This window comes from Myxocyprinus asiaticus, chromosome 21 (assembly GCF_019703515.2).
Source record: "Myxocyprinus asiaticus isolate MX2 ecotype Aquarium Trade chromosome 21, UBuf_Myxa_2, whole genome shotgun sequence".
Taxonomy (NCBI): domain Eukaryota; kingdom Metazoa; phylum Chordata; class Actinopteri; order Cypriniformes; family Catostomidae; genus Myxocyprinus; species Myxocyprinus asiaticus.
Window position 1 is genome coordinate 2,900,001 of NC_059364.1, and position 967,500 is coordinate 3,867,500.

The window sequence follows — 967,500 nt, forward strand, 5'->3', positions numbered from 1 at the left end:
TGATGAAAACCTGCTCCAGAGCGCTCTGGACCTCAGAGCCTTGTGGCGAAGGTTCATCTTCCAACAGGACAACGACCCTAAACACACAGCCAAGATAACAAAGGAGTGGCTACGGGACAACTCTGTGAATGTCCTTGAGTGATCCAGCCAGAGCCCAGACTTGAACCCGATTGAACATCTCTGGAGAGATCTGAAAATGGCTGTGCACCGACACTCCCCATCCAACCTGATGGCGCTTGAGAGGTCCTGCAAAGAAGAATGGGAGAAACTGCCCAAAAATAGGTGTGCCAAGCTTGTAGCATCATACTCAAAAAGACTTGAGGCTGTAATTGGTGCCAAAGGTGCTTCAACAAAGTATTGAGCAAAGGCTGTGAATACTTATGTGCATGTGTATTTTTTTGGGTTTTTTTTATTTTTAATAAATTTGCAAAGATTTCAAACAAACTTCTTTCACGTTGTCATTATGGGGTGTTGTTTGTAGAATTTAGGAAAATAATGAATTTAATCCATTTTGGAATAAGGCTGTAACATAACAAAATGTGGAAAAAGTGAAGCGCTGTGAATACTTTCCGGATGCACTGTGTGTATATATATATATGTGTGTGTGTGTGTGTGTGTGTGTATATGTATGTGTGTATGTATACACACTTATTTAATCACTTTACATTCTTTTAATTTTTTCTCTTTTCTTAATTTGGAACTGTTATTTTTAATAACAAATTTAATTCTTCCTTGTCTTTACTTTTTTGCAGCATGTCTTGTTCTGTATTTTCACATATGTCCATGTTTCCTCGTTGCTTTTATGTGTAAATAACATTAAAGCAGTCCTGCCTGTTGATGGTGACTAGACGGAAATATAGGTACCACGGTATAGATGGTATAGCAGAATCTTTACCAGTTGAAAAATTTGTTCCATCACACAGTATATTACATCATATCGCCCAAAAACCACACATCAACTGAAAACATCACATCTGTGCAAATATATGCTGATCTTATTGACAGGAGGCAGTGGTGACGGCTCGCTTCAGCACGCTCAATCCAGGCACTCGTGTGGGTGGAATGTTCTATAAGCCCGTGGAGCAGTTCATTCTACCCAAGGTGACACATTCAGAAAAGAGCGCCAAACACAACCCTTTATTTACAAGGGCATTTAGTAGTCTAACCTCTATTTAAACATTGTTAACATGGTTGAAAGTGGTGAATGTGGAATCATCAGACTGTTCGGCAGTGTGTGTCATGTTAATTACCAGGTGCTATTGCACTGTTTGCGGTAAGTTGTGGTAATTTAACTCATGTTAGGGGGCGTGTATTGATGCACAGGCATGTTGTTTTTGGTCTGTTCAGGGTTTTGAGGGAATTCTACTCTGGGAGAGTCAGGATTCAGCTGGCGTGATGTCTGTCAACGCATCCACAGTCCATCTCAATAATGGTGGAGGAGTTCTCAAGTTTGGATCTGTAAGGGCAACACCAGATTTGTTTTGCTTGTATTATGACAACGTTTAAAAGGTGAACTGTGTAATTTCTACACCACTAATGTCAAAATTGTGAGTGGTGTAAAGTTTGCAGAGATGATGCTAAGGTGTTGTGATTGGTTACCAGGGCATTGTTATGCGGTCAAAAGAGTCCACCCTCAAGTCTGTGATATTCTGGTCTCTAGCATTTATCATCCGCCAAGTGAAAATCATAAGACTAATCACTTCAGAAATTATATAAAAAGCAATATTACAGGGGGACCTGGGCAGCTCAGCGAGTATTTACTCTGACTACCACCCCTGGAGTTGCGAGTTCGAATCCGGGGTGCTGAGTGACTCCAGCCAGGTCTCTTAAGCATCCAACTCCAAAATGGAATTCCGAGATGGAATTCAGCAATTTCTAGAGACTTCCTTCTCACATAATAACATAATGTTAATTCAAATGTCCATTCATTTCATTTATTTATTAGGCAAGTAGTCTTGTAATAAGCTGGATAATGAGCAGTCAAACAGTCATTTTTGGAAAAGAAACGTCAACATGTTCATTAGAATTCCAAGATGGAATTCAGCAGTTTTTAGAGACTCCGCAATTTCTTTCTTCTCACATAATAACATGATTTTAATTCAAATGTCCGTTCATTTATTAGGTAAGTAGTCTTGTAATAAGCTGGATAATGAGCAGTCAAACAGTCATTTTTGGAAAAGAAACGCCAACATGTTCATTAGAATTCCGAGATGGAATTCAGCAGTTTTTAGAGACTCCGCAATTTCTTTCTTCTCACATAATAGCATAATTTCAACTCAAATGTCCATTCATTTATTAGGTAAGTAGTCTTGTAATAAGCTGGATAATGAGCAGTCAAACAGACATTTTTGGAAAAGAAACGTCAACATGTTCATCAGAATTCCGAGATGGAATTCAGCACAATTTAAGATGTCATTCAGGTCTATAGCACAAATAGTGTGGGGCAAGTCAATACTTGGAGTTACAAATTTGTTCAAAAGTAAGAAAGTATATAAAATATAGGAAAACAAGTACACACTTCACCTTAAAAACCCACTGAATGTCTGCTGCAATTACACATCTGTAATTTAAACATAATTCAAACAAATATGATGAGTAAATGTATCTGTCTCTGTTATGTGCATCAGTGGACTGTATTACTGTATAGTGTTTGTCTTCAGATAGAGGAGGGAACGTTGCCACACAGAAGTGCTCTGGGATTCCCGGGGTTAGCTGGAGGATTCACTTTTTCAGTTTATGGTAAGTTGAGCTAAATTATGTAGTGTTTGTTGTCTCTGTGATTCAGCCTTGTGCTTTTACGATCAATAAAATGCATTGATTTTTCCACAAGGATTTCAGCATTGTGAAGTAGAAGCACACCTTGCTGGTTCATTAATTGATGCTTTTCACTGACTTGGTGAAATAAATATAAATTGCATAAATGTATGATTTCTCTGTTAGCTACTGTGGCTGGGTGATAGAGCTAAAGTTTAGTATGTAGTAAAGTAATATTTTTCAAGCCTTTTTGATTATATTATATAAATATCTGAATATTTATGCATTTGAGAATTAAAATGCATAAAGAAGATAGAGAAGATTTAAAATGTTTAAATACAATTAGTAAAACACAGTAAAAATGTTTGTTTTTCATTAAAATAACATTAGAAATATATTTAGTCATTTTCATAAACATGCACAAATATAACTATACATAGTAATAAAAATCCATATTTAGCAACATATATTTTTATATTTTAACTCATTTTAATACATGAATAATGCCACATTGAGAGATGATGCAAAATGAATCACTGAATCAGTCTTTGAACTGATTCATGATACTAACCCCAATTTTTTGTGACTGCCGTTTACATCAGAGACGCTATTAAAACGTTTGTCTTAACGTTTAAAGAAGGGATTGTGAAAAAAGGTCTAATGCCACGCTATTTATGCCTAATGGCCAAATAAAAAGCACATTAAAATCATTGTGATATTTACAGTGTTGCTTTATTTCAAATAGCCAGAAAAATCTCCAATCAGATTCAAAATGTATCAATACAAGGAGTAAAACACATTAAAAATGTGTTATATAAAATATGTAATAATTTTCATATATGTGCACATATGTAATAATTCATAGTAAAAAAAAACATATTTTTTACCAAGTCATTGTAATGCATGAAAAACAGCATTTGTAGACTTCCTTGAACATTTTTGAGAGATGATGCAAACGAATCGGTGTTTGAATTGATTCATTGAAACGGACAGTTTGAACTGATTCATGGAAATGAATCAAACTTACCAAGTCTAACTCCATTTCTGTGTGACTGACATTTACATCAGATACACTATTAAATAGGCAGCAAAATCATTGTAAATATATCTGGATATTCAATATATCGTCCAGGCCTGATGGGTTGGACGTCCGTTCAGCTGTATCTGTTCTGCCATATTGTTTCTGTCCTCTGTAGCTTTGACTGTTTTGTTCTCTCTCTCTTTCTCTCTCTCAGATGCGGAGGCGTTGTCTGAGCTGTTACGTGGGCGAGCAGAAAGGCAGCGGAGTCACACTGCCCAGTTGAGAGAGGAGGACTTGTCCCTGCGTGAGGAGAGTCTGAGACATGGGGACATGGTGTTTGTGGGCGTCGTGGACACATACAGAAACGTGCCTTTAAAACTGCTGCAGTTTTACAAATGGTTAGTGCAGTACCTAATCACCTCTCAGACCTTCTCCAGGTTTGTTTTTGCAGACTTGTGAAGTCTTGGGCCATTTAGCCGATTAGAACAAACATTTTTTGTGTGACCATTAGTATCGAGTCAGGATGGTCAACTAGTTATCTAAAATGTATTAATTACTTCGTTATTTAACTCTCCTATTCTGATTAAGAAGGGCCACTTTACTGTTTGCGGTCATTTTTGACCGGAAACAGTACAGGTGAAATTAGTTGTTTTTTAAAGAAACGATAACCTTTCTTTCTTCCCCAAAGTAAAAGCAATACAATTATGCACTTCTTTTCAGATTTTATGTTTTTAAGATCTTATTTACATGTAAATTTCTCAATTTCACCATTTATTTGCATATGCAAATAAGCAAATATATGTAACTTCACTACAGTAAAAACCTATTTGAAACATGAAGGAAATATGGGAATGTGTCATGTATTGGGGGCAGATTGCTGCCATCTGGTGAAAAAAAGAAAAATAACATGACTTAAAAATCATGTTATGACAATAATAGCCAGTAGGTGGCAGTATTCTACGCAGCCACCTCCTGAATGGCGTATTCACAACGCAAGTTACGCATTTTGACTAGCACTTAACTTAGTTCAAGTTCACCAGTTCATTCGTGTCATTGTCTGTGCAGATGTAAGTTGTAATATTACGTTCATGTTGTGAATATACTGTAGCTAATAAATGTTACCTATATAGGATGTGTTTGAATGAGGTAGTTAACCCACTAGTTAAGTCGTTCAGTTTACAAGTGTTCAGCTCTTTCGGCTCAAGTGGGAAAATCCACAATATACTATAAACTGGATTATTTCAATACATTCTTAATACATTTTTCTTTCTTTAAAAAAAGAAATACAAATAGATAGATAAATGGCATTTGTGCACTGTAAAATATATTTTTCTTGTCACGTTTTTTAGAATATTTTTTTTTTTACTTAATCCAGTTGGAATAAAATTCCTTGACTTTGTTCACATATGGTATGGTACAAAATACAGAAATATTAAGTGTTTAGGACCACATATGTGGATGTGTGTTTGCGCACACAAAGTCCTCGGACATGTGCGCACACACACACACACACACACACACCCTTTTGTGCATTGTCTTTCCATGTACACTCTGCAAGGAATATTTTAAGATCTGCTTGTCATAGTATGTTGCATTTGGGCTCGTTTGAATCGGGATAGTCTGCTGTAAGGAACGAAATATGCTTGTCTATATATTTCAGGAAGTAATAAGGAAAAACTTTAGTGTCTGTGGGAATTTCATCCACTAAAACTCACTGCAGTTTGGCCCCTGAGTGAAACAAATCTGCTCATTGCATTCTACAAATTGAGACCTTTCCAACGGTATATAACACATGGCTATCTAATCTTTTTAATGTTTTTACCAACTCTGAATATAATTGTTGTGATAACAAATTTGCAAATGATGTGAACAAAACAGTTCTTATCAGAAAATTAAAAAGCATTATTTAAGAATTGGTAGGATCAGCTATATGCATTGTAAAGTCCAGATTCTAAGCTTTAAAATGACACCTATTTTGTACAGATCAAGCAAGTGGTTATTAATTTATTAGGTTATTATTATTATTATTTTAATTTTATTTTTTCCACAGTGAGTGTCCCCCACTGGCCAGTATGAGCTCAGTTCAATGAATCAATAATATATATATATATATATATATGTTCAAAAAAAGGAGTACAAAACCTGCCGTAATTACTAAAAATGAAGTTGATAAAAAGAGCTAATGCAATATTTTGTGATAATATATGCAATATGGGAGATTTATAAACAATCTTAGTGGGCCGGTCATTTTTGACCGGTAGCACAAAACGAACACAACACAAGGGTTAATAAAATAAAAATAAAAAACGTCTTTTTCAGCTCATCTTCCTTATTGTTAACTAGATCAAAAAACACTTAGTCAACAAATGTTTTCATCAGTAATTTCGTTGACGAGACTAACGCTGCTTCTGAGAGAGGGTTTTACAGTGCTAAAAAAAAGTGCTATGCTTTAATGTGCTAACAGTAACTGTTGGACTGAAATATGAACATGTAAAAAATATGTTTTAGAACATCTCTTCTGACCAAATTGCCTACATATTAGTGCTAGATTAATATATATCAGTGAGGCCGATTAATCAGATGGTAATTATTGTCATGGGCATATTGGTCAACCCCTTATATACACGATTGTTCTAGTTTAAGTACGTAGAACATTGAAGCTTTTTCCACAACATATAATTGAACTGTGGATTCTTCATTGACCTCCGCTAGCTCTCATTCATACAGTTGTTTTGGATTGTGAATGTGTGAGTTTTTAATTAAGCTTTTGAGATCTTCTCACTGGCAGGTCTGTAGAAAATGCTGACTTCAGCCTGTTGCTCAAGACTGATGATGATTGCTATATCGATGTTGATGCCGTCCTGCTGAAGACTGACCGCAAACGACTAACACACAGCAAACTCTGGTGGGGAAAGTGAGTGTGATGCATTCTTGATCAGTCTGTCTGATCATCCTCTCATTCTGTGTTTATTTTTGCATAGACATGGATGTTTTGATCCACGCAATTCATGGAACGTAAACTTCAGTGGTGGCAGTTGAAATAGATTTTTTCACAGAAACTACAGACACAAAAACATCACGATAAAATCTGTACATTTTATGGGCCATTTTTCGTTATTAAGTCCTCTAGGTAGGAACTTTGCTGTCGAATGACAGTAACAACTGTGTTTCTCAGTTTCAGGCAGAATTGGGCGGTTGACCGTGTTGGTAAGTGGCAGGAACTGGAGTATGCGAGTCCTGCCTACCCAGCCTTCGCCTGTGGGTCTGGATATGTGGTCTCCAGGGATCTGGTGAAGTGGCTGGCCAGTAACGCTGAGTATCTGAAGGCTTACCAGGTAATCTCTAATACTCTTTGTTTTCAACAAGTGCTAGAACAGCCAGCTGATGCATCTTTTTTACACAATGTAGAACCATTTTACAAAGTAGTGATATGGACTGATATCCAAAATCTATACCGCCTGAGACCCGAGTGTGACTACTGTGTGCATTTTCCATTTCCCTTTTTGATTTGTAACTTGTAGCACGTAAGAAAAGAAAAATCGAGAACAATTAGTTTTCCTAAAGATTGATGTCCACATATGTGGACAGTGAGACTATGTTGTGAAGTTTTAAATAAAATTATGCTATAGATAGTTGTTGTTTTTTCATCAAATTGTTTGTTTTCAGGAGTGTTGGTTATTCATGTTTTTGAGATGTTACAGACATTACATCAGAAATTAGCATAATTAATTCAGATTCAAAGTAATGTCCAGCATCATCCAATCACTGTCAACCATGTTAAAATAAAATGATACATTATAAATTCTGAATCTATGTACTGATTATCATTGTCTCATGTGTGTCAAACATGTTGAGTGATCCAAACATCATCTGCAGCCTGAAACTGAACTTTTGATCAGATTTTAGGAGTGAATGAACTTAACTGCATAGAGAGCTATAGGATGCTCCCTTGCTCCCTATTTAGTGCATTACTTAACCTCCAGTGTGCTGTCTGTCTGCACTGGTCTCAGAACAGTTTGAAATGCACCTTATTTTCATCCAAACTCCATATAAAGCCTCTGAAAGCAACATTTTCTAGCTTTTGGATGAACCCATTAATTCTTAATGTGATAATACACAGTAAATATAGAAATGCATTAAATAATGTTAATAAAACCGTATTGTACAGTAATAAAATAAAATGAAGCAAAATGACCCACACATGTGTTAATGTTGAAAGTTATTAAAAATAACTAACATGTTTTTTTCTACTTTTAAAGGAATAATGTCCTAAATTCCTCGTATGTGGACATCATGTTTATCAGTGCGCTGATGTGTGAAACATTTACATATTCACCAAAAAAATATTTAAAAATGTTAAAATGAAAGGACTGTTGGTAGAGTTTGAAACACATCGTTAATTTGTCACAGTTATTGGCCAATGGTGAAAATAAGTCAAGATTACATTATATTAGATTAGATTAACCCTTTAAGCAGGCCCACGAGGAAAAAAGTAAACATCAAAATATTAATAAATACAGTCCTGACCAACACAAAATGGGTATCATTTGAAAGCTTAGCTCTATTTTCCAATGCATGTAGACATTATGACCAAAACTGAACAAGTGCTTTAAAATTTGAAGACAAATCAGGAGTTTCATTTTATTAATTTTTATATATATATATATAAAATGTGCACTGTACATATTATTGCAATCAGTAAAAATATCAAAATGATTGAATAGTCATGTGTCATATGTTGTTGGAAAGCTCTCAAATAGTAGAATGCAACCAGCCTATTTGCTTTACTCACAGTCAAAAATATAGCGAGTAATAGCTAAGTATATGTCTTTGACCATTGTGTTTATGTTGCTTATATGCCGCGTTTTCATTATAAATTCACGGAAAATAAATGGAACATAAAATATCACATTCTGTTACTTGGAGGAGATTATCTTTCAAACGAGCCCACACACAAGGTGCATAGATCATTAGATAATCCACATGAAGCACAATGTTACATATGGCCACCAGGAGATGGCGCCAAATACACGACACAGACTCAATGATGACTCAAATGACACGGAATGAAACTCATTCTGTGAAATCTCATTACTAAAATCATGTTTGCATGCTGTTCAAACCTTTAGTCATTGTTGTGTTTGCATATGTAATTAGTTCTTATGTACAATTATTATGTTTTATTTGTTTGGAGAGACTTTTGGTCACATGGAGACGTTTTTGACACTATGATAAATTATTTTTGTAATGCTATAACTTTTGATTGCTTTGTCGTATCAAACAAAACATTTCTCAAATACAGTTGACGTGATTTGGAACAGTTTTTTGGAGCCACCTTATTTACACCCAGAGATAAATAATGTAAAATCAGAAAAATAAGTACATTTTTGGCTCCATTTTTGTGTGCGTGTGTGATTTTTCAGAAGTTTCTTAAGCTGAGAGTCTCAGAATGTATCATAATCTATATCATTAAAAAAACCCTGAAAAGTTTTCTTTACAATGATACCGAACTCTTAACCCTCCTTGTTTTTTTGTCGAGTTATAAGCCTTTAATTTTGGGTATGCCACTGAAACAGGAAATCTTTAAAAACACCTTCAGAGGGCCTGGGTATCTCAGCGAGTAAAGATGCTGACTATCACACCTGGAGCTGCAAGTTCGAATCCAGGGTGTGCTGAGTGACTCCAGCCAGGTCTCCTAAGCAACCAAATTGGCCCGGTTGCTAGGGAGGGTAGAGTCACATGGGTTAACGTCAGTGGTCGCTATAATGTGGTTCTCGCTCTCGGTGGGGCGTGTGGTGAGTTGTGCGTGGATGCTGCGGAGAATAGCATGAAGCCTCCACACGCGATATGTTTCCGCAGTAACCCGCTCAACAAGCCACGTGATAAGATGCGCGGATTGACATCTCAGACACGGAGGCAACTGAGATTTGTCAATCCACCATCCAGATTGAGGCGAGTCACTACACCACCATGAGGACTTGGAGCGCATTGGGAATTGGGCATTCCAGAGAAAAAAAAAAAAAACTTCAGAGCTTAAAGGGTTAATCTGTCTATCACTTTTGCAAAGGCACTAAACAAAGAGAAATACCACCAAAAAAAAAAATAAAGAAATTCTTATATTAGCTCAAGAGGGTGACGCAATACATCACAGTCGTGATATGAGCACGTGCAATTTCTTAATAGCAGCAAGCTACAATTTTTATTGAATTTCGCTGTTCTGATTGGTGCACATCTGACGAGATCTCACCAATCATAATGCAGTACACAAATATGGTACCAGTGAGAGAACAGACAGATATCTAGATATCTGTAGATAAATAATAAAGGGAAAGAAATAATAAATCCTATCATCTACAGTATCATTTGTGCAAAGACAGTTTTGTATATCATGAAATTAGATTTTGAACATGGAAATATATTTCTGGATGTAAAGGAAAAAAAATGTTTGCCAAAATGTTATTTAAAATCACAATCAGAATATTTAAAAAAAAATTGCTATATTGGACAGCCGTTTACTTAATTTCAGATGGTGTATATGTATACAAAAATCGTTTTCTTTCATGTAAATGTGTGTGCATGCATTTTATTCGTTTGTTTTTTTGTTACAGGGAGAGGATGTAAGCATGGGCATTTGGATGGCTGCCGTGGGGCCTCGCAAATATCAGGTAAAAAATACATTAAAACGGTTCCACAAACAGAAGCCCCAAAAAGTATTTGGACCCATGCACCACACTTAATGTCTGAATGTCATTGCATTAGAAAACTAAATATGAATGTCATCTGAAAAGCTATTCTACAAATTTTAAACAACTGGTGTGAAAGTAATTTTTAGTGGGTACAGAAAGACTTTATAGGTGTGAACAAATTGCTTGAGTTGATGTCAACAAAAGTGGGAAGCATGCCTTGCAGTTGTTAAATATGTATTTGTAAAGCGACTGACGCCCCTGTTGACCAAGTACTTGATAAAAGCATATTTTATCTTTCATGGTGTCTGTCCACAGGATTCAGGATGGCTGTGTGAGAAGGAGTGTTACGTGGACATGTTGTCATCACCGCAGCACTCGGCACAAGAGTTGCGCTCTCTCTGGGACAGGAAGAGGAAATGTGGCAACCCCTGCGGCTGTGCTTGGAGTGAACACTGATACGATACAGACAAACACTGATGTGCATGTTTCACAGTAAACGCTTGAGTGTACGGTTAGATGTGTGAATGACAATGAGTTTTTCTTTTTGTGAAATCCTTTCAGATTATAACATGTTGTCAGGGAGGCTCAACAGTTTCCCCACAAATGAACATGCGGCCGTCAACACGAGACACTAGTAATGTTTACTTATCCTTTATAAGCCTAGTCTCTTATTGGTCTAATCGATCCACTTTAGCTTCACAGATTCACCATAAGATGTCAAACAAACACAAGGTTTGTGGAATGACAGAGCAGCATTCCTCTACTTTTTCCTGTTATGTAGCTTTCTGTCATCAAATGCTCACTAAATGTGATGTGTTCACCATCACTCAAGCAAATGAACCTTTTCAGTGCTTTCAACTTAGCTAGAGGTTGCCAAAATTGTTACACTAAAACTTTTCTCTACGAACAATAAAAACTTAGATTGCAAATGTGTCATGCTTGTTAAAAGAAGTGTCAAAGAGTAGATGTGTTTGTGAAGACAATAAATGTCTTACCAACCATGAAAAAAAAAAAAAAACACACAGTATGTAGCCCATTTATATTTTTATTTGGCGCTTGGTGAGAGTTAATTTTAGACCCTGAGTCTGTAAGCAACCACCCTCTCTAAACACCTTACAACCGCATAGCAACGTGCTAAAAAACAATCAGAACACAAGATCAACCATCGTCAACATCCTTGGCTGTGAGTTTTACATGGACTAGCAGTACTGACATTAACCCTTTAAGCTGGGATTGGACCGCCGAAATAAAATTAATAACTACAAAAAATAGGTATCGTTTTAATGCTTAGAAGCTCTACTTTCCAATGCATGTAGGCATAACAAGTGCTTTGAAATTGGCAGACAAATCAGAAGTGTTCCGTTTTGATAATGTATTAAAAATTTTACACCGTACATATTATAGTAATCGGAACAAACATAAAATGCATCAAACAGCCATGTGTCGTTGGAAAGCTCTCAACGAGTAGAATACAACCAGCCTATTTGTTGTACAATGTGCACAGCACATAATGTGCTATCTGGCTAAAAACCCATAAGCTTTCCTGGATCAGATGACTTCATCGGAAATTGTGTAGTACGTTGTCCAGCATCATGGAATGCTAAACCACTTGTATTAGGATTCAGATCGCTGCAACCAGAGATGGAAGTCCTCCAAATATGGGCAGAGAGGATCGTTCACTGTAATTACATATGGCCACCAGGAGATGGCGCCAAGTACATGGCACTGACTCAATGATGACTCAAATGACACAGAACGGAACTGAATGAGATCTCGTTACTCATGCCCGCATGCTTTGGAGTGAGTGCATACCTTTAGTCATTGCTGTGTAATTAGTTCCTATGTACAATTATTGTTCTAGAGACGTTTTTTGGACACTAGGATAAATTAGTTTTGTAATGCTATAACTTTTGATTGCTTTGTCGTATCAAACACAAAATTTTACTCCGTTATGCAGGTTTTTGGAGCCACGTTATTTACACCTCGAGCTATATAATGTCATATGTGTTTGTTTTTTTGCAGTTTCTTAGGCTGAGACTTTCATAATTTATCATCTATATAATACAAAAAATGTAAAGTTTTCTTTAAAATAATACCAAACACTTGACCCTCTGTTTTTTTTTTTTTTGTTGTTGTTGTTTTGTCATAAGCTTCTAATTTTCGGCATGCAACTGAAACAGGAAATCTTTTAAAACACTTTGGGAGCTTGAAGGGTGAACTTTAGAAAATGTACAGATGTAGTTAATGAATATTTCTGTGATGCTAACAGGAGGATGAAATATGAGATTTCAGTTTATAGAGATTAAAATGTTGTAATATAGTGTTTCATCCTTAATGCATCGCTGCAACCAGATTTACCCCAAACAAACAGCATTAGTGAGCTCATAGTTCATGCTGTGCAAACAGTCAGAAGGCACAAACATCTCTGGAAAAAAGTCCTTGTTATGATATTCACATTCAAGTTTCTGAAGGCAGATGGCGAACTATCCAAAAGTCTTAGTTCTCGTGGAAATACCAGAACGTCTACCACGTTTCCTCCAGCATTTTTTCTTGTAATACGCACATCCGGGTGAGTACACTTTCGCTGGAACTGGCAGAGTAAAAAGTGGGTGAAAGAACCGTTTTCTGCTAGTGGACAAGTACACAACAACAGAACGAATATGCAGAAAAGTTTGGCGATCATAAACCCCATGGGACTGACTGGTCTGCGTGAAAATACATAAAGCAAATAGAAACTAAATAAAGAACATAGGATGAGAGCGACGGCCAGCCAACACACAGAACGGTGCCATCTTATTTTAAAACGCAGCCTTTTAAGGCTTATTAATCGCACAAGGTCTTTTTGTGATTTCAATCTTAATTCAATCAATTATGCAGCATTAATGGATATTATACCAATATCTCAGAAGTCAAAGTCTACTGTGTTTAAAGAGTTTTGGATGGTTTCCCTCATTATAGGAAAGTGCCTCTTTCATAACCGTCACGCCCGTTTATGGCATTTTTTCCGTTTATGGCGGTTTTTTTGTTACGAGAAAGATGGTCGAAGGGTCTTCCAAACAAAAGTGAGCAAGTTACTCGCTTTCGATTAGATTGTTTTGGTGTCTTTAGTTTCCCCGAATGACTCAGCGAATCAGTTTAATCAATGATTCAATAACTTACTCATATTGACAAAATACACCCATTTGTCACCTCCTACTGCCCATAATGTGTAATCTCAAGTGGTCACTAAACAAATATGAATGAAACAGTTTGAAATGGTAGTTTGCTGAAATGTGTTCTGGGTTTCACCAACTCTAAGTGAACAAATTTCATTCCAAATCCGACAGACATTAGTAGATAATCACTCCATCAACCTGTTCTGACACAACACATTTAAACATCTCTTATTTAGCACTCAGCTGGCAAAAAGTTACATCCGCATTAGTTATGATGAATACAACAATCCAATCTATTGGACTCAGGAGTGTTTTGGAATGTTGTGGTGAACACTGGATCACTGAAAGCCAAGTAGATGCAGACAAACGCGTCTCGACCCATTATCCACAATGTGATCAACATAAGCATTTAACCTTTTAGTTCTCATATTCCATCTGAAAGTACATACAGTCCTTCTCAGACATGCCGTTTAGTACTTACCTCGAGCTTAATCGCTTCAAATGGTTTCGGCTTTAGCACAAACACTCACTATGTTGTTGCACATTAGGAGAAACTTATCTTGGCTTTATTCAAAGGCACAACAACAGTGAATTAAATACATTGGCATCGTGAAAACTTTATTTCACTATGGTCAAGAATTTTATGTGGATTTCACTAATGAACGATCCATTTTGGTTTTTGTTTATATAAAAGCTCCTACAGCTCGGCTTTAGAGAAGTAATATTAGCGCTTCCATATTGCTTTTTTTTGTCTCAGTGCTATCAGGTTGACTTTTCTTTCGCTAAAATTGGTCTGTTTACCGAAATTCAAAACACTGCCCCCAGTGGCCAAAGCAGTAAGTGTTGCTGTGCGTATGAGCATGTGTGAGCTTCACTTTAATTTCACTTTTGCAAAACTCCAAACATTTTGGCCACTACAAGTTAATATACAAATGCTATACCCCAGTGGCACCAGGTTTTTGTGGACAGGAGGTGTTAACGAGGAGCATATTATACAGCTGTTATGAACTCTGCTACAGTCAGAACAGAAGCTCTTCCTGTAGTTTTCTGCCAAAATAAAAGCTCGATTGTTTAGAAATCGTTGGTTTAACTGGACCGCATAGAAATGCCCCATGTAAGTTAAGATTAATACAGAAATATACTACTTTTGTAATAGTAATAATAATAATAACAACAGTCAATATTATATTACAATAATGTCAAGTTGACAGTGTCTAAAAAAGTTACGATGAAAAGTGGGCGGAGACCTGAGAAGTGGACAAAGAAGAATGAAGATATATATTTTCTCTTTGTTTCACTGTTTTATTCATTCGTTCGTTTGTTTTTGGCTGAAGTGGTAATGGTCTGAGTTTGGTTCTTTTTAGGGGGACTCAAGTGTGAACCCTTACAGAGTAACCCAAGCCTTTTTATTGGCAGTAGAACATGGGCCTAATTTGGTCAAAAGGAATCACTAACTACCTTTTTTTTTTTTTTAATCAATCACACAAATCACAATATTTTTTCAAAATAATCACAATTAGGGATCCAGTATCGCTGCCGATATTTTTCGGCAAATTATTTTTGGAGTGCCCAATTCCCAATGCGCTCTAAGTCCTCGTGGTGGCGTAGTGACTCGCCTCAATCCGGGTGGCGGAGGACGAATCTCAGTTGCCTCTGCATCTGAGACCATCAATCCGCGCATCTAATCACATGGCTTGTTGAGCGCGTTAGCACGGAGACATAGCGCATGTGGAGGCTTCACGCTATTCTCTGCGGCATCCATGCACAACTCACCACGTTCCCCACCGAGAGCGAGAACCACGAGGAGGTTAACCCATGTGACTCTACCCTCCCTAGCAACCGGGACAATTTGGTTGCTTAGGAAACCTGGCTGGAGTCACTCAGCACGCTCTGGATTTGAACTCGCGACTCCAGGGGTGGTAGTCAGCGTCTTTACTCATTGAGCTACCCAGGCCCCCTTTATCGGCTAATTATTGACCAAATTAAAATAATCGGCATATCAGAAATAGGCATGAAAACACTGATGTTTATTTATAATTATTTACTAACACACTTAAATCTTAAATGCACAATCCAGAAATAATAATAACCACAATATGTAGAAGGGTTTGCACTCCTAAGACCATGTAATATTTAATTTTTATTCTCTCATTCTCACGTTAATGCAGAAAAACTCCATAAACGGACGTGACATTTGTGAAAGCGGCACTTACCAATAGGCTATGATGAGCCTACATCTAAAACACTTTGAAACCAGCAGACTTTGACTTCTGAGATATCGGAAATTATATATATATATTGAAAATTATTTATTGTTGGAACAGTGAAAAAGCTTTTGTACCTCTTCATGCTGTTTAAGTAAAATAGTGATGTGATCCAAATTTAGGTAAGTTACAAAATATTGGTATCGGCCTATAGTTTTTGTTTAAATCTGTATCGGCCAAAAAAACAATTATATCGGTGCATCTCTAATCGTAATGCGACTTTGTCCAAACTGTGCAGCCCTAGCAACTCAGTGAGTTGGCATAATGTGGCAGAGCCTAGGTTACTGAAAATCTCCGAAACAACATGCCGACTTCCTGTTTGACAATGTTGGAATTTGTGGCAAAATCTACAGAATTCCATTTCAGCATGGTAAAATCTGTGAAATGGAGCCAATTGTACTACACATACAGTATATGGGTACTGAAAGGTAAAATAAAATTAGCCAAAATATTTAATAATCAGAATACAACAATGTGAATTGGACTTTAAGAAAAATCATACACACTTGCAGGAGACTGTACTATATGAAAAGTATGTTTATTCTGTGGAGCGATATCAAAAACATTTACTTGCATATGCAGTAGTAGTGTTGACCTCAGCAGTATGTACTTGAAAAACTTACACATTACAGTATTGTATTGTACGCTTCAGTCATAAACAACAAAATGTTAACATGCCCATTCAAGTTATTTCAGAGTTTTCTGAGTATCAAGTGAAAGATTAATCCATATTACTTACTGTCAGAAATATTGGTTAATGGTAAACATGGTAAAAACACAATGTTATAACGCCATTTTGAAACTTTTTATTTCTGCCTTTGTAAGAAGCACACATCTTTCACCCTTATTAATGTGGGTTCACACATGAAAGTAAGGCCTCATAACTTTACACTAGAGGTCTAACGATTGTGGATTTTGCCGATACGGATAACCGATACCCAAGGCGGTGGAGAACACCAATAACCGATTAATCGGCCGATATATATAATATATATATATATATATATATATATAAATCGATTTATAGAATGATTAAACATTTCCAAGTCTTTCCTTACTGGAGTCCAAAATGAATAATATCCCAAAAGCCGTTTATTCTGCAACCAAAATCCCCAAAACAACCAGAAAAAGTACTATTTGGTGCATAATGCGGGACTTTTAATTGTAAACAAACTTGGCTGTTACAATGCTCTATATGCAAGTATTTAACAAATAAAGCTTTAGATAGCTTTAGCCTATATATTCACCAGATGAGGTTTAATTACAGAAGCCATGAACTGCACCATAAAAAAAAATAATTAAAAAAATCATTTTGTAGCTGATTTTCTTTTTTTTTTTTTTTTTTTAATTGTCTAGTACCTACCTGATGTCCTAAAAAAAAAAAAAAAAAATTCTCTATTTTTTCCTCAAAAATATATTTTCTAAAAACATTTTTTTTGCTTGCTAGCTAACCATTAGCATTAGCAACCTCCGCCACCAGGTGTCACTATCAGTATGCATGAAATCTTACAAGGTGACAGATGACAGCTCTGGTGCTTGATCTGTTGATTTATAGTTGTCTAATACTCTAACAAGAATGCTATAAATTCATTGATTTGGGCAACGCCAACACGAGTCATGCCTCTATACAGTATTTAAAACTGAAAACACAGTGAGAGGCTTCAAAACGGGCAAAGACATCTGTCTAGTGTATGTTTACATGGGCCAACAAATTAAAAAAAGCACATTTTCAAACCGGTGGTGAATGCCATAAAGAAAAAGCAAAATAACTCCTGTTGTTACACTTGACAATGAATGCCATATGAAACATAATGTATTCTGAGGTATATTCATTTAATAGTGGGATTTCATGTATTAAAAGTCTCTCTAACATTATATACGTTTCTTTCCTTGATTAAGATTTGCAAAACATTCTTGTTAGAGTATTAGACAACTATAAATCAACAGATCAAGCACCAGAGCTGTCATCTGTCACCTTGTAAGATTTCATGCATACTGATAGTGACACCTGGTGGCCGAGGTTGATACAGCATGCTAATGATTAGCTAGCAAGCAAAAAAAAATAATAAGAAAAAAAACATAGGCTCAGGAAGGCACTAAGACACCTTAAAAAAAAAAAAAAAAAAAAAATCGGCTAGTGACATTTTTCATTGTTCAGGGCTTCCGTAATTAAATCCAGAGAAATAAACAAAACAAAACAAAAAAAATATTCTTTATATTTAAAAAAGCATATTTTTGTCGATTACCGATAGTTCCAAAAAGCAACTATCTGCACAGATTAATCAATCAAACCGATATATCGGTCTCCCTCTACTTACTTTACGCCTTATCAAATGTGTAGATTTAGGATTATTTCAACCTGATGACATGTATCACCATGACAACACAAGCATCAGCAGCCCAGTGAGCTTAATGAGGTTTTCATGGTATTAAACTATTAATCAGAAAAGCCATTAATCTCTTATTTTATATAATATTTTAATAAATGGGAGAATCTCACAAAAATGGGCCTAGGTTTCATTTCACACCAAAATCTAAGAAACAAATGATATATATATATATATTGACTAAAGATAATGCATGCTATTTTTAGGGCAGCATCTCTCTACAATTAGATGTTGTTTAAAGTAAATGTTAACATTTACACCTGTTGGCATCAACCGCATGTATAACATCATACCATACGAAGTGACTTAAGCCAAATATATATATATATATATATTCTGTCGCACTACATTTGCACATTCGGTCATTTTCAACATCATAAATCGATCACTTGGACTGAAGGCCAATTCGATAGCTATTGACTATATTTCAACAGCAATTTAGTCACAGAAACGTACAAAAAAAACCTAGTTTTCAGTTATCTAAACACCGTATGCAGACATGACTACCATAGGTCATTGATTTGATTGGTTGTCTGAAGTTCTGGTCACAGTCTCTTTTGATTGGCTGACTGAAACCCCACCCTTGGGCTCTTTGTACATGCGACTGAGGTGCTCCAACAGGGCCTCTAGTTCGGGGTTTCCTCCCAGATTCTCAATCAGTTTGTATGCTTCTGCTTCAAGGATTATTAGTGTCTGACGTGTGTAAGCAAAAGAACCCACCTTCTCAAGGTAGTCCACACAATAATGTTTAATATCCACATTCTCAGTGCGCTGACGCAATATATTCTGCACTTGCGTGCTCTCGGGTCGTGACCAGATGGCGTGTATGGTGGGAAAAGAGAACTTCCCTTCCGTCAGATCTTCACAGAAGCTCTTGTTAGCGCTGTACTCTGGTGAGTTCAAGTTGGCGTAGTCGTCACGAATTTGGAAGAAAAGTCCCAGTGTGTCTAAAAGTGGTTTTAGATCTTGTTTCCAATCAGAGAAAAGCTGCATGAGTCCCACCGCGAGGCCAAAAAGACCACCGGTTTTCTGAAGCACCATGGCACGGTACTCGTCCTCGCTCGGGCAGGTGTACGTGTCGCGCCAGTGGATGTCGAGACCCTGGCCGCGGTGCAGCTCCAGTAGCTGACGGGTGAAGACGCGCACAGCCTCGGGGTGGTCTAATGTGAGGACCTTCTCTAGGCCCAGGAAGTAGACGTAGTTGGCAGAGTTAATGACAGAGGGCACACCGTAGATGCTATGGGCAACCGGGAAACCACGCCGCAGCTTAGAGCTGTCTTCAATATCGTCAATCAACAGACTGGCATTGTGAAGCATCTCAGTCACCTCAATAATGACCTGTGGATACGAAAAAAATAAAGAAATTAAAAAAGAAAAATCATATTGCTAATCATTAGATGTCAAGAAAGATATAGTGTCAAACAGGGCTCAACATTTTTTTTTATTTTATTTTTTATTGTGGCTCCACCAAAATAAGTATGTTTTATTTTTTAGCAACCTTGCTATAAATGTCAGGATATTTTTTATTTTTCCTTTCTAAACATCATTATTATTATTATTATTATTATTATATTGTTTAATAGTTATCATACAAATAATATTATAATGGTTTGGAAAGAATATTTTTACATTCCCCCCCCCACATATTATAAAATTATATAGTAAATATAAAAATTACATTTTAAATTAATAATAATACTAAACAACAAAAATAAAAATATACATTGTTATAAAAAGTTTATATTATTGTTGTTAAACAATGTAATAAAAATTATAATTAAATTGTTACATTTTTAATCAGTCACTTTCTACCCAAATTATAATTATAATAACATCTGATAGTAAATCATAAATTATTAAATATTTATAATAATAATAATTAATAATAATAATAACAAAACGTATACATTAACAACAGTAATATGGAAACTTTTATAACAATGTATATGTTTATTATTAGTATTATTATTTATTAAGAATATAAAATATTATAGTAAATATAATTATAATTTGGGTAGAAAGTGACTTAATTAAAAATGTCTATTTAATTAAACAATTTAATTATAATTTACTAAATTGTTAAACAATAATATGGAAACTTTAACAATTTAATAAAGTATAACTTGTTTAATTAAAAATATTAATTTGTAATTAAGTCACTTTTTCTACCCAAATTATAACATTTTTTTGGTAAACAATTTACATTTTAATTACTACTACTACTACTACTAATAATAATAAATATACATTATTATAAAGAAGTTTCCATATTATAGTTAAACAAATTCAATAAATTATACATTTATTAAAAATATTAATAAAAATAAGGATTTTTTCTCCTTTCCAAAACAATATTTATATTTGCAAATCTAACTGGAAATTTACAGTACAATGTAACGGCTATAACCTTCATAATCACTTTTAGGAAAAAGTAAACAGGGCCAAATAAAAACCCACATAAACCCATAAAATAAAATTAATGTCAACCCATGCGCTGTAATGGATATAATTTACTGCAGAGGGCAGCAGTGAAACAAGCCGCATTATATTAAGTTCCTTCAGGGTGTGTCTCAAAAACAGACTAAATCAATAACATCCAAGCATATCTGGAAAAGGTCTACTTGACCCAGTCCTGTTAAAGAAAACTGGTGACTGACATCACTAAATCACTCTCAGTATCTTGTTCCTGTGCAACACAACTCTCACATAAAGAGAATGAGTTTGATTCTAGCATCCCGTACTAGTATTATCATTCACATGAAAACAAGAACATTTAAAACACTTTCCATTTCCAAATAGCAAAACCTTCGTTACATAAAAGAGCATTATGTATATGTGCTACAGATCTTGATGTATATTATAATCATGGAAAAATAGCTCTTAAAGCACGACACAATCTGACACATCAGAGCACTGATAGGGAACATATGGCGAGTCCAGATGAGTGAAGGGGAGGGGCAGAAACATCGCTGTGTCAGCGGTTCAAACGTGACCTTTGCTGACCTTTTACCAAACATCCATGAAAACAAACATGCTTTTACATAGGCGGTACACTCGTATAGTTACCATGACTAAATGTAAACAAAACACTAAATCTGAGCCCTTGCTGGTGGAGGCCCTGCTACACAAAACATTACTTCCTGTTGTAGTGCATGTAAACATTCCAGAGTGATATGGAAAATTTCATACACGTGTTTACACTCCTAAATAAAAGGTCATACTATATCAGGGTTTACCAAACTTTTCTGATCCAGGGGCCGCCTAATATATTGACCTAGTTTCACAATTAACTACCTTTACATCCATGTTTTATTTTATTTGCATATGCGTTTAATTTCCATAGTGTATAATACACACACACATAAGCACACACACACACATTTATATATATATTTTGTTTACATATCTATCATATTTGTTTACTTTAATTAATACAAATTCTATGATGAGAACATTAGCCTACCTCTTACCCCATTACATTTCATGTCCCAGTTGATCTTAATTGAAAAAACATTTTTTTTTCTTTTTGTAATTTAAAAGGTCATCTAAAAACTGACTTTAAGTTCACGTTTCATTTATTTGTTACATTTCAAATGCCTTTTCTGTATAGATTAACTGTTTTAGTCTTGCTCCAGACTTTGAAAATACGTTATAAAAATATTAATTTTGACATGTTTAAAACTAATATAATCTAAAAGTGAAATAAAAAAAAAAATACAATATTTATTGTGTGAAAATGATTTCCAAATATTTGTAAAAAATTTCAACTGTCCCACAGTTGTGCCGTCATTTCCACCACACTACAATTTTGCCCCTAATAAAGTTTGTTCAGAAGTTAGTGTACTTGTTAACCAAGAGGACAAAAGTGTCAGTGAAGAGGGAAATATCACGTCATTTTTTTTTCTCCCCAATTTGGAATGCCCAATTCCCAATGCGCTCTAAGTCCTCGTGGTGGTGTAGTGACTCGCCTCAATCCGGGTGGCGGAGGACGAATCTCAGTTGCCTCCACGTCTGAGACAGTCAATCTGCGCATCTTATCACGTGGCTTGTTGAGCGTGTTACCACGGAGACCTAGTGTCATTTCCAGCACTGAATTAAACAATACAGAATTTGAGATGTGCTGGAAATGACACTGTGGTTTAAATTTCCATGATAAAACTGACAAATCTCCTGTGATGCATGTACATACACTGTTGGACATTGTTAGGAGACAAATTAAACTAGTGACAGCACACACACACACACACACACACACACACACACACATACACACACATTATACACACACACACATATTATACACACACACACATATTATATACACACACACATATTATATACACACACACACACATATATACACACACACACACACACACACACATACACATATATACACACACACACACACACACACATATATATTATACACACACACACATATATATATACACACATACACATATTTATTTGATTTGATTTTTTTTTTTACAAAATCCACAGTGCAAAATTTCCCAAAGAAACACCTGTTCTAAATGTCTCTGTTTGCGTATTAGTTCACTCATTAAAAACCCCCAGTTAAAAACACTGGGTTTAATCTGAGGGATTCAACCTTTACATTCAAAACAAACACAATCTGCAAACACAATAACTGCAGTACCAACATCACCACCAGAGGGCATCAGGATTGGCATCCACTTGAAAACATGGTGAATGTAGGGGAAGAAAAACTTCCAGCAGAAACAGAGCCGTGAAATGAAGTGGGCAAGAATTCCGAGACTGAAACTGCCAGATTTAACCTTAAATTAACCTATATCAGAAGCTGCTCGGAAAACCTCTCGCATGCTTACGGTGACCTATAGTCATCATAGAAGTAGGAGTACCAGAGAGACAGAGAGAGAGAGTGTGTGTGTGTGTGTGTGTGTGCGCTCGCTGGGCATGCTGCCAGCATCAGAAAAAGTCAGACATTTATCCAGCAAACATGTTTCTTACAGTAAAGTGCCGCCCATAACTTAAACTGCCACCCAATCAGAGCCTCTACAAACACATAAAACACACTCACAGATGCTCTAATTAACTGTATATCAGCCTGACAGCTGAGCGAACAAGCACAGATTCTATGATGTGCCAAAGAAAGCTTTGGAAGAAATCAAAACACTCAGTCAAAAAAATATTAGAATAATTGAATTTGTCTGCTTTCATGAAACTTGGACATTTTGAAACTGCCTGCACTGCAAAAAAATAATACAGAATTAAAATAAAATCCCTCAGAATCCTTTTGATTTTCAGTAAAACAACAACAATAATAATAATAATAATCCTCTATACTTTCACATAATTTAGTCAATCTTTGTTTTAACACTAACAAAATGTGCCACTGCAATACATATGTCGTCTAGATATGCAGCATGCTACCATGGTATTTTTAAGTACCTTGTAGGGGTGGGTAAAAATATACATTTTCTGATTAATTGCAACCATGTGAACGATCTTAATATGGATTCTTAAATCTCAAGATCGATCTTTAACTTAATCCTCTGTGTCCACGAGATCCACACAATCCATTTGTCACTGAAAGTCTCTTAACACAGTGCATCCGGAAAGTATTCACAGCGCTTCACTTTTTCCACATTTTGTTATGTTACAGCCTTATTCCAAAATGGATTAAATTCATTATTTTCCTCAAAATTCTACAAACAACACCCCATAATGACAACGTGAAAGAAGTTTGTTTGAAATCTTTGCAAATTTATTAAAAATAAAAAACAAAATCACATGTACAGAAGTATTCACAGCCTTTGCCATGACACTCAAAATTGGGCTCAGGTGCATCCTGTTTCCACTGATCATCCTTGAGATGTTTCTACAACTTGATTGGAGTCCACCTGTGGTAAATTCAGTTGATTGGACATGATTTGGAAAGGCACACACCTGTCTATATAAGGTCCCACAGTTAACAGTGCATGTCAGAGCACAAACCAAGCCATGAAGTCCAAGGAATTGTCTGTAGACCTCCGAGACAGGACTGTATCGAGGCACAGATCTGGGGAAGGGTACAGAAACATTTCTGCAGCATTGAAGGTCCCAATGAGCACAGTGGCCTCCATCATCCGTAAATGGAAGAAGTTTGGAACCACCAGGACTCTTCCTAGAGCTGGCCACCCGGCCAAACTGAGCAATCGGGGGAGAAGGGCCTTAGTCAGGGAGGTGACCAAGAACCCGATGGTCACTCTGACAGAGCTCCAGTGTTTCTCTGTGGAGAGAGGAGAACCTTCCAGAAGAACAACCATCTCTGCAGCACTCCACCAATCAGGCCTGTATGGTAGAGTGGCCAGACGGAAGCCACTCCTCAGTAAAAGGCACATGACAGCCTGCCTGGAGTTTGCCAAAAGGCACCTGAAGGACTCTCAGACCATGAGAAACAAAATTCTCTGGTCTGATGAAACAAAGATTGAACTATTTGGCCTGAATGGCAATGGTCACGTCTGGAGGAAACCAGGCACCGCTCATCACCTGGCCAATATCATCCCTACAGTGAAGTATGGTGGTGGCAGCATCATGCTGTGGGGATGTTTTTCGGCGGCAGGAACTGGGAGACTAGTCAGGATCGAGGGAAAGATGAATGCAGCAATGTACAGAGACATCCTTGATGAAAATCTGCTCCAGAGCGCTCTGGACCTCAGACTGGGGTGAAGGTTCATCTTCCAACAGGACAACGACCCTAAGCACACAGCCAAGATAACAAAGGAGTGGCTCCGGGACAACTCTGTGAATGTCCTTGAGTGGCCCAGCCAGAGCCCAGACTTGAACCCAATTGAACATCTCTGGAGAGATCTGAAAATGGCTGTGCACCGACGCTCCCCATCCAACCTGATGGAGCTTGAGAGGTCCTGCAAAGAAGAATGGGAGAAACTGCCCAAAAATAGGTGTGCCAGCTTGTAACATCATACTCAAAAAGACTTGAGGCTGTAATTGGTGCCAAAGGTGCTTCAACAAAGTATTGAGCAAAGGCTGTGAATACTTATGTACATGTGTATTTTATTTTTTTATTTTTAATAAATTTGCAAAGATTTCAAACAAACTTTCACGTTGTCATTATGGGGTATTGTTTGTAGAATTTTGAGGAAAATAATGAATTTAATCCATTTTGGAATAAGGCTGTAACATAACAAAATGTGGAAAAAGTGAAGCGCTGTGAATACTTTCCGGATGCACTGTATCCTTTCCGTTCTTAACAGTAAGTTGTTGATCAAAAACAACATAACTAAACATTTCATTCTAATCACAAATATCACGGATGCTGTAAAGAAGCCGCATGATTTCACTCGTTGATATGCGCTCAAATGAAACACTTCTGCAAGATGCTCTCTGAACTGCTGCTATTCTTAAAGAGACAGTACCAGTTTAGCACTTTTTCTACATATCAAAGTAAATACTTGTTTGTTTACATGCATCATTTGTACTATTTACATGTAATAAATATATATATGCAATTTCAATATCATATTTTTTTTTAATGGAATACATGGAATTAGCACATTTTTAAAGAGCTAAAATGAAGAAAAACTAATGATAAAGTAAAATTAATAGAGTTGGGGGGAAAAAATTATTTCCCGATGCATCACGATCTTCGTTTGAACGATCTTGATATCGATTCTTTAATCCCAAGATCGATCTTTTACTCTATGTGCAACCCTCCAGTACAATGAGAGGAAATCACTCACATTTGCAACCAAATTTCACGCTATGCAACTAAATATATATATGGCAACTGGCTGGTAAATGATCAGATTTCACTCACCAGTAATTGTGTGGTTTAGTCGTGAAGATTTCAGCAGCAAGATCCTTTCATTGCGTGTTGAGAGTAAAAGTTGATCCGTGTAATGTGTGTCCAAAAGACAAGATCCACGTGACCCATTTGTCACTGAATAATGTCTTTTTACAGTCAGTTGTTGATCATAAACAACAAAAAAAAGAATAAATTCTAATAATGCACAGCACACATGAGATGAAGCCATTCGAGTCTCTCTCGCTAGCATGCACTCATTTAAAGACGTCGTTTACAGAAATGCCGTTTTCAGTACCAGTTTTATCACGTGTTTAACAAATCGATGTAAATACTTGAAAATAGTACCAATTATGCATTTAAACAACAACACGTAACAAAATATAATAAATGAAATATAATAAAATAAAATCACATTTATTGATTGAATACATGGATTTTTTTTTTTTTAATGCAAAACATTTGGGTTTTTCCCTTTTTGATTTTACAGTGAAATGTGAGCTGGACATGTTTCATAAGTTTCATTCATTCACTTTTTTTATTTTTATATAGTTTCTGACCTCTGTGTGAAATGCAGTGAACTCTTTAGACCAGCAGATAGATGACTGTCTCAGCTAACAAAAGTCAACTCATGTTATGAAACATCATTCCTTAGTCCTTTGAAACCTCTAAACACAACAAAATTCCTCTAAAGAAATAATATTTCTGGTGTTGTGTTCCCTCAGAAATATTTTGCTTGTCTGAATAAAGTTTAAAAACTTTTAGTAAATTCATCACTGAATTACTGAAAAATCCCGGGCATTTTTTAAACAGATTTTTATTTTTAGATATCAACTTTTTCAGTGCAACACAAGATGAAATGCATCCTGAATGCAAAGCGATCTGAGAGAAGTGTGTTGTCTGCAGTCAGCATGTGACACGAGCTGTATGGAGGCGTTGCACGCTGTCAGCCAGCAGGGTGTTAGTGATGCGACGCATGTGCGGTCATGCCGACGGGTTCAAGAGTTTACAGGCTGCGAGAGAGAGAGAGAGAGAGAGAGAATGCTTCAAGGAGACTAATGAGAAAAATGAGTAATCACTTGACTATCAAACAGCTCTCAAAAACGAATCAAAAATGACAAATACAGAAACAGCCGCAGGTTGAGATCAGAACTCTTCAATAAAAATTACATTACCACTCACCACGGAAGAAATAAAGCAGAAAAGCTGATGCATAAAAGCTTATATCATGTGTTTATCTCTTGTAGTAAACCTCATAAAGCCCAGTTCACAATCACAGCTTTAGAGTGGAGTATAAATTAACATATTGTAACCTTTTTAAGATGATTTAAGGAGTAAATGTTGGTAATAGTAGAAAAACAGGAGACGTTTATACATCTTCATCCTGTTCTTTACATCTGTAACGGTTTCTTAGTGATCAGACTTTCTCTTCGTTCAAAGGTACATAATATTTCACAAACATTAACTTAATCTAATTAAAAAAAGATTTGATGCCACTAACCTATCAAAAAATACCTGCAACCAGGGCTGTACACTTTTTATTTTTTTAAGTGTTAGCAATAGTGCTTGTGAACGAAAAAAAAAATATTATAATTAGCATAAATTAATTTATTAGCACACAAGAGTGGAGCAGAAATGGTTTTGTTATTAGGGGCCAAGCACCAAAGGTGATGTGGCACCTACTTTATCCTTTAGTATTATTAGTGCCCAAGCACTGAAAGTGCAGAGGCCCTATTGCTCTTCTAAGGATTATTATCCTTTCAAGGTTTTCTGTACTTTTGGGGTACTTAACATGCGTGAAAACACACACACACACACACCTCTTGAAATTTTGCACACGCAGAGTTGTCAGCCACATGCATGAAAACTCTTGAAATGCTGGCCAATAGGGCTGGGCAAAGTTGCAGGGGAATGTAAATAGCCATGTAAGACGGCCTCTGTAGCACCCCCATTTTCACCTACTATCACCAAAATTGGTACATATAAAGTTCTCATCAAGCCGCACAACTTTCATAATTATAGTTATATGCTCCACCAAACAGGAAGTCGGCCATTTTGGATTTTGTGAATATTGCAGTCTCTGAACTTTTAAATACTCCTCCTAGGCGTGACTGTCACCACATTTAGACAACATTATGCCAAGACACTGAAGATGCTAAATTGCTAACAGATTTTGATATATCGAACGGTGTTGCCATGGCACTAATGGCAAAAAAAAAAAAAAAAAGGGGGAAACAGGAAGTGTCTCATTTTCTGTGTGCAATGTGTGATTTAGATCAAAATTGAGATGTATATTTAGTCTTGGGGGCTAAATCGCATGGATTTGACTACTTTGGGTCACAGTCATAGCGCCACCACCTGGCAGCAGGAAATGTGGCTCTTACATCAGACTTTAAAATAGTCCTCTTATATTTACCCAAATTGCTTCTAAATAGTTTAGAATAATGTCAAATGCCAATTGCATGTGTCCACCTTGCATTGTTTTCCAAAAGTCACCAGGTGGAAATGGACCAGTTGTGCTTGGGCTTGTCATCGCTGCTTGCAGCTATATTTATTCTTCCTCCCCAATGGGAGTCTATGGCAGCCCCTAGAACCGTACATAGGAAAATTATGAAATTTGGCACACTGATAGGGGTGGTCATGAATAGCCCCCATACCAAATTTGGGGTCTTTAGGATTACCGCCACCACCAGTTCAAAAATTTGCTTTTCTTTTGCAAGTATATTTTGAACCATTTATCCAAGAAACAATGATTTTTACATCTGATTACTCTCCACCTGATGATTCAAATGAACCCCTTACATTAGAACTGCCCATTACAGTGGCCGCCATCTTGGATTATGATGTTTACAGTTTAAAGGTTTCATGGCCTTCAAACTTAGTCCGATTTGCCCAAACAAAGTCTCCAAATTTTTTTCAAAATCTCCATAACGAGCCACACAGAATTAATACAGAATTTTGATTTTCGCCTTTTGAATTTGAGGCTGTATCTCTGCAATGCATCGTCCTATCAAAACAAAACTTGGCATGCTTCATCAGGACCATGATCTGGAGACACCTAAGGGTCAAGAAATGGTGGAAAATGGCTACTTTTACCTGTAACTTTTGAACCGTATTTCCAAAAAAATCTTGAGTCTATGGATTCCTTGGGCCATGAGGATTGCAACAACACCAATTTTCCCCCAATATCGGCCATACTGCCTCAACACACCATTCTGAATTTGATTAAAAAGTGATATCTTTTGAATGCATTGTCGGATAAAAAAAGGTATGCTTTATCGACATCATGTCCTGAGGATACCTGAGCAGTTTGGAGACAGCACCACCTATAGTTCAAAAGATAAACCACACGTGCTGACTATAAACTCAGGACGTCTCTTGCACCTGTATGGCTCAGTGGACAGAGCAGCGCAAGCGCAAAACAGGTGCATTTTTACTCGTAGACTGGTCTCGAGCTCTTAAACTCGCAGCTTTACGAGAATCAGTGAGAAGCAAGGTGCGAGAAGCCGAAACCATTTTAATTCAGCACAGAATTCTACATCACCACCCTTGAATTTAATATAGTAACACTAACTGAACTTTAGGCAGAAATAGATTGATAATAAATATGATCATATCACTACTTCAGCTCTATTAAATTTGTCAAAGGCTACATTAGGGGAGTGAGGGAATATAATTCATTTGTTACAACTTATAAATATTTATATTTCGTATTTATTGTTTTAACATGTGTTTAGAGTAGGTCTACCGTTTATAATTACAAAAATGCCATAGTTTGTTTTATAGAAAGCATGTATCATCTAACCATGGTAGTGAAGATCCATGCTTCCATGTGTTTACTATGGCCTTGTTACAAAAACCACTGTTAATTTTAAAAAAGGCAAATGTAAAATATATTTACATCACTTATTATTAGTTTTGGTCTTTGCATTTTCTTTTATATGCCCCAGATATAGCCCTCCATCTGCTTGAATTCAAGAAACGCGAGGTTTGGTCTCACATTCATGATGCGTAAGCCTGCTGAATTTATTAACAACTTTAAAATGATGAAATGCATCAAAGTTGCATTGAGCAAATAACACAAATATTGAGTTTTGTTGGGGTTTTCTTTGGTACAACAAAGTTTGGGGTGGCAGCTGGGGTAAGGGAATCAAGTAGGGGGGCATTCATCATGAAAAGGTTGACTACTACTACTATATTATTTGATATTACATTTTTATTACTATAAATATTCATTACAAGATAAATCAAGTGCTATACACTATTTAATAATAAAAATATTTAAGCTTATTTTTAAGATGTACGCATTGTAATTTCATCACAAATTGAACGGAGTAATCTTTATTAATCTCATTTAATTTTGTTAAAGATTTCTCCGTTCAGTTTGTGATGAAATTACAATGCGTACATCTTATATATATTTTTGTACAATGGTGTTTTTCTGAATCTCAGAAACATGCATCTATTTAAGCTTGCTTTCTAGAAATCAAGCAACTAGATGCTCAAAGACTTTGAGGGCAAACAGAATAATATCTTATGTTTGTTTTGCTATTCACATGATCAAATAAACATGGAAGTACAGAAGGCAGTTGCTGGCATGAACGACTGACTTTCACTGCCTGAAGAGCTTTAATGAAATATCCGGGATAAAAGGAGAGCTGCTGAACAGTAAGTTGAATGTGATCTGACAGGCTTAGCGCTTAACATATCGCATTGAGAGTAGGGCTGGGTGATATATCGAATATTAAAGATATAATCAAGATATAATTTCGCTAACGATGTAAAATTGATGATGATTTTAATGTGCTTTAATTTGGCCATTAAGTTTCATAAAAAGCATCAGTAGACTAATTTCACGATCCTTCAGGGCTGCACAATTAATCAAAATAACACCAAAATGGTGAGTTGGTCATATGTGATTATTATTCCATAAAAGGCTGTGATTTAATAATCATAAATGCCGTTTGGAAAACGCCCAATAAAAGCTCCTTGTGAAGTTGAAGTGAATACGACAGCACTTTCGGTGTCAAAATAAAAGCCCCAGGTGGAGGTGAAGTAAACAGGACAGAAATATATTACTTTTGTATAACGCAAATATAATAATCAGAATAATAATGATAATATAAAACCTGACGTGTCTCACAGTAATAATTTAGTATTATACAATGTTTACTGGGTTTTCAAAAATAAGTCAGTGAAGTAGCTTTGCACTCCTTGTTCATTCACAAAAATGTATTAGTAAAAACATTAAGTATATTTTAAATAATGCTTTTTATTAAGCTACTAATGTATCATTTTAAATGAAATATAAACACAAAGTTCATATCAATGAAAATTATTGAAATTAATTCTCGCTTGTTTTTATTTAATGAAAAACTAATTATTTTTATAAAGATTTTTATTTAATGTCTTTACAGTATTGAATCTACTTGGCTACAATGGCTGTTTGGATGAAATGATGGTTCGTCCGATTAAAAAAACAAAACAAAAAAAAAAAAACGTTTTGAGCCATTTTAGAGCAAATACATAATTAGAGCTACATATCGAATATCGTCAATAGGCTGAAGAATATCGATATAATTTAAGACATATTTACCAGCCCTAACTGAGAAAGAACAGCTGATTTACAATGACAAGATTAACATCACTTAATCACGGGATGAGTTGCCAGTTCTGCTTTCTCTTTAAAAACAGTATATTATTATAAAATGGATAGTTCGTACTAAATTCTGATTGGAAGAAACATTTGACGGCATTTGCTCAAAACATTGCTCTGTTTGAGTGGTCTGACATGTCAACTTTTGGCTCAACCAATGGCATTTGATTGGGGAAACCTATACGTAACGCTAGTTTCGCAGAAATTACACACTTCCAATATGAAATGTCCACTGTGTGGCGCTAAAAGTGAGTTAAATGTTCTCCCAAACAGATTAGGTTTTTAAGGTTAATTCTCTATTGAGTTTTCAAAACCAACCTCCCTACCCTAAACCTTAAACCTATCCAATATTGTCAGAAAAAGCAAATTTGAGATGGAAAACACAACCACATCATTTTGTAGTGCTTTTATGACACTTTCAGCTCACGTATCGACTCGCATGCTCTTTCGAACTTGTACCAGGTTGGTTATATGGGTTTGAAACGACATACATGGCTAATAAAATAAATAAATGGACAAAAAAATATTGATTTGCATTGAAATTATGTAATTATATGAGAAGAAAGCAATTGCTGAACAGCTGAAATCCACCTCTGGTATGCTTTGGAGTTCTGTTGGTGTTTGTAAATAATGACCATCTGACTGCTCATTATCCAGCTTATTACAAGACTACTTGCTAAAAGAATAAATAAATGGACATGGAATATTGATTTAATTATTTTATCAGCTTACTTGATACGAGAAGCAAAAAAAAATATATATATATGACTCGCAATACCCGGATGACCGGTCTGATATGTCTGAATCCCCGCATGTGCGGTTGTTCCTCAGATGTCAGACCACTAGATGGTGCCATTGACCAATCAGAATAGAGTATTCCAGAGTGATGTTTAATAAGTCTTTACAACACAGAACATTGCTGGTATCAGATTATGTCAGCAGCATTGACATCTAATAATTATTGCTTCGTATATACAGTGTCCCTATGCGCTAATCAGATCTGTAATGTATTAGTCACTCATTAGCATTACACATCTGAATGCAATAATCTGAATTTACTGCAATGCAACAGCTGCATTTTTAATCCTGCCAAATAAGAATTGGAATTTGCAGTTTTTGCTCCCTCTTATGGAAAGTGCAGCCTGCAGCTGGTTTGCCAAAACATACAAATCTGCTACATTCTTTAACATTAGCATGTAGAGAACTGCTTAGTGCATTGTGTATTGTTGGCATAACAGCTATTTGAAGGGGATTACGAGGCATAACAACAGCATTGAGGCTTTTCATACTTGCTGGATTTCTAGATGGGCATTTAAAGGAATAGTTCAGCCAAAAATGAAAATAATGTCATTATTTTCTTACCTTCTTGTTGTTCTAACTACCGTCTTCCGTGAATCACAAAAGAAGTTATGCAAAATGTCCCCGATGATTGTTGGAGTGCCTATAACTCCAGAAGTATTAAAAAAACAGAATCGAAAATATATCTTTAATACTTCTGAAGTTAGGCACTCCGACTTTGGAAAAACAACAGTATTTTTTCCATTTTTGAACTAACACCGTTGGCACATAACGCAACAAGGGGTGCAGAAGTCAACTGATTTTAGTAAAAGACCTACATATCTGTGTGTAAAAATAAAATGACACTGACACCTTACAAAGGTTATTTTTGACCTGTAGTTTTGCTCCAAAATCAAAAGGTGGAAATTGTCATTATGACCCCCTTCTACAAAATAATCAAATACTCTGTAAATATTCATCCATAGCATTTCATATTTTGGCTTTCACTCCAATTCACATTTATCTTTCACCAGTTAAAAAAAACAAAAAAACAATATTAAACTGGGAATCTCTGGTTGAGTTGACATGGAATGACCCAGAATATATCACCACTAGTAACGGATTGATTAATCGGCCGATATTTGGCCATTTTGCGATTATCGTCCGATAACCATGTACATTTGGCCAATTAACAGAAGTATTAACTTTCCCTCTTGTCAGTTCCAAAATCTACCACGATTTGTCAATGGATAGCAGAGGTTGACCGATAGTGAATTTTGCATTTACCGATAATTAAAGTGGTGGAAAAGGCCAATAACTGATTAATCGACCGATAGTTTTAGGAAAATGAACAAAATCCCAAAAGCAGTTTATTGTGCAACCAAAATCATAATAATAACCAGAGACATGAAGACTTGGTGCATAACACGGAACTTTTAAATATAAAGAAGCCCTAAACGCACCCGGGACTCTTATTTTGAAATGAGAGACTTTGCTCCGTTACAATGCTCAATATGCGAGTAAGTATTTAGCTTTTTAATCGCCTGTATTTTCACCAGGTGAAGAGTTCAGTATGTATATATTTCACCAGATGAGGTTTATTGATAAGGAATAAAAAAAATAAGAGAAAATAAAATTAAATATCACCAATTATCTGCATAGATTTTTTTCCGTACACCTATAGTTCCAAAAAGCAACTATCGGCACCGATTAATTGTAAAACCGATTTCAAGTTTATGCAAATAAGTGTTTGTTTCACTTTAGAAATTGTGTACACTCATGATTTGCTGTTGTTAACTTGTATTATGTTTATCCGCATTTATACTGGCCATCCTGCTCTCTAGATATCGGTATCGGCCATTGAAAAACCCATATCAGTCCACCACTATTACCACCCACTTTCATTGTATTGAAAGCAAAAGTTCAGACATCTTACATCTCATTTTGTGTTTCACAGAAGAAAATATGACTCATTTGTTAACAATGATGTAAGAATGTTCATTTATAGGTGAACCGTTCCTTTAAGAGCTTTTTGGATCCTCCATGTGCATTTATATCTCACTTTTCTGTAACACGACACCACTGCAGAAATGCTCCAACTCGATTTGAAGGGCAGAATTCTGAAAATGGCCCATGATGTGATGCTTAAGAGCCAAAATCTATTTGCATTGATTTTTGTTCAGTCTCTGCAATGCCAGAGAAAGAAAGAGGGAGAGAGAGAGAGGAAACAGGCAGTTTGCAAAAGAAAGGATGATATGGGAACGATGACCCAGGAGAGATAAGACACTGCACCGGTGCTTTTGATTTGCACTGGAGTTTTGTGCAGGCGGCGCGGTTCACTGGAGGGCAAAGTCGCTGTAGAATTGACTGAGCAGACACACTGTTTGCACCTCTCCATCATCAGTCTTGTGTTCAGAAGAATGAACCGTAGAAAACACCAAAAGCCTTCTAGCTGCCTACTGCACACTTCAGTTCTATTCAAAATGTGTATCTTTATAAAGAAAACCTTTTCGTAATTAATTTGTCAACTGCTAAGATGACAACAGTTCTACCACCCTTCTAGATTTAAAGGACAACATGCAACTAGGGCTAGGCGATCTCGATATTTATCAGAAAAATCCTCGATATCGATGATAATCTGAGTAATTTTTTATATTTAGCCTGTGTTCTACATCTAGACAATCAGATGCGTGCAGCTACAATCACAATCAGTTTGGCAAACTGAATCACAGTCACGAAATCAGCCTGTCATATCCAGCTAATCTGATATCGTTGTGTACCGAACAAGACAGCATTGACAATGCAATACAGCTAATTGACTGAACACAACAGCAACTCCATCATCAGCACTACTGCTGTTTATTTACACTGGAGGCCAAAAGTTTGGAATAATGTACAGATTTTGCTGTTTCGGGAGGAAATTGGTACTTTAATTCACCAAAGTGGCATTCAGCTGATCACAAAGTATAGTCAGGACATTACTGATGTAAAAAACAGCACCATCACTATTTGATAAAAGTCATTTTTGATCAAATCTAGACAGCAGCCATCACTCCAACACCTTATCCTTGAGTAATCATGCTAAATTGCATCATTTGGTACTAGAAAATCACTTACCATTATATCAAATGCAGTTGAAAGCTATTTGGTTCATTAAATGAAGCTTAACATTGTGTTTGTGTTTGTTTTTGAGTTGTCACAGTATGCAATAGACTGGCATGTCTTAAGGTCAATATTAGGTCAAAAATGGCTAAAAAGAAACAGCTTTCTCTAGAAACTCATCAGTCAATCATTGTTTTGAGGAATGAAGGCTATACAATGCTTGAAATTGCCAACAAACTGAAGATTTCATACAAAGGTGTACACTACAGTCTTCAAAGACAAAGGACAACTGGCTCTAACAAGGACAGAAAGAGATGTGGAAGACCAGATGTACAACTAAACAAGAGGATAAGTACATCAGAGTCTCTAGTTTGAGAAATAGACGCCTCACATGTCCTCAGCTGACAGCTTCATTGAATTCTACCCGCTCAACACCAGTTTCATGTACAACAGTAAAGAGAAGACTCAGGGGTGCAGGCCTTATGGGAAGAATTGCAAAGAAAAAGCCACTTTTGAAACAGAAATCAAAAAGAAAAGGTTAGAGTGAGCAAAGAAACACAGACATTGGACAACAGATAATTGGAAAAGAGTGTTATGGATCTTAACCCCATTGAGCTTTTGTGGGATCAGATAGACTGTAAGGTGCGTGAGAAGTACCCGACAAGACAGTCACATCTATGGCAAGTGCTACAGGAAGTGTGGGGTGAAATGTCACCTGAGTATCTGGACAAACTGACAGCTAGAATGTCAAGGATCTGCAAAGCTGTCATTGCTGCACGTGGAGGATTGTTTGATGAGAACTCTGAAGTAGTTTAAGAAGTTCTGAACATTTGTTTTCATATTGTAATAGTAATGTTTCATGTTATTAATGGCCTGACTATACATTGTGATCAGCTGAATGCCACTTTGGTGAATAAAAGTACCAATTTCTTTCCACAAGAGCAAAATCTGTAAATTATTCCAAACTTTTGGCTGCCAGTGTGTGTGTGTGTGTGTGTGTGTGTGTGTGTATATATATATATATATATATATGCTTTAGTGATTGAAAATAAAATTCATTTATTTAAAAATGAAAAACTTAAACCGAAGACATTTCTAAATTCAAATTTCACTTCAATTCAAATAACGAAGTGGTCAAAAAATAAAATCATATATAACCACCTTTCCATTTACGATCATGCAAGTATACGTCTATGACAACAGGAGGAAAATTACTAATGCATATTAAGATCTAAAAACTATTCTAAATGTGAAGATAATAATTATAATGATGATAATAATCACTGAAATATAAATCATGGTTCGAGGTGAACGTGTTTTTGTATTATTTTATGATTTAATCACAGATGTATAGGCTGCAGAGTTGCGTTCACAACTAACTGCTCTGTGGAAATAAGACGAACTGAACTCAGAGCACCTCTTGAGCTGAGATAGTCTGAGGTCATTTGCAGCATTCTCATAGATGATACTGTTCTTGCAAAAAAATTTAGAAGACTGAAACAAAGAATGAGTGAGAATCCTCAACATACGCTTGTTCCACGAGACTGCACGCCTCCGATCAAACAGCGCATCAGATATTCGCAGATGGCTTTTCTGTCGTGTGTTTCTTCAAGTGTGTGTCTAACAGCATTTCTTGAGTCATTCCAAATCCGAGACGTCTTACAGTTACCCACTGTGCACATTATATTCGCTACTTGCAATTTAACGTCTTCTGTCAGTGTGTGTACTTTCTGCCTGTGTAATTTGATACGTTGGTAAAGAACATCAAGCTTTCATTTATCATGGGTCGCAAACTCTTCATTAGGCAACTATTCTTTATTTAAGGCTATTCTATGCATTAGGCTATTGTATTGATATTGGAAGTTCCATTCATAATATTTCCCACTTTTACCTGATATTAAATTTCACACCGGTGTTGTCCCTTGTACCGAATAAAACCGGTAACACCGTGGCAACCCTTGTTCACAATGCAGCTTTTTTCAATCCAGCAACAATGAAAACATTTCCAGATAAATGTAAATAAACGCTTACCTGAAGTTTGTCCTCTGGGACGTTTAGCCAGTGGTTGAATGCCTGAGATAGTTTCGTTCTGACTTGTTTTCCTAACAATCAAAGCAAAGAAAACGGACAAAAAAACAGAATGATTTTCTTTAAGCTGAAGCAACACATTTTTGTAAATTGGTAGCTTTCAAACTCAGTTAAACTTAATTTCAATGATCTGATTCTCAGTTTTATTTTAAGACAAATAAGTGACAAACAGAGTAGAACAACTAAAACAAATCACACACACAAACTTCTTAAAAATGTTATTTATTTACTTCAAATATGAAGGATGTGGTCTTTAAAAGAAGGGTTTAAATGCAGGTCTGGGTTTCATGTGCATCCTTGTTCACTGGTTGGGAATGAAGAGCTCAAACGATTCAGCAAAATCTCTTTTGCAATCAAAATAGACTGGGAGGCTCAGACTGAAAACATTCATTACAGTTCATTTCCATTCATGAGCATTTTCCCTCCAGTTCCCTCCTAACACCTGCCGTCACTGAGAGAGAGTTACGTTACACTGATCTAATGACCTACTGGCAGACTTCCTCATTGTCTCAAGTGTACAACGGTATTTTCTTTTTGTTAGGAGTCAGGTCTCTGTCCGTTACTAGCTGAGATAGTTGAGAAAACCTCACAAAACCTGTCAAGAACAAAATTAAGCTTACTTTTAAGACCATTAAGGTTTTATTGAATCATTTTCATGGCAATTACTCACATGAATATTCATCATTGCAATGCAAATAAATAAAAACTGCTCTCAATGCAAAAAAAGATGATATATTTAGATTGTAAAAGTATTGATAGTCCTTGGTTTACTGCCTTTATTGCATTAGAAAAATATAAACTTTTAGATTATATAACACACAAATTTACTGACACTAAATGAGCACTTCATTATGAACAATATTTATTTTTAAAAAACGTGCACAGTTATTGGCCGATGCCGATAATCTTAAAATGGGCAAACAAGTCAAGTATATTTTTTTGTGTAGTGCTTTCACAATAAATATGTTTTTAAAGCAGCTTTGCAGAAAATCATGCATTAAGACCTAAAAGATGTGTCAACCTACTAAAAAAATATCTTAGTTTTTTTTAAAGTAATAGTTCAGGTTCGATACAAGTTAAGCTTAATTGACAGCATTTGTGGCATAATTACCACAAAAAATAATTTTGACTCGTCCCTCCTTCAAAGGGTTCATGACATGCCTTTTATTATTTTAATGTTTCTTGAAGTTCACTTTACTTCTTCAACCCTCATCCTGACCCTCTGTCAGAAACGCTCAGTTTTGGTGCTGCTTCTCCTTTAAGACTTTACAGTACACGCCCACTGTTCTGATTGGCTCTCTGCTCTTGACTGACCTGCTCTCTCTTTGCAATCTCTCTGCTTACCACTGCTGGGTGGGGCTACAGAGGTGATAAGGCAAAATAGGTGTTACGGTGTTGTTGAGGAGGTGGTCAGATGCAAATATCTTCCACAGTGTGACATCACAATGTGAAGGATGTAGAAAACGAGTCGTTATGACAGCTTGGTTTCAACAAATGCTGTTTTTGCAGTGAGGATGAAGTTTTGAGTTCTGAAACTAACAGTATGTTTTTATAGTACAATTACCTCTTATATGTCAAAAGATCAAGCAAATTTCATTCCTCATGTCATAACCCCTTTAAAAAAAAAAAAAAAAGCAGCAAAAATCAAGGTTACAGTGAGGCACTTACAATGGAAGTGAATGGGGCCAATTTTTGGAGGGTTTAAAAAAGGCAGAAATGTGAAGCTTATAATTTTATAAAAGCACTTACATTAATTCTTCTGTTAAAACTTGTACATTATTTGAGCTGTAAAGTTGTTTAAATTGACATTTTTGCATGATTACAGGGTTTGTTGATTGAGCTTAACTTGTATTAAACCCAGAATTTTCCTTTAACCTCTGAAGGTGTTTTTTAAAGATAAAATGTAAAGGCTCACAAAAACAAAAACAAAGTTTTATTCAACATATATCTCTGGGTGTAAATAAGGTGGCTCTGGAAAACTGATTTGTGTTAATACGACAAAGCAATCAAAAGATACAGCATAACAAATATAATTTATCATAGTGTCCAAAAGCCTCTCCAAACAAATAAAATATAATAATTGTACATAAGAACTAATTACACATGCAAACACAACAATGACTAAAGGTTTGCATAGCATGCAGACATGATTTTAGTAATGAGATTTCACAGAATGAGTTTCATTCTGTGTCATTTGAGTCATCATTGAGTCTGTGTCATGTATTTGGCGCCATCTCCTGGTGGTCATATGTAACATTGTGCTTCATGTGGATTATCTAATGATCTATACATCCGATTACCTTGTGTGAGAGCTCATTTGAAAGATAATCACCTCCTCTAAATAATGTTATGTGATATTTTATGTACCGTTATTCGTGAAGTTATGAGCGAAAATGCGTCATTTAAGCAACACCAATATAATTGCCAAAGACATATACTTAGCTATTACTCGCTATATTTTTGGCTGCGAGTAAAATAGCCTGGTTGTATTCTACTCTTTGAGAGCATATGACACATGGCTATTTGATGAGTTACAATAATATGTACAGTGCACATTTTTTTTAATAAGTTATCAGAACGGAACACTTCTGATTTGTCTGCAAATTTTAAAGCACTTGTTCAGTTTTGGTCAATGTCAACATGCATTGGAAAGTAGAGCTTCTAAGCTTTCAAACGATACATATTTTGTGTTGGTCAAGACTGTAGTTATTAATATTCTGACCTTTTTTTTTTCTCACCGGCTTAAAGTGTTAAAATAGGCTCCAGGATTATATTTTGCGTGACTGCCTTTTCATCATGCAAAATGTAATTTTACTTTATCTTTTGATTTTGCTCATGTTCTTATGAGATTCACCCAGTTTTAGTTCTTCTGCGATCTCAAGCAAAGCACCTCTGTAACCTCATTATTTCCGCATATAGTCACAAAAGAGATCATTAAAATTGCAAAAGGATGGCAGGAAAACAGAATGAGTTCTGATGCTGCAGCCGTATTTCTCAGGGAAGAGCTGGGGGCATTTGAGACAGAAGCAGATGAATTTCAGAGGTGAAAATATTCTTTCAGACTCAGCAGAGGTTCACAGGAGCCAGAATCGAGACATTCTCACTATGGTAGTATTGAGCAACATTATGAACATACAGCAAAGAATAAACTGTGCATGTAATTTCCAACAGTCACTCTAACCTGGCAGTTGTAGCAAGTACTTGTAGGGTTCAAGAAGAATCCGTTCAGAAGTTGCTCTTTTATCTTCATCCATCCCTCCGTTTCCACAAACAATCCTGCTAATACAGAAAGAAGAGGGGTATTAGTACACATCAGTGCTTCTCTTATAGAAAACTAAAATTTACTACTGCGTTTCAATAGGCAATTATTCTTGGCAGAGTTGACATTAATTTGATTTGCTTTATTTCCAGCTAAAACTACTACTATTACACATGTGTTTGGAAGCTGTGTGGTTTTCCCCAACAGCAAGCAGGGCATATTTTGTTCCAGAACAAGATCTGAATCCAATTTTAGGAGATCCCCCAACACATTCACCTTTGATGTGAAACACTAGCTGAATTATAAAACATTCTAGTTAATATTTACAAACCGAAGAAATCTCAGATCTGGTATTAAACTCTTGAAAAGTCTAGAACAAACGAAATTGGGTCAGTTAATTGTGTCAGCAATCAGAATGACACAAATCAGAAGATCTGCAGCTGAAGCTGGAACTTCAAAGGGAACAATTTTTTGCAGCATGTAGCGGTCATAGAAACACAGATGTTGACTCAAACAATATCATGGACACAACAGCAACATGCTTCTGCAGTCACAGCCCATCACTCATACGGACACCATCTCTCCAGCACCTACAGAGAACACCAACCACAACGCCAGAATCCTCCAACTATAAAACAATATGAAATGAAGACATTGAGTTGCATGCAAACGTGTAGCTCAAAATAGTGATCAATGGGAATTTACATGAGAACAAGTTTTTCCACATTTAAATTTGATTCACTGTTATTCCAGACAGCCATGTAAACCTATAGGCCTATGTAGTGGACTAGAGAGACAAATCTGGTTCTGGAAGTAAAAACCCCATTAATTTTTTCAATAGGCAAATTCATTTTTAACAATAAATTGTAAACCTTTAAAGACAGACCTACTGTGAGCTCTGAGGTTGTTAATCAATGGTATATGCTTCTGTTGAAGCCATCAGTCCGCATTATTTCAACTTCAATTTTTAGAAATCGTGTTTCATAGTGGAACTCCTGGTAAAAAACTACACAACCCATGATCCTCCAGAAAAACGATCCACCAATAACCAAGTATCCTTTCACTTTTTGCATTGTTCTCTTATCGACAAGGTGAAAATGTGCAAAACAATGTTTGCGAAATTTGCAGTCTCCTGCTGGTTTCCATTCCAAAAAAAACAATCTGAATTATTTTGCATGCCCTGCCAATTCGCTGTGTGCCCTCGCAATACGTTTTGCGTGCCCTCACGAGTAGTATGGCGTGCCCTCGCAATAAGTTTACCATGTTTTTACTAAAATAACCATATTTTAACCTTGATATTCATAGTAAAACCATAGTACTAATATAGGAAAACAAAAACTATGGTAATAAAAATCATAATTTTGTTATTACAATGGTATTTGTAGTAAAACCAAAATAACAAAATTATGATTTTTATGAAACTATAGTAACCACAAGATTAACCAGGGTTAATCTATAGTAAAACCATGGTTACTACAGTATATGGATACGGTATACTGCATTAAAACCATGTTTTCCGTCAAACATAATAAATAAATGGGCTGGGAAGCTCAGCAAGCAAAGATGCTGACTACCAACCCTGGAAACGTGAGTTTGAATCCAGGGCGTGCTGAATGACACCAGCCAGGCTTCCAAAGCAACCAACTGGCCCGGTTGCTAGGGTGGGTATAGTCACGTGGGTTACCTTTCTCGTGGTCACTATAAGGTGCTTCTCGCACTCAGTGGGGCGTGTGGCGAGTCGTGCATGGATGCCATGGTGAATATCGGAAGCCTCCACACACGCTAGGTGTCTGCGATAATATTATCACCAAGCCACGTGATAAGATGCGCAGGCTGACTGTCTCAGGAGGCAACTGAGATTCGACCTCCGCCACCCGGATCGAGACGAATCACTGCGCCGCCACGAGGCCAAATTGGGGAGAAAAGAGGATAAAATCCAAAATAATATAAAAATAATAATAAATAAAGTGGTGTAAAGGGGGTACAAGGGAAAGGAGGCGGCGAGAACCGGCTTAACAATATAAATAATATTTAATTAAATAAAAAGACACAAACACATACAGGGCAGCTGCCCATAATTCTCTCTCTCTCTCTCGAGCTGCCGTCTTCGGGCGCCTTTATCCCTCGCTCGCCTCATCAGGCTGATTGGGGTCCGGGCGTCCGTCATTCCGCCCATCCCCTCCCTCCTCCGTGCTACACTCCTCCCTGCATTGCCTCAGGCCGGTGAGCCCCCGGCATGAAGTACATCCCCCCCCCCCAGGGGTGAGGGGCGTGCTTTGCGCCCCACCTGCTGGTCATCCCCGCCCTCCTCGACTTGGGAGGAGACAGGAGGAGGAAAAAAAAAAAAAAAAAAAGGTGAGGGAAAGGCCAACACGGAGCGACAAAGCGAGAGAGAGAGGAGAGAGAGAAAAAGCTCACTCACCGGTTCTCTGATGCGCCGTCGCGTGGTCCCCGATCACTCCTCCACCCTCACAGGCGGACGACAGCCACTCCTCCCTGGGCGGACCGGAGTCAAACCTCTGACCCCCAGCGGACAGAATGCCCCTCTGCTTTTCTGGCGGCACTTGGGGACACTCCTCCGCCCCTGGCAGTGACTCCATCGCTCCAGGCGGTCGGGGAGTCATGTCCCTCCTCGCCTCGCAGACGGCGGCCATTCCCCACGTCCGGGCGGTCGGGCTACTCCGTCCCCCAGCGGATGGCAGCGGCACTCCCCTGGGTGGACGGCAGTGTCGAGGACTCTATGACGGGCATCCCTCCTCCCTCCCGGGTTTTTGGCACCAATGTAAATGGGGTACAAGGGAAAGGAGGCGGCGAGAACCGGCTTGATAATATAAATAATATTTAATGCACATACAGGGCAGCTGCCCATAATTCTCTCTCTCTCTCTCTCTCTCTCTCGAGCTGCCGTCTTCGGTCGCCTTTATCCCTCGCTCGCCTCATCAGGCTGACTGGGGTCTGGGCGTCCGTCATTCCGCCCGGCCCCGCCCTCCTCCGCGCTACAAGTAGTTATCCTACAACAATCATGGTTACTACAATACTATAGAAAAAACATGTCTTATGACAAAAACTATGGTTACTACAGTCTACAATATTGGTAGCACTTTATTATAAGGTTACATTTGTTAACATTAGTAAATGCATTAGGTATCATTAACAATGAACAAAATATTTTTTAAGGTATTTATTAATCTTTGTTAATGTTAGTTAATAAAAAAATACTAATTGTTAATGTTAGTTGATAGTACAATTATTGTTATAACTAACTAATTTTAACACATACAACTTTTGATTTTAAAAATCATGTTGAAATTAACATTAAGGTTAATAAATGCTGTACAAAAATTAGCCTATTCATTGTTTGTTCATGTTAACTAATGTTGTTAACTAAAGTTAACATAGGTCACCTTATTTTAAAGGGTTACCACAATATTACTACAGTAAAACCCTAGTTAAACTATGGTATTTGCATAGTAAAACCATAATACCCACAACATTATGATTTTTATTACCATTGTTTGTGTTTTCCTGTATTATCACTATGGTTTCACTACAAGTTACTGTATTAAAACAGTGGTACATTTATTGTGAGGGAACGCAAAACTTATTGGGCCTCATTCATTAAACATGAGCAATGACAATTTTTGGCACTTTTGTTTAATCCCTTTAATGCAAAATTTTGAAAACTTGTGTCCATTATTGCAAGACAATAAAAAAGCAGCATGTTATTTTTCTGGTGTCTTCTCATTGGACAAAATCCACTTCAGATGCTACAGGCTTACAGGCTGGACAGTGCAGATCAACTTTTTTGCCAGCATGTCAATCGCACATGATTAATATTATCTGGGGTTATTTTTACAGGGCATTTTGGTTAAAGACGCTGCAATCTTTACCGGTGCGGAACGCGCAGTCCATAAAAAGTCTGGAAAACTGGAAGCCTGGGTAGCTCAGCAAGTATTGACGCTGACTATCACCCCTGGAGACACGAGTTCGAATCCAGGGCGTGCTGAGTGACTCCAGCCAGGTCTCCTAAACAACCAAATTGGCCCGGTTGCTAGGGGAGGGTAGAGTCACATGGGGTAACCTCCTCGTGGTCATGATTAGTGGTTCTCGCTCTCAGTGGGGCGCGTGGCAAGTTGTGCGTGGATCACGGAGTGTAGCATGAGCCTCCATATGCTGCGAGTCTCCGCGGTGTCATGCACAACGAGTCACGTGATAAGATGCACAGAGGCAACTGAGACTTGTGCTCCACCACCTGGATTGAGGTGAGTAACCGCGCCACCATGAGGACCTACTAAGTAGTGGGAATTGGGCATTCCAAATTGGGAGAAAAGGGAATATAAAAATATGTTTTTAAAAAGGTCTGGGAAACTTCCATTGAGAATAAAGGTAATGTAGTTGTCTTTAAATAAATTTCGGAAAACTCGAGTCTCCTCATCAGTCCAAGTGTTCCTCTCCACTATGCTGTTTGATGCGAGGACAAATGTGATGCAAATTCTGTCATGTGACACTACATTTTTGGCATTAACGCTAAACAGTTTTTCACGTCGACATTTGATGATAATTTGCATTTACATCAGCATTATCTGTAAACATTTTGCTGCCCTAAACCTTTTTTTGTCAAAAAATGTAATCAAAATAATAAAATCCTTGGATGGAAACATAGTTAATGAGAGAATCGATGCAGACAAATCGCGCCAAAAGAGCTTTGCAGAGACCGCCCACCCCCGTGACGGATCTCCCTACAAGTCGCTCTCCCTACACTCTCAAACGACTTATTTGTATATATCTGAATACTTTGCAAAAAACTTAAACTGCATTGTTTCCACACTTGTAATCAACAATTTTAAATCAATAGTAGTTTTATATTTTCCATCATTTTTAACTTGATTACATCATTCGCAATGCTTCATGGGATTGTAGTTCATTCCCTCATTAAAGACGGTAAGTACACAGTCTTGTACCTTCGTCTTTCCGTCCGATTTTCAAACACTTTTGTAATGTTGTGATTCACCTCAGGGCTGATTGGTTAGGTTCATAGCTTAGAACTCTTTTATAAATTATTTTATAAAATGTCAAACCTCACAAAACTGGTCAAGAACATGTCTGGGTGATATTTCACCACAAAACCCTAAAAAAAACGTGCGTGTGTGTGTATATATATATATATATATTATTTTAAATACCTAATAATTAAAGCCATTACAATTATTTGCATTGTTTTTATGACAATTATGCACATTTCCACATGCAATTTTCTTTATTTTAATGCAAAAAATATATATATATATATTTTATTGAAAGTGTCAAACTTTATATTGACTTGCTTGAATAAATCCTGCTCATACTCACCCACCTGTCAGATCTGTCACGTGTAATTCAACACTTCCGCTTTTAATCGAGCACGTCAGATCCTCCGCTTCCAATTATTTTCAGACAGCCAGCTCGTTAGCATTAGCCACTTAACCGAAAACAAGAATTTAACTCCAACTCGCTTCACAAATAATCCACAATGCGATCAGAACGGTGCCAGGTCATCCTAATTACTGTTATATCCCATTATATGGAAGCAGAATAGATTTTTAAGGAGCCCTAGTGACGCTTTATTTGTTCTGTTATGTCTGTGTTTGACAGGAAGCTCACTCATCCCTCCTGCTCGCGCTTAAATACGCCATGGCATCAGCAGAGAGCAGGCGCGGGGAAGTGGGTGGGGCTTGAAGAAATGTCATTTTCCCCACCCACTTGGGACTATGGGAAATGTAGTTTATGTGAAGTTTCAAGTTTTGTATGTTACTTCAATGTTTTTGGCCCTATCTTTTATTCCACCATTTCTATTTACCTATTTTTATTTTATTTTATATGACAAATATGTCTATAAGTACATTATGCTGGTTTTTTTTAAAGTTAAAAATCATGCTAATAATGGACACTTTTCACAGACTGTCATGACCCGTTTCCACCTTATTTAGCAGTGTAAATATAGCAAAAAAATAATATTTTTAATTATTTAGTGACCATTATAATAATATTTAATATTTTAAATATGTATTATATACATTATATTATATATAATATAAAATTACTTTGTATTGTATAACCCTGTAATAAATTAAAAAACAAGTAACATCAAGGATATCCTTAATTTGCAAAAGAGAACATAAAAATTATTATTACAACCGTAATTTAAAATAATCTTTATCATGCAACCTAATGCAGGAAGCACATTCTTCAACTGATTCTAATTCTCATTACCACATTCTAAAAGCCTCAAAATGTCCTGGGGATTTTTGCATTGACTATGTCAACTGACAGATTCTAAACATTAATAAATATTGTATAACTATATCTAGTGATGTGTGTAATCAGATAACAAAGTAACTAGTTACTGTAATCTAATTACTTTTAGAAACAACAAGTAGTGTAGCGCATTACATTTTAAATTCGTGTAATCAGATTACAGTTACTGACATTAATTATTTTTAAGTGCATTACTTGGGTTACAAATATATCTAAAAAATATGTTATTTATGTGTAATACAATTAAAAAGTGAATTCATATGTGCATATGTATGTCTGTTTGCGTTTCTGTGACAGCTGAAGTGTGTGCGAACAATGAACAAGGAGAACTGACATTATTTTGAATTTGTTGAGCGGAAAAACTTGCTATAGAAAGTAACTTAAAAGTAGATTAATTAGTAATGTGATTACTTTTCAATGAAGTAATCTGTAAAGTAATCTGATTATATTTTTTGAGTAGTTACTAATCATTTTACATAAACGCCGAGATGCCCTCGCGTTTATTTGTATTCAAAGCGCAAGCTCGTGAAGGTAGGTGGAGTCTGAAGAAATGTTTTCCCTCACACACTACTGAACTATGGGAAATGTAGTTTATGTCATCATTGTGTCTCGCAGTTTCCCAATCCATGTTTATTATGAATATTTTTTTAAAACATACAACTCCCATCTGTCTTTGCGAGAGACGTTTCCCTCAGATTTGACTGTCCAATAGAAAACTCAAGGGGGCGGGCTCTCATACAAAGTAACCAATGAGTGAGCGCGATCTCCACAGTGGGTGGTTTGTGTATCCTTCAGTCTGCTACAGAAGCGGAGAGGATTACCACACTGAAAATAGTGCGATTGGCAAGCGAAATCGCATCCCGATACCTTACCTAGATTTTCGCACGACGTTTCCAGCGTTTATCATCGATGATTTTCCCCGGTTGTCCAATGGATTATTGCTGATTTGCACCACGGTGACCCAGGAACATCGCGATTAGTTGGAGACATCAGGTAGGACATTATGGTGATCAGATATGAAGAAGTCTTAATGGAGACGGAGAGCGAAAGAAAAGAGCATGTTTGACTGGATTTGTTCTTGTTCACATTATCAGTAATGATGTAAATTGATCGAGTGTTTCTATTTTAGTAGCGATACTACTAGTACTTTTGACAGACGTATGCTCGTCGATCAAAGCTTTTGTTAACCTTGCTTTCTCGCTGGCACGGTAATAGGTTTACATGGCAAAACAGTTGGGGACTTTTTGTGCCCCTTGATCCGTTTGTTATTAGTAGATGCAGAAGACAGGGCAACTTGTGTTGGAATCTGTGAAAAGACTCGACCACTTTCTTTCTGCTAAATAGCTGATGGGGGGAAACACTAGCCCTTACGTAAGGCTTTGTGCGATACATAGTGATAGAAAGACCTTTTTCGATTGAAATGATGACCAAATATTGATTAATGTGTGAATGGCTCACACATTAGTCTCTCAATAGCGCACGATTGTCGCTTCTGATGAAATGAATGATGCGTTATTGCAGCGTTCGATTCGAACGTTCGATCATCGTTGCATTATCGCTGTTTTCTAGCAATGTCGTGATTATTGCAAACTGTCTCTCTCGGCCAACCTCGTCGATTTCCAAGCTGTTGACGGCTTATGTTGAAAACAACAACAACAACAACAACAACACGTAACGACTCGATTTCACCGATCGGAGCAAGTTTTACAAACCTTGTTTATGTTGACCTTGTTCTGAATGGCTTTAGCTGGTTCATTGTGTGAGCGTGTTGCACACAAGCATTTTGTAGCACAGCCTGGTCGCCTCCATTTAAACAGCGAAAGCTGCTCCACTGTCAGTTCTTTGTGATTTAACCGTCGAGTTCACGCGCTTTTCTCCATTCAACTTTAAACGATATTCGGCTTAATTCGAAACCTGGGAGTCGTTTTTTACTCAAGCAGACCGAGCTTTGAAAAACACTGTCGTCCCGTTTCAGGACGTGGACATGGGTCACAATAACAACGAATGGGGGGTACATATTTTGTCCATGATAGAAGAATGTCGGTGTCAGTCGACTGCACAGAAATGGCGTCATATTGCTGTAGCGCAGTTGACGCAACGCGAACTCGCACCTTCAGCGCGCGCAGACTCCCGTAGTTTAAAAACAACGAATAAACGCTCCATAACTCGTCTTACTTTCCACCCTTAACTCGATACAAACTCTGGTTGTTTTACTCAATCACAATACTGACTCTTTAACTCCTTTGTTGTGTTCTGATTGAAAAGTTCGCACGTAGCAGCGCAGCGGAGAGCCCGTCGTTTGCTTCTGAGGTAAAAAAAAAAATCGCGTTGATTGAAACGACACGCGATTATTACATTGGGTAAAGCTTTTATGATTTAAAGGTGCTGTAAGCGATTTTGGTGAACTACCACACATTAAATTAGCGGTGGGAAAAATCGATATGTTAAAGTATCGTGGTATTTTACCTCGTGATATTGTATCGATATTTGCATGCTAAATATCGATATTATTATTTAAATTTCTCAACATTAATGTTGTGCTGATGGGACATTTTTATTCTAGTAATCTAGTAATCCAACAACAGTCCCTTAGAAGGTGCAGTTATCATGCTTTACTCATAATCACCCTTCCTTACTAAAATTGATTACGATTTTACAGTAGTAACATTACTACTATTTTGACAGAAATGTTAGTATCATATTCCCAATGGCTAACCTTTGTGTATTGAAAACTGTGTTGTAATAATGTTTTTAAAGTGTTCAGGCTACTATTGTATTCATAAATACTATTATTTATTTTTTGAAAAACTAGCTACATTCGCCTAACCACAGAAAAAGGGAGCCATTATTGTCTTATATGCTTACGGCTTTGCATTGTACATAGATATCAGGAAATAAACCGGCCTTGTTTTGTAAACTGGCTCTTTTATATTAATTTAAGGGTACGTTTACAAGACAACGATGTACTAAAAAGTTGCCTTTTTGAAAAGTTTCGCATACAGATGACAACGTTGTCAAAACAATCCCGTTCACACGGATCCGTGAAAACAACTAAAAACGCTGTATTATGCATGCCAGGCCAGTAGTTGGCGATGTCACTTTGTAAAGAAACACTACACGCCTGCGCACATAAGCATTCTTCCACAGAGCGGTGAATACAAGCAATGAAGATGGTGAAAGCATTGAGCAGTTTTGTCTGGACGGACGATGAGTTTGCTTTATTACTACAATTACTTTGCTGGAGAAGCGTCAATAAACTCAAAATCTTGAGCAGCACAAACACAGTCCTGTAGTCCGCCATTGTAGTTTTGAATGTCTCGCGCGTTGTTTTGAAGTACTCGCGCGCATACCTATAGACTGAACACGTAATACGCATGCGCATGACGTCATCGTTTTCACAAATTTGCATTTTTGTATGTTTACATGGTGACGATAATGGCATTGTTTTCAAAAACGTTTACTTTGAAACCTGTTTTCAAAAGTTTGCGTTTTCAGGCCCCAAAACGCCGATGTCGTGTAAACAAACAGCCAAAACGCATAAAAAGTTTTCCGTTTTTAGTTGAAAGCGTCGTGTAAACGGCCCCTAACAATGCATTTGGTGATTTGGAAACAGTTTTCTTAATTTCCGATGAAGACGAATGAGAAACATATCGCAATATATCGTAGTTTTGATACACCAAAAATAAAGAATCGCAATAATATCGTATCGTGACCTAAATATCGATATTATATCATATCGCCAGTTACCTTGTGATTCCCACCCCTACATAAAATGTCCCTATTATCTGATATACATCACTGGAAATAGGTGTCTTGAGATTTCACACCTGTGTTTGTGACAGCGCTAGACTTTGAAAACAGCAAAGTAAAGTGGCAGGGTGTGGCCCGCCCTTCTTTAGCCAATAAGAAATGCAGTTTGTCTGTCAATCATTTTTCGAGGTTTGCTGACATGTATTTTGAGGGCGGGGTTTTGGAGTGAGGGCAAGTATTTGAAGGAATAGCGGACGGTAGGGATGGGCGATACCACTTATTTTCTTTTTAATCCGATACCAATAATTGAAAGTCCAATATCGTCGATATCAATACCGATACTTCTATTAAATAAATTTTTTTGTGAATTACTTGGGATAAAATGGGTAATTTAAAATAATATTTTTTAATCATAATTTACACTTACAAAAATGATCCATTTCACTACAGCAACTATAGTTTAACCATGGTATTTAGTTAAACCATAGTTACCACACAATTAACCATGGTTACTACTACAATACCACTGTAGTAAAACAATGGGTTCAGCACAACAACAAAAAATCAAACAAACAAAAAAAACACGGTTTACAACAATATTACTTCAGGAAAACCATGGTTAACTATTTTTTTGTTAAATTACTTATTAACAATAATTACATACAATTATAAGAAATAAGAAATATCGCCTTTAGATATGTTGTTATTTTAGCGTGAATTTACTCAAGAAGCCGTGGTGTAGTAGTGTCTGAATTTATGAAAAACGCATGCACCCGATCTCTAAAATTAATTTACATTTATGTAAAATGTGTACGAATTTTTTTTTTTTCATTAAAATTGGGACTGTTGTAATTATAGTCCCACATAAACTTACAATATGTATATCAGCGTACGTTTATTGCTGGTATGGTGTAGAGTACACTGCTAAGAACAATGGTATAGTAACTTCATGTTAAATATGTATTTAAATTAATAGGTGTCATTAATGTTCCTTTTATTAGGCTACTATGAAACTTGTTAATACTTTATTATTATTCTAACTAATAAACTAATTCATAATACGCAATAAACTGTTAAGCATTGTAGCTAATATGAGTAGTAATGTTCACGTTAACACTTTATCTTGTATTACCATATGTAGCCTACATAAAAATGTATGGTTATTTTTTTACTATTTTGTACTATTATGTGCTTTTCTGTGTAGAGTGAAATTGTTTTCCTACTTAGAAATATACATTTAACTTATTTGATATCATGAGAAAAAGGCACCACCAACAGCAGTGAAAGGCAAAAAAAAAAAAAAGAAGAGCATCAAAAACTATCAGGGGTGCAATAACATGCAGTATATTCACAAAGTTTAATTGCATAAGTTACATTTAAATGCACATCCCTAGCGGACGGTCCGATGTTTTGTTCTCATGCTGTCGGATTAAGGATGTGCAAAACGAACAATTTTCATAATCAACTAGTCGGTCGGTTGTTTGAACGGCTATTCGACTAGTCTGTGTTAAGGATAACATCTTGTCCTAACCAGACGTGACGCGATAAGGTTCCAGCAACAAGCATTCTGTCTGTCCACACTAGACGCAACGTGACATGGCAATATTCGTACATTAAAATGAGAAAAATCAGAACCTATCACAGACGGAACAGTCTGTTTATTGAACGCAACTCATTTTCTCACTGAAGCTGTATATAGGTATAAGCTTTCCAAGGCAAACCCGGAGGGATAAATATACAATCACACACATACACAGGACAAAGATATTTTACGAATCACGTTCAAGTTACCATTGTTTATGTTTAGCGTAGGGCTAGGTATTGATAAAGATTTCCAAATTCAGTTCCGATTCACGAGCTCTCGATTGCGATTTTGATACGATATCGACTCATTTGTGTCCCTGTTGATTACATATGAAAGAGATTATTTTCCAGACAATACTCTTAATTATACAGGGGACCTTCTAACTATATGAATTTTATTATTTATAATAAATTCTTTTCATAATTTTGGTCACATTTTAGCATTTAAAAATAAAGAAATCCATGTTTTCAATCAATAAATATGATAATATATTGCATGTTATTTTTTTGTTACATGTTTATCGTTTAGTAATATTATTTGTTCTATTTACAGGAATTTACATTTAATTTGTTGAACGTGTTAAATCCCAAATTTTGTGTTTGTATTGCGTTTTGGTAATACAGTTAATGCCTAAAGAAAATAAAATAAAACTGAATTTTATTACTTGTATTACTTTGATTTAATCACTTTCGTCTTTGTTTCATTAATACAAAGATATCTGTTACTGAACCTGTAGAGTTGCGTTCACAATGCATGCCAACCGCATGAAAATAAAGTGAACTAAACTCAGTGCACCTCCCAAGATGATTGGAGATCTTTTGCAGCATACTTACAGACGACATTTTTCTTGCAAACAGTTTTCAGACGAATAAAACAGAAAAAAAGAGTGATAACTCTTTACATGCATGTGATCCACATGACAGGCTCGTGCTGCACGTCTCTGAACAAACAGTGAATCAGACATGAGCATTGACAGCTTTTCTTTTGTTTGTTCTTAAAAATATCATAAAGTGTGTTTCTTCAAGCGTGTTTCTTTGTGACTAACAGCATTTCTTGTCATGTGCCACTCCAAGACATCTTAAGGACGCCTGCATTTTGGCAGATGGTATATAATAGCAGTTTTACTTTTAGACAGTTAAAAGTTATAGGGAACTGTTGAGGAGAGAGCGGGAGAATGAAACAGACAAGCACTTTAACATTATGAGCTCAAACGCGTCTGCCGCGGCTCTGATATGCAGACCGTTTGAACTGTGTTGCACACCGGTCTATTATTGCAGTAACACGATGGCACGTAACAGCGAAAGCGAAACATGACTGGTCATTTATTGTCTCAGTCGCTTCACATGCAAGCAAGCGATTCTCAGCGCCCTCAAGAAACAAATCAGCCAAACAGGAAAATGTATTAGCTGATGCCAATAAATCGGCTGACCACTACTTTCAAACAACTAGAGAGGCAATCAGCTGGTTATCAGGAGACATACAGTGGCAAGAAAAATTATGTGAACCCTTTGGAATTACCTGCATTTATGTATAAATCTATCTTAAAATCTGGCTTGATCTTCATCTAAGTTACAATAATGAACAAACATATTCTGTTTTAACTAATAACACGCATATTATTGTATTGTTCTTGTACATATTCAATACATCATTCAAACATTCACAGTGTTGGTTGGATAAAGTATGTGAACCCCTAGGCTAATGACGCTAAATAGAGTCAGGAGTTGGCAAACGTGGCATCCAGTTACTGAAACGAGATTGGAGGTGTGGGTTAGAGCTACTTTGACTTATAAAAAGCACTCAAACATTTTGAGTTTGCTATTCACAAGAAGCATCTGATGACGTGGACCATGCATCGCAAAAAAAAAGATCTCAGAAGATCTACTATCAAGAATTGTTGCTTTGCATAAAGATGGAAAGGGTTACAAAGTTATCATGAAGAGCTTAGATATTCATCTGTCCACAGTTAGACAAACTGTCTTTAAATGGAGTTGATTTAGTACTGTAGCTACTCTCCCTAGAAGTGGCTATCAAGCCAAAATGACTCAAAGGGTACACCGCAGAATGATCAATGAGGTAAAAAAGAACCCTAGAGTGACAGATAAAGACTTGAAGGAATCATTGGAACTGGTTAACATCTCTGTTCATGAGTATACTATACAGAAAACATTAAACAGGTATGGTGTTCATGGCAGGACACCACGAAGGAAGCCACTGCTTTCCAACAAAAATATTGCTGCGCGTCTTAAGTTTGCCAAAGACCACCTTGACGCTCCAGAACACTACTGGGAAAATGTTTTTTGGACTGATGAAATTAAGTTGAATAGTTTGGGAAGAACACACAATATGGTATAAAAAGGGCACCGCATACCAACATGAAAACATCATCCCAACGAGGAAGTACGGTGGGGGGAGCATCAAGATTTGGGGCTGCTTCGGGGCCTGGACCGCTTGCCATCATCGAGTGAAAAATGAATTCCCAAGTTTATCAAGATATCCTACAGGATAATATCAGAGTGGCTGTGCACCAGCTGAAGCTCAGTAGAAGTTGAGTGATGCAGCAGGATAATGACCCTAAACATCGAAGTAAATCCACTACAGAATGGTTTCAAAAAAAGAAAATCCATCTTTTGGAGTGTCCCAGTCAGAGCCCAGACCTTAACCCAATAGAGATGCTGTGGAATGACCTCAAGAGAGCCGTTCACACCAGACATCCTAAGAATATGGCTGAGCTGAAGCAGTTCTGTAAGGAAGAATGATCCAAAATTTCTTCTGAACGTTGTGCAGGTTTAATCCACAGCTACCGGAAACAATTGGTTGAGGTTATTGATGCCAAAGGAGGATCGACCTGTTATTAAATCAAAGGGTTCACTTACTTTTTACACAGCACTGTGAATGTTTAATGGAATGTGTTCAATAAAGGCATGAAAGATTAATTGTTTGTGTGTTGTTAGCTTAAGCACATTTTGTTTGTCTATACTCGTGACTTTGATGAAGATCACATTTTATGACCAATTAATATAGAAAAACAGCTCATTCCAAAGGGGGGTCACATACTTTTTCTTGCCACTGTATAAGACTGTCCTCCTCCTTATCAGACCAAACCTTGTGTCAAAAAACTTGGTATGTGAAGTGTTCTGTTCAGTTTTCTCATTCTAAAAATGTTTGTATGCTTTTCAGCCCAAGATCTGAAAGTGAGATCACTCGAGAGGATCGCTGTCACCGTGGACGGAGATGAAGGTAAAGCTTACTAAACTGTATGAAAAGATAGGCCAGATGATTAGTTAATGACCCCATGAAATGGCTTGATGAGTTTTCTTTCTTGTGTTGATGTATTTCCTATTAAAAAAGGAAACTGGGGTGTGACATGTTGAAGGACTCATCCCTTTAGTGTTTTTTAAATAGCCAAAAGCCTTTAGTTTATGACAGTGGCGAACAATGATTTGCTACTTGCTATTGCTGGTGGGTGGCGATTTGTAATAGGGGGAGGGACATTTTCATTCTGCTGAGCATTTAATTTGACAAAATTTGTAACCAAGTTGTAATACTGGATATAACTTTACACTGAAAATGTTAGTAAGCTTTTTATCACTAGGTGAATTTTTTTTTTATTAGGTGTCTTAGTGCCTTCCTGAGTCTGTCTTCTTAAAAAAAAAAAAAAAAATTCGACTTTTTTTTTCTCAGAAAATTTTCTTTAGAAAAAAAAAATAGAGAAAATAATGGAGACAATTTTTTTTCCTTGAAAAACATTTTAATTTTTACAAAAGAAATTGAGGAAAAAAAAGAGAAGCATTTTAGAGAGAAAACAAATGTACAGAAAAAAATAAATAAATATTTGTATGACATAGGCTCAGTAAGGCACTAAGACACCTAAAACTTTTTTCACTTAAATAATTTTTTTACAGTGTGGTTCAGGGTTTCCGTATTATGCCACAATGCTGGCGATTGAACTTTACTTTACTTAAGAGTATAATTCAGATCTGTGCCAGTCTATTTCCTGTGTTTAATACTGAATGCATTGCTGTGTGTTGGATTTTGCTATATGATATTTGCTTAACTCAGAAGCGCAAATAAACTTTCACAAATGTGCAGCACTCTAGTTTGCCAGACTTAGTAGCCGACTATTGTCTATCAACCATTAAAACTGTTGAAAGCAGCATCCTGTTTAACATTAAACTCTGCAAGTGATTCTCTATGGTACTTAAGATTGGGGCTCTGTGAAGAAAACATTTTGCTTTATTTACTGGTTTTCTTTTGGTATGTTTTTGTCTATACATTCATCATTGTAATGTAAGTTCATATCAGCCCTAAGCACAGCTGTTTGGAATGTAAAGCATTTCTGCTTGGCTTTTGTTTCCATGGCTTCTCGCCACCAGGTCGTTTACCTGTAGAATTAGTCTCATTGGCCTCCGAATCCAGATCATACTTTTATGAGTCTGACAGATCACTTGTGTGTGTGCCCTACTCAGGGAATTGGGTTGAATATTTTAGGGTGCTCTCATGGAGGCGAGGCAAGTGGGCATGAGTCATGCTCCATTAGCAAACATACAAATTTTTTGCATCCACCCCTGTAACATATGGTCATGTCTGGCAGCAAGGTGGACAGCATGATTGTTATCGGAGATTGATCACACAGTATATCTAAGTCCTCCGATATATCGGTCGGCCGATATTAGCCTTTCACCGATATATCGGTATCGGCGTATATTTTACCTTTTTTTCAGAACATATAATGCAGAAAACAATGCTTTAGAATTGGTGTCATAGTGTAGTTTGTCCAGCAGAGCGCGCTCCAACTCCACTGTTTACAGAGCTGACGGTGGCTCTGCGGACAGGGCGGAGTTAAACGGTGTGTCGGTAAGTTAACTAGTCTGTTAAATACATACTGGAAACTTAATGAACAATGACCCCATCATTTTCCCTTTTCAATATAACTAATATAAAATTAACCATGTCCCTGACAACCATGTCACTCATGTCTGTTTGCTGTTAGCCAGCTATAGTTTGTCAGTGCAGTCAGTAATGTAGCAGACTGAAAGGTAAACATCAGAGTGCGGTGCGGTGGTGAATTGTGTCTGATGAGTGTTGATTTCACGCTATGTTATTACCTAGTTGGTGAGACACAATGCTGGAAAGTAAAATAAACAATGTCCGTCTTTTACTCTCCGTGACAGCGAGCTTAAAGCTAACTAGCTAATCACGTAGCTACTTTCATTGTTGTCAGCTGAGTGGAAGCTAATGTGTAAACATGTATTCACCAAACTGTTTTGTTCAGGATTCACAGTTTGGTACCCCTTCAACCGAACAATTCCAGTCATTGCATTCAAAATGTAAGATTTAGAAGTCTGGTTTTCCACCGTTAAATGTTTCCCCTGAACTTGTATATCAGAATACAGTGTAACACCGCTGCTGCTGTTTATCTTGACTCGGCAGTATTAATATAGTCAGCATTTGACTGATACCAAACAGTACTGATGTTTATTTAGCTATTTATTTTATTTTTATTTATTCTTTATTTAAATGGTCAGCATTTGACTGACACTAAGCAGTACTGATGTTTATTTAGCTATTTATTTTATTTTTATTTATTCTTTATTTTAATGGTCAGCATTTGACTGACACTAAACAGTACTGATGTTTATTTAGCTATTTATTTTATTTTTATTTATTCTTTATTTAAATGGTCAGCATTTGACCGATACTAAACAGTACTGATGTTTATTTAGCTATTTATTTTTATTTATTCTTTATTTTAATGGTCAGCATTTGACTGATACTAAATAGTAATACTGATGTTTATTTAGCTATTTATTTTATTTGTATTTATTATTTATTTTAATGGTCAGCAATTGACTGATACTAAACATACAGTACTGATGTTTATTTAGCTATTTATTTTTATTTATTCTTTATTTTTTCAGTGTTCATTTCTAACATTTGTTGACAGTGTATAATAATAATGTCAAATATTCTTTGATAAAAATACTTGTTTAAGAAAGCAGACTTCTGAGTACCTTTGCATAGTCATATCAGTGCAAAATCGGTGAAAAATCCACATAGAAAAGGTCTGTTTTCATTCCAGCTCAAAAATTAACTATATCGGCCACCATATCGGTAATAGGTGAATTTTCCCTCTCTAAAATTGGTATCGGTCTCAAAAATCCCATATCGGTCTTTTTAGTTTTTAGTTATTCCATGTCAGATCAACCAAATTTCAGGAAATACCCCAGTTGAAATTTTTGACTTATTCTGAAGAACAATAAACATGATGATGAAAATACCATGTGACCCACATCTGGTTTTTGACCATTAAAAAATTAGTAAAATTGAACTATTTTCAGGATGTAGCCACATTTAGAGCCCCATAACTGTGGGGTTTAATCATATAAGATGTAACATAATTAAATTTCATTTAAACCGATTGATCTCAGTTCAGGAGATTCTGTGCTGTCAGTAAAGGGTTAAACTGTCAACGTACAGAGTCATGTGACAAAACAACATGGCACAGATCTCACAAGAGTTTGTCTTTGGGAGAAATGGCAGCAAAACTACATCTGGTAAGAAACCTAATTAAATTTTTACATTTAAACCTGTTTGCATCAAAAGATTAGAGTCTCTAGTTTCATCCGATGTGCCATTTTTTTAAAATTTGAGCGATTTATTGCAAACCGTCGTGTTGCTAAACACAATGTACACTAATGTGAACAATAGCACAAGGTTTTTATTAGAAATCCTATGTAATGGCCAATGCTGGCCGTTACGTGTATCAGAATTAATTATGCTAATTTCTGATTGGTAACATGCTTCAGCACCGGCTATCACTTGTTTGTTTAACGGTGTGAGAACATTGAGATTTTGTTGACAAAGTAGAAAAAAAGCATTGCAACTTAAAAGTCAAATCAAGTCAAATAATTTGTATTTGTGCAGTTTTTTATTTGTGCTTTTCCCAATACACATTGTTCCAAAGCAGCTTTACAGAAAATCAACTGAAATATCTGTAACGTCTCAAAAACATGAATAATCAACACTCCTGGAAACATAATAAACAATTAGATAAAAAAAAAATCTGACTTTCTATAGCTTGGTAGGATCTAAAATTTCACAACTTAGTCCCGCTGTCCACATATGTGGAGATACATTTATAGGAAAACTATTTGCTCTAGAATTATTTTTTTTTAATGTTTATTAGCTGCTACTAGTTACAAATCAAAAAGGGAAATGGAAAATGCACACAGCAGTCACGCTCGGCTCTCAGGAAGTTAAAAATAAATGTACAAAAAGGAAATTGTGTTTTGTACCAGAATCTAAAAGGATATTTAGATATATTATTTAATACTTAACAGGCACCCGAACTATGGAAAAAAACACAAAATGTGCATATAATGCAACGAGAAGTGCAGAAGTCTACGTATGTTATTTCTGTGTAAAAATAAAATGATGATGCTTCCACCTTTCTAATGTTATTTTTATGACCTGTAGTTTTGCTCCAAAATCAAAGCCGAAAATTGTCATTTGACCCACCTCTACACAATAGCGGATTACTCCAAAAATATTGATCCATGGCATTTTATATTTTGGCTCTCATCATCATTTATGTTTATCTTTCATAAGTAAAAAATACACACTTACAGGTAAAATCAACCTGAGGTTAAGTGCCTTTCTTGGCGACAAAATGGTGTTAGCCTTTGGATTGCCCAGGTTAGGGATTCGAACAAACAACCCTTCAGTTAAAATCTGTTTCCTCATCCATAGTTTTGTGTTGCTAGCCTTTGACTGCCGGCATAAAGTCTGGTCCACTTGGCAGCTTATTCTGGTCAAGAATGGCAAGAATTACACCGGAATTCTCATGCACGGGATGGAACGGCACAGTGAAAAACAAAGTATTCCCTAACCGGAAGTGTTTGACGTTTGAAGCTGAGACAACCTCATCTTTAACTAGCTAATACCGGTAAAAAAATGTTAGTGTCAGATTGTACTTCTGGTTAGAAAACCAGATTGTCAAACACTCAATAAGTTCTATCCGTGTACACCAGAAGAGAACACACAGCTGGATGTTATAGCAGACTGGCATGTAATTATATCACATTACATCACATCTTCAGTCATTTGAACGCTGTGAAGGATTCTGACAGTGCCAGGGTGTGTGTGCTAGTTTTGAGGTGGGTATAACAGGCCCTTTCCACGTTTTCCACCCTCTGACACAATAATTAGTGAAACGGTCAATGTGGAGACGGTGACCAATGACATTATGTCATGTTTGCTAACACTCAATTCATCCGCTGTCCTTACATGGTGGTGTACTTCACAAAATGTGTTAACATCTGTCTGGATGTGTTGACGTGCTCATTTCGATGGCCTTTCATTTCACCTTGTGGTAAGAAACGCTGACATCGGAGTTACCTCGCCGTGACAGTGAATGCAGCCATTAAGCTGTTATGCTAATGGAGAAACAAAGATGGCAAATAGTGTTTGATGTGTTGTTTATTGGCTCTCAGGTCTGTTAGTTGAATTTAACCAACTGAGGACTTAGATTATTTTGTGCATGTATTAAACAGAACTATATACCTAACTATTGCAATTCTACTAGTTATAACATATTTTATTCTCTTACTTTGGATGGGAGATCCTGAACAGGACATTGCTTTATTGCTTTACTTGTAGTAACTAGATTTGAACGTTTTTGGAAGAAAATGTGAGAGGTGTATGCACGTGTTGCATATAGGGTGTATAGATACAGATTTCCTGATTCAAGTCGATTGCAATTCAAAAGCTCTCGATTTGATTCAATTTTCAATTTCGAGTTGATTTGATTCATTTGGATATATTTCAGTTATAATGTCCATTGTGCACACGTATTAAAGTAATTTGACAGTTCAATACCAATTTCGATATGACAACAAAATACTGACTTATTTCAGTAATAATTGTTTTAAGTTTTCAATTAATAAATCAAGACAAGCAAACAGTCAGTAATAAAATAAGAACGATGAGACAAATTACAAACAATAGAAAAAAGAAACTAGTTAAGATCCTGTGCTTTAAGTTTTTAACAGCAGAATCAACTAAACAAAAAAAGTAATTAAATGTAACATGAAACTTCTTAAAGGGATAGTTCACCCAAAAATGAAAATTCTCTCATCATTTACTCACCCTCATGCCATCCCAGATATGTATGACCTTCTTTCTTCTGCAGAACACAAACGAAGATTTTTAGAAGAATATCTCAGCTCTGTAGGTCCATACAATGCAAGTGAATGGTGACCAGAACTTTGAAGCTCCAAAAAGGAGATAAAGGCGGCATAAAAGTAATCCATACAACTCCTGTGGTTTAACCATGTCTTCTGAAGCAATCCAGCTGCTTGTGTGAGAGAACAAACCGAAGTATAACTCCTTTTTCCACTGTACATCTTGCCATTGCAGTCTCCAGGCACGATCATGATTTCAAGCAACATAACAAAGTCATTGTACATAGTCATTGTAAAGATGTTTATTGTTTGGTTCTTGCTTTTAACTTTTTTGTCCTGAAATTGCTGTTGCAGCATGCATTAGTGGCATGGCTAGTCTTTGTGACTGCTGTCTATCGAGATACTCATTGCTTGATGTGTACATCCTAGGTTTGGTTGCAGTGGTCGACTTTGGCCGTATTCTGCCTTAAGGACTCATCTCTTTGTTTTCACAGTTTTGCTAATAATGTCCAGACCTTCGGACTTCTGTTGGTCAGGATGCCATGTAAAAGTGAAGGTTTGGGAGGGGGGTTAATTTTCACTCAGTTCCTTCAGCACTAAAGGGATGTTCAATAATGGGGTTTTCCTCTTATGGAAAACTCTGGGATTCCCCCGTGTACTTGAGGTCATATTAGCGGACGTGAGGGACAGTAGTCAATATTTTAAATTATTTATGTATGTATTATGGTGTATGTGCTTTTTCCCTTTGCCCGCTGTGTTGACTTGTTGATGTGACGTTATATTAGCTTAAACAATAGTCACATCTAAGGTGGTGGAAACTGTTTGCCTTTTAAAATTGAGATTTCCATGCCCAGGAAAGTCCTAGAACTATCATGCAATTTCTGTAGTGAATATAAATGTCTAGTTATGCCTGGGTCAACATTTTTTAATTTAGAGGTCGACCGGTTTTATTGTTGTTCAAATCACTAACTTTAAAGGGATAGTTCCCTCAAAAATATTCTGTCATTTACTCACCCTCATGTCATTCCAAACCCATAATACAAAAGTAGATGTAATACAGAATGTCTATAGCAAACGACAAACATCACTAACTAACAGAGGATTTCACTAAGGGGCATTATTTTGCCCACACATTTTAAAGGCATTTTTGTCACTTTGGTGGCATTTGGTAATTTTGTGGTGTGGTAGATTAGGTTTTGATTTAGAGAAACAGAACAGATTTTCATATGTTTGGTTATGATGGTAGGAAACATGTTTGACAGATTATGTGCTTCAAAGGAAGCTGTCTGGCCCTGAGTATTTGTTAATCATTATGTTTGATGTTGAAGCCAGAGGCAGATTTAACCCAACTACACTGTGGATTAATGGAGCAGCCCAACACGATTCTCCCGTGTGGTTCTGACCGAGTGCTTTGCATTTGATGTAAAAATAGACTGATGAATTCAGAAGCATTTAAAGAAAGTTTAAAACAGAACAACCAGGATGCAAAATTAACATTTTAAAAGGGCTTGTTCTGACTCTAAATTCTTATTTTAATTGAGCTATGGTTGAAGTTGATGTAATAGCTTTTTTCAGTAGATACATTTTTCTCTTTGATTTGAATCGCATGAATCAGCAAGGTCGAATATATACAATAGGCACGTTAACATTTACGTTCGCGCGGCAAAATTCCACGGGCAAAATAAAGTCATTTCTAAGGTAACCCGCGCAATCATTAATTTCACACGATTGGCTTCTGGTGTCTAAGAAATTCCCTTTCGCGGATTTCGCGTGGAGTTCATGTTTGGTGAATTTTGACAGGCGAATTCGCCGTGTTGACCAATAGGAGGTTCCTTGGTTTGGCAGTGACCTCTGTGGGCAGTGCCCTCTGTGTGGGCAGTGCTTCACACACCGCTACACTGAATATTCACAATTAGGGCTGGGTGATATATCGAATATTCACGATATTATCGCAATAATTTGGCTGACGGTATAAAATTAAGCAATATCATGAATATTGCAATGATTTTAATGTGCTTTTATTTGCCCATTTAAGTTTCATAAAAAGTGCATCAGTAGACTAATTTCACTAATCCTTCTGGGCAGCACAATTAATCAAAATAACACCAAAATGGCAATATGGGCATATGTGATTATGAAATTGCAATGGGCTGTGATAAAAGGCAGATAAACATGGTCTGTGTGCGCTTGAGAATGGGTGAAGGGGCTGTTCTGTGCATGTACGGGACTCCAAACATTCAGGAAATTCCAAACTTTAGTAACCACTACAAATTAGTATACAAATCTACACAGTATAGCAGAAAAGGAGTGGCCACAGCGCTTCACTAGATGTGGTGTATTGTAAACTACACACTGCACTTACGGTGTCCAAATAAAAGCTCCAGGTGAAAGTGTCCAAATCTCCAGGTGAAAGTGTCAAAATAATTGCTCCAGGTGAAAGTGTCAAAATAAAAGCTCCAGGTGAAAGTGTCAAAATAATTGTTCCAGGTGAGTGTCAAAATAAAAGCTCCAGGTGAAAGTGTCAAAATAAAAGCTCCAGGTGAAAGTGTCGAAATCTCCAGGTGAAGTGTCAAAATAAAAGCTCCAGGTGAAAGTGTCAAAATAAAAGCTCCAGGTGAAAGTGTCAAAATCTCCATGTGAAGTGTCAGAATAAAAGCTCCAGGTGAAAGTGTCAAAATAAAAGCTCCAGGTGAAAGTGTCAAAATCTCCATGTGAAGTGTCAAAATAAAAGCTCCAGGTGAAAGTGTCAAAATCTCCAGGTGAAAGTGTCAGAATAAAAGCTCCAGGTGAAAGTGTCAAAATAAAAGCTCCCGGTGAAAGTGTCAAAATCTCCATGTGAAGTGTCAAAATAAAAGCTCCAGGTGAAAGTGTCAAAATCTCCATGTGAAGTGTCAAAATAAAAGCTCCATGTGAAGTGTCAGAATAAAAGCTCCAGGTGAAAGTGTCAAAATAAAAGCTCCCGGTGAAAGTGTCAAAATCTCCATGTGAAGTGTCAAAATAAAAGCTCCAGGTGAAAGTGTCAAAATAAAAGCTCCAGGTGAAAGTGTCAAAATAATTGCTCCAGGTGAAAGTGTCAAAATAAAAGCTCCAGGTGAAAGTGTCAAAATAAAAGCTCCAGGTGAAAGTGTCAAAATCTCCATGTGAAGTGTCAAAATAAAAGCTCCATGTGAAGTGTCAGAATAAAAGCTCCATGTGAAGTGTCAGAATAAAAGCTCCAGGTGAAAGTGTCAAAATCTCCATGTGAAGTGTCAAAATAAAAGCTCCAGGTGAAAGTGTCAAAATAATTGCTCCAGGTGAAGGTGAAGTAAACAGGAAATAAATATATTACTTTTAAATAAAACAAATCTAATCCTGAAAATAATAATGATAATTCAGTATTATTATAATAAACTTTACTGGGTCCCACAGTAATAATTTATATCATGCATTCAACTGGATTTTCAAAAAATAAGTTGAGTAGTTTTTACACACCTTGTTCATTTACAAAAAATGTTTTAGTAAAAATATTTGACGGTAAATAATGCTCTTTTTTTAAGCTACTATGCATCATTGTATATAAAATATAATTGTAAAAGTGCATATCAATGATTAGGTCTCATTCTCCCCCTTGTGTTCATTTAGTGCAAAACTGTAGGGAAACATGCCTTTTTTTATTTTTAAATTGATTTTTATTTAATGCCTTTAAAATATTTAATCTACATGGTAGGGCTGCACAATGACAAAAATCAAATCATAATTGTCGATTATTGTCCTTGATATTATGTCAGTAAGCAGGCAACCAGGGGCCTGGGTAGCTCAGTGGTAAAATACGCTGGCTACCACCCCTGGAGTTCGCTAGCTCGAATCCCAGGGCGTGCTGAGTGACTCCAGCCAGATCTCCTAAGCAACCAAATTGGCCCGGTTGCTAAGGAGGGTAGAGTCACATGGGGTAACCTCCTCGTGGTCGCTATAATGTGGTTCATTCTCGGTGGGGCGCGTGGTGAGTTGAGCGTGGTTGCCGCGGTGGATGGCGTGAAGCCTCCACACGTGCGCTGTATCCGTGGCAACGCACTCAATAAGCCACGTGATAAGATGCGCGGGTTGGCGGTCTCAGACGCGGAGGCAACTGGGATTCGTCCTCCACCACCCGGACTGAGGCAAATCACTACGCGACCACGAGGACTTAAAAACACATTTGGAATTGGGCATTCCAAATTGGGAGAAAAAGGGGAAAATAAGCAGGCAACCATGCTTGCAGGTTCTTCAGATCATCAGGTGGTTATGGGCTGCAGTTTATTTTAAGCATTAAATACTGTAATAATGTTTGTTAATGATACTAAAGGTTATTATAAACGTATATCAATGGTTTACAGTGAAGAAATTTATGTAGGTTCTTTCTGAACTACTGACAAAACTAGTTTTAACTTCAGTCAATATGCCTGTGTGTCATGTAACAGGTTGATGTATACACATCCTTACACATTTAACACACTTCCAAAGCCTGAAAAATGTGGCACAAAAATCAAAAACTACCGTCAGACATGCAATTATGTGTCTTTAATTCATTAAATTATTGGTCCACATGGAGTAAATAATAATATTTGACATATTCATATAATAATCGCAATAAGCAATTCTTCAGATTAATGTAATTCATTAGCCTAAATGTAGCCTGTTTGTGGTTTCCAAGAATGTAGCAAATGTTTTCCCGTAATGTTTGCATCACAACCCGCCACACACTCAAGAATCTTAATTTGATTAATTGTCCACTACATTGAGATGTTTGGTGTAATAATCAAACATGTGCTCCTGATTTTATTGGTAACATCCTGGCATATTTATTGACATGCTCAAATTGCCAGTCGAGCCCAGAACAGCTTGATGTGCTCGCAGTGACTCTGCCCGTCCAAACACGTGTGTTTAATCAGGCAGTTGAAGGCTGGGAGAAATTTTCCACCCCAGCAGAGGTAGGTGAATCGAAAAGCTGTAAAACAGCCAATGCAGGGAACTGTTTTACCTCTCTGCATTAAAAACGTCTGTTTTGAGATCAAATCGAATGGTCGTAACGGCATATTGCAAAAGCCTTTCTGGTGTTTCAGGTTATACAACCTTCACTTTAGCTGATTTCTTAATGGTGTAATAACTTTGGCAACACAGTAGAGAAATTTGAAGTCATTACATTTGGAGAGTCCCGTTAGCTGATAGCAAATGAAACCGCTCGCTCCTGCGATCGAGGAATTCCGCACTCTTGCACATGCAGGCGCTGCCTTTAAAATTAGCCTGACTCCGCGTTCCAGATAAAACACGAGCGTTTGGCTTTGTTAGCTATTCTAGAGAAATGGATGCTTGCTCGTTGAAGACATAAGCGAGGAAGTGAGACAGAACTCTACTATTGTCAGACCTGACTTTTAATATCGAAGTGTTCAGTTGCAGGAAAACAACATTAGAAACCTAGTGTCGTCCAATAATTGTTTTCTCCAAAGTGGTTTTCTTTGCACTATGTATTGGGCAAGTAGGACAGGGTACATTTTGACCCAACACAACAGCTGCCCAATGGATCTGTAATCCACATCTTGAGGTTCAAAGAAGCTTTTTTTAGTCATGCCACTAGAAAGATTTTCTTTTGTTTTTTTAGTTCGAATCAATAGCACTTTCATCAGAGTTCAATTGAAGGAAGTGAGTCAGTGAGCCCTTATAATAGTTTATTATTTGGAGGTTTTGGCAAGAAATAACAGGCATACCTCGCCAAAACACTCAAAGTCAGGTTCATTGAAGCCAGAATTGTCAACCGATCCAATCCCGATCAAACTAAACCTGTTGTAGCAGAACGTAATGGATCCATCGCATTTTTGGGCTGTTTGCCAGACTTTTGCCAGACTTGTCTTGAAGATAGTGCCAAACCCTTTTCAAATGTCCTAATACCAGTCCACAATTTTGCAATGAGGAAAGCAAAAACTCAATGAAGGGAGCAGTTCTGAAATCCACAGCTGACCAGATGCCAGCACACTCTCATATTGCCAAGGGATGGCTGTGTAAACATTATGCATCCCCATCAGTTCCCAGGCGAAGCGGCTCTGTGAACTAATGAGGTGTTTATGTTGGAATGAAGTGCCTGCGACTCCCTCTTCCAATGACTTGATCTGCCTGGATTGACTAATTGCCATGAATAAAACCATATATCTTACCTTGTGGAGATTTTACCGTGGCAGTCTTTTTGAACAGAGGCACCTGCAAAACTCTCTCAGAACCAGCTTCCTACTGACTTGATAGCCAAACCATGACATAACAGACCAGATAACCTACCCACAAAAATATATAGGGCCTTGTGGTCTTTCTTTAAGAGTCTTGTAAGGTTTGAGTACATATTCTAACATTCAAAGTTTCAGAAGAAGTTATTTAAATATGCACTAGTTAGATATTATTATAATTAAAGTCTAACTGTCTTTACTAATTATTATTATTATTATTATTATTATTTTCAAATTCCCTTTTTAAAGTATCTGCTGATGCAGTGCTCATAAACTCAATCGATTATTATGGCCATAAAACAGTTTTGGACGCTTTAATGCTTGACATTGTGCATTTTATAGGTTAGTTTTATCACAGTAAAGGGGATTTTAAGGATTTCTAAAGTTAAACTGTTGAAATAAACCCTTGTTGATGTTGAGGGCCTCTCACATCACAAAGAAACTAAAAACACCTTGAAGGCTTCAAATATTTGAAGAAGAGGTAGACCGATATATCGGTTTTACCGATTAATCGGTACTGATAGTTGCTTTTTGGAACTATCGGTTATCAGCAAAAATCTATGCCAATGGTTGCAATAGTTTTAATGCAAATTGTTTCATTTTATTTTTTTATTCCTCTTACATTCCTCCACCGGCATTGGAGAATTATACAGTTAGAAAGGCTTGGTTCTGTGGTAAAACAGCAGCCTCTAGAGGTGAAATAAAAGCTATCATTTGCTATATTCATCCAAATTTTTATCCTCACTTTAATGCATATTTTGTTATTTTGATTAGATATATCAGTTGTTCTAAATTGAAGCGAGGGCATGAAAAGAAAAATGTGACTTTTTCGAAAACATGGCCCGTCAGCGCATACATTGTGTCTCCCTTGTGAATAATAATAATAATAAACATATTACATATTAAACCTCATTCAGTGATATATATATATATAATATATTACACACACACAAAAACCTTCATCTAGTAAATATATAGGCTATAAAAAGCTTAATATAGTTGTAGTGATAATCACTCTTGGCACTAATTACTGATTGGCTACTTGGCACTGATTGGCTGTGAAGATCAGAGGAGTCACCCACTGTGTGGCCCAAACTTTTTCTCTCGATTGCATAATTTAAAGTTCACAGTTATAAAAGTGTCTTAGTTTTATCTATGCATTGTTCACTTTTCAAGCCACTTCCAAAATACTCTTGGCATTGTGCAGAATGCAAAGAGTCCAAATATGGTGCTGGAAGGTTGAACTTTCATCAGTGCATTCATTTATACATTACCAGCTACATTTAAGTTAACTGTTGTGTCACACATAGTTGTTGTTAAGCTTATACCATTCTTTGAATGGATATGTTATGCAGTTTTGTGTTTCTAACTCTGTATGTGAAGATTTGCCCTCTTTTTGAACACATCTCTTTAAATTGCTCCAGACAAATGGCCAGGCCAATCAACAGAACCAGTGTGATGAGGTCTTGAGACGTCCTGTTGCCATTCACACCTAGGTCTTAAGGCCTAGGTATACTTAGTTTTTTTGCGTTCAGAATCGGATCACGCCCAGCCAACCGTGTTGCCTTTCTGAGTATACTTTTCTGACCGCGAACAAATAGTAACGGGTTCAACGCATGCACTCTACGACTGTTTTGTGACACTTTTTTAGTAGTCAATGGCCAGCGCACACATAGACGATGACCGCTGGTCAAGAAAATCTAGGCGGTGCACGGTCAAGCCGCGCGGCTGTGCTGTTGACGCATTTTGCGTCACACATACTGTGCGTGGAGCGATCCGCAACACGGACACCCGAAGTATACTTTGGCCTTTAGGATTGAGAGTCAGGAAGTGAACAATAGGGTGTCCAGTGATGAGGTCAACTGCTCTTCAGGGCCTTTGTCTTCCAAAAAGATGCCTGGAAATGATCTTATGGCAAACGCCATTTGCTTAGGTAAGGCTTGATCACATCAGGAACCTGATTACATCAACGTGAAGATTCATCCCCTACAGTGGTTGAAAGGGCTTTGGAATGCTGTTGTCATCTTGCTGTCCATTACATAGTAAATACTTAAATATAGAGCATTGTAACCGAGCCCCCAGTGTATTTCGGGCTTTTTTTATATTTAAAAGTACACATTTATGCACCAAATCTGATTTTTTTTTTTCTACTAGTTATTATTGGGATTTTGGTTGAACAATGAACTGGATCTGTGATTTATTTATTTTGGACTCTTATTTCTATTGTAGCTTATATTTCTGTGCCTGTCATAGTAAGGAAAGAATAAGGAAATGTTTTAACATTCTATAAATCGTATATATTTTTTGTATTGTATTTTATTTTTCCGATGTTCTCCATTCTCCAATCCCAGTTTAATATGCTAAGTCAAATATAAGTAAGCCATTCATAGTTTGACTTCCAAGAGCATAAACAGTATGTGCGGAATTAAATAACTAGCTTACTACTATAAGCTGAAGTGTGTCATTTCTGTGCCACCGATCGGAACTGCAAAAATGGTCATATTTACCTTGATGTTTCATTTTCGTATTTTTCTTTGTGTTGACGCCCTAATGAGAATCATATGAATGCGGCTTCACGATTGCTGTAGCAAAATGGATTGATGCAGTCTGCCGGCTTATTAATATTGTGGAGGATGAGAGTTTAAGAGATTAAATGGCCACTGCAACGAATACCCAATGATTGGAGACTAGTTCTTTCAGTTAGTCAAACTCCCACTCAGACTTTGAGAAATGTTTAATGTTACTTGAATTGGTGCTGATTTAGTGCATTTCTCTCTTTATTCCATGGAATCATTTTTTTTAGAAAAAGGTAATAGAATATTATCATTACACTGTTTTGTTTTCTTCTCTAAAAAGAAAATAAAAGTATTTTGACAGGAAAAGAAGTATATCTAGAGTAGGGGTGTAACTGTTCTTGGTAAAACCCACAGTTCGGTAAGCATTGGCACTGCGGTTCACCTTAAGACTTAATGATGCATCTGGAGCACATTGAGATCCACACATTATAGTGACCACGAGCAGGTTACCCCATGTGACTCTACCCTCCCTAGCAACTGGGCCAATTTGGTTGCTTAGGAGAACTGGCTGTAGTCACTCAGCACGCCCTGGATTTGAACTCATGACTCCAGGGGTGTTAGTCAGCGTCAATACTCGCTGAGATACCCAGGCCCCCTAATGCAGTTATATTTAATGCGTTATAGCTTTATTAAAGTTCAAATTATACAGAAGCAGATTGTGTACAGTTGAAGTCAGAAGTTTACATACACCGTAGCCACATATATTTAAATTCAGTTTTTCACAATTCCTGACATATAATCGTAGAAAACATTCCCTGTCTTAGGTCAGTTAGGATCGCTACTTTATTTTAAGAATGTGAAATGTCAGAATAATAGTAGAGAGAATGATTTATTTCAGCTTTTATCTCTTTCATCACATTCACAGTGGGTCAGAAGTTTAAATACACTTTGTTAGTATTTGGTAGCATTGCCTTTAAATTGTTTAACTTGGGTCAAATGTTTTGGGTATCCTTCCACAAGCTTCTCACAATAAGTTGCTGGAATTTTGGCCCATTCCTCCAGACAGAACTGGTGTAACTGAGTCAGGTTTACAGGCCTCCTTGCTCGCACACGCTTTTTCAGTTCTGCCCACAAATTTTCTATCGGATTGAGGTCAGGGCTTTGTGATGGCCACTCCAATACCTTGACTTTGTTGTCCTTAAGCCATTTTGCCACAACTTTGGAGGTATGCTTGGGGTCATTGTCCATTTGGAAGACCCATTTGCGACCGAGCTTTAACTTCCTGGCTGATGTCTTGGAATGTTGCTTCAATATATCCACATAATTTTCCTTCCTCATGATGCCATCTATTTTGTGAAGTGCACCAGTCCCTCCTGCAGCAAAGCACCCCCACAACATGATGCTGACACCCCCATGCTTCACGGTTCGGATGGTGTTCTTTGGCTTGCAAGGCTCACCCTTTTTCCTCCAAACATAACGATGGTCATTATGGCCAAACAGTTCAAATTTGTTTCATTAGACCAGAGGACATTTCTCCAAAAAGTAAGATCTTTGTCCCCATGTGCACTTGCAAACTGTAGTCTGGCTTTTTTATGGCGGTTTTGGAGCAGTGGCTTCTTCCTTGCTGAGCAGCCTTTCAGGTTATGTCGATATAGGACTCGTTTTGCTGTGGATATAGATACTTGTCTACCTAGAAGCAACATATAAGATATTTAGACTTGCTTTAAGAGAATGTATCGTAAATATAAGTATATTTTGTCTTTACTGCATGCACAGAAGTATAACCAAGTGAAAAAATATACAAAATACACTTAAATTTACGATACATTCTCTTAAAGCAAGTCTAAATATCTTATATGTTGCTTCTCAAGTAAATATATCTTGTTTTAAGGATTTTTAGACAATTTTAAATGGAAAACAAGACAAAAACGCTTGATAATAATAGGATTTTTTGCAGTGAATTTCTTTACTGAATTAAACTTAATAAAAAGTATTTGTTTCCCTTTAATTCACTGAATGTCATGTAGAGGTATTTTTAAGATGATTTTGTCCTCTTTATTGTTAGTAAGCACATTTAATACAACCTTTTAAGTCGGGGCACAAGCTGAATAATCGGTTAAGAGCCAAGGATTAATCGTTGCAATAATCACCCGAATAGTCGAATAATCGTTAAAATAATTGTTAGATTAATCGATTATCAAAATACATACTACAGAAACACTAAGAGTAGTATACTATTCTGAACATTTTGACTCTGTGATACTGTGGCTTTTTCCCAATATTGCTCTTCTGTGTCAACCAATGGCTTGAGTTTGGGGTGTGGCTACTTGTTTATCCGAACAATGAATGGTGGGGGCAGGGCATAAGGGGTGGTAGGAGTGTTTGGGAAACCTGTTTGGAAACAGTCGTTATTTTTGCAATTGCCACTAGTGGCGCAAAAATGCCATACTTCACCTTGAAACACTGAAGTAATTTGTAATCTCAAACTGATTGTCATTGTTTGTATGTTTGTATCTCTATTGTCTTGTGCCGTAGAGTGATGGCACCCTTAGAGCAGCGTGTTGATAGTGACTGTTTCTCTGCTTAGCTGGGGCGCATGAGGTCTGATGGCAGTCGTCTGAGAGCAGCTTGCCAGGGCTGTGTTGTGTCATGTTAATGAACATCTGTAGTGTGTCTGCTCACGCCTGTCACACTGAGAGCCGCAAAGCAGGGCAGGCTGGGTACTTAACACACTGGCAGCGACCCCATTCCTCTAAGACACCGAGACAGTTTGTAATGGTCTACAGATCACTCTGTACAGCACGACAGCAGTGGATACCTTGTAATGTCTGAAAAACATTGAAGGGATGGTTCACCCACAAATGAAAGCTCTGTCATCATTTACTCACCCTCATGTTGTTCCAAAAGCGTAAATAGAAAGTGTGAACTCTGAAGTTAACACTTTGTTAATTGGCAAGGTTATTAGTCCTTGTTGATAGTCTAAAAATAGACAAATCTCGATAATCAGCCTGGCCGATGTATTGGTGTATCAGTAGTCCGTATTGAGACTTTTTAGAAGTACTTGATTCTGTATTTGGGTCATTGATAAATAAGGTTGTCCCAGGTCATAAAAACAAGAAGTCTTTTAAAAATCAAGTTTAAAACACAGTGTAAAGTTCATAGAAGTGCACAGAACAGACGTGTGCAAAAATACATTCGGTGTGAACGGCCCCTAACACGTCCTTTCGCGCATGGTTGTTTATTTTTAAACTTCACACAGTCATGGTGGTCTGAAGGGTTCTTCTCGTTTATTTTATTTTATTTTTGTATTTATTTATATTTTTTGGTCACATAACAAAAGAATGGCGACCTGCATTTTGGTTACACTACCTGACTTTGATTTGGTGGAAATATTAATAATATTATAAAACTAAATTGTTTCACTTCTTATTTTTTTAAGACTTAATAAATAAAATATTATTCCAAACTTCTAATGCCAACATCTTAAAAAAAAAAATCAGATTTCAGGTTACACCACATGACTTTAAAAGCCCCAGAAAAAAAAAAAATATCAAAATGACTTTAAAACCCAGTAATTGAAAACATGTTTATCATAGAAGAGGTGTATTCAAGTAATTGTTTTAAGTGAATTGCATTTTTTATGTAATGATCTGGGGGAAAAAAATAAGTAAAAAATTAGCAATACGTCATTGAAAAATAAGGTTGCCCAAGGTGATAAAATATAAGATATCTTCTAAAAATTTAGTTTTAAAACAGATTTCAAGTTCATAGAAATATAATATTTGTGACCATGTTGGTTTTATACATTTTTGAAAAACATTTATAGCATTTTCGACAAGAAATTGGTATTAAAATACTTTCCTTGCTCCTTGAATCCATGCGAGATTAATGAACTTAATCATTAATTTAAAAACAGTTTATATATATATATATATATATAAAATATTATTGTTATTTTTTATGTATTTTTTTTCAAGTTTTATTTTATTTTTTTTTATTTTATTTTTTTACAATTGTCAAGAATTTTCATAAATTTGCTTTTTCATAAAAATGTCAGAATATTGTATATTATTTTAAAACTTAAACTTTAAACAAGAGGGACAAAAGGGTCCACTTTCTTTATTTATTTCTTTCTTTCTTTTTTCTTGATTTGGTTGACACAAGATATTCAGATATTAATTACATGTATTGTTAAATGAAATTGTTCAGTTGCTCATTTTGAAAGAAACAATAATAAAATATTATTAATATTTCATATATTGGAATAGTTTATTCCAAACCTCTTACGCCAGCATTTCTTTTTTCAATAATTTCAGCTTTTAAAAACACTTTTATTTATTTGTTTATTTATTACTGCCTCTGGACGGTTACACCACTTAAACATTTTTAACCCTAAACCCTTGAAAAAAATATCAAAACATGTTCAGCATAGTAGGAGGGGTATTAAAGTCATTTGTTTTGTGTGAATTGCATTTTTAATGTATTCTCAAGTAACTTAATACAGAAGATTCGGACATGAAAAAGAGTGTCACATCATTGGCCCGTATGTGAATGAACTTCTTAGTCACAGGACTTAAATTGTAATGTTAAAAGGTCAATTAATTTGTGCTAAAATAAATGTCCTGAGACGTCTGGCTCAGATGATTTTTATTGCATGGGTGAGCACGAGTTGAGTATTGATTAGTGCAGTAGGGACTCAAAAATTGAGTGTAATTTCTAGATGCATCCACACCAAAGATTCTGTATAATTGCACTGTTAATACAGATGTTATTCAATGATCCCTGAGGAATTTAATTCGCCATACTTCCATGACCATGTCAGCACATTTAGTCTGGTTGTGTTTAAAGTGGTTTTTACATCTAAATGTGGTTAATTCAGCATTGAGCACAAATGTTATCCTGTAATTAATCGTGGTAGGATTTGCTTGTAAGAGGCAGAGACTGATATTATACAGCTTGTCTTATTGTCTGCTGGGGTTAGCTGTTGGTTAAGACACTTGTCAACTTGCAGTCGTGGCATGTCATGGGTTTGTTTGAGCAACGAAGTTTAGTGCTCCAGCTGCATTTAATTTACAAAAGCTTTAGTACTAGTATGAGTTATTTTCTGTTTTCAGCGTTCACTTTCTCTGCTGATGGGTATTGCAACAGTGCCTGATGAGACTGTTAGTCTTCTTGGTATTAGTTGGTAGTGGCAAATATTTTGCAATACAAGAAGCAATTTCAAAGAAGTCTTCAGTGAGATAAATATGCTTGTGGTTGGCCATTATTAAGGTGCTTTTTTTAACCAGTTTTATCTAAGATTTAATCTAGGCTTTCAAGGAAACACAGGGGAACCGCTCGCTGTGGTTTGCAGAGACCAATCATCACAAAAGTCCCACACGCTGACAGCTCAGCATGTGAATTTTGCCCCTTAAAACTGTATTAGGGGCAAAGTTGTTTGGTGTGATGGAAATGATGCCACAACTGTGGGACAGTCGTAATTTTTGACAAATTGATAGAAATTATTTTCACACATTAATTATTGAAATGGTTTGTTTATTTCACTCTTTGTTTAGACGATTGTAGTTTTAAATATGTAATAATTTGTCTTTTTTTTTTTTGTGTCTATAATGGATTTTCATAGTTTAATATTGAAAGTCTGGGTCTGGGACATTGCTAAAATAATAAAGGCACGCCCGGCCCCCAATCGGGCTAATCAGCCGAGGATAGGGATAAGTGCAGTGGGATGCGGCAGTTCAAGAGAGAGAGAGAGCCACATGCAGCTGCCGTGTGTGCGTTTATGTTTTGTGTGTTTTTGTTTATGTTTAAATTAAAATTTTACTTTGACTGTTCAGCTGGTTCCCGCCTCCTCCTTTCCCATTTTAACCGTGTTACATTGGTGCCGAAGTCCAGGAGGGAGGAGGGATGCGCTGTTGTGGAGTCCTCGCCACTGCCGTCTGCCCAAAGGAGCAGCTGCGGCCGTCCGCCGGGGGACGGAGGAGTTGCTGCCGGCCGACTGGACATGGAGGAATGGCCGCCGTCTGCGAGGGGAGGAGGGGCTCGCTGCCGGCCACCTGGAGCAGTGGAGCCGATGCCAGGGGCGGAGGGGCTCCCTACCGGCTGCCAGAACGCGGAGGGATGTTCCATCTGCCAGGGGTAAAGGACTTGCTCCGGTCCGCCCAGAGATGAGCGGCTGTCATCCGCCAGAGGGTGGAGGAGTGATCGAGGACCAGGCGACGGTGTGTCTGGGAACCGGCGAGCAAGTTTTTTTTCTCTCTTTCCTCTCTCACTGTCGCTCTGCCTTGCCCTTTCCCTCTCCTCTTTTTTTGTTTTTGTTTTTCCCTCCCCTTGTCCCCCACCCCAGCTCTAGAGAGGCAGGGAAAAGCCTGCCGGCAGGCGGGGCCAGGGGTGGGGGGGGGATGTACGTCATGCCGGGGGTTCCCTGACCTGAGGCAAAGGAGGGAGGAGTGTGACGAGGAGGTAGTCACGGGCCGGCTCCCAATCGGGCTAATCAGCCGAGGAGAGGGATAAGTGCAGCGGGATGCGGCAGTTTGAGAGAGAGAGAGCCACATGCAGCTGCCATGTGTGTGTTTATGTTTTGTGTCTTCTTGTTTGTTTAAATTAAAATATTACTTTGACTGTTCAGCCGGTTCCCATCTCCTCCTTTCCCATTTTAACCGTGTTACATATGGATGCACCAGTGTATCGACTGGCTATATTTATTGGCCAATTATTGACCAAATTAAAACCATCAGCATATTATGTATTAAGATGTAAATATACTTTCATCAAAGATTTCTGGAGTCACCATCATAAATGGTGCACTCACATTAAAATGAATGCTGAATGAGGTCAGAGCAACTTGAGTGTTGCAACTCTACTGCATTTGCACTATTATCTTCAATTATTTTCTTGCTAAAAATAAATATATGCTGCCTGAACTGCATAGCCTGCAGTCGTTGAGATGATGGGCCAATTGTGAGCTGTAGGGCTGTCATGATTACTCAATTTAATTGAGTAATTTAATTTAATTAATCAAAATAAGGCGGAAGTGGTGCAGTTTACTCAAAGGAACTGAATGTCCAGAGGTGTAGACCATTTTACGTGGTACTGCCCCAAAAAAGTTGGACTTACCTGGAGTAGCCAATGTCTCTCAGCTGGAATAATATACATTTTTATATTATAACTTCACCTCAGCAACATTATGCAAACTGAGTTATTAATTAATTTACAAACTACTCGATTAATCGTCAGAATAATCGTCAGATTACTCAGTTACAAAAATAATCGATAGTGACAGCCATAGTGAGCTGCTACTCAAGGTAAATAAAATTAGCCATTGGCCAAATGATGATGTGGTAGTGTTTTAAGCAGAAGTGGTTGTGTTTTTAAGTCCTAAACTTTGTGGTAAAGTCGGACCACACTCATAGCAGCTCCTGAAGAGCGCGTTAAGATGCGCACACACATTTAAGTGAGGATTTTAATTGTAAAGCGCTCTGGTTTCACTTTAATTTAATGGCAAGTGCTTGTTAGTTGTTGCCACTTCTACTTCTGTGGAGATGACAGAATGAAGAAACATATTTTCAAATGCACACAGAATCACAAAGGTCTTCCTTCATGCGGAATAAGGGCTCATGGGTTTAATCGAAGAGCCTTAAAATAAAGTGTAAGTGAATTTTCCAAGTTTTTAAAGCCTTAATCCTCTTGTTGTGTTCAGAATCTGCATACACCTTTTGCATTCATGGTTCAGTTTTGACCCGGTGGAATTTAAGCTTATAAATCATTCATAACCCGATGGTTTTCATCTAAAACTCATTAAAAGTCATTAATAGGTACTTAACTGTTCATACATTTAAAAAGATTGATATTTTTGGCATGTTAACTGACAAATATAGAAGTTAAATAATTAACCCTTAAACGCATACCTCTGGTCTTTAGTGACCCGGGATCTCATTCCTCCCCCGTACCTCATCCATTTTTTGGAGTTGTGCCCACACCTCTTCAGTATTCCTCAGTCTGTCTCTTATAAATAGTGTGATGCACAAAAAATGCCAAAATTGTACATTTGTAAAATTGTACTTTTTATAATGGTTTAAGTACCAAATGTGTATATGGTCTCTAGAGACCTGAGGTATGTAAGAGAGTGTTTTTTTTTTTGTTTTGTTTTGTATTTTTGCACTTCCATAAATATATTTTTAGAATTATTTCATATCTAAATAAGTTTACTATCACAGGATATCTATTTCTTTTTTTATTACAAGAGAAATGAGCACTATATTCATACAAATATGAACTATCAACAACGGTGAATTATCAGTATTTTATATGCGTATACACATACATAATATACATGTTATTTCTTACTCAAGGTGGCACAGATGTTTCAGTGATTGACTTGATTTACATTTGACATTGCTATTTGATGAAGACACAACATGGAAGTAAACTATAGCAAGTACAACACGTGAACAGTATGATATGACTAATGTAATTTGGGTTACTACTGAAATAATTTAAATTGTGCATCTATTTAGACTCATCAAGTGCCTGAGAAAATACACATACTGTAAGATAGACATAAGCTACACATAAGTTACACATACATTACACATATGTAGATTATGTTTGTGTAACTCAATATGTGTTTGACAGCCAGTTGCATCTCATGTGAAAATAATGAATCCTGCTCTTGATTTGTCCTGATTTGTTGCATTATTTCTGTAATTTATGAAAAATAAAACATCTAAATATATTTTATATATTCAACTTGGTGGTCAAAAGTGATGACACCAACATATTCTATTTCAACTAAACATCATTAAAACAGCTGTACAACTCAACTATACAACATTAATACTTCTTTACTATGTTTTAAAGCAAAATCTATTCTATTTACTCACATGAACTGTTCAGTGTTGATGTGTGAGTATGATGTAAGCTGGTTCAGCATCAGATGACTGCAGAGTAAAAATTCAAGATCAATTTAGACTAATGTGTGCATGAACTTTTGCTCTGGCCACACCCCCTTTAGTCAGTAGTACCTTTGATTTAGTTTATGTTATGTTTGTTACATCTGTCATGTGTGTTTTGTACATGAATGTGTGTGTGCATGTAAACAAGATGCAGTCCCAGTGAGAGATAAAAAGTATGTGAGAGAGTATGGGAAAGATGCTAAATATAATAAAGTGTTTATAAGAAAAATCTAATTAATATATATACGAAAAATCTACATAATATCATGTGTAATGCCACAATTGATGCCTGGGTCAAAATTGACCCATGAACGCAAAAGATATAAAACAAAAAATTTTTTTTTAATAGTTATATTTCTTAAATAATTGTATTAAAAAATATGAAAAAAAAAAAAGTATTATGTCTTGTAGGGCTGCAACTAATGATTATTTTGATAATCGATTAATCTTCGATTTCTTCGATTAATCGGATAAATAACTACATTTCCTGAATTTTAATAAAATGTTATTTTTTTAAGAAACAGAAATGATAAAGAGCGTAAGGATTTGGTTTGGTTTACTGTACTGAACAATTCTATACTCTCATAAAATTTTGAACAAAGCCTGAATAGTTATGTGTGATTATTATTATTATTATTATTATTATTATTATTATTATTATTACTACTTTCAGGACATATGCAAAACAGTTCCTTTCCTTTACTTGTAAAACTTAAAAAGTACTGTTCATTAAAGAGTAAAATGATTCATCAGGGATGGAGTTGGACAAAAAATCAGCCCAGCAGAGGGCAATGGTGACACCAGAATAGAAATATGAATAATTCTGCCCAGCTGAAAAATACATAATTATATTAGATACATGTATGCTTGTACACTGTCACTGATTACATATATTTTAAGCATTTTAAATTAATATTGTAAGTTTTAAAACCATATTGTCACTGAAACGTGTTTCTAAAGTATTCTTTTCAAAAATACATTTTTACGGGTAGTGCATGCTTTTCCAGTAAAATAATATTTGCCATAGTATAAATTTACTGGTGAAATCAGACATTACATTTGGCACGATCAGGACTATCAAATATCAGGACCCTTAGCATTAAAATACATTATTATACATAATTTTCAGTATAAAATTTAACATAGTACAATCATCTGTAAACGCAGTGCAGATTCACTCCCGTGCTGAAAAGTCTCATCCTGGTGCTCATTGTATTACATGCGCTCACATGATGAGAATCGATCTAAAACACTTCAAAAAGCAGCACACATGACCATGACATCCATGAAAGCTGCATGATTGATTACATTGAAACAGAAAGAGCGGTATGATGTTGCACAAGTTTAATCAAAATGATGGCGCTCCCTATCTCCATTGCGATCGGTTTGATTGACGTGGATGCGCGTGCTCGTTTGCTCAGTGAAGTTTAACAGAGACTCGCATGTGGTAAAAACAGTTGTGTGAAGTACCTGGAAATACGCGCCTGATTTTGAATTCATAACATGTATACATTATAAAGCATAGAAAATAGCAGTAAAATGTAAGTTAGGTGCTCTAGAGGCGATCCTAGGAGCACTAGGCAAAAAAAGCGGGCCCTTCTGAATTACCCATGCACGCACGCACGCACAAACACAAGCACGTTTTAATACACACACTCAAAGTGCACTCAGGACTCCTTTTTCACTATGTCACAGCATCACTTGACACTTAGCCATAGTACGGGTCATCTGATATTATTAAAGAGATCTGTTGTTGTGGTGATGCCACTAGGGAGTGGCATCTTTCTCTTTATGAGGTGTTGATGGGATGGAAGTACCTGCTGTTGTGGTACTGCTGATGGCACTGCTGGATATGTGAAGATCCTCTTCATCATGAGCACAGCAGGAGGCTGCACTGGAAGTCCATGGAACTGCTAAATAATTAAAGTAAATATATAAATTCAGATATCAGTAAATAATTATATACATTCAGACATTCAGATATCAGGTAAATGTAGCATTTGGCATGAATATTCTCATTGTGACACAGAATTAGGTAAAATAATTTCTGAGCGATATCAGTAATACCACATTGTGATACACTGAATTCACATTAAGTTTGTGCTTGTCTGGGGTGTTTTAAAGACTTCAGTAATGCTCTTAAAGAGAGAAAAGAAAGCATGGAGCATTTAAGCTACTATCTTTCAATAACAAGCATTCATTTTTGTAAGTTACAGTATAGCTTCAAAAGCTTGCGATGCCATCTCACAACCACTCATGAAAAATAAATGATCTAATCCATAGTAGAAGTTGCTTATCTAAACATGGCAGAAAACAATAAACTAGCTGTGATGTAATAACTCACGTCTACGTGAACCCCTCTCTTTTTCTGTACATACATAACTCACCATGAGAGTCGCAGAATTTAGAGGAAAACTGAATGACAATCCAGTCTTTTCTAAAGAAATGTGAAGTAAACATATGAGAATCCATAAAATTGTCCCTACTTACATATTTGGACTAAAACTTCCAATTACGTTATTTACTGAAGCCTCGCAATAACAAAAAGACGAGAGCTTACTCGCTGTAATTGGCATGTGTGTCTTTATTACATGTTTATGTCCGTAACTCTCGTTTTGATTTTGCATGTCAGATGTGTACTCCTTATATACTCTTACTGTAAAAATTGATATCATAAAACAGTGGTGAAATATCAAATCTGGAGATTACGCCTTTCTAATGATGTGTAGTTTGTTGAGATTAAATAAGAATTGTATGTAGTTCGAATCACAGGGTGTGCTGAGTGACTCCAGCCAGGTCTCCTAAGCAACCAAATTGGCCCAGTTGCTAGGGAGGGTAGAGTCACATGGGGTAACCTCCTCGTGATCGCTATAACGTGGTTCGTTCTCGGTGGGGCGCGTGGTGAGTTGTGCGTGGATGCCACGGTGGATGGCGTGAAGCCTCCACACGCACTATGTCTCCGTGGCAACGCGCTCAACAAGCCACGTGATAAGATGCGCGGGTTGGCGGTCTCAGACGCGGAGGCTACTGGGATTCGTCCTCCACCACCTGGACTGAGGCGAATCACTACACGACCACGAGGACTTAAAAGCACATTGGGAATTGGGCATTCCAAATTGGGAGAAAAAGGAATTGTATGTAGGATAACGTGAAGTGAATGTAAACCGTACCGATCGCGAATCGCGCTGCCGTTGGCAATCTTTTCACGAGAAGGGGTAATTCAGTAAACATTACAGATTCTGTACCAGTCAGCACTGTCGTGCTTCTTCACCTTTTTCTTTTTTCCTCTTCTGACTCCCATATTGGTACATCGGACATCCTCTTCATGATTCTTGCATCCCGCTCTTACTTGAATTAGTAGCTGATGGGATGGGGCCCCCTAGGGGGGTTTTCGAAAATGTAATTCTAGTCTGCTAAGCATTGTCAATCGTTGGTTTCAAGTGTTGTTGCAGTGAACTACTGTTATTGCCGCCCACGGGGTGGGGGGCCCGAACTTGGGGCCCCAGGCAATTGCCTGGCTTGCCTGTCCCGTAGGTCCGCCTCTATAACCCACAATAGGAGGGTTAATCGAAATATCTCCCTATTTTATGATACGATTCAAAGATAAATATGAATTAATAGCTTATTAAGGTGTATGTGTATTAAACACAGTATCACAATTAGCGTGAGCCATAAAACAGACAATTAAATCGTTAATCGCAATTATTATTATACAAATGATCGTCAGTGAAATTTCATAGTCGTGACAGCACTAGTTATGGACTTTGAAAATCCCTAAATTCATTTAACATTTAAGTTTTAAGGAAGTGGAAAAAGTTGATATTTATATTGCTTCATTAGTGGTGCTTTTAATTTCTACTATTGCTCACACTTTGGGTGAGTGTTTTTTCAGAAGGCTTTGCTCTTATAGCCAAAGTGTACTTCACACGTCCCTGTTGTAGATCGCTCCACGCACAGTATGCGTGACATAAATTTCGTTATAAGCCAGTCCGCTCGGCCTGACCACATGCCAGCCAGATTTCCTCGACTCGCGGACGTGGTCATTGTCTGTGCGCATCGTCGGCGCATGCGCTGGCCATTGACTCCAATAAAAGTGTATCACAAACAAGTTGTAATGGGCATGCGTCAAACGCCTTCATATTCGCTCACGGTCAGAAGAGTATACTCACAATAGCAACGCGGTCGACCAGGCGCGAGCCGATCTGGAACACGCAAAAACGAAGTAAACCTGGGCCTTTAGTCTCTAGGTTAATTGGTTGCAGCTATATTATTGAGCATTTGTTTTTTTACTTTTTCTTAGATGCATTTAAATTTTAATGCTCTTTGCAGCACTTATATATTGTAATGCTTGGTATCCAGTACTCTATTATATAAAGCGGATATGTGTCGTGAATGAGTCGTGCACCTATTTTCCACTTGTTGTGTTCGTTGGCTTGGACAAGGGTTTTCATTTCAGTAATTGCTTTTCTCAAGTACATATTGCTGACTTTTAATGCCAAAAACTAAGGATCTGTATGGATTTTTCCTCCTTTACACCACTTCTTCATCCATGTTATTTATAGGTGTTTTATCTGTTTGTTTTTTCAGACACTAAAGGAGCCCCCGTACCTGACCGTGGGCACTGACGTGAGTGCCAAATACAGAGGGGCGTTCTGTGAAGCCAAGATAAAGACTGCCAAGAGACTGGTCAAGGCGAAGGTAAGCCACTGTATAAGGCTAGAAACATACTCTATGCAAGTACGCAAATGCAGGTGCCAATGCTTTGCTAACACGTTGCAAGCTTGCGGTGCCGTTGTACATACTTAAAGCTGAAGTGTGTAATTAGGGTTTGCTATTAGCGTCACCAAATGGAATAGAACGCAACACTTTTTCAGCCATCTTGGTTTCTGAAGTATTTTTCCCCATTCATTTTTTCCATAGTGATTTTGTAAAATAGTTGTAAGCCATGAACCAAACCAATCAGCTTTGAGGTGAATCACAACATTACAATTGTTTTTATTTTTTTTATTTGAAACAAACAAGTGTTTGAAAATCAGTAGATATTAGACTTAACTGGCCCTATTTTAAGCGCACAAGTACTAAGCGCAGCACACTACCTTAACTCATAAGCGTAAAGCCTATGGCCATGAAGTGTTGGTATTTTCGTGCAAGCGTGCGCTAAGTGTAGGCGCAAGTGGGTTTGGCGAAATCGTGCGTGCAAGGCGCTAATCGAGTCAATGGAGGTTCTTATCCGGCACGTCTCCGTCCTATTATAGTCCATTCCCTGTCAAGCACCAGCGATATAAATAAAGACAGCACATTCATAAGAAGTTGGTAGTGTAAATGGACTGTATGCAATGAAAAATATAGATTTGCATTATTTTGTGTGTCCTTTATAAATGGGACATGTTCCCTTTATACGCATGGAAAATGTGGTTCAGGATATGGATGTAGGCTCCGTTAAATTACAGAGAATGTAAGTATTAATCATTTTCATCTACTGGGACACAAATCATGGCTAGTATTAACGGTGATTGTATCGGCATGCACTTCACTTCTACCAGTCAACATTGAAACGAAAAAATTCAACTAAAAATATTTCTAAATTCAAATTACACTTCAAATTAAACTAAATCAAAATAACGAAGTGGTCAAAAAAATCATACCAAATCCAAACATTGTACTCTCTCCTTCTTCCATCAAACCCTTTTGCAGGGACTTAAACATAACAATAATAATAATAATAATTGAATAATTGAAATGAACCATGACCTCTGGAAAATGTAACGCAAATCTCATAATCTTTTGAGTCAACAAATGGCTTCAACAGCGATTGTCTTGGACGTTATTTGATGTTCTGTACTTTCAGAGTTTGGACATGAACTTCATTACCACTTGCTGGTGGAATCTCCAAACTGCAAATGCAGGAACTGAATTTGGACTTTGCTCTGAGTTAAGAGATGGTATTGAAACGTCTTAGCGCAATGACCAATTTCTCAGGAAAATAGCAAATTGTGCTTTGCGTCACTTCATTTACATACAATACACCCACAGTTTGTGCTCCTACACCCACAGTAGTGCAAACACTCCCACCCACGCCTAGTTGTGCTTTGCGCTGGTACGAAAATTGCGCTCAGAATTAACGCTCTCATGAAAATTGGATAAGGTGTTGCTCAACGTCTTTAATGAGGGAATGAACTACAATGCCATGAGCATTGCAAATGACGTAATCAAATTTAAAATGATGAAAAAATATAAAACAATTGCTTTAAAAGAAACAATGTATTTTATATTTGATTGCGCTGCTGATTTGTTTTCCCCCTCAGGATCATGGGTAGTGTAGTTCTTCACCATGAATTTAACTTTTAAACATTTGTATTTTTTTTATGAAGTTGAAATAACGCAGACTGATGGCTTCAACAGAAGCATATACAATTGATTAACAACGTCTGAGAACATTGATGGGATCTTTTACATCTGGAACCACACTGTTGTGCTCTACAAAACATATTCTAGAAAACTCTTTAAGTCCTCTTTACATTTAAGCCCCAACATTTGCATAATTGGTTGAGCCAGTGTTGCTGCATTGAACTGATCGGCCCACCCAAAACAAACACTTTTAAGTAAAATCAACATACAAATAGTTTTCTTATAGTTGCCTCTATACAGTATATAATGCTTGGATATGAGAAATAATTTAAACATTGTAAACAATTACACACATCAGCTTTACCGTGTGTTCTTGCTTTTCTGTGGCGGCAACAAACCTCAGTATACTCAAGGGGCGATAGTATTTGTCTGTGAAGTTGCTTTTACTGAAAGAACTGTTACTGTATTATGTTTAGTTATGATTTGTGAGGTGTAAATCGAGGTAATGGTTGTTCAAATGAGAACATATGTTTAAAAATACACATTCAGAACAAGGTTTTGTTGTAATATAATGTTGTAACATGTTACCAGAATAATAGTAGGCTATATGGTGTAATATAATTATTATTTATTATTTCACAAAAGTGGATGGATTTGTGACGCATAGAGATTGGCCCCAGAGAATAGAGATAATGCCTCGTGCACCGACGCGAGAAGGTGTTTTGAAGCTGATACAGAGGAAGAGAGATGCCGTGTGTAGTTAAAGGAATAGTTCACCCAAAAAAATAATTCTCTCATCATTTACTTACCCTTATGCGGTGAAGTATTTATTTTATATTTGATAATCCATTAATGTTTTCTGTTGGTTAAAGTCAGATCTACTGCGAGTGAAATGGGTGGTTTAAAGTGTATAATGGACTTGTATAATGGAGAGTTTCTTCAGATTCCTCTTCAACTCTTCGGACCTGCCGGCAGGTTCAAAATGGAGCGATATGTCATGAACAAAGTTTACGCTTAAAATGTTCAGGTCTCTGAATACATACGTCAGGCATAGTGGGATCAATTGAAAGCTTAGAATCTAGACTTTTCATAGATAACCATCACATCTGCATTTATTTTACATAAAATAAAATAAAAATATGGCCTGAAAACTTTCACGTCACAAATCAGCGCCACCTAGAGGTCATGTGGTAGAAATATTAATTTGAATATAAAAGTTTTGAAAATAGCACATAAATAGACAAGTCATATATCAAATAAAAGCTCTCATTTTCAGGAATGTGACTATACAGTTTATTTTGTTGCACTAATACCACAGTTTAAAAGATTTTCAAAAGAATCACAAAGTAAATATGATTTCTGTAAGACTACGTCTGCATTAATCCAGATACATTTGAAAACGGCGTTTTCCTTTCAAAAGTTGCTCATCCACACTGAAATGTCTGAAAACGCTTACATCCCTGTACTGCGCATGAGTAAAACATAAGACGCTTCAACATGCGTCATTTCCTTCAGGCGTTTATTTACTTTCCGCCTCTATGAAACATCGCGGCAACGTCGAGGAAAGGCACCAAGTTTTTTTAAATGGACGGACAATGAGGTTGAGTTGTTGCTGCGGGTAACGCTAGACTGTAAAGTTGCAAAAGCGATAGACTGGGAATCATGCCAAAACAAATACGGCGAAATATTGAACTGCTTCAAAGAGCGCTATCCTTCTGATGATGCGGCTTACCCCCACAGTAAGGACGATCTCACAAAACGTATTACATATAAAACTTATTATACATGACTGCATCACATGACTAAAAATGCGTCATCGTTTTCGGAAGCCTCCGTTTTCACAGTCCACACTACAATGCGAAAACAGCATTTTCAAATGTATCCACTTTGGAGTGCGTTTTCAAAAAGCTCAGTTTTCGCGGACAAAAACGCCATCTCAGTGTGGACAGAAGGCCAAAACGGAGAGAGAAAGATGCGTTTTTAAAATAAAACGTATTAGTGTGGACAAGGCCTAAGACATCAAATACAAACGTCTCTTTCATGCGCTGATCACTGCTGCTGTAAGCCCCAAATAGCAAAAACACTTTATATCTACTTTTAACTTTGACTGTTTTCTAAAAATGAGCCATTGTTTACTTGTCTGTGAGCTTGCTTGTGTGAATAATCCAACGTTATATCTTAGATGTACAGAACAAAATATGCAGTCCAGCAGGAAAAGCATGCTAAACAAATCAGCGGAAATATACTGTGTGTTATCGACTATTGATGATCAAATGTTATAAATCAGGGAGGATCTCAGCTTTCTAATGACACCTAATTTGAGCTTCTAGTCCACTCAGAGTCCGAGATATTTGATGAAACAATGGCGGTGGTGCGTGAACTGAAAATTAGACTGAATGTCTATGGACGAGCACATCTGTGAGGGCTAAAATGCTCTTTTTTTTTTTTTTTTTTTTTTTTTTGGCCCCCTTTTGGACCTGAATAAAATAAAACTATTTGGAAGGAGTGAACAGAACCAGAATTACATGCTTACAAAGTTTTTTTATTTTTATTATTCTATTCATCATAAGATTGTAAACATATACAACATTATTTATGAATAATGGGGGGGGGGTTTGGCAAGAAGTCCACAGTATGTTTAAATGGTGAGCTTTTAAATTTGAGTGTGGAAAGTTAAAGAAAACAGGTGAAAATGCATCTTTTTTTTTTTTTTTTTTTTTTTTGCATTGTTTTAATGTAATAATTGAATCTATTTTAATAGCTTTAAATGTAGTTACTTCAACGAAAACAAGGAAATCAGACCTTTTGTATAAAGGAGTTAACATGATCACCAATTGACTTGATTAGTGACTTAGAACTAGTGCAGTATCTTAAATATTTCTTCTTTATTATTCGTCATAACTACTTTGTTTTACATTTTTAAAAATCACGTTTTTTTTTTTTTTTTTTAATTTTGAATTGGCATGAAGCATTTTAATCCTTCTGTAAGTCACGACTAAATACATTCCCATACATCACAATATCTTCTTAAGTTCAACTGCTATCAAAACTGCGCTAAATGCGCGCGAGTGACCAAGCATGACTGCGCGGGATAGCAGCAATTGCCATTCAGATGAATGGGAATGCTAACGGGTCTTTGAAAATTCTGGTCCTGTCTTCCTTTCACTCTTCAAACTTTGCGAGTTTCCCTGCGTCTCGTCTCTCTCTTCTGAGTTTTCTCCTGATGGGTCTGTGATATTTTATAATTCAGATCTCATAGTCCTGAAATATGATTAGCCGCCTGCTCGCAAACAAGACCTTGTTCAATGTTGTAATTGTATTCCTGCCATTGTACCACTGATGAAATCATCTGATTCTCCCTCTCAGTCTCTTTCTCCCTCTCTCTCTCAAACATTGATTATGCATTTGTCTTAAGCAGAATCTTTGCACGGTGCTTTCCCACTTTAAGCGTGTCAGATTGTATTCATGCACCGGCTCCCCGTGTGTGTTTATATTCTGCGTAACCAGTCATTATATGACATGTGCAGTGTTAATTGAATATGAGTGTCCCCGCTTGCAAAATATATATGCATTCAAAGGCCCTTTGATATATTGTTATACTAATCTGATTGTTACATTAAACCTAACTATAATAGTTTAAGTAATTAAGGTATAGACCTCAATGCTCCTTTAACCTGTGTGTGCATATCTTCATTGAATGTGTGTGGGTTTTTCCAGTCTTATGGTATAAAGTTCAGAGGATCAATAGACGTTTTCACACAAATTTTTGGGCTGGGTAAAAATATAGATTTTCTTATTAATTGCTATCTTCATTCAAACGATCCTGATGTCTATTATTAAATCACAAGATCAATCTTTTACTTTATGCCTATTTGTCACTCAACCAAAACACTTCAAAAAGCAAGATTCATTTCAATAATAAAATACAGTAAATGACAAGTGCAAAATATAAAAGACAAGTGCAAAATTCTGTTCACAATTCATGTATCGGGGTATTTTTGTGATATGCCAAGAAACATAAATAATACCATGGTATTACCCTAGTACATGGCCAAACAAACATGGTAATACCTAGATACATTTTACAGTGATCTGATCAGTTTTGTATTCTGTGATCCAGTGTTTTGTCTCAATAAAATAGTTCTACAACAGTTAAACAAACATTATGAACACAGAGATGCTTTGTGTAGCTATGTGTAAGATCATTATAAACCTACAGGAAAGAATATTTCTATTTTCAGGAACCACTACTCCAAAAGAAAGTTTCATTTTCATTTCACTTTTCATACATTTCTCATCACTTTCGTTTCACGTTGTCTTCTCTCTGAATGGCCATGATAATGTTGATAGTTTATTTGCAGCAGATTTGTTTTATTTGTTAGGTTTTAGCATATTTAACATAGTCTAGGTCATATTGTCTTTTACCTTGTGTAGTTTTGTTCATAGTTTTGGAGGATGATGGCATGCCACCCAACCTGTCCATGTTGGCATCTGGCTAGTTTGGCTTGCTAATACCAAGTCACATGAGTTTGTGCCTTGGGCTGTTACCGTGGTGGATAAGAGCCTATCACCGCCGTCAAATGGTTTTAAACGGTGGTTGAAGGGCAGGGAGGGAGTGCGCGCAAATGACACGTTTATTGTGCATCATTGAACACAAAATAAAAATGTAACCCTTTGTAAAATAGCACAAAATACGAGACTTATGTCTCTGCAGAACTTAAATGAGCTTTTCCCAAACTGGGCGTTTTCAAACCATTGAGATACCCTACTTACATTGGCTAGTTTAGAAACACCCATTCCGGTTTGAAAATGCCAACAGATTGGAAAACACCCATTATTGTTCCGCATAGACCTATAGTTGCAAAATACCCAAAATAACATAAATACAAAACTTTTTGCATTGATTTTACATTTCTGTCTGTATCCGATCTTACACGTCAAAAACATGTATACATCAATGAATGAAAATATTCCAGATTCTGCTAATATTGTTAAACTCCAATATTTAACACGACTAAACATCACTAAACAGCTGGACAACAATTAAATAGTTCAGTTCAACCTTTGCTGAAAACGTTTCGATTGTCAGATGCTTTTAATTTTTTGCGAGTTCCAGCTGCACTGGAAACACTTCCAAAACGCTGTGTAAATCTAGTCAACGAAATTGCACACAAAAATGTTTGAGGTGTTGTTTAATTCTCTTAACAAAGACGGGATCATGAGGATAATTAAACTATTTTATTTCAAACGTTGTTGACGAAAATATGACGAGAAATAAACAACACTGTAAGATATTACCAATGCACAGACAATGTAAACAACCTTGCTATTCAAATGATCAAGTAGTATTGTAAGGATTTTTTTTTTTTAATCACCTTTTTCAAACGTGTCTTATACATGTCTTGTACAGTTGTGCTCAAAAGTTTGCATACCCTGGCAGAAATTGTGAAATGTTGGCATTGATTTTGAAAATATGACTGATCATGCAAAAAAACCTGTCTTTTATTTAAGTATAGTGATCATATGAAGACATTTATTATCACATAGTTGTTTGGCTCCTTTTTAAATCATAATGATAACAGAAATCACCCAAATGGCCCTGATCAAAAGTTTACATACAGGTTGACACACACAGGTTTAAATGGCAATTAAAGGTTAATTTCCCACACCTGTGGCTTTTTAAATTGCAGTTAGTGTCTGTGTATAAATAGTCAATGAGTTTGTTAGCTCTCACGTGGATGCACTGAGCAGGCTAGATACTGAGCCATGGGGAGCAGAAAAGAACTGTCAAAAGACCTGCGTAACAAGGTAATGGAACTTTATAAAGATGGAAAAGGATATAAAAAGATATCCAAAGCCTTGAAAATGCCAGTCAGTACTGTTCAATCACTTATTAAGAAGTGGAAAATTCGGGGATCTCTTGATACCAAGCCAAGATCAGGTAGACCAAGAAAGATTTCAGCCACAACTGCCAGAAGAATTGTTCGGGATACAAAGAAAAATCCACAGGTAACCTCAGGAGAAATACAGGCTGCTCTGGAAAAAGACGGTGTGGTTGTTTCAAGGAGCACAACACGACGATACTTGAACAAAAATGAGCTGCATGGTCGAGTTGCCAGAAAGAAGCCTTTCCTGGGCCAATGCCACAAAAAAGCCCGGTTACAATATGCCCGACAACACCTTGACACGCCTCACAGCTTCTGGCACACTGTAATTTGGAGTGACGAGACCAAAATTACGCTATGTTTGGAGAGGGGTCAACAAGGCCTATAGTGAAAAGAATACCATCCCCACTTTGAAGCATGGTGGTGGCTCACTGATGTTTTGGGGGTGTGTGAGCTCTAAAGGCACGGGGAATCTTGTGAAAACTGATGGCAAGATGAATGCAGCATGTTATCAGAAAATACTGGCAGACAATTTGCATTCTTCTGCACGAAAGCTGCGCATGGGATGCTCTTGGACAGTGACCCTAAGCACAAGGCCAAGTTGACCCTCCAGTGGTTACAGCAGGTTATGGAGTGGCCATCACAGTCTCCTGACCTTAATATCATCGAGCCACTCTGGGGAGATCTCAAACGTGCGGTTCATGCAAGACGACCAAAGACTTCACATGACCTGGAGGCATTTTGCCAAGACGAATGGGCAGCTATACCACCTGCAAGAATTTGGGGCCTCATAGACAACTATTACAGAAGACTGCACGCTGTCATTGATGCTAAAGGGGGCAATACACAGTATTAAGAACTAAGGGTATGCAGACTTTTGAACAGGGGTCATTTCATTTTTTTCTTTGTTGCCATGTTTTGTTTTATGATTGTGCCATTCTGTTATAACCTACAGTTGAATATGAATTCCATAAGAAATAAAAGAAATATGTTTTGCCTGTTCACTCATGTTTTCTTTAAAAATGGTACATATATTACCAATTCTCCAAGGGTTTGCAAACTTTTGAGCACAACTGTATATAGCCTATATATATGAACTTAATCAGCTATATCAACAACATTAATATAATATTATAACTTAAATCTGTGAATCAGTGAACGCAGCAAATGCACAAATGAGCTTGAGTTCTAGATAGAGCGCATAAGCACGAGCCCTTTCTTTCATGTTGTTTGTTGACGTGTAAAGTGCATGAGTTTGTGAAGGAATTTTGCGATTGTAACATCAGTCGGGGACTTGTGGACTTGTAGTTGTTACACCTAGTCATAGTGTGTTTTTGGCTTGAGTTTTGCACGCTAAATGCGTATCTTATACGCCATTACCATAACAATGCGCTCTATAGCGCAAAACCAAGAAGTCGGTAAAAAATTGAAAACTAATACGTCCCTATGATAAAGAACCACAACAGTTACTAAGGATCTAATACTTTTCGCATTAAATGACATTATTTCAGGAATTTATTTCAACTTTTCTTTTTATTTGTATTTAATTTATTTCAATGTTTATGTCACATGCATAACCACCACTAGCACTCTACTACCACGGTGGGGTGGTTATCACGGTGATGCTAGCAGCCCTATTTGTGCCAAAATATTGTAAAGTTTAATTGGACCCCCTTTTGAACAGTTTGGCCTAGAGACACAATTCTTTATTTTTTTTTGTCTGATTACTCTCCTCTTGATGATTCAGATGGACCCCATTACATTTAAACTGCGCCCATTATGGTGGCCACCATCTTGGATTATGTCGTTCATCGTTTTTTCACTACTGTTACTTCAAACATTACCCAATTCTGCCAAGCAAGGTCTCAAAATAATCTCCAGACTGAGCCACACAGACTGAATAAATATGAATTTTTATTTTTGCCTTTGATACTACAACTAATATACATTTTCACCATATCAGCTGAATTGTCTCTCCGCCATATTGAATTTTATAAACAAGTGATTATCTTTTAAATACATTGTCGGATTTCAATTAAAATTGGTATGCATCATCGACATTATGTACTGATGATACTTAAGTAGTTTCGAGACAGCGCCACCTATAGTTCAAAAGATAACCCACACTTGTGTGTTGACTCTAACCTCAGGAAGTCTCTTTGCCACTCAGTGGGCACGTCACCTGTGTGGCTCAGTGTGTTAAAGCACCAAGTGTTGTTCTGATATATAAAGGAGTGATATATTTTGAAAGGATTGAGAAGTTTGGAGACAGCATTCTTGTAGTTCAAAAGAACATGGTCTGTTTAGCATGGTTATCATGCTACATGCTATGATAGCTTAGCATGCTAATGGATTAGCATGCTAACTGTTGGGTTTTCTGACTTCTAAGGCTATTTGATCACAATGCTATCCAAAGGGCAACATTAGCTTAGCATGCTAATCGGTTAGCCTGCTAATCAGTTAGCATTTTCCATATCAGCCCTATAGTCTCTCTGCTATATTGAATTTTATAAAAAAGTAATACATCTTTAGAAAAAGATGGTATGCATCAACGACATCATGTCCATAACCTACACTTGTGCTGACTATAAACTCTGGATGACTCTTTGTTATTGCTGAGCCATGGCAACCAAGTGGCTCAGTGTGTTAAACACTTGATTGTAGTTCTAATGGTTGTAGAGTCGATCCCTGCCTCTGCAAGTCATGCAGTAGAAATTTCTGTAGTTCTGGTGATTTTGTATTGTGCTTACTGGGTTGTTGGTGTTTTCCACAATCAAATTCTGATTTTGAACTCATGTATATGAATACGAAGTTGATCATGGTGACTTTTTTAGCTTGGCAGTAATTCATTCTCCACTTGATATGTCCCTTTGGTTACCATTAATGTTGTGGCTCTGTGGTGCAGTGGATAGTGCATTGACTTGTGGAACAGAAAGTCTTAGGTTTGAATCCATCCTGGGGTGATGTCTGTGTTTTTTGCTTGTTCTGTATATCATTTGGGCTCTTTGGGTTGTGCTTAGTGTTTTGCAGTGGTTGCCATGCTGGTGCTTGGCCCTGTAATATATTTGAATATTATAATTATGAATATTAAATGTTTTGTTGAAAAATTGTATTAACCCTGTAAAGCCTGACATATGAACGAATTGTCAGAATTTGTATTTTATTTTATTTTTTTACGTTAAACTGTTAAAAAAAAATGTTTTTTTAATTTTGCACGTTTTTTTATGTATCATATTTGATACATTAGGCTTTAAAGGTCATTATCTTCTTGAGGCCCAGCAACTCATTTTTTATGTAGGACATTTTTATTGAAGTTTTTCTTAGCCCATACATGCTACAGTGGTACATTTTGGGGTATTATCAGAGGACTCCCAGGGCTTTTCAGAGATACCAAATGATTGAGAGTTTGGCCTATTAATATGTATTGAAATATATCAGTTCAATTCAGCACATCAGTACAATATGAATAAAATATTCTTTTTTCAATAAACAATTTTTATCATATATATATTATGCACCAAACACTATATTGACATTTAAAAAAGGGAAATGATTTAGCCCCTGAAACTATCCTTTCACTAATTGGACAGTTATTGAAAAAAACGATTGATTTAATCACTAAGGCTGGGTACCGATTCAAATTTACAAGCTCTCGATTCATTTCGAGATCGATTCATATGGGTATATTTCAGCTATAATGTCCCTTTTGCTTATATTTGAAATAAATTCTTTCCCGGCTAATTCTGTGAATTATACAGGATACCTTCTAACTAGATACAATATGAAAATATTAATTTGACTATATTATACTATAATTTATTTGTTTTTCACCATTTTGTTCACATTTTAGCTTTTTTTAAATGAACAAATCAATGTATTTAATCAATAAGTATAATATTATATTGCATATATTATATTTTGCAAAATTTCTGTATTATTTACAGGTATTTACTTTGATTTGGTAAACACGTGCTTAAAACCGGTACTGTCTCTTTAAGGAAATCCGGCATTTCTATAAACAGTGTCTGTAAATGAGCGCATGTTAATGAGAGAGACTCGACTGGCTTTATATCATCTGTGCCATGCATGAATAGAATTAAATGTTTATTTTTTTGTTTTTGAGGAACAGAAAGGGTATTAAAAGAGACATTACTCAATGACAAATGGGTCGTGTGGATCTCGTCGTTGGACACACATTACACGGATTAACTTTTACTCTCAACACGCAGTGAAAGGATCTCGCTGCTGAATACTCCACCACTAAACTACACAATTAATTCACTTGTGAGTGAAATCTAAACATTTACTATATAATTTTGCGAGTGACTTCCTTTCATTGTAGTGGAGGGTTGCGCATAGAGTAAAAGATCGATCTTGAGATTTTAGAATCGATATCGAGGTCGTTCAAATGAACGATCCCCCATGTGACTCAACTCTCCCTAGCAACCGGGCCAATTTGGTTGCTCAGGAGCTGGCTGGCTGGAGTCACTCAACACGCCCTGGATTCGAAATCACGACTCCAGGTGTGATAGTCAGCGTCAATACTCGCTGAGCTACCCAGGCCCCAAGAGTGCCATTTCTTAAATTCTGAATGTTGCCCATATCTGTTGTGTGGCTACTACATTGTTGTGGGTATTTATGGAAATATGACATCTTGTTCTTACATTTTTGTCCCATTCACTTGCACAGCATGTTTTGTCCGCCCTACTTTCTGTGTAATTATCTCCTCTTCTGTGACACACAATGAATCTCTATTACAGCGTATGTCTTCTTCAGTCTGTTGTGTTTGATATCAACACTGGGACGTTCCGGCCTCTCTGGTGGTGATCTAGCTTCCTGAAATGACCAATCGATAGCTCTTGGCCTTTGGGAAAAGCCCTTTCATGTTTACTTTCTTGACTGACTGTGCTCCTCTTTGCAGGTCACCTTCAAACCCGATTCGTCCACTGCCGAGGTGCACGATGAACACATCAGAGGAGTTCTCAAGGTAAGAGGAAGCTCGCTCTGTTCAGCACAGTTAAAGGTCGAATGTCCTAATAAGGATCGATGCAGGAAGTACATTTTCTGTCCACACTGAAAACGAGACCCTCATGTCATTCTAAAAGTATATGACTTTCATCAAATAAATTATTTCACGTTGCTCTTTCACTCTACAAAAACATAAACGAATGGCTCCAAAAGATTTTTAATATAACACACAAGACATTTTCTTGAAACCTGACAGACCGTGGTCGTCTACTTGCTTTTGATTAATGCAAAAAAGCAAATTGAAAATTTTTAAAATACTTTATTTTGTGTTCCTCGGAAGAAGTCAGCAAGTCTTTACAGTAAGGTTCTGTTAACATTATTAATGTATTTGGTGTCATGAACTAACAATGAACAATACATTTTAACAGCATTTATTTATCTTCTACATACTACCAATTAATTGTTATTGTTAAAGGTTAAATTGAACTTGTATTAAATACTTACATTGAACAATAATTTTTCACAGTATTAATATTGTTTAATGTTAATTTCTACATGTACTAATACATGTTTTTGTTAACTATTGTTAATGTTTACAAATTTTAAGCATTATGAATTAGTTAACAAACAATGAATAATAATTTTTACAGCATTAATATTGTTTAATGTTAATTTCTACATATACTAATGATGTTTATTATTAAAATTAGTAAACAAACAATAGTTAAACATTATGAATTTATTAACATGAAAACTTACATTAAATACTTACATTTAAACAATATTTTTACACTAGTAATATTGTTTAATGTTAATTTCTACATATAGTAATACATTTTTATTATTAACATTAGTAAACATAAACACTAGTTAAGCATTATGAATTAATTAACATGAAAACTTACATTGAACAATAATTTTTACAGCATTAATATTGTTTAATGTTAATTTCTACATGTAATAATAATTTTTATTATTAAAATTAGTAAACATAAACAATAGTTAAACATTATGAATTAATAACCATGAAAACTTACATTAAATACTTACATTGAACAATAATTTTTACACTAGTAATATTGTTTAATGTTAATTTCTACATGTACTAATACATTTTTATTATTAACATTAGTAAACATAAACACTAGTTAAACATTATGAATTAATTAACATGAAAACTTACATTGAACAATAATTTTTACAGCATTTATTAATCTTGGTTAATGTTAATTTATAAATATACTGTTGTTAATTAATTTATAATGCTTAACTAATAATGTTTACAACTTTAAACAATAAAAACGTTTTAGTGTATGTAAACATGTACATTAATCAAGAATAATAAATGCTTTAAAAGTGTTGTTAGTTCATATTAACTTTTGTGCTAACAAATGTTAGCATACAGTATAAAACCTTATTGTAAATTATGACCAAAATGTCATGCAGGGTCGTTCTTTATTTTTTAAATAAACATAATTGTAATTTGTTTTAGTGAATTGAGGTGATTTGGATCAAAGAGGTTTGCAGTAGAAGCTACCTAGCGCGATGCGACAAAAATAGAAAATAATCGACTGACAAAATGTCTCGTCACAATTGGCTTGTCACGGCTGGTAAGAACAAAAGCTCTGATTAAGATGGAAGATTCAAGATTTATTGCTTGTCGCTGTATCGTGTCACACCTGATTTAGCCACAGTGTTGTTTGATGTTTCATGATTGTGCCGACTACGCCAGTCGTCTGTATAATCCTCTATTTATTCTGTATATTGCATTGAAATCTTTTTTTCTTTTTTTCTTTTTTTCTTTTTTATAATTTGTTTAAATTATCTCCTGGCACGCCAGCCGTTACATCTGTTGCTGTGATTATGAATATGACAGTAATTATTCTCTGCAGGCTGCCTCCACCAGCTCTTCAAATAATGAAAAAAAATCTTGGCAATGTCTGGCAGAAATGTTTGATTTAAGCACGTTGTAATTATTTTTCTGAAATTTGCTTCTGAATGTCTTTAAAAAGAAAGTCTTAACAGTTAACTCATCTGAAAAGACATTTCAAACACAGACTTACACAAAATACACAAAACTATTGATATTTTGTGTAATTCCCAGGTCATTTGTTTACACGTGAAGTACACTAACAAAAAAGTACCAATGGCTGAATCTCAAAAAACATGTCCTGGTCATTTTTCACCCTGAAACAAAAACGGGTTAAAAGAAAGAAAGAAAAAAAGCCTAAATTGTGTATAAAATTAAAGAATTAAATAATAATTGGATTTATAACCCCAGTGAGCAAGCTGAAGGCGACTGTGGCAAGGAACACAAATCTCCATAAGATGTTGGTTAATGGAGAAAAATAACCTTGGGAGAAACCAGGCTCACTATGGGACGCCAGTTCCCCTCTAGCTAACATCATTAATATAATGCCAATATTAGTTATTTATGATTTAAAATGAGTAAACTAAGTAAGTGTTAAGGGTCAGTGTTTAAACAAAGATTTAGTATGAACTGTAAGATTAATAACTAATGTCTTTGAAGTTCATCCTGGATTAACTGCAGAAGTTCACATAGATGCATTGTTCTTTGTTAGTTGGCTGATGAAGGCTTTTGTTGGCAATTAATTGATAGTCTATGTATTCCATTATAAGAGTGTAGTCCATCATTAAACCAGGGTGATGCAAGCAGAGATCAGTGAGGTGCAACGCAGTGCAACCAGCAGGTCATTTCTGTGAGGTCTATCCTAAGTCCAAGGTTTAGGCAGTGGCATATGAAGTATCCGATGTCTTACAGTTGGAGTTGGCATCAGCTCATCCTCTGAAGTCAAAAGACTGAAGTGATGTCTGGCTAGCACTGGCTGTAGTTTGTCGTCATCACTCAGCGACACGTAGCAGTGGAGTCCAACACCAAGCAGGAACAGAGCTGGATCTGGCCGGCTCTGGTAACCTCGGGATATGATAGATCATGATAAATGTTTCTGGTTCCGGCAGACCTAACTAAAGCAGCCTAATTGTGAGTTGATGGATAAATTAGGTGTATACCTGGCTAAATAGATGAGTCTTTAGTCTAGACTTAAATTGAGTGAGTGTGTCTGTGTCCCGAACACTGTTAAGGAGACTATTTCATAGTTTAGGAGCCAAGTTTGAAAAGGATCTACCTCCTTTTGTGGATTTTGATATTCTAGGAACTATTAACAGACCAGAATTTTGCGATCGTAATGAACGTGATGGAATATAGCGTGTCAGAAGGTCACTTAAGTACTGCGGAGCTTGACCATTCAAATCTTTGTGTGTAGATAACAGAATTTTAAAATTAATAAAAAATTTAACAGGTAGCCAATGTAACGATGATAAAATGGGGCTAATATGATCATATCTCTTGGTTCTAGTCAGCACTCTGGCTGCTGCATTTTGAACCAATTGAAGATTATTTATTGAACTTGCTGGACATCCTCCCAGTAATGCATGACAATAATCTAGTCTTGAGGTCATGAACACATGAATTAGGTTTTCGGCATCAGCATTAGAGAGCATGTGTCGTCATTTAGCAATATTTCTGAGGTGGAAGAATGCTGTTCTACAAACGCTGGATATTTGATATTCAAATGACAGATTGGTATCAGATATAACACCAAAGTTCTTCACTGTTGAAGACGATGTAACAGTTCATCCATCGAGAGTCAAATTATATTTTAGCGGCTTATTTTTAGAGGTTTTTGGTCCAATAATTACTACCTCTGTTTTGTCGGAATTGAGTAGAAGGAAATTTCTGCCCATCCAATCTTTGATTTCATTGATACACTCTGTTAATTTGGAAAATTGAAAATTTTCGTTGAGTTTAGAAGAAATATAAAGTCTAATCAGTTGATTAAATATTGTAATCAACTGACAGCATTAATGTATATAGTATTTACTGTACATATACTGTATATAAACTGGGTAAATGTTCTTAATTGTCATGAAAATAAATAACCTCCCAATGCAAAAAATATTCATGGTCCTAAAAATAGACTTCATTTTCTCTAAGCCATCTTTTTGAGATTCACCCTTAATACCTTGGAGTACTATGTAAATACCATGGTATTTGTATACGGTAATCATTCAGTTATCAGACAAGTTATCGCAAGCTTCGGTGTTTAAATACCGAATGGAGCCGCAAATTTCAGCAAGTCAAGACTGCAGTGGCACAAACCCAACAAAAGCCGTGTAGATATGTCTGAATGAGTTTTGCTATTTTTTCCGGCTTATAGGTGGGCGCTGTGGTTGAAGCAAAGAACCAGGATGGAATCTACCAGGAGGCGACCATCAACAAACTTACAGACGCTAGTTTGTACACCGTCGGTAAGTCCATAAACTTTTTAATTAAGTCAAAGCACTTCTCTGCGCCACACATTCTCTCAGGCAGTCATTCATGTACAGTCAGGTCCAAAAGTCTGTGACCACATTTTTATTCAAAACCAGTTCCTGTTAAAACAAATTGGTTTGTTTTGAAGTTTTATTTAATATTACGGCTGCCGATTTGATAATTTAGTGTGATAAATAATTATAACCGTTCACGGTTAAAGCACAACAGGTGGGCAAAACACAACAGAATACAGGAATCTTGAGATGTGATTTTTTTTTTTTTTCACTATGAAGTTTCCACTATTTTATCTTGACAAAGCATCCTAAAAATGCGCCGTTTATGATGCTGAATCATCATTGAAACGCTCCAAACGCACATGCATATTGAGCAACAATTAAAAGTAGCGCAGAAGGGAATGCAAGAACACGTATTGAGTATATATTGAGTTCTTAAGCCACTTTTTGTACCGTCTAATCAATACTTTATTCATATGCCACAATAATGCAATTTATTTCAAACTGAATTTCAATCTGTATTATATATTTATTATATATAATATAATTATATTTATACATATACGTACGTATTATATTTATAATTAGTTGAATTATTATGCATTATTTATATGAATTATCTTTATTTGGGGGCCTCTTAGCAAATGATGATGTATGCGATTTAATTGCATTAATTCAGTCATTTGACATCCCTGTTTAATATACAGTATATACGGTAGTTAGGATCAATTATAGAAGTGCATTTATGCTTCTAAAAATTATGTGTAAACATGTCTTTCAAAAGAATTGTATTAGATTTATCTCTGATTTGTTATATGTGCTGTGTCGAAATCTAAAATGATCTCATCATTTGGCAACAGGCTGCTGAGGGAAGTAAATACAATAAGAATTGCAGTTCTTATTTCCAAATAATCCTTACTCAAAAGTACTACGAGGATAGCCGAGAATCATTAAAAGGAAACTGAACTGAAATTGTTGAAATTTCTTACGATTCCTATCCATCAGAAAGTAGAAAAAATAAACAAATAAATGTAAACTTGGAAGTATATATATTATATATTAGGGCTGCCGATTTAACTTGTTAATTAAGTATATAAAAAATAACGCGTTAAAAACTTTATGCAATTAATCTCGTCCCCGGATCGTAATAAGGAAGATTCCTGAGCAATTCAAGCTTGTAGTACCACCTGTTTTCACCAGGGGGCAGTAAGCGAAACTCCAGCTGTATAGACAAAGCGCAGATTATACAGAGAACAAACCACACTTACTGACAGCAGACGTCACAAGATGAGGACGCGTTCTTGTGTTCAAAACAGTTTGATGGAGCGCAAATCCGAACTTAGGTAAACAAGACGTGTTCTTCTAAGTATTAAACTACATTTAACTTGACACAGCGACCTAAAAATGTTTATGGCGCGACACAACCAAAGTGAGATGCTTCAGAAGTGTCCATCTGATGCAGGTATATAAATCTCGGACTGACTGACAAATTCAGTTGCAAAATGGATTGCTGTGAACTGTGGACCAATGAAAGGCTTATGTTCAGTAATATGCAAATAAACAATATGTTGGATTCTAAAGCCACTTTTTGTATTGTCTTATCAATGCTTTACTCATATGCCACAGTATTGTAATGCATTTTAATTATTTGAATATTATTATTTTTTTATATTAACGTATATTAGGGATGGGACGATATATCGAATTTCAGTATATCGGCAACCAAAAAAATTAACCATATCGTGGCATTTCGAAATTTGCTACATTGTTTTCTGTCCATGTGATCATAAATTAAATGACCCGTAAACATCATAATCTCTCTATCGCTTGACTTTATACCTACTGCTCTTTTTTCTACACTGTTTACAGGGTTCACACAAGGTCCTTTAAGTGCTTCAATTTAACTTTTAGAAATGTAGGCACTGGAACACCTGGAAAATCACCTTAGTGCTTAAGATTAAAGCGGATCATTTCCTCCGTGTAATGTGTGTCCATCAAAGATGAGGCGACTCCACTTTCATTGAATAATGTGTCTTAATATAATCTGTTCTTTACAGTCAGATAAAAAAGTAAAAATAAATATTAATTTGAATCTCTACACTGCATGGATGCGCTATATAAACCGAGAGATTCTCATTGATTCGATGAACTGGAACACTGTTAGCCCGTTAAACTCTTAAAGTGACAGTAACCTTTTTAGTGTTTCTTATACAAATGAATGTCAGTGTTATTACTTGTAAATTGTACACATTATTTCAAACAGTGATAGCTCATATTATTATTATATATACAATGTCATGATATAAAATGCATTAATATAATGTATACATTTTTTTATTTTTAAAAAGTTACATTTTGATTACAATAACAATACAAACAAATTATTAAAACATAAATATAGACTTTCACATACTTTTTTCAGACCTGATCAGCCTGCATGTAGCCCACTATTTTTGAAAGCTTATTTGTTTGTGATCTTTTCTTATAGAGAAACGTATATGAACAACTGTTATTATTGAAACTTTGAACATTTATATTGAGTATTAAAGAACTTTATTTTGATGAGAATTTATGAGCATTTTGCTCAAACATTTTGCATCAAAGAATTTTTGTTTTTTGTGTGTAATATTTTGTCATTTAAGTGTTATTATATTGAATTGTGAACCTCATATCGTATATCAAACCGAACTGTGAAATAACCATATCGTCCCACCCCTAATATATATATATATATACTGTATTTAATTTTTATTTATTTAAATATAGCTATTATTTCATCATTATGTATTGAATTATTGTTATTTGAGGGGCTTTCTCAGCAAATATTTATATATGCGATTTTATTGTGATTAATTCGATTAATTAATCGGCACACCATGTAATGAATTCGATTAAAAATGTTAATCGATTGACAGCCCTAATATATGTGTGTGTGTGTGTGTGTGTGTGTGTGTATAAGCAGTGTATATATATATATATAATTTTTTTAATTACAAAAACATGACTTCAAAATGAAGAAATATTAAAAAAATTCAGATGTTTCTTAAATTATATTAGTAGTTGTTAATATAATATAAAAAAATGTTGAATTAAATAAGATAAATGTAAAATCCAAGCATTAACACATATGCTCTCCTTTTGGGACGGAGATGAAAGTGCCTCCTCAATCTTCTTCTGGTTTGCTTTTGTTTATAGCAGCGTGTTCGAGAGTGAGACAGTCGGGTGGAGATGTTGGGTCGTTTTCCCCTCTATTGTTTCAAACATTCATGCTGTTTCCGCAGTGTAGTGAATGTTTGTCATCAACTATAAAAGCAGTGGGTGGCTTGAGTGCACGCTGTCCTTTTAAAAGAGAAGTGATCTCATGTAATCTTGTTGTAGAGTGTGTGTGATGTCTGATATCTCACTCTCTCTTTCTCTCCTGTGCTCAGTGTTTGATGACGGTGATGAGAAGACCCTCAGGCGTTCATCTCTCTGTCTGAAAGGAGCGCGACACTTCGCTGAGAGTGAGGCAAGTCATCTGTGTCCTTATGCATTTTCATTCGTTTACATTGCCTGCAAACTCTTTTACATCAAGACACTTGCTGCCTTTCTTTCAGATCGACAGTACATAGATCATTCCTGTCACGCTGTAACTTTGTAACAATGTAACATTGAAAATGAATATATGGGTGTTTCTTTAACTTCACTTTAAATGTGGACTTCTAGAAAGTAAAGTCTCGTCAAAACATTTCTCACACTCTCGCAAATGTTTTGATTTGTCTTTTAACAATGTCCAACAGTGTATGTATACGTGCATCACAAGAGATTTATGTCCTTTTTGTCATTTCCAGCACAATTCTGTATTGTGTTTAATAGAATTCCATGCTGGAAATGATGCTGATGGAAATTATATTTTTAATGTTTTTGTCTTGCCAAGGCTAATTTCATAGCTAACCTTTAATGTATCCAAAATATATGTCTAAATAAATACTTTTTTCATAATTTAACACCAAATACTTTGCAAAATTACAGTTTGATTGGAAATCAAGGCCAATAAAAAGTGATTTTCCCCTTGATTTTACTTTGTTTTGTCTCATAATTCATCTCCTTCACCGACACTTTTGTGCACTTGGTTAACAAGTACACTTAGGGTGTGTTCACACTTGGCAGGTGTGGTTCGATTAAAACGAACTCTGGTGCGATTGCTCTGTTAGTGCGGTTCATTTGAACAAGTGTGAACGCTGCCATCTGAACCTTGTTGCGCACCAAACAAGCGGACCGAGACCTCCTGAATAGTGGATCTCGTCCGCTTCCAAATGAACTCTGGTGCGGTTCGACTGATATATGAACGCAAATGCCCTCCACAAAACTATCAGAGCAGCCAAACGCCAGTACAGGGACAAGATTGAAGGACAGTTTAACACCACCAACTCTAGAAGCATGTGGCAGGGAATTAATATCATCACGGACTTTAAAGGGAATAAAAACTCCGCCGTGAACACTGCTGCCTCTCTCCCGGATAAGCTAAATACTTTTTATGCTCGTTTCGAGGGAAATAACACCGCCCTCGCGGAGAGAGCTCTCGCGACCGAAGCTACAGAGGTTAGTTCACTCTCCGTCTCTGTAGCGGATGTAACCCGATCCTTCCGACGGGTGAATATCCGCAAAGCCGCGGGTCCAGACGGCATTCCGGGCCGCGTCATCAGAGCCTGCGCGAACCAACTGGCTGGTGTTTTTACAGACATTTTCAACCTTTCCCTCTCTTTGTCTGTGGTCCCCACATGCTTTAAAACGTCCACCATTGTGCCTGTACCAAAGCAATCCAAAACCACTGGCTGAAATGACTGCCGTCCTGTTGCTCTGACCCCCATCATCAGCAAATGCTTTGAGAGACTAATCAGAGATTACATCTGCTCTGTGCTGCCTCCATCACTGGACCAATTACAGTTTGCTTACCGCAACAACCGCTCCACTGATGATGCCATTGCATCTACAATACACACTGCTCTCTCCCACCTGGAAAAAAAGAACACTTATGTGAGAATGTTGTTTGTAGACTACAGCTCAGCATTCAACACCATAGTGCCCTCCAAGCTAGATGAGAAACTCTGGGCTTTGGGCTTAAACAGCTCGCTGTGCAGCTGGATCCTGGACTTCCTGTCAAGCAGACGCCAGGTGGTTAGAATAGGCAGCAACATCTCCTCATCACTGACCCTCAACACTGGAGCCCCACAGGGCTGTGTTCTCAGCCCACTCTTGTATTCCTTTTACACACATGACTGTGTGGCAACACACAGCTCCAATGCCATCATTAAGTTTGCTGATGACATGACGGTGGTAGGTCTGATCACTGACAATGATGAAACAGCCTACAGAGAGGAGGTGCACACTCTGACACACTGGTGTCAGGAGCACAACCTCTCCCTCAATGTCAGTAAGACAAAGGAGCTTGTGGTGGACTTAAGAAGAAAAGACAGAGAACACAGTCCAATCACCATCAATGGAGCACCAGTGGAGAGAGTCAGCAAGTTCCTGGGTGTCCACATCACTGAGGAACTCACATGGTCCGTCCACACTGAGGCCGTTGTGAAGAAGGCTCATCAGCGCCTCTTCTTCCTGAGACGGCTGAGGAAGTTTGGAATGAACCGTCACATCCTCACACGGTTCTACACCAGCACTGTTGAGAGCATCCTGACTGGCTGCATCTCCGCCTGGTATGGCAATAGCACCGCCCACAACCGCAAAGCCCTGCAAAGGGTGGTGCGAACTGCCAGACACATCATCGGAGGTGAGCTTCCCTCCCTCCAGGACATATATACCAGGCGGTGTGTGTAAAAAGCTCAGAGGATCATCAGAGACTCCAGCCACCCGAGCCATGGGCTTTTCTCACTGCTACCATCAGGCAGGCGGTATCGCAGCATCAGGACCCGCACCAGCCGACTCCATGACAGCTTCTTCCCCCAAGCAATCAGACTTCTGAACTCTTGATCTCCCACGATCAATATACACTATATTGCCAAAAGTATTCGCTCACCCATCCAAATAATTGAATTCAGGTGTTCCAATCACTTCCATGGCCACAGGTGTATAAAATGAAGCACCTAGGCATGCAGACTGCTTCTACAAACATTTGTGAAAGAATGGGCCGCTCTCAGGAGCTCAGTGAATTCCAGCGTGGTACTGTGATAGGATGCCACCTGTGCAACAAGTCCAGTCATGAAATTTCCTCGCTACTAAATATTCCACAGTCAACTGTCAGTGGTATTATAACAAAGTGGAAGCGATTGGGAATGACAGCAACTCAGCCACGAAGTGGTAGGCCACGTAAAATGACAGAGCGGGGTCAGCGGATGCTGAGGCGCATAGTGCGCAGAGGTCGCCAACTTTCTGCAGAGTCAATCGCTACAGACCTCCAAAGTTCATGTGGCCTTCAGATTAGCTCAAGAACAGTGCGTAGAGAGCTTCATGGAATGGGTTTCCATGGCCGAGCAGCTGCATCCAAGCCATACATCACCAAGTGCAATGCAAAGCGTCGGATGCAATGGTGTAAAGCACGCCGCCACTGGACTCTAGAGCAGTGGAGATGCGTTCTCTGGAGTGACGAATCGCGCTTCTCCATCTGGCAATCTGATGGACGAGTCTGGGTTTGGCGGTTGCCAGGAGAATGGTACTTGTCTGACTGCATTGTGCCAACTGTGAAGTTTGGTGGAGGGGGATTATGGTGTGGGGTTGTTTTTCAGGAGCTGGGCTTGGCCCCTTAGTTCCAGTGAAAGGAACTCTGAATGCTTCAGCATACCAAGAGATTTTGGACAATTCCATGCTCCCAACTTTGTGGAAACAGTTTGGGGATGGCCCCTTCCTGTTCCAACATGACTGCGCACCAGTGCACAAAGCAAGGTCCATAAAGACATGGATGAGCGAGTTTGGTGTGGAAGAACTTGACTGGCCTGCACAGAGTCCTGACCTCAACCCGATAGAGCACCTTTGGGATGAATTAGAGCGAAGACTGCAAGCCAGGCCTTCTCGTTCAACATCAGTGTCTGACCTCACAAATGCGCTTCTGGAAGAATGGTCAAAAATTCCCATAAACACACTCCTAAACCTTGTGGAAAGCCTTCCCTGAAGAGCTGAAGCTGTTATAGCTGCAAAGGGTGGGCCGACGTCATATTAAACCCTATGGATTAAGAATGGGATGTCACAGTGGGAAGTTCATATGCGTCTAAAGGCAGATGAGCGAATACTTTTGGCAATATAGTGTACATCAGCACCGCACTTTATTAATCTTATTATCTCACACCGGACTGTCATAAATTATATTCTCTCTTAACAACACACTGGCAACTGACTATCAACCAACAGCCTGAATGTCAATACAGTACAATACAACCTACTGTATATTTTATATATACTATATATACTTTTTTTATTGTATACTGTGTATTCTATATTGTGTGTATTGTATACTGTATATTGTATGTTATTATTTGTATATTGTGTTGTGTGTAATTATGTGTATATTAGATATATAAATTGTGTTGTGTAAATCTGATGTTCATTGTAAATTGGTATATGTCTCATCACTGCTATGTTGCTCGGAACTGCACCCAAGATTTTCACCCACTGTTGCACTTGTGTGTATGGTTGTGTGAAAATAAAAGTGAGTTGATTTTGATTTGATTTGAACATGGACCAAAGACGTCTAAACGGGCCAGTAACAGGATGTGATGTCACAATGCTACTCTAAGGGTGTGTTCACACTGTAGTTCTTGGTCTTGGTCCTCTTTGTCCGGACCAAAAAAGAAAATGATACATTTAGTCCTGGTTCGCTTAGCGTTCACACTGGCATTTTTAACACCGAATCTAAAGATATGAAACCAAAGGCCTCAGGAAACAGTCGCAACCTGATTGGACAGATTTTATGACATATATTTTTTGATGGAACTTTTCGAACATCCAAAACAATGCTGGCTGCTGGGCGAAATGCGCTCGTTAGATTTATATGTATATATGGTGGTATTTTTACCAGCTGAGAACAAACGAAGAGCTAATAAAAAGTGTAAATGAGTCAAAACAGCACCAGGAATTCCTCCGTTGCGCACACAAATGAAGATATGCTGCAAGGACGGCTGACGGCGGTTCCAACGCCTGTACCGAACTGTAATGGGCAACATAGCTCCTATCATGAGAAGAACCAGGTATGCTTGAGGTCAGTTTTAGGCAAATGACTTCCTGTTTTTGGTCCGTTTAGACGTCTTTGGTCCATGTTGCGTTCATATATCAATCGAACTGCACCAGAGTTCGTTGTCTCGGTCTGCTTGTTTGATGCGCACCAAGGTTCGGATGGCAGCGTTCACACTTGTTTAAATGAACCGCACTAACAGAATAATCGCACCAGAGTTCGTTTTAATCGAACCAAACCTGCCAAGTGTAAACACACCCTAAAAATCACGTGATTTGATAACATAGTAAGAGCGGTAAGAGTGGTGTACGCAAAACAAAATGAGCAGAGGGCAAACATGGAGCAATGAGGAGGTAAAGTTCCTTATTAACATTTGCTCCGACGAGCATATTTCCAGTATACTGGGAAAAACGCACAAAAATGCTCAAGTGTTCAAAATGTTCAGTGATAGGTTAAGGGAAAGTGGGCCAACGAGCACATTTCGCCCAGCAGCCAGCATTGTTTTGGATGTTCGGCAAGTTCCGTTGCAAAATATACGTCATAAAATCTGTCCAATCAGGTTATGACTTTATCCTTGTGCCTTTGGTTTCGTATCTTTAGGTTCGGTGTTAAAAATGCCAGTGTGAACGCTAAGCGAACCAGGACTAAATGTATCATTTTCTTTTTTGGTCCGGACCAAGAGAACCAAGAGGACCGAATTACAAGTGTGAACACACCCTAACACTTAAAAAACTAGTTGTGTGTGGTGTAGGAATTACCCAAAACTGTGCTGCGTCTCATATTTAACAGACACTCTCAATAGATGTCACATTCCCAGCTGATTTTAAGATTATCTGTGTTTGTAAATAATTGTTTAAGTACGTTCAGTGAATCTTATCTCTGCTTTCTCTTCCAGACTCTCGACCGGCTTCCTCTTACAAACCCTGAACACTTCGGCACACCTGTCATCGGCAAAAAAGGAAGCCGTGGAGGCAGACGGTCCAATCCTATGTGAGTGTGTTTTGTATTGTGTTTTTGCGCATCATGCAGCTCCGCTAGCACACAGATAAACACTCCTCACTCCTGAAGGATGCTGCATATGAGGTTCTCGGTTTTGTCTCTCCAGGGATGTGGAGGCTCCATCTGGGAAAACCAATCACACTGTGTTTTCTGTAGTAAATTACATCCCTTCTTTTAGCAGTCGCACAAATTGAACAAGCTCTGCCCTGGAATTCTCAACTGGAGCTGTTGTTTGTGTCGGCGAGAGGCGTGACCTCACTGTTATCTGTCAGTCATGACTGCCCGTGTAGGAACTTTAGCAAGCCAAAGTCATTTTGAAGGATCGTAATAGATTATAAAGTTAAGGTTTGCACAGACTAGTCAACTAGTCGAGGTGTTGGGTCTGTATTGACTAGTCATGGATCACATGATTAGAGTTGCACTTGTTTTACACAGCTTAACACCCGGCCCCATTTTTGAGCAAGTGACCTACCCAAAGTAAAAAGCTCTAGCTCTTTAACTCATAGGCCAGCAGTCAACAATTAGCGCACCGCCTTTAGTCGGATCCACCTGCCTTCAGTCTTTTTGTTTTGTAAAATGATTAGGGCTGGGAAATTTCTGCGATTAATAGTTTAACTCGTTAAAAGCAATTAATGCAGTATCCACTTTTTTTCACTTCCTGAAACTTCACTAATGTTTTACTTACTTCATGTGGCTAAAATTGCCGTATATACATTTCCAGGAGGTTGATATACATTGAATCTGCCCAAGACTTGGACTTGAGCATTGGGTGCATTCTGACTTGGAGGTGAGGACTCATTAAAACAGTTAACTTTTCCATTCTGCCTTTTTATGGCATGAGACCGCATGTATATCATGCCATGTACCGGATGCACATGCAGATTTCCTTTGCTTTCACTCAAAACTGGACTTGCACTCATCCACGCGCATGAATGAGCCATAGGCGACCATGACTCTGTCGCCAGTTCACCGGTTGTCCTTCTTGGACCACTTTTGGTAGGTACTAACCACTGCATACCGGGAACAACCCACAAGACCTGCCGTTTGGAGATGCTCTGATCCAGTCATCTAGCCATCACAATCTGGCCCTTGTCAAAGTCGCTCAGATCCTTACGTTTGCCCATTTTTCCTGCTTCCAACACATGAAATTCAAGAACTGATTGTTCACTTGCTGCCTAATATATCCCACCCCTTGACAGGTGCCATTGTAACAAGAAAATCAATGTTATTTACTTCACCTGTCAGTGGTTTTAATGTTGTGGTTGATCAGTGTATATCTTGAATTTAGTATGATTGTTTAGATATTTTGTACAAAATTTATGCAAATAAACAGCAAACAAAAAATGTGTCAGCGGGCCGCAACTTCTGACGCTTTCTGCTTGTCAGTCACTTTGTGCGTTCTCATTGTATTGTAGTTGCAGCGAATTATTGAGGCTTAATGCCATTTTTATGCCAGATTACGCCAGATTTCGAGGAACACAGAAACAGTGGATGACGGTAGGTGCTGCTTTCAAACTCTCACATGATGTGTGCTTATGTCTTCGTCTGCTGTAAAGAGCGCTTGTCGAGTTGCACCATCCATGATTCCCTGGGATCGTCCTGGTTTTTGGCCGTTCTGGAAAAATAAAATTCCATTCCCAAAATGTCCCGTAATTTGACAATTTTCCTGATGCGTTTACCCAGATGAACACTTCTTGTTTATGTGCACAGTATTCAAGAAGACTGATCAAACGTGCTGTGCTAAACCGCTCTCTCATATGAATCTTTAGAAAGTCCGATTCATTTTAGTGAATCGGTTTGTTCATCATTAAAGGACGATTCATTTGAGTTTCACGCCAAATACCCTATTTTTACATCTACTTGCTACTTATTTGTTGCTGAATATTTAGTACTGATAGTTTTATATATATAACTATTTTCTCCCAATTTGGAATGCCCAATTCCCAGTGTGCTTGCCCATGGTCGCGTAGTGATTTGTCTCAATCCGGGTGGCGGAGGATGAATCCCAGCTGCCTCCGCGTCTGAGACTGTCAATCCGTGCATCTTATCACGTGGCTTGTTGAACGCGTTACCATGGAGACATAGCGCATGTGGAGGCTTCACGCCATCCACCACGGCATCCACGCCCAACTCACCACGCACCCCACCGAGAACGAACCACATTATAGTGACCATGAGGAGGTTACCCCATGTGGCTCTACCCTCCCTAGCAACCAGGCCAATTTGGTTGCTTAGGAGACCTGTCTGGAGTCACTCAGCATGCCCTGGGATTCAAACTAGCGAACTCCAGGGGTGGTAGCCAGCGTCTTTTACCACTGAGCTACCCAGGCCCCCCTATACAGTATATATATACTTCAGTGTAGTTAGGCCCTGTTATTAATAGCTTGTAGTGTAGTAACTATTTTTTAAAAGAGTAGCTTCAACTCAAAATTGCTCAGGGATAAATTAAGTAAATATTTTAAACTTGTACATTATAAAATGATTGGTATTATTATTTGAATTAGTTATGCTGTTCATGTTCAATTCCATGGACTATAAGCTATAAACTATATTTTCAAAATAAAATGACCTGTCTTTGTCCACCAGCGATTGATTGTATTCAGTATTACTTGTAAGAGACTCAATTATTAGGCTTTAAAAATAACAACATGAACAGGTCACATTTTTTTAAAGATGAACAGATTTGAATTTGCAGTGTTTACTTTTACTTTTTGATACTTAAGTATTTTCAAAAGCAGGTACTTTTTACTTTTACTTAAAGGGGTCATGACATGAGGAATACAACTTTCCTTGATCTTTTGACATATAAGAGATTATTGTACTATATAAACATACTGTAAGTTTCAGAACTCAAAACTTCCTCCTTAATAGAAAAAGATAATTTATTTAAACCAACCTGCAGAAACGACTCATTTGGAATTCGTGGAACTTGTGACGTCACAAGGACCAAACACATCTGCATATGCAACGCACTGGTTCACAGTCAGTCACACAGTTGAAGTGAAGAGAGATGGGACCTGTCATGGGAGATTCGTCCTAAGTGGATTTAAATGTTTTTCTACATAAACATGCACAGACAGATGTCTTTGACCACTTGATACATATCTCGGGCCACTTTTAAAAGACGCTATGTCAAGTTACAACTCTGAAGAGGAGAAGCTCTCTGTTATTTAAGGATGAGGCAGTTAAAAAACTGCACAAAAACTGTGAGTAAATGTTTCATTCATGAATATCCATATATCATGACTGTGTGAGTTTATGGTGCTGTCACTCTGTTTACACCGGGCGCATCTGTTGACGCGACGCAACGGCTTGAGGCTGTCTACGCCGGGTGCATCGACACAAACTTTCTAAACCGTTTATTTGTGTTGTAGGCAGTAGTAGCGCCACCGCATGCAGTGCAAAATGGAACGGGACATCTGTTTACTGTCGGAGTAACGCCGCGCCGCAATGGACGCTTCCATGATAGACAACATCATTGATTATAATGGGTTCTATTGCTTTTGACGCAACTCTCATGTTCGTTGTAGACGGTGTGAGTGTTAACAGTTGTGCTTGAGATGAACTGTTTAATATATTCAGATGCAATGTGCTGGATGTGCCTTGTGTGTAATCCCTGACATTTAGGTTTATAATGTTTTGGTGCTTATTCAATTTCTCCCTATTGAGTTTCAAAAATGGCTCTATTCGAGGGGCTGCGCGATGTTAGCCAATCAGAACAGTGGGCGTTTACGTTGAAGTTTTAAGGAGGTGCTTATGCCAAAACTGAGCGTTTCAGACAGAGGGCCAGAGACAGGGTGGAAAATGATGATATATTACTAAGTTATGACTGTTTTAATGCAAAAATACTTTACTAACATTAGCAGTGGACCTCAGGGAAGATAATAAAACTATTAAAAAAAAAGAGCATTTCATGACCCCTTTAAGTCGTTTTTTAATGGATAATAAAGTGGTCTCTGTACGTTGACTTGAGTATAGAAATTGAGTATTTTTTTCCACCACTGCCATGTTGCTCAGTTGAGGGCGTTATTTTGCTGCTGTTGTTTTTGACAACCACTTCTGCTTGATGTCGGTCTCAATAAAGCTCATTTGGTGTCTTTGGAGTGCGGGGTTTTGGAAAGAGGGTGTGGCCAATCCAACGGCTCAGCGTGTGTAATGAAGTGACAGCTGTACAGTTTTTTTGCTTGTTTTTTTTTTTTCTGGATCGGAGCTAGGGTTTGGAACCGAGAACCGCTTCTTATTACGATTACCATTCATAGTTTATGGTGACAACAGTGGGATGCTGTCCATAAGCTGCGTCCCAGTGAAGCTGTGTACAATTTTCTTGTATTATAAGTGAAGATAATGTAAAACTGGACATTTACACAGTGCGGAACATGCCAGAAACCGCAAAGACTACTGATGCTGTACGCCGTATTATGAGTCTATTAGATACAGTAATCACTGACTTGTCGTAGAATGTTCTAGATAAATAGTCGACTAGAAAAAAATAGCTCTCATGCAAGCCTATATACTGTAGTTGGCAGGTTTGTTGCTGGTTCACGCTCTCTCCTCGTGGTTTTGCGCCTCTCTTGTGTTGTTGTTCGAGTGAGTAAGACTCCCTGTGTTTTATCATGTCATGTTTATTCGTGATACAGCCTGTTGATTGGTTCATTTAATGATAACAAGGTTTGCTCTCCTTTGGCGGTGTATTGAAGCACTGGCTCATAATTGAGAGCGACTGTTGAGTCACGCTCCATATCGAACATTGGCAAGTGAAAAGCTCTTCAGCAAACGGAGCATAATTACCTATTATCTTAATCTGAACTAACAGGAAGTGAAGAGAAGACACAGAACCGCCTTCTGTTGTGAGGTTATACAGCTCAACGCTGTGATTCAGGCGGCACTTATCTTGTAAAAATGAATCATTTGAATACTGTTCAGCTTTATCTGACTCCAATGGGTGATCCAATCACAAGTGGTCAGGTGAGACAGATTGCTGTTTACACCTGACGTTAACGTGCATCACAAATGTGTCTCCTGTGACCACTTGTGAACTGATTTCATCAAGGGAAGGTTTTTCTTTGATTAGAATAATAATTAAAGCTGCAAGCAGCAATGCGGATTCCTCCTCAAAACTGCAAATTATGTAAAAATTGACCTGGTAGAGACATGTACTTCACACATGTACACAACATTTCATTAATTTGTTATTAAACATTGCAAGAGTCTTCATATGAACTGGTGATTGAATCAAAGTATCGGTTTTATGACTAGCGGATTTGTGAAGCATTATTTTAGCGTTAGCAATAAATAATAGTAAACTGTAATTCTGTCATCTTTTGACATATCAAGGTGAAATTTAGCACAGTACTTCAGAGTGATGTCATCTTAAAGCCTGTTAGGTTGGAAAAAACATTAGTCAAAATGGCATTAGATTTTTTGGACATATAGATATTGAGACAATGTGGACATTTACATAAATGTGCACCTTTCAGCCATTTTGTAATGTATTCATTTTTGCTAAATATCAAATTGAAAGACATGTATCCTACACACACATACCAAGTTTCAAGTCAATTGGAGCTATGGTTCAGGAGGAGTAGTTTTTTGTAATTTTGGACAAATTTGTATTGTACAGGAAAAAAAGAGAAAAAAAAGAGAAAAAAAAAAGAGTTCATGGGTTCTAGAGGCTTTTTAGTTCCTCATGAGAAATGAGTCATATATATCAGGTGTCAGAAATGTTGGACTTATGGGGTGGAAATGGCATTACTATGAAAATGGACAAATTGGGGAATGGCCTGTAGCGCCATCTATAGGCTCACGTGGGCCATTTTTGGTGTGCTAGTTACTCATGGCCGGTAGTATCAATGTGCCAAATTTCAAAACTTTTTACCAAGAAGATCTTGAGTTATTGGGCAATTTAGAGCTACAGGAATAATAACAATAAGAAGAAGAATACTAACAAAAACAATAGGTTTCCTCCTACCGGAGGAATTCTAATAATTCACCTTTTAAAAACGGGGTTCCCGCGATCAGTGAAAACCTGAAACATCAGGGAATTTAAAAATTGTGATTTTTAGGACAGGAAAAGTCATTGTAATTGATACAATCTTTAAAATCATGGAAAAGTCTAAAGTGAATATACATTTTTATATTTTTCCACTGCTTAACCTTTTAAACTCTACAGACCCGCCGGCGTGCGATAAGTTTACGCTTAAATTGTAAAGGTCCCCGATGGGGGTGGGCGGTATGACAAAAATCTTATATCACGATATGAGTAATTTTATATCATGATAACGATATATAATGATGTAGTTATTATTATTATTATTATTTTTAAATGAACAAAAAATGTTAAAATATTAAACCATGTGGGTAGTGCCTAGTTTTGCATAATCCAGTCAGTAAATTAAATACTTAAGAAATGTAAATGTAAATAAATGTAAATGTTAACACTTCTCGCAGAAAATATAAAAAGTTTACACGTTTCTTGCAGAAACAATATCAAGTAAACATAAACACTTAATATAATACAATAAATAAATGCCTTTCAAAGGAAATATAAAATAAATAAACACCTCAATCAAAACGATTACAAATTGTGAGCAAGGAATACAAGCTGGTCAACTCTCGTGTTTCAGTGCTGATCTGCGGCATGTGACAATGTTCCCACTTGTGCTGAAAGCCCGCTCTGATGGGGCACTTGTGGCAGGGATGCAGAGATACTTTTTTTGCCAGGATGGCCACTCGTGGAAAATTGGCCTCATGCTGCCTCCACCATTCTAGAGGGTTGGTCTCACCATCAACCTCAACTGACTGTATATACTAGCTGTTAAGCTCCATTTCAAGTCGTCATTTTTATTTGTCTAGCGCTTTTCACAACACACATCATTTCAAAGCAGCTTTACAGGAAATCATACATTAACAGAAAATGAAACTGTAACATCTATAAAGTCTTAGAGTCATCATTGTGTAGTTTGATTAAATATGATTGTAAATTGTGTATAAAATTAAATAATTAAATAACTGGATTTATAACCCCAGTGAGCAAGCTGAAGGCGACTGTGGCAAGGAACACAAATCTCCATAAGATGTTGGTTAATGGAGAAAAATAACCTTGGGAGAAACCAGCCTCACTGTGGGGGCCAGTTGCCCTCTGACTAACATCATGAATATAATGCCAATATTAGTTATTTATGGTTTAAAATGAGTAAACTAAGTGTTAAGCGTCAGTGTTTAAACAAAGATTTAGTATGAACTGTAAGATTAATAACTAATGTCTTTGAAGTTCATCCTGGATTAACTGCAGAAGTTCACATAGATGCATTGCCCTTTATTAGTTGGCTGATGAAGGCTTTTGTTGGCAATTAATTGATAGTCTATGTATTCCATTTTAAGAGTGTAGTTCATCTTTAGACCAAGGTGATTTGGTGGGGTCTGTCCTAAGTCCAAGGTTCAGGCAGTGGCATATGAAGTATCCGATGTCCTATGGCTGGATTTGGCATCAGTTCATCCCCTGAAGTCCATCGTAATAGACTGAAGTGATGTCTGGCTGGCACCGGCTTCATTAAGTCATCATCACTCAGAGACACGTAGCAGTGGAGTCCGACACCAAGCAGGAACAGAGCTGGATCTGGCCGGCTCTGGTAACCTTGGGATATGAATCCCGACATGGAACAAATAGAATAACATTAGCGTAGATGCCATTCAATTTATTGCAGAGTTATAGATCATGATCAATGTTTCTGGTTTCTGGTTCCGGCAGACTTAACTAAAGCAGCCTAATTGTGAGTTGATGGATAAATTAGGTGTATGCCTGACTAAATAGATGTGTCTTTAGTCTAGACTTAAATTGAGTGAGTGTGTCTGTGTCCCAAACACTGTTAGGGAGACTATTCCATAGTTTAGGAGCCAAATAGAAAAAGGATCTACCTCCTTTCGTGGAGAGTCATTTCACAAACAGCTTGGTGTTTGCGTGATGCAATTTTGAAGAAGCTGCCTAAAGTCGTCTTCTGCTTCTTAGCAGGAAGCCCTGACCCTTCAGCAGCTTCAGCTGGTGGCATTGAGACTACCTCTGCAGACCTTGCCTGCTCAGCTGCTTGACTCCCCATCTCTGCAGCAGCTTTGACGTTAATGTAGTCCACTCTCTCTGCCTTAATGTATGTTGGTTTAAAGTGAGGATCAAGAAGGGAAGCCATGTCAAGCTGTTCCTGGGTGGATTGGTCAGCATATTTTTCATTCAAATAATCAAGAATTCTCAACTTGATGTCCTTTTTGAGTTGATGAAGCACAGGCTTCAAGTACGAAACGCTCACGTACTGTTCTCCAGACAAGGCATCTGTAAACTCCACAAGAGGGCTCAATGCTTTGTTCACAGATTCAAGAACATCCATGTTCTGCCATGTTGGAGCTAAATGTCTGGTCTTTTTTTCAGCTTGAAGGACTTGTGTTAGAGCTTTCTCCTGCTCTATAGCCCTTTCAGTCATTTGTTGCCGAGAGCCCCATCTGGTTGGAGTCTCAGTTATGAGCTTATGAGCCTAGCTGTGCCTGAGCGATGGCCAGTTCACGCTGTCTTTTCCAAGTATTTGAGAAGGCACTCACGACTCTTTTGCAGACCCCAACTGCACAGTCAACGTGAGGCACATTTACACCTCTCTCTATTTACATATAAAGGAGAGGGGAATGTGTAATACATGCTGTAGCAATGGCAGACAATCACACTTTAAAAGTGGCATGCATTTATTTAAAATATATTATTAATCTTAATTATTATTGACATTTACAAGTAACGTTAATAACATAGTTATATAGTTAATAACAAGATATAAAGATAATATTATACTATTTATTATTATTATATATTATTATCTACATTGAAATTGATTTTTTTTGCAAGACACTTACCAGTGGCTAAATGTAGACAGTGCCCAAATCATTGTAACCTTGTCCAGTCATTTAGTTGGAGTGCTTTAAATGTTGTTTGTGGCATTATCAGTGGTGACACAGACTTGATGATCCTCTCGCAATCCCCATGATTGAAGCGCTTCCCTTAAGCTTTGTGCTATCATCTCTCCAGTGTGGTCTTCATGAAAGTAGGAAGTCTGCAGGCATCTACTGCACAATGTCCAGTCTATGATGAAGTGGATCGGTAAGCTCATATACGGCTGCGTAGTTCAGCTCGCCCACAAATCTGTTGTTATTGCGAAGTATAAAACATTGCGAAGCTCCTCTTCAATTTTCCCTCGGCATTCTCTGTACAATTGCAGCTGGGAACATTTTTGCGGCTCGACATCAAATACCTTGGATCGAGTGTTTTGATCAAATCTAGAAACCCCTTCTTTTCTATAAGAATAGGATATTAAGAATTAAATCAGATGTTTTAAATAAAAACAGGAAAATTCATTAAGCGGGCATTTTCTGCCCCCACATTTTGAATTTCAGGGGCATTTTTGTCGCTTTTGGTGACATTTTTGCCCCAAGCCCTTCTTTTTGTTCTGACCCTGCAACAAACCAAATCAAAACTTTCTTTTTACTTTTTAAACTTTCGCAAAAATAAGAACAGGACCATTGTAATCTTGTAAAATGAGTGATAGTCAGGGGCGTTTCTAGGACTTGAGGAGGTTCGGGGCTTAGCGGAAGTGGGTGGGGGGGGCTCATGTAGCAATATTATTGCATAGCCTACATTTAAAATTACATTCGGGGCTACAGTCAAAACATTCGGGCTGAAGCCCCGGAAAAATGACCTGGTGACGCCGATGGTGATAGTCATGGCACTGTTTTTAAAGAACAGATCTGCATGTAGGTATGTTTATCAGTGGTGATATCTCACTCTGAATTTATGAAAGTATTAATGCATCATCAAGAGACATCGGTGTTATCTGATATGTTTATGCTGCTTCATCACCTTTCAGTGTCTGTTGTTTATTTCACATTAACACATGGAATCTCTCTTCACAGTCAAGAGGAAGAGTCGTCATCTTCATCCAGTGAGGAGGAGGAGGGTGATCAGCAACAGAACGAAGAACTTTATGGCAAGGTGGTGTGTGTGGAAGGAGTCGTCACTAGCGATAAAAAGAAAACCACATGGTACCCTGCGCTGGTGAGTCACGACCGCTGGATGCAAAATACAAAAATGAACACCTACTACGCCTTTTGCTTCGCCCCGTCCTACATTGTTCGCTCAAACAGAAAGTCCCAGGCCCGAAGGCCATAGATTAGAAATTGATATGTCATGCTGTTTAAGAAAAATGTCTATAGTCCCTCAGTGCCACAAGCTATATACTAAATACTACTCTTATTATCTCTACTTTACTGTACTTTATCATACTGTATCACACAATGCAGTCTGCTCAACTTGACCTTCCATTTCCACTGTGGAAAATGAACCTGATGTAATTATAGCCATGATTTATTAAATGCGTTTTTAGTTTTTTGCTCATTTTATTAGACTTACCAAATTTTGTTGGACATGTTTGCACAAAAAAATTAAAAATGTAAAATTAGGTTTTTATATTGAAAATCAGTACTGGTTACCCAATGAAATATAATGAGGTTATGTGACAACAGTGTAGCATACTACTTTTTTAAATCTTTATCGTTACTTAATGCCCATCGTTTCACTTTTTAAAAAAATCGTTTGCAGTACGCAGTGGATACGCCACAATACAGCTAGGATAGAGTGCAGTTTGGGTTGCGGAAGTTAAAATCCCATTCATTTTCTCCATAGGCGGAACGACTATATACAATAACTAATAAAGCTTTAAATACAGACCCACCATTAGCACCAAGGTTGTTTATCATTGGTATATGCTTCTGTTGAAGCCATCAGTCTGCGTTATTTCATCTTAATTTTTTAGAAATCATATTTAATAAACTACACTACCCATGATCCTAAAGGGAAACAATCCACCAATCAGAGAAGCGCAGCCATCAAATCGTGCCAATAGAGCTCTGCAGCTCCACCCACTCCCATGATGCACTGTGAATGACGCAGTCGTCATTTATATATTTGTAAATATCTGAATATTTTGCAATAAAATTAAAATATATAAGCAACAACTTCAAATCAATAGTTTTATATTTTTCCATCATTCGATTACATAATTTGCAATGCTTCATGGGATTGTGCATCAACTGACATCTCAGATAAAGCCATCAATATCCTCTTTATCTATAATACTTTGAGGTTATGCAAACTGTCTGCTCTCTCTTTGAATGAAAGGCGACTGGTGTCCCTTGTTTACATGCAGTAGTTGATGATTCACAGTCTCGGAAAATCAGACACTGTCCTTTTAAATTTTACAGTTAGCTCAATGTGACTCCACCCCAGGAATGTTGTGCTGCGGAGCTCTCTGGCCTCTCCCAACGGATCTCAGCAGAATGACAGCATGGAAAAATGAAAACAAAGCAAATTAATGGCTGTCGTTTTTCTGTGTAGTCTGAGAGCGCAGGGGAGGCTTGAGCAACAGAGATTTAATGATGCTCAACCTGGTGCCAATCTGCCCTATTATACTGGAACATGTGAGGTCAAAGGTGACTTCTGATGTGGCACATTGTGAATAAAAAATGAAAACAGGCTTGAAACTCAGTCATTTCACAATGTTTCATGAAATCAGAATGGTCCATGTCTTCTACTGTATATACCAGTGTACTCCTAAAAGTTGACAGTTTTAACAGATATATGCAGGTCAAATTTACAATCTTTTGTTTTCTGCAAAGCAGTCCAAAAGTATTGATGACGTAACTTGCACTGCAAATTTTGTCCATTTAAAATGTTCTTTTGATTAAGAATGCCCCACCCCCTAATAGAGTACAACAGTGCCCGGACACTTTATCAATCACTATGGTTCCGTGCGATTAATTGTATAAAAATAATGCGTTACAAAAAATTACTGCAATTAGTCATGTCCCCGGACCATAATAAGGAAGATTCCTGAGCACCGGTTTTCAGCAGGGGGCAGTAAGTGAAAATCTAGTTGTGTGTGTGTGTATATATATATATATATATATATATATATATATATATATATATATATATATATATATATATATATAATTTGCTCACGGATGCCAGCAGGTGGAGGCAAAAGTCAATTTTTGTGTGTAATATGAGCCAGTTGGTGACGTGAAGTGAGTCAGCATCAGTCAGTGTTTTCATTCATTAGCACACCGTGATATATAGATATATATATATATATATATATATATATATATATATATATATATATATATACACACACACAGCAGTTAGTTTCGGTCCTCGAATCTGATTTGACAAGAGACGTTCCATGAGTACTGATGGTCTCACACCATCATCACTCGGACGCTTCACTATGTGTATCACTCCGCTTGTGTTCGTGCCGTTCTAAACTAAATTGTAAGAGTAGTGCAGATGTGTTAAGAGCTATCTGTCTCTTTACATTTAATTTTGTGACATTACATGTTTTAGCCAGCAGGTGGAGGCAGAAGACCATTTTGGTGTGTAATATGAGCCAGTTGGTGACGTGAAGTGAGCCAGCATCAGTCAGTGTTTTCATTCATCAGCACTCCGTGATCGCTCGTATTACTACTACACTACTAAAGCTAGGAAATAGCTTTAAACGGCTTTAGACTAACAACTTCAGCATTACGGCTCATCATAGCTGAGAGACACAACAGACTGATTAATTACACAAACTTACCGGACTTTCCACATTGGACAAAATGGCAGAGGACATTTCGGTTTCTATAGTGGATGACTGATGCGCATCAGCTACTGCGAAATAGGGAGGCTATTTTTCCACTGGGAAAATAGGATGCATTTCACCAAAATGACATTATCTTCAGAAAGCTAAATAACACAATACAGCATCATCATCAACAGGTGATCTCACACGTGCCATCTCTCTCTCTCTCTCACACACACACACACACACACACATATCCTTGTTTCTCCAATAGCATGTTAGAAACAGTCAAGCTTTGATAGAAATAGTTCTGAAGTTATGTTTTTAAGAGGCTTGGACACATTATTTGGTTTGAACCAGCAATGGCAGATTCTGATCTGTCGCGTAAGAAAGTAGTTCCATGCACAAATGTGTTTTTTGTGACCATACTCAGTTTTTCCTAATTTTTATAAATGTACTTGTTCATTGAACTGTTGTATATAAGCAATATCACACTCGCAATCGGGGATAGGGCCTATATGCGATTAATTGTGAATAATTTGATTAATTAATCAGAATATCATGTAATTAATTTTTAGTTTAAAAAATTTAGTGATTGACAGCCCTATTTCTAAGTAATCATTACAGATCAATTTCCCTTCGTAAATAAATATGAATTAAATTTTTTCTTCTGGAACAAGACTGTTGCACTCCATACCACCTGCTTCAAATGAGCAATAGCAAGTAGCAAATTGTGGTTCACGGCTTTGATGTAAACTAAAGCCTATTGGCTATTTAAAAAATACGAATAAAAAACTTTTGGTTGTAAAGCTGTTTTTCAGCTGGAAATATTGCTTGGTGCACCTTTAAAGACTAATATAATCTCAGATTATGTCTTGTTTTCTTTTATCATTGCTTCTCAGAGTCATGTGATCATCTTCGTTGTCATTTTGTTTTGTAAAGGTCATCTCTCCAGACTGTCATGAAGATGTGACGTTGAAGAAAGACAACGTTTTTGTACGCTCCTTCAAAGATGGAAAATTGTGAGTGAAGATATTTCAGACTGTGCTTCTAATTTTAGCTTTATAGGAGCAGAACAAGTCAAACTATGAACAAGTCTTGTCTGTATACTTTGATTTCTTCGTGGTCTTTGATTAATGCTGCGATTTGGTAAAATGCCCATTTAGCATAAAAGTTGGAAAGCTACAAATGAGGAAGCACGTGATGTTTCTGTTAGGGAAGTCAGGGGATGTAGCTAAATGTCCGTCTCAAATTAACCTTCCAAAAGCAATTTATACTGCCGCTGCTTAAGTTGAAACTGCAGAATTGGTCTCATTCAAGCACGTGGGAGACAAAACTGTTTCATTTCTGTGGGTTTCAAACTGTGCACTTCTTTGTTCTCCAACATTTGGTCACATTTTGAGTGATTATATCTAATGTTGAAGATATTAACATGTCAGCTTGTTCCTAAGCATATTTTTGATAAGGGTTAATGCAAATAAAAAGATCGGATGCATGATTGCATTTCTCAGACTCATTTTATTTGCGTATTATAGGCTTCTGATTAATGTTCTATTATCAGCAAACACTGCATAAGTTACCTGTAGAGCTGCGGTTCTGTGTTCTTGTGTTGAACACGTGTGAATACACTGAACTGCTCCACCTAGTGTCTGTTTTTAGACAGTAATGACATCATTGACTTTTAATGACAATTTTTAAATATTTATAAACATGCCATCATAACCATCATATGCTGTTACAAACTATTCTAAATTAGACCTCTTAATTATTTGAGTTTGCAGCAGCCCGAGAAAAACTATTTGGATGTCATTGCATGAGATATCAAAATACCAAAGCAAGTGATATTTATTTTAAAGAATGATAGCACACTTTTAAGTAAAAAATTTCACGACAAAATATGTGTTTCAAATTATTAAACGGATTTATAGACAAAGTGTTGTGAAACTTTGTGTTTGTCAGACATTAGTGGAACATCATAAATGTGCTGATCTCCACCTGCTGATGTAAGACAACTGTATGCAGTATAAACGTTCACAGTTATTTAACAGTTATATGATGAGTCACTGCTCACAGGTTTTACGTTACCTTACAGTTACACGGTTTTGCGAAAAGACATCAGAGAGCTGGATGAAGAGAAAGCTCCTAAAGCAGATGCAGGACTCAAACCAGGTGAGAGCACAGTTGCCACATATACACATGGTGTGTGACTACATAAACAGTTTGTCGGTGCGAATTGACAAAGAAAAACTTTTGTGATACACAAGTATTCTGTCGAATTGTTAAAAAGTGGGTAACACTTAATAATAACAGTAATAGGGGGCCTGAGTAGCTCAGCAAGTATTAACGCTGAGTACCACACCTGGAGTCGCAAGTTCGAATCAAGGGCGTGCTGAGTGACTCCAGCCAGGTCTCCTAAGCAACCAAATTGGCCCAGTTGCTAGGGAGGGTAGAGTCACATGGGGTAACCTCCTCGTGGTCTCGATTAGTGGTTCTCGCTCTCAATGGGGTGCATGGTAAGTTTTGCATGGATTGCGGAGAATAGCATGAGCCTCCACATGCTGTGAGTCTCCGCGGTGTCATGCACAAATTAGCCAAATACATTTAAACTCAGTTTTTCACAATTCCTGACATTTAATCATAGAAAACATTCCTTGTCTTAGGTCAGTTAGGATCCCTACTTTATTTTAAGAATGTGAAATGTCAGAATAATAGTAGAGAGAATGATTTATTTCAGCTTTTATTTCTTTCATCACATTCCCAGTGGGTCAGAAGTTTACATACACTTTGTTAGTATTTGGTAGCATTGCCTTTAAATTGTTTAACTTGGGTCAAATGTTTTGGGTAGCCTTCCACAAGCTTCTCACAATAAGTTGCTGGAATTTTGGCCCATTCCTCCAGACAGAACTGGTGTAACTGAGTCAGGTTTGTAGGCCTCCTTGCTCACACACGTTTTTTCAGTTCTATCGGATTGAGGTCAGGGCTTTGTGATGGCCACTCCAATACCTTGACTTTGTTGTCCGTAAGCCATTTTGCTACAACTTGAGGTATGCTTGGGATCATTGTCCATTTGGAAGACCCATTTGTGATGGAGCTTTAACTTTATGGCTGATGTCTTGAGATGTTGCTTCAGTATATCCACATAATTTTCCTTCCTCATGATGCCATCTATTTTGTGAAGTGCACTAGTCCCTCCTGCAGCAAAGCACCCCCACAACATGATGCTGCCACCCCCATGCTTCACGGTTGGGATGGTGTTCTTCGGCTTGCAAACCTCACCCTTTTTCCTCCAAACGTAACGATGGTCATTATGGCCAAACAGTTCAATTATTTGTTTCATCAGACCAGAGGACATTTCTCCAAAAAGGAAGATCTTTGTCCCCATGTGCACTTGCAAACTGTAGTCTGGATTTTTTATGGTGGTTTTGGAGCAGTGGCTTCTTCCTTGCTGAGCAGCCTTTCAGGTTATGTCGATATAGGACTCGTTTTACTGTGGATATAGATACTTGTCTACCTGTTTCCTCCAGCATCCTCATTGATGATTGATTTATTTGCACTTTTCGCACCAAACTACGTTCATCTCTAGGAGACAGAATGCGTCTCCTTCCTGAGCGGTATGATGGCTGTGTGGTCCCATGGTGTTTATACTTGCGTACTATTGTTTGTACAGATGAACGTGGTACCTTCAGGCATTTGGAAATTGCTTCCAAGGATGAACTAGACTTGTGGAGGTCCACAATTTTTTTTCCTGAGGTCTTTGCTGATTTCTTTTGATTTTCCCATGATGTCAAGCAAAGAGGCACTGAGTTTGAAGGTAGGCCTTAAAATACATCCACAGGTATGCCTCCAATTGACTCCAATTAGCCTATCAGAAGCTAAATTAGGCTTGACATAATTTTGTGGACTTTTCCAAGCTTCTTAAAGGCACAGTTAACTTAGTGTATGTAAACTTCTGACCCACTGGAATTATGATGTAGTCAATTAAAAGTGAAACAATCTGTCTGTAAACAATTGTTGGAAAAATTACTCGCGTCATGCACAAAGTAGATGTCCTAAAGGACTTGCCAAAACTATAGTTTGCTAATATTAAATAAGTGGAGTGGTTAAAAATGAGTTTTAATGACTTCAACCTAAGTGTATGTAAACTGCTGACTTCAACTGTATACACACAATGTTATTTTTTTATTACTATTATTTTGACTGTTTTCTGATAGTTTCTTACTTTTTAGACTAGCTGTCTTTGCCCAGTACATTTTCCTGCTTTTTTGTCCTTTGCTGATCACATGCCTTAAAAATGACGATTTTAACAGCTCCAATAATACACTAGTTTTAACAGAAGAATTAAAGTAAGTGCTTTTATAAAATTATAAGCTTCACATTTCTGACTTTAAACCCTCCAAAAATTGGCCCCATTCACTTCCATTGTAAGTGCCTCACTGTAGCCTTGATTTTTGCTTTTTTTAAAGAAAAGGAGGGACGAGTCGAAACTATTTTTGTGGTAATCAGCATTACGTCACAAATACTTTTAATTAAGCATAACTTGTATTTACCTGCGATATTCCCTTAAGTAGCATAATATATAAAGTAACGTGTTATTACACAGCTCTCTGGAATACTTGATTCTGATCGCTAAACTATAAAATTGATTGTTGTCCATGGCAAACGATTTCCTACATAGCTGTCTCTGGTATTACTCCACACTCTTTCTTATCGCATCACAAAATAATTTCAACTCAAATGCATTTTTCAAGATGCATCCATTTATTTTTTGTTATGTAGCCTTGTAAAAAGTGGCATATTATACTTTAAACTGGAAGAGGAGAAAGTATTTTAACAAGTGATTTTGTGATTTCTGTGCCACTTGCATTACCAAATGGAACTGTCTTCCCGAACACTCCGACATCTATCAATAAAACAGATAAATCTTGACCTAATCTCACACTAATGGTTGAGTCAATGTTGGTATCTCAGGCTAGTTGGGATTCTCAAACAAACAGTGGAATTTTTTAACATTGACAGAGTCACAGTGTTTATACTTTTCAGGGGAATAAACCTACGAATGGCTTACGTATTGTGAATGTGACCCTTGCCCTTGTGTGTTTAACAGCGTTAGATGCAGCGTGGGAGTTCCAGCGCGCTGGTACCGTGCCCAACACATGGAGGACGGAGGTGAAGGACGAAAGCTCCAGCAGTGAGGAAGATGATGAGGAAGATGAGGAAGAACAGGAGGAAGAGGGCAGCAGCGAGGAGGAAGAGGTGACAAAAGCATCACAACATAGAGACTGAATGTGTGGGGCAGAACAATGCCACATTTTATTAAATTACAGTAACACTCTAGTATTGTTGTTCACTTTTTAGCAGTTCCAGACGTTATATGCAGACTTTTGTTTTCTAATTTTGAGACAAAATCTGCGCAATTGTGCAGAGTGGGTTTAAACATGGGCAAATGTGTGAAACGGGGCTGATAGTACGACACTCTTATTGGTAGCTGAAAGCATCGTTAAATTAGACAAAATATTTGATAAACAAACATGCAAGGGGTGGGGAATGCCTAGAACTTTTATGAATGACAGATGTCGCAATTCTGCAGAAATATGTGGGGGTTTTTGCGAAGTTCTGCACAGACTGTGGGGCAAAATTCCCGAATTGGATTTAAACATGGAAAAATTTCTTCTTTTTTTTTTTTTTAACGAAGCTGCGATTTTTAATACATAAACACACAAGATGGGTGGAGATGTGTAGAACTTTATCAATGATGGGCATTCCAATAGAGCGCAACATTCTGGTTCCGGAAGTAAAAATCCCATTTATTTATCCCATAGACTAATTGATTTTCAATGATAACTTATAAACATTTAAAGACAGACCTACCGTGAGCTACGAGGTTGTTCATCGATGGTATATGCTTCCATTGAAGTCATCCATCTGCGTTGTTTCAACTTGATTGTTTAAAAATCGTGTTTGATAGCGGAATTCATGGTAAACAACTACATTACCCATAGTACAGCGACAGCGTGGCTCGGAGCGACCGCATGCTTCCATGACACACTGTGAATGACGTAATCGAGTCATCTCCCTTCACCCTTAAAGGGACAGTTCACCCAAAAATTTAAATTCTCTCATCATTTACTCACCCTCATGCCATCCCAGATGTTTATGACTTCATTTCTTCAGCAGAACACATTTGAAGAAAAATAGAAAAATATCTCGGCTCACTAGATCCTTATAATGTATGTGGATGGTAACACGATTTTTGATCCTCCAAAAATCACAGACAGTCAGCTTTATCGTCATCCATACGACTCCAGTGGTTAAATTAATGTCTTATAAAGCGATACGAGCACTTTTGGTGCGATATTTAATACTTTTTAACTATAAATCATTGCGTCCGTTAAGCAGCTGTATGCACGTTCACGGGAGGCCTGAGGTCACGATGTCTTTCCAGAGATGCCATGGCAACGTTCCATTCGTTGCAGCAGACGCGCTCTACCTCTGTTGGCATTGCCTGGCATAGCCGACATGTGCACCACCAGTCTCCTGAGCTCTCTGTCTCTCTGAGGCTTGTTGGTCCAGCATCCTCCATCTCCCTGTGTTCCTGGCCAGAGTACTCTGGTTCAAATAAATACGGCTGTGCAAAAACTTGTATCTCCTCTTCTCCTCTTAAATCAATATCTTCTGACATCTTTGTTTGAATTTGCTTCAGTTTGTTTACAGCATTCGGTCTGTACAGCGTTCCTCCTACTCGGTTGTAAACAGCGCTGCTCTTCCAAGTGTGTCACGCATGCGTCACTTCTCGCGTGAACATGCCAATACATCACACGAGAGACCACGTGACCTCAGCCCTCTCGTGAACACGCATACAGCTGCTTAACGGAAGCGATTATTTATAGTTAAAAAGTACTTAAATATTGATCTTTTTCACACCAAAACCAATCGTATCGCTTTAGAAGACATTCATTTAACCGCTGGAGTCGTATGGATGACGTTAATGCTGATTGTCTGTGATTTTTAGTGCATCAAAAATCATGTTACCATCCACTTGCATTATAAGGACCTACTGAGCTGAGATATTTTTCTATTTTTGCTGAAGAAAGGAAGTCATATACATCTGGGTTGGCATGAGGGTGAGTAAATTGAGAGAATTTAAATTTTTGGTAGAACTATCCCTTTAAACTACTTACATGTTTGTACTTATCGGGATATTTTGCAATAAACATAAAATATATTGTTTCTATACTTCTAATCAGCAATCTAAAATCAATAGTTTTATATCTTATTTAATTCAGTGACATTCGCAGTGCTTTATAAGATTGTAGCCCGTGCCCTCATGAAAGACAGTAAGTGCACAACCTTGTGTCTCTGTCTTTATGTCTGATTTTCAAACACTTTTTTGCCTTAAATCAAAGTTTGTGATGTTGTGATTCACCTCGGAGCTGGTCAATGTCAATGAAAGAGGGGGGCCTGGGTAGCTCAGTGGTAAAATATGCTAGCTACCACCCCTGGAGTTCGCTAGTTCGCTAGTTCGAATCCCAGGGCGTGCTGAGTGACTCTAGCCAGGTCTCCTAAGCAACCAAATTGGCCCGGTTGCTAGGGAGGGTAGAGTCACATGGGGTAACCTCCTCGTGGTCGCTATAATGTAGTTTGTTCTCAGTAGGGCACATGGTGAATTGAGCGTGGTTGCCGCGGTGGATGGCGTGAAGCCTCCACACGCGCTATGTCTCCGTGGCAACGCGCTCAACAAGCCACGTGATAAGATGCACGGGTTGACTGTCTCAGACGCGGAGGCAACTGGGATTCGTTCTCCGCCACCCAGACTGAGGCAAATAACTATGCGACCACAAGGATTTACAGCGCATTGGGAATTGGGCATTCCAGATTGGGAGAAAAAGGGGAAAAATCCCCCCCCCCCCCCCCCCAAAAAAAAAAAATCAATGAAAGAAATGAATGGGGAAAATACTTCCGGAACCCCAAGTGGGCGGGCACTGTTGTGCTCTATTCTTGGAGTTCTGCAGGAACAGATTACTTGTTACATCAAAGGCTGCTGTCATCACAATACCATCCGTGGCTTGTTTTTCTTGATTTATTGACATAAATATTATCTTTAGAGTTTAAGTGGTGTGTTTCTTCATAAAAATGCAATAGACCTTTAAGTTACTTTCTAAAACACTCTTTCACACGACAAATTCAAAATAATGTCTGTATTTCATCGATCACTGTTACACATAAGTCATACCCTCAGCAACTCACATTTCTCCTTCACGACTCGTTACGGGGCCATAATTCATGTATTCTACATAAATAATATATTCGAAATAAGCATAACCATACAATGTACTTAAAAGTAATTAAATACATTGTAATTTAGTAACTAATCTGATTACAAGAATTTAAAATGTAATGCATTACACTACTTTAAAAGTAATTGGATTACAGTAACTAATTACATTGTAATGGGATTACACGCAACACTGGTCATCATAGCTGTCCATTTAGGTCTGCTCATGTTGCATCAAAATATTCTATTTCATTTTCTATTTATCATGTGTTTGTGCTGCACTTGAGCATTGTAATTAATCACCGAAAAGTATGTTGCTGACTTCTGTGTACAATTTATTAACATTCTTTTTATCCTTTTTATAGCGCCAATGTGAAGTTGACCATTTAGGCAACTAGCCTTGGTTTACTGATGATCAAAATGGCAATAAAGTAATTTCAAAACACAGTTCTCATCATGTTTTGGATGTGTAGCCGACATAAAGAATTTGACATGCAGTTGATCCACCCGAAATAAGCATTTGATGTTAATTGTATTGATCGTAATTACAACATAAAGGAAAATAATCTGCAGTTGCTATTTATGTCATCCTTGTATTCATTTATTGATGTGTGCATTCATACTGTTTCTTTCACTTCAAATAATAAAGAAGCAGGTCATCTAAACGCACTGTACTGAACAAAAGTGAAGCAAACCACTCGAGAGATGTGCTAGATCATGCTATGCATGCTTATACACACATTTTAACGTTTATGAGCCTTGTCTGACACAAACCTCACTGTGTGTTTTATTCCTGTGTGCAGGAGGAGGTGGAGCCGTTCCCAGAGGAGAGAGAGAACTTCCTGCAACAGCTTTACAAATTTATGGAGGATAGAGGTGAGACCACAACTCATTTCTGTAGTAATATATTTGTGCTGAATGTGCTGAGAGTGAGTCATAGAAACACAGCTTGATGGATCATGAATTAAGATTCATTAAGAGTCACTGTTGGGGGTAGTAGGTTACATAATTAGACTTATTTTTTTTGGAAGTAACAAGCAATCTCACAGTGGGCCACATAAAGTCCGGTCTGCCCACTTAGAAAGGAAGAAACTGTCTCAATTCAGTTTGTTTTTCATGTGCCATATAGGGGCGGGTTGATCTGAAATGGTTGATACCATTTTAATAGACCGGCATGGAAACATCTAAAAAAAGATCCATCGTAATTTTGCGCCTCATTTTCGTTTTTGTGGCTTAAGGTGAGGTATATTCGCCACATGAAGTTCTGGAGAAAAAATCTAATTAATGCAAAAGCTTTTTCTTTGGTAGATGATTTGATTTGATCACTCATGTCACTTACATCGGCAAGGGACAGATAAGCATTCAATTTAAATCATGTATTAATGATGTTGCAGTTCCTAATAAAGTTACCGGCCACTGATGAGTAACTTGTTAAATGCCAATTTTTACTTGCATTTAGTGTTTGGCGACAATCAAGAACAGCTCACTAACTAGACTCCACCTTCTCTTTCTTTTCAGGAACTCCTATAAATAAAAAGCCTGTGCTGGGCTACAGGAATCTGAATCTATTTAAACTCTATAGGCTGGTGCATAAGCTCGGCGGATTTGACAATGTGAGTAATTGTCTGTTACCACCCTGCAAAATTGCTTTTCTTTCTGGATTACCTTTCACTGAGTGAATAAGGCGTGTTCCCTCCCTGTGTCTCAGATTGAGAGTGGATCCGTGTGGAAACAGGTGTATCAGGATCTGGGCATCCCCGTGCTGAACTCTGCTGCTGGATACAACGTCAAATGTGCCTACAGAAAGTATGTATATCAATAAAAGTGAAGGTTTAGCATTGACTGTAAATCTCCCTGGGAAACGACATGTGTCACACACCTGCATTTCAGCTAAATCAGAGCTGAAGATTTCCACACGAGTTGTAAGTCCAACATAAAGTGGAGTTCCATTGCAGTTTTCCCAGTATTAAGTTTAAGGAGGAATCATTAATCATCACAGCAACAAACTCCAACAGAGCGCAGCTTGACTTTCTGTCTGGGGCAGAGACGGTGCTCTATACTCACAATCTTTCTTTCAAACATCTAGATGGAGCGCAGTTGAATGTAACAATGCTGGGTCTTCAAAACTGTTTTCAACTTAACAGTGCATTTTGAAAACGTGATGATTATGGCGTCACGGAAACCATGGTTTGCAGATACACGGTTCAGAAACAGTGGTGCACACTTACTTAGCTCATTACGGTAACCGGAAGGAAGAACAGAGACGCACGTTCTGAGCATTATTTCATTGAATTGACCGGCGAGTCTTCACATAATGACAAAATATATGCATTATATTTTGATTATGCCCTCTTTTGTACTTACAGTAACAGACTACATTATAACAGCCTATGTTAATTAATAATTATTAAATTTGGCATATTCATAGGGAAGAGTCACGACATCTGCCATGCCAAATGTGGGGTGTTTATCTTAAACCCTCTAGCGCCACCAACAGCTCAAAGTTGCACTTGCATTTCTGCTCAGAAGCTGATAAATAACTTTTGAACCTTGTGGAATAGAACGTATAGAAACAGTTGTGAAATTTGGCACTCTCATAGGGAAGAGTCGAGACATCTACCATGCCAAATTTGAGGTGTCTATCTCAGACCCTCTAGCACCACCAACAGCTGAAATTTGCACCAGCGTTTCTGCTGAAGCTAGTAAATAACTTGTACCTTGTGAAAAAAGAGCTATATGGTGAAAAAAAGACATTTGGCACTCTCATAGGAAAGAGTCTCAACATCAACTGTGCCAAATTTGAGGTGTCTATTTCAGACCCTCTAGCACCACCAACAGCTGAAATTTGCATTTGCGTTTTTCCACAAGCTAATAAATAGTTTTAAACCTTTGGAATATAACCATATGGTAAAAAGTTGTGAAATTTGGTACACTCATAGGGAGGAGTCTCAACATCTTCCATGCCAAATGTGGGGCATTTATCTCAAACCCTTTAGCGCCACCAACAGCTCAAAGTTGCACTTGCGTTTTCACTTACAAGCTTATAAATAACTTTTGAAACTTGTCAACGACCGTATGGTAAAAAGTTGTGAAATTTGTCACACTGATTTGGCAAATTCTCAACATTCCTAATTGCAATTTTGGGGTCTGTATCTCAAAGCATGTATCGCCACCAACATTTAAAATTTTATGTACATTTTAGCTTTTAACTTTTCAAATGGTCTAGATACAAAATGGCTCATGCCAAGTTCCTTGCAATCCATGTTTATAATGTCCACCTGCCATTAAAAATATTTTTGAACAAACAACGAACTCAGCTTTTGTCTGATCTTCATCTTGAGACCATACTTTTCAAAAGTTATTAATAGCTGTTTGATAAACCAAACCATATGTGTGTAACTCAACAACAAATTTGACAGCTAGGTAGTCAAGCAGAAATTTAACCTGTATCTTCACAACCGAACAACATGAAACTACATTAGCTAGGTAATATTGACATTGGGCACATAAGCAGATTATTGACAGTGCTACCCATTGATGAAAATGTAAAAACAAAACTGGCTAAAAATCGTTATCTTCACACAGGTACCTGTATGGCTTTGAGGACTACTGCACTTCCACGGGAATCACATTCCGCATGGATTTGCCATATAAGACAGGTGAGAAGACGGGCTCTAAGACTGAGGTGAATGCAGAGGTAACAGCCAGCGTTGGTGACAGTATCTCTTTAAGCACAGCCAGCACAGAAGACCAGAAACCCCTCAAAGAACCTGAAACCTCCGACACACAGCATGCGGTCAAGGTACTAGAACGTCATCTCAGGCCACATTTGGAATGGCATACTACCAGACTACATATACTATTTTTCCCAAATTGTGCATTTGTACTACAATTTTCTGTATGCAATGCACAACTTGACCTTCCGTTTCCAGTGTGATAAATGAACTGACAGCAATATCAGCTGCGATTATTAAAATCATTTAACGGAAACAATTTTCATTGAGTTTTTATTCGTTAAAATTAGTCAATGTTTATCATTGTATAATGCATTTTTTTTTTTTTTTTAGATCTACGGAGAATACAGTAAACTAGTATTCCATTCCAAGCATACTGTCTTGTTTGTCTTTGCATATTTAGTTTTCTTTCGGCAGGCACGTCTTTGTCCTCATGCATATTTATAGGATAAAGTCATGCTTTTTCTCCCACACAAGCTGGTTTACACAAGAACAATGATGCAATTACAAATGTAGCTAAATCCTAGTTGTATTAGCAACAAGTAATATTATTAGCAAGTGTGTATCAGTGAGGTTGACGTGTTATTTCTTGTCAGGAGGAGAAGACCGAAGCTACACCACAATGTGAAGATAAAGTGGACATCAACAGTGTAGATGAGGAAGATGATAACCACGCTGATGAAGATGAGAATGATACAAATGAAGATGCCCAAAAACCCAAGGCCAAAGAGAGCGACCTGACAGCAGAGAGTACGCTGACAGAGAACGTGAAGGAGGAACCTTGTGAAGAACCGGACAACAAAGATCCGTCAGGGTAGGTGGAACCTGATACAGCAGGCTTCATTTCCTCTCTGAATAACAGTGCATGGCTCTGTGGATCTTGACAGGAGATTATCATGAGAAAAATGGAGACAGTGTGAGATGTACTGGGAGATGGCATGCATGACAGACAAAGCTGGAGAAATTTCTGCTTGTTAAAGGAATAGATAACCTAGAAATGTGCTCACCCACGTGTCGTTTCAAACCCATATGCTGTTATTATTTTTTGTATTTTTTTTATTTATTTTTTTTTTTTGTGGAACACATAAGTAGATTTTTTTCAAGAATCTTTCAAGCTCCAAAAAAGTCAAAAATCTTTAAACTCTTAAAGAAACAGCAGGGTTCCCAATCGTTTCAGGGCACAATTTTCTAGGACATTTCCTGGACATTTTATGTGCAAAAATAGATGCGTCCATTTAAATCGAGCTTTTTATCTTGCCGTTTCTGTGTATTTTTGACGGTAGTTTCTCACCACAGATTTTGCCGTTTATCACACTAGGATATATCGCAATTTTAATTTAATGAATTGTGCCTTCAAACATAAATTTTGTCCAAATATATCATATTTCCTTTACATTCTGCATTTTATAGCAAATGCCATTTTTATGACTAGATTCCGTTATTCCGTCTGTTTTCAGCATACTACATGCGGTAACCATGGTATAAGCAGACCCTTAATTCTCTTAATAAAAATTAATTCACATCCCGAGGTTACCAACTGTGCTACCAACTCCGTGTGAATTTGTTTTTGTTTTTAAATAAGTGGTCTGACCGTCAACATTGTCTGAAGTTTAGAACTCAAATGTTTTTGGGGTTAACGACGCAAAAAATGTTGGAATGCAAAAATCGTATTTTGTGCTATATCAATACTTAAACTATTTTGTTAGAGCAGAGCAGATGAGCAGAGAAAGTATGTGACGTTTCGCAACGTGCAGCCACCGGGAGTGGCAAAACGATAAGAATTTGGTATTTGAAACCTATCCTGAATCCCGATCGTTACCGTGGTTTTTTTTTTTTTTTATATATACATGTAACAAAATTGTTGTGAGCAACACAAACAGTTCTGTTACACTAAATTATTTCCCAGGACAAATAATAATTTTCTAGGACATTTAGATATTGTTCTAATTTTCCATGACTGGAAAACTATACTGCAAAATTCCAGGGTTTCCAGGACATGTGGGAACCCTGAACAGTTCACCCAAAATTGAACATTTAGTCACCATTTACTTGCCTTCATGTCATTTCAAACCTATAAGACTTCCTTTCTTTTACAGAACACAATGATACTTAGAAGAATGTATGAGCTGTTTTTTCCCCCATTCAATGCAAGTCAATGGGGATCAAAATTTATAAGCTCCAAAAAGACATAAAGGTAGCATAAAAGTAATGCACACAAATTGAGTGGTCCACTTCTTCTGAATCGATACAATCGGGGTTTTTTTGTGTGTTAAAAACAGACCAAAGCTGAAGTTCTTATTTACTATAATCTTCACAATTGCCCTAGCTCTCCTTTTAAAAAAAAAAAGTGTAAAAAGTTAAAAGAAACACAAGTTATTATTCATGCAACCATCTATTGCAGGGGTCTTCAAACATTTTCAGGCCAAGGACCCCTTGGTGGGTAGAGAGACAGAGCCGGGACCCCCATTATATTGTATAAAATTGAGTGTTGCATTTTATGCCTTATGGATAGTAGTCTACCATATTATTATATGTATACTTCATGATGTTTACACTGCAAAGCCATTGAAATAATCATTAAATGCTGCCCTACTGAAAAGACCAGCTCAGGCTGGTTTTAAAGGGGTTTTAAACCCTTTTTTTAGCTGGTCAGGCTGGACTTAGCTGGTCTTACGTTGTCAGGCTGGTCATGCTGATCTTAGCTGGTCAGGGTGGTCTTAGTTGGTCAGGATGGTCTTGGCTGGTCAGGATGGTCTTAGCTGGTCAGGATGGTCTTGGCTGGTCAGGATGTTCATAGCTGGTCAGGGTGGTCTTGGCTGGTCTGTTTGGTCTTAGTTGGTCAGGATGGTCTTGGCTGGTCAGGGTGGTGTTAGTTGGTCAGGATGGTCTTGGCTGGTCTGGTTGGTCTTAGCTGGTCAGGGTGGTCTTGGCTGGTCTGGTTGGTCTTAGTTGGTCAGGGTGGTCTTGGCTGGTCAGGGTGGTGTTAGTTGGTCAGGATGGTCTTGGCTGGTCTGGTTGGTCTTAGCTGGTCAGGATGGTCTTGGCTGGTCTGGTTGGTTTTAGTTGGTCAGGATGGTCTTGGCTGGTCTGGTTGGTCTTAGCTGGTCAGGGTGGTCTTGGCTGGTCAGGGTGGTGTTAGTTGGTAAGGATAGTCTTAGCTAGTCAGGGTGGTCATAGCTGGTCAGGGTGGTCTTGGCTGGTCAGGATGGTCTTAGCTGGTCTCCCAGCCTGACCAGATAAAAAGTGTTCAAACCCCTTCTGAAACCAGATAACTGACCAGCCTGGCTAGGCTGGGCGACCAGCTAAAGCCAGCCAACCAGCTTAAGCAGGTTTTAGCTGGTCTTTTCAGCAGGGATGTACAGCAGAGGTCTACAGCATTTTTTACATGAAGTGGCATTTTTAAATTCCCCTGTAAATCCCTGTGCCAAAACTCCTCCAAAAAGAAAGAAAAAGACAAACAGACAGACAGAAAAACAGACAGACCCTGTATATGCAGAATAAAACAACTTTTATATGGTTACTAAAATGAAGTCTTCGTCTCATGTGAGAGGTCGATTTTATACATATATATACATATATAGATAGATAGATAGATAGATAGATATGAGGCTCATGCTACTCTCCAGGAACCACGCACAACTTACCACGTGCCCCATTGAGAGCGAGAACCCCTAATCGTGACCACAAGGAGGTTACCTCGTGTGACTCTACCCTCCCTAGCAACCGGGCCAATTTGGTTGCTTAGGAGACCTGGCTGGAGTCACTCAGCACACCCTGGATTCGAACTCGCGACTCCAGGTGTGATAGTCAGCGTCAGTACTCGATGAGCTACTCAGGCCCCATTTATACATATATTTTAAAATTACTGTTGATTTCATTGAGTAAAAATTTGTAATGAGGAAAACAAAGACTGAGTGCACCTTGAATTATGTTGACCTGAGAGTCACTGTCTTGTATGTGTGGAACGTTAAGGACCGTGTATGCCAGCTTGATGATCTCAGCGGTAATAATTTATTTACACCAGGCAAGTAAACTATTGTTCTGAAAGCACAGTGCAACCAATGCAAAGCAGACGCGTTTACTCATGCGACCCTCCACTGCAGCGCTGCTGAACCTGATGTGTGTCACGCATTGAGCGGCTCGTGATGAGCGGTGGTCGTGTGAAGGGTTTGTCCGGGCTGCGCGCTTCTGCTGACTAGTGCTGTTTAGTCACACTTTAAGATTTGGCATGCAGCTGCAAAGGACTTCAACATGTCTATAATTCATACTTCTGTCTCTCGCTGTCACTTGCGTGCGAGTGAGTGATTATTACAAATGCAACCAATGGTGGATCAAACAATCATTTGCGGACCCCCTGTTGAAGTCCCTTTTCACTCGCCAGATTTTTGACGACATGTAAAGAAGGGGACATATTTACATATATAAAGTAATCATATATATGATTCCACACGATATAGTATGAGTGATTGAACATTTCACTTTTCATAATTGTTATAACATTTTAGCTTTTTTATTTTTATTTACAAATTTCAAATTCTGTCAATTCATATGATGTCATGAAATTGCATTTTTAATAATGATACAAGCTGTTGTCATTTTTTTAAACTCACACATTCTTAACAAAATATTCACACGGTTGTAACCTAATAATGAACATAGAATTACATATATAACAATTATTTATTAATTATATTATAAAAAGAATAATTTATGTGCTACTCTCTCAAAACCACTTTGCAGATTTTTTTTACCAAACCCCTGCATAGATGCTGCAAGAACCTATTTGTTATACTCTTTAATATTTAAATTATTTTGTAATATCATAATGTATGATAGTGCCTTTAAATGTTTGTGTATTTACACATTTATTACACTTGCTACATTTAGTACATTTTGTTACATGTTTGTTTATATGCACTTTGAGTTTACATTGATATTTACAACAAGTGCTAAATTGGTACTGTCTCTTTAAGAGAACCAGCAGCTCCGCCAGCAAATGTTTACAGTTGAATGAGCACATCATACATTAACGAGAGAGAAGTTGCAGTTGTTTTTACCTTATCTGGGCAATATGTTATTAGAATTAATATTTCTTTTTATCTTTTTGATCACCAACTGACTGTAAATATCAGAACGGATGTTAAAAGAGACATGAAATGGGGTCTGGGTAGCTCAGCGAGTATTGACACTGACTATCACCCCCGGAGTCGTGAGTTCGAATCCAGGGTGTGCTGAGTGACTCCAGCCAGGTCTCCTAAGCAACCAAATTGGCCCGGTTGCTAGGGAGGGTTGAGTCACATGGGGTAACCTCCTCATGGTCGCGATTAGGGGTTCTCGCTCTCAATGGGGCGTGTGGTAAATTGTGCGTGGATCTTGGAGAGTAGCATGAGCCTCCACATGCTGTGAGTCTCCGCGGTGTCATGCACAACGGTGGCTAATAGTAGACATATTTTAGTCGCATAGCGTGTAATTTAGTCGCATATGTAAGTGATTTACATGCAATTTAGAGGTCTGTCACTGATAATCTTCCCCTCTGCCAAAGCTTGTGTCTAGCCCGTGTTTGCATCCAGAATTTAAAAAAAATGACTCGTTAGTACGTATGCAAGAACCTTCGCCATTTTTGAGGGGAAGTATATCAGTTGACAGACGAGGTCACTATGAACTGTTGTTGAATGGCAAGAGCTTTGTGAAGATTCTTAAAACATTTCTCCTTTTGTGATTCAGTGAAAAAATTCACTCCTTGTGGATTTTTCACCTGATTTTCAGTCATAAGCTTCATTTACGTGGTCGTTATCCTGCTCAGATCGGATTAAAGCCTTTTTCCTCAGCATATGCAAAGCCGCATATCACAAACACCAATCGTAATCCATAGTGATTGTGTGACAGCATTTTCTGGGGTTCTTTTACACTTTAATGACTACGGAAATAAGAACGTGGAGACAGGACAGTCTTGAGTTTATTGAATTGAATTCATTTTCTTACTGAAGCTGTGCATAAACATTTACTTTCTCAGGCCCTGAAGTAACAAGAGTGATGTCACTCCTTGAATTGTATCCTGGTCTATTACAATTGTTCATGTTTGCATCATGGTGCTTCCGTTCTTATTTCAGCGGGCTACACATGACAGGGATTCGTAGAGAAATGTCAAGCAGTCGTTTAGTCTGTTACCCCTCTTCAATGCTTAATCGGTGAGTGTGACAGACCTCTGACAGAAGAGGGTGAGATTTTGGCGCAAACGGTCAGTAAGTTATAATAGAGTTGTTTCGAGTCTGAAAGTGAGCCGGCGCTTTCAGCTGAGTGTCCAGAGCAGTAGACCGATTAATGAAGATGGTGTAAGAGAGACTGAGGGGAAAGAATGGAAATGGATGGATCATTGCACTCAAGTTTTGTCTCACTGTGATCTGAATCGCCCCACTGAACCAGTTCACTAAAGCCAAGCCTGGCAGACTTTATTTAGACTGCATGTTGGCGAAAGATTGTGTTCTTGCTAGCTAGTTTTCACTCAATCGCTCACCACATTTCTCTGCCCGCTGGAATCTCTTTCAAGGTGTTTTGTAACTATTCGGGTACGATTTCCACAGAGCAATGCACTGACTCATTGTGAAACATGACCACTACCACTGCATCCCTGTGTTTTTAAAAGTGTTTCCCAATGCTTTCTGCTCTTTCATCTCATGTTCGGCTGTATTTGATGCTGAGTTCACATGGAGCTTTGTGCCCTAGCTGCCCATGGTGTTCAGTTTCTTGAAAGTCCCAGTTCCTCTGCTGATGTGGACAGATCACCGTATTAAAATACTCTGACAGTGTTTCTACAGCACCCCTGCAAAAGAAACAATGTTTTAGATGAGTTATGAGTTTGCAGTTGGAATTCAATGTGATGAGAAAGACTGCGAAATAATAAATAGACAACGCTCCTTTCTATTGTGTTGTCCTCCGAACTGGTTTCAGGTAAGAACAAATATACAGCGCAACAAGTGCATCTACTTTATGAACGAGTTATGAGTCGTTTTGAATCAGTTTAACGACTCACTCAATCACTGAATTGGTCAGAGGCCTTCTTGACTTAATGGAAAACATTAATTTAGAAAATACTAAAAGAATTGTTAATGGGATTGTTAAGGAACTGGAACCTTAAGTGGAAGCCAGAGTCAGAAATGAACTTTTACATTAAGGGGCAATATTTGCCCACTGGATTTGATTTTATGAGGACATATTTTATTTTTTCTAACCATCTGTTTATATCCAACACTTCAGTTTATTTGATTTATTAATACAAATTCTGACGTTCAAGAATTTATTACCTTTTACTACAACAGCACTTTCAGCTTTCCGCCAAAATATAAACTAATTATTATTTTAAAAAACAAATGTAATCCTAATAATAACCCATATTATATTATATTATAATTAGGGGTGTGACGATACACTTAGCTCACGAGACAAGCCGATACACGATACTGGGTTCACGAGAATGAGACGATATTTTAACACTATATACACTACCGGTCAAAAGTTTTGAAACACTTACTCATTCTTTATTATAATTTTTTTTTTCACATTTTAGAATAATAGTAAAGTCATCACAACTATGGAATAACATAAATGGAACTATGGGAATTATGTTGTGACTAAACAAAACACAAAATAAATCAAAACTGTGTTATATTTGAGCATCTTCAAAGTAGTCACCCTTTGTCTAGAATTTGCAGACATGTACTCTTGACATTTTCTCAACCAACTTCTTGAGGTATCACCCTGGGATGCTTTTTAAACAGTATTGAAGGAGTTCCCATCTATGTTGGGCACTTATTGGCTGCTTTTCTTTATTATTTGGTCCAAGTCATCAATTTCAAAAACATTTTTTTTTTTTTATAAAATTGTAGTTTTATAGTGAAATAAATTAATACGGTGGCACAATTATATTTTTGTCTACAAAACTAATTTCAAACATTTAAGCATACACCTTCAGATCAAAAGATTTTTAAGATCATGAGAAACATTTCAATCAAGTGTTTCAAAACTTTTGACCGGTAGTGTATATGACTGGAAAAATAGTCTTTTATTCGACTTAAAGTCACAAAATGCAAAACAATGCAGGTGCATTTTGAAATGTTTTAACTAATCATCTTGTAATGAGTCACTTCAGTTCTACTTTCTGAGTATGAATTATCATCTGCAGTAAAAGACAGAACAGTAAGCGAGCACTGTAAAAGGTTTTGCCACAAACTCAACTGGCTGGCTTCTCTCCTGTATGATTTCACATGAGTCTCTTCAGACCTGGTTGATTTTAGTTGAGAGCTGCGGTGATTCTGTAGGTGTCTTTGCATAGTGCTTGTGTTAGCCGCAATGTACGGCACTAATTTCTTACAGTGCTTACATATTGGCTGTGTCTCGTTTGGAAGGCTGCGTCCTCCGGAGGTCGCTTTTGTCGGCCGCATACGTCATCGTCGTCATTTATTAGTTTTTTTTTTTATTGGGAATGCAAAAAAGGTTAACAGTTGTATAAATGTAAGTGCATATACATAAAAGGCATTGACAATAGATAAAAAATAAGAAAAAGAAAGACAAAAAAATAAAAAATGAAACGAGACAGCCTCGATGATGTATGCGGCCGATAAATGCGACCTCTGGAGGACGCAGTCTTCCAAACGAGACACAGCCTTTGTTCGTGTCTTGTCTGTCATTCTGTCGCCGTTTATTGTTTCCACCGGGTACCTTAAATGCTGCCACACAAATGATTTAAAAGTGGCGGGGGCATCTTCTATGCTAATTTCACCCTCACACTCCGTCATGCTGATATCGTGATCTCGCGACAGCTTTTCACCTCAACAAGAAATATCGTCACGTTTTACGTAGTATCGTGGCACGAGATCTCGTCACACCCCTAATTATAATTTAACTGGGCTCCAAATGTATGTGAGTGAACTTGTTCACAAAAATTTTTTAGGACACATTTATTAGGAAAATAGCCTATGGCTTTTTATGTCTGTGGTGTTGTATTATTGCATCAAAATGAAAATGATTAAATATCAGTCTTGTATTAAAGGTGTCATGCATTGAGAAATCACATTTTCCTTGATCTTACAGTATCAAATATAAGAGGTCATAGTACTATAAAAACATACTGTAAGTTTCAGAACTCAAAACTTATACGTTAGTCCAAAAAAAGGCTTTATTGAAAGCAATATTCCTAAACGACTCGTTTTCTACTTCCTCGTCTGTATTACGTAATAGAGATGAATACATCAGCACAAGTCTGCCTCTGCATTAACAGGTCAACGCCTACTTCTTCATCATCGCCTCTTTGGCCCGCCCGCAGGTTCGCGGTTAGAGCGGTGATGAGAGTTGGCACGGAAGGGATAAACACAGGGATTTTTGGAGCAACAAGTGGTTCGAGATGCCTGCAAAGTTTACAAAAAATTGTGCAATGCCAGGGTGCGGGAAAATAGACTCTTTGCATTGGATTCCTAATGATCCTAATCGCGTCAGTAAGAGTGTTTGTTCGCTTTATTTTACTGTGGATTCTTTTTCAAACAAGAAACTGTTCGATGCAGGCTTTGCAGAGAGACTTAAATTAAAAGTGGATGCAGTGCCAACTATATTGGACCTAAACAGCCAAGTGTGAGTCTCCATGTTAATTGTATTGCTTCATATGTTACAGACTGTTAGATATTTACTGAGTATTTGAATGTTTTCACCAAACTTTCCAAGCTTAATATTAGAACTATTCATGGATTTATGTTGTTTATTTTTCTTTTGATTTGATCCTAGTGATTTCTGTTGAAGATGTGTATTAGTTTTAACGCGTGCTTCGTGTATCTTGTCGCATCCAGCTTTCAGTAATAATTCCCTGTAGCATCCCTGTTCTCATTGTTTTACTTGAATATTGCTTTCAGAGTGCCACAGATGCACCTATAGATTATTGACAGCAAACTATTTAGACAGTTTCTTTCCTTTATAATGAAAACATGACTCATTGAAATGAACAATGTATGCGTTTGTCACTACACTGAATATATGATGAACGATGAATATATGAAGAACAAACACTGGTAAGTTTTATCTTGTATATGCTTACATGTTGCACCATAAGTACAGTTGTGCTCAAAAGTTTGCATACCCTTGGAGAATTGGTAATAGATGTACCATTTTTAAAGAAAACATGAGTGAGCAGGCAAAACACATTTCTTTTATTTCTTATGGGATTCATATTCAACTGTAGGTTATAACAGAATGGCACAATCATAAAACAAAACATGGCAACAAAGAAAAAATGAAATGACCCCTGTTCAAAAGTCTTCATACCCTTAGTTCTTAATACTGTGTATTGCCCCCTTTAGCATCAATGACAGCGTGCAGTCTTTTGTAATAGTTGTCTATGAGGCCCCAAATTCTTGCAGGTGGTATAGCTGCCCATTCATCTTGGCAAAATGCCTCCAGGTCATGCAAAGTCTTTGGTCGTCTTGCATGAACCGCACGTTTGAGATCTCCCCAGAGTGGCTCGATGATATTAAGGTCAGGAGACTGTGATGGCCACTCCAGAACCTTCACCTTTTTCTGCTGTAACCACTGGAGGGTCAACTTGGCCTTGTGCTTAGGGTCATTGTCCAAGTATTTTCTGATAACATGCTGCATTCATCTTGCCATCAATTTTCACAAGATTCCCCGTGCCTTTAGAGCTCAGACACCCCCAAAACATCAGTGAGCCACCACCATGCTTCACAGTGGGGATGGTATTCTTTTCACTATAGGCCTTGTTGACCCCTCTCCAAACATAGCGGTTATGGTTGTGACCATAAAGCTCTATTTTGGTCTCGTCACTCTAAATTACAGTGTGCCAGAAGCTGTGAGGCGTGTCAAGGTGTTGTCATTTGTGGCATTGGCCCAGGAAAGGCTTCTTTCTGGCAACTCGACCATGCAGCTCATTTTTGTTCAAGTATCGTCCTATTGTGCTCCTTGAAACAACCACACCGTCTTTTTCCAGAGCAGCCTGTATTTCTCCTGAGGTTACCTGTGGGTTTTTCTTTGTATCCTGAACAATTCTTCTGGCAGTTGTGGCTGAAATCTTTCTTGGTCTACCTGACCTTGGCTTGGTATCAAGAGATCCCTGAATTTTCCACTTCTTAATAAGTGATTGAACAGTACTGACTGGCATTTTCAAGGCTTTGGATATTTTTTTATATCCTTTTCCATCTTTATAAAGTTCCATTACCTTGTTACGCAGGTCTTTTGACAGTTCTTTTCTGCTCCCCATGGATCAGTATCTAGCCTGCTCAGTGCATCCACGTGAGAGCTAACGAACTCATTGACTATTTATATACAGACACTAATTGCAATTTAAAAAGCCACAGGTGTGGGAAATTAACCTTTAATTGCCATTTAAATCTGTGTGTGTCACCTTGTGTGTCTGTAACAAGGCCAAACATTCAAGGGTATGTAAACTTTTGATTAGGGCCATTTGGGTGATTTCTGTTATCATTATGATTTAAAAAGGAGCCAAAAAACTATGTGATAATAAATGGCTTCATATGATCACTATCCTTAAATAAAAGACAGTTTTTTTGCATGAACAGTCATATTTTCAAAATCAATGCCAAAATTTCACAATTTCTGCCAGGGTATGCAAACTTTTGAGCACAACTGTATATCCTTTGACCATTATAAATGTGCTAGCACCAAGTATTTAAACACGGAAATGTTTCACCGTTGGAAAATTCCCCAACTGTGTAACAAGATAAACACTGTTATGTCGTGTCTTTGTTTAAACGAGAATAAAAAGTAATTCCTATTACACAAATAGACAAGGAATAAATATAAATTAGAGTGATTACTTAGCATGCTGTCACAGACTGCAGTATCCATGATGTTTGTGGAGGGGGTTCATTTTCTTCAGATTCGGGATCAGACTCCGGCTCAAACATGTATGGATGAATTCCTCCGGTTGCCATTTTTAACCATCCAAACTTTTCAAAACTATTCCACATGCATAAAGGCAGGGACATTGACACCTATTTCATATGCAAATATGTTATATGTCGTGTCTCCTTTAAGACTTCAATGTAAATGCCCATAGCAGTGGGCATTTACATTGAAGTCTTAAAGGAGACACGACCCGAAAATGGAGCTTTTTAATCAGAGTGCCAAAAACAGGATAGAAAATGAACAATTATTTCTAAACTATTGACTATTTTTGATGAAAAAATCTACTGACATTATAAGTGGACCTCGGTGAACATTATAAAATCATATTTTAAAAAACCTTTAATTTAGTTGAAAAACTGTGGAAAACATGATTTTATTATTTATATAATTTTATTTCATGCATTAAACATTCTGAAGCTACTTGGCTACAGTGGCTGTTTGGTTGAAATGATGGTTCTTCAAATAAAAAAAAATACAAAAATCACTTTTAATGACATTTCATAGGACACGCGTAATTATCGAGATATGTATCAAATATCGTCTATAGGCTGAAAAATATAATACATTTTTGAAGCCATATCGCACAGCCCTACCTTAATTCATATTTTATGCCATAATATGTTTAATAGACTATAATAGATTATTAAGAATTTAAGATGTTACAAATAAAAAACTGAAAAAATTCATTACGAGGGCATTTTTTGCACCCACATTTTTCAATTTCATTTTTTTTTTTTTTTTCGCATTGTGGCATTTATGTTCTGAGCCCCTGTACATTTCTGACCCTGGTGAAATCGGAACAAGAATCACAAAATTCCTTAAGCTCAAAATATTCTGTGGTTTTCTGCATGCCGCAACGTCTTGCACACAGTGCATGATCTGCATTGTACGCACAGACTGTTTGTGTGCAACCCAGTTTTTCTAGACATGCGGAGTCATCTGCTGTGCGTTGAACGCATTTATGCGCTCACGGTCAAAACAGTATATTTTAAAAGGCTGAGCACTCGACCGGGAAAAAGTACATACACCGATCAGCCACAACATTAAAACCACCTACCTAATATGACCTACACAATATCAGGCAGGTGATTTTAATGTTGTGGCTGATCGGTGTAAAGTCTTCAGTGCCTGAATTAAAACAGAAATCTGGTTGCATTGTTTGAATCTGTGCTGATTCATTTGAAGTAAAACTTACCCAACTAATATCCTTCACATCCTGCTGTGATCCAATCATCTTCCTGTGTTATCTGGTGTTTTTAGATGCTTTGTGCACCATGTCATCCTGCATTGATGTTTTTCCAATGATGCTTTTTCTACGCTTTTTTAACATTGAAATGATTGAATCATTTTGCTCTGAATGAATCAAATGAGTAACGTTGTGTTACCAGGGTCCTGCCTAGTTCCAGCTCAGCCGTGGCTGCACTAGTTGAGAGTTGTCTGCTGCTAACGAAACAGGAAAGATGTTTCTCGGTAGATGAGAAGTGAGATGTTTGAACTATTGGTGCTGTAAATGCAGTATTTCAGTAGTACACTTTGCAGAGCAGTACAGTTCAGTGTGCTAACAGTGTCTAACTTGGCTTCTTCTCTGCTGTCTAACGTGATTGTGAATTGCCCCGTGCTGTGCTTCGCTGTGCCTTACCTCTGCCCTTTGACCCTCTCCCTTTTACACGCACACATTCTGAATTCAAGTTTAAAGTCACATTTGTAGGATTCTAACAGGGATAGTTCACCCAAAATGAAAATTCTGTCATCATTTAGCCTCATTTTGTTCTAAACTCATATGACTTTGAAGACAAGCAGATGTTTTGAAGAATGTTCATCCTGTTCTTTTCCATACAATGAAAGCATATAGTGACCAGAGTAGGAGGTGGAGAAACACATACTCTATTTCTAAAATCAGTTGACTTCTGCACCCCTTGTTGCACTATATGCCAGTGGTGTGAGTCCAAAAATGGGAAAAAAAAAACACTTTTTGTTGTTTTTCCAAAGTTGGAGTGCATATAACTCCAGAAGTATTACAGATATATTAATATCCTTTGAGATTCTGGTTCAGAACAAACTTTCCTTCTTGAATGTTCATTTTTAAGCCCCTATATGGTTAAATCTCAGAGATATGGGGCTCTCAATGTGGCTTGGCATTTAATATTTTGGCTTTCTTTATCATCAAATTATGAAAACAATATTCAAGTATTTAAAAAAAAAAGTGTGACCAAGATTTGAGAGCCAAGGTAGAACGTAAGATTGTCACGAATAACAACCTACATTTCGGTCTTTTCCTAAATCAAAGCTATAATATGCCTTCAGAAGATTTGGTATATAGAACATAAGTCATATGGAATGGACAGCTTGTGCTATTTTGGTCCTTTTTGGAGCTCAACGGGACCTGGTCACTGTATTCTTGCACTGTACTGAAAAGAACATCTCCTTTTCTGTTCCACAGAAAAAAGAAAGTCATATGGGTTTGGAATGACATGAGTCATGGGTAAATGATAACAGAATTTAATTTTTGGATGAACTAGGCCATAGTTTGTGACTTGATTCTTATTTTATTCCAAGTTGAGATTTAGACAGACGGCTGATGACCCCATAATGTCTTCCTCTGAAGTTCTTATCCTGTCAGGAGGATTGTTAGACTTATCCGACAGGGAAAGATGAGGATAATTAGATTCCAGAAGTGCTAGGCTGAGACAGTGAGATTGGAGGGTATTGTTGGGGTGGGTTTTTTGGGGAGGTGGGGGAAAAAAGCCTAGGGACAGGAAACAGGAAGTGCTGAACTGTCTTTCTTGCAGGGATGACAGCAGTCAGGAGTGGGAGGAAGGGGAGGAGTTTGAGTGTTACCCTCCTGGGATGAAGGTGCAGGTGAGGTATGGGCGAGGCCGCAATCAGAAGACGTACGAAGCCACTGTGAAAGAGTCAGACCTGGAGGGGGGAGAGGTGCTCTACCTGGTGCACTACTGTGGCTGGAATGTCAGGTAAGGCAGGACCCTGGGAACTCATGCCTCAGTTGATTCCATTTAAAAAAAAAAAAAAAAAGCTCAAAACAGGAAGTTCCCCTGGCACACTGTCTTAGAACAAAGTCTTTAGCCTTGCAGCAAAGTCTGGTCCAGCTTGCAGCTTATTCTGGCTAAGAACCGCCTACTTTGACAGGATGAGAGAGTCCACAGTTTGGTTTGTTTTTGTGCTGTTTTGGCGTGGGTTATCTGGAATAGATTATACCACAATAATAGAGTGCAACAGTCTGGTTCCGGAAGTAAAAATCTCATTCATTTTCTCCATAGGCCAATTGTTAAAATTAACTTATAAACGTTTAAGACAGACCTACCGTGAACTCCGAGGTTGTTAATCAATGGTATATGCTTATATATGCTGAGCCATCAGTCCGCTTTATTTCAGCTTTATTTTATAAAAATGGTTTAATAGAGACATTTCTGGTGATGAACTGCACTACCCATGAAGAGACACGATCCATCCTGAAGAGAAACGATCCACCAATCAGAGAATCGCAGCCAACAAAGTGCACCAAAAGAGCTCTGCAGTAACCGCCCACTCCCATAATCAATGGTATATGCTTCTGTTGAAGCCATCAGTCCGCTTTATTTCAGCTTTATTGTATAAAAATGGTTTAATAGAGACATTTCTGGTGATGAACTACACTACCCCTGATTCTGAAGAGAAACGATCCAACAATCAGAGAATCCCAGCCAACAAAGTGCACCAAAAGAGCTCTGCAGTAACCGCCCACTCCCATAACCGATGGTATATACTTCTGTTGAAGCCATCAGTCCGCTTTATTTCAGCTTATTTTTATAAAAATGGTTTAATAGAGACATTTCTGGTGATGAACTGCACTACCCATGAAGAGAAACGATCCATCCTGAAGAGAAACGATCCACCAATCAGAATCGCAGCCAACAAAGTGCACCAAAAGAGCTCTGCAGTAACCGCCCACTCCCATAACCGATGGTATGTACTTCTGTTGAAGCCGTCAGTCTGCTTTATTTCTGCTTTATTGCATAAAAATGATTTAATAGCAAAATTCTTGGTGATGAACTACACTACCCATGATCCACCAATCAGAGAATCACACCCAATAAAGTGCACCAAAAGAGCTCTGCAGTAACCGCCTACTCCCATGACACACTGTGAATGATGCAATCAAGTCGCTTCTGAAACGACGCTCAAACTACTTATATATTTGTATATATCTGAATATTTTGCATTAAATAAAAGTTTTCATTCAATTGCATCACTCACAATTCTTCATGGGATTGTAGTTCATTCCCTCAATAAAGACATTAAGTACACTGTCTTGTACCTTTGTCTTTTTCTCTGGTTTTCAAGTACGTTTTTGCTTCAAATCAAACTTTGTAACGTTGTGATTTACCTCTTTAATGAAATCCCTATGGAGGAAAAGAATGGGAAAAATACTTCGTAACCAAGACGGCTGGACAAGTGAGAAGTGTTGCGCTCTGTAGACTGCATGGAAAAGTTGTAATGGTGCGGCAGTCTCCACAAACAGAAAAATAGAGGAAATTGTGGTCGTAAAAATGGGGTTTGCATAAGAGAAAGGGGCGTTCACACAGACAGTGATTTAATGATGGAAATTGCAAAGTCGCTGTACTGGTGGTTGCTAGCAGGCATTCGTACTCAAATGAAGTATCCAACTGAATCAGGTGCTTCACTGAGTGTGTTTACATGTACAATCTTACACCAATTAAGCTTAAGGCGACAACATGTGTGGTCATGTAAATGCCTGGTGTTTCTTTATCAGGGTAAACCAATTTGTCGTTGCACGTAAACACTTTTCCCAGCATTCTTAATGGCTTATCCAATGTGCGCAAGTGTTGTGCACTTGACTGTTTACGTTTTGATGTCAAAAGTAGAGAATAATCCAATGATTTTAAATCTCATGTAAATGCATTGTTGGTTTTTTTGGTAGTGTGCATGTAAACGCACTCACTGTCTGCACTCCAACTGGTAGTTGCTGCACTGCACAACAGTTACTGTTGCTCATTTCGCCTCAATTGCCAAATCTCCTTGCAAATGAATGACTTCTTGTGGCTGACGTTGAGCTGCATACAGGCCCTAGTTCTAATATTCCCTGAATTTGGGTCAGGAATATTTATTAGAGTCTGTGGTGTAGACATGATAGTACGGGTGCTGAGATTTGAAGTAAATGTAAATTTTGCAGCAAGCCTGGATATGCTTAAAGGTTGTTTGGAAGTGTCTGTTGCTATCATTTTTATGTGAAAGGGTCTTATCACCACCTCTCAACGTCTTTTTCAATATGCGCAAGATGTACTTTCAGCAGTTCTTCAAGGAGGTTGGTTGTTTCTAGAATTCAGTTTTTTTTAATTATTATTATTATTATTATTTTGCTAGATCTTTTTTTGATGGACTTTTCCTCTTTTTTTTCCCACTTTATACTCTTCGATAACCTCTGTGCACTTTTGAGGCCTCATTCCAGAATATTTTAAGATTTTTTTTATTTATTTTCTTTAAATGAACACCCATAATTTAAACAAACAGGTTTTAGATATTTAAAAATTAATGGTGTTGAAAATGGTGACATATCCCTTTAAGGTATGTCTGTATATTTTCTTGTTTTGGGGGATGTTGTAATTGTTTTTTTTTTCTTTTCTTTTTTTTTTTTAACTATTATTTTAAAATCAGTGTGATCGTTTTGTGGTAGTCATGTAATGTTGATGCTATTGTATGGTGGCTTTTTCTTCTTTTATATCAAAAAACCTGTCAAGAACATGTTTAGGTCATATTTCACCCTATAATCAATAGCAATGTGACACTTTAATGACAATTAAGTAATGAGAATCACAATTGAGAATAATAGGAATGACCAAAAACAAACCTAAAAAAACAACCTCAAAACTAATTACAGTAATAGGGGGAATTTGGGAAGGAAATTTACTTTAGTGTCTTTCTAAAATCTTAATTATTCTCAAAATAGACTTTACTATTTTGGGGGGGGTAAATGATGACTTATTATTTGTTTGTTAGATTCCCCCAATATGGTCTTGGAGCCATATGATATATGAGTATTGACCGGGTCGTATTGCTTGTTACAGGTATGACGAGTGGATCAAAGCTGACAAAATTGTCAGACCAGCTAACAAGAATGTCCCCAAAATAAAGCATCGCAAAAAAATAAAGGTACGGTCAAACTTCTTCAAGGAGTTGTGCTAGGTGTGTTCTGTAAGAAATAATAATTATAAAAGTCATGAAAATTACTGCGCAGCTCAGCACATTTATATTCTTCATTTATATTCATATATCCATTTTTGGAAGGGCTTTTGTGAATGCACCATTAATGTGCTGCTTTGGTTTATAACAGAATAAAGCAGAACGAGAGAGAGACCGAATAGGGAGACTGACAGACAGAGAGGATCTTCCTCCCTCCAAAAATCGCATCAGTAGATTGTCTAAACCCAACTCTGGCCATGATGTTTTCTCAAAGATGGAGGAGTGTGGCGAAAACAGGGGCCAGCAGACACCAATCAAGCCCATAGAAATCACATCCATTCTCAACGGTCTCCCAGGTAACTTAATATTCACACTGCATGATCACTGCTCCTATAATAAATATTTTTTTAAAGGTGAAGTGTGTAATTTTTTGCATTGTTAAAATACTTTGTCCTATCCCAGTTTAATGTGCAATATAATTAAGTACTAAAATTAAGTAATTCATAGGTTGCATTCTTGAAGAGTGTAAACACTGTAGATCTGTGATTCTTTCAAAACATTGTTTTGTTTTTTTACATTTTTAAAACTCCAGTATTCACAAACGACTGGAACAGTGAAACGTGGGAATATCAGGGACTTTTTAAAATCATGTTTTCCAGGCCTGGAAAGTCTTAGAAATGAATAAAATCTCAAAAGTAATCGAAATTGCTATAGTGAATACTAGGGCTGGGTATTGATACAGATTTTTCGATTCCGATTCACAAGCTCTCACTTCAGATTTTTTTTTGGGGGGGGGGGGGTTTTCCCCTTTTTCTCCCAATTTGGAATGCCCAATTCCCAATGCGCTCTAAGTGATTCGCCTCAGTCCGGGTGGCGGAGGATGAATCCCAGTTGCCTCGCGTCTAAGACAGTCTTATCACGTGGCTTGTTGAGCGCGTTGCCACGGAGACATAGCGCGTGTGGAGGCTTCACGCCATCCACCGTGGCAACCACGCTCAATTCACCATGCGCCCCACCGAGAACAAACCACATTATAGCAACCACGAGGAGGTTACCCCATGTGACTCTACCCTCCCTAGCAACCGGGCCACTTTGGTTGCTTAGGAGACCTGGCTGGAGTCACTCAGCACGCCCTGGGATTTGAACTGGCGAACTCCAGGGGTGGTAGCCAGCGTATTTTACCACTGAGCTACCCAGGCCCCACTCTCACTTCAGATTTTGATTAGATTTGATATCAATTCATATGGGTATATTTCTGTTACAATGTCCATTTTGCTTACATATAAAATACATTTTCTCCCAACTAATGCTCTTAATTATAAAGGAACCTTCTAGGCAACACTTCTTGGTACAAGTCGAAAAAAAATATTTTACAAATTATATTTTTTCACTAGTTTTTTCATCATATTGGTCACATTTTAGCTTTTGAAAAATGTCCAAATTCAGTCAATTCCATCAATAAATGTCTTGAAATTGCATATATTATGTTGCAAATATTTTTTGTTTCATGTTTATTGTTTACTTGCATAATTTTTACTATTTTCAAGTATTTATATTGATATGTAGAACATGTGTTTAATCAGTACTGTCTCTTTAAGACTAAACCGGCATTAGCCAGTGAGCGCATATAATGCAAGAGGACGTGCATTTTTTCTTTAGCTCATCCATGAGTGATTAGAATTAAATGTTTCTTTTTTGTTGTTGTTGTTTTTAATCAACAACTAACTATAAAAAATATAAAAAAAAAACAGAAAAGGTATTAAAAGAGACATTAATCAATGATGGATGCATGCATGGATCTCGACTTTGGACACACAGAACGAGTTAAACCAAACTTTTAATCTCATCACACAGTGAAAGGATTTTAGTGCTAATAAATTCTTGAAATCTGAAAGTTTACCAGCCAGTGGCTAATCACAGACAGTTTTAGTCACATTGCACATAATTTGGTTGCACATGCAATTAATTTACTTGCATTATAGAGTGTTGCAATATAGAGTAAAAGATCGATTTAAGAGTCGATATCGCAATGCATTGTGAAATCGATATTTTTCCCCAGTCCTAGTGAATATGTATTTTTCTAGTTTTTTAATTTCTGCTCAAAAATGTGTCATGAGCTTGATATTGCTCTTGTGTAGCCTTAGTGATGTCAGATTTTTTTTGTCATTTCTTTTCAAAGAATTAGTCAAATCGGTCTTTTTTTATTAAATTTTTTTATGTGCATCCAGTTATCAAAAACACCTGGAAAAGTTATGGAAATGTATAGGTCAAAAAGTGTAGGAACCATGAGTCTTGGAAATTCATTAGTCAAAAGTTATGGGACATTTTGGAATGATCTAATTTAGCAGTGAAACAGAGTTAATGATTAAGTGCCATTCATTGTTTCCTGTAGCATCTGAGAGCTCTTCAGATGACAGTGAACGAGAGGAGGACGGTGAAGCTGATCACGATGAAGAGGATCATCCAAGTGGACGATCAAGTCTTCGGAAAGGAGCTCCTCCAGAGCACTCACATTCACCACAGCACTGGGAAAGTGGAAGCCCATCGGAGGGCTTCAAAGCACCATCAGTTGTGGACAACACCCAGGAACTGAACCCCCAGGACAGCCCAGAACCAGGCAAGAGGAAGGGGCAATTTGAGGTTGAGGTGGAAGGCTCCAGCACCAGAAAGAAAAAAGCAGAAGCTCTAGGGGAACGCACCTTGAAAAGCCCATCAAAAGGCAAACCTAGAGGCAGCAGAGGTGGAGACTGGCTGCCAAGTAGTTCACCCAAAAAGCTAGAAGAAAGAGGCCCTGGAGAGGACAGAGGTATTCAGTCATGTAGCAGTTCTGAAGACGAAGCAGATCCTCCAACTGAACCTCAGGCCAAGGAAGAGCCAGGGGGGCATCCCAAAACTAAGGGCTCCCTGTCAAAGAAGTACAACGGGATCAAAGAGAAGAATAAGGGTGGACGTTCAGGATACTGGGAGATCCCTGAGAAAAGAGCCAAAATGTCAGCAGGGATAGAGGAGAGGACGCCCAGTTGTCGTACCAAAGGCCAGAAGGATGTCTGGTCCAGTATCCAGGTTCAGTGGCCGAAGAAGACTCTGAAGGAGCTGTTTTCAGACTCTGACACCGAGGCTGCCAACTCACCTCAGCCTGCAGCGACCGCTCCAGACGAGCCATGCACTGAACCAGCACAAGACAATGAGATAGCTGAGGAACAGCAGGAGAAGATTCAGGAACATCCCAGCAGCGGAACCAACTCGGTCCTCAATACGCCGCCTACTACACCCGAGTCACCCACCATGGGCGAGGGACCCGCAGAGGTTCTAGCAGAGATTCCACCGCCCTCACCACCATCTGAATTACCCGCCAGTCCTCAAATTGTTTCCTTACCATCAGAACCTCTGGTTGAGGAGAGGGTAGGGGGTCGCAGCGAGTCCGATAGCAGCACAGTGGAGGTCGAGAGTTTGGGTGGAGAAATCCAGGAGATGCCTCAAGAAGAGGGGGCAGGTTCCCCCTCCAAGGCCTTTGATGGCAACTTGTTCTGCAACAGTAACAGCAACTGTAGCCTAACTCTCAGCAACAGCAGTCAGCAAGAGAGCGAGCAGAAAGGCAAAGGTAGGTGGTATATTGTCTCCTACAGATGATCCCAACTCTAGTTTCTCCTTCCAATGATTATATATTGATATTCTTCTAAAAGAAATGTTCCGGGTTTAATACAAGTTGGGGCACCTACACACTAGACTTTACGCTGCGAATGCACTGATTTTTATAAGGGTCGGTGCGCCGGAAGGACGGAGAGGTAAAATGCAAGGGTTTTCAAAAGTGACGCTCCATTGTGCCGCCTCCCAAGAACCTGGCAGTTGTTCGCCACAGGGTACACTCTCCTGATCCCACCAGGGGTCAAGAGGGATCCTAGTATCGTAAAGAGCATTTAAACTTTTGCCACAACGCACTATGACGTAGGCATCCATTGATCAAAGAGAATCTCAGAGATGCGGGTCCAGTTGTGCTTTCGGAAACTCTGCCTAGTGTGTAGGTGCCCTTGAACCCAAAATATACTTCAGTTTTGACGTGAACGCTAGCATCTGTGTACAGTCGAACACTTTTCAAAGTATACTCCATTTGACACTTCACGCATACACTGGCGGTTGGTGCAAACATGCTACGACTGCTAAGACATACTGGACTATTTCTCTGCAGGAGTTTAGACTCATAAAGGTGTCTTTATATTCCTTCAGACTTGAGTAATACAAATGCAAGTATGTCCTGACCTCCACACACACGCATTCTTGACGTGCACATCCACTGCTGTTGTCACTTGTTTTTTAGCTGCGATTACATCATATCTAGTGCTTCTTTGTCAAAGCAATGGCTCAACTGTGAGTGTTGGGACCTTGTGCACCCACTAATAAGTGTGAATAATTCCAGGCGCATGCACATACTCATTGCTCAAGCACTCTGCTGAAGAAGAAATTTGCATCACATGTCCTGTATGCAGACACCTAGCGTTCGCGTCTAACTGACGAATACTTTTGTCTTTAGGCAGCATTTGGGTCATAACATTGTTTGCCACAAAAAATAATTTTGACTTGTGAGCAAACATCATGGTTACATTACGACACTTACAAAAGGAGGACACGAGCCCAGGAAATAAACATTAAAATACACATGGTTTCAAAAGTATAGCGAAAAGACTTGAACATTATACATGTTGACATGGGGAACTAGTGTGGTAGAATCACTTTCAAACCACCTGCGTGAAGTTGGCCCCCCACCCAACGCAAAACGTCGGCAAAATAGTCTCAATCGTTTGTGCTTCGTTTGTGCTGGTTTGTGCTGTAAAAATTTTCGTTTGTGCTGCTTCGGTTTTTTAGATATTAAAATAATATTTATAGGTCATTCTGAGGTCACTCAGCCCCCCCCCACATGCTCCAAATTCACCCAAAATAAGCTCAATCATTTGTGCTTCGTTTGTGCTGGTTTGTGCTGTAAAACATTTTGTTTGTGCTGCTGCGGTTTTTTAGATATTAAAATAATATTTATAGGTCATTCTGAGGTCACTCAGCCCCCCCACATGCTCCAAATTCACCCCAAAATAAGCTCAATTGTTTGTGCTTCGTTTGTGCCAGTAAAAGTTTCGTTTGTGCTGCTTCGGATTTTTAAATATTAGACATTGAATTGTCTGTATTATAATAAAATAAAATAATACATAATATACTATGTGTGTGTGTGTATATATGTGTATATATATATAAATCACTTACCCCAAACCTTTGAATGGTTGTGTATCATTGTTTCCACGAGAAGAAAAAAAAAAAAAATGAAAAAAAAAGCAGCACAACTGTTTTCAACTGATAATAATAATGAATGTTTCTTGAGCAGCGAATCAGCATATTAGAATGATTTCTGAAGGATCGTGTGACACCGAAGACTGAAGTAATGATGCTGAAAATTCAGCTTTGATCACAGGAATAAATTACAGTTTACTATATATTCAGATAGAAAACAACTGTTTTACACTGGAATAATATTTCACAATATTACTGTTTTACTGTATTTTTGATCCAATAAATGCAGCCTTGGTGAGCAGAAGAGACTTCTTTCAGAAACATTAAAAAATCTTAATGTTTTCAAACTTTTACATATGTATGTATGTGTGTGTGTGTGTGTGTGTGTGTGTGTGTGTGTGTGTGTGTGTGTGTGTGGAAACTCGTGACTCAATGAATTAAGAATGAAGCAAAAATGATTTTACTTTTGAAATGTAATTACTGTTCTATCAAACATCCATTAACACAAATAAAGGACCTTTAAAAACTTAAACTTAAAAACATGTGATGATTTATCACACGTGTCCAGTTGCCAGGCTTAAAATTGTATATTCCCTTTTTTGTATTTTAGAGAACTTGTTGTTGTATTTAACCGTTTCAGGCATGAATTCAATCCATTTCCGAAATGAAACTTCAAGATCAAAAGTCCAGCAATCTTTTGGTCTGGGTGAAATGGACCCTGTGTCATCACTACTGCCATTTGTTTCATGATCACATTCATGAGTAAACCCTAAAGCAGTCCAGATATTGTGTCTATTTAATTTAACAGAAGTGTATAGAGCCTTTGCAGTGATCTTGTTTTCTAGCTGCTTACTAAGCTCTGTCCAGATGCTCTGATTAGGAGTCGCTATGTTGCCATTTTGGACTATGGCCTCTTTAGATGAACACTGGACAGTAAAATGAAATCTGTCGACTGCTGGTTTCTTGGGCATCTGGCATAAGCAAAACATAATTACCCACTTAAATAAACCTGACTCAAAAAATGTCATGTTCAGTATAAACGTATTTTTATGTATTACTGTATTGGTCCAAATATAAGGATAAAATAATATAGTAATAATATATAAGGATAAAATATCTTATATTAGGACCAATATGGTAATGTTGACCCCTAGATGCACAATGTATTAAAAAACTAACATGGGTCACATGTGCAACTGTAATTAGCATATATTAGTATTAGCAATGAGTTTTCTGTACAATAAACATTGACAATCTTAGCTCTCTCTTTTTTTTTTTTTTTTTTTTTTGGGGGGGGGATTTTTTCCCCTTTTTCTCCCAATTTGGAATGCCCAATTCCCAATGCGCTCTAAGTCCTCGTGGTCGCGTAGTGATTCGCCTCAGTCCGGGTGGCGGAGGACGAATCCCAGTTGCCTCCGCGTCTGAGACAGTCAACCCACGCATCTTACGTGGCTTGTTGAGCGCGTTGCCACGGAGACATAGCGCGTGTGGAGGCTTCACGCCATCCACCGCGGCAACCACGCTCAATTCACCATGCGCCCCACCGAGAACAAACCACATTATAGCGACCACGAGGAGGTTACCCCATGTGACTCTACCCTCCCTAGCAACCGGGCCAATTTGGTTGCTTAGGAGACCTGGCTGGAGTCACTCAGCACGCCCTGGGATTCGAACTAGCGAACTAGCGAACTCCAGGGGTTGTAGCCAGCGTATTTTACCACTGAGCTACCCAGGCCCCTAATATTAGCTCTCTTGAATGTTGTGCCATTATTCTTGAAGTTAACAAATAATATTGTAACTGACAGTGTTAAAACATTGTACTTACATTGGCCAGACATTTGATTTAGTAATGACTTTTGTAGTTTGATTTATATGGACTTTTTCTCTACTAACTCTACACTAATTTCCACAAGAGCAACTTGAACAGAAGTGTCTCTTGCGCCTGGTGATGGCAGTGAAGTGTAGCAGATGATACTCCATGTAAATAAATCAAAAGTTCGATCAGGAAAGACCAGTGAATGAAGTAAAGATAACTGTTTATTGAACAAATGATGTGATGATTAGTCTTGACAGAAAGTCTTCGGTAATTTGACTCTTAAAGTGTGTTCACGTCGAGGAGATTTGCGCTTTTGTTCTCGTGTCCAGAGCTGAGCGAAAGTGAGTGACGGATGAATATTGAGCTGCGGCTGTCTGAACACCAATAAAGTTTTTAATAAACACCATAGCGACTACAAAAACATTGATAAGAGGGAGTTGTTGTATTAAAACATCTTCATCCAACATTTTGGTAAGAGATTGAAATGACAAACCCGAAATAAAATGCTCACTGCTCATAAATCGTACTGACTACACACAAAACAAGAGAGACCTATTTTACAAATATATAATATAGTAGCCTAATATATAGTAATCAGAATGACCGAGACTGCTACTAACCTACATTTGATTTTTGTGACCATTAAGTGATCTGTTTTATTCTGTCAGTATTGTATTCAATAAATATCAGCATTTATAATTCGCCTGTAATTCAATGTCTAATTTTTTAAAAACCGAAGCAGCACAAACGAAACTTTTACCAGCACAAACCAGCACAAACGATTGAGCCTGTTTTGGGTGAATTTGGAGCATGTGGGGGGGCTGAGTGACCTCAGAATGACCTATAAATATTATTTTAATATTTAAAAATCCAAAGCAGCACAAACGAAACTTTTACCGGCACAAACCAGCACAAATGGAGCACAAACTTTGAGATTGAGATTGCGTTTTGCGTTGGGTGGGGGGCCAACTTCACGCAGGTTTTCAAACCTGGTCTGAGTAAAGTTATATCCAATCCTTCAACTTCAATATCATGACCATGTAATATATATATATACCAATACCAAGACCTTTCTATGATGCGTGCAAGGATAACAGAAAGAGACCCCTCTCACAGGAATTTCATCGGTTACACATAATCAGAAGTTCATCTTCCTAGAAAAGTATTCCCACCTCCAAAAGAGTTATTTAGGCAACTTAACATTCAAAATAAGCATTTTAGCATTTTAAGTGAGCAACACTTATTTGCTTTTAAACCCTCCAGAACACTGGGCCCATTTACTTTCATTATAATTATCTTACTATAGTCGGATATATTGTCATCATTTTCTGCCACAAATGCTGTCGAGCTTAACCCGGAATATGCCTTTAAATAAGAAACCCAGACTGACTTTAAGTTAAAAATTGTTTCATTGTCATGAAGTTGTCATTTCACTGAGTTTTCACCCATTGTGCAGCGTCATCCAGTCAGAAGCGGCACAAAGAGTCTCAAGGGGGCGGAGCTTCAAAGAAACACAAGCGCAGTCATAAAAGCCTGAGCTTACATCCCAAAAAGAACCGCAAACCAGGTAACAGAAGTGTACATCTGTTTAAAGAGCTCATGTAAGTAATCCTTTTATGTTTTTAGAGAAGTCAACAGACTGTTGTGAAGATTAAAGTTGCTGTGCAGTTTTTTTCTAGTCCTTTTTGGATTGTTACTGGAGCTCTTTTAACATATTTGAGTATCTGTAAACATCCATTTCTTGAGCGTTTCAAGTGTGAATATTGTTCAGACTGGCAGTGTAGCATTCATCTGGTAAATCCTGTGATGAAAAGCTGTTGGAGTTTGGAGACTTCAGTAATTAACACACTTGCTTTATAGTGAGCGGTGCAACTGTGCTGTTTGATTTAAAGGACTAACATCTGCCATGCTTCAAATAATATTAATGCTCCCGCAAGATTCCAACACATTGATAAATAATTTGTGCACAAGTGGTGGTCGAGATAATAACTTACTTAAGACATTGATCAAACACTAATCTCAATGAAACCGCATCTCTCATATTCAACAGGGAGTGTAAAAACTAGAAAGGTATGACTTTTGACTCCAAATTAAGTCATGCTGTGTTACTCTTTAAGGACGTTACGTCCAGTTTTAAAGATCCAAACTCTGAACTCATTTCTCTAACCCAGGTCTTGGTCCACTTTTCATTCACATTGGTTTTTAGAACCCAGTCCACGAGTATTATAATATTTGAATATAGTAATAATTTAATATCATTGTTTTTGTTAGTATTATTATACAATAGTAATGTATTTCTTTTGAGTTTCTTCATTTTTAGGCATTGCAAGGTTGTCCAGTTAAAGCCAACTCATTCTCATATTGCCATGTTGAAGACGGTTCTGTAAATGTTAAATGTTCCAGATAATCACCTGAATCACGTGATCTTTCTCTCTGTTGGTTTTTGCTCTGCAGCTCACAGCAGTGACAGTGAAGACCAGTCTATCAGCGAGAGCACTGCCAAATCTCCAACATCTAAGAGCAACAGCGACCTGAAGTCAGCCATCTCACACAAGTGCTCTGGACGAATGCCCCCTTCAGGCCACAAATATGAGCATTCCCACAGCAGAGAGCAGCACGGGAGGACCAAGAGAAGTTTTCAGATGTGTAAGTGCCATATGGAAGTCAAAGCTGAAACATAAATGTATGTTCCTTAAAGCAGGACAAGGCGGTTTAACGATATATACTTTGCGATGGTAGAAATATGTTAACCGTTTAGAGAAATACGTAAATACAGAGCGGGACGTGTTCCAAACAAGTTGAAGAAGATCTTGTTATTAAGAGGCGTTGCTAAGCACAATGTAAAGTGCAGTTTAGTTGTTTACGGTTCCCAAGGAACATCGCAACTTGTCTTACAGAAGCCTCAAATGTGGCTCATGCAATCACAATTTAGAGTCCGAACTGTTCTAATATAATTGTCTAATATTGGTTTTACTGATTTGAGACTTTTGTTTTTAACTCAAGTGTTGAATAGGTCAGCACAATTAATCGAAAAAATAATCAAGATCACTATTATGGGTGCTGCAATTATTAATCGTGGAAAGTGTCAAGTACAGAATTCCCTTTAGGTATACTCCTGTCGTGTCTTTTGAACTATTGGTGGCGCTGTTGATTGCAAAATGTTGAAGATGCGTAACAATTCAAAGCAGACAAAGCATTGCTCACTTCCTATTTTACGTCAACCTCGTTAAATTTAAGTTGGCATAACTTCTGAACAGTGGCACAAATCAAAATACTGTTTGGTCAGTTATATGCAGCTTGGTCTGGAGATTATTTTGAGACATTGTTTGGGCAAATCGGATAAGGTTTGAAGGATGTGAAACGTTTAAACTGTAAATGACATAATCCAAGATGGCGGTCACTGTAATTGGCTGACTTTTTTTTTCTTTTCACCCAATCCGTGCTCACCACGTGCTCCACCGAAAACGAACCACATTATAGCGACCATTAGGAGGTTACCCCATGTGACCCTACCCTCTCCAGCAACTGGGCCAATTTGGTTGCTTAGGAGACCTGGCTGGAGTCACTCAGCACGCCATGGGATTTGAACTAGTGAACTCCAGGGGTGGTAGCCAGCATATTTTACCACTGAGCTACCAAGGCCCCAACATTGGCAGACTTTTAATGTAAGGGTCCATAGAGCTCTTCAGCCATGATTTCAATTTGTAGGTGAACCCGGAAGTCTAATTCACCATGGGTTCCCTCTGGAGTTTCCTATGGGTTTTTGAACTATGAGGAAAATAAGGTCTGTGGTAAACATTACTTGACGAAACATTGATGTATTATTCTACAACATACATTACACACAGTCATACCTCAAACCTGAATTTTGAAGCCGTATTGAATTATATACTTTTTTTTTTAAACTCATGGCGGCTTCAAAATTCAGGTTTGAGGTATGACTGTGTGTAAAGTATGTTGTAGAATAATACATCAATGTTTCATCAAGTAATGTTTACTACAGACCTTATTTTTCTCATAGTTCAAAAACCTTGAGGAAAATCCAGAGGGAACCCATGGTGAATTATCTTCCGGGTTTTTGGACTAAAAGTTGAACAGCTCTATTGGAATCTATTGGAGTAAGCAGAGGCAAAAATAATTTTGTTTCTAGGACAAACGGTTCAAAAGAGAGTTTTTTTACTGGTGATGGCGCTAAAGAGTGTCCTAGAGACCCTAAATTTGGTATGGTGGCTTTTTATGCCCACCCCGATCAGTGTGCCAAATTGCATCGTTTTCCTATGTGTTTTTTGTTTTTTATTTTGCAGACCGGATTTAAATATGGTAAACTGTATTAAACTACGTTGAGAGTACCACAGTTTTAATGGCTGCTGAAGGAATGATCAGATTAGCTAAAATATTTAATAAACAAATGCTTATGGGGGGCCTGGGTAGATTAGCGAGTATTGACTCTTGACTATCACCCCGGAGTCACGAGTTTGAATCCAGGGTGTGCTGAGTTACTCCAGCCAGGTTTCCTAAGCAACCAAATTGGCCCGGTTGCTAAGGAGGGTAGAGTCACATGGGGTAGCCTCCTCGTGGTCACGATCAGTGGTTCTCACTCTCAGTGGGGCGTGTGGTAAGTTGTGTGTGGATCGCGGAGAGTAGCATGAGCCTCCACATGCTGTGAGTCTCCGCGGTGTCATGCACAACGAGTCACGTGATAAAATGCACGGATTGACGGTCTCAGATTATCGGTAACAGTCGTAAAGAGTGAGCTGAGTGCAGATTTTTGTTTCACATCTTCTAAGCTTGTTTTGGATGTTTAGCCTAAATAAAGAATATGGCACGCAACCAAAAACATTTTTATTATTAATTTAAATTGTATAAAATCTAAATTAATAATCGTAATTTAAATATCAAGGTAAATATCTGACAATAATGTTTTTTGTCATAATTGTGCAGCCCCAGTGTTCAATAATTTTTGCACTGATGCCACTTTGCCACTCTGATGCCACACAGACTTTTTTTTTGCCATGAATAATAATATCTTTTGTTTTGCATCCATCAAGTTCCAAATGAAAAGAAAAGTATAGTCAAGTGAAATTAAATATTTTCATTTGTATTTGATAATCTTAATTATCCAAATTTGTAATTACTAAATGGTTATACACACACACACACACACACATATATATATATATATATATAATATAACATGAATACTGTACTTACTACGTGTGTGTGTGTGTGCTTATATATGTTATATATTTGTGTGTGTGTGTGTGTGTGTGCTTATACTGTTATATATTTATGTGTGTGTGTGCGTGTGTGTGTGTGTGTGTGTGTGTGTCCCTCATGTTCATCTAGCTGACCTGGAAAAGATGAGCAGTCTGGAGCGGATAGCATTCCTTCAGGAGAAACTGCAGGACATCCGGAATCACTACCTCTCGCTCAAATCTGAGGTGGCCTCCATTGACAGGAGACGAAAGCGCATGAAGAAGAAAGAGAGAGAGAGTAAGTTAATGAACTCTTTAATAAATCGGTAGCTTCTCTGAACGAGTTATAGTTGTTTATTTCAGCAGCACTAACATTTGAATTTTTACATCTTTCATTAAGGAAAAGTAATATAAAAAATATCATGATTTACATTATTTTCTATCATTATTTAACCACCCTAATGTGGTTGCAAAACAGTGAGCTGTTATTTATTTTTTCCTTTTTGGGTAGACTATCCCTTTGACTAAACAAGGGTCCATTAAGGCCTTCTAACCATGGACACACTTCTGTCTTTTCAGGTGCGACAGCAGCATCGTCGTCATCCTCTTCACCGTCCTCATCCTCGCTGACAGCTGCTGTCATGCTAACACTGGCCGACCCGACGGTTTCAGGCGCTTCGCAAAACTCTGGGGTTTCCGTGGAGTGCAGGTGACACGATTCGAACGCCATCCAGCAGCACAAGAGCACTTAACCAGCACCCGACCCGGCTCAGGCCGGTTTCGGCCCGTCCCTGCACTATCGGACCGAAAGACGGACACAGACGGGCCGCAAAAATGACCGAAACAATAGCCACCAGATGACAGCAACAAGCACTATTTTATATCGACAACTGTTTCCTTGGCAAGCTAATTGCACTCAAGTGCACTTTTTTTCCTGGATGGGGTGGGTCGGGTTTGACAGTAAGACTCTATTTTGATTTTTACAATCAAACAACCCCTTTATGGTATGATCATTAAATATGTCCATAATGATGACATATTCTATCCTGTCATTTGAATATTAATTCAGCGAACTACAGTGATTGAACACTGTATTACATATTCAACTTTTAATGCAAGAAGACTTCACCCCTCCACCACAGTCGGCGTCCCCCTCATTGGTCCAAAAGTAGTTTGAGCAGGACAGTTGTTTATAAATGATGAAATTCACTGACAGCCATTTAACAGGTGAAAGTCAATAGATGCTGCAGTGCCTTAAAGTTCAGCTCTTTGGGGCACTCGTGTGGAATGCTGGGAAAAGTCATTGCGGGATAACGGATAAGTGGAGGGGTCGATGTATGTTTCATAAACTAATTTAATTCATTAAAATTAAGGGTATTGCACATAGAGTGAATCTCACAAAACCTCTCAAGATCAAATTTCACTGAAAATCAAAAGAAAGAAATTCAGAAAGTGCTTAAAGCCTTTTTAGGACTATTAAGATTTTTTGCATTGCGATATTATTTTCATGAAGGCCAAGCATACCTAGTTTTCTGCGCGCTGGTACGTCCCGCGAACAGTACACATGATGCAAATTGCATCACTGGCATAGTATGCGCGGACTACACCAATGACGCAATTTGCATCATGTGTACTGTGCGCGGGACGTAGTTGCTTATACAGCCAAACGCGTCCGTATGGACTCACGGTCAAAAAAGTATACTTTGAAAGGCTGAGTGCGACGAAACGGCACGCTAACAAATTAAGTATACCCTATTCTTGACATTTAAACATTTCTTAAATGTAAAAATTCTTATTTTTATTACTGTAATGTAAAAATAATAACGTGTAGTAATGATAATCCTGGTACTATTGTAGTCTTTATTTTAAGACGGTTTAAATAATAATTAAAAATATATATTATACTTTTATTCTGTAATTCTGTTTAAAAGATACTGTATTGGGTCATTCTCACAAAACCTGTCAAGAAAATGTTCTGGTCATATTTAAGCCCAAATGAAATAAATAAATAAATAAATAAAGCCTATATTTACATTTCTTTTTTTTTTTTTTTTTTTGCATCGTGACATTATTTTCAGAATATTGAAGCACATTTTACTCCACAATTATCATAACTAATGCGTCCGGATGTTTTACTTTGACTCTTCCCATTGTTTTCAGTGATGATTCTCATTACCGTAACCGTACTGTATTACAATAAAAATGAAAAAGCTGTTTTTTTAATTAAAATCAGTTCAAATGATAGGCAGTACCAAGAGAGCACTACTATGATGTATAAATATTTTATTTAAATAATCTAACTTTTTTTTATTTTACATTGCGGTAATGGGAACTGGGAGGTAAAATGTGCATAACTGTAATGAAAATAATGCCACAATGTAACAACAAAATCGGAATTGTTTCTTTGGATTTTGACAGGTTTTGTGGGAGTCACTCTGTTACAATAATAGAATAATGGGAAATTTACTGTCATGAAAATCATGTGCGAAAAATCTGAATGGTTGTAAAAATAAGCTTACATTTCTTTATAAAGAATATATATGGGATGAAATGTGACCTGGACATGTTTTCACGAAATTCACCCCACATTGTCGGTTCAAACAACGCCTTATGAACGTTAAATCCAAGATTTGTTCAATGTCCTTTTTAATAATTTACGTAAGCCTTATGAGAGATATATTATCGCCCTTCCTCTTGATTGTTACCTGCTTGATCCCACTACATTCTGGAAATGTATTTGTCTTTTTGATGAAAGACTGAAGGAGGCATGAATGAGTGAATGAGTCAGGCCAAGGGCTATTGAGCGAATGTTTGCGTTCAGTATCTTTGGATTCGAAATGTATTATGATTGTTGACAATTTAAGAATTGATGAGTTTTTCTGGCAGCCAGGATTCTAAATGTATTTTACTACTGAAATATATCCAGACCCTGTGGGTGGGGTTTTAATAATTAAAGGAAAAGTTCACCTTAAAAGTGAAAAACTCCAAACCCTTTTGCAGTTGTTGTTGTTGTTGTCGTTTTTTTCCGTGGAACACAATTTTACATCTTTGAAGAATTGACACAACTTTTATGGTGTCACTAGAGCTGCGTGAAGGCTCTTCTGTTCTACAGAAAAAAATAACATATGCATACCGGTTTGGAAAGACATGAGGGTGAGTAAATGATGACAGAATTGTTATTTTGGGGTGAACTATCTCTTTAAAGTGGCAGTATTGAGAAGTGCAATGTCAATACACAGCAGATTCATCTGTTATCATGTGCAATGACGGAAACGGATCTGTTCTGTATGTAGCCTTTGTGTGTCTCTGTCTTCCTTCTTTCCATTTCTCCCTCGTCCTTCTTTTGCCATGCCATAAATGTAGGATGTCAACTAAATAAAGCACTTCTATGCCACTGTGGGAAGTCCATTGTGCGACGGTTTATACATGTAGTAATGGGCGGTTTGTGAAGTATTAAAAGAAACTAGGGCAATCTTGCCACAGATTGTTGTAAAAAACCAAGAAAAGCTAAGAAAACCAAGGAACATCATTCTGTATTTTATCACTATGATTTTCCATCTGTAATCATCACAATGTCGGTACATCTGCGGTGCTCTGTTTCCTTTGAAAATGTCAACGCTCTCATTTCTTAACCTTCATGGTTTCGTTCCGCGCTCTCTGACCAGGGGAAAGGGTCACGATGACGAAATTGTGCATTTATGATGAAACGTTCAATGTACCTGTACAATGCTGAAGACATACCCAGAGTTTCCTTTGTATAGACGCCCTTCTGTATCATAACCTGAAGGTGTGTACCGTTCGACACTTGTATGCCTTTGTTATACATTTGTATATTGAGAAGTGTGTTTTGAGTCAAGCTATTTAATATCTTGCACTGTTAATACCATGTATGTTTCTGTACAGTTTTACCGTTTTAACTGTAGTGTCTGTGTACATTTTTGAAGGCAAAAGCATGTCCATTTTCTTATATGTTCTTTTTGTGTGTTGTTCTAGCATACTGTAGTAGGATTAGTTTTGATTCAGTTTTTCATACTTCTTTGTTTCTTCCTCGTCTTTGTGTATTTCCGTTAAACTGTGCTCGTACTAGGCTTTATTATATATATATATATATATATATATATATATATATATATATATATATATATAAAATGTGGAATTTTCCAATCTGTACATGGACTGTAAAGTTTTATGGATCTTTACAAAAATGTTCTGATACGTTTGTAAACGAAAGAGAGAGAGAGAAAGAGTGACAAAGCTTAACGGAAAGTTCTATCATATTTATTAGGCTCATCAGATGATGGACAGTGTGTAATTTATTGTACAAATGTAAGCAGAAAAACCTTTGAAATAAATGCCATAGTTTGTGACCTCTAATGTCCAGTTTGGTGCATATCAGAGATGACTGACGCAAATATGATTTACAATGCTATGCAAAACACAGAGGTGTGCAGAGGGATGTATTTTGTTGTCTTTGTGTGGGTAGGATTTCTGAAAATATCCCTAGAAGAATAGCGAAACACAAAACCCACTTGAGGGGATGTCATCAGAATAAATAAAGGAACTAAATAATGTCTAAATGCATATCGAAAGTGCCTAAAGGTCGGGGCCTGGGTAGCTCAGCGAGTACTGACGCTGACTAGCACCCCTGGAGTCACGAGTTCGAATCCAGGGCGTGCTGAGTGACTCCAGCCAGGTCTCCTAAGCAACCAAATTGGCCCGTTTGCTAGGGAGGGTAGAGTCACAAGTGTAACCTTCTCGTGGTTGCGATTAATGGTTCTCCCTCTCAATGGGGCGTGTGGTAAGTTGTGCGTGGATCGCGGAGAGTAGCTGTGAGTCTCCGGCATCATGCACAACAAGTCACGTGATAAGATGCGCGGATTGACGGTCTCAGAAGCGGAGGCAACTGAGACTTGTCCTCCGCCACCCAGATTGAGATGAGTAAACGCACCACCACGAGGACCTACTAAGTAGTGGGAATTGGGCATTCCAAATTGGGATAAAAGGGGATAACAATTTTATTTTTATTTTTTTAAGTGCTTAAAGGTCACTTTTAGGATTCTGGTTAATCTGTAGTGATTATAATCAACCCTATAACGCTGTGTGTATCAGATATGATCTACAACGTTTGACGGCTCCTGTTTCACTCTCTGTTCAAGCTGACGAACCATAACCTATGGTATGCACGTTTTACATGTTTATGGCACCATCTAGTGGTTATTTGTGAAAAAAGTGGTTTCATTGTTCATATTGATCTATTTAAAATGGTGTCAGACTAGCGCGAAATGTGACTCTTATGTTAGGATAAATGACAGCATATTTTAATAAAGTAAAAGAGACAGTAATGATTATATTGTTACGGATGTTTTAAAATGAGTATTTGCTGAATATATGCAACTTGTGCTTGGTTAAAATTTTGTATATTATTTTATTGGGAAAACTCCCTTTGAAATCAGTGTATCAAATATGATACAACAGGCTTTTGAGGTTTATCTCTCAATCACCATTACATTACATTCATGCCCACCACAACAAAAAAATCACAGAGCTTTGAAAATTCTGACATATACATGTTATAAGAGATATTTAAAGTGTGAACTAATATTTCTGTGTATTTTCATATATGCAGCCTGCTCTGTCATTATAAAGATCTCATTATTTTACATTACAAACTATTATGATGTCATCTTATCATAAGTTCCTGAGACCCAGCGAAAAAAGTTTTACAATTTCCCTTTTTTAAATGTCAACATAGTGTTTGGTGCATAAAATACATATGATAAACTAATGCACTTAATATCAATCCTACAGAGAATCATCTATTTAAATCTACTAAACTGCTAGACAACCCGACATAATATACAGCACTGATCAGGTAAAGAGGAGACAACACCATGCATCAACATCAATTATAAGGCTTTTTAAAATTCGCATCATCACCCTTACTGAAATGTATCGTGTTTATTCTGTAGAAAAACAGTGACAGAAAAGTAATAGTTTTATATTGAATCTATTAGGAGCAGGGGTGTAAAGTAATTGAGTAAAAATACTTAAGTATTATACTTGAGTATTTTTGGGGGGGATTTGTACTTTACTCGAGTGCAATTTCAACAGAATACTTGTACTTTTACTTAATTACATTTCCAAAGAAAAAAATAGTACTTTTTACTCCTTATAATTTTACTTAAACTTGAAAAGTACTCATTACATTTTTGCCGCCTTTTCACTGCATCCGACAAACGACAGACCAGAGGTCAGTAATTTCAAATAAAGTGTCACACGGCTGCTATGTGGAGTTCCGAACATCTGCAAAGTTGGAATTTCGTGTTGTTGTTTTTAGGCAACTATTAATTATAATAACTATAAAACCAGCAATGATAATGATAATAAAACTAATGGAATCTGAGTAAATATTAATTAATTTATTTAATAATTTAATATTAATATTAAATTAATTTTACTGAATTCTTCCATCTGCTCAACAGCAAGGTTTGGTAGCAAACCTCAGAAAATAGTTCACAAAACCACCAATTCAAACTTAATTCAAAGCTTCATTTGAATGTTTTTAATCTTTCTCTACATCTCAAGGGGCTGGGTGCTCTGACATCGCAATTCGTGAGTGGCTTCTCCCATGCAACGAACATTGCGTGACCGTGGTAATGTTTTTGCAAAATAACATTATGTGGTTCATTACACATCTCAGGGCAGTTCTGACGTGAAATGTCCACTGTGTGGCGCTAAAAGCGAGTTAAATGTTCCGAACAGATGAGGTTTTTCAGGTTAATGTTCTATCGAGATACCAAAAATAACAAAACCTACCTCCCTACCCTAAACCTTAAACCTAAACCTAACCGATAGTGTCATTAAAAGCAAATGTGTCATGAAAAACACCATTTCTGAAGCAACCACGTCATTTTGACTTGTGGACTCACGTGCTCTTCAGGACTCGTACCCCGGTCCTTTTATTTCATATGCAACACTCTATCAGTTGAGCTACCGCTCAATTTGATCACACTTAAACTAGCTTGTAAATGTAGTTGATTATGTAATGCAAATGTTAAAATGAGTCATGCGCTATAGTAAAAGTGTTAATATGTCATAAGATAGCATTGTGTGAGGAACGGAGTGAAAAGTAAGTGTTTATGAACTGATAATCTGCCGTTTTACACGAGATTTGAGTGAAAGGGGATACAAGTCGTTGTTTTAGTGCCTCTAGTGTTCATTTCACCAGGAAATTGTCATGTTATGTACAACAGGCCATGTAAAAATTATTTTGTTATCGTAACATGATTCTGACCATAATGCGAATGTCACTGTGGGAGAAATATGACAGTCGTCGGAGACAGTAAAAAGGCGACTTTAACAACATCCTGTCTCGCACAAGCTCCTCTCTTGATTTAATTCTAGCAAGGAGAAATTTTAAGTACTTTTTAATATTTAAGTACAATTGAATGTGAATACTTTTTTACTTTCAAGTATGTTTTTGGCTAGATACGTGGACTTTTAATTTAGTCAAATTTTCACTCAGTATCCATACTTTCACTTAAGTATAATTTCTGAGTACTTTTTGCACCCCTGATTAGGAGGAATCTGTATAACTTCCTTTTTGTATTATTACCATCAGTGGGTGTGGCTCTCCTGATTGGCTCCTGGAGGTTGGCACACCAGTATAAAAGCGTGCCTGGTGGAGCTGGAGGGGGAGACTGGAGATATTTCCATGTGGTCTCCATGTTGAGCTAAACTTTCTCCTGGCCCAGACATCATCATGTTGGAACTACACAAACTTGGTGTTGTTGTATGGTTGAAATATTGACTCCAAACCTGTAACTGTTCATTCATGTATGTATTGATACTTAATAAACGTTCCTGTGAAGCAGAGTTTATTTGTTGTTTAGCTCTCCTGTTGTATTGCCATTCTCGCCAACTAATTGGTTTATGCTTCGTTCTGGAGGAAGCTGTAGGGAGTTGGGCACCATTTTCTTTGTGTGCCTTTTTCTCCGGTTTTTATGTTAGAGATTGAGCTTGTTGTACCCTGTGTCTTTTTGTAGTTTTATATTCTCTTTCCAAGTTTTGTTTTGTTTATGACACAGGTAGAAGCTTCTTTTGTTTATTGTTTTGGCCTGGCCCTCTCTTGAGCAAATTTTGCTTCTGTTTTTCTTTTGTATTTCTATATCTAACTGTGAGCTGTACTTTAATAAATCTTTGTTACTCCTTCAAACTTGTGTGGTCTGGAAAGTGTTGGGATGGAAGACAAGAGCTCAGACAAGTAAATTTATTTATTTATTTACATTTTTTAGTTGTTTGTTACTCCTCGTCTACCCTAGGCAGGGGATGCCGTAACACCTCAGTGAATTTTGGACAAATTATAGACAAAGTTCTAACAAACTGGCCCTGTTTATCTTAATTTTTACTAGAAGCACGGTCCCAGATCAGTAAAGTGGCCCACTCATACTGTATGTACCGTCAGAATATTATAAAAATGAGGTCTTATTTAAATTAAGTTAATTTCGTTTGATTTCCCATACCATTTTGAAGCAAAACAATTGTAAAATTCAAAAAGTTCCAGATTTCCAATATAAACATTAAATGCATTCTGTAAATTAGTAATTAATTGCAATTATGTAACTAACCAACTTTGAGCTTATGGGTAAGCTTGGTACCTCAGCCACCACTGAAGACCATTTTTGGCCCAAATGCCAGTGTATGTGTGTTTTGAAATTGTGAATGGTAGGTAAACTGGCTTAAATGAGTCTATATATAAAAAAAAAATAAAATAAATAAAAAAAAAAAAAAATATATATATATATATATATATATATATATATATATATATATATATATATATATATATATATAAATAATATTATTATTATTATTATTATTATTTTATTTTTAATTTTTTCGCCTTGTAGATTTGGATTAGGTCTTGTTGTTGTGTTAGAAATTAAAGATAGAAGGCCTGCTAGTATTAAGTACGCACACTACATGTCCAGGGACACATTAGGTGCCACTAGGGGTGCCACGCGTCCCGTAAAATACAGGATCATCCGTATTTAAAGATAAAATTATGCACCCCGTATCAAATCAATACGGGATGCAATCTGTTCCGTATTTAAGCTGGTCAGATGGCGTCACGGTGAAATCGTTCCAGTTCGCTAATTTAACATTGATATAAGTTGGAAAATGTGCCTAATGTGGGTAAAGGACCGTCCGAAAACTCCATAAATGGTGCTAAAACTGTGGATTTTTTTTTTTGTATATAAATGTTCAATAAGATGCATGAATACAATCACTAAGTCATAAAGACAAGTACAGGAGAAGGGAAAAAAAAAATACATATAAACCAACCGAAATGTATACATAAAAAAGGAGGCAAATAATCGAAAAAGTACAAATAAATATATTTTTAACATATAAAAGATGTTTTTTTTTTAAGTCAGCGGTCAGGAAAGTTCTAATTTCAGCATAGGGGAGAGCGGGGATGGTTGCAACACTTTTTGCATTTCCTTCAGTTTCTCAGAGACTGTTTGTATTGGAAAGCCAAAACTGTAATACATTAAACCCACATCTCTCAGCTACCCACCCACACTGCTGTAACATACGTACATATGATAATATACATACAATTTATACTTAGACAAAGTCAAATGTTGCAACTGTCCCTACACTGACAGCCATTGTAAAACTTGCTATGCTAGCTTGACACAATAGCCTTGACACATGGTAGCTATGCCTTTTAGAAGCTAAGAAAACACTGATTAAAATTATATGACTTTATAATGCTTCACGCAAACAGATTAGACAGTATGACAAAAACTCTGAGCATGAAAAAAATTACTTTTTTACCTTAAAAATATTTTTTACAGAAGGAATGGTTACGTGTGGTTGCTTTCTTCCAGAAAGCAGGAGGGGCTAACTGAGCATGTGCAGCATGAGTATCATCACTCTAGCTCATTCCTGATTGGAGGAATAAGCCATGTTGCAACTGCCCCATGTTTCAACCGTCCCCGCTCTCCCCTATAAGAAAGGGTATACCATTTTTATTAATAACGCATATTAACTCAATGCATTTATTGCTAAAACTGTAGCGGATGTGGTTAGGGGCAACCCTAGGTGCCACAGGCATGGGGCCCCCGGGCTTGAACGACGATTTGCCTGTTCATTAATGCCAATCCAGCCTGGTATCCAAAGTTGGCAACCCTGCACTAAAATCATGTGAACATGCACATTGTTTACATCTTGTGGCTATACTTTTGAAACAGTATTTTAACGTTTACAGATTGGCCCCATTGACTTCCATTGTAAGTGTCTCACTGTAACAGATTTTTGCTATTTTTTATTTTTTTTAAAGAAAAGCAGGGATGAGTCGAAACTAATTTTTGTGGTAATCAACATTATGCCACAAATGCTGTCGATTGAGCTCAACTTCTATTGAACCTGGAATATTCCTTGAGCTAAAGTAACCGTTATCTCTCTGGATTAAGCAAAAATGCACCTGCTAAGCGACTGGGTAACTAGGTAGAGTTATTGTATTTATCTTTACTGGTTACGAGTCCAATACAGAATTATTTTCAATGGTATGTATGTAATAAAAGCTTTATGGTTGGTTATTAATTTACCTCTCTGACCTTCTCAGACTTTGTCATTTGTTCAGGCGATCCTTTTACGCTTTCGCGCCTTTTCCGTTGCAGACCGTTTTAAATGAGCGGGAATAACATTCCACGCCGGAAATGAGCACTGTTCGGCACAGAACAATTACAAGAATCTGTCTACTTTTCCCGCCACGTTTTCTTAGGTGATTTGGGGTGAAATAATTAACAAATTAACTAAAACATTAAATGAAATTCATATATATATATATATATATATAATGAGGTACAAGAAGCGATAGGCTACTATATTGTAATAGGGTGTAGTTAGGCCAAAACAGGTACTACATAATACAAATATTAAGGGCACCGTATTTCATTAACATTTTATTTCATAAAGCAATTTGGTTTAGTGGCATCCTTCTGCTAGATATTACCTGACATAACCATATAAGGTAACAATATAACAGAAAGACAACTATGGTGAACGTCACGTCGTGTAATTTATCCATTTATAAAACCTTTGTGCAGCAGAAGTATTATTTGACTTGAAAAATATTAATTAATATTTTGTTTCTATCTTTCAGGCATTTGCAATGAACAGTCCCATGGTGCCTTCGTCACTCGCAGAGGGGTCCTTCCATCGCTCAGTGGTGCGGCCACGTGGATCAGAATCAGGATTCGCCGTTCTGATGATGGGGGGCAAATCGAGCGCGATCGCTGCGGGCGTGTGTGGGACGCTGATCATCGGGTACTGTATCTATTTCGACAGAAAAAGACGAAGCGATCCTAATTTCAAAACGAGACTGCGTGAACGTGAGTTTTGTGGTTGGAGGATAGTAAATAGAGCCCCAGACCGCTGGTTAATATAAAACTGATTAGCTGTATACGTCGAGCTAGGGTTAGCCATGCTGGTATTTAGGTTGAGCATGCTGTACTATTACTAGAAGGGCAGGTACGTTGAGTTTTTATTGACTCCTGATGGTGATTTCTGTTCTTTTAGGAGAAATATTTGTGAAAATATGTAGTTTAATACACATGAATCAAGTAGAAATGTAATCATTTTGTCTATGCTGGTTTCACACATTGATATATATATATATATATATATATACACACACACACACACACACACACTGGTGGCCAAAAGTTGGGAATAATGTACAGATTTTGCTGTTTCGGAAGGAAATTGATACTTTAATTCACCAAAGTGGCATTCAACTGATCACAAAGTATAGTCAGGACATTACTGATGTAAAAAACAGCACCATCACTATTTGAAAAAAGTCATTTTTGATCAAATCTAGACAGCAGCCATCACTCCAACACCTTATCCTTGAGTAATCATGCTAAATTGATCATTTGTTACTAGAAAATCACTTGCCATTATATCAAACACAGTTGAAAGATATTTGGTTCATTAAATGAAGCTTAACATTGTCTTTGTGTTTGTTTTTGAGTTGTCACAGTATGCAATAGACTGGCATGTCTTAAGGTCAATATTAGGTCAAAAATGGCAAAAAAGAAACAGCTTTCTCTAGAAACTCATCAGTCAATCATTGTTTTGAGGAATGAAGGTTACACAATGCTTGAAATTGCCAAAAAAAACTGAAGATTTCATACAAAGGTGTACACTACAGTCTTCAAAGACAAAGGACAACTGGCTCTAACAAGGACAGAAAGAGATGTGGAAGACCAGATGTACAACTAAACAAGAGGATAAGTACATCAGAGTCTCTAGTTTGAGAAATAGACACCTCACATGTCCTCAGCTGACAGCTTCATTGAATTCTACCCGCTCAACACCAGTTTCATGTACAACAGTAAAGAGAAGACTCAGGGGTGCAGGCCTTATGGGAAGAATTGCAATCATTGTAATAGTAATTTTTCACATTATTAATGTCCTGACTATACATTGTGATCAGTTGAATGCCACTTTGGTGAATAAAAGTACCAATTTCTTTCCATTAGAGCAAAATCTGTACATTATTCCAAACTTTTGGCCACCAGTGTGTATGTGTATATATATATATATATATATATAGTGAGAAAGGAGAGGGGACACCAGGCATTGCTATGTTTGAAGCAGGGCAGTTTTCTTTTATTCTCTTCTCTCTCTCTCTCTCTCCACATCAGGCTTAAGGGGAACAGCAGGCTTCCCAGAGGGAACACAAATCTGTTTTAGTTTACATATTAATTGTAACAGCACAGATAAACCCTTTTTCATAAAACAATTCCATAAAATTGGTAGTATGTGCATTGGATATGATATACAATTAAATATGGTTCATAAAACTATTAAAACACATAAAAGTAAACCAAAGATTAATAGTCTGACATACAAAAATAATCGTTAAATGAGTCTCAGAAACCGATTTAAATGTAATGAAATGTAATCGGCCACATGCAGTTACTCAAAGTACAAAAATACTGAATTTGAACACCCATCTGCCACAAATAACACCATCTACCATTCTACAAACATTTTAACATAATTATTGTACTGAAGAACATGGATGGGCAATATTGATGAAGAAATTAATTGGATTAACTCCGAGATAAAGAGCACTCTTCTTACCTTCCCACAGGAAACACAAAACAACAGCTACAACACTAATGAAGGGCTCAGTAACACAATTTGGAACATGAAGAAATTACAGCCTTATAACATCTTATGTATGTATACACATATATATATGTGTGTGTGTGTGTGTGTGTATATATATATATATATATATATATATATATATATATATTAGAGGTCAACCGATAGTGGATTTTGCCGATACCGATAACCAAGGTGGGGGAAAGGGCAGATAATTGATTAATCTGCCAATAGTTTTTTTTATTTTTATTATTCAATCTATAGAATGATAAAACATTTAAAACAAGACTACAAGAGTATAAAATTAATAAAATCCCAAAAGAGGGGGCCTGGGTAGCTCAGTGGTAAAATACGCTGACTACCACCCCTGGAGTTCACTGGTTCGAATCCCAGGACGTGCTGAGTGACTCCAGTCAGGTCTCCTTGGCAACCAAATTGGCCCGGTTGCTAGGGAGGGTAGAGTCACATGGGGTAACCTCCTCGTGGTTGCTATAATGTGGTTCGTTCTCAGTGGGGCGCGTGGTGAGTTGAGTGTGGATGCTGCGGTGGATGGCATGAAGCCTCCACACGCGCTATGTCTCCGTGGCAACGTGCTCAAGCCACGTGATGAGATGCGCGGGTTGGCGGTCTCAGACGCGGAGGCAGCTGGGATTCATCCTCCGCCACCCAGATTGAGGAGAATCACTACGCGACCACGAGGACTTAAAAAGCACATTGGGAATTGGGCATTCCAAATTGGGGAAAAATACAAAAAAAATCCCAAAAGCAGTTTAGTGTGCAACCAAAGTCCCAGTAATAACCAGAACAATTCAGATTTGGTGCATATAGCTTTTAACTATAAAAAAAGCCCGAAATACACCGGGGACTTGGCTCCGTTACAATGCTCTATATGTAAGCATTTACAAAATGAAGCTTTTTATCACCTGTATCACCAGATGAACAGTTTTATATATATATATATATATATATATATATATATATATCTATCACCAGGTGACGTTTATTGGTGAGGAATAATAATAGAAAAAAAACTATCAGCAGAGATTTTTTCCAATAACCAATAGTTCCAAAAAGCAACTATCGGCACCGATTAATCGGTAAAACCGATATAATGGTCTACCTCTAATATATATATATATATATATATATATATATATATATATGTACTATATACACAGTATATACACTCACCGGCCACTTTATTAGGTATTAGGTACACCTGTACATCTATTTATTCATGTGATTATCTAACAAGCCAATTGTGTGGCTGCAGTGCATAAAATCATGCAGATACGGGTCAGGAGCTTTCCCAATCAGCATGGGGAAAAAGCATGTGGTGCAAGTATGAAGTAAAAGGTATTAAAATACTTTAAAATACTGCATGAGTGTACACAACTTAATCATGAATTTGAAAATAGTTTTCAGGCATATTTACAGGTTGATTTTCTTTTTTCTTTTACAAATTTGACATTTTTGAGTCAAGAATATGAAGAGGTTTTTTCAAGGTTACATCATATAACCTGAACAAAATGCACCTTTTCATTAAAATGCAAAATAATGATGAAGACAAAAGTTACATTTAAAGAAAAATATATATTTTAAAACAATTTATTTACTGCTTTTTTTTATATCGAAATATAAGATTATTCACCTGTACTCAAACCAACATTTCTTTTTTAGGAATTTCAGCTTTTAATAAGACTTATTTTTATTTATTTATTTTTTGTCTCCAGGCGCATGACATTTTTGACGAAAATAGCAAAATGATTTTGAACGCCTGAATTAAAAATGTTCATCATAGAAGCAGTGTATTCAAGTTATTTGCATTTGTACTGTACTGTAATTTAATAACTTTGAGGCACTTCATTGGCCTTTGAACTGGTTTCCTTGAACCAAAAGGGTTTGCAAATCGTTCAACTGTATAAATGAGAACTTTATTCAAGAGTAAAACTGGAACCGTGTTTGGAATCATAACACAACATTTTACGAAACTTAATCGAAAGCATGCTTATAAACAGCAGTAGTTTGAACATTTATTTACTTACTGAAAAGGTGCATGTAAAATGTGCACGGGGACTCGCACATCGATTCGCTTAAATAGTACGCTAATTCCCGAGTTGGTCACTCGTTTACGTGTACCCAATAAATGTAGGATGAAGTCAACCAGGTCGCTTTAGTACCTTAATTTATGTGCCTCTTTACAGAGACACTCTTAAGACAATTGTGCTTCATTCAGGTTAGAGAGAGTGGTTCAAACGATCTTATTGGCTGAATTGATTAATAATCAATTAGGGCTTCTATCTTGGGTTTTTGGTGTGCAGTATGATATTCTGTATCTCTTTTGCAGGAAGAAGACCACAGAAAGCTGCTCAGGTACATCAAACTTTTCTGTTTGCTCTGATCTTATAATTTTAAAGGGATAGTTCACCTAGTGGATTGAAATGCGCAATGATTCGTATTTCCTTTAGTCAAATTTTTAGAAATGCACGTAGTTTTTTTAAACATTTCGATTGAAGCCCAGCTATTTTCACATTGTTCTTTTGTTCTTGGGGATTCGTATTCTTTGTGCATATTGCCACCTACTGGGCAGGGAGGAGAATTTATAGTAAAAAAGGACTTAAATATTGAAGCTCCAAAAAGCACATAAAGGCAGCATAAAAGTGATCCAAAAGACTCCAGTGGTTTAATCCATGTCTTCAGAAATGATATGATAGGTGTGTGTGAGAAACACATCAATATTTAAGTCCTTTTTTTACTATAAATCTCCACTTTCACTTTCTTTTGTTGTTGTTGATTTGCATTCTTCTGGCATATCGCCACCTACTGGGCAGGGAGGAGAATATATAGTAAAAAAAAAAGGACTTAAATATTGAAGCTCCAAAAAGCACATAAAGGCAGCATAAAAGTGATCCATAAGACTCCAGTGGTTTAATCCATGTCTTCAGAAATGATATGATAGGTGTGGGTGAGAAACACATCAATATTTAAGTCCTTTTTTACTAAAAATCTCCACTTTCACTTTTGTTGTTGATTTGCATTCTTCTGGCATATCGCCACTTACTGGGCAGGGAGGAGAATATATAGTAAAAAAAAAAGGACTTAAATATTGAAGCTCCAAAAAGCACATAAAGGCAGCATAAAAGTGATCCATAAGACTCCAGTGGTTTAATCCATGTCTTCAGAAGTGAAATGATAGGTGTGGTTGAGAAACACATCAATATTTAAGTCCTTTTTTTTACTATAAATCTCCACTTTCACTTTCTTTTGTTGTTGTTGATTTGCATTCTTCTGGCATATCGCCACCTACTGGGCAGGGAGGAGAATTTATAGTAAAAAAGGACAAGTATTAATCTGTTTCTCATCCACACCTATCATATCGCTTCTGAAGACATGGATTAAACCACTGGAGTCGTACGGATTACTTTTATGCTGCCTTTATGTGCTTTTTGGAGCTTCAAAGTTCTTTCCACCATTCACTTGCATTGTATGGACCTACAGAGCTGAAATATTCTTCTAAAAATCTGCATTTGTATTCAGTAGGATAAAGGAAGTCAAATACATCTGGGTTGGTATGAGGGTCAGTAAATAATGAGAGCATTTTCATTTTTGGGTGAACTATCCCTTTAAGTATATCTGATATTGAATCCTGTAATTAAAAGTGAACATGAAATCAAAATAGTATTTCTCTGTCAGCTACCAGATCTTAAAGATGCAGAGGCCGTGCAGAAATTCTTCCTTGATGAGATTCAGCTGGGAGAGGAGCTGCTGGCACAGGGTGAGATGCCCGTTTTTGTTGAAAATGAACGGGTTACCAGTCCAGATAATTGGCTGTTATGAAGTAGTAAATGTCAAATGGTTCAAATATATACTTTTTCCACAGGAGACTATGAGAAGGGTGTGGACCACCTGACCAATGCCATCGCTATATGTGACCAACCCCAGCAGCTTCTACAGGTGCTCCAGCAAACCTTACCACCTCCAGTCTTCTATATACTTGCCAAACTGCCGTCCATCAGCCAGGTGAGGACACAACATATGCACATTTCCTTTAAATTCAGTGTACCATTCTATGCATTCTTTGAAACCCCCCGGGTAGCTGCTCATAGCTATTTTGGGATAAGAAAGAATGCGAGAGAAAACCAAGAACTATTCAGAGTTAAGGGTCTTTCTGCAGTGACCTTTGGCTATTTCACCTCTTGAACATTTAAAAACGGTCTCGTTTCTCTCTTTTCTCAGTCCTTGTTGTTAATGAACACTAATAAATGTTCATTTTCCCTCTTTATAGCACATAGTAAGTGCTCAGAGCCTGGAGGAAGATGATGTTGAGTAAAAATCTAAAGCTGGCTTGGCAATGGACCTACTGAACAAACAGAGGCTTCTTCAATGTGTCTCGTTTGTCTTTTATTTATCATTCCCATTCCTGTGATAGTTCGATCAACAATACTGACTACTGCACTTTTGTTTCCTGGTTGTTTGAATTGCAGAATGATAGTTTATGTAGAGTGGGTGAATGTTAATTTTATTCTATTTCCAGGCATGATAACGTCACGACAGATCTCAAGTTAAACACTCAATTTTGTTTGTAAGATCAAGGCTTTTCTGGACACTTGTTCTTAAAGCTGATAGCTACTTTTTTTTATATAATTACTCACTAAACTGTTGACTACTGATAACATGCACTCAGCAAATGTCAGTTTATATGTTATATGTTCATATGTACATAAGCAAAAGTTTTAAGGACATTCAAAGATTCTGTTGGTTCATTTTGTCTTATGTTCTTGTTTGCATGTCAGACATTCTTGTTGCGAGTACTAAATAAAAATGTTTATTTTTGTATGATCCAGACTAAAAACACAAAGGAATTGTCCTTTTTTTGTATTCAATAAATACAATTAATTAACTGTATTCTACCTTTTTTTTTTTTACATTTCAAATGCTGTTTTACTGACATGGTGTACTACTTCCGCTAGGGGGCAGCACTAACACATCATTTCTTTTAGATGCCACAATAAACCATGCTTTGAAAATGCAGGACTAAAGAACTTTAAACCCATCCAAGTGTTCTGTATATATGGCTCCATATTGAACTTTTAATATCATTAAAGAGCCTTGAAGGAGCCATGCTTTTAGCGTGTAAATTTAATGCATTTGTTGGCCTTGAAACATCATTGAAAAGTTTTATTAAAATGCCTACATGTGAAAACACAAAGCACATTCTGTAGGCAATTAAAAGTGGGTAAAACAAGATTAAAGGGAGAGTTCACCCAAAAATAAAAATTCTTTCATTTACTCGCCCTCATGTCATCCAAGATGTGACTTTTTTTTTCTGTAGAGCACAAATATTTTAGAAACATTTCTCAGATCTGTAGGTCCATACAATGCAAGTGAATGGTGACCAGAACGTTGAAGCTCAAAAAAGCACATAAAGGCAGCATAAAAGTACGACTCCATGTCTTCGGAAGAAATATGATAGGTGTGGCTGAGAAGCAGATCAATATTTAAGTCCTTTTTTACTATAAATCTCCACTATCACATTCTTTGTTTTTGGCGATTCGCATTATTCTTACATATCGCCACCTACTGGGCAGGGAGGAGAATTTATAGTAAAGGACTGAAATATTGATCTGTTTCTCACCCACACCTATCATATCATTTCTGAAGACTTGGATTAAACCACTGGAGTCTTATGGATTACTTTTATGCTGCCTTTATGTGCTTTTTGGAGCTTCAAAGTTCTGTCCACCATTCACTTGCATTGTATGGACCAACAGAGCTGAAATAATCTTCTAAATAACTTTGTGTTCTGCAGAAGAAAGAAAGTCATACATATCTGAGTTGGAGTGAACTGACCTGTATTTTAGGTTGGAAGCCACCGTATAAATGTGGAATTTGGCACTTGTGGGTAATTGAACTGTTCAATGTAAGAAACTGGCAGAAATGACTGGGAAAAAAATTCCACTTTTTGTCCTCTCCGTCCAACTCCAGTTCAGATTTATCAGGAATGGTGTTGTCAACAGTCTTGCAAATGTAGTCTGCCAGTGGATTTGTCTTTGCTGTGATCTTTGTGGTTCAAATATGACTATTTATTTGGCATTCATCAGTCTCATTAACCCTTAAAGGTACTATGAGCGATTTTAGCCATTCTACATTCCACGAGACTGAGTGTTTTAAGGCCGACATCATGCAGAAACGGTTGTTAAAAACAACAGCAGCATAATAGCACCCTCAACTGACAACTGTTATGAGCAACATGGCATAAAAATGGCATTATGCCTCAATAATTCGCCGCAACTACAATACTGTGAGCACATGCGAAGTGATTGACAGGTTGAAAGCGTCAGAGACCGCAGACACATTTTTGTTTGCTGTTTACAGAGTCTAGAGCTGTCACAGAGCCCGGTGAGATATCTCACAACACTTATTTCAGTAATATCTTCCAGGGAATAGGACAATTCTTTGCATATATTTTTACATGAAAAAAATAGCTTACTGCACCTTTAAATGCATACCTCGGGTCTTTAGTGACCCGGGACCTCATTCCACCCCCTGTACCTCATCTCTTTTTTGGAGTTATGCCCACACCTCTTTAGTATTCCTCAACCTTTCTCTTTAGTGTAACAACAACAAAAAATACAAAAAAAATTTTATTTTTAATTTATTTATTTTTTTATAGCTGCTTGATTACCAAAAGAATACAGGGTCATTAAAGAACAGAGATATGTAATAGTGTATTATTTTTTTTTTAATTGTTTTTTTTTGCCCTTCCATAAATAATTATTTATTTAATATATATAAAAAATTATTTCATATCTATGTAAGTTCACTATCACATGATATGTATTTCTTTGTTTATTACAGTACAAATGAGTACTATATCACATTGATGTTCTGTGACAAAGGTGACTTTTCAGTATCCATATGTGTATACACATACATATTTTACAAGCTATTTGTTACTCAAGGTGGCGCTAATGTTTGGAAGTAAACTATAGCAAGTACAACACGTAAACAGGATAATTTGGCTGTCATTTGGGTGTACTACTGAAATAATTTAAGTTGTGCATCTATTTAGACTCAAAAAGTGCCTGAGAAAACACATCTGTGTCGATTATGTGTGGAAGTAATGAATCCTGTTGTAGATTTGTTGCATCATCTGTTTGATATATGAAAAATAAAACATCAAAATATATTCTATTCTATTATTTTCTTAATTTCATGAAAATGTTTTGAAAACTTGACACTATCTGGGCATTTTGTAGGTACGTTTGTCCCGAGGTATGTAATAATGTTTGGAGAAACACCCATGCATTTAAGGGTTAAATGCAAAACAATTTTTAATGTAGCCACGCTAACCCCTTATTTTATTCTAAGCCCAAAAAGGGTTAGAAATAGGATAGTGATGCATCGAGATTCTGTCATCATTTATTCACCCTCATGTAGTTCCAAACCTGTAATCTTTCTGACGTGGAAAAAAAAAAAAAGATGAAAGCGGAGGAAAATTTTTCAGCTGCTTAAATCTTTATGAAACACACCAGTCAACCATCAGAGAGCTTTTTATGAGCACAGTAGAGGAAAGGGTTTGGCTGCGTTGGAAGCTTTACTGCTGGAGGCCTAATTATATTTATCCCGGTCTGCGGCTGCTTTCTTCCTTTCGTTTTTACTGTGTTTGGAAGGTGTAGTCTGGTGCTCGGTGCTGCCAAGAGACAGGAACTGGAAAATACCTCACTAAAAGAGAGAATAAATATGAAAACGTCACTGGAGCCAAGAACCATCGAATAAAACCTAAATGACAGACGGTGTATTTTCCATGAACTCATGCACTCATTCCAGAGCTGCTACACGCTTTCTTTTATAAGATGGGAAAAACAGGCTGAGAGGCAAACTGCTGATTTTGGTCTTAAAGGTGCAGTCAGTAATTTTTGTATTTGTCTTTTTGCATTTACTGTAAACATTTTATGAATAATTTATTAAATCTTGTATTCATTTAATAAATGATCACTGATTACAGCAAAACTTAAAATGTGTTGGCTACTGTATCTTTAACTCACAGGTTGCGCTGTATGTTTGTGCTTCATTAAAAAGAACCGATTCATAAGAGTCATTCGTTCGGGAATGGGGCTACATAGGTTGCGCTATATGTTTGTGATTCACTAAAAAGAACTGGTTCATAAGAGTCATTTGTACGGGAATCGGACTACAATGGTTGTGCTATATGTTTGTGATTCACTAAAAAGAACCGGTTCATAAGAGTCATTCGTTCGGGAATGGGGCTACATAGGTTGCGCTATATGTTTATGATTCACTAAAAAGAACCGGTTCATAAGAGTCATTAATTCGGGAATGGGGCTACACAGGTTGTGATGTATGTTTGTGATTCACTAAAAAGAACCGGTTCATAAGAGTCATTCCTTCGGGAATCGGACTACACTGGTTGCGCTATATGTTTATGATTCACTAAAAAGAACCGGTTCATAAGAGTCATTTGTACGGGAATCGGACTACAATGATTGAGCTATATGTTTGTGATTCACTAAAAAAGAATCGGTTCATAAGTGTCATTCATTCGGGAATGGGACTACACAGGTTGCGCTGTATGTTTGTGATTCACTAAAAAGAACCGGTTCATAAGAGTCATTCGTTCGGGAATGGGGCTACATAGGTTGCGCTATATGTTTGTGATTCACTAAAAAGAACCGGTTCATAAGTGTCATTAATTCGGGAATGGGGCTACACAGGTTGTATGTATGTTTGTGATTCACTAAAAAGAACCGGTTCATAAGAGTCATTCGTTCGGGAATCGGACTACACTGGTTGTGCTATATGTTTGTGATTCACTAAAAAGAACCGGTTCATAAGAGTCATTTGTTCGGGAATCGGACTACACAGGTTGCGCTATATGTTTGTGATTCACTAAAAAGAACCGGTTCATAAGAGTCATTCGTTCGGGAACCGGACTACACTGGTTGCGCTATATGTTTGTGATTCACTAAAAAGAACCGGTTCATAAGAGTCATTTGTACGGGAATCGGACTACACTGGTTGCGCTATATGTTTGTGATTCACTAAAAAGAACCGGTTCATAAGAGTCATTCGTTCGGGAACCGGACTACACTGGTTGCGCTATATGTTTGTGATTCACTAAAAAGAACCGGTTCATAAGAGTCATTCGTTCGGGAATCGGACTACACTGATTGAGCTATATGTTTGTGATTCACTAAAAAAGAATCGGTTCATAAGTGTCATTCATTCGGGAATGGGACTACACAGGTTGCGCTGTATGTTTGTGATTCACTAAAAAGAACCGGTTCATAAGAGTCATTAATTCGGGAATGGGGCTACACAGGTTGCGATGTATGTTTGTGATTCACTAAAAAGAACCGGTTCATAAGAGTCATTTGTTCGGGAATCGGACTACACTGGTTGCGCTATATGTTTGTGATTCACTAAAAAGAACCGGTTCATAAGAGTCATTCATTCGGGAATGGGACTACACAGGTTGCGCTGTATGTTTGTGATTCACTAAAAAGGACCGGTTCATAAGAGTCAATCGTTTGGGAATCGGACTACACCAATTAGTTTGCACTATTACTTTATTGAGTCATTAGCCTGCTTGTGGTTCATGCAGCAGGTGAAGGGAGACTTTTAAATATCCAAGTCAATAAAATCCAAATTACTGAGTGATTGAAGGAAGGATTGAGTTGCTTTACACAGGTGAGGAAACATTAGATTGAACTGGGTTCTCAATTCATTTAAACGTTTGTTTTGGTCGTAGTCTGTAGATGACGTTGCGTGATTTGTTCCGTTTGTTTACTATATTGACAAGTATATGATTTGTGACCGGAAAGATTGTAACCCGTCGATAATTATCAAGACTAGTTTAAGATTGTCTTGATAACGATCAGGGAGAGTATAGATAATAATATCTACTACAATCTTTTACTGGTTTGATCTATGCTGATTTGCATGCTGCTTCGATGAGCTGTGTGTTTAATATTCATGAAATCATCCTTGGCCTAATTAACATGTACGAGTCACGAGACAGCGTCAGAGTTACCTAATTAATAATCATGAGCCTCTGCCAGCCTAACAGTAGAATAAATGTGTTGCATTATTTTGGCAAACAGACTTGTTCTGACCTATGAACAACTGAAATTGGATTTGGGGTGAATCAGTTTCATTTGCGACCAAAATCAGCACAAAACCAGCCCTTATGATTATACAAAAATATTCTTGATTCAAAAGATGAGTCACATGATGATGAGCCCCCCCACCCCCCCAATATTCCTGCACACCATAGCTGACTATATGAATGTGATGATTTAATCATTTCAACAGGAGGCACTGTTGCTCCAGCGTGTTATATAAACTCACTTGATGTCTAGTCCTCATAGTGTTGACTAGTTTATCACCAGAACCTGAAACCACTGTGGTGTCATCTCTTATGAGATTATAAAAGTGAAGTTACTCATATTTAGACAAATGTTATGCATATTTGTATTGTCAGGCTAATCAAATTCTAAGCCAAAACCTCACAGAACAAGCATGAAAATAATATGCATTGCAATAACAGCCCCACGATGCATAGAATAAAAGTGTAATTTCAAATCTTATGCAACCCTATGCAACTCCTGAATGTGAATGCATGGGTTATGCATCTGTTAATATCCTGGATTCATGGTGCAAATTTAGCCTATGCACTCAGGCATATGCCCCAACAGCACACAAGCACACATTTCAGAAAATAGGCTAAAAGATTAATACAGATAATCAGAAACGCAAGTAGGCTATGTGTTGTTTGTCAAGAAAAGCTACCATGGTGCAATCAAGGAGAAAATCTGAGCGCTGTCATGGCAGCAGGCATGGAGGAAATGTGAAGTGTCACAGTCGTGCTAATAATAATGGCGGTGTATTGCAGGGGCAGCGGTGGAGTTTTTAATTACCAAAGCAGTCTTAAGCCCTGTGTCATGCGTTGCGAAAAATACTGCGGGGTAGGGAAAAAATCCTTGGCACTTCCTAAAAATAAAGGGAGGTGTACGTGCCTTGACCGCTAACAGATGAAATTGGAGGGAAAAATGTTGTAAATTTAGAGCAGGCTACAAATCCCTGCAAAGTGCACTATTATATATATATATATATTATGTAATTGGTGGAATTTGGCTGAATGGTTTTTTTAACATGGTAAAATGTGTTAAACAGAGTGGAGAGTACAACACTCTTCATGATGGCTGAAAACATAATCAAATTTCCTTAATAAACAAACACATAAGGACAGTTGTTCGAATTCTGTCGGAATGATCATTTGCGATACACTAACGTTAGGGGAACATTCTATGGTATAGTTCCCAGTTGGCTATTTTTGTGTGGGAACCAATTCCTAATGTTCTAACAACTTTCTTTTTAGGTTATATATATAATAATTTTTAATAACCAAAAACGAACACTTCCAGAACTTTCTAGGAACCAAATATTGCCACCACAATGTCGTTAACGGAGGGAACTCTGTATTTACTTTGAGTTGCGACTAAAATATGATATTGCTAAACGTGTATATTGCATTCCTCCGAAAATCACTTGAACGCACAAAGTTGTAATTACGACTTCCGAACTCGTATGCAGAAACTTCCCAGGAGTACTTGAAACTAGTTTTATCACATCAGTGAGTGTGTTTACATGCACCGATTATGCTTAATAAACCAATAATGTGTAAGGTCATCTAAACACCTTAACCCCTTGCCGGTCCAAAAGGGGGCGCTATATCGTAAACCAAGTTTACGCTTAAAACGTTTAAAGTCACCGGATACAAAAGTCAGGCATATGGGGTATCATTAGAAAGCTTAGAATCTGGACTTTTCATAGAATACCATCACTTTTGCATTTGTTGCATAAAATAACAAAATAAGGTCTGAAAACATCCGCGTTGTAAATAAGTGCCACCTAGAGGTCATGTGGTAGAAATATTAATATGAATAAAAAAGTCTTTCACCTAGAAGTCATATATAAATTGAAAGCTCTTATTCTCAGGAAACTGACTATACAGTTTATTTTGTTTCCCTAATACCACAGTTCAATGATTTGTGATCAAATGAGAAATGATTTCTGTAAGACATCAAATACATCTCTTTTATGTGCCGATCAATGTTGCTGTAAGCCCCAAATAGCCTAAAATTGTATATCTACTTTTACCTTAGGCAGTTTTCAAACAAATTAGCCATTTTTTGCTTATCTGTATGCTTGCTTGGGTGAATAATCCAATGTTATCTTAGATGTCCAGAACAAAATATGTTGTTCAGCAGGACAAGCATGCTAAACAAATCATCAGAAAAATATGTTATTGACTGTTGATGATAAAAAAAATTTATATCATCGCAAAGGGGAGTATCTCGACTTTCTGATGACACCTATATTGAGCTTCTAGTCCACTCAGAGGCCGAGATATTTGATGAAACAATGGCGGTGGTGCATTAACTAAAAATTAGACTGAATGTCAATGGACAAGCACGTCTGTGAGGACTAAAATGCGTTAGAGCGCCACCTACATTTCAGATCGGCATTTTGTGATGGAAGGTGATAGAGGAAAAATTATTTTTCGTAGTACTTGCTGCCATCTAGTGGAAAGAAATAAGACTTTTTAAATGGAGATTGAGCAAACAGAACCAGAATTACATGCTTACAAAATTAGGAAAAAATAAATGAGTATTTGTTTTTATTATTATTGTAAACATATGCAGTCTATTTTTTTTTTTTGTTTTGTTTAGGGGGGTTTATGAAAAATGAGACACATTTTTTTAAATTAGTCCACAGTATGTGTGAATGGTGAGCTTTTAAATTTGAGTGTGAAAAATTGCAGGCGGCCCAGAGTTTAAAGGGAATGGGGTTAGGCCATAAGTGTTTTACAAAAACTATCGGCACATGCAGATTTTTGCCCATTAACCCGATTTCGCATTGCATGTAAACACCTTTGCTGATGTTCTTACTGGCTTATACAATGTGTTTTGCGCATGACTGTGTACGTTTTGACATCAATAGCAGAGAATAAAGAGTGATTTTTAATCTTGTGTAAACCCGTTTTTCTTGCGTTGTCTATATTTTTTTAAAAATTCCAATTTTTGGAATTTGATTTTTGCATATTGGTGTGCATGTAAACACACTGTCTGTTGCATTTATACAACAAGCTTGAACCTAAGTAGAGCACCGCTTGGTTCTGGTCTCTACTTGGTGCAACATGCTCTGAAGATCAGGGTAAATGCAGAGATGCATTTCACAAACCTCAATGACATGCTGAATGTCTGAAAGACTATCCGAGCTAAACATGCACGCATATGCAACATGTCCTGCCTGGATTCACACTGCAGGAATGCCATTCACTGCTTTAACCCACTTTAAATCCAACTAGAGGGGCTTCTCAAAATCATTTACCCCCCTTCGAGTCGCTGCATTGTTGACGTTTATCCACACGACAGATCATTACATAGCTGCGTTTAAAAGTGCACAGTGGTGGATTAAAACGGTATGTGGCCTTGAATAAAAACATTGGAGGCATCGCTGCTTTTTTCAGTATCAAAGAGAAAGAGATTATATAAAACCCAAGCTCTGTTCCCTGTCAATGCCTGTCAGCATTTTCTGACATATCTTGACAGAAAGTCCCAAAAAGTCCCTTTTTATTTTAAAAGAACGATGAGGTAAAAAAGAGATTAAGTAAACACTCTCTTTCTTTGTCTGTCTGTTTTTGTTTTTTTTTAAACTGTCTTCCTGTCTCATAGTGTGATCTGCTTCTGAAATCCCGAGACGGGCCTTGTTTTGCATACTGTAGGTGCTGCGTTGACTTGTAACAAATCTTTGCCCTCGGGAGACATGTCAGGCAGGATTAATGGTGGGGACGGGCCTCACTGTTTTTCCCATTGTCACAGCCCCAGTCGTACTCTATTTTTATCCCAGCCTCAGGAGAGGGGAGCGGGGGTAGAAAGCGAGAACGAGGGGGTGGGGTTTGAAGTCCAGGGACCTCCACCACACAAGCTAAGCTCTTATTTCCTCTTGCCCTGATTCTCTGAGAGGGAACAAATGTAAATAATGTATCAGGGGAACTACATGCAAATCTGCGGTGGCCATGATGAGATGGTTAGAAAAGGCACTAGACGGGAAGAGACAAAAATCCTGAAATAAGAGGAAGGAAGGCTTTGTTTTTATCATACATGCATGCTATGTTAGTTGTTTCATAAAGTAATTTGCTTTTGGCTAGTGAAAGAGCAAGCATTATTACTACTATTGGCAATACTTAGGGTTAGAGATTTGAACTAACCCCTCATCTTTAGTATTAAAACATTGGCGTGTAATGCTAGCAACCACCCAGAACACCCTAGCAACCACATTGCAACACTCTAAAAATGACTGGTCTCCTTTGATGTTTTGAGTCGGTGACTGGTCTGTGACGAGAAGTCTCGTATTGTGTTGTGCGCACTCCTGCGACAGGCCGAGATGAGTCCCAGACACTGCATCAGTTTTCAAAACTGCTTGATACCTAGACGTCTCGTTGTCAGGTGTGCGCACCGTCCTGACGAGTGAAAGGCGGACAATTGCCACAGCCAATGAAATATTGAGAGAGCGCAACCGGAGGGTAAGGTATTATGAAATATTTAGAAAATATAATGAAACTTACCTGGTGTCTTTATTATTTTCAACTGTTTTTCTTAAATGTTTCCTTTTACAAATAGCAAAATGGGCGCGAGCCATTCTGTCATGTTTGTTGACACGTTATCAAGAATAAACTGCGCGAGTGTGTGAATGAGTTTCATTGTCTAAATTTTAAGATGCATTTTTGGCGATCCTTTTGAATGGCGATGACGGTAAGGGCAGCTGAAATGGATGGTTTTTCAACGGTTATGTGCCGATTTAAGGGGAAATAAGCATACAATAAAAAAATAAAAAAAAGCGAATGCATGAACATGTACAATAGGAACACAGATATGAGCAGCATGCACACTAGAAGCTCAGTTACAGGTATGGCACTAAAATAAATCAGAATTCTGGTCTAAACATCATGTTTGGGAATATTAAGAGAAACTGTGCACCAGTTTTTCGTCTTTTACTTTTTTGCACTTTACTATCATTCAGTAAAACACAGACGTAATGATCGATGGATGTCCTCATGAACTTAGAGACTCTGTCCTCAATCCAAACACAAGTGGTCAAAAGAGACGGCCAGATGTAACGGTGATGACTCACTTGTACATTTGTAATCAGATCACCCAAAAACGTCTTAATACCAGTGTACACATGGCCTCATTCGGGGACGAATGGTCGTGTAGTTTATACACTACAGTCCTAAATTGTTCACACCAGCACAAAGAAAAACCGGACTGTGAGTCGTGTAGTGTACACTTGGCTTTAGTGACTGCATAGCAATGCCCTGGCAACCACCCAGAACACCCAAGCAACCACATAGCAATGCACTTAAATCTACTCCACACATTATTATGCGGCTGCTGTAGTGTTCCAACAACAACCTCTCAGAACATCTTAGCAACCGCATAGCAACACCCTGTCGCCCTTTATTTCTGGGAACATGATTGTAGTCATTATTGTGTCACAGAGCAGCAGAAGGATAAAGCTGGTGTCAACAATGAGTTCTCTCTTCCTGCTGTCTGTCTTTTTAAAAGGATGAGAGCATGTGATAGTGGCCGTGTAGTGTCAGATTGCAGCTCTCCATTGCTGCTTTTGGACCTGAGCGATCAGAAGACTGCTGAATGCATGAAAGGACGATCTGTTTGCGCATGAATGCTGTGCTCTGTACAGAGCATCCAGTCGTGGTCAGAACTATCCCGCTAAGTTGGGCTGTTGATCGATGCACACATACACGCTGACCCGCTAGGCAGTGCTTATAAAATGTGTTTTATGCACAGTGCAGATTTGCTCTCTGCCTACCTATCTTAGAAAGCAACCTCATTAGACTACCTAGCTTTAGGCCTTAAAATGCTGTCTAGGTAGGGAGTTCACAAGGTTTTGGCACAGAGCGTTTTGAATTAAATTAGCCTCAAGCATGCTTTGTGTAACACTTAAGAAAACAGAGGTGCAAACATAGAATAATAGGGTTCAAAACAGTGTTAGTATGAATGCAAACTTTAATACAGTGAAAAAGACACTCTATTAGCATAACATATATAAATAAATAAACATTTCTAACATTCTTTTGAATGTCCATGTACTAAAATAAAACATTTGATGCCATGAGTGTACCTTCATTTACTATTACTATTATTTTGAATGGCCATGGAAAATGAAGCAATGTGATAACAATTTTACCCGGTCGCAAAAAGTAGTCCGTTAATTTACCTGATGAACTTTCACCTTTTGCTGACCCTAATGTGTGCTTCTAAATCACTTGCACCTTTATTAGCAACTGACACATAAGTGCCAGCTTTACATGTCATACATTCTGCTTCCCACGGATCTCGACCTGGATGAAAGCATGGGAAAGTTTCCACTCAGCTGTCATTTGCTGCTACTGTCAAGCAACTGTTTGACGCCGAACACAACAGCGCTTCGCGCAATCGCGGAGAGAGATGACATGCAGGAATTTGGCCAGTAGTTGCTGCAAGCCTCTTATAATCGACCAATTGGTGTGCGAGAAGGCGGGACTTACAAAGAGGGGTTAAAGCAATGCAAATATGTGCACACACACAATGAAGTATTAGACCAGATGCACATCATAATGCAACTAAAGCCGAATCCTGGCAAATTTAGAAATCCCGGCCGGACGCTTTTTTAAGGTCCGAAAAAGAGGACATATCCAGCAAAAAGAGGACGTATGGTCACCTTAGATCTGTGCTCCATCAAACTGTTTAAACGCAAGAACGTGTTCAATCTTAGTAAGTGTGGTTTGTTCTCTGTATAAGCTGCACGTTGCCTATACAGCGAGCTTCGCTTACTGCCTCCTGGAGAAAACAGGTGGTACTACAAGCTTGAATTGCTCAGATATAAGGAATGTTCCTTATTACAGTCCGGGGACATGATTAATTGCATTCATTTTTCATAATTATTCGCCAGCCCAATTTTTCTGTATTGATTTGGGGTTAAATATGACCAGTATAATTTTTGATGGGTTTCGTGAGAATCACCCATGTGGTTTTATGCTTATTAGAGTGTTGCGTTGTTAGCTTAGCAACATGTTAACACCAAGCACCAAAAGCAAATCAGTCACTTTTGAGGTTCAATCTCTGTTAGAATGCTGCCTAAGAAGGTAGCTGCCTATTCTGACTGTATACAGCAAGGCAGTTCACTAGGTTTTGGAACAGAGCTCATGTTTGTGTTTTTAAAGCACTGAATATTGTAAGTAACTTGAATGGAAAACTGAAAATGTTTCTCCAGTATAATTCCAGCATTAGATGGCTTTGTGTGTGTGTGGTGAGTAGCTCATTCCCCATCCTCATCATTTTCACTTGCGGACAGAAATTGGAATATTTTCACTTTCTTTGATGCATTTTGAATAATTGATTCCATACCGAAGGGTTATGACCTTACGAGAAGAGAGAAAGCCAACCCACATGTTTTGTCGACAAACGCACAGATCTCTTTGTCTCCCACACACTTTCAAAGCTGCTTGGAAATCGCACACATTGTTCTACGCATATCTGCTTAATTTAAATAGATCAAGGGACGAATCTTGCAATGCGGCCCACTCTTTGATCTCAAGGTCACTTGAACACATCTATAACTGACTGTTACACAGAATATATTGTGTAAACTGGACCTTCCAACAGCTCCGTCCACAGCATTCTGCGGTGTGCCCTTTGAGTCATATTGGCTGGACGGCCACTTCTAGGGAGAGTAGCTACAGTACTACATTTGTCTAACTGTGGACAGATGAATATCCAAGCTCTTCAAGATATCTTTGTAACCCTTTCCAGCTTTATGCAAAGCAACAATTCTTGAATGTAGGTCTTCTGAGTTCTCTTTTTATGCGAGGCATGGTCAAAATGTTTGAGTGCTTTTTATAAGTCAAAGTAGCTCTAACCCACACCTCCAATCTCGTTTCAGTAACTGGATGCCAGGTTTGCCAACTCCTGACTCTATTTAGCTTTTATTGACGTTATTAGCCTAGGGGTTCACATACTTTCTCCAACCTACACTGTGAATGCTTGAATGATGTATTGAATATGTACAAGAACAATACAATAATATGCGTGTTATAAGTTAAAACAGATTGTGTTTGTTCATTATTGTAACTTGGATGAAGATCAAATCAGATTTAAGACAAATTTATACATAAATGCAGATAATTCCAAAAGGTTCACCTCATTTTTCTTGCCACTGTACATAATGTGTTGTAATAGGTGCAATTCTACTATTAATAATTATACAATATTTACGGCATTTGGTCAGCTTGCAGTTCTGTTATATTTGACCTTTTACATGCAGTATTGCCAACCATCACATAAGACAAATTTCAGTGCCGCTGCAGAGGAAACATTTGACCAAGAGGGTCTTTAAATATCAGAATCCTTTGATTATATCATTTTCTTTATTCTGATGAAACAGGCTGAGAAAATCGGTAGCGTATCTGAGCACTGATTTTGTTTTGGGGGTTTTAAACATTAAGAGTTTCTTTGCAGCTCTGGTCTTTTATGTTTCTTTTCAAAACCTTAAACATGAGCTATGATGGACACACAAATACAAACTCCACATTAAAGCTCATTGGTCAATATTTATGTGATTTGAAATATATGATTGTATAAACAACATTTCTAATATTACATGGATATTCACGCTAGTATAACATGGAGAAAATGGGCTCCATTATATTTAAATCCTGTTTAAATCTCATGGACGGAAAATGACCTGTGCAAATTCAGTTAAACGCTTTGGAGATCTGCTCTTGCTGTTGCAATAGGATACATGTGTCTGAAAAGTCAACCTGGCAATTTTCTGTCATGCACTCGTGAACTTCCTGCCGTAAAACCTGTGGTCCTCTTATGAGTGATTAAATTAAACCAGAGAAGACAACTTTAGTCTTGTGAAGAATGTGACTGAACTATACAACTCAATTTCTATTGATTTAAACGGGGTCGTCTCAGCATTCTCAAGCCTTTTACCCATCAGCGCCAAAGAGGCCCGGGAGGGGAAGCAGTGTGATGATGTCATTTCCTTTGCGATGAGGCCTGCTGTTGGATGACATCATCTGTTCAACATTGTTTCAGAGCCTGTAATGACTGGTGTGGTCTGTCGTGTTTGTTGAAAACACAATCTCATTCGAACATTTGCGTTATCTGTTGAATTCACACTCAGTCTTGTGGACATTTTCAAAGGAACTGGTTTGAGTGTTAAAATTACTGTTAATATTATTATTTTGTTTAAAAATGAACATTTTGATCATGTTTGTTACCTTTTTGGAAATTTGGTTGGAAAACAAGAATCACTGGAGCTGCTCAGCATGATATAACTGTTGTAATGGCCTGCAAAGACTGTTTATAATGGATTAGCCTATAATCTACAGTAAATGTGTTCCATTACATCATAGAACAAAGTTACTTGTAAGGTTAATTTATAAGGTTTATTTTAAGTTTTTAGTTGTGTTGTTTGATTTCTTTTAACTTGATAAAGACATGAACGGATAGATGAAAATCTCAAAAATAAGTCATATTTCACACTTAAATCAAAAGAAATAAAATGGTCAATCCCTGTTGATTTTAATTGTGCTTTATAAATAAATTGACGACTTGAAAAGATTAAACATTTTGCATATAGAAAATGTCTATTTTTCAGATCATGATTTTGTGCAATTTGACATTATTTTCATGACAATAAAGCACATTTTCCCAAGAAATATTCTTATAATACATTCTAACATTTTTTATTTATTATTTATTTTTGTAATTCTCATTTTTATAGATTCTCATTACAGTAATAGTCTTTTTTATTTACTGCATAAGTTAAAATAACTAATGTAAATCAATGTACTTAATTAGATTTTGGGGTGAAATATGAAATATGAAATATTTTGTGTAATTCCAATGATACTGTAATACAATTATTATAATTTTTTTTAAATGTTAACCAGCAATTTGTTTTAATTTTTATTTGTATTTATTCTCAAAGGTGTTTTTTTAATTCTCATTACTGTAATACAGTTGTTTTCTTTACTACATAACAGTTAAAATCACTAATACAAGAATTTTCTATTGTAAATCATCATAAATTACAGGTAGTACAACAATTAATATATGGTATACAATTACTTTTAATAATTTGTTGTTGCTCTAATACCACAGTTCGAAAGATTTTCAAAAGAATCACAAAGTGAAATGTGATTTCTGTAAGTCCTCAAATACAAACGTCTCTTTTATGCGCCGATCGCTGATGCTGCCAGTTCCAAATAGCTGTTTAACCAAATTATTTTAGGCAGTTTTCTAAAAAATGATCCCTTGTTTATTTGTCTGTGAGCTTACTTTTGTGAATAATCCAATGTTATATCTTAGATGTAAAGAACAAAATATGCCATCCAGCAGGAAAAGCATCCTAAAAAAATCATCAGAAAAATATTTTATCGACTACTGATGTTAAAATGTTATATAATCATTGCAAAAGGGAGGATCTCAGCCTTCTAATGACACTTAGACTAGTCCACTCAGAGACCAAGATATTCAATAAAACAATGGCAATTGTGCATGAACTGAAAATAAGACTGAATGTCTATGGACAAGCACATCTTTGAGGGCTAAAATGCATTAGAGCGCCACCTACATTTCAGATCTGTATATTGTGGTGGAATGTGATAGAGGAAAAAAAATCCCTTTTCTAGTGCTTGCTGCCATCTGGTGGAATGAAACTTTTGAAAGTGAGGTAGAGTGAACAGAACCAGAATTACGTTTACAAAGTTAGGACAACAACAAAACAGGTTTTTTTTTGTTTTTGTTTTTTTATGTTCTGTTTATCGTAAGATTATAAACACATACATTATTAGTTGGTGCCTCTATCACAGAGAAGTTCGCAAGGCTTTCCTCATCTTGCATCAAGAAGAGGTTTGTCAAAGTCATTTATTAGTGGCTTCGTGACTGGGTGATTGGGTTCAAGCACTATAGGGTGGATAGCATCCTCCTCCAATACTTCAGCTTTGCGGTGTCGGCCACCAACACGAATTAGACCAAGGGACTGATCATAGACTGGAGAAAGAGAACTCAGACGGCTGCTAGTGGGCACTGGTTTTTGAAGTTACAAGGATTTGAGTTCTTCAGGAAAACGTTTTGATTGTGCTCTGTGCAGGAGTGAAATATCAGTTTGGAGACGGGCTTCAGCAGACATGGATGGTGTGGCCACCCCATGAGTGTGCTGGTATGCAGCATCTACTAGTTCTTCCCAAGAATCAAAGTTTGTCAGGTCGAGAGTTGGAGTGTCAACTGAGATAGTACCACAGAACATAGTCTTACATAGCTCCTCATTTATCTCCAAGTTAAGTGTGGGACATGTAGACCAATGATTTGGAGGCTGAAGCAGGAAAGGAGGGCCATCTCTCAGACGGCATGATGAAGACAATTCTAACAATGTTTTTCCTCTTATGTCGTCTGGGTCGGCCAGGGTTGCTGTCTGAATCGATATACTTCCAATTCGCGGCTCCTTCAAGATCTTGAATCTTGGAGATTCGGGTCCCCACAAGCACATTATACTGGCAGGACTCTGATTTTAACCAGCTCATTACTATTGTGGAGTCTGACCACATTGTGGTTTGTCTGAGATTGAGGCTGAGTTCTGTGTGTGGTACTCGAGCCAGCTGGGCTCCAGTCAATGCAGCACAAAGTTCTTGGTGAGGCATAGACAGCTGCCTTTTAGGTGCTACTTGGGACCTTGCCATAACAAAGGATAAATGGATGCGGCCCTGCTCATCCTCCACACAAAGTTAGGTCACAGACTCATAGGCTTTCTCTGATGCATCACAAAAGACATGGAGATCAAACACAGTAGAAGGAGAGTCAGTACATATGGACGTATAGCATCTTGGTAGAGATATTCTCTCTATATTAGGCAGTTCATTCTGCCATGTCTGCCACACAGAGAGGAGCTCATCTTCTATAGGTTTATCCCATCCTCTATCCTTCTTCCACAGAGCTTGAATGAAGACTTTGGCCCAGGTGGCATATGGGATAATGAACCCTAGGGGATCATAATGGCTGACGAGTGTTCAGTACACGTTTCTCATGGTGGGTGTAGCATCTGATATGGGGCGGTACTTGTAACCAAGAGTGTCAGAAAGACAATGCCACTTTAGCCCGAGAGTCGACTCCTGAGGGTCAACTTTGTCTTCTATCAGCCAGAGTTCACTATTTTGTGATCTTGCTTCAGTTGGAAGGTGAGCTACTACGTCTGTAATGTTATTAGCCCATTGCTGTATCTCAAAGCCCCCACCAGCAAGAAGAGCCCGGAGCATATTGATAAAGTCTTTGGCTTGTTGTGGTATATGGAACGACTGGAGACAGTTGTCTACATAGCACGCAGTACAGAATCCATCACACCCTCAATGCCTGATATGTTGTCTCTAATGTATCATTGGAGGGTGTAAATCGCACAGCATGGGCTACATGTTGTGCCAAACGGCAACACCCGCCATTCATAAATGTCTGGACAGCGCTCTCTCTCTATATTCCTCCACAGATAGCGAAGTAGGGGCTGGTCCACAGGGAGAAGCCTCACCTGATGGAACATGGCTTTGATATCCCAACTGATAGCCACTGCATGCTCTCTGAATCATAGGAGTACCCCAAGTAGTGATGGACCGAGGGTAGGGCCAGGCAGCAGATTATCATTCAGACAGGCTTGCTGATAGCGGAAAAAGCAGTTAAAAACCACTCTAGCCTTTCCATTGTGATATACCATGTGATGGGGTATATACCAAGACTCTGAGGATTTGTTGTCATTGTCATAGGTGATTTTCACTGCGTAACCAGCTTTCTCCAGCTTCTGTATTTCACTGTGATATACAGCAGCTTGCTCAGGATTATGGCTCAGTCGGCGTTCCGTGGCTCTGAGAAGAGCCATCACAGCAGTTGTGGGAGCTTGGAGATGTGCGGCATTCTTACGATGAATGAGAGGAGTCGCATAACAACAAACTCCATCCACCGTGACACAAACAGTTCTTTCCTCAAGCATTTCAACAGCAGTTCAATCCTGCTTGGAGCGAGTTACCTCCTTGGCGTTCTGGAAAGGCAATGAATCAAGCTGCCACAGTTTCTCCACATGCTGATGTAGGGTTTGAACAGGGGAAAGAAACATGGTGTGCAGACAGGAGCTTTCACCTATGGGGTGTTGATTCTGTAGCTGAAATCTCATGTAGCACATCAAGATGTTGCCCACCACAGTTGGAACAAGGTTTCTTTAGAGTGCACTTATCAGGCTTGTGTCCACAACCACACCTCCAACACCTTTCCTTTTCCTTGATACAGTTAGCCTTTTCAGACTTACTTAGTTTGGCAAATTCAGCACAAGGACTGCAGTAATGGTCCTGATTATTACAGTGAGGGCAGAATGGCTTAAATTGCTCTCTTTTCCTGGAGGTAACTGGAACTGAAGCACATGGAGGAGTGATACTAGTGTTTGGTTCAGCTTTGGTCTTTGGTCCAAGGAGAATGATTATAAGGTTGAACTTCTGAAACTTTGGCTGTCTTTGTTCTTTGCATGTGGGCTCTACATAAACTGCATCTGAAACTCTGCAGGAGATCTGTATAGCTTGAGATTTTTTTCTCGAGCCACTGAGCCAAATTGGGTAGAGTGTAAGTTTGTGTACTGCTACTCATGAGAATTCCTTGCACAAGACAATGTTCAACAAAGGAATCTCTGTAACTGACAGGTAACTTAGTGAGTAATGTGTCCACATGAGAACCGCATTGTAATTCAGCTCTAGCAGGCCCATCTAGTGCATTCAACATTCCCACTAATGTATTCACTACAGTGGCAAAATCATCGAACCCTTGAGCATCACCTGGTTTCACGGCTGAGGTATTAAGGATCCCCTTAAGTTCATTTTGAACTAGCTGTCTGGGTGTATGGTGTTGGACTGTTTACAAATTGCTTGGCAACCTGATATGCAGTAGGCAATTTCAAATGGTCTAAGAGAACTTGGTACTTTTAGACCTCAGTCAGACCCAAGTATGCTATGGAGGCCTTTTTTGAGTACAAGAAAGTCACTTTCTTTACCTGAGGAGAACAGTACCAGCTTGGTCTTTGGTATGACGAAGGAAGCTCCATCAATCTTGGTATTGTAGGCTGGTTTAGGTGGTTAGCCAGTGTAGATACTTGCATGGGAGGTTCATAGCCAGGGGCTTGGGTTGAAACATATTGTGGCATGGAGTAAGATGGATAAGGTTTTTGAACTTGTGGGAAAGCTCTCTGAGGTGGGGGCGGTGAATAATATGTAGTTTGGGTTGATGGCTGATGTTGAGGGAATTGTGCCACTGATGGTTGCTGCACAAGGGGGCATGTGTACCACAGACGGGGCTGTTTGTGGTGACACCAGTGACTGTGCTACATGTAATTGGGCTGTGGTTGAAGCCTGACCTTTGAAGGCATTTGAGGCAGTGAGCATGACTGGGGAATTTGCCTTTGCTATACGGCTGGTTGTGGCCCTGGCACAGACGCTGGGCGGGTGAGCTGTATTGGCGGTAAGGCAATGGATGTATCTGGATATGGTAGAGTCTGTACAGGCTGAGCTAGCTGTTGAGTAGGCAGAATCTGTCTAAATGGCTCATAATGCTGTATTGCTTACATCAGGTTTTAGGCATTGTATCACTGAAATTCGTGAATGGGTAGGTTCACTTTGAGGGTGACCATCATGGTCGAAAGGGAAAGGAGAGGAACTATCATAATGCAGAGGGGAACCCCCTTCATATGAAACATGTCTGACACTATTCATTTCTATCTGCAAATCTCCCATTTCACCAACCAACCTCCTCCACCTGGTCTCTAAATGCTGCCATCCTGACTCATTTTCTCTGCTGGCAGTTATTGCTGGTGTTGAGGTGGTACGCATTATCTGATGTGGTGGAAAGGGCTCTGCTCTCAATGTATTTGACACCATCTGCACAGGAGGGATGTTCTGTTGTGATGGATAGCTATATACAAAGTACTCTAGATAGGCTGGGGCTCTGTGGGTGCGTACCGGCCGAGGACTAGGTAGTTGCTGACCATCATAGTAGTCTCTAGAGGTTGCCATGGCACAGCAGACAAAGATCCGGCTCGAAAGACCACTTATACATTATGTTGTGTGTTGGTTAACTAGCTTTCGCCTTCTGGCCACGCTCTTCAGTCAAAAAGAGATGCAAGGCTCCAGATTGTGATTAAACAGAACATTTAATCCATTGGATGATCATTAAAGGATTGTGATTGATCAGGATTAGTTGTGAAGTGTCATGTTTTTTTTTTGTCATCAACACACAACACAGCACAAGGAAATTGCTAATCACACAAGCGATCTCCACACCAAGGCAAACAAGCATAAACTGTTGAACACAATGATAATAGTTACCAGGTGTGTATATACCATGCCCCACTGAACTATATGCGGTCCAAGGCTGCCACATGTTGACAAAGTTATTTTAGCTTTGGGAACTTGGTACATTTAATTGTTGAAAATCAAAGTATTACAATAAAATAAAAATACTGTAATGCAATGATTTTATGTAAATCGGCAATTAAAGGCATTTAAACAAATATTACAATGATATATAAATACTTAAAATAATTTAAATATGTCATTTTATTAATTGCATTACAGTAATGAGAATATTTTTTTGCATTACAGTAACTAGAATTGTGTATGTGGGAGGGAGGTGGCTCTAAAAATAGGCTTAATTTCCTTAAAATCTTAATTCTCTGAACACTAAATGAAGGTCAGAGAGAAAACAATCAGATCTCTTGAGGATGTTTCGATAGAAAATTTGGTCCATAATAGCATTTGTGACTTATCCTATTCAGTACTTCAACATCCTGAAATGGTTAACCTTGGTCAAGTACTAAACATACTGTGGCTAGAATGCTTCATTTGTTCTGCTGGGGAATAAACCCTGCTCTCTCTTGGGTTCTGGGGCCTGTAATGATTACATTCTGGGTGAATCTGACAGACAGTCTCGGTGAGTCTACACTCCCTGAGAGCAGGCAGGCATATATGAATAATTGATGTGTTAAAGTGGAAGACAGAGAGACGTGTGCTGAGAGCAGAGTAGCTGAACATCTATTCAGGATGAAATTTATGGAATGCTTCAGCTATGACAAATACTGACCATAAGTGTCATCTATTGGGAAGGGTAACATTGTTTTGCCCAAAGTAACTATTGTATCTTCAATATAAACTTGAAACTGAATGTTTTCAAACAGTTTTCACTCACGCAAACCACTCATACTGATAGACTTTATTTATAGTTGGGTGCAAATTGTCAAAGATTACACCTAGAAGATTATTGAGCCACTAGATTTTTAAACTTTCTGAAGAAAATATAAATTGTGCTTACATGTCTGTGCAAAACTCACTGCCAGGGCATTGCTATGTGGTTGCCAAGGTGGTCTGAGGGGTATTTAATGTATTGCTATGTGGTTGCTAGGGTATTCTGGTTGGTTGCTAGGTGGTTGCTTACTGGCCCAAGACAAAAACGAGTCCACCCCGAAGTCTCAGTGATATTCTGGTCTCTTGGCAGTGCTAATCTCATCTAGTAATAGACCGATATATCGGCCGATATTTGGCCATTTTGTGATTATCGGCATCGGTCGCTAACCGTGTTTGCTTGACCAATTAATAGAAGTGTTAACTTCCCCTTGTGTCAGTTCCAAAATCTACCAGTAGATTTGAAAATGGAAAGTCATCACTTTTTTGCTTTTCAACTTAATGCAAATTTTTAGTAAATATTGCATAAAATAAGTGTTTGTTTCACTTTAGAAATTATGTGTACATCTGATTTGCTGTTGTTAAATTGTATTATGTTTAGAGGCATTTATATCGGCTATCGGCCATCCTGCTCTCTAGGTATTGGTATCTACATCAGCCATTGGAAAAACCCATGTCGGTCGACCACTAATCTCATCAAATTAATTACTGATGAAAATGTTAGTTGAAAGTTCTTTAATTTTGTCTACGATAACACATCATGACGAAAATCAAACAGTTTTAATGAAAACACACTGTTGATGAACATTTTTAAATAGTTTATAAATTTTTCAAAATATTTGAAGGTTAGCTTAAAGTTTGCTACATGTTGTTATCATTTTGCTCTAGGGCCGGGCGAGAGGACGATGTTATCGGATATCGACGATGTCTTACAAATCTCTCGATGCCGATTTCGACACTCATTGACAGACAATGATCGACAATATCGTTAAATGGCAAAACCATGGATCTGGGATGTCACCAGTAGCACAGGTTGTGAAATTTGCACCCGCCACCCACCAAATGTGACTATGCTGAATCCAGCTTATTATTTGCAAGCTCCTCATCCAAATGCAGGAGCAATTTCATGAGCAGATAAGTTTGCTCATCTACCCGCAACAGTGGCGGGTGACCTGTAAGACGTCTTGGAGTAACACATGACAAGAAATGCTGTTAAATTCAAAGACACATGCTTGATTACATTTTTAAGAACAGACAAAAGAGAAGACGTCAATGTCTGTATCTGATGCGCTGTTTGTTCAGAGGCGTGCAACTGGAGTGTCTCATAGACGTGTTGTAAAGAGCTCTTTCATTCTCTGTTTCAGTCGTCTGAAAACTGTCTTCAAGAATAGTGTTGTGTATGAGAATGCTGCAAATGATCTAAAACCATCTCAGGAGGTGCTGTGAGTTTAATTCGCTTTATTTCCACCGAGCAGTTCGCACTTAACATGCATTGTGAAAGCAACTCTGCAGGTTAAATTCAAATATATATTTGTATTAAAGAAACAAAGATGAAAGTGATTAAATCATTAAATAATATACAAGACCACGTTCACCTTGAACCTAAAATTGAGTTCTTTTTTCATTTTCTTTAGGCAGCATTAACTGTATTGACGAAACGCAGTGCAAACACAAATTCGATAAGAACACACATTTGGCAGCATTAATTTGAGAACACAAGGGAAGTCTTACACCTAAAATAAAAATTGGTTTCGATAAATTATTTTAGTTTTTAAAGCAAAATCAATAAAGCAAAAATATTAAATGACCCTTGGCAGGGGGGTTGACTATATAATTGGATATCACAATATTTTTTAATGTGATTATCGATCAAATATTTTTTTACATATCGCCCTGCCCTATTTTGCACATTATCATCAACTAAAATCTTATTTTTGTTGACTAACATTATGTGCCATTTAGTAAAAAAATTATAAAAATTAATGAATATGATGAAATATTGACTAAATTTAAAGGACTTTTCTTTTTTTGTCAAAAGACAAAAATTGTGACTAAAAAACTGTGAAAGTTAACACTGTCTCTAGATATTGCTCGAGTCCATCCTTCACTTTATCGTCTGTCAAGTGGAAGTTCGGTCCCTTTGAAAAATAACAGCACACCTCCCCTCAACAAACTGCATGATTTCAGGTTTCGCTGATGGTTGTAGCACAAAGAGTGCGGGATAAACTTAGGCAGAAGGATACTTCGGTTTTCCGCATGCCGCTAGGTCTCACGCAAGTTTTGCGTGCAGCCCAGTTTTTCTAGACACGTGGACAGTGCTACTGCCGTTGAGTGTCACAAAGCAGTCGTAATACGCATTCGTCGAATGCATCCGTAAAAGGTTAAGTGCTCGACTGTGCACGAGATGGAACGGTATACAGAAAAACGAAGAATACCCTAGACCTTACACGTCGGAGTTTAATACGGAGACTAAGAGCTTAGAACAAACCTTATGTATGAGCAATAATAATGGTGAATCTTGCCTTCGCAAGCACCAGATATCAAATGTTGCTTATATTACAGTCAACCATTTATGTAATCGTTTCTACCTTCAATTTAATTAGTGCCATATTTTAATAATTTTGTTCAGGATGTTAAAAGACATTTGCTTTAAGCAGTCGTGTGCTCATGTGCCAGTGCAAGAGCTCGCCAATGTAACTGGTACAAAGACACATTCCAGCAGCGTTCCAAGTCCGTGAATTCTGTTGTCATGACAACCGGACTAAATGCAGCAACTGGTACTATGTTACCAAGTAACAGCTGAGTTATGAGCTTGGGTGAAGGAGGATGTATGTGAAGGGTTTCTACAAAGATTGAGCGTCTATTATGTTGTTAAGAGGGAGAGTCCGTTAAAAAAACGTTCCTAAGGGTGAGAATGCATCCAAGACGTTGGATTGGCAGCGAGAATGCCTTTCATCTTTGCTTTGTCACGTCTGTGAATGTACATTATGTTAGAGTGAAACAAATCACAGTTTAAATTGTTAAGACAGTATCTGTTATAGTAATGTAAAGATGGTGGATAATAATATACCAAAACTCCTTTGTCTGTCTACAGGAATCAAATCATAATGTACAGCCGAAAAGATGGACAATTGTTAAAAATACAAAAATACTTTTGTAACCTTAGAAAAAGAGTATACTAGTTGAATTGGAAAAAAATTAACCCCTCATGTTGCATCTGCTTTTGATACTACAGTATGTTCCAGCATAAAATGAATATGCGTGTGTTGTAATTGAACCCTTATGTTGTGTTCCGACAACACAATTCATTTTGCACCAAACAAATGTTTTTTTTTTTTTTTTTTATTAAATTCCTTGACTAGTTTTACATGTGGTATCTGAAAACACACAAAAAATGTGGACCATTTTCTTAATTTTTTTTTTTTTTATTACACTTTTTATTTCCCGGTCAAAAATGACCAGGAACACATTGCTTATTCCTCTATGCTCATTGATTCATCCTTTGCCATTTCACCGCGTGCTTCATTTTTTTCCCACTTTTCTACTGTTTCAACTGCATGTATATTTCCAAGCGCACCCGTTTTCTTTCTTTTTCTTTTTTCAGTTTGTCTACATCTCGCATTTCGGCTGCGTGCATTCATTTTCTCCTCTGTGTTTTACACTGATTTTTGCATCAATCTCAAACATCTGCTGATCAGGAATTAACACAACAACAGCCAACAATAGTTTGAGGGATTCACATCCATCTCAAACCCTCGCCGCTCAAGAACAACCATAATAACAACAAATAATTACAGTAATTCATGGCATCCGCTCATATTATTGCTTCCTGCATTGCATGCCACATGTTTACTATAGCTTCTTCCGTCAGCAGTGAAGGGTTTACATGTGATAAATGTAAGGAATTAGTCAGGCTGATGGAGAAGGTTAATGAGTTAGAGACACGCATCCGAACGCTAGTGGAGGTCAGTGAGAAAGAGAAGCTGGTAGATACTGTTTTTATGTGGGTAGTATAGCGAGCAACACACACAATTTGGTTCCGGCTGTAGAGCCCCCGCAGCAGGGCATTTGGGTGACATCTTGTCGACATACTCGCTCAGCAAAGCGACACCACTCTTCCATTTCTGTTAGAATTTTCCAATCGATTCTCCCCACTCTGTGATGCACCCACTCAGAATCATGTTGAAAGTGCCCTGGTTATAGGAGATTCTATTGTAAGGAACGTGGAAATAGAGACTTCAGCCACCATTGTTAAATGCATTTCCAGGGCTCAATCATCTGACATCAGATCAAATTTACAAGTGCTGACTAATGCTAAACATTTATTTTCTAATAAATGCCAGTCGGAGATCATTAGAGATAATGTTAAAGAGGTGTGTGAACGTGCAAAAATGATATCAGACACTGTGATATGCTCTGGCCCCCTCCCTTTTCTTCATGGTGACGAGGTTTATAGTAGATTAGAGTCACTGAATGTCTGGATGTCTGAGTGGTGTCCGGAGAATAACTTAGAATTTATAGACAATTGGAAGAGTTTTTGGGGTAGACCTGACCTGCTAAAGAGAGATGGACTCCATCCCTCCAGGGACATTATTACAGATCTTAGTTTGGATGCACTCTGTTTGACGGAAACCTGGCTTAAACCGGATGAATATATTAGTTTAAATGAATCTACTCCCTCAGGTTATTGTTATAAACATGAGCCTCATCTGGGTTGAGGAGGAGGTGTTGCTGCAATATACAGTGAAGTTTCTGGTGTTACTCAGAGGACAGGATATAAGTTTAAATCTTTTAAACTAATAATGCTTAATGTGACACCGTCAGATATAAATGAAAAATCTCTGTCGTCTTTTGTGCTTGCTACAGTATATAGATCACCCGTGCGGTATTCTGATTTCCTTGGTGAATTTGTACATTTTCTATCAGATCTAGTAGTTAATGTAGATAGAGCTTTAATTGTTGGTGACTTCAACATTCACATAGATAATGAAAACGACACATTGGGATTAGCATTTATCGATATTCTAAACTCTTTTGGAGTCAGACAAAATGTGACAGGATTAACTCATCGCCATAATCATACGCTAGATTTCATTCTGTCATATGGAGTTGATGTTGATACTATAGAAATTCTACCGCAGAGCGATGACCTCTCAGATCATTACCTCATCTCTTGTATTCTGTGATCAGCTAATGTTACTCAATCTACACCATGCTATCGTTCAGGTAGAACTATTCTTCCAACCACTAAAGATAGCTTCAATAATAATCTTCCAGATTTATCTCATATACTCAGTAATCCAAAAAGTCTAGAAGAACTTGAAGTAATATCAGAAAATATAAATACAGTCTTCTCTAGCACTCTTGATAGTGTCAGCCCCCTTCGATTAAAGAAAAAAGCCCTGCAGCATGGTATGATGATCACACTCATGCTCTCAAGAGAGCAGCTCGGAAAATGGAGCGCAAGTGGAAGAATACAAAATTAGAGGTATTTTGTGGTGCATGGAAGGATTGTGTCTGTAGCTACAGACAGGCACTAAAAGCTGCCAGGTCAACATATTTTAGAAAACTCATAGAAAATAACCACAACAATCCTAGGTGTTTATTCAGTACTGTGGCTAAATTGGTTAGGAATAAAGCCTCAACTGAACCAGATATTCCGTCGCAGCACAATAGTAATGACTTCATGAATTCCTTTACTGATAAAATTGAAATAATCAGAAATAAAATTGGAATTATGCAATCATCTGTCACAGTACCACAGAAAACAATATCTCATAATTTTCCTCACGTGCAACTTCAATCCTTCACTGTCATAGGTCATGAAGAGCTGGCAAAACTTATCGAAACATCAAAAGCCACAACATGTATGTTAGATCCAATACAAATTAAGCTCTTAAAAGAGATATTCTCAGATATATAGTCTCAGAACCTCTTCTTAATATTATTAACTCCTCACTATCCTTAGGACATGTCCCAAGAAACTTTTAAAATGTCAGTTATCAAACCGCTTATTAAGAAGCCACAACTTGACCCATCTTAGTGCTGCCTTCAACATCATCGATCACGACATTCTCTTGAATAGGATTGAGAATTATGATGGCATTAGTGGACTTGCATTAGCATGGTTTAGGTCCTATTTAGCAGACCGCTACCACTTTGTCTGTGTAAACGAGGAATTGTCAAATCAAACAAAAGTTAAGTATGGAGTGCCACAAGGATCAGTTTTAGGGCCTCTGCTTTTCTTCTTGTATATGTTTCCCCTGGGAGATATTATCAGGAATCGTGGAATAAGTTTCCACTGTTATGCCAACGATACCCAACTTTATATTTCTGCGAAACCTGACGAAATTTCACAATTCTCCAAATTAGCAGAGTGTATCAATGAAATCAAAGATTGGAGGGCCAGAAATTTCCTTCTACTCAATTCCGACAAAACAGAGGTACTAATTATTGGACCAAAAACCTCTAAAAAAAAAATAAGTAGCTAAAATATAATTTGATTCTCGATGGATGTACTGTTACATCGTCTTTTACAGTGAAGAACTTAGGTGTTATTTGACGGATGCTTTTGGATTGTCTCGGTTGCGTTGCATCATAAACAAAGCTTTTAGGTCGCTGTGTCAAGTTAAATGAAGTTTGAAACTTAGAAAAACACATCTTGAAATCCCTTCCTTGAAGGGATTTGTGCTCCATCAAGCTGTGTTCAAGAAACAACAATTATATTCAGAGTTGGTAAAAACATTAAAAAGATTAGATAGCCATGTGTTATATACCGTTGGAAAGGTCTCAATTTGTAGAATGCAATGAGCAGATTTGTTTCACTCAGAGGCCAAACTGCAGTGAGTTTTAGTGGAAGAAATTCCCACAGACACACATAAATATAATAAACAGGAGTGTCTTTTTGTCATGTTTTTCCTTATTACTTCTTGAAACATACATATACCATAGACAATGACATATTGTAATTTACAGCAGATTATCCTGATTCAAACAAGCTCAAACACAACATAATATGATAAGTAGATCTTGAAATATTCCTCAAAGAGTGTACATGGAAAGACGATGCACAAAAGGTCGCGCAACACACATTGAGTGTGTGTTTGTGTGTGAGTGTGCACATGTCAGAGCACTTTGTGTGAGCAAACACACACCCACACATGTGCTCATCCGAAGGATTGGTATGCTCCTGAACACTTAATATTTCCAATGTCAAGTAATTTTTATTTGTATAGCAGCTTTACAATAAATCATGCATTAACAGAAAATGAAAACTGTAATATCTATAAAGTCGTAGAGTCATCGCTGTGTAGTTTGATTAAATATAATTGTAAATTGTGTATACAAATAATTAATTCAATAATTAAATAATGATTGTATTTAGAGCCCCAGTGAGCAAGCCGAAGGCGACTGTGGCAAGCAACACAAAACTCCATAAGATGTTGGTTAATGGAGAAAAATAACCTTGGGAGAAACCAGGCTCACTGTGGGACGCCAGTTCCCCTCTGACTAAACAACATGAATATAATGGCAATATTAATTATTTATGGTTTAAAATGAGTAAACTAAGTAAGTGTTAAGGGCCAGTGTTTAAACAAAGATTTAGTATGAACTGTAAGATTAATGACTAATATATTTGAAGTTCATCCTGGATTAACTGCAGAAGTTCTGCAGAAGAATTGTCTTTTGTTAGTTGGCTGATGAAGGCTTTTGTTGGCAATTAATTGATAGTCTATGTATTCCATTTTAAGAGTGTAGTCCATCATTAGACCAAGGTGACGCAGGCAGAGATCAGTGAGGTGTATCACAGTTTGACCGGCAGGTCATTTCGGTGAGTTTCGGTGAGGTCTATCCAAGTCCAAGGTTCAGGCAATGGCATATGAAGTATCCCATGTCCTGTGGTTGGAGTTGGCATCAGTTCGTTCCCTGAAGTCCATCGTAATAGACTGAAGTGATGTTTGGATGGCACCGGCTGCATTTAGTCATCATCATTTAGAAACACGTAGCAGTGGAGTCCGACATCAAGCAGGAACAGAGCTGGATCTGTCCGGGATATGAATCCCGAGGTTGAGACAGGGAAACAAATAGAAAAATATTAGCGTAGGTGTCATTCAGAGTTATAGATCATGATAAATGTTTCTGGTTCCGGCAGACTTAACTAAAGCAGCCTAATTGTGAGTTGAAGGATAAATTAGGTGTATACCTGGCTAAATAGATGTGTCTTTAGTCTAGACTTAAACTGAGTGAGTGTGTCTGCGTCACGAACAGTGTAATGCATTTTAATTTTTTGTATTATTATAAAAAATAAAATTGTATATATATATATATATATATATATATATATATATATATATATATATATATATATATATATATATATATATTTTATTTATTTATAATTATTTAAATATAACTATAATTATTTAACCATTATATATTTAATTATTGTTATTTGAAGGGCTTTCTCAGCAAATATTTATGTATGCGATTAATTGTGATTCATTCAAATAATTAATCGGTATACCATGTGGTTAATCAGATTAAACAGATTAAACAAATGTGTTCATAATTACTAAAAAAGAAGTTGATAAAAAGATCTAATGCAATATTTTGTGATAATATATGCAATATGAGAGATTTATAAACAATCTTAGTGGGCCGGTCATTTTTGACCGGGAACACAAAATGTGTTAGCACAAAACGAACACAGCACAAGGGTTAAGAAAGTATTTCTATAAAAGGGTATAGCAGATATGCTCTGGTCAAGCTCAAACAAAAGCTTTATTAATTATAACTGAAATATTTACAGGATGGAAATAAAGAGTTCAATTTATCCATTGCCCATTGAGGGATTGACAGTTGGTTTACTTGAGAGTGCCAACTTGAAGCTAATTTTGATATTTATTTTTTTTAACCATCTTTTTAATATTACAAGTTTTGTAACACTTACATTTAAAGTTGTGTTTAAGATTAGTTAACTATATTTACAGTACTTACTAATCTTAATATTAATTTCATCATATACTAAAATATAAATTTCCCGATGCATCGCGATCTTCATTTGAACAAGCTTGATATAAATTCTTAAATCCCAAGATCGAACTTTTACTGGCTAGTAAATGTTCAGATTTCTCACACCAATGGTTGTGTAGTTTAGTGGTGGAGTATTCAGCAGCGAGATCCTTTCACTGCGTGTTGAGAGTAAAAGTTGATCCGTGTAATGTGTGTCCAACGACGAGATCCACACGACCCATTTGTCATTGAGTAATGTCTCTTTTAATACCCTTTCTGTTCCTCAAAAACAAAAAAATAAACATTTATTTCTATTCATGCATGGCACAGATGATATAAAGCCAATCGAGTCTCTCTCATTAACATGCGCTCATTTACAGACACTGTTTATAGAAATGCCATTTTTCTTAAAGAGACAGTACTGTTTTTGTATAGCACATGTTCAACAAATCAATGGAAATACCTGTAAATAGTACAAATGATGCAATTAAACAATAAACATGTAACAAAATATAATATATGCAATATATGACCATATTTATTGATTAAATACATTGATTTGTTCATTTTTAAAAAGCTAAAATGTAACCAAAATGATGAAAAACTAATAAAATATAAGTAAAATGTATATTTTCGTAATGTATCTAGTTTGAAGGTCTCTTGTATAATTCACAGAATTAGCTGGGAGAGAATTTATTTCATATTTAAGTAACAGGGACATTATAATTTTAATATATACCCATATGAATCAATATCTTATTGAATCGGAATCAAATCAAGAGCTTGTGAATTGGAATCGAATCGTGAAATCTGTATCAATACCCAGCCCTAATACTAATACATGTTTAAAATCAAAAGTCGTATATATGATAACATTAGTTAATGCATTGAACTAACAATTGTATTTCCATAAATTAACCAAGTTTAACAAATGCTGTGAAATTGTTCATTGTTAGTTCATTATACCTAATGCATTTACTAATGTTAATAAATTGAACATTGTTGTTCAAAAAAACAAAAATTTGACCAAAATTGATTGTAATTTGTTTTAGATATTTCTGTACATTTTATCTAACTGGAGGGAATGTTTCACATATGTTTTTTTTATCATAAAACTACAATTAAGGACATAGAGCAGATTTTGCCATTTTTTACCAAGTTCCCAGGTGCTAGGCATGAATTTCTAATATGAAAAACTTTTATGGCGAAATGTATTTAAAAAGTACTAACAACTAACAAAAGCCAGTTCCTTAATGACGAATGTAGTATACTGTATGTTATCCAGTATATTTAGACACATATGATGGGTACATGAAATGCACTGCACAGAGTAGGAATGACCCAATGTAAAAGTGAAAATCAGATATCATCTGTGCAAACAAACGTAGAAGTGAATGGGTGGTTAAAAATGATTGCATATTTTCCAAAGCAGTCATGAAGCAATCATAGGTTATTTCTGTTTGATTCGAGAGTGAAAGCTCTGTAGATCTGTTGATACAGGATGACCTGTTTGGTTCGAGGGGAATTTTAGACAACCGTTGCATTATCGCAAAAATTGTCTTTGCTTGGGAAAACACCAGCAAGTCAGATGATGAAATGCACATGGGACACCACATGGTTTCATAATCTCTTTTTCACTGTGTGTATTTGTGTGTGTGTGTGTGTGACCTCATAAGAGGCAAGAAGCCCAGAAATTCTTAGCTGACTCATTTCACTGTGATGATTTATCTCTTTTTAAGAGTTTTAGAGAAATTCACTTCATCACTAGCCAGTGTACGGGGGAATGTCCACATTTCTAAAGTCTGCATTTGTGATTAAGAATAACTATGAGAGGGTGTCTGGGTAGCACAGCGAGTATTGACGCTGACTATCACCCCTGGAGTCGCGAGTTCGAATCCAGGGTGTGCTGAGTGACCCCAGCCAGGTCTCCTAAGCAACCAAATTGGCCCGGTTGCTAGGGAGGGAAGAGTCACATGAGGTAACCTCCTCGTGGAGGCGATTAGTGGTTCTCGCTCTCAATGGGGCGTGTGGTAAGTTGTGCGTGGATCGTGGAGAGTAGCATGAGCCTCCACATACTGCGAGTCTCCGCGGTGTCATGCACAACGAGTCACGTGATAAGATGCGCGGATTGACGGTCTCAGAAGCCGAGGCAACTGAGACTTGTCCTCCGCCACCCGGATTGAGGTGTGGTGATTTTTATATTTTCTGAAATAAATGTGTGCCGCTAAAATTTTGGAGTTGGTTTGTCAACTTTATCAGTATTTATATAAGTGTTGTGATTGTTTTCATGGGTGTTCTGGGTTGTTGCTAGGCTGCTTTGCCAAGGTGTTTTGAGTGGTTGTAAGGGTGTTGCTTGGATATTTTGGGTTGTTGCTAAGTGATCATTTTATATTTGTGTGGCTCCTTTTAGGATCCCAACACCTACTTAGGATTACACTTCCACTATATTCCACTACAGTTACAATTGAAATCATTGGTAATTAGAATATAGTTACATTCAAAAAGTACTTTGGTTACTGAAGAGATTACTTTGCATTTTATTGTTATTGTTTCATGTAATATTTGGGCTATTCAATTGGAAAACATTTATCTGTATAAATGATGCGATCAGAAGATGTGGTTGTGTACACTCTGTGGGGTATTTAAGTAAGAAACCGTTAACCTTGTGTAAATTGACTTGTGAACAGCTTTATGCTAAATTAAAATGCTATTTCTATTTACTTGCACCTGTTACCATGGACGATTTTATTTTTTTCTGTTTTTCTCAAATCTACATTAGGTCATATTTTTTATATATTAGGGCAATGATGTACTGAAAAAATGAGAATATTGTATCGTTTTTCAGTACAAATATCTGAAACTCCTTAAAAGATGATACATTTGCTTCATCTTGTTTTAGAAGCAACTGCATAAGAAATTTAGCCTTTTTCAGAGAATGTATTTTTACTATAAAGATTTTTTTTACTTGTTATTCATTTGTTTTGGGCATGGCCAAACTCAAGTGTTACATAATGTAAAGCGGTCTGTGCACCGATGTCACACTTTCATTCATTTTGATAAATACTGAAACTTTATCAGCCATTTTAAAGGTTGTTGGGTTTGCTTTGAAAGTGCTTCTGAAAGTGGTAGGGAATTCAGCTCGTAAGAGAAACAGAACAACAACAACGAAAACAAAAAACAAATGTGGCATGGGCTTTATATAACCACACTTGCTATTGGCGATTTTGCAATGTGGCGCTGCGGTCTGCTCCGTACTGATGTAAACAGAAGTTCACGATTCCAGGAGACTCCAGCCATTAGCTTTGATGCAGATGGCCTAGTTTCATTAATCAGCGGGTTAGAGGAGGGGGTAGCAGAACAAGGCTCAAATTGATGTTCCCAGTACAGCTGCAGGCATCAGCTGACTTCACTGGCCTGGAAGCGGCGCCCCCGTATTTATCTGCTTAAACTGTGACCTTTCTGTTCCTGTTAGTGCACAGAACCCGAGCCGCCCCCCCGTGCGCCACTAACAGTGGCCTCACTTTAACTCAACAACCTCCTCCCCTCCCTGTCATGCCATCCAGACCGCCGTGTGTGTGCCAAACTCCGCCTCATGCCAACTCTGATCCGTTGGCCGTTATTTACTTTCACTTCCTTTTCCCTCTTTATCGCCACATGCAGCGATCAGAACTGATGCAAAATGTTGCTTAAAAAACTGATGCAAAACTGATGCAAATGTTGCGCATGGCACACTCTGCAATTTATATGAGCAATACATTCCAGTTTCCCTTTCAGATTAAGGCAGTTTGAACTCCAGACCTCATTCTGCTTCAAAACAAATCCACTCAAAGCCTGAATTTAACCCCTTCCTCTCCTGTCAGGTCTAACCTGGTCTCATAGAATCACGTTATTATTAGGGCTGTTGATTTAACAAGTTAATTCAGTGCGATTAACTGTATACAAAATTAACACAATCATGTCCCAGATCGTAAGAAGGAAGATTCCTGAACAATTCAAGCTTGTAGTACCACCTGTTTTCTCCAGGGGGCAGTAAGCGAAACTTCAGCTGTAAAGGCAACACGCAGCTTATACAGAGAACAAACCACACTTACTGACAGCAGACAGCACAAGATGAGGACGCGTTCTTGTGTTCAAAACACAACTTGATGGAGTGCAAATCTGAACTTTGGGATCTCAAGACGTGTTCTAAGTATTAAACTACATTTAACTTGACACAGCGACCAAATATTTTTATGTTTATGACACGACACAACCAAAGTGAGATGCTCCAAAAGCGTCCGTCTGACGCAGGTGTACATTGACGCTTCAAACAAGCTCTTATAATAAATTTCGGACTGATTGATGAATTCAGTTGCAAAATGGATTGCTGTGAACTGTAGACCAATGAAAGGCTTATGTTCAATAACATGCAAATAAACAATAAATTGGATTCTAAACCCACTTTTTGTATTGTCTTATCAATGCTTTACTCATATGCCTCATTAATGTAATAATATTAATTATTACACAGCAATAATATTTTTTATTTTATATATATATATATATATATATATATGTATGTATGTACGTACATACATTTATATGTACATACATACAGCAAATATTTATATTGCGATTAATGAATCAGCACACCATGTAATTCATTTGATTGACAGCAGTCGTTATTAGACCTACATTTTGTAAAATAATTTTTACGTGGCTCGTTGTTCGTATCGCGGCAGTTTCCTAGTGAAATAAATACTAGAGGTGCTACAACAACAATTACTTTTATTTACTTTCACACAAATCATGAGTCAAATGGCAGATTTTCCGTTCATAAACACTTACTTTTTGCTTTGTTCATCACACAATGCTATCTTATGACATCTAAACACTTTTACTATAGCGCATGACTTATTTTAACGTTTGCCTTATTTAACCAACTACATTTAAAAGCTTGTTTGAGCGTGATCAAACTGCGTGGTAGCTCAAAGGACTCGGGTATGAAGAGTCCTGAAGAGCACACGAGTCGACACGTGAGTAAAGAAAGATGCATGCTTGGCAATATTTATAAGTAAGATTTAATTTTACTAATCTCAGTCCACATTATGACATATTACACGTAACGATAACAAGAATTCCTGTAATGCAACATCCTGTGGATCCTATGGCATCAGCCTTTTTTTCTTAATCCAAATAGCATGCTTTTTCAAATGCATTGCCACAAAACATTTCCTTGGTGCCATGTTAGAGAGGGGTGAAATTCAAGGGGGATATGTATTACAATAAAGGAAATAAAAGGTCATTTAATTTAGTTATGTTGCAATAGATAGATAGATGGACAGACAAAGATAGTACTTTAATGATGCTCCTCAAGGGGAAATTCATATAGTCTGTAAACTGTTTATAGGTTTGGTGGTTTCTTCTATGGAGGAGGGGAGAGAGTGCAGCAGGTCATGGTCTTAATGTCAACCTCATGACTAACTTAAACCCATATTTCCATTCTATTGGTTTGGACCCAGAATGGAAACAAGACGCTTCCCCTTTAAGGAGGCAGCAGCAGGGTTATGAGGTCATAAGAGAAGGTGTTCACACTGTGAGTCATCAGTCATCCTGTGTGTGATTCACGTGTGTGTGTGGTTGACTAATGTGATTGAATAAAGTAAACAAGTGCATGTTTGGAGAATGCATGCTTGCTTTGGCCTGTTTGTATACAAATTGTGTATGCAAATAACTGCTAATCCATTCTGAGCTTTACAAGCAACACTGTATGTCTGCGTGTGTGTGCACAGGAAGGTGTGGCCGCTGTGCATGCTGGATGTCTTTATTGGCCATACAGTGAATCAAATGGACTTTACAGCAAAGTATTATTCATATTATTCATAACTGCCATTTTTATATTTTCGATAGAAAATGTGAGTGGCACTCACCACCACGATCCTGTGTTCTGAATGGTTTTTAATGCGATGCTAGGGTTTTTTTTTTTTTGTAGATTTGTTTTGTCTTTCACTGTTTGGTTGCTAGGGTGTAGTATGTGAACCCTTTGGAATTACCTGCATTTATGTATAAATTTGTCTTAAAATCTTGTTTGATCTTCATCAAAGTTACAATAATGAACAAACAATTTTAACACAGTTTTACTAATAACACACAAATTATTGTATTGTTCTTGTACATATTGAATACATCATTCAAACATTCACATTGTAGATTGGAAAAAGTATGTGAACCCCTATGCTAATGTGTCAACAAAAGCTAAATCAGTTAGGAGTTGGCAAACCTGGCATCCAGTTAATGAAACAAGATTGGAGGTGTGAGTTAGAGCTACTTTGACTCAATACTCAAGCATTTTGAGTTTGCTAATCATAAGAAGCATCTGCTAACGTGGACCATGCCTCGCAGATCTCACAAGACCTACGATCAAGAATTGTTGCTTTGCGTGAAGCTGGAAAGTTATCTCGAAGTGCTTAGATTTTCATCTGTCCACAGTTAGACAAACTGTCTATAAATGGAGACGATTTAGTACTATAGGTACTCTCTCTAGAAGTGGCCGTCCAGCCAAGATGACTCAAAGGGAACACCGCAGAATGCTCAATGAGGTAAAAAAGAACCCGAGAGTGACCGCAAAGACTTGAAGGAATCATTGGAACTGGTTAACATTTCTGTTCATGAGTCTCCTCTACGGAAAACATTAAACAGGCATGGTGTCCATGGCAGGACAACACGAAGGAAGCCGCTGGAAACACTTGATTGAGGAGGTTATTGCTGTCAAAGCAGGATCAACCAGTTATTAAATCCAAAGGTTCACTTACTTTTTCCACAGCACTGTGAATGTTTAATGGGATGTGTTCAATAAAGACATGAAAGATTATAATTGGGTGTTGTTAGCTTAAGCACATTGTGTTTGTCTATACTTGTGACTTTAATGAAGTTGAGATCCCATTTTATGACCAATTATTGCAGAAAACCAGATAATTCCAAAGGGTTCACGTAGTTTTTTAGGTTGCATGGGTGTCCAGGGTTGATTTTAAGAACGTTGCTGTGCGGTTGCTGGGTGTTTTGTTTTTGTTTGTTTTTTTTTTTGTTTTTTTTTTTACATTGCTATGCGTTATCTAGGTTGTCCTGGATTGTTGACAGGACATTGCTAGGTAGTTGCTAGGATGTTTCTTTGTCACACAGTGAATTGACTGTGCTGCTCACTAGACTGAATGAAAATGCACCGAAAGGGGGACGTGTGTGTGTGTGTGTGTGTGTGCACGTGTGTTTGTTTGTGTGAGTCTGAGTGTGCAGCTCTCTGTATCAGCAGATAGGAGAGTCCTGTCGTGTAGCTATCGATAACCATACTGCAGAACTGAGCATGCTCAGTGTGACCCAGCACAGAGTTCTGGTAAACAGAGAGTGAAGACACAGTTGCTCCATCTGCCCCCTTAGACACGACTACAGTCAGTGGAAAAACACATCAGTCCTTCCAGTCATTTTTTATTTATTTTTTCAATGTTAAAACAGTTGTCTTAATCCAGTTTAATGTGCAAAGTCAACTATGGGCCAATTTACACTTCGTGTGTCTTAATCAACCAATACTGGGATTACAGGACTTTGTTGTAATGGCAATGAAGTTGTAATATTGGATATAACTTTACAGAGATATGATTAGTAAGTGATCTCATCACACTAAAATCATGTAACACATATAATGTTTAAGTCTCATGACATACGTCCGCTGGAAGTGCCTTACTGTTACCACGATTTTTACTTTAAATAAGAGGAACGAGTCAAAATGATTTTGTGTGAAATCAACATTATGCCACAAATGCGGTTAACTTTTATTGAACCCGGAATATTCCTTTTTAATGTCTGAAATCACATTGAAAAGTGCATTAGCAGTTGCCTGGGTGATGCAGACATCCAAGTTTGACATGTTGTGTACAAAAAGATTACAGTTTATAGGAATTGGTTGGTTTCCATGACCGAAAGCTTCGTTAACTTGTGAATTTCAACCAGCTTGACAAAAGACTTCATTAACACAAGCAAAACTCTATGGTAAAAGGCTGTTAACTGAAAATTTTGGATGAGTGTTTTCTCAAGTATCACTAGGTGCTGATTAAGTAACCAGCTAGCAACCACGTTATCCAAACAAATAGATGCCTGAAAATAGATGAAATGATGCCTGATATCTTATAACACTGTATATGATGTCTCTCCCTTAAATGTGATGTCAGACAAAGGGAAATGTCATTACCTAACAGGGTGAACTGAAAGAAGGACAAAGACACATTCTGCATGTTCTCAGAAAACGCATAAAGCAAACACCAATAATAACTGAGCTTTAGAAACGGTCTGCTGACATGTGACGTGCATATGGAGAAAAAACATACACTGATTCAAACACACAAAAGTAAAGGAGTGGTGAATCTAACACTGATTACCAGAGGTTTTCTAGGTCAGTTTTGAGTACCTGAGTGTAGGGTGGCTCACCAGATATTTCTACTCCTGTTTTTATCTGATTCCCTGAATTATTCTATTCACGCCCTTACAAAAAACTGACAGCACAGAATCTCCTGAACTGAGGTTAAATATTTTTTTTTAGATGTATAACAAACAGATGACATTATTTAATTCCACAATTACAAGTTCTGATTTCTAAGGTAATAATTTAATAACATCACCTGATATTGAAAAGATTCAGCGAATCATTTATGTGAACTAGTTGATTTATAGGAACCGTACGAAAGAACCGACTCCCTAAAATGAATCGGAGTTCCCAACATTAAATGTTAGGGATTAGTTCATTTTTAACCGGTTTGTTTACATGAACTGTCCAAAAGAACCGATTCGCTTAAATTATTTGATTTTCGCAACAGTTTAGGTTAACTCCCATCAAACACACTCCATTACGGCATTCGCAATACAATGTGACAAATGAAGTGTTTTGTGACACTATAGCGCTACTCGTGGAAATGTAGCTTGTTACGGGAAAAGCGGCACTATTGTGAAAATAGCTGAGCTACTGTTACACTACTAAAAATTTAGTTACGTTTGTAGCGTCACTACTTTTAGTTAGTTACTCCCAAACACTGCATCTGAGACTAAGTTGATAACTTAAATGAGACACAACTGAGATCCCCATTATGTCTCCAGAGCTATGACAGAGAAAGTACATTTTTCCTCTGGGCAGTTCAAAATAAGCAATTGAGAGAGAAAATAATGGACAGGAACTATTTGAAGTATTATAGGCCGTCTGCCATTTAAACGTTTCTCTATTACATGCATGCAATCCTTTTGTTTATTTTCTGTTTTAACACCCATTGAAATCCTTTGACAGTGCGTGTGTGTTTGTGAGGGGGAGGGGGAATGTGCTGCTTTGAATGTTTGAGTGATAACAAAGCAATTCTTCCATGTGGTCATTGTTGCTGACATGCTCAGTGGTTTGACTGGGTGGGGATTTTTCTGTCGGACTTCCCTTAGTGCGCTCATATATATGCTGCTGGCCCAGTTTTTCGGACTCTCACTTTCTCACTTTCTCACTTTCACAGCAACGGTTAACCCTACAGTTCAGCTTAAACTAGTAGACTATACTGGCTTTTTGACATTGCATGCTACACTTAACTCTTTGTGTATGAGAAACAAACAGCATAAACAGTGACTCCATAAAGTAACTGAACACCTAAGTCACAATTAAAATTTTCAAAGAATCATGTTACCATACCTACATTTTTGCGAAATGATTTTTACGTGGCTTGTTGTTCATATTGCAGTAGTTTCCTGGTGAAATGAACACTAGAGGCACTACAACAGCAATAACTTTTATTCACTTTCACAAAAATCACGAGTAGAACGGCAGGTTATATTACTTACTTTTCGCCCTGTTCCTCACACAATGCTATCTTATGACATCTAAACACTTTTACTAAAGTGTATGACTCATTTGAATGTTTTCATTACATAATCAACTACATTTACAAGCTTGGACAAGTGCAATGAATTTGCGCGGAAGCTCAACTGGTTGAGCGTTGCACTTGTGATGCAAAGGACAGGGGTACGAGTCCTGAAGAGCAAGTCGACACATGAGCCGAAAGTGTCATGAAAGCACCACAAAATGATGTGGTTTCTTCCACAGTTGTGTTTTTTATCTTATATTTAGCTTTTTCTGACACTATCAGTAATGTTTAGGTTTAAGGTTTAGGGAAGGAAGTCAGTTTTGTTGATTTAAAACTCAATAAACCCTCGATACACACTAAAATTCACTGTTTGGGAGAACATTTAACTTACTTTTAGCGACACACAGAGGACATTTCACATCAGAACTGCCGCAGTATGTATAAGGAACCATGTAATATCATATAGCAAAAGCCAGGCTGCTTTTTGAGCCATTTTTCAAGGTGATTTGTAGTGGATGTTTGACGTAATTTCCCTGCAAAGTCACTAAAAATCAATCACGCTTGCTTTGATATCTTATGTAATTCTATGACATTCCAACATTTTTAAATTTGACTTATGTGTGTAATAAATTTTAGCCCTTATTCCTTTGCATTTTGCAGTTTGCAGCTTAACAACTTCCTTCGGATGAAATGTTTGGGACGTTTGACTTGCATTTCAAATACTATTGTTTATGTTTCCTTACACCACACACTCACAAACAATTCACTAAATAATTTCCCTCTCCAATAGAGATCCAGATAAGCCACCTTCCTACACAAAAGTGCATGTGGGTCACATGAATAATGGATCTGTGGCATGAACTCCCACTGAACTCCAGCGATGTGGCGATCTACGGCATACTTGCACGCCCAGTACACATACACTACTCTGCTGATGTGGCCGTCCATTCATACTCCTCCTCTGCCTCTGTCATCGCTCTGGGTGTGGCCGATCAGCTGACACACTCAAACAAGGCAGGCTTTGTTCAATCCTGTGGCCTTTGTGTTTGGATGACTTGCATGTAGATCTAATGGGGTTAGATAAACCATTGTGCTGACCCGAGACCTGGGTGCAAGATGATTATAGTTAATGTGTAAAGCCTGGTGCATACTTAACGTTTTTTTTTCTTTACAGTTTTTTTCGCTTGCCAGATTGTATGATAATATCCCAGTGAGATCTTGTATAAAAGCCAAGACAGATTGTGCAACATAAACTGTCACTTATGATATAGCCTAGATCTTAGCCAAGACTTTGGCCATGACTGATTGCGATGACTGGGCATTTTTAAGTCACCAGTCCACATCTGTTCCGTCATTTACTTAAGAAATGTTAATAGAGCGTAAACCCAAGCAAACGTGTGCGCAAGTGTTTTCAATGTTTTACCTGGAAATTAAGAAATGTATGTTGCTTATCATATAGACTATAGTATAAATATGATACATTTCTCTCTCTGTCCATGACTAACAGACTCACACTAAACAGACTTTCAAATTTCAAAGAAATGCTAAATTTGTCTTGTGTCCAAAATCGTACAGTGTGCACCAAGAGCAATGCTGGACTTCGACCTGTAAAGTCCAAAACCGGTCTCATTGAAGTCGTAATACTAGTACAAGATGGCAAAATTGTAAGGAATCGTACAAGTTGGCTCGTACAAGAACTTACAACTTTTACTCCGATAGAGAAAAATAAACATACAAACCATTTCATGCGAAGTTGTATTAGTACAAGCTGGTGAAATCGAAAGATGTCGTTCGAGTTGGCTCTTGCAAAAATGTACAACTTTTACTCCCATTAAGAAAAATAAACAAACCAATAAACAGTTTCATGAAAAATCATAATAATAGGACAAGATGGTGAAATTGATAGGGTTGGCTCTAAAAAACGTACACTTTTACACCGATAGAGGAAAATAAACGACCCAATGAATGGTCATATGAGAAGTTGTAATAACAGGACGAGATGGTGAAATCAAAATATATTGTTTGAGTTGACTCTTGCAAAAACGTAAAACTTTTACTCCCATAGAGAAAAATAAACTAACCAACAAACGGTCTCATGGAAAGTTGTTATAATAGTACGAGATGGTGAAATCGTAAGGAATCAAATGAGTTAGCTCTTACAAAAATGTACGACTTTTATTCCCTTAGAGAAAAATAAACGAACCAACAAACGGTGTCATGCGAAGTTGTAATATTAGTACAAGATTGTGAAATTGAAAGATATCGTTGGAGTTGGCTCTAGCAAAAACGTACAACTTTTACTCCCATTGAGAAAAATAAACGAACCAACAAACGGTCTCATGCGAAGTTGTTATAATTGTACGAAATGGCGAAATTGTAAGGAATCAAATGAGTTAGCTCTAGCAAAAACTTACGACTTTTACTCCCACAGAGAAAAATAAACGAACCAACAAATGGTCTCATGGGAAGTTGTAATATTAGTACAAGATTGTGAAATCGAAAGATATCGTTGGAGTTGGCTCTAGCAAAAACGTACAACTTTTACTCCCATAGAGAAAAATAAACGAACCAACAAATGGTCTCATGGGAAGTTGTTATAATAGTACGAGATGGCGAAATCGTAATGAATCAAATGAGTTAGCTCTTGAAAAAATTTACGGCTTTTACTCCCATAGAGAAAAATAAACGAACCAACAAACGGTGTCATGCGAAGTTGTAATATTAGTACAAGATTGTGAAATTGAAAGATATCGTTTGAGTTGGCTCTAGCAAAAACGTACAACTTTTACTCCCATAGAGAAAAATAAACGAACCAACAAATGGTCTCATGGGAAGTTGTTATAATAGTACGAGATGGCGAAATCGTAATGAATCAAATGAGTTAGCTCTTGAAAAAATTTACGGCTTTTACTCCCATAGAGAAAAATAAACGAACCAACAAACGGTGTCATGCGAAGTTGTAATATTAGTACAAGATTGTGAAATTGAAAGATATCGTTTGAGTTGGCTCTAGCAAAAACGTACAACTTTTACTCCCATAGAGAAAAATAAACGAACCAACAAATGGTCTCATGGGAAGTTGTTATAATAGTACGAGATGGCGAAATCGTAATGAATCAAATGAGTTAGCTCTTGAAAAAATTTACGGCTTTTACTCCCATAGAGAAAAATAAACGAACCAACAAACGGTGTCATGCGAAGTTGTAATATTAGTACAAGATTGTGAAATTGAAAGATATCGTTTGAGTTGGCTCTAGCAAAAACGTACAACTTTTACTCCCATAGAGAAAAATAAACGAACCAACAAAAGGTCTCTTGAGAAATTGTAATAATAGTACGAGATGGCGAAATCGAAAGATATCGTACGAGTTGGCTCATACAAAAACGTATGACTTTTACTCCCAATAAGAAAATAAACAAACCAACAAATGGTCTCATGGGAAGTTGTAATAATAGTACGAGATGGCGAATTCATAAGAAATCAAATGTGTTAGCTCTTGCAAAAACATACAACTTTTGCTACCATAGAGAAAAATAACCAAACCAACGAACGGTCTTATGAGAAGTCGTTATAATAGGAAAGGATGGCGAAATCGTGAGAAATTTTACGAGATTGCTCAAACTAAAATTTACGAATTTTACACCCATAGAAAAAAAATAATCAAACCAACAAATGGTCTCATTCGAAGTTGTAAAAATAGTACAAGATGGTGAAATCGTAAGATATCATAAGAGTTGGCAGCAAATCAGATATACAGATGTTTATTTGCATATGTTATCTTGAAGAAAAAAAACCTTAAACAGAAAGTTTTGACTATCCATTGACAAATCTATTGGTAGGTTTTGGAACTGACACAAGGGGAAGTTAACACTTCTGTTAATCAGCCAAGTGAACACGCAAAATGACTGAATATTAGCCAATATATCGTTCTATCACTGGTCATGAGACATTGTTGCATCTCTACAACATCTCTTGATTTTTTTCAGCTCTTAATATCTCCTCCCAGTAGCTGTTTGCTGAATAACAGTCATGTGAATCTAGCATTTTAGACTTACTGTAACTTTGCTTATGTTGTTATCATAAAACAGGATTGGCAATCATGTGTGCTACTATGAAGTCACAGAGGAACACTGGCAGTTCATAAAAGTTCAGAGGAAGATAGTCTGACAGTAAATACATTAGGCCTTAAATGGTAAGCCATGCTAAGTGAGGAATAAAGTGCCTGTGGTCTGGTTTTATGGGTCCAGACCGGTAAAGAGTCTTTTTCTAGGCGAGGTCAGACTCTTTCAGCCTGGCGTCATGGATGATGATGTCTACTGCCTGAAGATGAGGCACTTTTTCAAAACTGAGATGTGCTGACAACTAGCACTCAGAGTAGATCTAATGAAGATGCAGGTTACGTTTATATCAATTGCATTCATCCAACTATGGGCCTAATTCTACATTTTCTGAAGCTGTTTGCATGGGTTGCTTATTAAATAGTTCCATTCATATCTCTGTTAACATGCTAACCTGGATCTGGGGTTCTTAACTAGTTGGTTGAGAACCAAAAATGGGTCGCAGATCTGTTCTGATAGGGTCACAGAAAGCAGAGAAAAACAGTGCTAAATGCAAGCCCTTTTCGACATTTAATCATGTGCAAGTTGTGAATTATATATATCAATCATTAAAATCTTACTAGTTATAATGCCAATTCTTGAGATCAGCAATGGAATATAAATACGTCAGTACTTGCAGAAATACACATTCTTGATATCAAAAATGGAATTTCAACTATAAAAAAAATAATTACTGGTATCTGTAACTGCATTTTCTCTAGAAGAATTTCACAATGAATTGTCATTCACCCCTATAAGAAATGCAGTTACAGCTATATATTTATAATTAATTTCTTGGTAGTTCATATTTCAAATACACATAGCAGCTATGTATGACTTACAGTTAAAACGATAAAATAGTAAACATTATTGATATAAAAATTACATCGTCCATTCCTATTAATTTTAGATATATGAAATGTGATTGTAACTGCGAATTGATTTTAAGATATCTTTAATAACTCTTCATTTTAATGACATTTAAAATTAATTTTAGGCATGCCGTTTAAGGCTACGACTTAACTTGCATTCATTATGATTCAGTGTTTACAATTTTAAAATGGAGTTATATTAACATAAACTATTGAGTAATTAGAGTATTTGAAAATTATGATGGATAAAACTTAAAACTTCAAAACAAATGTGAAATGAATATTTCCAGCAGTGAAAATCAAAGCATTTTTACTAATTTACTTGTAATTCAATTGTTGATATCAGGAATAGCACTAGTAACAATGTAATTTTTTAAAATAAAAGATGTAGTTTTTCTAGGGCTGTTGATTTATCATATAAAAAATAATGCGTTACAAAAAATGTACGCAATTCATCATGTCCCTGGATCGTAATAAGGAAGATTCCTGAGCAATTCAAGCTTGTAGTACCACCTGTTTTCTCCAGGGGGCAGTAAGCGAAACTCCAGCTGTATAGACAACACGCAGCTTATCCAGAGAACAAACCACACTTACTGACAGCAGACGTCACAAGATGAGGACACGTTCTTGTGTTCAAAACACAGCTTGATGGAGCGCAAATCCAAACTTAGGAATTTCAAGACGTGTTTTTCTAAATATTAAACTGTTTAACTTGACACAATGACCTAAAACTGTATGTTTATGATGCGACACAACCAAAGTGAGATGCTCCAAAAGCATCCGTCTGATGCAGGTGTACACTGACGCGTCCTTAGAAAAGCCCTTATAATAAATCTCGGACTGATTGATGAATTCAGTTTCAAAATGTATTGCTGTGAACTGTAGACCAATGAAAGTCTTATGTTCAATAATATGCAAATAAACAATAAATTGGATTCTGAAGCCATTTTTTGTATTGTCTTATCAATGCTTTCAGACACATTAATGTAATGCATTTTATTTATCTGAATATTATTTTTTAAATAATAATAATAATAATATATATATATATATATATATATATATATATATATATTATTTAAATATAACTATTATAATTTCATCAATATATATTTGAGGGGCTTTCTCACGATTAATTAATCTGCACACATAATTAATTCAATTAAAAATTGTAATCGATTGACAGTCCTAGTAACAAATTAATAATAGATATCTCTAATTATTTGCATTTGTAATAAAATGCTGTAGTGTTTTGTTTATATTTAGAATTTTTTTTTTTTTTCTGTGAAAGGTTACTCAATTGAATTTGATGGAATTTTATGAAATTGAAATTTGTAAATCTTAAAATATATATATATTTTTTAGTTTGCCACAGCAGTTAAATCAATAATCAATAATTATTTTTTACTAGGTGAAATTCCATTTTTAAGGCTAATTCCAAGAGTAATGACGTTTTATAATTTAGTAATTTTTTTTATATGAACAAATAACGTTTTTACTAGTGCAAATGTAATTACTGATATATAAATGAGCAGTTTCACTAGTAGTTATTCATCAGCTGTAATTCAGTAGCTGATATCAAGAATTAGCATTTTAGTGAGAACTGAATTACAGATATTAAGTTAATTGGATGGCTTTCCATGACTTACTATGTCATTGAACAGGAATGACAGCAAAATAACTCTATATTTTGGACTGTATTTTGGTGCAAATTCTTCTGTCACTTGGTAGAAGATTGCCAAAATAGGCAGATGCCATGGGCAGGTTGTGTGAGATGCACTCATCCTTGAAAACCATAAACAAATGAAGACAAGGTAAAAGAAAATATGACCCAGACTACATTACAAAGATTTCACTTGCATATTGTTGGGTCTATGCAGTTTACAGTAATATAAATACATTTTAATGTTTAATTTTAAGGACATTTTTGTTAACTTTTGTTGCAGTTTTGGAAGCTGTGTTGGGTCACCAATCAATGTCAGCTGATCAGTTGAGAACCAATAATAGATGTACAAAATTAAACCTCAAATATAATCTTATTTGCTGTATTTGTGTCACGTCATGCAGTAGTGCACATTCAGTGAGGAAAGACAAATTTCTTGTTGTTAGCAACTTGTTGCATTGCGCCTAATTAGGGCACGGTGTACGTTATTAGCATTGTGTCTCAATCATTTTAGTGTCTCGTGTCATGTAATACTTAACATCTTAAGGTGTTGTAAGTTAGTCTGAGCATGTTGTTTATGTGCAATTTCCTATGATGATTATTGTTTTATTGGGGGCAATAGTCTTATTACTGCAGTGCATGTAAACAGAGATATCTGTGTCGTCAAATTGCTAACGCAATAACTAGATAAAACGTACCAATGATACATTATTCAAGAAGATCAACAGGTACAACACTTTTGACAAACAACAGCACATCAAATATTTAGGCGAACCACAGTACTTCATTTTTTATATGATTAAATATTAAGACATTTATTGTCATTTTTTAAATCGGTGACTGATGATAACTCTGGGAAATTGGGTTAACGCTAGCTAGAGCCACAGCAGCGTTAGCATGCGTAATGACATGCATGGCAACAGATGAAAGCGCCCTGGAGAGTAATCAAAGAGCCCGAGTGTGCACACTACACACCATAACATTCCCTTTCAAGTTTCTCTCTCGATTTAATTCTGTCACTCGCTTCTGAGAGAAATCTGTTTGAGGAAAAAAGCCATACTTTGAAGTGAATAAGCAACTGGGGCGCAGACGGCCATAGCTAACAGCCATATCCGCTGCTCTGCGGATGTTTCTGACATATCTTCTCTTTCTTGAGCTGTGCCATTCATATCGGTGACTGGGGGTGATGGTGAACTCCAGCGGGTTTTGACAGACATTAAAAGTGCTACAGCAACGTTTTATTCACTTTTTGACACAAATCACGGGTACTATGGCTGTTTAGGATTTTATAAACACTTATTTTTCGCTCTGTTATTCACACCCTGCTATGTTATGATATCAAAACACTTTTACTCTAACGTATCATCATCAACAGTGGTATTACAGACCCACCTACATTTAAACATTTATTCCAACGTGATTAACTTCCGCGGTAGCTCACCTCATAGAGTGCTGGACTTTAGACTCAGAGACCGAGCCGCAAGCCCAGCCAAGGACCCTCGAAACGAAAGTGAAGCGAAAGTGTCATAGAAGCAACACCTTCAGTAAATGTGCTTTTCATGCTGAATTTGCTTTTAAAACACTATCGTTTAAGGGTCGGGATGTCTGTTTTGTTCACTTGTCATTTATCACTATGAACACTATCGGTTAGGTTTAGGTGTTGGTTTAGGGTAAGGATGTCTGTTTTGTTCACCTCATTTATCTTTAAAGACACCACTGGTTAGGTTTAGGTTAAAGTTTTAGATTAGGGAAGTATGTTTTACTCATTAAAACCTCATAAAAATCTGTTAATCACTTTTAATACCTCGTCTGATTACAACATCATTTCACTCACTTTTGGCACCCCCTGCTGGACATTTCACTGGGAAACTGCAGACAAACATGTAATGAAGCATGTAATTTTGGTTTGCAAAAATGTTGCCATTGTCATGTAAATTTCATGAGATCAGGCTAAGTAAAATGCATTCAAAAAATATGTTTGCATATTATTTAAGATTTATGCATTTCAATTTCATAAAAAAAATTCCATCAAATTGAATTGTGTAATTTTTAAATAAATCACATTACATTACTAAAACTATTTAGGGTTTATGTAGCTTTTTTATTTGAGATATTTAGTCTTTTTTTTTTTTTTTTTTTTTTTTTTTTTGAAGATTAATCAATTCAGTTTGATGGAATTTTGTTCTGTAATTTAAATTTGTAAATCATAATAATTTTTTTGAGTTTGGCGCATCAGTTTTCGCCAGCGGTTGTACAGAGAACACTGAAGAAAATTTGAGGAAAGTGTGTTTTAACTTTGTGTTTTGAATTTCTGAAAAATTACACCAGTTTTTTGCAATTAGTCCACAGTATGTGTAAATGGTGAGCTTTTAAATGTGTGTAAAAAAATTGCAGGCGGCAGCCCAAAAATGCTTCAGAGTATAAGGGGTAAAATTAATCATTGAGTAATTAGAATATTTGAATATTATGATGGCTAAAACTTACAAAACCTTTTTTTAAATTTTGTTTTATGTATGATGGGGAATGCACATTACAAAATGTCCCTGCAATTTCATGAGCAGAAATACTTGCGAGCTCGCACTGGTTTCTGGGTGATTAATTTGTTTGTTCCGGCTTGTTCCATCAATGTATGTGAAAACAAAAGTGTGAAGAGACCACCCACACTTCATTTACATAGAGTGTTAGATATGTCACCACACACCTGCAAACTCAACCTGAACTAACCAACATCTAAGACAATAACCTTAGGGACGTTTGGCAGTGATGTTAGACAAAAATAGTTCACCTTTTGTAAACAAGTCTCAGCATGCTAGATAAGGACTAGACCAGTTCTCAGTTGGTTGGTGGTAACCCAAAAAATGGGTCACATGTCTGTTCTGATAAGGTCACAGACAGCAGGGACAAAACAATGCTAAAGGCAAATAATAAAATGCAACTAACTATATAATCATGCATAGTTAGGATAGCAAAATGAATAGGCTTCTCAACTTTTGAAAGGGAGAAGAAAATGCTTCCAATATCATTATTGTTAATGTCAAAGGCTGTGCATGCAATCAAACTCTATTTAGTCACTTAGTAATATGGCTAATATACTTAATATTTCACATAGTGTTTGTTCCATGTGTTAGGCTGGAAAATGACACTTCTGCTGTTGTTTCCACATTTACAATATGTGCACATAGTCTGGAAACAGAAAGTACATTAAAAATGGATTTAATTGCTAATCTAAAGCATAACATTCAAGTTGAATTATAATGGAATCAAAAAGTCTGATTGTAGCCATCATTAACAATAGCATGGCTACACCATTGATGTCAAATTACAAATAAATCAGAATGGATTCATTTAATTTTGCAAATAACTTTACAGTGTCCTGAAAAATGACAACTGGTTTAACAGCTTAACCACTAATCTCTCTGCCTTAACTGAGGTGACTGAAACCATTTTTTGGCTACACAACCCCTTTTCTGAGTCAGATGTGTAGTTCCTATATAAGTCAGTCAACCTCGCTTATAATATTTAAATGTGAGCTTTTCAAAGGGTATGTCATGCTGTATGTGCAAATGACTGGGGATTTTGACAGGAAACCACATCTCTTCTCATCTGTCAATGACGACATTATTTTATGGCCTACAGCATGAGTGTATTTATCATTGTGCTTGAGCTTTCCTCATTTCCTCAAGGCAAGCATCCCTATTACTATTGCTCACACTTGGGGTTAGTGAATGAACAAACTTCTACATTGTAAGTATTAAACTTCTATGTTTACATGGCTATTACTTTAATCAATCAAACTTTTGATTTTTTTTTTCTTTCCTGGTGGACGCTAAAATGAGCGAAAGCAAAATCCCATAGACTTATATTGAAGGAGGGACCTGAGCCATATATCAGACCAGAATATCTTAATGTAACTGCTTTCAACACCCTAGCAACCAAACGCAATTATGCGTCTACTACACGAAAAGAGACCCGACAAACTGCCGGGTTTCGGGCCGGGTTCAGGAAAGTTTTTCAAGTACACCTAAATGTTTCTATAAATATATTGTTTATATAAAACAGGCTAAGTTTACTTAAAGTTGCTGTGAGCGATTTTAGCCATTCTAGAATTTCCCCAAACTGAGCCGTTGAATTAGCCACGCCCCCTTTTTCCAAAACCCTGCACTCCAAAGATACCAGATGAGCTTTATTGAGACCGACAGAGCAGAAACAGTTGTCAAAAACAACAGCAGACAAATAGCGCCCTCAACTGACAACTGTTATGAACAACATGACATAAAAATGGCAGTAAGTCTTAATAATTTGCTGCAACTACAATACTATGAAAATGTGGAAAAAGATTGACAGGTTGAAAGCGTCATTAGCCACGGTACGCAGATATGTTGTTTGCTGTTTACAGAGTCTACAGCTGTCAGACAGGTGAGATATCTCAGGACACTTCATCGATATCTTTCAGGGAGTAATAAAAATGTTTGCACACATTTCCATGACAAAAATCGCTTACAGCACCTTTAATATGTAACCTAATTTTTATTTTGCGCACACACAAACAGATGAGTTAAGGGCTATTCACTCTGCGCTGTTTTTCCATAGTTTTTCTATGTAAATGCACTGGACTGACATCTTTGACCGTTGTCAAAAGACTGCCGCATTATTATAATTTGTTATGCTGCATTTACTTTTTTTTTTTTTTTTTTTTTTTTTTAAGCGCAGGTGTTGATTCAGTGTTGTGATTAAATTCATGTTCCAAAGAGGACTTCATGTGAGTGTTACACTTGATTAAGGGTTGCTTTACGAAGCCAACATACTGTTATTCTGCAGACTTTGTGTTTTTCCAAAATCCTTAGGATTGATATTAGAGGTCAACCAATAGTGAATTTAACATCGATAACTAAGGTGTTGGAAAAGGCTGATAACCAATTATTTAAAAAAATATATTTTTATTTATAGATTTAAAAAAAAAAAAATGTGTATATATATATATATATGTACATTTTTTTTATAGAATGATAAAATAATTTCTCAGACTTTCCCTACTATGAAGGGCACAGACATAGAGGCTACAACAGTCCAAAATTAATAAAATCCCAAAAGCAGTTTATTGTGCAACCAAAATATCAATAATAACCAGAACAATTAAGATTTGGTGCATAACGTGGTAATTTGGAACTATAAACGAATCCATAATACACCGGGGACTCTTATTTTGAAATCATAGAGACTTGGCTAATTTACAATGCTCTATAAATAAATATTAACCAAATGAAGCTTTTTATAGCCTATATATTCACCAGATGAAAAGTTTACATGTATATATTTCAACAGGTGAGGTTTATTGATGAGGAATAAAACAAATGAGGGAGAAAAATCTATCGGCATAGATTTTTGCAGATAACCGATAGTTCTAGAAAACAACTGTTGGCACAGATTAATCTGTAAAACCGATATATACCAGTCTACCGCTAGTTGATATCTTAAGTGATCAGGATAATGGTTTAAGCACAGCAGACGATCAAACATTTACCTTGTAATTACGAGTTCTAAGAAGACGTGAACGCTCTTTACAAGTCAGAATCTTGTAATTACAGTTATTCCGACATGACGTAATGTAGCATTAAATTAACAGAATGTTCAAATGGGCCAACGGAATGCTCTTTCTGACTGTCAAAAAAATTCAAATGTAAACAAACCCACACAAGGCCTGCTTAAGATTACAATACAAAATCCATCCATCCATCCATCCATCCATCCATCCAATAATCTAGATATGCATCTATCCATCCATCCATGTCCCCATCCATCCATCCATCTAGACATGCATATATCCATCCATCCATCCATCCATCCATCTATACATGCATATATCCATCCATCCATCCATCCAATAATCTAGATATGCATCTATCCATCCATCCATGTCTCCACCCATGTCCCCATCCATCCATCCATCCATCTAGACATGCATATATCCATCCATCCATCCATTCATCTAGACATGCATTTATCCATCCATCCATCCATCTAGACATGCATATATCCATCCATCCATCCAATAATCTAGATATGCAATTATCCATCCATCCATGTCTCCATCCATGTCCCCATCCATCCATCCATCCATCCATCTAGACATGCATATATCCATCCATCCATCCATCCATCCATCTAGACATGCATATATCCATCCATCCATCCATCCATCCATCCAATAATCTAGATATGCATCTATCCATCCATCCATGTCTCCATCCATGTCCCCATCCATCCATCCATCCATCTAGACATGCATATATCCATCCATCCATCCATCTAGACATGCATATATCCATCCATCCAATAATCTAGATATGCATCTATCCATCCATCCATGTCTCCATCCATGTCCCCATCCATCCATCCATCTAGACATGCATATATCCATCCATCCATCCATCCATCCATCCATCTAGACATGCATATATCCATCCATCCATCCATCCATCCAATAATCTAGATATGCATCTATCCATCCATCCATGTCTCCATCCATGTCCCCATCCATCCATCTAGACATGCATATATCCATCCATCCATCCATCTAGACATGCATATATCCATCCATCCATCCATCCAATAATCTAGATATGCATCTATCCATCCATCCATGTCTCCATCCATGTCCCCATCCATCCATCCATCTAGACATGCATATATACATCCATCCATCCAATAATCTAGATATGCATCTATCCATCCATCCATGTCTCCATCCATGTCCCCATCCATCCTTCCATCTAGACATGCATATATCCATCCATCCATCCATCATCCATCCATCCATCTAGACATGCATATATCCATCTAGACATGCATATATCCATCCATCCATCCATCCATCCATTTTTTTTTAATTATTATTTTTTTTAATTTAGACAAAGGCTTTGTCAAGCCATGAGCAAAGTTTGTCTATCTACTTCTAGATTGTTCTTCACCCAGCAATGTTTCAGTGCTTGATAATCCATAAGACAGTGTTTTTCCCCTTTGCTCTGGTGTGCTGAGGGGCTGCGTGCCTTGTTAGAACTCTGTTTACTGTTACCATACTGTTACTAATGTTGCCTACAAAAAAAAAAAAAAAAAAAAAAAAAACAGCCTAAATTGACTTGCAGTGCGTCAAGAAGCACTCGGAACACCTTAGCAACCCACTTAGGAACTGCATTGCAATGCCCTTGTTGTGGTGTGTTTTGAAAAGACAAGCACCATTAATGTGAAAATATTGTTTACATATTATATTCTGTTTATAACATTGCACGGATTCTGAAGCGAAAATCATCTTTCCCCCCATTCTTTAGTGACGTTTCACCTCTCCTAGCAGGCATAATTACCAGACTAGACGGGCCTTTTCTTCTTCATCATCTCTTTTTATAACTGTTGCACATGAGGCACATCTGGCACGCTGCCTGAATCATTACTTACTTTTTATGTTCCACTCGCTGTCGCCATGGAAACTACTGCATGTTTGGCAGTGAGCCTTTGAAGGTGAGAGCGAACGCAAGGGAGAGGATTGCGAGCTCTCAGGAGTTGGCCTACATCCAGTGTAATCATGGCGAGGAGCTCAAATGAGGCTGTTGGCAGCACACCAGGTTTCAGAGAACAAAGATGTGAGCCACTAGTGTTGGCTGCAGAGCCGGCCTGGCATCCTTAACCATTTCCCAGCAGCCCCCCCTTCCTCTTCTCCCCTGCTGGGACTGCAAGAGGATCTGAATAAAGAAAGAGACTTGTTTTTCTCTGAGCTGCCCTGCTCCAATGACATCACCTCTGCAGCCCACAGATTCCAGACGCCAAACTCATTTTTTTCTTCTCTCTCTCACTCTCTTTCTCTCTCTCTCTCTCTCTCTCTCTCTCTCTCTTTCTCTCTCAAGCCCTCCATTTTGACTGAATTCCTCCATTTTATAATTGCTCTACCTCCTCGGTGTCGCAACATGTTTGCCGTTGGTGCCGAAAAAGCGAGACTGAACCTAGTGTTTGCCTAAACAAGTATTTTTCTGAGAGTATGACGTAAATAGAAATGTCTGGGTATTTGGCAAACCTGAAGAATTTTTAGATATGTAAACCTAAAATGAATATTTCAATAAATAACAACAATTTTTGCACAGATTAATATTAATATTTTATGAGAGTATAACATAATTAATTTAGGGATGCACCGATATGAACATTTTAACAATTTTAACATTAAACTATAGGCCGATACCAATACCAGTATTTTGCCACTAACCGTATTTTGTCATCAGATCACTGTTTTACTTTGGAATTATGCTTTAAAAATGTACAAAGAGGTGCAAAAGCTTTTTCACTGTTCTAGCAATAAAAAACAATTATTGAACAGTTGAAAACATGACTAGCCAAAATGCTTGCACACTATGCATATGTTGGGGAATTCCATGGAAATGTCAACCACCAAAAGAACAAAACCCCATTTTAAATTCTGTATTATAGTGCTATAATGGATAATGCCGTACAGATCGCTAGAGGGCGCCGCTTGCTCACACAGCACTGACTGAAGCGCTGAATGCAGAAACGCAGCCTTTTAAGGTTTATTCATCGCACAAGTCCATATTGTGATTTCAATCTTAATTCAATCAATCGTGCAGCATTAATGGATATCATACTGTTATATCAGATGTCAAAGTCTGCTGGTTTCAAAGTGTTTTGAATGGTTCCCCTCATCATGTAGGTAAGTGCTGCTTTCACAACTGTCATGTCTGTTTATGGTGTTTTTTGCATAAATGTGAGGATGTGACAGATTAAAAATTAAATATTAAATAATATACATGTTCATAGGAGTGCCTACCCTTCTACATATTGTGGTTATTATTATTTCTGAATTGTGCATTTATAAACTCACAGAGTTTTTGCAAATTTTGTTGCTAATTAATTATAAACTACTGGTTTTTCACATCAGCTTTTCATGCTTTTAACCGATATGCCGGTGGTCAGCAATTGGCCGATAAATATCGGTAGCCGATACATCGATGCATCCCTAAATTAATTACAACCAAACAACATATATGTCTGGGTATTTGGCAAATGTGAAGGACGTTTTAGCTATGTAAACTTAAAATTAATATTCAATAAACAGCAAACACGTTTGTATTTTGTGCTAGAATAAAAAGCAAGAACGAACCTAGTGTTTGTTTAAACATTTTATTTTATTTCAGCGAGTTTCAGAATACATCAATATACAATTTACAGTATATGAACAGAATGTACAAAAACATGATATATAAACATTATAAACCATAATACAATGTACAACACACAAGTGGGGTAGTACTGTATAGAGCTAGACTGATATATCGGTTTTACCATTAATCGGTGCCGATGGTTGCCGATATTATTATTTTTTATTTCTCTGTGGCTGCCGCTATTTTGATTAGATAATCAAGTAATCTAAATTGAAGCAAGGGCATGCAAAGGAAAATGCCACTATATGGAAGCATCCCCTGTTAGCACATATATCGTGTCTCCAACTTCATTTCTTGTTAATAATAATAATAATAAACCTTATTCCTCATTAAACCTCATCTGGTGAAATATATATACAAACTCTTCATCTGGTGAATACTGTATATAGGCTATAAAAAGTTTAATTTGGTAAATACTTAAATATAGAGCATTTTAACGGAGCCAAGACTTTGTCATTTCAAAATAAGAGTCCCTTATGTGTTTTGGGCACTTATGTGTTAAAAATCCCACATTAAGCTACAAATCTTTATTTATTTATTTGGTATTTTGGTTGAACAATAAACTGAATCTGGGATTTAATTCATTTTTGATTCCTTAGCCTCTATGTCTACGCCCATCATAGTATAGTAATTTTTTAACATTCTTTAAATCGAATTTAAAAACTATCGGCTGATTAATCAGTTATTGGCCTTTTCCACCACCTTAGTTATTGGTATTGGTAAAATCCTCTACATATACACTGGTGGCCAAAAGTTTGGAATAATGTACAGATTTTGCTGTTTCGGAAGGAAATTGGTACTTTAATTCACCAAAGTGGCATTCAACTGATCACAAAGTATAGTCAGGACATTACTGATGTAAAAAACAGCACCATCACTATTTGAAAAAAGTCATTTTTGATCAAATCTAGACAGCAGCCATCACTCCAACACCTTATCCTTGAGTAATCATGTTAAATTGCTAAGTTGGTACTAGAAAATCACTTGCCATTATATCAAACACAGTTGAAAGCTATTTGGTTCATTAAATGAAGCTTAACATTGTGTTTGTGTTTGTTTTTGAGTTGTCACAGTATGCAATAGACTGGCATGTCTTAAGGTCAATATTAGGTCAAAAATGGCAAAAAAGAAACAGCTTTCTCTAGAAACTCGTCAGTCAATCATTGTTTTGAGGAATGAAGGCTATACAATGCTTGAAATTGCCACAAAACTGAAGATTTCATACAAAGGTGTACACTACAGTCTTCAAAGACAAAGGACAACTGGCTCTAACAAGGACAGAGAGAGATGTGGAAGACCAGATGTACAACTAAACAAGAGGATAAGTACATCAGAGTCTCTAGTTTGAGAAATAGACGCCTCACATGTCCTCAGCTGACAGCTTCATTGAATTCTACCCGCTCAACACCAGTTTCATGTACAACAGTAAAGAGAAGACTCAGGGGTGCAGGCCTTATGGGAAGAATTGCAAAGAAAAAGACACTTTTGAAACAGAAAAACAAAAAGAAAAGGTTCGAGTGGGCAAAGAAACACAGACATTGGACAACAGATAATTGGAAAAGAGTGTTATGGATCTTAACCCCATTGAGCTTTTGTGGGATCAGCTAGACTGTAAGGTGCGTGAGAAGTGCCTGACAAGACAGTCTCATCTATGGCAAGTGCTACAGGAAGTGTGGGGTGAAATGTCACCTGAGTATCTGGACAAACTGACAGCTAGAATGCCAACGATCTGCAAAGCTGTCATTGCTGCACGTGGAGGATTGTTTGATGATAACTCTTTTAAGTAGTTTAAGAAGTTCTGAACATTTTTTTTTCAAATTGTAATAGTAATTTTTAACGTTATTAATGTCCTGACTATACATTGTGATCAGTGGAATGCTGCTTTGGTGAATAAAAGTACTAATTTCTTTCCATAAGAATTAGACAACATTATAAAGTTTAGTAATCATATAACAAGGTTTCACAATAGACTCCAACACACAACAAAAACATTCTCAGTTGAATTCGTGAGCTGGAGAGAAAAAATAGCAACACAGTAAACAGGATGTTGCTTGTCAGTGGGGCTATCCTGGTGAGCGCAGGGGTTGTCATGGTTACCATTTCCTGAGAAATTCACAGCCAATCAAAAAGAGGAAAAGAGATTTTACAGGCTGTCTGCGCTAGGAAAAACAGGGTAGAATGACATTGTGTCAGTGGGTTCAGTCGACACACTTCAGTGAACTGTAAAAGGCCAGTACACATCGTAGCATGCATCCTTGTTTTGTACCGTCTACATCTCTTGAAGTGTGTCTGGGTGGATTTCCAAGCAGTAGAGTAGATTTTAATGATGTTTCAAAGCACTAATGGAGCATTTTATGTAACCAAAGAAAGAACACTGGTGGTTATATTTGCATGTGCAACTTATATAACATTATCAATGTTTCATCTGTGGTGTTTTTATGTACAGTACAGCGTCCTTGAACATCTGTAGCAAACTGGTTATATAATGCATAAAATGGGCCACCTCATGGGAGGGAGAAAGACAAAAACATAAAAGTCTGCTTTGTATACTTAGAAGAGGTAATGCCTAAATGCACAGCACTAATGAATAAAACATGGGCTATCTCAAACCATAGCGGCTTAAAGAAAACAAAACACTGTTATGCTTTGTTATCAGTATTCCCCTGTTAATTCAAATCTGACTTATAACAAGCAGTTGCACTTTAGGCCTCAAGCAGGAATCGAAAGTTGACGTGTTATTTTTCAGGGTTAAACCCTTCAATATCACACTATGGCATTAAAAGTATTTGACGCAAGAGACTTTCGGTCTTCTGAAGTATTATTTTAATGCTGTTCCAGAACTGCTGATTCATGATCATTTGGAAAACGTTCATTCAAGCAACGACCTTCTAGCTAATATATATCAGGAACGTTGACCTTGGGTGACACCAGCTGAACATGTTGGAGTGAAATCGGATAGGCCACCCAAGAGGAATTAGTTGTCAGACTGGATTATAGATTCTATTTACTGTTTCACAGGTACAAAACACACCATAGCATTGCAGTTCCATTAGGCAGGTCCGTGCATTGTGGTTGATCGTAAGCCCTGGCTGTGGGCCAAGAGATTTGATGTTTGTTAAGCAGGGCGCGGCAAACTGGATACGTGACTAAACATCTTACTTCCTCTTTCCAACGTCACAAGGGCTCGCACAAACATATCCTGCCTCGTGTCTGCTGATTTCAGACGCATTGCTTCAGCTCAACAGCCCTGAAGCTGCACTCGATTGGAACAAATCCAAAACAAAAGGGAAGGCCTTGCAAAACAAGCTATTTGTTGCTTCTCACACTCTGGACACTGCCTTCATAATAATAGTAATAACATGGGCGGGGCCAGAAGGGTGGCTGGAGGTGTCAACTGCCACCCTAAAAATGAGCTTTGCCACCCCAACTCGCACCCCGCTCGCATCCTGGAGACACGTCCGTGTCGCGCATGGTCCATAACAACGTTCCGCCCGTGTCTGGCAGGGGACAGCGTTCCACCTCCGTAGACAAACCCCTCCTGGACACGCCCTCCTGAATAATAATAGTAAAATAATAATAATAATAATAATAGCACACATCCAACTAAACGAGAGAAAAAAAAACCCAGTGTAATACTAATTTGAGGGCAAGCAATCTTTGTGTTGTTACATAATCGAGTGAAAATGTGGAATTTTATTTCCAGTGCATGATGGATGAGCAATGCTAAGACTTTTATTGTGAGGGGTGATTTTTTTTCTAAACATTATTTCAAGAGTGGACTAAAATGTAAACTTGGAAAAATAAATCATGGGGGAAGCTTAAAAAGGCATGTAACTAGACAGAAAAGGTGGAACGTTTGCCATACTTTATTGCAATTTTAATGCATGAACTTTATTGATATTTTAATGCACGAACCGTTGCTATGTAATAAGATAAATATTGGATCCTTATTTCCTTTTACCCTACATTATCCAGCTAATAGTGCAGCCTGATTTTTCTGTCGAAATGAGCTGTTTTAACCCTTGTGCAACCTTCTGACATTTTTGTCTTTTTTTTCCTTTTCTTTTTTGGTTTTTTTTTTATCATTTTGGCTGTGTTAAAGCCAATGGCAACATTTAGCCAAAGGTGTGTATTTTGGGGGGAATTTTGATATTTCAATCTCAGTTCCTATAATACATCTGTAATATAAAATCATGAATTCTATGATATTATTCTTTCATTCCAGAGCCCTGGCTTCAAAATGTATTTATTTTATATTTTTCACCAGATGGCGCCATTTTTCTCATGTTTAGCCTATGGAGCAAATACGAGCTTTTTGCCTATTCTCTGTTTACTGTATTATAGAGCACTGCAGGACAATTGAATAAATGATGCAGCTAAAATTGTGTGTGTGTGTTGGTATGGATGTCAGAGTGTGTTTTGTATGTGTGTATTGAGAAGTGTGTGTGTGTGTAAAAAAAAAACCAACAGTGGCATTATGTAAACAAACTGGCATTTAAAGGGTTAAAATCCTGAAAATGAATGAATATTTTGTAGTTATGATCAGGACTGATGTTGGCTAAAAAAATTAACTCATTGAAAGTGGAAAATAATATTAATATATAATATTATTATGGCAGTTTTTGACGCGGACATTTTTGTCCTCTAAGGACCTCTGAGTAACTTTTTTTTTATTGACACACAAGGGTTAAACTAAAAATAAATAAATAATAAAAAATGTCAAACAAGTAATAGCTTCAAAAAAGCTACCCTGCATTTAAAAACTAAAAAAAATGAATCCATGGCGTTAATCACATAGGTCTATCGTCAAAAAATAGCTACTCAGATCATTAGAAAGGTGACCGCTCACTATAGATCGTTCCATTGCCTCATTTGCATATATCCTGTCCTTCTACGTCAGCGAGTCTAACATAACTTTCAAACACCGAATCGTTTCCAAAGCATCTTTCCCAATTCTCGCCTTCGCAGATCTTTGGCCTCGAAGCGGGGAGTGCTGAGAGTGCCCTCACCGCGCATGCGCCGGAGGGGGTGTTCTGTCGAAGAATCAAGTAAATAGAACTGGAGCGGGGCGGTGACGTCACTGCTCCACATTGAGCTCGAGTCTGGCCGCGCTCGCTAGTAGTGAGTGAGTGAGACAGAGCGCGCGTCGTAGTAAAGTGCGCACTACCATGAAGTTCTGTTTGTAACTTAATTGTAATTACTTGCTCGACTGCGAGAGGAGGAAGCGAGGGTTTATTGGGTTTCCTACGGCATCCGCGGACATTTAAAAGAGGATTTTGCTCTGTCTCGGGGTCAAGAGCGATGTCGTCCGCGGCGGTAGCTGCTTCGAGGAGGCAGTCGTGTTATTTATGTGACTTGCCCCGCATGCCGTGGGCTATGATCTGGGATTTTACCGAGCCCGTCTGCAGAGGATGTGTGAACTACGAAGGAGCCGACAGGATCGAGTTTGTCATCGAAACGGCCAGGCAGCTCAAAAGAGCGCACGGGTTTCAGGAGGGCAGGTCGGCGGGACCGGGGAAACAGTTGCCGGGTAAGGACATTCAGTCGCTGAATCACGCACCGGGAGACCCGGGCTCGCGCCCACCTCAGCCCCTGGATCGCTACCCGCTCTCCTCGGAGCGTCCGCCCAGACTGGGACCCGAGTATCAGTCTGCACGGCATGCGAACGGATTCTCAAAACCGGACGATCCGCCGGAGCTCAACCGCCAGAGTCCGAACCCGCGAAGGACTACCGGCGTTCTCCCCAATCTCGTACCTTTGGTGAACGGCAGTATGGCTCACGCGATGAACGGCAGACCGCAGATTTCGGGTCTCAGCCCCGCGGAGCTCGGCGGGAATAAGCGGCCAGGCTCCGTCTCCAGCACGGAGCACGACAAGGACAAGCACAGACCCGACAGTATGACACCGGAGATCGGCGACAACCACAAGAACCGGGCGGATGACTGGATCAACAAGAACAAAACGGTCCGGGATCTAATGGCGCTCAATCCGTACGACGGCAGATTCAAGAAGGAGCACATGCAACAACAGCGGGTCATGTACGAAACCAGCGCGCCTGCATCCAAATCAGGTATTTGGGGGGTGTTTTTCAGTCTATATTTTACGTATATACAAATCTATCAGTCTAGCTTATATATTTAAAAGTAAAATAGTCATGTTATAATTATTCTTTATATTATATGCTTATATATAGTCCATTTTGTATATATTGTGCATATGTGTGTGTGTGTGTGTATATGTATGTTTTATATATATATATATATATATATATATATATATATATGTGTGTGTGTGTGTGTGTGTATGTGTGTGTATATATATATATATATATATATATATATATATATAATGCACACACACATTTTAGATAAACTTGTATATATATTGCATACAAATTAATGAGTAGAATTGTGCTGCAGCCTCATAAATGGCCTGGTTTGAATGAAAGCCCTGTGGCATGAGTCAGCTGCATGGAAAATTTCCGCTGATCAAAGCTCCATGTGCATTTGCGGTCAGCCTCATTGTTAATGTCTGGCGCTGCAATGCATCATTGCATCTGCTACATTGAGCGTATAGTGCTGATTAAATAACATACTAACACTTAATGCGTTCTTCCAGATAGAGGCAAACATCCCAAGAATTTGAAGCGAAAAGCCTCACCAGAGCCGGACGGGGAAGGCGTCGGAGGAAAGATAAACGGAGACGGGCAGCAGTGGCTCCCAGCGCCAGGAGACGGCTTGAAAATGCCCCCAGTGCCACCACCCAGCTTCTCCTCCCCTCCGTCCACGATATCCCCGCACCCTCGCACCACCCCACCGGAGGCTGCGGCCGCCGGTGCTCAGAATGGACCGTCTCCCATGGTGGCACTCATTTTGGCCGCAGACAACGCTGGGGGAAACAGCTCGCCGAAGGACGCCAACCAGGTCCACTCGACCACGCGCAGGAACAGCAGCAGCCCACTGTCGCCCAACCAGCGGCGGATGGTGCAGAGGGAAGGCTCGGGCGCAGGGACGCCGCACGTACCTGGCATGGATCAGGTGCATCCTCAGAGCATCCCGGACTCGTCGGTTCCCAGCAGCGTTCCGCTGTGCTGCACGCTGTGCCATGAGCGGTTGGAGGACACGCACTTTGTGCAGTGCCCTTCGGTGCCGTCGCACAAGTTTTGCTTCCCGTGCTCCCGGGAAAGCATCAAACAGCAAGGCGCTACGGGAGAAGTGTACTGTCCGAGCGGGGAGAAATGCCCGCTGGTGGGCTCGAACGTACCGTGGGCTTTCATGCAAGGTGAAATAGCCACGATTCTCGCAGGAGACGTCAAAGTAAAAAAGGAGAGGGACCCTTGATTTTGTTTTTTTCCATTCACATTTTTTGAAAATATTCCAAAATATTGGTCTATATAAATATATAAATATGAATATCACATGCATACCATCCAAACAGAAACTAACAGACTTGTATATAATGGACATAAGGGACGTGCATACTTGGTAAACATTGCTGTACATTTTTTTGATTACATTGTGTTTCTATATTTTTTGAAGATAAAAGGTATGTACTCATTACAATGGACTACGTTCCTCTTTGTTGATGTTTAATAACGATTTCTTGATGTACTTTTAGCTATGGTGGCAGTTCCTGTTAAACGTAGAATGTGACTAATGCAACTCTACGAGCACTTGGCAAACAATGAAAAACGCTTCTAGCTGTACTTGTATGCACTTGTTTAAAAATTGCCAAATACATTTTCTGATCTTGTATTAACGTTGAGTCTCTGCTTGCTTTTTGGTAGGATTGGTTTGGCTTGCCTCAGTGAGATTTGAGATTGCTGCGACAAGTGATGAAGGGCATATGTCCAATGTATGTCCTCTTGGAGACGTGGTTTCAATTTTAACCTGGTTAAACTTTAAATTAAAGTCTTCCACGGTACAGTGCAATTACATTAGGACGTTCTGAGTAATAATAATGAGCAGTACGTGGCTTACTTAATATGTCATTTCTTCCTGGAGCGGCTTGTTGCTATTGTAATCTACAGCAATAACATGTAATAGGGCACTGAAAGGTAAATGATTACCTCAAGTTACTCGGTCATGTTTGGGTACAGTATGTGGGAGTGCTTTGTGTACTCTGTACGGGGGCAGGAAATTGCCTAGTCAGACATGGGTGGAGTTGTTTGAAAGCAGATGTGCATTGACAAATGCTGAAAAATACTATCTTCTGCATACGTCACCTCAGTTACTCAATGTATATTTCACTTACATTTGAAAGCGGTTTAAAGCTTTTTCAAAGAATATCCTTGCAAATTTAGGCTACAGTAAATAAGGCATCTTTTTAAGTGCATGCATCATATTTTTGCAGCATAATTTCAATGTAAAGGCATCTTTTAAATGCATGCATCATATTTTGTTGCACTATACCAATGTTAAAAGCACCTTTTACATGCATGCGTCTGATTTTGCGGCATAATAAACATTTAAAGGTATCTTGCAAGTCTGTGCATCAGATTTTGTGGCACAATATCAATGTAAAGACATCATTTAAATGCATGCATTAGATTTTGCATCATAATATTAAGGCAAAGAAATCTTTTTAATGCATGCATCAGATCAATTTGAAGGCATCTTTTAAATACATCATATTTTGTTGCATAATGTACATGTAAAGGCATCTTGCGAGTGCATGCATCAAATTTTGCAGCACTGTCAATATAAAGGCATCTTTTAAATGCATGCTACATGCATCATATTTTGTTACATAATATACATGTAAAGGCATCTTGCGAGTGCATGCATCAAATGTTGCAGCACAGTATCAATGCAAACAATTAAATAACCGGAATTGTGCAACAATGCAGTGTTTTGCATACATAAACATAAATCTTTCCCAGTTGCTTGTATACACACACATGCACAGAAGCTTGAGAAATGCAATAAGCATGAGTTTATAAAACAACATGTGGTCACATGATCATCTCTTGAATTCCTGAGTCACTGTCCCTAGTTTGCCCTTGTTTAGTGTCATGCAGTAATAACCTAACTTGGTGTGTATGTTATCTACTTTAGTTTTGCTCAGACAGTGTTTTGTGTACAAATTAATGCATTCATGCCTCATAGCATTAAATGCATGCAGTGCGACAATGCAGTGTTTTGGAAACAATGAATATAAATCTTTCTCATGCATTAATACGCACTACTTGTAAAACAACACGTGGTCATATGGTCAGTTCTGAAATTCCCAAGTCACTGTCCTCTGTTTACCCCTTGTTTAGTGTCTTGGCAGTAGTATCCAAGCTTGAGCTGTGTATTTAGTTTTACTTAGAGAGTGAATTAACATATAAATGCACAAATGCTTGTTGCTATTAACATTACTAAAGAAAAAAAAACACAATGGCGTTTTGATAAGTAATACTATGACACAATCTTGTGATTATCGATATTATTTTCTTTGGTAATCAACATTATGCCAAAAACTAAGGTTCATTCAAAGATACATCAGTGCCATTAGTGGTTTGAGCAGGACTAGTTACTGGAAAAGCATGCGTGAATAGCTAACCGCTCATTATTTAATAAAGCATTATTAAGAATGTGTAGACAAAGCCACAGAGACTCAACCACAGAAGGATATTGTAATTGGAACGATAAAAGGAAGATCATGCAACCCTGACTCGTCAACGCAAAAGAATTCAGAATTAGGAAGCTAGTGAAATAGAGAGCACATAGCACTGGGAACCTCTGAAAATAACACTCAGCTGCGGCCTGGCCTGCGTATGTGTTTTCCACATCTTGCAAGTTTGAATGATAAACAGCTGCTCACGTCTTTGATCAGCATCTTGCGTGAGTGTTGACATAACCTTTGCACCCGTCTTCCCAGAATGTACTCAACTCGAGCTTTGAAAGAGTTTCCTTTTTGGTGCCTTCTGCTGATTGTTGTTATTGCTTTTTTTTTTAATGTAAATTGACTGAAGTAAATGCAGCAAAAGTGAGCATGTAAATCTAATCACACTTTAATTTAATTGGTTGAGCTAAAAGGCATCAGTTTCTTCTACAATAGTTATTTGCACAACATAGCACAACACATTTAGATAGTATTACTGGTGAAATGTATTACAGAAATGATGATGAAAAATATTAAACGCCATAGATGAATATTTACTGAGTAATCCATTATTTTGTAGAGGGGGGTCAAAATGACAGTTTTCGCCTTATGATTTTGGAACAAAACTACAGGTCAAAAAACTAACCTTAGAAAGTTGTCAGCGTCATTATTTTATTTTTACACACAGATTGGTAGGTCTATTACTGAAATCAGTTGACTTCTGCACCCGTTGTTGCGTTATATCCCAATGGTGTGAGTCCAAAAATGGGAAAAAGCACTTTTTTGTTGTTGTTTTTCCAAAGTTGGAGTTCCTGTAACTCCAGAAGTATTAAAGATATCTTAATATACTTTTAAAATATGGTTCAAAACAAACTTTTCTTTTGGTATATTCATTTTATAGCCCCTATATGGTTAAATCGCAGAGATATGGGGCGCTTATTGTGGCTTCATTTAGTTATGTATTGTATTTTCAGTGGTCAAAAACCAAATGTTGGTCACATGTTGTGAAGCTAGCTTTTCTTGTCCAACAAAACTGTACTGACGTAAAAAACTGCGGAAATATCCCATAGACTTAAATTGAAGAAGTACAAGTCTCGAAGAAGCGAAAAATCTGGTTATGAAAGCTGTTCTGTGTTAATCAGTCTCTGTTGGTTTTGCAGGAGTCTCTCTGAACATGTTTATGAGACCTGCGTGTGTCCCTGGTCGCCGCAGCTCTTGTTCTGTAATAACAGCAGCCCATGCCATTGCCTGGTTACAGAGTCGTTTAGTAAACACAAGGTATATTGGCGCTCTGTGTCAGTTTCAATACCGGGAACATCAGTCCTCTGAGCTTCACCGCCTCTCTTGACAGCACAGAGAGAAATGGCAAACGGATACAGCACAGATTACATGTTCAAATGTACAGTAGGTCAGTGGTTTTCGAGTCGCAAAAATGTGTTGCATATCTGTTCTGATGGGGCGTGAACAGCAGGAATAAAACAATGATAAATGTGAATAATAAAATGCAACTAACAATAGAATCATGCAAAATAAATAGGCTTATAAACATTTAAAAAGGGCGTAGAAAATGCTTCCCATATCATTTATTGTTGACGTCAAAGGCCAATCGAACTCTATGGTATTTTGGTGTTAATTTCATGTGTCACTTACCAAGTTATGTGACATGCCCTCATCCTCACCCGATTGTTGAGGCAATGCAGAGTTCATGGTAAAGTTAATTGCAACATTCGTATTTCAAGGCGATTTAGTTTACTTTTGTATGGTAAAACATTTCTGTGCGGTGTTGGGTCGCCATGTGCACCAATGTAGAATATGAGTACTCAAGCTAGTTTTGCCAAAAAATAAATAAAAATAAAATATACACTTTGTTGCCTGTGCATTTAACTTCCTATTCGTTATCTATTAGGCAGATAAGATTCTTCGCTCGCTGATTAATCAGTATCCTGTTTACGAAAGCACACTTTTAATGAGGAAAGCACACTGATGTCGACTATTAAACCGAACCTGGCCTTTGAACCCGGATACTCAGAAATGCACCTTGCTGCATAAGAACATCGGTTAATTTTTAATCAGTGTTTGAGTTTGTGTGTAATATCAGTGTCATGTGACTGACCATTTTAAGAGCCACTATATTAGGTAAACAACAAATAAACATGGCTTTACAGTTTCAGAAATCAAAACAATCACATTGTTATTGTAGTAATACCAAAATGCAAATTAAAATGCATTTGGAAAGTTGATGCATGTGCATGATTAAAGTTAAGATTTATTTTAAAAGTGTGTACTTTTGGTTGTGTCAACATTTTTAAAAAATATTTGCCGTTTTAATCACTTTTTGACTTTGCTAGTTCATTTTAAATGGTCCTGAAGTTTGACATTAAAATACAAACACCATGTAGTCTCAGTTAACTCTCAATCTGAAAAACTCCATGCATAATTAAAAATAATTAGCATTTTTTTTTTTTTTTTTTTATGGTTTTAGTAGGAGTATACAGTAGCAGGCTAAACTGCTGGACATGTCAACTTCGCAAAAGGGTTATTCCATGTCAAATCAACCTAATTTCAGACACTTAAAAAAAAAAAAAAAAAAAAAAAAAAAGATAAACATAAATGGTGATGAAACCCAAAATATTAAATTCCATGGATAAGTATTAACGGAGTAATCCATAATTTTGTATAGGGGTGTCAAAATGACAATATTTGCTTATAATTTTGGAGTATTAATAAAGGATATTAAGATACCTTTGATACTCCTGAAGTTATAGGCACTCCAACTTTGGAAAATTAGCATATTTTTTTTTCCCCCAACATATTTGAAATCCCATTTTTGTGGCATATAATGCAACAAGAGGTGCAGTAGTCAACTGGTTTAACCTCCTGAGACCCCCGCATGACTGCTGTGTGCCTTTTCCACTCCTCTTTTTGATTTGTAACTAGTAGCCCCTAAAAACATGCAATAGAGTTATATATATATATATATATATATATATATATATATATATGTGGACAGTGAGACTAAGTTGTGAAATTGTAAATAATATCAAGCTATAACAAGTCAGATTTTTTAAAATCAAATTGTTTATTATGTTTCCAGGAGTGTTGATTATTCATGTTTTTGAGACGTTACAGACATTACATCAGAAATTATCATAATTAATTCTGATTCAAAGTAATGTCCAGCATCATCCAATCACTGTCAACCATGTTAAAATAAAATGATACATTATAAATTCTGAATCTATGTACTGATTATCATTGTCACATGTCTGTCAAACATGTTGAGTGATCCAAACATCATCTGCAGTCTGAAACTGAACTTTTGATCAGATTTTAGGAGTGAATGCACTTTAGAGAGCTATAGGATGCTCCCTTGCTCCCTATTTAGTGCATTACTTAACCTCCAGTGTGCTGTCTGTCTGCACTGAACTCAGAACAGTTTGAAATGGACCTTATTTTCATCCTAACTCCATATAAAGCAAAATTTTTCAGCTTTTTGACGAACCCATTGGTTCTCAATGTGATAATACACAGTGAATACAGGACATTTTAACTGAAACTGAGCATACAGTCCATGAATGTGGTCATTGTGTTTAACAGCGTGCTGTTTCATGATTAATCGCTCATTTGTAAAATGTCATATCGGATGAAACTAGAGACTCTAATCTTTTGACTCAAACAAGTTTCATTGTAAACACATAATTAGGTTTCTTATCAGATGTAGCTTTGTTGGTGTTTCTCCCAAACACAAACTCCTCTGTGATCGACGGCATGCTGTTTGATCACATGACACCGTGGGTCGAAAGTTTAACCCTTTACTGACAGCACAGAGTCTCCTGAACTGAGATCAGCCGGTTTAGATTAAATTAAATTATGCGTTGCATATAGCGAAGCCAAAATGTAATGTCCACGCAGGAGGACGCGGGGTCTCAGGAGGTTAAGTAATGGACCTTCCTATTTCTATGTAAAAAATAAAATAATAAGGTTATTTTTATGACCTGTAGTTTTGCTCCAAAATCAAATGGGAAAAATGGTCAGTTTCACCCCCCTCTACAAAATAATGGATTACTCAGAAAATATTGATCCATGGCAGTTAATATTTAGGCCTTCATCATCATTTTATGTTTATCTTTCACCAGTTAAAAAATGATCAAATACAAAATTTTAAGCTGGGGACCTCTGGTTAAGTTGACACGGAATGACACAAAGTATTTCATGTCAAGTGCTAATTTGGTATGAAATTAGAGCATGCATAGAATACATTGAGTGAAACCATGAGTAGAGAATGTGTATTTTGCATGCAATGCAGTGATTGAGAGCATGCAATGGCAAAGCAAGCAATGCTATCCTGTGTATTCTTGTTGGCATGGGAAATTTTGGTCGTAATAATCCACAAGAAGCTGTAACACGAGATCTGTTGTGTTACATAACAGCTTATAAGTAATGAATTTACTACTTATAAAGTCACTGCATTTAACATTTCCTTTCCCTAACTGCCACCCTGTCACAAATAACTTTAGGCTTCACAAAGGAATGTCGTTTTCCTGGTGTCCTTTGTGCAAACACAGTCAACAACAGACGTTCTGTGTCACCTAGTGAGAGCTATTTTACAAACCAATTTACATTTCGCAACTCAGCATAAAAGCCATGCTCCGGCTTCTTTGGCCCGTTGCCCGTAGACACTCCCAGTCATCTTGATGAGCTTGTGTTCTCGTCCAGTCCTGCCTGTTTGCTTTGCTGTGTTGTGAAACGTCTGCGCTTGCTAGTTTCTTTAATCATTGCACTGACTCAATCCGGTTTGGGATGATTGAGAACAAAGAAGACGGAAATGAAAGTGAATGAGATGAAATCATGGCATTTTTAATTGAAGTTTTCAGGGGAAATGTCTCAATGCCGATGCCTTGAGTAACCGTCTCCGTTATGGTGAATGAGTAATGCTCATATGTTACCATCTTATTTTTTTGTATTTATTTATTTTTAGTCCAAATGTATTTGTAGCAAATAGATGTGTTTAGAATTATACTGTAAAACACTTTGATTATGGTATGATATATATATGATATACATATATTTTAGTCATTGACAAATAAGGTTGTCCAAGGTGATTAAACTAGAAATCTTTTAAAAATCTGTTTAAGGGGGCCTGGTTAGCTCAGTGGTAAAGACGCTGGCTACCACCCCTGGAGTTCGCTAGCTCACTAGTTTGAATCCAGGGCGTGCTGAGTGACTCCAGCCAGGTCTCCTAAGCAACCAAATTGGCCCGGTTGCTAGGGAGGGTAGAGTCACATGGGGTAACCTCCTCGTGGTCGCTATAATGTGGTTCGTTCTCGGTGGGGTGCGTGGTGAGTTGAGTGTAGTTGCTGCGGTGGATGGCGTGAAGCCTCCACATGTGCTATGTCTCTGTGGCAACGCGCTCAACAAGCCACGTGATAAGATGCGCGGGTTGACTGTCTCAGACGCGGAGGCAACTGGGATTCGTCCTCCGCCACCCGGATTGAGGCGAATCAGTACGCCACCAGGAGGACTTAAAAGCACATTGGGAATTGGCCATTCCAGATTGGGAGAAAAAGGGGAAAAAATCCCCCCCAAAAATAAATCTGTTTAAAACATCCGTGTCAAGTGCGAAGAAATGTAATCTTTGTGTCTAATTTGGTTTCAGGAATTTATTTTTATTAATACCTTTATTATTAGAATTTATTATTAACCATTTATAGAATTTTCTACAAAATATAAAAAATTACTCTAAAAATTGAATGTGGTTTAACCACCAAATAAAAGGTATTAAAATAATTTCCTTGTACACAACTTAATCATTAATTTAAAAAAGTTTTCAGACAAATTTGTCAAGGTAAAAAAAATATTTTTTAAAAAATGTCATTAATTTTTAAGTCAAGAAGATGTTTTTTCAGGGTTACTCCACATGACCTGAACAAAACGTGCCTTTTCATAAAAAATGTCAAAATAGATTTTTTTTTTAAGCTTCGCATTCAGTCTTGAGGGTCTAAAGGGGTCCTCTTTGTTTTATGATTTTTGTCAACATAAACAAAAAATTACACCACCTGACTCTGACTTGGTGGACAAAAGTTTTTCAAATGTTATCATATTTTAGAACACAATCATTTTACTGCTTATTTAAAAAAATAAAATAAAAGCAATAATATGATTATTCTGCACTACCTATGCCAGCATTACTTTTCCGCTTTTAATCAGGCTTTTATTTTCTTTACACCACATGATATTTTTTACTTCAAGCTCTAGAAAAAAATATCAAAATGACTTTCAACTCAGAAATGAAAAACATGTTCATCATAAAGAGATGTATTCAAGTTATTGTTGGGTGTGAATTGCATTTTAAATGTATTTTTAATTACCGTACTAGATTTAGACAAAAAAAAAAAAAGTGTCACGTCATTTACTGTTTTATGTGTTTTGTGATATATATCAGTTTTATAATGTGAGCGTTATAAAGAGCGTTGGGGAGTAACGGAATACATGTAACGGGATTACGTATTTAAAATACTAAATATTAGTAACAGTATTGCACTATAGTTACAATTTAAATAGTATTTTGATTACTGAAGAGATTACTTTGCATTTTATTGTCATTTGTTACATTTAATATTTAGTCCATTCAGATGGAAAACATTTATACATATAAATGATGCGATCCAAAGTGCATTTGAACAGCGGTGAAACACTTAATTAACCCTTTAAGCTCTGAAGGTGTTTTTATAGATTTCCTGTTTCAGTGGGATACCCAAAATTAAAGGCTTAAAACTCAACAACAGCAAAAGTGTCAAGTGTTTGGTATCATTGTAAAGGAAACTTTTCACATGTTTTAATGATATAGATTATGATACATTCTGAGACTCTCAGCCTAAGAAACTGCTGAAAAATCACAAAAACAATTGAGCTAAAAATGTACTTTTTTCTTATTTTTCTGATTTGACATTATATATCTCTGGGTGTAAATAAGGTGGCTCTGAAAATCTGCTTTTGTTTTATTTCCAATCATGTCAACTGTATCTGAGAAACATTTTGTGTTGATACGACAAAGCAATCAAAAGTTACGAAAATAATTTATCATAGTGTCCAAAATCCTCTTCAAACAAATCAAACATAATAATTGTACATAAGAACTAATTACACATGCAAACACAACAATGACTAAAGGTTTGAATAGCATGCAGACATGATTTTAGTCATGAGATTTCACAGAATGAGTGCTTTTTGGGTCCGTGTACCTTCGGATAATTCGTTTTCTTGTTCTTGTCTTCAAAACTAAATAATCAATAAACCATTAATTTATCACATTTCTGTTTTCTCTCTTTATCACACCACAAAAATGTGTTGCATCTGCTTGTTTTTCAATTTAAAAAGATATTTCTGAAAACACATTTTTCGTTTGTGCAGATAAACCGAGATAACTGGAATATTTGTTTTGCACATGTGGACGGGCCTGACACTCGTTTCCACCGATTGGTTAACGCGCACCGTCATCTGTTCTTCCTCAACCCCTTTCATAGAAAATAAAGAGTTCACCAAGTTCAAGTTTGCAGATTATTTTTGCAGAGAGATTCTAATCATTTTAATGAAAAACATTAATATTTCTTAGAAAAACTTCTGACTGCTGCATGTTTATTGCAATCTAATCAAGAAATGGACAACTGGATACCACAACCAATGAACTCACCAACTCGCTTTTGTCACCCGCGGGATGGGGTGGCAGTGCTTTTTTATTTTTAAAAGGAAAATTATGAATTGGGATGCTATGCACAGACCTAACTGTAACTAAATAGACTTTGTTATCCAGTCATTATTGTTTTTGTTGTTATTATTAATGATCGGCTAATTAAATCATGCCAATAATTGCAGCGGAAGCATAAGGGGAAATAAAAATGTTCACTGGATGTGAATAAGCCTCGCATGACGTCATGATTTTGAGGAGTATAAAGGGCACAAAAGGACCCTTTTTGAGGGTAGGAGCTCAGTCCTCATTGTTCGTGTACTGTATTATTATTTATTTTATTCTCTCTTTCGTTTTTTTTTTTTTTGCATTCGTAGTTACACATTTTGCTTTCTAGTCTTTATTCAGCAAGTGTCAAGTTCAGTGTCAGGACGCGAGCCGTGCGCAGTTCTTCACTTACCGCCTATCTGAGGCCCGCTCGCCGTTCCATTGAATTTATTAAATAAAATGCAACCAAACACGCCCTGTTCCTGATTTACATTCCCTGACATGCAGTTGCATTTTGTTTGGATTATAAAAAAAAAAAAACACACACACATTAGACCTACCTGGGCTTAAAGCATGAAACCAAAGTGTAATTAATTTATTGATCATCTGAGTAATTGATCATCTGTTTTATTAAACCTTTTTTTTTTTTTATATATATGTAAAAGGTAAATGTAATAAACCAAAAGTGTATTAAAAGTGTTGCCCGTTCATCCAACCTGGTCTTAAATCCAAGGCACTCACATGGATTAGGCCTAATATTAATAAGGCCGGCTATTATAATGGAGCAGTAATATTATTATCTCCTCCCAATTTGGCATGCCCAATTCCCACTACTTAGGCATGGTTACTCACCTCAGTCCGGGTGGTGGAGGACAAGTCTCAGTTGCCTCCGCTTCTGAGACCGTCAGTCTGCGCATCTTATCACGTGACTCATTGTGCATGACACCGCGGAGACTCACAGCATGTGGAGTCTCATGCTATTCTCCGTGATCCACGCACAACTTACCACACGCCCCATTGAGAGCGAGAACCCCTAATCATGACCACGAGGAGGTTACCCCATGTGACTCTACCCTCCTTAGCAACCAGGCCGATTTTGTTGCTTAGGAGACCTCACTCAGCATGCCCTAGATTCAAACTCGCAACTCCAGGGGTGATAGTCAGCGTCAAAACTCACTGAGCTACCCAGGGCCCCCATGGAGTAATAATATTAAAAACCATAATCAAATTGTGGCTAGAAGAGCCTTAATCATGTACAACAATTATTTTACATAATTCCCATTAAGTTTTAAACACATTCGCTGTCCATTAATAATATTTTATTGCGTAATGGTTGAATGCATATAGTGAAGGCAACATCTGTATGCAGATCATATCGTCCAGATGTTAAAGAGAGAGATAACTGCATAATAGATAAGGGTGTCATTTTATTCAATCAGTTCATGGTAAGTTGTTGTATCCTAAATATAAAATGAAAACTATTTGTAGCCATTCAAAATGTAAGATTCATTCTGTTCTGTTTAACACATAGCCTATTGTTTATGGACACAAATGTACTCCCCCACCGATATTTCACTTTAAAAAAGGTATACAGATAAACATGTCGAGCAAAATAAAGTCCTTTATGACTGTAGCCATGGCAACGTGCACACCTGAAACTGCAACGCGAGCACTGTATTGACTGTAAAAAAAAAAAAAAAGCTGTCCTCAGTGTAGGCTACGTGATAAACTTGCGGTAATTTAGCGCTCGCCATGTCCGTGCGAAAAGGCATTTATTCTGAAGAAAAGGAATGAGGAAGGACAGACGACATTGCAGGTTTAACCAGTCAGTAGAAATGGTCGTGTCATGTCCATCTACTTGTGCAAATCGAATATAATAAGATTGTACACTTATTTTAAGTGCTTGAATGAAAAAATTTGAAATCAAGCTAAATTCTTGTTTTTCTATTTCTTATATGAAACGAAAAAATGAAAAAAATAATGCGTTTTCTCAGTTTTGCTAATTTCTTTCTAGATGAAAAATATGTAAATGGTTGGTTTATTGGTTATTCCATTTTGAAGACTAAAAATGAACAATGTGACCCATTTTGTGTCAGTGAGTCTGTCTCATGTATTTGGCGCCATCTCCTGGTGGCGATATGTAATATTGTGCTTCATGTGGATTATCTAATGATCTTTGCATCCGATTACCTTGTGTATCTCGTTTGAAAGACAATCGCCACCTCTAAATAATGGTATGTGATATTCTATGTATTCGTGAAGTTATAAGTGATACAAGCAACACCCACATAATTGTCAAAGACATAGCTATTACTCGCTATATTTTTGTCTTATAGGCTGCAAATAGGCTGGTTGTATTTTACTCTTTGAGAGATTTCCAACAACATATGACACATGGCTATTCGATCACTTTGATGTTTTTACTGATTGCAATGTATGTACAGTGCAACTCTTTTTTTTAAAATAAATGATCATAGTGGAACACTTCTGATTTGTCTGCGAATTTCAAAGCACTTGTTCAGTTTTGATCATAGTGCCTGCATGCATTGTAAAGTAGAGCTTCTAAGCTTTCAAACGATACCTATTTTGTGTTGGTCAAGACTGTAGTTTTTAATAATATTTTGATGATTATATTTTTTTTCTCCCATCTGAGCTTAAAGGGTTAAGATGTGTTACATTCATACAAGCAGACAGAGAAGTAAGTCTGAAGTAAGTTTGGAGCAGCAGAAATAGAAATAAACCTTGTGTAAATTGTCAAGTGAACATTTAGCTTTATGCTAAGCTAAAATGCTTTTTTCTATTTTACATTCACCTGATACCAGGGACGAACATATTGTTTCTATCAAGAATATCCATGTTAGATCACCATATTTTTTTCTCTAGTAAGACCTTTGATAGTAGAGCAAAAATTGTATTCTTGATGAGAATTTTTGTATTGTTTTTCTGTAAAAATATCTAAAAATCCTTAAAACAAGATCAATTTGCTTTATCTTGTTTTAGAAGCATTATTGCATAAGATATTTAAGCTTTTTTCAGAGAATGTATTTTTAACATGTTTTTTGTCTGGCAGATTTTTTGCAGTCAAAACCTGTGAAAAAATGTACCAGTGCTGAAGTAATCCAAAGTATTTAGATTACATTACTGACTTTGAGTAATCTAACAAAATACATTACAAATGACATTTTACAGCATGTATTCTGTAATCTGTAGTGGAATACATTTCAAAAGTAACCCTCTCAATCCTGGTTATAAATAACAATATTTACATTTGAATTATTATTTGAATTCTGCAAGTGTGCGTTAGAGTGCCCGCTCACTTTTTCAGTCATCTCGGTTCCGGAAGTTTTATTCCCATTTTGTATTTATTTATTTTTTTGTAGAGATTTCATAAAAGCAAAAAAGTGTTTGAAAATCTGACAAAAAGACAAATGTACAAGACTGTGTATTTAACGTCTTTAATGAGGGAATGTACTACAATCCATGAAGCATTGGGAATCACAATCAAATTAAATTAAAAACAATGGAAAAATATAAAACAATTGATTTAACGTTGTTGATTGCAAGTATAGAAACAATATGTACTTTGTTGCATCATTTGCAGTATGTCATGTGAGTGGGTGGTCGCTGCAGAGCTCTTTTGGTGCACTTTGTTGGCTGTGATTCTCTGATTGGTGGATCGTTTCTCTTCAGAATCATGGGCAGTGTAGTTCATCCGCAGGAATTCCACTATTAAACACGATTTTTAAAAATGAAGTTGAAACAGCACAGACTGTTGGCTTCAACAGCAGCATATACCATCGATTAACAACCTCGGAGCTCACAGTAGGTCTGTCTTTAAAGGTTTATAAGTTATTGTTAAAAATCAGTTCCCCTATAGAGAAAATCAATGGGATTTTTACTTCCGGAACCAGACTGTTGCGCTCTATTATAAGTGCACGTAGATACTATATGCACTACTTTCTAAAGGCGTTTGTAAAAGTACCATTTATTTAGCCAGCATAATTCTATTGTGAACCGTGATGTGCAGGTGTTATGGGCCTGATAAATGCACTAAACTCACTTCACAATAACATCCATTTAGGTTCAGCAAACTCACACAGTGCTATAAACAATTTATGGCCTCTATGGGAGGGGCAATGTCCAAAGAGAACAAATATTCCTTATCTAAAGCAACAGTCCACCTTGTACATAGGACACACCAACGGACAGGAGGGTAGGGCGCCTTTTTTGTGCAAGTGCATATGTTTTGGAAAACCGAGGGACTAGACACTTCCCACAAGCTGTTTTATCTGTCACTTCCCACCACACTTCTCCACATGTCAGTCCGACAGCAATAACAAAAACCCATAATTTTTTCTTTGAAGCTGCTGTGGTAATGTGAAGCAGCGTGTAGTGACAGGATGGCAATTCTTTGTGTCGTTGTTTGTGTTTCATCTTCTTCAAAAAATGCCTGACGTATTGTTTCCTAGTCTGTGCTTTGTTGTGCTATTAAAACAAGTATTTATTTTATGTATTGGATTGAGTAACTATGCAGATGTTGTTTGACGCAGGCTTAAATGTGAACTTGATGCAAACCATAACACTGTGCTTAAAAGGATTTGGTCATATTTACTCACCTTCATGTTGTCTGAAATGTGCATATTCTTTTTTTCTTTTTTATCCCCTTTTCTCCCAATTTGGAATGCCCAAATCCCACTACTTAGTAGGTCCTCGTGGTGGCACGGTTACCTCAATCCGGGTGGTGGAGGACAAGTCTCATCACGTGACTCGTTGTGCGTGACACCGCGGAGAGTCACAGCATGTGGAGCCTCATGCTACTCTCCGCGATCCACGCACAACTTACCACGCGCCCCATTGAGAGCGAGAACCACTAATCACGACCACGAGGAGGTTACCCCATGTGACTCTACCCTCCCAAGCAACCGGGCCAATTTGGTTGCTTAGGAGACCTGGCTGGAGTCACTCAGCACACCCTGGGATTCGAACTTGTGACTCCAGGAGTGATAGTCAGCGTCAATACTCGCTGAGCTACCCAGTCCCCCACGTGTATATTCTTTATTCTGTGGAGCACAGAGATGTTTTGATGGCCGAAGCTAGAGGAAGTCAAGTCAAAAATTAAGAAAAAGCACCATAAAAGTAGTCCATGTGAATTGTGTGCTATATTTTAAGTCTTTTGAAGCCGTATAATGGCTTTGTGTGAACAGATCGAAACTGAAGTCGTTATCAGCACTTCGAACTTGGTATGGCATGTTCATTTATGTAACACGCAGGAACCAGTGGCGTTTGCTGTCAATGACGCATTTTCACATTGTAAGTTTATATTATAGCAAGCGTGAATTCGACCTGAGTGCAACGAATAATGACTTAAATTTCAGTCTGTTTCTGACATTTAATTATCTAATTTAAATTTATTTTAAAGGAATATTCTGGGTTCAATACGACAAGTTAAGCTCAGTCGACAGCATTTGTGGCATAATGTTGATAACCATAAAAAAGTAATTTCAACTCATCCCTCCTTCTCTTAAAAAAGCAAAAAACGAGGTTACAGTGAGACACTTACAATGGAAGTGAATGGGGCCAATTGGTAAATGTTAAACGGTAAACTCACTGTTTCAAAAGTATAGATGCAAGACATAGTATGCTTGTTAACATAAATTTATTGTGGTGAAATCACTTTGTGTAAAGTTATATCCAATTTTACAACATCGTTGCCATGAGGACGTAAGGTCGTAAACCATAAAATGATCGTAAAAACGATTTAACCAACTTTACAGCTCAAATAATCCAAAAGTTTTAAAAGAAAAAATTTATGTAAGGTCTTTTAATCACATTTTTGCCTTTTAAACCCTCCAAAAATTGTCCCCATTGACTTTCATTGTAAGTGACTCACTATAACCTAATTTTTGGGTGAACTGTTCCTTTAATTCACAATTTTCTTTAATCTTCAGATAGAGGTTGACTTTGTTGTTAAATGCCAGTCTTAACTGAGCGCATACGGAAGGCAGCAGGAAGCAGCGGCTGCGTTTGATATGCTGAACTTTTAGATCCTGGAAAATCCCCACAAGTCTGTAAAACAGAACATCACAGAGTGCGAGCAGACACATCTCATTTCATTCATGTTTATACTACTTACAGTAGGTAATAATTACTAGCTCACTTCTGTAAAACTAGAAACATACTGAAAGTACGCAAACACAGATGCCAATACCTGTCCAGCGCATTGCACATACTTCTACATGTTGTACATATTGTACTTAACATGCATTTCTGTGGCAGGGTTGCCACTTTTGAAGTTTTAAAATAAGGGACACTTAAATGGGGGAGGGGTGGGGGGGAGAATCACGGCCCCTAACCACATCCTCCACAGTTTTAGCAATAAGTTAAAGTTAAGAGTTAATATGCGTTATTAATAAAAATGGTATAGCCTTTCATATATGCTGAAATTAGAACTTTTCCTGACTTATAATAAAATACATCTTTTATATGTTAAAAATATATTTAGTTTTATCTTTTTGATTATTTGCCTCCTTTTTTTATGTATACATTTCGGTTTGTGTATATGTATTTTTTTTTTCCTTCTCCTGTACTTGTCTTTATGACTTAGTGATTGTATTCATACATCTTATTGAACATTTATATACAAAAAAATCCAGTTTTAGCACCATTTGTGGAGTTTTCGGACGGTCCTTTACCCACATTAGGCACATTTTCCAACTTATATCAATGTTAAATTAGCGATCTGGAACGATTTCACCGTGACGCCATCTGACCAGCTTAAATACGGAACAAATCGCGTCCCGTATTGATTCGATACGGGACACATAAGTTTATCTTTAGATATGGGACGATCCCGTAATTTATGGAATGCCTGGCAACCCTAGTTGTAACCCCTACTTCAGTACTCAAGGGGGCGATAGAGTTCACAACAGAGTAACTTCTAAAAAGTAGATAATAATTCAGTAAATTCAGTATATGCTATTATTTCAGGAGGTTTTCAGAACAGTTTCCTCGTGACTAAAATTAATGAATATGACATGATGAAATATTGTCTAAATTTAAAGGAAATTTTCATCAAAAGACAAAAAGAAAAATGTGTGAAAATTAAAACAGATGTTATTTAGGTAGCTAGCTGTAAACATGTCAACAGTTTAACTAACTTTAGCTAACTTGCAAGAGAAAACTGGCTGAAGATGAAGACAGATTATGCTAATGCACGCAATAGTGCCGCTTGCGTCAACATTGAGAATGCAACATGTACTTGCATTGCGTTACTAATGGCATATATTTCTGATAGCAACAGTGCATAAAAACAAGCTCGCATAGCTAGAAGCGCTTGCGTTCACATACTTGCGTAACTTCTGTTTTGGGCTAAGTTAATGTATGCTAATACGTAGTCTTTTACGAGAACTACTGTTGCCATTCAGAATCCTCTAATTCTAGGCCACCTGTTCTCTCCAATCTAGGCCATTATATAGTTATTTATATATAAAAGGGAACGCAACTATTGCACGTTCCACATCCATCATTAATGAAGCACATCAACGTGATGATTCAGAAGAGAACTATACATCTGCCTTCTTAATGAGCCCAAGTGTTGTGTGATCAATCCAGCGCCCTGCATGTGTAGCTTACGTCCATTTAAAGAGAGGCGAGAAGGAACTGCGCCAAAAATGGAATCTGGTCCACATTCGCCAAATCCCAGTATAGACGATGCACTGGTTAATTTTAGGCCTGCCTTGGAAAAACAAGGTCATTCTCAAATTCTGAATTGAGGACACCTTGGGATCCGTCTCTCTTTCATCAGTCACAGATTCCCTTTAGAGTTTGGCCCCACTTCTACACAGCGGCTCGTAACGGAGTATTTCCCTCCTAGTACTCGGAAAACCTGGAACTTTAACTGTCAATTAGGTTATGTGTGGTTGGATCCGGGTTTTATATGTAAAAAATGTCCCCCTTGATTGCAGGGTTGTACAAGGATATCAAGTTGGGGCGGGTATTGGCAGTGTATGTAGCCTGCAAAAAAAACTGAAGCCTCAAATTGTTAAAGATACGTCTGCACATAAGTTTCTTGGGGATTTTGTTTCTGTTATTGTTTCTGTTCCGAAACCTAGTGAACTACCTAGGCAGTAGCGGTTCTAGCTTGTACGGCCCCCTGGGTGAAACCCGGGGGGGGGGGGGCTGTGTGGGTGCCTCATGCCACCCCCCCTGCATGATGCCGCCCTGTACAACTGCCCATGTCGCCCATGCATAAATCCGCCACTGTGTGTAGGCACCAATTATGCTTCCTTCTTAGGGTCCGTTCATTCACAGTGAATGTGTTTCTGCTATTGTCTGCACTGTTTTTCAATTGTTTTTCTATGTAAACATGCAGTAAACAGACGTCTTTATCTGTTGCGCCACAGTCAAAGACTTTTTTTGCAGCGTTACGTGCTGGAGCACCTTGTTTTTAGATCCATTGTCGCATCTCGAAACACCTGCGTTGTTTTCTATTCATTGACCTGCATCTAGCGTGGTACAGCCATTCTTTTGGCCCAGTTTGAAGGCAGTATCACATATACTGTTTTCTTTGTGGACAGGCCAATCCTATAATGCATTATGAGTAAAAAAGTCCATTTAAAATGATGGACAAGTTGAGACAAATGTTGTTTATAAATATAACTTTATCAACACTGAAGAGAATCAATATTAATAGTCTAATTAAAAATGTACTATTTTCTGCAATATTTTGACTTTTACATATGTACTTTTATGTGTACTTTATGTGCTATATTGTACGTATGTACAATGGCAAGAAAAAGTATGTGAACCCTTTGGAATAACCTGCATTTATGTATAAATTTGTCATAAAATCTGGTTTGACCTTCATCTAAGTTACAATAATTAACAAACACAATCTGTTTTAACCAATAACACACAAATTATTGTATCGTTCTTGAACATATTGAATACATCATTCAAACATTCTCATTGTTGGTTGGAAAAAGTATGTAAACCCATTGGCTAATGATGTCAACAAAAGCTAATTAGAGTCAGGATCTGGCAAACCTGGCATCCAATTAATGAAACAAGATTGGAGGTGTGGGTTAGAGCTACTTTGACTTAAAGTACTTTAACATTTTGAGTTTGCTATTTACAAGAAACATCTGCTGACATGGACCATACCTTGCGAAAAAGAGATCTCAGAAGACCTACGATCAAGAATTGTTGCTTTGCATGCAGCAGGAAAGGGTTACAAAGTTTGAGCTTCAGATGAGCTTAGATATTCATCTGTCCACAGTTTGACAAATTTAGTACTGTAGCTACTCTCCCTAGGAGTGGCCGTCCAGCCAAGATGACTCAAAGGGCACACTGCAGAATGCTCAATGAGGTAAAAAAGAACCCTAGAGTGACAGACTTGAAGGAATCATTGGAACTGGTTAACATCTCTGTTCATGAGTCAGCTATTTGGAAAACATTAAACAGGCATGGTGTCTATGGCAGGACAACACGAAGGAAGCTGCTGCTTTCCAACAAAAACATTACTGTGCCCCTGAAGTTAGCCAAAGACCACCATGACACTCCACAACGCTACTGGGAAAATGTTTTGTGGACTGATGAAACTAAGGTTGAATTGTTTGGGAAGAACACAGCACTATTTATGGTGTAAAAAGGGCACAGTATACCAACATGAAAACGCCATTCCAACGGTGAAGTACGGTGGAGGGAGCATCATGATTTGTGACTGCTTTGCTGCTTCGGGGCCTGGACTGCTTGCCATCATCGAGGGAAAAATTAATTCACAAGTTTATCAAGATATCTTACAGGATAATGTTAGGGTGGCTGTGCGCCTGCTGAAGCTCAGTAGAAGTTGAGTGATGCAGCAGGACAATGACCCTAAACATCGAAGTAAATCCACTACAGAATGGCTTCAAAAAAAGAAAATCCATCTTTTGGAGTGTCCCAGTCAGAGCCCAGACCTTAACCCAATAGAGATGCTGTGGAATGACCTCAAGAGAGCCGTTCACACCAGACATCCTAAGAATATGTCTGAGCTGAAGCAGTTCTGTAAGGAAGAATGATCCAAAATTCCTTCTGAACGTTGTGCAGGTCTAATCCGCTAGTACCGGAAACGCTTGTTTGAGGTTTTTGCTGCCAAAGGAGGATCGACCTGTTATTAAACCCAAGGGATTACTTACTTTTTACAAAGCACTGTGAATGTTTAATTGGATGTGTTCAGTAAAGACATGAAAGATTATACTTGTTTGTGTGTTGTTAGCTTAAGCACATTGTGTCTATACTTGTGACTTTGATGAAGATAAGATTGCATTTTATTTTTTTGCTTTTTTCAAATAGCATTGGCTTGGTAGTTTAAGTCAAACTCAATTGTTAGTTAGCATATTGACTAAAATAGCACTTTGCATGAGAAACGTTTTATGTATGACACATTGCTTCCAAATGGGTCAGTTATAAGTTTCCATTTTGGTTTGCATGCTGCCTTAAAAAATCTGATATATGTCTTTTCTATTTCTAGCATTAGGATTCACCTTTAATACTGTTTCAGTTTATCTATAACCACATCGCAGGCCTCTAAAAACATAAATTAAAGGTCATTCTCTTATGCCCAAACATACACCCATTTCTTTCTCTGCAGATCAAAAGTGCCGGGGTGCTTCCAGTGTTTCCATTTTGAATCTCAGAAGCTGCCAAATCAAAAAACTGGAGCACGGAGAGAAAGAGGAGGATAAAAGAGAAAGAAAAAGATCCAGAAATGTCCTCCATAGAACAGCTTTTATTTACCCTGCTGAAAATAAAAAATCAGCCAAAGCTAGTTTGCTGGTTTTAGCTGGTCACCCAGGCTGGCCAGTTTGGTCTAGTTTGCTAGTTTAAGTGTGATCTTGGGCACTTGTCAGCATGGCCCAGCTTGGAGACCAGCATAAACTAAGACTAGCAGACAAGTGACAGTCTAGGATGTATATCAGCTTGACAGCAATTCTATTATACTCTTAGACCAAAATGTACAGAAGAATTGAGGTCACTAATGCTGATTTTGTCTGCTGTATTCAGGGCTGATTTGGAAAGATAACAAGGAATGTGGCTTAAAATAGCTGCCAGACATGTGTTGTTGGACACTCTAAACTGACAGTTGTTGAAGTCACATAACACTGCAATGAAGTGCCAAATCCCAAAGAGGTGGTGATATGAGACCAGCTATTGCTGTCAATCACCCCCGGGCCACACTGGAACTAAACAGAAGGTAATAACATACAGTAGATTGCTTATCTTCTGTATTGTGAACATTGCAAAAGCATACTGACTACTATAACCTATCTGGCAAAGTATTTTAGTCCAACCTGCAGTGGGAGACATTTTTCCATTCTGAAATGAAACATACAAATATACAGCTTTTTATTTGGGGGGGGGGTGTTGCTAGGTGGTCATAAGGGTGTTCTCGATGGTTGCCAGGGTGTTGCTAGGTGGTCATAAGGGTGTTCTTGATGGTTGCCAGGGTGTTGTTTGGTGGTCGTTAGGGTGTTCCCGATGGTTGCCAGGGTGTTGCTAGGTGGTCATTAGGGTGTTCTCGATGGTTGCCAGGGTGTTGCTAGTTGGTCGTAAGGGTGTTCTTGATGGTTGCCAGGGTGTTGCTAGGTGGTCGTAAGGGTGTTCTTGATGGTTGCCAGGGTGTTGTTTGGTGGTCGTTAGGGTGTTCTCGATGGTTGCCAGTGTGTTGCTAGGTGGTCGTTAGGGTGTTCTCGATGGTTGCCAGGGTGTTGCTAGGTGGTCGTAAGGGTGTTCTCAATGGTTGCCAGGGTGTTGTTTGGTGGTCGTTAGTGTGTTCTCGATGGTTGCCAGGATGTTGCTAGGTGGTCATTAGGGTGTTCTCGATGGTTGCCAGGGTGTTGCTAGGTGGTTGTAAGGGTGTTCTTGATGGTTGCCAGAGTGTTGTTTGGTGGTCGTAAGGGTGTTCTTGATGGTTGCCAGGGTGTTGCTAGGTGGTCGTTAGGGTGTTCTTGATGGTTGCCAGGGTGTTGCTAGGTGGTCGTTAGGATGTTCTTGATGGTTGCTAGGGTGTTCTGGGTGGTTACCTGTGTCCAGTTGCTAGGTGGTTGTGGTTGCCAGGATGTTGCATTTCAGTTGCTAGGGTTTTCTCGGTGGTTGCCTGGATTTTGCTTGGTGGTCGCTATGGTGTTCCCAGTGGTTGTCAGGGAATTCCTATTCGGTTGCTAGGGTGTTCTTTGTGGTTGCTAGGGTGTTGCTTTTCCATTGCTAGGGTGTTTTCTGTAGTTGCCTGGGTGTTTGTAGGTGTTCTGGGTGGTTATTTACTGGCCAAAGTCAGATATTATTTAGCAGAGATGGGCCACTTCTATTAAAATGAATGTGAGAAACGAACGCCCAATGGTCAACGGATATAGAAAGGAAGTCCTGATTACAGGTAAAATAGCCAATCACCTTTTAGATACAGACATCACCTGTCAATCAACTCGAGAAAGTGCATGCGCATTAGTTATACAAGCCGGTAAAATTGAGTTGTTTTTTGCGTAATCTAAGGTAAAGAAGCACAATTTATGATTCCAGTGTTTTCAGATTTTACTGCTGATTTTAAATGTTCTGTGATCGTAATCTTGACCGACTGTTTTTGAGATTTCGGTCTTTCCCCTTACAAGTAGATAGGAGCTGCACTTCCATGACTGGAAATAGTTTCCAGGGAGCATTCCAAAGATGGACTGACTTACAAGAAAACTCCAATTGCAAATATCTACGATATGCTGGTCTCTAGATATGGCTCGTGTCCCTCTTCAGTATCTAAAGGATATTTTCAAAAATTGTTAGTCAGATCGCTTTGAAAAGTAAGAGCACATCTCTCCTCAACAAGCCACACGATTTAAGGTATCATTCATGTCCAAATGGTTAAGGACGAGTAACGTTAGTGCGTGCCAAAATATAATACTTAGGATTAGGGTTGTATTCAAATCCTTAACCCAAAGTATGAGCTATAGTGTTTGCCTTAGCAAACACCACTAATGGCAGAAAGTACAAAAATAGACTGAAATAAAAAATCCAGTATTGTTTTGTGTCAGTACTGTATTATGTAACCAAGCAGGAACAACTGAGCGGTGCAGCCCGACATGCTATATATCAAAGACTACATCTGTTTTTCTGCCCTTCAGGGTCACCGTGGTTCTTCAGGATGTGTTCCCTCGCTCTCTTTGTTGTCTCAGTTTTCACAACAAAAATAGGCCATCATAGAGCTTTGTCATTGTATGCCACAAACAGGTGCACTCTCAAAAGAGACTTGGGAAACCTCAAGAGCATTACACAATCGCACGGCATGCAAATAACTGAAAATAGTGTTATGTAGGCGATCCCTCTGTATCCATGCACAGGTGTATGAGTTCATAGACCTCACAAATGCTGCTTTTGGTAAAATGCTCACAGATGCTACTTATGACACATGTCTTAAATGTTTTTACTGGAGTAAAAGTTCAAAATTGTTGAGTCATTTCTCAAAACTTCAATAAAGCCAAAAACAATTCGGAGACGGACAGTGAGAGTAATTGTTTGTGTAGCTAATTATTAAAGCAGGAGTTTAGGCAAAAATTAAAATTGTGATTATTTACTAACCCTTATGTCGCTCCAAACCTGTATGTTATTTTTTGTCCATGAAACACAAATAAATATATATATATTACATTTTTTGCTTTATTTTGTTATTTCTAAACATGCAACAGGTTGTGAATACACAACTTATACATCTATAAATTAGTAAATACATAAACAACTATATTTGGATAAACAACTATAACCAAATGATCAAATAACTGATAACACAAACATTTAAATCCTTACAAAGAATAAAATAATAGCACAAAATATGTACTTTAACAACACAACTCGAATGCAACACTGTTGTTTCTATATAAAGTTGTTTTATATTATAATTTTGCATTTCAATGGCATCCCAACCTTTACATGTTTAAATCTAATCAAAACTGCAACAGACACAAAACAAACGAGAAAGGAGAAAATTTGAAGAATATTATTTTTTAGTTACAATCAACAGTTCACAAAAAAGCACTTTTTAAGTATCACATGGTAGACATGGTCACTATGTTTTTAGATGGAAAAGAGCTGCATGAAATGTTTTTATATTTTCCTTTTGTGTTCTACGGAAAACATAACAGCATAGATTTGGAACAACATAAGAGTGATTAAATCATGCCAGAAGTTACATTTTTGGATGAACTAATCTTTGAACAATACTGCATGAACTAGGCCAAGAACACTGTAATTCTTTTTTCTGATTACATTGTTCGTGCACATAGATCAGACCGCACATGATAGTGAGCAACCCTGAGAGTTGAGTCAGAGTGATATGGGTGGTGTCACTGGGTCTGGACATGTTTGTGCTCTAGTAAGCCTTGGCGCGGTGCCAACAATGCAGTGGAAAAGGAGAAGGAGAGAGAGAGAAATCCTTATGTGCTGGTACACCGTCTGCAGCTGCTTCTGGAAAATTCTGCACCCTACCCCAGTATGCATGACACGCAGAGCAAGAGTACTGGAGTGGCCTGTCTTCACTGGATTTTTCCCCACACCAGATTTACAAAGAGAGACTCTATAAAGACTTAAAGTCATTTTTTCATAATGTGGTTTGCATGCAACCTGAGGAATTTCATTAAAACATTTCCAGGTTACATTTCAGCAGAAAACCAATTGGGAATAAAAAAAAGAAAAATTATATTTTTCAATGAAAGGAAGCATATTTGTTTAGGTCCGTTACAATGTTGCAACATTAAACATTAATGGTGATAATAAATAATAATAATAATAATTATTGCTTTATTATTATTAATAATAATAACTTTAATAACAAGTAGAATTAATATTTTAAATTAATTATTCATTATTATTATAATTTTAATCATTTTTATTAATTAATTTTAATACAATTAATATGATTAATGTAATTTAACAATCATTATTATACATCATAATATAATTTATGTATTATTATTAATTAATATTTATAAAATAATTATTAATAATTGATCACTAAGTATTAAATATTAATATTTTTAATAATTAGTTATTAATAATAATTTGTAATGAATACTATGGATAATTATCAATAATAATAATAATAATAAAAATAATGGTAAACATTAATAATAACAAATGACACTGGACCATAACGTGTTTTAATTTGGAGTCTTTTTGTAATACATTTTATTTAAAATATAATTAATTTAATATTTTATTAATTAACTTTATTTGAAAACAAAGTATATTAATAATCATTTGTAATTAATAATATTGATAATAATCAATAATTAATAATACTAATGATAATAATAATATAATAATATTAAATTACATTGAACCTTAATGTGTTCGACTATTTTAATTTGGTCCTTTTTTATATATTTTATTTTTAAAATTAATTAAAATTGTATTGATTTGTTATTTTTATTTTTATTTATTTGAAAAAAAAAATATATATATATATATATTATTCCTAATCCTCAGTGGGGACTCCCATTAGTTTCATTAATGTAATTTAGTCATTTTTGCAGTAGAATAATAATTTTTTTAATCACAGTTTTGCACATTCCCTGCTCTTCTCATTGCAGTAATGCATTCAGATGTCTCATTACTTTAATACAGTACTTTTGACTGTATTAAAGTAAAAAAGGACTGTAATACAATGTTTTTACCCAAATACTGCTATAATCAAACAGTCTAGTTTATTTCAATGACATATTTTTTTTTTCACTCTACAGTAATGAGATTTTGCAATGTAATTATGCTTAACTGTCATCATGCAAAAGATTGTAATAGTCCTACACATAAGCTTAATTTTCTTTAAGCAAAATATTTTTTTGACTTAGGGGGGAATATGACGTGAACTGACATGTTCTTGTATGGTTTTGTGAGATTTACAGTGACTATTCTAGTCACTTAACATCCAAACTTGTGGACATTAGTAGTTCTGTAGTCAGAGTTCATGATCTGGTGTTTCAGGAACCTTTGTCCTGTAGTCCCTAGTAAAGACCTTAAAGTGAAAATCAACACTCAGACTTATTCATATCTGCAGCAGTCTTTTCTTACACCTATTTCCTTACCGTAGAAAGCAGCAAAAACCTTTGGCACACTGCATGCATTCAGAATGGACATGTTAAAATACTCCGAGACATTTTGAGCTAATCTATGTGCCCCCTGTGCTGTTATTAAAGTCAGACTGTATGTGGATATGCATTCTGACGCAGCTATGAGTATGGTGCTTTTACCTAAAGCGAATATTATTTCTGAAGAACATGCATCCTGCACACTTGGTTATTCTAGTAATTCACTTGAACCTCAGAAAAATTAGTATTTCATACATTGTGAAAATTATATTTGATGTTTGCAGTTCTGTTTGGTGACATTAGTGGTGAAGAAATAACACACTTCTGCTTTAAATCAAGTATATCAGTGGTGTCAGCTTGAATGAGTTTACATCCCATTCCACAACATTAAAGCACATGAGGTCATTTCCAGTTCTGTGGTGGAGAAATGTGAAGAAGATATCTTCATGCCAGCTTATCGACTGCGCCAACTGCAGTATTTTCCATCATTAGAGTGGAGCAACAGCTGCTGCAATGCCTTAACTTGCTAGGGGACGCAGATAAAAATGCTGATGTGGCCTGATATTTTAAGGCCTGTGATGCCTCTGGAGAAAAAGAGTCGGGCAGCAGGGGGCAATTGGCCCAGAGGTGGTCTTAACTTCAGGATCATCTCCACAGTCCAGCAGATCTGTTAAAAATTCCATTTGGCATTCTCAGAGAGGTGGGAATACTTTCCCTGTCAGTCTGGGAGATGGACAGGCAAACTGGAAAACTGAAACCACGACAGGAAAAAGAAATCTACGGTGCGTCATGGATGGTAAGAAGTGTTCAGCTTCCTTTTTCGTTACATTTCTTCTGATTTATTTTTGCAATGAAAACATTTGTGGCTGGAACTGGAAACTGTAGAAGCTGTCCCCATTTTTCAGTGTCGTCACTGAAAATACTTTACTTAATTATCTGAGAAAGAACCTCAGCCATATTGCTAGGCAAGAAAAGAATAACGTTAAATAATTAATAATTAACATAAATGACAATGAGTTTAATTATTTGCCAATGCCTCATCCTCTATAGGACAATGTAAGTCCCTTAAGCTTTTGCAATTAAAAATAATCAGTCTTAGTTGCAGGAAAACTAGTTACAGATGACATGTACGGCCTTGTTATCATGTCATGTTCTTGAGAAGTTCAGGCAATTTATGTTCGTTAACAAAATAGTCAGTGTCAGTGATTTTGTGAACACCCAACGCCTCGAAGCGAGCGACATTGTGTAAGAAATACAAACCAGACAGCCATAATTAAATTCTTAATGGTGAAGGCGGTGCAACTACTGTGTGCTGCATGCAACTTTGTAATGTTATGCATTTTTATGCCATGTGCTTCTACTATATGGAATATGAAATACTTTCCTAGTTATGCTTAACTCTGAAATATTTTATTAGCACATTGCATTGTATCCTGTATTGAAATACACTGTATTTAGTTTTTCTATCAAGTTACTTTTGGTGCAATAAACAATCTTAAGTAGTTTGTCTTTCATTTTATTGCCTAAGAAACATTAGGGGAAGCATTATAAGAATCCTATAAATGGATTTAAAAAAAAGACAGAATTGGATCGTTAATTGAATCAAATTGAATTTCAATGTGTATCGAATCAATACGAGAAAAAAAAAAAACCTTTTTGAATCGATTAGCTTTCAAACCAAAGATTCACACCCCTAATCGTCAGTTTTTTATTGCATAATGTGACATGCCCACTGATTGCCGATTGATTCAATTTGCAATTAATCTTAACCTCCGAGGACAGTGAAGGAATTTTATTTTTAATAGTTTTGCATTCCCTCACAACAATTATTTTGGGAAAGTTAACTATGGTTTCACTATAGTAAAACTGCAGTAACTGTGATGGTAGTAACCATGTTTGTAGGAACTATTGTTTTAAAAACCATGGTACATGTACCACAAATAAACCATGGTTTTACTGTAGTAAAACTATGGTAACCATTTGTTGTTGTTGTTGGTAGAATTACATGATTTTTTTATTACCATAGTTTTGTATTTTCTGTATTATTACTATGATTTTACTGTGAATATCATGGTTAAACTATGGTTACTGTAGTAAAACCATGGTGAATTTTGTGGTTACTGTGGTTTTACTACAAATATTGGACCCACTTTATATTAGGTGTCTTCACCTAATATGTACTTAAGCATTTGATACAATGTACATAATATTATGTAAATATGTGTTTTTACATTGTACTTACAGTACATTTGAAGTACCTGGATTTAATTACCCCTAATCCTGCCCTAACAAGGGCTGGTTATTGATACAGATTTTTCCTATTCGACAATCACAAGCTCTCGATTCGATTTCAATTTTAATACGATATCAATTCATATGGGTATATTTCAGTTATAATGTCCCTTTTGCTTACATATGAAATAAATTCTCTCCCAGTTAATGCTGTTAATTATACAGGGAACCTTGTAACTAGGTAAATTATGAAAATATTAATTTGACTAATTATATATAACATTTTGGTCACATTTCAGCTTTTTAAATATTAACAAATCCATGAATACAGTCAATAAATATGATATATTGCATATATTATTTTCTCGTTATTTTTTATTTTTGTTTAATTTCATAATTTGTACTAGGGCTGTCAATTTAACGTGTTAATTCAGTGTGATTAATTATATAAAAAATAATGCATAATGAATTTTATTTTTTTTAACACAATTAATCATGTCCCCGGACCGTAATAAGGAATATTCCTTCCATCTGAGCAATTCAAGCTTGGAGTACCGCTTGTTTTCTCCAGGGGGCAGTAAGCGAAACTCCAGCTGTACAGGCAACACGCAGCTTATACAGAGAACAAACCACACTTACTGACAGCAGTATTTATATATTTATTTATTTATAATTATTTAATCATTATTGTTGATTTTTGTTATTTGAGGGGCTTTGTCAGCAAATATTTATGTATGCGATAAACTGCGATTAATTCAATTGATTAAACAGCATACCATGTAATTACTTTGATTAATAATAGATTTTAATCGATTGACTTCCCTAATTTGTACTACTTCCAGGTACTTAAATTGATTTGTTGAACAAGTGCTAAAGAACAGTACTGTCTCTTTAAGAAAACCATCATTTTTGTAAAAAGTGTCAGTAAAGGAGCGCATGTTTACGAGAGAGACTCGATTGGCTTTATCTCATTTGTGCCATGCATGATTAGAATTAAATGTTTCTTTTTTTGTTTTGTTTTTGATTAACAACTGACTGTAAGGAACAGAAAGGGTATTAAAAGAGACATTACTCAATGACAAATGGGTCGTGTGGATCTCGTCTTTGGACACACATTACACGGATCAACTTTTACTGTCAACACGCAGTGAAAGGATCTCGCTGCTGAATACTCCACCACTAAACTAACAACCACTGGTGTGAGAAATAGGAACATTTACCAGCCAGTTGCCAAATATATGCATTTTAGTCGCATAGTGCAAAATTTTGTTGTAAATGTGAGTGACTTCCTCTCATTGTAGTGGAGGGTTGCGCATAGAGTAAAAGATCGATCTTGGGGTTTAAGAAATGATATCGAGATTGTTTAAATGAAGATCACGATGTAAAATCTATACTTTTACCCACCCTAAACCCTATCCCTACTCCTAAACCTACCCATACCTCAACCTCTGTAATAGCAAATGTGAATCTTGTGAAACTTTTGCAGAACAACATGTAGTAAATACATTGTATTGTATGTATTTGAAATGTTAGTACATAGTAGTTAAAGAGACCTCTTTCGCTCTGCCTCGACAGACTTCATACACACCAACCAGTTATTTTTCATTGAAAATATTGCCAGCATTTGCACACAGGCTTGCTTGGGTTTCTGTGGTACCATTTCAAATATGGTATCAGAATGTGATGCGAATGCTGTCAATCGTCACCAGAGTCTTATCTAAGATGTGTATCGCACAGTCTAACATAAAAATGTAGCAAAATATGTATTTGTTTTTACAAATGTCACATGGGTCATACTGCAAAAGCTGGCAAGTAACAATCGTATCAAATACATATGGCTTTAGATGGGCCCCTTACTGTACTAAACCTAGTTTGAACAGAAGAGGATGTGGTTAGTTTTGGTCAGGTCATGTGACAGTCATCTAACACTAGAGGAGTAAACACTCCAACTCTTAAAATGTAACGTTGCATTAGCATGTTTAAACCGAAAGAGGTTGTTTAGTCTGACAAAGAGCTGTTTGCAATGACGTTTCAATTGTAGATCGAGAAACCCAGTGTAAGGGGAGGGGGAGATTGATGTGGACAAACACATACACAAAAATAAACAAATCCCTTTGTTCTGGACGGACAGAATGCCTTTGTTCTGAAACCCATCACAGTGTTGTCAACTCAAGAGATTGGCCTACTGACATTTACAGTTATTTACAACAAAGTACCATGGCAGTACCATGAGATCAGATGGTCATACCATAGTATATAGATATATACCATGATGCTGAATGATTACCATATCCATGTACCATGGTATTTACATGGTTCTCCCAAGATATTTCAAATAATACTTTGCTACATGTCCAAAAGAGCTGGTACTTTTATGTGATTTATTTTTGTAAGCGGTTTTTGTTAGTACTGTAGCATGTAGATTATTATAGTGATATACAGTAGTGTAGATATAGAGGCAAAATTTGTCAATGTATGCAAATGCTTTTTTAAGTAAGAAATAAAGATAATGTGTATTCAAAATAGTCACTTCAGAAAAGGGTGCACTATTTCCTGTTCATTTTAATCACATTTGCCATATGATAACATCTTATGTATTCTATAAACAAATGAATCTCAATTGCGATTGGATAATTCAGCGTGAGCCCACTTTGAACTTTATAACAAATGTATTCGCTCCACTTACAAAAAACAATTATTTTATGGTGGGACTTTAGCCACCTCCTTTCACTTATTTTTAATCATCTTGAACAAAGCTGAAAATAACAAATAAATATTTTTCCGCAAAACAAATGTGATAATTCTAGGGATTTTCATTAGATACAGAAAATTGCAACATTTTAAATGCTATTAAATGTTAGATAAAGTTACCTCAAAATTATAGGTAAATCGCACCAAACAAAACCCGTTGAGTTGGTGTGAACAGGCATTTAGACACTGTACGAGATGGGGGCCTTTAGCCCACTGTACCCTGCTTAATTCCCCCCAAAAAATACTAAAAATAAATCTTCATAATATTTAATCAATATATGTAATAATTGCTCCACCTCGGAAACGTCTTTCCATTTTGGCTGGCGTCACCAATCCCACTTATTTTTCTACCCCACCCCTCCATCTACCTGTCATCTTCTAATACATTTCCAATCAGTAAAATACAGTGGCAAGAAAAGTATGTGAACCCTTTGGTATTAGCTGGTTTTCTGCATTAATTGGTCATAAAATGTGATCTCCTCTTCATTAAAGTCACAAGTATAGACACAATGTGTTTAAGCTAACAACACACAAACAAGTATAATCTTTCATGTCTTTATTGAACACATCCCATTAAACATTCACTGTGCTGTGGATAAAGTAAGTGAACCCTTTGATTTAATAACAGGTCGATCCTCCTTTGATAGCAATAACCTCAAACAAGTGTTCCCTGTTGCTGCGGATTAAACCTGCATAACGTTCAGAAGGAATTTTGGACCATTCTTCCTTACAGAACTGCTTCAGCTCAGCTATATTCTCAGGATATCTGGTGTGAACGGCTCTCTTGAGGTCATTCCACAGCATCTCTATTGGGTTAAGGTCTGGGCTCTGACTGGGACACTCCAAAAGATGGATTTCCTTTTTTTGAAGCCATTCTGTAGTGGATTTACTTCAATGTTTAGGGTCATTGTCCTGCTGCATCACCCAACTTCTACTGAGCTTCAGCTGGTGCACAGCCACCCTAACATTATCCTGTAGGATATCTTGATAAACTTGGGAATTAAGTTTCCCCTCGATGATGGCAAGCGGTCCAGGCCCCGAAGCAGCAAAGCAGTCACAAATCACGATGCTCCCTCCACCGTAATTCATCATTGGGATGATGTTTTCGGTAGGCGGTACACTTTTTACGCCGTATGTAGTGCTGCATATTCTTCCCAAACAATTCAACCTTAGTTTCATCAGTCCACAAAACATTTTCCCAGTAGCGCTGTGGAGTGTCAAGGTGGTCTTTGGCAAACTTCAGGTGCGCAACAATGCTTATGTTGGACGTCCTTCTTGGTGTCCTGCCATGGACACCATACCTGTTTAATGTTTAAGTAGATTCGTGAACAGAGATGTTAACCAGTTCCAATGATTCCTTCAAGTCTTTAGCTGTCACTCTAGGGTCCTTTTTTTACCTCACTGAGCATTCTGCGGTGTGCCCTTTGAGTCATCTTGGCTGGACAGCCACTTCTAGGGAGAGTAGCTACAGTACTAAATTTCTCTAACTGTGGACAGATGAATATCTAAGCTCTTCGAGATAACTTTGTAACCCTTTCCAAATTCATGCAAAGCAACAGTTCCTGATCATAGGTCTTCTGAGATCTCTTTTTTTGCTAGGCATGGTCCATGTCATCAGATGCTTCTTGTGAATATAAAACACAACATTTTTGAGTGTGTCAAAAGTCAAAAGTAGCTTTAGCCCACACCTCCTATCTTGTTTCATTAATTGTATGCCAGGTTTGCCAGATCCTGACTCTAATTAGCTTTTGTTAATGTCATAAGCCTAGAGGTTCACATACTTTTTCCGAACCACACTGTGAATGTTTGAATGATGTATCCAATATGTACTAGAACAATACAAAAAATTGTGTGTTCATAGTTAACACAGATTGTGTTTGTTCATTAAATATAACTTTTTAATTCTAAGACAAATTTATACATAAATGCAGGTAATTCCAAAGGGTTCACTTATTTTTCTTGCCACTCTATATCCAAACCTACATTTTTTTCCTTATTGAATATCATGTTTCACTCTGAAATATGTCACACTTGGAAATACAATTTTGACTTTAAAAACAAATCTCAATAGCAGTTCCACCCCCTGGATTAACGGCACAAATAGTTACCTCAGAATATTGCTGCAGGTCTGGTTGGCGGTGTTGCATGTGGGCAGTAGTTTGTCAGGTGGAGATAGTGGAGGTGGAACAGTGTCTGTGAGGGGGAGGACAGAAGATTTCCCAAAATACACCATGCTGAGTGGTGGCTCATAGATACAGGACATAGAGATGAAAGACAGAAGCCTCAGAGCTGTGACTCATGCTATATCTGTTCTTTAAGTTCGTATTCAACTGTAGCTCAAAGTTTACTTTCAGAGATGTAATATTCTCAAGGGTTAATGTTAAATTTCCCAACAGAAAGAGGCAAGCCAATTCCTAAGATCTTTTTAGTATCTTGTTGTTATTTTTTCTCCTAAAGATTAAATGGAGAGTAAAACTGAGACTTGCCTAAATTGCCTAAATTTCTGAGTGAAACGGGATATTCAATGAGAATGTAGGGTGGGACATGAAAATGCATAGTAGTTATAATGACCCTTCTAACTTCAAGCTTGTCTTTAGTTTAGTCATAGCTATCCCCTCAGTGCGGCGGAGACTATCCAAACACTGAGTATGTGAGATTCGATTTATCGTTGACAGCAGGATCAAAGGAAACCGTGGTAACAAACAACAAACGGCATGTTGCTTTGAAACCGAGGTGTCACTAAAAATAGCGCAGAGCTCCACTTCAACGCGTTGCAGAAACACGGCTCCTCTGTTGTTTTTAATGAGCTGGTTGCTCAGAAACATTTATTCTGTCGTTTCACTTGGCATCTGAAATCGAGTTTTTGTTTAAAGACACAAACATGCTGGACATGTTTCTCTGATGATCTGTGCCATGCAAACACTTAAACCTGCTCTTGATGTTCACTGAACATTTTGAGTAACATCAACATATACTAGTTTTAAATTGTGAATTATGTAACCCACATTATGATCAACAAAAGGAATACATTCCATTCTGATAAATCTGATAATACGGGCCGCCAGAATGCGATAGTCATGATGTTTGTCAAAGGTCACAATTGTGCAATGGCAATTCCAGTGACTCACATTTCTTTGGCAGCTGGTGTCTCTTAAAGGGTTCATATCATGATGAACCACATTTTTCTAGATCCATGGAAGAACGAAAACATCGGGGCTTGGAACGAGACGAGGGAAGCGTATTACATTCGACATATGACATACATTAGTCATTTGTATTGCATAAATGTGGAATAACGTTTCCTTTCTTAAAATATAGTGTTGGATAGGAGGCTAGCTAAAATTTGATGCCTGTATTGTTACCTGTATGTCTGCTTTTTGATTGGTAAATCTCTATGGGAATCAAGCCAAGTCGGATGATATCTTACGATTTTGCCATCTTGTACGAATTATTACGAGATGCATGAGACAATGTTGCCAATTGTTAGTACTCTTACTTCAGAAGCCAATGGCACATTTGATTGTACCTTTATGTTAACAGTGAGAAGCCGCTCTGAGCTGGTGCTCATGAGGAGGTGGGCTGCATATCCATGGACTGTTAAAACCAATTTGATAGTCAGCTGAGCTCAGTCAAGCCTGTCGGTCGAGTCCACAATCCTGCCCTCAATCTTCCTCTTCTAACCCCCCAGAGAGACACAATTATAGGTTTGTTTTGTTTCTAAGGACACCTTTACAGCTCAGCGATGAGACCTTCACCCCAGACAACAAACAGAATATTCCATTTTATATCTCTCATGCTTGTTTTTGCATTCTTCGTATTATTTTGATGCAAAAATAAGTTTTTGAGCTCTTTAAAATATGTAGGCTATATATGTCTTCTAAATGACTTGGGGCCCTATGTTAAGAGCATAAGGGTTAAGCACAGCGCAGTGCTTTAAGTCATAACCGCAGTCAATGACATGAAGTTTTGGTAATTTCCTGCAAGCATGCGCTAAGTCTAGGCATAAGCGGGTTTGGCAAAATCACCCGCACAATGTGCAAATAGGGTGGACCAAGTCCAATTTAATTCTGAGGTTCTTCTATGGTTATTCCAGCGTCTGTGTCCTATTATATAGTCCATTCCCTCAAACACCAGCAATTTAAACTAAGACAACACATTAATAAGAAGTTGTTAGTGTAAATGGACTGTGTGCAATGAATTAGAAGAATTGAAAATTACATTTTTTTGTGCATTAACTGCGTCCTTGATGAATGTCAGGCATATTTCTATGACAGCGACACGCTTCTTTTATATGCATAGAAAATGTGATTCTCATCAGAATTTGGATGTGTGCTCCATTAAATTAAGTCATTATTATTAATCATTTTCATCTACTGACACACAAATCATGGCTACTGTTAACAGTGATTGTATCTGAACACACTTCACTTCTACTGGTCAATTTTGATTTTGAAACATTTTATTCAATTATTAAAACACAAAAAAATGAAACCAAAAATATTTCTAAATTCAAATCTCACGAAAATAGAGTGCTGTAAATGTAAATGTGAAAGAGGGAAAATACTATTGGATTACAATGGCATTATAGTATTTTTATTTATACTGGTACCATATTTGTTGAAGTACCTTGGAGAACAAAGTGCTACAATGGTATATGGTTATGGTAATTATACAGTACCATAGGTGAATCTCACAACGAAATGGGTCATATTTCACCACAAGAGATCAAATGAAAGAAACAATAAATTATATATTGTTTTGAGTACCCATAACTAAAATAATGTCAAAATGCAACAAAACAAAACACTTAATGGTCCTTATTAAGCTTCATTTTCTTAATATGTTATTTTTCTTTTTGTTTGTGTAAACATGACCCGGATATTCTTTTTTTTTTTTTTTTTTCACCCAATTTGGAATGTCCAATTCCCAATCCGCTTTTAAGTCCTCGTGGTCGCCTCAATCCGGGTGGCCGCCTGACATGACATCTTATCACGTGGCTTGTTGAGCACGTCACCATGGAGACATAGGCTTCACGCCATCCACTGCGGCATCCACGCCCAACTCACCACGTGCCCCACCGAGAACGAACCACATTATAGTGACCACGAAGAGGTTACCCCACGTGACTTTACCCTCCCTAGCAACCGGGACAATTTGGTTGCTTAGGAGACCTGGCTGGAGTCGCTCAGCACGCCCTGGGATTCGAACTAGCGAACTCCAGGTTTGGTAGCCAGCGCCTTTTACCACTGAGCTACCCAGGCCCCCAACCCGGATATTCTTTACAGTTTTCGTGAGATACACCAATTTATCATTGTACCATAGTACCACCACATTACATTGTTTTAAAGGCGATCATTATGGTAGACTGAATGCAGAGATGAGATCAGCAACAGTCTGTCAACATACAAGGGAAGAGACACATTTTGACCTAAAAGAGGGTCCTAAAACAGCCTGCACATCACAACAATGACTAAATAATTTATCGAGAGTTAAAGGCACACTTTAAAGCAAAAAAACTCTTTCTATATGCCGTTTTATTTCATGGTAAACTCACTCAGCCAATCGCTGTGAATAGCAGTATGTGTTTGTTTATTCAACGGGTTTCTTTGAAGTGCAAGAACTGTTTAGCCCATCCTCAAAGTCGGAAAACATCAGATACATGGAGTCGAGTAATTTAACACTTGAACGGTGCAGACAACTTTTTATGAAAGTAAACCGCTTAAGGGAGAAAGAAACAAACATTCGTGCACCAAAGAATGAACAAACTGGGTATGAAGTGTTCCAAAATCTTCTCATTTGCATTTTAATGGAAATACATTTTTGAAAACAACTGGAAAAAATTTATCACACTGGTAAGTTTAGTCAACTTGGAACAGTGCTCACAACCTATTTTAGGAGAAATAACCCAATGTGTAACAGTGCACATGAAATACGTCATGGAATTTAGTACACGGCTACTGTTTTATACATTTATGGTACTTTAAGTGTTTTTGCCCTTTTTGGAGCTTGAAAGACATGGTCACTTTAAACTGTTTTGTATGGGGGGAAAAAGCTGTAGGCTAAAGATTCATCAAAAAAATATTTCAAAGAAAAAATATCAAGCATCTGGGTGAGTAAATGACAGAATTTTCATTTTTGGGTGAACAATTCCTTCAGTAATTTAAGTAGGATCAATACTGATTTCATATTAACTTCAAGAGTGTTTTAAACAACAGATCCACAATCCTTTCTGTTATCCTTCTGAGACGGGTAAGCCAACAGCGTGATTGGACCATGACAGTGCCTGAAATAGTTGCTTGTTGACATTCATTCAGCAGCCTGGGACACCCCCCATCAGCTAAGAGCTAGCGCTAGCTTTAATCCATCACTGTTTGGATGTTCATGTGAGTGTGTGTGTGTATATCTGAGTGACCTCACTGATGCTGTGTTAGGGCTTTATGACTCCCGTAGAGTTAACTGGCATATTGTAATGGACTTCAGTCAGGGTAGAAGACATATTGAATTTTACATGAATGAAAATGTCATACATACAAAAGTCTGTTCAATGGGTTGTGCTGTCTCAATGTCTCAGGTTTACATCACATTCTGTTTTTCTGGATTTTTTGTACACTGGTAATTATTTGGAAATACATATTTTAAAAGTTTTGTCAAACATCTTACATTGTTGTTAGTTGTTGGGTTTGAGCTGGTCTTAGATTGTCAGATTGGAAGACCAGTTTAAACCAGCAAAAAAGCACCCAAAACCCCTCTAAAACTAGCTTTCAGACCAACTTGGTCAGGCTGGCAATTAAAAAAAAGAAGAAGCCCAAAACCTCTCTAAAACCAGCTAACAGCAGCCTGAACTGCCTAGGAGACCAGCTAACCAGCTTAGGCTGGTTTTATCTGGTCTTCGCATGTTCAAGCTAATCTCAAAGCCTGACCAGCTAAAAAGCACCGCAAACCCTTCTAAAACCAGTCACTAAACCAGTCATGTGTGGGCAGTGGTAGCTCAGCGGTTAAGGCTCTGGGTTACTGATCAGAAGGTCGGGGGTTCAAGCCCCAGCACTGCCAAGATGCCACTGTTGGGCCCTTGAGCAAGGCCCTTGACCCTATCTGCTCCAGGGGTGCTGTATCATGGCTGACCCTGCACTCTGACCCCAGCCTAGCTGGGATATGTGAAAAAGAAGAATTTCACTGTATATGTGCAAATGTATAATGTGTGATAAATAAAGAAAATTATTAATTATAATTATAAATTAATTATAATTATAGTCTGAGCAGGTTGGGAGACTAGCTAACCAGCTTAGGCTGGTATTAGCTGATCTTCCCATCTACCCAGCTAAAGAGAGCCTAAACCCCATCTAAAACTAGCTAACAGACAACCTGACCAGGTTAGAAGAACAGCAAACAATTGTAGGCTGGTTTTATCTGGTTTTAGCTTGTTTATGTTGGTCTCATAGCTAGACCAGCTAAAAAAAAGTGCCCAAAACCCCTCAAAAACCAGGGAACATACCAGCCTGACCAGGTTGGGAGACCAGCTAACTAGCTTAGGCAGGTTTGAGCTGTTTTTTTTCAGCAGGGCAATGTGTATAAAGGTAGCATCAAGAAATTGTCCTCAGAAAAAGCATGCACGTGTCCGTGAGCTAGCGTTTACATGTGAATGATTTCCGATGGCGAGAGCAGCTTGCGTTGTTAAATCACTGCATCCGTCCTATTTGCCTATTATGACGGAATGTTGTTCTCTCGCACTGATTGCTTTACTCTGTACGTCATTGATATAAGAGCGACAGTAAAGCAGCATTTATTCCACCAATGATCAAAGTAATTGAACATGGGAAACGTACACTTTGAGCGAAAAGTTGTTACCGCAATCAAAACCTACTGACTCACCGGCCTCTAAAAACAGAACAGAGAGATAAATGGGGGAGCAACCTGTTAACAAGAGCTGTTGCCCTGTTGTGTATTTATCTCTGTTTCCTGGTAGGGTGTGTAATCATTGCCTGGGACTTATCAGTAATGACGCCATGTAAGTCACTGTCCCCTTCTGTTTAACAGACTTTGGACTTTGACCAAGCTTCTCTTGTATGAATTAATGCCTCTTAAGCCTGTTTTGCTGTTAGCTTCAGGACTCTACCTGCGGTTAAACCAAAAAGGAAGTAAGCAGGAATTAGCGCTGTATGGATAAGTTCTTATGGAATGTAACACCTTTTAAATGAATAACTCAAGAATTAAAACTAAAAAGTAGTGATAACAACGTGTCGGTTACTCACCAGTGGGGGAAAAACACGTTTTTCTTTGATTATTTGTCCAAGGCTTCTTGGCTAAACCCCCTGTCTTCATTTTGAATTATGTATTGTGATGAACACACAGAAATGTCTCTTGCAGAGATGGTAATACAAGTCTGTTTTCCCCAGACGCTCAAGAGTTATTATATTCCTGCCATATGTTTTCTTATGGTTTTAAGCTTACTCAACAAACTGTGACAGCTCCAACACTTTCTTTGGTAACATGTAAACTTCAGAAAGGGTAGAAAACCAGCTCTGTTTGGACTTTATTTCTAGATCTTGAGTTCTTTGGTTGAACTTTGTATTTCCAGATTTTGAGTTTGTTAGTTGGACATTGTATTTCCAGATCTTGAGAGTTCATTGGTTGAAATTTGTATTTCCAGATCTTGAGTTCATCAGTTTAACTTTGTACTTCCAGATCTTGAGTTTGTTGGCTGGACTTTGTATTTCCAGATCTTGAGTTAATCAGTTTTTCTTTGTATTTCCAGATCTTGAGTTCATTGGTTTTACTTTGTAAATCAAAATCAAATCAAATCACTTTTATTGTCACACAACCATATACACAAGTGCAATAGTGTGTGAAATTCTTGGGTGCAGTTCCGAGCAACATAGTCGTGACAGTGATGCGACATATACCAATTTACAATAAACATCAGATTTACACAACACAATTTAAAATCTAATATACACATAATTACACACAACACAATATACAAATTATAACATACACTGTACAGTATACAATAAACACAATATAGAATACACATTATACAATAAAAATAGTATATATAGTATATATAAAATATACAGTAGGTTGTATTGTACTGTATTGACAATCAGGCTGTCGGTTGATAGTAAGTTGCCAGTGCGTTGTTAAGAGAGAATATAATTTATGACAGTCCGGTGTGAGATAATAAGAGTAATAAGGTGCAGTGCTGATGTATTTGATCGTGGGAGATCAAGAGTTCAAAAGTCTGATTGCTTGGGGGAAGAAGCTGTCATGAATTCGGCTGGTGCGGGTCCTGATGCTGCGATACTGCCTGCCTGATGGTAGCAGTGAGAGCAGCCCATGGCTCGGGTGGCTGGAATCTCTGATGATCCTCTGAGCTTTTTTCACACACCGCCTGGTATATATGTCCTGGAGGGAGGGAAGCTCACCTCCGATGATGTGTCTGGCAGTTCGCACCACCCTTTGCAGGGCTTTGCAATTGTGGGCGGTGCTATTGCCGTACCAGGCGGAGATGCAGCCAGTCAGGATGCTCTCTACAGTGCAGGTGTAGAACCGTGTGAGGATGTGGTGGTCCATTCCAAACTTCCTCAGCCGTCTCAGGAAGAAGAGGCACTGATGAGCCTTCTTCACAACGGCCTCAGTGTGGATGGACCATCTGAGTTCCTCGGTGATGTGGACACCCAGGAACTTGAAGCTGCTGACTTTCTCCACCGGTGCTCCATTGATGGTGATGGGACTGTGTTCTCTATCTCTTCTGCTGAAGTCCACCACAAGCTCCTTTGTCTTACTGATGTTGAGGGAGAGGTTGTGCTCCTGACACCAGTGTGTCAGAGTGTGCATCTCCTCTCTGTAGGCTGTTTCATCATTGTCAGTGATCAGACCTACCACCGTCGTATCATCAGCAAACTTGATGGCATTGGAGCTGTGTGTTGCCACACAGTCATGTGTGTACAGAGAATACAGGAGTGGGCTGAGAACACAGCCCTGTGGGGCTCCAGTGTTGAGGGTCAGTGATGAGGAGATGTTGCTGCCTATTCTAACCACCTGGCGTCTGCTTGACAGGAAGTCCAGGATCCAGCTGCACAGCGAGCTGTTTAAGCTCAGAGCCCGGAGTTTCACATAAAGCTTGGAGGGCACTATGGTGTTGAATGCTGAGCTGTAGTCTACAAACAACATTCTCACATAAGTGTTCTTTTTTTCCAGGTGGGAGAGAGCAGTGTGTATTGTAGATGCAATGGCATCATCAGTGGAGCGGTTGTTGCGGTAAGCAAACTGCAATGGGTCCAGTGATGGAGGCAGCACAGAGCAGATGTAATCTCTGATTAGTCTCTCAAAGCATTTGCTGATGAAGGGGGTCAGAGCAACAGGACGCCAGTCATTTAAGCAAGTGATTTTGGATTGCTTTGGAACAGGCACAATGGTGGACGTTTTAAAACATGTGGGGACCACAGACAAGGAGAGGGAAAGGTTGAAAATGTCTGTAAAAACACCAGCCAGTTGGTTCGCACACGCTCTGATGATGTGGCCCGGAATGCCGTCTGAACCCGCGGCTTTGCGGATATTCACCCGTCGGAAGGATTGGGTTACATCCACTACAGAGACGGAGAGTGAACTAACCTCTGTAGCTTCGGCCGCGAGAGCTCTCTCCATAAGGGCAGTGTTTTTTCCCTCGAAACGAGTATAAAAAGTATTTAGCTCATCCGGGAGAGAGGCAGCAGTGTTCATGGTGGAGTTTTTATTCCCTTTAAAGTCCGTGATGATGTTAATTCCCTGCCACATGCTTCTAGAGTTGGTGGTGTTAAACTGTCCTTCAATCTTGTTCCTGTCCTGGCGTTTTGCTGTTGCTGTTTTTCGGAGGGCATAACTGGCTTGTTTATGCTCCTCTGCGTTCCCGTTATTAAAAGCGGAGGTCCACACATTAAGTGCTGCGCGAACATCACTATTAATCCAAGGTTTCTGGTTCGGATAGATCCGTATTGTTTTGGTCGGAACGACGTCCTCTGCGCACTTTCTGATGAAACACGTTATGCTATCAGCGTAAAGTTCGATGTTGTCATCAGAGGCGGACCGGAACATCTCCCAGTCCGTGTGATCAAAACAGTCTTGTAGCGTAGAGTCTGATTGGTCCGACCAACACTGGATCGTTCTGAGGGTGGGTGCTTCCTGTTTCAGTTTCTGCCTGTAAGCGGGCAGAAACAGAATGGAAGAGTGGTCTGATTTGCCAAATGGTGGGCGGGGGAGGGATTTGTAGCCGTTCCGGAAGGGAGAGTAGCAATGGTCCAAAACCCGGTCCCTCGTGTGTTAAAACTAATATGTTGGTGGTATTTTGGTGTGACTGATTTGAAACTGGCTTTATTAAAGTCCCCGGTCACAATGAATGTGGCCTCAGGGTGCATGGTTTCCTGCTTGCTTATAATCCCATACAGTTCCTTGAGTGCCCGGTCTGTGTCGGCTTGTGGCGGGATGTACACAGCTGTGATAATGACTGCTGTGAATTCCCTCGGTAGCCAGAATGGTTGACACAGAAGCATGAGAAATTCCAGATCACGAGAGCAGAAAGACTTGATAGAATGTACGTTCCTCTGATCACACCAGGATTTGTTGATCATAAAACATACACCACCACCTCTGCTTTTACCTGAGAAGCCTTTCTCTCTGTCCGCTTGGTGCACGGAGAACCCCGCGGGTTCAATGGCTGAATCTGGAATCTCAGCAGACATCCAAGTTTCTGTTAGGCAGATAATGCAGCAGTCCCTCGTCTCTCATTGGAAAGAGATCCGCGCTTTCAGCTCACAGAGCTTGTTATCCAGAGACTGAACATTTGCCAGTAGAATACTGGGTAGCAGGGGTCGATTTGCACGGCGTCTTACTCTGATGAGAACGCCGGCTCTGTTTCCCCTTTTCCTCCTGCGTTTCTGCGGCCGGGCAGCCCAGACAAAGGGCTCTGCTGGCGTGTTTGTAAACAGTGGGTCGGCATTGAGGAATTTGAAGTACGGTTTGCGGTGTGTAATTGCAGAACCAATGTCCAAAAGTGTTTGTCTGTCGTAGACAATAAGGCAGACAACATCCAGTACAAAAAACATAAGAATTGTAAACAAAACAAACAAAACACTACAGTGTTGTGTCGGAGCTCGCAACGCAGCAGCCATACTCGGCGCCATCTTGAGTCCTTGAGTCCTTTATACACATTCATGTATTTTCAGATCTTGAGCTCTTTGGTTGGACTTTGTATTTCCAGATCTTGAGTTAATCAGTTTTACTTTATATTTCCAGATCTTAGGTTCAAAAATGTTACTTTGTATTTCCAGATTTTGAGTTCATTGGTTGGACTTTGTATTTCCAGATCTTGAGTTAATCAGTTTTTCTTTGTATTTCCAGATCTTGAGTTTGTTGGCTGGACTTTGTATTTCCAAATTTTGAGTTCATCAGTTTTACTTTGTATTTCCAGATCTTGGGTTCATAAATTTTACTTTGTATTTCCAGATTTTGAGTTAGTTGGTTAGACTTTGTATGTTGAGATCTTGAGTTTGTTGATTGGACTTGTATTTCCAGATCTTGAGTTCATCAATTTTACATTTATTTTCAGATTTTGAGTTCATCAGTTGTACTTTGTCTTTCCAGATTTTTAGTTCGTTAGTTGGACTTTGTATTTTCAGATCTTTAGTTAGTTGGTTGGACTTTGTAGGTCCAGATCTTGAGTTCTTCGGTTCTGCTTTTCCTGATCTTGAATTTTGCAGTTGGGCATTGTTTTCCAGATCATGAGTTTCTTTTGTTCCCTCTCAGGTCTAATAAAGTCTTTAATCACTAAAATCTTCCTACATTCAACTCTCCAATTTAGGGTATTTAATTAAGGAAAATTACGCACTTTAGAAGCAAAGCAGCCAGGAGAAGTTGTTGTATCCAGGATATTTTCACTTGGCACCATTACATCAACCTGTCACTTGTTTAGCAGGTCTGAACATACTGTATTTAGTGCTATATTAATAAATACTAATTTAGTATTTAGGTCTGTAATAATACAGATATTGTAGTTTAAAATTCTCTTCACACAAGAAGAGATGGTTAAAAATACCACATGTGCTATCAAGAGTGCCACAAGTCTCTTGTGAAACATCATCTATGAGAGCTGTTCTCAATGGAGCACCTCAATGATATGATGAAATCGTTTCCACAGTGCTGCTTTGTTTTCCAATGGAGATGTTTATCTGTAATGGAGAGTGAGATATGGCTGGAGTCCTGCGGACACTAAACTCACATTACATATGCGGAGCAGCGTGGGAATACTGGGGTAAAGCAGAACACAATGTAACATTAGACATCCATCTGTTTTGTATCAACTACTCGCAACGTGTCAATGTAGGCCAAAACATCTACATTGAGAATAATACTGTGTAGGAAAATGTTGCCACATGAATAGTCAGTCCCTCCAGGAATTTGCGAACTTGTGACCACAAAAATTAATGCAGATTCAACCACTCTCTGCGTTATTTGCAATAGCTTGCTATTTTGTATAATTTCCGCAATTTTTCCACATAAGCTGTGAATCTAAGGCAATCAGATCACTTTTCTCCATGTTTGACAGCGGAAAAACCAATGCTTAAAAAGTTTGATGCAGCCAAGACATTTCCATCTGCACAGCAGCCATTCTATTATTTCCACATAGGGCTGCCAACTGTCCCATATCAGACAGGACATCCCATATTTTGGGCGAAATAACGGCGTCCCATATAGGATGCCTTTTGTCCCTTATTATAGAGCCTAGATGCTCGAGGGGATCCTATTGCGTTCACTATCAAAATGTCTAGACTTTCATGGAACACAGATGGCACGCGTACATCACAGCTAACATTTAATCTTCACACGCTCTTCAGGAGCTGCTCTGAGTGCGGTGTGCAATAAGCGCTCAATAATCTCACTTATCTCAAATAATCTCGGTTAGATCAAATGATTGCTATCAGATGATGAATAATCACAACAAGTCTAATTATTAATGCATCTCTGTTTTTATTTAAAAGTTTTATTGTAGGTCTACTATTTTAACCATATCAAAGTTAACTTGCATTGTCTGAGGCAGAAAATGTAAAAACAAAACACAAAATTAAGGGTCGTACTTGAACTTGTAGGCTATATTAGCAATATCATGGGTTTTACCTCTTAAATGTATGGTATTTTTGGTATTGTCTTTTCCTCTCTAACTGTACATTTAGTTATTATGCACTAAAATATTTGAAGGTAATTGCACTTATACCATCATTGACAAATTACAAAGTATACTATGATTATTTTGTGACTTTTCACTGCAAAACAACACAAAATGTTTACAGGTGTTTTCAGTTATTTAAAAGGCAAAGTGTCAATTGTATAATTTTTTCGATATCAAAGGAATATTCCTGGTTTAATACAAGATCAAATCGATTGATTAAGATCAATCGACAGCATTTATGATATAATGTTGATTACTACAAAAATAGCTCTTTAAAAAAAGCAAAAATCTGGTGAGGCACTTACAATGGAAGCGAATGGGGCCAATCCATAAACGTTAAAATACTCACACAAGTATAGCCAAAAGACATAAACAATATACATGTTAACATGATTTTAGTGTGATAAAATCGCTTGCTAACTGTTTAAAGTTATATGCAGTTTTACAACTTCGTTGCCATAAGGATGTAAACTGTGTAAAACCCCAAGAATTACGTATTAAACAACTTTACAGCTCAAATAAAACACAAGTTTTAACAGATGGTGCTATCTGTTTTCTGACCAATGGCAGAGATAGGGGGAGTTTTGGGGAAACCTGTTTGAAAACAATAATTATTCAATTCTGTTTGGCACCTGCTACTGGTGCAGAAATGATATGCTTATTTATGTTGCTTCATAAAATATTCATAATACTCTTCCTGTTTTTGTCTACAACAAGCTTCCTAACAGATCATGTGAAAACCTTCAGCATTTGATGTATAGACAAACTCCAGTCTTGTGTCTCGGGGCCAAATTCATCTCCAAAAATGACTGATTTTAAAGCAAATAATAATGTATTCATGAGAGATGCTGGTTTCAGGCTTGGTTCCATTTGCATGCCCAACAGAGGTCAACATTTGGATTAATGATGTGTACATGAGATGTGGGCACCCATTAGAAAAATAATTGGTATGTAATGTGTTGCAGGTAGCCAGATTCTGCCTGGGGAGACATGTAGATCGAAATGTTTATGTTTGTCATGATAAATGATTGCCAGATGCAATGTGTAGGAATTGTGCAGTTAGAGCACAATGAACTGCACAATTATTCTGTCCATATGTTGGAATTCCGGTGGTTTAAATCATCTTTTATTTAATTCTCTTTCATAATCTTGGGTTTATTTGAAGGTCCATATACATAATCTTGAGTACGCTTTATCAGTGTCATTTGTCTGAGCATTAGGGCTTAATCATGATACACGAGCAGAACAAATTGTTGTGTTAATTGTTATTAACCCTAGAATAGTGGGTCAAATTGGCCCGATAGGGTATTATCTTTTGAAAATGTTATCAATAAAACCAGTTATACCCTTGAGATTTCTGGTAAGCCTCAATAATCTTGTTTGTGACCCTAACCAGTGTCATTTTGTATCACTACCCAAGTCTTCATAGAGGGGGTCAAAATGACTCATGACTCCAAAGATAACTTTAAATTTTGTTCCTTGATATTCCATCTATCCCTTACAAATCTGGTATGTGACCTGATTGGATTAAACCTGACTTAATTTGTTTCTGAATCGCTGTCATCTCATCTCAAACACTGCATCTTTAAGGTCCACAACATACTCTACGCAAGTTAACGCAAACAATTCTAGCTATGATTCTAGCTTCTTGCATCTGGTGTTGATGTAAGGGGGACTATACAAGCATGAATTAGTCTAAAATGTCTTCTACATGTCTTTTACAGTTTGTTAAAGTTAGTTAAACTGTGGACATGTTTATAGCTAGCTACCAGATTCAAGTAGGTATATCTGCAGGCTGGAGACCACCAAAAAAGGGGTGGGATCTCCAAAAGAGGGTGGAGTTACACCATAATGGGGCGTGGTTACTCTAAAAATGGGTTGCACCAACTCCAAAAGGGGGTGTCACTTCCACTCACAGTTAAGGTTAGGGAAAGGGTTAGGTAAGGGGCTCCCTATTTCTTCAATGGCGTTATGGAGCTCCTGCCCCCCTTTTTTTAGCATTGCCTGCAGCTATATCCTTCTTGAATAATCACGCATCCGGTTTAATGGCACAGACATTTGATTGTAACTCTATCATCCTCTTCAGTATCGCGAGAACACATGTACGTACATTAGGAATGCCTCCTTCCAATGCATATGGCAAACATTATGTTTGTAGCATTACGTATTAATAGGTTTTAAGCCTAATTTGTGTTATTGTGTGATACAAAAACACAACACTTACCCTACATTTTGTGTTGTGCAGAACAAGTGCCAAATTCTTAAACAAGTTTTTCCGCATTTATTGACACAACGCTCCCCGCGCTAGCACTCGCAGTCTATGTCCCCAGGCTCCGTAGAGACTTCCATCTAAACTCTCACAGTATCACCCCTGTCAAAACAGTTTGTGCTCACCTAAACACAAATGCTTTTAGACGTTTATGCAATAAAATACCATTCAGTTGGAGTCATGTCACTTGATATGGGATAAAGTAATGACATCGTTACCATCAGAGCAGGTTGGCGAATGTGCAAAACACTTGAAATAGCTTGTAGTTACCCCTTTGCCTAGTCAGATTTATTGCTTAGTCAGCGCTGTAGCATCAACAAACCCAACTACATAACAAAACAAGTTGGAAGAAATTGACGAAATAGCAATTTTTAACCTCATTTCCACATTGTGTTTTGACTTGTTGCCAAATTATTTGTTTGGTTTCCCATCCAAGCAATTGTTTGAAACAAGGTTAAGGAGCTCACAGTTAAATACCCTTTAATATTATCGTGCTACCACTTAGTTAGCTCAACAAACTCAACAAAATAACAAACTAGTTGTGAGAAAGCAACAATAAGCTACTTTAACCTTGTTTCCACTTTCTGTTTAGACTCGTTGCCAAAGTATTTGTTTGGTTTTACACCCGTGACTTTGTTGGAAACAAAACGAAATGAAGTTGCTCACAGTTAAATACCCTACAGTTTTTTTGTTAGCTCTGTAATGTCAACAAACCCAACAAATTAACAAACTAGTTGGGAAAAATCAACAATAAACTACTTTATTCTTGTTTCCACTTTCTGCTTAGACTCGTTGCCAGATTATTTGTTTGGTTTCCCATCCAAGCAATTGTTTGAAACAAAATTAAGGAGCTCACAGTTAAATACCCTTTAATATTATCGTGCTATCACTTAGTTTGCTCTGTAGCTTCAACAAACCCAACAAAATTACAAACTAGTTGGGAGAAACTAACAAAAGCCATTTTAACCCTATTTCCACACTCTGTTTTGAGTTTTTGCCAAATAATTTGTTTAGTTTCACAACCGTGCCTTTGTTTGAAACCAAATTAAATTGGGTAGCTAACGCTTTAATAATATTGTGCTGTCACTTAGTTAGCTCTGTAGCTTCAACAAACTCAACAAAATAACTAGTTGGGCGAAACACACGAAGAGCTACTTTAACCTTGTTTGCAGATTGAGTTTTGATTTTGTTGCCAAAGTATTTGTTTGGTTTCACAACCGTGCCTTTGTTTGAAACAAAACAATGTCAGGTGAACTTCCCGGTACTGCCAAGAACAGTTGGGTGACTAAGAGTTTAACAAGGTGAGGGTTAAAGGCGTTTGAAGGAGATTGCTATGAGAACTTGCATGTCAGAGCATTCACACAAACGTCACACTAGAAGAAGCACTCATGTTTGTCACAGAGAAGCTTGTATATTCAGTCACACCCCGTGGACTCTTGTCATGGTGCATTCCTGCATGGTTAATCATCCAAGTACAGTGTTGCATTCTCATTCTTACTTGGCAACAGTGGATACAGTTTATCCTCTGACCAGATTAACTATTTCGGTAGACAGCTCACTCAAGCATGGAATGCACATACTCACAGAATTACTCATACTATTGAGGGAAATCTGAGCAGAGACAGGATTGGCTACTGCGAGTGTGAACACAAACCACCACTTCCCTCCTGGTCATATGACACTGTCGTTAGAGGAACATTTGTCACACTGTGGTTTTCTAACTGACTTGTTTATTTTCTCGCTTACTCAAGTTCCTGAAGTCGTAATAAGACTGACACATGGCGTACTGAGCGAAGCACATGGTTTGTGTCTCATTCAAATCTTTAGCACTCAAAAGGGGTCATGACCCATCAGTTGTCGCAGGTCTGTTCTGATAGGGTCACGGACAGCATTAAAACACATTGCTAAATGTAAAGCAAAAAAAGACAATAACCATGTTAAATTTGTGTTTAGTTTGAATATGCTTGTCTTTTTAAAGGAAGGAGAAAACACTTCACATATCTTTTGTTGTTGACGTCAAAGGCTGTGCGTCCACCCAGACTCCACAGTATTTTGGTGTAAATTTACCTGTGACTTTGTAATATAGCTAATACTAATACAGTATTTGGCAGATTTACTTGAGAAGCAAAATGGTATACGAACATTAGGTCTTGGGTCTTGAGGTCTTGAGGTTTATGCCTAAAACAAGAAAAAAATATTCATCAGTGGGGTCAGAAAAATAAATAGATCTCTCTGTTTTCTCTGAAAACAAGGCTTGATATCTTGCGTCATTTTGCTTCTTTAGCACTCAACTGGTAGGTCACGACCCAACAATGGGTCATAGATCTGTTCTGATGGGGTTGTGGAGAGCAGGTGAAAAAAACAATGCTAAAAACAAGTAATAAAATGCAACTAACCATATTGTACATTTATGCTTAGTTCGGACAGTAATATAAATGGGCTTGCCTTTTAAAAGGGAGGAAAAAACACTTCATATCCGTTGTTAATGTCAAAGATTGTTCGTCCAATCAAACTCTACGGTACATTGCCGTAAATGTACCTGTCTCTTGGTATTATGGCTAATACTAATACAATATTTGGGAAATTGGTGAACTTTTTCAATGAGGTTTACCACTATGTGTGAAAATAAAGCTATCAGAAATGTTCTTGTCACTTGGTTCATTTGTTGGTAGCTGCACTTATTCGACTACAAAGTCAACATTAAATCAAAATGTAATATTTACTTTCTTAATACGTCTTTCTGGCCTTATAGTGAATAATTCATCTTTGCATTGTAATCTTTTACACTGCAAAAAAATAATTCTCAGTATTTTTGTAGTTTTCCTGTAAAATATCGAAAACATTCCTAAAACAAGTCCTTTTCAGTGGGAAAACAATGCAAAAATAGTGATACTAATGATTTTTTTGCAGCCAAAAACTTGCTCCGCCTGTGAAACAACATTCCTATTGAGCTGATGTCATCAAGCCCTCTTATTTTTCACCCCTCTCCTCCAATCCTGTCATATAGAGACATTTTACATGATCTATTCAACTCATGTGATTATAATTGATTTAAATCTAATCTATTTTGAGATAAAATATGGGACACTTCTCCTTGAATATTCTGTTACATCAAAATTACGGAAGTAACATAAGTTCACGTTTCACCTTTGTTGCATTTGGAGAAATGGTTGATTTGTTGAGTTAAAGCCCCATAAAGGTTTGTTAATTTCTGTTACACAAAGAAAAGCCACAGAGATGATGCACACTCGTCTACGGACAGTTGAGGAAGGAAAAGATGTGGCAAAAGAGAGTCTTATTTGAAATATCACCTTGGGACTTCTATTGGGCATCTGCTTCATGGGCAGCCTTGGCTTAATTGCCAGGGAAACTAGGCTGACCTTGACTGATGGTAACGTGGGCGGCACACAAATGTCCTCATCGCAGCTTTCCAATGACTTTGATTTCATTCTAGTCGAGGAGGAGTAACTCGCACTGAATTCATCATGAGACAGAGCTCTCGCTACACACCACATGTCAAACTCAAAATGAATACTTATGTAAGTCACCGTATCAGTCTCCATGACAACCAGCTGCATGGAAGCACATGCCCGCCTCCCTAAGTGAGCTGTTCCCATGGCAACTCGGGAATCGGAGCAGCATCCCTTTGATGAAGCTCTTCAGAGTTGTCACCCTTTGGAAGCGCAGCACATCTTTTATGTGTCAAAAAATAAGACTCGTCTGAAAGTAGGTTACGTGGGAGAAATCTACAGCCTTGGGCACAACAGCATAAAGAGCGCTGTTTTTCACCTGTACTGACAAATTTACCTTGCCACTGAAGAATTAAATAATGGTTTTAAATGGTTTACTAAGCGCTTTCACAACACTGTCTTATGACATCTTGTAATAATTTGTACAGGATGGCAAAATTGTAAAATATTATACTACTTGCCTTGTGCGAAAAGGTACGACTTTTATTCCCATAATGACCAACCAATCAACAAGCAGAATTTCAAACCTATACAAAACATTACATTTTTGCTAGACTTCTATCCAACACTTTATTTTAAGAAAGGAAACATCTGTGAACAAATTTGGTTACTCATTCCATATTTATTTATGCAATACAAATGACTGATGTATGTCAATAACCTGTAAAACACTTTCCTCATCTTTGCCTCACTTGGTACATAGTTATTTTACTTTTAAAGTCATGGTTTAGATTTTAGGTAAGGGGTTATACTTTATTGTTAGGTTTAGGTTTGAGGTTTAGATTAGGGGTTGAACTTAGGAAAAATTTTAACTTTTCAAAAAATGTATGCTTGTCAAACCCCCAATATTTTCTTCAATACTATATTATAATATATACACACACACACACCGATGAGCCAAAACATTATGGACACTCACAGGTGAAGTGAATAATGTTGATCATCTCCTAACAAGGCCACATGTCAAGGTCTGGGTAGATTAGATGGTAAGCTAATATGTTAAATGCAGGAGAAACGGGCAGGAGTAAAGACCTGAGTGACTTTGACGAGGGCCAAATTGTCATGACCAGACGACTGGGTCAGAGCATCTCTGAAAAGGCAAGGCTTGTGGGGTGCTCCCGGTCAGCAGTGGTGAGTACCTACAGACAGTGGTCCGAGGAGGGACAAACCACAAACCGGCGACAGGGTGTTGGGCGCCCAAGGCTCATCGATGCATGAGGGCAACGAAGGCTATCCTGTCTGGTCCGAACTGACAGAAGGTCTACTGTGGCACAAGTCACAGAAAATTTTAATGATGGTTACAGGAGGAATGTGTCACAACACACAGTGCGGTGCATGGAAGGATACTGTCTGTAGCTACAGACAGGCACTAAAAGCTGCCAAGTCAGCATATTTTAGAAAACTCATAAAAAATAACCACAAAAATCCTAGGTGTTTATTCAGTACTTTGGCTAAATTGGTTAGGAATAAAAGCCTCGACTGTAGTGGTCGACCGATATGGGTTTTTTAATGGCCGATGCCAATATACAGAGAGCAGGGTGGCCGATAGGCCGATACAATGCTGATATATCACACAATTTAGTAAATAACAAACATAAAATTGCTAAAATATATATAAACTCTTATTTTGCACTATATTTACTCAATTTCACATAAATCTAAAAAATATAATTTTGTATTTTAAATTGTAGATAGCAGTTTCTTCAGATTTCTGTTTAGCCATCAAATTTTTGTAATTTATTTGCACATGAAGAAATTGTTAATATATTAGGAAGAAGGAAATAACAGTACACACCGCAGTCTAGCAACCATAGATGGCATGTGCGCATTAACAATCGCATTTACTCAAAAAATACCAAATCAAACCAGTTGCACATACAGCACATAGTGAATAAGACATTTGCTTATAGCACACGTGAAGTGCTTTTACCTTGGCCTACATCCGAAAACATAGGCAGCTGGCTTGCTACCTTGCTGCCTAATCAGTTAATGGCTTAACTGACAGCTGTTTTGAATGAATGGATCTCTTAAGGAAACTGGTCTCCGAACAGTTTGAAAAGCACCTTATTTTCATCCTGCCTCCGTATACAGCCTCCGGAGGCAGCATTTTCCTGGTTTCGGACGCAGCCTTGAAGTTGCACTCACGCGATCGTGTGGATCCATCTCCTGACAGTTTAAACGACCTGGATCACCTACTTGGATTGACACGGTCTGACCATCATGATTTGTGAATCAGAGGAACTTTTGATCCTGAAGTTTATGATTCTGGCTGATAGAATACGCACTTCAGAGGAAGATATTAGATGAGCACTCAATGGGAAGAAAACGCTGGATTTTCGTGAGGTTCGTGAATTACATCTGTTTAAATGAGATATTTGCATATTTGCAAACAGTATATAATAGAAGTTTTATCATTAGAAAAGTTACGGGGAACTGTTGAGGAGAGGCTGATAGAATACGTGCTTCAGAGGAAGATTTATGAGCACTCTACAGGATGCTGGATTTGCTCAAGTTTTGTGAGGTTGGTTTATTACATCTGTTTAAACGAGATATGCGCATATTTTCAGACGGTATATGAAATTAGTTTTATTGATATTTGCCTTTTATATCATTAGACAAGACAGTTAAAAGTTATAGGGAACTGTTGAGGAGAGAGAGGGAGAATGAAACAGATGAGCACTTTAACATTATGAGCTCAAACACGTCTGCTGCGGCTCTGATAAGTGGACCATTTAAATAACACTGTGTTGCACACCGGTCTATTATTGTAGTAACACGATGGCACATAACAACAAAATGAACCATGACTGGTAGTTTACATGTCTCAGTCGCTTCACGTGCAAGCAGGCGATTCTCGGTGCCCTCAAGAAACAAATCGTCCAAACAGGAAAATGTATTGCCCGATGCCGATAATTAAAAAAGCAAGGAGTTAATAATATTAAGAAGAGGTTCTGAGATTACAGGGAATACCTCTTTTAAGAGCTTAGTTGGTATTGGATCTAACATACATGTTGTGGCTTTTGATGTTTCGATAAGTTTTGCCAGCTCTTCATGACCTATGACAGTGAAAGATTGAAGTTGCTTGTGAGGAAAATTATGAGATACTGTTTTCTGTGGTACTGTCACAGACGATTGCATAATTCCAATTTTATTTCTGATTATTTAAATTTTATCAGTAAAGGAATTCATGAAGTCATTACTATTGTGCTGCGATGGAATATCTGGTTCAGTCAAGTAGTGGTCGGCTGATATATTGCCGAGGCCGCTAAATCGGCCGATATTCTGACTATCCTTAGGACATGTTCCAAGAAACTTTAAAATGGCAGTTATCAAACAGCTTATTAAGAAGCCACAGCTTGATCCTGGAAAATTGGCTAATTATAGACCGATTTCAAATCTCCTGTTTATGTCAGAAATACTAGAAAAGGTAGTGACCTCCCAGGATTTAGGTCCCATCACAGAACAGAGTCTGCACTTATCAGAGTTACAAATGACTTGCACTTATCATCTGATCGCAGCTGCATTTCTCTTCTAGTACTTTTAGATCTTAGTGTTGCCTTTGACACCACAGATTACGACATTCTCTTGAATAGGCTGGAGAATTATGTTGGCATTAGTGGACTTGCATTAGCATGGTTTAGGTCCTATTTAGCAGAACGCTACCCCTTTGTCTGTGTAAACGAGGAATTGTCAAATCAAACAAAAGTTAAGTATGGAGTGCCAGAGGGATCAGTTTTAGGGCCTCTTCTTTTCTCCTTATACATGCTTCCCCTGGGAGATATTATCAGGAATCGTGGAATAAGTTTCCACTGTTATGCCGACGATACCCAACTTTATATTTCTTCAAAACCCAACGAAATTTCACAATTCTCCAAATTAGCAGAGTGTATCAATGAAATCAAAGATTGGATGGCCAGAAATTTCCTTCTACTCAATTCCAACAAAACAGAGGTACTAATTATTGGACCAAAAACCTCTAAAATAAATAAATAAATAAATAAGCCGCTAAAATATAATTTGACTCTCGATGGATGAACTGTTACATCGTCTTCAACAGCGAAGAACTTTGGTGTTATATTTGATACCAATCTGTCATTTGAAAATCAAATATCCAGTGTTTGTAGAACAGCATTCTTCCACCTCAGAAATACTGCTAAGTTACGACACATGCTCTCTGTTGCTGATGCCGAAAAAATAATTCATGCGTTCATGACCTCAAGACTAGATTATTGTCATGCATTACTGGGAGGATGTCCAGCAAGATCAATAAATAAACTTCAATTGGTTCAAAATGCAGCAGCCAGAGTGCTGACTAGAACCAAGAAATATGATCATATTAGCCCCATTTTATCATCGTTACATTGGCTACCTGTTAAACTTCATATTAATTTTAAAATTCTGTTAACTATGTACAAACTTTTGAATGGTCAAGCTCCGCAGTACTTAAGTGACCTTCTACCATACCATATTCCATCATGTTCATTATGATCGCAAAATTCTGGCCTGTTAATAGTTTCCTAGAATATCAAAATCCACAAAAGGAGGTAGATAATTTGGCTCCTAAACTATGGAATAGTCTCCCTAACACTGTTCGGGACGCAGACACACTCACTCAGTTTAAGTCTAGACTAAAGACTCCTCTATTTAGCCAGGCACATGCCTAATTTATCCTTCAACTCACAATTAGGCTGCTTTAGTTAAGTCTGCCGGAACCAGAAACATTTATCATGATAAAAATTTTATGGCATCTACACTAATATTATTCTATTTGTTACTCCAAATTACAGTGTGCCAGAAGCTGTGGGCATATTGTAACCGGGCTTTTTTGTGGCATTGGTGCAGTAAAGGCTTCTTTCTGGCAACTTGACCATGCAGCTCATTTTTGTTCAAGTATCCTCATATTGTGCTCCTTGAAACAACCACACCGTCTTTTTCCAGAGCAGCCTGTATTTCTCCTGAGGTTACCTGTGGGTTTTTCTTTGTATCCCGAACAATTCTTCTGGCAGTTGTGGCTGAAATCTTTCTTGGTCTACCTGACCTTGGCTTGGTATCAAGAGATCCCTGAATTTTCCACTTCTTAATAAGTGATTGAACAGTACTGACTGGCATTTTCAAGGCTTTGGATATCTTTTTATATCCTTTTCCATCTGTATAAAGTTCCATTACCTTGTTACGCAGGTCTTTTGACAGTTCTTTTCTGCTCCCCATGGCTCAGTATCTAGCCTGCTCAGTGCATCCATGTGAGAGCTAACAAACTCATTGACTATTTATACACAGACACTAATTGCAATTTAAAAAGCCACAGGTGTGGGAAATTAACCTTTAATTGCCATTTAAACCTGTGTGTGTCACCTTGTGTGTCTGTAACAAGGCCAAACATTCAAGGGTATGTAAACTTTTGATCAGGGCCATTTGGGTGATTTCTGTTATCATTATGATTTAAAAAGGAGCCAAACAACTATGTGATAATTAATGGCTTCATTTGATCACTATCCTCAAATAAGTTTAATGTAATCGAGGATTTCATACGTTGTTGTTTTTTTATAGTTATGACTCATAATCAGTGTCGGCTGGGAGAGGCTGTTAAATTTACTGCTGCTGTTTCTGCCTCACAAATCCACCGATTTGCGTGGTGATGTCGGCGTAAATAAAACGACATGTTTCATGTACTGTAGCACCAGGACATGACACCATTGTTTGGCGAATTCGACAAGCTGTACTGCTACATTAAAATCTACTTGCTGTTTGCCATCAATCTTCTCACCTATGTACTGGAAGTGTGTTGCTCTGTTTTCCTGTGAGCACTCAGCACCGCCTTTTGCAGGAGGAGACTGTTCCGCAGCTCTCAATATTGTGCTGATTGGTTTTAATCACACTATAATGTGTTTATGTATTGTACGATACATGTGGTAATGTATAGTGAGCGCTGTATCGTACGATACACTACAATATTTTACACCCCTAAAATACAGTATATTACTTATAACAATTAGCCCACAAAGTCTCATGAACATCAAGGTTTCCACTTTTAATTTCCCCCTCGATATCATTCTTTATTAAATGGGCCTCTGGAATACTCGATTCTGATTGGTCAATAGCACCATCTAGCTGTCTGATATTTTTGAGTAACAACCGCACATCCAGGGATTCAAACATATCAGACCAGTCATCCGGGTATTGTGAGTCATCTTTCCTACTTCTTTGATCACTGTGCAATCTCTATAAGTAAATATAAACATTTCAACTCAAATCAATGTTTCATGTCCATTTATTTATTTACTTGGCAAGTAGTTTTGTAATAAGCTGAATAATGAGCTGTCAGATGGTCATTATTTACAAAATAAACAACAACAGAACTCTGATGCAAACTGGTACACTAGAAGAATTCAACTGTTCAGATATTTCTTCACATAATTGCATACAGTAATTTCAACGCAAATCAATATTTTATGTCCATTTATATAATTCTTTGGTTAGTAAGAGTGTAATAAACGGGATAATGTACAGTCAGACATTTGTTGCAAGTGATTTTTGCCTCGAGGGCTCTTAACCCCTCCATTTCACCAACGAAAATCTGCTAATACAAGCGGAAGCATCCATCATTTAGCAGTAATCTCATTTCATCAGCACTGAGCAGTTTGCGGGTTTTAGCAGTCAGTTTTTCAATGGCCTTGTGCAACTTCCTATCAGTGTGTAACTGTTACAGTGGCCTGATTCCCAACCGAAAGAAGTACAAAATAAAAACACAACTGTCTCTTAGCTGTATCAGTTCTGCAGAGGAGTTTTTTATGCAAGCATTGTTCTAAAACCTATTGAGTTGCCAACATGGGCAGCTACTCTACCTTCAAGGTAGCATCTTAACTGAAGTGTTACAAATGTCTACAAATGCAGGAACTCTGGCAATGTTCACCCACACGCAGAGATGTACAGTGTGAAAGTTTTGCACATTTGCGAGTAAAAAAATGAATGAAAACTTATTAGTGTGGAAGGGGCCTTAGAATCAGTCCAAAAACTAGGTCTCTTTTAGGCCAGTGGTTCTGAACCAGGGGGGCGGGACCCACTAGGGGGCCTCAGCACACTTCCAAAGGGGCCTCAAAATGACTTAAAATTAATTTAAAATAAGAAATATTAATATAATTAAAATAATACAACTTAATTAAAATGCTGAAAAAATAAGATGTATGCCTACAAATTATAAACAGACTCTTTCTGAAACTTCTAGAATCAAAAATTATCTATGATTAATTATTTTAATCAGACATGTCTAGTTTTGGGCGAGGGGGGCCTTCATATATTGTCTTGGACAGTGGGGGGCCTTGGAGTCAAAAAGGTTGAGAACCACTGTCTTAAGCCACATCCACACTAATATGTTTTTGGTTGAAAACGCGGTTTTCTGTTTCTTAACGTCATAGTTTTCTAAAATATGTGATCCTAGAGAGCGTTTTCAAAAGTCTCTGTTGTCTATGGAGGAAAACGCTGTTGTAGTGTGAATGAGAGGTGTAAACATAGCAAAATCAATGTGTTTTAAAACTAAAACTGATTAATGTGGACGTGGCCTTAGAGAGTACATTTTATTTTGCAGTTAAAATCTGTCCAGAAACGAGGGATCTGAAGCCACATCCACACTAATACGTTTTCTGTTTCAGTTTCCAAACATCATCATTTCCCAAAGTATGTGATACTAGAGAGCGTTTTCAAAGTCTACGTTTCGAAAACGGCCTTTCAGTGTATAAGTAAACTTAGAAATTTTTTTTTAAAGAGTTTTTAACTGAAAATGTATTTGTTTGGACGTGACCTTAGAAAACTATGTATCTAAGGCCACGTTCACACTAATACATTTTTGGTTGAAACTCAGTTTTCTGTTTCCTAACGTCACCGTTTTCCAAAGTACACAATACTAGAGAGCGTTTTCGAAAGTTTCCGTTGTCGTTGGAGGAAAACTTTGTTGTAGTGTGAATAAGAGACATAAACGTAGCAAAATCAATGTGTTTTTTAAACGAAAATGTCCACACTAATACGTTTTTGGTTTCCTAATGTCATCGTTTTCCAAAGTAAGCAATACTAGAGAGATTTTTTAAAGTCTACGTTTTCGAAAACAGCATTTTAGGGTGGATGAGTAAACGTAGAAAATGTATGCATTTTTTTTTTTACTGAAAACGTATTAGTATGGACATGGTCTTAGAATCTGTCCAAAAACTAGGTATCTTACACACTAATACCTTTTTGGTCGAAAACTCCGTTATCTGTTTCCTAACGTCATCATTTTCCAAAGTATGCGATACTAGAGGGCATTTTCGAAAGTCTCCGTTGGATGTTCGCCGTAAGCACATTCACGCCTTTACAATAGGTGGTGCTAATCGACATGCTGGTCTGCCCCCCACCCATCACCGGGTGAGAAGAAATAACCACTTGACAAGTTTGCAAAACAAACAAGAAAAGGAAACGATTCTCTTGCGAGCAGACTGAAAAAATAAAACACATCTCTCTACAAGCTGAAGCAGCGATGACGAATGTGTTGTTGATTTATTCAGTGAGAAATAAAACTTTCGAGACACTTCACAAACTATTTCAGTTCACCTGCTGGACAAGATGAGTGACAGTATTATCATGTATATTCAGCCTGAGGGGTGATTCGAAAGAATCGAGTGTTAAAAATAATATTAACAGTTAAAACATGTTATCATTTGGAACAACACTGATTATATGCAACTGCTACTTATACTGTATATACTTGTGTTAAGTGCATTTGTTTAAAATCATTGCGTAATGCATACTCATAATGACTGTTAAAACAAATGTTTTACTGTATCTTATTGCGATGTACATGTACTTGTGTTGTATTTGCTCAAAACCCTGCATGTTACTTATTAAACGTGATGAAATTTAAATGCTCCCAAGAGTGCAAGCAATAAAACACAGATCTCAGCCATGAAAAATAGCATAGCAATAACGATTTTGTTTTTGGTATTCGAAGGTACACAGCAATAGTATTAATATTATTAATATTTGCCGAAGAAAAACACTTGAGATCCGTAAAGTTGTTTAGTAAAAAAGTGATACAAAGGGAAAGATGGCGCGATATATATTATATTGGAGATATAAGAGAACTCACGTAAGATTAAATGCAAAAGCAAAACAATGCAGCAATATGGAATAAATTATTAAGACAATGCACATAAGAGGGGATGCAATGCAGTCATGCAGCAATATCATTTACATGTTAAGAGAACCCATATGAGAACAAAATATTTCAGTTTTTAAGGCATTTGATGCAAATGAAATAAACATCCTCACTGTTGGTTCAGGATTTCTTCCTCTAGTTACTTCAGCGTTTAATGTCAGTGGCCAAAAAAGCTTTCTGTGCTTTAGCGCTATCAGGTGCTCTGGTTCTGGTAACTGAAAAGTCTTCTGAAACGTGATCTAAAGCTTATATATTATTGGACACACTCACCGTAAAAAAAAGTTTCGCTTTGTTGCCGTGTGGTTCGGTGCGAATGTTCGCTCCAGGTGAGAATGGCTCTTGAGGACTCCATTGTTTCGATTCAAAATGTTGATTGTAGTGAGAAATCACATCAAACATTCGCTTTTGGTGTGCAAAGGCATTTGGAGAGTGATTTTTTTTGTTGTTGTTATTGTTGTTGCAATTTTGCCGTTAGAATCTGGGCAAAAACGAGGGGTCTTGAGCCACATCCACACTAATACGTTTTCTGTTTCAGTTTCCCAACGTCATCGTTTTCCACAATGCAATACTAGAGAGCGTTTTCGAAAGTCTCTGTTTTCGTTGGAGGAAAACACCTTTGTAGTGTGAATGAGAGGCGTAAACATAATCAATGTGTTTTAAAACTAAAATGGATTAGTGTGGATGTGGTTTAAGAAAGTGATTTTTTTTTTTTTTTTTTTGTTGCCGTTTTGCACTTAAAAGCTGTCCAAAAACGAGGGATCTCAAGCCACATCCACACTAAAAGTTTTCTGTTTCAGTTTCCCAACGGCATCGTTTTGGACAATTATGGAATACCCTTTGTGTCAACGTGTGCATCAATGATGCCGTTAAATGCAGTCTAGGTAGGCAGCTCACTAGGTTTTGGAAGAGAGCTATTGTATGTTTTGTATTTGAATCATTTTGGCAACAGGATATGTTCCCAGCAGAGTTTGTTTAGTAAATTTCTATCTTGGTTCAGCGTGGTGCATTCAGAGCAGCTCGCCCCATGTGCATCAGAAAATAACCCTGGCAGCAACACGCACATCAAAGCGATCAGACACGTAATCCTGCATGAGTCACAGCTTAGCCCGGGGGTGGACAGAAGCAACCACAGACACATTGCTCACCATCGTCTAACTTCACAAATGCATTCAGTGCAGATTTATCTCTTTAGCTTGTTTAAAGTGAAGGCAGCAATTTGATCGGCTGAGTGTTTTTTTGGGGGAGCTGAAGGTCAGAGTTACTTTGAGAGTCTGGGACCAGTTTCAAGCAGAAAGGTGCTGTAAACTGAGCTGCTCTCTCATTGCAGGGGGAAATCTGTCGAGCTCGAGCGTCTAATTGGGTCACAAGGCATGGGCATGTCCACTGCTTTACGCAACAGGCATCACTTTGAAAGCTTCATTCGTCTGCTTTTTTTTCCGCCAAGGGAAATTTCTGTGCAATTTGTATTTTGTAGGAGAAATTCATAGTTCCCATATAGTGATCAGATATAAATAAAAGTAGCGACGCTACTAACTTAACATTTTTCAGTAGTGTGACAGTAGTCCAACTATTTTCACAAAAGTGCAGCTTTTCCCATAACGAGCTACATTTTCCAACGAGTGGCATCACCAACACTTCATTTGTCACATTGTATTTCGAACGCAGCAATGGAGCTGAGGGAGTAATCAAACATGATCTCCTAAACCGTCCTCTCTATCCCATGTAGCGCTGGGGAAACCAAATTATTTAATTGAATGATTTTTTTTAGACACTTCACTGAACCGGTTAAAATAAACCAAACGGAGGTACTTTTCATGGGATTTTTGAGATACTTAGTAACATCGTTAGGCCATTTGTCTATTAATATTTAAAACACCCACTTTTATTCAGTAAAAGTTTCAGTTTTGCTTCTCTCACCTCCCCCTCTGTCTTATATAGAGGTTTGATATTAATGGCTGTGACCTTTCAAATCTCATCAGCAACGGTTAGCGACAGAAGCTTAGAAAATGTTCACAGTGTTTTTAGTTGAATGACAGATAATGTGAACTAACACTTTAATCTGAAGTGACTACATCAACTAAATCATTTCCAACACACCACTTTGATCATTTGCTGTCATTTCTTGGCCTTTTATCTGATGATAAGAATGTTGTGTGCTTTGAAAAATTCCCTCCACATCAACCACTGATTTAGGCTTGATAAATTAATATAACAAATCATGTTCCCAAAAGACAATTTTATTGCTTGTTGGTTGCTTTTTCATAGCTCGGGAGACTTATTTGTCTGCAAAAAAATTCCTGAGGACAATTCAAAATAGTCAAAAATTGTTGAAATACAGTAAACGTATAGAGCTATACAATTAATGTGGATAGCATGGCTCAGATCATTTGTTTTTGGTAGCGTTCATATTGAGATTTGACATTCTTGAGATCTCTGAAAATCTAGAGACGACAAATGTGAGATCACTGTACTTAGGTCTTTTCTCAGGAGAAACATCCAAAAAGCAGGAGCTTTAAGCAAAAGTCACCATTTGCTCTCCTTTTAATCTTGCCATATTGGAGGAACAATTGAGATATTCAGGAGATCTGATATTTCTTTTTCACCTTGCCAGAAAATTTAATGTCAATGAAAGTCACAGCAGTACTTTCACGCTCTTTGGTATTTTAAGCTCATTCTTCAGGTGTTCTGTCACCGAGGTTGTTTGTTGTATTTTTTTTGGTTAACACTGTCGCATCACAGTAAGAAGGTCCGGGTTCGAGTCTCGGCTCAACTGGGCCTTTCTGTGTAGTGTTTGCATATTCTCCCCGTGGTTGTGTGGGTTTTCTCCAGGTGCTCTGGTTTCACCCACAAGCCCAAAAACTTGCAGGATCATGCAGGAGACTCTAAATTGCCCTGTAGGTGTGAGAGTCCCCCAGCCAATGGGGGTTGCATCAGGAAGAGCATCCGGCATAAAACCTGTGCCAAGTCAAATATGCGGTCCGCTGTGGCAACCCCTAACAGGAGAAGCTGAAAGAAAAATAATATTTAAATGAATTTGAGATAATGCAAAAAAACCTGCGTTCCATCTCCAACTCAAAAAGTTGGAATTTCCAGCTTCCTATTTAGAAAAGTGCTATAAAATGCCATTTGATGTCATACTTCCAACTTGGAAGCTTGTGTAGAAATCTACATCATTTATAATTTATTGAATAAAATGCATCATCAAGTTTTGGCATTTACATGATAATAAAATCTAAAATCTAAATGTGCAGAGACAAATGTGTGTAAATCACAGTAAACGATCCTTTCTGTTAATCGTACACCTGCATAACAAATGCTAGTGTTAGCATCATAGCATACATTTTCTTCTGCAAACCTGCATGTTAATGCTTAAGTGTTAACATACCGTTATTTAGTGTAAAACTACATAACAAAATCTAGTGTTAGCATTATAGCATTATTTATTTATCTTCTGTAATCTTGTAAACCTGCACAACAAATGCTAGCATTAGCATAGCATAATTTGTTTCATGAAATCTAGTGAATCTACATAACAAATGCTAGCATTAGCATCATAGCATTATTTATCTTCAGTTGTGTAATCATGCATAACAAATGCTAGCATTAGCATCATAGCATTATTTATCTCCCGCAATCTTGCAAACCTACATAACAAAATCTAGCATTAGCATTATAACATTGTTTATCTCCCGCAATCTTGCAAACCTACATAACAAAATCTAGCATTAGCATTATAACATTGTTTATCTTCTGTAATCTTGTAAACCTGCACAACCAATGCTAGTGTTAGCATAGCATTATTTTTTCCTGAAATCATGTAAATCTACATAACAAATGCTAGCGTTAGCATCATAGCATTATTTATCATCTTCAGTTGTGTAATCATGCATAACAAATGCTAGCATTAGCATCATAGCATTATTTATTTATCTACCTCCTGCAATCTTGTAAACCTACGTAACAAAATCTAGCATTAGCATTATAACATTATTTATATTCTGTAATCTTGCAAACCTGTATAACAAATGCTAGCGTTAGCATAGTATAATGTTTTCATGAAATCTAATAAATCTACATAACAAATGCTAGCATTAGCATGATAGCATTATTTATCTTCTGTAATCGTACAACATAACAAATGCTAGCATTAGCATCATAACATTATTTACTCTCTTCAATTTCATGTCAGGCAAAATAGGTTACAACAGCAGCCCTCTTCTGATTTTGGATAGAACGCTACATTAATTTGACTTCAACTGTGAGGACATCAAATATTGTGCTGTACAGAAACATAAATCCCCTTTGTCCATAGATTATTAATTAAACACAACATTACATATGTTAACATCAGTAGACATGTCACAATGGTGATGTGATACAATCTTTTCAGAACAAACCCTTAACTTTTGTTCAGTTGACCTTTGATTCTGGCACTGAAAACAACACTTCATGTGGATGTGTAACATGAGACATGAATACGTTTAGACATGACAGGAATGAACACGCCATCACGTTGAGTGGGACGCCTGTGGTTACCTTTATAACATGTACTTGGACATTCTGTACAGTTTTACCAGTCACAGATGAACTACGCATTCAATGAACTCTTTCGCACTTGATTGCTTTGTCTGACTATTGGAAGAATGGGGAGTGTTTGGGAAAACATTTTTGAAAATAATCATTACTTTTGCTAATCCGTTTGAACATATTAATGTTCTTTTTTTAAAATGTTTATTGCTTCCTCTACCTCTAAGGCCAGAATCATACTTTATGCAAAAACGCATATGTAGATGCAAGCACTTGGCCAATGTGCATTCTGGTTGAACATGATAAACATGCGTTCTTGCGTTGCTGTGATGGTAACATACCTCTGTACTCAAGGGGGCGATAGAGTCACCTTCAAAAGTATGTTCCATTAAACTTGATGTGTTATTATTCAGGTAAATTGTTATAAATATATCAACTTCAACTTACTTGCTCAGCAATATTCTCTTCTCCACAACGACAGTAGTTGACTTGAAAGAGAAAACTCACTGTAAAAGTGGACAGTATACACTAATGTACACTGTAGCACCCCTTTGTGACAACGTTAAGAATGCAACACGTATTTGTGTCATATTATGAATTGTGGTCTGAAACATTTTAAAACACAACAAAATGCGAAATTGAGCTTGCATAGCTGGTAGTGTCTGCATTCAAGTACGTAGAGGATATTTTGTCCTTAACTCATGGCATTACGATTGAATTTCAAAACTCTTAAATGAATTTATTTCAGCCTGTGTTGATTGGAATGAAATGGAGGTTTACTGTATTCCAGTGGACCCATATGCTTTGAACAGATGCCACATCTGGGTTAACACACACTGGAGTGAGTGCTGGTGTGTTGTTTACAAAAAGGCTTTCTAGAAAAAGCTAATGGAAGACAAGCGGTGCAGACATTAGTCCAGACACAGACTGCAGGATAATGAGATTAAGAAGACAGGAAGAATGAAAGGTGGGGAACGTTAGGAGAAGACTCTCTGCTCTTACTGCATGTGTGCGGTGTGATAAAGCCTTAACAGAAACTCCTTAGCAACTGCATAGTTGCTACTTGTGGCTGCTAATTTCATATAGGTAACAGCCATTCACATTTTTGTCAAAAAATGTAAAAATCTAGTTAATATTTATAATAACAACACAACTTTCCAGCTGCCTTGCAAAGCATTAGCTGAAAAGTTGTGAATGACTTTCAGATGGCCTGTAGTTGGTGCGTGTGTGCGTGTGTAAAGATTCACTGCACTCCGAAGTATTTTTGCACTTGTGTTCTTCCCGTAAAAGCAGGCAGGCTGCCACATGCTCTCGCTCAACCCTACCCACTAAATCTGACAGAGAGCGAGAGAGAGAGTAATAAAGGGGCTGTTAATGCAGTGAGTCAGCACTCCAGACTCTATTTCATCTCAGTCCTGAGCGACTCCACACCTCCACCCCATTCCACCATTGACTCTTTCCTACCTCAACTCCACTCCACTGGAAGCATTTCATTAGGTTAATGGTTTTAAATACAGATTTGACAGATTTTCCCTTTGCTTTTTTAATGTTCTCTGTCCAGTGTGTGTGTGCATATTATATTGTCCCATTATAATATTTTAAGCGCAGTTTGTTATTTCTCTGGCACTAGAAAATGAAGTTTTTCAGAAATGTTACAACATATTTACAGATTTTACATTTTCTGAGTGGTATTAGCCCCTTAATATATGCCACCATGATGCTCAGATGTTTTGGGTGGTTTATAGATTGCTATGCAGTCTGTAAGTTGTTAAGAGCATTTTTAGTGTGTTGCAATGCCATGGCTTGGGTGTTGCTCTGCGGTCGTTCAGGTGTTAAGAGTGTTTTTAGTGTGTTGCAATGCGGTTGCTAGGTTGTTTTAAGTGGTTGATAGGGTGTTGCTATGCAGTCGCTAGGGTGTTAAGGGTATTTTAGTGTGTTGCAATGTGGTTGCTAGGGTGTTGCTATGTGGTCGCTAAGGTGTTCAAAGTGTTTTTAGTGTGTTGCAGTGCGGTTGCTAGGTTGTTTGAGTGGTTAATAGGGTGTTGCTATGCGATCGTCAAGGTGTTCAGAGTGTTTTTAGTGTGGTTCAGTGCAGTTGCTAGGGTGTTTTGAGTGGTCGATAGGGTGTTGCTAAGCAGTCACTAGGGTGTTCAGTGTTTTTAGTGTGTTGGAGTGCAGATTCTAGGGTGTTGATATGCTGTCACTCAGGCGAGTGTTTTTAGTGTGTTGCAGTGCGGTTTCTAGGGTGTTGCTATGCAGTCGCTCAGGTGAGTGTTTTAAGTGTGTTGCAATGTGGTGGCTAGGTTGTTTTGAGCATTTGATAGGGTGTTGCTATGCAGTCGCTAGGGTGTTAAGAGTGTTTTAGTGTACTGCAGTGTGGTTGCTAGGATGTTTTGAGTGGTTGATAGGGTATTGCTATGTGATCATTAAGATAAGAGTTGTTTTAGTGTGTGCAGTGTGGTTGCTGATGTGTTTTGGGTGGTCACTAGTGCTTTACTATGTGTTTGCTATGGTGTTTTAAGCGGTTGCTAGGGTGTTTGCTTTGCAGTTTCAAAGGAGTTCTGATTGATTGTTAATGCATTTATATGGAGTTGCTAGGGTGTTCTGGGTTGTTGCTAGGGTATTTTGAAAAACCACATCCTTAAGCATAAGAACTAGTAATACTGATGCAAATACCACTAATGATTTTTTCCCAAACGCATCTCAACGTCTGTCATAGGTCAAACAAACAATAGTCCCACCCCAAACTCATGCCAATGGTTGTCAGAAGTTGACATGTCAGACCGCTCAAATTTTTTTAAAAGCACCGCAGTCAGGAAGTCAACCTACCTATAGCTTACATATAGTTGTCTCTGGATGTAACAGGAAAAAAATGTTAATGTACAAAAAATTACACACTTCAGTTTTAAATTCCAGGATAAGAAGCAATTTGTTTGAACTTTGTTTGGTAACCATGTGTGTGTTTATTGCATTCTCCAAGGCCTTAAAAAGAGCGACTAGAGAGTGACTAGAGAGGAGGGGAGAGTGGACGCGAGAATGTAGGTCACATTCCTGAGCTAAAAGCTTTCCGAGCTCAAGCAAATGCGACACAATCACAGCAGGATTTTCACCATTTCACCGCAAGACCTTCGACCTATCACATTTCTCCTGTGTTTGCCCCCACCCCTAAGCAGAGATTCCCCTTTGAGCCACGTCCCCAGGGCATAGAATCAGATCCGCCCGCCGAGCATGCATTCTAAATTCGTCTGCATGTGTCTGGTGCATGTGTATTTGTGTAGTTTATAGCTGAGATTGTACTGTCAGCTTTTCCACATGGACGTCTGCACTGATGCTTTGTCGTGATTTGACAGGACAGAAGATTGCAGCCACACACGCATACACGGCAACAAAATCAAATCCAGACTGGCTTGAATGTTACTTGACCTCTTAAATATACTCTCAAACACACACATGGTCTCAACACACACTGAATACCATGAGTATATATGTGGCCTTTGTGTCGAAACGCAGCTGCTCTACAATAACCAGATGCAGGTGTCACGTCCAGACATGTCCGGTGTTCAAATGAACTCCCTACAGCAGCGCAACAAACCACCACCATCCACTATCCTGCCACTACTTATCTCCTTCCTCCCCTCCTCTGGAGACATGCCCTACAATGCATACTTCCCCACCCGGCCAAACCCGATTCTGAGTACAGAGAAAGAGAAAAAAACGGGAGTCAAAACAGAGGCGTGATTCATGCAATAGATATAAGCTATCATCATCTGCTGCAGCTGAGCAGCTGGCTTCCTGGAATTACTGTGTGTGTGTACGTGGGTGGGTGGGTGGGTGGGTGTGTGTGTGTGTGTGTGTGTGTGTGTGTGTGATGGAATTGGAGCTCGCCCTGCAATCCTCGCCATGAGCAACCAATCTCTATTGTGACTCACTTAAAAACGGGCCGACAGATGTATGGCTACGAGAGGGAGTTAGCATGAATGACTGAAGTGGTTCACTTGAGGAAACAGGATTTGACTTTTCCTTTTTTTAATGGCGGCTATTGTTGTTCAAAGCTCACAATGAGACTTGCAGATCCAAACATGAATTTAGGTTAGGTCGTTGGACATTTTCCCATAGGAAAGGAATTGATGGTATTGATGGCTTCTCCTGGACAGCTATGATTTGAATTGAGAGCAAATGGAGACTTTGGATTTGCTTCTCAGATGTTTCTCCGTAGATAAAGAAGCTAGTTTTCTCGGGGGCCTGGGTAGCTCAGTGGTAAAATACGCTGGATGCCACCCCTGGAGTTCGCTAGTTCACTAGTTCGAATCCCAGGGTGTGCTGAGTGACTCCAGCCAGGCTTCCTAAGCAACCAAATTGGCCCAGTTGCTAGGGAGGGTAGAGTCACATGGGGTAACCTCCTCATGGTCGCTATAATGTGGTTCGTTCTTGGTGGGGCGCGTGGTGAGTTGGGCGTGGATGCCGCTGTGGATGGCGTGAAGCCTCCACACACACTATGTCTCCATGGTAACGTGCTCAACAAGCGCATTACCATGTCTCAAATGTCTCAGCTACCACGAGGACTTAAAAGCACATTGGGAATTGGGCATTCCAAATTAGAGAGAAAAGGGAAAAAATAAAAAAAGAAGCTAGTTTTCTCACATGTGTCTCCTCTATAGTTTCAGCAGTGTTACTCGTGCCAAAGAAATCACAGGCCATTTAAAAAAAAAAAAAACGCACAATGACAATAATGAAATCGGCGTAATGTGCAAAAATCAACCAGTTTATTCTTACGTCGTATATGACCTTATAAAGGAACACTGTTTATTGCATTTACAATGCCACACGCGTTGTCGGCTTATTAAGCATAATCAGTTTAAGAATGTGCATGTAAATGCACTCATTAATCCGCTATATCCACAACATAAACAAAATATTACAGCTTACATCTGCACAGACAATGAAACGAATTAACTGGTGAACTTGAACCAAGTTACGCGCTAGTCAAAATACGTAACTTGCATTGTAAATACGCTGTTTCCTTAAAAATTTGTGACACATAATGCAGTAGAGCACAACAGTGCCTGCCCACTTTTCAGCCGTCTGGGTTCTGGAAGTATTTTCCCCATTCATTTCTTCCATAGACTTTTTTATAAAATCCTTCATAAATGAGTTTATTGCAAAATATTCTGATTACGTCATTCACAGTGCATCATGGGAGCGTGTGGTCACTCTTAGGCATGTTTCGCGGGTTTTGTTGGCTGTGGTTCTCTGATTGGTGAAGATTTCTCTGCTGTACTATGGGTAATGTAGTTGTTTACCATGAATTCTGCTATCAAACACGATTTTTAAACACTGAAGTTGAAATAACGCAGACAGATGGCTTCAACGGAAGCATATACCATCGATGAACAACCTCGTAGCTCACGGTAGGTCTGTCTTTAAAGTTTTATAAGTTATCGTTGAAAATCAATTAGTCTATGGGATAAATAAATGGGATTTTTACTTCTGGAACCTCACTGTTGCGCTCTATAACTGGAATTCACAACAGAGTAATTAAAAAAAGATCTAATACTTACAGTATATTTATTGTATGCTATTAATTCAGGATCTCAGGTTTTCAGGACAGTTTTCTTATACAAATATTTAACATATTAATCTTCAATATAATTGGTACATGTTTAAATTATTAAGTAGTTTATACATTTTTCTAAATATTTGAATATTTGGTTAAAGTTTGGTCTGTTACAGTTTGACAAATGTTTCTGTCATTTTACACCTTATCGTCAACTTATTGTAAATGTTATTTTCGTTGACTTAAATTAAATGCCAATTGAGTTAAATTGAATTAACTTGTAGTCAGAGTAAAATTGACTAAAGTTAATGAATAATGACTACATTTAAAGGACATTTTGGTCAAAAGACAAAAATTATGACCAAAATAAAAAATCGTGAAAAGGAGATCTCAGCAACCAGTACATTCATGTGGACTTTCAAAGTCTGATTACAATCAGACTAAAACAATAATTTGTCTTTTTAAAATGTCACGTAAAGCTGTAGTCTAACTGAAATCGTATGATTTCTGCAAAATCCGACTAACACTGATAATGCGATTGTGGCTTGGCTTCATCTAGCATGCATACATATTAATTGGCTTGCTTTGAAAGACAGGTGATGTGCGACGTGCATTTAACCTGCCGTAGTAGACGTTCTTTCTTTAAATATTCGATTAGGTATTGTGATGTGTGTACTTAGACAGTCAGAGACTGTAGATCGACTACGCAAAAACCTGCCGTGGCTCAATTATAACTGCATTTAAATGTCTCAAACTGTGCTCAGATTTACCAAGATACCAAAATCAAGTTTCTCATTCAATATTCCCACAACCAAATGTTCTGAGCAATGCTATCCACATTAATTAAATAGCTCTGTAGTCTTACTGTATGCCAACAATTGATTCATTTGCATCTGTTTTGATTTCTCCAAAGGAATTTTAAGGAAGAACATTACAGAGAAAGTTGATACAAGTCTTGTCTAAACTGGTCTGGTTTGTTGGTTTTAGATGGGTTTGGGACCATTTTCAGCTGGTCAGGCAGAACAAGAGCTTAAACCAGCTGAGACCAGTATACCAACTTAGGCTTTCAGCAAAAGAGATATTAATGAGCAACCATTAAGTAATACAATTGTCCTCTGGGTTCACACATTCTGAGGTCAAACTCGGCACCGATGATGAGATTGCATTCCTTGATGTCAAATAAATCATTGTGTCCCTAAGCAGGTGACAACACCTTAAGATTTATTGCATTCACATGGATCTTATCTTTCATTGTGACTTAGCAATCAAACTCGCAAACATGGCAAAAGTTCTGTGGCAACAATACGTTTACAGTACCGTTATTACTGCATCTTTTGTAATTGTACCATAGAAGCTCTGAAATCAAGCAGGATCTTCTTGTTTCATGGTAACGCGTATCAATAGACGACGAATGCGTTGTGGGTTTAAGGAAAGAGGATGGTTGGTTTAGTCAGTAGAGTACTGCAAGCCCTTAACCTACTTAAACTAGTGTGTCAACTAATATGTCTCTGTGGTGTTTCTTGTCTGAACAATGACACTGGAGAGCAGGAGAATAGCGAGACGAACTTCCCCCCCTCTGTGCACCGCAGCACTAAATTTAGGAAACCGTGTCATTGTGAACCGCTGTCACACTGCAGTCTCAGAATAGCCACTGTTCCCTTGGTAGCCATTTTTATCTTTTATCTTTTTCTTCCCTTTTTTAAGTGAGGAAGGCATGCTGTTGCTATGGTTGTGCTGATTGATGGGTAAAGTTTAAATGTGTTGTGCACACTCAATTGATATTGTGGAAAAGTATTATTTTGGCGCACAGACATACACATGTATAGATACTGTACAGTTAAATTGTTGAATTACAGATAATGTGTTTGTGCCAGTCCTGTTTCGACCGATCACTTTCTGATGCATATTGGACACAACAATGGCAAGAGCTGAATGAAATCGCCAGTTCCAATCTGATTAGCTGGTTTAACACTACTTTCGTGAGTCACGGTACACCTGTACATGGCTTGATGACTGCGTCCTTCACAAAGACGAATCTGCCCGATTCCAGCCATGCTGAAGCACCCCCAGATCATCACCGATCCTCCACCTGGTCGTCTAATGGTTAGATGGAGACCTGGAGAAGCCTTCAAGCCACAGTGTCTCGCACCCTGGTTAGATGGAGACCTGGAGAGGCCTTCAAGCCACAGTGTCTCGCACCCTGGTTAGATGGAGACCTGGAGAGGCCTTCAAGCCACAGTGTCTCGCACCCTGGTTAGATGGAGACCTGGAGAGGCCTTCAAGCCACAGTGTCTCGCACCCTGGTTAGATGGAGACCTGGAGAAGCCTTCAAGCCACAGTGTCTCGCACCCTGGTTAGATGGAGACCTGGAGAAGCCTTCAAGCCACAGTGTCTCGCACCCACCTGGTCGTCTAATGGTTAGATGGAGACCTGGAGAAGCCTTCAAGCCACAGTGTCTCGCACCCTGGTTAGATGGAGACCTGGAGAGGCCTTCAAGCCACAGTGTCTCACACCCACTGTGAAATTTGGTGGAGGATCGGTGATGATCTGGGGGTGCTTCAGCAAGGCTAGAATCGAGCGGATTCGTCTTTGTGAAGGACGCATGAATCAAGCCACGTACGAGGTTATCCTGGAAGAAAACTTGCTTCCTTCAGCTCTGACAATGTTCCCCAACTATGAGGACTGTTTTTTCCAGCAGGACAATGCTCCATGCCAAACAGCCAGGTCAATCAAGGTGTGGATGGAGGACCACCGGATCAAGACCCTGTCGTGGCCAGCCCAATCTCCAGACCTGAACCCCATTGAAAACCTCTGGAATGTGATCAAGAGGAAGATGGATGGTCACAAGCCATCAAACAAAGCCAAGCTGCTTGAATGTTTGTGCCAGCAGTGGCATAACATCACCCAACAGCAATGTGAAAGACTGGTAAAGAGCATGCCAAGACGCATGAAAGCTGTGATTGAAAATCAGGGTTATCCACCAAATATTGATTTCTGAACTCTTCTTAAGTTAAAACATTAGTATTGTGTTGTTTATAAATGAATATGAACTTGTTTTCTTTGCATTATTCGAGGTCTGAAAACACTGCATCTTTTTGTTTTTTTGACCAGTTGTCATTTTCTGCAAATAAATGCTCTAAATGACAATATTTATATTTGGGAGAAATACTGTCAGTACTTTATAGAATAAAACAAAAATTTTCATTTTACTCAAACATGCACCTATAAATAGTAAATCCAGAGAAACTGATAATTTTGCAGTGGTCTCTTAATTTTTTCCAGAGTTATATGTTTGTCAGCTTAGTGAAGATAATGGAATTTTGGTCAAATACATGATATTTTCTCTGTGTAAAAATGTACAATATGCATCAAATGGTTACTGATATACATAAATGTTTATGACCGAAATTGCAAGCGATAACAAATTCATTTACAAAAATGAATAAAACCAATAATTTACTACAGAAACCGTACTCTCTTCCGCCTTTTCCTCCCAACTTGGAAACTCTGGTATAAAAATTATCCTCTATATATAGAGTTTTCCAGTTGTAATTACGACTTGGGGAGACGTTCATGATCAACATCTAAGTAGAAAACTTTGCATATTTGTAATAATTCCAATAGCATGTAAAGGTAGAAATAGACCTTTCCTGTCTAAGTGGATGGTTCTTGGCCAGAATACTCTGCAAACTGGACCAGACTTTTTGCCGATAGTCTGACTTAATGAGACTAGGATGATTTAGAGATGCCCTGAAATGACTCTTTGAAATGCTACTGATGTAAAGCAGTAAGGAGGATGAGCGCTCATGACTGTTTATGAACGCTGGTGTCAGTCTTGAGGTACAGACTGTAAAATTTCAGCTTTTTACAAAACTTAGCTGTCCTGGCCTCCAGATTTTGTTGAATCGCAAACAGCAATAGTTTCCATTGCCATTGCCATGTGAATCATAGCTTGAAGTAACTCAGACTCAAGAGCAAATAAGTCTCTGCTGATAAAAATACACCTTAATCTAGCCTAAGTTAGTTTGCTGGTCTTAGCCTGATCAGGCTGGTCAGTCAGCTGGTCGCCCAGCCTAAAAAGCTAATAAGTGCCTAAAACCTTTTGAACCAGAAAAACAGACTATGCTGGGAGACTAACTAAGACAAGCAAGCAATCTTAGGCTTTTTTAAACCATTTTGGTTTCATCACTGTTACCTAAGAAATGAGTTTTACTCAGTAAAAACCAGCAATACTGAGGCAGTAACACGCTCTGTTTTGCAAGACTTCATCATTGCGTCTTAACAACCGCAGGGTTTCTAAATCTCAAATGCTTTGAAGATGGCGAGTGAGACGGACAGAATGAAGAGAGGAGGATGACCTTGTTCCACAGGCGCTTGCGTTTGAAGTTCGGTCACTCCTTTATTAAATAATTGAGTTGAGATTAAAGTTGCAGCAGCGTGTTATAGCTGGCCACCAGCTTGGGAGTGGGGGGAGGAGTTGTAACCCGTCCACAGATGAATGGGTGAATAACGTGTGACTCATTTCCTGGCTGGAGAAACCCTAGATCTGATGCTTCCAGAAGGAAGTTAGGCCAGTGCGCCCTTGTGCTTCTGAGTCAGGGAGCTGTTGGGGTGACGCCATCTTGCTCTGGCTTTCAGGAATCCTGGCGCGACTGCCAAGAGTGCTCAGACAAAGCAAACCCGCCGAGATCTGCCTCTCTCCTCAACTCTCACACATGGAAGAGATTTGAGAGGCTCTGGCTTGGAAACAGAGTCAAATACTCTGTAAATGACAAATGACAGACTGTATTTCATAAACTTGCACATTTTCTATGTTACTTTACTGTAAAAAGACTCATCATACAAAAGGCCATCTAACCATTAGAAGACCAGGTGGAGGATCGGTGATGATCTGGGGGTGCTTCAGCAAGGCTGGAATCGGGCAGATTCGTCTTTGTGAAGGACGCAGGCATCAAGCCATGTACAGGTGTACCATGACTCACGAAAGTAGTGTTAAAGTAGTGTAGAGCCTGATCTCATGAAAATTACTTGCAAAATGATATCACGTGGTTCCTTACGAAGATCACTGAAGTTCTGAGATGACCACTGAGTGGCGCTAAGAGCATGTTAAATTATCTCCAAAACTTGCTCTTCAGGGTTTTCAATCAAGTTTTTAAATCAACAAAACCAACCTCTCTACCCTAAACCTTAAACCTAAACTTAACTGATAGTGTCAGAAAAAGCAAATGTGAGATGGAAAACACAACCACATCATTTTGTGGTGCTTCTATGACACTTTCGGCTCACGTGACGACTCGTGTGCTCTTCAGGACTCGTACCCTGCTCCTTTACATCACAAGTGCAACACTCTATCAGTTGAGCTACCACACAATTTGATCACACTCAAACGAGCTTGTAAATGTAGTTGATTATGTTATGCAGACTTTAAAATTAGTCATGCACTATCTTGAGTGTTTAGATGTCATAAGATAGCATTGTGTGAGGAACAGAGCAAAAAGTACATGTTTTTTAACCGAAAATCTGCCGTTTTACTCTTGATTTGTGTGAAAGTTAATAGAAGTCATTATTGTTGTAGCGCCTCCAGTGTTCATTTCACCAGGAAACTGACGCGATACGTACAACAAGCCACGTTAAAATAATTGTGCAAAAATGTAGGTATCCACCTTTTTCCTGACTTCTCCATGGGCAGTGCCATTACGGTGAGAGACTTCCTCTTGGATGCTCCACACTTCCACTTAGTTGTTGTTATCAGCTAGACTAACGTTACTAGTGATGGCGAGCAGCGGAGGCTCTGGAGGAATATGTGCTGTTATAGGGTGTTATAACAACTACAGGTGGCTTAAAAACGACTGTTAAATGATTGTCACAACAGTAAGCCCCAACAAAAGCTGCCAATGCTGACACATTTCGAGTCGAACAAGATGTAATCTGCAAAGGTTGCATTAAACTAATTCTCTGTCACTTGCCAATTTTTTAAAACATTGACAGACAATTCCAAATGATGTCCGTCATTTTGGAAGATAACAAATATGAAAAACATTTAAACCAAGCTCCTTGTTGTTTTTTTATTAATCATCTCTCAGAGGTTCATATCTGTTGTCGCGCAGCGGCGCTCCCCTGGGTGGACGGCAGTGTCGAGGACTCTGCGACGGGAAAATATTTATTTCAATATGTCCCTGTAAGGGAGTTCGAGGAAAGGAGGAGGCGAGAACCGGCTTGACAACTTAAATAATAATTTAATAAACAATTTAAACAAAAACACACAACCATAAACACACAGTACAGCTGCCTGTAATTCTTTCTCTCTCGAACTGTCGTCCCCGGCCGCCTTTATCCCTCGCGCGCCCCATCAGGCTGATTGGGGACCGGGCGTGCGTCATTCCAGCCCGGCCCCTCCCTCCTCGGCTCTACACTCCTCCCGGTGTTGCCTCAGGCCGGGGAGCCCCCGGCATGACGTACATTCCCCCCTTCCTCTCCGGGGGGTGTGCCTTGCGCTCCGAGTGCCGGTGGGTCATCCCCGCCTTCCTCGACTTGGGAGGAGACAGGAGGGGAAAAAACAACAACAACAAAAACAAAATAGGCAAGGGAAAGGCCAACACGGAGCGACAGAGAGAGAGAGAGGAGAGAGAGCGAACGAAACTCACCGGTTCTTTGATGCGCCGTCGCGTGGTGCTCGATCACTCCCTGGGCGGACCAGAGTCAGACCTCCGACCCCCAGTGGACAGAACGCCCCTCCGCATTCCCGGCGTCCCGTGGGGACACTCCTCCGCCCCTGGCAGCGGCCCTACCACTCCAGGCGGTCGGGGAGTCGCTTCCCTCCTCCCCCCGCGGACGGCGGTCTTTTCTCGACCCCTTCGCGTTCCCGAGGGACAGCAGGGAACTCCTCCGCCCCCGGCAGCGGCTCCATCGCTCCAGGCGGTCGGGGAGTCCCGTCCCCACTCGCCTCGCGGACGGTATCCATTCCCCGCATCCGGGTGGTCGGGCTACTCCGTCCCCCGTCTGATGGCAGCGGCGCTCCCCTGGGTGGACGGCAGTGTCGAGGACTCTGCGACGGGAACCCCTCCTCCTTCCCGGGTTTCAGCACCAGTGTAAGGGGGGTTCGAGGGAAAGGAGGAGGCGAGAACCGGCTTGACAACTTAAATAATAATTTAATAAACAATTTAAACAAAAACACACAACCATAAACACACAGTACAGCTGCCTGTAATTCTCTCTCTCTCGAACTGTCGTCCCCGGCCGCCTTTATCCCTCGCGTGCCCCATCAGGCTGATTGGGGACCGGGTGTGCGTCATTCCAGCCCGGCCCCGCCCTCCTCGGCTCTACAGTCCCATTAATAAAAATGTAAGCTTTTTGTAAGGATTTTAGTTCATTATATTAGCTTTGAGGCCACCTATATTCTAGTGTACTCCTAAAAGTTCATAAAATTAACTTCTAGCATATTCACACATTCTAAAATAGTCAGTCTTTCTCTTCCAGGAAAATGGAACAAAAATACAACAACAACAACAACAAAACTTGATGAAATGTTCTCTACAATGAGAATATCGTTCAAGCAGAAAAACATGATTCATGGCTGTGACGTAAACTAAAGGCTATTGGCTACTAAAAAAAAGGGATGAGCCCTTCAATATGCCCTAAACTTCCTGTTTCAATAAGATTTATTTATTTATTTATTTTTTGGTCAAAACAGGAAAGAAACTGCTCATCAAACCATTTAATTGGATCTTTAAAAGTCAGATCAGGTCTGGAGTCACAAGTTTGAATCCAGGGTGTGCTGAGTGACTCCAGTCAGGCTTCCTAAGGAACCAGTTGGCTCGGTTGCTAGGGTGGGTAGAGTCACGTAGGGGTAACATCCTCGTGGTTGCCATAATGTGGTTCTCGCTCTCGGTAGGGCGGATGGTGAGTTGTGCGTGGATGCCGCGGAGAATAGCGTGCAGCCTCCACACACGCTAGGTATCCGCGGTAACGCAATCAACAAGCCACGTGATAAGATGCGTGGATTGATGGTCTCAGACGCGGAGGCAACTGAGATTCGTCCTCCGCCACCCAGATTGAGGCAAGTCACTACGCCACCACGACTTAGAGCGCATTGGGAATTCCAAATTGGAGAGAAAAGGGGAGAAATAAAAGTCAGATCAGGTAAAAACAGATCCTTCAGTTTTCAGGTAACAACTGCACAAATTCACTTTTTAGAGAGCATTGAGACATGTATAGCACTCCTTTCTCTGTTTTTTTGTTGTTGTAATTTTCAGACATCTCCATGTTGTTATGACAGAGGTTAGCATCTCCTCTACAGCCTGTTTGTCATGTTTCTGCGGTTGTGTGGGATCTTTCGTGTGGTTTAATGTTTCTCTGACTGGTTGAGATCCATCGTTTCCTCAGAGATCAGTGTTGCCACGTTACACTATAAACAATCAGCCCGCCCTGGCAGGGTTGTTTTAGGCTTTGTGGTCAAACCCCTGCAGGCTCTGTATATTTATGAGGGAGGAACATGTTTAAGGAAGACACAGCCCTGTCTGTTTGCTCAACACTGTTGTAGACTATACGAAAACCCAACCACAGAAACTCACAGGAGGAATTTAAGCAAGCATGTGGTTAAATATTGACCTCAACTGAAGATTGACCAGGTTAGGTGTGTATGGGTTAAAAACAGGTGTAGTATGTGGACAACACTTTTGTTTTGAAACCGAACATTTACCTACCAGTGCAATTCTGATCAATAGTTCAATGGGGGAATTTCCATAAGGTACAAGTATCATGAAGATACAAGTTAATTATGCTTTCCTTATGTGAATGTAGAATCATAACATCCCCAAGAAACCTTAGTCAGGGTAGAGCCCATATTTAACGCAAATTAAAATGCTGTGAGGGATAGAAGTACTACAGAGCCCCTTAGAGGTCAGGAAGGAAATTCGTTTTGTGTTCCCCCGCAATATAGGTTTATCCATCCGTTCCAAAAAAGTATTTTTATTTTTGTAATTTTTTTTTACTTGATTTGAAAAAAGAAAATGACAATGGTTTTACTAAAGTAATCATAGTTCAACTATGGTATTTGTGATAAAATCATAGTAATAATACAGTAAAAGTCAAAACTATGGTAACAAACATTATAATCATTCAGCAAAAAACATGGTTACTACAGTTTTACTAGGAGCATGTTTTTAAACATGGTTTAACCCTTTAAGCTTGGATGGGCCCGATGGCGGGCCCACGAGAAAAGCAAAAATCGTCAAAGTATTAACAGCTACATTACTGACCAAAACAAAATAGTTATTGTTTAAAAGCTTAGAAGCTCTACTTTCAGATGCATGTAGGCTTATAACCAAAAATGAACAAGTGCTTTGAAATTTGCAGACAAATCAGAAGTGTTTCATTTTGATAATTTATTACACTGTATATATTATTGCAATAAGTAAAAATGTCAAACGCATCAAATAACCATCTGTCATATGTTGTTGGAATCTCTCAGAGTAAAATACTATATCAAAATAAGCATATTTGTTTTACTCACAAAAAAATATAGCGAGTAATAGCTAATATATGTCTTTGACAGTTATGTTGGTGTTGCTTGTATGCCGCATTTTCGATTATAACTTCACAAAAAATAAACGGAACATTATTTTTTCCCATACAATTATCTTTCAAACGAGTCCACACACAAGATAATCGGATGCATAGATCATTAGATAATCCACATGAAGCACAATATTACAAATGGCCACCAAGAGATGGCACCAAATACATGACACAGACTCAATGATGACTCAAATGGCACAGAATGAAACTCATTCTGTGAAATCTCATTACTAAAATCATGTCTGCATGCTATGCAAACCTTTAGTCATTGTTGTGTTTGCATGTGTAATTAGTTCTTATGTACAATTATTATGTTTTATTTGTTTTTGTACACTGTCAATGTTTAATTATATTTGTAATGCTATAACTTTTGATTTCTTTGTCATATCAACACTAAACATTTCGCAGATACAGTTGACATGATTGGGAACAAAACAAAAGCAGTTTTTCAGTCACCTTATTTACACCCAAAGATATATAATGTCAAATCTGAAAAATAAGCAAAAATAAGTAACATTTTTCAGCAGTTTATTAGGCTTAGATTCTTAGTATGTATCACTATAATATCATTAAACAATTTGAAAAGTTTTCTTTACAATGATACCAAACACTTGACACTCCTTGTTTTGTTTTGTGTTTTTGTCGAGTTAAAATCCTTTTATTTTGGGTATGCCACTTAAACAGGAAATCTTTAAAAACACCTTCAGAGCTTAAAGGGTTAAAAAAAATTAACCATGGTTTTACTAATGTAACATTAGTTGAACTATGGAACTTTGGTATTTGTTGTAAAAACATAGTAACCACAAAATGTACAATGGTTTTATTACAGTAGCCATATTTTAACCATTATATTTGTGGTCAAACCATAGTAATAATACAGGAACACCAAAAATATGGTAATAAAAAATATAATCATCACAAAACAAAGCAAAAACATTGCTACTACAGTCTTACTAGTAACATGTTTTTTTAAACATGGATTCCAGAAAAAAACAACTAAACATGCCCTTATGAAAATTAACCATGGTTTTACTACAGTAACTAGAGTTCAGCTATGGTATTTGTAGTAAAAATTATAACCACAAAATTTACTATGGATTTACAGCAAACCCAAAATTATTACAAGGGAACGCAAAATGTATTGTGAGGGAACACAAAGGTTTATCAGAAAATAAATTCCCTCCCTGTCCCACCAATACCATTAAAACATTGAAAAAGTTGACAAAGATTAACTTCAAGTAGATTTACGCATTAAAAAAATTACGGTCTTTTTCATCCAGAATAATGGACTAGAAATATTTGTTACATTATCGATACGTTATATCTCACCTATAACATTGAAAGCACGCGTTCTTCCCAAATTTTCAAATGGTTAAAAAAATTGGCTCCCCAAAATTCAACATTAACACAGTGCAACCCATTAAATTAGCATTAAATTAAATATGGCATCTACCCTGACTAAGGTCTACCATGACCAAACAAAAACAACAACATTGTGTTAGGGTTTACAAAGAGGCTAATCACAAATCAGCAATCGATAAATGCATTGAAGATACAAGGCAATATGTTACAGTAGAGGAAGTGATGCATAACCATCCCAGGGTACAGACAAAAGCAAATAAAAATACACACACAATATTACCAGCAAAATGACAACAAGCGAAATAAACAGTGTCTGTGTTCTCCTCAAAGAGCCGTCTCTCTTCCATTCAGTGTCTCGCTTTTTTTTCTTCATAATCCCACCTTTGACGGTTTACAATATCCAACGATAAATAGCCCACTGGCTTAGTTTTCCATCCTCACAACTCTTTCAAACAATCCCAAGCTTTAACTCCACCTGGGCGATGACTCGACAAGCCCTCAGGGAGCGAGACGGGATAAATGGACTGGCGAGAAAAGAAAGAAAATATGGATGTGAATGAGAAACAAAGGAGAGGCTTTCAGATGCTTTGTGTGGTGGTCTTTGCAGGCTCATAGATGTGGTGCGACGGGTTTGAATGGACTGTAATGGGTCGTTAAGGAGCAGGTGGCACTCTTCTCTGATGCCTACACCTCCCATCTAGCCCTAAGGGGCCTGAAGTAAATGCTCACCTGAGGTGTGAGCTGAACATCTAGAGAACATCAGGAGAAAAGCCAAGACAATGAAGACACTGACTGTATGATGAAACTCAAACTCAGTTTTCGTGTGATGAAAGTTTCCTGGTTCCAATTGTTGTGGTTGAAAAATTAAGAAAGAGATAATGGATCCCGACAGACTACTTAAAGGAATAGTTCACCCAAAAAATAAAAATTCTGTAATTATTTACATACCCTCAAATCGCTCCAAACCCTTATGACTTTCTCTCTTCTGTGAAGTGCAAGAGGAAAAATAATAATAAAAAAAACAAACATAAAAAGGACCAAAAAAATACCATAAGATCACAGTAAAAGTGTGTGGCAGGGCTAATCAAGCCCTCGAGAGGGATAAAAGCAACAGAAGGCGGCAGTTCCAGAGAGAGAGAATTACGGGCAGCTGCCTGGCATGTGTTTGCTTTTGTTTAAGTTTGTTATTAAACTATTATTTATATTGTTAAGCCGGTTCTCGCCGCCTCCTTTCCATTGAACTTCATTACATTGGTGCCGCAACCCAGGAAGGAGGAGGGATGTGCTGTCGTGGAGTCCTCGCCACTGCCATCCACCCAAAGGAGCAGCCGTGGCCATCCGCTTGGGGGTGAAGGAGTTGCTGCCAACCGCCTGGATGTGGAGGAACAGCCACCATCCACGAGGGGAGGAGGAGCTCCCTGCCGGCCGCCTGGAGTGGTGGAGCCGCTGCCAGGGGCGGAGGAGTTCCCTACCGGCCACCGAAACGCGGCGGGGCATTCTGTCCGCCAGGGGTTGGAGGACTCGCTCCGGTCCGCCCAGGGAGGAGCGGCAGTCATCCGCCAGAGGGTGGAGTGGTCGAGGACCGGACGACGGCGTGTCAGAGAACCGGTGAGTACGTTTTTTTCTCTCTCTCTCTCCCCTTTCTCTCTTCTGCTGTCGCACTGTGTTGGCCTTTCCCTCTCGTTTTTTTGTTGTTGTTATTGTTGTTGTTTTTCCCTCCTCTTGTCACCCTCCCAGGTCCGAAGAGGCAGGGATGACATGCCGGCAGGCGGGGCCGGGAAGGCACGCCCCCCCCGGAAAGGAGGTGGGGGATGTACGTCATGCCGGGGGCTCCCCGGCCTGAAGGAAAGGAGGGAGGAGTGTGGCAGGGAGGAGGGCGGGGCCGGGTCGTGGTACTGCACACCCAGCCCCTAATCAGGCTAATCAAGCCCTCGAGAGGGATAAAGGCAACCGGAGGCGGCAGTTCCAGAGAGAGAGAGAGTTACGGGCAGCTGCCCTGCATGTGTTTTTGTTTGTCTTTTTGTTTAAGTTTATTAATCTATTATTTATATTGTTAAGCCGGTTCTCGCCTTCTCTTTTCTATTGAAGTGTTTTTTAAATGTAAAAAGTATGATTTTACCGTGTAATTAACTGTAAAATGTATATCATGTTTAACAAGAGAATACATGTAGTTTTTATGATAAACAATTGTTAAAATTACAGTGAAAAACAGTAATCGGGTGTTCCCAGAAGTTCCTGTGTAACCCATCACATTTTATAGTATTTTATTGGAATGGTTATGCTTCTTATTTTTAATATCAGTTATGTTATTGGGGTGTTCTCTGTTATATGCAGTTTAGTTAATGTTTAGTTCATTAGCAATTGTGATTAACAATACATTTTAAAGTTAAAAGCAGGCTTTTATAGTTCCAGAAGTTAAGTATATCAAGTTTATATCAATTAATAATATAAACGGTAGTGAACCCTAAAATATACAGGTTTTAAAATTACATCCCATGAAGTCTGAAACATGGTCACCATATTTTTTATGGTAAATTTCTTGCAATCACAATTGCTGGTATTTTACCGTTATTTAAAATATATATTTTTTTTATATTTTACAGATCACACTTTAATGAACAGGCCAAATTTTATGTTCAAACTCATTGATCGCCTCCCAGAAAACAGAAAGTCATATGGATTTTGAGAGATATTAGAGTAAAAAATATTTGGATGAAGTATTCTATTAACTTTGCCGAAAGCGTATACCACGCATTAAATGTCTTTTATAGAGCCATCAAAATAAACACGTTAAGGCATGCGATTAATTTAAAATGTTTAATGCATTAATTTTTCTTAATCGCTTTTATCAATTTTAAAATTAGATTAGGACAAGCTGCATAAAAACAATCATGCGATTTAATTATGGTTAAATATTTTCAATGATTCTTAATCACGTTTATCAATTTTAACATTATATTTGGACAAGCTGCATATAAAAAACATGATTAATTAAGATTAAAAAAATTTATTATTCTTAATTGCATTTATCTGGAGGCATTTTGCCAAGACGAATGGGCAGCTATACCACCTGCAAGAATTTGGGGCCTCATAGACAACTATTACAAAAGACTGCACGCTGTCATTGATGCTAAAGGGGGCAATACACAGTATTAAGAACTAAGGGTATGCAGACTTTTGAACAGGGGTCATTTCATTTTTTTCTTTGTTGCCATGTTTTGTTTTATGATTGTGCCATTCTGTTATAACCTACAGTTGAATATGAATCCCATAAGAAATAAAAGAAATGTGTTTTGCCTGTTCACTCATGTTTTCTTTAAAAATGGTACATATATTACCAATTCTCCAAGGGTATGCAAACTTTTGAGCACAACTGTAGCATTAGATTTGGACAAGTTGCATTTAAAAAGTCATGCGATTAATCGCAATTAAATATTTTTAATTATTCTTAATCGCATTTATCAATTTTAACGTTAGATTCAGACAAGTTGCATTTTAAAAGTCATGCGATTAATTGCAATTAAATATTTTTAATTATTCTTAATCGCATTTATCAATTTTAACGTTAGATTCGGACAAGTTGCATTTTAAAAGTCATGCGATTAATCGCAATTAAATATTTTTAATTATTCTTAATCGCATTTATCAATTTTAACGTTAGATTCAGACAAGTTGCATTTTAAAAGTCATGCGATTAATCGCAATTAAATATTTTTAATTATTCTTAATCGCATTTATCAATTTTAACATTAGATTCAGACAAGTTGCATTTAAAAAGTCATGCGATTAATCGCAATTAAATATTTTTAATTATTCTTAATCGCATTTATCAATTTTAATGTTAGATTCGGACAAGTTGCATTTAAAAAGTCATGCGATTAATCGCAATTAAATATTTTTATTTATTCTTAATCGCATTAATCAATTTTAACATTAGATTTGGACAAGATGCATTTAAAAAAATCATGTGATTAATCGATTAAATATTTAAAATAATTTATCACATTTATCAATTTTAACATTAGATTTGGACAAGCCGCATAAAAAAAAAAAAACATGCGATTAATCCCAATTAAATATTTTTAATAATTCTTAATCACAGTTATCAATTTTAACATTAGATTCGGACAAGCCGCATAAAAAAGTAATGTGATTAATCGCGATTAAAATATTATAATCGACTGACAGCATTAGTCTTTTATTATTTAACAGATACATTGAAGAAATCTGTGAAAGCCTTAGACTTTGCAGAATCAGCGCAGCAAACAAGAAACGTTCCTCTAACGTTAGTGTATGGTTCCCATTTTGTTATTGGATTGGAAACCAATTTGTAACGTTCTAACAACGTTCTTTTTAGAATGTATTTTTATAGCCATAAACTAACGTTGCAGGGAGGTTTTTGTAAGACAACCTATAAGAACGTGTACAGAACGTTATCTAATAGTTATTTTTTAGGTCCTTCAAGAGTTGCTGCCTATGTAGAGCATTTCAGATCAGTCACTTATGAAGTTCCCTTTCTGTTATGATGTTTCTCTTCGTTTTTCTACAATGATCTTGTTTAATCACTTTACTCTTTCACCCCTCTGGCCACAAATGATGAATTCCAATTGGATCTCTATGAATATTTCTTGGTTTTATTTCACCACTATAAAGATGACACAGTTCTATGTTTTTCTGGTAAACTGAAATCAATGGCCATGCCTTATATTTTAGTTTTCTGTGAGTGTTGTTGGATGTGGTCTGTCCTAGATAACTCCAGAGGGCTTTTGAAGCTATCTAGGCCAGAGCCACAGCAGAGATTGCCTTTGACAGGGAGAAAAATTCAAGAGCAATTGAAACTAGTTCATGTCATTTGGAACTCACTTCATATAAAACCATTTGAAGCGGGCATGCCTTGAAGTGCCTCTGAAAACTAAAACCGGTGCTTGTGTTTATTGAAAATTATTTGTTATTATTAGCTTTAAGTAAGCTTTTTAGATGCTACGTCTAAAGGAAAATAGTACTTTTTCTCTGCAGATTTTGAGGATTGTTATTTGTGTTTTTGAAATGCGTGAGCAGCTAGAATGATCATGGCTAACCACTGGATCAATAATCTGTCAATGAAATGTTCAGACATGTTGCTCTATTCCAAAACATAGTGAGCTACCTTGCTGACTACTGCCTGTATAGGCAGCTGGCTTTTAAGGCAGCATCTTCACTGACATAGAAGCTCATAAATGACTGATTTTGACTGAAATAGTGTTCTTCATGTGATGCAAATGAGAGATTCGACTCACTATTGCATACTGCTAAGCTAAAAATGCACGCTCTTATATATGCCTGCTAATATATTTTTATATATATATATATCAAATGCAGTGGCAAGAATATAACAGAACGCAGGTGTCTCGAGGCGAGTTGTTTTGAGCTTGACATGGTGTCAAAAAAATTAAACCTTCTGTAAACGAAAAAAAAAAAACTGAGACGCAGCGCAATAAACAAGGATGTCAGTCTAGTGCAAGTTTACATAGCATAACGACTGAATGACAGTGCACAGACAGACATAAAGATGAGTTCTGTGTGAACGGCCCCTTACAATTGAACCAAAACAAGGTATCTTAAAGGACTCTATCATGGTTTTACCATGGTACCACATCCAAAAAACATCGACACACCATAGTACTTTTTTGAGGTTTTATTGTTAGACATGGCCTCACAGTTCCTGTCACCATCAATGCAAACAGAAAACACTGTTTTTTATTCATGTGTACGGTATGTTATGGGGTATTTTTGGAAGCCTTTATGAAGCTTAAGTGTTATTGATATTTTTCACAGTAATCTGCCTGCTGTTTTCTAGTTATACATTTGATTTATTATTTACAAATGTACTGTTTATATTTCTTGACAAGCAGGCAGAAGAGGCCTCAAAACGCTGTCATTAGCCATCACATTTTAATCAGGGTAAAACCAGAGACCAGGCGGCTGAGGAAACTCTGCAATGTTTACAGGGAGCGCATTAGCAGACGGGATGACTCGTGTCTCGAGTGCCACACAGTCACCTTCTAACCAGAAAATGAAGATGTCTCGGGTGCTCACTTTAATTTTATAGCTCCTTTTTCTTTTGCAGAAACAGAGGGTATTAGGCACGTACACTGTGATATCATTTAATGAAAATGCTTTCGACTGAAGTGATGAACTGAAATGAGGAGAGAGTGATTATACGATATAGTAGACTGCATACTGAACAGTATACGGTATAAAAAAAATTCAAAATGCTATGTTAAATAGTTTGCATTATGCAATAATAACAGACGAAAACTACATTATTGGCACATGACCTCAATACATTTGAATGTTTGATTCAGAAAATAACGTTCAGTTATCATCTTGCCGGCGGGTCCAAAAGGGGGCGCTACATCGCGAAAAAAGTTTACGCTTAAAATGCTCAAGTCCCTGTATACATAAGTCAGGCATATGTGGTATTGTTTGAAAGCTTAGAATCTGAACTTTTCAAAGATAACTAAATACATCTGCACTTATGTTACGTAAAATAACAAAATAAGTCCTTAAAACATCCACATCGCAAATAAGCGCCACCTAGTGGTCATGTGCTAGAAATATGAATATGAATATAAAAGTCTTTAAAATAGCACTTAAATAGACAAATCATATATCAAATGAAAACTCTCATTCTCAGGAACATGACTGTACAGTTTATTTTGATGACCTAATACCACAGTTTAAAACATTTTAAAAAGAATCACAAAATGAAATATGATATCTGTAAGACATCAAATACAAACATCTCATTTATGTGCCGCTCACTGCTGCTGTAAGCCCCAAATAGCTAAAAATGTTATATCTGCTTTTATCTTAGGCATTTCTCTAAAAAATTAGCCAATGTATACTTGTCTGTGAGCTTGCTTGTGTGAATAAGCCAATGTAAGCTTTCTAATGACACTTAGATTGAACTTCTAGTCCACTCAGAGGCCGAGATATTCAATGAAACAATGAGTGTGGTGCTTGAACTGAACATTAGACTGAAAGTCTATGGACGAGCACATCTGTGAGGGCTAAAATGTGTTTGAGCGCCACCAACATTTCAGATCGTCATTTTGTAACAGAAAGTGATAGAGGAAAATAAAATTCTAATACTTGCTGCCATCTAGTGGAATAAAATAAGACAAGTTGGAGGGAGACGGGGTGAACAGAACCTGAATTACGTGCTTACAAATTTAGGCCAACAACAAATATATATATATATATATATATATATATATATATATATATATATATATATATATATATATATATATATATATATATATATCTCAACATGATCACACGGGAAGTCGGCATGCTGTTTCCGAAGGTTCTGGTACCATAGGATCGGCAATAGTATGCTGACTCACTGACATGCCCCATTGGCTCAACAACAATTACTTTCCCTCGCGGCACAACTATTAGTGCGTTTCGTCAGTTGCATGGGAGACCACAGTTCAATCCCCATTCAAACGAGGAAGTAATCACATTTGTATAAACAACCACGAGTGTGATAAGGAGGTTGCATTTTTATCCCTAACATTGCATTTTGTCTCTACTAATGGTTATGGTTAGATTTAGGTTTTGGTTGGGGGGTAGATTAAATAAAATAAGCACTTCTCTTCACTGTTTTACACCCTGTTCAGCTGAAAACAATTCTTTATACAACTGGTGACCTCCCCTGGATATAAATGGATGTTACACTTGTTTATATGCTCTGAAACACTTACTGCTTTAGCCTCTGGAGGCAGTGTTTTAAAATTCGGTCAACGTATACCGATTTCGGCTAAAGAAAAATCGGCACACACTTGCCGAATTTTATGTGAGATCAGGCTGATATATATATATATATATATATATATAGCTGCCAAAAAGACCACTTTTTGGTAGTTAGTCCACAGTATGTGCAAATGGTAAGCTTTTAAATTTTAGTGTAAAAAATAGCTGGCGGCAGCCTAAAAGTTAAACCTTTCCCTTGACAAACCTTTTCTAATTCAAATCCTAGATCAAAACTAGTTTTATTTTTTTGGGCTTGGCTGGCCGTAACATAATTCGGGGCTCGTCCCGGATGATAACGATCATACCAGCACTGCATTTTTCTCCACAGTGTCATTTCCAGTACTTCTAAAATTCTGCATTGTGTTTAAATAGTATTTTTTGGCTGAAATGGCGCTGATATAAATGACATTTTTAATGTTTCTTAAAAAAGGTCAGACTCCTTTGTCTTGCTAAGGCTAATTTCTTATTGTATGTGTCCTAAATACACACAAATAAAAATATTCTGCTCACAAGTGATATTTACCTTAATTTTTCTTTGTTTTCTTTGAACATCATATTTCATCTCAAGCGTGCCCTTCACTGAAAAAAAGTAATACTCGAAATGATTTTTACTAGAAATATTAGAAATAATAAAAGTATTTCTTGAAAAATTTAGTGAAATCATTTTCATAAAATAAATATAAAAATTGTTTGTTTATTTCACTCTTTGTTTATATGATTATAGTTTTAAGCATGTAATAATTGGTAGTTTTATATTGAAAGTCTGGGTCTGGAATAATTAAAAACAATTGTCAGATCTATACATAATTGGCATTTATAAATGATGAAGGCCCGGTAAAAAGTCAATTTTACTGTGACATTCATATAACAAAAATAATGTTATAATTATTTATTTATTGATTTATTTATTTTATAAAAATCAACCCCTGGGACATGAAAGTTGATGAAACACCAATATACATGCTTATCTAACAGAGTTTGTAATAAATGCTATTTTAATATAAAAAACATGCCAAAACGTAATCCTGTATGAAACACTCTGTGCTGCGCACAGCATGGGCTACAATCAATAGAAAAGTATATGCCGTAAGGTAGTATGTTATTCTAAACATGGCCAGTGGGTCAATTTGCAGTGATCACGTGATAATGATGATGAAGGTAAACACGCTGTATCGTGTCCCGTGTGCGTAGCAGCAGCAACTCTGTATGCCTGGCCTCAATTTCCTGGAATTGTTACTGTGCTAAAGCCTCATGCATCAGCAATCAGTCGCTCTCTTCGGGGGTTTGCCCGTCCCGCCCCTCCCCGACTGTCTGCACACTGCAGGCTTTTCAGGGTCACATGGGTGTCCTCTCTCTCTGTGTTTCATTCCAGTCACGACCGCCCTCCCCCTCAGTGTCAGGTCACCCGCTTGTTTGTTCAGATGGAAACAGAGAGGAAAGGATCGCTGTGAGCCGAGCTTAACCCTTCACGAGGATGAGCTGTCTGTCTGCCCAACACAATAACACACATCCCCCACTGCACGGCTGTCTAATCTCAATGATGCACTGACATTTACTATGTTTTTGTAATGTAATTACACTGATGACTCAACATTTTTTTCTGTTGGTTATAAATGTAGGCATTGCTCAGCGAGCGCAAGTTCATCTAAGGTTGGACTAATTAAGAAAATGAAAAAAGCCCAATTCTTTCTGGCAACCGGTTATTTCTTACAACCAATTTTACGGTTCTAAGAAAAATGGAATTGAAACGTCAAGATAGTGGGTGCATTTACATGCACTTTCTTACACTGATTATTAGGGGCGGAGCCAGGAGTTTTCCACAGCGATCAGTCTGTGGTGGCACAGACATTTCCGGGCAGCATTTTCGTATTGTCGGGCAGGGTGGGGGTGGGGGGGATGGTGGTTGTTGGTGTAGAAAGCAGAGGTGCATGGATACAAATACGGAGGGGAGTGGATACAGTGACACCCGGGACGGCGAGGTGCGGCGACCTTGGTGTGCGCACGTTAAGTCTCCTGTGTGTTGCGGTTGTACAGAGAAGGTTCCACCTCTAAAAAACTCAACTGTGCCCAAGACAAAAAATTACCAAAATGGCAATTGCGAGTGGGGTGGCCAATGGGATTCGGTCCATGATGGACAGGGCCACTCCTGGCCACCCCCTAGCTCCGCCACTGCTGATTATGCTTAATTACCAAACAATGTGCGAGGACTTTCTTGCATTGTCTGTTTTTTTTATATGCTAATTTTTGATAGTCATCATCATATTGGTGTGCATGTAAACACACTCAATATTAAGGATCTGGGGGCAGGTGAGAAAAAATATTAAGCTAGTTTACAACAACTTCAGATGCGATCCATCCAGTCAGATTTTTGAAACTGAACAATTCGTTTTTTTAAGTTTGAATGTTTTTGAGTCTTTTGTTTTTAACTCGTGTTACATAATGTGAAGCTGTTTTTTGCACTGATGCCAGGCATATCATTCATTTATTATAATCTTTATCTTTTGATTTTTGTGCGTTAAGATCTAAATTAAAACAGAAAATAATAAAATACGATTGTTACATTTCATTTGTAAAGTATTTAATTCACAGGATTATCCAAAAATAGCCATTACCACATGATTATTTATAATTTAAATGACTTTTTTTTTTATGTTACGTTTTAAAAATCTTAAGACTAGAATTCCTAATATTGTGATTTAAGGTTTTGGCCATACCGCCCATCCCTCTCCTATTTGTGGCGAGTGTGTAAATATGGTGTACTAACCCTGTTGGACCAGATCTGTTTTGTTTGGCCTCTTTTGCAGGGCCTCTGATCCACATCAACCTCAGATTATTTGTGTGGTTCTGCAATAAATGACCTCCAGACCGACACTGCTGCATGTTTGCCCTTACATGGTCTGAAAAAAAAAAAAACACTGACCTTGTTTTCATTGCTACTTCATAATGACCATATATGATCTGAAAGAACTCATTTTGGGATGTGACTATTTGGTCAGAGCGCAAATCTGCTATTAGATAGAAAATAGAAATGTACGTTGACAGAAATGTTGACTATTCATAGTATCAGATATATCAAATTGTTAGCATAGTTAATTAAGTGAGGAATTAAACAGGGGGGCTTTTGTAAACAAGTGGAATTGCAATTACTTTTTTAAGTCAACATGAAGTCAAAACTGACCCTATTTAATTTCTTAATACACGTTCCTGGTCTTATTATACACAGATTTGTTTTATTATTATTTATTTATTTTTGGGTGAAATAAATATAGCAGAAAAGATTAAGTGCTTTCAACATTGAATAAGTTAGTTTAAGTTTGAACTTGGAAATATTAAGTGAATTCTACATTTATACTCAATTCAAACATGTAAAAATGAGTGCTCTTGCTTATAAGTAAACATTATTTATGATTGCTCTTATCTTTACAATGCGTCAACATGTATCATTCTTAAAGTATAAAAAGCCTTATATTTATTTGCTAATTTGAGTACATTTCACAAGTAAATAAAATAAGTACATTTTACTTAATTTTAAAGAGCTGGTGTTCCCAGCATGCAAGCTTGAATAATTAATGAGCTTACATGGTTTCACTGTTTGCAAGTTTATGCACCGTTTGTTTGTTGATTTTGCTTGTACTTTTGGTAGCTTCTTGTTTTGTGAAGTCTGAAGTTAATTTTCAACTAAAAATGACCTGTTCATGATCAATAAAATTATCGGTTGGTTGTTACCGTCATTGCATTTTTTGCACCAAGTGTTGAGGTCTTTGTGCGCAGTTCTGTTTCATGATTCTACTTCCTGTAACGCAAGGTGATGTTGTCACACAGACTGCATAGCATGCATTAACTCTTCCTGTTTTCGGATGTAATATGGTGCATGATTAAACATGTGTTGATAAGAAAAGTTCAAATTGTAAAATGTTCTAATAAAATGTTCATTTAAATGTTACTAACTATATTTAATCAGATTTGTAAGTAAAATTTACTGTATTAACTGAAATGTTTAAGTTGAATTTACTCACTTTAATCAATACTATGTAATGAAGTTCAGCAGGTTTTACTTAATTTTATACCATTAACCTTCTGAGACTCTAGCATGACTTCTGTGTGCTTTTTCCATTTTGATTTGTAACTAGTAGCACCTAATAAACAAGTAAAAAAAAAACTTATGTGGACAGCGGGACTAAGTTGTGAAATTTAAAATAATATCAAGCTATATATAGTCATATATTTTGTATCAAATTGTTTATGATGTTTCCAGGAGTGTTGGTTATTCGTGTTTTTTAGACGTTACAGACATTACATCAGAAATTAGCATAATTAATTCTGATTCAAAGTAATGGCCAGCATCATCCAATCACTGCCAACCTTCTTCTTTTCCACCCACGCTAAGGAGCGTATTGGGTGATGAGAGTTCTCCAATAGGTGCGATCAGTGGCGAGGTCTTCGACTTCGTCCCAGGAGACATTGAGGGCTTTAAGGTCGTTGATGAAAGTCCAGCACCAGGTCAGTCGTGGTCAGCCTCTACCACGCCGGCCTCCAGGTGGAACCCATAGAAACGCCTTCTTGGGGATGCGGCTGTCGTCCATGCGGATAACATATCCGGCTAGTCATAGGCGATGGTGCGCAATGATCATACTGAGGCTTGGCAGCTTGCTTCGTCGTAGGACCTCATCATTGGTAATGTGGTTAAAGTTTCGAATATGCAGTATCCATCTCAGGCAACGCTGGTGAAAGACGTTCACCTTCCGGGTAGTACTGGCTGACATTTTCCACGTTTCGGCGGCATAGGTCGCCATCGGGAGGATGATGGATGCATATAGGCGAAGCTTGATGTTAAGCGAGAGGGACGCAGACGACCATATATTGCACATTTGTTGGAAGACTGCCGAGGTCTTGCCAATCCGGCATTTGACATCTGTCTCTGCGCCTCCATCCCGTCCAGTGACGTTGCCGAGGTACAGTATGTGAACCTTTCAACCTCTTCGAGATCATACCCATCGACCCGGATCTTTGGCATGCCGGCTCGAATGCCAAAATGCATGACCTTGGACTTCTCAGCACTAATCTGCAATCCGACTTTGGCCGCCTTTTGGTGCTGGCTTGATGTTTGCTCCTGCAAATGGTGCCCATCCTCTGCAAGCAGGGCAATGTCGTCCGCAAAGTCGAGGTCGGTAAGGCGGCTCTGTCCATCCCAATTTATGCCCATGCTTGGCTCTGTCAGGGCCTTCCTCATGATGAAGTCAAGGGCTATCAAGAATAAGGGTGACAAGATGCACCCCTGCCTAACGGCGGTCTCGATGGCGAAGAACTCAGTGTGTATCTGTATGATGTAATCAAACCCTCTTTTCAACCACCTGTCATATAGTGACGCTCTTCACCATCCTAGCAATTTGCAATGGCCTTACATTATCCCAGTTATAACACAAATATTTATGAATGGACACATTTTTTATAATGTGAGCACAGAATGAAAAGAGAGACATGAAACTAGCACAGCTATGTTGGAAATCAGTTGCCTGGGACAACAATCAATTATACATTTTAAACACTCATTATACCAAAATACTTGTACTGTAGAGTGCCGTGATTGACCAATCAAATTTAAGCCTTGCAGAGAGCCGTTACAAATAACAAAACTCATTTACACATTAATAGAATATCCATGACACAACATAAAATCTGCATGTGACACTAGGATGAGGCAGAGCCAGAGGTCAAAGGGAAGGTCACTGACTCACGCTTTCGGTGACATCAGCAGAGCTTTGAAACATCTCCCTGTCTGAAGGACTGGCCAACAGGCTGTTGTGACTGCCAGGTTTCTCTGGACCCCCGGCCACTAAACAATGACAGGGGTCACGTCCGAGGGGGTAAAAGTCATAACCTGCCCCACCCCCACAAGCACTTCCTGTGTATGTCACTCCAGAGTCAAGCTTGTGTTTGATCAAAGGCCAAAAACAGGACAGCGAGGGTGAAACCGATGTGTCTGCAAACGGGTGTAATCTGATGGGGTGTGGTGGATATAACCGGTCCGTTGGCCTCTGAAAAGCCCCTGCATCCTCAACCAGGCGACCCTGCGGCAATGCATCAGGGGTATTGTCACCATGGCAACTCATCCGCAGGTCTGATTGAAATGAATGAAAACAATAGTAAGGTGAGGAGTTTTAGAAAGAGCTCAAAACACTACAAGACCACTTTGTGTTTATTGTTTAGGAATGTATCATTTATTAATCATTTATTGCTTTTCTCTGATTAGTAGCATTTTTAAAAGCCTTAGTTGATTAAATACGGCAAGCTTTGCACACAAGCACTACTCGCATTTACTTCAGAATGTAATGTCAACTTATATATTTTTTATATACTATATATTTACAAATATGTCAAATACTCATATACAGTTGTTCCATCCAGCGTCAGAAAGTAACTTTTTTTATTAAGAGGCAATATTTGCCTCTGGAATCGATTTTCAGGAGCATTTTTTTTTCTGACCATATAAAATCACACCGTGTGTCATCCATTTTTGTAAAATACTTTTAATCAATTATTAAAAACATATTTTTAATCTTAGTAATTATGTTGTTTCCTTTATAATTAAAGCAGCATTAACTTGTATTTTTCATAATATATTTAAAAAGGCCTAGAATAAAAAATATCAAATGATACAAACAATATTTAAGAATTTATTATGGGGGCTTTTTTTTTTTTTTTTTCACATTTTAAGTTTTGGGTGCATTTTTGCCTCAAACCCCCATTAAACTCTGCCTCTGGTTTACAACTTCTGCTTTTAGTGTACTGTCAATATTATTGTCTGAATACATGCATTTTTAACCTCCTGAGACCCCACGTCCACATGCGTGGACATTATGTTTTGGCTTCGCTATAGGCTATGTGTGATGCTCCTGTTCTACCCGCTCCGTACGGGACTTGAACCGGCGTCTCCGGCATGGGAGGCGGGTGCGCTAACAAGGAGGCTAAAGGCTACAGCCCCTAGTGTCAGTCGCTAGTGCACCTCTTGAGGTCAGGAGAGTGAGGTTTATACACACTGCACAGCTATCTATCAGCTGGCTACTGTTACATATGCATAATTTGATTTAATTTAAACCAACTGATCTCAGTTCAGGACATTCTGGGCTGTCACTAAAGGGTAAAAACTTTGACAAAACAACATGGCGCCAATCTCAGCTGAGTTTGCCTTTGGGAGAAACAGCAACAAAACTACATCTGGTAAGAAACGTCATTAAGTTTCAAGTCAAAAGATTAGAGTTTCTAGTTTCATCCGATATGCAATTTTACAACATTTCATAGATTTATCGTGAAACAGTACACTGTCAAACACAATGACCACATACGTGGACTATAGGCTCATTTTCCTTAAAATATCCTATATTTATCCTATATCACATTGAGAATCAATGGATGCATCTAAAAGCTGGAAAATGTTGCTTTCAGACGCTTTATACGGAGTTAGGATGAAAATAAAGTGCATTTCAATATGTTCTGAGACCAGTGCAGACAGACAGCATGCTGGAGGTTAAGTCATTCCTTAATTAAGGAGAATCCTATAGCTTTCCAATGCAGCTAAGTGCATTCACTCCTAACTTCCACTCAAAAGTTCAGTTTCAGGCTGCAGGTGATATTTGGACCACTCAACATGTTTGGCAGACATGGGGCAATGGTAATCAGTATATACAGTAGATTCAGAATTTTTTATGCAAAATGTTATTTTAACATGGTTGGCAGTGATTGGATGATACTGGCCATTACTTTGAATCAGAATGAATTATGCTAATTTCTGATGTAATGTGTGTAATGTCCTGACCAACACTTAAACAATTTGATTAAAAAAAATTGACTTTCTATAACTTAGTATTATTTTAATTTTCACAACTTAGTCCTGCTGTCCACATATGTGGACATACATTTTTAGGAAAACTATCTGGTCTAAAAAAAAAAATATATATATATATATTATTTTTTATTTTATTTTTTTGCCATGTTTCTTAGGGGTTGCTAGTTACAAATGAAAAGGGGAACGGAAAATGCACACAGCAGTCACACTCGGGTCTCAGGAGGTTAAAAAATAAAATTTAAAATGATCACATCCTACCATTCCAGGCACGTTGCATCTCATAATCATCTACAAACTGAATAATTTCTATAAATTTTAGTTTCAGCAAACCAACAAACACTTCAGAATTTTGATATAGAAGTTTGATAATAAACCAGTATTCCCTTCCATCTTCTTTTCCTTGTCTCTTTGTGTCAGCTTCTTCAGCAGGTATATCCATCCTCTGAAACCACTCCAATCCATTCCCATTCCCAATGCATTCAGATGGATGGATGCTGTTCTAAACAGAAGTGACATCTCATTCATTTGTGCTGGTCAGGGTCTTGTGTCCACCATCTCCTCAAGATCAAATCAATTCTCCAAACTGTCCCCAAGTGAGTGAAGCACACATTCAGTCAATTCACTCTGCTGACATCTGGATGCTGTTTTCTAGATATAGAAGTATAGCTCATATCTACTTGAATGGGGACATCCGAAATCTCCAAAACTGTTTATCGAGATATATATCGAGTTTTAATAACATAAACATGTTTAGCTCAAATTATGCTCAACAAAACCCCTGTATTTTTTTCCAAACTGGTCCAGTTACTGTAAAGCGCATATACATTCAAGAGTAAAAAAAAACTACTGTACAACATACTACTCTTACAATTTCTGCCATATACATTTAAAGTTTTTATTTATTTATACGGTTCTAGAGTAATAGAGCACAACAGTGCCCATCCACTTTTTCAGCCATCTTGGTTCCGGAAGTATTTTTTACATTCATTTTTACATATGGATTTCATAAAAAGCATTCTAAGCCATGAACCAAAGCAACCAGCTCAGAATCATTTGAAGCAAAAAAGTGTTTGAAAATCTGACAAAAATACAAATATACAAGACTGTGTACTTAATGTCTTTAATGAGGGAATGAACTACAGTCCCATAAAGCATTGTGAATGACGTAATCGAATTATGAACAATAGAAAAATATAAATCTATTGATTTCATCGTAAGTATAGAAACTATATATTTACATTTTATTGCAAAATACTGAGATATATACACATATATACATAGTTTGAGAGTGTAGGGAGAGCAACTCGATTGCATCATTCTCAGTGCGTCATGGGAGTGGGCGGTCACAGCAAAGCTCTTTTGGCGCACTTTGTTTACCGCACTTCTCTGATTGGTGGATTGTTTACCTTCAGGATCATGGATAGTGAAGTTCTTCACCAGGAATTATGCTATTAAACACAATTATTTAAAAATGAAGTTGAAATAACACAGACTGATGGCTTAAACGGAGGTATATACCATCAATTAAAATCCTCAGCTCACGATAGATATGTCTTTAACCTCCTGAGACCCGAGCGTGACTGCTGTGTGCATTTTTAATTTCTCATTTTGATTAGTAGCACCTAATAAACAAGCAAAAAAAAAAAAAAAGCTTTTGATTTTACTTAAAATATATGTCAGATTTTTTTAAATCAGATTGTTTATGATGTTTCCAGCAGTGTCGGTTATTCATGTTTTTGAGACGTTACAGACATTACATCAGAAATTAGCATAATTAATTCAGATTCAAAGTAATGTCCAGCATCATCCAATCACTGTCAACCATGTTAAAATAAAATGATACATTATAAATTCTGAATCTATGTACTGTTCACCATTGTCTCATGTCTGTCAAACATGTTGAGTGATCCAAACATCATCTGCAGCCTGAAACTGAACTTTTGATCAGATTTTAGGAGTGAATGAACTTAACTGCATAGAGAGCTATAGGATGCTCCCTTGCTCCCTATTTAGTGCATTACTTAACCTCCAGTGTGCTGTCTGTCTGCACTGGTCTCAGAACAGTTTGAAATGCACCTTATTTTCATCCTAACTCCATATAAAACCTCTGAAAGCAACATTTTTCAACTTTTTATAAACCCATTGATTCTAAATGTGTTAATGCACAGTGAATACAGGAATGCATTTACTAATGTTAATAAATAGGATCGTATTGCACAGTGATAACAAAATAAATAACAAAATAAAATATGCTAAATGACCCACAGATGTGTCAGAGTTGAAAGTTAGTCAAAATAACTAACATGTTTTTTTCTTTTGAGGAAATGCTGTGCCAGTTTCCACATATGTGGACAACATGTTTATCAGCGCGCTGATGTGCGAAAAATGAACAGATTTTTTAAAGCGGCGTATCAAACGAAATTAGAGACGCTACTCTTTACACCCAAACAGGTTTCAATGAAAATACTTAAACAGGTTTCTTACCAGAGGCTCTTTTGTTGGCTCTGCACCTGTAGAAGCATTAACATCTGGAACCTGACTTTTGTGCTCTATTCATTACATAGCATTCAAGGCTCAGGTGATTGGCACAAAAAAAGAGTTGGACTAAAAAAGAAGAAATGTTCACTGTTTTCTAACAATAGTTAGTCAAGCTCTTTACCGGAATAGCATAATGTTTATGATGATGTAAGCACCTCTTTCAGTTTGCTCGTTTCAACTCATTACACTGGCAAAGAACATGCTGCTGTTTTACATTTCAAAGAGGAAGTATTGTTCAGAGTGAGACTGATTAGGGTATTAGCCAAATTCTAATTAACCTTGATGTAAGAGGCTTCGTTAGCAATTCAAGATGCACATCAAAGCAATGCTTTTATTGTGCTAACCTCATCGAAACTGGTGAATTTGATTTCACATCTATACAAATGATCTTAAAGGAATAGTTAACACCCAAAAATGTAAATTATGTCATTGTCACCCTTATGTCGTTCCTGTATGGCTTGCTTTCTTCCATGGATGTGAGCTGTTGCGGAAGGAAAGATTATAAGTAAAGATATGGGTTTATATGCTATAAGATTTAGACATTACAGAGTCCTTGGCTCTATCACAAAACAAATACTTTTTAAGCTCTGTTTATGTGTAAGAAAGGCTCTCTAAAATAAGGAACTGCCGCACACACACAGGCAGTAGCTATATTCAATTTTATGCTGTTAAATGTATTGAAGCCACACATCAAAGGCTGTCTCACTCTTATTGTCACCATGGCAACAATCAGCAGAGGATAGACAAGAAACCTTGGGAATTAAACATCCGAAAGGACACTTGATACACTCATAGAGAAACAGGGCTGTAGATGGATACGACTTTTCTTTGGAGGGTGGCTGACATTATGCAATTCATGATTGAAAAGAGATGTATAGACAATTGCTGAAACAGTTATTTCACACATTATTTCCTCAAAATATTGTGTACCAACGGAAGACGAGGAGAGTGTTTGAAAATGTGTGCAATTCCATTTGGTGCAGCGTGTGGTGCAGAAATTACACACTTCACCTTTGAATGTTTATATTAGGCCTGTCAATTTAACACGTTAATTCAGCGCAAATAATGTGTTATAAAAATGAACGCAATTAATCATGTCCCCGAACGCAATAAAGAAGGTTCCTAAACAATTTAAGCTTGTAGTACCACCTGTTTTCTCCAGGGGGCAGTAAGCGAAACTTCAGCTGTATAGGCAACATGCAGCTTATACAGAGAACAAACCACACTTACTGACAGCAGACGTCACAAGATGAGGACGCGTTCTTGCATTCAAAACAGTTTGATGGAGCGCAAATCCAAACTTGGGGATCTCAAGACGTGTTTTTCTAAGCATTAAAGAGCACCTATTATGGTTTTTAAACATGCCTAATTTTGTTTTAAAGGTTTCATACAATAGATTTACATGCATCCAAGGTCAAAAAACACTTTAATTTGCTCATAATTTAAATTGCAGCGTTACCTTTTTCCCCCCCAGTGATCCGTTCTAAAGGATTCATTCTAAACTCCTCCTTTCAGAGAGCCTACTCTGCTCTGATTGGTCAGATGTCCCAGTCTGTTGCGATTGGTCTACCGTTTAGTGTAGTGTTTGAGGGCGGGTCAAAGCTGTTCGCGAGCAGCCAATGAAGACCAGAGGCGGGTTTTTTGTTACCAAATTACGTAGGTTAGTACAGGAAGTAAGTCTGGAATTACTAACGACTCGTTTCAGGTGTTCAGATTCGGTTCTTTCTTTTGGGAGTCAATAACTCTTTGATTTTTGAAACGTTGCAGACTTTTTTACATTCACAAACAGCTATATAACACACTACATGAAAGGTAATATTTGAAAAACCATAATAGGTGCTCTTTAAATTCTGTTTAACTTGACACAGCGACCCAATGTGAGACGCTCCAGAAGCGTCCGTCTGACGCAGGTGTACATTGACACATCCTCAAAAAAGTCCTTATAATAAATCTCGGACTGATTGACAAATTCAGTTGTAAAATGTATTGCTGTGAACTGTGGACCAATGAAAGGCTTATGTTCAGTAATATGCAAATAAACAATATGTTGGATTCTAAAGCCACTTTTTCTATTGTCTTATCAATGCTTTACTCATATGCCACAGTATTGTAATGCATTTTAATTATTGGAATAAATAATTCTTCCATAAGTAATATACGTAGTTCATTATGCACACTGTAGGAGTTTGCGGTTGCCAAGCAAACTATCAGCTTGCCACAACAAAGCGCTACATTCTTTCATTTTTTTCTATTGGAGAATTGATTTTTAATGATAACATATTATCAACATTCATAGACAGACCTTCTGTGAGCTCTGAGGTTGTTAATCGATGGTATATGCTTTTGTTGAAGCCATCAGTCCACATTATTAAAACAGTGAGGGGAAAAAAGGTTTTGAAGCCAAAACAAAGAAATTAGTTACTATTACTGAACAACGTCGCAAGCTTTATCTCTTGTAAACTGTGCTGCTTTACTAGTCGACCGCTTCAGGCGAATTGATTTCCGTTTACTCTGGTTTGAGTCATTTCTGTGGTTGAACTTCAGACAAACTGAATGTCTTTATACACAAATTCATTTACAGCATCAAAAAGCGATTTTTGAGGCTGGGATGAAATTAAATTTGGTGTCAAAGGTTGCTGTCTGCTTGACAACAATAAATTGCGTCCTAATGAGTGGAAAATTATGTCTCGACTGTCTAAAGTGCAAATTGATTAGTGCAAAATTGGAGTGTGCAACCTCCTGCAAATATAATAACAGTTGCGTAAGTAAACTTAACTAGATACATAACTGAAAGGAATAATTTCTGTATTGTAATTCAGTGTCATTGGTTTTGTTAATCAATCGGCCAGAACAGTCTAGAATAGCTATTACATGACCACAACAAAGATCAAGGTGACCTTGTCTGTCTTTGTTGTCCCTCATATTAGTACCACTATGTTCCAAAATCTATTAAGGTTACCATGTTTATTAAGCCATTTTAAGGTACCGTAGGCTTGCTCCTGAAACAAAGGCTGTTGGAAGGTTGTTGCTTTAACTTAATTCAATTGTGGACATTGGTTCCACACTATGAAAATTTGTTTCTTTCAAATGAAATTAAAATGTAGACTCTACTCAAATACTTTGTGTAGTGGAAACCTAAATGAAATGAGTTAACCTAACTTAAATTTGATCTGTTCAAATAACTCTATTGAACATTGCTGCAAACTATATATTTATGTATTCAACATGGACAGAAACTCCTCTAAATCTCAACATAACAGAACATTAAACACTAACAAGTCTCCTACTTGTTTCATTATGTGTAGAAATATATTGCAACAATTATTATTCTCATATTCCTAACACAATTAGATTAAGTGAACATAAATGGATTGTACACAGTGAAATTAAGTTGAGACCAAATGCTAAAGAATTGTGTTGCATTAGCTCACATTAAATTCATTGAGTTCACTGAGTGAGCAGTAAAAATCACGCTGATTCAAGTCTGACTCCATTTGAACATTTCATAGTAATGTGAACATATCACTTTTGATGACTGTGTTGAATATCACTTGGACTTTACGCAATGTAATTATGTTCTCATCTAAAACATAAATGTATTAAGTTGATTTTAAAGTGATAGTTCATCCAAAAATGAAAATTCTCTCATCATTTTCTCACCCTCATGCCATCCCAGATGTGTATGACTTTCTTTCTACTGCAGAACACAAATGAAGATTTTTAGAAGAATATCTCAGCTCTGTAGGTCCATACAATGCGAGTAAATGGTGACCAGAATTTTGAAGTAAGTCATTTGACTCCAGTTCTTAAATCTATATCTTCAGAAGTGATTTAATAAGTGTGGTTTAGAAACAGATCAATATTTAAGTCATTTATATAAATCTCCACTTTCACTTTCACTTCCACATTCTTCTTCTTTTGTTGTTGATTTGCATTCTTCGTGCATATCGCCACCTACTGGGCAGGGAAGAGAATTTATAGTTAAAAAATACTTAAATATTGATCTGTTTCTCACCCACACCTATCATATTACTTCTGAAGACATGGATTAAACCACTGGAGTCGTATGGATTACTTTTATGCTGCCTTTATGTGCTTTTTGGAGCTTCAAAGTTCTGGCCACCATTCACTTGCATTGTATGGACCTACAGAGCTGAAATGCTCTTCTAAAAATCTTTGTATTCAGTAGAAGAAAGTCATATCTGAGATGGCATGAGGGTGAGTAAATGATGAGAGAGTTGTCATGTTTGGGTGAACTATCCCTTTAAGTTGCTGATTTAGTATTTTCATTAGAAAGCTGCTTTCCCTTTTTTCAGTGTAGGCAGTAGACAGCAAGGCAGCTCACTCGGTTTTGGAAAAGAGTGAGTATTTATATGAAAACTCACAATTTATAACATTATATTCACTCGTGACCCATAACAACCTGCTGTAGACAGACTGAACTCACAGTTTAGATTATCAATATTGAACATTTCCCCCAGTAGCATTAGATGTGACTGAAACGAATGCAATCCCTGGATACTGTAATAGAGAACTGAAATAATACATCCGTAATAAAAAGCCAATACAGAGCAGAGTCCGTGAAATTATGCTTTTTGGATAACTCCAAATTGAAGCATCTGTTCAAAGAAACCCATGAGGTCGATCGCGGCTGGCAGTGTAGTTACCATGGCAACCTTTCTACAGCAAAAATCAGCTGGAGTGGATTGGGCTTCATATTCTTCTGGTAAATCACTCTAAATGTGTTTCACTGATATTATCTCTTTCTATAGGGCTGGTGTTTATAATACATTCTATAAGCTATAGGAGAGGCCTTGACCAATTGTGATATATTAAAAGACTGTTATAAGGGAGGGATTTTAGATTCCAAATTCAGTCACAAAAAGAAAGGTGGTAAATTGACCAAATAAATGTTCAGTAGTAGTAATGCCTTATAGTTGAGTGAATCTAATCAGATCACATTTTACCCTAAAATCAAAAGTAAAATATTAGAAATTATATTTTGCATAAAAATATGAAACATATTTTGGAGTTAAGGACATTTTCTCCCCAAAATCCGGTCACCATAAAGCGTCAACATTGTACTTATTCCCCATTATTCTCAATATTGGTTCTCAGTGCTTTCATTTAGTATTATTACTGTAAATACTGCATTAAAAATACTGTAATAAAATGATTTATTGTTTCAACCAGCATAAATTAAAGGTAGTACCCACAAATACTCCCATGATGAATCCACTACGTAATGGATGTTTGTGATGTAGTATATGTTTTAAAGCTGTGGATCGGACTTTTTGGTCCAGCACATCCCACAGATGCTCGGATTGTGATCTGGGGAATTTGGAGGCCAGAGCAACACCTTGAACTCTTTATCATGTTTCTCAAAGCACTCCCGAACAATGTGTGCAGTGTGGCAGGGTGCATTATCCTGCTGAAAGAGGCCACTGCCATCAGGGAATACCATTGCCATGAAGGGGTGTACCTGGTCTCCAACAATGTTTAGGTAGGTGGCAAGTGTCAAATTGAAGTCCACATGAATGGCTGGACCCAGGGTTTCCCAGCAGAACATTGCCCAAAGCATCACACTCCCTCCACCGGCTTGTCGTCTTCCCAAAGAGCATCCTGGTGCCATCACTTCCCCAGGTAAACGGCACACATGAACACAGCCGTCCACGTGATGTAAAAGAAAACGGGACTCATCGGACCGGGTGACCTTCTTCCACTGCTGTAGGCGCTTTCGATGGTGGACAGGGGTCATCATGGGCACTCTGAACGGTCTGCGGCTACACAGCCCATACGCAGCAGGGTGCGCTGTGTGTTGTGACACATCCCTCCTGTAACCATCATTAAAATTTTCTGTGACTTGTGCCACAGTAGACCTTCTGTCAGTTTGGACCAGACAGGATAGCCTTCTTTGCCCTCGTGCAACGATGAGCCTTGGGCGCCCGGTTTGTGGTTTGTCCCTCCTCAGATCACTGTTGGTAGGTTGTCACCACTGCCGACCGGGAGCACCCCACAAGCCTTGCCATTTCAGAGATGCTCTGACCCAGTCGTCTGGTCATGACAATTTGGCCCTCGTCAAAGTCGCTCAGGTCTTTACTCCTGCCCATTTCTCCTGCATTTAACACATTAGCTTACCATCTAATCTACCCAGACCTTGACATGTGGCCTTGTTAGGAGATGATCATCGTTATTCGCTTCACCTGTGAGTGTCCATAATGTTTTGGCTCATCAGTGTATTAGTATAGCGAACTCACAACTTTTGAGCATCATGGTTTTTATTCTTATAAAGAATATGAGAGTTACTGCTAAATATTTTTGAATGAATTCGTTTGGCTTGTAAGATGACTATTATATGTATGTATTATTTATTTTTCGTTTTATTCTGTTTCAAAAGCATATTCCTTCTTTAATTAGATTTAGGATTAAAATCTTAACTTGGTTTTGGCAATAAAAACCTACTACACACTTTTTTTATGTGCTGTCCAAAATGTATAGTTTAGAGACTGGAAATACCTATAACATTATTATCTTGTCTTATAGAGATGTTTATTATAGATCTGTAAAAGCAGTCATAGGAGGCGTGTATAATAATAATTCACGTATGAATCAAATATATTTCTCTCTCTATGTGCTATATGTTACAGAGTATAAAATGTGTAATTCTAAAATACAGTTTGTGGATTATGGACAATACATAGTCATTTTTATATAGTCTGAAATGGCAAAAATAAAAATTAATGTATACTGCAATGATGGATTACAATACAGCACACGTAACGTGAACAGTCTTATGGAGATAAAAAAAAAACAATGCATATATCCGGTATTTCAAATTAGCATCAAACTTTGAATCTGCCAGAATGAAAATAACATTTGTTATATTTATGAATTTAAATATTAAAGCTTTTACAGACACAGATGTCTAGTGGCAGTATTTAAAGGAATAGTTCAACCCCCCCCCCCCCCCCCCAAAAAAAAATCACTTACAGTATCCACCATCATGCCATCCCAGATGTATATGACTTTCTTTCTTCATCAGAACACATTTGAAGAAAAATAGAAAAATATCTTAGCTCAGTAGGTCCTTAAAATGCAAGTGGATGGTGATCAGACTTTTGAAGCTCCAAAAATCACAGACAGTCAGCATAAACGTCATCCTTAAGACTCCACTGGTTAAATTAATGTCTTATAAAGCGACACAATCGCTTTTGGTGCAAAAATGTTTAAGTAACGTATTTAAGTACTTTTTAACCATAAATCATCACTTCCGGTCAGCAGCAGTATGCGCTTTCACGAGAGGGCGGAGTTCACACGTTCTGTCGTATGACATATTCGCGTTGGCATGTTGTGGATGTAATCTCACGTTTTTCTCTTGGTTGAGACATCCAGCATAAGCACACAAATGCACCATTGTGACTAACAAACAGATATGAACATGCCAACGTGATTACGTCATACATGCGTACTGCTGCTAACCGGAAGCGATGATTTATAGTTAAAAATACTTAAATATTTATATTTTCCTCACCAAAAGCAATTGTTTTGCTTTATAAGACATTCATTTAACCAGTGGAGTTATATGGATGACGTTTATGCTGACTGTCTATTCTTTTTGGAGCTTCAAAGGTCTGATCACCATCCACTTGCAATTTAAGGACCTACTGAGCAAAGATATTTTTCTATTTTTCTTCAGATGTGTTTTGCTGAAGAAAGTCATACACATCTGGGATGGCATGAAGGGGAGTAAGTGATGAGAGAATTTTCATTTTTGGGTGAACTATCCCTTTAAACTACTAACTTTTAGCTTGCTAGTAATATAGCCTGTCAAACAAAGTTGTGAATAAGCTATATGCCATACTGACACAAGTTATAAAGAGAATGTAATATACAGTTGTGCTCATGCACATTGAAAACATCCAGTATATCATGCAACTCAACAATGGAGTGGATTCAATCCACTACGTCCTCGTGCTACAGTCTGCAGTGAGGACAATCAGAGGCTATTTAGTCTGAGACGGAGCACTTGTATTAAAATGAATGGGAGAAATTGGAACACCCAATATGGTGGATGTAAAAAAGGAAGCCCTGCTTTATGTAACCGGTCATATTTGACCCGCTCTGAGCGGGATTCAAACCGGGGTCTCCGGCATGGGAGGCAGGCGTGCTAACGAGGAGGCTAAAGGCTACATTGCAGTCTTCATGCTACAGGTTAACACACTGCACAGCTACCTACCAGCTGACTACCATTACACTTACAGATAAAAGAGCCAATCATCTTTTAGATACAAACATCGCCTGTCAGTCAACTCGAGAACATGCATGCACATTAGCTGGAATAGCCTGAAATATAGCATTTGTTAGCGTGATCTGAGCTAAAGAAGCTCAATTTATGACACCATTGTTGTCAGATTTTACTACTAGTTTGAAATATGTTCTTTGATTGTAATCTTGACCAACCGTTTTGGAGATTTCGGTCTTTCCCCATTCAAGTAGATAAGAGCTGTCCTTTTATGCTGTTTGTTTACATAGAAAAGAGCTGCCCAGGAGCGTTCCAAAGATGGCCGCAGAGTGGACTGACTTGTCTTGAAAGAGACTTTCATGTTTGGCATCACCAGATGAATAGCCCCTCTCCATATGCCATAACATGACTCATCTGTGTCACATGCATGTATTGTGTCTGCTCATATGACAAACACATTGCCTGAAACACAGCACTGTCCCTACAAATTGGAATATCTCCATTTGTGTTCAATGGAAAAAGAAAGTCATGCAGGTTTGGATCGATCTGAGGACAAAAGAACAAACAACAAGGAAGTTTGCTGTGCCAAATCGATTCGGAACCCAACCCTGAGATGTCCTCTACGCAGGGCACTGTCGGGCGACTGGATGTCCAGTGCTCTAATTTCTTCCCAGTTTAAAAGACCAGCTTAACCAGCGTGAAGGTCTAGACTGGACTATGCTGGTTTGGTGCTGGTCTAGCTTATGGACAAGCATTGCAATGTTGTTCACAAGCAAAAATGAGCTGGTCAAGCTGATCAAGTGTGTGTGTGTGTGTGTGTGTGTTTTTCTTGTTATGCCAAGGAAAACTTGTTAGTTAAGCTACCGTTGTCAAAAAGTTTGTTTGGAGCACCAGCAAACGCAATATATGCTGGCGACCAGAAGCAGAGATTGTAAGTCAGCTTTTATTTCATTGCATTTTACAAAAGGCTTAAAATATCCCTCTCACGTCATGTTTCGTTTTTTGTTTGGAATTGTACAGTTGTGGTTAAGAAAAAAAAAAAAAACTGGCTAATAAACCAAACAAACCAACTTTTAATTAGCTAGAAATACTAAGTGCACTTTGTCATACATACTTGCACTGTCAGTAAGCCATTATCAACAGTGGACATATTTACTCAGAACACATTTTTTTTCTCACATGTTTTGCAACACCGATGGCTACAGTCACCTGGGCGAAGACGTGCAGCAGCATGTTTGACTGACAACAGAACAAAAGCAACCGTCAGTCTAACCTGATGAACAATTGCGACTGTGTTTATATATATGTGTGCCGTACGTGAACATGTCATTCGGTCATCACTCACAGCTGTCTCCTGATGTTACAGGCCGTCTGACTCAGCAGGTGTTTATGGGAGGTGTTGTGTGGGAGGTGTTGTGTGGGTGTGGTGTTCTCAACCTTCCCAGAAATTAGGGCTGCACAATTTCTGTGTCATCGAGGGTGATGAAAAGCCTCTGTGTGAAAGGTTTTTTTTCATATGGTTTTTCACTACACACAGCACTTGCACTTGTTGATACACAATTAAATAAAATACAATAAAACAATACATAAACACAATAACATTATGCGCTATAAAAAGACATTGCATGTAATATGGATAAAAGGACACTGTAAAATAAAGTGTTTTGGAATGTTTCCAAATAATTCTTCAACAAAAGTACTAAAAGAACTGTTAAGGAACCGAAATGGTTAAATTCCGTACGATACCCATCCCTAATCATTCATGTCGGTAGCACAAACAGCACGGGATGAGTTATGTGCCGAAGTTTAATACTCCCTAACTCTAACCTAATCTCTAACCCAATAGTGACGCAAGATTTGTTCTAGTCCTCTAATGTTTGGAGAGCCACATTCCAGCATTCCGTAAATCGAGATGTTTCTGTGATAATGCCAACCTGTCATATGGGAAGAGATTACATCAAAGACATCAATAGCTCACATGTGTGCTACAGAAGGCCGAAAAATTTTGTTTATTATCTTTGCATGTCAGGTTATCTAACCAACAGCCAAGTAGTCCAGAATTCCCAATCCCTTTGATGTCACAGATTGAGCATTCCCACAGTGCTGCAACATTCCTTTCGCATTTAAACTCTTTATTTAAGCTCAGAGCTCGACGCTTGACAGAGCTTGTGAAACTCTTTCACACTGTCTTTGAACATTGCACAGGGAGCTGTTCATAAACCAAACCTTTGGCACATTTCAGAATGTTCCCGGAGAGCAAACCTGGATCTTCCTGTTTGTGAACAGAATTTCACCTCTCTTTACCCTGTCCTGTCTAGGCACACAGCTCTTGGTCATCATTATCACTCAGAATGTTTACACAAGGGCCTAATTTAGTACGATAAAGCATGTAGCATTGATCCAAACAATAGCTGATTATTTGAACTCTTGCATTGTTCACATGCGACTGAACAAAAAACGTGTTGATGTAACAAGCAAAATAGTTTCATGTGTATAGATAAAGATCACCAGCTATATTTTATACACATAAATCATAAGTCTAGGTATGCAATTATGAAGCATTCTTGGTATATCAGCGAACATTAAAAACGTTATTTTTTGTGGCACACTGAAGCAGCTGTGATTGTTTTGTTTGTGGTTGTGAGTTCAATGTTTGAGGTGTCATTTCAGTTATAAGTGGTGATCACTAAAGCAAGCATCAACATTTACGGTTATGGATTAGAACCATGCAACCACCCGGAATACCCTGGCATCATGGTGGCGAGTTTTGCATGGCCAAACGCTGCTCGCATTTTCTTCAGAAAATGTAAATATCGTATAGGGTAAAACCCCTAAGGGGCCATTCACATCAAACATGTTTTTCCGTGCTGTTTTTCAACTGGTTTCCTACGTAAACATGCGCTAGATGGACATTTTTGACCATTCCACGGTGTCTCGCGGATTTACATGCAGTTTTTTAGATGGCGAGTCAAGTAAATAAAGAACTTAACTTTTAATAACGCGTCTTGAGACACCTGCTTTCTGCTCTATTCGTGGTGCTGCGTCAGCATCTAGCAAGGACTCATTCAGTGTGAACAGCCCATAATACTCCATCATAAGAGCAGCAATTACTATGAATATTCACTAGTTCAGTTTCAGGAAAAGACCCTTTTTTGCTTAACAGTTAATTAAAGGAACCCAAAAGGCCGGCGGGTCCAAAAGGGGACAAATTATAGACAAATCATATATCAAATGAAAGCTCTCTATTTTGCTGCCCTAATACCACAGTTTGAAAGATTTTCAAAAGAATCACAAAGTGAAATGTGATTTCTGTAATTCATGAGCAGATCACTGCTGCTGTAAGCCACAGATAGCTAAAAACTTTATATCTGCTTTTATCTTAGGCAGTTTTCTACAAAATGAGCATTTTTTAACTTGTCTGTGAGCTTGATTGTGTGAATAATCCAATGTTATATCTTGGATGTCCAGAAAAAAAATATGCAGCCCAGCAGAAAAAGCATGCTAAACAAATTATCGGAAATATATGTTATCAACTACTGACTACTGAAATACTCCAATGCAAAGGGGATGATCTCAGCTTTCTAATGACACTTAGATTGAGCTTCTAGTCCACTCAGAGGCCGAGATATTCAATGAAACAATGGGGATGTGTGTGAAGATAAAATTAGACTGAATGTCTATGGACGAGCACATCTGTGTGGGCTAAAATGTGTTAGAGTGCCACCTACATTAGACCAGTTTTTGGCTATTAGTCCAATGGTGAGCTTTTCAATTTGAGTGTGAAAAATTGCAGGACAGCAACCCAAAAATGCCCAAGAGTTGAAGAGGTTAAGCTCAATCTTTTACATTTATGCATTTGGCAGATGCTTTTATCCAAAGCGACTTAAAGTGCACTTATTACAGGGACAATCCCCCCAGAGCAACCTGGATTTAAGTAGCTTGCTCAAGGTCACAGTGGTAGTGGCTGTGGGGATTGAACCAGCAACCTTCTGCTTACCAGTTCTGTGCTTTAGCCCACTGCGCCACCACCGCTTCACTCCAATCGACAGCATTTGTGGCATAATGTTAAAAAAATAAAAATTCAATTCAATAAAATAAAAATCACGGTTACAGTGGAAGGCACTTACAAATGGAAGTAAATGTGGCCAGTCCATAAATATAACAAAATACACATAGTTTTAAAAGTAGAGCAACAAGATTTAAATATTATACATTCTAACATGATTTTAGTGTGATAAAGTTGCTTACAGGGTTTACTAGCATTGCATCATCATGGCATGGTAATTTTGGACAGTTTTACACAGGTAGGGTTAGTAAGTGATTTTATTACACTAAAATAAGGTGAACATGTATAATGATTTCATTGTGTCTTGTGGCTATAATTTGAAATTGGATTGGCTCCATTCACTTCCATTGTAAAAACTGGACTTTAACTGCCTTTTTTTGTTTTTTTAAATAAACAAGGTATAGGTCAAAATTAGTTTTTGTGGTAATCAACATTATGCCACAAATGCTGTCGATTGAGCTTAACTTCTATTGAACCTACAAAGTAATTCCTTCCATACAACACCTCTTTCTATTGCAAACCATAAGCACATATATTTAACACAATTAGCCTAAATAAATATTAATTCTCATTTATTTTGAATGAAGATAAATGAGGGTTGTCAGTTGTTGTAAAGCATATCAGTGCCTCTTCAGCAGCAAGTCCCCTTGCAAGTGACATTTTCAGACGTTTTGGCACATACGACCCCGTTTAAAATCATATTTCTTTAACTCAACAGCTGCTTTCAATCCAGTGGCATTTGCTTCCCTGAGCCTTGTTTCTGAATGCTGAACAGGGGCAGGCGAGTTAATACAGACCTCTCTGTTCAAAGCCATCCTGTTCTCTGTCAAACATTGCGTGGCAACATCAAATGTTCCGGCCGTGTGTTTGACTGGATTCTAGCAGCTTTGTGGGAGGATAATTGGGGGCAGGCCTCAGCAAAGCTGGCGGAAATGTGGAACATTTTCTTGGAACTATTTTTTGGCGTGTATAACACACGAGGGTTTCTTTGTCGGGCCCCTCCTCTCAGTACTCACTGGAGCCCCAGAGTCACTCTGCTGCCAAACAGGGCCTCAGTAATAAACGTTGCACAGACACATGATATCTGGCCCCTGCTTGTTGAATTTTTTGTGTATTGTTAAGATCAACAAAACGGCCGAGCACGTGTGATGCCCTCTTTTCATTACTGTGTCACTTTTTAGTGGAGAAAACACCCTGATGTCGGCTTGGCCAGGACTCAAAGAATGTCATGAGTGGAGACGTGGTGAAAAAGGAAGGATATTGAGTCTGACAGTGAAGGAACTTGTGTGTTTATACTGCGGCTCGGGAGGGAAATGGATAGAATCAATGTCCTTTTTTTAACTCAAACAATATCATCTGTTCATTGTTGTTTTTGCCTCTGCAGATGTTCCTCACACTGAACTTGCGGTTCGTCCATCCCCACCCACTCGTCCGCACTGGGTGCACTTTCTCGGTTCCATGCCAGCGCTTTTGTTTTTCCAGAACTCAAGTTTTTCCAACAGCAGGGTCAACGGCGGGCCAGGTACAAATGAGAAATAGTTGGCTTGTTCTCCTGGCTGCCGCTCAAATCGAGCCTTTAGAAAAGATTACTGTGTTGCTGCCACACGGGTGGCGAGAGGCCTCCAGTGAGCGATGCCGAATCTGTCGAGGGGGAGCGAGGAATTCACACAGGGGCTATTTACATTTCAACCAACCGGCTGCTTTTTTCCCTTACTTTCTGGCTCACTTTCGCTCTCGTCCATCCACTAGAGTGTTTGGTGCAAACCTGAGTCCATTTGGCATCAAAGTTTGGTTTGTTTAGTTTGTGTGAAAACGGTTTCAATATCTCGAGGTGAAACGTCTTATAATTTACTCACCCTCATGCCTCTTGTGTATGACTTTCTTCAGCTGAACACAAACTAAGATTTTTAGAAGAATATCTAATATGGTGACCAAAACATTGACGCTCCAAAAAGCACATAAAAGCAGCATAAAAGTAAATAAATATGATTCCTGTGCTTTACTCTATATATCTTCAGAAGCGATATGATAGGTATGGTTTAAAAACAGATCAATATTTGTCTTTTTTTTACTATAAATCTCCACTTTCACTTTCACTTCCACATCCTGAAAGTGAAAGTGGAGATTTACAGTAAAAATGGACTGAAAAATTGATGTGTTTCTCACCCAAAGTGATTGCATCGCTTCAGAAGACATATATAAACCACTGGAGTCTTATGGATTACTTTTATGCTGATTTTATGTGCTTTTTGGAGCTTCAAAGTTCTGGTCACCATTCACTTGCATTGTATGGACCTTCAGAGCTGAGATATTCTGCTAAAAATCTTCGTTTGTGTTCTGCAGAAAAAAATCATACACATCTGGGATGGCATGAGGGTGAGTAAATGATGAGAATTTTCATTTATGGGTGAAAAAGTAATTTTTTACTATAAATCTCAACTTTTACTTTCACTTCCTCACTTTTTAGCGAGTTGCATTCTTTGTGTATATTGCCACCTACTGGGCAAGGAAGAGAATTTATAGTAATAATAATTTATTATAATAAAATATGCAAGGGATAATCTACGGATAGGTGTGCGTTAAACTATTTAAATGCCCGATGTGGAGGTGAAGAACCACCTGACATGAAGTGGTATTTATAATATACAGTATAATAATTTATTGCATTCAGATCATGCAATCGAACCAAACTGTCCAAGCATTTGTTCACACTAGCTGCGTTATTGCATTCTGCTGCGCTGTTTTTAATTTGTTGGTCTATGCAATCCTGCACTAAATGAATGTATTTGACCATTGCAATGCGTCTCACTGTTTTATCATGCCACGAACGCCATGTTTTTGAGAGTCTGATTTGCTGGTTTTAGAGGACTTGTCAGCTGAACCAGCAAATACCACCTTGGCAAGGCTAGAAGACCATCCTAAACCAGTAGGTGTGTGAACAGCACCTAAAACACTTCACTTTGTCTCTATCTTGGACAGTGTTGCCACAAGCTTACTCCTTCTATACAGTTTAATCTACCTTTATCATGGCCTACACCCCATATAGATCCATGACACAGTCCAGCGTCTTCCTGCAGCCCATTGGTAAGTTGTTTATTTTCGTTTCTGCAGGTCTGTTACGAATGATTGATTGATGCAGTTAGCAGTGAAGCACTCTCGCAGGAGGCTGTCAGCGTTAAGCTGCTTCACCTGATAGTCTGGCTGTTGTGTAGCCCCCTGTAAGCCAAAGCAATAAAAGTCCATTGTGTGGCTTATTGTGAAAGTCCTCGACGCTGCTGAATAGAGTTCATGACTCTGCCACACCTGACACTATTAATATCGTCTCAATGCTGGTCAACCCAGACATATTCACCTTCAGTAATATATTACTCTTGAGAGGCAACAAAGAAATAACCTTTCCTACAACTAAAGGGCGCCATTTGGCACTTCACGGCACAGTTATTTGTTAAAATGATGTTCCTTGATACTTAAAATAGCAGTCCTGCTGATTCTGCCAAAATTAAGACCTTTCTGTGTTTCAAAAACTTACTGTATATCTTTTTACTTTAAAGAGATTTAAAAGTTGAATTTAGCTTTAAGCCCACTGAAATGCCATTCAACCCATTTTACTTCATTAATATAACATATTTCCACGTTAACACAAACTGAGGCGTAGGCGCCAAAGTCGAGAGTCAGTCGATTGAAGGGTCAGGTGCGTGAACTCCAAAAAAAATAATCCAAGTGAAGAAAAAAATCTTAGAACTGCTTAATTACCAAAAGTGTACAGGGCCATTGGTGACCCAAGATATGTAATAGTGTCACTTTTTTCTTTTGTGCTTCCATAAATCATATTTTCATTATTATTTCATATCTATATACGCTTACTATCACTGGATATTTATTTCTTTGTTTATTAATAGATAAATTAGTACTATTTTCATACAAATGACAATGATATCTCATTGATTTTCTGTGTGACAATGGGGAATTTTCAGTATTCCGTATGCGTGTACACATACATATTTTACATATTTTGCTATTTGTTACTCAAGGCATTTTGTAGATCCATTTGTGATAGATATATGTGCCGGGTCGCTAAAGACCCGAGGTGTGCAATAATGTTTGGCGAAACAGCCATGCATTTAAGCGTTAGTATAAATATAAAAAATTATACTAGTACTAAAAAGCATAATTTACCAACAGTACATCAAAAGACATGACAATATATTTTTTGGTCTTTTGGTGTACTATTGGAAAAATTATGATTTTACATTACTACTATATTTTTATGTGGATAAAGACATACAGTATTTATGTCTATTTTTGACAGAGAAAACCACCACAAAAGTTTTTTTTTCTTCACTTTTTGCCCTTGTAAATTTCTTTGGTCTCTAAATAAAAATATTTTGCAAATAATTTTTGTATTTGTATTACTTGTATTTCCAAGTCAAACATACACTATATTGCCAAAAGCATTCGCTCACCCATCCAAATAATTGAATTCAGGTGTTCCAATCACTTCCATGGCCACAGGTGTATAAAATGAAGCACCTAGGCATGCAGACTGCTTCTACAAACATTTGTGAAAGAATGGGCCGCTCTCAGGAGCTCAGTGAATTCCAGCGTGGTACTGTGATAGGATGCCACCTGTGCAACAAGTCCAGTCGTGAAATTTCCTCGCTACTAAATATTCCACAGTCAACTGTCAGTGGTATTATAACAAAGTGGAAGCGATTGGGAATGACAGCAACTCAGCCACGAAGTGGTAGGCCACGTAAAATGACAGAGCGGGGTCAGCGGATGCTGAGGCGCATAGTGCGCAGAGGTCGCCAACTTTCTGCAGAGTCAATCGCTACAGACCTCCAAAGTTCATGTGGCCTTCAGATTAGCTCAAGAACAGTGCGTAGAGAGCTTCATGGAATGGGTTTCCATGGCCGAGCAGCTGCATCCAAGCCATACATCACCAAGTGCAATGCAAAGCGTCGGATGCAGTGGTGTAAAGCATGCCGCCACTGGACTCTAGAGCAGTGGAGACGCGTTCTCTGGAGTGACGAATCACGCTTCTCCATCTGGCAATCTGATGGACGAGTCTGGGTTTGGCGGTTGCCAGGAGAACGGTACTTGTCTGACTGCATTGTGCCAACTGTGAAGTTTGGTGGAGGGGGATTATGGTGTGGGGTTGTTTTTCAGGAGCTGGGCTTGGCCCCTTAGTTCCAGTGAAAGGAACTCTGAATGCTTCAGCATACCAAGAGATTTTGGACAATTCCATGCTCCCAACTTTGTGGGAACAGTTTGGGGATGGCCCCTTCCTGTTCCAACATGACTGCGCACCAGTGCACAAAGCAAGGTCCATAAAGACATGGATGAGCGAGTTTGGTGTGGAAGAACTTGACTGGCCTGCACAGAGTCCTGACCTCAACCCGATAGAGAACCTTTGGGATGAATTAGAGCGAAGACTGCGAGCCAGGCCTTGTCGTCCAACATCAGTGTCTGACCTCACAAATGCGCTTCTGGAAGAATGGTCAAAAATTCCCATAAACACACTCCTAAACCTTGTGGAAAGCCTTCCTAGAATAGTTGAAGCTGTTATAGCTGCAAAGGGTGGGCCGACATCATATTAAACCCTATGGATTAAGAATGGGATGTCACTTAAGTTCATATGCGTCTAAAGGCAGGTGAGCGAATACATTTGGCAATATAGTGTATATTCAATAGGGAAAAAAGTGGATTGCTAAAATTGGTCTCTATATGACCGGTGGTTGGAGAGAAAAATTCAATCGAAAAATGTAATTTCAGAAGTGGAGCAAGTTCTTAAATTTTGATAAAAGATTCCCACCTCTTTGGAATAACGTGCACTGATGAATTGTTCACAATAAGACCAGAAATGTGTATTTATGAAATATGTGTATGGTGACTTAAAAGTTGTTACTTACGTAATTTGGTCGACTTCAAAAAATGTTGTATATCTCAAAAAATGAATAGGTATTTTATTTAATTTTTTCTTCCAATTTGGAATGCCCAATTCCCAATGTGCTTTTAAGTCCTCATGGTCGTGTAGTGATTCGCCTCAGTCCGGGTGGTGGAGGACGAATCCCAGTTGCCTCCGCGTCTGAGACCATCAACCCGCGCATCTTATCATGTGGCTTGTTGAGCGCATTGCCATGGAGATATAGCGCGTGTGGAGGCTTCACGCCATCCACCGCAGCATCCACGTTCAACTCACCACGCGCCCCACCGAGAACGAACCACATTATAGCGACCACGAAGAGGTTACCCCATGTGACTCTACCCTCCCTAGCAACCGGGCCAATTTGGTTGCTTAGGAAACCTGGCTGGAGTCACTCAGCATGCCCTGGGATTCGAACTATTGAGCTAGCGAACTCCAGGGGTGATAGCCAGCGTATTTTACAACTGAGCTATCCAGGCCCCCTCATGAATAGTACTTTTGATCAACTGTGAAAACACTGTAAAAAACCCTACATATCGGTGAAATCAGATGCGACCCTGACATGTTCTTAAAAACCCCCAAAAACAATTCTAATATGATCAGAAAAAAAAATACAAATCATTAAAAAAGTTAGATTTGATCCATACATATTCTTGATGGGTTTCGTGAGATTTACCCGGTTACTGGCTCCTCTGAGCTGCTGTGCTGTGATTGGCTGAAAGCAACGGAGCTCTTGAGATTCTCTGCACTAATTGCACTGCATCACGTTTTCATTCTGGCCTACAGTGATTTTTTCTCCCAAAAACACATGCCAGTAAACAGCACAGTTACATAACAGCGTTTCTCATTCTCAAGCAGCTCTTTCAAACAGCTCAGCCGAATGTCTGGTCACCAGTGTTTTCTTAACTACTTTAAAGGAATACATAGTTCACCCAAAAAAATTAAAATTCTGTCATTATTTACTCACCCTCATGTCATTCTAATACTGTATACTGTTATTTTTTCAGTGGAACGCAAAAGAAGTAATTTTGAAGAATCTTCACCCAGCTTCTTTTTCCCAGTCAACAACAGTTCACAGTGACCTCATGACTTGTGCACTATATTCTAAAGCACTATTTGGACAGGATTAGCTTTCCAAACAACATTTAAGTTACAATTATTTACAAGGTTGGGGAGTAACGGAATACATGCAGTGGGATTGCATATTTAAAATGCTAAATATTAGTAACTGTATTCCACTACAGTTACAATTTAAATCATTGGTAATCAAAATACAGTTACTTTCAAAAAGTATTTTGATTACTAAAGAGATTACATTGCATTTTATTGTCATTTGTTTCATTTAATATTTAGTCTATTCAGCTGGAAAACATTTATAAATATAAATAATGCAACTGAAGGAGCGTTTGAACAGTGGTGAAACACTTAAGTAGTAAGTTTTTGTTTTTTTTCTCCCCATTTGGAATGCCCAATTCCCAAAGTGCTTTTTAAGTCCTCGTGGTCGTGTAGTGGTTCGCCACAGTCCGGGTGGTGGAGGACGAATCCCTGTGGCCTCTGCGTCTGAGGCCGCCAACCTGCACATCTTATCACGTGGCTTTTTGAGCTCGTTGCCACGGAGACATATCGCGTGTGGAGGCTTCACGCCATCCACCGCAGCATCCACGCTCAACTCACCATGCACCCCACTGAGAACAAACCACATTATAGCGATCATGAGGAGGTTACCTCATGTGACTCTTCTCTCCCTAGCAACCGGGCCAATTTGGTTGCTTAGGGGATCTGGCTGGAGTCACTCAGCACACCTTGGATTCAGACTAGCGAACTCCAGGGGTGGTAGCCAGCGTCTTTAACCACTGAGCTACCCAGACTCCAGTAAGTATTAAGTTTAGAGCAGCAGAAATAAAAAATATACCTTGTGTAAATTGTCATGTGACAAGCTAAAATGCTATTTCTAGCCATTTTATATGCACGTGTTACCAGGAACGATCATATTTTTCTGTCAAGAAAATTCACGTTACATCATCAATTTGTCCTCTAGTAAGACCTTTGATAGTCCTGATTATTTACATGGGACGTCTGTGATTTCATGTACTGATTCAGATGGTATTGGGATCTCTGTAGTTGTTTTTACAAAGATGGGTGTTACTATTGTGTGAATGTGGCCGTAGTTGCGGAAGGTCATGTGCTCTGGATCACGAAACCCACTGAAACAAACCATGTATGCATGTTAAGGCAAGCAATTGCATTTTAGTTTAGCATAAAGCTAAAGTTCACATGGCAATTTAAACAAGGTTAACTATTTTTGCTGTTCCAAACTTCAAAACACAACAATAACCTTTTCTGATTGTATGTGGATGTCTCTTCAGTAATCAAAATACTATTTGAATGTAACTATATTCTGATTACCAACTATTCAATTTGTAAATGTAGTGGAACACAGTTACTGACATTTAGTATTTTAAATACGTAAAATACTGTTCATAATGAATTTGATGGTTCCGATATTCGACGAAGGTCAAAATAAAGGAGGAGAATCGTTAAAAAAAAAAACAGTTGTGAAATAGTAGACCGCAACAACAGACATTTCTATTGACAGCATCCCATTTTTACAGAGGCTTTGTGAGAAAAATCAAGTCATGTTAGATTCGATTGGAAATCGAACATCCTTAGACAAAACTAGTCCCGTCTGACTTATAGTGCTTAAGTCTTTTGAAGCCACACAATAGCTTTATGTGAAGAACAGACTGAAGTGTCTCTCTCCACCAAAGCTCTCGAACCTCATATCAGCATTCGGGTTTGAAAATGACATGAGGGGGGCCTGGGTAGCTCAGCGAGTATTGACGCTTACCACCACCCCTGGAGTCACGAGTTTGAAACCAGGGTGTGCTGAATGACTCCAGCCAGGTCTCCTAAGCAACCAAATTGGCCTGGCTGCTTGGGAGGGTAGAGTCACATGGGGTAACCTCCTTGTGGTTGTGATTAGTGGTTCTCGCTCTCAATCGGGCGCAGGGTAAGTTGTGCATGGATCATGAAGAGTAGCATGAGCCTCCACATGCTGTGAGTCTCCGCGGTGTCATGCACAAAGAGTCACGTGATAAGATGCGCGGATTGATGGTCTCAGAAGCGGAGGCAAATGAGACTTGTCCTCCGTCACCCGGATTGAGGTGAGTAACCACACCACCACGAGGACCTACTAAGTAGTGGGAATTGGGCCTTCTATATTAGGGACAGGAGGGGATAAAAAAAAAAAAAAGAAAGAAAATGACATGAGGGTAAATAATGACAGAATTTATTTATTTATATTTTTCAGGTAAACAAGCATCACCAGCAAGACTTCCTTGGTCAACTAGCCTCACCAACAAAGGTTTGCTGGTGCACCACATGACACTGGTTCACAAGCTAGAATAGCACAAAACCAGCATAAAACACCATGGAAAGTTTGGTCTTTTTAGCAGGGTGCTAAGGGGCTGTAGACCACTGAGATAATTCTCATGGTTCAAGAATTTAAAGACAAAGAGATTTTGAAAAGAGTTTGAAAGAGAGAGTGTGCTATCATAGGTTCTCTGTTGGCAAAACTGGGCCAGTAGTCTCTTCCTCTACTCCCACTGCATTTCACAGAGTGGTGAGTTGGCAGGGTTAACAATATGCCCAGTGTCAGCAGATACCAGACACTGATGCTTAGAGAGCGACCCACCAGACTGGAAGTATGTTTGACCTGCAGCAAAACCCCTACACTATGCAAAGCCCCCATTAGATGTTAAATAGATAGAAATGAGTCAATTGTTGACATACAGTAAGAGTATAGAGCCATGAAGTTAATGTGAATAACATAGTTCAGATAATTTAGAATCTGATGAGAAATGTTTCAGTACATACAGTACTGAAATCTGATTTTTGATTGCAGACTTTGGTATCTTGGCAAATTTGAGCACAATTTCAGACATTGTTGAGTCTTTTTCTCAGGAGAAGCATCTTAGAAGCAAAAGTCTCCAATTGCTCTCCATTTAAATTTTAATTGCTGTCTAGGAGAAACAATTGCGATATTACAGGAATGTAATCGGCATCTGCAATAGGCATTGACAACTCCATATCTGTCAATGACTATATAATCCATGTAGATGTTAAAAATGTGTCCTTTTTAGCCTGATCTCGTTAAAATTACATGACTGTGGTGACATTTATGCTAAATGACATTACATGGCTTATTACACGTATCGCAGCAGTTCTGAGCTTAAATGTCCACTGAGTGGCGCTAAAAGTGAGTTGGATTTTCTTCCAAACTTGCACTTCAGGACTCGTACCCCAGTCCTTTGCATCGTAAGTGCAACGCTCTAACAGTTGAGCTACCGTGCTTTTTATCACACTCGAACAAGCTTGTAAATGTATTTGTTTATGTAATGCAAATGTTACAATGAGTCATGCGCTATAATAAAAGTGTTTAGATGTCATAAGATAGCATTGTGTGAGGAACAGGGTGAAAAGTGTTTATGATCTGCCATTTTACTCGTGATTTGTGTGAAAGTGAATAAATGTCATTGTTGTTATAGCGCGTCTTGTGTTCATTTCACTTGGAAACTGACGCGATACAAACATAGAGCCAAATAAAAATTATTTAACCCAAAATCTATGTATAGTTACGTGATTCTATGAAACCAAGTTGTACCTTTTTGAAAACTGTGTTAAGGCCTATTCACACCAAATTCGTGACAAATTTGCGTCTATTCACGCTGAGACCTTAACGAATAAAATGAAAAACAATTTCACCCCAGTACAGTAGGCGGTGCTGTTATAAACATATTTACTTTGTTTTCCTGCTCGGATATTATTCAGCTGTCAATGCCCAAGATTAATGTTTTTAACACTGTTAAGGCATTTATTAAACTAATTTGATGTAACTGTTTCATTATGTTGCTTCCATGTTTTGAATGCATTTTAAGGAATATAGAATCTGTGTTTTTATACAAATGAGATGAGTAAAGAGTGCTTTTGCATTAATATACATCCTCTTTATATTTGCACGTTTATTCGGCTATGAGAATATTTCAAACAGAATCCCGAACCGAACTTCTCTTTTTTTAATGCCTGGATAATGTAACACAAGATACAGTGATAAAAATGCATGTGGAATAATGTACTTTAATGAAAAACAGGTATATAATATATGATGTATAACAATAAAAATGATATAAAAGACTCACTGTCTTTTTTAATTTAATGATTGAATATTTGGATTGAATTCAGGGTTTCTTGTGCGTGGTGGGAATTGCTGAAGCTCACTGCTATTTTTAATGCCTGAATAATATAACAGGCACAGTTATGTACTGTAAATATTAAATGTACATTAAGACAAAACACCAGGTGTATTATATAATTATATTCAGTGCATTCAGAAAGTATTGAGATCCCTTTATTTTTTTTCATATTTTGGTATGTTGCAGCCTTATGCAAAAATATTTTAAATTGTATTTTTTTCACATCAGTCTACACTCCATACCCCATAATGACAAGGCAAAAACCAGATTTTTGAATGTATTAAAAAGAAAAACTGAAATATCACATTGATATAAGTATTCAGACCAGTGGTGTAGTCAGGGCCATACGCACGTATATGCCGAATGCTTACTTTTTTCCAGGGCTGTTTGCATATAACGACTTCTAATGATCAATATTTGCATATACCCTCGGAAAAAATTGCGTTCCGCATGAAATCCATACGCGATGCCGTTTGTCCCATATTTTAGCTTCACACACCCAAACTGCTGAGAATGTTTCACAAATCGAGAGAAATTCGTGACTACACCACTGATTCAGACCCTTAACTCAGTACTTAGTTGAAGCACCTTTGGCAGTGATTAATGCCTCAAGTCTTTTTGGGTATGATGTGACAAGCTTTGCACACTTGGATTTGGGGATTTTCTGGCATTCTTCTCTGCAGATCCTCTCAAGCTCTGTCAGACTGGATGGGGACCGTCGGTGGACAGTCATTTTCAGGTCTCTCCAGAGATGTTCGATTGGGTTCAAGTCCGGGCTCTGGCTGGGCCTCTCAAGGACATTCACAGAGTTGTCCCTAAGACACACTTGCATTGTCTTGGCTGTGTGCTTGGGGTCATGGTCCTGTTGGAAAGTGAACCAGGCCCAGTCTGAGGTCCTGAGTGCTCTGGACCAGGTTTTCATTAAGGATATCTCTGTATTTTGCTGCATTCAGCTTTCCTTCAACCCTGACCAGTCCCCCAGTCCCTGCCGCTGAAAAACACCCCCACAGCATGATGCTACCACCACCGTGATTCACCGTTGGGATGGTATTGCGCAGGTGAAGAGCGGTGCCTGGTTTCCTCCAGACATGACGCTTGGAATTGAGGCCAAACAGTTCAATCTTCATTTCATCAGACCAGAAAATCTTGTTTCTTACAGTCTAAGAGTCCTTTAGGTGCTTTTTTATGTGTCTTGCACTGATGAGATGCTTCTGTTCGGCCTCTCTGCCATAAAGCCCAGATCGGTGGAGTGTTGCAGTGATGGTTGTCCTTCTGAAAGTTTCTCCCATCTCCACACATGATCTCTGGAGCTCAACCAGTGTGACCATGGGTTCTTGGTCACCTCTCTTACCAAGGCCCTTCTCCCCGATTGCTCAGTTTGGCTGGGCGGCCAGTTCTAGGAAGAGTCCTGGTTGTTCCACACTACTTCCATTTAAGAATTATGGAGGCCACTGTGCTCTTGGGAAACTTCAGTGCAGCCATATTTTTTGTAGCCTTCCCCAGATCTCTGCCTCAACACAATCCTGTCTCTGAGCTCTGGTTTGGTTTTTGCTCTGATATGCATTTTCAGCTGTGAGACCTTATATGGACAGGTGTGTGCCTTTCCAAATCATGTCCAATCAATTGAATTTGACACAGGTGGACTCCAATCAAAGTGTAGAAACTTCTCAAAGATGATCCAGAGAAATGGGATGCACCTGAGCTAAATTTCAAGTGTCATAGCAAAGGGTCTGAATACTTATGTTAATGTGATATTTCAGTTTTTTCTTTTTAATAAATTTGCAAAGTTATCAAAAATCTGGTTTTTGCTTTGTCATTATGGGGTATGGAGTGTAGATTGATTATCATTTAATAATGAAACATAACAAAATGTGAAAAAACATTAAGGGGTCTGAATACTTTATGAATGCACTGTAGATATTCTAAAAAATAAAGAAAGTGTTAACAGCTTTTATATTATTTATTTACTGCATATTTGTTGTTTTTGTGCATGAGATGAGTAAAAGAGCACAGAAACACACTCTGATGTCTTTATGAACATTTATAATACATGCAAATATAGTTTAAGTAGACTTTAAAAACTGTCCTGCTAATGCGTTTGACCTACTGTCGAGTTGAACCTTCCAAACTCTGCCGCATTTGCTTTCACTGTCAGACAGAAAATGAAAGAGATGAGTCACTTTTGGTCCGCAGTTTGAAATTGCTAAACACATCAGTGTGATTGAGACGGTTATGTAACAATGTTTTGAATCATTCCAAATCTGTTGCCTGGGACAGGGTGGAGACGCCAACATGGGAAGGGTGTGTGAGTGTTTGATTAGCTGACAAAGAGGAAATCTCACCCTTTTTTGCCCCCAAAGCAGAGTACACAAGATGCTATGAAGATCAGTTCTGGAGGAGCCAAGGAATTGATGCGACACTAGGGCCGTCGTCAAGGGCGCATTGATCTAGTATGCATCAAGACTCCAGCAGAAGCTGTGGGGGTGTACAGTAGCATACAATATTGAAACCTCTTCTCACACATTGGCTCTTAATTATTGCACAGGCACTCAGTCAATTCTACTGGGGCATTTCTGCTGAACTAACATAATGGCCCATTGTCATAAACTTATGTTGAATATGTCTATCACCCACTCTCCAGCGCATAACTGCCTACAAATTGTATGAGCAAGTCTCTGTTCAGGAGAGGATTGTTGGAACTGAGGTGTGTCTATACCACTAAAAAAGTACCATGTGTTACCAAAGTAATACCCTGTTTTGTGGACATACTGTATAATACCATGGTGACACCATGTCTTTTTTGGATATTTACCTTGGTAATAACATGTTTTTTGGACAGATACCATGGGAACACCATGTTTTACCATGGTAATACACTTTTTTTGGACATTTACCATGGTAATGTTTTTTTTTTTTTTTTTTTACATATACCATGCTAATACCATGTTTTACCATGGAAATACCCTGTTTTTGGACATTTACTATAGTATTAGCATGTTTTGTGGACATTTACCATGGTAATAACATGTTTTTTGGACATGTACCTTGGTAATACCATGTTTTACCATGGCAGTACCCTGTTTTTATTTGGACATATACCATGGCAACATCATGGATTTAGCTTGTACCATAGTAATACCATGTTTTCTAGACGTACTGTGGTAATACCATGTTTTTTTACATATACCATGCTAATACCATATTTTACTATAGAAATACCATTTTTTGCACATATACCATGGTGATACCATATTTTTTGGACATGTGCCATTATGATACCATGTTTTTGGACACATTACTATAGTAATACCATGTTGTTTGGACATATACCATGCTAATACCACGTTTTACCATGGAAATACTATTTTGTGCACATATACCATGCTGACACCATATTTTTTGGACATACACCATGTTGATACCATGTTTTAACATGGTAATACCCTGTTCTTTGGACATTTAACATGGTAATACCATCTTTTACTATGAAATTATCCTTTTTTTTTTTTTGTGACATTTACAATGGTAATAACATATTTTTTGGACATTTACCATGGTAATAGCATGTTTTACCATGGCAATACCCTGATTTTATTTGGACATATACCATGGCAACACCCTGGTTTTAACTTGTACCGTAGTAATACCATGTTTTCATACGTACTGAGCTAATACCATGTTTTACCATTGAAATACCATTTTGTGCACATATACCATGATGATACCATATTTTTTGGACACATACTATGGTGATACCATATTTACCCATGTTAAAACCCTGTTTTTTGGACATTTGCAATGGTAATAACATGTTTTTTTGGACATGTACCTTGGTAATAACATGTTTTACTATGGAATTGTCCTGTTTTTTGGACATTTACCATGATAATACCATATTGTTTGGACACATGCCATGGCGATACCATGTTTTACCATGGTAAACCCTGTTTTTTGGACATTTCCCATGGTAATAACTTTTTCTTTTTTTTTTTTACATGTACCTTGGTAATAGCATGTTTTTGGACATTTACCATGGTATTAACATGTTTTTTTGGACATTTACCATGGTAATAATTTTTTTTTTTTTTTTGGTAATAGCATGTTTTTTGACATTTATCATGGTATTAACATGTTTAACATGTTTTTTTTTTGGACATGTACCTTGGTAATAGCATGTTTTTCCAAGGAATTACCCTGTTTTTTGAACATTTACCATGGTAATTCTAGATGTTTTTGGACATAGACTATAATTATACCCTGTTTTAATGAATATGTACAGTGGTGATACCTTGTTTTTTTAGACAAATACCGTGGTGCATGATGCCATGTTTCTGGACATATACCATGCTAATATTGTTTCACATGAAAATACCTTTTTGTCCACATATCGCATGGTAATACCATGTTTTTGGAAATATACCATGCTAATACCATGGAAATGCCATGTTTACTATGGAAATACCCTATTTTGTCACATGTACCATTGTGATACCATGTTTTACCATGGTAATACCCTATTTTTTTAAATGTGCCATTATGATACATTATGATGTAGATGTATGTATTGAAGTATGATGGTATTACCATCTGAGTACGACCACAGTACTTTCAATTTTCTAGGGCTTTGAATTTGGTTTTTCTGGGATTGTGTCATGATTTGGAACAGTGATTATTTTACTCTGTTGTATTGAGTTTATATACCCCTCATCGGCATGGTTTGCTGCTGTCGCTGTGCTACTGCTCTAGTGTTTACAACTACTGAATTTGAGACAAAGGAAATCCCTGTCCCCCGCATCCCCAGACTGAGCCTCTATCACACTGACTGGCGATCGATCGCTACAAAAATCGATCAGCTTATTAAAGCTGCAGTTGAGTAAGGAACCAAGCTTATTATCCTTCTTCCAAAACTCCCTTCTGGAGCTGGAGGGATTACGGGGGGAAGTCACAGGGTCCAGTTGAGCCGCAAATGACGATTTAGCCCGAACATTATGACATGCTCCCAATGAATGCAACAGAGTCATGTCACCCAGCAGAAAAAATCAATTAAAGCCCCTGTGGTTCTGAGTTCTTGGAAACTGGTTTGTAGATTAAGAGGGATGCGTATGAGTCATAGTGCGAAGTGTTTTGCAGTTAGATTTTTCCTCATGCAAAAACCTTAGAAAATGCATAAAATCATGAATTCGAAACTCCTGCAGTCCTAGCCAAGTAAATGCATACTTTGTTTCCACAAGCCATTTAAATGGCTGCCTTTCCTGCCAAAAATACATCGGTCAGCTTCCATCCACTGTAAATCTATAAGAGTGTTGATTTTAGTTCCCAGATGAGGTTTGTCTGAGAAAGAACCGCTGTTTTGAAAGAACGTTATGGGTTCAATACAAGTTGAGCTCATTCAACAGCATTTGTGGCATAATGTTCATTACAAGAAAAAAATATTTTGGCCCCATTCACTTCCACTGATGTTTGTGTGGACCTGATCTTTTGGTCAGCGGAGCAAATTGGTGCCAAATGTTACTGAGGTGAATCGGTGCAGCTCACCTAACCAAGCTGGCATTATATCGGCTATCATTTCTTTCTCAAGCACTTTTCCAATTGCACCTGTGTGTTTATTGGTACACCAGGAAATTGTATCTTTTATGTCATCATTTTGTGCCCTCAAGGCATGCAGGTATTTGGTTTGTAGTTTTTGGTCCCCTTTGGACAGATTTGATTACTTTGGAGTTGGCTTAAAATTGGAAAGGTTATTAAACACCCTGAAGGCTCCTCAAATAACATTTCTCCTACTGTTACTGTTTGTCACGGACCCACTGTGACTTTTTCAGAGGCCCTGTATGCCTGTATTATTTCTGTATGTCCTATTCTATATTATATTACCTTTGAACAACTAAATATGCCTTTCACTACGAATTATTGTAAACAGATATTGGTATATTGAAGCTAGTCTCACGTAGCCAGAATATCGGTATAAAGTCTGGTCCACATCACAGCTTATTCTAGACAAAAAAAATGCACATACTGAAAAAATGTATTTTCTTACTTAGTATTTTTGTCTTATTTTCTGGTAAAAATATCTAAGCATCCTTAAAAAAAAAAAAAAAAAATGACATAAGACACCGTGTCTTGTTTTCAGATAAATCTGACCAAATTTAGTGGGGTTTATGCTTAAAACAAGAGTAATTATTTTTATTATTATTTATATAGCACATTTAAAAACAACAGTTGTTGAGCCAAAGTGCTGTACAATGCTAGGCAAAAGCAATAAATACAAAAAATACAATATTAAACTTTAAGCTAAATTTAAAAGCTAAAAAAAATAAATACGTCTTCAAAATAAGAGAAAACTATTAGCCAATGGGGTAAGAAAAATTAAATCGTTTTTCTCTTTGAATAATTGTTTTCTTACACCATTAGCAAAATATAAGAAACAACATAAAAGTTTTTAAATTTTGTTAGACTTTTCTGAAAACAAGGCAAAATATTTAATGTAATTTTGCTTCTCAAGTAATTAATTTTGTTTTAAAAATGTTAAGATTTATTAACTGTAAAACAAGACAAAAATACTCGGTAAGAAAATAATATTTTGCGGTGTAGACAGAAAGAGAGTTTGACTGACATGAAAAACGATTAATCACTGACTAGTTTTACATGGACACCAGAAAGCAGATTATACGGCGTACAATTTACTCCCGTAAACATGCGGCTTGGTCAGTAAGCAGCTTTCTCCACAGCAACGTAATTTTCTTGCGACGCTTGTATAAATAACAAGCATAGTATCTGAGGAAGACTTCATTATTTTATTCTCCCTTGCTTTGCTTTTATTCCTAGATATTCCAGAGTTGTTGCTGTGTTTGTTTCCTTAAGTTTCCATCACAAAATGCAGCGGAATTGCGCTGCAATAGTGGGGATTCCCTCTTATGTAGAACTCCGGGACTCCCTCTATGTACCAGTGCATATAAGCCAATGGAAGGGAGTCAGGGACCATCAATATTTTTCAGTGGTGTGTGTAAAAGTATAGTTAGTGTATGTGCTTTTCCCACTGTAGTCCCAGAAATGTCGAATTCTTTCCGCTGTGTTGACTGTTGTTAGGCTGCATCCTATTACGTTTGTTCTCCAGTCTGTTCCACGCACATGCGCACTCCTCACCTGTTAGAACGCCGCTTATGTGTTTACATGGCCACATTAAGCCACGTTCTCTGGGTGAAACCTGGGTGTCAAACCACTTTCTTTTAATCCCTTAAATGCATAAGGAAATTGACATTCTCGTTTACATGACGTCACCGCTTTCTGCAAAAACCCTGGAATAATCCGTTTATTAAGTGCATGTAAACGTGGTCACTGCCCATTTTGTTTTTATGTGCCGTTTAGGGAAGGATTAACCTGTAAAAGTTTATACCACAATAATAGACTGTGGCAAAAAAAAAGAAAAGGAAAAAAGATTTATTAAAAAAATGGCACGACAGTGTCCGAAGATGACTGTACCAAAACAACCGAAAATAGCAGAAAACGTGCATAAGCTTTGTGTTCAGAATTTCTGTACGTCCAAAGGTAGAAAAGTACCAATAATTTTACAGACATACCTCAAACTTAACCTAACCATACAATTCCACTCATGGATATCTAGTTTACTTGCTACCTCAGAAGCATTCATTATATCAAACTGGTACTTTTTAAACATGATTTTGTTCCAGTGGGGGTTGATAATAACCTGTGTGCTTTGACTTTTAACACTAAAGTTGCATTATAAATTAATGTCTACCTCTATTAAGCCCTAAAAGGATTCTGTTTTGACATGAAACATGATTTCTCTGATGTTACGCCAAACAAGTTGATTCTCTGCCAGTTGCTCTGGCATAGCTTGTAGCACATTCTTTCCCGGGGCTGTAGTTCTAGCGGCTACGTTTGGAAGTCAACATGAGACACAGCTCTACTGTCTAAAAGAACGCCGGTGTTGAAAGATGGAAAGCTGAGATGGCGGAGTAAAGGGGGGATTACCTTATGAAACGAAATTTTAAAAACAGTCAAGGGACGCGTGGGACATCCGTCAGGTTTTTAAAGGCAGCTTCCATGAAACCTATGAAAGAGCAGTATTCATTACTGGAAGCCATGCTGTTTAGATAGTGACTCAACTCAATGCATCAACTCAAACTACTTGAAATTCAGTCCCAGTTGGGCACCGTACCAATTATGCTATTAGTGGTGCACAACAGCAAATGTGCTTCAAAATAGTTACTGTAGAACCTTTATACTGTATTTTTGGCGAACTAATTTTCTGAACCGAAGGTGTAAAAGTTAAAATAAATTGAATTAGCAACACAGCTCAGGTATGTAATGCCCACTTCTCACAATCAAATAAATTCCTGATAAGGTCAAGTCCTGTCCTACATTTCAGACTGATTACACTGTGAATTCGGTGACAGTAGGTCAAAAGTTTTGCTGCTGAAATCAATCTGTGCTTACCGAAATTCGAATCACTGCCCCCAGTGGCTGAAGATGGAAGTGTTTTTGAACGTATATATGGGCATCTGTGAGTTTCAGTTTCAACATGGAAAAATCTCTAATGCTGGTCAGTAATTCATCTGAATTGGGTTGGTTTCAGGGTACGCTAGTTTTCAGAAGCAGTCTGTCAATATCCCGTTTGCTCATGTTGTACATTTTATCTAACTGAACATCCATTTTCATTCAGAAAAAAATTTCATATTGTGGAAGTTAATTGGGTTGTAAACTCCATTTCATGTTGAAGTCCTCGAGGCAAACCCTTGGTAGTGATGATGTCAGTTGTGATGTCATAACCAGAATTGACTGACTCTGTTTTATTAAAAATAAAGTAGACTTTCTTCTTTAGGCTGGAGTGGAATTTACAAGCAAATGACAAATATGATGCCCGAAGGAAAATATTGTACTAGTCCTTTGAATTGCAAGAGCTTTTCAGGATGTGCTGAACAAGAATGACTCTATCCAGCTGGAATCGCTCGGAGTAATTCAGCTTTCATTCAAACCACAGCAAAAACTGTTGAGTCACTGGCGGTCATCTTGGTTTGTAACCTCAGTCAGGAACCTGCTGGCAGGGAAAGGAAAACATTTCTGTGAGACCATTAATGAAATCTTTATGTTGCTCGTTATCACTTTCACAAAGATTTCTGTTAGTGCCTCTCCTCCTCACCTTCTCAGCTGATGTCTCCAAAATGGCATAATGTATTTTAGGGGCTTTGTGTGAAGCTGTGATTGCTCATTATTCTATATTTAGATGAAATCGAGATGCTCATAACAAAACATGAAGGAATTATTTGAATAAAATGTTACAACTATTTGACATCAAACAAGGGATCAATAAAGAATGTTCTAAGCATCAAATAAGCTCCAACTGGATATTTATTTATTGGAAACTGAAATTCCAATAAATAAATAATAAAAAAAAAAACTATTGGTTTATCCAGTAGGATCTTAGGGGACTCTTAAGCCATCTGCAATATGTCTATAATACATATGTCAATAAGTATGTCAATAAGACATTCAGCAGATGTCTTTGAGACGTTTATGATTTAGAATGTTTGTAAATCTGATCTTTTTAAAATGTTTAGCAGATTAATTGATTCGATTGTGATTCTTTCCGGATGAAAAGATCTAAAACAGACATCTCAAACATAGGTGTGCTGTCTGGGTGGGTGTTAGTAACTTTTGACTTATAATACTGTATATTATTGGTACTATATTTTTTTGTTGGGGAGTAACTAGCTAAAAGTACCTACGCTACTAACTTATGATAACTAAATTTTTCAGTAGTGTAATAGTAGCGCAGCTAATTTAAATAAACCAGTTAAATTGAACAATTGGTCAATTCACTTATGTAGTGTTGGGGAGTCAAATTCTTTTCAGTAAATAGGTTCGTTTGGATGGTTCATGTGCTGGCTGACATTTACGGACGGTCTCTTACTACACCCTCCACAGTTTAAGCACGTTTTAGCACAACGTGTGGAATTTTCAGACGGTCCTTCACCCACTGTAGGCAAAATTACCAACAAATATTACGGTTAACCCTTGTGCGACCTTTGGGACATTTTTTCGATCATTTTTGGCTGTGTTAATGCCAAGGTGTGTATTTTGGGGGAAATTTAGGTATTTCAACCTCAGTTCCTATAATACATCTATAATACACTGTGTAGTTACACTCAGGACCTTCAGGACAAAAATGTCCCCATTGAAACCCATTAAAACTACTGAATTCTATGATATTAGGCTTTCATTCCGGAGCCCTGGCTTCAAAATTTACATTTTCAACATTTTCCACCAGATGGCACCGTTTTACCCATGTTTAGCCTATGGAGCAAATACAAGCTTTTCCCCTATTTTCTGTTTGCTGTATTATAGAGCACTGCAGGCCAACTGAATAAATGATGCAGCTACAATTGTGTGAGTGTGTTGGTATGGATGTCAGAGTGTGTTTTGTATGTGTGTATTGAGAAATGTGTGTGTGTGTGTGTGTGTGTAAAAAAACAACAGTGGCGTTATCTAAAGAAACTGGCATTTAAAGGGTTAAAATCCTGAAAATGAATGAATATTTTGTAGTTATGATCAAGACTGATGTTGGTTAAAAAAATTAACTGTTTGAAAGTGGAAAATAATATTAATATATAATACTATTATGGCAGTTTTATGACATGGACATTTTTGTCCTCGAATCTTGAAAAATGTTTCCGCTATGCCATTGGACCAGCTTAATTACTGGACAAATCACATCCTATATTGTTATGATATGGGACGATCCTGTATTTTTTGGGACGGGTGGCAACCCTAAAGTACCTTCACAAACACTTTAGAACTGTTATTGCCCAGCAGTTTGTAGTAACCCACCAGAAGCCATGTTGCTTCTGTATTGGTTCTGTACACACTGATTTAATGTAAATTCGGATTTTATTACCTCAACTTTTCAGGGGTGAATCCGGTTGTAAAATGCGGTTGTCACTTTGGTAAATCACTGAACTCGTTGTAAACAGAACGAGATCGAGACATGAGATGAGGAGTGACAACCGTGTTTCACAGCAGTGCGAACGAGGCCTTTTGTACGTGGATTCTTATTTAATTTATTTTGGATTTGTTCCTAAAAATATGTTTCCAATACCATCCCTTCTGATTTTTTTTTTATTTTTATTTTTTTACAAAGAATTGTTCATGTTTTTAAAGAAACAAACGGGCAATAAATACACACAGGATATTACACAAGCAGCCGCATGAAAAGAATGGGAAGGTTAGTGCCGTTTGTTTGAGGGAATCAATACCTCAGAGCTCATTACACAGTCTGTGGGAGGTTATTGAGGTAATTATAGGAGGTGGTGAAAGGCAGATCTATCACCTTTGAGCTTCCCAATAGGAGAACTCTTTCATCAGTCAAACCAGAGAACATTCTCCAGCACAGAGACCTTTGCTGAGCCTGGAGACCGCCTGGCACAATCAGACCCTGATTACCATGGCACTAGCGTTGACTAATGATGCTAGTTAAGGGTTGTTGAAAGCAATTACACATTACTTGGGACTGGTAGTTCATGTAAGGGGATGTCTATTCCCAGAGGAAAATATGACTCAGAGGTTTCTCTTTCAAAGATCAGGAGAGTTTATTGGGTGTTTAAATGAGACAATTGTTGACATACAGTAAGAGCAGAGAGCTATAAAATGAATGTGGATGGCATAGCTCAGATCATTTGCTCTTGGAAGGACTTGATGAGAAATGTTTGAGTTCATATTGAGATTGCTGATGTTTGATTGCAGACTTTTTGTATCTTCTCAGAAGAAATATACGAGCTGAAGAAGTCTCCATTTGCTTTCCATTTAATCTCATTGCTGTATAGAAGAAACAACTGGGATATTAAAGAGATCTCATTTGTATATTTTTATTCCTTTGTGTCTGACATCTGTTAGAGTTTAACATGTTTCATGAAACATTGACCCTGTCAACCGGGATGGTATTTTTAGAACAGTGCTTATTAACACAGAGAACACATTTCCCATGAACACCAGTGAGGACTGATGAACCTTACTGACACAGTGAAGAGAATTTCTCACTCATATGACAATTCCAGTGAAAGTGCTTGTGTTTATGATGATGTCTGTCAGAATGTGTGCTTTTAGGAGCAGTCTGTTACCTCGGGCAGCTCAAGACACTGAGGACGGTCGTTGCGTTTGAAACACCCAGAGGACTTACTAAATATTTGCACAGACAGCTTCTCTACAGGTTTGTCTCTGTGGAATCAAACACACAATGGTTGCGTTCCAAAATCGAGTGAGTTGCCTACATAGGCGGCATTTTAAGGCATCACAGGTGGCTCCCGGTCTGAAGAACATGCCTCGCTTTGGCCAAATTCAGCATCGCAATTCATGCATTTCACATGAGAGTTGCTGCCTACTTAGAGCATTCGAAATCAGTCGCTTATTAGGTTCCATTTCTGTCAGGATGCTGTTTTTGGCCTCGTCCACGCTAAAGGGGCAGTCACAGTAGACTTTGAGGGTGCAAAATTATTTCAGACACCGTAACGGACAGGATCTGATGTCATACACGGGGGGCCTCTGGTTTAAATAAATAATAAATGACCAACGGCAAATAAAATTATCTTCAACATTTTAAAGTATACCGTCTAAACGCTTTCCTACAACAATAAGACAAGCAGCTTTGAAATATTTATTCTTTGTAATGTAAAAGAAAGTGTTGGATAGGAGGCTAGCTAAAATATTGCTGCCTGTATTGTATTCATTTTAAATTCTGTTGGTTGATTGGTTGCTCTATATCTATGGGAATAAAAGTCGTACCTTTTCATTCAAGCCAAGTCGTATGAGTTGTCATGAGACTATATGTTGGATTAACTTCAGCTACATGTGTCTTCTATGCCAAAGCACAAAGTAGGTCCAAGTTTATGCCTGTTTTTAGCACTTCTTTGAACCTATTTGCTGCACTCTTATGTTTTATGTTATGCATTAACCTCCATTGTTCTTGAGTCACTGGGTGGGTACACAATATCTGTAATAATAATAACCATCTACCTGATAGTGAAAGTTCCTCACTTTTTCCTAAGGTCCACTGTGCGTGCTAATAATGCTTTTTTGACACTAGAACAACATTGCCCCCTAGAGTAAAACTGGATCAACAATCTTTTACTGTGATACAATTATTTTTAGATTGAATTGAGTGTACATTTAAAGGCAGCACAGCAAACACTATGTACTTTACAATTAAATATCATGGTAACACTTTACAATAAGGTTTCATTCATTACCATTAGTTAATGCATTAGGTATTATGAACAAACAATTAACAATATATATATTTTACAGAATTGAGTCATCTTTGTCTATGCTAGTTAATAAAAATACGACTGTATTCATTGTTAGTTCATGCAGTGGTGGATTTAGGCATGGGCGACATGGGCAGTTGCTCAGGGCGGCATCTTGCGGGGGGGCGGCATGAGGGGGCAAACACCCAACCCCAAGGCAACAACTTTGGGAGTGTTCTGATTTACAATCACCAACCCCCGTGCATAATGTTGAGGTGCAGCAAAAAAAAAAAAAAAAAAAGTCTTAGTGGTGCAAAAAATAGACTTTATTTTCTTTGCCCACAATATAATTCCCAGACATGCTGTATCTCAGTCAGTGTGTGCAGATTTATGATTAAGCTTATACGAAAATTTGTTTACAAGTGCTTCTGGACAGCTGGATTTATTTATGCTGCTAAAACTAAAATAAAATTGGCCATGAGTCATTCCTGAAGTTGGTTTTCAAATAAACGGGTTGGTGATTTGGTTAGCCACATAAAACAATATGCCAAGATTGCCTGTGGTTTCTGGCAGTGCTTTTGTGGATGTCGCAGATGTTTTGTCATCTGTGGAGAACTTCCATGAAGGTCTTGTGTAGGAGAAAATGGTTGCAGTTTAACCCTTATGTTATGTTCCGGTAATTTTGACCCAGATGGCTTTTTTTTTTTCTACTATTTTTTTCAATTGGAATGCAATTTCTTGACTTTGTTCGCATTTGGTATCTGAAAACACACACAAAAAAATTGGACCATTTTCTTTACATTCTTTTTGGTTTTATTCCACTTTGTTATACTTGTTGTGTTCCGGGTCAAAAATGACCGGCCATTGGAAATGAATGGATTAGACTACAAAATACAGAAATATTATATTAAGTGTTCAGGAGCATCACAATCTTTCAGGTGAGCACATGTGCACACACACACACACTCACACACACACAAGTGTTTTGTGCATCGTCTTTCCATGCACACTCTTTGAGGAATATTTCAAGATCTACTTATCATATTATGTTGTGTTTGGGCTCGTTTGAATCGGGATAATCTGCTCTAAGTTACGATATTTCATTGTCTATGGTATATGTATGTTTCAGGAAGTAATATGGAAAAACGTGACAAAAAGACACTCCTGTTTATTATATTTATGTGTGTCTGTGGGAATTTCATGCACTAAAACTCACTGCAGTTTGGCCTCTGAGTGAAACAAATCTGCTCATTGCATTCTACAAATTGAGACCTTTCCAACGGTATATAACACATGGCTATCTAATCTTTTTAATGTTTTTACCAACTCTGAATATAATTGTTGTGATAACAAATTTGCTAATGATGAAAACAAAACAGTTCTTATTTATCAGAAAATTAAAAAGCATTATTTAAGAATTGTTAGGATCAGCTATATGCATTGTAAAGTCCAGATTCTAAGCTTTAAAATGACATCTATTTTGTACAGATCATGCATGTGGTTATTAATTTATTATGTAAATATTACATTATATATATATATATATATATATATATATATATATATATATATATATATATATATATATATATATAGATAATTTTTTTTTCTTCTGTAGGGTGTGCCCCACACTATCCCAGTATTTCACTTCAATAAAATCCTTTTGTCAATAAAAATATATATTTTTTAAATATGTTCAAAAAAGGAGTACAAAACCTGTCATAATTACTAAAAAAGAAGTTGATATAAAGATCTAATGTAATATCTTGTAATAATACTGTATATGAAATATGAGAGATTTATAAACAATCTTAGTGGGCCGGTCATTTTTGACCGGTAACACAAAATGTGTGAACACAACACAAGGGTTAAATATATCCTGTTACACAATATTTCCTGTTATACACAGTATATATATATATATATATACACACACACACATGTAAGTCAATTATTTTATATGAATAACCTTTCTAGTATTGCTGGTCAGCCCTCGTCAGTTCTGTCATAATGAAAGCACCACACAAACAGCTGCAGCACAACTCACTGTCATATTGATTTTCTTCCTCATCTATCCAGACATAATGGGCAGCTCTCCTTTCATTGTCTCTCACTGTGAACAATGAAAATCAATAACTCTGTCTGAAGCTCTCTGGCCTGTGCTGCTCAATGCGATCAGTGATTTTCTTAGACAGAGACTCGGTCAGCCTTTCGTGCTTTGAGAAATCAGTCAGTTTGACCGTGTGAAATTTCCAGACTAACCAAATGTCACAGAAAGGTTTGCATGATTCAATCGTGTACCTATTTCTGTTATTGTTATTGCAACATTGCAGGTTGTTGTTTAGTGAGGTCAGCTTTACATTCATAAAATCCTTCATAAAAGAGTTGTAAGCCATGAACCAAACCAAACAGCTCCGAGGTGAATCACAACATCACAAACTTTAATTTAAAGCAAAAAAGTGTTTGAAAATCATACAAAAAAACAAAACAGAACAAGAATGTGTGCTTAATGTCTTTAATGAGGGAATGAATTAAAATTACATGAAGCATTGCAACTGATGCATTGAACTAAAAATGATCTAAAAATATAAAACTATTGATTTAAAGTTGTTGATAAAAAGTAAAAGAAACTAATACATTTTATTGCAAAATATTCAGATATTTACAAATATACAAGAAGTTTGAGAATGTAGGGAGACCAACTCGATTGTGTCATCCACAGTGTGTCACGGGAGCAAGGGCGTAGCAGCCGCGGGGGACGTAGGGGACACATCCCCTGCACTCTTTAAAAAGGTGATTTTTGTCCCCTGCACTTTTCCAAGCTAAATCCATACCGAGTTCAAATGGTGGATTTGTATACATTATTCTTTGTGTTTTGTTACTTTGGGCTGATTGAGCGACCATCCAGCCAATCACAGGTGAGTTTCATGAGGCGAAACAATCCTTACGTAACAGGCCGTCAGTCAGACAGTCTAATAAACGCGGCTCCATTCATTTAAGTTGCTTTCAACAATGCTCATTTATCCATGTTTTGATCGACATTGATTTTGATCTAAATGAATACTCTAGAGATGAGGAACACACAAACAAGAGTTATTTATCGGCATATCGTTCTTGATTGGCAGCATTACTTGAAAAGCACCACTTTTAAGCACACATTGTAAGAGTTTATATCAGCACCTGAGTCTTCATTAAGTTATGCTTTTTACATTATGTTTGTGAGGTCATAGTTTGATCGGTTGTTTTTGCCAATTTAAGCAGATGACTAGATCTGTGTTAAATATGTAAAGCTATTTTTAATATCAGCTCCTGTTTTTTACCTCTGTGTCGGTGTGCAGTCGACAAACTGTAGGAAAAAAGATAGATCTGCTGTGTTCTTATAACACTTATTCAATTTACTGAAGTGAATATATAGACATGCTGTTTTATACATGAAAACGTACGGATGTTATTGAAACTCATTATAATATTATACGACTATTATTGTTTTATCACAAACTGTAGGGAAATGATAGATTTGCTTTGTTCTTATAATGCTTAAAACCTCTACTAAAGTATCTTTGTAGGTCTGTAGACAAACACATTTTAAAGGATTACAATTTTCTTTTGATCGTTGATTTAGTGACTTAACTAATTTTACACAAGACACTCATTTGTCACCTTCTGGCATCACCAAAAATGGTCACTGAATCATTAAATGGATCTGATTAATTTTGGTGAACGTAGTCAAAACACTCGAACCACTTGGATACATTTAAATCCCACAATGCATAAGCACAGAGTAAAAAATAAAATTGTGCACATGCAATTGTCATTATTGTAATTGATTAAATAATTTATTCAGGAACAGCTTGTGCTCAGTCTTTTATTGTCGTGTGAAACAGAAGCAAGTGCTCCACAAGATGCCCTTTATTTTTGCAGCTAATTTAGCAAAATTTTGCAATACTTGAATCGTTAAAATACTACAAATATTAAAAGTAATACATATATATTAATATAATACTTATATATTAATATATACTGTAATATATTAATTCTGCACTGTAAGTGTTGGGTCTGTGCGAGCCACCTACTGACAGCTGTGTCCCCCCCACTTTTAAAATGACTGCTACGCCCCTGCATGGGAGTGGGCTGTCGCTGCAGAGCCCTTTTTCCGCTCTTTGTTAGCTGTCATTCTCTGATTGGTGGATCTTTTCTCTCCAGGATCATGTGTAGTTCTTCACCAGGAATTCCACTATTAAACACAATATCTAAAAAATGAAGAGGAAATAATGCAGATTGATGGCTTACAGAAGCATATACTATCGGTTAACAACCTCGGAGCTCATGGTAGGTCTGTCTTTAAAAATGTATAAGTTATCATTAAAAATAAATTCCCCTATGGAGAAAATTAATGGGATTTTACTTACAGAACCCAACTATTACTTCAAAAGTAGGGCTGGGTCAAAACATAGATTCTCAGATAAATCATGGTCTTCATTTGAACGATCCCGATATCGAGTCTTTAAATCCCAAGATTTAACTTTTACTCTATATGCAACCCTCTACAATGCGAAAATCACTCGCATATGAGACTAAACTTCATGCTGTGCAACTAAAAATGTCTGTGAATGGGCTTTTCCACTGCACGGTACAGCTCGACTCAACTCGACTCTGCTCGCTTTTTGGGGGTTTTCCACTGTGGATAGTACCTGGTACCTGATACTTTTTTTAGTACCACCTCGGTCGAGGTTCTAAGCGAGCCGAGCCGATACAAAATGTGACGTCAAAACCCTGCAGATCACTGATTGGTCAGAGAGAATCGTCACTACCAGCGTCACTGGATTTGCGACACGGGACATCAACCCGCTAGCTTAAAAGTTAGCAACAGCGACAGCAATATAATTTGTTCACGCGACTTTCGAATTGTAAAAAGAAATGGCTGTGCGCAAAACCACGCCATGGTCAATAAACGAGGTGCAGACGTTCCTCTCGTTAGCGAGGAATGAAATGACGCAAAATGCAAAAGTCTTTCAGGAAGTGTCTCAGCTGTTGGCCGCACACGGCTACCACCGGACCAACCAACAGTGTAGGGAAAAGTAAAACAAAACTTAAAAGTGACTACAGAACCATCAAGGACCACAACAGCCGGAGTGGTACAAACACAAGAAAGTGGAAGTGGTTCGACCAAATGGACGCTATCTATAGCAATAGACCGGCGAGCAATGGGATGGAGAGTGCCCTGGACTCGGCCATGGCGTTGTTGGAGTCCACGATGGAGGATGGTACGTTTTGTTACGTTAACTCTATACTCTGCTTGAAAGCTTCACTTTATTTAGTTGACCAGCTACTGGAAAGCTTGCTTCTAAAACAACCGGGCCAATTTAACTGTTACACTTGTGTAAAATCACCATGCAACAACTGCTTTATGCAGCACAATGAGCTAGTAGCTAACAGCTAGCGGTCGTGTTATTGTTTATGGTCAGTAATGTTTGTGTCGCGTTTAAGAAGATGTCACGGCAGTAGAGGCGGCGCAACTATGACGATCAGCCTATAATCCCACCCACGTTGAGGCGGCATGAAACTACAGTGGAAAAGCAAGCTCAGAAAAGTAAAGCGAGCAGAGTCGAGTCGAGTCGAACCATAACGTGCAGTGGAAAAGTGCCATAGCATGGATGCGGTTAAGAAGCAGTCTGACTCCACTCTTGTTAATATGTGCTCAGCTGAAACACTGCCACTATTCTTAAAGAGACAGTACTGTTTTAGCGCTTGTTCTACATATTAATGTAAATACTTGTTGATACTACAAATTATTTATGCAAACAATAAACATGTACCACAGTATAATGCAATATCATATCTGCCATTTCAAGACATCATATTTATTGATGGAATACATGGAATTTGCACATTTTTAAAAAGTTAAAATGTGACCAAAATGGTGAAATACTTATAAGATAAAATTAGAAAAAATTATAATTTCATAATGTACCAAGTTAGAAGGTCTCCTGTATAATTAACAGCATTAGCTGACAAAAAGGACATTCTAACTGAAATATACACAATTGAATTAGAATCGAACTGAGAGCTTGTGAATCAGAAAAGAGCCGAATCTGGAAATCTATATCAATACCAAGCCCTATTCAAAAGATACAAAATGTGTACAGTCTATTTGTATCAACCTCTCTGTTTGTGTTTTGATGCTTTTGATAATTTACTCTGACTGTGCAACACTTACAAAGACTAAAAAGCAGCTCAGTCAGCCATTTGGGGTTCAATTTGATAGGTTTGGGCCAGAATATGGAAGCAAAACACGGTTTTAATGGTGTTTCATGTTAACTTAAAGAGGAAAACGTGTATGCTTTGTCGTCCACACAGATAACCTGGTTTGAATCCAGTCTAGTTCTCCCATGAGAGTGCTGTAAGTTGAGTTTGTTTGTTACAACATTTCTAAATGGATTCTCTTGTGTAATCTCAATGATTGGAGCTCTGTGTGTTAAAGTGGGGCACTAACACTGGAAAATACAAGTGTCCTTCTCCTTTCTGGTCTGTTAAGCGGGGGTAATTGCTTTGGTGGAGATGTCGAGGATGGCAAAGCAGGATTTAATGCAGAAATACCTAATGCAGCCTCTTGCTACCAGTTTTTGAGTCTGTAATGTGTGGATTTAGAAGCGCTAAATAATCTAGCAACCTGAGAGAATTATGACACCAACTAAATTAAAATACATCTACCAGCTTAAAGCTGCAGATTCGCATGCTTTGTGCATATCACCACCTACTGGGCAGGGAGCAGAATTTATAGTAAAACATTGCTTCAACATTGGTCTGTTTCTCACCCACACCTATCATATCTCTTCAGAAGACTTGGATTAAACCCCTGGAGTTGTATGGATTACTTGTATGCTGACTTTATGTGCTTTTTGGAGCTTCAGTGATTTAGACCCTGATGACCTCCATTGTATGGACATATTAAAAAAAATCTGGGATGGCATGAGGGTGAGCAAACAATGAGAGAATTTTCTTTTTTGGGTGACTGTTCCTTTAAATAATTATATGGTTACAAAGAAACTATTTGTGCTGGATATTTGAGGAGAATTTTGTCTAAAATCATGCCTGACTGAAATCGACACTAAAATCACACAATGCTCCAATCAAGTCCAAGAAACAAGGTAGCGAGGTTAGATTATAAACGGAGCATTAAATTGTTTTACTGAATTACTTACTACTTAATCTCTCTCTCTATGTGTAGGAAAATGTGTTTTATTAACATGTTTTTTATAGTTTATAATATATTAAAATGCCCTGCTAATCTTATTACTGTTTATCTCCAAGTTGTTTCTTATTTGTAAATTGCCTGGTTACATAAAACACAGCACTGACAGGGCCCCTTTCCTGTAATCTTAAATTATGAATGGAGCAACCCAACAGACTAGATATGTTTTATTACAGTTTCTGAGAGTCACGTTGAATTCAGTGAGGTCTACTCTGGATAAAACTGTCTGGGAGTTTCACAGGATTTCATAACAGACCTTAATTCAAGTGTAATATGTGCAGTAGCCCAATGCAGCACATTCAACATGTCACAGCTTTTCTCATGCTCCTCTTAAAGTGAACGGAATAGAGTAACACTGACCTCGTGTGGTGTGTAGACAAACTGCATTGAGCCAATAAGGTGCCTAATAATTTAAGTTAATAATTTGGCTTATGTTTTAAAATATATTTAGCCATGGTTACTTACAAGAATAAATTTGAGACCAATATAAATTCACAAAACCACCGGCAAGCATTTGTAAAACTACTTTTTGAAAGGTGTATGAGACAAGTACTTTCATGACAAGCACTCACAGGCTTCTGTCCAGAGGGGCCACAGCCACCCTTGCCACCCCCTCTAGCTCCACCCCTGAGCAGCAGCGCACCCACAGGGAGTGTGACAGACACATTCTAAGGTGAGACGCTTTTACTTTACAAATGATAGCAATGACTTTAAAAAGCCATGCACAAGATGCTGTTGTCACTCTGAGTCTTCAATCCCGCTCTGAACACTTCTATTTTCACAGAAACGTGTGGCAACAACGGCACCTTTCATGCTCCACGAAAGAAAGTCATACATGTTTGGAATAACTTGAGGGTGAGTATAGGCTGAATCTTCATTTTTGGGGAATTGTTCCTTTAAGGTCTCTAGCTGTGTCAGCCTCTAGGTGTCAGGATTGCACAACTTTCATTCGAGACAGCTATACAGTATTAATATATTATTTTAAATATATTCTAATAAACAAATGTATAGCATTTTCTCAAAAAATAAATAAAATAAATGACTTTAAAAATGTCATGTGGTGTAACCAAGTAAAAGGTATTAAAATAGTTTCCTTCCACCTTGAATACATGAGAGGGTAACAGTTTTCAAACATATGTTTCAAGATGAAAAATACGATTTTTTTCAAGTCAGTAAGTTTTGTCATGGTTACACCACATGTGCCTTTTCATTAAAATGTTAAAATATTGATATTTAACCATATGTCAAAATAATGTTTTGTTTTTAAAACTTCACACACAGTCCTGCGGGTATAAAGAGATCTTCTCTGTTTTATGATTTTTGTTACATGACACCAAAATTGCTACATACATGTTATATACACCACATGACTTTGATTTGGTGGACAACATTTTTCAAACATTAATCATATTTTAAAATAAAATTGATTCACTGCTTATTTTTTATTATTATTTTTTTTATAATAAAAGATTATTCAGCACAACTCATGCCAAAAAAAAAAAAAAATCTATTTCAAAATTTTCCGCTTTTAATAATTTATTTTTTTCTGTCTCCAGACGGTTACATCACATGACAATTTTTATTTAAACCCCAGAAAAAAAAATGTAAAAATGACTGAACTCAGTAATTGAAAACATGTATCAAAGCAATTGTTTTATGTAAATTGAAAAATTTGCATCATGTCATTGACATGATATATATATATATTAGTACATTGATTGTCCTGTTAAGTGAAGTAGATTTTAATTGAGCAACAATATAGTCCTTACCTATAGAACCTTACAACTGTTGCAAATTATTAATTCGATTTGAAACAATTGTTTTATTTTTTATTTTTTAACTGTGATGGCATAGCCCCATTCTGTTTTAGCAGTGATTACTGTAGTCTACTGTCATCTTATTATATTAGCACAGTTGAAAATGATTTTGTGCCATTTAATGAAGTGTGGAAATCACAAAAATGACTCTTTATTTACTGTATTTCTGATCAATGCCAGCCAAGCTTGGTGAATAAAAGTGTCAGTTTATTTGAAAAACACAAACTTTTCGGTTAGTTTACAATATCTGATAACACTGACACAACAGTGTAGTTCCTGTTAGAAATCTGGAGTTCAGGGAGACCGGTCAGTATCAAAAACAAGTTTTATTGACATATCAAAGACCGTTGTATTTCAGAAATAATGGTAAATATGTTTATAACTTTAAGGCAGAATCAAATGAAGAAATGCAGCCTTAATTGCATACATTGATATGAATTATAACAACACAGTGAGGAACAAGGAGGCATTGCAATAACATGCAACCAATTAAATGGTAAACAAGTCAAAAATTCACTTTTGAGTCCAGATATGAGACCTTGATAAACTAAATACTCCCAGAATACTCTTAACAAAATATGCCCAGTCTGTTTGTAAACTGCAAACACAGGACAAATGGCAACATGCACAAGAAAGTTCAACATCATGATATATTACGCTATTGCGTCCTCTGGGTCCAAGTGTGCCGCCCTGCTGGAGAACACGTCAGCGAGCATGTGTTTGGGGATCTCGGAGCCTCGCACGCGCAGGGTGTAGCATGCATCCTCCACCTTTCCCAGGCTCTGCCGCAGCGTGTGCAGTTTCTTGGAGACCTCATAGGGTCCCGTGTTGCCGATGTACGAGAATCCGTCATGGATTTCCCGCAGGAAGGTGCTGAGCTGGAAAGGCGTATCCATGTCGCCACTGCCAACGCTTGTGATACACATGCGCATCAGCTCTCCCGTAAGGTCAGCAACGCCCAGCAGGTAATCAGTTGGCACCACCTGAAAGGTCAGTACTTGCGGGCAGAGCCACAAGAGCTTACCGTCATATTGCACACAAAAAAACAAGCACTATCTGAAAGTCGGCTGTTGGGATTAGAGGTCGACCGATGGTGGATTTTTGTTCAACCAAAAAATATATAAACAATAATAACCAGAAAAATTAAGATTTGGTGCACAATGTGGGACTTTTAACTGTAAACCAGCCCAAAACACACAAGCGACTCTTATTTTGAAATGACGGAGACATGGCTCCGTTACAAAGAATGCATTATTTTTTTTTATGATTTTCTCCCCAATTTGGAATGCCCAATTCTCAATGTGCTCTAAGTCCTTGTGGTGGCGTAGTGACTCGCCTCAATCCGGGTGGCGGAATCTCTGTTGCCTCCGCGTCTGAGACCGTCAATCCGTGCATCTTATCACGTGGCTTGTTGAGCGTTACTGCGGAGACTTAGCGCGTGTGGAGGCTTCATGCTATTCTCCGCGGCATCCACACACAACTCACCACGTGCCCCACCGAGAGCGAACCACATTATGGCGACCACGAGGAGGTTACCCCATGTGACTCTACCCTCCCTAGCAACCGGGCCAATTTGGTTGCTTAGGAGACCTGGCTGGAGTCACTCAGCACGCCCTGGATTCAAACTCGTGACTTCAGGGGTGGTAGTCAGCGTCTTTACTGGCTGAGATACCCAGGCCCCCCAAAAATGCATACATTTTTGCCGATAACCAATAGTTACGAAAAGCAACTATCGGCACCAATTAATTGGTAAAACCGATATATCGGTCTACCTCTAGTTGGGGTGCACCAAGTCACCTGGAAACTACATTGTTGTTAGTGGGAAGTGTTACATTAAATCTTTGAAAAATATTCATTGTTTTGTTTGAGGTTCTTAGTAGCAAACTAAACTAGATATCCACAAACAGAACTGCAGATTTTGCTTTATTTTGGAAGTTACATCTAAGAAATAATTAGTACTTATTACTTTTGGACAAAAAGAAATTATGATCTACACACATTTTAGGTGTTTTCTGCACAAATGTTCACGGAGACTTCTGTTGCATTATTTGAACTATTTTTTTTATCCATGCCAGTCCTATTATTGTGGTATCATCTATTTCGAATAAATCCACCCATAACGGCACTTACAAACATAATGAATTATAATTATTCACTTTGAATGTCAGTCAGAAGGTTTCTTCCTGTCTACATGGATGTTTATGGCCAGAATAAGATGCAACGTGGACCAGAATTTCTACCGAAATATCAAATAAAATCAAAAGTATGGCTATGTGAGAGTAGTGTAGGCTTCTGATAGCAGCCTAAGCAGACTCTTGAATAAACTGTTTTTAATCTGATAGAGAAATGGCGTATCAACCTAGTAATGGTACTACCAAATGATGTAAAGCTACAAAGAAAAAAAAACTTCATTCACAAGCAAAACATCTCTCACAATCAGCCTTATCTCAGTCCAATATATCTGAATACCATAAAAACACCATGTTTTGTGCACACCAAGGCAAGAAAGGCTGTCTCTAAAAATATCTCTGACAATTATTTACAGCAAGTCTGGTAAACGTGCAAAGCGGGCTCACATCACTTCTTTCTAAATATAGGAGGGGAAGATGAAGTGATTGTCACCCATCTGATAAGACTTGTGGTGAAAGTGCTCTTTAGAATGCAGCTTGCTGAATTTGACTAGAAAACTTTAAAAAAAGTCATTTTATAGTTGCGATAAATAGATGCATCAAGAAAAAAAAAGAGGCACTTTCCACAAAGATCTTCACTTAATAGTAATAATAATCATTTTTATTTATATACCACCTTTCAAGGACCCAAGAATGATTTACTACGGAGCCCCTGAGAGGACAGGGCGTTTTGCGTGCCCTTGCATAAATATTAACAAATGTAACCTTATAATAAAGTGCTACCAATATTGTAGTTTGTAGTAACCATGGTTTTTGCTGGAAAACATGTTTTTTTTTTTTTTATATAGTAATATTATAGTAACCATGAATGTTTTAGTCTAACCTAAACATGTTTTTGTGGGATAACATGTTTTAAAATTGCATATTACTTTACACAGAAAAGGTTAGTAAGTGATTTTATCACACTAAAATGAAATGTTAACACTCATATTATGTCTTGTGTCTATAATCTTTTTTTTTTTTTTTTTAACAAAAACCATGGTTTTACTATAGTAACATTGTAGTAACTATGAAAGGTAAGTTAAGTAACTATGTTTTTTTTTTTTTTTGCGGAAACCATGGTTTTAATACAGTATACAGTTTCCATATAGTCACCATGGTTAATCTTGTGGTTCCTATAGCTTTACTACAGGAACGCAAAACTATTGCCAGGGCACGCAAAACTATTGCAAGGGAAAGCAAAACTATTGACAGGGAACGCAAAACTATTGCGAGGGCACGCAAAACTAATGCAAGGGAACGCAAAACTATTGTCAGGGAAAGCAAAACTATTGTCTGGGAAAGCAAAACTATTGCGAGGGAAAGCAAAACTATTGTCAGTGCAAGCAAAACTTATTGCGAGGGAATGCAAAACTATTATCAGTGCAAGCAAAACTTATTGCGAGGGTAAGCAAATCTATTGTCTGGGCAAGCAAATCTATTGTCAGGGCAAGTAAAACTTATTGCCAGGGCAAGCAAAACTATTGCGAGGGAATGCAAAACTTATTGCGAGGGCAAGCAAAACTATTGTCAGGGCAAGCAAAACTTATTGCGAGGGAACGCAAACCTATTGCGAGGGCAAGCAAAACTATTGTCAGGGCAAGCAAAACTATTGTCAGGGCAAGCAAAACTATTGCGAGGGAACGCAAAACTTACTGCGAGGGCAAGCAAAACTATTGTCAGGGCAAGCAAAACTTATTGCAAGGGAACGCAAAACTATTGTCAGGGCAAGCAAAACTTATTGCAAGGAAACGCAAAACTATTGTCAGGGCAAGCAAAATTTATTGCGAGGGAACGCAAAACTATTGCGATGGAACGCAAAACTTATTGCGAGGGAACGCAAAACTATTGTCAGGGCAAGCAAAACTATTGCGATGGAATGCAAAACTATTGCGAGGGAATGCAAAACTATTGCGAGGGAACGCAAAACTATTGTCAGGGCAAGCAAAACTATTGTCAGGGCAAGCAAAACTATTGCGAGGGAACGCAAAACTTATTGCGAGGGCAAGCAAAACTATTGCGATGGAATGCAAAACTATTGCGAGGGAACGCAAAACTATTGTCAGGGCAAGCAAAACTATTGTCAGGGCAAGCAAAACTATTGCGAGGGAACGCAAAACTTATTGCGAGGGCAAGCAAAACTATTGTCAGGGCAAGCAAAACTTATTGCAAGGAAACGCAAAACTATTGTCAGGGCAAGCAAAACTATTGCGAGGAAACGCAAAACTTACTGCGAGGGCAAGCAAAACTATTGTCAGGGCAAGCAAAACTTATTGCAAGGGAACGCAAAACTATTGTCAGGGCAAGCAAAACTTATTGCAAGGAAACGCAAAACTATTGTCAGGGCAAGCAAAATTTATTGCGAGGGAACGCAAAACTATTGCGATGGAACGCAAAACTTATTGCGAGGGAACGCAAAACTATTGCCAGGGCAAGCAAAACTATTGCGATGGAATGCAAAACTATTGCGAGGGAACGCAAAACTATTGTCAGGGCAAGCAAAACTATTGTCAGGGCAAGCAAAACTATTGCGAGGGAACGCAAAACTTATTGCGAGGGCAAGCAAAACTATTGTCAGGGCAAGCAAAACTTATTGCAAGGAAACGCAAAACTATTGTCAGGGCAAGCAAAACTATTGCGAGGGAACGCAAAACTATTGCGAGGGAACGCAAAACTATTGTCAGGGCAAGCAAAACTATTGTCAGGGCAAGCAAAACTATTGTCAGGGCAAGCAAAACTATTGCGAGGGAACGCAAAACTTATTGCGAGGGCAAGCAAAACTATTGTCAGGGCAAGCAAAACTTATTGCAAGGAACGCAAAATTATTGCCAGGGCAAGCAAAACTATTGCGAGGGAACGCAAAACTTACTGCGAGGGCAAGCAAAACTATTGTCAGGGCAAGCAAAACTTATTGCAAGGGAACGCAAAACTATTGTCAGGGCAAGCAAAACTTATTGCAAGGAAACGCAAAACTATTGTCAGGGCAAGCAAAATTTATTGCGAGGGAACGCAAAACTATTGCGATGGAACGCAAAACTTATTGCGAGGGAACGCAAAACTATTGTCAGGGCAAGCAAAACTATTGCGATGGAATGCAAAACTATTGCGAGGGAACGCAAAACTATTGTCAGGGCAAGCAAAACTATTGTCAGGGCAAGCAAAACTATTGCGAGGGAACGCAAAACTTATTGCGAGGGCAAGCAAAACTATTGTCAGGGCAAGCAAAACTTATTGCAAGGAAACGCAAAACTATTGTCAGGGCAAGCAAAACTATTGCGAGGGAACGCAAAACTTATTGTGAGGGAACGCAAAACTATTGCCAGGGCAAGCAAAACTATTGCGAGGGAACGCAAAACTATTGCCAGGGAACGCAAAGCTATTGTCAGGAACGCAAAACTTATTGTGAGGGAACGCAAAACTATTGTCAGGGCAAACAAAACCATTGCCAGGGAACACAAAACTATTGCCAGGGCAAGCAAAACTATTGCGGGGGAACACAAAACTTATTGCGGGGGAACATAAAACTATTGCCAGGGCAAGCAAAACTATTGCGGGGGAACGCAAAACTTATTGCGAGGGCAAGCAAAACTATTGCGGGGGAACGCAAAACTTATTGCGAGGGAACGCAAAATTATTGTCAGGGCAAGCAAAACTATTGTCAGTGCAAGCAAAACTTATTGTGAGGGAACGCGAAACTATTGCGAGGGTAAGCAAAACTATTGTCTGGGCAAGCAAATCTATTGCCAGGGCAAGCAAAACTATTGAGAGGGAACGCAAAACGTATTGCGAGGGCAAGCAAAACTATTGTCAGGGCAAGCAAAACTGTTACGAGGGAATGCAAAACGTATTGTCAGGGCAAGCAAAACTTATTGCGAGGGAACACGAAACTATTGCGAGGGAACGCAAAACTATTGTCAGGGCAAGCAAAACTATTGTCAGTGCAAGCAAAACTTATTGCGAGGGAACGCAAAACTATTGTCAGGGCAAGCAAAACTATTGTCAGTGCAAGCAAAACTTATTGCGAGGGAACGCAAAACTATTGTCAGGGCAAGCAAAACTATTGTCAGTGCAAGCAAAACTTATTGCGAGGGTAAGCAAAACTATTGTCTGGGCAAGCAAATCTATTGTCAGGGCAAGTAAAACTTATTGCCAGGGCAAGCAAAACTATTGTCAGGGCAAGCAAAACTATTGCGAGGGAACGCAAAACGTATTGCTATGGCAAGCAAAACTATTACAAGGGAATGCAAAACTTATTGCGAGGGCAAGCAAAACTATTGTCAGGGCAAGCAAAACTTATTGCGAGGGAACGCGAAACTATTGCGAGGGAACGCAAAACTATTGTAAGGGCAAGCAAAACTATGGTCAGGGCAAGCAAAACTATTGCGAGGGAACGCAAAACTTATTGCGAGGGCAAGCAAAACTTATTGCAAGGGAACGCTAAACTATTGTCAGGGCAAGCAAAACTTATTGCAAGGAAACGCAAAACTATTGTCAGTGCAAGCAAAACTTATTGCGAGGGAACGCAAAACTATGGTCAGGGCAAGCAAAACTATTGCGAGGGAACGCAAAACTTATTGTGAGGGCAAGCAAAACTATTGCGAGGGAACGCAAAACTTATTGCAAGGGAACGCTAAACTATTGTCAGGGCAAGCAAAACTTATTGCAAGGAAACGCAAAACTATTGTCAGTGCAAGCAAAACTTATTGCGAGGGAACGCAAAACTATTGTCAGGGCAAGCAAAACTATTGCGAAGGAACGCAAAACTTATTGCGAGGGTAAGCAAAACTATTGTCAGGGCAAGTAAAACGTATTGCCAGGGCAAGCAAAACTATTGAGAGGGAACGCAAAACGTATTGCGAGGGCAAGCAAAACTATTGTCAGGGCAAGCAAAACTATTGCGAGGGAACGCAAAACTATTGCGAGGGAACGCAAAACTATTACAAGGGAACGCAAAACTTATTGCGAGGGCAAGCAAAACTATTGTCAGTGCAAGCAAAACTTATTGCGAGGGAACGCGAACTCTTGCAAGGGTAAGCAAAACTATTGTCAGGGCAAGCAAAACTATTGTCAGGGCAAGCAAAACTATTACGAGGGAACGCAAAACTATTGTCAGGGCAAGCAAAACTTATTGCAAGGAACCGCAAAACTATTGTCAGGGCAAGCAAAACTATTGTCAGTGCAAGCAAAACTTATTGCGAGGGAACGCAAAACTATTGTCAGGGCAAGCAAAACTATTGTCAGTGCAAGCAAAACTTATTGCGAGGGAACGCAAAACTATTGTCAGGGCAAGCAAAACTATTGTCAGTGCAAGCAAAACTTATTGCGAGGGTAAGCAAAACTATTGTCTGGGCAAGCAAATCTATTGTCAGGGCAAGTAAAACTTATTGCCAGGGCAAGCAAAACTATTGTCAGGGCAAGCAAAACTATTGCGAGGGAACGCAAAACGTATTGCTATGGCAAGCAAAACTATTACAAGGGAATGCAAAACTTATTGCGAGGGCAAGCAAAACTATTGTCAGGGCAAGCAAAACTTATTGCGAGGGAACGCGAAACTATTGCGAGGGAACGCAAAACTATTGTAAGGGCAAGCAAAACTATGGTCAGGGCAAGCAAAACTATTGCGAGGGAACGCAAAACTTATTGCGAGGGCAAGCAAAACTTATTGCAAGGGAACGCTAAACTATTGTCAGGGCAAGCAAAACTTATTGCAAGGAAACGCAAAACTATTGTCAGTGCAAGCAAAACTTATTGCGAGGGAACGCAAAACTATGGTCAGGGCAAGCAAAACTATTGCGAGGGAACGCAAAACTTATTGTGAGGGCAAGCAAAACTATTGCGAGGGAACGCAAAACTTATTGCAAGGGAACGCTAAACTATTGTCAGGGCAAGCAAAACTTATTGCAAGGAAACGCAAAACTATTGTCAGTGCAAGCAAAACTTATTGCGAGGGAACGCAAAACTATTGTCAGGGCAAGCAAAACTATTGCGAAGGAACGCAAAACTTATTGCGAGGGTAAGCAAAACTATTGTCAGGGCAAGTAAAACGTATTGCCAGGGCAAGCAAAACTATTGAGAGGGAACGCAAAACGTATTGCGAGGGCAAGCAAAACTATTGTCAGGGCAAGCAAAACTATTGCGAGGGAACGCAAAACTATTGCGAGGGAACGCAAAACTATTACAAGGGAACGCAAAACTTATTGCGAGGGCAAGCAAAACTATTGTCAGTGCAAGCAAAACTTATTGCGAGGGAACGCGAACTCTTGCAAGGGTAAGCAAAACTATTGTCAGGGCAAGCAAAACTATTGTCAGGGCAAGCAAAACTATTGTCAGGGCAAGCAAAACTATTACGAGGGAACGCAAAACTATTGTCAGGGCAAGCAAAACTTATTGCAAGGAACCGCAAAACTATTGTCAGGGTAAGCAAAACTATTGCAAGGAAACGCAAAACTTATTGCCAGGGCAAGCAAAACTATTGCGAGGGAACGCAAAACTTTTGGGAGGGAACGCAAAAACTATTTCAGGAAAAAAATTCCACCTTGTCCTCTTAGAGGCTCTGTACTTTACAAAGCATAGACAAAAACAGAAATTAACAAAAAGTAATGTAAAACATGTAAGCAAGCATCCATGATCAAAACACAAAAATTAGGCATGTACAGTGCATCCGGAAAGTATTCACAGCGCTTCACTTTTTCCACATTTTGTTATGTTACAGCCTTATTCCAAAATGGATTAAATTCATTATTTTCCTCAAAATTCTACAATTCTACAAAACAATACCCCATTATGACAATGTGAAAGAAGTTTGTTTGAAATCTTTGCAAATTTATTAAAAATAAAAAACGAAAAAATCACATTTTTGTGATTTTGTACTTTCCGGATGCACTGTATCATACAGAGAAAACAGCTTCAGTATCCATTACTTTATTTAGCATCAGAGGTACAAACCCTATTTTCTGTTGCTTTGATACAGATCTACTAACCTGAGGTTTTAAACATTTAAGGGAAATATATGTTTATCAATAAATACAAAGCTACAAAAGTAAATTTTGCACAAATTGCAAACCTCATATTAAATAAATGTCAAATAAACAGCTTATATAATGGTTGTAGCTTATATTAGCTTATTATATATGTGATCCTGAAGTTGATTATCATCACTGACAATTTGCTGTAAAAAAAAAAAAAATCTTTAACAAACGACTGTCATGACATAACAGCTTTTTTAAAGGGTTTTTCTTTTTTTTTTCAAAAATGAAAACTCTCACATCATTTACTCACCCTCATGCCATCCCAGATGTGTCTGACTTACTTTCTTCTGCAGAACACAAATGAAGATTTTTATTTGAAGGTCCAAAAAGCACATAAAAGCAGCATAAAAGTAATCCATACGACTCCAGTGGTTTAATCCATGTCTTCTGCAGTGATATGACAGGTGTGGGTGAGAAACAAATCAATTTATAAATATATTTTTTACTATAAATCTCCACTTTCACTTTCTTCTTCTGTTTACGGCGATTCACATTCTTTGCACATATCGCCACCTACTGGGCAGGAGTTTAGATGTTCTTCTAAAAATCTTTGTGTTCTGCAGAAGAAAAAATCTCATACACATCTGGGATGGCATGAGGGTGAGGAAATGATGACAGAGTTTTCATTTTTGGGTGAACTGTTCCTTTAATTATAAAAGACACTGTTTTATAGCACACCTTTGTTTTTTGTTCATCTCTCATGAAAACCAAACGAGCGTTGATTTCCTCCAGACTGATAAGTTTATGGTTTTTGATGAAGTGATGGAAGGACACGGCCTCTACATACTCCTGAATCCCTGATAGAGAGAGAAAAACATGCTTTCCATCAAAAACATTGAGTCATGTGACTGTTTATCAATTCAAGTACATGATCACCTTCAATGATGCTAGTCATTTCTAGATATTGATACTTATTAACGATAATGATACTTATCATTAAAACCTAATTTCACATCAAATATTCACATTCATCACTCTTCAAAAAGCCCAAACCTTCGCCCAAAATCTTGGACAATTTCTGTGTTTCTACTAAACCTCATAAGCGTTAATCTTGTCTGAATGAACAACTACATGAATGTGTGAATTTGTAACATTTTATTAAAAGAAAAATGGCTGATATTAAAGAAGTATTCCAGGTTCAATGCAAGTTAAGCTCAATTGACAACATTTGTGGCATAATGTACCACAAAAATTTATTTGGTTTTCTTTATAAAAAAAAAAAAAAAAAAAAAACAAAAACACAAATCGAGGCTACAGTGAGGCACTTACAATGGAAGTGAATGGGGCCAATTTTTGGAGGGTTTAAAGACAGAAATGTGAAGCTTATAATTTTATAAAAGCACTTACATTAATTCTTCTTTATTATTTTGAGCTTTAAAGCTGTTTAAAACATGTTTTTGTGGGATAACAAGTTTTAAAATTGTATATAACTTTCCACAGATGCAGTTAGTAAGTGATTGTATCACACTAAAATCATGTTAACACACATATTGTTTACGTCTTGTGCCTATACTTCTGAAACCGTATTTTAACGGTTACGGATTAGCTCCATTGTCTTCCATTGTCAGTGTCTCACTGATTTTTGCTTTTTAAATTGTGGTAATCAACATTATGCCACAAATGCATAGAACAATGAAAAAGTTTTCTAACTAAAAAAAGACCTTAAGATGACAACGGCATCTGTGTCCTTGTGTAAGCATCAGGCCAATAATGACAGGATGGAAAACTTTGTGATTAAGATTTACTTTTGGAGTTGCAATTAACATCAAAGACATTCTTATCTGTCACTATCTGGTAACAGTTTTACATGCGGTGTGAAAATGTCCAACATAAAAACCAAACATAAACAATGTTAGTCTCAGAACTCTTTTATAATGTTGTGCATGTGACAGATAGCAGCAGACTGTACAATAAGTTTTTTGGTCTTCTCTCAGGCTCAACAGGATGCCAGACAACATTATCAGGCATGAGATTGGAGACTCCCTTTGTAAAGACATTTCTTTGGCAGTTAATTTGACTGAACAGTCACCTTCCTTGATGTAAACACACTAAAACAATAATAACACTATCTATAACGCTGTCTCTAATAATGCTGCTGACCAAATTCACTAACTCTTGAGCAAAACTTAAAGGAACGGCTCACCCAAAAAGTTCGAGTTTGTTGTTGCAAACTCATATGACTTTCTTTCTTACTTGAAACACAAAGGGAGACACTCTGAAGAATGTTAACGCTGCTCTTTGTTAATAACAACATAAATTTGGTCTGTTTCTTACACAAAGCTATCATAGGGCACTAGTCATCATTTATGACACTTTTATGGCCTTTTTGCAGCTTGAAAGCTTCAGTCACCATTCATTGTAATTGTGTGGAGAAGAGCGACCTGCACATTCTTCAGAATTTGTCCTTTTGTGTTCCAAGGACAAAAGTAAGTTATGCAGGTTTGGAACCACATAACAATGAGTAAATGAAGCAGAATTGGTTCAAATATTCCTCAAATGTTTCACGCACATGACACAAACAGTGAAAACACTATAACTGTGTGTGTAATATGTGTGACAAAGGAGTTTGATGCAGTGCATGATAGGAAAGTCCCGATTCTAATACGGGCAAAGGATTATCTTAATTTCTATCAGGAACATCATGTAGAAAAACTGAAATTGAGCAGTAAAAACAAATATTATTGTTCATGGGTTACTGCAAAGCTATGCCACTCTGTGCCTCAGTAAATATCGGAGAAAAGATAAAAACTACTTTTTGAATGGTAAACAAAAACAAGCAAGCATTTAACTGTAATTATTCATGCAAACTGTCATCAATTTTTGTTGCTTAAATACTCCATCAGTACAAAGAAACTTTCTTTACAGTAAAGGATATCATTTGCACAGACATAAGATATACTTTTTACACTTTGCATATAAAAAAATTATGTTTTTAACATTGTGACAGTATTTTTATGACAGTTATTTGGATTTTACCCCCTAATTCTCATTTCTGCAATGTGGAAAAACATGATATCTCCTTTAAATTGTAAAGTATTTATACATCATAGGTACTGCCTTTCATTTTCACCGATTGCAATGAGAATAGTAAAAGTAAAATGTCTGGATGTGTTAAGTGCTCAAGTGTCCCGAAGATAATGTCACAATTTTCAAAAATTGTAATGGTTTTAAATATAGGCTTCATTTTTTAAATATATATATTTAAAAAAAGTGAGTTAAATATGACCAGGACATTTTCTTGACCAGTTTCATGAGAATCACCTGAACATTTTCTGACATTTTGAAATGTAAAATTTCACTTAATGGATTTCAATAATTTTTGGAATAAATAGAAGCGAATCAAGTAACTTGTGACTTGTCCCTCAGTTTGTGAACAACAAACAAATATTGTGTTTAAATATTGTGGTCTGTGAATCAATTAATATTTTTTAATTAATCGCGATTAATTATGGTACACGGTACATTAAAATCTAATCATAAATAGAATTACTTTATATTTTGTCTCAAAGAACTTGCAAAAATCATAATTTATTTTAATTATTTAAATATGTACGTTAAAATGTTTTTATTATTTATTTTTTTATTTTTTGTGGATAGACAAACACATTTTTACAGGTATAAATATTTGGTGTTTTTCAGGGGACTTTTTTAATAATAGGATCAAATGGCAAGAATCCATTTATATCAAGCTTTATTGGCAAGATAAACTTAACCCTTTCAGCACTGAAAGTGTTTTTAAAGATTTCCTGTTTCATTGGCATACTCAAAATTAAAGGCTTATAACATAGGAGGTTGAAGTGTTTGGTATCACTGTAAAGAAAACATTTCACATGTTTTAATGATATTATAGATTATGATACATTCTGAGACTCTCAGCCTAAGAAACTGCTGAAAAATCACACACACACACACACACAAAGAAAACTGAGCCAAAATTTTACTTTTTTCTGATTTGACATTATATATCTCAGGATGTAAATAAGGTGGCTCCGAAAAACTGCTTTTGTTTTGTTTCCAATCATGTCAAATTTATCTAAGAAAAAATTTGTGTTGATACGACAAAGCAATCAAAAGTTATAGCATTACAACATAATTTATCATAGTGTCCAAAAGCCTTTCCAAACAAATAAATCATAATCATTTTCATAAAAACGAATTACACATGCAAACACAACAATGACTAAAGGTTTGCATAGCATGCGGACATGATTTTAGTAATGAGATTTCACAGAATGAGTTTCATTCTGTGTCATTTGGGTCATCACTGAGTCTGTCATGTATTTGGCGCCATCTCCTGGTGGCCATATGTAACATTGTGCTTCATGTGGATTATCTAATGATCTATGCATCCGATTACCTTGTGTGTTACCTTGTTTGAAAGATAATCACTTCCGCTAAATAATGTTATGTGATATTTTATATCAGTTTATTTTTCGTGAAGTTACAAGCGAAAACGTGGCATATAAGCAACACCAAAACACTTGTCAAAGACACACACTTGGCTATTACTCGCTATATTTTAGCCTGTGAGTAAAACAAATAGGCTGGTTGTATTTTACTCTTTGAGAGCTTTCCAACAACATATGACACATGGCTATTTGATCAGTTTGGTGTTTATACCAATTACAATAATATGTGCAGTGCAAATTTTTACTAAATTATCAAAACAGAACACTTCTGATTTGTCTGCAAATTTTAAAGCACTTGTTCAGTTTTGGTCATAATGCCAACATGCATTGTAAAGTAGAGCTTCTAAGCTTTCAAACGATACCTATTTTGTGTTGGTCAAGACTGCAGTTGTTAATATTTTCATGATTATTTTTTTCTTGTGGGCCCGGCCCATCCGAGCTTAAAGGGTTAATTGTACATTGCCAATGTATTATTAGACAGAGGGGCGCATCTACACATTTGTTGAGGGGTATGCAACATCAATGTTGGTGCCCCCACCCCACCAAATACACACACACATACACACACACAGATAAAAAGCCAAAAACTCATAGGCAAATTATGTGGCGTTTGGAGCCCTTTTAACTTTATATCAAATAGTCATGTGAAGGTGACAAAATATTTGACACCTAGAATGGAACTATTAATAAATTAACACTTTAAATTTTTTTTTTTGCTTCAAAATGTAACAAATATTACAATTCGGAACACAATAAAAACAAATCTATCTATCTATCTATCTATATATATATATATATATATATATATATATATATATATATATATATATATTATTTATTTATTTTTTTAATAGTATTCAATAAAACAAGTTACAACTTTGTGTTGACGATTTTTTAATTCGAACTTTTATATTTAGAATTTAATTTAGAATTTTCATACGAACAATCATGTACATTGCAATGAAACCTTTTAGTTATAAAAAACAAATCATTAATTTAATTTCCCATCCAAACAGAAAAATAAAAATAAAATAAGAGGCTTAATTGTTAAACATGATTGATTCTGAAGCAAGCCTCTCCACCACAAATTTCTTTGCCCATTTTTTTTGGATTTAGTCAATAATTGATCCAGGTGTTGTTTAATAATTCCTGAGGTAATTTACTCACACCACATCCAATGATTTCTCACGCATTGACAGTGAGACAAAAACAGGCGAACGCTCTTGGCAACGTTAAATGTTGGTCAAGACTTTCTTCAAGATTTTCAGTGATAAAGTGATAAGCCAACCAATCTCTCTTTATCCATTTGGGCATTGTTTTCTTCATTTGAATGCACTGTTTTTCAATTTCCATCTTCTTTTTCTGCGCCCCAGAATGCCCCCCCCCCCCCCCCGACCATTTTGTCATGTAACTGTCAGAGCAATGTCAGTAGAGAGAGGGTGAGCGGTAGCTATGCAGGTACCTCTTGATAAAAATAAATAAATACAAAAAATGACAATTTGAACCCATTTGAAATGCCAAGAAAATGTTACGTTAAATAAAATTAAATCAAATAAAAGTTAAATAAAATGCATCCTTTCATCGTTGTTTAAAATTGTGCTTTTGGTGATTTGTAAGGTTTTATAGGAGATTCAAAAAGTATGATTTTGGCACCGCTATGCGTTGCATATTTTGCATAACCCATTTTTGCATCCCTGATTAGACACTATACATACAGATATAAAACAAAGTTTAATTTGCATAAGTTTAAAATCTCACATTAAACGGTCAACTATTAATTCCAGAAATTAATGCATTAAATTTCCCAGCCCTAGTTTAATGTACTTATAATGTAAGTTAATGGGCCAGTCCATTCCAGAGTGATAAAAAGCAGAAATGTGAAGCTCGTATTTTTGTTAAAGCACTTATGTTAATTCTTCTGTACAAAAACGTGTTACTTGAGCTGTAAAGTTGTCTAAATTGTTCTTTTAGTGATGGGAATACACTTCTAGGTGGATAAACTTCTGTCCTGTGGATGGATTTTTCACTTTCTGGTATTTTTGTGCATATCTTGCCAAATTTACTGGCTTTACATGGTCATGACAGACAAAAATATTAGATGTAACTTTGGCTTGCATGGTGTTTGTTCGTGTATGACAGTTGCATTAAAATTTACAGCTACCTCTGGGCTGGCATGAACTGAAGTAATTTTATCAGAACTTAGCATGGCTCAGCGTATCAGCGGCAATTACTGTCAAATTTAGACCTGAGTACCTTCCTTGTGCAAAAACAAGGCCATTCAACATGACCTGAAGCAAGTTCGAGGCCTACAAGCTTTATCATTGCTCGAGGCAAGCGGGTCAGTGTTATCCAAGCTCCCACAGAAACTAATAAAGCTCTTGATATAAAAAGGAAAATAGAAACCTAATTGGTGGGATCTGACCTTGGTCACGTCGCAAGAAAGGCCCGGATGATTTCTCAGTGACCATAATCTAAAAATGACTTCCCCTTACCGCTAGATAACTGCAGAATTTGGTAGGTCCCCTCCCTCTCTTATCCACATTTTTCTCTGAACTTTGCAGACATTGTGTCTGCCTGCTTTCTTCTAATGAAAGACAAAAATAATATCAAGTGGAAAAGCACCATGACCTTTCTTGGAAACCTTAAGACATGTGAGATTTATTGGAGTAATGTGCTGCTAACCTTAACCCAACAAAACAGGGAGAACTGGTGCTGTTGTATTAGATAACAAAAATATCACCAAGTACCATCTGCAAACAAATTATATTCTTTTCTAACTTCACTTTTCTGAGTCCTTTGGTGTCTTGGTGGTTTTTAGAGGATGTATGAAGTCAGTTCCCCTCTAGTTCACACAGATATCCATGCAGAGGTTAGAAAACATGTTTGGAAACATGTCGTTATTTTTGCAATTTCATTTGGTGTCACTAGCAGCACAAAAATTAAACACTTTAAATTTAAAGTTTGACAACCAGAAAATGTCCAAAACCTTCTTGTCTTCATTTCGGAACATTGTTGTTTTATTATTTCAGACCTAACAAACTTTTTGTGAAATATTTCTTAATAATAAAAAGCCAATTGTTTTGACTTGTATCTTATGCAATGACATTTTTAAGTGGGACTTAAGTGTCCAAATACTTTTTTGGGGGCCAAATAAATAAACAAATAAATAAATATTTGAATGCTTTAATAAAGCCTTAAGAAAATACTTAATTTTATATATTTATATATACACTACCCTTCAAAAGTTTTGAAACACTTACTCATTCTTTATTATAAATTTTTTTCTCACATTTTAGAATAATAGTAAAGTCATCACAACCATGGAATAACATAAATGGAACTATGGGAATTATGTTGTGACTAAACAAAACACAAAATGAATCAAAACTGTGTTATATTTTAGCATCTTCAAAGTAGTCACCCTTTGTCTAGAATTTGCAGACATGTACTCTTGACATTTTCTCAACCAACTTCTTGAGGTATCACCCTGGGATGCTTTTTAAACAGTATTGAAGGAGTTCCCATCTATGTTGGGCACTTATTGGCTGCTTTTCTTTATTATTTGGTCCAAGTCATCCATTTCAAAAACGTTTTGTTAAAATTATGGTTAAGGGGGCCTGGGTAGCTCGGCGAGTACTGATGCTGACTACCACCCGTGAAGTTGCGAGTTCGAATCCAGGGTGTGCTGAGTGACTCCAGCCAGGTCTCCTAAGCAACCAAATTGGCCCGGTTGCTAGGGAGGGTAGAGTCACATGGGGTAACCTCCTCGTGGTCGCTATAATGTGGTTTTCGCTCTCGCTGGGGCGCGTGGCGAGTTGTGCATGGATGCCGCAGAGAACAGCGTGAAGCCTCCACATGCGTTACATCTCCACGGTAACGCACTCAACGAGTCACGTGATAAGATGCGTGGATCGACGGTCTCAGACGCGGAGGCAACTGAGATTCGTCCTCCGCCACCCGGATTGAGGCAAATTACTACACGACCACAAGGACTTGGAGCGCATTGGGAATTGGGCATGACAAATTGGGGAGAAAAAAAATACAAAAGAAAAAAATAAAATAAAAATAATCACGTTTTTATGAAACTCCACAATGATGACTGACATTACAGATATTACAGCTTCATTTTCTGTTAAAGCATGTTTTTCTGTAAAGCTGCGTGTTGTGAAAAGTGCTATACAAATAAAAAAAGACTTGACATTTCCTGAAAATTTTAGATATAAAATTTCACACATCGTATTTCAAATATTTTATTTTTGTGACTTTTCCCTTAGTTTGTGAAATACAAACAAATACTGTGTTTAAAGTAACGTACTAATAATGTAAGTTTATGGGCCAGTCCATTCCAGAGGGTTCCAAAGCAGAAATGTGAAGCTTGTATATTTGTTAAAGCACTTACGTTAATTCTTCCATACAAAAACATGTTACTTGAGCTGTGAAGTTAGTGGTGGGACTACTTCTCTAGGTGGACAAACTTCTGTTTATGCATTATCAATGTTATTATTGTGGATGGATTTTTCACTTTCAGGTATTTTTGCAGTGCAAAACAGAAGGCAGTTTATTGCAGTTTCGTTTTCTGCAACGTGACACTTTACCCCCTTTGCTTAATGTTGATTTATGGAGCCCAAGTGATTGCACAATGACACATAAAGATTAAGAAAGAGTAAAGAATAGGAGTGTGTTGACAGTTCTGGCACAACATCCTCAAATACTGCACTTAAAATCCCATGCTAAACTGTACAGCAGTGACACACATGGGAATATTATTTATTATTTATCTTAAGACAGGCAAATCGTGCACGGCAAATCCTGAAAGAAACATTTAATGGTTTGGGATTGGCATTATTGAGTAATTTTGTAGTCGAGTACTCTAACCTGCAAAAAAAATATTAATTGATTACTCGTTAATTAAAATGTAAGTTAAAAAATAACAGATGTGACACGTACGTAAAATGTTTATTTGTTTTATTTCACAAACGTCACCAAGAACGTTTCAATATTAGCTAACTTCACAGTGCTCGACAATAAGGACTGCCCGATGGACCTGGGCCAGTGTGAAAGAGATTTGGGACAGTTGCTAGAGCCGTCACTTGCCCGATCGGGCCAGTGCTGCATTTATAGCTTTAGTGCAAACAGGCAACGAGTGAGAGAGCACAAAAATTACACTAAACATAAATGGTCTTCTAAACAAGCATTTGGAAATGAGCGAGCGCAATTATAATTAACTCTCAAAGACGCACAAGTGCATAATATACTGGAAGCACTGAGGCACTGGCGCATGAGCGCACAAGAGCAAGAAGGTATAGTTGCAGGATGGAGATCTCCAAAAGTGGGCGGGGTTACTCCAGAAGAGGGTTGTGTCAAGACCAAAAGGGGGAGTCACTTCCACTCATGGTTAAAGCCGGCATGAAATGGAAGTTGCGACCGACTTTACTTCCGTATTGTGACGTATTTCCGAGTAAAACAGCTTATCGAACAAGAAAAAAAAATGTAGGGTGGGGACTTGAGTTTATCCATTGGTTGTTGATTGGATTGTGAAAATATGAGCGTTGCATAGCAGAACGGATCTAAATGTGAGTTTGCGGTGGACACACACACCCCTACCACAGTGCTGCCCGAGTCAGAGCCGGTTATCGGTGAAATTGAGCAGTGATCGCAACAAATTTATGATCAAACTGACAACATAAATGCACAAGTACGTCGCGGTCTTTGCTTACGAAGAGGCTGTAGCCGTTGAAAACGCGTGAGTAAAAGATAACCATATTTTAACGTTTTGAATCACAATACACTAAATATAAAGGAAAAAAAGACTTACTCGTGCTGTGCATCCCAAGGTAACTGCGTTCAAATATATAAATAAACTCCAGAGGCATCCGAAGCGTTGTATTAGTGATCACCTCAGCAATTCAGGCATAAAATGTCTTGAACACAACCGCGAATTAGCCGTTATTCCTCCTCATTCGAAATGTAAATTCAAGCCAGCTGACCCGTAACCAAGTGTGGGTTAAGGAACGATAGTTTTGTAGGAAAACAGATGAAAATAACCTTGCCATCTTCACCAACATGCGATTGACGCTACGTTCAACTCTACGGTATTTATAAGAAAGGCGCGGGGTTTAAGCGGACTAAATGATTGGAGAAGTCCTGCATACATCACCAGAGAGAAGTCTGTCGTTTCACCGGAAAATCCAGTCATTAAATTTTGATTAAAGATTATGTGGTAAAAAAATTAAATAAAACATATGCATGGATGAATCGTTCACAATAACATCAATAACATGCATTCATTTCATGCCGACTTTAAGGTTAGGGGCTCCCTTTATCTTTGCTGGTGGTTTGGAGCTCCTGCCCCTTTTTGGAGCTCACAAGAGCATGCTCTTCTACAACTATCCTTACAGCTTCTATTACCAATGTGTTGAAAATTGCAGGGGGGGGGGAGAAACACCATGAATTTCGGAGCGGGATTGCATGTCTTACGCAACATTTTTACGATCACAACTACGTAATCTTTCAAAACTAAACCATTAATTCGACATGCTAATGACATTTGGTATTAAAAGAAGTGAAATAACTTTAGCAATCAGAGCTGTTCAACTCGAAGACAACATTTGAAACAGTCTTCTTCATGTTATCCTCATAAAACACCTGTTACATTTCTCATTTCTGGACTGTACAGGTATTTTCTTTCTGTGCTTTGTGTATTTTTCCGTTGGTCTTGTTTGGGTTGTCTAATTTTATGTTTTCATCCACATTTTTTAATTCATAAATTAGGCCTAATATTTACCTAATGTATATCAGAATCAGAATGAGCTTTATTGCCAAGTATGCTTACACATACAAGGAATTTGTCTTGGTGACAGAAGCTTCCAGCTTTACAGGGGGGCAACCAATAATCCTCTCAGCAGTCCGAACTGTCCTTTGTAGTCTTCTGATGTCTGATTTCGTAGCTGAACCAAACCAGACAGTTACTGAAGTGCAGAGGACAGACTCAATGACTGCTGAGTAAAACTGTATCAGCAGCGCCTGTGGCAGGTTGAATTTCCTCAGCTGGCGAAGGAAGTACAACCTCTGCTGGGCCTTTTTCACAATGGAGTCAATGTGTGTCTCCCACTTCAGGTCCTATCACATGGTCCATCCACACTGAAGTCGTTGTGAAGAAGGCTCATCAGCGCCTCTTCTTCCCGAGACGGCTGAGGAAGTTTGGAATGAACCACCACATCCTCACACGGTTCTACACCTGCACTGTAGAGAGCATCCTGACTGGCTGCATCTCCGCCTGGTACGGCAATAGCACCACCCACAACCGCAAAGCCCTGCAAAGGGTGGTGTGAACTGCCAGACACATCATCGGAGGTGAGCTTCCCTCCCTCCAGGACATATATACCAGGCGGTGTGTGAAAAAAGCTCAGAGGATCATCAGAGACTCCAGCCACCCGAGCCATGGGCTGCTCTCACTGCTACCGTCAGGTAGGCGGTATCGCAGCATCAGGATCCGCACCAGCCGACTCCATGATAGCTTCTTCCCTCAAGCAATCAGACTTTTGAACTCTTGATCTCTCACGATCAAAATACATCAGCACTGCACTTTATTACTCTTAGTCTTATATCTCACACCGGACTGTCATAAATTATATTATTATTATATTATATTCTCTCTTAACAACTTACTATCAACCGACAGCCTGAATGTCAATACAGTACAATACAACCTACTGTACATTCTATATATACTACATATACTTTTTTATTGAATAATGTGTATCTATATTGTGTGTACTGTATACTGTACAGTGTATGTTATTATTTGTATAATGTGTTGTGTGTAATTATGTGTAAATTAGACTTTAAATTGTGTTGTGTTAATCTGATGTTTATTGTAAATTGGTATATGTCTGCATCACTGTCACGACTATGTTGCTCGGAACTGCACCCAAGAATTTCACACACCATTGCACTTGTGTATATGGCTGTGTGACAATAAATGTGATTTGATTTGATTTGATTTGAGGTCCAATGAGATGGTAGTGCCTAGGAACCTGAATGACTCCACTGCTGCCAAGAATGGTGAGGGGGGGTCATTGTTGGGGTGTTCCTCAAAGTCCACAATGATCTCCACCGTTTTGAGCGTGTTCAGCTCAAGGTTGTTTTGACTGCACCAGACAGCCAGCTGTTCAACCTCCCTTCTGTATGCAGACACATCGTCATCTCGGATGAGGCCGATGACAATGGTGTCATCTGCAAACTTCAGGAGCTTGACAGAGGGGTCCTTGGCGATGCAGTCATTGGTGTAGAGGGAGAAGAGTAGTGGGGAGAGCACACATCCCTGGGGGGCACCAGTGCTGATCGTACAGGTGCTGGAAGTGAATTTCCCTCGTCTCTCAAGCTGCTGCCTGTCCGTCAGAAAGCTGGTAATCCACTGACAGATAGACGTGGGAACAGAGAGCTGGTGTAGTTTAGTCTGGAGTATAGCTGGGATGATGATGTTGAAAGCCAAACTGAAGTCCACAAAAAGGATCCTTGCATATGTCCCTGGTCTGTCCAGATGTTGCAGGCTATGATGCAATCCCATGTTGAATGCATCATCCACAGACCTGTTTGCTCGATAAACAAATTGAAGGGGATCTAGAAAGGGTCCAGTGAATTTCTTCAGGTGGGCCAACACCAGTCTCTCAAATGATTTCATGACCACAGACGTCAGGGCGACAGGTCTGTAGTCATTTAGTCCTGTGATTTTTGGTTTCTTTGGGACAGGAATGATGAATGAGTGTTTGAAACAGCATGGGACTTCACACTGCTCCAGTGATCTATTGAAAATCAGTGTGAGGATGGGGGCCAGCTGGTTAGCACAGGATCTAAGACATGCGGGTGAAACGTCATCTGGGCCCTGTGCTTTCCTTGTCTTTTGTTTTCGGAAGACATGGCACACATCCTCTTCACAGATCTTAAGTGCAGGTTGAGTAGCAGGAGGGGGGTTGCAGGAGGTGTTGGTGTTTGTGTGAAGTGAAGGTCAGAGCGGGTGTGGGGTGTGACATTGGGCCTTTCAAATCTACAGTAGAACACATTCAAGTCGTCAGACAGTTGTTGGTCCCCTACAGTGTTGGGGGTAGGAGTCCTGTAGTTAGTAAGTTGTTTTAGGCCACTCCACACTGATGCAGGGTCGTTAGCTGAAAACTTGTTTTTCAGCTTCTCAGAGTATCTTCTTTTAGCCACTTTGATTTCCTTATTCAGTGTGTTCCTGGCCTGATTGTACAAGACTTTATCCCCATCTCTGTAAGCATCCTCTTTGGCCTGACGAAGCTGCCTGAGTTCTGCTGTAAACCATGGTTTGTCGTTGTTGAATGTTAAATAAGTCCTAGTGGGAATGCATATATCCTCACAGAAATTGATATATGATGTAACAGTATCTGTGAGCTCATCCAGGTCGGTGGCTGCAGCCTCAAAAACACTCCAATCCGTGCAGTCAAAGTAGGCTTGTAGTTCCAGCTCTGCTTCATTGGTCCATCTCTTTACAGGCTTTACTACAGGTTTAGCTGATTTTAGTTTCTGTCTGTAAGTTGGAAGAAGATGAACCAGACAGTGATCAAAGAGTCCTAAAGCTGCTCTAAGGAAAGCGATATGCATCCATTATTGTTGTGTAGCAGTGATCCAGTATATTTCTGTCTCTGGTTGGGCATGTAATGTGCTGTTTGTATTTGGGCAGTTCACGTGTGAGGTTTGCTTTGTTAAAATCTCCAAGAATAATAATATCTGAGTACGGGTATTGTTGTTCTGTGTCTGTAATCTGATCAGCCAGCCGTTGCAGCGCGGCACTCAAGCACGCGTTTGGCGGGATATAAACACTCACCAGAATAAACGAAGAAAACTCCCGCAGCGAGTAGAAAGGCTTACAGTTAATAAAGAGCGCTTCCAAATTAGGACAGCACATCTTCTTTAACGTTGTTACATCTGTACACCAACTTTCATTGATGTAAAAGCATGTTCCACCGCCTCTCGTTTTCCCCGATAAATCCACGATGCGATCCGCTCTGAACAGCTGAAAGCCCGGCAGATGTAACGCGCTGTCCAGAATAGTTTCACTCAGCCAGGTTTCTGTGAAGCACAAGGCAGCAGAGGTTGAAACGTCCTTGTTTGTACGGGTGAGGAGATGTAGTTCGTCTGTTTTGTTAGGAAGAGAGCGGAGATTTGCTAGATGAACACTCGGCAGTGCTGTTTGAAAGCCGCGCAGACGGAGCTTGACCAGCGCACCAGCTTGTCTCCCTCGTCTGTGTCTCTTGAACAACACAGCTGCGTCTCTGACTAAAATGTCCAGCAAAGTGTCAGAATATTCAAAAACCAGGAAAAGATTGTCTGGTATATGCTGCCGAACATTCAGCAGTTCATCCCTGGTAAAACTGATTGGAAAAAGATTACTAAACACAGGACAAACAAAAACAACAAAAGAACAGAAGTGCTCCACACCGATGTGTGTAAATGGCAGGACAGCTAAGGTTATATCATGTATGAATTCACATCTGTAAAATATAGATATACTATAAAATCTTGCAAATTATAAGTGTGATATAATGTTAAGGGAAATTGTCTTAAAAACATAATACACATAAACGAACAAAAAATATTTAGCTTTGCTTTTTTAAAGCCATGATGGTGTAAAATGTCGGTAAAAATGTTGGCAGTAAAATTTTGGCCAGTAAATATCTGAACCAATGGGCGTCCAGGCCAGTAGAAGAAAATCTTAGCATTGAGCCCTGACTTCTTTTTAAAATTATATGATAAATATGCATTAACTATATTCACAGTACAGTTCATTATAATTCTCAATGCATTAATGACTCAATTGTTACTGCAAGATTTGGTCGTATTTTTAATAGTCGATTAGTTGAATGAGTACTCGATTAGTCGATTAATTGTGCACATCTCTAACATATATCTGGGAAAACATCATCTTGCTTTGTCAACAATGAGAACAACTTACTAATGAAGCTAATAGTTAGCTGAGAGCATTATATATGTAAAATAATTAAAAAGTATACATTACAACAGTATTTAGCTGCATAAAAGTTTACTTAAAGTGTATTTATAAGGCAAAATACTGTATATAAAAAAAAAAAACCTGTTTGTGGTTCACCTGCAATGTGGCAAATGCATTTTTAAATATGCAAATATTCCATGCAGTCTCATAAAACTGTATGCATAATAATTGTACAAGAATGAGAAAAAATATTGCTTAAAATAGTTTAAGATGCAGTTCAGTGTAGCAGGTCACACCACAATACACGTCAAATGCTCATGGATTTGTAGTGTTCATACCGGGTGTAAAGGCTCTGTGAAACTGGTGTAAATCTTCTCCTCTCAGTTCTTCTGCTATCTGACCGATCTTCTGCCTCACAGCATCCAGTTTAACATCTGCCTCGTACAGTATCACCTCAACATCTGGAACACTGTCACACAGTCCCGTTTCATTCACAGATGTTACATTATACACTGCCACACGACCCTGAGAGCTTATATTATTTTATTCCACTTTTTAATCATCTTTTTGGTCATTTACATGCTAAGTGAGCCAGTCATGAACCACTCGGATTACACAAACACTGTGACACACAAAGACATTTTTTGTCTTGTTTTTCAGTAAAAAAATCTAAAAATGCTTCAAACAAGATTCATGTCCTTAAGAAGCACAATTGTGTAAGATAATAAGATTTGTTTAGAGAATATATCCAGAGGTGCATCTCACCTGGTCACTCTGTGCAGTAGGAATATAGTCCGTTTGCTCTCAATGGTGATATCTCGGCTGATTTTCACCAAACGCTCATATTTGTCATGTTTGGTGTCGAGCTCTTGCTGGAACACTGCCAAAGGGTGATGAATAACCAGTGAGTGTCCTTTATTAAATAAACACTTATGACTGTCATCTCTTCTTGGGTAATATTGGGTAGTTGAAATTACATTTCATGCAGATACAGCAGTGTCACATTATACTACACTGTAAAACAAAATCCTGTTAAATTTACGGTAAAAAACTGGCAGCTGTGGTTGCCGGAAATTCACTGTAAAAAATACGGTAACCACGCTTCAGGCTTTACAGGATGTATTTTGATGCCTGTATATTATATGGTGCATTATCGTCGTTTTTATTATTAAATAATAAACTTGATATATTAACCTTCTGAAACTGTAAAACTCTGCTTTTTACTTTATAAGGTATTGTTAATCACTATAGTAATTACAGAAAGTCACATGATGACATGAAGTTCACCAATAGTGGCTCTTACAGGAGCAATGACCAATAAACATGTGGAGACACAAACACTAAACACCATCAGGGTAACACATGTGAAATTTAAATAATAAAAAACAGAAAAACGATGACATAAGACAAAATGTTTTGGATTCTACACTACTTATAGATAAATCAAGAATTATTATTATTATTATTTAATGTTATTTTTTTTGGTGTGTATTAGAAAATAATGCAAAATAGAAGCAATAACTTATGATCTTCGACTTTTGGAGCCCACTGTATATACAAATTTTAACCTTAAATCTTTATGTTGAATGAAAAGCAAGTTCATGTCTATATCTATATATCTCTATCAGTAAATATAGTATTACTCCTTACCTTTAAAAGCAGCCATAACAGGTGAATATGGATTTATACAGTCCTCTGATTTCTGTGCAACACCTTTTCGACGCATCCCTCCCCTAAAAACAAAATTATATGCATATATTATATGAACAATAGCATAAATCAATACTAACAATCAGTGTAAGATGCTTTCTAAGAGTACTTGAGCAATGTAAATAACTGATGCTTTTAGCCAATACAAACGTAAACATAGTTGAACGGTCTTTTACCTTCTCCTTTACTCATCTCTCTGTTAAAACTATATTTCAATGGACACATGTGTTCATTAATGGAGCAGCACAACAGAAAACTGCTTCAGTTTCAACAGCTGATTGTGATTTTTACTGCATGTACATTCATTTGAACGCCTTTATCATGGATTCTCTTGTGTGGCTGCATGATTATGTATTCATTCGAATATGAAACCCAGAAACAAAGTGTTTAATAAATGTGTCTTCAAGATCGTGTATTCACAGTAAAAGCGGCGTTTTGCGTTTCATTCAGATCAAACTGGACGCTGGCACACGCACGGAGCCCTGTTGTTTACACGGGGCCTGCGCGGTTTGATTACGTAATCAAAAGCAAAGCATCTTGGGTAACGTAGTTTAGAACTTGAACTTTGTTTTCTAGAGTGAAACCACGTGGATACGAGTACTTGTAAATGTTGTATTGTTTTTTCTTTAATACCCTAAGCAGTGTTGGGTGTAATGCATTACAAAGTAATTAATTACTGTAATTAAATGACTTTTTCTTTAAAAAAAAAAGTAAAGTAAGGGATAACTCTTAATTTAATTACAGTTACTTCTAATGTAATTGCGTTAAATACTGTATAGACTCTAGAACAATTCTATATAAAACAATAGTGATTTTAAAATTGAAATTTAATGTGGAATTTCATTTATTTTTGCATTCTCATGGTTCAAGAAATTGTTGCCACCTTTCACATGTACACTGTATACACACACACACACACACACACACACACACACACACAATGTATTGTCAATGTAAGGTAGTTGAAAGTCGCCCTCCTCTGAGTGCACATATAGCCTATATCAGATTACTGTTTAGGATTCATGCCAACTGTGTACGTGCCGCACTGTGCCTCCTCACTGTCTGAATGAGTGCCAGTGTACTCCTCTCAACAGACAGCTCACCTACAGGGGGCAGTGGGCAACATAACACACTTTCCCATGTCTGTTGAAATTACATGACTATTTTATTGCTGTCCAATAATATTTTTGCTTGCATGGCAGCTAGTACAAATAGGGTGACTTGGTAATTTAGACAGACCGCGTTTACAATTAGAACTGAGAATAAGAGTAATCCAGAAGTTAAATGTTGCATGCAAGTAGTCATTTTAGTAGACTCTTTTATCTAAAGTGACTAACAGTACACTTATTACAGGTTCTAGGGGAAAATACCCCTCTAGTTGCATTTAAATTAATGGTTGTAATCAATACAAACATCTTAAAGGGATAGTTCACCCAAAAATTAAAATTCTCTCATCGTTTACTCACATACCATTCCAGATGTGTCTGACTTTCTTTCTTCTGCTGAACACAAATTAAGATTTTTAGGAGACTATCTCATCTCTGTAGGTCCATACAATGCAAGTGAGTGGTGGCCAGAAATGTGAAGTTTCAAAAATCACATAAAGGCAGCATGAAAGTAATCCATACTCCAGTGGTTTAATGTATGTCTTCTAAAGCAATGCAATCACTTTGGGTAAGAAGCAGATTAATATTTAAATCCATTTTTACTATAAATCTCCACTTTCAGAATGTGAAAGTTAAAGTGGAGATTTATAGTAACAAATGGCTTAAATATGAATCTGTTGAATTTTGATTCTGATAAATCTCAAAAAAGGGTCTTTCTAGTCTAGGAAACAGCCAGCTTAACCTGAGAGTTATGTGCATGCACAATAAATTAATACATTAATTCATAAAGAAAATAATGTCGTGGATTTTAGTTCAGAATCAGATCGATTAGTTATTGAAAATTATTTTTTATAAAAACATGTTAATAATTTGAATATTGCAGGTGTAAGACCACATTCAGTTAAATGGAAATTCAATAAATTGAATATTCATGAAATATCACTAATCGGCTGCAACCTTTGTGTTTTTTGTTCTCTAAAGTCTTACTAATTAGGTCACATGTTACCAACAAATGGATTGATTAAAATGCCAATGTCTTTCTGAAAGTGACAGATGTTACTTGGGGGGGAATAAGTATATTTTCATCCGCTCACTCCTCCATTACTATCTGTGTGTGAATGAGAAGAGGCGGGTCGTTTTATACGGTCTGAAACCCTGGCCACGCCCCTCTGTGTTGACGTCAGAGTTTTGGTTTGTAGAGACGACGTGCAGAACGCAGAGAGCAAACACAACCATGCGCGAGGAGGAGCGCCTGGCCTCAGCGGGATGGAGCTCGCGCGGCACAACCACGAACCCCTAAATCATTTATTTAACGGAAAGAGGCGGAATATTCGCGTGTGATGAAACGGGCGCGGCAGATCGCTTGCATTTCTCTTGCATTTCTCTTGCATTTCTCTTGGTTAGTCGAAGCTGACGCGTTGTGCGTGAAAGTTATCAGCTGAATCGGGAGGAGCGCGTGGAGCAAGACTGGATTTAAAGGGCCAGCAGTCAGTGTTGGGTAAGTTACTCTAAAAAAAAGTAATTAATTACTAACTACTAATTACATCTTCTGCAGTGTAATTAGATTTATGTACTTATTAATCTGGATGAAAATTAATTGCATTAATAATATTTAATAAAACCCCGATCAACCTCGAACAGAAGAAAAATACATGAAGGTTAAACATGAAACTGTTCTTTTAATTCTTTCAAATAAATCATATAAAATCTAATAAATTATTCATGAACTGGCCAAAGAATTTAAGGGGGCAGCGTTAAATTAGAAAACATTTTAACATTAGACGTTAAATTTAGATTTTAAAATCACTATTGTTTTATATAGAATTGTTCTAGAGTCTATACAGTATTTAGCGCAATTACATCAGAAGTAACTGTAATTAAATTACTGAAAAATTAACAGTAATGCCTTTACTTTTTTCAATGAAAAATAATGTAATTACTTAGTAATGCATTACACCCAACACTGCCAGCAGCACGCAAGCTCGAGCATGGACCGATGCGCCCCGGATCTGGACGCGGAGCGGGATAAACAGTTCTGCGAGCTGTGTGGCAAGATGGAAAACCTTATGAAGTGCGGTCGGTGCAGGATTTCCTTCTACTGCAGCAAGGAACATCAAAAACAACACTGGAAAAAACACAAACTTACATGTATAGAGGTTGACAAGACCAAGATTGTACAACAAACTTCACAACAGCCTGAGAAACCAGATGGAAAAACTGATCCAGACGGGAAAGATCTGATCACCAGATCCCAAAGTTCAGAGACTGACAGCAAAAATGCACAACTCAAATCCCAACCACAAAAACTGGCCACTGATTACATAGTTCCATGCATGAACAAACATGGTATTTGTGTAGTGGACAACTTTCTGGGTGAAGACATTGGACTGTCCATCCTAGAGGACGTGAAAGCTCTTCATCAGACTGGTAAATTCACTGATGGACAGCTGGTGAGTCAGAAAAGTGACTCTACTAAGGACATAAGGGGGGATCAAATCACCTGGATTGAGGGGAAGGAACCTGGATGTGAGAAGATCCGGTTCTTGATGAGTCGTATGGATGACCTGGTCAGGCATTGCAATGGAAAACTGGGAAACTACACGATAAATGGAAGGACGAAAGTAAGTATGTGATGGAAAGAAATGCTTTTAGACACCTGTGCATGCCCCATGTCATGTTCTCTTAAATCATAATAGTAGGAGCTGTAACATTACACAGAAAACCCTAATAAGTTGACTTTACTCAATTGATTGAGTAAACTTGTTCCCTCAATTGAATTGAGTAATGGTGTCTACAAAACTTGTGTAATTAAGCTAACTTAATTTGGTGATCATATAGCATGAACTTAACTTTATAAGTTAAGGTAACTAGACTTAACTCAGATTTGCTTTTTAGATGATGTTGTTTCTACTTAATAATTTGAGTTGTACAGACTCAAATTTAGGTCATACTTGATTTTTTTTAATTATTGGAGGGGTTGTCTTATTGTCTTGTTTGCAATACCACACCATACTGAAAAACATTTTAAACCAACCTAGTCTGGTTTTAGCTGGTTTAAGATGATCTTAGGTGGTCTAAGCCCAGTCTGACCAGACTGTCAAGTGCCCAAACCCCCTCTCAAACCAGCCAAGAGACCAGCTTAGACCTGCAAACTATCTTGAGCTGGTTTTCACCTTTTTTTTTGTGAAGAGTAATGCGTTTTGATATTGTTATTGTCATTATTAGAGGTATACATCACTACTGCTATTGCTCATACTAATTATTCTTGTTATTGGGCTCTTTTTTACTTGTCACACCATAGCAACCCGCTCGCAACCACCCAGAACACCCAAACAACCTTTCAGAACGCCGTATCAACCGCACAACAGCCCTCTAGCAAAGGCTAGTAATGGTCTACCAACAACCCAGAACGCTTTAAAGAAATGTTCCAGCCTGAATTTAGTACAATTTAAGCTCAAACATTTGTGGCATTGTGCTGATTAACACAAAGAATAATTCAGATTTCCCTCGTTTATTGAAACAGAAATGGTGGTTACAATAAGTCTCTTACAATGGAAGTGAATGGGGCCAGTTTATAAACGTTAAAATACACATTGTTTCAAAAGTATAGCCACAAGATGTAAAAATGATTCAAGTTTACATGATTTTAGTGTGATAAAATTGCTTTTTAACTTTATCTGTGTGAAGTTATATCCAATATTTAAACTTTGTTGATATGACGCCGTAATGCTGGGAAACGCTGTAAGCGATTTTTATCACCCTTAAATAATTTTAACATGTAAAATGTTTACAATGTGTGGCTGTACTTTTGAAACTGTGTGTATTTTGATGTTTATGGACTGGCCCTGTTCACTTCCATGGATTTTTGCTGCTTTTTCTTCTTTTAAATAATCAAGGGACGAGTTTGAACTTTTTTTTTTTTTTTTTTTTTTTTTGTGCTAAGCGACATTATGCTACAAAAGCTTTGTACTGAACTTGACTTGTAGTAAACCCTGAACTTTCCTTTAAAAGTGCACTCAGTCATTTTTTAAAGTACAGTTGAAGTCAGAAGTTTACATACACTTATGTTGAAGTCATTAAAACTAATTTTCTAATCACTCCACAGATTTAATATTAGCAAACTATAGTTTTGGCAAGTTGTTTATGACATCTGCTTTGTGCATGACATGAGTAATTTTTCCAACAATAGTTTACAGACCGATTGTTTCACTTTTAATTGACTATATCACAATTCCAGTGGGTCAGAAGTTTACATACACTAAGTTAACTGTGCCTTTAAGCAGCTTGGAAAATTCCAGAAAATGATGTCAAGCCTTTAGGCATTTAGCCAATTAGCTTCTGATAGGAGGTGTACTGAATTGGAGGTGTACCTTTGGATGTATTTAAAGCCTACCTTCAAACTCAGTGCCTCTTTGCTTGACATCATGGGAAAATCTAAAGAAATCAACAAAGACCTCAGAAACAAAAATTGTGGACCTCCACAAGTCTGGTTCATCCTTGGGAGCAATTTCCAAATGCCTGAAGGTAACATGTACATCTGTATAAACAATAGTACGCAAGTATAAACACCACGGGACCACACAGCCATCATACCACTCAGGCAGGAGACTCATTCTGTCTCCTAGAGATGAACGTAGTTTGGTGCGAAAAGTGCAAATAAATTTTACGCCTTACATATTTTGGCTCTTCATCATCAGTCATAATGCAGCACATTTGACAAGTAAAGCAGAAATAGCAAAAATGCTTTGTGTACCAGCTGCATGGTGAAGAGAGACACTTAAACACCTGTTACATCTCCATCCAGGGTTGGAAATTAACGAGGACTCTGGGGAAAACATGCTCCCAAAATTCAAAATATGGTGGCAAAAAATGCATCCGCAAAGAGTTGCTGTTCCTGTTGTTTTATTAATAATATCTGATAGCATATAGGCCTAGTCCAAATACACACATCGCAATCTTCATTTGAATTTCGCGTAACTTTATTTGTTTTGTGCCGAGTAAGTGGCGGATGCTCGTGCCATAAACGCGCACAAACGGGCACTCTGCTTCTCACGCTCAACAGCAGTTCGGTGTCGTGCTCCCGTGCTAAATTACTTGACCGTTAGGACCATTTATTAAAAATATACTGTGCTAGTGAGTAACACTGTCTCTCCTTGTGCTACTTCCCTGCCATCGGCTCATCTCAAGTATCTGTCTGTTTGAAAAGCCTCCTCACATATTAACAAAAAATAATATCTGGATAAATAGCCTTGATGGTAAATAAAACATTATTAATGATACAATAATAATTTTACATTAATCACTTTTAGTGTGTGAATCAAATCTCTGACTAATTTTCATTGTAAAATGTTTATTTTTGCATTGTTTTATTCAGCTGGCATGAAGGAGTTGCTAAGTTTAAAAAAAGAAAAAAGAATAGTTGATCCAAAAATGCTCCTATCATTTCCTCACCCTCATGCCATCCCAGATGTGTAAGACTTTCTTTCTTCAGCAGAACACATTAAGATTTTTAGAAAAATATCTCAGCATTGTAGGTCCATACAATGCAAGTGAATGGTGACCAGACCATTGTAGCTCCAAAAATCACATTAAGTAAACATAAAAGTGATCCATACGACTCCAGTGGTTTAATCCATGTCTTCAGAAGTGATATGATAGGTGTGGGTGAGAAACAGATCAATATTTAAGTCAATTCTTACTCTAAATCTCCACTTTCACATTCACTTCCAGATGTGAAAGTGAAACTAAACAGACACCACATGTGACTTTCAGATGTAAAAGTGAAAGTGGACATTCTTCTAAAAATCGTCATTTGTGTTCTGCAAAAGTTCATGACACATTTGGGATGGCATGTGGGTGAGTAAATGATGAGAGAAGTTTCATTTTTGGGTGAACTATCAATTTAAGATCCTCATTCCAAATCTGGAGGAATGCTGTCATCTCCTCTGTGTCGGTGCATTAGTTTTGTAGGCTATGTTAATTTAATAGCCAAAATATTTGGAAATATGTGAATGAGAAGAAAAAAAATCAGTAACAAAGCACAGATGCAATGTACAGATCATCCAGTTTTGTAATTATTGAAACATGCCATTTTTCAAATTAAATTAATTGCTTAAATTCTAACATAAAAGGATGACAGTCATTTTATGAGGTTAGATTTAAAGTAGATTTCTGACCCTGGTTCCATCTGACCTATACAGGAATTGAGAAAAGTAGCCCCCCGTGAGATTTAGGTAAGTAAAACTTTTTAAATGAGGAAAAAAATTACTGAGTGCACCTTTAACAACCACCATAGCAATGACCTAGCAACCACCAAACAGTGCCCTAGCTACCACCAAGACGACCGTAACAACCAGCATTTTTTTTAATCATGATATATCATGTATAAAAATAAAATGTAATGAAAGCATACAAGATGTACGCAGATTTGCTGAAAATAAAATTATTTTTGTTTAAAATTAACTGTTTTCTAAAAAGGTTACTTTTACCTCTTAATGGTGCTGTAAGCGATTTTAGCCATTCTAGAATTTAAACAAACTGATCCATTGGATTAGCCACACCCCCTTTTTTCCAAACCACCACACTCCAAAGATACTGTTGTCAAAAACAACAGCAGCAAAATAGCGCCCTCAACTGACAACTGTTTTGAACAACATGGCATAAAAATGACATTATGCCTCAGTAATTCACTGCAACTACAATACTATGAGGACGAGCAAAATTATTGATGGGTGAAAAGCGTCAGAGACCACGGTCCGCTGACACATTTTTGTTTGCTGTTTACAGAGTCTAGAGCTGTCACAGACACTGGTGAGATATCTCACAACACTTATTTCAGTGATATCTTTCAGGGAGTAGTACAATGTGTTGCATACCTTTCCATGAAAAAATCGCTTCCAGCACCTTTAAGGTTTTCTGGCCCACCTCATGTTTCTCATGACAATTTTGTACTGTGAAAGTTTGTTTACTTGCATCATTAAGTTACTTTTTTGGGTGAACTCTAGATCCTATGAAAAAGTATTTGCCTCCATCCTGATTTCTTGTGTGTTTGTGTATTTTTCATACTAAATTGTTTTAGCTCTTCAAATGAGATATAACATAAAACAAAGGCAACCTGACTAAACACAAAATTCAGTTTTTAAATATATACTTTTATTTATTGAAGCAAAAAAGTTATCCAACACTTACACCAATCAGCCACAACATTAAAACCACCTGCCTAATATAGTGTAGGTCCCCTTCATGCCACCAAAACAGTGCCAACCCACATCTCAGACTGGCATTCTGACACGCTATTCTTCTCACCACAATTATACAGAGTGGTTATCTGAGTTACCGTAGACTTTGTCAGTTCAAACCAGTCTGGCCATTCTCTGTTGACCTCTCTCATCAACAAGGCGTTTCCGTCCACAGAACTGACTGCTCACTGGATGTTTTTTGTTTTTGGCACCATTCAGAGTAAATTCTAGAGACTGTTGTGTGAAAATCGCAGGAGATCAGCAGTTACAGAAATACTCAAACCAGCCCATCTGGCACCAATGCTTTTCTGAGATGCGGGTTGGCACTGTTTTGGTGGCCCACAAAATTAGGCAGGTGGTTTTAATGTTGTGGCTCATCGGTGTATATCACCCATGTGAAAAACGAATTGCCCCCTTAAACTTAATAGCTGGTTGTGTCACATTTAGCAGCAACAACTGCAACCAAACACTTCCGATAACTGGAGATCAGTCTTTCACAACGCTGTGGTGGAATTTTGGCCCATTCTTCTTTGCAGAACTGCTTTAGTTCAGCTGCAATGGAGGGTTTTCGAGCATGAACTCCCCATTTAAGGTCCTGCCACAGCATCTCAATCGGGTTTAAGTCAGGACTTTGACTAGGCCACTCCAAAACTTACATTTTTCTTCTTTTGAGCCATTCAGAGGTGGACTTACTCCTATGCTTTGGACATTGTCTTGCTGCATAATCCAGCTGCTCTTGAGCTTCAACTCATGGACTGATGACCAGACGTTCTCCTTTAGGACTTTCTGGTAGAGAGCAGAATTCATTTTTCCCTCAATTATTGCAAGTCACCCCGGCCCTGAAGCAGCAAAGCATCCCCACACCATCACACTACCACCACCATGCTTGACCGTAGGTATGGTGATCTTTTTGTGGAATTCTGTGTTTGATTTACACCAGATGTAACGGGACCCCTGTCTTCCAAACAGTTCCACTTTCGACTCATCAGTCCACAGAACATTCTCCCAAAAGGTTTGAGGATCATCAAGGTGTGTTTTGGCAAAATTCAGACAAGTCTTAATGTTCTTCTGAGTTAGCAGTGGTTTTCGCCTCACCACTCTTCCATGGATGGCATTTTTGACCAGTGTCTTTCTAATAGTGGAGTCATGAACAGTGACCTTTATTGATGCGAGAGAGGCCTGCAGTTCCTTGGATGTTGTCCTTGGTTTTTTGTGACTTCCTAGATGAGTCGTCGCTGTGCTCTTGGAGGAATTTTGGAAGGTCAGCCACTTCTGGGAAGGTTCACTACTGTACCAAGTTTTCTCCATTTGGAGATAATGGCTCTCACTGTGGGTCTTTGGAGTCCCAGAGCCTTTGAAATATCTTTGTAACCCTTCACAGACTGATGCATTTCAATCATTTCTGGAATTTCTTTCAACCTTGGCATAGTGTGCTACTGAGTGAAACCTTTTAGCCAACTTCATGCTGCTGAAAAAGTTCTATTTATGTGTTGATTTGATTGAACAGGGCTGGCAGTAATCAGGTCTGGGTTTGTCTAGTCCAGCTGAACCCCCCATTATGAATGCAGTTTCATAGATTTGGGGATTTAGTAACTAAGGGGGCAAATACTTTTTCACTCAGGCCCTGTTAGTACTAGATAACGTTTTGTTTCAATAAATAACATCATTTAAAAACTGCCTTTTGTGTTTATTCGGATTGCCTTTGATTTATGTTAGATTTTGTTTGAATTTTTGAAACAATTTAGTATGAGATATACACAAAAACAGAAGAAATCATGATGGGGGCAAATATGTATATATCAGAGTTAAATACAACTGCAGATTGCAACCAAGGTCTCTTACAGTTCTGTTGACATATTTTTCTCTTTTATTTACCCTTTATTTAACTCAGTAAGTCAAGCCTCTTGTCTAAAGCTTTGACTTGGCCACAGCAAAGAGATTCAAATAAATCTGTCAAACTCCGTTCTCTCCAGAGGTGGTCTGTAGCTTTGCCAAACCGCACAGTTTTACAATCACTTTCAAGCCGCATGTTTCCTATTAAATTTATATTGTTAGGAATTATGGTTATCATGAGGGATCTTGAGTGGCATGCTACTACTATTCTAAACAGTCTCGGACGTATGATTTTTGGCTGAGGGGTGATAAAACAGGCAGAAAAATCCCATAGACTTGTATTGAAAGAGGGACCTGAGGCATATCTAGAGACTAGAATATCAAGCCTTTTTCGACATTTATTATCATATGCAGGATATGAATTATAGAGATCTAAAATGATAATATCACTAGTAAAAATTGAATTTTAGCTAGTATATAAACTTAATTTTTGTTATCTGGGAGCGCATTTCACAATGATCGTTCATTCACTTATTGTTAAAATGCAATTACAGATATCTGTAATCAATTAATCTAATTAAAAATACTAGTGAAAATGTCAATTTCTGTAAACTAAAAAATACAAGTCGTTGATATCTGGAATTTAGTTTTCACTATTGGCAGTGTTAGTTTCAGATATTTGTAATGTGATTAACTAGTGAGAAAGCTTTTTGAGATATAATTAATCTGTTTATTGACATCTGAAATACATTTCCAGATATCTTAAAGACCAAATCTAACATGTTGAAATAAATGTACAAATGTAAACAAATTTGCATTTCTACTTGTAATTGAATTGTTGATATTAGGAATGGACATTTACATTCGTAACATTGTGATTATTGAACTAAAAATATATTTTTTATGAATAACTAAGAAATTGGAATTTGTACTAGTAAGTAATTATAGATATCTGTAATTGATTTTTTGAGCAGGAATGACAGATATATGGAGAGAGTCCTGCTTTTACTGACATTTGACCTAATTTGCTGGTTTGCACAAAGAGGAAGTCAAGTGGATTTGGCTTCTGGAGGGTTTTCTCTGCATTTAGCTCCATTGAGACTTATCAATATGTAATCATTTAGTCTCGATAAAACTGTACGGTCATTTGAAACTGGCGCCAGAATTTATGATCTTTGCTATAACAAAGTCCATAAAGAAAAAGCTTAAGAATTGTGTAGACCTAAAGTGCTATTTAAGCTTGCTGTGTGTTTGGATATTTATCTAATGCAATAAAGGGAAATTGAAAATTCTGTCGTTCCAAACTTGTATGATTTTCTTTCTTCCGCGGAACACAAAGGGTGAATTTTTGAAGAAATATCTTGGCCGATCTTTTCCATATGATGAAAGTAATTGGGGACTGGGGCTGTTAAGCTCTAAAAGTAGACTTGTGTGCTATATTCCAAGTCAATAACGGAAATTTAGGCCCAAGTAACGTTTCATTGAAAATCGTGCCCTTACTACAGCAGGTTTGACATGTGTTTACAGGCACACCAATACGCTGATAATTGAAAAAAATTTTCAAATTTTTTGAATATTCAATAAACCCACGTTTACATGATATTTGAAATAATTGGGTTATTCTCTGTTTTTGATGTCAAAATATAAACGGACATGTGCACAACAATTGGATAAGCTGGTAAGAACGCCAGTACAGGTGTTTACATGCAATGCGAAATCGGGGTAATGGGGAAATATTCCTCGCAGATCTGCTGAGGGAGACAGGCCCCGATCGATTCTGGCCAAATATTTGAGATCATCCGAGGAGCAAAGGAAAGCTTTCTTGGAAGAATTACAATATTTTCTTGTTCCCGGACTTTGCGAACTCGACGAGAGAAACGCGATCGGTTTAAGGAATGCAAGAAACATACATCAGCAGAAGATCACTTTTGCTCTGATGTTTCCGGCCAGACTGAGAATAAACACCAAGGATGGCAGCAAAGTATTTACATGTCCCAATCAGGCAATGTCTTTTATTGAAACATTGGGTGAGTAACCATTGGGTGTTTTTGTTTTGAGTGGATTGACTCACTGTACGTACTCTGGCTTTCAGAGGAAGCTGGGAGCCATTTTTGTTTCTTTTTGCGTTGGTTTGTTTTGTGGATTAACACTTTTCCTTAAAGAAACTTTTGCATTGATGGAAGATCACTTTTACAATGAAGTTCCCGGGCAGATTGAGAATAGACACTACAGATGACTGCATAATATCTACATGCCCACACAAAGGATGACTTTTATAAAGTTGGCGGACTGTGTAAATCATGGGATATACTTTTATGCGGCCTCAGTGAATTGACTCTTAACCATCTGAGGAACCGGGATGCGTGTTTCATTTCCATTTGTGCTGGTTCCACCTAGCGGTTGGAGCTTGTTTTGTTAAATAACATTACTTCGGGAGAGTTATGGATGAATCTGTCAGTTCCTTGTGCTTATGCCTCCTGTTGGTTGGAGTACGATTTGTAGAGTATTTTCGTGGGACATTGGAATGATTACCTCATCTGCTGCACTCATCAGCTGGCTCACTGAAGATTCGTTTGTCTGTCCGAGGAAAATGAATGGCTTTATATTGGCTGGAATTTGTTTTGTGAAGGAACACACCTTTGAGACATTTCTGTGAATGAGTCTACACATTCTTTGTGTTTTTTCTGCCTATTGGCTGGGGTTTGTTTAACAAAATATTTGATGTTATGTAATTTTGCTTTGCAAAATTGAGCAGTCCGATGGCAAAGTTGTCGCGGGGGCTCTCGTAGGCGTACATGGACTCTTTGAGTTTAAAGGGATTGTCGCCGTTTGGCGCTTTCGTGCATGGAGTTAATGCGCACGTTTTTCTTTTTTCGGTTTGTTTTGTTCGGGGGGAGGTTCGGGGTTTTATTGTTGCATTAATGTTGAAATGTGGTCTTCATAATTTTGTTTTTGGCACACAATTTTTTTCTATTATATCAAAATGTCAAATGTTAATATGAGTGTACTATCTCTCTCCACATGGAATGTGAATGGGTTGGGGCACCCCATAAAAAGAAGGAAGGTTATTTCTTTTCTTAAACGTAAGAAATATGATGTAGTGTTTCTTCAAGAAACGCATCTTTCCCCGCAGGAAGCTGAAAAATTTGGGAAGATATGGGGTGGACATGTTTTCTTTAGTATTGGCTCAAGTAAGAGCAGGGGGGTCATTACATTGATAAGTAAACATCTACAATTCAAATGTCTCAAACAGTTTAATGATAAATTAGGAAGAGTCATTATTGTTTTAGCAGAAATTCAGGGGCAAAGTTTCATTTTGGCTAATATTTACGCACCTAACACTGATGATTGGCTTTTTTATAGATCTTGAAGGGATGTTGCAAGCCGCTGGCACCCCTCATGATATAATTTTGGGAGGAGACTTTAATCTCTTGATGGACTCAGTCCTTGATCATAGTGAAGCAAAAGTGTGCAAGCCCCCTAGAGCAACACTGATGCTTCACAGGATGTGTAAAAATCTTGGTCTTACAGATATTCGGAGACGTTTGAACCCATCTGGTAGAGACTATACATTTTTTTCATCAGTCCATAAGATTTATTCTAGAATAGATTTTTTTTTTAATATAAAGCAGAGAGAGTCTCTTTCTATCATATCCAGTGAAATCTGCTGGTGGTGAAATTTTTACCTCAGCCCCTGATATTAATAATGCCTTTAAAGAATTCTATCTTGATCTTTATAGTTCCACATCTTCGTCTACTGATGAAGATATTAGAAACTTTGTGGAACCATTAGATCTTCCTAAACTGAAGTCTGAGCAAAAAAACTCTCTTGATTCTGAGATAACCTTGGAGGAGCTTGACGAGGTAGTTAAGTCCCTGCCTACAGGCAAGACTCCGGGGCCAGATGGTTTTGCTGCAGAATTTTTTTAGATCCTATGCTACAGAACTGGCTCCACTTTTGTTAGAAGTTTATACTGAATCATTAAAGAATGGAAAGCTTCAGTCTGATTCTTAAAAAAGACAAAGATCTAAGTGAGTGTAAAAGTTACCGTCCAATCTCCCTGATCCAACTAGATGTAAAAACGTTGTCAAAAATCTTGGCTAACCGATTAAGTAAGGGTAAGACATCTCTTATACATATAGATCAGGTGGGATTTATTCGGGGCCGTAGCTCTTCTGATAACATCATGAGTCTCATCAATATCATGTGGTCAGTAGCGAATGATCAGTCTCCGGTCACTGCCATCTCACTTGACGCCGAAAAGGCGTTTGATATGGTAGAATGGGATTATCTTTTTAAGATTTTAGAAATGTATGAGTTCGGGAGTACATTCATTGGTTGGATTAAGTTACTTTTATAGACGCCCTGTAGCAGTGGTACAAACAAATGGATTAATTTCAGATTATTTTACTCTGGATAGGGGCACCCGGCAGGGTTGATCTCTTTCCCCATTATTGTTCTGTCTTAACCTGGAACCATTAGCAGCCACGATAAGAAAGGAGGAGGATTTTCCAGGGATGGTGGCAGGACGTGTGGCGCATAAACTTCTGCTTTACGCAGATGATATTTTATTATTTGTCTCTGAACCTACTAGATCTATGCCTTTCCTCCACAGAATTATTAATTCCTTTTCCAAATTCTCAGGATACAAAGTCAATTGGTCTAAATCCGAAGCTTTGACACTGACAGCGTACTGTCCAGTAATGGCTTTCCAGCCGGGCGCCTTCCAGTGGCCCAGACAGGGCATTAAGTATTTGGGGATTTTATTCCCTGCAAATTTGTCTGAGTTAGTGTTAATTTTGACCCTTTAATAAAAAGGTTTTCGAGCGATGTGGGCAGGTGGGGTTCATTACATTTATCGATGAATGGGAAGGTTAATGTTTTTAAAATGAATTGTATTCCAAAATTTAACTACCTGCTACAATCTCTCCCTGTAGCTGTCCCCCTCTCTTATTTCAAGCAATTTGATAGCATAGCAAAGTCCTTCATTTGGAATGGTAAACGTCCCAGATTTATTTTAATAAGTTACATAGGCTGATAGACAAAGGTGGGCTAGGCCTACCCAAGATTTTGTTTTATTACTATGCACTCAGTCTCAGATATTTGGCTCATTGGTCACTTCCACCTGAGAGAGCCCCTCCCTGGTTTGTTATTGAACAGGCAGTTCTTGCCCCTATTTCGCCATTACAAAGCATCTCTATCAAACTGATCGGAAAAGTTATGTTACACCCCGTTATTTCACATTTACACTCGGTAAGGACTAAAGTGTCCAGATTGTTTAAATTGGACACTTATTTAAATGTTGCCTCGAGCATATGGCTGAACCCAAGATTATGTACTGGCAAGTCCCCTTTCTGCTGCGCCCCCATATCCGGAGTGGTGCACGAAGATGGGGAGGGTAGCGGCATGTGAGGAGGTGTCATTGGGAAGATGGGGTGATTTAGATTTGTTTGTCCGGAAATTGGGCAGGTATTTGGAATTTTTGGGGGGCTCTCGGGTGGGGTGTGGAGAGAGTATTGTTGTATAGTTTTTAAGTGAGTATGATTATTATGTGTGTATATGTATGTATGTTTGTGTGTGTATGTTTATGTATATATTTACTCGTGTGACTACAGGATTGTTTTTTGGGGAGGCGGGGTTGGGGGTTGGGGAGGTGGGGATTGTGGGGTTTAAATGTTGTGTGTGTGTGTGTGTGTGTGTGTGTGTATGTGTGTGTATATATGTGTATATATATGTGTGTGTGTGTGTGTGTGTGTGTTGTTGTTATAAGATTTTATAAAAAATGTTAATTATAAAAAATGCACATTAATGCACTATGAACTAACATGGTTGAGCGTGCATGGTTGATTGACACCGCATTTGAGCATATTGAAGGGAATGAAGCTAAAAGTGCTCGTGATCGCTCAAACAGTCTCTATCATTCCTCACAACGTCTAGGGGCAGTGGTGGCTTAGCGGGTAAGGCTCTGGGTTACTGATCAGAAGGCTGGGGCCCCAGCCCCAGCACTGCCAAGATGCCACTGTTAGGACCTTGAGCAAGGCCCTTGACCCTGTCTGCTCCAGGGGCGCCGTATCATGGCTGACCCTGCACTCTGACCCCAGCTTAGCTGGGATATGTGGAAAAAAAAGAATTTCACTGTATATGTGCAAATGTATAAAGTGTGATAAATAAATACAAATTATAAAATTAAAATTATTGTCACGACTCGTGTTACATCACGTGTACTCAGATTTGTATTCGCATGTTTATTTGTTATTTAATTCATTTTTATATGCGTTTGCAGCCTTTTTCTTCCTGCTCACTGTACAACGAGTCAGAATTACTACCATAATGACTCTAGAAAATGGGCAACTTAATATTCACACACATGTAATTCTTACACATTTTTAAAAACAAAACAGCATATTCATGGGAATTACATCATGTCTGAAAGTTTACATTCGTGAATGCTTGAAATTGCCAATATCTCACCCTCCAAAGGCCACTCTGTCATGCTTCAAGGGCTGAACAAATGCTCATTCATTAGAGGAGCACTGTGTATGTGTGATTCCCTGTGCACCGGAAAAAAGATCGGCCCTAAATCTAGGCATGATCATGGATTTAAGATGAATATCGGCTGTTTTCGATCGGTGGCTGAATGATCGGTGCACCCCTATTTGACATCATTGACTTCAAAGCTAACATAACGTTAATGATGCCATTTTTTTATTAGATGGTGCTTTTATGTCATTTTGGAGCTCGACAGCCCCAGTCCCCTTTCACTTGCATTATTTGGTACATAGTAGTCTTTTGTGTTCTCCGAAAGAAAGAAGGAAGCCAAACAATACTTTGGCATAATGCACGTGACGCAAATTTTCGTCATCAGCACAGTACCTGCACATTGAGTATCAAAAAGCATTTGCAGTGTGTTGAACACGTCCGTTTGGGCTCACGGTTTAAAAGAGTACAGCTGAAGTCAGAAGTTTACATACACTTAGGTTGAAGTCATTAAAACTCATTTTTTTTTAACCAATCCACAGATTTAATATTAGCAAACTATAGTTTTGGCAAGTCGTTTAGGACATCTACTTTGTGCATGACACGAGTAATTTTACCAACAATTGTTTACAGACCGATTGTTTCACTTTTAATTGACTATATCACAATTCCAGTGGGTCAGAAGTTTACATACACTAAGTTAACTGTGCCTTTAAGCAGCTTGGAAAATTCCAGAAAATGATGTCAATCCTTTAGGTAATTAGGCAATTAGCTTCTGATAGGCTAATTGGAGTAAATTGAAGGTGTACCTGTGGATGTATTTTAAGGCCTACCTTCAAACTCAGTGCCTTTTTGTCATGAGAAAATCAAAAGAAATCAGCCAAGACCTCAGAAAATAATTGTGGACCTCCACAAGCCTGGTTCATCCTTGGCAGCAATTTCCAAACACCTGAAGGTACCACGTTCATCTGTACAAACAATAGTACACAAGTTAAACACCACGGGACCACGCAGCCACCATACCGCTCAGGAAGGAGATGCATTCTGTCTCCTAGAGATGAACGTAGTTTGGTGCGAAAAGTGCAAATCAACCCCAGAACAACAGCAAAGGACCTTGTGAAGATGCTGGAGGAAACAGGTAGACAAGTATCTATATCCACAGTAAAACAAGTCCTATATCGACATAACCTGAAAGGCTCCAAAACTGCCATAAAAAAGCCAGACTACAGTTTGCAAGTGCACATGGGGACAAAGATCTTCCTTTTTGGAGAAATGTCCTTTGGTCTGATGAATCAAATAATTGAACTGTTTGGCCATAATGACCACAGTTATGTTTGGAGGAAAAAGGGTGAGGCTTGCAAGCCGAAGAACACCATCCCAACCGTGAAGCATGGGGGTGGCAGCATCATGTTGTGGGGGTGCTTTGCTGCAGGAGGGACTGGTGCACTTCACAAAATAGATGGCATCATGAGGAAGGAAAATTCTGTGGCAATATTGAATCAACATCTCAAGACATCAGCCAGGAAGTTAAAGCTCGGTTGCAAATGGGTCTTTCAAATGGACAATGACCCCAAGCATACCTCCAAAGTTGTGGCAAAATGGCTTAAGGACAACAAAGTCAAGGTATTGGAGTGGCCATCACAAAGCCCTGACCTCAATCCGATGAAAAAGCTTGTGCAAGCAAGGAGGCCTGCAAACCTGACTCCAGTTCTGTCTGGAGGAATGGGCCAAAATTCCAGCAACTTATTTTGAGAAGCTTGTGGAAGGATACCCAAAACATTTGACCCAAGTTAAACAATTTAAAGGCAACGCTACCAAATACTAACAAAGTGTATGTAAACTTCTGACCCACTGGGAATGTGATGAAAGAAATAAAAGCTGAAATAAATCATTCTCTCTACTATTATTCTAACATTTCACATTCTTAAAATAAAGTAGGGATCCTAACTGACCTAAGACAAGGAATGTTTTCTACGATTAAATGTCAGGAATTGTGAAAAACTGAGTTTAAATGTATTTGGCTAAAGTGTGTGTAAACTTCTGACTTCAACTGAATACTTTAAAAGGCTGAGCACTAGACCATGCACAAGACGGAACAGCACACAGAGAAACAAAGTATACCCTGGGCATATAAGCAAATATCTATATCATGATATTCTAAAGTTTTTGGTCTATAATGATATATATATATATATATATATATATATATATATATAATTTTTTATATATACATATTTATTTCTTTTATTTTTTTTATGGAAAAGTGATTCTAAAATGTCCAGAAAAATAGCAAAATTAAATTTTTGATTTAAAACAATGCCCAAAGTGACAAAAAATATGGATTCATAATGAAAATAGAATAATTAATTTTCAACATAACATTGCACTCGTTCCTCAGGCAGGAATCCAACAACCACCGCCTTGAGAAAATGCTTCTGTTGTTTTGTCAGTTTGCAGCTGTCGTGCGAATAAGAAAAGAGGAAGCTGGAGGTGTTTGTGTCGTGGGAATGCCGAACATGTTATAGAGCATATTCACTCTAACTCTCGCTGTAATGTAAGGTAGAGCACCGGCCCAGCTGACCTAATGTCTAGATCATATCAGCCAGTCTTCAATGGTGACGAACATTTACTGTGAACTGAACTGAGAGTCTTTTAGAGAAATGAAAAGGGTGTTCATGGTTTTTGTTGTTGTGTGTTTTAAAGACAGAGTTCACTCAAGAATGAAGCTCCTGTCATCATGTACTCACCCTCATGTTGTTCAAAACTAATATGACTTTCTTTTCTTACTAATTCACTAAAATAAGATGACTGACTTTACTAGTTAAGAAAGTCATATGGGTTTGGAACACATGAGGATGACTAAATGATGACAGAAGGTTATTTGTTTTGGGTGAACTGTCCTGCTCGTGTAATTATATGAGCAGAACTGTAAGTGTAAATACCCCGCTTTCAAAATAAATACATTTGACAATTTATTACAAAATAATAAAAGGGAAAATGTTGCTTAGAATTACCAACTATTATCTGGTTTATCCAACAGCAAAAAAAGAGTGACTAGGTTTTAGCAATCTGTTTATTTATTATTATTATTATTATTATAATTTTTAATTTACTTTATTTCTGGTGTTTTATATCAGTCTGTGAAGGTTATTTGAGAGCATGGCTTATATTGGACACAAAAATAAACAGTGGCATGAGGCTCGCTCTACTCGGAATCTGTTAAACTTTTCTTATCAAGCAATCAAAGCAAATATTATTGTTTCAATAATCAGTTGTTTTGGAAGGGCCAAAAAGCTCTGATTGTCCAGAAAATGGTTTATAGATGAAAGTTTTGTCCCTTTAAGATGGCACAGACCACCTGTTTACATAGTAAAGAAAGAAATGTAAGTTTTATCCATTTTATTTGTTTAAAATTCTCGCATTGGATATTTCAACAGAACTTGCAGCCCGTCTGTAGTCAAAGATGTACACTGTATGTTTGTGCAGAATTGTATTGATGAGTTCTTTTATAGTCAGTTTCAGTTTTACTTTAAGTAATCAGTTATTGGGGTCAATGAAGTGACGGTCATTGTTTTGTCCACGTCTAATAAATGATTCAGAAATGCATTACAAGCACAATTCACACTACTTGAATACACCTGTTCTATGATGAATATGTTTTTAATTACTGATTTCAAAGTCATTTTGATATTTCTTAGAGTCAAAAATGTCATGTGGTGTAAACGTTTGGAGACCGTTTTGAAAAATCAGTCTCATTAAAAGCAGAAATTCTTGAAAAAATAAATGTTGGCATGAGTTGTGCTGAATAATGCTTTATTAATGTTTCTTAAAAAAAATTGAGCAGTGAAATGATTTTATTTTAAATATGATTAATATTCGAAAAACTTTTGTCCACCAAATCAAAGTCATGTGGTGTAACTAACATGTATGTAGCAATTGTGTTGTCATGTGACAAAAATCATAAAAAAGAAAAGATCTCTTTATACCCGCAGGACTGTGTGTGAAGTTTTAAAAATAAATCATTATTGTTTCATATCAATAAATATCAATATTTTGACATTGTTATGAACAGGCATATTTTGTTCTGGTCATTTGGTGTAACCATGAGAACTTAAAGGGGACCTATTATGCAAAATTCACTTTTACATGGTGTTTGAACATAAATGTGAGTCGGCAGTGTGTGTACACAACCACCCTACAATGTTAAAAGTCCACCCACTCCTCTTTCTTATACTCTATTAATCTAAAACGGTGTCTCAAAATGACTGGTTTTCGTATCCGCTCTAAAGTGGCGTCACTTTAGAGCAGGCCACGCCCACGACTGGTAACGGACTCCACCCTATTATCATAGATCCTCCCCCGAGTGATCGACACACAGGCCGCCATTTTTTCCACGCTGGAGCAGCTACAGTGAGAAGAATAATGTCTCAACTTCGTAAGTGTCATAAGTGTTCTGTTGTTGGCTGTAAAAGTGAACATAAGAGTCTTCATGTACTCCCGGCATCAGAGCCACTGAAGACGCAGTGGACAAGTTTTGTTTTTGAAGAAAATGTTCCCCAAAACATACCAAAATTCGTGTATGTTTGTGCAAATCATTTTACACCGGACTGCTTTGTGAATGAGGGTCAATATAAAGCAGGATTTTCTAAATATTTGATTCTCAAGCATGGATCACTATCAACTGTTCGTGTTCCAGCTTTATATCCTGAAGATGTAAGTATCGCACTTTAGATTTTGTGAATGTCTGCAGATCGCCTTTCCGAATGTGCTTGTTAGCTGATTCCACAGCTAATGCAGCTAAAGTTACCATTGTCTCTGATTGTATTCACGGAGAACAGAGCTATGTCATTATAGCTTGTTTGCACATGACGTCACTGCGTTGCTGTGGCGTGAAATGCAGATGGAGGGCAGGAAGTGATTTTCTACATAAGAAGCTCAAAATGCCTATGTCAAATGCCTAATGCCTATGTCAAATGCCTATGTTTTGTGTCGTTTACGGTTGCTCATACATTTATGGCTGAACTCCGGTATTTACCGTGTCAGTCATATTGGTTCTGATTTGTTGTTGCTATAGTATCCGAAGCACAAGCTGTAAAGGCACAGCCCTCTTCCGGAAAGGGGGAGGGGAGCAGCAGCTCATTTGCATTTAAAGAGACACACACGAAAACGGCGTGTTTTTGATTCCACCCAAAAAGAGGAATTTACAACATGGTATAATAAATGATCCGTTGGGTATTATGAGCTGAAACTTCACAGACACATTCTGGGGACACCTGAGATGTATATTACATTTTCTAAAATGGGCATAATAGTTCTCCTTTAATATTCTTGACTTAAATTAATTTTATTTGAAAATAAAAATAAAAAAATGTCCCCTTGAAACACGTTTGAAACCTTTTTTGGAAATGAATGATTAATTTGTGTACACTCATGTATTCAAGGTGCGAGGAAACTATTTTAATACATTTTACTTAATAGTTACACCACATGACATTTTTAAAGTCATTATTTATTTATTTGTTTGTCATAGAAATGCTATGAATGATTTTCAAAATTTTGTAAAAACAACATGAACTCAACGATTAAATGTCTACGTACTTGACATATTTTAAATTTGATTTTCTTTTTTATATTTCTAATTTTATCCCCTCTGACAACCTTATTTGTCAATGACCCTTGATCAGATATTTATTTGTAATACTTCGTCATATGTCAATTAGCTCTTCTGCGAGCACTTAATTTGTAACCATGTATAAAAAGTCACTTTAACCATCACTTGCTCTTATTAATAATATTGAAATTCTTTGTTTAGTGCTTTGCAATTTGAAACTGATATATTGCGATCTTATATTTACCGGTTTGTCATTCATCTTTATTGAACTTGGGTGTTTTGCGCAGCATTGGCTAAACTTCCTGCTTTATTATCCAGGTATGCTATTCACAATTCTATTGGTGGCTAGTAGGGCTTTAACCACCATAGACATTGAGGGGATATCCACCACCCCCCCCCCCCCAAATTAATTAAAATAAATGATTAATTATATGGGGTTTATCTATGACCAATTCCTAAACTTTTACATTCAGGGAAAAAATCTTTACAGAAAGACATTTACAATGGAAGTGAATGGAGCCAGTCCTTAAACGTTTAAATACTCACTGTTACAAAAGTATCGCCAAAAGAAGTAAACATTATATGTGTTAACATAATTTTAATGTCATGATAACCAACTTTATCTGCATACAATTACACCGATCAGCCACAACATTAAAACTACCTGCCTAATATTGTGTAGGTCCCCCTCGTGCCACCAAAACAGTGCCAACCCACATTCAGAGATTATATTCTTCTCAGCACAATTGTACAGAGTGGTTATCTGAGTTACCGTAGACTTTGTCAGTTCGAACCAGTCTGGCCATTCTCTATTGACCTCTCTCATCAAAAACGCGTTTCCTCCCACAGAACTGACGCTCACTGGATATTTTTTGTTTTTGGCATCAGCCCATCTGGCACCAACAATCATCCATGTGATTATCTAATCAGCCAATTGTGTGGCTGCAGTGCATAAAATCATGCATATATGGGTCAGGAGCTTCAGTTAATGTTCACATCAACCATCAGAATGGGGAAAAATGTGATCTCAGTGATTTGGAGCGTGGCATCCTGGGATTTTCACGCACAACAGACTCTAGAATTTACTCCGAATGGTGCCTGTAATGAGCAAAGGTGGGCAAGGAGGAGGTGGGAACCGGCAGAACAGTCAACATAACTTTAATGACATAAACAAACTCAAACATAACATAAAACACACACAGCGCGGCCGCGTGCGTCTCTCTCTCTGTCGAACTGGCGTCCCCGGCTCCTCTTTGTCTCTCTCCCGCTGGTTGGGCTGATTCAGCGCCGGGTGTCCATAGTTACTGCCCGGCCACGCCCTCCTCCTCGTCACACTGCCAAAAACAAATACATCCAGTGAGCGGCAGTTCTGTGGACGGTAACACCGTGTTGATGAGAGAGGTCAACAGAGAATGGCCAAACTGGTTTGAACTGACAAAGTCTACGGTAACTCAGATAACCACTCTGTACAATTGCGGTGAGAAGAATAGCGTGTCTGAATGCTATTCTGAGATGCAAGTTGGCACTGTTTTGGCGGCACGAGGGGGACCTACACAATATTAAGCAGGTGGTTTTAATGTTGTGGCTGATTTTTTTTAGTTTTATTGAACCCAAAACATTCCTTTAACTCGTAAAAGATTTGTGCCCCTGTATTGATGAAAAATGTAAATGGATCGAGAATTCTTTGGAAAACAAATCAAATTGTCAGGTATGATTCCCACCCCTAGTGTCCATGTGAACCCATCACTGTGTTTCTGGAACAAGTCTTCACTAATGAGGGATCCTGCTGTAGGGTTCTTTCCTGGTCCAGAGGTCGGAAACTCTAATATGCCGACATTGACTTGAACTGGTTGACTGGAATGTAAACAAAGGCCCTCCACGGCTGGGTCGGCCTGTTAATAAGGCCTTAAAGGAATGCGGATGATGACGCTGCTACGCTTCGACACACATACACACACACACACACACACACAAACATGGTTTACAGAGCCCAACCTGTTTTTTTGGTGGACATTACATGTTTGTTTTGTTTTTTGTAACACTTTACAAAAAGTTATTTACAATATATTATGTATTTGTTAAGATGAATTTAGTGCTGCAACTAATGGTTATTTTGAAAATGTATTAATCTGTCAGTTATTACTTTGATTAATCCATTAAAAAAAACCTAATTTTATTTCCTGTATTTTAACAAATTTGTTGCCGATTATTTTCATGATCGGTTATTAACGCTTTTTTATTTATTAATTATTTTTTAAAAAGTTTTTTAAAGTTTGAGTTTGGTTGTTGCAGCACTACATGAATTAACGATGAACAAAAGCATATAAATATTAGTTGATATTAGTCAATATTAGTTGCATTTTATTAAAAATAATTTAAAGCTGTGTTTTAAGATTAATACATTGTGCACTAACAATGAACAGTTGTATTTTTATTAAAGCCGTCTAATCACGCTTTAAACATTCAAGCGTTAATTTTTCTTAATCGAGATTAATGCATTTACCAATTTTCTTTATAGATTCTGACATTTATTTGGAGTACTTTGTAAATACTTTGGTAGATGAATAAGGTAATCATTCAGTACAATGGTATTTATCAAATTATCATAGTATTACCATCAGAAACCATCACTTTACCGTGGTGCCACGACAGTACTTTTTCAAGGATATTACAGCAGAATGTATTTACTGCTGTTTGACTTTTTTATTGAGTCTAGAAGAAGGAAATTCTGAATACATTGCAAAGTTTAGATTTTTTTGGTAGTTACATAATGCTCATTTTTCCGTCTGTGTTATTTCCATTTGTGTTTTGATGACTTTACTATAATTCTAAAATGAGAAAATGATAATTATACAGAGTATGCGTGTCCAAATTTTAACTGGTAATCTGCAACCTGTTCAACTCTTCTTTCGGGTCTTTTTGTTTTCAAGAGATTTTTCGGGAAGTGTGAGTGAGTGAGTGGAAGGCATGAAAGGGGTGGAGGTTCATGTGTTTTTGTTTAGTCATTTGGATTTGAAGTCAAACCCCTCCCATGTTTTGTGTTACTATAGGCTTGTAAGTGACCCACCTCGAGAAGAATATATTTCAACAACAGTGTCCGAAAGCTGTGATTTATTATCATTTTCTTTATCTCTTGTTTCTGACTCCGCACAGCCCGCTCTATTGTGCGCCAGACCTCGCACTTTCTTAGGGAGTGACAAATATGTTTACCCATCTTGAGACATCTCCTTCAGTTGCGAGTGAGACCGCCGTGGCCTCCCTCACGCACCGCACGTAGCATGACCATTAAAATACTGCTTCCTCTGGCTGGGGGCCAGGCATCCGGGAGTTCAGATCAGTTCAACTCTGTCTCTCTCGCTTACACATGGAGGTTTGGCAGCGTCAGATAGAGTCTTCCGTGAGATGAGAGGAAGGCTTCTAAAGCACGAAATGTTGTGACGCTCAGGAAACAATTGCCAGCCAGCCGTCCAGTCCAGATAGACCTCCTGCAGTAGCATAAGATGTTGACTCGTGGAGTCCAATTTGACAGACACAAAAAAAACTTAAAGAAATAGTTTACCCCAAAATGTAAAACTCTGTCATTTACACACCCTCATGTTATTCCAAACCCTTATGATTTTCTTCTGTAGAACACAAAAGGTGAATTTGTATGCATCAAACACCAAAGCAAATTACTTGTATGTGAAAATTTAAAGTCAGTTCTGATTCTGAAAAGGCGAATTTTTCAAGAATATCCTGGCTAGGACTATCGATACAGATTTCCTGATTTGATTCAGTTTAATTGCTGTTTATTCAACCGATATAATAATCAGCATAACCAGAACGGAAGTGAAACTTTAAAATATTTAAAAAGATCAATCTTGCAATTTTAGGATAGATTATCGGGATCATCTTTTAAATTAATCGTAAAATAGATATTTTACCCAGCCTTAATTAGAGGTGTAACGGTACGAGTTATCACATTATTTAGGTCCATTGCTACTGTTAACATATTATTACAAAAATCTATATAATTAGCGCAGGAAAAAAATCTGAAGTTTGAGTTATTGCTGCCCAGGTTAACAGTTCAGATATGCATTTGATTCAGCCTCCAATCGCGAGTGACGATATTTAAAACCGTGGTAAATGTTAAACCTTGAAACTGTTACATCCCTAGCTCTAATCCAGGCCGCTCTTTTCCATACACTTGAAGTGAACGAGTCTCCAAAATGAAAATAAAAGTAGTCTATATGACTTATGCACTATATTCTGATTCTTATGAAATCACACGGAAAACACCCAAATAGAAGCCATTATTCACGGAAAACACCCAAATAGAAGCCATTATTCACGGAAAACCTTGTCATTCGCATTAGCTCTGTTTATCCGCATTATTTTAAGCCAGATGTTTTCGATGAATCGATTGATCCGTTTCGCAAAACCAGTCTGAATGATTGGTTCACGGATCCGGTTCTTGAGTTCAAGTTAAATTGAGCTAATTAACTTTCATTATATGAAGAAGAGTGGCCAGGTTTCTCTTCAAATTTTGGTGTGCTGAGTGACTCCAGTCAGGTCTCCTAAGCAACCAAATTGGCCCGGTTGCTAGGGAGGGTAGAGTCACATGGGATAACCTCCTTGTGGCCACTATAATGTGGTTCTTGCTCTCGGTGGGGCACGTGGTGAGTTTTGCGTGGATGCCTCTGAGAATAGCGTGAGCCTCCGCACGCGCTACGTCTCCGCGGTAACGCGCTCAACAAGCCACGTGATAAAATGCGCAGATTGGAGGCAGCTAATCTGTTCAAGTTTGAAACCTGCGTTTTCAGATTTGCAGTTATGCAATTATGGAGTGCATTTTTGAAAGTCTTCTTTTTTGGTGGGGGAAAACGGCGTTCCTGTGTGGATCAGAAGCGTAAACTCGGAGAAATTGATGTTCACACTAAAATCTCATCGTTTACGCCTCTCATTCATAATAGAATGCTGTTTTCCACCGCCAAAAACGGAGCGTTTCGAAAATGCTCTCCATTACCACTTAACCCTCCAATTGCGTTCGGGTCATTTTTGACCCGGTGGTGGTAAATCATAATTTTTAAATACCACATCGTTTTTCATATGTGAACTAAACTTTGTGACTTTGTCAAGACTACCAAAGTTAACAGAATTATTATTAAAAAAAAGAAATTATTTAAGAGATATAACCATATTTATAAAATTGTCACATCTTTTGTGTTCCAGGGCATCAATTGTGGCTTTACACATGATATTATGCAGATAGTTTTGCACATATATGAGTTAGATTTTTCTGAAAAATACTTAGCATTTAGCCTCTTTCCCATACACGCACACACCTTTTTTTTGCCTTTTTTACAACTTCTTGTTTACAAACATGCACACTCACATACACATATAGTCTTGACAAAACAGATGTAACAAACATAACAAATAAACTATATCCAAATTAAAACTGCCTAAAGGGAGGTGTGGCAGAGCAAAAGTTCAAGCATACATAGTCTGAATAAGGGTTGAAGGAAGAAAAGTTCACATTTTCCCGCCCTCGACAGACTCATCTGATAATGAACAAACTTGCAGCATAATCACACATTAACATTCAGCAGTTTATGCAATAAACAGAATACATTTGGTTTAAAAACATTGGATACAAGTACAGATGTTGTGCTGTATAGTTGTTTTGATGTTGTTTGGTTGGAAACAAGTTTATTTGGTTGAGTAGATTTTGACTACTGAGTTGTGTTTCAGCAGTAATGAGTAATTAATCATATGGAAGTTAATAGCAGAATTACTAGAAAGTCTCATTTTAAATATTTATATAAATTTAATGCAATTTTATATTGAACTGAAATTTCATATAAACCTTGATAAAAAATATATCTTCACATGTATCACACTGGTTTGAAATGTTAAAGAATTTCAATTTTTTTATAAAAAAAACTAACATCATACATAATAACATTTATATTTTTCAGTTAACATAAAAATATAGATATTTGTACATGGATGAACAGCTAAGAAGTTAACAATGAGCTACAATATGGTTTTTGATGAACACAATTGGATTATGAATGTTTTATAAGCTTAAAACTCCTTATAAAGGGTTAATTTAATGAAAACAATGGCATTAGGAAACTGAAAACTGAGGTTTCAAACTTATATAGATTAATGTAGATGTGGTAAATAATGAAAAATGTTTGGGTGAAAAATGTAAACAATTTTTATTTTTGGGTGAATTATTTGCAGGGTTGGGAGGGTTACTTTTGAAATGTATTCCACTACAGATTACAGATACATGCTGTAAAATGTAATTTGTAACGTATTCCATTAGATTACTCAAGGTCAGTAATGTATTCTAAATACTTTGGATTACTTCTTCAGCACTGGCAGATTTTTTCACTTGTTTTGACTATAAAAACTCTGTACAGTACAGTAAGACAAAATACACATGTTAAAAATACATTCTCTGAAAAATCTAAATATCTTATGCAGTGTTGTTTCTAAAACAAGATCAATCAAATTGATATTTTTACAGGAAAACAATACAAAAATTATTATCAAAAATATTATTTTTCAAATCAAATCAAATCACTTTATTGTCACACAGCCATATACACAAGTGCAATGGTGTGTGAAATTCTTGGGTGCAGTTCCGATCAACATAGTCGTGACAGTGATGAGACATATACCAATTTACAATAACATCAAATTAACACAACACAATTTAAACATCTGTTATACATAATTACACTCAACTTAAAACATCAAATTAACACAACACAATTTAAACATCTGTTATACATAATTACACTCAACTTAAAACATCAAATTAACACAACACAATTTAAACATCTGTTATACATAATTACACAACTTAAAACATCAAATTAACACAACACAATTTAAACATCTGTTATACACATAATTACACTCAACAATATACAAATAATAACATACACTGTACAGTATACAATATGCTGTTTTTTTTTTTTTTACTATATAGATACTATATAGATTCACATTATTCAATAAAAATTAAAATATATATATAAAAAAAAAAGCATATATATATATAGAATGTACAGTATTGTACTGTATTGACATTCAGGCTGTCGGTTGATAGTCAGTTGTTAAGAGAGACATAATATAATAACAGTAATTTATGACAGTCCGGTGTGAGATAAAAGAGTAATAAAGTGCAGTGCTGATGTATTTGATTGTGAGAGATCAAGAGTTCAGAAGTCTGATTGCTTGGGGGAAGAAGCTGTCATGGAGTCGGCTGGTGCGGGTCCTGATGCTGCGATACCGCCTACCTGATGGTAGCAGTGAGAACAGCCCATGGCTCGGGTGGCTGGAGTCTCTGATGATCCTCCGAGCTTTTTTCACACACCGCCTTGTATATATTTCCTGGAGGGAGGGAAGCTCACCTCCGATGATGTGTCTGGCAGTTCGCACCACCCTTTGCAGTGCTTTGCGGTTGTGGGCGGTGCTATTGCCGTACCAGGCGGAGATACAGCCAGTCAGGATGCTCTCCACAGTGCAGGTGTAGAACCGTGTGAGGATGTGGTGGTTCATTCCAAACTTCCTCAGCCGTCTCAGGAAGAAGAGGCGCTGATGAGCCTTCTTCACAACGACTTCAGTGTGGACGGACCATGTGAGTTCCTCAGTGATGTGGACACCCAGGAACTTGAAGCTGCTGACTCTCTCCACTGGTGCTCCATTGATGGTGATTGGACTGTGTTCTCTGTCTTTTCTTCTGAAGTCCACCACAAGCTCCTTTGTCTTACTGACGTTGAGGGAGAGGTTGTGCTCCTGACACCAGTGTGTCAGAGTGTGCACCTCCTCTCTGTAGGCTGTTTCATCATTGTCAGTGATCAGACCTACCACCGTCGTGTCATCAGCAAACTTAATGATGGCATTGGAGTTATGTGTTGCCACACAGTCATGTGTGTACAGGGAATACAGTAGTGGGCTGAGAACACAGCCCTGCGGGGCTCCAGTGTTGAGGGTCAGTGATGAGGAGATGTTGCTGCCTATTCTAACCACCTGGTGTCTGCTTGACAGGAAGTCCAGGATCCAGCTGCACAGCGAGCTGTTTAAGCCCAGAGCCCGGAGTTTCTCATCTAGCTTGGAGGGCACTATGGTGTTAAATGCTGAGCTGTAGTCTACAAACAACATTCTCACATAAGTGTTCTTTTTTTCCAGGTGGGAGAGAGCAGTGTGTATTGTAGATGCAATGGCATCATCAGTGGAACGGTTGTTGCGGTATGCAAACTGCAGCGGGTCAAGATTGAGTGGTAATACAGAGCAGATGTAATCTCTGATTAGTCTCTCAAAACATTTGCTGATGATGGGGGTCAGAGCAACAGGACACCAGTCATTTAAACAAGTTATTTTCGATTGTTTTGGAACAGGCACAATGGTGGATGTTTTAAAGCATGTGGGGACTACAGACAAAGAGAGGGAAAGGTTGAAAATGTCCGTAAAAACACCAGCCAGCTGGTTTGCGCAGGCTCTGATGACGTGGCCCGGAATGCCGTCTGGACCCGCGGCTTTGCGGATATTCACCCGTCGGAAGGATCGGGTTACATCCGCTACAGAGACGGAGAGTGAACTAACCTCTGTAGCTTCGGCCGTGAGAGCTCTCTCCGCGAGGGCGGTGTTATTTCCCTCGAAACGAGCATAAAAAGTATTTAGCTCATCCGGTAGGGAGGCAGCGGTGTTCATGGCGGAGTTTTTATTCCCTTTAAAGTCCGTGATGATGTTAATTCCCTGCCACGTGCTTCTAGAGTTGGTGGTGTTAAACTGTCCTTCAATCTTGCTCCTGTACTGGCGTTTGGCTGCTCTGATAGTTTTTCGGAGGGCATAACTGGCTTGTTTATGCTCCTCCGCGTTCCCGGAATTAAAAGCGGAGGTCCGCACATTAAGTGCCGCGCGAACATCGCTATTGATCCACGGCTTCTGATTCGGATAGATTCGCACAGTTCTGGTCGGAATCACTTCCTCTACGCACGTTCTGATGAAACACATTACGCTATCAGCGTAAAGCTCGATGTTGTCATCAGAGGCTGACCGGAACATCTCCCAGTCCGTGCGATCAAAACAGTCTTGTAGCGTAGAGTCTGATTGGTCCGACCAGCACTGGATCGTTCTGAGGGTGGGTGCTTCCTGTTTCAATTTCTGCCTGTAAGCGGGCAGAAGCAGAATGGAAGAGTGGTCCGATTTGCCAAATGGTGGGCGGGGGAGGGATTTGTAGCCATCCCGGAACGGAGAGTAGCAATGGTCCAAAACCCGGTCCCCTCGTGTGTTGAAACTAATGTGCTGGTGATATTTTGGTGCGACTGATTTTAAACTGGCTTTATTAAAGTCCCCGGTCACAATGAACGCAGCCTCAGGGTGCGTGGTTTCCTGCTCACTTATACTCCCATACAGTTCCTTGAGTGCCCGGTCTGTGTCGGCTTGTGGTGGGATGTACACAGCAGTGATAATGACTGCTGTGAATTCCCTCGGTAGCCAGAATGGTCGACACAGAAGCATAAGAAATTCCAGATCAGGAGAACAGAAAGACTTGATGGAATGTACGTTCCTCTGATCACACCAGGATTTGTTGATCATAAAACATACACCACCTCCTCTAGTTTTACCTGAGAGGTCTTTCGCTCTGTCCGCTCGGAGCATGGAGAACCCCGCAGGTTCAATGACTGAGTCTGGAATCTCCGCAGACATCCAAGTTTCCGTAAGGCAGATAATGCAGCAGTCCCTCGTCTCTCGTTGGAAAGAGATCCGTGCTTTCAGCTCGCAGAGCTTGTTATCCAGAGACTGAACATTTGCCAGTAGAATAGTGGGTAGTGGGGGTCGATTTGCGCGGCGTCTTACTCTGATGAGAACGCCGGCTCTGTTTCCCCTTTTCCTCTTGCGTTTCCGCGGCCGTGCTGCCCAGACAAAGGGCTCCGCTTGCGTGTTTGTAAACAGCGGGTCGGCATTGAGGAATGTGAAGTCCGGTTTACGGTGTGAGATCGCTGAACCAATGTCCAAAAGTGTTTGTCTGTCGTAGACAATAAGGCAGACAACATCCAAGACAAAAAACATAAGAATTGTAAACAAAACAAACAAACCATTGCTATGTTGTGTCGGAGCTCGCAACGCAGCAGCCATACTCGGCGCCATCTTGAGTCCGTCTACAGTACCGTCCGTCTACGGTAATGCTTACCGTAGAATGACAGCAATATGAGGTAAATAAAGTAACATAGTATAACAGCATAAACAAACCGTATCCGATTCAGATTAACAAAAATATTAAAAGATGCCAGACTTTCGAAAGGTCAACCGCAGGGTGGACAAACATGGGTCAAATTTGGGCCAAACGACTTCTCACTCTCAGATCAGGGAACATCATGTGGTATATGTCCCAGTTATTGCCCGTCATTGTCATATTGCACTGAAATACATACTTCAGCACTTACACTTCCATTTTTCAGGATATTGTGCATGCCAGGGGCTTTCTTCAATGAATAATCACTGTTGTGGAGTAACGGAATACATGTAAAAGGATTACGTATTTAAAATACAAAATATAAGTAACTGTATTCCACTACAGTTACAAAATTGGTAGCCCTAGTATCAAAGAGCTTACTAGAAAAACAGAAATTATGATCCAATGTGAATGTTCTTGATAAAAAAATATGATCGTGCCTGGTAACGTGCATGTAAAATGGCTAGAAATAGCATTTTAGAGTAGCGTAAAGCTGACAATTTACACAAGGTTTATTTCTATTCCTTCTGCTCCAAACTTACTTCAAACCTACTTCTCTGTCTGCTCGTATGAATGTAACACATCATAAGAAAGTGTTTCACCGCTGTTCAAATGCACTTTGGATCGCATCATTTATATGTATAAATGTTTTCCATCTGAAAGGACTAAATATTAAATGAAACAAATGACAATAAAATGCAAAGTAATCTCTTCAGTAATCCAAATACTTTTTGAATGTAACTGTATTCTAATTACCAATTTTGTAACTGTAGTGGAATACAGTTACTTATATTTTGTATTTTAAATACGTAATCCTTTTACATGTATTCCGTTACTCCACAACAGTGATTATTCATTGAAGAAAGCCCCTGGCATGCACAATATCCTGAAAAATGGAAGTGTAAGTGCTGAAGTATGTATTTCAGTGCAATATGACAATGACGGGCAATAACTGGGACATATACCACATGATGTTCCCTGATCTGAGAGTGAGAAGTCATTTGGCCCAAATTTGACCCATGTTTGTCCACCCTGCGGTTGACCTTTCGAAAGTCTGGCATCTTTTAATATTTTTGTTAATCTGAATCGGATACGGTTTGTTTATGCTGTTATACTATGTTACTTTATTTACCTCATATTGCTGTCATTCTACGGTAAGCATTACTTTTGCCACAAGTTCATGCACTGGAATTTCAGTCAGTGTTGTGTTTGTAATAATGTTGCTATGGTTCTGTGTTGATCTGAATGTAGAATGTGGACAAACTTGCTTCGTTGTTGCATGTGAAATTTAACAATGTAGATATCGACTGAAAACATCCCTTTCAACACATTCCTTTCGATAAGTTTACCACAAAGCATTTGAGGTCAAAAATCAAAGCCTGTATTTTGGTTTGAAACTGAACACTGCATGCATTTTTGATATGCAGCACACTGCTTGTCAGTGATATCGTAAACAAGTTCCATGCCAAAATCCAGCCTGGTCTCATGAACAAAACGTGACTGGCAACATTTTTGCAGAGCGAAATTACATGCTTTATTACACGTTAGGCTGTAGTTTCCCAGTGAAATGTCCAGCGGGGGGCGCCAAAATTGAGTGAAATGGTGTTGTAATCAGACAAGGTTAAAGTTAATATTAGATGGAGGTTTTAATGAGTAAAACGTACCTCCCTAACCTAAACCATTAACCTAAACTTAACCAAAAGTGATCTAAAATCAAATAAGAGATATCCCAAATGAGAGGTATCCCACATTACCCTTAACCAACACCTGAACCTAACCGATAGTGTCCAAAAATAAAATGAGAAATGAAAAGCACATATTTTGAAGCAACCACGTCATCTCGTGTCGCTTCTATGACACTCTCGTCTCGCGTGTCAGTGTGCGTCTTTGACTGGTCTCGGACCGTGGCCTTACGAGTCGAAAGTCCAACACTCTGAAATTAGCTACTGTGGAATAAGTGTATAAATAAATAAATAAAATAAAAGTAAATTAATTATAATTAATTATAAAGGTGGGTCTGTAATTTAAGCCTAAAATTTGGGGATTATTTTTCCCCCTTTTTTCACCCAATTTGTAATGCCCAATTCCCAATGCACTTTTAAGTCTTCGTGGTCGCGTAGTGATTCGCCTCAATCCGGGTGGCGGAGGACAAATCCCAGCTGCCTCCGTGTCTGAGACCGTCAACCCGCGCATCTTATCATGTAGCTTGTTGAGCGCGTTGCCACGGAGACATAGCGCGTGTGGAGGCTTCACGCCATCCACCGCGGCATCCACACTCAACTCACCACGTGCTCCACCAAGAACGAACCACATTATAGCGACCACGAGGAGGTTACCCCATGTGACCCTACCCTCCCTAGCAACCGGGCCAATTTGGTTGCTTAGGAGACCTGGCTGGAGTCACTCAGCATGCCCTGGTATTCGAACTAGAACTCCAGGGGTGGTAGCCAGCGTCTTTACCCCTGAACTACCTAGGCCCCATAAATGTATCGTTTTTTAAATGATGTGTTATAGCAAAAGTGTTTTGATATCATAACATAGTATGGGTAATGGTGTGAAAAATAAGTGTTTATAAAGTAATAATCGGCTGTTGTAGTTGTTAACTGTGTGAAACTGAATAAAACGGACAGTTGTTGTAGCGCCTCCAGTTAGGGATGCACCAATATATTTTATTTTTTGGCCGATACCGGTTTTAACAAATAGCTATTGGCCGATACCATTGCCAATTTTTTTTGTCATCAGATCATTGTTTTGCTCAGGAATTGTGTTTTAAAAATGTAAAAAGAGGTACGAAAGCTTTTGTTTTAAGTAATTTCCATTGAACATGGATTGGATCTGATGAACACATGACAGGCCAACATTTTAAAGAGAGACTCAATGAAAGATATCTAAATATCATAGCATGATGCTTGATGTAAAAAAAAAGGTTATTTTATACTAAAACATTTTTGCACTTTTTTGCAGTTCAGAACAACAGAACTCACATTTTACATGTTTGTACTGAATATAATAGGACATCACAAATTAATATTATACAAACATATTATGTTGGGCAATTCCATGGAAATGTCAACCACATCTATTAAAAATAAAAAGTTACCTAAGGAACAAAACACCCTTTTAATTCTATAGTGGTATAATGGATAATGGAAAATGCTGTCCAGAGCGCTAGAGGGCGCCGCTTTCTTACAGAATGCTGACTGAAGCGCTGATTGCAGTCTAATTTTAAACGCAGCCTTTCAAGCTTTTGTAATTGCGCAAAAAAAGGCCTTATTGCGATTTCAAACTTAATCAATCGTACAGCCTTAATGGATATCAAACCAATGTCTCAGAAGTCAAAGTTTGCCGTTTTCAAAGCGTTTGGATGGTTTTACCTCATGTATAGTAGTAGCAGTTCTAACTTCTATGGCGCCCTGGGCAAAACCTGCTTCAACGCGCCCCCAAAGTTGTTGACCGGGGGATGGGGGGGTTTCTGTGTGGGTGCTTCATGCCACCCTGGGCAACTGCCCATGTCGGCCATGCCTAAATCTGCCACTGATGTATAGGTAAGTGCTGCTTTCACAAGTGTCACATAACGGCGGTTTTTCCTCATTAATGTGAGAATGAGAAAGAATAAAAATTTAATATTAATGTTCTTTGGAGTGACAAACCTTCTACATTCTGTGGCTATCATTATTTCTGGATTGTGCATTTGAATTCAAAGAGTTTTTACAAAGTGTGATGATAATTATAAATTAACCAATTTTTTACATATACAATGTGTATATATATATATATATATATATATATATATATATATATATATCTGCATTTTCATGCTTAAATCGGTTCACAGACGGTTTTAATTTGGTCATTAATTGGCCGATAAATATCGCCGGCCGATACACCCCTACCTCTAGTGTTAATTTCACCAGGAAAGTGCGGCGAAACGTTAAATTTGGCACATAAATGTGAGTTTGCAAAAATGTAGTTATAGTAACGTTCATTCTATGAGACAAGGTTCCCAAAATCAGCTCACGCAGTTGGTTGAGTCAAGGTTTGAATGAGTTTGTTAGTGCTCTGTAACTGACTGTTTTCTCCAAATGTTCACAGGCGATGGTGGCGTGTTATCCGGGTAAAGGCACTGGTTATGTGCGCCATGTTGACAACCCGAACGGCGATGGGAGATGCGTCACATGCATATATTACCTGAATAAGAATTGGGATGCCAAGGTAAGTGATTTACCTGTAACTTCAAGTTTTAACCTGAAACCTCACAGGTTAAGTTTGAATTTAGTGTCTAACAGGGTTTATTTGACAATGGTATGATAAATAGTGCTTTTTAAACTCAATTCACAAAAAATAAATAAAAAATAAATAAAATAAAGGCTTGTCCGGATTATGCACGTCCTTGAGTGAATAGACTCAACTGTAAATTGGAACTTCCTTTGCCATGCTGAGCGTTACGATTTCTTCCATTTATGATTGACCCTTATCCGCCTGTACTGATTGACAGTCAGCAAGAAAGGCCACTACGAAGTATACGTGCAACTAGCCCCACATCATTTTACCCCAATCCCATTAACCTCTGAGATTGTAATCTCCAGAGAAAACCAGGAGCGATCCGAAACAGGCTTATTGAGTCAAGAAAATAAGGCAGCAGGCTTATTAAAAGGGGAACGAAAGGTTTCTCACATGTGGATATCAGTTCAAGCAGTTAATGCAGCACTGGTTGTAAAGATTTGTTAATAAACATGGCATAAATGTCCTGTTTGAATGAGCTATATCCACTGTATTTCTTAAGGCCCATATGTTTTTCAGTGACTCTGATGTTCCATTTTCACACATACTTCCTTTCCAAAATATTTACCATGGTTACCTATAGCTGCTTGGTTACACTGCCCCATTTTAGACTTTGGGCATTTGACCCTTTTCTACTTGTGCCATTTTGCTGTTTTCTCAGATAGTCTCTTTAAAGACTGCAGGAAAGAAATACAGGGTAATCCAGCCAGTGGTTTGTAGCCCCATTCGTCATTTGTCATTGGTCTTTTCATTCACTACAGCCACAGCCATAGTGTCAGTATGTTTTGGGTCAGTGTTAGGAGAGCTTGTTTCCATCATGTCTTCTATTAGTGCCGGTTTTGCTCTGTTCAGGTCAGTTTTGTAGCTCAGATGAGGCACGAGGTTTCCTGCCTGTGTCGGAGAGTAGGAATACTGTAAATGCCTCCTGCTGAGTTTGTCAAGATGTCCTCACAACAACCGCAGAGTGGATATATCTTATTTTCAGAATAGTAATAATAAACTACAACATAATCTTGTAGTTTAAGCGATGCAATGACAACGGCGAACTGCTCCAGCCTATCACATCTTATCATGCATCTTTATGTACAAGAACAGAAAGCTACAATTTGATCATAATTATGTTTTATTTTAATAAACTAACTAGAATTTTTAACAAATAAATATATGGTTTGCACAATCTACTTGACATTGTGCTGTTTTATTTACCTCCAACTTTTTCCCCCAAAAGAGACACAGACAGCCTGCCCAAGTCTTTCCAAACGTTGTTGCAGCCAAATTTTCTTTTTTCGTCTCTTCTTTTGTTTTTCAGACAAATCAGTTAGCAGACAACTTTTGGACAGTGAGCTGATTGTAACCATTTATTTCTGGTAAAATCTCATGGTCATTTCTCACATGATTTGTTTGAGAAAACATTTTTATCGCTGTTGGCCGGGGATGCCTCCTGGTCAAAGATCTTGTAGTTCGTGCATCTCGTCTGCGTTCTGTTGTGTAGTATGAGTGCTGTTAAGACAAGAAGATGACCGATGACAAGAAACCTCATGTAATGTGAGCATTACAGCGATTCCGGTAGTCTGACAGTCATGTAGTGAGAGCGCGGCTTTATTGTATCCAATGTTACCTGTCTGAGACTCAATTTTGTGGCTTTAAAAGAAATAACATAGATGGGTCGCATTTTATAAGATGATTTTTTTTTGAATTTGCAGTATTTACTTTTACTTTCGATTCTTAATGTACTTTTAAAACCAGATACGTTTTACTTTTATTTAAGTAGCATTTTAATTAGGAGTGGGAGAAAAAAATCGCTTCACTGATGCATCGCGATTCTCCAGCGATTCGATTTTCAAAACGTTCATGTTCAGCTTTCTTTTACATTTCTTATTTATTTTAATAATATATATATATATACACACACACAAACACACACACACACACTGGCGGTCAAAAGTTGGGAATAATGTACAGATTTTGCTGTTTTGGAAGGAAATTGGTACTTTAATTCACCAAAGTGGCATTCAGCTGATCACAAAGTATAGTCAGGACATTACTGATGTAAAAAAACAGCACCATCACTATTTGAAAAAAGTCATTTTTGATCAAATCTAGACAGCAGCCATCACTCCAACACCTTATCCTTGAGTTATCATGCTAAATTGATCATTTGGTACTAGATAATCTCTTGCCATTATATCAAACACAGCTGAAAGCTATTTGGTTCATTAAATGAAGCTTAACATTGTATTTGTGTTTTTCAGTTGCCACAGTATGAGACTGGCATTTCTTAAGGTCAATATTAGGTCAAAAATGGCAAAAAAGAAACAGCTTTCTCTAGAAACTCATCAGTCAATCATTGTTTTGAGGAATGAAGGCTATACAATGCTTGAAATTGCCAAAAAACTGAAGATTTCATACAAATGTGTACACTACAGTCTTCAAAGACAAAGGACAACTGTCTCTAACAAGGACAGAAAGAGATGTGGAAGGCCAGATGTACAACTAAACAAGAGGATAAGTACATCAGAGTCTCTAGTTTGAGAAATAGACGCCTCACATGTCCTCAGCTGACAGCTTCATTGAATTCTACCCGCTCAACACCAGTTTCATGTACAACAGTAAAGAGAAGACTCAGGGGTGCAGGCCTTATGGGAAGAATTGCAAAGAAAAAGCCACTTTTGAAACAGAAAAACAAAAAGAAAAGGTTAGAGTGGGCAAAGAAACACAGACATTGGACAACAGATAATTGGAAAAGAGTGTTATTGATCTTAACCCCATTGAGCTTTTGTGGGATCAGCTAGACTGTAAGGTGCGTGAGAAGTACCCGACAAGACAGTCTCATCTATGGCAAGTGCTACAGGAAGTGTGGGGTGAAATGTCACCTGAGTATCTGGACAAACTGACAGCTAGAATGCCATGGATCAGCTCATGAATATTAATTAGGTCACATGATCTACAGCTCTACACAGGTTAACTAACGTCATAATAAACTAATTAATATTCATGAGCCCCTAAACATTCGCTCATGACCCAGAGAGTCGCAAACTACCAACAGTACTTGATCACAGAAGACTCGCCATTGACACATATGTCGGAGCTTGTCTTATAAAGAACAAATAGTAAATACATCAACCCTTGAATGGCCGTTAGTATGAATGTAACACAGACAGAAATAATTTTGTTTAGACTGCGGAATACATACAAAAATAGCCCACGTCAGTGTGGATAGATACATTTACCATGCAATCATGTTAAAACTACTAAAATAGACGAGCAGAGATCTACATAAAATCAAATGACACTCACCACTATCATCAAACCACTTAAAGTGCCCTCGTATGGTCTTCTTGAAAGCAAGCTCTCAAATAAGTCTTTGAACCCCATACAGGTGATACTCATGCTCTGTTTACAATGTCATCATAAAGTTCAGTCTGTTACAATTCAATGATGTTCTCAGCTGGTTTTGATTAGGCTGATCTCCAAAAACAAACTCTCTCCAGTTTAAGGGTGAAATCAATTCTAAGCACTAAGAGTACAGAGCCAGTTCAGACCGGTTATAATGTGAACCAACATCCTCGTGTGATTTATTTATTTATTTTCTCAATGTTAAAATAATGTCTCTTATCGCAGAGACAATTATAGCCTACAGTAAGTAAGCCATTTGTAGGTTGATTTCCCCTGAAGAATGTAAACACTGGCTCTGTAGCGCTTTCAAAACTTTGTTCCCTTAGTTTGAGAGACATGTCAACTTCTGGCTCAACCAATTATGTGACTGGGGTGGGAGTACTTGTAATACACTGTTTAGCTGTGAATTTACTCGCCCTGGGCTGCAGCCCATGTTTCCCATTGGGTTAATGTGGCCCTGCTAATTTGAATGGATGACTTTTACAAGAGGTCGGCTGATATATCGGTTTTACCAGTTAATCTGTGCTGATATTTGCTTTTTGGACCTATCGGTTATCTTTTTTTATTTTTATTTTTTTTGTTCCTCTCTTGCAAAAACACTTCATCTGCTGAAGATACACCGATAAGCCAAAACATTATGCCTAATATGCTTTTGGTCCTCTGCATGCCACCAAAACAGCACCAGTCTGCCAAGACATGGACTCTACAAGACCCCTGAAGGTGTCCTGTGGTATCTGGCACCAAGACATTAGCAGCAGATCCTTCAAGTCCTGTAAGTTGCGAGGTGGAGTTGCTGTGGATCGGACTTGTTGGTCCAGCACATCCCATAGATGCTCAATCGGATTGAGATCTGGGGAATTTGGAGGGCAGGGCAACACCTTGAACTCTCCATCATTCCTGAACAATGTGTGCAGTGTGGCAGAGTGCTTTATCCTGCTGAAAGAGCCCATTGCCATCAGGGAATACCATTGCCATGAAGGGGTGTACCTGGTCTGCAACGATGTTTAGGTAGGTGGCACGTGTCAAATTGATGTCCACATGAATAGCTGGACCCAGGGTTTACCAGCAGAACATTGCCCAGAGCATCACACTCCCTCCACCGGCTTGTCGTCTTCCCACAGAGCATCCTGGTGCCATCACTTCTCCAGGTAAACGGCGCACATGAACACGGCTGTCCACGTGATGTAAAAGAAAACGGGACTCATCGGACCACATATCTATGCAGCTCCGTATGCAGCAGGGTGTGATGCACTGTAAAGACCTTGTGTCAGTTCGGACCAGATGGGTAAGCCTTAGTTGCCCTCACGCATCGATGAGCCTTGAGTGCCCAACACCCTGTCGCCGGTGTGTGGTTTGTCTCTCCTCGGACAACTGTCGGTAGGTACTCGCCACTGCTGACCGGGAGCACCCCACAAGCCTTGTCGTTTCAGAGATGCTCTGACCCAGTCATCTGGCCATTACAATTTGGCCCTTGTCAAAGTCGCTCAGGTCTTTACTCCTGCCCGTTTCTTCTGCATTCAACATGTTGACTACGAGAACTGATTGTTCGCTTACCATCTAATCTACCCAGACCTTGACATATGGCCTTGTTAGGAGATAATCAACGTTATTTGCTTCACCTGTGAGTGGTCATACTGTTTTGGTTCATCAGTGTATAAGCAACAAAAAGCTTTATTTTGGTGAATATTTACATATAGAGGATTGTAACAGAGCCTGGACTCGGTCACCATAACTGTTTATAGACTAATTCAAAACTGTTAATGTGAAATGTTATTAAAAAAAGACATGTATGACAATTGACAAGCAATTGCTCATGATCTACTATTGATGAATGATGATCTACTTTTATTAATTACTGCTCATACAGTATTTATTAGCCCATATGACAATGTTTACTTTATAGTGATTCTATTGTGAAGCATTATAGATGATTGTAAGAGTGCATGTTTTGTTTCCCTTGTGTGTTTGTTTGAGCTGGAAACAGACTTTCGAAATAAGAGTCCCCGGTGTATTCCGGGCTTGTTTTTTATTAAAAGTCATTATGCACCAAATCTTTATTATTTTTCTGGTTATTATTTGGATTTTGGTTTCACGACAAACATGCTTCTTGGATTTGACTCAGTTTGGACTCTTTTAGCTTCAGTGTCTGTGCCTGTCACAAATTTTAACATTTAAAAAAATTCATTTTAAAAACTATCACCCAATTAATCTCTTATCGGTTTTTACCAACACCATAGTTATTGATATCGACAAAACTTATCTGTATCGGTCGACCTTAACTTTTACTTAATATATTCATCTGGTATCTGTACTTTAACTTAAGTATTGATATTGAGTTATTGATATTGAGTACTTTTTCCACTAGCGTACATTACATACAAAATGTGACCCTTCTGGCTTTCCATATGCACTTGGTCAGTCCATGCGTACTGTGCTGATGACAAAATTTGCACTGTGCACGAGACATACCGGCACGAGAAAAACCGAAGTATACTTTGGCCTTTGGTTGTTTCTGCACATTACCCTGGAACAGGAAAGTATTTTTGCTTTTTTTTAAAAAAAAAGCTAATACCTTCATATGTTGAGATCATTAGGGGTCAAGCCCTGAAGGGGCAAAAGTTTTCGAATGGCACTTCAACGAATTTGACGAAGAACACGGCAAAATAGACGTGAGGGTATATCTCCGTAATTCTTTGAGTATTCATACCAAACGTATTATTTGTCATAGCCACCATGACTCGAGGGTGCCTGCTGAGTTGCGGAACAGTGCCACCTAGTGGTCATGAGATATGAAAAAAGCAAATTTTTGCTTATAACTTCTGAACAGTTTGTCATAAAATCATCAAATTAGTCTCATTAGATTCTGTGGGATCTAGCGAGTCCATCGATATGAGAAATTCCTATGTCGGCCATTTTAGATGTCGGCCATTTTGAATTTAGTCATAAAATGCTGTATTTTACCAACGACTTGGCGTATCGTTACGAAACTTGCTATGTGTCTTTGGCACCATGCTCTGAAGGGACTCAAAAAGTTTCGGGACAGCGCCACCTTGTAGTCAAAAATGATAATGCTATTTAGAAAAATGCTAATAGCTATTGACTCCTTTTGCCTTTGTTATGTGACTGGTCTTGATAGATTCCAAGGTTCATGCCGAGAACAATGATACCAATTATGTCATGATCGAGCAAACTTCCTGTCTGCCATTTTTAAATGTTTTGAAAACCTACTTTTTCGAACTCCTCCTAGACTGTTTGTCCGATTTGCACAAAAATTGGCCTGCATCATCTAGAGGCACTCAGGACAAAAAGTTATTCACAGAATTTTGATAAACCGTACCATTTTTGAATGGCGCTTCAACGAATTTGATGAAGAATGCGCAAAATTTAACTTGAGGCTGTATCTCCACAACGCTTTGAGGGATTGAGACGAAACTTGGTACATGTTATCACCATTAGGCCCTGAGGTTACCTGCAGCGTTTTGGCACACTGCCCCCTACTGGTCAGGAGATAGAAAAACTGATATTTTGGCTTGTAACGCTTGAACGCTTTCCTACATGATAACCATCATGCCCAGATACTACCTGAGCAGTTTCAGAACAGCGCCACATACTGGACAAAAATTCTAAGAAGTAGCTATTTTTAGTTATTTTTAAAATAAATGGGGTTTTTATGATTGAAAGTTTACATTTTCTAATTCCTCATACACTGTTCATCGGACTCTAACCAAAAACATGTCACAAAGCTTCTTTTGCTGCTCATGGTGCCGATAATTGGCTTGACCCCGGTATCGCTGCTTGCAGCTATATTTATACTTATTATTGTATATACTTATTATACTTACTGTAATATCTCCCTAATCAGGGCTCAAAAAAACAAACAAAAAAAAAAACAATATATATATATATATATATATATATATATATATTTTTTTTTTTTAGGTTTTTTAGGTTAGCTTTTCTTTACAAAAACAACAATTTACTTGTTTTATTATTTGCAGTAATATCTGAAAACATATAATGTAACTCCACGAAAAGTATGGATTCAAATATTTTCCATCGTTTTTTTTTATTTTATTTTATATTTTTATTGATGGCATTTGGTGCGGATTTAGTCAAAACCTCATCTATGGTATCCAGCTAGATAACATCAGCCTTGGTGAGAATTCAACAGCTTTGCAACAATAATGTTCAATATATCACAGAAAACCAAATGTTTTCAATTGCAAAGAATAAAAACACAACATGATCTACAGACGTTAGATGTCATGACAACGTAACACTGGCCCAAAAGGGCAATTGACATCAACTGGCCCCAAACTCTCTCACATTTTTTTTTATATATTATTATTTTATTTTTTTATATTTAGTTTTTTGTAAAACGCATTATTGAAAGTCAAAGACGTGCATGAATTTCTTATCCTGTACATTTATTATGCAACGATTAGGCACTGCCTGCTATGATATAGCGCTTTTTGAGCTTGAATGCACATACATATGTGAGTATTAACTGTATACCTGCACAGAGAGTGTATATTCAGCTCCCTGGAGACCGACATTGTGTGCGTGTGAGCAGCGCAGTCCTGCGAATCACACATGTGAAAGGTTAATTCTCGCACCCTCTGCAGTGTGCTTCCTTACCCTCAGCATACATCTCTTTATCCAGCATGTGGCCTTTTCCTCTCATCCCTCCTCAGGAAGGTCACACTGCGCTTTTGTTTCCGATCCGCACCTCGTCAGACCTGGCCTCTCATTGTTTGTGTGCCTCTGTTATTTCTGCTAATGGAATTTATCATTATCACTAAAAAAGCTCCTGTCACGCACTGCTGACTAGACTGTATTGTCAGCAGTCACGTTAGCTTGATATCATGTTTAGTTTAATGTGTTTTGTAGTTGACGATTCCATTTCTTACAATGTGTTTGTATGTAAAGGACCATTCAGACTGCGTTCTTGCACTGAAAAGGCTAGATGTAGCGCCACAAATAGAACAAAACACAGGAGTCTCAAGATGTATTTTTAGGGGCCAAACATAGAAAGGGCGTAAGCACCTGTTGTATCTGTTAGTTTTTTCTTATTCTTCCGCCACCATTGAGGTCTATGGCAGCGCATGTAACGGTTTGGAGGAAAGTTATAAAAGGACAGTCTGAACTTATACCATAAGCACGAACTTTGGAGGAGGACTTGAAAGCACTATAAGCCGTCTCTGGTGATCATTTCAGGCAATCAAATATTGTTGCCATTGGTGTGCTTAGCCCCGTAATTGTTGCGGCACTCCTGCACAAGACGCTGAAATAACGTTTTGTCATGAGCATGTGTCTCTAGATGATAAAAGGCAAATTTCGTCCAAATCAGACTTACGTTCTAGGAGGAGTTAGAAAAAGTAGGTTTTCAATGAAATTCAAAATGGTGGACAGGAAGTATGACCGACAATGGCAAATTTGGTATCAATGTACTTGGCAAAATCCAACGACACAAGTCTCATGACAATAGGCCAAATGAATCAAAATTTATAAGCATTTCTTTGTATCGTTTTACCACTAGTTGGTACTGTCCCCAAACATTTTGAGTACCTTCAGGACACGGCCCCAAATACCAAATTTCATAATGATACGCCAATGAGTTTGAAATATAAAGCAATTTAAGACTAAATTAAAAATGGCCGATCCCTAATATGGCCGACATAGAAAAGTGGGGTATCATTCAATCAGCTCGTTATGCCCCAAGGAATATAAAGATGATGAAGATGATTTTAGGCTAAATTATTCAGAAGTTAAAAGCAAAAATAGCCATTTTACATATTTCTTTACCTCTAGGTGGCACTGTGCCAAAACTGTGCAGGTGCCCTGAGGTCATGCTCGTGAAGACATACACCAAGTTTCTTGTCAATACACATCTGCGTTGCGAATATACAGCTTCACATCCATTTTGGCCTTTGAATTCGTTGACGCGATATACAAGAACAGTTTGGTCTATCACCATGAATTCCATAACTGAGTGTCTCTATATGATGCATGTAAAATTTCGAGCGAATCAGACATGCGGTCTAAGAGGAGTTAAAGTACGCTTTTTGCTAAATTAAAAAGAGCGGAGCAGAAAAACTATGCGATCCATGCAGTTGGGGTATGACCCAAGGAATTAGAGGAAAAAAGAATTTTGTTTCTAGGATTTAAGGTTTAAAAGTTATAGGCTGAAGCGTAAATGAAATTTTGAACTGTTGGTGGCGCTATATGTTTTGAGTTAGAGACCCCAAATTTTGTGTGGGAGCTACTCGTAACTCCCCATACCAGTGTGCCAAATTTCAGCATTTTCTTACATGCGGTTCTATGGGCTGCCATAGACTTCAAGAGGGAATAAGAAGAAGATGAAGAATACCACTTACAGATACAATAGGTGTTTCGCACCTTCGGTGCTTGGCTCCTAAAAAGTGCAGCCTCATAAGAGTTAAATATTTATGTTGATGCAGTGCATGTATGTATCAGTGTTGGCAATTTTTCCTAACAAGAAATATAAATACGTATATGATGTGCTTTTTCATAATTATTATGAATTTTCTAGAGTTAAAAATGAACTTTTGTTTGGCTTATTTCTCTATTATTTGTGTCATCAGGAACATGGGGGCATACTGCGAATATTTCCAGAGGGTAAAGCTCAGTTTGCAGACATCGAACCCAAGTTTGACCGCTTGCTTTTATTCTGGTCTGATAGACAAAACCCACATGAGGTTCAACCTGCTTATGCTACAAGGTTATAATCTATAAAGCACAACCAAACTCACACACACACATTATAAGTGTATAATATGTTGTCACTTCACCTTGTTCTTGGATTAGTCCTATTTTATTTATTTTTCTCATTGTGTTACTTATTTCTTAGTTACGCTGTTTCTTTCTCTTGTGTAGATATGCCATAACCGTGTGGTATTTTGATGCTGATGAGCGGGCGAAGGCTAAAGAAAAGTACCTAACAGGTAATTAAAGGAATGCAAAACTATATTTTCAATTTCAAAAAGGATTTGTCTTGGAAATTGTCAATTGGATTTTGGACAGTGATGATATTTAATGATTTTAAACGGCAATCTCATGCTAAATATGTTTAATCTGAGGGTAATGATAGTTTTCCTACTTTATTTGGGATGTTTTTTGTAAAGGTGCCGGAGAAAAAGGAGTGAAGGTGGAGCTTAACAAGCCGTCTGAACCGAGCTAATCAAAGAATCCTTAATCCAGAAGTTTCCCAGTGATGTGTTTTGTGGAAAAAGGAGAGAGAGAGTCAGAAAAGGCTGCTGGTGTCCACGGCGCAGCAGGAGAAGACGTGGAATATTGAATTGATGGTTCAAAAATCTTCAAATAATTCAACCACATAGTTCCCACAAAACCAACTAACTTTGAATATGATGTGGTTGGTTAAGTGTTTTGTTTGGAAAAGGTACAGTACTTTGTATTGAATTTAAATGAATGCTTCTCATGTGACTACTGTCACAGTGCTTAAGAAGAGAAATAAATCAATTTGTTTTGATTTTGGAATGCGTTTTCTGCATTTTGACCTGATCTTGAGAATCAGGCTGCATCTATGCTTGTTTATTTCTCTATCACTGCATCAGTAATGATTTGATTGTTTATTTTTAAAGGCACTGTTGCCGGTGAGGGAGTGAATGTTCGGCATGTTCAGGGAATGGGAATGTTGTCTGTTATACTGCAGCTTAATTTTCAGTAGATGCACAAGATCACTGAAAGCCGTAATCTGTCATAATGTACATACACATTATTGTGTAAGTTCAACAAAATAAAAAGGCTGTTTGCAGTCTATACATTGTTGCATTTGGTAATCTTAGTCAGTGTACTTTTGTCTTTTTAACATTTGCACTTGCACTTTTTAGAGCAATTACAGATCCTTAAAAAACTAATTAAAACATGCTGTCAGCGATGTTAGCCATTCTGGAATTTAGCAACTGAATTAGACACACCCTTTCCAAAACCCCACCCTACAAGACCGATATGAAGGGAAGCTCAATTCTTCAAAGCAGTGGCGTAGCCAAGGGTGGGCCACCCAGAGTATTGGAGATTATTCTCCGACTTCAAATATATATTTATAAAATAGTTTAAAAATGCATAAATTCTGATTTCTGAAAGTGTGAAAGAACTGTTCGAATGTGCCGCTTCTCTGTTGTTTAGGAAAATTTGGTAAGAAAAAAATTTGGGCGGAAACTTGGCCCATCCATTTTTAACAAGGTCCACCCAAAAGTAATTTTCTGGCTATGCCCTTGCTCCAAAGTCTCAGGTAAGAAAAGAGATTAAACTTGCAATTTGATGTCCGCAAACCCAAAAAGAACTTACCTCTTGTGTAGGATTAATGACAAGCAATGCTAGCAAATAGAGTTCTCACACGCTCTCAGGTTCCTGCTGCCCATATATGGGCTGCCCTTTGAATGATTGACAGGCAGAAAGTGCCTCAAAGTCTTCTGATTGGTTAAACAAAGAATCTGCCTCGGTCTGCGTCAAATTTTTCCCACTGTTTACGGAGTAAATCACAGCGGCAGATGTATTATTTCATGGCACCCATTTCAGTGATATCTAGCAGGTAATAGTGACATTTTCTTTGTTTCATTTCGTTAAAAAATCGCTTACAGCCCCTTTAAAACTAGAAGTCAAGAAGCAGCTGTTCTGAATATGGAAAGCCATTTATAGCGGGAAAACTTCTAGAACAAACTGTAGGCTACTCATTCGTTTCTGAACAATCGCAGTCAATATTCTGGGCCATTATCCGTCTGTGACCCAGCAAATCGGTTTTTCTCTTTTAGAGGGAATTCCTTTTTAAATTAAAGAAAGATTTCATTTTCAATACAAGTTTAGCTCAATCGACAGCATTTGTAGCATAATGTTGATTACTACAAAAATTTCCTTTTCTTTAAAATAAGCACAAATCTGTGTTACAGTGAGACACTTACAATGGAAGTCAATGGTGCCAATCTGTAAACGTTAAAATACTGTTTCAAAAGTATAGCCACAAGACGTAAACAATATGTGCATTAACATGATTTTAGCATGATAAAATTGCTTAACTTTTTCTAAGTTATATCCAATTTTAATATTGTTACCATCACGACAAAACACTGTAAATCCTAAAATGACAGCGAAAATGACGATTTACAACTCAAATAATACACAAGTTTTAACAGAAAAATGAATGTAAGTGCTGTAATAAAATGATAAGATTCACAATTCTGCCTTTAAAGTTTAAACCCTCCAAAAATGTGCCCCATTGACTTCCATTATAAGTGCCTCACTGTAACTTTGAGTTTTGCTTCTTTTATTATTATTATTATTAGGATTCCTCTGGTAGGAGGAAACCTATTGTTTTCATTAGTATTCTTCTTCTTCTTATTATTCCTGTAGCTCTAAATTGCCCAATAATTCAAGATCTCCTTGGTAAAAAGTTTTGAAAAAAATTTGGCACATTGATACTACCGGCCACGAGTAACTACCATACCGAAAATGGCCCACGTGAGCCTATAGGTGGCGCTACAGGCTTTTCCCCAATTTGTCCATTTTCCAAGTAATGCCATTTCCACCCCATAAGTCCAGCCTTTCTGACACCTGGTATATATGCCTCATTTCTCATGAGGAACTAAAAAGCCTCTAGAACCCATGAACTCTGCCATGATGGATTTTCCTGTATAAAACAAATTTGTCCAAAACTACAAAAATCTACTCCTCCTGAACCATAGCTCCAATTGATTTGAAACTCTGTATGTATGTGTAGGATACATGTCTTTCAATTTGATATTTTGCAAAAATGAATACGATACAAAATGGCTGAAAGGTGCGCATTTATGTAAATGTCCACATTGTCTCAATATCTATATGTCCAGAAAATCTAACGCCATTTTGACTAATGTTTTTTCCAACCTAACAGGCTTCAAGATGACATCACTCTGAAGTACTGTGCAAAATTTCACCTTGATATGTCAAAAGATGACAGAATTACAGTTTACTATTATTTATTGCTAACACTAAAATAATGCTTCACAAATCCGCTAGTCATAAAACCGATACTTTGATTCAATCACCAGTTCATATGAAGACTCTTGCAATGTTTAATAACAAATTAATGAAATGTTGTGTACATGTGTGAAGTACATGTCTCTACCATGTCAATTTTTACATAATTTGCAGTTTTGAGGAGGAATCCGCATTGCTGCTTGCAGCTTTAATTATTATTATTATTATTTTATTTTTATTTATTTTTTTAAAGAAAATGAAGGATGAGTTGAAATAAATTTTGTGGTAATCAACATTACGCCACAAATACTGTCGATTGGTCTTAACTTGTATTGAACCCGGAATATTCCTTTTAATTTTTCTGGGAATATAAGAAAGAGAAAAATTAGGTCTATTATTTTGTTTTATCACTTAGATTGATTTTCAGATTGTTTCAAATTGTCACCTGTTGTAAACTGTTGCTTTAAATGGGGTAAAAGGACAAATTAACAGTTTTGCTATGAAATATGAGAATTCTATTTTACTCCCATTGTTGCAATATTGTTGTATTGCAAATTGCACCAAAACATAAAATATAAAAAAGGATGAGCATACAAATTTTTGCGAATTCAATAGGACAATTTATGTATACCATGTAAATGTATACGAAGTTTTGTGGAACAAGCAGGATGCAGGAAGAATGGCTCAATTGTGCCCCTTTGTGTTTGAAGTGATACATTTTGACACACATCAATACTGAATATAATTTTTTGGTTTATGTCATCTTGGACTTGGACACTGACACCTAGTGGCGTGGATGCAGCATCATTCAAAATCATTAGTTTTCAGTTTCAGATGCCATTGTAGAAATGTAGTATTCACAGTCAGCCATGATAGCTTTAATCAATGAGTGAAAGTGTCCAATACCAGGACAGTTACTGAGATCAAGCAGCTAGTCATGTGACAGCCCCTGTGTGCGGACCCTCTCCATGTAGAATAAAACCGCTTTTATAAGGTTACCGATATGATTGGTGTCTTCATCTCATGTGAGTGCTCATATGTTTCAGAATTACAATTAATTTCTTTAGGGATAAAATTGTTTTAATAAGTGCACATTTAAATTAATAGTTCACCCAAAAGTGAAAACTTCGTACTGGTCAATCTTTTCCAGATATCAAAAGTGAGTGGAGACATTAAGCTACAAAATGACCAAAAAAGTGTGATAAAAGTAGTGTGCTTGATGTAAAGTCTTCTAAAGCTATAGCTTTATGTGTGAAACAGGTCTGTTCCTTACGAATATCTTACGACAGCCCAAGTCCCCATTCACTTTCAGTATAAGAGTGGCTAGTATATTCTTCAACAGTTCTCCTTTTGTGTTCCAGAAGAGTTTGGAACAACATGAAGGTGAGTAAATGATGACAGATGTTCCTTTTTTAATGTTGCCACTCTAAATACAAAAATGTGTCCTGAAATTGTTCAAATTAGCTCCACTTTACTACTGTGAAAATGCATTGCTCTTTTCTTATCTTTATATAGTTATGGGGTCTGTTTCATTATTAAACAATGACTGCATGGTAACTAAACTGAGCTTTTATACAACAAATAAATTGCAATTATGAGACAGACTGAAATGTCACAAAAATAATTCCCGCTTGAATAAGTTGTGCAATCCTGACATCTAGTGACTAATATCATGACAAATAAAGAATCAAGTATAGTGTACACTTCCTCTTACTGCATTCACCAACAGTTTCAGAAGATAACGTGGAGCAATCCTACATTTCTTAGATGGACATTGTGCACAATTGTTTGGCATGTCTGAAAATATATGCTTTAAAAGTTCTGAAGCTATTTAGTGATAAATATTTCACATAAAAATGCAAATATACAGATGCATTAATTCTGAAAAACAATCAAACCAGCTTAAGGTGCTTTGCTGGTTTTAGCTGGCAAGCTGGTTTCCATTGGTCAAGCCGGCCTAGTTTGCACTTGTCAGCATCTGCGAGACCTGCTAAACCACTTTAGACTGGTTTAGTCTTGTCTATTTCACAATGGGTTATCCTGAAGTGTAAAGAATTATCAGCAAAATTCAAAGGTTAAAGTCAAGAACATTATATCAGATATTTAAGTGAGTTTAAAGTGTCAGAAAAACGCCATAAATCCTCCTTTCGAAAATGTTGCTTTCATTGACAACAAAACAGCTGTCATTGTCTGAATCAAGGGTGTAGATTTGGGGGGGGGGGGGGTTGCAGTGTGAAGCATTTACATGTTTCCATTGATCATGGTATAAATAATGGGAGGGTTGTACTTGCTTGTTTTGATTACTGGGGAGGTTACCTCTCCCCCATCCTCCCCTAGTCTGAATTACTGGTACACGTCACTGTAGCACATAGTCATGAGAGCAGACAGTTAATGTTAATTTGATTTAGCTGTCTTTGACTCTGAAGCTTTGTGCAGTTTAGCTTAATTAAAGCATTATCAGACTAACCCAGACCTCAAATAAGACTTTCCACGGGCAATAGAGCACAACACAAAGAGAGCCTCTGTTCGTCCGGTCGCTGGTGCTTCCTGGAGCTGTGTGAGAGAAACAGAATCCAATCCAGCTGAAAGATGCCTTTACGTTTAGAGAGAAAGACACACAACAGGAGCGCTCTCTCTCTCTCTCTCTCTGTGTGTGTGTGTGTGTGTGTGTGTGTGTGTGTGTGCATGTATTTGAGCAATGCCCAAAGCTTTGGAATGGATCAGATGTCTAATTATTCCAGTTTTTCCTTCATTATAATAGATTGATCTCAACTTTTATTAATAGTAAGCAAAACCACTGGCATTTCCACTCACAGGCAATATCTGTTATACACAATCTAATCACTGCTTTCACATTTTAGAAAACACTTTCCTTGAACAGACGTTTCTACTCTGCAGCATTCCTCGCACTGATATTAAAATTGAATTGAAACACATTTTATTGTCCCTGAAAATTGTTATAAATAACAATAATTTACTGTCCCTGAAGAAATTTGCCTTTGGCTCCAGGGCGCTGTGCATATACACAATTCATTATCTAAATAATTGCAATAAATAGAAATAATAATAATAATAATAATAAAAAAAAAAACCATTTAAAACATACACTCAAAAAAATAATGTTTAGATTGACGCATTTCCGTTTCATAACTAAATGCCATCAAATTTAATTGAGTCATTTTTAATAAAATAAAATAAAAAACTAAATATTTTGAGTTTTAATAATTTAATTTTGTTAAACATTTCACAGTTAAATTTGATGGAATTTTGATATGAAATTAAAAATATGTAAATCTTAAAAATAGGCCAAAATAGTGTCGTTTCTTAATAAATTATTTTAAATCACCCCATCATACAACAATAAAAACATCATAACACAATAAAAAATTATACCTTATAAAAAACTGTCACATGTTGTCAGTATTTTATTTCTTTATCATTTATTATATTTATATACTGTACTACTTATACTTTGTTTTTATAAAATATTTTCCTTAGTTTAAATTGAAAAGTTTACAGGATAACACATTGCTAACAAGTGCTTTATGCTGTATTGTTGCACATTTGACATAAACATTTTAACTTTAAAAAAAATAATAACATAAGAAAAATAATATATACACTGGCGGCCAAAAGTTTGGAATAATGTACAGGTTTTGCTCTTGTGGAAAGAAATTGGTACTTTTATTCACCAAATTGGCATTCAGCTGATCACAGTGTATAGTCAGGCCATTAATAACGTGAAAAATTACCATTACAATTTAAAAAAAAAAAAAAAAAAGTTCAGAACTTCTTAAACTTCTTCAGAAAGTTCTCACCAAAAAATCCTCCACATGCAGCAATGACAGCTTTGCAGATCCTTGACATTCTAGCTGTCAGTTTGTCCAGATACTCAGGTGACATTTCGCCCCACACTTCCTGTAGCACTTGCCATAGATGTGTCTGTCTTGTCGGGTACTTCTCACGCACCTTACAGTCTAGCTGATCCCACAAAAGCTCAATGGGGTTAAGATCCATAACACTCTTTTCCAATTATCTGTCGTCCAATGTCTGTGTTTCTTTGCCCACTCTAACCTTTTCTTTTTGTTTTTCTGTTTCAAAAGTGGCTTTTTCTTTGCAATTCTTCCCATAAGACCTGCACCCCTGAGTCTTCTCTTTACTGTTGTACATGAAACTGGTGTTGAGCGGGTAGAATTCAATGAAGCTGTCAGCTGAGGACATGTGAGGCGTCTATTTCTCAAACTAGAGACTCTGATGTACTTATCCTCTTGTTTAGTTGTACATCTGGTCTTCCACATCTCTTTCTGTCCTTGATAGAGACAGTTGTCCTTTATCTTTGAAGACTGTAGTGTACACCTTTGTATGAAATCTTCAGTTTTTTGGCAGTTTCAAGCATTGTATAGCCTTCATTCCTCAAAACAATGATTGACTGATGAGTTTCTAGAGAAAGCTGTTTCTTTTTTGCCATTTTTGACCTAATATTGACCTTAAGACATGCCAGTCTATTGAATACTGTGGCAACTCAAAAACAAACACAAAGACAACGTTAAGCTTCATTTAATGAACCAAATAGCTTTCAACTGTGTTTGATATAATGGCAAGTGATTTTCTAGTACCAAATGATCAATTTATCATGATTACTCAAGGATAAGGTGTTGGAGTGATGGCTGCTGTCTAGATTTGATCAAAAACGACTTTTTCAAATAGTGATGGTGCTGTTTTTTACATCAGTAATGTCTTTGTGATCAGCTGAATGCCACTTTGGTGAATTAAAGTCCCAACTTCCTTCCGAAACAGCAAAATCTGTACATTATTCCCAACTATTGGCCACCAGTGTATATCTGGTAATTTTGTAATTTTCAGCACAGAAAACTAGGGATGCACCAACATGAACATTTTTGGCCAATAGCAATACCTTTTTTAACAAAAAACTATAGGCCGATACCAATATTTTGCAATCAGATCACTCTTCTGCAGTATTTTGCTTTAAAACATGTACAAAGAGGTACAAAATATATTTTATTATTCAAACAATACATAATTTCCATTGAACATGAATTGGATTTGTTTAACACATGACAGGCCAACATTTTAAGAGAGCCACAGTGAAAGATAAATACAAAAGATAAAGAAAATATGATAACATGACGAGTTACGCCATAGGAGAACCCTTTTTAGTTCCACAGAGAACCTTATATGTATTAGATCTCTGAAGAACCAGTACTACCAAGGACTTTAAAGAACTGTTAAGCTTTTTCAGAAAAGAAAATGACGTGATCAGTTTAAAAAAAAAAAGAAAAAAAAAGTTTCAATTATTAAATATTAAAATATATATATTTGTTTTGTTACAATAAAATCACCATTTATACAGTCCATAATTCTATCTCATGATTGTGGCATATTGATTCATTTTAATAAGTAGGCATTACTTTAAATAATAAAGGAATTGTTTACACAAAAATGAAAATTCTGTCATAATTTTACTCACCCTTGTGTTGTTCCAAACCCGAATGACTTTCTTTTGTGAAACACAAAATTATTTTTAATGAATGTCTTGGGCCACCTATTAAATACATATGTTGATGGTGACTCACTTTAAAGCACCCAAAAATATAATGAAAGTAGTCCATGCAGCTCGTGCATCATATTCCAAGTCTTCTGAAGGCATACAATAGATTTTGGTGAGAAAAAAACAACTTTTCCTTCACTATCCACTCCAACACATTCATTTATAAAATAATAATAAAAATCTTAAATGAAAGAATTTAAGCACACTCCAAAAATATATTTTAGCCTATTTTTAATATTTACGAATTTCAATTTCACAATAAATTATATCAAATTGAATTGCGTAATATTTAACAATAAATAAATAAATAAAAACCTTAATAATTGTACATTTTATTAATTTGGTTAAAGATTACGCAATTCAATTTGATGGAATTTTGTTATGCAACTGAAATGTGAAAAAAAATAGGCTAAAATTGTTTTTTTTTTGTCTTTAATATCAGAAACATACATTAAATTAAGTATTAATCATTGTTTACTCACCGCCGTGTTGTTATCACCCTATATTACTTTCTTTCTTATCTCAAAGGAGAAATTGTAAAAAAAAAAAATTGTGCCGAGTGATGTCATACAATGGCAGTTTATGGTGACCACCTCTTCAAGCTTCCAAAGAACTCAAAAGTATAATTCAGAAGTCTAATAAATGATTCCATGAGACTCTTGATTGTTATGAAATCATACGATAAGTTTTGGTGAGAAACAAACTGAAATCTAATGTATTATTTAGTGAAAATGTTCACGACCATTGATCTCCTGTGCGCGTTCATGATAGGGCACGAGAGCAACAGTTCACGCAGCTCACCTCGCGACATTGGGGCGTTCAAGTGAAAACTCATTTTGTTTATCTAAAAACAGGTCCTCCACAGCGACAGTGACAACAGAACACAGCTGCACACAAAACAGAGAACAGAACTTACTAAACATGTCTGAAGAGTTTGTAGTCGAAGAACTGATGCATTTCTATGCCCAGCCTTATTTTTTTGAACGGAGTATAAACATAGAGGAGGCTACAGGCAGCCACAGTCACACCATGTCCTAACCTGATGGCAAACAACATGCGATAAAAGGAATATTTTTTATGGTAATCAGAGTTTTTGTCCTAACCAGCAGTGACAAGCGACAGTACATTCTATCGATCGCTTGTTTTCTATTTTCGGCATTGCATGGGTAACTCCACCCGCTGTGAACTGGGACCGTCCAAAATAAATAAATAAGGCTGGGAATAGAAATGCATCAGTTCTTCGACTACAAACTCTTCAGACATGTTTAGTAAGTTCTGTTCTCTGTTTTGTGTGCAGCTGTGGACCTGTTTTCAGATAAACAAAATTAGTTTTCACTTGAATTCCCCAATGTCACAAAGTTGCTTCATGAACTGTTGCTCTCATGCCCTATCATGAACACGCACAGGAGATCAACGGTCAGTGAAAATGTTCACTAAATAATACATTAGATTTCGGTTTGTTTCTCACCAAACCTTTTTGTATGATTTCATAACAATCAAGAGTCTCATGGAATCATTTATTAGACTTCTGAATTATACTTTTGTGTTCTTTTGAAGCTTGAAGAGGTGGTCACCATAAACTGCCATTGTATGACATCACTGAGCACAAAATTTTTTAACAGTTTCTCCCTTTGTGTTTAGAAAAAGAAAGTCATATAGTGTTATAACAACACAGGGGTGAGTAAACACTAAGTAAAGATGAACTAATCCTTTAAGTGTGTTCAAACTTTTGACTTTATCAGAGAAGCCCATCCCAGTCGATCTCGAGCATGTACATTCGGTTCTGCTTTGGAGTCAAATTCCAGCAGACGTCAGAGGAACTCCTTCAATATGCCACATAACGGGACAAAGTGCGGCTCTTTCCGCCACTCGTTGGCTGTTTGGCAGTCCGTGTGATGAGCTTTCACTTACGGAAAAAACTCGAAATAATCTGAGGATCTGACATGTATTAAACAGAAGAATACAGACGCGAACTTTCTTCAGATTTGCCGATAATCTGGACAGCGCGTTCCGTACGCAGGAAATGGACCATTTAACTCGTACAATAGTGTCTCTGTTTTTGTAATCTCATCCAAGCATCGAATAAGATTGCATCAAAAAGCGTCTTATATGGTCACTGGTAATTGGAAGGCTTGAGATCTAATAACTCATATTTATTTTCGGGTTGGAAACGTCGGCGTCGGGTTCATGTGTAAATGCGGACGCGCGCGTTGAGAGAATGAGGCACGCGCCGTTTGGAGTTTAACTTTATTCTGCACTTTATTCTACACTTCTATTATGTGGGTTAACCGGTTTTAAAGCATCATGATGTTCACAGGTATGATCAAGGTGGAAAGCAACTCAACACACAAGACTGACATGGACTCCAAGTGTCACCGGTGCACCGTGAGGGCAGGTAAGACAAACATTGAGCTGTCAATCACTGGATGAACTCTTTCATGTTTTTTGACTTGCCCTTAGAAAAAAGTACCCTTACAGTACAAAAATGCCAAGGTAGTATGATGGTATTTTTGGTGAGGGTATAATGCTAATACCATTTTTAGCAGCATTTACAAAAATATACCCACACAATACCAAAATACCATTTTACCATGGTATATGTCCAAAAATATGGTACAACCATGGTATTTTTGGTACAATGAGGGTACGTTTTGTATTATTTAAAGTACCTTGGAATACCATGTAAATACCACGCAGTATGGTAATCATTCAGTACCATGTTTTTGTACAGTTGAAGTCAGCAGTTTACATACACTTAGGTTGAAGTCATTAAAACTCATTTTTTAATCACTCCACAGATTTAATATTAGCAAACTATAGTTTTGGCAAGTCATTTAAGACATCTACTTTGTGCATGACACGAGTAATTTTTCCAACAATAGTTTACAGACAGATTGTTTCACTTTTAATTTACTATATCACAATTCCAGTGGGTCAGAAGTTTACATAAGTTAACTGTGCCTTTAATCAGCTTGGAAAATTCCAGAAAATGATGTCAAGTTAGCCAATTAGCTCCTGATAGGAGGTGTACTGAATTGGTGGTGTACCTGTGGATGTATTGTAAGGCCTACCTTCAAACTCAGTGCCTCTTTGCTTGACATCATGGGAAAATCTAAAGAAATCAACAAAGACCTCAGAAAAAAAATTGTGGACCTCCACAAGTCTGGTTCATCCTTGGGAGCAATTTCCAAATGCCTGAAGGTACCACGTTCATCTGTACAAACAATAGTACGCAAGTATAAGCACCATGGGACCACACAGCCATCATACCGCTCAGGAAGGAGATGCATTCTGTCTCCTAGAGATGAACGTAGTTTGGTGCGAAAAGTGCAAATCAATCCCAGAACAACAGCAAAGGACCTTGTGAAGATGCTGGAGGAAACAGGTAGACAAGTATCTATATCCACAGTAAAACGAGTCCTATATCGACATAACCTGAAAGGCTGCTCAGCAAGGAAGAAGCCACTGCTCCAAAACCGCCATAAAAAAGCCAGACTACAGTTCGCAAGTGCACTTGGGGACAAAGATCTTACTTTTTGGAGAAATGTCCTCTGGTCTAATGAAACAAAAATGTAACTGTCTGGCCATAATGACCATCGTTATGTTTGGAGGAAAAAGGGTGAGGCTTGCAAGCCAAAGAACACCATCCCAACCGAGAAGCATGGGGGTGGCAGCATCATGTTGTGGGGGTGCTTTGCTGCAGGAGGGACTTGTGCACTTCACAAAATAGATGGCATCATGAGGAAGGAAAATAATGTGGATATATTGAAGCAACATCTCAAGACATCAGCCATGAAGTTAAAGCTCGGTCGCAAATGGGTCTCCCAAATGGACAATGACCCCAAGCATACCTCCAAAGTTGTGGCAAAATGGCTTAAGGACAACAAAGTCAAGGTATTGGAGTGGCCATCACAAAGCCCTGACCTCAATCCGATGAAAAAGCTTGTGCAAGCAAGGAGGCCTGCAAACCTGACTCCAGTTCTGTCTGGAGGAATGGGCCAAAATTCCAGCAACTTATTGTGAGAAGCTTGTGGAAGGATACCCAAAACATTTGACCCAAGTTAAACAATTTAAAGGCAATGCTGCCAAATACTAACAAAGTGTATTTAAACTTCTGACCCACTGGGAATGTGATGAAAGAGATAAAAGCTGAAATAAATCATTCTCTCTACTATTATTCTGACATTTCACATTCTTAAGATAAAGTAGGGATCCTAACTGACCTAAGACAGGGAATGTTTTCTGCGATCAAATATCAGGAATTGTGAAAAACTGAGTTTAAATGTATTTGGCTAAGGTGTATGTAAACTTCTGACTTCAACTGTACATGGTATGCTTGGAAGTACCATGATAGTTCCATGGGTTTCTTTTAATTACCATGGAACATTATTATGGTAGCTAATCATTTTGGACATATACCATGGTAATTTTTGATATATGAATGGTAACCATGGTATATAAGTTTTAATAAGGTGCACTGTGGCTAATTGGATGTTTTTAAAACTTTGAAATGCATGTTTTCTTTCTTTGTGTATTTTGAATCCCACTGTGAAGATCTGAAGATCTTTGGGAAAGAAGTCTTTATTTATCTGAACTCAGAATCTCTGTAGACATCCGAGCTCACAAAACAGTTTCAAAATACACAAAGAACAAAGAAGGACTAGTCTTGGTGCTTTAATTATTTTTAGATTTCCAGCAAAAGGTTAGAAAAGTTTTCATAAGTAACTGTGATATAAAAAAGTACCTTTCCAACCATAATACCCCATAAAAAGTTGCAATTCATGTTTTGATTTCAGAAATAATATTGTTCGTACCCACAGCAGGGCAGCTCTGAAGAAAAGGGAAACTCTGTCTTGTGTAAACTTAATCACATTACACAAAATCAAGCTGTAAGGTTTTATAATATTACAGTAGTCTTGTAATATTAGGCATTTTGTTTTGCCATGTCGCCAAACAAGAACAAAAGTGTAGTAAAATGTTCATAAAGCAACTCTGATGTTGTTTACTGATGGTGACTGTGCCATTGTGAGCAGTTGGCACACCTACTAATTGGCATGTCAGAGATTAGGGTCAACTGGCATCATGATTAGAGTCTGTAGAAGCCACTTAGAGGGACACATCTCATCTGTGCTGTCAGTCTGTGCCAAAGAACCATAATTCAGATCTTCATGACATCTTTTACACAGATTTATGGCGTCTATTCGTTTATCAGATGGGAAAATGCAACGTACAGCCATGGAGTGAATAGTCCAGCCAAAAATGCAAATCTTGTCATTATTTACTCAACCTCATGTTGTTCCAAATTCTTTCTTTTGCGGAGCACAATAGGAGATGTTTTGAAGAATTCACACTGCACTTTTCCATACAGGGGAAGCGGACACGATCTCAAATCTCATTTACACTTCTGCATATCTAGACATTGTGCATTTGTCATGGTTGGTGGCCCTTTGATATTCATGGTGCGGAAAATGCGGGTGGAATCGCAGAATCTAGTAAATAAATAACTAAATAAATAATAAAACGAATATCATGGAATTTGTCATTTTAGGGATTGAAATGAATGTTTAAACCCACAATTTATCAAAGTAAAATTACAGTATGTCATACTGTGATTATTATTCCGCAAAAGACTGATTTAATTAAATAAATATATAGTTTGCTTATGCTGCGTGCTTCAGAGTAAATGTGTGAAGCCATTCATACACTGAAAACACTGCATCATGATCATCAAGTGGTCTCTGTGTGTGTAGTAGATGACAAAGAGCAGAGTGCTCATTCACTTTGAAATGACTGTATATTTATTGAATCAAATTGCAGCCTTTTGCGATTAGATATTTGACGCTCCCCTCCAGCTGATGGCGTTCTAGGCGACTGCCTAGTTCGCCTATGCCTAGAAACAATTCTGACTTTCGTTGCATGACAATGAGTAGCTTGAAAATTTTTCAACATTTCCATCTTCCTTGTTCCATGGAACAAAGAGTACCATACAGGTTTGGAATGACATGAGGGTGATTAAAGGATGGCTGAATCTGATTTTGAGTGAACTACTTCTAAAGCATTAATTAATAATATAATTATTCATTTTAATTTATGTTTGTTTACATTTTCAGTGTTCTTTTTCTCATTTAATAACGAGACTCTTTATGTTCAAAAGTGTTTGTGTTTAAATAGTTTCCTGAGTCCACTTGGTTGTGTGTGTGTGTGTGTGTGTGTGTGTGAAGTCATTTTTTTCAGCTGGTTTGTTTCTCGTCTGTGACTGAACAGGAAGTGTGTTGTGATCTTTGCCAGAAATTCAACAGAATTGCAGCTGCTAATTTTCAAACACAGGCTTCTTGTGTTTGTCAAATTCCTATTTGTCTGAATCCAGAACATAAAGAATTATACCAGAAAATAATTCTGTGCTTTGGAGAACTGACAATTAATTAAAAGAAAATGAGAGAATTCAGAAGATTTTACTTTACTTGTTCTGGATGGATGGATCTATCTGTCTGTCTGTCTGTCTGTCTATTAATCTGTATATCTATCTATCTGTCTGTCTGTCTATTAATCTGTATATCTATCTATCTGTCTGTCTGTCTATTAATCTATCTATCTATCTGTCCGTCTGTCTATTAATCTGTATATCTATCTGTCTGTCCGTCCGTCCGTCTGTCTATTAATCTGTATATTTGTCTGTCTGTCTATTAATCTGTTTATCTATCTGTCTCTTTGTCCGTCCATCCATCTGTCTGTCTATCTATCTATCTAATTTACCACCAATTTTGATGTTAATCAGACAACTTCATTGCAACTTCATTGCAACTGTGTAAACTACACTCACAAAATGTACACTTTTTTTACACTACACTTTACATGAACAGCTGAGCTTTCTCTCACTGTTTCACACTCACTTTGCTGACTCTTGTTTTAAAAAACTAGAGAGGACGTGCAGAAAAAGCCTGTCAAACTTTCACTTCCTCAAAGTTGCTGCTGTCACTCACTGTCACATTTCATACTGGTGAAACATTTCTGGGGAGAACCTGAAATGGATAAGTTTGCTCCTCAAACATTCCCTTCTGTTCTTTATGAGCTCCTCCACATTCCGTTGTTTCTCTGAAGTGTTTGCAAGCAGCCAATGAGAGGTCGAGGGAATTTTGAGAGGGCCTCTCTAATCGACTAAGGTAAACACATATGTTTCTCTCTGGGCAGCCGGTTCATTTGAAAAATACTTGTCAGTTTTGTTTGAAGCATGAATGGAGGTAATCGAGTTAAAGTTTTTACAGAAAGGACACTTGTGCATTTTCATAAAACAAACTGTTATGATTTACTGATTTAAAAGAAAATTTGAGAAATTAGTGCATCTTTTACTGTGTGAGTGGCTACTGTGGAGTTCAGGTATCCACAAACTTTTCACAAAAAGCAATTCACAAAAAGTGAATTTTTTTTTGGACACTTATTGGTCGTCAAACTAAGATTTCACAACTTTGATGCAATGGCATAAACAACATGTGCCTGCTTTGTTTTTAAAATATCAGCTACACAGAAGTTTGCTTTATACTTCTCTTTTGCCCCATCTTTTTTATATACTTTAATTTAGGGAATTGTAACGAACATGTGTCTTAAAAGAGCCTTATGACAGTTTCCTTCCCTTTTGATAGTGTGTTCTCAGTGCAGTTTGAATATTAGTCTGATATCACTGTTGCTGTCTATGTTAAAGTTCAATGATCTAAAGTTGAACAGTGTCCATGACAGATGCTCGTGTTTGTTGTGTGGTAAAAAACCGACAGAAAACGTACCTTTTTTAAAGTTACTAGCTTTTTTAAGAGGATGTAGCACTCAACTTGAGTTCATCTCAAGTTCCTGTCTCTCTATAGAAAACATTCTTCAGTGATGACATCATCTGCTCTTTATTTGCTTTTTGTAATTTATGCTTAATATTGAGATGCGTTAGAAGGTACAAGGAGAATCTTTAAAGGGACGGTTCACCAAAAAAATAATTTACCCTCATATTGTTACAAAGCCAGTTTCGTCTGCAGAACACAAAATGATATATTTTAAAAAATGGTGCGATCATTCATTTCAATACAATAAGATGATTGTGACAAAGTGTCACAAAAGTTGTCCATGCGACTCATGTTCCAAGTCTTCTGAAGGCACTTTGTATGATTTACAGAGCTAAATTTAAGTCGCTTTTCACTTTAAAATCAAAGCATTGACTGACTCATGTTGATGCGTACAAAGGACAAATCAAATATGGCGACAGGTCAATAACATCAAACTTCTATTAAAATATTTTGGCTGTTTCTGGCACATAAAACTTTACTAAAATTATAAGTGGACCTATAAGTGGGGAATATAAAATCATCCAAAATGCATGATATGACCTCTATTTTGACAAAAACATTTTCAAACAAAGAAAAGTTATCTCTATCACTACTGTACTTTCTCCTTCAAAAATTGTTCTGCAACTTTTTCTTTAACACATTGTATGACTGTTAAAAGGAAACTTTTTGGTCAAAATCTTGTGTCAGTGCTCAACAAGTCTGTTAATTTGGTTTGTACAGTTCTGTGAACAGAGTCACTGTTATTCCACTCGTGTGAGATTGTGTCGAGCTATGTTTGAAAGAGCTATGTGAGAGACATTTACTGTGACTGCAGCTGTTAAACATTCTGTACACTGGACAGATCGATCGTTTCGTCACAATTACAGTGAGGATTTGTGGGAAGTGGCTTTTGAGGCAATCACAGCTGCAAACAAAGAATTCATGCCAGAGTTTTCCATCGACCCCCTCCCCTTTTCCCTCACAGCAACGGACAAATTTGTTGTTGTCAGTTTTGGTTTTGTAGGGCCATAATTCTACAATGTCATGTGTATCATTCATGCATTTGAACTCACAAATCCATTTTATCGCATCTTAAAATGCAGAAAGTTTGTCTTCCAACAACACATTTGTACAGTATGTTCCCTTGTAAACCATGGCAGCAGTATTTAGTTAAAATGAGAAAAGCATTACATATTTTCACTGCCGGCTCGTAAGCCGCAACAACAAGGGAGACTATATGTTGGATAAAGGCTCAATAAAGAAAGTAATTTATTAAAGAAACATATTTACATTAAAATTAATTATAACAGAGGCTGAAAAAGAACAAGTCCAAATAGGGAAGAGGGCAGAGAGGACTGGGAGAGAGCCGCCTAAAAGCCATGCGGCATCACCAGCACAGGTGCACCCCATCAGCCTTAACGAGCCAACAGACTCCACCCACCACCGACCTGCAACACAAAACACAAACGCAAAAGAAAAACCAATACAGCCCAGAAGGGGCCGTAACAATATCCACAGTTTTTGCTGACTTTTTACCATGCCCAGATCAAAAATGGATTGCTTGGAGGTTGCACTAACATTGCTCAGGAGACTTAATGGTGTTCTCAATAGTATTTCCTTTTGGTGTGAACGATTTTCCCCCCTAAAATTCTGTTCGAGAAATAAAAATACAAAGAAATGAGACAAACTGTTAAATATGAAGCTATAAAATGAAGGTAGAAGGCATATTTTGGTCTTGTTTGAGTTTATATTGAGATCTCTTGACTTTTGACTTTGGCATCTTGGCAAATATGAGCAGATGATTACTGGGGTTTGTATCTGAGAAGCTTGAGAATTCATTTTCCAACTCTATTGGTCCAATAGAAAAAATTGTGACATCAAGGAGATCTAATTTGTCATTTTCTATTAGCGGTGCTGCATGAAAGTGGATGTGCCAAAATTTGTTTCAGAAACCCTAAAGAGTTGTTTCATCACAAATCAAACAATATATTTAAAAAGCTGGTGTTAATGACAGTAATTCAAGTTTATTAGACTAATTAAAGTTTTATACTGTTATTTATTGATGTAATGTAAATCAAGAATGGGCCATATTTCAATATGGATGTTTACTCTTTATCTTTACATCACTGTTGAATTTTCCCAACAGCTGGATTACGTTTGTCACACTGGTCACAGGGAAAGTTTATGGCTGATGCACATGACTGTAGCTGTCATGGGTTATTTGTTGTTTACAAAAATGTCTTTGTGGAAGTTTGGATGTTGGATGCCCAACTACTGAGTAGAGGTGTGAATCTTCACTGGCCTCACGATTCGATTACGATTCTAAGGGTAACCATTAATGATAGACCGATAAGGTTTTTTTCAATGGCCGATGCTGATACCGATATGTAGAGAGCAGGATGGCCGATATAAATGCTGATTAACATAATACAATTTAACAACAGCAAATCAGATGTACACAAAATTTCTAAAGTTGAAACAAACATTTAATTTATGCAATATCTACTTGATATAAACTTGAAAAGAAAAAACCTTGAAAACAGAAAGTGTTGACTATCCATTGACAATACTGGTAGTTTATGAACTAACATAAGGGAATGTTAACACTTCAGTCAATAGGCCAAGCCAACATGGTTATTGGCCAATGCCGATAATCGCAAATTGGCCGAATATTGGCCGATTAATCGGCCTGGCTGATATATCGGTCTTTCACTAGTAACAATTCTCACAATGTATCTTGTCCTCCCATTTTTTTTATCAATACACACTCTGTATTAAAACTCTATGGACCTGCAGGCGGGTCCAAAGGGGGGCGCTATATTGCAAAAAAAAGATTATGTTTAAAATGTTAAAGTCTCTGTGTACATAAGTCAGGCATATGAGGTATCATTTGAAAGCTTAGAATCTGATCTTTTCAGAGATAACTTCTGCATTTATGTTACATAAAATAACAAAATAAGGCCTCAAAAAATTCACGTAGCAAATTAGCGCCCCCTAGAGGTAATGGGGTAGACATATTTATATGAAAATAAAAGTCTTTCACTTAGCACCTAAATGGACAAGTCACATATCAAATGAAAGCTCTCATTCTCAGAAATGTGACTATGTAGTTAATTTTGCTGCCCTAAAACCAAAGTTCGAAAGATATTCAAAAGAATCACAAAGTGAAGTATGATTTCTGTAAGACATCAAATACAAATGTCTCTTTTATGTGCTGATCACTGCTGCTGTAAGCGCCAAATAGCCAAACATTTTATATCTGCTTTTACCTTAAGCAGTTTTCTAAAGATTTGCCATTTTATACTTGTCTGTGAGCTTGCTTGACTGAATAATCTAATGTTATATCGTAGATGTCAAGAACAACAAATGCCATCCAGCAGGAAAAGCATGCTAAACAAATCATCAAAAAGATTTGATGATAAAATGTTATATATCATCGTAAAGGGGAGGATCTCAGCTTTCTAATGACACCTTGATAGAGCTTCTAGTCTTCTCAGAGACTAAGATATTCAATGAAACAAAAAGGGTGGTGCATGAACTGAAAATTAGACTGAATGTCTATGGACAAGCACATCCGTGAGGGCTAAAATGCGATAGAGCGCCACACTACAATATTTTTTCTAGTGCTTGCTGCCATCTAGAGGAATGAAATGTGACTTTTCAAAGTGAGGTAGTGTGAACAGAACCAAAATTGCAAGTTTACAAATTTATGACAACAAAACAAAATGTTTATGTGATGAGGAGGAGGGCGTGGCTGGGCCGTGAGGATGCACGCCTGGCGCTGAGTTGCCCCAATAATAAGGAGAAATAAGGAGGAACTGGAGATGCCAGAGAGAGATTATAAGATATTATTATATGATAATAAACACATACAAAATTATTTATGAATAATTGGACTTTTTTTATTTCAGGTTAGGGTTAGGTGAAAAAATACGATTTTTTTTTTGCAATTAGTCCACAGTATGTGTGAATGAGCATTTAAATTTGAGTATGAAAAATTGTGGGCGGCAGCCCAAAAATGCTCCAGAGTATAAGGGGTTAAATAGTTTAAAATTATTAATTTAGAATTAATCGATCCCTTGCCTATAATCAATCAATCAAGCATCTCGTATATGCGCATTGTCCTTATGAGCGAGAGACCGGCAATAAGCAACAGCCAAAAAAAAAAAAGAGAGCACAAGAGGAGAGAAGGGCGTTGGGAAGCAGGAGACAAAAAGTAATTAGAAAACAGTGCAATAATGGGCAGGAACCCGTCTTTCATGTTGTTTGTTGACTTGTTATCACGAATAAACTCTCCGCTTGCTATGTGCTTGAGTTTGTGAATTCATTTGGGGATCGTAGTTTCAGTCGGGGACAATGGTCGTGTGGTTGATACATCTAGTCTGCAATCAGTTCTGTAGCCTGACCAACACAGAATCGATTCTGAATTTTTGAGAATCAATTCAATACTACTATTGAGTACTTGTTTCAGTTTGTTGTCAAGGCAAAGATGTTTAATCTGTAATCTTTTTCGCAACAGGTGGTGCGAGCACAGACACAGCGTCTGGAATCTCTCGCAGGAGAAGCTTCAGACGGCCGGGATACATGCGAGCAGATCCGCTCAGCCAAGTGGCTGCTGAGACGCCATGTGATTCCAACAGAAATTCCATAACTCCCATTGGTGGCCTGTCCACTAGTGAGAACACTCAAAAGTGCGCTTCTGATTTGCCAGGCAGCCCCAGTGAGAAATGGCTCGAGGAGGTTTTTGAGAAAGACAACTCTTCCAACGATTCTTCCAAAACTCACTGTTTACGTGATACCCAAGTGGAAGAAACTTCTAGAACAGTCCCGTCTCGAGACATTTTCAATTCCAGCTTTAGTTTCATTCAACAGTCACTAGAAACCAGCGATTTAACAAATGAAACAACCACAAGTGAGAATTCTTGGAAACCGACTTCTTCTGAATCGACTTCATGGGATCCGTCCAGCTCAGATACTTTAAAACCTCAAACTGTTATTGTAAATAAGTTTGAAGATGGTTCATTGAGCCAATCGGAGAGTAACACTGTGCCAATTAGCCAATCAAAATCAGAGGTTTTCACATTAGGCCAACTATCAATTGGTCAGTCAGTGAAAGGGAAAGGGCTCTTATTGGACAAAGCGCTGTGGCTAGGAGACTTGGACATTTCCTGGCGTCACAGGGACAGACAGACCTCGTCCATGACGTCTGACTTCAAAGAAAGTGTCCAGGACTCGGACTCTGGCTCTCTGGACACTGAGGTCACATCCTCGCTCTCGGTTGATTCATCCGACTCGACCTCGGGCTCATCCGTCACCTCTGGCTATGACAGCGTCACCCCATTGTCAGACCAGAGTCGAGGCGGTCTGATGAAGAAGTATGAAGATGTTCTTCAAGACTGTCTGCAAAACAACCGCACAAACACCAAGGTCAGTATGCCACAAAGACGTTTTCACATTTTGATAGACAGTGGTTTAAAAACACAACAAAAGACCAGAAATGAAATTCAAAATACTGTTTCACTGGATCACCACAAGTGTAGTAGAGGTGTGTACTTGTGCTGTATTTAGATCAGTATTTCAGTATTTATCATTGAGTGTCTACTAACAATGTCCAACAGTGTATGTACATGCATCACAGGAGATTTATGTCATTTTTGTCATGAAAATTCCCACCACAGTGTAATTTCCAGCACATCCCAAATTCTGTATTGTATTTAATAGAATTCAGTGCTGGAAATGACACTGATGGAAAAGACATTTTTAACCCTTATGTTGAGTTCTGGTCATTTTGACCCGGACGATATTTTTTTTTTTTTTTTTTTACTTAATCCAATTGGAAAAAAATTCTTTGACTTTGTTCACAGTTCGTATCTGAAAACAAACATCCAATTTTTTGACAATTTCTTCACATTTTATTGATTTTATTTCACTTGGTTACACTTGTGTTCATTGGAAATTAATGGATTATACTACAAAATACAGAAATATTAAGTGTTAAGGAGCATCACAATCCTTTACATGAGCACATATATGGATGTATGTTTGCACAAACAAAATCCTCGGACAAGTGCACTAGTGGCCGACCGATATGGGTTTTTCAAAGGATGATGCCGATATCCAGAGAGCAGGGTGGCCAATACAATGCCGATATATCACACAATTTAATATAGTAAATAACAAACATAAAATTGTATAAAAATTATAAACTCTTATTTAGCACTATATTTATTAAATTCCACACAAAACTTTAAGTTTGTAAAAAAGAATCTAAAAAATTATATTGTATTTTAAATGGTAGATAGCAGTTTCTTCTGATTTTTATTTAGACATAAAATTTTAGTAATTTATTTGCACATGAAGAAATTGTTAATATATTAGGAAGACGGAAATAACAGCACACAGAGTAGTCAAGCAACCATGGATGGCATGTGCGCATTAACAATCGCATTTGCTCAAAAAATACCAACTCAAACCAATTGTACATACAGTGCATATTGAATGAGACATTTACTTATAGCACACTTTACCTTAAAGTTGCACCAGAGACAATTTAGCAGAGATGGGCCACTTCTGTTAAAATGAATGGAGAAATTAGAACGCCCAACTGCAGCCAACGGTCAATGGATGTAGAAAGGAAGTTCCGCCTTACAGGTAAAAGAGCCAATCACCTTTTAGATACTGACATCGCCTGTCAGTCAACTCGAGAACGCGCATGCGCATTAGCTATAAAAGCTGCGAAAATGGCTTTTTTTTAAAAGTGTAATCTGAGGTAAAGTAGCACAATTTATGAGTGTTGTCAATTTTTACTGCTGATTTGAAACATGTCCTTTGATCATAATCTTGACCAACCGTTTTGGAGATTTTGGTCTTTCTCCATTCAAGTAGATAGGAGCTGCACTTTCATGCCTGGAAATAGCCTCCCGATAGCGTTCCAAACATGGCTGACTGTGGACTGTCTTGCTAGAAAGACTTTGGTTGCACTCACATGCTCGTGCGGATCCAGCGCAAGCAGCAATCTCCTGACAGTTTAAACGGCCTGGATCACCTGCTTGGATTGTCATTATGATTTGTGAATCAGAGGAACTTTTGATCCTGATCCTGATCCTGAAGTTTTTGATTCTGGCTGATAGAATACACGCTTCAGAGGAAGATATTAGATGAGCGCTCGACGGGAAGAAAACGCTGGATTTTCGTGAGGTTCATGAATTACATCTGTTTAAGCGAGATATTTGCATATTTGCAAACAGTATATAATAGAAGTTTTATTGATATTTGCCTTTTATCATTAGAAAAGTTACAGGGAACTGTTGAGGAGAGACTGTTAGAATACGTGCTTTAGAGGAAGATTAATGAGCGCTCCACAGGATGCTGGATTTGCTCAAGTTTTGTGAGGTTGGTTTATTACATCTGTTTAAATGAGATATGCGCATATTTGCAGACGGTATATGATATTAGTTTTATTGATATTTGCCTTTTTATCATTAGACAAGACAGTTAAAAGTTACAGGGAACTGTTGAGGAGAGACTGTTAGAATATGTGCTTTCAAGGAAGATTTATGAGCGCTCCACAGGATGCTGGATCTGCTGAAGTTTTGTGAGGTTGGTTTATTACATCTGTTTAAACGAGATATGTGCATATTAGCAGATGATATATGATATTAGTTTTATTGATATTTGCCTTTTTATCATTAGACAAGACAGTTAAAAGTTACAGGGAACTGTTGAGGAGAAGCTGATAGAATACGTGCTTTCGAGGAAGAATTATGAGCGCTCCACAGGATGCTGGATCTGCTGAAGTTTTGTGAGGTTGGTTTATTACATCTGTTTAAATGAGATATGCGCATATTTGCAGACGGTATATGATATTAGTTTTATTGATATTTGCCTTTTTATCATTAGACAAGACAGTTAATAGTCACAGGGAACTGTTGAGGAGAGAGAGGGAGAATGAAACAGTGAGCACTTTAACATTATGTGCTCAAACACGTCTGCTGTGCAGGCTGTTTATATGACACTGTGTTGCACACCAGTCTGTTATTGTAGTAACACGATGGCACGTAACAACAATACGAACCGTAACTTGACGTTTACATGTCTCAGTCACTTCACATGCAAGCAGGCGTTTCTCAGCGCCCTCAAGAAACAAATCGGCCAAATGGGAAAATGTATCGTTCGATTTATCGGTCGACCACTAATATGCACACACACTCACACACACTCACACAATGTGTGTTGAGCGCCTTTTTGTGCATGGTCTTTCCATGCACACTCTTTGAGGAATATTTTAAGATCTACTTATCATATTATGTTGTGTTTGGGCTTGTTTTAATCGGGATAGTTTTGATATGTTGTCTATGTTATGTGTATGTATTGGTAAGTAATAATACACTCGTGTTTATTATATTTATGTGTGTCTGTAGGAGTTTCATACACTAAATTGCATTCTACAAATTGAGACCTTTCCAACGATATATAACACATGGCTACCTCATCTTTTTTATTGTTTTACCAACTCTAACACCTAATTTGTTCAGATCAGGCAAGTGGTTATTAATTAATTATTTAATTATTATATATATTTTTTTGTTTTCCGCAGGGAGTGCCCCACACTAACCCGGTATGAGTTCAGTTCAGTGAATCCTTCTATCAATAAAAATATATATATTTTTTAAATATGTTCAAAAAAGGAGTACAAAACCTGTCATAATTAAAAAAAGAAAAAAAGAAGTTGATGAAAAGATCTAATGCAATATCTTGTGATAATATATGCAATATGAGAGATTTATAATCAATCTTAGTGGGCCGGTCATTTTTGACCGGTAACACAAAATGTGTTAGCATAAAATGAACACAGCACAAGGGTTAACCTTTTTCCAATAAAATGTTTGAATCCTTTGTCTTGCTAAAGCTAATTTCATAGCTAACATTTTATGTATCCTAAATACACACAATTAAATATTTTCACACTTTTTGCATAATTTGGTAAAATTACAGCGTTATTGGAAATGACATCTGACAAATATATTCTGCTCACATGATATTTCCCTTGGTTTTTGTGTTTCACCTCAAACATGCTCGTCACTGACACTTTTGTCCACTTGGTTAACAAGTACACTAACTTTTGAAAAAACTTTATTAGGGACCAAAAGTTTGGTGTGTTGAAATGACGTCACAACTGTGGGACAGTCATAATTTTTGATAAATGGATAGAATTATTATTGTTTATTGTTTATTTCACTATTTGTTTAGATTATCATAGATTTAAATGTAATAATTTGCATTTTCATAATAGATTTTCATAGTTTAATAGGATCTTTGGTCTGGGACATGGCTAAAACTGTTAGATCTGCTGAATCGGTGTCTGTTTTTAAGACATTTGCACAGTCTTGCCTTTAATACTACTATGTGAGTGTCATGTTTTATTTGTGATTTTATTTTATATTGTGAAGCACTTTGTGCTAAGTTGCTAAACGGCGCTATACAAATAACATATATTATTATAATTATTAAAACAGTCAAATCTTAAAAGGAATTTAAAAGGACCAAAAATAATTGATGTAGGTAAAAAGTGACCTTCATAAAACAAAAAGAAAAAAGTTTTAATCTGTTCGTTTGAATGAAAAGCAACCCCTGGGACATGAAGTAGCCTGAAGTTGAAGAAACACCCATTTATTATGATTTATAAATAATTTTTTTTGATTATTAATTATCATGCATTTTGCTGGTCTGGACCTTTTTCACCTATCCGGGTTTTGAAATGCGGAAGTAAACGATAGCAGGGTAAACTTGTATAGTGGTGAATCGAACACCAACAGCAACAGAAACAATCCACTGTCGCACTTTCACAGCTTTCCAAAAGAAAAAACAATAAAAAGCAGTGGATTACAGCAGTCAGAAGAGAGAAAGAGGCTACATTTACTGTCACTTTCCCAGCAGCTGTATTAGAATCATCACAGCTGTGATAACTTATTACTGGGTAATACAATACAAAGTACTATTTTATAAATTTACACACCAAAAAAAATAAAAAATAAATAATAAATAAAATTAAAATATAAACAAATTTGCTACTGTAGATTTGCTCTGCTAAATAAGGCGTAAACATGTCATTACAGTCTGTAAAAAGGGTCCCTTGATGTTGGTGGAGAGTTCCTTTAACATCATTTTTTTCTCTCTTTAGATCGAGTCCATAATGCTGAAACTACAGAGATTACAGCACAAAGCAGTACTGGGCGATGACTATGATACAGGTCAGACGTTACACACGATCAGTGCTTGTTTACTAACATTTCATAAAGATGACTTCTCTAGTGAATTTTAAATACTAAAAAAAACATAAATGCTTTAAAAGAATGTACAACTCATTCTTAACTACATTTAATGCACAAAATTCGGTAGCCATTACTTGACATTTTAATCTTGACCAAAGAGTCACCAGGGCTCTCAACTCAATTTTACAGAGTTCCCACATAGTTTCAATAGATGCGAGTTTGTTCAGTGGTTCAGTGTCAAATAGCGGCATCTGCTGGTCATTACCACAGTCAGACATCAACAAGCTGGACTAATTTATTTTTCATTGAGTCAAACACAACATAAGTGTGTTATATCTTGTATGGATTTTGTGTATATGTGATTTCAACAAAAGCAGCATTTTTATTAGTCAAATGACAAATTCAGTCATATCGTTCTGTATGACTTACAGTGTGTCAGCCACAGATAAGGACTTTTGATTAGGGTGAGGGTATTTTTGTAAAGGTTCTTCTAATAGTTATTTAATGAGTATATTATATTTTCTTATGCAGAATTATAATCTTATGATTAACCCTAAAACCTCTGAATCTACATTAGAACATCCTTTGCCTTTAAAGGAGATCACAAACTTTCAAAACAGAGCTTCTAGTTAAAAGTGTGTTGTCAAGATGAATTGAACACATAAGAGAAATTAATTTTATATTGATTATTTAGAGGAATTTATTATCGGAAATATTTTTATGTTCCCTTGCAATCCGTTCTGCATTGACTTGCAATAACTTTATCCATCCCTTACAAAAATTAACCATGGTTTTACTACATTAAATAAGCATAGTTAAATGTTGGTATTTGTATAAAAACCATAACCACAAAATTGACCATGTTTTACTACAGTAACCAATTTTTAACCATAATTTCGTGATAAAAAATTCACAATCATTCTGCCAAAAAAATTGGTTAGTTTTACTATAGTAACACCAGGGTTAATTTGTGGTAAATTTAAAGCCATAGTTCTTTCCAATAAAAATTGTTTATATGGTTGCTCCAGCTTTACTATGGTGAAACTAATGTTTAATGTTCATAAGTGCATGTCTTTTTGGTTTAACCCTTTAAGCTCTGAGGGTGTTTTTAAAGATTTTCTGTTTCAGTGGCATACCCAAAATTAAAGGCTTATAACTCGACAAAAAAACAAGGAGGGTCTAGTGTTTGGTATCATTGTGAAGAAATCTTTTCAGATTTTCTAATGATATAGATTATGATACATTTTGAGACTCTCAGCCTAATAAACTGCTGAAAAAAATCACAAAAAAAAAAAAAAAATAACGACCAAAAAAAAAAAAAAAAAAAAAATATTTTTCTTATTTTTCAGATTTGACATTATATATCTCTGGGTGTAAATGAGGTGACTCTGAAAAACTGCTTTTGTTTTGTTCCCAATCATGTCAATTGTATCTGAGAAAATGTTTGTGTGGATACGACAAATCAATCAAAAGTTATAGCATTACAAAAATAATTTATCATAGTGTCCAAAAACATCTCCAAGTGTCCAAAAGTCTCTCCAAACAAATAAATCATAATAATTATACATTAAAAACGAATTACATATGTAAACACAACAATGACTAAAGGTTTGAATAGCATGCAGACATGATTTTAGTAATGAGATTTCACAGAATGAGTTTCATTCTGTGTCATTTGAGTCATCATTGAGTCTGTGTCATGTATTTGGCGCCATCTCCTGGTGGCCATATGTAACATTGTGCTTCATGTGGATTATCTAATGATGTATGCATCCGATTACCTTGTGTGTGGGCTCGTTTGAAAGATAATCACCTCCTCTAAGTAATGGTATGTACTATTTTATGTTCCATTAATTTTTGTGACGTTATAATCGAAAACACAGCATATAAGCAACACAAACATAATTGTCAAAGACATATACTTAGCTATTACTCGCTATATTTTTGACTGTGAGTAAAGCAAATAGGCTGGTTGTATTTCACTCTTTGAGAGATTTCCAACAACATATGACACATGGCTATTCGATCAGTTTGATGTTTTTACCAATTGCAATAATATGTACAGTACATATTGTTTTATAAATTATCAAAGTGGAATATTTTGATTTGTCTGCAAGTTTCAAAGCACTTGTTCAGTTTTGGTCATAATGCCTACATGCATTGGGAAGAAGAGTTTCTAAGATTTCAAACGATACCTATTTTGTGTTGGTCAAGACTGTAGTTATTAATATTTTGACTATTTTTTTCCCATCAGGCCCATCTGAGCTTAAAGGGGTAAACCATGGTTTTAAAAAAACATATGAATGTTGCATTCTGCAATGGCAGAATGAATGTTATTTTTATTACCATAGTTTTGTTTGTTTTTTCCGTATTTTTACGATGGTTTAAATATGTTAATATTTTACTATGTAAAACCATGGTAAATTTTGAGGCTATGTAGTTACTCTGATAAAACTATGGTAAATTGTGTAATTGCTGCTTGTGGTTTTACTACACATAACATAGTTCAACTATGTTTACTGTAGTAAAACCATGGTTAATTTATTGCAAGGCAATGCAAAACTATTTCAGAAAATAGATTCCCTCACTGTTCTCTAAGGAGCTCCGTAAGTCTGATGCTGCACGAGTTTAGCATCTTTATTTTATATGATTTTTTGCAGACATAAAGATTGCCATTGTTCCTCTGTGTGCAATCTAAACTGTATGTATGTGTTAGTTTTCTTGTGGTTTATTAAGTAGTCTGTCTCAGCAAAGAAAGATTGACAGTCAGTGCCTCTTTCAGTTTTTATCAAATCTGCTGTGTCAAGTGTCAGTTTTGTTTGTGTGTTTCTAGCTGAGCATTTCGGAAGGCAACTAGAGGAACTGCGACGAGAGAGAGCAACTCTTAAACCTGGTCTTCCATCCAAACATCCTGGAGTCTGTGGCTTTCTAGAGTGCCTCAGGACAGCAGTGGACAGTGCCCTCCAGAGGACAAATAACGTCAGGTCTGTTAACATTTAAACACTCTTGCTTTAATAACTGCAGTGAAGGGTTTATTATGTATCTGCATCACAAAGATCTCATCTATAAAGTCAGCTGTTGGGAAAGGACAATGTGTAATTTGCTGCTAATGGACATCTATAACAGACAATTTCCTTTTATTTGTTTTTATACTCAACATTATGCCTCAGATGCTTTCGATTGACCTTAACCTGGAATATTGCTTTAAGTTAACATCTGACAAGTTAAATAGAACATCTATAGATCCTAACTGATATCTGATGGTTAAGATCGAATTTAAGAGTTAAACTGTGTCCCAAATGACGCACTGTACATTATGCAGTCAGCCATCTAGTGTATCATTTTTCAAACTGTAGTATCGTCCCAAATGGAACACTAAACATTAATTTTTTTTACTATACAGAAGCATTCGCTGATGAAAGTAATGTTTCAAATGCATGCGATGTGTTGCCGCTAGCTTTAGCATGTTAGCCAAACTTAGTTCAGCATTTCTATCTCAAATATTGTTCATTATTTGAACATTTGAACACAGTGTGGGATAATGGTAAAGCATTCAACACATATTTGTAAGGTGCCGTCTGCACAGAAGTTTTGCTAGTTGCAACATTCATCATGGCCAGGTAGCTCCGCCCCTTCTGCTATGTAAGGCAAGCCGCGAGCGCCAAGTCATATTCTTATTCTTGTCACCTCACTTTTGTAAATATCTTTTTGAATTTCAATGATGCATCACTCTCTGAAATCATTGCTTCTTAATTGTCTGCTTGCAAAAACACCTGGCCAGACATAGCCTAGATGTAACTATAATAAATTTGCACTAAGAATGATCATACACATATTTCTAATCGTGTTTCCAAAGCACTTTATGGTTATAAATATACTTGTTCAAACAGGCAAAATGGAGATTTGAATGAAGTTCTGGGAAGTTCAACCAGCTCTCATTGTCAACTACAAACACGAGAGCAACTGCTTCAGGAGAAACTGAGGATTCAGGTGAGCAGAAATTTGACCAACACTGAAATATGAATATGAGCACACTTAAAAATTACATTTAAATGAATATACCGGGTTCAATACAAGTTAAGCTCAATCGACAGCATTTGTGGCTTAATGATGATTACCGTGGTAATCATCATTATGCCACAAATGCTGTCGATTGAGCTTAATATTCCTTTAACTTCATATTAAAGCAATTTTTCATTGAAATAACTAGGGGTCATGGATCCCCTGTTGAAGACCCCTGTTTTAACCTATAACCTACATGTTACAAAAATGTGTATATTCTAGACTACATACACACTGAAAAGATGCTTTTGTTCCTTGAATGTTGACAATCTATAACAGGACAGAATAAGGCTGTATTTTGATTTCAGTTTATGTCCACTGTGTGCAAATCTAGAAGTTGTGCTCCTGTCACTATTGCGCTCTTCAGTTTAGTGTAAGACATTTCACAGTCGTCTTTCTAAAAAATAAAGGTTTTCTTAAGAACTACTAGAGAATGAGGGACCTGGGTAGCTCAGCGAGTATTGATGTTGACTACCACCCCTGGAGTCGTGAGTTCAAACCCAGGGTGTGCTGAGTGACTCCAGCCAGGTCTCCTCAGCAACCAAATTGGCCCAGTTGCTAGGGTGGGTAGAGTCACATTGGGTTAACCTCCTCGTGGTCGCTATAATGTGGTTCTCACTCTCGGTGGGGCGCGTGGTGAGTGTGTGGGGATGCCGCGGAGAATAGCGTGAAGCTTCCACATACGCTAGGTCTGCGGTAACGCACTTAACAAGCCACTTGATAAGATGCGCAGATTGACAGTCTCAGACGCTGTGGCAACTGAGATTCATCCTCCACCACCCGGATTGAGGTGAGTCACTACGCCACCATGAGGACTTAGAGCGCGTTGGGAATTGGGCATTCCAAATAAAAAATAAATAAAATAAAAAAGAACTACTAGAGAATAAAAAGGTCTTTGTGGAGCTTTAAAAGTGCTGAATGGCAAGTAAATGGGTTTTCTGAATGTAAACAGGTGTATTAGTTGTGTTGTGCTTCTACAGAAGGAGATGTGTGACCTCCAGCGGCGGTTAGAGGAGCTTCAGGAGCAGAGCAGAGCTGTGGAGGTTCAGCTGCTTCAGGAGAAACGGGGACTGGAGGTGGAGGAGGTGGAGGGGTCTGTGCTCACAGGCTGTGATATGGTTCAGCTGCAGCTGATTGGTCGAACTCTGGAGGATATGATGACATCAGAGCACCGAGCTCAGATCAGTGTGTCTGCACCAGCACAGATCATCAGGTGAGGTGGAACAAATGCCTACAAAGAGTACCGTTCCAGAACCGCGATACTGTGATAGTATCAGATGGTATTACCATGGTACATTTTTGGATTGAGGAACTAACTCGGTTCTATTTTAGGATTATTATGTGAAATTGAAAATGTAGTTTCAGGGAGTGCCTAAAATCCTCTTAACCATGATAAAATCAGGTGGCTTCTATCTTTTTTATGATGGTGGCAACAACAAATTGATAAAAGACACCAATGGTCAATAAATAATTAAATTTATTAGTAGGGATGCACCGATATATTGGCTGCCGTAATTTATCGTCAAATTATTGAGGAAATTAAAACATATAATAAGCATTAAAACGCCGATATGAAAAGCCGATGGTTTATTTATAATTAATTAGTAACACACTTTGTAAAAAGACAGTGAATTCAAATGCATAATACAGAAATAGTAATAGCCATGATATGTAGAAAGGTTGTTCTCCTAAGAACATGCAATATTTCTTTTTTATATAAAAAATGGACATAAATGGACGTGAAAGTTGGGAAAGCGGCACTTTCCTATAGGTTACATGATAAGAAAAAAACATTCAAAACACTTTGAAACCAAAAGACTTTGACTTCTGAGATATCCGTATGATATCCATTAATGTTGCATGATTGATCGAATTAAGATTGAAATTACAATATGACCTTGTATGATGAATAAACCTTGAAAAGCCGCTAATAAACCTTTTTTCATAACAATCATCATGTTGTTATATTAAGTACATTTTTGTATCTTTTTTTAATCTTTTTATCTTCTATTTATCTTTTATTGTGGCTCTCTTTAACATTTTTGGCCTGTCAATTGTTCAACAGATCCAATGTTCAATGGAAATTATTTATTGGTAGAACAGTAAAAAAGCTTTTGTAACTCATTACAATTTTAAGCATAACTCTTAAGTAAATAGCGATCCAAGCGATAGCTGCGACATCATGGTCTGCGCATTTGTGTGTGTGTGTGTTAAACTTCAACGTTTTTTTTTTTCAGTCTTTAATGTTAAAATTGTACCGCGGCTGAAACATCATTAGAAACTGGATGGGTTGTATTTGGAGTATTTTCATCATCATATGGATTGTCAGTGATTGTGCTGTTTAGAGTACTCAATTAAACCAAGGAGGAGTGGGGCATGGACCTATTCCTGGGATAACTTTCTACTCCTACGGAACTCCATCCACTGTCAACTGAATTCATCCATCCTTATCCCGTTTGATATAAAACCCAGTCCAAAGAAGAAAAGAGGTTGGCGAGGGGGGGTGCACGTTGTAGACTCAGATGGTGTCCTTCCAAACCTCCACTACTCTCAATTATTCTTTTAAGCGTTCGATCATTGAAAAATAAACTGGATTTGCCACATGCTAAATGTCTTATGGATGCATCATTCAAGGAGGCATGTGTTTTTGCTTTGAGTCTTGGCTGGATGAATCTGTCCCAGACACTGAGGTTAGCCTTGATGGCTTTAGGATCATATGGGCAGACAGAACAAACAACTCTGGGAAAGTGCGTGGTGGTGGGGTGTGCATGTACATTAACTCCCGCTGGTGTACTAACATCAAGGTACACGGGAAGATTTGTAATCCGGACTTGGAGTTGCTCACCCTGTCCGCCCGAGCCTTTTACCTCCTGAGGGAGTTCTCGACTGTTGTGTTCAGCTTTGTGTATATTTCACCAAGCGCCAATGTCAAGGCAGCTGCTGAGCATATAGCGTATAACACACAAGGTATGCTCAGCAAATACCTGGATGCCCCGTTGTTCCTTCTTGGTGATTTTGCAACAGCTGTCGGCTTGATCATGCTCTGCCAGCCTTCAGCCAATATGTAGCTGTACCAACAAGACTTAACAAAACTATAGATCTGTGCTATGGCGTTATTTCTGGAGCCTACACAGCCAGAGCTCTTCCACCGCTAGGACTAGTGGACCACAGCGTCATCCACTTCCTGTTTACAAGCAACAGCTGAAACAACATAGGCCTGTAACACATAGCATCCCCCCCAATGGTCGGTGGATGCACACCTTCAAGGCTGCCTTGCGTGCACGGACTGGGAAGTCTTTAACGGAGAGCTGGATGAGCAGATCTTGGTCATTACTGACTACATCAAATTCTGTATGGATACTTTGATACCAGAAAGGACTATCAGAATATACCCAAACTCAAAACCCTGGATCACCCCACAAATTAAACATCTTTTTAACAAGAAAAAACTTGCCTTTAGGCAGAAGGAATTTGCAGGTCTTAAAACTATAAACCGGGACATTAAAAAGGATATTTTTAAGGCCAAAATGAACTACAAGAACAGGAATTTGCAAATATACAAATATACATTTACATTTATGCATTTGGCAGACGCTTTTATCCAAAGTGACTTACAGTGCCCTGATTACAGGGACAATCCCCCTGGAGCAACCTGGAGTCAAGTGCCTTGCTCAAGGACACAATGGTGGTGGCTATGTGGATTGAACCAGCAACCTGATTACCAGTTCAGTGCTTTAGTCCATTACACCACCACCACTCCATATACATAATCAACTACATTTACAAGCTTGTTCGAGTGATAGAGTGTTGCACTTGTGATGTAATGGAGCAGTGTACGAGTCCTGAAGAGCACACGAGTCGACACGTGAGCCGAAAGTGTCATAGAAGCACCACAAAATGACGTGGTTGTGTTTTCCATCTCACATTTGCTTTTTCTGACACTATCGGTTAGGTTTAGGTTTATGGTTTATGGTAGGGAGGTCGTTTTTGTTGATTTAAAACTCAACAGAGCCTTAACATTAAAATCCTCATCTGTTTTGGAGAACATTTAACTGTATTTTAGTGCCACACGGTGGACATTTCACCTCAGAACTGCCACGATACATGTAAGGAACCACATATTTGCCAAAAATGTTGCCACATTCACAATATTTTTATGAGATCAGACTGGCCCCTGCGGACTGTCATTGATGTTTTAAATTTGTATATTTGCTAAAAGTTTATTTTGTCAACTTTTTAGGAGTACACTAGCATATATAGATGACCTCAAAGCTAATAGACATGGACTAAAAGCCCCAAAACTGAGAATCTGTAAGATCCGTGGACGTTATGCCTCTGAATTAGATCATCTGAGTGGAGGTTCCTTTATATGTTGTTTTGTCTTTTGTGACATCTTCAATAAGAGCTATAAATATGGGTTATAATGCATTAGTAATGTCTCATAATACATGTTATAATATGTTGTAACTTCTCATAAATAATGGTAACCACAATTATAATACATTATAATACTTACGTATTCATAGTTATACCATAGAGTATACTGCATTATAACACAAGCAACATTTAATTTTATCTGCAGAAGTTATAATGTTTTATATATATATATATATATATATAATAGGGATGCTTTAAGTAAAGTGACAAAAGCTTCTTTTAAACATCCATAAGATATTGTAAGTGGTTATAAGACATTACAAGTCATGCTGGAAGTTATATACAGCACACATGCACAAAATACAAAATAACACACATTCAATGAAAAATTTTGAGATATTACGAAAAACACTTGTAAAGCTACAAGGTTGACGTTGCTCAGTTCGCTTTTATGAAACCTTGGAGGAGACTTTTAAAAGCTTTTGGTATAAAAACAAAGAGGGCATCTCTAGCAGGTATGACATGTTTTTTTCTGAACACAGGTATATTGGATTCAAGATTGAATGACTGTGTGTTTGGTGCCTCACAGATTGATTTTGATGCCTATGTAGATTTATTGGAGGTATGGAGAGATTGAGGTCATAACATTGAACCCTGCTAAACTAACCCATCTAAGAGATTGCTTCTGTGACCAGCAGAAAATAAATACATTAGTGAAGCGAAAAGAGTTCTGAGGAGAAACATCTGAGTCCAGATGGATCTGCTATTAGACCGGGTTGTTTTTTCTTTCTCAGTTGTTATTTTTTACTCCTGCTTGTCCTCTCTCTCCTTCCATATATTTTATTATTTTTACCTTGTCCACAGACTCATGGCACAGACTCATTCCACTTCAGCATCAGTCATTAAGTGGTAACCGTTTCTGATGCCTGTGTGGATGTAAATGAGTTTTCTTTAATCAGAAAATTTAGGGAAAAAGTTGTAGTATCGCTCAAGGGTTTGATGGTACCAGATGATGCTTTTAAAGCAGCTTTAGTATTTAGAAAATCAATCTGAAACTGACAACAGATTCAGTCCACTTATTGATGGATCCAGTTCTCTGCTCAGTACCAGCAGAGGGCACCTTGCCCATTTTTATTACATTTAATCCCAGTATGCATTCAGGCACCTTTGTTGACATATATTTTGACATTTGCAATCATGCAGGTCTTTTAATGTCATTTAATCACTGCATAATTGTGTTTTATTGACCCAGTATTATTCCAAAACAGCGTATTGAATCTAACAATTTTTTTTTTCTCCCAATTTGGAATGCCCAATTCCCAGTGCGCTTTTAAGTCCTCGTGGTGGCGTAGTGATTCGCCTCAATCCAGGTGGCGGAGGACGAATCCCAGCTGCCTCCGTGTCTGAGACCGCCAACCCACGCATCTTATCACGTGGCTTGTTGAGCGCGTTGCCACGGAGACATAGCGTGTGCGGAGGCTTCACGCCATCCACCGCGGCATCCACGCTCAACTCATCATGCGCCCCACTGAGAACGAACCACATTATAGCGACCACGAGGAGGTTACCCCATGTGACTCTACCAACCCTAGCAACCGGGCCATTTTGGTTGTTTAGGAGACCTGGCTGGAGTCACTCAGCATGCCCTGGGATTCGAACTAGCGAACTCCATGGGTGGTAGCCAGCGTCTTTTACCACTGAGCTACCCAGGCCCCCCGAATCTAGCAATTGTTAATTTTGTTCAGATATTTCCTTGTGCCTTTTGGACCAAAACATGTCAGTTTCTGTTTTTGACCCTCTAAGGTTAAAGGGATAGTTCACCCAAAAAGGAAAATTCTTTCATCATTTACTCACCCTCATGCCATCCCTGATGTGTATGACTTTCTTTCTTCTGTGAAACACAAACAAAGAGTGTCTGTAGGTGCATACAATGCAAGTGAATGGTGGCCAGAACTTTGAAGCTCCAAAATGCACATAAAGGCAGCATAAAACTAATCCATAACACTCCAGTGGTTTAATCCATGTCTTCAGAATCTATATGATAGGTGTGGGTGAGAAACAGATCAATATTTAAATCTCCACTTTCACATACTGGGCAGGGAGGGGAATTTATAGTAAAAAAGATGTTAATATGAATCTGTTTCTCACCCACACCTATCATATCACTTCTGAAGACATGGATTAAACCATTGGAGTTTTATGGGTTAGTTTTATGCTGCCTTTATGTGCTTTTTGAAGCTTCAAAGTTCTGGCCACCATTCACTTGCAGACTTGACTGCACTATCGCATTCTGATTTATGGCTTTCTCAGCTGAAAAATATGATTGTTTTATCATCTGTTGTTTTTATCTGTAATTTCAGACTACAAGAACAGGAGCAAGTGCTTAGATTATCCATTAAAGAAGCAACAGCTAAAGTAAGTATATTTATTTAAAACCATCCTAGAATCTGTGTTTGCTTGTGCTAATGTATTCTGTAAAGAATATGAAAATATGATGTTGCACCATCAGTGCAATTGCATTTTCCTCAATTGTTTTTTGCATGTATATAGTTTCAAAGTCTAATTTTCTGTCTCGTGCTGATTTCATACAGAGATTTAACTAGTCACGTGCTACTTTTGTCATTGGATATATAATTTATCTTGGAAAGATGTCACATTACGGAAGTAAAATGGTTTGAGAATGCTGTTTCGTGTTGGTTAAGTAAGGATAACTGCTCTTTCCCTCCGTGTTTGTAATATCATCTGTCTCTCACTTGTCATTCAGATGGTGATGAGTCAGAGGTTGGGCGGAAGTCTGCGGCGTAAACTCAGTGAGAGTGAAACACAGCTGTTGGCTTTACATGAGGCGAAGCTAACGGCCATTACAGGTACACGCGTGCCTCTATTCCCTCTCTTATCTGAACCCTGAGAGCATCAGCACTCCACTTCCTGTGGGTGTTTCAAATGTCACTGTCACTTTGTGTTCTACAGCAATAGAGAATCTGTAATGACAGTTTATATAATCACTTACTGTGGGCTCAACACATAGTGTCTGTCTGCAGCTATACTGTATAGTGAAAATAGCTCACTGGAACATAGTGATAGTGTCTACATTACTTATGTAATTTTTAACTAAAATATTTGCATGGCAGCACTGTGTTGCATTCCTAAAACATTCTGGTTATGGTTTGGTCTAAATATATAAACTTAAGCTTTAAGCTTCTGCAGTTTTCTTTTAAGCTCAAAGTATTGACTCAACTGCAACTTTGTTTCATTGAGAATTTTATTCTTAGGTGTGTCTGTTTCTGGTTTCTGTGAAATATGTGCTTATGTTTTAGTATTAAATTTTGCAAATCTCTTTATAGATTTGTTAGAATGTTTGATATTCAAAATCTAATCAACATCAACAATGTCATTTTAATATTTGCCGATTTGAACTTTAATATTAAAAAATGTAAAAAAAGTAAAAGTATTAATTAGTTTACAAATTATTCTTAGTAAAATTTTCAAATCACTTTTTATGTAAAAAAAAAAAAAAAAAGAAAAAAATGTAATAAAAGGAAAAGTTTTATATTAAAGTTTGCAAAGTATTAGTTTTAAATTTTGAAAATCTCTTATGAACTTACTTTGATATTTAAAATCAAACCCGACAGCAACAATGTCATTTTAATATTTGCTGATTTAACTTCAATATTAAATAAAAAAAAAAAAAAGAGTTTTATATTAAAGTGTGAAAATCTCTTATTAACTTTGTAAGAATGTTCGATATTCAAAATCTAACCAACGGTGACAGTGTCATTTTAATATTTGCTGATTTGAACTTTAATTAAAAAAAAATTTTAAAAGTAAAAGTTTTATGTTAAAGATGGCAAAGAAGTAGAATTAAAGTTTACAAATATCTTTTATTAACTTACTTTATTTGCTATTCAAATTTAACTAACAGCGACAATGTCATTTTAATATTTGCTGATTTGAACTTTAATATAAAACAATAACAAATGTAATATTGAAGTTTTCAAAATATTACTATTAAAGTTTGAAAATCTCTTATAAACTTACTTTGATTGCTATTAAAAATCTAATAAACAGCAACAATGTCATTTTAATATTTGCCGATTTGAACTTTAATATAAAACAATTACAAATGTATTATTGATGTTTGCAAAATAGTATTAAAGCTTGTAAATCTTTTATTAACTTTGATATTTAAAATCAAATCTGACAGCACAAATGTCATTTACAAATTTGCTGATTTGAACTTGAACAGTATTAAAAATGTAAAAAAGTAAACATTTTATATTAGTTTGCGAAGTATTAGTATTAGATTTTGCAAATCTTTTATGAACTTTGTTAGAATGTTTGATATTCAAAATCTAATCAACATCAACAATGTCATTTTAATATTTGCCGATTTGAACTTTAATATTAAAAAATGTAAAAAGTAAGTTTTTATTAAAGTTGACAAAGTATTCGTATTAAAGTTTGCAAATCACTTATTCTTTTACTTTGTAAGAATGTTTGCTATTCAAAATATAACTTGACAGCAACAATGTCATTTTAATATTTGCCGATTTAAACTTTAATGAAAAAAATTTAAAAGTAAAAGTTTTATATTAAAGTTTGCAAAGTAGTAGAATTAAAGTTTGCAAATATCTCTTATTAACTTAATTTATTTGCTATTCAAAATCTAACCGACAGCGACAATGTCATTTTAATATTTGCTTTTACTTTTTTACATATTACTTTTAATCTCTCTCTCTCTCTCTCTCTCTCTCTCTCTCTCTCTCTCTCTCTCTCTCTCTCTCTCTCTCTCTCTCTCTCCTTCCCTCCATCTATCATATTTTTTAACCCTGTTCTGGTATTCTTTTGTTGCTTTATGAACACTGATATCTCCTTCAGAAAATGTGAATGTAGTTTATCTCGTCATTAACGTGTGCTCTCTTGAATCTGATTTGTTCTGGATGCAGGAAATGATTTCAGCAGTGCAAAGCAACTGAAAGCAGAAATCAGGAGCGTTTACAGTGAGAGAGATCGTCTGGAAGGTCTGTTGAGGAAACTGAAGACCATCAGCACAGGAAGTGGACCTGATCTGACCCACATGAAGCACCAACACAACCAGATTAAACTGGAGCTGCAGCAGAGAGAGGACCAGTACAGTGAGTCACACAGAACACAAATACACTGTTACTGCTCAGAATTGTGTTTAGATGATGTGAAGTATCCAAACATGCGTCTCATGGCTCAAGTTTAAAAGGATAGAGAGGATCTCAAGTTCCAAATGATTTCCTTTTGCCAACACAGGGGGGAGCCATTTCTTCATGGAGAAAATATAGATATTCACTCTCAAATTTGTAGTTTTCAGTATTGATTTACACGGAAGACAGAGGCTGTCTTTTTTCCCCCTCCTCATTTGCCTTCAGTGTCTGTTTGAATCAAGCGTGTTTTCATTTACATGACAGACAAATGTTATTGTTTAATATGACAACATTTCTATTATCATTATGTTGAATTAAACACTGCTGGGTGACTCTCACAGAGAAATAGCATGAAGGCAAAAAAGCCTTAGGATAATGTGTATTTTTATGACAATTATGCACATTTATATTCCCCCCCAAATTCTGGTAAAAAAGTAATACATTAATAATATCATGTCTGGACAGAAATCTTTGTCTCATCCTGTGTGTCCTGTCTGGGTGATTTTAACATCCTTGCATTTCGTGAACACTTGTAAACCCGTCCAAATCTTAATTCACCGCCCAAATAAAAATTATGAATTATATTATATATTGTTATATATACTAATTACATTACATTGTATTATAATTATTATATTTATTAGATATTTAATATATATATATATATATAAAGAAAACAGAAATTATATAATTACTATATTATATATTTTATAAAATATTTTACTGTATACTGAATATTATTTAAAAAAATAATAATAGAGCTGCTGTCATATTAAACAATTATATTTATGTATACTGTAATTTGAATGGAGACATACATGATTAAAAAAGACAATAATTTTTTATATTAAAATGAGCATAAATTAAATTGATTTAATTAATGCGCAAACACTACATCTACTACTACAAATGTGTACTGTATATTTGTCCTGTAAATTAACAATGCTTACAATTGGCTTAATATTCTTCACGCAAAATATTTATTTTGATTTAGCAGTGAAACAAGATTTGGACATATTTACACGTGTTTACAAAATGCGAGGATGTCAGATCAGATCATATCTGGCTTTTCTCACTTTTGTCTTGGTGTAAATTCTCTCGTGAATCATTGGTTTTGTTCTGGTGTCATTTGACTAGTTGGTGATAATGACCAGATGCACATAAAATCTTCTCAGCTCACAAATATTGTCCTCCCAAGAGGATATATGTTAGATGTAGATTGTTGGAGGTGGTCTGTCTTTTATTTTCTGCTCAACACATTCAGCAATGGGTGGAGAAGGTGGATGACAGCCAACGTGTATCTCGCCAACTCTCGCCTGCCCGTTAGAGGGATTACACTCATGTGGTTAATTTAACACACACACACACACATTTTGCCCAACAATGCGATCGGCACTCGACTGGTCTGTGTCTTTGTGTTGGGTTGAAGGAGATTGTGAGCTAATGATAGGCTGAGCATTGATGCTAAATATCCAAAGCGAGTGAATATAATACAGAACACAATAGATCTTTGACATGTTTCTGCTAAGGTCTCATTAGCTTGTCTTCACACTGCACTAATAACATGCTGACACACACAAACTGGCACATACGAATGCACAACTGCCATCAAATCACTGTTTTGGCCATAAGAAAAAGGGTTGGCGTTTGTCACTTGTTAGGTTGGAGTTTTGGATAGTGGATAAGTTGGTTATTCAGGGGTTGTTTGCGTAATTCAGAATGTATTTTCACATATTAAATGGTAGTTTTCTGTTTTTTAAGCATGCACTATGGTAATAACATGTTTTTGGGAATATACCATTATAATACCGTGTTTTTTGGGCATGTACCATGGTAATACCAAGTTTTTGGGCATTTACCATGGTAATACCATAGCATTCTTTGAACGACCTTGTAGTACAATCTAAATACTATGGTATATGAATATGGTACTCATTCAGTATCATGGAATATTTCAAAGTACCATGATATTATCATCTGAAACCATCACTGTACAATAGTTCTACCCCAGTACTTTTTTTGTATTAGAAATTGGCATAAGAATTGTCTTGTTTTGCAAGTGCACATTGTAACTAGAGATAATCAGTGCTTGTTGTGGATCACTTTACATACAGTCCAGACTAGTGTTGTAGTTCACACCAGGTCTGTTGTTTGAGTCTGTGTGTGAGCAGTGATAATGTGCTCTTCCTCTGTCAAGCCACTGAGGAAATTCAGTTTTAACAAAATAAACTACATCAGGAGAACTGAGACCTGCATGTGGCAAAAGCCACAATGAATTTTGTTCCCCTGCTGGGGTGCAATCCTGCATATATATGGAAACCTGATCTTTCAAGATCCAAATAGATTCTCCAAAGAAAATGTGAGTGTTGCTTGCCCATGCAAAACTTCACAACACTTGGGTGTTCTGGTGGTTGTTTACTGGTTTCCATAATAGAAGATCTAATTAGAGGATGAGTAAATGGAGTGGAGAATGTGAGCAGGTGATGTGAGGGAACTATTCTGGAAAGTATGGATGTGCCCAAAGCCGAATACCTTATTCCGAAAGGCACTGCTCAGGTAATCGGTAGGGACAGTTACGTACCACTACTTCTGGGGTCGTTTCGATCTGGTGCTCAGTGAGAGTCGTACAACCGGGTAGAGGTGAGAACATGTCAGAGAAATCTCCTTGCAACCTGGCAACCTCCATGATTTGGGATGGTGAGAGATGGTCTCCATAAATGACCAGGGTGACTCGATCGGTGACTTAAGTTCACCTCCGGTCTGAGCTCCTCCATCTCCGGAACCACCGTCGCCAAAGTCACGGGGACCGCTTTTCTCCATGGTTTTAGGAGGTTGAGGTGGTAAATCTGACGTGCTCCGCCTCTATCCATTAGTTTAGCCTCATAATAGATTTGCCCAACTCGCCATGTGACCTCAAAGGGTCCTTGCCAATTGGCGAAAAATTTAGAGCTAAATGTGGGGAGCAATACAAGGACTTTATCTCCCAGTGTAAATTCATATAGTCGAGTACCCCTATTATACAGCCGGGTTTGACGTTCTTGAGCCTCGAACAAATTCTCCTGTGTTAATTACCCCAGTGTGTGGAGTTTTGCTCTCAGATCAAGAATGTATTTAATTTCGTTTTTGCTGTTTGAAGGTCCCTCCACCCAGTTTCCCATAGGACATTGAGCACTTCGTGCCCAAACTTACAAATCATATTTTTTAGGGTCTGATTAAATTGTTCGACCAAGCTGTCTGTTTGGGGGTGGAAAATGCTGGTCTGAATCGATTTAATCCCCAATAATTCATACAGTTTGCGTAGTGTAAGTGACATAAACGTAGTGCCCTGATCAGTGAGGATTTCTTTTGGAATCCCCACTCGGGAGATTATTCTGAAGAGTGCCTCTGCAACACTTCGTGCTGAAATGTTACACAGAGGCAATGCTTCCGGATATCGCATTGCATAGTCCACCAGAACCAATACAAAGCGATGTCCACATGCTGTCCACTCTAATGGCCCAACAAGATCCATACCAGTTCTTTCAAAGGGGACCTTGATTAATGGGGTGGCTAGTGGATTCACCAGCTGACATTCTCGGCATACCGCACACCACCTGCGAACATCCCCGCGAATGCCCGCCAATAGAAACGGGCTATTAAACAGTTCAGTGTCTTTTCCTGCCCTAAGTGACCTGCTATCGAATTATAATGAGCCATCTGGAATAACATTTCCCGACAGCTCCACTGTATTAATAATTGGATTGTATCCTCTTTTGTCAGAGTGTCTTGCGTCACTCGATACAACCGATCCTTGATAATTGAAAAGTACGGATATGCCTGTCTGTCTGGAGGTTTTGACCATCAATCACTTTCACTTGGCCAAAGGTGTGCCTAAGGGTCTTGTCTCGCATCTGCTCCAGAGGGAAATCCCCTGCAGGGAATCCTCTAAGGGCTGGGGAAGCCGAGACTTCCCCCTCCCTTACGTCATCCTGACGCGGAGCTGACGTAGACGACCCCGGCTCTGCCTCCCCAGCCAGCAAATCGCAAACCACACACCGAGACACTTTGCTACTGGACCCATCCACACAAATTCCCTTTAATAAAGTGGTAAATGCTGGTGAATTTATACCCAAGATTAGTGGATGAGTGAGGCAGGAACTAACCACAGCCTCGACACTTAGTTTTTGTCCCCGAAATTGGATAATGACTGTCACTACAGGATAATTCTGTATATCCCCATGCACACACCTTACCTTCACCTGCCTGCTCGTATCCAAAGCCTCGGATTGAACCAAGCTTTGGTGAATGGAGGTTTGATTACAACCTGAGTCCACTAAGGCTTGGTATGTACACCCTTAATACTCACAGGTATTCGGTACGCTCCTGCCCGATCGAGGGCGGCCTGTGGCGCATCGTGGATCTAGACCAATGTCTCCACCTCCATCATAAGGCATCGGTCCTGGAAGTGCCCAGGCTCCTCACAGCTCCAGCAGACCAGCCCAGACTTCATGCCCACACCCGCGGCAGAGGGTTCACCAGACTGTGGGGGAGAGCAGAGAGGGTTGGGGAAGACCAGTGGGTTGAACGGCCCACAGGACCGGGGAACCGGTTTTGGGGTAGGGATTCCCAGTTTCCTGGGAATAGGAACAGGGTGAGGGGAAGGAGAGTGAGGAGAAAGAGAGAGAGAGAGAGAGAGAGAGAGAGAGAGAGAAAGAGAAAGAGAAAAGAGGGCTCACCGGCCCCCGGATACGCCGCCATATGGTCCTCAGCCAGCTGGACCACCTCATCCAGCTACGCCAGTTGGTGGCAGTGGACCCACTCCGCTGTCCCTTTCGGTAGCTGGGCGATGAACTGTTCCAGTACCACCAGATCGAGTACCTCCTCTGCGTCATGATCTTCAGCCAGCAGCCACCTTCGGCAGGTGTCATGGCGCTGTCAAGCGAATGCATCCAGGCGGCCAAGCTCGCCGAGCGTCAGCGAGCGGAAGTGTTGGCAATGTTGCTCTGGGCTTCAGCCGACCCATTGCATGATGGCTTTCTTCAGGTCTTTGCACACCAGGAGGTTGGACACGGAGTTGTCAGGCAGCGAGTTAGGCTTCCCCGGACAACAGCAGCAGTAGGTAGGCCACCCACTGAGTGCTAGGCCACTTCCATGCTCCAGCCGTCCGTCAAAGAGCTCAAGGAACACCTCCATATTGTCCTGAGCTCCCATCTTCGTCAGCGTGATGTGTGGCATGGCCATAGGTTGGTCCAGGGTCATGGCTGAAGACCTCTCCTGGTATACCAAGCTCCGTAGCACCTGCCAGTCTTCTGCTTGAGCTTGGAAGAGGGCCTGGATCCGCTGCTCCTGTTCCAAACATAGCAGAGCCTGATATTGGGCTTGGCGGATGCTAATTCCAGGTTTCGGCACCACTGTGACAAATCTCTTACTTTCCTGCTCGGTTGGGAAGGAGGAAGCAGGAGCAGGCTTAAACACTCTAACGAAAACTTTATTCACTCTGAACCATTAAACTCTGTTTGGGCTTTTCAGCCGTAGCACACACACAGGTTCAGTTCTCTCTATCTCTCCTCCGGCGGTCTGGACTGCCCTTTTATCCCTGTCCAGCTCTTACTGTAACACAAAACAGCTGTTAGAGATAATTTCCCACAGGTGTCAATCCTTACCGTTCTTCCTCTCCTGGCCTCGCTCTCCACAGACGTTGCTCGGCCACACCCACATCACCACAGGCACGAATAATGACATCAAAGTGAATAACGAATTCTACCGAATAATAGAAAGATTATTCGTTAGACTGATTATCCAACAACAAGCACAGAAATAAAGTGAGATTTTAAATATCTAAATCTAAATTAAATATCTAATATAAATTTACAATGCAATGGTGAGTCTGTGAAGCCAATATGACTAAAGTGTAAACTTTAAGAATGAAAATGCACACAGTGTGATTTCAAGTTCAAATTAAATGGCTGTGTTGCAGTCTCAGTTTATTGTGCGTCTCAATCTGAGCTTGTCAAGAGTAATTAACTAAGACAATATATCATACACATTTTTCACTTCTTGAAATATCTTTTAATGTTTCACATGATTCACACTTAAGGATTGCCATGCCTGCATCCATAAACCAACCTGAGCATGATGTTGATTTCACAGCGAAGCTCATCTCCGACTTTTAATGCTGACCACATTTATATCCGCATCAGCGATTAAGGTAATTATATGGTTAAGCCATAATTTCATAGAGTGAATATCTATTCAGAATATACCTACACACTTTATTAAGGAGAAACTGAAACACACTTGTTCTTCTTTAGCTATTGTCTTCTGGAAATTCTAGTGAGGATCGCTCATGCCATTTATTATTCCATTGCATTTAGCTAATTCTGCACAAATAATTTAACTAAATAATGACTACCTCCACATTATGTTAAAATATGTGCACACAAAATCAGCCTTGAGTGTATCGTAAAACTTCCTGATAGACTTACGGTGCTTTTACGTGTTTGTAGGCTATATTGATTTATTCTCATTTCTTTTAATGTTTGTATTTGTATTTCATGTTCACTGCTTGATATTTTTCAATTGCTTGACACCTTGTGCCTCCAATTATTATTATTATTATTATTATTATTATTATTTTATGAATAGGACTTTAAAAGGCATATTTTATATATACAGCTATAAATGTAATAGAGGTACATTTGAAAATGAGCTTTTCATTTAGTTTTGACACACTTCCGGTTTAAACCCCACCACATCCGGTTCTACCCGAATACAGATACCGATAATTTTTCTAGGGATGCACAGATATGAACATTTTTGGCCAATACTGATACCGATTTCAACAAAAGCTGTAGGCTGATAACAATACCGATGTTTTGCAACTTACCTTATTTAGACCTGATGTCTAAATAAGGTAAGTTGCACTGTTTTACTTAGTAATGCTTAAAAAAATGTACAAAGAGGTAAAGAGGCTTTTTCTCTGTACTAACAATAAATAATTTCCATTGAAAATTGGATCTGTTGAACACGACAGGCCATAATTTTAAAGAGAGCCACAGTGAAAGATTTATACAACATAAAAAGATAAAAAAAAGATACAAAATAACTAAATATGATAACATGATGATTGATATGAAAAACGTTCATTTGTACTTCTAAAACATTTTTGCACTTCTGTTTTTGCAGTTTAAAACGCAGACTTTAAAGGAATTAAAAAATGAAAATTCTCTCATTATTCACTTACCCTGAAGCCATCCCAGATGTGTATGACTGTCTTTCTTTAGCAGAACACAATTGAAGATTTTTAGAAGAAGATAGAGCTCTGTCAGGTCCTTATAATGCAAGTAAACGGGTGCCAGCATTTTGACGGTCCAAAAGTCACATTTAGGCAGCATAAAGGTAATCAATGAATGTTTTCTGAAGTGAATCGATAGGTCTATGTAAGTCTATAATTACAACTTTTTTAACTTTAAATCAGAGCTTCATTTTTGGGTGAACTATTCCTTTAAAGTTTATTAATCGCACAAAGCCATATTGCGATTTCAATCTTATTTTAATCAATCATGCAGCATTAGTGGATATCATACTGATATTTTAGGAGTCAAAGTCTGCTGGTTTCAGAGTGTTTTGGATGGTTTCCCTCATCATGTATCCTATAGGTAAGTGCCACTTTCACAACTGTCACATCCAATAATGGCATTTTTTCCACTTTATTGTGAGAATGAGAAAGAAAAATATAAATTATTACATGTTCTTAGAAGTGCCAACCCTTCTGCACATTGTGAGTATTACTATTTCTGGATTGTGCATTTAAGTTCACAGAGTTTTTACAAAGTGTGTTACTAATTAAGTAAGGAATAATTGGCAACAGACCGTTGTATTATTATAAATAAACCATTGTCTTTCATATTGCTGTTTTCATGCTTATTACCGATATACAGATGGTTTTAATTTGGTCATTATACCACGGGTCTGTTAAATGCTTGATTCTGATTGGTTGACGGATGTTCTAAGGTGTGCAATTTTTTTCCAGTAAATGCACGGCTATGAAGTAGTTCCAGGTCTTGACCGCATAGCGGTTTCATATCACTTTTCAGTTATTTCAATGAGCCCTAAAGGCTACTACAACAAAGTAACCAATTAAAACAAAGACATTGGTTAAAGTAAATCGGTTAAGAATATCAAACAATGTCTAAAATATCCTACATTTATTTCAATTTTGGTTAAAAAGAGCCCTCACACTCCCTTTTCTCATCCACACATACACACGCTCACATACATACATACGCGCGCACACACACACACACATATAGACTCGAGTCGCAACCAACAATCAGAGTCACACCCCCGTGACTTGATCAACACAACAGTTTCTATTATCCGAAATAACTTAAGAGTTGTTTAGCAATGGAAAAGCTGCACAAGAATGGTGACACTCTCTGCTGCTGAGAAGTATAATTAAACTTACACTTTGGCAATTTGAAGCAATGTTATTCCTGACGAGAGCCACTTTAAACACAGGTAATTCCAAATGCGATCTCTCTCAGTTGCTCTCTTTCTCTCACTCACACACACAAACACATACACACCCACATGCACTAGTTACTCCAATGCCGAAAAGCGGCACATCCTCCGTTGCTAGTTCTAAAGTGACATTTTCGAACTAGCAATGAAGGCTTGATACACTTGATCAATACAACAATTTCTATATTATCTGAAATATCTGTGGGAAGCAAATACCCTCGCTCCCTCTCATACACACACTCCCACACATGTGGACACACATACATTATACGCATTCTGCACACACTTATTCGCGAGCGAAATACCGAGCCGTCATGTCAGCGCACACCTGCATCTCAGTGGGGATGAAAACAGTTGTTAAGGTTTACAACGGAAATATGGCGACACTCGCTGCTGCTGAGAAGTGTGCTTAAACTTACATCTTGGCGATTTTGAAGCGATGTTACTTCTGACTAAAGCTGCAACAAAAAAGGTAATCCCAGAAGCGATCTCTTTCAGATCTCTCTCAGTTCCTCAGTTTTCTCCGCTGTGCATCGTGACCGCATTACCACCTGGGGTGTGCATTATTTTTCAATAATTCAGTGGTCCGTTGTCATTTATTCCTTACATAATTGGCGATAGATATCGGCAGCCAATACATCGGTGCATCCCTAAATCAGAATCAGCATGAGCTTTATTGCCAAGTATGCATACACACACAAGGAATTTGTCATGGTGACAGAAGCTTCCAGTGCAAAGAGAATACAACCATATATACTGTACATACAAACATAAACATTTAAACATATATGCATATAGTGACATAAAAATAAAAAATAAGATATAACAGAGAAATAAAAAGAGAAATATACAATAGAGCAGGGGTCAGCAACCTATGGCACGTGTGCCAGCATTGGCATGTGGAGGGGTAATCACTGGCATGCCAGCAACGGCGAGAGAGGAGTAGACTATTTTATTTATATAAATTCGGCACCTGCATTTCAATCTAAATCTTGATGTAATCCTTCCTCATGATCACGCAGTGTGTTTTCATGAGCTGAATGGGAGGCTAAACAAAAAGTTACAATGTGACGAGACTGCAGTGTACGCAACAGACTCGTGCAGCGCGTGCAAGCCATTTGCGCATCACGAGCTGGCAGCGGTTCACTTTCGGTTAATCGCACAAGTAAATACGCCCGCTTTGTTTCGGTCAGGCTGCACTGATGACAGCCTATGTTCCGTGTTACATTTGTTTCTTTTTGCTTTCAAAACACCACTATTAATCCTTGAAATTTCCACCCTAGCATACAAGTACACCCTCCTTAAACCATGGTCACACTCAAAATTGCACATCCATTGACCAGTAAAATAAAAAATGGCACTCCATGTCAAAAAGGTTGCCAACCCTTGCAATAGAGCAATAATGTTGTTCGAATATTTTACATGCAGATATACAGTTATGTGCAGGTGATGTATTGAAGAAAAGGTTGGATATGTTAAAAAATATAAATATAAGATATAAGTAGGAATGGATGGATTGAATATTGCACATGGATGTGTTGATAAAAAGGAAAGTATTTGTGGGCAGTTTTAACTGTTCATGGGGTGGATGGCCTGAGGAAAAAAACTGTTCCTGTGCCAGGCTGCTCTGGTGCTACATTTTGCCATTGCAACAGATACAGATACAGATAATGGCTTTGCTGTACACCCTTATCTGAAAGCTTTCAGAAATGGGGTTGTGTGTGCATGCGTGTACTTTCTGAGTGTTTACAAAGATTCACTCTTTAAAATCCACTCTAATGGGTCCTTTTTAGTGTGTCATCCTCTCCTGCAGTGGCAGAACATACATTTCTAACTCTCAGAATGTGTCATATCTTTACTAAAACTGTTTACTGTTATATGATTTTGCAATATGTTTGGGGACCAAAGTTGCCTCAGTGATAGTGAAACCTTAAATCAACTACATTATGGGTACTTGTCAACAGTCCCCACAATGAAAATGGCTTAATTAGGGGACTAAATAATTTCTTGATTAAAATCTAAAGATGCTAAAGTATAAACAAGGGGTAGTTTAAGGGTCAGGGTATTGATCTTAGTCAAAGTAGACACCAGTTTGAATTGAAGTGAATGATATGAATGGCTTTTAGGGAGTTTTTTAAAGTTTGTACTTTTATTATTTTTTGCAGTTTGCTCAATGGGTTGTACTGTTGATTGTTAATTCAATAAAATATTGAAAGTACATATTTCAGAGTAAATTCCCAGTGGAACATAAACTGAAAGCTCAAAACATTGGTTGTTAAAATATGACCTTGAAAGTAAAGTGTGTAGTTTTATTTATTCAATCATTTATATTGCAAAGAAACAAAAAATGCACACTTCAACCTGATGACAAAATGAACGGACTAAACTACTATCCCTCATAGCCTTGTTTTCATTTGCATACAATTAAATATGCCGTCTGCCCTCAAATAGATCCTTAGCAAATATAATTATCTTGATACAAAAACAATAGAAGTCAATGGGATGTTGGTTTTATATTATAATATTAAACCATCTGTAAATCCTAACATTTATGGTCATGTATTGTTGGTAAGGTTGCCCTCAGGAGGTCAAGTTTAGATGCTCCATGTAACCAAGGCAACAAACTGTTTCTGTGCTGACTGAGATGTTTGTTCTGGGCATGTACCCTGGTAATACCATGTTTTTGGACACATACCATGGTAATACCATGTTTTGTTAGCATGTACCAGGGTATTGCCATGTTTTTTGGACACGTACCATTGTTATAATATGTTTTTTTGGGGCATATACCATGGTAGTACCATGTTTTTGGACATGTACCATGGTAATACCATGTTTTTTTGGGCATCAACCATGAAAGTACCATGTTTTCTGGTCATGTACCATGGTAATACAATGTTTTCTGGTCATGTACCATGGTACTACAATATTTCTGGACATGAACCATGATAATACCATGTTTTTTGGTCATGTACTATGGCAATGCCATGTTTTTTGGTCATGTACCATGGTAATACCATGTTTTCTGGTCATGTACCATGGTACTACCTTGATTTCTGGACATGAACCAAGATAATACCATGTTTTCTGGTCATGTATCATGGTAGTACCATGTTTTTGGACATGTACCATGGTAATACCATGTTTTTTGGGCATCAACCATGAAAAACCATGTTTTCTGGTCATGTACCATGGTAATACCATGTTTTCTGGTCATGTACCATGGTACTACAATGTTTTCTGGACATGAACCATGATAATACCATGTTTTTTGGTCATGTACCATTTACATTTACATTTATTCATTTGGCAGATGCTTTTATCCAAATCGACTTACAAAAGCGAATCATCTTAAGGAGACAGTGGTATGAAAAGTGCCATACTACAAAGTTTCACTAGCATCAGAAAAGTATTCAAAACAGATTAAAAGTTTTATTTATTTATTTATTTATTTATTTATTTATTAATGACTGGCTAAGTGCTCATGGAAAAGATGTGTTTTTAGTCATTCTTTGAAGACAGAGAGTGAGTCAGCTTCGGAGTTGGGAAGGTCATTCCACCATCGTGGTATGATGAAGCTGAAACTCCGGGAAAGTGTTTTGGTGCCTCTTTGTGTTGGTTCAACAAGGTGACGTTCCTTAGCCGACCGCAGACTTCTAGTGGGCGCGTAGCTCTGCATAAATTATTTTAGGTATGCTGGAGCAGACCCAGTGACTGTTTTGTATGCCAGCATCAGAGCCTTGAATTTGATACATGCATCAACCGGCAGCCAGTGTAGAGAGACAAGGAGTGGTGTAACATGCGCTCTCTTTGGTTCATTAAAGACCAGACGTGCTGCTGCATTCTGGATCATTTGCAGGGGTCTAATTGCACATGCAGGGAGGCCTGCAATGAGATCGTTACAGTAGTCCAGTCTAGTTATGACAAGTGACTGGACAAGCAGTTGTGTGGCATGTTCAGAGAGGAAGGGTCTTATCTTCCTGATATTGTAGAGTGTAAATCTACATGATCTTGCGGTCTTTGAGATGTGGTCTATGAAATTGTGTCTGTTGTCGATGGTTACCCCTAGATTTCTGACCGTTTTGGAAGGCGTTACTGTAGTTGCACCCAGCTGCACAGTGATGTTGTGTTCAACAGCAGGGTTGGCTGGAAAGACAAGGAGTTGAGTCTTGGCTGGGTTGAGTTGCAGGTGGTGTTCCTTCATCCAGGCCGAGATGTCTGCCAGGCAGGCTGAAATTCGATCAGTCACTGTGGTGTCGTTGGGCTGGAAAGACAAGTAGAGTTGCGTGTCATCAGCGTAGCAGTGGTAAGAGAAACCATGTGCCTGAATGATGGATCCCAGTGATATTGTGTATATAGAGAAGAGAAGTGGCCCAAGCACTGATCCCTGAGGTACCACAGTAAGTAGCTGATGTGGCTTGGATACCTCACCTCTCCAGGCTACCTTGAAGGACTTACCTGAGAGATAGGAATTAAACCAGTCAAGCACAGTTCCTGTGATGCCCAGCAAGGAGAGGGTATAGAGTATGATCTGATGGTTGACTGTGTCAAAGGCTGCAGAAAGGTCCAGCAGAATCAGAACGGATGATCTCGATTCAGCTTTCACCTGTCTCAGAGACTCAGTGAAAGACAGCAGGGCAGTCTCGGTGGAGTGTCCACTTTTGAAGCCTGACTGATTGTCATCCAGCAGCTTGTTCTGGGAGAGATTTGATTGTAAACTGCCCTTTCAAGTGTTTTTGCCATGAATGGGATAAGAGAGACTGGTTTGTAGTGTTCTATTTGTGTGGGGTTAAGTGTGGGTTTCTTCAGCAGCGGGGTTACTTGAGCCTGCTTAAATGTAGTGAGAAAAGTGCCTGTAAGTAGAGATGTGTTAATTATGTGTGTGAGTGCAGGTAGGATGGACGGAAAGATGGCCTGGAGAAGGTGAGAAAGAATGGGGTCAAGGGAACAGGTGGTGGGGTGGTTGGAGAGGAGGAGTTTAGAGACCTCAGTGTCAGTCAGAGGAGAGAACATAGAGACAAAGGAGTTGCATACAGGAGACAGGTGTTTGACAGGGTGTGGTGCTGAGAATGTATTGCTGATGGTTGTAACCTTATTAATAAAAATGTGGTGAAGACATCTGTTGTCATTGATGTGTCAGGTGGTGGAGGGGGAGGTCAGAGAAGTGTGTTGAATGTTCTAAACAAGCTGTGAGTGTCTGTGGTGCTGTTGATCTTGTTCTGGTAATAGGAGGTTTTTGCAGATATAACGTTATCTGAAAAAGTTGCAAACAGAGACTGATATTTACCTAGATCTGCTGGATCTTTAGATTTCCGCCATCTCCTCTCAGCTGCCCTGAGGTCAGTCCGATGTTCACGAAGGACATCAGACAGCCAGGGGCTGGGTGGTGTAGTACGTGCTGGCCTAGAGGAGATAGGACAGATGTTGTCTAGACAGGTTGTTAAAGTAGAGCTTAGTGTGTCTGTGGCAGTGTTTACATCAAGCGTGGAAAATACATTTAGTGTGGGAAGAGAGGTAGAGACAGCAGTGGAAATGCTTGAGGGTGAAAGAGAACGGAGGTTACAGCGAAAGGAACCAAAGGTGGAGTTTGTTTTAATGTAGATGGGAGAGTCATGTTGAATTGAACAAAGCAGTGATCAGAGACATGTAGAGGAGTAACAAGAATATTTGAGTTGGTACAATTACGTGTAAAAATGAGGTCCAGCTGGTTGCCCGATCTGTGAGTTGCTGTGGTGTGTAGTCTTTCCAAGTCAAATGAGGCCAGAAGAGAATTCAGTTCAGCGGCCTGGGGCTTGTCTTGGTGTATGTTGAAATCACCAAGAACCACAAGTGGCCTACCATCCTCCAGCAAGGAGGACAGCAGGACATCCAACTCCTCAAGAAAGTTTGTCAGCTGACCTGGAGGGCAACAGATGACAACAACATGTATTTTTGTGGGTTGCACTGTAGTAATAGCATGGAAATCAAAACTAGTATTGTTACATAGTGAAGAGTGTGGTGAAAAAGTCCAATTGTTATGAATGAGCAAACCTTTTCCCCCACCCCTACCGGTGTGTCGAGGGGTGTGAGAGAAGGAGAAGTTGTTGGAGAGAGCAGCAGGTGTTGCTGTATCCTCTGGACATATCCATGTTTCTGTCAGTGCCAGGATTCTGAGGGTGGACTGTGTGGCAAAGGCTGGAATGAAGTCAGCTTTGTTCACAGCTGACTGGCAGTACCAGAGTCCCAATGAGAAAGAGAACGGAGCAGGTGCTGATGTGCAAAGTGGCCGTAGGTTGTGTGGGTTGCGTTTGGTCTTGCATTGATATCGTGTAAACAGTCTGTAACAGATAACAGGGATGTGCTTGAAGGCATGTGTTATTCGTGAAGTAGACATGTTAGGAAATAGAAGGAAAATAAGACGAGATAAAATTAAAAGATACTTAAGTGCTATGGTGAGTGGCGCCTTGTCGGTGTCCTTGCTCGGTGGACTCGCACAGGTAGACTCGCTGGTCTTTACACAAGTAGGTCTTCACACGAGGAGGGCTTTACACGAGGGCTACCACTTCCGCTGCCGCTTCCGCATCAGCTTTCAAGTAAAATATATACACGATGTTAACAAGCCGATCAGTTAAAAAAGCAGGACATGACTTAATGCTACTTAGCACAACAAAGCTAGTCACGTGGTCAACTGAAACTGAAACTAAGGGTCGCGTGAGGTGACAAGCGCGTGTACAAACACGACTTCCGTACACCGCAAATAAATTATGCTGCACTTTAGCAATAAAACAAGTGAAGCGCTGTTTATAGACACTAAAAACAATGATAGTTTTACACACACTGGACAACCAACTCTAAATCTAGCAGTGAATATCCTGGGACAAGTCAAAACAATATAGCGCACACCAACACACCTTTAAGCGACGCGAGTTCAAGACAAACAAACAGCACAAGTCTAACAATGAATACCACTCTTCAACAAAGTAAAACAATGAAATAAACACACACGCAACTGCAGACTCCTGTAGATAGATCGCTTCTCCTACCATGGTAATACCATGTTTTCTGGTCATGTACCATGGTACTACCAAGATTTCTGGACATGAACCAAGATAATACCATGTTTTCTGATCATGTACCTTGGCAGTGCCATGTTTTTTGGGCATGAACCATGAAAATACCATGTTTTCTGGTCATGTACCATGGTAATACCATGTTTTCTGGTCATGTACCATAGTAATACCATGTTTTCTGGTCATGTGCCATAGTAATACCATGTTTTCTGGTCATGTACCACGGTAATACCATGTTTTTTGGCCATGAACCATGAAAATACCATGTTTTCTGATCATATACCATGGTAATACTATGTTTTCTGGACATGAACCATGATAATACTATGTTTTCTGGTCATGTACCATAGTAATACCATGTTTTCTGGTCATGTGCCATGGTAATACCATGTTTTTTGGCCATGAACCATGAAAATACCATGTTTTCTGATCATATACCATGGTAATACTATGTTTTCTGGACATGAACCATGATAATACCATGTTTTCTGGTCATGCACCATGGCAATGCCATGTTTTCTGGTCATGTACCATGGTAATACCATGTTTTCTGGTCATGTATCATGGTAATACCATGTTTTTTTGGCATGAACCATGGTAATACCATGTTTTCTGGTCATGTGCCATGGTAATATCATGTTATCTGGTCATGTGCCATGGTACTACCATGTTTATTTGGCATGAACCATGGTAATACCATGTTTTTTTGGCATAAAACATGGTAATACCATGTTTTCTGGTCATGTGCCATGGTAATACCATGTTTTCTGGACATATACTATGGTAATACCATGTTCTTGGACCTGTACTGTGGTAATACCATGTTTTTTATTTTACATTTACCACATTTACAACACTCATGACTGCCCATGCAACTGCAATAAAACCCCTTTAAACACACAGCTGTGCAGGTGTGCCACTTTTTAACGAGATACAGAGTATTAGTGATGTAAAAGAAGCATTGTGTTCTTTACACATGCCACATAATTACCAGTATTCTTTGCACAAATGTAAGCACCTTTCTGTGTTCATTAGCTCATGAGTGTCTTTCAGATGCATTAGCTGCATGTGCGCAATAAAAAATGTTTTGGCTTATGTTCACACCACAAGGTATGATGTTTATTTCACAGGTTGTCAGTGTGCTTGTCAGAAATGCATTAATTAACCAAGTCTTGAATCAACTTTCATTTACTACCATGTTTTCTGGTCATGTACCATGGTACTACCAAGATTTCTGGACATGAACCAAGATAACACCATGTTTTCTGGTCATGTACCTTGGCAATGCCATGTTTTTTGGGCATGAACCATGAAATACCATGTTTTCTGGTCATGTACCATGTTAAAACCATGTTTTCTGGTCATGTACCATGGTAATACCATGTTTTCTGATCATATACCATGGTAATATTATGTTTTCTGGACATGAACCATGGCAATGCCATGTTTTCTGGTCATGTGCCATGGCAATGCCATGTTTTCTGGTCATGTGCCATGGTAATACCATGTTTTTTGGCATGAACCATGGTAATACCATGTTTTCTGGTCATGTACCATGGCAATGCCATGTTTTCTGGTCATGTGCCATGGTAATACCATGTTTTTTGGCATGAACCATGATAATACCATGTTTTCTGGTCATGTACCATGGCAATGCCATGTTTTCTGGTCATGTGCCATGGTAATACCATGTTTTTTGGCATGAACCATGGTAATACCATGTTTTTTTGGCATAAAACATGGTAATACCATGTTTTCTGGTCATGTGCCATGGCAATGCCATGCTTTCTGGTCATGTGCCATGGTAATACCATGTTTTTTAGCATGAACCATGGTAATATCATGTTTTCTGGTCATGTACCATGGCAATGCCATGTTTTCTGGTCATGTGCCATGATAATACCATGTTTTTTGGCATGAATCATGATAATACCATGTTTTCTGGTCATGTACCATGGCAATGCCATGTTTTCTGGTCATGTGCCATGGTAATACCATGTTTTTTGGCATGAACCATGGTAATACCATGTTTTTTTGGCATGAACCATGGTAATACCATGTTTTCTGGTCATGTACCATGGTAATACCGTGTTTTCTGGTCATGTGCCATGGTAATACCATGTTTTTTGGCATGAACCATGGTAATACCATGTTTTTTTGGCATAAAACATGGTAATACCATGTTTTCTGGTCATGTGCCAAGGTAATACCATGTTTTTTGGCATGAACCATGGTAATACCATGTTGTTTTGGCATGAACCATGGTAATACCATGTTTTCTGGTCATGTGCCATGGTAATACCATGTTTTCTGGACATATACTATGGTAATACCATGTTCTTGGACCTGTACTGTGGTAATACCATGTTTTCTTTTTTTTTTACATGTACCATAGTAATACCATGTTTTCTGGTCATGTGCCATAATAATAACATGTTTTATGGACATGTACTGTAGTAATAACATGTTTTTTGGAAAGTTATTTTCTAGAAAGACCTCTCTGTACCATTATGCTGAAACTCAAACATAGAGAGCGAAACAGTAATCAGAGTCGTCTCTTTTGCCTTATTGCACCAGTATTTCACAACACTCGACTGCCCACGCAACTGCAATAAAACCCCTTTAAACACGCGGCTGTGCAGGTGTGCCACTTTTTATCGAGATACAGAGTATTAGTGATGTAAAAGAAGCATTGTGTTCTTTACACATGCCACATAATTACCAGTATTCTTTGCACAAATGTAAGCACCTTTCTGTGTTCATTAGCTCATGAGTGTCCTTCAGATGCATTAGCTGCATGTGCGCAATAAAAAATGTTTTGGCTTATGTTCACACCACACGGTGTGATGTTTATTTCACAGGTTGTCAGTGTGCTTGTCAGAAATGCAATAATTAACCAAGTCTTGAATCAACTTTCATTTACTACAGTATTTAATCAAAGCCAGAGAGAAAATCTCTTGATGTAAAAAATAGATGATTTTTCTCCTTTTGATTTGTCATGACATTCACCCAGGAGGAAACTGTAGTCTTGACCAAATGTGAAAATGTATGAAATGCAAGTAGCACTTCCTGACTTCGTTTTTTCCCGCCCACAGAATGCAGTTTAAAAGAAAACACCTTGAAGTACATTGAGTTTCTTGAGGATCGACTTCACAGGTAATGGATATTTCTCATCTCACTTTCTTTCTCTCTCTCTTTTACACGCACTCAAGCACTCCCGACTCGTCCCTCGGGTGATTTTTTTCCTTATTATTTAAACAATTCACTCTATCTGTCCTTTTTTCAGTTCCATCTCTCCGGCTGTTTCAGTGTATTAAATCATTCAGGTCCATGCCCGACTTTATCAGTCCATTCCCGATGAGTTCATCTTCATATGTCCAAAGTGACAACTAAATTAAGAAGAAATTAGATGTATAAACAGAGATGTGGGCCGCGGCTTGAATAAACTGGGGATGACTGCAGAATGTGTTTGTTTTGAGCAATATTTTTTTCAAATTTTTGCTGCATTTGATGACTTCTAGAGTCCCAGAGAGACTGAACTGAGATCATTTTTCATTTTGAAATTATTACTTTTATACAGTATTTACTTTTGTACAATAAACAGTTTGGTGTTGTGTTGAGATGACACTTGATGTCTAGTATAAAATCTGGGTCCTAGAGCATGAGGGGGTACCAGAAGCTGTAAATTTCATGCATAGTAATCGAGATGAAAGGTCAAACAAGTGCCAGACATCCCAGCAACTGGCTTTCGCTCTGACACGCTCGCAAAATCCGACTGCAGAGCGCCGGCGTTATATTTATCATCTCTCGAACCTAAATGCAACACAAATTGGTATAATTGAATGTGTTATTAGTTGCTGTGCTCAAACGGAGAAATGTAGCATTCATTACATTTCAATAAAACTGTATGGACGACCATCTGGAGGGAAAACTGGCATATGGTTTAGCGTTCACTCCTTTGGAATCGCACATGCATGGATGCCAGAAGCACTGTCTGTTGCCAAGGTGATTACTGTAGGATTTGAAGAGGAGGGGGAACGGCACGGGATCTCTGGAACACTCGCTCTCCTGGGCTTTTATTTTTCCCATTGTGATTGTTCTCCTAGTTACTCACCATGGTAACATGCCCATGATGACTCTAAAAGCAGGCAGACATTAGCCGCCAGTCATACTCAACCCTACGATGAGTTCTTTGTTACCCTTGGTAAAATAAATGGATTTTCTTTTTTTTTATGTCAGGGGCTGGGCATTTTCTAGGAATGGCACAAATGGAGATATTAAAGGAATATTTTAGCCACAAATGAACATTTTGTCATCCTTTATTCTCCCTCATTTCATTACAAACCCTTTTATTTTTCTTTCCAGAATGTCTGAGTACCATAAAAGTAGTCTATATGACCTTTGTTCTGTATTTCCAGTCTTTTGAAGCCATACATTTTCGTGCGATCAAATGTGGTTTGTTAAGATGTGTCACACTAGGTTTGACGTCAGTCGGCTTCGAGACAAATGCGTTTACATGCACACCAGTATGCTGATAACTACCTAAAATCAGCTTATTATAAAAATCTGACAATGCAAAAAGAATGCGTTTACATGAGACTTGAGATCCTGAGATTATCCTCTGCTTTTGACATCAAATTGTAAACAGACAAAAATCTACGTGTGCCAATTGGTTTTTGCTTAGCCCTTTTAGTACCATACCCCGATAAAGGAAAGCCGTTACATGGCAACACACGTTGTCGACTTAGCAAGCATAATTGGTGTAAGATTGTGCATGAAAATGCGCTCACTGATGTCCAAACTTAAAGGGATAGTTCATCCAAAAATATAAATTCTATCATCATTTACTCACCCTCATGCCATTCCAGATTTGTATGACTTTCTTTTTTCTGCTGAACATGAATGAAGATTTTTAGAAGAATATTTCAGCTCTGTAGGCTCATACAATGCACGTGGATGGTAACTGCAACTTTGAAGCTCAAAAAAGCATATAAAGGCAGCGTAAAAGTAATCCATACGACTCCAGTTGTGATATGATAGGTGTGAGTGAGAAACAGATCAATATTTAAGTCCTTTTTTACTATAAATCTCCATTTTCACTTCCACATGCTTCTTCTTTTGTTTTTTGGTGGTTAGCATTCTTTGTGCATATCGCCACCTACTGGGCAGGGAGGACAATTCAGCCCAGAGATTATATTTTGGGGATTCATCTCTGTTTGCGTATGATCAGGCTTATTGTCATCTTCTCTCTGTGCGTGCAGGTTGCAAATTCAAAGTGCCACTGGTGGTTTTTCCTGCGGGAGAAACCTGTCGATCAAAATACTGTGCCAGTTTGATAACAGAATAACACAATTAGCGAAAAGATTATCTTTTTGTGGTTCCTTCAATCACTTGTAATGCTCACAGTCAGTAGTTGTTCCAAATATTTTCCCTTGATATCTAATAAGTGTGCACTTTATTTAAGCATTAGATAAGGAGACCTGAAGATGAGGATAACTTTAAGGTCAATTTCGACAGGGAAATTGTATGTGCAAAAGGCTAATTTCCCGATTCTCACGAAAACATTTTCTGGTCATATTTCATTCCAAAATCTAAAGAAAAAATATATAAATTATATTTTGCATAAAAGATAATGAAGCTTATTTTTAAGGCCATTACAATTTTTTGCATTGTGGCATTATTTTAATGACAATCGAGCACATTTTCCTCCCAAATTCACGTGATGTGCCAGAATTGTTTTTTTTCGAAGTGACTATTTGCACTAGGTGTAAATGGCACCTACCAAACAGCCGGGCTATTGCACTCCAATTGTCTGGTGGAGACATAGAAATTAAAGTCGAACTGCACCCCTAAGTGTTGCTGCAATAGCATAGAGTGTAAAAACGGTGTGGATGAGCTTTTATCAAGTAGAAGTCCCGGGTTCGATTCCTGCCTTTGACCCACTTTTCCCATCCTGTCTCACTGTTAATATTTCCTTTAATACTACTTATAATAAACATAAAAATGAATATAAAAGGTTGATTTTTTTATTTTTATTTTTTTTTATTTGGACGAGAGAAAGTTGAGGAGTTGAGAGAAAGGTTTGATGTGGGTAAAATGAACCATGCTTTTACTATAGTAATATTGTTGTAACCATGCTTTCTGGCCGTAGTTTTAATGCAGTTAATCATAGTGTTACTACAGTTAAATTGTGTTAATATAGTAACCATGTGTAATTTAGTAGTTTACTATAATCTTATTACAAAATACCATGGTGATACTATGGTTACTGTAGTAAAACTATGGTTAATTTTTGTAAGGGAGGGTTAGGGTTAGGTTTAGGGTTAGGAGTTGGTGTAGGATGTCTGTGGGACTCTGAATAAACACAATAAACATACTGCAGTGATACTGTATGTTAGTATTTAATTAGGAGTGCAAATAGCATCTACAAAGAAGATGCTTTTTGTTGCTATTTACACTATGCAAATAGCCTTTTTAAAAACAAAATAAATTCAGCATAAATTAAAGGCAATGCAACAAACACTTCCATATTACCATAATGTATAATTACAGTACTTTAATATATTATTTTTTTCCACATACAGTGATGATAATTTAGTAGGAAATGTGCTCAATTGTCATGAAAATGTCAAAACACAAATCGTAATGGTCCCAAAAATTGGCTTACTTTTATTTTTCTTTGTATATTTTACACAGAAAATGAAAAAAATAAATAAAAAATAATCGTTTTGACATTATTTTCATGACAACTAAGCACATTTTCCTCCTAAATATACTTTATGTGCCCAGAAATTTTACTTTTGAGTTGATTGTTTTAATAAAAAATGTGTAATTCCTCTTATTCATGATTTTTATAATTTAATGCAGATCATTTTTACTTTATTATAGTGTACTAGTATATAGTTGACAATATATTTGAATGAAATCAGCATAAAGGCAGTACAAAAAAATACTTCCATACTACCATCATGAATAATAATTACAGTACTTTAATATATAACTGTTTTTTTCCACATTGCAGTAATGAAAATGTTTGGTAAGTATGCTTAAATGTCATGAAAATATCATAACACAAATCATAATGGTCCCAAGAATAAGCTTCATTTTCTTTTAAGTAGCTAAAATATAACCTCTTATTTCTTTCTTTTTGATTTTGGGGTGAAATATGAGCTGGTCATGTTCTTGACAGGTTTTCTTAGATTCGCCCAATACGTGTTCCTCAAGCCTTATCTATGTTCATTTTGCGTTCTCAGTTCTTCAAGCACTGAACCATATACTAACATCTAAATTAATCTGTGGAGCTTTTTATGTACGCTGCATGAAGCCTGACAGGGTTTCTGAAGAGTTGTCCATCAGGATGCCGTCCGTCTCTAGAGACAGCAGGTGTGAAGACTGTAATTATCATCCTCTCTGTGCACTCTCAAAGAATGTGAGGATTTACCCCTCAGAAAGTATTTAGACTGATTTACCTGTAGGACTAGAGCTGTATTTGAGAGATAGGAGTGTCTCTATATAGTAACCAGGACTGATCAGGACAGGTCATGTTAATTGTAACCTGGTCTAGAAGCATGTTACAATTTTATCATTAGACAGAAAAGCTGGAACAGTGCTCAATTGTCTAACTTGTTAAAACTGCTTTATTTTGTGCTTTTGATTTGGACGGAGGGAGTCATGATGTCATTTAAACATCTAATATTAAAGGAATGCAAGGATAGCATTCTGTTTTTGGCTTGCACTTCCCCTTCCTGGAGTCTATGCAACATTTATAATTAAAGTTATAAAAATGTACTTTTTTATGCTCTTTTGGGTTTGAATTTAAAACGCATGAAAAGGCCCATTGATGCAAAGGCACTGATGTCTAGTTTAATGAGTTAAAGTAGTTGTACCATTTCCTGCAAAAAAGTTCAGTATCATATTTTACTAAAACGCAATTACTTTTTTAAGACTCCGTTAGTTTAAGTGAATGTGGTTAGATATACCAGGCTTGACGGCAACTCAAGGTATTGCCTCCTCTGTTTTCTTAGGATTTGTTGATAAAGTGGCCTTCCAAAGTATTTGGACACTTAAGACGCACTGCAAAATGTCTAAATGTCATTGCATTAGATAACAAAATATTAAACCAAATGGAATTTATTTTAGAGATGGTGTAAATCAATTGATATACACATATATACTTGTACTGTTCAAAACACTTTGTGTTTGTTAAACGTTAGTGGAACATATCCATAGTGAATTTGCTAAACTCCACCTGTGGTTACTCCAGGACACCTGTGAACTTGAGGGGAACTGACCTCATACTTCCACTAAAAATTACTGCAACAACGGTTGATTTAAAATCTTTGAGCAAAAATGGCTCAGAAAAGTGAGTTTGGTTTAAGAAAAGGTCTTGCTTTGACATTTTGTTCTAATGCAATGACATTCGCACCTTTAGAAGTTTGACTGAAGTGTTCAAATACTTTTTAAATCGATTGTATTATGTATTGCTGTCTCAGTTCATTTTCCTGTCTCTGTGTAGTTGTGGAAGTCCAGCTTTGGAACATATTTTGGAAGCAGATTTGGAGGCTTGCCACCTCCTCCTGAAAGGTCTCGAGCGGCACACGCCCACGCCCAGCCTCTCAGAGACAGATGATCTCCCCTCTTCACCAGGATCGAGTTTAAGTGCCCTGACATTCACTAAAGCAGAAGCGGACTGTGCCATGTTGACTGCTCTTGGGGGGCGCTGGTGTCCTGATGCTGACCTACAGCACTCTGAGTTCACTAAGGTAAAGCCACAAAAAATATCCCATTTCAAATTAACAGTAGTATGTAATTTGTTTATTTATTTTTTTATGTGAAAATCTTCCCCTTATAAGACAACTATAGTTGCCATTTGTACAGTAAAAAAAACATTGCTCTGTTTGTTTGAGTGGTCTGACATGTCAACTTCTGCCTCAATCGATGGTGTGTTTTGGGCGGGACTACCTGCTTGTCTAACAAATGGAAGATGGGTGGTATAAGTATATAATAATATACGTAAATAAGTAATATAAGTAAATTATATTAGCTGTCAGATTGTCCCATTTACTCAAATAACAAAGTACTCTATTCTTACCTAAAAGCACTGTGGTGATACCATGGTATGTTGATGGTATCAGATGTTAATACCATAGTACTCCATATAAAATGGTACTGAATTATTAACATATTCATGAGCAATGGTATTTACATGGCATATCAAAGAATACCTTGGTCCATATCAGAAATGTTTTTATTACCATGGTACATATCCAAAAAAGAAAAAACATATGACCATGGTCCATATCCAAAAAACATAGAATTACCATGGTCCATGTCCAAAAAAATGGTATTACCATGGTTTATATCCAAAAAACATGGTATTACTATGGTCCATGTCCAAAAAAATGGTACTACCATGGTCAGTGTCCAAACAATAGTATTACCATGGTCCATGTCCAAAAAACATGGTATTACCATGGTTTATATCCAAAATACATTGTATTACCATGGTACATATCCAATAAAACAACAACATAATATAACCATGGTCCATGTCCAAAAAATTGTATTACCATGGTCCATGTCCAAAAAGCATGGTATTACCATGGCCCATGTCCAAAAAAATTATTACCATGGTCCATGTCCAAAAAAACATGGTATAACCATGGTCCATGTCCAAAAAATTGTATTACCATGGTCCATGTCCAAAAAACATGGTATAACTATGGTCCATGTCCATTAAAATGGTGTTAACATGGTCCATGTCCAAAAAACATGGTATAACCATGGTCCATGTCCATTAAAATGGTGTTAACATGGTCCATGTCCAAAAAATTGTATTACCATGGTCCATGTCCAAAAAAAAAAAAAAATCATATTACCATGGTCCATGTCCAAAAAATGGTATTACCATGGTCCATGTCCAAACAAAAATGGTATTACCATGGTCCATGTCCAAAAAAAAAAAAGAAATCATATTACCATGGTCCATGTCCAAAAAATGGTATTACCATGGTCCATGTCCAAAAAAACATTGTATAACCATGGTCCATGTCCATTAAAATGGTGTTAACATGGTCCATGTCCAAAAAAAAAAAAAAAAAATGGTATTACCATGGTGCAAATCCAAAAACATGGTATTACTGGGGTCCAAATCCAAAAAATTATGGTATCTATAAACATGGTGTTACGATGGTACATATCCAGAAAACATACTATTGCCATGGTCCAAATCCCAAAAAACATGGTATTTCTATGGTTCATAACCAAAAAAACATGGTGTTACCATGGCACTTTATTGTACACTTTTTTAATGTAATAAACATAATGGAGTTTACAATTTATATAGCCACATTGTCTTTGGGAGATTTTAAACTAATGCCATTAAAAAACTTCCTTACACTGGAATAAAACATCTGATTTATGAAGCCTTGTGAAATGAAATTTCTCTAAAAATATAAACACTGTTCCCTCCATTTCCATAAAAACCATCCATTTCCTGAATGACTCTGACTTCCATTCTTATTTTCTTCTTTCTCTGTCCTTTTGTTCATAACTTTCTCTAACTCGCTGTAATATCTTTCAGCCCAGTCAGGCTGAAAGTATCTTCTTTTTCTTCGTCTTTTGTCTTGAAGAGCATCCACTCCTCCTAACACTCCTCTAGGACACTGAAGGTGAGATCAGACTGCTTTTTTGTCATTGTCAGCTCCCACGTGTGGCTTTTTTTCTTTACTCTCTGATCTTCAATAAATCTGTTCTCTGAATGCTCATAGAGGTTCTTCACCTACTGAACTCACATACTGTATTGTTTATCTTATGATACAAAGCCCGCACATCTTCCCTGATTGCATCTAAGCTTTACAAGGGGACGTTCACACCAAACACATTCTTGTTTTTTATTACATCTGTGCGAGGCTATGTTGCATGCAGCACCGTGTTTCTTGTGACTATATTTCTCTAGCAGAGCATCACCAATAAGCCAATGAGTTTTTGACAAACTAAATGTGATTCCAAACAGAGACAGTCAGAATCTAATTAAAGAGGCAGTGGTCTACGCTCACCACGTCCAAATTAATATTGTGACTCGCCAACAGGACATAGTAATTCATATTTGTGTCATTTAAATCCCAATCTATCAGAAATGAAGCGGTAATGGGTCATACTGAGGTCTGCTCCCTTCAGCTAAAGTTGAGCTCATATATCTGCCACCAAGTGCTAATTATTTTGTGCTCCTGAATGCAATCATTACTCACACAGATAGACCAAACCAGTGCAATTATATTTTTTTCTTCTTGTAAGCTGTAATGACGAATTATAGCGCACTTCCTGTAATGTCAATGCACTGAGTGCTTTTTAATAATAGATGAGGTTTATTGTTTTGTCTTAATCTTTGGCTGAAGTGAATCATTTCTAAAGTGAACTTTTCTCTCTTTCAGAAATTAGAGGAGTTTCTGTTCTGTTTGGAGGACAGTTCAGCCGAGGTGAGTGACATGCTTTATTGTGCTGGTGTATATTATCATTTCAGTGTTAATAGAAATCTTACTGGTGTTGAAGACTTAGGCTTTTAAAAGAAGATTTTACCCAACAAATCGTACTTCGCCTCGTATTTCTTGCTTTTTCAAAGTGGTATGATTTTCAGAATCTTCAAGCTACTTTTCCATACAACAAAAGCATGTAGTGAAAAAAAACCAAAAAAAAAAACCACACAAATTTGCAAATGTGCAAAAGTAAATGAATCAGACCAAATTTTACAATAAGTCATTATTCACATTACTGTATTAAGGAATATTCCGGGTTTAATACAAGTGTAGCTCAGTTGACAGCATCTGTGCATAATGTTGATTACCTCAAAAATTAATTCCAACTCGTTCCTCGTTTTCTTAAAAAAAAAAAAAAAGAAAAAAAAAAGGGAGCAAAAATCAAGGTTACAGTGAGAAACTTACAATGGAAGTGAATGGGGCCATTTTTGGGAAGGTTTAAAGGCAGAAATGTGAAGCTTATAATTTTATAAAAGCACTTACATTCATTTTTCTGTTAAAAATTGTGTATTTTTAAGCTATAATTTTTGTAGTCTTTGTTTTTGTGGCGGGAAAGTTCCTGGTATTACATGGTTAACGGCATTACGTCGTCATGCCAATAAAGTTGGACAGTTGCATATAACTTTACACAGAAAAGGTAAGTTAGCGATTTTATCATCAAAATCATGTTAACACACATATAGTTTACATCCTGTGGCTATACTTTTGAAACAGTGAGTATTTGCCCCATTCACTTTCATTGTCTCACTGTAACCTAGATTTTTGCTTTTTTTTTTTTAAAACAGGAGAGATTAGTCAAATTTTTTTTTGTTGTAATCAACATCATGACTTAAATGCTGTCAACTGAGCTAAACTTGTATTGAACTCGGAATATTCCTTTAAAATCTTCGTGTTTATGCACATTCATATATTGCGCCTGAAGACGTATTGCACCAGGGTTAGCATCAGAAATATCAAACGACATTGCTGCGTGGTTTCATAATCTTAATGCACCTTGTTTGAGTATGCAGTAATGCAGAAATTTAAAAGGAACAGACAGAAATGTAAGTAATTAATTGTGTAAAACCTTCCCCGTTTTCAAATTTACGCCCATTCAGATATGGGGTGTTTTAATTAGGGCTGTCAATTAATTAAATGTTTTAATTGAATTAATTGCATGGTATGCAGATTAATTAATTGAATTAATCACATATATAAATGTTTGCTGAGAAAGCCCCTGAAATAGCAATAATTCAATATATAATGATTAAATAATTATAAATAAAATATATTATAAAAAATAATAATTCAGATAATTAAATGTATTCGATTATTGTGGCGAGGAAAGCATTAAAAAAGAGGTTAATACAGTACTTTACAATAAGGTTCCATTTGTTAACATTAGTGAACAATGTTAGATAACATGAACTAACAATGAACAATACTTTTACAGCATTTAATAATCTTAATGTTAATTTTAACATATACTAATACATTTTTAAAATCGAAAGATGTATACTGTTTTTTTTAAACATAAAATTTTTATTTTTATTAACTAACATTAACAAAGATTAATAAATGCTGTAAAAATGTTTTGTTAATTGTTCGTTCATGATACATTATGAATGCATTAACTAATGTTAACGAATGAAACCTTATTGTAAAGTGTTAGCAAAAAGTCAATACAAAAAGCAGCTTTAGAATCCAATATATTGTTTATTTTCGTATTATTGAACATAAGCCAATCATTGGCCTATAGTTCACAACAATCCATTCTGCAGTTGAATTCATCAATCTGTCTGAAATATATTTATTATAAGGGCTTGTCTAAGGACGCGTCAATGTACATCTGTGTTGACGGACGCTTCTGGAGCGTCTCGGTTGCGTCAACGTGTCATAAACCTACAGTTTTAGGTCTCTGTGTCAAGTTTAACCAGTGGTGGAAAAAGTACTCAATTTCCAAACTTAAGTAAAAGTACAGATACCACACAAATGTATTACTTAAGTAAAAGTACAGATAACACACTGTGGCAGCGGGGGCGTGGTCAAGCATCTCTCCGGAGAGAGAATGACAGACAGCTGTACTGTGTGTTTATAGTTGTGTGTTTTGTTTAAGTTGTTTATTAAATTATTATTTTAGTTGTCAAGCCGGTTCTCGCCTCTTCCTTTCCACCGAACCCCCTTACACTGGTGCCGAAACCCGGGAAGGAGGAGGGATTCCCGTCGCAGAGTCCTCGACACTGCCGTCCACCCAGGGGAGCGCCGCTGCCGTCCGACGGGAGACGGAGTAGTCTGACCACTCGGACGCGGGGAACGGCCGCCGTCCGCGAGGCGAGTGGGGCAGGGCACTCCTCCACCCCCGGCAGCGGCTCCCTCGCTCCAGGCGGTCGGGGAGTCCCGTCCCCACTCGCCTCGCGGACGGCGGCCGTTCCCCGCGTCCGAGTGGTCAGGCTACTCCGTCTCCCGTCGGACGGCAGCGGCGCTCCCCTGGGTGGACGGCAGTGTCGAGGACTCTGCGACGGGAATCCCTCCTCCTTCCCGGGTTTCGGCACCAGTGTAAGGGGGTTCGGTGGAAAGGAGGAGGCGAGAACCGGCTTGACAACTAAAATAATAATTTAATAAACAACTTAAACAAAACACGCAACTATAAACACACAGTACAGCTGTCTGTCATTCTCTCTCAGGAGAGATGCTTGACCATGCCCCTGCTGCCACATACACAAATGTATTACTTAAGTAAAAGTACAGATAACACACAAATTTATTACTTAAGTAAAAGTACAGATAACACACAAATTTATTACTTAAGTAAAAGTACAGATAACACACAAATTTATTACTTAAGTAAAAGTACAGATAACACACACATTTATTACTTAAAGCCAATCTAGTCACCTGAGATGCAAATTAGCATGTGCTATAATCTCTATATACAATGCATCTCTCTTTTTTTATTTTATTTATTTATTTATTTTTGCTGAAATATTGTTCTTGCACTGTCCCTGTACAAATAAATAAATGCATATAGTACAAATAAAAATAAATAAAAATAAATATAGTTCATGGAAATTAACATAATATAATTAATTCAAACAATAATTTCAATAATTTTATTATGTGTAAAATGTGTAGGGTATTCTGCATCAAACTCAAATTAATCATCCTTTAATACGGTTCATATGAGTCCTCCGAACACGAGTCATGAATTGAACTTCCCAGTGCTTCATATGAGAGGGATAGGGCGGTTTAGGAAAGCTTCATATACATGAATCGATTCAAGAGTGGTTTATGAGAGCACATTTGATCAGTCTTTAATAGTGTATACATTAAAATGTGCTCATATTGGTGAAAGCATCAGGAACATTTTCAAATTCCAGGACATTTTGAAAATGGAATTTTATTTTTCCATGACAGATGGCCAAAAACTGTGACGATCCTGGGAAAACATGGATTGGTGGCAACTCAACATGAGCAAACTTTACAGCACACATATATAAAACCATATATATATATATATATAAAACATATATACAGCCACAACATTAAAACCACCTGCCTAATTTTGTGTAGGTCCCCCTCGAATAGCATTCTGAGATGTTATTCTTCTCAGCACAATTGTACAGAGCGGTTATCTGAGTTACTGTAGACTTTGTCAGTTTGAACCAGTCTGGCCATTCTCTGTTGACCTCTCTCATCAACAAGGCGTTTCCGTCCACAGAACTGCCGCTCACTGGATGTTTTTTGTTTGTGGCACCATTTGGAGTAAATTCTAGAGACTGTTGTGTGTGCAAATCCCAGGAGATCAAGAGTTACAGAAATACTCAAACCAGCCCGTCTGGCACCAACAATCATGCCACAGTCCAAATCACTGAGATAAAATTTTTTCCCCATTCTGATGGTTGATGTGAACATTAACTGAAGCTCCTGACCCAAATTTGCATTATTTTATTCACTGCACTGCTGCCACATGATTGGCTGATTAGATAATCACATGGATGATTGTTGGTGCCAGACAGGCTGGTTTGAGTATTTTTGTAACTGCTGATATTACAAAATATATGTAACCCCTCCTGGGATATTCATACACAACAAATTTTGAATATGCAGAAATTAAATTGATATTTAACATAACTGTTTTTCACAAAAAGCTATCAGATGACTTCAGAAGACTTGGAATATTATTTTTTAGAAGTCAAAAGCCCCCTCTCCAATTTACTTACATTGGATGGAAAGGCGAATCTTGGAAGAAAGAAAGTCATACAGGTTTCAAATGAGAGTGAATAAATGGTGACAAGAATTTTCATTTTTGGGTGAATTATTTCTTTAACGCTGATATTACTTGTTTTTTATACCCTCTATCATAAAATAGATTGTACTATAACAGTGATAGATCAAGTCTCAACAACATCAGCATGAAAAAGCCAATGGCTGCTTCATCACTTTACATAATAGCTGTAGCATTGCATTGTGGGAAACGAAAAAGGCGAGTCTCTAATGGGGTTTGCATGTGCAGGGATTTTAAGTAAAGCCGCCGTGACCTCTCAGTCAATACTTGAACTTCAGCACTCGACTGTGTGAACAATAATCAAATGACAACCAGCCCATCAATACAACCTTTTTATGAGATGCATAATTCATGCAGCTTTGCATACCATTATGTTAAAGTATATTTAATTCTATAAATTAAATGTACAAAAAGAAAAGCAATGTGAAATCTTTTAATATCAGTGTGATATATGGCCCGGTTAATGTAGAGCTTGACCTGTCCTTTAACGGATGGGTTTTTAATGATGTTTATATGGACCATTGGGGGCAGTCTTGTGTCTGATTAAAAATACACAAACAACAGTGTGCTATTACAGTCCTTCAGATGAGATGTTAAACCGAGGTCCTGACTCTCTGTGGTCATTAAAAATCCCAAGGCACTTCTTGTAAAGAGTAGGGGTGTAACCCCGGTATTCTGGCCAAATTCCCCCCATTGACCCTTCTCAATCATGGCCTCCTAATAATCCCCATCCATTAATTGTCTCTATAACTCTACTCTCTCCTCTCCACCAATAGCTGGTGTGTGATGAGCGTACTGGCGCACTATGGCTGCCGTCGCATCGTCCTGGTGGATGCTGACACTGGTGGTGGTTGAGGAGAGTCTCCTGTTCACTGTCTAAAGCACTCTGAGTGTAGTGTCAGAAAAGCACTATATAAATGTAACGTTCATAACGTTCATATTACAGCAGGGGAAAATAAATAATATAATCTCTTTTTACATGAAGTCTTTTTAAGTGACTGTTGCTGTGACTTTTTGGCAAAGGTAAACTAGCCACACAGGGAAGTTCTTTGGAACGCTTCATATTAAAGTCTTTATTGAATGTAAAGGATGTTTGCAATGCTGCCTTATAATCTGGCCAAAATTAGGTATTTTAGAAGGCAGCATTATTTTACTGCCTAAATTTTGGACAACCTGGTCTCATAAAATTACGTTACTTTACCTACAGTGGCTCGGTGTATGTATCACAGCAGTTTCCTGGTGAAGTTATTTACACACAGATCTGGAGTAAAACAGCAGGTTCTTTTAACGTTTGCATTACATAACCAGCTACATTTATAAGGTTGTTCAAAAATGATCAAATTGCACAGTAGCTCAGCTGATAGAGTGTTGCACTTGTTATGTAAAGGACCGGGTCCTGAAGAGCATGCAAGTTGACACGTGAGCCGAAAATTTCATAGAAGTACCACAAAATGATGTGGTTTCTTCAGCAGTTGTGTTTTTCATCTCACATTTGCTTCGGTTAGATTTAGGTTTAGGGTAGCAAGGTAGGTTTTGTTGACACTTGATAGAGCATTAACCTTTAGAGGGAGAGTTCACCCAAAAATGAAAATTCTCTCATCATTTACTCACCCTCATGCCATCCCAGACGTGTATGACTTTCTTTCTTGTACAGAACACAAATGAAGATTTTTAGAAGAATATCTCAATACAGTGCAAGTGAATGGTTGCCAGAACTTTGAAGCTCCAAAAAGCAGATAAAAGCAGCATAAAAGTAATCCATATGACTCAAGTGGTTTAATAATCCATGTCTTCAGAAGTTATATGATAGGTTTGGGTGAGAAACAGATCAATATTTAAGTCCTTTTTTGTCCTATAAATCTCCACTTTCACTTTCTTCTCTTTTTTTTTAATTGTTTTTAATTTTTTTATGACGATTCACATTCTTTGTGCATATCGGCACCTACTGGGCAGAGATAATTTATAGTAAAAAAGGACTTAAATCTTGATCTGTTTCTTACCCACACTTATATTGCTTCTGAAGACATGGATTACACCACTGGAGTCATGTGGATTACTTTTATGCTGACTTTATGTGCTTTTTGGAGCTTCATAGTTCTGGCCACCTTTTACTTTCATTGTATGGACCTACAGAGTTGAGATATTCCTCTAAAAATCTTCATATGTGTTCTGCAGAACAAAGAAAGTCATACACATCTGGGACGGCATGAGGGTGAGAAAATGATGAGAGAATTTTCATTTTTGGGTGAACTGTTCCTTTAAAACCTCATCTGTTTTGGGGAACATTTAACTCGCTTTTAGTGCCACACAGTGGACATTTCACCTCGGAGCTGCCGCTATACGTGTATGAACCACGTAATCATTTTGCAAAAATGTTGCCACAGTCATGTAATTTTCATGTGATCAGGCTCGTTTTGGAACAGCCTTCATGTCTGGAATGTACTTTAAAATTCTGTCTATGTAGGCACCTTACTAGGTTTTGAAACAGAGCTAAAGGGTGTTGATAGACTGCATCCCGTCTTTGTTTTCTCTATTATGTAATTCCGTCTTTCTCCTCTGTTTCTCACTCTCCATTTCCTAAGTTTTCATAATCGATGCTCAGGGAACCATTATCCCCCAGAAATGCACATCATACACTTACAAATCTCTTCAAGTTGGTATAGTGCATTTGATACCATCAAAATTATAATGATTTCCCCTTTGTGAAGGATATCTGCAAATATGGCTATCACAGTTATCACAAAGGTGCAGTTTTTGCAGCCTACATACAGTATAGTTGAGTGTGTCTCCATCGTTTTAAAGGCAATAAAGCGATCGCTGTGACCTTTCAAAACGGTGCGCCCAGCGTGATTTCCATTATGTCTCAATAGCTGTATGTTTCAGACTCTTGCGGTGTGTATTCTGAGGCTGTATGGTGGGTTGTGTGTTCTCATATGTACTCTCGGAGACTCCAGCCGCATTCAGAAGTGTTTTAATTCGCCCACAGCGTGTGATGTTAGCTTCTATAAAAGGTGTTTCATTAGCTGGTGTGGGAGTCTAAGAATAGAAGACAGACCTCATTAAAACTGACACGGGCTGGTCCTGAGAGACATGGATGGAGAACACGGACAGATATGAGTCAGGCGGCCACCTTAAGATGCTCTCGGTCTGTGCAATGGAGAAAAACAGTGAATCACGGTGTGATGTAATTGGGACAGGGCAGACTGCGAGGACCTGTCCCACTTACCTGGCTCGCTCTCGTGCTAAACTGTTAGCTGAAGTCATTAGTCCAGTTACTGAGATACACGCTGTCAGTTTGGGACACTGGTACTTTGGGAACGGGAATTTGACAGCTGCGGTCACATCTGACTGGTTGTGAGGCCTCTTGTTTGCTCATAGTTCACTGGTTTAAGAATCTAGAAATGGAGATAATAGATTTTAGATTGTCACTATTTTTCATGACTGATACTGTACATTAGAATAAATAAAAGCATTAAAATACACACCGATTCACCTAAACATTGTATGTGTTAACATGAGTTTAGTTTGATAATATATAAACCTGCTTTTCAGCACAGTTCAATTTGAATTCGACTTAGTTGCTCTGTAAACACTTTGCAGGCTTTGGATTTTCTAGACACCGTTATTTCAGGATGAACAGAGCAACATTTCAGATGCAATGAAATATTGACAGTTTCTGATATATTTTACATTTGTAGCTTTACAAGTGTTTTTTGTAACATCTCAAAATTCACATCGAATGTGTTATTTTGTATTTTGTGCATGTGTGCTGTATATAACTTGCAGCATGACTTGTAATGTCTTATAACCACTTAAAATATCTTATAGATGTTTATAAGAAGCTTTTGTCACTTTACTTAAAGCATCCCTATTATATATATATATATATTACAAATATATATAAAACATTATAACTTCTGCAGATAAAATTAAATGTTGTATGTTATAATGCATTTTACTCTAAGGTATAACTATGAATAGGTAAGTATTATAATTGTGGTTAAAATGTATTATTTATTAATATTTATAACATATTATAAGGTGTATAATGAGTATTACTAATGCACAATAATGCCTTTATAATGCATTATAAATATGGGATTCATAAAAAGTGTTACTGAATATTCCAGGTTCAATAAAATTAAGCTCAGTTGACAGATAGACTCGTTCCTCCTTTTCTTGAAAAAAAGCAAAAAATGAGGTTACAGTGTGGCACTTACAATGGAAGTGAATGGGGCCAATTTTTGGAAGGTTTAAAGGCAGAAATGTGAAGCGTATAATTTTATAAAAGCACTTAAATTAATTCTTCTGTTAAAACGTAAAATGTAATACTTTAGAGTTTACAGCATGTCGTCATGGCAACAAAGTTGTAAAATTTTTCATAACTTCACATAGAGATGGCTATTAAGCGATTTTATCACACTACAATCATGTTAACACACATATTGTTTATGTCTTGTAGCTAAATGTTTGAAACCGTGAGTATTTTAATGTTCACAAATTGGTCCCATTGACTTCCATTGTAAGTGTCTCACTGGAATCCAGATATTTGCTTTGTTTAAAGAAAAGGAGGGACGGGGGGCCTGGGTAGCTCAGCGAGTATTGACTCTGACTATCACCCCTGGAGTCGTGAGTTTGAATCCAGGGTGTGCTGAGTGACTCCAGCCAGGTCTCCTTAGCAACCAAATTGGCCCTGTTGCTAGGGAGGGTAGAGTCACATGGGGTAACCTCCTTGTGGTCGCGATTAGTAGTTCCCGCTCTCAATGGGGTGTGTGGCAAGTTAATAATAGTTAAAATCACTAGTTAAAAAATGTAGACACTAGAGTATCAGTATTTTTATTTAAGGATTGATCCTCTCAATACAACATCAGTATTGATACTTTAGGATTGATCTGCCCATCTCTAATGAAAATATAGTACAGACGTATTGATAATATGTGTGTGTTAACAGCCGAAATGATCTTGAACCGGCATATTAGCATTTAACGTCATGCTTTAACAGCAAAAGCTGCCTGCTAAAGTTAGAGGTGTTGTTGGATTATTAAGGCAGTTAATTAACCTCATGTTTATTGTGTGTGTTATTTTATTTCAGGATCTCTGTGATGAAGTGTTAGACCTGACGGAGCGCTGTGAACTCATCAGTGACAGACTGCATCACCTGGAAGACCAGCTCCAGACCGCCATAAACAACCACGACAAGGACCTCACTCATATCCTTACACGATGACGTGAGATTGTTTGGCAGCAGATGCGCTGATCAATATTGTGAAAACTAATAGTATACACACCTAAAATGTGCAAACGCTCTGAAAACGTCATTTGTGAACAGTTTTCACTCAAAAATGATAAGAAATCTATTGTAAAAGTCATACAAATATTGCACTAAGAACGTTTTCCCCTAATATGGTGATAACTATTATTGAATATTTTAGCATTTGTCCCTAACCTTTACATAACATAAGCCAAAGTTGTTGGAACGTTCCCTGTTTGGTGGGAATAGAGCTGTCACTGTTTTGAAATTTTAGCTGATGATTAATTTTTATACATACTGTCATACTTCTTAAGGTGTATGTTTGCTTCATACACCTTAAGAAGTCCTTTATTCATGTTTAACTATTACATTATATTATATTATTATATAATATTGTATTATATTATGCTATATATTATATTATAGTATATTGGTATTATACTGTATCATATATATATATAGTTCTATATAATATAATATTATACAATATATAATACAGTATATATAATGTAATATATTATATTATATTGGCAACAATTAAGAACATTTTTCATTATGCGAATGTTAAAGTTAAACCATATTATATTATATTGTATTATATTATATTATATTATGCTGTAATTAATATATAATATATACTATATATATATATATATATATATATATATATATATATATATATATATATATATATATATAATAGATATAATATATATTATGCAATATATTATATCATATTGTATCTATTGTATTATATTATTATATTGTATTATGCTATAATTAATATATATATATATATATATATATATATATATATATATATAATAGATATAATATATATTATGCTATATATTATATCCTATTGTATCATATTTTATATATTGTATTATATTATTATATTATGCTATAATTAATATATATAGTACTATATAATATAATATTATAATAATACAGTATATATAATATAATAATATAATATATATTATGCTATATATTATATTGGCAACAATTAAGACCATTTTTCATTATGCGAACGTTAAACCATATTATATTATATTGTATTATATTATTATATTATGCTGTAATTAATATATAATATATACTATATATATATATATATATATATATATATATATATATATATATATATATATAATAGATATAATATATATTATGCAATATATTATATCATATTGTATCTATTGTATTATATTATTATATTGTATTATGCTATAATTAATATATATATATATATATATATATATATATATATATATATATATATATATATATATATATATATATATAATAGATATAATATATATTATGCTATATATTATATCCTATTGTATCATATTTTATATATTGTATTATATTATTATATTATGCTATAATTAATATATATAGTACTATATAATATAATATTATAATAATACAGTATATATAATATAATAATATAATATATATTATGCTATATATTATATTGGCAACAATTAAGACCATTTTTCATTATGCGAACGTTAAACCATATTATATTATATTGTATTATATTATTATTTATGCTGTAATTAATATATAATATATATATATAATATGACAATACAGTATATATAATATAATATATATTATATTATGCTATATATGATATTATATTGGCAACGACTAAGACATTTTTTCATTATGTGAATGTTAAAGTGAAATCAGAGCGCTTTGTGTTTATTAACAACATCCTTGGATTTTTGCGGAAGTTTAGTGCAAACCACTGTTCATGGCATTTCTATATTCATTAAAATTCCCTTTTTTGGACTGTAAACTGTGATTGGAATATAAAGTGCACAATAAGTGCAGATATCTGAAATAATCGCTGTTATAGATCAGAAAATTGCATTGAGACTATTATGACATAATCACGACGGACCTGGGTGGGAAACAATCTAATCTATACGGATTCCCTTTCAGCCGATAGAGAAGCATGAATCCAGTCAGCACACAGGTGGCAGGGAATGTGAAGATGTCACAGTGATGTCATAACCTTTCCCTTCATCTCATTCCTTTAATCTCACTTCATAGTGACGGGCAGACGAGTGTCTCTCCATTTCCAGTTCTCTGTCTGTCACATCCTTTCAACCTTTCCCGAGACCTGAATATTTCTAATAACTAAAAAGCACTTCCTTTTCATTCCCTCACATTCAGTCTCTTTCAGAAAGACAATAGAGACTGTCATGAGAAATATCCAGAGATCCGTTCACTCTCACCCTAAATTCCCGCACGGAAGAGAGCATTGTGTGCTGTTAAATGTGACATGGAGGAGCTCTTTTGAAGAGTTTAAGCAGTGGGCATGTTACATTAAGGGCACTAATGTCAGGATAAAGTCATAGAAATGTCTATAGCGAATTAACTATTTTCTGGTTATGTTCAACTCTAGAAATATTTATCTCTATAAAATGTTCTAAAAAAATAAATAAGTAAACGTCATAGAAATTCACTGGTCAAAAGATGTGCAAACTCATGGCAACTTCGCACAGAAATCTTATTTGATTGCGCAGGTTAAGCAGATAGATGAGAAAATAAACACATAATAAGCCAAGGTTTGTGCGTGAAAAACTTCATTAGGTTTGTCCGTTCAGCCGAAGGGTGATCTTGCCGATTCTCTTTCATAATTCATGAAGTGCTCTTTAACGGCTGGTTAATTATGAATGGGGACAATCTGGGGCCATTTGGAGAGCAAAACGTGCCCATCGGGCCCCATCTGCCACAAGAGGCCTCCTTTGATTTGCCACTTATACCGGACACACGGTCGCACTCCGGTGAGTTAAACAATCCAGCGCTGATGAGATGGTCTTTTCCCCGTCTCATAAAACAGGCATGAATTATTTAGGCGAGATTGCTTGAATTGAACGCGGTCCGTCAGGGAGATGAACTAAGCCTTTGAATTATGGACTGGGATTTGGAGGAGGGGACGACCGCCGTGATCATATAATTGGTAAATCAGTGTCGGATGGTCGGGCTAAAGATAATGAAAGTCTTTCTAAAGCAGGTCGTTTGTGGTGGAGTTCTGGTATGTGGTTATTTTAACAGAAGGATGATGTGTCCAGGGTCAATAATTAACCTAATTACAGGCTGTAAATATGCCTAAATATGTCTTACCGACCATGAAACTGCATTTTTCATTATTGTTATTTTATTTATATGTGTATTAAAGTGTATATATATATATATAAAAATAATTCAATATATAACGATTAAATAATTATAAATAGTTATATTTAAATAATTACAAATAAAAAAAATATATATATATATATACAGTATTATAAAAAGTAATATTCAGATAATTAAAACGCTTTACCTTATTGTGGCAGAAATTATTGATAAGACGATACAAAAAGTGGCTTTAGAATCCAGTGTATTGTTTATTTGCATATTATTATTATTTCTTTTTTTTATTCAAATTTTTCCCCTTTTTTCTCCCAATTTGGAATGCCCAATTCCCAATGTGCTTTTAAGTCCTCGTGGTCGCGTAGTGATTCGCCTCAATCCGGGGGGCGGAGGAAGAATCCCAGCTGCCTCCGCGTCTGAGACCGTCAATCCGTGCATCTTATCACGTGGCTTGTTGATCGCGTTGCCATGGAGACATAGTGCGTGTGGAGGCTTCACGCCAATTAAATTCGTCAATCAGTCCGAGATTTATTATAAGAGCTTGTTTAAGGACACGTAAATGTACACCTGCATCAGACGGACGCTTTTGGAGCGTCTCACTTTGGTTGCGTTGCGTCATAAACATACAGTTTTTAGGACACTGTGTCAATTTAAACATACAGTAGTTTGAAATTTAGAAAAACACATCTTGAGATCCCTGCATTCAGATATGCGTTCCACAAAGCTGTGTTTTGAACGCATATATAATATATAAATACAATGTGGCCCAAAAAAAATGGGGCCACTATGTTTGATTGCTCTTAAAAATGGCGTTTGCATGATTTTTGGCATACTTCTACAACTTTTTGTAAATAACAATATGACATCACTGTGACGTCAATGTGAGCAACAACTTGCTACAAATAAATAAGTAAATAGTTTGGCCCAAAAAAAGAATGGTGCCACATGGCGAAAGAGAAGCACCTAAGTTTGCTGCCATTGAAAACTTAGCTAAACAAGTTACTTATTTGTTTATTTGTAGCAAGTTGTTGCTCATGTTGACGTCACAGTGACGTCATATTGTTGTTTACAAAAAGTCGTAGAAGTACGTCAAAAATCAGCATAGCCTTATTCCACATACTATAGGTGTGGAATAAGCCAAACAATAAAACTAGGCATCATAGATAAACTTCTGGTAAAAGTCTTTTGAAAATGACTGATGTTTATTTGATTGGTGCACATCAATTATATAAGCAAGGGTCAGATTATCATTCTTACATTTCGATTTAAACATATTATGTTGCAGTTCCTATTAAACAATTTTGCACCCTGGGTTTGCTTTTGTGCATCTGCCAACGTTCCTGCGTATTTGTGTGATGGATGTGTTGATGTATGCATGAGTCACGTTCTCCTTGACTTCTGATGTCCACTGTCCCTGGAGAAGGATGTTCAAGAGGTGAAGGCTACTCTTCAGTCCATGCTGTCACAGTTGATGGAGGATGAAGACAAGTATTGTGACGTAGAGGAAGAACAGTTCAAGGAGGAGGACATAGAAGAAGAGCATTACTTCAGTGACAGCTGGGAGATTTAAAATAGTCTTGATGTTTTATGTATTCATGTCCAGGTGAGATGCTCCACCTGGAAGTCCTGTGTCCATGGGTTGTGTATCCTTTGACTGTATATGTAACTCCTGTGAAACTCCACATTCTTGTAATCTCATCTTGCACTGTGCTGTAGCACTTACTGTAGTAGGACCACTAAAAGTGTCATTTGTATTCATTTGTCGGGAGTTCACATAGTGTCATTGATCATGCAACAGTATATTTCCTGGCGAGGTTGCCTACCACTAGAAAGTCATTCAGAAGAAAAGCCCTTTATCTGATTGATCTGTAAACCTTCACCTCAAAATAATTTCTTATTTTTACAACCATAAGGCTTTTTGTATTGTGCCATTATTTTCATGATAATTAAGCACATTTTCAACCAAATTCTAAAGAGCATTACTGTAATGCGTCTAGACGTTTTACTAACATTTTTGTAATTCATATAATTCTCAATTGTGATTCTCATTACTGTAAAAGTCTTTTTTTATTGTATTACACAATTTTGTTTCATCTGCATAAATGAAAGTTAGTACAGAAAATACTACCATGATGTAAAAATACTTGATAATTTTAATTATATAAATATTTTCACATTTCAGTAATATAAATGTGCTTAATTGTCACTTAAATATTAAATGGACCTAAAATAATTTTCAGTTACTTTATTCAAAGTATAATTTCTTATAGCTTTCTCTTGATTTTGGAGTGAAATATGATCTGTTTGAGAGATTCATCCATCTAGTGGTTATTTATTTACCGTGGTATATTTTGCAGGCGTTGCCAAATGACAGCTTGTAAGCTTGTTTTTGTTCATTTAATAAACATGGCACATCCTATTTATTTATTTATTTATTTCATTTGCTTTGATATGTCTTGCAATTAATTTAAAACCCTTTCAGACACCACTAGAGAACAACTTACAGTTACATAGACATTCAAATCTGTCAAGGACCAAAATTAAAAGATTACAGTACATGAGAACAACAGACTGAAATATATTCCTTTAGTCAATTTGGCTCATGAGCTCAGGACTAAATAATTTAGCTTTTAATGTAGCATCCCCTTATGACTGAATTCTGAACAGTTTTTTACTAGTTCATGATGGAACTTAAGTCTTGAGTCCTGTTTAACTAGGTCAGCTAGATCTAGCACTCCGTGTGTAAACCCTGTTTATGTACTGTGTTTGTATATTGTAAATTATAAGGGGCATTACGTGCATTACGTGCCTTTAACTGTGTTTAAAATAAAGGTTCTTTATCAGCATGTATGGTTCCATGAAGAATCTTTTACATATGGAACCTTCTCATTCCTCAAAAGGTTCTTTGTATTGGAAAAAGTTTCTTTAGACTACAAAAAGGTTCTTTTAAGAAAGGTTCTTTGGGGAACCAAAGATGGTAGATCTATGGCATTGGTGCGAAAAACCCTCTTTGAAACCTTTATTTTTTGAGTGTGTGGTCTGTCCACTCCTTATTGAAGTCGAACTAGTTTTTCCTCATTTCTATAACTGCATTTGTCCAGAAGTACCACTGTTTTAACAAAGCACTTTTGAAATATAAACAGTTTTTGTCTTTGTTACCTCTTATTAAAAATGTAATTTGTTTCTGTTGTACTTACAAAGATTGTATGGTTTCATGCTTGTCTGATTTTGCTCCCCTGAGCTTTGAAAATCACTTTTTTTCCTGACTTTTAATATTCTTTTTTAAGTTTCAAATATATTCAATACCCACTGTAATAAAGTGTTGTATTTGTCTCATTTCAAACCAGTTAATCCGAAATATTTTCAAAGATTTCTACAAACTCCTAAATTGAACTCATAATTTAGAATACCAGACCCCATTTTTATTTCCTTAATACATGTTCCTGGTCTTATTGTGAAGGATTTATCTGTGCACACTATTCCAAAGAAAAGATATGTTTGCCTTAGGAATTTTTCAGCTTTTGTCACCAAACCCTCTTATTTTCACCCCCTCCCTTACAACTACCTGTCAGACCAAAACCACTTCTCACTATCCAATCAGGTCCAACCAAAAATAAACATGTCACATTACAGAAGTATAATGTGATTTCATGTTGAATTTGCTTTGTTAATTACATTGAACACTAACTATTACCACCTCTAGTTGACCATAACAACCAGACATCTTCAGGTTATGATTTTGTGATGTTTATTTTCTGTGATTCTTCATTAGCAGAAATCTGTTCATACGGCGCTTTCAGTTTTATCAAATGAACTGCACAGAGCTCTGTTTGTCTTTAGCTCAACAATGGACAGATCTTGCTGTATAATAGCACAGGCTGGCAGGCATATGAGCGCCACATCCATCAGCTTAAGATGGCTTACACGCGGCACCTGGCACCGTTCGGCAGACGGGCACAATCTTGTCTCCTAATTGAATCTTTGTTTACAGCACTTTGCTGCTGCACAGGTTGATTTGTTCCACCCCTTGCTATAGAAGCAGTCCAGATGGTTTTTCGGAAGATATGCATAAATTGCACGGAGAGCCACTGAAGAAAAAGTGCTAATTTTCACTCTATTTGGTTCTTATTTTACCTTATTTATTGAAGGAAATATGATGTAGGCCTTTGCAATATCTTCATTCCAAACTTACATACAGTATCTTGTTAGGGTTTATTACGTAGCCCCTTAGAGGGCAGGGAAGGAATTTATTTTCTGAAATAATTTTGCAATCTCTCCAAAAAATTTGCATTCTATCAAAAATAAAATTGCATTCCCTCTCAATAGTTTGCGTAGGATCGCAATAAATTTTGCATTCCCTTGCAATTATTTTGGGTTCCCTCGCAATAGCTTTATCCATCCCTTTTAAAAATTAACAAAAGTCTTACAACAGAAACCATAACTCAACAATGGTATTCATAGTAATTCTGTTTATTTTTTTTGGCAGAATAATTATAATTTTTATGTATTTTTCCTGTATTATTATGGGTTTTTAAGAGAATCATGGTTAATATACTGTATGGTTATATTAACAAGATAAAGTAAAACAAGATACAATTTTGTAAGGGATGGATAAAGCTATTGCAAGGAAACGCAAAATGTATTGTTAGGGAACACAAACTACAGCGAGGGAATGCAAAACTTACAGGGAACGCAAAACATTTTGAGGGAAAGCAAACTGTTGCGAGGAAACAGAACTTGTGAGGGAATGCAAACTATGGTGAGGGAATGCAAAACTTCTTGATAGGGAATGCAAAACTTATTAAGAGGGAATGCAAAACTTATTTTGCGGGCATGCAAACTTTCACGAGGGAAGGCAAACTATTGCAAGAGGAACACAAACTATAGTTATGGGATGCAAAACTTATTGTGAGGGAATGAAAATTATTGCGATGGAAAGCAAAACATATTTTGAGGGAACGCAAACTATTGTGAGGGATCGCAAAACTTATTTTGATTGAACGCAAACTATTGTGAGGGATCGCAAAACGCATGGTGAGGGAATTAAAACTATTGCTAGGGAACGCAAAACTTATTCTGAGGGAACGCAAACTATTGCGAGAGATCGCAAAACTTATTTTGAGGGAACGCAAACTATTGCGAGGGAATGAAAAACTTATTTTGAGGGGACACAAACTATTGCGAGGGAACGCAAAACCTATTTTGAGGGAACGCAAACTATTGCGAGAGATCGCAAAACTTATTTTGAGGGAACGCAAACTATTGCGAGAGATCGCAAAACTTATTTTGAGGGAACACAAACTATTGTGAGGGATCGCAAAACTTATTTTGAGGGAATGCAAATTATTGCGAGGGATTGCAAAACTTATTTTGAGGGAACGCAAACTATTGCGAGAGATCGCAAAACTTATTTTGAGGGAACACAAACTATTGTGAGGGATCGCAAAACTTATTTTGAGGGAACGCAAACTATTGCGAGAGATCGCAAAACTTATTTTGAGGGAACACAAACTATTGTGAGGGATCGCAAAACTTATTTTGAGGGAACGCAAACTATTGCGAGAGATCGCAAAACTTATTTTGAGGGAACACAAACTATTGTGAGGGATCGCAAAACTTATTTTGAGGGAACGCAAACTATTGCGAGAGATCGCAAAACTTATTTTGAGGGAACACAAACTATTGTGAGGGATCGCAAAACTTATTTTGAGGGGACACAAACTATTGCGAGGGAATGTAAAACTTATTTTGAGGGGACACAAACTATTGTGAGGGAATGTAAAACTTATTTTGAGGGGACACAAACTATTGCGAGAGATCGCAAAACTTATTTTGAGGGAATGCAAATTATTGCGAGGGATTGCAAAACTTATTTTGAGGGAACGCAAACTATTGTGAGGGATCGCAAAACATATGGTGAGGGAATTAAAACTATTGCTAGGGAACGCAAAACTTATTCTGAGGGAACGCAAACTATTGCGAGAGATCGCAAAACTTATTTTGAGGGAACGCAAACTATTGCGAGGGAATGTAAAACTTATTCTGAGGGGACACAAACTATTGCGAGGGAACGCAAAACCTATTTTGAGGGAACGCAAACTATTATGAGAGAACGCAAAACTTATTTTGAGGGAACGCAAACTATTGCGAGAGAACACAAAACTTATTTTGAGGGAACGCAAACTATTGCGAGAGATCGCAAAACTTATTTTGAGGGAACGCAAACTATTGTGAGGGATTGCAAAATTTATTTTGAGGGAACGCGAACTATTGTGAGGGATCGCAAAACATATGGTGAGGGAATTAAAACTATTGCTAGGGAACGCAAAACTTATTCTGAGGGAACGCAAACTATTGCGAGGGAATGTAAAACTTATTCTGAGGGGACACAAACTATTGCGAGGGAACGCAAAACCTATTTTGAGGGAACGCAAACTATTGCGAGAGAACGCAAAACTTATTTTGAGGGAACACAAACTATTGTGAGGGAATGTAAAACTTATTTTGAGGGAACGCAAACTATTGCGAGAGATCGCAAAACTTATTTTGAGGGAACGCAAACTATTGCGAGGGATTGCAAAACTTATTTTGAGGGAACGCAAACTATTGCGAGAGATCGCAAAACTTATTTTGAGGGAATGCAAACTATTGCGAGAGATCGCAAAACTTATTTTGAGGGGACGCAAACTATTGCGAGGGAACGCAAAACTTATTTTGAGGGAACGCAAACTATTGCGAGGGATTGCAAAATGATTTCCGAAAATAAATGACCTCCCTGTCCTCTAAGGGAGTTGATTTGTTTTTGTACTCTAAAACTGTGGTTCCCAAAATGGTCATGAATGCCCCCCAACACTACACATTTTTGGATGTCTCCCTTATGCTCCCTTATTCTAACCCTAGTTTGCTATCCTATTTAACTTTGGATTTTACAGTCAAAAATTTGGCCACTTGACCCCCTGATTGTGACTGAAAACATCTGAACAAAAAAAAAAAAAATGGAAAAACAGTTTAATTTGAATAGAAAATGTCAGTCGAATTAATGGGTGTTCAAAATTCTTAAATACCCTGTAAGTAGTTCTCTCAGGCAAATGTTGAGTTGAAAAGTGGGCACAGTGTCTGACGAGAGAGAATGAGAGTGCAGAAATGGTTTTCCCTCATTCTTATTCCATCATGCTGCCAATGGAAATCACAGTTAATTCTGAGCTCAGAGCCAGTGGGAGCCACGCTGTCTCGCTGTCATAGAAACACTTCCTGTCATTTAGTCCTGAATGAGACCTGACAGGCGGCTGGTAATGAGAGAAATACTTGGCTGCAGGACTCTGCCATTGTTTTACCACACTGCCTGCTTCCGTTTACTTCCTCTTACCTTCAGCTCTCTGGGTTTCTTTGGAATATGAGATGTATTCAGCATGTGCTCCATCCAGTTCCAGTTCTTATTTATATATTAACAGAAAATAATAAAGATGTTATGTTAATCAATACTGATTTATTTATCTTTCAGGGCTTGTTTCTGTTCTTTGTACTTTTTTAAATTATGTTTTACATCTTAAAGTTGAAATGTGTAATTTCTGCATGACTGGGGTCATCAAACGGAATTGCAAAAATAGTGGTTGTTTTCATGCAGGTTTTCTGAACACTCCCCCCCGTCTGCCATTGGTCATCTAAAAAGATACAATGCCACAAACTTACACTATAGATATGGTCGGCAAGGAGGCCCCGCCCATCTTGTTGTCATAGTTACTCCTTCCTTCCAATGAGAAAAACGAGGAGAAATATCTGATATATTTGGATATTTTTATAATGATAAACATGCCAAAAAGCTGTGAGAAAAGTACAATGTTTCTGGTTCAAGCTAGCAGAAGGTGGCAATAATGTACTGTTTTAGTTCGATCTACTCTTAAAAAGAAGAAAAAGAAATTGTGACACACAGGAAGTGACATCATTTGGACCCTTTCAAAAAAATGTCGATCCACCTTTTTCCAGAACGCGGAAGTGTTCCACGATTGGCCTGTTTTAAATTTCCCGTCTCCATTGTTTTCACCCACATCAGCGTTTATTCTTAGTGGGTAAAGAACTACATTAAAGTACTACACCCAGTTGTTGCTCATGAAAACTGTGGATAGTACACAATTGTTAGTCTTGCCTCCATCTGTCAAGTCCAATCATTCAAAACAAAGTTATTGTAAAAACAAGGATCAAACTTAGAAAATATATGTTTGTCAACAACTTCAACCAACCAAACTAGCTAGCCTCTATTTTTAAAGTTCTATTTGAACTCTATAACTTGTTAAAATATGTAAGTCTTGACTTAATTTGGAGTAGTGATAGAGTGGTGGTATATTTTGGGTAGGCCGACCGATTGACCGATATTTGGCTTGATTTTGAGATGAACAGCTCAACTGATTAACAGAAATGTTAAAGGAATATTTTGAGTTCAATCAAGTTAAGTTCAATATTTAATTTCACACACACACACACACACACACACACACACACACACACACACACAAAATAGTTCACTTTCTTTTTACATTTCTTATTAAAAAGGACACTCTTTGGCTTCAGCCCCCCTAAAAATCTGTGACTGCAATCAGCATGCAAATCTTTTAAAAAGCGGCAGCACTGCACTAGTTTGAGGCACAAGAAAAAAATCGAACCCCGTCTCATTTGTAAGACTAATACGAGATGATTTTGTTAGAAATTGTACGACTTTGTTACACGACTTTGTTTGTCCTTGTAGACCACAGGGTTTCATTTGTTCCTAAACTAAAGGCTAACAATTAAAGTAAAGCAAAGGATCGAATTGTATCGTCATGGTGCTATCCCTAAAGAAATGTGCTGTAATGGAAGACACGTTCCCACAGGAGTTTGTATTTGGAAATGTGGCTTGAGGTGTCGTGGATCAGTACCATGTATTAGAGCGCGGTTTGATTGGTTTCTAGGTTTGGCAGTGTTGTCATGTGATATTACATCACGCTGAGAAGTGAAAGCTAGTCCAAACGCTGTGATGTTAAGTGTTTCATAATAAAACTGGCCTGGATTGCTCCCGTGATTTTTGGAGTCCATACACACACACACACACACACACACACACACATAGGGGTGTTTCTTCAACTTTGGGCACTTTTATCACTGAACCTGTTAGTGTACTTAGATAATTAGAACTAAAATGTAGAAACCATGTATGAATGCAAATTTTCATATTAAACAACATAATTATTATATAATTGAATGACTGTCAAACATTCCAGAACCAAAGAATCAAAGCACACACACACACACACACACACAAATCCATAATGTACGTGTCGGGGTTAGTTATTTCTAAAAGTGATGTCCCCCTCAGTTATAATTGTTCCTACGCCCCTGATGGTATGTATTCTAAATACACAGAATTAAATAAGTTCACACTTTTTTTTCCTTTTTTTTGTGCATAGTTTTTGTGCATTTTTTCTTGCTTACAGCATACTACCTTCTTTAAAAAAAACAACAACAACAACAACAAAAAAAAAAAAAAAAAAAAAATAGTATGTACCATTCTGAAAAAACTACTCATTTATGAGAGCTTGGAGCATTTGGATTTAATATCTGGCTATAAAGTGAGCACTGTTTGTTTTGAAATTTCTTCATTTAACATTAAGTCTAGTTGTTCACAGCTTTTTTCTTGCAACAAAAACCAAATACACCTGGCAAACAACCTTCAGCTCACCTTGTCCTGCAGCTAAAGGGGGGTAAAAATGGAATGTCACCTGTGGGGTGAAATATCACCTTCTCATGTGCATCTGTGCAGCTCCACACAACAGCATCAGATCACACACACTCGAAGAGAGTCGATCAATACAGCTGATAGATGAGGCTGCTGCCCTTTTACAACTGCAGGCGAGGCCTCACACGGCACCTATCCTCCCCACCAATGGGCAGCCTGTGTGGGCTGATGATATTTCCACAAGCCCCGACTGTCGTCTCAGGAGGTAATATGCTGGTTGTGGCTCATCCACTTAAAAAAGATCCAACTGAGGGATTATAAATCATATGTGTACATGTATATAAAATCTGTTATCAGGATTATATCGAAGTCCTTAAACGTTTAAAGCTAGGTGGTTCACTCTGCAGCCATCTTGGTAACATTCATGGGCAGCTATTTCTAGTTATGGAAGTACGGCTTATATCTATTGAATTAAATGGTGACTGTCATCTTTGTGTCAAGTAGCATTAGTGTTAGGGGCAGTTCACACAGGACATGTTCTTTCTTTTGTTGTTGAGTGTCACTATCAGTGGGTCTCATTCACTAATACGTTGAATATTTATGTGCCCAGAAAGAGTTCAAATTTTTGAAGAATCTGGAGTATTTTATTAGTATTCAAAATGAAGTATTTTAAATTAAGCAGTACGTCCACTCCCCACAGTTAGTCATATGCAAAGAAATGCACAGTCTCTATATAAGGGCTTTATAAGAGTAAAGACAAGTGTCATTCTCAAAACATGTGGAAACACTTTAAACAACATTTGAATAGGCCTCGACTACATGTGATCAGCTGCATTTTTATGCAGAACCATCTCAGAATAAGCTAAACGCTGCAATCATAAAAACATTCATTTTTTTTACTTAAAAAAATAAATAATTATTATAGGGTCACTTCAGAATTCACTTGCTAATAATAGTAATAATAATAAAAATAATAATATATTAGTGTTGTCAGTCAATTAATTTTTTTATCGCGATTAATCGCATATTTTATTTTTTTAGTTAATCGCGATTAATCGCAGAATTTGAAAATGCTGTAATTTGACACTATATATAGTTCTTTTCCTGTCAAAATGCATTTATTTCCATCTTTGGGAAGAAAACAAAACAAAATTAACAATATAATGCTTTATTAACATTTTCCAAACAAAGACTTCCACAGTAAAGATAGCGATGCACTAAAATAGCACCAATTCAAGTAACATTAAATGTTTCCCAAAGTCTAAGTGGGAGTTTGACTAATTGAAAGAACTAGTCTCCACATAGGCTGCATATTCATTGCAATGAGCATTAAATCTCTTAAACTCTCATCATCCATAATATTAACCTGCCAGTAGACTGTGGCTGTCCACTTTGTTACAGCAATCGTGAAGCTGCATTCATATTTCGCATCAGGACGTCAACGCCAGCAGCGCTTTGAGCTTCACGTGAAGAGCGCTTGCAGACAAAAATGTCTCATTCTGTGTTTTTGTGATAGTTAAGACTTGGCATGCTTCTGTGGTAATTGAAATGCTTGATTTCTTTCTCAAGTTCCATCTAGGCTTTCTACATCAAAGAGCATTAAGAGGTCCTTTCTAAGCTTGTATGCTCCCCTTGGTATAAGGGCTCTGGGGTGTATGTGTGTTTGTGGTGTGTGTGTCAGTGTAATGATTCCAGACGGACACATTACAAAGGTTCCACCCTGCCTAACATGCGTTTATGTTGTATTAGCGGTAAATGCGTAAATCGTGATTAAGAAAGATTAACGTATTAAGATTTTTAATTAATCGCATGCGTTAATTCTGGCATCTGTAATTAATATATACATATATATACTGGATTCTTTTTACAATTTGTTACTTTGCAGCCTTATGCTAAAATGCTTTAAATTATTTTTTTTCACATCAATCTACACTCCATACCCCATAATGACAAAGCAAAAAACAGATTTTTGATAACTTTGCAAATTTATTAAAAAGAAAGCACTGAAAAAAATCACATTGACATAATTATTAATTTACATTTATTCATTTGGCAGATGCTTTTATCCAAAAAAACACAAAAGAAGAATAATACATCATAAGCGATTCATCTGAAGGAGACAGCAGTACGAAAAATGCTGCATTACAAAGTTTCATTAGCATCAGAATAGTAATATCCAAGAGAGATTAGAGTGCAACACTGGCCTCTCTGCCATAAAGCCCAGATCGGTGGAGTGTTGCAGTGATGGTTGTCCTTCTGCAAGTTTCTCCCATCTCCACACATGATCTCTGGAGCTCAATCAGAGTGACCATCGGGTTCTTGGTCACCTCTCTTACCCAGGCCCTTCATCCCCGATTGCTCAGTTTGTCCGGGTGGCCAGTTCTAGGAAGAGTCTTGGTTGTTCCAAACTTCTTCCATTTAAGAATTATGGAAGCCACTGTTCTCTTGGGAACCTTCAATGCACTGAAATGTTTGTAGCCTTTTCCAGATCTGTGCCTCGACACAATCCTGTCTCTGAGCTCTGCAGGCAGTTCCTTTGACCTCATGGCTTGTTTTTTGCTCTGATATGCATTTTCAGCTGTGAAACTTTATATAGACACTTCTAAATATTTTGTAGTCATTTTTGTATTACTTTAGTATAAATACATGTTAATTTGGATTCATATGGTTTTTTTTCTGACTTTATGTGAACGAAAAGACACTAATTCGCCCGTTTTCTCATTGGAAATAGGTAAATTTCAAAATATCACTGTCCTGGTCACAAAAGAAAAGTTTGTGGGGAATAATAGCCATTTTCTATACTTTTGAGGCATAAGCAATTAGGAAATAACATTTACTACCCAGGAACAAAAATTGTGTTACATAGTGGAATAATAAAAAAAAGTGAACAGAAAATAAAGTATATATAGAAATACATATATATATATATATATATATATATATATAGAAATACATATATATATATATATATATATATATATATATATATATATATATATATATATATGTATGCACAATATACAAATCTGTTATATGCAGAAGCAAGGGAATGTAATGGCAGAATAGGTGTGGTATGTTGTATAAATATAAATAGACTAAGCTGTGTATTGCACATTAATTATTGCTCAATGGGGCAGTTTTAACTGTTCATGAGATGGATAACCTGAGGGAAAAAACTGTTCCTGTGCCTGATGGTTCTGGTGCTCAGAGCTCTGTAGCACTGTAGTGATTAGTACAATACAAACAGCAAATCGTAGTTTATGGCTATGACATAAACTACAGGCTATTCAACATGATCGCATGGTAAGTCAACATTTTGCTACCGAATGTTCCGGTACCCTGACATTGACCCCATTCTGCCATTCTTTTTTTTTGGTGTTATGATTTATAGCATGTTGTTCGAGCAGCCTTAAAGACACGTGGAAACCAGGAGTAATCGTATTCACATAATCAATGATGACCGCGATTCGGAGGTTGCATTTTCCCTCTAAAGATTACATTTTTATTCCACTGATGGTTAGGCTTAGTGCTGGGGTTTGGGTTAGGGCATATGGTTAATAAAATATGCATTCCTGTTGACTGTATTAAATCATTTACAACTAAAAAAATGCAACTCGCTTTTGGCACCACTCTGTGGGTATTTTACCTGGATACTGAAGCTCAAACTTGCCCGAATGTTCAACAACACTTCCAACTTTGGCCACTGGGGGCAGTGTTTGCATTTCGGTAAGCACAGACTAAATTTAGCTAAAGAAATTTCAACCTACTGTCACCGGATTCACAGTAAGATCCGTCTGGGCAATTGGCTATTTAAAATTCTTTAAACTGTATGACAACAGCTCATCCACCTTAACTTAACTCAGTCATCAAGTATCATCTCAGTGTCTTCCCCCACAAACTGCCACTGATCTGGATTTCCAGACCATGTTCTTTGACCCTGATCATTAAAGCTGATGTGGAGAGGAGGACACGCTGACCTTGAGCTATTTTCGAGCTCACAGGAGCAGAAGAGCGGTCAGTCGGGAGGGAGTGAAATCAAGGGCCGGATGATGGGCTCTGCTTTAAGAGCTTTATAAGGTGGAGGAGGACAATGGATGATGCTTAGAGATGACAGAAAAACTAGAACATTTTTCGTACACACAATCATGGGGATGGTAAGTGCGACTGGCAGGGGTTTGTTAACACCAGAGGGGTCGAGTTGACTCTTGTGAATTGCGAGTCATTGAAGTGTGCTGTGTTAATCTTTTTTGCATGATGTGATAATGAATCTATCGCTTGCGGGCAGACTGTATTAAGCACAGAGGGTTGCCATACGCAAAGACACACAATATATCCATAACAATATTTAGGCTTTATTGTGCCGACACAATTGTTCAATTTATGCCTAAGCTGATATTTCAAATGATCACCTTATTATATAAATAGAATATGCTATACATGCTTCAAAAAACCTTTTGCACCAATTTGATTTGATGACCAACTTCCTGATGGCTTCTTGGTGAATCTCACGAAAGCATGTACAGATGTCATACCCATATCATAAGAAATAAAATTGTACATAAAGTCTATTTTTAGGGCCATTAAGATTTTGAATTCCCCCTTTAAATTCTCATTACTGTAATCTATCGATGTCATGAATTTTTGTTTGTTTCCCATTCCCGAATCCCATTTCCCTTACTTTAAAAAAAAAAAAAAAAAAGAATTATTATAGGGTCACTTCAGAATTCAATTGCTAATAATAGTAATAATAATTATAATATATATATATATATATATATATATATATATATATATATATATATATATATATATATATATATATATAAAGATATCTTAAATCTTTAAATGTTTTTATATGACTTATTTGTATATAATACATTATATATTTTATTATTTATATTGTATATATAATCAATTTTATACATTTTTGTTTGTTTCCCATTCCCAAATCCCATTTTCCTTACTTAAAAAAATAAATAAAATTATTATAGGGTCACTTCAGAATTAAATTGCTAAAAATAATAATAATAATATTATATATATATATATATATATATATATATATATATATATATATATATATATATATATATATATATATATATTTAAAGATATCTTAAATCTTTAAATGTTTTTATATGACTTATTTGTATATAATACATTATATATTTTATAGTATATATTGTATATATAATACATTTTATAATTTCCCATTTTTCTCTGTAAAATGTTTTACTGAACTCTTTTAATATTACATACTGCAATAATATAAATATATAATATTAATTATTATTATAAAAGATAACTTTTAATAATAATATCTAATAGTACTGTAATATGCTGTACAATATTTACAATTATTTCTTATTTAAAACAGCATAAATTATGGCAGAACAACAAATACTGCTATGATCTATATATACTTAACAGAAATATATTTATAATACAAAATAAAATGTATTGTTGTTTTTTACCCATTAATGTAAGGAGAATGTTTGGCCTATTTTGACTCATCCCCTTTTCTTTAAAAAAAAAAAAAGCAAAAATGGAAGTTACAGTGAGACACTTACAATGGAAGTGAATGGGGCCAAATTTTGGAAGGTTTAAAAGGCAGAAATTTGAAGCTTATAATTTTATAAAAGCACTTACATTAATTCTTCTGTTAAAACTCATGTATTATTTGAGATGTAAAGCTGTTTGAATCGTAATTTTTACAGTCGTTTTAAGGTGTTAGGGATTAAAGCGTTACGTTGTCATGTCAACAAAGTTATTATAATTGTAATTATATATAAGTATAATTGGGTACAACTTTACACAGAAAAGGTTAATAAGTGATTTTATCATACTAAAATCATGTTAACGTATACTGTTTATGTCTTGTGACTATATTTTTAAAACTGTATTTTAACGTTTACAGATTGACCTCATTCACTTCCATTGTAAGTGTCTCACTGTAACCCAGAGTTTTGTGGTAATTAGGGTAATTTCACATTAACTACAGAAAATATGCCTAGTTGTCTTGAAATTAATGTCACAATGCCTAAAATATATTTTTTCTTTTGAGGTGAAATATGACCTGGAAGACCGCTTGACAGGTTTAATGAGATTCACCCTTCTAAAAACAAGTCTTAAGACGGCACGTTCCATTGAAATGCATCTGTGATAGCGTGTGGACGTCTGAGGACACACACAGCAGACAGACAGTCTGAGACAGTGAGAGACAGCTGCAACCACATCACAGACAGACAGATCACTGCCGTAGGACACACAGAATGGTACCGTGGGATTCCAAGGACACTGAATGAAAGAGAAAACCACAGATGATGAGTGGGAACCTGCAGGGAAGAATCTAGAAATAAAATTAGTTTTGCCTTAATCCTCCTATTGCGTTCAGAATCTGCATACACCTTTTGCATTCGCGGGTCAATTTTGACCCGGTGGAATTTAAGCTTATAAATCATTCATAACCCGATGGTTTTTATCTAAAACTATATTGTAAGTCATTAATAAGTTCTTAACTGTTCATATGTGTAGAAAGATTGATATTTTCGGCATGTTAAATGACAAACATAAAAGTTATTAATTAATATGCCATTTTTAGAAATAATAAAGTGATTAGAAATTCTTTGACATTTCAAAATGCACATTAACTACAGCAAAACCAGTGTGATACATGTGAAGATGTCTTTTTTATCAACATTTCTGTGAAATTTGATCTAAATATAACATAATATACAATTTATATTAACATCTAATGTGAGAATTACTAGTAATTTGAATGAATTTCCTATTACTCATAAATGCTCAATACAAATTAGTGTATAGAAGTGTGCGAGTGAGTTTGGGAAAGAGGCTAAATGTAAGTGCTGTTTATAAGTTAAAAAAAATCTAATTCTTAGATGTACAAAAAAAATCTACATAATATCATGTGTAAAGCCACAATTGAAACCTGGGTCAAAATTGCCCCGCAAACGCAAAAAATGTGAATGGTTATAACCCAAACTATTTAAAAAAAAATCAGAAAAATTGTATTATGCGTATTGTGATAGTCTTGACAAAGTCTGTGTGGTATTTAAAAATTATTGTCTACCTCTCCCAGGTCAAAAATGACCCGAACGCAATAGGATGGTTAAGTGCAGCAGTTGATGCTAATGCTAATGCTAATACCTGCCACAGCGGAAATCAAGGACAGTTGTCATGTAATAGTAAGTTCTATCTAGACCACTGTCCTTCTGAGCAGGAAGAAGATCCATTACTACCAATTGAGTTTTAGATTGCACAGTGAATATTTTGTTGTAAAATCAAATTTCTGATTGGTTGGATGAGCTCTTGGGATTCACTAATATAAAGCTACCTGTGTTTCCTAAACGTAAAGTGGGCAATAACATATTTTTTAGGGTGAACTTTGAGTAACTCTCACATCGTTTGTGTAATATGAATGATACCTCAAATTGTGTGGATTGAACACACTAGCAAACATCCAGTAACCACACAAGACATCCTTGCAACAGCATAACAAGGCGCTAGCGGTGCATTCACGTCATTTTGGAATTTCTGTAATTACAAGATAACAACTCTGTGATTCTACCGTTTACATTAGCAACATTTATATTCTAGGACCTTGAGGCGATTTTATGGCATCACTCAAAACGGCAAAACGGATCCATGTTTGGCTTTGTTGTTAACAGCAAAATATTCACTCACTACTTTAATTCACCTCTGTATGATCTAGCAAAAAGTTTAAGAACAAGGCAAGCACTCCAGGTAACAGTGGCTAAAATAAAATGTTATATCAAACAGTTCAGTGTTGGGAAGTAGTTAACTAAAAGTAGCGAACTACTAACTTAACTACATTCTTCAGTAACGTGCATGACAGTAGCTCAGCTATTTTCACAACAGTGTCGCTTTTCCAGAAACGAGCTTCATTATCCAAACCAAAGCGTTGTAGCGTCACAAAACATGCAAGTGTTAAGCGTAGCGCAATGATTTAAGTCATAAGCGCAGTCAATGTCATGGCCGTGAAGTTTTGGTATTTCCGTGCAAGCATGCGCTAAGTCAGGCATATTTCTATGAGTGAAACACTCCTTTTATACGCATGGAAAATGTGATTCTCATCAGAACCTGGATGAATGCACCGTTAAATTAAATCATTATAATTAGTCATTTTCATCTACAAACACACAAATCATGGCTAGTATTAACAGTGATTGTATCGGCACGCACTTCACTTCTACTGGTCAGTTTTGATTTTGAAAAATGTTACTAATTTATTACAATTCAAATTATACTTCAAACGGAATGAAAATATTATCAAATAACGAAGTGGTCAAAAAAATCATACCAAATCCAAACATTTTACTCTCTCCAACTTCTTCCACCGGCCCCTTTTGCAGTGACTTAAAAATTACTAGTCAAAATTAAATCATAAATACAATTGTAAATATACAAGAACAATAATACATATAAAAATAAAACATGACCTCTAGAAAGTTCTCAAATCTCATAATTCAAATAGATTCAACAGCGACTGAAGGGACATAATTTGATGTTTGGACATGAACTTTATTACCAGGAACTGAATTTGTACTTTGCGTTGAGTTACTGTGAGAGGTGGTATTAAAAGTCTTAGCGCAATGACATATTTCTTAGGAAAATGGCAAATTGAGCTTTGTGTCACTTCATTTACATACAATACACCCACAGTTTGTGTGCATCCATCCACAGTAGCGCAAACACTCCCAACCACGCCCACTTGTGCCTTGCACTGGCACGAAAATTGCACTTAGAATTAACGCTCTCATGAAAATTGGATAAGACGATGTGCACGGTCATAGCGCATAGTGCTGCGCTTTGCGCACTTATGAAAATAGAGCCCTGAAACTCCCTGGCAACCACCCTAACATTGTGGCGGCTAGTTTTGCCCAGGTTACACCACCTACATTTTCTCAAGTTATTTTTGCAATTCCGTTTACACACTTTACCTTTCAACATAGCATATAAAACTAACAATTTATTAGGCAACTTAACCTACGCTTTTAATATGATTTAAGCAAATGTCTTAATAATAACAAAGTCTATTTATTTATAAATTAGGTCAAATCAATTGCTAATTTTACTCACCTCATCAATAGGAGGAAGTGTGGCTTTGTAATTGAAGTTACAAATTAATAATAAATATAAAGTAATTAATATAAAGCGTCTTCTCACAAATAGAACACGTTACCATACTTTTTGTATCCTTTATCATTACAACAGTCCCTATTGTGAACGCATCCTGCGTGTTACACTGAATGGGTTAGGGTGCATCTAGATGCACCCTAACCCATTCAGTGTAACACGCAGGATGCGTTCACAATAGGGACTGTTGTAATGTCTGATTACTCTTATATGCATGATGATTGTGTACTTCATTATTCAATAGAGTTCCTCATTTAGTGTTGTCTAGTTTCCCATTGGAAATCATTTGAACGCTTGTCTATGTAAATGTATTTAAATCATGGCCTTGTAAAACTGTAGATTTCAGCCTGTTGGCTTTGTTTTGTGCTTTTAGTTAAATCCTCTCACAGACAACACCATATACATGCTTTATGATTGGAGTACAGTTAAAGCCATGTTTCCAGAAGCTTGTCTAGAGAGGATGCATCTATTAAACTGATAATCTGTGACCCTTGACCATAATCTGTCATGTTAACCCATGTTTAACCTTTTCTTCAACGGGTTGGAGTGCGGTCAGCTTGAGGTTTTTGTGTCATTTCATCCATTTCATCTATTTGTTACAGTAATACGGTAATGTTTTCACTGATAAGTACGCCCACATGGAATCTGTGTGGAATTATAACACATTTTCTGCACTTGTGGTGGAAGTGATGCAGAATGGATTTATATATATATATGTCTTTGGAAGCAAAGAGCATCATTAAACTGCATTTCTGAAGTAAATATGAGTGTAGTTTGCACGTGAAAAAGTTGCTGCCACAATGCTAATATGTTGTATGTGGTTGCTGAGGTGCAAAGCGATAGACGTGCTCCTCCCACGAACATGGATCGGGGAAAATGGATTGGCGGAATGCACAGTGGTGGTTGCTAGGGTGTTCTGCGTGGTTGCTATGTGGTTCCTAAGGTGTTCTCAGTGGTTTTTAGTGCGTTGCTATGTGGTTGCTAGGGTGTTCTGTGTGAATGCTATGCAGTTGCTAAGGTGTTCTTAGTGGTTTTTAGCATGTTGCTATGTGGTTGCTAAGGTTTTCTGAGTGGTTGCTATGCAGTTGCTAAAGTGTTATCAGTGGGGGTTTTTTGTGTGTTGCTATGTGGTTGCTTGTGTGTTCTGAGTGGTTGCTAAAGTGTTCTCAGTGGTTTTTCATGTGTTGCTATGCAGTTGCTAGGCTATTCTGGGTGATTGCTGGGACTTTACAATGGTCATTTGGTGTTCTGGGTCGGTTCTTCTCAGTGGTTTTTAATGTGTTGCTAAGGTGTTTTTTGTGATTTTTAGCATGTTGCTATGTAGTTGCAAGGGTGTTCTGGGTGGTTGCTATGCTGTTGCTATGTGGTTGCTAGTGTGTTCTGATTGGTTGGTATGTGGTTGCTAAGGTGTTCTCAGTGGTTTTTAGCGTGCTGCTATGTGGTTGCTAGGTTGTTCTTGGTGGTTGCTATGTGGTTGCTAAGGTGTTCTCAGCGTTTTTTAGCATGTTACTTTGTGGTTGCTAAGGTGTTGTAGGTGGTTGCTAGGGCATAGCTATGCGGTCGCTGAGGTGCAAAGTGATAGACGCGCTCCTCCCACGAACATTGATAGGTGAAAATGGATTGGCAGACGGCACAAGGGTGCTATGTGGTTGCTAAGGTGTTCTCAGTGTTTTTACCGTGCTGCTCTGTGGTTGCTAGTGTCTTCTGAGTGGTTGGTATGTGGTTGATAAGGTGTTCTTAGTTGTTTTTAGCATGCTGCTATGTGGTTGTTAGGGTGTTCTGGGTGGTTGCTTTGTGGTTGCTAAGGTGTTCTCAGTAGTTTTTTGTTTGTTGCTATGTGGTTGCTAGGCTGTTCTGGGTGATTGTTAAGGCTAATTTATACTTATACTGGACAAACAAGCTTCACTTACTTCACCTACAAATGATGACAAAATGCAGTGACGTTTTTATTCTGCCAATGTGTCCGTTTGGTAAGATTTCTCCTGTTCGCGCACATCTCTGAAATTCTTGACGCAAGAGAACTCATCAGCATTTCATTAAAGGTTAAAGCTATTCATGGGTGTGGTTTGGACGTGACACTTTTTATTTACAATTGCGCATGCCGGCTGTGTGACACCGTGACATCACCCTAAACGAACTAATTTTAAAACGATGTCACGTGTAGTATAAACGCCGGCTTCATTTGCCTAGGGTGCTTTAGTTCGTCCAGAAGAAAAAAAGTTTGGCTTCCTCCAAAGTATAAACCAGGCTTTAGCATGTTGCTATGTGGTTGTTAGGATGTTTCTATGTGGTTGCTATGTGGTTGCTAAGGTGTTCTCAGTGTTTTTAGCGTGTTGCTATGGGGTTGCTAGGGTGTTCTGGCTGGTGACTATGCGGTTGCTAAGTTGTTCTCAGTGGTTTTTAGCGTGATTGCTAAGGGTTTTTGCTAGTTGGTTGCTAGGGTGTTATGGGTGGTTGATATGTGGTTGCTAAGGTGATCTGGGTGGTTTCTATGCGGTAACTAAGGTTTTCTCAGTGCTACGTGGTTGCTATCTGGTAACTAAGGTGTTCTCAGTGGTTTTTAGCGTGTTGCTATGTGGTTGCTAGGCTGTTTTAGGGTGATTGCTAAGGGTTTTGCTAGTTGGTTGCTACTCAACATGGTTGGGTGTTCTCAGTAGTTTTTAGCATGTTTGAATTCAGTTGAAATATATAGATCTTTCTGAAGAGTTCTGCAAATACAGATTCTGTGTGCCTACGAGAGCATAATTTTGTAGTAACTTACAGTGATATTATTTTTGCACATTTAAAAGCATGCTAGGACTGAAACAATTAGTCGATGTTATTGACTACGTCGACAATAAAAAATTGTCGACAAAAATGTTCATTGTCGAATAGTCGTATGACTATGTAAATAACTACAAACTCCGAAACTGCCATTTCTCTGTGCGATCAGCGCCTCTTCTTTGAATTGCGTGAAGTGTCCCGATCTAAGGGGGACAGATTGAACTGCACCCGGCTGATGCACACTCGGTCATGGGGATGCTCGTCCCTCGAGCGCACACGCTTAATGCAGCTAGATTATAACGTGATGACTCGTGACTTATTGAATCATAATATATGTGTCGCTGTGCATTTCTTATCATGAAGAAATTGGCAATACGCAGCTTTATTAATAAGAGGGAGTTTGTTTTTTAGTTAAAGATGGATTGAAGTGAACATAAAGGTGAGAGAGGGTAGTTGTCGCCCCATTATACACTGAAACAAAATACGTTTTTTATTTGTTTTTGTTTTGGCCTGTTTTTCAATATAAATATCTAAAACTCCTTTAAAACAACGTACATTTACTTTAGCAGCTATACTGCAGAAGAAATAACTGTTATCTGAGAATGTTGAATATAATATAAAAAATACAAATATTTTAAAATATCTAAAAATCCTTTAAAAAAAGATGCATTCACATGAGAAGCAGCATATAGGATATTTAGACTTGCTTTTCGAGAATAGATCTTGTATATGAGTATATTTTGTCTTTACTGCACTCACAGAAGTATAACCAAGTGAATAAATACACTTATATACAAAATACACTTATATTTAAGATACATTCCCTTAAAGCAAGTCTAAATATCTTATATGTTGCTTCTCAAGTAAATATATATTGTTTTAAGGATTTTTAGACAATTGTAAATGGAAAACAAAACAAAAACACTTGATAACAATAGGATTTTTTTGCAGTGAATTCTTTACTGAATTAAACTTAATAAAAAAGTATTTTTTTTCCCTTTAATTCAATGAATGTCATTTAGAGGTATTTTTAAAAGATGATTTTGTCCTCTTTATTGTTAGTAAGCACGTTTAGTAGTTAATACAACCTTTTAAGTCTGGGCACAAGCTGAATAACCAGTTAAGAGCTAACGATTAATCGTTGCAATAATCGCAGAATAGTCGAATAATCGTTCTAATAATCGTTAGATTAATCGATTATCAAAATTATCATTAATTGCAGCCCTAAAGCATGCATGATTACAACCGCTTGTTCTTTGTGAAAAATATAGAGTGTATTTGCTTGAAAACCAAACACATTATCTAACCCTCTCTCCCTGTTTCGCTCATAAGAGATAATAAATTCTGTTACTCTAGATTATTCTCAAAAGACACATTGACTTGTGCGGTAACCTCTGCATTAGTTTATAATAAAAATAAGCAACATCTCTTTAATAATGTTGACATTGTTGCCACAGGACAGTGTGCTACGTGGTGTCAGTCTTGTTAAACAAAGGAGATATGTGTGTTTCTATATGGTTCACCGTTCTGCTTGTGGTTATGGATGCTGTATGTATTTAAAGCACTGGCTTGTTTGCATTTTCAGTGACTTGGTTTTGCAGAATGCTCCGTGCAACAAAATCTGCTGATGCATCTATTTGCCGTCTCATGAGAGAATGACTTGAGGCTTTCAGAAATGTGTCTGGATTTTAGTGAGAACTGCTTGTTGCATCTTATGTGCTTTGTGAAAAATATCCTGCCAACAGAGTAGATTTTACATTTTAATAGCAGCATGCACACACTTTTGCAATGCAATAGAAATATTAGATCTTAACACATGATCTCTTTTGTCATTCTATATATTCTAGGAGGAAATTAGGAATGTATCTTCATTAAAGGTGAAGTTTATAACTTTATTTGGATAATTTGTATTTTTCCAGTTTAAAGGTGCAATATGTAATATATTTACTGTACTAAAGCACCAAACTATCATAATGTGTTATCAGAGATTTAGGAAACATGCTAAGTTGAAATACTGGCTTCTCCGAAAACAGTGCTACAGCCAGTATATTCTACTTTGAAATGTCCGTTCTGGGCCAGAATTTCTCTTTTGTGTTTTGGCCTGTGTGATCCTGCCCACTGCCCATTTCCCAATAGTATTTCGACACCCTGGGTTGCCAGATTTGAAACAAGTTAGCGGGCAAACACAGCGCGTTGCATGGAAGCCAGCAATACATCTAGCTAACATTGACAGAGTTATAAAAAATCCACATGAGCTGGTTTATAATTTGCAAACAATAAAAACATTGCAAAGGTATACATTAGCTGATCATACTGACTCAACCAGTTATGTGAGTTTGGCACAGGACTACAATGGAAGGTGTGGTTGGAGTCATTATTTGGAAACATTTTTGCAAAAGAACGCAACAGTGCCCGCCCACTTTTTCAGTCGTTTTGTTTCCTGAAGTATTTTTCGCATTCATTTTTTTACATAGGGATTTCATAAAATCCTTCATAAAAGAGTTTTGATCCATGAACCAAACAAACCAGCTCCGAGGTAAATCACAACATTACACATTTTATTTAAAACAAAAAAGTATTTGAAAATCAGACAAAAAGACAAAGGTATAAGACTGTGTACTTAAAGTCTTTAATGAGGGAATTAACTTTTGGTGCACTTTGTTGGCTGTGATTCTCTAATTGGTGGATCTTTTCTCTACAGGATTTATGGGTACTGTAGTTCTGCAGCAGAAATTCCGCAAAAAAAAAAAAAAATTCACACCCGAGATGGTAATTCCGTTACACCTCGGGTGTGAAATATTTTTCAATAATTCAACGGGCTAGAGTCAATTATTCCGCTTATACCATGGTGACCACACATTAAGACATCGTTCAGGGTTTTATCTCAAGGCATTTTCTGGTTTTTGTCCCTAAAACACTCTTGTGAGTGGAACTACCAGGGGAACTGCCACAGATTCAGTATCTTGCTTTGATACAGCTCAAGCCTTCGTTGCTAGTTCAAAAACATCACTTTAGAACTAGCAACGAAGGATAGCGAGGCTTGCACTGCTTTACTCAAGGACTTACTGGAGTAATAAGTTAGTGTGTGTTTGTGCATGTGTGTGTGTTTATTTTTGAGTGATCGAGAAACACAGAAAATGAGAGCGATCGCTTCTAGGATTTTTGTTGCAGCTCTCGTCAGAAGTAACATCGCTTCAAAATCGCCAAGACGTAAGTTTATGCACTTCTCAGTGGCAGCGAGTGTCGACATTTTTGTATATAGCTTCTCCGATGTAAACCTTAACAACTGTTTTCAACACTACTGAGATGCCGGTGACTGACATGACTGACATGATGTGTGTGTGTAATGCGTATAATGTATGCGTGTTCGCGTGTGTGAGAGCTTAAGAGAGGGGGAGGGGAGCATGAGGGTGTTTCCCACAGATAATTCAGATAATATAGAAACTGTTATTATCAATTTCCCTGGGGAGAAAATGAATGGAATTTTTACTTCCGGAACCACACTGTTGCGCTATACTCCGATTCGTGCCGCAAGTGCCGCAGATATTGCACACCTCACCTTAAACGTAGAGTTAATATGGCATATGAGTAAGCAGAGATTAAGCAAAGACTATCTCAGGGTGATTCTCTTCTAAAAGCACAACTTCCTTCTGCCAGAGAGGAAGCTATAAGGCCCCGGTATACTTCCGGAGAAGTTCTACTTCATTTTTCAGTCAGGGGTAAAAAGAAGTTCTAAACAGCCGAACAATGGTATACTGTTTGCGAATACTCAGACATCCGCCACACCGCTGTGGGAGGTGTTAAGAGGAGCGTTTAAATATGAGGACGCTACATGTAAAACCTAAACTAATGTGACATTAAAATGACTTTATGGTCAGTAAAAGAAGATGTTTTAACCGCTCGATGATGATTTAAAGTAATATATATGCAGTAGAAAATGTTTATTTTGTCTAGTTTACAGTCTGAATTCATGACGCTAATGCACTAACACGCTATACGCAGCCATAATATGCGCCGGTTACACTCTATTATTGTAATTTATGATGACACTGATACTGCTGCAAAGATGAGTGTATAAAAGAGAGTTAATATTCAGAATACAGACAAAAAATGATGATAGAGAGAAATTTTGGGCAGATGTTTGAATGTTTTGTGCTGCAGATGGCACATGAGTGAATGGGCACTTGAGAGTATTGGAGTAGATTTGATTCCTTTTGTAGACTAATTAAACAAAACAAAAAAATCGAATGACATGCTGACTGAAAAACAAAGTAGTAGGTGGAGCTTCAGGTCACACCTACCGATGACGTGGACCAATGGCAGCAAGGTGTTTAGCAGCCAATTAGAAGTTTTCCTAAAAGTTCGCAAAAACACGAACGCAAAAACACCTTCTTTTTGGACAGATTTTGTTCTAAATTATGTCATACCTGTTCATTCTTCGATTTCGAATGAAGTATATCTGACATCACTTTTTAGTACATTGTCTGTAGGTCATAGGTCAACAAACTCAATCTGTGCAAGTGACTGAGACAGGAAGCAGATCTTTGTGAAGTTGAAAGCTAAAAGTATTTGAGAAAACTCAGTGGATCTCACTTCACAGAGACACTGAGGTTACTGTACTTGAATTTGAGGAATAACTCCTGTTACTGCTAAAGTGGAACGGCTACGGATCGTCCTAGTTTCCTAGTAAATATTTAATGTATGGTAAGACATAAAGCGACAGTTTACCCCAAATGAACTGTCTTCATTTATTCACTCTTATGTCGTTCCAAACACATATGGCTTTCTGTTTTCCATGAAACACGAGATGTTAGCCTCAGTCACCATTCACAATCATTGCATCTTTTTTCCATACAGTGAAAGTGAATGATGACTGAGGCTAAGTTTAAGGTTAGAGAACAGGGTAAGGGATATTTTATAGTAATGCTTTGCCTATTTAAAGGAATATTCTGCATTAAATAGAAGTTAAGCTCAATCGACAGCATTTGTGACATAATATTGATTACCACAAAAATACATTTTGAGTTGTCCCTCATTTTCTTTAAAAAAGCTTATCATTTTAATAAAAGCTCTTAAAAGTAAATTCTTCTGTTAAAACTTGTGTATTATTTGAGCTGTAGAGTTGTTTAAATCATCGTTTTAGGATTTACAGCGTTATGCGTCATGGCAGCGAAGTTGTAAACTTGGATATAACTTTACACAAAAATCATGTTAACGTATATTGTTTACATCTTGAAGCTATACTTTTGAAACAGTGAGTATTTTTATGTTTATGGATTGGCCCCATTCACTTCCACTGTTGTGCCTCACTTGGAGGGACGAGTCGAAAATAAATGTGGTGATCAACATTGTGCCACAAATGCTGTCGATTGAGCTTAGCCTGGAATATTCCTTGAAATTATTTGAAAGTGTTTTCTTTTAATTTAAAGTCTAGAGCGCTTGAAATGAGGAAATTTAAAACCAATTTGAATGAAAAAATAGAAAAATGGAGCAGATGCCACATGGAATCAGAAGCAATTTAAAAATAAAAATATTCTGCACATCCTTTTCGATCTTAACCTCTTTTCCAATCGTTTCTTCAAATTCATTTTGGAATTGATTTTTAACCACGGTGAAATCAAGATTGCCCAGCGTCCACAGGGATGCTTATTGACTTCCTCCCGTGCTCTAATATCAGCGTTTAGAATATGTGCATAAGTATGCGGTGGCTGTCAGGAGCGATTAGAGCTGGTGCAGGTCTGGATGAGGCGTCTATTGAGCGTGCTGGCATGCTGATGTGGAAAGCAGGTGTTCTGGGACAGATGTCCTATTACTGCAGCTCGGCAGGCCACAGTTTTCACTTCTACCCCTACACACACACACACACACACACACACACATGTTGGTGCAGCTATCCTTATGAGGACTCTCTATAGACATAATGATTTTTATACTGTATAAACTATAGATTCTATCCCCTAACCTTAACCCTACCCCTAAACCTAACCCTCACAAAAAACTTTCTGCATTTTTACATTTTCAGTAAAACATCTGGTATTTTTTTAAGTGATTCTAATTATGGGGACACTAAAAATGTCCTCATAAACCACATTTATAGTATAATACCCTTGTAATTACCAGTTTGTAACCTAAAAATTTTTCCTTGTAAACCACTCAAACCCGCCCACACACATATGCACACACACACACACACACTTTCTTAGGCATGAGCCTCAGGATCGCTGGGTGTTAAGGAGGTACTTCCTCAACATCGCTCAATGACTGTCTGACTGACATGTTTGATGTCCCCGTGAAGTGCCTTGAAGCAGTGGCGGATTTAGGCATGGGTGACATGGGCAGCCGTCCGGGGCGGTATCTTACAATTTAGAACCGCCACTGCCTTGAAGAGTGCAGTTTTCTTTGGCCTGTTGACTAAAACAAAAGACTTTTTTTTTTTTTTTATAGCCAGTGGGCTTTTGCTTACATCGTAGCCACCAGCAAAGTCACACACACACACACACACACAAACACACACCTGCTGTTTCTAATGCCAAAGCTGGTGTTTAGCTTAGAAAAACTGAGAAGCGATCTCAATACTGAGAACCGAGCAATGATCTAACAGACCGTGTTAAACAGCAAAAACAGCGCCAACCCGCATCTCAGAATAGCATTCAGAGATGTTATTCTTCTCAGCACAATTGTACAGAGTGGTTATCTGAGTTACTGTAGACTTTGTCAGTTCAAACCAGTCTGGCCATTCTCTGTTGACCTCTCTCATCAACAAGACATTTCCATCCACAGAACTGCCGCTCACTGGATGTTTTTTGTTTTTGGCACCATTCTGAGTAAATTCTAGAGACTGTTGTGTGTGCAAATCCCAGGAGATCAGCAGTTACAGAAATACTCAAACCAGCCCAACTGGCACCAACAATCATCCATGCGATTATCTAATCAGCCAATCATGTGGCAGCAGTGCAGTGCATAAAATCATGCAGATACGTGTCAGGAGCTTCAGTTAATGTTCACATCAACCATCAGAATGGGGAAAATGTGATCTCAGTGATTTGGACTGTGGCATGATTGTTGGTGCCAGACGGGCTGGTTTGAGTATTTCTGTAAACAAAGTTAGACAGCTGAGTCAGAGAGTTCTCACTGAGAAAAATCATTGTGGCGAGCAGGGCGGTGCCGAGCGGCAGCTGGGCAGAGCGAGGCCGGGAAGATAAGTGGCGAATGAGGTCCACCTGTGTGCCACACCGGTCTCGCGTTCCAGTGAGGGGCGGCGTGAGTATTTAAGGAGAGGAGACACACATAGACAGCTTCATGCATTTCTCTCTCTCTCATCTGCCGCTGTCTCCTCTCCTTAAATACTCACGCTGCCCCTCACTGGAATGCGAGACCGGTGTGGCACACAGGTGGACCTCATTCGCCACTTATCTTCCCGGCCTCGCTCTGCCCAGCTGCCGCTCTGCCTTGCCCTGCTCTCCACAATCATTAATCCACTGAGATATATAATAAAGACATCAAGACAAAGACAAGTAGTGACCACTGACAAGTGTTCTGGTGCTCTTGTAAACAATACCATTAAAGTACTCACTGACCAGCCCCATTAGGACAAATAACACTCATCTGATGTGACTGCTGTAAAATGTTAAGTAATGGCCTTTTCTAAAGCAATACAGTCAAATCAAGATGTATGAGGTAACTTTATAACCATGGATTGCTAGTATAGGTGTAATTGTTTTTTCTTTTTTTATATATATATATATTTTTTTCATTTATACATGCACAATTGCAAAGATGATTATAGTGAAAAATTATTCATGGCTTTAACAGGTAAAATGTTACAAACAGACTTTGGGCAAAGAATATTTGGGTGATGTCCAGGTTCACTTTTACCACAAAGGCTAAATTAATAAATAATAAATTATGTTTTGCATAAAGGACATGGTGCCTATTTAAGGTCCATTAATATTTGTTACATTATTTTCATGACAATTAACACATTCTCGTTACTGTATTGTGTCCAGAGGTTGTACTTTTGTATTTTTCTCATTATTTGTGATGGTTATTCTTTGTATATTCTCATTACTGTAATACAGTATTTTTTTTTTTAATTGTATAACAGCAAATAAATAAATAAATAAATATGATTTTCTGCTTTTAATTTATGCTAATGAAAAAGGAAAACTAATTCTTCCATGATATATAAATACTTAATTTAGTAGATGTTTTTATCCAAGCGGATTTAAATGGGAAATTGTGTGAAACTTGCTTAATTGAAATGGAAATAATGTCAGAATGCAAAAAATCCAAATGGCCCCCAAAATAAGCTTCATTTAAATCAAGTCAAATTTAATTTCTAATTTCTTGCTCTTGATTTTGGGGTGAAACTGTATGTATATTTGGGGTCTTTTTTGTCAGGTTTCATTTATTCACCCAATTAGCAAGACATTTCAACCAGGCTAATAACACAGAAGATGCATTTACTGCCAGAAACTATGAATAATGTCATATAGCATGTTAGTTTGTCAGCTGGCAGCAGTATATACTACTATATTCAACATTGACTATAGTGTTTCTAAATATAAATATTGCATAAATGGAGCTCTCTTACCTTCAGGCTACAAACGTCTCTCTGTGCAGGTCACTTATAGGGTGAGCTGAATAAAACTGTTGATCATTTTCCGTTTGCCCTTTCCTATTCCTGCCTGCTCCCTCAACGCTACTTCTTTAACATAATACATATTTATTTCATTTCAGAAACTGCACTTTGGATTCAGTTGTTCTGACATTCAAGCGATGTCAATGTTTTGACTTTTTCAGGGTGAAAGGGTAAGTTACAGTTGTGTGTTAGTAGGTCAGTACTTGAATTAGACTGACTCACACTAGTAACATTTGGTCTGACCCGGAAGCCTTGTTACTTGTTAGTGTGCAAGTGTGTGTGGTTGTATGTGTACCATTCCATCACAGCACTTACTTTATATGTTTGGCCTGAATATATTTATGCAAACCAGTGTTAGGGAAGCTACTGAAACTCTGGTTTCTCAAGTTACAGTACAAAGTAGTTAAACTACAGTACAACATTTAGTTAGCTATACTTCAAATTACTAACAAAAAGAGGCTAACTATACTGAAGGTTTTTTAAGGAATATTCCAGGTTAAGTACGAGTTAAGATCAATCGACAGAATTATTTGCAGCATTCAGCCAGAAAAACTAAGTATCTCGTAAGTATAAAACTATGCATTTTATAAAACTAAGTATATCAACTGTGCATGCACCGGCAGCATTCAGTTTTGAGTTTAAGAATGCTCTGCAGCACATATAACAGCATTCAGTCAGTTTGCACGCAGATCCGGACAGGAGTGCATGTGTTTATGTTTTGGGTGAGCATATCTGATCACATCTTATTCAGTCAATGTATTATTTATGCAAATTGCAAGTTATCACAGTAGTGGTGTCAGCTAGTATGCACAATCTTTTTAAACAAAAGAGAAATCGATGATGAAGAGTGAACCTGCACATTTTCGTTTAAGCGTTAAAACGGGCATGTCTCATCTGTTCAGGGCCTGTACTGTTTGTAAAAAGTGATAACGTGAAGCGCCACTGAACCCGACTGTTTGGTTCTAAATAAAGATAAAATCATCAAATCAGTTTATTCTCTGTTTACCATCTGCACAAATATCTGGTTCTTGCACTGGACCCTGTGTGCAAATGCACAATATTTGCAAAACAAAGAAAGGCTAATTTTTCCATCATTAAATGGAAGGTTAATAGAGAAAGAGGATGAATAGACATTTTTTCTTTTGAAACTGACAGTTCAGTATGGAAGCCCTGAAAAGCACCGTGTCCCTAGCATGAGGCTATGTACTACAAGTTTTTTTTTTTTTTCCTTTCAGCAAAAAATGTTTTTCGGTCTACATTTTTTTTTTTTCCTCTAAAAATGTTTTTTTTATTTTATTTTTTTCTAAAATTTTTTTGTTTTCCTCTGGGCTTCTGTAGTTCTATATAAATGGCCATTTTCTTCTTTTGTCAGTTGAAATTGTCAAAGAAATTGCCTTTAGCTGATCTAAATGTTCCTTGTAGTTTTAATAGTTTGTTAACAATAGCACTGATATTTTAAAATTATCATTATGTTTTTATTTTCAAAGTAAAGTTGAACCTATTTCTTAGTTAAAGTTATGAAGTCATGTTTGTTTTTCTGCCTGATCTTAAGAATTAATTTATGCTAGACCTTAAGAAATGTAAATTGGATACTCTTGACTATTTTAATGTAAAACAAAACAGTATTAATGGTGTTCAGTTTTGTTTTTCATGTTAACATTACTTACAATGAAAGTGCTAGCTATGATAAATATGGAAAAATGTTCCCCCCCCTCAAGAAAATAATTGAAGAGCCCTGCCTTAAAGTGACCAGCAAGAGTTGATTTAGTTTTTACATGCCGTTTAGGGCTGGTTTATCTGAAATTGTAACCACAATAATATACAAGCTTGCAATATAATCGGAGATATTTCAAATAATGGCGTAGCAGTCTTCGTCAGTGGTTGTAGTGTAAACACTTTGTAGCAAAATTGTGTGTAGACTTTGTGATTACAATTTCTGTCCATCCAAAAGTACTGATTATTTCAAGTAACTGAATCTGTGCTCAGAAACAATACAGAATATAAAGATCTGCCAATCATTGAGATATACTGTGTACTTGCTACTAAGCATCTGTAACAAAACTCTGAATATCTACATTTATGCATTTGGCAGACACTTTTATCCAAAGCGACTTACAGGGCCCTTATTACAGGGACAATCCCCCTGGAGCAACCTGGAGTTAAGTGCCTTGCTCAAGGACACAATGGTGGTGGCTGTGGGGATTGAACCAACAACCTTTAGCTTACCAGTTTAGTGCTTCAGTCCACTACGCCACCACCACTCCATATCTTGCAAAGATGTAATACCACTGACCTGGCAAACTTTGGCAAATTCACAGCACACATTGTATCAGCCCAGTACCTTTTAAACACAAAAAGCGACTAGTCAAACTAGTACTGCCCGCTGTAAGTTGTTTAGCAGTCAGATTGGAACTGGAGATTTTATTAATTTGTATTTACTGGCTGAGATTTAATTGTGAAGTAACCAAGCTCTCTTACTCTTTCTTTGCTCTGTTAAGTAACAAATGTATCCACTTTATTTAGCACATTCTAACCAGCATCTGAAGTTATACTCTGAATCTACAAAGGCATACAATTCAAAGGCAAAGAGAGGCTCATTAGAGTGGGTGACTAAACCTCCTGACAGTCTTTGTTATGTAGAGAAAACCTCTAGAATACAGTCTGTTAAGTCCAGATGCCCTGCTGGCTAGTGATGTGTTCCTCATCAACAGATGGGTCAAACCCCAGTTCAATGTGATTGTTTTACACCACAAAGTCAGGCTGAAACATCATGACTGACTCCTGAGGGTAGACCACCCAAAACCCCTGAGCATGAGAATGGATGAACAGTCACTCTCATATCACTGACCACAAACATCAGTCATCCAAATGCTTCATTTACTTTTAATTTCTTGGTATACGAGAACAGTTTTGTGACAACCGGGTGGATCAAGTCTCTCAGAATTGTTGAAATTGTCGAGTCTGCTGTTCTGAATATGGTTGTGAATTTGTTCAACTATTTTGTGAGTTAAAATCTTGGCCAATAATAATAATGATTACTGGATCCAGTATGTTATATTAACTGATTATTGAACATTGCATAGTATTCATTTGTTGTAATTGCATTTGCGGATCAAGGGGCGTTCACACCAACAGTGATTGTACAGTTGGAAGTTGCCAAGTCACTATATTGTTGATCATAGTTGGCATTCCTAATGCTGGTTGCCCTAACATTATTAATGGGCTACACAACAAGCCATAGCTATAGCGAACTTCTGACCACAAATGGGATGTACCGTCATTTAAAATAAGATGTCATTGAATTGTAACATAAAAAAATAAAAAAATAAATAAAAGAGTTATGGGTGTTATCCTGTTGTTATTATTATATTCTTGTACTAATGTCTTTGTCAGAAGGGCTGTGATTGGTTCTTGGTTGCCCAGGAATAAATGTTAAGAGTTGAGGGAAGGGGTTTAAGTAAACAGAAAATAAACTGATGTACAAGAAATGTCTGATTTTGATGAGACTGGACTGATTCTGATTGCAAGTTTCATGGCTCATGGTGGCCTGTTTTTTTTTTTTTTTTTTCTGTTGTTATTGAAGAATGAAAGTCATAATTGGTAACTTTGTCTTGCATCTGATAGGAGATGAATCTTGAATCTCTTCATTACTGTTAGGTTGTCGCTACATTACATCATGCTCATCAGCATAAATTTAAATAGTGTTTAACTTTGTCACATCATCGATTGTTGCAGTTGGCACTGAGCTCTATTTTCGTGAGTGTGCAAAGCACAGTGCTACGCGCTACGACCGCACGCAACATCTTATCCAATTTTCGTAAAAGCACAAATTCTAAGCGCAATATTCGTGCCAGCGCAAAGCGCAAGTGGGCGTGGGAGGGAGTATTTGCGCTACTGTGGGTGTATGTGCGCAAACTGTGGGTGTATTGTATGATAATGAAGTGGACGTTGCACTAAAATGTTTCAATACCACCTCTTAACTCAGCGATAAGTTTGGAGCGTTTGTCCTGCAGGTGGTCATAAAGTTCATGTCCAAACTCTGAAAGTACAAAACATCAAATTATGTCCCTTCAATCGCTGTTGAAGCCGTTTGTTGAAACAAAAAATTGAGATTTGTGTTTTTCTAGAGGTCATAATTTATTATTTCAATAATTTTTATTATTGTTATTTTTATATGTATTATTATTATACAATTGTATTTATAATTTAATTTGTAGCCTAATAGTAATTTTCCACCTGTTGTTGAGGGTGATTTTTAAGTTCACAGCAAAAAGGGCAGGTGAAAAGGTAGAAGTGAAGTGCACGTCGATGCAATCACTGTTAACACTAGCCATGAGTGTGTCAGTAAATGAAAATGATTAATAATACTTACATTCTCTTTAATTTTATGGATTTTCATCCAAATTATGTTGAGAATCACATTTTCTATGCGTATAAAAGGAGTGTGTCACTGTCATAGAAATATGTCTGACATTCATCAAGAACGCAGTTAATGCACAAAAGAATGTAATTTTATATGTTTCTAATTCATTGCGCACAGTCCATTTACACTAACAACTTCTTATGAATGTGCTGTCTTTGTTTAGACAAAGTGCTTAAGGGAATGGACTATATAATAGGACACAGACGCTGGAATAACCGGAGAAGAACCTCAGAATTAAATTGCACTTGTCCCAGCCTATTTGCACGTTATGCAGGCCATTTCGCCAAACCCACTTGTGCCTAGACTTAGCGCATGCTTGCACAAAAATACCAAAACTTCATGGCCATACCCATTGACTTTGTCAAACAAAGAATCCAAAAATGTAACAGAAGACAAAGGCACAAGCCAAAACAAAGATGTAAAACAAACAGAAATAACAGGTTGAAGACAAACAGGATAGTGTGCAGGATATCTCTGTGTGTATATGTAGTGTGTGTGCTGATTAGTGAATGGGGAACAGGTGTGGAGTGCTGATTAGTCAGTGGAGAACAGGTGTGGAGGGATGATAGCCCCAGTCACCATTTACTTCCACTGCATTTTTTTCTCTCCATACATTGACAGTAAATGGTGACTGAGGCTAACATTCTGCAAGAATCCATCTGGTGTTCTAAAATCAAATTACTATACCTACATTTTTGCAAAATTTGACATCTGAACACTTTTACTATAGTGCATGTCTTGTCAGGCAAAATTTGCATTACATAGCCAACTACATTTACAAGCTTGTTCAAGTGTGATCAAATTGTGCTGTAGCTCAACTGATAGAGCGTTACACTTGGGTGCAAGTCCTGAGTCGACACGTGAGCCGGAAGTGTCATAGAAGCACCACAAAATGACGTAGTTGTGTTTTTCATCTCACATTTGCCTTTTATGACACTATCGGTTAGGTTTAGGTTTAAGGTTTAGGGTAGGGAGGTCGTTTTTTTTTTATTTAAAACTTGATAGAGCAAAACCTCATCTGTTTGGGAGAACATTTAACTCGCTTTTAACACCACACAGTGGACATTTCACCTCATAACTGCCACGATACGTGTAACGAACCACATAACATCATTTTGCAAACATTTCGCACAGTCACGTAATTTTCATGAGATATGGCTGCAAAGAACAGTTCCTTTAAACTTTGAAAATCTCTTGTTTGGATATGAATACACAGAAACAAACTACTACACTGAGGGGAACTGAATATCAGAGTTGTCTTCAGTGTGTTATGGTGTTTGTAGTTTTGTTGTGAAGTATTCCTCCAAACAGCACAGACTCCTGTCACTTGATTAATTTTGTGAGTCACGCTGGTTTGTTTCCGTGACACATTAAAGAGGTTTTCAGCTGTGGATCCTGTCTGTTAAAGAGACCCAGATCCCAGAATTCCCTATGTGCTTCCTCAAACACTGGCCTTCTATATTTCTCATCTCATAACCTGGTCTTCATTTTTTAAAGATAAACAAGAACCGTACACCTGAGATGACATCCACACTGTACGAATTGTATGTTTGTGAGAAGATAATACAGCTATTGACCCTTCTCAAAAAATCTGTTTGATACTTGAAACTTGTCATAGTTATATGGACTGGTACTGTATAATGAATGGACCAGAGACCAGAGCATGCTGGGAGATGATTATTATTAATAATAGGCTACTTACATTCTCTATAATAACCACATTTTCTATGCGTATACAGTAAAAGGAGTGTGTCACTGTCATAGAAATATGCCTGACATTCTTCAGGAACGCAGTGAAATGCAATGAACTCTTTTAATACATTGCATACAGTCAATTTACATAAACAGCTTCTTATGAATGTGCTGTCTTTGTTTATATAGCTGATGCTTGACAGGGAATGGACTATATACAGTAGGACGAGATATCTTACGATCTCGCCATCTCATACAAATTATTACGAGATGTCATTAGACTGGTCATGTTCCATTGTGTAGAAAAAAGCATCTTGGGCATTAAGCAAAATATCTCAATTTGTGTTCCATGGAAAGTCATATGGGTTTGGAATGGCATGAGGGTGAGTAAATTATGATTCCTTTTATCCTTATAACTAATTGTAAGTCTATCTAATAGTAAACACTGACATTTCCAAAGCAATACAATTACAGACTAGTGCCTGTAAATGTGAAAATATCCACACAAACTGTATAAAACAATTACCATATGAATAGGACTATAGTTAGATAGATGCAATTAATTTACAGTCATCTGCACACTGGAACAAAATAAAACAACACAATCCCAAATCATTTAGAATAGTCAAGATATTTTGTAATGTTTCTTCTTTATTTAATACTGTATAAAAAGAAAAGTTTTCTTTGCACATATCCGCTGTAGACCATTCTATCGATCTGCGTGACGGCAGTAACTTTGAGTGGTGGTGGTGTAGTGGGCTAAAGCACATAACTGGTAATCAGAAGGTTGCTGGTAAGCACATAACTGGTAATCAGAAGGTTGCCATTACCATTGTGTCCTTGAGCAAGGCACTTAACTCCAGGTTGCTCCAGGGGGTTTATCCCTGCAATCAGGGCACTGTAAGTCGCTTTGGATAAAAGCATCTGCCAAATGCATAAATGTAAACTTTAAGCATTATAAAGAGAAGGATTCTGCTCTGTGTAAATGTGGTTACTCTATCAGGCCTCCATCAAGCCAAATAATGCACATTACTGTATTTTAAAGGAATATTCTGGGTTCAATACAAGCATTTGTGGCATAATGTTGATTACCACAAAAAATTATTTCGACTCTTCTTTAAAAAAAAACAACAACAATCAATGTTACAGTGAGGCACTTAGTCAATAGGGCCAATTTTTTGAAGGGTTTAAAGACAGAAATGTGAAGCTTATAATTTTATAAAAGAACTTACATTCATTCTTCTGTTAAAACTTGTGTATTATTTGAGCTGTAAACATTTTAAAACGTTGTTTTTGCAGGATTACAGGGTTTACGGCACTAAGTCGTATAATTGGATATAAATTTACACACACAAAAAAAGGTTGGTAAGTGAATTTATCACACAAAAATCATTTTAACACGCAAATTGTTTTTGTCTTGTGGCTATACTTGTGAAACAGTGAGTATTTTAATATTTATGGATTGGCCCCATTTACTTCCATTGTAAGTGCCTCACTGTAACACCGATTTTCCTAAAAAAAAAATCAGAGGGAAGAGTCTAAATTAATTATGGTAATCAACATTATATCACCAAAGCTGTTGACTGAGCGTAACCCAAATATTCATTTAAAAGTCTAACGGTACATGTATAAAATCTCAAAGTACAAAATGAAAAGGTGGAACCAAGGCCTTTTCATTCTTTCTAAAGGTATTAACATATGGAGAAGGACTACTTAGGTTTTATTAAATTATTCAATTTATGAAAGGTCTGTCTTGAAGAAAGGTGCTATGTATAATTTATCTCATTTTCTCAATAGACAATGCTTTTAATGTCTTTCAGAGCATCTTTCTTTTCAATACGGTTTGAAGAATAATACTCCTGTCACATGTTGAGCTAGGTTTAGTAGCGTACTGTTCTAACGTTTTAAAGAATATACAGTACAGTGAGTAAGTGCATCTCTCTCCATGAACACTGATGCACTGAAGAATGTTTCACTGACTCAGTAGTTCATGCAGATGTGATTCACCTCCATCGACTGTAATATTTTTGGATGTTAAAATACTTTCTCATTTCCCAGTGAAATATACAGAGTCAACTACAGGTAGGCCATTGGTATGTTGACTGAAGAGTGTAAACACTGACTCTGTGTGGCATTTTCTTTGGGGAGTCTGACATAAAAACATTGGGACAACCGATGGTGTGAGTTTAGGGCGGGACTACCGGTTTGGAAGAAATGTAAGAAAGAGGGTGGGGCAGATGGGGTGTTCTCTTTCATGAGAAGTTATAGTAATAGTATGAGATGGTGAAATCATATGACTTGCTTGTACAAAACATACAACTTTTACTCCCATAAAGAATAATACACAAACCATCGGACATTGTGATTATGATTTTTCCTAAGTGTAACCCCTTAGTCCAAAACAACCCCCATCCATGACTTTAATAAGGACATAACTTTAGTGTACCATGGAAGAAAGAGAAACTTCAAGGTTTGGAACGAGACGAGGGAAGCTTATTACAGGTTATTGGCATACATCAGTCATTTGTATTGCAGAAATAAATATGGAATGAGTAACCAAATTTGTTGACAGACGTTTCCTTTCTTAAAATATAGTGTTGGATAAAAGACTAGATAAAACTGAATGCCTGTATTGTATCAGTTTAAAATTCAGCTTTTGGTTGGTCTCTATTAGAATAAAAGTCGTACCTTTTCATACGAGCCAAGTAATACGATTAACGATTTCACCATCTCATACAAATTACTACTTGTTGTCATCAGACTATGTTGTTACGTTTGGTGCCGCTAGTAGCGCAGACACATCTTACCTTTAGAGTTAACATGAAATGACTCTCACAATGCATTGTACTTCTGTAATGTGACATATTTTGTGGGAAATAAGATAGACAACTGTATTTATTTAGTTTATAACAGAGAAATTGTATCTATTGGAAATGGATTGGATTGTAAAAAATTAGGGATTCCAGACCAGAGTTTGCTAACCCTCTCCTGAATCACCACCAGCACCCCTGGTTGAAACTTAAGCGGCCTTGGTGATGTCATCTAAAAAGGAAAGTTGGGTAACACTTTCTATGAAGCCCATATTTATAATGCATTGTAAAGGCATTATAATGCATTAGTAATATCTCATAATACATGTTATAATATTATAATATGTAACCACAATTATACTTAATACATTATAATACTTACCTATTCATAGTTTTACATTAGAATATAATGCATTATAGCAGAAGCAACATCAATTTTAACTGCAGAAGTTATAATATATTATATATATTTGTAATATATATAATAGGTATGCTTTAAGTAAAGTGACAAAAGCAATGTCTTCTTATAAACAACCATAAGATATTTTAAGTGGTTATAAGACATTACAAGTCATGCTGGAAGTTATATACATTACACATGCACAAAATACAAAATAACACATTCAGTGTAAATTTTGAGATATTATGAAAAACACTTGTAAAGTTACAAGGTTAAAATATATCAGAAACTGTAAATATGTATGTTGATCACACATGTAGCAAATCTACTTGGGTGTAAACTCTGTAAATTCTATACTGGACTCTATTCAATAAACTTTAATGTTTGTGCATCTTATTTGGAGACTTATTTTATAAATAACTTCCGTTATATAAGTTTGACTTGTAATGTATTGCATGTTACATGTTTATGTTATGGCTCTTTATAAGAAGATATGCTTTTGTAACTTTACTTAATGCAGGCAAAGGCCACTTATAATATGATCATGTCATAAAGCCTTTTTACTGTTTACACTGTACAGCACTTATATGATTAACTTTATTAACTTCTGCTGCGTTAAAACTGGGTGTCGCTTGTGTTGTAATGCATTATACTCTAAAGTATAACTATGAATAGGGGAGGTCTTATAATGTATTATAACTGTATTTATAATTATTTATAAGAAGTATAACTTATTATAAGTTGTATTATGAGACATTATGAATGCAGTATAATGTATTTATTATACCTTCACAATGCATAATAAATATGGGCTTCATAGAAAGTGTTTCAGAGGCAGAGCAAGTTAGTATATCTGATGAAAGACTCATATAAAGTAAGACCAGAAATGTGTTTTAAGAATGTAAATAGGGTCGTGTTTGATTTCATGTTGACTTTAAAACATGATATGACACACACACTCAAGTTCCTCCCACCACTATGAATGTTACAAAACCCCTGAAAAACAGATGGTGCTCTACTTTCCTTTGACCACCTACTGCCAGCCTCTTATCCACTCGGCCGCACACCTCGGGCTACACCAATACTGAAACATAATTTTCATGTGAAATAGCAGCAGGGGAAAGAGAGAGGGGGATAATTAGAGAAATCTCAGAGGAATAGAGCACAAGAGCTCATCTCCAGGTTCCACTGGTTTCTCTTCAAGCAAACTAGAGGCTGATAGAGGACTTTGTGTTCAACATCAGTCCTGAAGCTATTATGGACAGATCCATACTCGGAGACAGAGACAACTGGATTTTTTAGATTTCTAAAGAAAAAGTGGTGTTTGCCCATGCAAAAGTCACCACCATGATGCTAATATGTTGTGTGTGGTTGCCAGGGCATTGCTATGCAGTTGCTAAGGTGTTTTGAGTGGTTGCTATGTGGTTGCTTACTGGCTCAAGTCCACCCTGAAGTCTCTATGATATTCTGGTCTTTAAAGGAATGTTCTGGGTTCAACTGAAGTTAAGCTCAATCAACAGCATTTGTGGCATAATGTTGCTTACCACAAAAAAGCAAACATCGAGGTTACAGTAAAGCACTTACATTGGAAGTAAAAATAAATATGGATAACCCTAACTCTAACATCCATCTAGCAACACCCTAGTAACTACCCAAAACACCCAAGCAACCATGTAGCAATGAGCTTAAAACCACAGAACACCCTAGCAACCATCTAGAAAACCCTAGCAACCACTCATAACACCCTAGCAACCGCATAGCAACATGATTAAGACCACCAAGAACACCCTTTAAACCACTCAAAAGACCCTTGCAACCATCTAACAATGACCTAGCATCCACCTGGAACACCCTACCTACCATATAGCAACAACCTTAAAACCAACAAGAACACCTTAGCAACATACATAGCAACAGGCTTAAGTTCACTCAAAACACCCTAGCAATGATATAGCAATGCATTAGCAACCACATAGCAACAAGCTTAAAACACCCAGAACACCCTTAAAACAATTCAGAACACCCTAGCAACCATCTAGCAATCAGCCACAACACACTAGCAACCACACAGCATTAAGCTTAAAACCACTCAGAACACCCTAGCAACCGCACAGCATTAAGCTTAAAACCACTCAGAACACACTAGAAACCGTCTTGCAATGCCCTAGCATCCACCTGAAACACCCTTCCAACCATATAACAACAAGCTAAAAACCAACAAGAACACCTTAGCAACCGTATAGCAACTGGCTTAAGTTCACTCAAAACACCCTAGCAAAGATCTAGCAACACCCTAGCAACCATATCAACAAGCTTAAAACTATTCAAACCACCCTAGCAACCTAGCAACACACTTAAAACCACCAGAACACCCTTAAAACCATTCAGAACACCCTAGCAACCATCTAGCAACACCCTAGCAACCAGCCACAACACCCTAGCCACCGCACAGCATTATGCCTAAAACCACTCCAAACATCCTAGCAACCATATAGCAACAAGCTTAAAACAACTAAAGACATAATAGCAACCACCTTCAACACCCTAGCAACAGCACAGCATTAAGCTAAAAACCACTCAGAACATCCTAGCAACCATATAGCAACAAGCTTTAAACCACTCAAAAGGACTTAGCAACCATCTAGTCATACAATAGCAACACCTACAACACCCTAGCAACCCCACAGCATTAGGCTTAAAACCACTCAGAACATCCTAGCAACCATGTAGCAACAAGCTTAAAAACCACTCAGGACATAATAGCAAGCATCCACAACACCCTAGTAACTGCATAGCAACAAGCTAAAAACCACCCACAACACCCTGGCTTCGTGGTGACAGCATTGCACAGGCAAATACCTCTCACATTTTCTGCAGAAAAAATCTTTTGTAAAGTATTATTGATGCAACTGAAAACACATCATAGACATCTCAGGTGATTTGGGGTTTGAATCCCATGATGTAATTTTTTTTTTTTTATCCATTCAAATGAAAAACTAAATGATTTAAGCTAGACTGAATGCAAAGGGCACAGAAACATTCAACACTGAACAGAGAAATAAGCCTAATTTGTGAAGCCCTCATTGGAGCAGCTGTATTCATCTATGAAAAGCTTCTATCTTTGAAGAGCATGAAAGAGCTCATTGGCAAGAGACTGTCTGGCAACAGCTGAAATGACAATGAACTACCTTCAGGGAGTCCTGTTAGCCATGCATGTTTTCTATGCAAATGCATCAGACATTTTTTAGGAGCATGAGCTATCCAGGCATGTTACTGATGGTGTCTCGGTTAAGGATTATATTAAATGTTCGGGGAGTGAGCATGCACAATACTGTCATACACAGTGTATGAAATGTACCACAACTGAAAGCACAGGTGCGTTTAAAAGAATGCATTATGGGACTGAGAAGCCTGGAGGAGCAGTGTGTGATTTTAGGATGCTTAAAATCAACATGCATCAACATTCACACAAGCCATTAAACATAAATTGATCCTTCACAAAGTCCCGCCTTAAAAGTGTTACTGACCAACCCTACCTCAGCAACTGTACTTTGCATCCCTGATGCTTTAAAAATAGTGTCATCAAAAATCCATTTTGATTTCATGTTGACAATAAACCTTGTATTATTTGTGTTTTAGTCCCTCGTATTTCTATTGTTTTTAGAGCAACAGTGAGAGTTTTGGTGCTACACATTCTCTGGCAGAAATCCACCGAACTCTGCGAGAGATGAATGGCGGGTGCATAGCCTTCCCACCGAGCTGAAAATGCTCCCAGATGGGTTTTGACAGGTTTGACGGGTGACCGTGGATCCCGGTGTTAGTGTTTCCAGGGGGAGGAGTATTTCTGGGGTACTGGGCAGCCTTGTGTCCTCAGGCACCATTTTGCACATTTCTAGGTTGCTGGCAAGGCAAGAGAAATAAAATCAGCTAATTGGATTCTGTCGTAGCTAGCACCACACGCAATCAGTTTTATAGCAGCACTGGCACTACATGCAAATGTTTTGAGCTCAAGGTCTTATCAATAATTAATCATCGGTGGAAACAACAAACCATTAATTGCTGCGGCAAATAGTGTTGGATGATGACATGTTATCTGAAAACAGTATAGCATAGAACTCATATTAATTATCAGAATAGAAAAGAGACTTGGAGACTTAGAGTGGGCTCTATTGAGTTTTGGTCAGCAAACAGCAACACAACCACCTAGCAACGCCCTGGCAACCACTCAAAACACACTAGCATCCTGGTGGCGAGTTTTGCATGCGTAAAAACCACTCACATTTTCTAGTTAGTTCTTCAATGTTAGATTATCATAGATGCAGTAGCATAAGAAATAGAATACTCTCACCAACACCCTAGCATCATGGTGGTGAGTTTTGAACAGGCAAAACACGCTTGTATTTTTTTCAGATTATCTAAAAATCTAGTTAGTTTTTAATGTTAGATTTACTGTTGATGCAGTAGCATAATAAATAAAGTGTCAAAAACAACATCTTTGCAACCACTCTTTAAACCCTATTAACCACATAGCTACATGCTAAAAACCACTAAGATCACCTCAGCAACCGCATAGCAACACCTTGGCAACCACGCACAACACCCTAGCATCATGGTGCTACATTTATCGTTGATTTGTTAGCATAAAAAATAAAGTGTCAAAAACAATAACATCCTAGCAAACACTCTTTACCAGTAGCGGTTCTAGCTTGTATGGCGCCCTGGGTGAAACGTGCTTCAACACGCCCCCTCGTGCCGCCCCTGTTGGCAACTTCTCACAACACCTTAACATCCTAGTTTTTGCACAGGCAAAAACTGCTCACATTTTCTTCAGAAATCTATAACTCTAGTTAGTTCTTCAAGGTTAGATTTATCATTGACCTGGTAACATAAAAAGTAAAGTGTCAAAAACAACATTGTGCAAGCAACCACCCATCACACCCTAGCAACCATATAGCATCACATTAAAAACCACTACGATTATCTCAGCAACTCTATAGCAACGCCCTGGCAACCATTCACAACACCCTAGCATCATGGTGGCGAGTTTTGCACAGGCAAAAACGGCTCACATTTTCTTCAGAAAATCAAAAAATCTAGTTAGTTCTTCTATTACTTCTTCAGCGTTAGATTTATCGTTGACCTGTTAGCATAAGGACTAGCACCAATTTTCTTGATGGCTGGTGTCATTTAAAAGAGATGTACAAATTCTTGATGGATCCTGGTGATACTTTGACCCCACAATTTATAAGTTGCCTCATTGATAAATGATGTCACAGAGTGACCGATGTCCTGGCAAAAATAAAATCATCCAACGCTCCAAAAGCCAACAGCAATCAATAACCCAATCCACATGTCCAAGTATTTACAGCCGCCAATGGATTTGCACGGTCCAGTGATAGAGGTCACGCCCAATAGAGCAACATGTATTCATTCAGAGCAGCTTGAGAAGATTGGATTTTTCCTATTTAAGATGGAAAACGAGGTGTCAATCATATTACGAGAGGTCAATGTGTAAATCAGCGGTGAATTAGATGCTCGGTGAGCATGAAATCCATTTCAGATGGATGAGTGTTTTGTATCTTCAGGTTGAGGGGGTTGTTGGTTACTTGAGATCATCTTCAGATGGTTTATCCTCTAGATCAGTATGAATCTGATACATGACAGAACCCAAGATATTTATGTATGGTGGCTGTGAAGTGCAAAACAAAACAACAAAGCTGAAAAAACAACAAAACAAAAGAACAAGTCAGAAAACAAAATGGCAAGTCAGTCAAAACAGAAAGCTTTAATTTTAAGTTTATTGCAAAATATTCAGATATATACAAATATGTAAGTAGTTTGAGAGTGTAGGGAGACCGACTCAATTGCATCATTCACAGTGCATCATGGGAGTGGGCACAATTGTTGACATTTAGTGCAAGACAATATAAGAGCACAAATGTAATAAGCACTGCCAAATAAAAGCAGTTGTGAGGGGATAATGACCAACATAAATGTAGCAGCTGTAGATTTAGATCTAACAGAGTGCATAGAAGAGTATTATTAGCTATTCATGTAATTCATGGGACTATAAATGGTTTCACATCTGGTTATCAGTGTTGCATTATGTATAAAGGACTTTAAAGAGAACAATTGAGCAGCTTTTGACTGGAGCGGTAGCTACTGAATGAAGTCTGTGCTTTATTAAATTAACAGCTGGTAAACCTCATATCCTGACATTATGTTATGTTTATTGTTCTGCACAGACATCACCTACCATGACAATTTAAATAGTACTATGCTTCACAAGTGGGAGATATTATCAGGAATTGTGGAATTAGTTTCCACTGTTATGCCAACGATACACAACTTTCTATTTCTTCAAAACCTGATGAAATTTCACAATTCTCCAAATTAGCAGAGTGTATCAATGAAATCAAAGACTGGATGGGCAGAAATTTCCTTCTACTCAATTCTGACAAAACAGAGGTACTAATTATTGGACTAAAAACCTCAAAAAAAAAAAAAAAATAAGCCACTAAAATATAATTTGACTCTCGATGGATGAACTGTTACATCGTCTTCAACAGTGAAGAACTTAGGTGTTATATCTGTCCTTTGAAAATCAAATTACCAGTGTTTGTAGAACAGCATTCTTCCACCTAAGAAATATTGCTAAACTACGACACATGCTCTTTGTTGCTGATGCCGAAAAAATAATTCATGTGTTCATGACCTCAAGACTAGATTATTGTCATGCATTACTGGGAGGATGTTCAGCAAGTTCAATAAATAAACTTCAATTGGTTCAAAATGCAGCAGCCAGAGTGCTGACTGGAACCAAGAAATATGATCATATTAGCCCCATTTTATCATCGTTACATTGGCTACCTGTTAAATTTTCTATTAATTTTAAAATTCTGTTATCTACACACAAAGTTTGAATGGTCAACCTTCTACCATACTATATTCCATCATGTTCATTACGATCGCAAAATTCTGGCATGTTAATAGTTCCTAGAATATCAAAATCCACAAAAGGAGGTAGATCCTTTTCAAATTTGGCTCCTAAACTATGGAATAGTCTCCTTAACAGTGTTCGGGACACAGACACACTCACTCAGTTTAAGTCTAGACTAAAGACTCCTCTATTTAGCCAGGTATACACCTAATTTATCCATCAACTCACAATTAGGCTGCTTTAGTTAAGTCTGCCGGAACCAGAAACCAGAAACATTGATCATGATCTATAACTCTGCAATAAATTGAATGGCATCTATGCTAATATTATTCTATTTGTATCCCTGTCTCAACCTCAGTACTCCTATACTGAGGTCACCAGAACCGGCTGGATCCAGCTCCATTCCTGCTTGGTGTCGGACTCCACTGCTACGTGTCTCCGAGTGATGATGACTAAATGCAGCCGGTGCCATCCAAACATCACTTCAGTCTATTACGATGCACTTCAAAGGATGAACTGATACCAACTCCAACCATAAGACATGGGATAGATCATATGCCACTGCCTGAACCTTGGACTTAGGATAGACCTCACCGAAACCTCAGTCTAATGATGGACTACACTCTTAAAATGGAATACATAGACTATCAATTAACTGCTAAAAAAATATCAGCCAACTAACAAAGGACAGTGCATATATATGAACTTCTGCAGTTAATCCAGGATGAACATCAAAGACATTAGTCATTAATCTTACAGTTCATATAAAATCTTTGTTTAAACACTGACCCTTAACACTTACTTAGTTTACTCATTTTAAACAATGACTTGCACTATACATAATTAAGTAATACTGGCATTATATTCATGATGTTAGTCAGAGGGAAACTGGCCCCCACAGTGAGTGTGGTTTCTCACAAGGTTATTTTTCTCCACTAACCAACATCTTATGGAGTTTTGTGTTCCTTGCCACAGTCGCCTTCAGCTTGTCACTGGGGTTATAAATACAATTATTATTTATTTATTTATTTTTAAACACAATTCACAATCGTATTTAATCAAACTACACAATGATGACTAAGACATTTTAGTCATTTAGCAGATGCTTTTATCTTAAATGACTTACAAATTAGGAACACAAAAAAATAAATCCTTACCTTGTCCGCAGGTCATGTAGACAGTTTTATTGAATGGCTTCAATATTCCTGAGCTCTCCGCTGAGGAAATAATTGTGAGCATCTAAACTACGATATTTCATTGCCTCTCTCGCATAGATGCTCAGTATCAACAACATGTGGGGATAACTCACTTCAAGTAAACGTTTGAAGTTTTTTGAGGAAAAAATATTAACTCAAGGGCCTTATTTAAAGGATCCGTTTATGATACCGGAAGTGCTTCAGGAATAGTTGCATTCTAATACCTCTGTTATTGTTTACATGCTTGAAATGGTCTATATGTCTCTCATCCACACTAGAATGGCATTTACCTCTACTAAAAACGTAGTGTTTTGAAAGCATTCTCCATTACTGTAAAGTTTGGAAGTCTATGATGTTAGGGGTTTTTAAACGAAAATGAATTAGTGTGAATGTGGCCTTACAGTGAGATAAACAGCCAGCTAGATAATCATACAGTTTTTGCCCATTTTAACATTCCATCACTGTAAGGCAATGGGATTTTGGGATCTTGCTCACCCGCTATGGGAAAACCGTAAGTCCGATCAGTTAGAAAAGACATAGCACACTATTCCAGAACAGTTTGAAGGTTTGGCGAATATAGCTTGAAAGGTATAGGAGGAGTTGCATTTATAGAGATTTTGGAAAAAGACCAATAAGCCGCAAGAGTAGAATAGTATGTTTGCTTTTTCAAGCCAACATAACTAGGTAGGAAAACAGTTATGTAGAAGATTGTTATATGTTATATTTATTAATTTGATTTTTACATTTTGTGCAGAATATGTGAGTGGTTCTTTTCCATGCAAAAGTCATTGCCAATATGCAACAGAGTTGTAGGTGCATTGCTATGCATTTGATAGGGTGTTCTAGGTTGTTGCTAGGTGGTTGCTATAGTGTTGTGGGTGGTTGCTACTGTAGGAGGTTATCTACTGGCCCAAGTGAACAGAGCCAAGCCCAAGTGTCTATAACATTCTGGTCTCTAGATAGAGCTCAGGTCCATCCTCAATGGAAAGTCCATTTCTTTTTGTTGTTTTTTTTTGTTGTTTTTTTTGCCGTTTTATCCTCTACCAGGCAAAAGTCTGATTGCTTAGAAAAGTAATAGCCCAATATCCCATCTTAATATGCAGAGACAACTATAAGTAAGCCATAAGTGTGCGTAACTCCCTGCAGGGGTATCTCAGCAGCTTGTGTTGGTAGTTTTAGAGACTGTGGGATAATTGTACTCTGGGTAAATGGGACGTGCTGTGCTGCGCCCCATCAGACTGCACACGGGGGTGTATCTGACGGATGATTGTAATTGATCTAAGCTTTGAAGCGACTTCTGAAACCCCCCTCTACCCATCGCCCCCACTGTGTTGGCATTTAGCAATCTTTAAAAATGCTGCCCTGTTTCTGTTCAGTGTAAAGCAGGGGTGATGTGTGGCATGGCTGGTAACCGGAAGGTCGCTGGTTCAAGCCTTGCAAGCAGCAAGCTGTTTTTTAAAACCCCTAACCCTAAGCATTAAACTTTCACACGTAACTCATCCCAAATAATTTGTGCTACAGGCATGAATGATACCTCACATCATATGGCTTGTTGAGGAGAGGCTTGCTGTTACTTTTCTAAGCAATCAGATTTAAGATTTTGCCAGGCAGACAAAAAAAAAAAAAAAACAGCAGAAAAATCCCATAGACTTACACTGAAGGAGGGACCCGAGTCATATCTAGAGGCCAGAATATCATAGGCTATGTTAAAACAGCAGCAGAGTGTAGCCCAAATCTGATTTTCTGTTCAAATCTAAAAAAAAAAAATTCAGATTATTTGCATGACATTTTAAATGTAGACATACAGTATATAAATCACACGTTTCACACAGAAGAAATGAGACACTTCCTGTTTCCCATTTTTCACCATTAATTTAATGCCTCACCATGGCAACACCTTTCGATATATCAAAATCTGATCGCAGTTTAGCATTTTCAATGTCTTGGCATAAAGTTGTCTAAATGTGGTGACAGTCTCATGAATCACCTAGGACGAGTATTTGAAAGTTCAGAGACAGCAATATTAAAAAAATCCAAAATGGCCAAAAGTTGTCCGGCTTGATGAGAATTATATACGTACCAATTTTGGTGACTGTAGGTGAAAATGGGGGGTGCTACAATGGCCGTCTTACCCATTTTAAAGGGGGTGCTACAGAGCCCCCACTACACGCCCATTTGTACACTTTTGCTCAGACCTAATGGCCAATGACTCTGATGTGTGTGTTAGAAGAAGAGTAGGGCCTCCGCTCTTTCAGTGTTTGGGCCCTAATGATAATTAGCCATTTTTTTCAAAGACTATTTATATAACATGTTTTATATAAACTATAAGTGATGGAGAAAGACTTACTGATTGCAGATGTAGTATCTATTAATCATTTGCAGTCGTATGGGGAAATTATCATCAAAACTCAAGAATACAATATTACTTATGAGTGAAACACGCTGTAAAATTGAAGGGCAGCAGGAAAAAATGGCATTGTTACATTTGTGCAAGGTTAGTTAAGAGTCGTTATTTATAATTATTTCAGATTTGTACTGACTTACGCATTTTGACACAGTTTGAATAAATTTAAACTGTGTTTTCGGTGCAAGTGACACGAGTAAAGAGCATTGTTACATTGAAAATATACCTCTGTCCTGTATCTTTTCATGTGCATAGTTTACTATTTATGTGCATTCCAAACAAATCGCTGAACCCAACTCTTGAAGCCTAAAATGTTATTTTATATTTGGCTGCATTAAATATTTTAAATCATAACAGGCCTATGCACACTCACTGTGCACTTTATTAGGAACACTATGGTTCTAATTACGTGCCCGACGTGGTCTTCTGCTGTTGTAGCCCATCCACCTCAAGGTTCGACATGTTGTGCATTCTGAGATGCTATTCTGCTCACTTCAATTGTACAGAGTGGTTATCTGAGTTACCGTAGCCTTTCTGTCAGCTCGAAGCAGTCAGGCCATTCTCTGTTGACCTCTCTCATCAACAAGACGTTTCTGTCCACAGAACTGCCGCTCACCGGATGTTTTTTGTTTTTGGCACCATTCTAAGTAAACTCTAGAGACTGTTGTGCATGAAAATCCCAGGAGATCAGCAGTTACAGAAATATTCAAACCAGCCCGCCTGGCACCAACAATCATGCCACGATCGAAATCACTGAGATCAATTTTGTTTCCCCATTCTGATGGTTGATGTGAACATATACTGAAGCTCCTGACCCGTATCTGCATGATTGTATGCACTGCACTGCTGCGACATGATTGGCTGATTAGATAATCGCATGAATATATATGTGTACAAAAAAAAAGATCATATTAAATCCGACTGGGCTGTTCACACTGAAAGCACATTGTAAAATTAGATACATCTCCGATTTTTCCACATTTGTGGCCCAGATCAGTTTTGAAAACATCAGATTTGATGTGCTCGTGGCTGTTCACACAGGGTTTGTTCACACAGACAGAAAAATCTGATTTTTTGGCCTCTGACTCAAATCGGTTTAGGTTTTTGTAGTCTGAACAGGAGAAAAACACAAAAAATCTGATTTTTACAAGCCTGATCCAAACCATTTTCGTAGGTGGTTTGGAATCCGATAAAAATGAATAGGAATAGGGCATTGGGATGATCATGTCTTAATGGAACGCACCCATGTGTCATGTACAGTATATGTTACAGGGTAGCCAGAGCAGTGCAAATCTCTTAAATAAAACAGATATTTGCTTTACTCACCCAAAGAGATTAGATAAGGTGCGGTAAAACACAACGGCTGAGAGCCACCATAGTGCGATAAGGTATTGAATAATGCACGAGAATATGGGGCTCTTCTCTACCCTCTTAAATACAGGACAACAGGCATCCCGTATGGGATAAAATATGGGACAGATCGGCAATTGTCAACCCTAGCAGCAATAAGCATTTCATATACCTCCTCTCCCATTTTTTAAGCTGTTGTCTGTGACGAATTTAATATTTGATACTGCCCTCATATAAAAATCCATTGCTAAACTCTCACACAAGGTGAACATATGCAAGTTTGCATCGTTACTATGACAACTAACGTGGACGTGCTAGCAAAAGTGACTGCTGTCTGAACAGAAAAAAATCTGATCTGTCCACATATAAACTGCAGTTTGAATAGTCAGTCTAAAAAATCGGATTTAAGAATAAATCGGATTTTTCCTGCGAAGACTTGGAAGTGGGCACTTTTGACTTGAGCCAGTATGCAACTACTGAACCTAGCAACTACTCAGAACACACTATCAGTCACACAGAACACCATATAAACTGCATGACAATGTGCTAAAAGAACAAACAAACACTCAGAACACCTTAATAACTGCATAGCAACACCTTGGCAACTGTCCACAACACCTTAACATCATGGTCTCTGTTATGTGAAGCATAACCCTGGTTCCCTGAGTGGGAACGAGACGCTGCGTAATCACATTGGGATACGCATTGATGTCACATGGACTGAAGCCCTTGGGGAGCTATGTCATAGCCTCCATAAAGGCGCTCGCTTCGTGCCATCGAGTCAGATTTTCTGCATGAAGGCATGAGCCTATGCAGCTGCTAGAGAGTATGGCCAGCTTACACAGCATCTCATTCCCACTCAGGGAACCAGGGTTACGCTTCACATAACGTTCCCTTTTGTAGGAACTTGAGCTGCATAATCACATTGGGAACAATATACTTTCATGCCATGCAAACAGCAGCTGCCAAATGTCTACGCCCATGTGGCAAGCCTATAGTGACACAGAAGCGAGCTAAAGCGTCTGAATAAAACAGAGGGAATTATGAATTTATTCCTGTTCCAACAGAGAGAACCTGGGAAGCAGGAGTCAAACCCTCATCCAGATTATAAAATCTAACAAATGTATGTGAAGAGGACCATCCTGCTGCCATACAAATATCCTCCAAGGGCGCACCTCTAGCCAAAGTCCATGAGGTGCCATGCTCCTTGTAGAATGAGCTCGAATATCCAAAGGCGAAGGTAAACCGCACGCTTTGTAAGCACTTGAAATTGCATCAACTAGCCAATAAGAGAGTCTTTGCTTGGACACCGAAACACCCCAGTTGCGGCCACCAAAGCATACAAACAACTGCTCTGACTTACGCCACTGGCTAGTACGGTCAACATAAACTCGCAGTGCTTGAACTGGGCAAAGCATATTACAATCTTTCATACTCCTCCGACTCAAATGGGGATGGACAGCAAGCCTGAAAATTAATACGAGGGAAATTATGAACAAACAACCTTGGGCAAATAGCCCAAGCGAGGTCTTAACACCACCCTTGAACACCCTGGTGCAAAATCCATACATAAGGGATTAATCGACAAGGCACGCAAATCCTCAACCCTTTTAAACAACGCCAATGCCACCAGCAGGGCCATTTTAAGAGTCAGAAACTTATCAGCGACTGTTGACAAGGGCTCAAACGGAGCACCCGAGAGTGCCTCTAAAACAACAGATAAATCCCATAAAGGAACATGGACGGGACAGGACAAAAAGTTCTAAGCCTGCGTACCCCATGCATAAAACGAGAGACAAGAGAATGTCTACCAACAGAGACTCCACTAATAAGCGCATGCTCAGCTGCTATAGCTGCAACATAGACTTTAAGTATTGCCAGGGCAACCCCAGCCCCAAAACGCTCTTGCAAAAAATCCAGCACTGTACCGACAGGGCAGTGAACTGGATCTTCACCTCACACTGTACATAAAGAAGCAAAAATACGCCACTTGAATGTATAAAGCTTCCTAGTTGATGGAGCTCTTGCATTCAGAATGGTATCAACCACAGCGGGGATAACCCATCATTCAAAAGTGTGCCCCGTTGAGGGGCCATAACCTCCGTGAAGTTGACACCTCATATAATTAAATAATTACCAAATCTATACCATTCGTTTGTGCTACGTTTGTGCCACAAAAATGAATGTTTGTGCTGGTTCGTATTTAAGATATATGACATAATTTTTTTGGCTGTGTGATGTCAATTTCCACCTCATGTGGTCCAAATCACTTCAAACCGGTGCTGTTCGTTTGTGCTCGATTTGTGCCATTAAAAGAAACACTGTAACTATTTCCCATCCTTAGATATAGCAATAAACTATTCAGGAGCAGTGACGTCACTTTCCACCCCATGAAGTCCAAATCACTCCAAACTGGTGCCGTTTGTTTGTGCTCGGTTTGTGCTGATTTGTGCCATTAAAATTAATCTTGTATCTGTTTCCCTTCCTTAGAAATAACATCTTGTTTTCAGGAGCAGTGACATTACTCTCCACCCCATGAAGTCTAAATCTCTCCAAACCAGTGGTGTTCATTTGTGCCATTAAAAGAAACACTGTAACTATTTATCTTCCTTAGATATAGCATGAAACTTTTCGGGAACAGTGACGTCACTCCAAATTGCTCCGAACCGGTGTTGTTTGTTTGTGCTCAATTTGTGCCAATTTGTGCTGTTAAAAGAAACATCATAACATATTCCTTTCTTTGTATTTAACTAGATAGATTTTGGGAGCAGTGAAATCGTGCAGGCTAAATTTGTTCCATAATCTGAAGATGTAATGTCCACTCTCTGGGCATCAAGCCCTGTCTGGACAGGAGATCCGCCCCCAAATTCAACCAGCCCAGAATATGCATGGCTCGTAGAGACAGCACATTGTCCATGCCCACAGAAGAATGCGACATGCCAGCCTCAACAAAGCATGAGAACGCACACCTCCATGGCGATTGATGTAGGACACCACCGTCCTGTTGTCTAACCGGATAAGGACATGACTGCTCTGAATTTCCGGGAGGAAAAACTTTAATGCCAGCAGCACTGTAAACATCTCCAGACAGTTTATGTGTCAATATTGCCTCTGGCCCGTCCAAACCCCGCAGGCTGGATGACCCTCGTATATAACGCCCCAACCCATGGAGGCGGCGTCTGTCGTTATAACTTTGCGGCAACACATCTATCCAAACGGAATGCCAGACATCATAAGGCGGGTCCGTTTCCATGGTCACAGAGTTTGGTAGCACCCACGCTTCACTTTGAAGAGACGGAATGCATACGTCAGTGGTCGAAGCCCCTTTGTGGAGTTTATCCAGCATCGGAAAAGGTCTCACATGCAACATGCCCAGGAAAATGACAGCGGAAGTCGCGATCATGAGCCCCAAAAGCCTGTGAAATTTTCTCGCAGAGAGAATGTGTCCCACTCTGAACATCGCTAGACACCGGCGGAATGACTGAATGTGAACTGGAGACAGACATGCCTACACCTGACAGGACACTCTTGTCTAGGTTTAAACACAACCCTAGATTGCTCAAATGGCTGAGAATGACATCTCGATGTTGGGCAGCCAAAGTCTCCAAGTGTGCTAGCACCAACCAATCATCGAGATAATTCAAAACGCATATGACCTGAAGCCTCAAGGGCATCAATGCCGCATTCATGCATTTTGTGAAAGTGTGTGGTGCCAGCGCAAGTCTGAACGGAAGGATGCAAAATTGATACTAAGCGAATCTGAGAAAGCACCTGTGCTTCGGCGCATTCTGAATATGGAAATAAGCATCCTTCAATGCTTCAGCTTCCTTCATCTATTGTCACAAAACAGTCCCCCAGCTGCACTTGTGACATTATTTGCTTCTGTCAGCATTCCAAATTGACATTTCATTAGTTTGGAATTCAAACGTCTCAAATCCAGAATGGGACGCAAGCTGCCTTTTTTTTTTTGGGTCCTGAAAATAACGGCTGAAAAAGCCGCACTCTCTCTGAGAAGGGGGAATCTCCTCTTTTGCCCCTTTTTCTAAGAGAGAATGAATTTCCAGAATCAAAAACGGGGCTTCCCGAACAGAAACATCTGTCAGAACAACCCCACTGAACACCGGCGGAGTTCGCCTGAACTGAATTATATAACCATGCTTTATCATTCAAAGTACCCAGTTTGAAAGGCCCTTCAGTTGCTGACAAGCCGACAGACGGGCAGACAGAGGGATTAATGCATGGCTCTTGCCTGCAGCGCAACCTGTAACCACTAGATGGTGCGCTTGGCTTACTTTTGGCGACTGCCCCCAAATCAGCAGCACAGCGGAGAGAAGCCTTCGCTCCTCTAATACAGTGGCTGGTTGAAGAGAATTTGATAATGTTTTTGCCTTTATTGTATTTAGGCATAAATGATGAGCGCCCTGAATGTATATACAGAATAAACCTTTTCCCTGGTATTTGAATGGGGAAAAGTGTATGGGGCAATGCTTATTTCAGAAAACTGGTTCGCCACAATGGCCCTGGAATTCTTTATGGGGGGACAACGTGTGATGCTTACGTTCATTGTATGTTTTGTGTACACTTGTGCTCGATGAACATCAAATTCTGTTATGCATGTCCCGAAACCCTTGGTCATGGAGACAGAGGCTGAATTCGATCAGGCAGTTATAAAATGCAGCCACTCTGAATGTATTTACAGCAGAGGACACCAGATAAACCATCTTCCCTTGCATAGAACAGGGAAGAATGTGCAAACATGGAGGGAAATTGAGAGTAAGCAGGCTCGCCATAACGGTCCCAGCATTGTTATGGGGGGACAATGTGTGGTGCTTATGATCATTATGAGTTTTGTGTACACTTGTGCTTGATGAACATCGAATTCTGTTATGCATGTCTCGAGACCCATGGTCATGGAGACAGAGGCTGAATTTGGGAAGAGTTTTTAAAATGTTTTTATAATGTTCACTCCCCAGCAAACTGCGGGGGAAAACTGAACCGTATTCTGGTTGTCAGACGTTCGAGGCGTGTACAACGACAAACTCATCCCGATACTGACTGAAGGGCAAACAGGAAAGGAACGGATATGTTTATACAGTCCAACTTTGTTCACTGAATAGGGGCTCATCCTCTGTTACACATTAAGCCCATTAGGCTCATTTGTAGACCTATTTTTATCATACATTGAGTTATATTACGTGTGCCCCAGACACTTGGTCATGGAGGCAGAGGCAAAACTCAAGCTGAAAATATTCAATGCTTGTTCGCCAGTGTAAATTACGGGGGAGACTGAGCTAAATTGGTGTACTGAAAAAACGGGTTAGAACTAAACAGTCTCAACATATAATGGGGGAACAACCCAGAGTACCCAGATAGCGTGAAACACCCTTGCGAACAAAAGCATCGCCTTGACCAACCCTTTCCCCAGCACGAGCCGTGGGGGAAAAACTAGGGAAATTTCAAATGGAGCCGATATTAGCTCAAAGTCATTCCTTAATGCAATGCACTTGGTTGGACTGCAAAACCATCGTGTAGATCCAACAGCTGACTGAAAAGAGCGATATCCATGCCGCCATGAAAAATCGAGCAGAGAAAGCAGTGCGCATCTCTTGTCTCATCAGAATGCCCACATGGTCCATGAACTGGCGGAAGAAAAAAAAAACGAGTTAAACTACCTCGCATCTCAAGATAGCATCCCAAAAGAATAATGGCACAGATGAAGCGCTAGCGCATTGGTTCGCCATCACTCCGTTGGGAAATATTATTTTATTCCAGCCCCCTTGTTCTGTGGCCGAGCTCATGCATGATCCCCTCAGCCGTGAGCAGTTCGCTTCGAATGCCTCAAAGCATGTCCGACGAGACTCGCGCTTTCGCTCAAGGGGAGGGCGACAAACACGAGGAAGAACCCAATGTCCGTTCGCACTCCAATCTTCTCAGACACAAAGCCGAAATCCCAAATGCCCCCGCACACGGAGCTCCAATCTGGAGGCCGTGGAACTGGGACAAGTGGGGATAACGCCTCGTGGTGAGAAATTGCGAGCCTTGAACAGCACCGCTGTCCCCGTCGAACCCTTGTAATGTTTGGAAAAAAACACATTAAAATTACGCTGTTTAAAACGATGCGAGTTGCTTCTTAAATTCCATCCTGTGTTGCCACTCAAAAGGGAGAATAATAATGATCCTCGCTTTGACATGAGTTGTTAGTACAACACGGGCCAGATGAGATTGTGCACTGAAGAACAGAAAATCTGACTCGATGGCGCGAAACGAGCGCCTTTATGGAGCCCATGACGTAGCTCCCTAGGGGCATCGCTTAAGCGCCATCAGCCAATAAATTGCAGTGATTGTATAAGGGCTTCAGATCACATGACACTTAGGGCATGTCCCAATGCGATTACGCAGCTTGAGTTTCTACGAAAGGAAACCAAGACTCATTTCCAAAGATTGAATCTATCCCCATCCACCTTCAAATGGTGTGATGCAACTGCTGAAAAAGAAAAAAAAAATGCATAGACCAGCATAAATGACCAGTAAAAAACATATAATTGACTGATATAAGGTTTGTTTTGGGCACTTTCATGATGATTTTAGCTAGATTATGGTTGCATTGGTTAACCTGGTTAACCTTAACAATAAATCTAAAACAAGTTAAAACAATCTTGGAATGTGGGAGCTGATTTTCTTCAGCAAGGACGTCACAGAGTTATTTGCAGTAAAATTAACCTTGTATGAAATTTTGGATTTAAGCACCAATGTGCGTCAGATTTCCGACATCCAGTGTGCAGTCAGAATGGATGAGTCCCATCTGTGTAAAAAGAAAACCACTGCATATCCCTTTGTGTCATTCATTAACTGATGAAGCTCATAAAACAGCATGCTATAGGTAAAAGATATTACAGTGAAACGGGGAATTTCAACTGAGCATTAATTTCACTGCGAAATGAGAAATAAGAATGATTCAGGTAGCAGAACACATGATTGGGCCATTCATCTTTATGTTATTGTAATGTGGCGCATGCATTTATTGTTTCCAAAGCAACAAAAAAGATTTCCATATAAGAGACAGTCACAGAGATGATATTAACCATGTTATGGGAGACAAGCTAAGACCAGCAAACGAACTTCGGCTGGTTTAAAATGGTCTTCTCAGCAGGGTTTAGCTGTATGAAACTCATAATTGGGTGTTTCTACCAATACATTAATTAATTTTATGCCTATTATTTTTTAGGCAGTGGATTGGCAGGAAACATGCCATTATTCCAAAAACTTGATGTCCAGACTACAAACAAACACATAAAGACCACTGTATTCTCCCTTCCACCGCTAACAATGTTCTGTGGTGTTTGAGCTAATAGCTAATTTGTTTTCTTTAGTGTGCTAACAGGAAACTCATCTCATCCTACGCAGAGGAAAGACAGAGACCTCTTAACCCCAAACAAACACTGTGGCTCTGGGAACTCTCCGCTTTAACTGTCCAAAAACAGCCATGCAGACAGAAATGCTAATTAATCAGTCAGCGTTTAGTACGAGCTAGCACTCCAGACATCTGTTTCTACAGCTGCAAAAGAGTAAATAAAACAAATAATTCTCACTGTCAGCATTATCATAAAAGCTTTCTGGAGGAGGAAGATAGCCGGAGTTTGAAGAGAAACATCCGTGCAGGAATGATTAGGCGAGCTGTGTCCGCTATATCATGTTTAACATTGCTTTTTGCATTTTCCCAGCTTTTGTAGCTAATACGCACACATGTTCTCGAGTTGATTGACAGGCGATGTCTGTATCTAAAAATTGATTGGCTCTTTTACCTGTAAGGCGGGACTTCCTACCTATATCCGTTGACAATTGGCTGCAGTTGGGTGTTCTAATTTCTCTCATTCATTTTAATAGAAGTGGCCCGTCTCTGCTAAATAGTCACTGGTGCAACTTCAAGGTAATGTGTGCTATCCACCTTATTTTTCAACGCGGAAGTAAGCAGCGACTGCATTTCAGGCGAATGTGAGAAAGTTCCTCTGGCATTGACTGCAGTGTAAATAACGAGAAGGTTATAATACCAGAATTTAGTTATATGGGCTTATAAACTATCACACAACCACAGCATGTACAGCAGAATTATGTGCCAATGTTGGATACTTTTCTATCATCAGTATTTACAGTAAAAGAGTTAGTAAATCATTTACTTGTTGCTGTGTTGCTGTATTGAAGAGACGGTAATAAAATCTGCTTCTTTTTACAGAGATCGTGACGATGCAGTGCTTCTTGTCTCCATGTAAACTTCCGTTCTTATGTACCTGCATAATCTCTGATGATGCCTTTATTTATTTATTTATTAAGGCAATGTTTCATAAGCCATGCTGAATGCCCGATCTGCTTGTCTGTTTACTATACACTACTAAGAAGGAGAGAATGTTCTCTGACAAGAACAGAGAGTAAAAGGCATTAATTATATTGTCAAGATGAAACAAGATGCAGTTTTGGTGCAAAGAAAGTTGAAGCAGCATTTTCCCAGCATATTTCCTCTCTCTGCTGGTTGTGTAAAGTTTGTGGAGGGAGGCGTGTCAGACGGCGTGGAGGACTGTCCGTGTCAGCGCCTGATTTCATTCATTCTAAAACGATGGCAAAATGCGACAAACGGTAAAATTATATGCGTTCAAAACCAATGAGTTTATGAAAATCGTAATTAATGATAATAATATGTCGACATTTATTGCCAGCCTGTAATATAAAGCAGCATAATGTAGTATTTTTGTATTGCTAAAACAGCTGGAAGTGGCTTATACTGGAAGTGGTCCACATTCAAGGTTGATAATGGCGGCACCCTAGTTTAACTGAAAAATAAGGTGGATAAGTAAACGTCTTATTCACTATGCACTGTATGTACAATTGGTTTGATTCTGTATTTTTTTTAGTAAATGTGATTGCTAACGTGGACATGCCATCTTTGGTTGCTGGACTACTGTGTGTCCTGTTATTTCCTTCTTCCTAATATATTAACAATTTCTTCATGTGCAAATAAATTACAAAAATTTGATGACTAAACAGAAATCAGAAGAAACTGTTATCTACCATTTAAAATACAATATTATTTGTTTAGATTAGTTTTTACAAAGTTAAAGTTTTGTGTGAAATTGAGTAAATATAGTGCTAAATAAGAGTTTAAAAAAAAAAGAATTGGCAATTTTATTTTTATGTTATTTACTATATTAAATTGTGTTATATATCGGCATTGTATCAGCCTATTGGCCCCCCTGCACTCTGGATATCGGCATCGACCATTAAAAAAAAACCATATCGGTCGACCACTAGTTAGGGGTAGCGGTTGGTGTAGGGTCTCTGTGGCACTCTAAATAAACACAATAAATATGCTGCAGTGATGCCACTATACTGTATGTTAGTATTTAAACAGGGGTGTAAGAGTATCTGCCACGCTATATAACGCTATTTGCACTTAGTGCAAAGAAGATGCTTTTTGTTGCTTTTTACACTTAGTGTAAATAGCATCTATCGCTATTTGCACTTACTGCAAATAGCCTCTGCCTTTATTTATTACTAAAAGTAGTATTATAGGAAATATTAATATTAATATTAAGGGGGGGGGGGGATTTTTCCCCTTTTTCACCCAATTTGGAATGCCCAATTCCCAATGCACTTTTAATCGCCTCAATCCGGGTGGCGGAGGACGAATCCCAGTTGCCTCCATGTCTAAAACCGTCAACCCGCGCATCTTATCATGTGACTTGTTGAGCACGTTGTCACGGAGAAATAGCACATGTGGAGGATTCACGCCATCCACCGCGGCATCTACGCTTAACTCACTACGCGCCCCACTGAGAACGAACCACATTATAGCGATCACGAGGAGGTTACCCCATGTGACTCTACCCTCCCTTGCAACCGGGCCAGTTTGGTTGCTTAGGAGAGTCACTCAGCACACCCTTGGATTCGAACTAGCGAACTCCAGGGGTGGTAGCAATATGAAGACAATATGTCAAAGAATTCAAAATCCTCGGGCTCTGGAGACATTAAAAGACACTTACGTGCTCAAGCTGACGCCCCTGAGCAGCAAGCCACAAGCAAGGGAGACAATTTGGCCAGAGAAATTAGGGAAATTTGGTGAGAATTGTTTAACATGTCGGAAATGCTGATGAAGGCCGTTGCTGACTTGGAGGATCTAGCTGTAATACATCGATCGATCACTGCCATGGAGACGAAATTCACTGAGGTGGTTATAAGAGTGGGGGATGTTGAGAAACGGATCGATTATCTGGAGACATCGGAGAGGGAATTAGCTGCTAACCTGCTAGTGACCAAGGTGGATTTAGAGCGCGTTTGGGAGAAGTTGGAGAACTTGGAGAATCGTAACCAGTGGAATAACGTCCGAATTGTTGCAATTCCTGAGGACAAATAAGGTTGGGATATGGTGAAATTCCTGGACAGGCTCTTCCCGAGTCTGCTCGATATAACAGGCCATAAGCTTGAAATCGAGCAAGCTCACAGGGTTCTGGCTCGGCGATCTGCTGAGGAAGACAGGCCCCAATCAATTCTGGCCAAATTTCTGAGATCATCCCATAAAGATCTCGTTTTACATGAGGTGAGGAGTAAAGGAAGACTTTCTTGGAAGAACCACAGCATTTTATTGTTCCCAGACTTTGCAAATTTGACAAGAGAGAAATTCGATTTGATTCAAGGAATGCAAGAAACTCTTATATCAACGAAAGATCGCCTTTGCAATGAAGTTCCTGGCCAAATTGAGAATAGATGCTAAGGATGGCCGCAAAATCCCAAATACATGTCCCCAGCAAGCGATGTCCTTCATAAAGTTAATGGAGTGAGTAAGTTATTTTGTGGTACTCACATTGCAGCCAAGTGGACCGAATCACTGAACATTCACTTGACCATCCGAGGAAACTGAGCACCTTATTTGTTACTTTTTGTGCTGTTCCGCCTAGTGACACCTTTGGGTCAGTGCTGTGGATGAATCTGCACGTTCTTTGTGCTTATGCCTCCTATTGGCTAGAGTTTGTTTTGTGGAGTATTTCTTGCAGGACATTGGAGTGTCTGGGTCATTTGTTGCCCTCATGTAGCATTCGAATGAGCTGGCTCACTGAACATTCGTGTGACTGTCTGAGGAAACTGAGTGCCTTTATTTTTTTTTTTTGCTGGTTCCGCTAGCGGCTGGAGCTTGTTTTGTGGAGGAACACACCTTTGGGACAGTTATGTGGATGAATCTACATGTTCTTTGTGTTTATTCCGCTTTTTGGCGGATTATCTTCTGTTGGTTATTTCTGTCTCACAAAATTTGTATAGAAACACTGGACTTGAGTAATCCGACAGCAAAGTTGTCGCAGGGACTCTCGTAGGCGTACATGGACTGTTTGAGTTTAGAGGGATGGACGCCAGTTGGCGCTGTTGTGCATGGGTTTAATGTGCACATCTTTCTTTTTTCTGTTTGTTTGGTTCAGGGGAAAGTTTGGGGTTTGATTGTTGCACTAATATTGGAATCTATAATTTTATTTTTGAAACACAATCTATTTTTTCTAATATGTCAAAATGTCAAATGTGAGTGGATTGTCTCTCTCCACGTGGAATGTGAATGGGTCGGGGCACCCCATAAAAAGGAGGTTATTTCTCTTCTTAAACGTAAGAATTATGATATAGTGTTTCATCAAGAAACACTATATCCCTGCAGGAAGCTGAAAAATGTGGGAAGAAATGGGGTGGACATGTTTTCTTTAGTGCTGGCTCAAGTAAGAGCAGGGGAGTCATTACATTGATAAGTAAACATCTACAATTCAAATTCAGGGGTAAAGGTTGATTTTGGCTAATATTTACGCACCTAATGCTGATGATCAGGGCTTTTTTATAGATCTTGAATGGATATTGCAAGCCGCTGGCACCCCTTATGATATAATATTGTGAGAAGACTTTAATCTTTTGATGGACTCAGTCCTTGATCATAGTGAAGCAAAAGTGTGTAAGCCCCCTAGAGCAACATCGACGCTTCACAGGATGTGTACAAATCTTGGTCTTACAGATATTTGGAGACTTTTGAACCCATCTGGTAGGGACTATACATTTTTTCATCAGTCCATAAGATTTATTCTTGAATGGATTTTTATTTTATACCTAAGTCCCTCATTTCATCTGTTGTTGATTGCTCAGTTGGAAACATCTTAGTCTCAGATCACTCCCTGGTGAGTTTAGAGGTATTGCCACATACGGAGAAAAAGAAATCATATAGTTGGCGCTTTAATGTATCCCTTTTGCAAAATCCTGAATTCCATCAAATATTAAAGGCTGAAATTATTGTTTATATGGAGACCAACTGGTCCTCAGTATCCTCTGTGGGCGTGGCTTGGGAGGCACTTAAGGCAGTTCTTAGGGGTCGGATCATATAGTATGCCTCATTCACCAAAAAATCGAAAACACGAGAACTCGTGGAGTTGGAAGGGAATATTAAAAGTGCCGAGGCAGAGTTGAAGCGCCGAATGTCATCTGATGGCCTCAGAGAATTTACCCGATTGAAATACAGATATAATACTATTTTGTTGCGGAAGGTGGAGTTTTGGCTATTCAGGGCAAGACAGTCATACTTTGAGTCGGGAGACAAGCAGGGAAGTTTTTGGCTAGATATATAAAGCAGAGAGAGTCTTTTTCTAAAATTCTTTCCCCATTATTGTTCTGTCTTTCCCTGGAACCATTAGCAGCCACGATAAGAAAGGAAGATGATTTTCCAGGGGTGGTGGCGGGAGGTATGACGCATAAGCTTTTGCTTTACGCAGATGATATTTTATTATTCGTCTCCGACCCCACCAGATTTATGCCTTGCCTCCACAAAATTATTAATTCCTTTTCAAAGTTCGCAGGATACAGAGACAATTGGTCTAAATCCGAAGCTTTGGCTCTGACAGCGTACTGCCCAGTAAAGGCTTTTCAACCGGGCGCCTTCAAGTAGCCCAAACAGGGCATTAAGTGTTTGGGCATTTTATTCCCAGAAAATTTGTGTGATTTAGTTAGTAAATTTTGACCTCTTAATAAAAAGGTTTTCGAGCGTTGTGGGCAGGTGGGCTTCATTACATTTATCTACGATTGGGAAGGTTAATATTATTAAAATTAATTGTATTCCAAAATTTAACTACCTGCTACAATCTCTCCCTGTAGATGTCCCCCTCTCTTATTTCAAGCAATTTAATAGCATAGCGAAGTCCTTCATTTGGAATGGTAAGCGTCCCAGATTACATTTCAATAAGTTACATAGGGCGGTTGACAAAGGTGGGCTAGGCCTACCCAAGATTTTGTTTTATTATTATGCATTCAGTCTCAGACATTTAGCTCATTGGTCACTTCCACCTGAGTACTTGCCCCTATTTTGCAAAGCCTTTCTGTCAAACTCATCGGAGAAGTTACACCCCGTTATCTCGCATTTGCACTCCGTTTGGACAAAAGTGTCCAGAGTGTTTAATTTGGACAGTTATTTAAATGTTGCCTCAAGCATGAACCCAAAATTATGTATTAATAAGTCCCCTTTATGCTGGTCAGAGTGGATTGTTAGGGAGGTTAATACGCTCGGTGACCTATATGAGAGTGGAATGTTGAGATCCTTTGAAAATTTGGTTCAACATTTTGGGTTTCCCAGGTCTCAATTCTTTAGATATTTACAACTGTGCCACCTGCTCTGTACTATTTTTAGGAGTAGCATACACTCCCCTAAAATGGCAGATACTCTGGGAGTGGTAATTACTGCTTTTGGAAAAGGTCATGAGGCATCAGTGTATTACTCCCTGCTAATTCAGAGTCTGGGAGACGGAGCTTTATCTTCTAACAAGAGATTATGGGAGAAAGATTTAAACTTGGTAATGGAGGAGGGAGTGTGGGCTAGGATTCTAAAAAATGTCAAGTCTGTCTCTAAAGATGCAAGGGTGCACCTTATGCAGTTCAAGATTTTACATAGGTTCTGTTGGACCCCCTCTAGATTGTATAGGCTTGGTCTTAAAGACACACCCACCTGCCGGCGATGCCAATCAGAAGATAGAGACACAACCCACGTTTTTTGGTGGCGTGTTAAGATCCAAGAATTTTGGTTGAAGGTTCAGAGTTTTATGTGTGACGTATTGGGCACTCAAATTTCATTTTGCCCCAGACTCTGTATTTTAGGCAATGGGGCGGTCATCAATATAGGGGATAAACACATAAAGAATTGTGTCCTGACCAGTGTTATGATAGGTAAACAGATTATTTTAAGGGGATGCAAGTCGGCTGGAGTGCACTGATTTTGGGAGTGGTGCATGGAGATGGGGAGGGTGGCAGCTTTCGAGGAGGTGTCATATAGAAGGCTGTGGATCTGGGATGCGTTTGATGGGAAATGGGGCAGTTATTTGCCATTTTGGGGGGACTCTCGGGGAGGGGCTGTGGAGAGAGAAGTATAGTTTTAAATGTGTATGATTATTATTATTAATTGTGTGTGTGTGTGTGTGTGTGTGTGTACTTATATGTAACCACAGGGATGTTCGTTGAGGGTCAGGGTGGGGTTGGTGATTGGTGATTGGGGAAGGGTAATAGTGGGGGTTAAATGTTGATTCAGTGTGTATATGTTTTGTTTTTTCTTGTTATATGTATGAATCAATACATTTTAATAGGGGAAAAAAAAAAGAGTAGAGATATGGGAAAAAGTATGTAAAGGGGTGGGATTTGAACCTGGATCTCCAGCGTGACAAGACAAACACAAACAGTCATTACATCCAGAGCTACTACAGCTGCATTACAACTGCTAGAAAAAAACAAAAACACATTGTGCAATAATAACTTCATCAGTAGTTGATGAATTTCATGTTTCCCTCTAGAAACTTCCACAATTTTGGTAGCATCCATTAGCACAGACTGACAGCTAGGTAAACAGAAAATGATGGCTTAACAATATCTATACAATATACTAGTAGCCTATATACAGTATTTATAAATTTGAATGGAATTAAACATATTGCGATTGAAGCCAGTTACCTGTACGTGTTCTGCGTCATTCAAACATGTGATAATATCTGAAGATTGCTGAAGCTGTGATTGAATCCAGTTAGGAGGACACTGCCTAAAAAGGCTGCTGCCTATGTACTGTAGGCGGCACAGAAGGTTTTGTAATTGAGTTTTAGTTTCAAGCATAAATTCATCAAGTCTGTCCGATAAAGAATAAGAGAAACAAACAATTTGTCATGACTTGGCTAAACCTCATCGTATCAGTTACTCATTACTGACTAACGAGCTCATGTAGTGTGGCAGCATTTAACAAGAAGAAAGCCGAACGCTTTGAGAAGCCATTCCCCAGCAATGTTGAAGTATGACACCAAACAGCGTAACACAATTGAATATGGATTACTGGGCCGCTGACTCTTTACTGACTCTGAGAATTAGGAGGATAGCCCAAAATGACTAATCATCTTCAGCCATGTAGCATTGATGCGATACTAAGCTGAGGCAATAATTTACTAATAAGTCTGCTTGGCACGATTCACAGCCACATGAAATGCAATACAGTGCCAGCTATGTTGGGTATGATTCCTCTTGTAACGTTAAAGGAATAGTTCATTCAAAAATTTAAATTCACTCATTTACTCGCCCTCATGCCATCCCAGATGTGTGTGACTTTCTTTCTTCTGTAGAACACAAATGAAGATTTTTAGAAGAATACTTCAGTTCTGTAGGTCCATACATGAGTTTTTTTTTTTTTTTACTATAAATCTCCACTTTCAAATTCTGAAAACAGTACTTGTAATGTTAGCTGGCCTCTTCAGGAGTTTAATTCTTCCCTCCTTTAAGCTCTTTTGTTATAAGAGATGATTGCATCTGCCATTCTCCCTTATCAATCTCGATTCATTACTGTTATCAGTCACTGTTGTCTTCAGCCATTGTGTGCTGAGTTACAGTCATGATGGGCCTACACCTCCAGTAATCAGCATCATAAACCCACATCACTCTTCTTTTGTTCCTCAAGAAATCTGCTTTCAGTGTCTCTCGTGTGCCAAGAAGTGAAGTAGAGCAATTACCTCATCTATCTGTCAAGGCTAAAATGGCAGGTTTGTGCTGTAGTTTGTTTATCAGGGCCAAATACACACTGTGGAGAAACACGGGATCAAAAAGAATTCCAAGAATTAGTGAATAATCTTATCTTTTATATGCATAAACCAGCTCAGACCAGAAAACCATCAGGTTTAGGCTGTTTCTGTAATGTAGCATGTAAACAGCAAGGCAGTGAAAAAGGGTTTGGAATCTAAAAGGTAAAATGTTACATGCTATCACCAATATAGCACTGCAAAGCTGGTTTCTGTGTAATTTAAGGGAATTAATTCTCCCAAATGGTTATTAAGTAAACACAGCGGAGCTCTTATCTAAATCTTCTTAGTGCTGTTTGTTTTTGTGCTTCAGTAAGTAGTTGTTTAATGGTCAAAGATTTAAATGAGTTTCAGAGGAAATTAATGGTGTAATCAAAAAATCCAGCAGAAAGATTTCTGACTTATTTCGTGTTAATTCTCATAAACTGCTGCTATGACCCACATAAACAGGCCTTATGTTTATGTGAAACTGGATTTACTGTGAAGAGGTCAAAGATGGTAAGATGGTAATTATTACACTGACTATACGTGGGTGCAGTTAGCAGCAAACCAACAACTCTTAGACTTTTGTAGTAGTGCTGAATGGCTAAAATGGTTGAGAGCTCTTAGTTATTATCGTAAACTAAAATATTGCTTGAAAATTGACGCAAGTGCTTGGCCAATGCATTGCCAACGTGCGGTCCATACTGAACATGTGGTCTTGCTTTACTGTGGCAACTTGAATATGGAACTTGAACTAAATGACGTGCTAGTTAGAATATGCATAATTTGCATTACATAACTTGCGTTGTGAATACGCTGTTTCCATTAGGAACACGCTGCACGCAATGTAATATCCTTTCATGGAAAAGAAAGAAGAATTCAGAATACAGTAGGTTAAAAATGTTGTGTCCATTTTGCACATTATCATCAACTAAAAGATATTATTTTCATTGACTAAAATTATATGTCAGAGTAAAATTGACTAAAATTAATGAATATGATATGACTAAATATTGACTAATTTTAAAGGATATTTTACTAAAACTATGACTAAGACAAAAAACTGTGAAAAAATGAACACTGGTTGAGATGTAACGTACATGCGTTGTGTTATAAATTGCGGTCTGACACATTTTTGGAACGCTATAACCACAACATCCAGCTTGCATAGCTAGAAATGTCTGCATTTATGTCCTTGCATAGAGTATGTTTTGGACTTAAATATCAGCACTCTGGAAACACTGCTAGTCCAATCAAAGTAAAGGACCAGAAATAACTGTTGTATATAACAAAACATGAAACACGACAGAAACAATTTCTGGCAATTCATGAATGGATTTTCATGAATTTCATTTTGGACATATGGAGTAGCTACCAGACTCATATATGCACTTGACTTTACCAGTTGTCATGTGAAGGTGACCTTGCTTAAAATGACTAAGTACTAACCCTATGAAGTACTGTATAGTTACTGCTGTGTTTCATATTAAGTTCTTTGTAAGATCCCATCCAAATTCCAAAGCATGTACCATGAGGACATGTACTTACTAATATCTATCCTGTTTCACATTAGTTAACATGTACGTACACTATAAGTAAGTGCCTGTTATTACCCCACACATGTCTGTATGTATTGCATATTTACCATATGTTGCATTGAGACATACTGTAAAGTTTCATATTAGTTACCATGTAGGTACACTTTAGATAAGTACATATTGTTACTCGACACTTGTCTGAAGGTACAACATAATTACCATGCATGTTCCACTGGTAAGTACAGTTATGTTTTATATTAGTCACCATTTACGAACACTTCAAGTAAGTACCTCTTGTTACTACACATTTGTCTGTAGGTACAACATATTTACCATATATGTAACCGGATACGTACAAAAAAACATTTTAAATGTAAAAAAAAATATCAGTATCACTGTTTTGTTTTCCAGTAAAATATCTAAATACCCCCCCCCCCCATGCAACAAATGCAATTAAAAATAAGCTGTCTCAAAAGCTAATAGAGGAGATTATTCCATTACACAAGAAAGGACATGGCTAAAAGTACATTTCCAAGGCACTTGAATTTCCAACAGACAAAGTTGGCAGCACCATTCATACATTTTTTAAATATGGTACAACAGCAACTTTCTTGGGGTGTGGAAGAAAGCAAAACTTCACCAAGGGAAATGTTGACTTGAATATTCAAGAAGTAATTAGGAAAGACCCGTGGAGTCCTGGAAGATGGTTTTATAGACGTATGACACTAAACAGAAAATGAGTTTTAGACCCATGGGTCAGCAGTACGTCTGGAGTAAGATGACAAGGTGATGACAAGAACGACACCATCCCCATAGTCAAGCATGGAAGTGGGTCAGTCCTGTTATGGGGGTGATTTGTGGCAGCAGGAAACGGCTATCCTGACTATGTGACTGACACCATGGATTCTTTCAGGTATCAGGCCATTTTGGCATGAAAAATGAGATGTCTTCAGTGTGTAAATTGAAGCTTGGTGATCACTGGACTTTCCAGCAAGACAATAACACCAAGGATACATCCAAGTTGTCCAAAATCTGGTTCAGGGATAGGTCGTGGAATGTCCTTAAATGGCCCTTTCAGTCCATCATTAAAATCCCATTGCAAACCTTTGTTGGTATTTCAAGGAAGCAGTGGCAGCACAGAAACCAAAGAATGTCAGTGAGCTGGAAGCTTTTGCTCATGAGAAATGTGTAAAAATTCTAATAGAGAGGTGTCCGAAGCCTGAGAACATTTACCTGAAACATTTATTTGCTGTTATTAAGGATAAAGGATGCTCTTTGGGGGTTGAATATTTTTGACATGACATTTGTGGAGAGAATTAGTTATTTTTTATTTTAAAATTTGGGTAAACTGAACTCTTTGTTCTCAAAATCACTCAAATGTGTATTAAAAACTTACTTTGACTGTTCACTGAGGTTTTAGTTGATGTGTTTTAATTTACATCATCAGAATGTATTGCTGATCGGGGGGTGTAGTTGGCTAAAGCACATAACTGGTAATGTTGCTGGTTCAATCCCCACAGCCACCACCATTGTGTCCTTGAGCAAGGCACTTAACTCCAGGTTGCTCCAGGGGGATTGTCCTTGTAATAAGTGCACTGTAAGTCGCTTTGGATAAAACTGTCTGCCAAATGCATAAATAAATATAATATTATACATTTATATATATTATATATACATTTATAATATTAAATGTAATATAAAACATACATCTGCACTGGAAAAAAGAATAATAATAATAATTTATGTAAATATAGATAGATAGATAGATAGATAGATATAGATATAGATATACACACAGGGTTGGGAGGGTTACTTTTGAAATGTATTCCACTACAGATTACAGAATACATGCTGTAAAATGTAATTTGTAACACATTCCGTTAGATTACTCAAGGTCAGTAATGTAATCTAAATACTTTGGATTACTTCTTCAGCACTGGTAGATTTTTTCACTTGTTTTGCCTAAAAAAACACTACCAGTACAGTAAGACAAAATACACATGTTAAAAAAACATTCTCTGAAAAACCGAAATATCTTATGCAGTGTTGTTTCTAAAACAAGATACATAAAATTGATCTTGTTTTAAGGATTTTATTTACAGAAAAACAATACAAAAATTCTCATCAAGAATAATATTTTTACCCTAATATTAAAGGTCTTACTGGAGAGAGAGAGAGAGAGAGAGAGAGAGAGAGAGAGAGAGAGAAAGAGAGAGAAAATATGATCTAACGTGGAATTTCTTGATAAAAAAATAAAATAAAATGATCTTGGTGAATGTAAAATGGCAAGAAATAGCATTTTTAGCTTAACATAAAGCTAAATGTTCACATGACAATTTTCACAAGGTTTTTTTCTATTTCTTCTGCTCCAAACTTACTTCAGACTTATTTCTCTGTCTGCTCGTATGAATGTAACACATCATAAGAAAGTGTTCATAGTGATCGTATCATATATATGTATAAATGTTTTCCAACTGAATAGACTAAATATTAAATGGAACAAAAATGTAATCTCTTCAGTAATCAAAATACTTTTTGAATGTAACTATATTCTAATTACCAATGATTTAAATTGTAACTGTAGTGGAATACAGTTACTTATATTTTGTATTTTAAATATGTAATCCCACTACATGTATTCTAATACTCCCTAACCCTGTATATACACATATATATATATATATATATATATATATATATATATATATATATATATATATATATATATTGCCAGTGCAGATGTGTTGACAACTTGATTATAGTCTCACAATTTCCACAGTTACAAATTTTTTTATAATAGTGTCAAAGATCGTGCTCATTCTTTAGGTCAAAATTTCCTGTTGACCAGCAGCTATATACTGTATATAAATATAGTGGCTCTGTGATTAAGACCATTCACTGTATCAAATTATTCCACACTTTTATGAGTATCCTTCCCCATCTGTGCTTTCCATCCCACCTCACCAATTTTCTTTCCATATTCCCATCAACAGATTGCTGTATGTCACCTCGTTCAAAATCATTACTGAAAGATTACCGCAGTACAAGACTGAGAGCGTTCACTATACTTTAATGGAAGTGTTGAATAAATGTCCCTGTTGCTTTCGGACCGGACAGTGAAGAATGCTGCATGAATTATCGAATGCAAAGCTCGGCTGTCGAGGGAATTCAGCTGTCTGAAACATGTAATAAAAATGCAGCATACAAACACTTTAATTCAAATAAAGTTGATTTCTTATCTAGAGTTGTCGTACACGAGGGAGTCGAAGAATGTATGAGAGTATTCTCCCACAGTCAAACTGGAATAGAGTACAGAAAAAAACTAATTAAACCTGAAATTTGGAATGTAAGTTGTATCCCGGTACATTTTCCATTGCTTTTGTATGCTGTTTGTAATGTATAGCATGAGTATGGCTATTTATTACCTGACCATATTGTTCAGTGAGATATGAGCACTTATAAGTCTATAGCAGCTTGATATTAAATCCATCTGGCTGTGAATCCACCAGCATCCATCTGTGGCACTTCATCACATGTGACTGTCGGTGAAAGCTGATGCTTTTTAAGTTTTTGAACTGAGATAGAGTATGTACTCAATGTTGATTCAAAATTAAATCAAGTTTGCCAATTTTACATGATGAGACAAAATCCTTTATTAAGGAAGACGACTCAGGAGAGTTTATGTCTAAGCATACTAAATCGAGCCAAATGAAAAGTAACAAGAGACAGAGACAATACTGACTGAGATGAGAGAAAATAAAATCTGTTCTGATTTTGATACAATTTAAGAATAATATACTATGGAGAGAAAATATTAATTAAAATACTACTTTTACACCAATACATCTTGTGTTTTGTTGATTGTTTCAATGAAATATTCAAACTTTGACTTTGAAAAGAATTAAATGCATGACTTCAAAGTTGGAGTTTGTATTTTATTCCATGTCCATTATTAATCTTATGAAGAACCTTTGAGGGAATTTCATGTTTTGAAATAGTTTTGCATTCCCTTGAAATCCTTTTATTGATCCCTTACAAAACTTTTACATTTTTTACTACAGTAAACATAGCTGAACTATGGCATTTGTAGTTAAACCATATTAACCACAAAAATAACCGTGGTTTTACTACAGTAGCCTTATTTTAACCAAGATATTCATGATGAAATCATAGTAATAATACAGGGGAAAAAATATTGTAATAAAAAACCTTGGAAGTAACACCAAGGTTAACATAACATGGTTTTTAAAACCATGGTTCTTATTACAGAAATAAAAATGGTCACTGCAGGTTTACTATAGTATAACCAAGATTAATTTTCATAATGGGATGTTTTTTTTATTTTTATTTTTTTAGGGGAAACTATGGTTTAAAAAACCATACTTGTACCACACATTTTTTTTTTTTTTTTTTTTTGAGAGAGAGAGAGAATGATTATTATTTTTACCAGTACAGTTATTTTTACCTGTATTATTACTATGGTTTACAACAAATATCATGGTAAAAATATGGTTACTGTAGTAAAACCATTTTAAATTCAATGGTTATGGTTTTTACTATAAATGTAAAAGCTGAGCTATAGTTACTGTAGTAAAACCATGGTAAGTTTTGTTGTTATGGTTTTACAGTACCATAGTTGAATTATACACTGTAAATACTCATAGTTATCTCAAATTGTAAGAAATAATTGTTAACTTACGCTTAATTTTTTACTATTCGAACTAGTTTTATTTGTTAACGTTACTCTCAGAACGTTAAAAAAAAAACATTTAAGTGGTCCTAATTAAACTGTACTTAAAATGTCACATTTTGGAATCATAACTCAAATAAATACATTCTTGAAACTTTGGTTTTGAGTACTAAAGACTCAAAATTATCAAGTAAAAATTTTTCTGGCCATTGTGCTTGAATAAATTATGTATGTTTGGTCAAAACAAGGGAACTTGTAGAAATTGTTTTATTTAAAAATGTATAGTTTTAATTCTTATGACCATTGTTGTTGTTTTGTTGGATTTGGTTGATAGTTGTGATTTGTTTGAAGTCACCATTACACTGCAAACCATAAAAATAAGTTAGCAGAACTCAAACATTTTTAGGCAATCAGTTACATACAATTTTTTAAGATAATTAACTCTCAAGTGTAAATTAATAGAACTTTCAGATTTTGTGCTACACGTGTATGTTTATTGCTCTTAACTTGAAATATTAAGTGAGCTAACTCATACATTTTGATGGCCCTTAACTTTAAGTATAACTCTTTGGCTGAACTTAAAATTACCATGTAAATACTTAAATACTTAAGTAGAGTGAAACTATTATGCTTTGATTAGCATAGTAATTGCTCAATGAGTAAAGCAATATATTGTAGAACAGGTTTTAATTTTACCTGTCCTCAACCTAAGCTCAAGCTCCACTATTCACCATAATGGTAATCCCCCAAAAATGTAACATAACAGAAGCTCTTCTAAATAACACAACCAAACATTAAACACTAACAACTCTCCCCTTTACATTCATCTTGCACAAAGACACATTATATAACACTTTATTTTAAGATTGACTCTCCCTGTCAACTGCCATGCAAAGCTAATTTGTATGATTCAATTTTTCTCTACTCAAAACAATTAATTATTTTGAGCATTAGGTTTTACAGTGATTAGTGTTACCTCTGGTGAACTTAGAGCCTGTTAAATTTGAGCCATTCTTCAAGTACAGATTTATGTGTACTAAGTAGTACTGAAGAGAATACAATATGCCATATTGACGTGCTACAACTCAATTTTCATAATTCAATAAAAACATTGATACTTTAATAACAGATGAGTTAAGTTTACTTGTAACTAGTTAATGTTACATTCAGTTTACATGAGCCAAATATGTTTGTTTACTTAGAAAAAGCATGCAAACCGGATGCCTCAAAAAATCTACGGTCAACTAATTAGATTTTACAGTGAACTGTTCTGCAGTGACAGATCTCTTACTGTACATAACTTAGGTGTTTAGCTGGTGTTTTTGACATTTCATAAATAGATACAAGTAGTCAAAATACTTGGCAAAACGAAAATTTGGTTGATGTTCACAAATTAAAAATGTCAGAGTTTTGCCATGCAGAAAGAAATTTGGACTGACATCTATTTAAAGCATTGCCAGTTTTTATAATCCTCTATCAATAGCACTTTTACAAAGCACTTTGAATAACAACAGAATAAAAGGCATAAAGTTCGTCTTTTTCTACTGCATTGTTAAAGCCATATTTCAGCCAAAAATGAAAATTCTGTTGTTGTTCCAAATGCGTTTGACTGTGGAGTCTGTGGAACACAAAAAGAGACATTAGGCAGAATATTAGCGTCTTTCAAATGGAAAAAAAGATGCAATGAATGTGAATGGTGACTGAACCTGTCAGTCTCTAACATTCATTGTTGCTTGGAAGATGTCACAAATAAGAAGTATGTCCCAGAAGGCTTCCTTCTTCATTTTAGTGTCTCTCACATGAGAAACAAATCTGCTATAATGATTTCCGTGACCTTCTTTCTGACAGGTACAATATTTAGTCTGAACTGTCAACCATGATGGTCTTGTGAAAGAATGTGTTTGAGATGCAGTGCATCAAACCTGTCAAACAATGCATTTCATCCGGCAGTAAAGTAGGGAATATCAGCCCAGCTGGAGTGATGTAGATTTTGTTGTGCTATTGGTGAAGAATAGCATAGGATTTATAGACAATTGGAAGAGTTTTTGGGGTAGACCTGACCTGCTAAAGAGAGATGGACTCCATCCCTCCAGGAAAGGTGCCGCTCTCCTCTTTAGTAATTTGGCTCATAGTCTTAATAGTGATAGTACTTGACTAACTGGGGCCCAAGTCAGGAAGCAGACAAACTGGCTAATCCAAACATCTACTAGCTGCCATGAGACGGCACACATGTCACATAAACTACAACACAAATGGACTGTATCACCTAGATTTCATATAGAGACTGTGTCTGTTCCCTGAACTACCAAACAAAAAACTCTCACTAAATCATTTAGAAAAAATGTGATTAAGGTAAAACTAAAAAAATAAAATAAAATAAAAATAAAATAAAAATATTAAGATAAATATCATATAAAGGTAGGGCTTCTAAACATTAGATATCTTTCAACCAAAGCACTGATTGTAAATGAAATTATTACAGATCTTAGTTTGGATGTGCTCTGTTTGACTGAAACCTGTCTTAAACTGGATGAATATATCAGTTTAAATGAAGCTACTCCCTCAGGTTATTGTTATAAACATGAGCCTCATCTGAAGGGTTGAGGAGGAGGTGTTGCTACAATTTACAGTGAAGTTTTTGGTGTTACCCATAGGACAGGATATAAGCTTAAGTCTTTTGAAATAATAATGCTTATTGTGACACCGTCAGATATAAATTAAAAAATCTCTGTCGTCTTTTGCCCTTGCTACAGTATATAGATCACCCTGCCATATTCTGATTTCCTTGGTGAATTTGCAAATTTTCTATCAGATCTAGTAGTTAATGTAGATAGAGCTTTAACTATTGTTGACTTCAACATTCACATAGATAATGAAAATGACACATTGGGATTAGCATTTATCGATATTCTAAACTCTCATGGAGTCAGACAAAATGTGACAGGACTAACTCATCGCCATAATCATACGCTAGATTTAATTCTGTGATATGGAGTTGATGTTGATACTACAGAAATTTTGCCGTAGAGCGATGACATCTCAGATAATTCCCTCATCTCTTGTTTGCTGCTATCATCTAATGTTACTCAATCTACACCACGCTATCGTTCAGGTAGAACTATTCTTCTGACCACTAAAGATAGCTTCACTAATAACCTTCCAGATTTATCTCATATACTCAGTAAGCCAAAAAGTCTAGAAGAACTTGAAGTAATATCAAAATAATCACACACATTTATACCTATACCTCTCTCTCCAATGCCCCTCCCTGAGAGCCCTCCAAAAATTCCAAATATTTGCCCCATTTCCCAACAAACAAATCCAAGTTACCCAGTCTTCTAAATGACACTTCCTCAAAACCTCAACCCTCCCCATTTCCGTGCACCACTCCTGAAATTGGGGCGCTCCAGCTGACCTCCATCCCCTTAAAATAATTTGTCTGGCGATCATTACACTGGTCAGAACCCAATTTTTTTGTGAGTTTATTCCCCACATCGATGACCGGCCCATTGCCCAAAACACAGAGTCCGGGGCAAAACGAAATCCGAGTGCCCAATACGTCACACATAAAACTCTGAACCCTCAACCAAAAATCTTGGATCTTAACACACCACCAAAAAACATGGGTTGTGTCTCCATCTACTGATTGCCATCACCAGCAGGTGGGTGTGTCTTTAAGACCAAGCCTATACAATCTAGAGGGGGTCCAATAGAATCTATGTAAAATCTTGAATGGTTTAAGGTGCACCCTTGCATCTCTAGATGCAGACTTGATGTTTTTTAGAATCCTAGCCCACACTCCTTCCTCCAATACCAAGTTTAAATCTTTCTCCCATAATCTCTTGATAGAAGTTAAAGCTCCGTCCCCCAGACTCTGAATTAGCAGGGAGCAATACACTGATGCCTCATGACCTTTTCCAAAAGCAGTAATCACCATTCCCAGAGTATTTGCCACTTTAGGGTGTGTGTACTACTCCCAAAAATAGTACAGACAGGTGGCGCAGCTGTGAATATCTAAAAAAACTGAGATCTGGGAATCCCAAAATGTGGTACCAAATTTTCATAAGATCTCAACACTCCACTCTCATACAGGTCACCGAGTGTACTAATCTCCCTCACAATCCACTCTGACCAGCAGAAAGGGGTCTTATTAATACATAATTTTGGGTTCAGACATATGCTCGAGGCAACATTTAAAGAAATGTCCGAATTAAGCACTCTGGACACTTTTGTCCATACTGAGTGCAAAGGCGAGATAACAGGGTGTAACTTAACTTCTCCGGTTAATTTAATAGAAAGGCTTTGCAATGGCAAAATAGGGGCAAGAACTTCCTGTTCAATACAAAACCAGGGAGAGGCTCTCTTAGGTGGAAGCGACCAATGAGCCAAATGTCTGAGACCGAATGCATAATAATTACAAAATCTTGGGTAGGCCTAGCCCACCTTTGTCAATCGGCCTATGCAACTTACTAAAATGTAATCTGGGATGTTTACCATTCAAAATGAAGGACTTCGCTATGCTATCAAATTGCTTGAAATAAGAAAGGAGGACATCTATAGGGAGTGACTGTAGCAGGTAGTTGAATTTTGGAATACAATTCATTTTATTAACATTAACCTTCCCAATCATAGATAAATGTAATGAAGCCCACCTGCCCACAACGCTCGAAAAAATTTATTATTAAGAGATCAAAATTAACTCTAACTAAATCACACAAATCTTCTGGGAATAAAATACCCAAATACTTAACGCCCTGTTTGGGCCACTGGAAGGCACCTGGCTGAAAAAGCCGTAACAGGGCAGTATGGTGTTAGAGCCAAAGCTTCGGATTTAGACCAATTAGCTCTGTATCCTGAGAACTTAGAAAAGGAATTAATAATTCTGTGGAGGCAAGGCATAGATCTAGTAGGGTCGGAGACGAATAATAAAATATCATCTACATAAAGCAAAAGCTTATGCGCCACACCTCCCGCCACCACCCCTGGAAAATCATCCTCCTTTCTTATCGCAGCTGCTAATAGTTCCAGGGCAAGACAGAACATAACAACAAAATAAACTCCAGCCAATAGGTGGAATAAACACAAAGAACGTGTAGATTCATCCACATAACTGTCCCGAAAGTGTGTTATTCCACAAAAAAAAAAAAAAAAACTCCAGCCGCTAGGCGGAACCAGCAAAAAAAAAAAAAAAAAAAAAAAAAAAAAAAAAAACGTTTCCCTGGACAGTCAAATGAATGTTCAATGAGCCGGCCCATTCGACTGCTACATAAGTGCAACAAATTTGTTATTTGTTAACAGCAAAATAAACTCCAGCCAATAGGAGGCATAAGCACAAAGAACGTGCAGATTCATCCACTCAACAGGCCCGAAGGAGTGTTACTACACAAAACAAACTCCAGCCACTAGGTGGAACCAGCACAAAAGAAACAAAAAGGCGCTCATTCCTCGAACAGTCAAGTGAATGTTCAGTGAGTCGGTTCATTCGGCTACAACGTGAGTACCACAAAATAATTTACTCTCCATTGACTTTATGAAGGACATCGCTTGCTGTGGACATGTAAATGTTTTGCGGCCATCCTTAGCATCTATTCTTAATGTGGCCGGGAACATCAGTGAAAAAGCAACCTTCCGTTGATGTTAGAGTTTCTTGCATTCCTCGAATCGATCACATTTCTCTCGTCGAATTCGCAAAGACTGGGAACAAGAAAATGCTGTGGTTCTTCCACAAGATCTTTATCGGATGATCTCAGAAATTTGGCCAGAATTGATCAGGGCGGATCGCCGAGCTGGAACACTGTGAGCTTGCTCGATTTCCAGCTTATGCTTATGTCAAGCAGATTCAGAAAAGGCCCATTCGGGAATTTCACCATATCTTGACCCTTTTCGGCTTCAGGAATTTCTGACAATTCGGACATTATTCCGCCAGCTGCGGTTCTCCAAGTCCTCTCATTTCTCCCAGACGCGCTCAATATCCACCTTGCTCACTAGCGGATTAGCAGCTGGTTCCCTCTCCGATGACTCCAGATAATTTGGACATCCCCCACTCATGACCACCTCAGTGAATTTAGTTTCCGTGGCAATGATCGATCGACGTATTACAGCAAGATCCACCTTCATCAGCATTGCCGACATGTTCAACAATTCTCGCTGAATTTCCCTCACTTCTCCGGCCAAATCGCTCGGGGCCTCAGAGGTGTCAGCTTGAGCACGTAAGTGTCTTTTAATGTCTCCAGAGCCTGAAGATTTTGAATTCTTTAACATATTGTCTTCCTAGAACAGTTATGGAACAGGGTGTATCGAATCTCACCGGTTAATGACAAAAAGTATTACAACTAGCAAAGTGCACAGAGCTCACCGTTCACATGTCCGAACCTTGCATGGCGTCCGTCCCTGTCTTCTAGCGCTCTTGATAGTGTTGCCCCCTTTGATTAAAGAAAATTCAAGAAAAAAGCCCCACACCATGGTACAATGATCACACTCATGCTCTCAAGAGAGCAGCTCGGAATTAGAGGTATTTCGCAGTGCATGGAAGCACATCTGCACTTATCAGAGTTACAAATGACTTGCTCTTATCATCTGATCGTGGCTGCATTTCTCTTCTAGTGCTTTTAGATCTTAGTGCTGCCTTCGACACCATAGATCACACCATTGTCTTGAATAGGCTTGAGAACTATGTTGGCATTTGTGGACTTGCATTAGCTTGGTTTAGGTCCTATTTAGCAGAACGCTACCCCTTTGTAGACGAGGAATTGTCAAATCAAACAAAAGTTAATTATGGAGTGCCACAGGGATCAGGGAGGGCGTCTGCTTTTCTCCTTATAGATGCTTCCCCTGGGAGATATTATCAGGAATACATTTCCACTGTTATGCCGATGATACCCAACTTTATATTTCTACAAAACACAACAAAATTTCACAATTCTCCAAATTAGCAGAGTTTATCAATGAAATCAAAGATTGGATGGCCAGAAATTTCCTTCTACTCAATTACGACAAAACAGAGGTAGTAATTATTGGACCAAAAACCACTAAAAATAAGCCGCTAAAATATAATTGGACTCTCCATGGATGTACTGTTACACCATCTTCTACAGTGAAGAACTTAAGTGTTTGGTCAGGCGACAGTCCGGAGAGAGAGAAAGCAGTAAGGGCGCTTGCACCTGAGCTAGATTATGTCTAACACCTGTCTCTAATTCCAGTGAGCATGGGGAGAGCGGCATATAAGCAGCCACACCACCAGCAGAGAGAGAGAGAGAGAGAGAGAGAGAGAGAGCGAGCCTGGCACAATGAAGTCCATGGTGTCTGTGAAGCTGATGAGTTTATGAGTGTTCGAATCTGTGAAGCTAATGAGTTTGTGAAACTGTAAGCGTTGAAGTTGTCAATTAAAAATCTTACCTGTGCCAGCAGAAGCCCATTTCCCTGTGTCCTCCTTTCATTCTGCTGTGGACCCTTTTACAGTGTTATATTTGATACCAATCTGTCCTTTGAAAATCAAATTTCCAATGTTTGTATAACAGCATTCTTCCACCAAGTTGCTAAGTTATGGCACTTGCTCTCTGTTGCTGATACCAAAAAACAAATACTGGGAGGATGTCCAGCAAGTTCAATAAATAAACTTCAATTGGTTCAAAATGCAGCAGCCAGAGTGCTGACTAGAACCAAGAAATATGATCACATTAGCCCCATTTTATCATTGTTACATTGGCTACCTGTTAAATTCCGTATTCATTTTAAAATTTTGTTAACTACTTACAAAGATTTGAATGGTCAAGCTCCGCAGTACTTAAGTGACCTTCTGACACGCTATATTCCATCACGTTCATTACGATCGCAAAATTCTGGTCTGTTAATAGTTCCTAGAATATCAAAATCCACAAAAGGAGGTAGATCCTTTTCAAACTTGGCTCCTAAACTATGAAATAGTCTCCTTAACAGTGTTCGGGACACAGACACACTCACTCAATTTAAGTCTAGACTAAAGACTCCTCTATTTAGCCAGGTATACACCTAATTTATCCATCAACTCACAATTAGGCTGCTTTAGTTAGGTCTGCCGGAACCAGAAACATTTATCATGATTTGTGACTCTGCAAAAAATGTAATGGCATCTACCTATTCTATTTGTTTCCCTGTCTCAACCTCGGGATTCATATCCCAAGGTTACCAGAGCTGGCCAGATCCAGCTCCATTCCTGCTTGGTGTTGGACTCCACTGCTACGTGTCGCTGAGTGATGACGACAAACTACAGCCAATGCTAGCCAGACATCACTTCAGTCTTTTGACTTCAGAGGATGAGCTGATGCCAACTCCAACTGTAAGACATCGGATACTTCATATGCCATTGCCTGAACCTTGGACTTACGATAGACCTCACAGAAATGACCTGCTGGTTGCACTGCGTTGCACCTCACTGATCTCTGCTTGCATCACCCTGGTTTAATGATGGACTACACTCTTATAATGGAATACATAGACTATCAATTAATTGCCAACAAAAGCCTTCATCAGCCAACTAACAAGAACAATGCATATATATGAACTTCTGCAGTTAATCCAGGATGAACTTCAAAGACATTAGTTATTAATCTTACAGTTCATACTAAATCTTTGTTTAAACACTGACGCTTAACACTTAGTTTACTCATTTTAAACCATGACTTGCACTGCACAAAAATAACTAATATTGGCATTATATTAATGATGTTAGCTAGAGGGGAACTGGCGTCCCACAGTGAGCCTGGTTTCTCACAAGGTTATTTTCTCCTTTAACCAACATCTTATGGAGTTTTGTGTTCCTTGCCACAGTCGCCTTCAGCTTGCTCACTGGGGTTATAAATCCAATTATTATTTATTTATTTATTTATTTATATACACAATTTAAAATTATATTTAATCAAACTACACAATGATGACTCTACGGCTGTATAGATATTACAGTTTCATTTTCTGTTAATACGTGATTTTCTGTAAAGCTGCTTTGAAACAATGTGTGTTGTGAAAAGTGCTAGACAAATAAAAATTACTTGACTTGGCAGGCATATTGTCTCAACATAGAAAACAGTTATTCAGATGTTTATTCAGGATCTCAACACATTACACTCGTAGAGCAAAAACAGTATTCTGGTTTAAGTTCAACTTAACCTTTGATAAACTCTGATAAATTCAGAGCCAGCTTTTCCAGAGCATTCCCAACAGTGAATGTGTCTGTTAGATACCTCATTATTCAGTAATATAGCTGGAGGCTTGAAAAATTTCATGAATTCCAGCTCAGATGGGGGTCAGGTCACAGTTATAATCGATTTTTTCCTGACGATTAGCATCTGGCTGTTTTAAAAAAGACATATCTAATATTCTCAAAATGCTAGAGAGTATATCTCTCTATTATTTTTGCAATAAATAACAACTCTGCAGAGATAACTTGCAATATTTTGACCATCTGTCATTTCTTTTCTCCAGATATACATTCTCCAGTCCTTTTTGACTGCCTTGCTGAAATAATCCGCCCTTGCTGGTCTTTGCTGGCTACCAAGCTGGTCAGGCTGGTCTGCTTTGATGGTTTTATGGGTGTTTTGAACACTTACAGCTGGCCTCTCAGTCTGTCCATGCCTGCGTGTAGCAGGTCAGCCAGCTGGTCTTCGAGCCAGACCAACTGATAAACCCCTTTTAAAACCATTTACAAGCTTGTTCGAGTGTGATTAAATTTCATGGTACCTCGACTGATAGAGCGTTGCACTTGTGATGCAAAGGATCAGAGTACGAGTCCTGAAGAGCGCGCGAGTTGTCACGTGAGCCGAAATTGTCAAAGAAGCACCACAAAATGGCGTGGTGTGTCTTCCATCTCACATTTGCTTTTTCTGACACTATCGGTTAGGTTTAGGTTTAAGGTTTAGGGTAGGGAGGTCAATTTTGTTGATTTAAAAGTCGATAGATCATTAACCTTAAAAACCTCATCTGTTTGGGAGAACCTTTAACTTGCTTTTAGTGCCATACACTAGGCATTGCTAGTCAATTTTTTTTTAATGAGATCAGGTTCGAAATAATAGTGGACATAACTGATAAGCAATGAAACTGTAAGTACAATGGGTTGTGAATGTCATTTTATGTACATCAACAGCCAATATAGTAGAATTTCTAATTAGCCACCAAACAGAAATGAGCCAATGTCAACACAGACCAAAATTGAGCCTGAATTTCTCACACAAACAACACAGCGCAACGTTTTCTGTGTCTTTACATCACAGTGATCTTAGGGTATCTTGCCTCTTTCATTATGCCTCATCTGGACTCTGCTGTGCTATACTCCTCTGGGTACATGGACAGATAGGTTGTTTAAAAGCTAGGTAGGTAATGGAGCACTGAGAAGTAAAGTGTGGACAGTAGGCTGCCATCTGGTCTCAGCCTGCTTTTGAAGGACTATCAAGAGCTTATTCAGAAACTATTAGTTCAGAGGAGTGTGTTTGACACTAATGACACCACACTGCCCTCACAAAAACCTCCAAACCACACCAGTTGACTTTAGGGATGTCCCAGAGACAGCATGCAATTTAAGGTTTCCAACATAAAACTGAATGCAACAACAACATGAAAGTTTTTGGTAGCCCTTAACTTGGATGGCTGCAGTAGATCTAGCCTGAAATGGGGTGATTACAGTGCATTTCTGGACTGAGTGCCAACCCTACTGAAAGACCAGCATTGCTGGTCACCAGCTTATGCTCTGTTTTGGGTGCTGGTCCCCTAGTATGGGATGCTGGTGTGCTGGTGTCTGCACCAGGCTTTTAAACTATCTTCTTAACCCTTGTGCTGTGTTCATTTTGTGCTAACACATTTTGAGTTCCCGGTCAAAAATGACCGGCCCACTAAGATTGTTTATAAATCTCCCATATTGCATATATTATCACAAAATATTGCATTAGACCTTTTTATCAACTTCTTTTTTAGTAATTATGAACACATTTTTTGAACATAAATATTATATATATATATATATATAGACAGAAGAATTTTATTGAACTGAGCTCATACCAGTCTAGTGGGGGGCATTCCCTGTGGAAAATTAACCACTTAGTGAAATAAAACAAAAAAGATTAAAGAAATGGTCTGCATTTTTTTTGTGTGTGTTTTCAGATACTATATGTGGAATTTTACCACAATTGTATTAAGTAAAAAAATGACCAGAACTCAACATAAGGGATAACCAGCTTCACCAGCACCATACCAGCATAAACCGGGCTAGACCATCGTGGGAATTGTTTGCGGTTTAAACTCATCTTCTTTGCAGGGAAAGCCAAAGCTCGGCCACTTTAGTCATTTTTAAACTCCTGCTGCTTGTAAGTCCAGAAGATGACCCCCATCAGAAAGCCTCCAGCAGTTGTTCCTCTCTCAGTGTAGAACCCATCTGCTGTACTGGCAAAGATCTCAGACAAAGATTAAATATCTTCATTAAGCGAGACTCTTCGAGATCCACCTCGTGTCTGCATGTTTTGTAAACCCCAGGCCTGTTTGGCAGCCTAAAACTGTCCAAAAGAGCTCCAGCAGAGCACCAGGGGCTATCAGCACAGACCGGAGCAGATAATAAAGACAAAACACACAGACGCTCAGGCTTAACTTCAGCTCAGACGCACATGTGACCACATTCAACAGCCAAGACAGCAGGACAGCCTGCTAATATGGACTAGCATGAACTCCAGAGTTTGAGATCATCTATATTTGATTGCTATCACTAGAAATCAGTTCATAGACCGTCTGATCGTACCAAAAAAACTGGAAAGAGCTCACTAAAACTGGCAAGTTCCAATCTGATTGGCTGGCTTTGTGTAATTTCTGGGAGTCAGGGTGGACAGTTTTTTTCAGTCCGCCATGAAACGAAATCTTGTTTACCAGGCTACTACAATGAGCGCTTCCAAGGAACAACTAGTTTGTGGATTTGACAAAAGTTTGGAAGGTTCATTGCATCAACACTTAGTAGCAAGTAAACAAGATCTCCTTGAGTACCTGTTAATTCAATTTTGCTCTTAGCGTTATATCCAGTTTCCGATTTCCGATTTACTTGCACCAAAACATAAAAAAAAAAAAAAAAAAAGCCTTTCATCTATGTCACTACATATTGATATCGACCCACTGAAGAAGTTCTGTGAAGTTTTTGTGCATGTAAATATATGTGCTTTTTAATGTTCTGATCAGATGTTTTTTTCCTTTCAAAATCGCACATAACTGACAAAGTTTAATGCTGCATTCACATTGTGTCTGAATAACTGTTATTATGAGATGGCAACTTGGAGATTCTACTCAGAGCTGTTCACATCCAAAACGGCGTTGTTGTTGAAAACTACCTTTAACTGTTGAGGCTGCTGCCATATTGGTTCTTTTTACGAGACATGATTGTCAAGTCGGAGATTACATTGAAAATCGATTTTACAACTTTTAATTACGAGTTCTACAAAGAGTCAAGTCAGAATTTCGTAATTACGGTAATTCCAACATGATGTGAGCGCACCATGTGACTCTTGTTTTAGTGCAGCGGTTGATTGACAGGTGAGGTGTTGCTTTGATGCTGTTCGAACGCATTCAAACGGATTAGCGTTTACACTATGTAGCTGAAAACACCAAATGTGTTTTTAACTACATTCGACCACCTCCGAATGTGGTTGAAGTTGACAAATCTTGAAACATTTTGGACCCCATTTTCACCTGTTTTTAGCATCGTCCTGCTTTAGCATCCCCCCAAATAAAGATAATTTAGTATATAATAATTAAAATAATTAAAAATAAATTATATAATAAATATGATTATTCAGATAATTCAGATGCACTGCATAATTTACATATATTGTGGCAGCAGACAAGTTAAGCATTTCTACAATACAAAATATTGTTTGTTTTATTTTCATATTATTGAATATAACCCTATTATTGTCCTACTTCCGTCCAAACTATTTTTAATTGGTCTATTTAGTTATGCATCAGACGTCACCTTTGGTCACGTTGAACTAGTTTAAAGAGACCTTGAGTTTTAGAAAGGCAATATGTAAATAAAATGTATTTTTATTAAAGTGCCTTTGGTCATAAGCGCAGTGTTTTAGGACACTGTGTCAAGTTAAATGTAGTCTGAAACGTTAAAAAACGAGTCACGAATTCTGAATTCTGTTGTTCTCGGTCTAGCTGTCATTGAGCACAAAATGCATCTGTGGAAGACTGTGTTGCCTCTTGCTCTCGTTGGTTTAACGAGGCTGTTGCCTGTACAGCTAGAGCACTAAATGTCCCCTACTGAATCAAGGTGGTACATAAAGCTTCAATTTGTCTGTTAGGTACATTCCTTATTACAGAATTTATGTATGGATCAGGGGCATGATTAGTTGTTAATTTTTGTATGCTATATATTTCATATAATTAATCACACTAAATTAATAATAATAATAATAATAATAATAACAACAATAACTTTATTTATATAGCACCTTTTAGCAATTTAGCATAAGGTGCTTCACAAAACATAAAATCAAAACACACTCAGGAAGACACAAGGTAAAAACAAAAATGTACAAAGTAGTAAAAGCAAGTTTAAACAAATGTGTTTTTAAAAGGGACTTAAAACGGACACAAATTCAGCAGATCTAATATCCCTGGGCAGGCTGTTTCATAATTGTGCAGTCTTCACTTCAAATGCTCTATCATCTTTTGTTTTGTATCTGGATCTTGGAACTGATTCAATCTGCTTTTTTTTAAAACCATGACCGATTATTACATCCTCTGTTTTATCGGAATTTAACTACAGAAAATTACATGCCATCCAATTTTTTATATCTGCGAAATACTCTTGAAGAACATTTATACTGGACAGATCGTTGGTATTCAACAACAAATACAACTGTAGGTCAACTGCATAGCAATTAAAATTAATGTTGTATTTTCAAATAACAGAACCATGAGGTAACATATATAGAGAAAACAAAATAGGCCCTAACAGGGATCCTTGCGGAACACCACAATTTATTGTTGAAAAGGAGGACATATCATCTCCAACAGACACTACAAATTTCCTATTTGACAAATAGGAAACAAACCAGTCTAAAGCCACCCCAGATATTCCCACCTATCTCTTTAATGTATCAATTAAAGCTGAATGATCAGCTGTATCAAACGCTGCAGTTAAATCAAACAACACTAAAATGGATCACTCCCCAGTGTCCTCCGCAAGCATTAAGTCATTGGTAACCCTAAGAAGGGCAGTAAGACTGTAATTTCTCAAAAATATTGTTATCCTTCACAACCTCCAACATTTGCTTCGCTATTGCTTTTTTAATAATTTTGAGATTGGTCTATAGTTATTAGCAACTGAAATTAAACCATTATATCAACAGCCGTAATTTTTATAGAAGTTATTTTCACTATTTAGCATTTCAGATTAGTGGTCAACCGATATATCACTGCTGCCGATAAATCAGTCATCGACATCGACCGATAAACTTTCCCGTTTGGCCGAATCGTTTAGCAAGCCACAACCTTTTACAGAGGAGCAGTGGATGGCACCACACATGAACAGCTACACCAACCACAGGCTTCTCAGAGGCTGAATAGATGGAGTGGTGATGGCGTAGTGGGCTAAAGCATATAACTGGTAATCCCCACAGCCACCACCATTGTGTCCATGAGCAAGGCACTTAACTCCAGGCTGCTCCAGGGGAATTGTCCCTGTAAGTCGTTTTGGATAAAAGCGTCTGCCAAATGCATGTAAATGTAAATTTAAAAAAGAAACTGTCTCTTAAAATATGAATTATTCAATCAGTCCTTACGTTGCTGTCCCTGTAGAGTTTGCAGCATCTGTTGTGTAGTCAAAACACATCTCCTGTTTGGCTCCAGTTCAGTCAGTTCTCCATTTATTTTATGCACGTCTGTATCCACTGTGGTTCTTGTCATTTGTGGTAATGAGGCAGACAGACATTACTAACACGCTTTCACATGTTTCACTGTGCCTGTAAAAGCTGACTTGATCACAAGTTGATTTACTGCTTGATATCATGCACTCCATGATTTATGATTTGTTTAAATCATCATATTGATGGTCGTTACAGGGTTTACGGCATAACGTCATCATATAACTTCACACAAAAAAGGTTAGTAAGTGATTTTATCACTAAAATCATGTTAACACATACTGTTTATGTGTTGTGGCTATACTTTTGGAACAGTGAGTATTTTAATGTTTACAGATTGGCCCCATTCACTTCCACTGTAACCCAGATTTTATTTATTTTTTTTTTAAGAAAAGGAGGGATGAGTCGAAATACATTTTTCTGGTGATCAACATTATGCCAAAAAGTCTGTCGATTGAGCGTAACTTGTGTTGAAGCTGGAACATTTCCATGTTCCATGACTTTTCCAGGCCTGAAAATCCTAATTCTAAAATGTCCTTAAATATTTCCAGGTTTTCCATGACCGTGGGAAACTGAGTTGATGATTCAGCTGTGCGTCATATTAGCTCGGTTACATTCAACTGTGACTCAGCATCCTTAAAGACCAGTTCCTGCATCATAACAATGTATCAAATGTCTACTTTCTGCCTGACTTTGTGTACATGTTTTAGTGCAGTATGTTGTGTAAATGACATATGCACACATGGTTAATTACTTTTCCGTCTTTAAGAATATAAAGGCAGGGAATAACATTCAAACAGCAGTCACAGCTCGATCCAGCTTGGTAACACATGTGGAAAACGGAAACATTTTTCTTAATCCATATCATTCCAACATCTTGCGGCAGGACTGAGAATGCTTGAGGACTGTACATGTGTGTGTGTGTGTGTGTGTTCTTGGCATTCTTTGTCTCCCCTCACTTGTACCACTTCAATCTTGTGGCGTTCTCTGATGTTTAGAATAAACTCTTGGCAGCTGCGAGTTACAGTGTAAGTGAAACATTGATTCTTTAATCATAACGTGATTTATGTGTTTGGCCTCTTTGAAGCTTTAAGAAAATTCACATAATAACAAAGAAAACAAATGTGTTATAAAACTACTACTTGCACAAAGCGCTGTAACCAGACTATTGGCCAACACGGTGTGTCTGCTGCTAATAGAACATATCTTCTCATAAATATGACTTAGCATCTCATAATTTTAATTTTATTATCTCATAATTGACTATCTCATAAATTAGACTATCTCACAATTTGGACTTTTTCTCATAATTTTGACTCTCATAGTTATGACTTTTTTATCCAATAATTTCTGACTTTTTCTCACAATTTTGACTTTATAATCTCATAAATATGACTTAGCCTCTCATACTTTTGATTTAGTATCTCATCATTTTGACTATCTCAGAATTATGACTTTTTATCTCAAATTAGACTCTCACAATTTTGAGTTTTTCATCTCATAAATATGTTTTAGCATTTAAAGGAGTGTTTAACTATCAGAGAGCTGTAAAGGAAGCGAAAGCTACGTTTTTCTCTACATTAATCTCTGATAACGCAAAGCGACCAAAAGTATTGTTTAAAACAATTGATTCTGTTTTAAACCCAACTAAAAATGCTTTTCTGGACGCCACCCAAGAGAACTGTGAAACATTTTTAAACTTCTTTACTCACAAAATTGAGCAGATTAAAGGTGCAATTGTACCTGCACAATTTGATCAACCACTAATTCCTTCCCCGTCCAGCTCCCTGACTCACTTTGAACCAGTTACATCAGCACAGTTTGCAGATGTAGCCTCTAAGATGAAGTGTTCCAGTTACAAGCTAGATATTCTTTCTCCACGCCTTCTTAAATAAGTATTCATAACTATAAGTTCCTGTGTGACAGCTATAATTAACGGCTCATTAGCAAGTGGAGTTGTTTCAAGTAGTTTTAAACATGCAATTCTACATCCTTTGTTAAAAAAAACTTTTTTGGATCCAGCAATACACAACAATTACAGACCAATCTCAACACTGCCTTTTATTTCCAAGATTTTGGAGAGAGTTGTTTATTCACAGCTCTACTCCTATCTAAATACATTTAACATTTTAGATACATTTCAGTCTGGTTTCAGACCCTTGCACAGCACTAATCTGCATTGTTGAAGGTCACTAATGATATTCAGATTTTATTAGATCTCAGTGCCGCGTTCGACACTATCGACCATAATATTCTTCTCAATCGTCTAGAATGTATGGTTGGCATCCAAGGCCATCCAGTGGTTTTCCTCCTATCTGAAAGAAAGGACATTCTCTGTAAATTTAGGTAATTTCTCTTCAACATCAGCTCAATTACAGTGTGGTGTCCCTCAAGGGTCGATTTTAGGACCCTTGTTATTTTCCCTATATATGCTTCCTCTGAGCTCTATTTTTCAGAAGTACAGCATATCGTATCACTGCTATGCTGGCGATTCACAAACGTATTTCCCAGTGAGTGTAGACAAGAATTGTTCATTTGAGAACACCCTAAATTGCTTCAAAGATATTAAACATTGGCTGGCAAACAATTTCTTGCAATTAAATGAAAGCAAAACCGAAATTCTGATTTTAGGTTCCTCCATGCCCTCCTTACCTGGCCTCGTTGCCCAGTTAGGTCCTCTGTCGTCGAAAGACAAGCTTCAGGTGTCATGACATTTTAAGGGATTCCTTAACATATCAGAAAACAGTTAAAGCAAAGTATTTTCTGATATTATTGCAAAAAAAAAAAAAAAAACTGTCATAGACCCAGAGTTTTGTTTTGCACAATACATTCTGTTATCAGCCCCCTTATACTGTCTGCTTTGATGTGTCATCTGCAACCTGCAAAGATTTTCTAAAACTTTTTGTTAATAAGATTGATGATATTAAATCTCATATTCCATCTGCTGCTAATGACCCATCTGCCCCTCATGTCTGTCCTGCTGCGTTTGGCCAGTTTGAGCCAGTCTCTCTTCCCATTCTGATAAATATTGTACATCACCTAATGATGTACTTCCCTCTCGATTACTTAAAAAGGGTATTTGATATGGTTGGGCCTAGTATCCTGTCCATAATCAATAGCTGCCTTGCAACAGGGTCTGAGCCAGCCTATTTAAAACATGCTGTAGTGCAGCCTCTTTAAAAAACAAAACAAATCTGGATCCGTCAATTTATGCAAATTTTAGACCAATTTCTAAATTGCCTTTTTTATTGAAAGTCTTGGAGAAAATTATTCTCCTTCAACTGCAGACTTTTTTGGACAAGAATGCTCTGTTTGAGGTCTTTCAGTCTGGTTTTAGAGCACACCATAGCACAGGATCTGCACTTTTAAAAGTTCTGAATGATGTTTTGCTGGCTGTAGATGCTGTGGACTCCGCAGTACTGGTGCTGTTAGACCTTAGTGCAACATTCGATTCCATTAATCACGATATCCTTATAGCCCGGCTTGAACAGTTTGTGGGTATCCGAGGAACTGTTCTTGAGTGGTTTAAGTCATATTTGAGCAATAGAAGTTTTTCAGTTAATATTGGTGATTTTTCATCTAGCATTGCTCTTCTTACTTGTGGGATCCCCCAAGGCTCTGTTCTTGGCCCCGTCCTGTTTTCATTGTATATGCTTCCCATTGGGTCTATTTTTAACAAGCATGGCATTTATTTTCACTTCTATGCAGACGATACTCAAATCTATCTGCCTTTGAAAAAGAAAAACAATACTATAGAGCCCCTACTGGCTTGTTTGAAAGATTTAAAATCTTGGATGGCTCTAAACTTTTTACACCTCAATGAAAACAAAACAGAGATTTTTGTGTTTGGGGCCTCTGATGGTGTTTGCACTTCAAAATTTAACTTAGGCCCTCTAGCTCCCTATAGTAAACCTATGGTGAATAACTTAGGGGTACTATTTGACAGTTCTCTTAAATTTGACAAACAGATACATTTTGTTGTCAAATTTAGTTTTTTCCACTTAAGATTACTGGCCAAAGTTAAGCCTCTTCTTTCTTTTAATGATTTTGAGAGGGTGATGCACACATTTGTTTCTTTGTGTCAAGATTACTATAATTCACTTTATATATGAGTCAGCCAGTCATCTTTGCCATGACTGCAAATGGTACAGAATGCTGCAGCTAGACTCCTGACGGGGACTCGTAAACGAGACCACATCTCCCCAATATTAGCATCTCTTCATTGGCTGCCAGTCCATTATAGAATTGATTTTAAGATCTTATTGTTTTTAAATCTTTAAATGGGTTAGCACCCTATCTTTCTGACCTTTTACACTTACACAAGCCCTTAAATCTGCCTTGCCTTGCCTCGAAAGCAGAGGACTGATCCATCTGTGAAAAAACAGACAAGTGTACATTAGATGTGGATTTATCCTCTGACAGGTTACTCGTAAAAGCGGTCTTCATCAGAATATGCAGCTTTCACGGCAACAATAATTTCCTGCCTCCAGTGAACTGGAAAAATGTCAGTGTCATCAGGAGGTCAGTGCAAATGCTCGGAATGAGTCAGATGTTTGTTTGCTGTGATGAGCAGCGGTTTCTGTGTGTATCAGCTGAGTGAAAAAAAAAAAAAGAGAAAAAAAACCCCCCAACTCTGTTTCTATGTCTGTAGAAAATGAAGCCTATTGCACTGTGGCATTTATTTCACAACATTTAAGAACATTCTCCTCCCCAAAAATATCATTACCGCATCCTAACCAGGCACGATACGCTAAACACTAGCATGAAGCAAATTATTTCAGACACTGCAGCGGACCAGGAAATGATGTCACGGGTGAGGGCTTCTGGTTTTATTAAATAAATCACAAATAGAAAATTATATTATATTCAAAATGATAAAATTTACCATGTACTCACTTTCCTGCAACAATAAAAACTTGCAGATTTGAAATATACTGTATATTCTTTGTATTAAGCCAAGAGGATAGTGTTTGATGTTTAGATCTTCTATTTGTCACACATCTTCATGTAATCGTAATTCGCAGGTCGAGAGTTCACCAAACCTGAACTTTCCTCTGCAGCAGAATACTACATTTCTTTGCACGATCTTGCATTTTTGGTCTGCCACGTTTGGATGTGTTTGAATGGAGCGCGAAGTGTCGTGTGACCGCATCTTTAGGCGCTATTGTTTACATATCCACCAAATGGCAGCATTTATCGCTAAACTCGATATAAAAAAGAAAAAAGAAATGATTAATCAAAAAAGTGTAAATATCGGTAAAAAATCAGTAAAACCAATTATTGGACGATCTCCAATAAACCATTTAAGCTCTGAAAGTGTTTTTAAAGATTTCTTGTTTCAGTGGCATACCCAAGGCTAAAGTCTTTTAACTCTGCTGGGAAAAAAAAAAAAAAAAAGAGCCAAAATTTTTCTTTTTTTTCTTATTTGACATTATATATCTCTGGGTATAAATGAGGTGGCTCTGAAAATCTGCTTTTGTTTTGTTCCCAATCATGTCAACTGTATTTGAGAAAAATTTTGTGTTGATAAGAAAAGCAATCAAAAGTAATAGCAATACAAAAATAATTTATCATAGTGTCCAAAAACATCTCCATGTGTCCAAAAACATCTCCAAACAAATAAAACATAATAACTGTAAATAAAAGACTAATTACACATGCAAACACAACAATGACTAAAGGTTTGCATAGCATGCAGACATGATTTTAGTAATGAGATTTCACAGAATGAGTTTCATTCCGTGTCATCTGAGTCATCATTGAGTCTGTGTCATGTATTTGGCGCCATCTCCTGGTGGCCATATGTAACATTGTGCTTCATGTGGATTATCTAATGATCTATGCATCCGATTACCTTGTGTGTAGGCTCATTTGAAAGATAATCACCTCCTCTAAGTAATATTATGTGATATTTTATATTTTCATGAAGTTATAAGCAAAATGCAGCATATAAGCAACACCAACATAATTATCAAAGACATATACTTAGCTATTACTCGCTATATTTTTTCTGTGAGTAAAACAAATAGGTTGGATGTATTCTTCTATTTGAAAGCTTTCCAACAACATATGACACATGGCTATTTGATGAGTTTGATGTTTTTACTGATTGCAATAATATGTACAGTGTTTTTTTTTTTTTTTTTTTTTTTTTTAATAAATTATCAAAACAGAACACTTCTAATTTGTCTACAAATTTCAAAGCAGTTTTGGTCATAAAGACTGCATGCATTATAAAGTACAGCTTCTAAGCTTTCAAACGATTCCTATGTTGTGCTAGTCAAGACTGTAGTTATTGATATTTTGGCAATTATTATTTTTTCTCGCAGGCCCACCTGAGCTTAAAAGAGTTAAAACTGCTTAATTGTCATGAAAATAATGTCACAATCTCATTGGTCTTTAAAAGTCTCAGTTTTGTTATGCTAAATATACTTCACCATTTCATTTCAATTTTGGGGTGAACCAAGACACAACGATGTTCTCACCAGTTTTCACGAGATTCACCCATTACTCAGTCGGTGGTTTGAGATTGTCCATTATTTGCTTATTATTTTTGTTGTTCATAAACATTGAAATAAGCACATGTTTGTTTACATCTACATTTATTAAAAAAAAAGAGAAAAAAAGCAACCAATGTCCCATTTTACATGAAATCAATTTACAAAGAAACACATTTGTAAAAGCGTAGAAACCAACAGAGTGTAATCTAGCAGCATCCAAATGTTGGAATGAGAAAAACAAAGACAAATCGATCAAAATATCAACATATCTGACACAGTCCTGGCAAAGCTACGGTCATCACAGTATCTCCATTACGTAGCCTTTCCTACATCCTCCCTAAAGCAGAAACCAAGACTTTTTTATTTTATTTAATAAAATAAACTAATTTAGGTTAAATAAGCTTAAATAACAGTGTTAAATACAAGACACTTTCTTGTGGTTTCTGTACAGAGATAAACACAATTTTGGCATGGTGACTGAGGTTCACTGGTAGTCAGTCGTAGTCAGTTTGAAAGCTGCAGGGAGGAACTGCGCATAGATCGGATTTTACAACGCTTTATCTATACACAGTACACATCAGGATTCAGTGAACCGTAGACAAGGCATGTGTTGAGAAGGAATGAAAAAGCAACGTATACACCTGCTTCCTTTCTGATCTTCAATTGTTCTATGAGGCACAGTCTCATTAGCAAATATGGGACAGCTGAATTGGTTCGGGAACTCTACACATTGAGCTACTGGGGACATTGTCGTTTTTAGAAGTTCTGCGACTCCAAGATTATTGCCAGAACTTACTGTTGACCTCTCGAACTTCAACGTTTGACTGTGGTGCAAAATAAAAACACGGATTGCTTGCCATATGTCTTGAGGAAGTTCGAATGAAATTTCAAGCTACTAAAGGTCTTGATGTGTTACATTCATAATCCACCTTTTCAATGTTGTTGTTTGTAGAAGTAAAATCCTGGAGCTGATAGTGTCTTGGTACCAGTAGTCCAGTACATTCTCCATGACAAACCTATTTCTCCTCGTCCCACCTGGTGTGAAGGATTAGTCTGTAAACCAACTCTTCTACTTCAACTAGCACCAACAAAGTAGCTTCCACAGTCCAGTATAAACTTACATTCTTCATTTCATTGGAATTGCAGTAGGAATTTGGCCTTGCAAGAGTAGGTAAATCTCTGCCGCTAAAGCATCCGTGAAGATTGTCTCGAAGGTATCTGATGCTTCAATGGCAGATAGTTCTCCAGTGGTTTTACCCTCTTACCCTTAAACTCTCTTTCAACACCCTGAGGAACTGCTCAAAGGGGCAGGTTCCACCTCTCTCCCAAAGCAGACAGGAGTCTCCATCAAGGTTTCTTGTCGATGGTGTGGAAGAACCACTCCGTGAACTTCCTGAGCTGGGCGGCAGCAGTCTGGCTCTCCTCCTGCAGTCTCATGTTGTCCTGTCTCAGGTGCTGCACCTCTACCTGGAGGATCGCCTTGTCCTCCTTCTCCTGTACACAAAAAAAAAAAAAGAATGATGGGTGAAGTGAAAATGTGAGCAGTGTTTCCCTGCGTAGAACTAGGCATTAGGTGTTTTGAGTGGTTTTTAGTGCATTGCTATGAGGTTGCTAAGGCGTTCTGGGTGGTTGGTAGTGTGGTTGCTAAGGTTTTTTTGGGTGGTTGCCAAGGCATTGATTTATGGTTGCTGAGGTGTTCTGAGTGGTTGGTAGAGCATTGCTATTTAGTTGATTAGGTGTTCTAGGTGTTTTTGTGTGATGCTATGCGGTTGCTAAAGTGTTCTGGATGGTTGATAGTGAGTTGCTATGTGGTTGCTAAGGTGTTCTAGGTGTTTTAGTGATGCTATGCGGCTATAAATGTGTTTTGGGTGGTTGCCAAGGCATTGCTATGTGATTGCTAAGGTGTTCTAGGTGGTTGCCATGGCATTGATTATGTGGTTGCTAATGTGTTTTGAGTGGATTTTAGTGCATTTCTATGTAGTGAGTTGCTATGTGGTTGCTAAGGTGTTCTAGGTGTTTTAGTGATGCTATGCGGCTAGAAATGTGTTTTGGGATGGTCGCCAAGGCATTGATGTATGGTTGCTAAGGTGCTCTGAGTGGTTGGTAGTGGGTTGCTATATGGTTGCTAAGGTGTTCTGGGTGGTTTTTAGTGCCTTGATATGTGGTTGCTAAGGTGTTCTGGGTGGTTGATAGTGCATTGCTATGTGGCTGCTATGGTGTTCTTGTTGGTTGTTAGTGTATTGCTATGTGGCTGCTAAGGTTTTTTGGGTGGTTGCCAAGGCATTGCTATGTGGTTGCTGAGGTGTTCAGGGTGGTTTCCAAGGCCTTAATATGTGCTTGCTGAGGTATTCCAAGTTGTTGTTAGGGCATTACTATGTGATTACTAAGGTGTTTTGGGTGGTTGCCAAGGCTTTGGTATAAGGTTGCTATGATGTCCTGAGTGGCTGTTGGTGTAGTGCTATGTGGTTGCTGGTGTGTTGCTATGTGGTTGCCAGGGCATTTGTATATGGTTGCTAAGGTGTTCGGAGTGGTTATCGATGTGTTGCTATGTGGTTGCTATGTGATCAAACCCCTAACCCCAAGTATGAGCAATAGTTATAGTGATGCTTGCTTGATCAAAGATGACGAACACAAGTTTATGAATTCTACACTGAGAGCTTATTAAAGAATGGTTTGACAAATAAAATACAATGGCACTTAAGATATAGAAACTTTTAATTAGTGTGGAAGATATACGGCTCTTAAAGAGACATGATATAACGTTTATAGTCATAGTATTTGAATGTTGTGACATTTCTGTCAATAACACCAGGTGTAAAATCATTTCTGGTCTTAACTGCTGAAAATCTATCCTACCCAAGTCTACATTTTCAGGGTTGTAGACTATTTTTAAAGTACACTTTTCCAGGACATTTTATTTAACCAATGGGTGTAATGTTTAAACAAAAACACACGAGAGGTCATGATGTATATTATGGTTATTGAATGGTTATTTTTTCTCAATTCATTACACATTCATTTTAAAGCATGCAGCACATGCATATTATATTTATTTTATTAAATCCCAGCCTTTGGAAGTTTGACCATCACACTAGAATATATCGCAATTTTAATTTGATTATTTGTGCATTTAAACATTCTTTTTTGTCCAAATATGTCAAATTCCAAGACATTCCACGTTTTATACATGCAGCTAACGCCTGGGCGGACTCGGATTGTTAATTTGTTACTGAAAATTAATTCACATTCCTCAGTTTAAAGGCTGAATCACCACGCTACCACCTACCACCGAGTGCATTTGTGAGAAATTTATGGAGAAAAAATAAAGATCTACCAGTGGTCAAGATGACAAAAACATCTATTGGGGTACTTAAAGGGATAGTTCATCCAAAAATGAAAATTCAGTCATTGTTTACTCACCCCTGTGTTATTATAACCCTATATGACTTTCTTTCTTTTTCTTAACTCAAAAGGAGAAATTGTGAAAAAAACAAAATTTGTGCTCAGTGATGACATACAATGGCAGTTTATGGTGACCACCTCTTCAAGCTTCAAAAGAACACAAAAGTATAATTCATAAGTCTAATAAATTATTCCATGAGACTCTTGATTGTTATGAAATCATACGATAAGTTTTGGTGAGAAACAAACTGAAATCTAATGTATTATTTAGTGAAAATGTTCACTGACCGTTGATCTCCTGTGTGCGTTCATGATAGGGCATGAGAGCAACAGTTCACGCAGATCAGCTTGCGACATTGGGGCGTTCAAGCGAAAACTTGTTTATCTAAAAACAGGTCCTCCACAGCGACAGTGACAACAGAACACAACACAGCTGCACATAAAACAGAGAACAGAACTTACTAAACATGTCTGAAGAGTTTGCAGTTGAAGAATTGATGAATTTCTATGTCCAGCATTATTTTTTAAAGGTTTTGCACCGGTGCCAGTTAACAGCGGACAGAGTTACCAGCGCGATGCCGTCGATCAGAATGTACCGTCTGATTACCATAGAAAATATACCTTTTATTGAGTGTCGTTTGCCGTCAGGTTAGGACATGGTGTGACTGTGGCTGCCTGTAGCTCCTCTATGTTTCTGTTTGATTTCCAAGTACTCCGTTCATAAAAAAATAAGGCTGGACATAGAAATGCATCAATTCTTTGACTACAAACTCTTCAGACTTGTTTAGTAAGTTCTGTTCTCTGTTTTGTGTGCAGCTGTGTTGTGTTCTGTTGTCACTATCGCTGTGGCGGACCAGTTTTTAGATAATCAAAACAATTTTTTGCTTGATGTCGCGAGCTGAGCTGTGTGAACTGTTGCTCTCATGCACTATCATGAACACGCACAGGAGATCAACGGTCAGTGAAAATTTCACTAAATAATACATTAGATTTCGGTTTGTTTCACACCAAACCTTTTTGTATGCTTTCATAACAATCAAGAGTCTCATGGAATCATTTATTAGACTTCTGAATTATACTTTTGAGTTCTTTGGAAGCTTGAAGAGGTGGTCACCATAAACTGCCATTGTATGGCATCACTGAGCACAATTTTTTTTTTCACCATTTCTCCCTTTGTATTTAGAAAAAGAAAGAAAATCATATGGGGTTATAACAACACAGGAGTGAGTAATCTAACTGAATTTTCATTTTTGGGTGAATTAATCCTTTAACACTTAGTCACATCATGCGTTTTTACTGACCAGAATGCCCTTCAAGATGACTTGAGACAGATTTGTCAAAGTCCAGGCCATTTTGGCCAATAGCGTATATGAGACACAATTCCAAGGGAACTCTTATATCAGCATAGTGCAAATACAGAGACTTTATAACACTCTTGCAGAGGCACATTTCTGTGGTCGATCAAGACACATGCAGCAACTAAATGTAAATAGGCCCTAAATGACTAAAAGTGGACCTAAGTGATGCTGAAAACACAGAAGAAAATATAGCTGTTGTTCACTGGGAGGTGAGATCTTACCTTTTTCAGGTCGTACTGCAGCTGTCTCAAGATCACCTCCAATTGATTGACTTTGCCCGTTAGTGTGGCAGGAGAGGTATTGCTAAAGACAGAGGCAGAGAGAAGATGGAGAGAAAGAGATGTTAGGCCCGCAAGTAGCAAAGCATGCCTGATTTCACGCCTTGTGCTCCAAAATATTGCAAAAGGCAATTAATAATGCAAGTATGTCTTACGTTCTCAGCGTTGCCTCAAAGCAAGGGGCAGTATAGCGGGCTTTACCTGTAGGGCAGGACTTCCTTTTCTACATCCGCCATATTGGGCGTTCCAATCTCTCCAATTCATTTTAATACAAGAGCTCCATCCCAGGCTAAACAGTCTTTGGTAAACTCACCCTGCCTCCAGGGCAGCTCCCTCTGCGGCCGCCACGCGTCTCGTGAGCTCGCGGGAGATGTGCAGGGCTTCGGCTCGCTGCATGTCCGTCATGGTGCAGAACGAAGCCACACGCTGGTCTGGAGACAAGAAACATCAAACACACTCCTAAATGACTGAACACTATGATTTGTCCTTTAACTTTCCCAGGTTTTATCCCAGGGTAAACACTCTATAAGCAAAGCAAGTGAGACCACATTGCTACTGTATAAATGTTTAGTTCATCATGTCACAGCCATTAACATTTGTTTTGGTCTTATGGATTGTTTTGATATTTAGAACACATTACTAATCCTAACGGCCTAGTTCAGCTTTGGCTCTGTGTGTTTTCAGTATAATGAATTAAGGTCACAGTTATAAAAACTTAGGACACTAAAGAGACCTTTCTACTGACTCTGAAAAACACCAAAAGTAAGATGCCCAGGGTCCCTGCTCATCTGCGTGAACGTGCCTTAGGCATGCTGCATGGAGGCATGAGGACCGCAGATGTGGCCACGGCAATAAATTAGGACAGCTGATCATCCTCGCAGTGGCTGACCACGTGTAACAACACCTGCACAGGATCGGTACATCTGAATATCACACCTGCGGGACAAGTACAGGATGCCAACAACAACTGCCCAAGTTACACCAGGAATGCACAATCCCTCCATCAGTGCTCAGACTGTCCGCAATATGCTGAGAGAGGCTGGACTGAGGGCTTGTAGGCTTGTTGTAAGGCAGGTCCTTACCAGACATCACCGGCAACAACGTCACCTATGGGCACAAACCCACCTTCGCTGGACCAGACAGGACTGGCAAAAAGTGCTCTTCACTGACGAGTCAAGGTTTTGTCTCACCAGGGGTGATGGTCGGACTCGCGTTTATCATTGAAGGAATGAGCGTTACACTGAGGCCTGTACTCTGGAGCAGGATCGATTTGGAGGTGGAATTTCTGTCATGGTCTGGGGCGGTGTGTCACAGCATCATCAGACTGAGCTTGTTGTCATTGCAGGCAATCTCAACGCTGTGCGTTACAGGGAAGACATCCTCCTCCCTCATGTGGTACCCTTCCTGCAGGCTCATCCTGACATGACCCTCCAGCATGACAATGCCACCAGCCATACTGCTCGTTCTGTGCAGAAATGTCAGTGTTCTGCCATGGCCAGCGAAGAGCCCGGATCTCAATCCCATTGAGCACGTCTGGGACCTGTTGCATCGGAGGGTGAGGGCTAGGGCCATTCCCCCCAGAAATGTCCGGGAACTTGCAAGTGCCTTGGTGAAAGAGTGGGGTAACATCTCACAGCAAGAACTGGCAAATCTGGTGCAGTCCATGAGGAGGAGATGCACTGCAGTACTTAATGCAGCTGTTGGCCACACCAGATACTGACTGTTACTTTTGATTTTGACCCCCCCTTTGTTCAGGGACACATTATTCCATTTCTGTTAGTCACATGTCTGTGAAACTTGTTCAGTTTATGTCTTAGTTGTTGAATCTTTTAATGTTCATACAAATATTTACACATGTTAAGTTTGCAGAAAATAAAAGCAGTTGAAAGTGAGAGGACGTTTCTTTTTTGCTTAGTTTATGTGGACATACAGTTTTGCTCTAGAAAATGTTATTTTATTTTATTTATTTTTTGCATGTTAATTAGGTGCATCTAGTCAGGAAGGGCATCCGGCATAAAAACCTGTGCCAAGTCAAATATGTGGATAACGGATGGTCTGCCATGGCGACCCTTAACAGCAAGAGCTGAAAGTAGAAGAAGAATTAAGTGCAACTAGTTACAAATCAAAATGGGAAATGAAAAATGCACACAGCAGTCATGCTCAGGTCTCAGAAGATTAAAGAGAAATGTCATTGGTTATTAATATTTTTTCAATTATAAAGTGTGATTTATTACATCACACAGAATCTTCTCCATTATCTATGCAAATTCGAATACATTTTTTTTTTTTTTTTTTTTTTTTTTACGGTGATGAGTTGAAATAAAGTACTTTAGTGCTTTAAGGGTTTAATAATGTAAATTAATAGTTTTTGATGTAACCGTCCATTGAAAGCCAATTTTCAGGGACCTGGCATATTGGGTTTGAGGTGGGAAAATATGATTTCTTGAGTGTTCAGCAGTAACCTTTTCAAATAAAATGATGAAAAAAATGACAAAATATTTTTACAGGGAAAATATTCTCTTTTAAACTCTGAAGAAAACTAAAAAATGGCTAAATCACATTTGATGCCCTTGTTTATTCAATCATGTCATTTGAATTGTGAAAATACTAAAATGTTAAAATGTCAGGCACATCAAAACCTATATTAAACCTCAAACTCAAAAAAAATAAAAAAAGTGTTCAGACTCAAAAGAAGGATCTGAACATGAAGGGCTTATTTTCCGACAGATGAAAGATTGTCACAGATCTTCGAGCTCTGAGAGAATCGTGTCAGTTCAAGCTGCTACGCCTATTTTTTGCCGTCTTCCTCAGTTGACGCACAAACAAATGGGCCGACGAATTGCTAAAATGAGACCAAAGTGCTTCAGATCCTATAAATACACTTTCAAGACTACAGGACTGGTGTAATATTTGGAAACAGAATGAAAATTTTAGATGAGATGCTGTTTTTATGGGTCTTACCCTGACCCAGAATAACACAGCATAAAATGTTAGGATAAACAACATATTTGCCCCCCATTTGCATCACTGAGCACAAATGTAAGTCAACAAGGACAATAAGTGTTTATGTAATGCTAAACAAATGTTCATAACAGAATGTTTAGTCTAGCTGTCCCAGCTAAACACTCAACAACACAATCCATGTATCCCAAAGAAGAATTCTTTTGGAGCACAACTTAGCCGGCCAAACGCCTCAAAATGAGATGGGGTTATTTATAAACCCCCCCAAAAAGCTCTTCACAAACATCAGCTTGAGGCCACGTCACCCACTACAGCATTCAGAAAGAGGGTACAAGACTTGAGGAGACATTAACAAAAAGATGATGGGCTTTTTACTAATCCATTTACTGAAATGATAGGGATAATAAAAAAAAAAAAAAAAAGGTCCACACAAAAGGGGCCGGTGTTACTAAAGCCTGGGTGTAGATGGTCCAATCCAGGTGTATTTAGATGCAAATGACCCAGGGGTGGAATGGGGCGATAATTACACTGGAGACTGAGTGCTTAATTGCAGGTGACAGAGGCTGGTGGTCTTTGTGTGAGTGATGATGGTGTCTAATAGAGGTGGTAGGCAAGACCAACCTCATTGGTATATAATGTCAAAGTATAGATATTTTAGCTGGAAATTCAACCCACGAAATTTCTAATGGGGATAACAGGGGATTATTGAAAGTCAGTTTTTGCATAGACTGTGTACTTAAAGGAATATTCTGGGTCCAATACAAGTTAAGCTCAAATGACAGCATTTGTGGCATAATATTGATTACCACAAAAAAACAAACGACAAAAAAAACAAAACAAAAAAAAAAAAAACTCATTTGAGCCACAAAATTACTTTTTTCTTATTTTTCTGATTTGACATTATATATCTCTGGGTGTAAATAAGGTGGCTTCAAAAACTGCTTTTGTTTTATTGCCAATCATGTCAACTGCATCTGAGAAAAAAATTGTGTTGATACGAAAAAGCAATCAAAAGTTATAGCATTACACATAATTTATCATAGTGTCCAAAAAATGTCTCCATGTGTCCAAAAGCCTCTCCAAACAAATTAAACATAATTGTACATAAAAAACTAATTTCATATGCAAACACAACAATGACTAAAGGTTTGCATAGCATGCAGACATGATTTTAGTAATGAGATTTCACAGAATGAGTTTCATTCTGTGTCATTTGAGTCATCATTGTGTCTGTGTCATGTATTTGGCGCCATCTCCTGGTGGCCATATGTAACATTGTGCTTCATGTGGATTATCTAATGATCTATGCATCCGATTACCTTGTGTGTAGGCTCATTTGAAAGATAATCACCTCCTCTAAGTAATAGTATGTGTTTATTTTATATTTTCATGAAGTTATAAGCAAAATGCAGCATATAAGCAACACCAACATAATTATCAAAGACATATACTTAGCTATTACTCGCTATATTTTTTCTGTGAGTAAAACAAATAGGTTGGATGTATTCTACTCTTTGAGAGCTTTCCAACAACATATGACACATGGCTATTTGATGAGACTGATGTTTTTACTGATTGCAATAATATATACAGTGCAAATAAATTATCAAAAGGAACACTTCTATTTTGTCTGCAAATTTCAAAGCACTTGTTCAGTTTTGATCATAATGCCAGTATGCAGTGGAAAGTACAATAACTATTTTGCGTTGGTCAAGACTAGTTTTTTTTAATATTTTGACTATTTGTTTTCTCACGGGCCCTCCAATAATTTACCCCATTCACTTCCATTGTAATTGCCTCACTGTAACCCAGATTTGTGCTTTTTTTTAAAGAGAAGGACGGGCAACTCAAAATCATTTTTTGTGGTAATCAACATTATGCCACAAATGCTGTAGATTGATCTTAACATGTAATGAACATGGAATATTCCTTTAACATCTTTAACGAGCAAATGAACTACAATCCCTTTAAGCATTGTAAATGCTTTTGTAAATTTTGTAACTGAATTACACAACTATTGCTTTTAAGTTGTTGATTTAAGGTATAGAAACTAATATATTTAAAATAACTTGCAAAAAATTCACGACTATAAGTAGTTACTCAATTGCGTCATTCATTACAGATCACCATTTGTTACAATTTGATATTTTTGTACTTCACCTTTTACTGTTTACATTTTTCTGAAAAGCCTATTTCATGGCAGGGTCCATTATGACAACTTAGCTCAGATAGTTTGACAACATGCTCCATGTCAAGGACATCCTCGTTCAGTAGTGTTTTTGTAATAAAGACTTTAAGCTTTGTGTCTATCCAGAAATTGACTTTCCAAAATAAACCTACCCTGAGATATAGTCACTGTAGTAAAAAATGTGACAACAAGCCCCGGTCTCCTCTAGACCATCATTCCACTCAGCCCCAGTGTCTAGTGTAAATTCTGCATCAGTTTATAGAGCTGTTCAGCTGTGACGTCAATTTGTAGGCGAACCCGGAAGTCTAATTCGCCATGGGTTTCATCCCTCAAACCTGAATTTTGAAGCCATATTAAATTATATACTTTGTTTTTTAAATGCATGGTGGCTTCAAAATTCACGTTTGAAGTATGACTATGTGTAATTTATGTTTTAGAACAAAACGTCCATGTTTCATCAAGTAATGTTTACCACAGACCTTATTTTACACATAAGTTCAAAAACCCCAAAGGAAAATCCAGAGGAAACCCATGGCGAATTAGACTTTTAGACTTTTCTCACTTGCTTGTGGCTTTCTTAATTAACTGAAGCGTCTCGACGTGGCGCGGATAAGATAAAGGACAGGCAAACACTGGGAGGGTTACACAAACACACAAACACATTGAGTGTTTCTCTGCCTACCTTCAAAGGCCCTTGCTGCGTCTACGAGATGAGACCAGTCCAGGCCAGTGGCAGTGTCTGGTAGAGGCATGAGACCCGGATCACTGAACTTTGACCTGTCCGCAAGGGAGCCGTCAGAGAACCACAACTCATCTGAGGAGACACACACACACACACACACACACACACACACACACACACACACACACACACACACAGATCAGTGACACAAACATACACACGGTCTCGCTTCAAACGCATAAAACTGCTGCCACATGTCACCATCAATCTAACGTCCTCTTCAACCTGTAATGTCATCTCCTTGGGTTTCTACTCAAGGCAGCGCAGACATCAGACTAGAAGGGCTGGTTAATTAGCAGATAGAGATGTGCAAAACTACATTTTCAAAATTGTCTATTCTGGTTGTTGAAACTACCTGTCAACTAATCGGTCTTATAGACGCCCTGTATAATGTGGCTGGTGTTGGGTTCAACTGACCCCGATTAAGCGTGTTTCTTACTGGGTGCTTATAGAGTTGTGTAGTGAGAATCACCCTGGCACCACCTGAAATGAACTGGGCCTCACACAAGACACCAAAGTATGTGGTGATTTTTGATCACACTTCACTTAAGGTGTAGGTGTTTGTGATTATTAACATACATCCTCGGGGCACCAGCTAAGGAGTTTCACCTTAACAGTAAAAGAATGATCCAAATGAACTATTCAGTAAATAAAAATATGTACTGTCAGAGGGAGTTGGTCATCTGAATAATCTGAAGGATTTGTGAGATACCCTAAACTTTAGAGCTCTTCTGTATCATCAACACAAGGAACACACAGTTGTAATAAAATGAGTTTTATTAACAAAAAGATAAACAAGAATAACTAACAAAACCTATAAAATGGTACTAATATGCTAAAAGATAAAATAAATGAATAGGTAAATAAAGTGCATAGGATGGAAAGATGTAAGTGGTTGAATTGGATGTAGCAATGGCAAAGTATGACTATTATCTTATGACAGATAAATAGCTGTTTCTCTATTAATTAATAAGGCGAAAACCTTATTTCTACTGAAACAAATAACTCAGTTTATTTGCTAGACATCTGATACACAGGTTATGCAATCTTAGGAACATTAGATAATTATAAACTGATAGTATACACTAATGCCAAGGTCTCTGGAAAGAGGTTTAATAGTGATATTTACGTTCTCCTTGATCGATCGATGAGTTTGGTGACGGTGATGTCTTCCAATGGGGCTCTTTGCCACATTACAGTGGGGAAGGAGCTGAATTCCATTTCAACAGCCTTGGACACGAAGGAGCTGAGGAAAGCTTATCTCCTGAAAGCATAAAGAGGGTTCTTGCAATCTGGAACACGCAGATATACAGCCCTTATGTCGGTGCAAGATTCATCACGCAGATGCACGAAACTTGAAGAGAAGGTTTGCTCACCAGAGCTACACCTTGTCGCTGTAGTTATATCACTGTTATAGGGATTCCGAACTTGGCGTTGCAATAGTCTCTTGTAGTGAGAATTGGTACTTGGTCAATCTTCTTCTCTCTCTCAGATGGACACTAAGAACGTTGGATGATCTTTTACCCTCTCTCTCTGTGAATCGGAGACTTAGCACATTGGATGGTTTGTATTCTGTTACATCTCCTACCACTCAGGCCAGAGATTCAGAATGTTCATTATTATTCTGTTATTGCTCCCGAACTCGAACAGCTGGGAACTCAGAACGGAGAAGTGTTATAGAAGTGTATCCTGTTAACGACCCTCTTGACGGGGACTCAGGACAAAGGTGTGGCTGTTGTAAGGATGCTTTATACCTTCCTGATGGGGAGGAGATTTCAGTGTGGCTGCTGACATCAGAGGGGGCCCACACAATATGGCTCACCCTTCCTCCTCTGTGTGGAACATTTGCATATTTTAAAGTACATAGTTAGAACAGTGTCTTTAACGTTTCATCTATGTATTGCTTCCTTTCCAAACCTCTTCAAAAATACTCTTGGCAATTTTCTGAAGATATAGAGACCAAACATGATATTGAAAGATTACATATTACGCATGCATTAATTTATACCACCATAGTTCAGTTTGTGTGAACTATTGTGCTAATTGAACAACTGCAATTTACAAAAACAATTCTGTGAACAAACATGGAGTGGATGTGTTGCAGCTGGTGTCCATGTTAGGAGTAAAAGTTTGTGTGTAAAGATTTGTCTTTGTGGCTTCTTTGTTTCAGCTTTTGCCACATGGTAAGTTAATGCTGCTTCGAGAGGTCTTGAAGAATTTTTATAGTCCTTCTCACCTCTGGTCTTAGGACAAACCTTAAGATGGTGGGTTTGAAAGGTCGTGAAGAAACCTCTTTTCCAACATGCTGGAAGGTCCGGGGCTTACTTTCTGAAGTATCGAGTAGTTGTCCGAGCAGCTTATCTGATGGCTGTGCTTGGCATTTGTTTGTGTTGGTCCTGCCACGATACAATCAAAATGGAGCCACTCTTCTTTGCCTTGACAGTTAGGGAGGGGCTCTGCTGTAAACTGGCTCCTGGAATGACATCTGGTCCAATTGTTCACCACAGTTGGGAACAGAGAACCATTTCTTATTCAGAAACCAATTACATTTTTTGAAAAATTAGGGACAAGGTGCTAAATACTCTGACAGGGTTTACCATTCAGTGGCACTGCAACAGCATTATTTAAAAACAGCAATGCAAAACAGCATGACCAGTATAGTCCGATTCTCAAACAAATGACTCTTATGAGTCTATTCTAAAATGAATGACTCTTATTAGACAGTTTCTTTTTTTATCTACAGCGCGAAACATACAGTACTACCAGAATAGTTCGATTCCAGAACGAATTATTTTCATAAACCCGTTCTTTTAAATCTACAGCGTTAAACATACAGCACGACCAGTGTAGTCCGATTCCTAAACAAATAACTCGTATGAGCCGGTTCTTTTGAATTCACAGCGCAAAACATACAGCGCTACCAGTGCAGTCTATTTCCGAATGAAATAATCTATAGCGTGAAACATACAGCGCTATAGTCCAATTCCTGAACAAATTACTATTATGAGCCAGTTCTTTTGAATTTACAGCACGAAACATACAGCACTATCAGTATTGTCTGATTCACAAATGAATTACTAACATGTTCCGATTCTTTTGAATCTACAGCGCTACCAGTATAGTCCAATTCCTGAACAAATTACTATTATGAGCCAGTTCTTCTGAATTTACAGTGCAAAACATACAGCACAACCAGTGTAGTCCGATACCCAAACAAATGACTCTTATGAGCTGGTTCTTTTGTATCTATGGAGCGAAACACACAGAGCAACCAATGTAGTCCGATCCACAAACAAATGATTCTAATGAGGCAGTTCTTTTGAATCTACAGCGCAAAACCCAGCGCGACCAGTGAAGTCTGATTCCCAAACAAATGACTCTTATCAGCTGGTTCTTTTTTATTTTTTTTAATGTACAGTGCATACCATACAGAGCTACCAGTATAGTCTGATTCCTGAACGAATGACTCTTATCAGCTGGTTCTTTTGAATGTACAGTGCCAAACAGTGTTACCAGTTTAGTCTGATTCCTGAATGAAGGACTCTTAATAGCCTATTATTTTGAATCTATACTGCAAAACATACAGAGCAACCAGTGTAGTCTGATTCCCTAACAAATGACTCTTAATAGCCTATTCTTTTGAATATATACTACAAAACATACAGAGCAACCAGTGCAATCTGATTCCTGAAAGAGTGACTCTTATGAGACGGTTCTTTTGACTGATAGAAATTGAGCTAGCATGCATGGTCTGTGGTTCAATTCAGGCCATCTGTCAAAAGGTCAACAAGGTCATAAAAATGAAGGCAGTGGGAATGACCATGTTGAAGAAAGGGTGCTGTGTTCGATTGGTCACCTGCAGTCATGCCAGTTTTCACTGCCTAATGGTTCCTGATATGAGATTTTAAGGCTGACAAGAAAATGGAAGCTAGATCATCTAATAACATAATTAACATGTTATGTTCCACTGGTAAGTACAGTTATGTTTTATATTAGTCACCATTTATGAACACTTCAAGTAAGTACCTCTTGTTACTACACATTTGTTTGTAGGTAAAACATACACTATATGTCCAAAAGTTTGTGGACACCCCCTTCTAATTAACGAATTTGGTTACTCCATTAAATCCAGTAAAGACAAATCTTAATGTTTCTTTATGTAATGGCTTGGGCTTTGTGTGCTTCCGAATCTGTGGCAACTGTTTGGGGATAGCCCTTTTCTGTTCCAGCATGACAATGCCCCTGTGAACAAAGTGAGGTCCATAAAGAAATGGTTTACTGTGTCTGGCGTGGAAGAAATTGACTGGCCTGCACAAAGCCCAGACCTGAACCCCACTGATCACTTTTGGGGTGAACTGGAACAGCAACTGTAAGTCAGGCCCCATCGACCAACATCAGTTCCTGACCTCACTGATAGCCTTGTGTCTGAATGAGAGCAAATCCATGCAGCCATGTTACTACATACAGTATAGTGGAAAGCCTTCCCAAAAGAGTGGAAGCTGTTATTACAGCAAAGGGGGAAATTGATGCCTATGGTTTTGAAATCAAATGTTCATCAAGCACATATGGTGTCAACAAACTTTTGGCCATATAGTGTATTTACCATATATGTAACCGGAAAGTACATGTACTGTAAAATAAAGTGCTACCAATATATTTACCATCAGTGTCCACCTTCTTTTGTTCCACTTAATTCACAATGCATTCTGTTAAGGATACATTCGATGCTGCCTTAGAATTTACACAAAAAAAGGTACTGTTTGAATGCACTTAAAAGGACATCTAGTTATTGTAACTATAGTTATTGCAGTAGTTACTGTATTCCTCAATAGCATCCGTCAGGGGAACCCTAAACATTGCTTTTTGTTTCAAACAATTACATGGCTACAAACCTTTTCATTGTACCCCTTTCATTCTCTCTTGCCTGATAGACAGGATATGACATAATTGTTTCCTCATCTCACAAAGAACTCAATCTGAAAATAATGTGAGGCAAAAAAACAGAACGCTCGAGGTGATGTCGCTTCTCTAATTTGCCTCTCTCTCTCTAAGCCTCAAAGGGATGGAATTAGACTATTCACTAGATGAGCAGGGCAAAAAAAAAAAAAAATGCAGCAAACTGCTATCTGTCGAAACAATCAGAAATTCATCATGAGTGACAGCAATCAGACAGCTTGGGCCGCTTGAAAAAACAAGCTCTAATTGAATCACACCTTGATAATTAATTGAATGCGTTCATTGAATTAGATGTGCATTGTTTGTTAAAGGTATTTGTAAGTGTGATTTTATGTATTTACAGTGGCAAGTATGTGAACTCTTTGGAATTAGCAGGTTTTCTGCATTAATTGGTCATAAAATGTGATCTCATCTTCAAGTCACAAGTATACACCGATCAGCAACAACATTAAAACCACCTGCTTAATATTGTGTAGGTCCCCCTCGTGCCACCAAAACAGCGCCAACCCGCATCTCAGAATAGCATTCTGACACGCTATTCTTCTCACCGCAATTGTACAGAGCGGTTATCTGAGTTACCGTAGACTTTATCAGTTTGAACCAGTCTGGCCATTCTCTGTTGACCTCTTTCATCAACAAGGTGTTACCGTCCACAGAACTGCCCCTCACTGGATGTTTTTTGTTTTTGGCACCATTCTGAGTAAATTCTAGAGACTGTTCTGTGTGAAAATCCCAGGAGATCAGCAGTTTCAGAAATACTCATACGAGCCCATCTGGCACCAACAATCATCCATGTGATTATCTAATCAGCCAATCGTGTGGCAGCAGTGCATAAAATCATTCATATATGGGTCAGGAGCTTCAGTTAATGTTTACACCAACCATCAGAATGGGAAAAAAATCTGACTGGGGCACTCCAAAAGGTGGATTTTCTTTTTTTGAAACCATTCTGTAGGAGCTCTAACCCACACCTCCAATCTATAATTCATTATTTTATTAATTCATTTTATTAATTAATTATCATTCATTCGATGCCAGGTTTGCCAACTCCTGACTCTAATTAACTATTTTGTCATCTTAGCCAAGGAGTTCACTAACTTTTTCCACAGCACTGTGAATGTTTAATGGGATGTGTTCAATAAAGACATGAAAGATTATAATTGCTAGCGTGTTGTTAGCTTAAGCATACTGTGTTTGTCTATGATTTTAATGAAGATGAGATCACATTTTATGACCAATTAATGCAGAAAACCAGCTAATTCCAAAGGGTTCACATATTTTTTCAAGACACTGTATGTTTCTTGGTCACGTTTAGCATATCTAGAGAAGGATACGGGACTCATACGTTGGCCTCAAACTGTATATTGGGTGAAATGTCCCATTAACTATGAAGACCCCCTCGATTATGAAGGGTAAGAGCGTTATAACCTGGCAGTGTAGTCAAGCGCACTTTTTGCATGTTAACAAGATGATTCAGGTGTCTGGATCACAGTAGTGGAGTGATGCTGCACAGGTTTCACTTTATATTAGGTGTCTTTAACTACTATGTACTTAAGCATTTTATATAACGTACTTATTATGTACATACGTGTTGTTGCATTATACTTAAATTTAAAGTACCTGTATTTAATTACATCTGTAGCTGTTAAACTTACCCATAACCATAAACCTAACCCTAACCTACCCGTACTTCAACTTCAGTAGCAGCAAATGTGAATCTTATGAGAATTTTGCAGAACAACATGTAGTTACACAATAAATACATTGTATTGTATGTATTTTAATGTTAGTAAATAGTAGTTAATAGGGCTGTAACTACTGATTATTTTGATAATCGATTAATCTAACGATTATTTGAACGATTATTCGACTATTCTGCGATTACTGCAATGATTAATCATTAGTTCTTAACTAATTATTCAGCTTGTGCCCTTACTTAAAAGGTTGTATTAAACATGCTTGCTAACAATAAAGAGGACAAAATCATCTTTTAAACATACCTCTACATGACATTCACTGAATTAAAGGGAAAAAAACATTTTTATTAAGTTTAATTCAGTAAAGAAACTCCTATTGTTATCAAGTGTTTTTGTCTTGTTTTCCATTTAAAAATCCTTAAAACAAGATATATTTACTTGAGAAGCAACATATTTAGACTTGCTTTAAGAGAATGTATCTTAAATATACAGTAAGTGTATTTTGTATATAAGTGTATTTATTCACTTGGTTATACTTCTGCGAGTGCAATAAAGATAAAATATACTCATATTCATGATCTGTTCTCTAAAAGCATGTCTAAATGTCTTATATGCTGCTTCTCATGTGAATGCATCTTTTTTTAAAGGATTTTTAGATATTTTAAAATATTTGTATTTTTAATATTATATTCAACATTCTCAGATAACAGTTATTTCTTCTGCAGTATAGCTGCTAAACAAAATGTACTTTTAGATATTTATATTGGAAAACAAGCTAAAATAAAAACAAATCAAAAGCGTATTTTGTTGCAGTGTATAATGTGGCGACGACTACCCTCTCTCACCTTTATGTTCACTTCAATCCATCTTTAACTCACAAAAAAACAAACTCTCTCTTATTAATAAAGCTGCATATTGACAGTTTTCTTCACGATAAGAAATGCACAGCGACACATATATTATGATTCAATAAGTCGCGAGTCATCACGTTATAATCTAGCTGCATTAAGCGTGTGCGCTCGAGGGATGAGTGTCCTCGCGACAGAGTGCATCAGCCGGGTGCAGTTTCAATCTCTCCCCCTTAGATCGGGACATTTTCGGAGTTTGTAGTTATTTACATGACCTGCTTCCGTATTATTTGAACTTTATTAAAGCTATAACGCATTAAATATAACTGCATTAAAGATGTAATGCTGGGGTGTTTCCTTTAAAGAGCTCCGGCTCCGCTTATTTCACTAAAAGAGTGCTTCTGTATTTACTTATTTTGTATTTTTGCATTCTAATTCCCTCATACTTTGTGATCACCTGAAGCTGTGAAAGTTTAGGGTGCATCTGGACTGTGAGCTGTATATTTCTTCCTCTCCTCAGTCAGGCACGAACTGCAGTGCTGCTCTCACATGTCATCATTAGAGTTTAATGTGAACATGTTACATTAAATGAGATCAAACGTCTATTCCACAACGAAAATTCTGGTTGACAATTTTTTATTGTCGACGTTGTCTATAACGTCGAATAATCATTTTAGCCCTAGTAGTTAAAGACACCTAATATAAAGTGGGACCAGCACTTTTACCGGGCGCAATTCACTGTTAGTGAATTTTCCCCTTTATGTTTGTTGCCTTGCAACCACTGGCATTTCTTTTGGTAAATGCATTTCCAATCTTTCTTTAATATCTTGCTCTTGAACTATGCAACACAAGGCGACATTCAAACAAACAACAATTCATTTCTACAGTTGCTCTTCCTAGAAAGCGCACTATCTCATGGCATCCTGTGCTAACTTTGATGGCCACTGCCTTTAGTAACAGTGTGTCCTATTGCAGTCGAGTGCCCTTGCTGTGGGCTGCCGTCTACTATGTGACTTTGTTGTTGTATAATATAAAAGAAATTCCCCTATCATAGCGTACAGATTCCAATGTGTCCTTGTAGAAATGCTTTATACTGTATATGAAGATCACTTCCTGTGCATAGAATGCTCTTGCTATAGTATACAGTATGGTTCTGTTCCAAAACCTAATTAGCTGCCTTGCTGTCTACTGCCTACATGAGCAGCTGTCTTCTTAGGCAGCATTCTAACTGAAAGTGACTGATTTAGATGCTCTACATAAACAGCAACTCACAAATAGTGCTCATCAAGAGATGTGACTTAAAATAGTAAATTTTTAACTACTGTTTTTCCATATGAATGAATGTATATAAAATCGACGTTTTTATTTCCTACATGTGATGCTCCGTTATAATTTGGGCAAAACAAGGTATTGTAAAGAAGCAGCTTAAATATGCAACTTACCTTTTGGAACAGCCTTTGCTTCAGAATCATGCATATGATGCCTTAAAATGCCGTCTAACTAGGCAGCTCACTAGGTTTTGGAACAGTACCTCTTCTGTGGTATACTATATATGATTGGTCATTTGAGGGTGTAGGACTCACTTTTGAGGTTGGATCCAGGGTGGCTGAAGCTGATGCGAGGTGGTAGGGTGCTGTGGTAGGGTAGGGTACTACTGAACAGGATGTCGTTGGGCATGGCCTGGTCCAGCATGGAGCTACGTGAGCTGGCATATGACGATCCCTTCCTGTTACTGCACACACTCTCGTCGGAGAGAGTCCGGTAGAGGGAGCGGCGTGGTGACACACTTCCCGCCGTTGAGGCCTGTACGAAAAAAGTTTAAATGGAGTTGGTCCAGATAGTGTAAAGATTTGAGGAGAGTATTAGGCATTTTATTTCATGCCACATTTAAAAGCTACCTCTATAACATGCACATATACACACATCCATGTCCAAAAATAGTCCTAGTCTTGTCTCTCCAAGCAAGATATGGATAAGAGAGGTTTGTATTGGACTGAATGAATGGAAAATTCACTGTTTTATGTTGTTTAATAGCAGGATGCTATAAATAAAGGCTGTTCTTTATCTGCAGATGTGCTCTATTGAAGAACAACTACGGTATACTTCTCTTCCGCTTGGTCAGCTGCATTAGAGGGTCCAACGGGGCCCCGGGCCCTGTGCATCATGCACATGGTGCATATCTAGCAAATGTTAACAAGCCTTCAAATCAGTCCATAAGAAGGCATTAAATTCATCTAAACAATTATTTAAGGCAGACTGTATCCCTGTTCCAAATCCTAGTGTGCCACATAGGCAACTGCCATTCAAGGCAGCATCCTAACTGTCATGTAGTGCTGCATGAAATATCAAATTTATCAAAATATTGCAAATGTACATATCGCAATATAAATATCACAAGCGCTTGCGATAACAGCATGATTTTAATACTTTAAAAAGTAACGTTCATGGTGACGCAGATAGCAAAATATAGACTGGCCACGCAATTTTCACTTGTGTGCGTGCAGTGTGCATAGACGCAGAGAAAAGACTAATTTCACTGTTGACCTGTACAGTATCTGTCAACATACCCTCTGATGTTCATGTTTTTTTTTCTGTGCTGTAAGTAGAAGAGCGAGAGCGTTGTGCCCCACTCCATTTGAATGAGGAGCTACCGATCTCTGTCACACACAGCATTAAATACCATCAAAACAACATTTATTGTTTGAATTTCGTGCTAAAAGTGACATAATTTGAAAGTTGAAATGAAAATAGTGTCTAAAATAAAATCTACATCTGACTCAAATGATTAAGCATGTCACATTTGTGGAAATGTTGCTGTAACCGGCGCTGTCCTGTGCTTCCAACCTGCATTGTGAGTATGTAGATAATAATGAGACCAGACGCCAGTATACAAACTCAAACTTGGCTTGTTTACTGGCCGCTATGGATCTGTGTTGATGCATCAAAAGATAGGTTTCAATTATATATGCCTTTATGCAATTTGGATATAGACAACTATGTTTGTGATCTCTGAGATAGATGGTCCTTTTTTATTCCAATATACTTTTATTTGGGCGGTGGGGGTTTGAATGTTCTATGTGCACTGATGATGTTATCATAGGATTATCGTATCACATATCGCATTATCCAATAACTTATCGCATATATCATTTTTCCTCCATATCGTGCAGCCCAACTGTCATGGTATGTTATATAAGAGATTTATAGGGTAGAAACTCCCCACATCACACAAATAACGCCTCTCAGTTTGGCATTAGCATCTTGCTAAGCTAACCATACAAAACACTAATAAGCATAAAAATATTTTTAATTCAACTGAACAATAGACTGCAAAAAATCTGTTTCTTGCAGAGTATTTTTGTCTTATCTAAACATACTTAAAACAAGAAAAAAAAAACTACTTTAGAAGCAAAATGACATAAGATCATCGGAGAAATCTAACAAAATTTAATAATTTTTATGCTTGTATAAACTTGTTTTCCGTTAGTGTCAAGTTTTTTTCTTACACCATTGGCAAATAGTTTTTTCTTGTTTTCTACATGAACTTCACTAATTTTACTTATTAAAGATTTTTCTGTAAGACAATATCTTGTGTCATTTTGCTTCTCAAGTAAATTTATATTGTTTTAAGAATGTTTAGATATTTTTACTAAAAAACAAGACAGAAAGAATTTTTTATTTTTTTTGCAGTGATTTTCATCTAAATCACACATTGCACACAGAAGATATGAGACACTTCCTGTTTCCCGTTTTCGCCATTAATTTAATGCCTCACTTTGGCAACACCATTCGAAATATCAAAATCTTGGCATAATGTTGTCTAAATGTGGTGTCAGTCTCATCAATCACCTAGGAGGAGTATTTAAAAGTTCAGAGACTGCAATATTCAAAAAATCCAAAATGGCCGACTTCCTGTTGGGCAGACCTAATGACTATAATTATGAAAGATGTCCGGCTTGATGAGAACTACATATGTACCAATTTTGGTGACTTAGGTGAAAATCGGGGTGCTATAGAGGCCGTCTTACACACCCATTTTAATACACGCCCATGCGTGAACTTTTGCCCAGACCTAATGGCCGACGATTCTAATGTGTGTGCAGAATTTCATGAAATTTTAGCATACCAAGTGCCTCAAAAACACCCAAATATAGGAAGGAAAAAAAAAAAAAACAATGAATGCATTGCCATGGCAACAGTATTTAAGATATCAAATATTCCTTTACAATTTTACATCAGCAGTGTCTTGACATTATTCTAAAGAATTTTGAAGCAATTATGTATGTTAATGTTAAAAGTGCCATACTTCCTGCTTCCAGTTGGTGGCACTATGACCGTGACCCATAACAGCCGCATCAATGTGATCAGCCCTATTACCAAACATAAAGCTGAATTTTCATAAAAATCACACAATGCACACAGAAGATATAAGGCAATTCCTTTTTTACATTTTTCGCCATAAATGTATTGCTTCGCCATGGCAACATCATTCAAAATATCAAAAATCCATTCACAATTTAGCATCTACAATGTCTTGGCATGATGTTGTACAAATTTGGTGCCAGTCAGATGAATCCCCTAACTATTTAAAAGATCAGAGCCTGTGATTTTCAGAAAATCCAAAATGGCCAACTTCCGGTTGGGCGGAGCTAATGACTGTGAGTAAGAGTTGTTTGGCTTTATGAGAACTATATATGTACCAATTCTAGTGACTGTAGGTGAAACAAGGGGTGCTACAGAGCCCCCCTTACATGCCCATTTTCAAGGGGGCGCAACAGACCCCCCCCGCAACTTTATCCAGCGTGGGCGCATGCATTTGAGAGGGTAAATATAAGAGGACTATTTCAAAGTCACACAAAGTGTCACACTTCCTGTTGCCAGTTGGTGACACTAAGACCATGACCCACAATAGCCACATCCATGCGATCAGCCCCCATGAACAAACAGACAGCACCAATATGATTCAAATCACACAATGCATGCAGAAGATACACTATATTGCCAAAAGTATTCGCTCATCTGCCTTTAGACGCATATGAACTTAAGTGACATCCCATTCTTAATTCATAGGGTTTAATATGACGTCGGCCCACCCTTTGCAGCTATAACAGCTTCAACTCTTCTGGGAAGGCTTTCCACAAGGTTTAGGAGTGTGTTTATGGGAATTTTTGACCATTCTTCCAGAAGCGCATTTGTGAGGTCAGACACTGATGTTGGACGAGAAGGCCTGGCTCGCAGTCTTCGCTCTAATTCATCCCAAAGGTGCTCTATCGGGTTGAGGTCAGGACTCTGTGCAGGCCAGTCAAGTTCTTCCACACCAAACTTGCTCATCCATGTCTTTATGGACCTTGCTTTGTGCACTGGTGCGCAGTCATGCTGGAACAGGAAGGGGCCATCCCCAAACTGTTCCTACAAAGTTGGGAGCATGGAATTGTCCAAAATCTCTTGGTATGCTGAAGCATTCAGAGTTCCTTTCACTGGAACTAAGGGGCCAAGCCCAGCTCCTGAAAAACAACCCCACACCATAATCCCCCCTCCACCAAACTTCACAGTTGGCACAATGCAGTCAGACAAGTACCGTTCTCCTGGCAACCGCCAAACCCAGACTCGTCCATCAGATTGCCAGATGAAGAAGTGTGATTCGTCACTCCAGAGAACGCGTCTCCACTGCTCTAGAGTCCAGTGGCGGCATGCTTTACACCACTGCATCTGACGCTTTGCATTGCACTTGGTGATGTATGGCTTGGATGCAGCTGCTCGGCCATGGAAACCCATTCCATGAAGCTCTCTACGCACTGTTCTTGAGCTAATCTGAAGGCCACATGAACTTTGGAGGTCTGTAGTGATTGACTCTGCAGAAAGTTGGCGACCTCTGCGCACTATGCGCCTCAGCATCCGCTGACCCCGCTCTGTCATTTTACGTGGCCTACCACTTCGTGGCTGAGTTGCTGTCACTCCCAATCGCTTCCACTTTGTTATAATACCACTGACAGTTGACTGTGGAATATTTAGTAGCGAGGAAATTTCACGACTGGACTTGTTGCACAGGTGGCATCCTATCACAGTACCATGCTGGAATTCACTGAGCTCCTGAGAGCGGCCCATCTTTCACAAATGTTTGTAGAAGCAGTCTGCATGCCTAGGTGCTTCATTTTATACACCTGTGGCCATGGAAGTGATTGGAACACCTGAATTCAATTATTTGGATGGGTGAGCGAATACCTTTGGCAATATAGTGTATGTGACACTTCCTGTTTCCCACTTTTTCCATTAATTTATTGCCTCGCCATGGCAACACCGGTCGATATATCAAAAATATGGTCGCAATTTAGCATCTTCAATGTCTTGGCATAAGGCTGCTTAAATTTGGTGACACTCACATGAATCCCCTTGGAGGAGTATTCAAAAGTTCAGGGCCAGCAATTTAAAAACAAAATGCACATTCGATCCAAAATGGCAGACTTCCTGTTGGGCGGAGCTAATGACTAACAATGTAATGATAATGATAATTTTGAAAAACCACACTTTTAGTGCTTGGGCCCTAATAATCCTTAGAAGAACAATAGAGCCTCTGCACTTTCAGTGCTTGGGCCCTAATAAAGGGAAATATCACTTGTGAGCATTTTGTTTTAAATGGAAAATATTACTTAATTGTGTGTATTTAGGACACATAAAATGTTAGCTATGAAATTAGCCTTAGCAAGACAAACGAGTCAACCATTTTATTTAAAAACTGTTAAAAATGTCTTTTCCATCAGCATCATTTCACCACAGAATTCTATTAAACACAATACAGAATTTGAGATGTGCTTGAAGTGACACTGTGGTGGGAATTTTCATGACAAAAATGACATGAATCAAAAAATATAAGATGTCACGACAACATGTGATTAAATTGTGCCAATATAGTACTTCGCCTATTTAGAAACATTGTGTGCATTTTCCATGAGCGTGAGTCAGAGGAAGTTGGTTTATTCCCAAACAGTGTCACTTGATCCTGTTATTTCTGTAAGTAGCACACAATAGTTTTTCACTATTTGAAACTTGATCCATCACTGGAGGGAGAGCTGATGTCATGGCACATGGGACTCGATAAAGCTAAAAGCCTTCAGGCCCACACACACCCTGTGTTTTTACTTCCTTTAGACAAAAATCCCACTTAAATCCCATTGCTGAACCATGAACTCTTTCCCTGTCGGACACATGCTTGTTGGAACTTCACATTTCCATACACCTCTCTACCCTGCTGAAAAAACAGCTTAAACCAGCCTATGCTGGTCCAACTATTCTTTTTGCCATTTTTAGAGGCATTTGTGCACTGGTGAAAATTTTAAGTCAGGGCACTTGGAAAAGCAATAGCGCAACTTAATAAGCCACATGATTTGAGGTATTATTCATGTCTGAAGCATAAAGGAAGCACAGTGAATTGCGAGCTGTACTTTGATCATCAGGGGGTTTGTTGAGCTTGCCTTGGCAAACATCACTATTTATAATGTTATCACTGTTGTGTTCAAATGTCAGATAATCATGAAAAATCAGCACTATTACATGAGTATCCCTGCCATGTTCAGTTACCTCAGGAAAAACAGATCCGACACACAGTCGACCTTCACTGTATTTCTCTGTCTTTCTGTAATCTGTTTCACTGCTGCGGATATAAAAGAACAGCGAGCCATTTGCTGTACTCATTCTGTTCTCTGGCAGGAATTTCCAGTGGGGAAGAAAAAACAGACTGACAATGTTTTCCATTAAAGCTTGCGCTGCACAATGGCAGGTCTGTCTGTGAGGGGCTGTGTGAGGATGGGTGGCATTTACAATAAATTGCCTCCACGGGCACGTCTGATGTGAGATGTGAGGACACAGCTAAATCTATTATGGGCAAATAAAAACCCAACATGGCATTACCATAGCATTACCATGGTCAATGGTAAAAAAACTTGGTATTAACATGGCACATGCCTAAAAAACAAAATATTTGATCATGGTAAATGGCCAAAAACATTGTATTACTATGATAACTGGTCAAAAAATAGGTATTACCATGGTAAATGGTAAAAAAGAAAAAAAAAGAAAAAAAAAAAGCATGGTATTACCATGGTACACGCTTAAACAATTATTTTACCATGGTAAATACCCCCCCCCCCCAAAAAAAAAATAAAAACATGGTAATACCATTATAAATGTCTACAAAATTATTTTACCATGGTACATGGCCAAAAAACATGGCATTACTATGGTAAATGTTAAAAACATGATGGTTTAACCATAGTAAATGGCCAAAAACAGAGTAATACAATGGAAAATTGCCAAAAAATATGGTTTAACCATGTTACATGTTCAGGGTTCCCACTCCTTTCAAGGCACAATTTTCCACGACATTTCCAGGATATTTTATGCACCTAACAAGTGTAATATTTATGGAAAATCACATGCGTCCATTCTTTTATTTTAGCGTTTTTGTGGGGTTTTTTTTTATGATAGCTTCTCACCTCCAGATAAGCAGTTTGCTCCATGGCCCAGTTAATCCCCGTAAAGCTGTAATTTAATTAAATAAACATATAGTCTGTATATGCTGCACACTTTAGAGTGCACTCTGTCTCCGTCATCTCACACACAAGTGTGTGAGTGATGATCTTGTTGAGGTGTTTTTAGTGTATGAGAGGACAGCTCTACACATTCATTTTGAAGCACGTATCACTTGCAGATTATTTATTCAATTAAATTAGAGACTTTTTTTGTATAATTATCACACTAAAACATATCACAATTTTAATTGTATTAATTGTACATTCAAACATTCATTTTCATCCCAATATGTCATATTCCATAACATTCTGCATTTTATTGCTAATGCCATTTTTATTACTAGATACAGCTTTTTCCGTGAACTACATGTGGTAACAGTGGTATAAACTGACTCCGATCGTTGAATTATTGAAAATTAATTCCCATCCTGAGGTATTAAGGCCAAATCACCATGTTACCAACCCAGTGTGAATTTTTTATTTATCTTTTAATCAGTGGTCCAACTGTCATCGTTGTCTAAAGTTTATAACTCACAGGGATGCAAACTCATGAGGAGCGAAAAAGGTGAGACAATCACTGATCCACGAACATATTTTCTGGGGTTATTTGTTTTTAAAGAATAAGCTAAAAGCACCAACTTAAGCTACTTTAATGATTGAAGTATAGAAAATTAGCTGCAATAAAGGGTATTTTGGTGTGGCTTGCATTTGTTTCACAAAGTTGTTCAGTTTCATTAACTGACTAGTTTAGTGACTGCTTCTGGAGATGCCATTAGGTGGCAACAAATGAGCATCTTATGTGATATGAGCGAGCCACTGAATAATTTTGAGGTGTTCATGACTGAAATCTGCCAAAAGACTTTATAGTATTTAAGCATTATAAGAAAAAAGAAGATCTATAATTCCGTTCATTTTGTGAACTGGCGAGCATGACTTTTCATCCAAAAAGACAACAATAATAGTCTAATAATAATAATAATAATGAGTTCCAATAATATCAGTACCTTCTCTTTTATTAAAATGTGCATGTCAAATCTACTGACTTCAGTAGAATGTTTAAGCATTATAAGAACAAATCAGATCTACTGTATCATTTTCCAACAGTATTTAAACTGCTGAGCATGACTTTTATCAGAAAAGACAACAATAGTAGCCTAATAATAATAATTTTGAGTTTCAATATTGTCCTTTCGTCATTGTAAAGCGCATTTCACATGAGTTAAGAATTTTTTGTATTTTTTATTTTTTTAACCATGTATTGAAAGCAATAACAGACCATACTGAAGACAACCACACTGATAAATATGAGCAATATTGCACAGATTTCTTCCTAGCGAGTGGACTCACTGGGTGCAGAGATGGCGTACGGAGCCCACGGTGCTGTAACGTGCAAGATATCATGCTGTCAGCTCAGCTGGTTGGGACGGTATGAAGCACACTATTGCCTCACCTCCCCAAAAGAGCACAATGACCGTCTGATTTTACTGGACAGAGCGACATGACATAGAGCACTAAAAATAGGGCATTGTGCATCTACTGCGGCCTTTCCTTCAAGATAACGAACAGCGGGGAGGACAAAGGGAACTCAAAATGCAATTAAGATGGTCTGCAGGAGCAGAGGGGACCTCAAACACAGGCACGCCACCAACAACTTCCTGTCTTTAATGCACGACATGAAGAGAAAGCAAAGCCAGCGAGCCCTCGTAAATCTGATTAAGAAAACAGAATCTGTCCGACACTGAGATTCATGTTGTCGTCTGTGTGTGTTCAGTACCGGCTCTGACTGATAAGCAGCACATGTGTGCTTAGGCCTCATTCAGTTCACACAGTGAGGTTATCAGCACCATGACCCTTTGAGAGTGTGTAAGTGTGTAGAGAACATATGGCCAAGTGTAAGAATGACTACCTAGAGTTTAACATACCTAGAGATAATAGCAAGGTATTTTGACACAAGCAAGTGTGAATGCTTGTAAACATAAGGTAATGAAAGATAACTATATTCATATGCCAGTATATTTTCATGGTACAAAAAACGGTATTAAGTCAAGTCATTTTTATTTGTACAGCGCTTTTCACAACACACCTTGTTTCAAAGCAGCTTAACAGGAAATCATGTATTAACAAAAAATGAAACTGTAATATCTATAGTCTTAGAGTCATCATTGTGTAGTTTGATTGAATATGATTGTAAATTGTGTATAAAAATTACATAATTAAATAATAACTGCATTTATAACCCCAGTGAGCAAGCCGATGGCGGCTGTGGCAAGGAACACAAAACTCCATAAGATGTTGGTTAATGGAGAAAAATAACCTTGTGAGAAACCAGGCTCACTGTGGGAGCCAGTTCCCCTCTAGCTAACATCATTAATATAATGCCAATATTAGTTATTTATGTGCAGTGCAGGTCATGGTTTAAGATTAGTAAACTAAGTAAGTGTTAAGGGTCAGTGTTTAAACAAAGATTTTGTATGAACTGTAAGATTAATTACTAATGTCTTTGAAGTTCATCCTGGATTATTATATATAATTATTATAACTGCTGAAGTTCATATAGATGCATTGTCCTTTGTTAGTTGGCTGAAGGCTTTTGTTGGCAATTAAATGATACCATGTATGGCCATTTACCATAGATGGCCAAAAAACACTGTATTACCATAGTACATGGTCAAAAAACATGGTATTACAATGTTTAAAAGACATAAATGTGGTATTACCATGGTGCATTGCTTCTTTCTAATCGTCCTGCCACCTGTCCACTTGACCCTATCCCCTCCCATCTTATGTAAGCTGCCTCTCCATCGATCTTACCCACACTCACACACATTATCAATGCATCTCTCACAAGTGGAAGCTTTCCCAACACATTCAAGCAGGTCTGAGTAACCCCACTGCTTAAAAAACCAACACATAACCCCACAGTAGTTGACAACTACAGACTGGTGTCTCTCCTACCCTTCCTGTCTAAAACTCTTGAGAGGGTCGTGTTCAACCAGTTGTCTGCTTTTCTCTCACAAAACAACATACTCGACAGACATCAGTCTGGCTTCAAAAAAGGACACTCAATAGAGACTGCCCTCTTGTCAGTAGCTGAAACCCTGCGACTGGCGAGAGCTAACTCCAAATCATCCGTCCTCATCCTCCTTGACTTGTCTGCTACCTTTGACACAGTGAACCACAAGACCCTCCTGTCCACTCTTTCTGACCTGGGCATCACAGGAACTGCGCTTGGATGGTTTGAGTCATATCTCACTGGCAGATCGTTCAAGGTCTCCTGGAGAGAAGAGGTGTCCAAGACACACCAGCTGACCACTGAGGATCCTCAAGGATCAGTGCTTGGACTCCTCCTCTTCTCGATGTACACAACATCACTGAGACTGGTCATTGAAGCACATGGCTTTTTCTACCACTATTATGCAGATGATACGCAGCTCTACCTGTTGTTCCAGCCTAATGACCCTACTGTCTCAGCCATTATCTCTGCCAACCACTCAGACATTTCGGCCTGGATGAAGGAACAACACCTTCAGCTCAACCTTGCCAAGACAGAACACCTTGTGATCCCAGCCAACCCATCTGTTGACAACAACCTCACTTTTCATCTTGGTTCAACTACACTAACACCAACCAGAACAGCCTGGAACCTGGGAGTGGTGGTAGATGACCAGCTTAATTTCACTGCACACATTTTATCAACCACCTGGTCTTTCAAATGTCTGAATATGCTGCACAACTCCTGGTCCAAACTCTGGTCATTTCAAGACTGGACAACTGTAATGCTCTGTTGGCTGGCCTTCCAGCAAACACAATTAAGCCACCGCAGATGGTCCAGAATGTAGCAGTGCATCTGGTCTTCAATCAGCCAAAAAGGGCTCATGTCACCCCACTCTTGATTTCACTCCACTGGCTACCTATAGCTGCCCGCATCAAATTCAAGGCTTTGACTTTGGCCTTCAGGACAGACAATGGAACTGCAACCTCTTCAATTCACTTCTTCAGGTCTATGCTCCAACTCACTCTCTGTGGTCTATGAACGAGCAACGCCTGGTGGTGCTATCACAAAAAGGCTCAAAGTCTATTTCACGATCGTTCAATTTCTCTGTTCCACTGTGGGTGGAATGAGCTTCCAACCTCCACACGATCTGCTGTTACCTTCTCAACATTCAAGAACCAGCTGAAAACACATCTGTTCCGCGAGCACTTAACCAGCCACCACTAACTGCACTTACCACTGCACTTAACATGCACTTAAATGTACAATATATATATATATCCTTGTCTGCCTCTTTCTTCTGTGTTAGCATCTTTACTACTCCAGCCACTGTGAGAACGTGGCAGTCCTATACTGCAGATGTTGTTAAACTTTGTAAGACAAATTGCTTGCTATGTGTCTCATTTGTAAGTCGCTTTGGATAAAAGCATCTGCAAAATGACTAAATGTAAAAAAACACTGTTAACCAAACAATGTGGTATTACCAAGGTAAATGGCCAAAGAACATAATATTACTATTGCACATGGCCAAAAAACATGGAATAACCATGGTAAATTGTCAAAAGATGTATATTACCATGGAACACATTTAAGATTAATTTACCATGGTACATGACCAAGAAACATGGCATTACCATGGTAAATGGCCAAAAAACATGGTATTACTATTGTACATGGCCAAACAACATGGTATCCCTATAGCAAATTGACCAAAAACATGGTTTTCCTATGGTACATTGCCAAAAAATAAAAAAAATAATTAGTATTAACATGGTTAATTGCCAAAAAACATGATATTACTATTGTAAATGGCCAAAAACATGATATTACAATTGTAATTGGCCAAAAAATATAGTATTACCATGGTACAAAGACAAAAAACATGGTATTACCATTGCACATGGCCAAAAAACATGGTTTTACCATAGTTAATGCCAAAAAATGTGGTATTACTCAGGTAAATACATGGTATAACCATGGTACTTGTCTATAAAAAACATGATATTACCATGGCACACATCTAGAAAATTATTTTACTATGGTACATGGCAAAAACCATGGCTTTACCATGGTAATATTATGGTATGTCTAAAAAAATAAAATAGTTTTTCCATTGTACATGTAAAAAAAAAACAACAACAAAAAAAAAAAAACATGGTATTACCATGGTACTTTTAGCTATTTTTTTTTTTTTAATGACGTGTAGAAGATTATACATGTATGCATATCTACCTTCCTATGACCGCCCTCTCCAGGTGGGCTATCAGTTAGCATCATCTTCAGGTATTCTTCTTTAGACATGTTGGGCTGAAGACCTCCATCCTTTAGTTTTTCCCTTTCTCTCTCCTGTAGCCGACAGGAAGCCTCCGCCTCATACAGCTGCCTGTAGAGGACAAACAGAACCAAACAGGTTTTAAACACAGACTGTGTGTATCAAAACCTGCAGGTGATGCTGCAAACTCCAGCCACTTGAGTTCAGAGGTAAACAGGTTATGGTCCTGAGGTTCAGGTGTGAGATCACAGGTCATGCTGGTGATGTGGGTCGAGGGCCTGTCTCTTTAACTGTCTGTCTTACTCAGAATGTGTGTTGGGAGACAGACAGTGAAAATTAGGCAGTGACTGGTGTTGATGTGGTATAACTGAGGGTTCCAGCGACAGCAGACATTAAAGTAGGATTAAAGAGACATCTTCACCTAAAGTTCTACAGTATTGACACCTCATCTACAGCTTACACATGAATGACTCAAAGTCAACCGAAGATGTGTAGATGCTACAGATAATGCAGAGTAAAGTATCTCTCAAAGGTTAATCACAGTTAACACAAGCTAAGGCTAACGTTGAGGTTTAGCGTGTATTCTGTAACAGCACACTGCAGAACACTTGAGAGCACAGCACGAGAATCATCAAGGTCACGTCGCCCGGATCTCTCACATTCTCAATCTATCTCCCCACAAAAACATAAATAAAATAAAATGACATATTAAAGGTACACTACGGAATTCTGGGCTCTTTATCGACATCTGTGGTTGAAACATTAAATTGCAAGTTGCTCGCGGAGAAACATTGTCTTGTTTTTTCGTCAGTTGTGCTTCACCACAGCTCCTCTGCATGGAATTCACGATTGCCTGTAATCATTACCACTGCTGGGTGTAATCCAATAAAGTAATTAAATCTACAACAATCTTGTGTGTAACGTATCACATTTTATACATTTTTGTAATCAGATTACCGTTACTGACTTTCAATTAAGTACATTACTTGTGTTACACATTTTCTAAAATAATATTATAAGAATACATGTAAAACATGAACTATGTTCATACATACGTCTGTTTGTGATTCTGTGACAGCCAGAAGGTGTGATGCTGAGTGTATTGACTTCTGTGTGATGTCAGGAGGAGGAAATCGACATTATTTTGAACCCGTTTCTGTGATTTTTAAAAAAAAATAACTTAAAAGTAATTAGTAATGTGATTACTATTTCTATGAATCACTCAGTGAAGTCAGTAATATAATTACAATTTTAGAGAAGTAATTAGTAATTTGTAGAGTATTACTTTTTTGAGCAACTTACCCAACACTGATCGCCATATCGGACTGAGCGAATCAGACTAGCTACACCAAGAGTCGTTGATAGTAAGACGCATTACAAGATGTATATATCGCAAAAATATGTCATATGTGCAAGTAGCATATCTGTCGCCTGAACTTCTCTCTTCTATGTTTAAGACATGATGTAAACATGCGAGGATTGACAATGAAATCCAGAAATTTACTATCAAGTCAAAAATATGTTGCCCATCAGTTTGTAAAAAAGAAAGAAGCAAAAATTGTGTTTAATGCACTTACAACGGGTCTATGGGGCAAGAGATTGCACTGCAAACATTAAAATAGACATGATTTTTAAAATAAGACTTGAACAATATGCACGTAAACATGAATCTAGTTATGACAGAATCAATTACCTTGTCTGTGTAGAAACAGAATCCAATATTTCACCTCCTGTTATGATCATGTAAAGTCAGTAAACCCAGTAAATTTTGCATGATTTGCAAAAGGATTATGTGCAACGTACTGTTTATATGCTGCAAATTGCACCCATAAGAATAATGCCAGTAAAGCATAACAAAAAATTCTAAAAGTTAATCCTAAATCTATATGGGACAACTTTACAGATCAAATAACACACTTTAGTACACAAGAATTAATATGAGCATATTAACAAAAATATGAGCTTCACATTTCTGCTTTTAATCCTCCAGAACACTTTGCCTCGTATGCATTCTTGTAAATGTGATTTTTGTTTGTTTTCAAACTGATGGACAGGTTGAAATGTTTTTTTTTTTTTTGGGTAATCTTTTTTGGTAATCAACAGCATGTCAAAGATGATGTGTGTAGAATTTAACCTGTATTTGTGCCAGTACCAGGGTCAGAAATTAATTTTCCCATTAAGGGGTGATATTTTCCCCCTGGAATTTCTTGATTTTTTTTTTTAGACCTAACAACCCTCAGGGTGCACAATGACAGACAATGCGCTATGGAGCAAAGGTATTTTCTTCAACAATGTCCTTATACACTGTTACTAAAATACAATCAACTGCAGTTAAAAAATACTTTGCGATTGTGTGAATACTGAAGGTGAGTTCATTAATTTCACATATAAACATTGCAGTGAAATGTGTCGTCCTTTACACATCTAGTCACACCTAAAAATATCAACCAAGCAATGCTGCAAAAATCGAGTGCATTTACGAAGAGGCCATATTAAACCCACTCAAAGCCTGCAGGCGCAGGCCAGTGTCATCACAGCTGTCTGACACTACTGCACCTGTTTCAACACACTTGCTGACCCATTGGCTTTTGCTGGTGTATGTGTGCTTGAGCAACTGTTTGTGTGACAACTACAGGCGAAGTCTGCGCCTGACCAAAACCGTAGAGGTGAGGGTAGGAGAAGAGGGCCAGTGTAGCACAGCAGGGTGAATTTGAAAGGAATAGTTCACCCAAAAATGAAAATTCTGTAATTCTTTACCCACACTTATGTTGTTCCAAATGCATTATTTGTAGATGTTTTTTTCTTCTTCTGAGGAACACAAAAGGAGAATGTTATGGCACACTTACCATAGAGGAACAATCTGTCAAGCTTATAAAATGAACAAAAAAATAAAATGCCAAAAAAGCTTGGTGGGAGGAAAAGACCAAATAAACTTTAGCAAAGCTCACGTCTAGCCCATGTCAAGATTTTAAAAAGGCACATGCGATGTAATCAAATGTGACTCACACAAAGATTATCTTTTGGTCCATTCATCACACATATCTATTGTATGGCTTCAGACTACTTGGTATATAGCGCAAAAGTTATATGGACTATATGGAGTTGTATGGTGGTATTTTTTGTCCTTTTTGGTGCTTGCCAACACGTGATCACATTAAACTGTCATTGTATGGCAAGAAATGCGTAAGAAATCCAGGTCTGGAAGTGATGACAGACTTTTTCTTTTGGGTGAACTATACCTTGGGACATCTGAACTCAGTGACAAGGACAGAGAGGTCAGGGGTCAAAGGAAAAGTTAACTAACAGTGTGAACACAAACAAAGCGCTGTGGGGATACACGTATGTACCTGGACCGCTCGGCTAGAACTTTTAGTAGGAAAGACAACAAGCTCTCAGCTCCACTGAGTGAAAGAAGCCATGGAAGAAACAGAGAGAATAAAGTTAGCAGCTGGTTTCACACAGTTAGCTTTTTATAGAGTAATGACACGATTACAAGCTGCAAAAGGAAAAAAAGCTTCATTAGCTGGAGCAATAACTGTGAGTGATATTGGATGGTTTGCCTAGAGGCGGCGTTATGTAATATGAAATAAAGGTTGAAGTGGAATAAACAAAGATGATAACTACATTACAAGGCTTCCTTCATAACAGTTGGGAAAAACAGCTTTGCCGCATCATCAATCACAGAGTGTTTAAGTGGAAATTTTCACAGAACAAAGAAGATTACTGGAAAACTGGACCTGGGAGTTTTTAATTCAGTTCACAAGTACACACACATTTACCAGGCTTTCTAAATGAGGACATCCCATAGGCATCTACTGTTTTTATATAAAGCTAATCATCGGGTCAGCATAATCAATCAGGGTCAGAGTTATCTAATCTAGCGAGGATGAAAACCTAGAATATAAAAGATAAGGGAGGACAAGTCTTTCACTAAGGAAAAGCGGACAATTCGCTCCAGGTATGTATTTGAGTACAGTGACTATATCACCAATCTCTGCACAGAACAGTACAGTCCACAGGGACTGGTCATCACAGTACAGATCAATAATGCAAAGAGACATTTGCCAAGTATATTATGTCTCCAAGTTTACAGAGCTGATTTAGAACGGAACTGCCCATTTCGATCAAAGACAATTTTAGCTCGCTAATCTACTGCAGGTTCAAAGCAGGCTTTGGTGATGCTCTGATCGATAGTGGACGTATTCACTTGGGTTTGACCTGTTGAAGAAGTTTTTCGTCCTTGAAAACTGCAAACGCTTTATGATGGTGACAGCAGAGAGATTAATTGGATAAAAAGAAGTGAGAGACCATAGCTGGTGGCTAAATCCAGCCTCGGAATAGATTGGTCTCTCCTGGCCTTTTAAACCAGGCACTTAATGAGTCATACCAGCACAAGGTTGGAGGGCAAGATTAAATTTAATCAAATTTAAGGCCCTACCAAATTGTTCGCATTAGGAAATTAAAACAAAACCTCTTTTTAAATGTAGTTTTGTTTTAGGAAAGTTTACATGCTCTAAAGATTTTGAGGTCTTTAAGTATGTCCAACTGTATATTAAATTATACAACAATTTACCTCTTGAATTAAGTGACTTTGATTAATGTTGCAACATTTAATCATACCAGTAAAAGCATCCTATTCCATGCGTCCACACTCCTAGACAACTCACTCACCCGCACTCAGACAGATTTGGGGGCTCGTCCGGGATAGGTTCATTGCTGGCCTAAACAATTAACTTCCAAATAAACCTCTCTCTTCAATCATACCATCAAAAGTATCTTATTCCATGCGTTCACCCACCCAGACCACTCACTCACCCACATTCGGACAGATTTGAGGGCTCTTCTGGGATAGGTTTGTCGTCGACCATCTTGCGGCAGTTGTGTGTTGGTGCCTCAGAGCTGAGCCCTTGGTTCTGGCTACTGTGGGGCCCTGTCTGGGCTCTGGACGTCTCTGGAGAGGAGCAGAGCTTGGAGCTGTGGGGTAAGGGGCTGCCGGAGTGGTGGGAGCCACTGACCAGCACACATGGGATAAAGGTACATGAGACCCAACCATCAAAACAATGTGACAGGACTGTTGCAGAGAGAAATATTTTACAGTTTGATTTTTATCACTAGTTTAAAAAGGTGAAAATATTTATAGGAAACTAAAAAGGGAAATTATTTATGAATGGTTTCCTTTGCATTTTCTAAGTAATTATGTTGACTTGACAATGCCAACATACTGTTGTTCTACAAACCTGGATTAGGGTTTTCTAACCTGGATCCATCGCTTTTCTACATCTATCCATCTATCCATCCATCCATCCATCCATCAGTTTTTCTATCTATCTGTCTGTCTGTCCATTCGTCCATCCATCTCTCTTTTTCTATCACCTTTTCTATCTGTCCATCCATCCATCTCTCTTTTTCTATCTATCTATCTATCTATCTGCCTGTCTATCTATCTATCTGCCTGTCTATCTATCTATCGGTCCATTCATTCGTTCATTCGTCCGGCTCTCTTTTTCTATCTATCTATCTATCTATCTACCTGTCTATCTATCTCTCTGTCTGTCCGTCCATCCGTCTCTCTTTTTCTATCTATCACCTTTTCTATCTGTCTATCTGTCCATCATCCATCTCTCTTTTTCTATCTATCTATCTATCTATCTGTCCGTTCGTCCGTCCGTCCATCCATCTCTCTTTTTCTATCACCTTTTCTATCTGTCCATCCATCCATCTGTCTTTTTCTATCTATCTATCCATTCGTCCGTCCATCTCTCTTTTTCTATCCGTCTGTCCATCCATCCATCCATCCATCCATCCATCCATCCATCCATCCATCCATCCATCCATCCATCCCACTCTCATCTGTCTATCTATCTGTGTCTGTCTGTCCATCAGTCCGCCCATCCGTGTCTCTCTCTCTCTCTCTCTGTATTTCTTGTGTCCATCTGAAATATTCAAACTACTTCTGACATATAATCTTCAAACTTCAAACTAACTTTATCAAACTGTTTCAAACTTTCTGACAATGCCTTGATGAAGTTTGGTTTGTCTTGACAAACTTAATTTTTCTAATTTGATCAATGATGTTCCAATGTGTTTGGGTTTTGGGAGTAATCCCTTGGACTTCAGTTTATGGAAAATAGATTCTGAAAATGGATTCTGAATTGACAGCAGTCTGTTTGGGCATCTTTTGAGGATGCATTCATATGTCAAACATGCACTCAAAACCACACACATCAGAACAGACAACTTGCCTGTGAGCAGGACCCTGACCTTTCTGCAACAACATGACAGCTGCCATTATAACTGTTCCATCTAAAAGGGCACTTAAAGGTTTCTTATAATTTGTTTCTGCTTTTATCTGTAGCATTATAAGCTTACATGGGTCAGCAATTCTGTATAATCCACCATTTCAGTATGTGCACAATATACTGTGTAAGCATGTCACTCGATTTCCCAGAAAACTGAGCAGTAGACAGTGTGTAGGTAATGTTCTAAGGTAATTCAACGTGGTTGAATATTGTTTTGCTTGATTTTCCTCCATGGTTCATAATTTTCCTGAATGGCTCTATGGTTAAAAACAATGTAGTTTTACTGTGCAGATGGTAAATATTTTGTGCCATTATTTAAATGGTATACAAAAGATTTGCGTTTATTCTTATTCTAAAAATTCAGTCGATTACATAATCCCTACAACCATCCTGGACATAAAACGTTGTTATAGCTTTCTTTTCCAAATAGCATAAAAGGCTTGCAGTAGGAAGTATGCCAAAGGTGAGGGCCCATCCCATGTTTCCTATGATTCTACTGCAGGTAGATCTACATTAGAATCCACATGGTGATCTGAAGTCGTTACCCGTGATTGGCTCCGACACTTTGAAACAAGTTTACTGGCCTGGAATTACTGAAATTCAAACTCAGTTCCAGATTTTTCCGCAGTGTTACTCAAGTAGCCCATATGCAACTTTTAAACTACGTTCAGCCTCTTCTGTGAGTGGAAAAAAGTTATATGAACTTTGATATAAAAACAATATGCCGACTTGAAAGAAGTCTCTTCTCATAGCTTGGATGCACACAGCTGGATATGCAAAATTTCCAGACAGACAAAGTATTTATACAGCTGCATCAAAATCAAATGATGTGTATTTGTTTGTGTGTAACTGGAAGAATATGTGCACATTTATAAACAATAATTAATAGCAGACTGGAAAGTTTCAGCATTTCTTTACATGTAGTCTCACTGGAACTCCAGCCAAAAGGCTAATCAATAATGTTGGACAAAACAACCGTTTTGAAGCGATTTGGCAAAGCAAACAGAATCGGCCAGAAAGCACTTGATCCATGCAGCCTCTAACCACAAATCTGATCTATCTTCAGTCTCTTAAATGGATAGTTCAATCCCAAAATGAAAACTACGTCATCATTTACATATCTTATTCCAAAATACACTCGTTCCAATCCCGCATGACTTTCCTCTGCAAAAAAAATAAATTCTGGGTAATGTTTTAGAGATGTCTGAAGATTGAAGATGTGAAGCCTCAAAAAGGACACAAAATCATTGCAGAAGTACCATAAAAGTAGTCCACATTACTCATGCTTTGTAATTACAAACATTGGTTTTATGTGAGGAACATGGTAATGCAAAAGAACGGACAGAACTTTCCAAAAAATTTGCCCTTTTGTGTTTCGCAGTAGAAAGAAAGTTATAAAGGTTTGGAGAGACATTTGTGGATGAACTATCCCTATAAACATCAGTGTTTCTCTCATTCTCTCTAAAGCTCACCTGGAATGGGATGAGATCTCGCTGAGGTCTCCTATACTCCCGTCCCTGGGTGCGTGTCCGGCTACCAGTGCTGCGGCGTAGCTTTGAGTCAGGTACACCCTCCTGTGCTCCTCCTCAACGGAACCTTCCTCCGTCAGCTCCGGGGGCCATGGGTGTCCCGGGTCCGACGCCCCTCGCCCCTGGAGCATGACCCGGGACACAGATGCATTGGCCACTCCTGGGGTCATGCTACAGGGGGCGGTGTCAATCCCGCTGTCTGTTGACGCTCCTTTAATGTAAGTGAGACCCAGCATCTCTGGATCCATCAGATCTCCAGAGTCAAAGTGCTTCTCATCACTGTTACTGCTGGAGGCGTTACTGGAGAGAGTGTTACTACTGGAGTGGCTGGAGTTCTTATCGCCGCCCTGCTGGAGGAAGACAGATAACACACATAAAAAAACATCAATAATAGATCCATTCAAGCTTTACTATTTCTATTGCTCATATTTAGGGTTAGAGATTTGAAGATGCTGTGAAAAATGTTAACATTATATTATTTTGTCTACATGTGGCTTCTTTTGCCTGTTTGCATATTTGTCATCTGTTATTCTAATCACTGAATGGACACATTAGCTCTCAAACTCTTAACAAGTCATGCAACACCTTCTTTAGTCCCAACTAATATCATACCAATTTAAATTGGTACATTGCAAGACCAGCAAAACTAATTACTGTGAGCTAATGAATAATTCCATGACTTGTAATGTATGCAAATGCGTGCTGTATTAATTAATTAGTGTGCAGACAATGTGCGTAATAAATCAAGTGAGCACTGTCTGCAGTGAATGGTGCTGTGTACATCTCCCAGTGGACATAGCCAAACAGCATTAGACAATGCAATGGACATTACTGATACTATTTTAGAAATGAAAAGGTTTTTATGGTAATTGAAATAGATGGAAAAAGCCATAGATAGGCAATAACAAAAGTAATTAAGAGTCTGTGATTCTGACATGAATAGCTCTTCTCTCTGTTGGATACCATGAAATAATCCAACACGAAAATTGATGGAGCTGGAAAACACATTCCACTTGGATTGGATAATGAAACAGACCCTTAATTTATCATTCTCTTTGTATCACTTATGCTGGGGGCTGCAAACCTATTCAAAACTGACTTCCTATGGCTCTTTACCACTTCTAAACAAATAAGTGTATACAGTACTGTAGACTAAAGCACAGTCAGATTTTAGGACCTACAGTACATGTCTGTTTCCTGTATTAAGTGCTTATAAATTTGAATTTTTGGCAGTCCGAAAGATTTTCAATGCAGGAAAAAACCTGCAAATGCAGGAATTATTAACTTCTCTTTTTTGACTCATTTTGACCTGGGTCTGAAATCACAGAAATCTTAATAAAACATTAAGAAATTGCTTATGATAAACATAAAATATTCTTAATTTTTTTTCTTAATCTAGAAAATAATAAGAAAACAGTGGTTAAGAATAATTTTACTCTGAACAATGTTTTGTGAATCCTAATTAAGATATTTTGTGATAACTGGATGCCACTTGCTGAATTAAACATGTTGAGATCAATGTAGCATACCAGTGTTTACCATTGCGTATTGCATACCGTTACACATGCGATAAAAAAACAAAAAACAGTAGGGTTCACTATAGTATACAGGTTCACTACAGCAGCCTGTTGTTTCTCGGTAGTCCTGCTATCCCGCAAAGATGACTGTAATTTTGTTTGAATTGTACACCAGTAATTGGATGCTTTAAGAATCGCTCAGGAACAGGGAGAGTGTGATATTGGGAAAAACCTACATTCAAGGTGAGACAGACAGACAGACAGAAAACATGAGTTCAGACTTGATAACAGCACTCAGCGGTGGCACCAAGGGCACACTGACCTTATCTCCATTCATTCATCAGACTGATGTACACGCACACTGACAGCACGAATGATGGGGCTCACTACAGCACTTTGTGTGTGTGTGTCATATGAAGGATTTTAGCGTATATATTCAACACCCTAAAGACAAGTTAAACCAGTCACACACCAGACGAGAAGCGGTAGAACAAGGCACAAGTTTGCACACATGACGCATCTATGCGGTGCAGGTGGCAGTCCAAAGTAGTGAATCTAGTCACCATAAACAGAAATTACAAAGGTTTTTTGTACTTCTTCAAAAATGAACAAAGTGACGTTGATGAGTTTGCAGGTTAGTGTATGAAACTGGTGTAACTGTGCAAACTAAACAATTAGAAATGGCGACGTTTACTATACAATTTCTCCATATGTAGCCTTGAATAGGCTTCATTCAAGCTATCAAACCACAAAAAGGCATACTTGTAAATGAAAATAGATTGTGTATGCTACATGAAAGATAAATATACACAATGTATCTTCCAGTCATGGTTCAAGTAAATAATGATTTGGGTTGAATTTAATGTGTATGGCACTCTGTAGTGCTGCAGAATTGTAAGCACCCTCCAAAATCATAGCTAGGCACCGGCGGTGTGCGTACAATCATAGAAAACAACTGTTTCAAATTTCAGAATGGGACGTATTGTCCGCCAGATGCACCCAGTGTGCAACTCTCTTCAGAGAACTTTTTTGAAACACTTCAAGCAAACAGGTCAATCTTTGCATGGGGTTACTGTTATCAGAGGAATCAAATGTTCCTTAATCATCATCAAATTGTACTATAAAAATATCCTGTAAATCTGAGAACTTAAAATTTCCTCCCTAGTCCAGAATCCCTGATCATAACTATATTGACTGTTAAAGCCGGGCGCATCTTATCACATGGCTTGTTGAGCACGTTGCCATGGAGACATAGCACGTGTGGAGGCTTCACGGCATCCACGCTCAACTCACCACGCACCCCCTGAGAATGAACCACATTATAGCGACCACAAGGAGGTTACCCCATGTGACTCTACCCTCCCTAGCAACCGGGCCAATTTGGTTGCTTAGGAGACCTGGCTAGAGTCACTCAGCTCCAGGGGTGGTAGCCAGTGTCTTTACCACTGAGCTCCCCAGGCCCCCCACTGTTAAAGCCTTTTTACACCGGAGGAGATGCGATTATCGCCGTTGATTTGCTGTTAGCACATTCACGCCTTTACAATAGGTGGCGCCAATCGACAAGCAATTTTACCCCGGTATGGTGGCTCACTCAACACACCTTTGAGCTGGTCCGCCCTCTGCTAATGAGGAGAGAAAGAACTACTTTAAAGTTTGCAAAACAACCATGGAACCACAGTACGAGACAGTATGAGTCTAGCAAGCAAGTTCTCTAGCGAGCTGAAAAAAAGATGGATTTCTCTTCAAGCAGCAGCGATGATGAGTTAATTGTTATTTTGCTCAACAAGGAAAGATGAAGAAAAAGGTGTAGATACTGGGTTCAACTCGTTCTTGAGAGAAGAGAGGAACAAGGGGAGTTCCACCGACTGATACAGGAGTTGAAGTTGAATCATGATCGTTTTCATCAATACTTTCAGAATATCAGTTGATGAATTTGAGACTTTGCTTCAGCTGGTAGCACCCTTGTTGCTCCACTCTTGAACGAGATCTTTTATAGGCTTTTATGGGGGTTATACCTACAATTCGGTTGTGGTATTTATATTTATATTTTGTATCCTTCGATTTATTGTCCACCCTGTTATGCCATGATACTGTGACATTTAATTGAAGATACATTCAAAATTACTTGAAGTTATTTAACCTCTTCAACTCTGAAGCATTTTTGGCTTGCCACCAGCAATGTTTTGAACTCAAATTTAAAAGCTCACCATTCACACATACTGTTGACTTATTGCCCAAAAAAATTCTAATTTTTTCAGTATCCCAATTATTCTTATATAATAATGTATATGTTTACAGTCTTATGATGAACAACATATATATATATATATATATTTTTTTTTTTGTCATTAATTTGTAAGCATGTTATTCTGGTCACCCCACCTCCCTCCAAATATACTTATTTTATTCCACTAGATGGCAGCAAGTACTAGAAAAAATAATTTTTTCTCTATGACCTACCGTTACAAAATGTCAGTCTGAAATGTAGGTGGCGCTCTAATGCATTTTAGCACTCACAGATGTGCTCGTCCATAGACATTCAGTCTAATTTTCAGTTCATGCACCACCTCCAATTTTTCATCAAATATCTCGGCCTCAGAGTGGACTTGAAGCTAAACCTAGGTGTCATTAGAAAGCTGAGATCCTCCCCTTTATGGTTATGTATAACATTTTATCATTGATTGTCGATAACATTATTCAGATGATTTGTTTGGCATGCTTTTCCTGCTGGACCGCATATTTTGTTATAACATTAGATTATTCACACTGGTAAGCTCACAGACAAGTAAACAATTACTCATTTTTTAGGGAACTGCCTAAGGTAAAAGCAGACACATGACCATTAGGTGGAGCTTATTTGCGAAACTGATGTTTTAAAGCCTTATTTTGTAATTTTAAGTAACAAATGCAGAATTGATTGTTATCTCTGAAAAGTTTCGATTCTAAGCTTTCAAACAATACCTAATATGCCTGACTTATGTACAATGGCGGCCAAAAGTTTGGAATAATGTACAGATTTTGCTGTTTCGGAAGGAAATTGGTACTTTAATTCTATCGCTGTCAAAGTGAATAACAGGCACAAAAACACCACTAAAACATGGGCTTCCATCTTGAATATTTTGGGTTGAATGGATCACATGACTGTGTCACATGACAACAAATATGTCATCGTTTTGATACATCTCCATTTTCATCGCAACGTGATGACAGCATTTTCAAATGTATCTACTTGGGTGTTGATGGAAGGCCAAAGCGTAGAAAAAAAGATGCATGGAAAACATATTAGTCTGGAAGTGTCCTAAAAATACAAAAAGTATGATATGACCCCTTAAATGAAAAAACAAAAAACAAAACTCACATATAGTCCACATGTGAGGCATCAATCCAAGTCAGCACATTAAAACATATGCTGACATTTTAAAGCACACATTCCAACAGTAAATTTCCCTAAGGGAATTTCCCTTGATTATGGACCAGGCCTACATTTATAGAATGTGACGAGGAGGAGGGCGTGGCCGGTGTAAGGATGCACGGCCGGCGCTGAGTTGCCCAATCAGTGGGAGAGGGATAAAGGAGGAGCAGGGGACGCCAGAGAGAGAGAGAGATGTGCTGTTGTGTGTGTGTGTGTTGTTATGTTTCAGTTCAGCATTTATGTTGGAATTAAAGTCTTGTTAATTGTTAATCTGGGTCCCGCATCCTCCTTTCCCGAACTGTTACACAGTATATAAACAAATGTCTCCAGCTGACTAGCCCACAAACCAAACAAATTAACAAAAGAAATTTCATTTCAAATACAAATACGCTCTCCTTTTGTCTCCTGTCCTCTGAATGAACCTGACCTTACAGCATCCTTTACTGACCATGTTTATACTCTACTGGAGAGTCTTACCCTTGTCAACTTGTTGGGCGAATCCTTGCCCCTCTCCTTCAATGAGTTCAGGATCTTTGTGGAAGGGACGTGCCACTTGGCCTCTGCAAAGTAAACAGAACAAATTATAAACTTTGAGTTTGTTGGGATGGAAACTGCTGGAGAATCCAGCTAAAAGCCGCTTCAGGTAGTAACTGGTTTTACAGGGTTTCTAGCTGGTTCAAGATGTTTGATCAGCTGGACTACCAGCTGGTTGGGCAGAGGTCGACCTGGTAGGCCACCTTGGAAAAGCTGGTTTGTGCTTGTAATGTAGACCACCTTGGACCAGCAATAAACCAGCTACCATGTTCAAAACATCAGTCTGATCACCCTTGGCTGGTATGAGTTGGTGTTCCAGAAGGGAAGAGGCTGACAAGGACCTGAATAATCTCCAATTTTCAAATATATTGTCAGTATAGCAGCTCATGCCAAGTTGATCACAAATCATCCACCCTTGGCAATGAGTTTACTTATGATGAACTACAAAGCTCTGGGTGTTTGACCTCTGTTGAGAACTTTTGTTTGGATCTTACCTGCAGACCGTGTCCTCTCGAGGGTGGGCTCCCTCTCCCGAAGCATCTCTGTATCTCCCAGCATGCCCTGGGCTTCAGCGGAGTGGTCATGGAGTACGGGGGACTGACATCTGTGGAAGAACATGCTGGTGAACCTCATGAGAATGTGAAAATTGAGTTAAATCAATCAAATAATTAATGATTCAATCAATTAACCATTGTGGAATAAGCCCAACGATTTGGGATATTCAGTTTTCAATGTGTGCAATGAAAGTGCAAAGTGCATTGATTTCTGATCGAACCATCCCACACTGGTAGCCGTGACAAGCGACACTCTGTAATTTATGTCGGTGGGTTGGTTTCTATTTGTCATGTTATGCTGGGTAGCCCCACTCATAGCGAATTCTCATTGTTCCAAAATCATGCTCTTCAATTTCTCAGCATCAAACATGGTTAAGAAATCAATTGTGGAAGATGTTAAAATATTTTCTTCTATCCCAGCTTAATATGCAAAGACAATTACAAGCAAACCATTTGTAGAATAAAATCCCTAAAAAGTGTAAAAACTGTGACTTTGTCAATTTCAATATTGCTCTTGTTGTTTTGAGCAGCCCATCCAGCACAATACAGCAACACTGGCTAAACCAATGAGAGTTTTGGGCTGGACTATCTGTACGTTCAACCAATGAGAGACGTATGGTGTCTTCGGAAAGCAGTTTGAAAATGTTTTTTTTTTTTTTTTTTTTGGCTATTGTATTTTCAGCTTTAAAAAACATTGAATATTACAGTATATTACCAGTTCTCCAAGGACAACCCTTAAAAGAATGCAGTCTGGATTCATGAAATCGAAGTCATGAAAATACAAACTACAAGCAAAACGTGTGGACACACTTGACTGAATTTATGTTTTCATGATCTTTAAAACCTTTTGATCTAAAGGCATATGCTTAAATGCATAGAATACATATTGTAGATGAAAATAAGTCGTTTATTTTGTATTATTTAAATGGATAAATTTGGACCGAACATTGAAGGAAAAGCAGCCAACAAGTGTCCAGCATACATGTGAACTTCAATACTGTTACAAAAGCATCCCAGGATGCACATAATGAAGTTGCTTGAGAGAATGAACAGTGTGCAGAGCTGGAATATAGACAAAGATGGACAACTTTAAAGAAACTTGAAGAAGTTGTTTAACAAGAAGGTGCATCCAGACTTTTTAGTATAACACTCTTCAAGTGTGCAGAGCAATGCGAGCAGGTAGAAAGCTCAATTAAGTTCATTCATATGCCATTTGTACTACAGTATGACAGCAGGGCTTTCTCTAGTGGCTTCCGACACAAAAAAATACGGGCTCTGGTGGCTTCTGACAATTCGTCACGGGCTGACACATACTGTACACACTTACACAACCACTACTGACCTTCTGTCAAGCTCAGGGGGACTGGTTAATGTCTGTCGATGTTTAGAGCACAGCTTTGATGGCGAGGAGGCAAAGGTTTTCGTCAGTGTTGGACCAGTAATGTGAAATTTGCACTAGTAGTGTGTTGCATGAAATACTTACAGCTGTGCTAATTTTGGACAGAGTTATTCTTATAAACTCTAAATGTTTTGTTGTTGGATTGCTGTCTGTGTTGAAGAAGTTACAGCTAATAAGTAATCAATTACTAATTATTTTTTTCTACATTGTAACAGGATTACTGTAACAATTAGTAAATACAGGTGCATCTCAATAAATTAGAATGTCGTGGAAAAGTTCATTTATTTCAGTAATTCAACTCAAATTGTGAAACTCGTGTATTAAATAAATTCAATGCACACAGACTGAAGTAGTTAAAGTCTTTGGTTCTTTTAATTGTGATGATTTTGGCTCACATTTAACAAAAACCCACCAATTCACAAAAAATCTCAAAAAATTAGAATATGGTGACATGCCAATCAGCTAATCAACTCAAAACACCTGCAAAGGTTTCCTGAGCCTTCAAAATGGTCTCTCAGTTTGGTTCACTAGGCTACACATTCATGGGGAAGACTGCTGATCTGACAGTTGTCCAGAAGACAATCATTGATACCCTTCACAAGGAGGGTAAGCCACAAACATTCATTGCCAAAGAAGCTGGCTGTTCACAGAGTGCTGTATCCAAGCATGTTAACGGAAAGTTGAGTGGAAGGAAAAAGTGTGGAAGAAAAAGATGCACAACCAACCAAGAGAACCGCAGCCTTATGATTGTCAAGCAAAATCGATTCAAGAATTTGGGTGAACTTCACAAGGAATGGACTGAGGCTGGGGTCAAGGCATCAAGAGCCACCACACACAGACATGTCAAGGAATTTGGCTACAGTTGTCGTATTCCTCTTGTTAAGCCACTCCTGAACCACAGACAATGTCAGAGGCGTCTTACCTGGGCTAAGGAGAAGAAGAACTGGACTGTTGCCCAGTGGTCCAAAGTCCTCTTTTCAGATGAGAGCAAGTTTTGTATTTCATTGTCCAAGGTCCTAGAGTCTGGAGGAAGGGTGGAGAAGCTCATAGCCCAAGTTGCTTGAAGTCCAGTGTTAAGTTTCCACAGTCTGTGATGATTTGGGGTGCAGTGTCATCTGCTGGTGTTGGTCCATTGTGTTTTTTGAAAACCAAAGTCACTGCACCCGTTTACCAAGACATTTTGGAGCACTTCATGCCTCCTTCTGCTGACCAGCTTTTTAAAGATGCTGATTTCATTTTCCAGCAGGATTTGGCACCTGCCCACACTGCCAAAAGCACCAAAAGTTGGTTAAATGACCTTGGTGTTGGTGTGCTTGACTGGCCAGCAACCTCATCAGACCTGAACCCCATAGAGAATCTATGGGGTATTGTCAAGAGGAAAATGAGAAACAAGAGACCAAAAAATGCAGATGAGCTGAAGGCCACTTTCAAAGAAACCTGGGCTTCCATACCACCTCAGCAGTGCCACAAACTGATCACCTCCATGCCACGCCGAATTGAGGCAGTAATTAAAGCAAAAGGAGCCCCTACCAAGTATTGAGTACATATACAGTAAATGAACATACTTTCCAGAAGGCCAACAATTCACTAAAAATGTTTTTTTTTTATTGGTCTTATGATGTATTCTAATTTTTTGAGATAGTGAATTGGTGGGTTTTTGTTAAATGTGAGCCAAAATCATCACAATTAAAAGAACCAAAGACTTAAACTACTTAAGTCTGTGTGCACTGAATTTATTTAATACACGAGTTTCACAATTTGAGTTGAATTACTGAAATAAATGAACTTTTCCACGACATTCTAATTTATTGAGATGCACCTGTATTTAAAACCCAACCTTTGTTGCAAGGACAATCTATCCATGTCTATCCCTCAACTGTGCTGTTGTACAAAATATCAGCACGGCTGTGATTATCTGCGACTGTGTGCTTGCAGTCAAATCACAGCTATTCTGATATTCAGTACAACAACATGATTGCGAGTGTGATATTGCTTAAATAAATAGTATATAAATGCTTATTAAATCAATAAAATCATACTAAATAAATTAAGAATAAATAAAAATACTCCAGCCAGGTCTCCTAAGCAACCAAATTGGGCCGGCTACTAGGGAGGGTAGAGTCACATGGGGTAACCTCCTCGTGGTCGCTATAATGTGGTTCTCACTCTCGGTGGGGCACGTGGTGAGTTGTGTGTGGATGCAGCGGAGAATAGCGTGAAGCCTCCACACGCACTATGTCTCTGCGGTAACGCGCTCAACAAGCCACGTGATAAGATGCGCGGACTGACGGTCTCAGATGCGGAGGCTACTGAGATTCATCCTCCGCCACCCAGATTGAAGCGAGTCACTACGCCACCACGAGGACCTAGAGCGCAATGGGAATTGGGCATTCCAAATTGGGGAGAAAAAAATATAAAAAATAAATAAATAAATAAATATAAAATAAAATAAGTTAAAAAAGCTAATTAAATTAATGCTAAATAATGATTAATGTATTTCTTATTGATGTATTTTATTATATTTTATTTAGGATTATATTTAAATTTTATGTAAATATAATTTCATTTGTTAATATTAAATTACATTATAATAAAAAAATACAAATTATAAAATAAAATATTTATTAATATTGAATTAATATTAAAAATCAAAATGATCAATGTAATTGTATTATTATTAAACCATACAAAACAATTCTATATGTGTGTGAGTTTATCTTGGTGTGTTACCCGTCGTATCCTGGCTGCTGGCTCCAGGTGACGCTCCCGCAGGGTCCCGGGTCACTAGAGGAGGACTGGTTACTTGGTGAGCTGCGGTAATGTTGAGACGTGTCTCCTTTACTGCAGGGCGAGATCTGAGGGTTTTCTATGTCTTGAACGCTCCTGAAGAGAAAGAGAGATTGCATTTGAATTTCCATTTATATTACACATCTGTACAGATAAAGTCATTAGAGGAGGACGATTATAGCAGATCCATTGAACATGAGTCATGAGAAATTCAACATGGCATTTTTAATAAACACGTTGTGGATCAGAGAAGCTCTTGAGGCAGAAAGGTGACGTCAGATGACAACTGAGAGCTTCACATTATCACGTCTGATCGAATCACTCGATTTCTGTTAAATCATAATTTTCTGTAAAGCTGCTTTGAAACGATGTGTATTGTGAAAAGTGCCATAAAAATAAAATTATTGACTAGTCTTCAGCGACCTGGCTCTTCATTTAGATGCTGTTTCAGTGCCATGTAAAAAAAAAAAAAAAAAAAAAAAATTTTTTGGTGGAGGAAAATGCTCTTCTAGTCTCTTCTAGCACTTTCAAACTAAAATATATTAGTGTGGGCGTAGCCTAAATTACCTCAAGTCTAGATTATTGAAATGCATTACTGGGAAGATGTCCTGCAAGTTCAGTAAATAAACTTCAATTGGTTCAAAATGCAGCAGTCGGAGTGCAGGCAAGAAATATGATCACATTAGCCCCATTTTATCATCATTACATTGGCTACCTTAAAATTTTGTATTAATTTTTAAATTGTTAACTACGTACAAAGCTTTGAATGGTCTAGCTCCGCAGTACTTAAGTGACCTTCTACCGCGCTATATTCCATCACGTTCATTACGATCGCAAAATTCTGGTCTGTTAATAGTTCCTAGAATATTAAAATCCACAAAAGGAGGTAGATCCTTTTCAAATTTGGCTCCTAAACTATGGAATAGTCTCCCTAACACTGTTCGGGACGCAGACACACTCACTCAGTTTAAGTCTAGACTAAAGACACATCTATTTAGTCAGGCATACACCTAATGTATCCATCAACTCACAATTAGGCTGCTTTAGTTAAGTCTGCCGGAACCAGAAACCAGAAACATTGATCATGATCTATAACTCTGCAATAAATTGAATGGCATCTACGCTAATGTTATTCTATTTGTTTCCCTGTCTCAACCTCGGGATTCAAATCCCATATGATTCATATCCCGAGGTTACCAGAGTGGGCCAGATCCAGCTCCGTTCCTGCTCGGTGTTGGACTCCACTGCTACGTGTCGCTGAGTGATGACAACAAACTACAGCCGGTTAAATCCAGACATCACTTCAGTCTGTTATGATGGACTTCAGAGGATGAACTGATGCCAACTAAATGCATCTATGTGAACTTCTGCAGTTAATCCAGGATGAACTTCAAAGACATTAGTCATTAATCTTACAGTTCATACAAAATCTTTGTTTAAACATTGTCCCTTAACATTTACTTAGTTTACTCATTTTAAACAATGACTTGCACTATACATAATTAAGTAATACTGGCATTATATTCATGATGTTAGTCAGAGGGGATCTGGCCCCCACAGTGAGCCTGGTTTCTCACAAGGTTATTTTCTCCATTAACCAACATCTTATGGAGTTTTGTGTTCCTTGCCACAGTCGCCTTCAGCTTGCTCACTGGGGTTATAAATACAATTATTATTTATTTATTTATTTTTATACACAATTTAAAATCATATTTGATCAAACTATACAATGATGACTCTACGGCTGTATAGATATTACAGTTTCATTTTCTGTAAAGCTGCTTTGAAACGATGTGAATAAAAATAAAAATGACTTGACGACTTAAATTTAACAAAATTCCAACTGAATCTAACTAAATCCTACACATTAATTTCTTACATTAGCCCCTTTTCCACCATCAGGCCAAACTTTTCTGAGCACAATACAGAATGGTTACAGTAGCATTTCCACTTGAACACGGTTCGGCACGGCACGATTATAAACCGTTCTCTGCAAAATCTATTTTATTATATTTAATTTAGGATAAAGTAAATCTAAAAATAATTTAAATAGTTAAAATTAAATACATAAATAAAATTAATATTGAATTAATATAAAAAATTATTGATTTAGTTGTATTATTATTAATTAAAGCTATACCAAACAATTTTATATGTGTGTGAGTTTTACCCGTCGTATCCCGGCTGCTGGTTCCAGGTGGCGTTCCCGCAGGGTCCCGGGTCACTAGAGGAGGACTGGTTCCACCATCGGGCTAAGCAGTTCTGAGCACTGTACGGAATTGTTACAGTAGCTTTTCCACTAGGTTCGGCACAGCGCGATTATAAACCGTGCTCGGCACGGAATTCTCGGCACGGTTTGCTAACCGTATTCAACCGTGCTGGTTGGATGGCTTTAGTACGTGGTGACTCGTTTAGTGTATCTTCTTGATTTTATTATGATGGTTTAACTAGTATTTTAGCCTACATTAATATTTCTACACACCTTTTTCATCAGGGCAGTTGATTACTAGCTCATTTAAACTCAAAATATATCAATATATTCTCATATTCTCATATAATCCTTATATAATATTTTGTCAATAAATATCCTTTTTAGCTAGTCTGGGAACTTTTACCTTTCTGCATGTTCGTGTCCGATGGCAAACACAAGCCCTCAGCAAATGATGGTGAACCTCTGTGTATTTGATGTTTGTTAGCAGAGTAAAACCAGGGGGAAAAACAGTCCTTAAAACTGGAATATGTGATCATTCTCCATAGCGCGCCACACTCGCTCCAATGTTTACCTCTCATGTTGTCACCAACAGACGGATCTGTTATGTACATTCTCCTGATTTCACCACACCACAGTGGAAAAAGTACTGTAACCGTGCCATATGGCCCAGATCGCCATGGAACGATACGGTTTTGCGATGAGAACTGTTTGGCCTGATGGTGGAAAAGCGGCTATTGATGAAGCTGCTTCCTTGACGGCCTATTCCTATTGTGATAATCATGCCTTTTCTCATAATATAGTGATTTTTTATTTTTTCTCAAAATATTTCTAATTTATTCACACAATATAACGGCATCAATCTCCTAATTTAATGGCATTTATTATTGTAGCATTAAGACTATATTCTCAAAACACAACTGCTTTAATCTCATAATGTTATGGCTTTTTTACTCATAAATGTAATGACTGCTCTCAAAGCATAGCAACTTTATGTTAATGTGCCACTAAAATGGCATTGCACTTCATATCCATGTTGAGGAAAGCAGAAAGAAATGATAAAATATAATAAAGCACATTTGTGCAAAAAATCATAAACAGAAATTGAAGTGACTGACTGCAGTTCGTTTTGCTTTCAAGTGTCATTTAGTGGTGAGTAAATATCAAATCACACTTTTATGATGTACATTAATGGTGTTTTTTGCTTGTGTTTCTTTTGATTGTATCTGTCCTTCTCTTATACGCCATCTAAAACCACAAAACATGGATTTTGAGCCAGAAAAGCTGAAGGAGGCCAGTTTCTCTTCTTGCCTTCAGGAACACAGGCAGGCACCAGTCAGATGTCTACTACATCCAAGCGTGTGTGTACAGCTCTATTTATCAGACTTCTTTGACTGCCAGTAACTGACATCATCATTGACAGACTATAAGATCATTTGTCCCTCCAACACACAAACACACACCATAAAACTGACACTATCGAGCATAACTGGCCGGCCACTTTGTGCCCCAACACTGCCTTGGGGGGGAAAATGCTGAAATGAATGTATCACTGTGACACGGACACAAATAGATGTCTCGAGCCCAAAAATGCCTCCAGAATCTCTCGGTCTCTCAATCTTTGTTTCCATTGTCTGTGCTTTTGCTGTAGTGATGTTTTGTGCTCTCTATTTAATCACTGTATGGAGTTGCAGTGTGCCAGTTTCTATGTCATTTCTCACAGAAAATAGAGAGATACCGAGTTTTCCTGTAGAAAACATGAGTGGTGTTTGCCCGTGCAAAAGACACCTAAGCTATGCTAGGGTGTGGTGGGTGGTTGCCAGGGCATTGTTATGCAGTTGCTAAGGTGTTCTGAGTGGTTATCCACATGTTGCTATGCAGTTGCTGAGGTATTCTTGGTTCTAGAGTGTTCTCCTGTTCTAAAGCATTGTTGGATGTTCTAGATCAGGGCTACTCAACTTCGGAAAGGTCAGGGGCATAAACTGGATTCCTGTACCCTTGAGGGCTGCACTCTTAATTTATATATATATATATATATATATATATATATATATATATATATATATATACACACACACACACACACACACACACACACACACACACACACATACACACACCAATCAGCCACAACTTTAAAACCGCCTGCATAATATCGTGTAGGTCCCCCTCATGCCGCCAAAACAGCTCTGACCCGTTGAGGCACGGACTCCACAAGACCTCTGAAGGTGTCCTGTGGTATCTGGCACCAATACGTTAGCAGCAGATCCTTTAAGTCCTGTAAGTTGCGAGTTGGGGCCTCCATGGATTGGACTTGTTGGTCCAGCACATCCCTTACATGCTCAGTCGGATTGAGATCCGGGGAATTTGGAGGCCAAGTCAACACCTTGAACTCTTTGTCATGTTCCTCAAACCATTCCTGAACAATTTTTGCAGTGTGGCATGGCGCATTATCCTGCTGAAAGAGGCCACTGCCATCAGGTAATGCCTTTGCCATGAAGGGTTGTACGTGGTCTGCAACAATCTTTAAGTAGGTGGTATGTGTCAAAGTAACATCCACATGAATGCCAGGACCCAAGGTTTCCCAGCAGAATATTGCCCAGAGCATCACACTGCTGGCCTGCCTTCTTCCCTTTGTGCATCCTGCTGCCATCTCTTCCCCAGGTAAACGACGCACATGCACCCGGCCGTCCACATGATCTAAAAGAAAATGTGCTTCATCAGACCAGGCCACCTTCTTCCATTGCTCCATGGTCCAGTTTTAATTCTCAGGTGCCCATTGTAAGCGCTTTCGGCGGTGGACAGGGGTCAGCATGGGCACTCTGACCAGTCAGAATTTGTCCTTCCTTGGACCACTTTTGGTAGGTACCATCCACTGCATACCGGGAACAATCCAAAAGACCTGCCGTTTTGGAGTTGCTCTGACCCAGTCGTCTAGCCTTCACAGTTTGGCCCTTGTCAAAGTTGCTCAGATCCATACACTTGCCAGTTTTTCCTGCTTCCAACACATGAAATACAAGAACTGACTGTATACTTGCTGCCTAATATATCCCACCCCTTGACAGGTGGCATTGTAATGAGATAATAAATTTTCACCTGTCAGTGGTTTTAATGTTGTGTGTGTGTGTGTATATATATATATATATATATATATATATATATATATATATATATACACACACACACACACACACACACACACACAGATGAAGTAAGAAGTTTACATACACTTAGGCTGAAGTCATTAAAACAAATTTTTTAACCACTCCACAGATTTCATATTAGCAAACTATAGTTTTGGCAAGTCGTTTAGGACATCTACATATAGATATAGATATAAAGAAATATATATCTCAGAGTTTCCGCTAAGAAACATTGGTGCCGGCCAATATGTCCGGGAATGAAAAAGTTTGCTGGACAAATTGGAAAAAATCAGGTCATCTCATTTCAGTATTTATTTTGCGATGTAAATGCGATGGACTATGCATAATAATGTGATACGGACTAATTTATAATACATTCAAGTCAACTGAATGATAAACGTTTGTTCATTATAATGGCTTTTTCATTTTAAAAACAAAATGGCCGTTATGGAATCGTCTAATTAAAAAAAAAAAAAAAAAAAACATTCAATAATGGGTAAAAATAAACTAAACAGCAATTTGCCACATATCTTTTCATTTATAGATAAATATTAAAATAACAAATCGTTAGGTTATGTCATATAATTTCTATTGGCCAATTACCTTGGCTCTTTATTTTTACAGCTATTTTTATGCAGTTACTCACCTCAATCTGGGTGGTGGAGGACAAGTCTCAGTTGCCTCCGCTTCTGAGACAGTCAATCCGCGCATCTTATCACGTGGCTTGTTGTGCATGAGACCGCGGAGACTCATGCTACTCTCCGCGATCCACGCACAACTTACCACGTGCCCCATTGAGAGCGAGAACCACTAATCGTGACCACGAGGAGGTTACCCCATGTGACTCTACCCTTGCTTAGGAGACCTGGCTGGAGTCATTCAGCACACCCTGGATTTGAACTTGCGACTCCAGGGGTGGTAGTCAGCGTCAATACTCGCTGAGCTACCCAGGCCCCTGCTTTTTGGAGCTTTAAAGTTCTGGTCACCATTCACTTGCATTGTATGGACCTACAGAGCTGAAATATTCTTCTAAAAATCTTCATTTGTGTTCTGCAGAAGAAAGTCACACACATCTGGGATGGCATGAGGGTGAGGAAATTATGAAAGATTTTTAATTTTTGGGTGAACTATCCCTTTTAGTAATTATTTAAACATAAGGGGTGTAACAGTTCGATTTTCTGATATAGATCAGTTCTGTTGTCACTGTGATTGTCAACTAACAAACATCATGAGTGTTCAACATCACATACACCGGAGATGTGTTCATAAACAAAAGCGATATATCCAAAATTAGCACCAAAAGTCCTCCAGTGATAAGTCATAAAGATTTGTTCACCCACCTAAGCGTTTTGCGCCGAAGTAGATAACTAAAAATCATTTGTGTGAAGGCGTCTCAACACAGTCACAGCAGGAAAAACTCTTATTTTTTCCTGTAAATACTGTCATGACGAGTACATACTGTATCTCTGATTAGCTATTCAAAAGATTGGACAGATTCGCGCTGTTAAGAAACTCTCAAGTGAGATTGCGAACGTGCAAGTTTGATTGACAGACCGCGCTTGAGCGCACATGTGCTGTGTATGAACGCGCGCGCAGACCGACTGCTGCTCTCATAACGCCAGGCTCAGATATTTTTTTATTTTTTTTATTTGTAACATCCTCTTACAGTTGAATTCCCTCTCTAACGTGATTCAGCAATGTAAAAAACTAGCGTAAATCCTCAGGAAAATGGACACCTCACAATTCATACAGATTTGATAGGCTGCTGATCTAGGGAACTATCAGTCTCTACTTGCAATTTTTTTCAGATAAATCTGCAAAAACTTCCTACTACCAGAACAAGATCAACAGCACCACAGACACTCGCAGCTTGTTTAGAACATTCAACACATTTCTCTGTCCTCCCCCTCCACCGCCTGACACATCACTGACAGCAGATGTCATTTTTTTACTAATAAGGTTATAACCATCAGCAATACATTCTTAGCACCTCACCCTGTCAAACACCCGTCTCCTGTATGCAACTCCTTTGTCTCTATGTTCTCTCCTCTGACTGACGCTGAGGTCTCTAAACTCCTCCTCTCCAACCACCCCACCACCTGTTCCCTTGACCCCGTTCCTTCTCACCTTCTCCAGGCCATCTCTCCATCCATCTTACCTGCACTCACTCACAAAATTAACACATCTCGACTTACAGGCACTTTTCCCACTACATTTAAGCAGGCTCAAGTAACCCCGCTGCTGAAGAACCCCGCACTTAACCCCACACAAATTGAACACTACAGACCAGTCTCTCTCATCCAATTCATGGCAAAAACATTTGAAATGGCAGTTTTCAATCAAATATCTGCCTATCTCTCACAGAACAAGCTGCTGGATGACAATCAGTCAGGCTTCAAAAGTGGACACTCCACCGAGACTGCCCTGCTGTCTGTCATTGAGTCGCTGAGACAGGCGAAAGCTGGATCCAGATCATCCATCCTGATTCTACTGGATCTTTCTTCAGCCTTTGACACAGTCAACCATCAGATCTTACTCTCCACCCTCTCTTCGCTGGGCATCACAGGAACTGTGCTTGACTGGTTTAATTCCTATCTCTCAGGTAGGTCCTTCAAGGTAGCCTGGAGAGGTGAGGTGTCCAAGTCACATCAGCTACCTACTGGGGTACCTCAGGGTTCAGTGTTTGGGCCACTTCTCTATATACACAACATCACTGGGACCCATCAGTCAGGAACATGGTTTCTCTTACCACTGCTACGCTGATGACACGCAACTCTACTTGTCTTTCCAGCCCAACGACACCACAGTGACTGCTCGAATCTCTGCCTGCCTGGCAGACATCTCGGTCTGGATGAAGGAACACCACCTGCAACTTAACCCAGCCAAGACCGAACTCCTTGTCTTTCCAGGCAACCCTGCTGTTGAACACAACATCACCATGCAGCTGGGTGCAACTACAGTAACGCCTTCCAAAACGGTCAGAAATCTAGGGGTAACCATCGATAACAAATGACATTTCACAGACTACATCTCAAAGACCGCAAGATCATGTAGATTTACACTCAACAATATCAGGAAGATAAGACCCTTCCTCTCTGAACATGCCACACAACAACTTGTTCAGTCACTTGTTATACCTAGACTGGACTACTGTAACGCTCTCATTGCAGGCCTCCCTGCATGTGCAATTAGACCCCTGCAAATGATCCAGAATGCAGCAGCACATCTGGTCTTTAATCAACCAAAGAGAGCACATGTTACACCACTCCTTGTCTCTCTTCACTGGCTGCCGGTTGATGCACGTATCAAGTTCAAGGCTCTGATGCTGACATACAAAACAGTCACTGGGTCTGCTCCAGCATACCTAAAATAATTTCTGCAGAGCTACACGCCCACTAGAAACCTACGGTCGGCTAAGGAACGTCGTCTTGTTGTACCAACACAAAGAGGCACCAAAACACTTTCCCGGACTTTTGGCTTCATCATACCACGTTGGTGGAATGACCTTCCCAACTCCATCCGTGAAGCTGACTCACTTTCTGTCTTCAAAAAACAGCTAAAAACACATCTTTTCCATGAGCACTTAACCAGTCACTAACAAAAGTGTTGCACTTTAATCTGTTTTGAATGCTATTCTGATGCTAGTGAAACTTTGTAATATGGCACTTTTCATACCACTGTCTCCTTAAGATGATTCGCTTATGTGTTCCTCTTCTGTAAGTCGCTTTGGATAAAAGCGTCTGCCAAATGAATAAATGTAAATGTAAATGATAAATACAGTATATTTCTGATGATGATATCATAACACAGGCTGCAAAAGATCACTCGAGGGCCACATGTGCCCTACGGGCTGTGTGTTGAGTTACGCTGTTCTAGATGGTCACCAGGGAGTTCTGAGTTGTTAAGTGGTTTCTAGGTGGTTGTTAGGTTGTTGCTATGGTTTTCTGTGTGGTTGACAGGATGCTCTAGTGATTTCTAGGATGTTCCGAGTGGTTGCTAAGGTGTTGCTAGGGCATTCTGTGAGGTCGCTAGGTGGTTACAAGGCTGTTCTGGTTGGTTACTTAGTGGCTGCTTGGATGTTCGGGCTGGTTGCCAGGGTACTCTCGTGGCTTCTAAGATGTTCTGAGTAGTTGCAATACGGTTACTAGGGTGGTCTGGGTGGTTGTTAGGTGGTTTATAAGGTGTTCTGGGTGGTTGTCAGAGTGATTTGGTGGTTTCTAAGATGTTCTGAGTGGTTTTCAGTTGTTTTTTAGGATGTTTTGGTTGGTTGTTAGGAGGTTGCAAAGGTATTCTGGGTGGCTGTCATAGTGCTCTGGTGGTTTCTAGGATGTTCTGAGTGGTTGCTAGATGGCTGCTAGGGTGTTTTGAGTGGATGTCATGTGGTTTCTAGAATGTTTTGGGTGGATGTCACATGGTTGCTAGGGTGTTCTAAGTTGTTGCTAGGATGTTCTGGGTGGTTGCCAGGGTGCTCTTGAGGGTTCTAAGATGTTTTGAGTGGTTGCTATATGGCTGCTAGGGTGGTTGTTTGGTGGTTGCTAAGGTGTTCTGGGTGGTTGTCATGGTGCTCTGGTGGTTTCTAGGATGTTCTGAGTGGCTGTCAGGTGGTTTCTAGGATGTTTTGAGTGGTTGTCACGTGGTTGCCTAGGGTGTTGTGGTTGGCTGTTAGGTGGTTGCTAGTATGTTCTGGGTGGTTGCCCTGGTGTTTTTTAGGAAGTTCTGAGAGATTTCTAGATAGTTGCTAGGGCGGTCTAGCTGGTTGTAAGGTGGTTGCAAAGATGTTCTGGGTGATTGCTAGGGTGTTGCGAGTGGTTGCCAGGATGCTCTACTGGTTTCTAGGATGTTATAAGTGGTTGCTTGATGGTTACTAGGCTGTTCTGGTTGGGTACTTAGATGTTCAGGGTAGTTGCCTGGGTGCTCTTGAGGCTTCTAAGATGTTCTGAGTGGTTACTATATGGTTGCTAGGGTGTTCTGGGTGGTTGTATGGGTGCTCTGTGGGTTTCTTGGATGTTCTGCGTGGTTGCTAGATGGCTGCTAGGGTGTTGTGATTAGTTGTCAGGTGGTTTCTAGGATGATTTGGGTGGTTGTCAGGTGTGTTCTGGGAGGTCGCTAGGTGGTTGCTAGGTGGTGTGTTTGCCAGGGTGCTCTCTTGGCTTCTAAGATGTTCTGTGTGGTTGCTGTGTAGTTGCTATATGGTTGCTAGGGTGGTCTGGGTGGTTGTCCGGTGGTTTCTAGGATGTTTTGGGTGGGTTGTCAGGTGGTTGCTAGGGTGTTTTGGGTGGTTGCTAGAGTGTTGTGGTTGGCTATTATGTGTTTGCTCGGATTTTCTGGTGGTTGCCAGGGTGCCCTGGTGTTTTTTAGGATGTTCTGAGTGATTGTTAGATTGCTAGGGTGGTCTGGCTGGTTGTTAGGTGGCTGCAAAGGTGTTCTGTGTGGTTGTCAGGGTGCTCCGGTGGTTTCTAGCATGTTCTGAGTGGTTACTAGATGGTTGGTATGGTGTTCTGTGTGGTTGTCAGGTGGTTTCTAGGATGTTTTGGGTGGTTGTCAGGTGGTTGCTAGGATGTTCTGGGTGGTTGCCAGGGTGCCCTGTTTAGTTTTTTTTAGGATGCTCTGAATGATTGCTAGATGGTTGCTATGGTGGGCTGGCTGGTTGTTAGGTGGTTGCTAAGGTGTTCTGGGTGGTTGTCAGAGTGCTCTGATGATTTCTAGGATGTTCTGAGTGTTTACTAGGGTAATCTGATGATTTCTACGATGTTCTGAGTAGTTGCTAGGGTGTTCTGAGTGGCTGGCAGGTGGTTTCTAGGCTGTTCTGCGTGGTTTTCAGGTGGTTGCTAGGGTGTTCTGGGTGGTTTTTAAGATGTTCTGAGTGATTGCTTGTTGATTGCTAGGGTGTTCTTTGTGGTTGCTAGAGTGCTCTGGTGGTTTCCAGGATGTTCTGAGTGGACTTTAAAGGGATAGTTCACTCAAAAATGAATTTTTTGTCATGGTTTACTCACCCTTATATTGTTCCAAAAACATAGGAACACAGAACGAGATAAGCAGAATGCATGTAAGATTGTATGTAACATTGTGTGAAAGAAAAGGCTAACATTCTGCCTAACATCTTTTTTATGTTCCACAGAAGACAGAAAATAATATGGGGTTAAAACAACATGAGGGTGAGTAAACAATGACAGAACTTTCATTTTTGGGTGAACCCCTTTAAGTGTGAACAACTGTAATAGTGATGCCTGTCTTAGCAAACACCACTAATAAGAGAGAGAAAGAGACTGTGTGATCAGGGAAGTCCACAGTCACTCCACATTACCGAAGCGGCTCGCAGCTCTCTCCACATGAGGTCTCACAGAATTGGCAGGAAAGGTCATCAACGTCACGAGGAGTTTCCAAGTGAGAACAAATGAGCACATTATAACAAATCACATCTAAAGGTATCTCAAACACACTCTTGCATACTAAACACAGAAGCCCGGGCAGGAAGAGTTCGTGATTTTATGGGTCAGTAAGGATATATCAGGATTGTATTTGCGACTCTGCTCTCTAGATTTGTGTCAGCCATTAAAAAAAACATTGATTGACCACTAATAATACAACTAGTAGTCTCTAATAAGACATATACCATCCTGTCTTATAGGAAACAGTTATTAACCGTCCATTGTAGAGAAGTAGTTCAAAGAGGTGGCAGCTAAAAAGATGAATTTGAAGTAATTGGAGATGTGGCAGTGCTCGGCAATACCTGGGTCCATCGGGCAACTTCCTGTCGAAAGAGGTGCTTCGCGGGATGGCAGTCTGAGCGTGCTGGAGCATCTGTTGGCACGGCAACCGATCAGGACCCTGTGTGGGGGAACCGCGGGGGAGAGGCTGGCCGCTGGTGGGCACACGGTGCCACGTGGTGTTTCTTTTGAAGGGAGTCTTGTACTCGCATGGAGTTCCTTCACTGTCTAGCTTATACTCCACCATCGGGATGCGGTACAGCTCTGAACAGCCCCTGTGAGAAAAAGATCGAAAGGGTTATAGTAGGGCTGGGCGATTAATAGAATTTTATTTTCAATTACGATTTTGGCTTCCAACAATTGTGAAAACAAGATAATCGAAATAAAACGATTACTGTGCCGCATTCCGTTTCGCAATTAAACACCCTGGCGTTATATCTTTAAAGCATCCTTTATTAAAGTTTAAATGATATGGAAGCGGGTTATGAAATAAACTCAGAAACTGGCATTTCTCTATGTGGTCAGTGTCGCGTCTATAAGTTGTGTGAAGTGATCGGGGAAGAGATTGAATCTTCTCGCGGCTGATTCACACTCTGGCGTGGGTGTTGCAGCCAGATTATAACATGATGGCTCACGACGTAGTGAATCAGAATATATATGTAAAATTCACTGTGTGTATCTTATTATGAAGAAAGCTCTATTAAGAAGAGAAAGTTTGTTTTTTGTGAGTTAAAGATGGATTGAAGTGAATATAAAGGTGAGAGAGTGTAGTCTTAGCCCATTATACACTGGAACAAAATACCTTTTTGATTAGTTTTTGGCTTGTTTTCCAAAATAATATCTAAAACTCCTTAAAAACAACGTACATTTACTTTAGGAGCTATACTGCAGAACAAAAAATTGTTATCGGAGAATGTTGAATAATATATTTAATCAAGGCTCGACATTAACGCTTGTCCGGGACAAGTGGATTTTTTGAAGGGGCAAGTGAAAGAGAATTTTATTTGCCCGACCAGACAAGCAGACTGATTAAAATGTCAATAACAAAAAAAATAACCAGCTATATTTGTGATAGCCAAGGCCAGTGTCACTTATTACAAAGTTCATATTCTTATTCTGCTGTTGAAAATAATCCAGAGCACATCATTTTATAATTCACAAGTGATCTAGTAAAAGCTGCGCCCTGTTTGATTGACAGGTGGTGTATGTGTGTGTGCTGAACATGCTCGCGCTAATGCGCACCTGAATGGTCAAATACATTTCAAAATTCTGGCAAAATGCCCATCTTGGTGAGGTATTCATGTAAACACAGAGAGTGATGTCTAAAGTGAACGTAAACAGCGAAGAAAAAAGCGGATTTGTATTAAAATGTCGGACTTGTAAGTGTAAATGTAAGCTAATAGACCTGCTGCTGTCTAGTGTGCCATTATAATAATCAAACATAACAAGAAAACGAGAAAACACTTACTGCTCTTGACTGAGTAACTTTAGTAGCTTTAATAAGTACTGATGTATTATAATCATACAGTGAAGACCAGTAGTAGTTTTATGTTGCATTTCATTCTGAAAGTTTACTTGAATTGATAGCCTACTGCTGTTAAAAACTTTTAAAGCTGTTACAAAAAACACAGTTCTTAATTTGTATTTTTTTCTATTAATTGCTGTTTTTTTTTTCATTGTTATTTTATTACTGTTTACTAGTCTTGAATAATTACTTAACTTGAAACCATTCTTCCATAATTAACAAATTACTCAGTGTTGTTATTTATTGTGGTTTTGAAGCTGGTATTGAGAATCGTCAAATTTCACTAAAGGCTACTGAATTTTTGGTATTGTGATAATGTATAGCCTTTATTGTTCATGCTAGATTTTGCTGCAATAACAAGATGACAAAGTAGATCTCATTACATAGAACTATAAGCACCACTGCTGTAAATGATGGTGATAGAGGCTTTCCTTTATTTGACTACCAAACATAACATAAAATAATTACCATATGACAATAGCCTCCTCCCCTACCCAGTGCAGTTTACATTTCACATTCAAGGAAATCCACTGTTAAAAAGACACATTTTTTTCCAAAGTTCAATAAATGCATGATGTTTCTAAAGTCAATTAGTAATCGTGCTAAATAATCATGATCTCAATATTGACCAAAATAATAGTGATTATGATTTTTGCCATAATCGAGCAGCCCTAGGTTATAGGTAGTCAGTAAGTAAATGAGCAGTTACTGTGATAAAGTACATTTAAAAATGTCTGAATGTCACTGCATTAGATATAAAATATCAAAGCAAATGGCATTTACTGTAAAGAAACACACTGTTCAAAATGAAGACATAAATGTTTTAGACAATTGTGGTTTTCAGTTCTTAGTGGAACGTGTCCATAATTCATGTGCTGAACTCTAGTGATGTTTTGTACGTAAACAATTCGTTTTTTTTTGAATGAATCTTTTAATTGTTCTCGTTTTTCTCCATAAACTGACTCATATTTCTCATTCACTGGCATCTCTCCCTTTCGAAGCCAATAAGCTCTACTGCTTTTAATGCCTGTAAAGACTGATTGGCAGAAGCCAATAGCATTCGAGTGTGGGCTGGGAAGCAGCATATCATTGGTTTCACCCGCTGAACGAATACGCCCGTCACTGAACCAGTCGAGTCAATCATTTGAGTCTGAACGAGACGAGACATCTCGTTCATGAACGAACTTAATTTACTGGTACACTAGTTCATGAACGACATGAATGACCTGGTCATCTCATTTGTGAACAAAGATCTGCTGATTGACTGAACAAGAGAAGGCATGTCATTCGTTCAGTTTGGCATGTGAGTCAATCCAGTTCAACAAAGAGAGAAAGAGGTGAAATGCACTAAGACAAATTTATAGGTATGCACAAAACATAATTCCCAAATTATGAATGTGTAAAAACTACTGAAGACCATACAGGTAAAATGACATGAATTACGAATGGAAATGCTGTGCTTTGTTTGGTGCACAGTGTAAGATATTTAGGCTTTTCTTCAACTTTTTGAACGTCTTGATAAAGTGAAGCCTAGCATTTGACAAATATAGGAAAAATGAGACCTGCCATTTGTAGTGAAAACGGTTATGGTGTTTGGTGTCTTCATGCATTTGTAGACATGCAAATTCCATTTGTGTTGCTTTTAAAGCATTTGAGAGCGGGCTGTGAAGGAGCACATGATTGGTCTGACCTACTGAACGAATATGCCCTTTTACTGAACTAGTGGTCAGTCATTTGAATCTGAACAAGACGAGACATTTCGTTCATGAACGAACTGAATTAATTCAGTCATCTCATTCGTAACTGAGGAGCTGCTGTTTGCTGGATGAATTATGAATAAAAGTGAGTGATGACCACACATTACAATGACATACGAACATTATTGAAACTCTAGTATTGTCTTTTTTTGTATAGCTTGTTAAAAAGTTGTGCTCAGCAGTTCACAGCAGTGTTGTAGTCAAGTCACTAGATCTCGAGTCCGAGTCGAGTCACCAATATTGTGTCCAAGTCGAGTTGCCAATAACTGCATACAACCATGATTTACGATTTTGTTCCACATCTCTTTCAATTTTCTACATATGTGCTGCCACAGTTTCCAAAAAATCCTATATGCATTCTACACAAACTTGTGCAGGTAAGTGTTTTTTCTGAGGTGAAAGTTTTGAGAGGACTTGAGTCACAATGTGTTCATTGTTAACTGTTTCTGTCATTTGATTTGCTCATGTCTCTTACATTGTCAGTAAGCATCAGAATATCATTCTTACAGTAAGACTTTAATCATGTATTATGCACCACCGACCAAAAGGCAGACTATTTGTATGAATAAACAGAGGCAGAATTATTTTGCATTATAATAGATTTGCGACAAACGCACTCTCTGAACGAGAGCAGGGAGATTTGAGAGTGCGTGTCCAGTTTTGAGTGAAAGCAAAGGAAATCCACGTGCGAGCGCAGAGATTCACGCTTGTGCAACTGGTACATGGCATGATATGCATGCGGTCTCAAGCCATAAAAAGGCAGAATGCAAAAGTTAACGGTTGTAATGAGTCCTCACCTCCAAGTCAGAATGCACCCAATGCTCAAGTCCAAGTCCAAGTCATTAGTGTAAGTCCGAGACAAGTCACGAGTCATCAATATCTCAACTCGAGTCAGACTCCAGTCTGAGTCCTGGAATCGAGTACTACAACATTGGTTCACAGTATGATAAATATGCTTTGTTGTCATTTGTGGGGAAACGCTTATGATGCTTAAACACTCTGCAGTGCTGAAGTCTCTTAGTATGTTTTTGACGCAGATTTTAATAAACAATTATTAGACCAGTTCCCCTCGTGAATGACTTTGTGCTTCTGGTTCAATGTAAATATTTGTTCAAAACGTAAAAGACGGACATTTGTCGCCATCTACAGGTGTAAAGGTGTAATTTGCAGAAATCTGTGAACGCACTACTTTACTCCACCTGTGGTTACTCTGCTCGACACCTGTTTGAACTTGATGGGAACTGACCTCATCACAAAAAATTACGAAAATTTCTAAAATCTCTCAGAAAAGTAAATTATTTCTAAGAAAATCTCTAGCATTATTTGTTTGCAGATGCCACTTGCTTTGATATTTAATTATGTAATGCTATGACATTCAGACATTTTTAAGTGTGACTAATGCCTAGTGTACACTACTTTCCTTTGATGTTTTGAGTAGGCGACTGGTTTGCGACGAGAATTCTCTGATCTCATGACAAAAGATCTTGTTGTGTGCGCACTCCTGTGACATGCAGATATGAGTCCCAGACGCTGCAACAGTTTTCAAAACTTTTTTTTTTTTTGCTTTCTCATCTTTTACTTTTTTGCGCTTTATTATCATTCAGTAAAACACATACGACCAGGTGTAATGGTGATGTATAGTGTGTACATTTGTGATCAGATCACCCAAAACTCATCTTAATACCAGTGTACACATGGTCTAAGTCGGGGACGAATGGTTGTGTAGTTGATACACTACAGTCCTGAAGTGTTCGCACCAGCACAATGAAAAACCGGACTCTGAGTCACAGGGCGCCGACTGCAAGTTGTGTAGTGTAAGCTTGGCTTTAAGTGTCCAAATACTTTTAAGAGCCACTGTATAGTAATGTCTAAGAAGAAATAAAAAGCCGGCAAAAAATATTGAGGAGAAACAAAAGGACGTCAGATTGGAGAAGCTGGGCGAGGTGTGGGGTTCTTGGGTTGAAAGAGAAAGAGCCTGAGGTTAAGAAAACAGTCTGCTCTTCAAAACCAAAAAAAAAAAGCAATTCAACTCTGGAGCTATAGTCTCGATGAAGCTCTTCGGTGTGAGGGTCACATTCTCTTGATTTGCATAACTAGCCTACATCAATTAGATGTAAAAGACAGTTCTGAACATCTAAGAAGGTGAAGTCCTACATCGACTGATATGTGTTTTAAATTGAGCTGCATACATCAGATATTTCCCCATTGCCCTCTGGTTATCGTTGACCTTGCAGTGCTCATATAGGCAGTGAATGCTAGACGCTATGGTAAGTTTCTGGCAGAGTACCTTGGCACGAAAAATGCAGCACAAACACGGCAATGCAGGCCATCCTCAGAAGATAATTTTTATGAAGAAATTATGCTGAAATGCATTAAAGAAATGTTCTTGGTTCAATACAAGGTGAATAGCTATCCGACCGATGGAAGTGTAAACAGGCCTGAAGGCTTTCTGCCTACAGTAGAAACATGACCCAAATTTAATTTAGGTGCAAACATTTTATAGATTCAAAATGTTGTTTTTGAAACGCACTTCATCCCATATGGCCAATAAAGCAAAATCAGTTACTCCAAGCATTATGTGTTTTTCTCCAAGAAAAATGCTTAGAAAGACTGTTAAGCAACTAATGGAAAGCTGGGATATTTGGTGTTTAGACCTGTAATGATGCAGTCCAGATCTTTGCAGAATAAAATTTCTAATATCTAAAAACTAGACATAGGTGATGCACTAAGTGAAGATCCACATGCGTCACTTATTCCTAATAGTAGCATGTTTTGGGACTCTCCAAAATGGACATTTGGACATTGTTATATTTAGGGTGAATAAATACAGGTACATTACTTGTTTCAACATTATTTGCACTACAGACAGTTGTTTTTTTGGACATGACAAACTAGCTTCATAGCATGTAACCCACATTTGGTTTTCAACCATTTAAAATACGTCAAATTTAACAATTTACGCATGGAGCCATATTGAGAGCCACATATTTAACTATGTACAGCCTTAAGTATGAATATACAAAAAGGAAGGTTTCTTCTGAACCAGAATCTATGATGATATTTAAATATATTTAATACTTCTGGAGTTACAGTATAGGCACTCCAACTTTGGAAAAACAACACAAAATGTGTTTGTTTTCCCCAATTTTGGACTCACACAATTGGCATATAATGCAACAAAGGGTGCTTAAGTAAACTGATTTTAGTAAAAGACCTACCTATCTCTGTGTACAAATAAAATAGTGATGCTGTCACTTTTCTAAGGTTATTTTTTTTTTTACCTGTAGTTTTGCTCCAAATCATAAGCGAAAATTGTCATTTTGGCCCCCTCTACAAAAATAATGGATTACTCAGAAAATATTGATTCATGGCAGTTCATTTTTTGGCTTTCATTGTCATTTATGTTTATCTTTATTTAGAAAAATGTTGATTTGACATGGAATAACCCAGTTTTCTGTCCAAAATACCACGCAATACAATATTTTTGCACATATATCATGATAAAACCAAGGTATTCTTTAAAGTACCTTGTAGTACCATGTAAATATCAATGTATCATGATATTACAATCTTATAGCATCACTGTAACATGGCACCACCACAGTACTGCCTCGAAAGGGTGGGAAATCAGAAGGAAAAACATAAAAAACAAGACTTTCGCATCAAGCACCCTATTTTCACATCTCTTATTTTAAAGAGCCCATAGATGCATTTATAAGGTTGTGCAGAGTTCAGTCTGGGCTGGTGAAATATGGGTCTAATATTAGCCTAACCCAGTGAATCTATTTATTTACACAAGAGCAGCAGAATATGGCCTTAACCCTCTACAGTCCAGAAGTGGTTTCCATCATCTACATATGGACATCTTTAAACATGCCACCCATACATTAAACTAGTGAGAGAGAAAAAAAAAAAATTTCAAACGTGGCTATACTGAAAATGATGCTCACTTATGGACTGCACATATAAACAGTGGGTAAATATTTTCCGTAAGATTTCAGACTAATCAGAGAGCGTGAGTAATATTGCATTGGCTCTACTCTTCGAATTTACACTTGAAACTTGAGATTCATGATGTACTGTATATAAGAATGTGCCCATTTTTATACATGTCAGTGAATGTTTACATTGTGCCATATACAATGTAAAGTAATGGGTAACTGTTTTAAATCCAGGCTAATGTTTTGCTAAGCTTTTCCTTTAAGTGGGTATTTTTTTCAGTTCCATACGTAGTTGGACACGGTGTTGACATCTGCATCAACATGAAATGGCTTTCACAACCCATTTTACTTTCATAATATGACGTACTTCAGAGTGAAACTGGTTAGTCAAAAAGAAAAAATATTGGGGGGGACTCTTTTTCTTTTTCTTCCCTTTTTCTCCCCAATTTGGAATGCCCAATTCCCAAGTCCTCGTGGTGGCGTAGTGACTCGCTTTAATCCGGGTGGCGGAGGACGAATCTCAGTTGCCTCCGCGTCTGAGACCATCCATCCACGCATCTTATCACGTGGCTTGTTGAGCGTGTTACCGCAGAGACGTAGCACGTGTGGAGGCTTCACGCTATTCTCCGCGGAATCCACGCACAACTCACCACGCGCCCCACCGTGAGCGAACCACATTGTAACGACCACGAGAAGGTTACCCCATGTGACTCTACCCTCCCTAGCAACCGGGCCAATTTGGTTGCTTAGGATACCTGGCTGGAGTCATGGGAATAGATTGGATCTTGAAAAAGGGGCGTTATATTTCAGAATTAAGTCGCTTTGGGTAAAAGCGTCTGCTAGATGACTGAATGTGAACTGGTGGTGGATTTCCAAAAACATAGGGTGGCAGGGGAAGACTCATTCATATTTATGAGTAAAGTGCAATCTGGTTGGTTAGGGTTAGGGTTGGTTTATAGTTTCTCCGACCAATCAGGTACCGCTTTCCTGATGAATATGACGTAATCATCCAATCAGATATCGCTTTACTCATGAATATAACAACTCTTCCCATGCCATCCTAAATTTCGTAAATTCACTGAGGGTAAGGGTTGAAAAAGTAGAATTTGCACCATCAGCCAAAAAGGAAGTAGATTCAGAGATGGAGCAAGTAAATACTTTTTGATGAAAGATTACGAAGACATTCTGTCATCATTTACTCACCCATGGCCATGACATAAATGACCACAAAATTGCTGTTTGGACTATCCTTAGTCCTAAAACAGCAAATATTTCACAATCAAGGGATAATAATCATTTATTTTAATGCACATATTAAAGAGCAGTCAAATCGCCTAAAGCAGGGTTTATCAACCACTGGGTTGGATCACTGTCTGAGGGTCGTGACATCATCATTTCAGAGCAGCAGTCCCAAGTAGGGTTGACACCCATCCCGTAAAATACGGGGTCGTAGAAATGTCACGTATTTAAGCTGGTCCGATAGCATCACTGCAAAATAGTTCAAGATAACTAATTTAATCTTGATATTCGATGGAAATTGTGCTTACGGTGGGTAAGGGACCGTCTTAAAAGTCCACACATTGTGCTAAAACGTGCTCAAACTGTGGAGGGTGTGGTAAGTACCGTCAGAAAACTTCAGCCAGCAGCATCAAAGCTACAAATATTGTGCTATAGATATTAGCCTGCTCCGTAGCAGGTTTTGTTCTGGATTACAGATCGCTAACAGATGCTGAACCAATCAGCCAGTCAGTACAATGACATCTCTGACGCAATCAAGTCACTACCCCGTGCCTCTTAAAGCCCACTTTACAAATAAAATCTCAGAAATCCACAAAATCGACTCTTCATGATAAATTATTTATTTGAGAATCTAAATGTAGACTTTCAGCAGATAAGAGTGTTGTATTTTATTTTAAATTTCATTTATTTTCATTTACCCTCTTTAACCATAGCAAAAAATATCTTAGAAAATATAAACATAATATATCTATAAAACAGCCAATAAGATGGATTAATATGATACCTGCAAAAAATTATTGTTTTTAAAATATTAAAAGCTCAAGACTGCTGTGGAAAGGGGTGATTGCCACCCAAACCCCTTCTTTCTTTCATGGACTAAAGAGTATTTTACTTGTAATTACAATAATATAAGCAATAAGCAATATAAGCAGTAAACAAAATGCGTCTTATTATTGCATATCAATATTTTTTGCATACAGTATTCCAAGTGCTCACTTTTTATGCTTTTTATTTTTGCATTTTTTTTTTACATTTTTTTTTTTTACTAAAGACAATGAACAAATTGTACATCAAGAAAGAACACTGTTATTTTGAATAACCATATCAAATAACCATTCACAACATATTCTATAAATAACATGTGTAATTCATTTATTTGCATGTTATATTTTATTTCAAATTAAGTGGAAAGTTAAGGCATCACCTCCTTTTTTTTTTTTTTTTTTTAGATTAAATGAGACAGGACATCATGCGTAAAATTTTAACTAATTTTGTTCAAAAATCAAGAATCTGAAGGAAAAAAAAATCTAGCTAAATTAATTTATAATATTTTTAAGCAAATCCCATTTATGTTCACATTACAGACTTTTATTATTAATTTTAAATGTTACTTTCTCCATTTGGTATATTTCCAAAATTGCTTCTCTCCATCTTTGAAATTGTGGGTGTTCTGCTTCAAGACAATTTTTTGTAATCTGTTTCAAAGCTGCTATTTTCATTACCCTAAATATGTTGTAGTTTTATTTCTTGAGGACAATGGCATTTTACCCAAAATAAGGTTTTCTGGATGTATTTCTATTGTGCAGTTACATATTAAATTAACCTGTCTAATCACTTCATTACAATAAGTTGTTAATTTAGAGCTCTCATATAGAATTTGACTGTAATGAGCCTTTTTCTCCACAATTTCTCCAACAATCCCCTTTTACCTTGCTATTGTATTTACTTTGAATAACAACAATAATAGGCATACATATTTTTGGAAAATATGTATGCCTTTTTGTCCCCAGTCCATTCAAACGAACTTGTTTTTTTCTCCGTGTCTCTCCCGACTCAAATATTGACTTATATACCACATCCGGGCTGCATCCAAAAACATAGGCAGCTGACTTGCTGCCTAATCAGTTAATGGTTTCACTGACAGCTGTTTTGAATGAATGGAACTCTTAAGGAAACTGATCTCCGATCAGTTTGAAAAGCACCTTATTTTCATCCTGCCTCCATATGCAGCCTATGAAGGCTGTTTTCGGACGCAGCACCGGTTTCGTGGTCATGCCTAAAAAATATATTGCCCTCTTGTGGTCTGAGGTTTATAACCACCAGAGCAATGCAAGAGTGCACGTAATGTATGTACAACGGGACCACGCACTGGCCATGTGTTGGCCAAGCGCTCGCGTCTGTGTTTGCATACTTGCGTTAAGTATGTTTCGGATTTAAAACACTTTAGTAATATTGACTTCAAGTTTAGACACTAAAGAGGTACAATAATTACTCATAACACAAATGTAATTCATGTTCACGTGAGAACTGTTTTTAACGCTCAACAACAATTTCTCATGTGAACATTTGAGCCAGTGAATGAGCTTCTCTTATAATGCTCATGAATGCACAACGGACATCAAGATTTACATTGAAAAATGATTACATTTCAGGTTGTTTCTCACCAAGACCTTTTGAATGCCTTGAAAGACTTGAAATATGATGCACGAGTCACATAGACTACTTTTATGATACTTTAAGCGAGTCCCTATCAACTGCTGTGGTATTGAAAAGACATGTTACGCATCTGAAAGTCAGTCATGCGGGTTTGGAACGTCATAAGACAGAATTTTCATTTTGGGGTGAACTATCCCTTTAAGAAGCCAAGAGAAAAAACGTCTATACTCTAACACACTCTATATACATTTTGTGTTCCAAATATAGACAATTGTTTTAATTAAGCTGACTGATGGTATGTGACTCTGCGGGTGGATTTCTCCTTTTGCAGCTGAACCATAAACGCGCAATCTGCTTTTCTGTGACTCATCAGACGTGCTGGGATGTGTTTCATCAATAATCAAGCACCCTGCGTCGTTATCATTAGGAAAAAACACTGAGCGTCCATGTGCATCAGGCCACAGCCCAGCTGGCGAGCTCTCTTAGTCACATTACAATATTTTTGTCGGCACACAAGCGGCTGTCTGCTAGTTTCCTCTCGTGGTGCAATAAAGGTGTATAAGGGACTCCAACATCAGCGCTCTCCTTCTGTTTTCTTCTCATTTACGACATTTACTTTGAGTGCATCTGCGGCAAACATGTCCCAGGAGTATTACTAGGTTGACAACAATGGATGAAGCAATGTGTTCAAAGCAAAGAAGCTGAATTTAAGTTTAAAAGAATGATCCAGGTTCAAGACAAGTTTCGCTCAATTGACAGGCATTTGTGGCTGAAATTAGGTGTTTAGTTCCGCCACTAGGCGAAATGTTGTGTCAACTAATCGTGGATCACATTACTTAAGTTTTAAGTAAACATCATTAAATTTGGTTTGATTCCTCTGAAAACAGTGAGTTAACATGATACAGTGGCAAGAACAAATGGGATCCCATCTTTATCAAACTTCAAACAAGCGTTTCCTGTTGCTGTGGATTAAACCTGCACAACGTTCAGAAGGAATTGTGGATCATTCTTCCTTACAGAACTACTTCAGCTCAGGCATATTGTTAGGATGTCTGGTGTGAACGGCTCTCTTGAGGTCATTCCACAGCATCTCTATCGGGTTAAGGTCTGGACTCTGACTGGGACACTCCTAAAGGTGGATTTTCTTTTTTTGAAGCCATTCTGTAGTGGATTTACTTCGATGTTTAGGGTCATAGGGTCATCCTGCTGCATCACCCAACTTCTACTGAGCTTCAGCTGGCACACAGCCACCCTGACATTATCCTGTAGGATATCTTGTTAAACTTGGGAATTCATTTTCCCCTCGATGATGACAAGCGGTCCAGGCCCCAAAGCAGCAAAGCAGTTCCAAATCATGATGCTCCCTCCACCGTACTTCACCGTTGGGATGATGTTTTCATGTTGGTATGCGGTACCCTTTTTACACCATAAATAGTGCTGCGTGTTCTTCCCAAACAATTCACCCATAGTTTCATCAGTCCACAACACATTTTCCCAGTAGCGCTGTGGAGTGTCAAGGTGGTCTTTTCCACTTCTAGGGAGAGTACCCACAGTACTAAATCATCTCCATTTATAGACAATTTGTCTAACTGTGGACAGATGAATGTCTAAGCTCTTCAAGATATCTTTGTAACTCTTTCCAGCTTTATGCAAAGCAACAATTCTTGATCGTAGGTCTTCTGAGATCTCTTTTTTGAGAAGCATGGTCCACGTCAGCAGATGCTTCTTGTTAATAGCAAACTCAAAATATTTGAGTGCTTTTTATAAGTCAAAGTAGCTCTAACCCACACCTCCAATCTCAAATGCCAGGTTTGCCAACACCTGAATCCAATTTGCTTTTGTTGACATCATTAGCCTTGGGGTTTACATACTTTTTCCAACCCACGCTGTGAATGTTTGAATGATGTATTCAATATGTACAAAGAACAATAAATTAATTTATGTGTTATTAGTTAAAACAGATTGTGTTTGTTCATTGCTGTAACTTAGATGAAGATCAAACCAGATTTTAAGACAACTTTATTCATAAATTAAGTTAATTCCAATGGGTTCACATACTTTTTCTTGCCACTGTATGTCATTTTGTTAAGTAAATGCATCTTGTTTTAAGGATGTTTAGATATTATTTTCACTTGAAAACTGACAAAGATATTGAGTAAGAAAATAATTTTTTGCAACTAATAGCAGGAGGTTGATACCTTCTTGGAGCGCCGTCCTGATACGGTTGAATGATGACGACTTTGACACTGACGGAAGTCCGCAGTAGGTCGATCATCTGTTCGTGGGTCAACGTCGCCACTGCCACCTTACAGATCTCCACTAATCGGCTGCCCTGGCGTAAGCCCGCCTTCCACGCATAACCAAACGGTTCCACGTCTGCCACGATGCCCTCGAAGTTGACATGGAAACCGAGCTGGCCCAGACCGTTCCTACGCAGGGTCATTTCTGTGGTCTCACATCCGCGGGTCACAATCTGCACAAAGGGGAAAGAGAGTGCTTTAGAGTGACTTGACAAAAGGACTATTGTAATTTAATTGTAACTATTGTAATCCTATGTCAATATTAATTCATGACCACCTCTACAGCAAAAAAACATAATTGCCTAAATTACATCATCGCTCCCTTGGCCCCACACACTGGTGCTCCGTTCGTACTCAGAGAGAGCCTTTATATGCTTTTTGGAGCTTTAAAGTTCTGGTCACCATTCACTTGCATTGTATGGACCTACAGAGCTGAGATATTCTTCTAAAAATGTTGTTTGTGTTCAGCAGAAGAAAGAAAGTCATACACATCTGGGATGGCATGAGGGTGAGTAAATGATGAGAGAATTTTCATTTTTGGGTGAACTATCACTTAAAGGCAGACCAAGTCATCACAGGGTCCATAGTTTAATCCATAAGACCCTGAAGGACTATTGATCAGTATCAATGGCTGATAGTGTTTTTAGGCTATATGTACAGGTACAGTGAATAATTATACAAAAATGAACAAGCAAACTCTGCAACACCCTAACATTGTCTAAGTAAAGACCCAAGATGGAAGCAAGATAAACTGTCAAGTGAACTGAGAACACAATAAAAGACTGCTGTGATGAATCCTCAGTGGCTGCTGAACTCTCGGCAGTCTCTTCCTGCTCTTCCCACACAGGCTGTCTCTCTGTTGCACTCTATTAAAGAGGCCAGTTTGCTGTCTGTGTGCTGGAGTGCTTCACATTACATCACAGACATCAGCAGCTCTTAAATCCATTCTGAAACTCGATGCCATTACAGCCCCCCAAGCACAGCGACAAAAATCTCCACGATAACTTCTCACTGCGGAGGAGTTGAAATGCACACTGTGAAATAAGGGCTAAGTGCTGCCAGTTTGGCTCATAATTTGCCTCTCAACCCAACGTTTGGTTTCAGCCATCATCATCCCACTAACACTGTCCTAACAAGGCATGATACCACAAGTTTCCAGGGTTTAGTCATTTTATCCAGCAACTAAAGGAAACTTAAGGAAAGTTTAACTTTATGCAAACATGTAGCAACTTGATGCGGCAACTAGCAATGGAAGTGAAGCTCATGTGATCCATTTCCTGTGAGATCCTGTAGTTGATTGTCATGTTACCGTGAGCAATTTCACTTTCTGTAGTATTTGTTTCTGACCACATGCAGTGATATACTGTAATAAAAATGATGCATGGAAAACTGTCAGAAATTAATTTATGCTTTGATAATCGCTCATCTTGTTGATGATATGACACATAATGCACTGATGCAATTAATATACAAATACTTTGCCATGCAGAAAGTTCATTTATTTCCGAAAGCTTTGGCTTTTGGAAGTATATTACAGATGGCATAACGGGACAGTACAGTGATCCTGGTGCTGGCCCAGATGGCCCATAGACCAGATTTGTGCCTTCGACAGCTTCTGGGCCCAGTGACAGCATCTCAAAAAGAACACAAACACACATATATACACAAGATCTCTGGATAAACATATCTAGTTAAAGGAATACCACACATAAAAGGGTGTTTATTCAACTTTGGCCACTTTTAGCACTGTGGACTTTTATCATTTTTTACACTCTAACAAGCTGAATTTGTAATTTATGTGTCCTAAATACACACAATTAAAGCAAAATGTGGCAAAATTACAACTTGATTGGAAATGATGCCTAATAAAAATATTCTGCTCACTAGTGATTTTTAACTTGATTTTTCTTTGTTTTCTTCAAACATCACTTGTCTCATATTTCATCTCAAGCATGCTCTTCACCGACACTTTTGTCCACTTGGTTTTACAAGTAGAGGTCTGCAACCCGACCCGGGCCTGACTGGACTTGAGTACCTGACAGTTTCGGGACAGGTTTGGGTCAGTTTTTCAAGTAGGACTTTGGGTTCGGGTTGGGTATGTAATTAATGAAAAAATAAACAGGCCTATTGAACTTGTTTTGCGCATGCACGCACTCTCACTCAGACACACGTGAATGGAGGGGTTAGGGGCCGTTCACACCGAACGTGTTTTCGCACGCGTCTGTTCTGTTTTCCATTGGTTTCCTATTTAAACACATGCTGGACGAATGTCTTTGACTGTTGCACCATTTCTCTCTGTTTCTTCAGCATCTCGCACAAGACCGGCACATTTTAAACACTGTGTCAAGTTAAAAAGAACTTCAAATTTTCAAAAACGCATGTCGAGACACCTGAGCTCCGTTTCATTCTTTGTGCTGCGTCTAGATTGTTCTTAGCGCAGGTGTCACAAAGATTCAATGTTCTGAACAAGTTCAGGCTGTGAAGAGGGGACTGTTGCATTGTTTCATATTATTCCAGATTGTTCTGCACCAACGATAAAGCAATGTTTTTTTCCTTTCTGCTCTAGTGTAATGAGGGGCTGCTGTGCCTTGTTAAAACTGTATACATTTACTGTTTCAATACTGATACGAATGTTGCCTATATGATTAAATAAAACACAGGTAGTGAGCGATTTCGGGTTCGGGCTTAAATCTGACGGTATCATTCGGGCCGGGTAGGGTTGGGCCACATGGTATAGGGTACGGGTCAGGTTTGAGTTTCATTTTAAGGCCCGTGCAGACCTCTATTTACAAGTACACTACATTTTGAAAAAACTTTATAAAGGGCAACATTTTTGGTATGGTGGAAATGATGGCATAACTGTAGGAGTCGTAATTTTTGAAAAATCTAAAAATTATTTTCCCACAATAATATTTAAATGGTTTGTGTTTATTTCACTTTTTGTTTAGGTTATCATAGTTTTTAAACATGCAATAATTTGTAATTGTGTAATAGTTTTTTTTATAGTTTAATACTGAAAGTCTGGGTATGGGTTAAAGTATAAAAATCTATACAAAAAATAAAAAACAAAAAACGATGAAGGCTTAGTAAAAAAAAAATCCAAGTCAGCTTTAATGTGACCTTCATATGACAAAAATAAAGTTGAAATTTGTTAGTTTTACTAAAAATCAACCCCTGGGACATGAAACTACCCTAAGTTGAAGAAACACCCAAAATATCTCCAACAACCTGACAGATTTCACTGAAATAATGAGAAATCACTTCCATATCTGTGACAAGCAATAGACTCTGTAAATGGTAATTTACTCAAATTTTGCCAGATTTTAAGGGGTGGAACTTTCTCATTCTAGAGAGCATTTTATTGGACAAAATGAATTAGAGTCATCAATATTTTCGGTCCGTTTTTCTCGCAAGAGAAAGACCATATATTTTAAAATGACATTTACATTTATTACATTTACATTTGGCAGATGCAAACAGATGTCCTCAAAAGCTAACAGACATATACTCCTAAGCAACGGCTTTTGCTGAAGTAAAGTAGGGATATGGAAGCCAAATAAGAGCGTATGATTAGTATAACTAGTCAGTTTGACCCCGTCCTTGATGCTCATTCTGTATGCTAATATATCCTGTCTTCTACAAAAATGCTCTACAGGTACAGGGTGTTATTTTCATCCTACTAAACACACATGCAGTAGCAGCACAGGGAGCCCCTGAGTTGAGTCCGTTTGGCTTGTCTGTCGCAGTATGTGATGCACGCAGAGCGGGTGAGTTGCTTGAGGAAGAACAACCTCTGCTTGAGCTCTGACCGATGCCGCTTTGACTTTCAAGTTGTGCTGAGCGTGCAGAGGGGGTCCAGTTTAAAATCTCACATATGGAGGGAAGGAGAGAGATTTTTTAAATTAATGAGGCTGACTAATGTTCACAAAGCAGCACTGCCTCTATTTTTAGACCCACCAAACCACCCTGCTCAAATAGAGACTAGCCATTAGCCTCATCGAACGAAATCACTTAAATAACAAAGCAGGTTTACCAAACACTCACCTCATCTTCCATTGGTAAAAAACAAAACAAAAAAAAAACAAAGATAGTTCGGGCTTTCTCAGCAAATATTTATACATGCGATTAATTGCGATTAATTCGATTAATCGGCATACCATGTAATTAGTTAGATTAAAAATTGTAATAGTAATAAATATATTACAGTCATATAATAATAATAAAAACTGTCCTTTTTAACATTAATGCAATGTGCAAGTTACTATTAAAAAAAGATCTTTTGAGTTTCTATATATAGTTGAGCCTTTTAATGAGTGCCTCTTTCCAAATATGGTACAAATTTTCTTTTGTCCATAAAACCCTTGTCATGGGGCTACTTTAGATTTGTATAGTAACTTGAAGTGGCCAAACATATTTGTAATTACGCAAATGTGAAATTATAGTAAATATTAAGCACTGTAAAAAATAATGCGCTCAGCGCACATTAGCAAACTGAACCAAACTCACATACATGTTTCTCTGAGAAACACTACCGCTGAACAGCAGTGCAGGAAACACTGCTCTCCATTGCTTTGAGCAGCTTCCAAAAATAATACTGGTGTCCTTAAGTGAATGCGGTCCCTTCTTGTTGTAACCAGAGAGCATCTTATCTCCACCATCAAATCAACAGGTGACATGGGGTTTGTTTTGTAATGACTTTGTGGGGCTACCGAATGAGAAACATCTGTTTGGAGAGAGTAATGTCTGACTGCAAACAAAGTGCCGTAAGGAAATTAGATCAAAAATAGAAGAGGCGCTAATCCCACTTGCACCCAGCGCACCGCCTTAATCCCCAGAGATCCCTCAGTTCCCAAACCATCCAGGTAACCCAGCTGAACACATGAGTCACAGCACGTGGGGTAAAGAAGCAACAAAACAGCTTCATCTGTCTTTCTATGTTGTGTCTGTCGATTAACAAAGAAGCCTCATGGTAAATCAACAGAGCTGTTCCAAAACCTAGTGACCTGCCTTCCTAGAAAGCATTATAAGGCATCAAAGGCATGCTCACGAAAATAAAGGTTGTTCCAAAAGAAGTCCTAAAGTCTAAAACTTTGAATCAGAATATTTCTCGAAAATAGTACTTACCAAGCTACTACAGCCTAGATAGTGTCTAAAAGTCAGATACTGTACTAATAGACCCGAGTCTATCCAAGGGGCTTGAGCATTCACAAGAGCCAAGAACACAGATCAGGACCATGGCCAAGTGTAATACTACACTAGCACTGATTAAACATCTTGTGCATTGATACCACTTGATCCTCCAGAGAAATCTTGTAAGAAGATTATGATTTTGGAAGGCTTACAGAGAGCTAGAAACCACAGATTTTATTGGGCTGTTCTCGAAGAGTTCTTCACAGGTGAGAATGCTTTATAGAGTGCAACAGTCATGTTCCATAAGTAAAAATTACATTGATTTTCTCCAAAGGGGAATTGATTATTAACGATAACTAATAAACCTTTAAAGACAGACCTACTGTGAGCTCCAAGGTTGTTACTCGATATCGGTATATGCTTCTGTTGAAGCATATACACTGTTAATATACACTGGACATAAAAAAAAAGTCACATACTCTAATATGTCATTGGACCGCCTTTAAATTTGTTTACGGTGCGAATTTGTCGTGGCATTGTTTCGACAACCTTACGCAACGTCACAACATTTATTTCAGTCCAGAGTTGCATTAATTTTTGCCCGAGATCTTGTATTGATGACGGGAGTGTCGAACCACTCCGTAAGGTCTTCTCCAGCACATCCCAAAGACTTTCAATGGGGTTAAGTTCAGGACTCTGTGGTGGCAATTAATGTGTGAAAATGATTCCTCATGCTCCCTGAACCACTCTTTCACGAGTCTATAAATCTTGGCATTGTCGTCCTGGAATATGCCCATGCCGTCGGGGAAGAAAAAATCCATTGATGGGATAACCTGGTCATTCAGTACATTCAGGTAGTCAGCTGACTTCATTTTAATGCCGCATAACATTGCTGAGCCTAGACTTGACCAATTGAAGCAACCCCAGATCATAACACTGCCTCCTGAGGCTTCACCACTATCCTTCCAGGTTTTAATAATGTGTTGGACAGTTCTTAACACAATTCCAGTGATTTCAGCAATCTCCTTTGCTTGATGATGGCCAATAATTTGCCCCTTCTGAAACACAGTAACATCTTTTCCACGATCACGGGATAGGGGATACGTCTTCTGACATGGTTGTTTAAGGAATGAGAAGCTACACACTGCATCAGTTAGGGTTAAAAGAATTGTTGCCAGCTGAAACATATTAATCACTGCAATAATGATCCAGTCATAGGCTCTTAAGTATCTGCTTATTTAAATCCAAATGGCGACTTTTTTTGGGCCAGGCAGTGTATATAAAACGGGGACAGAAGAAGGTATCTAGACGAAGGTATTTAACATCACCTTTAATTAAAATAATTTCTAGAAGCTAGTGAATTGCCATGATATGACAAAATATCATGAAGAAAAATGTAACCAAACATCCTCTTACACAGCCAAACATTATTATAATTTTTTTTAATCACTATTTGTGTCTCATTTTCAAGTAAAAGTGTCTACATTTCCTTAAAACAAGAGACACATTTACTTGAAAACCAAAATGTCATAAGATATCAAGTCTTGTTTTTAGAGAAATCCAACAAAATTTTGAGAGAAACTATTTGCAAATATGGAAATAAAAATAAATGTAATTTAAATATAATAGCAATTTAATAATCCCAGCCAACCCATCTGTTGACCATGACCTCACTATTCATCTTGTTTCAACTACACAAACACCAACCAGAACAGCTCGAAACCTGGGAGTGGTGGTAGATGACCAGCTTAATTTTACCGCCCACATCTCATCAACCACCTGGTCTTTCAAATTCACACTCTACAACATCTGGAAAATCAGACCTTTCCTGTCTGAATATGCTGCACAACTCCTGGTCCAAGCTCTGGTCATTTCAAGACTGGACTATTGTAATGCTCTGTTGGCTGGCCTTCCAGCGAACACAATTAAGCCACCGCAGATGGTCCAGAATGTAGCAGCGCATCTGGTCTTCAATCAGCCAAAAAGGGCTCATGTCACCCCACTCTTGATTTCACTCCACTGGCTACCTATAGCTGCCCACATCAAATTCAAGGCTTTGACTTTGGCCTTCAGGACAGACAATGGAACTGCAACCTCTTCAATTCACTTCTTCAGGTCTATGCTCCAACTCACTCTCTGTGGTCTATGAACGAGCAACGCCTGATGGTGCTATCACAAAGAAGCTCAAAGTCTATTTCACTATCATTTACTTTCTCTGTTCCACTGTGGTGGAATGAGCTTCCAACCTCCACACGATCTGGTGATACCATCTCAACATTCAAGAACCAGCTGAAAACACATCTGATCTGTGAGCACTACACTAATTGCACTTACTATTGAACTTAACTTGCACTTACTGTAGATGTTGTTGAACTTTGTATGACAAATTGCTTGCTATGTTCCTCATTTGTAAGTCGCTTTGGATAAAAGCATCTGCTAAATGATTAAATGTAAATGTAGTAATTGTTTTGTTTGTTCTCGTTATAAGAACAAAACTCACAAAGTTTTGTTCGATTTTTCTGAAAACAAGACCTTAAGGGGTCATGACATGCCTTTTTTTAAAATTATTTTAACATGTTCCTTGAAGTTCACTTATAATATTAGTGAAGTTTTTTTTGCACAAAAAAAGGTCATATATTTGTAAAACATGACAATTTTCCACTCTCATTCAGACCCTATGTCAGAAACGCTCGGTTTTGCTGCTGTTTCTTCTTTAAGTCTTGACAGTAAACGGCCACTGTTCTGATTGGCTCTGCTCTTGACTGACCTGCTCTCTCGACTTGTCCTCTCACTTCTCACTGCTACTAGGCTGGGCTACGGAAGTGATAAAGTAAAGTAGGCGTTGATGTGTTGTGCTGGAGGCGGTCAGATGCACATGTCTACCACAGTGTGACATCACAATGCGGAGGAAGTAGAGAACAGGTTGTTTTGGCAGCTTGGTTTCAATAAATGCTATTTTTGCAATGAGGAGGAAGTTTTGAGTTCTGAAACTTACAGTATGTTTTACTGTAATATGTCAAAAGATCAAGGAACTTTTGATTCTTCATGTCATGACCACTTTAATATATTATGTTATTTTGCTTCTCAAGTAAATGTATCTTGCTTTAAACATGACAAAAATACTATGTAAAAAAATTATTTTTTGCAGTGCATAATCTCATTAATCTACCAGCGGAGCCAGGAATGTTCTTACCTCAAGTCTTTGGACGATCTCTCTAATGTCCTCTCCACAGTTATCATGTGCCGAGAACATCACACACTCTCCACGTTCATAAAACATCTTAATGCTCATGACGCCAGAAGACCAACCAATGACATCCCGACAGGAACAGTTGAAAATTACATTCTTGGACTCCTCCTCGATTAACACGATGAACTCGTTAGAAATACACAAAAGACACTCCACATCCTTGGTTTGTCCAAAATCTCGTGCCACCACGGTCCAGGTGACAGCACCCACGCTGTAGAGATGAGCGTCCTTCCGTGGTTTAACACGCTCCTTCTTCTTGGCACCTAGCGTGATGAAGCTGAATTTAACGGCAGAGTCCACCGTCGTTGTGCTTACAAAGTTCTCCGCGAGGTCCTTGAGATACTCCTGACGTGTGCGAGTTGCCATGGCACGAAACTTTTCAGATTTATGCGCCGCATTTTCCCCGTTGATCACTTTGGCCAATAGGAAGTCCCTGAAGACGGCTGACTTGGGAAAGGTCACGCCCTTAGGAATGGGAGGGCCGAATGGAGGCACGTCTTTCGATCGGGATACCGCCACACTGTAAAGGTCAAGGAGAAAGAGTCTCAGCTGTAACTTCTTTCATATGTCTTAATTACATTTTAAAAAGTGCTTTTTTACAGACCAAATAACAGATTTAAATATAATAATTAAAACCCATTTTACTTCCATAATGCATCTGAATGAAACAGGATATTTAATACGAGAAAAAAAAAAGTAGAGACTTAATTTACCCAGGAAATCTTTGCATAGTAAAAATTGGGTTTTCCATACCAAAAATAGATACATACGTAACACCTATTTTTTTTTTTTTTAATGGACCATTATTCTTTATTATATTAATGTTAACTGCCATTAAAGGAACATTTCGTGTTCAATACAAGTTAAGCTCGACGCAAAAGTCGCTGTTACAGTGAGGAACTTATTATGAAATTGAATTGGGCCAGTTCATAAACATTAAAACACACACTATTTTAAAAGTATAGCCACAAGATGTAAACATTAAATGTGCTGACATTATTCTAGCGGAATAAAATGAGAGCGTTAATAAAAGTTACAGCGTTTACCAGATTACCAGTCTTTACTGGCGTTATGTCGTCATGACAGCGAAGTTGTATTATTGGATATAACTTTACACAGATAATGTTTGTAAGCAATTTTATCATACTAAAATCATGTTAACGCATATAATGTTGCCATACATTAGAAACAGTGTGTATTTGTGATTATGAACTGGTCGCATTCACTTCCATTGTAAGAGCTGTAACCACAGTTTATATTTTACATTTTTAACCCTCCTATTGTGTTAGGGTCATTTTTGACCCGGGAGAGGTATATAATAATTTTGAAATACCACATCGTTTTTAGTACGGGAAACAAACTTTGGGACTTTGCCAAGACTGTCAAAATACACATAATTCATTTTATTTATTTTTTAATTTATTGTTTTAGAATTTTTAATAGAATTGTTCAAGTGGTACAACCATTAAAAAAAAAAATTTTTTTTTTTTTTTACATCTTTTGTGTTCACGGGTCAGTTTTGACCCGGGCATCAATTGTGGATTTACGCATTATATAGATTTTTTTGTACATCTATGAATTTGATTTTTATTTATAAACACTTCACTTACATTTTACCTTTTCCCCATACTCTCTCACATACTTTTTTATCTTTCACTGGGACACACACACACACATATACACATACAAGCACACACATACACACACATTCATGTACAAAACACACATGACAGATGTAACAAACATAACAAATAAACTAAATTAAAGGTACTACTGTCTAAAGAAGGTGTAACAAGATTTTGTTCAGGCACACGTCAGTCTAAATTGGGCTTGAAAGAGGAAACTGTCCACATTTTACTCTGCAGTCATCTGATGCAGAACCAGCTTACATCATACTCACACACCAACATTCAGCAGTTCATGCAAGTTAATAGAATAGATTTTGCTTTAAAACATAGTAAAGAAGTATTAATGTTGTATAGTTGAGTTGTACAGCTGTTTTAATGATGTTTAGTTGATAATGAATATGTTGGTTTCATAACTTTTGACCACCAAGTTATACTGAGCAGTTATGAGTAATAGGGAATCCGTTTAAATTACTAGTAATTCTCACATTAAATGTTAATATAAATTGTACATTATATTATATTTAGATACAATTTCACAGAAATGTTGATAAAAAAGATGTCTTCACATGTATCACACTGGTTTTGTTGTAGTTAATGTATATTTTGAAATGTCAAAGAATTTCTACATTTTATTATTTCTAAAATAGCATATTAATTATTTAACTTCTATATTTGACACTTATTATGCCAACAATATATCAACCTTTCTACATGTATTAGAACTTATTAATGACTTACAATATAGTTTTAGATAAAAACCGTCGGGTTATGAATGATTTATAAGCTTAAATTCCACCGGGTCAAAACTGACCCGCAAATGCAAAAGGTGTATGCAGATTCTGAACGCAATAGGAGGATTAAATGAATGAGGAATGAATCAAAATTATTTGTGCTAATCACCATTATACCACAAACTCTGTCGACTTACCTTAACTTTTATTGAACACAAAACACACCTTTATTCATCAATGGGCTAAAAACAGTTTAAATAATATAAAAATAGCTAACTGCTATTGGTTAACATTATTTCCCCCACTCTAAAAAGAAAAGTCGTATCAGAGATGGAGCTAGTTGTTGAATTTGAATGAAAATGTTAACACAATGTCCAACTGTTTTTTTTTTCTTCTTCTTTGAAATATTTCGTAATGCACAATAAGAACAGGAATGTGTATTAAGAAAGTAACTAAGGTCAATTTTGATTTCATGTTGACTTTAAACAAATACAGACAAGTCTGAATTTCAGACATTAAAACACTTAATCGATTCCTTTAAGGTTCACTGTCATTTAAATGTATGTACTTAAGCTTTATTGATATTTTTAACATCAAAGGTAAAAGACATCAATGCTGAATGAAATTGCTTTTAAGTGATTATTAAGAGTCTTTCTTTATAGCTATCATAATTTATGGTGCAATTCAAAGGCTTCATTCCATGACAGATGTTTGGCTGCACTTGCCTGTAGCAGACGTTTTCAGTGCAGGGATTGTGAACTTTAACGATGACGAACACATGCTGAAAATGGGAGCGAATGTTTTTGGGTGTGAAGGGCAAGGCACCAGGCTCCTGGAATACGATGGTGACGATGTCATTTCCTATATGTCTCTTTCTGAGCAACTGTTGAGAAAAAAAGAGAAAGAATACAGGCTAACTGAGAAAATATTCAAAGAGCAGATCAGGATTACAGGATTTTTTTTTTGAAGCACAAGGGAACATAAGAACAGATAAAAAATATTGACAGTTAATAAAATATAAAAATAGCAAACTATTAATCACGATTAAGCCATCTGGTGTAATTTTGGCACCATAAATGGCACAGGAAATGACTGCAAATGCTAAAATGTTTTAAGCTGATCCATAAGTGCAATATCTGAATCTTGAGTGATTTTTTTGCAAAGATAAGAGTTTTTGGTGGCAGTGCAAGAACGTAAAATATTCCATTAACCCAGAGACTGCTGTATGGGAGTATTATATTAAACTGTGTAGTGGCCGAGGACCCTGTGAACAAACAGGATTACGGGTAAGACGGTGGATGAGAAGATGAGGGTTTGTGCATGAGTGTTCTAGAAGCTTAAGTTGAGGGATTTATACACTAATCTAACGCAATCGAACAGAAATGAAGATGAAGAAGAAAGAGAAAGAAATTCCTCTAATCCGGCCAATCGACTGTCAGAGATGCAATTGACAGTGATGCGATTGAACAAACACAATCAGTGATACTGCTCTGCTTTAACCCTTAAACGCATACTTCTGGTCTTTAATGACCCGGGATCTCATTCCACCCCCTGCACTTCATGCATTTTTTGGAGTTGTGCCCACACCTCTTCAGTATTCCTCAATGTATCTCTTATAAATAGTGTGATGCACAAAAAATGCCAAAATTGCAAGAATTTTTTTTTTTTTTTTTTTAATGGTTTAAGTACCAAATGTGTATATGGTCTCTAGAGACCCGAGGTATGTAAGAGAGTGTTTCGTTTTTTTTTTTTTGCACTTCCATAAATATATTTTTAGAATTATTTCATATCTAAATAAGTTTACTATCACAGGATATCTATTTCTTTGTTTATTACAAGAGAAATGAGCACTATATTCATACAAATATGAACTATCAACAACGGTGAATTATCAGTATTTTATATGCGTATACACATACATAATATACATGTTATTTCTTACTCAAGGTGGCACAGATGTTTCAGTGATTGACTTGATTTACATTTGACATTGCTATTTGATGAAGACACAACATGGAAGTAAACTATAGCAAGTACAACACGTGAACAGTATGATATGACTAATGTAATTTGGGTTACTACTGAAATAATTTAAATTGTGCATCTATTTAGACTCATCAAGTGCCTGAGAAAATACACATACTGTAAGACAGACATAAGCTACACATAAGTTACACATACATTACACATATGTAGATTATGTTTGTGTAACTCAATATGTGTTTGACAGCCAGTTGCATCTCATGTGAAAATAATGAATCCTGCTCTTGATTTGTCCTGATTTGTTGCATTATTTCTTTAATTTTTGACAAATAAAACATCAAAATATATTTGATTTTATTGTTTTCTAATTGTCTTGAATATATTTGTAAAATTGTACACAATCTGGGCATTTTGCACATCCATTTTTGATAGATATAAGTGCCGGATCTTTAGAGAGTGTTTGGGAACATTACCATGCATTTAAGGGTTAATATTGCTAACAAAGTTTATCTATTACTTTTTAAAACAAATGAAATTTGTTTAACACCATCAAATGAATTTAATGCATTTAATTAATCTGACATATTTACAGTTTCAAAATTAAAATTAAATTAAAGAAAGGACTCAAAATCATTTGCAGTGTTTGTTTAGCAGAATATCAAAGAAAGCTGAACAACATAAACAAAATACAACTAAATATTTTAAAATGTATTTGTTTCTTTCCTTAAAAGTGGAACTAAATGCACTATATTTTAAAAGGAAATATATTGGTGTTTCTTCAACTTTGGGCAATTTCATATCACAAAAATGTCAACTTTGTCCTTTTTGTTGTTTGAAAGTCACATTATTGACTTTGGAAACTTTTTACCAGGCCTTCATCATTTACTTCTGGTACTTTTCAAATGTTGTTTATGTACAGATTTGATTGTTTTAGCCTTGTCCCAGACCCAGACTTTCAACAGTAACAGAATAAATGATTCTAATTATTACATGTTTAAAACTATGATAATGTAAACAAAGAGTGAAATAAACATAAACCATTTCAATATTTATTGTATGAATTACAAAAGAAAAATGATCCGCACTCATTTTTTCAACTTTTCATTTTATTTCTTTTTTTTTTTAAATATAATATTTATTGTATGAAAATGATTTCTGTCAAAAAAAAATCCAACTGTCCAACAGCTGTGTTGTCAATTCCCCAATAAAAAAAAAATGTGTCCCTAAAAAAGTTTTTATTGCCTTATAAACTTTGTAATAAAGTTATTGTACTTGTGAACCAAGTCAACAAAAGTATTTTTAAAGAGTATTTTAATGGGTGTCATTTTCATCCAAGCTGCCAAATTTGCCAAATTACAGTATGCAAACAGTGAGAAAATATGATTTAATCATTTGTATTTAGGATACATAAAATGGACTCGGCGATCGAAATAAAACATTTTGTTTACTTAAAAAAATAAAATAATAATAATAATATATATATATATATTTTATTTCGATCGCCGTCATTTCTACCACAAAATTCTATTTAACACAATGCAGATTTTAAGATTTGCTGGAAATGACACTGAAACAAGAAAATTAACAGAATTTGTATTTATTTTTTTAATTTTTACAGAAAAATGGCAAATCTCCTGTGATGCTTGTACATACACTGTTAGACATTGATAGTAGACAAATAAAAAATAAAAAATACTGAGTGTAATAAACATTTAACAAGACTTCCTAGAAGTCCACAGTGCTAAAATGCCTAAAGTTGAAGAAACATACACATATACATGTATTAGTGCTGTCAGTCGATTAAAATTTTAAAATCGCGATTAATCGCAGATTTTGAAAGTGGTGAAATTTGACACTATATTTACTTCTTGTCAAAATGCATTTATTTCCATCTTAGGAAATAAAATAAAACAATATGTAACAATATAATGTTTTATTAACATTTTCCAAAGCCTTCCACAGTATAAAGACAGAAATGCACTAAAATACACTGCCTGCCCCCTCCCCCCACACGGCTGTGTTTAATAGTGAAAGTAAGAGCATTTCCACACGCACAATGCAACAAGAACTTACAGGATTGAGACCAAACATCTGTGTGGCCACAAGAAAGCCACTTGTTAGTGAGGCTTTTCGAAAAAAAAAAAAAAAACAAATACTTCAATTTGAAAGGGAGCGTACAGATTGGACTGTGGAGCAATGGAAAAGGTCATGTGGTCTGATGAGTCCAGATTTACCATATTCCAAAGCGATGGGCGCGTCAGGGTAAGAAGGGAAGCACATGAAGCGATGCACTCGTCATGCATAGTGCCCACTGTACAAGCCTCAGGAGGCAGTGTTATGATCTGGGGTTGCTTCAATTGGTCAGGTCTAGGCTCAGCAATGTTATGCGGCATTAAAATGAAGTCAGCTGACTACCTGAATGTACTGAATGACCAGGTTATCCATCAATGGATTTTTTCTTCCCTGACAGGGCGGGCATATTCCAGGACGACAATGCCAAGATTCATAGACTCAAATTGTGAAAGAGTGGTTCAGGGAGCATGAGGAATCATTTTCACACATGAATTGGCCACCACAGAGTCCTGAACTTAACCCCATTGAAAGTCTTTTGGAAGACTTTCCGGAGTGGTCCGACTCTCCCTTCATCAATACAAGATCTCGGCCAAAAATGAATGCAAATCTGGACTGAAATAAATGTTGTGACGTTGCATAAGGTGTCGAAACAATGCCACGATGAATGTGCGGCGTAATCAAAGCTAAAGGCGGTCCAACGAAATATTAGAGTATGTGACTTTTTTTTTTGGCAAGGCAGTGTAGCAACAATTCAAGTAACATTAAACATTTCCCAAAGTCTGAGAGGGAGTTTGACTAATTGAAAAAACTAGTCTCCCCATAGGTTGCATATTCATTGCAATGGGCATTAAATCTCCTAAACTCTCACACTCTACAATATTAATCTGCCGGTAGACTGTGGCTATCCGCTTTCCCACAGCATTCTTGAAGCCGCGTTCATGATATGTGTCAGGGCGTCAACGCCAGCCCCACTTTGAACCTCACATGAAGAGCACTAGCAAACAAAAATGTCTCATTCTGTGTTTTGGCGATAGTTAAGACTTGACATGCTTCTCTGGTAATTAAAATGCACCTTACATGCTTCTGAAAAATACTTGATTTCTATCACAAATCCCAGCTGGGCTTGTTTTGTAAATCAAATAGCATTAAGAGGTCCTTTTTCTATCATTTTATAACGGAAGCGCTGTTGTGTGCGTGTGTAGAAATTATTTTATTTACTGAGATAACAACCTCCGTGGCTCTATCATAGAGAGTGTTATGGTCATATAGTGTACCAGTACCGCCCATAGAATGTCTATGGGACTGCCACGTTTTGCTATCTTTTGCTAAGTTTGTAGGCTCACCATGGTATAAGGGCTCTGGTGTGCGTGTGCATTTGTGGTGTGTGTGTCAGTGTAATGACTCCAGGTGGACACATAACAAAGGTTCCGCCCTTCCCAACATGTGTTTATGTTGTATAAACGGTAAATGCGTTAACTGCGATTAAGAAAAATTAACACGTTAAGCTTTTTAAATTAATCGCATGCGTTAACGCGTTAATTCTGACAGCTCTAACGTATGTGTGTGTATATATATATATAATGTATTGTAACAGATAAACGACGGGCAAGGAGGAGGCGGAAACCGGCTGAACAGTAAACAAAGTTTAATAAGAAACATAAAACAAACATAAAACACAGACACACATGCAACGCGGCCGCGTGCATTTCTCTCTCTCGAACTGGCACCTCTGGCTCCTCTTTATCTTGCTCTCCCGCTGATCAGCTGATTCAGCGCCGGCTGTGCATCATCACGGCCTGGCCATGCCCTCCTTGTCACACTACTCCCCCGCCCGATTCAGGTCGGGGCGCCACAGGTCTGACCAACTCCCCCCCATCTCTGGAGGGGAGACGCTGCCCTTCCGGCCATTCTGTCAGCTGGTGGTCCACCCGCCTACTGCGAACCGGGGGAGAGACGAGGTGAGGCATGGGGAGAGGGAAAGGGCGAGCGGAGACACACAGAGAGAGAGAGAGAGAGAGGAGAGAGAGAAGAACTTGCTCGCCGGCTCCCGGACGCGCTGTAGCCCAGTCCTCAACCGCTCCTCCGCCCTCAGGCGGACGCCAGCTCGCACCTCCCCCTGCGGACGGCAGCAGTTCCTCCGGCTCTCGGAGGCCGTCAGCAACCCCTCCGTCCCCAGGCAGACAGCCGCTGCTGCTCCCCTGGCGGATGGCAGCGGCGAGGACTTTACAACAGCGCATCCCTCCTCCCTCCCGGGTGTCAGCACCACTGTAGCAGATAAACGATGGGCAAGGAGGTGGCAGCAACTGGCTGAACAGTAAACAAAGTTTAATAAGAAACTCAACATAAAACAAACATAAACAAACGTGTGCATCTCTCTCTCTCTCTCGAACTGGTGCCTCCGGCTCCCCTTTATCTCGCTCTCCCGCTGATCAGCTGATTCAGCGCCAGCCGCGCATCATCATGGTCCGGCCACACACTCCTCTTCGTTTATATATATATATATATATATATTAGGGCTGTTGATTTAATACGTTAATTCAGTGCGATTAATTATATAAAAATAACGTGTTAAAAAATGTATGCAATTAATCATGTCCCCGGACCATAATAAGGAATATTCCTGAGCAATTCAAGCTTGTAGTACCACCTATTTTCTCCAGGGGGCAGTAAGTGAAACTCGCTGTATAGGCAACGCGCAGCTTATACAGACAGAGAACAAACCACACTTACCAACAGCAGACAACACAAGGGGTGCTTCTCATTTCCTAAATTGTGCATCCTCATTTCCCCGCTCCTCCGTCCTCGAGCCCATGACCAGAAAACCGATCAAAGTCCACCATCATGAAGGATGTAACAATTCTCTAAATGCACCGCGAGGATCAGGGATGAAGGAAGCTTACAGAGGACGCTTGAGCGACGAAACACAGGAGCATCATATGCGGAAGACTTTTTGTTTGAAGCACTTGACGCACGTATTAATGCTCCTCCCCCTTCACATCTGACACAATAGTTTTAATTCATCTATCACCTTTGCAGTTTAAATAAACCATAACTGACACATACTTCAACATTGCATCTTGAATTATTTGGATTTATTATGAATATATTAATAAATTAAAGTTTCAATAACATAATGGCAAGCGCACCAAGGTACTGCAGCTGCGTAAAACCCGCTATGAAGTGACGCGAGTAAGCAGGACATTTCATTTTACAAATTCGTCTTGCTTTGATTCCTCTGTCCTCGTTTCCTTTTCTTGGATCCTTTCCTTGTTTCCTAAGAGGGTGGAGCTAAGAAGCAAGGAAAGAAAGCAAGGAAAGGAAATGAGGATGCACAATTATAGAAATGAGAAGCACCCAAAATGAGAACACGTTCTTGCGTGATGAAGTGCAGATCCGAATGTAGGGATCTCAAGCCGGGATTTTCTAAGTATTAAACTACTTTAACATGACACAGCGACCTAAACGACACAACCGAGATACTCCAAATGCATCCGTCTGATGCAGGTGTACATTGACACGTCCTTAAACAAGCCTTTATAATAAATCTTGGACTGACTGATGAATTCAATTACAAAATGGATTGCTGTGGACTGTAGGCCAATGATTGGCTTTTGATCAATAATATGGAAATAAACAATATACTGCATTCTAAAGCCACTTTTTTTATTGTCTTTTTTATTGCTTCACTTGTGTGCCAAAATAATGTAATGCATTTTACTCATCTGTATTATTATTTTATATATATTTATATATATATAACTATTTATAATTATTTAATCATTATATAATGAATTATTGTTATTTAAGGGGCTTTCTCAGCAAATATTTATGTATGGAATTAATTGCGATTAATCGGCATACCATGTAACATAGCCGAAAGTCTCAGACCACTTGTGAAAATGCTTTTTTTCTATTGTTTCCATTATTATTATTATTATTTTCTCTCATTTAATAAACTTTCTTCAATACAAAATATATGACCAGCATAACAATTTGAATCAGAATTTCAACTGCAAAGTACAGGTACGTGAATTTGAGAATGTCTTAGTATTTAGCACCAATATGTCACCTTTTAAATGACAACAGGTACTCGAGCTGGCCTGGACTCCACAAGTTTATAATATTTGTTTATTTCCAATTTTATATTAGATTTTGATTCACAGATTTTTAATGTGGTCTCAGACTTTGGGGAGCACACTGCTTTGATTTCCATTGACTTCTTTTATTGATTTCCTTCAATGCTGGAGTGCTCAGTCTTCAGACAAGTTAAAACAGCTTGTGCTGGCAGACAGATGTGAAGGTGACCTCTAATTGTAGGACAGGTGCAGAGACTGACACTAACTGCACATTTGCTTCTACAGCCTTGACGGATGCCACGCGAGTCTCTTTAATCAAAGCTTTATCAGAGCATCTTCTGTATCCATCCATTCCACCTGTTGTAGGATCTGATAGATAAACATCACAGCCCGTTCCCCAGGGACAAGTTGATTGAAAGAACTGGGCGGTTGTCACGACAACAAGCCTTCCAAACGGAATGGATTTTAAAGACATCAAACAGGCATGTTGCTGCAGGCAAAAGGTGACTATCACAGACAATAGTAGTATTGGTCACATTGTTTTTATTAACTAATTCTGTCATTATTTGCTCACCCTCATGTTGTTCCAAATCTGTATGACTTTCTTCCGTTAAACACAAAAGAATGCAAAAGCATAAAAAAAGTGTCAGAAACATGGTCTATACGACTTGAAACCATATAACTTACATTTTGGTCTGTTTCTCACTCAAATATATACAGTGGTGTGAAAAAGTGTTTGCCCCCTTCCTGATTTCTTACTTTTTTTGCATGTTTGTCACACTTAAATGTTTCACATCATCAAACAAGTTTAAATATTAGTCAAAGATAACACAAGTAAACACAAAATGCAGTTTTTAAATGAAGGTTGTTATTATTAAGGGAAAACAAAATCCAAACCTACATGGCCCTGTGTGAAAAAGTGATTGCCCCCTAAACCTAATAACTGGTTGGGCCACCCTTAGCAGCAACAACTGCAATCAAGCGTTTGCGATAACTTGCAATGAGTCTTTTACAGCGCTGTGGAGGAATTTTGGCCCACTCATCTTTGCAGAATTGTTGTCATTCAGCCACATCGGAGGGTTTTCGAGCATGAACTGCCTTTTTAAGGTCATGCCACAGCATCTCAATAGGATTCAGGTCAGGACTTTGACTAGGCCACTCCAAAGTCTTCATTTTGTTTTTCTTCAACCATTCAGAGGTGGACTTGCTGGTGTGTTTTGGATCATTGTCCTGCTGCAGAACCCAAGTTCGCTTCAGCTTGAGGTCACGAACAGATGGCCGGACATTCTCCTTCAGGATTTTTTGGTAGACAGCAGAATTCATGGTTCCATTTATCACAGCAAGTCTTCAGGTCCTGAAGCAGCAAAACAGCCCCAGACCATCACACTACCACCACCATATTTTACTGTTGGTATGATGTTCTTTTTCTGAAATGCGGTGTTACTTTTACGCCAGATGTAATGGGACACACACCTTCCAAAAAGTTCAACTTTTGTCTCGTCAGTCCACAGAGTATTTTCCCAAAAGTCTTGGGGATCATCAAGATGTTTTCTGGCAAAAATGAGACGAGCCTTAATGTTCTTTTTGCTCAGCAGTGGTTTTCGTCTTGGAACTCTGCCATGCAGGCCATTTTTGCCCAGTCTCTTTCTTATGGTGGAGTCATGAACACTGACCTTAACTGAGGCAAGTGAGGCCTGCAGTTCTTTGGATGTTGTTGTGGGGTCTTTTGTGACCTCTTGGATGAGTCGTCGCTGCGCTCTTGGGGTAATTTTGGTCGGCCGGCCACCCCTGGGAAGGTTCACCACTGTTCCATGTTTTCACCATTTGTGGATAATGGCTCTCACTGTGGTTCTCTGGAGTCCCAAAGCTTTAGAAATGGCTTTATAACCTTTTCCAGACTGATAGATCTCAATTACTTTCTTTCTCATTTGTTCCTGAATTTCTTTGGATCTCGGCATGATGTCTAGCTTTTGAAGATCTTTTGGTCTACTTCACTTTGTCAGGCAGGTCCTATTTAAGTGATTTCTTGATTGAGAACATGATGTGGCAGTAATCAGGCCTGGGTGTGGCTAGAGAAATTGAACTCAGGTGTGATAAACCACAGTTAAGTTATGTTTTAACAGGTGGGGCAAACACTTTTTCACACAGGGCCATGTAGGTTTGGATTTTGTTTTCCCTTAATAATAACAACCTTCATTTAAAAACTGCATTTTGTGTTTACTTGTGTTATCTTTGACTAATATTTAAACTTGTTTGATGATGTGAAACATTTAAGTGTGACAAACATGCAAAAAAAGTAAGAAATCAGGAAGGGGGCAAACACTTTTTCACACCACTGTAGCTCTATTGTAATTGCATATTTAAAATTTCTCTTTTTGTGTACTACAGTAGATGGACATGGACAACTCAATTATGACTGTTTTACTGCAAAAAAACAACGCAAAATAATACTGGAACTTTAGGGGGAAAATAATGAATTGAAGAAGACACTGACCTGTTGCCTGTTGTTAGGTGTGTAGGGGAGAAGTGTGGACACATGGAACATCAGTTCATAGTCTTTGTAGGTCGTATAGAGTGAGTGATTACCGGTAGAGTCCGCTGTAATGGAGATTAAAAGATTTGTCAACAACAGGAACAATAAATAAACACACCACAGGTAGTAGTTGGTTTAAGCTGGTTTAGCTGGTTGGCAAGCTGGTTTCCCAGCCTGACCAGTTGACAAGGGACAAAAATCCCTCTAAAACCATCAAAGCAGACCAGCCTGACCAGTAGGAACCAGCTTGGTGGCCATCTGAGACCAGCAAACCATCTAAGGCTGGTTAAAACCATTTTATCTTTCAGCAAGTATACACAAAGATACAAGTGCACAGTTTTGGTTAAAATCTGGGTTTGGGTGAGAAAGATTTAAGATGCAATAGCTACACCTCAGCTTAAGTTACTGTTGAGAGGTGAAGAGAGAGGATGAGAGAGAGAGAGCCAAGACAACTACAATCTTTCAACAGCTGCAACTCTTCCAACAAGCTACATGCACCATCAGCTTCCATCAAATACAGACATGTAGGGCCATATGCATGTGCATTCACACAGATGTAAGACGAGGTAGTTTTTAAGTTTTCATAGGCATTTAGCAGATGAATCAAAGTCTGCAGTAAACGGTCCCATTACTTAAATTCTGGGACATGGTTTGGGACCATTTTCTTTTTGGATGTGTACAATCATAATACAATGTTCTTTAAAACAAGTACAATAATAATGCAGTTTTCTAGGCCTATACACAGATAATACCATGTTTGTTTGTTTTTTTGGACATACAGTACTACAATGGTACTAGCATGTTTCCAGGACATTTACCATGGTAATGCAATGTTGTTTTGACAAGGTACAATAGTAATACTGTTTTTCAGGCATGTACCATGGTAATACCAATATTTCTGGACATGCATCATGGTAATACCAATATTTCTGGACATGCACCATGGTAATACCAATATATCTGGACATGTATCATGGTAATACCAATATTTCTGGACATGTACCATGGTAATACCATGTTCTCTGGACATGCACCATGGTAATGCCATGTTTTCTGGACATGCACCATGGTAATGCCATGTTTTCTGGACACGCACCATGGTAATACCATGTTTTTTGGACACGTACCAAGATAATACCATGTTTTCTGGACATGCACCATGGTAATGCCATGTTTTCTGAACATGCACCATGGTAATACCATGTTTTCTGGACATGCACCATGGTAATACTATGTTTTCTGGACATGCACCATGGTAATACTATGTTTTTTGGACATGTACCATGGTAATACCATGTCTTCTGGACATGTTCCATGGTAATACCATGTTTTCTGGACATGTACCATGGTAATACCATGTTTTCTGGACATGCACCATGGTAATACTATGTTTTTTGGACATGCACCATGGTAATACCATGTCTTCTGGACATGCACCATGGTAATACTATGTTTTTTGGACATGTACCATGGTAATACCATGTCTTCTGGACATGTTCCATGGTAATACCATGTTTTCTGGACATGTTCCATGGTAATACCATGTTTTCTGGACATGTACCATGGTAATACTATTATTTATTAAATAATAGACAAATTATATATATATATGTTACTTTGGTATATAATAAAGCACCAAAATAACAAAGTATTACTATCTGATACTGCCCCAGTACTTTTGTAAGGGAGAAATATGAATGCAAACAGTTTCCCGAAACAACAAAGAAAATGTCAAGTGGGTTAGCACAGTATGCAGTGTATATTACGTTTATATTGTTTAGCATTAGTACATACTCTTGTTGTCCAGTTGTGCTCTGTACTTCATAAAGCCCTTCAGCTTTACTCTCTGTCCAAGCAGATCCAGGAACTCGTCCAGCGCCGGGCCAGCATTCTCATTATTGTACATCTCCTCTTCTGTGCTTTGACCCGCTTTACAGTACAGGATGCCTACTTTGTGTTGAAAACTCAGCTGAAACATAATCACAAATACATATTAATTACACTAATTGAACTTCAATAACACTCAGGAGCGAATAGTGAATTATCTATCAATGTTTTTAAAATTAGCTAAAAGACGCAGAATTTTCAGTAACCACAGACGTTGATGTAATATGTAAGTGCCGTTTCCATTTTGCACAGGCAATTTTGATCGGATCCCTATCTGATCACAGTGGTGATACATTTGACTGCGAGGTGTAATGCAATCCAGCTAAAGAACATCCAGATACTATCCGGATATTAAACTATGTAAATGGGGCCTATGTTTCCGCAATCCAGTTGCTAAATGCACTGAAATAGATTGTGCCTTATTTACAAAACTCAGCGCTATTTGCCTGGTGTAATTAACATCACAATTAATTACCGGAATTTAGTGACCAGGGAATTAGGTGTTACAACAATGCAGACTTTCAAATAACACTATCCAATAATTCATTAATTCATGAAAAAGACAGAAGATAGAGCGATGAAAGAAGGGACATATCATGTGATCTTTTAGCATTTAAACAAAGCAATGCTTGATTCTCCAATTATAATTGATTTTCTTTAAGAAAGTTTGCAAAAACTTAACGGTTTAAAGCAGCATAAATCATTGAAAGTTAACCTCTGTGGGAAGAGACAGTTAAAGCTGCTGAAGCTAATTCCTGCTGTCCAGAGGGATTACGGGTGATTCAAGCAGTTTATGAGAAACTATGACTAAAATTTTAAGCTGCAAGGAAAACCAATTAGTCATATATGTAACAGTGCGCAACACTTTAGATAAACACTGATGAAATTGGTCAACTAGATGGTTATGTTTGTATTACATGTCAGAGAAATGCAAGTTTATTTTCCGGTGTTTGGATGTAAGAATTCAAGCATTGGTGAGGCGAAACATCATCTACAATACTACAATCGCAATAGCTCAATGTTAAATAAATATTAGTATAGCTGGCTTAACAATGACTACAAAGCAGACACTTCAGATTGTGCTGTTTATAAGGGTTTAATCATCATTATGGAAATTGAGGGATTATGTTTGGCAAGCTCAACAGCTGAGTCGAGTACCTGCTTCTGTGAAATGAAATCATGTTCCAAGTGTGAATTTAAAGGTAAAGTGTGTCATTTCAGTGCCGCTTGTAATTGAAAAATAACAAGTTTCTCAAATACTCAAACCAGCCCATTTGCATTATCAAATCTTTGAAACATATTCAAAGATGCCTCAAATATATATATATATATATATATATATATTTTTTTTTGCACTTAGTAGCAAGTAAACTGTAAAATATCTGTGAAATAATCTGTACTTATTCATTTTGAACAAAGTGAAATTGTGATCAAAATCGAAAAAATTTTTTCTGTACAACTGTGTCCATTCCGAATTAATATTGTAACATCATCAATGAGTAACACTTTACAATAAGGTTGTATTTGTTAACATTAGTTAACAAAATAGATAATCATCAGGCCCAGACGGAATCTACGCGTGCAAAACTGCAGAATTGCAATATCTGTCATTCACAAAAGTTCTAAACATCCCACACCCTCTTGCATGTTTGTTTATTAAATATTTTGGTTAATTTGATGATGATTTCAGCTACCAAGAAGAGTAGTACTCTGTAAGGTTTTACTCTTAGCTCCATTTAACACATTTTACTATGACTAAATCCCTCTCGCAGAATTCCGCAGATTTTCCCTCAAAATCAGTGAAGAAAATGCGAGAAAAAAGCAGATTCCATCATGGCCTGGCTATCATGATCTATCAATAAGCAATACCTTCCCATCCCAGGTGTGTATGACTTTCTTTCTTCAACAGAACACTTTTGAAGAAAAATGGAAAAATATCTTAGCTCAGTAGGTCCTTAAAATGCAAGTGGATGGTGATCAGACCTTCAAGCTCCAAAAATCACAGACAGTCAGCATAAACGTAATTTATACAACTTCAAATCGAGTTCATTCACCCTTGCGGAGACCACCTCTCACTACCGCAGCTTACAAATATTGCCAGGTTGCAAGAGGAATTTGCGGACATATTTTCACCCCTACCCGGTCACACAAACCTCATGGAGCACCATATCGAGACCACCCCGGGGGTGGTGGTTCGTAGCTGCCCCTATCGTCCTCCTGAACACAAGAAAAAGGTTGTTCAGGGAGAATTAGAGGCAATGCTCGAAATGGGCGTAATACAAGAGTCGCACAGCGATTGGGCCAGCCCAGTAGTTCTGGTACCGAAGAGCGACAGCTCGGTCCGCTTCTGTGTTGACAACCGGAAAGTGAACGCAGTGTCCAAATTTTATGCTTATCCAATGTCGCGAATTGACGAGCTACTTGATCGGTTGGCAGTGATTGTAATATGAACTAATATGAATAAAAAATGAACAATACACTCAGAAAAAAAGGTACCGTTAATAGTACAAAGGTACCGTCACTGGGGTGGTAACCTCAAGGGAACTTTTTTTGTATCTCTAGTTAAAATGTATAACTCGTTTTGGGTACATAATTGACATACATTTATAAGTTTTGTTCCCAAGTTTTTGTCTTCTTAAGGGTACAAATATGTACCCAAAACAAGGGTACCACCCGTGACAACCCCAGAGTGTAGTTTTAAATAAACATTAACCAGGTCCAAGATTAATAAATGCTATAAAAATTATTGGTTATTGTTTGTTCATGATACCTAAAGCATCAAGTAATGTTAACAACTAGAACCTTATTGTTACATGTTCCTAAACTACATAGAAGTGTAGTTGGTCAGACGTGTAGATCTCTGCTAGAAAAAGCTGCAAAATGGTCCAGACTTTATGGTGACAGTCAAAAGTTATTTTACGAATGCATTACTTATAGTTGACTCTGCACATTAAACTGGGATAGGTAAAAGTATTTTACCATCAAAAACCTGCTGCATAAACTCCGGTTTTGGTGGTATTAATTGATTTAAGCTAGTAAAGTTGACAAAGTCTTCAAGCCTGACCAGTTGACAAGTGTCCAAAAACCCTCTAAAACCATCAAAACAGACCTAATGAGCTTGGTAGACCAGCAAACCACCTTTTTAGCAACACTTCACCCTTAATGAAGTAGCCTAAATATGAATGTAAACAACTTAACTTCCGTCATCCAATGTATATTTTGATGTGAACCAAGCTGTTACTCTAATATAATAGAAACAGACATGTAGTATCAATCACAATCCCACACAAAATGCCAAGAGCAGCCATAACAAACGCTGACTCTTGCAGCATGATGTTCCTCCTTACGCAACTCTAACCCACATCTAACGCACTGAACAGGGTTGATGAGGCAGGGAAAATGTCTTCTCGGTGAGATGGAGTTGATATTTCAGTGCTCCAGAATCAGACTGTACTCTCTTACATGGGTCAAGTATTCCCAGCTTGGAACCATTCTGTTGTCTTGGTGACCTTGTTTTCTTAAACCTTCAGCAACTGTTTTGGATTATGGAGCAGCCAGTGACTTCCACAGTGTCTACTCAAGCAGCACTAATGTAGTCCAGAGGAGATGCCCTACTTGGCTTTAGGAAGGACACACACAAACATTGAGACAAGTGCAGCAAAGCTTGAGTTATACAGCAGAGTTTTGAGCCTCAGAAATATAGACAGAAATATGCAGATAAATACAGACATTCGTCAGGGTAGACGCCGTCTCATTACTGTTCGTTGTACCCTTCCAACTAAACCCGCTCCCTACGATGACCAAATATCCTTTGAAGTTACTTTGCAGGACACTACCGGCTATCTAGAGCCTACCCTTTGACTTGGACTTGATTGACATGGAACGGCAAAAGAAATAAGGAACAAAGAGCAAAGATGAAGAGATAGAAAGATCGAGTTCTCCTGGGTTTCCCTTTGAGCGGAGTGCTTTACAGCTCCTTCCTGTCCGCTGTGACATCATCGCAAGCTTTTCTGCTCCCATCAGCCCTCAGGGCGGTAATGTGTCATGTGTCCGCCTTTTACTTCTCATGACTCTGAGACAAAACCGCTGGTGTCACACCAAAAGACTCTTATCATATGCAATAAAAAAAATTTAAAAAAATAAAGATAAAAATACTTTCAGTATTTTTGTCTTGTCCAGTAAAAATATCTATTAACATCCTTAAAGAGAAATTCAAGTGTGATGCAAAATTGTGTTAGATATATGTACACTGTACAAAAAACATTTTTGCATATTTTCCAGTAAAAAATATCTAAACATTCTTAAAACAAGATAAATGTTCTTAATTTCATGCAAAATTACATAAGATATTTTGTCTTGTTTTCAGAGAAATCTAACAAAATTCACCTTTATTGTATGGAAAGTAAAATGCATGTACAGTGAATGGTGACTGAGACATACTGCCTAACATCTCCTTTTGTGTTCTACAAATTCATATAGACTTGAGGGTGAATAATGACAGAAATTTCATTTTTAGGTGAAATTAATGGGATTTTTACCTCCTGAACCCTATTATTGCACTCTATAACAAATCTTTCCTCTGCTAAGTGGGCCACAAACTCTGTCGTCTCATGCGAGTCATAGTTATACTCGACTGTAAGCGAGGGCAGCAACAGGAAATGAAACGGAACACTTCTCATTATGTATAAGCATCAACTGAGCAACAAATCTTTCCTGCAGCAGCCCAAGGTAACATGATATCATTTCCGCTCTTTTGTACACTACCCTATGGGCCGTGTGGGTGGCAGACTTTAGGTCATTAGCGCATTATGTGACATAGGTGTTGTTTTTCACACCTGTTTCCCTCGAGGCAAAGACTTCACTGAAAAAAATGATTTTCAAGACAAGTATTTTTGTCTTGTTTTCCTGTAAAATTATCTAAACATTCTTAAAACGTGATGTCAAGCAAAATGGGATAAGATATTAAGTCTTGTTTAAGATAAATCTGACAAAATGTAGTGAACTTTAGACTTTTTTTTAGAAAAAAAAAAACATCTGCCAATGGAGTAAGCAAAAAAAAAAAAAAAAAGAAAAAAAAAAGTGTTTTCCCTTTGATTTAAGTTTATTTTTCTTACCCCATTGGCAAATAGTTTTTTCTTGTTTTAAGCATAAATCTCACTAAATTTGATTCGATTTCTCTCAAAACAAGACTTTTTGTTTGTCAAGTAAATAAATCCCATTTTAAGAATGTTTAGATATTTTTAATGGAAATCAAGACAAAAATACTTGTCTTGAAAATCATTTTTTGCAGTATACCATTCATTACCTAACCAGACAATATTCAACAGTCTGTTGAATGTGTATGTGTCAGTAGCTATTATCTTTTAAATACATACAAGTTGTTTCCTAAAATGTGAATTTCTGCGGCACTAGCAGCACCTAATGAAATGGCAAAAATAATTATTGTTTACAATCAGTTTTCCCTATAGACTTCCATTGTGCATGCATTATTGTAAACACATTATACTTCTCTTAAATGTCAACAATGAAACTCAGTTATTGAGAGGATGGAAATGGAAGGACTCCATTTATGAAATAAAATGCAGTGCTGGATATATAATCTGTGCTCAATCACATTTCCACTTGAAGCTGAAATCGATGGGAGACTGGAGCTGATATTGATTGACTCTAAGCATGATATTGGCTGATTTTCTCTCTCAGAAACAAGATGTTGATTAGTAGCTGTGCTGACAGAAGCGATTCAATGAAGTGTTTTTGGTTCAGCCCTAAGTATTCATGGGTAAAACCACTCTACAAACTGATTTTTATTAAGACCAAGTGTAAGGTGATTTTCATAGTCACATAGCCATATGTTCTGTCTGGTCCTAAGAGCAATGATTTGATAGCGCCACAAAGACATAAGTGTTTGTTTTCTGAGAAATTAACCTTTGAATTAAAGCTAACAAACATTGGTATCGACTGATACAAGCAATTGTCTGCACTTAATGACACTGGATGATTTTTTTCCTGTTAAAAGGAGGAGGAAAAACGCATTGGACAATTAGTCTAGAACTCTGGCTGTGTGTGAAAAGAAACGTCTCTTGTGTGACATTTTTGAATACGGTGACAATGACAGCAGATTTACAGTTTGTAATCTTTGCACTACTAGAATTTCAAGAGGTAAAACTACCGTTAAAACTTTCAACACAACTAGTTTGATTACTTACCTTAAAACTTGACACAACAAGAAATATGATCAGTTTAAGCTAACGCAGAGGGGCATGCTTCATCATTCAGAATTCAATTAATGAGTGTTAACAATGTGCTTTTTGTTGCATTTTTTATATATATAACCGAGACCAGTTACTCTGAAACATGGAAGACATGTAGAGACATAGAGGATAAAGTTATTAGTTTATTAATTTCTTTCAATGTTGTATAATAACTAGGGCTGTCGATTTAACATTCTAATTTAGTGTGTGTAGTAACTAATTTAGTAATTTAGACGGAGCGCAAGAATATCGTCAGGATGACGAAAGGAAGTGGGAAGTCTCGGCTTCCCCAGCTCTTAGAGGATTCCCTGCTGGGGATTTCCCTCTGGAGCAGTCGCGAGATGAGACCCTTAGGCATGCCTTTGATCAATTGAAGGTGATTCATGGTCAGCGTCTCCGGCCAGACGCTGCACTCACATATCCGTATTTTTCAATTATTAAAGATAGGTTGTATTGAGTGACGCAAGAGGCTCAGACAAAAGAAGATACTACCCAGTTGTTGACACAGAAGAGCTGTGGGGAAAGCTATTCCAGACAGCTCATCATAATCCAACGGCGGGTCACTTAGGGCGAGTAAAAACTCTAAACTGTCTAATGGCCCATTTCTATTGGCCGGGCATTCACGGAGATGTTCGCAAGTGGTGTGCAGCATGCTGTGAATGTCAGTTGGTGAATCCACCGGCCACCCCAAAAGCACCATTGCGCCCTCTGCCGTTAATTGAGATCCCCTACAAGAGAATTGGCATGGAACTCGTTGGGCCATTAAAGTGGACAGCATGCAGGCATCACTTTGTGTTAGTTCTAGAGGATTATGCAAAGCGATATCTGGAAGCAGTGCCTCTCCGCAACATCTCAGCACGCAGTGTTGTGGAGGCACTCTTCATAATTATCTCCCGAGTGGGGACTCCGAAAGAAATCCTCACTGATCAAAGCACTACTTTTATGTCACGTACACTACGTGAACTGTAAAAATTACAAATTAAATATATTTAATAAAACCCTGAAAAATAGGATTCGTAAGTTCATGCATGAGGATGATAGGAATTGGGATATGTGGCTCGATCCCCTGTTATTCGCAGTTCGAGTGGTCCCCCAAGCCTCCACAGGGTTTTCCCTGTTCGAGCTGCTGTATGGGCGTCGGCCACACGGCGTGCTCAACAACATGTGGGAAGCTTGGGAGCAGGGACCTTCAAACAATAAAAATGAAATTCAGTATGTTCCTGATCTTAGAGCAAAACTCCACACTTTGGGTCAACTAACACAAGAGAATTTACTCCAAGCTCAAGAACACCAAAGCCGAAGAGTCGTGTGGCGCCATGCGGGAGTAGGATGTGTGAACGGCAAGCTCTGCACACTTTGCTAGGTTTGAATTCTTTTTGTATCATAAATTCAAGATTCGATACACCCTGCTACATAACTGTTTTAAGAAGTCAACATGTCAATGAATTCAAAATCCTCGGCCTCTGGAGATATTAAAAGACACTTACATGCTCAAGCTGATACCCCAGACAGGGATGCAGACCAGGGACTCGGTTTGGATGGTGCGGCAGGAGAAATTCAATGGCAACTGTCCAACATGTATGTGATGCTGACGAAGGTTGTGGCGGACTTGGAGGATCTTGCGGTAATACATCAATCGATTACTTCCATGGAGGCGAAATTGTCTGTGTTGGTTACAAGAATCAGGGAGGTTGAGAAACGGATCAATTATCTGGAGTCATCGGAGAGGGAATTAGCTGCTAATCCGCTAGTGACCAAGACAGACTTGTAGCACGTTTGGGAAAAACTGGAGGATTTGGGGAATCGTAATCGACGAAACAATGTCCGAATTGTTGGAATTCCTGAGCATGAGGAAGGCAGAGATATGGTGAAATTCCTAGACGAGCTCTTCCCAAGTCTGCTCGACAGGCCATAAACTGGAAATTGAGCGAGCTCACAGGGTCCCGGTTCGGAGATCCGCTGAGGGAGACAGGTCCTGATCTATTTTGGCCAAATTTCTGAGATCATTTGATAAAGATCTTGTGTTACGTGAGGCGAGGAGGAAAGGAAGGCTTTCCTGGAAGAACCACAGCATTTTCTTGTTCCCAGAACTTGTGAATTCCACAAGAGAGAAAAGTGATCGATTCAAGGAATGTAAGAAACTCTTACATCGATGGAGGATCGCTTTTGTACTGATGTTTTCAGCCAAATTGAGAATAGATACTAAGGATGGCCACAAAATATTTACATGCCCACAACAAGCATTGTCTTTCATAATCAATTGACTGAGGAAATCATGGTGCATTTCTCACATTGCTCCCAAGTGAGCTTGTCTCGCTGAACATACACTTGACTGTCTGAGGAAGCTGGGCGCCTTTCTTTCTTGTTTCTTTTTGTGATGGCTCCGAATAGTGGCTGGAGTTTGTTTTGTGGAATAACACTCCTTCGGGACAGTTGTGGATAAATCTGCTCGTTCTTTGTGCTTATGCCTCCTATTGGCTGGAGTTTGTTTTGTGGAGTATTTTTTGCAGGACATTGGAAGGATAAGGTCATCTGCTGCACTCATGAACAGCCGGCTCACTGAACATTCGTTTGACTGTCCGAGAAAACTGAAAAAAAAAAATTCTCTCTCTTTTTTTGCGTGCTGGTCTAAATCCGAAGCTTTAGCTCTGACAGTGTTTTGCCCAGTAACAGCTTTCCAGCCGAGTGCCTTCCAGTGGCCTAAACAGGGCATTAAGTATTTGGGCATTTTATTCCCAGCAAATTTGTCTGATTTAGTTAGAGTTAATTTTGACCCCTTAATAAAAAGGTTTTCGAGCGATGTGGGCAGGTGGGCTTCATTACATTTATCTATGATTGGGAAGGTTAATGTTACTAAAATTAATTGTATTCCAAAATTCAACCACCTGCTACAATCTCTCCCTGTAGATGTCCCCCTCTCTTATTTCAAGCAATTTGATAGCATAGCGAAGTCCTTTATTTGGAATGGTAAACATCCCAAGTTACATAGGCTGATTGACAAAGGTGGGCTAGGCCACCTATTGGCCTGTTTTATTATTATGCATTCGGCCTCAGACATTTGGGTCATTGGTCGCTTCCACCTGAGAGAGCCCCTCCCTGGTTTCATATTGAACAGGAAGTCCTTGCCCCTATTTCGCCATTGCAAAGCCTTTCTATCAAACTAACCAAAGAAGTTAAACCCCGTTATCTTGCTTTTGCATGTGGTTTGGACAAAAGTGTCCAGAGTGTTAAATTCGGACATTTATTTAAATGTTGCATTTAAATTCATAAGTCTCCTTTCTGTTGGTCAGAGTGGATTTGGAGGGGGGTTACTACACTCGGTGACCTATATGAAAGTGGAGTGATAAGATCTTTTGAAAATTTGGTTCAACATTTTAAGATTCCTAGATCCCAGTTCTTTAGGTATTTACAGCTGCGCCACCTGTTCTGTACTATTTTTGGGAGTAGTATATACCCCCCCTCAAGCAGCAGATACTCTGGAAATGGTGATTACTGCTTTTGGAAAAGGTCATGAGGCATCGGTGAATTACTCCCTGTTAATTCAGAGTCTGGGGGATGGAGCTTCGTCTTCTCTCAAGAGATTATGGGAGAAAGGTATTGGAAACTTGGTATTGGAAGAGGGAATGTGGGCTAGGATTCAAAAAAGCATCAAGTATTTGGCTTTTTTGGAGGGTTCTCGGGGAGGGGCTGTGGAGAGGGATTTGTAGTTTAACTGGGTATGTTTTATTGATCTTGTTTGAATGTATATCTTTTTTTTTATTCTTTATTTTTATTTTGATGCTCTAGTTGTTGGTGACCACAGTATAGTGTGTTTTTGTGTCAGGTGGGGGGTGGGGGATGTTCGGGGGGAGGAAGTTTAATGTGAATAATTGATTCCATTTTTTATGTTGTGTTTGTATGTTTTATGTTTGGAATCAATAAAATTGTTAATTAAAAAAAAAAAAAAAGAACGCCAAAGCTGGCTGTATGATAGGGGAGCTCGGCTACGGGAATTTGCACTGGGAGAAAAGGGCTTGCATTACTCCCAACCTCGAGCTCCAAATTACTTGCCAAATGGCAAGGGCCCTTTGAGGTCACATGACGGGTGGGAGATCTCGATTATGAGGTAAAACGAACAGATAGAGGTGAAGCATGTCAAATATACCATCTCAAATTATGGAGGAAGGCGGTCCCTGTGACGCTGGTTCCAGAGATGGCGGAGCTCGGGCCAGAGGTGAACTTAAAAGCCAATCATATCATCCCTGTCACTTGTGGAGACCACCTATCACAGTCTCAAATCACAGAGGTTGCTAAATTGCAGAAAGAATTTGCAGACATGTTCTCGCCTCTACCTGGTCGTACAAACCTCATACAGCACCACACCGAGACTATGCCCAGGGTAGTGGTACGTACTCATCCCTACCGACTTCCCGAGCACAAGAAAAAAGTGGTACAAGAATAATTGGATGCAATGCTTGAGATGGGAGTAATAGAAGAATCCCACAGTGACTGGTCCAGCCCGGTAGTGCTGGTTCCTAAGAGCGACGGGTCGGTCTGGTTCTGTGTGGATTATCGAAAGGTAAGTGTGGTGTCTAAATTTGATGCATATCCAATGGCTCGTATTGATGAACTGCTTGATCGGTTAGGCACAGCTAGTTTTTATTCGACACTGGATTTGACAAAGGGCTATTGGCAAATCCCCTTAACCCCAATATCCCGTGAGAAAACAGCCTTCTCCACACCATTCGGCTTACACCAATTTGTGATGCTTCTGTTTAGTTTGTTTGGGGCTCCGGCTACATTCTAGTGGCTTATGGACGAGTCCTCAGACTGCACGTTGCTTATGCCGTAAAGACTGGCAGCAGCACCTGCAACATCTGAGGGCTGTCCTGAGGTCATTGAGACGAGCGGGGCTCACGGCAAACCCGAAGACGTGTGCAATTGGGTGGGTGGAGGTACGGTATCTGGGCTTCCACTTGGGCCATGGGCAGGTGCGGCCCCAAATTGATAAAACCACAGTGATTGCAGCCTCCCTGAGACCTAAGACCAAAAAGGAGGTAAGACAATTCCTGGGGCTGGCTGGCTACTATCGTAGGTTTGTACCTAACTATTCGGCTGTCACCAGATCCGGTCCAGTGGACAGAGCAGTGTCAACAGGCATTTATGCAGGTGAAATCTGTACTTTGTGGTGGGCTGCTTTTACATACACCTGACTTCTCTCTCCCTTTCATTTTACAGATGGACGTTTCAGATGGGGGCGGTGTTCTCGCAGGTGGTGGAGGTGGAGGAACTGCCAGTGCTGTACATTAGTCGGAAGCTCTCTTTGAGAGAGACTAAGTACAGCACCGTTGAGAAGGAATGCTTGGCCATTAAGTGGGCAGTCCTCACACTCCGTTACTACCTGTTGGGGCGGGCCTTCACCCTCTGTTCAGATTATGCCACGCTCCAGTGGCTCCACTGCATGAAGGATACTAACGCACAGATCACCCGTTGGTATCTGCTGTTACAGCTTTTTAAGTTCGAGGTGGTCCACAGGCCGAGGGCACAGATGGCTGTCACAGATTTCCTCTCCAAAGGGGGGGGGAGTGGTGGGCAGGCCGGATGGCTCCCTGGCTTGAGTTGGGTGGTTAGGGTGTGTGGCGAGGGCATGGTTGAGTGTCCGTCCAGGGAAAGGGGAAGTGATAAGGATTCATCCCTGGGTGACAATTAGGGCTAACATCTGTTTCTTGTTGCAGTAATCCGGGAAGAGCGATAAGAGGAGCCCACGCCAGAACCCAGGGAGGAGAGAAAGTTACCCAGCTGTACCATGCATTAGAGAGTTTCAGCCAAGCTATTGAGTGTTATTTTGAGTAAATAAAGAGTGTGACATTAACTGAACCCCACTTCCTCATTCCTACAATGACCAGTCCTGTTACAAACACGTACTGTGAGAACTGGACACATTGACAAACTCTAAGCAAAACAGACTGCTGTCAACTGTAAACAAGTTAGCATAAAAAAGTAGAAACACCAAACAATCGCTATCGGCAGATTTTTTTCCAAATAATATCTGCATCGGCAGTGCTGGGTAGTAATGGATTACATGTAATCTGTATCATGTAATCAGATTACAAAATCAAGTATTTGTAATTGGATTATATTACATTTTAAAATACTTGTAATAGGACTACAGTTACTTTATGGATTACATGATTACATATTAAGAAGGCAATGGCAGTAAATTGTTAATAATTTGTTGATCACCCTAATCATTCTCTTTTTTTAAATCTTTTGCATCCACTGATATACCTAGCAACGTCATTACTGTTGATTTTATGGTCGTTAATTTTTTTTCATTTTATGTTGATTTTATGTTTATTAATGTCACGTAATGTTGCTATTATTTTATGCACTCAAAATGAACTTGATGTCTTAGTGTTTTGAATTATAAACTTTGGCCATGCACTGTCATTGCTGTTAGATTTAATGTTTATTGTATATTCAAATTCATGTACTGTTTAATGCACTTTTTAAAAATGTTATGAGGAACACTTTTTGTGAGGCTCTTTTTGTTTGTAATAGAAAATGGAATAAAAAAAATTTATCTTTTTACTTTTATGTTAAAATGATAGAAGTTAATCCTACTCAAATGCATGTGACATCAAATAAAAAAGAATTACGTTGGAAGTAATCCAAAAGACAAAAGTGATCACATTAGATCACCCCAAAAATGTAATCTACAAAATTCCGTTACCGATTGCATTTTTGTTATGTAAGTTGTAATCGGTACCTGATTACTATTCACAAGTAATCCACCCAGCACTGGGTATCGGCTCACAAATTTTGTATCGGTGTATCCCTACTTTGAATGGCTTACTTAAAGTTGACTCCGCATTATGTTCGCATAAGAGGAGCATTTTAACAACGAAAAAATACATCGATACATAACCCTAACCCCTAACCCTTAATATTGAATTCACTTGATGTGTGGTCACATGTATGCACATGGCTTGAAATGAATGTGGCTCATTCAGCAGATTTTAGACCAGGAACTATCCTTTTTATAAAAACAGGAAATAAAATGTCTCACCCCCTGCTCGTCCAGTTTGAGGAGTTGCTCCGGAACTTTGGGTGAGCTGATGGCCAGTCTGAGGCTCTGGATGTTTAGTTCGGGAACCACATACTCCAGCACTTCCTTCAGAGGAAGACCACGTGCCGTACCGTGCCTCGCTGTGGAAGGCACAGCATCCTCCAGAATCGCTCCTCGCAAAGTGGTTAACTGATGAGAAATGGAAAGAACTATTAGTATTACTTTGAAAAATACCTTAGCACAAGAATGTCTATTGTATTCACAACAATAGCTTCTGCTAGCTCAGGCATTATGTCAGCAACCCATTTTTCAGTTCAACACCAGGTGCTGTTGTTGCGTTTACCTTTCTTTCTCAACTGTGTAACTTTGAGCTTTTATAAAGTAGAAGCTTTCATGCTGGAACTCTGATGTAAAGTACTAGCCTGCTTCAAGCTCCTTTCAATGGTAATTTCTGAGAGTTTGATGCATGTGAATCTACAGCATGTAGAGAATGAAAATAGGCTTCATAATTCTGTTTAATTGAGAATGATCGCCATTAGATGTTGAAGATCAAAGCATCCATCAACCTGCGGTTCATTAGTGATAACCCAGAGAGAAGTTATCCATCCATTAAAAAAACAATGAGCTGAGAATATTTGCATTTGGGCAGTTGCCTTCAAAGAAAAAAGGTCAATCATTTTACCTCTTATATTTTCATCATTTGGCTGGACAGCAAAGAACAGATTTTATCCATAAAAAAATGATTAGTGATTTCTTCAAAGCACATCAATGAACAAAGTGGACAGAAATACTATTTAAATATATTGCCATTATCTAATTGTCAATTTTCAAAACTGACTTGTTCATAAATAATAACTTGTAATATACAGTAAAAAATAGTCCATTGTTTTTATGACCAATTATTGAGTCTTGTGGAGTGACTTAAGGATCTTCACTGCAAAAAAATATTTTCTTATTGCATATTTTTGTCTTGTTTTCCAGTAAAAAAAATGTCTAAATATCCTTAAAACAAGATACATTTGCTTGAGAAGCAAAAGATCTAACAAAATTCAGGTATGTTTGTGCTTAAAACAAGAACAAAACTATTTGCCATGGGGAAAGCGAAAACAAGTTTATTTTCTTACCTCATTGGCAAATTTGTTCTTGTTTTAAGCACAAACATACCTCAATTTTGTTCGATTTTTCTTAAAACAACACTTTATATCATGTCATTTTGCTTGTCAAGTAAATATATCTTGTTTTAAAGATATTTACTGAATCCATTATACAACCTAAAATCTTGAAAAAAGTCCAAGTCCATGTGTCAACTACTCATTTACCTGACTCGTCCTGAAGGTGATCCGGTAGTTATACTGCGCTCCCTCCTTATCTTTTCCATCGTCCAGTTTCTCTCTCCTCACGCTGATGGCCACCGGACCCAAATTCTCATCCACCCCGAAGTAATTCTGGTGCTCTGAGGGTTAATGAGGGAATAAAAAGATGAAGTCAGGGTCAAGGAGGACAGATAACACTCTTAGAATACACAACAAAGTGACCCCGTGTAGACAGGAAGGAGAATTCTCTGAGCCCGACAGGAAGTAAGCTATTTAAACACCACAGCCTCACTGGTGCTGGTTATCTGGGAGGACATGTGGAAGAGATATGCACTCGGGACAGGATGACAGCAGGACTTCGAGTATTCCCAACTTCACTCCATTAGAAAGATGAAGGACCGTCTATAAAGGTCTATAGAACAACACCAGCAACACTGTGCTCTTTTTGATCCCATGTTGTTATGGGTTTATATGAGACAACTACTTTTATTTATTGGTGAATGAATGGACTAAATAAACAGAAGATTCATGTTTTTGGCACTTTCCACAAACAACGTACAAACTGGTGTCTTAAATCATTTTGTTTAAAGAAATAAAAGGCACAAATCCATTGTTCTTTGAGGGAACTTCTAACACTATTATTTAAAAACATAAAATGTCTTTAAAATCATGATTTTGTCCTGTCCCACCTCAGTGGTCTTGACCTGTTTGACCTATCCAACAATTAAAATCAGTGTCATCAATGGTAATAGTAGTGAAAGACCGATATATCGGCCAGGCTGATTAATCAGCCAATATTAAGCCATTTTTCGATTATCGGCATCGGCCAACAACAGTGTTTGCTTGGCCAATTAACAGAAGCGATAACGTTCCCTTTTGTCAGTTCCAAAAATCGACCAATAGTTTGTCAATGGACAGTCAAATCTTGCTGTTTACAAAGTTTGTTTCACTTTAGAAATGTTGTGTACATACGATTTGCTGTTGTTAAATTGTATTGTGTTTATCTGCATTTAAATCAGCCATCCTGCTCTAGATATCGGTATCGACCACTGAATAAGCCATGTTGGTCAACCGCTAATTTAGACCCCTTCAAAAGCATGGTGGAAAAACAATAATGACGTTTTCTTAATATTCGTCAAACTCAACCATTGAACCCTGTTAATATTTATTTATTTTTATATATAAATTATATAGATATGTATTATATTGATACATTTTTATATCTTAAATATATGGTAAATATAAAGTTTATCAATAACTACAAACCAATATTTGGTCCCAAACTAGCTAGACCCCACAACTTTATTTAGGCTAGCCTTAATGTGTAAGCCTGTAATTCACAACACTTTTCTTTAAGTTTATTACTAGAAAATAAAACTATTCAGACATGTCCCAAACTTTGGAAATAGTGTTGCAAAAATGTTAAATTGCATAAAAAATAATCAGAAAATAATATAGTGGAAGAACAACATTTCAGATAGTTTAGTACCTCCAGTCACTCACTCACTCTGATGTCATTGAGTTTTAAACGAATAGTCCGGGTTCAAAACAAGTTAAGCTCAAACGGCAGCATCTGAGGCATAATGTTGATTTCCCAAAAAAATGATTTCGACTCATCCATTCTTTAAAAAAATAAGCACAAATTTAGGATACAGTGAGACACTTACAATGGAAGTGAATGGGGCCAATTTTTGGAGGGTTTAAAAGCAGAAATGTGAAGATTATTATTTTATAAAAGCACTTACATTAATTATTTTTATGTATTATTTGAGCTGTAAAGTTGTTTCAATTGTAATTTTTACAGTTATTTTAGGGTTTTAGGGTTTGTTGACATTACATCATCATGGCAACGAAGTTGTAAAATTGGCTATAACTTTACACAGAAAAGGTTAATAAGTGATTTTATCACAGTAAAATCATGTTAACACACATACTGTTTATGTCTTGTGGCTATACTTTTAAAACAGTGAGTATTTTAACGTTTTTTTTTTAATTTTTTTTTTACGGATTGGCCCCATTGACTTCCATTTTAAGTGTCTAACTGTAACCCTAACTTTTGCTTTTTTAAAGAAAAAGAGGGACGAGTCAAAATTTTTGTTGTAATCAACATTATGCCACAAATGCTGTCGATTGAGCTTAACCTGTATTGAACCCGGAATACTCCTTTAAGCCTTATTTTGTACCCTATTGCCACGATTTTGCCCCAACATTCACATTCTAAATTACACCTGTAAGAGGGTGTTTCTTCACTGTTATTAAAAATGAACAAATTTCAACTTGTTTCTTTTTGTTTTATGAAGGACTCATTAAAACGGAATTGGAAACGTTTTTACCAAGCCTTCATCTTTTATTTTCATTACATTTCAAATGCTTTTTATGTATACATTTGCCTTATCCCAGAACCCAGACTTTCAATATTAACTATGAAAATCCATTATAAAAATACATTATTATTATTGTTTAAAAATATGATAATCTAAATAAAAAATGTGAAATAAACAAACAATTTCAATATTTATTGTGTGAAAAGTATTTCTATCAATTTTTCAAAAACTATGACAAGGCTGTGGCTTCATTTCAGCCACACCAAACTATTTTGCACCAAGTTTTTTTATTTTTATTTTTTTTTAAAGTTAGTGTAGTTTTTAACCAAGTGGACAAAAGTGCCAGTGAAGAGCATGCTTGAGTTGAAATATGTGTAATGTTTGAAGACTACAAAGAAATTCAAGTATAAATATTTTCATTGGGCACCATTTCCAATCAAGCTATAATTCTGCCAAATTAAAAAAAAATAAAAAAATAGTGGGAGTGTGAAAAATATTTTAACGAGACTACTTTATAGAAGTCCATATTGTCAGAACTGCACAAAGTTGAAGAAAAACCCCAGACTAAAATGTAAATAATGCACAGCAAAATCCCAAATTTCATATATTTTTGATTTGATTTGATTCGCAATGTCATAATGAATAAACAGTTTATCTAGCTTTTCCACACGTAAAGGATGTGCTCTGATCTAGGGCACGCCATCACAGATTTCATATCAGTGTCATATAAAGAACTATAATCTCTGATTTCACAGCACTGTAGGGGTCCACCACAGATTAAAACACAGCAGACGGGGCTTAACCTCTTTCTGTTTGATACCATTTTCAGTAAGCCCCTTTGGAGACAAACATGCATATGAACACCATGTTGAAACCCACTACAAAAATTATGCAATGTGATTGGCAACATGTTTCCAGCATGGAAACATCAGAATAATGTATATTGATTTAAATTGGAAAAAAAAAAAAGTATATGGGACAACAATGATATTAGTTATGCGGACAGGTCAGTACATCTGTAGCATCATACTAAAAGCAAACATGCCCTTATATAACTTGGAACAGCAGGCTATCCACACGAGAGGAGAGACCATAACAGGTCTTCTGCAAACAGCCCTTCAACTCACAGCCAGGGGCGAATCACAGAGAATCAAGAAACGACAAGAGATTCTCTCACCGGTGATGCATTTTATCTCATCCTCTCTAAAGCACCTTAAGATTTTCACAAGGTTAATGCCTAAATCTACGATAAATACAACAAGAATGTGACAAAGACTGTCTTCTAGTCCTTACAAAACAATGCTGGCGAATTGAGTTAATACCAGATTCTGGCAGCTGGCTTATTCAAGCTTGTCTAGATGGTTGATCAGCTGGTCTACCATCTAGAAACTTGGGTTCAACCTGGTAGAGCATCTTGGTCCAGATGGATTATGGTAATTCCATTGTATTTTGATATATACCATGGATTTACCAAGGCATTTGCATAAAAAAAGTTTTTTTAGTTAGATATCTACCATTAACAAACTATTTCAGAGTTGTTAAAGTCAACATAAAATAACATTCACAACAGAGTTAGATCAATATATCGGTTTTAACGATTAATCGGTACCGATAGTTGCTTTTCGGAACTATCGATTATCTTAAAAAATCCTTGCCGATAGTTGCTGATAGTTTTTTTCTATTCCTCCGTGTTCCTCAATCTTTCATCATTAAAAATACTCATCCAGATTTTTATCCTCACTTCAATGCATATTTTGATTAGATAAACAAGAATCTAAATTGAAGCAAGGAAATGCAACGAAAAAAGCGATTATATGGAAGCCTGCCCCGTCAGCACATACTATATCGTGTCTCCAACTTCATATTTTGTGAATAATAATAAACCTTATTCCTCATTAAACCTCCTCTGGTAAAGCTTAATTTGGTAAATACTTAAATATAGAGCATAGTAACAAAGCCAAGTCTTCGTCATTTCAAAATAAGAGTCCCCGTTGTGTTTCGGACTAGTTTATAGTTAAAAGTCCCGCATTATGCAACATATCTTAATTTCTTCAGGTTATTATTGGGATTTTTGTTCAGCAATAAACAACATCTGGGATTTTATTTATTTTGGACTCTTGTAGCCTCCGAGCCTTTGCCCATCATAGTAAGGAATGACTAAGAAAACTTGTATAAATCATTCTTTAATTCTATTTTTAAAACTATCTGCCAATTAATCGGTTATCAACCTTTAGTTATCGTTATCGGCAAAATCCACTATCGGTTGATTTCTAATACACAACCATTTTTTGTTCCATAATGTGACATTCCATGACTTTTCCATGACATTTCCAGTGATTTGTGATTGCTGGATACACACTAACTCACCAATTAATCATTTAGACCAATTTGTAAACGATTTTGATCTGTTCATCGACTACGTTTACATGGACACCAGAAAGTGGCCAACTGCAAGAAATCGGGTTATTGCGAGAAAGTGGCGTTTCCATTTACATGCACTGCATAAGCAGCGTACTCTTTACTCACGTACACATGCGGCTCAGTCAGTAAGCAGTTTTCTCCACAGCAACATAATTTCCCTGCAACGCTTGTGTAAATAAAAAACATGGTATCCGGCGGCCTGGGTAGCTCAGTGGTAAAAGACGCTGGCTACCACCCCTGGAGTTCGCTAGTTCGAATCCCAGGGCATGCTGAGTGACTCCAGCCAGGTCTCCTAAGCAACCAAATTGGCCCGGTTGCTAGGGAGGGTAGAGTGACATGGGATAACCTGCTCATGGTCGCTATAATGTGGTTTGTTCTCTGTGGGGCGCGTGGTGAGTTGAGCGCGGATGCCGCGGTGGATGGCGTGAAGCCTCCACACGCGCTATGTCTCCGTGGCAACGCGCTCAACAAGCCATGTGATAAGATGCGCGGATTGATGCTCTCAGACGCGGAGGCAAATGGTATTCATCCTCCGCCACCCAGATTGAGGCGAATCACTACGCGACCACGAGGACTTAAAAGTGCACTGGGAATTGGGCATTCCAAATTGGGTGAAAAATTATTCTTTGTTGCTCCGCTTTATTTCCAGATATTCCAGAGTTGTTGCTGTTTTTGTTTCCTTAACTTTGTATTGCAAACTGCAGCGGAATTGTGCTACAATAGTGGGGTTTCCTCTTACACAAAACTCTGGGACAATAAAAAATGTACAAGTGCATATACGTGAACATGAGGACCCATCAATATTTTACATTGGTGTATATACATGGGTTTAGTTAATCCATTAACCCTCTGGGGTCTGAGGGTGTTCAAGGCCCTGGAGAAGTTTTAACATGCCTTGACATTTGTGCTTTTTTCAGTTGCTTAAAAACATTAACGGCTAAAGTCTGATGACACTGTATTCAGCACAAACTGGGCTACAATAATATGTGAGCAACATGAATGTACATGTTTGTATTTTTGAGAAAATAACGTTTATGCGTGGATTTAAGTCACTGAAATAAGGCCATATAACACATACTAAAAATTTGTTCACAAGACTTTTGAGAACTGGATCTTGTAGCCTAGAGTTTTTGCTACAAAATGATGTGAAAACCATCCTGATCACCCATTCATACAAAACAATATAGTCATTTACTTTTGTAAGACACTTTTAGTGTTAGAAAGGCCATATGCGAGGAGGCATGAATGATCATGAATATTGATGTGATTCACACCTGAGGAGACAAAGACCCCTCCCCTGAGAGATGATGAATGTGAGGAGACTTAATGATTGAATGTATTGTTTGTAGCATATTCACAAAATCAAGTTTAAGTTAAAAGAAGTAATCTGACTATACATTTTCTTTACATAAAGACTTTACTTAAAAACTTTAGACCTACACTACCGTTTAAAAGTTTTAGATCGGTACAATTTTTTAAAATGTTTTTAAAAGAAGTATCCTCTGCTCACCAAGGCTGCATTTATTTGATCCAAAATACAGCAAAAACAGTGATATTGTGAAATATTTTTACAATTTAAAATAACAGTTTTCTATTTGAATATATTGTAAAATGCTATTTATTTCTGTGATGTAAAGCTGAATTTTCAGCATCATTACTGCAGTTTTCAGTGTCACATGATCCTTCAGAAATCATTCTAATATGCTGATTTTCTAATATGGGCATATTTACAGCACATTTTACACATTTACACCAAACAGATATATGCAAGCACACACTTCGTTGATGATAATGAGGCAGCATAAACACTAGTTAAAATATAATCTAAACATTCATATTATTTTTATATCATATTTATATCATACAGCATACAATTTAAATACATGCTTTAGCCAAAACAACATTTAAATGTAACTAAAACTTGCCTATTAGGACATATTTCAAATTTCAATACTTTGAAAACTGGCTGGCAAGTCTAGAAATAGTCCAACAAGTAAAATATGTATGTTTATATAAAATAGCATGTCAACTAATGTAAGTAAAAACTTACTCATCCGAAATTGTATCCGCGACTTTTTGAGGCATTAGATATCCCAATTATTTTCAAGTTTTTCATGACAGTGGGAACCCTGGACATTTCTTGAGTGAAAAAGGAAAAGAACTGTAAATTGCAAACAAATCAGCCAATATGTTTCAAAACCAGTTTTACTAACTTAAACTGCTATGACCTGGGTTTTCCAGCAGGGAGTGTTTGGGAAAACCAATGAACTTACAGCTACACTCGCCACACAAAGGCAAAACGTGAAACGTAACTTTGTAGACACATCAACTTGCGGACTCTTACCATGAAATGCAGCACTCTGAGCCTGTAAACATGGTGAATAAAGGGGTATTTCATTTACCCACCCTCATGTTGTTCCAAATGCATAAGATGTTATGTCTTCCATGTAACACAAAAGAAAATGTTCGATAAAATGAATAAAATCAAGTGCAGCCTACATTGTTTTCTTGTTGAATATCCTGTTTTTCTCGGAAATGTCACATTACAGAAGTAAAATGGGTTGGAAATGCCATTTCATACTTTAGCTTGAATGCATTTATCATATTTGTAATTATGTGATAGAAAAGCTGCTCTTATTTGCCAGACGTTCTGCCAGGATCATGGTTTCTTGACTTCAAACTAACATTCAGAGTTCATTGACCTTTCATAACGCATCATCATCCCATCAACATCTCTCCAGAGACATGGAAAGGACAGACCTGTCAACGAGTCTCTCTCGAGAGTCGCCATCTCCTTTCACACCCTTTTTTTCTATGCTGCTTTTATCACCTTGAGTAGCATTGATTCCATTAAACTTCATGCCTCCTTACCCGAGATGCTACACGATCGGATGCAAGATGTGACATGTCCACTTAAAAGTCTCAAGTATAGTCATATTTATGCATGCATACTATTTACATTAACCAGTTGCACACACAGCCAAGGTGACTTCTGCAGAAAAGGAATAGCACACTTTTTTTTAGCCATCTTGGTTCCGGAAGTTTTTTCCTCATTTATTTTTCCATAGGGATTTCATAAAAGTGTTCTAAAGGATGAACAAAACCAACCAGCTCCAAGGTAAATCAGAACATTACAAACTTTGATTTGAAGCAAAAAAAGTTTTTGAAAAATCGTACAAAAGTACAAGACATTACGTCTTAAATGAGGAAATGAACTAAATGGCAATGAAGCATTGCGATCGACATAATTGAGTCAAAAACAATGGAAAAGTATAAAACTATTGATTTGAAGTGGTTGATTATAAGCATAAAAAATATATATTTTAAGTTTATCGCAAAATATTAAGATATATATACAAATATGGATGTAACGTTATGAAATGTTCACAGTATGATAACCTTCACAAAAAATCCTGCGGTATTACGGTATCACGGTATTAAGGTGCCTTGCTATAATTTTTAGCAGCTTAATATTTATTTATGATATACCGTATTTTACGGAACTAAAGTCACACCTGAATATAACTCGCACCTGGTCAAAATCACGTTGTTCAGAGAAAGAAAAAACCACAGATAAGTCGCAGCTTTGTATATGTCGCACTGACAGAGGTTAAATCCGGCAGGCACTAGGACCCGGGAGCAGTCACCCGAGTCCCGACTTCCCTTCATCCGCTCAAAATGTCAGACACGCTCCTTTATGAAGACTAAATTACCTGAGGAAATACAGATCCCTATGCTTTGTAACTCTATGCTGTATACAAACAGCTTTTAGTCTGTGAGTAAAACAGTTTGGCTTTTGTATTCTATTCATTCATTAAATGTGGATATTTCTGATATTTGAACCCTCTATGCTGTGCATTAATTATCCGGCTCACTGACTGAATGTTTTTACTGAGTGTTATGAAATGTAGAATTTGTTAGAAAAATAATATGATGGACAGAATGTTTAAACTGGTTGCATAAAGTACTTTATAAAGGCAAAATATTTTGAATTGGCTACTTTAAAAGGCTTCTACCGTCTCTATGACTGATGTTTTCATCTGTTTGAGTGTAAGCATATGTGCTTTGGTGTGCGTGCGTTTGAACGGCCATGCACTTCACGCATGTGGCTTTTAAAATGAAGTGATGGTTGAGTGAAACAGGAGGATGTAGCAAGTTAGAGATTTATTTGATCAAGTTTATATGATGCTGTGTAAATGTAGTCGATTCTCTCTTAATTTAACTGATATTTACAGTGGAAACTTTCATTTCCTTACTTGGATTTTAGAAAAATTCAAGTAATACTGTGAATGCAATACCGTGAATTATAAATGTCAACGGTTTGATAACCGTCTCTTTTTAAAACCGTGGTATACTGTGAAACCGTGACACCATTACATCCCTATACACAAATACAGTTGAAGTCAGAAGTTTACATACACTTAGGTTGAAGTCAATAAAACTCTTTAATTTTGCAGATTTAATATTAGCAAACTATAGTTTTGGCAAGTCGTTTAAGACATCTACTTTGTGCATGACACAAGTAATTTTTCCAACAATTGTTTACAGACGCTGTGTGCCACACCGTTCTCGCATTGCAGTGAGGGGCGGTAAGAGTATTTAAGGAGATGAGACAGCGGCAGATGAGAGAGAGACACGATGCTGACTGTGTGTAGTGTTGAGCTCAAAAGCCAACAGAGTTTATGTGTAGTGAAGCTGAAAGGCATAACGTAGTGTGAAGCAGTGTTTTATTGTGTGTGACTGAAAAGCGCAACAATAAACGTCTACCTGTTTTGTGAAGTCGGCCCCAGCTTCCTCCTTTCCATGAACTGTTACACTGGTGCCGAAACCCAGGAAGGATGAAGGATGCACCGTCAAGTAGTCCTAGTCGCTGACTGAGGATTGCTGGAGCTCTGCGTCAACCAGCAACCGAAAGGGACGAAAAGTGTCGCGGACGGAAGCAGTACAGCGAGCAGAGGGCCAGTCGATGGCGTGTCCGACGAGCCAGTCTGTCTCTCCTCTAACTCTCGTTCTGTCTCTCGGCTCACTCTTTCTTTCTCCCCTCTCCCTCTCCTCATCTCTCTCTTAATTTCTCAGGAGGCGGGGAAGGCCGGCCAGAGGAAGGATGGCCGAAAGGGAAATTTAACGGTTTCAGGATGGTCAAGGAGGTGGCAAGAACCGGAAGGACAGTCAACATAACTTTAATGATGTAACTGAACTTAAAACAAACATAAACACACACACACACACAGCGTGGCCGCGTGTGTCTCTCTCTCTCCCGAACTGGCGTCTCCGGCTCCCGTTTATCTCTCTCTCCCGCTGATTGACTCAGCGCCGGCCGTGCACCCTCATGGCCCGGCCACGCCCTCCTCCTCGTCACAACCATGTTCATCTGTACAAACATAATCTGAAAGGCTGCTCAGCAAGGAAGAAGCCACTGCTCCAAAACCACCATAAAAAAGCCAGACTACAGTTTGCAAGTGCACATGGGGACAAAGATCTTACTTTTTGGAGAAATTTCCTCTGGTCTAATGAAACAAAAAACTGTTTGGCCATACTGACCATTGTTATGTTTGGAGGAAAAAGGGTGAGGCTTGCAAGCCAAAGAACACCATCCCAACCGTAAAGCATGGGGGTGGTAGCATCATGTTGTGGGGGTGCTTTGCTGCAGGAGGGACTGGTGCAGGAAGGAAAATTTTGTGTATATATTGAAGCAACTTCTCAAGATATCAGCCAGGAAGTTAAAGCTCGGTCACAAATGGGTCTTCCAAATGGACAATGACCCCAAGCATACCTCCAAATTTGTGGCAAAATGGCTTAAGGACAAAGTCAAGGTATTGGAGTGGCCATCACAAAGCCCTGACCTCAATCCGATAGAAAATTTGTGGGCAGAACTGAAAAAGCGTGTGTGAGCAAGAAGGCCTACAAACCTGATTCAGTTACTCCAGTTCTGTCTGGAGGAATGGGCCAAAATTCCAGCAACTTATTGTGAGAAGCTTGTGGAAGGATACCCAAAACATGTGACCCAAGTTAAACAACTTAAAGGCAATGCTCAAAGTGTATGTAAACTTCTGACCCACTGGGAATGTGATGAAAGAAATAAAAGCTGAAATAAATCATTCTCTCTACTATTATTCTGACATTTCACATTCTTAAAATAAAGTAGTGATCCTAACTGACCTAAGACAAGGAATGTTTTCTGCGATTAAATGTCAGGAATTGTGAAAAATTTAGTTTAAATGTATTTGGCTAAGGTGCATGTAAACTTCTGACTTCAAGTGTATATAAGTAGTTTAAGAGCGGAGAGAGAGACTGACTTGATTGTGTCATTCACAGAGCTTTATAGGAGTGCAGAGCTTGTTTGCCGTGGATCGTTTTCTCCTCAGGATTTACAGGTGGTGAAGTTCTTCAGCAGGAATTCTGCTATTAAACATGATTTTTTTTAAATGAAGTTGAAATAATGATGGCTTCAACAGAAGCATATACCATCAATTTACAACCTCAGAGCTCATGGTAGGTCTGTCTTTAAAGGTTTATAAGTTATCGTTAAAAATAAATTCCCCTATGGAGAAAATGAATGGGATTTTTACTTCCGGAACACAAATATTGCACTCTATACGACCAGGAACATGTATTAACAAAGTAACAAGGTCAATTTTGATGTCAAGTTGACTTTTAACTCCCCTCCACTCTCAACAGCACTTAAAATCAACTGTTAAATGCACAATACTAACCAGTGTCTTATTTTCTGCCCTGCACAAATAGATGGAGTTCCACTGCACAGAGGAAATTGAGCCTTTCTGCCTGATAGGACTTTGGCGAAATGGCTGTGGATAATTATCTATTTCCCAATAGCACAAGCTGGCAAACATGATTTATTGTAATTTGAGCTGAGCCGTAATTGGCTCATTCGCCATGGCTAGAAAGCCCGTGGATGCGCAGGATACAATCGTAGCTTTCACCCACAGGCTGCCACTCATTTATTCAGCGTACTCAAAGGCAAAAGATGAATTTCTGTATGGCAGCTGTTTTCCAGAGCTTAGGAATGGAAACACAATCCTCTCAAGACTATGCAGATGTGCATACACACCGAAAAAAGCAGTCCGACAGCCGCAGACACCTTTTCATTCAAACACGGGTGACATTGTGTTGTATGAGTCGAGGTATCGTTTTCCTTGAGTTCCCAGACACAACGAGGTGTTTTAATAAAGAGCAGTGGGGCCGCAGTGTGAGGAGAGTGCCCCGTCGCCCCTGTCTTAGCTTTAACGGCACCGCCACTCCTCTGAGGGGAACAGCTGCTCTTCACTCTGTCATTTCTCACATGACAAATCACAGACCAGAGACAGGAGAGAAATCTCACACCTCCATCCCTGGCACAAGTGTTGCTCTCTTCAGAATGTGTAACAAACACCATGCCGAACAAAACTTTCTATTGTTTTGGTGCCTAAATCGTCTGAGCAACATTCATTGGAGAGTTGTGCTTTAACAGACACTAGATTTGTAATAATTTAATTGGCTAAAACTTGCACAAGGGTAATTCCATGTGAAATCAAACTAATTTCAGAAATGTCCCTGGCTGAAAATGTTTATTTTGTTAATAATTTTTCTGAAGAAAGATGGTGAAAGCCAAATTATTGCACTAGCCGAAGTGCCATATATTTTTAATAGTATTATGATATCTTTAATACTTCTGGAGTTACAGTCACTCCAGCTTTGGTAAAACAAAATTTTTGGACTCACGCCATTGTCATAAATTGCAACAAGAGGATCGACAGTCAACTATTTTAGTGATAGGCCTATCTATCTCACGTGTGAAAATAAAATAACGATGTTGCCACCTTTCTAAGGTTATATTTTTGTTTACCTATAGTTTTGCTCCAAAATCATAAGCAAAAATTGTCATTTTGACCCCCTCTACAAAATAATGAATTACTCAGTATATATTGATCTGTGGCATTTAATATTTAGGCTTTTATCCTATTTCATGTTTATCTTTCACCAGTAAAAAAATTATCAAAAATGTATTGGATACAGTGGCATTATTATGGAATCAGTTGGGAATACCAAGGTACTTTAAAATATACCATGGTACTGAATGACTACTTTGGTCCAATACTATGGTATTTACATGGTAATCAAAAATACTCAAACTTAAAGGAGTTTGTCCAAAAAACACTTAACACAAACACGACAGCATGATTTAAGAGACCATGGTACCTTGATAGTTTTTGTTAGTTATCTTCCATCAACAAACTATTTAAGAGTTGTTCAAGTCAACATGAAACGACAATCGCAACCATTTTTTCTTCCATAATGTGATGTTCCATGACTGTGCCATGACATTTCCAGTGATTTGTGATTGCATGATATAGATACAAAATAAATAAAATAAAAAAAAATAAAAAAAAACATTTTGTAGACCAACTCGCTAATGAATCATTTAGACCAATTTGTAAACGATTTTGATCTGTTCATTGACTGTCATCATGGTACCTTTTTGTGATGTATCATCAGTGAACTATTGAAGCATCTATGCCATCATGAAATCAAAACTGACTTGATCTACTTTCTTAAAACACTTTCTGGTCAAAAAGACCAGAATTTAATAACTTGCTCCTCCTCAAAAACAACTTTGCTTTTCGTTAACATCACCGAACCCTCTAATTTTTTAACCACTTGTCATATACAGCAGAGACCACTTTTCACCACCCCCTCAATTTTCCTTGGATAAAGTCCAATTCCACCAAACATTGTATTCTTGTTCAATACTGTTTCAATTGAAATAGGTCACATTATGAATGTAAAATTGGTTGTAAACCCAGTTTCACATTGACTTCAACAAGTACGAACAATCACATACTTTTTCATATTCGATGACGAAGCTTACCTCTCCCGTAGAAATATTTGTGGTAATAATACGCTCCCAAGTCGATGTGTTCGATGATGAATCGCTTGACCTTTTCACGGTGGATGGCCTGGTTCTCCCGTGGTACCTCCAACACGGACACACCAGCATTGGTACAGTGAGAACTTAAAGATGACTCAAAAGAGCAGTTTTCTCCTCCGCCACTGTAGGTGGCTTTGTTGGCCCTGGAGAGCGAGATTCTTCTCTCGCCCTCTCCCCCAATCTCATTGCGAAAATGCGGGCAACTTAGCACCAATCCATTGCTCTTTCCATCACCCTCATCAGCATCCAGGTTCTCTTTGGGGTTAAGGTCCTCCCGACTGCCCAGGGGTGATTCGAACATGGATGCAGGCGCAATGGAATTCCCACCAACTTGAGCAACTCCCGGGACTTGGTACTGTGAGGCTGCAGAAGCACCGGTGGTTGTGTTCTTCCTTTGATTGAGGTTTACTCGATTGGCGACAGCTTCGCTTATGTTGAAGAGTACACTCTGGACATCATAGTGAGCAAAGCACTTCTGAAAACTGAGTGGAGGACGGTCATCCTGCTCAGTTGAGAGCCGCAGACCATCATGTTCACTCTTTATAGCCCTTAACTTCCTGAAAAGCGATGTTTCAGAGGACTCTGACTTGAGGCGTCGCATGAAGGACTTTTCCCTTTCGCGGCTGTAGAGGAGGGAGCTGTCCACGTAGTCGTAGCTTGAGATGCGGACGATCTCACCACGGGCTATCTGAGCAGCCGTTTGCAAGCTTGGGGAGAGGGTGGTGTCGTAGCGTAGGAGTTCTGGAAAGCCGACAGGTGGGGCGCTACGATGCTCTAAATTGTCGATCCTGTATCCTCGCAACATTGTAAAGAAGCCATCGTTGCCAAGACCTTGTCGGTCAATAGAGGACGTGCTTCCGTACTCTCTATGCAAAGAAGCACCAGTGTTTGGGTTGACGGCGTTCTGGTCCATTATGTCCTCTGCATCAATGTCGCTAATAGTCACATCACTGTTACTCCGTTGTCGAATGGGATGAAGCCCCTTTAAAGGGGATCGACTCAAAAGGTCATTAAGAGAATACTTTGTGTCCGAGTAATCTGGCTCCAGAGGTACATCACCTAAATCAGTAACCTCCATACTTTGGTCTGGCTGTCCATTCTGAAATGCAGTGATGATGCTCTCATAATTGGGCCCCCCTCGACTTTCCCAACCTTCCTTTTTTGGGGGCCAATCCGTCACCCTGGCTCGCACCCCCATTTTAGGCATGGCAGGTGTACCATTTGTTTTGCTACCCCCGTCAAGTTTGCATTGGGTATTGGTAGCTGGATGTCCCATACTCCCATTCAATGCTTTCAGTTTCCTGCTGAACAATTCCTCTGATGAATGCATGACGTTAGAGGAGCCCTCAAGCTACTGAAGACGGAAGGTTTGCTTTATGGTCGATGACGTGCCTCAAGTGCATATCCTGCTTGCAGCTGCTTGGGAAAACAGGAATTAAATTCCCCTCATAGGTTACATTGTCATAGGTCACCCATTTGGGTCTCATGGAAGCCAGGCCAGCTTCAACAACAAGCTTAGGAGATGTCCTAGAGTTAGTTACCCGACATGAAGGGCTGGCCTTCACTACAAGTTCATTTTTCTTCACGAGTGACCACTTTGAAGAAAGACAGACAGCATTTGGGTCTCACGGACGAATGGAGCTTCAAGGAGCAGAAAGGGTCAGTTGAAACAGCTCTCCTTTCACAGAGCTCAGCTAATTTAGGACGACAGCTGGAGGAGAGAGATCTGTTGGGAGCAAAGAGAAAACAAAAGCACATTAAGGTTTTGTACAGAGAACAGCAGAATATACTGATTCAGATACTCTTCTAATGCTTTAAGGGAACAGTGGGGTGTCTTTCTCAAAACATCCTTATTACCACTGAACAATGTAAGACTGTTAGATAAGCAGTAGGGTGCGTGCCATAAAATAGGCCTGATGAATCTTTTCAAAACTTCTTCCCACAAAAAATAAATGGCCATTTCATTCCATATATTTTCATGGTCCAAGCAGTGATTCAAGTGTTTTTGTTAATCATACAGAAAGAAAAACCCAAAGGAAAGTCCTGTGGTTTTTTTAATTGTGTATTAAAAATTTTCACCAATTGTCAGAAGTAGCCTGGTATCATCTGAAATATATAGAAGGAAAGAGATAGAAGATACTTTTGTCTTTCAAGTCCACTTAACTTTTCAGAACAACACAGTAAGCCAACTATTAGTAGCTAAAGTTTCAACAGGCCACAAGATATAACAGGATAAGAGATCAAATGATATGAAGATGTACAATAAACAGCCCTTATCTTTGTATATACTGCCCCTATTTTTATATGGGTGTTTCTTCAAATCCGGGCACTTTTAGCACTGAAAAATTCCATACACATACTAGCTTTTTTATTATTATTTGTCTACTAAAAATGACCAACAGTGTGTGTGCATGCATCACAGGAGATGTATGTCATTTGTAATTGTTTTCTGAAAGTCATGAAATTCCCACCACAGCACATCTTATATTCTGTTTTGTGTTTAATAGAATTCTGTGGTGTAAATGACGCTGATGGAAATTAAATTACATTTTTAATGTTTTTGAAATAAAACGGCTGACTCTTTTGTCTTGCTGAGTCTAATTTCATAGCTAACATTTTATACATCCTAAATTCACACAATAAAATACAAATTTTCACACTCTTTTCATAATTTATCAAAATTACAACTTGATTAGAAAAGACACCCAATAAAAATATTCTGCTCACTAGTGATATTTACCTTGATTTTTCTTTGTTTTCTCTAAACATCACTTGTCTCATATTTCATCTCAAGCATGCTCTTCACTGACACTTTTGTTGACTTGGTTAACAAGTACACTAACTTTACAAGGGGCAAAATAGTTTGGTGTGGTGGAAATGACACCTGTGGGACAGTTTTTGTTTTTATGTTGATTGTTTATATGCACTTTATTTTATGGATAGTTTTAAATATGTAATTATTTTTATAATAGTTGTTCATAATTTAACATTTAAAGTCTGGGTCTGAGACAAGGCAAAAACAGTCAAATCTAGACATAAAAGGCCATTGAAAAGTACAAAAATAAATAAATGAAGGCCTAGTAAAAAGTTTCCAAGTCAGTTTTAATTTGACCCTCATGTATCAAAAAGAAAAAAGTCAACCCCTGGGACATAAAATTGCCCAAAGTTGACCCAGATACATTCTGATTGGTGACATGTATACACTGATGAGTGTATATTATGAGTGTATATTATGACCACCTAATATGCTGTTGGTCCTCCGTGTGCCACCAAAACAATGCCAACCCGCCGAGGCATGGAATCTACAAGACCCCTGAAGGTGTACTGAGGTATTTGGCACCAAGACGTTAGCAGCAGATCCTTCAAGTCCTGTAAGTTGCGAGGTGGAGCCGCTGTGGATCAGACTTGTTGGTCCAGCACATCCCACAGATGCTCAATCGGATTGAGATCCGGGGAATTTGGAGGCCAGAGCAACACCTTGAACTCGTCATAATGTTTCTCAAACAATGTGTGCAGTGTGGCAGGGAGCATTATCATGCTGAAAGAGGCCATTGCCATCAGGGAATACCACTGCCATGAAGGGGTGTACCTGGTCTGCAACGATGTTTAGGTAGGTGGCACGAGTCACATTGAAGTCCACATGAATGGTCGGACCCAGGGTTTCCCAGCAGAGCATTGCCCAGAGCATCACACACTCTCTCACCGGCTTGTTGTCTTCCCACAGTGCATCCTGGTGCCATCACTTCCCCAGGTAAATGGGCACACAAGTACATGACCGTCCAAGTGACGTAAAAGAAAACGGGACTCATCAAACCAGGTGACCATCTTAAACTGCTCCAAGGTCCAGTTCCGACACTCACGTGCCCATTGTAGGCGCTTTCGACGGTGGACAGGGGTCATCATGGACACTCTGAGAGGTCTGATGCACTGTGTGTTGTGACACATTCCTCCCGTAACCATAATTAAAATTTTCTGTGACTTGTGCTACAGTAAACCTTCTGTCGGTGTGGACCAGACAGGAAAGCCTTCTTTGCCCTCGTGTAACGATGAGCCTTGGGCGCCCAACACCCTGTCGCCGGTTTGTGGTTTGTCCCTCCTCAGACCACTGTCGGTAGGTTCTCACCACTGCTGACCGGGAGCACCCCACAAGTGTTGCCGTTTCAGAGATGCTCTGACCCACTTTTCTGGCCATAGCAATTTGGCCCTCGTCAAAGTCGCTCAGGTCTTTACACCAGCCCATTTCTTCTGCATTCAACACGTTGACTACGAGAACTGATTGTTAGCTTACCATCTTATCTACACAGACCATGACATGTAGCCTTGTTAGCAGATGATCAACATTATTTTCTTCACCTGTGAGTGGTCATAACGTTTTGACTCATCAGTGTATATATACACTGGCAGCCAAAAGTTTGGAAAAATGTACAGATTTTGCTCTTATGGAAAGAAATTGGTACTTTTATCCACCAAAGTGGCATTCAATTGATCACAATGTATAGTCAGGACATTAATAACGTGAAAAATCACTATTACAATTTGAAAAAAATTTACTACTTCAAAGAGTTCTCATCAAAAAATCCTCCACGTGCAGCAATGACAGCTTTGCAGATCCTTGGCATTCTAGCTGTCAGTTTGTCCAGATACTCAGGTGACATTTCACCCCACACTTCCTGTAGCACTTGCCATAGATGTGTCTGTCTTGTCGGGCACTTCTCACACACCTTACAGTCTATCTGATCCCACAAAAGCTCAATGGGGTTAAGATCCATAACACTCTTTTCCAATTATCTGTTGTCCAATGTCTGTGTTTCTTTGCCCACTCTAACCTTTTCTTTTTGTTCTTCTGTTTCAAAAGTGGCTTTTTCTTTGCAATTCTTCCCATAAGGCCTGCACCCCTGAGTCTTCTCTTTACTGTTGTACATGAAACTGGTGTTGAGCGGGTAGAATTCAATGAAGCTGTCAGCTGAGGACATGTGAGGCGTCTATTTCTCAAACTAGAGACTCTGATGTACTTATCCTCTTGTTTAGTTGTACATCTGGCCTTCCACATCCCTTTCTGTCCTTGTTAGAGCCAGTTGTCCTTTGTCTTTGAAGACTGTAGTGTACACCTTTGTATGAAATCTTCAGTTTTTTGGCAGTTTCAAGCATTGTATAGCCTTCATTCCTCAAAACAATGATTGACTGATGAGTTTCTAGAGAAAGCTGTTTCTTTTTTGCCATTTTTGACCTAATATTGACCTTAAGACATGCCAGTCTCACACTGTGGCAACTGAAAAACACAAAGACAATGTTAAGCTTCATTTAACAAACCAAATAGCTTTCAACTATGTTTGATATAATGGCAAGTTATTTTCTAACACCAAATGATCAATTTAGCATGATTACTCAAGGATAAGGTGTTGGAGTGATGGCTGCTGTCTAGATTTGATCAAAAATGACTTTTTCAAATAGTGATGGTGCTGTTTTTTACATCAGTAATGTCCTGACATTACTAGGTCAATATTTTTGATCACAAAGTATATGTGATCAGCTGAATGCCACTTTGGTGAATTAAAGTCCCAATCTCCTTCCGAAACAGCAAAATCTGTACATTATTCCAAACTTTTGACCGCCAGTGTATATACAATACATACACATAAACATATACATGGATGAAACAATATTTTCAGGATGACGGAAGGCATATGTAAAATTAATTTAAAAACAAACCATTTTTTTTTTTTTTAAATTACCAATTTGACCAATGTTTAGAACATTGTGGACGAAATGGATATGGCCCTAAATATACAGTATGAAAAATATATATATATATAAAATCCTTGTGCAAAGGTTCCCTGTGGGCTCACCAGCATTCGAAGTTCACTTGAGCTCAGCAGTGCAGCTCATAATTTGCGGGTTGGGAAGGTGCCCCTTATGACTTTAATGGCTTTTTCATGTTTCATGAATATCGTTTGAGTGCTACATTCATGCATCGTAAAATAGTGACATAATGTGCTATATAGAATCTTGTAACATAACCTGACATTGCTATCAGCACCGACAAAAATCTGCTAAATCCATCATACTGGTTGACCTATAGCATAAAGGCTATGGCCCTTAAACTGCAACAGAACCACTAATCTTCATTTCTATTTATCCACTGCCTATAAAAGCAGGAAGGTTCAGTGTCTGGTGTAATTTAAACCACTGCACAATATTTATATTTTGAGGCCATCTTTTAAAAAGAGGATAAACAACATCTGGAGGGGAAATGTAGGACACATAAAGATTATCTTAAATGTACATGCTTTTGTCAGTGTACTCAGCATAAGAGGGGGCAAAGTGCTGCTGAATATATTAAATACAGAAAAAAAAGACTACTGCTGTTATAAAAATTGTTATGTTGATGTTAAAAATGATTGCAAAGTTGAAAAGCATTCTATACTACCTTATCTAAAGCAACTTTTTTGATTGACCTGGAAGCCGGAGTCTGACCATGTCAAGACTGTTTTACCCCAATGCAGAGCTGGAGTTTTTCTGCATATTGCAACTAGGCCTGAAAACATTTACATGTATTCATTTGGCAGACATTTTTATTGAAAGCAACTTAAAGTGTGTTCATGTATGCATTTTAGAATCGAACCCATCGCCGTGGTGTTGCTAATATCAGCTTAGCTTAAGGAACATTCGAGAAGCATATGTGACCTGCTCCATCATTTTGAGTTGTAATGACCCAGAATCATATTTTGAGTTTTATGCATTAGAAGTAAAAAGAAAGATTTCGGCTTTGTAACGGAGATCATGCATCCTGCGGCACAGAAGCGGTTAAATTCTTTTGAAATGAGTTGTATCCACTCGGAATCTGTTGTTGCATCCCTGACAGTGATGGTATTTAAAAATTTCGCAATTTGCTGTTCTCTACAGTTAATTTTATCGAGATAAACTTTGGACATTTGATAACTTTCCTAAGGTAAATGATAACTTTCCCATTGATGTCTTCCCTCAGATGAAACACTGATTTGCCGATTAAATGAGAGATGATCATTTCCTATGGCATTGTGTCTTACATCCCAATTGATGTTAATTTTATAGTGAAGAGGAGCACTATATACAGCGCTCACGTCTGAAGTGACAGCAGTGTGATTTGACACTGCATCGCTGAGCAAAAAAAAAAAAAAAAAAAAAAAAAAATACAATTTATAGTTTGAATTTATTGAGAACACTGACATCATTTGAAAGCTGATACTTTGTTTTATCGAAAGCAACAGAAAACCCAAGACCGAAATTCATTAAGCTGTAATAGGTCACATATAACATATACAGGAGCATATGACACCACACGGTACGTACATCACACTCATTAACCCTGTAAGCTCTGAAGGTGTTTTTAAAGATTTCCTGTTTCAGTGGCATGCCCAAAATTAAAGGCTTATAACTCTACAAAAAAAAAACTAAAGTGGGTCAATTACTTGGAATAATGATAAATTATGACACTCTCAGCCTAAGAAACTGCTGAAAAAAAAAAAAAAACAAACAAAAAAACCTGAGCCAAAAAAAAAAAAACATTCAGATATTTCTGATTTGACATATATCTCAGGGTGTAAATAAGGTGGCTCCAAACCGCTTTTCTTGTTCTCAATCATGTCACCTGTAACGGAGTAAAATTTTGTGTTGATACGACAAAGTAATCAAAAGTTATAGCATTACAAAAATTATTTATCCTAATGTCCAAAAACGTCTCCAAGTGTCCAAAAGCCTCTCCAAACAAATAAAACATAATAATTGTACATGAGAACTAATTATACAACAATGACAAAAGGTATGCTCTCTCTCCAAAGCATGCAGGCATGAGTCACGATATCTCATTCAGTTCCATTCTGTGTCATTTGAGTCATCATTGAGTCAGTGTCATGTACTTGGCGCCATCTCCTGGTGACCATATGTAATTACAGTGAGCGATCCTCTCTGCCCATATTTGGAGGATTTCCACCTCTGGTTACATCGGTCTGAAAAGCTAAACCAGGAAAGCTAACGTGTTTTTAGCCAGATAGCACATTATATGCTGTGTGCACATGGTGCTTCGTGTTGATTATCTAATGATCTGTACATCCGATTACCTTGTGTGTAAGCTCGTTTTAATGGGAATCACCTCCTCTAAGTAATGTTATGTGATACTTTATGTTCTACTTATTTTGCGTGAAGTTATAAGTAAAAACACAGCTTATAAGCAACACCTGTTTACATGTATGTAAAAGACATATACTTAGCTATTACTCACTATATTTTTGTCTGTGAGTAATTCTACTCTTTGAGAGCTTTCCAACGTCATATGACACATGGCTATTTGATAAGTTTGAAGTTTTTACCGATTACAATAATATGTGCAGTGTAAAATTATTAATAAATTATCATTATTATGATTTGTCTGCAAATTTCAAAGTACTTGTTTAGATTTGGTCATAATGCCTATATGCACTGTAAAGTAGAGCTTCTAAGCTTTAAAACAATACGTATTTTTTGTTAGTCAAGACTGTAGTTAGTAATATTAAAAACAAAACAAAAAACAAAAAAAAATTCTTGATGGGCCCGTCAGCTTAAACAGCTAATGGCTTTTAATTAGGGCTGCAGGAATATGACATAATTTCAGATTATTTCCCTTGAAATTGTAATTGAGGATTTTTATTAATAGAATTTAGATTAGAATACCTATTTTGAAGGGCAGCATGATAAAGAAAAAAAAATCATAACTGTTGATTATTTCCTTTGATATTGTAATTGCGATTGATTTTGATGAACAGAATTTAAATTAAAATACATATTTTGTAGGGCTTCACAATTATGACAAAAATCATAACTGTCAATCATTTTCCTTGATAGTTAATAGTATAACTGGGATTAAATTTGATGAAAAGAATTTAGATTAATATGCCTATTTTGAAGGGCAGCATGATAACGAAAACAAAATTATATTTGTTGATTATTTCCCTTGATATTGTAATTGCGATTAATTTCTATGAACAGAATATCCATAAAATTTTGAAGGGCTGCATAATTATGGCAATAAATCATAACTGTCGATTGTTTCCCTTGATACTGTAATTGTGATTAAATTTGATGAATATGAATTATATTAATATACTTATTTTTGGTTGGGCACCAGCATGCCATATTTTTTAAGTAGGCTACAAATCCAGAAAAAACTGATAACGGTGTTCCTGAATAATTTATTGCCGTTTCATATACTGTACAAGTAAATTAAGATTTTACTTAAAGCCCTCTTAGCAACATGATTTTTTTTTTTTCGATTTTTTATCATTATTATTTTAACATAAACTTTATACAGACATCACGCAATGCAAAAACCATGGTATGACATGGTAAAATATGGTGCAAATATAATGTTAATGCTATGTGACAATACTACCATGTACAAAAATCCATGGCAGTACTATGATACTTTTTTGTGTAAGTGTGCTCATGATGATTTTCCCTGCACTCTCCTTGTTTCTCCTTCACAGCGAAATGGGCGAGCAGAATTTTGGATCCCTCATTCCAGTGCGGTATCCTAACTAAAGTTTTTTACATTGAAACACAGCGGCAGCATAAATGCTTCCTGAAATAACTTAATTGAGTGCGACAGGCTTTTCTAAAAGGACGAGCAAGGACAAAACATAGGGGCTCCGGTTACGTAATCCCTTTTCACATCGACACAATCACTGAAACACACACAGAGAGAGCATGGTCATTGAGAAAAGTCCCATACACCAAAAGCAGCTCTAGATGAGACTCAAGGACTGTTCAACTGTGACTAAGTGTCTCATTCAATGTAGCCTCGTAATGAGACGTAGAACAAGCTGGTGAATTCTATACAAAAAGATATTTGCTCTGAATGCTGATTATAAATCTAAATGTCTAATTCCAAATGATGTCTGGAAGCACTAATTCATCTAAGCAAACTAAATGCAAATCACTGGAAATGATTTCCAAAGGCTGTTTTAAATTCAGTAATCCCTCATTCATTCATTTGGCAAGTTGGATTTAAAGGTGAAATGTATCTTAAATGCAAAAATATATCTGTTGAATGTGCAGAGACAGCTATAAGTAAGCTACTGGTAGTTTGACTTCCTGAAGAGAGTAAACACTGACTTTGTGGTGATTTAAAAGGGATAATTCACACAAAAATTAATATGACTTTCTTTCTTCTGCACATGCGTCAAGCACGAGGAAGTGTAATCGAGTTTCAAATCGTGAACGCACAAAGGAGACAGCAGATGTTAAGATTTAAAGTGAATAAGAGTTACATTTTAGTCTGTTTCTCATCCCAAAACCGATAGTTTCACTTCAGAAGACATGGATTAAACCACTCGAGTCGTATGGATTACCTTTATGATGCCTTCATGTCCTTTTTAGAGCTTGAAATTGTCGGACCCCATTGACTTGCATTGTATGGATAAAAACACCTCAAATCTCCATCAAAATATCTTCGTTTGTGTTCGGCAGAAAAAAGGAAGTCATATAATGTTTTTATGGGTAAATGATGAAACGGAAACGGCTTATTCGCTCGTCGGATGGTACAGGTGTGCGAGAGCTTAACGTGACTGGCTCAATGAAAGGCCCAACCACAGCACACAATTCTTCAAGTGCTTCACCCACAGAACATCGTTATAGCGAGTCCTCACAATCCACCAGAACTGTTATGAGCACGGGCGCTCCCAGGTATATGGAGGCTGTTGGCGAATGGGAATAGCCATTTGAGCCCTCATTATGTGAGCTATTGCACTTATTCTGCAATGTCTCCTGGCAGCATTTAATAACATAATGTACAGCTGCTTTATTACAGCAAATACAACTCTTCCTGATGCAAAGAGGTCATTCAGCTGCTCCTTGACAACAAGGCGGGCCCCCTCAATATAAATCGCATTTACAGTTCATGGAAAAGTGGGATGTTTAGCATTTTCTTTAGTCTAATTTTCAGAAATGCACATTAAAAATGTGAAACAATTTGATGGAAACCCAGCAACTGTTAACTAAAACTAAATGAAACCATTTTTATTAAAGGAAAAAACATATGAGCATATGAACATATGAGTGCGATAAGAAGAGACGACCAAAAATCTCCCATTGCACGTCATATTAGTGAGGCGAATCACTCATTTCTGAATTGAACTTTCTTGTGATTGAACAAATTAAACGTCACCGTAGGGAAGGGAATATTGAATGTAGACTTTTTATTTGAATTCAATGTATTCTCTGGGAATGAATGATCTTTCTTTGGGTTGTTTTTTGTAGATTGAAATGTTAAGTTATTAAATTACATTTTTTTTTATATACAGAACTGTACAAGGTTGATTGTTGTGTACATGTCCGTAGTCTAGACCAACAATTAATGGATGAAAAATAGGGGTTGAACAAAATTTCTTTTCTATATCAATGTACAAAATTTATTTTTTATATCAATGGGAAATAATGTATATTTCATCCTAAAATGTAATGTTTTTTTATTTATAGATACATAGATATGTTTCTTGGAATGTATATAACTACGTGTCTTGACTTTTGACGTTTGAACCAATTACATGCTTTATATTAGAATGTTTACGGTAAAGGCTTGTACTATAATAGGGCTTTTCCACTGCACGGTACAGCTCAACTCAACTCGACTCTGCTCGCTTTTTGGGGGTTTTCCACTGTGGATAGTACCTGGTACCTGATACTTTTTTTAGTACCACCTCGGTCGAGGTTCTAAGCGAGCCGAGCCGATACTAAATGTGACATCAAAACCCTGCAGATCACTGATTGGTCAGAGAAAATCGTCACTACCAGCGTCACTGGATTTGCGACACGGGACATCAACCTGCTAGTTTTAAAGTTGGCAACAGCGACAGCATCATCATTTGTTCACACAACTTTCGAATTGTAAAAAGAAATGGCTGTGCGCAAAACCACGCCATGGTCAATAAACGAGGTGCAGACGTTCCTCTCGTTAGCGATGAACGAAACGACGTGAAACGAAAAAGTCTTTCAGGAAGTGTCTCAGCTGTTGGCCGCACACGGCTAACACCAGACCAACCAACAGTGTAGGGAAAAGTAAAACAAAACTTAAAAGTGACTACAGAACCATCAAGGACCACAACAGCCGGAGTGGTACAAACACAAGAAAGTGGAAGTGGTTCGACCAAATGGACGCTATCTATGGCAATAGACCGGCGAGCAATGGGAGGGAGAGTGCCCTGGACTCGGCCATGGTGTTGTTGGAGTCCACGATGGAGGATGGTACGTTTTGTTATGTTAATTCTACACTCTGCTTGAAAGCTTCACTTTATTTAGTTGACCAGCTACTGGAAAGCTTGCTTCTAAAACAACCGGGCCAATTTAACTGTTACACTTGTGTAAAATCACCATGCAACAACTGCTTTATGCAGCACAATGAGCTAGTAGCTTACAGCTAGCGGTCGTGTTATTGTTTATGGTCAGTAATGTTTGTGTCGCATTTAAGAAGATGTCACAGCAGTAGAGGCGGTGCAACTATGACGATCAGACTATAATCCCACCCACGTTGAGGCGGCACTAAACTACAGTGAAAAAGCAAGCTCAGAAAAGTTAAGCGAGCAGAGTCAAGTCGAGCTGTAACGTGCAGTGGAAAATTGCCATAAATGACTGCAGGTGTGTGCTCATAGGTATTTAACACTGATGAAGGGGTAAACCCGAAAACGTTTTGCTGCTGCACTTGGCACTTTTAGCTATTTTTTTTTACTCTGTTGGGGCCTCTGTATAAATAAATTAATGTGAGATTTAGCCCATTTTTGAGTGCAGATTCATCATTCCTTCGCTTTGCATATTTTTGGATCTACGCACCTGGATAATCGGATTATTTGTGGACTGGTGTTTGCTGCAATGTTGTTTGCCATATTATTATTATTTTTTATTTTATTTTATTTTTTTTGAATTTTTCCCTTTTTCTCCCAATTTTGGAATGCCCAAATCCCAATGTGCTTTTAAGTCCTCTTGGTCGCGTAGTGATTCGCCTCAGTCCGGGTGGCGGAGGACAAATCCCAGTTGCCTCCGCGTCTGAGACAGTCAACACACGCATCTTATCACGTGGCTTGTTGAGCGCGTTGCCACGGAGACAGCGCATGTGGAGGCTTCATGCCAACCACCGCGGCATCCACGCTCAACTCACCACACGCCCCACCGAGAACGAACCACATTATAGCAACCATGAGGAGTTTAACCCATGTGACTCTACCCTCCCTAGCAACCGGGCCAATTTGGTTGCTTAGGAGACCTGGCTGGAGTCACTCAGCACGCCCTGGGATTCGAACTAGCGAGCTAGTGAACTCCAGGGGTGGTAGCCAGCGTCTTTTACCACTGAGCTACCCAGGCCCCCTGTTTGCCACATTATTAATGGAAACTAAAAATAATAATCATTTCAAAAGTTGCGAAAAAAAACTAAACTAAAATATATTTTCATAACTCCAAAAGTAACTAAAACTAAATTAAAAATCACCTTAAATTTAGTTTTTGATGTGAAAAAATATAAAATAAAAATAAAAAAACATGAAAATGAAAACGCCACTTTATGGCGGTAACACAAAATTGCCCTGCAAAAATGTAATGTTGTCTAGCATATTTAAATTACATTTGTTAATGCATTAAACTCTGGCCGCCCTAAAATACTAAAAGTAAAAAAAAACGTTTAATGTAAAATAATATACATTAAAATGAATGAAAAACTAATGAAAACTACATTGGCAAAAACAAACTGAAAATAAAACAGAAATAAAAACTAAATTAAAATGTCCAAACTATAATATTACCGTTTGCAATTCCAATTGGTCCAGCTAGTGGCACAAATATAACACACTTTCAAATAAAACAGGAAACAACGTTCACAACCCAGTTTACTTCTGTAATGTAAAAGATGTTGGATGTTTAACGTAGAGTTATGAAGACTGGGATTTGGACCAATAAGATTTCACTGTGGGTGGGGCCACAGAAGTAGAAAATAAGAGGTCGACCAAATTAAGTACATTTGATTTATATAGCTCTTTTCACAATTTTGTTTCAAAGTGGCTTTACAGAAAACCATGCGTTAATGCCTTTAACAAAGGCGACGGTGGCAAGGAAAAAATATCCTGTTGCTCATCGCTTGTCGTGGGTGTTGAGGACAAAAACTCTGATTAACATGGAAGAGATTTTGTAGCTTTTATTGTTTGTAACCTTGGGGGCTGTTTTAACAAATAGTTCCAAAAGCAGCAATATGTACTAATTAATCAGTTGACCTCTATTCTGATAGGCCCTTATCGCATCACGCCTGGTTTGGATACGGTGCAAGGATAAACCCGGCACAGAATAAACGTCTGCCACACAGATAAACTGACATCACGGTGGTCCCTCTGCAGTCATTATCTTTGGTCAACCTCCAAGGCCATAGAAATGGATTCGGGGAGGGGGGAAGGTTGCAAGACTAATTATGGCAATGAACTTATTTTCAGTCTTCGGCTGGGTTGTTTTCACATCTCTTCATGCAGAGCGGAGCTGTTTCGCTGGGTCTTAAAATAATCTTTTGACATGGTGGCCTGATTAGAGGCTGTGGGAGTTGAAACGTGCTGTCAAACAGAGAAGTCTTGTGCTGTCGGACAGCTTTAAAATGATATCCCGCTAAAATCTTCTTCAGAAGAGAACGATGGATTAACCACATCGTTTAAAGGCAACGTTCACTGATATTTCTCAATTACAAAAATATGCTACTTTCTCTACTTTGGTGATTCTCACAAAACCTGTCAAGAAAATGTCCTGGTCATATTTAAACACAACTCAATACAAAAAGAAGTCATATTTTGCAAAAAGAAAATAAAGTCAACATTATTTCCAGGACACATAACAAAGTCATTTATTACACTATTACAGTAAAAAAAAAAGATGCTGTCGAACAATGTTTTTTAAATTAAAATCTGTGAAAATTAAAGCCAAATTGCCTTTAATTTAAAAAAAAAAAAAGGGAATACTATTAGGATGTATAAATAAAATGTAAAATAATAATAATAATATATATATATATATATATATATATATATATATATATATATATATATATATATATATATATATATATATAAATGTAATATAATTTTTTCTTATTGCGTTAATAAGAATTGGCAACTGCCATGAAAATAATGTCACAAATGTAAAAAATATTAATGGCCCCAAAAATAGGCTTGATTTTGTACATGCAAAATAAAATTTCTTGTTTCTTTCTTTTGATTTTGGAGTAAAGTAGGACCAGGACTTTTCTTGAAAGGTTTTTGTGAGAATTCCCCTTTTAATGTGAACAAACTTCTAACCCTCAGGATTAAAATATGGTGCGTAAGTGGCAAAAAAGTGTGGAAAACCGTGTTCGGTGTGAACGCCCTCCAACTCGCCAGGAATGATGCCTCAATGATACCTCAGACTATAAAACAGGTGAAAAAAAGCTCACCGGTTGACATCCAAGAAGCCTATGTTCTACACCAATCAAGTACACTTGGAGTATAAACAAGTGCGCCTTTGAATACTTTTGTACAATTATTCTTAGAAGATTAGATTCCCAAACAAACGGTTAACCTCAAGTGTTCAGCCACAGATCTGAGCGTTACGGCTACATCCTGTTTGGCCAGAAAGTTTAGTTACTAAATAGAACTAAAGAAAAAGGCATTAGCCGAAAAAGCATTTAAGAGATAGTTCACCCAAAAGTGAAAATGTAGTTATCATTTACTCACCCTCATGTTGTTCCAAACCTGTCCTGAGATACACCTGCCTAAATCGGTGAGGGCCTGAAACAGCTGACTACTGCAGTCCTCTAGAGAAAACCTCCTCATCATCCAAACCAGCTCTGCAAAGTCAGGACACTGTAATAGAGTTTGAAAATACAGGTTTAGTGTTACACTGATAGTCTGGATAAAAACCTACTGTAGTGCCAGAGTCAAGAAAAATTAGAAACCACCTAGCACAGCAACAAATTAAAGTGTCAGAGGTGAGAAGGTAAATATTAATAATCAAACCAAATATTTCTTAGATGAAACACAGCAGGATCATTCTTTCTATAGTACACAAACATATGCAAAGACTGAATTAGCCTCTGTAATATCTCAGTTTTTGAAACAACATAGAAGGCGCCAATAATAAAATCTAGATTTTTACATTTTCTGAAAAAAATAAAATAAAACGTGAGTGGTGCCCACCCATGTAAAACTCAACGGCGCAAGATTTTCACAGAAATTCCAGTCTGTTCCTCACACGAAGCTATCATATGGCTTCAGAAGACTTGGAATATAGCGCACAAGTTGTATGAACTACTTTTATTATGCTTTTTTTTTTTTTTTTTTTTTTGACTGGTCCACATTTACCTTTTACATTCACTATTACTTTTGTGTTTTACCGAAGAAATAAAGTCCTGCAGGTTTGGAATGACATGAAGGTGAGTGTGTGTGAGATTTGTTTTTATTTTATTTTTTAAATAAACTATTCCTTTGAGCTTTGGAAAGCCTCAAGGGCTGAAAACATTAAAGGAAGTAAAACATAGCCGGTTATTTGAGAATACAAAACATTACACACAAATCTAACACGCCATTCACAGGTTACTCTGCGCAATTTACACACGCTCAAGTTCAAGTCTATGTTACGGCACATAATAGAGTTAAGAGAGACTATTTTTCTGGTTTCAATCAAACTTCAAGGACAGTTGTTTTAACCTCAAGGTGAGGGCAGTAATTCTCTGGAAGGTGATTATTAAATTCCTCACACTGATGGTGCAAAAAAGGCAAAACGAGAGATGGCAACCAGATACTGGGATCTCCAATTCCATAAAAACTGTATTTGTGCTTCACCGGAGCAATTTGCAGCTTCGATGGGAGAAGATAAGAGTAACATTTAGAGGACAAAAAATTGGGAACGTGGTCAAATCAGGTTCACAGAACATTAAACAGTTTATAAGTTGTGCTTATCCTCAAGAGTTCATTATTAGATCCTCTGAAAGAGGGTTCTTAGGCTATGTTCGGGATGGCATACTACCACACTACTTGAACTTTTTCCTGCAGTATGCAGTATGTAGGTAGTCCACATGACCTGCGGTGTGACAGGCTATGCTTCATCAAAAACAGCAAGTCTTAAACAGCATTCTTTTATAATTAAGCATGCAGTTTAATCTGACAATTTGCAAATTAACTAGTGAAGGCAAAATGGTGTTTACAAAAGGTGAAAAACTTAAAAGAAAAGGTGACAAGTTACGGGACCTAAGATATACACTTTCCCTTATTCTTTCATATAAATTTTAACCTAAAATCTTGATGTTGATAAAAATGATGTCCATTAAGTGCCAATTTCACCTATGTATCGCTATGCATATAGTGCAGGGCCAATGGTTTAACCAACAGCGTTTGTGGCATAATGTTAACTACCACTCAGAAAAATGTACTCACCCCTCATTTATTAATAAAAAGCAAAAATTGAGGTTACAGTAAGTCTTACAGTGAAAGTGAATGGGGCCAGTCCATAAACATCAAAATACAATGTATCAAAAGTATATAGCCACAAAATGTAAACGGTACATGTTAACATGATTTCTGTGATAAAACCACTAACTAGCCTTATCTGTGTAAAGTTATTTCTATTTTAAAACTTAGTTGTCATGACGACGTAATGCTAGTAACCTCTGTAATCTGGTACACACAGTGTCACTGGTAAATCCCTGATTTTATCACACTAAAATCATGTTAAAGGGGTCATGAAATAATCTTTATATATATATATATATATATATATATATATATATATATATATATATATATATATATTATATCTCGTTTTATTATCTTCCCTGAGGTCCACTGATAATGTTATAATTTAGTAATACATGATAATTTTCCACCCTGATTGGCTAACATCATGCAGCCCCTCAAACAGAGACATTTTTTGAAACTCAATTGGAAGAGAATGAACCAGCTCAACAACATTATAAACCTAAATGTCAGGGTTTACACACAACACACATCCAGCACATTGCATCTGAATATATTAAACAGTTCATCTCAAGCACAACTGTTAACACTCACACCGTCTACAACGAACTTGAGAGTTGCGTCAAAAGCAATAGAACCCATTATAATCAATGATGTTGTCTATCATGGAAGCGTCCATTGCGGCGCGGCGTTACTCCGACAGTAAACAGATGTCCCGTTCCATTTTGCATTGCATGCGGTGTATCGCTACTACTGCCTACAACACCAATAAACGGGTCCCATCTCTCTTCACTTCAACTGTGTGACTGACTGTGAACCAGTGCATTGCATATGCAGATGTGTTTGGTCCTTGAGACATTACAAGTTCAACGAATTCAAAACTAGCTGTTTTTCCAGGTTGGTTTAAATAAATTATCTTTTTCTATTAAGGAGGAAGTTTTCAGTTCTGAATCTTACAGTACGTTTGTGGTGAGCAGGGCGGAGCCGAGCAGCATCTGGGCAGAGCGAAGCCAGGAAGATGAGTGGCGAATGACTTCCACCTGTGCGCCACACCAGTGCCATCGCCGGCATCGTAGACGGAAGTACGACAACGAGATGAGGGCCAGTCGATGGCGTGTCTGGGGCCGGCAAGCCCATCTCACTCTCCCCTCTCTGCTTTCTCTCTCCCTTTTGTTATTCCCGCCCCCCTCTTCCCTTTCTCCTCTCTTTCGCCCTGTTCCCCCACCCAGGCACGCACTGGTCGGACCCGGAGCCCGGTGTGACCTGTCGATGCTCCCTCCCTAGAAATGGGGGGGGGGGGGGGGGGGGGTAGGTCACAGGTCAGGAGTTCGGCGATGGGGGTATGTGGTGAGCAGGGCGGAGCCAAGCAGCGTCTGGGCAGAGCAAGGGGAGGCGGGAGTATTTAAGGAGAAGAGACAGCGGCAGATGGGAGAGAGATGTACGAAGCTTGTCCGCGTGTTATGATTTGATGCAGCTGGCTGAAAAGCAGTGCATGTTTTTGTTTCTTTGTACACTGAAATGTGTCATTAAATGTCTATGTGTTTATCAAGCCGGTCCCCAGCTTCCTCCATACCTGCTTAATTGTCACAATGTTTTTAAAGTACGATAACCTCTTATATGTCAAAATTTGATTCCTCATGTCATGACCCCTTTAACACATAATATTTACGTCTTGTGGCTACACTTTTGAAATTTCGGTGGTTAGTAACAGCTCCCCTGGGCAAAATTTTAGGGAAACTTGTTACCGGCTGCTAAACACCTTCTTACTGCCATTGGTCCAGGTCATCGGTAGGTGTGACCTGAACCTCCCCCTCCTCTGTTTACGCTGTTCAGTCAGTCAAGATGACCAACGTGCAGAGTTATTAGTGAGCTGATGCAAATTTACCAACATCTGTACGAGCCATTTTCCAAGACCATGTCATGCAATATGTTTTTTGTTTAATTAGTCTACAAAAGGAATCAAATCTACTCAAATACTCTCAAGTGCCCATTCACTCTTGTGCCGTCTGCAGCGCAAGACATTCAAACATCTGTCCATAGTAAGATTTCTTATCATCATTCTTTTGTCTGTATTCTGCAAAACAAACAGTATTTTATACATCAATCTTTGCAGTAGTATCAGTGTCATCATAAATTACAATAGCAGAGAGTATTATGGTCACATGTAGCGCATTAGCGTCACGAATTCCGAATGTAAACAATACAAATTGCGCATTTTCTACTGCATACATATTACTTTAATCATCATTGAGTGGTTAAAAAAAGCATCTTTTAATGATTTAATGTGAATTCTACTCATAGAATGAGGCACAGAGTCATTGATAACACATTATTAATGTCACATTAATCAAGGTTATGATCGTCATCATATTTAAATGCTCCTCTAAACATCTCCCACAGCAATGTGGCAGGTGTCTGAATGTTCGCACAAAGTATAGCATTGCTCGGCTGTACAGAACTTCCTTTTTAGACGAACAGAGAAAAAATTATCTGGATGTACACCGGGGCCTTTACTATAACCACGATTTTTGCTTTTCTTTATTAAAAAAAAAAAAGGGACAAGTTGAAATTATTTTCTGTCATAATCAACATTATGCCACAACTCTCTCGATTGATCCTGGTAATATCCTTTAAAAATGCAAAAATAATAATAATAATAAATATAGCTGCAAGCAGCAATGCGGATTCCTCCTCAAAACTGCAAATTATGTAAAAATTGACATGGTAGATACATGTACTTCACACACGTACACAACATTTCATTAATTTGTTATTAAACATTGCAAGAGTCTTCATATGAACTGGTGATTGAATCAAAGTATCGGTTTTATGACTAAGCATTATTTTAGCGTTAGTGATAAATAACAGTAAACTGTAATTCTGTCATTGTTTGACATATCAAGGTGAAATTTTGCACAGTACTTCAGAGTGATGTCATCTTGAAGCCTGTTAGGTTGGAAAAAACTTTAGTCAAAATGGCATTAGATTTTTTTGGACATATGGATATTGAGACAATGTGGACATTTACATAAATGCGCACCTTTCAGCCATTTTGTATTGTATTCATTTTTGCTATTTGTCAAATTGAAAAACATGTATCCTACACACACATACTGAGTTTCAAGTCAATTGGAGTTACGGTTCAGGAGGAGCATTACTTTGAAAATGGACAAATTTGGGCATGGCCTGTAGTGCCACCTATAGGCTCACGTGGGCCATTTTCGGTATGGTAGTTACTCGTGGCCGGTAGTATCAATGTGCCAAATTTCAAAACTTTTTACTAAGGAGATTTTGAGTTATTGGGCAATTTATAGCTACAGGAATAATAATAAGAAGAATACTAACAAAAACAATAGGTTTCCTCCTATCGGAGGAATCCTAATAATAATTATATGCAAGATGATAACTGGATGCAACTTGCTAAGCTGGACTTGATGAGGTCATATGACAACAATGAAGCATGCTACTGTTTGAAACGTTACCATTGCATAATGTGCACTGTGTACACTGTTCTTTAAAATATGGAGTGGTGGTGGCGTAGTGGACTAAAGCACTGAACTGGTAAGCAAAAGGTTGTTGGTTCAATTCCCACAGCCACCACCATTGTGTCTTTGAGCACTTAACTCCAGGTTGCTCCAAGGGGATTGTCCCTGTAATAAGGGCACTGTAAGTCACTTTGGATAAAAGTGTCTGCCAAATGCATAAATGTAAATGTAATGTAAATGTTAAAAAACAAAATAGTATGCTGTACACAGTATATACACATTGTAGTATTCAGTAAGCGAAACTATTATATTCCATTCCGACTACAGACAGTCTTGTCGGCTCTCTCTTCCTCCTAACGGGGCTTTTCTCAATGAAGCATGTTTGTTTGGGGCAAATGCCAAGTTGTCCCACCAAGAATGTCTGTGAGCAGTGGAGGGCCAGCTTTACGGACTCAAACAGCCCCTTGAAACACGCCCTTACTTTCATTTGCGGCACATAACTCAAGCCGCACAACAGGGAGGCATCCACCATAAGCTGACACTAAAATTAGCACCAGTGTGCCGTTCTGAACGTTACAAGTCTATAACCTCCTCTGTAATAAGACCGGACCCTCCGTCAGCCAGGGGCTTTGAGGCCTGTGAGGAGTACTGCTGGGAATTTAATAGCAAGTTTTTGTAGAGGATCACACCCTTCACTGATCAACAGTTCCACTGAAGAGTGGGCAGATAACTGAAGAATCTTTGTGCAAAAATTGCGTTTTGTGCTCACACAAGAATGTGCTTTGGGCGATGGGGGAGTTAGCACTCCCAAACACAGTTTAGTTGAGCAGACAAGTGATACTATGTGATAAAGCATCCATAAAAGTCAGAAAATAAAGAAAATCATAGCTAGAGAGTTGAATATTTAGCAACAGAGTGAGCTACAAATGTCTGTTCCATTAAAGTAAACGTAAAACAGCATTCGCGACCAGTTTTACTTCCATAATTCAGCGGAATCTGAGTGAAACAGGACTTTAGATGAGGAATTGATCCATTAGACAGGGCTCGACATTAACGCTTGTCTGTGACAAGTGGATTTTTTTGAAGGGGCAAATGAAAGAGAATTTTACTTGCCTGACCGGACAAGCAGACTGATTAAAACGTCAATAACGAAAAATAACCGGCTATATTTGTGATATCCTAGGCCAGTGTCACTTATTACAAAGTTCATATTCTTATTCTGCTGTTGAAAATAATCCAGAGCACATCATTTTATAATTCACAAGAGATCTAGTAACAGCTGCGCCCTGTTTGATTGACAGGTGGCGTATGTGTGTGTGCTGAACATGCTCGCGCTAATGCGCACCTGAATGGTCAAATACATTTCAAAGTTCTGCCAAAATGCCCATCTTGGTGAGGTATTCATGTAAACACAGAGAGTGATGTCTAAAGTGAACGTAAACAGCGAAGAAAAAAGCGGATTTGTATTAAAATGTCGGACTTGTAAATGTAAGCTAATAGACCTGCTGCTGTCTAGTGTGCCATTATAATAATCAAACATAACAAGAAAACGAGAAAACACTTACTGCTCTTGACTGAGTAACTTTAGTAGCTTTAAAAAGTATTGATGTATTATAATCATACAGTTAACATTTCTGTTACAGAGAATTAAGTTGATTGCATAGGTACACTATTAGGTTGGGCATCGGTCATCATTTTAGGAATCATACAACATAAACTTTGACATGTTACTTGAGCATGTAACTTAAATGTCCTTTCCGGTCAAGTAACTTTTTTACTCGGACAAGTGAATGACCAGTTAACTTGTCCGAAGGACAAGCACATGACAATGCTTAATGTCGAGTCCTGCATTAGGAATTGACTGGATGTTGAAAAGTGGGTTTTCTATACCAGAATGGAGTCAGGCGGTTGAAAGTTAAGAGCGACTAGTGATGTCAGCCAAAAAGGAAAGCAATTTCAGAGGTGGAGCAAGTTATTGCATTCTGATAAATGCTAAAGACAAAAAAATAAAAAAAATTATTTAGAATAACATGCACTGATGAATTGTTCACAATAAGACCAGGAACATGAATTTAGAAAGTAAATTGACTCAATTTTGATTTCATGTTGTCTTTAACCTTGTGCAACCCCGCGTCAACATGCGTGGACGTTGTATGTTGGCTTCGTTAGACGCAATGCATAATTTAAATACATTTAAACCAACTGAATACTGTTTACAAGACTCTAGGACTGTCATTTAAGGGTTAAACTTCTGCAGAACCGAGTCACATGACACAACAGCATGCCATTGATTTCCCGTGAAGCGCTTCTACAGGTGCAGACACAACAAAAGTGACTCTCATAAGAAACCTCTAAGTTTTTTCATTGAAACCTGTTTGGGTGTAAAGAGTGGAGTCTCTAGTTTTGTTTGATATGCCGGGTTAAAAAATTAAATCATTTTTCACGCGTCAGCACATGGATAAACATGATGTCCACACGTGGATTTTGGGACATTATTCCCTCAAAAGTTGAAAAACCATGTTAGCTATTTTGAATAACTTCCAACATTAACACATCTGTGTGTCATTTCACTTCATTTTAATATTTATTTTGTTATCACTGTATTAAACGATTCTATTTATTAACATTAGTAAATGCATTCCTGTATTTTTACATTGAGAATCAATGGGTTTATCAAAAAGCTGAAAAATGTTGCTTTCAGAGGCTTTATATGGAGTTAGGATGAAAATAAGGTGCATTTCAAACTGTTCTGACACCAGTGCAGACAGACAGCACACTGGAGGTTAAGTCATTCACTAAATAGGGAGCATAATTTTAGGAGTGCATTCACTCCTAAAATCTGATCAAAAGTTCAGTTTCAGGCTGCAGATGATGTTTGGATCACTCAACATGTTTGACAGACATGTGACAATGATAATCAGTACATAGATTCAGAATTTATAATGTATCATTTTATTTTAACATGGTTGGCAGTGATTGGATGATGCTGGACATTACTTTGAATCAGAATTAATTATGCTAATTTCTAATGTAATGTCTGTAACGTCTCAAAAACATGAATATCCAACACTCCTGGAAACATAATAAACAATTTGATGAATTTTTTTTTGTGCTTTTTTTATTAGGTGCTACTAGTTACAAATCAAAAAGGAAAATGGAAAATGTACACAGCAGTCACACTCGGGTCTCAGGAGGTTAAACCAGATATTTTATTTTTCAGTTTCAATTAATTTGCATTGCAAGATTATTTTCAAACTGTTGCTCCACCAAGACAATATCCCTGCATTCCAAACAGGATAAATGAGCCTCCAAAGGGCACACTGAAGGTAGAACAATCATGATAGCCATGCTGTAAGTTCGCTTCAAATTGAATTTCCAATAAAATTACTTAAAAGGTGAGTTACGAATAAATGTTAGTTTTAAGCCCCAGACCTTTCAGCCCTCCAAAGCCGTCACAGGGTATAGGGTTGATTACTTTTGAATAGAACGCACCCTATATGTCCTGAAAGAGAAAACTAACCATAGAAGAAGTTGCTGAAAATACAACGCATTTGAATTCTGATCCATTTCAGAAACCAACCACACATAAAATCGCACTTGCATAACTAGTTTCTGGCCTAAAAAAGATCCTTGACCCAAAGTGTGATAAGGACAAGGAGAACGTTTGTGATGAGAAAAAAAAAAACCTTCAGCCTTTGTCTACATCTCAAATGTTTGCCCTTGCCCTCAAGCAGCTGGAACGGTCCTCTCCTAATTCCCCAGATGCCTAGCTTCTACAGAAAACAGAAATGGGCTGTTAGCAGAGCCATCTATCCTTGGTGCAAATGAAATTGCTGGCCAGTAGCCCATTTTAAAGCATCAGTCCCCAAAGACGTGGTCCTTTTTCCTTCAAGAACACTTGTTGCAGGATACTGGCATTTCACAACGTAAACCAGCTACAAGAAAACATTTTTTGGGAAGTGTCCAGTATTTTGCACTGCTCTATACATTCTTACGGGTTGTTCATCAGACCGAAGGTGTTCTTGCGCTTAAAAACCTAGACAAAGCACAGCGAATAGAACAGAACGCAGGTGTCTCAAGACACTATTTTAAAAGCTGAAATGGCGTCTAAAAAACATGATGTTAAGTGAGATGTGTCTCAACGGTCAAAAACCCATGTTTACATAGAAAAGCTTTTTAAAAACATGCGTTCTGAGTGAACGGCTCCTTACACAGTAAAAACTGAGTAAATTCTAAGGCTATGTCTACATTAATCTGGATATGTTTAATTTTCTAAAAGCTCTCCATCCACACTGCCATTTTCAAGCATTTCCCAAAAGCTTCTCATCCACATTGAAATGTACGAAAACTCTTAAATCCTTAAAAACTCTTAAGGGAATGCAATGTGAAGGTTGTACGAAGTAACATTTATCTTTAACAATGCTATCAAAATGAATACCAGACACAATAACGCCGCTAAAACATGGGCCACCATCTTGATTGTTTTGGTTTGAATGGATCACATGATTGTGACAACAAATACGTAATTGTTTTCAGATATATTTCCTGTCAACACTGCAATATGTAGACAGCGTTTTGAAATGTATCCACTTGGGTGAGCGTTTTCGAAAAGCTCAGTTTTTGCTGTCAAAAACGGCATCACAGTGTGGACGGAAGGCCAAAACGTAGAGAAAAAGATGAAAACATATTAGTGTGGACATGGCCTAACAGTCTGCATAAGTGAAATAAGAGAGTGACCTGGACCAAAATGAAACATGTTTATTTTTGGTCCAGGCTCTTTACTCCAAAACAGGTAGCACCTTCCAGACAACCACAGGAAACGTAAAAATTAAAAGAGATAGGCCTACATTGTAAATAGGTCTATTCACTTTGCATATTCCAACAGACTAAATTATCCCTATTGTGCCAACCTTTGGAAGTTACCAAGACAAGATGTATGAATGTATTAGCACATCTATGGCCTACAATCCCCCAACTTCAGTCTTCCTGTCCAGAAGAATATACTTGTATTCAAAATAATGCTTAGTATATTCAAAGGAAGAAAGAGTGCATCATTTGTTTAAACTACATCTAAAGATTTAAAGTTAATTTCTTTATCGTGTTATATGGCTCCAGGCTGCACACCGAACAAAATAAAATGCTTGCTCTGTTTCAGGGACAGGTTAGGTAACATCTGTAATTTATTCCAACTTTTATATCTTTTTTATTTTTTAGAATTGCACTTTTAAAGATCATCTTTACAACTCCTATTCTCAATTCTGGACACTTTTTTAGGGTCAATTGTGTTTGTTTAGCCACAATTTAAGATTTCTACATTTCCACTGAAGTTCTGCAAACTTGAACCTTTGTGTTGATATTGGCCATAAGTAGCAAGTTAATCATGCTCACTGTTCTCATTGAGTAAACTTACATGCACAGCAATATGCTGATAACTACCAAAAATATGTTTAATCAAAATTACAGAAAACTCGGAAAACCAATTTGAAATAATCTGATTATGTCAAATCAGTTGCACACATTGGATAGGCAAGTAAAAACACCAGTAAAAGGTGTCTGATGCAACATGAAATCAGGATAACTGGCAAAAATCTAAATGTTCCAATAAGTTTTTGCTTAACACATTTATGACCTTCCCCAGATAAAGGAAAACCATATGTTGTTATCTCATTAAGCATAATCGGTGTCAGATTATGCAAGTAAACGTGCACACTTATGCACTGAAAAAAGTTTCAATAATGCTGTAAGTTGATTAAAACTCATCTAGCGAGAGTTTGATATGCTCTGACTAGGGTAGATAACAAATATGGATCAAGAAAATTAGCAATACTCTATAAGTCTGAATGAGAACTTGGCATAAAATGACTTCTCTGCGGCTGAATCAAGGATATATATATATATATATATACACACACACACACACACACACACACACACACACACACACACACATATATTATTATTATTATATATTATTTACCTTATATTTCTTTATAGTCTACATATTTTATTCTATTATTATTATTATGTGGATATATGTCCTTAGTTCGTTGTTGGTTCTGTTTGTTCTTGCAATATGGGATGAGGAACTAAGGAAAAACATTTATGTAAGTATGCAATGTGTATGTGACAAATAATAAACCTTGAACCATATATATATGGTTATTTATATCTTCAGCTTTATTGTGTCAATTGGAAATATAAATGTTACACTCCCAAACATTACTTTTGCAAATAGAAAAGATTAGAATAGAAGATCAGGGAACCCTGCAGCAGATGTCATGGCCCCCACAAAGACCCCCACTGAACATCGAGTCAGTCTGGGATTAAATGAAGAGACAGAAGTAATTGAGACAGCCTAAACAGATAGAAGAACTGTGGTGAATTCTCCAAGAAGCTTGGAACATCCTATCTGCCAACAACCAAGAAAAACTGTGTCCAGGTGTACCTAGGAGAATTGGTGCTGTTTTAAAGGCAACACAAGTGCCTAAAGCTTTTTCACAGTACTGTGTGTGTGTGTGTGTATATATATATATATATATATACACAAAATCATATATATTTCAGAAGCACCCTTGGCAAGAACACAATATCAAAGTCATGATGACTGTGCCAGTAAAATATTCATGTAAGGTTCTTACACCATTGACTTTAATCTTGTACAGCTGGTACAACGGTTCATCAGACCCATCCAGTCTGGACTTGAGGACTTGTTTTTGTATTTGGCCACTCTAAAGGACACATCTGACAGTTCAAGCTCCTTGGTGGGCCCCTTCCAAATCGACCATCTGTTGTGGGAGTGTTGGAAAGCAGCACCGCAGTGCCGCTTTCTTACAGGGTGGTTGGGGGAACCAATGTGCCTCAGCAGGGTAGAACAATACACCACCAGCCATTGTAAAATAGTTTAATTTCCAATTCTGAATAGGAACTTGTTCTTGATTTCCAACCCTAACTGAAAGAGAGCATAACCAAAGGGTTTGGAGAGGCTCTGACCTATCAAAGAAAGCAGTCAAGGGTCCATCTGAGCTGTGAGTGTGCCATGTTAATGTGAATCTGTTAAAATGAGGAGGCAACTGTGGGAAGTACTGTGTAATGCATTTCTCACTCTTATTTCCTCTCTTCATCAACAAGAGCTAAGGTCAGAAAGTCAGAGAGACAGAGAGAAATATTGACCCCTGCTTGAACTCCTCTCTGAAAGACCAACTCATTTACAAACACAAATATCTCATATTTTTTATCTACTTGAAGTTTGACACAATTTAGAATCATGGGTTGAATGGATCTCCAGGTACTAAGCTATGTTTGGTTCTGAGTGTAGCTATACAGTCTTAAGCATTCAAGATCAGTTGATGGCATTGTGAGCCACCTTACTAATCTTTAGACCTACTAGACAAGTGATCCCTTGTCTGGCACACCAATTAATCACTTCCAACATAAACTAACACATTATAGACACAATGCGCTTCAGTATACAAAGTAAATCTCTGTAAGTAGTCCATTGAAGAGAAATAAAATGTAGACCACATTTGCTGTTGATTCTGAAGTTGACATCTCAGTGTCAAGTTCAACAAACAATGGATAACAAGTTTAGCCCATTTGTGACTCATTCAAAATGGGGCAGACCTACCTAACATCTCCAAAATGCATTTGATGTATAATCCTCAATGATTCCTACAGCCACTGGTTGAGAACAGCTCTTCAAATGCACCATTCTGGAATGGAAGGTCTTCAAAAATCCTCCAAAAGAACTGGTTGGAACCTTCTACTCTTTACTCAGTCCTGATATGGACGAAAGACAATGAAAGAGATTAAAGGATGAGGTGAAAGTTGAGGAGAAAGGGGTGGCAGGCACTGGGGCTGAGTAGGCTAAAACGTTCACAGCTGCCCTGCTAATCTGCCGCCCACCCCACCACACAAGCACCAACCGCTGTTAGAGACGGCCTCATTATCATATGTAAAGGGCTGGTGGGGAGGGGCGCGCTAGAATGTGACATTCAACCTTACTGGCTTCAACCCGTGAAAAAATAAGAATAGCAGAAAGATTAAAAGAAATGCTATTGTTCTGTCATAGCAAAGACACACAGTTCAATCCATGACCTTAGAAGCTGAGAGATGGAAGGTTTTGGCGCTGAGGGAGGCAGAGGAATTCACTTACAGCAGTCGGCAGCTGGCCCATCCAAAAGACTTTACCTCACCTACAAACCTGCAGATGTTCTGCACTGAGTCTTCCATATGATTTTGCATGTCAACCTTGGAGAAGAATATTGAAGGTGACAGCTGAAAGTTAACAGCCAGACAGAAAGATGGGGAATCAGTTTAACATGCTCAGTTTCAGTGCTGATTACCAAACCAGCGGAATTATCATTCAGGAAAGCTGCTCGTTGGTCTGACACAATCTTCCACATAAACCATTTCTTCTATTGTTGCTATCTGAAGTCAAGTTATCTTGTAGTCCTGAGCAAACTAAGGCATCCAAGGCAAATGAAACCTGCATTTATACTATGGCAACGTTTTAAAATTAGTTTGTTGAGAAAAATAAATAAATAAACAACGTCACATCCAATCCACACCTACAATTACTTTAAAACAATAATCAACACTCTTTGACTAGCCAAGTTCTCTTCTCCTCTGTCAAGAATTTTGTGGGTAAGCACGAACAGGAGAACTATCACCAAACGAAAACCTTAGCAAAGCAAAAACATCAGTGCATTTTGTCATAACTTTAAGGCAAACTAAAACAATGCCTAAAGGATAAATTAGCCTTAAAACACCATATTTTCCACATCAAATCTGTAGAAGGCCACAGTAAACATCTGTAAACAACCTATTAAAAGTTAGGCCACAATCAAACCTTGTTTCTTTTCACACTACTGTCCTTGACTTTCCATCTAGAGTTGGGCTGTTGATACTTCTTTTTTAATTATTATTTTTCGAGTGCTCTAATGTCAACCTAACTCATCCATTATCAAATAGTTTAAGTCAAATATAGTTTCAAACACAATGCATGTGTGGTTGCATTGCTAACGAGTGGTTAAGTGACTGCTATATCAACCAGTGTGATATATAAGCTTAATATAACAACTGCCAGTGATCAAAAATATCTTGCAAACTAGCCTACATGCTGAAAAGCATAAAACCCTCTAAAGCCCTAGTATACTTCCATTTTGATGCGATCGCTCAGCGTCAACGTAAAGTCAAACACAGGCTTGTCGAAATATACTCCATATAAATGTGCGCGCAAGCACAGGCATACAACGCAGGTGCAAATGCAGGTATCTCCAGACCTCCTCACACACGCTCTTTTGACTTTCTCATTCACTGTTGTTGTTTTTACCTTCATCTCCTGATGTTTAGCGGCGATTACCTCTTCTAGCGCTTCTTCGTGACAGCAAAGGATCAAAATGTAAGTGTTGTCACCTTGTGGACCCATTAATTAGTGCAAATAACTCCAGGCACATGAAAAATCGGGCTGCGCGTGTTCTGCTGATGATGAGATTCGCATCACGCGTCCTTTCCTCGGACGCTCAACGTTTGCATCTGACCGAAGTATACTTTGGGCTTAACCATACAGTTTAGTTTTGAATGATGTTCAGATGGCTTTGGGTACGCAAACAACTACCGTTATCATCTCTGCTGCTTGAGATCGTCACATTCATGTCCCTTTTCTGTTTCCATTTATAATCAAGTGTGTAAGGAATCGAAAGCATTTTGCTATTGAGTAACTTTAGCAACTCCTGGAGTTGTAGCAGGAGTTTGTTGGGCTGCTGTAGAGAATGTTTGTTGATAGTTGGCTGGATGAAGTCTGTGTTCAGCGGTGCAGTGAGCTCAATGACAGTTGGACATTTAAAGCGCTCTCAAAAACAGCTGTTTTAACTTTCACTCTTTACAAAGAGTTTCAGTGTGTGTGTTTGGAATAATCCGGTCACTGGTCTGCATCGGAACAATCGTGTGGAACTGCCATCTTTTCAATGCTGTCCCTCTCTCACCCTCTCTTTCTCTGCATAAAAACACCCCTTGCCAACCCAGTTTGGGGAAGTAACTAACTAAAGTAGCAGCGTTACTAACTTAACTGCATTCATCAGTGGTGTGACAGTAGTCCAGCTAGTTTACAAACCAATAGAGCTTTTCATGTAAAAAGTTACTTTTTACAACAAGTACCAATGTTGTGTGAAAAAAACGTGACCACTGTTTTTAATGTCATGTTGTTTGTGAACAGTAATACTCAAACGCAATCTTCTACACTGTCCACTGTCTCTACAAATTGAGCACAACAGTGACCATCCACTTTTCAGCCATCTTAGTTCCGGAAGTATTTTTACCATTCATTTCTTCCACTGGGATGTTATAAAATCCTATATAAAAAAGTTCTAAGCCATGAACCGAACCAAACAGCTCTGATGTGAATCACAACATTCAGGGACACAAACTCATGAGAGGTGAACAAGGTGAGAAAGTCTTAGCAGGTGATCCACATGTATATTTTCATTTGATTTCTATGTTAAATGTAAAGCTTTTTTTTTTTTTTTAAGTGTTTACGCTTAAAGTAAGCCTTTCAATTCATTTTAATAAGGAAAATGTAGAAAACGTACCAAACATTTGGGAAAATTAGCTAAAGAAAACGTAAAAGGTGAGTAGTTTGCATCCCTTAACATTACAAACTTGACTTGAAGTAAAACAGTATTTGAAAATCGGACAAAAAGACAATGGTACAAGACTGTGTACTTACCATCTTTCATGAAGGCTTGAACCATGAAGCATTGTGAATGACGAAATCGAATTAAAAACAAGAACAACCGATTTAAATTAATTGACAAGTATAAAAACAATAGACTTTTTTTTATTATTTCAGATATTTTCAAATATATGAGTAGTTTAAGAGTGTAGGGAGATGACTCCATTGCATCATTAACGATACGTCACAGAAGCGGGCAGTCGCTACAGAGCTCTTTTGATGCACTTTGTTAGCTGTGATTCTCTGATTGGTGGATACCCTTCAGGTAGTGAAGGTCTTAAAAAGTTTTTTAAAGCATGAAGTTGAAATAATGCAGACTGATGCCTTCAGAAGATGTATATACCATCAATTAACAACCTCAGAGCTCACAATAGGGGCTCTATTTTCGTGAGTGCGCATAGAGCAGCGCTTGCGCAACGTCTTATCCAATTTTGATGAGAGCGCTAATTCTAAGTGAAATTTTCGTGCCAGCGCAAAGCACAGATGGGTGCGGGTGGGAGTGTTTGTACTATTGTGGGTGTAGGCGCGCAAACTGTGGGTGTACTGAATGTAAATGAAGTGGCGCAAAGCGCAATTTGCTATTTTCCTAAGAATTTGGTCATTGTGCTAAGACGTTTCAATACCACCTCTTAACTCAGAGCAAAGTCCAAATTCAGTTCCTGCATTTGCAGTTTGGAGATTCCACCAGCAGGTGGTAATAAAGTTCATGTCCAAATTCTGAAAGTACAGAAAATTTACCACTTCGTTATTTTAATTACATTTTCATTTCGTTTGAAGTGTAATTTGAATTTAGAAATATTTTTGGTTTAATTTTTCCGTTTCAATAAATGAATAAAATTTTTCCAAATCAATGTTGACTGGCAGAAGTGAAGTATGTGCCGATACAATCACTGTTAATAATAGCCATGATTTGTGTGTCAGTAGATGAAAATTATTAATAATACTTACATTCTCTGTAATTTAATGGAGCCTACATCCATATCATGAACCACATTTTCCATGCGTATAAAAGGAACGTGTCCTATTTAACAAGGACGCACAAAATAATGTAAATCCATATTTTTATTCTTCCAATTCATTGCATACAGTCCATTTACACTACCAACTTCTTATGAATGTGCTGTCTTTGTTTATATCGCTGGTGCTTGACAGGAAATGGACTGTATAATAGAATGGAGACGTGCCGGATAAGAACCTCCATTGACCAGATTAGTGCCTTGCACGCGCAATTTCGTCAAAACCATTTGTGCCTAACCTTAGCACACGCTTGCACGAAAATACCAACACCTCATGGCCATGCACATTGACTTTGCACTTATGAGTTAAGGCATTGCGCTGCGCTTAACGCTTGCGCACTTAAAATAGGGCCCTAGGTCTTTATTTTAAAGGTTTAGAAGTTATTGTTCAAATCAATTCACCTATGGAAAAAAAGAATGTGATTTTTACTTCTGTAACCCACTTGTTGTGCTCTATGGATGTTGCCAACCCGGTGTGCCATCTAAAGAATCATTTAAGTGGTAGGAAATGGCAGAGCTTAATTACGCTGTATTTGTGTAATGCATGCTTCCTTGCAGAAGGCTTGGCTTTGATCCCCTTTGAAAATAAGGTGTTCTGTTTCAATTTTGGTGGATATACTGAAATGGAATCCAGATGGCACCAATTAAAGCAGCTGGCACTGTCCAGCCATTCATCTCCACATGAAGGCCTGAACCTGAAGGACCACAGCATAATCCACACAACAGTGAGGCTTGTGATATATGGATGGACACTGCAGATGCCACGCACATTTCAAAACCTACTGAGATATGCATATGTGTAATTGATCCTGAAAAACGGACGTTACATATCAGAATGGACCAAGACCTGTATGAAAGTCTAACACTCGGCGAGTAGTTTGAATAGTTTGTTCCATTATTGTACATTACTTCATGAAAGCCTACACTGCGATTTCGATGTCTTTTCCACAGGCAAAACTAGCCTCAGTGCCGCAGTGTGGCTCACGTGTGCATTGTGAATGCTGTAATCTTTGAATATGAGTGTCTAAAGGCATACGCATCATTCATGTGTTAAACAGGCCTTACAGTACATTTATAACAGGCACATTCCCCTTGAAATAATTTGTTTATCAGTCCAGATCATTAACCACTTGGCTTTATATTGTAGACCATTAAACAATCTGAAATGTTTGAGTGCCATGATGAAACTGGGGCAAATGAGTCTACTACTGAGTCACAGTGAGCACACAGCTTTTCAGAGCAGATTGACTGGCCCTTCACAGCAATATGGAGGCCATTTACACCTTATTTGCGTGTGTGTGTGTGTGTGTGTGTGTGTGTGTGTGTGTATATATATATATGTATTCACAGAATACATAGAAACATTTCTGGGCACAGCAGCCATGCCCAGAGCAAGGTCAGGTTGACAAAAATGAACTGTAAACTAGACAGTAAGGCTGGGAGATACACCGAATAATAATTTTGCTGGTGATACAAAATTAAGCAATATTGTGAATATCCTGATGATTTTGATATGCTTTTTATTTGGCAACTATGATTCCTAAAGAGCACATCATAAGACTAATTTCATGATCCTTCAGGGCTGCAGAGTTAAACGAAATAACTCAAAATTTGTGATATAGTCTTATGTGATTATTAAAAAAGGCCACGATTTAATAAAATTGATACATGGTCTGTATGCGCTTCAGAGTGAAGAGGTTACAAGCTGTTCTGTGTGGTATTACCATTACAAACATTTGAAATCGCTACAAGTTATTATAAAAATACAAAAATGTGACAAAGTATCACAGAAATGGTTTTACCAGATTTTGAAATGAAAAACAATGAAAACTGTCAAAAACACAGACACTGCAGTGCACTTTTAGTGTTCCTAAGACAGAATTATATTACTATTGAAACATTCTCAAAATAATAATAATAGATCTGTATTATATTATCATAATAAACTTGACAGCCAAAATCAAAATAATATATTCAACTGGGTTTTTGCACACCTTGTTCATTGTCTAAAAATGTTTTAGTAAATTATATGCAAGTAAATATTGCTTTTTTTTATTACTGTATTGGTGCATATAAATTATATTCATTATATTATACATTAAATCCCATTGTTCCTTGTGTTCATTTAGAGAAAAACTGTTTTGAATGTACTTGGCAACAATGGCTGTATGGATGAAATGATGGTTTCACCATCAATCATTTTTGACATTTCTAAGCAAATATACAACTATATATACTGTGTATATATACACACACACACACACACACACACACACACACAGTTGTGGCCACAAATATTGGCACCCTTAGTAAATATGAGCAAAGAAGGCTGTGAAAAATATGTCTTTATTGTTTATGCTTTTGATCTTTCATTCAAAATATTCACAAAAATCTATCCTCTAATGGATATCAAACAATTGCAAACACAACACAAGTTTAATCAAAAAACAAATATTTTTGTCAAATATATGTGTGGCACAATTATTGGCACCCTTTTATTCAATACTTTGTACAACCTCCCTTTGCCAAGATAACAGCGCTGTGTCTTCTCCTATAATGCCTAATGGGGTTGGAGAACACATGGCAAGGGATCCGAGACCATTCCTCCTTACAGAATCTCTTCAGATCCCTCATATAACTGTGGTCCACATGGTGGACTCTCCTCTTCAGTTCACCCTACAGTTTTCTATGGGGTTCAGGTCAGGGGACTAAGATGGCCATGGCAGAACCTTGATTTTGTGGTTAGTGAACCATGTTTGGGTTGATTTTGATGTGTGTTTTGGATCATTGTCTTGCTGGAAGATCCAACCAGGGCCCATTTTAAGTTTCTGGCAGAGGCAGTCAGGCTTTGATTTAGTATCTGTTGGTATTTGATAGAGTGCATGATGTCATGTATCCGAACAAAATGTCCAGGACCTCTGGCATAAAAACAGCCCCACACGATAAAAATCCACCACCATATTTAACCATGGGCATGGGATACGTTTACATTTGGCTACCTCTCTGTGTGCACCAAACCCATCTCTGGTGTTTGCTGCCAAAAAGTTCTATTTTCGTTTTATCTGACTATAGAACCCAGTCCCATTTGAAGTTCCAGTAGTGTCTGGCAAACTGAAGACGCTTGAGTTTGTTGTTGGATGAGAGCAGAGGCTTTTTTCTTGAAATCCTCCCAAATAACTTGTTGTGATGTAGGTGACGTCTGATTGTAGTTTGTGACTTTCTCAATTTTTAACCCAACTCATTTCTGCAATTCTCCAGCTGTGATCCTTTGAGATTCTTTGGCCACTCAAACCATCCTCCTCACCATGCGTGGAGACAATATAGACACACGTCCTATTCCAGGCCAATTCTCAACATCTCCAGTTGATTAGGACTTAATTATTGCCCTAATGGTGGAAATGGGTATTTTCAAAGCTTTAACTATGTTCTTATACACCACTATGGGGGCAGTGGTGGCTCAGCAGTTAAGGCTTTGAGTTACTGATCAGAAGGTTGGGGGTTCAAGCCCCAGCACCGCCAAGATGCCACTGTTGGGCCCTTGAGCAAGGCCCTTGACCCTATCTGCTCCAGGGGTGCCGTATCATGGCTGACCCTGCACTCTGACCCCAGCTTAGCTGGAATATGTGAAAAAACTGAATTTCACTGTATATGTGCAAATGTATAATGTGTGATAAATAAATACAATTAATTAATTATTATTATATTTTGTGAGGCTCAACAACCTTTTGCCCACATCATAACTTTATTCTATAGTCTTACACATTGTGATGGATGACTAAGAGAATTTGGCTTGTGAGTTACCTCATATTTATACCCCTGTGAAACAGCAAGTCATGGCTGAACATGATTTCATGAACAAGTCATGGATGTTCCTAGACACCTAGGTATACTACAAAATGTAAAATATGAATGGGAATATACTTCAGATATATTTTACTCAAAAGAGTTTCTAGAGGTGCCAATAATTGTGGCAAATGTGTTTGGGAGAAAAATACTTATTTAATTATGAGATTTTTCCCCCCTTTCAATTAGTTTACTTCAATTAAAGGTTAGACTTTTGTGAATATTTTGCATGAAAGATCAAAAGAATAAACAATAAAGACAGATTTTTCACAGCCTTCTTTGCTCATTTTTACCGAGGGTGCCAATATTTTTGGCCACTGTATATATACACAGGTATATATTTTAATGAACCTTTATTACATCTATTGATCTTTTGTTATAATATTTATACATTTTATTTCATTTAATTCACCACTGGCATTTCTATCCCAATCAGAGATTGCACTACATCAAATCATTATCCATTACAGCAGTAAAATTTACAAAATAAAAATTTGTAAAATGGTCTATTTTTTCCATCCTTTTTGTTTTCATTTCCCTGATAATTTTATAAATGCATGTCATTCCATTTGTGTATGTACATTTGATATCTTGATATTATATGGCCAATATTTACAATGATAAATACTTTCAATAATTAGGCTATAAATAGCAAGGGCAGTAGCAACCATTAAAACCTGGGGTGGGTGACATGTCCCTCTTACTTCAAGAAATATTTGAGGAAATAAACATTATATTTTTAGGAAATTATAAATTATATTTTAAGAATTTCAGTAGTGGTGCAAGGAAAAAGTAGACGTATTTTGGAGCAATATCACCCAGTCCTATTAGGTAGGAAGGTAACAATACTAGCTAATATACACACAGAATTGTATATATACAAAGATCGCACGCCTGTTATATACTGTCAGATTAATTTGTGATATTTGTGTGCTTACAGAGTTAATGTCCTACTGCAGCTGGTGAGTGTTATAGGCATACAGGATGCTCAGTGGGCCTCTTCTCTCTCAGTGCCTCTCTCTCACTTTCACTCTCTCTCTCTCTTCATCTGACGTCAGCTGTCAGCAGAGAGCAGTCGCAGAGATCCAATCAACCTTTACTTTCTCCACAGAGGCGCACATCACGCAACTGCCATATTGCTAGGCAACCGGAGCTTATCATTTCCCTGCTGAAAAGAGCAGCCTAAGATGGTTTACTGGTCTGCAAGTCTGGTTTAAACTAGTCTAGCTGGTCAGGTAATGAGAGAATTTAAATTTTCGGGTGAACTATCCCTTTAAACACCATAAGGGATCTCCTCACCTCAACAAGCCAGGCGCGGGAACAGCACGAGAATTCACGATAACATAAAGAGGTGACGGTCGCACTCTGGCTGGCTTTGTTTAGTCACACCAGACAGCGAGCAGACGGCTGGCACCAAAGAAAAACAACTGATCCATGCACATTCAGTCATCCAAGGCATATCCAAAACAACAACGACTAACACCAACAAACATGAGGAGGTCATGCGTGACGGTTTAACTGCTGATAAAACATATTGGGATACCATCAACAACTACTGATTAATACTATCTGTGCTACCCAATAATGTTAAACTGATGTTTAACTAAAAGGATTACATGATAAAAATGTTTGATTTCATCCTAAATGCATAAAACAGGAACAACATTAAACACACCAATGGGTTTGGTCATCAAACCTAGCATGCCAGTTGTGCAAAAGACTATTTTTAATGGATTTTAGAGCGATAACACACTAGAGCTTTTGGTTTGGACAGCACCAGAGTCCATTTTAAAATGGTAACCTGATGTATGTTTCACATGGACACCAGTGTGCCCAAAGTTTTGACTGATAGTTTACATACACAGCCAATAAAACAATAGCACAAACGAAACTCACTTCATCCGTCATAATGGTAATTTGAATTGTGACGCAATGAAACGTTTCTGAATCCACAACTGAAGGTTCATATCACACTGTCGAACAGCTGGCTGCCAAACACAACCAACAGAGTGAATAAACAACGACAAAAAAGGAAATGGTGTCTGTCTGGAACATCTGTCACATCCCAGCAGGAAGTTCCACTAATTAAAAGAGAAACTTGACAACAGAAATTTGATTAACCAAAACCGCCAACTTATTCTCAAAAGCCCCGACATACCCCGTGGGGAGATGGCTTCGATAAATCTCTGTGAGAATCTGAATCAGTCATGCAGCTGGCAGGTTTTTTTTAAGAGTCACTTTCAAAGTTTTCACTTTTGTGAAAGTGCCATTGGAAACATCTGGTTTGTGGGCATCAGGCATGAGACATGGGGTTGCTTCTGACAAGATGAGCAACAGATGAAGCCAAATCATGTAACGTGACCAAACAAAACCAAAAAAGCCACAATGAGCATTTCAAAAAACAGTGCCAAGTCGATGTGTCCAAGAGGAGAGATGTCAGAGAGAAAAATAAAATAAAACAAATAGGAACAAAACAAGAATGAAAAACAAAAGGTGCCCTCTCTATAAAGAAGTGTGATGGTACCATTGTACAGTGATGGTGTCAGACAGTAATACCAAGGTATTTTAAAGCTGAAGTGTGTAGATTTTTCGGTGTTAAAATACTTTCTCCTATCCCAGCTTAATATGCAGAGACAGCCATAAGTACGCCATTCATAGGTTCATTTTATTGAAAACTATAAATACAGTGTCTCTTGTTTGGAATGACACGTCTCATGAAACACAACAATACTGACTCGACCAATGACAGATCAACAGCAGAAGGGGGGTGTATTCAGAAAGCTGTTTTAAATTTTATTTTTTATTTTTTTACAATGCTGTTTGGTGGCACTAGAGGCACAGAAATTACACACTTCAGCTTTAATATGTACAATGGTCCTGATTGATTTCCATATTCCTGTACCATGGTATTTATATTGTACTCCAAAGTAGGGATGCACCAATACCTGGATCGGTATCGGCTCCGATACTGAAGCTTTTAGACGGATCGGGTATCGGTCCAACGAGCCCGATCCAAATCCGATACTGTGTGTTAATCATGTTCGTTACTGTCAAGCTCCAAAAATGACATAAAAGAACCATAAAAACACCATTAAAGCAGTTCATTTTACTTGTGCATTTGATTCAAAGCCACGTGAAGATGTGCAATAGCTCTGTGAATCAAAAAAGGCTGTGTTTTATAAGTAAATATATAGTATGTGCAGTGCCAGCTCGTTAGTGAATGGTGCTGCTCTGTTGACACAAACTCACGCATAGGCTGGTGATGCACTCGCAGCTATTTTTAGCCTTCAAAGCGGTGTGCAATATTTGAGCGCTACTCACGAACAACATCTCAGATGTAGATGCTCAATAGTTCGGTTCACTTATAATATGCATTTAGAACGGCACCGGAGGTGCATTTTACCAGAATTTGAATAAGAAGCGAATTAAACTACTGTGAACTTGCCTACAAACAGACACATACAGGACTTCCTGGAGAGTTCAGAATGTCAAAATAAAAGCTTGAGGGTTTAAAAAGTGCACGATTTAAATATATTACTGTTGTACTTAAAATTAAAAAGTCAATAATAATAATATTAATAACAATTTATTATTATTATTATTATTATTATTATTATTATTATTATTGTCATCATTAGTATTTGTTTACAATTTATAACAATATTTAAATAACTGTGTGAATGAAAAGTGGACTGATGTCTACAACTAAATTGAACAAAAAAGAGATATGAATTCTTTAAAGTTCAGATGCAAGCTGAAACATTTTTGGAAGAAAAAAGGCAAAAATAAAACTGGTTCCTTTTCTACTGAAGACTTGAAGACTGGAATTACTGTTAATTTTGCTGCTACACTATCCAGTATACTAGTTAACAATAAAGTGTTTCTTAATAAGCTATACATTTCTATTGAAATAATGTGTAGTTAGAGGTTTGTATTTCTTTACATATTAAAGTGTACTCCCAATTAGTTCCACACAATAATGTAAAGATATTCTAAACTGATTATGCAAAAAAACCAACACTGGTATCGGCGTGGGATTGGTATCGGCTGATACTGAGATTTCCGATATCGGAATCGGAAGAGAAAAAGTGGTATCGGTGCATCCCTACTCCAAAGTAGGCTACTTCAAAGAATCATGGTATTACCATGGTACATGTCCGAAAAGCATAGTATTGCCAAGGTACAGGTCCAAAAACCATGGTATTATCATGGTGTGTTTCCAAAAACAAAGTATTACCAAGGTACTTGTCCAAAAAATACAGTATAACCATGATACTGTATATGTCCAAAACCATGGTATTACAATGGTACATGTCCAAAGAAACATGGTAATGCCATGGTACGTGTTCAAAAACACAGAATTACCATGGTACATGTTCAAAAACATAGTATTACTATGGTACATGTCCAAAAAACAAAGCATTACCATGGTATATGTCCAAAACCCATGGTATTACCATGGTACATGACCAAAAAACATAGTATTGCCATGGTACATTTAAAAAACAATGGCATTACCATGGTATAAGTCCAAAAACACAGCATTACTATGGTACATGTTCAAAAAACATAGTATTACTAAGGTATATGTCCAAAAACATGATATTACCATGGTACACATCCAAAAACCATGGTATTACCATGGTAAATGTCCAACAAACATAGTATTGTCATGGTATATGTCCAAAAGCATAGTATTACTTTGGTAAACGTCCAAAAACCATGATAATACCATGGTACATGTCAGAAAATCCTAGTATTTCCATGTTACATGTACGAAAAACCATGGTATTACCATGGTAGGCTACATATCCCCAAAAAACACAGCATTACAATGGTACATGTACAAAAAAAACTCTATTACAATTGTATCAAGCCCAAATAAATCATGGTAATAATGACTGATCAAACGGTATCATAAGCTTCTTAATCAGGATTTATAATATTAATATCATATGAATGATTGAATGATTACAATATACTGTACATCATGCATTTACATTGTACCCCAACGTACTTAAGGAATACTAATTTTATTACCATGGTATCAATGTCCAAAAAAATTATTTATATAAGGAAATTCCAAGTTACAAAGCACTATTGAGGTCTTAAAAGTGTGTTTTTTTTAATTTTCTATACACACAATCAGACATAAATGCTTCAATATTTTGGGAAAGAGGATCTAATAATATAAAGAAACCCCTCAAACATCAGCAAGGGTTCATGTATTCTCCTACACTGAACACAACCCTTATTAAAAGGAGCGTAATGGAACTCACTTAAATGCCCCGTTAAAAAGAAATGCAATAGAACAAGTTCCAAGTAAATTCCATTCCCTCATCTCGCTCTCATGTGGGGTGGGGTGGAAACATTTGAGGGAATTCTCATGGAAAGCAAGAGAGTGACAGATAAAACAAGAGAAAGCAGTTGCTACTTTTAAAGTTCTCCTTTTTTTTAGTCTGAAAAGACCCTGGCTGTGTGTGTCCTCCATTGTGTAAGTCCTCCCTCAGGCTCTGTCCACTAAAAAATCCATTTATCCTTCCTGAAAGTGTGTAGCGGCTCAGAAAAGAGCTAAAGAATCAGCCAGCAGTCACATGCCAATGAGACATGGCTTTTCCCTTTTAAAGACTGTGGGCCGAACTTTCCACCATGGGTCTTCAGAATGGGATCATTTTTAAAGACAGGAGAACAGAAAGAACTAGTACATCTGTTCCCAATATTTGCATTTCTTTGGTGAAATTCACAATGCACCACTTGACTCTTTGGAGAGAGGACGTTCACTTTCAGGTGTGATAAACAGGCCTCATGATCATGAATGAGTTTCTTTTGCATTCTGTGAATCGACCAAACAAGCGACATGCATTTACGATTTTACAAAACAATTTCACCCAATGAGAGATGTGATACTGCGGTTCTCCACTCCGACCTCTGTTTGAACCTGAGGTTTGTGGAAATATATGCACGCAGACATGCAAAATTAATGAGGACAGTCATATAAAATTAGGCCAAACTACTAATTTATACTACAGGTTATTCTCCTGGCTCAAGTGTGACATGTGGATCTGGATTTGCTAATACAGAAAGTCATTTCACAGCCCTTAATTACATGTATCAACTACTAATTCCACAAGTTTGTACTTAAGGGCACAAAGGTTACAACAGAACGTGTAGAATGACAGCAAATGTTCTTTTGCAACAATCATACATTGCAAAAACATGTACAAGTGTTTTCATATCACAATGAGGCTGTTTAGTGCTACAATGTCGTATTGTCAATTAAAAACTTTATATGTCCTCTGCGGTACATGCCCAAAAACATGGTACTACCATTGTACATGCCCAAAAGAATCAGAATCAGCTTTATTGCCAAGTATGCTTACACATACAAGGAATTTGTCTTGGTGACAGGAGCTTCCTGTTACAACAATACAAAAACAATACAAAAACAGCAGCAAGACGTAGATAATAATAAAAAATAAAACTAATTATACACATACGTACAGACCACACATACATACACATATACACATGGGTAGTGCAAATCTAATACAATCTGTTATGTACAGTGCAAATGTTTATTTTTTTTCCAGAGGAATGAAATGGCAGAAGAGGTTGGATGTGTTGGATAAATATAAGAAAGACTAAACTGTGTATTGCACATAGTTATTGCTCAGTGGGGCAATTTGATTGTTCATGAGATGGATAGCCTGGGGGAAAAAAACTGTTCCTGTGCCTGATGGTTCTGGTGCTCAGAGCTCTGAAATGTCGGTCAGAAGGCAACAGTTCAAAAAGGTAGTGGGCAGGGTTTGTGGGGTCCAGAGTGATTTCTCCAGCCTTTTTCCTCACTCTGGAAGTGTATAGTTCTTGAAGGGGGGGCAGTGGGCAACCAATAATCCTCTCAGCAGTCCGAACTGTCCTTTGTAGTCTTCTGATGTCTGATTTCATAGCTGAACAAAACCAGACAGTTATTGAAGTGCAGAGGACAGACTCAATGACTGCTGAGTAAAACTGTATCAGCAGCACATGTGGCAGGTTGAATTTCCTCAGCTGGCAAAGGAAGTACAACCTCTGCTGGGCCTTTTTCACAATGGAGTCAATGTGGGTCTCCCACTTCAGGTCCTGTGAGATGGTAGTGCCCAGGAACATGAATGACTCCACTGCTGCCACGGTGCTGTTTAGAATGGTGAGGGGGGTCAGTGTTGGGGTGTTTCTCCTAAAGTCCACAATGATCTCCACCGTTTTGAGCATGCTCAGCTCAAGGTTGTTTTGACTGCACCAGACAGCCAGCTGTTCAACCTCCCTTCTGTATGCAGACTCATCGTCATCTCGGATGAGGCCGATGACAGTGGTGTTGTCTGCAAACTTCAGGAGCTTGACAGAGGGGTCCTTGGCGATGCAGTCATTGGTGTAGAGGGAGAAGAGTAGTGGTGAGAGCACACATCCCTGGGGGGCACCAGTGCTGATTGTACAGGTGCCAGAAGTGAGTTTCCCCTGTCTCACAAGCTGCTGCCTGTCTGTCAGAAAGCTGGTAATCCACTGACAGATAGATGTGGGAACAGAGTTGTGTAATTTATTCTGGATTATAGCTGGAATGATGGTGTTGAAAGCTGAACTTAAGTCCACAAAAAAGATCCTTGCATATGTCCCTGGTCTGTCCAGATGTTGCAGGATATGATGCAATCCTATGTTGACTGCATCATCCACAGACCTGTTTGCTCGATAAGCAAATTGAAGGGGATCTAGAAAGGGTCCAGTGATGTTCTTCAGGTGGGCCAACACCAGTCTCTCAAATGATTTCATGACCACAGACGTCAGGGCGACAGGTCTGTAGTCATTAAGTCCTGTGATTTTTGGTTTCTTTGGGACAGGAATAATGATTGAGCGTTTGAAGCAGCAGGGGACTTCACACTGCTCCAGTGATCTATTGAAGATCTGTGTGAAGATGGGGGCCAGCTGGTTAGCACATGATCGAAGACACGCTGGCGAGACGCCATCTGGGGCTGAAGCTTTCCTCATCTTTTGTTTTCGAAAGAGGTGGCTCACATCATCTTCACAGATTTTAAGTGCAGGTTGAGTAGCAGGAGGGGGGATGAGGGGGGTTGCAGGAGGTGTTGGTGTTTGTGTGAAGTGAAGGTCAGAGTGGGTGTGGGGTGTGAGATTGGGCCTTTCAAATCTGCAGTTGAACACATTCAGGTTGTTAGCCAGTTGTTGGTCCACCACAGGATTGGGGGTAGGAGTCCTGTAATTTGTGAGTTGTTTCATGCAGTGACAGTGATCAAAGAGTCCCAAAGCTGCTCTAGGGACAGAGCGATATGCATCCTTTATTGTTGTGTAGCAATGATGGGGCAAGTAATGTTCTGTTTGTATTTGGGCAGTTCACGTGTGAGATTTGCTTTGTTAAAATCCCCAAGAATAATAATAACTGAGTCCGGGTATTGTTGTTCCATGTCTGTGATTTGATCAGCCAGCTGTTGCAGCGCTGTGTTCAAACACATGTTTGGTGCGATATACACACCAGAATAAATGAGGAAAACTCCCGCGGCGAGTAGAAAGGCTTACATTTAATAAAGAGCGCTTCCAAATTAGGACAGCACATCCATTGATTGATCATTGATGTAAAAGCATGTTCCACCACCTCTCGTTTTCCCCGTTAACTCCGCGATGCGATCCGCTCTGAACAGCTGAAAGCCCGGCAGATGTAACGCGCTGTCCAGAATGGCTTCACTCAGCCAGGTTTCTGTGAAGCACAAGGCAGCAGAGGTTGAAAAGTCCTTGTTTGTGCGGGTGAGGAGATGTAGTTCGTCCATTTTGTTAGGAAGAGAGCGGAGATTCGCAAGATGAATGCTCGGCAGCGTTGTTTGAAAGCCACGCCAATGGAGTTTGACCAGCGCACCGGCTTATCTTCCTTGCCTGCGTCTCCTGAACAACAAAGCCGCGCCTCCAACTAAAATATCTAGCAAAACGTCTGAATATTCAAAAACTGACTGGAAAAAGATTACTAAACACAGGACAAACAAACAAAAACAACAAAACAATAGGAGCGCTCCACACCGAGGCAGCCATCCACGGCACCATCATGATGTATTTGATTATGCCTCTAATGCTGCTGATTGAGCTTAACTTGCCGTACTGAACTGTTCCCTGGAAAGTTTCTTTTTAAGGCCGACTCATTCATCAACAATACAAACAACTAGTCGATATTGAAAATATGTAGCTTTGGACATCCATAATGAAAAGTGGTAGAAATTATAGTGGGAAGAGCAAGAGGAAATAGGACTGAGACATAGAGCAAGCCAGATTCGAACCTGCCTCTCCCACATGAGCACCACAGCTCAACATGTCTGCACCACAGCTCTATCAAAACAAACTGATATTTGACAGCGCCATTAAAAGTGGTGTGGAATTCTACAGCGCTTGTTCTGCTCATAAAAGAGACTGTTAGTTCAAAGCTCCACAGCATAAATGTTTCTATAATTCAGAGTGACATAAAGGGAGCTTGAGTTACACTGAGAGAATATATTTCCCAGGCCTTCAAGAGTAGATCAGTCACCAGATGAAAAATGAACAGAGAAAGCTGCTTGTCCTTAATCACAACACTGTTGGAGCCGAACCACACAGACCCAAATCAAACCGACTTTCTTATATCCCTCTCCGTTATCACCTCACTGCAGCGTTTCTGATTGAAGTCTGGTAGATGTTTTGAAAGCTCTGGACAGCTGTGAGGTACTTAATTTCACAACCAGAGAAAAACGTTACCTGAAGACATAATAAAACTCTTGCAGATAAATATGACATTTAGAGTGAAGGAAGCTGCAGACTTGAGATTTGTTAACCCTAAAGGGGGGGCTTTGTTTTCCATCAGACAAATTTTCATCAAAATAGCTTTAATTGCCTCACTGAAGGTGTCTTCCCATAATAACGGTATGCATGTATGTATGTATGTGAACTAAGGCTGCAACTAACGATTATTAGAACGATTATTCGACTATTCTGCAACTAGTGCAACGATTAATCGTTAACTCTTAACCGATTATTCAGCTTGTGCCCAGACTTAAAAGGTTGTATTAACTATTAAACGTGCTTACTAACAATAAAGAGGACAAAATCATCTTTTAAAAATACCTCTAAATGACATTCATTGAATTAAAGAAAAAAAAAACTTTTTAAGTTTAATTCAGTAAAGAATTCACTACAAAAAATCCTACTGTTATCAAGCGTTTTTGTCTTGTTTTCCATTTAAAATTGTCTAAAAATCCTAAAAACAAGATACATTTACTTGAGAAGCAACATATAAGATATTTAGACTTGCTTTAAGGGAATGTATCTTAAATATAAGTGTATTTATTCACTTGGTTATACTTCTGCGAGTGCAGTAAAGACAAAATATACTCATATTCATGATCTGTTCTCTTAAAGCAAGTCTAAATATCCTATATGCTGCTTCTCATGTGAATGCATCTTTTTTTAAAGGATTTTTAGATATTTTAAAATATTTGTACTTTTAATATTATATTCAACATTCTCAGATAAAAAAATTATTCTGCAGTATAGCTGCTAAAGAAAATGTACATTGTTTTAAATGAGTTTTAAATATTTATATTGGAAAACAAGCCAAAGCAACAACAAATCAAAAACGTATTTTGTTGCAGTGTATAATGGGGTGAAGACTACCCTCTCTCACCTTTCTGTTCACTTCAGTCCATCTTTAACTCACAAAAAAACAAACTCTCTTTTATTAATAAAGCTGCGTATTGCCAATTTTCTTCATGATAAGAAATGCACAGCGACACATACTGTATATTATGATTCAATAACTCGCGAGCCATCACGTTATAATCTAGCTGCAGCAGCGTGCACGCTCAAGGGACGTGCACATTCCGAGGGACGCGCCAGAGTGTGCATCAGCCGATGCAGTTTCAATCACTCCCCCTTAGATCGGAACATTCGCGCAACTCATATAAGCAGCGCTGACCGCACAGAGAAATGCCAGTTTCGGAGTTTGTAGTTATTTACATGATATGCTTCCGTATTATTTGGACTTTAATAAAGCTATAACGCATTAAATATAACTGCATTAAAGATGTAACGCTGGGGTGTTTCCTTTAAAGACACTCGACATGCAAGAGAGTGCTTCTGTATTTACTTATTTTGTATTTTTGCATTACAATTCCCTCATACTTTGCGATCTACATCACCTGAAGCTATTTGGAAAGTTTAGAGTGCATCTGGACTGTGAGCTGTGTAATTCTTCCTCTCCTCAGTCAGGCGCGAACTGCAGTGTTGCTCTTGCATTATTATCATTAGAGTTTAATGTGATCTCATGTTACGTTAAATGGATCAAAAAAACTATTCGACAATGCAAGTTTTTGTCGACAACTTTGTCAATAACGTCGACTAACCTAATGCTTTCAGCCCTAATGTGAACGGACTCTATGAACTCTTTTGAACATTCACATGGGTTATCGTAATCTTGCCCTTGTACACCTCCAATCACATGCTTCATTGAGCAGGTTGTGGGGTCTGCGATGCGTCTACAGCAGGTAACAACCCTACTGATGATACTGCTGGCTTGGGATTGGTGCTTAGGGCTGTATCACCAGGTTTACTTCTGGTTATGCTTTACAAGAAGGGATGGGGGTTGAAAAGACAGAAGCCCTGTTCCAAATGTTGGTATGACCTGGTTTTTGCAGCAGGGAGATAGTCTATCAGCTCAGTTAGATCCCACAACTGGGAGTCCAGCTGAACTCAAAGAGCATTTGGAGCAATTGTTCCAGATCCTGGTGCATTTTATTCCTTAGTTCGGTTCGTTTTGTCATATATGAACCAAGGTTATAACAGTTTAAAATTTTCAATTTCATTTTTATTTCTATTTTGTTTTACATTTTTCCCTCCAATTTAGTTTAGTTTTCATTTTGTTTGTTAGTTTTTAAATATTTTGTAGTTTAGTTTTAGTTTTTCATTACATTTAGTTTTTATTTTAGTTTTAGTTTTTATACATATAGAATGGGGAAAACAGGCATTTGTGCAACGTGGGTCATATACAGTAGTTGGACACCCAAATGTACAGTTTGTAAATAATACTTATAATATAAAAAATCTTCATTTTAATAAGACCAACTGAATTTCATTATTGATATTACAGTAGAAGAAAACACAATTCCGATTTAAGAATGCCTCTTTTTTACCGAACTTTAACCACAAAGACCTCTTTAGTGCATTTGACATTAGAAAGTAAGTCTTGTCGCAACTCTGAAAACTGAACAAACAAAACTCCATACCAATTCCAAATGAAATGTAAATCAAATCACTGATTGACAGTGTACGACAGAATGAGTGAAAAGACTGTGTGTGTGTGTGTGTGTGTGTGTGTGTGTGTGTGTGTGTGTGCGTGCGTATGAGACAGAGACAGAGAGAGAGAGAGAGAGAGAGAGAGAGAGAGAAGTCAGAATAAATTACTGGATATTATATTGTTTTTGTTCTCTTTGTTTTAACATCATGCTTTGGCAACACCACGAACAGTCATTCCAATAAAGGTTCAAATGTGTCATAACTGAGTCCCAGACACGGCTAGCGTGTTTTCTATAGGGTGACCAGATTTTGAAAGTCTGAAACTGGGACACCTGGGGGGTTCACGACACATGCATATCTCTCGCTCGCTCTCGCTCTCGCTCTCTCTGTATATATATATATATATATATATATATATATATATATATATACACACACAAATACATACATCATATTTAGATATTTGTAAATATTCAATATTTTGAATATTGAAGTCAGAAGTTTACATACACTTAGGTTGAAGTCATTAAAACAAATTTTTTAACCACTCCACAGATTTCATATTAGCAAACTATAGTTTTGGCAAGTCGTTTAAGACATCTACTTTGTGCATGACACGAGTAATTTTTCCAACAATAGTTTACAGACAGATTGTTTCACTTTTAATTGACTATATCATAATTCCAGTGGGTCAGAAGTTTATATGAGGCTACTAAGTTAACTGTGCCTTTAAGCAGCTTGGAAAATTCCAGAAAATGATGTCAAGCCTAATTTAGCTACTGATAGGCTAATTGGAGTCAAATGAAGGTGTACCTGTTGATGTATTTTAAGGCCCACCTTCAAACTCAGTGCCTCTTTGCTTGACATCATGGGAAAATCAAAAGAAATCAACAAAGACCTCAGAAAAAAAATTGTGGACCTCCACAAGTCTGGTTCATCCTTGGGAGCAATTTCCAAATGACTGAAGGTTCCACGTTCATCTGTACAAACAATAGTACGCAAGTATAAACACCATGGGACCACGCAGCCATCATACCACTCAGGAAGGAGACGCATTCTGTCTCCTAGAGATGAACATAGTTTGGTGTGGAAAGTGCAAATCAATCCCAGAACAACAGCAAAGGACCTTGTGAAGATGCTGGAGGAAACAGGTAGATAAGTATCTATATCCACAGTAAAACAAGTCCTATATCGACATAACCTGAAAGGCTGCTCAGCAAGGAAGAATCCACAGCTCCTAAACCACCATAAAAAAGCAAGATAATAGTTTGCAAGTGCACATGGGGACAAAGATCTTAATTTTTGGAGAAATGTCTTCTGGTCTGATGAAACAAATATTGAACTGTTTGGCCATAATGACCATCGTTATGTTTGGAGGAAAAAGGGTGAGGCTTGCAAGCCAAAGAACACCATCCCAACCGTGAAGCATGGGGGTGGCAGCATCATGTTGTGGGGGTGCTTTGCTGCAGGAGGGACTGGTGCACTTCACAAAATAGATGGCATCATGAGGAAGGAAAATTACGTGGATATATTGAAGCAACATCTCAAGACATCGGCCAGGAAGTTAAAGCTCGGTCACAAATGGGTCTTCCAAATGGACAATGACCCCAAGCATACCTCCAAAGTTGTGGCAAAATGGCTTAAGTACAACAAAAGTCAAGGTATTGGAGTGGCCATCAAAAAGACTTGACCTCAATCTGATAGAAACTTTGTGGGCAGAACTGAAAAAGCGTGTGCGAGCAAGGAGGTCTGCAAACTTGACTAAGTTACACCAGTTCTGTCTGGAGGAATGGACCAAAATTCCAGCAACTTATTGTGAGAAGCTTGTGGAAGGCTACCCAAAACATTTGACCCAAGTTAAACAAGTTAAAGGCAATGCTACCAAATACTAACAAAGTGTATGTAAACTTCTGACCCACTGGGAGTGTGATGAAAGAAATAAAAGCTGAAATAAATCATTCTCTCTACAATTATTCTGACATTTAAAATAAAGTAGTGATCCTAACTGACCTAAGACAGGGAATGTTTTCTTCGATTAAATGTCGTGAATTGAGAAAAACTGAGTTTAAATGTATTTGGCTAAGGTGTGTGTAAACTTCTGACTTCAACAATAAGTATATGTCTTTGACATACATGTACCAGGTGTTGTAAACAGGTGTAAACAGGTGTTGCTTGTATGCCACGTTTCCACATAAAACTTCATGAAAAATAAACAGAACATAAAATATAACATTCCATTACATAGAGGCGGCGATTCACATTAAAACAAGCCCCCATACAATGTAATCGGATGCATAGATTATTAGCTAATGAACACGAAGCACAATGCACACAGCACATAATGTGCTATCTGGCTAAAAACATGTTAGCTTTCCTGGATCAGATGACTTCAACAGAAATTATGTAGTATGCTGTCCAGCGTCATGGAATGCTAATCATATTAGAATTCAGATCACTGCAACCAGAGGTGGAATTCATCCAAATATGGGCAGAGAGGATTGTTCACTGTAATGACATATGGTCACCAGAAAATGGCACCAAGTATGAGACTCAATGATGACTCAAATGACACAGAATGAGATCTTGTTACTCATGCCTACATGCTTTGGAGAGAGCGCATACCTTTAGTCATTGTTGTGTAAACAGTTCTTATGTATAACTATGTTTTATTTGTTTGGAGATGTTTTTGGACACTAGGATAAATTATTTTTTGTAATGCTATTACTTTTGATTGCTTTGTCGTGACATGATTGGGAACAAAAGTAGTTTTTCAGAGCTACCTTATTTACACACTGAGATATATATTTTAAAATCAGAATAAGAAAAAAAGAGTTAATTTTTGGCTAAAGTTGTTTTTTTTTTCAGCTGTTTTTTAGGCTGAGTCTCAGAATTGATCATAATCTATTTCATTAAAAAAAAAATCTTTAAAATGATACCAAACATGTGACCCTCTTTGGTTTTATTGTAGAGTTATAAGCCTTTAATTTTGGGTATGCCACTTCCACAGGAAATCTTAAAAAACACCTTCAGAGCTTAAAGGGTAAAACCTGCTAATGACCAGCTTGGAGCAACTAGATGCAGTTCAAAGATGTCTGCTGTGGAAGTATATGAATAAGAATATGACCTTGTTTCAGAGAAATGTCAGCATCAGGCCATGGACCAACTACAATCCATTTACAGACAATCTGTTGGGCAATGCATGCAAAAATGGCAAGTGCTGGCTGAAATCACAAGTTCCAATTTGATTGACTGGCTTTAGGCAACTTTCAGGGGCATTTTTATCTGTCAGCCTGGAAATTAAGCTATGTTTACAAGGTACAGGTCTTTAAAATAAAAATAAAAGCGTTGTAGACTATTATTAGTAGTCTAAAATTCCAGTATATTTTAGATAAACCCACCCTTAACCTTCATGTAAACACAAAAACAACTGTGGTTGGTTACTTTACATGTCAGGCATATAATTTCTTCCTGTCTGAGTTGGCGATTTTTGACTAGAATAAGCTGCATTGTGGACCAGACTTTCAGAAGCTTGGCTACGTGAGACTACAGAGAAAAGTGTTTATGAACTATTTTAATACCAGAAAAGTTCATGCCGATATAGAGATTTCAAGTGCTGACGTAATGGACCAACATCTGTCTTTGCCATAATAAACTCGATATTTCAATGCAGTGAGGAGCCCGATCAAGGGGAAAGGCCATCTCTGCTGTGTAACAATCTATTCGATGTTGTGGGTTGATGGTGTGCGAGCAAGTACAATGTGAAGACAGTGATACATCTGCCTCATCCCTCCTCAATTCCGCCCCACGGCACTGGAAAAGGCTTCCAATTCGCTACACATCCATACCACGAGACTCGTGGTAGAGCATACTGTACTCTAGGGATGGGGGAGGGAAGATACAATAGTGGATCTGGTCCACATTGCCAAGGAGGAAATTATTATGAGAAGGAAGGAAGGAAAATTTACAGAAGACGACGAAGAAGAATCAGGCCACTGTCAGTCCAGATCATGATCTGTGCTCAACAGCATTTGAAAGGCAGATGAAAAGACAGACCGTTTTGTCCAATAAAAATGCTCTATATTGAGAATGTCGCTCCCCCTTACATACTAATAGCAGGAAGCATATCAGGGTGATTCTCACGAAACCCGCAATGAAAATGTCCAGGTCCTAATTTGCTCCAAAATCAAAAATAAACTATATATTTAAGTAGTATATATATACTAATAAGAAATTATATTTTGTGTATAGAAAATGAAGCCTATTTTAGGACCATTAACATTTTTAAAATTGTGATACTATTTTAATGACAGTTTCTAACTCTTAAGTTCTCATTCAAATGTAAAAAAAAAAAAAAAAAAAAAAAAAAAAAGACCGTACATGCAGACTATACACTGATGAGCCAAAACATTATGACCACTCACAAGTGAAGCGATTAACGATGATCATCTCCTAACAAGGCCACATGTCAAGGTCTGGGTAGATTAGATGGTAAGCGAACAATCAGTTCTCGTAGTCAATGTGTTAAATGCAGAAGAAATGGGCAGGAGTAAAAACCTGAGTGACTTTGACAAGGGCCAAATTGTTACGGCCAGACGACTGGGTCAGAGCATTTCTGAAATGGCAAGACTTGTGGGATGCTCCCCGGTCAGCAGTGGTGAGTACCTACTAACAGTGGTCCGAAGAGGAACAAACCACACACTGGCGTCAGGGTGCTGAGCGCCCAAGGCTCATCGATGCATGAGGGCAACGAAGGCTATCCCATCAAGTCTGAACTGACAGAAGGTCTACTGTGTCACAAATCACAGAAATTTGTAATGATTGTTACAGGAGGAATGTGTCACAATAAACAGTGCATCGCACCCTGCTGCGTATGACCGGTCAGAATGCCCATGATGGCCCGTCCACCGTCTAAAGCGCCTAAAATGGGTACGCGAGTGTCGGAAATGGACCTTGAAGCAATGGAAGAAAGCTGCCTGGTCCAATGAGTCCCACTTTCTTTTACATCACGTCGACGCCTGTGTACGTATGCGTCGTTTACCTGGGGAAGTGATGGCACCAGGATGCACTGTGGAAAGATGACAAGCCGGTGGAGGGAGCGTGATGCTCTGGGCAATGTTCTGCTGGTAAACCCTGGGTCCGGCCATTCATGTGGACATCAATTTGACACGTGCCACCTACCTAAACATCATTGCAGGTCAGGTACACCCCTTCATGGCAATTTTATTCCCTGATGTCAGTGGCCTCTTTCAGCAGGATCATGAGCCCTGCCACACTGCACACATTGTTCGGAAATGGTTTGAGGAACATGATAGTTCAAGGTGTTGCCCTGGCTTCCAAATTCCCCAGATCTAAATCCGATTGAGCATCTGTGGGATGTGCTGGACCAACAAGTCCGATCCACTTCGGCTCCACCTCTTAACTTACAGGACTTGAAGGATCTGCTGCTAATGTCTTGGTGCCAGATACAACAGGACACCTTCAGGAGTCTTGTAGAGTCCATGCCTTAGTGGGTCGTGTGGTTTTGGTGCCACGCAGAGGACCAAAAGCATATTAGGTAGGTGGTCATAATGTTTTGGGTCATCAGTGTAAATTTATATAATTAAAATGCAGCCTTTCATGGTTTAAAAAGCACCTTAAACCAAATAGCGAACTGCTTATCTGGAAGTGAGAATCTATCGTAAAAAAAACCAAACAAAATATTTAAAGGCTTCACTACAAAATAAAAGCTTCTGCCAAAATAAAAGCTCAATTTAACTAGATGCATGATACTGAAGCAGAAATACATCACTACCATACAGTAAAATGTAATATTCAATGTAGTAGTAATATTAGAAGAATTAATAATAATAATAATAATAATAATAATAATATTTCAATATGAATTACATTATTGTGTATATTTAAGCGATATATCACAAGCAAGAGTGCTTCTGTACAGAATAAAAGCTTTTATCAATGATTTCATTAATACTGTGATGCTCTACTATGCAGCACTGTATTTGTCAAAAATAACTCCAATGTTGTGTTTTGGATTGTGCTGTAAGGATCTGTATAGAAGCACTTCATTTATTTGAAAAATGCAATGGTATCAGGGGCCTGAGTAGCTCAGTGGTAAAAGACGCTGGCTACCGCCCCTGGAGTTCGCTAGTTCGAATCCCAGGGCATGCTGAGTGACTCCAGCCAGGTCTCCTAAGCAACCAAACTGCTTTTGAGTCGCCATAATGTGGTTCGTTCTCGGTGGGGCACGCGGTGAGTTGAGTGTGGATGCCACGGTGGATGGCGTGAAGCCTCCACACGCGCTATGTCTCCGTGGCAACGTGCTCAACAAGCCACGTGATAAGATGCGCAGGTTGGTGGTCTCAGACGTGGAGGCAGCTGGGATTCGTCCTCCGCCACCCGGATTGAGGCGAGTCACTACGCCAACACGAGGACTTAAATGCGCATTGGGAATTCCAAATTGGGAGAAAAAGGGAAAAAAATCCACAAAAAAATAAAATAAAAAAATAAATAAAAATAATACAAAAGCAATTGTTCTATTTTCATTTGATTAAAGATCTAACAATTTATTTGATCAGATTTATAAACTGATTCAAACTCATTAAACTTTAAAACAGAATTTTGAAACAATAAAACGGAAAACAAGAAATTTGGAAAAAAATAAAGCAGATGTCATAGGGCCCTAATGTGCTTAAGTGTCCTGAAAATAGAGTCACACTCAAAAAAATCTTAATGGTCCTAAATACAGGTTTTTTTTCTTTTTGCCACAAAAAATTTCAGACAGCCTATCACTGTACTTTCTGTATTCTCCTCTACTTGCAAAAGTTGCCGACGGCTAAAAATATTTCATTTTGTCCTTATTTTCTCAAAGCAAATGATAACTGAACGAAAAGTGTGACCTTGGCCTGAAATGGACAACTTGTTCTACATGCAAATTAAATCTTGTTTGAATTTACAAACAAGGAAAATTAGAAGGAAGATGCTCGATTATGTTATCAAATAATCCAAGGTTATCAAATGCAAAAAGCATCAGTTAGTTTTCAGGGCATTTTGAGTATAGTAATAATGCTCTGTGTCCCAAAAGCACTTGTTACATGAGAACAATAAGTGACCAACATGGCAACAGGAATAAAGACCAATTTCCTTCACACAACTGATAAAAGGGTTTTCAGAGTGGCAGATCCTTCCTGTCAAATCGCTGATATCCTGTAAACAAGCGTCTAGTGATGTCATGACCGAGCTGGCATACAATGACAATTAGTGAAAACATTTACGTAATTTATAATATTTAAATATTGCATTAATACCAATAAAAAATAATTTATAAAAGGGAAAGTTTCAACTATAAATTCTGATTGAATGAGCAGCATTCAAAGCTGTTGTTAAAAAATAATAATTATATTTTAATAATAATAATATATTATTGTGTGTGTGTGTGTGTGTGTGTACACACACACACACACACACACACACACACACGCACACACGTATATATATATATATATATATATATATATATATATATATATATATATATATATATATATATACACACACAAACACCTAGGCCCTACAGCTTGTCCAATTAACTATATTACTTGGCCGAATATTATTTTATTCTGATTATCTATTACTGGTAATTTAACTACTTATTGAACACTGCTATCTTACAATATTGCTGTACTACTTCAGCATTGTGGCTGAAAGCCCCTTAACAATGGTAAAATGAATGTAAAGCATTGACTCTCGTGACTTATTGCCTTGTTATACTTACTACACCTAAAATTACCTTAACATTTAAGAAACAACCTGGAAAATCTTGTAAGATTGAAATGTATCTTACTGCAAAGCTCAGGAGGGAAAACAAAATCCTACAATGATGTAATCCATCATAATGGAAGAGAGAAGCTTTTTTATTGTTTCATATCAAGGCACAAAGCTCTGCATCTTATGAAATGTATATTTTTGTATCTTTTCTATTTTATTTTTTGCCAAAATATAGCCTACTTTTCTACTGAAAGTTAACATGTTTTTCCAATAAAAAGCAAGTCTGCTGATAAAGAAAACATGAATCATGTTGAATTTAGTAACTTTTTACCAACACAATAACACAAGTTATTTTCAGAAATAAGTTCAGATCACATACGGCACAGACTGATCTCACAGTGAAATCGGAAACAGTATCATTAAATAAATAATTTTGTGGTGAAGTAAATGTAGCAGAAAAGTTTACGTACTTCCTACATTAAATAAGTTAAAGTGTGAACTAGTGCCCGACTGATATATCGGTCGGCCGATATTAGCCTTTCACTGCTATATCGGTATCGGCGTATATGTTTACCGATATGCGCAGATCTGAAAACTTTTTTCAGAACATATAATGCAGAAAACAATGCTTTAGAATTGGTGTCATTATGTAGTTTGTCCAGCAGAGTGTGCTCCAACTCCACTGTTTACTTAGCTGAGCTGACGATGGTTTTGGTGACGGTGGTTCTGCAGACAGTGTGGAGTTAAGCGGTGTCTTCTCTGTAAGTTGCTAACTAGTTTGTGAAATACATACTGGAAAGTTAATAAACAATGACCCCATCATTTTCCCTTTTCAATATAACTAATATAATGTTAACCCTGTCCCTGGCAACCATGTCACTCATGTTTATCACATCTATTTGCTGTTAGCCAGCTATAGTTTGTCAGAGCATCTATTGCAGCTCATCAGACAACAGTGCGGTGGTGGATTGTGTCTGTTGAGTGTTGATTTCACGCTACGCTGTTACCTAGTTGGTGAGACACAATGCTGGAAAGTAAATAAAGTCCATCTTTTGCTCTCCGTGACAACGAGCGTATAGCTAACTAGCTAACCACGTAGCTACTTTCATTGCTTTTCAGCTGAGTGGAAGCTAATCTGTAAACATGTATTCGCCAAACTGTTTTGTTTAGGATTCACAGTTTGGTACCCCCTTCAACTGAACAATTTCAGTCATTGCATTTAAAAATATAATATTTAAAAGTCTGGTTTTCCACTGTTGAAAGTTTCCCTTGAACTTGTATAAAATCAGTGCACAATCCAAATAGAAAAGGTCTGTTTTCATTCCAGCTCAAACATTAACTATATCAGCCACCATATCGGTAATCTGTGAATTTTACCTCTCTAAAATCGGTATCAGTCTCAAAAATCCCATATCGGTCGGGCTCTAGTGTGAACTTGAAAATATTATGTAAATTCGACATTCAAACATGTACAAATTAATGCTCTAGCCTTAAAGTAAATATTATTTCTGAATGTTTGTTATTTTTACAATGTGTCACAATGTATTAATCCTGAAGTAGAAAACCTTGTAATATTTATTTGCTAATTTGAGTAAATTTCACTGGTAAATAAATAAGTAAATTTTAGTAAAAATTAGCATGCACTGGATTTGAATAATAAATGAGCTTGCGTGTTTCCATTGTTTGCAAGTTTATTTACACCATTTTTATTGTTAATTTTGCTGTTATGTTTGGTAATTTCTTGTTTTGTGCAGACTTAAGTTCATGTTCTACTCAAAATTACCCATTCATGATAAAAAAAAAAAAATTATCTGTTGACTGTCACCATCATGGTTTTTTGTGCATCAAGTGTTGAGGTCTACATGCACAGCTCTGTATCTTGTTTCTATTGCCAGTAATGCAAGGTTATGTTGTCTAATAGACTGCATAGCATGTATTAAACTTTCTTGTGGGTGGCTTCCGTATGTCATGTAGTTCATTATTAAACATATGTTTGTAAGGAAAATTCAAAATGTGACATTCTAATAAGATAATAAGTTTAAGTACTATGTGTATCATATTTGTAAGTAAAAGTTACTGAATTTACTCAAATGTTTAAGTTAAATGTACTCACTTTAATCAATATCCTCCGTTGCTCACACAAATGAAGATATGCTGCAAGGACGGCTGACGGTGGTTCCGACGCCTGTACCGAACTGTAATGGGCAACATAGCTCCTATGATGAGAAGAACCAGGTATGCTTGAGGTCAGTATAAGGCAAATTACTTCCTGTTTCTGGTCCGTTTAGACGTCTTTGGTCCATGTTGTGTTCATATATCAATTGAACCGCACCAGAGTTCGTTTGGAACGGACCGAGACCCACTATTCAGGCGGTCTCGGTCCGCTTGTTTGGTGCGCACCAAGGTTCGGATGGCAGCGTTCGCACTTGTTCAAATGAACCGCACTAACAGAGCAATCGCACCAGAGTTCATTTTAATCTAACCAAACCTGCCAAGTGTGAACACACCCTTAGATTTACTTAGAAGAACTGTGCAAAATCTTGCGAAATAAAAATTAAGTAAATCTTACTAGTCATTTTTTCCAGTGTAGGCTGATTTTTCTTTAGCTAAAATCGGCCTGTGTTTACCAAAATTCAAAACACTGCCCCCGGTGGCCAAAGCGGTAAGTGTTGTTGGGTGTATGGGCACACATGAGCTCAATTTTCTGGGTGAAATGTCCACAGAGGGGTGCCAAACACGAGTTGTGAAGCGAGGGGTCTCCCACGCTGCTGACGCAACGCACATCCAGTTGCGCTACAAGGGAAGATACACACCCTTGAGACGATGCAAAAATGTGTGATGGGGATGGCGCTTGTCAGTCGGCATAATGTTGCTGATTCTAGGGCACTGGAATTTTCTGAAAAAACATGCCGACTTCCCGTTTGATCATGTTGTACTTTAATGCTGGAATGAGCCAATCACAGACTTTATCAAAAGACTCATATTCATTAAAACAGTCATCAGCAATTATACAGGATTTCGGGAAGTTTCAGGAAGATAAGATAAGCCTGCAAGAGCACTGAACTAACACTACAGCACCATAGACACATTTTGCTTTAAGATGTTGTTGAGCAATGCATTTTCAGTGACTAAATTAGTTAAATCTGTGTTTTCATGCATGGGTAAATTAGTGTCGACCTATGGCAGACACACTGAATGATGCAAACTAGCTAACTGCTTGACAAGTGACTCTCCAAATTAAGGTTTTACGGCCTTCATTAGCTAAACAGGAAAAGGGAAACAGAGATTTGTTTAGGACAAGACCAACACAGAAAAAGAACCAAAGCAATCTACAGATGGTATACAAGAGCTCTGCTCACTGAATTATCTGCAGTAGCATGTAGTATGCACTAATAAACCTTTATAAACAGTAGTATACTACATTGTTGTCACATAACCTCACTTTGCATGTTTAATTCAGTGAGTGGCATCCAGTTATCATATCAGATATAAAAATAGTTATTTATTACATACATAAAAAGTATTTTATCAAATAAGTTCAAGTTAAATGCAGTATATTTTGTTATATATTGCACATTTTGGCAAATATAGTAGGATTATACCCAATCCAGGTAGAAATGCTCAAGATCAAATCTCGTTTCATTAGCAAAGAATGTCTTTTCCCCTGGTACTGTCTGTCCTTTTGTGATACATGTTAAAGTAATTAAGCTATACTTCGAACAAATTGCTTCGTCCTAAAAAAATTATAGACACGAAAACTTCATGTCAGCATTTTTGATTTACAGGAGCCTATTGTTCACCCATAAGGGCTTTTGTTTCCCTTACAACAATGTACTGTGGCAGTATGGTATGCTGATGGTATCAGATTGTAATACTGAGGTACTTTGATTTATACCAAGGTAATGAATGACTAATACTGTATATCCATGTACCATGGTATTTAAATGGTTCTCAAAGATATTTCAAAGAATACTATGGTACATGTTCAAAATACCCATGCTAATGGGTGATTCTCACGAAACCTGTCAAGAAAATGTCCTGGTCCTATTTTACTCCAAAATCAAAAGAAACAAATAAGAAATAATATTTTGCATATAGAAAATTACGCCTATTTTAGGGTGATTAAATTTCTTTTTTCATTGTGACCTTTCTTCATGAACATTTTGCACATTTTACCCCCCAATTCTGAATACCGCAATGCAAAAAAAGGTCATTATGATATTTTTATTACCTTAACCCTTTAAGCTCGGATGGAAAAAAATATGGGGGAAAAAAATTCAAAATATAAATAACTGCAGTTAATAAAATAGGTATCGTTTGAAAGCTTAGAAGCTGTACTTTACAATGCATGTAAGCATTATAACAAAAACTGTGCTTAAAATTTGTAGACAAATCAGAAGTGTTTCATTTTGATAATCTATAAAAAAATAATTGCACTCTACATATTATTGCAATCAGTAAAAACATCAAACTCATCAAATAGCCATGTGTCACATGTTGTTGGAAATCTCTCAAAGAGTAAAATACAACTAGCCTATTTGTTTTACTCACAGACAAAAATATAGTGAGTCATAGCTAAGTATATGTCTTTGATAATTATGTTGCTTATATGCTGAGTTTTTGCTTGTAACTTCACGAAAAATAAACAGAACATAAAATATCACATACCATTACTTAGAGGAGGTGATTATCTTTCAAACGAGATACACAAGGTAATCAGATGTATAGATCATTAGATAATCCACATGAAGCACAATGTTACATATGGTCACCAGCAGATGGCGCCAAATACGTGACACAGACTCAATGATGACTCAAATGACACAGAATGAAACTCATTCTGTGAAATCTCACTACTAAAATCATGTCAGTATGCTTTGCAAACCTTTAGTCATTGTTGTGTTTGCATGTGTAATTAGTTCTTATGTAAATTATTAGGATTTATTTTTTTGTTGAGAGGCTTTTGGACACTTGGAGACATTTTTGGACACGATGATAAATGATTTTTGTTATGCTATAACTTTTGATTGCTTCGTCATTTCAACACAAATTTTTTCTCAGATACAGTTGACATGATTTGAAACAAAAGCAGTTTTTCTGAGCTACCTTATTTATACCCAGAGATATATAATGTCAAATAAGAAAATTTTTATTTTGTATTCAATTTTTATTTGGTGATTTTTCAGCAGTTTCTTCAGAATGTATCAATCTATAATATCATTTCAACATTTGAAATGTTCTCTTTAAAATGATACCAAACACTTTTTTGTCGAGTTTTAAGCCTTTCATTTTGGGTATGCCACTGAAACAGGAAATCCTTAAACACCTTCAGGGCTTAAAGGGTTAATGTGAAAAAATTATATATTATTTACATTGTAAAGTATCACAGTAGTTCTCCCTCAGTACTGCTTTTCATTTCCGCTGATTTTAATCAAATAAAAAAAACATTGTACAACAGCATCTTTTTTCGCTGTAATACAGTAAAAGATTATGGTAATGATAATGGTAATGATGGTAAATGGTGAATGAGAATCATCACTGAACACAATGGTAACAGTAAAAATGAAACACCCTGGTGTATTGCAGGTTTAAAGGCAGAAATGTGAAGCTTATAATTTATTAAATGCACTTACATTAATTCTTCTGTTAAAACTCAACTATTATTTGAGCTGTAAAGTTGTTTATATCGTAATTTTTTACAGTCATTTTAGGGTTTGTTGACATTACATCATCATGGCTATAACTTTAAACAGAAAAGGTAAGTGATTTTATCACACTAAAATCATGTTAACACATATTGTTTAAGTCTTGTGGCTATTCTTTTGATAAAGTGAGTATTTTAACGTTCAAAAATTGGCCCCATTCACTTCCATTGTAAGTGTCTCACTGTAACTTTTTTTAAAGCAAAGGAGGGACGAGTCACAATGATTTTTTGTGGTAATCAACGTGCCACAGATGCTGTCGATTAAGCTTAACTTGTATTGAACCTGGAATATTCCTTTATGCTTGCTATTACATTGATATCTAGTCCACGTGTGTTGCATGAAGGGTAAATATCTAATATGTTCTTGCCAATAATAGGAAGGTCGGATGAAGAAGGTTAGAACATCTACCCATCAAGCATCAACTCCCATGTGACTCAAACCAACATAAACCATATTATCCTGAGCACATTACTGCACATCTATCAAGGTGACGCTCCATTTGACACAATAATTAAAACTTCTCATCCATGAAAACACCCGGTTTTAGGAGTTCGTATTAAGAAAATTCACTCCACTTCAACTCATATTAAAAGCTCATTCTAATAAATAAATAAAATACACTTTAACAAGCATAATGGCTTGTTTAACAGTGGCCCTACAAAATATACATTTTTGGACACTTGTATCACATTTAGAAATGTCTGAATTGGATTGCATTAGGTAACAAAATATAGTAACCCTAGGTAGAGTTCAACACATTAACTATGGACATGTTCCACCATTTGACAACCACAAAATGTCACAATCATTTTTGTTTTAATTTGGAACAAAATCTCGATTGTTTTATCATTTGAAACGTATCAAAAATCTTGTGAAATGCTCTGTTTGAATGAGAGGTCTCTGGGGAACCAGTGATGCTGGACTAGAACCAGTAACACAGCAGATAGGACTATCCCTCTGGTCTGGTGGTGTTGATACAGTATATGGTGACACACCAACACCTTCTGCTAGTGTGGAGGAGTATGGGGGGCCAATATTATGACCCACTTATGATCTTAAACATGAGCGAGATACACAGCTCAACTAAATGTAGGGTAAAACCAACATAAGGCTTACACACATTTAATCCTGCGAAATTTTATCAAAGTGCTGCTTGCAGAGAGGAAAATGGATTTCATTGCTTATAGGTAGAATAGCTTTTGCCCCTTGAGCAAATACAGTATGTGTTCATAAACATTTCAAGTCAAAATCATCACATGACAGAAAACAATCAAAATGATACAGTAAATGCTCAGGTTGGTTTATAAGACTAGGGGGAGAAAATCATTTTTTGTTTTGGAATTAAAGGTGAAGTGTAATCTTTCTATATTAAAATACTTCCTTGTTCACATTTTGATCTTTCTTTTTTAATTAGCCTACTATGCATGCAGCTTTTATGGCCTGATATTTAGACACTTTATAAAATATTTTTACTTGAAATGAAAATTAATTTGTCACACGCAGACTATTTAAAGAATCATAGAAATGAAATCTTTGATTCCATGTTGGTTTCATAAATAAAAATTAAAAATTATACAAAAATTTTGATTTAATGTACAAATTTCAAGTGGCTTAACCATCAAGTAAAAGGTATTAAAATACTTTCCTTAAATCAATAATTTCAAAAAAGTTTTCAAAAATATTTTAAAAAACTTTACACACAGTCATGAAGGTCTAAACAGGTCTTCTCTGTTGTGCGCTCTTTTTTTTGTCACATGATAACATTACGGCTACTTGCATGTTGGTTACACCACCTGACTTTGATCTGGTCGACAAAAGTTTTTGAAATTATAATCATATTTTAAAACACAATTGTTTCTCTTATTGTTTTAGGGACTAATAATTCAAATTATTTAAAAAAAACAAATCTTATGTCGACATTTCTTTTTTCAAGAATTTCAGCATTTAATTAGATCTCTGGACAGTTACACCACTTTTTTACTTTAAGTCCCAGAAAAAAAATATCAAAATTAGACGTAGACTGACATTTAGATTTTACAGATTAATCTGTGCTGATACTTGCTTTTTTGTATCTACCAGTTATCTGTAAAAATCGGTGCCGACGGTTGCTTTTTTTTTTTTTTACTACTGTCATGGGTAAAAATCTATACCAGTAGTTGGTTTTTTTTAACTATCGGTTATCAATAAAAATCGGTGCCGATGGTTGCTTTTTTTTTTTTACTACTGTCATGGGTAAAAATCTATACCAGTAGTTGCTTTTTTTTAACTATCGGTTATCAATAAAAATCGGTGCCGATGGTTGCTTTTTTTTTTTTACTATCAGTTATCTGTAAAAAACCTGTGCCGATCATTGCACTTTTTTAAACTATCGGTTATCAGTAAAAAAAAAACAAATAAAATCGGTGACAATATATATATATATATATTTTTCTAAACTATTGGTTATCGGTAACAATCTATGATGATAGTTGCTTTTTTTAACCATCGGTTATGGGTAAAAATCAGTGCCGAATGTTGCTTTGTTTTTACTATTAGTTATCTGTAAAAATCTGTGCCGATAGTTGCTTTTTTTAAACTATCGGTTATCTGTCAAATCTGTGCCAATAGTTGCTTTTTTAACTACTGGTTATGAGTAAAAATCAGTGCCGATATTTGCTTTTTTTTACTAACAGTTATCTGTAAAAATCTGTGCCGATAGTTGCTTTTTTTAAACTATCGGTTATCTGTCAAATCTGTGCCGATAGTTGCTTTTTTTAACTACTGGTTATGAGTAAAAATCAGTGCCGATATTTGCTTTTTTTTTACTATGTTATCTGTAAAAATCCTTGCCGATAGTTGCTTTTTTAAACTTTCAGTTATCTGTAAAAATCTGTGCCGATAGTTGCTTTTTTTAACTACTGGTTATGGGTAAAAATCAGTGCCAAATGTTGCTTTGTTTTTACTATCAGTTATCTGTAAAAATCTGTGCCGATAGTTGCTTTTTTTAACTACTGGTTATGGGTAAAAATCTGTGCCGATATTTGCTTTTTTTTAAACTATCAGTTATTTGTAAAAATCTGTACCGATAGTTGCTTTTTTAATCTGTAAAATCTGCTTTTTTATCTGTAAAAATTTATGCCGATAGTTGCTTTTTTTAAACTAACGGTTATCTGTAAAAATTTGTGCTGATAGGTGCTTTTTTTTAACTATCAGTTATCTGTAAATATTTGTAACAATAGTTGCTTTTTTTTTTTAAACTATCGGTAAAAATCTATGGCGGTAGTTGCAAATATTCTCAATTAATATATTCCTTCGTGTTCCCTTTGTGGCTGGCGCGGGACGATTATACAGTTAGAAAAACTTGGTTCTACAGTATAATAGCTGCTTCTATAGGTGAAATAAAAACAATCACTGACTGACAACATTCATCCAATATTTTTATCCTCACTTCAATGCAAATTTTGTTATTTTGATTAGATAATCAAGTGTTCTTAATTGAAGCGAGGACATGAAAAGACAAATGTCTATATGGAAATGTGCCCTGTCAGCACATACATTGTGTCCCCAACTTCATATCTTGTGAATAATAATAAAAAAAACCTTATCTGATAAAATAAAAATATAACATCCTTAATCTGGTTATTACATTGGCAAAAAAAAAAAAAAAAAAAAAAGCTTAATTTGGTACTTAAATACAGACCACTGTAACAGAGCCAACACTCCATTTCAAAATAATGCATGTTTGTACTCATCATATCAAAGAAAGTCTTGGAACGTTTTGTTTATTATTATTATATAAATCGATCGGCCGATTAATCGGTTATCGGCCTTATCCACCACTTTAGTTATCAGTATCGGCAAAATCGACTAATGGTCGACCTCTTAACAAAATGACTTTGAACTCAGAAACTGAAAGATGCTTATCACAGCAGAGGTGAAAGTTAAATAAATAAATAAAATATAGATGTAATTTTAAGTAACACAATAGATCACGTCACTGACCTCTAATCTTTTCAAATCGTTGATGCTATGGACCAACAGCTTTCCCAATGTTAGTTTTTACTGAACAGAATCAAACCAAGTGGTCTGATAACATATTTCCAGCTTGAGTCAGGATTTAGAGAATCAAAGGCCTGAAATTGTTGTTTGCGAGTGTTCACTGAGTCGTTGGTTGAGTTATTAACCCTGCTGTAGTTGGACTCAGCCACAGGCGACACAGGGGTTAACCCGCTCGGTGTTCTTCAGTGACTCTAGACAATTGGGACACTGACCCTGATGGCTCCAGACCTCAGATTTAAGATAAGAGGGGATTTAGAGCACATACCTCTGCCCCATTGTGACGGGCGAGTGGCTAAAAGAGAGAGAGAGAAAGAAAGGAGGCCACTTGTGGACCACTCGTGCTATTCAATTTTTCTCGACTCAGCCTTTGCCCTTTTCCTATTTGCACAGTTGCTGTGAGATATAGTGAAGTCATAGTTTGCACAATTAGTGAGGCAACAAAACAGAAACACATACATAGCTGACATTAAATACTTGAGAAGTTGTCATGTCCTGCAGTGTGACACGCTATAGTTTTTCCATCTAAAACTATTTTAGACAAAAAGATGCCTTTATGCATGAAGCTTATATGACCTCATATTATTTGAAAAACATATTTCTCACCGTTATTCTATTTAAAACAAAAGATTAAAGGCAAAACATTTATTTAAAATGGTGTAAAACCTAAAAAAACTGTAGTAAAATAGCCGACATTACCGCACATAAATTGAATTCTATATTTAAAGCTGTAACTTGTGATGTTGCTTAATAACCGCAAACAACTAAACTCTACTTTGCATTGTACCTTACACCTCCACAAAACAATTTCTTATGAAACATATTTGGGAAACGTCCCACTCTGTATTTTCAGTATTATTCACCATTTCAAATGTATAGCCACAAGACGTAAACAATATGCGTATCAACATGATTTTAGAGTATTAAAATAGTTTACTAACCTTTTCTGAGTGAAGTTATATCCAATTTAACAACTTCGTTGCCATGATGACTTAACGCTTTAAACCCTAAATGACTATAAAACGTCAATTTAAACAACTTTTAGCTCAAATAATACACAAGTTTTAATAGACGAATTAATGTAAGTGCTTTTATAAAATAATAAGCTTTACATTTCTGCCTTTAAACCCTCTCAAATTGGCCCCATTCACTTCCATTGTAAGTGTCTCATTAACTACGTTTCCATCCAAGGACTTTTAGTGAAAAAATGTTTAGCGCATCAAAATAAAATGGATGGAAAATTTCACATTTTGACATCATATTTTTCATTTAACTATAGCGCCTAAATCCTACGTCGACAAGTCAGATGTCATTTACAACTAGTTTGGAAACAGTTTTGTTCAGAAAAATGGCATTAATGCAAAATATTTTGTGTCACATGACATAATTTACATCACATCTGTCCTCATTATAAACAGCATAGTGGAGAGGAACACTTGGACTGATGAGACGACTTGAGTTTTCCTCAATTTAAAGACAACGACATTACCTTTATTTGCCAACAAGAAGATACCAGAAAAAAAATGCGTGCTCCTTTTATATTGTATTGCAATAACAGACACAAGTTTTCAGAACAGAAAAAAACAAAAAAAGAGAAATAAAACTCAGCGCAAAGGGGATTGAAGAAAAGTGCCAAAATAATTAATATACAGATAAAATAGACATAAAAGTAAAGGAATATGGAGAAAATAATTAATTTAAATGAAGAAAAAGAAATCATAATTATAATGAGACAGATCAATAATGTCATAAATAACACAGCTATGGGGTCATAATATTATACCAAAAGTTATATATAAAGACACCTAAATTTGTTCACACATTTCAAGTTGATGGTTGTTTTGTTGAAAGAGGTGGACAGAGTTTTAATGTAAATTCCTACATCTCTTTGATTAAACGACTACACATAACGCTGGCTGTTACATATGGACTAATGAAGTGTTTCTCAAGCTTTTCATACTATACAGTGTTTATTTACCTATATATAAGAAAACAAGCGAGTGAGACTTCTTTTGGTTGGAAAAATTAGAAAAGAAGCAATCCCAAGCTCAAAATTGTGTGATTTGAGCAAAGTGAAGAGGAGTGTGTAAAGTGTTCATGTGTTGTTCGGACAACGCAGACCCGTGTTTTGCAAAATATTTTCTGGAGGGACAAATAAAATGACATAATGTGAACGGATTGTCTATATTTATTTTTATTTTTCCCCTTTTTGACCCAATTTGGAATGCCCAATTCCCAGTGCGCTTTTAAGTACTCGTGGTCGCGTAGTGATTCGCCTCAATACGGGCGGCGGAGGACGAATCCCAGCTGCTTCCGTGTCTGAGACCGCCAATCCGCGCATCTTATCACGTGGCTTGTTGAATGTGTTGCCACGGAGACATAGCGCGTGTGGAGGCTTCACACCATCCACGCTCAACTCACCACGCGCCCCACCGAGAACGAACCACATTATAGCGACCACGAGGAGGTTACCCCATGTGAATCTACCCTTCCTAGCAACTGGGCCAATTTGGTTGCTTAGGAGACCTGGCTGGAGTCACTCAACATGCCCTGGGATTCGAACTAAAGAACTCCAGGGGTGGTAGCCAGCATCTTTTACCACTGAGCTACCCAGGCCCCCGACTGTCCATATTTTTTATTGAAAAGTGTAATCTAGGATTTCAGGCTCGCTATAATGCCACCTGTTCTGTTGTATTTTTCCAGGTATTCCAATCCATTTCTTCTAATAATCCCAGAAAGACGAGCTGGGCAATTCCACAAAAATGTCAACCATACCATGGAAAAATGCAGATTTCAATCTTATTTCAATTATGCAGCCTTAATGGGTATTATAATGTAATAAAATATGTCTCAGAGGTCAAAGTCTGCAAATTTCTAAGCATTTTGGATGGTTTCCCTGAAATTGAAGAAATGTAATAAATATTCACTGTAATAATAATAATAATAATAATAATAATAATAATAATAATAATTAATCAAAATATCACAAGCAAGACTGCTGTTGAATAAAAGTTTGGCAAAAAAAACCCAAAAAAAACCAAATGCAATGATGTTGAAAAGTTCCATTTTCACTTGTTAAACTTTTTAAGAATTTATTGATTAGACACCATTATGATGACGAAATTAAATTAAACTTTAAAAAAAAAAATCTGGAAAATAATAATTATTAAAATAATTATTAAATAATTAAAAATAACCAAACTGGTGTTCAATGGCACATTATCATATTAGCATATTTTTGCTGTGGTATCGAAATTGGTATCGAGAACCGTGAAATTTCACTGGTATCGGTACCGACTACTGAAATTTTGGTACCATGACAACACTAGTCTGGACTCTATGTGCAGGGGACCATGATTATACATCATTTTTGATAAACTGGTAATGAGTACTTTATATATGAAGTTAAATTTCACATTTTCAATGAAAATGTCACATCCATAACACTGGAATTGCCCAGCTACTACTCCATTTCGACATCGTCTTCAGATCTTTCTTACGATTGCAATTATGTGAAATTAAAATGACAGTAAGATGGCCAATTTTAATAAACTGCTTCAATACTCTCTCTATTTTACACAAATGTGGGGACATCTGGGACGCGAAAGATACACAATTTGTGAAATACACAAAACTCTGTCTGGAAACGGCTCAAGCAGATTTCTTTTGCGCACAACCAAAACTTATGTGTTTTTTTTTTTTTTTTTTTTTTTTTTTTAAGAATGACGTCATAGTGCACACCATTTTATCGGTAAAAGGCCACATGAGCAGAAGACAGCAAATTTCGCACACATTTTTTTATGCATTTCCACTTTGTCAGTAACAGAAAAGTGCCAAAAGTGGATGGAAACTTTGTAATTGTAATGAGTCTAAATAATTTTTTGTGGTTATCAACATTATGCCACAAATGCTGTCAACTGAGCTTAACTTATATTTACATTTAGTCATTTAGCAGACACTTTCCAAAGCGACTTACAAATGAGACTCATAGCAACTTCTACTGAACCTGGAATATTTCTTTAAAGCAGTTTCTTCCGTATTACTACATTCCCATAGTATGTACAGTACCATCATACCACCCAGTCCTACAGTCCTGACAGGAGAGCACTGAGCCAGGAAGCCATGCCAATGAATTTCATCCATTAACACAACACTCTTTAAATGTGTTAAAAAATGGGCCACAGCAGTCAGAGAGCATCCGTCCTTAAGCCAACGCCAGATCACAAGTGGCATATGGGCTGTTGGATTACATAGTTTTAATCGACCACTCAAATATGCATCACTGACACGTTGCAACATACATGATACGGAAACAATGAGGGGAAAAAATAAATATCAAGCTTAATGACACATTGTTCTTCTTGGTCCCTGATGCACGAATACATCAAGCATGTTGCTAGTGTGGTTGAGAAACAGCAAATTCTCCAACACCAAAATTGACTTTTGATGTGATTTTTGGTATAGCCAGTGGTGCTCAATTTACACACTTCACCGTTAAAGGGATTTTAAGATTTCCCAGTTGGATTTTATTCTGATTCACAAGCTCTCAATATGATTAGATTCCAATTTTGATACGATTTGATTCAATTCTGACTCATTTGGGTATATTTCAGTTATAATGTCATTTTCCTTTCATATGAAAGAATTTATACAGGGAACCTTCAAACTTGGTACATTATGAAAAACGGGGCCAACACTATACAGTTTAATTGCTATTTAATTTACAGATTTAAATAACCAACACAACCAAACCTGACGTACATTTTAAATAAAAAGTAAAAGATCATTTTGGGGTTTTAAGAATTGATATATCAGGATAGTTCAAATAAAGACTTAATATTTTACCCAGCCCTACCTGTATTCTCTTTTAGTACAGCTTGAAAAACTGCCAATGCAGTTTATTATATAAGAGTAAAATTTGGAAAAGTGTTACATCAGCTGTAAACTTGAATCAACAGTTTTGCCAAAAAAGATCTGGCTATGTGAGACTAGCATGACAATAGCAAAATTAGCAGTGACAAGAAACTCAGCAGGCTAGTAAAACTTCTCGTTTTTATATTAGTGCATAGAATCACAACAGCTTAAAATCTAAAGCATTAAGTAACTCAATCAGGGTGTCTTTTTCACCCCGGTGCAAACTGAGATTGTGTTGGAAATGGAAATGGGTGGGTCCAAACATGATTGAGTGATGGCTATACATCTGCTTACATTTCATGTGTGTATTCACATCCTTTTGCTAGGTTAGTTGGTTAGTTTTTTTGTGATTTTATGCCATGCCAGCTTTCAAGGCTATTTTCATGGCGAAAAACAAGTTAAAATATATTAAAAGGTAGAGTGATAAAAAAAAAAATTACAAATAATTATATATATATATACATATATATATATATATCTCAGGTGATCTCAGTGACTTGGAGTGTGGCATGATTGTTGGTGCCAGATGGGCTGGTTTCAGTATTTCTATAACTGCTGATCTCCTGGGATTTTCACGCACAACAGTCTCTATAATTTACTCCGAATGGTGCCAAAAACAAAAAACATCCAGTGAGCAGCAGTTCTGTGGATGGAAACGCCTTGTTGATGAGAGAGGTCAACAGAGAATGGCCAGACTGGTTCAAACTGACAAAGTCTACAGTAACTCGGATAACCGCTCTGTACAATTGTGCTAAGGAGAATATAATCTCTGAATGCTATTCTGCACAAGGGGGACCTACACAATATTAGGCAGGTGGTTTTAATGTTGTGGCTGATAGGTGTATGTGAGAGTCTGGAATGTCCTATTTTGGAAACGGGTGTAAATGATCTGATCCCAGCGATCATTTAAATGAAAGATGCATATTTTGCCCACTACAGGGTTGATTTTATGCAATTTGTTTGTAATGCATTGATCCCATTCAGTTTGCCATTTGTTGATGATGTAAGAGATTATGGTATCTTTCAGATCTGTGGGTGGTATGGAGCATTTTTTAAGATCTGTAGAAAGTGCTTCTTTAGCAGCCGAGTCTGCTTGTTCATTTCCTCATATTCCACAATGGCCAGGTACCCAGCAAAAATAAATATTTAATAAAAAATTTAACACTGATTGGGGATCCTTATACTGCTTTTTTGGTGATTGATCACATATGCAGCCGACACATGATCTCTAGACTTTGATCCATCTGTATACACTGGCAGCCAAAAGTTTGAAATAATGTACAGATTTTGCAGTTTCGGAAAGAAATTGGTACTTTAATTCACCAAAGTGGCATTCAACTGATCACGAAGTATAGTCAGGACATTACTGATGTAAAAAACAGCACCATCACTATTTGAAAAAAGTCCCTTTTTATCCCCTTTTCTCCCAATTTGGAATGCCCAATTCACACTACTTAGTAGGTCCTCGTAGTGGCGCGGTTACTCACCTCAATCCAGGTGGCAGAGGACAAGTCTCAGTTGCCTCCGCTTCTGAGACCATCACTCCACACATCTTATCACGTGGCTCGTTGTGCATGACACCGCGGAGACTCCGCATGTGGGGGCTCATGCTACTCTCCGCGATCCACGCACAACTTACCACGTGCCCCATTGAGGCGAGAACCACTAATCGCAACCACGAGGAGGTTACCCCATGTGACTCTACCCTCCCTAGCAACAGGGCCAATTTGGTTGCTTAGGAGACCTGGCTGGAGTCACTCAGCATGCCCTGGATTCTAACTCTTTACCCGCTGAGCTACCCAGGCCCCCCAGAAAAGTCATTTTTTATCAAATCTAGACAGGTCCCATTTCCAGCAGCCATCACTCCAACACCTTATCCTTGAGTAATCATGCTAAATTGCTAATTTGGTACTAGAACATCACTTGCCATTATATCAAACACAGCTGAAAGCTATTTGGTTCATTAAATGAAGCTTAACATTGTCTTTGTGTTTGTTTTTGAGTTGCCACAGTATTCAATAGACTGGCATGTCTTCAGGTCAATATTAGGTCAAAAATGGCTAAAAAGAAACAGCTTTCTCTAGAAACTCATCAGTCAATCATTGTTTTGAGGAATGAAGGTTATACAATGCTTGAAACTGCCAAAAAACTGAAGATTTCATACAAAGGTGTACACTACAGTCTTCAAAGACAAAGGACAACTGGCTCTAACAAGGACAGAAAGAGATGTGGAAGGCCAGATGTACAACTAAACAAGAGGATAAGTACATCAGAGTCTCTAGTTTGAGAAATAGATGCCTCACATGTCCTCAGCTGACAGCTTCATTGAATTCTACCCACTCAACACCAGTTTCATGTACAACAGTAAAGAGAAGACTCAAGGGTGCAGGCCTTATGGGAAGAATTGCAAAGAAAAAGCCACTTTTGAAACAGAAATCAAAAAGAAAAGGTTAGAGTGGGCAAAGAAACACAGACATTGGACAACAGATAATTGGAAAAGAGTGTTGTGGATCTTAACCCCATTGAGCTTTTGTGGGATCAGCTAGACTGTAAGGTGCGTGAGAAGTGCCCGACAAGACAGCCACATCTATGGCAAGTGCTACAGGAAGTGTGGGGTGAAATGTCACCTGAGTATCTGGACAAACTGACAGCTAGAATGCCAACGATCTGCAAAGCTGTCATTGCTGCACGTGGAGGATTGTTTGATGAGAACTCTGACGTAGTTTTAACAGTTCTGAACATTTCTTCTTTTTTTTTTTTCATTGTAATAGTAATTTTTCACATTATTAATGTCCTGACTATACACTGTGATCAGTTGAATGCCACTTTGGTGAATTAAAGTACCAATTTCTTTCCATAAGAGCTAAATCTGTACATTATTCCAAACTTCTGGCACCAGTGTATATAGGTGTGTGTGATGGAAACATCTCTTTGATATCCAGGAGTTGTTGAAGGTATTCATTAAGATGGGTTTCAGATTCTTTGTTTCTTGTTAAATCCAGGATTATTATTATTTTTATTTTTTTAGATTCCAGGGCAGGATATTGCAGAAGTATGTCTGTTCTGGTATGATTAAGTCAACTTTTATGTTTTCTAGATGAGAGTTAATCCGTAGGCCAGGAGGTTGGATTATGCCTTGGTTTTCTCTAATACAGATTTGAATATTGGGGTGAGAAGATTGCATGATATGCTGGATTTTCTTTGTTGGTCTTTAATTTAGTTGTGTATTGCAGGGCTAACTTGAGATGTCTGTTCTCTAGAGATTCTACGATATTTAGCCTCTATGTATAGGATTTGAATTGGAGATGTTCTGAAGGCCCCTAGCACCAGACGTATGCCTTGATTGTGAACTGTGTCCAAAAGTCGGATATATGATTTCCTGGCTGAGACATACACTATGCTTCCATAGTCCAAGCGTGATCTAACCAGCGTTCTGTAAAGGTTTAGAAGAACTGAGCTCTCTGCTCCCCACTTAGGCTAGTCTTTGCTAAAAAATATCCATGACTTTAAAACATTTATCTTTTAAAATCTTTATCTGAGGGATAAAAGACAATTTATTGTCAAAGGTTATTCGAAGGAATTTGGTCTCCTTGATGACTTTGATAGGATCGTTATCCATAGATAGCTCTGGGTCATGATGGATAGAGCGTAACTGGCAGAAATGCATACAGACTGTTTTACTCTGAGAACTTAAACCTGTTGGACACAGACCAGGCCTGAACCTTATTAATTGTCAGCTGGATTTTCCGTTCAATACTGTTCAAGAATTTGCCTCTGAAGCAAATACAAATGTCGTCTACATAAAGACTGCAATGAATATTTGATCCGATGACTTATGCAACACTGTTTATTTTGATACTAAAAAGAGTCACTGGTAAGATGCTTCCTTGAGGTACTCCTAACGCTGGTCTGTAAGCCCTTTTCCACCGAAATTGTGATGGTTCTCCGCTGGTTCATGGCTGTGGCAATCTGGAGCCTATCGTAAACCAGCCATGCTTTTCCACTGACCTGAGAGCCGAACGGTGACATAACAGGTTAGTCTACTACATGGCAGTTTCACGTGACTACCTCAAACATAAACAAATATGGCGCATCAGTGTTTTTACACAGCTTTTACTCTTGATTTTGAGGACATATTAAAACATACGGATTAATGCAATCCATCGTTATTACATTGCTCAACAAAATGATCAGAGACGACATCTACGCTAAAGATGACAGGTAATGTAATTACATTATTTTGTATGAACTATGGCTTAACTTGCTAAGTTCTGTGAACTGTTACAGTGGAATCATATTAACACTGGTGTAGCAGATGGTTGTATTTGGATTTTTGCCATAGCATATAATATTATTGATTGAGAATCCCACCGTTTTACTTAACAGATAGAAGCGATCTTCCAAACTTACTGAGTAGCTGGTCAAAAATCCCGTTACAGAACAAAACAATGCACAAAATAAGATGACAACAGTGTAACTAACAAAAGTTGGCACATATAACAACTTACTGAGATCAGCTGCAGATGACACTGGCGATTCCCTATTTATCATGAGCATTACTGGCTGAATTCAATGCCCCGGTTAGTTAGCAGGCTGGTCGGTGTTCAAGTCCAAAACTTTGTTGCTCCATCCATTGTTGCTTTTGCTTATGTCCTTCTTATGGTCCTGTACTCCCGTAAGTGTTTTTCAATTTGTTTAATCGGACTATTGACCAAACCATCAAGGTGGCGTGCATCATTTCGTGCTGTATCTTCATTCTCGTAGAGTATTTTTTTTCTTTGCGATCTTGTTTATCTCAGATCTTCGTAAATACCATATCGCAAGTAGAGCACTCGTTTCGTCATGTTACCTGAATGCTTTTGATGCCTGATAATTTTGTGTGTTTTTTATTGTTGTTATAGAGCGAAGAAGTACACCTGGCTGCAGACGGAATCTACTGTTTTTGTTTGGGAAAACTTTACCATGGGGATGATGAAACATTATCCTGCCCTCCGTCCCCTGAGGTAGTCGGTTCCTGCGTAGAGACCAGCAATCTTTTGGGGCCGGTGCGGAAACAGGTTTTCGCCCCCCGGAATGACCTTTTCTGTGCGGAACAGTTCAAGAATTCGTACCGGCCCAGGAACCCGCACCCGAAACATGTCGGTGGAAAAGGGCCATGTGTGAGTCCAATAGGGTATTACCTACACTGATTTTAAAATGTCTATTTGATAAAAAGTTGATAATAAAAATGTGTAGATGTCCTATAAAACCAAGTCAATGTAGATCCTTTAAAATACCATACTTCCAGGTTGTGTCGTAAGCTTTCTCCAAGTCAAAGAAGACAGCAACATAATGTTCTTTTCTGATAAAAGCATCACGTATATTACTTTCAAGGCTGATGAGGTGATCTATAGTGCTTCTTCCTTTTCTAAATCCACCTTGAGTATTATTTATAAGATGCTGAGTCTCCAACATCCATATGAGTCATTCATTAACCATTCTCTCCATGGTTTTACATAAACAACTTGTCAGGGCTATAGGTTGGTAGTTGGAAGGTTCATTATGATCCTTTCCTGGCTTTGGAATAGGAATCATTTCCGCTTCTTTCCAAGAATATGGAACATTCCCTGATAGTTAAAAATGTTTAAAAATAAGGACAGGATAGTGTGGGGCAAATTTAAAAAAAATTGATAGTGACTATTGTCCAGTCCAGTTGCAGTATTATGTGATCGGTTTATGGCCCTAAATAGCTATTCCATAGTGAAAGTTTGGTTGTAAGGTTCCATATTACTGGATGAAAAGTTAACATCTTTCCTTCCTTCCAGTGCCTGAATTGTTTGAAAGGCAGGGAGGCAGTTCTCAATAGAGGAGTTCTTTTCAAAGGTTTTTGCCTAGGATACTTGCAGTTTCTTGCGTTATAGTTGAGACTGAGTCTTGATGTTTAATATGTTGAATTTGAGGTCCACTCTTCTTGCCCTTCATTCTCCAAACCTTTTCCGTTGGAGTTTTTGATGTCAAATTGGATACAAATGATCTCCAACTTTGTTTCTTCGCCTCATTAATTACTCTACATGCTTGTGCTCTATTTATTTTTACTTTGATGAGGTTTTCCATTGTTGGACTTCTGAAGAATCTTCCTTCAGCATACTTATACTCTTTTAAAGCCTTTTTGCAGTTATCGTTGAACTATGGCAATCATTTGCATTTTGTATTTGGTGAAGTTTTTGGAATGGTATCATTTGCGATGGAGATTAAAATGCTGGTAACATTTTTAATAGGGTCTGGATCATCCTCAGGAACTGCATTGAACCTTTCATAGCATGAGGTTTGTAAATGGTACCAGTTGGGTTTAAGTTGCCATCTCTGTATGCTTGATACTTCTCTTCTTCATTCGAAGGTCAAGATTTGTGGAAAATGGTCACTTCCACAGAGGTCATTCCACACTTTCCATGAGAGATCTAGTAGTAGCTCAGGCTGGCAGATGGTGAGGTCAACCTTTTGCTAGGAACAATGTCCAATGTTCAAGCCAAGTATCAGAATGCAGAATACAGCTAGAGGTTAAAGAGAGTGTTACAAACAGCTGAGCAAATTAAACAAACACTGCCACATTGTGTATGACATTAGAAGCCACTTAACGTTGGTAAACAAATCATAGTCCAATCATGTCGCACCAGTCAGGCACTTTTAACTGTCGTAGACAAAAACCACAGAGACACAAACAGTGTGTCTTACAAAAACTACTGAAATTCACTATCCTGCACATTCCAAAAGACAAAATCAAACATGGAACATGCTGCATTATTTAATATGACTGCTAAATAAGGGGAAAACACAATTGCACTTTTCTACGGCCAATAAAATGCTTGTTTTAAAATGGTTTAAAGCGGCTGTAAGTACCTGTAATTGAACAGAATTGCAAAAATGACCAAACAGGTATTTTTGTCCAAAGAGGAGATCCATTTGTCATTGAATAATGTCTCTTAATACTCTACAGTCAGTTGTTGATCAAAATAAACATTTCATTATAATCAGGCGTAGCACAGATGAGATAAAGCCACTCCAGTCTCTCTCGTTAATATGCGCTCATTTACAGATGCTTTTTATAGAAATGCTGTCTTTCTTAAAGAAACAGTACCGGTTTTTAACACGTGTTCAACAAATAAGTAAATACCTGTAAATAGTACACATTATGTTATTAAACAATAAACATGTAACAAAAAATTATATATGCAATAGATCATCACATTTATTGATTAAAAACATTGATTTGTTAATTTTTAAAAGCTAAAATGTGACCAAAATGTAATAAATGTGAAAAATTAATGTACCTAGTTAGAAGGTCCCCTGTATAATTAACAGCATTAGCTGGGAGAGAATTTCTTTCATATGTAAGCAAAAGGGGCATAACTGAAAAATACCCATATGACTCAATATCGAATCAAAACGAAATCGAATGGGGAAATCTATGTCAATACCCAGCCCTACTTTCACTGCATGTTGAGAGTAAAAGTATGGTTTGACTTGTTCCGTGTAATGTGTGTCCAAAGGTGAGATCCACACAATAGAGGTAGACCGATAAATCGGTTTTACCAATTAAGCTAATCGGTACCGATAGTTGCGTTTTGGAACAATCGGTTATCTGCAAAAATCTATGCCGATTATCATTTTTTATTCCTCCGTGTTCCTCTGATAATTACGTTTTTTAAATTGAAGCGAGGGCATGCAAAGAAAAATTTGGCTATATGGAAATGTCCCTCGTAAGCACATACATCAGGTCTCCAACTTCATATATTGTGAATAATAATAATAGATAGGCTATAAAAAGATTAATTTGGTAAATATTAAAAATAAAGCATTGCAACAGAGCATTTCAAAATAAGAGTCTCCGGTGTGTTTCAGGCTTGTTCAGTGTTAAAAGTTCTACATTATGCATCCAATCTTCTTTTTTTCCTGATTGTTATTGAGAGTTTGATTGGAAAATAAACTACATCTGGGATTTTATTCATTTTGTACTCTGGCCTCTATGTCTGTGCTAACTTACAAAACTTTGCAACATTCTATTAACGATTTTAAAAACTATCGGCCAAAAAATCAGTTATCTGCCATCTCCACCACCTTAGTTATCGTATCAGTACTGTCGGTCCACACAATCCATTTGTTATTGAATAATATCTTTATTAATGTCCCCTCTGTTCTTTACAGTCAGTTGTTGATCAAAACATAAAAAAACTAATAAACATTTAATTCTAACCACACATAGCACGGATGCTGTAAAGAAGCCATTCAACTCCACTCTCATTAATATGCGCTCAACCAAAACACTTCTGCAAGATGCTCTCTGAACTGCCGCTATTCTTAAAGAGACAGTACCGTTTAGCACGTGTTTTACATATCAGTGTAAATACTTGTAAACAGTAGAAAATGATGCATGTATAAACATGTAAGAAAATATATTTAGGCTATGAAATATGTGCAATTTCAAGACATCATATTAACTGATGAAATATATGGATTTGTACATTTTTTAAAAGCTAAAATGGGACCAAAACTATGAAAAACTATTAAAATAAAATTAGTAAAATTCATATTTTCATAATGTACCTAGTTAGAAGGCCCCATGTGTAATTAACAGTTTTAGCTGAGAGAAAATGTATTTCATATTTGCAATGTGGACATTTTAAATTAAATATAGGCTACCCATATGAATTTGGACCTGAATCTAAGCGAAATTAGAATTGAATCTACTCGAATCAGGAAATCTGTATCAATACCCAGCCCTACAAACAGGTTTCCCAAACACTGTTATTGTTTGGACAAAACAACAGATAAGCCATTGGCAGAAAGCCGACTTTATAGAGATTTCCGATTGGCTAACATTAATAATTTATTGTGATGATACTTGTGTCTTAACCAAATGACAACTGCTACACAAATACAGTTCAAATTAAGAAACAAGCCTGTTCTGATTTCAACTAGCAGCTGGCAGTTGCAACTGTTGTCAATAAGCTAGTATAATAAAGTGTGTCAACATGAAACCAAATGGTGACTGACCGAACAATACACTAGACTTTTACATTATCTGAAGAACATGTGATTGGTATTTGCCCATGCAAAACATGGTGCCATGCTGCTAAGATGTTTTGGGTAGTTGCCAGGGCATTGCTATGCCATTGCTAGGGAATAGCTAGAATGTTCTTGAGGGTTGTTTACTGGTTCAAGTCCAAGAGTTAACCCGCAAGTCTCAATTATATTCCAGCCTTTAAATATGGTGTGTTCCCTTATTCAGTTTAAGTGTCTGGGGTTTTCATACCAATAATAAACTCACAAAAAAAGGCCATTTTACAAGGAAGAAACATTACCAATAGTTACTGAATCAGGGATGCCCAACTCTGAATGCAAGGAAAGCACACAGCAGATGGCCTCTACTACTCCATTTCATTCTGTGTCCATTTCGTCTTTTCTGGTTAAACATGAAACAGCCTTGTAAAATCACCTGAGGGTAATAACAGCAATAAACAGTTGTCTTGGCATCCTTTGGGCCAGATAAACACATCTCAAGATCTTCCTACATCCAGCAGATTTCACATGATGCTGAGATTTGTTGTCAAAGACACTGTCCAACAAAATGTGATCAATCCCTTTGTATTCTGTCAGATTGAGACTAAATTGGAAAGCAGGAATTGCCTAAGCCTAGCAAATAAGACCATGTGTATCAAATTTCCATTTCTAAATCACTAAATCAGGACCCAGATTTTACATTGGACTTCGACTGGCGACCCAACACACCACCAAAATGTCATTGTAAAAAAGTACAAAACTACATTACATTGTGGGCGGCACAAACCATGTTTATCCTCATTGCAATTGAAACCATATTTATTTATTTATCTTTCACTGTGGCTCTGTTGAAATACTTGCCTGTCTTGTGTTCAACAGATCCCATCCATGTTCAGGGGAAAATATTTATTGTTAAAACAACAGAATAGCCTTTGGTTGTCTCTCCTGAAGTTCCTGGGGGGGCGCAAAGAAAATCTAAGGGGCAATGACAACCCCCCCCCCCCCCCCCCCCCCAAGCCCCCCAACAGACCCAGCCATGATTTGGTTCATCACTACTAGACATTTTTTTCCAAGTTTACATTAAACACAACTTCTTCCTTTGAAGTGAAGGTACCTAAGCAGCTGTCCACCTGTCTTACCAGATGTTATTGTTAAGCGCAGACTCCACAACAAGATTTTATTTCCTCTCATTACGTTATATATGCGTTTAGGAGCTAAACGCAAGGTAAACATCCTTCTACAGTCACCATGCCATCTAAACCAAGTGATGGGAAGAGAAATGTATCATTTCTCCCAGGGGAATGCAAGGCAACATAGAGGAAGCTTAAACACATCAATCATAATGAAATAATATACAAATTCCATATATAAATAAACAGTCTACAACAACTCTGTTTACAACAAAGTCATAAGACATTGGCATAATGTCGTTGAGATGTGGTTTTTACAAATTGCTACATATGCCCCGAACTGCCAGAACTGTTAACAAAAACATTCCATTACAATTTAAGAAAAAAATAAATGCAAATTTGAGTCTATGAAATGTGAACGCTTCCCATGTGTTTTTTATTTAGCTGACTCTGAAAAAACTGAAGCAATTTTATTTGCCAGAGTAAAAAAAAGGGTTTTTCTCATTTTGCCCATGTTTTCTCCCCAAGATAATGACATTGCATTTGCACAACGATACAGCTTTGAAGAAAACCACTTGTTTAACCTTGACAAAGACAAGGCTGTGTAACTTGTCTAATCAAATGTGCAATTATCTGACCATAATCTGATATGCATTCGCTGTTTAGTAGAGTGGAAATCTACCTATACTGATGTAGCAGAAAGACTCTCTCTCTCTCTCTCTCTCTCTCATATATATATATATATATATATATATATATATATATATATATATATATATATATATATATATACACAGTGGCAAAAACATGATGTGAACCCTTTGGAATTAACTGCATTTATGTTTAAATCTGGTTTGATCATCTAATTTACAAAAATTAACAAACACAATCTGCTTTAACTAATAACACACAAATTATTGTATTGGTGTTGTACATATTGAATACATCATTCAAACATTCCTCAGTGTAGGTTGGAAAAAGTATGTGAACCCCTAGGCTAATGACATCAAAAAAGCTAATTAGAGTCAGGAATTGGCAAACCTGGCATCCAATTAATGAAACGAGATTGGAGGTGTGGGTTAGAGCTACTTGGACTTATAAAAAGCACCCAAACATTTTGAGTTTGCTGTTCACAAGCATCTGCTGACGTGGACCATACCTCGCAAAAACATAGATCTCAAAAGACCTACGATCAAGAATTGTTGCTTTGCGTGAAGCTGGAAAGTTATCTCGAAGAGCTTGGATATTCATCTGTCCACAGTTAGACAAATTGTCTATAAATGGAGATGATTTAGTACTATAGGTACTCTCTCTAGAAGTGGCTGTCCAGCCAAGATGACTCAAAGGGCACACCGCAGAATGTTCAATGAGGTATAAAAAACCTTGAGGGAATCATTGGAACTGGTTAACATCTCTGTTCATGAGTCTACTATATGAAAACATTAAGCAGGCATGTTGTCTATGGCAGGACACCACAAAGGAAGCCGCTACTTTCCAACAAAAACATTGCTGCGTACCTGAAGTTTGCCAAAGACCACCTTGACACTCCACAGCGCTACTGGGAAAATGTTTTGTGGACTGATGAAACTAAGGTTGAATTGTTTGGGAAGAACACGCAGCACTATGTACGGCGTTAAAAGGGCACCACATACAAACATGAAAACATCATCCCTACGGTGGAGGGAGCATCATGATTTGGAACTGCTTTGCTGCTTCAGGGCCTTGACTGCTTCCATCATCGAGGGGAAAAATGAATTCCCAAGTTTATCAAGATATCCTACACGATAATGTTAGGGTGGCTGTGCACCAGCTGAAGCTCAGTAGAAGTTGAGTGATCCAGCAGGACAATGACCCTAAACATCAAAGTAAATCCACTACAGAATGGCTTCAAAAAAAGAAAATCCACCTTTTGGAGTGTCCCAGTCAGAGCCCAGACCTTAACCCGATAGAGATGCTGTGGAATGACCTCAAGAGAGCCGTTCACACCAGATATCCTAAGAATATGCCTGAGCTGAAGCAGTTCTGTAAGGAAGAATGGTCCAGAAATCCTTCTGAACGTTGTGCAGGTTTAATCCACAGCTACAGGAAACACTTGTTTGAGGTTATTGCTATCAAAGGAGGATCGACCTGTTATTAAACCCAAGGGTTCACTTACTTTATCCACAGCACTGTGAATGTTTAATGGGATGTGTTCAATAAAGACATGAAAGATTATACTTGTTTGTGTGTTGTTAGCTTCAGGACATTGTGTTTGTCTATACTTGTGACTTTGATGAAGAGGAGATCACATTTTATAACCAATTAATGCATGTAATACATTTTGTACAAATAAATATCCTAGTACACTGGTTTGTTGCTGCACAGTCTACCACCAACAGTAATCATTAAATATAATTTTAATTGCATTCAGTTTTAACCCAAAGTGAACACTTAAACATCTGGTGTACTTTACAAAATGGATATGCATTGTAAGATGAGCCTAACTGTTTTACCTGTCTAATGAAGGACGGGTATTTCATTTAAGAACACAGTTCAACTCTTAATCCAGTCTTGTAAAGATTGTAAAGGGTATGTTATGTTGAAAGAAATCTGTCAAAGATGGTGCAGATGGCTTTATAGACATTTGACAATACCACCATCATTTAACTTGACAAACAGGAGCCCTCTAGTGGTTAAATTGACAACCTGTTTCTTAAAAAATAATCAACTTTATTTTTACTGCAGTTCTCTCTTTTGTGTCATTTAAAGCATAAAAGTACCTAAAACTTCCATAGGTTTAAACAGCCCATAGTAAAGAAAGCAATAGTGCCAGTCACCTGAATTTCTCCTCAGCATTGTTTCAAGGACGCACATACTAAACAATGGTGAAAATATTTACTATCTACCAAACAGTACGGGTGTGAATTAAAAACTAGTATACTGCCTACATAGGCAGCATTATTGCACATTATACGCGTCCGAAATATCTAAAAACTGCTGCACGCGACAAGCTTTATGATGCCCATAAATGCTGTCTAGGTAGGAAGCTAGCTAGGTTTTGAGACAAAGACAGTGTTAATGTGACCAAACCTGGAGCACCTTTACTAAACTAAAAGAAACTAAATCATTGCCGTTTGTTTTGCAACCAAGAACCGTTTTATTAACTAAAACATTGCAACTCCTCTCTGTCAGCGTGCACTAATAAGTGCTAAACGCAAAAAGTGCGCAAAGATGCCCTTACCTACAGCAGAAGTTTTAGAAATTCCCATAATGTAACAATGTAGTCGCTCCTTTTAAATTGACAGTCAGTGAATGAAGGTATTCCATAAAAAAGCACATACACTGATTCTCCCGGCAGCTGGAGTCTTTCTCCTCCACTCACTCCATCCAACTACTGGCGTTTGTTCTGCTGACATGAAGCCGGTGTTTGGCTCCTCCCACCGCGGCTGATGATTGGTCAATCCGCTGACAAGCCCCGCCCACACACTTGTTCACAGGGACGGGATGCATTTATAAACAGCCGTATAAATACATGGAAGCTTTACCTGTATCTTCATTATTTTCGCACCAGGTAATTTAAGCTGAGAGTATGGTGCTTTATTTTATTATATTTAAGTGTGAAATATTGTCGCTGTTGGAAATTAGTTTAAAAACAACTACGATGTGAACATGGAGTAACAGTGGCCCCAACTGGAGGACAAGTCAAGTTCTTTATTGTCATTGTACAGGTACAAAGAAATTATGTTTGTCTTTCCAGGGTGTTGCAACAAATTAAATAGAGAGATAAAGATACGAATAAAAAGTATATAGAGTATACAAAAATAAGTAAAAATTAAAGGTATATATGGTTTAAATTAAAAGTATATATGTAAAGAAGTAGAAATGTTCAAAAGTAATAAGAAATATACACACACTAAAAATTATAATAAAGAATGAGTAAGTGTTTCAAAATTTTGACCGGTAGAGTAGGTAAATAAGAAATAAACAAAGATACAGCAAAAAAATTATAATTATAATAATAAATTATAATGCAGTTAAATAGATGGATAAAGGTACGAATAAAAAGTATATAGAGTATACAAAAATAAGTAAAAATTAAAGGTATATAAGATTTAAATTAAAAGTATATATGTAAAGAATAAATAAATAGGTAAATAAGAAATATCTGAGCCGAATAAGAAATTAACAAAGGTACAGCATAATAAATAAATTAATTAATTAAATAATACAATTAAATAGAGGGATAAAGATGAGAGTAAAAAGTATGTAAACAAAAATAATTGAGAATAAAAAGTATATAAGGTTTACATTAGAAGTAGCCTATATGTGTAAAGATGCAGAAATAGTCAAACGTAATAAGAAATAAACATAGATAAATAAGAAATATCAGAGGCAAATAAAACATATACAAAGTTACATAAAAATAATAATAATAAATAAGAATGAATTGCAATACAAGTGCACGTGTGTCAGAGGCTGATGAAGATAGCATTTTAAACAAATTAGAAAGATAAATTTGGTTTTGCGGTATAAACAAGAGTGTATTGTGCTTGGATGAACATTTTGAAAAACTTTAGCTAAATTCACTTTAAGCAACATTAAATTAACATGATTAATCATGTAATCAGGCTATGTATTTAATAACAAAATGAGATATGTATTAAATAATGGTCAGAATTATACATGTAATATATAATATTAAATATATAATCATATTCAGTGTTTTAATAATAATTATAATAATGAATATTATGATGATAATAAACAACATCTAGAGAAATGTTACATTAATTGTCTACAGTGATCAACATTCTACAAAGTCTTAATGGTTTAATTAATGCAAGCAGTAAAATAATAAGAAGCAAAATAAAGAGTTCTAGATTATAATAGGCAAAAAGGTACCATTCTTCAATCAATGTTTTACTTAGTTAGTGGAAATATTACACGCTAAAATAGGCTTTTATTTTTACTAGGAAGAGCTATGTTTTAAACGCACTACAACTCCCAGCAACCCACGGGCGTCTATGACGTCAGACACTGTTGTTGCTAAGTGAGGCGACGCTCCTAGCTTTAGAGTCCAGGTTGAGTTTACTCGCTGTTTAATGCAGTATATTAAACAATATCTACTTTAAAATATTTGATTACATCTAAACGCATTTTGTTTTACCCTTACAGGAAGGAACATGTCATCCATGCACAAATCTCTCTTCTCATTAGAACTCGTGATCGATTATGTTCGCTTGGATTCTTCACGTGGCAGTATTTTGGATCCCACAGTAGCTGTCCGATTCTTAGATTTCCCAACGCTGCTTATATACCGCTCAAAAAAAAAGAGGACTTTCCATCTAAATCAGGATATGCTGATCTCTGCGTATCACCTGAGGCTTTATCTCAATCGAATGATGGAGACAACTCAAAGTATTCTTTCCACAAAGGCAAATCATGCCTGTTTAAAATCAACTTGGATTCTCTCCACACCCATTTGTCAAACATCCCTCTCTATGCCATGGCATTGGATGTAAAAGATGAGGTTCCCAAACTTTCAGGGAGCTCATTGGTATCTCTTGCCAAAGCAATGGAGAGAATTAAGATGCATGTTTGCAAACATGGTATTTGCATGCCAACTGCATATGGAGAGAGATTGGTTGCCCCACTCTGCAATCTAATGGGTAACAACATAGGTGTTGTAGCTCTGGTGTATAAGATCGTAAGTCTAGGAGCAAATTTAATTCCTCATATCCCAGATAATAGAGTCTACGAAGTCAGTGTGACCCATGAAAAAGAAAATACTGAAAAACACGAGAACTCTGCTGTTCATATTCTCTTTCAACAAGTCGTTGTTGATGGATAACCTGCGGATATAGTCAATTTGGAAGCAAAACAGCCAGGCGTTGCAGCTTTTACTCAAACTGAACATGCAAAACAGAAAGCCAGATGGTCTGAAGTGGCTTATGGTCACGATACACATGCATTCTGCCCTCCGCCGCTGTTTTACAACTCAACTGTTAAGAACCAACATGAGGTTTCATCTGAATGGAAGGCAGGATGATTAATGTGGAAATGGAAGGTCTTAATTTAGAAGACCTGGAGGAGAAAAACAATCCTTTAGAATCATCTGACATGCATGGTGTTTCAGAGATATCGGCGAGAAAGTTAACTTCCACTCCAAGGACACAACATAAAGAACATGGCCTAGCTCCACTTGGTGATGTTATTCGACAGTTACCCCTGCTGAATGCTTTACTTATCGAACTATCGCAGCTTAACGGCCAGGCATCAAATCAGCAACCCTTATCGGTTCATCCCAACCTGGCCTGGTTGTACACATTAGCCCCAGGAGCAAAACCCAAATCTGAGCATCACAAAACTTCCTCACAGACTCCTACACATAGACTTTGTCAGTCGAAGGTAAAAGGGTGCATAAAATCAGCCATGGCTCCATCATAAAAGAGGGTAAGTGGTGCAAAGTCGCCACCAAAGAGCTTAAAACACACTTTTGTTTTCTCTCAAAGGCACACACATCATCCAACCACATCTTCAGACCTGTGCTCTTAGTCTGTCTTCAGATGACCGTAATGATGGGTCAATGCCAGCGTCCTCTGGCAACTCCGAATGTCAACAGAGGCCTAAGACCACAAAGACTCCATCTGTCCAGAGGACATTTGACAGTAACCGTGCTGATGAAGGCAGAACACTTAGTCGGGTGTCTGTGGACTCGGTTTTACCAGCCAATAACTCTGTGCTGAAGTCCATTTCATCGTCAGAGCATGTAGATGCTGCTGAGGAACGAAATGAACTGGGTTCTCTGGGATTGGACAAAAATAACCATCACTTTCCGAACTGGTGATCAACAAACTTCCAGGATATACAATGTGACTGTGATTAGACAATTAGTTTAAATATTTAAAATCTTAGGAATGTCAGGAAATATATTTTGTTTTTAAAGACAGATGTACATTTCAATTGTTTATAATGATACTGACCAGAATTAGTCAATGTGTTTTTACAAGTGAATTTTTGTTTAGAACTGCATTTATTGGCTATGATATGGCTTGAAATGTCAAGTTCAAACTAAGTATATACAAGTTTTTTGTTTTTTAATGCAATAAAAATGTCACCATATGAAAACAAACTATGTGAAAACAAGATTTTACAATATTCAATTAACAGTTCAATCACAGGGGGCCTGGGTAGCTCAGTGGTAAAATATGCTGGCTACCACCCCTGGAGTTCACTAGTTCGCTAGTTTGAATCCCAGGGCGTGCTGAGTGACTCCAGCCAGGTCTCCTAAGCAACCAAATTGGCCCAGTTGCTAGGGAGGGTAGAGTCACATGGGGTAACCTCCTCATGGTCGACTATAATGTGGTTTGTTCTCGGTGGGGCACATGGTGAATTGAGCGTGGTTGCCACAGTGGATGGCATGAAGCCTCCACACGTGCTATGTCTCCATGCCAATGCGCTCAACAAGCCACATAAGATGTGCCGGTTGACTGTCTCAGACGTGGAGGCAACTGGGATTCATCCTCCGCCACCCAGACTGAGGTGAATCACTATGCAACCACAAAGAATTGGGCATTCCAAATTCCAAAACCCCCCCCCCCCAAAAAAAAGTTCAATCACAGAAGTGAACCCTCTTATAAATGAGTAATGAACCACTGAGATTGTGTTTATCTTTTTACATATTAAAGGAATAGTGCACCTAAAAATGAAAATTCTCTCATGATTTACTTACATTTAAGCCATCCCAGATGTGTCTTTTCTTCTTCAGCAGAACCAAAATGAAGATTTTTATAAACACATTTCAGCTCTGTTTGTCCATACACTGCAAGTAAACAGGTGCCATCAGGCTGCTGGCTATTTGACATCCAAAAGTCATATTTAGGCAGCATTAAAGTAATCCACATGACTCCAATCAATCAATTAATGTCTTCAGAAGCAAATCAATAATTAAAATGCTTTTAACCTTAAATCGTTGCTTCTGCCCACCACTGTATTGCTGTTTGAAATGACCTAACTCTCGCATGACGACTGTTCCTCTGTTGTATACAAATTATGCACTTCCGACTTCTCGTGTGAACGCGCCATTGTGCTTGTGTCACATGATGTGTCGACTGCTAGCAGAAAGTGTTTTTTTTTTTCCCTTTTTCTCCCCAATTTGGAATGCCCAATTCCCAATGCGCTCTAAGTCCTCGTGGTGGCATATTGACTCGCCTCAATCCGGGTGGCGGAGGACGAATCTCAGTTGCATCCGCATCTGAGACCGTCAACCCACGCATCTTATCACATTGTTGTTGAGCGCGTTACCGCGGAGAAATAGCGTGTGTGGAGGCTTCACACCATCCACCGTGGCATCCATGCACAACTCACCACGTGCCCCCACCGAGAGTGAACCACATTATAGCGACCATTCTACCCTCCCTAGCAACCAGGCTAATTTGGTTGCTTAGGAGACCTGGCTGGAGTCACACAGCATGCCCTGGATTCAAACTCGTGAACTAGCGAACTCCAGGGGTGGTAGTCAACGTCTTTACTCGCAGAGCTACCCAGGCCCCCTAGAAAGTGATTTTTTAAAGATAATAAAGTTTAGTATTGATGCTGACTACAACCCCTGGAGTCGCGAGTTTGAATCCAGGGCGTGCTGAGTGATTCCAGCCATGTCTCCTAAGCAACCAAATTGGCCCTGTTGCTAGGGAGGGTAGAGTCACATGGGGTAACCTCCTCGTGGTTGCGATTAGGGATTCTCGCTTTCAATGGGGCGCATGGTAAGTTGTGTGTGGATCGCAGAGAGTAGCATGAGCCTCCAATGCTGTGAGTCTCCACGGTGTCATGCACAGCCAGCCACGTGATAAAATGCACGGTTTGACTATCTCAGAAGCGGACACCACTGAGACTTGTCCTCCGCCACCCGGATTGAGGTGAGTAACCGCACCACCACGAGGACCTACTAAGTAGTGGGAATTGGGCATTCCAAATAGGGAGAAAAAGGGGATAAAAAAAAAAAAATACAAAAATAGTTTAAATTATCAATGTATTTTTTACACAAACCTATCGATTTACTTCTGAAGACATTAATTGATCGACTGGAGTCACGTGGATTACTTTTATGCTGCCTAAATATGACTTTTGGACCGTCAAACATCAGGCACCCATTCACTTGCATTGTATGAACATACAGATCTGAAATGTGCTTATAAAAATCTTCATTTCGTTTCTGCTGAAGAAGGAAAGACACACATCTGGGATGGCTTAAATGAAGTAAATCATGAGAGGATATTCATTTTTGAGTGAACTATTCCTTTAATATTATTATAATAAATGTACTGTATATAAATGTTAATCCTTTGTAATTTATTACATTTAGTGCAGCATTGTTTAGAACAGCGTCATTATACAAAATAAAGAGTTTTTATATATACAAATAAACTTATTTGTATATATAAAATCTATTTATTTTATTCAGTATGGGAATACAGCACAGCAGTAATTAGCAATCGGTAAAGCAATGACAAAAGACAAAAAAATAAAAAATAATAATAATGTTCAAAGTTGTTATTCCTGACTCTGATAACAGCCTTTAGTATCTTGAAGATGTTTTCAGGTGGTAATTACCCGTTCATGTACAATGGCATGTGTTACATTTTTTAGTGTATAAACCTTTTTATCCAAATATATATTTTAATACAGAGCAGCTTGACACATAAGTTTGTCAGAGGTGATACTTTTTTTTTTTTTTACATATTTTGTGTATAACATATTTTTGAAAAACACAGCATTTTCTTAAAAAAAAAAAAAAAAGAAATAAAGTTATTTAATGGCTTTAAAAATGCCATGTGGTGTAACCATATGTAAAAGGTATGAAAGAAGTTTTCTTGCACCTTGAATACATGAGAGTGTATACAACTTAAATATTAATTTCAAAAAGGTTTTCAAACATATGTTTCAAGGTGAAAAATATATTTTACAAATATCATTAATTTTTAAGTCAAGAATATCAAGAAGTTTTCATGGTTACGCCAAATGACCTGGACAAAATGAACATTTTCATAAAAATATTAAAATATTGTTATTGATATGACAAAATAATGTTTAGTTTTTAAAACTTCACACACAGTCCTGCAGGTATAAAGAGATCTTATGATTTTTGTCACATGACTACAAAATTGCTACATACATGTTATTTATACCACATGACTTTGATTTGGTGGACAAAATCTTTTCAAATATTAAACATATTTAAAATGAAATTGTTTCACTGCTTATTTTTTTAAAGAATTAATAATAAAAGATAATTCAGCACAACGTTTCTCAATAATTTCAGCTTTTAATGAGACTTTGATTTTTTTTACTGTCTCCAAATGGTTACACCACGACATTTTTTACTTTAAGCCCCAGGAAAAAATATCAAAATGACTTTGAACTCAGTAATTGAAAACATGTATTAAAGTAATTTTGGTGTGAATTGCATTTGTAATGTATTTTTGAATAATTTATTAGTTTACGTCACTGACCCAAAAAATATGTGTATAATACATAAAAATAGCATATGAGGTGTTTACTTTTTAAATGTAAATCAAAGTGAGCTGTGGGTGGAAAATTCAGTTAAAAACTTAACAGCTCTGCAGCAAAAATAACTAAGGTAACAAGAGTTGTTCTCTGGTCACGCCCTCTGCGCTTGCATCATCGTTATGCTGCCAGAAGTAGTATGTAGTGTGCATTACTAAAGCAGCAGTAATCATCTGTCAAGAAGATGAAGCACGTGTTTTTGACTGGCGTTCCCAGTAAATTAACAAAAATGTATCATGTAAACGCTGCTAACGTAACAAATGCTTTTAAAAGCTACATAATTGTACTCCGTTTATCAACGTCCCATTCAGTTTCTGTTGTCATGGAAAAGTACACAATCGTGAATATAACATCGATTTATTCTTATAGACGGTTTTTATAGATGTTTTTGACATAACGACTTGCTGAACTGTGAGATATGACCCTTAAAGGTGCACTTAAAAAAGTTTAACTCCTAAATACATGAACTGTAATTTTGCAATATAGTATGTAGGAAATCATGAGCACTCACATTAAAATGAAGACTCCAGTCATATCAGTAACGTTATAAAAGTGGTTTTATTCTACATGGAGAGGGTCCACACATGGGGGCTGCCATGTTAAGATCACACGTCCAGCCGAATACTACTCGCTTGATCTCAGTAACCGTCCTGTTATTTGACGCTTTCATTTATTGATTAATCATGGCTGACTGTGAATACTTAATTTCTACGATGGCCTCTGAAACTGAAAATAATGTATTTTAAATGATGCTGCATCCAAGCCGCTAGGTGTCACTGTAAGTCCAAGATGACACAAAGACAAAACTTACTGAGTGCACCTTTAACGTATATTAACAAAGAAATAGCCACTTTTAGGATTGAGCGACCTCAATCAAAGGATTCTTATACCTCTATACTCTTACTAAAAGTACTGTGGTGGTACCATGGTACAGCAATGTTAGTTTTGGTTCACTCCCACATTTATATACCATGCTATTTACATTGTACTTCAAAGAATACCATGGTAGATGCACAAAAAAACAATGGCATTACCAACTTACTTTTTATAAAACCATGGTACTTACTGGAAGATTTAATTGTAGCCTATTTCAAAATAAATGTTGTTAGAAATAAACATGGGTGATATAAAGAATAAAGCTTTAACATAACAAAACTAACATAATTCTATAGTTATACAGAGTGTTTTTACAGTGATTATGGTGACTTGTGCAGCTATTGTTATCTTGCATCTTGGTAAACCAAACATAATGTCCTTTTCTCTATTAGGTGTGGGTAAGACCACTCTGGTGAAGAAACTGTGAGGCGGTAGTCTCCTCTGGGGTCACAGTGACGGCTTTTACACCAAAGAGGTCAGAGAGAGAGAGGCAGGAGGGTCGGCTTTGATGTGGTCACAGCTTCAAGTGAAAGAGGTTGTCTTTCCAGGGTCAGGTACCTTCTCTGCTTATCTCTCCATGCATCGGTCATTGCTCATGTGTGTATTCTGCTCCAGTCTTCTAACAAACTCTCTGATTGTAGTGCTGAATCCACCGCAGACAGATGTGAATACAGGGTGGGAGAGTATGCCGTTGATCTTCAGTCATTTGAGAGTATTGCTCTCCCTCTATTTAGAGATGTACATATCATATAGACAACAAAAATACATTGTATTTAGCTAATTATACTGGATACTAACTACAGGTTCAGTCCCTAACCTCCCTAAGTAGTTCTGCATTCTGTATAGTTTGTGTCGAATGGAAATAAAGTTTATCCTGACTTACATAGTTTCTTTATCAGGTGTGTTTATCGTGCACTTAACAGATGTGGGAGGGAAGTAAGAGACTCTGGACAGCTCCAGCTGCTGTATCCTGGGCACTATCCCTGTACCTAAAGGAAAACCGCTCGCACTGGGGCAGGAAGTGTTTAGCAGGCAGGATGTCAAGATTTTTATGGTAAGAATATAATAGTTTGAAACTGAAAGTATCTAACAGGCCCAAAGGCCATCTAATAAATGCAGTAGGTCTACTATATACTGATACTGCAATGGAAAATAATTGGTCTTCTTTTTTAAAGAATTTAAAAGATGCTTAAAAGGTTGCTTGATATTAGTTTGCAAAAAAAATCAAAAGTGCAGGGCTGTTTTTTCTCCCCCCAAAAGATGTGTGATGTATGCTGGTCTGCACTAAAAGAAGAAACTGTAAGGGAGGCTACAATCGGCCGTTCATCAAGGAGTCATTGTCCAAGATGCCTAGAGCAGTGTGTCATGCAGACAGTCATCTGTGAGTGACTTCGGTATGATTCCATGCATACGTGTCGCTGATATAATGCTTGATAATACAGATTCTTTTTTGTTGCTGACATATTAAAAGATACATTACATATATTATATTAAATATGATATATTAGATGCTGGCCTAAATTGTTTGTTGCAAAACAACAATTAATTGGATGAATGGCACTAAACCTGCCAACATCCTGTCATCAATAGCATGTGTCTCATTTCACCCCAAAATCAAAAGAAAGAAAGAAGAAATTTGCTTTATAAATTAGTATTTATAAAGACTTTTGGGGTGCACTCCAATGCCACAATGCAAAAAAAATAATGCATAATATTTTCTGATTTTGGGGTGAAATGAATGGTTCAGTACAAATTAATCTCAATCGACAGCATCAGTGGAATAATTTGGATTTCCACACAAAAAATAAATAAATCCAGTTGCCCCTCTTTTTATTTAAAAAAAAAATTAAAAAAAATACATAAACATTAAAATACTCACTGTTTCAAAAGTATAGCCACAAGACATTACAGTGGCAAGAAAAACTACATGAACCCTTTGGAATTAGCTGGCTTTCTGCATTAATTGTTCATAAAATGTGATCTCAACTTCATTAAAGTCACAAGTATAGACAAACACAATGTCCTGTAGCTAACAACACACAAACAAGTATAATCTTTCATGTCTTTATTGAACACATCCCATTACACATTCTCAGTGCTCTGGAAAAAGTAAGTGAACCCTTTGATTTAATAACAGGTCGATCCTCCTTTGATAGCAATAACCTCAAACAAGTGTTTCCTGTAGCTGTGGATTAAACCTGCATAACGTTCAGAAGGATTTCTGGACCATTCTTCCTTACAGAACTGCTTCAGCTCAGACATATTCTTAGGATGTCTGGTGTGAACGGCTCTCTTGAGGTCATTCCACAGCATCTCTATTGGGTTAAGGTCTGGGCTCTGACTGGGACACTCCAAAAGGTGGATTTTCTTTTTTTGAAGCCATTCTGTAGTGGATTTACTTTGATGTTTAGGGTCATTGTCCTGCTGCATCACCCAACTTCTACTGAGCTTCAGCTGGTGCACAGCCACCCTAACATTATCCTGTAGGATATCTTGATAAACTTGGGAATTAAGTTTCCCCTCGATGATGGCAAGTGGTCCAGTCCCCGAAGCAGCAAAGCAGCCACAAATCATGATGCTCCCTCCACCGTACTTCACCGTAGGGATCATGTTTTCATGTTGGTATGCGGTACACTTTTTGCGCCAAACGTAGCACTGCGTGTTCTTCCCAAACAATTCAACCTTAGTTTCATCAGTCCACAAAACATTTTCCCAGTAGCATTGTGGAGTATCAAGATGGTCTTTGGCAAAATCCAGGCATGCAGCAATGTATTTGTTGGAGAGGAGCAGCTTCCTTCGTGGTGTCCTGCCATGGACACCATACCTGTTTAACTTTTTACATATAGCAGACTCATGAACAGAGATGTTAACCAGTTCCAATGATTCCTTCAAGTCTTTATCTGTCACTCTAGGGTTCTTTTTTACCTCATTGATCATTCTGTGGTGTGCCCTTTGAGTCAGCTTGGCTGGACGACCACTTCTAGGGAGAGTAGCTACAGTACTAAATTGTCTCCATTTATAGACAGTTTGTCTAACTGTGGACAGATGAAAATCTAAACTCTTCGAGATAACTTTGTAACCCTTTCCAGCTTTATGAAAAGCAACAATTCTTGATCGTAGGTCTTCTGAGATCTTTTTTTTTTTTTTTGCTAGGCATCGTCCATGTCAGCAGATGCTTCTTGTGAATAGCAAACTCAAAATGTTTGAGTGCTTTCTAAAGTCAAAATATGATCTCGTTTCATTAATTGGATGCTAGGTTTGCCAGCTCTTTAGCCTAGGGGTTCACTTACTTTTTCCACAGCACTGTGAATGTTTAATGGGATGTGTTCAGTAAAGACATAACTGTTTGTGTGTTGTTAGCTTATGCAAATTGTGTTTGTCTATATTTTCATGAAGATGAGATCACATTTTATGAGCAATTAATGCAGAAAACTATCTGAATTCAAAGAATTCACACACTTTCTTGCCACTATATGTGTTAACATGATTTTATTGTTGTAAAATCAGGGGTTCACTGGTGTTATGGCGTTAACCAGATTACAGGCTTGACGTTGTAATGTCATCATGATAAAGCTGTATTGTTTATAGTGTAACTTGACAATTAGGTTAGTAACGATTTTATCACGTTACATCTCTGCCTCAGTCTAGAGTTGGGAGGAGCAAAAAAAGTAGGAGTTCCCTTCTCCCGTCCCAGCACTCAGAAGTCAACCATTCTAAAATCAAATAACACTTCATTTCATAAACAGAAAAGTATCAAGGGCTTCAGGAAGGGGCAAGGCCAAAATAACAAACAAAGAATCTTCTCTGAAGGGGGAGGTAAAGTTACCTGCAAATGAAAATACAAACAAACAGACAACTTCCCTGTCACCCTTTCGAACTAAAAACAGGAGAAAACAAACAGTTAAACAAAATGGCACCCACCTCCCTACTACATGTGTATTAATTACTATTTACAAAAAGAATAAGAACAAAAGTAACAGGTACTTACAACAATGACCTGAAGGGTCAACTTTTAACAACTACAACTTTTATCAGCTACAACAGTATGCTGCTGCTGCTGCTGCTGCTGCTGCTGCTGCTGCTGCTGCTGCTGCTGCTGTGTGAAACAAGTGAAGGGAAGCTCCTCGCAGTGAAGATCTGCTTGAGTCTTATCCTGCTTTCCTCTCCTCACTAACCAATCCAGAATGATGAGTGATTGGCACTCATCGCCGCAGACACCTGCTGCCAATCAGTCTGCAAGGAGGATGAAGGAAGAGAGAGAGAGAGAGAGAAAGAGAGAGAGAGAGAGAGACAACAAAACAGGAAAACCACAGCACAAGCAGGCAAAACCTCCAACTACAATAAGGCCAAGGCCATACATCCACAGATGTAATCAAACAAATGCGTCCAGGGACGTAACACACATTAAAATCATGTTAACACAGTTTTAAACTGTATTTTAATGTTTTTGTACCTTATTCACTTCCATTGTAAGAGCCTTACTTTAACCATGATTTTGCTTTGCTTTGCTTTGTTTTTTAGTTTTTTTAATAAATGAGGAACAAGTGTACATAATTTTTGTGGTAGTCAACATAATGGCACAAATGCTGTCAATTGCCCTTAAAAGAATATTCTGGATTCAACACAAGTGAAGCTCAATTGACAGCATTTCTGGCATGATTACTACAAAAACGACCTTTAAAGTGATGCTTTAAACAACTTTACAGCTCAAATAATACACAAGTTTTAACAGAAGAATTAATGTAATTTTGTGGTAATCAGTATTGCCACAGATGCTGTCGATTGAGCTTAACTTGTGTTGAACCTGGAATATTCCTTCCAATTGTACTGAACCTGAACACAAAAGGAGATGTTTGGTAGAATGTTAGCCTCAGTCACCATTCACTTGTATTTACTCATTGTATAGAAGATGCAATGAAATTAAATGGTGACTGAGGAATTTTAGTCGAGAACATTTTGCCTATTTCCTTTTGTGTTCCACAGAAGTAAGCAAGTCACACTGGTTTGGAACCACATGAGGGTGAGTAAATAATGACAGAATATTCATTTTAAAAGTGAACTATCCCTTTAGCCACTGAACCCTTGATAACACTCACATCCTCCATTCATTCGCGCAGAATTCAGTGTCACACGTGTGATTAAGGGTTTCTCTCTCCAACATGCCTCGAATGGATCGTCCTCTGCATTATTGATTCCGAGCTGGCGGACTGAAACAAAGAGAGGGGGTGAGCAGTGGAAATGTTTTTCTGGAGTAAACGATGGATGAAAATGAGACAAAATGAGGACTGACTGAGACAAAAAGGGGTGATGCCCTCGTTTGTCAGCCCTTAAACGTTTTTCTACGTCTTCAGTTGGACACGGGGCCACTGAGGTGTCGACCTTTCATTATGCACAGATGAATGTGTCCTGTGTGAGTCCCATTGAACGGGAAAATAAATAAATTTTTGAAAGGACAATACTGCTGGGCTTCCAGATGTTTTATTGATTGTCATCATAAATGTGGAAACATGTGCTTTAATATTGTATATTTTTTATGTTGGATTCAAGGGCGTAGATTTGGCTTGGGGGGGGGGGGGGGGGGTGGTGTTGGGGTGGTTGCAGCGTGAAGCATCTACATATTTCCATTGATCATGGTATAATATTGGGGGGGGGGGGGTTGTACTTGCTTGTTTTGATTATTAGGGGGTTACCTCCCCCCCATCCCTCCTGGAAACTACACCCCTGGTTGGATTCATTCAGAAATACAATACTAGGAAAGGAAAATGGGTTGTAAACACTTTTTTTCATGTTGACTTCAATGCATGCTTTACCCATATTGTAAAAAAAAGTTCGTCATGATTCCAGATGGCCAATGCAATGCTATTATTAATCTTTGGAATAGTGATGCTATTAATCTGAACACAACAGCTGTGTTTACAGCAGCCATTTCTTCACGCATTTTAAAATGTTTTGCCCTATTTTCATCATGTTTATCACTACATTAAAACATCTAACTGCCAGCGAATGCTCATGAAAGTCAACAGTGAAAGTCTGGTCACAGTTGTGACACATGTTAAGGGAATTAAATATTTCTTTAATCTTTCATGAAATGACATTAATAATACATCTCCTGTCCTTTGTTGCATTTGCGTTGATTAAAGAAGGTAATCTCTTAGATCTGCTCACAAACTGAGTCATCTTTACACAAAGAAATTCCATTGTGCTTTAGGCGAACAGACTTCTTTTAGTTCGTTTTACATGTTTTTGTTTTGTTAAGATGTTTGTTTGGGGACATTCTTCTGTATGCGCTCATCCCTGAAATTACATTAATAATACATTTCCTGTCCTTTGTTGCATTTGCACTGATTAAAGAAGGTGATCTCTTAGATCTTCTCACAAATACTTGACCTACAGTAGAAGGCTAGATGAAGAGTGGCAATGTTTGGTTAAAAACTAAATGTGGTTTGGACCTAAATTACAAACTAATTTTAAAATGACACAGAGAGATATTTTCCTCAACTCATACTTATTTAAAAAACAATGCCATGTGCCACTGTAAAAAAATGTCTATCATTTTAACAGTAAAAGATTGTAAAAATGCTACAGAAATAAAACGTGAATTGATTAACGAATATTAACTATAAAATATACAGTACATTTTTTATATATATATTTTAAAAGACAATATGGTAGTTTTCACAATAAAATGTTGTAAAAATTAAATTTTTTAAATATAAAAAGTATGATTTTCCTGTATAATTAATGGTAAAAATTTACATTATGTTTAACAAGAGAGTACACATATATATTACAATAAATTATTGTTAAAATTACGGTAAAAACAAAACAGTAATTGGGCATTCCCAGAATTCCCTGCATGACCCATTACATTTCATTATATTTTATGGGAATAGCTATGTTTCTTCTTATTTTTAATATCAGTTAATGTTTACTGCATTATTTAAAATTCACATGTGTTACCCTGATGGTGTTTAGTGTTTATGTGACACTGAGCACTGTCTCCACATGTTTATTGGTCATTGCTCCTGGAAGAGCCACTATTGGTGAACTTCATGTCATCATGTGACTTTCTGTAATTACTATAGTGATTAACAATACATTATAAAGTGAAAAGCAGATTTTTACAGTTTAAGAAGGCTAACATCAAAGTTGCTGACTTTTTTTTTTTTTTTTTTTTTTTAAAGTTTTAAGTTTTAAACTGTAAAAGTTACAGGCTGTTCTGTAAAGTTGTTTACATTTTTACTGTATTTTTTACATAATTATTGTGGCAACCACAGCTGGCTTTTTTTTTTTTACAGTGTATAAACAATTTATTTTTCTCAAACTACTTTTAAAAGGACTTTGCACATAGTATATACATTATTATTCTCACTAATTTTAAAACGTGGCCACGGGTCTTAAACATTTTTTTCCTGTAATAAATTAATTTTAAAATGAGGCTGCACGTAATTTAAACTACAAACTAATTTTTAAAGGTAGCCATGCGTAGTATAAACAATTATATATTTTCCACAACAATCTGATTTTAAAATGACACTGCACGTAATTTAAACTACAAACTATTTTTGAAATGGTGCCATGCATAGTATAATTTATTTTCCTCAACGAAGTAATTTTAGAATGACACCGCATGTAATTTAAACTACAAACAAATTTTCAAATGATGCCGTGCTTAGTATAAATAATTATTTATTTTCCTCAACAAACTAATTGACGGTGCATTACATTTAAAATATGAAATAATTTTTGAATGATGCCATGCATAGTATAAACAATTATTTATTTTCCACAACAAACTAATTTTAAAATGACGGTGCACATATATTAAACTACAAACTAATTTTTAAACGATGCCGCATGTGGTATAATTTATTTTCCTCAACGAACTAATTTTAAAATGAAGCTGCAGGTAATTTAAACTATTAACACATTTTTAAATGACACCATGCATAGTATAATTTATTTTCCTCAACAAGCTAATTTTAAAATGACACCATATGTAATTTAAATTACAAACTAATTTTAAAACTACACCACCCGGGGGGCCTGGGTAGCTCAGCGAGTATTGACGCTGACTACTACCCCTGGAGTCACGAGTTCAAATCCAGGGTGTGCTGAGTGACTCCAGCCAGGTCTCCTATGCAACTAAATTTTCCCAGTTGCTTGGGAGGGTAGAGTCACATGGCGTAACCGATTAGAGGCACGTGGTGAGTTATGCATGGATGCTGTGGAGAATAGCATGAAGCCTCCACACAAGTTACATCTCCATGGTAACACACTCAACAAGCCACGTGATAAGATGCGCTGATTGACGGTCTCAGACACGGAGGCAACTGAGATTCGTCCTCCGCCACCCGGATTGAGGCGAGTCACTACGCCACCACGAGGACCTAGAGCACATTGGGAATTGGGCATGACAAATTGGGGAGAAAAAAAATGACACCACCAGTAGTATAATTTATTTTCCTCCACAAACGGATTTTAAAATGACACCGCACGTAATTTAAATTACGAACCAATTTTTAAACAATGCCGTGCAGTATAAACAATACGTTTTTCTCAACAAACAACTTTTAAAAGGGTGATGCACATAGTAAAAACAATTATTTTTCTCACTAATTTTGAAACATTACCGCAGGCCTTATAAACAATTATTTATTTTTCTCAACAAACTAATTTTAAAACTATGCTGTGGGTAGTATAAACTTAATTTAAACTACAAATTAATTGTAAAATTTTGCCACGTGTAGTACGTGTAGTACAAAACAATACACCACCCGGGTACTCACAGCAACTCACAGATCGGGCGACCAGCTGGACCTCATTTTTACACGTAACTGTACCAACTCAAATATTCTTGTTACTCCTCTACATGTCTCTGATCACTACTTTGTTCAGTTAAACATGACCCTCCCATCTACATTAAAACAGTCTCCACCTTTGGTTTCCTTTCGCCGTTACCTCCGTTCTCTTTCACCCTCACACTTTTCCACTGCTGTCTCTACCTCTCTTCCCACACTAAATGTATTTACCACGCTTGATGTAAACACTGCCACAGACACACTAAGCTCTACTTTAACAACCTGTCTAGACAATATCTGTCCTATCTCCTCTAGGCTAGCACGTACTACACCACCCAGCACCTGGCTGTCTGATGTCCTTTGTGAACATCGGACTGACCTCAGGGCAGCTGAGAGGAGATGGCGGAAATCTAAAGATCCAGCAGATCTAGGTAAATATCAGTCTCTGCTTGCAACTTTTTCAGATAATGTTAAATCTGCAAAAACCTCCTATTACCAGAACAAGATCAACAGCACCACAGACACTCGCAGCTTGTTTAGAACATTCAACACACTTCTCTGACCTCCCCCTCCACCACCTGACACATCACTGACAGCAGATGTCTTCGCCACGTTTTTTACTAATAAGGTTACAACCATCAGCAATACATCCTCAGCACCTCACCCTGTCAAACACCTGTCTCCTGTATGCAACTCTTCTGTCTCTATGTTCTCTCCTCTGACTGACACTGAGGTCTCTAAACTCCTCCTCTCCAACCACCCCACCATCTGTTCCCTTGACCCCATTCCTTCTCACCTTCTCCAGGCCATTTCTCCGTCCATCCTACCTGCACTCACACACATAATTAACACATCTCTACTTACAGACACTTTTCTCACTACATTTAAGCAGGCTCGAGTAACCCCGCTGCTGAAGAAACCTGCACTTAATCCCACACAAATAGAACACTACAGGCCAGTCTCTCTCATCCCATTCATGGCAAAAACACTTGAAAGGGCAGTTTTCAATCAAATATCTGCCTATCTCTCACAGAACAAGTTGCTGGATGACAATCAGTCAGGCTTCAAAAGTGGACACTCCACCGAGACTGCCCTGCTGTCTGTCACTGAGTCGCTGAGACAGGTGAAAGCTGAATCGAGATCATCCGTTCTGATTCTGCTGGACCTTTCTGCAGCCTTTGACACAGTTAACCATCAGATCTTACTCTCTACTCTCTCCTCGCTGGGCATCACAGGAACTGTGCTTGACTGGTTTAACTCCTATCTCTCAGGTAGGTCCTTCAAGGTAGCCTGGAGAGGTGAGGTATCCAAGCCACATCAGCTACTTACTGGGGTACCTCAGGGATCAGTGCTTCGGACACTTCTCTTCTCTATATACACAACATCACTGGGACCCATCATTCAGGCACATGGTTTCTCTTACCACTGCTATGCTGATGACACGCAACTCTACTTGTCTTTCCAGCCCAATGACATCACAGTGACTGCTCGAATTTCTGCCTGCCTGGCAGACGTCTCGGCCTGGATGAAGGAGCACCACCTGCAACTCAACCCAGCCAAGACTGAACTCCTTGTCTTTCCAGCCAACCCTGCTGTTGAGCACAACATCACCGTGCAGCTGAGTGCAACTACAGTAACGCCTTCCAAATCAGTCAGAAGTCTAGGGGTAACCATCGACAACAGACTAAATTTCACAGAGCACATCTCAAAGACTGCAAGATAGATTTACACTCTACAATATCAGGAAGATAAGACCCTTCCTCTCTGAACATGCCACACAACTGCTTGTCCAGTCACTTGTCATAACTAGACTGGACTACTGTAATGCTCTCATTGCAGGCCTCCCTGCATGTGCAATTAGACCCCTGCAAATGATCCAGAATGCAGCAGCACGTCTGGTCTTTAATGAACCAAAGAGGGCACATTTTACACCACTCCTTGTCTCTCTCCACTGGCTGCCGGTTGATGCACGTATCGGCTCTGATGCTGGCATACAGAACAGTCACTGGGTCTGCTCCAGCATACCTAAAATCATTTATGCAGAGCTATGCACCCACTAGAAGCCTGCGGTCGGCTAAGGAACATCGCCTTGTTGTACCAACACAAAGAGGCACCAAAACACTTTCCCGGACTTTCAGTTTCATCATACCACGTTGGTGGAATGACCTTCCCAACTCCATCTGTGAAGCTGACTCACTCTCTGTCTTAAAAAAAATGACTAAAAACACATCTTTTCCACGAGCACTTAACCAGTCATTAATAAATAAATAAATAAATAAATAAAAATGTCCTGTTGCAATTTATTCTGTTTTGAATGCTATTCTGATGCTAGTGAAACTTTGTAATACAGCACTTTTCATACTACTGTCTCCTTAAGATGATTCGCTTATGTTTTCCTCTTTTGTAAGTTGCTTTGGATAAAATCGTCTGCCAAATGAATAAATGTAAATGTAAATGTAATTAATTTTCCTCAACTAACTTGTCTTAAAATGGTGTCACGTTTACTGTAATCACAGGCTTTGTTCACCTAGAGTGCTGTAGTTCGGCACCTTCCATTGTTTAAATGAGGTTTTAGCCAGCTCTGTATTGTGGTTGATAATGAATTTTTGCAGGAATGTGATGTCAAGATGAAAAGACCAACGGTCAGCTGGTAAACAGTCCTTTCCAACTGCAAAGGAAGGAGAAAAGTGCAGTGCCAAATGTAATGTGCATCACAAATGAAGCTGTGCCAGTTTCTGCTCTACACTGACTGGCACTTTTCAAGGACTTCTTCATTGCATTGGCACAAACAATGTGGCACAAGCACCACTCACGTTTTCTTCATAAATTGTACAAGTCTAATTAGTAAATACTGCTGATCTAGTTTACAATTAGTGTCTAATACATGTTAAAAACCACATGAAAGATGAACATGGTCACTTTTCACTTTTCATGTTCTGAGTTCCTGTTTAATATTAATGAAAATCAAAACCCTGATTAATTATGGATCCATGTATGTGGTACATTCACATTTATAGTGTGTGTGTGTGGGTGTGCATTCCAGGTCATTTGAAGGTGAAGGGCTAGGCAGATTGAGCACGGGATTGTGGGTAGAGTTGTAGTTGTCAGGGGACTGGTGAGGGTCACCCCCATCTCTGTTCTCTTGAATGAGGTGCCAGGTGCCCACAGAGGCTGCACAGATGGATTACATAATCATGTTGACAGAGGCCAAGCCAACTTCTTTCCCATATCACACCAACTGTTGTGGGCATCACAGCTGAGCAGGCTTGCCAATCACTAGCAGAGATTACTCTTATGGTTGAAGCTGGACATATATGCATTTGTCTTCCAAGATTTATTACATTTTACTGATGCTTTTATCATGAAGCAACTTACAGTGCATTCAATGTATACACATTTGATCAGTCTGTGTGTTCTCTGGGAATCAAACCCAGGACCATGGCGTTGCTAGTGCCATGCTTCACCAGTTGAGCTACAGGAACTGGTAATAACTGTTATGACTTTAACTTCCTACACACTGTCAATTTGTTTCACAGAATAAAGTTATAAGAATAAAAGAAAGAACATCACATTCGTTTTCTCGATTGGTTGCCAGGACATTGCAACTTAGTCGCTTCTGAGTAATTGTTAGTGCGTTGTTTTGTGGTTGCTGTGGTGTTCTGGGTGGTTGCAAGGGCGTTTGTACAGTATGTGGTTGCTTTGGTGTTCTGGGTGGATCCATCCTTCAGTGTAAATCTATGTTTTTTTGTTATTTTGTTTTATAAATCAGATTGCTTAGAAAAGTAATTGCACAGGATGTTTTGAGGTATCATTTATTTCTGTAGCACAAACTGTATGTGACGAGTTACACACTGAAGCTTAATACTTATGGTTTGGGTAAGTGGTTATGATAAACGATTAACCTCAAGTATGTGCGATCATAATAGTGATGCTTGCCTTAGAAAGTACTGGTTTTAGTTGGCATGTTCTATTTTTCCCCCAAAGTGCCTTTCAATACCACAGCCCTTGAGAGTAGAAGATTTACACTTACTGAACAGACAAATGCAATTACTGTAAGTCGACTTCATCTTAGCTTGCAGAACACTCTTGGCTGTCCCACCAACATTTCCCCATAAGAGCTTCCATCCAGCGCCAACATATACAGATCGTGACAAATGAATGAGTCAGTTTGTGTATGTGTGTGTATATTTTCACTCAATGTTATGGTCATTCTTATCAGAGCATTCAACACAAAGCCATACTGAATAAGAATATTTGGACACCTTTGAATCGGCTTTGATTTCCATATCGCTGACATGCATTCATGTACAGCAGACGCTAAATGCACAACCCCTCCCTGCAAATGAAGCCCAGGGGGTTTATACAGTCTGGGGCATATGGAGGAGAGCGAGGAGTAGAAGTCTTTTGTGAGTGTCCTTTTAATATATTATAGTATACAACAAGATTTCTCCACACATTGAGATGAATCACAACAGACAGGCATGCTACTAATAAGCTGATAGCTCAGAATACAACAAATGAGAGATACACACTGGACAAAAGCAGCATTTCGAGGACAAAGAGTTGGCAGAAGATGGCAGCATATATCATTCTGAGAAATTCAATTAACACAACCCTGATGCATTTAAGAATGAAATGGTGCTATTTTCTGATTAATTTTAAAATAAACTACATTAAGTGATAAGTGAATTTCATTCCTGCTATGAAATAGCTTTATATGGTAGCTGTGTTTTGAAACATGGTAGATGGTTTCTAGCAGGTCAAAGCTAGTCATTTTTTGGTCATTAGACCAGCCATTACCATTGTTTTTCCCCCCAAAATTCCTAAACTAAGACCAACATTATCAACTGTAACTCCTCCTAAAGCTTTCAAGCAACATCCATTAAATTTGGCACAGACCTTCAGACTGTTCTGACTCAGGTTGCTTTGTCTTTTCTAACTAATTGGACTTGCAGTTTTTCCATAACGGTCAATTATAATCAATCTACACTCCATACCCCATAATGACAAAGCAAAAACCATATTTTTGATAACTTTGCTAATTTGTTAAAAAGAAAAAAGTTCACACAGTAAAAATCACATTGACATAGGTATTCAGACCCTTTACTATGACACTTGATATTTAGCTCAGGTGCATCCCATTTCTCTGGATCATCTTTGAGATGTTCTACACTTTGATTGTAGTCCACCTGTGGCAAATTCAATTGATTGGACATGATTTGGAAAGGCACACACCTGTCTATATAAAGTTTCACAGCTGAAAATGCATATCAGAGCAAAAACCAAGCTATGAGGTCAAAGGAACTGCCTGCAGAGCTCAGAGACAGGATTGTGTTGAGGCACAGATCTGGAAAAGGCTACAAAAAATTTCGGCTGCATTGAAGTTTCCCAAGAGCACAGTGACCTCCATAATTCTTAAATGGAAGTAGTTTGGAACAACCAGGGCTCTTCCTAGAGCTGGCCGCTGGCCAAACTAAGCAATCGGGGATGAAGGGCCTTGGTAAGAGAGGTGACCAAGAACCCGATGGTCACTCTGGTTGAGCTCCAGAGATCATGTGTGGAGATGGGAGAAACTTGCAGAAGGACAACCATCACTGCAACACTCCACCGATCTGGGCTTTATGGCAGAGTGGCCAGATGGAAGCCACTCCTCAGTGAATGACACATGAAAGCCTGCTTGGAATTTGCAAAAAAGCACCTAAAGGATTCTCTAGTCTGATGAAATGAAGATTGAACTGTTTGGCCTCAATTCCAAGCATCATGTCTGGAGGAAACCAGGCGCCGCTCATCACCTGCACAATACCATCCCAACGGTGAATCATGGTGGTGGTAGAATCATGCTGTGGGGATGTTTTTTCAGCAGCAGGGACTGGGGGACTGGTCAGGGTTGAAGGAAAGCTGAACGCAGCAATATACAGAGATATCCTTAATGAAAACCTGGTCCAGAGCACTCAGGACCTCAGACTGGGCTGAAGGTTCACCTTCCAACAGAATACTGACCCTAAGCACACAGCCAAGACCATGCAAGAGTGGCTTAGGGACAACTCTGTGAATGTCCTTGAGTGGCCCAGCCAGAACCTGAACTTGAACCCAATCGAACATCTCTGGAGAGACCTGAAAATGACTGTCCACCGATGGTCCCCATCCAGTCTGACAGAGCTTGTGAGGATCTGCAGAGAAGAATGCCAGAAAATCCCCAAATCCAGGTGTGCAAAGCTTGTTGCTTCGTACCCAAAAATATTTGAGACTGTAATCACTGCCAAAGGTGCTTCAACTAATTACTGAGTTAAGGTTCTGAATACTTATGTTAATGTGATATTTCAGTATTTTCTTTTTAATAAATTTGCAAAGTTATCAAAAATCTGGTTTTTGCTTTGTCATAATGGGGTATGGAGTGTTGATTGATGTTGGAAATAAACAATAAATAGATATTTTGGCATATTTTGAAGCTCCTTGCTGAAAAAAAAAAAAAAAAGTCATCAAATTAACGCTCCTATGGTATTCGGTCTTTTTGACCAAAATAAATTTGCCTCATTTAATAAAAATGGTTTCCTTTATCTGAGCAGTACAAGACTTGTTGACTTATCCTCTATTTGCCATCTGAACATACAAAAAATCTAATTAAATTGGGCTTGATTCGATAAGTCTAAGTAAATGTATAAAAATGTGACACCTATGGTATTCGCAGTCAAAATTGACCGAACAATTGAAAATGAATGGGAAAGACCAAAAAAACAGAGCAATTTTTTTTATCTGTTAAATACTATAAATAAATCAGCTACAATGTAGAAAAAACCCAGACAGAAATTACAGGGTAAGACTCTAAAAGATCCTCAGTGCAAAACATACACACACCCACTCACACACAAACACACACACACAAAAATGAACTGGTGAGACTATACCACACAGCTTTTTTTTTTTTTTTTTTTACATTTGTCAAAAAAAAATCAAATAAATAAATCAGTCACAATGCTAAACAGACATACTCAGAAATTAAGGGGTGAGATGATATCACACACATTTTGGTGCAGCTATCATTTTAAGGACTTTCCATAGACATAATGATTTTTATACTGTACAAACTATAGATTCTATTCCCTAACCCTAACCCTACCCCTAAACCTAACCCTCACAAAAAACTTTCTGCATTTTTACATTTTCAATAAAACATCGTTTAGTATATTTTTAAGTGATTTGAATTATGGGGACACTAGAAATGTCCTCATAAACCACATTTATAGCATAATACTCTTGTAATTACCAGTTTGTAACCTAAAAAAAAGTTCTCGTAAACCACTCAGACCAGCCCACACACACACACACACACACACACACACACACACAGAGAGAGAGAGAAAGAGAAAGAGAGAGAGAGAGAGAGAGAGAGAGAGATAACCAGGGCATCAATAAGTGGAGCTCTACAGCCATATTTTGGTATGTTTTGATGTTTTGATATTTTGATGACAGCAATATGACACACTCACTCACACATGCACACACACACACACACACACACACACATACAAACACACACAAAATAAATTATTACTACAGAAAATTTAAAATTGCAAAATGTTTACATTGATTCTTCTGTTTTATACTCTAATTGAATTAGAGTATAATTCATACTTCATTCATACTCTTCTGTTTCTTGATGTTCATTTTATTAACATTATTATGCATTTACTTTGAGCTATAAAATGTTTATGTTTGAAATAAATTATTGGCAGTAAATGCTTATTCTGTGTCTTCTCTTTGTAACACCATGGTCAGGTTTGATGACAAGCATAATGACATAAACTGCAAAAACTGCAGAAGACACTTCAAATACATTTTGAAATGCAAATTTTTTTACATATAGTAGTTTGATAATGTTTAAATATATCCAAATGCATATCTTGTGATAAAATATAAAACTAGATTACAACAAGCCACCAGACTACACAGTAGGTCTACTAGCTACTACTGGGATGACATGGTTTTCAATATGTGACAGATTTTTCAAAAATTAGCTAATTTGTATATGCAAATTAATGGGAAAATTTAGAAATGTACATGTAAATACAATCAAAATGGCATAAAATCCAAAAAGGGAAGAAGAAATGGTATCATCATCAAAAAAAAAAAAAAAAAAAAAAGGGTTACTCATCTTACCCTTCCGGTCAAAAATGACCATGAATACCAAAGGGAGGTGACATTTTTCAATACCATAGGAGGGTTAATAAACAAACTTCCGCATGACCAACACAATGTTTGTGTTGCTTTAAAGTTTAGAAGCTGGAATACACAATGGATATATAACTCTTTAATTAACAGGTGTTTTTTTATGATTAGCTGACAGATTAGAAGTGTCCCATTTTACAACTTGATTATAATGATTATATGAAATATGATTATTTACTCTACACAATACTGTCAAAAATACAGATCTGAAAGGTCTCGAGTAGACTCCAACAAATATTGTTTAATTCACATACCAATGTGTATTGAGTAAAAGCGGCAAATAAAAAGCACAGAGTTTATAAGTTGTAAACAGATTTTCACTAGTAACTTCATGAAACATAAATAGAATATAAACAGCTGATGCTCCAGAAAAACTAAACGAGTCCAAGTACGACACGATCATTGATCAGAGGATACGATGCATAGATCTTAAAATAATCTTGGAGAAAATGCGACGCTTCCTCAAATATCTCTTTTGTCATCATGAGGACGGTCTCTGGTTACCAGTGTTGTAAGTAATCCTATTACAAAGTAATTAGTTACTGTAATGCAATTACATTATAGTCAAATCCATTACATTTAAAATGTATGTAATCAGATTACAGTTACTGACTTTCAATTAATGCAGAAGTATAAATCGGCTTTTACACTGATGGAATGTTTAAACGGAATGTTCTATCTAGCAACACTCCAACAACTAGCTACCTGGTTAGTCGCTTCACATGTCAGTCAGATGGTCTCTTCCTGTCTAAGTGGGCAGTTCTTGGCCAGAATAAAGTGCAAAATGGATCAGACTTTATGCAGATTGTGAAAGTTTGGTGACGTGAAGTTTCAGATATCAGTAAGCAGTGTTGGGTACATTGCTAAAAAAAAGTAATCCACTACAAATTGCTAACTACTTCTCTAAAAGTATAATCATATTACTTTAATTTTTCCAATGAAGTAATCAGTAATCATATTACTAATTACTTTGCTTTTAAATTACTTTCTAAAACACTTGTCACCAAAAAAACAATTTCCACTCAACAAATTCAAAATAATGTCTGTTTAATCCTTGTTAATTGTCACCAGGGTTGGGAGGGTTACTTTTCAAATATATTCCACTACAGATTACAGAATACATGCTGTAAAATGTCATTTGTAATGTATTTTGTTAGATTAATCAAGATCAGAAATGTAATCTGAATACTTTGGATTACTTCTTCAGCACTGGCAGTACTTTTTTGATTTTAAAACAAGTTAATAACAAATGAAAAAAAATCTGCCAGTACAGTAAGACAAAATACACTAATATTAAAAATACATTTTCTGATATTCTGATTAAATACCGTATATGTATGATCAAACGTGGATTTTCTTGATAAAAAAAAAAAGTGTAATTGTGGCTGGTAACCTGTGCTTGTAAAAGGACAAGAAATAGCATTTTAGTTCACATGACAAGTTACACACAGTTTACTATTTCTACCGTTCCACATGCTCCACAACCACATCTTTTTCCTCAGTGACGTCATATCCACCTTTTAAACAATGTAAAAGGGCCCTCTGTCTGCTCATATGAATGTAGGGTTGCCACTTTGGAAGCTGTAAAATAAGGGACACTCGATTATTTATATTCTTTATCTTATGAACCAACCGATATGTATACATAAATATTTCTTATATATATTTTTCCCCTTCACCTGTACTTCTTGTCTTTATGACTCAGTGATTGTATTCATACATTGTTTGATCTGTGTAATTTTGTACATCTTATTGAACATTTATATAGAAAAAAATCTACAGTTTTAGCACAATGTGTGGACTTTTCAGATGGTCTCTTACTCACCGTAGGCAAAATTTCCATCTTATATAAGTCAAATTAGCGATTTCACCATAACACCATCTGACCAGCTTAATTATGGGGCAAATCGCTTCCCGTATTGATTCAATATGTGACGCATCATTTCATCTTTAAATACGGGGCGATCCCGTGTTTTACAGGACGGGTGGCAACCCTATATGAATGTAACACATTATAAGAAAGTGTTTCACCGCTGTTCATAAGTTACTCGGATAGCATCATTTACATCGCAACAAATGCAAAGTAATCTCTTCAGTAATCAAAATACTTTTTGAATGTAACTGTATTCTGATTACCACCAATTTAAATTGTAACTGTAGTGGAATGCATTACTAATATTTTGTATTTAAATATGTAATCCCGCTACATGTATTTCGTTACTCCCCAACCCTGATTGTCGCACATCCTTGAGCTGTCACAGAAATGCAAACAGACGTACATATGAACTCACATTTTAATTGTATTACACATAAATAATACATTTTTTGAAAAAATGTGCAACCCAAATAATGTACTTAAAAGTACAGTAATTACTTTCATTGAAAGTCAGTAACTGTAATCTGATTACAAGAATTTTAAATCATCACAGCGTTTAAAAACAGTTTCACCTTTGAAGACACACAGATCAAAGCTCTTGAGGGAGACCACAGTAAAGAGATTGCAATAAAAGCACAGATCACTGGAGACGAGTCCCAACAACTACAAACACACTCCTATCTGCCTCTGTTCCAGACACCTGTTTATGAATGCATACATACGCTCACATCTCTTAAAAAATAAGCTTTGTGAATAAATAAATGTTACGTACAAAATCTGCAGACTGGTGCAGACTTACTTTCTAGAATAGAAGGTGCTGTTAAACACTTATCAAACAAGTCAAATATTTAGACAGCATCTTTGTATGTTTACACGTATCTATCTGTGTTCTACATTATAAGACATGCTATTTTAGCACAAAATCTTTTGTCTTTTTCCCTAACCACCCATCAATCAGTTTAACCTGGTGCTAAATGCGCTGAAATAGTGCTGTGTTGTATTCAGATTAATTATATTTTGCACATACACAACTCCCAAATGTAAATAAGGCTTATTATACTGTAGATTGTGCCTCATTCACAAAACTTGGCGCTATTTGCCAAGCGGTATTTGCATAGAACAATTAAAGTTAAGCTATTACCACCCACGGACAACAGCCAGTAACCACCGTTTTATTAAAAAGAGATATTTGTTTACATGTATACAACTTATCATGGCAGCAGTAATTAATCAAATGATCAAGAAATTATGGAAAATGACTTAAGAGAATATAGTTGAGGGCAAAAGAAACCGCCAGCATCTGTGGCTTCCCTGTCCTGCAGTTTGTAAAAACAAGCAAACATCGTGTTTACTCTAATGCACTTTTAATGGACGACTGTGGAGCAAGGCATCGCAATGGGATGAATGTTTAAATCCACTGTTTTCATAAGTATAGTCACAAGACTTACACTGTACATGTAAACATGAGAAATGTGATAAAATCGCTTCCTAACCATGGCTGTTTAAAGTTATATCCAATCTTTTAACTCTTGACCACGTAAAGGCAGAAAACATGGCAACTTTCACACAATACAAACAAAGATACCAGAAAAGAACGTGAAGTAAATATCTGCAATCAAAGTCCCTTTAAGGCAAGTCAGTCCATTTGGTGGCAATCCTGGTAACGCCCTTAGACATGGATTATAGAACATTTTGTCACAATTTGATTTCATTGCGTTCTATCCATTTCAATTTGTAAAATTGAAGTTTACTTAATTTATTTGAGTTGGGACTACATGAATACTTTTTGTGGTGTTAATGTAGCATTGGTAAATGCATGCTTTGCATGGGACTGTATTGGGAGAACAAGTGTTGAAATGAAGTGTTATTTTATGCTATTTTAAAGCAAGATGAGAATATGAGATTTGTTAATGTTTAATATTTTTTTATACTGGTATTTAAAAACAGTGTGTGTTATTCTGGAGTTTTGGGGGTTACCATTGTGGTGAAGAATGGCACTTGTGCTTAGGTTGAGGATGTACTAACACTTTAAAGGGATACCTGAGTTGAGTGCGTTTAGCTCTATAAGCAGTCGCAATTAAATTGACAGTTTCACTGTGCTTACAATTGCTCACCTGGCATATACTAATGATTACTAAAATAAATTAAGTTGCATCAACATAAGAAATTGAACTGAATAAAACCTTAGTAAATTGAGTTTGATGAACCTAATGAAGTTGAGTTAAAACACTGATTTGAACTAATCCAACTAAATGTTGTTGGCTCAATTAAACTGACTTAATCTGAATGAAAGACATTAAATTGCTTGTAATATCAATATTTAAGTCTTTTTTTTACTGTCAATCTCCACATCACTTCCACATTTTTCTACTTTTGTTTTTGGCGATTCACATTCTTCCTGCATATCGCCACCTACTGGGCAGGGATGAGAATTTATCGTAAAAAAGACTTGAATATTGATCTGTTTCTCACCCACATCTATCAAATCGCTTCTGAAGGCATGGATTTAACCACTGGAGTCGTGTGGATTACTTTTATGTTGCCTTTATGTGCTTTTTTGAGCTTCAAATTTGTGGTCACCATTCACTTGCACTGTATGGACCTACAGAGCTGAAATATTCTTCTAAAATGTTCATTTGTGTTCAGCAGAAGAAAGAAAGTCATACACATTTGGGACAGCATGAAGGTGAGTAAATAATGAGAGAATTTTCATTTTTGGGTGAACTATCCCAACAAACTTGAGGTGTTCATGAGGTGTATCTTACAATGCAAAGATATTGCTTTATTTAAACTACATTTTTGTAATGAAGAATTAATAAAGTGCTTAAACAAACACTTGAGCTGCACTTTTCTGCTTTTAAACCCTCCGGCATTCCTTGATACTTACAATAGATGTCCATTGTTAGATATTTTCCATAGAACTTAAAGGTATAATCCCATCCTGTCATCATTTACTCACTCTCATGTCGTTCCAAACATGTTTGACCTTATCTTTGTTTTATTTTTCACAAAAGAACTTGTTTGGCAGAATGTCACCATTCACTTTCAGGGCAAAGATGCAATAGGAGGGAATGCCCTTAAAGTATTTAACCTGGAACATTTCTTGAAGACATTGTGAATCTTTAGCTTCAGTAAAGTGCCCTTGTTTTTCAGCATAAAGCACACCTGTTCTTGTGTACTGGAGAAAGCTAAAGACAAAGATATCTACCCCAAGGGTGTCATTAATCAGAGTTGATTTTACCCCCTCTCTCTTTCCATTGGACAGATACATCCTCATTGCCCTGGGACTGGATATAGGATCCCAGCCTCCTCTTATGAATCAGTATGTACTGAGAGAGGTCGTGACCTTTGAGGCTAGTGGTCAGTGGTGACAATAACAAGAGAGACTGTCAGAGTCGGCCCTCAGGGACACATTTAAAAAGAGTCTTTCTCATGACACAGGGTCAAACCCTTCAGCTCGTGTGCAGGAAAATGAACTCATTAAAATTAAAAGAGGAATCTATGGAAAGTTAGATCTCCTTCCCTTAGAAACTATATTTCAGGAGAAAATGAGGTCCGAACTTTCTGTAGGTAAACCTCTAAACTGAATTTTTTAAATTTCAGCATGCAACTCGTTCCACACCGTTTGTGCTAAACATGAATGATAGTCTACCACAAATTGGGACTTTTTTTCAGGTGTATTAGTGCCTTCCTGAGCCTATGTCCTACATATATATTTTTTTTCTTTAAAAAAATTGGAGAGAAAAACAAAAAAACATTTTTAGAAAAAAATAAATAAATAAAATTAGACTCAGGAAGGCACTAATACACCTATAATAAAACAGTGCGGTTCAGGGATTTTTGTTTTGTTGCTAATAATCGATTAACAGCCGACTCAAAGAGGAAAACAGGCCATAAACATTCTTCTCTCTTGTGTGCATGTATGGCCATATGCCGAATATCAGTCTATTGCATGCAGTAAGACATTTATCAAATCCACTCATCTATCAATGACACATTAACAGCAGTGACAACTCAAGTGACAACTCAAGCATTAACACTGGGTGAAATGTAATATCCCTACTCTTTTTCCATATTTCAATATCATGTCTCAATCTAATTTGATCCCTGGTGTTTAATAATGAATCACTGAATATTTAACCACAGTCTGTCAATCCAAAATTTAGAGATCTCAATATGGACTCAATTCCAAATGGTGAGACCAAATTATCTGAGCTACGCTAACCACAATAATTTTATAGCTCTATACTCTTACCGTGTCAAAAACTGACTTATTTGTAAACATCAGAGAAAAAGTTGATCCTTCAATGATGTCTCTATTGAGTCTCTTGAACAATGAAAGAGCAACCTCTGAGCAACAAGATCATCCTTTGGGCTGGTAAGCTCATGGAACAATTCAGTTACGCCTGTGGCGTTACATCTCAAAACCCCTGACTTTATCCGACGGTTCCTGGCGTCACTTTTACCTCATGACATTGATAAATTAGCGAAGCCTGTTTAGAAAGACCACTGATTGGCTGTCACAAGTCTATTTCGCCGATGAAAGTGAACAATTGGGTTCTTTCTCAGACTCTCATCGGTGGTTCTGGTGGATTGAATAGGAGAGTATCCAGTGAATGGAAGGAGGAAAGGGGGATGTGTCACTTCCACTGGTTGAGTCACAGAGGTCATGACCTGCCCCTGGACCCTGCACTGCTGTCAACACCCGATCACATCACAGGTCACACTCACTTGACTTTCTTGGAAAGAAAAAAAAAATCAATGCACGCCAACAGAGCTCACGCTCACATTATCAATAGTCTATAACCTTGATTGAAATAAATGCCACAGCAAACCCAATGAGAAAGGTTTACATTTAGTGATGAAATCAGAAGTAATACCATGATACTTTTTGTTTACTATATGCCATTGTATTTAAATGTAAACCCTGGTAATGTATGTTTTGGAGCATAGTAGCTAGATTCTAGCTGGTCAGTTACTGGTTGATCAGCAAGCAGACACTAAAAACCCTGCTATAGTGGTCAACATACATTAAATAAACTTTGACTTTTTCCCAAGTAATAATGGTGGAAATGATAAGTAGCTTTGTTTGTAAAAGACTTTAAGTCTACTGAAGGCAGATCCAGCCGGCAGAGAAATAAAAAAAGTAATTCTGACTGTTTATCTCACAATTGTTACTTTATTTCTCGCAAATGCAACATAATATATCTTCATATTATTTATATAGCAAATTACGAGATATAATGTTGCAACTGCAAGATATTTAGTTGCATTTACGAGAAATAAAGTCAGAATTACGAGATATACATTAAAGTTGCAATTACAAGAAATAGTCACAATTGCGAGAAATAAATTCACAATTGTAATATATACATTTGCAATTATAAGATAAAAGTCACAATTGTAATATATACAATTGCAATTGTAAGAAATAAAGTCACAATTGTGAGATATAAAGTTGCAATTCCGATAAAGTTGCAATTACAAGAAATAGTAATAATTGAGAAATACAGTATAGTCACAATTGCGAGACATAAAGTAACAATTCTACCATAACCGATTTCTGAGAAATAAAGTCGCAATTATGAAAAATTAAGTCACAATTTCACAAAATAGTCACAATTGTGAGATATAAAGTCACAATTCCGAGAAATTAAGTTGTAATTACATAAAAATATCACAATTGTGAGATATAAAGTCGCAATTGCAGGAAACGAAGTCACAACTGTGAGATGTAGTCACAATTCCGAGAAAATAAGTTTCAATTAAATAAAAATATCACAACTGTGAGATATAAAGTCACAATTCTGTGAAATTAAGTTGCAATTACATAAAAATATCACAATCGTAAGATAGTCACAATTCCAAGAAATTAAGTTGCAATTACATAAAAATATCACAATTGTGCCAAAGTCGCAATTCAGAGAAATTAAGTTGCAATTACATAAAAATATAATTGTGCCAGTCACATTTGCAAGAAACAAAGTCAAAATTCCAAGAAATTAAGTTGTAATTACATAAAATATCACAATTGTGTGATATAACTTTGCAATTGTGAGATATAAAGAGAAATGTAGTCACAATTGTGAGATATTAAGTCACAATTCCGAGAAATTAAGTTGCAATTACATAAAAATATCATAATTGTGCCAAAGTCGCAATTGTGAGAAATGTATTCAAAATTGTGAGATCTTACATCACATCTGCGAGAAATTAAGTTGCAATTACATAAATATATCACAATTGTGCCAAAGCCGCAATTCCGAGAAATTAAGTTGCAATTACATAAATATATCACAATTGTGCCAAAGCTGCAATTCCAAGAAATTAAGTTGCAATTACATAAAAATATCACAATTGTGCCAAAGTCGCAATTCCGAGAAATTAAGTTGCAATTACATAAATATATCACAATTGTGCCAAAGCTGCAATTCCAAGAAATTAAGTTGCAATTACATAAAAATATCACAATTGTGCCAAAGTGGCAATTCCAAGAAATTAAGCTGCAATTACATAAATATATCGCAATTATGCCAAAGTTGAAATTCCAAGAAATTAAGTTGCAATAACATAAAAATATCACAACTGTGCCAAAGTCGCAATTGCGAGAAATTAAGTCAAAATTGCAAGATACAGTCACATTTGAAAAATGTGACCTAAAAATATCACAATTATGAGATATAGTTGCAATTCCTCCAAAGTCGCAATTGCGAGAAATGAAGTTGTAATCATGAGAAATAGTCACAATTGCGAGAAACGAAGTCACAATTGTGAGATAAAGTCAAAATCTTAAGAAATGAAGTTGCAATTACATAAATATATCACAATTGTGAGAAATGAAGTCACAATTGTGAGATGTAGTCACAATTATGAGAAATTAAGTTGCAATACATAAAAATATCACAATTGTGATATAAATTTGTAATTCTGCCAAAGTCGTTATTGCAAGAAATGAAGTCATAATTGCGAGAAATAGTCACAATTGCGAGAAACTAAATTGCAATTACATAAAAATATCACAATTGTGAGAAATAGTCACAATTGTGAGAAACAAAGTCACAATTGTGAGATATAAAATCAAAATCTTAAGAAATTAAGTTGCAGTTACATGAAATTAAGTTACAATGGTGACATATAAAGTCGCAATTCTTCCAAAGATGTAATTGCAAGAAATGAAGTCCCAATTGCGAGAAACAATGCCACAATTGTGAGATATAAAGTCACAATTCCAAGAAATTAAGTTGCAATTACATAATATCACAATTGTGCCAAAGTTGCAATTGCGAGAATTGAAGTCACTACTCCGAGAAATAATCACAATACCAAGTAAAATGGTGCAATTTTGAGAAATAAAGTTGCAATTGCAAGAAATAATCTCACAGATTATTAAATCAGAATTACCTTTCTTATTTTATTTTTTTTCCCATGGTGAGATCATGGCACCATTTTTGTCTATGAAGAAATTGACTTTGAAATCTACTGTTCACTGGAGTAAAAAGTGTGACAACTAGCCCTGGTCAACGCTATACTGTATATGACCAGGCTTTATTCACACTTGACTGGAATATTGACACAGACTTGTGTAATGGAGAGAAATACATCTATCCCTTTGCACTTGGCACATTTCAAGTAGTTAATGCATACTAATCCTGCATTGACCGTGTGGTGAAAGCCATTGTTTAGAGCAGTTTCACACCCCCTGCTGTTAGCTCTCCGAATTTAAACCAGCCCGGGGTGCTCAGATTTATCATGGTTACTCTTTTGTTTCGCATCCTTGTTTGGTTAATTTGGAGTGGTGACTGTACTGTCTCTTATTATCGTTTCAACATGAAATACACACCAATTATGTATGCACAGACTCTTTGAAAGCTTAAAGGGATTGGAGGGGCATCCAGCTCGCAGTCATGACGGCTTTTCATATGCAAAACACGAGTGTACCATCGACCTCTGAGGATTTGGATTTGGGTGCTGAGACTCCCTCGCTATTTTTAATGATTATCGTGGAGGCTTCTTTAGACTGTTTATCTGTAGTTGCCATATCAGTGCTTTTGAAATCCCAATCCCATTTGACAGACAGAGTGGAGGGTGTTGAATTGGAGGTGATTGTGCCCTCTAGAACAGATCATTAAAACAGGCATCAAACAAAAACATACAGCTCATTTCTTCACTATAGTAGAAGCTAAAATCATTCATTGATTTATCCAGTGGTGTGCAAACTAGGACTGGGTGATATATTGAGTGTTCACAACATATTTGCTTTGAATTTTGCTAAGAGTAAAATTAAGCAATATTGTGAATATTGTGAATATCATACAAAATTTAATACAATTAATATTAGTTTCCCAATCCCTCTTTTTATGCAACTTCGGAAGCAAAAACTGTGTTAGGAGTTAAGGACAAACGATACATTTTTAGTGAATCAGTTTTAACTCTCCATTTCAATGAATCGCTTCAAAACTTTGATTCAAACATTTATATGAGCTATCACTCAAAAATGTTTCTGGAAGTCTCTGTGTGGCATTTTTCATATATTAAAATGTTTTAGTAAAACTATTGTAGGTATAGTGATGAGTAGCAACAACTGTGTTGATTTAAAGGAATATTCTGGGTTCAATACAAGTTAAGCTCAATCGACAGCATTTGTGGCATTATGCTGATTACCACAAAAAAAAATTCGACTCGTCCCTGCTTTTCTGTAAAACAGCAAAAATCAGGGTTACAGTGAGGCACTTCCGTAAACGTTAAAATACTCATTGTTTTAAAAGTATAGCCACAAGACGTAAACAATAAGTGTGTTAACATGATTTTAGTGTGATGAAATTACTCCGTGCAAAGTTATATCCAATTTTACAAGTTTGTTGCAAAGGCGATGTAACGCCGTAGACCCAAAATGACCCAAGCCAACTTTATAGCTCAAATAACACACAAGTTTTAACAGAAGAATCAATGTAAGTGCTTTTATAAAATCATAAGCTTCACAATTCTACCTTTAAACCCTCCAAAAATTGGCCCCATTCACTTCCATTGTAAGTGCCTCACTTCTCTTTTCTTTTCTTTTTTTTTTACAAAGAGCAGCAAGACAAAATATTTTTTTGTGGTAATCAACATTATGCCACAAATGCTGTCAATTGAGCTTAATTTGTATTGAACCCGGAATATTCCTTTAAGGACGAACGATTCAATGAATCGCTTTAAAACTCAGATTCACTGATTCATTTGCGTCATCAATCATAAAAGTGTCCATGTGGCATTTTTCAAATATTAAAATGTTTTAGTAAAATATATATGTAGGTTTATTTCTGTTTATTACAATGTATTGTTGTTTTGGTTCATATAAATTAAAATAATTAAATATGATTATTTTTTGTTGTGTTCATTTAATGTATGTCGCCCAGCCCTAGTACAAACAAATATCGCTCAATAATATGATACCATAACCAGTGCAGTATGCCTGCTTTGTCATGTCTGGTCTGATGTAAACAAAACGCCATAACGCAAATATTCAATGTGCTCATTTGCATTTTTCTGAAACCGTCAACAGCCATTTCAAACTGCCTTAATGACTTTGACATTATTTCTTAAAGCACAATATAGCTACTTTTCTCAACAAACCAAATGTATCAACATAGTCCTAAAATGTTTTCCCATTATGACATTTTTGTATTACTTTTGAAATGGATAAACAGTAAAGTTAAGTCTGAAAGCAGTGTTTCCGGTGTATGATACATTTGACTCAAACAATACAAAAGCTAAAAAAAAAATATGTACTAAAACAAACTTCCTTCTAAATCTCACAAGACACACTGCATTAGTTTAAATACAGAAAGCAACACTAGAATTAGTCTGTGAAAGCATGAATCATTTGGAGTCTGGAAAAACACTTGTTTAAGAAATAGTTCACCTAAAAATGCATTTGGAACGACACAAGGGCGAATAAATGATGACAGAATTTTCTTATTTGGGTGAACTGTTCCTTTAAGGCTTAACACTAGAAACCATGACAAATGCTATGTGCCATAACCACAGGAAAATAAAGCTATGACTGGACATATTGAAATTGTAAGATATTAATCACCATAAACTGCAATCCACAAAAATGAAAAACATTGAGACATAAATTGAAAACAGACTGGACCACCTCAAAAGGAATGTGGTGGGAACATTGAACGTATTAGGTATCAAAAGTCTCATATCAGTAGATAAATTACTGCAGTACATTATAGCTGTCAGCCTGTCCACAGCAAACCACACTCATTTATAAACATATGTTTTCTGAAAAGCCATTTCAACACGGGAAAATTTCGAGATTAAAGGGATAGTTCACCCAAGCAACACAAAAATATGATTTCTCATTTAAAACTATAAAAAATTGTTCTTGCCATCTGATCCATAAATATGTATAAGAAAAAACAAGCTTTTTAAGAAGCTTTAAACTTGTGTCCTGCACATGACAGTGTTTCTCAATATGTCACTCTTTTTTCCCGAAGAACTTCCTGAAGACGGACTTGTTCCGTGGTCGTGGAAGGCTCGTGTAGTTCCGTAGAGGAAGTTCAGAGATCGACTCCTGTCTGACGGCATTTGTCGGAGCCAACATCGTGTTTGTAGAGACTGACGGCATCTCTCTGTCTCCAATGAATAAAGTCACAGAATAACTGGAGTTGTTATCCTGGCCTCTGCCTGTAGGTGGCGCTATTACAGGCTTTATCCTCTGGTATGTGGCTGTAGATACAAAAAAGGGATATGTTACATACAGAAAATCAACATAAAACCTAATATAGCTCATAAATAGGGTACGATCAGAATGGTATAGTACCATAATCATGCTGTTTTTGTAGTGTGTATACTGTGGAGTGTGCAATTCTGTGTGCTGTTTGAAATGTTTATCACTGCATACTGTTTAAAATAGTAGCCAGTATACAGTATTTACGGCACAGTATGCAGTAAACAGTATGCTTTTCTATTCTAAACATTCTGAGAACCATTTCGGAAAACAACAACAACAACAACAACAACAACAACAAAAACATCTTAAACAAACCTAAGGCGGCTTGCTTATAATTGGCAGAAATGGTGAGCTGATTTTTTTCATGCTTTTTGTACTTATACGTTTTTGCGATTTATTTTTATGCAGTACACTGACATACTGTAATGATTGATGTATGACGTCATTAAATCAGAGACACTCTCCTCAAAATCCGAAAAGAGGTGGTCAAAATAGACACATATTTCAATCAAGTGTAAATTATGTTTTTGTTAATGTATCTTTAACCTCTTTAACTCTGTGTACCCACCGGGGGGCCCAAAAAGGGGCGCTTTTTTGCGAAAAAAGTTTACGCTTAAAATGTTCAAGTCTCCGAATACATAAGTCTGGCATATGTGGTATCGATGATGTGGTATAAATGGCGCCGCGGATGGCCACCTCGGTGTGGAGCGCTCCTATTCTTTTGTTGTTTTTGTTTGTTTGTCCTGTGTTTAGTCATATTTTTCCAATCATTTTTACCAGGGACGAACTGCTGAACATTCGGCAGCACATACCAGACAATCTTTTCCTGGTTTTAGACTATTCTGATATTTTGCTGGACATTTTAGTCAGAGGTGCAGCTGTGCTGTTTAAGAGATGCAGGCGAGGGAAGCGAGCCGGAGCGCTGGTCAAGCTCCGACAGTGCGGCTTTTCAACAGTGCTGCCAAGTATTCATCTAGCGAATCTCTGCTCTCTTCCTAACAATACGGATGAATTACATCTCCTTACCCTTACAAACAAGGACTTTTCAATCTCTGCTGCCTTGTGCTTCACAGAAACCTGGCCGGACAGCGCGTTACATCTGCCAGGCTTCCAGCTGTTCAGAGCGGATCGCATCGCGGAGTTAACGGAGAAAACGAGAGACGGTGGAACATGCTTTTATATCAATAAAAGTTGGTGTACAGATGTAACAACGTTAAAGAGGATGTGCTGTCCTAATTTGGAAGCGCTCTTTATTAACTGTAAGCCTTTCTACTCGCCGTGGGAGTTTTCCTCGTTTATTCTGGTGAGTGTTTATATCGCACCAAACATGTGTTTGAACACAGCGCTGCAACAGCTGGCTGATCAAATCACAGACACAGAACAACAATACCCGGACTCAGTTATTATTATTATTCTTGGGGATTTTAACAAAGCAAATCTCACACGTGAACTGCCCAAATACAAACAGCACATTACATGCCCCACCAGAGACAGGAACATACTGGATCATTGTTACACAACAATAAAGGATGCATATCGCTCTGTCACTAGAGCAGCTTTGGGACTCTCTGATCACTGTCTGGTTCATCTTCTTCCAACCTACAGGCAGAAATTAAAATCAACCAAGCCAGTAGTAAGGACTGTAAAGAGATGGACCAATGAAGCAGAGCGGGAACTACAAGCCTGCTTCGATTGCAAGGATTGGAGTGTTTTTGAGGCTGCAGCCACAGACCTGGATGAGCTGTTACATCATATATCAGTTTCTGTGAGGATACGTGCATTCGTACTAGGACTTATTTAAAGTTCAACAATGATAAACCGTGGTTTACAGCAGAGCTCAGGCAGCTTCGTCAGGCCAAAGAGGATGCTTACAGGGGTGGGGATAAAGTCTTGCACAATCAGGCCAGGAACACACTGAACAAGGAAATCAGAGTGGCAAAAAGAAGATACTCTGAGAAGTTTTCAGCTAACGACCCTGCATCAGTGTGGAGTGGCATGAAACAACTCACAAATTACAGGACTCCTACCCCCAACCCTGTAGGGAACCAACAACTGGCTGACGACATGAATGTGTTCTACTGCAGATTTGAAAGGCCCAATCTCACACCCCACACCCACTCTGACCTTCACTTCACACAAACACCAACACCTCCTGCAACCCCCCTCCTCCTCCCTCCTGCTACTCAACCTGCACTTAAGATCTGTGAAGATGATGTGAGCCGCATCTTTCGGAAACAAAAGACGAGGAAAGCTTCAGGCCCAGATGGCGTCTCACCAGCGTGTCTTCGATCCTGTGCTAACCAGCTGGCCCCCATCTTCACACAGATCTTCAATAGATCACTGGAGCAGTGTGAAGTCCCATGCTGCTTCATCATTCCTGTCCCAAAGAAACCAAAAATCACAGGACTTAATGACTACAGACCTGTCACCCTGATGTCTGTGGTCATGAAATCATTTGAGAGACTGGTGTTGGCCCACCTGAAGGACATCACTGGACCCTTTCTAGATCCCCTTCAATTTGCTTATCGAGCAAACAGGTCTGTGGATGATGCAGTCAACATAGGATTGCATCATATCCTGCAACATCTGGACAGACCAGGGACATATGCAAGGATCCTTTTTGTGGGCTTCAGTTCGGCTTTCAACACCATCATCCCAGCTATACTCCAGAATAAATTACACCAACTCTCTGTTCCCACGTCTATCTGTCAGTGGATTACCAGCTTTCTGATGGACAGGCAGCAGCTTGTGAGACAGGAGAAAACTCACTTCTAGCACCTGTACAATCAGCACTGGTGCCCCCCAGGGATGTGTGCTCTCCCCACTACTCTTCTCCCTCTACACCAATGACTGCATCACCAAGGACCCCTCTGTCAAGCTCCTGAAGTTTGCAGATGACACCACTGTCATCGGCCTCAACCGAGATGACGATGAGTCTGCATACAGAAGGGAGGTTGAACAGCTGGCTGTCTGGTGCAGCTCAAAATGGTGGAGATCATTGTGGACTTTAGGAGGAACACACAAACACTGACCCCCCTCACCATTCTAAACAGCACTGTGGCAGCAGTGGAGTCATTCAGGTTACTGGGCACTACCATCTCATAGGACCTGAAGTGGGAGACCCACATTGACTCCATTGTGAAAAAGGCCCAGCAGAGGTTGTACTTCCTTCACCAGTTAAGGAAGTTCAACCTGCCACAGGTGCTGCTGATACAGTTTTACTCAGCAGTCATTGAGTCTGTCCTCTGCACTTCAGTAACTGTCTGGTTTGTTCAGCCATGAAATTAGACATCATAAGACTACAAAGGACAGTTCGGACTGCTGAGAGGATTATTGGTTGCCCCCTGCCCTCCCTTCAAGAATTGTACACTTCCAGATTGAGGAAAAGGGCTAGAAAAATCACTCTGGACCCCACAAACCCTGCCCACTACCTTTTAGAACTGTTGCCTTCTGACCGACGTTTCAGAGCTCTGAGCACCAGAACCGTCAGGCACAAGAACAGTTATTTCCCTCAGGCTATCCATCTCATGAACAGTTAAAACTGCCCCAATGAGTAATATTTATGTGCAATACACAACTTAGTCTATTTATATTTATCCAACATACCCTACCTCTTCTGCCATACATTCACTTGCACTGTATATAACAGATTTGTATTTGTACATACGTATATATATATATATATATTGTCTTATTGTGTATTTCTATATATACTTATATTTTCTATTCACTTTTTATTTTTATTCTATTTTTATTATTATTATCTCTATCTTGTTGTTGTATTTGTGCACTGGAAGCTTCTGTCACCAAGACAAATATTTGGCAATAAAGCTCATTCTGATTCTGATTGTTTAAAAGCTTAGAATTTGTACTTTTGATAGATAACCATCACTTCTGCATTTATGTTACAGAAAATAACAAAATAAGGCCTGAAAACATTCGTGGATCTTAAATCAGCACCACCTAGATGTCATGTGGTAGAAATATTAATTTGAATATAAAAGTATTACAAATTGCACATAGACAAATCATATATCAAATGAAAACTCTCAATTTCAGGAGTGCGACTGTATGGTTTATTTTGTTGGCCTAATACCACAGTTTTAGGAAACATGAAATATGATTTGACAAAAGAAACATGAAATATAATTTCTGTAAGACTCTGAGCAAATGAGACCAATTTTTGGCAATTAGTCCATAGTAAGTGCAAATGGTGAGCTTTTAAATTTGAGTGTGAAAAGGTGCAGGCGGCAGCCCAAAAATGCCCAAGAGTTGAAGAGGTGTTAATACCAGACAATAAACAGAGCCAGGGCACACCAGCGCAGGAGTGAGAGAGAGATAGAGTGAGTGAAATTGCACTAGGTTTAAATGGTTTTCTTGTTAATTTCTTTATCTGTCAAAATGACGGAAAGCATTTGAAATTCTGTCAATGTTTCCACAAAAAGAAATTGGTAAACTATGGATAATATCTGGTTCACATTTATGCATTTGGCAGATGCTTTTATCCAGAGTGACTTACAGTGCACTTATTATAGGGACAATCCCCCTGGAGCAACCGGGAGTTAAATACCTTGCTCAAGGACACAAAAGTGGTGACTGCGGGGATTGAACTGGCAACCTTCTGCTTACCAGTTAAGTGCTTTAGCCCACTATGCCCCCATCAACACAACCCCTGCATTTGACCACCTGTTTGCTGGTTTAAGATGTATTTTTCAGCACAGAAATTGTAACTGTTTCATAAACTTTGGGCACTTTCATGTCTCAGGGGTTGATTTTTTATTAAAATTAATAGATTTCAACTTTTTTCTTTTTGTTATGTAAAGGTCACATTAAAACTGAAATTTTTTATCAGACCTCTATTTATGTCTGGAACTATTTTTAGCACATAAAATGCATTTTATATATAGATTTTATTGTTTTAGTCTAGTTCCAGACCCAGACTTAAAATATTATAGTAAAATTAATTATTATGAAAATCAATAATAAAAACACAAATTATAACGTTTAAAACTATGATAAACAAAGAGTAAAAAAATAAGCAATTACGACTGTCCCACACCAAAAAATGTTTAACTTTTTTTTTGAGTATTTAGGATACATAAAAATTTCATTTGCATCAGTGTGATTTCCAGCACAGGATTCTATTAAACACAATTCAAAATTTGAATGTGCTGGAAATGACACAGTGGAGGGAATTTCATGACAAAAATGACCTGTTGGACAAGTCCACTTGAAAGTGCCCAAAGTGGAAGAAACACCCATATGCTGAATGTAGAGCAGGTGGGAATGTGTCTGATCATGTGACTAAAAATACAATCAGTTGTACCTGAGGTAAAGGAGTGTGAGCGTCTCTTTTCACTGGTCCAACCCTGAATGGTGGACACAGAGGACAGCTTCTGTCTCAGAGATTCACCATGAAAGTCAAACACTCCCTCTACGGACAGAAAAAAAGAGAGAACATGTTTAACCATTACAGCACACAGGGCAGACTGTACGAGTGAGTAACAAAGAATTAGAATTGAGAAACAATGTGACCAAGGTGGAAATGACAAAATCCAGAGGATTGAATATAAGTGACTGTCTAGAAATAGAAAGCAGCTGACAGAAAACAGATGTGATTGTGTCTCATAATGTCTTTGTAAAGCTCAGCTCATGTACAATATAAAGTCCATTCTCTTCTCTACTGGTACAAGAGTCCTTTACTGCCCTCTTGTGGGTGTCATATGTATTAGTGTTGTTTGCTAAGGCAAGAATCACTTATTATTACTCATATTGTGGGGTCAGACATAACAGCTCAAACCATGTGGCTTGTTGAGGAGAGGTGTGCTATTTCTTTTCTAAGTGGTCACACTTATGATTTTCACCTTGCAGACAATAAAACAGGTAAAAAAAAAAAATCCTCCATATTTACACTGAAGGAGGGACTTCTTCAGAAAATATACCATTTGATTACTCTTATTGACTGGGATCTATAAATGTAAATAAATATCTTTCGGGTTAGAAAAAAAGTTCTTTCCACAATGGCCTGCACCTGAGGATGAGGTGAGCAACAGGTCCTGATGCCTCTGAAGGATCTGTAAACCATCAGTGGTGTGGACGATGATTTCTTTGGTTCTTCCTAAAGCAGACTGACTCGGTAAAATGGTGGAGCTGACATAATTTCTCATGGAGCAGTGACATTTATCTGCACACTGACAGATGTTGATAGATGGGGAATGTCTGGAGCACTGAGTTTGTGCTGAGGGTCTGTGACATGATGTGTTCACTCCAGATTCACCAGATGCTGTAGACAGAGAGAGAATGTATTTTTTAAGATTCATTAATGACAGACAGACAGACCAGGATGGACTTCAAAGACGTCATTACTCTTAAAGATCATAAAAAATCTTTTCTTTTTCTTTTTTAAACACTGGAGCTTAATGCTTACTTAATTTACAAATTTTAAACCGTGACTTGCACTGCACACAAATAACTAATATTGGCATTATATTCATGTTCTCCCAAGGTTATTTTTCTCCATTAACCAACATCTTATGGAGTTTTGTGTTCCTTGCCACTGTCGCCTTCAGCTTGCTCACTGGGGTTCTAAATACAACTATTATTTAATTTCTATTCACATTTTACAATCATATTTAATCAAACTACACAATGATCACTGTAAGACATTATAGATATTACAGTTTAATTTTTTTGTTTTTGTTAATACATGATTTCCTGTAAAGCTGCTTTGAAACGAGGCGCTATACAAATAAAAATGACTTGACAGACAGACCGATAGAGAGACAGACAGACACACAGACAAATAGATAGAAAGATAGATAGACAAACAGACAGATGGACAGATAGAAAGACAGACAGACAGGTAGATAGAAAGACAGATAGACAGACAGACAGATAAATATAAAGATTGACAGACAGACAGATATAGACAGAGAGACAGACAGACAGATAAATATTGTAGAAAGATAGATAGAAAGACAGACAGACAAACAGATAGGTAGATACGAAGATAGACAGACAAATAGATATGATAGATTTATAACTAGACAGACAGAAAGACAGACAGACAGGCAGATAGAAAGACAGACAGACAGATAGATAGATAGATAGATAGATAGATAGATAGATAGATAGATAGATAGATAGATAGATAGATAGACAGATAGATAGATAGATAGATAGATAGATAGAAATATAAACAGACGATAAGACAGAAAGATAGACAGACAGGCAGATACACAGACAGAAAGACAAACAGACAGATGGTAGATAGACAGACAGATAGATGGATAGATAGACAGAAATATAAACAGATGGTAAAACAGAAAGATAGACAGGCAGATACACAGACAGAAAGACAAACAGACAGATGGTAGACAGATAGACAGACAGACAGACAGTCAGGAAAATAGATAGACAGACAGACAGACACATAAGCCAACAGAGTCTGTAAAATAATACCAGTGTTTGCTTGGATTCTAAGGATCCATTTCTTCATCATAAATCGTGAGGAGGAACTTAGGAGATACTCGGATCCGTCACGCAATCTGTGCCAAAACAATTAAAAATTAATACATCTTTCAACTAAAACTGTACACATTTCTGTATCACTTATATGCAGCTTCTGTTGAGAGCCTAGCAAAAATAAAGAAATAAAGAAATAGAAGCAGCACTGTAGTTGCGTTGGACGTGTGAACGGTAGTGCTAGTTTTTAATACTTTTTATGTCATAAACTGGTGAGATTCGATACACCCTGATTCTTAACTGTTTTATGAAGACAATATGTCAAAGAATTCAAAATCCTCGGGCTCTGGAGATATTAAAAAGACACTTGCGTGCTCAAGCTGATACCCCAGACAGGGCCACAGACCAGGGACTCAGTTTGGACGACGGGAGAAATTCAGCGGCAACTGGCGAGCATGTCTGCAATGTTGGCAAAGTTGGTTACAAGATTGTCGGACGTCTCCATTATCTGGAGTCATCGGAGAGGGAATTAGCTGCTAATCCGCTAGTGACCAAGACAGACTTGTAGCGCGTTTGGGAAAAACTGGAGGATTTGGGGAATCGTAATCGACGAAACAATGTCCGAATTGTTGGAATTCCTGAGCATGGCAGAGATATGGTGAAATTCCTAGACGAGCTCTTCCAGAGTCTGCTCGACATAACAGGCCATAAGCTGGAAATCGAGCAAGCTCACAGAGTCTCGGTTCGGAGATCCGCTGAGGGAGACAGGCCTGATCAATTCTGTCCAAATTTCTGAGATCATCCGATAAAGATCTCGTGTTACGCGAGGTGAGGAGTAAAGGAAAGCCTTCTTGGAAGACCCACAGCATTTTCTTGTTCCCAGATTTTGCGAATTCGACAAGAGAGAAATGTGATCGATTCAAGGAATGCAAGAATCTCTTACATCAGTGGAAGATCATGTTTGCTCTGATATTTCCGGCCAAACTGAGAATAGATGCTAAGGATGGCCATAGAGAATTTACATGCCCACAGCAAGCACTGTCCTTCATAAAAGGCATTGGAGTAAGCCATTTGGTGCTTTTCATGTTGCTGTTTAGTGGGTCTGTCTCACTGAACATACACTCGACTGTCCGAGGAAGCTAGGTGCCTTCTTTATTTCTTTTTGAGCTGGTTCCGCCTATCGGCTGGAGTTTGTTTTGTGTAATATCATTTCTTCAGGACAGCTTGTGGATAAATATGCATGTGTTTGGTGCTTATGCCTCCTGTGGCATGGAGTTTGTTTTGTTGAACTTCTCTTGCAGGACATTGGAGTGATTGGGTCTTTTGTTGCACTCATTTATTGGCCGAATGGGCCGGCTTACTGAAAATTCGTTTGACTGCCCGAAGAACTGAACTTTTTTTATTTTATCTTATTTTTAATTATATATTTTTTTGTTTTTGTTTTTTTGTGCTGGTTCCACTAGCGGCTGGAGCTTGTTCTGTGGAGGAACACACCTTCGGGACAGTTATGTGGATGAATCTACATGTTTTTTGTGTTTATTCTGCCTATTGGCTGGAGTTTGTTTTATAGATTATCTGTTGTTGTGTAATTCTGTTTTACAAAATCTGTATAGAAACACCAGATTTGAGCAATCCAGTGGCAAAGTTGTTGCGGGGAATCTCGTAGGCATACATGGACTGTTTGAGTTTAGAGGGATGGACGCAAGTTGGCGCTGTCGTGCACGGGGTAAATGCGCACGTTTTTCTTTTTTCTGTTTGTTTGGTTTGGGGTTTGATTGTTGGAATGTGGTCTTTATAATACTGTTTTTGACACACAATCTTTTTTTTCTAATATGTCAAATGTCAAATGTTAATATGAGTGGATTATCTCTCTTCACGTGGAATGTGAATGGGTTGGGGCACCCCATAAATAGAAGGAAGGTTATTTCTTTTCTTAAACGTAAGAAATATGATATAGTGTTTCTTCAAGAAACGCATCTTTCCCCGCAGGAAGCTGGAAAATTTGGGAAGATATGGGGTGGACATGTTTTCTTTAGTGCTGGCTCAAGTAAGAGCAGGGGAGTCATTACATTGATAAGTAAACATCTACAATTCAAATGTCTCAAACAGATTAAAGATAAATTAGGAAAAGTCATTATTGTTTCAGCAGAAATTCAGGGGCAAAGGATGATTTTGACTAATATCTACACACCTAACGCTGATGATCAGGGCTTTTTTATAGATCTTGAAGGGATGTTGCAAGCCACTGGCAACCCTCATGATATAATATTGGGAGGAGACTTTAAACTTTTGATGGACTCAGTCCTTCATCGTAGTGAAGCAAAAGTGTGCAAGCCCCCAAGAGCAACATTGATGCTTCTCAGGATGTGTAAAAATCTTGGTCTTACAGATATTGTTGATTGCTCAGTTGGAAACATCTTAGTCTCAGATCATGCCCTGGTGAGTTTAAAGGTGTTACCACATACAGAGATAAAGGAATCATATAGTTGGCGCTTTAATGTATCCCTTTTGCAAAATCCTGAATTTCAACAAATGTTAAAGGCTGAAATTAATGTTTATTTGGAGACCAACTGGTCCTCAGTATCCTCTGTGAGCGTGGCTTGGGAGGCACTTAAGGCATTTCTTAGGGGTCAGATCATACAGTATGACTCATTTACCAAATAATCCAAAGCATGAGAACTCGTAGAGTTGGAAGGGAATATTAAAAGTGCTGAGGCAGAGCTGAAGCGCCGAATGTCATCTGATGGCCACAGATTGAAATACAGATATAATACTATTTTGTCACGGAAGGTGGAGTTTTGGCTATTCAGGGCAAGACAGTCATACTTTGAGTCAGGAGAAAAAGCAGGGAAGCTTTTGGCTAGACACATAAAGCAGAGAGAGTCTTTTCTACCATTCCCTCAGTGAAATCTGCTGGTGGGGAAATATTTACCTCGGCCATTGATATTAATAATGCTTTTAAAGAATTTTATCTAGATCTTTATAGTTCCACGTCTTCATCTACTGATGAAGATATTAGGAACTTTGTGGAACCATTAGAACTCCCTAAACTGATGAGTGAGCAAAAAAATTCTCTTGATTCTGAGATAACCTTGGAAGAGCTTGACGAGGTAATTAAGGCCTTGCCTACAGGTAAGGCTCCGGGGCCAGATGGTTTTGCAGCTGAATTTTTTAGATCTTATGCTACAGAATTGGCTTCACTTTTGTTAGAAGTTTATATGGAATCATTAAAGAATGGAAAGCTTCCACCAACCACGACACAAGCCCGGATCAGTCTGATACTTAAAAAGGACAAAGATCCAAACGAGTGTAAGAATTACCATCCAATTTCCCTGATCCAGCTAGACGTAAAAATATTATCAAAAATTCTGGCTAACCGATTAAGTAAAGTTATGACATCCCATATACATATAGATCAGGAGGGGTTTATTCGGTGCCGCAGGTCTTCTGATAACATTAGGTGTTTCCTCAATATTACGTGGTCAGTGGCAAATGATCAGACTCCGGTCGCGGCCATCTCACTTGACGCCGAAAAGGTGTTTGAAATGGTAGATTTAATTTAGATTAAGATTTTGGAAATATACAGATTCAGGAATAATTTTATTGGATGGATTAAGTTACTTTATAGACACTTGGTAGCGGCGGTACAAACAAATGGATTAATTTCAGATTATTTTACTCCGGATAGGGGCACCCAGCAGGGTTGTCCTCTTTCCCCATTATTGTTCTGTCTTGCCCTGGAACCATTAGCAGCCGCGATAAGAAGGGAAGATGATTTTCCAGGGGTGGTGGCGGGAGGTATGGCGCATAAGCTTTTGCTTTATGCAGATTATATTTTATTATTCGTCTCTGACCCCATTAGATTTATGCCTTGCCTCCATAAAAATATTAATTCATTTTCTAAGTTCTCGGGATACAGAGTCAATTGGTCTAAATCCGAAGCTTTAGCTCTGACAGCGTACTGCCCAGTAACAGCTTTCCAGCTGGACGCCTTCCAGTGGCCTAAATAGGGCACTAAGTATTTGGGCATTTTATTCCCAGCAAATTTGTCTGATTTAGTTAGAGTTAATTTTGACCCCTTAATAGAAAGGTTTTTGAGCGATGTGGGCAGGTGGGCTTCATTACATTTTCTATGATTGGGAAGGTTAATGTTATTAAAATGAATTGTATTCCAGAATTCAACTATCTGCTACAATCTCTCCCTGTAGATGTCCTTCTCTCTTATTTCAAGCAATTTGATAACATAGCGAAGTCCTTCATTTGGAATAGTAAGCGTCCCAGATTACATTTCAATAAGTTACATAGGCCGATTGACAAAGGTGGGCTAGGCCTACCCAAGATTTTGTTTTATTATTTTGCATTTGGTCTCAGACATTTGGCACATTGGTCGCTTCCACCTGAAAGTGACCCTTCCTGGTTTTATATTGAACAGGACGTTCTTGCCCCTATTTTGCCATTGCAAAGCCTTTCTATCAAACTAATTGGAGAAGTTAAGTTACACCCCGCTATCTCGCATTTGCACTCGGTATGGACAAAAGTGTCCAGAGTGTTTAATTCGGACATTTATTTAAATGTTGCTTCAAGCATATGGCTGAACCCTAAATTATGTATTAATAAGACCCCTTTCTGCTGGTCAGAGTGGATTGTGAGGGGGGTTACTACACTCGGCGAACTTTATGAGAGTGGAGTGTTGAGATCTTTTGAGAATTTTGTTCAACATATTGGGTATTGTTTTATAGGTATTTATAGCTGCGCCACCTGCTCTGTATAGTTGAATGGTGATTACTGCTTTTGGAAAAGGTCATGTGGTATCAGTGTATTACTCCCTGCTAATCCAGAGTCTGGGGGACAGACCTTCAACTTCTCTCAAGAGATTATGGGAGAAAGATTTATACTTGGTATTGGAAGAGAGAGTGTGGGCTAGGATTCTAAAAAATGTCAAGTCTGCATCTAGAGATGCAAAAATTCGCCTTATGCAATTCAAGATTTTACATATATTTTATTGGACCCACTCTAGATTGTATAGGATTGGTCTTAAAAACACACCCACCTGCTGGCGATGCCAATCAGAAGTTGGAGACACAACCCATGTCTTTTGGGGGTGTGTTAAAATCCAAGATTTTTGGTTGAAGGTTCAGAGTTTTTTGTGTGATGTTTTTGGCTCTCGGATTTTACTTTGCCCCAGACTTTGTATTTTGGGCAATGGGGCGGTCATAAATTTGGGGGACAAACATATAAAAAATTGGGTTCTGACCAGTATTATGATTGGCAGACAAATAATTTTAAGGGGTTGGAAGTCAGACGGAGTGCCATCATTTCCGGAGTGGTGTGCGGAGATGGGGAGGGTGGCAGCTTTCAAGGAGGTGGCTAGTAGAAGGCTGGGGTTTGGAGACTTGTTTTTCAGAAAATGGGGTAATTATTTAGCAGTTTTGAGGGACTCTTGGGGAAGGGATGGGGAGAGAGAGGTCTAGTTTAATTATGTATGTTTATTATATATTTAATTTTTTGTTTTTTTGTTGTTTGTGTGTATATTGTTTTATGTGACCACAGGGGTGTTCGTTGGGGAGGGATATTAGTGGGGGTTAAATGTTGATTCGGTGTGTATGTGTTGTGTTTTTCTCTGTTGTGTTTTTTTTTTTTATCAATAAAAAATGTTAATTACAAAAAAATAAAAGCAGCACTGCAGGTGAAAACTATTTAAAACACTTACTTCAGTCTTTAACAAAGACAAACATGCACAGCCCTGCAGTTCTGTTAGTAATTTACCTCAAGCAGAAGCAGTTGGGTTTTTTGGTGTACTCTGGTGATGGCTCACACACTGCTCCGATTAGATTCAGAGGCAGGCTGGTCGCACAGCTCTGTGAGATACAAGTATAGAGTCATTCTGGGTAACTCACATACTTTACAGCTGCCATTAAAATGCAATTTGATCGCAATATAACAAATGACTGTCTGTTTGCAATAGAGGGACACAAATGTTTCTACTCAGCTGCAAACCCAGAACCTGAAGTCTTCAAACTTACCCTGAATGTATCTTTCCTGTCTTCATAGAAACACATTGTTTGTTTGTACAAGATGGCATGGTAAGAGTTCCATGTCCTGCACAGGGCCTGAAAGAGCAAAGCAATCTTAAAAATCAATTAATCAAATAAGAATCTAAACTGTATCTACACCATTGGGACATTCAAGAGTTCAGTCATGTATTCCATAAGATCTTGTTTTGAGGGATTAATAACAGTAAATGTGATATTCACCTTCTTTCCCCCCAATTGCAGTTTATGTTTTCTCTCCAGTGTACCTTCCATAGATGGCAGTTCTTGCCTCCCACTCTGGAAATAAAGGCCAAATTAAATGTCAAACAATCATTCATTTTTCAGTCAGAATCAACACATTCTGTACTTCTTTGTACCTGGATATCAGAGTCATCTGTCTCCAAACCCATATGAACAGACAGGAGGCTCATAGACTGGTCCTGAAGAGGACAAAAAAACAAAACAAAAAAAACAACAAAGCATTACTTTACCATGGTAAAGGTAAATTATATATTCACCAATTATAACTACAATTATCATAATAATATGGAATGTGCAGCCCATTACTCATCTTGAAGGGATAACTTTACAAATTAAATCCTATACAACCACATAAACTAGCTGATTCCTTGTGCTTACAAAAAATACATTCATGTTGATATCTTAGACAATAGCTCACTGGGTCTGACAGGTGTTTAGCAAACATCGTGTTGACCTCACCTTCAGAAACCCTGTTTCCTCCTCCTCATCTTCCTCCTCCTCTCTATAATGGTAGATATACTTTTGCTGGTCCTCTATTTCTGGCAGTTTAACAAGATCTGAAGCGGTTTCATTAACAGCAACATGTTTGTAAACCTGTTCTTGTTGAGTGAATGCAGCCCAAGAACTTCTGTTCCCACTGCCCAGAGCTTCTTCCCTTGCATCCTGCTGCTTCCCACAACCCACTAAAGTCTGGATAGATGATGGCAATTTGAACTCTGCCACTAGAAGATTAGGTGCAGAGGCAGTAACCAACTTCCTGAAGAGTACCGCTTGATCCTTGGGTGAGGACTCCCTATTCTTTTCTGGAGAGGAGCTTGCTGGCAAAGCCTGATAACTGTTATACATGATGTCTGAACATACACTCTGTCGATAGCTGTTGGTGTGATTCCAGATGTCCTCCAACTCCTCCTCTTCTTGCTCAAACTGCTGGTGGTCAGGGTGGACAGGATCGTCGATGGATAATGCAAGGCTCTTTTGCATGGAGCAATCTAAGTTCTTGTTGGAGACTTCTGCCTCAAATGATGACACCTTTGCCATTGTCCTCTTGAACACTGGACACTCCGAGGTTTCCAGGAACGGACCCTCAGCACATAGCTTGAAGCTTCCAGAGCTAGAGTGTCCAGAGTCCACAGAGTCATTCCTTCCATTGGCTCTAAAGTTCAGAACCACGTGAGATGCATGGTTCTGAAGTGGGTTGGGACTGTCTCTCAATGGTTGAGAGCTTGAGGTCTTGGCTGGCTTGTGGAACATGTGTCCGTTAAGATTGTGAATCAAAGTATGGACACTGGGACATGGGACATGAATCTCTGCCGTAGTTGGGCTGTGACTGTGGTTGGTTGTGCCTTGGCCTGCATCTTGAAGGATCTCTTTGTAGTTAAGTTGAGTTGGCATTGTGTCCCAATTAACTTCCTCTTCTTTGGGCAGTCTACTGATCCCAGAGAGACGTTTTAGTTGAACATCAATCAGATCCCTGGATATAGAGGTGTGGTTCCCTTCAAAGGAGATGTCTTTGATGACTGGAGAAGGTGGAGGAGGGAATTTATCTTCAGTAAATGAGACAGTTTCAACGCTGATGTTTTTAGCATCTTTACAGTCAATCCTAAGGGTGATTTCACCTGGAGATGTGTGCTTAGGCTCGTCTTTTTGTGTTGGGGGTGAACGTGCTAATTTGAAGGTGCTCAGAGCTATCGGACGCTCAGACTGAGAGTCCTGGTTATGAGGATCTGTCTTCTTTGGCTCAGCAGGTCCAATTGTAATGACATCTTGAATGCTAGGGATGAGGCTCATATCCTTTGGCAGGTCGAAGCTTAAGACTGACCCCAAGGAGAGGAACCTGCAGTGATTCTTCACATGTCCTTTGGTGGTAATTCTGAGGTGTTCTTCTGGAGCTCCAACCTCTTGAGAACATTCTGCATCTATGTCTTGCACCAAAGGGTTCTTCATGTAATCCAAGACCTGGATCCCATCACTCTTTGGTTTCGTTGCATTTTTACGCTTCTTCCTTTCCTTCAGAGGCCAAGTGTGTGTACTGTACGTCGATGGTTCACATACAGGTGGCAAAGCGACCTCCTCTTCAGGCTCCTCTCCCATGATCTTCTGAATGGTGTGTCTACGGTCATCTTTCATCTTCCTTTTCTTACTCTTCCTCTTCAGGCTGCTGAAGATCGAGATGTTGCCACTCTTTGGCAGCAGGTGAAGGGAGGAGTTGTTGGCCTGCTTAAGGGTATCTTCATTTGAGGACGTGGAGTATGGGGAGGTACAGGGGGAGGAGAAAGAGTATGGGGAGGTCCTGGGAGAGGAGGAGGAGGAGGAGGGCTGCTGGGTTTTCCTTCTGGGCAGCGTCATACTCTCATAAACTGGGGCTATTGATGTGTTGTTGTCTGTAACATGCAAGTAAGTACTTACCTAAAACAAAAGCAGAATATAGTTTCAGACATTTCAATACATTTTGTCTTCTTCTTATGAACCCATGCATAAAGCTGTTATGAAGCATGCAAACGCATTTCATTTTATAAAAAGTATAAAGCACACCAAAAAGTGTTTGGACAGTTAAACCAAACAAACAAAAATATTGCATTAGCTACAAAACTTCAAACCAAGCGTTACCTACATAAATTTTTCACTTTTTACGGAAGCCCTGAAATTTTTTTTTAGGTGTCTTAAAAAAAAATAATTTCACTCAATAGAAAATTCTCTCTCTAAAAACATTTTTTTTTCTCTCTAAATTTTTCTGTCTAAATTAGTTTTTCACTCAAATTTTTTTTCTCGCTAAAATTTTTTTTCTCAAAAATGATTTCATGAATTCATACTTGTTGAGCTTAATTATGCATTATTTTATTCTTCCAGAAATTATAACATTATTTACTACAAGATTAATATTAGCAGGTGTACACACATCACAATATTTAAGAGAAGCAAAGTTCTCAAAGCTTCCCCTCATTTCACAGACCACGAGACAACCAGACAGCCGGACGTTGTTTGAACACAAAGCGTACACCGTTTCCTCAAGCAGCTCTGCATCTTCCTTTAACTAGACACTGTGCCGTGGTACCGTTGAAGCTGACACGTCGCTCCACAGAGTTTGGGCAACGCTAACACGAGTCATCCCTTTAAACACAGCAGTAAAAACACAGCGAGAGTCATCACAACGATCAAAGACATCTATCTAGCGCATGTTAACATAGGCATACAAATAAAAAAGCACAATATCAATAGCAGCACCGGTATTCCTGGTGGTGAATGTCAGAAAACTACCAAAAATAACTCCCGAATGACAAATGAAGCGCCTGTAACCTGAGGTATATTCATTTAATTGTGGGATTTCATGCATTAGTAGGCTCTCTAACATTATATATGTTTCTTTCCTTAAGTTTTGCAAAACAGTCTTGTTAGAGTATTATACAACTATAAATCAACAGATCAAGTACCAGAGCCACCATCTGTCCCCATATAAGCATAAGACTTCATGCTTACTGATAGTGGCACCTGGTGGCTGAGGTTGGTACCGCATGCTAATTGTTAGCTAGCACACAAAAAAACAAAAATATATATCTCTTGAGCAGAATTTTTTTTTTTTAGACGAAAATACAAATATAAGAGAAAAAACTTTTTAGAGAGAAAAAGTTTTTCACCTAGTGAATTCTTTTTTCAAAGTGCGGTTCAGGGCTTCCATACTTTTTTGAAGCCTTTTAAAAAAATCATTATAAAACAGGCCCCATGTTTATTTTTACGGATGTTGTATAAAGTTCAAACAGGTGTTCTACAGTAGCAGAATAACCACAGGTGGAGTTCACTACATTAACTATGGACATGTTCCACTGACATTTGACAACCACAACATGTACAAATACTTTGTCTCCAATTTTAACAGAGTATCTATTACTTCATCACAAACATCTTTTTATGAAATGTTTTACTTTAAAGTGTGCTTGTGCAATCTTTCTTTACAATAGATGCTACTTGGTCGGATATTGTTTTCATCTAATGCAATGACATTCATAAGTACTTTTGGGCCACTGAAATTCTTAGTTAAAACCCTGCTTCACAAAAACTGTGTTTAAATATCTGAACTGAGATTCTGAATACAGTTTTGTGAGTGTGACACTGACTCAAGCAAAGCATTTCTGAGTAAAAGCACATTGCTTCACATTTGTTACTGAGGGTTAATGACATCAGACTGCAATGATAAGAACAATCGACCAAAAAATGCTGAAATACCATTCCTTCACTGCTTACGTTAAGAAGATGAAATCCACATTTGAGCAATAGTAAAAAAGAATTTTGTTTTTGCAAAAAATGACAGGGCATTGCTATCACATTGCTAAGGTGTTAACAGTATGTTTAGTGTGTTGCTAAGTGGTTGCAAGGGTGTTCTGGGTGGTTGCTAGGGCTTCGCTATGTGGTTTGTGTAAGCCTGTGGAATTTTAGCTGCAAAACTGTAAGTCTGATTTCTTTAAAAAGTAAAAGCACGCCTCTTCTCAGTAAGCCTCACAATTTGAAGTTGCATTGATGTCCACAGCACAAATGATGCATGACGAGTTACATGCTTAAGGTTAGGGGTTTGTTCAAATCCCTAACACTAAGCATGAGCAATTATAAAGTGATGTTTGCCTTAGCAAATAAAAACAATGAATTTGTGTGAGAAGAACATCATGAAAGACTCATGAAAAACTGTACTGTACAAGCACACTTCTTTTTGTTCTCAGGGCTTAATAAGAATCATATGCTCTTAAACATGTCGTCATACACAGCTGTAATGGCTTGACCTTTCACCCTGTGACTAATCTTGTGTTGCCCTGGCAGTTTGAGTCCATAAATCACCAGTGCAGTCAGGAGGCCTTCGAGAAAGTTCGAGAAAGTCCTCCAGCACCCCTCACTCCTGCTGGGAGCCATCACCATTCATGGGAAAAAAAGGGTGAGGTCACATCTCAACACCGCACTACTGACATCAGTGAGTTTACATTAGTCCTAAAGTGAACTTAAAAAAAGAGTGAACAACTCTACTGCCTCCATCCAATCACCCCTCATATTCTGATTGGTCCCTTTCGGTTTTCTTTCTCCTTTCATGCATATCTTTAAAAAACAATACAAAAAACATTTAAGATCTGATAAAAGCCAGCCACAGGCCTCTGCTGGTTTGATTTAGGCCCAAAACATATTCTACGCAGGTTAGAGGAAGCAGGAACTTCTAGTTGCACAAACTTGATTTCATGTGTTGATGCATTACGAAATATCAGTTCAGCAAATTCTTAATGCAATGCTCAGCGTTGCCACAAGGGGTGCTATATAAACCGTAGTCTTCTTTAACAGTCATTTTTTTCACGGCGGAGTAATAGTTTGAAGAGAATCTTGCTGAGCAAGTCAGTTAAAGTTATTTAATCTATTGACATGTTTATTGCTAGCTACAGGAATAATAACGCATTCGGTTTAATGCAATGTGTTGGACAAGTATTCGCATTCGCATCTGCATACTTTCAAAGAGTATGCTTCTGGCCTTTGGGCACCTATACATGATTTTATGAACCAAGTCATGTGACCAAAATCTGAATACATTGACCAATGAGAATTGGAGAGATACGGGTCAAGCTGAGCTTTCGGAAATCCAATTCTCTTTTTAGCTGCTCGATTTCAAAATGACTCTATTTCCACAAACTGACACCATTTCTCTAGTGTGTAGGAACCTTTAGTTTACAGACGTCATATAGAAACTGTGTGAAACTGTGCTTACATGTTACAATTATACAATTATCTGACTTAGTTTGTGGGATTATACGCGTCTGTCTTTTTGCGATACTATTAGAAGTTTGAGTCATTGGCTATGTTTACATGTCCACCAATACTCTGATTATTGCAAAGGAATAATTAGGTTAAGATGTTTATATTTTTGAGCAAACCTTTTCAATTCCATTTACATGCAACTTGCCAATACTCTGATTATTTGCTGAGAAATGTGATGTTTTAATGCTTTTTTATAAATTAATAATCATTACAAAAACATATTTTTTTAACACAAAATTAATCAGTTTGTGTTTTTGAACAATTTAGAGCAATTTTCGATTACACTGGATGCACTGTCTGTTTTTGATTCACTAAAAAGAATCGTTCATAAGAGTCATTTGTTTGTGAATCGGAATACATGCGCTGGATGTTGTGGTGTTCCGCCCACAAGGACAAACTCATTTGAAAGACGTGTTTCCTTGCCATTATTTTGCAGTATACTTTCTTTTTATCTCACCAACATTCCATTCAGACTGCAAAGGGACATTCACAATTCGGGAAAATATGTTTGTTTGTTTGTTTGTTTTTGCCGAGGGGCTGTAGATTCTGCAGCATGGAAGCACCACTGCTGGAAAACAGTGTAAGAAATTGCCGTTTCACGTGAAGTGGAAAAGTAAGTGCAGCTTCTTCTATTTTGTGATGTTTTCAAACCTGTGTTTGAGTGTAACATCATAGGTCTGCAGCACTGGCGCAGTCGCACTTTGGTCAGAGTGGAAGAAATGCAAATAAAGCGTTTACATGCTTGTATAGAGCGTACTCCACATATCTTACTGCAATTATCATTACTCTGATTAATTATCATATTCGTAGTATTCTGTTTACACGAGCAACAGTTTATTGCCTTTATCGCATTATGAGGATGCACGTAAATGTAGCCATTGACACATCTGAGTTGATAAAAATTAGAAATCAGGTTCGTAGAAAAATTCTCTTTGTGTCTGTGATTCACAAATTTTTGAAAAACATTTACAGCATTTTCTACAAAAATCGATTTAATGACTGTAGAAATGTCATGTGGGGTATTCAAGTAAAAGGCATTAAAATACACTATATGGCCATAAGTTTGTGGACACCATATGTGCTTGATGAACATTTGATTTCAAAACCATAGGCATCAATTTTCCCCTTTGCTGTAATAAAAGCTTCCACTCTTTTGGGAAGGCTTTCCACTATACTGTATGTAGTAACATGGCTGCAGGGATTTGCTCTCATTCAGACACAAGGCTATCAGTGAGGTCAGGAACTGATGTTGGTCGATGGGGCCTGACTTACAGTTGCTGTTCCAGTTCACCCCAAAAGTGATCAGTGGGGTTCAGGTCTGGGCTTTGTGCAGGCCAGTCAATTTCTTCCATGCCAGACACAGTAAACCATTTCTTTATGGACATCACTTTGTTCACAGGGGCATTGTCATGCTGGAACAGAAAAGGGCTATCCCCAAACAGTTGCCACAGATTCGGAAGCACACAAAGCCCAAGCCATTACATAAAGAAACATTAAGATTTGTCTTTACTGGATTTAATGGAGTAACCAAATTCGTTAATTAGAAGGGGGTGTCCACAAACTTTTGGACATATAGTGTATATTCCTTGCACCTTGAATAAATGAGACTGTAAACAACTTGATCTTTAATTTCAAAAAAGTTTAATATGACAAAATAACAATTTTTTTTTTTGTTTTTTTTTTTACTTCACACACAGTCTTGAGGGTCTAAAGAAGTCTTCTGTGTTTTATGATTATTGTTTTTTTGTTTGTTTTTTTGTCACATGACAACAGAATGGATATCTACATACTGGGTACACCATATGACTGATTTGGTGGACAAATGATTATTTTTCAAACATTAATCATATTTTAAAACAAAATTCCTTCACTGCTATTTTTTATATTTTTATATTTTAATAAAAGATTATTCTACACTGCTCATGTGGATATGTTTTTTTTTTTTTTTTAAGAATATCAGGGTTTTTTTTTTACTGTCTCTGGATGGTTACACCACATGACATTTTTGACTCAAATAAAAAAATATACAATGACTCAGTAATTGAAAACATGTTCATCATAGAAGAGGTGTATTTACTGTAAGTAACTGTTCTGTGTGAATTGCATTTTGTATGTATTTTTGAATAATTTAATAGATCTGGATAAAAAAAAATCTGTTTTTGAGGGTACAAAATAAAAAAAATCCTGCTGAAAGATATCAAAATGCATTTTAAGTGAGGGTATATGACAGCGGCCAGCCAATTTCCCACAAGCCCTAATCCTCCTGTCATTATTTAAAAAATAATCTGTTATTCAAAGCTCCCTTGAGGTTTTCCAAAAATGGAACACATCCACAAAATTATACTCCTGGATTACATGAGAGCTGCAAAACCTAATGCAAAAGCTCAATTTCCAAAATAATTTCTACTACTGACCAAAGTTTACACTTCACAGACCCTTATGGCATAATAAAAGACGAGAGCATACTGCAAATCCATTTAAGGCTAATATACTTTTAAACCTCTTGTAATGGTTCCAAGAAACACACAAGTTTTATTTTTGCTGCAATTACTTTCAAAATTTTCCCAAAGATAGTTTTGTAAACAATCTGAATGTTTGAAATGAGGCTTTATATGTGTCTTGGAAAAGTTTCCCGTCCCAGTTTAAAATGTTTCCCATACTGGCAGCTCAGAATGAGATCATTGGAAGTGGCTATTTCCTCAATAATCTTTACATTACCTGCTCTTAACTGTTTGCATTCTTTCCTAAACCGCAGTGACCCCTCATGCAACAAAGTGAACTCTTTTACTTTGTATGTTTTCCAACCACTGAACAAATGAAGCCCTACTTAATAGTACTACTTGTACTGTGCAGTATGTATATCACACATTTTAACATCTTCTAAACTCATTAATTCAATGGACTGCCAAAAGTTATTTTTACACTTCAAAAAAATGCAAAATATTTATTTCTGAGATGAATACTGGATGCTGATCGCTGGATTAAACATGCAATGAAATGAGGTCACGGGACAACAATGTAGCATACTGCTGTTTGAAATGTTTTTAAAGCATACTGCCTACCTTTTTAGAATAGTACGCAGTACATAGTGTGTACAATATGCAGAAGTAAGCAGTATGTTAGTACATAGCCCATGTTTCTCAATAATGCTGCTCGAGATGTACTGTACTATTTATTAATCCTAATTAGTTTATAATAGTATAATATGATGGTGAATGATGGTTTCACTCCTGAAGATCATGTGTTAGTCAGTCCATCACACTGCAATCTTCATGCACAACACTAACATGTTTCTGTTTATTCATGCAGGGCCAATAACCACAACTTAATTTACCTCTTCTGTACTGTGTCGATAGATCTTTTTCTTTTGCTTTAAACTACCAAAAAGCCCCTGGCAGCGTTTCCAAAAGCTTTTACAGGCAGAAGAGTAAGACTCAGCGAGCTGAAGGAGAAGGTGAGAGAAGATAAAACAGAAGGATGTAGTCGTAGAAGAGAAAGGAAACTATAAGGAGACAGAAGATAACTGCTGAAAATAGAGTGGGGTATGAAATACAGGGTTGTGATGTTGCTGCTTTTGTAACTGTGACAGACAGGTAGAAAAAGCAAAGAAATGTTAAAGGGATAGTTTACCCCAAAATTACAAATCTGTCATTATTTACTCACCCTCACGTCGCTCCAAACCCGTAAGACTTACTTTCTTATGTGGAATGCTAAAGGAGAATTTTTTCAAGAATTCTCACTCAGCTATTTTACATACAACAACAGTTCCAAAACAGTTCATGTCTGTCAAGCTCTTAAACGGACAAAAAAATAAATACACATAAAACACCATAAAAGTACTCCATGCAAGCCATACGACTGATGTGTAAGGAACAGACCAAAATTTAAGTCGTTATTCACTTAAATCCAACAAATTCTTTAATCTGCATGTTAAAGCTGCCGTGATTCGTTCAGTTACAACACACTGAAATCCAACAGTGTTTGGTGTCTATAGCTGGCTTTCTATCCAAGTATTTATATGTGAATTTTGGGAGATAGCATTTTAAAAATGCTGGTTGAAAACTCAACAGAAGATGCGGATCCATTTTCCAAAAAGCACATAAAAGAAAAGTTGAAATGGAAACACATTTACTGTGCATAAAAAAAAAATCACGTGACGTATAGAGGCAAATAATACGCTCATAACTGGGCTGATCAGTGGATCAATATAATTTAATATATTCTTAAATGTTGCTCTGGTCATTCTGAATGGAAAGGAAAAATGAAAATGAACTAAATGTATTTGAATTTGCATAGTTGGGGAACGAAACGTAGAATGTTATTTACTTTTGTGTTATTTTTGCATTAAAAAATGTTTATTATATAATGGGTCATAAAACAAATAAGGTTGTCCTAGGTGATACAAATTTAGAAATATTTTTTAAAAATCTAGTTTAAAACATGTCAATGTGGGTTACAAATATGTATATACAGTACTGTGCAAAACTTTTAGGCACTTAAGCTGTTTCACAAAAGCATTTGTCTTAAGATGGTTATGTATATCTTCAGCTTTAGTGTGTCAATAGGACATATAAATGTTAGACTCCCAAACATTACTTTTGCAAATAGAAAAGATTAGAATAGAAGAACAGGGAGCCCTGCAACCGATGTCATGGCCCCCACAAAGCCCCCCACTGAACATCGTGTCAGTCTGGGATTAAATGAAGAGACAGACGTAATTGAGACAGCCTAAATAGATAGAAGAACTGTGGAGAATTCTCCAAGAAGCTTAAAACATCCTATCTGCCAACAACCAAGAAAAACTGTGTCCAGGTGTACCTAGGAGAATTGGGGCTGTTTTAAAGGCAAATATGGTCACACCAAATATTGACTATTTATGGCATTATTTTTGAAGAAATCCTCACTATGCAACATTATTCACAAGTGCCTAAAAATTTTGCACAGTACTGTATAAAAAAATATTTACAGCATTTCAAAAACACTTTAAAAATGTTATGTGGTGCAACCATCAAGTAAAAGGTATTGAAATAGTTTCCTTGCACCTTGAATGCATGAGAGTGCATGCAAATTAATCATTCATTTCAAAAAAGTTTTCAAACGTGTGTTTCAAGATGAATTTTTTAAGTCAAGAATATCAAGAAGTTTTCTCATGGTTATACCAAATGACCTGAACCAAATGTGCCTTTTCATAAAAATGTCAAAATAGACATATTTAATGATAATGATTTGTTTTAAAACTTTACACACAGTCTTGTGGGTCTAAAGAGGTCTTCTCTTTTTTATGATTTTTGTCACATGACAACATAATTGCTACCTACATGTTGGTTAAACCACATGACTTTGATTTTGTGGACAAAAGTTTTTCAAATATTAATCATATTTTAAAATAAAATTGTTTCACTGCTTATTTTCTTAAGAAATAATAATAAAAGTTTATTCAGCACAACTCGCGACAACATTGCTTTTTTACAGTCTCCAAACGGTTACACCACATGACAATTTTTAATTTAAGCCCCAGAAAAAATATCAAAAATGACTTTAAATTCAGTAATTGAAAACATGTTCTTCATAGAAGATGTATATTCAAGTAACTGTTTTGTATGAATTGCATTTGTAATGTATTTTTGAATCATTTATTAGACGTGGACAAAAAATCCATGCACAAAATGTAAAACTCCTACTGCATGTTGTCTATTAGACTTTCTACTCAAGCTGGTAATGGGGTAATTTGTACATTTTAGACGTACATTTTAGATTTCGAAACAAATTTTATTTGTAGCAGACACACATTGGAATATTAGACTACATCAACTTTTAGACACTGAGTTACGTGATACAATATGTGCCAATTTCCCTGAATGATCGCTGAAGTTACTATTTCGCTCTCTTGAACACATTGGATGGAAATGCTGCTTTATTCGCAAATAGCGATTTTTCGATTTTCTGCAAAAAAATTCAATTTGCAATTTGGATGGAATCGTAGCTTATAATGTCAAACCTGGCATGCAGCATCAATAAACCATTTTTGAATTATTGATCATAAAAAAATAAATACAAAAAAAAACGTACATTTCGGTCTGTTCTTCACACAAAGCTTTTGTATGACTTCAGAAGACTTGGGGTAAACACTGTACAGTCAAATGGACTACTTTTGTGGCACTTTTGTCCTATTAGGAGTTTGACAGTCCCTGGTCCCTATGAACTGTTGCTTTGGAACCCCATGAGAAAATGATGACAGAATTTTCATTTTTGAGTTATCTATTCCTTTAACAGCTAATTTTACAAGGAATAAACTTTCCCATTGTGAGACTTGGCTGGTTTGACTGTGTGTGTGCATGGATGTTTGAGGTCTTCAAATCATTCTCACCCTGTGCACAGGCTCAGGCATCGGTACGCCACCCTCCCCGCCAGGCTCCTGTACCTGGATTTGTGTGTCTCCAGAGTTACTGAAGCTCAAGATGAGGTTAACAGTGCCCCCTAGAGCCGACGAACTGGGCTCCTTCAGCATCAGGTAGGGTGAATCAGGCCTCTCTATGTTACTGTTGACATCACTTCCTCTAGGACTAATGCTCTTCATCACCTCATATCCATCATTGTGCTGTAAACTATCCTCCAGATCAGCAGGAAGCACACTTAAGCTCTCTAAGCTCTTCTGAGATTCCTCTGGTGAGGTTTCCAGCTGAAAAATGGCAGAATTAGCATGCTTTATGGAGGAGACAATATTTAATACGAGCACCAGTGATTTCAGCTCTACCTGCGGCTGCAGAGTGCACACGGTGGCTTCTGAATAAATGGCATCTGTGTGGGCTTCCTCAGTTTTCTTTCTGGTCAACAGCTGATCCTTCTGAGCCCTCCAATGGACCAGGATCCATCCCAGCATGCTCCGGAGCTCCTCCATCCTCTCGCTGATCTGCAGGAGACAAAGAGAAGTGTGTTTGTGCAAAGATGAGTTCAAAAGCCATGGAAAAGGCTGATTTTAAAGCGTTACAAATTTTTACAAAATCTTCCAACACAAAACAGCATTCAGAACACCACAATTTCATTCATTTTAAAAAAGACATCATGTCATGAAAAATCTAATTTTACTTGATCTTTTGAAATAATAGAGTTTGATTTATAATGTAACATTACTGTAAAATTTAGCACTCAAAAGAAAGAAGCTGTTTAAATTGAAGTCTTAAAGACACAGCAGCCCATTTAATTCTAAGGGCAAAAATGGTCATGCTGTAAAACAACATTACAAAAGCTTGACTAATATTCTAAAATAAAATAAAATGATACAAATATTTATGATTTGACCCTTTTAAAAAATCTCATACCATTTTGTTTAGATGGTGTTCACCATCAAAAAGCTTCTTCCCAGTGACAGTGAGCTTATCGAACTCCTCAAACTTCTGTTCAATCTGTCGATCCAGAACCTCAACCAACGGCTCCTGATTCTCTCGGCTTTGACGCAGAGCACTTTCTGAGAAGATACAGGAGCGGGTGTCTTCTGTCCAAGAGCTGAGAGAAGATGAACAGCAGCGGATGAAGAAAGAGCTTCAGGCCAATACACACAGATTAACATACTGGCCAAACGCGTTTACAAATACACAGTTTACAGAACTTGATTATGGCCGATGGTAGCCGAAGAACTTTCTTTGTGAATCTCATGAAAACATTTTTTGCATTGTGATATAATTTTAATGACAGTTGTGCGTACTGCTTTTCTGTACAAAATGTGTTTTTTTACTGACCCTCACGCCATCCCAGATGTGTATGATTTTTTTCCTTCTGCTGAATACAAACAAAGATTTTTAGAAGAATATCTCAGTTCTGTAGGTCCATAAAATGCAAGTGAATGGTGGCCAGAACTTTGAAGATCCAAAAAGCACATAAAGGCAGCATAAAAGTAATCCATAAAACTCAAGTGGTTTAATACATGTCTTCTGAAGCGGTATGATAGGTGTGGGTGAGAAACATATCAATAATTAAGTCCTTTTTTATGATAAATTCTTCTCCCTGAAATGCATGAAGAACGTGAATCGCCAAAAACAAAAGAAGAAGAATGTGAAAGTGAAAATGAAGATTTATAGTAAAAAAGCACTTAAATATTGATCTGTTTCTCACCCACACCTATCATACCGCTTCTGAAGACAAAACCACTCGTATGGATTACTTTTATGCTGCCTTTATGTGCTTTTTGGAGCTTCAAAGGTCTGGCCACCATTCACTTGCATTGTATGGACCAACAGAGCTGAGAAATTCATCTTAAATCTTTGTTTGTATTCTACAGAAGAAAGTCATACACATCTGGGATGGCATGAGGGTGAGTAAATGATGAGAGAATTCTCATTTTTGGGTGAACTATTCCTTTAATAGAGAGAATCCATATAAGGTCAGAAAAAAGATGTCGTTGTGTACACTCTATGGGGTTTTGAAACAACACTATGTGAGATATTTTTTATAAGAAAGCATTTTTAATATAAATGTATTTTGTCTCACTGTACCTGCAGAATTTTTCCACTTGTTATTAACTTGTATATAGTCAAAAAAAATGAAAACATTTGTGCTGAATATTTTTGAAGTATTTCGATTACTTTAATAACCTTCAGTAATGGAATATGTTACAAATTACATTTTACAGCATGTATTCTGTAAACTGTAGTGGAATACATTTCAAAAGTAACCCTCCCAACCCTAAATATATATATATAATTTATGTAAAATTAAAAAAAATATTTAAATCAGCTTAAATTAAAAGCAGTACAACAAATACTACCATGATGTAATATATATATATGTACAAACACAGACATCAAACTTTAAGAAATAAACACTACATTTTCTGATGGTAGCTGTAGAACTTTCTTAGTGAATCTCATGAAAACGTGACATGACAATTTCATGACCATTATGATTTTTTGGATTGTTTTCATGACAATTAAGCACCTTGTTTCCCCCTAAATTCTCATTCTCATTACCGTAATGCATCTGGACATTTTACTTTTCAGTGTTTTGTAACAGTCAAATATTTTTACTGTACATTACATTACTGTACATAAATTGAATTACTAAATTATTATAATTTTTTTAATACTGCAATAAAATGTTTTTTTATTTTATTTAAGTCTGCATAAAAATAATGTATAATATTATTTTTTGCATAACTGTAATGAGAAAATGTCCTTAACTGTCATGGAAATATTGTCAATGCAAAAAAATAGGATTCATTTTCTTATGTAAAATATAAATATCTATTTCTTTCTTTTGATTTTGGGCCAATTTTCCTGAGTAACAGCAACGTTTAACACCACATGAAATAAACTTATTTAAATAGGTTGACTTACATCATTGCCAGGTAGTTTCTGAAGAACTGCCGCAGCTGGTCAAACTGTCGGAGTCTCCTCCTGTTTTCCGCTACACTCTTGTCAAGTTCTTGCCAGGCGTGCAGGCTGGTATTTATGTCAGTCTGTACTGTGTGTATTCTATCTGGACACACATCTATCAAACCAGCAGCCAGATTCTCCACGGCCTCCATCTCCACCTTCAACACCTTGTATTCTGACTGGAGAAAAGACACCCATTTGTTCTAAATAAGATAATAGAATACCATTCACACAATTTATTTCTATATGCATGAAATACCTTATGACCTACTACATCTGTATCTCACAATGCAATAATCTCAAATTGACTTGAATTTCAGTCTTAAAGCCGCATTACACTAACAGCTCTTTAACTCTGTAAAAGGAATCATATGCTTTACATATGCAATGTTGGTATCTTTGACAGTGTTTTTGATGGTAATTAAAAGCATTACAGAATTCAAAAGAATCCAGCTGCTCAACGTTTCTTGAACAGAGACTGTCAGATGCTTTGTGCATGAGAGTCAAACTATTTTAGTATGAGCGATTAGGTCATTTATTTCACATTGGGGCTTCAGACAGCTGTGTGTGTTTGTGCAATGCACGCCACTGAAGTATACATCATATTTCACAACACACCCCACAATGCAGAAACAAATTAATCAACCAGCACATGTGCACCATGACACGTACAAATACACATCATAAATGCCATAAAATGCACATTCTTATGGACAATGGTGTCCTGAGTGTGTTATAAAGTGATGTGAGGTCTGAGTCAAAAACATCATAACGCCTATTGAACAAAACCAGCGTCTGGCTGGCTCTCAGTGGATGTGAAACTTCAATCACAACAGGAAACAGATTTTAGAAACAATGTGTTAACACAAATTCATCATGAGAGATTGAGAAAGCCATTTCCATTCGATCAACACTGGGAGGTCAATGTGTCACGACAAACAAGAAACTTCCTGTTCTGTGAGCGGCTCACTAGTAAACGGTTTGGATGTGTTATTGTGTTTCTGCAAAAACACTCGGTCACTTCCCAAGCAGATATTTTTACTGGGGTAACCACTAACCTCTGGATTTATTTTGTTAAAGCTATATGCTGCAAAAGGCCAACTGTTACAGTGATTTTACACGGTAAGGGGTGTTTTTTGGCACAGCGTGAAAGTGGAGAGGTAAAATCTGTAACACACGGCTTACAGCTTTTTTTTTTTTAAATAAATAAATGTTATCCCCTTTTCTCCCCAACTTTGCAATGCCCAATTCCCACTACTTACTAGGTCCTCATGGTGGCGCGGTTATTCACCTCAGTCTGGGTGGCGGAGGACAAGTCTCAGTTGCCTCCGCTTCTGAGACCGTCAATCTGCGCATCTTATCACGTGGCTCGTTGTGCGTGACACCGCAGAGACTCACAGCATGTGGAGGCTCATGCTACTCTCCGTGATCCATGCACAACTTACCACGCACCCCATTGAGAGCGAGAACCACTAATTGCGACCACGAGGAGGTTACCCCATGTGACTCTACCCTACCTAGCAACCGGGCCAATTTGGTTGCTTAAGAGACCCGGCTGGAGTCACTCAGCACACCCTGAATTCGAACTCGTGACTCCAGGGGTGATAGTCAGCGTCAATACTCGCTGAGCTACCCAGGTCCCCGGCTTACAGCTTTTATAAACCGGCAATATGATGAAACAAAACAAATTTCAATAAATATTTAGGATTGTTTCTTCAACTTTAGGCACTTTCATATCCCAGGGGTTAGTTTTATTAAAACAAACAGATTTCAACTTATTTCTTTTTGTTATTTAAAGGACTCCGAATTCCGAATTGGAATTCTTTTTTACCATGCATTCATTATTTATTTTTTAGCATTTTTCAAATTCAATTTTTTTTTTGTATAGATTGTACTGTTCTAGCGTTGACCCAGACAAAGACTATTGATCTTAAACTATGAAAATCCATTATAAACATACAAATTAAAAACTATGATTATCTAAATGAAGAAACCATTTCTATACATTTTTGTGTGAAAATTTCTGTGTGATTTCTATCAATTTTTTTTAAATTACGACTCGTCTTTCCACCAAACCAAACAATTTTCAAAAGTTAGTGTAGTTGTTAAACATGTCAACAGAAGTGTCAATGAAGAGCATGCTTGAGATGAAATATGAGACAAGTGAGGTTTAGAGAAAACAAAGAAAAATCAAGGTAAATATCACTTGTGAGCAAAATATTTTTATTGGGCCTCACGTCCGACAAAGTTGTAATTTTGACAAATTATGATAAAAGTGAAATTATTATATCATCGGGTGCATTTTTGGATATATGTTAGCAATGAAATTTGCTTTAGCAAGACAAAGGAGTCGGAATTTATTTTTACAAAGACGTTAAAAATAAAATTTCCATCACAATTTTTTTTTTGCGCCTAATATATATATTAGCGCTCTCAGTCGATTAAACTTTTTGTAGTTGATGCCGATTAATCACAGATTTTAAAAATGCTGAAATTTGACACCATATATATTTCTTTACCTGTCAAAATGCACTTTTTTCCATCTTAGGAAAGAAAACAAAAAATATGTAACAATATAATGCTTTATTAACATTTTCCAAACAAAAATGACAGAAATGCACCAAAATATCACCAATTCAAGTAACATTAAACATTTCCCAAAGTCTAAGTGGAGTTTGACTAATTGAAAGAACTAGTCCCCACACAGGTTTCATTTTCATTGCAATGAGCATTAAATCTCTTAAACCCTCATCCTCCACAATATTAATTCGCCTGTAGACTGTGGCTATCCGCTTTGTTACAGCAATCGTGAAGTGTCAGTGTTAAGCACCTCTTTGAACTCCACATGAAAAGCGCTTGCAGACAAAAACGTCTCATTCTGCGTTTTGGTGACAGTTAAGACTTAATAATTAAAATTAATTAAAATGTGCCTTAAATAGGCTGAAAAATACTTAATTTCTATCACAAGTGTACATCAAATAGCATTAAGAACACACTCCGGGCGGATACATTACAAAGGTTCTGCCCTTCTAACAAGTGTTTTAACTGGTTTATGGTATATTAACAGTAAATGCGTTAATCGTGATTTAGAAAAATGAACGTATTAAACTTTTTTTATTAATCGCATGCGTTAACATGCTAATTCTGACAGCTCTTAAAAATATATGTATCAACAAAGTCAACAAAAATGTCAGTGAAGATCATGATAGAGTTGAAATATGAGACAAGTGATGTTTGAAGAAAAAGAAAAATCAAGGTAAATATCACTTGTGAGCAGAATATTTTTATTGGGTATCATTTCCAATCAAGCTGTAATTTTGCCAAACTTTGGAAGATGTGTGTAAATATTATTTAATTGTGTGTATTTAGGATACATCAAATGTTAGCTATGAAATTAGCCTTAGCTAGACCAACATATCAACTATTCTTTTCTTTTTAAACAGAAAAAATGACAAATCTCCTGTGCTGCCTGGACATTGTCAGAAGACAAATGTAAAAAAATTGGTGGGAGTGTGAAATGCTAAATGTGATTTAGTAAGTAAAAGCTCAAAAGTTCAAATGCTGCTCATCCAATCAGAATATAGAGTTGGAACTATGGAAATATGTTTCGTAAAATAATTCAATTAAACAACCTCCCTCATATCTTTTGCTTCTCAACAATTTTGGCAAGTCCTGTAGAAATGTTTAGTGTGTCCGTACCTCCAGCTGGTCCTGGTCCTCCTGCAGTCTATCCAGTCCGCAACGATCTGGCTCGCATCTGATGGCAATCTCACTCTCCATCTCCAGCACGTCTACGGCAAGTTCTGCACAACGCTGCAGACACTGCTCGACCCGTGTGGACAACATGGAATGCTGGGATGCAAGAACCAAACAAACAGTGAAGATGGCATCAGACATTAAAGAGTTATAAGATAAGAAAATATAAGACAATCCTTAAGTTTTTAACTCCATCTACCCTGCTGAGAAGTTCCTGGATGCTCTGATCATGTGACTGTGAGCGTCCTCTCTCCCGCGCCATGTCATTCAGCATCTCCACAGCTTCTCTGAGCTCTTCCACGGGGTTTCCAATGCTCTCCATCAGGGGTTCATCACGATCACTCAGAAGAGAAGGTCCTGAGTCAAGATCTCCACACAGGGGCTGGAGGAGCACCAGAAAATGAAGAATAATCGTTTTGCGATGAATATCAGACAATCAAACAAAAAGACTAGTCTGACCCAAATAGGTAGTATTTCTCAGTATTTGCCAAATAAAAACAAATACTAATAATAGATTGGAATATTTCACTAATTATAGAAAATTAGTTCAATGCACTTCCTCTGTTATAGAAGTTTATAAGCTTTTATTTGAATCTTGCTTGCCACACAATGGTAATAGTTTATGGGTCCCTCCTTGTGGGGATCGAACCCACAACCTTCTGGTTACCAGTCATATAGACGTGTCGTCTTCAATGCCCATTTCACTTGCTGTAAAACTGTAAGGGAGTTAAGGTCACAGTATTGGGTCTGACCTTTCCGACGGTGCAGTAGTGGCTCTCCTCCAGTTCCACCTTCTCCAGGAACTCTGTGAGCATACGAGTGTCCTTCAGTTTAGAGCTCTGCTGGGTCAGTGCTGCCTGAACACTGCTGAACCTAAAAGATGTCAATAATAACTGGTGATGCTCATACATCCAACTTTTACTCTGGAAATCTTGCCTGGCTGGTTGTGAGATGGGTAGTTTTATCAGTAAATAAACACTTTGGTCGGTTCCTCACACAAAACTATAATTTCATTTCAGAAGCCTTGGAATATATTACACCAGTCATGTGGAAATAAGGTGCTTTTCTTTTTTATTTGTTTACTTAATTATTTTTGGATTTTTTCCCCTTTTTCACCCAATTTGGATGCCCAATTCCCAATGCGCTTTTAAGTCCTTGTGGTGGTATTGCGATTTGCCTCAATCCAGGTGACGGAGAACGAATCCCAGCTGCCTCTGCGTCTGAGACCGTCAACCCACGCGTCTTATCACATGGCTTGTTGAGCGCGTTGCCACAGAGACATAGCACATGTGGTGGCTTCACGCCATCCACGCTCAACTCACCACGCGCCCCACAGAGAACGAAATACATTATAGCAATCACAAGGAGGTTAACCCATGTGACTCTACCATCCCTAGCAACCAGGCCAATTTGGTCGCTTAGGAGACCTGGCTGGAGTCACTCACCATGTCCTGGGATTCGAACTAGCGAACTCCAGGGGTGGTAGCCAGCGTCTTTTACCACTGAGCTACCCAGGCCCCCAGGTGCTTTTCTGGAGTGTGAAAGCCTCTGGTCACTGTGTACTTTCATTTTATGGAAGTATGGACATTCTGATAAATGTCTCCTTTTGTGTTCCATAGAAGAAAGATAGACATACGGATTAGAGGTTGACCGATATGTTTTTTTTTAATGGCCGATGCTGATATCCAGAGAGCAGGGTCAATATATAACACAACTTAATATAGTAAATAACATAAACATAAAATGACTAAAAAATAAATAAATCTTATTTAGCACAATATTTACTCAATTTCACACAAAACTTTAACTTTGTAAAAAATAATCTAAACAAATAATATTGTATTTTAAATGGTAGATAGCAGTTTCTTCTGATTTCTGTTTAGTCATCAAATTTTAGTAATTTATTTGCACATGAAGAAATTGTTAATATATTAGGAAGAAGGAAATAACAGCACACACAGTAGTCCAGCAACCATAGATGGCACGTCCACGTTAGCAATCGCATTTTCTCAGAAAATACAGAATCAAACCAATTGTACATACAGTTTATAGTGAATATGACATTTACATGTGAAGTGCTTTTACTTTGAAGATGCACCCACGCACTCATGCGGATCCAGCGAGAGCAGCAATCTCCTGACAGTTTAAACGGCCAGGATCGCCTGCTTGGAATGGCACGGAGTGACCATCATGATTTGTGAATCAGAGGAACTTTTCATCCTGATTCTGAACTTTTTGATTCTGGCTGATGGAATACGATGGGAAGAAAACGTTGGATTTTCATGAGGTTCGTGAATTATATCTGTTTAAACGAGATATCTGCATATTTGCAAACGGTATATAATAGAAGTTTTATTGATATTTACTTTTTATCATTAGAAAAGACAGTTAAAAGTTACAGGGAACTGTTGAGGAGAGGCTGATAGAATACATGCTTTAGAGGTCAATAAATGAGCGTTCCACAGGATGCTGGATCTGCTCAAGTTTTGTGAGGTTGGTTTATTACATCTGTTTAAACGCGATATGTGCATATTAGCAGATGGTATATGATATTAGTTTTATTGATAGAAGCCTTTTTATCATTAGACAAGACAGTTAAATGTTACAGGGAACTGTTGAGGAGAGAGAGGGAGAATGAAACAGTGAGCACTTTAACATTATGAGCTCAAACACGTCTGCTGCGGCTCTGATATGTGGACCGTTTATATGACACTGGCTGTGTCTCGTTTGGAAGGCTGCATGCTAGTTAGGACGTGTCCTTTGAAGGCTGCAGTATACCGAGTGTCCTCCTTTATACAAATCTCATTTAAATGAGATGGCCTTCGTTGGACAAACAGAAACGGAACGTAACATGGTTACTATGACAGCAAGCCACTCTTTAACAAACGTGAGCGCTTTGAGTGAGAAGGGAACAAAGTCCCTCTTGGAGGGGAATGTATGCGGTACATTTTAGGAGAGTTATAATGATGTAAAGAGAAAAGAAAATAGATATTACAGGTGTACTTTTAATCTAATACTTTATTTTAATTATATATTAATATAATTATACATATTAGATACTCTGCACCCATCTACTGAGGTACTTCAACTTGGGAATTAACATTCCTTGCGTTTGAACATCATATTCATGGGCAAGTTGGCGTCATTTTTTTTAGACATTTCCGTTGAAGCAAAGAATTGTGGGTTGTTAGTGCCCACGAAGGATACACCTCATGCATCCTCCGAATTCCCGTGAAAGAAGGTCGCATTCGAAGGCTGCATTCGAAGTGTCCTACTCGCTTTTCTGAAACGGGACAGCCTCGATGACGTATGCGACCGACAAATGCGACTTCCGGAGGATGCAGCCTTCCAAACGAGACACAGCCACTGTGTTGCACATCGGTCTATTATTGTAGTAACACGATGGTACGTAACAACAAAACGAACCGTAACTTGTCATGTACATGTCACAGTCGCTTCACATGCAAGTATCCGATTCTCAGCGCCTTCAAGAAACAAATCGGCCAAACGGGAAAATTTATTGGCCGATGCCGATAATTAAAAAGTCAGAATATCGGCCTCGGCGATATATCGGCCGACCACTAATACGGATATGGAACAACACAAGGAAATAATTTATGAATTTGTTTGTTTGGGGGGACTATTTCTTTAACCGTCAACTGTTTTTTTTAAAGATAGATAGCATTGAAGTAAAATCAATAAAATTATGCACTTTAGGATTTTAAGTTTTTTAGATCTTATTAACAAACAAATGAATTGTGGTATCGAGAAATGTATATGCAAATAAGCAAATTTATGTAACTTCACTACAGTAAAAACCTAGTTGAAACATGAAGGAAATATGAGAATGTGTCATGTATTGGTGGCAGATGGCTGCCATCTGGTGAAAAAAAATAATAATAAATAACATGACTTTAAAATCATGTTATGACAATAATAGCCAGTAGATGGCTGCAGTGTTCTAAGTTACACATTTGGATATTATCAAACTTTTGTGTGTGTGTGTTGTGTTCTGCCTTCTGGCTGTGTTAGTCTCACCCATTTATTCCTGTGTGTGTGTGTGTGTGTGTGTGCGTGTGTGTGTGTGAGTGTGTGTATGTGTGTGTGTGTGTGTGTGTGTGTGTGCATGTGCCGCATTGTGGGTGTGTTATGGTCTCACCCCCTCATTTATGTGTGTGTTTGTTCTGCATTATGGCTGATTTATATACTGTATTTGAAAAAGTAAATACAAAAATCGCTCTGTTTTTTAGTCTTTCCCATTCATTTCCTATAGTTGTTCAATTCTGACCTTGAAAATTTAAGCCCAAAGTATACTTCAATTTTGATGCGAATGCTCAGCGTGTGCGTACAGTCGAATACAAGCCTGTCAAAGTATACTCCATTTCACAGTGCACGCATACACAGGCGTTTGGCTCATGCACACTACGACTGCTATGAGACGCTGAACAATTTCTCTTCAGGAGTTTAGACCCATAAAGATGTCTTTATATTCCTTCAGACTCGAGTTATACAAATGCAGGTATCTCCTGACCTCCTCACACACGTGCTCTTGACATGCATATAATTCCAGGCGCATGCGCAGTCTGCACGTTCAAAAATCAGGCTTGTTCAGTGCTCGAGCACTCTGCTGAGGATGAGATTTGAGTCATGCATCCTGTATGCGAACGCGATGACAACAGTTAAACATTCACCAGGTGTCATTACTCTGCATTTCATTCTATAAATATTAGTGATAGACTTATATATTGACCATTTTAAAATAAACGTGCCCGACTGAAGTAGTCATTCTGGGAGTATTAGTTCTAAAATCTACAAACAGCTTTATCAATGGGTAATGCATGTTTATTCTTTTGAAATACTTAAGTATGAGTTTTGAGTAAAAAAAAAAAAAAAAAGTAAATTTTAAGTAATGTTATATCCACTTATTCACTTCCTCCTCGAAAAGAAAGAGTTAAGAGTTCGTTGTAATCAAGTGTCAGCACATACTTTTCCATGACATCTTTGAGGCGTGCAGGTAGCAGCTGAGTGTGCAGGTGTCGTTGACTGCTCAGATGATGCACTTCCTGTCTGAGGTTCTGCAGTTCTAGACCTCTGTCCTGCAGTTCTCGCTCCAGCTGACAGCTCTCCTGCTCTGCCACGCTCACAGACTCTGGGTCACCCGCTAGAGATGCCTGTCTGATGGACAACTCCACCGCCTCCAACCACGCCTCCAGACTGCATAAAGACTGCAGCACCCGCACCACCTGTCCATCAAAATAAACAAAATCACAATAATCATTTCAAACATCACTGGAGATAGCTGCTATGTTCTGTCTAAAATAATTAATTGCAATGCACTATCAAGTCAATTCAAGTCAAGTCAGTTTTATTGGTTTAGCTTCATGTTTTAATGTCTGTTTTAATAAACATTTAAAATGTATTTCATGCACACAGAAAAATTGCATACTGTGCACACAATATGCAAATTGCACGCTACTCTCTTTCAAAAACGGTATATGGTACGCCATTCCGAATTCAAACTCTTATCCCTCCATCTCTCCCTATAGAAAGCTGCAGATCATGGATTGTAAACAAAGATTGGCAGGTACCAAATGTGCAAGTATAAGAATTGGCCATTGAAAAATCCATATTGGTCAGCTACTATTCTGAATAGGGGGAGTCTTCACCTGAATATCTATGGTGGTTATATTTATATCTATGGTGCTCTAGATATAATTGTACCCTGCAGTTGAGCTCCTCTGAGACCTGTAGCACCAGTCCATTCCTCTGATGCCTTCTCTTCAGCTCCTCCCACAAAACCTCCAGCTGACTCAGAAACTCCTGGATCTTTGTGCTGCCCGGATGTTGAGCTCGAACCAGACTGTGACCCTCCTGAAGACAGAGGAGAGTTTAAAATCGTATATTTTTTGAAACTACTGATAAGCTACTCAATTTGACTATACTTCACTATACTCCAAAAAAAACTGTGCACTGAAGCTATTTTATGGGGACACAATATCTTATATAATCTTTTAATATAATTACATTCTATAATAAAAATAAATAAATAAATAAACAAATAAAATCAGAGCAGTGTTTATCTGGCACAACAACAATAAAGATCTCAATTAGGTTGACAGCAAAACATGAACTAATACATTTACACTAAATTCTAACTAATACTAAAATAACACACTAAATGTACATAACTGAATCAAAATATAGGGATATACAGCAGAATTTAACTAAATACTCATTATAAACATTTTTTACATTATTGAGCATAGACTTTTTTAAGCGGTTTATTAAATTCAAACCATTCAAACGAACCATTTTGCTAAAATAAAACTGGATCTGCCAGCACTACTTGTGACAAATTATAAGAGTGCATTTGATTATTTTTGTCAGCTCGCTCAGTTATAATACAAAACTTGTGATACTGCTGAAGAATCCTGTTAAGTTAGTAGCATTGCTCCTCAACACTGCTAATTAAGGTGTTCAACATAAGGTCAAATTCTACGAAGCTTTGGTTTTCATAAAATAATAACACATCATAAAATGATTTTCTTAATCAGTTCTTTTATCTTGTTTTCCAGTAAAAATATAGAAACCTCCTTAAACCAGGGGGCCTGGGTAGCTCAGTGGTAAATACGCTGGCTACCACCCCTGGAGTTTGCTAGCTCGCTAGCTCAAATCCCAGGGCGTGCTGAGTGACTCCAGCCAGGTCTCCTAAGCAACCAAATTGGCCCGGTTGCTAGGGAGGGTAGAGTCACATGGGTTAACCTCCTCATGATCGCCATAATGTGGTTCGTTCTCGGTGGGGTGCGTGGTGATTTGAGCATGATTGCCGTGGTGGATGGCGTGAAGCCTCAACATGCGCTATGTCTCCATGGCAACACGCTCAACAAGCCACGTGATAAGATGCGCGGGTTGACGGTCTCAGACACGGAGGCAGCTAGGATTCGTCCTCCGCCACCCAGACTGAGGCGAATCACTACATGACCACGAGGACTTAAAAAAGCACATTGGGAATTGGGCATTCCAAATTGGGAGAAAAAGGGGGAAAATCCAAAAAAACAGAGAAAAAAAAGAAACCTCCTTAAACCAGCATTTACTTTAGATGCAAAACAACAGAAGATATTAAAACTTTTTTTCAGAGAAATTAAACCAAATTTAGTTGATTACAGCATCCTTAAAACAAGTAACAAATATTTTCCAACGGTGTATGAAAGATAAACTTAATTCAAAGGGAAAACAAGTATATTTTCCAAAGTAAACTATGTAAGAAAATGTGTGTTTTGCAGTGTAATCCATTCTTAAAAATAGCAGGACCACTATGCATAATAAAGCTATCAGAGGAGTTAACTCTGCACACTTGTTGCGTAAATCCAGTGAACATTTGTATACTAATCCGTTCTGACATTTATGCTCACCCTCTTGACCAGTTCTATTCTGGCTCTGTTGGACAGGATGTCCTGCTCCAGTGAGGCCTGACGTCTCTTGGCTGCTTCAAAACCCCTCGGCCCGGACAAGCTGCAGATTTGAGTGGCCATGGCAACACTATCTTTGAGCCAGGACAGAGTCTGTAAATACAGAGTCAAAAGGTTGAGATGAGAGCTGTTCCAAAGCCTAATGAGCTGCTTTGCTGTCTCCTTTCATAGGCAGCAGCCTTCTAAAGGCTAATGTAGACTTATTTTTTCTGTTTGCCGTTCTATCTCGAGTGGTTGAGCGTGCAGCATTTCACAGTATACTCTTTTGACCATATGCCCATACGGACATGCTCACTACGACTGCTTTGTGATACTCTTTTAGCAGAGTCAATGCCAGGTGCACGTGCTGAAAAGTCCCTTTTGCACTTTGTGCGAGACGTACCTGAATGCAGAAAACCTAAGTATACTTTGACAACCTGTTAATACTGGACGTGAACGGCATGTCGCGTCAAAAGCAAATTGCTCCTATTATAATCAATGATGACGTCTAGACTGGGTGCACCCATCCTGTTGTGCTAATGATGTATGGTCACCCCGTTCTATTTCTGATATAAATTATTTGCTGAAGTCTTTGAACTCACAGATGATCCACGTCCACACTATTACGTTTTTGTGTGAAAATGCATTAATTTAGCCACATTTATGCCCCTTTTCCACACTAGAATGGCATTTTCCTCCACCTGTTTTGCCTTAGGCTTTTTTATTAGTAGAATATAAGCATGTGCTTTGTTTCTGAAGGAAACCGCTCGTCTAAGTACTCTTAACCAACGTTAAAAAAACTAAAAATAATTTTGCCTGCATAATGTGACGTTTAGTCTAAACGCACCAATGCAGTGTGTATGTGCATGCAGGAGAGAGAGATTTAGGATATTACTTGATTTTAGGTGGCCAGGTGAAAATGTTAAACATTTCAAATATTTTTGGGGACATATTTAACAGTGCACTCATTTACAGTTATATTTTGTCTTGGACTTACACTGACACTTAGGGGTGTATCTGCAGCATCATTCAAATCCAACAGTTTTCAGTTTCAGATGCCATTGTAGAAATGTCCAATCTCATGGGAGTGCTCATGATTTTATATATATGTTTGAAAACGACTTATTAAACGTTACTTTTAAAAAGAATGTTATTAACTACTTATTTCATTCAAACCATTTGGAAAGTAGGGTTCGGAACGCCGGAATACTGTTTCTGTTCAGAGCGAACCGAAATGAAAAACATTCCGTTTTTAGTCCCTGATCTAAAATGGAACCTCATCAGTGACAAATGATTTAATTTGTTTTCAAAAATGTCCATAATTTTAACAGAAAACCCATGTAAAAATGCTACAGTAAAAAAATTTAATTAGTTAACGAGTAGTCACCTTAAAGTCGACATGAAATGAAAATTCACCCTATCTATTTTCTAAATGCACATTATTGATGTTATTGTGAATGATTCATCGGTGCATACGTTTTATTTATTTTTTAATTTTGACCTCGTAATCTTTAATCAAAATGTCATAACACGATCTTCCGATGAAACGACAGACTTCTCTCTGGTGACGTATGCAGGAGTTCTCCAATCATTTAGTCCGCTTAAACCCCGCCCCTTTCTTATAAATACCACAACCTTGCGTAGAGTTGAACGAAGTGTCAGTTGCATGTTGGTGAAGATGGCAAGGTGTATTTCTGTCTGAAAAATATCATCCTTAACCCAAACTTCCTTGGTTTACGGGTCAGCTGGCTTGAATTTACATTTGGAATGAGGAGGAATAACGGTGAATTCGTGTTTGTGTTCGAAACATTTCACGCCTGAATTGCTGAGATGATCACTAAAGAATACAACGTTTCAGATGCCTCTGGAGTTTATTTATATATTTGAATGCAGCTATCTTGGGATGCACAGCACGAGTAAGTCTTTTTCCTTTATATTTAGTGTAGGGCTGGAACAACTAATCGATTAAAATCAATAATTATCGATAATGGAAATCATCGACAACGAATTTCATTATCGTTTATTTTGAAAAAACACAACCCAAGATGTCCAGCGCACTAGAGCACTTTATAAACACTTCAAAGAAGATCATAATAAACATACAGTTTAATGTGGAGCGGTTGTTGAGTCAGGTGCATTGACGAAGTGCTTGTGCTGTTTGATGCGCGAGAGTTGTTTCTCTCCAGCTCTTCACTTACATTTTACTGCTATTTTCTATGTTTTGTAATGTAAACATGTTATGAATTCAAAATCAGCCACGTATTTTGCAAAGTTGTTTGTTCTTACCACAAGCGAGTCGCCGTTATACTCTGATGAGCAAGCGAGCGCACGCATCCACGTCAATCAAACCGATCGCAATGGAGACAGGGAGCGCAATCATTTACATCATACCAGGATTTCAGTTACAATGTAATCAATTGTGCAGCTTTCCTGGACAATAATATTTTAATAGAATACAGGAAATACAATTTTATTTGTAGCCGATTAATCGATTAATCGTAGAAATAATCGAAGATTAATCGATTATCAAAATAATCGTTAGTTGCAGCCCTAATTTAGTGTATTGTGATTCGAAACGTTAAAATATGGTTTTCTTTTACTCACTCGTTTTTCAACGGCTACAGCCTCTTCGTTAGCAAAGACCACGACGTACTCATGTGTTTATGTTGTCAATTTGTTCATAAATAAATGTGTTGAGATCGCTGCTTAATTTCACCGATCACCGGCTCTGACTCGGGCAGCACTGTGGTAGGGGTGTGTCCACTGCAAACTCGCATTCAGATCCGCCTCCGTTCCGCTATGCAACACTCATATTATCACAATCCAATCAATAACCAGTGGATAAACTCAAATCCTGCCCTACATTTTTTCTTGTTCGATAAGCTGTTTCACTAGGAAATAAGTCACAATATGGAAGTCGGTCGCAACTTCCGTTTCATGCTGACTTTAAAATATACAGTACAGAAAAAATTATAATATATTTAATATGTAATTTGCAAGTAAAATATTGTACAAATTATGTATGATTTTACAATACAGTATAATTAATGGTAAAAATGTATATTGTGTTCAACATGAGCAAAAAACATGCACCTTTACGGTAAACTATTATTAAAATAATGGTGAAAAACAATAATCGGGCATTCCCAGTCTCTGTGTGACCCATCACATTTCATTATATTTTATGTCATTTATTTAACAAAACATTTTGTTTTGCGTTTGGGTGAGTGACATGTGAATTTATGGCATTATGGCAGCAAGTTTTGCCACCATGGGACACAAAAGGCTGTATGTTAAGGACTGATAGCCTCAGTCACCATTCACTTTCATCGCATCCTTTTTCCATGCAATGAAAATGAATGGCGACTGAGACAACATCTCCTTTTGTGTCCCGCACAAGAAAGAAAGTCATACGGGTTTGAAACAACATTTTTGAGTGGACAATCCCTTTAAAATGCAGCATACCTAGGCAGCTCACTAGGTTTAGAAACAAGAGCCAAGATGTCACATTCCATAAAAGAATAGGAAGACAATATTTCACAACAGAAAGAGACAAGTGGAGATCCTTATTTAGATCCGGCTGGCATCTGAACTCCTGGCTGATTGGTTCAGACTGGGTTCAGAACCCACTGACTGGGTTTTCAAGCCAGAACAATTCCTGGAAGTCACATACACTAGCAGAGGCCGTCAAGGGTGTCAAACAAAAATGCAATCCGCATCCACTTAGTAAAGACACATCTATCAACCCGTTCACAAGTTTATTTTGGAGGAATCCAAACTCTTGGCTAGGTTCAGAACAAGTCAGCTGAACCACAGGAATGAGGTTTGCAGAAGTCTGCTGGAGGGGTTTGTTAATTTTCCCAGTGTTTTCTAGCCGATTGGACACAGTTGGTTTTTGTAGTGTAAGTGATTGTGTAAGAGTTGTGTAATGGTAAAGTAATAAATGGGCACCTTGTCTGCCGACACTGTGAATTTCTGGAGTTGAGTGTGGAGCGCTGGGTGGCCCCTGGACTCGGGCGCCAACGGGTTCCCACTGTAAAACAAAACACAGGACTTCAGTTTAGCATCTACAGCTCTTCTGCATGTGGGTGGCTGACAAAAGGGACTTTTTTCAACATCAACATTTTATGTTAAAATGTATATATTTGTAAATTGCTGCAACCGCCCACCATGTTTTAAATCAACTTTTTTGAATTCACAAGTTCATTTTAATGTGTGACAAATTAATTTTAAAAGTACAAATATTCTGGGTAGCCTCTAAATGAATATGAGATCCTGAAAAATGTGTGGATAATAATTCTAATACAATTTTAAAAGCCTGCATAGAGTATTTTTCGACATTTCAAAGTTTTCAGCTATTGTGATGCACTGATTCCACACAAAAGTGTAAAGCTTTAATTTATTTTAAGCTAATTAATGCAAAAAAAATTGTTAATTAAACTGAATTAATAGACATGAAGTAGTTCTACATAATTATTACAAATGTAATAAATAGTAACAGGTAAAGTGCTCCCTATTCCTAACTTTAAAGCTTAATAAATGTCTTATTTCCTGGTTAGCAGCATTTTAAAGGATCCTCATGAGATTGCCCATTTAACTGTTTTATGACTGATGTTGAGAGTCACTTCACAGAACTTAACAAAAAGTCATTTTTAATAAATTCTCTGGGCAATTTGCCAATTCATAAGTAGTAATTTTTGAAAATACGAAATGTTTAAAAAATCTAGTTTAAAACACATGTACCAAGTTCGTAGAAACTTTGTGTCCCTATTCATTTCATACATTTTTGGAAAAACATTAACAGCATTTTCTACAAAAAATTTATTTAATGACTACTAAAAAATAAAAAGGTACTTTCCTTGCACATTGAATGCACATGAGTGTGCACAACTTATTCGTTCATTTCAAAACAGTTTTCAAATATGTTTATCAAGGTAAAAAAAAAAAACATTTATTTATTTATAATTTATTTATTTTATATATATATATATATATATATATATATATATATATATATATATATATATATATAAATTATAAATATTTTTTTCTTAAAAAATTCACGATATTTGTAAAAAAAATGATAATAATAATTATATACTATATATATATAGTATATCATTATTATTATCATTTTTTTTACAAATATCGTGAATTTTTTAAGTCACAAATGCTTTCTTATGGTTACTTAATTTGACCTAAACAAGAAAAGAATGTACAAATATCAGATTTTTATTTTTAAACTTTACACACAGTCTGAAGGGTCTAAAGAGGTCCTCTCTGTTTTGTTTTTTTGTTTTTTTTAAACGGCTAGCTGTATTGGTTACACCATCTGACGTTTAATTTTGTGTTTTTTTTGGTTACACCACTTGTGTAAATTGCATTTTTAATGTATTTTCGAATAATTTAATAGATCTGGACAAAAAAAATAAGCGTCAGAATTTTAAAAAAAATTGCTAATAATAAAGTTTAAATAACATTTGTCTGTGGAGTCGGGCCGTTTGCTGTCCAGCCAAATAAGAAAGTTAAAAATGAATGGCCTTTTCTTTGAGGACAGTAAAATTACATCACTTCAACAGCCTGTGTGTTAAAAAAGGTGTTTAGTCAGTAAAAACACAAGACAGGGCAGTGCTAAATATCACCTTTTAGTTGTTGTCTGCAGTTTGACGATGACATCGCTGGCACAGACGGGTACTGGGTTCTCTCCTGGATATCGCTGCATGTCATCTTGGCAGTCTGATGGCTTACTGTGGCGCTCGCAGTCTCTCCCACCCTGTGAAGGGAAACACAAATTGCGTTTGTGTTTTTCTATCAGACATTGATGTGTATAAACTGAGCTTAAATGAATCATGTGTTCTTATACGCTTGAAGTTTTGCAGAAGCGAGCACAGAAACATGGTGGTCCCTCGTCACATTGACGCGTCACTGACTGCCCTGAATCGCGCCATTGGCATGGTAACCCAGGCTTAAATATCACCGTGTGGTTGGAGGTGTGGACGGTGTGGATGTAATCCCAGAAAATGGGAACAACAAGTTACAGTAAGCACTGTAAAACTGGATCCAGCGCCAACACAGGAAAATAATTATTATTTCAGCATTCGCTCACCAGCGTATCATGCAAAGAAGGTCACAAACTCTATCCGAGCTACGACACTTTTTCACAGACATTACATCAACAATTTAGAAAATAAACGAGGCCTCTTTTGGACACGCCATGTGCTATTGAAGAATGTGCTATGGCTGTGTTAATGACACGGATAAGCAGAAAATTATGGTTTGCCACTTTTACAAGCCATATGAAAAGAAAAATACAAATGAGATCTCTTTAATATCTTAATATTGTTTCTCCAAAACAGCAACTAAATGGAGGGTAAGTAGAGACCACAGTAATCTTATGTGACTCCTCTAGAGTTTCAAAAAAAGATCTCAACAAAGTCTTAAACTGTGCCTCAGATTTCCAAGATACAAAGTTTGAGATCTCATGACCTATAACATTTCTCATCAGATTCTTCCAAGAGCAAATGATTTGAGCTTTGCTATCCACATACATTTTATAGCTCTATACTCTTACTCAATGTCAACAATGAGACAATTTATGTCTCATTTGTGTCTATTTTGATTTCTCCAAAGGAATTTTCGGGGAAACATCCGAGATAAGACCAGTTACATGCATTAAGGAAGTCTACAGTGTGAATTTCATGATGTCAGGTCAACTTTAACTTTAAGAAACATTCTTTGTTAAAACAGAAAATTGCATAATAATATTATATATTTCTAATATTTTTTCACACTCTCACTAGTTTTTTAAATGCGTCTGCTAACAGTGTTGAACAGTGTACTGTACTGTATGCACATGCATCAAAGGAGATATAAAGTATGTAGTTTTCATAATTTTTGTCTTTTTTTTTTCTGAAAGTCATGAAAATTCCCACCACAATGTCATTTCCAGCACATCTTCTGTGCAGGAAATGACGCTGGTGAAAATGAAATTTTTAAAGTTTTTGAAATAAAAATGGTCGACTCTTTTGTCTTGGTAAGGCTAATTTCATAGCTAACATTTTATGTGTCCTAAATACACAATTAAATAATATTTTCACACTTTTTGCATAATTTGGCAAAATTACAGCTTGATTGGAAATGACACCCCATAAAAATCTTATTTAAACATTACTTGCTTCATATTTTATCTCAAGTATGCTTTTCACTGACAGTTTTGTTCACTTGGTAAACAAGTACTCTAACTTTTGAAAATAAATAAATAAATAAATAAATAAATACATTCTGGGAAAATTGTATGGTGTGGTGGAAATGACTATAGGACAGTCGTAATTTTTGAAAAACTAAAGAAAACTAATTTTCACACAATAAATAGTTAAATGGCTTATGTTTATTTCACTCTTTGTTTAGATTATCATAGTTTTAAACATGTAATAATTTGTGTTTTCAAAATGGATTTTTTTCATAGTATAATATTGAAGGTCTGGGTCTGGGACAAGGCTAAAATGGTAAAATCTGTACATAAAAGGCATGCGAAAAGTACCAGAAATAAATAATGAAGGCCTGGTCAAATATTTCCAATTCAATTTTAATGAGACCTTCATATATCAAAAAGAAACAAAGTTGAAATCGTTCGTTTTTATAAAAATCAACCCCTGGGACATGAAAGTGCCTGAAGTTGAAGAAACACCCAGTAATACCTTCCTTTTCATGAAACTGGGTGACAATGATAAACCAACTATTAAAGGGATAGTTCACCCAAAAATTACAATTTTGTCATCATATATTCACCCTCATGTTGTTCCAAACCTGACTTACTGTACTTTTTTCTATAGATTACAAAAGGAGCTATCAGACAGAATAACAGCCTCAGTCACCATTCACTTTCGTTTGCATCTGTTCCCATACCATGAAAGTGAATGGTGACTGAGGCTGTCATTCTGGTAAACATCTCCTCACGTGTTCCACAGACAAAAAAGTCATATGGGTTTAGAACATCATGATGACAGAATTTAAAGCGCATTTCTGTTGGTGAATTTAACAACGGTTGCTTAATTCACGCTGACAAATTTCAGCTTGCTGCTGCGACTAATAATGCCACTTTATGGCACCATATGAATCTCAGCACGACATTCTCTGATTATGAACTCAGCAGAAATGAGTCAGACTTTGGGAGAGAGAAACGTCTGATGCTTGATAGACACCGTCGCCTGAGAAAGTGCCATCTGGAGAGAGCAGCGAAATTATGGGGCTTAATAGCATTTATAAACACGCCACTCAAGGAGTGGAAGATTTGAGTTTAATCACACAACGGCACGTTATCAGGCGATTCGTGAATCAATGTGGATGGTTAGAATAGCAAGTGCGGCCTAATTAGACGGGGTGCACCGATAATCATCTTGCACGTCTTCTCTCCACATTCCCACTACATCATTCACTCGAAATCTATACAGGCTTTTATATAAACTCCTGGGCATTTTTCTGCATGACGACATGTAAGGAATTGTGAATTATGTCACTAGTGGTACAAAATCATTCTTCAATGACTTCCACAGCCCCGTTCCCAGTGCTGATACCAATTAGCGCTGAGTTTTTGCACCCTATTTCATCAGCTATGTGCCTCTATTGCACACAGCCTTCTCTCCATCTTTCAAGACCTCAGTTTAAGTGTAAAGTTGTGGAATGATGTCAGCCAAGAGTTCTCGTAGCAATGTGCCATATGGAGTAAGTGGCTATTGCATCTGTGAGCCATTAGCCAAAAAACAGGCCCACATCACTAAGCAAGAAGCCTGAATATACGAACGTTCACACAAACACACCCACGACAACCAAGGGATAGGTGCTATTCCTTATAACGTGTAAAAATCCACTGGTTTAGACACGCTTATACCCTACCGGCAAAAAACCCCAGAAAAAATTAAACCAACATAAGGAGAGCTGGTCTGTTTTGCTGGTTTTAGAAGGGATTTGATTGAACACTAGTCAGCTGGTCAGACTGGGGAGATAGCTGACCAACCAGTTAAACCAGCTAAAAACCAATTTGGCCAAGACCAGAAAATACCCTTAGGATGGTTTTGCCCATAGAGTCTTAGCGACTAAACTATATATTAGGGCTGAAACGATTAGTCGACGTTATCGACAATGTCAATAATAAAAAATTGTAGACAAAAATGTTCATTGTCGGATAGTCGTTTGATATCATTTAACGTAACATGAGATCACATTAAACTCTAATGATGATGCGTGAGAGCAGCACTGCAGTTCACATCTGATTGAGGAGAGGAAGAATTACACAACTCAGTCCAGATGCACTCGAAACTTTCTAAACAGCTTCAGGTGATCACAAAGTATGAGGGAATTATACAAAAATACCAAATAAGTAAATAAAGAAGCACTCTCGTTGTGGACTAAGTGGAGTCGGAGCGCTTTAAAGGAAACACCCCGGTGTTACATCTTTAATGCAGTTATATTTAATGCGTTATAGCTTTATTAAAGTTCAAATAAAACAGAAGCAGATCATGTAAATAACTACAAACTCTGAAACAGGCATTTCTCTGTGCGATCAGCACCTCTTCTTTGAGTTGCGTGAAGTGTCCCGATCTAAGGGGGAGAGATTGAAACTGCACCCGGCTGATGCACACTCAGTCATTGGGACACTCATCCCTCGAGCGCACACACTTAATGCAGCTAGATTATAACGTGATGACTCACGACTTATTGAATCATAATATATATGTCACTGTGCATTTCTTACCATGAAGAAAACTGTCAATACGCAGCTTTATTAATAAGAGAGAGTTTGTGTTTTTGTGAGTTAAAGATGGACTGAAGTGAACATAAAGGTGAGAGAGGGTAGTCTTCACCCCATTATACACTGAAACAAAATAAGTTTCTTATTTGTTTTTGTTTTGGCTTGTTTTCCAATATAAATATCTAAAACTCCTTTAAAACAACATACATTTTCTTTAGCAGCTGTACTGCAGAAGAAATAATTGTTATCTGAGAATGTTGAATATAATATAAAAAATACAAATATTTTAAAATATCTAAAAATCCTTTAAAAAAAGATGCATTCACATGAGAAGCAGCATATAGGATATTTAGACATGCTTTTAGAGAATAGATCTTGAATATGAGTATATTTTATCTTTACTGCACTCACAGAAGTATAACAAAGTGAATAAATACACTTATATACAAAATACACTTATATACAAAATACACTTATATTTAAGATACATTCCCTTAAAGCAAGTCTAAATATCTTATATGCTGCTTCTTCACTTGATAACAGTAGGATTTTTTTGCAGCGAATTTCTTTACTGAATTAAACTTAATAAAAAGTTTTTTTCCCTTTAATTCAATGAATGTCATTTAGAGGTATTTTTAAAAGATGATTTTGTCCTCTTTATTGTTAGCAAGCACGTTTAATAGTTAATACAACCTTTTAAGTCTGGGCACAAGCTGAATAATCGGTTAAGAGCTAACGATTAATCGTTGCAATAATCACAGAATAGTCGAATAATCGTTCTAATAATCGTTAGATTAATCGATCATCAAAATAATCGTTAGTTCCAGCCCTATATATATATATATATATATATATATATATTTACTGTATATTCCAAATTATTTTCAGCTGTTTAAAAATAAAATTAAAATAAAAATAAAATTATTAGTTTTATTGTATTCATGGTATATTAAATATACTAAATTTTTATAACTGTATTTTTATTATACTAGCAAATACTACATACATACACATGTCCATCTCTATACTACATACAAAGAGATTTTTTTATTATTTTGTTTATACTTGTCGTGTATTTTGTATTATAAAGTTTAGTTCCTGTTTCATGTCATGTGATCCCTTGTCATGTGATTTCATGTTTTCCCTCCATGTTCATGTGTCATGTTTTCATTGGTTTATTGTTTAATTAGCTTGTTATCAATACGTTATATCTTAACGTTACAATACTAGCAAACATAACATCAATATCAATAGACTTCATTAGTTTTAAATAGACAATAACTGTTTTTGAATTTACTCTTACTGCTTGTAATAAATAATTTTTCATATACTTTTGTGTTAACTGTGTTGTGAATTTAAAACTGCCACTTACTGTCTAAAAAACAATGGTGAAATGATGCATCCCTAAATGCACAGCGTTGCAATTTTGCAACGTTTTTTCCAAAATTCACCACAAATATAAGCATTAAAAAATCTTCATTTGTATGACCAGTGCCTTCCTAAAACCACTTTCATGGAGGAGAAAAAAAAAAAAAAAAAAAAAAAAAACATCAACAATGTCATTGTTGGGTCTTTGAGGGTTTAGCTGTTTATTTTATTTCAGCAGTACTAAGTCAAGAAATTCTATAATACTCTATGCAAATTTATATTTACATATTTGTCAGACGCTTTTATCCAAAGCAACTTACAGTGCATTCAGGTTATAGATTTTATCAGTTTGTGTGTTCCCTGGGAATCAAACCCATGATCATGACATTGCTAGTGCCATGATCAACCACTTGAGCTACAGGAACCCCCGCAAATATGAGAACGCAAAAGTTTCTAGCTACACAAGCTCGATTTCACGCATCGCTGTTTTCCAAAATACATCAGATTGCAATTCGTTACAAATGCAAGTTGCAACAACACTTTACAACGGAGCTGCAGACTTGCAATGCGTTGGCCAAGCGTTTGTGTTTGCTATTGCGTCCTTCGTAGAGTACGTTTCTGGTCCAAGCTGACTCGGGCTCTTGAGTGCGTGTGAAAGTGAACACAGCTTTCATCACACCCTTTTGTGTGTCGTTTCCTGGGCTAGTCGCCTCAACAGCTGCAGCCTGTACATCTTGACCTTAGTATACCATAATCATCTCAACACTCCTGTGGGTGTAAAGCTGTAAGAGCTGTTCTGTTTGAAGGCTTTGGGATGGTGGGAGCGTCTGGCAACCTGCTAGTCCAGTGGCTTTGTGTGTTCACCGTCTCCCAGTAAAAGTCTCCATAAAGCATAATGAGCGCGGTTTTCATAGACGATATACCCGGATGACTTCTGCTGCCAGTACTGCTGAAACAAAGTGCCATTGTTGTAAACCTGTGCTCAGTGTTAAGTGCCAGCCAAACAAAAGCAAAAAAAAAAAAAAAAAAAGCATCTGACGCAAAACTTTAGATGGAAGCTGACTAACAATTAGCTTCCATGTAGCTTCTAAAATACAGATTCCATATGGTTTAGCAGCTTTTAGGGTTGGAAGAACTGGTTCCATTTTTCACCAATACTAGAACCAAATGATTTTCACGTCTTTCGTTTCCATTAACAGTTCTCAAACGTACATTCCGCCGGTGCGGATGCAGCACGGTTCTAAAATACTCTGACAGCATTTCTAGCACTACCATTCAGCGGCACTGCAACATCGCTACTAAATCTGCAGCGAAAAATATACAGCACGACCAGTGTAGCCCGATTCCTGGAAAAATTACTCTTATGAGTCAGTTCTTTTTAATCTATCCAAAATAATCATAACAAAAACTGCACACAGTGAAGCTCTGTTTCAAGTCTAATGGTTCGTTATATGGTTTATGTTGCTATTTTACTAATCCAATGAGTGTTTTCCTCTATTTTGTGCAGAGAAGTCCAAAAGATGTTATTTCAGCCATAATGTCAGAGGACATGAAAACTCATAGATTCAAGGGTTTTGAGAGAGAATACGGTATGTCCTTGTGGGCCCCTTTTGCCCTTACCGCACAATCACAGCCCACTATACCTCATGGAAATGTCTAGATGTGTAGCGCCAGTTTAAATAACACCTTTAAAAGCTTTTCCTAAAGGTGGTGTATCACAGACAACGAGGCTCTGTTAGATGGAGAGGATGTCATAAAATTTATGAGAGAAATCGACTTGCATCCCAGCCTGTCCGCCGAGCAGGAAAAGAGGAGGTCCAAATTTTGCCATTTTAAATGACGAGTGAATCAGTCAAATTAAAGGAGAAAATTGCACCATCATCATTGGAAAGCAGCGAGTGTGCTTGTGTGGTATTTAAAAACACAATACTAATGTTTTAACTTAGGAAGAGTTCAGAAATCAGTATTTGGTGGAATAACCCTGATTTTCAATCACAGCTTTCATGCGTCTTGGCATGCTCTTTACCAGTCTTTCACATTGCTGTTGGGTGACCTTATGCCACTCCTGGCGCAAAAATCCATCTTCCTCTTGATCACATTCCAGAGGTTTTCAATGAGGTTCAGGTCTGGAGATTGGGCTGGACATGACAGTGTCTTGATCCGGTGGTCCTCCATCCACACCTTGCAGAAGGAAGCAAGTTTTCTTCCAGTATAAACTTGCCCGTGGCTTGATTCATGTGTCCTTCACAAAGACGAATCTGCCCCAGATCATCACCAATCCTCCACCTGGTTGTCTAATGGTTAGATGAAGACCTGGAGAGGTCTTCAAGCCACAGTGTCTCGCACCCACTGTGAAATTTGGTGGAGGATCGGTGATGATCTGGGGGTGCTTCAGCAAGGCTAGAATTGGGCAGATTCGTCTTTGTGAAGGACGTATGAATCAAGCCACGTACGAGGTTATCCTGGAAGAAAACTTGCTTCCTTCTGCTCTGACAATGTTCCCCAACTCTGAGGATTGGACAATTCTCCATGCCAAACAGCCAGGTCAATCAAGGTGTGGATGGAGGACCACCAGATCAAGACCCTGTCCTGTCCAGCCCAATCTCCAGACCTGAACCCCATTGAAAACCTCTGGAATGTGATTAAGAGGAAGATGATTGGCCACAAGCCATCAAACAAAGCTGGGCTGCTAGAATCATTCTGAAAGGGGTGTGAAAACGTATAAAACAAAAGGGGAATGCAAACTTCTGCAATTAACTGTATATCTACAGTAGTTTGTGAAAATGACTGACAGGACGACCATGAGTGCGAGCGCCAAACTTTTGACATCATTGCCATGGTAACCAGATACATTTCAGCTGATTTGCTAAAAGACAAGAATGAAAGTATCGTCAAGTCAATTTAAGACGCAACAAAATCGCTTCTCTTCGCTGCAAGTGAAAATTTTGTCTTATGCGCGAGCTGTAAAGGTCTGTGCATCAACATTGACATTTGGCAACAACTTTTTTTAAACAAGCTGTGATTGATCACTTTTCATGTCGGTCAGATGGCCACTTCCAATCTTGGGCGGTTCAGAGATGTGCGCTATGAGCCGGGGATATCGTGAATATAATCGAAAGATATGTGGAAAATTAATGCATTTCTCAAGCATGCTAAATGTATAGGGATGTTCCATTTTCATTTCAAGCACTTTTAAGCACTTTTCAACAAAATGTGCAGATTTTCCAGGTATTCCAGTACTTCAATTTCTAAAAGCTAAATTCAAGCACTTTAAGCACTTTAAGGACCTTGTGCGAACCCTGATTCTGGCATGATATACCGATATCTTAATTAATAATTAATTAGTTCATAATAATAGATTCGATAATTCGGTACTGTGTGAAATTCGTATTGGCGAATGGATGGCTGCATTAGAGTGTGTTGCAGCAAAAGTGAAACTTTTCTTAACTTTTAGTTGCATGACAGAGTATCACTTTCGGAAAAACCTTTGCATTTTTTCTCGCGACGCACCATCCCCTCTGAAATCAATTGGTTGTTCTCTTATGCAGCGTAAACTATGTTATGTTGGCACTCTAAGGGGCCATTCAGACCAAAATGTTCTTGCACTAAAAAAGCTAGACACAGTGCAACTAATTTAAACAGGTGTTCTCGAGACGCGTTTTGAAAAGTTTAAGTTCTTTTTAACTTGACATGGCATCTAAAAAACTAGGGATGTCCCAATACTGGTATCGGAATCGGGTCCGATACCATGCTCATGTATTTGTAATCCTGCTCATGCTCCTAAAAATATTCAGATACCATCTGTGGTACGAATGTCATTGTGTAAACATTCAGCGCACAAATTAAAATCATGCTATGCCATAGTGTGATTAATAAACTGCAAAGGCTGCGATTTAATGAGATAAATATATAGTTTGCATGTGCTGCTTACTTCAAATGTGAGAGCTTATGAATGTGTGGAGCCGGTGTTGTGCTGACACAATACCATTTAGAGCATCTTGTCTCATAGACGGAAAACACCATCATGAGCATCGCACACCTTGTTTGTAGCAGATGACAGTGAGCAGAGTGCTAATTCACTTCGAAGCATGAGGCACATACAGACTACATATTTATTTAATTAAATAGCAGCCTTTTGTGGTTTAATAATCACACTGGGTCACATAGCAACCTGCTTTTCCAGAAGTGAGAAGTTACTGTCAAAAACACACAGAAACGGAAAGGGCTTCAAAATAAAAGCTTCCGCCAAAAAAAAGAAAAACTCAATTTAAATGGAAAAACTATAACAGAAATATATCACTACTGTATAGTTATGTAATATTCACTGTAACACTACTACTAATAATAATAATTATAATAATAATAATAAATCAATAGTAATTGTATAATATTTAAACACTATCTCTGTGATACTCTGTTACGCAGCAATTTATTTAACAAAAATAACTACAATGATGTATTCTGGATTGTACTATGAGGTTCTGTATAAAAGCACTTCCTTTGATAACAAATAATACAATATTATGTTGAAATTTAATTGTTCTATTTTCATTTGATTAAAGTTTTAATGAGTTCATTTATTGGGGCCTGGGTAGCTCAGCGAGCATTGACGCTGACTACCACCGCTGGAGTCGCGAGTTCGAATCCAGGGCATGCTGAGTGACTCCAGCCAGGTCTCCTAAGCAACAAAATTGGCCCGGTTGCTAGGGAGGGTAGAGTCACATGGGGTAACCTCCTCGTGGTCGCGATTAGTGGTTCTCGCTCTCAATGGGGCACGTGGTAAGTTGTGCATGGATCGCGGAGAGTAGCATGAGCCTCCACATGCTGTGAGTCTCCGCGGTGTCATGCACAATGAGTCACGTGATAAGATGCGCAGACTGACGATCTCAGAAGCGGAGGCAACTGAGACTTGTCCTCCACCACCCAGACTGAGGTGACTAACCGTGCCACTATGAGGACCTACTAAGTAGTGGGAATTGGGCATTTAAAATTTTTAAAAAACATTATTCCATTTATTTAGACACCATTTTGATGATAAAAATGAAATAAACTGTTGATATGGAATTCAGAAAACAAAACAAAACAGGTATCGTATAAAAAACTATAGTATTTCAAAGAGCTGAAATTGGTGTAAACATCCCCTAACACTGTAGCTTGATGTTACACTCCATAGAGTTTTCATTGGGGAACATTGAAACAAGTCATGTGAAAGGCCTTTATTCTGTCGTTTGTGTGGGTCCAAAAGAAAACAAGCAAGAAGGAAGAAATGAAAAATAAGGAACGCAAGTATTATGAGAGAATGTACTTGTACGACTATAATAGAAGGAAGGCTGCATACCGTAAACCCCTTCAGACGATTCTGTTCCTCCTTCACCTCCTTTCCCATAATTCTCCCTTGGTCTGTTCCCACGCTGCCGGGTGGCTCTTGGCTTGGGGTTTCGGGGTCACTGCTTTCTCTGGTTAACGAGGAGGTGGAGGGCCGATGAGTTGCCTTTTCGTTCCTACAAACACAACACTGAGCCATCAAATAAACCTGCCAACTGGACAGACGTCCAAAGCCAAGAACACAGCAAGCAGCTCCATCGCTGATTCTAATTATGTTGATGATGGATTGTCATTTGTTCTTTCTCTACAGGGATTTAAAATAGAGACTGCAAATGACATGATAGCTTATTGCACATCTGGTACTAGTAACTTCCGAAATTAAGCAATGTTTTCGAAACAAAGCCAATAAGATGGATCGCTAAATGCACGATTACATCATGTCTTAAAATACTCATGCCCATGGGAATAACCATTTTCCAAGGCAAAATCAAGGAGAGATGTGACTTTAAGTGGTAAAGCTCGAAACATATGTTCACGCAAGAACTTAAGTTGTTTTTAGCGCCAATCAACGCAAGTTCTCAAGTGAACATACACTATGAGCTGGTTTTGCATTGTGAATGTGAGTGCAACTGACATCAAGTTTTCACTGAAAAATGATGTTAATTTTGGTCGTATGCCTTCAGAATACTTGGAATATGACTCCGGAGTCGCATGGATTACTTTTGGGTCCTTTTGAAGCTATAAAGTGAGGCACTATCCACTGCCATTATATTGAAAAGACGGACCGTAATATTCATTTTTGTGTTCTGCATAAGAAATAAAGTCATAACGACATGAGGATTAAATAATGACAAAATGTAAATTTTTGGGTTAACTATATCTTCAAGCTGGCATATACTGTAGAACATTTTTTAACATCGAAAAATATACACTCTTCACATTTAACAGAACCTGATTTTATATTAAGATTATTAACTGCTTATGGGGACATACAGAATAACCCATGTGCCATTATTAATTTCCCTCAGATTTACATATGACAGAAATGTTCCGCTCATGTGTGTACTTTTACCACATGTTTAGAGAACAGAGTGGACTGCTTATGTATTATCTTACCATTAGTAACTTTTGCCATGAATTCATCTTTATTAAACATCTGTGATGCCCAAATAAACTCTTACACATTTAATTAAAGGAATAAATTCCACTAATAGCAGGAGTAAGCATACTTCATCCTAAAATAAAGACATGGACTGAGGCGGTGGCAGTTACCTTTCTGCAGTAAGCACACTATTTATTCAGACTAACTGGGCTCAGGAATGGGAATCGAAAACTTTTAAACATCAAACGACTATTAAATCCACAAAGAGGCTTCAGATGGTGTAATAAAATACAGAACAAGCTGAAACTTGGATTCAGTGACCAAATTACAACAAACAAATAAACAAAAGCCTGTGTAAGAGTTGATATCAAAGGGCTTTTCTGGAGTTTAGTATTTGAAAGTATTACTCTAATCAGGGGAAAATATTCGGATCAGCAATTGCTGACATTATGAAAATAAACATCTTTTATACGCATCTAATTATCATTTGGATTCGATTGGGCGACCCAATGCAGTTGGTTGTGGGAAATACGAATAAAACAAAAACAGAAGTGTGGAAAGAGCCTTTGGCTCAGTGGAAAACCAGCTTTTTGCCCATTAAAGCTGAAACGTGTCATTTTTCTCAATATTTTCTCCTACATGATTTCACCTAAAAGCGGTGTTAATTATCACACAGTTGTTGTTCTAGTCTTGTTTTTGTCTTTGATGAAAATGTCCTTTACATTTAGTCAATATTTCATCATGTCATAAGGAAGGTGTGCCTCTCTCATGATTAAGTGGGAGCTGCAGATTCCCCAGCGTGTGACAGTGGTGCACCTTGCCAGACAACTGATCACATAGTAAATGAGTGCCCAATAAGATGCTTTATTGTTGGTCTTCGGGCGCTACATGAAGCAACCCCTGAGGCAGTGCAATATCTAACTGACTTGCACTTTAACTTATGACAGCTTTCCATGTAATGCTGGCTGTGTTCTTTTACAAATTGCTTAATGTCATATGAATAAATTTTTTTTAAAAATCATCACAAAAATGGCATATAATTTTAGTCAACAAAAATATTTTAGTTGACCATTATGTACTAAATGACAAAACATAAACCATAACACAATGGTTCTCAACTTATTTGGACACGCCCCCTTTTGAAACAAGAAAAACTTTCGAACAGGCCAAAAGTTAAGTGCTAATTCACCTTTTCACCCATTCAAATCTCATCTTATATATGCGAGATGCCAGCTTCATTTCAGAATGCCTAAATGTACATACAGTGTTGAATTATTACACTTTTGATTACCCAGCCACTGTACTGTCACAATGAATCACCAATTTGTACAATCACCATTTGAAGTCTGTTTAAAGTCTAAATTAAAGGGATAGTTCACCCAAAAATGATGTCTATGACTTTCTCTCTTCTGCAGAACACAAATGGAGATTTTTAGAAGAATATCTCAGCTCTGTAGGTCCATACAATGCATGTGAATGGTGACCAGACCTTTGAAGACTGCATACAAGTAATCCAATAGACTCCAGTGGTCTTCTGAAGCGATCCAGTTGATTTTGGGTGAGAACAGACCAAAATATACAGTAGCTCCTTTTTCACTGTACATCTTGCCATTGCAGTCTCTATAGGCATGATCATGATTTCAAGCTCGATTACACTTCCTAGTGCTTGATGCATGTGATGTACAGTGAAAAGGAGTTATATTTTGGTCTGTTCTCACCCAAAACTGGATCTCTTCAGAAGACACTGATTTAACCACTGGAGTCTTATGGATTACTTTTAAAATGACTGTCTGTGTTTTTTGGAGCTTTAAAGTGTTGATCACCATCCACTTCCATTGAATAGACCTACAGAGCTGAGAATTTCTTCTAACAATCTTAGTTTGTTTCCAGCAGAAGAAAGAAAGTCATATACATCTGGGATGGCATGAGGGTGAGTAAATGATGAGAGAATTTTCATTTTTAGGTGAACTATTCCTTTAAACATAATGATGTGATTAAAGCACTGAATCCAGCAGAAACTTCAGCATTATCGTCTGATTGTGAAGCGCTAATGCTTTCAGTACACAATGACTGGTTGGTGCCCAGCATTTTCCGATTCTCATTTGCATAAAGTTGAGCATTTCTCAAATATTTTCGAGATCTGCACACACAGGATGTGCTGTAGTGCCAGGCAAAGTATAAACAAGGCTTAAAGTCCCCATGAAATCAAAATGAAAGTTTTGCTGGTTTTAATCCATATCTATAGGCTTTAAAGTCATCTTTATGCTAGTGTACTTCTAAATGCTGACAAAATTAGTTTTCAGAAGTTATAAGCATTTAAAATCTGCCATCTCTCTCTTCCAGCTAAAAAGACGCCGCAACACCCATGATATCACTTAGAGGTTCAGAAGCCTTAGCCAATAAAATTTTCGAAACTAAAAGGGACCCTCCCCCTTCATCTGTTCCTGCCCGGCTGTGTTCTAACTGGCGCTGATAATGTCTTCGCAGGGCACTTCGAAGGCAACACAATCCACGCTGTAGGGCTGTTCAAAACAGATTTTCCAAAAAGAATCACTTAAAAAGTGAGTTCTGACTGACCGTTATCACCTTTTAGCCAACGGAAGCTCTCACAGTGGAGGGTAATTGTCTTCGAATGGTATAGGGCATAGGGATAATCACTTGGGACGCGCCAATGTGGCAGCTGGACGCAAGAAAAGTTGCTGGAGTTTAATAATGAGTTTCTATTTTTTGTGCAGCCGAGGGGATGTACAGCACCAGTAAGTGTTCTTTATTAATTATGCTTAGTGTATTGTGATAAAAAACATAGATATATTATCTTTTACCCGCTTTTTTGTTATTAATCTTGCAAAACGGCTCCAGCCCTGTTGAAAGCAAAGATCGTGATGTGCTGTGTGCGTTTGTGGGCTGGTTATGGATTAATGCTGTCAGATCATCACTTTTAAAGTCAGTGAAAAGCTGGCCAGTATTGAGATCGCTTCTCAAGTTTCCCCTGTAAGCGGCTCTGACATTAGCAGCATGGTAGAAAGGGTTTGTGTGTGTGTATCTGTGTGTGGGTGTCTGTAAACTAAAGCCTATTGGCTAGTTTTAAAAATGGGATGAGTCGTTCGACTTGTCCCACCCACACTTCCTGTTTCAGTAGGAAAAACGTCAAAACACCAAATTGAACCGCACTCGCCAAAGCACTTCACAGGGACTTTAAGGAGAAAAAGGCGAAGGAAATGAAATTGCCAATATTGGTTTTTGCATTTATTTTCACAGATTTGCTGAATGTGTGAATGAATGAGATTTGAGAAACACTGCTATAACAGGCCAAACTTTAAACAAATATACAATTATTTTGAAATATTTATAAACTACTTACATTTATTCAAACATGTATCAAACATATTAAAGATTAATATGTTTCATATGTATGATTAAACAAGAAAAAACTGTCTCGAAAACCTGAACTCCTGAAATAATTGCATATAATGAATATACTAGAGTTTTAGATACATTTTAGAAGTTACTCTGTTGTGAATTCCTCAAGTTTAGACATTTTAAGATATTGCGTTACATGACACGCATTGGGTTTTTTTTGGGGGGGGGATTTTTCCCCTTTTTTCACCCAATTTGGAATGCCCAATTCCCAGTGCGCTTTTAAGTCCTTGTGGTCACGTAGTGATTCGCCTCAGTCCGGGTGGTGGAGGATGAATCCCAGTTGCCTCCACGTCTGAGACCATCAACCTGCGCATCTTATCCCGTGGCTTGTTGAGCGCGTTGCCACGGAGACATAGCGCGTGTGGAGGCTTCACGCCATCCACAGCGGCATCCGCGCCCAACTCACCACGCGCCCCACCAAGAACAAACCACATTATAGCGACCACGAGGAGGTTACCCCATGTGACTCTACCCACCCTAGCAACCGGGCCAGTTAGCGAACTAGCAAACTCCAGGCGTGATAGCCAGCGTCCTTTACCACTGAGCTACCCAGGCTCCCGTGACACGCATTTTTAAGAAAATGGCGTATTCACAACGCAAGTTACACATTCTGACTAGTTCAATTTCACCTGTTCATTCGCCTCATTGTCTGTGCAGATGTAAGTTATAATATTACGTTTATGTTGTGGATATAGCTGATTGATGTCACATACAGTATATAGGATGCGCTTGAGTGAGGTAATTAACCCATTAGTAAAGTTTGAATTAGTGAATTCATTCCTCATTATTTGTGCATTTCCATTTGGTGCCACTAGTAGTGCTGTTTACAGCCTTCTACTTAAAGGTTTATGACTATAGTAGCTTGAATTACCTGACAGCATTCTGGAGGAGACCCCAGCAGTCCTTCACCTCACTTTGCTTTTGTGTGACCCTGGACACCAACACTGGATGCAGGTTCAAAAGCTGAGATACGGTCACGTCCAACATCTGAAACCACAGACATAAAACATACACAGGAGTCAGGATGGCAATTTGGACAACATTTAAGCACAAAATTCATCCTTTGTTTAAAGTACGTCTCAAAGCTCCTCAAGTCACTATAATGGGATATGAATTTTGGATTGCACACCATGATTTGACTGGCAATATCCCGAATCTCTCCGTCTCGGCTGGTTTCCACACCATTGGTTAGAGAGAGGCTTTTTCTCTGGATGAAAAGTTAAAAAAGGAGAGCAAACCATAAATAACTTCTAAGATTACATCAGCATGTCAACATACAAAAACAGCGGTGCAGCAATGGGGTATTTATTAACGTTAAAGAGCACGTCAAAGCAAAATGGCACTGTCATACTGGATTAGCTTTGGGGTTTGAATATAAATAGCATTGCTGATGGAGCTATGAAAGATTATTACCATGTTATTAATGGAACAGACAACATTATCTGCCTGCTGGTAGAAGGACGAGACTTCCAGAGCACACTGAAGATTCTCATGATAGTCCTTCAAGTGAGACTGAGCCTTCAGCCACCTGGGTAGTTGGCAAATAAACATATTCACATACAGTTCTGCTCATAAATGTACAAACACCTTGGAGAATCCACAAGATGTTTATAATTAAAAATGATAAAAACAACATATGGGTTAACCATGTCAAATCAACCAAATTTCAGAAACTTCCCCGGCTGAAATGGTTTCTTTTTCTGAGGATTTAATGATATAGGGCCTTAAAAAGATTCAAGATACAAAAAGAAAAGTTCGTTATGAACCAGAATCTCCAAGGATATAAAGATATATTTAATATTTCTGGAGTTTTAGACACTCAAGCTTAGGAAAAACAACACCAAAAAGTTTTTTTCCTCATTTTTTGACTTTTTTGAGTGGCATATAATGCATCAAATAGTGCTGAAGTCAACTGATTTAAGTAATAGACCTTAAGTGATATAATTTCTTTTTTTAAAACGTGTATTTTAGCTCCAAATCATTGGGTAAAATGGTCATTTTGACCCCTCCAACAAAATAATGGATTACTCAGTAAATACTGATCCATGGCATTTAATATTTTGGCTTTCATCAACATTTATGATAATTTTTTACCAGTAAAAAAACACAATTTTGAGTCGGACAAAGTTCTGTGGTGTGACTTATTCATGTATTCTCACACTTTAAGGCTCAGTCTTCATGACTCTAAAGGGCTGTAATCTGTTATCATGTTCAGTATCTATGTATTATTATGTACACACATTTTGTTGATGTGTTTTCTGCGGGTCGAGATGTTCTTTCCCTCCGTCCTCCCCTGTTTCTCCAGTCTGATTGCCATATGATTGATCTCCTCGTGTAGATTACGATACAGCAGCTCATCCTGAAAGACAGTCAAACAAGAAATTTCCTGAGTTCTTCCCATCTTTCATTTAACCTAACCACATTTTAGCACATTTCTGGCAATGATCTAAAACCTTAGAGGTACAATTGTCTGTTTCCATAGCAAACGAGGGCCTGAAGGATGTCGGTGAACCTGAGACTAATTGTGAAAATTTGCTCTGTTTCAAAACCTAGTGAGTTGCCTATGAAGGAAGCATTTTAAGACATCATAGATGAGCTCTTCTAAAAAAAACTCTAGAGAAAACTCTCCATTTAATCTCATTGCTGTGAAGGAGAAACTATTGAGATATGAAATAAATTTCATGGGAAAATTGGAAGATAAATACAGGTTTTCTAAAGGATCAAAGATGTGCTGATAATTAAGGCCTGCTGAGAACTTTAGCAGCAGCTTCTTTTGGTGTTGTGTGGAATCCCTCACCTGTTTTAAATCGAGGATCTTCCTGGTCAGCTGCATCTTGTCAATGTTTTCCCCAAGGATGTTGGCCAGTGATTGTTCCTCTTCCTGCTGACACATAAAAAAGCTTTACAGCCCTGAATTGTTGTAGCCCAGTGATTGTTTTCTTTGAATACGGCTACTGTTGTTCTAAATGACATTTGCTACCATGGTGAGATGTAAAACAGAATGGACTTGCTAAGTAACACCTCGACTGTTTAGATGCAGATGCAAGACAGTCTGAAGAAGTTACATGAATACTATTAACCAAATCTCACAGGGAAATAAATGTATTTTAAAATTAATTTTGAAATGTTCAAGCAATTCCACATCACATGAATAACTCTGACAGACTGACAGAGATGCATTTATTTAATTTGATAAAAAACTGAATATAAAATTCTAAAGTTTTATATGTATATATATATATATATATATATACTGTATATAAATAATGTTTTTCATGTCAAAACATGAACTGTATTCCTGCAGCTTCACTTTTGGATGAAATTAACAGTTAAAAAATGAAGTATTTTCTGTTTGAAATGGTCTATACATCACTTTAAAATTAAGGACACAATGAAAAAGGAATCCCAACAAAAGGCTTTCATAACTAGTATAACTACGTTTTAGTGGTGTATTTAACCTTCTCTTTGATCCAGGCCTCTAGACGGTCCACCTTCTTATTAAACTCCTGGAGACTCTTAGCTCCGCCCATCGCCTTTATTTGATTGGCTGCCATCTGTTTGAGTGTGCTCCATTGGTCGTGGAGTTGAGCCAGCTGTTTCTTTACCAGGTCAGAGGTCGGGTTAAGCTTGCACATTAGCTGCTCTCCCATCTGCACAAACATTCAGCGGCATTACAAGAGGAGCACCACAAGAACCGTGTGATGATTTCCGTTCACTAAAACAACAGCTAAATCATATCAGGGAAAAGAACAAATGTAGTATTCGTGCTGGAAAAGCATAGTGTAAACCTTTTTGAGAGTTTGAAAATATTAAAACAAGGATTTTGAAGCTTTACAGGTTCTTGTCAAAGCAGAGCTATTAATAATTGTGTTTTGACAAGCCAGGATTAAAAAGACATTTAGATTGTTACCATAACAATTTGTAAATATTTTGTAGTTTATTTGCAAAAGGGAGAACTTATTTTTTCCTGATGTTGGCTGAGAAGCCTTTCCTGTTAAAACCTGACAAGGTTGATTCATCAATTTTTTATTGTCCTAAAGACGACGGGTTGTCTCTCTTGATGACCTCACCTGGCTGAGTTGTGTAACAGTGATCTCAAAGTCCTTCAAATCTCTCTGCAGGGTTTGACGCACTTCGTCCCAGTCTACCAGAAGACATCTCTGGACATTGCTGCCATCCCTCAGGTCTCGTAGCTTCGCTCTGATCCACGCCTCAGCCTAGGGAGCACAAACACTTGACGCTTCCTTCAAAATCTACATATGATTCAAACCTAATGATATACTGTACGTTGCCGTCTACGATCTACATATGCAGCTGCCTTCTAATGGGCTGTTCACACAGGGTGCTTCTTGCATCCATCTGCGCTGATTTGTATATTTATGTAAACATGCTAGATGGACATCTTTGACCATTGACACGTCTTGCTGTTTTCTCAGCGTCTTCGCCATGAGTGCCGTGTTTTTAAGACACTGTGTCAAGTTAAAAGAAGATCAACTTTAAGTTTTAATGAAAGTACACACACTGTGTAAACCACTAATAATCCGAATTAAAATCGAATCTCTTAAATTACTGATTTTGAGCACTTAATATAGGCAGCAACTCCATGTGCCACACAAATAGCACTATTATTGACTCACAGTTGATTTCAATTAGATTTCCCTGTTGAAAAATACATTTGAATGGTTTAAATGGTTATATGGGAAATTGCATTGTTTTAATGGAAACAATAATGGTCCCTTTGGGTCTCTACTGGTAATGTGGTGGCTTCTATTAATGGCATGTTAAGTCTAGTGGATACCATTATGGACCAGTACATATCTGTAATGGAAAGATCATCAATTCCAGGTGGAAAATGACCCAAAACACTCTACACTTGTAATGGTATTTAGAGTGGCAACCATTAGAATTTCTATTGTTTGGTCTTTCTAGCAAGTCAGTCCACTGGCAGCCATTTTTGGACTGCTCTCACTAAACTGGAGTGGTAGTGGCCTAAAGCACTGAACTGGTAAGCAAAAGGTTGTTGGTTCAATTCCCACAGCCACCACCATTGTGTCCTTGAGCAAGGCAGGTTGCTCCAGGGGGATTGTCCCTGTAAGTTGCTTTGGATAAAAGCATCTGCCAAATGCATAAAAGTAAACTATTTCCAATCATGCTAGTGCAGCTTCTATCTGCTTGAATGGGGGAACACTGAAATTTTTAAAAACGGTTGGTCAAGATTACAATTAAAGAATATATTTCAAATCAGCAGTCAAATTTGACAAAACTAGTATCATAAATTGTGCTACTTTACCTCAGTTTACACTAAAAACCCCGCAATTTTCCCAGCTTGTATAGCTAATACGCATGCATGTTCTTGAGTTGACTGACAGGCGATGTCTGTATCTAAAAGGTGATTGGTTCTTTTATCTGTAAGGCGGGACTTCCTTTCTACATCTGTTGAAAGTTGGGCGTTCCAATTTCTCCCACTAATTTTAACAGAATTGTCCCATCTCTGCTAAATAGTCTCTGATAACACTTTATCTTAAGGGTCGACAATAATGCACCAGTTAAGCATGAATAAGACAGTAAGGCTATCTAAACCATAACTTACAACTTATTTAACATCTTTGTTTAGAAAGTTATGTAATTAATGCTCAGAAATCATACTTCAAGTTTACTAAACAATATTAAGCCAGTAATTAAGGCTAATTAGTATTGGCTTTACAAAGCTGTTACTAATAAATTACTAAAATCTTCCGTTAACGACAACTTGTCCTCCTATTCTGAAGTGAACATTTTTACCTACTCAAATTATTGGGTTGTTTAGCATGTTTCAATTAACAAAACTCTCAGATTTTTGTATTTTGTTTGTTTGTTTGTTTACTGTAAATACTGTGAAAAAATATATTTCTAACTTGTGTAAGCAAATGTTTCACTTTAGAACAGGAAGTCAAATTGCCTTAAACAGAATATTTTAGCACTTCATCAGTGACAATTTAGTAAAACCAATACAAATTAGTCCTAAATACTGTCTTACTGTAGTATAGTTCAATAAACTTTAAATACCACCTAATAAGTGGTAACCTAATAACTTGAGTAGGTTAAACTTTTACTATAGAAAAGGGGTTAAGTTGTCTTTAATCCAATGTTTTAGCAATGTATTAGTAACAACTTAGAAAAAACAATATAATAAGTCATAATTTCTTTACAAAATTACCACACAATAAATACAAAACAAACCAATAACATGAATAAGCTAAATTTTCACTTTAGAACAGGGGGTCAATAATCTTTAATAAAAGATTTTAGAAAGCGTATCAGTAATAAAAAGTTTGTAAAGCCAATACTAATTAGCTTCAATTACTGGCTTAAAATTGTTTAGTAAAATAGATTTATGATTGATCTCTAAAATAGAGCATTAATTACATCACTTTCTACAAAAAAATAAGAAGTTTGATGAGTTGTAAATTATGGATTAGTTAGACATATTTTGTATTCAGTTAATTAGAAATTGAGCATTAATTGCATTACTTTCTAAACAAAACATTAGACGTTTAATAAGTTGTAAACTATGTCTAAGATAGCTGTAATTTACATTAGAGGTCGAACGACAGTGGATTTTGCCAATACCGATAACTAAGGTGGTGCGAAAGGCCGATAGCCGATTAAACTGCCAATAGTTTTTAAAATCGATTTATAGAATGGCAAAAAAAAACAAAACAATTCTCTTTACTATGGCGGGCAAAGACAAAGAGTCCAAAATGAATAAAATCCCAGATGCAAAATATGAAGATTTGGTGCATAACGCAGGACTTTTAAGTATAAACAAGCTCAAAACTCACTCTTATTTTGAAATGACAAAATGATAAAAAACTATCTGCAACTATTGACATTTTTGCCGATAACCGATAGTTCCAAAAAGCAACTATCGGCAACTATGATGCCTTAAAATGCTGTCTAGATAGGCAGCTCACTACGTTTTTGGACAGAGCTTTAGTCTCCATTATATTGCACTGTTATTGTAATACTGGCAATGTTTGTACTTGTGTACCTACAGTAAATATTATTTGATAAAATGGGCCAAAAACCAATGCCAATTCTGAGCAAAATTGCCCATTTCCGAACTATGCAGCACAAATCACATCACTGTGAGAATATAATGTGTTTCACCCCTTTTCTCTGTTTTTGCTTTGGATTTTATTGTTAATCTTTGAAACATGAATACATATTGATACACTTTAAGGCCCATTTTATACTCGCTTGAGCATACTGGAATCACAGTATTAAGTAAATAGATTTTAAATGTTCTAAATAGCTTATTTGTGAGGTTACAGACACTTTATTATTGCAGTCAATGGAGAGTGAAGTTCTGCTGTTATTGCTAGTTTTTTGAAGAATATAGTGATCACTTATGCCTCAACTTACAGTGGCACTTGAGAAATATCATTGAGAGATTGCTCACTGTTTCTCAAATATCATATTATTAGCTGCAAAGGTTTCTTTTGGCTGACGTGCACAGAGCGTTGCATAAGCCTTTTGAAACCATCATTTCTGGCAATGTTTGAACTGCCTGAATAGAAAACAGGTGGCCAAGTCGAGATAGGTCCAGGGCATGTTTATTTGGTATGAACACAATGTATGACCACTGGCAGTCTTCAAAAGCCCACCCACATCACAGTAAATGAAAGGACTGCTAAATGAAGTTGTCATTTCTCCGAGACTAAACTCAGTGGTTTAGGATGTGATCTCCAAAGCTAATAATGCCAACATATGTCTGGGAATATTGGACAAAATATAAGGAGAAAGCTAAAGATAATTACTGGTGCTTGCTAAGGAAAGCATTAGTACTACTCATATACAGTATATTAGCATTACTTATAGTCATAAGTATTAGTTTTGCTTATATATTTAGGGTTAGGGTTACTGGGGTCAACTCATCCTGTGCCATCTGCGCAACATCAGTGAATGACACCTCTAATCATACAGCTTGTTGAGGAGAGGTGTGCTACTTCTTTTCTAAGTGATCAGATTTACGATTTTCGCCTGACGGAATATAATAAGTTCCTGGCGGGAGATGAAATGGCCGATTTTTGTCTAAGGACTACAAAATCCCATCGACTTAAACTGAAGAGCATTGCACGGGCAAATGCAAGTCACATTTTCTTCAGAATCAAGTAAAAATCAAGTTATTTCCTGTGGTCTTAAACAAGATATCACGAATGATGAGTTGCAAAGCCAAATATTTCTTGCTTTCAAACATGCTGTACAAAGACTTGGGAGATTAAAAAACTCATTGCTTGGAAAGACTTCACAGTGTAGATAAAAATATTATGATGTTACTTCTAATAAAAGATCAGTCATTATTTTTAATGGCTCTCTACTGGCTTAAAGATATTTCTATTTTCAATGCTTGTGTAAACAGTGCTATCGCCTTGATTTTACCCCACGGTGATGATTTCTGAGAAAACGATGACTTAATAGAGGAAGTCTAATGCCTTCGTGTCTTCCGTTTCCCCTTAAAACAATAGTCTGTTTTCAAAAATAACATTCTATAAATCATACGGAACATTTTGTGGTGGAATAATAGCGGTGTAAATGCTATCAGTGCAGCTGAGCTTGCACAGGTTTTCCAGGGACAATGCTAACTTCTTTCATTAAGTAATTCTCAGGTCTACCTGTACTTTGGCATTCTTATCTTTTTAAAAGGTTAAGTCACGAAATATTTTGATATAAAGTAAACATCCTCCCTCAACATTACTCAAAATTTCTTAGTGAAGTTTGCTATCTGAAGAAACTCCCAACACAAAGTATTAAACTTTAGTGAGTAACTCATCCCGCACCATTTACACTACAGACACAAATAATACCTAAAACCATTTTGGGAAATATATCTTCCATAAATGAAAATGGCTATTTCTGTAGTATTTTTAAATATAGGATGTATATATATATATATATATATATATATATATATATATACACACACACACAAGTATGTAACTTCTTTTATATAAGTGAAAACTGGATGGATGGATGAATGGATGGATGAAATAATTTGGATGGATGGATGGATGGATAATTTGTATACCAAGGCCTAGAATAGATATAATAGAATAGATTATGAAGAAATCAATATCAAATGTTACAAATAAACAAAGAATAACATATATTGAATTACTGGGGCATTTTTGTCATTTATGGTGGAATTTTTGCCCCAAGCGCCCATCAATAGCTTACCCTGATATATACTCCAATCAGCCACAACATTAAGACCACTGACAGGTGAAGTGAATAACATTTAATATCTCAATACAGTGGCACCCTGTCAAGGGGTAGGATATATTAGGCAGCAAGTGAACAGTCAGTTCTTGAATTTCATGTGTTGGAAGCATGAAAAATGGGCAAACATAAGGATCTGATCAACTTTGACAAGGGCCAAATTGTGATGGCTAGACGACTGGGTCAGAGCATCTCCAAAATGGCAGGTCTTGTGGGGTGTTCCCGGTATGCAGTGGTTAGTACCTACCAAAAGTAGTCCAAGGAAGGACAACCGGTGAACCGGTGACAGAGTCATGGGTGCCCAAAGCTCATTGATGCACGTGGGGAGCGAAGGCTAGCCCGTCTGGTCCGATCCCACAGAAGAGCTACTGTAGCACAAATTGCTGAAAAACTTAATGCTGGCCATGATAGAAAGATGTCAGAACACACAGTGCATTGCAGCTTGCTGCGTATGGGGCTGCGTAGCCACAGACCGGTCAGACTACCCATGCTGACCCCTGCTCACCGCCGAAAGCACCTACAATGGGCCCGTGAGTGTCAGAACTGGACCATGGAGCAATGGAAGAAGGTGGCCTGGTCTGATGAATCACGTTTTCTTTTAGTTCATGTGGATGGCCGGGTGTGTGTGTATCGATTACCTGGGGAAGAGATGGCAGCAGGATGCACTATGGGAAGAAGGCAGGCTGGCGGAGGCAGTGTGATACTCTGGGCAATGTTCTGCAGGGAAACCTTGGGTTCTGGCATTCATGTGGATGTTACTTTGACACGTACCACCTACCTAAAGATTGTTGCAGACTACTTACACCCCTTCATGGCAATGGTATTCCATGAATGGCAGTGGCCTCTTTCAGCAGGATAATGCGCCCTCTGCCACACTGCAAAAATTGTTCAGGAATGGTTTGAGGAACATGACAAAGAGTTCAAGGTGTTGACTTGGCCTCCAAATTCCCCAGATCTCAATCCGATTGAGCATCTATGGGATGTGCTGGACCAACAAGTCCGATCCATGGAGGCCCCACCTCGCAATTTAAAGGATTAAAAGGATCTGCTGCTAACGTCTTGGTGCCAGATACCACAGGACACCTTCAGAGGTCTTGTGGAGTCCATGCCTCGACGGGTGAGAGCTGTTTTGGCAGCACAAGGGGGACCTACACGATATTAGGCAAGTGGTTTTAATGTTGTGACTGTTTGGTGTATATATATACAGTATATATATATTAGAGCTGTCAGAATTAACGCAATAATGCATTTACCGTTTATACAGCATAAACACTTTTGGTCTAGTGGGGGCTAGTTCTTTCAATAAGTCAACCTCCCACTTAGACTTTGGGAAATGTTTAATGTTACTTGAATTGGTGCTATGGAAGGCTTTGTTTGGAAAATTTTAATAAAGCATTTTATTGTTACAAGATGCAAATAAATACGTTTTGGCAGGAAAAGAAGTATATATGGTGTTAAATTTTAGCATTTTAAAAATCTGTGATTAATCACCATTAACTACAAAAAATTATGTGATTAATCGAGATTAAAAAAATAAAAAATAATCGACTGACAGCACTAATATGTATATATACTGTATATATATGTGTGTGTGTGTGTGTGTGTGTGTGTGTGTGTGTGTATTTTACATACTGTATATTGCCCTATATTTTGACTTGGGCCAGTAATTAACCACCTAGCAACACCCTAGCAAGCACTGCTAATGTTTTCTTCAGAAAAAAAAAAAAAACAATCTAGTTTCTTTAACTTTCTAGTTAAAATCAGAATGAGCCATTCATCTCTGACCCCATTAGATCTATGCCTTGCCTCCACAGAATTATTAATTCCTTTTCTAAGTTCTCAGGATACAAAGTAAATTGGTCTAAATCCGAAGCTTTGGCTCTGACAGCGTACTGCCCAGTAACAGCTTTTCAGCCGGGTGCCTTCCAGTGGCCCAAACAGGGCATTAAGTATTTGGGCATTTTATTCATTTAGTTAGAGTTAATTTTGACCCCTTAATAAAAACGTTGGTCGCTTTTGCTCATTTTGCTGACGTTTGGCTCATTGGTCACTTCCACCTGAGAGAGCCCCTCCCTGATTCTGTATTGAACAGGAAGATCTTGCCACTAGAGTTTTCGCCACTGCAAAGCCTCTCTATCAATCTAATTGGAGAAGTTAAGTTACACCCCATTATCTCGCATTTACATTTATTCATTTGGCAGACACTTTTATCCAAAGCGACTTACAAAAGAGGAACACGTAAGCGAATCATCTTAAGGAGACAGTAGTATGAAAAGTGCTGTATTACAAAGTTTCACTAGCATCATAATAGTATTCAAAACAGATTAATGTGCAACAGGAATTGTTTTTTTTTTTTTTTTTTTTTAATGACTGGTTAAGTGCTCATGGAAAAGATGTGTTTTTAGTCATTTTTTTGAAGACAGAAAATGAGTCAGCTTCACGGATGGAGTTGGGAAGGTCGTTCCGTCAACGTGGTATGATGAAGCCGAAAGTCTGGGAAAGTGTTTTGGTGCCTCTTTGTGTTGGTACAACAAGGTGATGTTCCTTAGCCGACCGCAGGCTTCTAGTGGGTGCGTATAATGCTCTGCATAAATGATTTTAGGTATGCTGGAGCAGACCCAGTGACTGTTCTGTATGCCAGCATCAGAGCCTTGAATTTGATACGTGCATTTGCACTTGGTATGGACCAAAATGGTATTTATTTAAATGTTGCCTCAAGCATATGGCTGAACCCTAAATTATGTATTAAGAAGTCCCTTTTCTGCTGGTCAGAGTGGGTTGTGAGGGGGGTTACTACATTCTGTGACCTATATGAGAGTGGAATGTTGAGATCCTTTGAAAATTTGGTTCAACATTTTGGGATTCCCAGATCTCAGTTCTATAGGTATTTACAACTGCGCCACCTGCACTGTACTGTTTTTGGGAGTAGCATACACCCCACTAATGCAGCAGATACTCTGGGAGAGATGATTACTGCTTTTGGAAAAGGTCATGAGGCATCAGTGTATTTCTCCCTGCTAATTCAGAGTCTGGGGGACGGAGCTTTAACTTCTATCAAGAGATTATGGGAGAAAGATTTATACTTGGTATTGTAGGAGGGAGTGTGGGCTAGGATTCTAAAACATGTTAAGTCTGCATCTAGAGATGCAAGGGTGCGCCTTATGCAATTCGAGATTTTACATCGATTCTATTGGACCCCCTCTAGATTCTACAGGCTTGGTCTTAAAGACACACCCACTTGCTGGCGATGCCAATCAGAAGATGGAGTCACAATCCATGTTTTTTGGTGGTGTGTTAAGATCCAAGGTTCAGAGTTTTATATGTGATGTTTTGGGCACTCAAATTTCATTTTGCCCCAGACTCTGTATTTTGGGCAATGGGGCGGTCATCAGTTTGGGGGATAAACACATAAAAAAATTGGGTTCTGACCAGTATTATGATTGGCAGGCAGATTATTTGAAGGGGATGGAAGTCAGATAGAGCGCCCTCATTTCCGGAGTGGTGTGCGGAGATGGGGAGGGTGGCAGCTTTCAAGGAGGTGATCAAGCATAAGGCTGGGGTTTTGGGATTTGTTTGATAGGAAATGGGTGAATTAATTAGTGTTTTGGGGGACTCTCGGGGAGGGGCTGTGGAGAGAGACGTTTAGTTTTAATTATATATGATTATTATATTTTCTTTTTTTTTTTCTCTCTTTTTTTTTTGTTTGTCTGTGTGTATTCTTATTTGTGACCACAGTGGTGTTCGCTGGGGGTCAGGGTGGGGTTGGTGACTGGGGAGGGGTAATTGTGGGGGTTAAATGTTAAATGTTGATTCAATGTATAAATGTTGTGTTTTTTCTTTGTTATTTGTCTACCAATCAATAAAAAATGTTAATTGAAAAAAAAAAATCAGAATGAACCTGCTTTTCATGTGGATCCCTAGAGAAAACACAATGTTATGACTTTTTGACAAAAAAATTTACAGGGCAGCACAAAGGGTCTTTAAGAGCGTTAGAGTATGTGTTGACCTCTTTAAATTGACCATAATATGGAATTTTTTATCCAAGGCACATTTCCACTTGCTCACCTCTACAGTATAATACTGCACTAACATAGTTTCATCAGGGCTTTCAGTCGACCGAATCACCATAAAGGCGCAGAAGCTTTGCCCAACATGTAACAAGGAAGTAAAAAAAAAAAAGAGGTAATTTCCTTAAGAGAAACTGTGGTTCTTCAGCTGATTAACATTAACGACGTGTAACAGAGAGACTTTGGACGCTCATGTCATCGGTCATCTAAAACATTGTAGTGTCCACTTTATTTTAGCAAAGTAAATTTTACTGGATTCGTGGACTGTTGAAAGTTGCACCAGAACACAGCAGCTGTGTCCAGTGTTCCAGAGGTAAATAGCCCTGAAAAATGGCCTTGTATGTCAGAGCGAGCGTGGCGATGAGATAACGCGAGCGCCTGTGCAGCTCAGTTTAGTCTCGGAAGGCCAGAGGCGTGAACAGACAGGGCCAAACAATGATCTCATCTCAAAATAATTGCTCCTCTTGTGGCTGTTCCCTCCCACACCCCTGTGCTGCCCGCACCCTAGCTTCACACACAAAGAATGAAATAAAATAAGAGAGAGTTGAGTGCACAGAACGGGGTCAGATGGCCAGAACAGTCTGTTTCCAGCTCTATATCTACTGCTTTTTTTGTCCATCAACTGCAAGTTTAATTTTCCACATTAGTGATGTAACCACTGAACCAGTTCTCTACTTCTGACATCAAGAAGTTTAGCTGGAACAAATCAAAGTGGTATCAAAGTACACAGGTACACATCTCCAAAGAAACTTTCACGTTTCCAGTGATGCAAAAACACTAAAACAAAGACTTTTTTCAGGTGAGTAATAAAATGAAAATAAATAAATAAATTACAATTTGAATTACTTTTCAATTTAAATAAAATAATGTTTTTTCTGTTTTGTTTTTTATAATGAAAAGTAGGGATGCACCGATGTATCGGCCAATTATTGACCAAATTAAATCCATTGGCAAATCGATTTTAAGCATGAAAATGCAAATGTGAAAAACTGATGGTTCATTTATAATTAATTATCAACATACTTTGTAAAAACTCTTCGAATTCAAATGCACAATCCAGAAAAAATTGTATCCTCAATATGTAGAAGGGTTGTCACTCCTGAGAACATGTAATATTTAATGTATAATCATTCTCATTCTCATTAATGAGAAAAACGTTGTTCCAGACTTGACAGTTGTGAAAGTGGCACTTACCTATCCATGATGAGGTAAAACCATCCAAAATGCTTTGAAACCAGCTTTGAATCTTTTACTTCTGAGATATTGGTATGGTATCCATTAACACTGCACGATTGATTGAGTTCAGATTTAAATCTCAATGTGGTCTTGCGTTATTACGAAAGCTTGAAAGGCTGCGTTTAAAAATATACTGCAATCAGCGCTTCAGGCAGCATTGTGTAGGCAAGCGGCGTCCTCTTGCGCTCTGGACGGCATTTTCCACTATCCATTACACCACTATAGAACTTGAAAGGACGTATTGTTTCTTTGATAACTTTTTATTTTTCCATGATGTGGTTGACATTTCTGTGGAATTGCCCAACATATGCATAATATCAATTTGTGATGTTCTATTATACATGGTACAAACATGTAAAACTTGAGTTTTGTTGTTTTAAATTGCAAAAACAGAAGTGCAAAAAGGTTTTAGAAGTACAAAATAACTTTTCACATCAAGCATCATGCTATGATACAGTATTTAGTTACTTTTAGCTTTTTATCTTCTATTTATCTTTCATTGTGTCTCTCTTTAAAATGTTGGCCTATCATGTGTTCAACAGATCCAATCCATGTTCAGTGGAAATTATGAATTGTTAGAACTGAGAAAAAGCTTTTGTACTTTTTGTACATTTTTTAAAACATAATTCTTGAGCAAAACAGTGATCTGATGACAAAATAAGGTAAGTGGCAAAATATTGGTATCGGCATCAGTATCCGCCAATCATTTATTGTTAAAATCGGTATCGATCAAAAATGTTCATATCGGTGCATCCCTACTGAAAAGTGCTCTCTATATGACAGGTGTTTGGAGGGGAAGGGCTGAAAAATAAGAGGAACTGGTGACATCAGCAGAACAGGAAAGTTATTTCAGAGTCTCATGACAAATCTTAATAATTACATTTATGCATTTAGCAGACGCTTTTATAAAAAGTGACTTACAGTGCACTTATTACTGGGACAATCCCCCCAGAGCAACCTGGAGTTAAGGGTCTTGCTCAAGGACACAATGGTGGTGGCTGTGGGGATCGAACCAGCAACCACCACTAATTAATACAACTAGTCATGAGACCGGCTTGGAAGCAAGTTACATTTTGATGAAAAATTAAAAGGATTTTTAGAATCTTTAGAATAATGCGGACCCATGAATCATTCACAATAAGACTATGAACATGTGTTAAGAAATAGCGTCAATTTTGATTTCATGTACTTTGAAACAAGTGCTAGTTTCCGAAACTATCAAGATCATTTACATGGAGTTCGGATATCATACCTGAGTGATCTCTTTGTTGAAGAGGGCATTTTGTTGGATGAAACTGTGGTCATTCTGCACTGATGAAGCTTTTGAAACCACACACATGTCCTTGTGCTCACAGTGTGGACTGTCCGACGATGGAATGCCATTTCTTTTCAAAAACTGGATCTGTGTGCAAACAAATATGAAAAAGTCTTTTACTTGGCTTTGACATTTATGGGGGGAAAAAAGGTCATATATACAAGCTAAAAAAATCTAAACACTTTCTGCTGGTTGCCCTGAGAAGCATGTGTGTGTGATGTCATTGTGGATTTATATCGAGAGTAAAACGCTTACAGAATGGAAGGGCAGTGAAATAAGTTCAGGCTCGAATCACAGGGTCATTTAAGATCACTGGGACATGAGAATACAAAAGCACAAAGTGATGACTATGAGTGAGGAAG

The 967,500-nt window shown here is 37.7% G+C and overlaps 11 protein-coding genes, 1 non-coding gene and 1 pseudogene across 41 annotated transcripts in view; 9 read left to right on the top strand and 4 right to left on the bottom strand.

Annotated features, from left to right (window-relative positions):
* b3galnt2 (beta-1,3-N-acetylgalactosaminyltransferase 2) overlaps positions 1 to 11,390 on the top strand; it is a 33,904-nt gene extending 22,514 nt beyond the window's left edge. For 4 of the 5 annotated variants that reach the window (XM_051647890.1, XM_051647891.1, XM_051647893.1 and 1 more), the window contains 8 exons: positions 1,006 to 1,101; positions 1,348 to 1,458; positions 2,661 to 2,739; positions 3,990 to 4,173; positions 6,564 to 6,689; positions 6,951 to 7,110; positions 10,384 to 10,440; positions 10,777 to 11,390. In XM_051647890.1, coding sequence (XP_051503850.1) covers positions 1,006 to 1,101; positions 1,348 to 1,458; positions 2,661 to 2,739; positions 3,990 to 4,173; positions 6,564 to 6,689; positions 6,951 to 7,110; positions 10,384 to 10,440; positions 10,777 to 10,917 — 954 coding nt within the window. In that variant the 3' untranslated portion in view covers positions 10,918 to 11,390. The remainder of the gene's footprint in view (positions 1 to 1,005; positions 1,102 to 1,347; positions 1,459 to 2,660; positions 2,740 to 3,989; positions 4,174 to 6,563; positions 6,690 to 6,950; positions 7,111 to 10,383; positions 10,441 to 10,776) is intronic. The other variant, XM_051647892.1, reaches the window with a different exon arrangement.
* Positions 11,391 to 17,202: 5,812 nt separating this feature from the next.
* LOC127411970 (geranylgeranyl pyrophosphate synthase) lies at positions 17,203 to 48,960 on the bottom strand. 12 transcript variants are annotated; one of them, XM_051647956.1, is made up of 5 exons: positions 46,289 to 46,745; positions 41,530 to 41,563; positions 40,858 to 40,952; positions 37,620 to 37,690; positions 17,203 to 19,605 (listed from the first exon to the last, which is right to left on the bottom strand). In XM_051647956.1, exons 3-5 carry the CDS (start codon positions 40,928 to 40,930, stop codon positions 18,781 to 18,783), a joined length of 969 nt encoding a protein of 322 aa, XP_051503916.1. In that variant the 5' UTR covers positions 40,931 to 40,952; positions 41,530 to 41,563; positions 46,289 to 46,745; the 3' UTR covers positions 17,203 to 18,780. The 12 variants fall into 12 exon arrangements, with proteins under 12 accessions (XP_051503916.1, XP_051503917.1, XP_051503910.1 ...); XM_051647957.1 differs by lacking the exons at positions 41,530 to 41,563; positions 46,289 to 46,745 and adding an exon at positions 48,942 to 48,960; XM_051647950.1 differs by lacking the exon at positions 41,530 to 41,563.
* On the top strand, positions 48,040 to 173,659 carry LOC127411917 (AT-rich interactive domain-containing protein 4B-like). Of its 4 annotated transcripts, XR_007892362.1 has the most exons (26): positions 48,040 to 48,222; positions 55,745 to 55,804; positions 84,031 to 84,141; positions 96,598 to 96,663; positions 100,883 to 100,973; positions 104,420 to 104,499; positions 110,045 to 110,139; positions 120,088 to 120,229; positions 123,738 to 123,817; positions 124,888 to 124,964; positions 127,900 to 128,048; positions 131,871 to 131,943; positions 132,586 to 132,680; positions 132,776 to 132,873; positions 134,653 to 134,869; positions 135,398 to 135,615; positions 149,513 to 149,695; positions 152,807 to 152,891; positions 153,073 to 153,277; positions 155,314 to 156,522; positions 161,468 to 161,578; positions 162,466 to 162,657; positions 165,358 to 165,504; positions 165,786 to 170,382; positions 171,015 to 171,078; positions 172,828 to 173,636. XR_007892362.1 is itself a non-coding variant. In XM_051647821.1 (24 exons), the coding sequence occupies exons 2-24, from the start codon at positions 55,799 to 55,801 to the stop codon at positions 165,917 to 165,919; spliced, it is 3,864 nt and encodes a 1,287-aa protein (XP_051503781.1). In that variant the 5' UTR covers positions 48,040 to 48,222; positions 55,745 to 55,798; the 3' UTR covers positions 165,920 to 173,659. The 4 variants fall into 4 exon arrangements, 1 of the variants encoding a protein (XP_051503781.1); XR_007892360.1 differs by having other exon boundaries at positions 171,015 to 173,650; XR_007892361.1 differs by having other exon boundaries at positions 165,786 to 171,078; positions 172,828 to 173,640.
* Positions 165,800 to 183,302, top strand: LOC127411997 (mitochondrial import receptor subunit TOM20 homolog). The gene is made up of 6 exons (XM_051648003.1): positions 165,800 to 165,915; positions 176,380 to 176,608; positions 180,745 to 180,770; positions 182,091 to 182,172; positions 182,278 to 182,417; positions 182,683 to 183,302. Exons 2-6 carry the CDS (start codon positions 176,389 to 176,391, stop codon positions 182,725 to 182,727), a joined length of 513 nt encoding a protein of 170 aa, XP_051503963.1. The 5' UTR covers positions 165,800 to 165,915; positions 176,380 to 176,388; the 3' UTR covers positions 182,728 to 183,302.
* LOC127412536 (small nucleolar RNA SNORA14) lies at positions 182,467 to 182,603 on the top strand. The gene has a single exon (XR_007892438.1). It is a non-coding gene; the product is annotated as a small nucleolar RNA SNORA14 (small nucleolar RNA).
* A 61,254-nt stretch (positions 183,303 to 244,556) lies between the features above and the next one.
* On the top strand, positions 244,557 to 247,949 carry LOC127411947 (interferon regulatory factor 2-binding protein 2-A). The gene is made up of 2 exons (XM_051647905.1): positions 244,557 to 245,543; positions 246,092 to 247,949. The coding sequence occupies exons 1-2, from the start codon at positions 244,775 to 244,777 to the stop codon at positions 246,811 to 246,813; spliced, it is 1,491 nt and encodes a 496-aa protein (XP_051503865.1). The 5' UTR covers positions 244,557 to 244,774; the 3' UTR covers positions 246,814 to 247,949.
* A 144,247-nt stretch (positions 247,950 to 392,196) lies between these two features.
* Positions 392,197 to 418,730, bottom strand: LOC127412007 (translin-associated protein X-like). Its single transcript, XM_051648015.1, has 7 exons — positions 418,462 to 418,730; positions 418,226 to 418,308; positions 417,341 to 417,455; positions 416,914 to 417,044; positions 401,861 to 401,994; positions 394,638 to 394,653; positions 392,197 to 392,998 (listed from the first exon to the last, which is right to left on the bottom strand). The coding sequence occupies exons 2-7, from the start codon at positions 418,299 to 418,301 to the stop codon at positions 392,655 to 392,657; spliced, it is 816 nt and encodes a 271-aa protein (XP_051503975.1). The 5' UTR covers positions 418,302 to 418,308; positions 418,462 to 418,730; the 3' UTR covers positions 392,197 to 392,654.
* On the top strand, positions 392,901 to 710,665 carry LOC127411934 (Kruppel-like factor 18). Of its 5 annotated transcripts, none has more exons than XR_007892367.1 (2): positions 392,901 to 400,585; positions 710,649 to 710,665. XR_007892367.1 is itself a non-coding variant. In XM_051647857.1 (2 exons), exons 1-2 carry the CDS (start codon positions 396,044 to 396,046, stop codon positions 397,689 to 397,691), a joined length of 1,521 nt encoding a protein of 506 aa, XP_051503817.1. In that variant the 5' UTR covers positions 392,901 to 396,043; the 3' UTR covers positions 397,692 to 401,269. The 5 variants fall into 5 exon arrangements, 3 of the variants coding, with proteins under 3 accessions (XP_051503817.1, XP_051503818.1, XP_051503819.1); XR_007892366.1 differs by lacking the exon at positions 710,649 to 710,665 and adding an exon at positions 501,875 to 501,891; XM_051647857.1 differs by lacking the exon at positions 710,649 to 710,665 and having other exon boundaries at positions 392,901 to 396,724; positions 396,852 to 401,269.
* On the top strand, positions 420,596 to 466,290 carry LOC127411971 (egl nine homolog 1-like). Of its 3 annotated transcripts, none has more exons than XM_051647960.1 (6): positions 420,596 to 420,889; positions 421,336 to 422,012; positions 454,881 to 455,000; positions 465,071 to 465,207; positions 465,363 to 465,430; positions 465,611 to 466,290. In XM_051647960.1, the coding sequence occupies exons 2-6, from the start codon at positions 421,338 to 421,340 to the stop codon at positions 465,664 to 465,666; spliced, it is 1,056 nt and encodes a 351-aa protein (XP_051503920.1). In that variant the 5' UTR covers positions 420,596 to 420,889; positions 421,336 to 421,337; the 3' UTR covers positions 465,667 to 466,290. The 3 variants fall into 3 exon arrangements, with proteins under 3 accessions (XP_051503920.1, XP_051503923.1, XP_051503921.1); XM_051647963.1 differs by having other exon boundaries at positions 421,362 to 422,012; XM_051647961.1 differs by having other exon boundaries at positions 421,365 to 422,012.
* On the top strand, positions 475,802 to 548,672 carry LOC127411928 (disrupted in schizophrenia 1 protein-like). The gene is made up of 14 exons (XM_051647840.1): positions 475,802 to 476,422; positions 486,349 to 487,256; positions 492,010 to 492,079; positions 494,934 to 495,084; positions 495,991 to 496,090; positions 497,143 to 497,375; positions 502,900 to 502,954; positions 503,304 to 503,406; positions 505,486 to 505,674; positions 524,360 to 524,420; positions 529,780 to 530,026; positions 532,697 to 532,741; positions 542,155 to 542,271; positions 546,881 to 548,672. The coding sequence occupies exons 1-14, from the start codon at positions 476,332 to 476,334 to the stop codon at positions 547,040 to 547,042; spliced, it is 2,532 nt and encodes an 843-aa protein (XP_051503800.1). The 5' UTR covers positions 475,802 to 476,331; the 3' UTR covers positions 547,043 to 548,672.
* Positions 639,887 to 852,511, bottom strand: LOC127411914 (signal-induced proliferation-associated 1-like protein 2). Of its 6 annotated transcripts, none has more exons than XM_051647815.1 (23): positions 852,369 to 852,506; positions 826,442 to 826,544; positions 783,467 to 783,595; positions 767,670 to 769,455; positions 754,065 to 754,198; positions 752,746 to 752,934; positions 739,354 to 739,528; positions 737,521 to 737,624; positions 727,620 to 727,777; positions 724,479 to 725,055; positions 716,054 to 716,328; positions 702,981 to 703,232; positions 690,842 to 690,994; positions 686,653 to 686,762; positions 686,102 to 686,184; positions 680,639 to 681,042; positions 677,683 to 677,877; positions 672,828 to 672,978; positions 660,662 to 660,881; positions 651,518 to 651,649; positions 646,000 to 646,117; positions 645,630 to 645,711; positions 639,887 to 642,142 (listed from the first exon to the last, which is right to left on the bottom strand). In XM_051647815.1, exons 4-23 carry the CDS (start codon positions 769,057 to 769,059, stop codon positions 641,996 to 641,998), a joined length of 5,049 nt encoding a protein of 1,682 aa, XP_051503775.1. In that variant the 5' UTR covers positions 769,060 to 769,455; positions 783,467 to 783,595; positions 826,442 to 826,544; positions 852,369 to 852,506; the 3' UTR covers positions 639,887 to 641,995. The 6 variants fall into 6 exon arrangements, with proteins under 6 accessions (XP_051503775.1, XP_051503771.1, XP_051503774.1 ...); XM_051647811.1 differs by having other exon boundaries at positions 680,639 to 681,045; XM_051647814.1 differs by lacking the exon at positions 826,442 to 826,544 and having other exon boundaries at positions 680,639 to 681,045; positions 852,469 to 852,511.
* A 7,363-nt stretch (positions 852,512 to 859,874) lies between these two features.
* On the top strand, positions 859,875 to 861,319 carry LOC127411683 (cancer-related nucleoside-triphosphatase homolog; annotated as a pseudogene).
* A 28,020-nt stretch (positions 861,320 to 889,339) lies between these two features.
* Positions 889,340 to 967,500, bottom strand: part of LOC127411910 (uncharacterized) — an 89,968-nt gene continuing 11,807 nt past the window's right edge. Inside the window, exons 3-34 of the mRNA XM_051647803.1 lie at positions 967,076 to 967,225; positions 955,333 to 955,479; positions 954,721 to 954,912; positions 954,060 to 954,143; positions 953,503 to 953,621; positions 952,676 to 952,790; positions 952,392 to 952,469; positions 952,134 to 952,249; positions 946,754 to 946,916; positions 935,942 to 936,072; positions 934,251 to 934,332; positions 930,264 to 930,413; positions 928,573 to 928,722; positions 927,838 to 928,094; positions 923,604 to 923,724; positions 923,051 to 923,233; positions 922,795 to 922,947; positions 919,057 to 919,274; positions 917,047 to 917,230; positions 916,482 to 916,637; positions 916,095 to 916,406; positions 913,062 to 913,169; positions 904,409 to 906,355; positions 904,066 to 904,128; positions 903,911 to 903,985; positions 903,680 to 903,766; positions 903,423 to 903,514; positions 897,654 to 897,739; positions 896,224 to 896,475; positions 895,519 to 895,626; positions 892,468 to 892,569; positions 889,340 to 890,188 (exon numbers count right to left, since the gene is read on the bottom strand). Of these exons, the coding sequence (XP_051503763.1) occupies positions 889,938 to 890,188; positions 892,468 to 892,569; positions 895,519 to 895,626; positions 896,224 to 896,475; positions 897,654 to 897,739; positions 903,423 to 903,514; positions 903,680 to 903,766; positions 903,911 to 903,985; positions 904,066 to 904,128; positions 904,409 to 906,355; positions 913,062 to 913,169; positions 916,095 to 916,406; positions 916,482 to 916,637; positions 917,047 to 917,230; positions 919,057 to 919,274; positions 922,795 to 922,947; positions 923,051 to 923,233; positions 923,604 to 923,724; positions 927,838 to 928,094; positions 928,573 to 928,722; positions 930,264 to 930,413; positions 934,251 to 934,332; positions 935,942 to 936,072; positions 946,754 to 946,916; positions 952,134 to 952,249; positions 952,392 to 952,469; positions 952,676 to 952,790; positions 953,503 to 953,621; positions 954,060 to 954,143; positions 954,721 to 954,912; positions 955,333 to 955,479; positions 967,076 to 967,225 (6,432 nt within the window). The 3' untranslated portion in view covers positions 889,340 to 889,937. The remainder of the gene's footprint in view (positions 890,189 to 892,467; positions 892,570 to 895,518; positions 895,627 to 896,223; positions 896,476 to 897,653; positions 897,740 to 903,422; positions 903,515 to 903,679; positions 903,767 to 903,910; positions 903,986 to 904,065; positions 904,129 to 904,408; positions 906,356 to 913,061; positions 913,170 to 916,094; positions 916,407 to 916,481; positions 916,638 to 917,046; positions 917,231 to 919,056; positions 919,275 to 922,794; positions 922,948 to 923,050; positions 923,234 to 923,603; positions 923,725 to 927,837; positions 928,095 to 928,572; positions 928,723 to 930,263; positions 930,414 to 934,250; positions 934,333 to 935,941; positions 936,073 to 946,753; positions 946,917 to 952,133; positions 952,250 to 952,391; positions 952,470 to 952,675; positions 952,791 to 953,502; positions 953,622 to 954,059; positions 954,144 to 954,720; positions 954,913 to 955,332; positions 955,480 to 967,075; positions 967,226 to 967,500) is intronic.

Coding starts and splice junctions, on each gene's coding strand:
- LOC127411970 (XM_051647947.1), bottom strand. CDS start 41,600: ATGCAACTCAATGTCTTCATTTCATATTGTTTTATAGTTGGAGGATTC. Junction 40,953..41,529: donor CGTTGTGGTTGGTGTTCTCT/GTAGGTGCTGGA, acceptor CTGTATTAGCAG/GATTGTTTGTGGAAACGGAG. Junction 37,691..40,857: donor GTACTTGCTACAACTGCCAG/GTTAGAGTGACT, acceptor TTTGATTGTTAG/GAAAACAAGTCAGAACGAAA.
- LOC127411917 (XM_051647821.1), top strand. Junction 120,230..123,737: donor CCACATGGTACCCTGCGCTG/GTGAGTCACGAC, acceptor TGTTTTGTAAAG/GTCATCTCTCCAGACTGTCA. Junction 132,681..132,775: donor AGCTCGGCGGATTTGACAAT/GTGAGTAATTGT, acceptor CCTGTGTCTCAG/ATTGAGAGTGGATCCGTGTG.
- LOC127411997 (XM_051648003.1), top strand. CDS start 176,389: ATGAACAGTCCCATGGTGCCTTCGTCACTCGCAGAGGGGTCCTTCCAT. Junction 176,609..180,744: donor CAAAACGAGACTGCGTGAAC/GTGAGTTTTGTG, acceptor TCTCTTTTGCAG/GAAGAAGACCACAGAAAGCT. Junction 182,418..182,682: donor AACTGCCGTCCATCAGCCAG/GTGAGGACACAA, acceptor CCCTCTTTATAG/CACATAGTAAGTGCTCAGAG.
- LOC127411947 (XM_051647905.1), top strand. CDS start 244,775: ATGTCGTCCGCGGCGGTAGCTGCTTCGAGGAGGCAGTCGTGTTATTTA. Junction 245,544..246,091: donor CGCGCCTGCATCCAAATCAG/GTATTTGGGGGG, acceptor GCGTTCTTCCAG/ATAGAGGCAAACATCCCAAG.
- LOC127411934 (XM_051647857.1), top strand. CDS start 396,044: ATGGAATGCAAAACTATTGCGAGGGAATGCAAAACTATTGCGAGGGAA. Junction 396,725..396,851: donor GGAACGCAAAACTTATTGCG/AGGGCAAGCAAA, acceptor AAAACTATTGTC/AGGGCAAGCAAAACTATTGT.
- LOC127412007 (XM_051648015.1), bottom strand. CDS start 418,301: ATGCGTCGAAAAGGTGTTGCACAGAAATCAGAGGACTGTATAAATCCA. Junction 417,456..418,225: donor TGTTATGGCTGCTTTTAAAG/GTAAGGAGTAAT, acceptor ACCCTTTGGCAG/TGTTCCAGCAAGAGCTCGAC. Junction 417,045..417,340: donor CTACTGCACAGAGTGACCAG/GTGAGATGCACC, acceptor ACTGTGTGACAG/TGTTCCAGATGTTGAGGTGA.
- LOC127411971 (XM_051647960.1), top strand. CDS start 421,338: ATGCATTACACCCAACACTGCCAGCAGCACGCAAGCTCGAGCATGGAC. Junction 422,013..454,880: donor CGATAAATGGAAGGACGAAA/GTAAGTATGTGA, acceptor AAATGTTCACAG/GCGATGGTGGCGTGTTATCC. Junction 465,208..465,362: donor CAACCTGCTTATGCTACAAG/GTTATAATCTAT, acceptor TCTCTTGTGTAG/ATATGCCATAACCGTGTGGT.
- LOC127411928 (XM_051647840.1), top strand. CDS start 476,332: ATGATGTTCACAGGTATGATCAAGGTGGAAAGCAACTCAACACACAAG. Junction 496,091..497,142: donor AGGAGAAACTGAGGATTCAG/GTGAGCAGAAAT, acceptor GTGCTTCTACAG/AAGGAGATGTGTGACCTCCA. Junction 497,376..502,899: donor GCACCAGCACAGATCATCAG/GTGAGGTGGAAC, acceptor CTGTAATTTCAG/ACTACAAGAACAGGAGCAAG.
- LOC127411914 (XM_051647814.1), bottom strand. CDS start 769,059: ATGCATTCATCAGAGGAATTGTTCAGCAGGAAACTGAAAGCATTGAAT. Junction 752,935..754,064: donor TCACCTTCAGGACGAGTCAG/GTAAATGAGTAG, acceptor ATTTCTCATCAG/TTAACCACTTTGCGAGGAGC. Junction 645,712..645,999: donor GGAGCTGCCCTGGAGGCAGG/GTGAGTTTACCA, acceptor CTCTGTCTTTAG/CAATACCTCTCCTGCCACAC.